At 32.9% G+C, this 1,153,433-nt stretch overlaps 3 protein-coding genes and 1 pseudogene across 19 annotated transcripts in view; 2 read left to right on the forward strand and 2 right to left on the reverse strand.

Annotated features, from left to right (window-relative positions):
* The window catches only part of NKAIN2 (sodium/potassium transporting ATPase interacting 2), a 1,389,007-nt gene extending 1,372,521 nt beyond the window's left edge, over positions 1-16,486 (reverse strand). The window contains exon 1 of the mRNA XM_074309950.1: positions 15,613-16,486. Within this exon, the coding sequence (XP_074166051.1) occupies positions 15,613-15,666 (54 nt within the window). The 5' untranslated portion in view covers positions 15,667-16,486. The remainder of the gene's footprint in view (positions 1-15,612) is intronic.
* Positions 16,487-292,888: 276,402 nt separating this feature from the next.
* TRDN (triadin) lies at positions 292,889-774,340 on the forward strand. Of its 17 annotated transcripts, none has more exons than XM_074309955.1 (37): positions 292,889-293,543; positions 359,423-359,632; positions 388,055-388,222; positions 389,382-389,411; positions 408,833-408,892; positions 419,059-419,088; positions 424,470-424,529; positions 428,852-429,031; positions 434,336-434,395; positions 480,742-480,819; positions 520,689-520,748; positions 522,995-523,057; positions 587,735-587,788; positions 603,479-603,508; positions 609,847-609,873; positions 616,434-616,454; positions 622,174-622,206; positions 622,297-622,323; positions 624,448-624,474; positions 627,821-627,868; positions 644,503-644,550; positions 674,235-674,285; positions 683,040-683,090; positions 722,409-722,579; positions 723,350-723,376; positions 724,308-724,346; positions 725,829-725,855; positions 726,873-726,911; positions 729,747-729,794; positions 736,208-736,252; positions 741,190-741,228; positions 742,723-742,761; positions 744,757-744,801; positions 746,571-746,600; positions 768,134-768,172; positions 770,715-770,753; positions 772,335-774,340. In XM_074309955.1, the coding sequence occupies exons 1-37, from the start codon at positions 293,522-293,524 to the stop codon at positions 772,469-772,471; spliced, it is 2,202 nt and encodes a 733-aa protein (XP_074166056.1). In that variant the 5' UTR covers positions 292,889-293,521; the 3' UTR covers positions 772,472-774,340. The 17 variants fall into 17 exon arrangements, with proteins under 17 accessions (XP_074166056.1, XP_074166053.1, XP_074166052.1 ...); XM_074309952.1 differs by having other exon boundaries at positions 722,412-722,612; XM_074309951.1 differs by having other exon boundaries at positions 616,437-616,454; positions 722,409-722,612.
* LOC141541997 (U6 spliceosomal RNA) lies at positions 724,511-724,610 on the forward strand (annotated as a pseudogene).
* A 213,528-nt stretch (positions 774,341-987,868) lies between the features above and the next one.
* CLVS2 (clavesin 2) lies at positions 987,869-1,091,734 on the reverse strand. The gene is made up of 5 exons (XM_074309969.1): positions 1,089,700-1,091,734; positions 1,058,216-1,058,390; positions 1,005,500-1,005,610; positions 1,001,900-1,002,120; positions 987,869-994,279 (listed from the first exon to the last, which is right to left on the reverse strand). The coding sequence occupies exons 1-5, from the start codon at positions 1,090,086-1,090,088 to the stop codon at positions 994,192-994,194; spliced, it is 984 nt and encodes a 327-aa protein (XP_074166070.1). The 5' UTR covers positions 1,090,089-1,091,734; the 3' UTR covers positions 987,869-994,191.
* Between the last annotated feature and the right edge of the window lie 61,699 nt (positions 1,091,735-1,153,433).

Below are 1,153,433 nucleotides of genomic sequence, written 5' to 3' on the forward strand. Positions count from 1 at the left end.
GCAAAATGAGGAAAATTACATTTCATGAGGAGGCAAAAAAGATCTATTATAATTGAGGGAAAGAAGGAAGGGGGATGAATATTGTGTGAATCTTACTTTCATCAGATTTGGCTCAAAGAGAGAATATCAGGCATATTTGCTTTTACACGGAAACTTGTCTCATTCTGGGAGGGGACAGGGGAAAGGAAAGGAGGAGGCTAATAGAAGAAAAAACAGAAGTAGTAGGGGAAAGGTATAAGAAAGGGAGAGGGGCTGCAAAGGGGGATGGCAATTTGAGGGAAATGGTGGACAGAAACAAAATACTGGGGAGGAGGGAAAGGAGGAAAGGAAATAGAAAAGCACAATTTAGGGTAGCTAAGATGGTGGGAAATACAGAATTAGTCATTTAACTGTGAATTTGAATGGGATGAACTCTCCCATAAAATGAAAGGAGTTGCAGATGAGATTAAAACCCAGAATCCTATAATATGTTGTTTACAAGAAACACATTTAAATCAGAGTGATACATATTAAGTAAAGGTAAAAGGCTGGAGCAGAATATATTCTGCTTCAAGTAAAGTAAAAAAAGCAGGTATAGTGATCCTAATCTCAGATTAAGCAAAAGCAAAAAATAGATCTTATTAAAAGAGATAAGGAAGGAGACTATAGCTTGCTATAGGGTATCATAAATAATGAAGTAATATCAATAACTAAACATATATTCATCAAGTAGTATAACATCTAAATTCCTAGAGGAAAAGTTAAGAGCTGAAGAAGAAAAAGACTATACTAGTAGGGGATCTCAAAGTGGATCTCTCAGAATTAGATAAATTGAAGCACAAATAAATAAGAAAGATGTTAAGGAGGTAAATAGAATTTTAGAAAAAAAATATGTATGATAGATCTTTGGAGAATATTGAAATGGAGACAGAAAGGAGTATACTTTTTTCTTGGAGGTTCATGGAACCTATGCAAAAATTTACCATATATTAGACCATAAAAACCTCAAAATCAAATGGAGTAAGGCAGAAATAGTAAGTGCATCTTTTTTAAGATCATGATGCAATAAGAATCACATGTAATAAAAAACCAGGAAAAAGTAGACTAAAAGTTAATTGGAAATTTAAAAATATGATCCTAAAGAATGAGTGGGTAAAACAAATCATAGACACAATCAATAATTTCATTAAAGAGAATGACAATAATGAAACAACATACCAAAATTAATGGGATGCAGACAAAGTAGTTCTTAGGGGAAATTTTATATCTCTAGATGCTTACTTGCATAAAATAGAGAAAGAGAAAATCAGTGAATTGGGCATGCAACTAAAAAATCTAGAAAATATAAAAAAAATTTAAAAATCCCCAAGTAAATGCCAAATTCAAAATTCTGAAAATAAAAGGGGAGATTAATAAAAGTGAAAGTAAAATCAAACTTTTGAACTAATAAACAACACTAAGAGCTGGTTTTATGGGGGAAAAAAACCCCAACAAAATAGATAAACCTGTAGTTTATTTGATTAGAAAAAGGAAAGAAGAAAATTGTTAGTATAAAAAATGAAAAGGATGAACTTTCCAAATTGGAACAAAAATTAGGAACTATTTGAACAACTGTATGGCAATAAATATGATAATCTAAGTGAAATGGAAATTTAGAAAAACATAGATTGCCCAGATTAACAGAGTAGGAAATAAATTACTTAAATAGCCCAATTTTAGAAAAATAAATTGAACAAGCTACTTATCAACTCCCTAAGAAAAAATTCTCCAGGACTAGAAGGATTTACATGTGAATTCTATCAAATATTTAAAGAATAATTAAGGAAAAATAAGGAAAGAAGGAATCCTACCAAATCCCTTTTTATGACCCAGACATGGTGCTGATACTTAAAACAGGTAGGGTCAAAACAAAAAAAATAAAATTATAGACCAATTTCCCTAATGAATATTGATGCAAAAATCTTAAATAAAATATTAGCAAAGAGACTACAGCAAATTCTTCCCAGGATAATACACCATGACCATGTAGTATTTATATCAGGAATTCAGGGATGGCTCAATAATAGGAAAACTGTTAGCATAACTTGCTATATTAATAACTAAACTAACAAAAATCATGTGATTCTCTCAATAGATGCAGAAAAAGTATTTGACAAAATCCAACACCTATTTTTATTAAAAAACACTAGAGAGTATAGGAATAAATGAAGTTTTCCTTAAAATCATCAAGAGCATCTATTTAAAGCCATCAGCAAACATCAGATGTAATGGGAATAAACTAGAACCATTCTCAATAAGATCAGGGGTAAAACAAGGTTGCCCAATATCACCATTACTATTCAATACTGTATTAGAAATGTTAGTGCTAGCAATAAGAAAAGAAAAAGAGAGTAAAGGAATTAGAATATCACGGTAAGGAGGAAACCAAATTATCACTCTTAGCAGATGATATAATGGTATACTTAGAGAATCCTAGAGAACCAACTGAAAAACTACTAGAAACAATTTACAACTTTAGCAAAAGTGTAGAATACAAAATAAATGCACATAAATCATCAGCATTTTTCAGAATTTTTATGTATGATCAACAAATTCTAGCAGTAGGAGATACGAAGAGAAATTCCATTTAAAAATAACTGTAGATAATATAAAATATCTGGGAGTCTTCCTGCCAAGGCAAAGTCAAGAACTATATGAACACAATTACAAAACACTTTCCACACAAATAAAATCTCTTGGGAAAATATCAAGTACTCATGAGTAGGCTGAGCTAATATAATAAAAATGACAATACCATGTAAATTAATCTATTCAGTGCAATACCAATCAAACTCCCAAGGAATTACTTCCACAGAGCTAGAAAACACAATAACAAAATTCATCTGGAAGAATAAAAGGTCAAGACTTACAAGGGAATGCATGAAACAAAATGCAAATTAAGGTGGTCTCACTGCACCAGACTTAAATCTATATTATAAAGCAGTGGTCATCAAAACCATTTGGCACTGGCTAAGAAATAGAGTAGTGGATCTGTGGAATAGATTAGGTTCACAGAACAAAATAGCAATGTCTATCATATCTAGTTTTTGACAAACACAAAGACCCCAGCTTTTGGGATGAGAACTCATTATTTGACAAAAACTGCTGGGAAAATTGAAAATTAATATGGACTAGGTATTGACCCACACCTAACACCCTATACCAAGATAAGATGAAAATGGGTTAATGATTTAGACATAATGAGTGATATTATAAGCAAACTAGAAGAACAAAGAATAGTTTACCTCTCAGATCTGTGGAGAAGGTAGGAATTTGTGGCCAAACTAGAACTTGAATACATAACTGAATGCAAAATGGATAATTTTGATTATATTAAATTATAAAGTTTTTGTGCAAATAAAACCAATGCCGACAAAATTAGAAGGGAAGCAATAAAATGGGATTTTTTTTTACAAAGATTCTAATGAAAGTCTTATTTCTAATATATAGAGAGAACAGACTCAAATTTATAAGAATTCAAGCCATTTTACAATTGGTAAATAGTCAAAGGATACGAACAGGCAATTTTCAGATGAAGAAATTAAAACTATTTCTAGTCATATGAAAAAGTGCTGTAAATTATTATCGGTTAGAGAAATAGAAATTAAGATAACTCTGAGGTACCACTACATATCTCTCAGATTGACTAAGATGACAGGAAAAGATAATGACGAATATTGGAGGGATACTAATACATTGTTGATGATGATGTAAAATGATTCAACCATTCTAAAGAACAATTTGGAACTATGCCCAAAGGGCTATCAAAGTGTGCATACCCTTTCATTCAGCAATGTTTGTACTGGGTTTGTATTCCAAAGAGATCTTAAAGGAGGGAAAGGAATCCACCTATGCAAAAAATGTTTGTGGCCCTTTTTGTAGAGACAAGATGCTAGAAATGAATGGATGCCCATCAGTTGGAGAATTGCTGAAAAAGTTATGGTATATGAATGTTATGGAATATTATTATTCTACAAAAATGAACAGCAGGATGATTTCAGAGATGCTTGGATAGACTTACATGAACTGAAGCTAAGGACCAGGAAATCATTATACACAGCAAGATTATACTATGATCAATTCTGATGGACATGGCTCTTGTCAATGATGAGGTGATTCAGACCAGTACCAATGGCCTTGAGATGAAGAAAGTCATCTTCACCCAGAGAGAAGACCATGGCAACTAAATATAAATCATAACATAGTATTTTCACTCTCTGTTATTGTTTGCTTGTATTTGCTTTTCTTTCTCATTTTCTTCCTTTTTTGATTTGATTTTTCTTGTGCAGTATATTTGTGGAAATATGTATAGAAGAATTGCCCGTGTTTAACATATATTGGATTACTTGCCAATGGGGGAGGGAGGAGGAGGAAGGTAGGGAAAAAAATTAGAACACAGGCTTTTGTAGGGATTAATGTTAAAAATTATCCATGTAAATATTTTGAAAATAAAACGGTATACTTTTTTTTTTTAAAGAAGTTTAACTTGTCCAAAAGTGCATAGATAATGAGCAGCACATCCAAGCCTAGAACCCTTCTCTAGTACTGTGAGGTGAGGGTGGTAGAGTTAAAATTAACAGAAACATTGTTTAGCCCAAAAATTAGGGGGCATTGGTGAGGACTGGGATGGTGAAGGACTCACAATAGGTACCTTTAACTACAAGTAGAGCTGTTCTATGTCATGGGGATACAAGTTATTTCTCTTGTCCTGCAATTAGAAACAGTGGGTGGAAGTTACAGGCTTAGGCTTGATTTAACCTAAACAGACTAGCAATTAGAGTTATCTAAAATTGGTATGGACTGCTTCAGCAGGAAGTGATGAGTAGACATCTTCAAAGATAATCTTTATAACTACTCATTGCATATATCATAGAAAGGATTCTTATACAGAAATAGGTTAAATGAGATGTTCTCTCACCATTCCTTCAAGCAGATTCTGGGAGTCTGTGAAATCTTAGCCCAAGTACTCTAGCCACTAAATCCAACTCCTTTAGGCTACTGCTAAATGGCAGCTAGCCTTCAGCAATATACTTTTCAATTGAATAAAGTAATTTTGATCTTCTGCTTCACAAACAAGAGAACTATCATCACCTAATCCAAAAGGGCAAATCTTTCCAGTTGCAGATGACATAGTCTGGGGGAAGACCAATGAAGAAAAGATTCCTCCCCTCACCCCAAACACAATCAAAAGTTCCACAGGAAACTATTTCCAACTGTAATGAATGGCAACCAGAGTGAAATTGCAGCAATCACCAATTATGCTGGAAAATGGGCTTCCCCCTTTCCCAATCACTAATTAGTAAAATTCAGGACAACAGAATATGGAAGTACCTTAGAATATGAGAGAGAGAACTCTTCTCTCCACTACTTTGTAGGTTGAAGGAAAGAAGACAACCCACTCTCCATTCAAGGAAAAGGGGTAAGTTGAATTACAGGACTAATTTTTTAAAATTATGCTTTATTTTCATCTACCTCACAAATCAATTGCATTTAATTGATATCCATACATAATATCAGTGTGAATATACTTATTGGATATGATGTCAAAAAGGGAGAAGGGGAAGAAAACAAACAAACAAAAAAACTATGCACTGACTGTTTATCATAACTGCCTCCAAAATGAACTGCAACTTGAAGGAAAGAAGCATATGTATTTTTTGTTTTAAATCATCTCTTGTTTAATTCATTTAAAATGTGTCCACCTCTATGATTGTCCAACATTTAGCAGTCCTTTGCTAAAAGTCAATGCTACCAATTGAAATTCAGCAGGGATAAACTCCTCTCCAGATTTTGTTTTCATACTGACAACTCCAAAAGCAATCAGAGATATGTCTCTTGTCTGCAATCAACCCAAGACACCTTTCTCAATCTAGATAACCAAATGATAATAATTTGTGAATAAGAAAAAGTCAAATAGATATGAATATTTTAGCATGGGACATTTTATATTTACCTACTCCTATGATTTTATTGGGATGAGAGCAACCTCTAATAAGAAAATTTCTTGCATCATTGTAGATCTACAACCCTATGGCAAGATATTGTTTGTGAGAATTGCCTGATGGCACCAATATATTAATGGACTTGCCAGGCATATTGACATGGCCAGTATAGATCATCTGGAGATGCAACTCCCTCACTTTGAAGCACGCTTAACTATCAACTATGTCATGCTTGCTGCCTCTCATGATCAAAACAAATCCAACAAAAAAGCTGGTGTTATTGAAGTCTCCTAAACATGTAAGAAAACTTTAGGGACATCTTTGACACTTTCTTATTCCTCACCCATCACATTTAATCACATGCCAAATCTTATTCATTCTAAGGTCAATTTCTTTAGCATTATATCCACTGTACTCCTACCATAACCACTTGAGTTTGAGTTTACATGCTTATAATTGCTTGCCTAGATGATTTTAAGGGGTTCCTAATGTTATGCCACAATTCCCTTTGATTGTTCTACCTCAGTTTTCCTTAACTATTCTACCTCAATTTCCCTGAATTGTTCTGCCTGCCTGTAACATCCCCACTCCTAACCATTAATGCTGATATAACTTAGGGCTAGCCACCCTAAGGTTATAAGCTGTGGATGTTTAATCAAGATAAAGAGAAAGACCTTCTATTTTGACTCCAGACTTTCCCATCTTATTTGAATGTCCTTTGCTCACTCTGCCTCCCCCATCTCATCATTGTTCTTTCCAATCACTAAACCCTATAAAGAATCTGTGGAACCCCACATTCGATACTAGACTTGGAAACGAGAGTCCAATCCAGTCATTTAATCAAACTTTCCAATAAATTAATTATTACAACTCTCTAATCTCTATCCTGTCTCATTTTCTCTGGCATTAAGCACTGATCTTGCCTCCAAACTCTTGAAAGAAAGAGCTCCAATTCATCCTTCACATCATATCATCCCAAACCATCTTCTTAATGTACTCCTTATATCACTTCCTTCTTCAAAAAATCTATGGGCTCTCAGCTGAAAACCCAATTAATGAGTTCAATTCACTTACAATCTTTTGTCCAGCTTTTCTTACACAATATCCCACCCTTTTATAAAATTCTCTATGTAACAGTCAACTAGACCACTTTATTATTCACATCCTGACCTCATATACATCTTTCACTCATATCAGCCTTTACATGGAATATTCTTCTTCCCCACTTCTTGTCTCTACTTTATGAAGTCTGAACAAATCGGGTAGACATGAATTACCTCCCTTCAGATTATTCATAGCACTTTGTAAAAACTCCTTTTAACTTATCACATTCTACCTTGCATTCAATGACAAGTGCATGCCTTACTCTTCCATGTAAATGATAAATTCTTTTAAGGGCAGGCCTATATTTAGTTCTAACTATTTTTTAATCCCAATACCTACTAGATTTATTTGCACAATGTAGTACTTACTTAATTCATGTCTGCTGAATTGAATAAGAAAAAAAATGCAAAGGTATGAAATCAAGCTGACACGAAAATACTTTTATGAGGTCATTAACTGTCAAAATGGATAGACCATTGGATTACAGAAAGACCTGAGTTCAAATGTAGTTTAAGACATTTAAAACACCCTGGAAAACTCATTTAAAAACTGTTCACTTCAGAAATTTTATCTGTAAAATGGGGATAATAAGAGAAACTATCTTTCAGGGTTATGGTGAATTTAAAATGATATAATATTTTAAAGCATCTGGCAAACCTTAAAAGCATTATATAAGATAGCTAGTATTTATGTAGAACTTTAATAGCTTTATAGATAATGCTACATAAATGCTATTATAGGAAAACAGCATTTTAAAAACCATTTTCACAAAATTTTTTTTGCATGTAACAAGTAAACAAATTTACTGAATATTTCAGGAAATGTTCATTGAAATTAAATGTTAAGTAAGATAAACATAAAACTTATAACTTACTTGTTCACAGAATATTTTATTATTTTGATAACCAATTATTCTCACTTAAAGGTGACAGAAAACAACTTCTATGACATAAATTAGGTAAGTACATTTTCTTTTCTTCCTTCCTTCCTCTCTCCCTCCCCTCCTCCTCCTCCTCCTCCTCCTCCTCCTCCTCCTCCTCCTCCTCCTCCTCCTCCTCCTCCTCCTTCTTCTTTTTTTGGCTGAGGCAATTGGAGTTAAGTGATTTGCCCACAGTCACACAGTTAGGAAGTGTTAAGTGTCTGAGGTCAAATTTGAACTCAGATCTTCCTGATTTCAGGGCTGGTGCTCTATCCACTGCACCACCAAGCTGTCCCCGGGATTTAAATTAGATAAAATTTGAGATTTTCTCATATGTTCTTGAGAATGGATAAACTATAAAAGAAGAAAAATACTGAATTTAGGAGAGAAAATTAGTCTTTTAGTAAAAGAACCCTCTTACTTGTCAGTATACTTTCTATATGAGTGTGTATATATATATGTACATACACATAAAAATGATAAATATAAAAAGACCAAATTACTATATATTAATATAATATAAAGCTAGAGGAGATATAGAGACAAAGAGATTGAGAATTAGGAACAGAGACAGCATGTTGAAATATGAAAGGAATATATATTGGAAGGAAATAAAACATTTGCAGGAAACCCAGTTGGCAAAATATAGTACATCATCAAACATCTCAAAGCCACTCAAGAGAAAAAGGTTGATACAATATTATTTATTCCCTTTGAGATTAACAGAGCATATTTCAAGTATTTCTTTTTATTAGGAAGAAAAAATGTTTTAAACCACTTTTATGGAAATTATTTCTATTAAAAGCACTTGTCTTAATGACTATTTAAGACCAAAAACTATATTCATTACAGAAAGGCATTCTGGTCAACTGTATATAGTTAATCCCAAGTGTCTAATTATACTGAATATATATACATATATATTATATTATTCAATTCTTACTTACAATTATGTCAATTAATAAGTATTATAATGTATCATAAATTATTGTTTTATTATAATTATGATAGCATCATATTAATACTAAATATATCACAATAAAGAAAAAATGTTACAAGTTAACAATACAAAGAAGAAAAACACTTGTTTGGGAGGAGGAAGAAGACTGCATTAGATGGTACAAATTTAGATTCAAAATTTCTCTTCTAAATTTTCAAAAAATCTTCAGGCCATGCAAATTAACATATTAATTTTATTAATATTATATTCACAAATTGCTTAAGGGAATAATATTTGATTGATCGAAAATTGTGTCTTCATTATATGTAAGAACATAGCTTATTTCATACTTGGAAATTTTGGTCATAAATAACAATAGCATCAACATTAATCGATAGCTATAAAGCACTTTTTCAGTACATGGAAAACAATTTCATTAGAGCAACTATAATGTAGGTATTATATTTTTTTTATATATATGAGGAAATTGAGGTTTGGAGAAGTCAAATTACTTGACCAAGATCACTGTAATATATGTGTGTGTGTGTGTGTGTGTGTGTGTGTGTGTATACACACACATATATATTCTATTTAAAACATATAGCTATACATACATTAACACCTTATTATTTACTTTTTTTTCTTACAGCATAAAAAAAGATCAAAGCCAATCCAAAGCCAAACAAACAAAAACATTGTTATTAGACACTATTATTATTCATGGTTTTTAATATATGTTCAGTTTTTGGTACAAAAAATTAATTATTACTACTAACAATGTACAGTAATTTTATTAGATATCTCATATTTCAAAGAAGAAACTGAGGATTTTAGAAACTAAGTGTTTTAGCCATACTTACAAAATCCATTAAGTGTTAGATTGGGGATTTAAAACCAGGTCTTATGATTCCAAGAGTTTTTCTACTACATCAGGCTATTCTTCTTTTAACTTCAATAAAGACAAAACTCATGTAGAATCTCAAGCTAAGGCTAACCACAATCCAAAGATCACATCATTGTCATACATCCCTTTATGATCCAGTCAAAGCTCATAAATTTAATTGTCCCTGCCTATGCCAACAGTTTTAAATGCTTCTCCAAGAATGTAGAGGAAGTGAATGTATAGAGGTAGCACTCTACATCCTTAGTGGTCAACCTCCGTCCTTCCTTCCTTCCTTCCTTCCTTCCTTCCTTCCTTCCTTCCTTCCTTCCTTCCTTCCTTCCTTCCTTCCTTCCTTCCTCTCTTCTTTCCCTTCCTTCCTTCCTTCCTCTCTTCTTTCCCTTCCTTTCCTTCTCTCTGTTCATATAGGTATCATCTCCTTATCTGCAGATGCTCCGTCCAAAGGAATGTAATTTTTGATCCTTGAAAGCTCAAAAGACATCTTTGGATTTATGGACTAGATTTCTTTTTTAAGGACCATGCCTTAAACTCAAAGCATTCTAATTCTCATTGTTAGCCAACAATATGTTCCAGATCAAATCCCAAATTTTGTCACTGTTTGAGTTCTGATTGGTTCAGGGAAAATGTAAATAGCACTTGTTTCTGTTTTTGGCTAGAAAGCCTGACGGTCTTCCCTTCCCAGAATGATTTTTTTTTGGGGGGGGGGGAATTAGGTAACACATTAGTTCTTCACTGCCTCATTTCTTACCTAACCTTAATCATTTAATGCACATTATCTCAAGTCAAACTGAGATTGGTAAAAGACCTTGGCTTTAAAAATCTAAAATATCCCATTGCATCCAGGGCTATCTCCAGTTTTCCTGATCTACATTTTGCCATCAGACTCAGATGGATCTGGAGAAGAAAATGAGGCTGCTGATTTTGCACAGGTAGCCTCACTTAAAATCCAATTCACTTACATGTCATGGCATCACTGCTCTGATATTATTCAACAAGGAAGGACAATCAACAACAGTGGGTTGGAAGAAACTAATATTGAATCTTTAAAAGAAAATAATTGTTTAAAAAACTGTTAGACAAGCACAAACGTCAAGATAATTGACAAGCAACTCATATATAGTATTTTAAGAATAATAGAGCACTTTTTTCCAAAAGAGATATATGGTGTAATTATTATCTCTGTTTTAGAGATAAAGAAATTAGGGCTTTGAGAGGCTAAAGAACTTGGTCATACTCACATAGCTGGGGAAGTATCCTGGATCTTATTTGAATTTGATCTTCTGATTAAAAAGAATGTGAGCATTCATATGGTGCTTTCAAGCTTCAAAGAATTTTCCATGATCCTCACAGAAACCCTATGATCTAAGTGCTATGATTATCCCTATTTTATAGGTAAGGAAACTGAGGCTGAGAGGTGTTAAGTGATTTGCCCACAGGCTTATAGTTTTACAGGATTTACATTGGGATCTTTTATGACCAAGAATTAAGTAATTAATTCTTCACTACTTCACTACTTCACCTAGCCTCCTGAGTTTTTCAGTTTTTTTTTTTGTTTGTTTGTTTTTTGTTGTTGTTAGCCCAATCTTTTAACAAGTATAATGGGTACATTTGAGGGTTTCTTTTTCTATTCGATGAATATTTTGTCTTTGATTTAACATCCATAGCACTATATAACATGGTTGTTGCATTTTATGCAAATGGTAAAATGAAAAAAAATCATATATATAGGAAAAAATATCAGGAAAGGCATGAAATTATAATTTTTAGGGAAACATCTTTGCTTTATTTAGGTAAATAAGTTACAAATATGCCAAAACTTGCCTAGGTAATATGTGATACTTTTTATATGTTTTCAAGAAATTTAATTTGAAAGTCTTATTTTCAAAGCAGCAATTAAATGCCACACAATTAAGAACACAGCATTATATCATCAGAGGCACCAAGGAAATATTGCATAATTATAATAAATCTGTGTTGTTGTTTTCCAGTCTGTCCACATAGTCATGGCCTACTTCTTCTACAAACGTGTGTATCACTATAAGTGCTTAGTAATTGTGCAGTAGATGGCAACTGATGATTCTTAATTAAGTTTCAAATGTGCTTCCTCACACAGCTGCACACACATGTGCACAGAGCTAATCGTTAGTTGCACCTGCTCCAACTTAGGAATATTTCACAGTGCACATGGCAAGAATGGCATTTTCAAGTGTTAATTTGTTGAATGTAAATCAATATATTTTTTCAATATTTAATGGCACATGCTTCTTGACAATTGCCGCTTATATACACAAAATTTGAAATGTAAAAGTTAACTGGTTTGAGTTGCTGACCTAAAATAGTAGTGACTTTTTAGACATGAAATAACAAAAAAAAAACTTTAAAAAACTCCTTCTTCCTGACTATTACCTATATCCCAGCCCACACATAATTTAAATGATCAATAAATGAGGTATTTTTCAAAATGTATATTAGAAAACTGTTTCCTTCTAATCAGACACTGAGTATTTTAGTCAATTTTTCCTCTTAAAAACATTAAAAACAAAATTGAAAAGAAAAAAAATTGGTTTCTACTGGCAAGTCCACTACAACAAATGCAATTGTGATTTTCTACTCTTATCTGAAATCTTTAGTTATAAAGCATTAAGGACAGAAATGATAAAAAGAAATTACCTTCTTAAGATTATGAGCTTAAACTCTTCGTTCTGCAAATGCAGCAAACCTGGCTCCAAAGATCACATCTGTTTCCTTAAGAATCACCTAAAAATCTGAAGTTAGACCAGCCACACAGCTGCAGAGATTTTAATTTGTGATGAAGGAGAATATTTCCTTTTACTTGAAATGAAAGTTTTTCACAATCTCTCTAGAATGGATTTCCTAATACCAACTCCATTCCTTTTTTGGTGCTAGAGGAGAACATGATGGTGGCAATTATCAAATATTGTTCATCACCAAACAATAAACATATAACTTAATTAAGAGTAAGGTTAAGGAATCATGACATACACATTTAATACTTTAATTTTTTATTAAAATAATAATCTTGAATCAACTGGACCAGGTTGATATATACTTCTATGTGAAAACAAAATCTATTTTATTTCTTCCTCAAGAAGAGCAAATGAAATAAATGCATTTTTTCTCAAGTTCAAATAATGTACAAATTATGAAGCTTTCAGAAGATTTGGAGTTTTGATTCTCTAAAATTCAGTGAAAATGAAAAGACAAATTAGACAATTCTTGTTGCTAAGAATTTGCCAAAAGCCATATGACAAGAAAACATCTTAAACAACTTAGGAGTAAATCAACAAACCTGCATGAACTTTGCTGTCAATCAAAAGTACACAGGGATAATACTCATTCTGAAAACTTAGTTTATAATATTACCTTGTCTTAATTTAACACTGTAGCATATCAAAAGTAATCTACAAAAACAAAAGAAAAATATAAATTTTATCATTTTATTAACCTATATGCTTCTGCCACTTTTGAAATATTTTAAATAAATGTATCTATCCAAAGTTTGTAATATTCTTACAAGCAAGTATGATCAAGAATTTAGATACATTTGGGGCCTTTTAAAATGTGTGATTATCTCACCCTATCAGACCAATTGGCTCTTCTTCATCCTTTGTTTTTGTTCTGCATCTGCATTAACATGGCTGCTAATTATATTAGTCTGGTGGCACATAAAGTCTGGATGGGAAACTCACATGATTTTAAGTGAAAGTATCCTTTGACACACAAATACATTTTTGATGCAATTGACCACTCTTATTTTAAAGTGCCCAGTAGCTTGTTAGGAAAGTGAGTTGTGATTTCTATTTTTCTTTTTCACAAACAATATGACAGTTCAGTCATCCATGCACATACAAATACACACAAAGAAGCTTTTAGTCTTGTATTTCTATGTATATTTAATTCAACCTTTTAAAACTGTACTCTATAATCAATTTGAAAGTTTGAGATTTCTTTTTATTCAGGATATTACATATACTGTTAACAATTATATATAACTTACTTCCATCAAGCCCTACTAAGTTAAATGTTTCAAAGTTAAATCACCATTAAACAAAATTCTGCATAAATGTTCCTACCACCCACTCATTCTCACAGTTCCATGCTATTTTTTTTTTAACACAATGAGTTGGCAAATGTGTTGCTTTTCTTAACAATCCCTCCAAATGAGAATGTTTGAAGATTCTCCTTATCTTCTACCACTTGTATACAATTTAGATTGTTCAGACATTCTTTTGCACAAATGATGTAAACTTTCTAATTTTTTTTGGTCTCTTTCAATGAGAATAGGAAATATTTGTTCTAAAACTCTGATAAAACCAGGCTTCAAAATATGCTTAAATGTTGCTCAAAAGAAGGTTACACTATTAAATTTTTACATAACATTCTTCTCACTTGTTTTAAGAACCAATTATAAAAAAAAAAATGAGTAATTACCAAATTAAAACACTCCTCAACATATATCACCAATTTAGGTGAAAGATGAATTTACTCAGGCAGATTATGACAAGTAAACTACAACAACCCAGAGCATTTATACAAAAAAAAAAAAAATTCAGCCAAACCATAAGAATGAAAAATGTAGATATGGTGACAATTGATATAGAATAAAGTACATTTAAGATATTTTGGTGTCAGTTCTACTAGTAAATTCTTTCCTTTGTGGATAGCTTAGTTGATTTAGTTCTCAGATTTGTTTCCTTACTGGATTTTCTTTAGCACCTACTTTCATGAAACTATTGAGAATGCTGATAGCCTCTCATAACAAGTTATGCTCTCCAACCAAAGATATTTGGCAGGTTAGAAAAAAAAAAATCAAACAGTATATGCTAACTTGCTGCTTCTTTTCAACAACAAATTAACTATTTAAAGACTTTATTATTTATCTAAATCCTTTCTCCTTCAAGTCTCCCCCCCACACACATATGTATATTAGAGAACTGGAACTCAAACATGTGACATTTTCCATTGTTGGGTACTTGGCTCAGTACAATTGCATAAGATTCCTCACAAAGTCCATAATCCAACATCCTATGTGGACAGAAAACTAACTAATTAGGAACCCTTACTTAGACAATATAATGCTTTCTCCCAAAATGCTTTTTAGCAGGACCAAATTTAGAATGCTACCATTTAAAAATAGTATATGGCAAATGTTTTTTGTTGAGTTCCTCTGGTCTTTTAAGTATTTCTTAATTTCTGGCATACATACTTTAAAATACAATGCTGCCAATACACAATATGTCCCACATAGGTGTATGTTTCTAATGTCTTACTTCTATAACCCTTAAGGTTAGCATATAGATATATCTAACTATATGAAAAGGAATATCAGCTGAAAAAAGTCAAGATTTTCATATTTCACTGGTTTAGCAGTTGGATAACAAACTGTTTGTGTCTGGAATTACTGTTCTATATTTATACTAACAAAAACATGTAAACCATAAATGAATAGACAAGAAATATCAGTTTGCTTAAAGAAATGAAAGCCACCAAGTTTAACCCATACCTTTCAAAAAGGAATTCAGAGAGGTGTAAGGAATGGGTGGAGTAGATAAGTGAGTAAGTAAGTGTGGGAGGTGGGGGTGGAGTCTACCCCTCCTGTACAATAGTAAATCTACCTGAAATAATTTCAGATGTGGATAATATATTTTCCACCTTTCCTTTTTTTCCTCATTCCTTCATTCTGATCAATTGTAGACCTTTCATTGTACTCCCCTGTCTATTATCACAGAGGCATATTAGAGAACAAGAGGACTCAAGTGTCACTTACCAGTTGCATGCCACAGATAAAGATAAGCGTGCACCTGCCACTGCAATAACCCATGGTTTCCAAGACCCCTGCCACAGCCAGACTGTCCCACGTCGGCCACCGTCGAGCCCCCACTTTATCCAATCAGATCGCGGGGAAGGACAGGCAAACCTGCGGAGGGCTCAGGGGCTCCTGTCTGCTGCTGCCAACGTCCTGGGAAGTGACAGGCATTAGGACCTGCTGGAGCGGCTCCGTGTCAGCAGCAGCAGCAGCGGCGGCGGCAGCAGCGGCAGCAACAGTGGCAGCAGCAGTGACAACAGCGGCGGTGGCAACAGCAGCAGCCGCTTCCAGCAACACATACCTTCACTCCCTCAGTGCAAACAGCGCTCCTCGGGCTGCGCTCTGCGGGGGAAATGCGCCAGGTGCCAGGAGCAAGAACAGGAGCAGGAGCTAGCAGCAGCCTTCACGCAGCAGCACTGAGGAACCCACAGTCATCTGGTCTCCAAAGTTTCACCCCCTCCCTCCCCTCCTCCTCCTGACCCCACACCCACTCAAAGTGCCAGCGCTGCAGCCTGGGCTCCCTCTCCAACGCCTCACGGGGCTGCAGTCAGAGCCCGGAGAGTGCAGCGCGCGGGGCGCCCTGAAGGCGGGGGGAACGCACGGGATGATGCCTACCCAGCACTGCCACTCTCTAAGGTGGTGATGCTGCGAAGCTGCCTGCAGGAGGTGCGGAGTGGCGGTGTGGGGAGGAGGAGGAAGAGGATTTAGGAGAAGGGGGAGGGATAGGGCGCCGGGGGCGGAGGCGTCCGGGCTCCTGTGTCCCGGCCGGGCGTCAGCAGCTGATGCTAACACAGTGATGCTCTTTCCAGCTCAGGCTTCCTACAGTCCCCGTCACCCCCCATTCCCCCTCCCGCTGCCTTCCAGCACCGCCCCCCCTTTCCTTACACTACCCGCCCTCAGACGTGTTAATCCCTAACTGACAACAAATCCCTTAACCCACCCCGTGCCTTGCTACCCCTTGATTTTTTCCCCTCCCCTCTTCAAAGGCGTCAACTTCTCAGGGCTGGTGGTGTGCTGCTGCTGCTACTGCTGCGGGTGCTGCGGGTGCTGCGAGTGCCAGTCACAATGCAGGAGGGGAAAGGGAGGAGATGGAGGCGACGATGGTGCTGGTGCTGGTGCTGGTGTCGGCAGCAGCAGCAGCAGGAAGAAAGGAACCCAGGAAGCATGTCAGTCTGTCCGTGTGGAGGTTCTGACTATCTTGGTCGTGTTCCCGCAGTCCAGCCCTGGAGTACAACATGCGCGTGGCTTGTGTGTCTATGCCCTCCGGAGTGGGGTGGGTAGAAGGGATGGGGAGGGAAGCTAAGCAAAGGGATAGGTGGATGGAAAGAAGGGTGCTACACCAGCATCCCAACAGTTCAGGCATAGCAAAACTGGTCCTTTCCGGTGCAACCACCGGCCTAAGAAGGTGAAGAAAGAGGAACAGTAAGCCACCGTCAGTATTGCTACCCCAGCTCTGTGCCTGTGGTGCTGACTCCATTCCTTTTCGTGAGTGGGAGACGGGAGTAATTGGGGAAGGGATCATTTCTGGGGTTCGTCGCAAGTGAATGCCAAAGAGGATGGGAGTGGGGGGACAGAACACTTTTGGGGAGCGGGAAATGGGTAGATTGAGTTACTTCTGTTTTTGGAAACAAGCTTCTGGTGTCACTTAAAAAAAAAATGATCCAGGCATTGGCACTAAAAAGCCGCAGCCTCACAAAAGTGTCCTGATAAGAGTCTGGGTGTCTATTCACATTGTCAAGTACTGGAGACTGCCCCTAGAACTGGACTGGGTGCCAAAAGACGCTCCAGCTATTTTAAGTAGAGTAATATTGGAAGCTTCAGAGCCTGTTGCTGCCCCCAGCTGGTCGAGAGCGGAAGGGCTTCTCTGATTTAGGCATGCCGGCGCGTTGGTCCCAGAGGGCAAGAGTATTTGGTGAGTGTTAGGGACACGCGTAGAAAATGACAGGAAAACTTCCCCCTGAGAAACACAATAAACAGTGAATATCTGATTCACTCCTCCCTCCCCCGGCCCCCGCCCCGAGAATTCATGAATATTCCGGAGAATTGAGTAGATAGAAATAAGCAGGGGATTACCAAATACTGGGTTAAAAGAATGGGGGAAAAGAAAACTTAAGAGAGATCAAAAACTTAAGAGAGATCAACGATAAGTGATGGAAGTCTTTTCCCAAGACGAAAACTTGAATAGCTCTTATTAAAGGAGTGCAAACTGCATGTGTAGAGACTTCTCCTTCACTATCAAAATTCAGCTCTATTTTGAAAGATTTATATGAAGTCACTTTCACTAAATTGGGATTTGTTTAGGGTAGAACGGTACTCAGATATTTAAGTAGTAATGATGCCAAATTAATACTTTTTAAAATGGAAATTGTGTTGTACTAGGATAACTGAAAATTCAGAATATTATCAGTTACCTTATTAGTGTCTCTTTTTGAAGCTCAGGACTGAACTTTCAGGAGCAATTTTTATTGGAAAGTGAAGGTGAATTGTAAATCTTACATGCCATTTATAGTTTAGAAAATAACATCTATAAGCTTCAGTTTTGTAATATGTAAAATAGGGGTCCTAATATCACTCAAGCTTTCTTCATAGGATTATTATAAGGATAAAATGAGATAATATCTATTAAACATCTTGTAATCATAAAGTTATATAAAAACAAAAAGCTATTAAACTGTGAAATTATAAAAGCATAAAGTTGTGAAAAATGTGGTGAAGTTTTGAATGGATATAAATGAGCAAAATATTAATGATCTGATATGAATAGGAACAGTGCATCAATTCACAATTTTGTTTATTTTGACAGTTCTTTGCATTTAAAATATAGCTACAGGAAGATACTGGAATATTATTCTGCATTATTCTTTCAATTATAACTATATGTTTTCTGTATGACAATATGATTCCATACAGAAGGAATGGGCAAAATAATTGTATCGATTTGAATCCTAGTATTTCATACTAATCAGATTCTATACATTAAAGAATGGTCATGCACAGATGCTCATGCAGTTATTACCCCTTTGCTCAGTTTCCATTGTAGGCAACTTGTGGACACGCAGCCAATTTCAAAATTTATAGCCACTTGATTTACAAATAATACTTTACTATACCAGTTGGCTCTGCCTAGTCATTTATTTCTAAGCCAATCAATTCTAATTGCTTTATTTATAACATGTTTCAAAAAATTGAGAATTGTAATACATTCTATGAAGAGAATGCAAATAAAACAAACCTAGAATACTGTTTCATTTCAAAGGAAGCTATAATGATTTTCAAATTAAGGCATTTACTTACTACATACTCCTTTCTACTCCTCCCCCCTCCAAAAATAAAATAAAAGAAGCAGAAACTACTATATTTCATCAGGTAAAGCAACAAATAATTGGGGGCGGGGAAAGCTGTTCCAGATTTATACTATACTTTGTGAATTCTTCTGCAGTAGTACCTCCTATCATGCATGACCCAGTCTTTTTTTTTTTCTTTTTGCTTTCTTTGTCTAAGCTCTTTTCTGTATTTCCAATTTCTTTAGTATCTCCCTTCTATAGAATTTTTAATGTAACTATGAAGGCAGTAAAGATTTTCATATTTGTCTTTGTATTCTCAGCACCCAGCACAGTTCCTTGCACATTGTTGTTCAGTCACTTCCAATTTCCTGACCTTATTGACCAGACCATAATGTGCCAGATTATCCAAAGACAAAGAGTAATTTGCCATTTCCTTGTCCAGTGGATTAAGGGAAACAGACGTTAAATGTCCAGGGTCACACAATTAATTAGTAAATGTCCAAGATCAAATTTGAATTCAGGTCTTCCTGACTCTAGGCATAGCACTCTATCCACTAAGAGGCCTACTGTCCCCCTTTACACATAAGCCATATAATAAGTACTCTATTGAGTGGAATTGAATCTAATTCAAATAAAACTTCTTTGGGAAAACCCCTCCAATCCCAGATTCAATAAAGATTTCTCCTTGAGTCTCATAACATGATACTATTTCTGTATATATGTGTAATATTTAGACTACAGTTTTTTAACCCAATTTTAAAATTTGATTAGTTTTTTTTTTTATAAAATATAACAGTAATTTCCAAATACAATCTGTCAGTACTATAACTTTTTAATAAAGAAAAAACAATTAAGCTAAACTGACAAAGTAGTCCTGAAATTATTTATACCATTCTTTATTCATACTCCTCTACTTTCTACTATCTTTCTCAGTCACCTAGCAGTTATTAAGTTCCTAATATGTGTCATGTACTATATTATTCCTTAGAGATTCAAGGAAAAGAAAAAAAAATAGTCCCTAATCTCAAGGAGATCACTATTTCATGAGATAGATAATATGCAAGTAACTATATTTAAATAGTCTCAGAGGAAAGGCAATAAGATATAGGAAGAATAGGAAAGACTTCTGGTAGAAGATAGGTCTTTACAGGTAAAAATAATAATGGAAGGGATGTGAGAAAACTAGGGCACTAATGCATTATTGGTGGAGTTGTGAAATGATCTCACCATTCTGGAGAAAAATCTAGAACTATGCCCAAAAAACTATCAAACTATGCATACCCTTTGATTCAGTGGTATCTCTACTGGGTCTGTATTCCCAACAAGATCATAAAAGTGAGAAAAGGACCTATATATGAAAAAAATGTTGATAGCAGCCCTTTTCATAATGACAAGAAACTGACAATTGAATAGATGCCCATCAACAGGGGAATTACTGAATAAATTATGATATACGAGTATAGAAATATTATTGTTCTATAAGAAATGAATAGGCTGATTTCAGAAAAGCCTGGAAAAATTTACATGAATTGTTGTCGAATGAAACAAGCAAAACAAGAGAATGTTATATACAGTAACAAGAAGATTATGTGACAATCAGCTGTCATACACGCTCTTCTGGACTGCAACGAATCAAGGCAATTCCACTAAACTTGGCTTGGAAAATGCTATTCACATACAGAAAGAGAACTATGGAGACTGAATAAAGATCAAAACCTAGTATCTTCAGGTTTTTTTTTTTTTATTTCTCATGTTTTTTTGTTTGTTTGTTTGTTTTTTTCTCTTTTGGTCAGATTTTTGTGTAACATGACAAATATGGAAATATGTTTAGAAGAATTGCACATATTTAGCCTATATCAGATTATTTGCTGGGAGGGAGAAGGTAAGGGAGGGAGGGAGAAAAATTTGGAACAAAGTCAAAAAATGAATGTTGAAAACTCTCTTTATGTGTATTTGGAAATACTATTAAAAATTAGAAGGTAGGTCTTTAACTGAGACTTCAAGGAAGCTAGAAAAGCTGGAAGACAGTGATGAGAAGAGTAGAGAGTTCTGAAGTAACCAGGGAAAATACCCAAAGTCTATCAATGGTATATCACATAAGAGGGATAGCAATTTTATTGAATCTCAGAATCTGTGAAGGAGAGTAGTGTATCAGATTAAAATGGTAGAAAGAGTTACACTTGTGAAGGGCTTTATAAACTGAACAGATGATTTTATATTTGATCCTAAAGGTTATTGGGTTCTACTCAATTTTATTGTATAGGAAAGGAATGTCTTCCCTCACCCACACCTTCTTAATTGAGTTTATTGAATAGGAAAGGAAGGCAATATGGTCACACTTGCATTTTAGGAAGATAAATAATGAAGATTGTTCATTGTGACTAATCTGAAGTCAGATGTCTTTTATTCTTGCTTTCAATTCCCCAGTTGTAGTTAAATATATTGGGGTTTTCCCCCCTTCTGCATTCCTTCATAAAACTCTTCCCATGTTTCCCTGATCTCTTATTGATCATTTCTTATAGCCAAGGATGATCAAAAACCTCAGCATATTAAACCATTCTCCAAAGATTGTACCTTTTCAAAAAGTAACTTGGAACACTGCTCTGTATGCTATAGGAACTTTATAAATGTCACTTAAATTAAACTTAACTGTCTAAAATTATTTAGATTGAACAAATTCACTGATAGTTGTATGAATTAAGGATACATAGACATATATGTTAGATAAAGTCAAGTGGAAAAGATCCCATTTAATAAAATGAATTCAAATATTTAGTGTAAATTCAGGATTATTTCTTCCAAATATTTTAGCTGTCAAGTACACTAAAATCTAAACAAATGATTGCTTAGATTGTTAAACAAAATGTTTTAATATGCCTATAGTAATGTATTCATTATGTGTTTTTTTTAAATGTAGTTCAGATTTATTATTCAGCATTAACGTATCTTTCAAGTCAATACAGTTACTGTATAATCTCTTTATTTACTGTGCTTTCCTTGTTTATCCTTCTACAATCCTAATAAATACTATTTTAATAGAATATTAAAAGTGATTAAGAGAAACATTAGGAAAGTAGATATCTGTTCACTTACTATAGGATTAGTCAAAATTCCAACAGTGTTATGTTTTGAGCTTCTGGAATAAAGAAAAGTAAAGAGATTCCACAAACCTATCTGCACCTTGCTTATGACAGAATGGAAATGCCATTCTTTCTTGGAAGAGACTTTTGACTAACTTAATTCTCTCATTTTATAGATGAAGAAATTGAGTAGAGAGATTTAATAACTTATGCAAAGTCACACAGAAATCAGCAGATATAGTATTCAAAAGTTTTTTTTTTTTTTTTTTTTCCCTTCCAAAAAAAGGTTATGGGAAAGGAAATGAATAAAAGACTTTTCTTACTTCTACACTTACAACTAGTAAAGCCACGTTGGAAAATAATGAGCTTTGCCAATGTTCTGCGTATGTCTCTGGGTGTCATTGAGTCCAAAAAACCATGGTTCTAGTCTTCTTTTGTCTAGGCCCTAGGTAAGTTAGTTGGAGCAGTGCAAAAGTGATGTGGAGAAATTAACAAGTTTCCAATGGATTTTTCTCTCTTTTTTTTCTTTAGTTTTTGCATCTTGTTAAAAAAGACCAGCAGTCCTTTCAAATTCCTGCTTATTAAGTAGCTGGAGAAACAAATGACAGAGAATTTCAATCACCCTCTCCCTCTCTTTGCCCCTCCCCTCCCCCACACCTTTCATTCCTGTCCTAGCTTATTCAGATTTCATAAGACATACAAAAAAAAAAAAAAAAACCTGATTCATGTCAAATCATATAATGAAATTTCAATTAGTCATTTATACGCCTTAGAAATAATTACTTTTTAAAAAATGCTTAAATAAATTTTAAGTTATAACTTTCTTACTAGTTTTGGGTATTAGATTATTATCTCATTTCCTAAAAAGAAATATTATATGTCACAATACTTCATTAACATTTCATGCAAATTAAAATTAATTTTATTTTCTGAAGTTTATGACATCACATATAATAATGGAAGATTAAAACCAGTGGAAGATAAAACCCTGGAAGATAAAACCAGTGTATAAGATCACTGCTATGTATAATATGACTAATTCCTCTGATAGGGATAAGCATTTATATCCTGAAGTATTTCTTACATCATTTTCAATTTTATATAATTTTTGCTTGAAGTACAATTTCTTACAAGTCCTATGTCTTGAAAAGTTTTTATGTTTGATTTGGTATCTTAGATAACTATTTCAACAATTTGATTCTTCTTCCTAACACTTGTTGCAGTCAGATATTCAGAACATGTAGATCTTATATTCCAAATCTTTTTTATAGAGTACTATAAAGTTCTATAGAATATAATTGTCATTTTTGTATAATTATTTATCTTTCATAATATTCAATTATACATATAAATATACATGCACAGATACATATACTTTAACTGAAGCCAAACATATTGTTGTACTTAAAAATAACTGTTTGAATAGATATGTGGAAAAGTCATCTAGATATCCAATTCTCTTCTGTATGCTGCTATTAGAATGTTCATTCACCTAGTCAACTGCCAATAAGACATGTATTAAGTGCCTTCTATTTGCCATATATTATGGGCCAGAACTCTGAACTTGAAACAAGGAGCTGTCAGTGGAATTGATGAGATAATGGTTATCTAGTTTATCATGGTTCAGTATGATTAATTTAATCTTACAACAAATAATGGTTTCCTAGTGATATAATGATTGATTTATACTCAGTGTAGAGCATATAAGCAGGGACTGAGAGCCACAGAAGAGAAGCTTTCAGAGGGCAGGGAAGACAGGCGGGAGCTCAAGCTCTCCAAGGACAGATATTCATTTGATCTTCAGTCAGCCACCGGTGGCAGGCTTTCTTCCTACATTTCTCCACTAAGACCAAGGCCAGTCTGAAAGGCTCTCCAGAAAGCTGCTCAGCCCCAGGGAAATAATAAAGAATCTGGACTATAAGAAAGCTAACTGGGCCCCAGAAAAGGAGATAAGACTTTGAAATAGATAATAAAAGATTTGGACTTTAACCCCTGGCTACTCTTGTTGTGATTACTGAACTGAAATGAAAGTTGCTCCCAGAGACCCCCAGAAAAACAAATCAAGAATATTACAGCCATGTACTCTTATAGGCTAAAAGTGTTATTTGTATTTAAGTAACATTTTAACCCAGAAGTTTATGCATTATGTGGAACTAGGGGGAATGAATTCCGTGGAAAAAGTGTTGTTATAATATGTTTTTAATTAATCATATGTCAAGAGTTATTGAAGAAATAAATTGATTTACCCTAAAAACATTACGGAAATTTTGAAATTTCTCATCAGTAGCCCATCATCTTTTCAAACTTATTGCTATGATTTTAATTTATGATCTCTTTATATATCTTTTGGATTTATAGATCTCTTAATTGATATTCTAATCTTCTATCTCTCCCATTTATAATCCATTCCCTCCATGGTTAGTTGTTTTCCTCCCAATGACAGAAGAGCTGATTACATTTTTTCTCTGCTACAAGATTTTATTGATTTCCATTGTTTATGAAGCAAAACAGGAGAGCACTCTACTATCTAGAACCAGATTATGTTTCCAGCCTTTACTCTGCTATCCTTTATACCCTTTATGTTCTTATCAAACTGAACTAATAGTCTTCACCTAGGCTCATCCTGTCCTCCCGCTTGCCTCCAGATTTTCTTTAATTTCCTCTAAAAATGATTTTTTTCATGTTTTTTATTTTTTATATTGCCTAAAATTCTTCTTGAATTTCTCCCAATTCCAAGGGAACTATCTTATATAACAAATGGATAAATACATATGGATAATAATCATAACAATAATCAAGAAAATCAGCAAAATACAATAAACATGTTGAAAATGAATAAAGTACAACTGAAATTGAAAATAGTACAATGGAGGAGGAGAATTCTGTAACATGGTAGAACAGATCAGATTTCAAGCTCTTCAGATTTTCCCTACAAATAAAACAAAAGTATACCTCAGGGTATAATTCATCAAAGACTGGTGAAAAACAGATAAAACTTGGCTCCAAAGAGGGCGTTCCTGGGACAACCAAAGAAGACACATAGGAAGATCCCAAGACCAGGCTTTAAGTGGAGTATAAATACCTACATGTTATCCCCACAGAAACAGCAAGCACAGAGTCCTGGTGCCAGCTAGGTTCAGAGGGAACCTTACATAAAAGCACAGGAATTTTCATCTGGACAGTGTGGGGAGTCAGGCCTCTGAGTCTTGAGAAGCTGAGGGAGCCCCAGCTGTGCTGCAAAGATACTGCCCTGGGCAAGAAGGAACCAGGATACCTGGTGATTGCAGAAGCAATGGAACAGGAATGCTACTGGCCATGGATACTTGCAGAAGAGTCGAACTATTGGTTTGGGGTTCCAGGTCAGAGGGAAGAGCTAAAGTGAAACAAGAGCCACCATTCCTCCCATCAAAATTAAAAATGCTTAAGTTAATAGTTCTCTTAAAAAAAAAAAAGAATACAAAAAAATGAAAGAAGTTTACTATGGGGTAGGGAAAACTAAGGTTCATCTTCAGAAGAGGATAATTATGTTTAAAAAAGAAAAAAAGTCTTTTTTCCCAAAGAGTAACATTAAATAGCTATGTGCTCAGAGAGAATTAAAAGAAAAACTAAAAGAAATACTTCAAAAATCAACTGAGAGGGATTAAGGAAAAACTTTTTAAAAGCCCTAAAAAATAAAAGGAGTCATCCAAAACAAACAAACAAACAAACAAACAAAAAAAAAAAAAAAAAAAGAAGAAGATTATAAGGGGGGAGGAAGTTCACCAAAGAGAAAAGGAGATATAGTCTTAAAGAAAATATTTCTTCAAAAATTAGAATTGAGCAAGGGGGAGGGGGTGGAGCCAAGATGGCAGAGAAGATACACACGATTCTGTAAGCTCCTTTCTTCCCTCAATACCAATCAGAAAATTTCAGCCTCAAAAATAGCGCTGGACTGATAGAAACCACAAGGACTGGAAGCACGACTTACCAACTGAAGAGAATCTGGAGTTTCAACAGGAAAGGTCAGTTCCTAGGGGAGGAAGAAGAGAGGCCAGCGCAGATGGTTGGGTGCTGGCACACTGCGCCGATCGTGCTGGGGAGGGCTCTGGGATCAGAGAAGCCACTGAGATAGAGGAATCTGCCACAGGCTGTTAGCTCTTCTCTGCTTATAAAACAACAGTTCAGAAGAGAAATCAAGCCAATTTAAAAATTTAAAGTCAGAGACTGGACCTTCCTCGACCTTGGGGGTGACTCAGCAGATCTCGACACTGTGGGTGTGGCTGACTTAGGCTCTCCATGCTTTCACTTGGGAGTAGTTAAGAGATTGAAAAGTGGGCATTAACTCATAGTGCCTTGCTGGGCTGAAGGCTGTGGAACTCAGCCCCGGGAAGTCCCAGAGACGTGGAACCTTTGAAACAGGGACCGTGGTTTCTGGCAGACACTTCCAGTTTGAGCACAGGGGCTTTTCACGTCACCTGCTGCTGACATCCACGCCCCATCAGGACGCATAAGCTGGGCTTTGTGTCGCCTTTACTGTTCGGTCTTAAACCTCAGGGAAGACGCTAGGACACAGCGCCCTTACAGCACAATCCTGCTAATCACCTGTGAGGCACTTCCAGGGAGGGGGTGGGGAACTCTCTCCCAGAGCTCTCTCTTAGCTCAGGCACAGGGGCCTCTGCATCCATCCTGTTTGGGAGGAAGCTGGTAAAGAAATAAATAAATAATTTCCTACCCCAGGGACAGACCCCAAAAGATTTTTTAAATATGAGTAAAAAAAATTATAGATTCCTTCCACACAGAGAAAGAGTGGGTATCCAACCCCAAGAAAGTTAACAGCAGAGAGTCAGCAGATAACAGCCTAAAGGGGAACAATTCCTGCCCCCCATCACATAACTCTCTCCTAGAAGAGACTATTAAAAAATTAAGAGAGTTTGAAGAAAAATGGGGAAAGGAAAGAGAAGCTATGATAGAGAATAACAACATGCTGAAATTGGAGTTGGAAAAAATAAAGAATTCACAGGAGATGCAAGGAAACAAAATTTGTGAATTAGAAAAGGTAAAAAAATCACAAGAAAGTAGGATTTCTGAATTGGAGAAGATAAAAAAGTCTCAAGAAAATAGAATTTCTGAATTGGAAAAAGAAAATAATTCTCAAAAAAAATTAGGGAAATGGAAAAAAAAATTAATAGAGCAAAATAATTCATTTAAAAACGAAATTGGGCATTTACAAAAAGAACTAAAAACTGTGAATGAAGAAAATAACTCCTTAAAATTCAGGATGGAACAAATAGAAATGAATGATTCATTGAGAACCCAAGAATCAGTCAAACAAAACAAAACAAAAAAAATAAAAAGCTGGAGAATAACGTCAAATACTTACTGGGAAAATCTATAGACCTGGAAAATAGATCTAGGAGAGATAATCTGCGGATCATTGGGCTTCCTGAAAACTATGACCAAAAAAAGAGCCTAGATTTTATTTTACAGGAAATTATCAAAAAGAACTGTCCAGAGATAATAGAAACAGAAAGGAAAGTAGATGTTGAAAGAATTCATCGAACTCCTTCTGAAATAGACCCTAAAAAAAGAACACCACGCAATATTGTGGCAAAGCTACAGAATTACCACACAAAAGAGAAAATCCTGCAAGCAGCTAGAAAAAAAAAAAAAAAAACAATTTAAATACCAAGGTGCCACAATAAGGGTCACACAAGATCTGACTGCCTCCACATTAAAAGATAGAAGGGCCTGGAACCTGATATTCCAAAAGGCAAAAGATCAAGGATTACAACCAAGAATAAACTACCCAGCTAAGTTTAGCATCTTTTTCCATGGAAGAAGATGGTCATTCAATGAAATAGAGGAATTCCATATGTTTCTAAGAAAAAAACCAGACTTAAACAAAAAATTTGATCTACGTACACAAGACTAAAGAGAAACAGAAAAAGGTGCACAGAACCCTTGAGAACTGTATCTCTGTTGTGGGTATATAGAAAGTACACATGGATAATTTGATTTTACTGATATAAAAGAAAAAAAGGGGAGGTGTAGTAAAGGGAAGGGGGTAGAAAAAGGAGAAGGAGTGATAAAAAGAGGGAAACTACATCCCAGGAAGAGGCATAGAAAATACACCATATCTGAGGGAATTTAGAGAGGGGGAGAAACATTGTGTAAATCTTACTCTCATCAGAAGAGGTTCAAAGGGTAAATAACTAACATATTTGTTTTTCAGAGAATTCTCTATCATCTCATTAAAAGGGGGGAGAGGAAAAGGGAAAAGGAAAAGGAGAATAAGTGAAGGGACTTGGAGGGAGGGGGGAGGGATACTAAAAAAAAGGGAGGGTTGCGCATCACAAGGGGGGTCTGTAAATTAAATATCGGGGAGGGGGATCAGGGGGGTCAAGGGAAAAAGCATAATCTGGGGATAATATGATGGCAGGAAATACAGAATTAGTAATTTTAACTGTAAATGTGAATGAGATGAATGCTCCCATCAAACGGAGATGGATAGCAGACTGGATCAAAAATCAGAACCCTATAATATGTTGTTTACAGGAAACACACTTAAAGAAGGGAGATACATATAGAGTAAAGGTAAAAGGTTGGAGCAGAATCTATTATGCTTCAAGTAAAGCAGGGGTAGCTATCCTTATCTCAGATCAAGCAAAAGCAGAAGTTGATCTAGTTAAAAGAGATAAGGAAGGAAACTATATCCTGCTAAAAGGTAGCATACATAATGAAACCATATCGATACTAAACATATATGCACCAAGTGGTATAACATCTAACTTTCTAAAGGAAAAGTTAAGAGAATTGCAAGAAGAAATAGACCTTTGGAGAAAACTGAATGGCAATAGAAAGGAATATACTTTCTTCTCAGCAGTTCATGGATCCTATACAAAAATTGACCATATATTAGGACATAAAGATCTCAAAATTAAATGTAGGAAGGCAGAAATAATAAATACTTTCTTCTCAGATCACAATGCAATAAAAGCTACATTCAGTAAAAAGTTAGGGGTAAATAGACCAAAAGTAATTGGAAACTGAATAATCTCATCTTAAAGAATGACTGGGTGAAAGAGCAAATTATAGAAACAATAAATAATTTCACCCAAGATAATGACAATGATGAGACATCATACCAAAATCTGTGGGATGCAGCTAAATCAGAAATAAGGGGAAATTTTATATCTTTAGAGGCTTATTTGAAGAAAATAAAGAAAGAGAAGATTAACGAATTGGGCTTGCAACTTAAAAGGCTAGAAAAAGACCAAATTAAAAACCCCTAACCAAAAATTAAACTTGAAATACAAAAATTAAAAGGAGAAATCAATAATATTGAAAGTAAAAAAAAAACTATTGAATGAATAAGTAAAACCAAGAGTTGGTTTTATGAAAAAGACAATAAAATAGATAAACCTTTGGTAAATCTGATCAGAAAAAAGAAAGAGGAAAATCAAATTGTTAGTCTTACAAATGAAAAGGGGGATCTTTCCACCAATGAAGAGGAAATTAGAGAAATAATAAGGAGTTACTTTGCCCAACTTTATGCCAATAAATTTGATAACTTAAGTGAAATGGATGACTTCCTCCAAAAATATAGGCTTCCTAGATTAACAGAGGAGGAAATAAATTGCTTAAATAGTCCCATTTCAGAAAAAGAAATAGAACAAGCTATTAATCAACTCCCCAGGAAAAAATCCCCAGGACCAGATGGATTTACATGTGAATTCTACCAAACATTTAAAGAACAATTAGCCCCAATGCTATATAAACTATTTGAAAAAATAGGGGATGAAGGAGTCCTACCAAACTCCTTTTATGACACAGACATGGTACTGATACCTAAACCAGGTCGATCGAAAACTGAGAAAGAAAATTATAGACCAATTTCCTTAATGAATATTGATGCTATAATCTTAAATAAGATATTAGCAAAAAGACTTCAGAAAATCATCCCCAGGATAATACACTATGATCAAGTAGGATTCATACCAGGAATGCAGGGCTGGTTTAATATTAGGAAAACTATTAATATAATTGACCATATTAATAATCAAATTAATAAAAACCATATGATCATCTCAATAGATGCAGAAAAAGCATTTGACAAAATCCAACTTCCATTCCTACTAAAAAGGCTTGAGAGTATAAGAATAAATGGATTATTCCTTAGAATAATCAGGAGCATATATTTAAGACTGTCAGTAAGCATAATATGCAATAGAAATAAACTGCAACTTTTCCCAGTAAGATCAGGAGTGAAACAAGGTTGCCCACTATCACCATTACTATTCAATATAGTACTAGAAACGCTATCCTCGGCAATAAGAGCCGAGAAAGAGATTCAAGGAATTAGAGTAGGAAATGAGGAAATCAAACTATCACTCTTTGCAGATGACATGATGGTATACTTAGAGAACCCCAAAGACTCTGCTAAAAAGCTATTAGAAATAATTCAGAATTTTAGCAAAGTGGCAGGATACAAAATAAATCCACATAAATCCTCAGCATTCTTATATATCACCAACAAAATGCAACAGCAAGAGATACAAAGAGAAATTCCATTCTAAACAAATGTTGAGAGTATAAAGTATTTGGGAATCCATCTACCAAAGAATAGTCAGGAATTATATGAGAAAAATTACAAAACACTTCCCACAAAAATAAAGTCAGATTTAAATAATTGGAAAGACATTCAGTGCTCTTGAATAGGCCAAGCGAATATAATAAAGATGACAGTACTACCCAAACTAATCTACTTATTTAGTGCTATACCAATCAGACTCCCAAGAAACTATTTTAATGACCTAGAAAAAATAACAACAAAATTCATATGGAAGAATAAAAGGTCGAGAATTGCAAGGGAACTAATGAAAAAAAAGTCAGAGGAAGGTGGTCTAAGTGTACCTGATCTAAAGCTATATTATATAGCAGCAGTCACCAAAACCATTTGGTACTGGCTAAGAAATAGAACGGTAGATCAGTGGAACAGATTAGATACAAAGGACAAAAAAGGGTACACCTATAGAAATCTAATCTTTGACAAACCCAAAGATACCAACATTTGGGATAAAAATTCATTATTCGGAAAAAACTGTTGGGAAAACTGTTAGTATGGCAGAAATTAGATATGGATCCACACTTAACACCATATACTAAGATAAGATCAAAATGGGTCCATGATTTAGGCATAAAGAATGAGATCATAAATAGATTAGAGGAAGAGAGAATAGTCTACCTCTCAGACCTGTGGAGGAGGAAGGAATTTATGACCAGAGGAGAACTAGAGATCATTATTGATCACAAAATAGAAGAGTTTGATTACATCAAACTAAAAAGTTTCTGTACAAACAATACTAATGCAAACAAGATTAGAAGGGAAGTAACAAATTGGGAAAATATTTTTAAAAGTAAAGGTTCTGACAAAGGTCTCATTTCCAAAATATATAGAGAACTGACCCTGATTTATAGGAAACCAAACCATTCTCCAATTGATAAATGGTCAAGGGATATGAACAGACAATTCTCAGATGATGAAATTGAAACTATTTCCACTCATATGAAAGAGTGTTCCAAATCACTACTGATCAGAGAAATGCAAATTAAGACAACTCTGAGATACCACTACACACCTGTCAGATTGGCTAAGATGACAGGAACAAATAATGATGAATGTTGGAGGGGATGTGGGAAAACTGGGACATTGATACATTGTTGGTGGAGTTGTGAAAGAATCCAGCCATTCTGGAGAGCAATTTGGAACTATGCCCAAAAAGTTGTCAAACTGTGCATACCCTTTGACCCAGCATTGCTGCTATTGGGCTTATATCCCAAAGAAATACTGAAGAGGGGAAAGGGACCTGTATGTGCCAAAATGTTTATGGCAGCTCTTTTTGTTGTAGCTAGAAACTGGAAGTTGAATGGATGTCCATCAATTGGAGAATGGTTGGGTAAATTGTGGTATATGAAGGTTATGGAATATTATTGCTCTGTAAGAAATGACCAGCAGGAGGAATACAGAGAGGCTTGGAGAGACTTAAATCAACTGTTGCTGAGTGAAATGAGCAGAACCAGAGGATCACTCTACACTTCAACAATGATACTGTATGAGGATGTATTCTGATGGAAGTGGAAATCTTCAACATAAAGAAGATCCAACTCACTTCCAGTTGATCAATGACGGACAGAAATAACTACATCCAGAGAAGGAACACTGGGAAGTGAATGTAAATTGTTAGCACTACTGTCTATCTACCCAGGTTACTTATATCTTCAGAAGCTAATAATTAATGTGCAACAAGAAAATGGTATTTACACACATATATTGTATCTAGGTTATATGTAATATTTTACACATGTAAAATGTATGGGATTACCTGCCATCAGGGGGAGGGAGTGGAGGGAGGGAGGGGATAATTTGGAAAAATGAATGAAAAAAAAAAGAATGAAAACAATAGAACAGAATGTGAAACATCTTACAAGAAAAATAACAGATCTGGGGATCATATTAAAAAGAGAAAATTTAAGAAGAATTGGACCACCTGAAAGGGGTTTCCAAAATAAGAACCTTGATAATATAATGCAAGAAATCCACACTCTATAAAGATATAAGGGGAGAGGGAGTAGGATAAAATGGGGAATAGAAGGATATGTAGATTTATGGCAGTGGGAAAGGTGTATTGATTAATGTGATTAAGATAAAGAGGTAAGGAAAGTGTGAAGAGAGAAGATAAAGGAGAGATTCATTGGTGCAGGGAGGCTAAGTAATAGCAAGTCAAGTTAAGAGTAAAATCAAAGTAGAAGAGTTATCAAGATAGAAAATAAGAGATATACTCAAACAAGGATCAAGAATAGAATTTATTAGAAAAAAGGTAGGGCTAGTAATCATTGACCTCAAAAGTAAACATAAAGATTCAATCAAGAGTGATATCTACATTATATGTCAGCCATATTATTACTGTTTTAGATGAATTTTCACATGTGTAAATGTATATTATATATGTATATGTGTGTATATGCATACAATTATATGTATGTGTACTTATAGACAGATGCATGTGCTTGGGTGGGTGAATCTATCTATATAAGTATATATATACATATCTATATATATGTATATATATTTTACATCTCCATGCTTAATTGTAATTTGCTTGAGGGGGTTGGGAAAGGAGATTAAAGGAGAAAAAAAATAAAGTAAAAAGTGCACATAAGAGAACAAAAGAATAACTTACAAGGAAGCAAAGAAAAGATAAACACTCATGAATATAATCTCTTCTACTATTATATATGATTTCTTGAAATGGAAATGTATTGTTACATATTTTAAATCCTCCCTGGGCATATGATTTTTTTAAAAAAAATTTCCTTTTCCATGTTTCTTTTTTTTTCTTATTTTGCATTTTGTTTTAAAAATATTGTTATAAAGAAAAAAATTTGGAAAAGAATCAGACCAAATAGCAATGTTCCATACCCTTGAGTATCTCTATGAAGTTAGCATCTTTTCAAAACTTCTTTGGAGCCATGATTGTTTTTTTGTTTTTTTGTAATTTTCGACATTCATCTTTTTATTACTTTATAGTTGTTTTTTCTTTCTATTTATATTGTTGTAGTCATTGTATATGTTTTTTTTGTTTTGTTTTTTGGTTTTTTTTTTTACTGTTTACTACAGCTGTTATTAGTTCATGCCAGTCTTCCCATTCTCTGAATTCATCATATTAATCATTTGTACAAAAGTACATATATGCAGTATGTGTGTGTATGTGTGTGAACAATAATTTATTTAGCCATTCCTCTGGTTGATAGACATCTACTTTGTTTCTAATTCTTTTACACCACACACAAAAATATCTTGCTACAATGTTTTTGTTGTATATGCATTGGTTTTTCAAATACTATTCCCCATGCTTGCAACATTACTATCACTACCATCACCATCCCGACCTTTAGTTTTTGAAATCTTACTGAAATATCTTCCTTCTGTAATTGAGTTAAGGAGGTTGGGATCCTCTTTCCCACAGTGTTATTAAGACCCATCCAGATTATTTTCTGTCTCGGGGTAACTTGTCCTCTGCAAGCAATCAGTTTCTTTCTTCAATGTCTCAGTATCTTTATGGTCCCATTCCAGAGGCCTAGGGAAAAATTATTTAAATCTTAAATTTAACTTATATCGAGGGTTTCCTTCCAAAAGGAATAGAGTGCACTTAATATACAATGTAAATAGAATAGCTACTTGTTTACTTTATATCAAAGAAACTTACAACACAAAAGATTCATAAACTTACATTGACAAATGTTTAAATCATGAAACAGTAACCCATAACTCTTATTATACTGTGTCTGAAAGATGATACTTAAAATATTAAAGCATGAAACAGTTTAGTGAAAGTTCCAAATATCCCATTTAGCCTCTCATCAGCTTTACATTTTCCAAACAATTACCTCAAAGTCTAAACTTTGTGACAACCCAGGTCATGACCCAGGGCTCATCTACTTGTCAGTAGTTGCCTTTGATAACAGTCTGTTGAAGAAAACATGCTGGCAGTTAGTTCCACGTAAGGAACCCAGAAATTCACAAACTCCTGAGGTTAAAGGGTTACCTCCAAACATAGAAATGTCCATATCAGGAACAATCTTTGATGATCTATATAGAAGGGAAGAAACACAACCACAATAAATAGGCAGTGACCTAAGTTCAAGGCTCATTCTCACTCAAGTGGTACATACAGATGCTGACATCATTAAGCAGCTATCATGAATGATGGAAGGATAAGATCTCCTTTCCCATAGGATTAAAAAAAAATCACAAGCTATATATTTAGAAGCAGAGATGGATTGGGGTAGGAAAGGAAGGAAACAAGAACAAAAATTATCTCTCCCTTAAAATCTATTGAATAGGTCATATTTTCTAGCTCAGTGACCAATCATCTTTGATATAGTATTCTCCTTTGCTGTATCATAGGAACCAAGAGAAATGGCCAGAGAAACTTAGTTCAGATCTATACATGTTCGATGGAGAATATTCATTATAATTCAATTAAATTCATTACCTCAATTCAACAAATATAAAATGTTTAATATATTCAATTCTCAATAAGACAATGACTATGAATGTTTTTTAAATGTCCTCTTTTTGGCATTTAAATTCTAAAGTGATGCAACATATTAAAAGTTAAAGAAATACAAATTAATTTGAGGAGAAATAAACCCTGAAGAACTAGAAGCATCATAGAAGGCTTCCCATAGGAACTTGGATTTGATTTGAGCCTTGAAAGAAACAAAAATATTCTAAAAGGAAGATGTGGTTTGAATGCACATTCCAATATGTAGGATTGCACAGTGCTTTAGAGATAGGAGATAGAATGCTGAGTTTGGAGGGCTGGATTATAAAGGACATGGAAGGGGAAAGAATTAGAAAGTAAGTTTCAAAACTTAATTCAGGGGTAGCCCCTCATCCTCTTTCCTCATTTTTTAATTTAAAATAATCCTTCTCTTTTCAGTTTCATCTCCTTCCCTGTTTGATTTATTAAGTACAAATGTATTCTTATTTATATGTATCGTTCTACTAGAGTGTAAGTTCTGTGAAAGCAAGAACATATAATTTGTTTTTATTTATGCATCCAATACCTTGCAATGAGTACAATATAATAATAATGGAAATTAACACTTTATTAAATTCTTATTTGTCACAACCCTGCGATTTATATCATTATATTAATATAAATGACATGTTAATAATAATAATGTTAGTTGTATTGTTTTGTTCTTTCTCCGTTTCCTCTTTGTCCCTCTTTTTGAAATCAAAAACAATACATTTAATCACCAATAATAATATTAAAAATAACTCTGCAGAGCAGTCAAATTTCTCCTGACTGATTCAATGGTATTATTTAATAATACAACATATTAATACAATAATAAAACATAGTATTGAAACTATAGATAGTATCTAACTTCAATTATAGTACATTTATATAAGATTTGAGTTCTTCTAGTTCAACTTTTTTTTTTTTTTTTTTTTTTTACAAAAGACAGGATAGTATCCAAATTGTTCATTCACCTTGCTGAAGTCACAGAATTCCTTCAATAAGGGGTATTATAGCTATAATTCAAATACAGCTTTGGGGTTTTACCCCCCTCATCTAGTGTTCTTTCTTTTGGACAATGTTGAATATCTTTATTTGAATCAATATGTAAGCATATGTTTAGCATATTTAGATTTCATAAAAATCTTTGGTAAACTCGTATTTGGTAAAGCTGACTTCAGAAAACTTCAGAGTTCTTTTTATAATCCCAAACTTCTCTCAGGGACACTGACCTATTTTTCAATAGCAATATTCTCTATCACTTGTTTGAATTATGAGATACTAGTCTTAGAGAAATTAAAAAAGAAAATCACATGGAGGACAATGGAGAGGTACATTGTAGATGTAATCAGGCCCTAGGATATAATAAATAAACATTCCAAAGACAAACTGAAATAATCAGGAAAGGATCAACTGGGGAATTGCATGACAGAGAAAGAAGATGGACAAGATACATGGCAAGAGCTAGAGATAAGCCACAGACAGATTGGGTGCTCTTCTGATATTGTAATGTCAGGTGAAAGTTAAGAAAGTTCTCTAGCATATTTGGTAGCTCTTTTGTGGGGAACATATAAGAGGAGATAGACAAAAGTTGTTCAGGCTGGCCAGGTATGAATGATTTATGATTTTTATCACTGAAGGGAACAATCAAATTGATTAGATCACAGATCCATTTGAAAGGACCTTAGGAGGTAATATTTACTTTTCAAAAGAATTCACCTAAAGGTTTCTTTGAATGGTGACTCACTTGATTATGATATAATTCATTTCAAATTAACTCATACACAACTCCACATAACACATGTACATATTATATTTATACTTATGAAATATATCCTCAGCTGTGGGAAGGCCCTAGTCAAAATAAATTATGAAAAAACAATTCCTGTCTTTTTAGAATGCTGCATCCTCAGTTGACAGATTATGTTGAGAATCATACTGGATTCTTATCCAGATCCAATTCATTTCTCTCTCTGAGAAGGAATTGGTAATGATTTCAGTTTTATTGAACATTTATATTCAAGTTCAGGAACAAAGATATTTCTTCTGGTAAAGATGCATCTTATTTTATACAATAGGGCAATTTTCAAAAATCCACATGTAGTCATTTAGACTTCATTGAAGCAAAGAATCATTTTAAGTACATATCATTGATTTGAATTATTTTAAATGCCATAGGAAAAATATTCCATACACTTGAGAATCAGTAGAGATGTATAGATAGACCCTTTTCTTGCCAAATAATATTCTTCTTCTCTCTCTCCCTTCCTTCCTCCTTCCCTTCCCCTCTCTCCATATAATATACATGTTTATATGTATATGTGCACAACACATATGCATAGATATAAATATATAAAAATGTATTTGTATGTACAAATTTCATCACTCATAATTTTACTTCTAATTGCCAAATTTAATAGTCCTTTCTCAATTTTCATCATTCCAGACCTCTATGACATTTGACATTGTAGAGTAGACTATAGAGGTCAAACAAAATATGAACCACAAAATTCTAAAGTACAATGAAACCAGATTAAAATTATTGGTAATTAATTAAAAAAAAAGAAATATGGTTATAGAACTTTTCAGTGATTGTGGTTGTGCAGAAATCAGATTTTCAAGAATTATTCAAACCCACACTAAAATAAGGTCAGTGTAAAGGAAAAACTCAAAAACAAAGAGAAAAAAGGAACTTCAAAGCCTAAAAGATTCGATGCAAAAATGTCTAATTAATCCTTAGAATATTAATAAAGAGCTTCAGAAGGACTTTACAAATACCTTGAAGGGTAGATTTCTTAGAGATGGGAGAAAAGTAAAAAACAAAACAAAAAACTACTATTGTTATAAATATGTGTGTGCATATATGTTTGTGTGCCTGTGTTTGCCTTGTTTGTCATAAATAAAAAAACACAAAGACTTGATTGTTAAAGAATGGAAAAAGGTATTAATTATTGATGAAACTTACTTTTTCACTGAAGTCATAGCTAGAGTATCAATAGAAGAAATTTATGTGAGCATATAAGAACTAGACATCTTAATCAACTACTTAATCTCTAACAACAATAACAACAACCACAAAATATTTGGTTGTGTATGTTTTTTTTTTTTTAACATCTTATGGACTTGAAAGCCTTATCACAATGGGGAATTGTAAGTTTTGATTAATATAATAATATGTTAAATTATTTCCAAATCATAGAGATTTCTAAGTTGAGATGTAATATAGCATCATGTATTTACATCATGCTATATAATAAATAAAAAAAAATTTGTATAGGGCATGCAGTTACTTTCAGTTACTTGGGAGCTCACTTCAGACATCACTGATACCCTATGCCATAATCAAGACTAAATGAATTGTTTTTAAAGGATGCATTTAGTATCTTATTTGATATGTGCTTTCATAATGAAGAGTTAAATAATTGATATCAAAATTTGTTGATTCAACAATAAATTGAACAGCTGAACAAATGAGTAAAGAAAAATAAGATAATTGTATATTATATGTTTTTAAGATGTAAAAAGTTGTAAGATTTATTGTATACATCAGCAGATTATTTCCCTTTATCTCAAGTGCATTGCTTTTCATGCTGATAATGTAATAGTAAGTGGAGACACTACAATAGTAATAATGTAATAGTAAGTGGAGACAAAAGTCATGTCATATGCTTTGGTTCCAAAAAGTCAATTCCAAGATTGGGAGAGGCTAAACTTAAAATTAATCTGAAAAAAATCTGAGAGGGGTAGGGTAATAAAATTTCAATATTAGTGATGTGATAGAGCAGACAAAAAAAAATCTAATCTGAAAATACATTAAGAGAAACCGGCTTTTCAGAATAAAGGAGGTAATAGGCTCATGGCAGCTGATTGCTAACAGTGTAGTACTGTGATGAATTCTGGGTACTGCATTTTAGGAGGCCCGCTTGTGTATATTGCAAAGAGTATTCTTTTCCAGTAAGCACTTTCCTTTGAGATCTGCTTTTTTTTTTTCTGGTCTCAGAAATGTCAATGTCTCCCCAAGTACCTTTTTTTGACTGGTTATGTTCTCTCAGATCTTTATAGAACTTTGTGTTTCTGTTCATATCTATAAATAAAGAGACTCAAATTTGAAATGGAGAGTACCTTACAATATTCAATAAAAATCCTGAACTAAATGATACCCAGCATTCTTTTCAATTTTAGATTTATGGCTTAGTGATTCCTCCCTTGAGAAACACCCTGCATGAAACTTGCTGATTTATCATAAATGATTCAATCTATGATAGTAACAATATTTTACATAATAGATATGACCCAAATTAGAGTAAATAACAAATAAAACTTAAGTAAAAGCAAATTTTACAACCATTTTTCTATCTCTCCCAAAACATTTGTTTTCAAGTACGAAAAAAATAGTTTGTTTATCTTTTATTGATCTCAAATGAGGTTTACATTAGCAATACAGCTTCTTTAGAGGAAGAGAGAATTAAAGCAAAAACCTTCTTTAGTAATAACCATTTCGATGTCTATACTCAAGATCTATAAATAACAAGGAACTCTGAAATTCATTCATAACATGCAATCTATTTTTAAAATGAAGTAGGGCTTTTTTATATTCCAGTTGCCTTATACAGGTATTACAATTTTGTCACAAAATTTCTTTCAGTATTTTAAGAGTAGCAAAGATGTTCACCTATCTCAAAAATTATTATTCAGGATCTCCAATTATCCTTAACAGTCTGTCCATTCCATCACATATTATACAATGAAGTTGTTTTTATTGTTTAATTGTTTCTGACTTCATGACCTCATGGAATTTTCTTGGAAAATATATTGAAACGATTTGTTATTATCGTCTCCAGCTCATTTTAGATATGAGGAAACTGAGGCAAACAGATTAATTGACTTGCTTGTGCCACACAGCAACTAAATGTCTGAAGCCAATTTTGAACTCAGCCAAAAGAATCTTCATGACTCCAGGCATTGACTTCACATATTCAGGATACAAAAACTATTGTCTAGAGTAGGAAAAGCTACTTCTGAAGAATTCCCTTTTTTTCAGGATTTTTAGTTGAGATTTAAAGTTTGGAGGTATTATCTTTTATGTGTTGATACACATCTATTCATCTTTTCAAAAAGGTCCATTTGACCAGAAGGAAATCATCTCTTATCTAAGCATATGGGTGAAGATGTAATTGTGATCATTGGAATGGTATTGTGGGATCATGAAAATAGTACTGGACTCATACTTTGACAATCTCTACATATGCTGCTTTGCTATTCTACTGACTGAATCAATTCACTTTTTTCAGTTTCCTTATTTGTAAAATATGAATAAAATAACTATCTCAAAGCTAAAAACTATATCTCCTTGAAGAATCTTTTTTATTTAATACATGTGGAGATACTTCATTAGAAGATAGATTTTAAGGCATATTTTTTCTCTATCAAGTAATTTTTAGTAGTTAAGAGAAAATAAACATAATGGGATATTCTATTCCCTTACATTTTTCAGTCAGTTTTAAAATTGTAAAGATGTGTTTTTCTGTTGTTGCTATTATTTCTGTTGTTCTATTAATAATGATAATAAATGCCAACATTTACAAGATACATTGAAATTTGCATAGGATTTTATATACATAATTTCATTTACTCCTCACAACAATCTTATTGTTGTAACTTTTATTATCACCATTTTTTTTCATTTTAATTTATTTTTCAATTAATAAAAATTTTCCCTCATATTTCAAAATTCCTCTATAACAAATATGTTTAATCAAGGAAAACATTATGTTACCAATGGCTAGAAATGTATATCATGCTGTATATTTAGTTCATCACATCTCTGTCAAAAATAATTCTTTATTAATAGTCCTCTTGAACCATGTTTAATAGTTGCATTGATCAAGTACATCTTTCAAAATCCTTTCCCCCCCAACATTATTTCTGTCTGTATTATTCCTTTGATTCAGCTTATTTTGCTTGGTAACAGTTCACATAATTTTTCGCTGAAATCTGTTATCTGAAATAGATCATTTTGTCATTATTAACTTTATTACCAATATGAGTCTTAATGATCAGATAGGACTGGAAATGGACATGTGCTCTGATTCCTCTCCCTCCCTACAATATCTATCTTGGAAACAAAGAGCTCTTGTTCTCTCCATAGGAAGACCATCTATTCAGCTTTGGAGTGAGTTCTAGGACAAAGCTTAAATGACTAGACTGATGGTGAGTAGCTTAAATATATGTCAATATGTGCTGTTATTAAAAGATTGCTTTTTATATTTGTCTCTTCTATCCACTTAGAATATATTTTGCATATCATTTCTATCTATTTATATGTCTAGAAGCCAATCAATGAGTATTTATAAATGCTTACTATGTCTTTCACATGGTGCTAAGTGCTAAGATACAAAGAAGGGGGGGAGGGACCCAAAGCAAACCAAGCCAAAGCAAAGCAAAACAACCAACCTAGAAACAAATAAACAAAAAACCCAGTACCTTCTCACAAGAACATAAAGTTCCTGTGTATGTGGCATTCACCCTTAACTAAATATAAAGTCAAGAATGGGACCTATTTTGTTTTCTACCCTGATTGTTTAGCAGACTATTGATAGTAGTATGAACTCAGTAAATGCTTGCTTAATTGAAATGATTGAATTTCATAGATGAATGCTTTAGAAACTCTTTCACTTTTCAATACTTTGAAATCTGGTCTCTGACTCATCAAAAACTTTTCTTTACCAACAGTCTATTAACTGCTCATTGCAATAGCTATTTCTTAGTCCTCTTCCAATATTCATCTTTTAATATGGATAACTGTAAAGGGCTAGAACTGAGCAAATGCACATGTATAATGGAGCACGTGAGACTAATTGCCAATTGGACAGTTCTCTATTAACTTGTTTGAAGGTTGACCCTCCCCAGCTGTTCTGTGCTGACTTGATTGGTGGGACAGAGAGGGGAAGTGACGTGTGGGGAGAGTAGTAGGAGGAGATTGAGGCTGTCTCTCATGGCAGTTGAGAGAGGAAGGTGGTGTGGAGATTGCTAGACCCAATCCCTGACTTTGACTGCAAAAAAACAAAAATAAAGACTTTTGGTGATCCTGACTCCAGCTGATTTCTGGGAAGACAGAGTTCCAGCATTTGGCGTCCAACGTTGGGCCGACACCCTACCTTCACTGAAGTCCTCTGGTGACCAGGAGATTAGGTGAGTATTCTAATAGACAAATAAGGAACTTACTTTGTTAAGGGCTAAACCAGCAATCTTTTATAGCTGAAATGGGGCAGATGTTAGCTATAAACATTCCCTCAACCTCAGCCAACCCAGCCCCAGCCCCTGCTCCAGCCTCACCCAATAGTGGTGCTATAGAGAGTATAATTAAGATAATTGAGGAGAAGAGTTTACTTGTAACCTGGCTACAGATTGATAAAGTCTTGGGTGCATTAAAATGCATGTCTCCTTGGTTCTTAGAGGAAGAAAAACTAAATATAGATAACTGGAAGCTAGTGGGACTTCAAATGAAAGAATTTTACACAACAAATGGGCCTTGTTAGATTTCCGCAGAGGTATTTTATACATATAACGTAGTTCAATTTGACTTAAATTATCAAGCAAGTTGTAGGAGAAGGAAAAGTTTTTAAAATGAACAGAGGAGAAAGTGTAAGAAAAAAAGATAGAAGATAAGCAATCTCAAATGTATTTGAATGAGGAATTAGGGTGTGTTGACTCTGATTCCCTTGAAGAAGCTTCAACCCCACCTAGAGAGCAGATTATTGACTGGCCCACATCAACTCCACCTTCAGGGATAGAGGGAGGAGGAGTAGTGGGAGGGGCGGTGATATCATCAGCACCTCCCCCCCCCCAACAATCATCAACTCCTATAACTAGATTACAAAAAGGGATTGTTGAAGCTACTAAAAATTGAAAAAAATAGATAGTGATTTCAAACTTCAAAATTTTTCCCGTGATTCAACAGTATAATTCTGCTGGCCAAGAAAGTAGAAGATGCACTCCTTTTAATATGGACATCCTTAAAGACCTGAAAAAAACTTGCACTCTCTATATGTTAAGATGTTACTACAGAATTTGGCTTATGAAGTCTTAACCCCTAGTGACTGGAAAGCCATTGCAAGGGTGTGCTTAGAACCTGGACAAAACTTGTTGTGGCTTTCTGAATATAGTGAGCTCTGTAGGATTCAAGTCCAACAAAATAGTCAAAGTGGAGTTAATACTTCAATCACCTGTGACCTACTAACAGGTGTAGGTTCTTATGCAGAAGCTTCAGTATAGATTAATTATTCCATAGCACCATTTGAGCAAATTGCTGCTGCTGCTATCAAAGCATGGGCTTCTCTCCCCAGTAAAAACAACAAGGGTGAGACCTTCACAAAAATTGTACAAGGACCAAATGAACCCTTTGTCGATTTCGTGGCATGTTTGTAGACAGCTGTCATATAAACTAATGGTCAAAATATAGTAACAAACACTTAGGTAAGGCAACTTGCTAAAAAAAATACCAATGAGGTTTATAGAAGGATTATACTAGGACTACATAGGGATGCTCCTTTAGAAAAGATCATAAGATGCTATGCCACAGTGGGCACAAATACCTTTTATAGCCAGGCTATGGTGCAGACTTCCCAAGATCCCAACATGGGAAGACAAGGTCCCTTTTGGCAAGGGACTTCTGGAGCGACTTGTCAATGCTTTCAATGAGGTAAAGTAGGCCATCTGAAAGCTCAATATTGGCATAGAGGCAGAGTGAAAAAACAGGGTGGGAGAACAAGACCCAAAACCCCATGTCCAAAATTCAACAGAGGACTTCATTGAGCATCAGAATGTTGACTGATTCAGGGAAACGGGATAAGGGGTCCAGCTCCAGGGCCCTAGGCAAAAAACACTTGGGGCATGATGGCAGCCGATGCCACACCCAGAGAGTGCCCACAAGTCAAATACCCAGACATGACCAATCAGCCAGGAAGCCATCTGATGGGAGAAAGGGATTACACAATCAATCAGCCAGGAAGCAACATGATGGGAGAAAGGGACTACAATTAGGGAGGATAGAGTTGTATGCAGCTGGGACAACTGAGATACCCCCTGGAGAAGTGAAATCTGTTCCTCTCCAGCCAATGGATCCCTTGCCTCCAGGCACAGTAGGCTTGACCATTTCACCTCCTGAGAGTACTCCCACAGATGTGGGAAACTGGGCAATGTGTAAATAATATCCCAGTCACTAACACAGGTACACAATGTGTGACTTATCAACCATGGGAAATAGTAGCATCGGGTTTATTGATACAGACCCCTAATAAGCAATCTGGTGACAGTCACTCACGTTCTGACTCCAAGCAGAAAAACCCAGGAATATACTGGACAGCAGCTGTGACAGCTGACCGACCTATGCTTACTATTTATATAAATGGAATACCATTTGAAGGATTGGTAGACATGGGTGCAGATCCTACAGTTCTTAGAGGTGCCAATTGGTCCAGTCACTGGGCAAAGATTAAGGCAGACACTTATATGTCTGGGGTAGGAAGATCAATAAGAGCAGAAGTTAGTGCTACCCATTTAAGATGGATATTTGAAGGTGAAACAGGAGTTTTTACTCCTTTTATAGTTGAAAAAATCCCCATCAATCTGTGGGGAAGAGACATTTTACAACAATTAGGGTTAAAAATGAGTACTTTGGTTTTTTAGGCAGGGCTGCTGTTAAAGGCCTGCCACCACTTTTACCTGTTCCTATCCAATGGAAAACTGATACACAAGTGTGAATAGAACAGTGGCCCTTAGGTAGTGATAAAATTCAGGCCTTATTAGACATAGTACAGGAACAACTTGACCAAGGACACTCACAACCTTCTCTAAGTCCTTGGAATTCCCCAGTATTTGTTGTAAAAAAGAAATCTGGAAAATGGAGGATGTTGACTGATTTAAGAAAGGTAAATGAACAGATAGAAACTATGGGAACTCTTCAACCTGGACTTCCATCTCCTACTCAATTGCCTAGAGAATGGCCTCTGTGGGTTATAGACATTAAGGATTGTTTCTGTTCTATCCCTCTAGATAAGGAGGATATGAAAAGATTTGCCTTTTCAGTGCCCAGCGTTAACTTGGCTAAGCCTTATAAAATATATGAATGGACAGTTTTGCCACAGGGAATGAAAAACAGCCCTACTATGTGCCAAATATATGTTGCTGCTGCTCTTGCTCCAGTAAGAAAAGCATTTCCAAAAGTAATATTGTTACATTATATGGATGATATTTTGGGATGTGCACCTGAGGAACAAATGTTAGAAGCATGTCTACAAAAGACCATGGAAACACTAAAGTACTACAAACTGCATATAGCTACAGAAAAAATTCAAAGACATGCTCCTTTTCAATATTTAGGATATGAAGTATATCCTAAGACACAGTACAAAAAGCTTTCTTTAAGAACAGAGAAGTTGGACACCTTAAATGATTTCCAAAAATTAATAGGAGATATCCAATGGATGCATCCAGTGTTAGGCTTAACTACCAATCAACTGCAATCTCTATATGACATTTTAAGGGGAGACAGTGCTTTAAATTCACCACCCCAGCTTATAAAAGAAGCACAAGAGGCTTTGAGAGAAGTTTAACTGCCTTTATCCAATGTGGTTGAAAGAGTCACTCAAAAACCCTTGGAAATATCAGGTTTTGCTACACAAGAGGCACCCACAGCAGTCCTTCATCAAGGAGACAGTGTGATTGAATGGGTGAACCTCCCAGCACAACCAGAACAAAGCCTTACTCCTTACCCAGTGCTTGTGGCTAGAATTTTATTAAAGGCCATTAAGCGAGCAGTACAATTATCTGGGATAAGATCTGACAAGTTATACGCCTTTTATACTAATGCACAAGTTAATGTGTGCTGTGAAACCATCCCAGAGTGGCAAATTTTATTAGCCATGGCACCAAATTTTACACACGGGTCTCCATTAAAGATAACCAGACTATTACATAATTGGCAATGGATTCTTGAAGAAAAGGTTTCTAAAGTTATTCTTAAAGGACCACTATCTTTATAGATGCATCGAAACATAATATTTGCACTATATACTCTTGTGACTTAACTATAAAGAGAGTAATCAGAACTCCTTTTCAGTCCACTCAGCAGAATGAATTGTATGCAATCATTCTAGCTCTTGCTTATTATCCGGGAGACATAAATATAATATCTGATTCGGCCTATTCAGTAGGTGTGGTACAAAGAATTGCCACAGCCCAAATAAAATTTGTAGTCTCCAATATATATCAGCTCTTTAAGGAACTTCAAGAGCGAGTGAGAAAGCATCCAGGTAAGATTTATATTTTGCATGTCTACTTACATAGTGGACTTCCAGGTCTTATTTTTGATGGTATTCAAAGGCAGATAGCCTTCTAACCATGTTGGCCAATACTCCTTTAATTCAAGGCTATTTATATCATCAGGCTGCCCAAGCTTTACATTTACAATTTGGAATAACAAGAGAAGCTAGGAGCATAGTAAAAGCCTGTACAGCTTGCCTTCCTTTCCATGCTCCTACACTCTTTCCAGGGAAGAACCCTCATGGTTTGAGACCTAATGAAATTTGGCAAATGGATGGGACCCATTATAAATCTTCTTTTATCTATGTGGTGGTAGACACCTTTTCAGGATTCACATTTGCAATACCAGCAGCAAAAGAGACAGCCCAAGTGGTCACTTAATTCCTTATACAAGCATTTGCAATTATGGGTGTGCCCCAAGCAATAAAAACAGACAATGTACCTGCATATACTTCTAAACATTTTGCACACTTTTGTGCACAGTATAAGATTTTATATACCACTGGAATACCATTTAATCCTCAAGGGCAGGCAATAGTAGAGAGAAGAAACAGAGATATTAAGACACTCCTCGAAAAACAAAAGAAAGGGGGAGCCATGGGTAACCCTAGAGAACTTCTCAATTTATTTCTCTATACCATTAATTTTTAAAATTTTTGACAAAGATGCACTGGTTCTGGCAGACAGGTTTTATAAATATCAGAAGGACAGTGTCCAGTGCGAGCAGCTCCACTGTCTTTAGATAATTGCCAGGTGATGTGGAGAGACCCAGAAAGTGGTGAATGGAAGGGACCAGATAGGTTAATTGCTTGGGGGAGAGGGTTTTCTTCTATCTCCACAGATGGAGAAGGAATCAGATGGGTGCCAACGAGCCATAATTACCTTGTCCATTGGAGAGAGACAGAGCAGACCCTTGAAACAAAGGAGAAGACCCCAGAAACATTGGGTGGTTCCATTGCTGACTGTGCCCACCACTGAAAGAACCTGGCAGTTATGGCGTTTGACTCATGGACAACAAAAAATGTTGGACTTGAAAATCCTCAGGAATCATTGGATTCTCTGAGACATCATAAGACTATTGTAGGACTGAAAGTCCTCAGGAATCATTGGATTCTCTGAGGCATCTTAAGACGGTTGCAGCACTTCAAAACATGTAGGGATCATTGGATTCCTTAACATATAAAAAGACTGTTGCGGGACTTCAAAAACCTGTAGGGATCATTGGATTCCCTAACATATAAAAAAAAACTGATGTGGGACTTCAAAATCTTGTGGGGATCATTGGATTCCCTAACATGTGAAGCAATGGACAATAGATTCATTTTGGACTATCTCTTGGTTGCTGAAGAAGGCGTATATGTGACTGATGTTTACATACCCTCCTTCTAGGACTTCTGGAAATCTTTTACAAAACCGTGTTGATTTATATTGTTTGTTATAATATATATATATATATATATATTTATATATATATATATATTTATATATATATATTTATTTATAATTGTACTTGTATGTACAATTCATGTTTGTTACACCACATCGAGCCTGCACTGACTGTGGGGAGAGTCATCACTAACAGCCTCTGCGTTATTGCTATGTGCTTGTGTAATAACTCCCATGCTGATGGCTTTGTGCATACTTGTCTCTAATAAAACCCTTCAACCCAGAAACCCACTAGCAATCCCCACTTCCCTTTGGTGCTTTTCATTTCCCTTCCTGAGATGCCAGGGAAGGTGTAATTATCTCCTTTTTAATGCTTTCATCTCCCCTCCTGAGAAGCCGGGGAGGGGGGGCATGATCACCTCCTTTTTGGGCTTCTCACCTCCATGAAAAGTCAGGGATGGCGTGACAACCTGCATTCTAAAACAAAAGCAAGCAGGAGATGTAAAGGGCTAGAATTGAGGAAATGCAATTGGATAATGGAACACATGAGGCTAATTGCCAATTGGACGGTTCTCTATTAACTTGTTTGAAGGTTGACCTTCCCCAGCTGTTCTGTGCTGACTTGATTGGTGGGACAAAGAGGGAGAAGTGACATGTGTGGGAGGAGTAGTAGGAGGAGATTTAGGCTTTCATTCGTGGCGGTTGAGAGGAAGGTGGTGTGGAGATTGCTAGACCCAATCCCCTGACCTTGACTGCAAAGGATCAAAAATAAAGACTTTTGGTGATCCTGACTCTTGCTGATTTCTGGGAAGAGGAGTTCCAGCAGATAACTTCCTCAAATTCTCTTTTTATTTGGCTTCTATGACAGTGTTCTATTTGTGATTTCATCTATTTCCATTGATTTATTATTCAGCCACAATCTTGTTTCTGAGCTGGAATCTCCCATTGTCAACTGTTTGCTGCACTGATCCAATAAATGGTTCATAGCTCAACATATTTGAGATATTCTCCCCTAGTCTACATGTTCTCTATACCTTCCTATTCCTATTGTAAGCATCACTAGTTCTTTAATTGTGTATCCTCTGAATTATCCTTGAGTTTTTGCTCTTTTTTATATCCCATAACTCTTCAGTTGTCAGATGTCCTTTTTCACATGTGTTAAACTTCTGTTAACATGACTACCACCCAAGTTCTGATCACTGCTTAAAATAACTATTGCAATAGACTCCTAATTAATTTCCCTGGACAGAAAGGGATTGAAATTAGGAAAAATAAAGTTGTATACAGTAGAGACTACTGAGATATTCCCTGGAGAAGTGAAATCTATTCCTCTTCAGCCTATGGATCCTTTGCTTCCAGGCACAGTAGGCTTGACCATTTCACCTTCTGGAAGTGCTTATAAAACAGTGTTCATCCATACACTGATGTGGGATACTGGAGAATGTGTATCTAATATCCTAGTCACTAACACAGGTAGATAACGTGTGATTTATCAACCAGAAGAAGTAGTAGCATCAGGCTTATTGTTATGTACCCCTAATAAGCAACCTGGTAATAGTCGCCCAGATTCTGACTCCAATGACCAAATCTAGGAATATATTGGAAAGCAGCTGTGACAGCTGACTGACCTATGCTTACTATTCATATAAATGGAATACCATTTGAAGGATTGGTAGACATGGGTGCAGATCCTACAGTTCTTAGAGGTGCCAATTGGTCCAGTCACTGGCCAAAGATTAAGGCAGACACTTATATGTCTGGGGTAGGAAGATCAATAAGAGCAGAAGTTAGTGCTACCCATTTAAGATGGATATTTGAAGGTGAAACAGGAGTTTTTACTCCTTTTGTGGTTGAAAAAATCCTCATCAATTTGTGGGGAAGAGACATTTTACATAAGATAGGATTACAAATAAGCACTTTGGCTTTTTAGGCAGGGCTACTGTTGAAGGTCTACCTGCACTTACTGGTTCCTATTCAGTGGAAGACTGATTCAACAGTATGGGTAGAACAGTGGCCCTTAAGAAGTGATAAAATTCAGGCCTTATTAGACATAGTGCAAGAACAACTTGACCAAGGACACTTGAGGCCTTCTCTAAGTCCTTGGAATTCCCCAGTATTTGTAGTGAAAAAGAAATCTGGAAAATGGAACGTGTTAACTGATCTAAGAAGAGTAAATCAACAGATGGAAACTATGGGAACTCTTCAACTTGGACTTCCATCTCCTACTCAGTTGCCAAGAGAATGGCCTCTGTGGGTTATAGACATTAAGGATTGTTTCTGTTCTATCCCTCTAGATAAGGAGGATATGAAAAGATTTGCCTTTTCAGTGCCCAGCGTTAACTTGGCTAAGCCTTATAAAATATATGAATGGACAGTTTTGCCACAGGGAATGAAAAACAGCCCTACTATGTGCTAAATATATGTTGCTGCTGCTCTTGCTCCAGTAAGAAAAGCATTTCCAAAAGTAATATTGTTACATTATATGGATGATATTTTGGGATGTGCACCTGAGGAACAAATGTTAGAAGCATGTCTACAAAAGACCATGGAAACACTAAAGTACTACAAACTGCATATAGCTACAGAAAAAATTCAAAGACATGCTCCTTTTTAATATTTAGGATATGAAGTATATCCTAAGACACAGTACAAAAGCTTTCTTTAAGAACAGAGAAGTTGGACACCTAAATGATTTCCAAAAATTAATAAGAGATATCCAATGGATGCATCCAGTGTTAGGCTTAACTACCAATCAACTGCAACCTCTATATGACATTTTAAGGGGAGACAGTGCTTTAAATTTACCACCCCAGCTTACAAAAGAAGCACAAGAGGCTTTGAGAGAAGTTTAACTGCCTTTATCCAATGTGGTTGAAAGAGTCACTCAAAAACCCTTGGAAATATCAGGTTTTGCTACACAAGAGGCACCCACAGCAGTCCTTCATCAAGGAGACAGTGTGATTGAATGGGTGAACCTCCCAGCACAACCAGAACAAAGCCTTACTCCTTACCCAGTGCCTGTGGCTAGAATTTTATTAAAGGCTATTAAGAGAGTAGTACAATTATCCGGGATAAGTCCTGAAAAAATATACACTCTATACTAACACACAAATTAATGTATGCTGTGAGACCAACACAGAATGACAAATTTTATTGGCCACAGCTCCAAATTTTGCACATGGATGTCCATTAAACATAACCTGGCTATTACATAATTGGTGATGGATTTTTGAAGAAAAGGTTTCTAAGGTTCCTCTTAAAGAACCAACAATCTTTACAGATGCCTCCAAAGAAAATATTTGTGCTGTATACTCTCATGATTTAACCATAAAGAGAGTAGTCAGGACTTCTTTTCAGTCCACTCAGCAGAATGAATTATTTGCTATCATGCTAGCTCTTACTTATTACCCAGGAAATGTAAATATAATTACTGATTCAGCCTATTCAGTAGGTGTAGTACAAAGAATTGCTACAGCCCAAATAAAATTTGCAGCCTGTAATATTTATCAGCTCTTTAAGGAAACTCAAGAGCAAGTGAGAAAGCATACAGGCAAGATTTATATCTTGCATGTCCACTCACATAGTGGACTTCCAGGTCCTATTTTTGAAGTAAATTCAAAGGCAGATAGCCTTTTAACTATGTTAGCCAGTACTTCTTTATTTCAGGACGCACAAGAATCTCATTCTAAATATCGTCAGGCTGCCCAAGCTTTACCTTTACAATTTGGAATAACAAGCGAGGAAGCTAGGAGCATAGTAAAAACCTGTACAGCTTGCCTTCCTTTCTATGCTCCTACACTCCCTCCAAGGAAGAATCCTCGTGCTTTGAGACCCAATGAAATCTGGCAAATGGATGTGACCCACTATAAATCTTTTGTTCATCTGTCTTTTATACATATGGTGGTAGATACCTTTTCAGGATTCACTTTTGCAGTGCCAACAGCAAAAGAGACAGCCTGAGTGATCACTGAATTCCTTATCCAAGCATTTGCAATTATGGGTGTGCCACAAGAAATAAAAACAGATAATGGACTTGCATATACTTCTAAACATTTTGCACACTTTTGTGAGCAATATAAGATTTTATACACCACTGGCATACCTTTTAATCCATGAGATCAGGCAATAGTAGAGAGAAGAAACAGAAATTAAGACACTCCTCCAAAAACAAAAGAAAGGGGGAGCCACAGGTAACCCTAAAGAACTTCTAAATTTAGTTCTCTATACCATTACTTTTCTAATTTTTGACAAAGATGCACTGGCTCTGGCAGCCAGGTTTTATAACTCACCAGAAGAGCAGTGTCCAGTGCGAGCAGCTCCACTGTCCTTAGATAATCGCCAGGTGATGTGGAGAGACCCAGAAAGTGGTGAATGGAAGGGACCAGATAGGTTAACTGCCTGGGGGAGAGGGTTTCCTTGTATTTCTTCAGATGGAGAAGGAATTAGATGGGTGCCAATAAGTCATATTCGCCTTGCCCATCAGAGAGAGACAGAAAAAGAGAAAGACCTCAAAACAAAGGAGAAAATCTAAGAAACATCTGACACTGAAAGAGCATGGCTAATAAGAAGACTGTTAAAGAACTTTAAAACCAGCAGGAATCATTGGTTTCCTAACACAAGATGAGACTAATGGACAATGGACTTATGGACATTTATAAATTCTCAAATTATGATTATTTGATCATGTTATTTGTTACATACTTCTAGCATGCATTATGTTACTATGTTACTATGTGTTTATATAATTTATGTAATTATGTGTAATACCTCCCATATTGATGGATTTATGTTTCAAGGTCATGACCACCCTATGTTCAAAATCAAAAGAAAGGGGGAGATGTTAAGTTCTTACTAAGTGCTAAGTCAGTACTTAACAATTCTCTAGTTCACACCTTTAGTTCTGGCCTTTAAGGGGAGTTTACCCTTTTGAACTTCTGAGGAGGAGTTTACATATGAAAAGAAGTTTACACAACTTTCAAAAGGAACAAGTTCATTGGTTGAAGTTATTTTCCCACAAGCCCTTGAGTTCTCACATGCTCATTCTCTGGGAGGATAAAAGAAGACAACATTGAGCAAGGAGCTAGTCTACTCTGGGACAGAGTTGGGACGGCACTCTGGAGGAAGAAAGGTCGAGTCTGGGTTTGAGTTGAGATAGCAGATCTCCTCCCAGAGAGATAAAAGACAGATGACCAAAAATTTTAAATTTTTTTTTTTTAACAAACAAAACAAATACAGACAAGATTATAAAGGAAGTAGAAAGCTGGGGGAAATTTTCATGTCTAGTGTTTCTGATTAAGACCTCATTTCTTTTTTTTTTTATTTTTTTTTATTTTATTTATAAATTTTTTGACATTATATATGCATGAGTAATTTTTTTTATAACATTATCCCTTGTATTCATTTTTCTAAACTATCCCCCCCTCCCTCCACTCCCTCCCCTCGATGACAGGCAATCCCATACATTTTACATGTGTTACAGTAAAACCTAGATACAATATATGTGTGTAAATACCATTTTCTTGTTGCACCTTAAGTATTAGATTCCAAAGGTATAAGTAACCTGGGTAGATAGACAGTAGTGCTAATAATTTACACTCACTTCCCAGTGTTCCTTCTCTGGATGTAGTTGTTTCTGTCCATCATTGATCAACTGGAAGTCAGTTGGATCTTCTTAATGTTGAAGATATCCACTTCCATCAGAATACATCTTCATACAACATTGAAGTGCACAGCAATCTTCTGGTTCTATTAATTTCACTCAGCATCAGTTGATGTAAGTCTCTCCAAGCCTCTCTGTATTCCTCTTGATGGTCATTTCTTACAGATCAATAATATTCCATAACCTTCATATACCATAATTTACCCAACCATTCTCCAATTGATGGACATTCATTCATCTTCCAGTTTCTGGCCACTACGAAAAGAGCTGCCACAAACATTTTGGCACATACAGGTCCCTTTCCCCTCCTCAGTATTTCTTTGGGATATAAGCCCAATAGCAGCAATGCTGGATCAAAGGGTATGCACAATTTGATAACTTTTTGGGCATAGTTCCAAATTGCTCTCCAGAATGGCTGGATTCTTTCACAATTCCACCAACAATGTATTAGTATCCCAGTTTTCCCACATCCCCTCCAACATTCATCATTATTTGTTCCTGTCATCTTAGCCAATCTGACAGGTTTGTAGTGGTATCTCAGAGTTGAAAGACCTCATTTCTAAAATATATAGAAAATTGATTCAAATTTTTAAGAATGCAAGCCATTCCCCAATAAATGCACATAGGACATAGATAATTTTCTAATGAAGGAATTAAAATTATTTCTAATCTTATGAAAAATGTTCTAAATTACTATTGACTAGAAAATGCATTCTGAGGTACCACTTCACTCCTTTAAGATTGGCTAAGATGATAGAAAACTATAATAAAAATATTGGAGGAAACATGAGAAAACTGGAACACTAATGCATTGTTGGTGAAATTGTGAACTGATTCAACCATTCTGGAGAGCAATTTGGAACTATGCTCAAAGGGTTATAAGAGTACATACCCTTTGTGATCCAGCAGTATCTCTACTAGATCTGTATTATAAAGAGATCATAAAAAAGGGGAAAGGATCAACAAGTTTAAAAATGTTTGTAACAGCTCTTTTTGTAGTGGCAAGGAACTGGAAATGAACTTGATGCCCCTCAGTTCGGGAATGACTGAAGAAGTTCTGGTATATAAATGTAACAGAATGTTATTGTTCTACAAGAAATGATCAGCAGGCTAAAGAAAAAAAAAAGAAAAAAAAGAAAAAAAGAGGAAAAAAGAAAAAGAAAAAAAAAAGAGAGAGATAAAAAAGAAATGATCAGCAGGCTGATAGAAAGATTTACATGAACTAATGCTGAGTGAAGTGAGCATAACCAAGAAAACATTATACATAGTAACAAGATTATGTGATCATCATCTGAGATGAACTTGGCTCTTTTCAACAACAATGTGATTCAAGGTAATTCCAATACTTGCAATAAAAAGTTCCATCCCCAACTAGAGAGAGAACTATGTGAATGAACACATAGTATTTTCATCTTTCTCTTCTTATTTGTTTGCTTACTTTTTTTCTTGTGTTTTTTTTCCTTTTGATCTATTTTTTTTTGTGCAGCATGACAAATATGAAAATATGTTTAGAAGAATTGCACTGTGTAATCTTTATCAGACTGATTGCTCTCTAGGGAAGTAGGGGAAACAGGAGAAAAAAATTGGAACACAAAGTTTTATAAAAGTGAATGCTGAAAACTAAGCATATATTTAGAAAAATAACAAGGTATTAAAAATAAAAATGTAAAAAATTCTGCCTCAGAGACTTCTAATTTTTGACAGGTTTCCCCCTTTATTTTGGAGAAAAATAATAATATCAGGGATTTAGAACTAGAAAGAATCTTTGAAGCCATTGAATACAACATGCTGTTTTTATAGATGAAGTAACTAAGGCCAACAAAGTTAAGTGATTTTCTCTGGATTTCACAGTTACTAAGTATCTGAGGTGTGATTCAAATTTACATATTCTGACTTCAAGTCCAAATTTTCTTACTCTACACCATACTATCTTTCTTCTTATGTGAAATTTATTTCTCTTTGGGAGCATTCTGGAATATCTTACTTTTACTTCATGCACTATTCTAACAGATTGTTTTCATCAGACAAAATTGGACCACTTTCCTTTATATTATAAAGAACAATTACTTCATATATTTCTTTTTTCTGTCAAGTTTTATTCATTTTCTCTTCTATTTTAAGGTTCTATATTCTATTTATCTGTTTCCATGTTTGGACTTTATTTAGGGTTTTACTTTATATTAACATATACTCAGTTTTTGGTATCTCCTCCTCTATTGATTTACAAATCCTCAAGACCAGGCAAATTGAATCTCCTTATCGTGAAAGAACATGGAGGTTGGCAGGGCTTTGTAGGTAAGAGGCAAATATATCACTAAAGGAAATAAAGTTGTAGTTAACATGCTACTTGCCTCAAGCATGTCACTGAGTTTTATAAATTCTAACTCATTTTCTCACCTGTGATTCTAAGTCACAAACACAAAAAGTGTTCACAAGCCAGTAAAGCTGTCTCAGCAGATAGGCTAAACCAAACAAAGGGTCATAGACAGGTCTCAATCCCATCTATGAATTCAGAGGATGTCTATCCTAAACATACGAAAACTTCCTTTGGTGGAATGGGGGATGAAAACAATTTGTTCCAGAGGTCATGAAGGCAACTGAAGAAGGTGGTATGGAGTAAGTACTTAGAACTTGACCCAACTTTGAAGACACTAAGGTTATCGAATGGCATCCCAGGCTATTGTCAGTTGTCTTGACTTTTGGATTGCCACTGGATTTCGATGACACTGGAAGACAGAGTGATCCTCATGACTTTGTGTAACTCTGCCTCTCTTAAATCTAATTAAATGGAAAATCAAATATTATCCAGGACATCACTTCAAAAACAAAAGACAAACAGCAATAGCACACCTTAATCTTCTCTCCTCTATCTTTCCTTCCTTTATGTAGTTGTGTCAGAGACTGCCAATTCTTAAAACCCTAAGAGGAATTGAGTGTTGGGGCAACCCACTACAACTTTAGAAGAACCCCTATGAAGTGGTCATAATGATAAGGCACAAGCTTGAGAGTTTTTGAATAAAAATCCTATGAGAATTTTAATATCTAGAGCTCTCAGCATCCATTCTTCAATTTACTCAACTATTCTACCACAGTGAAAACTAGAAAACCTTGTCATCCTTCCATTATTGGAGAAAACAAAACACAACATAGATTTGAAGACAATTTTTGCTCAGCCAATGGGCAATTTAAATCACTTCATTATTATTAGGAAAGCATGAGCATTAGATGGCAGAAAGGAAATCAAGGTTTAAAGTCATTGGGCTACCTGTAATTTAGGATTTATTACAGCTGTTTTTTAAAATGATTTCTATGTTTTAGAGATGATTTTTCACAGATTATAAATTATACAAAAAGTAATCCTTTATTAATCTTGTGAATTACATTAGCTAAAAACTTCTACCAGATAAACCAAATCAATAAGGAAAAACTCTACAATACCATGCATAAATGCAGGTTTAACTTTCTGAAAGGAGAGAGAATTAAGAGATACATTTTGTCTACCTGAGTGGTTCTTAATCTGAGATTCATATTTATTTACACATAAACACACACACATAATGATTATTTCAACACAACTGGTTTCCTTTGTAACCCTATATATTTTATCTTAAGCACTAAAATCTTATTCCAAGAAAGGACCCATGGGATTCACCAATATGTTGGAGCCAACTCAAACTGGTTTTCAAGAACCTATTGTTAAATTTTCAGTGTGTGCACTTAAAGTAAGAAATTGTAAAATACTACAAATCAGCACTTTAATTATTGTTTGGTTGTTGTCTAGATTTAAGAGAATAATGGGAAAAATGTTAATAGTGAATAAACTTGAAAATGTATCCTTTGAACAGTTCCTCCCTTTTTGTAGAGACAGTATACTTACCAAATATATCACTAAGCAGGTCAATGATTCCCCCCCCCAAAAAAAAAGGTTAAGAACCACTAACCTGGTAGATTTATTTGTTCTAGGAAACTAGGTGATATGATGAATAAAGTGCTGAGTCTGGAGTGAGGAAGACTTCATCTTCAGATACTTCCTAGTTGTGTTATCCTGAGCAAGTTATTAATTTCTGTTTACCTTAGTTTTCTTATCTTTAAAATGGGGGTAATAATAGCATCCATCTCCCAGGCTTTTTGTGAGGATCAAATGAAATCATTTTAAAGTACCAAACATAGTGCCTGGCACATAATAGATGCGATATAAATGTGAATTATTTATATATCATCATTCTATGACCTTATTGATAATAAATGTCACCAGGGCTATTCATTCTGCCTTACATTTATCAGCATGCCAAGGTTTTCTTTAAATTGGGGTAGGATGACCCAAACAGTCTGGATGCCAGCTCTTCTTGCTGTTTCCTGCAAAATCTTTAGTACCATCCTCACAAGTTCCACTCTTTTGTATATGCATCTATCAATCTTCCTACATATTCAAGATCAGTGAGGAAGAAATGAAAGTAAAGTCCCAAAGTATGCAGGAATAATTATAAGGTTCTCTGTCCTTTTATTCCTCATCTTTGTATCAATGAGAATATGAAAACAATAATATACTGAAAGCATGTTGCTTATGCATTATGCCTCTGTGCACCTGTAAATAACATATTTCTGTGTAACAAGGTGGACAATCTTTTTCAAGGAACTCAACATACTTGAAATTGATTCCCTATCAGTCAAATTGTTAAAGCTCCATTGAGAGTTTCTAGCTCAAATTATAAAGACTAAATTGTAATTTAAATAGATAACTGCATAAGTAAATGCTCCATTGGAGGAAAACAATATGTTGGAATTTAAATAAATTAATTTGGTTATTTTGAGAACAGAAATCATCTTTTGAAAACCACTAAGGCTTTTAGAATTCTAGTCCATTTATTTATTAAGCACCTACTGTGTACCAGAGTCAGGAAGATAAAACTGAAACAAAATCCTTACTTTGAGAAGTTTAAATAATAGTATGGCAATTCAGGCACCAAATAACACATTTGTAAAACAAATGCTTACATTGCATACTAACTGGGGGTATAGGAGAATACTAACAACTAGATGGATCAGCACAAGCAAGAGAGTACTTAAGATAAAAGCAAAACAAAAACTAGGGATTCAAAAATACAGAGATGAGAAGAGAATACATCCCTTTCTTAGGGGACTGCCTGTGCATATGAATGCAGGATAATTTGTCAGGAGGGTAGACTCTATAAAGGAGGGTTAGGGTAATGTTCAGTAAGTCTGGGAAGGTAATCTGGTTTCATATTGAGCAGAATTTGGAATGTTTTATAGAGTTTTTACTTTGTTCTAGAAGCAATAGGGAACCAGTGGAGGGTTTTTTGTTTTTTGTTTTTTGTTTTTAAGCAGGAAGTCCATTTCTGATGTGAGTAGTTTTCAGAACTATGAGCCTTCTTCCCTCCTCTAATGCCTTTGTCTTGATTCTTTCTTTGCACCTCATTTGTATAACATGATTGTTTTTTGTTTTTTTTTCCTGAGGCAATTGGGTTAAGTGCCCACACAGCTAGGGAGTGTGGCCAAATTTGAACTCAGTTCCTCCTGACTTCAGGACTGGTGCTCTATCTACTATGCCACCTAATTGCCCTCATGATTGCCATTTTTACCTTAATTCTGCTAATTTTTCTTTGAGCTACCCTATTGTTCATGTGAATCTTATATATACATGTATATATGTACATACATATATAAAAATAAATAATTTGTCCATGTTTATACAGTTATCCATGTTAAATTCCTTAAAATTGATCTTTCATACTGGAAAACAATATAAGACATAACAATTTATATGTTAAATTTTTTGGTAAGTTTGGGTGATGTTGATAGAAAATCCTGAAAATCTGCAAGATCACTGAATGTTCATTTTTCCTCATTCAGAATTATAGATAATTTTACTGGATATATTTTTGGCCACAGGCTTAGTGTTTTTTTGTTTGTTTTTTTGTTTGTTTGTTTGTTTGTTTGTTTTTTTTTTTTTTTTTATTGTAGGTAGATATGATTCCAGTACCTGCAATCTTTTACTGTAGCTCCTGATAAGTCTTGTATAATTCTAATGGTAGCTCCAGCATATTTGGATTGTTTGTTTTTTTTCTTTTTTTCTTGTTTCTTGAAAAAATTTCTCTTTGATCTGAGTATTTTGAAATTTGGCAATAATATTTCTGTGTATTTTCCACATAGTATCTCTTTGGGGTGTTAATTGGTGGATTTTTTTCTATTTCTACTTTCCCTTCATGTTCTATCACTCCAGGACAATTTTCTTGGATTATTTATTTCCTGCATTATTGTGTCAAGGTTCACTTTTTCGTCACAACTTTCTAGTAGTCAAATTAATCTTATATTTTTTCTTCTTGAACTGTTGTCCAGATCTGTTATTTTTCTTGTTTCACATTCTGTTCTATTTTCTCATTCTTCATAATCTGTTTTGTTATTTCTTGGTCTCTCATAGGGTTATTGGCTTCCCCTGGCTTAATTCTAATTTTCAAAGGATTATTTTTGTCTTTGAGACTCTGCACCTCTTTTTCTAGTTGATGAACTTTTTCTTTTTCATAAACTTCTTGTTTTTCTTGAATGGCATTTCTTTCTTTCTTTCTTTACTTATTTGCTTATTTATTCATTTATCCAACTACCTATATATCTATTTATCCATTTATTTGTTTATTTATATATCCATTCATTCATTCATTTATTTGTTTATTCACTTATTTATTTATTTATTTATTTATTCATTATTTATTTATTTATTTATTTTTATTCAGCTATCCATTTATTTGTTTGTTTGTTTGTTACTTTTCCCTCAATGTCTCTCATTTGGTTTTTTAATTCCTTTTTGAATTTTTCTATAAATTCTCTCTGGGCAGGGAGCCATTTCACATTACTTTTGGGGGGTAAAAGCTTTATTTTTTTAAAATAAAATTTCCTCCTCTGAAGATGAATCCTGGTCTTCCCTGTTCCTATGATATGTTTCAATGGTGGCATTCTTTCATCTTTGACAATTCATTTTTTTAAATGAGGTATTAGTGTAATCATTTTGAATAGAAGGGTGAGGGGATGGTTTCTCAAGCTTCCCTTCAGCTCTCCACACTGATAAGGATCCCAAAACAATAGCTCCATCCTCCTTCAAGTGCCCACAACCAGTGGTGGTCCTGTCTGGCTGCCTCTGCCCTCACCTGAGTTGGTTTCTTCTTGCCCAGGGCTCAGTCTCTGGAAGTAAAAGTTTCTGTGGTTCTTCTGAGAGTCCAGCCATACCCAGCTAGCCCAAGGGTTCTCCTACTTGGTGTTTCTGCTAAATTAGCCCAGAAGTATTTACACTTCAGACAGTATAATCCCCAGCCCCTGGACTTTCTTCAGACTTTTCAGGTTTTATCTGCAAGACCCTACTTATACCCCTAGTATTCTTGACTTTTCACCAGTCTATGTTTGCCCTGAGATACAAATTTGTTCCATTTGTGAGGTAAACCCAGAGACCTTGAAAATTAACCTACTCCACCATCCAGATAAGTGTCATAGTTGTAGTTTAGAACTGTCAGCTTGGTTAACTCTGTAGAGAATGAATTAAAGAGAGAAATATCCACTTTAATTAGATTGTCAGATTTATAGGCATACAATTAAGCAAAATATCTCCTAATTATTGCTTTAATTTCCCTTCATTGATGGTGGCCTCAGCCTTCTCATTTTTGATACTGATAATTTTGTTTTCTTCTTTCCTTTTTCTAATCAAATTAACTAAATATTTGACAATTTTATTGTTTTTTCATAAATTTTACTCAGTAGTTTTCTTACTTTAAATTTTATGACTTTCCTTTGGTTTTAATAATTTTTAATTTGTTCTTTACCTAGATTAAGGCATTGTTTATAGATTTATGAGTTGATATAACCATTCTAGAGAAGAATTTAGTACTATGCTTAAAGGACTATAAAGCTGTGCATATCCTATGATATAGTAAATCACTACTGGGTCTATATCCTAAAGAGATCATAAAAGAGAGTAAAGTACCCACATATGCAAACATTTTTGTAACACCTCTTTTTTGTGGTGACAAGGAATTGAAAATTGAAGATATGCTCATTAGTTAGGGAATGGCTGAACAAATTGTATTATATATGAATGTAGTGGAATATTATTATGGTATATAAGAAATGATGAGCAAGTGTATTTCAGAAGGAAAAGAAATCTAGACTGACTTACATAAACTGATGTGGAGTAAAGTGAGCCAAGCTAGGAGAACAATGTATACAGTGATAGTAGCATTGTGCAGTTTTCAACTATGATAGGCAGCTTTTCTCAGCAATACAATGGTCTGAGACAATTCCAGAAGGCTCATAATGGGGAATATCCAGAGAAAGAGCTATAGAAACTGAATATACATGGAAGCATACTCTTTTCACTTTTTTTTTTTCTTTCTTGTGGTTTTTCCTTTATGTTCTGATTTTTCTTTTACTACGTGACTAATGTAGAAATATCATGAATGTATGTGTATAAGTTATATTGGATTACTTGCTATCTTGGGGAAAGGGTAAGGAAGGAAAAAAGGGAGAAAAACTTGGAACTCAAAATCTCACAAAAGTGAATATTGAAAATTATCTTTATATGTAATTGAAACACCCCTACACACACCAAATACTATTAAATGTAAAACAAACAAACAAACAAAAACTTAAAATAAACTAAAAGAGTGAGTTTAAGAAGAAGAGAAATCTAGGGCAAAACCTTGAGATATACCCAAACATAGTTGCAGTAAAAGAGAATGAAAAGTTAGTAAGTTAGGAAGATGACCAAAAGAAAACAATGTCACAAAAACCCAGGAAAGGGAGGAATTCCAAGAAGAGAGAATGATTCAGCTTGTTTCAAGAAGGAAATCAATGATCCAAGACAATTCCAAAGGATCCATGATGAAAAAATACCTTAAGAGAGAGAACTGGTGAACTCTGAGTGCATATTGAAGAATATCTTCACTTTATAATTCTTGGTGTGTTTTGCATGTGTGTGTAAGTGTGTGTAGGTGTGTGTATTATTTTGCAATATGGCTAAAATGAAAATATATTTTGTATGATTTTACATGTTTAATTGCTAACATATTGCTTGCCTTCTCAAGGGATAAATGAGAGAAAGGAAGGAGAGAATTTGGAACTCAACATATAAGAAAAAATCAATGTTAATTTTAATATAATCAGAAATTATTATATGCGTGTATATATATACATACACATATATGTATGTATTACTAATTGAAGGAAATTAGTACCTAAAGGTCTATTATGTACCTGCCTTAGACAGTTACTAGCTATATGACCTTGTGCTAGTCACTGTTTGCCTCAGTTCCTCATCTATAAAAAGAAGGAAATAACAAACTGCTCCAGGATCTTTGCTAAGAAAACCTCAAATGAAATGATAAAACTTCAATATACTACCTGACTGAATGATTGAAATGAGTGAACCAATAATGTGCCAAGCACTGGAAATGATTTTTTAAAAAATTATTGGATTCAAAAATTTAGAATATGTTGGTATTTTTGTAAGGAATGTTGTTAGCTAAGTGACAAGTATGAGAGGCACTGGAAAGCAGTGAGAAGTAAATGGGAATAGAGGAAGTGGTAGCAATGATTATGGTTGCTTCTGGGAGAGTGATTGAAAGAGAAATTGCTTGAGAAGATAGTAAAGTCAATTGAATAATGTATTTTTAAATATGGTAAAGATGTGTAAATGTTTGTAGGCTGCATGAAGGAATCAGTGAATAAAGGGACGTTGAAGAATAGAAAAAAGGAGGGGATATTCGGGGGAACAATTTATTGGAGAAGATGAGAAGACATGGAATAAAGAAGAACACCAAATATATTGGCTTTGAGAAGAAGGGCCTGCTCTTCACCAGAGTCTGGAGAGGAAAAGAAAATGAAATCTGTTGTCAAGAGGATTTAAGACATAACATATTGGAGAAGAAAAAGGTATGGATCTTTGTTTTCAAAGTTAAACATAACAGGTAGGAGAGAGAAGACATTGGTATGTACTGCACTTGAAGACAGGAAAAGACTGAAATGTCTCAATTTCATTCTATGATGATGAACAATAATTGTTATAGCATGTAAATTTTGTATAGGCACAAATACTGAGCTCTGTTATGCTATCTTATTTTTGACAGCAGAAAAATGTGTTCCATCAGATCACAAGAAGAATCTATGATCTTGAAAACTTCAAGAATTAACAATAGCTACACTTTCAAGCACAGAAGTCACTCATTTCCTTCCTGCAACAAATAAGACAAAAGGCCTAAGACAAAAATCAGCAGTAACAGTAATCAACAGTCTTAGAGAACATAAGTTTTGCAGTCTCATAAAGTCTTAATTAGATGTCAGTCAGGTTATCAGGGACTTCTTAAACTGAAAATAAAAAAGTAGTGAAGGGCAATTTAGAAGTTCAGTGTTTCCTCCTAGCCCACAACATAGGGCATTTTGCTTTGAAAGATTTAAATTGTCCTTTTAATGTACAGAATGTCTAATATCAAAAGACTTATGGAGACTAAGGCATTTTTCTCATATCAAATCAAGAAGTATTTAATATTTTTTTAAGTATCCACTGTGTGTCTATCATTGCTATCAGCAGTATGATGGATATGAAACATTTTATGGACTATGAGATAAGTTTTTGTTGTTGTTGCTGTTATTAATTGAATTTCAAGAAACATCAGTAAATCATCTAACTACTTAAATTTAAACATCTTATGATCAGGGTTCACAAGTAGACATTCATACAAATAAGTAGGAAGAAACATGGAAACAGCTGACATTTGAACCACATTCTTATCTGAACTGGTCAGAGAACAAAATACACACAGATATTAATACAGAAATTAATAGATTTCACTCCATAGGGTAATAAAATGGAAAGGACAGAAGACAAAGGAGAATGAGGAGGATAGTGGATTAAAGGAGGATTAGTCTTAAGCAAAACATAGTCTTAAGCAAAACAATAATACATAAATATTTTCATCTCTTTTGAGGCAGTATAGAATGGAAATTTGAGGGGTATCCCATAAATTGGGGAATTGCTGGACGAGTTTGAGAATTTAAATGTAAAAAGATACTATTATGCATTAAGAAATGATAAAGAGGATAGTTTCAGACAAACCTGGGGAGATACAAAGTGAAGTAAATAGAACCAGGAGAATAATTATACAACAAAAATAATAATGCAAGACAAAGAAGTTTGAAAAAAAATTAGGAATTGATGAACATGATAAGCAATCATAATTATAGCAGATTAATAATGAAATATTCCATTTTCTTCCTTCCCTTCTTGTCCTCCATAGAGAGGTGAATAACTCATTTCATTCATATATATATGTATATATATGCATATGTGTTTGTGTGTATATATATATACATATATATGCATGTGTATATATCATATATATAATATAATATGTAATATATAAATTATATATTGGACTCATGTGTGTGCCATAGGACACACATATATATGTATACATATGGGTGGTGTAGAAGTCTGCTTTTCATGAATATATATGCTTGTATATATATGATTAAAGTGAGAGAGAGAGAAAATTATTTTGGTGATTGGAAAATACAATTTTTTCAAAAAAATAAAATGTTGGCTTTTTGAAATATCTCAAATTTCTGATTTTTTTGACATGTATACTTCCTCAATAAATACAAATTACAGTGAGCTACAATTTAGAAAATGGTCTTTCAAAATTTTAGTCAGTTAAAAAATATCCATGCAGCATTGAAACTCGTAATGAGTCTTGCAAAATTTTATTTTGTTAGTCCTAGAACAACACATAATCCATTTTAGGGTTTATAGTAGAAGCATTCTTGAATTCCCTAGAATAATATTCCAGAATTTGTGGTAACCTATGTACCAGACTGAGGCATCAGAACAGGACCTCAGTAAAAGAAGGAAAATGAAAATTCACTTAATTATTGACTTTTCATGTGATGTGCCCAAATTAAGACACTCTGGTGATGTATATTGTTCTCACTATCCATCTTTAGTCCCATAAAGAAGACAGCCATGAAAGATACCATCCTAGCTTAATGAAGACCTGTCAAAGATAATGCTCAATAATTAATTTGTCTACCCATTACAAGAAGACATGAACAAATAGATACCTTGTCTAACAGAGACTATGATGGGGAAAGAAATCAATACAATTTATCTTTATTTTAATAAAGTTTTTGATTCTATCTCACATAATACTAATTTTCAAAATCTTGACAAATGAGACTTAGAGGAATCAATTATTCCTCCTTTTCAATCAGTATAGTTAGATTCTTCTGTTTCTAAGAGTAACATCTTACCTATATTTTAAGCAAATTAATTTGGTAAATCTATCTTAGTGAGTTCTGTGCAAACATAATAAAGATGGCAAAAAAACCTAACAAGAGTAATATGCACAAATATTTCTACAAAAAAGGGTTATCACTTAAATATTTCTCTGTATATAGAAGATAATATAGCAGAACAATAATTCAGAGAAGAGGATTATGAACAAAGTAAAGGCTATTAAATTGGTGCGATGGAAGGTATAAAGTAGATGATAATTTCCACTCTCTGAAGGAATGAAATTCAATTCCATTTTTAACATTTCATCTAAGTATTTCACTTTAAGACATATTAATTAAGCAGACAATAAATAGTTGCACTAAATATTCAGTGTGATATTTTTGAATAAAAAATTCAGGGTTAAGACATTCTACTAGGAAATACACAGAGATGAAGTAGTTCACCAAGAGTTTCTTTTGTTCTCTACTTCTTACGTTATATTTACTAGATGCCTTCTGTCACTTTCTTTACCTTAATCTCTTTCTCATTTGATCATTTGTTCTTTTCCTAGCCAAGAAACAGCATTCAATTTTGTATAGATGATCTCAATTCATACCATTTCAACTCTTAAAAAAACCTACAGAAAATCATATGTGAATGAGCATCTTAGGCAGGTAATTTCACAGTGAATTTATCCAAAGAAAATATCAAGTTTTGGGTATGTGTTTAATATATATTTTAAAATCACCTGGAGCTTCTCTTGAAAGATTTCCATTAAAAATACTGTAATTTTTAATTTATTAAAAACACATCATATGTTAAAAGCAAATATATATATATATATATATATATATATATATATATATATATATATATATATATATATATATATATATAGTTTATCTGAAGTTCCAAGTTATGTTTTTGACTGTTTCTAAATAAGCTATAATTTCTTTTGGTTTGTTCCAGTCACAAATTCTAGCACTATTCAAATCAGAACCATAAAGATTTATATAGTAGTTATAATTCATGTATGAACAACAGTGACCTCATGTGGTTAATACTTTATGCCTGAACCTCTATTAAACTAAGAACAAAAGATAATAGTCTGAGGTTTTCATGATAATTGACCTCAGAACATTTGGTTGAAAGTTTCTGCTTATGACTCTTCCTCATTCATTTTTATTTTCAAATAGATTACACACTGATGACTCATAAAGACTTGCAGGAAATCATCATTGGTATGCTTATTAAGGTAGTTCTTTCAAAGCTAAACAATATGTTGAGAAAATAAAAGGAATTTATGTTCACTAACTTGTGTCTCAAATGTATTGACTTAATACTAAAATATTTGATATAAATATTTAGCAACTTTAAAATTATTTTCATAATCATAGAAAACATTAATTTCTTAATGAAAAACACTGAGATGCACAGTTTATTCTTTGTAAAGGTTTTTATAAGCACTTTATTCAATATTTGGTCATAAGGAAACAAAGTTAGATGAAAGATTTTGTATAACATTATGAAAAGCACCTTTCCAAGAGTTTTCTTTCATCATTAATTAGTTTAATTATTAATCATATATATTATTAGTCATACACAGAATCAAAGATCTGAAGCTATAAGGGATCTCATGGAGCATTCAGTATGATCTCATTTTAAAGATGAGGAACTAGGGCCCAGAGAGGTCCATAGATTTGCCCCAAATCACACAGATTATTATCTCCTAATTGAGTTTTGACCTTGTGTCCTCCAGAGCTGTGTGTTCTTCAACTGTACAATGTAGTCTTCCTCACCTTTTTGAAGTTTTGAATGAATATATATTAGGTAATTTCACACAGTGCTTTAAAGAAAGGCCATTGTCTTCAATTAGTAATCTCAGATAATTAGTATTTTGTATTTTCATCATCTCTTTTAAAAAAATAGAATTGAGGCCTTAGTTTCCCATTTTTGAGTGTTTTCTCATTTTCTTAGTTTTTTAATTCTTTCCACACTTTTTTTTTGGAAACATAGTTCTCCATTTGTCTTCTTGTTCCTTTTCTTTCTCCTTGATAGTTTATTAAAATATTTTTGAGCACATTCATTAGTTAGGGTTATTTACCATCATAACCAATGAAACAAAAAGATTGCTTCTAGGTTCACTAGATAGGTATGGTATCATGCAATATTTTAGTCTGCTTAGGGAGTCAGTTACTAAAATAAGAAACTTGATACACAGATACACCAAAGCAAAAGATTTTAAATCATAAAATTATAGATTTTAAAGGAAGGAGAAAGGAACTTAAGATGATATTTAGTATAATTTTTTTGGCCAAATTATAAATTAATGATAAAATGTAAAGTGAAGCACACTATATAGGCACTTAAAATATATGATTGAAATTCTACATTGTATTCAATTACTGTTCTAAAACTATAAAATAAAAAGACCAAATTTCTGATACCTTCTAAATTCTCACTCTCTTTCACATCTTACCTTTCATAATTGCTACTTTTGGGGTTAGATCTTGAAACAACTAGTTATTTATTCTTTGAAAAGTGAAACCATACTTTATAATGATTATTTAGAGAGAAGCCCTATGGAAATAAGTCTAGTTATTCAAGATCGTGTTTTATTAGTACAAGAATGCACTTTAAAATTACATCTGCATCTTGCATTATAACTTCATTATACAAAGAATACATTGTTTTTGTAAATTGGAGTAAATTTCCAGCAAAGGTTTTCAAAACAACTTACCATTAAGAAAACACTAGTCTAATACACTATGACCAAGTGGGATTTATACCAGGAATGCAGGGCTGGTTTAATATTAGGAAAACTATTAGTATAATTGACCATATTAATAATCAAATTAATAAAAAACATATGATCATCTCAATAGATGCAGAAAAAGCATTTGATAAAATCCAACATCCATTCCTACTAAAAATGCTTGAGAGTATAGGAATAAATGGACTATTCCTTAAAATAATAAGGAGCATATATTTAAAACCTTCAGTAAACATCATATGTAATGGCGATAGACTAGAACCTTTCCCTATAAGATCAGGAGTGAAACAAGGTTGCCCACTATCACCATTACTTTTCAATATAGTACTAGAAACTCTAGCCTCAGCAATAAGAGCCGAGAAAGAGATTCAAGGAATTAGAGTAGGAAATGAGGAAATCAAATTATCACTTTTTGCAGATGACATGATGGTATACTTAGAGAATCCCAAAGACTCTGCTAAAAAGCTATTAGAAATAATTCAGAATTTTAGCAAAGTTGCAGGATACAAAATAAATCCACATAAATCCACAGCATTTTTATACATTAACAACACAATCCAACAGCAAGAGATACAAAGAGAAATTCCATTCAAAATAACGGTCGATAGTATAAAATATTTGGGAATATATCTACCAAAGGAGAGTCAGGAATTATATGAGCAAAATTACAAAAAACTTGCCACAAAAATAAAGTCAGATTTAAATAATTGGAAAGACATTCAGTGCTCTTGGATAGGCCGAGCGAATATAATAAAGATGACAATACTCCCTAAACTAATCTATTTATTTAGTGCTATACCAATTAGACTTCCAAGAAACTATTTAAATAACCTAGAAAAAATAACAACAGAATTCATATGGAACAACAAAAGGTCGAGAATTTGAAGGGAAGTAATGAAAAAAAATTAAGTGAAGGTGGTCTAGCTGTACCTGATCTAGAACTATATTATAAAGCAACAGTTACCAAAACATTTGGTATTGGCTAAGAAATAGACTAGTTGATCAGTGGCATAGGTTAGGTTCACAGGGCAAGATAGTGAATAAAAATAGCAATCTAATCTTTGACAAACCCAAAGATCCCAAATTTTGGGATAAGAATTCATTATTTGACAAAAACTGCTGGGAAAACTGGAAATTAGTATGGCAAAAACTAGGCATGGACCCACATTTAACACCACATACTAAGATTAGATCAAAATGGGTCCAAGATTTAGGCATAAAGAACGAAATCATAAATAAATTGGAGGAACATGGGATGGTTTACCTCTCAGACTTGTGGAGGAGGAAGGAGTTTGTGTCCAAGGGAGAACTAGAGACCATTATTGATCACAAAATAGAACATTTTGATTACACCAAATTAAAAAGTTTCTGCACAAACAAAACTAATACAAACAAGATTAGAAGGGAAGTAACAAATTGGGAAAACATTTTTATAGTTAAAGGTTCTGATAAAGGCCTCATCTCCAAAATATACAGAGAATTGACTTTAATTTATAAGAAATCAAGCCATTCTCCAATTGATAAATGGTCAAAGGATATGAACAGACAATTTTCAGATGATGAAATTAAAACTATTTCCACTCATATGAAAGAGTGTTCCAAATCACTATTGATCAGAGAAATGCAAATTAAGACAACTCTGAGATATCATTACACACCTGTCAGATTGGCTAAGATGACAGGAACAAATAACGATGAATGTTGGAGGGGCTGTGGGAAAACTGGGACACTGATGCATTGTTGGTGGAGTTGTGAAAGAATCCAACCATTCTGGAGAGCAATCTGGAATTATGCCCAAAAAGTTATCAAAATGTGCATACCCTTTGACCCAGCAGTGCTACTCCTGGGCTTATATCCCAAGGAAATACTAAAGAAGGGAAAGGGACCTGTATGTGCCAAAATGTTTGTGGCAGCCCTTTTCATAGTGGCTAGAAGCTGGAAGATGAATGGATGTCCATCAATTGGAGAATGGTTGGGTAAATTATGATATATGAATGTTATGGAATATTATTGTTCTGTAAGAAATGACCAACAGGAGAAATACAGAGAGGCTTGGAGAGACTTACATCAACTGATGCTGAGCGAAACGAGCAGAACCAGAAGATCATTATACACTTCAACAATGATACTGTACGAGGATGTATGCTGATGGAAGTGGATATCTTTAACATAGAGAAGAGCTAATCCAATTCCAATTGATTAATGATGGACAGAATCAGCTACATCCAGAAAAGGAACACTGGGAAATGAGTGTAAACTGTTATTTTTACCTTCTGAATCCAATTCTTCCTGTGCAACAAAAAATTCGGTTCTACATACATATATTGTATCTAGAATATACTGTAATATATTTAACATGTATAAAACTGCCTGCCATCTGGGGGAGGGGGTTGTGGGAGGAAGGGAAAAAATCTGAATAGAAGTAAGTGCAAGGGATAATGTTGTAAAAAATTACCCATGCATATGTACTGTCAAAAAAAAAGTTATAATTATAAAATAAAATTAAATTGAAAAAAAAAAGAAAACACTAGGCAAATTTTCATTGCACTTAAGAGCATATATCCATGTCAAATTTAAAATATGTATATTTTAGTTTCATGCCAACAAAGAAATATGTGAATAGTTTTCTGAAAAGTTCTCTTTTAAAAATAAGAAATTTTTATTTTTAACTTTACAAAGAAGTTTTGAATTTTATTTTTTGAACATAAATGATAAAAGTTATTGAGGAGGAATCCAAGACAAAAAATTATTTGAAGAAAATCGATACTGTCATTATTTGTATGATTCTATGTTTCAGGATCTGTAGTTTCATTTAAGTAGGGATGTCTCCCAAAAGGAAACTTTGTCTGTTTCAGCATCTATGGCTTCATTTGAGTAAGGATCTACACAGGAAGGAAACTTTCTTTACCAAATGTTCAATGATTTACAGTCTTGGGGGATGTCCTGGACACTTGAGAGTAAAGTGATTTCCTGAAATGTAAAGATTGTACATGTCAGAAAGAGTGAACGTTGAACTTAGGTCTTTCTGATGCTTTATGGACTTCCCCATGGAAAACTGAAGGAAAGATGGGAATGAAGAGAAACAGAGGAAACCCAAGAAGTTGCTTTGCACTGTTCTTGGAATATTATCTTTGGAATCACAAAATCTCAGAACTGGAAGAGATATCAAAGTTCATCAATCCAATTCATACCACAAAAATACAATTTCCATAACATCAAGTAATCTTTCATATTTTTATGGAATTTAATGAAGGGAATGTACTAACTTCTAAAAGCAATCAAATCTTTTTTGGGGGAATAGTTCTTGTTATTAGGATTTTTTTCCTTTATGGAAAACCCCAATTTGTCTTTCTGAAATTTCTTTCTATTGTTTCTAGTTTTGTTCTTTTGAGCTAAGAAAAAAAAAAGTATAATTAACTCTTCCATGTGATAACCATTCAAATACTTCAGTACAACTTTATTTTCTTACAATATTTTTTCTTCATCATGCTAATCATTCATAGATCCTAATAATTTGTTCTCATAAGGCATTATCTTGAGACTATTCATCAGTCCTACCTGTGTTCTTTGAGTATTCTAAGACTATTAATATTCTTCCTAAAATGTTTGATATCAGAGCTAAAACATAAAACAGTATATATAGTCTGACAAGAATTTGTTTTGGATAATATATTTCCTTAATTGCAATCTGAAATTGGAATAGCAGTCTTTTTTTACTTTCCAGTCAAATTGTAGATCTTATAACTCATTAAAATCTTCAGATCTTTTTTCAATTGTGTTGTTTTTTAGACAAAGTTCTCCAAACTTTTATCTGTGAAATTGCTTTTTTTAACCTAAATGTAAAACTTTATATTTATCCCTATCAACTTTTAACTTACTCTATTTGTTCCACTCTTTCAGGTTGTCAGATGAGATTGGAATGTAATAGTGTTAGTAATTTCCTTCATTCAGCAAATTCAATAAGGACACTATATATGCCTTTATCTAAGTTGCAGATGAAAATATAAAACAACTCAGTATTATACTTGAGGTACTATAATTGAAGCCTCTTTCTGACCATTAATGACTAATATTTGTGCTGAATACAAACCAATTCCAGATCTACCCAAATATACAATAGTTTACTCCATAATTCTTCAACTTTTCCACAGAAATACCATGAAAGACAGGGTCAAGTATTTTTCTAAAATCAAACCAAACTATTTCTATAGCATTCCTGTATCAGACTAATAACTTCATTCAAATAGGTAGGGATAGTGTATCTAGAGTACAGATTGTGATCAGGAATCCCAAATTCAAAATTAACCTCAAATATTTAGTAATTTGTGTGAGTGTGGGCAAGTCACAGTCTCTGCCTCAGTTTCCTCACTTGTAAAGTGGGGATCATGAAAGTACCTGCTTAGTGTTCCTGTGCTCCTGTAAAACTTCAGCATGAATTATTTTTGACTTTGCTGTTATTTGTTAATTTACTTGATATCCAGTGAGATCAGGGGATTATTTTTAATTTTCATTTCTTCTTAATGATTTGGAACAATCTTTTACATGATTTTTTAATTCTATGAACTTTAAAATATATACTTTGCCACTTCTCTATTGTAGAGTAACTCAATACTTTTTATACCTATGTGCCAATTCTCTTTAACTTGTTTTGCTTACTATTATCACTATTCTTATTATTGATTTATTTATCCCCACTTTTGGTCCTTTATGTCCTAGTCAAGTATGATGTAACAATCTTTCCTTCTACTTTCCTCACAGAATTTTTAAATTTAATTACTATTCCATTATTCTTTCCTCAAGAAGCATTCATTTAATTTTTCCTTTCTTTATAGTAGAGATGATACAATAGTAAGAATGCTGGAGCTGATTTTAGAGAAAAAAAAATTTCTATCTTGGATCTGCCAATAAGTATCATTATGATCTCCAACAAGTTGCTTAAGCTTGCTACACTTCAAATTTTGTAAAATACATTAAGAACTGAGGGGAGAAAATAAGGATTTATATAGTTATCTAATGTATGTCAGGCATTATGCTAAGTGCTTTACAAATATTATCTCATTTGATCTCATAGTAACTCTAGAATACTATTATTTTTCAGTTAAGGACTTGTTTGAGGTCATAGCTAATAAGTATCTGAGCCTCAATTTGAACTCAGATTTTCCTAATTCTAGGCCTAATGCTCTATCTTAGCTGCCTAGATGATAGACATCTTACCTCCATTTCTTTGTAAATATGCCCCATGAAACTCTTATTGATTTCTCTTAGATGATATCTTGATCTTTTTGAATTGACTTTCCTTCATAGTTGAACTCTTGCCCCTTCTTCTTTCTAAAATCTATTATTTGGTAATAAAATTCTGAGATTTAATCATTACCTTCTTTGAAAGTTCAAATATGGGGGTTTTCCCTGGTGTTAAAATTGATTTGTAACAAATAATCAAATCTAGAAAGTTTCCTTACTATTTTCCCAGTAGCATCATATTTAGTATTTTTATCATATTTTCCTAGGAGACAAATTATTTCTCTTTGTTGATCTTGTCATCAAAGCTAGTTATTTAGACCCATATGGAATTTATGTAATCTTTTAAAATTATCTTTTCTGTTATACTTTTTTCTGGTTCTATAAAATAATATTTTGCTATTTGGTATGGCACTGAACAAGTAGACTAAATTAGGCAGAATTGTCATTTTTATTATATCATCTCATGGGTAGCCATGAGCAATTGATTTATGCAATTTATGCAGTTGTTTAGATATGACTTTATTTGTATGAGAGGTGTTTTGTAATTGTGTTCATATATTTCTTGGGTTCGTCTTCAAAGGTAGGCTTCAAGTATTTTATTCTGTCTATAGTAATTTTAAATGGAATTTCTCTATCTTTTGCTGATAGACTATGTCAGTAATATATAGAAAAGCTGATGGTTTTTGTGGGTTTATTTTATATCCTGCAACTTTGCTAAAGCTGTGAATTGTTTTCAGTAGGTTTTTGGGTGATTTTCTAGGATTCTCTAAGTATTATCATATCTTCTGCAAAAAGTGGTAGTTTTATTTCCTCATTGTCTATTCTAATTACTTTATTTTCTTTTTATTTTCTTGTTGCTAAAACCAATATTTCTAGCACAATATTGAATAATAGTGGTGATAATGAGCATCCTTGTTTCAACGCTAATCTTATTGGGAATGTGTTCAGCTTCTCACCATTACAAATAATGCTTGCTGTAGGTTTTAGATGTATACTCCTTATTATCTAAGGAAAGCTCTCTTTATTCCTATACTTTCTAGTGTTTTTAATATGAATGGGTGCTGCATTTTGTCAAAAGATTTTTTCTTCATCTATTGAGATTATCATATGATTTCTGTTGGTTTTCTTATTGATATGGTTATTATTATAATGTTTTTTCTGATATTGAATCAGCCCTGCATTACTGGTATAAATCTCACTTGTTCATAGTACATTATCCTGCTGATAACTTTTTGCTAATATTTTATTTAAAATTTTTTGCATCAACATACATTAGGGAGATTTGTCTTTAATTTTCTTTCTCTGTTTTTGCTCTTTTAGATATCAGTGCCATATTTGTGTCATAGTAGGAATCTGACAGTACTACTTTTAACCTATTTTTAGAAATAGTCTACATCGTATTAAAATTGTCTTTAAATGTTTGATAGAATTCACTATGAATCCATGGAGATTTTTTTTTAGGGATCCCATTAATGACTTGTTCAATTTCTTTTTCTGAAATGGGACTATTTAAGTAATTTATTTCTTCTTCTATTAACCTGGGCAATTTATATTTTTGTAAATATTCATCCATTTCAGTTATATTGTCAGACTTACTTCCATATTGGGCAAAAGCTCCTAATTATTGCTGAAATTTGTTTTTTATTGGTGGTAAGTTCATCTTTTTCATTTTTGATGCTGGTGATTTAATTTTTTCCCTTTCCTTTTTGATCTAATAAACCAAAGGTTTATCTATTTTGCTAGTTTTTTTTAATAAAACCAATTCTTAGTTTTATTTATCAGTTCAATAGTTTCTATTTTACCAATGTCTCCTTTGAGTTTTAGAATGTCTAATTTGATAAAAATTGTCTTTTCTAATAAATTTTCTTCCATTTTTATATTTTTGTGTTTCAAATATTTCATTCTATTTTTTTCAGTGCCACTAATAATTCTGAGATATTCTCCATCAGGTGGTCAAAGGTATCTATTATAGCATGTTTATTTGTGCTGTATATTTATGTTTTTAGAACTACATTTTAACATTTTTTAAATCGATTATTTTATAAAAATGAGTGGTTTATCCAATTGATAATTACTTGAGGAATATGACCAAGCAGTTTTCAGAAAAAAGCAGCTATTAATTCTTACATTAAATCACTAATGATTAAAGAGATACAAATTAAAACAATTAAGATATCTCATATCTATCAGATTGGCTAAAATGACAGAAAAGGAAAAGTGACAAATGCTGGAGCAAATGTGAAAAATAGAGCACTAATGCTTTGTGGCTGGATTTTTTAGCTGATCCAACTAGTCTGGAAAATAATTAAGAACCATTGCTAAAGAGTGAAAAAAGAATACATATTCTTGACCTTATAATACCTTATAATACCTCCAGTGGGTCAGTATTCCAAAGAGATCAAAGAAAAGGGGAAAGTACATATTTGCATAAAATATTTAGCAGCTTTTTTGTGGTAAAGAATTGGATATTAAAGGGCTGACCATCTTCTGAGGAATGGCTAAACAAATTATGGTATATGCTGGAATACTATTGTGCTATGAGAAATGGCAAGCAAAAAGATTTCAGAAATACCTGGGAAGATTTATGTGAATTGATGCAACATGATGCAGAACCAGGAGAACAATAATAGCAATATGATGATCAATTGTTCTTCTGCCAATTCATATTCCAAACTATTTCAAAGGATTTATGATGAAAAATACTATCTACTTCCTCAAAGATTGAGATATATTTTTATTTATATTTTTAGCTTTTTTTCTGCAACATGATTAATATAGAAATAGATTTTGCTTCACATATATCATTGATATAATATTAATTACTTTTTCAATGGGTTGGAGGGAGACTGGATAGAGGAATAAAATTTGGAACTCAAAATTTAAAAAATATATTAAAATAAAATACCATTAAAATAAATTTTAAAATGGACAGTTTCAGATATAACTGGGAAGACAACAGTGAACTGATATAGAATGAAATAAATATAAATAATAAAGAATTTATATTAGAGAGGAAAAACAACTTCAAAAAACTTTAGAATTCAGATCTATGTAATGATAAATCATTATTACAGAGGACTAATATTAGGGTGTGCTACCTATTTCCTGAAAGAGAAGTAATTGATTCAAAATGTAGAATGAGAATACAGAAATACAAAATTTTCAGCATGGCTAATGTAGTAATTTACTTTATTTGATTATTGTTCAGGTGTGAGAGAAAGGTAGGAGGAAGAGAAAAATGCCCATAAATGTGAAAAGATAATCAAATAGCATAAAATTATTAAAAAAATAAAATTAAAGGACTAATTGTATTTTGAGCCATCCTGTAGAAACTTTTCCTATGATCTACAGGCATTTCCTTGAATTTATTTTCTAAATCACATGTTCAATGGGAATTTCAGGTTCACATTCCTTTAAAGTTTAATACTTAGTCATTTTTTTGAGGCCTACAAAAAAAAATCCAACTCATTTTCCTTCCTTCTGTCTTTATTCATTTTCCTTTTGACTTATCTCTTTGAGCTTTCTCCCAATATTTTTTTTCTTTTTATTTGAAAAAAAATCAACCTTTTTTCTCATCAACCTTGTAACTTGCTTTTGGTTTCTCTTCTTAATGTTTGACCTCTTCTCATTCCACACTTACAGTACACATTTTCTCCTACAAAGACTCCTGATTTTACTTGTTCAAGCTCTTCTAGCTTGGGATTGTAGGATTTGAGCAATTCTCTATTTAGTTCAAACTCCTTAGGAATAGATTGCAACTAGATTTCTAATTTCCCTTTCTCTTGAATATGAAACCTCTTTTTAACCCTTTTTAACCCTTGCTGTCTCTTTTTTTGTTATCACCCCATCACCACCATATAAGATTTCATTCCCTTTTCTTTGTGTTTAAAAAGAGAATTAATGTTTTCTATCTCCTACAGTGGGTGGAGGAAGGGGTTTCAAACTGGTTGTTTTTTATGTTATCTTCCTTCATACCTTCATATAGGCTAGTATAGAATAATATGAAAAAGAGACAAACACTTCAACTTTTTAACGTTATTTCATAACATATTTCATAAAACTTTTGTCTTATCTTATTGATGAAGATTTAACTATTTGCTTTTGATGAAGTCATGATAGATCTTTGTGATCAATATTTCTTTTCTCTATTTTTATAGTAGCAATCTTTTAAATAGGATTTTCTAGTCTTTTGTCAGGTGTTAAAAACAAACTCAATGGTCTAACTATAATCTGCAGACTCCATTTACTTTCCTTTCTTGAAAATTGGGACATCTACTCTTCCTAGTATTTAACATGTCTCCTATTTTTCATGTCATTTAAAGATCATTAATGATGACTTAGAAATCACATTTCTTAAGTATATCAGGACCTTAGTTCACAATTCAATTAGACCAGATGAATTTAATCCACTATGAACAGTTTGATTCTCCTTTACTGAATCCTTACTTATCTTGTTTGAAGGCTGGGCATTTAGATTCCTACAATCTTTTTTCTTTCTTTCACGTTTGCTGTCTATTTTTAAATGAATGCTAATTTGACCTTTTAAAGAATTATATAGATCCCTTGATGAATTACAACGGAGCATGTAGCATCACATTAAAAACCATTTACTTTAAAACAAAATAAAACAAAACAAAAACCCAAAACCCCCCAAAATAAATAGCAAATGGTTAAATCAAACAACAAGCACAACAAGCATACCATTAGTCATTGTGTACAATCTTAAAGACTGTGTGTCCATTCATTTCTATTGCTTCTGCTGTTTCATTAGTGTGCATACTAGGTAACCAAAACAGTGTGAATCCTCTCAGCACTGTCAGTGTGGCGCATCAAAGCCCTACATTATCACTTCCCACTATGGAAGTGGTAAAGCTTCTAGCATCATTTTTAATCATGGTTCTCCCCTAAAATGGTGAAATCTTGATGTTCCAAATGAGCTGTTACTTCAATATCTGAATGTGTTAGCACTGCATGAGTTAGAGAAAGCCAAATAGTAGCTCCAACAGAAGTGAAATAAAACCCAAGTAAAATTCCCTGGACCTATGTTCATACTTCTCCTTCTCATTCCCTACTTTCATTTCCTTTTAATTTGGCTCTGCTTTTATTGTACTACTCTGAACATACTTGTGCCAAATCTTTCTCCAGGAACAGTTGCCTAAACTCTTACCAGATATATCTTAACTATTCCCATCCAATTAGAGATCCTATCATCTGACTGTTGCAATCCATAATTACAAATATTGGCCATACTCTACTTATAGGCAATGTGAAGCAGTGTCAGAAGCATCCTTTATTGTCAGGGTCAATTTCTACTGCTCATTGTTAAATATTACTACTATCAGCTTACCATAAACCACTTTATTTTTGTCTTTCCAATCCAAAATTATTTGTTTAATAGATCAGTTAACAAGTATTTATAAAAAAAAAATTCATTATGCAGTGGGGGTAGAGGCAAGATGGTGGAGACTCTTCTTTATCTGAGCTGTCATTTATGTCTCTCAAATCAACACCAAATTAAGCCTCTGAACTGGTTTGAAGGACAGAACCCACAAATATTTGGAGTGTAACAAATTTCTAGCAGAAGATATTTTGGAAGAACTTCAGGAAAGGCCTGCTTCAATTGGGTAGGGAGATAGAGCACAGGTACAATGTAGCAGACTAGGGTGGTGTGAGCGTCATGTGTCAGGGAATCTACTGGGAAGAATCTACAGCAGTGTTGGCTACTCTTTCCTGGTTGCAAGCTAGTAGATGATCATATAGCATAACATCCAACACAACTACAAAAGGCAAATAGTCCCTGTGCACCAGAGTAATGAGGCACCTGGCCACTCCCACCCAGCACCAGAAGTCAGTCAGCACTGACCTAGCACAATCACTTTTTCCTATAGAGGAAGCTTGGACAATCTCCCCTCTGCCCTAAAAGCAAACCTCAACTTTTCAAAAAAAATGAGAAAAAAAAAACAAAAAGAACTCTGACTATAGAGAGTTTTTATGGAGAAAGAGAAGAACAGATTTTAAACCCTGAGAACCCTAAAAGCAGATCATCTTCAGACGAAGCCCCAAAAGTTGATATGAATTGGTCCCCTTCTCACAAGGCTCTCTTGGAAGAATTTTAAAAGATCTTAAAATAGAGTTAGAAGAAAAATGGGGAAAGGAAGTGAGAACTTTGTTAGAGGGTTTGGAAAAGGAAACACAAATTATCTGAAGAAAACTCCTTAAAATAGATTTAGTAAAATGAAAAAAGCAAATAACTCCTTACAAAATAGACTTGATAAAATAGAAAAATCATATAGCTCCTTACAAAATACATTTGAAAAAATGGAAAAAGAAAACAACTCCTTGAAAAACAGAATTTGTAAAATGGGAAAAAATATTGAACAAAGCAACTCATTTAAAAATTCAATTGGCCAAACATAAACAGAGCTATAAAAAAAAGCAACTAAAAAAAAAAGAAAATAATTCACTAACAATTGGAACTGAACAAATGAAAATGAATGACTCAATGAGACCTCAAGAAACAGTCAAACAAAATCAAAGGAAGAAGAAAAAATACTTCTTTGGAAAAACAACTAACCTAGAAAATAGATCTAGTAGAAACAATCTAAAGATTGTTGGGTTTTCTGAAAACCATGATGGAAAAAAGAGCCTAGACATTATCTTTCAGGAAATCATCAAGGAAAACTTCCCTGATGTCCTAGAACCAGAAGAATGAAATGAAACAATGAAAGAATTCATTGATAACCTCCTGAAAGAGAGTCCAAAATGAAAACTCCAAGGAATATAACTAAATTTCAGAATTATCAGACCAAGGAAAAATATTTCAAGCAGTTAGAAAGAAACAATTCAAATATTGAAGAGCCACAATCACAATTACCTAGGACCTATAAGCTTCCACTTTAAAGGACTGAAGGGATTTGATATTCCTAAAGGCAAAGGAACTTGGATGGCAGCCAATAATAAACTATCCAGCAAAATTGTACATAATAGTTCAGAGAAGAAGATGGCCATTCAATGATATAGCCTTATTTCTCATGAAAAGACTAAAGCTGAACAAAAAAATTGATCTCTAAATACATAACTCAAGAGAAGCATAAAAAGATAATGAAAAAAGTCTTGAGAACTTTATCTCTGTTATGGGTATATGTAACCTTCCACCCAGAGGTTACTGATTGCCTGCTTACCAAATCCCTGGTCTTGGATATCTCTAGCCACACTACCTTTCTGAGTAGTAGTTCTTGTTCAACAGAACATCTAGACACAGTGGCTTGCAAGCACAAGACTTTATTCCACATGTTCACCACCTGCACTCTCCTGTACTCTTACTGATCTCCTCACAAACTCCCACTGATTCCTGTTGAATTCCTCCTAAACTCCTAATGAACTCCACCTACTTCCTGGTACTCATTGTTTTTATAGGGTTTATGAGGTCACATGCACAGCCAATAAGAGGAGATATCTCCCATTGATGATGCATTCTCAATGCAACCAGAGCTTCTGCTCACGAGGCAGTCAGTGCTGGTCACAGAAACCATATCCAGGTGCCTCAGACATTAAGTCTCTTTACTTCCTCTTACACTGTGTGAAGTTCCTCTCCTGACCATTAAAATTCCTTTTCTTGTTTAGCAGGGACTGCTCATCACATCAAGCTAACTTTAACATCAACAATAACTTGCTTAATCAATGAGATTATAGACTATATAAAGTAGAACAAAGGCAAACAAAAGTAAAATAGTAAGAACTAGATCCAACAGGGGCCAAAAAGATAATATGATGTTCAACCCACTCAAGAAAGTCATGTTCAAGGAGGTAGGGTGTCATAAATCTGTGGTTTCAATTGTATACACCTTTTGGTATCTAGTAAAGAAAGGCACAGAAGAGGGATGTATACAAGAAAAGTCATATCCTGTAACACTGTCTCACTAACTTTGGCAGATGGGCATGCTGAGTTTTCACCCACTAATTTAGAGGCCTTGCCTACAAGTGGAAACCAGGGCAAAGCCTCTCCCCAGGCCACCATATGAATAGCAGTGGGAGAAGTGCACAAATCCATTGTCCAGTTCTGTCAGTCTCTAGATGTTGCACATCAAGCAGGGCAGTCCAATTCAGCTGATACACTGGCACTGTGTTTGCCATCTTTGGTGTCATGGTCAGGAGGCACATGGCTGTCATCAGCATCTATAGGGCTGCTGATATCCAACCAATCCTTCTGGGCCATCATTGAGGGCAGTGATGTTGTTGTCATCTGGCCCTTCTCTTCTTGGTTTTCTAAATCATGGGTATTTCTGGTTGGGATCCACTCCTCTGCTGTTGAGTGCATCTGGAACAACAAGAACATACCCGGCACCCCAAACCTTGACCCAACTCAGCCCTTCCAGATACCATCTAAGCCCTTCCACATCACTGTGAAAGAGGGCTTTTGTCCTTGTTGGCTAGTGTGTTAGTTATTTTTACTTTCTGTGTGTTCCAGAAGCACATTGCTGGAATAAGGGCCAAAGAATGTGAAAATTTCAGGTAATTATATGTTTATATTGCTGCATCTAAGAGAGCCTGCATGAATAGGATAAAGAGTCAAGCAAACTCCAATGCTCTCTTTTCTTGTTTAGATGGGAGCATCTTGAGTGTATGAATAGCCTGTCCAGTAATGGCTTGGTCAGTAGGATTATATAGAATGCCAATGGAATGGGCAATGTCAAATTCAATGCATAAGGACCCAAAGGCAGAAGATGTATAAACTGGTCCATTATCTGTCTTAAGTGCACTTGGGACTCCAGCAATGGAAAAACAATGATAAAGATGGCTGATCACATGCCTAATTGCCTTTTCAGATTGGAGTGAAGCCATGAGGAATTGAGAGTGTGTATCTATAGTTACATGGATGCTCTGCTTCTTTATATGAGTGATATCCATTTGCCATAAAGCATTGGATCTCAAGCCACAAGGGTTTGTTTTTTCCTGAAAGTGGTATAGGAGCATGGAAAGGAAGGCAAGCTATAAAGCTTTTTACTATGCTCCCAGCTTCCTCTTTCATTATCCCAAATTTCAAATGTAAAGCTCTAGCAGCCTGATGATAAAAAATAGGACCTGAAAGTCTGCTATAAAAGTGGACATGCAAAATATAATACTGTGGCGACTGCATTAGCACCCTGGGTTCCTTAGAATCAGCTGAAGTCAGGATAAGCAAAAGTCTTTATTCTTGGTCTTTAGCAGTAGAAGTGAAGAGAATGGACATATAGGACCTCATTGTCTCTCTCGCAGAAGTGACCCTGGCTAGTCTCACCGCACCTCCTAGTCCCTCCCACAATTCTCTGTATACACCAAACGATTGGTTCAGCATAGAATAGTGGGAAGGACCATTTCCAAGCATATTCTTATAGAGTGTTGTCCAATTGGTAATTAGCCTCAAGTGCTCAATTGTCCAACCTCAGTGCATTGACTCAAGAGCTCCAGCCCCTTACATAGTACTTACTTGAATGCTTTCTCACTTGCTCTTGAAGTTCTTTAAAGAGCTGATATATATATATGTATATATATATATATATATATATATATATATACATATATATATTTTGAAAGCTACAAATTTTATTTGGGCTGTGGCAATTCTTTGTACCACACCTACTAAATAGGTCAAATCAGATATTATATTTATATCTCTTGTATAATAAGTAAGAGTTAGCATTATTGCATACAATTAATTCTGCTGAGTGGACTGAAAAGAAGTTCTGACCACTCTCTTTAAAATTAATTCATGAGAGTATACAGCACAAATGTTATGTTTGGATGCATCTGTAAAGATAGTTGGTGCTTTATGAGGAACCTTAATTTTTTTTTTTTTTTTTTTTTAAGAAACCATCACCAATTATGTAAGTTGGATTATCTTTCATGGAGATCCATGTGCAAAGTTTGGAATTGTGGCCAATAAATTTTTCCACTCTGGGATGGTTTCACACACATCAATTTGTGCATTGGTATAAAAGGTGTATATTTTGTCAGGTCTTATCCCAGATAATTGTACTACTCTTTTAATGGCTTTCAATGAAAATCTAGCCACAAGTACTGGGTAAGGAATAAGGATTTATTCTGGTTGTACTGGGAGGTTCACTCACTCTATCTTCTTGATTAAGGACTGCTAGAGATGCCTCTTTTGTAGCAAAAACTGCTATTTCCAAGGCTTTTTGAATGACTCTTTCAACCACATTGGATAAAGCCAGTTCAATCTCTCTTAGAGCCTCTTGAGCTTCTTTTGTAAGTTGTCATAGTGAGTCTAAAGCAGTGTCTCCGCTCAAAATGTCATATAATGATGATAACAATATAGCTTTTGGAAATGCTTTTCTTACAGGAGTAGGCCAACTAGCACCTCTAATAGCTGTACAATCTATAGTTGTGACTATCAACCCTTTCAATGGAATGCCATTCATACAGATAGTGAGCACAGGATGTTCAGCTGTAACAGCTGCAGTCTATAATATTCCTGGATTCTGTTGCTGGGAACCAGAATCTGAATAAATATGACCAAATTGCATTTCAGGAGTTTGAATTAATAAACCTGATGTTACTCCTCCTCATGGGTCATAGATCACACATTGTCTACCTATATTAGTGACTGGGACAATAGCTACACATTCCCCAGTTTCCCTAATTTGTATATGGATAGACAATTTTATAGGCACTCTCAGGGGGTGATATGGTCAAGCTAATTTTGTGTAGAGGCAAAAGATCTATAAGCTGAATAAAGGGAGATTTCAATTCTCCAAGGGACCATCTCAGTAGTCCCAGCAACATACAGCCTTACTCTCACTAATGCAATCCCCTTCCTTGATCAGTTTGCTTTATGAGAGACTGATGTTGGAGTACTGAGCTCTTAAAGACTCTCTGGGCATAATAACAATTGCTGCCATCAAGCCACAAGTGTTTCTTGCCTGGAGCTCTGAAGCCTAACCCTGCCTCTTGTAATGACATAGGAAGTGGGCAGAACTGCTTGTGGGTGGTGCTGATGATAGCATCTCCCCTCCTCCTCTTCCAGCCCACAAAGGCATAGTTGAGGGAGGAGGGTCAGGAAATGGGAAATATCCTAAGGGCACATGGTCTGCTGTAGGCAGAATTGAAACTGAAAACCAAGCTTTGAATGAGAAAAGCAAACCAGCCACCCTTTTTCTTCTGCAACTGGTTTACTGCACTTAATTCCTTTTCTTCCTAAATTGCCTTGATACTAATTCTTTTCTCCCCCAAATGACTAAGCTCTGCAGACCCCCTAGAGCAGTAGTAGGCAAAGTAAATCAGTAAAATGGTAAAAAGGATTTCTTTAATTCTGTTCCATGTGCTATACTCTCTGGGGCTACAATCACCAACTCTCTACTTGCTTTTTTCCTGATATTTCCTTTCTTGGCTGCCCAAGTTAAAAATCTTCCCTATTTTTAAAACTTGTGGGATTAGTTAACCCATTGTATTCACTTGGTTCTCCCATTATTAACTGCTGTATAGTAGCTTTTTGTTCCTTCTCTGCCTCAACCAGTAGGCTGAGCTCTTGTACTTTTTGGCTTTAACTGTTATAACTTTTCGTCTTTGCTCTAACTCAACCTGTGATTTTTGCATTTTTTGTTCTAATTGCTTAATCGCCTTGTTCACCTCCTGATTTTTCCCTTGTTTAGCTATACTTAATGAGTGTGGGAGTAAATATCTCAGAGCTTGGAAGCAATCCTCCTGCTCTTCATCAGAGGTGTTCTCCCTTAGAGAATCACCTATCTGGCTCTCTAACTTATATACTTGAGCTGCATGCACAGCTGTGTCCTTGGGCATGATAATGAGTAAATTTAAAACCAGATCTATAATGCTTCTCTGCCTTCTTGTCTCTCTAGACTAGGCTGTTGAACCTTCCCTTGTCGGGTCTAACAATCCTGAAAGTGCTGCCCCCACATTGGGCTGCCACTTGTAACCTCCCATTAAGAGGTTACTGATTGCCAGCTTGACAAATTCCTGGTTTTGGATGATTCTGGACATGTTACCTCTCTGAACAGTAGTTCTTGTTCAACAGAATGCCTGGACACAGCGGCTTGCAAGCACAACACTTTATTCCACATGTTCACATTCTGTACACTTACTGACCACTTCCCACACTCCCACTGACTCCTGTTGAACTCCTTCTAAATTCCTGATGAACTCCACCTACTTCCTGGTTCCCCACTACTTATATAGAGTCTATGAGGTCACATGCACAGCCAGTAAGAGGAGATGTCTCTCATTGATGATGGTTTCTCAGTGCTACCAGAGCTTCTGCTCATGAGGTGATCAGTGCTGGTCACTGGTGCCTCAGGCATTAAGTCTTTTTACTTCCTCTTACACTGTGTGAAGTTCCTCTCCTGACTCTTTTCTTGTTTAGCGGGGAATGCTCATCACATCAAGCTAACTTTAACATCAACAATAACTTGCTTAATCAATGAGATTACAGCCTGTATAAAATAGAACAGCAAGTACAGGTATAATTTGATTTTATTGTGATAATATAAAAAAGAAACTAGAGGTGGAAAGGGGATTGTACTGGAAAAATAAGAAAATGGAGATAAAATGAGGGAAATTACATCTCTTAAAGAGGCATAGTAAGTCTTATAATTTAGAGAAAGAAGAAAGGGGGATGAACATTGTGTGAATCTTACTCTCATTAGATTTTATTCAAAGAGAGAATATCAGACATAGTTGGCTTCACAGAGAAACTTGCCTCACTCTATAAAGAAGGGGAAAAGGGAAAGGAAAGAGGGAGGCTAGGGAAAACAAGTCATAGGGGAAAGATATAATAAAGGGGAGGGAGCATAAAGAGCAAGGGCTGTTTTAGGGATATGATGGTCCCTCCCTACTAGGGAGGAGGAAAAGAAGTAAAGAAAAAAGAAAAACATAATTTGGGGTAAATAAAATGATGTAAAAACAGAAGCCACAATCCTACAACATTGCCTAAAAAAACACATTCATTTATTTTGCTGAGGCAATTGGGGTTCAGTGACTTGCCCAAGGTCACACAGACTCAGAAGTGTTAGGTTTCTGAAGCCAGATTTGAACTCAGGTCCTCCTGATTTCAAGACTGGTGCTCTATCCACTGCACCACCTAGTTGCCCCAAAAGAAACACATTTAAAGCAGAGTGATGCATACAGAGTAAAGATAAAAGGCTGGAGCATAATCTCTTCTGCTTCAAGTACAGTAAAAAAGCAGGAATAGCAATCTTGTTCACAGATCAAGCAAAAGCAAAAAATACATCTAATTAAAAGAGATAAGGAAGGAAACTATATCTTGCAAAGGGTACTATAGATAATTAAGTAATATCAATACTAAACATACATACACCAAGTAGAATAGCATTCAAATTCCTAGAGGAGAAGTGAAAAGAGCTGCAAGAAGAAATAGAAGACAAAACTATACTAGTGGTGGATCTCAAACTTGCTTTCATAAAACTAGACAAATTAAACAACAAAATAAGTAAGAAAGAAAGTTAAGAGGTAAATAGAATTTTAGAAAAGTTAGATATGATTGATCTTTGTAGAAAATTGAGACAGAAAGGAGTACACTTTTATCTTGGTGATTCATGGGACCTGTACAAAAACTGACCATATATTAAGGCTTAAGAAGAACATCAAAATCAAATGCATAAAGGCAGGAATAGCAAATGCATCTTTTTCAGATCATGATGCAATAATTTTCACATGTAATAAAGAAGCAAGGAAAAATAGACCAAAATTTAATTGGAAACTAAAACATCTGATCCTAAAGAGTGAGTGAGTGAAACAACAAATCATAGATACAACTGATAATTTCATTCACAAAAATGACAATAATGAGACAGCATACTAAAATGTATGAGATGCAGCCAAAGCAGTTCTTAGGGGAAGTTTTATATCTCTAGATGTTTGCTTTCATAAAATAGAGAAAGAGAAGATCAATAAATTGGTCATGTAATTAAAAAAGCTAGAAAAAGAACAAATAAAAAACCCCTAAGTAAATGCCAAATTTGAAATTCTGAAAATAAAAGAATAGATTAATAAAATTTGAAATAAAAAAATCTATTGAATTAATAAACAAACTAAGAGCTGGTTTTATGAAGAAAAAAATGCAACACAACAGATAAATTTTTAGTTAATTTGATCAGAAAAAGAAAAGAAGAAAATCAAACCATTATTGTAAAAAATGAAGAAGATGAACTTTCCACTGATGAAGAAGAAATTGGAGCAATAATTTAGAGCTATTTTGCCCATCTTTATGCCAATAAACATCATAATGTAAGTGAAATGGATGAATATTTACAAAAATATAGGTTGTCTTGATTAACAGAGGAAGAAACAAATTACTTAAATAGTCCCATTTTAGAAAAATAAATTGAACAAGCTCCCTAAGAAAAATTCTCCAGGACTAGAAGGATTTACATGTGAATTTACCCAAACACTTAAAGAACAATTAGTTCCAACATGATGCAAATTCTTTGGAAAAGTAGGGAAAGAAGGAATCCTACCAAATGCTTTTTATGACATACACATGATGTTGATACTTAAAACAGGTAGGGTCAAAACAAAGAATTAAAATTATAGAGCAATTTCCTCAATGAATACTGATGCAAAAATCTTAAATAAAATACTAGATAATACACCATGACCCAGTAGGATTTATATCAGGAATTCAGGGCTGATTCAATATTAAGCATTAGCATAATTTACTATAATAATAACCAAACTAACAAAATCATATGATTATCTCAATAGATGCAGAGAAAGAATTTGACATAATACAACACCCATTCCTATTAGAAAATAGGGAATAAGGAATAAATAAAGTTTTTCTTAAAATAATCAACAGCATCTATTTAAAGCTATCAGCAAGCATCAGATGTAATGGGGTTAAACTAGAACCATTCCCAGTAAGATCAGGATTGCAACAAGGTTGCCCACTATCACTATTATTATTCAGTACTGTGTTAGAAATGTTACCTTTGGCAATAAGAAAAGAAAAAGAGATTAAAGGAATTAGAATATTAGGATAACAAAGAAATCAAATTATCACTCTTTGTAGAGGATATGATGGTATACTTAGAGAATTTTAGAGAATCAACTGAAAAACTACTAGAAACAATTTACAACTTTAGTAAAATTGCAGGATACAAAATAAATCCACATAAATCATCAACATTTTAATATATTATCAACAAAGTCCATCAGCAAGAGATACAAAGAGAAATTCCATTTAAAAATAACTGGCAACAATAAGAAATATTTGGGAGTCTATCTGCCAAGGCAAAGTCAAGAACTTTATGAACACAATTACAAAATACTTTCACAAAGTCATATCTATGAAGTTGGAAAAGTATCAAATGCTTATAGGTGGGCTGAGCTAATATAATAAAAATGACAACATTACTTCAATTAATCTATTTATTCAGTGCCATACCAATCAAACTCCCAAGAAATTACCTCACAGAGCTAGAAACAATAATAACAAAATTCATCTGGAAGAACAAAAGATCAAGAATTTCAAGGAAATTAGTAAAACAAAATTCAAATGAGGGTAGCCTAGCTGTACCAGACCTAAAATTTTATTAAAAAGCAGTGGTCATCAAAATCATTTGATAGTGGCTAAAAAAATTGAGTAGTCAATCAGTGGAATACGTTAGGTTCCCAGTACAAAATAGTCAATGATTGTTATAATGTAGTGCTTGACAAACCCAAAGACCCCAGCTTTTGGGATAAGAACTCATTATTTGCAAAATCTGCTGGGAAAATTGAAAATTAGAATGACCAAACTTGACTACCCACACCTAACATCCTATACCAAAATAAGATGAAAATGGGTTCATGATTTAGACATAAAGAATGATATTATAAGGAACTTAGAAGAACAAAGGATCATTTATCTTTCAGATCTGTGGAGAAGGAAGAATGTGTGGCCAAAGAAGAACTTGAGTTCATTATTGAATGCAAAATGGATAATTTCAATTACATTAAGTTAAAAAAAATTATGCAAACAAAACCAATGCAGACAAAATTAAAAGGGAAGCAATAAATTGGGGGGAAATGTTTACATTCAAACGTTCTGATAAAGGCTTCATTTCTAAAATATATAGAGCAATAAATCAAATTTATAAGAATTGAAGCTATTCACCAATTGATAAATGATCAGAAGATATGAACAGGCAATTTTCAGATGAACAAATTAAAACCATTTCTAGCCACATGAAAAGATTCTCTAAATCGCTATTGATCAGAAAAATGCAAATTAAGACAACTCTGAGATTCCACTACTCATCTCTAAGACTGACTAAGATGACAGAAAATGATAATAATGAATGTTGGAGGGGATGTGGGAAAACTGGAACACTAATACATTGTTGGTGAAGTTGTATATTGATTCAAACATTCTGGAGAGCAATTTGGAACTTTGTGCAAAGGGCTATCAAACTGTGCAGACTCTTTCATCCAGCAATATTTCTACTGGGTTTGTATCCTAAAGAGATCATAAAGGAGGAAAGGGACCTACATATGCAAAAATGTTTGTGTAGTGGCAAGAAACTGGAAATTGAGTGGATATCTATCAGTTGGATAGGCTGAACAAGTTTTGATACATGAATGTTAAAAAAAAATATTGTTGTTCTATAAGAAACGATCAACAGGATGAATTCAGATAGACCTGGAGAGACTTACATGAACTGATGTTAAGTTAAATGAGCAGGACCAGGAGATCATACACACAGTAACAGCGAGATTATACAATGATCAATTCTGTTGGACATGGCTCTTGTCAACAATGAGGTGATTCTGACTATTTCCAATGGTCTTGTGATGAAGAAAGCCATCTGCACCCATAGAAAGAACAGTGGGAACTGAATGTGGATCACAACATAATATTTTTTACTCTTTGTTGTTGTTTGCTTGCATTTTTTCTTTCTCATTTTTTCCCTTTTTGACATGATTTTTCTTATGCAGCATGATATTTATGGAAATATTTATATAGGAATTGCACATTATATATATATATATATATGTATGTATGTATATATATATATATATATATGTATGTATGTATATTGAATCGCTTGTCGACTGGGGGAAGGGAGAGAAAAATTAGAGCATAGGGTTTTGTAGAGATTAATGTCAAATATTGTCCATGTATATACTTTGAAAATAAAAAGCTTTAATTTTAAAAATTCATTATGCATAAAATACTTTGCTTAAAGATGGGTATACAAAGAAAGGGAGGAAACCTAATCCCTGCTCTCAAGGAGCTAACCTTTTAGTGGGAGAGTCAAGTAAATTATTAGATATATTAAAGATATATTCTCCTTCAAAGAAAAAAAATCAATAAAGAAAACATTCAGCAACACTACCTCCTCCATGTAATCAGTGGGAATATAATTATGGGAAAGCAGTAGGGAATTAGATCTAAGGTTAAATATTTTTTTCTCAAATCAGGAGTAAAGGTACTTTCCTTTGCAGTCAGGGAGGGGAAGAATTGATTGCTCAGAATGTAATGCTGGAGAAACTGAGGCAAGATAGAGATTAGAGAGTTTTTAATATTTTATTAATTGGCGAGTTTAATTGACTGGACAGGACTCTCATCTCCAGTATCCAGTGATGAAGTATCCAGTGATGAATGGGAGAATACCAAATCCTTTTATGTCTTTCAAACAAAGAAAAGAAGAGCGGGAAAAGTTCTTACAGAACCTTTTGGTTCTGTCAGGATGGGGAGAGAGCCAGAGTCAGGATGTTTGAATAAAGAGAAGTAAGGATAACAATTGAAGTATCCCAGATGGTCTTATCTCTTGGAATATTTTAGAGGGACAGTGTCACAAATTCTTTAAAGGCAGAAGGAGCTAAGAGCCAAGATGTCTGATCTGCTCTTCATCTCCCATTGACAATTTATAACCTTAGAGCGAGGATCCTCAAACTATGGCTTGTGGGCCAGATGCGGCGCTGAGGACGTTTATGCGGCCTGCCTGGTTATGGAAAAATCAGAAGGGAAGTGACGTTCGACCTAAACTCGCATTAGCAACGCACACTTCTGGCACTGGGCTGAGGTAGTGGAGACAGAGTGTCTGGCACTCCAACAGTCTGAGGGACAGTGAACTGGCCCCCTATTTAAAAAGTTTGAGGACCACTGCCTTAGAGCAAATAGTCCTCAGTCTTAATGAACCAGGGGGTTTTACAACTTAAAGGGATTGAGGCAGAACAGTTAAGGAAACTGAGATAGAACAATTCAGGGAAACTCAGGACAATAAGGGAAAACTAGTGCAGGGAAACTGAGGTAGAACAGCTCAAGGAGACTGTGGCATAACAAGAACTTCTGAGCAAAATAATAGCTTACTTTGAAAGCACTTTTATTCAATCCCTATGGAAATACTGCTGAGTTTTCAAATAAGACAACTTTCCCTTTCACAGAAATATCTAACCTACATCTCTTTGGCTTTTCCTTTTTTGGCTCTGCTCATTATTGCAGCAAATAAAGCATTATGGTCCAGCTCTTAATAGGCTTCCAATCTATCCTCATTCAACACTTTTTTTGGGGGACTAGGAATTTTTACAAAAGTGTCCTATGTAAGCACTCATATCCATCCTAGAATCTACTGCCTCCTACAAAAAAATTGTAAGAGTCACAGTTGTTTGAAGATTGAATAATTAGGAAGCTCCTCTTTGTAGCAAGGCTTGAGAAATAAGTGATTTTCCTCAAAGCTGATCATATATTGTGCTCTTTCCTACCATTACGCATTGCATTCCTCAATCTTAGAATTGCCTCTTTCTTTACCTCTACCTCTTGGAACCCCTATTCAATTCATCTACCTCCATGTCTTTCTTTCCTTATTCCTAGCCTTTTTTGGTGCTTTGCCCTATCCAATTAGCTTTGTTGTAGGAGCTCTGATTACTTTGTTCCTTCCTCCAGTGATTATTTTAAATTGGCATTGTACTGAATCTCAGATTGAGGATCTGAGGATGCTATTTAAGCTTCCTCCTCTCTGATTTACTTCATTAGTCCTATTTTCTCTTTCATTTCTCATTGCCCTTTCCTTTCTCTTTCTACTTTTCTTTTGGGCTTATCTAGAACTCAGTACTTTGCAAATCAAGCAGGATCTGCAAAGTATGCCAGGACTGGTTTTTAAAAGAAGCAGAAAGGTTTGTGGTCTTTTAACTTGAATGACAAAAAACCAAGACTTGGGAGAATTAGTAGAAGGAGTTTCTTAGAAGTGTTTTGCTCTTCTTGATCTCTCAGGAGCCACTGCCATAGAGATGATGAATCTAGAACAGAGTAGCATTCTATTTAAATTAATATTATTTAACACAAAAATATATTATAACTTCTCATTAATAAAAACGTTTTTATTTTAGAGATTGACAAATGCTTTAACTTACTGTAATGAAAACAGGAAGACATAAGAGCAGTGAAAAAGGTGTTATTGATTTTATGCTCCACTAGTCCCTTTTTGAATTTTTAATACCCACTTCCACCCTTACCCCACTCACATCAAAAACAATGGACTGAATTAGGTTGTGGAGTGGAGTGGAGTGGAGTGAGCACAACCAAGAGATATTGTACACAGAAGTAGCACAATTTTGTGATTAACTATGCTACGCTTAACCTTTCTCTGCAATGTGGCGACCCAAGACAATTCCAAGAGAGTAGGGATAGAAAATACCATCTGCACCAAAGAGACAGAATGGTGAAAACTGAATGTGAATCAAAGCTTAGCATATTCACTTTTTTGCTTGCTTTTTCTTTCTCATTTTTTTTTCTCTTTTTGATCTGATTTGTCTTGTACAACATGTCAAATATGAAAATATGGTAAAAATTTTTACATGTATGACCTGTATCAGATTGTTTACAGTCTTTGGGAGGAAGGAAAAAAGAGGAATGGAGAAAAAATTTGGAACACAAAATCTTACATAAATGAATGTTGAAAATTATTTTCACATGTATTTAGAAAAATAAAATTCTATGGAGAAAAAAAGAAAAACTTCATTTCTAGAGCACTTACCTGTGTTGGGAAAATAATGATAGAGCTATATTCCAAAACTAGTCTATCAGATGATATTGGTCTGATTACTCCAAATGAATTTAAGTTTAAATTCCACTTCCTAGAATTTTCTTTTTCTTTTTCTTTTTCTTTTTCTTTTTTTTTTTTTTTTTTAAGGCTGGAGTTAAGTGACTTGCCCAGGGTCACAAAGCTAGGAAGTGTTAAGTGTCTGAGACCAGATTTGTTCTCGGGTCCTCCTGAATTCAAGGCTGGTGCTCTATGTACTGTGCCACCTAGCTGCCCCCTAGAATTTTTAAAATATAGGAAAATTATATAGAAGTAACAGATACATTCAACATGGACATTTTTTATTGACTTAATATTTGAAAATTGTTAAGAAAAATCCTCACTGAGAACTCTTCAATACCATATCATTACCAGGAGATTGTTAAAAGGTAAGCATGGGGACTCTTTTTGATTGACAGACCAATTTTAATGAATAACTAGGAATACCTAGGGGGCAGCTAGTTGGCTGAGAAAATAGAGTGCTGCACCTGGAATCAGGAAAACTCACCTTGAGTTCAAATCCGGTCTCAGATACTTACTATGTGATCCTGGGAAAGTAATTCCTCTCTGTTTCTTTCAGTTTTATCAACTATAAATTGAGTGAAAAAAGTGCTCTATCTTTGCCAAGATATTACCAAACAGGGTTTTGAAGAGTCTCACCCAAGTAAATAAGAAGAAACTAACAAAATATTCTTTTTTAAAAGTCTATTTGCTTAATTATGTTTTGAGATCAGTGTTCTTAAGATTCTGTTCTACTCATCATTTCAGCCACCTATCCTGGAATTTACCTGTGTATTCCCCTTTCTTTAGCTCCCCAGGAGGTAATAAGAATGCTAGCCCTTTTTATTAGGACATCATTATTATCAAGAGAACATTAAACAGCTTAAAATTGACAGAAAAAATATATTCACACAATTGCTAAAGATACCTCATTTAATGACATGAAAAATTTCTTTAAGAATGAGAATTAAATATATTTGAACTAATTATCAAAGTAAGATTTTTGTAATTAGTTTTGGAAAAATTCAATAAAACACATATTTAAATAATTTAAATTGATATTTTATAGTTGATATTCCTTAAAGTATGTAAATATATTTCAATAATCCTTTTAAAGCAGCTAATGAAATTATTATTAACATATTTTTAAAATGAGGAGACAGGTAGTGTCTTGCCGATATTCATATAAATGGTACTGGAGGCAGGATTTGAACTCAGTTCTTCTGATCAGTAAGTAGCTTATGTAGAGATATTTAATTCAATGGGGAGGAGATAGTTGATGAGAGCACCACGTTTTTGTGGAATATACATGATATATGTGAGAATAGTATTCTTAAAAAAGTAGACATTAACCACCTCATACTCTCAGATTGGTTAAGATGACAGGAAAAGATGACAAATGTTGGAGAGGATGTGCAAAAACTGGGACATTAATTCATTGTTGATGAAATTATCCAACCATTCTGGAGAGCAATCTGGAAAAATTGCCCAAAGAACTATAAAACTGTGCTTACTCTTTGACCCGTAGGGCCATTACGGGTCTATATCTCAAGGAAATCATAAAAGAGGGAAAAGGACCAATACGTGCAAAAATGTTTGTAGCAGCTCTTTTTGTGGTATCAAAGAATTGGAAACTGAGTAATGTACATCAATTGGGGAATAGTTAAAAAACTTGTGGTATATGAAGGTTATGTAATATGATTATTCTATTAAAATGATGAACAAAGTAATTTTTAAAAGATCTGGAAAGATTTATATGAACTTATGCTGAGTGAAACAAGCAAAACCAGCAATACATTCTACACAATAACAGCAATAATGTGCAATGATCAACTATAAAAGCCTTGGTTTTTTACAGTGATTCAGTGATTCAAAGCAATCCAGAGAGAAAATGTCATCTGAATCCAGAAAAAGAATTAAGGAGATGGAATGTAAATCAACACATGCTATGTTCACTTTTTTTTTTTTTTAATCTCTCCTGTGATTTTTCCCTTTTGCTATGATTTTTCTCTCTGAAGATGATTCATAAAGCAATGTGTGTTAAAAATAAATAAAAAAGTAAATAAAAAAAGAAGTAGATATCAAAGATAGAAAAGAGAAGCCAAAGAACTGGTTATTGGATTCCCCAGATATAGCCATAGCAATGCCATGAAGGTATCAAAAACAAAAACTTTAAGAACAGAATTGTGGTTTATTTATTTGGTTTATTTTGCTGTTGTTCTAGTGTTCAAAAGAAACACATTTCTTGCCAACAACCTTCCTTTCTAAGCAGAAGTAGTTATGAAGCTTCTTGCATTTTTTTTTCCCCCTTCTGGTGTCATCACAATAGGAGCAGGAAAAGAATTTCCACTTTATTTCTAACTACCCTATAGGAAGTTATAAAGAGATTCATGCATAACAATAGGATGTAAATTTAGGTAATGATTTGGAACTTCTCCAATTGTAGCATTAGCCTATAAAGCAACAGATTCAGAAATTCATTGTAGCTGTGATACAAAAATCCTTGTTATGCTGTTGCTCTTACATCATAAGAATATCTATAATGACTTTCTTAATGAAGAAATTGGCACCTTTTGTACAAGGGAAAGAAAATACACAAAGGGAAAAGTCTGAATCAGAGAGAAATTTATGTGTACATATGTGTATATTTTGAAGTTTTTCTTTCAATTTTGTTTAAATTTATTTCACTAATACATAAAGTTGCCAGATGAAAAAGTGACAGCAACTCTGTGACGGGGCATACTAAAGTCATCAGGAAAAAGAAGCCTTGAGGTATGTTCAATTAGTATGAAAACATTAAATTTCATATCTGTAGTTTTCTTTCTTCATTTGTTTCTTGATCCAAAGAAAGGGGGAAAAATGAATGTGTAGCACAGGCATAAGATAAGTTTAGAACTGCTGCTCTCATTGTGAATTGATTCTTTTTTTTCTTACCACCCCACTTTACATTATGATCTCAAAGGTGACCCTGAGAGAATAAAAGTTTATCTTACTATTTTTAGAGGGAAAACTAAAATGAATATATTTCCCCCTAAAATAATGATAATTATTATTCTAAAAATAGAAAGCATCAATATGCAATCTATGATTTCTGAAGGTTGAATTTTTTTTTTTACTAATGCAGATGACTAAGTTACATTTTGAAGATTTCTTTTCTAAGACTAAATTTATACTTATATAGAGTATTACACATGACTCAAAGCAGATACATTTTTTGTTCAGCATAACACATAATAAACGCCAGGATTGTAACCTACATCTTTCTGATTTCAGGTCTAGCATTCATGTCCTAATGCCTCCTTTCCATTAGCCATTGCATCTTATAAAGTAGTCACTTGTTATGTTCTTACTAAGTGCTAAGTCTAAGTACATAAATGTAATGTGCTGTTGTCTCCAGAAGCTGCTGATCGCTCTCTGGGAGGAAATCTGCTGTGTCAACTCAAATCTCTTGGACAGATTCTTCTTCTTCCTGTAGGGAACTGTTGTTTCCAGACAGTTGCTGTTAACTCTGGTCCAGAGTAGTGACTTCCCTCTTTTATACTCCCAGAGAATGGGTGTGGGATAATGCAAGGGCTTCTGGGATAAATTACTTCAACCAATGAACTTGCTCCTCCTAAGCATGCAAGCTCTTCCCCAGGAATTCAAAGGGGTTGAAGTCCTAGTAAAGACCAGAACTACAGAATTGTTAAGTACCGACTTATCACTTAGTAAGAACCTAATATCTCATTATCTCATTAGCACTTAGTAAGAACCTAACAGTCACTGATCTAATAGAATACAGCAAATCCAAGTCTGTAGTTGTAGAATGAGATTTGTAGTAGGAAAATATTTTAAACTATTATTTTCATTATGCCATCTTAGTAAATAGCTTTGCTTTGAGTTAATTGTTTCTATTGGCTGACTTTAATAGTCAGTGTTTAATATACCCCAGTTAGACTTTGTAATCTAAATATGAGTTTTAGGAGTGTTTCCTTGACTCAGGGAGCAGCTGACCCTCTGGGGAAGCAACCTGAAAATTTATTAATGCAAACCCTAAATATTTAAGTTGACAGAAGTCATTCTTTTAAGTGATTCTCTAATTAACTTGAACGGTCAGATTGAAAGAGTGGTGGTGTAAACTCAAAAGCATTTTCTGACAAAGCACATGGGCTTTTGTTTCATACCTGTCTTGTTTTCATCAATTACTTGATTAAAAAAGATAGATGTTATGCCTTTCAAATTTGTGGGGATGCAAAGCTGAAAGAAACAGCAAATACACTGTGCAACAAAACCAGAATCCAAAAATATTTTTAAAGGTTAGAAAATGGAGCCAAATAAATAGTAAGACGAAATGTAAAAGGGGCAAATATAAAATCCTGTACTTGGGTTAAAAAACTTGTCTCCACAAATACAAGAAGGAAGAGGGATGATTAGATGGAAGTTTTGTGAGATTGAGGAAGGATAACCTGGTGATTTTAGTGAATGTCAAGTTCTATTTGAATTAGTTATTGCAGTCAAAACCCCAATGAGATCTGGGAGCTAAGCTCCCAGAAATAGAATCCTATGCTATGATCTACCTTGGTCAAACCACATCTAGATTGGTGTGTTCAGTTTTATATGCATTCTCAGGAAGAGCATCGATGAGTTGGAGAATTTCCAGGAGGCAAATAAGATCATTTAAGTTCATGACATGTTTGGAACATTTGAAGGCACCAGGGATACAGAAATTAGATAAATGAATACTTAGCTGAGGGTAGAGGATGGGAAAGAATAACATAACCTTTATCTTCAAGTATTGGGAAAACTTTCATAAGGGAGAAAGATTTGATTTACTGACCTTTATTCCATAAAATTATGTGGAACAGGTGGAGATTGTAGAGATAGATTCAGGCTTGATGTTGAGACATTTTCTTCTTAACAATGAGAACTATTCACAAGCTGAATTGGTTTTTTGTGAAGATAGTAGATTCCCTGTTCCTTGCAGACCTTCAACAAAGGCTGGTTGATCACTTATCTAAGATTTTATAGAAGAGATTCTTTATCATAACTGAGTTGGTTTAAATCCCGTGATTCTATAAAATACAGAGTTCCAAGATGTTAGATTAATATTTATAGGACTTAAAATATGTGAATCTTAGAATCCTTTTTCTACCTTTCCACAATTTCAAGACAATCACCACAGAAATAGAAGGAGACCACTCAGGAACAGGGCTATTTTGAATTTCATTATTAGTATGCAAAATCTAATGAGAAATATGTAATTTATGAAAACTTTCCTTTAAATACCCATAACCATGAAAAAACCTGAAAAACAAAATGAAGTAATAAAACATAGCAAACCAGCAAATAAAAAATGAGTGATGATAGTATAACTTGATTATCAAAAACAAACTACTGCACTTGTTTGTTTAATATGGAATGATACAGATGAAGACAAACTCATATATTGATTGAACTCATCTACACACAAAATCACAATTTCAACAATGCATGTCATGAAGAATGAGACAGCAAAGAAAAAAAATACAGAAACAAAATTGTGTTTCACACTAAAAAGAAACTAGATCATGTGTCTCTGCCAAAAATTGAAGTTTCTATTGTTAAACTACAAAATGAATTCTATCCAAAAAGAAAATAAAAGACATAGTTCTAACTCTTTTGTCAGGAAGTAGTCTAAAGGCTTAATTACAGAAATACTCCTATTCTTGGTAGTTTTTTTGTTTGTTTGTTTGTTTGTTTGTTTGTTTTTTTGTTTTTACTCTCTAAAAATTTATCTTAGATTTAAAAAATAACATAGTAGTAAAACTCTAGCTCAGGGATTTTTAACCTTCCCTGTTTCACAAATTGGTTCATAGGTTAATCTCAAGAACTCTAAGAATTTAGATGGAAAAATAAAATGACATATTTATTTTCACTAACCTCTAATTGAAACTGCATTTCTTTGAACTATGATTAAAACAAACAAACAAACAAACACATTAGTTTAGGGAAGAATCTACCCATAGATTTCACTAGAATGCCAAAATAGTCCATGATGTGGAAAAAGTAAAAAAGGCTTGCTCTAATTTAGGAAGGCCTCTTGTGTAAATGTAAAGAAAATCGAAACAGATTGTTTTCCCAAACCCATTTATCTATGCTGGTAACAAGGATGATGAACCATTCCATGTAGACTTTAATATATTATTTATACTTTCAAATATTACAAACTCAACTTTCTTCTTAAACCTTACTGCTACCTCAGCCACAGCTTTAACCTTCACTCTGATACTTTTACTGGTTCTGCTTCCTAAAAATGCAAATTCATAGATGTCCTTAGCAAGAGAGCTCATAATCTACAAGTGTTAAGGCAAGATTAGCACCTCAGAGAGGCAGCTCTCCCTGATGTAATCAGGAGAGATGAAAGAACATTAAAAAATAAAAGGGAGATTTAGAAAGAAGCTGTCAACAGCATTTTGTGTTGAAAACAAATCCCTTGCTGTCTATAAATCTTTAGCACCAACACAGTGAAGTATTTACAGATGTTTCTCTCCTGAGAAATAACTAGACCCTAGCCTTTGCAAATGGGGAGGGTCTCTTGAACACATTCTTAGTCTCCAGAGTTCCTAGCCTAGTTCTAGGCAGATGTTTGAGAGCAATCCTTCTTGATTACTTTAGCTGACCCTTCCTATAGGCTCAGAATCTTTATATGCTTAGGTCTACTTTCAGGTCTGCTTTTCTTCATTTTCAAAGATGCCTTGGAAAATAGTATGCATGTATAAGTATTCTGTATTTCATCACACAGTGGAAATTCATATATATAGTTTGTGCTTTTGGAAGTGACCAATCACTGATATTTAGAACTCTGGTAGTACTGGATAATTAGTTTCTTGAGGGCAAGGCCTGTCTTATTCATCTCTGTAACTCCCCTGGCACCCAAGACTCACTACTGTATCTTACACAGAGGATCATAAATTATAGATTTAGAGCTGGAAGGGATCTCAGAGGTCATCCAGGTTCCAACCCCCATCATTTTACAGAGGCACTCAATAAATATTTCTTGGATAAATGAATGAATGAAAAGAGAGGCTTTTCCATGTCACCCCCTGTTTATGACTGTGACATCCTAAGTGAATTTGTCCCATTCAGTATTTCTCAGCTGGCTATAGAGAGGCAGCTTATTGTACCTGAAAATGCCCTGGCCTAGGAATCAATTGCCCTAGTCTAGGAATCAGTATATCGAGCTGAATTTGAGTCTGGCCTCTGTCAGTTACTCCCTGGGTAGCCCTAAGTTATTTATTCCCTCTAAGCCTCAATTTCCTTATCTGTAAGATAGACATAATATTTTTTCTATCATATACTTATTTCAAAGAGGGTATTTGAAGGTTTGATAAACCAATCAGTAAACATTTATTAATAATTTACTCTATGTCAGTCAATAAGCTAAAAACTGGAAAAAATTTTAATAAGATAAAAGTAAATCAATTATTGATATGAAGGAGATTATATTTGAATAAGAAAGATAACATATACATATAGTAAGCAAACAAATGAAAGATAGGTGGATAGAAAAAGGCACATCCACAAAATGAATACAAGGTAGTTTAGGGAGAGTGTATACATTTACAGCATAGGAAATCAGAAAAGGTTTCATGCAGATATCAACTGAGTTGAGTCTTTAAAAAAAAACAAAAAAAAAAAACCCACAGGATTCCAAGAGACAGAAATAAGAAGGAACCACTTGAAATATGGGACTCAGCCAGTACAAAGTTTCAGTGTCAGTAGGGGGAACACCATGTGTGTGTAATAGCAACTAGGCCAGTATAACTATATTGCAGCACGCACAGTGTGGAGAATGTTTATAAGACTGGAAAGGAAGGAGATGAGGTTATTTAGATGCCAGACAGAGGAGTTTATGCTTTATCCCAGAGGTAATAAGGAGCCATTATAATTTATTTAGAAGGAACATAACATGATCAACCCAGTGCTTTAGGAAAAATCATTTTGCCTGGTGGTTGTGTGGAAAATAGAATAAAATGGAAAGAGATTTGAAGAAAGGAGGCTTTTGCAATTGTCTAGGTGAGAGGTGATAAAGGCTATGTCTTAGTATGATGGCTGTATGAGTCAAGAGAAATAAAGATATGTATGAATGTTGTGGAGATAGAAACTACAAGACTTAGCAAATGTTTGGCTGTGTGGGGTGAGTCAAGATTGACAATGAGGTTGAGAAGTGAGGTGACTGAAAGGTTAGTGTTACCCTTCACAATAATAGGGAAATTCATGAGAAGATAGGGTAGGATATTGGGAAAGAAAATTAGTAGGACATGTTGATTTTCAGGTGGCAATGAAAAATAATTATGCAAACCCTAAAATACTTTTTTAATGCAATATATTTTACCTTCCTAATTCATGTGTTGTGCTATCCTAATGATGCTTTTTATGGTCACTTTGCTTGCCTCTCACCCTGCATCTGTTTCATTTACAACAGGTGCTTGATTGTTTTATTTACATTAAAAAAAAAAAAAAAAACTAAGTGTTACAATGAAATTTTTGGAAGTGCTGTGTTCTTGGGAATGGAATTTTAGTAATGGCAGATTGGACTTCTGTAAAGGGCTGAAACTCTTAAAAGGTGTGCTTGAATCCGACAACTGAACACTTAAGGTTAATTACCTATTGGACAATGGCTATTAGCATATGTTTGGAAAAATGGCCTTTCCCATTGTTCTGTTCTGGCTGGATGCTTTGGTACAGATAGGAGGGATTAGAAGGTGGAGTGAGACAAGCCAGACTCACTTTGCAGCAGTACCAGGAGAAGGGAGGTTGGTGGCCAGCTTGTGGCAGTTTTGTCCATCTCCTTCACTTCTCTGCTGGCTGATCCTGAGGCCTTTAGGCAGCTAGCTCGGACTTCACAGACTTACCCAGAGGTGACCTAGTCTTAATAACTGATACCAGGAATGGTTTGTAGTGATATTTGTGAAACCACTAAAATAAGTAAATAGAATAAGGGAAAAAAATTTGCAAGATTTGAAAGAGAACTATGATGACTTCCACACAAGCCAGAAAATGTTCTGATAAAGAATTGGGAAAGTCAGATAGTGTCAAGCAGGAATGAGTAAAAATGGAAGAGAATTTTAAAAGAAAGTATATAGAAAAGAAAATGGATAGAAATGCTTGATCTGAGTTCAAATGTGGTCTCACTTACTAGTTTACTATATGACTCTGTGCAAGTCACTTAACCATCTTTGCCTCAATTTAGTCATCTGTAAAACTTTTTAGGTGTTCTGTGAGAAGCAAGATAATATTTGTAAAATGTTATGTAAACCTTAAGATACTATTTAGAAGCTAGCTGTTATTATTAGGATTGTGAAACTCACATGAAGAAAATATGTTAGAAAGAATTTTCCAGTCACTTATCAAGTGACTCTCCTACTTAGAAAGAACTATCTCTTATAATATATCTAAAGAAATAATATTTTCATGATCTGAGCACATGACTACATTCCCTTTTCCTTTTTCCTTTTCTTATCAAGAGATATGTAAGATAGCTCAAAATGGTTTCCAGTACAACATGCCCAGTATAAAAATAAGCACTTTTTATGTGGAAAAATAAATATTTATGGCATTTTTATGGTTTTATTGTATACTTATATGCAAATCAATTTCCTTTCTTTTAATGGTGCTGTTTATTCTTTATTCCAAAGAGAACTGTTTCTTTGTACTGCTCTACTAATGATATTTAACGTTTCATTTTGGAAATAATGCAGTCTATATAAATATATGCATCCTGAATTTTTGAAAATTCCCTTGGCCTGTGTAAAAGTATTTTAACTAAATCATATCCCTCTTTTGTTTGCCGATATTTTTTATAATGTCTCATGGTCATATCTTCCTTGATAAACACACCTTAGCCTTTTCCCACAAGCACAAAATACAATTTCACTATAGATACTTGGCTCATGAAACTAGTTCACACTGGCCCTCTGGCTAAATAATGCAAATAGGACTGAGTGGGACCCTTCTTCCTTGACAAATGCCACTGCTGTGGTTGAAATAGTCAATCATTTTTTAATGACCCACTGTGAGAAAAATGAAGAGTTGGAGAAGGAAAGGTAACTGTCCAAAAATAGAAGTCACAGTCCCTGTCCTCCAAGTGCTTACCGTCTCTTGGGACAGTCATAAAAATCATTATTTAACTATTTTGAATTATAGAAAAATTATTGAAAATAAATTAGTTTTCTATATCACTTTTTGCTTTCTGCTCTGCAATTTTGCTATTGTAAATTTTTGCAGATGGCTTAAAATGCATGGTAAACACTGTCAGTGGTTATACATGAAAAAGGGTCAAAATCATGAAAAATAGAATATGTCAAGAGTTTAGGTTCATTTTAATGTTTTTAAACAGGCCATTATAATTCCTTATCATGAGTTTAAAACCTGATAGATATTTGTTTTCCACTGATGGGACAATGTTTTGTTTTATTATTTATATGTGGGTAGATTTCTTTTGTTTTTGTTAATTTAAGCTCCCAGCTGCCAGTTTTCATTTAGACTCCATGGAAGTAGCTGTCAGGTCAGCAAAAGTGTAACACAATTTTCACAAATATGAGAATTTTAGAATTCTCATTTTATTGGTTCTCATTATTCTGACTTCTAGTTTTAATGAAAGAAAGACAGAGAAATGCTTGATGTTTATAAGTTTTTTATTTAGTTCAACCTATTCACTTTTTGAAACCCCAAAGAACTAGGAAACATAAACAGATATGCCCATATAATATAGATAGATAGATAGATAAATAGATAAGTAGATAGATAGATACACACACAAATATGTGTATATATGTATATACATATATGTATTTGTACATGTACATGTATATAAAGATATGTATATTTTCAAGGGGAAAAAAACTTCATACACATTGTTTCCCATTCTAGATAGACAGAAGGTAATGAGGCGATCTTGTGACCCAGAGGATGGGGAATTGCATTGTGTCTAGTTGCCATTAATTTTCCAAAAAGCAAACAAAATTGAGGAATTATGTCTAAAAATTAAGATTGTTTTAATTGTTTCCACAGGAAAAGAAAACAAGAAGTTCAACAAGATAAGGGCTTTATGGATTAATAGTAGAGAATATGAAACTTTAAGGCATTCATTCAGAATCCCTTCTTCTATGTTCTAGCTTATATAAAGTCATCCACAAGTATGTTTTATGAGATCAAGTCTTAAAACTCTTCTAGTGTACCCTATTATTGCCTTCTCAATGTTCTATTATGAAAATTTGAGGGAATGGGCTTTGATAATGCCCAGACATTGGAGTAAAAGGGGAGAAGGAAAACTGTAATTTTTTTCCACTTGGAATGGACCCTAGATTAGTGTTGACCTGAGGCAGCCAAAACTGAGTCTTGAATATTCACTCTAACCTTACCACAACCACAACCATGCAAAAAGCATCAGATGCAGCCCATTCTGAGAGCTAAAAATTGATAACAAATTAGGTTAGTAGCTGGTATGCTTGGATGTATCAGATCTAAAAAAAAGTGAAGTGGAAAAACGGCTATGGTCATGTAATCTCCCAAAAAGATCTTTCAGGTAGAAATCAAGACCATTGAAGAGTAAGTTATTCAGCTTGGGAGCTGATTAAAACTGCTTTGAGAAACAGTTCTGAGGGTAGAACTATTATCAAAGTGGGGAAGAATCAGAAAGTGAAAATAGAGTAATATGGGGAGGAGATGATAAAATTATTAACACATTAGAAGAAAGGAAATTTAATTTAAAACTTGTAACATAAGCAGATAATCATCAGAAAAGATGTTAAAATTGGAAGGGAGAATAACTACCAAGGTATTCAAAACATTGCAAACATTTCCAAACAAATATTGCATGATGAAGGAAATTGAACCTGGTCCAGTTCAGAAAAATGGAAAATTTAACCTGTTGTTGTTGCTGTTGTAGTTGTTGTTGTTGTTGCTGTTGTTGTTGTTGTTTTTATTAAAACTTTTATTTACAAAACATATGCATGGGTAATTTTTCCAACACTGACCCTTGAAAAACCTTTTGTTCCAAATTTCCCCTCCTTCTCCCCATCCAGTCCCCTAGCTGGCAGGTAGTGTAACATATGTTGAAATACATGTTAAATCCAATATATGTACACATATTTATATAGTTATCTTGTTACACAAGAAAAATCAGATCAAGAAAGAAGAAAAAGAAAAACTGAGAAAATAAACAAAATTCAAGCAAATAGCAACAGAGAGAGTGAATGCTATGTTGTGTTCCACATTCTGTTCCCATGCTTCTCTCTCTGGATGCAAATGGATCTCTTTATCATTGCACAAGTGGAACTGGCTAGAATCATTTCAATGTTAAAAAGAGCCATATCCATCAGAATTGATCATCACATAGTCTTGGTGTTAGCATGTATAATGATCTCCTGGTTCTAATCATTTCACTTAATATCAATTCATGTAGGTCTCTCCAAGCCTCTCTGAAATCATCCTGCTGGTTGTTTCTTACAGAACAACAGTATTCCATAGCATTCATATATAATAATTTATTCAGCCATTCTTCAATTGATGGGCATCCATTCAGTTTCTTGGCACTACAAAAAGAGCTGCCACAAGCATTTTTGCGCATGTGGGTCCCTTTCCCTCCTTTAAGATCTCTTTGGGATATAATCCCAGTAGAAACACTGCTGGATCAAAGAGAATGAACAGTTTGATAACTTTTTCAACATAGGTCCAAAACACTCACCAGAATGATTGGATCTGTTCACAGTTCTACCAACAATGTATCAGTGTCCCAGTTTTCCCACATCCTCTCCAACATTTGTCATTATCTTTTCCTGTAAACTTAGCCAATTTGACAGGTGTGTAGTTGTATCTCAGAGTTGTATTAATTTGCATTTCTCCAATCAGTAGTGATTTGGAGCACCTTCTCATGTGGCTACAAATAATTCAATTTTTTCATCTGAAAATTGTTTATATCCCTTGATCACTTATCAATTGGAGAATGGCTTGAACTATTATATTCTCTATATATTTTAGAAATGAGGCCTTTATCAGATCCTTTGGATGTAAAAATGTTTTCCCAGTTTATTGCTTCCCTTCTAATCTTGTCTGCATTAGTTTTGTTTGTACAAAAATTTTTTTAAACTATTATCTCTTTTGTGATCAATAATGATATCTGGTTCTTCTTTGGTCATAAATTCTTTCCTTCTCCACAAGTCTGAGAGGTAAACTATCCTATGTTCTTCTAATTTATTTATAATATCATTCTTTATGTCTAGATCATGAACCAATTTCGACCTTATCTTGGTATACAGTATTAGGTGTGGGTCTATGCCTACTTTTTGCCATACTAGTTTCTAATATTCCTAGCAGTTTTTGCCAAATAGTGAATTCTTATCTCAAAAGCTGGGGCCTTTGGCTTTGTCAAATACTAGATTGTTATAGTCATTGATTATTTTGTTCTACGAACCTAACCTATTCCACTGATCAACTTCTCTATTTCTTAGGCAGTACTAAATGGTTTTGATACCTGTTGCTTTATAATACAGTTTTAGATCTAGTACACTAAGCCACTTTCATTTGCTTTTCTCTTCATTAATTTCTTTGAAATTTTTGACATTTTGTTCTTCTAGATGAATTTTGTTGCTCTTTTTTCTAGTTCAATAAAATAGTTTCTTGGGAGTTTGATTGGTATAGCAATAAATAAATAGTAGTTTAGCTAGTATTGTCATCTTTATTATATTTGCTCAATCTATCCATGAGCACTTGATATATTTCCAATTGCTTAGATCCAACTTTATTTGTGTAGAAAGTGGTTTGTAGTTTTGCTTATATAGCTGCTGACTTTTCCTTGCTAGATAAATTCCCAAATATTTTATACTATCAACAGTTATTTTAAATGGAATTTCTCTTTGTATCTCTTCTTGTTGGATTTTGTTAGTGATGTATAAGAATGCTGATGATTTATATGGATTTATTTTGTATTCTTCAACTTCGCTAAAGTTGTTCATTGTTTTAGATTTTGAGTAGATTCTCTGGGGTTTTCTAAGTACACCATTATATCATCTGCAAAGAGCGATAATTTGGTTTCCTTATTACCTACTCTAATTCCTTTAATTTCTTTTTTTCCTCTTTTTGTCAAAGATAGCATTCCTAATACAATATTGAATAGTAATGCTGATAGTGGGCAACCTTGTTTCACTCCTGATCTTATTTGGGATGGTTCTAGTTTATCACCATTACATATGATACTTGCTGATGGTTTTAAATAGATGCTACTGACTGTTTTAAGGAAAATTCCATTTATTCCTATACTCTCTAGTGTTTTTTATTAGGAATGGGTGTTGAATTTCATCAAATGCTTTCTCCACATGCATTGAGATAATCATATAGTTTTTGTTAATTTGGTTATTGATATAGTCAATTATGCTAATAGTTTTCCTAACATTGAACCAGCCCTGCATTCCTGGTATAAATCCTATGTGATCATAGTGTTTTATCCTGGGGATGATTTTCTATAATCTTTTTGCTAATATTTTATTTAAAATTTTTGCATCAATATTCATTAGGGAGATTGGTGTATATTTTTTTTCTCTGTTTTTGTCCTACTTTGTTTAGGTATCAGTACCCTGTCTGTCATAAAAGGAATTTGGTAGGATATCATTCCCAATTTTTTGAAATAGTTTATATAGTATTGGAGTTAATTGTTCTTTAAATGTTTTGTAGAATTCATATGTAAATCCATCTAGTCCTGGGGATTTTTTCTTAGGGAGTTGATTAATAGCTTATGTAAAGGTTAAAAAGCCTTTAGAAGTAAGAATACAGTTCAAGGCTTGTGGAAGGACCTGAGGGATGAGAGGTACCCAGGTACAGGTAAGTCCTATTTGGAGGTGGGGCATAGCCCCAAGAGGAGATGTCTGACCCCAGGTACCATGTCTCCCTCCTTAGTGCTCTCAAAGCCTAGCACACCTCCCCTTTTCTTCTCTGGCAAATCTCATTATAACCTGCCTGTCCTGGTTCCTAGAGGACCTTTCCTTCCCTCTGATCTTTGGGGTAAAGGGTGTTAATAAATACGTGCTATCTATGAATAATGTTCTCTTTTGCTTTACCCTTATCTCCTGGTGGTCTGTCTCTGATATTGGGATTGGTGCCCAAAGACGAATAAGTGTGGCCTACCTGTGCCATCATTAGATGGGCATAAAGAGTTGCTCAAAGGGGAGCTACAAGGTTAGGGTAGGGTTAAGAGATGTTACACCTTGTTCTGTTTCTTTTTCTAAAATGGGACTATTTAAGTAATTTATTTCCTTTTCTATTAATCTGAGCAATCTATATTTTTGTAAATATTCCTTCATTCACTTAGGTTGTCAAATTTATTAGCATAAAGTTGGGCAAAGTAATTCCTAATATTTGCTCTAATTTCCTTTTCATTGGTGGATAATTCTCCATTTTCATTTTTGAGACTAACAATTTGACTTCCTCTTTCTTTTTTCTAATCAAATTTACTAAAGATTTATCTTTTTTTTTTCATAAAACCAACTCTTAGTTTTATTTACCAATTCAATAGTTTTTTTAGTTTCAATTTTATTGATCTTTCCTTTTTTGTTTTGAATTTCAAGTTTGGTATTTGTTTGGGGGTGTTTAATTTGTTCTTTTTATAGCTCTTTTAGTTGCAAGCCCAATTTATTGATCTTCTCTTTCTTTATTTTATGCAAGTAAGCATCTAGAGATATAAAGTTTTTCCTTATTACTGCTTTGGCTACATCCCACAAATTTTGGTATGTTGTCTTATTATTGTCATTCTCATGGATGAAATTATTGGTTGTGTCTATGATTTGCTGTTTCACCCATTCATTCTTTAGATTGAGATTATTTAGTTTTCAATTTATTTTTGGTCTATATTTCCCTGGCCTTTTATTGAATGTAGTTTTTATTGCATTGTGATCTGAAAAAAATGCATTTACTATTTCTGCCTTTCTGCATTTGATTTTGAGGTCTTTGTGTCCTAATATAGGATCAATTTTTGTATAGGTTCCATGAACTGCTAAGAAGAAAGTGTATTTCTATTCAATTTTCTCCAAAGATCTATCATAGCTAATTTTTCTAGTATTCTATTTACCTCTTTGACTTCTTTCTTATTTATTTTGTGGTTTGATTTATCTAGTTCTGAGTGAGCAAATTTGAGATTTCCCACTATTATAGTTTTGCTGTCTATTTCTTCTTGCAGCTCTCTTAACTTCTCCTTTAGGAATTTAGATTCAATGCCACTTGGTGTATATATGTTTAGTATTGATATTGATTCATTATCTATGGTACCTTTTAGCAAGATATAATTTCCTTCCTTATCTCTTTTAATTATATCAATTTTTGTTTTTGCTTGATCTGAGATCAGGATGGCTACCCCTGCTTTTCTTTCTTTCTTTTTTTTTTTTTTTTTTTAACTTCACCTGAAGCATAATAGATTCCGCTCCAGCCTTTTACCTTTACTCTGTATGTATCACACTGCTTTAAATGTGTTTCTTGTAAACAACATATTGTAGAATTCTGGATTTTAATCCAGTCTGCTATCCACTTACATTTTATGGGAGCATTTACCCCACTCAGATTTACAGTAAAAACTACTAATTCTGTATTTCCTGCCATCTAATTAACCCCAAATCATACTGTTCTCTTTCCTTTTTCTCTTTCTCTCCTCCCCAGTATTTTACTTATGAGCATTATTTGTCTCAAGTAGTCCTCCCCCTTTATGTTTTGGGTTTTTTATGGTGTTACAAATGATAGTTCTCAAAGGGAAAAGAAAACAGTACAAGAAATGAAGCAATGTTAAAACACAAATAAGTAATTGAAAAATTTTAAAAGGAAAATAAAGAAGGTAATGAAGTATCATTTGATAAATAACATTGTCATGAATAGATAAGTTAAAAGTTCCTAGCACACATTCCTTAAAAGTACTTCATAGTTTACCAAAATCTCTTGAATTATATATATATATATATATATATATATATATATATATATACATACAATTTATACACACATACACACACACACACACACACTCTATTAGGCACAAAATAAAGTTTTTGGGTTTTTTTTAATTTTTTTTTGTTTTTTTTTTTTAATTGAGTGACTTCTGGCTTATATAACCAACAAGATAGAGGACTAAATAGATTTTCTGATCCTTCCTGAATATTCTCCATAATTAAAGTAGACACCAAAGATAAAACAACTTAAACTGTCTCCTGGTCTAGAATACCAGGAACACAAAAGTAAAAATTCTATGTGCAAATGCCTAACTCAAGATCATTCAATACTTTCTTCCTTACCACTCATTCCACCCATCATATTACCAACAGTAAGACTACACTATTTTCCTCCCCAGCAACTCAGCATTGCAACACCACACAATCTCATATCCTATTCACATTTTTTCATAAAACCAACTCTTAGTTTTATTTACCAATTCAATAGTTTTTTTAGTTTCAATTTTATTGATCTTTCCTTTTTTGTTTTGAATTTCAAGTTTGGTATTTGTTTGGGGGTGTTTAATTTGTTCTTTTTATAGCTCTTTTAGTTGCAAGCCCAATTTATTGATCTTCTCTTTCTTTATTTTATGCAAGTAAGCATCTAGAGATATAAAGTTTTTCCTTATTACTGCTTTGGCTACATCCCACAAATTTTGGTATGTTGTCTTATTATTGTCATTCTCATGGATGAAATTATTGGTTGTGTCTATGATTTGCTGTTTCACCCATTCATTCTTTAGATTGAGATTATTTAGTTTTCAATTTATTTTTGGTCTATATTTCCCTGGCCTTTTATTGAATGTAGTTTTTATTGCATTGTGATCTGAAAAAAATGCATTTACTATTTCTGCCTTTCTGCATTTGATTTTGAGGTCTTTGTGTCCTAATATAGGATCAATTTTTGTATAGGTTCCATGAACTGCTAAGAAGAAAGTGTATTTCTATTCAATTTTCTCCAAAGATCTATCATAGCTAATTTTTCTAGTATTCTATTTACCTCTTTGACTTCTTTCTTATTTATTTTGTGGTTTGATTTATCTAGTTCTGAGTGAGCAAATTTGAGATTTCCCACTATTATAGTTTTGCTGTCTATTTCTTCTTGCAGCTCTCTTAACTTCTCCTTTAGGAATTTAGATTCAATGCCACTTGGTGTATATATGTTTAGTATTGATATTGATTCATTATCTATGGTACCTTTTAGCAAGATATAATTTCCTTCCTTATCTCTTTTAATTATATCAATTTTTGTTTTTGCTTGATCTGAGATCAGGATGGCTACCCCTGCTTTTCTTTCTTTTTTTTTTTTTTTTTTTTTTTTTTTTAACTTCACCTGAAGCATAATAGATTCCGCTCCAGCCTTTTACCTTTACTCTATATGTATCACACTGCTTTAAATGTGTTTCTTGTAAACAACATATTGTAGAATTCTGGATTTTAATCCAGTCTGCTATCCACTTACATTTTATGGGAGCATTTACCCCACTCAGATTTACAGTAAAAACTACTAATTCTGTATTTCCTGCCATCTAATTAACCCCAAATCATACTGTTCTCTTTCCTTTTTCTCTTTCTCTCCTCCCCAGTATTTTACTTATGAGCATTATTTGTCTCAAGTAGTCCTCCCCCTTTATGTTTTGGGTTTTTTATGGTGTTACAAATGATAGTTCTCAAAGGGAAAAGAAAACAGTACAAGAAATGAAGCAATGTTAAAACACAAATAAGTAATTGAAAAATTTTAAAAGGAAAATAAAGAAGGTAATGAAGTATCATTTGATAAATAACATTGTCATGAATAGATAAGTTAAAAGTTCCTAGCACACATTCCTTAAAAGTACTTCATAGTTTACCAAAATCTCTTGAATTTTATATATATATATATATATATATATATATATATATATATATATATATATATATATATATATACATACATACAATTTATACACACATACACACACACACACACACACTCTATTAGGCACAAAATAAAGTTTTTGGGTTTTTTTTAATTTTTTTTTGTTTTTTTTTTTAATTGAGTGACTTCTGGCTTATATAACCAACAAGATAGAGGACTAAATAGATTTTCTGATCCTTCCTGAATATTCTCCATAATTAAAGTAGACACCAAAGATAAAACAACTTAAACTGTCTCCTGGTCTAGAATACCAGGAACACAAAAGTAAAAATTCTATGTGCAAATGCCTAACTCAAGATCATTCAATACTTTCTTCCTTACCACTCATTCCACCCATCATATTACCAACAGTAAGACTACACTATTTTCCTCCCCAGCAACTCAGCATTGCAACACCACACAATCTCATATCCTATTCACTCCATTTTCTTTCCAGTGACATAGATTTTTCAAGTTCCAAACAGCAGAAATGAACTGAGATCCTTATAACCAATGCAATAATATTGTATGCTTAAAAGATCTCTGCAAGAGAATAGAGGAACAGAGGGTCTGAAATCATGTTCAACTTTATACTTCAACTATCTTGATGTAGAGGGCCACAGATAGTGAGAAACCATGGGAGAGGTATAAGAACCTTTAGTCCAATAAAAGGAGCTCTGCTGACAGTGTCTGGTTCAGCTCCTGATCTTCTCCAGGGCCCTCAGGGGATGGTGACAACAAAGCAGAGTGATATCAAGTGTCAAAGAGACTTCTACACACAATAGCAAGTTGTTTATGTGGTCCCCCATGCACAATATATAGTTAACACATGCATAGTGTGCTATAGTTATGTAATATTATTAGGGTATATAAAGCTAAGAAAATTTGAAATGAACAAACTTCATGTTTGACCATCCACGTGGGTCCCACCCCTTCACTCCTCTTCAAAGATCAAGGACTCAGGCTGATACCAAGATCCTCCAGAGCTAGTCAAGACACCACATCTTGATCCTTCTAGAACTTCTGACTTCTTCCATTTTGATGATGATTTCCTTTAGGACTGGATGTCAAAGTTTCTCAGTTTTCTTCCTTGTTGGACAACTAATATTTCATTAGTTTAGGTCTGTAAATCAAGTGATTTTGAGCACACTCCTGTCTCACCAATTCTTTCTTTTTATAAAGAGTAGAGCAAGTGGGAAGGGAGAAAAAAATTTTAAGAGGGTAGGTTGAATAGAAATTAATAATAAATAGTCATAAGTATGAATATGAATGTGATGAACTCATTCATGAATTGAAAAAGAATAATAGAATGAACTACTTAACAATAAGTAGTTATAAGCATGAATATAAATAGAATGAACTCATTCATAAAATGGAAGATGATAATGGAATGGATTAGGAAGCAGTGTCCAACAATATATCTGTATAAAAACACACATCCCCAAAATGATTCATCCAGAGTTAAAAAGCATGGGCAAAAAAATTATTATGGTTCAGAAACTCAAAAAAAACCCCAAGATTATCAATTAGTATCTCAGAGAAAAGAACAAGAATGAAAGAATTAATTAAAAGTGATTAGTGAAACTATTCTGAAAGGCACAATAGCCACAAGTCATTCATTTCTATACTGTTATTGGTAACTTCTATTTCTAATTTTGACTGTAAAACTTTTTCATCTTTAAAGTAAGATAGCATGTGGTAATGGAATGTTTGGGAACCATAAGATCTTTATTCTGCTGGTGGTTCTATGTATTAGTCACTGAACACATATTTTAATTTCATTTTCTATTACCTCATTTATAAATTGAGGATAAAATCTGTCCTTTTCACCTCACCATTATAAGGATCCAATAATGTAGTACTGGTAAAGATACTTAGGGGAAATGCTGTTTTCATGGATATATTATGTTATATTTGCAAGCAAATTTACTCCAATTAGCCATTTCTTGATGTTCCATCTGATCTTATGTCAGGAAGAATAAAATTCCTCTCAAGAACCAATAGGTCCCCATCATTAACTTCCTGCCATTTCACAGGAATTGTAGAAGAAAACACATGACATAGGTTGTAATGACATAGAAAGTAGAAAATAGAGATGGGGAAGTGACAACCCTAGAAGGAAAAAAAATGTTATTGAGGCTTTTAGGAATCATTCATCCAACCCCATCATTTAACATGTTCAAAAATTTAGGTGTAAATACACAAAATAAACAAGCTAGTTAGTGACAGAGTTTACACTAGAATATAGATAATGCCATTCCTAAACTCTCCTAGAAATTTCCTTCCATGTGTTAGTACATTAAGCATTCTTTTCTGTAATTCTTAGAAAGAAGGTATGTCACCATGATGCATATAGATGTTTTTATATTTCTATCCTTTAGATGTAAAATATCTTTGATGGATATCTGAAGACACAAAGATGAAATTATAACTTGGTGTTTTTAAAGTTGACTACAATTGGTAATATCAGGCTTAAAACATTTCTTGGCAGAAATTATTTTTTAAAAATGTTACCCTCACACCTCCTCAATATTATTAAAGGAAAGAACTGTGTCTAAGTTTTACAGTGTAATTCTTTTGCACTATAAGTAATAATTAAGCAAGCATTTTAATGATGTTTTCTGAATATGTTTATTGCAAAAGATTTAATTACAAAATAATTTGTTCCAGAAGATTTTCTGTTGTACTAATCAAGGTACTTATCTTTCTTGCTCTTTCATCTTTTAAAGCTCATTTTTATTACCTTTTCAGCTTATAAATTTCTCATCACCTCATAAATTTTTCCATTTCAAAACAGTACTTTTCTCCCTCCCCTATGTCGATCTGTCATTGCTGTACTAGATTTCAAAATATAGAGAATAACTATGATTAATCTTAGTTCTTAGGGAAAATTAGTTTTTCAAAAGCTAGAAATAAAATTGTAGCCATGTCTATATCCATGTTACCACAGTCATGGGGACAGGGAAGTTGAGCTGTGGGAGCAGAAAGGCAGCATCTGTTCCCAATAACTCGAACAAAAGAAATCAGTGTATCTGAGTATACCTGTGGGCAAGTATATAAAAGCTGGGAAATTAGACTATCAGAATTATTTCTCCTGAACTGCCCATCCTTTTTTAACAAAACTGGTTGTATGGACAACAGGCAGTTTATTAGTCAACAAGCTTTGGTTAAACACTTGCAATGTGCTAGGTACTATGCCAAAATACTAGGGATACAAATAAAGCCCCCCCCAAAAAAAAACAGTTCTGATTCTCAAGGAGCTCATAGTCTAATGAGGGAGACAGAATGCAAAGATTTTTTTTTTCACAACTAGGCTATAAGAAAATATTAGGGATATTCATATAAGGGAGAAACAGCAATTAAGGACTGGAAATAACTTCTTATAGAAGGCGAATTTTAGCTGAGATTTGAAGAAATCAAAAGAAGTCATGAGGCAGGAAGGAGAAGGAAGATAGTTTCAGATATTGATACTAGTCAGTGAATATACATGGAGTTAAGAAATGGAGTATCTTATACAAGGGAGGGAGTATTAGAGGTGATAGAGTGTCACCAGTGTTTAGTGAATGTGATAAGATTTGTTCTTAAGGATGGTCATTTTGACAGTAGAATAGAGAAGTTACTGAAGTGGGAAAAGACTTGAGGCAGAGAGAATCACCAGAAATTTATTGATATAATTCAATCATGAGGAAATAATAGTCTATACCACAATGGTGAGTGTGTTGAGAGAAAGGAATTATATGAAAAAAGTTACAAAAGTAGAAATGAAAGGTCATGGAAGCATGAAACATATTGGATATGTAGAATAAGACATTAAGGAATTGCAAATAGCAGCTAGTTTAAAACCCTGGATGAATTAGAAAATGCTGGCACCCTCCACTGCAATAGCAAAGGTAGAAAAGTAGAAGATTTGGGGAGAAATAAGTTCAATTTGGGATATGTGGATGTAGTCCAGAAATCCAGTTTAAGATGTTAATAAATAGTTGGAGATTTGAAACTGAAGGTCAACAGAGAGGATAAAGCTAGACAATAAATTTGAGAATCATTAGTATTAAGATAGTAATTGAATCCATGGGATCCCATGAGATTAGCAAGTGAATTGGTGTAGAAGGAGAAATAAGGACAGCCAAGCACAGAAATTTTTGGTATACTTATAATTAATGGGAATGCCCTGGATGAAAAGCAAGCAAAGGAGACACAGATAGATAGGAAGAAAATTAGCAAAAACAAAACAAAACCACACACACACACATATACATACACATGAAACAAAGCAAAACAAACAAAAAAAAACTAGAAAGAAGAGAATAGCAAGGGAAACAAAATAATCTAAAGTGTTCAAGGCTGCAAAGAAATAAAAAAAACAATGAGGATTGAGAAAGGGTTATAAATTTGGTAATTAAAAATTATGGATAATTAAAAAAACCACTTTGAATCAAAGTGTATGTACTTATTTTAGATGATTTGCTTTCCAAAGGGATTTAGCTATGAGAGAGAGGAGAGATATAGGATAATAGCTACCAGGAATGAATGGATCAAGTGAGGGTTTTTGAGAATGAAGGAGACATGGATATGGTTTGCAGGCAGTAGAAGAGTAGCCAGTGTTACAGAGAAAGATTGAAGCTTACTAAAAGTATGGATGATAAAGGCATAATTTGCTGAAAATGATCAGATGGAATGGAACCATTTGTGCATGTAGAGGTATCTGCTTTGGCAAAGAAAAGGACCACCTTGTTATATAACAGAAATGTGAATGAAATAATGAAATAAGTATCATGTGAGATGAGGAAGAGGAAAGAAGTGGAAACTTTTAAGTGAATGAATGAAAGAATTTGGGAAAGTTTCCCTGTAGAAGAAAAAAATAGGAGATTTAATATCTATCATTAAATCATTTTAAAAGTAAATTTCAATAGCTTTTTATTTTTCCAAATACATGCAAAAATGATTTTCAACATTCATTTTTGTACAACTTTGTGTTCCAATTTTCCCCTCATTCCCTTCCTTGAACCTTTCAAAGATAAGCAATCTCATAAAGGTTAAATATAGGCAATTCTTTTAAACATATTTCCATTATCTGTCATACTATGCCATAAAAATCAGACCAAAAGAGCAAAAACCATTAGAAACAAGCAAACAAATAAAAAATGTGAAAATACTATTCTTCAATTCATATTTTGTCTCCTTAGTTCTCTCTCTCTTTGAGTGCAAATTGTATTTTCCATCCCAATCTGTTGAAATTGCCTTGAATCATTGAATTGTTGAGAAGAGCCAAATTCATCACAGTTGATCATCATACAGTCTTGTTACTGTGTACAATGTTTTCTTAGTTTTGCTTGCTTCATTCAGCATCAGTTTATGTAAATCTTTCCAGGATCTTCTGAAATCATCCTGATCATCATAGAACAACAATATTCCATTATGTTCATAGACCATAGTTTATTCAGCCATTCCCCAATTGATGGGTATCCATTTAATTGTCAACTCCTTGCCAATATAAAAAGAGCTGCTACAAAATTTTTGTATATGTGAATTCTTTTCCCTATTTTATGCTATCTTTGAGATACAAACCCAGTAGTGATACTGCACTGCTGGATCAAAGGATATGCATAGTTTAACAGTCCCTTGAGCAAAGTTCCAAATTGGACTCCAGAATGGCTGGTTCATTTCATAACTCCCCCAACAATGCATTAGTGTTCCCATTTTCCCACATCCCCTTCAACATTTATCTTTATCTTTTCCTGTAATCTTAACCAATATGAGAACAGTGAAGTGATACCTCAGAGTTGTCTCAATTTGTATTTCTCTAATCAATAGTGATTTAGTATATTTTTTCATGTGAGCATAAATGACTAATTCCTTCATCTAAAAGTTGTCTGTTAATATCCTTTGACCATCAATTGGGGGATGACATGTATTCTTATAAATTTGAGTCAGATCTCTATATACTTTTTAAATGAAATCTTCATCAAAACCCCCAACTTTCTGCTTCCCTTCTAATCTTGTGGATATTCATTTGATTTATGCAAATTTTTTTTTAATTTAATGTTATCAACTCTATCCATTTTGTATTTCATAAAGTTCTCTAGTTCTACTTTGGTCATAAATTTCCTTCTCCACAAAACTCACAGGTTAACTTTCTCTTTTTCTTCTAATTTACTTATATATGCTTTAAATAATCACCCTTTATTTCTAAATCATGAACCAATTTCAATCTTATCTTGGTATATGGTGTTAGATGTTGGTAATGTCAAGTTTCTGCCATAGTATCTTCCAATTTTCCCAGAAAAGTTTGTCAAATACTGAATACTTTCCTGAGAAACTTATCAAACACTAGATTACATTGGCTATTATGTGATGTGAACTTAACATATTCCACTGATCTATTACTTTATTTACCAAATAGTTTTAAAGAACATTTACTTTATAATATAATTTTAAGTCTGGTACAGCTAAGTCAACTTTCCTTTGCATTTTTCATCAATTCCCTTAATATTCTTGACCTTTTGTTCTTCCAAATGAATTTTATTATTATTTTTTCTAGTTCCATAAAGTAATTTTTTTTGGCAATTTGATTTGATGTGGCACTGAAGAAATAGATTAAGTTAGGTAGAATTGTCATTTTACTACTAATGAGCTTGGCCTATTCATGACCAATTGATATTCTTCCAGTTGTTTAGAGCTAACTTTATTTTTTCTGAAAAGTGTTTTGTAATTGTGTTCATATAGCTACTGGCTATTTAAGGAAGAGTTAATTGAATGGTGAAAGAGGGAAAACCAAGAAGTGAAGACTAGGAGCAAGAAGTGTTGCAAATCCCCCATCACAACAAATGAATTGAGAGTTTTAGATAAAATGCATCTGGTGCTGGAAAGAGTAGCCTGGAAAACTGTGTCATTAGGAAGGACCACTTTTCCAATGTGTTCTAGAAAGAGGAAGAAAAAAAGAAGAGATTCAAGTTGAAAGCTAGTTTATTACTTATGTGTAGACATTGCAGACACCATAATAAAAACATGGGTAACATTTAGAATTGTATATTTTTAGAGAGAGAGTTGAGTTGAGGAGGATGGGAATAAGAGTGGTCAGTGGGAAGTGGAGAATAGAGTTGGAAGAATGGTAAACAAGGGATCAAAATTATTAGAATGAGAAATTTATGATGATGTAGAATCATGTTAATGATGGAAAAATAATTCAGATGAGTTATTCAAGTTAAGTTTTAGGTAGAATTTCCCCAGGATCAGACATTTAAAAGTTGCTGGAAAGGTAAGGGATTGGGGAGCAAAGAGATTTCCTACACTGGTACAGGGCAACCTCTGTGGAGCTGGAGGTGGCTAGAGCATAATAGAATAGCTGCTCTGGGAAATAGATACAGGCAAGGCAATCCTCTTGGAACTATTGTAGTTCAATCATGTCCAACTCTTTGTGACCTCATTGGGGGGTTTTCATGGCAAAGATACTAGTTTGCTATTTCCTTTTCCAACTCATTTTACATATGAGGAAACTGAGGTAAACAGGGTTAAATGACTTGTTTAGAATTAGTAAGTGTCTGAGGCCGCATTTGACTTTATGAGCATGATCTTAAATCTACATCTCATTTTAGAGATGAGGAAACTAAGGCCTCAAGAAAGTTTAAGTGACTTGATCAAGATCATGGCTTCCTTTTTCCTTCCCTTCCTCTCTCCCTCCCTTCCTTCTTCCCTTTCTTTTTTCCTCCCTCCCTCCCTCCCTCCCTTCCCCCTTTCCTCCCTCCCTCCCTTCCTTCTTTCCTCCCTCCCTCCCTTCCTTCTTTCTTCCCTTCATTCTTTCCTCCTTCTCTTCCTCCCACCCTTCCTTCTTCCCTCTCTTCCTCCCTTCTTTATTTTTTCCTCCCTTTCTTCTCATTGCAATGTGTATAAGCAAAATGTTTCACCTCTGTCCCACTAAATCACACACCTTGAAGTGCTAAACCTGTGCCTTAGCAGCTTCAGGGCATCCACACATGATAATTCTACAATGGAAGAGCCCCAGCCTTAATTTGGATTTCCAAAACATGAATTTTGAGGGAGACTGTATAGAGCCAAGGTGAAGGCAAAAATGCTAATTCAGCAGTCCTACAAAATATTCTGTGTTTAGGCATTTCAATATCAACCTCCAAGGACAGTATTGTATTAGTTACATTAGTTCCTTTTTTCTTCTTTTTCCTTTATAGGTTTTTGAGGAATGAATGAGAATTTGTAACTGTTTTGTGTATTAAACATTCTTTTATATGAAAGAAAATAAGTAACTACCTCAAACCTGATATACATTGTTTTATAATATTTTTCTATAGAAACTATTTCTATTCCCTTTCAAGGACACTCTAGATATGAGATAGATATAAGCCAATTAAAATCCTAAATGAGTTTTCCCTAGAGAAGAGCATAAATATCTAGACAGTGAAATAAAGTTGACCCCTATCTTCATGGGTCAAACTTCCCCAAAATTTAACCTCATCTTAGTACTTGAATCCACATCTTAAGGAGAGGTTAAATGGGAGATAAAATCATCATCTCATACCCTCTGGGTTCAGTAGTAGATATGTGAATATATGTATACTTGCGTTCTTACAGTTGTGTGTGTGTGTGTGTGTGTGTGTGTGTGTGTGTGTGTGTGTGTAAAGTGGGGGGGGGGAGAAAACCATGGTACAGTACTTTGAGGTACCAAAAGTTGTTTGGTAATCATCAATACTCAATTAAGAAAGAGTAAAAATTGGTACCAGTTCAAAGAACACATTTATTGGCCATAGTAATTGCTTGAATTTATATGTTTATAGGTGAAAAAAGAAGAAAACCAACAGAGGCCTTTCTATTCTATATGTAACTGCATCAACATTTTATGTATTGCTTTAGCTTTTTTCACAGCTTAGATTAAAAAAAAACCTCTTTATTTTCCTTCATTTGCCCCTCCATATCATTTTGAATTAAGTTGTAGAATTCTCCAAATTGGCTAAGTGGGTTAACAATGGTTTCACAGAATCTAGGCTACCAACCAAGTGCCACCTCAGCATGATTTTGAATGGCTGCTAAATGAGCCTTCAAAAAAACTACAATTTAGAATGAAAACACTAACTTAACAATGATTAAAACAGAATTGCATGGCTATTACAATAATACACATTAGAAAAACAAAAGCTTCCTCCCTTAAATTTGAAGACTAGAAAAAATGAATATTGAAGGAATCAGTCAATGGAAAAAATATTCTGATTACCAATGACATGGATGACTATTCTAGATGCTAGAGAGTCAGAGGTATCTAACATAAAGTCCTCACTTTAAAGGAAAATACATTATTACTAAGAGGACTCATAGGCTATTCTTTCTTCTTCTGGGTTATCACAAAACATAGGTTTTGAGAGTTGGAAAAAAACTCAGTGTCCATCTACTCTAATCTTTACACAAAGGAATCCTCACTGTAGCATACCAGACAAGTGGTTGGCCATCTGGTCTCTACTTAAAGAGTTCTAAGGAATAGAAAATAACTTCTTCTTAATGCAATCCATTGTACTTTTGTATAGTTTAAAGAAGTTTATTTTCCTGATGTTGAATGGAAACTGGCCTCTTTGCAAATTCCTGATATGGATATAGATTTGGGGTGTACACTCTAGGGTCAAACAGAACAAGTCTAATTTCTTCTTCACATAACAAACCTTCAAATAGGTAAACATACTTTTCATAAGTTTCTTGAGTCTTCTTTTCTCCAGGTAAGATAACCCCAATTCTATCAACTTATTCTGATATATCGTAAATTCAGTCTTTCACATTCCTGGTTGCCCTCAGGAAGGGATATACCTTCTCAATATTCTTCTTAAAACATGCTACTCAGTACTAAACACAATATTTAAAAGAACTATAAGAGGGAGGATTATAGCAAAATTATCATCTATGTTTTCCTAAAAAATTACTCTCCATCTAAACACAGTCCAAGATTAACTTTAACTTTTTATGGCTGTCACATACCCCTCTTGCCATATTTAAAAATTTACAGATATTTTTCAGAATAAATTTTGTCTATCTACAACTACTCATCTTTGTGGACTTAATTGAACTCTAATGCAAGAATTTATATCCCCCCCAATTTGAATTTTATTCCCTTGGATTTTGCCCAAAGCTATAGATTTTCTTTTTTATTTTCTTTTTTTTCCCCTGAGGCTGGGGTTAAGTGACTTGCCCAGGGTCACACAGCTAGGAAGTGTTAAGTGTCTAAGACCAGATTTGAACTCAGGTCCTCCTGAATTCAAGGCTGGTGCTCTATCCACTTCACCATCTAGCTGCCCCCAAAGCTATAGATTTTCAAGTTATTTTTGAATCATTATTCTAGGATAACAGTGTGTTAGCTATCCTTCCCAACTTTTTGTTATCTTCAAATTTGATGAATCCTTATTCAAAATATTAATTAAAGTGTTAAACCGCATAACCCCAAATATAAATGCCTTTAAGTTCTCCACCATGGAACTTCTACATTTTCATTGAACCATACTCAGTCATTTAGTCAAAAAACATTTATTAAGTTCTTCCCATGTGCCAAGCACTGTTCTAAGGAGACACAAAGAAGGTGAATCTCAATCAGATCACATCCTAAATAGGATGGGAGTTTATAGACTTGATGCAAAAAAGCTTGAATTCAGTCTTAAAGGAATCGAGAGTCAAAGAATATTTGAGACATTTTTAATGAAAAGTTACATAGATGATAGAGTAAATTATGTGAAAAATACCAAATCATAAAAAAGAGTAGAATCAAATGGCAAACTAAAGGCAGGGACTCAGCTGAGCTCTCCCTCAGATCCCTCCAAATCTCTTTAAATAATGATTCTAAACAAATTTTAGAGCTTCAGAATCCACAAAAAGACAGAGTAGAACATTTTTTTCAGCTGAAGACAACTTAGAAGGCCAGGAAGAAAGATCTGTTTTCACAGGCTAGCACTAGAGTACTGCCATGGAACAGCCCCAGCCCCAACCCCAGAAAACCAGAAGCGAACCTTAGGGCCTTTGAATCAGAGGTGACAATATTGTTTCCAAACTTTTCAGCCCACAGATGCCAAGGTTGACTTGAAAGATTGTCAGGAACATTTATCACATTGAGTGTTGGGGAAGCTTGGCAGGCCAGGAGTGGACTTTGGGAGCCACTGAATCAATAGCAATGACAGAAGCAGTGCCAGCTTCTGGAGTTCTCAAACTACAGGTAAAGGAATTGAGCAGATGGTTAGAGAGAGATTACAGAGTTCTCTTTGCTAGCACTGAGGTAGCTCTCTGATGTTTTGTTCATACTTAGATCTGGGCTTCAATGCTGACTCACAGTACAGATGGCTAGAAGACTCTATGAAAATGGCTACACAAGGGGGAGGGCAGAGCCAAGATGGTAGAGAAGACATTTCTTTCTGAGATCTCCCACTACCCTCATACTTATTATGAAATTCAGCCTCTGAAATAGTACTGGACTGGCAGAATCCATGAATTTGGGAGTGCAGCAAATTACTAGCAGAAGATAATTTTGAAGATAGCCAGAAAAGGTCTGTTTTGATCGGGCATAAGAGGTGGACAGGCAGAGGCAGAGAGGCAGAGCACAGAGGTCAGTGCAAGATGACCATAAGGCGGTATAGACTCCATGCTGCAGAGAATCGACAGGGAGGATTCTACCATAGATCAGCAGAGAAGTTATAAAGCATCTAATGCAAATACAAAAGGTAAAGAGTGAACCCCAAAGCACCAGAGTGTCCTGGGACCTGGCTACACCAACCCAGAACTGGGAATGACTCAGCACAGCTCCAGTGTAGCTGCTGCCACTTCCTGATACCTGAAGAGGAAGCTTGGAGTGCCTTCCTTGCCTTAAAAGCATTTTTCAACATTTTTAAAAATGAGTAAAAAAGCAAAGCAACCTCTAACTATAGATAGATTCTATGGTAAAAGAGAAGAACAGATTTCAAATCCTGAGGGGACTAAAAGCAGATTGTCTCCAGATGAAGCCTCAAAGAGTGATATAATGTCGTCTCCACCACACAAGTCTCTCCTAGAAGAAATTTAAAATGATTTTAAAAGAGAGCTAGAAAAAAATGGGGAAAGGAAAGGAAAACTGCGCAAGAGGGTTTGGAAAAGGCAAGTAACTTATTAAAAGATAGATTTGGGGGACTTCTGACCAAAATGACAGAGAGGACACACACATTTATCTAAGCTCCTTCTTACTTTCAGAATACTTTATTTCATGACAATGCCTCAGAATTAAGGCTTGACTGAAAAAAACCCACGAATACAATAATCAACAAAAGATATCCTCTAAATTTGCCAGAAAGGGTCTGTTTTTGCTTGTGGGCAGGGACAGTTAGATCAGGTGCAGATTGAAGGCAGGCAGCAAGAGTGCACCAGGCAATGAGAATATGGAAGGCAGCTCACAATGAGCAGATCTGAGGTGGGTGGACTGTGATCTCAGCTGTTTCTGTGGGGAGAACTTGACCACAGTGTGGCTACTTTGCCCTGGCAGCAAACCAGTAGATCAGCAGAAAAGCTATAAACACAGGGGGTAAAAACTATAACCCTGAAAAGCTAGGGTCTCGTGGGACCTGGACACACCAACCCAGAGTGACTCAGCACACTCTCAAAGCCATTGCTGTAAACAGTGCTGTAAACAGTTCCAAGGAAAACAGAATCAGTGAATTGGAAAAAAAAATAGCTCTCTAAGAAATAAAATTGGCAAAATGGGAAAAAATTCCATAGAACAAAACAACTCACTTAAAAGCTCAATTAGACAATTAGAAAAAGAAATTAAAAAAAAAAGTGAAGAAAATAATTTTTTTAAAAAATCAGAATTGAACAAATGAAATTAAATGACTTGAGGAGACACCAAGAATCAGTCAAGCAAAATCAAAAAAATGAAACAATGGGAAAAAAAAATATATCAAATACCTTCTTGGGAAAACAACAGACCTGGAAAATAGATCTAGGAGAGATAATCTGAGAATTATTGAACTTCCTGAAAAAAATGATAAAAAAAAGATCCTGGACACAATTTTCTAGAAAATTTTCAAAGGGAACTGCCCAGATATTTTAGAAACAGAGGGTAAAATAGACATTGAAAAAATTCATCAATCACCTACTGAAAGGGATCTTAAAATCAAAACACCAAGAAATATTGTGGCTAAATTCCAGAACTATCAGACCAAGGAAAAAAATACTACAAGTTGCTAGAAAAAAATCCATTCAAATATAGAGGAGCCACAATAAGGATTATTCAGGATCTAGCAGCTTAAGGATCAAAGGGCTTGGAATCTGATATTCTGAAAGGCTAAGTAACTTAGTATGGAGCCAAGAATAACTTACCCAGCCAAAATGTGCATCTTTTTCCAGGGAAGAAGATGGACATTCAACAAAATAAGTGAATTTCATCTATTTTTGATGAAAAAAACGGAACTAAACAAAAAGTTTGATATCCAAATATAGGACTCAAGAGAAGCATAAGAAGGTAAAAAAAAATCTTGGGAATTATATTTCTGTTATAAAGATATGTAAAGAACACATGTATAATTTGTTCTAGAAACTAGAGGTGGAAAAGAAATTATACCAGAAAAAGGGTAAAGTGGTGTACTACACATCATGAAGAGGCAAAGGAAACCTATTATTATATCTGAAAGAAGACAGAGAGATGAGCATAGTGTGTATCTAACTCTTATCAGAATTAGCTTAAAGAGAAAAATATAAGACATATTCAATTTATGGCGAAACTTCTCCAACCTCATTAAAAAGTGGGAGGGGAAAGAGGAAAAGGGAAGAAGTAAGCTAAGCAGAAGGGAATACAGAAATTGTGAGGAAAAAAAGGGTAAGAAAGGGGGAGGAAATCTAAGGTGGGGTGAGATATCCTAAAAAGGGAGGGCTGTGAGAAGCAAGTGGTACTCACAACTTTAATACGGGGGAGGGGGGTAAGGAGGAAGGAAAGGAGAAAAGGGGTTAATAAGATGGCAAGTAATACAGAAGTAGTTATTTTAACCATAAATGTGAATGGGGTTAACTCCCCCATAAAGAGGAAGTGGATAGCAGGCTGGATTAAAAGCTACTGTAATGTTCTATTTCTCCAGAGACTGCCAATCATTCTTTGGGAGGAGATCTGCTGTCTCAACTCAATCTCTTGGCCAGATTCTTCTTCCTATAGCAAGCCGCCAACTCTTACCTAGAGTAGAGACTCCCCTCCCTTTCTCAATGTTGCTTCTTTTATCCTCCCAGAGAATGGGCGTGGAATAACTCAGGGGCTTCTGGGAAAGAATACTTCAACCAATGAACTTGCTCCTCCTAAGCATGCAAGCTCCTGCCCAGAAATTCAAAGGGCAGGAACTAGAGAATTGTTAAATACCGACTTAGCACCTAGTAAGAACCTAATATCTCATTATCTCATTAGCACTTAGTAAGAACCTAACAAGAATCTTACAATATTTTGTTTACAGGAAACACCCTTGAAGCCAGGCAATACATACAGAGTAAAGGTAAAAGGCTGGAGCAGAATCTACTATGCTTCAGGTGAAGTTAAAAAAGCATGGGTAGCCATCCTGATCTCAAATCAAGCAAAAGTAAAAATTGATCTAATTAAAAGAGATAAAGAAAGACACTATGTCTTCCTAAAGGGTAGCATAGATAATGAAGCAATATCAATATTAAACATATATGCAACAAGTGGTGTAGCATCTAAATTTTGTTGTTGTTGTTATAACTTTTTATTGATAGGACATATGTCTGGGTAATTTTTTACAACATTATCCCTTGCACTCACTTCTGTTCTGACTTTTCTCTTTCCTCCCTCCACCCCCTTCTCTAGATGGCAAGCAGTCTTATACATGTTAAATATGTTATAGTATGTCCTAGATACAATATATGTGTGTAGAACCGAATTTCTTGTTGCACAGGGAGAATTGGATTCAGAAGGTAAAAATAACTTGGGAAGAAAGACTAAAATGCAAACAGTTTACACTTATTTCCCAGTGTTCTTTTTCTGGGTATAGCTGATTCTGTCCATCATTGATCAATTGGAACTGAATTAGATCTTCTCTTTGTCAAAGATATCCATTTCCATCAGAATACATCCTCATACAGTATCATTGTTGAAGTGTATAATGATTTCACTTAGCATCAGTTCATGTCTCTCCAAACCTCTCTGTATTCATCCTGTTGGTCATTTCTTACAGAAAAATAATATTCCATAACATTCATATACCACAATTTAGCCGACCATTCGACAAAAGATGAGCATCCATTCATTTTCCAGTTTCTTACCACTATGAAAAGGGCTGCCACAAACATTTTGGCACATATAGGTCCCTTTCCCTTCTTTAATATTTCTTTGGGATATAAGCCCAGTAGTATACACAGTTTGATAACTTTTGAGGCATAATTCCAGATTGCTCTCCAAAATTGTTGGATTCATTCACAACTCCACCAGCAATGCATCAATGTCCCAATTTGCCTGCATCCCTCCAACATACATCACTATTTTTTCCTGTCATCTTAGGCAATCTGACAGATATGTAGTGATATCTCAGAGTTGTTTTAATTTGCATTTCTCTGATCAATAGTGATTTGGAACACTCTTTCATATGAGTATAAATAGTTTCAATTTCATCCTCTGAAAATTGTCTGTTCATATCCTTTAACCATTTATCAATTGGAGAATGGTTTGATTTCTTATAAATTAGACACAATTCTCTATATATTTGGGAAATGAGGCCTTTATCAGAACCTTTAACTGTAAAAATTTTTCCCAGTTTGTTGCTTCCCTTCTAATTTTGTTTGCATTAGCTTTTTTGGGTTTTTGGGGGTTTTTTTGGTACAAAGGCTTTTTAATTTGATGTAATCAAAATTTTCTATTTTGTGATCAATAATGATCCCTAATTTTTCTTTGGTTACTAATACCTTCCTCCTCCACAAATCTGAGAGGTAAATCCTCCTATGTTCCTCTAATTTATTTATGATCTTGTTCTTTATGCCTAAATCATGGACCCATTTTGATGCCTAATTTCTGCCATACTAATTTCCAGTTTTCCCAGCAGTTTTTATCAAATGATGAATTCTTATCCCCAAAATGAGGATCTTTGGGTTTGTCAAACACTAGATTCCTATAGTTATTGACTATTATGTCTTGTGAACCTAACCTATTCCACTGATCAACTAATCTATTTCTTAGCCAATACCAAATGATTTTGGTGACTGCTGCTTTATAATATAGTTTTAGGTCAGGTACAGTGAGGCCACCTTCATGTGATTTTTTTTCATTAATTCCCTTGAAATTCTTGACCTTTTGTTCTTCCATATGAATTTTGTTGTTATTTTTTATAGGGCAGTAAACTAATTTTTTTGGGAGTCTGATTGGTATGGCACTAAATAAATAGATTAGTTTAGGGAGTATTATATTTATTATATTTGCTCGGCCTATCTAAGAGCACTTAATGTTGTTCCAATTACTTAAATCTGACTTTATTTGTTTGGAAAGTGTTTTGTAATTTTGTTCATATAATTCCTGGCTTTCCTTTGGTAGATAGATTTCCAAATACTTTATGCTATCGACCGTTATTTTGAATGGAATTTCTCTTTGTATATCTTGCTGTTGGATTGTGTTGGTAATGTATAAAAATGCTGAGGATTTATGTGGATTTATTTTGTATCCTGCAACTTTGCTAAAGTTATAAATTATTTCTAATAGCTTTTTAGTAGAATCTCTGGCGTTCTCTAAGTATACCATCATATCATCTGCAAAGAGTGATAGCTTGATTTCCTCATTACTTACTCAATTCCTTTAATCTCTTTCTTAACTCTTATTGCCAAGTCTAGCATTTCTAATACAATATTGAATAATAATGGTGATAGTGGGCAACCTTGTTTCACTTCTGATCTTACTGGAAATGGTTCCAGTTCATCCCCATTACATATGATGCTTACTGATGGTTTTAAATAAATGCTCTTGACTATTTTAAGGAAAAGTCATTTTATTCCTATACTCTCAACTGTTTTTATTAGGAATAGATGCTGGATTTTATCAAATGCTTTTTCTGCATCTATTGAGATGATCATATGTTTTTCGTTAATTTGATTATTGATGTAGTCAAATATGCTAATAATTTTCCTAATATTGATCCAGCCCTGCATTCCTGTTATAAATCCTACTTGGTCATAGTGTAGTATCCTGGGGATGATTTTCTAAATCTTTTTGCTAATATTTTATTTAAGATTTTAGCATCAATATTCATTAGAGAGATTGGTCTATAATTTTCATTCTTTGTTTTCAACCTACCAGTTTTAGGTATCAGTACAATGTCATAAAAGGAATTTGGTAGGACTCCTTCAATTTCTATTTTTTCACATACTTTACATAGCATTGGGGTTAATTGTTCTTAAAGGTTTGGTAGAATTCACTTGTAAATCCATCTGGTCATGGGAATTTTTCCTTAAGGAATTGGTTAATAGCTTGTTCTATTTCTTTTTCTAAAATGGGACTATTTACTTCTTCCTCTGTTAATCTGGGCAACCTATATTTATTTGGTTAAAAATTATTGGGAAAGTTTAAAAGCAATGAGACAGAAATTAAGCATAGATCAATATATTAAACTATATTCCATATTATTGTTCTGTAAGAAATGACCAACAGGATGATTTCAGAAAGGCCTGGAGAGACTTACATGAACTGATGCTGAATGAAATGAGTAGGAGCAGGAAATCATTGTATACTTCAACAACAATACTATATGATGATCTATTCTGATGGATGTGGCCATTTTCAATAATGTGATGAACCAAATCAGTTCCAATAGAGTAGTAATGAACTGAAGCAGCTACACCCAGCAAAATAACTCTGGAAGATGCCTATGAACCATTACATAGAATTCCCAATCCCTCTAATTTTTTTCCTCTTGCATTTTGGATTTCCTTCACAGGCTAATTGTATGCTATTTCAAAGTCCGATTCTTTTTGTACAGCAAAACAACTGTTTGGTCATGTATACATATATTGTATTTAATTTATACTTTAACATATTTAAAATGTATTGGTCAACCTGCTATCTGGGGTAGGGGAAGGAGGGGAAACAATAGAACAAAAGGTTTGGTAATTGTCAATGTTGTAAAATTAGTAAATAAAACTATTAAGTAAAAAAATAAATAAAATAAGAATTTAAATGCTACATCACTTGCTGCATATAGTTTAATATTGATATTGCTTCATTATCTATGCTGCCCTTTAGCAAGATATAGTTTCCTTCCTTATCTCTTTTAATTAGATCAATTTTTGCTTTTGCTTGATCTGAGATCAAGATGGCTGCCCCTGCTTTTTTGACTTCACCTGAAGCATAGTAGATTCTGCTCCAACCTTTTGTCTTTACTCTGTATGTATCATCCTGCTTTAGGTGTGTTTCCTGCAAACAATATATTGTAGGATTCAGGCTTTTAATCCAATCTGCTACCTGCTTCCTCTTTAACCATTCATATTTATGGTTAAAATGACCAATTCTGTATTACTTGCCATCTTGTTAACCCCTGCTTATGCTTTTCTCCTTTCCTTCCCCCTTATCCCCTTCCCTAGTATTAAACTTGTGAGCACCACTTGCTTGTCACAGCCCTCCCTTTTTCGTATCTCTCCCCCCATTTTAGCGTTCCTCCCCCATCTTATCCCTTTTCCTCACAATTTCTGTATTCCCTTCTGTTTAGCTTACTCCTTCCCTTTTCACTTTTCCCTTCCCACTTTTTATTGAGGTGGAAGAAGTTTCACCATAAATGGAATATTTCTAATATTTTTCTCTTTAAGCCAATTCTGATGGCTATATGATACACTATGTTCATCCCCCTCCATTCTTTCTCTCAGATATAATAGGTTTCCTTTGCCTCTTTGTGAAATATAGTACCCCCACTTGACCCTTCCTGGGTCCAATTTCCTTTTCACCTCTAATTTCTAGAACAATGTATACATATGTTCTTTATATACCTTTATAGCAGAAATATAGTTCCCAAGATTTCTTTTTACCTTTTTAGGTTTCTCTTGAGTTCTGTATTTGTAGATCAAACTTTTTGTTTAGTTCCATTTTTTTCATCAAAAATAGATGAAATTCATTTATTTCATTGAATGTCCAAATATCATATCTCAGTATCATATTCTGAAGGGCTAAGGAATTTGGTATGCAGCCAAAAATAACTTACCCAGCAAAAATGAGCATCTTTTTCCAGGGAAGAAGATGGACAAATATAGAACTCAAGAGAAACCTTAAAAGGTAAAAAGAAATCTTGGGAACTATATTGCTAGCAAAAAATTAAAGCATACTCTAACTATTGATAGCTTCTATATGGATAGAGAACAGAATTTGAATCCTGAGGAGACTAAAAATAGCCTGTCTCCAGATGAATCCCTAAAGGGGGATATCATCTGGTCTTCAGCACACAAGGCTCTCAGAAGAAATTAAAAAGGCTCTCACAAGAGAGCTAGAAGAAAAATGGGAAAAGGAAAGGGAAGTTTGGCAAAAGAGTCTGGATAAGTCATCCCCCTCAGTTAAAGATAGAGTGAATAAAGAAATCAAATCCTTAAAAAGCAGAATTAGTGAGTTGGAAAAAGAAAATAGCTCTTTAAAAATAAAATTGGTGAAATGGAAAAAAAATTCCATAGAACAAAACAACTCACTTAAAAGCTCAATTAGACAATTAGAAAAAGATATAAAAAGTGAGTGAAGAAAATACTTCATTGAAAATCAGAATTGAATAAATGGAATTGAATGACTTGAGGAGACACCAAGAATCAGTCAAGCAAAACAAAACAAAACAAAATAAAACAAAAAAAGAAACAATGGGAAAAAAATGTCAAATATATTCTCGGGAAAACAACAGATCTGGAAAATAGAGACAATCTGATAATTATTGGACTCCCTAAAAAATATGATGAAAAAAAGAACTTGGACACTATGTTTCAGGAAATTGTTAAAGAAAACTGTCCTTATGTTATAGAAATAGAGGGTAAAATAGAAATGGAAATAATTCATCAATCACCTACTGAAATGGACTCTAAAATCAAAACCCCTAGAAATATAGTGGCTAAATTGCAGAACTATCAGACCAAGGAAAAATACTGTAAGCTTCTAGAAAAAAACAATTCTAATATGGAGGAGCCACAATAAGGATTACCCAGGATCTAACACTGTACATATATTTGATTTCTTTATCCACTCTATCTTTAAATGAGTGCTTTAATTTTTTGCTCATCTTATCAAAGAAGAGTCAAAGAAAACAAACTAACAAGAAAAACAAATGGTCTGCTTTTTTTTTTTTTTTTTTTTTTTTTTTTTTTTTTTTTTTTGTAGAGGGGTGGGGACTGGATGCTATTACTGAGTTTCCTCTACAGACTATACGGGGCAGCAGTGAGGCACTAGCAGCTCAGCAATGGCTGTGCTGAGTCTGCCTTCTGAGACTCTGAGAGCATGCTGAGTCACTGAGTGGGTATGGCCAGGTCCCAAGAGATGCTAGCTTTTCAGGGTTATAGTCTTCACCTCCTATGTTTTTAGCTTCTATGCTTGTCTATTGGCTTGTTGCCAGGGCACAGTAGCCAACAAGGTTAAAGCTCTCTCCACAGAAATGGCTGAGATCACACCCCACGTACCTCTGCTCTGCTCAGCTGTGATCTGCTTGCCTTACTATGTCTGCTGTGTTGCTGCTGCCTGCCTTCAGTTTATGCTTGATCTAAAACCATCCCCACCTGTGAACAAAAACAAACTTTTTCTGGTGAGTTTTGAGGATATTGTCTCTTGGTAATTATTTGGTGTTTTTTTTTTTTTCAGTCAAGCACTAATTCCAAGGCTTGTCATCAGATAAATTATTCTGAGAGAAAACACAGAGGTTAAGCAGATGTGTGCATCCTCTCCACCATCTTGGCTGGAAGTCCATCTAAATTCTTAAAAGAGAAATTAAGAGAGCTACAAGAAAAAATAGACAACAAAACTATAATAGTGGGAGATCTCAACCTTGTACTCTCAAAATTAGATAAACTAAACTACAAAATAAATAAGAAAGAACTCAAAGCAATAAATAGAATACCATAAAAGTTAGGAATGATAGATCTTTGGAGAAAACTAAATGGAGACAGAAAGGAGTAGATTTTCTTCTTGGCAGTTCATGAAACCTATAAAAAATTGACTATATATTAGTACATAAAAACTTCAAGTTCAAATGAAGAAAGGCAGAAATAGCAAATGCATTCTTTTCGGATCACAATGCAATGAAAAATTATATTCAGTAATAGTCCAAGGTAAAATAGACCAAAAAAAATTGGAAACTAAATAATCTCATATTAAAGAATGATTGGGTGAAACAGCAAATCATAGACATAAGTAATAATTTCACCCAAGAAAATGACAATAATGAGACGTCATACCAAAATGTGTGGGATGCAGACAAAGTGCTAATAAGGGGAAATTTTATATCTCTAGAGACATACTTGCATAAAATTAAAAAAAGAAGGTCAATGAATTGGGCTTGCAACTAAAAGTGCTAGAAAAGTAATAAATCAAAACATGAAATTCTAAAAATAAAAGGAGAGATTAATAAAATTGAAAGTAAAAAAAACAAATTAATAAAACTAAGAGTTGGTTCTATGAAAAAAACAATAAAATGGACAAACCCTTAGTAAATTTGATTTTAAAAAGGAAAGAGGAAAATCAAATTGTTAGTCTTAAAAATGAAAAGGGAGAACTCACCACTAATGAAGAGGAAATTAGAGCAATAATTAGGAGTTATTTTGCCTAACTTTATGCAAATAAATTTGATAACTTAAATGAAATGGAAGAATACCTTCAAAAATCTAGCTTGCCCAAATTAACAGAGGAAGAAGTAAATTAGCTAAACAGTCTTAGAAAAAGAAATAGATCAAACTATTAACCAGTTCCCTAAGAAAAAATCCCCAGGACCAGATGAATTAACATGTGAATCCTACCAAACATTTAAAGAACAATTGACCCCAATGCTACATAAACTATTTCAAAAAATAAGGATTGGAGGACCAAATTCTTTTTATGACATAGACATGGTGCTGATACCTAAACCAGGTAGGATGAAAACAAAGAAAGAAAATTATAGATCAATCTCCCTAATGAATATTGATGCTAAAATCTTAAATAAAATATTAGCAAAAAGATTACAGAAAATCCTCCCCAGAATAATATACTATGACCAAGTAGGATTTATACCAGGAATGCAGGGTGGGTTCAATATTAGGAAAACAATTAGCATAATTGACTATATCAATAACCAAATAAAAACATATGATCATCTTAATAGATGTAGAAAAAGTATTTGATAAAATCCAACATCCATTCCTAATAAAACCACTTGAGAGTATAGGAAAAATGGACTTTTCCTTATAGTCCAATCTCCCTAATGAATATTGATGCAAAAAATCTTAAATAAAATGATATTATGCTCAAAAAAGTATCAAATTGTGCACACTTTTTGATCCAGGTGTTATTATTGGGCTTATATCCCAAAGAAATCTTAAAGAAGGGAAAGGAATCCACATATGCACAAATGTTTGTGACAGCCCTTTTTGTAGTGGCTAGAAACTGGAAAGTGTATGGATGCCCATTAATTGGAGAATGGCTGAATAAATTATGGTATATGAATGTTATAGAATATTGTTGTTCTGTAAGAAATGACCAACAGGATGATTTCAGAGAGGCTTAGATAAATTGATGCTAAGTGAAATGAGCAGAACTAGGAGATCATTATACAGGGCAACAATAAGATTATATGAAGATCAGTTCTGATGGACATGACTGTCTTCAACAATGAGATGATTCAAATCAGTTCCAATTGAGTAATGAAGAGAGTCATCTACACCCAGGGAGAGAACTAAGGGAAATGAGTGTGGACCACAATGTAGCATTTTCACTCTTTCTGTTATTGTTTGCTTGCATTTTTTTTTCTTCTCAGTTTTTTTCTTTCTTTATAGATCTGATTTTTCTTGTGCAGGAAGATAACTGTATAAATATGTATACATATATTGGCTTTATCATATACTTTAACATATTTAACATATATTGGATTACCTGCTATCTAGGAGAGGGTGTGGAGGCAAGGAGGGGAAAATTTGGAACGGAAGATTTTGCAAGGGTCAATGTTGAAAAATCATCCATGCATATGCTGTGTAAATAAAAAAGCTATGATGATGATGGTGATGATAATAAAGAATCAATATCAAGGGGAAAAAAAAGAAAATGGCTACATAAAATTACTGATGCTTGGGACATTGCACCCTCCAACTTAGAAATAGAGCCCTACACTAACAAAGTTTTAAAAGCTAAAGGATAATAAGCAAACAATGGAAAATTATTCTGACAATAATAAGTTACTGTGGTGACAAAGAAGATCAAAATAGACATTCAGATTAAGATAAAAGTCAAAGCTCCTATATCCAAAGCCTCCAAGAAAATAAGAATTGATCTCAGGCCATGGAAAACCTCAAAAGGGTTTTTGAAAATCAAATAAGTACTATAGAGGGAAAATTGGGAAGAGAAATGAAAGTGATCCAAAAGGAAATTTTAAAAGCTTATGAGGAGAATACCTTAAAAAAATTGACCAAATGAGAAATGAGATACAAAAGCTCACTGGAGAAAATAATTCCTTGAAAATTAGAATTAAATACTGATGACTTTATGAGAAATAAAAAAAAAAAACATAAAACAAAACCAAAAAAATAAAAGAAATAGAAAACAATGTGAAGTATCTCATTGAAAAAAAGCAACTCATCTGGAAAATAGATTCAGGAGACATACCTTAAAAATTATTTATTTGTCTCAAAGCCATGTTAAAAAAAGATCCTACATATCATCTTTCAAGAAATTATTAAGGAAAACTGTCCTGATATTCTAGAACTAGAGGATAAATTAGAACTTGGAAAAAAAATCTATCAATCACCTCTTGAAAGAGACCCAAAGATGGAAACTCCAAAGAATACTATAGTCAAATTATAGAATTTCCACATCAAGAAAAATATTGCAAATAATCTAGAAGTAATTCAAGTATAGCAGTATTGTAGTTTAAATAATGCAAGATTTAGTAGCTTCTACGTTAAAGCATTGAAGAGATATGCATAATGGGTTTCTTTGCTATTTGCTATATCCTCTATTTCCTATTTTTAAAGAAAATCAAAACTGTTACCTCGAAAATTAGGTCATGAAGAAACTGAGAATAAATCCCTTCCTCACTTCTTCCTGTATAAATTGTAAAGATAGTAATTTTTGCTTTCCATCATTTAAATCTTTTTAATTACCATTTTATTTTCCCCAAGTTACATATTAAATGTTTTTACAACTCTGAGTTTCAGATTCTCTTTCTTCCTATCTCCCAATCCCCCTCAATGAGAAGGCAAGAATTTTGATGTATTTTATATGTGTGTGGTCACACAAAACATTTCTATAATACTCATGTTGTGAAAGAAAAGAGACTCAACCTCCTCCCTAAAAAACCAACAACACTCGTGAAAATAGTACATTTCAATCTTTATTCAGATGCCATCAGTTCTTTCTCTGGGTATATATAGCATTTTCCTCATAAGTCCTTCAGAGTTGTCTTGGAACATTTTGTTACTGAGAATAACTAATTCATTCTCAGCTGATCATATTAAAATACTGTTGTTGCTTTGTACATAGCATATTTCACTTTGCATCAGCCTAGTTTTCAGATTTAACTTTGCAGGTAGATACCTAAGTATTTTATATTTAACATTTATTTTAAATGCAATTTCTCTTTCTATATATTGTTGATGGATTTTGTTGGTTATATGAAGAAATGCTGAAGGTTGATGTGGGTTTGTCTTCTATCTAGCAATTTTGCTGAAGTTGTTATTTATTTCAAGTAATATTTAGTTGATGCTCTAAAGTTCTCTATTTAGATGATCATATTATCTGCAGTTATAGCTGTTCTAATTCACTTTATGCCCATATCCTCTGTATACACAGACAAATACATATATATGTATACAATATATTTGTGTATAGCACCATATATGTACTTATTATATATGTATGTGTGTGTTCCTTCTGGCTATATTATTGGTGATACCATTATTAAGAATTTCAAGATATAAACAGGTAAGTTCTGTTAAATCCCTTGTGCTTTCTTTTCCATTTTTACCTGCTTATGTGTTTTTTGGGTTTTCATATTAGACATAAAATTTTTCATATATTTCTGGTGTTCTTATGAAAGCTTGAAATTCTTTTATTGCTCTGAATTGTCTTTCTTCCTTAAAATATTAGGTTTCATTTCACCAGGTAGTTTATACTTGATTATAATCCTCACTCCTTAGATTTTCAAAATAACATATTCCATGACTTATGTTCGTTTAATGTTGCACCTGCTAAGTTCTGTGTAATCCTGATTGTGACTCCTCAGTATATTAATTGTTTCTGGGCACTTAGGCATTTTTTTCCTTGGCCTGATAGTTCTGATATTTGGATGTAATTTGTTCCTTGGAGTTTTTACTTTGGGATTTCTTTCCTTAGGTGATTGGTGGATTCATTAAATGTCTCGTTTGTCCTCTGCTTCCAGGACCTCAGATTATTTTTCCTCAATAATTTCTTGAAAGATTTTATCCAGGTCCTCCTTTCTGATTATAGATTTTAGATAGTGCAATGAATCTGATATTGTTCTCCTGGATTTATTTTCAAGATATTTGTTTTTTCCATAGGGTATTTTACAATTTCTTCCATTTTTTCATTCTTTTGTATTTGTGTAATTGATTCTTGATGTCTCACAAAGTTATTACCTTGCACTTGCCCAGTTTTAACTTTTAACATGTTGTTTTCTTCAATTAACTTTTGTACTTTCATTTCCATTTGGTGAATTGTGCTCTTTAAGACTTGTTTGTTTCAGTGAATTTTTGCATTATCTTCCATTTTCTGTCTCCTTTTCTATTTGGCCAATTCTACTTTTTTTTTTAACAGTTTCCAAAATTGTCTTTTGTAACTTTCTTGCAACATGCTTCTTTTCTCTCCCAATTTTTCTTCTATATCTATTATATTATTTTAAGTTCCTTTCTGAGCTCTTCTATGAATTCTTTCTGGGTCTGGAACTAATTTCCACTTATCTTGCAGTTTTGCCTTTAGGTGTTTTGACATTGTTTTCCTTTTCTGAGTTTCTGTCTTGATCTTCTCTGTCACTATAATAACTTCTTTGGTCAGATTATTTTCTTTTTTTTTTCTCTCTCTCTCTCTCTTCCCCTCTCTCTCTGTGTGACTCTCTCTCTCTCTCTCTCTCTCTCTCTCTCTCTCTCTCTCTCTCTCTCTCTCTCTCTCTCTCTCTGTCTCTCTCTCTCTCTCTCTGTCTCTTTGTCTCTCTCCCTTTGCTATCTCTGCCTGTGTCTGTCTGTCTGTCTGTCTTTTTCTCTCTCTTATTCTCCTTTCTGCTTTCTTTTAAGTTCTAGTTCTGCTTCTCAGGTAGAAGAAATACTGTCTCAGACTTGAGCTAGAGGCTACATGCAGGTTTCTTGGTATTATATTGATGTTATTCTGAAGCCCACATGAGATCCTCGTGGTTTGATACTAACTAAGGGTATGGGGGTAGAAATTGGTTAGCACTGTTTTAGGCTGTAGAGGTCTGGCAAATTACCAATGCTGGGTTACCTAGTGGTGGTTTTTGGTGTGTACTGAGGCCTCGAAATAGGTTTCAATTTTTCCTTGGGGTTGCAAAGAAGCAAGTGCTGTAACAATTTTTGAAGGATGCCTCTTTGCCTTTCTATGCCTAGGGCAGTGCTGAGGTATGTGTAGGTCTGGCAGCTGGAGGAGGCTTGTTTCAGTTTAAGTCCTTTAGAATGTCTTGGATCACTGTATTGTTGAGAATAGCTAAACCATTCATAGCTTATTACCATACATTAGTGCTTTTTCTATGTACAATGTTGTCTTGGTTCTATTGATTTCACTTTGCATCAATTCATGTAAATCTTCTGACAGTATTTTTTGAAACCTTCCAGTAGTCAGTGGTCCTCAAACTTTTAAAATAGGGGACCAGTTCACCGTCCTCAGACTGTAAGAGGGCCGAACTATAGTAAAAACAAAAACTCACACTCTCTTTCCACCCCTCAACCCATTTGCCATAACCCAGTGGGCCACATAAAAATCCTCAGCGGGCCGCAACTGGCCCACGGGCCGTTGTTTGAGAACCCATGATCCAGCTCATCATTTCTTATAGCATAATATTATTTCATCACAAACATATAGCACAAATTGCTTAGATATTAATAGCTATTTAGTTATTCCCTTTAATTTCTAATTCATTGCCACCAGAAAAAGAGCAGCTATAAACATTTGAGTATATGTAGTTTCTTTTCCCTTTTCTTTGTTCTCTTTCAGGTATGGAACTAATAATGGTATAACTGGATCAAAAGGTATGCACAATTTTATAGAATTTTGAGCAGAGTTCCAAATAATTTTTCCAGAATGATTAGACCAGTGTGTAGTACATTAGTGTTTATATTTTTCCACATCTCCAATAATGATCACTTTCCTTTTTTACATTTTTACCAATCTAAAAACAGGTAATGACTAGGCTACTTCTTCAAGTCCCTTCCAACTCTAAGTCTATAATCCTGCTCTAAATGATATCATCCTTGAGTGCAAAATATTTCTTTTTTGTAACTTTTCTACTAAGATAATGATTCATAAACAGTTGGTGCCCAATTAAGAAATGTTTCTTAATTAGTCAGGATGAAAGAGTAGAAATTTTCATATTATTCTCACTGTAATCATTTGTATTACTCAATTAAAATATAATAAATAATGATGAATACATGAAATAAAGAAAAAAAAATCAGACAATCTAATTGGAATTCTGCATGTTACAATGACAAATTGTTTCATCTTTTGGTTTTGATTGATATGTCATTATATATCAATGAGGATTAATTTGTAAAATGCCTCACAGACTTTGATTGGCATGTACTAACTGTCTAGCTGTTGTTTCACTAATGATAAGACAATCATAGCATTCTCAAGGGTAAAGGAGTTATTAAGTAACCATTGAATAGAATTTCCAGAGTCAGAAGTTTTTTTTTTTTTCTTTTGAAGAATGAGAATTTACAACCTCAGTATTCAGTTTGGGTCATCAGCTTTCACCACTAATATGTGTGCTGCCATAATTTAATTTTACTGAAAATGTTTAATATCAGTAAATAAAGGCATTCATTAAACATTGGCCTGCCATACTCATTTCCTTCTAAAGATGGCCAAAATAATTGTGGCTCTGTGTAACTATGTAAATATATGAGAAGATAGCAAATAGGCATTTTTAAATCAGTGTTGCCTAAATCATCACTGTCAGACAAGGGAATTTTCAAGAGTGGCAAGTTAATTGTATCTGTTATTTTTGATGGAAATGATATGTAGTAGAAATGAACTTAATATAAGCATAGTTCTCTCTCTCTCTCTCTCTCTCTCTCTCTCTCTCTCTCTCTGTGTGTGTGTGTGTGTGTGTGTGTGTGTGTGTGTGTGTGTGTGTTTTAGAGAATATTGCTGGGTACATTACCAAGTCAAACATGAGTTTATTTTGCATCTTATTTGTAATGTTGATTGATGTGGGACAAAAAAAAAAAACAACAGCTATAATCTCACTGAGTATGGATTTTTAAGAATTCAAATAGTAACAGTCAGTCTGCTCATATCTCTCATTTTCTCCTGTCCTGTACTGTGTATGTCAGAACCACTTTCCCTTTATCTCTAGCTGCTCTTTGTCCTGCAGACTGAGAAAGGCTAAGATGATTTGAATGCTGTAGTTAATCAATTATAGTTACTTAAATCTATGCATATATATGTGTTTTGTATAAATGTATGTGTATATACATATATATATACATATTAATATATAAATATAGTTGTTTGTGTGTATAATCTTCACTGATATTGAACATTTTTAATATAAAATTAGATAGTAAATGAAGGTTGATGATAATATTTAAAAAGACATTCCAACATTTTCCTTACTAGCCTGAAATTTTGTCCCACTATGATTGCTCCCTCTATTCATTTTCTCCATTTGCTACTCTTTGAAAAAGAAAATGTTTAATGTTCCTTTCATTAAAAGAAATTTCACTATGGACAGCATATTCACAAATACCCATGAAAAGCTGACTAGTATTGAGGAAAAATTCCAAATTTGAAAAGATACACTGTGCATAAGAGTTCAGCAAACATTTAATTTGAATATTCTGAGAGATCTATACTCCATTTTCTCATGCAAATAACATGTTTTAATAAAGGTGAAGATATTTTTCACATATATTGCAATTAGATGATGAATATATGATGTGATTTTTTTTTCTCATAAACTAGAGTAATTAGAGTGAAAATTCCTTTTTATTTTTTAATCTAGAAGAAATCTATTTTCCTTTCCCAAAATGATGACTGTTAAAAAGAATGAGAAAATGTAATAATTTTAGAGGTCTGAATTTCAGAGTATTATGGGAAAAGTTAGAATGTCCTTTAAATAAATACTTTCTCCTCTTTGGGACTCTATACAATAAAAGTATTGGGCTAAATAATTTTTACCATGTCTCTAGTTCTAAATTTCAATAATTCTTTGGTTCTAAAGGCCTGTTATGTTCTTTGAAGAAGAAAGGGACTATATATACAAACGGTAGACACATATACACCTATATAAACTTCAAAAGCACACATATATATGCATATGTGCTCATACATTACCAATATAGACATATATATTATATTGTAAGAATATACACATATACTTATATATTGATATGCACCAGCCTTAAAAGAAGATTTTTTTACTCTATGCCACATGAATAATCCTCTGTCTTTCATAGGACACAGTGGTGTAATAAGTAACCCAAGTACTAAACTTATATTATATTCAGAGATAGTATGGCAATGACATGGTAGTTGGAGGTGAGCTTTGGAAGAAGAATGACATAGGTTCAAATTCTGCCTTTTATATAGTGTAGGTTTAATAAGTAGGTAACTTAATCTGTAATATAATCACTAAGCACTTCGTAGGACTTTCTACGTACGAGGCACAGTGGTGAAAAAGTCTATAAAGGAAGATGTTGATAACAATTTAAATCTATAAATTGTCAAGGAGTTGCCCTCAGAGGTTACCTATATAGGTAATGTGAAACAAAGCTTCTAAAGCTTTGTTACTTCACAAACTTGTTTCTATGTCACGAATTTTAATAATAGTTACATGAAAAAAAAAAACAACACAGCTCCCACAAAAATAAAGAAAATGTTTTAAAGGTCATATGTTTTTTAATAGATTTTCTTTTCCTGTTTATTTATTTTGCTTTTTTTGCTTATTTATTTTACTTTTTTGGAGTAAAGTGACTTGCCCAAGGTTACCCAGCTAAGAAGTATTAAGTGTCTGAGACCAGATTTGAACTCAGGTCCTCCTGCCTTCAGGGCTGGTGCTCTATCTACTATGCCACCTAGCTGGTGAGCATTCTTATTTTTTTCTTATTAAAAGTGAGTTGAGGACATTGTACACTCTCATTTTAAAGAACTAGTTGAGACCCAATTTCAATTTATAATAAATAAAAATGATAGAAAAATTAACTACATTCAAAAAAAAAAAAACTTGGCATGTTTGGTCATCACACACACACACACACACACACACACACACACACACACAGAATTTCACAGAATTAGATATTGCCCTTTACTATATTATAGGTTTCAATAGGCAACTCAAATCCAGAACTATTATTATCTCCTCAAAGTCTTCAACTGAAACTGAAAGATGAGCTTCAGCTGCAAATATGTAGCAATTATCACGAAATGAAGTTCATTGCACATTTTTTGCTAATCACCATGGTAACCTGCCTCCAGTAGATTTTTTCCTTGGAAACATTCCAGACTTGATCAAATGTTTTTGGTTTTGAAGTTTAGGATATTTTTTACTTAACCAGTTGTTTATTTTCTATGTTTGATGAAAGACCAGATATTTATACATAAATACATATATAGTTTGTCTTCTTATTGCAATATTCAGCTGAGAAGTCTTTCTTTAAAATTTCCAGTGATATCTTAATCACGAAACTTTGGGCTCTTTTAAAAATCCCTATCATTCTTGACCTGTCTTCAACCTCTGATACTATCAATCAGTGTCTTCTCATTTATATCATCTTCTTTGGTTTATGTGTCAGTATTCTATGCTGGTTTTCTTCCTATCAATCTCAACTTCCTTCAGTCTCCTTTTAGTGGACCCTTGTTCAGCTTACACTAGGTGAGTGTCCCATAGTCTCATTAGCTATTAGGAATTAAATGATCTTCTCTATTCTGATGATTTTTAGATCTACTATTCCCACCCTCCAACCTTTCTCTTAAACTTCAGAATGCTTCTCCAAACATCAATTGGGCATTTCAACTTGGATATTCTATAAACATCTTAAACTCAAAATTTGCAAAACTAAACTCATTATCTTAATCTAAAATATTTCCCATTTTTCATTTACCCTAGTATTATTGAGGTTGCCACCATCCTCCCAACCTTGGTGTCAACTTCAACTTCTTACTCTCATTGCTATATCCAATCTGCTGATCAATCCTCCTGATTTTATCTTAGTAACATTTCATAAATATGGCACCTTCTTTCCTCTGTCACTAGCATAATTATAGTTCTTGCCCCCTCACTCCTGCAATATTGCAATAGCCTGTTGGTTGGTATCTTTGCCTCAGATACCTCATCTCTCCTACCGCCAAGCTATTTTCCACTCAGCTATCATATTGCTCTTCCTAAAGTTCAGATCTGACCATGACACTCCTATATTTATTAATCTCTAAGGCTTAGGAAATAAAATGCAAAAATATTAGATAATCAAAAACCTTCAGTTTATTCCTCTCTACCTTTCAATTCAGTTTATGCTTTAGCCCCCTATAAGTACTCTGTGATCCAATATCACTGGTCTTCTACCTATTTCTCATATAAGACACTCTGTCTCCTGATTCCAGGCATTTTCACTGGTTGTCCCCTATGCCTGAAATTCTCTTCAACCTCATTTCAATTTCCTTGATTTCCCTGTCTTCCTTCAAGTCCTAGCTAGAATCCAATATTCTACAAGAAGGTTTTTTTGGCACATCATACTGTGTTCTTCAGAGACTTTAAGTGCAACTTAGAAGAGTTTCAATATGTAAAGTTTTGTTTTTGTTTTTGTTTTTGTTTTTGTTTTTGTTTTTGTTTTTTTCTTTTTTGCTGAGGCAATTGGGGTTAGGTGACTTGCCTAGGGTCACACAGCTAGGAAGTGTTAAGTGTCTGAGATCACATTTGAACTCAGGCCCTCCTGACTTCAGGGCTAGTATTCTATCCATTGTGCCACTTAGATGCCCCCCTTAAAGTTCCTTAAAAGAGTGTGGTACAGGGAAAAGTTTGACTTCTACCCACCTAGTTTGAGCCTTGACATCTCTTAACACTAGTTTGGGTATAAGTAAGGTAACTGTAGTCTTGCTCCTAGATTGAGTTCTAATAGATCATGACTGGATCCAACTACCATCAACTAGCTAGAACTCACTGAATGTTCAGTATGACAGAATTGCAATATTTCCTATTGCCCGACTTCACTGGGCTAGTTATTTTTTTGGAGACTTCAAACCTGGATAGCAGTTAGAGCCGAGATCCTATTCCACTTGATTCAAAATCACATAGATGTTTACTTTGTTTCTCCTTGTCCAGTATATAGTTTCTGGAGAGTAACTTGTCTTTCTTATGATCTATCAACACTAAATATAGGCCTCATGCTCAGTTTTCACTGAATATGAGACCCAGGTCTAGAATATGAGCAGTGGCATTTATATTTAACCTGTTTCTCTTCCTGTGTTGGATGTATTCTTGGTCGAAAAGTGGCACAATAGACAGAATGTTGAGATTGGAGTCAGAAGAACCTGAGTTCAGATCTACTTCAGGCGCTTTATAGCTATATGAGTTTGGTCAGTTCACTTAACCTCTGTCAGCTTCAGCTGCTTCAATATAAAACCAACTTCATAGGATTGTTAGAAAGATCAAATGAGATAATATTTTTAGAGTGCTTAGCACATTGTTTGGAATATAGGAGGTGATCAGCAAATGAATTTTTACTCTGTCACTATCTCACTTTCCCTTCTCCTCCCTCACTAGATAGACCAAGTCCCATGACTGTACAAACTTTTGTTTTTCCCCCCATTTATAACCTTTTTTGAAAAAAAGATTTGGATATTTCTTACATTTTTCTTACATTTCAGGACTTGGTCTGGAATATTTTCATTTTGTAGTAATAGGATGGTGATGGGGGTGGGGTAGAGAAGAATACTGTGTTCTATTACTTCTTTCTAATTCACCACCTTGACTTATCTTAAGTATATAGCTTTTAATAAAGTACACATTTTCACTTATTAGTTTGCTTTTATATAATACCATGCTATTAGTGAGGCCAAACCAAATGGCATACTTTCTTTGATTTTTGCTCCTCTTTTCTATATAAGTAAACTTATAGGAAAAGTTATTTGATTGTATGTGTATATACATATGTGAATATATAAGTATATATGTGTTTATGTGTGCATATGCATTTATATATACATGCATACACACATATCCCTTTCCATTACTATTTACTACTACTACTGCCAAGAATAATTAGTTGATTAATTATACAATGTAAAAGTTCACATAAAAAAAATCCCTAGGAATTTTGATAAGACTTGAAATTCAAATGAGTCCTGTCCTTGTGAAAATTATTTTTACTTTTATCTCATTTTAAAATTTATCTGTACTTAGCCTTTTTGTCACTGATTTAGTGTTTATTGAACCCTATTAAGATCTTTCTTAGATCTCAATTTTTTTCACCTTTTGTTTTATATGTCTTTCCCAGTTCCATGTCCTTTTCAAATTTTATAATCATGATATTTATGTCTTGTTAGAGGAAAATAGTTGAATGTAAGGGGAACTGGATTTGGGAGCAGGAGAGAATTTATTTAAAATCCCTGGTATTTCTTACTATTATTAAGCTGTTTGATCCTGAAGGTTCAGCCTCTCCTTTTCTATCCTCATTTTGAAAACAGAGATAATTATATTTGTACAACCTATCTCATATGATTATTTGAGGAAAGCACTTAGTCACATTTACATAGTGCTGCAAAGGTCCACATAATTTCACCATTACTAATGTGTGAGGAGGAAGCTAAAAACACTAAGGGAATTTAAAGTAGTATGAACAGAAATGTGACATTAAAGTGTAATAGAAAATCTATAATCTTTCCGTATTTTGCCCCAGTAAGATCATTTTTGGCGCAGTGTTCAGTTTTGAATCATTCTACAATCTTAGTAGACAATCACTCTCTTGCCTGTACACTGACTATGCTCCAGAATTCTGATACTCCATCTCCTCACCTCTATTAGAATCTTTTATTTCTTTCAAAATGTTATCTATTCTACATTGGTTCTTTCCTCACTCCTCCAACAGTGTATCCCTTTAATCTCCCAAACTTCATGATTTGTACCCACTTATATGTTCAAGTATTATTCTCAGTAGAATATAAGTTCCTTGAGTGCAAGAATAATTTCACTTTTGCCTTGTATCCTCAAGGTACATACATGTATAGCACAGGATAGTTAACTAATCTATCAATGACAGATTGATCAATTCTGAGCATTAAATTTTTGGAATTAATTTCCAAATTTTCATGTTTTCATAAGAATGTGATAAAGGTTATAAAAGGATTAGAAACTATGTTATACAAAGATAGGTTGAGTGATCTAGGGCTATTGAAATTAAACAAGGAATTATGCTGTGAATATATGATAACAGTTTTCAATACAAAGAATCTCAGAGTGGGAAGGGAACTTGAAGTCCAGTTAGTCTAATTCTTACCTAAATAAAATCTCTTCTACAACATTTTCAACATATAGATATGTAACCTTTTCATGAATGACACTGAAAGAGCTTTATTTAAGGTCAAGGACAACTTCCTTCTACACAAATTCACTTATCTTTTCATTTCTCATCGTTATTACTTCTCATTTGCATCGGATATTCTCCATGTTTCTAAACTATTCTTTTGGCTGCAATCAGACAAAATCAACTCCTTAAGGCCTGTTATTGGTATTAAAAGAAGTAATGTACACAAAATGATTTACTTTATAATACTCCTCTAGATATATTCATTAAAATAGCAATTATCTCATGAATTTGTTAGTAAAACAGTACAGTGCTTCTTATGTAGAAAGTATTTAATAAATGGTTGATTTACAATGAAAATAAAATTTAATATGTGCAGTGATTTGCAAAATTCAAAGTGCAATATAAATATTATCTATTATTATATTTGAAGGACTTTTAACCAGAAAAAAATAGGATTTTTCTTCTTCTTCTTAGAAGACTGTATTAGGAGAAACAAATTCACAAATCAGATTTTCATATAATTAATAATTTAATAAAAATTTAATAAGTAGTGCATTTTGATTCACTTGAACCTTTAGGTAGATTATATATTTAAAAGTATAAAGTCCCAATAAAGTTTCTATTCTATAAACCCTCTTCAACAACAACAACAATAATGGTAGTTTAATAAACTATTAATAATATACATTTAAATTTATTTGTTCAGTATTTAGAAAAATTACAATGATAATTTTTGTTCCCCAAATCTCTGAATTTCAATTATGTAATTTGTCTTTATTTTTTTTTTCTTATCTCTCTTACCTCCCTCACATCTTTCTCTTTCTTCTAGGCAATTGGGGTTAACTTTGGGCAAGTCTGTATACAGCTAGATAGTGTTAAGTGTCTGAAGTCTGATTTGAACTTGGGTTCTCCAGATTCAAGGGTCCATATTCTATTCACTGTACTACCTAGCTGCCCCACATTATATAATCATTTATAAAATATGATTTTTTCTAAATACAATTGTGAAAATTCTACACATAAAATTATAAAACTCCAATTATGCATTGATTATGCATATTTTTGTAGAATATTCTGTAAAAATTAAAAAAGCAATTAAATAAGATCTTATATTGTTACTATTATTTAACATCAATTTTTTTTATTTTACAAATGTTGTAAATTGAAATATTTTAATGAAATAAAATAGAACTTAGATTTTTAATTTGATATAAAAACCTCAAACCTCACATCAGCTTAAAGTTGATTTTTAACTTTTTTATTTAATCAAAGGTTTGCAATATTTGGTTCAACACTAAATAAAATATTAAATATATTTACACTTTGAATTAATTTTTTAATTTTCATTTTTAAATGACTAAAGTGGAAATGTTTGTATATACAAATGTGTGGCAGCAAATGCTATGAGAATTTTATTAACTCTTTTTGAGAGAAGGAAATTTAACTTTTACTTTTAACAGCCTAAACTATCAGTTAAAATGATATAAAATATTTTTCCTTCTGTGTAATATTAAGCTCCATAGTAAATGATAAATCTACTCTAAGTTTAATTATATCTATTACTTCATTTTTGAAAATGTTTATATGTAAACTCATGTTCACAAGAAAAGACACTTTTCAAACATGAATTTCTTTTCTCTTACCATTAACATACTGGCTACTCACACTCAGAAATTCTATTAAATGCCTAAACAGTGTTGCCAAACAGTTTATTTGAAAATTCACTAGATAAACCAAGGACAACTTTAAATGGGAAAAAAACAAAACAAAAAACAATCTTACTACAATGAGAAATAATATAAAATTTACTTACACAGAATATATGTGATGACCCATAATAGTTTCAAGATGGTTTTTATATAATCATGGGTTTCAAACAGTCTAACATTTTAAATTTTTTACTTCTACAATTTTTACATTTATATTATTAAAATTTACATTTATTAACATAAATATTAAATAAATATTAAGTAAGCAAGAATGTTTCCTAATATATTTCTGTATTATAAAGATAATGAAGTATAATTATAGATGACAGAGGGAAAATAGGGAGCTACACTGATAAAATAAAAAGAACAAAATTGAGGGCCTGCATTTTGAAAATCCAGTGCAAATTTGATGTGCTTAAATGTTGAACCCCTGTAATGGTTTGGAAACAATATGATAATAGGTTGAGAAAACTCTAAGAATTGAAGAGTTAAATTTAATCAAAGTTTGATGTAATAGTTATACAAATATGAAGTGATATATTTTCAAGTGCCTGAGGAAATAAACATAATTCTTCAAACATGTATTTATTTTCTGTAGAGAAAAAAAATTTTTTTAACATAACTGAGCAGTTATTTATACTTAAAGCATAATTAGACATAGTTTTTGGGCCATAGTTCCAAATTGCTCTCCAGAATGGTTAGATTCTTTCACAACTCCACCAACAATGCATCAGTGTCCCAGTTTTCCCACATCCCCTCCAACATTCATCACTATTTGTTCCTGTCATTTTAGCCAATCTGACAGGTGTGTAATGGTATCTCAGAGTTGTCTTAATTTGGATTTCTCTGATCAATAGTGATTTGGAACACTCATATGAGTTGAAATAGTTTCAATTTCATCCTCTGAAAATGGTCTATTCATATCCTTTGACCATTTATCAATTGGAAAATGGCTTGATTTCTTATAAATTAGAGTGAATTCTCTGTATATTTTGGAGATGAACCTTTAACTGTAAAAATGTTTTCTTAATTTGTTACTTCCCTTCTAATCTTGTTTGCATTAGTTTTGTTTGTACAAAACCTTTTTAATTTGATGTAATCAAAATTTTCTATTTTGTGATCAATTATGATCTCCAGTTCTCCTTAGGTCACAAATTCCTTCCTCCTCCACTGGTCTGTGAGATGTTTCACATAGGAGTCTGTCCTATGTTTCTATAATTTATTTATGATCTCATTCTTTATGCCTAAATCATGGACCCATTTTGATGTTATCTTAGTATGGGGTGTTAAGTATAGGTCCATGCTAGTTTCTTCCATACTGATTTCCAGTTTTCCCAGCAGTTTTGTCAAATAATGAATTCCTATCCCAAAAGTTGGGATCTTTGGGTTTGTCAAACACTAGATTGCTATTTTTATTCACTATCTTGCCCTGTTCACCTAACCTATTCCACTGATCAACTAGTCTATTTCTTAGCCAATACCAAATGGTTTTGGTGACTGCTGCTTTATAATATAGTTCTAGATCAGGTACAGCTAGGCCACTTTCATTTGATTTTTTTTTTCATTACTTCCCTTGAAATTCTTGAACTTTTGTTCTTCCATATGAATTTTGTTGTTATTTTTTCTAGGTCATTAAAATAGTTTCTTGGGAGTCTGATTGGTATAGCACCAAATAAATAGATTAGTTTAGGGAATATTGTCATCTTGATTATATTTGCTTGGCCTATCCAAGAGCACTGAATGTCTTTCCAATTATTTAAATCTGACTTTATTTTTGTGGCAAGTGTTTGTAATTTTGCTCATATAATTCCTGACTTTTTTTTGGTAGATACAATCCCAAATATTTTATACTATCAACCATTATTTTGAATGGAATTTCTTTTTATGTCTCTTGCTGTTGGGTTGTGGTGGTAATGTATAAAAATGCTGACAATTAATGTGGATTTATTTTGTATCCTGCAACTTTGCTAAAGTTCTGAATTATTTCTAATAGCTTTTTAGCAGAGTCTTTGGGGTTCTCTAAGTATATCATCATATCATCTGGAAAGAGTAATAGTTTGATTTCCTCATTACCAACTCTAATGCCTTGAATCTCTTTCTCAGCTGTTATTGCCAAGGCTAGTGTTTCTAGTACAATATTGAATAATAATGGTGATAGTGGGCAACCTTGTTTCACTCCTGATCTTACTGGGAAAGGTTCCAGTTTATCACCATTACTATGATGTTTATTGACAGTTTTAATAAATGCTCCTTATTATTTTAAGGAATAGTCTATTTATTCCTATACTCTCAAGTGTTTTTAGTAGGAATGGATGTTGGATTTTATCAAATGTTTTTTCTGTATCTGTTGAGATGATCATATGGTTTTTGTTAATTTGGTTATTAATATAGTCGATTATGCTAATAGTTTTCCTGATATTGAACCAGCCCTGCATTCCTGATATAAATCCCACTTGGTCATAGTGTATTATCCTGGGGATAATTTTCTGTAGTCTTTTTGCTAATATATTTTTTAGGATTTTAGCATCAATATTCATTAGGGAGATTGGTCTATAATTTTCTTTCTCTGTTTTCAGCCTACCTGATTTAGGTATCAGTACCATGTCTGTGTCATAAAATGAATTTGGTAGAACTCCTTCAATCCCTTTTTTTTTCACATGGTTTATATAGCATTGGAGTTAGTTGTTCTTTAAATGTTTAGTAGAATTCACATGTAAATCCATCTGGTCCTGGGGATTTTTTTCTTAGGGAGTTGGTTAATAGCTTGTTCTATTTCTTTTTCTGAAATGGGACTATTTAGACTACTTACTTCTTCCTCTGTTAATCTGGGCAAGCTATATTTTTGAAGGTATTCTTCGATTTCATTTAAGTTATCAAATTTATTGGCATAAAGTTGGGCAAAGTAGCTCCGAACTATTGTTGTAATTTCCTCTTCATTAGTGGTGAGTTCTCCCTTTTCATTTTTTAGACTAACAATTTGCTTTTCCTCTTTCCTTTTTTTAATCAGATTTACTAAGGGTTTGTCTATTTTGTTGTTTTTTTCATAGAATCAACTCTTAACTAATTCAACAGTTTTTTTTTTTTTACTTTCAATTTTATTAATCTCACCTTTTATTTTTAGAATTTCAAGTTTCATGTTTGTCTGAGGGTTTTTAATTTGTTCCTTTTCTAGTATTTTTACTTGTAAGCCCAATTTGTTGACCTTCTCTTTCTCTATTTTATGCAAGTAGGCCTCTAGAGATATAAAATTTCCCCTCATTACTGCTTTGGCTGTATCCCCCACATTTTGGTATGATATCTCATTATTGTCATTTTCTTGAGTGACTTTATTAATTATGTTTATGATTCACTGTTTCACCCAATCATTCTTTAATATGAGATTATTTAGTTTCCAGTTATTTTTTGGCCTATTTTCCCCTGGCTTTTTATTGAATGTAATTTTCATTGCACTGTTGTCTGAAAAGGATGCATTTACTATTTCTGCCTTGCTGCATTTGATTTTGAGGTTTTTATGTCCTAGTACATGATCAATTTTTGTATAGGTTCCATGAACTGCTGAGAAGAAAGTGTACTCCTTTCTGTCTCCATTTAGCTTTCGCCAAAGATCTATCATATCAAACTTTTCTAGCACTCTATTTACCTCTTTGACTTTTTTCTTATTTATTTTGTGGTTTGATTTATCTAATTCTGAAAGTGCAAGGTTGAGATTTCCCACTATTATAGTTTTGCTGTCTATTTCTTCTTGTAGCTCTCTCAATTTCTCTTTTAAGAATTTAGGTGCTGCACCACTTGGTGCATATATGTTTAATATTGATACTGCTTCATTATCTATGCTACCCTTTAACAAGATATAATGCCCTTTCTTATCTCTTTTAATTAGATCAATTTTTTGTTTTTGCTTGATCTGAGATGAGGATGGCTACCCCTGCTTTTTTGGTTTCACCTGAAGCAAGTAGATTCTGCTCCACCCTTTTACTTTTATTTTGAATGTATCACTCTGTTTCAGGTGTGTTTCCTGTAAACAACATATAGTAGGATTCTGGCTTTTAATCCAGTCTGCTAACTGCTTCCTCTTTATGGGGGAATTTACCCCATTCACATTTATGGTTAAAATGACTAATTCTATATTGCTTGCCATCACCCCTGCTTATGCTTTTCTCGTTTCCTTCCCTCTTACTCCCCCCACCCAGTATTAAACTTGTGAGCACCACTTGTTTTTCACACTCCTCCCTTTTTAGTATCCCTCCCTCACCTTAAAGTTCCTCCTCCTATTGTACCCCTTTTCCTCACAATTTCTGTATTCCCTTCCCCTTAGTTTACTCCTTCTTTACTCCTCCTTTCCCACTTTTCAATGAAGTGGAAGAAGTTTTTTTTTTTTTTTTTTCTGAGGAAAGTGACTTGCTCAGGGTCACACAGCTAGGAAGTGTTAAGTATCTGAGACCAGATTTGAACTTGGGTCCTCCTGAATTCAGGGCTGGTGCTCTATCCACTGAACCACCTAGCTGTTCCTGAAGTGGAAGAAGTTTCACCATAAATCGAATATGTCTATTGATATACACTATGTTCATCCCCCTCCTTTTTTTCTCTCAGATATATTAGTTTACCTTTACCTCTTCATGAGATGTAGTACCACCACTTTACCTTTTTTTATGATATAATTCCCTTTCCACTTCTAGTTTCTAGGATGAATTATACATGTGTTCTTTACATATCTTTATGGCAGAAATATAGTTCTCAAGATTTCTTTTTACCTTTTTAGAATCTCTTGAGTTCTGTATTTGAAGATCAAATATTTTGTATAGATCTGGTTTTTTCATCAAGAATAGATGGAATTCATTTATTCCCTTAAATGTCTTCCCTGGAAAGGATGCTCATTTTTGCTGTGTAAGTTATTCTTGGCTGCATATCAAGTTCCTTAGCCTTTCGGAATATCATATTCCAGGCCCTTCGTTCCTTTAATGTGGATGCTGCTAGATCCTGGGTTATCCTTATTGTGGCTCCTCCATATCTGAATTGCTTTTTTCTAGTAGCTTCCAATATTTTTTCCTTAGTCTGATGGTTCTTGAACTTGGCCACTATATTTCTTGGTGTTTTGATTTTAGGGTCCCTTTCAGTAGGTGATCGATGAATTTTTTCAATGTCTATTTTACCCTCTGTTTCCAACTGTCTAGATAGTTCTCTTTGATAATTTCCTGGAAAATAGTATCTAGGCTCTTTTTTTCCTCACATTTTTCAGGGAGTCTGATTATTCTCAAATTGTCTCTCCTGGATCTATTTTCCAGGTCTGTTGTCTTTCCAATAAGGTACTTGACATTCTTTTCAATTATTTCCTTTTTCTGGTTTTGCTTGACTACTTCTTGGTTTCTCCTTGAGTCATTCATTTCTACTTGTTCGAGTCTTATTTTCAATGATGTATTTTCTTCACTCACTTTTTTAATATCTTTTTTAAATTGTCCAATTGAGTTTTTATCTTCTATGGAATTTTTTTCCATTTCATCAATTTTATTTTTTAGAGCGCTGTTTTCTTTTTCTGACTCACTAATTTTATTTCTCAATGATTTGTTTTCTTTATCCACTCTTTCTTTAAATATGTGGGATAACCTCTCCAGACTCTCTTGCCAAGCTTCCCTTTCCTTTTCCAATTTCTCTTTAAGGTCTCTTGTGAGAGCCTTTTTGATTTCCTCTATGAGAGTTTTGATTATTGAGGAGCAGATCATATCCCCCTAAGGGGATTCCTCTGGAGACAGTCTGCTTTTAGTCTCCCCAGGGTTTGAAGTCTGCTCTCTCTCCATACAGAAACTGTCAGTGGTTAGAGCCCTTTTAAATTTTTTATTCATTTTGTCACAGCGGGAATTGAAGAAAATAAATTGACAAGAGAAACAATTGGTCTGTTTCTGTGGGGGAGAGGAAATGGGGCTGGATGGTGTTACCCAGTTTCCTCTACAGACTGCAGGAGACAGCAGGGAGGCACTAGCAGGACAGCAATGGCTGTGCTGAGTCTGTGCTCTGAAGCTCTGAGGCTCTAAGAATGTGCTGAATCACTCTGGGTGGGGGAGGGGGTGGCCGGTCCCAAGAGACACTAGCTTTCTGAGGTTTTATTCTTTACCTCCTGTGTTTACACTTTCTCTGCTGTTCCTGGCTTGCTGCCAAGATGGAATATCCACACTGAGGTAAAGGTCCTTTGGCAGAAATGGAAGAGATCGCACCCCTCCCACTCTGGTCTGAACAATGTTAGCTGCCTGCCTTGCTCTCCCTCCTGTCCTCAGCCTGCGCCCAGTCTATTTGTCACCTCCTCCGAGCAAACACAGACCTTTTCTGGTGAATTTCAAGTATGTCTTCTGTTGGTAATTATTTGTGGGTTTTTTTTTTTTTTTTTTTTTTTCTGGTCAAGCATTGAATCTGAGGCTTGTCATGAAGTAAATTCTGAGAGAAAAGGCAGAGCTCAAGCAACTGTGTGCGTCCTCACTGACATCTTGGCTGGAAGTGGCCGAGAAGCATTTTCAAGGAGCATACCACTCACTGCGTGGCTTAAGACGGGGCTAGAAAATATAGCCTAAAATTGTCTGCTTCATTAAACTTCAGCCTTTCCAGCTTATTGTGACAGAGGAATATCATACTCTGTGGTTAAAAAAAAAAAAAAAAATGCACAAAATCTTTTGCAAAGATGATTCCAGTCATCATTGGTTCATGGAATGTATACACACTTATGAACAACAAAAATAGTAGACCTGAAAGTCAAACAATTATCTCTCATTAAATATTATATATAAAGAACAGCTCTAAGTAAAACAAGGCTGGCAAATGAAAGCCAGTGTATGAAGTCAGAGCTTTTTCTGGACTGGCCACAGTGGTGAAGAACACTATGAAACTGGTATAGGTTTTATGATTAGAATTAATTTTGTTAATAAGTTTGTATGCATCCTACAAGGAGTGGACAATAGGTTCCTGACAATGTGATTACTACTCACAGGAAATTTGATATGGTCAATGAAACATTGGAAGAGAATAAGCTTGTAATTCTGGGTGAATTTAATTGCAAAGTAAGCACAGACTATCAGACAGAGCAAGGAGTTCTTGGAAGGAATGCAGTAAAACACAGCAATGGCAATCATCACTTTATTACTGAAGATTTGTGTGTCTCAAGACCTTTAATCACAAACACAAACACAAATGCATTAGCCTAAGCACAATAAAATTTTGTGAATGCACCCTCACAGCAAAAATTGGCATTTAATTGATTATATAATTATAAGAAAACCCAAACAGGATATGATAAAGGGAAGATGTAGTACAGTGTTCTGAGCCAATCATAGACTTTCCCTCTCCAAGTTAAACATTCACAGTTTAAGCAGTGGCCCCAAAATAAGATGACTACCAGAAGATTTAATATCAACACAATAGAGTGCTTTTGTGAATGCGAACAGTTGCTAGCTTAGAGGAAACACAGTGGAACAACAGGGAAGCAGAAAAGAACTGAGCAGCTTTCAGAGATTTGGTGTACAGCACTACATTTACTCATCTGGGCTAGAATTCTCATAAAAAATAAAAAATTGGTTTGATAAAAATGATGGAGAAATTCAGAAGTAAACAAACAAAAAAGGACAACTTTACAGTATTTACCAGGAAGATAATTCATCTTTCTCTAAGAAGGCAGCATTGAATTCTATCAAAAGTAAAGTACAAGTGAAACTTAAAGAAATGCACGATTTTTTGGCTCAGTAAGAAGAAAGATGAAATTTAGTTTTATGCTACTAGTAACAATCAAAAGTGCTTTTCTGATGCCCTGAAGTTTATTTATGGGTCAGTGACCTATGGCACATCTCAACTACTCAGTACTCAACATGGAGCAATGTTGATTATTGGTAAGGACATGATCATGGAGAGATGTTTCATATACTTACATAGTGTCCTCAACAGACCAACCAATGCTGAACAATTGATTATATAGCTCAGATTGAAGTTAGTACCTGTCTAGCTGAACTTCTGGCTGGAACAGAGATTTTGACTTTTCTCATTTGGCAGTGCTTGATGCTAATGTTATTCTAACTAAGATTTGCAAGACAAAAGGTCCACTGCTTATACAAAAAAGCTGACTGAAATCTTCTAGGTTATATGGCAAGAGGAAGTTATTCCCCAGGAGTTCAAAGATGTCTCTTTTGTTCATCTCTATAAAGAGGAAATAGTTTGTCCTGTGGTAATCATCATGGAGAAGGGTATTCTTGTAGTCTTTGCTGGCAAGATTCTTGCCAGAGTATGCTTTAATAGGCTGATCCTTCATATTGAAGATGATCATCTATTCAAGAGCCAGGGTAGTTTAAGAAAGGGCTGAAGAATAGTGCAAATGGTGTTTGCTGACCAAAAATTCCAGGAAAAATGCTAGGAGCAAAGCTTAGGTCTGTAAATAATATTTACTGATTTAACCAAGGTTTTTGATACTGTCAGTCATTAGGGCTTCTGAAAAACCACAGCAAGATTTAGTTTCTTGTAGAAGTGCATTAATATTGTATGTCAATTTTATGACTTGCACAGGTTCTGTATAATGTATGATGCTCTCACTTTTTCCTAGTCACTAACTGAAAGCTGTTTCTCTGATTCTTTTTAGCATGCTGTTTTCAATGATGTGGTCAGGGACTTCAATGAGCACAAAAATGTCATCAAGGTCAGCTACCACATTGAAAAGACTATAAGCCAAGACTACATTGGAGGGAGATTTGGTAAATAACTTTTTAGTTTTTCATTCAATGTAGCCTCTGAGATGCAACAAAATATAGATTGATTTTCTCTTGCCTGTTCTAATTTTGGCTTAACAATCTTTACCAAAAAACACAGGTTCTCCACCAGTCATTACCACATCACCCGTACTTAGAATCATCATTTGTATGAAGTTGATTTATGCATTACCAGAGCTATCTCAGTGTTTGGAAAGATCTTCAGGAAAGAGATATTATATTACCTATTGAACTGAAAGTTTACAGAGCTATTGTGTTGTCCTTACTGTTGTATGGCTGTGAGGCTTGGACAGTATACCACCACCATGCCAGTAAACAGAATTTCTTCCACCTGGATTCTTTTCAGAAGATCCTGAAGCAGGCAGAGCCAAGATGGTGAAGAGGACACATGCTTCTTTCTGAACTTTTCCCTGGACCCTCCACTAATTACCAAAATCAGTCTCTGAATTAGTTCTAAATCAGCAGAATTTATGAATATTGGGAGTGCAGCAAGATAACAACAGAAGATAATTTTGAAGATCACTAGAAAAGGTCTGTTTTGGTTGGGCCCGAAGGGAGGCAAGGGACCAGATTCCAGCTCAAGCTGTGCAGACCTGGGGTGAGGGCAGTCTCTGCAGGGTGGTGCAGATTCTGTGTGGTGGAGAATCTACAGGGAGGACTTCATCATAGTGTTGGCTACTCTGCCCTGGGTTGCAAGCTAGTAGTTCAGCAGAAAAGTTATAAAAGTCAACATAAACACAAAAGGTAAAGCGTGAACCCCAAAATGTCAGAGTCTCACGGGACCTGGCCACATCCACCCAGAACTGGGAGTAAATCAGCAGGATCCTAGTGCAGCCATTGCCACTCTGCTGCTGCTTCACTAGTCCTGGTAGCAGAAGCTTGGAAAACCTTCCTTAGCCTAAAAGCAGATACCAACATTAAAAAAAAAAAAAAAAAAAAAAAAAAAAAAGATTAAAAAGGCAACTATTATAAGTTTCTATATTGAAAAAGAAGAACAGATTTCAACCCCTGAGAAGACTAAGTACAGAATGTCTCTGATGAAGCCCTAAAAGGTGATATAACCTGATCTCCATCACATAAAGCTCTCATAGAAGAAATTAAAAATGGTCTCAAAATAGAGCTAGAAGAAAAATAGGGAAAGGAAAGGAAAACTCTGCAAGGGGGTTTGGAAAATGCATACAAATTATTAAAAAATAGATTTGATGAAGTGGAAAAAGAAAACAACTCCCTGAAAAACAGAATTTGTAAAATGGAAAAGGTAAATAACTCCCAGGAAAACAGAATTTGTAAAATGGAAAAAGAAAATAACTCTTTAAAAAACATAATTTATTAAATGGAAAAAAATCCATAGAACAAAGCAACACATTTAAAAACTCAACTGGACAAATACAAAAACAAGTAAAAAAGAAAATGAAGAAAATAATTCACTAAAAGTCAGAAATAAACAAATAGAAATGAATGACTCTATGAGATATCAAGAATCACTCAAGCAGAAGCAAAAAAAAAAAAAAGAAAAGAAAAAAGAAAAGAAAAAGAAAAGAAAAGAAAAAAAAAAAAGAAAAAATAGAAAAAACGTAAAATACCTACTTGGGAAAACAACTGACCTGGAAAATAGATCTAGGAGGAACAATCTAAGGATTATTGGACACCCTGAAAGCCACAATGAAAAAAAGAGCTTAGACATTATTTTTCAGAAAATCATCAAAGAGAACTGCCTTGTTATACAATCAGAAAATAAAATAGCCATTGAAAGAATTCACTGAACACCTCCTGAAAGAGACCCCAAAATTAAAACTCCAAGGAATATCATGGCTAAATTTCAGAACTATTATACCAAGAAAAAATGTTATAAGCAGGCAGAAAAACAAAAACAAAATCAAAAACAATTCAAATATCAAGAAGCCACAATAAGGATCACCCAGGATTTAGCAGCTTCTACCTTAAAGGATCAAAGGGCCTGATATTCTGTAAGGCAAAGGAACATGGAATGCAGCCAAGAATAAACTACCCTGCTAAATTGAGCATTTTCTTCCAGGGAAGAAGATAGGCATTCAATGAAACAGGTAAATTCCATGTATTTCTTTTTTTAAATAGATTTTTATTAACAAAATATATGCATGGGTAATTTTTCATATGTTTCATATGAAACATATGTTTCAACTTTTCCCCTCCTTCCCTCCACCTCCTCCCCTGCAGGGCAGGTAGAAACATACATGTTAAATATGTTAAAGTATATGTTAAATACAATATATATGTATGTATATATATTGTATATATATATAGCTGTCTTGTTACACAAGAAAAAATAGATTTAGAAAGAAGGTAAAAATAACCTGGGAAGGAAAACAAAAATGCAAGTAAACAGTAACAGAAAGAGTGAAAATGCTATGTTGTGGTCCACACTCATTTCCCAGTGTTCTTTTGCTGAGTGTAGCTGGTTCTGTTTGACACTGATCAACTGGAACTGATTTGGATCCTCTCATTGTTGAAGATAGCCACTTTCAACAAAATTGTTCCTCATACAGTATTGTTATTGAAGTATATAATGATCTCCTGGTTCTTATTTCACTTAGCATCAGTTCATCTAAGTCTCTCCAAGCCTCTCTGTATTCATGCTGCTGGTTATTTCTTATGGAACAATAATATTCCATAATATTCATATACCATAATTTATTCAGCCATTTTCCAATTGATGGGCATTCATTCAATTTCCCATTTCTAGCCACTACAAAAAGGGCTGCACAAACATTTTTGCATATGTGGATCCCTTTCCCTTCTTTAAGATCTTTTTAGGATATGAGCCTAGTAGTAACACTGCTGGATCAAAGGGTATGCACAGTTTGACAACTTTTTGAGTATAGCTCCAAATTGCTTTCCAGAATGGTTGGATCCATTGGTTGGATCTGTTATCAACTCCACCAACAATGCATTAGGGTCCCAGTTTCCCCACATCCCCTGCAACATTCATAATGATCTTTTCTTTTCATCTTAGCCCATCTGAGAAGGGAGCAGTGGAATCTCAGAGTTGTCTTAATTTGCATTTATCTGATCAATAATGATTTGGAACACCTTTTCATATGAATTCCAAGTATTTCTGATGAAAAGACCAGAGTTAAATAAAAAAATTTGACTTCCAAATATAGGATTCAAGAGAAGCATAAAAAGGTAAAAAGAACTGTTGAGAACTGTATTTCTGTTATGGGTATACATGGAGAGTGCATGAGTAATTTGATTTTACTGTTATAAAAAAAGGAACTAGAGGTAGAAAGGGGATTATACTAGAAAAAGGGAAATGTGGAGGCAAAAAAAGAGAAATTACATCTCACAAAGACACAAAGAAAACCTATTGCATTTGAGGGAAAGAAGAGAGGGGGATGAACATTGTGTTAATCTTACTCAATTCAGATTTGACTCAAAGAGAAAATATTAGATATATTTGGAGAAATTTCTCTCTCCTTATTGAAAAGTGGGAGGGGAAAAATGAAAAGGGGAGAGGTAGGTTAAATAGAAAAGTATAAGAAAGGGACAAGAATTCTAAAGAAGGAGATATTCTAAAGGGGGAGTGCAACTTGAGACAAGTGGTGAGCATAAGCTAAATACTGGGAAGGAGGGAAAGGGAAAAAGGAAAGGGAAAAGTATAATCTGGGGATAATAAGATGGCAAGAAATACAGAATTAGTAGTTTTTACTACAAATGTAAATGGGGGAAACTTTCCCATAAAGCAGAAGCAGATAGCAGACTGCATTAAAAGACAGAATCCCACCATATGTTGTTTACAAGAAACACATTTAAAGCAGAGTGATACATACAAAGTAAAGGTAAAAAGCTGGAGCAGAATCTATCATGCTTCAGGTAAAATAAGAAAAAAAGCAGGGATATCCATCCTGATCTCAGATCAAGCAAAAACAAAAATTGATCTAATTAAAAGAGAAAAGGAAGGAAACTATATATTGCTAAAGGGTACCATAGATAATAAAGCAATATCAATACTAAATATATACATATATATACCAAGTGGTACAGTATGGAAATTTCTGAAGAAGTTAAGAGAGATGCAAGAAGAAGTTGAAAACTATAATTATGGCAAATCTAAAAATTTGCTCTCTCAGAACTAGATAAATCAAACCACAATATAAATAAGAAAGACTATAAAGAGGTAAAAGAAAAAAGAGGTAAAGAATGGACACAGAAAAGAGTACACTTCCTTCTCGGTAGTTCATGGAATCAACAAAAAATTGATCATATATTAGGACATAAAAATCTCAAAATCAAATGCAGAAAGGCAGAAATAGTAAATGCATTCTTTTCAGATCATAATGCAACAAACACTCAATAAAAAGCCAGGGAAAATAGACCAAAATTAATTGGAAGCTAAATAATCTTATCCTAAAGAATGAATGGATGAAACAGCAAATCACAGACACAATCAATAATTCCATCCAAGAGAATGAAAATAATGAGACAACATACTATAATTTATGGGATGCAACCAAAGCAGTAATAAGGGGACATTTTATATCTCTAGAAGTTTTCCTTGCATAAAATAGAGAAAGAGAATGTCAGTGAATTGGGCTTGCAATTAAAAAAGCTAGAAAAAGTAAATTAAAACCCCCCCAATCCAATATGAAACTTGAAATTCTAAAAATAAAAGGAGAGATTAATAAAATTGAAACTAAAATACTATTGAATTAATAAATAAAACTCAGTGTTCGTTTTATAAAAATCCAACAAAATAGATAAACCTTTAGTAAAATTGATTAGAAAAAGGAAAGAGGAAAATCACATTTTTAGTTTTAATAATGAAAAGGGAGAACTTTCCACCAGTGAAGAGGAAATTAGAGATACAATTAGGAGTTACTTTGCCCAAATTTATGCTAATAAATTTGATAACCTAAGTGGAATGGAGGAATACCTACAAAATATAGACTACACAGATTAACAGAAGAGGAAATAAATTACTTAAATAGTCCTATTTCAGAAAAAGAAATAGAACAAGCTTTAATCAACTCCCTAAGAAAATATCCCCAGAACCAGATGAGTTTATATGTGAATTCTACCAAACATTTAAAGGACAATTAACTCCAATACTCTATAAAACCTATTTGAAAGAATAGGGAATGAAACACTCCTACCAAATTCCTTTTATGACCCAGACATGGTACTGATACCTAAACCAGGTAACACGAGAACAGAGAGAAAGAAAATTATAGTCCTATCTCCCTAATGAATATTGATGCAAAAATTCTAAATAAAATATTAGCAAAGAGATTACAGAAAATCATGCCCCCAGATAATACACCATGATCAAGTAGGATTTATACTAGGAATGCAGGGCTAGTTCAATATCAGGAAAACTATTAGCATAATTGACTATATCAATAACCAAATTGACAAAAAACATATGATTATCTCAATGGGATGCATTGAAAAAGTATTTGAAAAAATCCAACACCCATTTCTACTAAAACACTAGAGAGTATAGGAATAAATGGACTCTTCCTTAAAGTAGTAAGTAGTATCTATTTAAAACCATCATATGTAATGGGGATAAACTGGAACCATTCCTATAAGATCATGAGTGAAATAAGGCTTCCCGCTATTCCCATTACTATTCAATATAGTATTAGGAACACTAGCTTTGGCAATAAGAGATTAAGAAGATATTAAAGGAAGTAGAGTAGGTAAAGATGAAACTAAATTATCATTCTTTGCCGATCATATTATGGTATACTTAATAAACCCCAGAGAATCAACTAAAAAGCTATTAGAAATAATCCACAACTTTAGCATAGTTGCAGGATACAAAATAAATCTATATAAATCATTAGCATTTTTATATATCACTAACAAATCCAACAGCAAGAGATACAAAGAGAAATTCCATTTAAAATAACCATTGATGGGATAAAATTTTTGAGAAACTGTCTGCCAAGGGAAAATCAGGAACTATATGAGCAAAACTACAAAACACTTTCCACACAAATAAAATCAGATCTAAACAATTGGAAAAATATCAAATGCTCTTGGAGAGGTCAAGAAAGTATAATAAAGGTGACAATACTACCTAAATTTATCTATTTATTTGGTGCTATACCAATCAAACTCCCAAGAAACTATTTTACTACTCCAGAAAAAATAACAACAAAATTCATCTTGAAGAACAAAAGGTCAAGAATTTCAAGAGAATTAATGAAAAAAAAAAGTCAAATGAAGGTGGCCTTGCTGTACAAGATCTAACACTATATTATAAAGCAGCAGCCATCAAAACCATTGGGTACTAGATAAGAAATAGATTAGTTGATAAGCGGAATAGGTTAGATTCACAGGACAAAAGACTCACTATAGTAATCTAGTGTTTGACAAACTCAAAGACCCCAACTTTTAGAATAAGATTTCAGTATTTGACAAAAACTGCTGGGAAAACGAGAAACTAATATGGCAGAAACTAGGCATTGACCCATACTTAATACCTTATACCAAGATAAGGTGAAAATAGGTTCATGTTGTAGACATAAAGAATAATATTATAAATATATTAGAAGAACTTAGAATAGTTTACATCTCAGACCTGTGGAGGAGGAAGGACTTTGTGACCGTTGAAGAAGTAGAGATCATTATTGATTACAAAATAGATAATTTTTATTTTAGTAAGTTTTTAAAAGTATTAAAAAAAACAGGGGCAGCTAGGTGGCACAGTGGATAGAGCACCAGCCTTGAATTCAGGAAGAACTGAGTTCAAATCTGGCCTCAGACATTAACACTTCCTAGCTGTGTGACCCTGGGCAAGTCACTTAACCCCAGCTTCAGGAAAAAAAAAAATGAACAAAAGTATTAAAAAAACAAAACTAATACAGGCAAGAATAGAAGGAAATCAATAAACTAGGGAAACATTTGTACATTCAATGGTTCTGAAAAAGGCCTTATTTCTAAAATATGTAGAGAATTGACTCAAATTTTAAGAAATTAAGCCATTCTCCAATTGATAAAGAATCAAAGGATATGATCAGACAATTTTCAGATGAAATTGAAACTATTTCTAGTCATATGAAAAAGTACTCCAAATGAGTATTTTTTTTTTTTTTTTTGTTTTTTTGTTTTTTTGTTTTGAGGCTGGGGTTAAGTGACTTGCCCAGGGTCACACAGCTAGGAAGTGTTAAGTATCTGAGACCAGATTTGAACTCGGGTCCTCCTGAATTCAAGGCTGATGCTCTATCCACTGCGCCACCTAGCTGCCCCCTCCAAATGAGTATTGATCAGAAAAATGCAAATTTAGACAACTCTGAGATACCACCTGTCAGATTGGCTAAGATGACAGGAAAAGATAAAGATGAATGTTAAAGGGTATGTGGGAAAACTGGGACACTGATACATTGTTGGTGGAATTGTGAACGAATCTCACCATTCTGGAAAGCAATTTGGAACTATGCTCAAAAAGTTATCAAACTGTGCATACCCTTTGATCCAGCAGTGCTACTACTGGGCTTAAAAAGAGATCTTAAAAGAAGGGAAAGGGACCCATACATGTTTGTGGTAGCCTTTTTTTTTTTTTTTTTTTTTTTTTTTTTTTTTTTGTAGTGGTTAGAAACTGTCAATTGGAGAATGGCTGAATAAATTATGGTATATGAATGTTATAGAATATTATTGCTCTATAAGAAATGACAAACAGGATGATTTCAGAGAGGCCTGGAGAGACTTATATGAATTGATACTAAGTGAAATGAGAAGAACCGGGAGATCATTATACACAGCAACAAAAATATACGAAGATCAATTCTGATTGACATGGTTATCTTCAACAATGAATTGAGTCAGACCAGTTCCAATTGTTCAGTAATGAAGAGAGTCATCCACACCCAAGGAGAGGACTGTGGGAACTGAGTGTAGATCACAACATAATATTTTCACTCTTTCTGTTGTTTTTTGGCTTGCATTTTTGCTTTCCTTCTCAGGATCCAATTTTTTGTTTTTGTGCAGCAAGATAACTGTCTGGATGGATATGTATACATTTATTGGATTTAACATATATTGGAATACCTGTCATCTAGGGGAGAGGGTGAAGTGAAGGAGGGGAAAATTTGGAACAAAAGGTTTTGCAAGGATCAGTATTGAAAAATTACCTATGCATATGTTTTGTAAATAAAAAGCTATAATAATAATAATAATAATAATAATAATAATAATAATAATAATAATAATAATAAAAAAGATCCAGAAGTTCACTTGGCAAGACCCTAAGGTCATTTCTTGAGTTTAACTGACAAATCTTCAAGCTCTAGTGAAGAAAGAGCCACTCTAAGGGGCTGGCTCCATTGTTTGGATGTCAAAAATACATTTGCTTAAAAGACTATTTCATGGAGATTCAACACAATGCAAGAACTTACAGAGAAGTCTAAGTGAGAGTGTCATAAAGACATTCCCAAGGTGTCTCTGAAGAACTTTGCAATTGATTGTGAGATTTCAGAGATACTGGCACAATACAATTCAGCATGGCATGCTTGCATCAAAGAAGGTGATGTGCTCCATGAGCAAAGCTTAATTACAGTAGCTTTTTAAAAAAGAAAACATAAGATGTACACTTTTAGAAACCTATTTCAAATATTCATATGGACTATTTCCTCAGCCTGTGATAGAGCCTTCAAAACTTTCATTGGTCTGAGCAGTCACAGCAGGATATATTATACCTTGACCCATATAATGATATAATTTTGGAACTCTTTTGAGTGTAAAGAGCATTAACCAAGATATCATTAAAGAATTTTTGCTATGAATCCCTGAAGACTGTTGTTAAAAAACCACTATAAGAATAATAAACTACTAAATGTGAGTACTTTTTTGTAGAAGAAATTGATGCTTAAGGAAAATTAGATAAGTTCCAATTAGACAAGTCCTATATAAACATCTGACTCTTTTTAAGGCTCATTTTGGACCTATTATAAAATTTTTGGCAAATAGTCCAAAAAATGGAAACATTGGGACTTAAAGGCTATAAAATGCTGCCAGGTAGCTTTATTATTTTCAAAATGGTGATGTTCATTGCATAAGTATGGCTAAATATTGCTTTGGAGTATTTGACTTTTTTGTACAGTGGCTGAGTTACAAATTCAATTATATTCTTCTCAGTGATATAGAAATAGTGAAGAACTATTTTTGACAGAATTGAAAATGCTTAGGAAATCTATCAATATTTACTACCTGGGTGGCCTTGAACAAATTACTGCGTTTCAGATTTCTCATCTGTAACATAAAGGAGCTGAACAAGATGACCTCAGACTTATCTTCCAGATCTAAATCTATTCCCCAATGAAAGTTTTTGCCTCAAGTGGATACATATTGTTAAATTTTTGTTGTAAATTGCTATTACCTTTCTTCCTGAGTGATTTATTTAAGAACTCTTTAATATATTGGCCCTTTAATGAGATAATAACTTTTCTAATTACCCAAACTCAATAATTAGAGTGTCCCAAGAGGTTTAAAAATAAACAAAATTAGTTGGGAATTGAAGTCAGAGAACCTTTGATTCAGATAAATGTTTGTTTGTGGTAGGAATATTTAAATTATTCTTGTGGTAGTGGAGAAGGAAAGTCAGATAATTTTGTTTCTGCAAATAGATTGACATTTCAGTGAGAATTTCCTCATGATTTTTCCAAGTTAGGCCCATAAAGTTGGGAAAATTAAATGAATCACAAAGAGTAATAGTTTCCTGGCATTTAAAAAAAAAACAGGTACACCCATACATATCTGGTGGAAATGGAAGTTGATAAAGTTTTGAGAACAATTTAGTAATATACCACAAACATTAAAATATAATCATAGCAATTGACTTGACAATTTGTATATTGTAAATTTACTCCAAGATTCTGTTATAAATAAAAATACCTATCTACCTAAAGATCTTTATAACAGCATTATCTGTAATTTTAAATAATTCAACATAGTCTACATGTGAAGTAAAGAAAGCAGAGTCAATAATAGTACATATGTATATGTGTATGTGAGAGAGAGAAGGGAGAGAGGAAATAGGGAAGAAAGAGGAAGAGAGACAGAGACAGAGAGAAAATGAAACAAAGAGAGAGACACAGAGAGATAGAGAAATAGAGAGACAGAAAGACACACAAAGAGAAAGAGACTGAGAGAAATAAAGAAAAGAGAAAGAGAGAAAGAGAAAGAGAAAGAAAGAGAGAAAGAGAAAGAAAGAGAGAGAGAGAGAGAAAGAGAGAGAGAGAGACAGAGAGAGAGACAGAGAGACAGAGAGAGAGACAGAGACAGAGACAGAGAGAGAATGAGAATAACAGAGAATCGGTGTTTATGCAAATACAGGAAGAAAAACAGAGGACAAAGACACATTTCCAGCTTCCTATTCTCTAAGAGGACTTATTGGTGACTAAGAGTAGTTAACAATACCAGAGAAAAGACATTCCTGAGATCAGAATGGATAAGATTGTGGTATAAGGAGAAAAGCAAAAGATTTACCAGAATGTTGTGTGAAATTAAACTAAAACATTTATGAGTAAAAACATACCCAAGCATTCCTTCTCCTTTTATTCTGCCAGGTCTACATTCCTGTGAGTCTGAACAGAAATAGCTAATAACTTATAATATACATTGTCTATATTAAATTATTTAAAAGATATAAGTAATTTTAATGTATTTTCTACTGTTTTTTTCAAAGCATATAAAATTATTTAATAAAATAGAAAACAGAAAATAACACTTCTCAAAATTATTTTTCATAAGGTTTGAAGTGAAATGAAGTTTCCCATATATTATTCCAATTTTATGTATTCTCAAATTTCATGTGATAAAAATAGTCATAATATTTCAGTCAAAAATCAACAAAATTATGAAAGTTATCAATTTCCCTTTTTAATATCTACAAAGAATTATAATGGGATGCAATTTCCATTGCAGCAAACAAATATTTTCATAACCAAATTAGGCTGTTTTAATATAAATCATAATCATTTCAATAGTTTGATAAAGGTTAATAGAAACACTAAAGTTGCTTGCTTTGCATAATCTACCAGCTGTCATTTTGAATTATAAACTAATCTCTATAATTGTCTCTGCCTTTATCTGCAAGAGCCAATAATTTTCAATATTTCACTCTTTCAATATTTTCTAACATTAACTATTTCTATGTATAAACTTTATTAAAATTTTATTTCTTTTATTTCACATTCTTGTATAATCTCTTTTAATTAGGTGAGACTAGAAGTAATGTAAGTAATACTAGACTTCTAATTATTGAAGCCAATTTGAAAAAAAACAAACTGAATTTCAAACTTTCCCCAAAGTATCACATTTTAAACAAGCATTTGAAAATCATGAGATTTTTAAATTCCCCCAAATAATGCTCCTTATAAAGGAATGTGTGTATATGTATATTTTTGTGCACATATATTTAATGTTAGAACATGCATCATTTAGTAGAGATTCAGTAAGCATATGAAATGCATCAGTTTTGATCTTTTTGTAGTATACAGATCTACCATGTATCTAGCTAGGGCATTAAAGTAGGAAGAAGGATTATTGTTATTGCTGTGAATATTTGACTAACTAAATGCTTATTGTCTTTGATCAAAGATGTTTTATGAATGGAGAAAAGTATTGGTCTAAATGAGGCTATCAATACTGTGAAAGATATTCTGTTCTGTTTATATCTTGGAAAACATTCTTTTTCATTGCTATTTTGTATACTTGAAAATGGGATGACTCCCTGAAAAGGCAACATATGTGTTTGTGTACATCTATATTAATACATATTTCTGTGTACAACAACATTTATGTGTGGGAGCAGCAGGCTTTCAAGAAGTTTATATCCTACTGGAGAGGAAGGATACAACATTCACACAGAGAATGATAAAATCAAAAAAGAAATCATAGCTTTCTATATTCATTTAAAAGGACAGAGAGATGATGAAAAGGCAGAATAAAGAAAAATTACTTTGGTAAATGTATAAGAAATGAAGGAAGAGAAGGAATCTAGATGGCAAAGATGAAGAGGTGAGAGAATTCTGGGAAGATGGCAGAATAAGTTGGTAAATTTCAAGCTCTCTGGATTCCCCCCACAAATAGAACAAATTTGTAGCTCAGAACAAACATAGATTGGTGAAAAAATAAAGAAAACTTGGGGCAGAACAGGGGTCCTCTATATACAACCAGAGATATTGGTTGAAGAAAAATCCTGGACCTGGGATTAACCATGTGAAATGCAAACACTTAAGGGCTAGCTTCACAGAAACATCAAGTGGGTAGTCCTAGGGCTAGCAGAGTGTGGTGGAGCCTCAGCAGAAATCACAGAAACTTTCCCCTCCCAGATAGCATGTGGAATGGGGTTCTGAAACCAGGAAGGCTGAGTGACCTCAGCTGATTATGAATACCAGGCCTAGCTGTGCTACTGATATACTCTAGACAAGAAGAAAACAACACACTCAATTAGTTCAGAGGCAGTAGGTCAGGAATGCTTCTGACTACCATCACTTGCTGGAAGATAGATCTTGGTTTGGGATTCTAGGCCAAAGGAGAGAACTCAAGTGAAGCTAGAAGCACTACCCCACCCCCCATGATTAGAAGTGTTTACAATAATAACTCTTATTTAAGAAAAAAAATGAACCAGCAAAAAAACAAAGAATTCCACCATAGAAACTTACTATGTAAACAAGAAGACAGGGTTCATCTTCAAAGGAGGACCCTGAAGTAAAAAATCTTCTACCCCAAAGAGTAACATGAAATACCTCCTTACCCAGAAAGCATTTATGGAAGAACTCAAAAAATAATTTAAAAAATCAAAAAGATACATTGAGGAAAAACTAAAAAAAAAAAATAAAAAATAAAACCCATTCAAGAAAAATAAGACTGTGAAAAAAAGTTAACCAATTAGAAAAGGAGAAAGTGTCTCAAAGATGGAAATAACACTTTGAAAATTAAAATTGGGCAAGAGGAAGCCAAGGCTATGAGAGACTAACAAGCAACAAAATAGATTCTAAAGAATAAAAAAATGGAACAGAATGTGAAATATCATATAAGAAAAATGACGGATCTGGAGAAGAGTTCAAGAAAAGAAAATATAAGAATAATTGGACTGCCTGAAAATTGTGACCAAAAAAAAAAGAATCTTGACATAACAGTGCAAGAAATAATCGGAGAAAACTGGAATGATAGAACATGAGGGAAAAGCAGAAAAAGAAAAAAATATACCATAACAACCTCAATAGGATTCTTTCTGGAAAACACATGTGAATATTATTGCCAAATTTTGAAATCCCCAAACTAAAGAGAAAATTTTGCAAGAAATAAGAGAAAAATCAATTCAAATATGCTGGAGCTACATTGAAAATTGTACAGGATTTAGCAGCCACAATAAAAGGCCTTAAGTCCTGGAATTATACCTATTGACAATCAACAAAACTAGGCCTGTGACCAAGAAGATCGTATCCAGAAAAATTATCTATTATCAAATGAGAAAAATTGGACATTTAAAGAACTTGCAGATTTTCAGGACTTTCTATCAACCAAACAGAAACTTAATAGAAAATTTACATATAAGAGCAAATATCAAAGACCACTTTCCAGGAATTCAACATGGGCAAAGTGGTTATGTGTGTTTTTTTTAAAACATGAGAAATATATAGCATATGTTTAAATTTATCATCAATAATAAGGTAGCTTAAAAGAAAGATTGGGGCAGAGGTAAGGTTAAAATAGGAATTATGTTATACAAATCAGGAAGAATCGAGAGAGATATTAGAGGGAAGAAGAGGGCTCATAGTTCTGGTAAACTTACTCACATTGGGAATGGGTTAAATAGATAGTGTTACACATGTACCATTAAGGGTATAGCACTCTCTGAAATCTAAAAAGAAATGGGGGTGGGGGAAGAGGTGCAAAATTAGAGCAGAGTCAGAAGGAAGAGGAAAAAATATGTGTGGCAATCTCTGTGTATGTATATATCTACATACATCTGCATAAAAATATTCTTTCTTCAATATAACCTGCTTGGGGGTGGAGCAATGAAAGCAAAATAGTCATGCAGCATAGAAATATTTATCTTGAACTGGTAATTTTTTTTCTTGTTTGACCCCTCCCTGATATTCTGTTATGCACATGGCAATGTTCTCTTTTGATTTGTACACTTTTTCTATTTTTCTATTTTCTTATTCTGTTTTTTTAATAAAATAAAATTTTAAAAATAAAAAAAAAATGAAGAGGCAGTACCTTCTAAGCTAATAGTGAAAAAGATAATCTGTGCCAATTAATGGAAGTGAGAGAAGTTATCTTAAAAATCTGATTGAATTTGCCTAGAATGTAGAAGGCAAGGAAAAGAATAATGCAACTAGAACTAGATTGTGGAGGGTTGTCTAAAAAGTAAATTTTTTAGACAACCTTCCACAATCTAGTTCTAGATTAGCAATAATGAAGCACTAATGGTTTATTTAGTATCAGAATGATGTGATCAGTCCTGTGGCACAGAAAAGTTATTCTGACAGATGTGTAAAATATGGTTTTCCAGCAGAGGAATTAGATTTTGAGAAGGAAAATAGGTAAGTATTGAAATATTTACATCCAAAAGAATTAGAAATTTTTAAATACTTATTTTTAATTCTTTTTTTTTTAATTTTGAGTTCCAAATTCTCTCTCTCCATTCTCACCCTACCCTTTGAGAAGGCAATTAATATATCAGTTATATATGTGAAATAATGAAAACTTATTTCCATTTTAGCTCATCAGTCAAAATAGCAAGAAAAAAGTAAAAGTTGTATTTCAATTTACACTCAAGTGTTCATTGATTCTCTAGAGGTTTGCCAATTCTTTCTCTCTTTAGTCATGAGTTCTTTGGAATTTTCTTGGATCATTTTATTGATCAGAGTAACTAAATGTTTCACAGCTGATCATCTTTAAAATATTTCTGTTACTGAATTCAATAATCTCATTGTTCCATTTTTTTCACTTTTCATCAGATTGTGTAAATTTTCCCAGTTTTTTGGGAAGCATTTTTGCTCATCATTTTTATAGCACAATGGTGTTCCATCTCAATCATATACCACAACTTATTCAACTATTCCCTTATTGATGGGCATCTCCTTAATTTATAATTCTTTAGTATTATGATATTTTTGTAAATGTAAGTTCTTTTTCTTTAATCTCTCTGGGAGACATAGTATGGCTATACTTTAAGTATAGTTTTAAATTGTTCTCCATAACTTTATTAGTGAAACTATTTTCCCTCATTCTTTCTGACATTTGTCATTTTTGTTAAGTATTAAGTGGTGCTTCAGGGTTATTTTAACTTTCATTTCTCCAGTTCATAATGATTTAGAGCAATTTTTCATATAACTATATGTAGTTTTGATTTTTTTTTGAAAATTGCTTGTTCAAATAATTTGATAATTTATCAATTAGGGTATAAGTTATTTTTATAAATTTGACTCAACTTTCTACATATTAGAGGAAAGAGGCCTTTTTAAGAGAATTTTTCTGAAGTTATTTTTGATAATACTTCTTTGCCTAGGATATTATTTTACCAAAATGTAGTTTCTACGATTATTTATTTTAATTACTTCTATTTCTGCTTTGTTTTGTCTGAGATCCTGGTTGAGTTTCATATATATATATATATATATATATATATATATATATGTGTGTGTGTGTGTGTGTGTGTGTGTGTGTGTGTGTGCATATATAAGCATGTTTATATGTATATATATATATATATATATATATATATATATATATATATACATGTATGCATATTCTTCCTCTTTGAACCAATTCCAATAAGAGTAACGTTCAAATATTGTTTACTTCCCCATTTCCCAAAATTGTAAAAGGTCTTTCATTCACAAGTCTCCTTTTATATGAGATATGTCCTATTATACCTCTCCTTTCTTCATTCTCCCAATGAATTCTTCTTTCTTACTGTTTCAATTTTTTGAGTATATCCCAACAACATCAGCTCACTAATGTACCCTGCCTGTATATTCTGTTTTGAATTTCTTTACGAATAATAATATTTTTGTATTATAGTATTATCTTTCCACATAGGAACATGTAGAGTTTAACTTTATTCAGTCTTATGATTTTTCTTTCATATTTACTTTTTTATGCTTTTCTTAATTCTTATATTTGGATATCAGATTTTCTATTAGTTATGATCTTTCCAAAAGGAATTACTCCTGAAGGATTAAATTTACTTTTGCTGAGTTGGGTATTCTTGGTTAAAATCCTATATCCACTGCCTTTAAGATGATCATTTTCTAAATCTTCTGTTCCTTTAATATGGAAGCTGCTAGCTCTTGTGGGAGCATGACTATAGCTCCACAAGTTGTGAATTGTCTCTTTCTGAATGAAAACAATATTTTCTAATTTGGAATTTGGCTACAATATTGCTTGGCATTTTTATTTTATGTTCTCTTTTAGTCTATGACCAGTGGATTTTTTCAATTTCTATTTTATCCACTGGATCTAGACATCATCAGTTTCCTTTGGTTATTTCTTGAAAGATCATGTTAGGCTCTCTTTTTGATCATGGATTTCAGGTACTGTAATAATTTTTAAATTATCTCTTTTCAATCTATTTTCCAGATCATTACTTTTTCTAATGAGATATTTAACGCATTCTCCTATTTTAAAAAAATTTATTTTGACTTTGTTTCCTTATTTCTTGATAACATTAGAAAATATAGATTGTATCAGGGCTGGTGCTCTATCAACTACACCATCAAGTTGCCCCAAAAGACTCAGTTCTCAAGAATAATAGATATCTCTTTCTCCTCTAGGGATGTAAACAATTTAACTTTTAAATAATATAAAATTTTCCCCATTTACCTTTCTATGCTTTTCTTGAGTCCTGTGTTTATAGATTTATAGATTAAATATTCCGTTTAGTTCTGTTTTTTTTTGTTTTTGTTTTTGTTTTTTTTTTTAATAAAAATGATTGAATGCCTCTTACATTGAAGATTTCATTGAAACCTTCCTTGAAAGATGATGCTGAGTCTTACTAGTTAATTCTTGTTTGTAAAACCAGGTGTTTTGTCTTTTGGAATATGGTTTTCCAGGCTCTTTGATCTTTTACTGTAGAAGCTTTCAGATGCTGGGTAATACTGACTGTTGCTCCTTGATATTTGATTCATTTTTTTCTGGAAGCTTACAGTCCTTTTTGATTAAGATTGTGGCTCTGGAGTTTCACACAATGTTTCTTGGGGTTTTCCTTGTGGGATCTCTTTCCACAGGTGATCGATGGATTCTTTCAATGAGTGTTTCTCTGTTTGTTTCTAGAATATCTGGGTAGTTTTCCTTAATTGATCTCTTGTAGAATGCTATTCAGGCTCTTTTTTTTTTTTTTTTTTTTTTTTTTTTTTTGGTCATGGCCTACAAGTAGACCAATAATTTTAAAATTGTCTCTTCTGGATCTATTTTTCAAGTTGTCTGTTATTCCAATGAAATATTTCACATTGCTTTCATTTTTTCACTCTTCAATTTGTTTGATTTATTCTTACTTTCTCTAAAATCATTAACTTCCATTTGCCCCATTCTAGTTTTTAGTGTGTGATTTTCTTTTAGCTTTTGTATCTATTTTCTTTTTTTGGTTAATTCTACTTTTGAAGGTGCTTTTCTTTTCAGTGGATTTTTTCTTGTCTTTGACTAATTGTATTTTTTAAGGAGTTGTTTTCTTCAGCTAATTTTTTTTCTTCTTTTTCTAAGGAAGCTGTTAACTCTCTCATGCATTTCTCTCATTTCTTTTCTCATTTCCCCCTTTGACTTCACTTATTTTCCTTTTAAAGGTTTTTATGAGCACTTCCAAGAAACCTCTTTTTGCTTGAGACTAGTTCATATTGCTCTTTGAGAGTTCTTCTGAGGCCATCTTGTCCTCATCTGAGTAGGTATTTTGGTCTTCCTTGTCACTATAGTAGCTTTCTTTGATTTAAAAAAAAAAAAAAAAAAAAAAAAAAATTCTGTTTCTTGCTTATTTTATTTCCCTTTTTTTTTTTTTTTTTTTTTTTTTTTTTTTTTGTATTTTCTCTTTTGTGACTTTTATGGTAGATGTCTGTTCCTGGGGTATAGATGTACCAAATTTCCTGTGCAGCTCCTGAGCCTTGGCTTTGAGCAGAGAAGCCCCTTCTGTTTGCAGGGGGTAGCTTAGTCTGCTCTCCACTCTTTTCAGGAAACAGCCTGGTTTCCCAGAGTTTGCCTTCTGAACTGGGACTGAAGCCTGCCCCACTGATCTGCTCCTCTATTAAGCCAGAACTGAAGGTCTTAGATGTTGATTTGCTGTGATTAAGACCTTCTGGCTTTTCCAGAGTCTGTCTGAGCTGGCCTCAGTGAGATTGACCTTTCTTGAAGTTTTCCCAGTTTGAGTTGGAAAGTCATTTCATTATTTCATTCCATCAGATTCTTTTCATAGTCTTGGTTTCATGTGGTTTTCAAGAGAAAATTGTAATTCTTTTTTCTGTTTGTTTGTTTGTTTTACTTTTGGTTAGGCAATTGAAGTTAAGATACTTATTCAAGATCATACAACTAAGTGTCAAGTGTCTGAGGCCAGATTTCAATTCAGGAACCCCTGACTTCAGGGCTGTGCCCCCTTCACTGCACAGCACCTAGCTGTTCTAACACTTGTACTTTTTAAGGAATTCTTCAGTAAATTTTTGTACTTTTTTCATTTGCCCTATTTTGTTTTTTAAGAAGTTCTTTTCTTGCTCTTTTAGTGGATTTTTGTCTCTCTTTAACCTTTAGGTCAATTTGGTGCTTCTGTTTGCCTTGAAATTCTGCTTGCCTAGGAAAATACTGAATTGACCAATAACAATTGACCAGAACCCTTGCTTCCTACTGACCCTCCCAGAAATTGACAAAGTCAGTTTTGGAGATGTGGAAAAGTAGGAACACAAGTCCATTTGTAGGGCTATGAAGTTGTTTTGGATATCAATTTTGGACTTGGGAGAAAATTAACTAAGTTGTTCTTATGCTTTATTTCAGTGATTACATTATTTGGCCTATTTCATATGGCAGTCAAGCTTAAATAAAGTATATCAAATGTATATCAATGTGTAGCAGAAGTATATCAAAATGCACCAAAATATTTATAACCATTTACTTTGCTATAGTAAGGAACTGGAAACAAAATAGGTACCAATTTAAAAGGGAATGATTTAAAAAAAAAAAAAAAATCTATGACATTTGAATGTAATATTATATAACTATATTATAAGAAATGTTTGTGTAATATGAGATGGTCACTATCAGACTTTTTGCTTGATTTGCATTATCACAAATAGGGATTCATGAAGTAACTGCCATATAAATATGAAAGGCATTTTATCTATTTGTTTATTTATGTATCTACTTATTTTTGATGAGTGTTAAGGGAGAAAGCCAGGGCATTGATTATAAAAAATAATTTCTAGAACTTTTTTCTTATAGGCCAGAACTCTGAACTTGAAACCAAGGATTCTTACAAGGGACTAAGTGGAATTGATGAGACAATGGTTATCTAGTTTAGAGTGGTTCAGTATGATTGATTTAATCTGAAACTGAATTACGCATATCTTTATTTTTTTCCTCTGCAATTGTACTGTTGTTATGTTGACCTTTACCATTACCATCTATTTGTTCATCCCTAATATCATTATTGAGAAACATGAACCAGAGAACCACTTTTCTTAGTAAATTAGAATTACGACAGATTCTCTTCCTCCCCCCCCAAAAAAAAAAAAACCTTGTTCTTTTGACATTTTTTTGAAAAAAATCCACCCAACACTTAATGAAGCCCACTGCCTGGGGGGATATAAGATACTTGAAAACAACAGATGAGGATGTCATTTATCTCCATCTTTAAGATAAAGTAGATTATCTTATCAAAGATAATTAAGATGGTAGACCAAAAAGGAAGAGGTAAATTTTCAGAATTATTTTATTCCTCTAAAGGAGTATTTGGATATTTGCTTTTAAGATACAGAAGTGAGGAGGTAAAGGACTCCAGAAATGTGAAGAACAAAATAAGCCACTATGTCTGGAGAAGGGTATGTAGCCAGAAATGTTATATAAGAACACTGGATGAATGGGAAAGAGTAAGATTATTAAGATCTTTACATGGCAGGAAATTTCATAATACTTTATTTGCCTCCCAATGATTACACAGAGTCACTGGAGTTTGAGCATAAGAGTAAAAATATCTTTCCTTTAGAAAATTTACTTTTATTACAAGTGGAGGATAAATAAAAATCGGGCAATATCTTGAGTCATAAAGTCGAATTAGGAAATTATTGTAAGACTAGCTTGAATTAGAATTATAGCTGTGTGATGAGAGACAAGGACAAAAATTTGAAAAAAAATTGTGGGGGCAAAATGACATTTTTTTTTTTTTTTATTGTAAAGGAAGAGCACAAGAGAATAGTGAGAGTGGAAATCTGGGTACTTGTAAGAATGATTTGGTCCTCTTTGAGAGTAAAGTACAAATAAGGTTGCCCTAAAAAGAAATGGGAGAGATAGGTTAAAGGATTCATTTTAGTGGAAAAGATAATGAAATCTGTTTTAGATATGTTGATTTTGAGATGTCTATGGAGCTTCCAGTTAAAAATATTTAATAAGTCATTGGTGATGAATGACTAGAACTCAGGAGAAAGGCTACAATAAGATATATAGATTTGGGAGTCATGTTCATAGAAATAATAACTAAATCCATGAAAGCAAATGAAGACACAAAGAAGGGGTAGAGAGACAAGATGAGAGAACTCAGGAAAGAGTTTTGAGATATACCTATAGTTAGAGTTTTTAATATAAAAATAATTAGCATTAATGTTGCTTCATCTATTTATATCTGATTTCTCAGCATCAAAAATTTTATTTAAAACATTGGTTGGGGTTGTTTCAACTGAATTCTATATCTTTATTTATACTCCTTTCCCCCCAAGTTTTGCATTGATTTTTACCTTCACTTTCACAAGTTACCCCTACAGATAAATGATGAATGACTCCCTATATCAGTAATGTCATTTCTTTTTCAATAAAATAGAAGAAATACCATGACTTCCTTCTTCTGATGTTATTGGAAATATAATTAATTTCATGACCTTAATACAAGTTTTCTAAATAGATATAATAAAGTTAACCATATCACTATAGCCCTAACATATCAATTTATGATATAAGGTTTACAAACATCTTAGACCATTCCTAATTTAATCACAAGTAGACAACATTCTATAATTGAAAAAATCCCTGAATTTCAAAGCAGTGATTTGGGACTTAAAATTTCCTTCTTCCATTTACTACCAATGTGATCATGAGAAAGGTATTTCATCTTTACTAGTTTCAGTTTCCTACTCTGTTAAATGAAGAGATTGTACTCAATGAACTCTAAAGTTTCTTGCAACTCTAAAACTGTAATCCCTGTGACATGTTCTGAGTGACCCAAATGCTTAATATCATTGCTGACTTGTAAACAAATTGAAATAGAATGAGTTTATTTATAAAAGCTAATGGCATATTAGAAATAGAGTAAAAACCTGTATCATCTAGACTAAGACTTTCATGTCCATTCTCTGTTCTTGAAACTTAAATGGGGAGACCTAAAGAACTTTCCTTTAAATGTGTTCCTATAACTACAATAAACTCCCTCATCAGGTCTTATAACAGAAAGCACTTTCTTTTCACTAGTCCTTTTGCCAATAATCACTATGATGGTAATTGATGTTCATAATGATGAGCTTGAGGCATTGCTGACAATATTCTTAAGGAGGCTTCTGAGTCACCAAAGAGAAATTAAACTGTTCAGGATAGACTGCCTTTGGGAAAATAGCAAATTTTTTTTTAATGATTTCCAGCTTTCTCCTGAAACAAATGCCTACCTTTTAATGCTAGAATTTTTTTTTTTTTTATAAAGTTCTATGTCTCTGAATTTAGGAGAACTACAGTCTCTGAGGAACTGAATTGAATACATACCCCTAGTCTAACTATTTATTATATGCCCCCTATATAATTTTCATGTTCACATTTGTTCTCTCCTTCCACTTTTCAATCTGGACATACTGACATATTCATTGTTCATCTCCCATCTTTGTGCCTTTGAAAAAAAGATCACAATGTACAAAGGTTATGGCTAACCCTTTCACCTAAATATTCCTACCCTCTGGCTTTTCAAATTTTGAGATTTTTTTTTTGGGGGGGGGGTTATTTTGTTTTTATAAAACTCAGATCAAACACTACCTTATAGTAGTGTTTAACTTTTGTGATCCCTCCAGCTGCAAATTCTCTTCCTTTATAAACAATATATATTATCTATTTCATATTTATTAATTTCAGATTAGTGTGTAAAATTATGGTCTTCTCTTTTGGAATATAATCTTCTGGAAGGCCAAAAGTGTTTTACTTTTGTCTTTGAATCCTTACTACTCAATATAGTATTTCATACATCAGAGCCACTTAATAAAATGCTTTTGGGTCATTTGATTGAACTGAAGTTGAGAAGCACCCAAAAGGCAATGGGACATTTCAAACAAGGAATTATGGAAGAGAAGTGTAAAATAATATTGTCAAACTTTAATAGGAATGGATATTGATTTTAGAACCACAAATTAATATTATCTATATTTTATGGCTTGCCAACAACAAATTTGATCCCTGTGGTATAAAGGATGCTATCAAGAAAGTGTAGCACTGGGGGTGAGGAAGATGAGATGGTTATATAGTGAGAGGAAATTAAGAAATAACCCATGACTAAGAGATAGCCTATGTAGTCTAATGAAATCTACAAAATGTCAGGAAAACTCAAGAAAAACCCATGACATATTAAGTGGTCTTTGTCGCAAAGGTCACCCAATATGGGAAGATATAGACAAGGGATGTAGAGGATAAACTACCATGTATGGATTGTATTCTGTACCAATGCAGCAAATATTCTCAATGATGAAATCACAACCAATTAATTTTGATTCATCTTAATACAAGTATTTATAGGAAAGTACTGATGTGATGTTATTGAAATATTGTAGCATGCTATATTCTAATCTGAGTATGGTATTCTAATTTTACCAACTGGCAATTCCTTATATAATAATTCTTAGCAAAATACAATAAATATCCAGAATCTCTAAATTTCCATTCCTATTGGAAAATAATGTGTCTAATAGCCATGCATTTAGCATTGTAAAAATAGACTTATTATACTACTTTTTAGATTTACAAAGCATTTTACATGTGCAACTCAACTGAAACTCACAATAGGCTTCTGATAATAGCTTCTATCAGTGTCCCTATTTTACACATCAGAAAATCATAGACCAGAGAGGTTGTTCTTTATCCAGGCTCACAGAGACAGCAAATAAAGTAGAATTTGAACTCAGATTTTATTGATTATAAGTCTAACATTCCATTTAACATTACTCCACTTTACTATCTCTATTGCAGACCTTTAACATCAATTCTTGGTTTGACCCAAGATGACTCTGGTCAAAACTGGGACAGGATCAGCTGAGTTAGGCCAGCAACACTTACAGAGTAGATTACAGAGGCAAAAGAATGTAGTCAATAGATCTATTATTGCAGGAAGAAATTCATGATTCCATTACAGCCAAATGATAACAGGAAGGAAGTAGGCTGAATACAAAGCCCATGTCAGTGGCTGATAAATCAGAAAGATCAAAAGAAAATAGAAGGTTCTGAATGGGCAAGGTAATAGGGTCAATTTCTACATAACAGTACAGGGGACCTGTTTCATGGCTAAAGTAAAACAGGGATTTATTTAATTAGTCACCTTTGCCTTGGACTAATGCCTTCTACTGCATATGGACTGGCAAAAACAGAGAAAGAGAGAAATAGATACAAAGAGAGAGACAGAGAGAGACACAGAGATAGAGAGAGACAGAGACAGAGACAGAGAGAGAGAAAAAAAGAGAGAGAGACAGAAAGAGAATGAGAGAGAGAGAGAGACAGAGAGAGAGACAGAGACAGAGAGAGAATTAGTTTAACCTCTAAGGTTTTCTGATGATTACATCAGTTGATTACAGTATGAGATCTCAATCCTTAATACAGGACTTTGTAGAATATAGTTATTTACTACTAAGATAAGATAGCATTAAGTACAAATAAGCTTTCAAAATACAATACTTGGATGGAAGATTCATATCACAAGGAAATTTTTTGAGGTTTATAAGTGTGAGTAGAATGCTTTGTCTAAATTATACAATTATGAATGTGAAACACAATAGAGAGATGGAACCAGAGGAAGGTGTGGCAGGACTTGTGCCCTGATATTATTCAAATTACAGGGCAGCTAGGTGATAAAGCAGATAAGAGTTCCAGGTCTCAAGTTAGGAAAATTCATCTTCCTATGTTCAAGTCTGGTCTCAAACACTTTCTAGCTGTATAACCCTGAACAAGTCACAACTATTTTTGCCACAGTTTTCTGTTAAATGAACTAGAGAAAGTAATAGTAAAGAACTCTAGTATATTCATCAAGAAAATCCCAAATGGGGTAATGAAGAGTTGGACATGATTAAACATGACAGAACAATAACATTCTTTAAATTATCCAGCCAAAAAACTGAAAGTATTTGCAGAGTTATTTAGGAATTTTCATTGACTAGCACCAGTGAAATGTTCTAGTTCCATTTCCAACTAAGCAATATTATAGATAATGGAAATTGTTTCCCCCTTCTTTCACTTTATTATCATGAAACTTAAAATGTTGTATCCTGAATTGTAAAAACAAAACCAAAAACAAAAAACCTGAGACATGAACATTTTACATTTCCTTACTATCATTATAATAACATAACTATAGGGACTTTGGGAACTGTTTTATTTATAAGACTTCAGTACAGTTATTCTTTTGTTGATGACTTCCATGTAATCTCTCTCTGTCTCTGTCTCTGTCTCTGTCTCTCTCTCTCTCTCTCTCTCTCTCTCTCTCTCTCTCTCTCTCTCTGTATCTCTTTCTCTTTCTCTTCTTCCCTCTCTCTTTCCTTCTTATTCTTTTTCCCCTAGAAATAATAACTATAGAGCCGTATAGAGACTGACTTAGGGATTTTCTGTGTTTTACACTTTCTTGTATTTTTCTTTCTTTCTTTTTTTTTTTTTTTATTTTACTTGATTGATTCTTGATGTCTCATTGAGTCATTCATTCCTATTTATTCAGTTCTGATTTTTTGTGAATTATTTTCTTCACTTTTTAAAGTTCTTTTTGTATTTAGACAATTGAATTTTAAATGAATTCTTTTGTTTCATGGATTTTTTTTCCATTTCAAAAATTAATTTTAAAGAATTATTTTCTTTTTCCAATTCACAAATTCCATTTGTCAGGGAGTTTTCTTTGTCCATTTTGTCAAATCTATTTTGTAAGGAATTTTATCCTTTTTACATTTCACTAAATCTATTTTGTAAGGAGTTTTCTTTACATAATTTCTGTGTTATCTTTTCCAAGCTCTATTGCAAAGTTCTCATTTCCTTTCCCATTTTTCTTTTAGCTTTCTTTTAAGACCCTTTTTAACTTCTTCCAAGCAAAATTTGTAAGATGGAGACCAATTTATATCACCTTTTGGGGCATATGGAGAAAATCTGCCTTAAGTGATCTCAGGGTTTGAAATCTGCTCTCTTTCTCCATAAAAACTATCTATGGTCATAGTTCTTTTTGTTTTTTTTTTGTTGTTGTTGTCGTTGTTGTTTTGTTTTGTTTTGTTTTTGTTTGTTATTTTTTTTTATTTAATTTTAATTTTATTTTATAATTATAACTTTTTTTGACAGTACATATGCATGGGTAATTTTTTACAACATTATCCCTTGCACTTACTTCTGTTCAGATTTTTTCCCTTCCTCCCCCAACCCCCTCCCCCAGATGGCAGGCAGTCTTATACATGTTAAATATATTACAATATATTCTAGGTACAATATATGTGTGTAGAACCGAATTTCTTGTTGCACAGGAAGAATTGGATTCAGAAGGTAAAAATAACAGTATACACTCATTTCCCAGTGCTCCTTTTCTGGATGTAGCTGATTCTGTCCATCATTAATCAATTGGAATTGGATTAGCTCTTCTCTATGTTGAAGATATCCACTTCCATCAGAATACATCCTCATACAGTATCATTGTTGAAGTGTATAATGATCTTCTGGTTCTGCTCGTTTCACTTAGCATCAGTTGATGTAAGTCTCTCCAAGCCTCTCTGTATTTCTCCTGTTGGTCATTTCTTACAGAACAATAATATTCCATAACATTCATATTCCATAGTTTACCCAACCATTCTCCAATTGATGGACATGCATTCATCTTCCAGCTTCTAGCCACTACGAAAAGGGCTGCCACAAACATTTTGGCACATACAGGTCCCTTTCCCTTCTTTAGTATTTCCTTGGGATATAAGCCCAGTAATAGTATGGCTAGGTCAAAGGGTATGCACATTTTGATAACTTTTTGGGCATAGTTCCAGATTGCTCTCCAGAATGGTTGGATTCTTTCACAACTCCACCAACAATGCATCAGTGTCCCAGTTTTCCCACAGCCCCTCCAACATTCATCGTTATTTGTTCCTGTCATCTTAGCCAATCTGACAGGTGTGTAATGATACCTCAGAGTTGTCTTAATTTGCATTTCTCTGATCAATAGTGATTTGGAACACTCTTTCATATGAATGTAAATAGTTTTAATTTCATCATCTGAAAATTGTCTGTTCATATCCTTTGACCATTTATCAATTGGAGAATGGCTTGATTTCTTATAAATTAAAGTCAATTCTCTGTATATTTTGGAGATGAGGCCTTTATCAGAACCTTTAACTGTAAAAATGTTTTCCCAATTTGTTACTTCCCTTCTAATCTTGTTTGCATTAGTTTTGTTTGTGCAGAAACTTTTTAATTTGGTGTAATCAAAATGTTCTATTTTGTGATCAATAATGGTCTCTAGTTCTCCCTTGGACACAAACTCCTTCCTCCTCCACAAGTCTGAGAGGTAAACCATCCCATGTTCCTCCAATTTATTTATGATTTCGTTCTTTATGCCTAAATCTTGGACCCATTTTGATCTAATCTTAGTATGTGGTGTTAAATGTGGGTCCATGCCTAGTTTCTGCCATACTAATTTCCAGTTTTCCCAGCAGTTTTTGTCAAATAATGAATTCTTATCCCAAAATTTGGGATCTTTGGGTTTGTCAAACACTAGATTGCTATTTTTATTCACTATCTTGCCCTGTGAACCTAACCTATGCCACTGATCAACTAGTCTATTTCTTAGCCAATAGCAAATGGTTTTGGTGACTGTTGCTTTATAATACAGTTCTAGATCAGGTACAGCTAGACCACCTTCACTTAATTTTTTTTCATTACTTCCCTTGAAATTCTCGACCTTTTGTTGTTCCATATGAATTCTGTTGTTATTTTTTCTAGGTTATTAAAATAGTTTCTTGGAAGTCTGATTAGTATAGCACTAAATAAATAGATTAGTTTAGTGAGTATTGTCATCTTAATTATATTTGCTCGGCCTATCCAAGAGCACGAATGTCTTTCCAATTATTTAAATCTGACTTTATTTTTGTGGCAAGTGTTTTGTAATTTTGTTCATATAATTCCTGACTCTCCTTTGGTAGATATATTCCCAAATATTTTATACTATCGACTGTTATTTTGAATGGAATTTCTCTTTGTATCTCTTGCTGTTGGATTGTGTTGGTAATGTATAAAAATGCTGAGGATTTATGTGGATTTATTTTGTATCCTGCAACTTTGCTAAAATTCTGAATTATTTCTAATAGCTTTTTAGCAGAGTCTTTGGGCTTCTCTAAGTATATCATCATGTCATCTGCAAAAAGTGATAATTTGATTTCCTCATTTCCTACTCTAATTCCTTGAATCTCTTTCTCGGCTCTTATTGCCGAGGATAGAGTTTCTAGTACAATATTGAAAAGTAATGGTGATAGTGGGCAACCTTGTTTCACTCCTGATCTTATAGGGAAAGGTTCTAGTTTATCTCCATTACATATGATGTTTACTGAAGGTTTTAAATATATGCTCCTTATTATTTTAAGGAATAGTCCATTTATTCCTATACTCTCAAGCGTTTTTAGTAGGAATGGATGTTGGATTTTATCAAATGCCTTTTCTGCATCTATTGAGATGATCATATGGTTTTTATTAATTTGATTATTAATATGGTCAATTATACTAATAGTTTTCCTAATATTAAACCAGCCCTGCATTCCTGGTATAAATCCCACTTGGTCATAGTGTATTATCCTGGGGATGATTTTCTGAAGTCTATTTGCTAATATCTTATTTAAGATTTTAGCATCAACATTCATTAAGGAAATTGGTCTATAGTTTTCTTTCTCAGTTTTTGATCTACCTGGTTTAGGTATCAGTACCATGTCTGTGTCATAGAAGGAATTTGGTAGGACTCCTTCAATCCCTATTTTTTCAAATAGTTTAAATAGCATTGGAGTTAGTTGTTCTTTAAATGTTTGGTAGAATTCACATGTAAATCCATCTGGTCCTGGGGACTTTTTCTTTGGAAGTTGGTTAATAGCTTGGTCTATTTCTTTTTCTGAGATGGGACTATTTAGACTATTTACTTCTTCCTCTGTTAATCTGGGTAAGCTATATTTTTGAAGGTATTCTTCCATTTCATTTAAGTTATCGAATTTATCGGCATAAAGTTGAGCAAAGTAGCTCCTAACTATTGTTCTAATTTCCTCTTCATTAGTGGTGAGTTCACCCTTTTCATTTTCAAGACTAACAATTTGCTTTTTCTCTTTCCTTTTTTTAATCAGGTTTACTAAGGGTTTGTCTATTTTGTTGGTTTTTTCATAGAACCAACTCTTAGTTTTATTAATTAATTCAATAGTTTTTTTTTAATTTCAATTTTATTAATCTCACCTTTTATTTTTTGAATTTCAAGTTTTGTGTTTGTCTGGGGGTTTTTAATTTTTTCCTTTTCTAGCAATTTTAGTTGTAAGCGCAATTCATTGACCTTCTCTTTCTCTATTTTTTCCAAGTAGGCCTGTAGAGATATGAAACTTCCCCTTATTACTGCTTTGGCTGTATCCCACACATTTTGGTATGATGTCTCATTATTGTCATTTTCTTGGGTGAAGTTACTAATTATGTCTATGATTTGCTGTTTTACACAATCATTCTTTAGTATAAGATTATTTAGTTTCCAATTATTTTTTGGTCTATTTTCCCCTGGCTTTTTATTAAATGTAATTTTGATTGCATTGTGCTCTGAAAAGGATGCATTTACTATTTCTGCCTTACTGCATTTGATTTTGAGGTTTTTATGCCCTAGTATATGATCAATTTTTTTATAGGTTCCATGAACTGCTGAGAAGAAAGTATACTCCTTTCTGTCTCCATGTAGCTTTCGCCAAAAATCTATCATATCAAACTTTTCTAGTATTCTATTTACCTCTTTGACTTCTTTCTTATTTATTTTGTCGTTTGATTTATCTAATTCTGAGAGTACAAGGTTGAGATCTCCCACTATTATAGTTTTGCTATCTATTTCCTCTTGCAGCTCTCTTAATTTCTCTTTTAAGAATTTAGATGCTGCACCACTTGGTGCATATATGTTTAATATTGATACTGCTTCATTATTGATGCAGAATATAATGCCCTTCCTTATCTCTTTTAATTAGATCAATTTTTGTTTTTGCTTGATCCCAGATGAGGATGGCTACTCCTGCTTTTTTGGTTTTGCCTGAAGCATAATAGATTCTGCTCCACCCTTTTACTTTTAGTTTGAATGTCTCACCCTGTTTCAGGTGTGTTTCCTGTAAACAACATATAATAGGATTCTGACTTTTAATCCAGTCTGCTAACTGCTTCCTCTTTATGAGGCAGTTTGCCCCATTCACATTTATGGTTAGAAGGACTAATTCTATATTGCTTGCCATCCTATTAACCCTTGCTTATGCTTTTCCCCTTTCCTTCCCTCTTACCCTCCTACCCAGTATTAAACTTGTGAACACCACTTGCTTTTCACAGCCTTCCCTTTTTAGGAACCCTCCCCACCTTAAAGTTCCTCCCTTTAATTTACCCCTTTTCCTCAAAATTTCTGTATTCCCTTCCCCTTAGCTTACTCCTTCCCTTTCACTTTTCAATGAAGTGGAAGAAGTTTCACCATAAATTGAATATGTCTATTGATACACACTATGTTCATCTCCCTCCTTTCTTTCTCTCAGATATAATAAGTTACCTTTGCCTCTTCATGAGATGTAGTACCACCACTTTACACTTTTTTTATGATATAATTTCCTTTCCACCTCTAATTTCTAAGACAAATTGTACATATGTTCTTTACATATTTTTTTGGCAGAAGTATAGTTCTCAAGATTTCTTTTTACCTTTTTAGAAATCTCTTGAGTTCTGTATTTGAAGATCAAACCTTTTATGTAGGTCTGGTTTTTTCATCAAAAATAGATGGAATTCATTTATTTCGTTAAATGTCCATCTTCTTCCCTGGAAAACGATGCTCATTCTTGCTGGGTAAGTTATTCTTGGCTGCATACCAAGTTCCTTAGCCTTTCGGAATATCATGTTCCAGGCCCTGTGTTCTTTTAATGTGGACGCTGCTAGATCCTGGGTTATCCTTATTGTGGATCCTCCATATCTGAATTGCTTTTTTCTAGCAGCTTCCAATATCTTTTACTTTGTTTGATGGTTCTTGAACTTGGCCACTATATTTCTTGGCGTTTTTATTTTAGGGTCCCTTTCAGTAGGTGATCAATGAATTTTTTCAGTGTCTATTTTACCCTCTGTTTCCAGAATATCTGGGCAGTTCTCTTTGATAATTTCCTCGAAAATAGTGTCCAAGCTCTTTTTTTCCTCACATTTTTCAGAGAGTCCGATTATTCTCAAATTATCTCTCCTGGATCTGTTTTCCAGGTCTGTTGTCTTTCTAATAAGGTACTTGACATTCTTTTCAATTGTTTCATTTCTCTGGTTTTGCTTGACTACCTCTTGGTTTCTCCTTGAGTCATTCATTTCTACTTGTTCGAGCCTAATTTTCAATGATGTATTTTCTTCACTCACTTTTTTTTATATCTCTTTGTAATTGTCCAATTGAGTTTTTATCTTCTATGGAATTTTTTTCCATTTTATCCATTCTATTTTTTAGAGAACTGTTTTCTTTGTCCAGCTCAATAATCTTGTTTCTCAATGATTTGATTTCTTTATCCACTCTGTCTTTGAATGCATGGAATGACTTCTCCAGACTCTCTTGCCAAGCTTCCCTTTCCTTTACCCATTTCTCTTCTAGCTTTCTTGTGAGAGCCTTTTTGATTTCCTCTATGAGATTCTTTTGTATTGAGGAGCAGCTCATATCCCTCTTAGGGGATTCATCTGGGGACAGTCTGTTTTTAGTCTCCTCAGTGTTTGAAGTCTGCTCTCTCTCCACACAAAAGCTGTCAATGGTTAGAGCCCTTTTCAATTTTTTGTTCATTTTGTCAGAGTAGGAATCGAAGAAAACAAATTGACAAGAGAAACAATTGGTCTGTTTTGCGGGGGATGGTGATGGATGGTATTAATGGGCTTCCTCTACAGACTGGGGGTAGGGCAGTAGAGAGCCACTAACAGAACAGCAATGACTGTACTGAGTCTGCACTCTGAGGCTCTGAGAACGCGCTGAGTCAGTCCAGGTGGGGGTTGGGGGTGGCCGGGTTCTGAGAGATTCTGGCTTTCCAGGATTTTAATCTTCACCTCAGGTGTATACACCCTCTCTGTTGATCCTGGCTTTCTGCCAAGATGGAGTATCCACACTGGGGAAAAAGTCTTTTTGCAGAAACGGCAGAGATCGTACCCCTCCCCCTCTGGTCTGAGTTGTGTGAGCTGCCTGTCTCGCTCTGGCTTGCCTGCCCTCAGTCTGTGCCCAGTCTGTTTGACCCTCCCCCGAGCAAACACAGACCTTTTCTGGCAACTTTCAAGGATTTCTTCTCTTGGAGATTATTTGTGGATTTCTTTCTGGGTCAAGCATTAAGTCTGAGGCTTATCATGAAGTAAGTTCTGAGAGAAAAGGAGGAGCTCAAGCAGCTGTCTGCCTCCATGCCGCCATCTTGGCCGGAAGTCTGTTTGTTATTTTTTAAAGTTGAGGTTTGCTTTTAGGGCAAAGGGGGGAATTGTCCAAGTTTTTTTCTACAAGAGATAATGGTTGTGCTGGGTCAGTGCTGACTAACTTCTGGCGCTGGGTAGGCATGGCCAGGTCCCATGAAATTCTGGCATTTAGTGGCATTTATTTGCCCTTTGTATTTGTGTTGGCTGTCTTGTAACTAGTTTGCTGATCTACTGTCTTACAACCAGGACAAAGCCAACCCTGTTGTGGATTCTTTCTAGTAGATTCTCCTGTTAATGGATCCCACACTGCCTTGGGACTGAGTACTGCCTGAACTCAGCATCTGTGCTTACACCTGTGCTTGGCTTGCCCCTCTTCATGCTCACTTGAAACATACCTTTTCTGTAGATCTTTGAAATTATCTTCTGCTAGCAATTTGTTATATTCCCAATACTTGTGGATTCTGTCACTCCAAAACCAGTTCAGAGGCTGGATTTGCTATTAGCTTGAGGGTGATAGGGAAAGCTCAGAAAAAGATGTGTTTCCTCTCTGCCATATTGCCTTCACTCCTCTTTCTTTCCCATTTCTTTTTCTTGTTTGCCCAAAAAGTCATTTTGATTCTAACCATTGCCTCCCTGAATCTTTCCTTCATTTTATCATCCATTACTTTCTCTCACCAACTTCCCCTCGTATCTTTTTACTAGGTAAATTAGATTCCTATACATAACTGATTGTGCATTTATATTCTTCTCTATTTAAACCAATTTTCATGAGAGTAAGATTTCTGCATTGCTTTCCATCCCTCTATTTTCCCCTGTGGGTTAAAAGTTCTTTCTTGCAAACCTCTTTTATATGAAAAAATTTTTTCTCCATGCTATTTCTCCATTCCCCTCTTAAACTAAACAAGGATAATTGATCATTATTTTTTATAAAGGAAACAGATATTTTAGTTAAAAGGATTTGGCAAAAATAAGTCAATGCAGCTGGTATATGAAGGACTATTTTTTTAAATTGCTACCTCAAATATCTCAAACAAAATGTGTAGGGATTTAATAGAAATATCTAACACAAAGTTCAATATATATGATATTAAAGGATAGGGAAGCTATTAATGATCAAATAAAAAATTATCATATATTACTACTAATAGATAAAATGCAGATTGAAACAACCTAAGGTTTCATATTGAAAATATAAAAAATAAAAGAAACAGTTCACAGTAGTTGAGCTATAAGAATAACAACAGCACTGCAGTGGTGGTTGTGCTTTGATTTGATCCATCCATTGAGAAAAATAATTTAAATTTATGTTTCATAAGTCACTAAATTCACCATATCTTTTGTAACTTAGAGATGCAATTCAGAAGCACCATAAGAACAAGGTCAAAGACAAGAGAAAGGTTTCTAAAAAAACCCAAAATATTCATAGTAAAATTTTTGTGGTTAAAATTTTGGAAATAATGCACATGCCATGTACTGGGAGAATGTCTGAACAAAATTGTGGTATATTATGCAATGGACTAAATATTATTGTTACTTGGGGGAAAAAAAGATTCTAAATTCAGAGAAAGATTGGACAATGTAAGTTAATAAAGAATAAAGAGAATCAAGCAAAGAGAAAAACTCACAGCTACAACAATGGGGGAAAAATAATCTGAAAACAAAGCTAAAGTTTTTTTTTTTAATTTTTTTATTTTATATATATATATATATATATATATATATATATATATATATTATAATATTATCCCTTGTATTCATTTTTCCAAATTACCCCCCCTCCCTCTGTTCCCTCCCCCCGATGACAGGCAATCCCATACATTTTACATGTGTTACAATATAGTCTAGGTACAATACATGTGTGTGAATATCATTTTCTTGTTGCACAATAAACATTAGAATCCGAAGGTACATGCAACCTGGGCAGACAGATATTAGTGCTAACAATTTACATTCACTTCCCAGTGTTTCTTCTCTGGGTGTAGCTACCTCTGTCCATCATTGATCAACTGGAAGTGAGTTGGATCTTCTTTATGTTGAAGATTTCCACTTCCATCAGAATACATCCTCATACAGTATTGTTGTTGAAGTGTACAGTGATCTTCTGGTTCTGCTCATTTCACTCAGCATCAGTTGATTTAAGTCTCTCCAGGCCTCTCTGTATTCTTCCTGCTGGTCATTTCTTACAGAGCAATAATATTCCATAACCTTCATATACCACAATTTACCCAACCATTCTCCAACCAATGGACATCCATTCATCTTCCAGTTTCTAGCTACAACAAAAAGAGCTGCCACAAACATTTTGGCACATATATGTCTCTTTCCGCTCTTTAGTATTTCTTTGGGATATAATCCCAGTAGTAGCGCTGCTGGGTCAAAGGGTATGCACAGTTTGATAACTTTTTGGGCATAATTCCAGATTGCTCTCCAGAATGGCTGGATTCTTTCGCAACTCCACCAGCAATGTATGAGTGTCCCAATTTCCCCACATCCCCTCCAACATTTATCATTATTTGTTCCTGTCATCTTAGCCAATCTGACAGGTGTGTAGTGGTATCTCAGAGTGGTCTTAATTTGCATTTCTCTGATCAGTAGTGATTTGGAACACTCTTTCATGTGAGTGGATATAGTTTCAATTTCTTCCTCTGAGAATTGTCTGTTCATATCCTTTGACCATTTATCAATTGGAGAATGGTTCGGTTTCTTATAAATTAGGGTCAGTTCTCTATATATTTTGGAAATGAGACCTTTGTCAGAACCTTTGTTTTTAAAAATATTTTCCCAATTTGTTACTTCCCTTCTAATCTTGTTTGCATTAGTATTGTTTGTACAGAAACTTTTTAGTTTGATGTAATCAAAATCTTCTATTTTGTGATCAATAATGATCTCTAGTTCTCCTCTGGTCATAAATTCCTTCCTTCCTCCTCCACAAGTCTGAGAGGTAGATTATCCTCTGTTCCTCTAATCTATTTATTATCTCCCTCTTTATGCCTAAATCATGGATCCATTTTGATCTTATCTTGGTATATGGTGTTAAGTGTGGATCCATATCTAATTTCTGCCATACTAATTTCCAGTTTTCCCAACAGTTTTTTCCGAATAATGAATTTTTATCCCTAATGTTGGTATCTTTGGGTTTGTCAAAGATTAGATTGCTATAGATGTACCCTTTTTTGTCCTTTGTATCTAATCTGTTCCACTGATCTACTGGTCTATTTCTTAGCCAATACCAAATGGTTTTGGTGGCTGCTGCTATATAATATAGCTTTAGATCAGGTACACTTAGACCTCCTTCCTCTGAGTTTTTTTTCATTAGTTCCCTTGCAATTCTCGAACTTTTATTCTTCCATATGAATTTTGTTGTTATTTTTTCTAGGTCATTGAAATAGTTTCTTGGGAGTCTGATTGGTATAGCACTAAATAAATAGATTAGTTTGGGGAGTATTGTCATCTTTATTATATTCGCTCGGCCTATCCAAGAGCATTGAATGTCTTTCCAATTATTTAAATCTGATTTTATTTTTGTGGCAAGTGTTTTGTAATTTTTCTCATATAATTCCTGACTTTTCTTTGGTAGATAGATTCCCAAATATTTTATACTCTCAACATTTGTTTGGAATGGAAAAACAAAGCTAAAGTTGAGAAATCGTGTCTCTAAGGAAGACATATGGAAACATCTCTATCATTTCAGTGTGAAGATTAGAAACCATAGATGTAATTTTAGATTTTAGATTACAACCAGACTTCTTCATTGTGTTAATTTGTTTTATTTGGCTGGTTTTGTTTGTTGATTTATTTATTTTTATTACAAGGGAGAACTCATTTGTTAGGGCAGGAGGGGTATGAAACATCTAGAAATTACTATAATATGGAAACAAAAGATATCAGTTCTTTGGGGAAAATTAATAAAGGACAAAAGATATAATTTTTGGGGAAATGTCAATAAGTCTATTAGACAAAGATAAATAGATATCTAGGTAAGTAAGAAGATAGGTAGGTAGATGGGAGACAAGATAGATGGGCCAGTAAATTGGTCTTTCTGAAACATCAGTCACAAAATCCTTTATATAGAGATTGAATCACATATGGATATACACACATATTTGGGCATGTTTATATATACAGGTGTATGTGTCTATGTATGTGTACTTGTGTGTGTGTGTGTATAAAATTTGGATTTGGGAATGTGTTAAACCAATTACGTTGGCCCAACTTGCAAAATTTTCTATAAAAGCTGCATAATGACAACAGAAAAAAGAAAATTTGAACTCTATCTTGGTATTTGTTATTTATATGCTGAATGAGCTATATAACATATCAATAAGATTCAGAGGAATTTAGAACCTCAAAATAATTACATTTTCTTGTTAACATTTTGCTTGATTTTGATTTGATTTTACCCTTAACCTCTCTTCTATCACTTCTACTTCCTTCCTCCCATTTTTCCTCCCTCTCTCCCTCCCTCCCTTCCTTTATCCCTTTTTTCTTTCCTCTCTTCCTCCTTCTCTTCCTTCCTCCATTCCTTATTTCCTTAATTCCTTCCTTCTTTCTTTCTTTCCTTATCTCTCCCATTCACTTCTTCCTTTCTTTCTTCCTTCCCTATGCCTTCACTAACAAGTGAACATTTATTTACTTATTTTGTGTTTAAACATAAAATTTCAGTGGTCCATACAATATAATTCCAGAAAATTAAACACTGAAGACATGCTGATATTTTTAATAACTAAGAAGCATTTGCTGTAATTGGAAAGTGCACTAAAGCCAGGAATTTATTCAAGACAAAATATTCATGATATTTTGACAGGACAAAAGAAAATACCAGAGAAAGAATATAATCTGCCTTTGCCTCCACAGAATGAGAATGTTGTAATGCTAACTATTCTGATTCTCCACTGAGATATGTTACTTTCTATTTTTAATAGCCCCTGCATACTAACAATGTATTTGACACTATACAGGACTGAGGGAAAGAAAAAAATAGAAGCTTTTAATCAGGCATCTAGACCAAAGTGTCAGTAGACTCAGGATTTGTACATAGAATTGGAATAACTTCCTATTTGCTCTCCAAACTAATCTATTTATGAGCAATTAACTAAATGCAAATTTAAACTAGGAAATGCTAATAATGTATACATACAAATTATGAGCTAGGTCAATGTTTTCTCTTTTTCTAGCAATACATTTATAATATATTAATGTGGACAGAGTAATGAACTTTGTAATTTTCCCAGACTTAATTATATCATTTAATTGCTTGTCTTTTTAATCATTTAAAAGCATAATTACATTTAAATAAATGCCAAAGATTACAAATACTCTTCCAGAAAAGACTTACCCATCATATCATCTCCCTTGGCTAAATGTGATAAGGCATGACCATATACCAATTTCTTTGTAACATAACTCCATATAATCATCATCATTGTCATCATATACTGCTTTAAGATTTTTATGTAACTTAATTCTCTCAATAGCTCTTTGAAGCTTCCACTATTATCACTCCCATTTTACAAAGGAAAGAAACTGAGACTAATTGAGAGAAGTGACTTGCCCCAGCCCACTTAGGTCTTATTCACTTTACATCTACTATGCCACCTTATCTGACTGAGAACCATCATCTTGGCTGGTGTGGCAATTCATTGAGCAAGAAATTTCATGAGCTCTGCTCTCTATTCAGGTCCTCTATTTCACTGCTATAAAACTTTTTGTGGTTGACCCCTTTTTTCATTTGAGAAATTATGTAATCCCAGGTATATAGGTATATAAAATAGTTCATACAAATGAAACATTTATTGATAATAAATCACAAAGAAATTTCTTTTTAAAATAATTCTTTGATATGCATATAATTTTACCATTTATTAAAGATGAAAGAAAATCTGCATGCTGAGATAGATGTACTTGTTTATTTTTACATAAAGAATTAAATCTTGGTGGGATATTTGATATCTTTTGCTGTTGACAAATTTTTCCTGAGCCCCACATTCCTGAGCCCCTACATGACCTCACAAGGGGTCATAGGTGATTCAGAGAATTGAGATTAAGTTAGAGATAAATCTCCAACTCTCTCATGAAATTAAAAAAAAAAAAATTCCCCATGAATTTAATCATATCTAATCTAAATATTCTTGATTTATTTTTTCCCTTTAATTCCATTCTTGCCACCAGGCAATTACTATTATTAAGAACCTACACAGCACTAGTTTCTGGAGATATGATTATAAAATTGAGATAGGTCCTGCACTCAAATATCTACTTTCTAGCTGAGAAGACAATACATTCACATATAAGTAAATATAGCAGATACATAAAATAAATACATAGTGATTTTTAAGGAGCTTTACAAGCTTTCAAGCTTTACTTGCAAATAAAGTTATAAAAGAGTCATATCACACCTTGATTGGAATAATAGTATCCATTACAAAGGTCTGTCCTTCCTCTATCTCTTTGCAAACTTTGACAATCACCAAGTTAGACTGTTTGATGCAACATTTTTCCTTCCCTCCAACATTATTAGCTCAGTGATCTTGAAGCAGAATGTTTTTATTTTGTTTTCCTTTTAATCTCTGTTTTTTATGTGCTTTTCTTATTCTTATACTTGTATTTCCCTGTTGACATTGCCTCCGGTTTATGTATTTTGTCCCCACTGACCAACCTTCTTTACTTTGTTTTTCCTTTTTTTTTTCTCTTTAGATCTTTTTTCCTATCAACTCTGAGCATCTCAAGAAGAGTAGTGTTTCACACTTACCACAGCTTTTAGTGAATTAAATGGATTCATCTCTAGATCCCTTTCTCATGTTTCCCACATTTGTTGAGAACGTTAACATTATATTATCTTGAAAGTACCTCTCATTTTGATTTTTCAGGCTGCCAGTATTTTCTTAGAATTTACATATTCTTTGATAAGATTTGGAGGAACCATAGTGCAACTGAACAATTGTATAGTTCTTAGAACCATAAAAACTAGGTTTAAATTTCAAGTTTGTATTTATTACCTTGTGACCTTGAGCAAGTTATTTAACCACTCTCAGTCCCAATTTCCTCATTCATAAAATCATGTAGTCATATTAAATCAATAATAAACTCTTTTTCAACTCTGAATCCTATGGTACTATTGAAAACTCACTTTTTTTAAACAAGAGCATTTCTAGATAAACTCTTAGAACTGTGAGAAATTTTAGAAAAAATGTCATCCACTTTTTATTTTATTTTTAAGGAAACTGAGGCCCAGAGAGGTTAAGTGATGTATGCTGACTCACGGATAACTGTTGAGAGAATCAGGATTAAACCTCAGTTTTCTGGTCTACCTTCTTTTCCACAGGTAACATGCTGGTGGAAAATTTCTAAAAAGACTAGAAAGTTAATTATCTCCAACACCCTACCCTCCCTCACATACTTATCCCCACCCACAAAACAAAAACAGAAATAAATCCCTGCTAATTTATAATCTGATCTTTCTGCATTAACATTATTTTGAGCCATCTTTATAGTATGAAGATGACCTCTGTTATGAAGGATTGTTCTAAGAGACTATAATCAGTGTCTCTCTTTCCTTTCTTTCCAATATGTCTTCCATATAGTCTATACATTCTTCAACCATTTCCCTGAAATTGTTCTCTCTAAGATCACTAGTCATCTCTAAATTACTGCATCTATGGCTTTTCCTAAGTCCTTGTTTTTGACCTCTTTCCAGTTTTTAATATCATCGATCACCCTTAACTTTTGGATATTCTTGCCCATGTAGATATTCAAAATACTCTTCTCTACTAGTTTTCCTCCTTCCTCTTTAAACACTCTTATTTTACCTCTTTTGCTGGTTCTTTATACAGGTCACTAACAGCAGGTGCCCTCCAGGGCTCTGTCCTAGTCCTTTCTTCTCTACTAGTTTTCCTCTTTCCTCTCTAGCCTTTCTTCCTTTACTTCTTTTGCTGATTATTTATCCAGGTCACTAACAGTAGGTGCCCTCCAGGGTTCTGTCCTAGACCTCCCTTTCTTATTTTATACTATTTCAGGCAGTGATCTCATCACCTCCCAAGTACTTACTTAACATTTCAATGCAAATGGTCCCCAGATTTACATATCTAGACTTAAGTTTTTTCTTAAGCTCTAGTCAAGTCTCCAACTAACTCAAATTGGATGTCCATTTCAAATGCAACATGTCTGAAACAGAATTCATTATCTTTCCCCTCCAAACTTTTCCTCCTCCAAATTTCCCTATTATTGTCAAGGACATGGCTACCTTCCCAGTCTCCTAGGCTCACAACTTTGCTGTCATCCTCTATTCTTGTCTCATACTCATTCCACATATCTAATTCATTGCCAAATCTTATCATTTCAATTTTCATATCTCTCATCTTTATTCATTCTTTCCTTTTATATAGATACCACATGGAAAAGGTCTTCATTAACTCAAATCTTTACTCTTTCAATAGCTTTCTAGCATCTCCCTGTTTCTACCTGTTCCAGACTACCTTCCATTCAGTTGCCAAAGTGTTTTCATTAAATGTATGCTTGACTATTTCACTTCACTGCTCAGAAATTTCCAGTACCTCCTTATTGCCACAAGGATTAAATATAAAATTCTCTACTTGGAATTTAAAACTCTTCATAACTAGATCCTTTCTTACTTTTATTGTCTCCAATCCCCACCATGAACTTAATAATCCAAAAAACTCTGCCTTCTTGCTGCCCATCACATATGATGCTCTTATCTCCCACTTCATGCTTTTTTCAGTTGTTGTCCCCTGTGTCTGCAATGTGTTCCTCCTCACATTTCTTTCAATAGTCAGTTTGAATTCTACCCTCTGATGAATACCTTTCCCAATCCTTTCTCATCCCTACACCTTCTCATTGGCTAGTTCCTACCACAATGTATATACAGTTTATGTAATTATTTGCCTATTATCTCTCAGATTATAAAATGAACTCCTTGGGTTTGTGGCCATAATTTTTCCTTTCTTTGTATCCCCAGAACACAACAAATATCTATTGGGAGCATTGTAGTGATTTCTGAAAAAAAGGTTTTAGTGTGATTCTTTTGTTGAAAATTGGAAAATATATGAAGTATGATAAACAGTATCAGCCAATTTATAGCCAATAAGGAAAAAAATATGGTGATTATGTTAATATTGTGGAATTATAGTACAATATTTATTTCCACTCTAAGATAGTTGAAATTAATATAAACAATAAGGGGAGAAATTCTGCCTGTATCTACCTTTAACTGCTGTCCTATCCAGCTAGGTTTCCTCAGTTATATGTTCTTACCTTCAAATTTAATTCTCTGCCAATTCTTGATCTCTTTCCAATTCTTTGAGATTAGTTTCTACCTCAGAATGAGAGACAACATGGCAAAGTGGTTAAAATTCTGAGTCTGACATTAGGAAGATGTTTCCAAATCTTGCTTGTGACATTTACTAGGTGTGGACTCTGGGCAAGTCACCTTATATTTCCAGCCTCAGTTACTTCATCTATAAATTGCAGATCATAAACGCTACAAGAACAAACTCAGAGGTTTGTTAGGAAATGTGTGTTTAAATATTACATATTTTTATCAACTGACAAAAATGAGGGCGGAGCCAAGATGGCGGAGAAGAAACACATGACTCAGTGAACGTCCTCACTCCCTCACAACCAATTAGATAAATTAAGTCTCAAAATTAGCTCAGGACTGATAGATACCACAAGGACTGGAAGCACGACTTACCAGCTGAAGAGAATCTGGAGTTTCAACAGGAAAGGTCAGTTCTCAGGGGAGGAATAAGAAAGACCAGCACAGACGGTGGGGTAGGGGCACACTGCGCGCCCATTGCGCTGGGAAGGGCTCTGGGATCAGAGAAGCCACTAAGGTAAAGGAATCTGGCACAGGCTGTTAGCTCTTCTCTGCTAATTATTTAGCAGTTCAGAAGAGAAAGCCAAAATATTTTAAAACTCAGATTAGATTTTCCGGACCCTGGGGGTGACTCAACAGACTCGGCACCAGGGGGTGTGGCCTCAGCTACCACCTGAGAATAGTTAAGAGATTGACAAGTGGGTGGATACGGCCCAAGGCAACACACACTGCCTAGCTTAGCTGGAGGGAGTGGAACTCAGCTCCAGGAAGTCCCAGAGAAGCGGAACCTTTGAACTAGGGACCCCGGTTTCTGGCAGACACTTCCAGTTTGAGCTCAGGGGCTTCTCACGTCACCTGCTGCAGACATCCACTCCTCACCCGGACACATAGGCTGGGCTTCCTGCTGTCTTCACTATTCTACGCCCTCGAAGCACAGTAGTGCTAATCACCTCTGAGGCACTTCCAGGGAGGGGGTGGGGAACTCTCTCCCAGAGCTCTATCTTAGCTCCGGCGCAGTGGCCGCTGCATCCATCCGGTCTGGGAGGAAGCTGGTAAAGAAGTAAATAATTTCCTACCCCAGGGACAGACCCCAAAAGATTTTTTTAAGTATGAGCAAAAAAGCTAGAAAAACCATAGATTCCTTCTATACAGAGAAAGATCGGGTATCCAACCCCGAGGAAGTTGACAGCAGAGAATCAACAGACAACAACCTAAAGGGGAACGATTCCTGCCCCCCATCACATAACTCTCTCCTAGAAGAAGCTCTTAAAAAATTGAGGGAGATCGAAGAAAAATGGGGAAAAGAAAGGGAAGTTATGATAAAGAATAACAACGTCCTGAAATTGGAGTTGGAAAAAATAAAGAATTCACAGGAGATGCAGGGAAACAAAATTAGTGAATTAGAAAAGGTTAAAAAAACACAGGAAAGTAGGATTTCTGAATTGGAAAAGATAAAAAAGTCTCAAGAAAATAGAATTTCTGAATTGGAAAAAGAAAATAATTCTCAAAAAAAAAAATTAGGGAAATGGAAAAAAACTCAATAGAGCAAAATAATTCATTTAAAAACGAAACTGGGCATTTACAAAAAGAACTAAAAACTGTGAAAGAAGAAAATAACTCCTTAAAAGTCAGGATGGAACAAATAGAAATGAATGATTCACAGAGAACCCAAGAATCAGTCAAACAAAACAAAAAAAATGAGAAGCTGGAGAACAACGTCAAATACTTACTGGGAAAATCTATAGACCTGCAAAATAGATCTAGGAGAGATAATCTGCGGATTATTGGACTTCCAGAAAACTATGACCAAAAAAAGAGCCTAGATTCTATTTTACAGGAAATTATCAAAGAGAACTGTCCAGAGATAATAGAAACAGAAGGGAAAGTAGATGTGGAAAGAATTCATCAAACTCCTTCTGAAATAGACCCTAAAAAAAGAACACCACGGAATATTGTGGCTAAGCTGCAGAATTACCACACAAAGGAGAAAATCCTGCAAGCAGCTAGAAAAAAACAATTTAAATACCAAGGTGCCACAATAAGGGTCACCCAAGATCTGGCTGCCTCCACATTAAAAGATAGAAGGGCCTGGAACCTGATATTCCGAAAGGCAAAAGATCAAGGACTGCAACCAAGAATGAACTACCCAGCTAAGTTTAGCATCTTTTTCCATGGAAAAAGATGGTCATTCAATGAAACAGAGGAATTCTATATGTTTCTAAGAAAAAAACCAGACTTAAACAAAAAATTTGATCTACATCCACAAGACTGAAGAGAAACAGAAAAAGGTACACAGAACCCTTGAGAACTGTAACTCTGTTGTGGGTATATAAAAAATACTCAAGGATCATTTGATTTTACTGATATAAAAGAAAAAAAGGGGGGTGTGGTAAAGGGAAGGAGGTCGGTTCAGAAAAAGGGGAAGGAGTGATAAAAAGAGGGAAACTACATATCAGGAAGAGGCATAGAAAATACACCATATCTGAGGGAACTTAGTGAGGGGGAGAATCATTGTGTGAATCTTACTCTCATCAGAAGAGGCTCAAAGAGTAAATAATTAACATATTTGTTTTTCAGAGAATTTTCTCTCACCTCATTAAAAGGGGGGAGAGGAAAAGGGGAAAGGAAAAGGAGAATAAGTGAAGGGACTTGGAGGGAGGGGGGAGGGATCCTAAAAAAAAAAAAAAAAGAGGGAGGGTTGCACGTCACAAGGGGGGTCTGTAAATTAAATATCAGGGAGGGGGATCAGGGGGGTCAAGGGAAAAAAGTATAATCTGGGGATAATACGATGGCAGGAAACACAGAATTAGTAATTTTAACTGTAAATGTAAATGGGATGAACGATCCCATCAAACGGAGACGGATAGCAGATTGGATCAAAAAGCAGAACCCTACAATATGTTGTCTACAGGAAACACACTTAAAGCAGGGAGATACATACAGAGTAAAGGTAAAAGGTTGGAACAGAGCCTATTATGCTTCAGGTAAAGCCAAAAAAGCAGGGGTAGCTATCCTTATCTCAGATCAAGCAAAAGCAGAAGTAGATCTCGTTAAAAAAGATAAGGAAGGAAACTATATCCTGCTGAAAGGTAGCATAAATAATGAAGCCATATCAATACTAAACATATATGCACCAAGTGGTATAGCATCTAACTTTCTAAAGGAAAAGTTAAGAGAACTGCAAGAAGAAATAGACAGTAAAACTATAATAGTGGGAGATCTCAACCTTGCACTCTCAGATTTAGACAAATCAAACCACAAAACAAACAAGAAAGAAATTAAAAAAGTAAATAGAACATTAGAAAAACTAGGTATGATAGACCTTTGGAGAAAACTGAATGGCAATAGGAAGGAATATACTTTCTTCTCAGCAGTTCATGGATCCTATACAAAAATTGACCATATATTAGGACATAAAGATCTCAAAATTAAATGTAGGAAGGCAGAAATAATAAATGCCTTCTTCTCAGATCACAATGCAATAAAAGCTACATTCAGTAAAAAGTTAGGGGTAAATAGACCAAAAAGTAATTGGAAACTGAATAATCTCATCTTAAAGAATGACTGGGTGAAAGAGCAAATTATAGAAACAATTAACAATTTCACCCAAGATAATGATAATGATGAGACATCATATCAAAATCTTTGGGATGCAGCTAAAGCAGTAATAAGGGGAAATTTTATATCTTTAGAGGCTTATTTGAAGAAAATTGAGAAAGAGAAGATTAACGAATTGGGCTTACAACTTAAAAGGCTAGAAAAAGACCAAATTATAAACCCCCAACCAAAAATTAAACTCGAAATACAAAAATTAAAAGGAGAAATCAATAAAATTGAAAGTAAAAAAACTATTGAATTAATAAATAAAACCAAGAGTTGGTTTTATGAAAAAGCCAATAAAATAGATAAACCTTTGGTAAATTTGATCAAAAAAAAGAAAGAGGAAAATCAAATTGATAGTCTTACAAATGAAAAGGGGGATCTTTCCACCAATGAAGAGGAAATTAGAGAAATAATAAGGAGTTACTTTGCCCAACTTTATGCCAATAAATTTGATAACTTAAGTGAAATGGATGACTTTCTCCAAAAATATAGGCTCCCTAGATTAACAGAGGAGGAGATAAATTGCTTAAATAGTCCCATTTCAGAAAAAGAAATAGAACAAGCTATTAATCAACTCCCCAGGAAAAAATCCCCAGGGCCAGATGGATTCACATGTGAATTCTACCAAACATTTAAAGAACAATTAGCCCCTATGTTATATAAATTATTTGAAAAAATAGGGGATGAAGGAGTCCTACCAAACTCCTTTTATGACACAGACATGGTACTGATACCTAAACCTGGTAGATCGAAAACTGAGAAAGAAAATTATAGACCAATCTCCTTAATGAATATTGATGCTAAAATCTTAAATAAGATATTAGCAAAAAGACTTCAGAAAATCATCTCCAAGATAATACACTATGATCAAGTAGGATTTATTCCAGGAATGCAGGGCTGGTTTAATATTAGGAAAACTATTAATATAATTGACCATATTAATAATCAAATTAATAAGAACCATATGATCATCTCAATAGATGCAGAAAAAGCATTTGACAAAATCCAACATCCATTCCTACTAAAAACTCTTGAGAGTATAGGAATAAATGGATTATTCCTTAGAATAATCAGGAGTATATATTTAAGACCGTCAGTAAGCATAATATGCAATAGAAATAAACTGCAACCTTTCCCAGTAAGATCAGGAGTGAAACAAGGTTGCCCACTATCACCATTACTATTCAATATAGTACTAGAAACGCTAGCCTCGGCAATAAGAGCCGAGAAAGAGATTCAAGGAATTAGAGTAGGAAATGAGGAAATTAAACTATCACTTTTTGCAGATGACATGATGGTATACTTAGAGAACCCCAAAGACTCTGCTAAAAAGCTACTAGAAATAATTCAAAATTTCAGCAAAGTGGCAGGATACAAAATAAATCCACATAAATCCTCGGCATTTTTATATATCACTAACAAAATGCAACAGCAAGAGATACAAAGAGAAATTCCATTCCAAACAAATGTTGAGAGTATAAAATATTTGGGAATCCATCTACCAAAGAAAAGTCAGGAATTATACGAGAAAAATTACAACTGACAAAAATGAAAAGTTTCATTCTTTGTTTCTATTAACTCTAATTATTAGAACTCTCATTCTATTAGATCAAAGGTGAAATTACAGAAGACTATGATCTTAGAGGTTTCATATAGTTTAATTACCATTTCCTAGCATATTAATTAATGAATTCATGAGAAACAGTTCTAAGTAGAAACAGCAAGTGTTGATCCAAGCTCAGAACACACTTTCTGGGGCTCCTCCAACATGTGAAGTTAAATTCCTATAAATGGAGGTGGTTTACATTTACCTTTGATTCTGAGTGGTGAGGCTTCTATAAATAAAGAACAGTCAAGGTTCTACCCATAAGAAACCTTGGAAGGCAGTATCCATCTTAACCCCCCCCCAACAATTCTTGGATACTTTTATTGTTTACTCCAGAGTAGCAACTAACTTCTTCCCCAAACTGTACAAGTTAGGGAAACTCTTTGAAGGCTTTAGTAAGAGTGCCATTAAAAGGGAAACTTTATTAGGAGAACTGTCCATCTATAATATTATTGAAATCAACTCACTTTATTAAGCACTTGCTATGAACCAGGCTGTAGGTTAAAATGAATTAACTTCTGCCCTTGAAGAGCACATGTTCTAGTCAGGTAAACATATACATATAGGGCACCTTAAAATGAGATCTGATTTCTTTTCTCATGATTTGTTTTACTTGTGTAACTCTGTTACTCTGTCCTCTATATACTCAATGGCAGAATGAAGAAGTTAGATTCAATGATTTTATGGTTTCCTTCAGTTCAAAATCAATGATCCCAAGAATATATAAAACATACATTAAGTAAATGTATAGCCATAGAGAGTAAATGTGGGCAGAGTGCTCACATTCAGACCAAGAAGACCAGTTCTTATCTCTGTTCCAGTCTTATCTCTGACACATAACTTCTCGTATTTCCTTGGCCAAAGCATTAAGCTTCTCAATGTTCTTGGTGGTTCTCTAAGCTACAGAGAAGGTGATAACCTAAAGTTGCAAAGAAAGTTTACTTGCCTGAAAACTCTTAAGCCAATGAAAGCTCAGATATAATCCCCATCTCCTATATAAAGTACATATGAAGTATTTTTAAAATAAAAATAAGTTCTTTGCTAAGAAGTATGGCTCCTCTTGGGTAGAGGAGAAAGGATAGATGTATTTAGAAATGAATGTGATATAAAAATGAAATATATTGATAAACATTTAAAATTTACCTAAAGGGAACTCCACAAAATAATAAAATAAAACTACATTTAAAAGAGATTCAGATTTATTAAATAATAGCTTTTTATTGTTAAAATACAAGCAAAGATAGTTTTCAACATTCACCCTTGCAAAACCCTATGTTTCAAATTTTTCTCCCTCCATTTCCATCATTGCTCTAGATAGTAAATAATCTAATATATGTTAAACATGTACAATTTTTCTATGCATATTTTCACATTTATCATGCTGCACTGTAGTGTTCAGACTAGCTCTCTGAAGGATCTCTGGACCAGCCTTGGTCTTAGTGGCATGGTGAAGGAGGCAAGAGAGCCACCAAGATGGATGGTCTAAGATGGAGTCTGTTATTTCCATTCCTCTTAATATGATTACATTATTATAGCACAGTATGTGCTGTTTGTGTCAAATAGAGAGATTATATCATTACAGCACACTAAGAATGTGCAATCTAGAGAACCATTATCTCATCAATCACATTGAGTAAGTGCTAACTATAAGCACCCTACTGTAAGTACCCCTTGCTTCAAGTAGAACACAGGTGGTCAAGCCCTCCCTGATTTCAGGAAGGGAGGTGGACACCAAAGGGAAATGGGAAGCCAAACCAGATATTGTTAGCAGGTTTCCTCCAAACTGAAGGGTCTTATACCTTGCCCAGAGTTCCCTCACTATCTGTGGCCCTCTACACTACAAAAGAAAAATCAGATCAAAAGGAAAAAATGATGAAAAAGAAAAAAAAATTTAAAAAGCAAACAACAACAAAAAAAGATGAAAATATGTTGTGATCCACATTCAATCCCCACAGTCCTCTTTCTAGGTAAACATAGGTCTCTTCTTCACAAGTCTGTTGGAATTGGCCTGAATCACCTCATTGTTGAACAGGTAAGTCTATCAGAATTGATCATCGTATCTTGCTGTTGCTATATATAATAATAATTTTACTTAACATCAGTTTATGTAAATTTCTCCAGTCATTTCTGAAATGATTCTGTTGATCATTTCTTATATAAGAAATATTCTTCTATTATTCCATTACATTCATATATCATAACTTATTCAATCATTCCCCAATATATGGACACACACTCAGTTTCCAGTTCATTACCATTACAAAAAAGGCTGCTACAAATATTTTTGCACATGTGGGTCCCTTTTCCTTTTTTATGAACTCTTTGGGATACAGACCCAGTAAAGACACTGCTGGATCAAAGAATATACACAGTTTGATAGCTCTTTGGGCATAATTTCAAATTGCTCTCCAGAATGGTTGGATCAGTTCACAATTCCATCAACAATTATTAGTGTCCCAGTTTTCCCACACCTCCTCCAACATTTTTGTCATTATCTTTTTCCTGTTATCTTAGCAAATCTGAGAGGTGTATATTTGTACCTCAGAGTTGTCTTAATTTGCATTTCTCTAATCAATAGTGATTTAGAGAAATTTTTATGACTAGAAATGGTTTTAATTTCTTCATCTGAAATTGTTCATGTTCTTTGAACATTTATCAATTGGAAATGGCTTATATTTTTATAAATTTGAGTCAATTCTCTATCTTATTTAGAAATAAGGCCTTTATCAGAGCCTTTGAATGTAAAAGTTTCCCCTCAGTTTTCTGCTGCCCCTCTAATCTTGACTGCAATTTTTTATTTGCTCAATTTTTAATTTACTCTTTTTCTAGCTTTTTTAGTTGCAAGCCCAATTCATTGATTTTATCTTTCTCTATTTTGTGCAAGGAAGCCTCTAAAGATATAAAATTTCCCCTTATTGCTGCTTTGGCTGCATCCCACAAATTTGTTATGTTGTTTCATTATTGTCATTCTATTGGATGAAATTATTAATTATGTCTATAATTTGCTGTTTCACCCATTCATTTTTAAGATGGGATTATTTAGTTTCCAATTAATTTTTGGTCTATTTTCCCCTGGCTTTTTATTGAATGTAAATTTTTATTGCTTGGCAATCTAAAAAGAATGCATTTACTATTTCTGTCTGTCTGCATTTGATTTTGAGGCCTTTATGTAGACCTATGTATTGACCTATATGGTCAATTTTTGTATAGGTTCCATGAACTACTGAGAAGAAAGTGTATTCTGTTCTGTCTTCATTCAATTTTCTCCAAAGATCTATCACATCTAACTTTTCTAGTATTCTATTTACCTCTTTAACTTCTTTTTTATTTATATTATGATTTGATTTATCTATTTCTGAGAGTTCAAGGTTGAGATCTCCCACTATTATAGTTTTGTTGTTCATTTCATCTTGCAGCTCTCTTAACTTCTCCTTTAGGAATTTAGATGCTATACCACTTGGTGCATATAGATATAGTATAGTATAGTATAGTATAGCATTGTCTATGGTACCCTTTAGCACGATATAGTTTCCTTCCTTATCTCTTTTAATTAGATTCATTTTTGCTTTTGCTTGTTCTGAGATCAGGATGGCTAGCCCTAATTTTTGTTTTTACTTCATCTGAAGCATAAGATTCTGCTTCAGCCTTTTACCTTTTACTCTATATGTATCACCTTGCTTTAAATGTGTTTCCTGTAAACAACATATTGTGGGATTCTGGCCTTTAATCCAGTCTGCTACCTGCCTCTGCTTTATGGGAGAATTCACCCCATTCATATTTATGGTTAAAACTACTTATTTTGTATTTCCTGCCATCTTATTATCCCCATATTATAGTTTTCTCTTTCCTTTTCTCCTTATTCCCTTCCCCAATATTTAACTTAAGGGAACCACTTGCCTCAAGCAGCCCTCCCACTTTGGAATTCCTTTGGAATCCCTTCCCCTTTTTTATACCTTTCCCATACTATTTCTTTATCCCTTCTATTTAGCATACCCCTACCATTTTCATCTTTCCCCTCCCACTTTTCAATAATCTGAGAGAAGTTTCTCTACAAACCAAATATTTTCTCTTTGAGCCAAATCTGATGAGAATAAGATTGAAATAATGTTCATCCCCCTCCCTTCTTTCCCTCAGATACAATAGGTTTTTTTGGCCTCTACGTGAGATATAATTTCCCTCTTTTTACCTCCACTGTTGCCTTTTTCTGGTACAATCCCCTTTTCACCTCTAGTTCCTTTTTATATTACAACAATAAAATCAAATTATACATGCACTCTCAATGAATGTCCATAAGATAAATACAATTCTCAAGAGTTGTTTTTACCTATATTTGGAGGTCAAGTTTTTTGTTTAGCTCTGTTTTTTTTCATAAGAAATAAATTAAATTCACCTGTTTCATGGAATGTCTGTCTTCTCCCCTAGAAGCTCAGTTTAGCAGGGTAGTTTATTCTTAGCTGCATTCCACGTTCCTTTGCCTTTCAGAATATCAGATTCCAGGTCCTTCGATTCTTTAATGTGGAAGCTGCTAGATCCTGAGTAATCCTTATTGTGTTTCCTCAGTATTTGAATTGTTCTTTTCTGGCTGATGGTAATATTTTTCCTTGATCCAATAGTTCTGAAATTTAGCCACAATATTCCTTGGAGTTTTAATTTTGGGGTCTCCTTCAGGAGATGTTTGGTAAATTCTTTCAATGGCTATTTTACCTTCTGATTTTATGACATCTGGGCAATTCTCTTTGATGATTTCCTGAAAAATAGTGTGTAGGCTCTTTTTTTCATCATGTTTTTCAGGGAGTCCAATTAAAAATGGGGCAGAACTCTGTACTTAAAACAAGGATTCTTACAAGGTATATACCTGTTTCAAGTGAGACCTTCAGAAACCTGCTAATCTGGTTTGATTCCCCATTTCCCTTTGATGTTTTCAGCTCCTTCCCTAAGATTTCAGGGAGCGTGTGATCACCTCCTTTTTTTGTGTTTTCACCCCCTTTACTGAGAAGTCAAGGAGGGCATGATCACCTTCTTTTGGGGGTTCTTGTCTCCATGAGAAGTCAGGGAGGGCATGACCACCTATGTTCTAAAACAAAGCAAAGCAGGAGATGTAATGGACAAGAACTCTATACTTGAAACAAAGATTCTTACAAGGTGCTAACTCAGTGGAATTGATGAGACAATGGTTATCTAGTTTAGCATGGTGATTAATAGTTCTCTAGTTCAGTATGATTGATTTAATCTTACAACAAAAATTGGTTCCCAAGTGATATAATGATTGATTTATACTTAATATACTGCATATAAACTAGGACAAACTTAGGTGTGGGGGACTAGAACAGATTCAGAGAGACATTCCACCTTTGATCAGGCTCCTGGTGGCTCTCCTTCACAGTCTGTTCTCCTTGCTTGGGGCCCAGGCTAGCTTTCTGGAGGCCCTTCATGAGGGAGGCAGGAGGATCACCTCGACAGTCTCTGTCTTGAAGTCTCTTTGAGTCCAAGGGCTTGTTCTCTAGCCTCCAGCCATCACAAAGGTGGGATATGGAATGGATGTCTCTCCTTGGTTCTGAGAGCTTGAGCTCTGGCCTCCAGTCCTCTGTCTTTTCTGATTCTGAGTCTGGCTGAGTTTATCCCAGTTTACATGCTCTATTATAATTAGATCATTAACAGTATACTGAGTAGATCTATTTTCTAGGCCTGTTGTTTTCCCAAGTAGGTATTTAACATATTTTTTGTTTTGTTTGACTGATTTTTAATATTTCATTGAGTCATTCATTTCCATTTGTTGAGTTCTGATTTTTAAAGAATTGTTTTCTTCATTTTTTTTACTTTTTTTTTTTTGTATTTGTCCAATTGAGTTGTTTTTAACGAGTTGTTTTGTTCTATGATATTTTTTTTCCATTTCACAATTTTTTAAGAAGTTATTTTCTTTTTCCAATTCACAAATTCTGTTTTCCTGGGAGTTCTTTACATTTTTCCATTTCATATTTTAGAGAGTTGTTTTCTTTTTCCACTTTGTCAAATCTTTTTTTAATGAGTTACATGCCTTTTCCAAACCCTCTTTCCAAAGCCTTTCTTTATCCCATTTTTCTTCTAGCTCTCTTTTAAGATCCTTTTTAATTTCTTCTAGGAAATCCTTGTGAGTGGGGACCAAGTTATATCACCCTTTGGGTTTTCATCTGGAGACAATCTGCCTTTAGTCTCCTCAGGTTGTTAAATCTGTTCTCTTTATAGTTTCAATCTTGTCTGCATTAGTTTTGTTTGTACAAAAGCTTTTAAATTTGATATAATCAAATTTTTCTATTTTGTGATCAATAATGACCTCTACTTCTTCTTTGGTCATAAATTCCTTCCTTTTCCACAGGTCTGAGAGGTAAACTATCCTATGCTCTTCTAATTTATTTATAATCTCATCCTTTATGCCTAGGTCATGAACCCATTTTGACCTGATCTTGGTATATGGTGTTAAATGTGGGTCAATGTGCATCAATATTCTTTAGCAAAATGGATCTATGATTTGCTTTCTCTATTGACCCTGCCTGGTTTAGATATCAGCACCAAATCTTTGTCATAAAAGGAATTTGGTAGAACTCCATATTTCCATATTTCTTTCCAAATAGTTTGCATGGTGTTAGGATTAGTTGTTCTTTAAATGTTTGGTAGAAATCACTTGTAAATCTATCTGGCCCCGGGGATTTTTTTTTCGGGAGTTCATTAAAAGTTTGTTTAATTTCTTTTTCTAAAACCATTTATGTGATTTATTTCCTCCTCTATTAGCATGGGAAATCTATATTTTTTTCCTGAGTATTCATCCATTTCACTTAGATTGTCATATTTGGCATGGAATTGGGCAAAATAGCTCCTAATTATTGCTTAAATTTCCTCTTTATTGGTGGGAAGTTCACCCTTTTCATTTTTGATACAAGAAATTTAATTTTCTTCTTTCCTTTTTCTAATCAAATTAACTAAAGTTTTATCTATTTTCTTGGTTTTTTCATAAAACCAGCTCTTAAGTTTTTTTTTTTTTTTTTTTTTTTTTTTTTTTTAGTTCAATAGTTTTATTACTTAAAATTTTATTAATTTCTCCTCAATTTCAGAATTTCAAATTTGGTATTTAATTGGGTTTTAATTTTTTTTTTCTTTTTCTAGCTTTTTTATTTGCAGGCTCAATTTATTGATTTTTCTCTTTATTTTATTTAAGTAAGCACCAAGATTTATAAAAATTCCCCAAGAACTGTTTTGGCTGCATCCCATAAATTCTGGTATGTTGTCTAATTATTGTCATTCTCTTGGATGAAATTATCAATTGTTTCCATGATTTCCTATTTGACGCACTTATTTTTAGGATTTGATTATTAGGTTTCCAATTAATTTTTGTTTTGTTTTTACTCAACCCTGTATTACATGTAATTTCATTGCATCATGATCTGAAAAAAAGATTCATTTACTATTTCTGGCTTTCTACATTTTATTTTGAGGTTTTTGTGCTTTAATACATGTTCATTTTTTTGTGTGTAGGTTCCATGTACCATCTAGAAAAAGTATATTCCTTTCTGACCCCATTCAATTTTCCCCAAAAGTCTATCATACCTAACTTTTCTAAAATTATCTTTGTCTCCCTAACTTCTTTCTTATTTATCTTGAGTTTTGTTTTACCTAGTTCTGATAGAGCAAGATTAGTGGGAATATAGTTTTAAAAGAGAGTTAAAAGAAAAATGGGGAAAGGAAACAAGAGCTTTGGAAGAGAGTGTGGAAAAGGAAACACAGCAACTGCCTGAGGAAAATAACCCCTCAAAAAAGATTTGGCAAAATGGAAAAAAGAAATTAACTCCTTGAAAAACAGAATTGATAAGATGGAAAAAGAGAAAATCTCCCTAAAAATAGAATTGGTAAAATGGGAAAAAAAATCCAATGAACAAAGCAATTCATTGGCCAAATACAAAAGGAGGTTAAAAAAAGTTAAATGAACAAAATAATTCACCAAATCTCTTTGGAATATAAGCCCAGCAGTAATGCTGCTGTATCTAATATAGTTTTGCTGTCTATTTCTTATTGAAACTCAATTTCTACTCTAGGAATCTGGTTACTATACTACTTGGTGCCTATATATTTAGTATTGATATTATTTCATTATCTATGTTTTTCTTTATCAAGATATACTTTCCTTCCTTATCTCTTTTAATTAGATCTATTTTTGCTTTTGCTTTCTGATATCAGGATCACTATCCCTGTTTTTTTGTTGTTGTTTTTTTGTTTTTGTTTTGTTTTGTTTTGTTTTTGTTTTTGTTTTTGTTTTGTTTTGTTTTTTTGTTTTGTTTTTCACTTTAGCTTAAGCATAATAAATTCTGCCTCAGCCATTTATCTTTACTCTGTGTTTATTTCTATGCTTCAAGTGTGTTTCTTGGGGGGAAAGAATCATATAGGATTTTGGCTTTCAATCTATTTTCCTATCCACTTCCATTTTATAGGAGAGTTTATCTCATTCACATTCACAGTTAAAATTACTAATTTTGTATGTCTTATCATCCTGTTTTTTCCAAGTTTTCTTTTATCTTTCCTTTCCCCTTTTCCCTCTACACCAATATATTGCTTCTGCCCATCACGTCCCTCAATCTACCCTCCCTTTTTTCAACCCTAACCCCTTTCTTTTCCCTTTACCCTCCTATTTCAGATAAATTTCTACAGCAAGCTAATTATTTCTGATATACTTCTTTGAGTCAAATCCAAAGAGATTAAGATTCAAACAATGCACATTCCCCTCTCTTCTTTCCCTCAACTATAATAGGTCTTTTTTGCCTCTTCATGTGATATAATTTACATCATTTTATGCCCTCCTTTCATCTTCTTTCAGTACAATCCCCTTTATATTTCTGGTTTCTTTTTTATATCATCATAATAAGATTAAATTATACCTACACTAAGTATGCCCCTAAGAAAAATACAGTTTTCAAGAGTAATACATATCATCTTCCCTTATAGGGATGTAAACATTTTAACCTTTAAAAAACATTTTTCTTCCCTTTTTATCTTCTTAGTCTTCTCTTGAGTTCTGCATTTGAAGACCAGATGTTCTGTTCAACTCTTTTCTTTTCATCAAAAATGAAAACCCCACATTTCATTGAATGTCCATTTTCCCCTAAATGACAATGCTTAGTTTTGCTGTACATGGGTGATTTTTGGCTGTAGTTCACGCTCCTTTGCCCTCCAGAATGTCATGTTCCAGACACTTCTATTCTTTAAATTGGAAGCTCCTAAGTCCTGGGAAATCATGATTGTAGCTCCTCAATATTTGATTTTTTTTTCTTTCTGGCTGCTTGCAGAATTTTATACTTGACCTGATAATTTTGGAATTTAACTATATATTCTTTGGAGTTTTTATTTTGAGTTATCTTTAAGGAGAGGATTAATAGATTTTTAATGGCTATTTTACCTTCTGGTTCTAGGACATCAGAGAAGTTTTCCTTGATGCTTCCTTGAAAGATATTGCCTAGGCTCTTATTTTTTTTATTATTATTATGGTTTTCAGGTAGCCCAATAATTCTTGGATTGTCTCTCCTGTATCTATTTTTCAAGTCAGTTCTTTTTCCAATGAGGAATTTTATATTTTCTTCTATTTTTTCATTTTTTAAAAAAATTTGTTTGACTGATTCTTGAATTCTCATTAAGTCATTCACTCCATTGTTCAATTCTAATTTTTAGTGAATTATTTTGTTCAATTAACTTTTTTTTAACCTCCTTTTGTATTTGGCCAATGAATTGCTTTGTTCATTGGATATTTTTCCCATTTTACCAATTCTATTTTTAGGAAGCTTTTCTCTTTTTCCCTTTCACCAATTCTGTTTTTCAAGGAGTTATTTTCTTTTTCCATTTTTCCAAGTCTTTTTGAGGAGTTGTTTTCCTCAGGCAGTTGCTGTGTTTCCTTTCCCATACTCTCTTACAAAGCTCTTGTTTCCTATCCCCATTTTTCTTTTAACTCTCTTTTATGATCTTTTTTGAATTTTTAGAACAGAGCCTTTTGAGTTGGAGACCAACTCATATTATCCTTTGATGTTTCATTTGGAGGTTTTTGCCTTTAGTATCCTCAGGGTTGAGGTCATTTCTTCCCTGTCTCCATAATAACTATCTATGGTCAGAACTCTTTTTTGTTTTTTGCTTATTTTAAAAGGTTGAGGTCTGCTCCTGTGGCAAAGGGGAGATTTACTGAGTTTCCTTTACAGGGAGACAGAGGTTTTACTTTGCCCTTGGATCAGTGCTTCCACTTCCTTCCTATGCTGGGAGAGTGTGGCCAAATCTCTTTTGTACTGCTGGGGTTCAGGGTTCACTATTTACTTTCTGCAGTTATCTTGGAGATCTCATAGCTAGTTGTTGATCCCCTGGCTTCTGAACCAGGATAGAGTAGTCAAAACTGCTGTATTTTGACTAAGAATCTCCACTAAATTTACCACATGGGATCTTTCTGCCCTGGGACTCCCCACACTGTGCCTGTATTTGACTTTGTATCCCTCTGCCAGATTGAGACAGACATTTCCTGAATTCCTTCCAAAATATCTTCTGTTAGATATTTGTTACATTCCAAATATTCATCCTTTCTGTCACTCCAAAAATCCATTCAGAGGCTTGATCTTGTGTTTGATTCTAAGGGAAGCCAGGAAGAGCTTAGTCAGAGGCCTATCTATTCTCTGCCATCTTGGCTCCACCCCTCCATATGAAGTATTTTTTGATGGGGAAAGAATTAGGAAAAGGGAAAAAGGAGAGGAGAACAAAATTGACTATACCATCAGACCTGAAAGACAAATTTCTAATCATACATCTTTTCTAATAGCAAACAATCAATTTCATATAACTTAAGTTGAGCTTTGAAGAAACTTAAGAATTCTAAAAGGCAACAGTAGGTCACTATTCCCCAGTAACAGGCCAATATTATATATGGCAATGTTAAAGTTCAACTTGGTTGACAAATAGGAAAAGACTTTGAAAATATGAGTCAAAAATAAAGGAGAGAAAATAGGCTTATTTTATACTTTTTCCCTTTCTCAGTTTTTCCCCTTTTACCTCTCCACTTTTCTCTTTGCTCTTTCTCATCCTTTATCTTTATCTACACCATAAGATTTAAAAGAATACTGTTTTCTAATCATTATAGTCATATGTCTTTTCTAATAGCAAACAATCAATAAGCATTTAATAAGCTTCTGCTTAGCACCTATGTCTTAGACATTGTATTACATTCTGGGGTATTAGAGATTAGATGCAATTCATTATTGTTGGAACTATATCAACATATAGTAAAATAATATTACGTGGCACAATTTTTTCTTGGAAAAAATCTCAGTCTTGGGGTGGGATGGGGGTGAGTGGGAAGAAAAAGATTACCACGGATATCCAGAGTGGATTTTGCTGAAGGTCAAGAGGAAACAGCATGATTGACCATCGAGATAAAAAGAAGAAAAGAAAGGGGAGAAAATAAAGAAAAATAATGAACAAAAGAAAGGAAGGAAAGAAGGAAAAATCAGAATGATGTGCTTACAATTTATTTAAATGGAGATAGCAAAAGATAAAAAATAGTGTGGAAAAGAGAGGGGAATAAGTAAATGATTATTTGGAATACTAACATCAACCTATTCAAAGAGCAGGGAAGTTTAAATGGAATTGAAAGAAATGTACTTCTGTAAATTTGTAAAAAGTTTGAGGTAAAAACTTTAGAATAGCTCTTGAGAGATAATACAAGAATTCTGATTACCACCTGCCCTTCTCTACTCCTTCAGGGGACTTAAGAGAAAATACAAAATTAAAAATAATTCATTGAAATAATTCTAATACTCAGAAGTTTATAACCTATGTATCATAAGAAGAAAAAGACAAATTAGGGGGATTATGAAGAGAGACATAAAGATTTTCATTAACAGAGTGATAAGATCTAAGGTATTTACCTTTCTATTTTTGCTTTCTTTTTTTTTTGTACTCCTCCCCTACCATACCCCAATAACATAGTTACCCAGAAAATTTTGAAATTTTAATTGAAAAAATTCAGTTAGAGAATATCATCACTTGATATCTCTATTGATGGCACATTGAATAGAATTCTAAAGCTGGAGGGGTTCTTCAAGAGGATCCTGGAAGATAGGTGTTATTATTATCCTTATTGCACAAATGCAGAAACTGCAGCAAAGAAACTTGCCTATGGTCAGACAACTGGGTCAACAATTAGTCACATACTAAGTATCTGAGGTGGGATTTCAACATCATCAAATAAAATAAAATGACTCTTGCATACTAGTTTAACATCTATAAAAATAACATTATGTGTGTGCAAATATGTTTGCGTATGTACGATTTATTTTCCAATAACCAAGTGGCAAAAATATTATCTTTACTGATTTTAAAAAAATGTTTAAGAGGATCCTCTACTCTTATCTCTTATTTTTACATGTGATAGAAAAAGGGAAGCTGATTTGAGTGAGACCACATAATTATAGGCAGAACCAGAATAGGAAGCCAGGTATCCTAGCTAATAGTGTTCATTTCACTGTACCACACTAAGAGAGGAAGGGTTTAGTAGACTCTTTCAAAGAAAGAGCAGGGGAAGAAATTAATTTTACAAGAAAATAATGCTTTTATTGATTTATGAAAAGATCACAGATCATTCTATTTATGAAGAAAAGAATGGCAAAAAAAGTCCCTGCTTCACTTCAATATTTATTGACTTCCTTCTCTGTATAACTGTGTAATATACCATGCTAGTTTCTGGGACTCTCCTTTTTCATTTGTTTCAACCATACCTAACTCTACATGACCCCATGTATATATGTATCTATTAGAGTATGTAATGTTCAAAAAGGATACGAAATGAAATAAAAGCCCAGGGGAATGAGAAATTGCTATCATTCAGGAGGATTTCAAGAAAGCTCTGTGGATAAGAAAACTTTTAAAACACCCTGAAGGATGCATATAATTTCAATAGCTAAAATTGGGATAAGGGTGAATATTTTAGATTTAGGAAAATAAATGAACAAATTCCAATGTCACTCATATTCAAAGAATAGAAAAGAAGTCATTTCCATTCATTCTTGAATAGTCTATTTGAATTGGATTAGAAAAGGACTTCAGTACTTAAACACAGATCAGATATTGCCACTACTCTGCTCAAAACTCTACTGGCCCCCTGTTTGCCTAACAAGTAAAGTTTAAGCTCGTTGATTGACATTGAGTGTCAGACATATTTTGGGGCCATCAAATCTCTCCATTCTTATCTCATATATTTTCTTTCACAAATTCTGTTTCAGGAAAACCTGATTAATCAGCATGTCCTGCATGCACTATGTACTTTCCTACCTACCTTTGTTCACAAAGTTTCCAGTGCTTAAATAACGATAGCTAGCATTTTTGAGATTTTAAAAAGTTTTCAAAGACATAAATGTATTTTTAAAATATCTTATTTTAGCCTTATAAATCTTGGAGGTATGTACTATTATTTTATTCATTTTATAATTATGGGAACTTCCCTGATTATTAAATACCTGAGGTCAGTTTGAATTCAGGATTTCGTGGCTCCATATCTAAATCTCTACGTACTGTGCCATCTTGCTACCTAGGTAAAGAGACATGGGGACAGTAGTATGCTGCCGCAGATACCTTTGTGTGTCATTTTACAAGATTTTTAAAAAATTGATTCATGTGTACAGCAAAATCTTAAAATAATTTATAAACGACACTAATTTTAAAAGTAAAGCTTTCAAAATTTTAAGGCAAAAACATGATTTTTTTTTTTACTCATAATCCTCAAATAATCTTACAAGCTGAATTAACACAACCAAGATCATTCTAAGTAATAAAATACTTACCTAGAGCAAACAATCACAACCTTTTTTCTAACAAACAAATATTTTACACATAATTATTTGATGTTTACCACAGAAAAAATACCAAATTAATTGTTGGGACACATAGATAGATAGATATAGATATATACATATGAATATATACAGAGAGACAGAGATACACTGAGAGACAGACATACAGACATACACATACAAACTGAGACAGAGACAGACAAAAATTGAGAGAAAGATATAAACAGACAGAGAAATAGAATGTATAAGAATAGGAGAAAAGAAGAAAAATATGCAATATACTAATGTACTATATGGATTTGGAGGAGGGCACTTTGAAACAGATTATTCTTCATAAATCTATCAAGCAGAAGATTTCTTCACTTATGATGAACAAACAATTCAGTTAATCATGTGTAATTATGCCTTAATTTTGAATTTGTTTTTATTGGTCCATACCTATAATTTCTTTGTTTTAGGAAATATTGTGTAAAGAAACATTAATTATCAATGTATATCAGCAACTGTTCTTTTATTTTTATTTTAAAAAATATTTTTCAATTACATGTAAAAATATTTAACAATCATTTAAAAATATTAAGCTCCAAATTCTGTCTTCTCCCATTCCCCCCGCTTTTGAGAAGACAATTTGATATCAATTATACATATTTAATCATGCAAAACTTATTTCCATGTTAGCTATATATATATATATATATATGCTATATATAGTTATTTCTTTTTTTCTTATTGAAACTTTATTTTCAAAACATATGCATGGATAATTTTTCAACATTAACCCTTGCAAAACCTAGTGTTCCAAATTTCCCCTCCTTTCCCCAACCCATCCCCTGGTTGGCAAGTAATCCAATATATGTTAAATATATTAAAATATGTGTTAAATCCAATATATGTATACATATTTATACAAAAATCTTCCTGCACAAGAAAAATGAGATCAAAAAAGAAAACAAAATGAGAAAGAAAACAAAATGCCATGTTAACTATATTACAAAAGAAAACAGAATAAAACAATAAGAATAAAGAGATAAAAAGTATGTCTCACTTTTTATTCAGAATTTATCATTTCTTTCTCTGGAGAGGGATAGCATCTTTTATCATAAGTCCTTTGGAAGTATGTTGGATCATTGTCTTGATCAAAGTAGCCAAATAAGTCTCTCATGGTGATAAGCATACAATTTTTTTTTAAATTGTAGTCTTAAAGAATAATCTGGGACATCTTTTTCATATCCTTATACTTAATTTCTTTTTTTTTTTTGTCATCCTTTGCTACTTCTACTTCCATGCATGCTCTCTTAGTTTGAATGGTTACATCCTTTATGCCCCCTTCTCACTTTACCTTACCCAGTAGGGAACCCAGAATTAATATTAACAATCATTAACATTTACTTAGTGCTTTCATGTGTTGGGCAGTCTGATAAGTGCTTTATAAATATTATCTCATTTGGTCCTCACAACAATCCTGGAAGATAGGTGTTATTATTATCCTTATTGCACAAATGCAGAAACTAAAGCAAAGAGAGATTTAAGTAACTTGTCTATGGTCACACAGCTGGGTCAACAATTAATCACATAGTAAGTATCTGAGGTGGGATTTCAACATTATCAAGTAAAATAAAATTACTTTTGCATACTACTTTAACATCTATAAAAATAACATTATGTGTGTGCAAATATGTTTGTGTATGTACAGATATGCACATATGTGTTTACACACACAAATTTATTTTCCAATAACCAAGTGGCAAAAGTATTATTATCTTTACTGATTTAAAAAAAAAAAAAGCTTCATAGAAGTTAAATGGCATGCATGGTCACACAGAATGGGATTTAAATTTAGGATTCTCCTGACATCAGGCCCATGATCTATTCATTATAGTATGCTGCTACTTCGCAATAGCAATGTAGTTTTAGTTAAGGATATGTCACTTTTCTAAGACAAATTTCTCCCTTAAAATTTGTAGCTACATAGGGGCAAAAGAGCATGGAACAAGAAGACAAGGGTATTTCTATAAGAGGTGCCTTTTTTGATAAAATCTATGCCTTATCATTTCATCAAGGGGATTGATGGGAGTTAATTCATCAGGAGACCCCTGATCACTCCCCCCCTTTCCTCTCCAACAAGATGCTTATTCCCCAAATTTCTTTTATGTTGTCCCAAACTGAAATTTTTATAGTAAAGCACAGGACCTTGATTTCAAATCATTTGATCATTTGTTCTACTCTTGTGACAGTGAAATGAAAGTGTGCTTGGTGCATATACCTTCTTAAGGGTCTTAATATCTTTTTCTAGTTTTTTTTTTTTGTTACATGCATAATTCATTGATTTGCTCTTTGTCTCTTTTATTGACGTAGGCATTAAGAGATATAAATTTCTACCAAAATACTGTTTTGGCTGCAACCCACAAAGTTTTTTATGTTTCCTCATTGTTGTCACTCTTTTTAATGAAGTTATTGTTTCTATGATTTGAATTTTGGCCCACTCATTGCTTGGAATTATTTTCCAATTAACATTGAATCTAGGTTTCCACAGCCCTTTATAAAATGCAATTTTTATTGCATTATGGCAGGAAAAGGGCATATTTAATATTTCTGCTTTCTTGAATTTGGTTGTGATATTTTTATGCGGTAATACATGGCCAGTTTTTGTGAAAGTGCTTTGTGCAGCTGAGAAAAATGTATATTCCTTCTATTCCAATTTAGTCTTCTCCAGAAGCTAGCATATTTAAATTATCTAAGATTCTATGCACCTCTTGACTTCATTATTATTTATTTTATGAAAAAACTTATCTAGCTTTGAAAGTTGAGGTCATCCACTATACATAGCTTTATTATCTATTCTCATTTGCAATTCATTTACCTTTTCCTTTAAGAATGGGGATGCCATGCCATTTTATGAATTTACATTTTATATTGATATTATTTCATTGTCTATGGTTCCTTTTATTAAGATGTAATTTTCCTGCTTATCCCTTTTTCATATTATGGCTTGTGCTTTGTCTGAGATGACTGTTATCTGTGGCTTATTAACTACAGTGAAACATAATTGATTCTGCTCCAGCTCCTTATTTTAACTCTGTGAATGTGTCTGTTTTGTGTTTTTCTTGCATTGTTAGATTATCCATTCTATTCACTTCTGTTTTATGAGTGAGTTCATCCCATTTTTATGCATAGTTATGATTATCAATTATGCACTTTTGTCTCTTATTTTCTTCTGTTTTCTTCTCTTTCTCTTTCCCTTCCCCCTCTCTCCCTCCTTATTTATCTCTCTCTTTCTTTTTCTTCCCCTTCCCCATCTGTCTGTCTTTCTCTCTGTGTCTCTCTTTGTGAATGTCTCCCTGAATCTGTTTCTGCCCTTCCCTTTCTGACTCTGTCTCTATATCTTTCTAGAGCTTTTCTCAATTAGCAATTGAGTATAGATATATTTTTCTTCTTTGGGACATGTTAATTGAGGAAATTTCAAGCATTGCTAGTCCCCCTCCTCATTTTCTCCTTCAATGTGAAAGCACTTCCTTGTGTGCCGCTTTTATGTGAGATAATTTTCCCCATTCTTATTCTCCTTTTCCCATTTTTCAAAGGCATCATTTTTTCTTGGCTAACCATTTTTAACATTATTTTGATATAATTGCCCCTCATTCTATGTAGAATTGAATCTCTTTCTTTGTGGAATCCATCTAACTTCACAAATAAATTAAAATGAGAACATTCTTAGTAGATGTTTCACCTTCATATATAGAAAGGTAAACATTTAACCATATTGAGTCCCTTATAATTTCTCTTTCATGCTTAATTTTCTATGCTTTTTTTGGAATCTTTTATTTGAAAATCATATTGTCTCATTGACATGGTATTTTCATCTGGAATATTTGAAAGTCCATTGTTTCTTTAAATATTCTATTTTTTTTTCTTTTATGTTGAAGGATTATGCCGAGTTTTGCTGGGTAGGTTATCCTTAGTTATAATTGGAGCTGTTTTGTTTTTTGGAGTTTGATATTTCAAGCCCTCTGCTTCTTTAATTAGGCAAAAGCTAAAGTATGTATGATCCTTGCTGTGGTTTTTCAATATTTGAAAAGCTTATTTTGTACTGTTTATTTTTGTTTATTTTTGGCTGATTGAAGCATTTTCTCTTTGACCTGGAAGCTTTGGAATTTGGCTGTAGCATTTCTGGATCTTTTCATTTTAGAAAGGATGTGATGAATGGATTTTTTCAATTTCTATTTTACCTTCTGGTTTGAAGCTATATGGAGAATTTGCCTTGATAATTCTTGAAATATATTTAAGATCTTTCTTTGATGATGACTTTCAGGTAATTCAATAATTCTCAATTATCTCTCCTCAATCAGGTCAGTTTTTTTCAATGAAATATTTCACATTTTATTCTATTTTTTCTCATTTTTTGCCTTTTGGAATTATTAGTTTTACCTTGCCCAATTCTAATTTTTTAAGCAATTAGTATCTTCATCTAGCTTTTTTGCCTCGTTTTTCATTCTGCTTTTTAAGTAATTGCTTTCATTAGTTTATTTTTGTAGTTTTTCCTTTTCATCCTATTCCTTTTAAGGATTTTCTTCAACATTTTTGCAATTTTATTAACTGTCTTTTCATAATTTTCTTCCCTTGATTTCAGTTCCTCACCTAATTTTTCTTCTATCATTCTTATTTGATTTTGAAAATCATTTTTGCTCTTCTGAGAATTCTTGTACTTATTTGCAACTCACACTTTTTTTGAGGCTTTCCTTGTAGCTGTTTTGATTTCATTATCTTTTTAAAATTTCTTCAATTTTTTCTATCATCAGAGTAGCTTTTAATGATCATATTCTTTGTTGTTATTGTTGTTTGTTCATTTTTGCACCCTATTTCTTAATTTGGAATTTTGTGTTAATGTTAGGTTCTGTTTCTAACATGGGAAAAATTAATTTTCACCCATTGTTTTTCCTTTGTTCTTAGTTCTAGCAAAATTTCTTGTGTCTTAACTGCCAATTTCCCCCCTAATAGCCCAAATGTGTTTTCATTCAGGCCAATTCTTGAGATTTAATCTCTTAAGAGAGGTTACAGATATTTTCTTTTCCATTTTAAACAGAAATATATGACTAACTTATTACCAGTGGGTCTATTATTCTCCTTTCTGTGATACATCTTTCATTTACTACTAATGGGAGTTAAAGTAACCACTAAGGAATTAATTGGCCATTAAGCATTTTATTACTGATATTGTTTTTTTATAAATATTCACATAGTATTTGTGCTAGCTTGTGAAGAACTGAGATCAATAGCACCTAATAAATGTAGCCTGATGATGGGAGGTTTATAATAGGTACTTTAAAATGTCTAGAAATATCAAATAATTGTAGCTGCTTTTTTCAACATGACTACCATCTATTTATTTTTATAATTTTTGGTTCTGCTCAAGAGAACCATATTTTTTCTGTAAATGTGACCAACCAAAAGAGACTCATAAGAAATAAAGTTATCATCTGGATAAGTCAATTTAAAATGCATTTGTTTATTTATTTGGAGAATATGTAGAGACAGTTATATATTAAACTAGGTGTCTCAGTTCACTTCTTTGCTTTTTCTGGGAAGATGCTACCTGAAAGACAATATAACAAAAAGAATACAGTCCATGATTTTTAATAAAGCAGTCCTGGGTTCATATCCTGCCTTTGTCACTATATATCTGTAAGTAAATGATTTACTCTCTCTGATCTTCAGCAACTCTTTAAGAATTTAAGACATTCATAATTTAATATATCTAACTGTGGATTTAATTCCCATAACAAATACAAGGCAATGTTTATAATTTATGTCTATTCATACAGAAGGAAGGATAGAAGAAAGGAAGGGGGGGAGAAAGGGAGGGAAAAAGTGAGTGAGGGAGGCATGGAGGAAGAGAGGGAAAAAAGAAAGAAAGAAAGAAAGAAAGAAAGAAAGAAAGAAAGAAAGAAAGAAAGAAAGAAAGAAAGAAAGAAAGAAAGAAAGAAAGAAAGAAAGAAAGAAAGAAAGAAAGAAAGAAAGAAAGAAAGAAAGAAAGGAAGGAGGAAAAAAGGAAGGAAGAAAGGAGGAAAAAAGGAAGGAAGGAAGAAAGATTGAAAGAAAGAAGGAAGAAAGGAAGGAAGGGAGGAAGGAAGGGAGGGAGGGAGGAAGGAAGGAAGGAAGGAAAGAAGAAAGGAAGGAAGGAAGGAAGGAAGGAAGGAAGGAAGGAAGGAAGGAAGGAAGGAAGGAAGGAAGGAAGGAAGAAAGAAAGAAAGAAAGGAAAAAATAAAGGAAGGAAGGAAGGAAGGAAGGGAGGGAGGGAGAAAAGAAATGAAAATAGGTATGTACCAGACACCATGATAATTGGTTTATAAACATTATCGCATTTAATCATTATAATAACCCTAGTTGGTAAGAGCTATTATGAGACCACATTTTACAGTTGAGGTAGATAGTGATTAATTGATTAATTCATGATCTCCCAGCTAATAAGTATGTGAGGCTAGCTTTGAACCCCAGAATTCCTATTTGTGGCTAGTATAGAGTAACCTCTGAAAAAAAGTATGTGATCCTCTCAAATTCAGGTTAGTCATTAGTATGTTTTACTAGTATGCTAACCATGCCTTTAATATGAACTCTTTTTTAAAAGTATAGCAGCTACCAAAGAAGAGAATATATTTTGGGGCAACATTTGAAAAATCTGAAATTTAGGATCAGAGGATCATTGACTTAAAGGTATAAGGATATCTTCAAGGACATATAGTTTAGACTATTCATTTTTTAAATGAAGAAAGTGAAACTAAGAAATGTTCATAAGATCACAGAAGCTCAGAACTTAAAAGTTAAAGGGAACATTACTAATAATCTAGTCTAACCTGTACCTACAAGATTCCTAGTGTAAAAGACTTGACATTGGATTATATATTCTCTGTATGGATACTTCCAATGAATGGAGAAATTGTCACCTCTTATGGCAGCCCTTTCCATTTTGAGGAGCAGATCTAATTATTAGGAAGTTATGTTTGTGAATTTTTTTCCTCCATAGGAATTTAAGTGACACGCCCCAAATCATATTTGTCAGTGCTTCTTTAATTTTTTGCACTTTTAGGCAATCCCGGGATATAAACTAAGTATAAAAAATGAACATTTACTACTAATAATAATTTACATCATAATTTCATGATCTTCAAAAATCTGTTGCATGACCCCATTTGGCACCATGACCCACAGTTAAAGAGGCTTTGATATATGTCATATCTGCCACAAGAAAGAATTAAAACTAGGCATCTAATTCTAATCCAATTACTTTTTATTTCATCATGCTATGTGAATGTATATTTTTTCATTCTTATTATAGATTATATGACACATTTTTTTTATTTTTAACTATTAGATGAATAGTTTAGAATAAAACAAATTCTTGAAGAATGAACTTCATTTTTTGCTCCATAAATGTGATATAGTGTTTCCCAATAAATGTTTCACTAATGCATATCCTGGAGAAAGTTATGGCTACTTGGTGGACTTGAGTAGGTTCTAAGAACCTACTTATTCCCCAACAAGTCACCAAAAAGTCGTGAACTCAGCTATGAATGTGAAGAGATGATTCCCCCCATTACCAAGCCTATATCTCTGATCCTCCCCAATTTGCCTCTCTGAACTATTTTATTTTACAGTAGAGTTTCTTTTTGAAAATCAAGGCATAAAATGTATTAAAATAAGAGGCGTACTTATCATATTACTATAGTAAAAGTTGAATCCCATTTATTTCCATCACCATATTTTCTCATTGAAATCCCTTTTCCTTTCCACATAATGATGGTATGAGAACAAAATGGGTACAATGTTACCATTATTCATGCATGTTAACACTATTAATGAGAATAACTTAATAGGTCTCTTTGTCAGGTGCAATTAAATTGGTGTGTTGAAGACCAAATAGTACAAATCATTAAATATAGGCTGACATTGGCTTGCAACTAAAAGATCTATTGGCTTTATAGAAAATTTCTTTCCCAAATTGGAATTTTGGAAATTACAGTAGAAAGACTGGTTGTTCTTTTCTTCTTTGATCTAGTTGTAAGCAGAAAACTTCTGTAAACCAAATGAGTGGGGAAATGAGGTAAGGGAAAGTGTGGGGAAAGAACATAGAGAACATTGGGATGAGTTAGGTATCTTGTTTATGCTAACTTATCCTTCTCAAGGAAACCCAAAACAAAAATGCACAAAAAGGTTATATAGATTTGGGGAGAAATTAATTTTTTAAGAAAAAAATGGTCCATGTAAAAGAACCTAAGTACATGTCTTTCCTCTGGCACTATATGACCTGATGAAAAATATGTTATATTTCTGGATCTTAGTTTATTTATGTGTAAAATAATAGCTAATTACAAACATTTTTATAGTGCACACTAAATGCCAGGCACTGTGCTAAATGTTTTACAATTATGATAGAATTTGATTCTCCCACTTACTCTTGGAGATAGGTGTTACTATATTCCTATTTTTCAAAGGAAGAAACTGAGTCAAACAAGCTTAAATGATGAAGTCAAAGTCACCCAGCATATATTTGTGAGTGAATTTGAGCTAACGTCCAACATTCAATCTACTTCACCATCTAGCTTGTCCTCAAATGGACCAGACGCTATCAAAGAATCTTTTTAGTTCTAAATGTATTACTTTGTTTTTATTTTTAAGTATACACATTTCCATGGAACATTATCAGTAGATTATAAAAATACATAGTTTATAACACTTTAATTCTAACACAGAACTTATCATTCCAGTATAGAGATATGAAAACTAATACTTAAATATGTGAAGTTTCCTGGGCTCTGGTTTTATAGCTTATAAGTATGAGAAGCAAGATTTTTCATTTCAGTCTTTTTATTCCAAGATATGTCAATTTCCTATTTTTGTAGGATTTTTTTCTATTTAAAAATTCTGAAGTTCTCAAACAACAAATAAAAATACCTTTCCCATATACTTTGTTCACTCTCAAGTTGTCATAGGGCACATTTAACTGTTTTCAATCTTGTATTTAAATACCTGGTTGCATTAGCTGAAATAAAGTAATATTCCAGTAATACTTTGCAATCAAAAAAATCTGTCATGAAGATTATTCCTTTGTTCTTTTCCCTGAACAATATTAGCACTAGCTATGAAACTATTTTATTCTTAAACACACATCATACACACATACACACACACACACACACACACACACACACACACACACAATGAGAGGATTCTGGGAAGATGGTGAAGTAGGTCAGAAAATTTCAAGTCCTCCAGATGTTACTTCACAAACAGACCAATATTGTGCTTCAGGGAAAACATAGGCTAGTGAAAAACAAAAAAGACAGGGGGCAGAACAGGGTTCCTCCTGGGAGAGAAAAAAAAAAAAAAAAGAAGTCCCTAAAAATACTCCAAGATCAGGGATTAACCAATGTGAAGTATAAACACCTCTGGGCAACCTTTGCAAAAACAGCAAGCAGGAAGCCCTGGGACTACATGGAAATGGGGAGAGCTTCAGTCACAGGGTGGGGAGTCGGGCGTCTGAGTTTTGGAACACTGAGAAAACCTTTGCTGATTTGGAACTCCAGGCTCAGTTGTGCTGCAGAGACATGGCCCTACATGAGAAGGAACCAGCATACCTGATGAAGGCAGAAGCAGTGGAACAAAAAAACTGCTTAGCTACAAGCATTTGCAGGAAAGAGTAGTTCTTGGTTTGGGTTTGTAGATCAGAGGAAAGAGGTGAAGTAAAGCTAGAGGCACTGTCCCCCATCCTTCAGGATTAGAGGTGCTTACATTAGCAGTTTTCTTTTTTTTTTTTTTTTTAATTAATAAACAGGCAAAGAAGAAAGAAGCCAACCATAGAAATTTACTCTGGAAATAAGGAAGAACAAAGGAGGACAGTAAAGTAAAAAAAAAAAAATTAAGCCTCTTCCACTTTAAAGAGTAGCATAAAATGATTACATACATGGAGAGAATTTATAGAAGAACTCAAGAAAGACTTGGGGAATGTAAAAAGGATGAATAGGGGGAAAATTAATAAAATAAAAAGTGTACAGCAGAGAACAAAAGAATAACCTACAAGGTTATTATAAGGAAATAAAGAAAAGAGAAAATCATGAATATATAATCTCATATAATTAGGTATACTTTCTTGAAATAGAAATTTATTGTTGTATATTTTGAAACCTCCCTGTGTAATGCCAGAGAAACTGAGGCAAGATAGAGATTAGGGAGCTTTTGATATTTTATTTGGACTTCTGAGAGGGAGAGATTTTCTGGGACCAAAGGAATCATTTTGGTCCCAGGGCTTATATCTTAAAGCATTCAGCATCAGCTTCAAATGTGAGATTCTAATGATTTATATATGTCTCCAGAGATCAGTGTAGACAAAGGCAAGGGGTGGAGTCTTAACAGGGTTAAGCACCAGGAATTTCCATGCAGGGACCATCAATCTGGTGCTGATAGGGTAGGGGGTGAAGACCATGAATTCTGATAAACTGGGAGTGAATAGGGTAATTAGTTAGAGACAGAAAGTCTGGAACTTAGAAATAGAGGATGCCAGTTAGGTATCTGAAATAAGACAGCTGGAATGTCAAAGTGGCCAGATCTCGACAGCCCTAATTATCTCAGTCCTAATGAACAGGAAAGGGGGTTGCAACCAGGGGGATTGAGGCAGAACAGTTTAGGGAAACTGAGACAGGATGATTTAGGGAAACTGAGGCAGAACAATGAAAGGAAACTATGGCACAACACCTGATGTTCTTTTGGGCACATGACAATACTTTGTTTTGTTTCCCTTTTCTGCTTTTTCTTCCTATTTTTTGTTTAGCTTTAAATTAAAAAAAAAAATAAAGAAAAACAAAACAAAACATCAGTGTCTTAAATTCATGAAGTTGTGACCTCCATCTTTCCAGAGGGTAAAAAATGAAGTGGTATGGAGACTGAAGACCTGAATTTGAATCTTGAACTTGCTTCTTGGATGACCTTGGGTAAGACAATATCTAAGAATTTTAATCTCCTCATCTATAAAATGGGGAAGGAAAGGAATCAGACTAGATACCTTCTAAAAACCTTCCATTTCCATGATTTTATGAAAATCCAGAACCTTTTTACATGTAATTTTATTTAAGAAATCTCCTGCAGTCTCACAATAACATCTTCTCACTAATGTTTTCTTTACCTTATACTATCCTGATGTTCAATGAAGCATTTTTTGGCATTTGTTATTTGCTTAATGCTAAAGACCAACATGTTGAACAAATTGAGTCTCAAAAAAAAGCATGTATTAAATGTTCTCTATTATCAAGACATTGTCATAACAATTGAGATATAAAGAAATAGCAAAATTGTCCCTCATAATCGTTCATGGAGAGAATATCCAAAAGTTTATGTATAAACAAGATAAACATGATATAAATTGAAGGTAGTCTCAGGGTGAAGACACTTAAATGAAGGAGTATGGGGAAAGCTTCTTGAAGAAACTATTATTTAAGCTGAGCCTTGAAGAAAGGTATAGAAACCAGGGAATAGAAATGAGCAAGCAACAAATTCCAAACATGGAAGGCAACAAGGAAAAATGCTAAAAATTGGGAGTGATTTCTCAATGTTCCAAATGTTCCTTATGTAAAAACTAGCAAGGATCACTAAATCATATATTATGTTCAGTTCAATCATTTTTTTTTCTTAAAAGCTAAAAAAAAAAAAAAAATCTTCAAGAACAGTATAGATATTTTGCTTAAAATAAAGCAAACTATCCAGGACTGCAAGATCACTTCTCATAGGAGAGGGGAAAGGTAGAAAAATCTTTACCTGAAAAATATTAATACTATTTAAGACAATAAGGTCAAGAACTTAACCACTTAAGAACTGGCAGTAACTCATTCTATTCAGTACTGATATTTGTGCTTTACTAAACATATGCATTTTTAGCAAATGAAGTTTAGGATATTTATTAACAGGAAATGTTAATTTACTAGATTCTAATACTTTTCTGAGGTCATTTGGAGAAGAACAAATGGAGAGCCTAACTGTTAACTCAATGCAAGACATATTGAGAATCTGCAATTTCACCCATCAAAAAGACAAAAATACCTTGAGATGATGAACCTCTATATTATTTTTTGCTTTTTCTTTGGATCCTAACACCACAGTGCCTGGAAAATAATAAGAAATTAAAATAAATGCCTGTTGATTGATGGGTGGACTTGTGAAAAGGCACATTATCCATCTTGACAGAATTGCATAACTGCAGAAGCTTTGTATGGAATTATTCTAAACAAACAGTAAAACTGAATAATCATTCAATCAATCAATCAGCACATTTTTAAGCATCTAACGTCAGACATTGTGCTAGGTCTCAGGGATCCCAAAAGACAAAACATAAGACTTTTAAAGATCTTTGTTTTATTATGACAACACATACATTTAAAAGTATGTATAAAAAGTGTATAAAGTAAATTTAGTCTCTCTTTTTTTTTTTTTTTTTTATTGGTGCCACTGAAAATGATGAGGATTTTGTAGAATTTGTGCTTAAGTTCAAATCACAAATCAATGGAAACTATTTAGGAGGAAGTGAAGTAAATTGTGTGATATCAAGTAATGTCTAAAAGGCTAGAAAGGTAGGTTGTCACTAGTTTGGTAAAGGATTTTAAATGCCAAACAAAAGAATTCCCATTTGTTTTTGTTGTTTGTTTGTGTTTGTGTTTGTGTTTTGTTTTGTTATGTTTTTTTTTTGTTTTGTTTTTTGTTTTTTTTTTGCTGAGGCAGGTAGGATTAAGTGACTTGCCCAGGGTCACACAGCTAGAAACCAGATTTGATCTCAAGTCCTCCTGACTTCAGGGCTAGTGCTCCATCCATTGTGGCATCTAACTGCCCCTATTCCCATTTCTTCCTAAACGTAGTAGAGGTTTTACTACATGTCCTTGATGGTCCTTTTCATCTCTAAATCCAAGAAAATATTAGGTCAAAGAGCATAAATATATTTTTTCTTATTGTATAATTCTAGATTGATTTTTAAAATCAAATCCATTCAAAGGACAAGATGGTATTTGAGTAGTCCTCTCTACTACCCATTGACTCCCTGAAAGTAAAGGAAAGCACTTAGTATTACTCTTTTGCTGTCCTTGTCCCATTATTGCTAATGTCCTTAAAAAGTCAGAATCTTTCCAGAGTTGTGCTGATGCTCTTGCTGGCTTTGGTTGAGGCTACCATCTACAATTCTATCCATCTCTCTCCTTCATTTCTCCCTGTTTGAGTGCATTTCATTATGACCAGGAAACCCCAAAACTCTGAAAAATCCTTAAAGGAGAAAACCTCCTTGGACTCTGCCTCAGGGAGGGGACTTCACCCTAAACACAAACAGTTTTCATCTTTGTTATCTGGCTCAGTCCAGAAATCCATTGAATTCAATTCAAATTCTATCCCTAGCTGAAACCCAGCCTGGAGCCAACCTGGGACTCCACCTACACAAGTCTTCTTCAGCTTGTAGCCAAAGCCCCCTACTATAAAAGAGCCAAGCTGGAGCCCTCTCTTTGCAGAGGTCCCAAACATGGCAACCTTACACCTGGCATGTCAAAGGATTTCTGCCTACTGGAATCTTGGTTCTGGTGTCTTTTATCTCTACCTTCAACTTTAGAAACTAGACTTTACTTCCAAACCCCATAATAAACCTCTTTTATCAATCTAGGTTTTTGGGTCTGTAAATTCTTTTACTGGGGACTCTGCGCAGCTACTAGACCTCATTTAACTCTGTATTCTTGCACTGAATCCAAAGGGGTTGCAGGGGAGCTCTATTTGACTCTCTGTACCCTGAACCTGCCACTAGACCTCAATTAAACCTAATTTCTTTTAGGTACCCCTTATCTAGTTTTCATCAATTATTACCATGTTTGTTTTTTAAGAGGAAAGAAACTAAGTGCTTATGCAAAATGGCCCTGTAGTTTTTACCCCACCTATCACATTGAATCTAACTATGAATTTAACAAATGAAATTAATTACAAGTAAAAATATAGAGTGGTCTCACAAGTAGTCACATATAGTATTAGGATAGGTAGATACAGAAATAGATGGATATATATATATATACATATATTTGTATAATTTCTACATAAATTATATATATATATATGTGTATATATCATACATGTCTGCTTATACACATATACATATATATATCTATATCTATACTACATGTGATTTCACATATATATATATATATATATATGCATACATTGTGGTATATAGACAATATAGTTTAATGATGATACTGTACAGATTAGTTCTTGTTTGATTCTCCTACATTAATTATAGTTATAAATAGTAACTTAATTTAAGAGGAAAAAAAACCTTTAAAATTCTTTAAGATCTAAGTGTTCATACAAATCATGAGGTTAATTACATATTCTAAAATTATGCAAATGATCATTTCAGTAGTGAATTAATCAATGTTCATCACTTGAAAAATAGCTTTTAAATTATTTTCCCCCATAGAGATGTGTCAGAGTAGTTGAAATTCTCATAGTGAGCTTCCCTTTTTAAGATTTTTTTAAACTGGCAGATGAAGATCCTTGAGTTATTTTGGTGTTGAGCAACAGAAACAGTAGGCTATTAAATTAGATACAGGTGTAAAATTCCTGAAGGATATTCCAGGCTCCGCTTTGCTATTACTTGGAACTTATATGTTAGCCATAAGTGTTCACTACCTCTACTCCTGGTCTTTGTTGAAACGATGACTTAAAGAGAAAAAGCTGCTAACATGAGCTAATATGTAGGAAGAGAAATCAAAAAAGGAACAATCACTATTTGATTGCCTAGATATAGCACACTTATTTGCCTGGACTATAAAGCAACATTTCCAATTCTGAACTGTAATAATATATGCTTCTCTCTCTTCTACCTGTCTTTACATAGATACATGCCGACCCTTCTACCTCAGTTTTCTTCATAGCATATCTGAAGCATCATCATCTACATGTGGCCTTTTCTGATCCTCCCACTAGTAGCATCTCCCCCTATTACATTTATTTAATATGTATGAACTTATTTTGTTATATTTTAAGCATTTATATGTGTGCACGTCAACTACCCAATAAAATATATTTTTTAAGGACAAGAACTGTTTGATTTTTATCTTGTAGACTCAGTATATAGTCCTAGCAAACAATAAGTGTTTAATAAAATATGCATTGATGGATTGTCAAAATAAATGCTGATATTATACAAGGTCAATGCACTAGGCAGAAGGGATTCTGTCTCCTTAGCAGTAAGCAGTTAGCATAGTCATTCTTATTCATTAAAGGTCATTAAGTGGCCTGAATCTAGTGATGTAGGAAGTTAATTCACAAATTAGAAAGGCTATGTTCTAAAGTCCTCAAATTGAAATGGAATTTGCCAAGTTGTCTCATTCGACCTATAGAATTACTTTTTTTCTTTTTCTAGATCAAACCCATCATTACAAAGGGCACTATATCATTTTTTTATGGTCAAATACATTTAACCCATTTGATCCAATATTCTCATACATATTGAAGAGACAAGGACTTTAAAGACCATCTCTAATCTAACCTCTAGTACCTTGAATATAATATATAAAATGTTCTTTTTGGCAATTAAAATGCCTTACATACAGGCTCCAACTTATGATTGCTCCAAATTTATCATTACTCTAAACTTACTATTTGATATACTAGATCTTGTAACAGCCCTGTATAGCCCTGGGAAAGATACTTAGCATCTCTGAATCTCAAACTCAATAATCCTCTGTCTTACATGTACTTTCTCTCTTATTGAATGGGCTTCAATTTTATTTTTTAATTTTGACAATTCTCTCAGTTTATATGATTTATGATTTTGACCACCAGATTTGGAAACATGGATCAATAGTTGATCTTAAACATATTAATCTTTCCTCTATAGTCCTTCTAAATAGAAAAATCCTGACATCCTTTTGGATGATTCCTCTTTTATCAAACAACGTCTTTCAGATAGACAAAATTGTTTCAAAATTTACAATCTAATGAAATTGTAAGTGAACAGAATCCATCTCATTCAAAAGTAATTAAATATGGATATATCTGTAACGTCTCTTGTTTTTTTTTTTTTTGTTGTTGTTGTTGTTCAGTAGTGTCTGACTCTTCATAGCCTCATTTGAGTTATCTTGACAAAGATATCAGATCAATTTGCTATTTTCTTCTCCAGCTTAATTTACAGATAAGGAAAACTGAGGCAACCAAGGTGAAGTGACTTGCCCAAGTAAATGTCTGAGAACAGATTTGAACTCAGGAAGAGGAGGTTTTCTGACTCATGGGACATTGTATTGTTATTTACTGATCCATCTATTTCTCCCTAACTTTCCTAGCAAAGTTGTAATAAAGATATTAGTTTTATGGATTACAACCTCCTGGATTATGGAACTTTGGTTTATATAATAGATAATTTAATAGAATATTAGTATCCCATAACTAAATGCATATTGCAATAGCAAGTGAGTTTAAATAAGTGATCTTGAAAAGTATAGTATACTATCCATGATGGCATATCCAGCAAACCAGAATGTGATTTTTTTTTTCTCTAAGGGGACTGTGATCTTGATTCATGGATATCCTTTTTAGTTATGTACATCAGAATCTATTTCTGCCTGTTCATCTTGTATCCATGGACTCCTATATTTCCACCATGCATTGTTCACTCAGTATTTTAGGCCTTCCTTCCTTTCTTTTGATATTGATCGCATACATTTGTTACTGGAGAACATGGACTTCTCTCAGTATCCTTTGTCCTAGAGATTGGCCTATCATTTTGTTTGTTTGTTTGTTTTTTCCTCCTGGTCAATATTCATCTTATACCAGCTGTAACTAGAAATTAAAAATTATATATATATATATCTAAAGCTCTTTGGAAAGTTCCAGTTAATTTTGTTTATTAAGAAAATTAAAAAAAAAAACTTCTGGAAATGACATATTTAAATGCTATCTTATTATAAAAGTATTTTGCTATTCTGTATATTTTACAATGAGTTCTTAAAATTGAGCACAAAAAGTTCCTCACATTATGCAAAATTTATAGTAATTCAATAAAAACTTGATTGAGTAATTAATACCATGGGGTTCATTTTCTAATTTCAGCTAATCTGGATACTAGTATGATCCATTATTCCCAAATATCTTATATTTTCTCTGATGGCACACTGTGAAATCATTTCAGGAGAAAAAAAAAATAGATTTAATTATGGGCTGTCTTTCTCCAAAGCCAATTTGACTAATTAATTTGAGATCTTCCAGGCTTACTCATCATGTCAACTTTGGAGGCAGGTATGATTCAGAAAATTTAGTAAAATAAAACTTAAAATAAAAGGTGGGAGTCTATATTTTAGACATCTTTCTCCAATTCTCATCAAGTATTATCTATTTTCACTCATATGCAATTTTTTAACTTGAGTCACTTTATTTAAAAATTTTTTATAATCACACTAAATTAAAAAGACATATTTTATAAACGACATTTGATTACAGAGTTATTCAGACTATTAAATAATTCTTTTTAAAGATCGTGAGGCAAATGAAATGGCACAACCAAAAGACAGATAATAAATAAGTATCTTTTCTATTGTCTTAGGCGAAGGTAATACAGTGGACAGAGTGCCAAGTCTAGAGTCAGGAAGACTTATCTTACTAAGTTCAAATCTGACCTCAGATAATTGCTAGATGTGTGATCTTGAGCAAGTCACTTAATCCTATTTGCTTCATTTCCCTCACCTATGAAATGAGCTAGAGAAAAAAATGGCATGTCAGCATGTTTACCAAGAAAATCCCAAATAAGATCATAATTGGAGAAGACTGAAAATGACTTACTTAATAACAACATCTTTTATGACAAGGTACAGATATAGATTCTCAGCAAGTCCTATTCATTATAGATATTTAATAGTTGAGAATTATTAGCTATGAACTGTTAACAAAGGAACCATAATGGGATGTGTTCAGAAAAAGTTGCTGGGGTTTTTGATCTATGTCATGATATATTGCCTCTCTTAAGACTAGTTTCTAAATTCCGTTACTTATGGCATGGTGAGAAATGCCATTAAAAGTGTCATAGCAAATTAAGTAATGAGATGATTTGACACATGAAAGAAAATTTAAAACAGTGGTTTTTCTATCAGCTGTCACAACTCATTTAGATAACAATTGTCTACAACTGCAAATCTCTGATTCAAATTGTCAGTAAATGTCTTGGTGAGAAAAAAAAATACAACAGTGGCTCTAAGGCTGGGTTTTATCTATCTCCAACATCCTGTTTGGTTACTTGTTCTACTAATTTTGAACAAGCCTACTACTTAGGCCTGCAAGATGAAAAATTGGAGATGGAGAATACTGAAAAGGCATGGACCAAAAATATTCTCAAAGATATTCTGAGTAAAGTCTGATGCTATTCTGAAGACTTGTCCCCTTGTCCTGTTACTTTATCACATGTGCTTTATAAATCTTTTCAGTATTCTCCTTGAGGCACCTGCAGTATATCTGTGAACAAAGGAACTTGATAAGAGAGGAATACCAGGTTTTTAAATTTTCCTTGCCTTTGTCCATTTGTCACTGTATCATTGTTACTGAAATAGCCTATTATATGGTTTAAAATGTCATTTTTTTTTCCTTTTTGGATAGTTTTTTTAAAAGAAAACCTCATTCAAGTGTTTGAGAATTATCATGATGAATATTAACCAGATCTTTCATGATCATAATGGGATATAGAAATAGACAAAGAGGAGATATTTGCATTGAAATCATAATGAAAAACCACTGCTCTTATAGTTAGGTATCAGCTGAATATTTTGTGTGTTTGTGTGTGTGTTTATACATGTGTATGTTTATATGCATGTGTATATAAACATGCACATATATAACAAGTGTAATGTGTATATATGTACATATAATACATGTAACTATTTTTCAATAACCTAAACAAATATAAATTTATTTTTATTTCTAAAAGTATAAACAAAAGGAAGAGATATATTTTTGGCACACAGCCTAAATTAATTTTAATTGTCATGCAGCATGACAAAGTCAAAGTCTTACTAAGCTTATTTTAGTTTCTTAAAATCAACTTATAAAAATGTGTCCTTGTTCAAACTGAATTCCAGTGTTGTATGATATATGGATATAAAAGATGAAGTCAATTTTGTGTTCTAATATTCTTCTTTCAGTTTAACCTGTTTTGATGAAGAAAGGTATCCTAGGCATATTTGCAGAAGACTATATATACTAGATATGTTTACCAGTTCTAAGTCACTAACTTTTGATAAGAAATGAGAATGTGGAAAAGGGACCATATAGCAAGAGATGTAGGGAAACAAATGGAGCAGAGTACTCAATATTCTACCTTCATGAGTGAACAAAATACATTAAAATGGAAATTTGGGGGAAATATTTAACAATATTTGGCAAAATTAAAAACAAAATAGAACATAGATAATAGTCAATATTTATTTGTTTTTTAAGTCAACATGTATCTACAATGATCCTTATATATGGTTTAATAGCTTCTATTTCTATGTAAGTTTGATACCAGTGTTGTAGAGGACAGAGTAAATTTCTCTAAATGTTTAGACCCTATTCGATAGGAATACTTTAATTGACATTATGATCATTTTCTAATATATCTCTGCCATTTTACCTTATTAGGCTTGGAATTAACTTAGGAAAAAGAAAAACATTTCCTAAATGTTTCCTATTGTCTTAGGCAAAGGTAGTACAGTGGACAGAATGTCAGGCCTGAAGTCAGGAAGACTCATCTTCCTAAGTTCAAATCTGATCTCGGATAATTGCTAAGTGTGTGATCTTGAGCAAGTCATTTAATCCTATTTGCTTCAGTTTTCTCACCTATAAAATGAGCTAAAGAAAGAAATGGCATATCATGTCAGCATTTTTACCAAGAAAATCCCAAATAAGATCATAATTGAAGAATTATCATATATCTTGGCATAGGTCAAAAACCTCAGTACTTTTTCTGTTAAGTAAAAAGTAACTGAAACCTTGTTGGAAAACATTTTCTTATATAAAAACAATATTAAAAAAATCAAAGCAATTGAATTTTTTATCTTAGAGCACAAGTTGTTTTTCAGATTTATTTGACAGAATTTACTATCCATCATATATTTATATAAAGTTTCCTATATTTTTAGCAAATGTTTTTAATTTTAACTAGTATTATTATTTTATACTCCTTCACTAACTTTCAACCCAAATCAAATTCTAAATTTCACTAGCTCTGTATGAAATACTTTTGAGTTGCAAGAAATGACTAATAAAAGAAATTTAAATATAACCAAGATTCAAAGAACATTTGCATACAAAGGCTCTCCTAACTGGAGGAGATAGTAACTAGTGATCTCTGTAATCATTTCTTGCTTGAGGGGCAGAGTTAGCAAAATTTTAATAAGATCTATTTTTACTTTTGCTTTATCGAAGATCAGAATTGCTATATCTGGTTTTTTTGTTGTTGTTTTGTTTTTTTTTTTTTTTTTTACTTCAGCTGAAGTATAATAAATTCTGTTCCAGCCTTTTACTTACTCTGTATCTGTCACTTTGTGTCAAATATGTTTCTCATAAGCAACATATTGTAGGATTTTGTTTTTTTTAATTAATTCTGTTATTTACTTCCGTTTTATGGGAGAGCTTACCCCATTCACATTCACAGTCATGAGAATTTTCTACACTGTCATTAGTCCTGCTTTTTTTACCCACCCCACCCACTGTCTTATCTCCTATCTCCCTTCCCTCTTCTCTTAGTAGTGTTATCAACCTCCTTAGCCCACTACCTTATCTTCTGTAAACCCTTCCCCACTTCTCTTATCTTTTCCCTGTTTCTGCCCTTCCTTTTATCATGTCCCTTCTTTTTCCCCCTCTTTCTCCTCCTACTTCTTTATAGGATTAAATAAATTTCAACACCCAACTGAATGGTTAAATTATTCCCTCTTAGATCCAAAACTGATGAAATTAAGCTTCAGACAATACTCATTCCCATCCTTCTTTCTCTTGATTGTAATAGGTCTTTTGCATCTCTTCATGTGAACTAACTGTCCCGTTATGCCTATCTTTTCCTCTTTTTTCAGTACATACCTTTTTCTACCCCTTAATACCTTTTTTCTTTGATGGCATCACATCAGAGTCCAATAGCAATCATACCTTAAGTATCATACCTTAAGTCCAGGTGATATTCTCCTCTGTCTAGTCCAGTGATAGATACAGTTATAAGAGTTACAGATATCATTTTCCCATCTAGGAATGTAAAGAATTTAGCCTTTAAGTAATACATACATATATATATATATTTCTCCCCTCTTTACCTTTCTATGCTTTTATTAATAGAAATAATTGAAAGTTTCTTACTTAATTGAAACTCCATTACCTCTCCTGACAGATGATACTGAATGTTACTGGTTAGTTAATTGTTGGTTTTAATCTTAGGCTGCCTTCCAGAATATGGTATTCCAAGCCCTTCAATCCTTTATTGTGGAAGCTGCCAGAGCCTAGATAATTCTGTTACTCCTTGATATTTGAATTGTTTTTGTATTGGAGCTTGTAGAATTTTTTTCTTGAGACTGTGGTTTTGGAGTTTTGCAACAAAGTTCCTTGGGGTTTTCCTTATGGTATCTCTTTCCAAAAGTGATAGATAGATTCTTTCAATCAATATTTCCCCCTCTGGCTTTAAAATATTAAGGTAATTTTCCTTAATGATCTGTTGTGAAATGTTATCTGGGTTCTTTTCTTTTTGGTCATGGCTTTAAGGTGAGTCAATAAATTCTAAATTGTCTCTTCTGGATCTATTTTTCTGGGTTGGCTGTTTTTACAATGAGGTATTTCATATTTTCTTCCATTTTTTTCATTCTTTTAGTTTGTTTGCCTGATTCTTTCTGTTTCACAAAGTCATTAGCTTCCATTTGCCCTGATCTAGTTTTTAATGCGTGATTTTCTTCAGATATCTTTTGTAATCTCTTTTTCCATTTGGTTTATTCTGTCTAAATAGTTGTTTTCTTCAATTTTTCCCTTGCTTTTCCAAAGTATTGATTCTCATACTTTCCTCTCATATCCTTTCTCTCTCTCTCTCTCTCTCTCTCTCTCTCTCTCTCTCTCTCTTCCTTCTACTCTCTTATTTGTCTTTTAAAGTATCTTATGAGTACTTCCAAAAAACTTTTTTGGGCTTGAGACCAATTCATATTGCTCTTTGAGATTTCCTCTGTAGACATTCTGCCCATTCATAGTACATTCATAGTAGCTTTTTATGGTCAAGGTTCTTTTTTGTTTCTTGCTCATTTTCTTTCTTTTTCTTTTGGTATTTCCTCTTTTGTTTTTTTATGGTTGAGCTGTGTTCCTGGTGTAAAAGGAACACTGTCCCAAGCTTCTTGTGCAGTTTTCAGTCTTGACTTTGAGCATAGGGATTCCTTGTGTTTTATGGGATATCTTTGCTTGCTTTTTTCAGGAAACAGCTTGGTTTCCCAGACTTTGCCTTCTGAGCATGGATTGGAAGCTATCCCATTGATTTGCTCCTTTACTGAGCCAGGCCTGAAAATCTTAGTTGCTGATCTGCTGTGATTAAGATCTTCTTATAGGCTTTCCCAGAATCTATCTGAGCTGGGCTGAACACCCTTTTAACCCCATTGAGACTGACCTTTATTGAAGTTTTTTCAGTCTAATTTGAGTTTAAGAGTGGTTCAATTTTGTCATTATCTTTTCAGAGGCTTGGTTTCATGTGGTTTTTGAGGGAAACTGGAACACCTTGAGAAAATTCTTGATTTTACTCCATCTTTGCTTCACCAAAAATAGTGGCACCAATCTCTTACTCCCCATCCTGGCTGTCTCCTTAGAAAAAAATTAGGCAGATGATATTCTAGAGATATTCATTCACATCTATAAAACCCATGTGGACATATATAACATACATAAGCAAAATATAAATACATGTACATACCCACACATCTCTTACATAGAGAAACATAAAAAACTTTGAAGATATAAACTGTAGTAAACACAATATCCTGAGGATGAATATACACAATAATTTCAAATCATGTTAAATAAAAATAGACATTAACAAGCTACAGAATTTACAATAATTATGATGATCACTTTAATTGTGGCAAAATTATGTATCCTCTCAAAAGTGTAGGCCCTTCTCTATGATTGTAATAAGTTGCAAAGTAGGGGCAGCTAACTGATATAGTGGAAAGAGCACCAGCCCTGAAATAAGGATGACCTGAGTTCAAATCTGGCCTCAGATACTTAACACTTCCTTAACACTTAACCCCAATTGCCACAGCAAAAATAATAATAATAATAATAATAATAATAATAATAAGTTGCAAAGTATTGATAAGGAGTAGTTGTTGGAGCATTAGTCTGGCTATAATGCTGGAACTGAATTCAGGAATGTTGAGTTCAAATATAATTAGACATTTACTTTTTTGAGTGACCCAGATCAAGTCATTTAACTTCTGTCTAACTCAGGTCCCTCATTTATACAATTGGAAAAATAATAACATTCATCTAAGAAGGTTGTTGTAAAGATCAAATGAGAGAAATTTGTAAAGTACTTAGTGGAGTGACTAAAATAAAATGCATATTTATTAATGCTTAGTCCCTTTCCAGTGTTTGATGTTTTGTTGACTGTATAATTTGTACATTAGAAATTATGGAGAAAATGTTGAGAATGCAAATTAAACTTAAAAGTTTGTCATATATGTATATATTGTTCCTGTTGCTGCCAGTTCAATATTTGCCAGCACACTCTTACTTTCATTATTCTTCTCAAAAGACTAAATAAAATACATGTTGATTTATAAACTACTATCTCTGCAAAGAGGACAAATAGCTATCTGGCTCATAATTTTTTTGCTGTGCTAAATAAACCAAGCAAACATCAATGGCACTTTCAAATGGGAAACAGCTACCAAATATACTGGAAGGCTTCTCTGGGGATACTGTATAAAATTTGTTAAAATAGCTTTAAAAAATGGAAAAGAGGGTTTTTCCAGGTATAGAATATATTTCTAGAACTTGAAAAGACATTAGAATCCATTGTCAAAATTTTCAACATAAAAAGCACTAAACTAAGATTCTACAAAGTTGAAATAACCTCCTTTAAACCTGCACCTTAGCAGCAGAGAATTTTACCAGCTCCTTTTTCCTATGTCCCATCATGTGAGTTCAAACAAATTTATATCTTTTAAAACCCATTTATAATCATTTAAACATTTGGGGGGTAACATAAAATGTATCAATAGCAGTGAAAAAGAGCAAACTAAATAAAGTCATTAGAAATATGAAACTAAAATGTTTCAAATCACCATTACAGTTAATTTTATCTGTGATATATAATTAGTAAGAGATATTAGATACATTACTATTTTATAATGGGAATCTTTGAAATTTTTCCAATGTCAAATGCTCTAATATCAGTTTCAGAATTTACTTCTGCTTGCATTGAATGGAAGCTCAGGTATTTACAGTGTCTAGATTATTATAATTGTTATTGAACTTATTCCTAAAATCTTCAAGAATATATTGCTTCATTCATATGGTTACCTCTACTCCTGTGTTTAATCTTGTTTTTGTGGTTTAGTTTATGCAAATTTAAAAAAAATTATGTAATAAAAAGTGTCATGTTGACTTTCTGGTTTTCCATAATTTAACTTTTGAGCTGGTACTGGTGGCTGCCCCATTGGTTTGCTGCACGACTGAGTCAGAATTGAAGGTCTCAGTTGATGATTAAAAGAGAAGTACAAACCTGGGGGAAAATGTACAGCCTCTTTTTCTGATAAAGGTCTTATTTCTTAACTATGTAAAGAAATATATTAAATTTATAAGAATACAAGTCATTACACAACTTATAAATGGTCAAAGGATATGAACAGACAGTTTTCAGATGAAGAAATTCAAGCCATCTATAGTCATAAGGAAAAATGCTCTAAATCACTATTGATTGGAGACATGCAAATTAAAACAATTCTGAAGTACCATCTCATACCTCTCAGATTTGGTATGATGACAGGAAAAAATAATTATAAATATTGGAGGAATGTGGGAAGACAAGGACACTAATGCATTGTTGGAGGAGTTGTGAAATGATCCAACTGTCCCAGAGAGCAATTTGGAATTACTCTCAAAGGGTTATAAAACTGTGTTTACCCTGTGACCCAGCAGTGCCATACTAGGTCTGTAGCCCATGGAAATAATAAAGGAGGGAAAAGGTTCCAAATGTGTAAAAATGTTTGTAACAGCTCTTTTTGTAGTGGCAAAGATTTGGAAAATTAGTAGATCTCCATCAATTGGGCAATGGCTGAATAAGTTGTGGTATATGAAGGTAATTATTAATTAATTAATTAATTCTCAATAATTCTCCTGATATAATTTGTGTCTTGATTTCATTTAACTGTTTTTTTTTTTTTTTTTTTTTATTAACGAAAGGAGGAAAAAAGAAACCTACAGAAAGCAAACTCCTCAAAGAAACCAGGAGAAAACTCAAGCAAATAAATAGGCAAGGAAAGGCCTATATTACAATGAAAAACACCCTGAAGTAAAATTACTCATTACTTCCATGACTGTACTTTGTCTACAGTTATTTTAAATGGGATTTCTCTTTCTATTTCTTGCTGGTGAGCTTTGTCAGTAATGTATAGAAATGCTATAATATTTCTTGGAGTTTTCATTTTGGGATCACTTTCAGGAAGTGATTGATGAATTCTTTCAGGGGCTACTTCACCTTCTCATTGTAGGATATCAGGGCAGTTTCCCTTGATGATTTCCTGAAACAGACATGGTACTGATACTTAAACCAGGTAGGACGAAAGCAGAGAAAGAAAATTATAGACCAATCTCCCTAATGAATATTGATGCAAAAATCTTAAATAAAATATTAGCAAAGAAATTGCAGATAACCATCCCCAGGATAATACACCAACACCAAGTAGGATTTATACCAGGAATGTAGGGCTGGTTCAATATTAGGAAAACTATTAGCATAATTGACTATATCAATAACCAAATTAAAAAAAAACATATGGTCATTTCAACAGATACACAAAAAGCATTTGATAAAATCCAACACTCATTCCTATGAAAACACTAGACAGTATAGGAATAAATGGACATTTCCTTAAAATAGTCAGTAGCATCTATTTAAAACCATCAGCAAGCATCATACATAATGAGGATAGCATTGAACCATTCCCATTAAGATCCGGGGTGAAACAAGTTGCCCACTATCACCACTGCTATTCAATATTGTATTAGAAATGCTAGCCTTGGCAATAAGAAAATTCAAAGAGCTTAAAGGAATTAGAGAAAGTAATGAGGAAACCAAAGTATCACTCTTTGTTGATGATATGATGGTATACTTAGAGAACCCCAGAGAATCAACTAAAAAGCTATTAGAAGCAATCCATAACTTTATCAAAGTTGCAGGATACAAAATAAATCCACATAAATCATCAGTATTCTTATACATCACTAACAAAATCCAACAGCAAGAGATACAAAGAGAAATTCCATTTAGAATAACTGTTGATAATATAAAATATTTGGGAATCTATCTGACAAAGGAAAGTCAGGAGCTATATAAGAAAATCTACAAAACACTTTCCACACAAAGTTAGATCTGAGCAATTGGAAAAATATCAAGTGCTCATAGATCATGGATAAGTTGAGCAAGTATTATAAAGATGGCAATACTCCCTAAACTAATCTATTTATTTAGTGCTATACCAAATTCCCAAGAAACTATCTTACTGAACTAGAAAAAAAATAACAACAAACTTTATCTAGAAGAACAAAAAGTGAATAATTTCAAATGAATTAGTGAAGAGAAAAGCAAATGAAGGTGGCCTACCTATACCAGATCTAAAACTATATTATAAAGCAGCAGTCATCAAAACCATTTGGTATTGGCTAAGAAATCGGGAAATTCATCAGTGGAATAGGTTAGGTTCACCAAACAAAATAGCCAATGACTTTAACAATCTACTATTTAACAAACCTAAAGGCCCCACCTTTTGAGATTAGTATTCACTATTTAACAAAAACTGCTGGAAAAATTGGAAACTAGTATGGCAGAAAGTAGTCATAAACTCATACCTAACATCATATACCAACATAAAGTTGAAATAGATGAATGATCTAGACATAAAGAATGATACTATAAACAAATTAGAAGAACATAAGATAGTTTACCTCTCAGATTTGTGGAGAAGAAAAAAATCTGTGACCAAAGAAGAACTAGAGATCATTATTGATAACAAAATAGATAATTTTGATTATATTAAAATAAAAAGGTTTTGAACAACAAAACTAATGCAGACAAGATTAGAAGTGAAACAATAAACTGGGAAAACATTTTTACAACCAAAGGATCTGATAAAAGCCTCATTTCTAAAATATATAGAGAATTGACTCAAATTTATAATAGTTCAAGCCATTCTCCAATTGATAAGTGATCCAAAAATATGAACAATTTTTTAAATTCATTTTTCCAAATTATCCCCTCCCTCCCTCCACTCCCTCCCCCCGATGGCAGGTAATCCCATACATTTTACATGTGTCACAATATAACCTAGATACAATATATGTGTGTAAATACCATTTTCTTGTTGCACATTAATTATTAGCTTCTGAAGGTATAAGTAACCTGGGTAGATAGACAGTAGTGCTAACAATTTACATTAACTTCCCAGTGTTCCTTCTCTGGGTATAGTTATTTCTGTCCATCATTGATCAACTGGAAGTGAGTTGGATCTTCTTTATGTTGAAGATTTCCACTTCCATCAGAATACATCCTCATACAGTATTATTGTTGAAGTGTATAGTGATCTTCTGGTTCTGCTCATTTCACTCAGCAACAGTTCATTTAAGTCTCTCCAAGCCTCTCTGTATTCCTCCTGCTGGTCATTTCTTACAGAGCAATAATATTCCATAACCTTCATATACCACAATTTACCCAACCATTCTCCAATTGATGGACATCCATTCAACTTCCAGTTTCTAGCTACAACAAAAAGAACTGCCACAAACATTTTGGCACATACAGATCCCTTTCCCCTCCTCAGTATTTCTTTGGGATATAATCCCAATAACAGCAATGCTGGGTCAAAGGGTATGCACAGTTTGATGACTTTTTGGGCATAGTTCCAAATTGCTCTCCAGAATGGCTGGATTCTTTCACAACTCCACCAACAATGTATCAGTGTCCCAGTTTTCCCACATCCCCTCCAACATTCATCATTATTTGTTCCTGTCATCTTAGCCAATCTGACAGGTGTGTAGTGGTATCTCAGAGTTGTCTTAATTTGCATTTCTCTGATCAGTAGTGATTTGGAACACTTTCATATGAGTGGAAATAGTTTCAATTTCATCATCTGATAATTGTCGAACAGACAATTTTCAGAAAAGAAATTGAAACTATTTGTAACCACATGAAAAGGTGTTCCAAATCACGATTGATCAGAGAAAGGCAAACAACTCTGAGATACCACTGCACACCAGTCAGATTGGCTAAAATTATAGGAAAAGATAATGCCAAATGTTGGAGGGGATGTAGGAAAACGAACACTAATACATTGTTGGTGGAACTGTGAACGGATCCAACCATTCTGGAGAGCAATTTGGAACTATGCTTAAAAAGTTATCAAACTGCATACCCTTTGATCCAGCAATGTTTCTACTGGGATTATATCCCAAAGAGATCTCAAAGAAGGGAAAAGGACCCACATGTGCAAAAATGTTTATGGCAGCCCTCTTTGTAGGGCAAGAAACTGGAAACTGAGTGGATGTCCATCAATTGAAGAATGCCTGAATAAATTATGTATGCTATGGAATACTATGGTTCTCTAAGAAATGACCAGCAGGATGATTATAGAGAGGATTGGAGAGACTTACATGAACTGATGAAATGAGTGAAATGAGCAGAACCAGGAGATCATTATACATAGCAAAAACAAGACTATACATACAACAACAGGATCATTATATATAGCAACAACAATGCTTCTGATGGAAGCAGCTATTTCCATATTGAGATGATTCAAACTAGTTCCACTTGTGCAGTGAAGAAGAGAGCCATCTACACCCAGAGAGAAAACTGTGGGAACAGTGTAGAATACAACATAGCATTCTCACTCTCTCTGCTCTTATTTGATTGCATTGTGTTTTCTTTCTCAATTTTTCTTTTTCTTCCTTCTTAATCTGATTTTTCTTATGCAACAAGATAATTGTATAAATATGTATACATATATTGGATCCAACATGTGTTTCAAAATATTTAACATGTATTGGACTACCTGCCAGCTAGGAGAGGGGGTAAGGGGAAGAAGGAGAAAATTTGCAACAAAAGGTTAAGCAAGGGTCAATGTTGGAAAAATTACCCATGCATATGCTTTGTAAATAAAAAAGCTTTAATAAAATAAATACATATTTTTAAAATTATTTTCCTCAGTCAGTTTTTTAATCTCTTTTCCCAATTGACCAATTTTGCTTTTTTTAAGTCATTCTTCTCATTAGATTTTTGCATTTCATTTTGCACCACTTTCAATTCTTTCCCCAATTGTTCCTCTCTCTCTTATTTGATTATCAAAATCTCTTTTGAGCTCTTCCATTGCCTGAGCTAAATTCTTAAAATAGAGTTGTATGCAGTAGAGATTACTGAGATATTCCCTGGAGAAGTGAAATCTGTTCCTGTTCAGCCTATGGATCCTCTGCCTCCAGGTACAGTAGGCTTGACCATTTCACCTTCTGAGAGTGCTTACAAAATAGTGTTCATCCATACACTGATGTGGGAAACTGGAGAACGTATATCTAATATACCAGTCACTATCACAAGTAGACAACGTGTGATTTATCAACCAGAAGAAGTTGTAGCATCAGGCTTATTGTTATGTATCCCTAATAAGCAACCTGGTGATCATCGCCCAGATTCTGATTCCAATTAACAAAATCCAGGAATATATTGGACAGCAGCTGTGACAGCTGACCGACCTATGCTTACTATTTATATAAATGGAATACCATTTGAAGGATTGGTAGACATGGGTGCAGATCCTACAGTTATTGGAGGTGCCAATTGGCCCGGTCACTGGCCAAAGATTAAGGCAGACACCTATATGTCTGGAGTAGGAGGATCAATAGCAGCAGAAGTTAGTGCTAGGCCTTTGAGATGGACATTTGAAAATGAAACGAGTTTTTACTCCCTTTGTGGTTGAAAAAATCCCCATCAATCTGTGGGGAAGAGACATTTTACAGCAGATAGGATTACAATAAAGTACTTTGGCTTTTTAGGCATGGCTGCTGTTGAAGGCCTACCTGCACTCTCACTGGTTCCTATTCAGTGGAAGACTGATTCACCAGTGTGGGTAGAACAGTGGCCCTTAATAAGTGATAAAATTCAGGCCTTATTAGACATAGTGCAAGAATAACTTGACCAAGGACACTTGTGGCCTTCTCTAAGTCCTTGGAATTCCCCAGTATTTGTGGTGAAAAAGAAATCTGGAAAATGGAGGATGTTAACTGATCTAAGAAGAGTAAATGAACAGATGGAAACTATGGGAACTTTTCAGCCTGGACTTCCATCTCCTACTCAGTTGCCAAGAGAATGGCCTCTTTGGGGGTTATAGACATTAAGGATTGTTTCTATTCTATCCCTCTAGATAAGGAGGATATGAAAAGATTTGCTTTTTCAGTGCCCAGCGTTAACTTGGCTGAGCCTTATAAAAGATATGAATGGACAATTTTGCCACAGGGAATGAAAAACAGCCCTACTATGTGTCAAATGTATGTTGCTGCTGCTCTTGCTCCAGTAAGAAAAGCATTTCCAAAAGTAATATTGTTACATTATATGGATGATATTTTGGGATGTGCACCTGAGGAACAAATGTTAGAAGCATGTCTACAAAAGACCATGGAAACACTAAAGTACTACAAACTGGATATAGCTACAGAAAAAATCCAAAGACATCCTTCTTTTCAATATTTAGGATATGAAGTATATCCTAAGATACTCACAGTACAAAAGCTTTCTTTAAGAACAGAGAAGTTGGACACCTTAAATGATTTCCAAAAATTAATAGGAGATATCCAATGGATGTGTCCAGTGTTAGGCTTAACTACCAATCAACTGTCTTTATATGAAATTTTAAGGAGAGACAGTGCTTTAAATTCACCATGCCAGCTTACAAAAGAAGCACAAGAGGCTTTGAGAGAAGTTGAACTGGCTTTATCCAATGTGGTGGAAAGTGTCACTCAAAAACCCTTGGAAATATCAGTTTTTGCTACAAGAAGTACCCACAGCAGTCCTTCATCAAGGAGACAGTGTGATTGAGTGGGTGGACTTCCCAGCACAACCAGAACAAAGCCTTACTCCTTACCCAGTGCTTGTGGCTAGAATTTTATTAAAGGCCATTAAGAGAGTGGGATAAGTCCTAAAAAAAATACACATTCAATACTAATTCGCAAATTAATGTATGCTGTGAGACTAGACCAGAATTGCAAATTTTATTGGCCACAGCTCCAAATTTTGCACATGGATCTCCATTAAAGATAACCTGGCTCCTAGATAATTGGCGATGGATTTTTGAAGAAAAGGTTTCTAAGGTTCCTTTTAAAGGACCAACTATCTTTACAGATGCATGCAAAGAAAATATTTGTGCTGTATACTCTCATGATTTAACCATAAAGAGAGTAGTCAAGACTCCTTTTCAATCCACTCAGCAGAATGAATTATTTGCTATCATGCTAGCTCTTACTTATTATGCAGGAGACATAAATATAATTACTGATTCAGCCTATTCAATAGGTGTAGTACAAAGAATTGCCATAGTCCAAATAAAATTTGCAGTCTCTAATATTTATCAGCTCTGTTATTTGTTACATCACTTCTAGCATGTGTTAAGTTACTATGTGTTTATGTAATTTATGTAATTATGTGTAATACCTCCCATATTGATGGATTTATGTTTCAAGGTCATGACCACCCTATGTTCTAAATCAAAAGAAAGGGGGAGATGTTAGGATTACAAGGTATTAACTCAGGTTGTCTGGGCAATTCTCTAGCTCAGAATTCACATCTTTGGTTCAGGCCTTTAAGGGGAGTTTACATCTTTGGACTTCTGAAGAGGAGTTTACATATTTAGAGGAGTTTACACTTTTAAAGGAGCAAGTTCATTGGCTGTGGGAGTTCTCACAGGCCCATTCTGTGGGAGGATAAAAGAGGCAACATTGAGCCTGGAGAGTAGTCTGGCTGGGAGAATGAGGTGAGATGGCAGTCTGGAAGCATAACTTAGAGATGACCGAACCTTCACAGGGGTCATGCTCAGGGCTGCACTGAGGGCTAGGCTAGGGATACAGCTGGGGTGCAAATAGGAAGTCAGGTCTGAAATTATGTGCTAAATTCTCATCCTGTTTCTACAGACCTTTTCTGCTGACCTTCCAAGACCTTTTTGGTATCTCTGGGCTGTGAAGTCTGGAAGCTCCCAATATTGCCACTGATTCAGAGTTAGAACAAGGGCTGGAGCTGGGGTTGGGGCTGGGAATGTAGTGGCACCTGCACTAGGAATTCCCACCGGCTTCCCACCCTGATGTCACAGACCTTTTCTGCTGACCTTCTAAATTCTTTTCTGAAAAGTGTTCTACTCCATCTGTTGTGTTCTGCTGCTCTAAAATTTGTTTAGAGTCATTATTTAAAAGAATTTGTAGCGGTTTGAGGGAGAGATTGAGCAAGTTCCTTCCTTTAGTCCAACATCTTGTTTCTATCTCTAGAATTATGAGGATTCTGTTTTTTAATCCACTTTGCTATTTGCTTCCATTTTATGAGAGCATTGATCCCATTTATATTCATAGTTATGATTACCAGCTTTGTATTTCCCTCCATTTTGTTTTCTCCCCTGTATATACTTTTGTTCTGTCTTTCCACCCTGTCCCTGCCTAGTACTGCTTTGTTTTTAGCCTACCCTACCCTCTACCTGCCCTACCTTCTATCACCACTTCTCCCTTCTGCTCTCCTTTCTATCTAGCTGCTTCCTTTTCTTTCCCTTTTTTTCTTCTACTTATTTATAGGGTAAGATAAATTTCTATGTCCAACTGAATAGTTAGGTTATTCTCTCTAAAGCAAAATTGATGAGATTAAGCTTCAGACAATGCTTATCCCCTCTTTCCTTCTATCATAATAGATCTTTTATGCCTCTTCATGTGATCTAATATATCCCATTACACCCCCCCTTTCCTCTTTTCCAAGTACCTTCTTTTACCCCTTAAAAAACCCTTTTATTTAATATTATCACATCAGAGTCCATTCATATCCACACCCTCTGTCCATGTATGTCCCCTCTAATTGTCCCCAAAACAGATACAGTTTTCAAGAGTTACAGATAGAATTTTCCATGTAAAGATGTAAACAGTTTAATCTTTAAATAATATAAAATTTCCCCTGTTTATCTTTCTACATTTCTATTGAATCCCATGTTTCAAGATCAAATTTTCTATTTTGTTCTTTTTTCTTTTTCTTTCTTTTTTTTTTTTTTTAAAGAAATGACTGAAAGTCTCTTACTTCATTGAAGATCCATTTTCTCCCCTGAAAGATGATACTCAGCCTTGCTTGGTAGTTAATTATTGGTTGTAGCCCTAGGGCCTTTGCCTTCCAGAATATAGTATTTCAGACTCCCCTATTCTGTATTGTAGATACTGTCAGATCCTGGGTAATCCTAACTCCTTGATATTTGAATAGTTTTTGTCTGCCATCTTGTAACATGTTTTTCTTAGAGATTATAGTTCTGGAGTTTTGCAAGATTGTTCCTTGGGGCTATCCTTGTGGAATCTCTTTCTGGAGGTGACTGATGAATTCTTTCATTGACTATTTTCCCCTCTGGTTCTAATATATCAAGGTAGTTTTCCTTGATGATCTTTTGAAGAATGCTATCCAGGAATGTTTTTATTGTTTTGTTTTTGTTTTTGTTTTTGTTTTTGTTTTTGTTTTTGTTTTTGTTTTTGTTTTTGTTTTTTGGTCATGGATTTCAGGTAGACCAATAATTTTAAATTGTCTGTTCTGCATCTATTTTCCAGGTTGGCTATTTTTCCAATGAGGTATTTTACGTTTTCTTCCATTTTTTCATTCTTTTTGCCTTCTTTGATTCATTCTTGGTGTTTAATAGAATCATTAGCTTCCATTTGCCTTGTTCTACTTTTTGATATGTGATTTTCTTCACTTTTGTATCTCTTTTTTCATTTGATTAATTCTATTTTTCAAGGTATTGTGTTCTTCAGTGAATTTTTTTTGCATTTGACCTATTTTGTTTTTTTAAAGAATTGATTTCTTCAATGAAATTTTTTAGCAATTGGCCAATTGTATTTTTTAAGGAATTGTTGTCTTGGATAACTCTCATTACTTTTCTCTTTTTCTCTTTTTTACTCTTCTCATTTACTTCTCTTTTTTTTGCCTTTGAAAATCTTTTATGATTGCTTCCAAGAATAAATCCTTCTTGGATTGGCCTTGAGACCAATTCATTTCACCCTTTGAGATTTTCACTGTGAACATTTTGTCCTCATCTGAGTTAGTGTTTTGGTCTTTCCTGTCACCATAGTAGCTTTCTAAAGTTAAAGTTCTTTTTTCTCTTTCTTGCTCATTTTCTTTCCTTTTCTTTTTGTATTTCTTCTTTTGTGACTTTTATCATTGACCTTTGTACCTGGCATAAACAGGACATTCTCCCAAGCCTCCTGTGCAGTTCTGAGCCTTCACTTTTAGCACAAAAGTCCCTTGTGGTTGGTGTTTTTCTCTCAACAGGGAAGAGCAGATAAAGCTAATCTGCTCTTTCTAAGAAACAGTCTGGTTTCATAGAATTTGCCTTCTTAAACTGGATTGAACTGAAGGCTGTCCTATTGGTCTGCTCCATTACTCAACCAGGACTGAGGATCTCAGTTGCTGATGTGCTGTATTTAAGACCCTCTTACTGGCTTTCCCAGACACCATCTGAACTGGGCTGAACACACCTTTCACCTCAATGAGACTGACCTTCCTTGAAGTATTTCTAATCTATCTTGATCTGGAAAATGGTTTCATTACATTAGACTCTGTTCAGAAGCTTAGTTACATGTGGTTTTTGAGGGACAGCTTGAGCAGCTTCCTGGTTTTACTCTGACATTTTTATTTTGCCCCCAGAACCAAATCAATAATCGCATAATCTTGCTGTTATTATGTACAATGTTTTTCTGGTTCTTCTAACTTCATTCAGCAAAAAATCATGTAATTCTTTCCAGACTTTTCTGAAATCAGCATGCTCATCATTTCTTATAGAACAATAATATTCCTTTACATCCACATACCAGAGAGTCTTAAGCCATTCCCCACTTAATGGCCATCCACTCAATTTCTGATTCCTTGCCACCACAAAAAGAACTGCTACAAATATTTTTGCAAATATAGGTCCTTCCCTCTTTTATGATATCTTTGGGATACATGCCCAATAGTGGCAATATTGGATCAAAGGGTATGCACAGTGTTATAGTCCTTTGGGTATGCTTACAAATTGTTCTCCAGAATAGTTGGATTAGTTCACAAAACCACTTGTGCATTAGTGTCCCAGTTTCCCACACTACCTCCAATATTTATCAATATCTTTCCCTGTCATCTTATTCAATCTGTAAATTGTGAGATGTAAGATTTTAATTTGCATTTCTCTATGAATTAATTTTAACTTGATTTTTGGTACCACTACTACATGGATAGCTTTGGTTTATTCTTTACCTAAATTAGCACTACTTGCAAAATGGAATACTCATAATAGCATATTTTATAAGGGTTGATGTGGTTCTACAATATTGCATAAAAACATTCTTAAAAATAATTCATCCAACAGAAATTTATTATAAAATCTCAATCAATTTAATTCCATAGGAATATATAAAGGGACAGGAGTTTGTTATGTATTTTTTACATAATATTGATAAAATATGCCATGAAGTTACAGGATAATTTGTAGCTGTATGATTTCAGACAAAGCATTAATGAGAAACAAAACACTTTCAATTAGGGGTCTTCAGAGTAGGCAACAGAGACAAGGTAGTATTTGGATTAGGTCTTCCAGGAAGAAAAATATTCTGAAGGTGAGAGTTTATAAAAGGTATATAGAAATGAATAAAATATGATCCCTGTCTTCTACGGAACTTCATCTGAGTAAGGGAGATAGGAAATGGAAAATAGAGTATGACAAATGAATGAGAAGCACAAAGTAATGGTTTGATCAGCTCTGTCTGGGGATATTATGGATGACCTCACAAAGGAAATGACATTTGAGTTGATCCTTGAAGAATTGGGTAGGCAGATGAAGGAGATCAATTTATGAGTAATATATTTCTGAAAGGATGAAGTTTTAAAAATATAATCTATGGTCATTCAATATAAAGCAGAAAGTTATTTGAAGAATTTGAGTTCTATCAACATAATACAGTACTGTCCTTTTCTGCAGAATGCATTACAAGTCCAGAACCAAATTATTCAATCAAATATCCAAATGCCAAGTTCTGGAGTAAATGCTATAATCAAATTCAACTTTGGCCATTTGGTTTCAGTAACACTGGCATAAAAATGCAGATGATGTAAAAATAGATGCCAAAATGCTGAATATCCTTTAGAGCAGTGGTATCAAATTCAATAGAAATAGAAGCCATTAAACTATATAAATATACATATATAATAATCCCTCCAAGCCACACATTAACTTAGTTTAAAATATTGCCAACATTTTATTGCATTTTTATTTATTTTGTTAAATAGTTCCCATTTGCATGTCAGTCTCTTTCTACTTCTTTTTGGGACTGTTGTGGGTTGCATGTTTGACAACTCTGCTTTAGATCATGGGACACCATGATGATCAATAGGTGCCCAAAACTTTTCAGTCAGCTTTATGCCATGCTTTCCATCTGAGGACCTTTCCTCTTATTTTACTTTCCCTTTTCAATTTTTTGCTGAGGTATTTGGGGTTAAATGACTTGCCCAGGGTCACACAGCTAGGAAGCATTAAGTGTCTGAGGCCAGATTTAAACTCAGGTCCTGCTGACTTCAGGGCTGGTGCTCTATCCACTGTGCCACCTAGCTGCCCCCACTCTCCCTTCTCAATTTTGTTTTACACCTTTAGATCTGGGAAGAGTAACCAAATCATCACTACTATTCCTGGGAAAAAAAGTTAATCAAAATTTCCTATAGAGTGGGTCCATTCATCTTGTGACCTCCCAAATGAAAATAGGATGCCCTGACCATTATTTCTCCATGTCTGCTTGTATTTTTAATAGACTTTAAGCTCCATGAGGTAATGAACATTTTTCCTGTTTGGTTTTACATCCACAGCAGTTAGCACAGTACTGTATATGTAGTAAATAAATGCTTCTTTCATTTATTTACTTATTCATTCAGTCAACAAGACCTGATCACTAGTTATATTGTCTCTCAAAAATCATCTGTTTAAGGGAGGGGAAGGATATAAGCTTGATATAAGTATGATATTTTATAGATCCATGTTTTGCTAGATGTAGGTATTCTATTCATTGATTCCTATTATAAATAATCCATACCTTTTCATCTGGTATCATTCTTAGCTTTTCAGAATTGTTTTATTAATTATCCACAGAGTATATGGAAGAATTTCCTTTCTTAGTTTTGTTTTGTTTTGTTTTGTTTTCTTTAATTTAGTTTTGTTTTGTTTTAATGCTTCTGTGTTGCCAAGTGCTATTTGGACAATTCTTACTTTGTCAATGATTCTTGCTTGGTGACAAGCTCAAGTTCTTCATCATGTCATCAAGCATCTTTATCTAGGTATTGGTAATAAACTGCAGTCAAATGATTTCCATCATGCATCTTTCCTTTGTTTTCTAATCAATTATCAAAGTAAACTGAAGAACTACATGATTTACTTGCTTCAATTTCCAATAAACGTGTATGTTATCTGACAACAGGTATTTGTTTTGCCTTATTTTTTCCCACCAGAAAGCAGAAATTGTTTTGCTTGGAAAGGAATTGCATAGTTAAATCTTAGGATTAGTTAAGGATAGTAACATTCTCCTTGAAGTAGCAACTTATCACCTATAAAAATCTATAATGTCTGTTCTTTCAGGTTTTTCAGATCATTTGCCTAGAGATGATGTAACCTTTTGCAAATTTTCCCTTTATATGAAAATAATAACAGGACCAGTTTTGACTGACAAAACTCAGTTCGGTCTGACACAACTCATACAAAGTTGGGTAAGGCTATGCAAAGCATCATTTTGTACTCCGATGCATGGTAGAAGTGATTCTTCTTGCATGTTTTGGAACACAGTCATAGGCATATTATGGGATTTGGAGTGCCTATGTACCAGTGCTGACAAGGCAATGAAGACTTGGAACTGGGTAGTGCTCAGCAGGGAACAGCTGCTTGTGAGTAATTGTAAGAGGCTTTCCATGTATTTACTATTCTATGGGCAGCTGCTCTAACATGATCACATAGTGGCTGTTTTTCCCCCTCTGTTACAAAATAGCCAAAGGATTGAAAGTAGATATCAGAAATTGTCTAGGTCAGCACTTTAATTTTTCAGATGAAAAAAAAATGAGGTCTTGATTGGCTGAGGGACTTTGCCAAGGTCGGGGTAAAAAGTAACAAAGCTCGGTCTTCTGACTCTAAATCACTCAACAAGATTTATTAAGCACATGCTATATATGGGGCACTGTGATAGGTTATGGTAATTCAGAGATAAAAATGAAACTGTCCCTGCCATCAAGCTTTTATTTTATCAAAGGGAGCAATATATACATACCTAGTACTCCTTATACTATATAACACTGCCTGACAGCAAAATTTACTACAGGTGTCTTAGTGTTCTCTTTTCTGACAGGTATATATTTTCATGTCTGTTGAGATGGAACATTGGTTTCTGAAGTGAAATGTGCCTATCTCAGGGGGTATGCAAGATAATGCACTCAAGTGTAGGAAGAAAATCTCTGATCTGAGGAGAGCAGTACAGGTGTTCAATATGAGTAAATTCTCTCTGCCTCTGCCCTTCTCACTGCCAGAATCTAATGAGTCTTGTGTTTGAATAGTCAGTGATGGGCATACTTCCCTAGGAAGGCAGGTGGCAATCATGCAATCATTCCCTTTTGGGCTTCCACCCTGCTTAAAGTGAGATGATTTTCAGGCCTCATTCTCAGGACATAAAAGGATGGAATGTACAAACTATTAAAAAACAGGAAAGTGTAATAGTACTCCATGGCAGAATCCTGGGATGAAACTTCCTTCAATGAGCCCTCATATACTTCCTTGATACATGGATTTCTTGCTATCAGCTGGAATTTTTCCCTGCATCTTACCTTAGGAAAACAAGAGGGGCTCATGCAAGGTCTATGAGAGACATTTAGAGACACTAAGAAGAATAAGCATATCAATCCACAGCATAAGTGGGAGTAAGAACAACAGCACCAGGCTGCCCTTATAATGGTTTGGAGGCTCAGATAGCCAGAGATAGAATTTGCAGGTTTATAGTTATGCTCCCAAGATCTAATTCTTTTGAAAATTGAACTTCTTAGAAGCAAATGGAAAAATACTACCTACCACCAGGAAATGGCCTTTCCAGATAGTTTTCCATCTTCCTTGCCAGAGTACCCTTCTCCTTGCCTAGAATGTCTACTCTCTAGACTGTATGACCAGCTATCCTTCTGACATCAAAAATGATAGAAATTCACTAGCAAAATTTCAACAAATCTGGTGTTCAGTTGTGTTCAACTCCTTATTGCTTCATTTTTTTTGAAAAAGTATTTGACTGATTTGCCATTTTCTTCTTCAAAACATTTTACCATTGGAGAAATTGAGGCAAACAAGGTTAAATGATTTGTCCAAGGTTATTATACACTGGGTTACCTATTAAATGTCTGAGACTGGATTTGAATTCAGGTCTTCCTAACTCTAAGTTTGATGCTCTCTCTACTTTTGCTAAATTAATGGATGAGATTTTTTTTAAGTAGAATCTTGGTTTAACAATTAGATAGCAATGAGTTTCTTCAATTTGAATCTTTACAATTTTATATGTCATATATGATAGTCATTAAAAGCAAGTATTCAAATAAACTTAGAACAAGATCTTCAATGCCACATAGTAAAGTGGTAAAGTTTTAAAAATAATGAATCAATGATATTCTCTATTATTATTATATAATTAACTAAAAAGTTAATTTTAGTGAGATTAAAAGTTTGTACCATTTATAAATGCAACAAAATTCTTTTAAAATGTTTGTCATCTTTTATCTCATTTTTAAAAATATCTACTTTTAATAGGTTTCATAATTCACTTAATATATTAGTCTAATAGTACATGAACATAATTTTAAAATAAATATACATTATTCAAGGGTGCATGCACCAAACTTTTATTGACAGGCTATGTGATAAAAATGTGTGGAGACCATTGTTCCAGAGGATCTATAATTTTGACTTTCCATGTCTTAGATCAGAATGCAGGTGCTACATCGAGCATCTCAGTTCTCTTTTGGAGGAAAAAGACATTAATAAGAACCAAGAAAGATAAAATAAAAGGAATACCATTTTGGGGTTTTTTTGCATATAAAAATGGTCATGATTTTAGGGTAGTTTAATATGATTGACAATAACAAGTGATGCCACACTACTTAGAAAATAAAATAATTGAACATATTTCAAAGCCTTTGATATCCAACCTTGTTCCTCTGTCCTTTAAAAATGTATCTCTATATATTTTTTCCTTCCTTGGAGCAATTGCAGCTTCCATTCTTAGCTCAAGTTCCTTTTTCATGCTTATGAAAAAAAATGAAAATTGAAAAATACAAAAAGCCCCATATTTAGATGCTCAAATGAAAGAATGAAATCCCCAGCACAGAAGGATATTGACAGTTCTGACAGATCCTACTCTGACTTTAACAGTGGAAGACAGTTGCATAGAAACAATAACATTCAAAAATAACTTTTTTTGTTACAAAAATAATGAGGTGAAGAATTAAAAGGCTTTTTAGGACCCAACCAGTATCATGAATTATTATTTTGAAGTTTTAGGCCTGACATTTTGTCAATTAGTTTTTATTCTCAAAAATTCAAAATGATCTCCAGTGAAACTTGCATCAGAGTTTTCTCATTTAAATTGAATTTTGAATATTAAAATATTTTTCTTCTGCAATGACTATTTTTAAAATTGTTAACATATCCTCTCAAAGCCTGATTAGTTCTTCTGAGCCTGGAGTCCAAAATGTTACTTTGTTTAATAAATAATTTACTTCTCCCACAACAAAACTGTATTATATCTCATTCTTTTTTAAATATCAACTAGTTCAGATGCTAATTGAAAACTAATTCAATTATCCTCTTGTACCTTTCACATGCTGAAATACTCAAAAAATTGAAGTATAATCTGATGTGATTTCACCTGCTGGATTTAGACAACATAGAATCACCAAAATTTTTGAAGACAATTTTAAGTGCTGCATGAAAACCAGATGTAGAAACTTACATGCATCACAAAACAATAAACAAATTCAGTGAAATAGCAGATTAACTGGTTATTTGGCATGGATCAAACAAAAAATGATTACTTACTGTTCTTTCTTTCCCCACAGGATTTTTAAAATTGGTGTTATATCATATTGAAGAAGTTTATTCTCAAAAAGTTGGAGATTAGTTAAAATGTGAATATTTTCTACATCTAAAGTAACTTATTTCCCCATATCTATAAAAAACTTTTTAATAAAATTTACCTTTTTATGAATTCTATTTATTTTCTCCCCATGAAAGCCTGTCTAGTGTGCCCATCTCTCATTAATATTCATTGGAATTATTTAGCATTTTAATTTATTTTTCCTTTTTATTTCTCTCTTCTCCAAGCACATTGTTATATTTGAAAAACCTAAGATACATTAATTTTGAGCAACCTATACTCTATATCTCATTTCAAAACCTCCATATAACAGTCAGTCATAAGATTTGGACCAAGAACATGAAATCATTTCCTAGTTATTTGTGATTGTAAGGTAGGTGTTTGTATATTTATGCTTTATATATAGAAAGGGAAAACAAGAAAATCAGCCTGAATTTATAATATAAGCAGTACAATATATTACATCTAAAAGAAAGGAACAAAAAGCTTAAAAAGGATAAATTTTGTAAAGTTGTGGTCAGTTTCATTAGATAATTTGCAATTTTCTAATAAATAAGGTTTATATTATCACTGATAATACGTGAGTTCATTTGAGCCCAGTTTTCTGAAAAAAAAAAGGAGATTTTTCTCAGTATATGAAAAATTTCTTCTCTTTGGAAAACTTTATGCAATTTAACATTGAAAACTCTTCCATCATGTATAAGAATTTCATATTAACTTTTTGTTCAATTAAATTTAATTGGACAAAAATATTAGACACCTACTTGTGTAAGTCATTATATGTGCTACTACAAATTAACAAACAAACTCAAAATGATTCTGGGCTCAATTGGAAATATAAGAAATTCACAAACAAGGGATAAAACATCTACACACTGAGGAATCAAGAAAGGCACCATGAAGAATAAATTACTCTAGCCAAGAAACAAACAGTATCAGAGTTCTCCTTAGTCCTTTTAGCATACTCTATAATTAAAAAAAAAAGTGACAAATTGTGTATGGTAGAATAGTTATAATTTTTCATGAGTTAATTTTATTTATTTCTGATGAAAAGGCCAGAGCTGAACAAAAAATTTGATCTCCAAATTCAATAGAATAGAATTCAATAGAAGAATAAAAAGGAAATAACTCTTAAGACCTATATCTCTGTTATGACTATAGTTAAAGAGAGTGGGAAAATTTGATTTTATTGTGATAATATGAAAAAGAAACTAGTCGTGAAAAGAGGATTATACTAGGAAAAGAGGAAAATAGAGGTAAAATGAGGGAAATTACATCTCATGAAGAGGCAGAGAAGACTTATTATAATTGAGGGAAAGATGGGAGGGGAATAAACATTATATGAATCTTACATCAGATCTGGCTCAAAGAGAGAATATTAGACATATTTAGTTTCACAGAGAAACTCCTCTCCCCTTATAGGGAAGTTGAAAGAGAAAGGGAAAAGAAAGTTTTAATGCTATACAAACCATTTGGAAAAATAGGGAAATAAGGAGTCCTACCAAATTCGTTTTATGACCCAGATATGGTGCTGATAGCTAAACCAGGTAGGATGGAAACAGAGAAAGAAAATTATAGATCAATTTCCCTAATGACTATTGATGCAAAAATATCAAATAAAATATTAGCAAAGAGATTATAGAAAGTCATCCCTAGGATAATATACCACAACCAAACAGGACTTGTACCAGAAATGCAAAGTTGGTTCAATATTAAGAAAACTATTAGCACAATTGGTTATATCAACAACCAAGCTAATAAAAATCATATGATTATAACAACAAATGCAAAAAAAGCATTTCATAAAATCCAACACCTATTCTTATTTAAAACACTAGAAAGTATAGGAATAAATGGAGTTTTCCTTAAAATGACTAGTAGCATTATTTATGTATTTATTTATCTGTTTATTTATTTTTGCTGAGGCAATTGGGGTTATATGACTTACCTAGAGTCACACAGCTAGGAAGTGTTAAATGTCTGAGGCCAGATTTGAATTCAGGTCCTCCTGACTTCAGGGCTGGTGCCCAGTAGCATCTATTTAAAATCATCAGTAAACATCATATGTAATGGGGACAAACTAGAGCCATTCCCAATAAAATCAGAGTTGAAACAAGGCTGCTCACTATCACCATTGCTATTGAATATTGTTTTTAAAATGTTTACTTTGGCTATGAGAAGATAAAGAGATTAAAGGAATTAGGGTAGGTAATGAGGAAACCAAATTATCACTCTTTCCAGATGATATAATGGTATACTTAGAGAACCCTAGAGAATCAAGTAAAAAAACTACTATACTTACATTGAAATCATACTTATAGAAGAAAAAAATACAGAATAGATACCTCCTCAAAGTCATAACAGTGAATATTTTCATTAATTCATTTCAATGAAGGCAAACCAAAAATGAAGTCAGTATTAGAAATTCAAATAAATTTAAAAGTAGATAATTCAGAATGTATCTTCAGTGTACTAAAGGCTTTTCAAAGCATTATTTCAATTTTTTTCTCCCTCCCTTTTCACCCCCAACAGAAAGGAATCCAATATGTTAAACATGTGCAATATGTGTATTTTCATAATTATCATGCCTCCCAAGAAAAATCAAATCAAAGACAAAAAAAAAACTGACAAAGAAAACAACAACAACAACAACAACAACAAAAAACAAACAAACAAACAAACAAGAAATAACAATAAAAATGAGAAAATATGTTGTGATCCATATTCTGTCCCCATAGTTCCTTCTATGGATGCAGGTAGCTCTCTTTATACAAGCCAATAGGAGCTGGCCTGAATCACCACTTTGTTGAAAAAAGCCGTATGGATCAGACTTGATCATTACATAATCTTGTTGCAGTGTACAATGTTCTCTTAGTTCTACTCACTTCACTTAGCATCAGTTCATGTAAGTCTCTCCAGGCCTTTCTGAAATCATCCTGCTGTTTCTTATAGAACAATAAAAGGGTTATAATTTTTAAAATAAGGAAAAAAATTTGCAAATGAAAAATACAGAAGTGAAGAAAATATTAGCAAGAGAAAGAACAACTTTGAAAGAAGATATACATTGTATATAAGGTATAGCAACTGATCCTGTACACACAATAAAGACATAATTATGCCTTGTAGATGTTCAGAAGAAGAGGGGAGTATGTTAAAAATATGAATTTGAAACTGAAGAAAATAATACAAGATAATTCCTAGAAGTTTGAAAACATATAGTAAAGTACTGATTTGTAGAATAAATAATTATAGGAGAAAAAGACCCATACTTAAAACTGAGAAGCATATAATGGGTAAGTTTCAGAATTTCAATAGCAAATACAAACTTTAAAAGCAGTCAATGGGAAGATGGTAGAGAAGATACATGTGAATTTCTAAGCTCTTTTCTTCCCTCAATACTAACTAGTTAAATCAGCCTCAAAAATAACGCTGGACTGATAAAAACCACAAGGATTAGAAGCACAACTTACCAGCTGAAGAGATTCTGAAATTTTGACAGAAAAGGTCGGTTTTGAGGGGAGGAAAAAAAAAAAAGATCAGCACAGACAGTGTTGGATTGGGGAGCACACTGTGCCAAATGGGCTAGAGAGAACTCTGGGATCAGAGAAGCCACTGAGATAGAAGAATATGGCATAGGCTGATAGCTCTACTCTGCTTGTAAAATAGCAGATCAGAAGAGAAATCAAAGCCATGTTAAAGCAATAGACAGAAAATATAATCACCCCAAACCAGAAACAACCTAACAAATTTCAGCATGGCTGTGCAGCTGCCTGCTGCTGTCTGGGGCTTTTCTTTGGGGCAGTTAAGAACCTGAACAGCAGGGGATACAGCTTGGGGCAGCCTCTAATCCACATAGTGAGTGGCTCAGCCTGAGGCAGTGGAATTCTCCCTGTAGCAAAACTTCAGCATCAGCAGAACTCCCAGAGAAGCGGAACCTCCACAGCAGGGACTATGCTTTCCAGGCAAACACTTCTGGTTTGAGCACAGGGGCTTTCTGAGTCAGCTGCTAATATCCACCACCCCACAGGAGGCTTTGGCTGGGGTCTGTGATGCTTTTACTGTTGAGCCTCTAGTCTCAGGGCAGTCTCTAAACCACACAGAGAGGGTTCTTCACTGTGCACTCCTCACAATGCAGCCATGCTAACCATCTCTAAGTCACTTCTAGGGGGGAGGAGAACTCTCCCCCATAACTCTTTCTTAGTCCAGACACAGGATAGCGTCAACCTATCCCCATCTGGGAGGAAACTAATAAATAACAGGAAAGTAGGATTTCTGAATTGGAAAAGATAAAAAATTCCCAAGAAAGTAGGATTTGTGATTTAGAAAAAGAAAATAACTCACTAAAAAAAATTAGTGAAATGGAAAAAAATTCAACAAAGCAAAATAATTCATTTAAAAACTGAATTGGACATATACAAAAAGAACTAAAAATGTGAATGATGAAAATAACTCATTAAAAATCAGGACTGAACAAATAGAAATGAATGATTCATTGAGAAACCAAGAATTAGTCAAACAAAACAAAAAAAAAAAAAAAATGAAAAGCTGGAGAATAATGTCAAATACTTACTGGGAAAATCTATAGACCTGGAAAATAGATCTAGAAGAGATAATCTGAGGATCATTGGACTTCCCGAAAATTATGATGAAAAAAAGAACCTAGATTCTATTTTACAGGAAATTATCAAAGACAACTGTCCAGAGATAATAGAAACAGAAGGGAAAATAAGTGTGGAAAGAATTCTTCATACACCTTTTGAAAAAGACTCCACAGAACATTGTGGCTAAGCTGTAGAACTATCAAACAATGGAAAAATATTGCAAGCAGCTAGGGAAAAACAATTCAGATATCAAGGTGCCACAATAAGGGTCACTCAAGATCTGGCTGCCTGGAATCGAAGGGCCTGGAACCTGATATTCCGAAAGGCAAAAGAACTAGGACTGCAACCAAAAATAAACTACCCTGCCAAGTTTAGCATTTTCTTCCATGGAAGAAGATGGACATTTAATGAAACAGAGGAATTCCATTTGTTTCTAAGAAAAAAAACAGACTTAAACAAAAAATTTGATCTACATTCACAAGACATGAGAAGCATAAAAAGGTAAAAAAAAAAAAAAAAAAAAAAAAACCCTCTTTAGAACTGTATCTCTGTTGTGGATATACAGAAAGTCCACATGGATAATTTGATTTTGCTGATATAACTTTTAAAAAGGGGGGGGGAGTAGTAAAGGGAGGGGATAATATCAGAAAAAGGGAAAGGAGAGATAAAAAGAGGGAAATTACATCCCAGGAAGAGGCATAGAAAATTTACCACATTGGAGGGAGTTTAGAGAGGGGGAGAAACATTGTGTGAATCCTACTCTCATCAGAGTAGGCTCAAAGAGTAAATAATTGACATATTTGTTTTTCAGAGAATTCTCTCTCACCTCATTATAAGGGAGAGGAAAAAGGAAAGGAAAAATAAGGGAAGGGTACAAGAAAGGGGAAGGGACTTATAAGGAGGGGGAGGGATACAACAAAGGGAAGGCTGCGTGTCACAAGTGGGGTCTCTAAATTCAATACTGGGGAAGGGGTTCAGGGGGGAAAAGGGAAAAAAAGCATAATCAGGGGATAATATGATGGCAGGAAATACAGAATTAGTAATTTTAACTGTAAATGTGAATGGGATGAACTCTCCCATTAAACAGAGGCAGATAGCAGACTGGATTAAAAGTTAGAACCCTACAATATGTTGTTTACAAGAAAACACATTTAAAGCAGGGAGATACATACAGACTAAAGGTAAAAGATTGGAGCAGAATCTATTATGCTTCAGGTAAAGCCAAAAAAAGCAAAAGCAGAATTTTTTTTAAAATTTTATTTATAATTTTTGACAGTATATATGAATAAGTAATTTTTTTAAAAAAAACATTATCCCTTGTATTCATTTTTCCAAATTATCCCCCTCCTCCCCTTGATGACAGGCAATCCCATACATTTTACATGTGTTACAATATAACCTAGAGACAATATATGTGTGTAAATACCATTTTCTTGTTGCACATTAATTATTAGCTTCCAAAGGTATAAGTAACCTGGGTAGATAGACAGTAGTGCTAACAATTTACATTCACTTCCCAGTGTTCCTTCTCTGGGTGTAGTTATTTCTGTCCATCACTGATCAATTGGAAGTGAGTTGGATCTTCTTTATGTTGAAGATATCCACTTCCATCAGAATACATCTTCATACAATGTTGAAGTGTACAGTGACCTTCTGATTCTATTCATTTCACTCAGCATCAGTTGATGTAAGTCTCTCCAAGCCTCTCTGTATCCCTCTTGCTGGTCATTTCTTACAGAGCAATAATATTCCATAACCTTCATATACCATAGTTTACCCAACCATTCTCCAATTGATGGACATCCATTCATCTTCCAGTTTCTAACCACTATGAAAAGAGCTGCCACAAACATTTTGGCACATACAGGTCCCTTTCCCCTCCTCAGTATTTCTTTGGGTAATAGGCCCAATAGCAGCAATGCTAGTTCAAAGGGTATGCACAGTTTGATAACTTTTTGGGCATAGTTCCAAATTGGTCTCCAGAATGGCTGGATTCTTTCACAGCTCCACCAACAATGTATTAGTGTCCCAGTTTTCCCACATCCCCTCCAATATTCATCATTATTTGTTCTTGTCATCTTAGCCAATCTGACAGGTGTGTAGTGGTATCTCAGAGTTGTCTTAATTTGCATTTCTCTGATCAATAGTTATTTGGAACACTCTTTCATATGAGTGGATATAATTTCAATTTCATCATCTGAGAATTGTCTGTTCATATCCTTTGACCATTTATCAATTGGAGAATGGTTTGATTTCTTATGAATTAAGGTCAGTTCTCTATATATTTTGGAAATGAGACCTGTATGAGAACCTTTAACTTTAAAAATATTTTCCCAATTTGTAATTTCCCTTCTAATCTTGTTTGCATTTGTATTGTTTGTACAGAAACTTTTTAGTTTGATGTAATGAAAATCTTCTATTGTGTGATCAATAATGATCTCTAGTTCTCCTCTGGTCATAAATTCCTTCCTCCTCCACAGGTCTGAGAGGTAGACTACTCTCTGTTCCTCTAATCTATTTATTATCTCATTCTTTATGCCTAAGTCATGGACCCATTTTGATCTTATCTTGGTATATGGTGTTAAGTATGGGTCCATATCTAATTTCTGCCATACTAATTTCCAGTTTTCCCAACAGTTTTTTCCGAATAATGAATTTTTATCCCTAATGTTGGTATCTTTGGGTTTGTCGAAGACTAAATTGCTTTAGATGTACCCTTTTTTGTCCTTTGTATCTAATCTGTTCCACTGATCAACCGGTCTATTTCTTAGCCAATCCCAAATGGTTTTGGTGACTGCTGCTATATAATATAGCTTTAGATCAGGTACACTTAGACCACCTTCATCTGACTTTTTTTTTTCATTAGTTCCCTTGCAATTCTCGACCTTTTATTCTTCCATATGAATTTTGTTGTTATTTTTTCTAGGTCATTAAAATAGTTTCTTGGGAGTCTGATTGGTATAGCACTAAATAAATAGATTAGTTTGGGGAGTATTGTCATCTTTATTCTATTCACTCAGTCTATCCAAGAGCACTGAATGTCTTTCCAGTTATTTAAATCTGACTTTATTTTTGTGGCAAGTGTTTTGTAATTTTTCTCATATAATTCCTGCCTATTCTTTGGTAGATGGATTCCTAAATACTTTATACTCTCAACATTTGTTTGGAATGGAATTTCTCTTTGTATCTCTTGCTGTTGCATTTTGTTGGTGATATATAAAAATGGATTTATTTTGTATCCTTCAACTTTGCTAAAATTCTGAATTATTTCTAATAGCTTTTTAGCAGAGTCTTTGGGCTTCTCTAAGTATACCATCATGTCATCTGCAAAGAGTGATAGTTTGATTTCCTCATTTCCCACTCTAATTCCTTGAATATCTTTCTTGGCTCTTATTGCTGAGGCTAGCGTTTCTAGTACTATATTGAATAGTAATGGTAATAGTGGGTAACCTTGTTTCACTCCTGATCTTACTGGGAAAGGTTGCAGTTCATTTCTATTGCATATTATGCTTACTGGCAGTCTTAAATATATGCTCCTGATTATTCGAAGGAATAGTCCATTTATTCCTATACTCTCAAGAGTTTTTAGTAGGAATGGATATTGGATTTCATCAAATGCTTTTTCTGCATCTATTGAGATGATCATATGGTTTTTATTAATTTGATTATTAATATGGTCAATTATACTAATAGTTTTCCTAATATTAAACCAGCCCTGCATTACTGATATAAATCCTACTTGATCATAGTGTATTATCCTGGGGATGTTTTTCTGAAGTCTTTTTGCTAATATCTTATTTAAGATTTTAGCAGCAATATTTATTAAGGAAATTGGTCTATAATTTTCTTTCTCAGTTTTTGATCTACCTGGTTTAGGTATCAGTACCATGTCTGTGTCATAAAAGGAGTTTGGTAGGACTACTTCATCCCCTATTTTTTCAAATAGTTTATATAACATTGGGGCTAATTGTTCTTCAAATGTTTGGTAGAATTTGCATGTAAATCCATCTGGTCCTGGGGATTTTTTTCTGGGGAGTTGATTAATAGCTTGTTCTATTTCTTTTTCTGAAATGGGACTATTTAAGCAATTTACCTCCTCCTCTGTTAATCTAGGAAGCCTATATTTTTGGAGAAAGTCATCCATTTCACTTAAGTTATCAAATTTATTGGCATAAAGTTGGGCAAAATAAACTCCTTATTATTTCTGTAATTTCCATTTCATTGGCGGAAAGATCTTCCTTTTCATTTTTAAGACTAACAATTTTATTTTCCTCATTCTTTTTTCTGATCAGATTTGCCAAAGGTTTATCTATTTTATTGGCTTTTTCATAAAACTACCTCTTAATTTTATTTATTAATTCAATATTTTTTTTTTACTTTCAACATTATTTATTTCTTCTTTTAATTTTAGAATTTCAAGTTTAGTTTTTGGTTGGTAGTTTTTAATTTGGTCTTTTTGTAGCTTTTTAAGTTGTAGGTCCAATTCATTGATCTTCTCTTTCTCTATTTTATTCAAGTAAGTTTCTAAAGATATAAAATTTTCCCTAATTATTGCTTTAGCTGCATCCCACAAATTTTGGTATGTCTCATCGTTGTCATTATCTTGGGTGAAATTATTAATTGTTTATATAATTTGCTCTTTCACCCAGTCATTCTTTAAGATGAGATTATTCAGTTTCCAATTACTTTTTGGTCTATTTACTCCTAACTTCTTACTTAATGTAGCTTTTATTGCATTGTGATCTGAGAAGAAGGCATTTATTATTTCTGCCTTCCTACATTTAATTTTGAGATCTTTATGTCCTAATATATGGTCAATTTTTGTATAGGATCCATGAACTGCTGAGAAGAAAGTATATTCCTTTCTTTTGCCATTTAGTTTTCTCCAAAGGTCTATCATACCTAGTTTTTCTAATGTTCTATTTACTTTTTTAATTTCTTTCCTATTTGTTTTGTGGTTTGATTTGTCTAAATCTGAGAGTGCAAGGTTGAGATCTCCCACTATTATAGTTTTACTGTCTATTTCTTCTTGCAATTCTCTTAACTTTTCCTTTAGAAAGTTAGATGCTATACCACTTGGTGCATATATGTTTAGTATTGATATGGCTTCATTGTTTATGCTACCTTTTAGCAAGATATAGTTTCCTTTCTTATCTCTTTTAACTAGATCAACTTCTGCTTTTGCTTGATCTGAGATAAGGATGGCTACCCCCGTTTTTTTTGGCTTTACCTGAAGCATTATAGATTCTGCTCCAACCTTTTACCTTTACTCTGTATGTATCTCCCTGCTTTAAGTGGGTTTTTGTAAACAACATATTGTAGGGTTCTGATTTTTGATCCAGTCTGCTATCCGTCTCTGTTTGATGGGAGCGTTCATCCCATTCACATTTACAATTAAAATTACTAATTCTGTATTTCCTGCCATCATATTATCCCCAGATTATGCTTTTTCCCTTGACTCCCCCTGAACCCCTTCCCTGATATTTAATTTATAGACCCCACTTGTGACGCACAGCCCTCCCTTTTTTAGTATCCCTCCCCCTCCTTCCAAGTCCCTTCCCTTATTCCTCTTTTCCTTTTCCCTTTTCCTCTCCCCCCTTATAATGAGGTGAGAGAGAATTCTCTGAACAACAAATATGTCAATTATTTATTCTTTGAGCCTCTTCTGATGAGAGTAAGATTCACACAATGTTTCTCCCCATCTCTAAATTCCCTCAGATATGGTATATTTTCTATGCCTCTTCCTGGGATGTAGTTTCCCTCTTTTTATTACTCCTTCCCCTTTTTCTGATACTACCCCCTTCCCTTTACTCCTCCCCCCTTTTTTATATCAGTAAAATCAAATTATCCATGTGGACTTTCTATATATCCCCAACCGAGATACAGTTCTCAAGGGTTCTGTGTACCTTTTTCTGTTTCTCTTCAGTCTTGTGGGTGTAGATCAAATTTTTTGTTTAAGTCTGATTTTTTTCTTAGAAACAAATGAAATTCCTCTGTTTCATTGAATGACCATCTTCTTCCATGGAAGAAAATGCTATACTTAGCTGGGTAGTTTATTCTTGGTTGCAATCCTTGATCTTTTGCCTTTTGGAATATCAGGTTCCAGGCCCTTTGATCTTTTAATGTGGAGGCAGCCAGATCTTGAGTGACCCTTATTGTGGCCCCTTGATATTTGAATTTCTTTTTTCTAGCTGCTTGCAATATTCTTTCCTGTGTGGTAATTCTGCAGCTTAGCTACAATATTCCATGGAGTTTTTTTTTTTTTAAGGGTCTTTTTCAGAAGGTGTTCGAAGAATTCTGTAAAATAGAATCTAGGCTCTTTTTTTGGTCATAATTTTCAGGAAGTCCAATGATCCTCAGATTATCTCTTCTAGATCTATTTTCCAGGTCTATAGATTTTCCCAGTTAAGTATTTGACGTTATGCTTCAGCTTTTCATTTTTTCTGTTTTGTTTGATTGATTCTTGGGTTCTCAATGAATCATTCATTTCTATTGGTTCCGTCCTGATTTTTAAAGAGTTATTTTCTTCATTCAGAGTTTTTAGTTCTTTTTGGATATGCCCAATTGAGTTTTTAAATGAATTATTTTGCTCTATTGAATTTTTTTCCATTTCCCTAATTTTTTTAGAGAATTATTTTCTTTTTCCAATTTTTTTATCTTTTCCAATTCAGAAATCCTACTTTCCTGTGATTTTGTAACCTTTTCTAATTCACAATTTTTGTTTCCCTGAATCTCCTGTGAATTCTTTATTTTTTCCAACTTATATTTCAGAACGTTGTTATTCTCTATCATAGCTTCTCTTTCCTTTCCCCATTTTTCTTCAAATTCTCTTAATTTTTAATAGTCTCTTCTAGGAGAGAGTTATGTGATGAGCGGCAGGTATCGTTCCCCTTTAGAGTGTTATCTGCTGACTCTCTGCTATTAACTTCCTTGGGGTTGGATACCTGCTCTTTCTCTGTGTAGAAGGAATCAATAGGTCTCTTTAGCTTTTTACTCATATTTTAAAAATCTTTTGGAATCAATTCTTGGGTTAAGAAATTATTTATTTATTTCTTTACTAGCTTCCTCCCAGACCAGATGGTACAGCGGCTCCTGTGCCTGAGCTAAGAGAGAGCTCTGGGAGAGAGTTTCCCTCCCCCTCCCAGGAAGTGTCTCAGAGGTGATTAGTATGGCTGCAGCTGCACTGTGAGGGTTGCCCAGTGAAGGACCCCGCTGTGTGTCCTAGAGACTTCCCTGAGGTTTAAGACTGAATAGTAAAGGCGACACAAAGCCCAGCCAATGCATCCTGTGGGGTGTGGATATCAGCAGCTGATGTGAAAAGCCCCTGTGCTCAAACTGGAAGTGTCTGCCCAGAAACCGTGGTCCCTATTTCAAATGTTCTGCTTATCTGGGACTTTCGTGGCTGAGTTCCACAGCCTCCAGCCAAGCCAGGCACTATGCAAATTAGATGTTGCCTTGGGCTGTGTCCCCGCTTTTCAAGCTCTTAACTATCCCAAGGTGAAGTCCCGGACAGCAGATGAAGGCTTCACAGCCATGCTGAGATCTGTTAGTTCACTTCCGGATTGGGGTGGTTCTAGGATCTGGCTTTATATTTTAAAGTGGCTTGATTTCTCTTCTGGACTGCTGTTTTATAAGCAGAGAAGAGCTAACAGCCTGTGCCAGATTCTTCTATCTCAGTGGCTTCTCTGATCCAGAGTTCTCCGCAGCTCGATCGGCACAGTGTGCTAGCACCTAACCCTGTCTGTGCTGGCCATTTTTTTTTCCTCTGGGAACCGACCTTTTCTGTTGAAACTCCAGATTCTTTTCAGCTGGTAAGTCGTGTTTCCAGTCCTTGTGGTTTCCATCAGTCCAGCGTTATTTTTGAGGCTGATTTAACTAATTGGTATTGAGGGAAGAAGGGAGCTCACAAAATCGCATGTATATGAACAGACAATTCTCAGATGATGAAATTGAAATTATATCCACTCATATGAAAGAGTGTTCCAAATCACTATTGATCAGAGAAATGCAAATTAAGATAACTCTGAGATACTACTACACACCTGTCAGACTGGTAAGATGACAGGAAAACATAATGATTAATGTTGGAGGGGATGTGGGAAAAGTGGAACACTGATGCATTGTTGGTGGAGTTGCAAAAGAATGAAGCCATTCTGGAGAGCAATTTGGAACCATGCCCAAAAAGTTATCAAACTGTGCATACACTTTATTTCAGCAGTGCTACTACTGCGCTATATCTTAAAGAAATACTAAAGAAGGGAAAGGGACCTGTATGTGCCAAAATGTTTGTGGCAGCTCTTTTTATAGTGGCTAGAAACTGGAAAATGAATGGATGTCCATCAATTGGAGAATGGTTGCGTAAATTATGGTATATGAAGTTTATGGAATATTATTTCTCTGTAAGAAATGAACAGCAGGATGAATACAGAGAGGTTTGGAGAGACTTGGATGAACTGATGCTGAGTGAAATGAGCAGAACCAGGAGATCACTATACACTAAAACAACAATATTGTATGAAGATATATTCTGATGGAAATGAATATCTTCAACATAAAGAAGGTCCAATTCACTTCCAGTTGATCAATGATGGACAGAAATAACTACACCCAGAGGAGGAACACTAGGAGTTGAATATAAATTGTTAGCACTACTGTCTTTCTACCCAGGTTACTTATACCTTCGGAATCCAATTCTTACTGTACAACAAGAAAATTGGATTTACACACATATATTGTATCTAGGTTATACTGTAACAAATTTAATATGTATGTGATAGCCTGTCATCTAGGGGAGGGAGTAGAGGAAGGGAGGGAAAAATTTGGAAAAATGAATACAAGGGATATTGTTGTAAAAAAAAATTACTCATGCATATGTACTGTCAAAAAATATAATTATAAAATTAATTTAAAAAAAGAGAAAAAAAAGGAAAAAGAAAAAAAAATAAAAGCAATCAAGGGAAAACCCTCCAGCTGTGAAGAACAACAAATTTGTATGTTAATTTACATCTACCAAAAGAAGAGAAAAGTTAGCATGCAATCATGGAATCATAGATTTTTAGAGGTCATCAAATCTAATCCCATGATTCATTATAAAGAAACTACATATACCACAACATTCATAGAATCAGGAAGTTTGATTTTTGCTTAAGATAATGCAGGGGTCCCAAATTAGAAATCAGAGACTTTTGAGGTAATTAAAAAAAAAAAAAGGCAAAAAGGGATTTATTATGATCTCACTAGAAAGTGGTGACTCCCAACAACTCCCAACAGACAAGGTGCTTGTAGAGGAGTACAAATAGTAAACTGCAAACACAGGATTATATGGACCCTAACCAGAAGCCCTTACCCCACCCTCTGACCTTTTATTTTATTGGCTGGAGAGCGCTAATTTATCCAGATAATAAATATGGACCCCAGAATACACTTTATTGTGTTAGGCACTTAAATGCTAATGAAAAGGGAAGGGGAGAGACAGGAGGTAAACATTTGTTTATCTAAGATAATCAAACACCTGCAGCTTTTCGGTATAGCTCAATTTATTATTACAAAGTCTCAAATCACATTAGGGCATAGATTGAAGACATCCTTATGAGAGATCTTTACTCAGTTTATTCTATTCAGATACTTTATGTGTGAGTCTGGGTTAATCATGTAATCCCTTTGGTTGATAATATGTGTGTGTTTATATGTGTGTATATGTGTATATATATGCATTATATATGTATGTATAAATCTATCCATATATCTATCTACTAACTATAGGTCTGTCTTCCCCATGTTTAACAACTTTCTGTAATAAGCATTTTCTTCAACTTGTAGATTGTTATAAGTACTATGTCTAAATAGAATAAACAGGAAGGCCAAGAATAATACTGAATTTCTCATTAATCTAACTTTCTGGTAAACAATATGCTTATCCTGACTTATTTACAATTTGTTTAGAACCACCTAGTATGATTTAATGAAGTTCTCAACTTAATTTCAAGGAATATGACTATATGCTTTTTCCAAGCTTCTTTCTTCCCTTTTCCCAGATAATCCTTTTGATCCAATTTTATGATTACTTGTACCAGAGGATTTCTTGCTTGGATATTGCTGGAACTTTATATTATGTTCATTCATCAAATAGGTTTGAGCCCCAATTTTACTATTCCTTACCCATTGTCCTTCTCTAGTGCATTATAACAAAAAGAAGGCATAGAGTACCTACATCCAGGGATGTTTCATTGAGAAATAGGAGAAGATGAATTATTCTATAATAATTTGAATTTCATGAAAAGGAAGGAACAAGTGTTATTACACAAGGATTCAGACTACAGTAGTCTAATGATATGAAAACAAGGAGTTAGGTTGAACAGATTCAGAATTGACAAGGATAATGAACTAGTTATATGGGTCTATGAGTAATTTCAGAATGTTTAGTTGACAGGAAGTAGGATGCTACTATCATAAATATAGGTAGGCAATTAGTTGATAAAGGCAGGGATGAGGACCCTAGGCTATGACATTGGTAAAACAAAGGATCAGTATATGAAATAGAAAACATAGAAGGAAGACAGACTGATAAATCCAGGCCAAATTTAGTTAAACTTGTCAGGAGATAAAGATTCTAGTCATGGGATAAAAAGAAGGAAATTTGTCTGATCCTGAAAAGAAAAACTTTTTGATACATTGGTAGATTAGAGAGTATGACGTAAAAATATCTAGAAATCTATAAAGCAATTGATAAAAGTTCTCATATTGTCTTCCAGGAAATATCCATTTCCTCATCTATAAAACAGACAAATGATAGCACCTATTTTTTTGTTTTGAAAATCAATACATTAAAATATATAAAGCATTTCATAAATTTTAAAGCATTATGTAAATGCTTATTATTACTAGTTCTATTGTATTAAAATCATTATTAATAAATCATAATACTTAGATGAATTTGAATTTATTTAAATAACCATAACCAAAGAGACTAATGTCTACCCAGAGAGTGATATAGTGAAGTTTTAAAGGATATGTCATTGTCATTGTGCTTTTCAAATATTCATCAATAACTTAGATGCAGTCAGATCTATAACTAGCAATTCTGGCCAATGGGACATTCATGATAAAGAAAAAAAGGGGTTTGTAAGAGGGTTTGTATTGCTCAGACTTTGTTACATATACTTTTAAAGGAGAGACACTGGTGTTCAAACTCACAGGGAGACTTAAGTAGATTGCCAGAACTTTGGTCATTGGAGACACCTGATCAATACCAATATTGGGAAGGCCATTTCCAAGGTGTAGAAAGGGCAGCAGTGAGCTACCAGGCCAGAAGGTACTCAGTAATGAGGCTTCCTAATTATTATTTAGCTTCTTGCTTTCACTACTTTTAACTAGTGCTAAACTTACTTCTTTATGTTGGATAAATAAGTAGGAGTACAGTCAGCATATTCTAAATGTTGATGTCCTTGCAGACAAACTCAGAGTAAGTTGATACCTAGGATGAAAATATTGAATTCCTGATTATTAGATATGAAGATGACAAAAAACTTGGAGGGATAATTAATACAATAACACATCTCTAAATATTTCAGCAGTTTAGGAAAATTGAATTCAGTAAGAATTGAATTCAGAAATTGAATTCAGTAAGGCTATATATAAATAGGGATAAATATAAAAATATTTTACTTGGGCTCAAATAATCAACACAAATAAAAGATAGTGATAATAGAAATAATCAATATGAAAAAAGATACTAATAACTAGCTTTTATTTGATATTTAGGGTTTACAAAATAGTGTACATCTCCTCACTTGGACATGACAAGATCTGGATCCTATGGAGAATATTGATCTTATTTCATAGATGATGAAGGTGAGAGAGATTAAATGACTTGCCTATATTCACATAGCTAGTTCATATTAGGCCTGTGATTTGAACCTACATTTTCCTGACACTCAGTCCAGAACTTTATAATATCATACTGCCTCTGCAATGTAATGAAGTGCAAACTCTATGTGAATCAAAATCTGGACATCACATTTAGGGAGGACATTGACAAATTGCAATTCTTCTATGCAAGGGAGAAGAGAATAGAAAGAAGAAAAGACACTGTGATAAATGAGGTTTGGTTGAAAGAACATATCATGTCAAGTTTGGAAAAGACTTAAATAGGATATGAGAGAACTGTCTTAAAATATTTAAAGTTCTATAATGTAGAAAGAGGAATGAAGCTTGTTCTATTTGGTCCATAATTCAGAGTTTGGAACAATGAATAGAAACTTCCTCAGCAGTTTTTAACTCCACAATTAAACACCTGTGGAGCACCTGGAACACCTCCAGAAATATGGGTCCCAAAAAACCTTCTCCCAGTTTAAGTTATTATGTGAGCCATTATCCACTCAACATACTCTGGAGTTCACACATATGTCTTTACTTTTATCAGTCAGCCAGAGGACACATTAAGTAGAAACAAGACATTTAATGAAACAAGTAAGCAAGTAAAAGGACAATGAAATATGCTCCTATCTACATCTATATCACCTATGATAAATTTTCTCACACTTTGCCATATCATCATTGAGAAAGATTACATATTAAGAGAAGACATGTGACCTGGGAACACCTATTGAGGGTACAAATATAGAGGCATATATTTACAGCTCTGATGCTACAGAGCTGCTCATGTGCTCTAAAAACATCAATGAAGTGATGTCTACTGGATGATTTCTGCTAATGAGGGTATTATGCTTCTCTTGTATGTCTCATCTCAGTATTGCATTTCCACTGTCCATTGGGCAATAAGCCATCTCTGCTTCATCCAACTGTTACTGTATGAATATCCAACTGCTACTGTTATCTAACTACTATTGGAAGTATGATTTGGTCTCACTATTGTGGTAAATATTTTTAAATAATAGAAACGGGAGTAATTAGTGATGAGAATAAGCATTTATTAAACATTGACTATGTACAAGACAAGGGAAGCTCAATAGTGCATTGGATAATTTGCTGGATCTGGATTTGGGAAAAGCTTCAGACCTTTAACTAGCTATGTGACCCTATAGAAATCATTTAATCCTGTTTGCCTCAGTTTTCTCATTTGTAAAATTAGTGATAAAAGGAAATGGTAACCATTTCAGTATCTTCAAATAAGGTCACAAAGACTAAAACATGGCTGAAAACAACTACAATCTATAAGACACTGTGTTAGATACTTTATAAATATCATCTCACTTAATTTGATTTGATTTTTATGATAACCCTGTGAGGTGAGCATTTTTATTATTCCCAGTTTCCAAATGAGGAACGTAAGGTAAAAGTTTAAGTGACTCACCAAAGTTCACAAAATTGGTAAGAATCTGAGGATGAATTTGAATTCAGATTTTCTTAAATCCAGATCCAATGCTTTAGCCATTAAAAAAGTATCTAAATTTCTCATATCCTTTTATCCCAAGATCCTGCTGGCATGTGCCCCAAAGAAATAATTGAAATATTCATTTTAAATAACATTTATAACATATTGTTGTTGTTCAGTCATTTTTGAGTTCATGACTCCAATTGGGGTTTTCTTGGCAACTATAGTGAAGTATTTTTCCATTTCCTTTTTTGCTCATTTTATAAATGAAGAAAATGAGGCAAAAAAGGTTAAGGGACTTGTTTAGGGTCACACAACTAGTAAGTATCTGAAGTCAGATTTAAAGTCAGCAATATGAGTCTTCCTGACTCCAGGCCTGATACTCTATTCACTGTACTACCTAACTAATAATAATAATAATATATAAAATACCATATGGCAAATATAAAATTTTGAGTAATAATCAATCTATTAACAAGACTAATAATCAATGCATTTATGCTCATTGGTCTCTCTTAGTAACCAGAAGGGAAAATGGGATTCTTCATATGATTTTGGAAAATGGGATACCCCTGACATATGAAAAGCAATCCTGACTGGTGAACAGTTAATTAGGGACTGAGCATTTAAATGAAGAGATAGGTCAAAAAGTTTTCAGTTCCTCCTTCTGAGGACATGGCTCGATCAGATTCAGCCTCCTCCAACAAAATGGACAAAATAATTCACATCTACCCAGACCTCTCTGGTTGGTTTTTCTCCTTCATGAGATGAGTTACCTTTAACTCCAATGGAGAAGTACAAGGACATGGGCTCAATGTTTTGGGGTCGGAATTCACCTGAATTAGATTCTGTTTACACTCTAAACAGAAGTAAGGTCTCCTATTTTGATGGTTTCCTGCCCATAATATTAGAGTACATAAGCTAAAGATTAGGCCAATCTCATCTGTCAGCCTTGTTCTTCAGAGATTGGTTGATTGACTTACAGGGGCTGATCTTTAAATAAGGAAATAAAAAAGAAAAGCCTGGATATCAATTTAATAATGGCTTACTTATATAATTTTAAAATATTAATTTCTTTTGATATATATTAAAACATTCATCAACACTGTATAGTAGTAAAAAAAACTATAAAGTTACACTGAGTATTTGAGGGAATGTCTTAACAATTTATGATTAACAGTGTGATGGAATACATTGTTCTTAAAAAAAAACAGCAATAAATATGAAGAATTCAGAGGAAGATGAGAAAACAAACTGATATGCAGCAAAACAGATTCATGAAAACAATACACAAATTATTATTACTATTAATTTTAACACCTGTAGAACTTTAGTTTACAACATACATTTTTATATATTTTATCATTAATCCTTACATCAATCCTGTGAGGAGGCATTATCTCCATTTTACAGATCAGAAAGCTCAAACTTTGATGGGTTAAATGATTTTATAAAATCATACTGTTGTGAAAGGTCATTCAGCCACCTCCCAGTAGCTGCTGGAAGTCTAACTCAGACCTGTAGAATGGATCTCTTCATATGAGAGGATGATGATGATACAATGAGACTGAGAGACAGTTACTATTCTCTGACCTCTCCACTGAGAGGCAGTTGCTTTGTTTGACCTCTCTCCTCTCCCCTATGCCTCCAATTTATTTCATTCCCGGTCCACAAGCAACACTTGTGTCCTTCAGATGTTATGATTCACTGCTGTAGAGGCTCTTAGAGAATTGACCTGCCCCTTCACCCAGGCATGGTACTTAACTACTCATGTGTGTCATTAATCAGAATTCACATGTCATCTTCCTTATTCCAAATCCATACCTTTATCCACGACAACTCAGATGTGGTCCTCTCTAGGGTAAGATACTGGCAAAATTATTTTCCTTAATGTAGATGACTGAGATAAAGATGTTTTCTCTAAGAATCAAAGGATTTAGAACTTGGTATGTCCTAGTTTAGAAGGCCAATAAATGGAAGTCTAGGATGGTTTAGTATCTCATCCAAAGTGGCATTATTAGTAATACATAGTTGATGCCAGATTGAAACCCATGTCCACTGATACCAATACAGAGTTCTTTTCACTATACCATACCCAATGCATTTTAATAGTCATTTATGACTGTGTATATACTGAATTGATAGCACTACAGAAACACTTTTAGATGATAGAGATATGTGTTGTTTTTTCTTTTTTGCCTCACACATGTTTTTAGTCTTTCTACTTAAAGATGAGATGATGATGATGCTACTAGATTAATCCAGCAGAATCAAGATGTAATCAGTGATGAAATCAAATGTGCCTAGAGTCCACGCAATTTTCAAAGCAGAAACAAAAATATATTTGCTACTCATTTGACTAGCTAAAGTAATTGCTGATTTTTTTTAGAACCCACAAAATACTTTATGTTGATTGGCCAAAGGCAAAGAACCAGCTTTGCGATTAGCACAAACACCAGGCAAGAGCATTGGTTATAGAGTACACAAATATAATCAGAGGACCATTGGGACCATAATCTCATGGAAAAGTGATTAATTAGTGATAATAAAAATAATGACAACTAGGATTTATTTTTTTTTAAAGATTGATCCTCACAACAATGTTGAAAAAATAATTACTGTTATTATCTCCCTTTTTACAAATAAGTAAAATGGCAAGTAAATGTTTAGAGTTACACAGCTAGTGTTTAAGGAAAGATTTGCAAGCAAGTCTTCTTGACACAAGGTCCAATGAGCTATATACTATGACTTTGATGCTTCAGTGATTAAGGATTTATTATATTATCTCTTTAACATTGCCAAGTATTTTAGTGTTTATTATGTTACCGGGTCCTTGAAGGAAGGACTAAATGAAAAGTCCTGTATTCAAATTCTTTGTTTTTTAAAATAGTATGTTATTTTTTCCAATTATATGCAAAAAAAATTTAACATTTTTTTTTTTTAATTTTTTGCGGAGGCAGTTGGGGTTAAGTTACTTGTCCAGAGTCACACAGCTAGGAAATATTAAGTGTCTGAGGCTGGATTTGAATTCTTCCTGACTTCACTTAGATGGTAAACAATATAAGTTATATACGATATTCATTTTCTGTCTGACACTTATTAAGCATTTAATTTCCTCATTTATAAAGTGTGGAAATTGGTTTAGACACAGGGGTTCTTAAACTACAGCTCTCGGGCCAGATGCGGTTGGCTGAGGACATTTATGCGGCCCACCTGGTTACAGCAAATGGGATGAGGGGTGGAGACAGTGTGAGTTTTTGTTTTACTATAGTCCAAACCTCCAACAGTCTGAGGGACAGTGAACTACCCCCTATTTAAAAAGTTTGAGAACCACTGCAAGATAGTCAATGAGACACCTTCACATCTAAAACTATGATTTGAACCTATTTGTAGAGATAAGGTTTGACAAAATTGGACATGGAAGTCAATTCACTTTCTGCAACCTCCTATAACTTCCCTTCAATCAATCACACTACTACAATGTGCCAGGCCCTGAGCTCTCCTACTCTCTCTTGATGTAGGTAATACTGACGAGGAGATGCTCATATTTTTAATAAGGATTTTATGGAAACAATGCTGTCACTTAAAGAATGATTCTCTAAGGGTTTGCATTCCAGGCGGTCTAATGGAGGAGCTATTTTAGGACAGGGCTCTTTTCAGGCAGCAAACTTCCCAACACAGCATTTATTCCACCTCCACATGAAGCAGAGACCTGTTTACTCTGTAAGTGTCTCTCAAGGGTTTAGATTTGTTCTTTGCACTCAGGTAACATTCATTGTTTCCCAGTCCTGTTCTAAACATAGAGCCCATGATTTCTGTGTGGGATGCATCAGTTGACAAAACAAGTTCTTCTATTTCTAATGCAAGTCCTAGTTGGACTGATTTTTCTGGGAGCTATGTTCAAACAGCTGGGGAAATAGAAAACAGCTCTGAGCAAATGAAAGAATAAGCAGGAAGAAAAAGTGGGGGAGTAAGCACTTTTATTTGGTTAAAGGAAAATGTTTGGTACTACTTTGTTTTATTTAAAAGATATTTAAAGGACATCAATCCAAAACTCAGCCTGAAAGGATTGTGACATCATTAGTAATCATCTTTCTTCCAATGTGGCAAATGGAAGATAATAACTTCAAATTAATAATGGATACAAAACATTTCTGAAAACAGATTTTTTTTGGTGATAAAATGACATTTAACATTTACACTTAGCAAAAAAAAAGAAAAGTGAATAGAGAGCTGATATTGGAATAAGAGTAGCAAGAGTTCAAGTATTTAAATGCTTCTACAAATTGTTTTAGGACAGCCAGGTGTTGGAGTGGATAGAATGCTAGGCCAGGCATCAATAAAACTCATCTTTCTGAATTCAAATCTATCCTTTGACACCTACTAGCCATGTGAACCTAGGCAAATTGCATAACCCTGTTTGCCTCAGTTTCTTCATCTGTAAAATGAGCCACTCCAGGTCTTCTCCATGAAAATCCCAAATGGTATTATTTGAGCAAATCATCTAATCCTTCAGTACTTCAACTCTCCAAGCCTATTAAATTGTAGAACAATATTGATATGACCTCCCTCCCCAGAAATGAAAAAGAAATAACAGGTTAGGATAAAAAATAAATGTAGTTCTAATTTTCACTACTTGTGGTGACAACACATTGCAATATACATTCCAGTTCCTTTATTTAAAGTGGTAATGGACGCTGAGGTAATCTGGCCTCAAACACTTACTGGCTTTGTGACCCCCCTGAGTAAATCAGTTAAGATTGCTTCAGTTTGCTCATCTGTAAAATGAACCAGAGAAGAAAATTTGAACTACTCCAGTATCTTTGCCAAGAAAACCTCAAAATACAAAGAGTTGGGTGTGACTGAATCAATAAAAGTTAGGGTGAAGTAATTGTTCTCCCAAGATAATGCAGACTCCAGGAAAGACTGAACCTCTTGGTTAAGCCTGAGTAAAGTGGAAACAGCCCACTCTGAAGAATCAACAAACAACAAACCCTGGGGGCAACTGGGGTTGGGAGGGAGCTTTAGCCTTAGAAACTTTCTGTTCACAAAAAGTGTTGGGATCTGAATAGAAGACTGGAGGACCTTCTACTGTAGAGGGTTGGGTTGCTAAAATACCTGTGATGACCAGATGAATCCCAGGCTTTGCGTGCAGGAAGAAAAAACTATTATATACCTGGTGAGGGCAGTAATGAAGGACAGAGACCCTACTGGCTGTGGGCTCTTACAGGAAAGCAGAGTCGCAGAATTTAGTTCTAGGGCAGAGAGGACAACTATAGTTTGCAATCATCTGTAGGGAGCAAGAATATTTGTGGCACAGTCTGGCTTGCGGCTCTATCTGTGCCTTAGGAGTGACTAAAGGTTGAACCTCAGGAAAGACCTCAGAAAATAACAATGCAAAGAACTTGAGGTTAGGAGCTTTATTGCCCATATCGCTGGACTAGAACTTGATCATACTAATAGCTGCTAAAAATAAAATAAAACAAATAAAAAAGTTAAAATGAACAAGCAAAGGAAAGAGAATGAAAAAATAGCTAGCTACTTTCGAGATAGAAAATATCTGGGTTCATATTCAGAGGAAGATAATAGAGTTTAAAAAAACCAACACTAGTCTTTCTTTTTTAAAAAACTTTTTATTTTCAAAACAAATGCATGGATAATTTTTCAACATTGATCCTTGCATAGCCTTGTTTTCAGATTTCCCTCTCCTTCCCCTCACCCTCTCCCTTAGATGGCAAGCAATCCAATATGTTATCTATGTTAAAATATATGTTAAATCCAATATGTGTAAACATATTTATACAATTATCTTGTTGCACAAGAAAAATCAAATAAAAAAAGGAAAGAAAATGAATAAGGAAACAAAATGCAAGTGAACAACATCAAGAAAGAGTGAGAATGCTATGTTGTGATCCAGATTCAGTTCCCACAGTCCTCTGGGGGAGAGGGGAGATGGCTCTCTTCATCACAAGATCATTGGAACTGGCTTTAATCATCTCATTGTTGAAAGAGTCATATTCATCAGAATTGATTGTTGTATAATATTGATGTTGCTGTGTACCATAATCTCCTGGTTATGATCATTTCACTTCCCATCAGTTAACACTACTCTTTCAAGGAGAACTATAAAATGATCCCAATTACAAAACAATTTCTTATAAAACAAAAAGTACTTTAAAAGCACATAAGGAAGATTAAAGAGAAATCAGAAGAAAAATAAGAAAATCCAAGAAAATTATGAAAATAAAGTCAACCAACTTGAAATAAAGATTCTAAAACATAAGGAAGAAAATAATGCCTTGAAAACTGGAATTGGGCAAAGATGTTAGTGATGTTCTAAAATGCAGGGAAAGAATAAAGCAAATTCAGAAAAATGAAAAAATAGAAAAGAATATGAAACTTTTCATCAGAAAAACAGCTAATGTGAAGAACAGATTAAGGAGATTTCTTGAATGTTATGATTAAAAATAACCTTGACATAACGTTACAAGAAATTATCAAGAAAAATTACCCTGAAGCTCTGGAATAAAAGAGCAAAGAAGAAATAGGAAAAAAACAACAACAACACTGATTACTATCTGAAAGAGATCCCAGGAGGAAAAGTTACAGGAATATCATTTTCCAGTTTCAGTGCTCCCAGGTTAAGGAAAAAATATTGGAAGGAACAAAAAAAATTAAATATTGTGGAGCTACAATAGCTATTACCAAAACCTACTATCTACTATGTTAAAGGGCCAAAAGTCTTGCAGTACCATCTTCTTCAGCGAAAAAGAGCTGAGATTATGAACAATGGTAATTTATCCAGCACAGTAAAGTATAATCTTGAATGAAAAAAATTGGGTAAATTGAAAGACTTGCAGGTATTTGTGAAAAAAACAGCAGAGCTTAAGGGAGAATTCAATGTATAACATTTAGGAGAAATATAATCATCAATAATGGATTATAAGGGACTCAATAAGGTTGAAATGCTTACTTCTTATATATGGGCAAAAGATTAATCTATATTTTGAGTATTATTATTATTTGAAACTTAATTATAAAATAAAAAGAAGGAAAGCATATTGCCATATATACAGCAGAACATAAGGGAAGATTCAATATGAAGCAATACATTTCCATTTTAAGAACTACATAATAAATACTTCATATTGTTTACCATCTAGCTTTTCTTTGTTTGCTTGTAGGTTTTCTTTTGTTCTCTTTTTACTTTATTTTCTTTTCCCTTCCCAGCCCAAGAAAGCTACAATTAAGAGTAGATTAATTAACTTTGCTCAAGGCCATATAGCCAATCAGAGGAAAAACTTGAATCTAGGTCTTTCTTGCTCCCAGGACATCTTCCTAACCACTACACTGTGTACAGACTTTTTGCTGTTGTTGTTCTGTATAGTTATACACCCTTAAATTGTTTGTAGAAAGTGCAACCACCTATATATACATCGTCATTTCCTAAAAGAGATTTCATTCTTTCTGGGACCTTTTTGATCCTTCAGGTAAAGTTTGTTGTTGCCGTTTTGTAAGCTATCTAAGGTGCCAGGATAAAGAGTTAAGTTTAATCCAAATCCTAAATATTAAAGGCTGGAAAGAGTAGGGGACTAGAAATGTAAAAAATATAAAATGACTTCCATATTGTTGGAGATCCTCAAGAAGAAGTTAATGATTCTAATCAGCAATCAGGAACACTAACCAGCTTCAACAGATTGTGCAGTTACTGATGCAAAATGTCATAAATATAGAAGGCAGCTTGGTAAGCAATGAAAAAAAAAAAAAAAGGAAGGAGTCTCTGCTTTGCAAGAGAAAAATGACCTCCCATAAGTTGTTCATTTTAGATCTTTTCAATTGCTATATTGCATTTTATAAAGAAGAGAAACAAAACCCAAACCATAAATCCATAAATTGCCACCAAGATGCACAATATTCCAAACAACAATAAAGACAAAAAAAAAGAAAGAAACGAAACGAAAAGAAAAACATACAAATGTAAAAGACATATATACTAGTACTTGGGGAGTAGTAAAAGTAGCATCTACTAGGTTCCAACCATTTTCTCTGGAAATCCCTAATGTATGGACTCCTTTCTTCCCCTCTAGTCTCTGCTTCCTGGCTTTCTTGGTTTGCTTCAATTCTCAACTTAAATCTCATTTTCTACCAAAAATTAATTTCCCAATTCCTCTTGATTCTAGTGACTTGCCTCTTTCATTTATTTCCTATCTTTCTTATACATAGCAAGTTTGTATATATGTTTGCTTGTTGCCCTACTTATTATACTATGAAATTGAGGGTAATAACTTTTCCTTTTTTTTTTAACCCCTAATGCTTTAATGCAATGACTACCTGGCACATAAAGAGTTTTAACAAATGAGTATTGATTGATTACATAGACATAACCATTAAAATTAAGACTTTCACAGTATAATCTAAGGCCCATTAAATTATAGGCCTAGATAAAGAAAGCAAGATAACAGCAGAAACCAGATTCCAGAACCCTACACTGAAGACCTTAAAGAGAGGAAAGGACATTTAGCACCTTCTTTCACTGAAGATTAGATTGACGCAGACAATTTTCTGAAAGACTTTTTTTGACAGTGTCAAATACCCATGAAGAAAGATGAGTGATATTGGACACTAAGCTATTTATGTGTCAGTGTTAGGGAGAGGAGAGTTTTTAATTGCAATGGAATGCCCTCTGTCATTTGAAACAAGTTTGAATTATGCAGTTTCTAAATGATGAGACAGTGAACTAAAATTTTGGGAGGGACATATACTTGATTACAGAAATGAGCATAGGCCTTTTGAAGTCATTAGGTTCTTTCAGTAAATAGATTTTTTTTTTAATTATGAATTAGAAAAAGTTAACTATACCTGAGATAAGATATAATGATAAATTAAATTGGTCAATTGAGCTGGGTTTTTCTTATGCCAGAGTAATTTAAACACCACATATAGAAGCTTGCAGAGAATATAAGAGTAAATTTTATGTTAATTAATAGACAACACAATAGATATTGAAAATAGCATTTGAAATAAAGATATGCTTAGGAGAAATACATGGATGATAGTTGTTATACATTTAGCCTGGCAAACCAAGAAAAATTGGTGTTATGCAATATTAATTTAGATAAAGTAATTGTAAAATGTAAGTATGGTTTCAGAGTGAAGTATATATAAATATTACAAAGCCTGTCCTTAAATGCTTTTTTTGACTTTTTGAAAGGAAACAAGATTTTCTTTTATATTTGTTAGCTACAATGATCAAATGAAACAACACTTCTTTTTCCCAGTTACTTTGCCCAAATGAATATTGCTTTTTCTTAGTTTTAAATAGACTACAAGACTAAATGTACAACAATTATAATCCTTAGATTCCCTTCAGTAAGCCGCTTCAAATGAGATGCCTTTCCCAATGTTGCATTTTGTTGGCTCTTGATTAAAGAAGGTTCTTAAGTGGTGACTCTCTCAATCTTCTTGAAATCATTCTATTTGGCTTCTCATCTTTTTCTTCTGCTTGAGGAAAAAACAAACAAACAAACAAAAAAAAAACGATAGCAACAAAATAAATAAATAAAAGCAAATGGACTTTAAAATCAGAACATCGACATTGTGCCAAATCTCCTTTTAGGACTCAGACAAAGTAGTTTATCCAAACACATTTGGAAATCACTCAAATTTATTTGTAATCTGTTTATCATTATGCTGTATTTCACTATATTCTTTACTATATTCAATTATTTTCATTCCTATTCCCTGAGGCCACTACCTAAAACTAAGATTTTTTATTCTGCAATTAGTTTTATAAATCTGTATGCTTATGTGTATGTGAAATCATATATGTATAGGTATAGGTATAGGTATAGGTATGGGTATGGGATTACATATGTGGAGAGGAGCAAGATTTTTGATTTCATTAATCAAAGACAAAAGGTAGATAAGGAAATTGCCTCTACTTGATGGAGATCATTATGCTTCCTGCAACTTAAATTCTTATAAAATTATCTTTAGCATGTAGAGTTTAAGTGACTTGCCTATGATCACATAGTGACGACATGTCAGAAAAAGAACTTAAATCAGGTCTTTCTGACACTTAAGTCAGTTCTCTATTAGCTACGACACACATAGCACATACGGTATTTAAAGTATTTATGGAGAAAGGGGAAGGTATAGGAAATACTTTGAATGAAGATTCCCTGACAGAAGGATGCTAGGAAGGTAGAAACCAGTTCTGTTTTGCTAGAATATGCCGTTTCCTGTCAAGGAAATTAATGTAAAAAAAGTTTGACAAAAAAGGATGGGTAGTTCAGGGACATTTGCAACTCCAAGTAAATCTACTATTTATGAAGTCATTTATATACATGTTATGACAATTTTATGTCTATATCCCAAAGAGATCATTTAATATGGGAAAGGACCTTATACATATGCAAAACTATTTATAGCAGCTTATTTTATGATGGCAAACAATTGGAAATTGAGGGGTGCCCATCATTTGGGAAATGACAAAAAGATGACATATGAATGTTATGAAATATTGGTGCACAATAAGAAATTTTGAATAGGTAGAGTTCAGAAAAACCTGGAAAGACTTGTATGAACTGATGCAAAGAGCAAAACCAGAGAAACATTGTACACAGCACTGTGTGATTATCAATTATGTGATGATCAATTACTTCATGAGCAACTTAGCTCTTCTCAGAGAAACCTAGTGATCCAAGGCTAGTACAAAGGATTCATGAAAGAAAATATTATCTACCTCTAGATAAGAACTGGGATGGACTTTGAATGCAGATTGGAAACACACTTTTTTTCACTTTATTCCTTTTTGTGTTTTTTTTTTTTCTTTTTGATCTCTTTCTTCTTTCTCAACTTGACTGATTTAGAAATGTTGAACATGATAGCAGATGGATATTCTACATCAATTTGTCCACCAATTTAGGAAGAGGGGAGGGGAAAAGAGAGACAAAGGGATAGAGGGGACAAATTTGGATCTTCAGATCTTGTAGAAAAATGACAAAATTGCCAAAAGCTGGGAAAAATAAAATATATTAATTTAAAAAAACTAGAAAAACTGGGGAATCTCTTCACTGCTTCTTTTGGAATGACAAAGGATGAAAGGCAAATTGGGTAGGAGTCAGAATTTACTCTCAATAAAAAAGTTTCATACTAAGGCAATTCAATAGTGAAACTAGTTATAAAGCAGTATTTTTTATCTTCCTCTCTTTTTAAACACTTCTCTGGTTTCTCCAGTTGGAAATGATGCTTCCCTCAGGAGCTATTCTCAAAGTACTCCCAAAAGTAATTTTTGTAGTATTATGCATATTTTAATTTGCATTGAGTTGATCTGTATACATGTTTTATGACCCCTACTAGACTTTAAGATTCTTGAAGGTATGGGTTATGGCTTATTTATGTTTATATCTACTCCCCTCCAATTTCTAGTCTAGTGATTTGAACAGAATAAATTATTCATAAAAGTTGAATTGGAGATATAATCAGATCAGAAAAATAACATTATTTAAACAATTAAATAAGATGTTATAGACATAAATTCAGTTCTAGACCCATAAAGACAAAGGTCAATCATAAAATTTTTTTTATTTCATGCATTTTGCATTTTGAAAAAGCAAAGATATCTTTGTTGGTACTAATTTTCATTGTACCTAAGTATCATGGAGCTCTTACATTTGATTTAAAACTGAAGCTTTCCAAAGGTAAGAATGCTCATTAGAATGTGAGCTTTGTGAATAGGAACTGTCTTTTTTTTCATCTCTTTTCTTTTGTATCTCCATGCTTTGCACAAAGTAAGTTACTTTTCTCCCTCTCTACCTCCCATTCTCCCTCCCTTCCTCCCTTCCCTCCTTCCCTCCCTCCCTCCCTTCCTTCCTTCCTTCCTTCCTTCCTTCCTTCCTTCCTTCCTTCCTTCCTTCCTTCCTTCCTTCCTTCCTTCCTTCCTTCCTTCCTTTCTTCTTTCTGCTTCTTACCTTTTTTCTTTCTTTTTTTTCTCTTTTCTTCTCTTTCTTTATCTGTTTCTCTTTTTCTTTATTTCTTTCTTTCTCTTTCTTTTTCTTTATCTTCCTTCTTTCTTTTCTTTTTCTGGTAACTAGTACGCTTCCACACATGGTAGAGGCATAATAAATGCTGTTTAGTGGATTGATTGGAAAGATGAGTGGATTCATTGAAAAGATATTGAGAAGAAAATTGTTCATCTTTTAGACTGAATTATGATTTTCAATTACACAGTATTTTAAAAGCATACTTCACAGGTATTCTCTGAAGCAGGTAATATAAATATTATCATTCCTAATTTACAGATGAAGAAGCAGCCTTAGAGAAGAAAATGGCTTGGCCATGATCACATACATAATAATGCTGAAGAGCTATGAAATGAAATCAGATCTCCTGACTCCTTATTTAAGTCTTCCAGGATACTATTTTAAAATTACTAAAAGTTCAGAGTTGGAAAAGACCACACACAGACATATAAAAGATAAAAGACTATCTATTCTCTGCTTAATGACCTCAAAACACTGGTTCTTAAGACAACTCAGAAATGGACCCTAAAGGTTTAAGATTTAATGAGCATCTCATTAGCAGTTTATTCCATGGGATCATATATACATTATTTGAGTTTCCAGGACAAGAACATTATTTACATCTACTGATATGCTTAATAAATGCTTGCTTGCTGACTGATTGATATTTTTATTGAAAAGACAATCAGTTTTTTTTTAAGATATCAAGTGACCCAATTTACCATCAAAATTGTAATTTGCCAAAACCTGAAAATTTTCAAAATGAGAAATCCATTATATTCTCAAGGAAAGAAATATATTCATAAGCTCTTTTGCAAGACTAAGAAAATAATGTTTAAATCCAGCATCTAGTTGGTTTTCTTTCTTTTTTAAACCAACTAAGATTTTCTTGTTTGAAGAATGAAATGGCAAGCCTTTCCAGTATCTACAAAGAAAAACTCAAATGAGGTCAAGAAGAGCAGACACAATTGAAACAACAAAACAGCAGCAATGAATGTTTTTTTTTTCCTTTATCTTTCTTTTCTCACAATACCTTATGAATGAGTTTGAGAAGAGGAAAACTAACAAAGCAACATGCTGACATTATTCTTTGGTAGTACCAAACGGAAGTCCCTTCTACTAATGATATAATATAATAATATCCAAGGCTATTTGGTTTGTATCTTTATATTCCCAGAGACAACCATAATTCTATGTTCATAGTAAGTGTCTAATGAATAGTTATTGATTGATTAAAAAATGATTTTTTTTTTTTGTTTTCTAGAGGTCACTCACCTAATTTTCCTCAGATGTAGGACTTAAAACTTTCTTGATCAGTGCTCTAGAGCAAACTTAAAATTAAAAATAACATGAGGTCTTTTTCTTTTTCTTTGAGGGATGGAGGTGGTGATGCTTGGTGCACAGGGAAAGCTTGGCATTAGTTTTGACTAGCTAGTGGGAAGGCAGGCAAGTGACACAGTGTACTTGAATCTAAGACAGCAGAGTGTTCAAGGCTAAATACCTACTCAAGTGAGATACTTAGATGATATGGTGATGTGATGGCTCTCCAGACTATTGGGGCTTGTTGAATGTGTTGTGATGAGGTATTCTGGTGGGAAGGCTTAGAAAGCTGAAGGAAAGGGTCAGAGTCTCTCGAGTCTCTCTACCAGCAGCGCTCAGGAGGGAAGGCTCAAGGCTCCAGACTCCAGAGTCCAGGTTCTATCTTTGAAAAGCCAAGTGGCAGCTTGCCTGTCTCCTTCATTTCTCCTAAAGAAAGATCAAGGACTCTGACTGATCCTGAGGCCCTCCAGAGAGCTAGCCTGGACATTGTAAAAGTACATACTACATAAATGCTTATTTTTTCTCTTTACCTCTAAGGAGACTTCCAGGCCTAAATCAATATCATGTGATTTTCAGGTCTGAGAAAAATTGACTATCTTCTCTATTTTCACTTGCTTAAATGAGTGACTATACTGACAAGCTTTTAAAATATGTGATGAATTTAAATATTAAGTCCTATTTCCTTCAAAAATTAAAAATGCTTGCGTGGAATTGAATGAAAAGGGCCTTGGGGATATAAAGTGGGAAGGGCCTAATTATTCTAATATCAAAGGCTGACCATTTCAAGCCTCCTGGCTTGTATTTACCTTCATAATGCTCTGACTGGTGAACCAAATGGTGGCACTCACCATTATCTGCAAGCAATAATAATGTGAATCCCACTCAAGGTTTCCATAATGTAGAGACTAGAACACAGCTAGCAAGTATGCACATTATAGGAAAAAAAGGAATATAAGCCAACAGATTGAAAATAAAAAAGGTTAGTTAATTTAAAGTTGGTTTTATTAAGAGGATGAAAATCACATATAGGTACTCTCAATCATTAAAACATTTCTCTGCTCATTATCACCTTAACCTTGGTGGGAAGGTGAAATTTAATCAGTTAATTTAGCTAATTATTCACAATCCTGATCATCTTGGAAGAGGAGGGTTAGAGAGAAGAAAGTTGAAATTACTATATAATATGAAGTTTGAAAATTACTTGTAAACATAGCCTTCTTTTCACCTTCCCTCTGCCAAGATGGCTGCAAGCGATTTAAGTTTTCTGCAAAGTAGTTTCATTTATTTATTTTTTATGTAAATACTTAGAATGCATGGATTTACTTAATATTGTCCAGTAAATCCAAAAGATGTGGGTTTTTATTATTATTATTTTCTTTCCACATTTAACAGCTACTTAACTCCCATGTGAAACTATTAACTTGAGGAGGAAGCTACAGGTTTTAGTAGCTGTACTGGCAAATGTGACCTTACATAAATGAGTAAAGTCACCAAGGGGAGCTGGGACAGACAGGGACTCAAATTGGAGAGAATTACCTAACTCTGTCCTCCCCTTTGGCTCTGGTAGACAGCAAGGGACCCTCCCCAGCCCAAATAAGGAAAGGAAGAATGTACTCAGCATTGAGTGCACTAAGAATAAACCTGAGCTCCTGTGGATAAGGTTACTCTCAAACACATTTTGTTTTCTATGTCACAGACCCCAAAGATCTGTAATTATCCTGGGATTGCTGTGGGGGTTTGACTGCTTTTTCCTAGTTATTTTGCCTGTGTATGAGCACGTGTGCATCTGTGTGTGATCTTTCTCTTTCTCGGCTTTGTTGTCCCCCTTTGGCACTGGAGAGCTGGTGTGTGTGCTTGTGCGTGTGTGTGTGTGTGTGTGTGTGTATGTGTGTGTGGGGGGGGGTCTCAGCAGTGCCAAAAAAGATCTGCTGAAGAGTCCGAGGGAGGCAGGCAGGGCTATTTTTGTTCGAAGCTGATACTTTTTGCATGAGTTGAAGTCGCCGCCTGGAAGAGGGCTCAGGTTGTTTCCGGGGGGAGAACTGTGCAGAAGACACCCAAAGTTCAGCGAAGCCCCAAGAAGCAGCTAGAACAGCAAGGAAAAAACAGGGGCCCCCCACAAGTGAACAGTGTAACCTCTGGCTGGGCCAGCTCCAGGACCCTGAAGCATTCTCCAGACTGCCATCTTAACAGCACCTTCTTAAACTGACTAACACTCACCCCTGCCACCATGACTGAAATCACAGCAGAAGGTACTGTAACCATTTTCTAACACAATTGTAGGGAAATCTTGAATTTGACAGGTGCACTAAATTGATGTCCAACCTATGGGAGGCCCCTGCCATTTTCAGAATGGGGTGCACAGGGTGATGTATGTTGTCTGTGATTGTGGAGGGGGGGGTTGGAGCCTCAGGAGAGTTTGTTGTGGAGGTGGGATGGGAAGGGTTCTATATGTGTTTGCTTTGGGTGGAGAAACTGTTAAGGGCTGGCCAGTGGGCCTACTAGTTAAAAAACTTGTTGCCCCCAAATTCTATAAATAGCTATGGAGCTGTAATATGAGAGCAGATGACTGTGAACCTTCCATGACAGTAGGTGGAGTTTGTGCTAAACTTAAACCATTAGCTTTAATACTTATCCTTTAAAATAGCTTGTTTTTAAACATATGTGTATGTGTGTGTGTACATACACAGAGCAGAGTAAATGAGATTAGTACTTTCCCCTCTTTATTATAGGTTGTCATATAAACCTATATGTATATTCATATATGTATATGCACCTAAGTCTATACAAACATCATCTTGCAGTTTTAAACATTGATAGTTTCAAACTATTCTAAGTCTTTTGGAATATCTTGTCTATGTAGTCATACAAGCATGAAAATATGCTTAGTCTAAAATAGTCTTGATATTTCCTATATCTCTGTTGAACATTCAGAGATGTTTTTATACTAAAACAAAATTACTTTAGAAAAATGAGAGAAAGACAGAGACAGAGACAGAAAACAGACAGACACAGAGAGACAGAGACACAGAGATAAAGAGGAGAGACAAAGAAACATGCCCACACAGAGAGGGATAGACAATCAAGACAGAGACAAAGACACATGGAGACAGAGAGACAGAAAGTCAGAGACAGAAAGATACACAGAGAGAAAGACAGTTTACTTTCCAAAAATCCAAATTCTGCTATCTTTGACACATATGCTTTTTTTCCTCTATTTTACTGAACGTATTTTATTGAAGAAAATAATTTATTTTCTATTTTATTAGGTGTTCTAAAAAGGAATATGCAGTTCAAATTTGCCACATTTTACTTTTTTGAGGGGGAAGTGAAGAGGGGAATGATTTGAACCTTTACCTTTACCACTCCCAGAATTGAGACACTCTCTCCATTATTGCAGATGGACAGCTCTTCTGTACTTTACAGATTTATATCTAGCATGCATCAGAATCAGAACTTGAACTCAAGTCTTCATGACTCTAGAGCCAACCTTCCATTCATGGTGTTATGCTATTTATCTTATCATTCAAAAATATTTTTTTTCCGTATAATGAATGGCAATAGTTTGGTTAGATTAGCTCATATCTAAATAAATGTTCTGTCATATTTGCTGAAACAAAGCACTCACCTCTGTTCTTAAGAAAAATGAGTGCCAATTTCAGAGTTTAGACCTAATTTATCTAGAATTTTCTTCTAGCAGTTAGAAGAAAATGAAACAGGTGGTACTTACTGCTCAACAGTTTCCAAATTGGACTGCTGGCCATAGGAGGTGATGGAATAGGAGGTTTATGGTCTTGGTTCTTTCTGAGGTTATTAGGCCAGGGTCAAATTTTCAATTCCTAATTTTTTTTTGCAAGCTTGTAACTAGAAATTGTCATGAGACTCCAAGAAATACTCATTTATATTTTCAAAATATTATACATGCTGTGACTTAATATATACTAAAATTTAATCTTATTCAACCTACAATCTAGAATCTGAAGTTTGAATGTGAATAAGTTTTTTTTATTATTTTGGTTTTCTGTTGTTTTGGACAACATCAACAAGGATGGGCATTTATGCAGTGCTTTAACATTTGCAAAACATTTTACATATATAATTTCATTTTAGCCTTATATAAAACCTTTTTTTAGGTACTTCATACATTATTATTCATATTTTATACATGAAGAGACTTCCAAAGTTTAAGTAACTCACATTGTCAAAAAGCTAGTATGCATATAAAGGGAGACCTGAACCCAGATTTTCTAACCTGCAGTCCAGCATTTTAGAAGAGCTGGATAAATGCTTATTGACTGATGTACCACTCTTATTCTATTTAATGTATTCTGGGGAAAGGATATCTATGATAACCACAAATTCAGTTCTATGCACAGTATTTAGAGACACACATACTCTTAGTTCTTTACTTCTGAATAGTGTTGACCTTCAGCAGAATTATAATAACACAAGACTAAAATAAACCATTCCTTACTTGTACTTGGAGCAGGATCAGTAGATTTTTTCATTTGTTTAATAAAGCCTTCTGCAAATGAAATCTTGGTTACATGCAAAAATGCTAATTCCTACTATCCCCTAGTATAATTTTTAAGAGTACTGGGTAAAATACCTTCATTTTTGTATAAATACAGTAACCAAAATTTAGAATGCAATTTTTTTTTAAAAGCTCCTCAACCAGCACTAAGAATGTGGTCTGTTCCCTGCCTACTTGAGCTTCATAGGATCTCAAAACCTCTGCATCATTATTTTCAGTATTTTTTTCTCTCCTTTTATACCTTTCATTTCAGTGATAGTCAAATGCCATTCAAGCTGTCAGCTGAAGAAAGCTTTCCCCTGCAGATAGGTACTGGAGTTATTCCATAAGGGTGTTCAAGGTGCCCTCTCCAACTATTAAGCTATATATTATATCACTCTTTTTTGCCACAGCTCTTGGACATATCTGCTTAACTTAAACAATATGTCATACTTTGCTGGAGCTAAACTATTTATCAGATGGCCTTCTCCTTTGTTATATATCAAGGAAAAGGATCATGGAATTTTAGACGAAGAAAATCAGAGATGATCTAGTCTATTATTCCTGCCCCCTCAATCCTCACCTTTATTTCTGTATGAGAAAACTGAGGCCCAGAAAGATCAAGAATCTTGCTTACTGTCTTTGTGAAAAGCTATTCAACCTTCTACCACTAATGCCAGTAATATATGCATTTAACTATGCCTATTTCCCAAGGTCCTTTCCCCCAATTCCCTCCATCTGTCTGTCTTCACATACCATCTCTGTACAGATGACTACCTAATTAAATCTAGCTTTTTTTTCTCTCTCAAACTCCAGTTCCACATAACCAAATATGCAATGGACAAATACACTAGACTTTTATTCCATCAGCATCTGAAACTTGACATGTCAAACCAAACCAAACCAAAAAATAAAGCCAATTATCATGCCCTTCCCTCCTAAACCCACCACACCTTTGAGCTTCCCTACATTTTTCAAGAAAACTCCTTTCAGTTACAAAATGTTTGCAGCCTCAAAGCTATCATTCATTTCTTCACTTTCCTTCACCCAAAGACATGCAACAAGTTGCCAAGTTATGTAATATCTATCTGTGCAGAATCTCTCAATCTGTCTCTTTGTGTATCTCTCAAATGGCTATAACCTTAGGTCACCCATAACTTGGCCTATTGTAATGGATTCCTAATTTCTAAATTCTAATTCTAAATTCCTGAAATACTGGTTCAAATCTCTTCTCTCTCTAATTCATCCTCCAAAAAGCTACCTAAGTGATATTCCTAAATTATGGATCTGATTATGTCACTCTCCTGATCAATAAATCCTTTAGGATCAAAAACAAAACTTTCTTAAGATCTGCAAAATTGGGTTTCTATTCACTTTTCTAGACTTATATAAGTGTTCCCTTCTTACTCCATACTGGTCTTATTGCTATTTATCATACATGGCATTTCATCTTCTATTTTCATAACTTTGTATATTTCATGTTTAGAATACCTTCTTTCTTCCCTCCACAAAATTTCTAGTTTTCTTCAAAGATGGACTAATTTTTGATGATCAAATGATAATTATTAGAAATATGTTTTTTAAAATGATTCCATGACTGGTAACAGTAGTCTCCTAGTTAATTATAAAACATTGAAATTAATCATAGAATACTATGCCCTTAGAATTCAGTGGACCTAAAGGATAATAATTATGTTTCCTACATGAGACAGAATTTCCTGACCTACCCTTGTACTTATGCTTCCCCTATAAAATTATTATTAATAATACTATTAATAATAAATTATATAAGTGACTGTTGCTTTCCTTATTAGAATGTAAATCATGAAAAGCAAGAAATGTTTTATTTTTGTCTTTGAACTATTAACACTTAGTTGTACAATACTATGTGGTGATCAATTTTTCAACAGTGAGATGAACCAAATTAGTTCCAATAGAGCAGTAATGAACTGAACCAGCTACACCCAGAGAAAGAACTCTGGGAGATGACTATGAACCCTACATAGAATTCCCAATCCCTCTATTTTTGCTGGCCTGCATTTTTTTATTTCCTTCAGAAGCTAATTGTACACTATTTCAAAGTCTGATTCTTTTTGTACAGCAAAACAACTGTTTGGATACGTATACACATATTGTATTTAATTTATACTTTAACATATATAACATGTATTGTTCAACCTGCCATCTGGCCGGGGGAGAGGGGAAGGAGGGGAAAAATTAGAACAAAAGGTTTGGCAATTGTCAATGCTGTAAAATTACCCGTGCATATATATGGTAAATAAAAATTATAAAAAAAAATACTTAGTTGTAATAGACTGTATGCAACATAATTAATAAGTGTTTGCTGACTAATTGATTTGATTGACTTGTAAAAACTTAAGTACACTTTTTTTTGTTTGTTTTTTTAAAAAAAACATACATACAGAGAGACATACAGGGACCTTTCTAAGGAGACTGTTCTGCCATTGCATAGCCTTGATGTTGAATCTTCCTGATATGATAATCAAGATCATATTGTGCTAGACTCCCAAAAATTCTGGGATGAGAGACTAAAACATCTATCTACTCTTCTCCTATGATTCTAACCCCATATTGATATTTACTATGATAACTTGAGCCTTCTTTGAAACATACCAGTTCTGTCTTCATTTTTAGGACAGCCACCAATTTTAGTGACCTAGATTTATGAAATTAAGAGCCATCTACTTCTATAAATAGATTTTTAGGGACTTTAATTATATAGCTGTATTCCTTCTAGATATTAGGTAAGCAAAATACATTAGTTCCAATTTATTAAAGATTAAAAGCTAAAAGGAAGAGAGTTTCCAAACTTGTACAAAACATAAAGTGAGGCATATAGTAGGCCAATGTTGCTATCAAAGACAAGGTATAATATGTATATATTATAACTTTGCATTACAGAATTGATAAAAGAATAGAGAAAATAACTTTTGATGATCAAATAGGAACTATTAGAAAGAATCTGAAAAATAATTATATGACTATTACCAATGGTCTCCCAGTTACAAGATATTAGAATTAATCATAGAATTAATAGAATTGAACCTAAAGAGTATTACAATAAAAAGATTCATGGTGGGTATGAAAAACCTCTTGAATATTATAAGAAATTAAAATAAGGGATATTAGGACTTCATAATAAGGGGGGAAAGAGGTAAACTACTCATTCAGCAAGAGTAAAGAATAAAAGAGAAAAAGCTATGAAGAATAGTTTAAAAAAAGATGCCATTTAAGTTCCTAACCAGGAGAACAGGTTTTATTAGTAGAAGGGGAGGGGAAGAGAAATGATAAGTCCAGTTTTGAAAATATTGAGTTAAATGAGAAAGCAGGCTATTGAGATGAAGGTGTGGGCAATTGAAAATATTGAAATATTGAAGGGTCAAGAGAATATATTTTTAAAAAAAACTAGAACATATTTAAATATAGAAGAAAAAAGAATCTGCGAAGGAAAAAATTATAAAATAATTCTAGTGTTATATTGAAGTTAGCTTTTCCATTTACTGCTTATGAGAGAGAATTCAGGGAAATCATTTAAATCCTTTGGGTTTCCATTTCCTAATCTGGAATGAAGTGGGTATGACTAGTTAATATTTAACATTTCTTCCATCTTTAAATGCTACAAAAATTAAAGTATTAAAATGTAAATTTCTTGTCTCATTATTCCTATCACCCAGGATAGTGTTTGAAAACATAGTAGCCACTTGTATCTGAAACATGTTATGCAGCTTTATTCAAATATGAAGTACTTTGGTTAGATTCTACATTCATTTATTAAGTTCTTTCTATTTGGGAAGCACTATGATATATATTAGCAATACAAAGACAAAAATAAAGTAGTTCCTTTCTCAATAAGCTTGCATTCCATATAATGATTTTTAAATTGAATTAGTCAATAAGGGTTTAGTAAAAATGAATTCCAAAAAGCAAACAGGTTGAAATTAAAAACCATACGTTTTTATTGGATTGGATAGACAGGTAACTTTTTAATCCTTTTGAATAACTCTTTGAGACTCCTGTTAGAATGTGAACTCTCTGAAGGCAGTGAAAGTGTTTTTGCCTTTCTTTATATCTGCTGTGCTTAATAGAGAGTGCCCAATATATATTAAGTACTTACTGACTGACTGACTGACTGATTGAAGATAACTAAGAGGGCAGGGATCAGGGTTGGATGTGGTAAGAGAAATGAGGTGGAGGGAAATGTCAAATAAGAAAGCAATGATTAAAGTTGGAGGTGTTTAATTATGTCTTGATAATAAAGCTGATGTTAATGAAGCTTACTTAGGAGGTGACAACTTTTTGTATGACAATTAGTTGAGGTATTTTTTTTTTCTGGTGCAAATAATAGGAGATGGCTACTGGTCAGTCAATCCATAAGCAATGGCATGCATTATACTTATAACCAAGGAAAAAAGGAAGGAAGAAAGGAATGAGGGTAGAAAGAACTATAAATCATTCATGTTCAAAAGGAATTTTTATTTTAAGTTCCTTTAACTTTGAAATTTTGATTCTGTGAATACAATTCTTTTAGTTGGTTTTCTTAGGTGAAAAATGGTAAGTAGGTAAAAAGCTTAGTGTCCTGATAGATTAAAAAAACTATTTTCAAAATTGTCTGGTTGGTGACTGACTTTATTTCTTTGCTAACTGAGGGAGCAATTCATGCCTAGTCCATGATGCATAATACTCAGTGAATAAAAAGAAAAAGTATATTTAGTTCATTTTAAAGTGTATTTTTATAATCCAAGCCTGACATATTCCATTGGGAAGCATCCTTTCTTTTTTTAATTTTTTTTAATAATCACCCCCCCAACATTTGGTTATATTTAAGCAAATGGTACAAATGTAAAACGTTTTTCTTATCAGCTTAAATGCTTCTGAATTTTTCTATTTATTTTCAGTCATCATTGTGATTGCAATTTTAAAATCATGATTTTTTACAATGGTTTATGAATAGAAGGTATTCAGCCATTATACTAAGGGCTTAAGGATCTTTGGAGACTTTGGGCCTTCAGTGTTGTTTGCATTAATGTTTAATCAGTTAACAATATTTAATATCAGAGAAGTATAAAATAGTACAGCCAAGCACTTTTAAAATCATTTCCATTGACCTTTGGGTTGAATATATCAAATTGAAAAGAGAAGGTATGATTTTCCAGTTTATTTTTCAGCCTTACAAAACCATTCCATTGGAGTTTAAAGGTAGCATGAACCAATTATTGTTTTTCTTTTTCAGACTAAAGCAAGAATTCTTTGGGGACATATTCATTATATGAAAGAACACACAAGCATTTTCTTCAGCAGCATATTTTAATAAAACAAATAGGTGGAAAGTTCCATTTGCTACTATATCTTGAAACAATCCAGTGATTTCTAACTTGTGGATTCCCATCATTAAAAACAATTCACATTTGAAACCCTAAAGAACAGTGATCTAACATTGACAATAGAGTGATATCAATAAGGAGTTAGAAGAGCAACTCTCATCCTTGTCTGCTTGCTCTTAGTAATTTGATTAGCCTGGACACTACAGCACAAGGTGGAATATAACTAGATGCTTTCTTTTAGTGTCATGTGAACATATTTTCCCCAAAAGTGAGACTTATGCAGAAACAAATGAACTTCCTAGTCCTGTATTCTTCCTCATCAAAGAGATTTTAAAAAGAATATGCTCTGCACATATGTAATGAATAAAGACCTGCTCCTCTCTTTCTCTATGCTGTTCTTCAAGCATCAAAAGCATCCCCATCTCTATGCCTGAAGTCAAGTTGTCAAAGGCACAATGAATCTAAGACTTTGTGAGATCCTTTGGTATGTAAATGAGCTGGCTCCCCCTATAATTCAAAGAGTAGATTTAGGTTGTAATTTCCTTTAAATATCAAAATCTGAACCCAGTTTAGACTGTTTGTTTATAATTTGGCTCTGCACAATTAGCCTGATGTTGCAGGAAAGAAACTATTCTGTAAAATATCATTTTAACAAATACTAATGTAGCTTAATTATAGAATTTTGGATCTAGAAGGGACATTAGAGATTTATGTAACCAGATATTTTGCAAGTGCAAATGCAAAACAGTCCAGAGTTATTCATTCTGACCCTTAGGGCTATGTTTTGACTTGGTAGAGAAAGCATGAGGCCTAAGAAAATGACACACCAATTCTATTCTTGGTTCTTTACTTATTCATTTTGTAATTCCACCTGTCCCTGATAGAAAGTCTTCATCTGTTATAGGAAAACAACTCATAGGTTTTTATTGGATGTAATAATAATTCTTTGAAAGGGAAAATGTGCTTTGCATAATAGAGAACCAGTAGACACAATATATTTAGGCATCCAAATTCTATTTCACAAGTAGAAAAATGTGTTTTAAAAAGATACTATAAAACTTGTTGCTCTATGTAAGAAACTTACACTATGCTAAGAAAAGGGACAGATAAAAATAAATTAGATATGATTGCTGGCTTCAGGGACTATATTATTTGGAAGGCATAACTACGAATACAAATAAACCTAAAGTAAATTATAATAATCTAAATATATAAGAGGAAGTATGGAGTTCTATAATATTAGTTAAAGGAGGAATATCTTATACTTTTGGCATTTCTGCCAAAAACTTCATTGTTATGGAAGGATTTGATCTGTTGGGTGATGAGAAAAGAATATATACAAGAGATGTCCAAAGAATAGAGATGTTAAAATATGGATTTCATGGTTTATATTAGGAAGACTATGTAAACATCTGAGTAGAGTAGCATGAGACAAGCTTAGAAAAGCATATTGGAACCAGATTGTAGTAAGCTTTAAGGAATATCTTTTGGATGTTTTTCAGTAGGTAACAGGGAGTCATTGAAAGCTTTGTATTCATGAGATAATGAAATCATACCTATGAACGACTGTATTCATCTTGTAGCAGTATACAGGGCCAATTTGAAGGCAAATAAATTAGAGGCAAGGAGAACTGGTAAGTGATTATTTATGCAGAGTAGGCAAAGAATAAAGAGGTTTTGAATGATTGTAGTCAAAGTGATGATGATAAAGTTGGAATAGATATGAGAGTTTATGAGGAGAAAGCTAATTTGTCAAATGTTTGAATATATAGGATGCATTGGAGATGCAAAGATAAAAATGTTGTGGGAGTCTACCAACCTGAGTTTCTTGAGAGCTTAGAAAGAAATCAACCCTAGATCATAGCTGCAAGACATGACAATTCATAAAGTCAGTAGTGAGACAGAAAGAAAAAAAACAAACAAACAAACAAACAAACAAAAAAACTTCTTAGTGAATTCAGGACTATTTCCTGGTAGCTGCTCAAATATTTTATAGTACATATTTGGTTTTAAATACTTTTAAATTTTGCTTACAGTATATTGTCAATTAGTGACATTATAAGGCAGAATGGAAATGAAGGAAGCATACAAATCCCAGAATCACAAGAGTTGCCGAAGGTAGGTTTATTTCTGTAGCAAACACAGTTGTTGGTCTTATCATACTTCTTTGTATTGTTAGAAAATCTCTAAGATAATGAAGGATCCTTTTTAAAACAAAATCATTCTTGCTCCTTCTGCTATTGAAAGGAAGTAAAGTGAGGTTCTCTATTCAAATATCCCATAGATCTTTTCTGTGATTGTTGTGCTTTGTTTTTTGTTGTTCTTGTTTGATTACTAAAAGTATACATTGCTTTTCTACTGAAGTAGATTATAGTCAGTATTACTAAAAAGAGGAATCAGCTCTTTCAGAAATAAATGCTAATGTATGATTCTGTGACCTAAAATTCCACAGGGACAAACATCCAGAAAGCATGAAAATTTCTCTAGAATGAAATTGTGAAGACGTGTAGAGAAGCAGTTCCAAAAAAGAAAATCTATCAAAAACACCTGATATGAACTCACAGAGAATTTCATTAGTCAACTTATATATTAGAGAAATATATACAGAAGAAAGTGAAGACCTACAGAAATAAAAAAAAAATGAGACACATTCTTATAAAAATATTGTAAGGAATAGCATTCCTTCAAAGTGCAATACAAGTTCAAAACAAACAAAATGGAGAGAAATGCTAAGCAAGCATAATAAAAAGTTTCTCTTTTTCGGTTATAATGGAGTAAAGGAGAATACTTAGAAAAGTTATAGATTTTCTATTTGATAGTTTAATGGTAACAAAATGGAAAGGAAGTGGAATGAAACTTCTTATTTTGTTTGTTTTTGATTCCAAGGAGAAATATTTTTGAGAGAAAAAAAACAAAACCTGAATGACCAAAAAAGGTGCCCACCCGTAGCTATGCTCAGAGCTCCTGTCACCAGGTCCAAATGAAGCATATCCAAGGTTAAGCACACGTGGTTGTGATAAACAAGTCATAGTTAGTTACTTTTAAGGGTCATTGAACATAAAGATCCAGAATAGAAAAGGGAAGAGAAGAGAAAAAATAATTTATATAGTGCTCACTGTGTGTCAAGAACTTTTTTCTAAGACCTTTTGATAAATATCTAACTTATTGATCCTCGCAACAACCTACTGTTATTATACCTGTCCTACAGCTGAGGAAACTGAAGCTGTTAGAAATAAAGTGACTTGCCCAGGATCACACAGCTAGTAAATGCTTGCAGCCAGATTTGAATTGAGTTCTGTCTATAGAATCACCACTTTATCACCAAGTGCCTCTAGGTTGGAGGTCAAATGACTTGATCCGCCCCTCCCCCCCCCCCAAAAGGAAGAGACCATGATCTGGAAACTATGGGAAAATGATTTTTGAATTCAATTCCTGGAGAAAAAAATCTAGAATATTTCTAGAAAATTATTAGTGGACATTTGAAATAGTCATGAGAATAGAGAACTATCATGAGTTGATCAAGAACAAATTATGCCATAATAGCCTCATTTTTTGGGGGGGAAACAATTATTAGACTGATAAAACTGGATAATGCATTAGGTACAGCTTACTTGGATTTTATGATTGCATTTCACAAAAATTCTAATGTTCTTGTTTTGTACAGGAAAGAAAAAAATATTGGCTAGGTGAAAGTACAATTAGGTGGATTCAAAATGGGTTAAATAATTAACCCATTAATTAAATTATTAAATTATTAAATAATTAATGAGTCATGTCACTATAGAGTATGATTTCTACCAAGAAAAATTTATCATTTCATTATCATGAAAAATTTCTTATAACTAGAGCTATCCAAAAGTAGAATGGACAAGACCAGAATATATTAAATTATCCCCTGATGTAAATTTTCAAAAACTATTTTCAAGGAAAATGTTCAAGAAGTTTCTCAGTTAACTAAACATTGGGTGATTTTTGAGGTACTTTCCAACATGATTCTGGATGCTGATTATGTCTCTCCAGAGGAACAATGAAAAATAATAACTTATTTTGTATTACATAATGCCTTGTGATTTTCAATGTTTTTTGTTACAATCTTAAAGAATTAAGAATAAAATAAAATATTCCTATTTTTTACCAGATAGGAATTTTGAGGGTCAGAGAGGTAAATTGATAGTCATATCTATGTAACTGGTAAATATTTAAGCTGGGATATGGACATGCCTTTGTTAATCTAAATGTAGCGGGGGAGAGGGGTTTTTATTATGTCAGCTTAGTTTTTTAGAAATGACTATACATATATATAGTATTATGTTAGTCACTGTGAGACAATTCAACTGTTGCATTGTTGTCGGTTGAACTATTGGCCAGGAGTTAAACATTCTCATACTTACTCATTGGTTTGCAGAAGTGAGAATATTGATTACCAAGTCAAGACAACAGCATTAGATAGATTAAACATTACCAAGCAGCAGAATGAGAGCTGAGATTTAATACCTAGCCCAAAATCCTGAGGTAGCTATAGGCTGTCTAAAAGATTTAACCTAGATGAGGCTTCACAGCTGTATGGTTACTAACAATAGTAATGGTCTGTGGTAATAGTTGCTCTGAGTGTCAAAAGTCTTTCTTTGCTGATCTTTTTAGCTGGGATAGCATATAGCTGCTTGATTAATCCTGTCCTGACTAGCAAGTTCCTTTGTATGTAAAGGGTCATAGCAAGTCACTAAGTTTCCCTTGCTGTGAGCTTACTAATGAACCATCATATGGAATGGATTCAAAGGACTTAGTGAAATAGAGATTTATTTAATAATAGCTGAAATTTGTATAGCACTTAAAGGTTTGTGAAATGCTTTACTGATATTATTTCTTTTGATCATTATAACTATACTAGCAGGTAAGTGCTATTATCCCTCCCATTTACAAATGAGGGAAATAAGGCAAAGACAAAGAGAGGTTATGACTTCGATTACATCATACAACTGGCAGGTATTTGAGATTAGATTTGAAATTCAAGTCTTCTTGACCCCACATCCATTACTCCATCCTGACAGAGTTTAGTTTCTTTTAAAGTTCCTTTCTTACCGAAAACAGATACCGTTATTATCATAGAAACCTATTTCTTATAAATAGTTTGCTGTTCAGATAACTGTATTTTTAAATTCTTCATAAAAAGAAATAAGTATCTCTTAATTATATACAGGACACTAGGATTCAGAAGAGATGAATTGGGACACTGTACCCTTAAGAAAAATCAGTGGAAAGTGATAGGTTATTTACTATGTCCTTAAGCTAATGAGCTGAGAAGTGACAGCATAATTTGAGTAGAGACACAGGTGGAAACAGCACTTGTGGGTAATCTGAAGGGTAGTACTTTTGAAAAATTGCCTTATATAATTTTACAAATGCTAAAACACAAACTTGAGAAGAAATTGAATATCTTTTTTAGCTTGCATGGGAAACACTCTGTAATGTGACAAGATTTTTTTATATATGTCTACTTATTCCTCTGACAAAATTCTCTTCATCCCTTATAAAAGTTCAAAGAATAAATTGTGAAAAGAGCATGAGTCTTTTTAGAGTTAGTTCTTATACAACCCTAAGTTAGGAGCAAAGGAGGAAATGACATATCGTGATAGGAAAAATCATATCATGAATTGTTATAATAACAATCAGTTGTGTCCAACTCTTTGTGATCCCATTTGTGGTTTTCTTGGCAAAGATACTTGAGTGATTTGCCATTTCCTTCTCCAGTTTATGTTATAGATGAGGATTGCGACTTATTCAGGGTCACACAGCCAGTAAGTGTTTGAGGCTGAATGTAAATTCAGGTATTCCTGATTTTAGGTGCACTGCATCACTAAGTTGCCCATTGCACCATTTAGCTAACCAAAAATAATATTAGATTATTATAATTACACTAATGATAATGATTAAAAATAATAACTTCTATTTGCATAGTATTTCTAGGCCTATTAAAATTATGCCTTTTAATCCTGAAATGGAGAACTGAGCTACCTGTTTGCTAATGCCAGCACTAAGTTTCTCATGTACTATCACATACTAAAGCACTTACATATTTAGTCTCTATCATTTTAAGAAATTATATGGCCTAATAAATAGAAAGCCAGCCTCAAAATCAGTAACAACTAGGTTCATTTTCTCCTTCTGACATATAATTATTAAGAGTTCATGGGCAAATTATTTAGCACCTCAATTTTCTAGAAAAATCTCTAAGATAAGTTGGAAAAATGAAAATCTGCATCGATAAGTAAGAGGAATTCCTTGTGTCAATGACATTATGGGCCCAGCTTAACAAATTGTATTATTTTGCATTTTTTTTACTTAAAATTGATTTACTTCATTTTATTTATAAGAACTTCCTAATTCTGTACTATATCACTTGAAAGTAGACATTTCCCTCCATTTATTTTGATTTCAACACTAATATCTAGTGGAATACCTTGTATATGTCAGATACTCCATAAATGCTTATACCATATAAACCTGGGGATAGAGATCTATTTGTTACTCATTCCTACATAAATATTATTATTTAAGTCATTTATGTCATGTATGTATAGAAAAATAAAGATAACTATCTTTATTACTATTACTATCTCTCTAGCATATCTTTCTATATTTTAATGATTATGTTACTGGATTAAGTCTGTAAGTTTGAGTCATCACTATATGGTCCATTAACTATTGTGAGCTTTTTCAGTATGAATGGCATACCTAAAGTCAAAAAAGTCCTTTTCAAATATTCATTTTTGGTCATTTTGGAAATTGAACTGGGTCTTATTCAGAGTATGGATGGATCAATATAAATTGAGCATTCTTACCAAGGACAAAGAAATTCTGGAAATGGTTCAGAAAGTAATCTTTGCTTGAAAGTTCAATACAAAAATGTAATTATTTAAGTTAATTTTAATTTTACTGTCATTACCCTCCCATTAGAAGTAATTAGAAATCATGTCTGCTTGTGAACATATGTGGAAGGTCGCCATGCCAACATTAAATTTTCATTTTGGTTTAAAAATAAATCATAAATTTAATGACTCATCAGTAGCTTGGATAAGAATCCAAAAATATAGATTGAAATTTTCCAGTCTACAATCAATTGGATAAGTTTCAAACTAAAATTATAATCTCTTTGACATGGGTCACAAAAATCATTAAAATTGGAGTTTAATTAAAGAACAAATACCTTCAAATATGTTTTTAGGCCTTTAAGAACATACTATAACTATACCTAATATCATGATCTTATCCTCATTGTACATTCCTGGAATGCAATTCTGGAGTTTGGAGAGGAACAATCAAGGATAGTAAGGAGTTTGGGCAGACTGATCTGTCCCATCTAAGCAGGTAAGATGAATGACATAATCAGGAGGGCACTAAGAAAAGAAAAGACAAAATTTTATGTATCTAAACATATCTGAATAAACATGTGTAATTTCATGAATGTTTTCATTATACATATATACACATATGTATGCATCCATGTCTGATACACACTAAATAGCATATCCTAATTAATAATATAATATACTATATAATAGCTAGTATTGTTAGTATTTATATAAAGGGGTCCTAGATGATGCAATGGATAGAATGCTGGACCTGGAGTCAGAAAGACTGATACTCAGGAGTTCAAATCCAGCTTCAGACACTAGCCATGTGACCTTGGGTAAATCATTTAACTGTTTGCTACAGTTTCTTCATCTGAATAAATAATAAAATGTCAAACCGTTCCAGTAGTTTTACCAAAAAAAAAAAAAAAAACCCAAATGGAATCAGAAAGAGTCAGATACAAGTGAAAATAACTGAACAACAACATTTATATAACATTTAAGGTTTGCAAACTTTTTTCATTGTTTATATCATTTGACATTCACAGCAATCCTGTAGAAATAGATGATAGGGTCATTTCCATTTTATAGATGAAAAAAAACAAGATTAGGAATTAAGGGGCTCAATCAAGATGACACAGCTAATATATGTCCTAGATGAAAGAAGAAATTGAAATGGATAGGTAACTTTTCTTTTGGGGGGCCCAAAGCACTACAAGGCTACTTAGTAGATTAATTTACTATTAACTTTTAAATTATGTTAGCAAAAAATTGAATATCATATGAGATAATATTCCCTAATTTTATGTAAAACCAGGGAAAATCTAGATTTTAAAAAAGATCATAGAATAAATCCCATAGAAATCATATAGTCTCCCTTCTCTCTTATTTTATAGATGAGGAAAATAAAGTTCTGAGAGAGAGTGACCTTCCTAGAGTTATTTAAGGATGTGTTTATAGATTTTTTCTGAGATTTATAAAATAAATATATTTAATCAGGAAATACAGTATTTGAAGGCTTTTGAAGAAATTCAGAATCCTAATTACAAAAATAAAAATAGAAATTAAACATTTTATTGTAAAAGACAAGTTTAGGTTTTTTGCATAATTTTCTTTCCTATAATATAATTCTTTCCCATTCAGAGTTTTGATCCTGTACTAAGTCACTCAATGGAGCTCTTCAAAAAATTTTTTTCTGCTCATATCTACTGTGCTATATTAAGAAAGTCTGATGCACTCTTTATTTCTATAAGTTAATTTTTATTCTAACATAGATGTCAAAGGGTTTCTTACTTCTCTTGACAACCCTATGTTGCTATGGCTCTTGGAGCCTTCTGGGCAATGTCCCTGTAGTCTCTTCCTTAAGCCGAAGTAGCTCTTTATTTCCTAATGATTATAGATGATGTTTATATTTTTAAGGCTTATAAGAAAAATTTCTCATAACAACCTGATAAAATAGATTACTTTCCATTTTAAATATCCTCTGAGTAGATACTTTCAATGATCCATGAATTGTATAAAATTTCTATCAGATGTCCACAATCAAGTCTTTCAATGTTACTTTATATCTCTGGTAAATTGCTCATTATGTTAGCTATCATATTTCTTCGAGGATTGTTCAATCAATTCAATCATGTCTAAATCTTCATGACCTTGTGTACCATACTATCCATAAGATTTTCTTGGAAAAGATAATCAAATGGTTTTTCATTTTTTTTCTTTCAGTTGATTAAGACAAATAGAGGTTAAATGATTTGCTTGACTCACATAACTAGCAAATATCAGACCCACATTTTAATTCAGGTGTTTTATTCAGGTTTGTATTTCTGATGGGTTCTGGAAATTGGTTTGGAGTAGACGGATGTTCTTGAGGAGAGGTGATGGCATGAAAGGTTGTTTTTTGAAAACCTCTTCTGTTGGAGTAATTGGTTGATTTAGAAAAAAAAAATTTTTTTTCATTAGAGTTCTAGGAGGATCCAGCAACACAAAAATTATAGAAATATTAGGATAGAGGATTTTTAGCTTGAGGTAGTAAAATATCATGAATTAAGCCAAAGCACGTAAAGATAAAATAGAAAGTTGGTTATTTTCAAAGTATCATTTAAAACCCATCATTGTCACTTCCAAAAAATAACATTCAAAATAATGGGATACCAAAGATTCCTCCCAAGTCATATACTCACTGTATGTAAAATTTCACATCAATTTCACCTGAGTGGCTTTCAATGTCATAACACTTAAAAAGAAATTTTATCACCTTTTTAGAACATTGCTGTGAGTGTTTATGATGACTTAAAATTCTGCAGGGATTCAGAGAGGTGTAAAATGAGTTACTCTGAATCATTTAACACTTTTAAAGTCATCATTTATCAATTAATACATACTGAATCCTTGTTGGGTTTTTGGAATTGTGATAAACAGTTTTAAATCACTTCAGAGTAATATTTTTTACATAAATATGCTATTTACTTTAAAAATAAAATCCAAAAACATCTACTATCTCTCAACCTAAGATAAATAATATTAACTATCTAATAATTGATAAGGATTCATAATCATATTAATTAATAGATGTCTAAAACATAACTATAAATTCTGAAGAGCTTCAAGAAAAGCAAGAAGTTTTGAATAAACATTAAGATAATTAAGATGAATTTTTAAAATAAACTTCCAGAGAAATACATTTACAGGCATTTGTTTGGACTCAAAATCTATACATTTGGCTCAGCTTAAATGAGAAATATTTCCTGGTGTACATGCAGGTCAGATTTTTTTTTCCTTTTTTCTTTTTTTGGTTTTTGCTTACACAGGCTCTGGGATCACTTGGCATTTCCTGATTCATGACGCTGTTTTCTAGTCCTCCTGGCACATTTTGTGAGCATTAGATTTGTTCGATGGTATGATATATTGCAAGGCTTCAGTAAGTGAAGCATCATGTAATTGCCTTTCGTCCTTATTATAGGCCATTATTCACCAAGTACATTAATTTTCTTCATTACTCACTGCATCTTATTTCACCTATTTCATCGCATTCAGTTTCTAATGCTGCTCGCTTGATGAAAAAGAAGTACCACAATAAAAATATGTGTATGAAGAATTGTAGAAAAATAGCATTGAAATGAACTTCAAGGCCAACTGTGGAAAGAGTCTGCAAAATTCAAAAGATTTTCAATCATTTGGAAAAAAACACAATTATTTGATTGGAAAAGTTATCCCTGGTCTCCAACAGAAGAACTTGGATATTCAGCAATTTAAAAGGGAAAGGGGAATTTACTATAATTTTAACATCAATCAATCAGAAGCATTTATTAAATTCCTCCTATGTGTTATGTATTACGCTTAAACTCTGGGGACATAGAGACAAAAGTGATATAGTCCCTACTCTAAAGGGGCTTCCATTGTAAGGAGAATCAATATAGGATCACATGTACAGATAGAAAGATACATAGAAGATAAGTAAAATGAGTTCGGGTAGTTTGTGAAGGATAGTGACAACTAAGAAGACAGAGAAAACTTCAAGCATATGGTTTAAGATTTAAGGTATAGAATGCAACCTGGAATTCCAAGGAGCAGAAGAGGATGAGCATTCTAGCCAATGAAGAGGCTCAGAAATGGTAGAGTGCTATAAGAAGAATAGCTATAAGGTTAATAGGGCTGGACCACAGAGTACATGAAAGAGAGTAATATGTAAGAAGAGCAGAAAAGTAGGAAAAGCCCAGATAATAAAGACCTTTATATGCATGACAGAGGAGTTTATCTTTGATCCTACAGGTAATATCAAATCACTAGAATTTCACTATGAAAGTGATATTATCATATCTATGTTTGTTCATCTGAAAAATGAACATACTATCATATAGCTCTCAAGGTTGTTGCAAGGATCAAATAAAAATAAAATTCTGATGTGATTTTCAAACCTTAAATTTAATGCTATGTAAACATTATTATAACATGTTGAATGCTTAAAATATTTCATTGCACTTAAAAAAGAAAACAAGTACTTTGAAAAGGTTATTAATTTTTTTAAAAAATCCATGGACTTTGGCTAAGAATACCTGACCTACACAATTTGTTGAATACTTTTAAGTTCCTTATCTTATATAGGTAGAATAAAGTTTAGGCTAGCAGATTGTTTAGGAGTGGCTTTCCCAATGTTGTTTCAATTTAGAAGGCTCACCATAGTCTAAAGTATGCTTCTTCCTTAGCAATCAAAAATTGCATTTATTATCTCATCAAAGAATGAGCTATTCCTAGGGAGTGAATTTATCCTATAGTCAAATTCATAAGAAACTGTATAGTGTAATAATGTAAACTACATAGGACTTGGTATTTAAGATTTGCAACCTCATTCTGTGAAACTTAATAAGCATATGACTCTGGATAAATCACTTAATCTCATAGAAATCCCAATTTCCTCTTCTATAAAATGGATAGAATCATTGTACTATGTACCCCCAAAGGGTTATTATGATAGGTATTAGAAAAATATTTTGAGGATTTGACCATCAAACAAAAAAGGAACTTTTTCAACTCCTGTATGAATTTTCATCTAGCCTATTTATGGTTGAGAGAAAAAAAATCTTACTACAGTTTAGGTTTTAATAAATAGTAAAGGAATCCTAACTGTGTAAATATCAGAATTCAGCCCACCACATGTGTTTTTGGTGTTTTCTCCCATTCAGTCATACTCCAGATTCCCAAAGTATTATAATAGGCAAATCATAGCCAGAAACTGCACTAAGACTTTGAAAATGCCATTTATTAAAATGTACCTAGAGCTTGCTTATCTTAGATATGTGCATTTTTAAAAGGGTATACCTTCCTTTGTTTCCTCATGAGTATAAAACTTTGTAAACTCCAATGTTCAGGAGTCACTTAAATTTTTCTTTGATTCTGGCAATAGGGTCTCCCTCTGTATTGTGTGTCCTTTCCTAAATTCAGTATCTAAACAAGTCACAAACTAACACAGGTAATTTCTGTATCCTTTGATTTGATAATTATATTATATCTCTTAGGAAACTTGATTGCTTTACAAACCCACATGTCCATCCCCTCCACCATCTCTCTGTATATTTTTCACAAACCATTGGGACTATAGGTTGCCTAAATAAGATGGCCCCAGGACTTTAATAGGAGAAAGCTGGAGGAATGTCAAGAGTGAAAACTCCTTCATTTTCTGACCTACTTTTGTCCTTGAAGAAAATGCTTTCTGTTCCACTAGCAGCTATCAGCAGGAATGAACTCAAGAATTGTTCCTGAGAACCAACAGATTAGATAGCAGCATGGAGATTCAATTATGGTGGTATTATAGTTCTTACAGCTTTTAGAAAGATGAATCAAATGTTTAGCTTCTAGTAAATGCAATGTTTGAGCAACTGAATTTTTTTTTCTCCTTATGCCCTATATCATAAACAGAAATGAGTAAGGGGTCACCATCTAGAAAATATGTGGTGGACTTGAATCTGATACCTATGAAACTGTTACACTTTGAGACCTGATGGCAGGTTTAGCCCCTCTATGAGATCATATTATTATTATTAACACCTTGATCATATAATTTTGAAAACTAATGATTTGGATAATGATTCCTTTAGGCATACCTCAAAATGATAAAAAATAAAACTAGCTAAATAGATATGGGCAAGAAAGTCTAATGATTTTATTTATAGACACAAATCCCAAACTCACACAATACGCACAACACACATATATCCCTGGCAATTATAGAACTAATCACATGTTAGGAGTGAAACTAAGGGTAAGTGACAATAACTCTGAAGTTCTGAAAGAGAACAGAACAGCTAAGTAGTATAATTGGTGGCAACTAATCCTGGAGTCAGGAAGACCTGAGTTTAAGAGTTTAAATACAAATTTGGGCACAATAGCTGTGTAATCTTGGGAAAATTAGTATTTGCCTCAAGTTCCTCAGCTGTAAAATAGGATAATAATAAAATCTACCTGTGAAGTTTATATGAAGAACAAACATTTTAAAGCTCTTAGAATGGCATGGCACATAGTAGGTACTACATAAATGCTGGAATTTATTGTTGGAGGTTAATACAACCAAGTTGTCTAGTATTGAGTGGTGTGTATAACTTATCAACAAATTGCACTAGTAAGTTTGCTGTTAGAATGAACTGTATGTCTCTTCCTTAAATCCGGATGCTACATTATATTATATTATATATTATATAAATATGAGCTATTATTATTAGACCAGTATAATAAAATATTAACAGGAGGAATTGCTGTAAGTAATTATTTTTTGGTTGACCATAATAATTTTGTATTTTAATCAAAGTACCAATTTGATGTAGGACACATAATTCATAATAAAGGATAGATTGTTAAATATGTAAAGTTATATGAACTTAAGTGATATTTTACATAGGCTATAGTAGAACCAAATGACCTTCCTCGATAGGTAATGTGAATCATTCCCATAGGATGGATGAAAACATTTTTTTAGTAGCCATAGAGACAACTGAAGCAGTAACTATGGAATACTTAGAGCCTGGTCAAATATGCCAAGATCGCCCACAGCATCTTGTGACTTTGCCAGTCATTCTAATTCTTGTCTGGAATTTGATGACTCTGGAAAAGATTGTCTCTGTGTTTCTAATGCTGTTTTACTTAAATACATTTCAGGGGGGGCGGAGCCAAGATGGCGGAGAAGAAACACGCTACTCAGTGAACGTCCTCACTCCCTCACAACCAATTAGATAAATTAAGTCTCAAAATTAGCTCAGGACTGATAGATACCACAAGGACTGGAAGCACGACTTACCAGCTGAAGAGAATCTGGAGTTTCAACAGGAAAGGTCAGTTCTCAGGGGAGGAATAAGAAAGACCAGCACAGACGGTGGGGTAGGGGCACACTGCGCCCATTGCGCTGGGAGGGGCTCTGGGATCAGAGAAGCCACTGAGGTAAAGGAATCTGGCACAGGCTGTTAGCTCTTCTCTGCTAATTATTTAGCAGTTCAGAAGAGAAAGCCAAAATATTTTAAAACTCAGATTAGATTCCCCCCCCCCCCCCACCCTGGGGCAGACTCGGCACCAGGGGGTGTGGCCTCAGCTACCTCCTGAGAATAGTTAAGAGACTGACAAGTGGGTGGATACGGCCCAAGGCAACACACACGGCCTAGCTTAGCTGGAGGGAGTGGAACTCAGCTCCAGGAAGTCCCAGAGAAGCGGAACCTTTGAACTAGGGACCGCAGTTTCTGGCAGACACTTCCAGTTTGAGCGCAGGGGCTTCTCACGTCACCTGCTGCAGACGTCCACTCCCCACCCGGACACATAGGCTGAGCTTCTTGCTGTCTTCACTATTCTACGCCCTCAAAGCACAGCAGTGCTAATCACCTCTGAGGCACTTCCAGGGAGGGGGTGGGGAACTCTCTCCCAGAGCTCTCTCTTAGCGCGGGCGCAGGGGCCGCTGCATCCATCCGGTCTGGGAGGAAGCTGGTAAAGAAGTAAATAATTTCCTACCCCAGGGACAGACCCCAAAACATTTTTTAAGTATGAGCAAAAAAGCTAGAAAAACTATAGATTCCTTCTATACAGAGAAAGAGCGGGTACCCAACCCCGAGGAAGTTAACAGCAAAGATTCAGAAGATAACAACCTAAAGGGGAACGATTCCTGCCCCCCATCACATAACTCTCTCCTAGAAGAAGCTCTTAAGAAATTGAGGGAGATTGAAGAAAAATGGGGCAAGGAAAGGGAAGTTATGATAGAAAATAACAACGTCCTGAAATTGGAGTTGGAAAAAATAAAGAATTCACAGGAGATGCAGGGAAACAAAATTAGTGAATTAGAAAAGGTTAAAAAAACACAGGAAAGTAGGATTTCTGAATTGGAAAAGATAAAAAAGTCTCAAGAAAATAGAATTTCTGAATTGGAAAAAGAAAATAATTCTCATAAAAAAAAAATTAGGGAAATGGAAAAAAATTCAATAGAGCAAAATAATTCATTTAAAAACGAAATTGGGCATTTACAAAAAGAACTAAAAACTGTGAAAGAAGAAAATAACTTAAATACATTTCATGCACTAGTGAAGATATCACCTCACAATATCATTGGTGCTCTTTAAAATGAAGGACAAACAACACCAGAAATTGGATTCAGAAATAGAGTTATTTTAAAAGTAAATAAATTCATATTCTCAAACTTACTCTATGTTTCTCCCTCCTTTCAACAAAGTTTTTTAAAATTTGCCTGAATGTCCATGTTAACAGATACTTTTTCACTGATCATTTTCTAGGCTGGCTGCTTTCCAGAGACATATAGTGAAGTAACATAATCTCATCCATAAATTAACTACAAATTTTATTTTAGCCAAAGTTCTTTCTGGGAAGGTTTCCTATTTATATCTATACATGTTTTGTGGATTTTTGTCATTTTTATTTGTAAAGGCAGGCACTTGCTTATTTTGACCTTATATTTGAGGATATATCTTATTAGGGGAAGCAGAGTAGCACTGAGTCCCTTCTTCATCACCTTATGTTAGTTGTTTGTTGTTTTTTTTTTTTTTTTTTTTTTTTTTTTTTTTTTTTTGCTGACAATGAATCTATATTTCTTTTTTCTTGATTATCCCCTTTATTCTTTTTACTTTTTTTTCACGAGTGTATTTGTTGCTTTTGTTAGTTATCATGATTTATTTTATCAAATGAGATAGTAATTGTAAATCACTTAGCAACATCCCTACTACAGAATAAGTACTATGTAAATATTAGTTATTATTATTATGACATTACTTTTCCTTTTCCTTGCACATTTTTTCCTTTGAATGCCTTTCCTATATTATTATGATGCCATTTTGTTATTTTCTATATTCTTTTGTGACAATATTATTTTTAAAACACAGATTTCCAAAGACTAGATCCTTTAATCAATAGATCTTGTTATTTATGATACTAACTCTTCTTTTATCCTTATGGATGATTGTAGTATTTTGGAAATGTCTCATTTAAAAAAATGTACTTTTACTGTCTAGCTTATTCCTTTATACTCATGAAGATTCATTTAATAATTTTAAGGTGATTTATGTACTATTTTCAGTGACTACTTTGAGCTTGTAGCATTTATAATATGGCTTTCATATTGCCATTTTGATGTTTCCCATTACATTTAACATATTACATTGCATCTGCATCTCTTTTTATTGTTGTTCAGTCATATCCATCTCTTTGTGACCTCATTTGGAGGTTTCTTGTCAAAGACCCTAGTGTAGTTTGTCATTTCTTTTGCTGGCTCATTTTTCAGATGAATAAACTGAGGCAAACATGGTTAAGTGTTGCTCAGGGTAACACAAATAGTAAATGTTTGAATCCAGATTTAAACCCAGAAAAAAAGCAGTCTTCCTGATTCCAAGCCCAATGATCCATTTACTGTGCTACCTAGCTGCCCAAGCCCACCTTGCACCTAGTAGATTACAAATGCTTGATGAGTTATTACTGAAGTAATGGAATATTGAAATAAACAACCAAAATCTGTAAAGCACACACTATGTCCCATTCTAAAGATATCAATTACTCAAATTAGACTGGTAGATTTCCTGGATAAATCATCTTTTTTTTCCTTAAATTGGTAGTTTTCTGGTTTTCATCTCAGAATTCTATTTATGTGCCTCTAAAACAACTATAGTTTTTGAAATAAAATTTAGTTTGCATCTGACAGCAAGTCTTCATATAGTGCTTTAAGATTTGTAAAGCACCAGATGCATATTTATTCAATCTTCATAAATTATCTGATAAACAAAGAAAAATGAAAGCCTAAAGCAAGCCATGTCAGGTTTTAGTGATAATTGACATTTATATAGCACTTGAAATTTTGCAATATATATATTTACATATTTTATATTATTTGAGTCACATGCCACCATGAAAAGAAAGTAGGATTTTCATTTTAGTTTTGTAAATAAGAAAACCAAGACTCCAAAATATTAAATGACCTTCCCAAAGTCACACTTTAAGAGTCAAAATGATTTAAATCCAGATTTTCCTGACTCCAAAGCTAGAACTTGAGTCACTATGCTACTCTGTCTGTATACTAAGAGCTCTGGGGCTAAAATGTCATATACCTTGTAGCTGTTTCATGAAAGATAAAATTCATGGATATTTTATAGATGAATAAATAACTGGAGGCAAGACATGGTTGCTGAAGCTTCTGAATCTAATAGTAGCATAATGGGGAAATCAAACATGGAATTTTTGATGCCTAGTTTCCTGTTACTATATAACTCTAGCATTTTAGTCATGTTTATGCTTAGTAAGAACAAATGTAGGGGTTTTTTGGTTATTGACACCTTCTTAATTATAGAAGAAGTTATACTTTATTCATAGAATAGAGAAGAAAATTAATAAAGAAGGTTGGATGATGAATAGCCCTTTGACCAGAATAGAACTGTGATGTCCTGAAGCAATGTACAGTGAATCAGTAAGTAGCTCTCTCTGAAGATTTACTGAAAAAATAAGAAAGTCTCATCAAAGTGTGAATATGTAAAGGATATCTCCATCTGTTTTCATTATGCTGACAACTGATTTGATCCCCGAACCACAAGATTTGGATCAAGGAAAGCTTTTGAGCAGTTCTGAAAATCTTTTTTTGAAACAAAGGAAGGGTAGGCCTTCAAATTAAACCATGCCCAATTCCATTTTATAGAAAGAATGGGAAAATTGTAGGCAATATGGGAGAGACCAAAATAATTTGAATACTGACTAGATGTATAGATTTGAAAATTATTTTAAATATGTAGAGCAGCCTGGGGGGGGAACACCCTCAAAAGTTAAAAGTACTCTACAAATGTAAAGTATTTTCAATTCTCTAGTAGATCATCATGATGTGGGTATAGATAAGAATATGAATTTAGGATCTGAATTTCATTGGCTTCTTTACTATGGTAATATGTCTTTCTAGAGAAAAATATTCAGATTGTGAGATCCTACTGTATCCCTGACCACAATCAGTTTAAGATATTGCCTGACTTTAATTAGTCTTTAGGTCCACACAAAAATGGGAATGGTTTCTAAACTATATTTAATTTCAAGGTTATGAATCAATATCGATATTAATTTGAAAGTTAGGTAGCATGTAACAGAAGCAAAAATCTAACAGTCGATCACTTATGAAAGAGAATTATGAGATAAATTCTAAATTAATAAAAAGATATTTAAAAGTCTAGTCACACTATAATTAACTCCATTGTGCTTTCAAATATAATAATAATAAAAATAGGTTTGGCCTTCTGGAAGCCTGCCAGGATTTCTGGAATTATTTGGGGAGAGATGAGATGCTCCTATGAATGAATAGATAATAGATTCTCCATGGCAATCATAATTATCCACAACAAAACTGTGAGTGCCCACAATGTTGTGTACTGCAGAGCAATAGAGATCCTGAGAACAGCATCCTCCTTCCCTTAAATAAGTATCATTGTAGTGAAGAGATTATAAACTCCTTGGATATGGACAAAGTAGATACAGTGCTGAATCTGGAGACCAGAAGATTCAGTCCATTATGATCAAGAAATTATAACGTTCTTGTATATAGGTAAAGTAGATAGAGTGCTGAGTCTGAAGACCAAAAGATCCATTTGAAATCTGGTCTCATTGTGATCCTTCACAAATAACTTAATCTATTTGCCTTAGTTTCTTCAGTCATAAAATGAGGTTAAATGGTATTTACCTCACACAATAGTATCAAATAATATAATATTTGTAAAGCATATAGCATAATACCTGGTGTATATATTGCGGTCATTTTAACATGTTTGTTGCTTCCCTTTTCCCATCTTTCTTCCCACATTGGAAATGAATTTTCACTTATTTCTCACATGTGTTGTTCTTCTTCTCACTCCTTCTCATCTAACCTGAGAGAACTTTTTTCACAAACCAATCTTTGTAAAAAAAAAAAGTTAACTAAAATGCATTTCATCTGGGCACCTCAAAGACCTGGAAAACTAATCATTTATCCAAAAGTTAGAGTATAGATTTAAATGCTGATTTTTCAACATTTAAATGTTCCACCAATTTTAACATATAAGATATACTTCTTCCAGTTAAATATAAACCCACGATTGTCTTGTATTATTCAGAAAGTATGTTCTTATTTTTAAAAAAATATATGAAATTGGTAGCTTATGCATTACAATCTCCATTTTACATATGAAAAAAATAAAGTTCAGAAAAAGTATTATCCTTGATCATGTAGCTAGAGACTTAGAGAAATTGAAGTCAAATCTTACTCCAAGTTGCATGCTTTTAATTTAGCCACACTTCCTTGTACTGAAATACTCTTTCTTTGGTGAAAGTTAAAGTTCTTTTAGAAAATAAAATTTATCTGCTATAGTATAAATCTTACAAGGTGCAACATGGAAGAGCAGATAGAAACTTGACACTGAAGTCCAGAATACTTGAGTTTATGTCCTATCTTTGGTACTATTGATTATGTAAACCTGGACAAATTACTTAACTCCTAAGTGTTTTGTGCAGCCATTGTTTGTTTGCAAGCAGGATGGTGCAGCCAACCTGCCAGCAAGAAAGGCCTGAGAAACCCAGGTGCTTTGGACTTGAGACCAGGGAGAGTTTGGGACTTGTTATTGGTGCTGTACTCTATGGGAACTAGTCTAAACTATAAATCTAATTCCCTTTCCAGAATAAAGTATATCTTCTTCTATAATTAAGAAAGTGTCAATAAAAAAATAACAACCCTACAAATCTGAGTTCTTACCAAGTATAAACACGACTAAAATGAGGTGAAGTAAGGTTGGAGAAAGAATCATGTGTTCCATTGTTGGAGGAATAACTTTGTATATTTGTAAGTCACCTTTTGAAGTAAATATTCTTAGTTAAATGCTAATTTGATCATTAATAGATATGTGGAATTAGATTGTGGGGAACCTATTCCTATAATTGAGGGAATACTATTAGTGAAGGCTGGAACCATTTGAAGAAAGTTTGGAAACCTTATGCCCTTCAAGGGTACCATAGAATTCAGGTGGAAGGGTGAAATCTTACAAATCTAGACTTCAGGAAGTGAGAGTCAAAGTGTCTCTGTTTATCTGAGTATAAGTCATTAATTGTAATATGCATCAACCTAATTATGTTCACCTTTGTCTTAAGAGGTTATACTTCTAGTTCTTTTTAGATCATGATGTTTTAGATGTAAAAATGTTTTGGAGATTTGATAGAAGGCCCACTGAAGGAATGAATGAATAAAAATAACTTATTAAGCATGTATTATTTACCAAGAATTGTGTTAATTCCTAGCAATACAAATACAAGCAAGCAAATTAGTATATGTTTATTTAGAACTGTGCTTATAAGTTCTTTGACCCAGAAGTGCCATTATTGGCTCTGTATCCCAGGGAAATCATAAAGGATGGAAAAGGACCCGCATGTGCAAAAATGATTGTAGCAGCTCTTTCTGTGGTAGAAAAGAATTGGAAAAAGAGTGGATGCCCATAAATTGGGGAATGGCTGGACAAATTGTGGTATATGAAAGTAATGAAATATTATTGTTCTATAAAATGATTAATAAGCTGGTTATAGAAAAGCTTGGAAAGATTTACATGAACTGATGTTGAGCGAAACAAGCAGAACCAGAAATACACTGTACACAATAACAGTAAGAATGTGCAATGATTAATTATGAAAGGCTTGCTTCTTCTCAGTAGTTCAGTTATCCAAAGGAATACCAATAGACTTTGGACAGAAAATGCCATCTGCAACTGGAGAAAGAAGTAAGGAGATTGAATGTAAATCAAGACATGCTATGTTCACTTTTTTTTTTTCTCCTGTTTTTTAATCTCTCCCATGGTTTTTCCATTTTGCTCTGATTTTTCTCTCCCAACATGATTCATAAAACTGTGTATTAAAAATAAGCTAAACAAAAGAAAAAGAAAAAGAATGTATGTTTTTAAGAACAAATTTTGAAGAGAGACAACATGTAAAAGGAACTTAAAAGTGGGTAGGTGGGTGGGTTGAGGAAGTGGAGGAAGTTGATGTGAATGGGGGCAGACTAATTTGGAAATAGAAACCTAGTTCAGGGCAAGAAAAGATGAAAGCTTACCTGTCAGCCTAGAGTTCCAGGGGTAGAGTATAAATGTATTCAGTAAAAGGGAATTGAGAAAGATGATCAGAGTTTAGTAGACATGGTCTGGTAAAGACTGAGAAATGGGACTAATGTTGGAATAATAAGTTTTGGCTCGCTTATTATCTGTGCCTGTGGTCAAATCATCTTGATCCTCAGTTGTTTCATTTGTAAAGTAAAAATACTAAAGAAAGTCTTATATGAATTTTAGGTACTGCTTAAATGTGATTTACTCATATCCATAAAGAAAAAGCCACATCATAGGTTACTTAGGGTGAAATATTCTCCTACCAATCTGATATGGCCTATAAATATACTTCATGTATCTTTTCTTCATTTGTATATAGCTCAAGGATAAATTCCAGCCTAATCCAGCTTTAATGATCATGATGCAAAACATTATAAATTATTAATCCACTAATATATCATTAATATACAGTATGTACAAATTTATCCATCAGTTTTCCATAGGAAAATCTACTGCTCTGACTCCAAACAAAAATGAATATTAGAAACTAAGAAAGAAAATTTTGTTAGGAAAGTTTTGCTAATTGTAATATTAATTATGTTAATCGTAATTCAATTGTATCAGTGAAGGTATTATCAAAAGTATAGCGTTGTGGTTCTTTTTTTTTTTTTTTTCAAAGATAAAGAAGAATCCAGACTTATTATTTCATAAATATGAGAAACTAATGTGGAAATTCTCCCAGCTAGTGAAGATTGCTAAGTGTCCTTCTATACATCTATGGGTTTGAAGTCTTGCCTCACTATTAAGAAAATGAGTGACTTGCCCATGACCACACTGATAATATTTGTCAGTGATGATAGCAAGCCTCACTTTTATCTGACTCCAAGTTTCAGCCTGTATGAACTCTATTACATGCCTCTGAGAGCCATACTAATAGCAATAATAACACTGAAAGATATTTTGGAATGTGGACTTATTGATCAATGCATAGTTTTCATTACAAAAGTAGAATCTGTGCAACATATTACTGCAGGTTAAGGATAAAAAACAAACAAACAAACAAACATGTAGAACTTATCAAGTACCTAGAAATATTATCTGTTGTCTAGCATAATAAAGCATTAAATAATTATCCTAATAGATTACAAATACCTTTGCTAAAAGTCACCAAATATTTTTGGGAATTTGATAAATACTTCATACTGGAATAAGGACATTATCTAAACTCTTATTAATTTTTATGCTTTTCTTTGGAGAATATCTCCAATTTATCCTGCACATAGCTTGATTAACACAATTGTTTGCTTGTTGCTATCTAATTAAACCATGAGCCCACCAGATCAAGGACTCTTTCTTTGTAACCCCATGCCTATGCACAGTACTTGGCATATAGTAAGCACTTAATAGATGCTAATTGACTTATTGAACATCCCCTGCACTCTTTCAATTGTTTCCTAATAAATTTCCCTGCCTTAAGTTTTTCCTCACTAACAGAAAACTGAAATAGACATTAGAGCCCACCTAGTCCAAGCCTCCCATTTTACAAGAGAAAAATGAAAAACTGAAAATTAAATAACTTTCCTGAATAACCCAAATTAATTTTCAAGAAATCACCAAAGGAGATGTTCAATATGGTTTTAACTAGTTCACTGTGCAATTCAGTAGTCCTACTTATCTGATATTTTCAACTAAAGAAACAGAATTTAAAAAAAAAAAAAGAATTGTTCCTTACAATCCTAAGAAAAAATACATAACGGTGATGATGGCAATGATAATGATACAATAACAATAAAATAAGCATTTATGAAGGACGAACTATGTGCTAAACATTTTATGCATATTGTCTTATTTTATCCTTACAACAGCTCTCTAACTCTGGAGGTATTAGTCTGAGATATTATTACTCTAATTTTGCAATTTAAGAAACTCAGACAAAAAAGAGATTAAGTGACTTGCCCAAGAATACATAATTAATGTGTTTTTGTTGATCTTGGGTCTTCCTGCCTCCAGACCTACAGTGTCACCTCTGAGAACAATAGATGTCCTACCAAGATAAATATCATTAAAGTATGTTATGTACTGAGTACAGACTATGCAGATTATACATGACACATCCCTCACATATAGCACTTTGATCACATCTCATATCGTTTTGATCTTAATCGTTTATGTATAAGTCTGATACTGTACTGTCAACCACATGATTTGGGGGGACTTCCTATCTTTCTCATTATCCAAGTGTTCTGCAGATTCTAAATAGTTTAATTGTTAAATTAAGTGGTAGAAGGGAAGAGTTATCACATTTCATTTTTGTTCACCCAAGTTATTTCAAGGGGAGGTGCACTTGTTTCTCTTTTTGCTTATTTTGCTGACTATAAAAACCTTTTCTTTTATTACACACACACACACACACACACACACACACACACACACACACACACACACACACACACACACCCCTCTCCCCCACAATATATCCAATGAGGGCTGCCTTTGAGCTTTAGATGAAACAATCCTTTAATAAAACATCTCAGTCAAGATTAATCAAACATAAATGGCAAGTTTTTCATGAAATAATGTTAGACTTAGATTTAAAGAAGAAAAAAATGAGTGAAAGAAAGAGAGAAAGAAATTCTGAGAGGAAGATGAAACTTTTCCAATAGTTACTTATAAACAATAATTTAACTAAAAAATAAAATAAGGTTGTATTTATCTATGAAGTTACAGTTTAGTTATACATACATACACACACACATATCCCTCATATATATATATGATGTATGTGTATATACATAAATATAAAGGCCTATTTGATAAAGCTAAAATTAATATTATCATTTCTAGTTCAAATCCAGCCAAAGTGACCCCAATTTAGTTTATGGCTGAAGTTCATGGGAAAGAACACTCAGAAAGAGAAATCATCCTCTCTTATTCTACAATGTTCTTTCAGTAAGATTTCATGCTAAATATATTAGAAACACATAGTGTGAGGACACTAACAATGAGTGACTATTATGCTTGTAATAAGATTTAAGTTAGTTCATAATTGGTTCATTGTAAATTATATTATGGAATAACAGATAATTGATTTTCAAATATGAGAAAACAAGTTGGTATTTGACAAATAAAATGTTTCAGACTGAACCTGTGATTTTCCAGGTTTTATACAAAAACAAAGACAGATACAGCTAGATTGTTAGATTGAAAAGCATAGATCTGTCAGCATTGCTTTATAGTTTCATGATGTTCTAATTATAAGTGTATTTCCAAACACAATTGATTTTCCTTTAGAGTAAATCAAATATTTTCATCAAATTTTGCTGATAAAAGCCTGGCATTTAGGATATTTTTTAATCAATAAATTATTTTAAAAGTTTTGCAAAATCAGAATTGCAAACTTTTAATAACCATATGAAAACATCATCTGACTCACTAGGAAGAAGAGAAATACAAATGAAATCAATTTTGAGGTTTCACCTTACACCCTGAAAATTGATAAAGAGGCTAGAAAATGGAAACACTCAATGCTGGAGTGACTGAGGAGACATAGCACACTAATAGAATCTTGCCAGAACTATAAATTTATCTAATTAGTCTATATATATATATATATATATTTCTAAATATATATATATATATATATATATATATATATATATTAAGTATGACTAAATGGTCTAGACTTTTTGATTCTATGAACATATAATGGGCATATACTACAAGGAAGTTTAAAAATTTATAGAAATAAAGTTCCAATACATATATCACTCCATCCCACCCCAAATCAAGGTAACATTCTCTGTCATAGAAAAATAAAACAAAAGCAAAGCCTATAGAGTTGAAAAAAAAATCCAAATTTATGAATACACGAATGTAAGGGAATAACATTGTGATAAAAGAAAATACTTGAATTCAGATAAACATAGATAAAAATTGTATATAATTATATATAAACAATGATTACAACAATGCAAATGGAAAAAGTCACTAAAAGGAAGTCAGAGGAAAACCAAATAATTATGTATAGAATAGATAATGAAACCTTATCTACTTGGGACAGAGTGCAATATGGAATATTAGATGTGGTCAGAGTATTTAATATAAATACTTAACTTTTTCTTTATCACAAAAGAAAATTAAGTTCTGGAGGTTGCAGAAGGGATTAAAAAAAACTTGTTTCTGGGAAATCTTGATGATGTAAACATCAAACACAACAATAAAACATACTTTTAAAAATGAATAAATTATAAAAAGTTAAAGTGACCAGTTTTATACTTTCTTGAAAGGTAAGTGCTGCATCTGGTAATATGGAAGTTCTGGATTCAAATCAGATCTTAGATAATTATTCCCTTCCCTTACTCTCTTATCTCTCCCAAATCCTTTTCAGCTAATACCATCACTTGCCAGCCTGTGTGGAATACTATGGAAGTTAGTTTCCATATTGCTATTCATGTGAGATTCTATGGAAATCAGCTTCTCGAATAGTGATGAGATTCTTATTATCTTTCTTCCATTAATATGTGGAATGGATAAATTAATGTTCATGTGTCTAAGTATCAGAGGTGGGAAAATTTTGACTGTGCTAAGCATTTTCCTTGTTATTTAAATTAACACCAACTAAAGGGCAAAAAAAAAAATTATCTTACTTAAATGTTTCATCTTCAACTTCAATTCTCCTTAAACCTCCGATCTATTCTGTTATCATCTTTTACCCTAGTCTTTTATGGTCAACCAATGACAGAAATCCAGGTTTCTGATTAACTTTTGCTCAGAATACCAATAATAATAGAGCTCATAAATTATGATTAGTTATGTGGGTCAGGTGAATATTGTAGTTTTTAGAAAAAAATTAGGTGGAAGAATGAATTTTATGTGTCCCTCCCACATTCATTCACAAATATATATTCATACAATTCTACTTTGTCATATAAAAATAGCTTTTGCAAAGAATGAATATTTAGATTTGTAAAGCAATCCACACAGAAAAACTGATAAACTCTAGAAAAAAAGTTAAACTCTATTGAAAATCTATTTGATATAGCTTTGCCTGGTCAACATTTTGTGGTTGATGAAAAATAATTCCTTTTTTTTTTTTTTTAAATTACTGAATGTATAAAACTGCTGAGATCATGTGGTAATCATCTTTATAGAAAAATGGTTATTTTCCTGGATTTAATTTGATTTCTAACTCATAGGTCCCTTTTAGTTGTCTAAATCTCAGGTTTTAGAAATACTAACAAAGACAACCTGGACAGCTTTTAAGTGTGCAGCAGTCCATGTCTCTCCTATCCTTCTTGGTCAAAATTACAGCTGCTGCATATTTTTCTGCATGTGTTCATGTCTAGGCTTAATAAATGTGAATGTTTGACTGTTTTCACTGATTTATAAAGCTTCCTGTAGCCAGGGAAAAATTTGGAAATATTTTGTGTCATCCTATATTATGTGTTCTCTACTCAGATGCTTGCTAGTAATAGGGTATTGGGTGCAGAAGCATTGGACTCCAAAATATATTCTAATTTCAGGATATTCCCTATGTAATCCTTCAAATGTTTGGGAGCATGGATTGAAACTTTAAAGTATATTGGGGTTTTAGGTCATTGTCATGAGGTATCACCAAAAAAAAAATTATATTAAACCATCTCCAAATCAAGAAGCAAAGATTTTATTCTGTTTTGCCACAGTTTCCTTTTATTGTTCTGCCTCAGTTTCCCTAAATTGTCCTAAGTTTCACTAATTGTTCTACATCAGTTTCCCTGAATTGTTCTGCCTCAATCCCCCTGGGGTCAATCCCCCCTTCCTAACTATTAGGGCTGATATAACTTAGGACTGGCTACTCTAAGGTTATAACTGTAAATGTTTAATGTCAGATAAGGGAAAGATCTAGTTCAGACACCCTGGCTCCTAAGTCCTCCTAAGTTATCAGAATTTGTGGTCCTCACTCCATGGTCTGTTTTTGGAAATTCCCATACTCACCAGAGTTCGGACTCCACCTCTTTCCTTTGTCTCCCCTGATCACTTAGAGCCACATATAAAAATCATTGAAATTTCACATTTGATGCTGGATTCTTTCAGATGAAAGTCCAATTCAGCCCTGGAGGCAGAATAGATTCTCCCTCTCAGAAACCCAAATAAAATATTAAAAACTCTCTAATCTCTATCTTGCCTCAGTTTCTCTGGCATTACAATTACACTGCCAACAGTGGGCTAATTTCCAAAAGGGATTTTTAGCCATTATTAGGGGGAAAGACTCCATAACAAAGGGGAAGATGACATAAGGTCGACCAAGTTCCTAATGAACTAGTCACTGCGATGCTTAATAAGCAGTCTAAAAGAAGTGAGTAAGGAAGTGGTGTATAGATAGGTTTTTTTTATAGGGAGAAACAACCCTGGAGGTTAGCCATCATAACTTGGCCTTCAAACTGGCTACAGTAACTCTAGGGTGATGATAATTTTGGCAATGCAAGGAATTTGATAATTCAACGGCTTCTCCCTACTTGCCTCAGGGGGTAATGGAGGGAATTCAACTAGATAGGGGCCATTGCAACAAAGACCACTAAAATTCCACTTAAATTTGACAAAAAACTTCTCCTGTCCATGCCCCTCCTTCTGGTCCATCTAGACATTGGTTTGCTATCAGGTACCTGACTTTTTGCTGGGGTTTTATTCACCCCATGACTCAAGTAGGTGAGAATAATAGAAAGAACTTTATTATTTTACTCAAAACATATTTTTAATAACTTTATTAATTATAATTTCAAATCTACTTGGATGTACCAGAGATACCAAAATGACTTTATTTCTTATTCCAAAAAGAAATTCTTTTCCCATGGAAGCCCATTAGAATTATCTTATCTTTTGAAGAGAAGACACAAATAATGGGAAATTGTCTTACTCCAACTGTCCCAAAAGTCTTAGTTCAGTTTAAAGTGTTGTTAGGCAAATCTCAAAATTTGTAAGGAAAAATTGTAAAGAAAGTGTCGATCTGTATTATTGAAGAAGGTGCATCACTCCAGCTCTCACCTGATATAATCACAGGCCTTACCTTCTTAAAACAAAAAAAAAAAGTAAATTTTTAGGTTCCTTTAATGGATTTTGAAGAGTTTTCTCAGTGAAAAATCTTGGGCCATTTTTTTTTCCAGCATAGATTTGTGTTTGACATATTTAACAATTGAGAAACAATACTGAATTATTGCGTAGCCCCTGGCAAGTACATCATCTCAGTTACCTAAAGTCCTCCATCTATAAACCACCAATTGTGTCTCCTTTCTTCTCTCTGGGGTAATGTGAAAATTTGGTTAATATGAGCAAAGAGCTTCAGATAAATAGAATATGCAAATACATGATATTCATTGCCTCATCCAGGAGATTTCAAATTAGATTAAAGTGCTTTGCAAGAAGCCTTTACTGGTCTCAGTCTCTTTCACTCCCAAGTCTAATAACTGTGAAGTGAGGGGTTGGAAGGGGTTAGAAAATTGTGGCAAATCTTTTTTTAAAAATTTTATATTTGCAATTTGTGTTCAGATATTCAATTGATGGGTACAATATAAATAATAAATTATTATAGCGCTCTTTTAAAAATTTATAAAGCACCATAAATGCTCACTGTGCTGCTCAATGAATTCAATTATGCTGAGCAAAATCAGAGTCCCTGCCTTCCAGAGTTCACAGTTTAGAATTAGGACAAATAACACACAGATCTCCCTGGACTTTTGAATAACAAACTTAGAGACAAACCATATCAGTTGAATAGCCAGTCATCTCAGCTCTGCAATCCTTCCCTCATATAAGAAAGAACCTCATTGCTATTAAAATAAGTAATATTGCCTCTAGTAGGGCACCTAGGTGGCATAATGGACAAAATGCTTGACCTGGTATGAGGAAGACTCATCTTCTTGATTTCAAATCTGGCTTAAGTCACTTAACCTTGTTTTCTCAGTTTCCTCATCTGTAAAATGAACTAGATCAGAAATGGCAAATTGCTCTAGTGTCTCTGCCAAGAAAACTCCAAATGGGATCACTGAGAGTCAGATATGACTGAAAATCATTGGAAGGATAACTATCTCTAGAGTTTATCACTCAGCATTTTAGCCATTCCTCTTGCCAATTTAAGAGCATGCCACTTTGGACACACACACACACGTATCTTTTCATTGTGACCCTCACAGAAAGTCATTTGTCTCCACCCCACTGAGCCACTATTTCGGTACAACTCACATTTGTTGAATTGTCATCATTGAAATAGCCCTGTCTCCACTGTATCCCCATGTCAGCATTCCATCTTCTCTCCACCTTAAGTTTAGTCCTACTTGAAGCATTATCATCTTTGAACCACTGAAGATGAAAAGTCAATTCCATTTCTGTTCACTTGGCTCCTCTCTCCCCATGGCCTGAAAAACTTCTTTTAAACTGAGAGGTTCTTTGTTCCCTTTTATGGAGGATAGATTTTGGAAAATGACATTCTTGTTAATAGGATTAATTACAGCTGGAGATCTATTCTTGGTAGCTCTACCTGGATATCAAGAACATTTTGGATAAAAACATTGTTGGAAAGGGTGGTTAGGATATATAGTAATATAATTGTTTGGCTCAATTTTATGTTAAATATACTTTTATCAATGCATCTAAGAACTTATCATCTATTCCTGTGCTGCCCATTACCAAATTGTGTGTGACTGTGAAGAAATCACTTAACATCTTAGAGACTTTCTTCCTCTGAAAAATGGGCATAATAAAACTTGCATAGAGTAACCATGTCATGCTCTTATTTAAAAATCTTGAGTAGCTTCCTCAAGATAAAGTACAAATGTCTCAGCTTGGCATTTTAAAGGCCTTCCTGGTTCATTGAATTCTAACTGACCAACATGCTACTCCTAAAATTCAGCTTTCCCTTATTTCTGAAATAATATCTCTCACTGTATTCCTCTCTTAAAATCCATTTCTTTTTTTATCAAGGCTTTGCCTTTATGACACTTCTTATGGAAAGCCTGTATTTCTCATATCCCTGTATTAAAGTTCCTTCCTTCCTTCCAAATTATGTATACTTATTATTTGATATGCTGTTTCTTCCCTTCCTGCCCTTGCCACTCCTAAACTATTGGCTCCCCGAGCTCCCCGAGGTAGTTCAATTTGAAAAATCAAGATATTAAGACAAAGAAAAATTAGATCACTTGTGTAAAGGTTCTCACAGAGGTATAAATAGGGCCCTGGCCCAGAAGTTGAAAAGACTTGAGTTTATACATCTACTCAGGCACTTGTGATTTGTATACCCCCAAGTAGATCACTTCTGTTTGTTTCAGTTTGTTTTAATGAAGATAACAGCACGTATCCCAGAATTATTGTGAAGATCAAATAATATAATTATTATATTATTAATAATGATATAATAATATAGTAAATTCTATATGGATGCTTATTCCCTACTGCCCCACCCCCATACTCCTTGTCAAATACTCTTCACAACACATTTCTGCTATATTTCTAGTGTGTACTTAGTTGCTTTATTCCTAATCATGCAAGACCTTTCTAATTGTGTCTTTTCATATGCTGAATTTCTCTCTAAAAATGGGAAAGGGAGGGGAATTGAATTGCCAATGCATGAATGCTTTCTAATTTCTAAGTTAGGTTTGCAAACCACTTTACAGAAAGTCCACTTAGCAGCTTATTCAGCCTTTCATCATCTTTCAATGGAATGCAAATTGATTTTGTCCCATTCTCTAATAGTTTGATTTAGGTAATAGAATATGAGTAGAAGATGACTTACAGAATACGCTATATGAAAATAATAATTGCCCCCTTTTCGGCAGGGCACCTCAGTAGTAATGAGTTTTGTTTTTTTTTTTTTTTCCCTTTTTAAAAAAAAGACACTGGTAAGATTTGTGCAACTTAGAAAGATACAATGGAATAAATTAATAAGTGATTTCATTCTCTTTTACATAATCATGAGTTAGACATTCTAGATTACTCTTTATTTTTATATTTCTTAGAGAAAATGCATTGCATTTGAAAATGTTACTGTTTTTAATGTAATGTGAATTCTAATAGCACATTTATTTTCTCCAACCATTAGCCATGCTGGATTACAACAAAAACATAACAATAGCAACAAAAACAGATACCATATATAATGCTTAAGGTTTGGGAAAGTCTTTACATATGTTATTTCATAGCAACCCTATGAGTTTATTCTCAGTGTTTTGCAGAAGAAGAAACTGAGAGAGAGGTAGATTACATGACTTTCCCAGAGTTATACATCTAATTAATATTTGTGATAGAATTAAAATGTAGGTTTTCCTTCTTCTAAGGCTAGTCCTCTATCTACACACTGCCTTACTGACTCTCTTGATAAGGCATGATTAACCTAAACTAAAAGGTATTTTTTATAGTCTTAGTAGTGATGTTATAATGTGTAATATATGATGAGCTTGATGTAATGTGATTTTTGGGGTCCCCTGACCTTGCAGCTTCTGTTCTAATGAATTCTCAGTCTCTGGCTTTGGAATCTGCCTCAGGAAACTGACCCACATCCAATATATCTGAAGACCATCCTTAATTCATCTGGAGATTACTTACTAGCCCTACCCTTGAGCTATAGAATTAACATATTTATTATGAAAGAATAAGTGTATATCCTTCATACTGTTTCTTTACTGAATTTGCTTAGAATTTAGTCTGCTCAGTAATGGCATCACATTGCTTTTAACAAACTTTGCCCCTTGAATGAGAACTAGAATTTCCATCAATTTTTAAACTTTGCAAAAGGTCTTACACAGAACCATTTCTTTTCTCCATTAAGTTATTGTGCAAGGCAATTGAAAGAATCCACCATTCAATTTTAATGTGAAAGGATCTACCAATAAGCTCCTGAAAGAGATATAAATGAAATAAAATAAAAACTCCCAGGAATGTTATAGCCAAATTCCAGAACTTCCAGGTCAAGGAGAAAATATTGCAAGCATCCAAAAGAAACCATCCAAGTATAATGAGCCACAGTCAGGATAATATAGAATTTAACAGCTTCTGCATGAAAAGACCAGAGGGCTTAGAATATGATATTCTAATGAGCAGTGGAACTAGGATTGCAACCAACAATCACCTACCCAGCAAAACTGAGTATAATCCTTCAGAGGAAAAGGTGGTCATTTAATAAAACAGAAGACTTTTAAGTATTCATGATGAAAACACCAGAACTGAATGGAAAATCTGATATTCAAATATAGGACATTGGAAAAACATAAGGAGTTAATTGGGAAAGGGATATTATAAGGGGCTTCAAAAGGGTATCTGATACTCTTCCTACATGGAAGTGATGTGGTTAGTGGCAGTGCAGAGAGTTGTGGGAACCCCTCTTTGGTTTGTATAGGTCCAATGTGAAAGAATTCAGGAACCCGAAATATTAGACTGGCAAAAGGACATTTATTGTTGGCACTGCAGAAGTCAGCTTTTGCAAGGAAGACTGACTTGCCAGTGACAAGGTCCTGGCAGAGAGATAAAGGTCCTAGCAGAGAAATCCTGGCAGAGATATAAACAGAGGTGTTAACACTGAGAAGAGAAAGTCTTCACAGTGGGCAGGGGTCCTGACAGGCAACTATGCCAAGGAGAGAAGTTCCTTAACATGGTGTTGTCCTGCTATTGAGCCTCTGCAAAGAAATGAGCCCAAAATTTCCCTTTAATTGGAAATCTGAGACTTAAGTTTCAATTGAATGAAATTACTTCAATATTGTCACTGCCTCCAGCCCTAGATTCCTAGATGAATAAGATCACTTGAGTTGGAGCTAAGTAGGAATGGTCCTGGACTAATTTTCAGCTCAATACAGGGTTCTACCACCTACCCAATAGAAATATCAGGTTTAGATCTCCAGCTAAATGAGACCACTTAAATTCCAGTCCTGGGCCAATCTTAATGAAACCACTTAACTGCCCCAGGGGTGGGTCCCTGTCAGGAGACTTTCAGGCTCACCCCAAAAGTCAAGGACAGTTTCAGGGTTCACCCCATCAGAAGGATGATACTTATAACTCATTAGAATGTTCTCATTATTATGACAAAGAGTATATATAGACAGAGGGCACAGGTATGAGTTGATATGAATTGATAATATCTTTTTTTAAAATGATGAAATTAAGGGGTGAGAGAGGAATGTACTGAAAGAAAGGGAATTGGAGAAATAGAATGGTGCAAATTACCTGCTATAAAAACGAGACAAGAAAAAGCTTTTACAGTGTAGGATAAAAAGGGGATCAAAGGGTAAGTGAGTGATCCTTACTCTCATGAGAATTGGCTCCAGTAAGAAATGGATACATCTTCAATAGGGGAATAAAAATCTATCTTGCCCTTTAGGAAAATAGAAGTGGAATAGTATATGGGAAGGAGGGGAAGAGTGATAAAAGAGAGGGCATATTGGAGGAGAAAGTGGTTAGTAGCAAAACACTTTTTAGGAGGGACAGGGTAAAGGGGGAGAGAGAATAAATGGGGGGGAATACAATTAGCAATAGTAATTGTAAAAAAAAAATTCAAAGCAAGTTTCTCTGATGGAATATTATTGTTCTCTGGCAAATGATGAGCAAAGGATGCTCCCAGGGAAGGAAAAAAAATCCTGGAAAGTCCTGTATGAAAAAAGTGAAATATGCTGTATACAAAGTAATAGTAATGTTCTGGCATGACCAGCTGTAAATAATTGTTATTCTCAATAGTATAATCATCCATAACTACTCTGAAGGACTTATGATGAAAAATACTATCCATAGAAAGATAGTGATTGTGTCTGAATACAGATAGAAGCATTCTCTATTGCTCTCTCTGTCTCCCTCTTTATTTTTAACTTAATTTTTCTTGAGAGTTTTTATTTTTATTAGGGTAGGATATCTATGTTTCTTTTCATAACTTGAGCTCTTTGGAAATGTTTTGCATAATCTCACATGTGGTTTCTTAATTGTGGGTGAGGATAAGGGAGAGAATCTAGAACTTAAAAATCTAAAAACCAAAAATCTTTAAAAAAAAGTTTTGAATGTAATTGGAGGAAATGTCAAATAAATAAATAAATATTTAAAAGTGACAAAAAAAAAAAAAAGTTAATGTGTGAGATATAAGTGTATATCAAACACCAAACCTTAAGCGTTGTGTCTGGAAGGTATTTTTGTTCTGTTGTATGATTTTGTTGTGAGCCAGCATGCCTAATGGCCAGAGCTAAGAAATGCAAGTCAGTATTTTGGTTCAGAATGTGATCTTTACAACTTATTAGGGAGACAATTTAGTCACAAAACCTGCGCCAGTCATGCTTCTGCTTATGATAGATACTCATAATCACAGTTGTTTCTGAAAAAGGAAGTTATTGGTTGAGAAGTGCTATTGGAATATACCATACTATATCCTAAACTTTATTATACTATGTTATATTATATGATGCCATACTATAATATACATATAATTTATGGTATAGCTTATAATAAGTCTTTAAGAGTACAAATGACAGAGGCAGCTAGGTGGAGCAGTGGATAGAGCATCAGCTCTGAAGTCCAGGACCTGAGTTCAAATCTGGTCTCAGACACCTAACACTTCTAGCTATGTGACCCTGGGCAAGTCACTTAACCATAAATGCTTCAGCCAAAAAAAAAAATACATAAGTAAAAAAATTTTAAATAGTACAAATGACTTATTTTCAGTAGGCAATGTATATGTTAAATATCTAACAAATTGGCACTTTCTTTAATATTTCATAGTATATTTTAAGGTATTGTATGAATATGATAGGTATAGTATACTATGATACAATATGTCATGCTATTATATACTGCTATATTAGTATATAGCAGTGATAACATGTGGTATTTTATATTAAAATATACTATATACTAATGTAGTAGTGCATCATATCATATTATACCTGACTATGTAGTTTTCATTTATACTAATTCACTGAGAATATAAATGACATTCTCAATAAGTATTAATAGTATCTATTTATATAGATATAAAATATCTCTTAAAAGTTAAATATCCATCAAAATTAAACTTTGTCATTCTAGCACTCCATGAAATGGGAATTGTTGTAATTTATCTTGATTCGCAACTAAAAGACATATGTTTTCCTATATATGAAATTTCTCTGCTGCAATAAATAAGAATCTCTTTATATCTTTAATAATATGCCAATATTATAATAATATGCCAATAATATAATCTTTATAATATGCCAATATGAATTATTTTTCAAGATTTAGCATTTCTTTGGAATTTAAGTAAAAAGAAGTTTGCAATTGCTTTACTACTAGTTGCATTGGGTAAAGAATAACATATATGGATGTCATTACAAATGGCAATGATTTAGCTTTGGTCCCTCTCTTAAAAAAAAAAAAAGTTTTATTTGGATTATCTCAGAATAAAGTACTAAGTACAAAGAAGCTCATTACCAATAACCTAAGCAATTAGTAAGGACTTGGCTAAGGAAACTTATGATGAAATAAAAATTTAAAAATTATTCATAATCTTATGCAGACAACTTTGCTTTACCTAGTGAGGGTAGTGATGGTAGAAGAATGATATAAAAAGAGACTAATGGTACCAAGAATTTCAATTTTTAGGCTGTCCACAAACATTGACTATTATTATTTAAAATTTGAAGCTTCTTAACAAAGAAACATACTTCTAGAAAAATTAAGTCACATCAATATTGACATTCTGGTTGTAGATGAAACTGGAAGGCAGAAGAAAGTTACACTGAAGGTTATTTCACAGGTCCTCCTTGAAAAAGCAAGTAATGGAATTGGTTTTATTGTTATCTTAAGACAGCAAGAAACATTATTTCATGGTACATTTTGTTCTCATATCAAAAGACTATGATAAGTATCTCCAAAAAGTCAACCATAAAAAATAATTTTGGCTTATTAGTAGCCAATCTCTGTTACAGAAGAGGAAGATGTAGGAAACATAAATGTTGAAGTTGATAATACCCTCCAAATTAAAAATCTATGTGTATTTTGATGCTGAGTTACTTAAGTGCATAGGTGAGTACAGAAAAAAAAAAAAGGAAAGAGGGAGATCAATGATTAGTATACTATACAAAAGTTTAGAAATTTAGAAGAGTTTCTTCAAGAAAAGACTCAAGACATGTTAGACCTGGAAAATGAATTCAGTCATATTTTTACAAACAGGAAACAACTTGTTACAGTTTTGAAAGTTATTTGTAAATCAGCTATGTAGAATTGTTTCCAACTTGTTATAGAGAAAATCAAAATTAATATTATGCTACAATAATGAATAACTGAGAAAAAGATAGGAAGTACAATGAAAACAAATCCAACCTAACCTACTTTCAAAAAGTTGTTAATTCTAGAAAATGGATGGGATGACATTAACATAGATAAAACTAAATTTATACAAAACTTTAAGTGATTAAAAATCAATAATTACAATGAGGAGAACAAAGAGTCTAAAATAAAGTTAATTGACAAATGTTAGATTTAGGAGAATGAAATGCTATCATAAAGACTCCTGAACTTGGCTTGCAAATTTATGTCAACTTTTTACACTATGTGTTGAAAGAAATAATAATGTGACATTGTTCAATGATCTCTGATCACTAGTATTAGGCAAGGCACAAAATGAGAAGACATAATTGGTCAAAAATATTCAATAAAGTCATAAATAAGAGTGAATTCATATCCAAGATAGGGGATTTTCTGTGGACAATGAAATCTTCCATATGTTTGTGATGAAATTATATATATTATATCAAACCCTAGAAGACTAGAACCTTCTATATTAAATTCACAGTCATTCAAAAGTGTTTGCAACTTTAAACGCCTATCCTCTGGAAAATTCAAATGGATGAAGGATGTCTGATCTTTAGATTATAATATGCAGTTGAACAGATTATATACTATCTGTCTATGGCACTGGAGATAGAGCTTGTCTATAAGTATATCATTTGTAAACTGGGAAAACATAATTTATGGAGAATAAACTGAGCACAGAAAAAAATAATGATGAAAGCAGGCTTTTACCTTTTGGAATTGCCATAATTTAGAATTACCAAATTACCTTTTGGAAATTATGGAGTTATTTTAATTATCATTAAAGCAAAGGCTATCTTTTTAATATCTGTATTCTGGTGATTTAACATTATATATTTTTTAAAAATAGAAATTGGACATTACCTAGAAGGAAATGAAAAGACACAAGGTGGGAAAGCATATATTCTAAAGCACTATAAACAAGAGATTATCAGTAGAATAGGTGGAAAGAATGTCTTCAAATAAATTTGTTGTTGAAAAAAGAAGCTAATCTGGTTATTTAATATGAGAAAAATAACTGAAAGGTAGCTCATTGTTCTACTGGTGTTCTATTTCTCATTTTATCAAAATGCCATGGGTATTTAAGGAATACTGTTATCACATTAGTTAGCCTGCTTCCATGCATATTTATTGGACGTTTTGGGTAAAAAGTCCAGAGAGCCTGATATTAGCCTCTTTAGAATGTATAGCTACATTGAAGGGAACGCAGATCAATTTGAATAATATAGCACTGAGATTCTGTGTTTCTGAATTATTTGATGAATGTAATTTTTACCTTTCCTTAACTCTGGATCTTTTTTTCTTTTTTTTAATAGAATTTCAGATATTATCAGCATGCTTTTGGGTGCCATTCACTGTTTGACTGACAAGTAATCCTTGTCTTATGTCCTTGAATCTATTTTTTTCTTTTATATCCTAATTCAAATGCTACCTTCTGCAGGAGACCATTCATGATTTCCCTAGTCAGGAATGACCTTTCTCCCTTTAGTCCTCACATAGAATTTTTTTTTCTATTTCTTATGACCTTATCATATAACCATTTATTTATGGGTCAATTCTACTACTTGTCTTCAAGCAATCATAAGAGCAATGGCTATGTATTTCTAGTATACGGTTTTAATTCTCAGGTTCAGGTCTGATTTCTTCAAATTTGACGAAAGATCATCTTTTTTTTCCATTTAGATTTTGAGTTAGAAATAAAGTAAGGAGGAAAAAAAGATTAGAAGAGAGTAATCTTTCAATATCAAAGTATTAAATATTCAAATTTTAATGATCAATAATTTTTTGTTTTGCTAAATGAAACCAACATCATAATTTATTCAATATTTATTCAAAATAGTGAGCAGTATATCTTCTTATATGTAAGTAAAATCTGTTCTCACACATTTTTCTTCCTATTGTCTTCTACTACATATATAATTCCTTTGCTGAATATATCCCATGAAAATATATCACACTGTATATATTATTAGTCAAGGCCCCAGAGCTGTTTAACTTAGTGAAAGATTGCTTCACAATTACTAAGAACCTGTGCTATAGGGCAACTACAATTTCATAAAGCTTATTTCACAAGATCAGCTATAAGGCTTAGTGAAATTCATGCCACTGCAATACATGAATAAGCTGAGTCAAATAAAAGCTATTTTAAAAATGTATGCTCCATAGAAATAACTTCTCTGGGAAATCTAAGGGTCAGATTTTAATGGTTATACAGTCTTTTCCACTAAGACATTTGAAACATACATTGATTAAGAGTGTCATGGTTCTATTCAAATATTGTCAGAAAGGTCATCTCTCCATCGCTCCATCCTATCCAAAACTGGTAGTGAGAAAAAAAAATCTCTTTCCTCAACTCTGCCATTACTCATAGTATCTACTAAACAAGAAACGGCATGTGAGTTTGTAGAAAACAGGTGCATAATCTTTTCCATCAGTGTTCTCAGGAGACTTTTCTCTATGCAGGGATAATTCAATAAATGTAGAATAAACAGGTATGACCAGGGCAGAATGAGAAGATGGAGAAGAGGTTGTACTATTTTTCAAAAATAGCATTTGCATCTCTGTTTTTAAAATGCCTTTTGGTTTATAAGTGGAGTTTCTCCAAACAAAAAGCACCTATTGCTTGCAAATGATTCAGAGTCCTATCTGACCTCATTTTCATATCATTTTTATCTCTATAAAGACAACAGTTTGAAGGGGAAGGAAGTATTTGAGACCAAACAGTGTACTTCAGTTTGGAGCTAAATGACCTAGAAAACTTGTACTCTTCGGTTATATTAAATTGTTAACCTTTCTAAAGCTTTCCCCTTCAATATCACAAGGGAATAAAATGGCTCCCTCTCTCTGGATGAGTATGTTTCTAAAAATATTTGAATTCTTCAGACGAAAGGTGTTGTATAGAGTATTATTTGTATATACCTAATTGATTGCTGCTTGGCAATGTGGGTATAAAAGCTTTAATGGTGGGGTTTTTTTTTCTTTTCTTTCAGAAACATATAAAAGGAGCTTCAAGCTCATTTTGAAGTCTTTTGAAAGGCAGAGGCAACTGCTCTTTCTGCAGATTAAATGATAAAAACCTTGTAAATTTCAATGTTTCCTTAATTTTCAAGCTGCATTTTTGACTTAGGAAATATAGATGCAAGTTCAGATTTGTAGATCTGAGGTAGGCAGTCTTGTTAGACTCTATAAAACTTTCATATATTTCAGTGTACAGCCAAGATTGGGAGTCATTAGAGATGAAACAATGAAGGAATTAATGATTTTCATAATAAATATTACAATGATGATGTTAATGTTTTATTTATGTAATGCCCATCACTAAATAAATTTTCTTTATGAAGTGCTATTTTTGTTATAAAAATATTGCTGAAGTGCCCTGAAAAGTGTAACCAAGATCAAAAACAATAACAGTTACCTTCACTAATAATGCATTTCCATTTGTATCAATTGATTACTCATCAAATTACTTCTATAGTGATGAGGAGTAAACGGAGGTTCTAAACCGAGATAGGTCAGTTCCTTTCCTCCTGGGTCTGATTATCTCTCTCCTTCCCAAAGTCCCAACAGGCGGGTTCCATAGTGAATGAATTCACTATCAAGGCTGTATTAAAACAAAGTCTTTATCGATAGTAAAGCGATAGATAGACATATGGCCTCCAGGAAGGCCAAGCTACCTGGCAAGGTGATGCCAGTTGGCGGGCACAAGGCTGGTATGAACCACGTGCAAAGATTCCATATTTTAGACCTTCCTTTTATACATAACTAGGGTAATCAAAACAACGTTTGCACAGAGATCTTATGCAAGAGGTTCTGGAGATATTTGTAAATAAGACAGGAATTCTCTGTTGTAAATAAGACAGGAATTCTCTGTTGTTATCTCCTTCCACCTCTCCCAAAAAGGAATTTCCTGCTAGTATTTGGCCTATCTCTTTTGATCTTAAACTCTCTCCTTTCCAGATCTCATCATATAGTTCTTAGAGCTTTCTTCTGAGAATATTTCTGACAGTTATGGGGTTAGAGTGGAAGCATGCACTTTAAATTAACAATATGAGTTTTCTATTAAGCAGCCTATAATCATTGCTTTCTTCATTTTCATGTATTTCCTCAGTGTTTTATTACCTACTGCTTAGGAGTATTACTCCCTACAAGTTCATACTTCCTGATTGGCTTAACAACTTCATACTTCCTGATTGACATAGTTTCTGATGCCATTAAAAATACATTTATTTATGAATCCCTGAGGAGAAATCATTTTGTGCTCTCTCTTTCAGACTATCAGACTCCCTACTCTTCCCTGAAAATATAACACTTTAAATTTATTAGCATCTCTCACCTCCCAAATCCTGGATAAAATTATTTTCTTAATATAGCCTAAAATCACATTAGCTTTTTAAATAAGTTTTAGTAAACTGTTTACTTGTATTAAGCTTCTCAAGCATGAAAGCTTCTAAATCTTTTGGCAATGAACTAAATTCTAGTAATACCTGTTCCCTTTTATATAGATGAAGTTGACATTTGAGACCTAAATATAGGACTTTTCATTTATCTGTAATTTTTCAGATGTATCTATCTATATGTATGTATGTATATTGATCACTTCCTCAGGGAATAATAAATCCAGTAATGGGGTCATTGATTTAAAGAATATAGAGATTTTAATCACTTTATTTATGTAATATAAAATTAAAAAAAAAATAATAGTACCTGGGTGGTGTGGTGTTAAAATGTTATGAGAGTGAGAATAATAATGTACTTTGATGGATAAAATTCTTGCAGGTTTTCCTTAAATGTTTACATATCCCAAATAGAAATATGTACATATTTTGGAATAAATCCCATAAAACACTGAATATTCCCCAATAAGACCGTAAGCCAGTAGGAAAGTATCAGTGAATTATCTTCTAGTCTTATCAGTGTTTAAATGAAAGCGAATAAATTCTCCTATTTTTCCTGGACTTAAATATGTTAACTAATAAGTTATTAGCCCAGGAAAAGTGTAATGGGAACTATATGTGAAAGACAAAACCTCCAAAGTCTAATTCTTGAATATCCTGATTTTCCTTAAGAATATTTCATCATAGTCCCAGTGAAATATTTTACTTGGACAGTTTTATTCAGAAGCTTTGCATAGATTCCTCATCTTTATCATTGAAGATATTTACATTAAAATAGCAGGAGGCAGTGTTTCTTTGGTATACTAGTTCTCTTAATAGAACTAAAATGGAACTCATTGTGTTATCACAAAGAAAGGATTATAGCCCCAGTTGGGGTAGAAGCAGCAGGAGAAGAGGAATTCTTAAGAAAAAATTGGTTCCATTATAGACAACAAATCATATAAGACTCATCATTTTAAAGTACTCAAGTTTAGAATTTTTTTCCATAGCTAAATACCATTCTATGAAGCAAGTTCTTAACTCATTCTTATATTTTAATGACTGTTTTATTTAATGGTGATAGAATGATTGTTTGAAAGATGGTGGGAAAAGGTGACTTTTTTTCTATTACTCACATGAGATCAACAACCTCAACAAAAAGCAAAAAAATCAGGATTTTTTTTCCTTCAGAGATCAGCAAGTACTTCACAGATTTTACATAGATCCTTTTCCAATGACATTTTCAGAAGAGATAGTTACTCAATCTACTCACACCCTAATGAAATGAGAATCCACTAAATTCAAAATGTCTTCTAATCTGTCCTCCTAATCTAATTTAGGAAACTAATTATCTTCAGGAAACCTACTGCTGAAAATTCCCCTTATATGATGACTTCCTGAGCTGATTAAAGAAATTAATAATAGCTACCATTTGTTTAGTTTTGTAAGTATTTGTAAAGTACTATATTCATTAATTCATTCTATCCTTAAAAAAAGTCTGGTGACACTGGGGCTAATATTATCTCCAAACCTTTTCATTTGGTTCCCTGAACCCCAAACCTGCCACTAACCTCATCATTAACTCTCTGACCACTAGGAACTCTAATCTCATCATTTTGGTTCCCTGAATCTAATCTCATCAACATGACACACACACAAAAAGACCCTTATCAAGTGATTTATATAGGTTTTAGCTTTCTGTAGAAGGATCAGAATACAGGTGATTCCAAGGTTAACACTATTTGTGGTGTGTTTTGGGTACAACACTTAATGATGAGATTGATGTTCAAATGTTGGAATTTGCTCATGTGAAGGATTCATAATGGCCTTTATCTTTGACAAAATATAGGATTATTTAAGAGAAGAGGTTACAGACAAAATGAAGAAATACAATAGACACCAAGAATGGTAAATATGAAATAGAGTTAGGAGAGCAATAGTGTTACCAAGGAAAGGAGTTTAAAAGACTCCTTTAAAAAAACATGCCATGAGGTGGGGATAATCTATTGATCTATATAGATCAATATAATTCATAGAAGGATTTAGCACCCTAAAAGAGTCAGTTGAGTATAAGAAGGAGAAATATAAAGAGACAAGATGGAGTAGTGGGGTAGGGGAGAGGTGACAGGAAAGACACTATGAAGCTTGGGGGCAAAGTGAGGAGAAAGACACCAGGATTCAGAATGTTGCTATAGGGCTAACCCAAAAGGGGTTCAGCATGGATATTTTTATAGGGTAAATTTAATCTTTTTGTTTGATTTTACATAACTTGGATTTCTGACTAGACACAACAAGGTAGAGTATCTATAATCTCCATAGAGGGTGGGACTATACTGATCCCCATTACTGCCCTTCCATGCTTACCCCAGGGAGTAATCTTATCCATACTTCAATCTTGCTCTGCCAACTCTACCTAGTTACTCAGGACTTCATCATCTTGTACTCTTTGAAGCCTCTCTTAAAATTGATGATTCCTCTGGTTTGAACCTACCTAAATTTGAAAATCTCACAACTCTAATTATAACTTTGTTTCTTATGTTTTTCTATTTGAGACATATCTCACTGTCAGTCCAGTGGGAAATATTCTGGTTTGAGAGTGAGGAAAGCAGGTAATTGTCCTTCAGACTTAGTTTCCTCATCTCTAAAATAAGGGGATTGAACCAAATGACTTGTAAAATGCATTTTAGTTTTGGTTACTATGATTAAACTCTGCTATTCTAGATGACTTTCAATTTTGGGACTTTACCAACAGCAGTGTCATTAGCTAGAATTATTGGATAGTTCAAGGTTCTTGAATTCAAATTATTGAAATTTGTGCCATGAACCTTACCCCTCTTTCCCCTCCACTTTCCTCTATAACTTTAGTTAGGAGGTCCATGGCAACAAGAGTCTGGAAAAAGTCCTGGAGTGCAAGTAGAAGGAAAAGAGAATATAATCACCACCACTGAAGAAACTTGATCTTTAAATTGATAGGTTTTTTAAAAGTAATGACTTTTATAAGCAAACATTCTAAGGGCCAGCATAAATTTGTCATAGATCAGCCACTAGGAATGCTTATCTGGTCTATCTTTCTCATTTTTTAAATGTGTAAATTGGGACATAGGAAGGTTAAGTTACTTGCCCAAATTTGCCCTGCTTGTGAGTAGAAGAGCTGAGATAACTGATCCCAATGCAGGATGTAAACAATTCCTATAGAGTTAAATCTAATGTTCCATTTCCTTTCCTTTCATTCTTAGAATGACCCTAACTCCTCTCTTTCCCTTTGATCAGAATATGAGAATTATTTGGCATACTTATAGTTGTTATTCTTCTAGTAGTACTTTGTTGTTTAATCCCTGGTCTGACTCGATATGACTCCATGTGAGGTTTTCTTAGCACAGATTCAGCAGTAATTTGCCATTTCTTTTTCTAAAGGATTAAGGCAAATAAAAAAAGGATAAATGACTTACTCAGTATTACATAGCTACTCTGTGTCCAAGATTATATTTGAACTCAGGTCTTTCTGACCCTAGGTCTGGTACTCTATTCATTGAGCTACCTAGTTACCTATAACAATATGTACTTAATAGCTAACCTTCCAAACCTAAATTTCATCATATTTTTTTAAGTGATGGTATCTCTTATAACTAAACACTTTTCATTTCTTTTATATGCTCTAAAGCTTTTCCCTTCAATATCACAAGGGAATAAAATGGCTCCCTCTCTCTGGATGAGTATGTTTCTAAAAATATTTGAATTCTTTAGAAGAAAGGTGTTGTATAGAGTATTATTTGTATATACCTAATTGATTGCTGCTTGGCAATGTGGGTATAAAATCTTTAATGGTGTTTTTCCTTTTCTTTTGCTTTTCTTTTTGCTCATCTTTTCTTTTCACCCAAGTTGTAACTAGAACTGGAAAACTAATACATTTATCTCAGGATAACTAATTTGAAAGGTAGGGGAAACTTTAGAAGGCAAAAACCACATCTCTTGAATTAACTTAACCTTTAGTCAGAATAATTAGTTAAAATTGGAAAAACTACTTGATGGTGGTTTGGGATGAGATCCTTTTCTATGTAGTTCTGTTTTTCCCCCAACTGAGGGTATGTATGTTGTAACTTTACAGCAGCACAATTTGTGATATTGCAAGGATGCAAGAAATATTAGGGAAGTCAAATGGTTCCAAAGGCTATTCAAAATGATTTGGATATTATTCAATATGGGACGATAAAAGAGGAGAGAATGAAATGTAACTTTAAGATTTGGATTCTAGTTTAAAGTCTACTTCAGAATAAGGTAGAAGGCAGGATAATGTCTGGAAGAGAAGAAAAAGGAAGCATGCAAATTAGGAATGTGGGAGTCTGTAGATAACAGTAAACATCAGTAGAAGAAGGTAGTATTATTATATTAATCAATCACTAAACATTTAATAAATGTCTATTATGAGACAGGCACTGTCCTAAAAATTGAGGATAAGAAAGAAAAGAGGGAATTAATAATTCCTGATCTGAAAGAACTTACAATCTAATGAACTAGAGTCCCTGTACTTCTTTAGGTTTCCACTAGCAACCCCTTTTTACTTGAGAATTTTTATAGGTACATAAAATAGGTATATAAATCAAAAATTTACTGATAAATCATAATTTCATGCCTCTCACATTCAGCCATGTGATCTCATATAGGGCTGCAACCCACAATTTAAGAAGCATTGAGTTAGACAACAAGCATATAAATATATGCAAAACAAATAATATGCAGGATAAATAAGAAATAATAAAAGAGGAAAGACACTAGAATTAAGAATTATTGAAAACTTCCTGTAGATGGTAAAATTTTAGATGGAGTTTAAAGAAAGGCAGGAAAGTCAATAATTAGAGAAGAGCAGGGAAGGGAGAGCTTTCCAGATATGGGTAATAGCCAGAGAAAATGCCTGAAGCTGAGAAAAGAAATGTCCTTTTTTGTGAACTGCTAGGAAGCTGGTATCATTAGAGAGAAGCCTTTGTTTCTGGGAGTAATTGGAAAAGGGGAGACATTAATAAAAAAAAAAATAAAGGAAGCATAGAAACAATTTACGACAAAATATCAATAGATATTTTAAAAGGTAACATTATATACTATATTCCTCACCTTGAGACACCTCTACCCCTCAATACATCCAGATCTTCCAAAAAGTGGAGGGAAGTAATATTCTTATATTTCTTCTTTTGGGACCAAGTTTGTTCTTCACAGCATTCATTTTTTTATTATTCTGCAGTTGTAGTTGTTGATCTGAGTTAATATAGTTATTGTTTATATTGTTTTTTCTGAGTTTTCTTATCTCAATTTCCTTCTTATTTTTCCTTCTCTCCTCCCCCTCAAAATAATCTTTGTTCTTTCTTCATTGTAGAGGCAAGGGAAGGAATTGAGGAGATGTAGAAACAAAAGATACCAATAAAAACCAATTTAAAATAAATATCACTTTCATTAATCTCTTTCTTTCTAATTCATCAGATACTATCATATTTAGGTCCTGATAACCCCTCACTTACATTATTGTAATAGCTTCCTAACTGCCCTGTCTGCTTCCAGTATCTTTTCTTTTTAATTAATATTTAAATTGGACATTAAGGAGATCAAGATGGCATGATAAGAGAACAAGGAGGAAATAATGTCAGAGAAACCAAGAGAATATTTCTATTAAAACAAAGATATTACATAGCAGGTGCCTGTCTCATATTGGCACAGGGAAGAGATAAAGGGATATCAGTGTAACTATATTTACACATATATAACATGATGCTGTTCAAATTTAAAACTTAGTAACAATAATAATGGAGAATTATTCTTAAATTTTTTTTCAAAGTAGAGATATGTTCTTGTTTTAATCCCAGAACTGATTTCCTAGAATAAAACATTCCAGGTTTGAGAAGAGTCGAGCACAATCTACATGTAGTTTCTTCTCTGGAGTTCAGAATTTGCTTACTATACTATTACCTTGAATCCAGTTCTTTAGCCATTAGTATAAGTGGCCACTTGGCACTAAATTTTATTTTATAAAGCACAGTTTCTTCCATAGCTGTCTAGTCAGATCATCAATCAAAGAATCATGGAATCTAAAAACTGAAAGAGACCTTTATAGGCGTCTAGTTCAACAAATGCTTACGTAATGAATCTTCTCTAAATATTCTTAAATGTACCTATTTGGTCTCTCCTTGAAGATCTCCAGTGAAAAAAAAATCTCAGAGCTTTTAGAGATAGCTAACCAACCCATTTTACTTTTGGATAGCAAACATTGTTGAGTATGCATTTTCTTATATTGAGTTGAAATGATTTCATGTGATGTCTGGAAGGGAAGAGGATTTGTAATTATATTTTTATTTTATTTTATTTTTTGGTAACAGATCACAGGCTTCAAATGAGCCCCAGATGGTAGCACTCTCTGTAGCCTTTATATTATACTTGAATTCTGGTTTTACCTTCTGGATCCAGAAGGTACATGTCCAGCATGACAAATTTTCAATGTGGTGTTACTTGAAGATAACTATTATAATTCTCTATCTTCTCATTAGCAAAAAATTAATTCATTAGCATTATTAAGCACCTACACAATGTGAGGCACTAGGGAAACTAGGGATTTAGATTCTAACCATTTTTGATGCCATCCTCTAATCATGGTCCACTTTGTCAACATTGCATTAAATATGTGGGCTCATGCAAAAATGACCATAATATTGCAGATGTGTTCTGAACTCCTTACATTCCTCAATTGTTTAAAAAACTATTTCTATAGTTCTAATAATCAAAATGCTTGTATAAATTTCAAAGAAACACATCTATGTAGTCATATACCTTAATGTCAATTTATATATATATATATATATATATATATATATATATATATATATATATATATATATATACATATATATATGTATATATATATATATACATATATATATATATGTGTGTGTGTGTGTGTGTATCTGTGTCTATATACCATTCTTCTTTGTTTCTCTTTGTCTCTCTGTCTCTGTCTCCCTTCTTTCTCTGTCTCTTTCTCCCTCTCTGTCCCTCTTTCTCTGAATCTGTGTGTGTGTGTGTGTATCTGTGTCTATATCCCATTCTTCTTTGTTTCTCTTTGTCTTTCTGTCTCTGTCTCCCTTCTTTCTCTGTCTCTGTCTCCCTCTCTGTCCCTCTTTCTCTGAATCTGTGTGTGTGTGTGTGTGTGTGTATCTGTGTCTATATCCCATTCTTCTTTGTTTCTCTTTGTCTCTCTGTCTCTGTCTCCCTTCTTTCTCTGTCTCTGTCTCCCTCTCTGTCCCTCTTTCTCTGAATCTGTGTGTGTGGGTGTGTGTGTGTGGGTGTGTGTCTATCTCTTTCTTTCTTTCATTTTCTCTCTCTCTTTTTCAGCTAGGTAATTCAATGGATACAGTACTGAACCTGGAATCAGAAAGATTCATCTTCCTGAGTTCACATATGGCCTCAGATACTTATTGGCCATATAAATCTGGCCAAGTCACTTAATTCTATTTGTTCCCTCATTTGTAAAATGAGCTGGAGAAGGAAATGGCAAACCATTCTAGTGTCTTTGCCAAGAAAACCCTAATGGATTCACAAAGAGTTGGGTTGACTGAAATTACAGGATAACTATCTCTCTCTCTCTCTCTCTCTCTCTCTCTCTCTCTCTCTCTCTCTCTCTCTCTCTCTCTCTCTCTCTCTCTCTCTCTCTCTCTCTTTATCTATCTGCCTGTCTAATAACCAAAGCTTCTTTCAAACCCCCTAAGCAGTTTGATTTCACTTCTAAGTTTTGGACTTCATATTATCCCAAAATTTCCTGTTTTACTCAATTAGCACTTCTGTTTTCAGCCACATCCATAAACCATCTTCTCAACATCAAATATTGTACCAACATTAAATAATCTGATTATAGATTCTTTTTGACAGTGGTGCCAAAATTAGTAAAGTAATGTGAATGGAGAGAATTTTTTTCTTTTTTTTTTTCATTTTTTTGGTCTACATGGTTATCAGAAATTTATATAGAATTGTAAAGGTATTTCTTACAGCTATTGCATAAATAACAGAAATCTGATTCATTCATTGCTGTGTATTTGTTTTACTTAATTTAGAAATTAACTATAATGATTACTTTATGGTTTTTCTGTAGGTTAATTAAGAATTAACTGGTGCATCTGTGATATTTTTGTCAGAGATTAAAACAGAAAAATATTTTTTAAAGATATAAATATATAAATGAAATATAAATGAGCATAAATAAAAATATAAATTTTGTACTAAAGCCAATCTTTTGAATTATTCAAAATAATATGACATCCTTACTTTTGTAAAATTAAATTCTGGAAGCATGGTATCCCTCAAAAGAATAATCAATAACAAATTAAGTTTTAAATGTAATTTTCTTTTAAATTAAATCCCTTCCAATTTTATTTCTACTGGCTCTGCCATATTATTTATGATTTTTACATTTTTTTAAAGAAGCCTAAAGTATCTATCTAAAATGATGAGTATTATTTATAATTGGAATAAGCTAGAAGCCTTCCTAATAAGATCAGAGGTGAAGCAAGAATGCTTATTAGCACTACTGTTTTTCAATATTGTACTAAAAATGTTAACAATAGCAATAAAAGATGAAAAAATAAATTGAAGATAATGAGGAAACACAACTATCACTTTTTGTAGATGATATGATGGCATATTAAGTTTATCCTAGAGAATCAGTTAAAAGAACTCATTGAAATAATTAACGCCAGCAGGATATAAAATATATCTGCATAAATCATTAGCATTTCTATATATTAATGACAAAATTTAGCACAAAGTGAAAGGAAAACTCCATTTGAAATAAATGCAGACAATATAAAAAAAAAGCTGGAGATTATGTGACATACTTACAAAATAATTTTGACACAAGCAAAATTTGACACAAATTTTAACAGATCTAAATAATTGGAGAACTGTTAATTGCTTATGGTTAGGCTGAGGAAATATAGCAAAACTTATATTTATATCTAAATTAATTTATTCAATGCCATACCAATCAAACTACCAAGTAATTATTTTATAAAGAAAGAAATATTAAAACTTTATCTGGAATAACAAAGGTCAAAAATCAAGGGAATCAATGGGAGAAAATATAAAGGAAAGTGGATTAACAGTAACTAGATCTCAAACTCTTACAAAGTAGTAATTACTTCAATAATTTGGTACTGTCTAAGAAATAGATCAGTGGAATAGATTACATATACAGTACATAGTAAAGAATGACAATAGTAATCTAGTGTTTGAAACACAAAGATTCAACTTTTTTGGAAAATAATTCACCATGTGATAAAAGTTCTCTTTCTCAAATGGCTAATAAGGAAATATGTTTTGCATGACTGTACATGCATAATCTCTATCAAAATGTTTGGCTTCTCAGGGAAGGGGGAAAGAAGAAGAAACAAGGGAATGTGAGATTCAAAAATTATAAAAATAAATTTTTAAAAGTTTTCACATATACTTATGAAAAAAATAAATTAAAAAAACAATTTTACCAACAGATAGATTTCAAAAAAGAATTCAAACTTTGGTTTCTTTTCAAAATGTGTAAACCTTTTAGAATGGAGAATATTTAGTTATGTTACACAAGATCTTATTAACTTTAATTTCCTCCTTTAATATTAGACAATTTGGGGGGGGAGTTGTCTTGTTTTTATCATGTGATTGAAACAAATGCTCATAACATCTTGTCTGCCTAAGTGCTGTTTAATCTGACACCTTCTCAAAAGAATTCTGAAGTAGAAAATAAAATTCCTGAGGTTTCTGTCTGTAGTTGGAGTTTATAGGAGGCCTTTTTAAATTTAGAAAACTGGGGATTGACTACATATCAGCTTTCAGTCATGCTTCTGCTTAACACTCATAATTCACTTACTCTTCTGCAGCTCATTATTCCAAAGGTTTGATTCACTTGTATCCCCACTTGGGTCTTAAATTGTATTTCAAAACACTTCTATCCTTCATCCATTTTCAGAATGGCCATTACAGGTGATGGGAATTGGGCACAAAAATCAATGGTGGCCCCTTTCTAATTTTCCATCTTTTGAGCACTATCTCAACTACAGATTTTAAGGTGCATTTTAAAAGCATTTTTTTTCCAGCTTGAAATAGCTTCAACTTATTTGAGTTCACAAACTTGGAAGTTATATTCACATCACTTAAAAAAAGGATTCATTTCTCTTATTTTTTAATTTTACCTTAGCTTTGAAATTTTAATTTAATCATTCTATTATTAGTATTTTCTGCCAGTTTTCATTCTCTTAAAATATTTTAATGCTAGTTCATGAGTCATATTTTTATCCTGTCTTGGGAAAACAAAAACTAATAACAAGAGTCCATGTAAAACTGACCGAAGAAATCCATTAGACCTCATCCATAACAAATATATACTTCAATTTACATTATATGATCTTTGTGGTAAATGAATGAGATAACACTGGTTAAATTCTATGAGTATTCATTATCAGAAGTGAATAATGATATTTCAAACTGTAAAACATTTTCCATAGTGCTGATTCATTTTAAATTATTAGCATGTGACACTTGCTTACTTCAATGAATACATGATCTCATTGATATAGGTACTTCTCAGGTAGATTACAATCCATCCATGTATTACTTTCCAATGCAAATAATACTTGATTATTTTACCATGTATTATACACACACACACACACACACACACACACACACACACACACACACTTTTTAATATGTTGTCTCCCCCAACAGAATGCAAGCTTCTTGAGGATAAGAGCTGTTTCAGTTTTGATTATTTTTTATAAACTCTTAACACCTAATGTAATGCCTAGACTATAATATGTGTATAGAAAAGTTTTATTGATTGATTGTTATGTCTTTCTACACATCCTAAACAGATTTGTCCCTTTCTCTGGAGAACTTTTTGGGTTCTTTTAATATTTCACCGGTACAGTTGCAGCCCTTGGAATAATCATTCCTTATTCTTTGGCCATATACCTCACCCAACTTCTTTTTTGCACCCTATATCCTCAGTATCTTAGACACTAATTGTATTCATCTGCTCCATTGCACTGTGTTTACAGATACAATATATCTTTCCACTGCTTTTGGGGTTCACCTATAATTCTGTTCTGAGTTATTAAATTTCCATGATTGATAGCCATAAAGCACCACAGGTAGAATACTGTTATTAAAAGTAATGGGTTTTGATGGCAAGGAGCAATTTGAAATTATTCTTTTATTGATTAGAAAAATAATGGCATTCTGATAAAAAGAAAGCAGGTTCTTCCCCATTGAAGTGGGATGCTTGGTCTATCTTAAAGAACATGAATGACTTTTCCATGAGGAAATTTGGATTATGTTGAGTGGTACTTCATTTATTCAGAATACCAATTTTACTTCAGTGAATTTTGAATTATATTGTCAACATTTCTAGTGTAAAGAAACAAAATTTAAGAACATTGAATGCATTTTAATAGAAATATTTGATCCTGAAGGTATTATTACTTAGAAGAATCTTGTTCATATGGTAAAATGATTTAAAAATTTTTCCGAGAAAAGGAAGTTGATATTTTCTTAACTAGAAAAAAAATCATATATACTTTAGAATTTGGTATAATTGTACTTCAGGAACTGCCAAAATGCTATCTTGTAAGCTCAGGTTTTCTGCAAAGTTTGATCTATAGCACAATATGACAATCCATTTAAGTATTAAATACTTGATAGGCACTGGGTGAAACATTGGGGGGATATAGAGACAAATATAGTCACTGTCCTCTACCAACATATTTTATTGAAGAGGAATGACCTATGAACAATACATAAATATGTATTAAGTAATTGGAAAGTACTAAGAATTTTGTCAATCCAGACAAATAACATGTGTGAGGTGATGCTTACAAACTGGTCTTTGAATAAAGCTAATATTCTTAAGAGACTGAGATGAGGAGCAAAATAATTCCAGGATTGGAAGATAGCTTGAACACAATCATGGACATATGGGAGATGGAGTGTATGAAGTACAAATAAGACAATTTGTTTGGAATGTTGAGCACATGAAAGAAAAGTATCTAAATAATTCTAAGTCCAATATCCTAGGCTTAGAAATGAAAGCTGGTGCCATATTGGAAAGGTTTTTTAGTAGCAATGTAGTTTGTATTTATACTGGAGACCACAGGGAGTCACTCAATATTCCTGAGCAAGATAGAAATGATTTAAGAATATTAATTTGGCAGCTGTGTAGAGAAAATAAAAATAGGAGAACCAAGAGGGAGAATTTTCAGAAGAGTCCAGAGAAGAAAGTGGAGTCACCAGTGTCAAATGAAATAGAGAGAGCAAGAAGGGTAAAATTTAAGAAAAGGTCATTGGAGTTGGTGTTTACCAGAACATTGGAATATTTAGAGAGAACAGTTTGATTTGATAAGGCCATAAAACTAAACTGGAAGGTTGAAATGAGTAGGAGGATAGAAGTAATGAGTGTAGAAAGCTTTTTTTCTATGATGTCTGCTATGAAAGAAAGGAATTCAGATACAGAATGAAAGCTGAATAGGGTCAAATGAAGATTTTTAAGGAAGAGGATTCACTATCATGGTTACAATCATCAAAGAAGAAACCAGTAAATAGAGAGAGATTAAAGATTAATTAAAGAGAGAAGGATTTGAAGGCAAGCTATTAGAGGAAATCACTAGGAGAATACAAGTATAAAACATTTTTTGATTGAAAGTATAAAAATCAAATCAAATTATAAGTGTGTTAATAAATCAATAAGAAATATATAAAAGAAATTACTAGACATTAGTAAAAATCCAGTTGTTGTCAGGAAACTTGAATTTGCAAAAGACCCAAGATTGATGGCTAGGTTTTAGTTTTCTTTTTGTCCTTACTGTCAGTTACATTTCTTAACTTTTTTGTATACCTGTGGTAGTATCTTCTGTCCATTTTCAGTCCTTTAATTGTATTGCTTTTCTGTAGTCAGATTCTTGCCACTTCACTCCTAATACATATTATTCTTTTGACCTAAACCTGGCCGTAAGATAATTTTCATTCCCTTCAAGTGATAATCCAATTTATTTCTAATTTTCTTGCATTTCCTGCTTATTCCAAGCTCTTGTTTAATTTTCTTCTTCCAGTCTGTCTCTCTAGCCCACACCTACATTGGCTATATTTTCTTTCTCCTTTTGTTTCATATTTTAGTGCCCCATGGAAGTGGGAAAAAATGTAATTGAATGGAAATTGGTCAATGGGTCACTTGATCACTCCACTAGGACAGCTACAGAGCAATATGTACTGGTTTTAGATTTATCTTTACCTATCCTGACCTTCAATTTTCTTACGTATCTCTGTCTTTACTTTTACATATCTCAATGTTGCACAGTTTTGGTGTTTACTATATCTGTATCTCCTTTTCCATTTTCATATCTGCATCCCACTCCCTCAGTAATTTGATGTCATGTTTTGCTGTTTGTCACATACTTTTGTCTTCATCTTCCAACATTTGGATTCTCCCCATTATATCCCAATTTCTCATTCCATTTTTTAAAAATTATTTTTTTTGTACTGGTCAGCAGGATTGAACTTTCTAACACTCACAAATTCCATTTCTTGTTTTGCCATTCCATTTCTAAACATTGTATGCCAAAATCTCAGCAAAAAGGATTCTTAAACTATTACCAGTAATTAGGACTGAGAAGATCCAACTTACTGATATAATAAGAGAATTTCTGGCTTAGTCTTCTTGCTGCCACTCTGCTAAAAAACACTATGTCTTAGACTCTATTTTGAGCCTCTTGACATGGTTTGCTAGAAGACCACAGGACACATACCCTAATAAAGTCTATAAAATCAAGCTTGAGACATAAACTTCAGCTCCAATTTTGACCACCTAATTCCCTGACCTTCCTTATTTAGAAATCTATATTCCCCTCCTTTTTTTCCTGATGTGTAAACTCTTACCTTGCTCTTCTTTCTATAAAATTCTAATGTATTCATTGCTGAAACTGATGCTTAGGACTCAATGCTTTCATATTTAGTGCCATCTAAGGAAAATAAACTACATTAATTATCTCTGCATCACTGATTTAGTGAATGACATTAGTATTTAATCAATTGACTCTTGGAAAATTTTCATCTTACATCAAGAAAACTTTGGAACATAATCTTATCTCCTTGAATCTCCTTGAACTTTGTGCATGTATGCTCTGTTTTTCTGTTGTCTGATCTTGACTTGTCCTGGTTTATATCTCATCAAGTTCACATTCCTGGCCACTCTGTTCATTCCTTTAGTGTTATTTATCCTTGGCACCTATTCTTGGTTTATCCTTTGGCTTTGGTGTTCTTTATAACTAAGTTATCTATTTTTGCCATCCCACCTCTCTTTCCTGTCCTTATATATCTCCATCACCAGACAATTGACACAGCCAACATAGAAATATTGTTCCTATTACAACTGGCTATTACTTTTTGATTATTTACATCATAATGATGTGATGCAACTTTGAGTTACATTGGAATTATATTTATTCTTCATCTTTTAGCTTTGGCTATGGCCTTTATGTCACACTAAGTGTTTTAGGTTGAAGTGATATGCCCAGAGTTATAGTGCTAGTAACTTTCAGACCAGGACTTGAACTAAAATTGTCCTAACTTCAAGTCTAGTATTTAATCTGTTTTTCAATATTGCCTTTCTATAGGTTGAAAATAACTCCAAATTTTCTTGGTTGAAATACCTCCTCACTAACAGTCATCTCTCTATTACCCCATAATAGAAGTAACATGAACCATAAATCCTGAGGCAAAAATGTGTAAAATCTGTTCAGGGGATGGTGGGCAGACTAACTTGTTTGGAAGAAAGGAATGATATTGAAGACTGGCAGCATAGGTTTCAGGCAGACAGCAAAATCTTGAAACGATTTATGTGAATTCTAGACCTAATTCTTCAGACAATGACATGAATATGGAACACTGAGCAAAGTTACATGAATAGTGGCATGTGTGAGGAAGATCTCTCCCTTTCTCTAAATGATTCTTCTATCACTAGGAAGAATTTTTGTAAGGAGATTGTTGTGTCTTGGCCTTTAAATTGAATCCTCTGTCCTTTGTATTAAATTGACTTTGGTGTTGTGACCCTAGTACTAAAAGTAGACTTCCTGAGTCATTTCTGAAACCTGATTTTTCCCTATCAATCAGTCAGTAAATATTTACTAAGCACCTACTGTGTTCCATACATTTTGCTAAGCACTAGGGATTCAAAGAAAAATAAAAATTAGCCTTTATTTTCAAGTAGCTCATACTCTAATGGAGAGGTAATATGCAAACAAGTACAAACAAGCTTTATACAGTATAAATTTGAAACAATCAACAGAGGCTAAGCACTAAAATTAACAGATAATAGGAAAGCCTTCCTATATAAAGTAAGATTTTTAGTTTGACCTTGAAGGAAACCAGGAGAATTACACTTTCCTGTAGAGATGAGGAGGGAGTGCATTCCATGTATTGGGGATAGCCAGTGAAAATATTCAAGAGTTAAGAGATGAGATCTTCTATGGAAAGAGCAGGGAAACTAGTTTCTATATCACAGAATACAAACATGTATGTGGATAAGATATATAAAGACAGGAAAGAGCAGAGGGAAAGGGAAGGATAGGTTATGAAGAAATTAGAATGTCAAACTGAAGATGTTATATGTGATCCTAGAAGGGATAAGGAGCCACTGGAGTTTATTGAGTAGGAGGAAATATGGTTCAACCTGCACTTAAGGAAGATGACTTTGAAAGCTGAGTAAAGAATGAACTGAAATGTGGAGAAATTTGTGGGAACTATTGCAGACAAAGTGTGAGGTAATAAGGGCTTGTACCAAGTTGATGATAGTAAACAGCCTTTATTATCCCTTTAACAAACCCTAATTTTGATCCCCAGCTCTCTTATGAGCCTATTACTAACTACCTTTTCATTCTCTGCGATAAAATGAAAGATTCTGCCCCTTTCCTAGTATCAAGTCAACAAACAATGACTAAAAAAATTAAAATATATAAATACAATATTGTGTGTAAGAAATGGGAATGTTTCAAAAAAAAACTGAGGAAATTTAAGTGAACTAATGGATAAAGTGTACAATAACAGTATTATTGTAAAAGTAAACAAGTATGCAAGGTATAAAAATCTAATCAATGCAGTAACCAGTCAAGACTCCAGAGAATTGTTGATGATGAGTGTCATCCACCTCCTGACAAAAGCACAAGGAGGTTATGAACTTAATATGCCAATGAGACATTTTGAATTGCTTAACTATGCATATTTGTTATGAGAGCTTTTTTTTTTTTTTTTTTTTTTTTTTTTCGTTATTTTGTTTTTATTTTCTTTCCCTCAGCAGCAGGGGTGAATGTAATAGGAAGAAAAAGTAAATACAAAAAATACTTAATGATTAAAAAAAGTAAACTTAAAGAAATAAAATAGCCATTAAATATCTGTCATGATTCCAACCACTTTACTATTCTAGCATGTCGCATAGTACACATGTGATTCTTCCTTTTTAAAAAGAAGATGTGAAAATGATTCAAACTCCAATTTTAAAATATCTTTCGTACAAAACATTCATGGAGTGTTTGTTTCAGTTGTATGACCCCACTTAGGGTTTTCTTGAAAAAGATACTGGAATGTTTTGCCATTTCCTTTTCCTTCTCATTTTTTAACAGAGGAAACTGAGACAAACAGGGTTAAGTGACATGCTGGGTCACACAACTAGTGAATGTCTGAGGTCAGATTTGAACTTAGAAATTCCTAACTCCAGCTTTCATGTTCTTTTCCCTGTACACCTAGTTGCCTTACATAGAAATATGAATAGATGCTATTTTTTGACTAAGAAAAATGGTAGAATAAGAAATAGAAAGAGGAGGCATGTGAATGACATTACAAATGATTAGCCAACCGACAGGGAACAAAGAAATCAAACATTATAAAAAGCTTTATGAACATTGGTTGATTAGGAAAATGATAGGGCTATTGACAAAATCAAGAAATCCAAAAGGGAAGCTAGAAGATGACATAATTATAATTTTTCATTTTGGCTCTGCTGGTGATTTCTTGTTCTAAAAATGGAATGTAGTTTAGCATGTTCTAAACAATGAGTATAATGTCTATTCTCTGTATCTTACTCTTTGTTTTAGGTTAGATAGCCTAAAAAGTCATAAATTGTGCCTTTTCTTGTTTTTGTTTAATATTTGTATAGGTCACACATCTACAACTACCACTGTGATAGATGGCAAAAATGGATCTGTGCCCAGGACATCTGGAAAAATGTTGAAAAGATCAATGACAGAAGATATTGTCACAACGTTCAGCTCTCCTGCTGCATGGCTTCTGGTTATTGCGCTAATCATTACCTGGTCAGCTGTGGCTGTTGTCATGTTTGATCTAGTAGATTACAAAAACTTTTCAGGTAAGAGACATGGAATTTTGCTTTTTAAAACTTAGTTATATTTTTTAATCCACCACTTTTTTGAGGGATCCCTGTTCAGTTATTTATAATGATACATTTATCTGTACCAGTGGTTTTTATCCTGATGTCTATAAATCCATAAGGGAACTATACATAGATTTAAAAGTTCCTAAATTGGAATAGGAAAAAAAAAAATCACACCTTTATTTTTGTTAATACCTAAATGAAATTTACCATCCCTTTCATATGGTTCTAGAGGACAAAGATTTTATGAGAAAGGGTTTATTGTTTTCATCAGACGGGGCTATGATAATTATTGCTTTCATAACCCTTTTATATACATATATATATATATATATATATATATATATATATATACATGAATGTATGTATATATATACATATATATCTACAAAATGATATTATATAATATACAACAATATGATATATATTAAATAATATGACTAATCATTAACATATAACATTTTAAGGTTTGCAAATCACTTTACATAAATTACCTCACTTTTCCCTTTCAACAACTCTGGGAATATAGTACTGTTATTATTCCCTTTTAAAAGATGAAGAAACTGAAGCGAACAGATTAAGTGATTTGCTTCGCATCACATAATTAGTGACTGAGGCTGAATTTTTTTTTAATTAATAATTTTTATTATATATATATTTTTTTTATAATATTATCCCTTGTATTCATTTTTCCAAATTATCCCCCCCTCCCTCTATTCCCTCTCCCCCGATGACAGGCAATCCCATACATTTTACATGTGTTACAATATAGCCTAGATACAATACATGTGTGTGAATATCATTTTCTTGTTGCACAATAAACATTAGATTGCGAAGGTACATGCAACCTGGGCAGACAGATATTAGTGCTAACTATTTACATTCACTTCCCAATGTTTCTTCTCTGGGTGTCCATCATTGGACACCCTCTGTCCATCATTGATCAACTGGAAGTGAGTTGGATCTTCTTTATGTTGAAGATTTCCACTTCCATCAGAATACATCCTCATACAGTATTGTTGTTGAAGTGTATAGTGATCTTCTGGTTCTGCTCATTTCACTCAACATCAGTTGATTTAAGTCTCTCCAGGCCTCTCTGTATTCCTCCTGCTGGTCATTTCTTACAGAGCAATAATATTCCATAGCCTTCATATACCATAATTTACCCAACCATTCTCCAACTGATGGACATCCATTCATCTTCCAGTTTCTAACTACAACAAAAAGAGCTGCCACAAACATTTTGGCACATATATGTCTCTTTCTGCTCTTTAGTATTTCTTTGGGGTATAAGCCCAGTAGTAGCGCTGCTGGGTCAAAGGGTATGCACAGTTTGATAACTTTTTGGGCATAATTCCAGATTGCTCTCCAGAATGGCTGGATTCTTTCGCAACTCCACCAACAATGTATCAGTGTCCCAGTTTCCCCACATCCCCTCCAACATTCATCATTATTTGTTCCTGTCATCTTAGCCAATCTGACAGGTGTGTAGTGGTATCTCAGAGTTGTCTTAATTTGCATTTCTCTGATCAGTAGTGATTTGGAGCACTCTTTCATGTGAGTGGATATAGTTTCAATTTCTTCATCTGAGAATTGTCTGTTCATATCCTTTGACCATTTATCAACTGGAGAATGGTTCGGTTTCTTATAAATTAGGGTCAGTTCTCTATATATTTTGGAAATGAGACCTTTGTCAGAACCTTTGTTTTTAAAAATATTTTCCCAATTTGTTACTTCCCTTCTAATCTTGTTTGCATTAGTATTATTTGTACAGAAACTTTTTAGTTTGATGTAATCAAAATCTTCTATTTTGTGATCAATAATGATCTCTAGTTCTCCTGAGGCTGAATTTTAACTCAGATCTTAATGAATCCAGATACAACACTATTCACTGTATCATAAGAGACACAAAATATTAAGAATTCCTGGAAATGTTTAGCATCTTATATTTCTGTAATACTGGCTTTTCAACAACTATTAATATAATTAATTGTTGAGAGAAGGAATCCTCAGATTCGGAGACAGATGGTGTTTTTGGGCAAGTTGGGCATAAGAGATACAGATTATTAGTTCACCTATGTTAGTTTACATATTATTAATTTTGACGTGTTGAGTCCAAGATACAGGTAATACAGATAGATTACCTGTGCCCAAAAGGAAAATAGGATGGAATTTAGGGAAGAGACTGGGGAGTAAAAAGAATATATCCATATTTTGAAGAATATACAGACAACTAAAAGTCTTCCTGAATTGAATAATGATTGATTAATTAATTGATCCTATTAAAAATCTAAACCAATTTGATATGAAAGGCCTGTGGAATAACCTAGTGAGGCAGGGTGGGTGAGAAATTATGCCATAATTATATTAAAAAAAAAAACAAACAAACAAACTTAAGCTCTCTTTCCCCTTCAAATTTTCAGTTTTCTTGCTCATTCTTTTTGTATTGGTTTTAGCCTTTGTATTTTTCCAATAAGAATAGTGACGAGAGGATGGCAGCTGCAAGTACCCTTGCTTCAGCTTCAGACATTTGGCTCCCTCATGCTCATGGTGACATTTAACAGATGTGCTACTGAAATTATCAAGTGAAATAACATGAACAAACAATTTTGAAATCATGGAGTTTGAGGCCTGTGTTGAACTAATAAAACAGATCAAATAATAAGAGCATTTCAGAAATTAGAAAAGAACTTATTTTGTAAATGATGACTTAACATGATAGTAACATGTATGATAATAGTGATTATAAGAAATCTAAGGATGTTTTTTTACCATACCTTTTTATCAGAATGATTATCTGTGTTTATCTAAGTGGAAGAATGATTTCTCTTATGACTATGCTGTTTAATATAAAGATTTCTTGATTCCTTGGATCAAATTTAAGTTGCTGATGTATAAACATGAGCAAGCCCTTTAACCATACTAAGCCTTAGTTTTCTCATTTGTTAAAAAGAATTAATGATGCTTGTACAGTTTCCTTAAATATTTGCAAACTCTCCTGTTCTATTGATGCTATTTAACAAATTAAATAAATATTAAGTACTTATTGTACACAGAATTTTATGTTGGTAACTTTGAGAAATAGAAATGTTAGATAAAATAGGATCTCTTGTTATTATGGAGCTTAAAATGTGCTATTTAAATAAGATACATAAATGGAAGATAATTGAAAAATTAAATTCAATTAAGGGCTTCCTTTAAGAAAAATACTGTTAGGATTTGAGAAAAGAAAAAAAAAATAAAATCATCTTCCTTTTCAGCAGGTTAAATCTAATAGCATGTACGTAGAAAAGAATAGAGTGGTTTCACACAAGGTAGAACCCAGATAAAATGGTGAGAACATGCAAGGCCCTCTTTATGAGATTCATACAGTTGGTAAATATTGCAGCCAGGACAAGGCAATATTATATCTAGGCTTCCTCCATTCTCTTTTTCTTATCTTATTTATTACTCATTCCCCATTCTAAGACACAGAGGTAAGAAGATAGGGTATTTAGTTGTGATATATAAAAAAATTCAAGTGACATAATTTCTAGGTAATTAAATATTTTATTAATTAGTTAATAATTAGTGTTATTGAATAATTAATAAAAAAAAGATTCATTTTTAGTTGTCTCTCTTAAACCAAAGACCCATCATGGCAGCTTCTTGATCCTTTATGTCCTTAGAATGCTGGATAATCCAAAAAGCAGTAATCATCTTTGATTGGTTAGCAACTAATGAGAAGAATGAATATTATAATGACTGATAGACCTATTATAATGATAGCCTGGGGGATGTGACTTTGATTAGGTTGCTTTTACTCTCAGCTGACCCCAGGGAATCTACACAAAATTGACTAGAACCACAATGGGCTTCCCCAGTTAGGTGAGTTCTGAACAAGATTGAGTAGAAAATCGAATCTGGTTACAACCCTATTCTTTGGGGGCTAATTTGACCTACTAAAGAATAAGGAAATAGGAAGAGAAAAAAATCCTAATAGTAAAAGGTTGTTAATATAATAGAGAAATGATCATTTCTCTTAGTGGAGGGGAGATGAAATACCATGTACTGGAAATAAGTATGTCAGTTTGTCTGAAATTTTCAGTCTATGTAAGTGTGTGTATGTGTGCTTGTGGAGGTGGGGGGAATAGAGGGGGATTAAGAGGAACAGATAGTAATACAAAATAAGTTTGTAGATATAGGCTTGAATAAGACTAGACAGTTTAAGATACCAGACTAGGGATTTTTAAATTTATCTTAAAGTTAACATAAAGTCACTGAAATGAACAGGGGAATGCCTTGGCTTCATTTTTTCAATATTATTTTGATAGCTCTCTACAGTATAGATTAATAAGAAAAGAGACTAGAATCAGTGAAACTAATCAGGAACTAGGGTACTGGCTGTGTGAAGGTAGAGTCAATTGTGTTCATTTATTTGGAACTGGAAGGGACCTTAGATATCATCTAGTCTCATTTGCTTTTCTTTCAGATGGCAGAACTGATGCACAGAGAGGGGAAGTGACTTGCTCAGTCATACAGCTAAAAAGTAGCAAAGCTGAGATTTGAACATGTTTTCTGATTCCAAATCAGTGCCACACAAAACTCAATAGGACTTAGCATGGTTATAAGGAAGAAGGCAAGGGAAAAAGTCAAATTTAGTCTGAAGGTACAAATCCAAGGGACTGGAAGAAACAGGTGTAGTTTCCTACATATTTATTTTGCATAGATTGAGTAGGAAATGACTATGGCATGTCCATGTAGAAATGGTTGTACGAATCTGGTGAGATAGTGCTGGAGTTTAGGGGACAGATGAGGGTTATATATGTAGATCTGGTCATTATCTACATAGAAATGGTAATCAAACCCATTAGAGTTTGATGAAGTTTATATCCCTTTGATTCCTGGTGGTGATGAGATTAGTGACAATAAGAGGATTGTTAAAATCCCCTCTGGTGGGCCTACAGGTTCAAAGTGAAAGAATTCACTTATCCCAAATTATTAATGGCAAAATGAAAGTTTATTGTGGGATAGCCAGTTTGCTAAGGGACTGACTTCTATAGTGACAAAGTCCTGTTAGGGAAATGGAGCCTGGCACTGAGAAGAGAATGCCTACTCAGCAGGCAGGGTCCTAGCAAATTTTTTGAGCCTCTGCAAGGAGTGAGTTTAAGGAAACCTGTTATAGGGGTATCTTGGTGGAGGGCTGGGACAGCCTGAGCTGATGAGACCAGGATTTCTCAATTGGATGAGAATCTAGAATTTCAAAAAGATCAATGGGAGTTGATTTGCCCTTGAATAGTATTACTTCTCTCATATTGGGCTCTAGACTCCTTGGAGCCTGGGAAATCCTGATCATTCAGATCAAAAAAGGGACACAATTTAATTTTAAAGGGAACACAGTTTCAATAAAGGGAATACAGTTTCAAAGTTTCAAAAATCTTAAAGGGAGCACAGCTTTGGTAAACAGTTTCCCTCCCACTTCAAGTTGATATTGAGGGAGAGTATAGAAAAAGAAGAAAAGAGGGTCCAGTATAGAGGCTTTGAGGTCAAATGTACTCAGAGACATTAAATATATGATAATATAAAAATATATCTATATCTATATATATATATATATTTGTGTATAATTTATAATATATTATGGGGTGATATTAATGATAATATAATATAGTATAATTACCATGAATAATTATATACTATATGTAAATACATAAATATTATTTACATATACATACATAATTATGATAGTAATCAGCAATAACACTGCCTCATTTATATTATATATGTAGATAGATTTGTGTACTATTGTTTATATAATATTCCTAAGAATATTTTTTATTTGTTTAAAAAAATCATAATAATAAGCTGAGTGTTGAGTTGGTTTTCAGTATGAAGATTTTTTTGTTACCAAGAATAATGTGTGTAAATAGACAATATTAAAATGATAACAATATACTAATGTCCAAAACAAGTTTTGAAATGCCTATACAACATGTTCATTGAAATAATAAATTGAACTTTTATACAGAAAAAAGATGGTAATTATTTTTTTCTGGGAATATCTCATTTTCTTGAGTCTGTTCCTAAAGCTAAAGCATTATTTCACTTATATTAAAAGTTTGGACAAAATGGTCTGCCATAAAATAGATATCTTTCTTTATTCTATTAAAAAATTTCATACTCAAAAATTATATGTAAACAAATTACAACATGAAGATATAATTTTATTAAATACAATATATAATTCAATAAAATTAAATGTAAAATTACTATGTATATATATATATATGCATACACCCACAGATATGAATTATGAATGTACATACATTCCAAATCTATATTTGTTGTCTTTTTTTTTCATACCATATGCTAAAATGACTTTTTTCACATTTCCCTTCACATACCTCTTTAGGTCCCCACCCCCTTTTTTCTGCCTGCTTAAATACAATCTATCAAATGTAATTTTTTTTTTTCACTTAGCTTTCTATAATGGATATCTTACACCCAAATCAGTCTCAGGAAAGATCAGATTTCCCATTTATTCAAACTCTTGAGTTGCTTGAGATAGTTTCCTATCTCTTTTATGTCATTACTATGTTCTATTTTGCATTTTAAGTAATTGTGTATATTCTTTCCTCCCCTACCCCCAGTCTATTATTTTTTTAAGAACTTGGAATTCAATACCATGTTTAATTTAATTGGATTTCTCTGAACGTTTAGCTCAATTCCTTGCACATAGTAGGTGCTGAATAAGATTTTACTGAATTAGAGAAATTCTGTGTATATCATTCCATATGATAAGATATATTTTACATCATATCTGGGTAGCTTTTAAGCAAAGCGTTATTCTTAGTCCCAGAGGGATGAAATCCTCTAAAGAGCTGAAGATCTAGTGGTATCAATAAAATATATACAGGAATAAATGTAATTAAAGGCAGCATAAATTCCCTAAGGGACATAGAAAGTTATATAAATTGAGGGGATAGTGAAGGCTCTAGTAATTGTACAAGATGAAAATCAAATATTACGTTCAATGGTTTGTATTTAAACAGTTCTTTGTGAACTAGGGATTTGTAGGCAAAAGGGATAGAATGTTTAAGAGAGAAAAGATAGCTGCTTCAAATATATGAAAGATGGTCATGTAGAAAATGTATTATACTTGTTTTTCATGGCACCAGAAAATATAACTAAGAGAAGTGGGAGTAAGGTGCCAAAAAGAAGCACAAACATCCTACAAATAAAGTTGGACCAAAATAGAAGGGGTTGTTTCAGTAGATATTGAGTTCCCCTCATCACTGGAGCTCTTTAACCAGAGACTGGATAACTATGTATTGGATATAGTAGAGAGTTCCTTTGCAGCTATGCTTTGGATCGTATGGTAAAAATTTCCAGAGAGAGGAATAATATGCAATTTAGTTTGACTAGAATGTATAGTACATATTAGTAAAATGGGATATGAGATGGAAAAGGTATATTGATGACCTTCCAATATTTTTATAAAAAGTTTTTTTTAAATAACTTTACTCAAGAAAGTCATAATTTACAGTTTCATGACTCTTCCTATATGACTATAAGTACAATCTGTTGTGTCACATTAATAACTGCATAAATCTAGTGTTTGTTAAACTAAATATCAAAAAGTCTCAAAATCCTAAAATATTCCCAGTTTGTATAGTTGTGTGTAGTTCACCTTTTTGGTCATATTTTAAGTCATATATTGAAGCCATTTAAAAAATCACCTATAGATATAAATATAATTTTAAATCACAAAAGTGATTTTCCTTTCATGTAATATAATTTTACTGTTTTAGACAATTTTTTCCTTTAAAAATTAGATACAAAAAAATCTTTGTAGCCTTGAAGACTTATTTGCTTATCTATTACTTTATAGAACATTTTTGGCTCAGTTTTGAGCCTTTACAAAACAAGTTAGCAACTGGGCCTTACTACTATATTTTAATTATCTGGCATTATTACATTCCTCAAAGATTTGAATCAGAAAAAGGGAATTGCATGTAGATTCTGTTCACAAAATGATCATGTAAAAATTAAATTTTCAGAAATAAAATTCAAATAGTTGCAAAAAAATCTAGTATAGAATATTTAGAAAAAAATGTATATGCCTCAAATTAAAAATAAAGACCACAATTAGCTAATTAAAAGTTATAAGATAATTAAGAGGGATAAGATAACAATGATTCAGTAAAATTTGATGTAATTAAAAATTAAATGCTCAGTTACTTTGGATAATAAAATCGTATGTCGTGAGGTTGATGTAGTAAATTTCCTTTTATGTGTAAAATGTGCTATTTCTATTCATCTTTAGATGAGCTGGATACATTTAATCCAAATCAGTTGCTAATTTTGCATTTCTGTTTAGAGTGTTCTCACTTGCCTTTTCTAATATTGATCATAAGAAGTAGTTCCTTCATTTCAATTGCTGATTTGTAGGATTGTAAGTAATAACCTTATGATAACAATATTTATTTTTATTTGCCATTTGGTAACTTTAGTCCTTTAGTCATATTACAAATGAAGAGTTTTATTTATTCCAGTAAACTTGGAATTCCTTCTAATTTAACTACATAAGCATTTTAACGTCCACTACATTAAAGCCAGAAATACTTGGTTTGTTAATTTGCTTAACAAATATTACCAATAAATCAAAATATATATGTACTGAGGAAAGCTAAGAAAACTCTAGAGTTGGCCCAGCTCTCCTGAGAGCTTGTGTATTCCCTGGTACATTCACTCTTTTAGAATACTAAAGAATATTTGAGTGACTTGATTCAAAATTTCTATAAATAATCACTGAATTGGTTGGAGGCATAGCTAATCCAATCATTCTGGCTGCCTTTATGATCAATACCAATCATGAACACTGAAGCAATTATTTGACTGTGCACTGATTATTAAGAAAGCCAGTGTGATTTGATTGTTCAAATAGTCATCTATTCATTTTGCCCATATAGACACATGCCTCCTTTACATGCCTTAATTACTACAAGAAAGTAGAGAATAGAATTGAGTCCAAAAATAGTTATAGTAGAACATAACACTTTTATTTGAAAATCTTATAACCAATGAAAGAAGTGCTTTTAAAAGTAGTTCCATAATTAACTGTCATTTATCTATTGCTCTTGAAAATTATTCTACTGATTTTTTTTCCTGGCACTTGTCCCAGTTAGGCAGGTGTGCTATTTGTCAGGGTGTCAATTTAGGAGAAAAAACCTTTAGGGAAGCCCTTAATTCACTGACAAACTTTTACCTTTAATACAAAAAGTAAATAAATAAATATGTATCTACATATATTCAGGATATCTATGTATTTTTCTAATGTAGACACAGTGAAGATTTTAAATATCTAATCAAATTATGTTTAATTTGATTAGATATTTAAATGTCTGACAAATTAAATGTAAATGCATTAATTCAGTCTAATCTCCCCAAAGTCTAAGGATAGTTTTCGTTATTTTTTCTAAACTATATACCTTGTATAGTAGCTCTTATATAGGAGGTAGATAACAAAATATTTACCTAATTGAATAGCTGCTTGTTTAAAAAAAAATATTGTAAACATTAATGTGGGCATATGTAGAAAACACTTGGCTTGTTTGGTCCTTTCTCTCCTAAGAACTCCTCTCCTTTTTAAATAATTTCAGAGGGCAACTCAATGTTCAGTGATCCTGATTTTTTTTTTGATATGTTAATGTCTATGCCAGTCATTTGACACAACACAATTATCACTATGTATATGTATTCTATCTCTTTAAGTAGATCATAAGCCTTTTCAAAGCACTAATCTTTTTCACATGTGTATATTACAGTCCCTGATATTTCTTAAAAATATATTCATAATGGATGTGTGAGTGTAAGTAGTTAGAATTCAAGCTATTTACTGATATTATGATATAGCAGAATGAATCTCATAACTTTAAGATCAATATTAAAGCTTTTTTACTAAGTTCTTCTTACAGGAACTTAATAATAAATGCTAATGTTGACTGTAATTTATAGATGCTTCATATTTTAAAGTTTGATGTCTTTTGTTCTAGGTGATATAGGATGTATAGGATATAGGATACCTAGATGTACTTATATAAAAGAATATAAGACAATCCAATTTCTCATGCATTTTGTTATTATGTATAAATGAAACTATATCTCATAAACAAATTAACCCTTTTATGAAGTAATTATTATTTGTGCATGTTATAATTATTATTGTTACCTCATGCAATTGCTACATAAAAATCCTTCTTATCAAAGGTAAAACAAGACATTCCTTAACAAAATATTTGAAATGAACTTAAAACATGATTATTCTAAAATTTGACAGGTTAAGTAAGGTTGATGACTTAATTGTGTTCTATGATTTGAATTCATACAATTATGCATGTAGAGTTAGAAGGTACCTGAAACCAATGATCCCAATTCTTTCATTTTACAGATGAGAAAACTGCATAATGCTCAAGGTTAAGTGATTCCAAACCCAATCTTTTGTCCATAATATCATAGAGTTACTTCTTTTAAAATCTTGAATGGAATGGTTTATATTTTGATTTAGTTTTCACAATATCAACTATTTTTAGCATTGTAGTGAGAAGAACAGATTTATATCATCTGTGATATTTAAATGTTGTATGAAACTGTGGGAATATGCCCACATATTTACCAACTGCATAATGAAAATCCTTTGTTAAAAACCTTACTAGTAAAGAAGATAGTCTAATTAGTCTGTAGAACCCTTTCAGTTGAATAAAGGAATGAATAAAGTAAATTATTAACAAATAGTGTGTGCCAGGAATTCCTGCTATTTGAGATACAAATACAAAAGTGAAAATCTCCCTGACCTCATGGAGCTAAATTTAGAAAAATTTTTTTAGCTACGAAAAAATGTTTGATATAGCAAACTATATGCTGCCATTATGTAACTGAGAGTAATTTATAAATATGAGTTGCAGTGCTGATTGGGCCACTTATTTTTTAGTTTAATATGGACAGAATGACTATCATAAAGCTTTGTTCACCTAGAAACACAACAGAATTTTCCTGAAAAGATATTTACAAACTGCAAGGCCTTGGGGAAACCCAGTACCGAACAGGGCTAATGGTCAGTTGCCCCATTACCTTCTCAGCCCCATCACTAATAGCCCCAGAACAATGGCAGGAGAGCAGTCATGTCCCCCAAAGCACTTGTACAACATTAGGTAAAGAGCCAGGAGCTGATGCTCCTGGCCCAAGAAGCTTAGAACTGTGTCCCTCCCTCCAGGAAAAGAACTCAACTTTAAAAGAAAAAAAATAGACTGGGAAAATGAGTAAAAAAACAAAAACAAAAACAAAAACAAAACACCAAACAACCGACCATAGAAAGTTATTATAATGACACATATAAACAAACAAACAAACAAACAATATTAAAATGACTCCATTTAAAGTCTAAATACGAGTTTAAAAATGAAATAAGAGAGATGGGAAAAAAAAAAAACTGGGAAAAGAAATGACCAATGCAAGAGAATCATGAAAAAGACTCAACATTTAGATATGGGAAGCATGGAAATTGGTTAAAAAAAATGTATAAAATTGATGAAAACAACTTCTTAAAAAGTAGAATTTGCCAAATAGAAAAGGTTTAAAAAAAGACTAACTGTAGAAAATAACTTCTTAAAAATTAGAATTGTACAAGTAGAGGCTAATGACTACATGAGACATCAACAATCAAATCAAAAGAAAAAAAATAGAAAAAAGTGTAAAATGTCTCAGTGGGAAAACAGATGACCCAGACAATAGATCTGGGAGAGATTATTTAAGAATTATTCAACTATCTGAAAGCTATGATTCAAAAATGATCTAGATATACTACTTCAAGAAATTGTCATAGAAAACTGCCCTGATATTCTAGGGTAAAGTAGACATTGAAAGAATCTGTCTATTACCTGCTGAGAGAGATCACCAAATGAAAATTCTCAAGAACCTTATAGCCAAATTTCAGAACTCTCATCTTAAATATTGTAAACAGCTAGAAAGAAACAATTCAAATATCGTGGAGCCAAAGACAGGATTACACAGTATTTAGTAGTTTCTATACCAGAGTATCAGAGGACATAGAATAATTATGGAAAATAAATGAACTAGGGTTACAAGCAAGAATCATCCATCTAGTGAAACAGCATAATCTTTCAGGGTGATGGTGGGGATAATCATCCAATAAAAATGGAGAACTTTCAAGCATTCCCTATGAAATGGTCAGAGTTGGATATAAATTTGATTTTCAAAGACAAGACCTAAGAGAAGCATAACAAGTTAAAAAGGAAATAGAATACATAAGGGATTAAGAATAAACTGTTTCAGAGAGGTTTGGAAAGACTTACATCAACTGATGCTCAGTGAATAGAACCAGAAGATCTCTGTACACTTCAGTGTTGTATGAAGATGTATTCTGGTGGAAGTGGATATCTTCGACATAAAGAAGATCCAACTCACTTCCAGTTGATCAAAGATGGACAGAAACAACTACACCTAGAGAAGGAACACTGGGAAGTGAATGTAAATTGTTAGCACTACTGTCTATCTACCCAGGTTACTTATACCTTCGGAATCTAATACTTAACGTGCAACAAGAAAATTGGATTTACACACATATATTGTATCTATGTTATACTGTAACACATGTAAAATGTATGGGATTGCCTGTCATCTAGGGGAGGGAGTAGAGGGAGGGAGGGGATAATTTGGAAAAAGGATTACAAGGGATAATGTTATTAAAAAAAATACTCATGCATATATACTGTCAAAAATTTTTATAATAAAGTGACTTTGTTTTCAATTAAAAAAAGAATAAACTGTTTCCATCACTTCATGGGAAAATGATGCTGTAATTCTTAAGAACTGTATGACTATTAGGGCAGTAAAAAAGATTATACATAGACAGAGAGTATGGGTATAAGGTGACTTTGATGGAATGATATAAAAATAATAAGGGAGAAGAAAGAGGATTACACTGGGAGTAGAAGAAAGGGAAAGGAAGAATGTGATCAATTATTTCACATAAAGAGATGTGAAAGACTATCTGGAGGAGAAAATAAGGTAGGGGAAAGTAGTAAGCACTTCTTCAAATTTATTCTCATTTGAATTGGCTCAAATATCAATTGGGTATACTCTTTAGAAAAATAGGAGAGTGTTTTAAGAAAAGGAGGAAACATAGACATGGGAGAGGCAGTGGTCAGAAGAAAAATTATTTGCATATTCAGGAAGCTCCCCTAAACCTTGTCCTCTAAGGGAAGTAGATGGTGTGATACTTAAGCATTAACAAGTTGCTCAAACTATTTTCCAAGACTTTGCAAATTATAGAAATCCATTTTTATGGCAATCAGAGATAAAATATGAGCCACCTGAATTTGCTAAAACGTTGAATGTGATGGTTCCTACCATACCAGGAATAATTCATCCCTTTCAGTGTTGGCACATTTTGCTATTTTTACAGCAGTAATGTTTGAAACATAAACAAATTTACTGTAATCCCAAATGGATTTCATCCTTATGAAAAACTTGCAAATCTATTGCATTTTTAGCAAAATATAATTTTCATAGCTTCTGTTTTTAAGACAAAATAATAATTTATATGTATATCAGCACCTTAAGGTTTACTAAAAACTTTTCTCACAATAACAATATACGATATTATTAGCAAATATTATCATCATCCACATTTTATAGATGAGTAATCTCATATTCAGTAATATTAGGTGACCTGTCCAGAGTCATACAATTAGTAAAAGTTGCAGGAAGGACTGTAAGCCAGTGTTATTTCTAGGATGCCACCCTTTAATTTTTGTTATCTGATTACTCATTTATTATCTAATTACTCATTTTCCAAAATTTTATAATGTTTATCGCACAAAGGTGTTCAAAATCACTGCATGTTTTTTTTTTTTAAATCTAGCGACGCTGTGATTGAATTTTAAAAGCCCTAAAAGTTATGATTAGGATCAGTTTTGTCAATACTTTACTTAGGAATATAAATGCTTTGCTTTTGACATGGTATTGGCTCGAGTTACTTGGAAATATTCCAAACTCAAGCATCTGCAAGGCAAGTTTGCAAAGGAAAAAATTGGTTGATTAGGGTCAGATTGAGAAAAACAGGTGAAGTGTGCTGCTATTTGAATTTAGCAAAAATGCTGGTAATGCTTCTCAAAGTATCAAAAAACAGCCTTTGAATAGGGGCATGGGCAGAACAACTAGGAAATGCTACAAGGGGACTACTTACTAAATAGGAAAAAAATGCCACAATTAAAATGAATAGATTTAGGTTTTGAATTTCAGAATTCTCTTTAAATCTTTTATTTCTAAGCCATTCAAATAAATTCAAGAAATGATGACTTCAAGAAAATGACACTGTGGAAACCTGGGTGAAGGGCCCATACCACTGAACCAACTTTAAAAAAAAAAAACAGAACCATTCAAATGCAAACTAGAAAAGTGCCAGTTACTTCTTTCTATAGTAAAGACAAACATGTCACGAAATGCTTATAAATTGGGTAGGTAGATTTTAATGAATTTAAAAGCTGTAAAATGCCCAACATCTGTTAGCTCTGAATATATTCAAAAGGGTTTAGATCTGTTTTAGACCTTGATGAATTGCATGAATTTTCAAAACCACCCCTTGCTTTTTGTATTCTTCATCCTGAAGAAGAAAGGGAAGTGGTGGAAAATTTGTTCCATCATCATGTAATGATGATACTGATGATATTTGGCATTTGCATGTGGTGACTAAGAAAAAGCCATTACCCTCCTTTTTTTTTTTTTTTAACAAAATTCTATTGCCATAATGGATTGTATGTGTATATGTCCATTTGTAAATGCAAGAAAGTGGAGATGAAATGGATTATATGTTCAGAATTTCTTTCATTTCTCCTGAAATTTTTTGAATTGAAATCGTTGGAGTTATGAAATGAGGACAAAGATTGAGAGAATGAGAGCATTAGAAGATCTAATTACTTTTCTTAATATTTGCTGATTTATTTTATTAGATTTTATTTTGGTCCAAATAGGAACCCATAGAAACCTATAGGAAATAATGACCACAATATTATAATTGCTTACTGAATACAAATCACTTAGTTGGCCAATAAAGAGATTTTAAAAACTAGTAATGTAATCAGAAAGAACATCAGAAGTTACCTAATGTAACACTATTACAGTGTAATACTATTGTATACTTTAACAATATTATTTTATAGATAAAGTAAAATTAAAAGGGAAAGGAATTTACCCAACTTAAATATAATAGTATGATAGATAATTGTTTAGAGCTTTGACTAAAATGAGTTTTTCTAGTTTCCTCCCTTTCTTCGTTATTGTTCAGTTGTTTCAGTTCTATTCAATTCTTTGAAAACTCTTTGAAGTTTTCTTGGCAAAGATAATGGAGTAATTTGCCATTTATTTAAATTGAGCCAAACAGGGCTAAGTGAAGATATTTGGACATAGGAGGGAATTTAAGTAATTTATTTGGAGATGAGGGGAAACAAACAAACAAAAAAAAAGTATTACATAATGCCAATGTTTTAAAATTGGAGGTATGTGATAGTGCCACTGACAGAAATGGTAAGGGACAGGGGATGCTGATACTTAGCTCTGCTTTAGAGTGATTTTGATGATATTGTGGACCCTGAAGAGAGGCAAAGACTTGAGACATAGAAGTGGTAATTGAGCACAAAAAAATAAGCAAGATTACCAAAGGAGTATGGAAGAGAATAAGAATCCAATAAGGGAAACAAGAGTAAGATAGAAAGCTAAAAGTACAACATGACATATACAATAACTAATTTATGTGAGACACAAAATATTTTGCACAGGTGATATATGGTCCTTTTAAGGTCTTTAAAAAAATGTTTGTATGTGTTGGAGGAAATTGGGAGTATTTTGTCAAAAGCAAAGACTGGTGGGTTTTGTTTTGTTGTTTCAATTTTTGTATCCCCAGTGCTCAGTAGAATACCTAGCACATAACACACTGTTAATAAATGTTAATTGACTGAACATCAAAAACTTAAAGACATAATATCATTCAATTCAATTTAACAAATGTTTATGAAGTGTCAACTATGTGCAAGGAACTATGCCAAATGCTGGAACATTAACATGCTGCAAATGCATGTGGTTTTAGATCTATCTTGATTAAAATTAAATTAAATAAGCTTGACTATCTCCTATGCATTCAGGAGGTGGTCAACTCCTAAGAGAGATACCAAAATATCAAGCTTGAATTATTTCATAGATGTTTGCAGTCTGTAAACTATTTTCCTGGATCTGAGGAACACATTAACTGCCTAGAAGCAACAGTGACTTTCTTCACACACACACACACAAACACACACCCACACACACACCCACACACCCACACACACACACACCCAGAGTCTGTTTCTTGTCTCTGTTTCTCTGTCTCTTTCTGTCTCTCTTCCTCCCCCCCCCCACCTTATCTCTCTCCCCCTATATTTTTCTTCTCTTTTTTTCTCCTCCAAGATTTTTCTTGCTTCTACTTGGGAGTTTTCTTCCTTCCACTATTGACTAAAGTACATCTGAGGCTCAGTTTGGAATTGTTAAGGAATGCCACTTATCCTAAAGGCAAATTTATTGCATTTCAATGTTGTATAATTGTGGCAAATTTTTTTCTTCAACTATAACAAGCTTAATGGAAAATAAATTTGCCATCAAAGTTTATTTAGGAATGTAATAATTACATAAAATTTAAGGAGGATAAAAGAAGATTTTTTGATTCAGAACATTTCTTTTCTTAACAATCAGATTTTGAATATACTATTTTAAAATAGCATATTTCATATATTAGTTGTATATCTTGTATTACTTATAACAGCAATTAAAATTTCCTTGTTTCATCTAGAAATTATGACTAAAATTTAAAGATTCAATGAATTTAATTTAAAAAGCAGTTTTGCCAACTTAGGTACAAATGTTTTATTATAAAAAATAGGTAGCTACCAATGATTCTAAAAATCAACTGTGATGTAAACAAAGCAATCTTAGAGAAAGATTACTTCAAGACCATTTTTAAAAACAAACAAACTCAATATTTAGTAAAATTCAAATATGAGGGCTCTTAATCTCAAATAGTGACCATAATAAATGAAGAGGAGGGATAACTCTTAGAGAAACTTTTCAGAGAATTCTAAAACCCTAAATTTGATCACATATTAGATATTATTAGTAAAGATATCAAAATATTTGTCAAATATATTTTGAGGCCCCAAGGGGCATTTGTGCTCACATTGCTGTAGATAACTTTATGACAGCTAATTAATATATCAATTCAGGTGCTGAATTTTGGAGTTGATAGTTGAGTTAGAATTCTGATTTAATACTTGCTACCTCAAAGAAAAATGAGAAGTGGTCTCATACTCAGAAAAAAAACTCATGAGAGAACTCAAAAAAGAAACTTGAAAACATATAAGAGAGGTAGAATAAAAACTAGGAAAATAAAAACAAAAACTTGGAAAAGAAATGAAAGTCATGCAAGAGAATTATTTTTAAGAAATCAATAGTTTAGAGAAAAAAAAAATGACTGCTTAAAACGTAGACTTGGCCAAATGGAAAAAGAGATACAAAAATCCATTAAAGAAAATAAATCCTTAAAAAGTGCAATTGGCCAAATAAAAAAGAAAATTTAAAAAGCTTATCAAGGAAAACAATTCCTTAAAAGTTAGAATTGGGAAAGTAGAACTAATGACTCCATGAGACATTAAGAATCAATTAAATTCAAAAGAAGGGAAGGGGAGAAGAAAATGTAAAATACTTTATAAGGAAAAAAAAAAAAAACAGATCTGGAAAATAAATCCAGGAAGAACAATGTCAGAATCATTGGATCACTGAAAAGCCATAACTCAAAGAAGGACCTGGATAGTATCTTTCAAGAACTTATCAAGAAAAACTTCCCTGTTATCCTGGAAACAGAGAGCAAAATAGGTATAGAAAGAATGCATTGATCACTTCAGGAAGGAGATCCCAAAATAGAAACTCCAAGGAAAATTATATCCAAATTTCAGAACTATCAGGTTAAGGGAAAAGTACTACAAGTGGCCAGAAATGAACAATTCAGATATTGGGCAGCTACAATCAAGATTACAAAGGAATTAGGAGCTGCAACATTAAAAGATCAGAAGTCATAAAATATGATATTCTGGAAAGCAAATGAACTAGGACTTTAACCAAAATTTATTTTCCCAGCTAAATTAAGCCTAATACTTCAAGGGAAGAATTGGTCATTCAAATAAAATGAAGGAATTCAAGCTTTCATACACTGTCTCTGAGAAAGGCCTCATTTCTCAAATATATTGAGTACTGAAGCAGATTTGTAAGAATGGAAACCATTTTCCTATTGTAAAATGGTCAACACATATTCACAGGCAGTTTTCAATTGAAAAAATAAAACCTCTTTATAAATATCTGGAGAAATGCTCTAAATCACTTTTGATTAGAGAAATGAAAATTAAAACAATTTTGAGGTACCACTTCACACCTATCAAGTGAAACTTCAGAGTGGAAGTAGATTGGGGAGGAGGATTGATTATTCTGAAAAATTACCCACATCAGGAATGGGTTAAAGAAAACATATTGTGTGTGTGTGTGTGTGTGTGTGTGTGTGTGTGTGTGTATAAGGATATAGCACCTTCCAAAACCTACAAATAAAGGGAGACGGAACAAGAATATAGCACCCTCTAGAATCTATAAAGAAATAAAGGGGGAGAAAATAAGATTAAATGAAGTATAGAAAGTATTTAGATTAATGGGAGCGTGATTAGGTATGTAGATTAATGGAAATAAGAGAAAAAGGATGGAAAAGATGGGAAAAGCATAAGAGAGGGATCCTTGGTAGGGCTGGGGTAGGGGAGATTTAAAGTAATAGCAAACCAAGCTGCAAGGTGGAAAGTTGAAGAGTTAACAGAGATAGGAAAATGAGATGTCCACAAATACAATAATAATCAGGAATATAATTTATTTTTTAAAATAGGAACAATAACTATTATTTCAAAGTAAAAATTAAAAAAGATTCCATCAAAAGAGTGAAAATATCCATTATGTATTATCCATATTAATATTGTTTTAAGACTATTTTAAAAACAGCTAAATAGTAAGAAGGTTGGGAGTATTGCTTTGATGTAGGAAATGGCTAATGGGTCATCATAAAAAAATATGGAAGCACTTAGACCTAAGAAGGATGAAGTGAAACAGAGGATAATTAAGGCTAGTACATTACATAGATGTAAATGAATACATTATTTGTAAGTATATTCCATGATATCTATCCATGAAATATGTATGTGTACATATATGAAATGTATGTATATATAGTGTGTATGCATAATTATATACATATATATATATATATAAGTGCTGGGGCATATGTGTATGTGGTGTAAATAGCTAGATAAATGATAACTAGATTAGATAGATAGATTAGATAGATAGATAGACAGACAGGACATAATTATATCCATGCTTAATTATAATCTGCTTGGGGGGAAGAGGGAGGAAAAGGGGAAAAAGGAATAAAGTAAAAATCTACAAGGAAGCAAAGATGGATTAATTCTAAATACATGTTCTCTTATTAAATATGCTTTCTTGAAATAGAAACTTGTTACATATATTGAATCCTTTCTTATGTTTGTTATGCAGATGGACAGTTTTTTCCCTTTTTTATTTTTTTTCTATTTTTGTATTTTAGTTTTAAATAAATAAAAACCATAAAAATAAACCCCCAAATCCAAAAGAGATCATTAAAAAGGGAAAAAATAACCTACATAAGTAAAAAATATTCAATGGCATCTCTTTTTTTGTGGTGACAAAAATATTGGAAATTGACAGAATACCCATCAACTGGGGAATGGCTGAACAAGCTACATTATATGTGTTCAGGGAAGACTAGTACTTCTGGGGTGAGAGCTGCTGAGCTTTTTACAGAGCTGCTTTCCACCTTTGGTGTCCATCTGATCCATCTAACTTTCACCTATGTTTCTAAGAGAGTACTATTGTGCAGTAAGAAAAGATGAACAAGTAGATTTCAGAAAAATCAGGAAAGTCTTGTACCAACTGATACAAAGTGAAATAAGTAGAACAAGGAAAACATTGTACATAGCATTAGCAATATTGTGTATATAAATGATTCAATTCTTCTAAGCAACACAATGATCTAAGACAAATATAAAGGATTCATCAAAGAAAATGCTATCCTCATCCAGATAATGAACTAATGGACTCTGAAAGCAGATAGAAGAATTTTTCCCAATTATTTTATTTTGTTTTTGTTTTGATATGTTTCTTTTTCTATAATAGCATATGTATAATGTATGTTAAATTGCTTACCATTTTTGGAAGAAAAGGAGGAAAGGGAGGAAGAAAAATGTATAACTCAAAATCTCATAAAAATGAATTCTAAAACTGTCCTATCATACAATTGAATTAAAAATTTAAGTACTATTAATAAATTTTTAAAAATTGCTAAGTAAATTTATAAGGTAATTAATGCATCTCAGATTCATTTTCTTCATCTATAAATTGAAACACTATCAAATTGTTCAACATCAGAAATTGATGTGATTTTTGTCAGTGGAAATGATATTGAAGCATTATCATTACTTTGGACTATACCTCCAAGGACTATGGAATTTTGACATCTGACTCACAACGGAAACCTTTCATTTATGTTGTCTTTTCCTTTGAAGTGTGAGCTCCTTGAAAGCAAAGACTGTCTTGCTTTTTATAATTTGTATCCTTAGCACTTAATAAATACTTTACTTATTCACATATTCATTCAAACTGAGGATAATAATAGCAGCTACCTCATATGGTTGTTGTGAATATTAAACAAGATAAATATATGTAAATCATTTACACAAATTTTGAAATCATACATAACTATTATTATCATTACTGCCACCACCATCATTATCATGAGGGTGCTTTCTAGGCATAAGGGATGGCCTCTTCAAAGGCACAGAATCAACTAATGAATTAAGATGGAAAAATGGGTTGAAAGTAAATTATGTTTGTTCTTGAATTTTTTTTTCCAGTCACATTTAACTCTTTGTGGCTCCCTTTGGGGGGGTTTCTTGGCAAAAATACTGGAGTGTTTTACCATTTCCTGACACAGTTAATTTCACAGTTGAAATTGAAACAAACAGGGTTAAGAGACTTGCCCAAAATTACACAGTTAGGAAGGGCCTAAGTCTAGATTTGAACTCAAAAAGATGAGTCTGCCTGACTCCAGGGCTGACATACTATCCAGTGAACTGTCTAGCTTCCCTTGAATATTAAACAAATAAATTTGGAATTTATATAAATATCCATGAGGAATTATGCAATGTTATTTATTTATTTATCTGTTTGTTTGTTTTATCATATAAGACAGACAGAATCAGACCTGTTTATAAAGAAAAACACTCCAGTGCATGATGGATTGGAGTTTATCAGAGGTTTGGTGTCTACAATACTATATAAATATATAAATAAGTAATAAGATCCTGAAAGAGCTAATAACAGGGAGAAAAGATAGGAAAGAAGAAATACACAGGATATTATCTAGGTCAACTAAAGTGAAAAAATATATTAAAGGAGAATCTTAAGAAAGAGAGAGATTTAATGAAAGAGAAGCAAGGGTTAAAGATTTGAGCCTGGTTAAGAAGGAAAGAGACTGAATTCACATAGAGAAGTCGTGAAGCAATACCAGTTAAACAAAGATGGTATCTGCATGGACAGTTTTCAAAACATTAGATCAGTACAAATCCTATTTGGCTTGAAAATTTGCATCTGTCCCTCCTACTTATACTTCTTCCAGAGTCCCAATTCCCAATACTTACCTACTGCTTCCTCTCTCACTGGACTAAGATATGGCACACATCTGCCAAAGGCAGATTAATTCAAAGTTTTTTTGCAAACAAATATTCCCATGAAATCCAGAGTAAAAGGGATTAAAACAGAGGCAGGCAAAAATCAAGTTTACTGCCTTTATGTCTCCCTCATGATTTTAGTCCCTGAGACTGTGTGTCATTATTTCCATTTTTATGACTAAAATTTAGGCATTTTAAGGTATAAAGGATAATTCTTCTTGTTTATGCTATGGAAATATTTTATGTGACCACATTCATTCACTTAGCAAACATTTAGTTAATATATTCTGTATATAGCAATGTTCTGGGTACTATGAGGGATAAAACGATGAATGTCACTCTTTTATTGTTTTTTTTATTTGTCAAGTATTTAATGAAAATTTATTCTATACAAAGCAGTATTCTAAACATTAATTCAAATCAATGCAGCAAACAAAAAAAAAAATGAATACATACTATATATAAAGATACTGGTCTAGGGACTATAACATAAAGATTGTACTCCCCTTCACTATCTTAAAATCTATTGAGAGATATAAGATGGGGACAAAAGTAGCAATATATTTTTCATCTCTTATTTAAATGATATTAGGAACTTCCTCAAGCAATTCAGGTCAGCATCTACTCTGAAATTTGTAGTTTTATGATTATTTAGAATCCTGGGAATTTAAATGACTACCCAGGCTCACACAGTAAAATGTAGAGAAGTGGAACTTGAAACCAGGCCTTTCTGAATACAAGGTTGCTAGATAAATAGGCACTGGTCAATATGGAACACATAGATAATTGGGATAGGATATTTTGAGAAAGTCTAAGTAAGGATTAATAAATGAAATTAAAGTTTCCTCCCCCTCACCCCCAAGGGACAATGAGTTTAAAAACTGACTAGAATAGAAGGAATGTGTTGGAGAAATATAGCCTTGAAGTTTGAAAGGTACATTACAAGCAGATATGCTGACATGACCTTGAATGATAGGATTAACATAGATTAGGGCCATGTGATGTATAAACTTGTATTAGATTAAATTTTAATTTTTTCTTGGGTAATTATCTTAATTTTAATTAATCATTATCTCAAGTAGGTAAGTCTGTCACAGTTGATCATCATTACAATATCACTGTTGCTGTAAATAGTGTTTTGTTGGCTCTGCTTACTCCACTTTAAATGAGGTGATATAAGTCTTCCCTGTTTTTCTCAAACCATTATGCTCATTATTTCTTATTATACACCATAGTATTCCATCACAGCCTTATACTACAATTTATTCAGTCATTTCCTAGTCAATGGTTAGCACATTAATATTGCACAATATTGTGTAGCACATTAATATTGCACAATATTGTGTACCTTTGGGCGTGTTTCCAAATTGTTCTTCAGAATGGTTGGAATAGTTCTCAATTTCACTATTAGAGTGTTAGTGTCCTAATTTCCTACATACTCTTCAGTATTTGTTCTTTTTTTACCTTGTCATATTAGGCAATCTGAAGATATAGGGTGGTACCACAGAGTTATTTTAATTATTTATTTTTCTAAATGATAGTAATTTAGAACATTTTTATATGACTATTTCTAGTTTTGCTTTCTTGTTCTGAAAACTGCCTGCTCATATCTTTTGATTATTTATCATCTGGGGAATGGCTCTTATTTCTTTAAATTTGGCTCAGTTCTCTATGTTTTTGAGAAATGAAGTTTTCATCAGAGAAACTTCTTGAAATATTTCCCCAGTTTCCTGTTTTCGTTCTAATTTTGGCTGTTAGTCCACATGGTCCTTTTTATCTTTTGTTTGGTACTAAACTCTTCCCTTATGCAGGGATCTGACAGGTGCATTTTTCCAAGTTCCTCTAATTTGATTGTAGCATCACCCTTTATGCCTAAATTATTTGTCCATTTTGACCTTTTCTTAGTATATTATGTGAAATGTTACTTTATGCCTAGTTTATACCAAACTGCCTTCTAGCTTTCCCAGCAATTTTTGCCAGATTTTGAATTCTTATCCCATAAGCTTGGATCATTGAGTTTATCAAACACTAGGTACTATTGTCATTTAAATGTATGGCTATATTTACTATGTATTGTGTAACTAATTCCTTCCACTGATCCACCACTCCATTTCTTAGTCAGTGTTAGATAATTATGATGATTAGCACTTTGCAATATACTTTACAATCTGGAAGTTTGTCTTCCTTTACATTCCCTTCCCTGATTCATTGGATATCCTGATCTTTTCTTCTACCAGATGAATTTTTTTCTAGTTTTATGAAATAATTCTTTGGTAGTTTGATCAGTGTTACTGAAAAATAAGTTAACTCAGGTAGGATAATTTTTAGTACATGGACTTGAACTAGTGATGAGCAATTAATATTTCTCCATTTGCTTAGATTTGTATTTCTATGAAAAGAAATGTTTTGTAATAATATTTATATAATCAGGTAGAGTCTAGTGTATTTTATATTGTCCACATTTATTTTAAATGGAATTTTTCTTTCTATCTATTGCTGAAGTGTATTGTTAATATTATTGCATATATTATTTTAGTTGAATCTTTCAAAAACTTTGTGAAGTAGATGCTATGGAGTAGACGTTATTATTCAACATTTTACATGAGATTACTGAGGCTCAAAGAAGAAATTTACCCATGGCCATCCAGCTAATAACTAACAGAGGCAATATTTGAAACTGTATTTTCCTGACTCCAGGTAAAACACTCTATGCCTCTTAAAAATTCTGAGGTAGATACATAGAAAAGGATCTTTTGAGATTATTTATCCAACTTCTTTATCATATGAAAGATTATCTTTGAAACCATATTCTATTTTTAAGGACCTCCTGACCAGATGCCACAAATTTCCTGGTAGTCCATTTTTCAAGAAACCATTCTTTAAATTTCAAATACAGTTCAAGATGCTTTATTTTAATTCACTTTTTTTGAAATATTTATTAATAATAAAATACTTTTTATAGTGCTTACTATATGACAAACATTTGATTAATTAATTTTATACTTTTATTTATTCATTTTTGTTATTTCAACTTAATTTGTACGAAATGAATTTATTTTTACATACACAATACAAGACTACTTAAAAGATCAATTTGTATATTGTGTAGAATGATGGGAAGTTAAAACATGGTAAGTAGAACATAAGGAAATGAGACTTCAAACAAGCCTTTTTTTCAGTTGTATGATAATATTATTCCTATTTATATCAGTATTTAAATGTTGTCCTCAATTATAAAAGCAATTTTAAAAAGTAATGTTAGGAATAAGTTAATAATACTATATATAACATAAAAAATAAAAATCACAAAAGTTAATTAAACTACATAGGATTAGGTTTATAATACTTTGTAGACCAAAGGATCATAGAATCTTATAGTTGAAAAATACTTTAGAAGTTTATTTCATATATGGATAGGAATTCAATGCATATCAGTCATGACAAGTAATCATTTAATCTTACCTTGAGAACCTCTTGGGTATGGTTCTCCATCTTTTGAGGCAATCCATTCTGTCCTTTAGAGAGTTTTTCCTGCTATTGAGTCAAAATATTTCTCTGCAACTTCTTTCTATAGCTCATAATCCTATCTATGAGACCAAACAGATTAAGTTTAATTTCTTTTCCATGTGATATTATGACATCCCACTGAAGACACTGAAATTTATATTATTCTAAATACTTATCAAGTGTTTATTTATATATTTGTTTAATATTGATAACATTGTTTAATTGTTAATTACTCTCAACTATATGTCAAATACAATTAGATAACATTCATCCAAATTATTAATACAAAAATGAAGAAAAACCATGACCAAGAACAGGTCATTGAGAGACTTCAACAGAGATATTTCAAAAAAGTGAATTATGGACAACATATTGATTTCTGTCATTTGTGCTGTTCTGAATCTACTTAAACTATACTATTATCCAGTTAAGGTCTTTCTACTTTTTCCATGATGATATCAAATACTTTGTTTAAATTTAGGTATATGGCCCATGGCAATGCTCTCATTTACCAACATAATGATCTTGTAAAAAAAATAGAAAATGAGGTTAGTCTAGAATGGTTTGATAAACTGATATTGTTTTTAGTAATCATCCCTTCCCTTCTAAAACCTTTAAAGTTATTTCTATAGTTTGTTCTAGTGATTATCTAGGAACTAAAAGAAAAGGTATTCCTAAAGTCAAACATGCTTCCTTATGTCAAGGTTTCTAGTTCACCTTGTTTTTTACCCAAACTCATCTTTATATATAGACAACTAAAATTATGGATCTTATTACTGCTCTTATTTTTAGATATTGTCTATAAATAATTACTCATCTTCTCTATTGATGCTTGTGGTCTTGTGTCATACCTTTCCCAGAAGAATTTGACTTTATTGATGAATGTGGAAAAAATTTTCTTCAGCTTTCTTAAGCAGTTTCACCAGTCTCTAAGTAAACATGTTTTATCTGTCCTTGTTAAGTATAGTCCATCCCTGGCTAAGAGTCCTATCTTTCTCTCACTTTATTTCAGTCTATATATTTATTTTAAAATTTTCTTCTGTTTATTTCTAAAACAAGCACTTAAATTATATGAGTCAACATGGTTTTATAAATCTGTTTTTAGTGCCTGGAAAGATTCATGCCTGCCAAGAAAAAATGCTGTAGCTAGAAATATAGGTAATTAAACTAATTTCTATTTAATTGAATTTTACTGTTAAAATCTTCAGTTAAAATTTAGGTAGGAATTGAGGGAATGGAAGAAAATTATTCTCAGCATAAACATTCCATTTAGTGTATCCTTGCAGTCTGAGTAAGAATATACTAGACCTAAAGCATTTTTAGATGTAACCCAAATTCAGATATAACTTATTCTCAAACAAAAATGTGCCTTTTGTCAGGTAAACTATGTAGGAAGTTCCCGTTATACTTCCCCTATGTCTCCCCCCATTTTCTCCTTCCTGCTCTTAAATTATTCAAAAACTCCGTTGACTAAAGTTACCCTTTATAGGTTTCTAAGATTTCTACCTATCCCTCAACAATAAAAAAGCAAGTCTGCTCTGAGGCAACAGTGTCTTCTCTAAACTTTTAGTTTGATTAGCCTGGGCCATTTCACCATCAGCTTCCTACTTAAAGCCTTAAAGTCTACCTTTCCCAATATAATTATTCATTGAGAAATGGTTGTTCTCTTTCTTGTCCCTTTAACTCTCTCATCTGATCTTTTCTTAGTGGTAATGTCATGTAGAGGTACCATTTACTCAATTTCTTTTTATTCCCATAAAACTTATTCCCCTATTCCAACCCACATTTCCAGGTAGGTCTACCCCAATTCCTTCCTCCACTCCCATTTGTCTCCTCTTTCTTAAGCTAAATGTGTGTATTACAGAATCAATAGAAACTAAACATTTTCTCCTCAATCTCAGTTGGCGATTTTCAATCAATTTCACATATTATTATTTTGTTGGTAATCTTGGCTCTACAAATCTGGCTTCTAAGCTCCAATTTGATGGTATATGACAGGATTGAAGTATAAACATATTATTTGACCTGTAGAATCTGGTAGTGAGCTATTGTATTAAATTTCTTTAGAGCAACTTAAAGATAACTCAAGCAAATATAGTGGAGGATGGGATAACATTAAGATGTTATTCACTTTACTTGTGTGTATATTTACTACTGATTCCTTTCATCTCATAAATATTTCAACTCTTTTATTTGACAAGTACGTTAATGAGTTTCACAGGCTTTACTGATTCCATGAGCAGAAGATTAGAAAGGACACCACAAAATGTGACTCTAAACCCAAACATTGTTCCTAGTAAAGATGAAACCCATTAGGTTCTCAGACTTCTTCTAATATTAAATGTATATATCTAACATTACCATTCATTTGTTTGCAAAAAAAGTCTTACCTTTCATATATTACTTTCTATAAATCTAAGCTCTGTCTTGTCTTCTCAATCTATAATACTACTTATAGCTTATTGCATACTCTGGGGTAATTGATTGATTTATTTTCTTCTAATTGTTTCACATATGAAATTTTCTAGGCTAGATTATAAACTTATTGAATGTGTCAAAACACTTTTTATGTATTATATACTCTTTCAATAACAGCTTAAATTTATTTAATATTTTAAAATTTGCAATGCACTTTACTTACAGTCTCAATTTTATCTAGAACAAAAAAAGGAGGTGGATGATAACATCTACTTATCTTCATTTTACGAATGAGACAGTTGAAGAACAGAGAGGTTAAGTGACTTACCCAGTGTCATGAAATTAGAATGTATCTGAGATTGGGTTTTCTATTTACCATACAATGTACTGGCAGGTACAATATTGTGAATATAGTAGGTAATAAATACTTGCTGATTGTTATGGAATCATACAAAGCTGTAGTACAGTAGAAAGAACAGAAGAAAGATTGTTAAATTATCAGAAGTCTAGTCTTTATTTTTCTACTTCCTTAGTAGAAAAAAATTTGTTCAAAAATAAATCATGTAATTCTTCTTTTCTCTTATATTACTTTTAGCAAGCTCTATTTCCAAAATTGGCTCTGACCCCCTAAAATTCGTACATGATGCTGTAGAAGAAACTACAGATTGGATCTATGGATTTTTTTCATTGCTATCTGATATCATATCTTCTGATGGTGATGATGATGATGAAGATGAAGATGATGGAGTTGACACTGATGAAGGTAATAGGAACATGGGATGTGGTTAACTGTTTCTACTATAGTTCTTCATGTAATATCATGGCTAATTGAGATTTAACTGCATGTGGTACTGAGGTCAAGCCAGGAAATATTGAAATGAATCTCTAGTCCAGTGTTAATAGCACATCAATTGGTTGCTCTGCTCAGTAAATGGGTCTCTATTTGGCTTTTATATTGTATTCAATTTGCCCTTACAGCTCAAATGTCAGAGAAGAGGGCTAGATCACTTGATACTCTAAACCTATGATAGAAACACATTTCCAGATGCTTTGGTTGAGTTAGTCCAAAGCTTTATCTCTAATCTTGAGATCAGAAGGACCAAAAGGGTAGCAGTGAAATGAAATATACACATAACATTTAGGGAACTAGGAGACAATCTTTTTATTTTCAGAACAGTAGAAGGTAATGTGCCAAAATCTTAACTAAGATAAATGAATTGGATGGTGGGTAGGAAAGCAAAATGCAATTATTTTCAATGTGACATAATTGTGAAACACCATGTTTTTCCATTATATCTATCACTATAATAGAAAACTGCAAATATTGAAAAAAAAAGTAGTGTATTTTGAGAAAAAAGAAAGAAAAACAAAAAAAAGCAGTTTTTTACAACTCACTTTTTAAAATGATGACTCAGTAGCTATTTCTGTGTTAGTTTTCAGAAGTAAACAGTCATAGGCAGTGGCCTACTGTGATTTGATGGGTGTTTCAGCCTTGTCAAGCTAACAGGTATTTATTATAGAAGCACCTTCTTGAACTCATTTGACAGTTTTAAAATTTTTCATTTCTGATTCATTTGGCCCCCTGGAAAAGGTCAAGAAGATCAGAGACAAACTGAAGAAAGCATGATGTGAACTTGATACTGTCTGAAATGATTCCCTGCTATAATTTTGTTAAATACACAGAAGTAAAACTGCATAAAATGAATATGTATAAACCAGGATTATCAAGTGTTCAAAAGATTTGAATTTGGGAGACAGAGGTGAAGGAAGTTATGTGTAAAATCAAATAGTCTACAACTCATCTGAACTTGTTTGTCAAAGTTAGCAATGGAATTTAATATGTACATGAAAGAAAAAGAAAATACAGAGACAGTGTTGTGGTGCTGAATATTTTCTAATTTAGTCTCTCTGTCTTGGATTAGGAGAAGAAGAGCCTCCCTTGAAAAAAAGTGGTGAGTAGTTTTCATTTTTATAGAAGTTTCTTTTTTGGGAGGAGAGGGTAGTGTTAATGTTCATTCTCAAAAGCATTTGGATACATTTTTCTGTGACTTCTGACACTGTCTATCCTTAATGTTTACATTAAAATTTGTAGATGAGAAGAGAGAAATGCTGTGTCTTTTATACACAGAAAATCTAGAACAGAAAACTAAAAAGGTGGATTTGCTTGGAGTTTACTAGACCAGACTCTGAAGCTAAGTAATGTGCCCTTGGGCAAATAACTTAAGCTTCAAAGTCTCATTTACTGCAATTGCAAAGTTGGAGGGAAATGTTTGTGCTATCTTTGTTGCAGGGTGTTGTGAGAAAAACAAAACAGAGATTAAAGCATCATATAAATAGGAATCACTATTACTGCTTGACCAGTATAAGTATGGGGGATGTTTATTTGTTCTCAATTTCAATGGTGATATATTTATTCAGGTAGGATTCCCCTTACTCATCTGTTTTCACTTATGACTAATTATCCTCATTTGTAAGATAGCTTGATGGTTTTAGGATTGCACTCTCTCACCTTGGAAAAATCTTAAAGCTATTCAGACCAGAGTTCTTTGTTAGGAGCCTATTCTAAAAAAAATTGAGCTATCTATATACTTTTCTAAACTTCTCAATACTAATAATTTTTTAAACTTTAAATATGTATTGAAAAAATGAATATTTAAATTCATAGGGAAATTATTCTGCTAATGTGTAGTCAAGAGATAAAAAGATACTGTTTTGAACTATATAGAACATAAGAAGTTTTAGAGATGGACTCATAAATCACATATCATTAATGTGATCATTGAAGGCATTTAGACCTAGGGAGGCAATATGATATGCTGAAAAAACAATTAAGGTTATGAGACCAAAATTCAAATTTTCATTATATTAATTCCTCATTGTATGATCATAGGGAAAGTTTTTCTGAGCCTCAGTTATATATAAAATGGGAATGAAAATACTGTAGTACAGTGGAAATAGATTCTCACCACCAGCCTTATGTCTTTTGAGAAAATTGAAAAAAAAAGAAAGAAAGAAAGAAAGAAAACCTTTCTGAGTTGTCCTATTTTCATTATTATTATTATTATTTATTTATTATTTATTTATTTTATAATTATAATTTTTTGACAGTACATATGCATGGGTAATTTCTTTTTACAACATTATCCCTTGTATTCACGTTTCCAAATTTTCCCCTCCCTTCCTCTACTCCCTCCCCTAGATGACAGGCAATCCCATATATTGAATAACAAAAATTATTTTGTAATTGGGTCTAGAACTCAAGTCTCTTGTTTCCTGGACTGTTGTTACTCTTCTCACCATAAACTACTCATAATTTTCCAGTTTATTTTTGCTCAATCTTTATCCACATCCCACTTGCTAATGTATATGTCCCACAGAACTTTGTCCTGGAAACTCTTCTCTTCTCCCTTATTATTGTTCACTTGGTAATTTCATCAATTCCCATAGATACAGATGATAACAGTTATCATCCTCTGTGCTAATGATTCTCAAATCCGCTTATCCAGCCCTAATCTCTTTATTGATCTTATAGCTGCCAGTTAGATATCTCAAACTGGAGGCCCCAAGAAAATCTTAAAGTCTCAACAAGTTCAAATCTGTACTGATTGTTTCCAGAAAATCCTCTCTTCATTTAACTTCTGTGTTACTGGTTAAGGATACCACCATTCTCTCAATGTATCCTTTCTTTCCTCTGCCACTACTGTCATGGGCCAGACCTTCATCATCTTGTTCCTGAAGTATTGCAAAAGCCTCCTGAATGGACTTCCTGCCAAAAGTCTCTTTCTGCTCCAGTTTATCCTCCACATATCTGGCAAAGTGATCTTCCTAAAGTGCAATAATATAATAATATGATAATAATTTAATAATGCTATATATTTTTAAATATAAAGTCCTCTTGCTCAAAGCCCTTCATAACCTGACCCTCCTTTCTTATCTTTCAAGTTTTCTTATGCCATATATTACTTCTAATTTTCTGTAACCCATGTATTCTGCAATTTAGTGACAAATGCAATCTTGGCTATTTTTAGAATAAGACATCCCATTTGCAGATTCTGGACATTTTTATTAGATGTTTTCCATGGTTAAAATTCTCTCCTTCTTTACCTTAGCCTAAACTACTCTGACTTCCTTCATGTCCCAGTCAAAATTCTAATGACTTCCTTCTGTTGATTATTTCCAACTTATCATGGATATAATTTGTTTGCACATAGTTGTTTTCTTGTCTCCCCTATTAAACAGTGAGCTTTTTGAGAACAATGATTTTCTTTTATCTTTCAAAATACTCAGGACAATATTTTGCTTATAGTATGCACTTATGAAATATTTATTTGCTGATCATTTGTAATTTTTAGTTTTGTACCCATTTGCTTGCAGTGCTTAATATTTTATTTTCTCTGTCCCAATGAACTTATTTTGGGATATGCCTTAGAAATTAATTTTGCTGTAGTATCCAACAAGAATGCTTTTTGTATCCAAAATCATGTTTGTCTTACTTGAGTAATCATCAGGAAAAACAAGTCAATGATTTTTTGGCTGCTTTTCTTTCCGATGCCTTTCATGACCATCAGTCAAAATTGTCAAACTCATTTATAGGCTTAATCATTGCCAAAGTTGTCATTTGATTTTTTAAGAATTTCACCCTTAATATTCAAAGTTAAATTGATTGTTAGTGTCACCAAGATTTAATTGTTGGATCACAATTATTTTAAGGAAAAAATTAAATAAAAATTTAAGGATGGTATTCACTGCATGATAATTTAATTTTTAAAGTTTAGCTGTTTTACACAGAACCAACAGTTAAATAAGTGAACGCTTAGAGAATCTGAAAGCTTGTAATATAAATGCCCCCTCATATATCAACATCTTAAATCTTTTTTAAATCTGTTATGAGGTGGGAGGGGAAAAGACTAGGGTGAGGAAGGAAAGAAGAATAAGTATATAAATAAACCTCTTCTCTCTCCAAGGGATCTATTATTAGGGAACCTGGAGACAGTTCTCTTATTCCATGATTTTATTGTTCAAAACTCCCCTTCTTTTTTTTTTTCCCCCAGGAAGAATATTCTTTAACTTTATAATTCCAAAAAATCAACAGGAGTGTTCATGGAGAATTGACTGAACACAAGCTTGCTGTGTAGTGAAAGGGGTTTATTGATTTTTGGAGCATGTAATCCCCAAATATAACCTTCTATTTAGAGAAGGGAGACTTCTTGTTTAGTTCCAAATTTTTCAGATTGCCTCACAGATGAAGTTTGAGAGTCATAGCAGTGCTAGTCTTTGTGTAGCTACATGGCACAGGTGAATTTCTCCTCAACCTGAGAGTATTATCCAGCTGGCAAGCCCAGTCTCAAATGCCCTTCTTAGGAAAGTTTATGAACTACTATGATTATTTTATATGTTTCCTGAATCTGAATTATGAGCTCCTATGAATCATTTCCACCTTTGGTATTTTATGTGAGGTTAAAGAAAATGTTTTTTCTAAGCATTTATTACCTTGAATAACTATGAAGGACTTTAATACTCTAAAAACCTAAATACAAGCTACATTTAAAGATTTTCCTTGCACAAATTCTGACTGGGAGAAATAACACCTCCAAACAATGAAAGAACCTTTGATGTCACCTTTAAGATTGGATCTGGAAAAAAGCACTAAAATGTAACAATAAAATTTATAATAATAATTGGCATTCATATAGTACTTTAAGATTTACAATGAACTTTACAAATATTATCTTATTTTATTCTTATGTAACTGAGAGAGGGAGATGCTATTGTTGTCCTTGTAATACAGATAAGGAAGCTGATTCAGACAGAAGTTAAGTAACTAGATTACAACCACACAGATAGTGTCTGAGTCTTAATTTGAACTCAGGTGTTCCTGACTCTCAAGTTTTCCTGACTCGAGTCCAGTACTTTATCGACTGTCACCAGACATAGCTACCTGTTATAGTTATATGTACATATATTTATATACATTTACATTTATGTATGTAGCAATTGAAGTATACTCAGTGTTCAAGGAGGACTAGAACTTCTGGTATGAGGGCTGCCATGTTCTTTTCTAGGATGTTCATCTATCTTTGATGTCTGTCTGGCACTCAACTCCCACTTTTGATTCCAAGAAGCTGTATTATGGGCAGTGTTCACACCCAAGTAAACCATCTTGACAAATGACTACACCAAATTTAAGATAATTGACAGCTTGCGGGGCAGCAAGATGGTGCAGTGGATAGAGCAGCAGCCCTGAAGTCAGGAGGACCTGAGTTCAAATCTGACCAAATCACTTAACCCAATTGCCTCAGGAAAAAAAAAAAAAAGATAATTGACAGCCTTCGAATCTGTTGCTGAGTTAGGAAGATGTCTATATAAGTGTAGGAAAACTTCCCCTGGCAGAATGAGCAGATGAAAACAATTTGTTCCAATAGACATGATGACTGAAGCAAGTGCTGTGAAGAATTTAGAACTCAATCAAAGATGCCAAGATAATACATTAAATCCCAGTCATGTTCTGACATTTTTCTTGCCATTAGAAGAGAGACTGACAACTTTGTGCAACTTTGCCTCACTTAAATCCAATTCATACATGAGATGAAGCATCACACCATGATATGTCATTGATCTTCTTGGGAAAACGACAAACAACATGTATGTAGAAGGGGAAGGTGTGACCCTAAACCAAATGCTTCTGCTCAAACTCCATAATGAAATTACAGGAAGAGCCAGGAAACAGAGGAAATAAGATGTTAACATTTTGCCCCTTTTTTACTTGCTTGTGTTAACAGTTTTTAAAAGTCATGAAAACTTACATGGCTCACACCTTGAATGACCTATTCTGCAGAATATAAATGATACAAAACTGAGACCTTTAGGACTGTTATGAATCATATCAACCTATTTTTCAGGGAAAAGCTTCTCCATTAGTTCCTTGTAACACATAGGATATCAAAATTTCCCCAGTAGATTTAAGAAACACATAAACAACTACAGATGGAAGTTTAAACTCAACTGTCATTATGAAAATTAAGGTAGAGTAAAAAAAATTAATTTATAAAAATTCAAAAATGTGACAGTATTCAAAAGAGTTATTAAGCACTTAGGTTTATAACTCAGATTTCCTGGCCACTTGATTAACTTTATTCTATAGCCCTCCAATCAGTAAAAAATGCTTAGAGCCATTCCTTTAAATAAGAGGTCTCTTTTAACTCTGGATGTATTATTAAACATCATATCAACTTCTATAATGACAATTGACAGATTAATGAAATAAGATTTAAGCATTTAGGCATATGAAAGTTATCTCAAAGATATTTTTTTCAAATTTGTAAAGGAAGCATACCAGTTAATATAATTACAGTCTAAAAACAAAATATAATAGAATAGCACTTTTTTTCTCTCATGGGTCTTTACCAATGATTACTATATCTATATCTATATCTATATATATGATTACTATAACCCTATATCTAGATAATCACATTTTAGCAGTTTCTAGTTAGTACTTAGTAGTTTAGTAGTTCTATCCAGTTCAAACTCAACAAACTGACTTCCCCAAGGTACATCTACCCCAAGTTCAAGGAACTCTGTGGATCTACCCTCCTAAAATTAGAACTTATGATTCCTCATTAATATATTAACCTTTAATGATCAATCAATGGCTAAGATTTGCTTAAAATATAGGCATTTGTTAAAATGGCATGATAGAAATAGTAGCTACAAACATATCTAACAAACCTGTGGTATACTCTCTTATGTAGGATCAGTGGGAAGAATAGACACTGACATAGAATGCAATAGTACAAAGACACCCAAAGAGAATCTGTATAACCAAAGTGTTGAAGCACTATAGTATTTCAGTGCTTTATTTCTTTTTGTGGAGACCTCATGCTATTTACTCCCATCTGGGATTATTCAACTGGGCTCTTTTGACCTGTTGCTCTCTACAGCTAAACTACAATCAGAAATGGGACTCATTGGGCCAGTTTTCTATTGGGCATTTTCTCTGACTTGTGAATTATTATATTGAAAGATAACTTTGAAGATGGGGGACAGGAAAGAGGGAATCCCTCCCACCTCCATTATATTCTATTCAAGGAGAAAGGCAAATAATATTCCCTTTGGGTACTGGGTTCTTTGTCCCTAGCTGGGTTTCTCTTTGGCTTCCCCAAATGATTGAACTTCCAGACCTTGCTCATGCTTTTTAACTCTGTTAAGGTTGTGGCTTTATCCTTTAGGCAATACCTTGCAACTGTAAAATTCCATCAAGTTTATTGAGGAAATTCTTTACATTGCCTATAGGAATAAAGTGTGAATGTTTTGTTGTTGTTGTTTTTTGTTTGTTTGTTTGTTTGTTTTTTAAATACTTCCTTTGTATTAAATCCTTTAAAAGGTGTGAATGGATCTCCCAGTATTTCAGGTTTACAATCTGCAACCAGTTCTGAGTTGCTAAACAGTATCTTGCCTTTTTAAAATTGTAAATGCAATCACTCAAAGAGTAAATGGAGCAAAACTTGATGGCCTTAGTGTATGTTGTCTCTTATCTTCTTCTTATATTTACTAATTTCATCAGGTGGTTTAGGGGAATCATCTGATCAGGGGTCCTCCATTTAATAATCCTCTCCATACTTGTATAATAATAACAATAATAAATAATGTTTAATATTTAATATATTTGATGATACAAATATATATAGTCATTTAGTGGCCAAGAAAAGAAAACATATTTTTATTGATAATAGAGGATAATAGTAATGATTCAGTTTATTTAAATTCAGTAAATGCCTATTATGTGAATAAAACATGAAGTAGTAGGGGACAAAAAATAAGATATAGCACAAACTCTGCTCTTAGGAACTTTACTGTCTAATGAGGATCATTGTGATATAATGATGTTAATTCTTTATTAAGCAACCCTAAAACCAGAGGCAGAAGTTGAAGTAGTTTGCTGTGGTGGAAAAAGTATTAAACTTGGAACCTTAAAATCCAACTTTTAAATATCACCACTGAAATTGGTTGTCTTAGTAATTTGGGGCAAATTGATTAATCTCTATGAGCTTCAGTTCCCTCATCTGCAAAATGAGAGGATCTATCTATCTATCTATCATCATTATTATCTTCTATCTATATTTCTATGTGTATACATACAATATATATAAATATACATATTTATACACACATATATATATACACTCCTTATATTATGTTTATATTATATATATACATATAATATACACATTTATATTCATATATATATATATATACATAAAATGTGTATACATATAAATATTAGCTAAATATAAGCTGCCTAATCATTTATTATTCTTTTGGTAATACATAAACATTCAAAGATATAGTACAACAGCCAAGAAAAAGGACTAGTAAAACAAACTTTAACAATATCTACCCGCACATGCTACAACAGCTCAGCATTTTTGTCTAAGCTTTCCAAAAATAAGATAATGATATCTTACAGATGTTAATATTTTGTAGCTTTCATATTTTAGATTAATAGTGATAGTGAAGCTGAGTTTTCAGGGTTAATTAAACATTTACAGGGAGCTCCATTCATTTGGTAGCCATATATCTTTTTAATTTTCTTCTGAATGCTCCTAAGAACAATGTAATAGAAGCATTTTTCTCTCTTTTTAGTTTATTCTGCTACACATTAAATAAGCAGTGTTATAAAGAGACAGTCATTGACTGTATAAAAGAGACTGTATATCCTTTTGGAATTAAGGTTTTGGAAAAGAGTAATTTTTTTCCCAAAAGTTAAAATTTTATTTTATATAGTTTATTTTCAGAATCTTGTTTTGAGATTAGAAAGGAAGAAAGTTAATCACCTGCATACAAACATACATACACAGATTTTACATAATCTAAAACCTGATAGTCTTCATAAACCTAGATCTTCTGAGTTTGCTTAGAATCTCTGATTTCCTTCCAGACTTTGCTCAAATTCCTCCTTGTAATGGACTAGAACTTCCTGATTCTCTCTGGTACTTTATCCTTTTCCTCTATAGTTTTAATTTCCATCTTGTTATTTATTTGTGGTTATTTATTTACATGTCTCTCTCATTAGACTTTTAAACAATGAGGTGATTCAGGCCAATTCCAATAGGCTTATGATGGAGAGAGCCATCTGTATTGCAAAAGAGAACTGTGGGGACTGAATATGGATAACAACATAATATTTTCACCTTTTTATTGTTTGCTTGCTTTTTTTCTCATTTTTTCACTTTTTGATCTGATTTTTCTTGTGCATATGATAAATATGGAAATATGTATAGAAGAATTGCCCATGTTTAATATATATTGGATTACTTGCTGTCTAGGGGAGGAAAATGAGGAGAAGGAAGGGAGAAAAATTTGGAACACAAGGTTTTGCAAGGATGAATATCTTTGTGAATATTTTGAAAATAAAAACTATTATTAAAAATGTGCTATTTGAATTCAGAGACTGTTTATTGCTACTCTTAGTGTAACCAACAGTTAGACAGTTTCTGGTTCTTAATGCATATTTGTTGATTGATTGATTAAGGAAAAGTTTTCACTGATTCCATACCCTTCTAAATATGACATAAGTAGCTTAAAATGTCTTTCCTTTCAACATTACTATTTGCTCTCTCTGCTACCCTGTTGCCCTTTCAAAAGGTATATGTTAGTAAAGAAAAGTACCAAGATTTCATGGGACCAGTTTCTTTGTCTTTCTTTTGTTTCGATGTTGATGTTTTCATTTTTGTATTTTTATGTTGTCTTTTGATTGTTTTGCTTCTAATGAAAATAATTCAACGACAGAAGAGATTCTTTACCATTCAGGCCAAAACAAATTAAATTCTCCTTCTGTAATATTTGTAAAAGACTTTGAAGTTCCTCAAGTTGAAAAAACCCTAGTAGATTCAAATTCAGGTCTTTTTTTCCCCTTTTAATTTACTTTGTAAAATTGAGTTTTATAGAGAAACTGAGGCAAAACAGATATTAGATAGTTTTTAATATTTTATATTATTTTAATAAAAATATTTTAATATTTTTAATATTTTATTTGGATTTCTGAGATGGAGAGATTGTGCTGGGGACATGTTGCCCCCAGGACTGATGTCCAAAGCATCCACCAGAGAATGTGAGTTCTCAGTGAAATATATACAGATAAATCCAAGCTTGGGTACACAAAGGGGAGTAGAGTCCAAACTCTGGTGAGTAGGAATCTCCAGGCAAGGACCATCAATTCAGTTGTGACAGGTGTGACAGGTAGGACCATACATTCTTACAAATTGTGAGGACTTAGGAAGTGTCCAACTAGAGATAGGAAGTCTGGAACTTAGAGATATAGACAATGCCATATCTGAATAGGCTATCTGGAGTCTTATCTTCTGGAATGTCAGATCTCTATAGCCCTAATTATCTCAGTTCTAATGAGGGTTGCAACCAGGGAAACTGAAGCAGAACAATAAAAGGGAACTGTGGCACAACAACTTGTGTCACTTAGAACTCTGTACATATGGCAAGGGTGAATGAGGAGGAGATGGAATAACTAATTTTCATAAATATTCAGAACTTGAGGAGGTGATCCATTCAGAATGCTGTATCACCAGATAATAAAGGTAGAGTTGTGTGATGAAGTTTTCATGTTTTCCATCCTCCTTGGCAGCTAAATAATTTGTACCATCATGAACTTTAAATGTCTGATATACTTCATGGTATACTGTTATATCATCAGAACATGTACTACTTTCTCTATCATAGATCATGATGCTTCCAACTTTCCTAGACAGTCTTTATAAACTATGGAGGTATAAGGAAAAAAATCTTTACCTTATAGCCAATCTTTTAATGATACATTTCTCTGACCTAAGTTAGAATGTTTTTTAGATGATACAAAGGAGTCAGATTATAGACAGATGATAGATACAGTTATGTATGTACACATATATGATATAAATAATATGATATATACATTTATCTCTAGCTATGTATCTATATGAAATATGGATATATTGGTAGAGATATAGCCAGAAAGAACATTAGAGGCCACATAAGACAATCCTGTCATTTTATAAATGAAGAATGGATAAGAAGTGACAGAGGAAGGATTTAAACTCAAGTTTTCTGTTTCTGTTTGTTTGTTTTTTGATTTGTTTGTCTATTATGACCAGTGACTGAAGCCTTTACAATTTAGTGTGGTTAGACAGAACTTTTTTTTTTAGGAAATAGCCTCCTAGAATCCATACCACCATAAATGGCATAGGGTTTGAATCCTAGAGTAAACTGTTTGGAATATAAATAGAAAAAATATATAGTTATAATGGAAAAAATGGTAATAAAACCTGTATCCTCAAAGTTAACATTGGAAGATTCATTGTGGCAACTTATGGCTTTTCTCAGGGCCTCTAAATGGAGCAACCCTCAGGGTTTGGCCCTCCTACCTACCTACCTACAACCAGCACAGGATAATTTGGTACAGCAGAGATAGGGTAAATATATAAAACAAGGAAACATTGAAACATGGAAATGTGAGAAAAATATAGGGAAATATTCTAATACTTGTAGCCAGAGAAAATCTAAAGGAATTTTTAAAAATTTCCATACCCTAATAATAATTTAATAAACTGTGCTGTCATCTCAAAGAATCAGGATGGTTGCCTTGGTGATGAAAATTCTTCTTTCAGCTTCTTGATTCTGTCATTTTTTCTACACATGAATTCATAATATTTGGGATTTATTAACTATTTGTCATTGATAGAGATAAATCACCTGCTTTAAACTGGCCACGGAAGTCTTCTATAAAATTACAAGCTCTTTGTCAACTCAGAAATAAGATGGGCTGTGATTATTAGAAAATTAAAACTATTCATCACAAAGGATAAGATATATAATATGAAAACATGACTCAGAAGAGAATGCCATGAACTATCAGAGATGTGTTCTTAAGAATCATTTAGTTGTCTGAGTTCACTGTTTTGAAAACGGTTGTCTTCACTCTTTGTTAATGAATATAACTATTATAAAGAATTGAGAATATTTAATTTTTAAGATTGTTAAATCTATAAAAATTCAATTCGCAATTCCCTCTCACCAGTTTGAGAAGGAACAGAGAAGGATAGACTAAGAGGTTGATATTAGAATTTACAATTTTTAAACTGGCTCAACAATTGACAAGATGTGTGAAACTGGGGAAGTCCCTTAACCATTCTGCTCCTCAGTACCTTCAGTTATCATAGAATAAAAGATTTAAAAGTAGATGACATATTTGAAGCTATCTGGCCAACCAAATTGTTTTACAGATGAAAAACTTGAGATTTAGAAAGATTAAACAACTGGCTTCAGGTTATATATCTAATAAATGATAGAGCCAGGTATTGGATTTCAGTCAATAAATATTTGTTTAGTTCCTATTACACGTGAGATGTCTTAATACAAAAATGAAAATTAAAACTGGTCCTTCTCTCAAGGAGCTTACATTTGAACAGGGCATACAAGATATAAATACACAGCATATACATATATATATATATATATATATATATACACACATATATATATGCTGTGAAATATGTAGGTATATATATATATATATATATATATATATATATATATATATATACACATTTCCTAGACTATAATGTTTCTTTAAAGAATAACTTTGAATTTGTTCCTATACCGGACATGTTGCTACAATAAGACAGCATTTCTGTGAGAAAAATACAAGGACTTTTTTAGAACAAGAATACAGAGTTCTTAAATTTTAAGTAATGCATTTGAAAGTTGCTTTACTCAAAATCTTCTAGTTAAATTAAAATATTAAAAAGTATCCCTACTGTAATTTGTGATACAGATACTATATTATATGAAATATATATATGTATATTATATGGAAAACCATATATATATATATATATATATATATATATATATATATATATATGGTTTTTACTAATAGACATTTTTATCCTAATAGTATTTTCCCAATTATTTGTAAAAATAGTTTTCAACATTTGTAAGATTTTGAGTTACAACTTTTTCTCCTTTCCTTCCCCTTCCCCAAGATAGCATATAGGTTATACATGTACAATAGTAAACATATTTCCACATTGGTCATATTATGGAAAAAAGACTCAGAACAAAGAGAAAAACTACAAGAAAAGAAAAAGCCCAAAAAGTACAACTAGTATGCTTCTATTTATATTCAGACTCCATAAATCTTTCTCTGGAGAGATTCAGAAATTTTCATCACCAGTATCTTGGAATGGTCTTAAATCATTACATTACTGAGAAGAACTATGTCTATCATAGTTTATCATCATATAATGTTGCTGTTAACTGTGTACAATGTTGTCCTGGTTCTGTTCACTTCCCTTAGCATCAGTTCATACATGGTTTTCCATGTTTTTCTGTTCATCATTTCTTACAGAATAATACCATTCTATTGCATTCATAACTTGTTCAGCCATTCCCCAACTGAGGGACATCCCCCCCAATTTCTAATTCTTTGTCACCACAAAAAGAACTACTATAAACATGTTTGTGCATATGGGTCCTTTTCCCTTTGTGATAATTTCTTTGGGAAACAAACATCATAATGGTATTGCTGGATCAAAGACAATGGCTAGTTCCAGATTGCTCTGCAGAATAGTTGGACCAGTTTACAGGTCTCTCAACAATGCATTAGGATTCCAATTTTCCTACATCTTCTCCAACAATTTTCATTTTCGTTTTCTGTCATATTAGCCACTGTGAAGTGGTATCTCAGAGTTATTCTAATTTGCATTTCTGTAACCAATAGTGATTTAGAGCTTTTTTTTATGTGACTACAGATAGATTTAATACCTTCATTTGAAAATTGCCTGTTCATATCTTTTGACCACTTATCAAGTGCAGAATGACTTGGATTCTTATAAATTTGATTTGGTTCTCTATATATTTTAGAAATGAGGCTCATAGATAATTTATTATGACACAGGAATTCTTTTTGTTTAGAGTGATATATCAAACATTGTATTATAATGTTCTTTGTTGGTTTTCTGGAGGTCTTGGAGCAGCCTTCCTTTCAGCAGATTAATCACTACAAGAATAGCCAGGTATTACAGTCCAAATTCTTAATTGTCTCCTTCAAATTCTTGTCTCCTTGCCTGGGGCTTCAGCTAGCTTTCTGGAAGTCCTTCAGACTAGCCTTGGTCTCAGTGAAGGAAATGCAGGAGGCCAGCCACTGTGATGTAAGATGAAGTGAATCTGTCTCTGGGTCTCTATGCTTGTGCTTCAGCCTCCAGCCACCACAAATGTGGATGATGGAATGAATTTGTCTCTGGGTCCCTGGTGGCCATTATATACTCTATTATAATTACATCATTGTAGGTGTGAATTTTGTAGGACTATATAAAGTACTAAGTACATATATTGAACTAGAGAATTATTAATCACCATGCTAAACTATATAACCATTGTTATATTATATTATATATTATATTAATATATTATATATTATATTAATATATATTATATATTATATTAATATATTATATATTATATATTATATAACCATTGTCTTTATCAATTCCACTGACTTAACACCTTGTAAGAATCCTTGTTTCAGAGTTCTGGCCCAAAGGAGACTCATATTTTTCTTTTCAGTTACTAAAAATTCTAATGTCTAAGCAGAATAAAATCTTACCCAAACCAAAAGACAAACACAAACATCAAAACTTGAACCACTATCCTCCCATGGATAACACAAGGAAAATGCTCTGTGAACTTTAAAGCATTACATGAATGTGAGCTATTTATTGCCAGCTTGGGTTTCATTAATATTATTTACTTTTTAAAAAGTTCATCCCTGAGTCTTCTGGAGTGATGAATTTCCCCATTAGTTTTAGCCTAGTTCTTCTATGTTGGCTGCATTGTTTACTTTATTTCCATTGATTGCGTTATAAAAGAAAAAAATCATTCCTTACAATCAAAAAATGTTCAGAGAAAGAATTGCTGATATTTTTATCCACAAATATGAGGAAATCATTATTGCAGCTTTCAGATATAGTAATTGTTAGTCTGAATGTTGTTTTGGACTTGCATAATAAGAGTATAGATGAGAGATGATCTTGTTTAACAGACCTCTACCCAGCAAATGGAATGTTTAGGGATATAATTCATAATTGAGTGTAATACCTTATCAGATATGAAACATTTCTTCATAATTCTACTAATAACTCTATTTCTAGATTTCCTATTAAATACTAAAACTGAGGGGTTTTTTATTAAATGTGGTCACTATATGCTCATATGCCCTAACTTTTGACATATCTTTAATAAACAAATAATCATTTCATATATATATATATATATATATATATATATATATATATATTGAAATTTTTGATTCATTATTGATGATCCTTAAATGCATTTATTGCCACTCACATGATAGTTACATTCTAATGAATGGAACCTTATCAGGTATGCGACCATGTATAAATCATGCAGTCTCTACTACTGATTTGTAAACTCCTTTCATGGAGGAAACTCTTGATGACCAAAAAAGAGACCTCTGGCATCTCATTAATACCTATTAAAAATAATATTGATTTTATCTTTTAAGTTTTATGAGGTCAAGAAACCATGTTCAATTTTCAACATTGCATTCTCTTTTTCCCCTCACATAATATAATTTTATTTTTACAATTACATGTAAAGATAGTTTTCAGCATTTACTTTTAGAAGATTTTGATTCCCAATTTTTTTTCTCCCTCACTTTTACTTCTCTCTTCTTCCTAAGAGACCAAATGATTTGATAAAGATTATACATGTATAATATCATATTAAACATATTTCCATATTAATCATGTTGCAAAAGAAGAACAAAAGGGAAGAAACTATGAGAAAGGAAAAAAAAAGGAAAATAGTATGCAATCTCCATTCAGATTTTATAGTTCATTTTTTTCTGGATGTGTGCAACATTTTCCATCTTGAGTTTTTTGGAATTGTCTTAGTTCATTGTATTGCTGAGAAGAGCTCAGTCTTTGAGAGTTGATCATCACACAATGTTCTATGTGCAATGATCTCCTGGTTCTGCTCCCTTCATTCAGAATCAGTTCATGTTTTTCTGCCTATTCATCATTTCCTTTAGAACAATAGTATGCTATTACATTCATATATCACAATGTATTCAGCCATTCCCCAATTAATGGGCATCCCCTCAATATCCAGTTCTTTTCTAACACAAAAAATATATATGCATGCAGATCCTTTCCCCTTTTTTATGATCTCTTTGGAATAAAGACCTAATAGTACTATAGTTCAATCAAAGTATATATATGGTTTGGTTTCCCTTGGAATATAGTTCCAAATTGCATTGCAGAATGGTTAGATCAGTTAACAACTCCACTAACATTGCATTAGTTAGTGTTCTTATTTTCCCCCATTTTCTCCAGAAATTATCACTTTCCTTTTATGTAATATTCAGATCTCAAAAATCTCTCAGCATTTTCCCCACAGCATGCTGCTCAAAGCTAAAGATTATTGTATGTGTTCTACTAGAAACTTTCCCTGGTCTCCTCTAATTTTAGTGTCTTTATTGATTATTTTCAATTTGTCTTGCATATATCTTATTTATGCACAGTTGTTTGCATGTAGTCTCCCTAATCGAATATAAACTTCTTAAAGGCAGGGATTATCTTTTGTCTTTCTTGGCATAGAAAATGTTTAATATGTTACCTGACACATAGTAGGCTCTTAATAAGTGCTTTCTGACTTTACTCATTGAAGTAATTTGGGGGAGTGAGCATTAATAAGTAATAAATAATAATTAATAAGTGGGGAAAATAGGAAACTTCTTATGCAGGTGAGATGATACTGCTTAGATTTATCTTTTGACTAAATTCAATATATATTTATAAAGTGCACTTTAGATGCCAGATGCTGAGTTATGTTGTGGAGATAAGAAAGCCCTCAATAAGCATACATTTTGGGATCCTAAGAAACATGGAAGAGAGTATTGTAGCCTGTGTAAAGGAAGGAAGAAGACATGAATGTGGTGACCAGGAATATCAAATAGGATAGCTATTTGATAGGACAGTTATTTTACCAGAGCATATAAGAAGCAATTGACCAGAAAGAAGTCACATGGAAAAAGGGGGTAGATAGGGATAATAATTCATTCATTACCACAGGGAAATTGTGAGGAAAATATTTCGTACACACAAAAATGCTATAGAAATATGTACTATTTATTTAGATGTTCAATCTTGGAGCAGGAAATCCTTACGTTTAACCACTCAAGTGGTCTTAGACAAAACCACTACTACAAAGCTGATTTGAAAAACAGATATTTAATTAATAGAAAAGGGTAATTGAGAGCATCATTAGTTTCATAAGAAATTATCTTTTTTAAGTGATATCTGCAATCATAGCATTTTAGATAAGAGCCTAAATGGCCATTATTCCTTAGCTAAGGAGTAGGAAAAAGAGTGGGGCACACTCAGAAGCAATTTCTTTTGACTGTTAAGACATCAACAGTCGTAGAATAAAATTGGTTAACTTTATTTATGAAATAAAACATAAGGCTCCAGTGAAACATGAAAAGGGCAAATAGACACAATTTAACTTTGACTGACCATTAGAATTGGATGTGTATTTCTCATATTCATGAACATCTGACTGACCAAATATTGCTGCCAGAAGTTGCCTGATTTGACCTCTAAACAATTGCTTTTTTAAAAGTAGCATTGCTCTTTGTCTATGAAAGTGACATTATCACTTTACTGTTTTGTGTGGAAGATTTTTTTATTTTTCTTTTTCAGTAACAGTGATGGCTTTAACCATGCATAGCATCTTTGGACTTCCCCTTTGAACAATAACACTCAGTTATGAAAGAAGCAGCATTAGTTAGGAATTCAGGAAAGCAATTTTCTGCAAACTTGGGCTCAATTGCATACTGTTTTAAACAACTTTAGTACTCAGTGTAGTGATTGAGCATTTTATTTGCAAAGAAAAGACAATATTCATGCACAAAACTTGTCCCTAGAGAATGAGAGAAAGTTAGCTGGCACTGCCTAAGATGTTGGAGCCATGAAAAAAATGTATGACAAATCCTCCACTATACATGCCATTTGGAATGAAATCACAAAAAACTGACATGGTTTACAAATAAATGTATTTGGTTATTTTTGTGACAGTAGACAATGTATTGGATGGGGAGCTAGGTACTTGGGATAGATCTTTGAGCTAGTTGCCCACTGCCATAAAAGTAACCAAGTACATTTATTTGTAAACAGTTTTAGTCTTGTGATGACTTTAAATAGTTATACAAAAAAGCAAATTGATATGCTTAACTTTGTTTCATAATGCTTGCTATGAAAAATTAAACATGTCATTTTGTATAATTATTTCTGTGTGTTTGTGTAAATACTTTAAATTAGTAATTTTTAGATAAATTCTAACGAAAATGATCTTATGGAACCATAACTGTCACCATCCCCCCCAAATCTCATTATATCATTTTTTGTCTATTGTGAAAGCTTCTATGGTAATTATCCAATTCCCAACAGAGCTACTGTAGCAAGATAGGCCATCTGTCCGAGAGATGAACTATAAAAGCTTCCAAAATCTTAAACCTAGTAAAGGCTAGTTTGATGATATGGAACTTTCTTTCTGTCTCTGTCTCTGTCTTTGTCTCTCTTTCTGTCTCTGTCTTTTATGTCTGTCTGTCTCTGTTTCTGTCTTTTTGTAGACCTCTGTTTTTGTCTCTGTCATTTTCTTAGTCTTTCTGTGTCTCTGTCTCTGTCTCTGACTTTTGCACTTATTCTCACCCTCCCTCCCTGCCTAAGTGGATAAAACATTTTTCTGATTTCATCAGGATGGTTATTCCTTGAACCAATTGTTTGTGCAGAATACAAATCTTCCACAATTTTCTGAAATATAAAGCTGGCAACATTTCTGTTTGTGTGTTTAAGATACACTTTTAAAAAGCTGGTTAAAAGCAATTTTCTTCTTCCTTTAAAACAAAACAAAACAAAAAACATACCCTGATATTCCAGTATCAGATGAGGGTTCTCTTGAACCCCTTCAAGGAAGTACAAGGGATTAAGGGAATTAATGACCCCTGTTATCTGGAAAATCCATGCACAAAAAATTTGCCCTCCCTTCACACCAGAGAAGTCTGAAGTATTGTTGTATCAAAAGATAAATTATGTTGATATTATGTGTGCATTTCTAAGTTTCTGAACTTTTTCTGTGTCATCTGCTTGCCTTCCCATGTTGTCTGTAGTTTTCACAAAACTCCCCCAAAATTCTCACTTAACTTTTTTATGACAACCAATGATATATCAAAATAATGACAGGAAAAATCACCATGTAGAAGATAACTGTAGTACAAATGTTGTTATGCTTCATTAAAAACAATTTCCTATCATTGGTATAAGAAACTTCTAATGACAAAACTTCTACCAATGCTAATCATTGGTATGTAGTATACAGTTTTTAGTTTTTAGGAGTTTCTTGGGCCATACAACCAGTATGAAAGAGGAAGAACTTGAATCATCTAGAAGATCTTCCAGACTTGATGGACATTTTTCTATCCATTATATCACATTGCTTCTCTCATATAGTTAACAGACTTAACCAAGGTCATACAACTAGTAAGAGCTGGCTTCAGAATATTAACTGTTTTTGAGTCCTAGAGATCTTTTCATGTCCTAACATTGTCTCTCTGCCTAGTGACTTCTGCCAATAATTTTAAAAGATTCTAATCTGTTATTTATTCTAGTTTAAATTAATGGGAAATCCAAGTTTCATTTTTATCATTAGGCTTATTCAATCATGGGCATATCAATATATACAAAGTCATGATAGGGATGCTTTCAATATAATCTATATCTATCTTTCTATCTGCTCCCTGTAATTATTGGTTCAATGTGATTGCAAATACCGATTAAGAAATTTGACTCAATAATGCTGAACCATCCTCCCTATTAGGTAGTTGTTACAGCTCATTTCACAAATTCTTAATTTAATATGTAAAAATTGTGTCTTACTAAATCTAAATTAGATTTCGATTAAGTGTTCTTAATTTGTAGTGAGAGTAATTGAAATAAAATGTAATTATAATTTGTGATTGGTTATAGCATTCTAACATGGTGAAAGCTTAACAAGATTTTTCCCCAGTGGCATTTTCTTTATGAAACTACTAAAATGTCTCAAATTTTAAGATGGTATACATAAAAGAAACAACAATATGAGTAATAAAAATGTTTCCATTTCATCTGTCTGCATCATGTCATTATAGGATAATTCAGGAATACTATATAGCTCAGGGATCAATTTATGAATGAAGTTCTTTTCTTGCCCCATTCATTATTCAAACTTTTTTTCTAAAGTGCAAATTATGTTTCCCCCCCAGAAATTCACAAAGAGAAGGCTGAAAAACAAGAAAAATCTGAAAAGAAAATAGTACCTAAAGGTAATTGTATTTATTTGTTTTTGTTTTTTTTATTTGTGTTCATGATATATTCTTTTTATATCAGCTTCTTTGAGAAGAATGAAAGATATTTTTGCTTTAATGAATCATATAGGAGGGACAAAATAAAGACTAATTTTACTTTCTTTAAAATGATTAAATTATTTAATCCCCAACATTAAGCATCTATCTTTGAAGTTCTAGTAATACAAAGGGGAAAAAATGAAGTCTATGACTTCAAAAAGTTTTATTCTACTAGATGGAAATAGATTACGTATAGATTGACCATAGAAATCATATATAAAGCAAATATTTTTATGGGGAGCTTTAATAATATGTATGTTGGTGGAAGAGAAGCCTTGTTTAGGAAGTAGCACTTGAGTTTAGATTTAAAAAGAATTAAGAATTCAAGGAATAAGAGGAAAAGTAAGAAAATTCCAGGAACGAGGGACACATATACAAAATAATAGAGGCAGGAAATATAAAGTTAGTTTGGCTACAAAATGCAGGGCAGGATGAAGAATAATGTGAAATTAATTTAGAAAAATTGGTTGCCAAGACATGGTGCTCATACCTGTAATTTTGTCTACTCGGGGATGCCAAAGATTGTGGATTGCTTGAGCTCAAGAAGTCTTAACTTTAGTGGGCTAAAGCTGAATGGATTACTGCATTAAATCTGAAACCACTATGATGAACCTGAAGGAGTGATGTCACCATGATGCTTAGAGAAAAGTGAACAGGCCCAGTATGGAAACAGGGCAATCAACATTCCTGTGTTAATCAGTGTACAGGGCTCATGAATGGGACTCTGGACAAGATAATGGATAGTAAAAAAAAGAGGACATAGGAGACAGGGAATTGGAACAAAATGAGATAGAGAAAGAGAGAAAACATGAGAAAAAGAGGGAAAATACCCCAAAAAATAAGAGGTTAAGGAGGGAGGGAAAGAAGGCAAAAAAAAAAAAAAGAATATAGTGTGCTTTATCTTATAGGCATTATGGAGTCATTTTGAGTATGGAAGAAACATGAAAGATATTTCACTATCAATCAAGAAAAATTATAATTATTTCAAAATATGTGACAATCTAGTGATTTTGAGCTTTTCTTGTAGTTTTCTCTTTGTTGACATTATATCATTATGAAGTCACTGGATAATAAATATAGTGCTAAAAATCATCATGAATTGATAGCAGTCCTGAGAAATGATGGGACTTCCCAACACTTTTTTAGCTTTAGTTTCTGGATTCCCAATTGTGGACTTTCTTTTTTCTCTTTTCTTTGCTGTCACTATGCTGCTGAAATGTATCAGAGATTATTGTAATTCTTTATTTCCCATGTGAGGAAATACTTTTGAAAATATTTGGAGGAGAATACAAAAGGATACTATAACCCAATACAGACTTGCCATGTTTCATAATATTTCTTTTGTATGTACATGCAGTATGTAAGTCTAAAGGTTATAATGTCATCATTCAAAATCCCTTCAATAGAACATCATTTAGGAACCATTTCAGCAAACCATCTTTGCCTTCTTAACACCTTCCCTCATCTATGGTAACTTTCTTGGCCATGATTATTAAAGCAAACCTAACTTGTGATTGTAGGAATATTTAATAGGTACAACATTTGTGTAATATGAGCAGAAACTAAGAGAAATCCCAAGTGTTAATAAGCCTTTTGGTGTATATTTCAACACATTATGTGGAATAATTAGTATTGTATAATAGAATTGTGTTATGCAAAATTAATTGTAATAACTGCCAAATTTAAGTAATACAAACTAGTTACTGATTAACCTTAAGCTATGTTAATATTTGAATCATTGTGATGGTGCTTCACTTTTGCTAAATCATCTTTCTCTGAAGAGCTCAAAACACTTTATTGATATGGCCTCTTTAAGTTTAACAGTACCCCATATGTTCAAGATTGTTCAGCCAATCCTCATATAAAATTGGACACTAACCTTTACTCATCTGGAATTTATTTTTATTTCTACCTAATGTCTACTTCTCCCTCTCTTCCCTCCCTCCCTCCCTCCCTCCTCTCTCTCTCTCTCTCTCTCTCTCTCTCTCTCTCTCTCTCTCTCTCTCTCTCTCTCTCTCTCTCTCTCTCTCTCTCTCTCTCTTCCCTCTTCTCCTTTTTCTTTGTTTTTGCTTCTTTATTCAGGGAAGTTTGACATAGTTTGTAAGTCCTGCTTGCCAATGAGAACTAAATTTTAATCTCCTTGTTTGCAGGTTTTTATTTAGATATATGATTAAGGAGATTGGGAGTTTGGATTCTTTTTTTATTTGTCCTTCTCTAGTTTTTTGCTGCTCTGTTAATGATGTTGCTCCTGGGTTGTTGTATGTAGCTATGCAGATGGCACCATTTGTTTTTTGGACCTGACTTTATTTGGAGCATGCTGTCAAAGGCTTTGAGAGGGTACTGTAGAGTAGGTTTATTAAACTGTCAAAAGAGCTAGTGAGCATTGAATAATTAAAGCAGAGAATTTGGCTGCAAGTCCCAATTTCTCAGAGCCGATCCTAAAGTCAAGGAGTTGAGTAGTCTGGATAGATTTTCTGAATAGCTCAGACATATTTGGGATGCTGAATATTTCTCAATAATGAGGGAATGTAAGTTAAAAGTTACAGAACAGGACTGGGTTAGATAAGTGGATTTTAGTGGTTACTCTACATGTTTGTTTCTAGTATGATTGAAGTTGAGATTGTACATAACTTGTAAGGTTTCTCACTTATGAACAGGAGTGGACTAGAATCTCCCTATTTTTATACAAATAAATATGTGTATACACATATACATATGTATATACATCTATGTGTTATGTTTATATGTGATGGTGCATTAATTTCTCTTTGTGAGGCTATGTTTAAAAGTACTTTATTTCCCTCACAAAATATACACTGAACAAGGTTATAATAGTAGCTAGTGTTATATAAAAGAGGATTATGGATTAGTTCATCAAAAAGTTATGATATAAATCTGAATTTGAAAGGTATAAATACTTTTTTTGAAGTAGGAACTTCTGATGTTAGAGAAATTTTTATGGGAGAAAATTATGATTTGGGGAAAATAAGATATTTCTCTTATTATTGTCTTAATTTTGATTTCCTTTTCATAATGCATTTCATAAGATCTTATGGTTTTCAAACTTTAAAGGACCTTAGGGATTACTTAGTTTACCCACTTTCTGATTTTTTTTTAAGGATATCAAAAATTAGTCCAATAAATTAAGTTATTTGTTTAATGTCTCAACTTAAATAGCAGAACTGGAACAATTGTATTTTTGTAGTTGATCTGCAAGTATAAATAACTAAGGACCAGAGTTATTATGAAAACAAGTTTCTAGAAAAATAGAGATAAAAATATAGGAAAATAAAATATTTTCAGTTCACAAAGTCCTTTTGTGCAATAACAAGAGGAAAAGGTCACCGTGAAACTCAGGCTTTAAAATGTATGCATTATCATTCCAATTTTTGAAAGAGTCAATGTATTTTGCTTCTTTTTTGAGAAAAAAAGAAATGTGCTTGCATTATTCCCTATATTGGAGGATTTTTCCCCTTTATGATCAAGTTATTCATTTGTTATTATAGTGACGTTATAAAGAGTAAATATGATTTTAATATTTCAGCAAAAAATGACTGATTACAAAGGAGTTTACCTATAGTGTTACACATATACAAATCTCCTAGTTTTCTGTGCAAAGAAATGAAAACAGGAAATATGTCTTATTACCATGTTGTATCTCAGAGGATTTTGAAAATAAATATCAGAATGTAAAAGTATTTATAGCTTATTCCTTCTTAAATCAGAGAAAACATAAGAAGTCTGAGTTTCATATATGTCTGAGCTAATATACTGCAATATTTTCCCCAGATATGGATTTTTGGCCATTAAAAAGTCAAAGTGACTTTCAGTGTCCTATTATATTACTACCTTTCATCATAATTACTAGGAAATATTTTATTTATTAATTTTGTTACCAAAATGTTCTTTCTTCCTGTTAGCTTGCTAAAAGTTCTTTGACAGATTATATTAGGTGATTTTCTGAAAATGGGTCCCTAATTGACCAAACTTGTCTCAATAATTCATCTTTTACTTTATTGTCTTTTTCTACTAGGAGAAAATTCTGAAAGAATTTATTTTAAGATGTATTCCAGTGCTTTGCTAGATCTAGAATCTTGTTTCTATGAGCCCTCCCTCCACAAATAAAGATATATATATATATATATATATATATATATGTATACATATATATATATATGTGTGTGTGTGTGTGTGTGTGTGTATATATATATATATATATATATATATATATATATATAGAGAGAGAGAGAGAGAGAGAGAGAGAGAGAGAGAGAGAGAGAGAGAGAGAAAGACAAAATTGACATTCTTGGAAGCTTAAATTTTTGAGTGTCTTTTTGTTCTTACTTTACTAAGAAACAGCTTTCTTCAACTTTCCAAGACTTCTATTTCCTTTCCACTCTGCTTTATAAAAAAATCTTCCCCAAAGTCATTTTAGTAGCTTCATGACTCAGACCTTTCATATAGTTCAGTTTTGGAATCAGAAATCAGATGTAGTACATATCTGAAGTGTATTATTGGCCTCAAAAATTAATATTATTGTTGCTAATCCACAAAAAATATGGCTAAAGCCTGAAACTCTGGCAGACATGCCTTCAAGGATGACATGGAGATGTGATTACTCACACCTGCATTAAAAAATTTTGGGATTTTTTTTCTTCCCTTTAATCTTATCATAGGTTTTTAAACTTTTTTTCTTTATTAAAAAAAAACAAAACTATTTATTTTGTGACTGCTAAAAATAATATAAAAATCAAAATAGGTAAGAGCACTCTATGTAGAGCTATATTATCACCTATTTTATAGTAATTGTTTAAATGTGAAGAAAATCAGATTCCTCCTTGTTTATATATGGTATGAAGTGGAGAGTATTCAGTGAGTTAATTAATTTTATTGAGCTAAGATGCTTCTAAGCTACAAATCAATGTTTGGCTATGCACCTGTTACTTGTATTATATTCTACAACCATAATTCTCTTTACCTCTTCAATGAAGGGAAAAAGAAAAGTTGAGGTCAATCTTGTCAATGGAATTATTCAACTTTCAGTTTACTTTTTACATTATGTTCACTGTATATATTTTCCCAGTACATAAGTTCCTGTACTTCCCATACATAAGTTCATATGCATCTTCTCATGCTTCTCTTAATTCTTTATGTTCATTGTTTTGTTATTGTTGTTGTTTGCTGAGGCAATTGGGGTTAAGTGACTTGACCAGGGTCACACACCTACGAGGTGTTAAGTGTCTGAGACCACATTTGAACTCAGGTCCTCTTGACTTGGGCTCTATCCACTGTGCCATCTAGGTGCCCCCATGTTCATTGTTTCTTAACTCATCAATTATATTGATGTTTCAATTTATATAAGCATTCCCAATTAATATCCATTGGCTGTATTTCTAGTACTTTGCTGTCCTCCAAATAGGTACTCTTTTTGGATATGTTGGGGTCTAAATGCTTTTTCTTTGAACTTCTTGGGGATTATGCATAGCTGTAGGATTTGAGGGTCAAATGTTACAGACATTCTAATGAATTGTTAAAATATAATTTAAAATCACTTACCCTAATTGTTGGCCAATTCACAGTCATCATGAAGCCTCTCTCTAACATCGATTCTTTCCATATTTGGTCATCATTCTCAATTTGTTAAGTATGAGATGATATCATTATATCGTTTTAGTTTTATTTTGCACTTTTTTGATTATTAATTATTTGAAACAGCCTTTTTTTTACTAGGGAATATTTTTGGTCCATATATTGTGTTAATGTCTTATGTATCTTAAGTACCAGACACTTCTTGGTAAAGATATTTGATGTAACATTTTTTCTCCAATAATTTGCCTTCAAACCTAGCTTTCTTCCCCCACATAGCTTCTTTGGGCTTTCCCTTGTGATTTCCCTGGTGAAGTTTCTTCTCTTTTTAAAATATGAGTTTTCCCAATTCTTTGGCATAGCTTCCTAATCTGAGGTCCATAAAAATCCCAAGATATGTGGGTTTAAGACCTTTTAGATCAAGGGGGTCTCTATACCCTTATGACTTATCCTGATGATTGACCACACATGTTTCTTTCTATAAGTGAAGGGAATAATGTCCTGAGAAACCAAATGCTTCTATGTTATTTGCTGTATATCCTTGTTGAATATCCTTCCTGTGTTTCAGCAAAGTAAGCCTTTGTTAAATGTTCAGTTACTCAGGTGTATCTCATTTTGTCCCAACATTGAACCTGAACTAAACAGTGATGTCTTTGGAGGTATGCCTACAACCTTAGGGAAAGACAGTGAAATGTATCATAAAAGTTTCAAATTCACTGGGCCTATGATAGTCTATCAATTTTCACTCTTTAAATGTGCAGAGCATGCATGTTGGAGCTCAGAATTTGTCACCCCAAATTAGATTAGATTAGCTATGTGAAAGCATCTAGGATCATGTTCGGTGGTGAATCAGAACTGGCCCTGTGCCATTAAGGCTATAAAAATGTATTATGAATTCACTCTTTCATATCTTTATGAATTTTACTTTCGTTTGAGTAACAGATGCAAATATTTCATCAGTGCAAAAAATGAATATTCTATTTTCAAAGGAAAGTCCAAAAGAGAAGGGACCAAAGGCAGGGAGGAAAATGTTGCACTTAGAAGTAAAATTAAGTAATATCCCATTACAAAGCACCTATCACTAAAATGGAGCTATCCTATTTACTTAGATTAGTTCCCTTTCACCTTTGAGTATTTTCCACGTGCTCAACTTTGAACAGGAAAAAATTAACCCTCCTTTAAAATTTCCTGTTTTGGTGAATTTTGTCAACAGTCTCCCTAAGCTTGTAAAGACTTGGAGCAGTTGATGAGATAGAATTTTGTTTAATTAAAATCAATTGATCTTAAATTGAAACATGGTACTACTTAAAAAAAAAAAAACAAAGTATTCAGAAGGGCTTTTAAAATCTGGCTTGACATTTTTGATTCAATCACTAAGAAGAGAAAGGGTTAAAGAATAATATGGCCTGACTCATAAACCAAGATTCCCACTATTCCAGCTGTAGCTTGGGCGCTGGTATTGTCCCTGATTAAGAATTGTAGGGTCAGGCTTATTGCTTGCACTTAGTTCTATTTCAGCAAAGGACACCCAACCCTGCTGGCAAGCATTCAGGGCCAAGAGTACTGTGAAAGAACCTAAGGCAGCTGGCAGAAAGCTGCAGGGAGAACCATATGGGGATAGTTAGAAAGAGCTCTTGGAGCTGAGCTGAGCGAAAGTCCTCGTTGGGGAAAGGTCAGCCTTTGGACAAGCAGTTATGACAAGTTGCTTGCCAAATATTAAAACCATCCCAAATGGTGGATTCCTTTTGTTTTTAATTATCAGCATGGCTAAGGGACTTTTGTGTCTTATAAATAAGAATGACAAACAAATTAAGCTCTAGCAGGTGCAAAAAGCTTATTTTGTCCTGAGCTAAAAATGTACCAGCTAAGATATATCTTGTCAAAATGTGTCAGTAGCAAGAAAGGTTGATGTTGTTTTTGTCTTTGTTTTTGTTTTTTCCCTATGCTTTTATATTATTAGATATTGAAATCAAGCTAAGAAGCACAAAGAATGGTTACTACTGCAGATTAGTTTTATGTCAGAATGATTGTAATCATGAAATTGAATTGTATTATTATTATGGTTTTGATGAGAGAAATACACCAACTTGGAGTTTGCTTAATCTCTCCAGTGCTTGAAGTTTCTTCCCAAGATGCTGTAGTGGCTAGTTTCCATTTTGAAGAGGTCCCTGGGGTACTTAGGTACAGCTGCTTCTCTAAGCAGTATTATGCTGCCACTTCTGAGGATAATGAAATTTCAGTGTACAGTAACTGGGTCTGCAAATCAAAACTTACACTGGGAGCAACCAGACCTTCCCTAGGGCAGTGAGGATAAGGCATTAATATGCTAATCTAAGGTTGAATTCAGCCCAGTTGCTCTTTTGATTTTGTATTAATTCTCTCATTTATGTCCATGTGCCCATCAATCTGAAAAGCCTTGAATAGAATGGACAACCATCTGTCTGAGGTGGGTTAGGGCCAGTCCTTCCTAGAGGCAGAAAGATAGACAAGGCATTCTCCTGAGAATACTTCTAATCAAAGTATAGAAAGAAAGGCTTATCATAGCCAAACTTGTTACTCTTAGAGGAGGTTTAAAAAGTATCTTACTGTTATTATTATTATGTTTTTATTTTATCTGAATCATATTATAAAATCTAAGTAAGCAAGTTCTGTGTTGGAGTCTCATTGGTGAAAAATATGCATTAATAAGGCATAATCAAAAAAAAGTTTAATGAATGGGCCAATACCAATGATTCCATGAAAAATAGTAGGACTGGATGTCCTCTATTTACCACTTATTTATTTATTTCAACCTCTATTTACACTTATGAAAAAGATGTTAGAAATGGAGTTAAAAGAGACTCACTTTGGAAACTCACTTCATTTCTTAGGGCCTCATTATCTGACCTTCAAAATGAAATACCAATATTGGTGATTTATCTATTTCAAAAGATTCTTCTGAGAATCAAATGGAATGATGTAACCATAAAGATATGTATAAATATATTATTTCCCTTATTCTGTGACATGTTATTTTATTGGAAATTTTGGCAGTTTGTTTGATCTGATATCAAAGAGAGTTTTTTTTAGTATAAAATGAAAAGTGTACATGGTATCTAGAGAGAGCCACAAGAAGAGCCATGTAGGGACAGTGAGAGAGGAGCTGAGCTGATTTGAAAGTCCTGATGGGAAAAGGCTAGCCTTCAGACCAGTAGAGATATGCCAATTTGCTTGCCAAATATTTTGACAATAAAATCTTTTAGCTTTAGAGCTAAAAGACCTGGCTATGTATCATAGTTTTGATACTTACTAGATATGTGACTCAGCAAATCATTTAAACACTGCTTCTTTTATCTATAAAATGAGGTTAATAAGATTTGTATTTTCTATTTGACAAATTGATAACTTAGTGTTTATAAATCTTAAAATGCTAAAGATTGGGGTATTGATATTATGGAAAATAACCTAAAGAATAAAATAATGAGAAAAGTAAAATTAGATTTCAATATACTTATGTCTCTTTAATTAGTCATTATGATACAGATACAAGTCTAGAGGGGTGTGTGTGTGTGTGTGTGTGTGTGTGTGTGTGAACATCTAAGTCTGGCTACTTTGAGTGTTATGTGGAAATATAAGAAAGCTTTTCTCATCATCTTTCAGAGTTTCACATTCCATTGCCAGGAATGGTCTGGAGGCTTGAAAGAGCTGAGGGATATTCTCTTACCTTGTTGGCCACTTGTTCTTTTAATGTTAGTATTAGGTTCTAGGTTAAACATGGAAATGAGAAAAGAAATCTATAAATATCAGAGAAGTTACCAATGCCTAGAATCAAGCAAATAAGAATATCATGATGTTAGTATCATCATGACCTATATATATTCTATTCAACAAGTTACAAAATTATACATTTTCTTCTGATATCTTTTTATATTTTTCTGTTTTCTTCTATTTTTAAAAAAGTGTCATTGAAGTGATAAATAGAAATAGACATTATGGTTTTACATATGTACACATATTTGTATCTAATTATAGCCTTTTTAGGGTGGATTGTGGAGAAAAGAAAAAAAAAGGCACAACAGAAAACAAAAGAAAAAATCTTAGAAGAAACATAGAAAAGCAGGATAGTTTTGAAAGTGATGCATGGTAGTTATTAGCTTTTCCCAAAAATGCAAAGAATATAAAATGGGAATATATGGTTTTATGCTGAATTCTCTTTTTATGTTGTTCTGTGTATATGGAAATGTTCTTTATTTTTATTTTTATGTACTTAATTTCAAATGAATAAAAATTTTAAAAAAGAAAAATGTTATTGATTCTTTTTCACATCTTATACTATACTTACCTTCTATTCTTTAAGTAGATAAATGACCTTTCTTATAACTATTATAAACCCAGAAATATTTGTTTGATTGTTAAATGTGCAATTAAAAAAGCTTTAGGACCCTTAAATTGTTTTACATTATATTATAATTATAATATTATTATTCACTTTTAATAAGATATTATTTATTCCTTTACAGTAACTCACAAAGAAAAACCAGAAAAGAAAGGTAAGGAATTATTATTGTTTTTATATAATTTTGTTTTATTTTTGGTGTACTTCTTTATTCGTTCTTCTTTTTCTCTGTTTTCTGGTGCAAATGTTCATGCTTTTTACTGATTTCTGGTTCAAGAGTCTCAAACTGTAGAAAACTCTCACTAGGCTTATTCTTAGGGCTTAGTCTTAGGGAGATGATCTGTAATTCTTAAACACTATTCCAATAGAAGTCAAGTTCTCTGATATGCTGGAATATCCCTTCAATCATGGATAATAACTGCTAAGAACTTAACACAGGGTCTAACACTTAGTAGATGCTGTGTAAATGCTTATTCCCTTCCCTTCCCTTACTCCAGCAAAAAATAAAAAAAATAAAAAATGTGTCTATATTGTCCAAAGAACAACCTGCCTATCTATATAGAGTTTAATATAGTTGAAAGAATACTGATTTAAGAATTGGGGGACTGAAATTTAAATACCATTTCTGACTTTTTATCACTTGTGTCATCTGGGCAAATCATTTAACTGCATAAGTTTCAGCTTTTCCATCCTTAAAATTATAAAATTGGATTTGATGATATGCAATAATCCTCTTAGCTCTACTACTATAATTCTTAAGTGATTACATTTTTTTCTTTCCTCCATTCCTCCCTCCCTCCCTTCTTCCTTTCTTCTTTCCTTCCCTCCCTCCCTCCCTTCCTCCTTTCTTCCCTTCCTTCCTTCCTTCCTTCCTTCCTTCCTTCCTTCCTTCCTTCCTTCCTTCCTTCCCTTGATTGCTTGTTAGTGTACTATAACTCATATAGGATGTCTACTCAAATACAGAGGTATTAAAATCTGTGACAGTATACAGATAACCCACACTGAATTAAATACTGTATCATCAAAAAGAAATAAAGTATTCTTCTTGGGCTGAAAAGTCCTCTGACAGTTAAAGATACTTTTGAAAATATTGATATCTTATTTACTTTATTCAGTTCATATCTGAGCATTTGAGTCTGAACTGTTTATTAATTTTTTCCTAGTGATGTTCTAAGTGGATTTCATATGCTCATCTTCAAATCTATTGAGAAAGGAATGCCTAGGAATCCTTTTTCTTAGTAAATTGTATGTTCCCCTAAAGTTTTCCTCTTATACCTCTCTCTGGAAATGATACGGGGTTCTCAAAGGTTATGTCAATGAAATATCATCTCTGGCAGAGTGCCAGTTTGGAAAGACTTCAAGTACTGGCTTCAGTGAAAGATAATATTCATGTAATCTGAGGAACAGCCTTTACAAACTTAGAGAGACAAATAGGTTGGAAACAGTGTGATAAAATTTTTGCTTATAACAATTCTTAAATATCATCTATGATCACTGAAGCAATATAGTATATCAGTGAATAAAATATCTGCCCTTATTAGATCATGGGTTTTTGAAGTACTAAAATGTATTAATAAACTGCTTAAATTTCTGGCTATGTAGATTCAGATGTAATGACATAAGGATTTATATTTATATAGTTTAAGTTGTTGAGTTTTTGTAAACTCAAAGTCTTTATAGTCATTTTTTTTCAAACATAAAATTTCAGTGCTCTTTAATTTGTAAACTACCATTTACTTCAGAATTTGGATAAAGGTCATGGACATACATTTCTAGCTACCAGACATTCCATCCCAATTATCTTACATATACTTATAGTTTTTAAATATTATCCATGTTTCTTGTTTAGGACAATATAAGTTAGTAAGCTATTCATGATAATAGTCTATGAATGGTGTCCTGTTCAATTCAACCTAACTCAGTCCTTTTTAAACACAGGCCATTCACACCATACGACTTGATAAATGGAAAGTCAGGGAGGGGTGGTGGAAATAAAAGGTTAATAGATTGATGAAGGAGAATATAATCCCTTTGGAGAAAAAAAGGATTCTAATTCTGTTCTTCATGGCTCTCAAGTTAAGTACAATAACTTCTAAACATTCAAAAAAACTATATTTTGAAATCATGGAATTTTGCACATTTACACTTGGAATGCTGGTTTGGAATATATCTGTAGAAAAAATTCCATTAAAGATTGCATTTCCAATAATTTATTATTAGTAGGCAAAACGTAAAATGCATTTATGTAGTTGGATTTCTCTTCCATCTCTTTTCCTCTCCCTCTCTCTCTCTCTCTCTCTCTCTCTCTCTCTCTCTCTCTCTCTCTCTCTCTCTCTCTTTCTCTCTCTCTCTCTCTCTCTCTCTCTCTCTCTCTCTCTCTCTCTCTCTCTCTCTATTTCTCTCTCTCTCTCTATTTCTCTCTCTCTCTCTCTATTTCTCTCTCTCTCTCCTCCTTCTTTCTCTCCCTTTTACTCAACCTCTCTTTCCTTTTCCTTTAGGTTTTCCCTCTTTCTCTCATTAATTTCCTTGCCTATAATTTGTATTCATTATATGATTTTTAAATTCCCCTTCCCTTTTTTCTCCTCTACATAAAGACAATGAATATGAATATATACTATTACTACATGAAGTGGAAAAAAAAGATTTTTAAAAAGAGAAGTTTGAAAATGGGATCCTAAAAGCTGTTTAAAGCCTTTAAACTGTAAACAGAAAGAATAGACCACATGGGTTACTTCCAGCACCACTTTCATTTAGTCACATGGATCCTGAGAGTTGATAGTATAGCAGTATATAATAGCAAGCTCTTTTAGAATACTGCTATCTTAAATTCATCATGTTCTTACTGCATTTTTGGAGAAAAAAAAATTTATGAGCTAGTTACTTTGATTAGAATTTTAGCATGATCTACTGGAAGAAATATTTTATATTTGAAATGAAATAAAAATCACTGGAGATCACAATTTATAATACACAACACACAAATTACATTAGCAAGTTGTTTATTTTTCCACTCTCTGGAGATTTACTCTGTTTGAGAGAGTTTATATAACTACCTTGGCAAAATATGACCATTACAAATCATTTATTTGCGATGTTTTCCTAAAGGAACAGTCATTTTACTCCAAAGATTGAATTCATATTATATTATTGTGTTCCAATAGATTAAAAATAATTTTGACAGTAGTGTCATCAAAAAAAATAATAGCAACAATACTAGCTAGCACTTTAAGGTTTGCAAAATGCTTTAAGTATTTGTATATGTACTCATTTGATTTTTACAATAACCTGTTGCTGTTATTATCTCCTTTTATAGTTGATAAATCTGAGTCAGGGAGAGTTTATATGTTTTTCCCAAATTTATCCAGCTAGCAAGTGTCTAAGGCAGAATTCAAATTCAAGTCTTCCTGGCTCAATCAATTCACTGCCTTGCCTAACCGCCAAGTAGATTTATCCTCCTAATTATTTTTTTCACTGAGATAAAATCAGCTTATGATACTGGGACATACCACTTGATCGCAACCATGGGAATTGGAGACAAAACACATAGATTTGACAAAGAGTATAATAAAGAACATAAGGAAATAAATATTTAGTTTGAAAATTGCTATAGATAAATGGGAAATTGAAATTTTACTGGAAAATCTGACTTCTATAATTGTAAGGGAATGATCTATTTCATGTTTGTAAAGATTTTCTGAAAAAATAGCAAACAACACTCAATAAATAAGCAATTAAACATTTAAAAATTCACAAAATTAATTGATGGGTGTTTTTTGTGGAAGTTCCATCCTTTGGTAATCATTTCCTATTGGCTTTAGGAGCTGCTGATTTTATGTAAATAAATGATTTGAGAATCATCACCTACTAGATATTCCATAAATATTAAGGATCATCAATTTTTTTTACATTGCAAATGAATCCAACAAAAATATGCTGTAGTCAGATCTTGCTAGCTCGTGAAAGCTGATTATTAAATTTTTTATTGTAATCTTTTATATCTCAGAAATCAGGAAATGCTATAATGCAGTGCTTTATTTATTTGTTAGTCTGTTTAGTTGTTTATTAGAGAAGAGGTATTACTTAGATTTAAGAAATGTTGGAGACAATGTTAATATGTGGATTAAACTTAAAAATATGTTACATATACATTGTTAAATATTTATCAATATATCCCTGGATCTAGGAAGAATAGAGTTTAATCCTTTTCTTAAATGAATAAGAAAAGCCCAGATAAGTGAAGTGATGGGCCTGATCTCATACTGTTACTTGATGAAAGAATTGGGATTAGAAGCCATATTTGAATAGTACCTTTCTAATGAGTTCCTATGTTTTCCAATGCAGTATGAACAAAATTATTCAAATACTCTTATAAAGCATTTGATCCCTGATATACAGAATTTATACATTAAACTAAATGGTTAGAGGAATCTGTGAGATAATAATAAAGATTGATATATGAATGATTAGATATTGTAGGAAATCTAATATATTTATATAACTGAAATAAAAAGTGCATGACCAAAAATTACTTAATGCTACAGTCCCCATCATTTAATCTCCCGTATTGGAATCCTCACTGTGCAATCCAAGATAACATATTATCTAGCCGCCCATCCCTTGATGCTTATTTTTTCTGTTATTTTGAATTTGATTCAATAATTCTAAAAGACCATCAATTAATTTATAGAGGGTATGTTCCCATACTGATTAAATTATATATCTTAAAATTAATGTATTAGATTAAATCTGAGACATAATTTATCAATTAACATGCAACAATTACAAAAAACATGCTGCAATTGTCTTGACTTGATCGCTATTCAGTTGCTACTGACTTCTTTTTGAGGTGGAATTCATATTTAGAGACTACATTTGCCTTAGGAAATCATTGTCTTCCTTATCTACTATGATCATGTCTTCCATATTATGCTTTCATATAAATTAATATGCAAAACTTGGGTCAGAAATATTTAAAAGTACTGTATCAAACTCTACTTGTTCTCTTCCTTTATTTGTAAAGAAGAGAGAGATCCATGTTCATTTTCCACTAAAAATAGTAGCTCATGCTATCATAAAACACATAAGATTTCCAGAGTGTTTGTCTTGTCAAGGATAATATAGTTATTATCTGAGAGAGGATTCAGATTCAGGCATTCCTGACTTTATGTACCACTAACCCATATAGCTATTCATTAGGAATATTCAGTGATTGAGGTTGTCCCATTGACTATATTCTTAAAAGTGTTTGAAACCAAAGCTGTACTGACACAAATTTATGAAGGATACAATGGGATTACTGGTAGGAAATAGATGGATTCTAATTGCAGGAGGAACAAACAATACTTTCCAGTGTAGTCTGAGAAGCTAACTCAAAAAATGGCTTTATAAAATTAGTTGAGCAAATCATTCGTTAACCCACGGTATAAATTTCACCTACTGTCATGTAAGAAAAAAATAATTTGTTGATCTTATTTGGGCTCCTGGTGATTATTAATTTTTAAATTCAAACCCATTATAATTTCTTTTTCTTTCTAGCAAGTCACAAAGATAAACCTGAGAAAAAAGAAAAAACAGAAATGAGAACACTACCCAAAGGTAATTGTTAGTGATTCTTTCATGATTTTTATGCACATACATGTACACATGTATATTTATATAACATAAAGTTGATATATTCAATAGGGAGGTAGTATAATAATTATGTGAATCAATTTATAATTCAAGGTAGGTTTTGAAAATTTGATACAGATCAATGTACATCACAACCTATAATTCCAGACTCTTCCTTAATTCTATGCCTTCTCCCTATTGCTTATCTATAAATTTTCTTTTATTTAACTTCTTTGTACATAATTGTGTGTAATTGTTCTTCTATCCTCCTTTTAGAAAGAGAAATTTATGAGACCAGGAACTGTGTTTTACCTTTTATTTTTTTAATTCCCTGAGCTTAGTGTAGTGCAAGGGACATAGCAGACACTTCATAAATGATTATTTATGAATAACTGATTTACATAAATCTGAAATAAAATTTACAATTGTGAATATTCTAAAAGCATACTTAAGAGCCATCAAATATGGCATTATAATGAAAATTAATAACATATTTGGACATTAGAATTGTTCCTTTTACTTGATTTCATAACTAATTCCTAATTTTAATAGATCTATAAAGTTTCATAATTATCACAGTCATTTAATTGAGTGAATGTTGATCATAGAAAGCCAGAAAAATTTACATACTTTAAAATGAGAGACTGAAAAAACTAGGTTTATGTTTATTCTGTCTGTCTGATAAATCAAGATATAGAGATAGATATTTATCAATAGATCATGATATAAAGTTAGAGATAAACAAAAAGAAAGTGAGGAGTATTCCACCAATTCATGTTATAAGAATGCCTTTCTGACCACATTTATCTATAGCTCTAACTATAGAAATGCATATCAATATGAGTTTTAGTTTTAGTTAAAAAAGAAAGAGAAAGTCTGGATTTAAGTGAATAATTTGACTCTGACTATTAGCTATTGAACTAGCTTAGGGTAGAAAATATCAGCCTCTACAAGATTTAGTCAACATGTAGGTAAACATTGACATGCATTCTGGAAAATGGGGTTCAAATTCTACATGTTTATGAAAACTATTTTTAAAAATAGTAGTATGGTAGACTGTGTCAGTGCTTCATACCTTTACTTGTTTGGTGGCACATTTGAACCTTTCTATATTGATCACCCTGTTCTTTCAAGCTTGGCTGATGGAATGGGTCATGAAAAAGTAATTATTAAAATCTCCTGTTAGAGGGAATGAAATGAAATATGATAAGGCTTAGTAAGGAGGAAAGTAATAGGAATGTTAGACCTGAATTCTTAATAAAATCTTAGAGTCTCAAATGGTTACGAAAATTTTGCTTTGATGTCCTTAAATGTTCTTTCTCTTTCCCAGTAATTCCCTTAATTCCCCATCCCATACAAACTCTCTACATTAAGAATCTATGGGGGCAGCTAGGAGGAGTAGTGGATAGAGCACCAGCCCTGAAGTCAGGAGGACCTGACTTCAAATCTGGTTTCGGATGTTTAACAATTCCTAACTGTGTGATCCTGTGCTAGTCACTTAACCCTAATAGCCTCAAAAAAAAAAAAAAAAGAAAAAAAGAAAAAAAAAAGACTCTATGGTGTAGGATTTTGACCATTATGTCCTTGATAAAGGATAAAGAAACCACCATTAAAAAAATTCTTCAGTAGTTTTCACTTTCAACAAACACAATTATCAAAATCTTTTTAGGATATATTGCAGGCTACCTTATGTCTTGACAGACAAGATTAAAGTACCTTTAGTTTGATCTAATTCTCTGAGTCAAAAATTTACCAAACAGACTAAAAGATCCTTTGATAGCATCTGCAAGTTGCTAATCTCCCTTATTCCTCTTTTTTTTAATAATAGTCTTTATTATATTCTTGGATAATGATATTGCTACCTACATACCTGAATCTTAAAAGCAAAATAGTGATACAATTTTAATATCACCTTTATATATTAGTACTACTGATTTTACTTTTTTTTTTTAATCAGACATGATTTCATCTGTATAAAGTGCTTATAGTGAAGAAATTCCTTCTAACAACAGTGATCTGTACTTATTCTACAATTTAGAGAATTAGCTGCTTGAGATACTGAGAGAGAACAGGACTTTTCTAGGAAAAAAAATTAAAATTTATGAGAAGCAGGACTCAAATTCAAATATTGCTTGCTTTAAGTCTTACTTTTTTGGGGATAAGAGGCAATAGGAGCTAAGTGACTTGCCTAGGGTTACACAGCTATTAAGTGTCTGAGTTTAGATTGGAACTCAGGTCTTTTGACTTCAAGATCTATGTTCTATCTATCATGTCACCTAGCTGCCTCTAACTCTTACTTCTACTCCACTCTGCCATGATGAGTTTCAATAATTTGCTGCATTAGTTTATATGTAGGCCAACCTTGTTATTACCATCTAGATTGTACAGAACTTGAATGATATTTTTAATCAGTGTTTTTTAGTGTATTTATACTTTCTTCCCATAAAATCATATGTGGTTCATTCCAAATAAAAATAAAAATAATATTTTGTCTATATATTTTATTTTAAGTATTTTTGTATACATTATCATATGTCATCTCAACACTTTTATACCATGATGTTCCAGTTGGTAAGGGGCAAAACAGAAATATAGGCCATGTTTTTTGACTCTGAATCTTGTGTTTTATTTATTTGATTCTGCTACCTTTGCACACCATATTGTTTTGGTAAAACACCATATTGTTCTGAAATTCCCTAGTGAGTAACTCTAATATCAGGATTGGAATTATATAACAATTCCTGTTTTTTGCATTATAAATTTATTTCTTCCCAGAATGAACTGAAAATGTTTCCATAGGATTATCTATAGTAAGTAATGTTATGTTGGTTAATTCTTTAAATGTATTTATTTTTCCACAAAACTATCTAATCACCTAAGTTTAGTGTGAATATCACTATCTTTCCAGTAGAAATCACAGTAGTTGTGTGATCTAGTTCCCTTTTCAATTTCTTTAAAATCAAATTCCTTATATGCCTTATATTAGATAACACCTTTTTAATTTGCTTTACTCATTTAAAATACTAGTGATGTCCCATTTACATAATTGATAATAATATTCTGAAGCATTTTGGAGGATAATTGTTGAGAAGTCTTTAAAACATCAATGCTAAAACTATTGGATTATATTTAGGCCACTTTCTAAATGTGATATGATTATAATCTTTGGGTTTATAAGCATACATTCATATATACCAAGATTATATTTTAAGAAACCCTATGGATTGGTTGATAAGTTTTACTGGGACTTTTTAAAGTCAAATTATTTTTACAAATCAGTTGAAAAAAAGAATAAAGTCTTGAAGTGATCAATAAAGAATAGAGAAAAAGAAGTTTTCTTCTAGAGTTCGTTTTCAGTATACTGATATTTGGAATATTGATTATATCCATACCTGAGTCATTTATAATCATTTATTGTTCACTCTATATCTGATCTGTCTATTGTTTCCCTAAAAGTAGAAGTGGAGATTATATATTAATCAATATAAAATCTTTTGTATTTATTTTATCTTTATATTTGACATTTATTTTTCCAATAATATTTAATCTTTTTTTGCATTTTTTTGAGTTTGGATTTCATATTCTCTCTCTCTCCTTTAGCTGCCACCTCCTTGAGAAGGAAAGCAATTTGATATATATTAAAACATTTCTACATTAGCCAGGAAAATGCAAAGGAAATGTAGACCAAGAAACAAAATAAACAAAATCCTCAAGAAAAATAAATTTAAATAATTAAAAGTATACTTTGTTCTGCATTCATATTCTATCAATTCTTTCATCTTAAGTCCTTTAGAAGTTTCTTGGCTTATTGTATTCTGGAGAATAGTTAAGTCATTTACAGCTTATCATTGTATAATATTGCTGTTAATGTGTAAATGTTCTGGTTTTAATCATTTCATTTGTATCAGTTCATGTAAGTTTCCCTAAGTTAATTTGAAAGCATACTGATTACTATTTCTTATAGCACAAAGTATTCTATTGCAATAATATACCACAACTTTTTCAGCCATCCCCCAAATGATGGGAATTCCCACAATTTCTAATTCTTTGCCGCAAGAAACATAGGTTCTTTTTTCCTTTTTCTTTGATTTCTTTGGGATATAGATCTAGATATGGTGTGTGTCTTTATTTTTTAAAAGACTCAGAGTATTTTTGCATGCTTTATAATACAGATCTTTTCAATATATTTGTAAGAAGTAGACTTTTTAGTCTTTTATTTGCTTTACCTCATTTCATTGCCCTAAAATAAAAGGGGATGTGCTGTTGTTAGGGAGAGTTATTTAAATGACCATTTCTGTTTTTGGTAGATGAGAAGAAGAGTAAAAGTTCAAAAGCTGAAGAAAAGAGTAAGAAGGAAGTAAAAAGTGGAAAAGCAGAGAAGGTGAAACAAGCTGATGCCAAAGCAAAAAAAGTGGAGAAAACACCAGCTAAACCTAAAGGCAAAGAAGAAAAAGGAACTGCAGCTGTTTCCAAAAATGAACAGAAAGGTAAACATTTCAAGGAGGAAGCATCAGAAGAGTCTGAGAGAGTAGTGGGAAAAAAACAGAGACAATGACAAAAGCAAACAAGGACATATAATCAAACTTCATGCAAGAAAAATAAAGACTAATAAAAGTAAATCCCTGTGGGTCCCAAAGTCACTATTTGGAAATGAAATACCTAATGATTAAAAATTTAGGCACAGCAAAATGGAAATATGATCTTACAGATAAAGATTAAAATATTTTGTTATATTCTTCCTTCTGCATAATTGAGCTGAAAAGTATATTTATTGGTTTTATAAAAGCAAATCTTAAGCTTTTGTGATTATTGTTAGATGGGTGCTCACATATGGTTGACTTCTTTTTAACCTATTGTTTCCTTGGGACTATTCATGTGGATTAAGTTAAGATTATAGAGACAAACAAACAAACAAAATAACCCCTTAAAATGTGCTTCCTGGAATGACTCATTACCCAAAATCTGGAAAACACAATAGATCTTGTCATGATTATAATATATTCTAACATTTCAAGTATTATTTGTATAAGTTGAGTTCAATGAAAAAAATCATAATATCTTTACATATTTATATTTGCTTCAATTATGCAGCCTCCATCAGTGACACCATTTGTGAAATATCTTATGGAAATGATATAATCTTAATAGTCAGCAAGAACTAATATAGGGATTCTTGAATCTTGGATTCAAATTACAATGTCTCATTTGAAGACTCCAGAGCTGCCTCTTTATCCTGACCAGTAAAAATTAGAATAATTACACCTGGGCTTCAGCATGGTATAATAAGGTATAGATAATGATCTTCAAGTCAGAATATTCTATTCCTGCCTCTGATGCAACCCAGCCAATGACCATGAAAAATGTGCTTACTCTCTCAGTTTTCCTGGCAATTGTCTATTAGTATCAGAACAGGTGCTGGGTTATATTGACAGAGAAAGTTTAATTACTGGGAATTCCATATACTAATGGAATGACTGACTAAAATAAAGAGAACACTTACCAATATCAAAGAGACATTAAGGTTAAATATCATTTGAATACTTATAGACGTAAATGTGTAGTTATATAATAATATTTATTTATATGTAATATATGAAATGTAATTCATATAAAGCCTTGAGCTTCTTGGTAGAATAGTGCTATATAAATGCAAAAGAGAAAGATTGTTAGTAGATCTAAAAGAGAGAAGCATTCGTTTGATTTCATCTTATTTCCTCCTCATTCCAACCTTTTCAGTATCTTCTCTATTCACTTGCTATATAAACTCTCCATTTCCCAAACTGACAGCAGACTTTTTTGGTTTTAGAGCAGGTATAATTATTTTGATAACTATTTCAATATAACTAGTTTCCTTTGAAATCTTATGTGTTTTATTTTATGGATTTGACAGCATTCTATGAAGGGGTCCATAAATTTCACCAGACTGTCAAAGGGTCCCAAGATACAAATATAGATAGATATGCATATATGTTTATATGTATGTATAGACATATGCACAAAGATACATACACATCTAGAATCTTCTGTCCTTTCATAGGCAATTTTTTCATGGTTTATTTTAAGGCATTTCAATTAAAGATTCTGGAGGCAGAGGAGAAAGAAAATGAACATCTTTTTACCTGTCTTGATTGCCTGAGTTTTATTTGAACCATTTTTCTTCAGTTTTAGATAGAATAAAACAGTAAAACATAAAACTTGGAGCTAAATTCAGTTTAGTAACTAAAGTCAAAGCATATTTTTCTGACTCCACAAATAATGATTTTAAAATTTGAAATTTTAGTACAAAAGTAGCCCACCTCTATCAGTAATCTATACTTTTAGACATTTGATTTTTTTTTATAAGCCCTTTTTCTCATCATTGAATTGTAGACTATAAGCATGGACAATTAATTTGTCTGTTTCTGTCCTTGGGAATCCTAGAAGCTTTAAAAATTAAGCAAATACAAGCTAAAAAAGAATTAGAAACAACACTTGCTATTTTTATTATTACTATTTGAGTCCTGAAATGTTTATGAATCCACATATGGAACACTTAGAAAATAGAATGAATAGATTGAAGAGTACCTACTATGTTATAGTAGAAAATAGCCAACTGTTCTTGAAGCTATTTTCTACTTAACTGATATTATCATAGAAGAATATTTTATTTGTCAGTTTTCTAAAAGTTTAAAGTCTTTAGTCTTTCTAAAAGGCTTTGGAATTGATATATGGGAAAAGCCTTCACAATGAAAAATAATAGGAAAAGAGCAGAAAAATATTAGAAAATATAGGAACTTTTATCCATACAAAATGTTATTTGGACAGTTTTGCTTCTTGGACTACACATTTAGTAAATGAAATTTGTATTCCAGAATGTATAACAAGTAGCTCCAACTTTGTCATAAAATTTTTTTAATATAAACCTTTAAAATTCAGTAAAATATATTTGGAGCCTCTGTATTTGGACACCTTTAGTCTAATATATATATATTCAGAATTCTTGAAAATTATACTTCATTTTTACATATATCTTTGAGGACAGATTGACAATATGAGAGGGCCAATGATTCTCTACTAGGAAGTGCTATCCTAAAGTGAAGTTTACTGCTCTCTGCTTACTTATCTTGCCTAGAATGACCTTTTCTTGGCTTCCATAAACCTGGGCATGCAGCCAAGGCAGCAGCTGAGTGCTGTCTATCACTATACCCTAAGAACCTAAATGGGAGAAATGAAAAATAAAAGTTATTTCTTTTCTGAGATAGAAATCATTTGCACAAGGGGAAAAAAGAAATCCAAAAATGATGACTAAATAAAAAATTATATAGGTATATATGTATATTTATTGCAAGCATGTATATATACCTATATATACACATATATACATCATACACATATAAATATATATTGAATACAAAATTATATCTATCTGCATGTAACATATATAAGCAGATATGACATGATATATTCATATATATATATATGAATATATTTATATATGAAGTTGAAGTATATCTTCAAGAAACTGAGGCATAAATCTGATCAGATCATCTCTTGTGAGAAAAAAAATTCCTGATTATAATTTTGTTTATGCGATTTAATTTTTATTTATTCCCCTTTACTTCTTCTTTAGTCTGGACTCCTTGAAATTAGCTCCAGGGAAGAGATAAGACATGTTTCACAGATTTTTCTCTACTCTCTCTGAGTTAAACATAGGGTTCCATGACCAAGCCTCTCTCCCAATGAGTTACCGATCTACTTATATCCACAGAGATAGTGGCTTTCACAAAATGAAATCAGAACTAAAACAAAGAACCCAATAATTTGACAAAGGTAGATTGGAACCCAAGTAAATTAACAGTGTAAAGCTATCAATTAAAAACAAGTCATACAAATATGTAGGAGTAGAAAGCCCCATTTTGAAACTGAAAATGTACATAGAGTTTAGTCGTTTTTAAGCTGAGATGCTTAATTATTATCATCGTATTTAAAATTCATGTATGTGTGACTCAGGTTGCCAAATATTAGTAGCTTTTTTCATTCTCAGAGTTCTACTCATTAAATTTGTTTTTCCTCTTAGAAGGGAAAATTATAGCATAAACTTTTACAAAAAGACCTAGAATAGAACCATGGAATCACTGGCTCTTCTAATGTTAAAAACTGCAATACATATAAATGATTCATGGAAGATTTTTTGTTTTACAAACATAAATTTGGACTACTGACAATAATATCAGCCCCTGTTTTGTTTTATATTTAAAATTTATCTCCTCATAGCAAAGTTATTTATTTATTTATATGTTTTAATAAGATTGAGAAGATACATGTATGTTATACAGTTTCCTAAACGACCCCTACCCAACCATACCTGAGAGTCTGTAGGATACTGGAACTAACCAAAGTTGAAAAGGGAATTAAAGATCATCCTATCCAATTTCTTCACTTTACACATAAAATGACTGAGGTCAAAAGGGGTCAAAACTTTGAGTTAGTTATTCAAACACCTGATAAAGGCTCTGTAAGGGAGATGGAATAGTGTTGAAGATAGAATAGTGACCAAATTTCTGGTCTCAGAAATTTATTAGTTGGCTCTGGGGACGTCATCTAATTTATTTTCCTCAGTTCTGCATCTGTGAAATTAGGACATACCAGAGAAGGAAAAGGAAAATTTTCTTTGCCAAGAAAATCCCATACAAATTCCATGGATTCATGTTGGGTTGGATAAGACTGACCAACAACAACAAATGGGAATGGACTATCTACTGCAACTTGCGCAGCTAGACTTATCCATAAACTATAATGTCATTACTTTTTTATAAGATAAATCTATAATGGGGTGGAGGTCTTCTTATTTGTCACATTGCTTCCTGGCCATAGGAGTTATTTCATAAGAGTTAAATAGGCAAGGATGGAGACCTGATCATCAGCATTTTACTATGATTTCAATGCCAAAACAAGTGAATGAAAATTAAACTCTTGGCCCACCCAGTCATTAGTTCTATTTAAATAAATAGAAATAATTAAAAGGATTTGCTTTTAAATAACCAATGAAACTACTTTAACAATTGAAATGTGTACATATAAGTGTACTTATAATTTTAATTTCTCTTGAGAAACTCAAAATGAATAGAATAATTAAAAATTTTTATACTCCAAATATTATGAACTTAATTTGGATTCCCAATTATCTGAATTTGTATTCACATAACTTTTGATTTAATGTATTAAAATGTTATTTATAAGATAATTTATGCATAATTAATAATTCTAGTCATAGAGCAGTTTTTGAATGTAGGGTCATTTGATTTCTGCCTTACAAAAGTCAAATTGGTAAACAATTTTCAAAGACAAATCAGTGGATTATTTTTCTCTGATTGCTCTCTAGATGCATTTGAGGAAAGAAGAGGAGGCCAAATAGTAAAGTTTAGAAATATTTGCCTTTGGTAAATTCTGTGATGGGTTATCTCCAGTTTATAAAAGGACACTGAGGAGTTGTGCAGGAATATAATGACTTTCTCTTCAATGCTGCTAAACAATAGGTGAATCTCAATATAAAATGAATCTCAGAGTAAAATTCCTTAATGAGTTTATCCCAATTCTCAAGTCTATTTCTCTTAATGGAATATTGTGTTAACATATATTTTCCTGTATGTGATATGTATGTGTAAGTGCGAATGATTTCCTGAAAAAAAGAAGTTGAAAAACTCAAAATCATGATTGTTGGTTTTCACTGTTAGACTGCTTCTTCCCTGAAGAGCAAAACACAAGGTTGTTAAACTTTCTTCATTGCTCTTTTTTTCTTTCCACTCTGTTAGATCAGTTTGCATTCTGTCGTTATATGATTGACATGTTTGCCCAAGGGGATTTAAAACCAGGTACTCCAAACTGATTTTTGCATTTTTCTGTTTTAATAATCTTTATTTCTGAGGTTTTCTGCTGCTCTGTGGACTAATATGTTTCTTTTTTTGTGGTGGTTGTTTTTGTTGTTGTGGAAAATGAAACAAATGAAACAGAAATAGTCATTATTGCATGGGTTACTGCAAGCTGAAGCAATTGAAAGCTACAAGAGCTAATATCTTTACTAATCTCTTGAAATGAAGCAAAGATTCATCTTAACATGTCAGTAGAAGCAAGCAAGAAAAAAATTCTTGGGACAAGTCACCTTATTTTTAATTCCGAGGAAAGTTATATTTTAGATCTCATTAGATGATAGACCCTTGTTCTTTCATTTTAACTGTCACATATGCCTAATAGAATTCCAATAAGTTCTCTTGACAATCTATATGTGCTCTAACAGGTAATAGTGAAATAGTGAAGTGAATAGTGATAATTCTTTTCATTAAAAGTTAATTTAACTCATATCTCATTTAAAATCACCAATAGAGAGCTATTTTAACATCTATTAAAATGATTACTATGCTACATATATTTTAGTGCTATATCTTTTAACAATAAATTTTTATTACTGATATTTATTGACTACTGAATAATTATTGAATTCATATATGTTGGATATCTATATTTGGTAATATATTTTCAAATATAGTAAAACATGACTTTCAACACCACCTACTTAAAAATATAAATAAAGCTTTTGAGAGTTTTTGATTAATGATTCTTGTTATCTAAAAAAAATCTAAGCTAGACTTTAAAGAAAATGAACTTCTGGTGTTTTAATATCTCAAAACTTTTTGTAATGGAATGACTCATTTTCCAAGATTTTTGAGTAATCAAGGCCTTGTCATACTAAAGTATCATTTTAAATATTAGAAGCACAGAACTCTTAATGCTATGAAAAATGTTCTGGTGAGGCAATAACTTGATGAAGATCTAAGTTCATATCCACCTCTGAAATCCTGCACAAGCTACAACCCTAGATTGCATCTTTAAAAGAGATAATAATAATTCCTATCTTGTAGAATTGTTCTGAAGATCAAATGAATTAACATAAATAGCACAGGACCTTGCAAATCAAAAAGTGTTATATATTATACATATGCTATTTATTATTATTATTTTTTATTAATTATATGAAGACTGGTGAAAATAAATAGTTTTAATTAATGTAATTAGTATATACAAATCACACAGGAAACACTTTAGTCAATCTGCTATATAATTACTTTTACATTTGAGTATTTTTTTTCCTTGAAGGAAGACATAAAAACTTAGTCCCACTTCTCCCATATCCCATTTAACCAAGGATTCTGTGCCTTTGGCAGGCTGGTGGAACCTAGAACCACCTATTCAGTAGGTTTTTAAATGCATAAAATAAGTATATAGGATTGCAAAGGAAAACATTTATACTGCTATTTTATGTATCTAAAGGGAGCTAGGTGTCTGAACTTTGGGCTTGGGATCAGGAAGACTCATCTTCATGAATTCAAATTGGACCTTAGATACATATGATTTATGTTACCCTGGGCAAGTAACTTAATTCTGTTTGCTACAATTTCCTTATCTACAAATTGAATAAGAGGAAGAGATGGCAAACCATACAGAATCTTTGCCAAGGAAACACTAAATGTGATTATAAAGAGTTGGACATGACTAAAATACAATTGAACAAAAATATGTGTATATATATATTTGTTTGTTTGTTATTATTATTGCTATTCTACATATGTGGAAGTAAAATCCATACACTTCATGTTTTAAGGCATAGACCTAATTTATAGATGGTGACTATATTTTTTACTTCATATGAACAGCTATTTGTTTGCTATATGTGTGTGAATAGTATATATTGTATTGGCAAAGAGAAATGATGATTAGCATGAATTAACAAATGACTAATCTGTATTATTAATTCTGTTATCTATGTATTTTATTAAATATTTTCTGCATCATCTGCAAAACATGATAACCATGTTATTTGCCAAGCTAATACTACTAGTTAAGGAATTTGTCATAAAATTATGAATCACCAAATTAAATGTGAGGCACTAAAACTCACTTGTACTTCATTAAAAATTAGATAAGGATAGTTAGGGTGTTAATATTCAAAGTACACTTCTTTCTGGCAATATTATCTAAACAAGATGCAACCATCTATGTAAATTTAGAGAAGGCTATTATTAATATATATATATATATATATATATATATATATATATATATATATATATATATATATATATATATATATAATACTTTTCTTTTGCAAAATGGTGATCACTCCTTGGATATAGTGATGACACCATAATTATAATATTTGACTCAATATGTTTCAGTGATTTGATATTTGAAAAGGAGATACTCTATCAATTAACAATGTTAAAAGGTGCAGACCTGGGCCTGTGATTTTCATGTACATGGATTTATTAATGACTCATGTCATTAAACATCTGACCTTCACCTCAATTTTCTGTTTTCCTTCCTCTTTCTATTCTGTATTAATTGAGTATTTAGAAATTCTTCTCCATATGTTCTCACTGCTAGAACTTCTTACGTAAATCAGATGACAAACACTGAGTATAATTGGGGGCTTGACCTTATTGTACATGTGATGAGAATACCATGACAGTGTAGAGGTGGCAGCAAGACAGGTTTGGCTAAAAGGAACCCAAATCAAAAATTAATTGAGATAAGAAGTATTTGGCAGATTTAGAGCAATCATAGCATTAGCATTGGGAGAGACCTAAGAAGCCATCTGTGAGTTCCTTATTTTGCAAATGAGATAACTCAGGTCTTGAAATATTAAGGTTCATGCCATAGGTCTAATAGGCAAGAAATTTGATATAAGGAAAAGTTACCTGTCAATGGTAGCTGTCCCCAAATGGAATCATTTGCCTTGGGAGTAAGTTTTCTAGCATTAGAGAAGCAGGTGGGGAAGTCTTCAAGCAGAGACTGGCTAAACTACTTGAAAGAAATGTTGTGTAGGCTTTCTGGTTCCAGTGCAATTTAGGCTAAAGGACTCATGAGCTCCTCTTCAGTTCTTAGTATCTATATTTATTTATGGTTATGAGTTTTTATTTTGCATTTATGAATCTTTTGTTTATGTGATTTCTAGATGATTGTTAACTTTTTCAGTTTGTTTTCTTTCCCACTTCTCCATTTTTCTTCTCATTATTTTTTTCCTTTATGACTTGGAATGATTTGACTGTTTATAATTCACAATCATGTCTAAGTTAGTGAACATATAGATTATCCCCCAAGTCCTAGTGAAGTTTTAAGTTATAAGAGCTGAAAACTACGCTAAGGCTTTTGGGACAGTGTATATTTAGGGTAAGAATATAACTTTTAACTCTGTCCTGGATAAAATTCTGACTATGTTTAACAATTAGATAAAGGAAGAGGTTGGGGGGGTGTGGAAGACTTTTCATCAAAGTTTATTGCTCTGCTTGCAGTTCAATGTTTACAAAACATTTGTGTTTCCATCTGTTTTGTTTGGGATTAGTTGAGCACCTGTTGTTGTTTAGCTAGAACTCATTATTAATTATTTATAATAGTTCTTTTTTTTAACTAAAATTGAGACTTTCTCTCTGGAGTGCAGTATTTACTTTGGAAGATATTTTCACATCAGCAGCAGTAACCCAAATCATTTAAATCATGAAAACAGCATTAGTGAAATGTGCCAAATGTTAGGATCTGAGATGGTCTTAATGTAGCATACTGCTATTTACTTACACTTATTTGGTGTTTGATGGAATTAAGAATGCATTGACTATTTCAGATATTAAGGTAATTCTCCCAAATTTAGCCTGTAGACATTATAGAATAATCAGTCAATCAAAAAGTAATGATTAAGTGCCTAATATGGGTAAAGCAGTGTGCTAAATGCTGAAGGTAAAAAGAAAAAAATGAAATATTCCTTGTCTTCAGGAATTTCACATTCTATCAAAATGAAGTCAGGGGACTTTAGTTCAAATCCCAACTCTGACACTTGCTATCTATGTGACCTTAGGCAAATTTTAACTTCCTGGACTTTAGTTTCCTAATCTATAGACTAAAATTAGACTGATGAATGTTGTTATCACTTCTAGCTCTAGATCTATGAAGGGGTGTAATGACATTCAGGAAGGACTGGCACCTTGCTGAGTCTTTTTCCCGGCTGCCCATCCACATTTTCTATTTACCCTATTACTCATTTGTGGATCAAAGAAACTGTAGCAATGGCTGCAAATCAGTAAAACTGTCTCTGCCAGTGGGCTGAGGATAATCAACAAGATTCAAACTCCTCAGTAAGTTAAGGGAAAGCATAATTGGTGGAGGAGAACAATTTCTTCCAGTGACTATAAAGGTGGCTGATGCAGACACTGGAGTACTTGGAGTTGGTTAGACCAAGAGATGCCAAGGTCATTCACTACATCCTAGGCCATCACCAATTATCCTGACTTTTTATTTTTTTTTTTTTGCCACTGGACTTTGATGACTTTGGAAGAGAGAGAGGTTGATGACTTTGTATACTCTGCCTGATTTAAATCCAATTAAGTCAAGATGTCATCCCATGATGTCAATAGCTCTCTTCAAAATGAAGGACAAACAACAATTATATATCTATGATCTATGATTATATCATCTAAGATTCCCATACACTATAATTAACAATTATTATGAAATATGTTTGAATTAAAGTGAAATTGTGGTTCTCCATGATCTGTATATACAATCCTAAGAGTGAAGATTCAGATGTATAATTCAAAGATCTGCTTTAATGTACAGTCAATTACAAAGATTAAGACCATCATTTAATCAAAATTCTATAATCAGAAGAGAACTTAAAGATGATATAGTGCAATTTCTGTGTCATATAGAAGGGAAAAATTGATGCTTACATAGGCTAAGTGATTTACTTAAGAAAATATTAGAGGTGACATTCAAACCCAGGTCCTCCAACTAATATTCTTTCAACTATACAAGTTTTCTCATTTAGTGATAGCAAAAACATAACTGGAACCCAGATTTTCTGAATACTATTTCAGTATCTTTTCCAGCACACATATTTAATCTTATTCCTGATTAAAATGTCAGTTTTACTGCATACCTATTTAAAGTATGTTATTTATCAAAATCTTTAACCTATAAATTACATGTGAAGACATTTATAATATTAAGTAGATCGACTATATATAAAGTTAGGAACTGCTATTTGGAGATTTCATGTCTTCTTATTTGCATGGTATAATGTATAGGCCATTATCCTTCATATACTTGCCCAATAGACCTGAAAAGGCATTATACTTTCCAACCCGAGAGTGTCTAATACAGATCAATGGTCTCCAAACTTTTGACTTTAAAAAAATTAACAAACAGAATGAATATATATATGTATATATGTACATATATATAAGTCATTTATAATTTATACTATATGCCATGCTACTAATAATTTTGTAAAAGAAAGGAAAGAGCTTTTATTAAGCATGTATTATATGAGTGACACTATGCTAAATTGTTTATTAATGTGATCTCATTTGGTCTTCATAACAATCATACAAGATAGGTGCTATTATTATCACTATTTTGCAGTTGAGAAAACTGACAAAATAAAGTAAAGCTCAAGCTCACACAGTTAAATGTTTGAGGCTAGATTTTAACTCAGGTCTCCCTGATTCCAGGCTTAGCAATCTATCTATTGGAACACCTAGTTGCTTTAAATTTAAAGAAAAATCCAAATTGATTAAAATGATGTAATAACTGTTCCTCAAGTCAATAGGAAGTCGGTGGAAGTTGTTAAGAAAAATAATATGGTTAGACCTGAATTTTATCAAAATTGTTTTGCCAGCTGAATGAAGGATGGATTGAAGAAAAATTTTAGACAGAAAAACCAATTAGGAAGAAAAAGCTATGTAAGACATGAGCGCTGCTATAAATTGAACACTAGTAAGAGGAGACATGATAAGTGGAAGAAAGTGAATGAATTACTATGTCAGAGCTATAATAAAATGTCTGGCAGAATGGGTAAGAGTCACATGGGAAATTGCATGAATGGGGAGGGAGACCCTTGATGGCAGACATAGTAGCAGATAAGTTAGAATGTGTAGGAGAGACAGTAAATAGGTGAGTAAATAAAGGGAAATAGGTATTTAGAGAAATGACCACAACTAATTAGATAATTATACCTAAACTTGTAGGTCCTAAAGCATAATCTGGGAAGAAGAATGCGCATAAGTACAAAAGCTTATGTCAAATGAAAAGTGAAATTATGAATCTTGAGGACCCTGTGTCTTCAGAATAGATCAGAGTTTAGAGAGCTTCTTATCAATACTGTCTGGTTTTAAACTGCTTTTCTCAGTCTCTACAGTAAGAAGAAATAGAATTGTAAGTTTTATTTGAAAAAATTAGAAGGGAAGAGAAAAATTCATTTTATATAATATATCAGTAAAACATAATTATGATATTTCTTGGAAATTAACGATCATATCTCACCCAATAATAATAATGCCCAATGTTTTATCTCTCTGAGATATCCAATAGTGAAATAGGCAACCTTGGGAAATAGTTTTTTTTCCCTAATTAAGTTTCCTCTAGCAAATGCTGGATGAACATTTCTAAGTTATGTTAATTAGGACTTCCTTTTTGGTTATGATTTGGACTAGATAGCTCTGGAGAGTCTTTTCATTCCGGAAACTGACCTGTGACTAGAGGAATTATTGTTTGGTATTATTTTCATGGATCTGTCCAGTTTCTCTTCCTCTTCTGATGTTCAACAGGTTTTCCTTATGGGATAGCTGCTCAGACACTTCCATTCTTATCACTACATTTTTTTTGGAAATTTATATATTTTCTAATTTGCAAGTTTTAAGTTCTTTCTGATCAGGTTCCCAATGGAACTAAGGTGGGGGTTAGGACTCAGTGAAGGAGAATCATCTATTTTAGATAGGCTTTGGGCATTTGCTTAGTTGGACTTATGGACAAAATTGAGCTGGTAAAAGAATAGATACAAGTTATGAATAAGAACAGTCACCTTGCTCACAGAACAGGACAGACATACTTTAGGCATGGTGATACATTTAGATGTCAGATACAAAGGCCTAGCTATGGTGTATTTAGATGATTGACTTTGACATTGAATACACCTTCATCTGCACAGCCATCACAAACCAAGTTCAATTTAAGTTCACATTTCTCTTGGATAATTTTTTTTTACCCCCAAATCAACTATTGCATGGCTTCCATTTTATCCAAGCCAAGATTTGATGTCAAGGCAATTTAACACACTTGGTGTGTCATTTATGACCTTAAAATTGACGGTACTCTCCTGACAAAAATGTCCTTTGACTTTAATAAGGTACTCTCTAGCAGTAGCTTTGCCAATTCTAGGGATTTTAATTTCCTGGCTGGAAAGGGCCTGCAGGGAAAAAGTTAGCTTTCTCATTTTATTATGACCCTTTTCATGAACTTTAGTGCTACTTAAGTACCTTTTGTTAGGATCCTGCTGAGAAGATGTCAAACATAATTGGGTTATGGTCCCTGTTATTTAATGGTTTAATCAAATTCATTTCCAGAGTTAACTGTAATATATTAGAAAAGGCAAAATCAAACATAGCCTTGCCCCTTGCTCTCTCCCGGAAAACTGTATTGAAAAAAGTGGATGCTGAAGATAGACAGATCATTGTATTAGCAAAGAAACCAGGCCCCAGTAGGCATTTGAATGTTCCACTGAGTTTATGTTCAGGTCTTGAAAGGTTTCGAAGATTCTCCTCTATCTTGTGTCAGGTATGCATCCACATTTACTTCAGCTGGCTATGTATTTCGGCAGATTCACAACTGAAATAAAAGCATCATAATTCTTTAAAACATCCAACTTTCTTAATTATAAGTTAAGCCTTGATACCACATTTTGATAAAAGCCATCAAATCTAATTTCATTTTATAGATGACAAAACTGAATTTATAGTCATTAAATTACTTGGTTGGGGGTCACAAAGGTAATGTCTGAAGTAGTTTGGAATCTAGAACTTCCTGACTCCCAAATTCACCCTTCTACTGCACACTCTTTCATGTTGAGTACAACTAACTTTCAGTGGGTTTTTTAATTAGCTGAAGAGATTGCTTGTGAATTCTTTAACTTTTTTTGCACAGTTTTTATTTTTTTTTGTTTTAATTCTCAACATATAGCAATCACTATCACAAATCAGATCAAATAAGGAATATGAAATTCCTAAGATTTGTACTTATTATAGTTTTTTCTTAAACTGCCTTCATTTATCTATTTGGCATTTCCCTTTATTTTCTCCCTTCTCCTTTGCTTTATTACTCTTTTTAAAAAAAAAGTATCTGTTTTAATTTGCTTATAAGATAGGCCTTAATTATTTTCATAGATTCTTTCTATGTGGGGAGATCTAAAATTCATACAGAAAATTATACTTACTCTAATATAATTTAATGTTAAAATCAAAGTGACAACATGAACTTACCTTGGATGGCCACCTAGATTTCTGTTTGTCGTAATCTGGGAAATGTCATATGTATAGACGAAGTCCAATTAGGGACTGGTCAACTCTGTCAGAATTGTAGACTGCATTGTATTTAGAACAATGAGACCCATTAGTACTTTAAAGTCAGCAGTCCCCTTCATCTACACCATTCTTCAGTAAATGAAAAAAAGATATACCTTGGGAGACAGAGTCGTATAATAGAAATATGACTGATCCTTATCCCACATCAGTAGTTTATTACTTTTATGACTTGAAGCAAATCATTTTATATCTCTGGGCCTGAGTTTCCTTATTTGTAACATATAAGTAAAAACAAAAACAAAAACAGATGACTTCTATAATTTGTCCCAACTTAAAATCTGTGCTCTTATGACCACCCCATGGATTGTTAAAATTCTCTTGATGATTAGTAATTCCAGTAAGTGCACAGTTAGGTACATAGAGTGTATTCACAAAATCATATCTAACCCTAGACACTAACAACCTCTGGGCAAGTCATTTATATTATGGACCAGAGTTCTGAAACTTGAAACAAGGATTCTTACAAGGTGTTGTCAGTAGAATTGATAAAGACAATGGTTATCTAGTTTAGCATGGTGCTTAATAGTTCTCTAGTTCAGTACCTGTACTTAGTATTTAATATAGTTCCACAAGATTCACACCTATGATAATGGAGTATATAACAGCCAGCAAGGACTGCACAAGTTTCATTCCATCTTCGATCAGACTCTTGGTGGCTCTCCTGGGGGACTGAGAGGCTAGAAAAGAGAGCCAGAGAAGACAAGCAGGCTGGAGGTAGGAGCTCAAGCTCTCAGAGCCAAGGAGAGAGAGAGAGATTCATTTCCATCTTCATCAGCCTTGTGATGGCTGGCCTGTCCTCCTGCATTTTCTCCATTGAAACCAAGTCCCCTCTGAAGGCCACGAGAAAGCTAGCTCAGAACCAGGTGAAGGAGACAATAAAGACTTTTGGACTTTAACACCTGGCTATTCTTGTGGTGATCAATCTGCTGAAAAGAAGGCTGACTCAGAGACCACCAGAAAAACCAAACAAGAACATTATACACTCATTTATCACAGTTTCTTCATCTGCAAAATTAAGTGGAAAAGAAAATGGCAAAACAATCCAATATCTTTGCCAAGAAAACCCCCAAAGGATCACAAAGAATTGGTCACAACTGAAGTAACTGAATAAAAAAAGTGGCACTAAATTGACTCAACAATAATTGCAGTTGTTTTTGCCTTGAAATCCTTCTTCCCCTATAGGAAAAAAAAAGGAATAGCGTTTGAGTAAATTGTCTCAATACCTAAGAAAATGCATTGTACCTTTCTTCCTTCTTTCTCATCATCAATTCGGCTTCCTCTATCTGAATTTCAATTTCTGGGGAATATCTTCATGTTTATTTGGTTTTTTAAATTACTGAATTTGAAGCTAAGATGTCATCTTCCTTTACTGAAGTGTAACAAAAATGAAGGAATCATTTAATATTCATGTTGAAGTATATAAAGGATTATTTTACAGGAAATGGTAATCCAGAGAGTAATGAAGCAATAAGTCATGAATCATCCTTGAAGTTGAATATTGAAAGAACTTAGAGGAGGTTGGCAACCCCCATGCACTGGAGCATTGGCATATTGCCCTTTGGTCTTGGAATTGGAATGGAAAATTCATACTAATTCTTATTTTCATATTCCCAGAAATTAGCCCCAGGTTCCTGGGAAGGAATCAAATAGTCATTCTGGTGGTTGAAGTCTAAATAACAGAAATTTGGAGAAGAATGTAACTATTATCCTATAAAGTATATTTTAAAAGGGGACAATGTTTCTTGAAGATAGGGAATAAATAAAACAACATAGTTCTTTAAAGGACCCATAGAAAGAAGATTAAATTGATAGCAGATAATGGCAAATTGGTTCAAAAGAATGAAGTTTTTCTGTTGAAATAGTGCCAGGAGTGCTAAAACCCAGAAGGATTATAGTCTGCTAAGAAATGCTAAAAGAAAGGTTAGGAGGCCTTCTTTAGTTACATTGGGTGAAAGAAAATGAATTAAGAAATGATGTTATTACTTGTGAAGTACTGAGCTATCAAATTCCAATATATATGAAAGAATAGAAGTTAAAATAAAAGGGGAAAAAACAGTGGCTGCCAAAAAAGAAAAAAAGAAAATAGTGATCAAAAGGATATCAGTAACATTAAAAATGGATGATATATAGAACACAGTAATACTTGTCAGTTTTCTTTTTGTTGTTTTGTTTTAAATATTTTTGGCAGCTAAGAAGAATGAAATAAGACTAGAAAGGAAGGGACAAATATTTTCTATGGGATTTAAAAGTTTAAAAAGGTGGAAGTAGTAAGGGACAGTAGACATTCCATAAATGAAATCAAGTCAGTGTGCTGGGATGTATTATGTCTTAGTATCCTTGAAAAAGTAGCATATGTAACTGCTGAACTGCTGTCAATGATCTGTGAAAGGTTATGGAAAATGAGACAGTTTCTGGACAGCAAGACCAGAAAAAGGAAAATATCCCAGTTTTCAAAACAGGGAAAGCAGGAACCTGGAAAGTACAAGCTTGACTTTGGTTCTTAACAAATTTCTACTATGTGCTTGCTTTTATTGCTCTACATCATTATAATATAGAATTTTCTGGGAATTAAAGTCAACCTTATTTTAAAATAACTTGCTAGCATCTGTTCTCTTTATTAAAAACAATGAAAACACAGCATTTAGATGTAAATGTATTAGTTACAATACCAAAGTATTATATGAGGAAATATAATAATAATATTCTTATTGTCATTTATAATAAGAATATTATTCTAATTAACAATAGAAATATTAAAAAATCCCATGGTGTGAGATCTGGAATCAGCCTTGGAAGGCATTTATTTCCACCTGTTACAAATCAAGAAGCCAGTCTAAAGAAGTGCCATATGTTAGAAATGTAATTTTAGAAGTTAGAAAGAGCTACTCAACTAGACAAAGTATGCACACAAAAAAGTATCAATTCTCCAGGCCTTCTAGTAGAAACTGGTTGCCCATTTCTCAGATATATTATAGAATCCTCAAATAAATTCCTCAAATGTAGGCTAACTAAATGACTTTCCAACTTTGAGATTCTGTTACTCTATAAAAGATATTTTATAGATGACACCATTTTGAAAGAATTGAAGAACAAGTTTTGAAGATATCTAAAGAGAAAAATATCAAATGATTGAAAAATAAGATGAACAATTTTTTCAACCCCCAGAAATGCAGTCATGGGGATATTAGTAAGTACTAAAATATGTATCTTGTTTCTTATCTGTCTGGAATCTTTGAAAATGATTTATTCATCCTGGACTGAAAATATGAGATTTAAACAATTTTCTAGAGCAGACAATAGCAAAGTAGAGACTATAAAATCTTCCAGTTTTTGTTCTTGTGATTCAAACAAAAACAAATAAAAATCCATCATGTAAGTATCTCTCCAGGTTCTTGAGTTCCCCTGACTCCAGGATCTTTATTTATAAAACAAAGATTTTGTGTTTTATGGATGTATTAGACACCAATATATACCAGATACTATGCTCTGCATTAGGGATACAAAGATAGAAAAAAAGCCATATTCCAAATCTTTGTTCTTATCCCACTTTCAATTTCTTTATCCCCAGATCTATCACTTTTCCAAACTTTCCTATTTTTGTTGAAAAACACCACCATTCTTTCAAACTCCTTGATCCCAAGCCCAGATTCTGTTTCTGAAATATATTGGCTATGTGACAACAAGGAAGCATTTCACATGTCAGTTCTCTAGGCAATTCTCTAAGAGTATAATTTAAAGAGAAGTTGCTGACCTTCATTGATAGAGGGATTTTCTTTACTTGAGACTTCCTTATATCAATTAAATCAATAGTTCTTGTCCCTCTCCTTTTCATTCAAAGTAAAAAGCTTTTGATTGGGAAGAGCAGAATATATGAGAAGGTTAATACAAAGGTAAGGAGATAGATGTTGAAGTACCTTGATAATCTTAGAGTTATCTTTGAATCTTCTCTCTCCTCATTCCATATATCCCTATTACTTGTCAAATCTCAACATTTCTGCACAATTTAAGTTCAGGCCTTTATCTTGTCTAGATTATTGCAACAATTTTATAATTTATCTCTTTGCTTCAAGTCTGTCTGTAATATAGCCCTTTTTTACAATTCTAAAATCAATTTTCATAAATGCAAATTTACTTATTATAGTTCCATAATACTTAAATTGTTTTCTTTTTCCTTGCACTTTCCAGTATTTTTCCTAAACCCAGGAGTTTTAAGACTTTACTATGATGTTCCTGTAATTTTTCCTCCCGGGATCTCTTTCAGGAAGTGATGAATGGATTTTTTTCTGTTTCTAATTTGCCTTCTTGTTTTAGAATTTCAGGACAATTTTCCTTTATAATTTCTTACATTATTGTATCAATATCCTTTTTAAATCCTAATGTTCAGGTAATTTGACAATTTTTATATTATTTCTCTTCAATCTGTTTTCCATATCAGTTGTTTTTCTGATGAGATGTTTCAGATTTTCTTCTATTTCTTGATGGATATGTGTTGTGGGACCTACCCACTAGTGACTACTAGGTGTTATGGGAGCTTCCTGCTAATGGCTGCTGGGGATCTAATTCTGACCAACACAATAGATCCCTTCATGCGAGAAGATAATAACAATTCAAGGAGATTGAGAGGCAGTTGTGTTCTCTGATCTCTCTCCTCCTCTCTCTTGCCTCCAATTTATTTCATTCCCAATACACAAGCAACATCTGTATCAATAAAGGCTGATTTGCAGATCCTTTTGGGGTATTATGATTCATAGCTATCTAGCTTTTGGAGAACTGACATCCCCTTAATACTTAAGCTTGGTCCTTAACAGATATGTTTTAATTATTTCTTGGTGTCTTAATATGACACTATATTGGCTTACTTTTGCCCAATTTTAGTATTCAAGGAATTATTTTCTTTACATTTCTGATTCTTTTTCAAATTAGTTGATTTTCTTTTCATAATTTTCTTTATTTTCTTGGATTGCTCTCATTTAAAAAATTTTTTTCCTTAATCTCTACTATTAGATTTCTAAAGTACTTTTAAAATTCCTCCAAGAATTTTTTTTTTTTTTTTTTTTTGGTCAGGCCATTTGACATTTCTCATTGAAAAAGGATCAGCTTTTTTGGATACATTATCTTCCTCTGATTATGAAGCCAGATCTTCTCTATGCCTATAATAAATAATATATATATATTATAATATATAATAATATAATAAATAATACATTTTTCTTCTTTCCTTACTCATTTTTAATTTTTATTTTGCTAAATTGTGTTTTTAAGAGCTATTAGTGTAGTTATTACAATACTGAGGTGTGGGAATGATGCCTCACCTCTTAAGTCTTTCATATAGTTCTTTTCTGAGGTCTTCCTTGGGGCTTAATGTTGAGCTTTCCTCTCTACTCTAAGGCACAGACAAGGCGCCTACTCATATTGTCCCACAAATGATCATATTTTCTGTAGTCTCTCAGGTGACTGAAAATTACAGGGGCACTCTGCTCTTTTGCAAATACAAATAGACAGCAGCTACTGTTCTTGCACTTAGCAAGTGAGAGATAGCTCCATCTCCCCAAAAGTGTCAGTCCCTAAATTTGCTCAGTACAACTACTTTGACATTCCTTAACCTTCAACCTTCTACTTTGTCATAAGAACCCACACTCTGTGGGATAGTTAATAAGACTGAGGCTGTCTCCCAACCTCGCTGCCGCCAAGACTTGTTTGTTGATTTTGCAGAGAAAGCCTGAAGATGTTTGCACTTTACTCTATCTGAGCCTCCTGCTAGTGAAGATTGTTGAGCTTGGGAGAACTACTTAACCCTAACTTTTGTTTAGTTCTGCTGTTCTGCATTCTCTCCAGGGCTGAAAATATCCTTAAAACTATATTTTCATCCCTGTCAAGGGATATGTTTTATTCCCCCTTTCCTTATAAAGATACTAAAATGAGCCTCAAACAAAACACTAATCTCTACAGATTACAGATCTGTAGATTACAAATACAGATCTGTAGAGATTAGTGTTTTATTTGAGGCTCATTTTAGTATTATAGTATAGTATTATAGTACCTGTGAATACCTAGGACTATTTTCCAGAACATCTGTATATCTTTCTGCATCCATTCTTCCCACCTTTACTACTGAGTCAGAAAAAGGATGAAATAGAACAGAACTAATGCACATGATCTGAAGAAGAAGTTGTGGGCTTTTTTGTTCTCTTTCCTACTTTTTTTCCCCAAAATATTCTGATTAAACTCCCATCTGGTCAGAGTGAATTATAGTATGAGTCATATTCCTACTGGATCTATATTCTTTATAATAAATGCCCCCAACTAATCATTTTCTTCTGCCTAATTCCATTGGTGCCTTATGTTGTTATATATTAAACCGATTCTGATGGGATATAGTTATAGTATATAGCTTTTGAAAGTTCGTTCTGTCCTGTCTTCTCCATATAGATTTCTAACCTTTTTGTCTATTAGGAGACAGATCCATATATTCCTGTTTATTTTTTGTTGTGTTTTTGACTTCATTCCCTTGAAAGGATCTCAGAGATCTAGTCCAATTCCTAGATGAAACAAGTAGGTGGCTCAGTGAGTAGAATGCTATGGCAAGCTTCTTCATCTTTACACCCTAAAGGACTTCAGATAATTTGTTTGATACTCTGGGTTCCTTGTCCATTGACCACTAACTTTTTTTTTAATTAAAGTTAATTTAAAATAAGAAATAATATTGTAAAATCAAGAGCTTGAATTGGAAGAGAGGGGGGGAAGTAGAGAGTTAAGGATAGGCTATCATATGCCAGTAGTAAGGGGGGGAAATATAAAGGAAAGAGGGTGATGGGTTCAGGTAAAAAAATGTATCAAAAAGGACATCGTTCTCCTTGAAAATTATTACTCTCTCTTCAGCTACAGATAAAATTGGAAGTTTACCACTATGTAACTATATTCTTTTCACTATCCTGTCTCTCCCTACCCCACAGTGTAGAAGAATTCATACACAGGACTTTTCCTTAATCCTCTTTCAGCCATTTTCTAGAACTTCTAGAAAATTCCTCAACCCAAATGAGCCCAAATGATTTATAAGGAATCTTAATAGATAGAATACTTGACTTCAAGTCAAATGCTGTGGGTTCAAATCCTGCCACAGAATGTCACTGGCTTATTCACTAAAGGCCAAGTCACAAACTTGTAGCCTTAGTTTTTTTTTTTTTTTTCACCTGAAACATGGAACAAATAAAAATTACACTACTTATTTCATTGGGCTATTATAAAGATCTTTGAAAGCCCCAAAGTGCTACATCAATATTCAGTTTCTATTATGATTACATCTTTTTTTACATCTAAGTTCAAAAAGCATTTTCCATTAGCCATACTTTCATTTTCAATCTCCTCCTAGAATCCCTAAAGTGGCTTCCTATTTCCTTTCATTTCTCATTTTCTCCCTTTTAATAATAAGGTTTGGGACTTCACAGTTAATCTAATTGTTTTTTCTCTCTGTATCCAAATCTGTACTTTAGCTTCCAAAAAGCCAATCTCTTCAAGAAAAACATTCAGGTTATGAAAATCCAGAAATGATCTTTCTAGCTATCATCTCCACACATTATTTTTCATCTTCTGTTCAAAGTTATTTGGATAGTAATGCAAAGTTCTTGAAATTCTGGGTTCCCAAAGAAGCAACACACAAACAAACATAAATGTAACAAGGCCTCTTTCCAGGTTACATTCTAATCAAATATATGTATCATACACCTTAAGGATCTCCCATGCATAATATACAGAAACTCTATATGATAATCATCATAGCCAAATGCTTAATTGTGCTGTTGGAGATGAGTATTTTTTGACTTAGAAAAACTTGTCTTCCCAAAACAGATACAGATTGTGAGGAGGTGAGTGAGTTAAGTGCCAAAAAATAAGGGATGGTCAGCTTGTATGTTCCACTGATATTCTTAAATTATCAGGAAAATCAGACTCCTCATGATGAAATTATCAGAGAACAAAAATGTGATTCATACAAGAGGATTGGAATGTTCATAATTTCCGTTATTGGAGGAAATTCTCATATTAATTAAATTAGATCTCCATTTGAATTGGAATATATATGATGTGATAAAATTGGAAATACATGTAGAAGAATTGTGCATGCTTAGTATATATTGGAATATTTGCTGTCTAGAGGAGAGGGTGTGGAAAGGGAGGACAAAAATGGGAACAAAGTTTTGCAAGGGTGAATGCTAAAAATTATCTTTGCATATATTTTGAAAATTAAAAGCTAATATTTAAAATATATACAATGATAATACTGTTATGATTTGCTACATTAAAATGAAGTGATCATTGTTTATTTAACTGAATAGTTGTGTTTCAGAATCCATTTGATTAAAAGATCAGATTTGTAGATGGAAAGTAACAGGTACCATAGGGACCAAGTCATATATAATAGCAAGTCAACTGGTATGACGCTGAGGATTGGTACCTTGTAGTTTCAGGACCTGATACAGGTCAGAGACATAAGCACTTTCCTTTCATAATGATATCTACCATTTGCCCAAGTAAAAGACTTGGAAAAAAACATCCCAGGACAGGAAGGTAACAAACACACTTTAGATAACTTCCTAGAAATAACTAATCTTGTTATATAAAAAGATGACAAGCTTTTAAGCATTGCAAATAGGCCCTTTTTAAAGATTACTTTGTATGTATCTGCAAAGGATTCTCCTGAGACAGGTGCTCAGAATTACCAAAGACCGATCTGATAAATGCAGCAATAATACCTGGGCAGCATACAAAATTAAGCAAAAGTGAGAGGAATGAGAGGGAAATCTAGCACTCAACTATCTATCTATAGGAAAATGTAATCCCCCATAACAAATACTAAATCATCCCCATGCTTCTATTTCTCACTCTAATCCCAATACATTTTCAATAAGGGTTGACATTTGCAGACTGTGAGAGTGTTCAAGGATAAATGTATTAGTTTGTGGTATTTATCTAAATTAGGCCAATTAAGATGTCTAGCCACACTGAAATAGTTTGAAAATATACAGTGAGCAATAGAATTGATAGCACAGAAAGAGAGCAGAGCTTCTGAAGGAAGTTATGCTTTTTATTTGTTTGTTTTGTTTTGCTTCCTCCCTTTCCCCCACCTTTGAAAGCATCTCTCATTGAACTTCTAGCTGTCATGACTTCTGAAGGGGAAAACTTTTCTACTTCTTAATTGCTTATAACATGGTGTGTGTGTTTCTTTATGTCCTCATTGCCTCAAAATGCTAATAAGGTTGGGTATAGAGGGTAGGGACTTTAATTATACTTGATTTGTCAAGAATAAAGGTAGCAAATGTAGGCAGCATCTGTCAAGAATTTATAACTTTAAGGGAGTGGGAAAAGAGAGCAATAAAGAGAAGTTTTTAATGTCAATTTTTAAAGAAATAAATATTATTTATATTTTTATTTCTAAACAATTTCCCTCAGCATGGTACACAGGCATTTTGTGGCAAACCTGTGCTCAGCTCAAAGTTTCTTATGGATAGCAATAGACCATGAGCACATATTTTAAACTTTGATTGGGCACTAAGTATTGACACTTTGGAATCATCTTTGACACTGCCTTCTCTGTCATACCCCACATTGGGAGCATCAGAGTAGAAAAGAAGCACTGAGTCTTAAATAAGGAAATTAGTTCAAAACTCATTCTGGTTATCATCACCATTTTAATCTCAGGCAAGATGTAATCTCCCAGGTTTATTTATGTTCATGAAGACAGTGAGCCATAGGGATAGAGCTCTGGGCATGGTTTCAGGAATACCTAAGGTTCAAATTTCTCCTTAGTTGTGTATCCTTAAATAAGTCATTTAAGTCATTTAAAATCTCTGTCTGAACTTCCTCATCAAAATATCTATGTATCATGCTGAGGGAAATTGATTCTCTCTAAGGCAGATTCCAGTTCTAAATCTATGATCTTTTATTGCATCAGTTGCCAGTATCTGGTTATGGAATAGTTCATAGAATTCTATACCTGAAGTTCAGGAAAAGCTGAGTTCAAACCCCGTTTTAGATATTTACAATAAGTGTGATCATGGACAGGTTATTTAATGTCTGAGCTTCAGTTTCCTCAGCTAAAAAATGGTCAGTATAATACCTGTTTGAGGGTAAGATAGATAAAGAAAGAGAAGAGCTGGAAAGGGGAAGATTACTTGGGCCTATGGTAGTAGCAGACTCCTGGTAAATAATAAACTCTGTCTATCAATGCAGGTCAGTGATTGTTCTACAACTTAGTTATCAATGTAATCATTGAAGAACTGAAATTATGTAATATTCATGAAGCACTTTGTAAAATTTAATTGGGCCTCTAAGTGGTACAATGAATATAGTGCTGGGCCTACAGTCAGGAAGATTCAGACTTCTGAGTTCAAATCTGGCCTCAGATACTTACTAACTGTCTCATTGTAGACAGTGATCTCACTTACCCCTTAATTTCTTCATTTGTAAAATGAGAATGAGAAGGAAATGGTAAGCAATTTCAGTATCCCTGCCAGGAAAGTCCCTAAACAGGGTTGTGAAGAATTAGATTTAACTGAAGAAATGATTGAACAATTATGATTAATAGTTATTATTATTAAAATAGCACCTTATTTGTCTCACTTTCTTCATTTAATATCATTATCTCAACTGAAATCTTTATAAATCACATAGTTATTAGAATATTATTATAATAACCTCCCAATCACACTCCCACATATCTCCCCACTCATGTCCAATTCATTTTACATACAACTGTCAAGTAATCTTCTTAGGGCCCAGGCCTGACCATGCAACCAGTGGCTCAGATATTTTCAAGTGAATGACTATATAACAAACATTTTTCAGACTTATTTGGATGACTGCACAATCTGGATTGAATATACCCTTTCAGTCTGATTTTATAGTATGGCTTTTCATGCAGTATATATTTCAATCAACTTGGACTACTGCTAATACTACCACTTTTACTGATCCCACCTTCATGACTTTCTATAGTCAGTCCTCCATCACTGATATTTGCATCTCTAGTTTCCTTTAAATCTCCTTAAGCTTTCTGTAACTCCTAATCTGTTCTCCTTCTACCCATCCTCAAATTACCTTATTTTAAAATAAATTTTGCATGTAATTTAGATTTTGTGTATGTACATATTGTATCTATGATAGAAGGTGAAATTCTTAAGAGTAGGGACTAATTGTAGTTGCTGACACTTAACAGGTATGTAATAAATGCTAATTGATTGATTAATCTTCCCCTTTTGCATACTTCCTTTCCTTTATAGCTCTCATCAGGATACCCCTCTTCTGTTAGGTCTTTCTTGATATCCCAATGGGAATTATTTCCCCTCCTCTTCTACATTTCCTTAGAATTCTTGTTTTGATCTTTCAATTGCTTTCATCACAGCCTGTTTTATAGTATATTGATTTATTTGGTAGTATGTTATGTCACCCTTAGTAAAAGGGTGATCACTGTCATTTTTGTTTTTGTGTCTCCAGTATCTAGCATAATGCCATCTATGCATATAGTAAGTACTTAATATTTACTGAATTGTCTGGGGCTCACAAATGCCATATTCCAGGTCTGACCCTTCACTTACCTTCAAAAAGATCTTCTTTACCTTAACCTGGGCCATCAGCACAATGCCTCCTGAACAAAATTTCCAGAGCTAAAAGTAGGTGATGCTAGGTGAGCATTGGGTTTGAAATTCAGACTTTAAGTTTTTAGCTCTGTGACTGTAATCAAGTCACTTAAGCATTTCTTCAGTTGCCTCATTTATAAAATGGGAATGATAATATCTAACATTAAGGGTTGTTATAAGGATCAAAGAAAATAACATTTAAAAATGCTTGTCACAGTTCCTGACATATAGCAGGCACCTAATAAATGCCTAATCCTTTTATTAAGGTATCTCTCTTAGCTGTTCCAGGTCTGTCAAGGACTTGCTATCGGACAAGAGTCAATTTCTGTTTGAGTAACCTTTTGGGACGATTCAGAGCACGTTCCAAAACAGTCTGAAAAGGAACAAAGAATAAAGAATAATTTTAATGAGAACATGAGAAGCACAGAAAATTAAGGCTTAATCACAGAATAATCTCTGACTAATTAGGTGTTATTTATTAATGAGCCATGTCTTGTAATAATCTCATCTGTCAGCTAATAGCAGAAAAGGAGAATTTTTAAAAATTACAATCAGTCATGTGAAAGCATAACCATATTCTGGTCCTGATACTCCATCTGGGTGGTCTAGCACATAAAGAAAAGATTTTAGAATGATGATAGTAGGAACTTATAGCTAAATAATAATTGTCCTCTTCTCTTAATGTTCTTTTTAATTAAAACTTTTTCATTTTCAAAACATATGCATGGATAATTTTCCAACATTGACCCTTGCAAAATTTTGCATTCCAATTTCACCCTTTCCCCCCCTCCTAGGTGGCAATCAATCCAATATATGTTATACATGTAAAAATATATGTTAAATCCAATATAAGCATACATATTTATACAATTATTTTGCTGCACAGGAAAAATGAGCTCAAAAAAGGAAAAAAATGAGAAAGAAAATAAAATGCAAGAAACAATAACAAAAACTGTGAAAATGTCATGTTGTGATCCACACTCAGTTCCTACAGTCCTATCTCTGGGTGTCGATGGCTCTCTTCAAGACAAGGTCATTGAACTGGCCTGCATCATCTCATTGTTGAAAAGAGCCACATCTATTAGAATTGATCCTCTGTGTAATCTTGCTGTTGCCATGTGCAATTATCTCCTGGTTCTGTACATTTCACTTAGCATCAGTTCATACAAGTCTCTTCAGGCCTCTCTGAAATCATCCTGCTGGTCATTTCTTAGAGAGCATTTATATTCCTTCCATTCAAAAACCTAACTAACTCATACAGCTCAGTTTCCAGTTTCTTGTCACTACAAAAAGGGCTGCCACAAACATTTTTAAGATCTCTGTGGGATATTAGCCCAGTACAAACACTGCTAGATCAAAGGGTATGCACATTTTGATAGCCCTTTGGGCATAGTTCCAAATTGCTCTCCAGAACTCATTATCTTTTCCTGTCATCTTAGCCAATCTGAGAAGTGTGTAGTAATATCTCAAAATTGTCTTAATTTGCATTTCTCTGATCAACAGTGATTTAGAGCACCTTTTCATATGACTAGAAAGGTTTCAATTTCTTCATCTGAAAATTGCCTATTTATATCCTTTGACCATTTATCATTTGGAGAATGTAAGCCTTAATCTTTAAAGGAGTACAAAAAGATGTGCTCCATACCTGTCTTAACAGGATTGATAATATTGTCTTTGAAGCCCTTTAACTTCTTGGAAAGAAAAAAAAGGACTTTAAAAACAAAAAACTTTTAAAATCATTATCAGGTATTCACCACAAAATTGACCCACAAAGGTTTGTTTGGCATATTTGTTTAAATTAAATTGAAATTTTAGTGAATTTTATGGTTATTAATTTAATGCAAATAGACATGATGATTTCGTGATTCAGGGTTCCTTGGTATATGATTATATGCTATGATCAGAAATTGGTCATTTTAAAAAATATTATTACATTAATATTAAGAACAATTTGACAATAAAATCACTTTTTATTGGTAGGAGATATGGTTAGATAGTGGCTATAATTCACTATACTCAAAGTAAGGAATCCTCTACTTATAGAGTATTTATATAGCACTTTAAATTATCCAAAGCCATTTCTTTTCAACAATCTAGAGAGGTAGGTTGATGGTATGAATGTCATTCCATCTTACAAATAAGGAATTTAGGCTTAGAAAGCTTAACCTAGGCTTAGAGTTGTGGATGGCATATTGTATGCTGAGTCAACAACCAAATATTAACCATATGCTATATGCCAAGCATTGAGGATAAAAAGAAAGTCAAAGAACAATCTATGATCTCAATGAATTCACAGTCTAATGGGAGAGATAATATGGGGAAAAACAACAATAAATAAAGGCTATATGCAAAAAAGATATATATGTATGTATATATATGTATATATACATATATGTATATGTATATATATATATGTATGTATATATATGTGTGTGTGTGTGTATATATATATATAAATGGGAGTGGCACAGTGGGTAGAGCACCAGATCTGGAGTTAAGAAGACTCATCTTTCTAAATTCAAATCTTGCCTCAAACATTTATTAGTTGTGTGAAGCTGAGCAACTCACTTAATCCTGTTTGCTTCAATTTTTTCATTTATAAACTGAGTTAGAGAAGGAAATAGTAAACTACTCTACTATCTTTGCCAAGAAAACCCCAAATAGGATTACAAGGAATCAAACAATTGAACTATGACAAAAAGAAACTCAGAAGGAAGATGCTAAGATGAAGAAGCTTGGGAAAGACATCTTGCAGAAGATGAGACTTTTGCTGAGAAAGAAGAAAGCTAAAAAAGCCAAGAGATGGAGATGAAGAGTGATCCAGGTCTAATCGATAGTCATGAAAAACAGGAATAGCAAGGAGATTAATGGGTTGAAATACAGAGTAAGGGGTGGAGGACATAAAAAGACTAAAATAGTAGGATGTGATCATGGTATAAAGGGACTTTTAAAAGCCATCTCTATCTTTCATCAGTTGTTTTCCTTTTGTTGTTATTGTTATTCATTTCAATACACAACTATGATTTTATAGGTGTAAGGTGTCCCTGGTGAGATAGTTTCTCTACTATCAGGAAGTTTTCTTTAAATTTTTGTTGTAGGTAACTAGCTTATTTAAAGATTGAATTGCTTTTCCATTTTTACACACGTGCACACGCACACACCACATACATACACACAATGTGTGTTAGAAGCAGGCCATGAATCTAGGCTTTCATGATTCCAAGACCAGTTATCTATTCATTATGCTTGCTGCTTCAGGAAACTTCTGTATGACCCTGGGCAAACTACTTAACCTTATTTGCCTTAGTTTCATCATCTGTAAAGTAAATTGGAAAAGAAAATGGCAAACTGTTCTAATATCTGTGCCAAGAATGGAATTATGAATATTTGAACATAATTGAAATGATTCAATAACAAAAAGGGATAACTGCCTCAGTCTAGAAGGATGGATGTTAAGATTATTTTATATATTTTATAGTTATAAGAAAGAAACTACTCATACCAATGAGGAGGTTAATTAGTCAACAAGTAGTTATTTATCTCTTATTATTTACTATGCACTGATGTAAATGTTGGAATATATGTGTATATGTATAAGTGGTATGTATGTGTGTGTGTGTTTATACACACATGCATATATATATAATGAAACAATCCCTGGGGGAGAAAATACATATATAAATATTTACAGAACAAATGCAAATGAATATATAGAAATCACAGAGATAAGTAACATGTCAACATGCATGACAAAAATAAATATGTAATTCCCATTATTTCAAATGAATGAATGAATTTTTAAAAATTGACTGTTAACTGTATATCAGAAAATGTGATATGCATTGGGAGTATAAATACAAAAAGAAATAACTTGCTCTCAAAAAACTTAAAGAAGATAATATAGAGAGAGGACTATTATCCAGAGAAGGGTGAAGTTACTTGGAGAGTGAATAGAGCTAAAAGTGAATCAAATGATATCTCTATTTCCAAAGTATGGCTTATAACATTGATTTGATTACTGTTTACAAAACAAGAGGTAGAAATCAGTTGCGGAAAGACTGAGAACAAAGGAGAGAGAAATGAAAAGAGGAAAAGAAGAGAAAAGAAAAGGGAAATGATAGAAGAAAAAAGAGACAAAGAGAAAAAAGTAAAAAGAGAGGGAGAGGGAGAGGGAATATATTTGATGTCTGGATCCAATGTAAATGTAATGATCAATCAGTTCAACTTCATTTTGGGAGTTAGAGTCCCACTTGGAAGAATACATAGCTTAAAAACAAATACAACTGGCATCAAAGTGGTGGTTGTTAATATCCTAGTTATTTCTTCAAATAGAGTGTCCATATTTAGTAATGTGCATTATATTTCATATAGGTATATTACTTAAGTCATTATCTCTCAAATCTGAATGCTATTTATTTACCAAAGAGCTATTACATATGTTAGATGGGCTACTTTCCAGGAGAATATTCACACTTAAAAAACTGCCTTCTATTTTAATCCATAGCGATTAAATTATAATTATTTGTCTTCATGCCAGGACTCATTGTGTGGTGATTTGAATGCCATACATGAAATGATACAACATTGAGAATGCAAGCTTTCTTGTTTAGGGGCAGAGTCAAGATGGCATAGAAAAGGTCTCAACTTGCCTGAGCTGTCTCCCAAAGCCTTCTGAATACTTTTAAATAATGCCATAAATCAATTCTTCTAACAGCATAACCCACAAAAAAATGGGGTGAATAATTTTCCAGCCAAAGAAAACTTATAATACCAAGAAGAAATGTCTGTCACACATGGACAAGAGTGGAGAGCAGTCCATCACAGACCACAACAGTACAGTTCCAGGCCCAACAAACCAGGACTAGATCTCAAGCCTCTGAATCAGCAGCTCTCATCCTTCAGAGAGTAAAAGGGTTGAACAAGTCAAAAGGAAATTATAGGGTTCTCTTTGCTGGCACTAAGATAGGACTATTTTGTTTTACCCATACTCAGATCCTGAGTGTCAATTCCAGGGTAAAGAAGAATAGTAGCCCATCAGAGCTTGATCCAAATTCAAAGCAGGGCTCCTCATCACAGTTTCAGGAAAGAAAAGAGTCCTTGTAGTCATTCACAGACTAGAACACAGGCTAGAAGAAAAGTTAACACATTTCTCCTTTTATTATAACACCTTGAACTTACTTACAGAATCCTAGAAGTATATCTTAAAATAGCTGCAAAAAACTAAAACAAAAACAAAAACAAACAAAACAGAAGCATGAGGCAGTGCACCCTCCACCCTGAAAACAGATCCCTACTTTAACAAAAAGTTATGTCAAGAAATAGGCTAGGGAACATGAGCAAAAAACAAAACAGAAAAAAATCTGATGATAGTAAATTACTACTATGGCAAGGGAGATCAAAACATACTCAAAAGAAGATAAAGTCAAACCTCCTAACCAAAATCTCCATGAAAAATTAATCTAAGGGCATGAAAGAGCTCAAAAAGAATGTTGAAAATAAGATGAGAGAGGAAGGAGAAATATTGGGAAAGTAAATGAGAGTGATGGAAGGAAAAATGAGTTAAATGGAGACAAAAGGAGACAAAAAATAGAAAAGAAAAATCACCCTTTAAAAACAGACTAGGAGGAAGCATCTAGGTGGCACAATGTGTTGGAATACACAGAAGAGCTGCTGGAATACATGGGAGCCACCTGATAGAGACTGCTGGAGATCCAACCCAGAATGAATCTCCTCTTGTGAGAGGATGATACAAGGAGACTGAGAGGCAGTTGCTGTTTTCTGACTTCTCTGACTGAGACCAGCCCTGAAGTCAGGAGGATCTGAATTCAAATCTTGTCTCAGACAGGTAACACATCCTAGCCATGTGACCCTGGGCAAGTCACTTAACCCCAATTGCCTCAGCAAAAACAAAACAAAAACAAACCAAAAAAAGACTAAGAAAAATGTTGAAAAAGATACAAAAAGCCAGTGAAAGAAAGAAGGCCTTAAAAAGTAGAAATGGACACATGGAAAGAGAACCACAAAAAAAATCACTGAAGAAAATAATTGCCCAAATGGAAAAGGAGATATAAAAACTCATTACGGAACACAATTTCTTGAATATTAGAATGCAGCAAGCAGAAGCTAAGAACTTTGAGAAATCAAGAAACAATAAAACAAAACCCAAAAAATGAAAAATGGAAAACAATGTGAAATATTCCATGGGGGAAAAAAAAACTAACCTGGAAAATAACTCCATAAGAGAAAAATTTTAAGAATATTGAACTATTTGGATGCCATTATAAAAAAGAAAAGAATCTAAACATAATCTTTCAAGAAATTATCATGAAAACTGCCCCAATAGAGTACAATCAGAGGGTAAAAGAGAAATTGAAAGACGTAACTAATAATCTCCTGAAAGAAATCTCAAAATTGATATTCCGAAGATGACCAAATTCCAGAATTCTCAGGAATAGGAGAAATTATTTTAAACAGCCAGAAAGAAACAATTTAAGTATCATGGAATCATAGTAACCATAGAACAAGATTTAGCAGATTCTACATTAAATAATTGGAGGGCTTGGAATATGATATGCAGGAGAACAAATTAACTAGGAATACAACCAAGAATCGTCAACTCAGCAAAACTGAGAATAATTCCTCAGGGAAAAAAAATTGGATATGTAATAGAGGACTTTCAAGCATCCTGATGGAAAGATCAGAGCTAAAAAGAAAATTTGACTTTTAAATGGACCCAGGAAAAGCATTAAAAAGGTCCTCAAAAAAGTGAACTCACAGGGATATTAATAAGGTTAAAATGTTTACATTCCTACAATGAAAGATGATAGTTTTAACTCCTAAAAAGTTTTTCATCATTAAAGCAATTAGAAGGAATATTTACATATATAATACACACATATACACACATACCCAGAGATAGGATAGAGAGACAGAGAGAGAGAGAGAGAGAGAGAGAGAGAGAGAGAGAGAGAGAGAGAGAGAGAGAGAGAAGGCACAAGTTTGAGTTCAATATGAAGGGATGTTATCTAAAAAATAACTTAGGAATAGGAGAAGAATATATTGAAGAAAGGGTGAGTGAGATAGAATGGCATACATTATCTACCAAAAAAAAGAGGGCAAAAAGTTTTACAGTGGAAGAGAAGAAGGAGGAATTGATTAAAAGGGAGAGAGCCTTATGCCCAACAGATTTGGCTCACAGACAGAATAACATACACATTCAACCGGGTACCAGAATTTATTTCATCTTATAGGAAATTAGAAGGGGAAGGGGATACAAGAGTAGGAAATGATAAAGAGAGGGCATTTTAGGGAAAGGGATAATCAGAAGCAAAACACTTTTGAGGAGGGGCTGAGTGAAAGAAGGGAGAAAATAAAATAAGTAGAAGCAAGGGAAATAGGATGGAAGAAAATGCAGTTAGCAATAGTCCCTGGAAAAAAAAAATTGAAGCAAGTTTCTTTGATAAAGGCCTCATTTCTTAAACATATAAAAAACTGAGTAAATTTGGTAAAAGTAAAAGCCATTTCCCAATCAAGAAGTAATCAAAAGATAGGGACAATTTTCAGATGAAGTAATAAAACCTATCTTCAGCCATATTTTTAAAAATGATCTCACTATTGATCAGAAAAATACAAATTAAAACAATTTTGAGGTACTATCTCCTACCTATTAGATTGGCTAATAGGGCAGAAAAGCAAAATAACAAATGATGGATAGGATGCAGGAAAATGAAAAATTAATGCAACGTTGGTAGAGCTGTCACCTGATGCAACCTTTTTGTAGAGAAATTTGGAACAATGGTTACAAAATGATGCATATCTTTTGATCTGGCAATACCATCACTACATCTGTGTCCCAAAAGAGATAAAAAGCAAAAAAGAAAAGGATCTGTCCATACAAAAATATTTATAGCAGCTCTTTTCTAGGGGAACTAATTGAAAATTGAGGGAATCTCCTTTACTTGGGTGATGGCTGAACAATTGTGCTATCTGACTATGATGAAATACTATTGTGCTATGACAAATGATAATCCAATGCTCTCAGAAAAACCTGGGAAGATGTCCATGAGCTGATGCAAAGTGAAATGTACTATGTACAACATAATAGTTATCTTCTAAGATGATCAGCTATAAATGACTTAGCTACCCTTAAAAATAAAACAATACAAGACAACTCTGAAAGACTTATGATGAAAAATGCTATTAATTGCCAGAGAAAGAACTAATGATGTCAAATATAAACTAAAGCATAATATTTTTCTTGAGGATTTTTGTCTTTTTTTGTCAAATTTTGTCAAAATTTTCTTATGATTTTTGTCTATGTTTTTTTACGACTAATATGAAAATGTTTTTCATGACTACATTTGTATAACATATATCAGATTATTAACCTTTTCAATAAAGGGGAGGGGGGAGGAAAGATTGTAGAGGATTTGGCACTCAAAGTTTTAAAAACAAATGTTAAAAATATGTTTTTACATGTAACTGGGGAAAAGAAAATACTAAATAATTTTAAAGGAATTTTAAAAAAAGATATCTTGCTCAATTCTCAACAAAATGATGAGTGAACATTTTATAGGAAATCATCTAACATAAGGCAAAAAATGTGTTATACTGCCTCTCTCCACTTTCATGACATAGCGAGTAGTAAGGCACTGTGTAAGTATGGATAAGGATTGAATTTGTGTTTGCCACTTTTAGGTAGTAAACATATAATATATATATATATATATATAATATTATATTTATATAATTTATATAATTATATATATATTATATAATATATATGCATATACATACATGTTTTGTTCTACTCAATGTGTATATTCTCCTTCTTGTATTCTCCATATCCATTGCTTCTTCTAGCACAGCAGCATAACATTTATAAATAATGATTTGTTTCAAAGTTCTCCATTAGAGGACATTTATTTTGTTTGCAATTCTTTCCTACAAAGTTATATTGTTAAATCTCAGGTTTGATCATGCACTTGCTGAAGATTTTACTGTAGCTTGCTTCTGGGATCAAATATAAGCTTATCAATTTTTCTTTAAAGCCCTTTATAATTCAGCTTTAGCTTACTCTTCCAGACTTATACTGTGTGTATATGTGTGTGTGTATCATAAATATATACACATTTATGATGTACATATACATATACATACACATACACACATTTATGATACACACACATACACACACAGTATGTGTGTATGTGTGTGTATCATAAATGTGTGTATATATATATATATATACATACATATATATATGTATGTATATACATATACATACACATACACACATATTCGATTTCCCATTCTGGTGTCTTTTTTGCAGACTTTCATTCTTTAATGAATTTTCTTCTTCTCTAAATACCTTAGAATGTTTTCTTGCTTCATATTTTTTCTTAAGAATTTCCTACATGACATTTTCCCTGATTCCTTTCAACTATTATTACCTTCTCTTAAAATTATATTCTATTTATTTCACATGTTATTTATCTGAGTACAGCTTGTCCTCTCCCATGCTCACTGATAAAACATAAAGTTCTTGAAGCTACACACTAATTTAGTCTTCATATATCTATTATCCAACTTAGCACAATGCATGCTACATATTGATCATACTATAATAAATTTCACCAATTAGGAATTAATTCATTTTAAGACATTTGCTCAGGGTCAGACAGCCAGTAGGTCTGAGAAGATACTTAAATCTATATTTTTCTAAAACCAATCTTATTTCCTTATTTACTATGTCATAATTTCTTTCTGTCTGGTTCATAGTATTTAACAAATATTTGTTATTTGATTAAATGAAATCTTACCACAATTAACTAATAAATTGTGTGACTATGCATGATTCATTTAACCTCTCAATACCCTCAATATGTCATTTCAAAGATAGGAATAATAATAGCATCTATCTCACAAGGTTTTTTTGGAGATCAAATAAAGTGATCTTTGTAAAGTGTTTTTCAAATTTCAAAGATAAAAATTAATATCAGCTATAATTATTATTCTGTATTTTGCTAGGATGAATAACTAATTTGAAATAAATATATCAGTGGTATTCAGGTACATATTAAAATAATGTATACTGTTATTCTTTTAATCACAAAATAATCCTAATTATAAGTTAGCAGATAAAAATTGAATTGTTTGCAAATTGAGATAATATATTCATATATGTAATTAGTTATTGTATAAAATCATTGCTAAACTATTAAAAATTATACTTTGTTGAATTTGATTTGAGACAGATCATCTTGATTTTAAAAAAAACTTCTCCAAAAATACTTATTCTAATTAAGAAAATTAAAAACTTTTTTTTGTCTTCCAAAGATAATTATCAAATAGGAATCTACACTTTAATTGTTCATCAGTTCTGTGAATTTTCTATAGGCATTTTTCTCCTTTTCTGAATTTACCATGTGTAGTATGATATTAGATACCTTGTTTTAATCTGAATGTGCACTTCTTATTTTAAAAGATCATTTACTCAGTGAACAAATTAAAATTCCTTAGTGCCATGCACAAAGAAGGAGTATGAGACACATAGGATTAACCAGGACAATAATAGCATGCTTCTAGACTTCAGATGTCACTAAAATGAACAAAAATGACACTGACAAAGTGGGTAGATAACAAGTTCACTACTGAAGCTAGGACACAAGGACCAGCAACAAGGCTCAGGAATAAAAATGACAATACAAGGTATTTAGTTTAAAATGTAGGGACCAAAGTACTGAATTACCCATGGTGGTGCCAGGACACCAGCCAGAAGTTGAAGAACTGAGCAGGCAAACTGAATACAGAGCCAAGAAAATGATGTGAGATTAAGCAAAATTTGGAAGATGAGATGAGACCAAAGTAAAAAACAAAACAAAGCTTTTGGAGGTCAATTGAATGCTGATGGAACTTGGGAGTAATCATGCTTTTAGCCAGCCAGGGTAGCATGACATTTCCCCCTCTCTTAAATTATTTTTAAAGGGACAATAGCCTCTAGAACTGAAAACTTGAAAATGGTGGTCATGTGATTATCACAATATCACTATTTACTTATTAAGAATTACTATATGTAATTTGATCTCTTTTTAAGCCATTTATACTTGAAATGAAAACAAAAAATTACCCAAAACAAATTTAAAAACTTGGACTTTATGCTACAAATGTAGATTGAGACCAGTAAAGCAGCAACCTCACACTCTACTTGCCAAAGCATATGATAGTTTTGAGATGGCCAAATGGGATGGCAAAAGGTGCCAAATTCATTTTCCTTTTTGATAAGAATCAAATCCCTGAATGTGAAAATAACAGCATGGTTCTCATATATTATCTGATATTCAAAGACTAATTTCCCCTTGCATATTAGAGTAATGAAAAAGGAAACCTAGCATAGAGATTCAATGACATGCTTAGGGCCATATCAAGTTAGTGTTGGGAAAAGAATCAGACTCTTGATGGATTTTTTTTGTTGTTGTTCTTCAGGAAATCATGTATTTATTGAGTTTCTTTTGCATAGGTATCACTTAAAACCATGTGGTAAGTTAAAAATAAATGAATTGTTGTCCTTCCTTTTCAATAAATTGTTTTGTTTTGTTTTGTTGAGGCTTTATTCCCCTTGAGAAAGTAATATATATTTTCTTTTTATCCCCTTTGAAGTCTCACAGCCCTTTCTAATAAAAACATCCAAAAAGACACATAAGCTCATTTGCTATCATCAGTGATATTGAGCTTCCCTTTTTGGTCAATGAAAAGTTATGGTATGGCATCCCAGTGACATGTCATGAGAGAGAATGCCCATTTCTTAGAGTGGCAGATCCTTATCTCACTTTAATTAGACTTATATTCTTGAAACAGAAGCTCTCTTTTACTTTTTATGTTATCCCTAGCACTTGGCACAGTTACTGTCATATGAAAAAATTTTAATCAATGCTTGTTGTCTAACTGAATGAGTTTGAAAAACTCATGCAGTGGAAAAAAGTGCTATTTATATAGAACTTGTGGTAATGGGAATAAGAAAGTCAAGCATTGATTATACCACCACATTATGGTAGGGGATCAGGAGCTAAGGGGAAAGGATAATTAGTTCATAAGAGAAGAAAATATACTGTGTACCATGTTGGTGCCCTGAGACAAAGACCTTATGATATTTATGTCTCTGATTCTTCAAACTTTAAGGTGAATTTTATGGTTTAATTAGAAGGGTGTTTGGTCATCTAGGGTCTGACTGCTTTTTATCTATTCATTCTTTAAGTTGGCGCCAGTAAAGAAGATCCAACCCTGGAATTTTTATTCTTCTTGTTTGTTGTTGTTGTTGTTGTTTTGACAATAATTACTGTAGCAACAGATTTAGAAGAAAGGAAACTTAAAAGGAGCCGGAGTCATCAGTCAAATGTTTCTATCTATTTTTATCCTTGTTTGGGAGGACCCTAAAGCTTTATAACCAAAACATATGTAACAAACCCTGAGAAACTTGAGATTATTAATGTGAAGTATTATATATATATATGCATTATAAAATGCCATTGGTACTTCATCTATAATGTAGCAAATTTGTGAATGTATATAATAACCAATTTTGAGGAAATGTGTAAGGCACTGTAAAATGAGAATTTTGAAATTTTAGTTACTAGAAATCATAGAAATGTTTTTTCTTCTCTGATTTCTTCCCCATTGTGTGTGGCCTTTCTCTCTCTCTCTCTGTCTTCAGTTTGCAGAGATCCTAGGTTATATGTCTTGATTTTGAATGAATAACTCTAATAAAATAAATTAAGTATTAATACCAAACTTGAAAATTGCATACTCTGAAAAGAATGTCTCCAGTTGATTTAAGACAATATAATTATTGGACATACTTTTTCAATCACTTAGTTTTTCATTGAGAAACAGTGGCCTTAATATGTTAAAATTTTGTATTATCAGTAATAATCAGTGTAATTAAATATGTGATGATTCATTCACCATATGTTTTCATAATTCATTAGGCAAGTATTTAGTTTGTTCTTTGTATATAGGGTAATTTCAGACAATGCCTTTAAATATAAATGTATGAATATATAATTAATTGTTCAGTGCTTAGAGTGGATAATGGAAATTTCAGCTCTTTTTTTACATGTACTTTTATTTTTAATGATTGCTGGTCCTATGTATTAAAGGGATAATGTATTAAATATGTGTTAGAGGAATTGGCACAGTATATTTTTTTCCTTTTTTAGTTAATTTTATAATTATAATTTTTTTGACAATACATATGCATGTATAATTTTTTACAACATTATCCCTTGTACTCACTTCTGTCCCAAATTTTCCCCTCCTTCCCTCTACCCCCTCCCCTAGATAAGAGACAATCCCATACATGTTAAATGTGTTATAGTATATCCTAGATACAATATATGTGACACAGTAGATTGTGCTTGAAGTGAGGTAGACCTAAATTTAAGTCCACCTTCAGAAACTTACTAGTTATATGATCCTGAGCAAATTACTGAAACTCAATTTATCCAATTATAAAATAGTGGAGAGAAAAACCAGTCCATACTTTACATGTTTGTTTTAAGGATCAAAATAGATAATATTTGTAAAGTGCTTACTTATCACAATACCTAACACATGATAGGCATTTAATAATTGCTTATTTTTTCCCTTTGTCCCTTCAGAGAATTGTAGTCTTTGATTACATCTACATAGGGATACTTTTCAAATTAAAATTGTGAACTACAGCTCACTTCATTGACATGCCCCAGATGCCCAGAGCCTCTAAATATTTTGCCTAGAATTAGAGTTATATTTCACTTCCAGTACATAATGAAGTTTAACAGTTGAGCTCTTTTCAGGCTTTGAAAAATTCTGAATTGTTCAGAAATGATCATGCACACAGGGAAGAATAATAGGATGGTTCTGGAATAGGTTCCAATTTAATATAGCTGTTGTTAATATTCCAAATTATATCATTCAATCCAATCATGAATGCATATACAAGTGCATTGTGTGGCAGTTTAATGAGAACATAAGTACAACTGAAATGTGAAAGTGTAATGCAAAAATGAGAAGCTATGCTAATATGGGAAATGATAAACAAATGAAAGGTATTCAATAGGAAATAATAACACAACAATGATGGCACTAAAATACATTACTGATATTTCTCTTGAATGGCTTAAATGAGATTATTCTTTTTAGAATCAGATATTTTATCAATGAAATGATGATAGTTAACATAATGCCTTAAACTTTACAAATCAAATATTACATATATTAGTTCATTTGATTCACACAACAGCCCTGTGAAATAAATATAATTTTTATCCACATCTTATAGTTCATATGATCTCTTTTTTAGGACTGAAAGTATCTTTAAATGTTATCTGGTCCAACTTCCACTTATGACAGATGAGCAAACTGAAGTTCCCAGAATTTAAATTACTTTCCATGTCACACAAGTAACTGTGTGGGGAAGTTTTGAACTCATCTTTCTGAACAAATTTGGTTTTATATATATATATATATATATATATATATATATATATTATGCAACACTGTCTCAAATATGAAAAGCATAAAAATGTAAGGAACCACTATTAAAATTATCATATTTACAGAAAATAAATTTAACTACAGTGCTAAAATATATGAGCTGAAAAAGTCTCAAAATTTTAAATAATCATTTTTAAAGTTCGATTGCCATTCTTATTAATCAACAAAGAAAAGTCAACAACCTGTACTTTGCATTTTCACTCATCTTCAAAGAGAAGATTTTTTTGCATTTCATATTGTCAATAAAATGATTTCAAATACAATTTTGACATTTCATGTAACATTTAATATTGTAAAGCACTACCATAGGTGGTAACCTTTGTAACGAAAGTTTTTTCTCTTTTTTGAGGAAGTTGCTGTGGGAGCATTTTGATTATTCCAATTTCCTTCCTTATAACTATGAATATTATTTTAGTCACACAAAATTATTAATTTTAAAGCTTGGCAGTGATAACTATTGCAAACTATGTTGGTCATTTCTAATCCTATTTTATGATTTTCACTGAACGCAAACAGAAGCAAATAGAAAAGAAGCATTGTATGGAACCAAGGAGATATGAGTTCAATTTCTTGCTCCGTCACAAAATAGCTGCGACTTGGTCAAGTTGACTACATCATTTTGGGGTTCCAGTATCATAATAAAATTATGGGGATAAATTAGATAGTTTTGAAGGTTCCTTTCCTACTTCAAAATTTTATGAATATTCTGGTTATAGATATTGAATGTTTTAGGCCACTGCAAATTTGGCAGATATAGCAATTCATATACAGCCTGTCATATTAAAGAATCTCTGTAGATGGCTTAAATGCAGTTCCAATTAAGCTTCTCTATGTAATGGAACTAGTTTTTTCTCCAGCTTTGACATTTAATATAATTTGTCCAATAATTATGGATAAAGGTAAAAGATGCTTCATTTTTTTTTCACTGAAATGATCTGTGTCCCATTCATGCAAAATTCAGTAAAACTGCCTAAGAGGAAAAAAATGAATATTTTCCTACTTACTGTGAATGGAGAAAAAAATGGGCAAGCTTCATCTGATTTTGTGTGGGTGGGAAGTATTTCATAGGCTTCTAGGGGCTAAAAGTATTAGAAGTGTTTATGATCATGACTTATCATCAATCACAAATCCATGCCATAAATTGATCCTTTTTTAATGTCTTAAATGTTTTTATAAAATCTTGAGTAAAGCTTCATTGAGTTTGCAAGCTCTATCTCTCAGGTTAATTTAGCATGACCCAACCTTTTTACTTTCCAGAATATCAGCAATAGCCCTAGCCACATTCACATATTTAGAAAATTCTTTCCTCAACTTCACTGTGGTCTGTCTAATGTGACAGTAAAATTTTCTCTATGTGATACAACTTTAGATGCCACATATATTCCCATATTTTATCTTTTACCTCTTTTATCCCTTCTGTCTTTACATTTACTAGTTTTGATATTTATCCCTAATGTATCCCTATCTGTCAATACTTGTCCCCTCTCATTTTAATAATATAACATTACTGGATTAAAATCTGTTAGTTATCATAAGATTTTGGGGGAAGGGGATATAGTAGTCCAAGTGTTTACACAGGAATTTAGTATATAGAACTAGGATTTTAAACTATAAAATCACCTCTGGCAGTTTTGAGTTTATCACATAGAACCATCTTAGTGGGAATGTTTAAATAAGCTCTTTCAAGTAAGATGGATGTCCTTCATAATCACTTTGAATCGAGGCCTGTCTTTCAGTTTTGTAGAGACAATGGAATAATACAATTTTACTGATGTTAAACAGGGCTTTATATTATATATTAAAATCTGTGGAATTTAATAAACCTTACAAGAAAGGTTATTGTGATTGTAAGTACTTATTAAGCTCTAATTATTTTTTGTAATTAATTCACCAATATAATACCTTAAAGTTTATGAAATGCTTTTTCATCATGATATTCTATGAAAATGAATGGAAAAAATTACTGACTTCTTTTCTGAAGCTTTTAATATATCACTAGAACTAATAAGCATTAAACTAGAAATGAGAAGGATTGGGCTGTAGTCCTAATTTTATCACAAATTAGGTATATGATCTGGTCAGTCATTTAAACCTCAGGGCCATGTCTTTACCCACTTAAAACAAAATGACCCCTTTGTTTTAAGAAGCCTTAACAAAATCAGATTTTTTAAAAATCATGACAGTCTCACTACTTCAGTAATATTACAAATTTCTGTCAGACAAAAGCTCAGAATCAATGGGACAGCATTCTGCTCTTAGATGAATTTAACATCTTTTCCCTAGTCAGTTTGCTTGTGGCAAGTGATTTCTACTTTATAAATTGGAGAAGAGGAGCAGAAGGGGATGGGTAGAGAAGACACTTAGTGATAGCACCTTTAACATATTTTATCAAAAGAATTTATGAAATATTTATTTGTCTACTATCTCTTGCTTTTGCTTCAAAGTGAATAGGCAGATATATAATAACAGATGGAAATATTAGGGAAGCTTTTTATCAAGAGGCAAAGGAAATCTTGTCAGAAGAAGTATATTGGCCTAGGGGATGCTCTTTGATCTAAGAGGATGAAACTTTTGGTGCCTTAAATGCCCTCACACTCAGGTCATGTAGCCAATTTAAATGAATGACCCATTTGCTTTAAACTTTTCTGAGAGCATAAAAAGACTTGACAATTATTAGCCATAAGTATCACATCAATAGGATAAAAAAGTAATATAATACCAGTCTACTCTTCAGAACTTTATCCAAGATTAACTTGACAAAGATAAAAAGGAAGATTATGTAGTGCCCTTATCACTAGTCATTAGTCAACCAATAAAAGTTCAGTACCTAGCTAAGTAAACTTGGACAAGTCTCTGTTAAGTGGCTGGTTTGGACCAAGTGGTTGGTCCTTAGTTTTTCATCTGTAAAATAAAGGAATAAGACTTAATCTAACTAGATCTACTAATGTGATTTTTGAACTTCATTGATACATTTCACTACCAGGGATAACATATAATCTCATTTCATCCTGCCCTAGCCAGACCATGGCTGAAGTTTTACTTTTTGTCCTGAATATAATATGTTAAAAAGCACATTAATAAACAGGAAAATTAGTTGAAAGAATTGGGGACAATTAGCTTTGAGAAGAGAAATGTAATGAAGAAGAAAAAGACCACAACAGATACTGTTAAGTATTCAAAGGTATTAGCTTTCTATTTAATTTCAGATAATGAAAATGAAAATAATGGTTAGGAAGCAAAGATATATATACGTCTGATATCAGTGAAAGTACACACACACACACACACACACACACACACACACACACACACACACACACTCTTATCAATGAAAGTAATCCAAAGACTAAATGGGTTGCATAAGCAGGCAGTGTTTTTTTTTGTTTTTTTTTTTTTGGGGGGGGGTTGTTTTGTTTTGTTTTGTTTTGTTTTTTTTCATTTAATATCTTCAAGCAAAGGCTTGAAAATCGCTGGAATGTCTTACAGCAAAGTAAAACTCCCAATCAGAAGTTTCTTATGTAGAATGAAGACCAGGTCCCACCTATAGTCAACATTGATTTTTCAAATAGAGGTCTTAGATTTTACTTGAAGATAAGGCTAATTGGACACATGCTCATGATTTTTGATAAAATATGGAGTAGCTTGCAATTCTGAACTTCTGTGGATGTGTGATTCTGTGACTTTGACAAGGTTGCATTTGCCACTATATTGGGAATAAGTAATAGCTGATTCTGAGAAAAGCATAGTGATTGGGATTATTCAGTAAGTAATAAACAACTTTATCCACCTCATTAGCTTATGATACCATTCAGGGTTATAAAAGAATCATGACTTCAATACTATAGATTTTTACTCCTTCATTATAGATCATAGATCCTACCATTTTGAAGAGACCATCTGGGCCCCAGCTTTTTGGGGATGAATTGACTGTATTTAAGATTAAAGAAAGTTCATCCCTTGAAAACATTCTCACAATAGTTCTAGCCTAGTCAGACTTGCTGGAATTTGTGATTATTAGTATAATATTTGTTAAAGGTGAGTTAATTCCATTTTGTGATGAAGTAATAAAGGGAGATGTCAGGGGAGACTTGAGTACTTATTGTCCAATTATAAGCCATTTTAAAATGTTAAGATATTTTCAGTGTCAACTTAAATAGGAATAAAATTAGGTAGTAAGTAGATTGTTAAAGAATGTTTCCAACACACATGATTCAAATTCCAGATATTTAAACTTGAAAGGGCTAACCTTCAGTTACCAGAAATATTGACTAATTCAGAATGTCAAGGAACATATGTGATTTTGATTGCAATCCAAAATTCATTAAAATCCTCTGTGCTAAAGGGATTCCACTTTTTATTTTTCACAGTTGATTCTCAATAATATGTATCTAATTAGGGAAAGATATCAAGTTAGTCAAGAAATCTGAGTCATGGAACATTTAAAAGATTTCTTTTTATTACCTTCATTTACAGATTTTCCTAGTAGCAATCTTTAGGAAACTTGTGTTGCAATGGAGGTGTAAACAATTCATCCAAAGTATTTAAATATCTTTGAAAAGAATCACTTGTATGAAGTAATCATTTTAAAGAATCCTCCCCAAATTCCAGAAACATTTATTATTTTGCCTAGTTTGTGAATTTTTTTTTCTATATTCACTCTGAATGGCAAATCCTTTTATGAAGATTTTCAAAGGTTTTGGTGATATCTTCTAGGAACAGAATACAGCAAAACTTGCAAAGAATGGAATGGAAAACAGATGGCAAGACTCTAAGTAACTTGGGATATGATGACATTAGGTGGACTTTTATCAAAACAGGCAATATATCAAAAACTACAAGAAATTCAAGTGGAGACAATCTCCATAACCTTAAGTTTATTTTGACAAATATTTAGTGTCATTTCAGATAATTAGGTTCATTGCCTTCTGATGATATTATAGGGGAAAAATATGTATAAAAATCTGAGGAGTTCCTCTTCCATCAAAAAACTTCAAGCACTGTGACTTATTAAAAACATGCATTCCTCTCTTCTGCCCTTCCTAAATTTTTTTGGTAAATTTATTTATTTTTAATACACATTGCTTTATGAATCATGTTGAAAGAGAAAAATTAGAGCAAACGGAAAAAAAAAGCATGGGAGAGATAAGGGAAAAAAAACAGAAAAAAGTGAACATAGCATTTGTTGATCATCAATCTCCTTAGTTCTTTTTTGGATGTAGATAGTATTTTTTGTTCAAAGTCTATTGGGATTGCTTTGGATCAGTGAACCACTGAGAAGAATCAGGACTTTCATAATTGATCATTGCATATTCTTGTGATTATATATACAGTGTATGCCTGGTTCTGTTTGTTGTGCCCAGCATGAGTTCATGTAAATCTTTCCAGATCAGATTTCTAAAATCAGCTTGGTTATCATTTCTTAATAGAACAAAAATATTCCATTATCTTCATATATGGCAACTTGTTCAGTTATTCTCCAATTGATGGGCATCTACACATTTTCCAGTTCTTTGCTACTAGAAAAAGAGCTGCTGCAAACATTTTTGCTCATGTGCATCTTTTTAATTCCTTTATGATTTCCTGGGGATATAGATGCAGTAATGGTACTGCTGGATCAAAGGTTATGCACACTTTTATAGCCCTTTGTACATAGTTCTAATTTGCTCTCTAAAATGGTTGGATCATTTCACAACTCCACCAGTAATGCATTAATGTCACAGTTTTCCCACAGCTCCTCCAATATTTATCATTATTTGTTCCTATCATCTTAGTCAATCAGAGACATGTGAGGAGCTACCTCAGAAGTGTTTTCATTTGCATTTCTCTAATCAAAGTGATTTAGAGCATTTTTTAATATCTAAAGAAGACTTTTGAAAATTGTTCATATTCTTTGCCCATTTATCAATTGGGGAATGAGTTGTATTATACATTTGAGACAATTCTTTATATATTTTAGAAATGAGACCTTTACCAGAAAAACTGGCTATAAAGATTTTTTTCCCCAGCTTTGGGCGTCCCTTTTAACCTTGTTTCTGTTGAGTTTGTTTGTGCAAAAACTTTTAAATTTAATGTAATCAAAGTAGTACCCTCTACCTTTCATAATGTTCTTTACTTCTTTGTTTATTTCCTCATTGTCTATTTTAATTCCTTTAATCTCTTCTTATTGCTAACATTTCTAGCACAACTTTGAATAATAATTGTGATAATGGGCATCCTTGTTTCACCTCTGATCTTAAAGGGAATGAATCCAGCTTCTATCCATTACAAATAATGCTTGCTGTTGATTTTAGATGGCTGCTTGTTATTTGAAGGAAAGCTCCCTTTAATCCTGTGCTGTCTAGTGTTTTTTAATAGAAACTGGTGCTATATTTTGTCAAAAGTTTTTTCTGCATCTATTGAGATTATCATATGAATTCTGTTAGTTTTGTTATTGGCATGGACAATAATGGAAACAGTTTTCCTGATATAGGACTAGCCCTGCAATCCTATTATAAATCTCACTTGGTTATAGTGTATTATCATGTTAAATTGCTGTAATCTCTTTGGTAATATTTTATTTAATTTTTTGCATCAATATTCATTAGGGAGATTGATTTGTAATTTTATTTCTAATGTTTTGGCTCTTCCTGGTTTAGGTGTCAGTATCATATTTGTGTCATAGAAGGACTTTAGCAGTATTCCTTCTTTACTTATTTTTCCAAATAGTTTACATAGTATTAGAATTCATTCTTCTTTAAATGTTTGGTAGAATTCACTTGTTAATCTATCTGGCCCTGGAGATTTTTTCTTAAGGAATTCATTAATGATTATTCAATTTCTTTTTCTAAAATGGAACAATTTCAGTAGTTTATTTCCTCTTCTATTAACCTGGGGAATATATTTTTGGAAATATTCATCCATTGTTAGTTAGATTGTCAGACTTGCTACCACAGAGTTGGGCAAAATAGCTCCTAATTATTTATTTAATTTCTTTGTCATTGGTGGTAAGTTCATCCTTTTCATTTTTTGATGCTAGTGATCTGATCTTTTTCTTTTCTTTTTTTTTTTCTGATCAAATTAACCAAAGGTATATCTATTTTGATGTTTTTTTTCATAAAAGCATCTCTTAGTTTTATTTATTAGTTCAATAGTTTTCTTAGTTTCAATTATATTAATATCTCCTTTGAGTTGTAGAATTTCTAATTTGGTATTTAACTGAGGATTTTTAATTTGTTCTTTTTCTAGTTTTTTTAGTTGCATGATCAATTCATTGACCACCTTCTCTATTTTATTCATGTAGCTATTTAGAGATATAATATTTCCCCTAAGAACAATTTTTGCTATACCCCCTAGGTTTTGGTGTGTTGTCTCATTATTATCACTCTTGGATCAAATTATGGATTATTTCATTGTTTGACACACTCATTCTTCAGAATTAGATAATTTAATTTTCAATTAGTTTTTAATCTATTTTTCCCTACCCTTTTATTGAATATAATTGCTATTGCATTGTGGTCTACAAAGGAAGTATTTACTATTTATGCCTTTCTGTATTTGATTGCAAGGTTTTTATGTCCTTATACATGGTCAATTTTTGTGTAAGTGCCATGTACCTAGCAAAGGTATATTCTTTTCTGCCCCTATTCACTTTTCTCCAGAGGTCTAGCAATCCAAGGTTTTCTATGATTCTATTAATCTGCAAGGTTTTTTTCTTGTTTATTTTGTGGTTTGTTTTGTCTGATTCTGAAAGTGGAAGGTTGAGCTGCCCCACTAGAATAGTATTACTGTCTATTTCTTCCTGTAACTGCCTTAAAATAGTCTCTAGAAATTTAGGTGCTGTACCACTTGGTGCCTAAACATTTAGTAGAGTTACCACCCTTTATCAAGAGGTACTTTCCTTCCTTATCTCTTTTAATAAGATCTATTGTTACTTTTGCTTTATGAGATAAGAATTGCTACCCCTCCTTTTCTTACTTCAGCTGAAGCATAATAATTTTTTTTTCCAGGCTTTTACCTTTCTTTCTATATATATCCCTCTCTGTTTCTTGTAAACAACATATTGTAGGATTCTGTTTTTTATTACACTCTGCTATTCACTTCCTTTTTTGTATGAGAGTTCATCCCATTCACATGCATACTTATTAAAACCAGCTCTACACTTCTTTCCATCTTATTTTCTTCTGTGTATATACTTTTGTTCTCTCTTTCCACCATTTCCTTAGAAGTGTGTTTTTTTAATCCATCCTTGGCACTCCCTTATCTCCTATCACCCCTCCTCCCTGATACTTCTGCCTTCCCTTCTGTTCTGTCCCTCTCTTTTCTTACCTCTAATTCTACTTCTTTATAGTGTTAAATTAAATTTATATATCCAATGGAATAATTAAGTTATTTCCTATTAGAGTCAAAACTGATGAGATCAAACTTCAGACAATACTCTCTTCTTTCCCTTGATTGTAATAGATCTTTTGTGTCTCTTCATATAAATTATTTGCCCCTTTCCTCTTTTTATGGTATAGAACTTTGACTACCCCTTAATGTCTTTTTTTCTTTAATGTCATCACATCACAGTCCATTTATAACCGTACCCTCAGTCTATGTGATGTCCCCTCTGTCTGTCCCAGTGACATACAGTTTTCAAGAGTTATATATCATTTTACCATCTAGGGAATATAAATATTTTAATCTTTAAACAATATTTTCCCCCTGTTCACTTTTCTATACTTCTCTTGATTCTTGTATTTGTAGATTAAATTTTCTGTTTTGTTCTGTTTTTTCAATAGAAATGATTGAAAGTCTCTTACTTCATTGAAGTTCCATTTCTCCCCTGAAAGATGATGCTATGTTCGGTTGGGTAGTTAATTCTTGGTTTTAACTGTAGGTCCTTTGCCTTCTAGAATATGGTATTCAAGACTCCCCAATCCTTTATTGTAAAAGCTGGCAGATCCTTGTTTTGTCTTGATACTTGAATGTTTTTGTCTGGCAGCTTGCAGTATTTTTTCCTTGAAATTGTAGTTCTGTAGTTTCATAACAATATTCTTTGGGATTTTCCTTATGGAATCACTTTCTGAAGGTGATCAAAGGATTCTTTCAATGAGTATTTCTCCCTCTGTTTCTAGAATATTGGGGCAGTTTTCTTTAATAGAAGTACATAGTAAATAAATGATCTCTTATAGAATGCTATTCAGGCTTTTTTTTTTTTTTTTTTTTGGTCCTAGCCTTCAGGTAGGCCACTCATTTTAAATCTTCTTTTTAGTATCTATTTTCCAGGTTGGCTGTTTTACCATGGAGGTATTTCACATGTTCTTCCATTTTTTCATTCTTTTCTGTTTAACTGATTCTCACTGTCTCATATACTCATTAGCTTCCATTTGCCCTGTTCTAGCTTTTAAAGTATGACTTTTTTTTTTTTTTTTAGCTTAGCTTTTGTATATCTTTTTCTGTTTGGTTAATTCTACTTTTTAATGAGTTGTTTTCTTCAGATAATTTTTTTGCTTCCTTTTCCAAGCTATTGATTCTATGATGCATATCTTTTCTCATTTTTTTCTTCTACAGCTCTTATTTGCCTTTTAAATTCTTTCATCAGTAGTTCCAAGAAATCTCTTTGGGTTTGAGACTAATTCATATTACTCTTTGATATTTTCTTTGTGGACATTTTATCTTCATCTGAGTTTGTGTTTTGGTCTGTCCTATTACCATAGTAACTTTCTATGGTGAAAGTTCTTTTCTGTTTCTTGCTCATTTTCTTTCTTTTTCTTTTGGTATTTCTTTTTTTTTTTTTTTTTTTTTTTTTGCTTTTATGGTTGAACTCTGCTATTGGGATAAGCAGATGCTGTCCCAAGCAGGTCTGAGCTTTGGCTTTGAGCACAGGGTTTCCTTGTGTTTGCAGGGGTAGCTTTGCCTGATCTTTTCAGGAAATAGCCTGGTTTCCCAGAGTTTGCCTTGTGAGCTACAACTGGATGCTTTCCCACCAATATACTCCTCTACTGAGCCAGAAATGAGAGTCTTAATTGCTGATTTGTTGTGAATAAGACTCTCTCACTAGCTTTCCAAGAGTCTATCTGAGGTGGGCTGAACATCCTTTTCACCCCAGTGTGACTGAACTTTCTTGAAGTTTTTTTTCCATCTATTTTGAGTTGGAGAGTAGTTTCATTCTGTCAGACTCTGTTTGGTTTAATATAGTTTTCGAGGAAAACTGGGAGAGCTCAAGCAGCTTCCTGGCTTTACACTGCCATCTTGGCTCTATCCCTGGAAGTCTCCCCTAATTATTCTTTGAGGATTTTTTTTTTTAGTTTTGAAGCATGTTCTATTTGATTCTCAATCTCCCACAGACTTTATTCTAAAAGTTGACACAACTTTTGTATCAAATTTCTGGTTACTCTAGTTCAAAATTTCACTGTCTTAAAGCAAAATATTTATGTGCTCTTTTATATACATATATCAGTTCATTTTGAATAAACTTTTATTTCAAAGACAAAAACATTTTTTAATGTTATAAAATTATTTAACATTTTCCCTACAGTCTGTTCACTAGCATCCAGGAGCAATATTTTATGTTTTATGCATATTTGAATAGTCCCAAGAAACAATCTGTGGGAATGTAATGACTAAAAGAAAACCTGTTATAAATGTAGTAAAATTCTATTCAGAAGTCTTTTGGCATGCAGGATATTTTTTTCATAGCTCTAAAAGAGTGCACATGCAAATTAGAATGTTCTCCTTCCTAAGCAACAAAGCCATAGGGTCAGTTAATTCTAAAAAATTCTAAAATAGTTGAATGTCAAGTAAGCAATCAGAAAAGATGACATTTGGTTGTCACTGTTCACAGAGGCATAGGTCTACATCAGATTTTAGAAGAAATATTGTCAGGGTTTATGGAGTTAAAACTAATGATAGAAAATGTGGGCATTTCATAGGGGATCCAGCATTAGTTAATGTTTGCAATTCATGGACCAATTGGTATTGGTTAATTAAGAAAATCATTTGGGACAAGAAAGCATTCACAAATGATTGTGAGTTTTTTATACAGTTCATAATAAGCCCAGAGACTTAGGGCAGCATTTCAATATTCAATAGAAATAGGACTACATAATTAATTTATTTCCTATTTGGCTCATTCTTTACTTAACTTCTGAGCCCTTATATATGACAGAAGAAAATGTTCCTGTGCCATGAAAGAATTTTAACTTTATTCTATTACAATATCATTTTTTGAGGTTTTGAAGCCCACTGAGGAAAAATTGATAAGTATTAAATGTACAGGATTCCTCTCAGTTTCTATGACTTCAGCCTGCATAATTTAAAGTGAATATTTGAAAATAGATAGTTTTACTTGATAGCATGTATATTTTACATTAATGAAGTCTAGTAGATATATTCAACATTGTGTACATCTACAAAAATAATATATTCAAGAACAGTTTGGAAGATAACTCATCTTGTGAATGCATCCACTTAAAGATCTGACCTAATAAGAATTTTCATATTGCATCACTATATGAATTTGTACTTGTTTTGATGAATTATGCATGCTGGAGAAAATCTAGTTATTTTATTAGCAGATATTAAAATGTGTTAATTTTTTTCTGCACAAATTAATTCCTGTCATTTTATATCTAGGACAAAGTCCAGCAATACCCCCTCCACTACCCATTGGACAAATTTCACAACCTGAACCGGCACCATCAGCTCTTGGAGGCAAGTCCTTATCACTTTTTCAGAGCCTTTTATTTCAAATATACTCCTTTCTTGATCTGTAGCAAGATTTTCAATGCTATTCTCTCATATTACCTAAAAATACTATTGTAGAGTGTGATTTTCCTTTCTTAGCATTTCCTATTTAGATAGCCTAAAAAAACAAAGTATTCGCCCCCAAAATTCCAAGTAGGAGATGTACCTATTTTTGCAAAAAGGAAAATGGACAGGAGACATTAGATCAGAAACACATTCTACCTATCTAGATATTAAAATATACTTGCTAAAAGTGGTCTTGGCATGCTTTCTCTCACATATGAGACTTTTTTTTTTTGTTTAAAAGCACATTCATATGCTTTTTACCAACAAATTTGAGGTTCTAGCCATAGATTAATATGTTCCCAGAAGAATACATCCAATGTCAAGTTGCCAAATCTGAAGCCTTTCAGGCCATGAAAGAACTCAAAAAAAAAAAAAATTAAAAATCAGCTAAGAGAACTAGAAAAACAAGAGAATGAGTCAAGGAAATCATTAAAAAGAATCAATAGCTTGGTAAAGGAGAAACAACAACAACAAATGCTAACAAAGATAATACTTTAAAAAAAGAATAGGTTAACTGGTTAAAAAGACACACAAAAATCTAAGGAGAAGGAGACTTCCTTGAAAAACAGAATTTGCCAAGTGGAAAATGATATTCAAAAGTCACTGAAAAGAAATCTCTGAGAAGCAGAATTGGCCAAATGAAAAAAAGAGCACAAAAATTCACTGAAGAAAAGAATTCCTTTAAAAATAGAATTTACCAAGAGGAAAATAAGGCACAAAAGGTCACTGAGGAAAAAAAATTCTTAAAAATTAGATTTGAACAAGCAGAAGCTTCCCTGATATTAATGAACCAAAAAGCAATATAGAAATGGGAAGATGCACCAACCATCTGCTTAAAAAAGTCTTGAAATGAAAACTCCCAGGAACACTATAGCTAAATTCAAAAACTCTCAGGTCAAGATAAAAATATTTCAAGCAGCCAGAAAACAAAAACAAAAATAAAAACTAGTTCAAGTATCAAGGAAACATATTCACCACAAGATTTAGTGAATTATATATTAAAGGACTGGAGGTCTTGGAATATAATATTATAGAGGGCAAAGGATGTGGCAGTACATGTAATTCAGGAAAACTAAATATAATCTTTCAGGGAGGGAAATGGAATTCCAATGCAATAGAGGACTTTCAAGCATTCCTGAGGAAAAGACCAGAGCTGAATAGAAAATTTGAGTTGAAGATGACCAGATGATATCTTTTTAAAAAATCAAATTAAGTTTCCAAATAGGGGAATCCACTGGGAGAATAAAAAAGAGAAAGATCAATTATGTGATATAAATAATCATGCAAGAATTACATATATAGATATATAGATATATAGATATACATTCATATATAGGAGGGAAAAAATGGGGAAGGTGATAAGGAATATTAGAACCTTACTTTCATCAGAATTAGCTGAATATAGAATAATCTATACACTTAATTGGATATAAAAATCTCAGAAAGTAGGAAGAGAACGTTAAAAGAGGAGAGGGAGAAGGATACTTATGATAGAAAGCACTGATCAGAGGAGACAGTAGTCAGAAGCAAAACACTTGAAAAGAGACAGGGTGAAAAGAGAAAGACAAGAAAATAAATAGAGTGGGGGAATAGTGTGGAAAAAAATACAATTAGTAATCTTAATTGGAAAAAATTGAAACTAGTTTCTCTAATAAGGGCCTCATCTTTTAAATATATAAACAAATCAAATCTATGAGAATAGAACCATTCCCCAATTGATAAATGACCAAAAAAAAAAAATGAACAGTCAGTTTTCAGATGAAATAATCAAAACTAAACTCATATTTTCACATAAGAAAATGCTCTAAATCACTCTTAGTTTGAGAAATACAAATTAAAAAAATTTGAGGTACTACCTCACATCTATTAGACTGGCTAATAGGCAAGAAAAAGAAAATGACAAATGTTGGAGAGAATGTGGGAAAATTGAGACATTAATGCACTTAATGGAATTTAGAACTGACTCAGTCATTATGCAAAGCAAATGGGAAATATGTCCAAAGAACTATAAAACCACGCACATCCTTTAACTAGTCATACCACTACAATATTTATATCACAAAAGAAAAAAATGTTTAATGAAAAGGAAAAGGATCTACATGTAAAAAATGTAACTTTTTTTTTTTTTTCTGGTGGCAAAGAATTGGAGCTCAAAGGGATGACCATAAATTGGGGAATGGCTGAAAAAAGTTTTGGTACATGACTGTGATGTAGCTACTATTGTACTAAAGGAAATTATGATCTAAATGATCTCAGGAAATCTTGTAAATTTAGTAGGATTAGGAGAAAAATTTACACAATAACAACACTATTGTATGATGATCAATTGAGAATGACTTAGCTATTCTCAGTACACAATGATCCAATATAACTGTGAAAGAAGTATGATGAAAAATGCTATCCACTCCCAGAATAAGAACTGATGGAGTTTGAAAACAGATTGAAGCAAATATATATGTGCATATATATGTGTGTGTATACATATATACTTATACATGTGTGTATGTATGACTGTATGTCTTTGTATATACCTACATATATATGCTTTCTTTTTCTTTTTTTAAAATTTTGGTCTGTGGTTTCTCTTGCAACCTAATTAGTGTGAAAATATGTTTTTCCATGACTACATATGTGTAACTTATTTCAAATTGCTTGCCTTTTCACTGAGGTGAAAAGAAAGGGACTTTGGAATTCAGTTTTGAAAATAGACATTGAAAGAAAAAAAAAAGAAAATAGACATTGAAAACTGTTTTTATATATAATCAGGGAAAATAAAATACTAAAATAAAATAATCTCATAAAAATAATAAAGAAAAAAATGTTTTATGATACTCTAGATCCCATCATATACTCTCAAAGTTCTCTAAGGAAATGGGATAACGGAGGTGGAGAGGAAGTGGAAACTATCACTAATATTATTTCAGATCTATTTTACCTGATCTTTTGTAGACTAATGAAGGGAAAGCTTAAAAAAATATTAAGGATAACCTAACCTGGAATAAATTGAGTGATATGTCTTAGGACAGAAATGTGTGTGTGTTCAAAGAGTAATAGGGAAGTTCAGAATTTTATCCACAGAGGTAAGTAACATCTTTCCATGAAGATCAGTTGAGAAGTTGAGTTGGGAGGGGGACCCAAATAGTGGTTGAAGATATAAAAAATAACTTTGTCCATCCAGAAGAAGAAGAAGAAAAGGGAGCTGAATAATAGCAAAGGATTTTTATAATAAGTGCTTAAACAAACAATTTCATACTGCTAGTTTTACTATTAAATTATATTTCTAGAACAGAAAGATTTAATAAGAATAAATGCAAAATAAATTTTAATTACTAACAGAATGGGGAACTTTAGCTAGGGAAGAATGTTATTTTGGAAAAAAAGACTTCAGAGATTTAGGTAGATATCAAGATTAATACAATCCAGCAATTAAATATGGTAGCCAAAAGAACTTAATATGATTTAATGAAGCATGAAGAGAAGAATTGTACAAGATTAAGGAGGTGATGGATTCTATTATAATCTGTCTATTAAACCTTCATACGGATTATTGTGTTCAGTACTATGTTTTTAGAAAAAATAAATAATATATTGGAGTGCCTCTGGAGGAGTAGAAAAGGGATCACTTTACTACTTTGATTTCTCTATGTGAGGATTAATTGCAATAATAGGAATGTTTAGCCTGGAGAGAAAAGACCTTGTAGAGAGGGACAGGATTGCTTTCGTCTAGTATTTGAATGGTTGTTATGTACAAGAAGCTGGGAGCAATGGGTAGAAACTACAAGGATATTTGAGCTTAAAATAAGGGAAAGCAACCTAACAATTAGAACTATCCAGAAGAGGAAAGGATTGCCTCAGAAGGTGAATTATTCATCTCTAATGATCTTTAAGTAAAGTTTGGAAGACCACTTTTTCAGGACATGGAGAGAGGATTCTTGGTCAAATATTCACTGGAGTAAATCACTACTATAAGTTCCCTTTCAACTCCAAAATTCTATGATTCTGAAACCCTAAGAACTTTTCTAGACATAATCTAGTAAATATCTGAGAGGTACGAAAAATTATATTATATCCATCTTTTATATAAAGTAATTGGTGGCCAAAGAAATTAAATGACTTATCCAAGATCATATAGATAGAATGTGTCAGAAGAGATTATGATTCAGGTTTTCTAATTCAATAGTAGTTTCCAACAAAACCTAGTTAATCTTCAATTTATACCAATAAGAATTAATTTGTGATGAGTAGTTTATCTTCATTTTAATTGTGTGTATCATATATATTAAAATATGTTGTTCATTTTTATATAAACAATAAGCAATGATAATATGTGTTGGATCCCTATACTTCTATTCTCCATACTTGAAATAAACCCATTGATATCACAGAATAGGCTAAATGTGGCAAACATTCGGATGATTATAAAATAGAATTTAGATTAATTAATACAGTTGACTGTTGATAGATAATGGCATAATTTTTTTTTCAGAGAGTAACTTTAAAAAAAACCCTCAAATTAAATAAAATAGCTCAGCAATTAGCAAATTAAGTTGCTGTTCAGGGTAGAGACTCAGAGATATACTTATTCAGAGCATATCCTACTCATATTATATGCATGCCTGTAAGGCAAAGGCTTATATGATGAACCCAATATACAAAAACTGATAAAGACCTTAAATGGCTCCATAAAATTAGCCTTGATTCTTTTAGCTTAATTCAATAATGGAAACATTCTGTTTTCCTACTTTACAGCTTCTTGGTTTCCTAATTTACAACTCTTTGGAGTTCTATGGGAAGGTGGTCACAAATAACTGGAGACTCTTGTCTCTCTTTTCTCAGCATATGTTGAGTTCACACAAGAGACATTTTCCAAGATTAATCTAGGTACTCATAAACTGAAATTAGAGTTTGGTCAAACCAGACAAGTATAGTAGCTGAGGTGTAAAGAATTGGGTCCACTTATACTTGTTTGAACCATTGGAAAAGCAGCTGAATCTCGGTATAGATGTGAAAAATGTGAGCCTTGGATATAAGAAGATAGATGGGAATTTACTGAGTGATGCACACACACACACACACACACACACACACACACACACACACACACACACACATTTGAATCATAAACACTCATGATATCACCATTCCTTCTTGATAGCTCAAATAAAAAAAGCTAGCTGACTAGGATTTACCTGTTACCTCAAGTTTATCTTTATTTCTCCATTTTCTATCTGTTTTCACAAGCCAGTTCTTTTTCCCAGATGTGGGCTCAATTACATATTCCTCTTAGTATTTTTCATTTTCATGGTTTGATTCCTTCCCTAGAAGGTAGGAATGAAATCCTCAAAAGTGGACATTGTGGTATTCTAGCAGATCTGAAAATGCTCCTAGGCTGGTCTTAGCCACTTGTTTCATTTTTGAGTGAGCAGCCACATCCCTTCAGAATGCTTAAAAGTTCACCCCTGGAAATGTTGGTTGATCACAGATCTTGCCAATATTTTGAATTGCCTTGCTAGATGTCCAAGCATGCTAGAGAAGATAACTGAAAGAGGGAATATTGCAGGGGTAAAATGATATTAGAGAAATGAAGATTCAACATAATAGCTCTTGCTCCAAATCTAAGAATGTTTAAAAAAAAAGACTGAAGAACTCCATCAACCTTCATAAACTGGACATTTTAATATACATAAACTTGTAGTGAAAAACCATACAAAATTAATTTAACCTGCATTGGACCAAAAAAAAAAAAAAAAAAAAAAAACCTAAAAGAATATATTTGGTTTAAACATTACATGTGAATCTTAAATTTATTTTAGGATCCTGAAAATTATCTAGCATCTAAACTTTATGTGAAGTCAAATTCCTCTTGAGAAAATAATTTCCTAATTGCTGATTTAGATAATTCCTAAATCTAATCAGCATAATGCTAATAAGACAGCTTTAATACTTATTGTATTAAATAATTAAGGCCTTGAAAATATCCCATTTCCAAGGATCCAATATTTTGCCCTTTACTATACATCCAGTAAATGACCAAATTTTTTATAAACTTATATCAGCTTCTCTAACAGAAGTTAAAAATTAGGGGGAAAAATTCTTACCATACTTAATACTCTGACCTTCCAATCTTCAAAAGAAAAGTTTGTTTTAATGTATGTAATTCTATGTAGAAAATCTAATCACTTTTTTATAATTATCTATTCATTTGCTTTAACCTGTCAGAGAATTGGATCAGAACTTATAGGGCCTTTAGTTAAAAGGCTAGTATCATATTTCATTTTGAATTTAAAACATAATAACCCATGTGAAAGAAAATAATTTAACAGAAAACCAATCTAATGATTATCTCACTGTTAAAGTGCTTTTAGGGCAAGAGATATACTATAAATAGTATTGTTACTTTAGGTTTGACATGATACAATTCTGTTGCTGCAAGAAGATGAATGTAAATTAGAGAATGCCAATCTGTGCAATTGAGGCTGACTTTGATATTCAGATGATTCAAATGTTTGGATTTTGATTATAACTAAACAGAGGTCCATAAAACATTAAGTAGTAAATGTTAGTGTCCATCAATCTGTCACTTGGCAAAAAGTTATTTTGTTGAGTGGGGACATTTACTTGTCATTATTATATTTACAGATTAGTTCGATTTGGCATTTAATTCTTCCAACTTAGTCATATTTGCTCAGTATTAAAATGCAAAAGTATCAAAATAGAAGTATGAAAACACATAAAATATTAAAAAGACATTAATGACCCCAGAGAGTTATGGAGAGAGGCCATAGCAATTGATTTGAGCAAAGAGATAATATTGACATAAGATTGAATTGTTAATTGTTCCAAAGTAATTTTTGTCTTTTAAAAAGACTAGAAAAAGAATGCAAATTAGTAACAGAGCAGGACTTGATAGTATCATCTTTCTATTAAAACTTAAGAATTTTCTATTTTAGTGTAAGAAATCTATCTGATCATCTAATCACAAAAGTCAGACCTATACTAGGGAGGCAATACAGGGGAGTAAGAAGAGGAAAAAAGGAAGGAAACATGCTTATTATATGTCTGCTATGTACCATGCAATATGTGTGATACAAGGCTTTTTCAAATATTATTTCACTTGAACCTTACAACAACCCTAGCAGATAGGTGCTATTATAGATTTTACCAGGGTCACACAACTAATCAAATTCTGAGGCCAAATTTGAATTCATATTTTCTTGATTCCAGGATTAGTCTCTAACCACTGTACTGACAAACAAAAAACAAAATCCTAGATTTGAGCTCAGGCCTTGTTACTTATTATCTGTCTGACTTTGGCCAGGACTAGGGACCTTCCTCATCTCCAAAGCTGGGAATGATATTTATTGTACCTACATTCTGGGAGAACAGTAGCAATCTGATCAACTAACATAATGTGTGTAAAGTACTTTGCCACTGCAAAACCTTGTATAATTCTAAAATACATATTTCAAACTGAAATTAGTATGGTCCAAAGCACAACTTGGCAGTTTGATGTTTTTTATTAGGCAAGAATAATAGGAACTACATCTTACAACAGAAATATTTTGAAGATGATTAAAAAGGTGCACAGTCATCATTACCTTTCTATGAAGAGAATCAAACCTTTTCATCTGAGATACTCACTTTGTGGATCTGTCCACAAAGGGCCATTTTCAAGATATAAGAGCATATGGGCTTCGTCAGGGTCTCTAGTCATGAAGATGTGTTGTCTTCATTAACATAATGGATTTGGAAGCAAGTTATATTTTGTATTAATCAAGTTGTTTTTAATGAGGTTGATTATGTACAGTCCTCTCTTGAGGCACAATTTTAGGTCTGACCTTCTTTAGGGCCAGGATGAAAGCAAATTTGAAAGTTTGGTTGAGGAATGGAAAGAAAGAAAAGATTATGGTATGCATTTTATGAACTTTTAGTAAGCAAATTAAAGTCTAGTGTTGATACAAATTGCTACTTTACTATATTTAAGTAATAGGAATGAATTATAAGAATAGATTTTTTTATATGCCATATAAACAATTTAGCATCAAGAACATTGTCTTCTCTTGAAAGGACTGGATTTGGCTTAGAATGAATTCTCTCAGAGACAACAGTAACAATTTTTTCTTAATTCAAAGGTTACAGAAATTAGGCATACAGATGAAAAATTAGACTTCTGGCTCTCAAAAAGACTCATCATAAATCTTATTAGCAATAATCCACTAAAAGTGAGGGTTTTTCAATTTTAAAGGAACAGTGACCTCCTCAAAAACAAACAAACAAACAAACAAACATTTTAAACCACTTGTGGATTGGCTTTTGGTGTTATAGCTTCCCTATCTTTCCAAAAGGAAATATTTTTCAATTCTTTCCTGGTGCATCTAAATAAATTCATATAATGCTCACTGCTTCGGGGGTCTTTTAGCATTAGGTCTTAAAAGGGATTACTCCAGATTCTCAATATTGCTTTTTTGTAAGAAAGTTGGTCTTTTAGAACTGGAAGAGGCATTAAGATTATCTCTACTCTGCATCTGTTATTCTCCCTGCAACGAACTTGACTCTCCCTGTTAAACTCTTCAGTAATCTCATCACCATTTACTCAAGACTTTATTGATATGACTTCCTTCAGACTTCTTCATCTGATTTGAAATTGGGATGAGGAGGGGGGATAGAAGGTAAATACCAAACTCTTTCCAATGCATTTATAGAGGATAGAAACTAACCTTTCTAGCCAATTCCACTCTGTACTGGTTTGCTTTCAACTCCATGAAACAAGAGTGGTGCCTTCCAAATACCACTTTGCTACCTACTTCCTCCTTCCATTAAATTGTAAGCTCCTTGAGATCATGGATTGTCTTTTTGTTGTTGTTGTTGTTGTTAATTATACAGCTATTACTTAATACAATATCTGGCCATAGTCTGTGATTAATAAATATTTATTGAAGACAAAGTTATAGAACCAAGGTTACTTCTGAATCAGCATATTATGTTTTTCATCATACATATTTCACTGTTTTCCAGGGATCTAGTAGCTCCAAGAACAATTCTTTTATGTACACAATCTCCCTTTTCTAACAAAAATACAGATGAACCTTATTCTTGAAAACAAAGTTCAACAGAAGGTTGGATAAACTATGGGTTACTGATAGCTATTGTGTTAATAAAAATTGATGTCAAGTTATATATTAAAAGCAAAACAATAAAATAATAAAAATAAATTTAATGCTGGCTTACTTCATTAACACTATTAGACAATATTATTTATTCAACTCCAGCTAGAAATTATGCTTTTCTCTAGCAAAAAAAAAAAAAAAAAAAAAGGCAAAAGAATGCCTTGACTCATGTTAATGGACATAATGTCAGACACATAATCTGCTTAAACAGATAAGTACAAGAACATTTTCTTTAATATTCATTATTTTTGGCAGTAGTTTGATGTTAGTTTTAAAAGTAAACTTAAGAATCTGAGAGCTGGTAAGGGGCTTCAGAGATCAAAGAGCCAAGTTTCATTTTTGACATTTTACATCTCTGAGAGGCTAACTCAGGGTAATAGGATTGTGGTTTAAACTGTTAATGTGAAATATTATTAACCTTTATTTATTCATGTTTCTTAATTTCTAAACATCTGTTTAGATGTTTAGATCTGTTTAAACAATCAGATGGAGTTTTTGAGGATAGTCTCCAATAATACAATAAACCACCATTTAAGCTTACTTTTCTTCACAGTTTACAAATATAAAAATATTTGAAAATTTTAAATGTCAACATGTAGAGTTCCCCCCCCCAATATTGCTACATGATCATAATTATTTCATTCCTTGCTTAGTGCTTTCTTCCACCCTTTCTCTTAAACTTTTTTTGTTTCTTATGTGATGGTCTATAGAATCAGCTACTGTTTATCTCTTTTGTTTCTATATCTTTCCCTCTACCTGTTTTATTATAGCTCTAGAACCCAATATTACTTTATATAAAATGCTCAGTTATAATTACTTAGTCTCTACATTAGTTTTATCATGCCCAGAGGAAAAAAATTCAAAGGACATATGATTATCACATTTAAGTGTCCATTATGAGCAAAAACATCAATATCTGTTAGCATAAAAAGGTAGAGAAATTCTATGGGGGATAAATCACCTTACAACTCTCCAAATGAAATTGCAATATTCTTTAATATTACTGCTTTAAAAGCAAACATATACAGAAGAGTTGCCTACATAGAAATACATACATATGTACAAATACATTATATGTGTGTGTGTGTGTGTGTGTGTGCATACACACAAATTTAATGACTTGAAACTCCAGTAATAGTTTTTGAATAATAATAACAGATATAATAAAACACACATATGCATGCATCTACATATCTATTTGTAACAAAGGGGACAAAGAAAACCAAAAAATCTTAGTTAAAATAATTTGACTTATTTGTCTAATCAAGAGAGATATCTGCCAAAAGTATTATAAGATTAAAATATATAAACCCATTTTTAAAATCTTATGAAAAAGCAAAGATAATATTTAAGTATGAGCAGAATAATCCCATAAAGCAGTGAGAAGAAATGGAGACTAAACTAATTTTTGAAAGCCTTAGTCAGTTATCTAAGAAAATTCATCCCAAGTGCATTCAAGGTAGAAAATGGGAAATAATAAACAAGATATATAGGAAAGCTTTTCAAAAAGCATTATAACAAATTCTAATCTGAAAACAGATACAGAAATGACAAATACTGATAACTTATTATGTTCTCCTTGTTAAAATATAGTCAACTTTATTGTTTGTGGTATTCTTAAGGACTCAATATGTCTTTTACTTAGATAACACAAAAGCCTCCTTATGAATATTTTCTTCCAGAATATAGTTAGAAAGCAATGATCATAGAGAGCCCAAAATAACATCATAAACAAGGAACTTGACATAAGAATGTACAAATGGCTTTGTATTCTAACCCAATCTTGCTTTTAGCAGAGATCTCTCTTGGTTTGGTAATTGCATAAGATGTTTGTTAACTAAAATATTTTCTGATATTTCTTTCCTCCTTTTTGTGGCAATTCACTAATATTGGTTAAACTAACTCCTAGATAAATTATTATATTCAATATTAATGTCATTTCTAGTGTCTTATTTAAATTATAAATCATATATTTTAAGAATTATTTTTTTTATTTTTTACTTTCTAATTCTGATTCTACTTCTGTTATGTAAATTATCTTACTATAAGCCGACATAAGAATAAAGACCAATTTAATCAATCATGTTTTTTTTTAATAATCTATATTTTTCCTTAGATTATTTAATATTTTCCATTTCCATTGTCTAAATTATTTTCCCTATTTTGCCACTCTGGAAGTGTAGGAAATATTCCTGTGCCAAAATCCTATATTGACTGGCAAGGAACTTTAACCTATTTCAGTTGTAACTTGAGCTAAATAACCTACCTCAAGCCCTTCAAGTTTAACAACTTGGCTCAAAACATCATGCTAAAAAGCATGGAAGCAAGCACATAGAATTGTTTCACTCTGCTGAAAAGGCTGTAAAACCAGACTAATGTGAGAGAAGTGTTGGTGCATGATTTTTTTTATTTGCAGATGTAACAAAGTATAATGTTAATTTTGGCCTAATAATTAACAAGAAAACACTGGGCCTCCATCAGCCAGCACCACACCATCCATGTGGGGAATCATCAGTTGAAAACTGTGGATAAGTTCATTTACCTTGGCAATATAGTTTCCAGGGGTATACACAGTCATAATGAGTTTGACAAGTACATGTATTTCCAGTGCTAGTTTAGTGTTTGGGAGGTTCTGAAGTAAAGTATGGGACAGAAGAGGTGCTAGACTGACTACCTGACTGAAGGTCTAAAGAGCCATTTTGTTGACCTCATTGTTGCATGCTTTAAAACCTGGACAATATGCCAGTGTCATGACAGAAAACTGAATTACTTCTATTTGAATTGTCTCAATTCTGAAGATCAACTGGCAGCATACGATGCCAGACACTGAGTTCCTTTTTCAAACTAAATTTCCAAGCATTCAAATTCTACTGCAAAGAGTGCAACTCTGTTAGGCTGGCTACATTGTTAGAATGTTAAATGTAAGAAGGACAAAAAGGCTATTTTATGGAAAACTCACAAAAAGAAAGTGCTCATTGATACAAAAAAAATGATACAAGGACACTCTCAAGGTTTCTCTAAGAACTTTACAATTGATTACCTGACATAGGAGTCACTGTACCAGAATTATGCAGTATATATGGCCACATCAAAGAAAGCGCTGTGTTCCACAAGCAAAGCAGAATTGAAGTAGCTCAAAAAGTCACAAGATTCACAAATTTAGAATATCCACCCCAAATGTTTATATGTACTATTTATGCCTGACATATGGTAGAGCATTCCAAATTCATATTGGTTTCATTAAACCTAGTGAGATACATTGTAACTTGACTTTAACAGTGTTATCATTTTGGGAAAGAAAACACACAATACCTCCTCTTGCCCCTCTCCCCAAAAACAAAAATCCTCAAGAAAAACAATGTAAAAGAATATGTTTCAATCTGTATTCAGACATGATAAAAATCATTCTCTGGAGATGAATACCATTTTTCATCATAAATTCTTCAGAGTTGTTTAGATGATTGTATTGTTGAGTACAGCTAAGTCATTCACAGTTGTCATCTTAAAATATTGCTGTTACTTTGTACTTAGCACATTTTACTGGGATAATCCTGCTCATCATTTCTTATAGTATAATAGTATTCCATTATAATCACATAGCACAATTTAGCCATTTGCCAATTGAAATATATATATATATATATATATATATATATATATATATATATATATATATATATATATATATATATATATATATATATATATATATATGTATGTATTGCTAGGTCAAAGAGTATGCATATTTTTTGACCCTTTAGGGCATAGTTCCAAATAGGTCTACAGAATAATTGAATCAATTCACAACTCCACCAACAATGCATTAACATCTCAATTTGCCCACATATCTTCCAACATTTGTAACTTTTCTGTCCTATTAGCCAAACTAATAGGTATGATGTAGTATACCTCAGAATTGTTTTAATTTGCACTTCTCCAATCAATAGGGAAAGTATTTTTGTTATAAATAGCTTTTATTACATTTGAAATTTGTTCATATCTTTTGATTATTCATCATTTGTAAAATTGCTATTGTTTTTATAAATTTGACTCAGTTCATTGAGAAATGAGCTTTTTATCAAAGAAACCAGCTTCAAAATTCTTTTCAGTTACTATTGCTAACTTTATTTCCCCCCATCTTATGTTCCCCACTTATTCTATTTTCTCTTTGTTCAACCAGTCCCTTTTCTAAAGTTTTTTGTTTTTGATTACCTCCTCCCTCAACATCCCTTTCTTTCTATCTCCCTTCCCTCTCCTCATAATCCCTTCTCTTCCTACTTTCCCATAGCATAAGATAGATTTCTATACCTTATTTATAGGTATTTTATTCTTTCTCTGAACCAATTCTGATAAGGGTAAGATTTACTCACACCCCTTCTCCACCTCTTCTTTCCTTCTACTGTAAAATCTTTTACTTGTCTCTTTTATGGCAAATAACTTATGATAGTCTATTTCTCCCTTCCGTTTTTCCCCAGCACATTCCTTTCAGATCCCTTAATTTAATTTTCTAACTTATTATTCCTTCATATTCAACTTACATCTGAGTTGCCAGTCTTTGTATACTCCTGAGAACCATGAGTTACAAATATCAATCTTCCATGTAGGAATTTATTCAGATTAGCCTTATTAAGTTCCTTAAGATTTTTCTTTCTCTTCTTGTATTTGAAAGTCAGATTTTCTATTTAGTTCTGGTCTTTTTGACAAGAATATTTGAAAGTACTCTATTTCATTGATTTTTTCCCCTAAAAATCATATTATTTTTGGTTGTCTATCTTCTTAGGTCTTTGAAATATCATATTCCAAGCCTTCCAATCCTTTAATGTAAAAGTTGTTAAATCTAGTGTTATACTGACTGTGGTTCCTCAATACTTGAATTATTTCTTCTGGCTGCTTGCAATATATTCTCCTTTACCTGGGAGTTCTGGAATTTGACTATAATATTCCTGGGAATTTTCATTTTTGGATCTTTTTCAGGAGATGATCACTGATTTCTTTCAATTTCTATTTTATTCTCTTGTTCTAAAATACCAGGACAGTTTTCCTTGGCAATTTCTTGAAAAAAATGATTTCTAAGCTCTTTTATGAATTATGGCTTTCAAGTAGTCCAACAATTTTTAAATTATCTCTCTGGATCTATTTTCCAGGTCAGTTGTTTTTCCAATGAGATATTTTACATAGCCTATTTTAAAAATTATTTTGACTTTGTTTTATTGTTTCTTTATTTTTGATAAAGTTATAGTTTCTGTCTGTTCAGTAGTAATTCTAAGGAATAATTTTTTTCAGTTAGCTTTTGCACTCTTTTTCCACTTGGCCAATTTTACTTTTTAAGACATTCTTCTCCTTGTTGACTTTTTATATTTCCTTTTGCATCATCCTTATTTCTCTTTCCAGTTTTATCTGTACCTCTCTTCCTTGATTTTCAAAATCACTTTTGAGCTCTTCTGTGGACTAAGACCAAGTCTTTTTTTTTTTTTTTTTTTTTTTTTGGAGGCTTTGAATGTAGAAGGGTTGACTGTGTTATTTTCTTCTGTTTGTGTTTTGATCTTCTTTGTCATAACTTTCTGCGGTCAAAATCTTTTTTCTGTTGGTTGATCATTTTCCCAGCTTTTTACTTTACTGTTAACACTTTGTCAAATTAGGGCTCTGTTTCTAGGGTACAAAGTGCAATATCCTAAGTTTCAGGGGGTTTGTGGAGCTGGTTTCACAGATCCTTCTAGGACCTTAAGTTTTTAGTTTGTTCAAGGTGGAATTAGCCAAGGAGAAATGTATTTTACTCTCTTGGCCTGTGCTCTGGTCTGTCAGTGGCCTCAAGCACTCTCTTCTGCCTTAGTACTGTGAGAAGAGTTCCTGCTCCACTTGGGTGCAAGCTCTGATATGCTATTGTGCTTCCTCATTCTGAGATTGCCATGCTAGTCTAGAACCCAGATCTGAGTATGGGCAAAAAGATCTCTGTAATCTCCTTCTGACCAGCTGTTTGACCCCCTTACCTTCTATGGTCTGAGAGCTGAGACCTAAATTATTGATGCAATGTCTCCTAAGGCCCACTCCTGATTTTCTGAGGGCAGGGCTGTGCTGAATGGTGCTTTGCTCTCAACCATGTATCACAGAAATTTCTTGTAAACCTTCTAAGCTGTCTTTGATGTCTGTGGGCTGAGAGGTGTGGAAACCACCACTGCTGCAAATAATTCAACTGGCATCTGGTTTGTTGGGCTTGGGTTATGTTGGCACTATCAGTGCTGGACACTCTAACCCCAGTCCAACAGACCTTTTCTGCTGACCTTCTAAATTATTTTGGGTTAGAAAATAGCTTCACTCTATCTTTTTGTGAATTCTGATGCTTTAAAATTTATTTAAAGTTATTATTTAAAGGTATTTGAAGGGATTTAGGTGAGAGCTCAAGTAAGTTTCTGCCTTTACTTTACTATTTTGCCTCTATCACTGATAAGAGTTTTTTTTTAATCTTTCAAATTGTTTTTTAGCTAGCAACTAACAGGCCATCAATTTTGCAATGGTTAAACAAATGACAGTATATGGATGTATTGGAATTTTATTATGGCATAAGAAACCAAGTAGGGGATGGCTTCAAAGAAGCCTTAGAACATGTCAATTGATGTTACAGTGAAGTGAGCAGAACCAGAACAATTTATACAACAAAAAGGTTGTTGACTTTGTTTATCTATACTGTGCTACAAGGTAGGAGAGTGATAGAAGTAGGTGAGAAATTGAGATGTAATGTCAAGGGGCAGCTAGGTGGCACAGTGGATGAAGCACCAGCCCTGATGTCAAGAGGACCTGAGTTCAAATCTGACCTCAGACACACAACACTTCCTACTAGCTGTGTGACCCTAGTTAGTCACTTAACCCCAATTGCTAGAGAGAGAGAGAGAGAGAGAGAGAGAGAGAGAGAGAGAGAGAGAGAGAGAATGATGTCAAAAAATAATCATAATAGTAATGAACAGTGAGGGGTTGGGGATATCTTCTTACAATACTCCAGTCAAGAGATAATGAACAAGGGTAGTGATTGTATGAGTTGAAAGATGGAGTTAGATTAGAAGATTTTGTGGAGATAGAAATAACAATATTTGGTTTATCATTATGTCTTTGTCAATATTCAGAGCTCACAATGATTAATTATAAGGATTATATAGGACAATAAGGCGTCACTGAAGTTGCAAATCTGGGAATTGGAAGGATGGTGATGTCTTTGAGAAAAATAGGAAATTTAGTAAGAGATAAATACATACACAAGTATATGTATATGCATATGTGTTGTATATATATATATATATATGGTGTATGTATGTATATATATGTATATACACACATAAATATACACATATATACAGATAGAAAGATAGACACAAACACACACACACAGAAAGAGAAATTATGGGTTTTAGAGTTTTGAATATGTAGATATCCCAATTTGGATATTTTAGAGTTTTGGAAATTTAAGGGACATGAATTAGCTGATAAGTTTATTTTTGCCGTCAAACTCAAAACAACAAGAATAAAGGAGGGAATCTGATCACAATGAAAGAGGTAATTGCATCACTGCAAAACGAGGGAAAGATTTAATAGAGCAGGTATAACTTAAAATTGTATCATATAGACAGGCTTTCAGATTATGACTCTTCCTATATACCATATATCCTTCCTAAAAATAGAACCCATTCTGTGTAATTAATTACTTAATTCATGTGTTAGGTGACTGAAAACTGTCACTGACAAGAGTGATGTTGCTTTAATACTTGTCTTTCCTATTCGTATGTTGTTACTTTTTGAGCTTTTGCTTCCTTGATATTTTCTCCTTTTTTTCTTTCTTTCTTTTTATTAGTCCTGTTTTTCTTTTTCTATGCCTTGTTGATTTTAACCTGCCTTTTTTCCCCTGCTAAGTGTAAATAACTTCAGGAATTTAAAGACCATCCTCCTGCTCAGCTTCGGGAAAGAAATGTTTAGCCTTAAGGAGATAAGGCATGTTTATTTTAAGTGGACATACCCAATATGGCATTTCCATCACTTTCACTATTTGTACTAAAGATGTCTGGAAAGCAGCCAAGAAGTACTAGAGATAGTTTCAGGAAGTGTACCAGAGAGAAAAATAATATTCAAAGCAGGCATTTTTGAAAGCCTTCTCCCAGCTCCAGATATTTTCACTAGCTCTCCCCCATGTCTGGAATGCTTTCCTTCCTCACTTCCTTTTCACGGCTTTTCTGGCTTCTTTGAAAAATGGGCTAAAACATTCTAAAGAAAGTCTTTTCCGATTCCCCTTAAATTTAGAATCTTTCCTCTATTATTGATTACATATACTTTATCATGAATACAGCTTGTTTGTACTTAGTTGTTTGCATGTTCACTCTGCCATTAGACTGTGAATTCCTTGGGAGCCTGATTTTTGCATCTGACTTTTTAGACTCAGAACATGCATGGTACCTGGAACATAGTGGGCAGTCTCTTAAAAATGTTTATTAACAGATACATTTTAAGAAGAAAAAAAAAATCCCTATAGACTTTCCAAAAATGGCTACTCACAATATTTATAATCAAAAAGAACACTGATAAATTAGAGAACAATGAAAAGAAAGTGATTAAGATAGTAAGGAAGATTACTTTTAAAAGTAGAAATATTTAGTGATGAAAAGTTATAGGAAATATGATTGTCTTTAGCCTTGAACTTCTTGGCCCCAGTAGGCTGAACTTGGAGCAATGGGAGAAGTTGAAAAGAGGTAGATTTTAATTTGATTTAAGAGAAAACTTTCTAACAATTAGAGGTATCAAAAAGTGGAATGAATAGTCTTTGGAGATAGTAAGTTTTGAATTGGAAGTGATTAAGCAAAGATTGCAATGTCAAGGCTATGCTTAGTCTAGTTGACTTCTCAAGGCAGTGAGGTGGCACAGTATTCCAAGCTTGAAGTCCTAAAGACTCATTTTATTCATTTCAAATCTGGCCTCAGTGTATGATGCTGAGAAAGTCACTTAACCCCATGTTCTTCAGTTCTTTATTTATAAAAAGAGCTACAGAAGGAATTGGCACACTATTCCAGTGTTTTTGCTAAGAAAAAATTGCCAAAAACTCATGAAGAGTTGTATACAATTGAAAAATAACTTGGACAACAAAATGATCTTTGAGATCTCTTCCAACTCAGATATTCTGTGATCTTTTTGACAATAGTGAAGGGGAAAAAAAAAAAAAAAAAGCTCTAATAAGGTTGTGATTTTACTTTGGAGAAAATGAATGAATCAGCAGAGGGAAAAAGCAGAAACAAACAAAGGCTGAATTTCAGGATTTCCCCCCCTGTTACAGGAGCAACACACTAGAGGCTGATGGGTGTTACAGGAGCCACCTGATAGTGACTGCTGGGGATCTAATTCTAACCAGCAGAACAGATCCTTTCTTGTGAGAGGGAGACTGAGAGGCAAAGTTTTATCCCCTGACTTCTCTTCTTTTCCCTCTTGCCTCCAATTTATTTCATTCCCAATTCACAAGCAATATCTCTGTCAATAAAGACTAATTTGCAATTCCTTCAAGTGTGTTATGATTCACAGCTGGGAGGGATTTCTCACTTAGGCCTGGTCCTTAATACCCTCCCTCCCTCCAAAATGGAAGGTTGAGGGTGATCCATATATTATGACATCCAAACAAACTATGATTAAATTTTAGTAAAGTTAGGACGAAAAAGTTCCCCATAAAATGTATCCTTTTCTATTTTTTACTGATTCTTCCCTTTGACAACCTTCAAACTTTTATAAATGAAGTATTAGAAAAAAGATTCCCTCCTCTCTATTAATCTGTTGATCTATCTGTCGAGACAGAGAGAGACAGACAGACACACAGACAGAGAACAGAGAGAGAATCTATGTAGTGTGAAATATTGATGTTTGTCTTTAATTCTCAGAGAGGACCATGATATTGGGAAGGTGAAATTATATCTTACAAGTGAATTGAATTTAAGTGAGTCAGAACTGTGCAAAGTCACCACCCTCACTTTCTCTCCCTGAATCATTTGGATCCAATGGCAAGATATAGAACAAGATGACTTGCCAGCAACTGGTGTGAGTGATGGATGAAGCAGTGAGTGAAATAAATATGAGTGGGGCCAGGTGAGTTCAAGCTTTCATCTTGAACTGACTTTATTTTTTACAAATTCTCTTTTATACCCCACCATAAGCATATTTTTCTTTGTTATACATTACCCAAATGTCAAAAAAAACACAGAAAGTATGACTAAAGCTATAATGTTTCCTTGAAGGTTCATCTTGTTATTTATTTTTATTTTTAAAGTATTCTATCTCAAAAGATTCTTCAGTGATGTCAACTGTCAGTAAATAATTTGAAGGAACTCATATGTGAGTGATTTGGGAAACTAGCCTTGCCAAGTTTCCTAAAGTTCTCACCTTGCTTTGATCTTCCAAAGAACTTACAGCTAGCTCCCCACAATGACTAGAGAGGGGCCCCTAAGATAAAAGTGAAAGAATGAGCAGAGCCCACTGAGGATTATGAACCCTCTTTCTGTCAATACCTCCCACTCCAATTTTCTATGGCCAAAATATGCTAATAAGAAGGAATATTATTTCCTCAAATACATGTAGATATGTGTATATGTGTATTGAGAAAGAAGGGTGAGGGGAGAGAGATAAAGACAGGGACAAAGAGAGGAGAATCAAGAATAAGGATATATTAGAGCTTGTGTATGACCAACAGTAAATTACTTGTGAAAATTCTGACAAGAATCTTTTTTAAAATGATTTGAAAATATTTTATACAAATCCTTCAATTTTCAAAGGGCCTATATAGGTCTATATAGGTAGGTGAATACTCTTTTGTAAATAAGAATTCTTTAGTGGTATTACTACTAAATATGAGTCTATTCAAACTTAATGACGCTTGTCCACCAATGACAGACATATATAAAGAGTACCTTGACATAATTAGAAAACTCATCTTGGAGACCTCTGGGAGCTTGTGTTTCCTGGGAAAAGTCTTTGAGAATCCATCATCACATTTTCCTAAATATGATAGATTGGGTTAGAATTTTAGTGGAAGAGTATAAGCATAACCATATTAAAGTTATTTATATATGTGTGCATATATAAAATTTTACATGTGAAGGAACTGAAGAGCATATAAAATAAATAACCTTGTTGAATCAAGATTACACAACTCAAAATTGGTCATAATGGGAACTTGAACCTAAGGTTTCTCTTTTCAATTTATTTCATTACATTTCCAAAGAATTGAGCTCTTTTCCTTTCTTATCTGGGCCAGATAGAGGCTGACTTGAGGACAGAACTTGCCTGCAAAGAAACTCTACTATTCTCCATCATGGCAGAGTTTTGAGGCTATATAAGATGATGTGTGATGGTTGATGACACTATGAGATACAGAGTGGGAAAAGTTACTCTCTGATATCAGCTAATATCACTGGAAGGATTGCTCAAGATCCTTTAGCCTAGGAATTCTTAACCTTTTTTACGTGTCATGGATTACCATGCCAATCTGGTAAGACCTACGAACCTCTTCTCAAAATTATGTTGCCAAAAAATAAATTAAAAAAAAAAAAAAACTACGCACAAAATTACAAGAATGGCATGAATGTCTTATTAACTTACAAAATCCTTACCAGCCTTGGATCTATGATCTTCTATAGATAAGAAATAATCACATAAGTGGCAGCTATGTGTCACAATGGGATAAAGCACTGAGTTTGGGATCAGGAAGATTTATCTTCCTAAATTCACATCTGACTTCAGACACTTAATAGTGTTTGAGTGTCCTAATCAATTCCTCATCTATAAAATGATCTGGAGAAGGAAATGGCAAACTATTCCAGTATCTTTGCCAAGAAAACCCCAAATGTAACTATATAACTAAAATGATTAGACAACAGATAAAAAGATTTTTCCTCTTCAGAGCCTATAATCTTGTGTTCCAATGTAGAAGATATTAGGAAAATATAGCTTTGTATTTCAGACCTATTCTATATCAACCAAATGAAGCTGACAGTTATTCATATAAGAAAAAAAAAATCCCTCCTCAGTTATCTAGATATTTTAAGTAGCAATCATTTTATATGAGTTAGAGATACCTGTAGTAATCAAAATCAAGTGAAATTAGTGAAGGTTTTTTTTTTTTTTTTTAATTTGAGGTTGGGAAATAAGATCATATGCAAATAAGACAGTCATTTAAATTAGAGTTTAGAAAATTTCAAGTTTGAAATTTTGCAGCTTTTGAACTTGTGCTAGCTTCCTTTTGAAACACTGAAGCACAGTCATAATTAGATAGAATTTAGAAATATGAAACGACTTGGGGAAGGAAAAAGAATTCTGCTAAATATAAAAAGTATAGCTATAGAAATAATTATTTACAAACTACAGTGAAGTTATTCATATTTCTGAGCCCTGGTTCCTAAAGATAGTAAGTCAGCAAAAACATTAAGACAATGTTAGTCACATGAACATTAATTTAGAATTAAAAAAAAAAAAAAAACTTTTTTTTTTCTATAGGTGTCAATAACTTAGTTTAAAGAGTAAAATCCTAAATTTTTTTTATGTCCTACAGAGTCCTTGACATTTTAGTTCAGGCAATGAAATAATTTCACACTTCATTTGTATTGCAAACTAGGAGCCCCAAATCCCTTTAGTTAACAAAAGAAGTACCCTCTCAAACTTGAAATGTAGAAGAATGATCTGAGAAAAAAATTAGCTAAAAATTCAAATGTGCTTTTCAAATGATAAATTTTTCTCTGATTTTCATTATTTTTATTTTACATATATTAGAAACATAGAAAATAATGGTTGTTAGTAAGATATGAATAGGAGCATGAGAAAAAAAGTGACCATTTTTATAGACTTTTGATGCTTACAAAGCATTTTATATAAATTTCCTATTTTAAAATTAAAACAGACTTTTCCAAATAAGTAAATAAACAAATAAATATAAATGAATACCCAGTGGTTTTATATGGCAAGTAACCCTTTTACCAAATGGGCAATTGCTCAAAGGAGTTAATTAGCAAGAAGTCTAAGGGTCACCTGAAAAGGATTCAACTGACAAAGTAACTTACATATTTCCACCAAGCCTGTCAAATTGTCTGACAAGTCCTCGTCTTCCTGGTCAGATAGTTAGAAATTCCAGGAAATTGTGAGCCATTCTTTGACTTCTGGAGGCTCAAATCAGACTACTTGGTAGGAGTGCAATCCCAGGGTATGTAGTGACCTCAATGACCTCCCCACTCTTAGTTATCATTCCATGTTTGGTTAAAGCAGCAATCTGTGCTTATCTGTTAAAGTGACAAAGTCACAGGTTTAAAAAAAGACTGTACTGAGTGTCTAATATGAAAAAGAACAGCCCTATTTTCCAGTCAGAACTGAAATCTTCATAGATTATTCTAGTCTCTATTTTGATCAAATTGAATTTATTTATAGATACACATACACACACACACACACACACACACACACACACACACACACACATATATATGGACGTGAATATGGACATGTATATATGCTTTATATACCCAGCCCTATACTCAATCAACCATGAGTATTCTCAGCAAATTTAAAATAAAATAAAATAAAACTTTAGCAAGGAAAAACTTAAAATAAAATTCATGGTAGTTTTGGCAATATTTTGGTAATAGAAAGTTTTGAATAAAGTGAAACTCTATAGTTTTATGTTTCATATATAATTGGAGAAGGACCACTTTTAATTGGAGAAGGACCACTTTTGTTATTTAGAAATGTATAATGGTCTTCTTCTTCCAACATGAATTTGAAGGCAAAATTTAAGATGATCGCATCAAAGATGCATTTTAATAATGGATCAGACAGACATGTTTGGAATTATAGAGTTTCATAATTTGGGTGAATACTAGTTTTAATTTAAACTAAGACTTAGAAATTTCAAAAGAAAACTAAGAAAGTCACTTCTTTGGCAAAATGTAATAATTTTTGCATCATCTTTGTTTTTTCAATTCGAGAAAATAGTAAGTATTGCTGATACTATTTTTAATTATGCCATTTACCTTTAAAATTGAGACATTTCCCTACCAATGATGAATTCAACTTTTTGGGTTATTCCATTTAAGAAAGCTATCTTTTCCACTTCATAGTAGTGTCTTCAGGGCAGAGACCTTCCAGAATCTAGTTCCTAACTTTAACAATTTTAAAGTATTACCTCCTGAAGGGCTGCTTTACTTGGATAATTTGGAACTCAAATCAATTCTAAAATGTAGCTAAATCTTGTTAGAAGACAAGCGCTTTGGATATGTTATTATTACTGCTTTGTTCTTTTCAAATCACAAAGAAAAATGAGGGAAACTTTAGAATAGGAAGAATAAGATTCTAGTTTATTAACTATATTGGACTTTGTTTTGTTATACCAGTTTTCTTGCTTACAATGATTTCTACAATGAGAAAAATTAATAACAAATTAACTATATCAATTTCTTGAAGAGATTATTTAAATAATTTTGATTTTAATCTTAATTCTTTTATTTTTTCCTGAATGCTAATGTTCATTAGAAAGATAATCTCTCTTATCTTAATTTTAATTTAAAAAGCTTCCTTATTCTCCTTGGTAGGTATTTGTGAGTGTATATGTATACAAACTGTTCAATGCCTTTAATTGTTCTAATATTCATTTATCGCCCACACAATATAATCTTTCTTTCCTTTGCTTTTTCTCATAGAAAATCAGAATTGCAAGAACTAAGTTACTTACACACATATACCCACACACATACATACACAGAGACAGAGGCAGATGGAGACAAGGCACAAAGAGACAGTGACAAAGAGAGACAGAGAGAGAAAAGAGGATGATGCATGAAAAGAGAGAACTCTGCTTTTTCTTTTAGCTTAAAGTCAAGGGCTTAATTTTAGCTCTTTTAGAAAATAAAAGCCCCAACAGAGTCCTTAAAAAAAGAAATAAGTCTTAGTGAATTGGTCAAAATATGTTTGTCCTCCAAATGAAAATGTCTGACCTTGACAAGCTTTTTTTTTTGGGGGGGTGGTATTTGTTTTGTTTCAACACAGAACAATAATAGAAAACTAAGGTTTTGGAGGCTCAATTCTATATATATATTTTTTAAACTTCTACTTAATCATGGATGAGTGTCTTTTAAAACCTTTAACTCAGAGTGTGAAATTCCTTGTGGTTCTTTATTTAATTTCTGAAGGCTAAGCTATACCTAGACAACATCAGTTTTATCAGTTGCTTTTAAACTACCATGAGTTCTCTGGGTCCAGGACTTTTCACTTTTTAATCTAGTACTTTCTTTTCATCTCCCTAGCAATGAATAAAATGGAGAAATGCATGGGAAAGAATACTAAGCTTGGAGTGGGCTACAACAGAAAAAGTCATTAAATTCCTCCTGCCTCAATACATTAAAGTCTGAATTTAATTTATTGTCATATATGTTTTTATATATCTCATATATCATATGTCACATCATATCACATCACATTCTATTAACTTATATGTTTGTATTTGATAAATATCTTGTCTTTTTTATTAAATTAAGACTTTGTCTTTTATCTTTTAAAATGTAAATACTTCTCTAAAAGGGCAACATTTAAACTGTTCACTTTATTTTGAATTATTTTATCAGATTCTTTTCTTGCTGACAGAATGGAGCAAGAGGGCAGTATGAATATACATGCCTATATTTAGATTAGTTGTACTATGTACTGTTTTTCTAATTTCAGAATTATAAATGCATACAATTCGGTACCTACAATAATAATGTTACTAGTGTAATGGATTTTGCCTAGCTAAGAAGTAACTTCTTATAGTTGATGAAATTCTGGATTATAGCTCTGGAAGATTTGTTTTCAAACCACTCCTCTAATTCTTACTGGTTATGTGCGTTTTGGTCCAAAAGAAGAGATTTATTCATGAAGAGCAAGACATAGCTGGAGGATTAAACAATAAAACAATAACAACAGCAAAATTAATTAATTAATTTATTTATTAATTAATTATTCTACACCTCAGAAAAGTCCTTAGGATTTTCCCATCTCACCACCAAATCATAGAAGTTAATTATAGATAGATTTGCACTCAGGGGATTTTCCTATACTTAAAAGGAAAATATATTTGAAGTATTTAAAAAGTCATTCTTGTTGCTCTGATCCCTCCCAGATGTAGTAGCCTGGAATCAGGAAGATTCATCTCCCTGAGTTCAAATCTGATCTCAGACACTTAATTAACTCTATTTGCCTCAGTTTCTGTAAAATGAGCTGGAGAAGGAAATGAGAAACCACAGTTACAAGGACATGACTGAAAATGACTGAACAACAATAATGTAATTTTAAAGAGATGCATATTGCTATTGCTATTGTTTTTTTTAAATTAAAAAAAAAATTGGCCCACCTTCCAATTTTTTTATAGTTATTTGTATTAACGTGTGCAATAGGAATAGTGCCTACAGGTTGTTTTTTCTTTAAGAAGGAAGGAAGGCGATTCCTGAGTTTTTAATTGGTGTAGAGGATTTGAGACTGAATCATCTGTCTGGTCACCAGAAAAAGTGAAAAATAAATTCCTGTTTTCCAGGTTATGATATGTATACATTTGGAAATTCACACTCATACACACACACACACACACACACACACAAACACACACACACACACACTCACATATGGGGAGAGACAGAGACAGAGAGCTGCACATATAACTAGATAAAAGATTTTTCATTTAAGATCAGCTTTTTTTTTCTAATGATGTTATAAGGCTGCGAATTTCAGGATAATATTGTCTCCAAAGAATTGAAGTTGAGGATCAACCAAGGGCATTAGAAAGTGACATGGTGAGTGAATGGACTGCAACATTACAAATGAGGAATTACCCAGAAGTGTTGTGAAGCATATCATCAGAGAAATGCAGAAGTAGAAAAAAAAAAAAATGGCCCATTCATATAATGAAAACCAGGGTCAGCTGAAGGACATGGATAGAATATGTGCTAAATAGGTTAATGTTCTTTATCCCTATCTATTGAAATTCTTCTTTTCCTTCTAGTCCCAATACAGGGGTTACCTCATCCATGAAGACTTCCTCCAGTTGAATGTGATATATCTTTCTTTCCTTCCATTTTCCTTAAAACATTTTGTCTAAATCTCTCATTTGTCCTTCTTACATAAGGTCATTGTGTCACAGATTTAGACCTGACAGAAAGCTGGGACCCAGAGAATTTATAGTGATATGGCAGGTAATCAGTGTTGAAATTAGAATTGAATTTTTAGTATCTTTCCCCAAATCATCTATTGTGTATCATGCTTTTTTAAAAAAAAATCCTTATTCTTTAATTAAATTGCAAACTCTCTAAGAGAAAGAATTGTGTTATTTTATATTTGTGTTACCAAAGGCTTGTAATATGATCTCAGGTCAATTATAATGGCAGAGAACCTAAAGGACAATACAAAGGAACACATTTAGTATATATGTCCAAATGTTGACTTGTCAGTAAGAAGTTGTGTAAAAGAAAATGTCAAATGCATATATGGTTAGAAAAGAAAATTGGTTAATCTTATAATGAGAGTGAAAAATAACAGATGGAATGGCCAAATGTTGTTCTAGTGACTAGGAAAGAGTAAAATTATAAGAAGAAGGAGTGTCAACAATTGGGTGGTTGCCAAAGGAGTATTTGAAAGACTCGGACAAGAATTGAACAGAATAATAGGACATCCAACTTGTTTTCCAATCTAGTGGAAAGAGTTCTAATGCTGAGGTGTCCTCAGATCAAATGACACAATCTTTACCATTGCCAATTCCCATTTTTCCTTATAATTATATATAAATAGTAACAAAAATGTTTCTTATTGTCGCTTTACATGTTCAATGCTCAATTACTCTGCATTCCATAGCAAATACATACAAACATGCACATAGATAAAATCTATTGTTAATAAACTTTACAATAACTTTTGGTTAGTATAGTTTTGCAAACAAGATCACTGTTTCCTCTGTCCATGGTTAGGATGAAATGGGATGAAACTTGTGCTTTCATTGATGTTGGGCTGTTCTGATGAGGAACATCCTCTGACAAAGTTAAGTCTTAAAAGTTATATCCTCCCATAACAAACAAAGAAGCATCAGCAAAAGGGACAGAAATAATGATTTTCTGGATTTAGCTCTATCCTTCATATAAGCCCTGCCCTTTTCCATGATGGTCAAGATACTCGTGGACTTCACTACATATTCAGTTCCAACATCTATGAATATAATATTGATGGAATAATGTTCCTTGAATTTAGTAATAGCTTTTCTACTCATCATCAGCTTTCTAAATTTTTACATCATGGCATGAACTTGCCATGGATGTATGTGCCATGTAGTTGAGATAAATGAAGGGTTCAATCATAGTCACAACATCCACTCTACCTGAAGTGAATGAAGCCTTGGTCACCAGGCTCCAATATGATCAAAGTCATTAATTCAAAACTTCATCTTTCCTCAGGGATGTGGCTACAACACTCCCTTTGAGCTTGAGAGAAGAGATGAAAGCCCATCTCCAGTGCTAAATTCACTGTGCTTTACTCTAATTGATCCAGAAAAAGGCACAGGTAGCTCCTGTGGCTTTGACTGCCTGCTTTCATTTCCTCACAGGACTGGAGATCCATAGTAACAGCCTGTCCCCTGCCCCAGGTGGAAATGAGGAAGATAGACAAAAAGGTAGAAGGACAGACTATAGCTTGGCTGGATAAGAGAAGCAAATGAATAAGCCCTTTCCTTTACCTATCTCAACTGGTGACTAGGAGTCAGTTCCTTTAACTGTTTGCATGATAAACAAAGCATATTGTACTTTAAAAAGCCTTTTCGAGCTACAGTGCTTGCTCTTTCAAAGGAAAATGGGATAGGATGCTTTTAGCTTTTGTACAATCTACATTTGATTAAGGTTATTTTAAAATAAGTGCATTTGACTAAAGGAACAAAAAATAATGTTCTTTCTGCAGTTTCTATACATGCAGTTAGCGAACTTTCTCCTTCAGTAACAGAAGAAACTCCATAATTTCATTTTCATTTTAATTATACCTTATGTTTTTATATCCATTTAAAGTTTACAAAGTATTTTATGTATATTATCTCATTTGAAAATCACAATAAACAGGCAACAGGCCATAAGGACTGAGAAACATTTGGGTTCAAATCATGCCTCTATCAATTACTAGGTATAAGGCTACTAAATCTCAGTTTCTTCATCCACAAAATGGGGATAATAACACCTATAGCATCTACCCCATGAAAAGGTAACAATAGAATAGTTTTCATCTTCTGACAGAGAAGTGATGGACTCAATATGAATAATGAACCTCATTTTTTAATATGGCCAATGGGGGAGTTTTATTTTGCTCAACTACATATATTTGTGTATAGATGAGGATTTTTTTGTTTTTTGTTTTGTTTTGTTTTGTTTTTTTCTTTTGGCATAGGGCACAATTATATTTGTGAAAAATTTGTTGTGGTGATTTTGAAAGGCAAAAAACCCCAGTATTAATAGTAGTTGTTGATGATGATGATGATGGAAGGAAAGAGGATAACCATTTTTATAACACTTAATAAATATGCTTATCTAATTTAATTCTCACAACAATCTTGTTAGGTAGGTGCTATTATTATCCCCATTTTAGAGTTGAGAAAACTGAGGCAAACAGAACTTTAGTAATTTGTCCAAAGTCATATAGCTAATAAGTATCCGAGTCTGGGTTTGAATTCACATCTTCCTGGTGTTGAGATGTGAGATATGAGGGTTGAGAAATCCCCTGGCCAGTGTCATAGGCTTCTCAATTCCAAATGCAGGTGAGTTTTGTGGCAAAAAAAAAAAAAAAAAAAAAAAAAAATGGGTTTATTACACTGAGAAATAATTTCCCAGAGGGCTAGTTCTAAAGGAATTAGCAAAGACGAGTTTTTAGCAAAGATGGGTTTACATTGAGAAATAACTTCCTCAGTGGGCCAAATCCTGTTAGTATTTTTAGAAAGATGTGGGGTTCAGCCTTCCAATTATATTGGGTTTTTGTGGCCTAAGGCTAGGGAGCAATCTCCAGATGAATTTGAGGAACTAATTTTCAATTCAATAAAGGGTGGGGATTATGCTCTCCAGTTGAATTGTAAGTGGAGATCAGCATCTGGGAGTTTCTCCTATGAACCTAGGGTTAGGGTTGCTCTCAAAGATAAGGAGGGGTTGAGATTCTGGGCCTTTCCAATCCAGGTCCACCCTTTCTTCCCAAAGATCTGGGGGACAATTTACATCACTGGCTCTAGATCTAGTGCTCTATCTGCAATGTTTTTTCTGTCTAACTACCTCATAATGATATATAACAATAGTTAACAGCTCACATTTATTCAGTGACTGAAGTTTATTAAAAAAAAATTTATATATATTATCTCATTTGATTCTTAGAACAAGGAGAGGTAAGTCCTATTATTACTCCCATTTTATAGATGTGGAAATTGAGGCAGAGTCTAAGTGCTAATGCTGAAGGCTAGGCTTGAACTCAAATCTTTCTGACATGAAATTTCATACTCTTACATAGCTGCCAATATAGCAGCTCTTTACATGCTTGACCAAATATCAAGTGATGGACATATAAAGACAGAAATGAAATATCCTTTGCCCTTAAGGTTAGTTAAATTCTACTAGTTGTCACATGGACAAGGTTTTATTTTGTTTCCACAATCAGCATATGTTAGAGCAGAAATGGAGCTTGAATAGAAAAGACATATTCCAACTACCTCATTTTATCAGTGAGGAAAATGAAGCCTAGAAGGGGGGCGGTTAAGACTTGGCTAAGAATAATGGCCAAGATTAATGACTAGTACTTTACTCCCAGTGCCAGGATTCTATTATGCTAGCTTTCCCCTTGTTTTTGAATTTTCAAAATCTGTTGAACATGGAACGCACAAAGACCTTTTCTTTTTCATATATAAGAAAAGCATTAAAAAGACCTCTTTTGGGTCAGATCAGCAAATAGTATTTTGAAAGAAGATATGGGATAAATTCAAAAATTATTGTAGATTATATTCTTTCTGATGTTAATAGTTTTTTGTTTTGTTTTGCTCTCCTAAAAGATAAAAGTAGAATACTATGATAAGTTTTCATGGAACTAAATTATTTGCTCCTGGTAGCAGGAAATGGCCTCTGCACAAGTGAATTCTTAGGTTGAGCAAAGAGCAGTATGCTTGTGTTTATACTACTTGAATTAAAAATATCTTCTAATTTAAGTGTATATCATTGTGGCAGCAAAAAACTCAGGACAAAATGATTCAACTTCCCCCAACAACTGAGAAATGTATGTACAAACTATGGCATTTAAGTACAATGTAATATCTTTGCACCATAAGAAAAAAAGAATCTGAGAATATCTGAAAAACGTGGAGGTACTTTATGAAATGATGGAAGGCAAAGAAAATAAAGCCATGAGAATAATGTGCAAAATACTCTATGAGATTATTTCTTTCTTATATGCACCTATTTATGTACATGTTCTTGATACAATTTGAATGGTCTCAATTCCTGGTAGTCAAGAGGTTAATGGCAATAAGAGAGTTGTTAAATATCCCCTTTAGATCAGCTGCAGGTTTAGGAGTAAAAGAATTCACTTATTCCCAAATTATTAATAGCAAAATGAAAGTTTATTGTTGGATAGAAATCATTTTCTAGTGGGAAATGGAGTTTTGGCACTGAGAATGCTTTCTCAGTGGGCAGAAGGGTCTGGCAGCTGGGCAAGCTACCTAGGGTCATCTGCATAGACCTTAGTTGAGGGAAGCTGTTATATTGGGTATCTTGATGGGGGCTGGGACAGCCTGAACTGATCAGACCAGGATTCCTCAATTGAAAGAGAATTTAGAATTTCTATGGGAGTTGATTAGCCCCTGAATAGTACTGCTTCTCTTATCCAGAAAGGTTTGGGCTCCATCTCTACTCCTTGGAGCCTGAGAGATCCTGATCAAAGGGGACACAATCTCTAAGAGTGATAATCTTAAAGGGAACATGTCCCTTCTCCCTTCATCTTTTCTCCATTAGAATGTAAGCTGTGGGAGGGCAAGGAGAATATTTTCCTTTGTAACCCTTGTGCTTAGCACAATGCCTAATAAATAATGAGGAAGTGTTTGTTGACTGACTATGAATTAAATACTATCAACACTTTAAAATGGTCAAATGATTAATTATAATGAACAATCCAAGTGCTGGAGAATTGCTAAGGAAACACATTGTTTTCCTTTGAATAGAAAGTTGGGGGTATGTTGTGGAATATGGTATAGATATACTTTCTGATACAGATTTGTCAATGGGTTTTTAGCCATTTTTGTTTCTTGGGTTACAAAGAATGACTTAAGGGATACCATGATTGGGGGGAAGTAAATTCTTTAAAACAAAAGAAAAAAATTAAAAACTAATTTTAAGGAAGTAAAATTATTATAATAAATTTTGAGCTTTTGGAAAGGAGGGAGGAAAGGATTCCAACTAGGATTAGAGAGCACCCCGAGCTACAGAGAAGCTAGGGGAAATAAGGCAAGAGAGGAGTAAAAACATTTTGCTTTTGTTTCCTAATTTCACTGAGAATTTACAGTAGTTTTAAAATCCTTTCATTTGTAATTAACTGTTGTGTGTTCTCTGGCTTTGAAGACGTTTTGTTTTTTGCTTTTTGGGTTTTTTTGTTTGCTTTTTTTTTTTTTTTTTTTTTACACTTAAAAGCTGGAGAAAAGCCCATTGTGAAGGCTTAAGAAGTAAAAGTAAGTCATTTAATTTTTTCTTTCATCTAATGTTAATTTATGCAAAAGCTAATAACATATTTGTTGCTTAGAGCTGTTCATTTCAGAGATGCTTTCTCTCCCAACAAGTCTATTTTTTCTTCTTAGTGATCCTTTGCCAGACAGAGTTATCACTCTCATGACTTAAAATGCTCTTGCCAAGAAGTTTCAGTGTGGTAATCTGTTGACATCCTAGGTCTGCACATAATTACTAATTCCCTGAAAACATAGCTTACTAGCCAACTACAGTAACTGTTCTGAAGCTATCTGACACACAGTAAGGAAAGGAGCTGGTAGAAGAGATGGTGAAATTGGATATATAAGTGAGAAGGTGGAAAGGAGGAAAAGAAATGAAAGGGAGGGGAAACATTATTGGTATATATCCTAGGAAAAAAGAGTGAGAGGTAGTAAGGACTTGTATAGAATTTTTTTTTTTAAAACTGCTAAGAAACATGTAATTAAGTTGTTGTGTCCTTTAGAAAGGAAAAGGCTAATTATACTGCTGTCAATGAACCTGCAGAATAGAGACAAATGTACTTATAGGGCCATGGATTCTTATGAACAACTCTAGTTTAACCACAATTCACCATGAATAACAGATACCCCATAATGACAGCTTAAAGGTCCAATTCATAAAAATGTTATTAAAGCACATTATTTATACAGGCTTTTCCTATGCTTCTGCTCTTATTCATGGCTCTCTCAGTACTATGCTATAATCAGAGTCAGAGTGTACAGTGGAAGCATTAATTCAATACGAACTAAGGCAAGCATACTGGAGCACCACAATAAAATCTTAGCTAGATTAATTTAAAGGGTAGAATTTATCATACTAGAGTATATATTAAAAAGAATTACAAGATATTCAGACTAGTTTTAGCTTATATCCCAAGGTCTTTACTAATGGAATCTGGAGTTCAGTGGGTAGTTGACAGCTTTTTATGTAAAATATTTGTCTATATTTAGACAATTGGAGATGTATGCACAATTATTTTTTTCTGTTCTGACTTTAATTTGGATAACTATTTTGTAGGAATTAGAAATATTAAAACCCATTTCATTTTTTTCTTTTCCTTTAAAGCTATCAAGGGATCAGGGTCAGGAGAGATCCCAAATAGGGGATAGGGAGAGATATTGAATCTGGTGTTTCACTGAGACAGGAAACTCCCAGATGAGGAAGCTTCCTCAACCAAAGCTTCTCAGCACCTTCTCACCAGTTTGTGATCTTAGTGAGTTGCCTAAAGCTGATAGAAGCCAAAAAAACTGAGAAAAAAAGAACTTTAAAAATCAAGTAGCCCAATCTCCTTGTTTTTCATATGAGAAATTAAGGATTAGAGAGAAGTGACTTGCCTAAGGTCACATACTGGAAGAATTGAAAGAGTTTACAGGGCTGGGATTAGACCCAATCTTTTGGGACTCTGAGGCTTCTGTTCTTTTCTATTGCTTCAATTATTTATAATTTAGACAATCAATCCCCAGCCACGAAAAGTTTACCCTTGAGAAGTTGAATGTGATGATAATTCTCTGCAAGTGTGTTTGTTTGGGGATTATCTGCTTAGTGTGTAAAAAAAAATAAGGAAAAATGCAATGACATTGGACTACAGGAATTTAACAAAAATTGGCTTCTTGGCTTTATATTTCTCATTTCTGAGATTATAATAGTATACTGCACTTATTTTTAGACAGTGAAAATATATTTTTTTATAAGACATTTGACTGTCTCTGGAAATCCTGTAGAGAATTTTTTTTTGTTTAATTATAGCTTCTAACACTGATAGAACATGTTGTCTTTGATCCTGAAGGTAAAAAAGCCCAAGACCTAAGGGAATGAATTAATTCCTATATTTAATTAGATACAGTCATTAGCAGACTTTACTTGGGCATTCACATTAGAACTCCTCATTGAGTTTCCTAGGAATGGCAACAGCCATGGGTAAATGAAATATTTAAGAGTTTATCTCTGGTACCTGAAGACTAAAAATGAAAAAGATCATAGGAATTCTCTTTCTTGAGAAAAATGGTAAAAATATCCACAAAACTTCCAGCCATTTAAATAAAGGATTAATACCTCTAAGTCAGCTAGGTGATCTTAGGGAAAACATTGGTCCTACTTTCTTCATTTGAAAAATAAAGTCTTTTGTTGGAAAGCTTCTTAACTCTATCAAACTCTAAATTTATGGATTTTTGAATAGCATTAATTGAGAATTTTTTTCAATATAGCCTTATTCTCAGAAGACCCAAACATTCAATAGTACTGAATCTGTCCCTTCTTTTGAATGTTCTTCTAAAAATGGTTATGTCTCTTTCAGAAAATATCTCTACAATTTCCCTTCTGTTCTTTCACTATTGTTAGGATAAATTTCTGATGTTCAGATATGCATCAGATCTTATAAAAGATAATCCTCTTCTCTTGAAAATTAAAGATACCACATCAGGTTCTGAATGATGTGTTCCCCATTATTATATCTGTATATAACTGTAGATGAAGACACAATATTTTAGACATAAGATTGATGAAGAGTAAGGTGAAAATCAAAATAATTTACAGTAATAGCAATAGTGTAATGATAATCAATTTTGAAAGACTTAGAAACTCTGATTAACACAATAACAAATCATAACTCCATAGACTCACTATGAATTATATGATATACATTAAAGTAGAAAACTGATTCATTCAAAGTGTGGATTGAAGCATATTTTCTTCTTTTCTTTATTTTTTCTTGCCTTCATTTTTTTTTTCTTTTTGTAACATTGCCAAAACTGAAATTTGTTTTCCATGATTATGCATATTTGTAATAGGTTGTATTTATTTTTCTTGTCTTCTCGAACATGTAGGAGGGGAAAGAGGATAATTTAGAACTGAAAATATAATAAAATTTAATTTAAAATTAAGGTAAACACAAGAACTTCATACTTTTTTTAAAAAATCCAAAATTCTATAAAAGGAAGTGCTATTATTTTGATAGCAGTTGTTTGGATGGGAAATTGAAGGTAAAAGGCAAATACTCTTCTGCCCTTTGGTATCTTCCTTTGATTGATAGGTCTTCTATAAAACCTCCATTTTAAGGACAAAAAGACTAGACCAAATTAACTTTTGTGTGCTTAAAAGGAAGGCCTATAAATTATATTTCTAACTCTTTGGATTTTCTCTCTCTTTCTTAGAGTTGGTAAGTCACCACAATCTTCTCCTTTTAAACATTGTATTTCCCATTAGAAAATAATCTTTTTGAAGGGAAAGAATGTCCTTCTTTCTATGTGTACTTATTTGCTGGTGCTTAGGATTTGAAAAATATTTCTGATTTCTGGGGGAAAAGTCAAAGGGACTGAGTAAATAAAAACACTCAACTGTGGTTTCCTAACATCCTCCAACAAACAATTTTAACATAATTCCTCAAATTGAATTCTGAATAGGCTGAAACATAAAAACCGAAAAAAGTCAGTTAGATAATTTTCCAGCCCAAGACAATTTAGAATGTTGGAAAAAAAGATCTGTTACATGTGGGTAGATGCTATCCTGAAGCCAAAATGGATGTAGCATAACTGTTAAAATCAGGTGGTAGTAAGTGAAATAATAATGGTTTGGAAAATCCTAAATCAGAAACAGTCAAAAGACCTGACAACTTGTTAAAAAGAAACTATAGAGGACCTCTGTGATAGTTCTGGATGTAGAACTTCATTGCTTAAATCCACTTATGAATAGTAGTTCAAAGTTGAAGAGGAATACATTAAAAATACACCCAAAAAGGTGAAGAAAGAGTAGAAGTCCTGAGGAACAGTATTGATTAAAATCCCAAAAATGTTTCTCAGGTAAGGATCAGAGAATAAAGCAGGCACAATGACTACACCTCTCTCCAGATTACATTACCTTGAAAGCATTCCACACTTTCAAAACATTAGAACTATCTCTGAAAACAGTAGCAAACTAAGTCTGCAGTTTGATACAGTACCATACAGTACCAATTTCTACACAATTCCCAACGTCTGGAACACAATCCAATTTTAACGTAAAGTTCAAAACCAATAGTAGGTTGGAAAAATAAGATAACAATAACAAATGAATTTGACCATAAAATGTTAGTATGGTGATAGGGAAGATCAAGATAAAAACTTAGAAGATAAAAATTAAAGCAATGACAAAACAGTCAAAGAAATGACAAACATCAAAGAAGGTGGATTAGAAACAAAACAAGCTTAACAAGAATTTTTTGAAGAGTTAAGAATGATTTTCAAAATCAAATAAGAGTTTGGAGAAAAAATTGGTAGAGAAATGAAAGCAAAGGAAGAAAATTATGAAAAGAAAACTATCAGTTTGATAAGCTGGAGTAAAAAACACATTCAAAACTATAATTGGATAAATTGGGGGGAAAAGATAAAAAAATTTCACTGACAAAAGTAATTGCTAAAAAAGAAGAAATGGCTAAATTGGGGTGTGGGGGTAGGAAGGAAGATGTACAAAAACTCACTGAAGAAAATAATTCCTGAGAACCTAGAATTGATCAGGTGGAAGCTAATGACTCCACAAGACATGAAGAAACAGTAAAACAACATTAAAGGAATGAAAGAATAGCAGAAAATGTGAAACATTGGGAAAACAACTAATCTGCAAAATAAATTAAGGAGGGATAATTCAAATATTGGGTTATCTGAAAGCCACAAAAATTAAAAAAAAAAATCCTAGAAACACCTTTCAAGGAAAACTGTCCTGCTTTCTTAAATCCAGAGAGAAAAATAGAAATTGAAAGAATTCATTGATCACTACTTGAAAGAGGTCCCAAAAAGAAAACTTCCAGGAATATTATAGCCAATTTTTTTCATTTCTCAGGTCAAAGAGAATAGATTTTAAGCAACCAGAAAGATACCATTTATTTATATCAGTATTATACAACATTTTGCAGCTTCCACCTTACAGAATCAGAGGATTTGGAATATTATATTTCTAAAGACAAAATAGCTGTCATTACAACCAAGAATGACACATCTAACAAAACCAAGTGTAATGCTTCAAAAGGGAAAAAGAAATACTTAATTAAACAGATTTATTTTAAAGCATTCCTGATGAAAAGATCAGAGCTGAATAGAAAATTTGACTCACGATAAGTGTAAAAATGTAAACTTGAAAGACAAATCATAAGAGAATCAATAAGGTTAACCCTTCTGTATAGGAAGCGACCACATGTCATTTCTTAAAACTTTATCATTATTAGTATAAATAGAAGGATTATACAGAAATAGAAGGTACAGGAGTAAGTTGATTATATTGGGATGATGTAAAAAGATAGGTGAGACAGTGGGAAGGGGGAAGGGAGAAGAAGAATGAGGGAATATAAAACAGGCATTATGCAAAGAAAAGCTTTTTTTATGGCTGAAAAGTGGGCAAAGCTTGACCCTCATACCAAAATTTATTCAGAGAATATATATCTAAGTATACTCAATAATAGAAATATATGTCACCCAACAGGGGAGTAGGAAGAAGATGAGACCAAACAAATGGAAATAGATATGATAAAAAGGAGGAAAGATAAAAGAAATCATTGATTAGAAGCAAAACAGACTTGAGAGGAAGGACAGGATAAAAAGAAAAAGGGAGAAGGAAAAACAAGAAAATTGCATGGAGGGAAATACAGTTAATAATCATTATCTATGAATGTGAATGTACTGAAGTCATTTATAAAACATAAGGAAACAACAAAAGAGATTAGAAACCAGAATTCAACATTATGCTGTTTATAAGAAACACAGTTGAAGCAGAGACACATATAGAGTTAAAATAAAGTGTTGCAGCACAATTAAAAAAAAATGCAAGGTAGTAGTCATGCCCTCATACAAAGCAAAAGGAAAAAAAATAATGTTATTTAATCATTTTCAGTTGCATCTAACTCTTCATGTCCTTTTAGGGTTTTGGGGGGGAGGGAAGGATACTAAAGTGGTTTGCTATTTCTTCAGCTCATTTAACAGATGAAGAAACTGAGGCAAAAAGGATTAAAAGACTTATCCAGGGTCACATAACTAGTAAACATCTGTAACCAAATTTGAACTTAAGTCTTCCTGATTCCAGGTCTAATGCTTTATTTTCTAGATAGGAATAAGCAGAAAAACTATATCTTACTAAAAGGTGGCATAAACAATAAAGTAATTTCAATGCTAAATATATATGTTCCACATGACATCCATATCAATAAGAGAAAAAGTTAATGAATCATAGGAGAAAATAAACAGTAAATCTATACTAATGAGAGAATCAACTTTCCCCTCAGAGAATTAAATAAATCTAACCATAAAATAAATAAGAAAAAACTAAACAAGATTAATAGAATCATAGAAAAGTTGGATACCATAAACCTTTGGAAAAAACTGATTGAGAGTGGAAGGAAGTATATCTTTTTCTTGGCTTTATATGGCACTTTACCAAAAACTGACTATTAATTAAGATATAAAACACTCACAAGAAATTGCAGAAAAATTAAATATAATTATATAATGATTATTACATATTATATGCAATTATTAAATCATGGTCCTTTTCAGACCAGATGCAATAAAATTGCATTTAATAAAAGGCTGTGAAGGCAGAGACAGAAAAAAATTAAGAGGATACTAAATAATTTAATCCTGAAGAATGAATGGGTCAAAGAACGCATCATAGAAACAATTAATAATTCAATTATAGAGAATGACAACAATGAAACAACATTTTAAGATTTGTGGATTGCAGCCAGAGCAGTAGTTAGTAGTGTATATATATATGTTTATGTATACATATACATATGTATATATTGAACACATATGCATATATCTATACACACACTTGTATATTAAAAAAATAACTGTTAAAGACTTAAAACTGTCATGCCCTTTGACCTAGTAGTAATACTACTAAGTCTGCATCCTAAAGAGATTTTTTTAAGAGGGAAAATTATTTATTTTGACCAAAAAATTATATTTTATAGCAGCTCTTTTTGTGATGACAAAGAATTTGGCAATGAGGGAATGCCCATCAATTAGGGAGTTGTGGTATGTGTTTGTGTGGTATATTGTGAGGTAAAATTTTTTATACTATTGGACTGTTATAAAAGATGAGAATGGTTTCAGGAAAATCTGGGAAGACCTATAAGAACTGATACAAAGTGAAGGATACTTGATTGTGAAACATTTAGTTACTTTGATCAAGACAGTGCTCCAAGACAATTCCAAAAATCCTACGATGAAATATGCTTTCCATCTCCAGAGAAAGAGCATAAATGTTGAATGCAAATTGAAGCATACTTTTTTTTAAAGCTCTGTTTTTATGGGGTAAATATTGCCTTGTTTTTCTTTTGCAATGTGGCTTCTATGGAAATGTTTTACATTGCTTCACATGTAAAATTTATATCAAATTGCTTACCTTCTCAAAGAGGAGAGAATAATGGGAAAGAGAGAACTTAGAATTCAAAATTTAAAAAAAAAGATTGTTACTTTTCAATATATAATTGGTGAATATTTAATGAAATAAATACTTGTTGGCTTGTTGACTTAGGAAACTAAGATGTGAGAGGATCCCAAGTTTCACATGTTAGAGGTTAGAGGTTAGAAAAAAAATTTAATAAAGTTCACCTAACTTGTGAATGAATAGAATGCTTATTAAGACTATGAAGACATTTAAGAAACATATAATACCAGGAGTTTACACAGAGATATTTCAGTAAAGACATTTTTTTAAATTTGTGGATGTTATGGTTTGGCCACATCCTAATGATTTGTGTGATCCCAAAATGTTATTGTTAAAATTATCACTTCATATTATTTTAAAATATAATCTACAATTTCAGCATTAATGAACAATAAATAAAAGACTGTAAATTCCCTTCCAGGAAAAGAAGAAGAAAAGAAGAAAACTCCAGAGAAGAAAGTAACTTCTGAAACTAAGAAGGGTAAGATAATTTTTAAATTACCTGTAAAGTTATTTATATTGTTATGGGTAATTATTATTCAAGTTGAAGAGAATGTTGTTCATTTTACTAAAAATTTACCTTATCCTATTAATTACTCTCCCCTATAAAAATAAAATAATAATGTAATATTCTGATATTTGAAAACATTATACTTTATAAACTGATAGATCTGTAGGGTCAGGAAGACTTGGATTCAAATTCTTCCTTTGATCTATTATGTTTCTGAATACATTAATAAGTAATCCAATACCTCAGACAACTTCCTTGAGCTATAAATTAGAGGACGTGCAGATCTGCACTGGTACACTGGTGGAGGAAAGTTCCATGCTAAGAGTTGCCCATACCATACTATTACAAGCCATTACCAATATGCAGATTGACATAGAGATGTGTTTATTTATTTAATAATTATGTTGCTATAACATCTATTATCTCTATTTAAATTTATATCTACTACTTAAAGCTATATCTAGTACAAATCCAAACAAATATATGTGTGTGTATATATATATATATATATATATCTTAGAAACTGGGAAAAAATATGTACAAGTATTTAAAAAAAAACTTCTAGCAAAACAGGAGTGAGGGAACTTTTTTTTTTTTTTTTTTCCCCCTGCCAAGTTCCATTTGGATAGCAGACCATACAAAATTATCATCTTATAGAATTCAAGCAGTGGAAGGTTGTTCTACCTAGTTTTCAGTTTATCATCCCCTCTGGTTACCTTAGCAAACAGTTTCTTTGGCCTTATATGGCCTGTGGGTTGGATGTTCCCCACTCCTATAGTAAAATCTAAGCTCTCAGAGACTAGGCTCTCATAAAATATATGAAAAATATCTCTACTAATAGAGATGAGTGATTCATCAACTAATTAGTTGCTCTCATGATAATGGTCATGGTCATAACTATTATGTGTCAGAGGACAAATCTTGAATCCAAGATTTCTGACCTCAAGGCTGGCGGCCTCCACTATGCTAAATTGTCTTTCATAAAGTAATATGATATAACATAAATAATATAACATTATGCAATGTAATGATAATGTTCACTTTTTCATCATGTATACACACACACACACACACACACACACATATATATATATATAGATATATAGATATATATATATACACATTTATACATAAAATTAAAAACTAAAGTGAAGACATTTTCTAGATAAGTTAATGAAAATTACCTGCACAGACATTCTGATAGTCTCACTAATGCATCAGTTATTAGAAACAATCACAGAAGGTATTTCTATTCTCTCAGGAAGGTACTAGGGAATCTCTCTACTTCAATAGAAGGTGCTATGGAACAAAGTTCTATGTTTTGTAATCACAGGAATTTTGATTAAAAGGGAACTCTTCAAAATGATCAGCAGTGACTCTGATCAGCCCCTTGACACTTAAATGTGACAAGAAATCAGAGAACATGAAATTATGCTATTGTCTAAATATTGCAGATGCCCCCCAAAATGTAATAATGCTATTGAATATTTCCACTGATCAGAATTGTAATGACCAGGCTAGCTTTCTGGAGGATCTCTGTATGGGCCTTGGTCTTTAGGTAGAGAAGTGATGAAAGCAGGAGAGTTACCACGAAGCTAGTTAAAGATGGAGTTCGATGTCTGTGTCTGTGGCTGAGACTCTCTGATCCCAGTCCTCTCAGCTCTTAAATACCTGAGCATGATTACATCACTACTGCAACTGAGCATGTGCCAACTATAAGCCATTACATCACTAAGTATATACCAACTATAGTGATTACATCATTGCATCACATTAAGTATATGTTTAACTAGAGAACTATTATCCCATCAATTGCACTGAGTAGGTGCTTAACTATAAGCACTCTGCTGTCCTTGATTCAAATATACCTTTCCAGAGTTCCAGCCCTTTACACTGAATAATTTTGTGATATTTAACAAGAAAATGGCACTTACAAGATATATATTCTTTCTTTGGATCTTATTGTTACTTTCTTACCTTTTCTGAACCTTCCCTCATGAAAATGGCATATTTGGTTTGAAATTATTCATATATCACTTTCATTTTTTAATTTTGAAATTATTTATGATTTTCCAGTAGTAGTGTGGGTTTCCTGGCCCAATGACTTCTATCCAAGGCTTCAAGTTTCTCAAATAATAAATTCAATGATTCTAAATTTTATAAGTTCATAATTGGTAATGTTTTGTTTTTTGTTTTTTTTTAAATTTCTGTATCAGAAAAGGAAGATGTCAAGAAGAAAACTTCTGAGAAGGAAATGTTAGTTGAGGTTAAGAAAAAAGGTAAAACAATCTCTGTCTCTGTCTCTGTCTTTTGCTCACAGACTAATTTTTAATAGTCTTGTTTAGTCTGAGAACATATGAAAAAACTTCACTCAAATCTTATGAATACTAAGACATTTGTATAGTTGGTATAGTTGAAACTGAGTAGTTCATTGTTAATAAACAAAATTCCTGATTTACCTAGTACTATTTTTCAATTCTAAAGTTAAAATATTAAACATTTTAGCTATTTATAATTTCAGTAGTGATGAAGGATTGATACTCTTTTGTGGGCATATTAGGGTGAAGATAAGATGTTGTTATAGTGGAAGGTCCTTTACAAGATTTGGGACATAATATGTATTATTAAGAAGACAAAATAAGTTATTGGCAATTCATATACATATCAAGTTGAATGTGCAAAGTTAATAAGCAATATTTGAAGTGATAGCTGATTCAAACCATGACCATAGCAATGCTAAAAAGGGAGAATATAGTGTGGGTCATGTTGCAATGGTTCTTCATCACAAGAGCATTAGAACTGACCTGAATCATTCCATTGTTGTAAAGAGCCATGTACATTAGAATTGATTGTTATAATCTTGCTGTTGCCATATACAAATCAGTTAATGTAAGTCTTTCCAAGTCTCTCTGAAATCATCCTACAGATCATTTCTTATAGAACAATAATATTCCATAACATTTATATATAATAATTTATTCAGCCATTCTCCTAGTGATGGGCATCCGTTCAATTTCCAGTTTCTTGCCACAACAGAAAGGGCTGCCACAAACATTTTTGCACATGTGGGTCCCTTTTCCTCTTTTATGATTTTTTTGGGATACAGGGCCTGTAGTGACACTGCTAGATCAAAGGTTTTGCACAGTTTTATAGTCCTTTGGGCATAGTTCCAAATTGCTCTCCAGAATGGTTGAATCAGTTCACAACTCTACAACAATGTATCAGTGTCCCAGTTTTCCCACATCCCCTCCAACATTTATCTTTATGTTTTGCTGTCATCTTAGCTGATTTGAGAGGTATGTAGCGATACCTCAGAGTTAGTGATTTAAAGCATTTTTTCATATGACTTGAAATGGTGTCAATTTCTTCATCTGAAAATTGCGTGTTCATATCTTTTGACCATTTATCAATTGAAAAATGGCTTGAATTTTTATACATTTGAGTCAATTCTCTATACAATTTTAGAAATGAGGCCCTTATTAGAACCCTTGAATGTAATTTTTTCCAGTTTATTGCTTCCCTTTAATCTTGTCTCAATTAGTTTTGTTTGTACAAAACCTTTTTAACTAACTATAATCAAAATTACCCATTTTGTATTTCATAATGTACTCCAGTTCTTCTTTGTCCACAAATTCCTTCCTTCTCCACAGATCCACTATTCTTTGTTCTTCTAATTTGCTATAATATCACTCCTTATGTCTAAATATTTCATAAATACATTTAGACCTTATTTCTGTATAGGGTGTTAGATGTTAGTCAGTGCCTAGTTTCTGCCATACTAGTTTCCAGTTTCCCAATACTTTTTTTCAAATAGTGAGTTCTTATCCCAGAAGCAAGGGTCTTTGAGTTTATCAAACACTACATTACTATGGTCATTGACTATTGTGTCCTGTGAACCTAACTTATTTTACTGATCAACTCCTTTATTTCTTATCCAATACCAAGTGGTTTTGATGACTGCCACTTTATAACAGAGTTTTAGGTCTGCTACAGTTAGGCCACCTTTATTTGCATTTTTTAAAATCAATTCCCTTGAAATTCTTGAACTTTTGTTCTTCCAGATGAACTTTTTTATTTTTTTCTAGACCTATAAAATAATTTCTTGGGAGTTTGATTGCTAGGGCACTGAATAAGTTGCTTAATTTAAGTAGTATTATTATTTTTATTATATTAGCTCAGCTTACCTATGAACACTTGATATTTTCCCAACTGATTAGATCTGACTTTATTTGTGTGAAATTTGTGTTCATATAGTTCTTGACTTTGTCTTGGTGGGTAGACTTCAAAATATTTTATATTATCTACATGTATTTTAAATGAAAATTTTTCTTGTATCTCTTGGTGCTGGACTTTGTTAGAAATATATAAAAATGCTGATGATTTATTTAGATTTATTTTGTATCTAATAAATTTTAGTTGATTCTTTAGGATTCTCTAAGTATACCATATTATTATTAGCAAAGAGTAATAATTTGGTTTCCTCATTACTTTCTCTAATTCCTTTAATTTCTTTTTCTTTTCTTATTGAGAAAGCTAGCATTTCTAATACAATATTGAATAGTAATGGGGATGGGGGAAACCCTGTTGCACTCCTGATATTATTGTGAATGGTTCTAGTTCATTCCCATTATTTATGATACTTACTGATGGTTTTAAATAGATGCTGCTGATTATTTTAAGAAAAACTCAATTTATTCCTATGCTTTCTAGTATTTTTAATAGAAATGAGTGTTGGATTTTGTTTAATGCTTTTTCTGCTTCTATTGAGATAATCATATGATTTTTGTTATTTTGGTTATTGATACAGTGAATTATGCTAATAGTTTTACTAATATAGAACTAGCCCTGCATTCCTGGTATAAATCCTACATGGTCATGGTATATTATCCTGTGAATACCTTGCTGTAAATTCTTTGCTAATATTTAAGATTTTTGCATCAATATTCATTAGGGAAATTAGTCTATAATTTTCTTTCTCTGTTTTGATAGCAGCACCATGTCTGTGTCATAAAAATGAATTTAGTAGAATTCCTTCTTTCCCTGTTTTTCCAAATAGTTTGCATAGTATTGGAATTAATTGTTCTTCAAATGTTTGGTAGAATTCACATGTTAACCTATCTGGCCCTGGAATATTTTTCTTAGGAATTTGATTAATAGCTTGTTCAATTTTTTTTTTTTTCTAAAATGGGATTATTTTGTAATGTTCTCTTTTGGTTTTCCAGAGGTCTTGGACAGCCTTCCTTTCAGCATAATAGCCAGGTATTAAAGTCCAGAGTCTTTATTGTCTCCTTCGGCTGGTTCTCTACTAGCTTTTCCATGGCCTTCTGAGGAGACTTGGTTTCAGTGGAGAAAATGCAGGAGAATAGGCCACCACAGTGGTGGTCCAAGTCTGAGTCCAAGAGTTTGTGCTTCAGCCTCCAGCCACCACAAAGATAGACAATGGGATGAATCTGTCTCTGCCCCCAGCTTATATGGTTTACACTGAGTGTAAACCAATCATTACATCACTAGGAAACAATTATTGTAAGATTAAATCAATCATACTGAACTTAGAGAACTATTAAGCACCATGCTAAACAAGATAACCATTGTCTTTATCAGTTACACTGACTTAACACCTTGTAAGAATCCTTGTTTCAGAGTTCTGGCACATAACACTATTTAAATTTATTTTCTCCTCTGTTAATCTGGGCAATCTATACTTTTGTTAAGTGTTCATCCATTTCATTTAAATTGTCATCTTCATTGGCATACAGTGGGGCAAAATAACTCCTGATTATTGCTCTAATTTCCTCTTCGTTGGTGAAAAGTTCACCTTTTTTCATTTTTGAGACTAACAATTTGATTTTCATCTTTCCCTTTTCTAATCAAATTAACTAAATATTTATCTATTTTTTATAAGACCAACTCTTAGTTTTTTCTTAGTTCAATAGTTTTTTTGTTTGATTGTTTGTTTGTTTGTTTGTTTTTACCTTCAATTTTATTCATCTCCTCTTATTTTCAGAATTTCAAATTTGGTTTTTAATTGAGGATTTTTAATTTGTTTTGTTTTGTTTTTTTCCCTAGCTTTTTTAGTTGCATGACTGATTCATTGATCTTCTCTTTCTATATTTTATGCAAGTAAGCATTTAGAGAGATAAAATTTCCTCTAAGAACTGCTTTGGCTGCATCCCATAAATTTTGGTATGTTGTCTCATTATTGTCATTCTTTTGGATGAAATTATTTATTGGCTCTTTATTTGTTGTTTCACCCACTTATTCTTTAGGATCAGATTATTTAATTTTCAATTAATTTTTGGTCTATTTTCCCTGGCCCTTTATTACACATAATTTTTATTGCATCATATGCTGGAAAAGATGCATTTACTATTTCTACATTCCTGCATCTGATTTTGAGGTCTTTATGCCTTAATACATGGTTAATTTTTTTGTAGGTTCCATGTAGCACTAAAAAAAAAAGATATTCCTATAAATCTCCATTCAATTCTCTCCAAAGGTCTAACATAACTAAGTTTTTTAAAATTCTATTTACTTCCTTAACGTCTTTCTTGTTTATCTTGTGGTTTGTTTTATCTAGTTCTGATAGAGCAAGGTTGAATCCCCCCAACTAGTATAATTTTGCTGTCTAATTCTTCTTGCAGGTCTCCTAACTTCTCCTCTAGGAATTTGGTTGCTATAGCACTTGGTGCATATATGTGTCATATTGATATAACTTCATTATCTATGGTATCCTTTAGCAAGATGAAGTTTCCTTCTTTATCTCTTTCAATTAGATCTATTTTTGCTTTTGCTTGATCTAAGATCAGAATTACTACCCTTGCTTTTTTTTTTTTTTTTAACTTAAGCTGAAGCAAAAGAGATTCTGCTCCAACCTTTTACCTTTACTCTGTATGTATCACTCTGCTTTAAATGTGTTTTGTGTAAACAATATATTGTAGGATTCTGGCTTTTAATTCAGTCTGCTTCCATTTTATGGGAGAATTCATTCCATTCACATTCATAGTTAAAATGACTAACTCTGGATTTCCCACCATCTTATTTTCCCCAAATTATACTTTTCTCTTTTCTTTTTCCCGTTCCCTCCTCCCCAGTATCTTGCTTCTGACCACCACTTCCCTCAAACAGCCCTCCCTTTGAGAAAGTTTAACTCTTCTCCTGAAAATTTGTTACACTCCAAATATTTGTGTGTTTTGTCTCTCCAAAACCAGTTCAGACATATGACCTGGTGTTAATCTGAGAGATGCCAAGAAGAGCTCAGATGAAGACCTGTCTACTCTTTGCCATCTTGGCTCTAGCCCTTGGTTCATTTCTTTTTGCTAACTTTTAATATAGGTCAGAGAAGAGAAAGAAACAAAAATGGTAATGTTATGGTCTTTGAGATGTGAGATTAATTAGAAGGCTATAATGAGAATTAATTTTAATCCTCAAAGGGGTGGGGATTACTAATCAGATAGAGAGAAGTCTTTGCAAAGGAAAGACAGGATGTCTTTAAAGATCAAGTATAAAAAGAGATTTTCACAGAGGAATAAAAAACAATTCTTAAAGGCTTATATATTTACCTGGGGAATAAATGGAAACTTTTTAACTTTTAATAATTATAGCTAAATTGATAGGATCATAAAATTTAGTAGTTCATTGGGAAAAGAATTAACATTATTATCAGAGAACTTGAGGTAAAATCTTGCCTCTAATGTTTATTACCTGTGAGACCTTAAATAACTTAACTTACTTGATTCTCAATTTTCTTGTTGTCAGATTGCTAGCCTAAAATGTGTGTCCATTTTTATTCCAGATTCATCTTCTCAAAAGATTACAGATGATAATTTTAAAGCTTAGCCAAACATTTTGCAAGTATTTATAACCAATTATAAAGAATATGACAAATTGGAGAATTTATTAATTGAGTGTGGATACTCAATATGGAATGTAATTTCAAAGTTTTTCAAAGCTCATTTTATTATTATATGAGAGATTTAAAAGCCTATGAATTTGGGATTAGAGTAATCAAAAATATTTAACACATACAATAGGCAACTTTATTATTAGGTGCCCATTTGAGCCAGGTGTTAAGAGAGATAGGAAGGTGCTTAAAGTCATGAAGCAGAGATTTTAAAATATACACAATTAACTACAACATTATATATGTCATAATGTTTGTGACAGAGTAATAGGGAAAATAAAAAGAGATTGCTATGAAAGTTTGGCAAAGGGAGGGATCACTTCCAGATTGTGGATGGGGGGAGTCATGAAAGAGGTGCCACTTAAGTTGAATCTCTAAGAAAGAGCAGAACTTTTGTAGAAAGGGATTGAAAAAGAAAGTATGGGTTTTCAGAACTATGATGGAGTGCTGAAAAAGTATGAGTCAAGTGTTAAGTATAGAATTGTCATTCTTCTGGAAAGGACATTGAGAACTGTTTAATCCATCATCTTCGAGGTCTAGATGACAATTAATAACAGCATTTGGTGATTAGGATGTTGGGGGTGTGTGAAGAAGATAAAAGAAATGAAGTTTCAAGAATGAATAATGAGTAAAAATAGTGCAATAATCACTGAATCAAGACAATCAGGTGAAGGAATAAATGAGGAATAAATGAAAGGTCTTTGAATTTGAAACATGGCAGGGTATCTAAGAAGAGCTGTTCAATAAGAACATTTGGAATTTATACAGATATGAATTTGAAATTGAGTATCTTGACACTAAAATAAAATGATAGCATGAATATCTTCATTTATTATTTGACTTTGAGCAATGCTTGATTTTCAATCAGAATTACCTGAATTTTGAGAGACAAATGCTAGTGTTCAGAATTCTAACTTGATTACAAAATACAAAACAAAATAACTTTCTGATATAAGATTTGCTTAATGAAGAATGAATTACCCTGAAGGTTTGCACAAATGTTTATTTTTTTTTAAATCAGATATCTGTATTTTGAGGATGACTTAAATCCAATTTTTCTGCAAATAAATAAGAAAAACTAAAGATCTTATGATTTTGTGATTTTATGGATGGATGAATGAATATGCTTTCCATTGAATATAAAGATTGTACTAGTGGCTCATTATCACTAGTGCATATACTCTGAAATATTTACTTAGTAATCAGGATTCATTCATCAAGTTCTTCTTATAACTAGCTGCATACATTTGCAAAATGCTTAGCTTAGTTTAAGACTATCATCTGTAACCTTCTGAGATGATGAATGTGGAAAAAAGACAGATACTCATTTTGGACTACCATCTGACAGTAAGCATATACAAAGAAAACATGATTTTTATATTCAATTTGGAAAGGAAAAGCTAAATCATCAGAATAGGATGTAACGAATATATCCCTTATGTCCTGAAGTCAAAAGATCATTCTGTAGAAGAAAGAGTCTAACAGTGTTCTTTCAGGATTCTTTATCTGCTCAAAATATTCTACTTAAACTTTACATTCAGATATCTATGAACCATACAAAGAAGTTGACCCTATAAAAGTAACATTGAACATAACTCATAAAAGAGTGTACTGTTGTAAGAGATACATTCATAACTCTTTCCCTGAAATCTCTAGACCAATTTCTATACAAAGAATAAGAGACCTTGGGGCAAATTTTATTAAATCCTACAAAAGCCAACTAAAGCATTTGGCTGTTAGTTTTTGCATTCAAGAGTAGATACTGTCACAGAGGGATTTCAAAGAACCCTTTTCACAAGCCCTTGGCCATGGAAATAACATTAAGTTTTATAGCTGCTATACATATAATTTTATGGATTTCAGTTTATGAGTGTTTTGTAACAAGTTATTTGAACCATCTACCAGAGCTCAAAATAATTTACATGGCATATTGCATGCCAGTATGAAATATTAAATTTTATGTCATCCTTAATAATTTATTTAAGGAAGCAATTTCAGTTTTATTATTTTCACATGACTGTACATATACTTGTTGATAGTATATGATTTCAGTGAATTGCCAGACTTTTATAAACATTTTACATTTTACATGATTCTACAAATGTCTGTTCATATACATTTGAAATCTTAAATTAACTCTTGCAGGAAAGTAAGAACAAGTTGGTAAATTACCGTTAACACAAAATAAAGCACTAGCAAAGCCAATAAAGGGAGGTCCAGAAGGCCATTTAGGTTGGACTCTAACTGAAGGGAGTCCTGAAGCTTAGCATGCAGTATTTTTCTTCTGCAACCATGGACCAGTTGCCTTTGGATACATTTCACAGCTTTTATGCCAGCTTCAAGAGCTAAGTAATGTATGGTTGGAAACAGGGGAAAAGGTAAATAAGGCTTTTAGTAAAGGAAAGAAATTCTAATTATGACACTTTGGGAGCTTCATTTTCTTTTCATATATTAATTTTCAATATTTTTATGACAAGTCTTAAAGGTGGTCATTGTTCTAGATTTTGTGGATTTCAGGGAATATCTATTCTATTCCTTCCTCAATAACCTAATGAATATTAAGGAGTAACTTCTTAACATCTACATTCTAGCTCATAATTTCTCTCTCTCTTTGCGTCTGTGTGTGTGTATGTGTATTTTTTAAGTGACTATTCAAGCTAATGTAATGAAGCTTCACTGCAGATAATTAAGCACACTCCAGTAATTCATCTCAATCCCATAAATAATCTCAATTCCTCAAAATAATTGGGTTGCATAATCAGTAATTGCATAATCACAGTCAACAATAGAATTTCTTTCAAAATGAGTCCTGAGATACATGTGAATAATATGTGACATTTGATTGTTGGTAATTGAGAGGTGACTGCAGTAGAATATTACTTATTACATTTATACTTATTTGATATTTTAAAATGTGTTTTATTATGCTTCCAATCCTTGGCAATCCTAAAAGAAAGTTTAAATATCATGAAGATATCAAACATTAGACATAGGTTTATCTTACTTCCTCTGATTTCAGAGCCAGTGCTCTTTCTGCAGGAACTATCTATTAAAGTATGTGAAATTTTGATATGGTAGATAATGCCTGTAATGTTTGGACTAGCTTTCTAGAGGACCTCAGGATCAGCCCATGTCCTTGGTCTTAGTGGAGGGGTGAAGGAGGCAGGAAACTCACAAGTATGGTCAAAGATGGAGTCATACATAGTCCAATTAGGAAACAATGAGCAAAGAATTATGTACAACAAAATATATACAGGATAAAATGGAAATAACCAATAGCGGAAATGCCCTAGAATTAAGTATTGAAAAAGGTTTTCTATAGGAGATAGGGTTTTAGTTAGGACTTGAAGAAAGTCAGGGAAGACAGAAGGTAGAAATGAAGAGTAAAGAGTAGAGAGCATTCTAGATATGATGGAACACTCAAGGAAGGTACCAGGAGTCAAAAGATAGAAGATTTTATGGAAGGAATAGTAAAGACAGTCATCATAGTTTAGATCATATGGGATAGCTGAGAGGAGTGGAAGGTGAAAGAGAGGTAATAAAGAGCTTTGACCATCAATCAGAGGATTTTATATTTGATACTCAAGGTGACTTGGAGCCCATGGAGTTTATTGATAAGGATTGTGACATGTTTGGATCTACACTTTAGGAAGATCACTTTAAAATCTGAGTAGAGAATGAACTGGATTGAGGAAAAAAAATTGTGACAGACTAATCAACTAGAAGCCTATTACAATAGGTCTGGTATTAAGTGATGAAAGCTTGCACAAAGATGGGTGTTATCAGAGAGAGAAAGAGGTATTTGGAAGGTATTTCAAAGGTGAAATTAGCCAGCTTTGGCAGCAAATTGTATATGAGGAAGAAAGGTAAAGGGTATAAGGACTTGAGAATGAAGCCTAGATTGAAAGCCTGAGTGATTAGGAGGATAGAGGTACCCATAAGGAAGTTAGGAGAATTTTCAGAGAAAAGATGAGATGATTTTTGAACATAGTGAATTTAGGATGTCTATGGGTCATCCAGTTCAAAATATCCACTAGGCAGTTGCATATGTGAAATTGGAGATTGGCTGAGATATTCGAGTCAGATAAACAGCTTTGAGTATTTGTCAATATAGAGATGGCAATTGAATTCATGGGAGCTGAGATCCACAAGTGAAATAATAGAGAAAGGAAAAAAGAAGGTCCAGAATAGAAAAGAAAAAGAAAACCTTAAAATATTATGGTAGTGTGATTAAATTATGGATATGTTATGGTGTTAGGTTCTTACTAAGTGCTAAGTTAGTACTTAATAATTCTCTAGTTCACACCTTTGATTCCGGCCTTTAAGGGGAGTTTACTCCTTTGAACTTCTGAGGAGGAGTTTACATATGAAAAGGAGTTTATACAACCTTTAAAAGGAGCAAGTTCATTGGTTGAAGTAATTTTCCCACAAGCCCTTGAGTTCTCACAAGCCCATTCTCTGGGTTGATAAAAGAAGACAACATTGAGCAAGGAGTGAGTCTACTCTGGGACAGAGTTGGGACGGCACCCTGGAGGAAGAAGAGTCTGGCTGGGAGAGTGAGTTGAGACGGCAGACGATCGGACCTTTACAATTCCAGACCTTCACACTATGGAAAATTTCTGAAAATAAATTGCTTAAATATAGTTCTAAAAGATGCTGAGAATTTTGCTCCTAGAGACCAACTGATGAAATATATTTTATTTTTGTTTGTGAAAAGGTGGACCACAGGTGCTAAATTCATTGTCATGTAGTTTTCTCTAGCCTGATGTTTTTGTTGTTAGTGTCATTAAAAATAGAGTTAATTGGGAAATGACTGTTTGGTAACAAAGAAATTATATCTTAAAGGTTCAGAATCTACAATAGCCTTATAAGCCTGAGTCAATTTTAATTAAAAACCAGGAAAGGATGGATTAGTACCCTTCCCTCAAAATTACTGATACTTTTTTAAGTTTGGAAAGAATTGTAAACAAAGGGTTTTGTTTGTTCAAAAAATAGTCTAAGAGTTAAAGATGAAAACTAACTCTATCTATATTTACCTGGAAGAAGAGTAAAATTATATGAAAAGTGAATATTGAATTTGAATGAATTTGAAATTAATGAAATTGAATATATTAAAAATATGAAAAGTATATGAAATCTAGAAATTAAGATTTCTTGCAACTTAGTAATTGCCATTTACTTGGCATTTTAAATCTGGATATGTTTTTTGAGTCTACTAATATTAATAGCCCTTAAAAAACTGAAAAGAGAAAAGTATGCTTATTTTGATAAGCAGGTTAAGAATTTGGAAACCAGCTCAAAGAACTGGGTGAAAGAATACAAGACTGAAGGAAGATAGCAACAGTCATTCCCCTGTAGTTGAGATTTAAACACAGGTCTTTTGAGTTAAAGTCCAACTTTTCACTTATTATGTTAAATTGATTGAAGTGAAATTAATAGGAATGAATGCAAAGTCCTGCCTTTAGGATCAAAATGTTGATGAAAAAATCCAAAATGTGGGAAATCTTGCTTAACAGCAGTTCATGTGCAAGATATCTAGTTCTTTACATATCCAAGATTCCCAGGATGTGAAGCAACTGCCACAAAACTTAATGGTGGGACATTAGGCTATATTTGTTTGTGGAACAAGAGACATAAAAGTCTGATTGTACTCTGAAATGATTTAAAATTATCTGGAATGCTGGAATTTCTTTGGAAGAGAACCACAACAAATTTAGTACGGGTTCACAGAGCATGAAAAAGATGAAAGTCAAATTTTATGAAACCTAGTTGATGAAATTGTGGTTTTGAATCCCCAGCATTTTGCTTTTATATGAAGAGGAGTATGTGTGTTCTAGCTGAAGGAGTAAAATGACTAGCACAGTGCTGCTATAAATAATGAGACCCACGTTTGATTCTGCATGAAGTAAATTGTTATTATTCCAGTACCAACTTTTCCTTTTTATTCTTCCTTCCATTTTTGTCCTTCTGACTCCACATTTTGTGAAGCTGCCTCTTCTTGACTTCATATTCACTGCATCTGAATTTTAGAAGTAGACCACATTTTTTTAAAGTTTTGGCTCAAATCTCTATTGTACTTATTCCTGGCTGTGACCTTTGGGTTGTTTTATCAATTGATTATTTGATCTCTAAAAAAGAAAATTATGCTTGGACATTATCCAACTAATTATTACTCATATATGAACCAATGGTTTATCTCCACTCTGTACCAGCCTCCTTTCCACTTCTATAAGAACACAAGTGATGCAGTTAAATATGAGGAAAGATCTTTTAAGACCAGGAACACTGGTGTATGTATCTGTATGGTGACTTGTGACTTTTTCATATACTCATGATACCTTACAAACACAAACAATCAGGCTGATAAGTATCTTTTCCAGGATCACAAACATAACAAGAAAATTAGTTTTAAACTGAGTCAATGATGATTTCAAGTGGAGAGTTCTAACTATTCAATCACATTGCTTCTAAAGGGCACTTCATTGTGTCTCAATACCCAAGGAGCTATCACATAAGATGATTGCTACTATGTACCACAGTGACCTTGAAACTCTATGACTAATAGTCTTTGAGTGTTCCTTATTAGATTGATCCATGTGAGAAGAGAAATGTATAAAACAAGGTGAATATAGTCCCTATTGTATCCTACAATCAATAGAACACAAGAAAAGGGTCCTTATAGAAAGGAATTAAATCTGCATGTATAAAGAGTACAGAACTGGGAATCCTGGGTCAGTCACAAGCACAAAGTAGCAAATATTCTCTCAGTTCAAGCAAAGTGTTGATATCTTTTCTCCCTGGTTTTCTTGCATAGGTTAAGTTTTAGGACTCAGAGCATTATCACTTGCTAAAATTAGGGGGTTATGGCTTGAAACAACTACACAGATTGCTGTAACTTGTGGCAAATCATATGAATTACTGCTATTGCTACTACTGTTACTATGAATACTACTTCTGCTATTACTACTACTACTACTACTATTACTATGTATGTATATATTCCTTTTTAGATTTGTCAAGCAATTTACACATACTATCTCATTTGATCCTTAAAACAGTCCTTCAAGATTAGTGCCCAAAATATTTCTCTTGGCAGTTGAGGAAACTGAAGCAGACAAAGGCTAAGTGACTTTGCTGAGTTAATATAGCTAGTGAGTATTTAAGGCTGGATTTGATCTCGTCTTCTTGTTTCCAAGATCCAGAGTTCTACCAACTATGCCATCTGCCTGCCTCTAGGCATACTAGAAATACTGATCATTTCTATATTCCCATCATTTCTATACAGTCAGTTCCAGAGTTTTCCAACTATAATATTCCTATCTATGGGTCTTAGAATAACTCTGAATATAACTCATTATCATGGTCAATATATTTTCATTTATTATAGATTCCAGTTGTATTTTAATGATTGCAGGATACAATGGGAACTTATAATCATCTTATTTTATACATTTCTCTTTTCACATAGAAGAATCTAATAGGGACATTCAAAGACTATTCGTCTTAGAGTTTCAAGGTCACTATGGGTAATAGCAGTCATCTGACTCCAGCTCATTCTGTATTCTTGTATAGTTGCTAATGATCATGGACTCTAGTCTGGCCTGAAACCGTCATACTCACAGACTGTCTATTCAATCCAAAATTCTTATCTACATGCCCTTTCAATGTGTCACCAAAAATAAGTCACCACTTTTTAAAGAATTTCCATATTGTGGACCTATGAACCTTCTGCAAAATCTCCCATCTGACCAGCCTTCATTTCTGTTTTCTTCTACTATTCCAACTTTGCTTCAGAGTCAGATTACACCCCAGACTAAAAGTTATCACTATTACATACTGTGTTAGTCCTTTTTAAAAGTCTGATCCCAAAGTAAAATGAGTATAGCTAGTTATTAAAATAGTTCCCCACTACTACCACACCACATTCCATAGGTCTAATTAGCTTTTTTTCCCCTCAGTGATATCTTTAAGTCAAAAAAAAAAAAATGTAGAAGAAAGACACTCCCAGTGAGGTTTGATGTTACTAAAGGAAATGCAACAGAAGGAAGAAATTTAAACTATGCATTCATATTTAAAGTACTATCTAATGGAAGAAAGATTTAACTTATTTTGCATGGTCTCTTTAAGAAAAAAAATTCTAATTAGAACTATTCAAATATATAATGGTCTCAGTAAGTATATTATCCCTTACTCTAAGATAGTGACTATCAATTGGATATTTTTAAAATGTCCAACTTTATTGTCTTGGGTTTCTCTTAAAAAATATCAAACACATTTTTGACAAATTATGTAGTCTAACTATTTGGATTGCAGTAGATATAGCTTTTTTCAGTAAATGTCTTGAAAGCTTACTATCTCCCCTAGAGATAAAATATAACAGGATAATAATAGAAGTATTGTTCCTAGGTAATCAAAGATAATCAGGGCATATTTCTGGGATTTAAACATACCCCAGTTGTAGTATGAATAAAATGAGATAAAAAACATATCATTTCCAATGATGCAATAATGGCTAACTGCCTGCATTCTGAAGACCTATCTTAGTAAGGAAAATCCAAAGCTTAAATAGGCAATATGGCGAGTGTAGGAGGGGCTTGAACAATCATTAAATTGATGCAAATGATGAAAATGAAATTTTTATTTCATTTCAGGCAGGAAAAAATAGTAACTATGCTCATTTTCTGTGAAGATCATCTGTATTGAAAACAACATATGAAGCTTTTCTGTCTTTAAAAGGAATCGTATTGTGGCAAATCTTTGCAGGACCAGGAAGGAAATAAACAAATACCATGAGGATTTTGCATTATTCTCATGTCACACTGTCTACTGGAAGCACTGAAGATCAGTTACCTAGGGATCACTGGGTCATGCCCACCAATCATATATTGCTTCACTATTCTCTTGAACATGAGCATTGAATTTTTCTTACAGTATTTAGAAAAGATGGAATTAGGTTTTACATAATAAATAATGAACAGACTATAGCTGCAAAAATTGTTTTCAAGAAATGTTCCATTTTGCTCTATTTACAAGGGCATTTTAAGAATGCAAGCATTATATTAAATGAAAATATCAAGAATGCAAAGGCTAAAAAGATCATGGGAATTATGCTGCTTTCAAACAAAATAACCAGAAACCATAATTAGATGCCTTGAAGAGGAAGAGTGAATAGAAAGGATAGAATTTCAGAAGTGGGGTCAAAAGAAAATAGTCTGTAAAGATGACAGTTAAGTAATTTCAAAGATGACACATATCCTAGAAGGAAAAAAAAAACAAAGGCTAAGAAAAGATAAAATATTCTGCCTATGAATTGCCAATGGTAAGATGACAAGAATGCTGAATGTGTAGCCCTAGAACTTGACTTTGAATCCTGACAATCATTTTGTCCATTTATGATATCAGATAAATCACAACCTCTTGAGGTCTAAGTTTTCTCATTTGCAAAAAAACCAAGTTTGCACTTGATGACCTCTGTGGCTCCTTGCAGCTCTATAATATGACCTTGATCTATGATCCTAAGTGATACATAGGATGTTATTTTAAGAACAAGACAAAACACATTTGAGTTAATCTTTGGCTGCCTCATTCTACAGATATATGGAAAGATTTACCTATTTTAGTGACATATTATTAATTTATAGTACAAACCTCTTGAGATAGAAGTATGTGGGATAATTATTAGCATGGAGATACTTTCCTCAGAAGCAGATCAGGGGTAATTCTGCAACTTATATTCTTAGAGAATTACCTGGTGAACTGAAATATTAACTAATTAATGTTCGCACATCTAGTATATGAGGCAAAATATAAAAAAGCAAGATTATAATTTAATCATTAATCTTAGTATGATCAGAACATGTCTCATTTTTTAAAATAGAACTCAATTGCTTAATGAATAAAAGAAAACTGAATAGATTATTTCTTTAAATGGAAAGTGGCTAATAACTTTAAGTGAAAATGCATGCATACCTTAAGATATATCTGTAGGAAACCTAAAGATTGAAATGACAGTATGACTTCAGTAGCCAGTGCATTATATAGTTATGACTCCTGATATCAATGATGGTGGTGAAAAGCTTTCAAATAGCAGAAGAGTTTCCCAGAAAATCAAGACCTGTAATAATTTCTAAGGGCCTATTGTACTTGTATCTTTGATACTAGTATTCACTTCTGTATTTCCTCCTATAACCAATTCTACTCTTTCTAACAATTTCCTTCAGTTGTGCCCTGAAGAGAAGAACATTTCCATTAATAGAAAGTGCTAGAGTAAAAGGGTTTTCTCTTCAGCTATTCAGACTAGGAAATGTATAAGGCAGTTGAAGCTTTATAAAGGGCTTTCTCCACAGAATCCCTTTGAGGTGGGTTGTGAAATTATTATTATTTTGATATATAATTGAAGAAATTGAGACAGGTTAAATGTCCTGCCCAAGAGCAACATAGTGAGCCCAAGAATCAAGCTTCAAATCCAGGTATCTCCTGATTTCTGAATAGATCTTGTTCTTCTATACAGCATTATTACATAGTAGCTGAGCTGTGCAGCTATAAATTCTACTATCAGTCTTTGATATCATTTCATTGAATTATTTCTTTTTTTGCTTTTGTGCAACTATAGAACTCAAAAGTTTGATGAGTTGGGGCTTAAAGGACTTTAGAAAATATACTTGATTCAACTTTAATAAGACCCTTTGGAACTACTCATTAAGATCATTTGTTAATTTAGGCACATTACAAATTTGACTATTAATTATCAGGGACTGGGTTTTAAATTTTTTTTAATATTCCTCTAGTGTTGCACATAGAAAACTTCAAAAAGCTTTTTCAATTCCAGAGGATTTTATGTTTGATCCTGGTGGTAATGGAAGTCATTGGAGTTTACTAAGTGGTGAGTGAATTGGTCAAATTTGAGTTTTAAGTAAATCACTTTGGCAGTTGAGTGGAGGAAGGACTAGAGGGCAGAAATCTTTATAGCAATCAGATAAACCAACAAGACTATTGTAATAGTCTAAGTGTGGGGTGACTAGATGTTATACCAGACAGTGTAAGAATTCAATATCTATACCTGGTTGTCTCATGAATGCTTCAAATCCTAACTCCTTTCTACCTCCAGTCTTCCTCTGCTATAGTCTATCCTTCATACTATTTCTAAAGATACTGCTTAGATCAGAAACCTTCAATGGATTTTGGGGACTATTGAATAAAGAGCCTAATAAAATGTGTCATTTAAAGCTCCATGAAATCTGGCTCCAATCTAACTTTCCAGGAATATTTCATAGTATTCCCTTTTATACAGTCTACTGTCATACTAAAGGATAAACTTCTTCCTTGGAAAGAACAGAATATTTCTCTCTCATGTCTGTCTATTAAGCTCTTCCATTGTAAAGGATTGGTATAGTTATCCTCTCCGCTATGAAGCCTTCCTTTAGCTCTCCCAGCTAAAAGTGATATTTTTTCATTGAATATTTTATGATATTTTATTTAATATCTCCTTATTACTTAACTATTTTTTAACTTTTATATTACTAGAATTTGTTAGGTAATCACATCCCTTACAAATACAAATTAGTAATTCTTCAGGCCAAGCAATGCTGTTTTTTGGAGAGAGGAAGGGAGATAGGTGTTCTTTGTATATATTCTTTATTCCAGATGTTTGGTGCCTTTTAAGTATTGTAATAGATGCTTATTAAGTAATTTTTCAGTCAGAAAATTAATTAAATTCTTTATACTTATTGTGTTATTTCCAATTATTTTCTTGAATTGGTTTTCTCTACCTTTTTATATAAAATCTGAAGGCATGTGAGTACTTGTACTTTCAACTTCTATGGTCAGTTGATACAGTTCAATAATGGAGAATCAGAGTCTATTTCCATGAAAAGATAGCTGTAACTAAACTATGGATTTTAATTTCATCTAATAGATGATTCTTTTATCATTAGAGTTAAAGAGCCTCAATTACTTGGCTAATTTCTCTCCCAATATGTAGAACCCTTAACAAGACATATTATGATTCTTATTGTTGATGTGAAGATAAAAAAGATTGCTAACAAATCGCAATTCCTGGGAAGGGATCTATAATGCTAGGTAGGCTTTAAGTATAGTGACAGCAGTAGCCTGTGTATTTCAAAGACCAGATTAATCAAATGCAAATAAATTGTTTTTTGGTAGACTGGTAACTTATTGATGAATTCTTTGGCCAAGGCAACCAATAAAATAAAGTGCAGTGGTCTTCAAATTTGTACAATCTTACCTTTTTCAACAGACACTGTGGCAGAAAACCCATTTTTAGGTGGTATATAAATTTTTACTGAACTATTGGCAATCTTAAAGTGAAGTCTTTTTTCTAAAAGAATACTGATAAAGGAATAGAATAAATTAATCTTTGTAATTTTTTCACTTAATTTTTGTCCCTTTTTGTCATATCTATATATATATACTCTCACATACATATATTCTCAATGTATACATATATATGTGAGTTTGAATATTGATAGATATATAGATGTAGATATATATTTGTTTGTATAAAATTTTATAAAGGAAGACATTGAAAGATAATGGGAAGTATTGTTTCATAAAAGAGTCAGAAATAGCATCTGCAAAAAAATTGCTGAAAGCTTACTCAGATTAAGGATAACAACCAGGGAAAAAGACTTGAAAGATATGACAAAATTTTTGTAGCAAATCATTTTCTCCATCAGTAACAATGAAATCACCACATTTGGATTCCAATAAGAAATAGAAATGAACTTAAATAAAACAAGGATAGAAAGATGAATTTTTAACGATACAAAGCTTCTCCCAGAAAATGCATTTTTTTTCAGTAACCAATGTTCTTTATATTATGCTACATGGGTATAAATCATAGCACACCATCATCTCTGAAGAATTAAAGTTGTGGTTCACCTAAAGGGCAATGGAGAGATGTATTGTGATTGAAAGAGACTGTAGCATATCCCCAGAAAAGAAATTTTCACAAAAAGCATCATAAAGGATATAAGCCAAGAAGTAGGAACAGAAGAGGATGTAGGCTACCTTGTAGCATATCAATTATAGTTCTGTTCTGTTTTGTTTTTTCCCTATTTTTCACTATTGAAAAAAGTTAATATTTGTTGTGTTTGTTAATTTAAATACTTTTAAATATTTTAAAAGAGCAAATTAATAATCAGTGTGCTTTACTAGTGTTGACATAATGTCAAGAATATTATTGATGCACTGGATGGACCCCCATGTGCAGGATTTATGAAAGGATAAGGACAAGATTTTCATAAAATAGGAAAGCATGAATGCAATGTGTGGTATCTGGAAAGATGGGATCACAGAAATAAGGGAACACTTGAGTGTTTAAGCCAACTCATAAAATAAAAGACTAAACTCTCAAGTGTAATAAGTAGAAACTGTTTCAAGAATCTGTGTTAAGTTGAATACAAAGGGATGAATTTGTGAGATTTGAGGGGGAAAAGCAAACACTAGGATAAAATAATACTGAATGTGAAAAGGGAGGGATAGTAAAAAATGGATAACTTTTTGGATAAAAATATTTTAGACTTCTCTTATAAGTGTGACTAAGAAGAAGTGTTGAAAAGATAAAATGAGAACTAAATAGATCTGTTTTGAAAACATTTTAAGGCCCTTATGTTCTTATCTACTTAATAGCTATATTTATAGCTTTTATCGCTATTTTTGATAATAGAAATTATTAACTCTCAGTTATTAGGTGATTTGCTAATTACATCAAGATATTTACATCTTTTGACTCTTCCTTTACTAAAGATTTCTTTCAATGGGAAATCATAGTTATATGACATTTAGTTGTGGGTCCTTTTTCATTGTGCAATGTCTATTTTTTGGCCTCATATTAAATATTGCTGAAATGAAAGCTCCAATAGATTTAGTTATCAATTTAATACCATATTACTAAAATGTTTAAGGTCACTAAGTAATAGATAGATCATTGTTCTTAAACTCAGAATACTTAAGGTTTTTTCTTAATTCATGGAAATAATTTTGCAATTCAAGTAAAGAAAGTTGATAAGGCTAAAAAAAGTTAATTCATTTATTTTAAATTATCATTTTAATAATTTAAAAATAATTTTATCTTGAAATTTTAATTGTTAAATGTTAAATCTAATATAAGTATCTCATTTTATTTAAATTTGCCTTCCTTCTATAAGTTCTAAATTGGAAAAATAGCTTTTTATATCTTGAGTACAAAATTAACAACCTGTTTAGATCTACAAACTATTAATAAACACAGTGAGTCAGCCTAATAGACAAATTAAACAAAACACAGCATCTTGATAATATTGTTATATTTATTAGCTTCTTTAGTAACCTCAGCTCCTAAGAGACTGCTAGTCTTTGTGTTGAAAATTGGGATCAGCAATGTACCTATTTTATTTATGACAGTTACACCTTTTTGTTGTTTTCATTCTAGTTGCCATTTGAAAATACACATTCTTTCATTGTTGCTTGTAAGCCTATTGTAAACCTATGGGATTTAAAACCTATGATAATTATTATTTACTGTTATCAGCAGAATGTTGTCATAATGGATTGCAGACTAAAAATGGGCCTTAGCCATTGAACATATGAGAGCCCAGCTACTCCTTCCTTATATGAATGTCCTATAGAGCCTGAGTGATAAGAGGGGACCCAATTTATTGAAATTTGTTTTCTAACAGGGAAAATCCTCAAGCGACTATTGAAAATCTTTTAAGTCTTCTACACTGGAAATGCAAGCATTATATTATACATTAGAAAATACAACCTGCCCCAAATAATAATAACTAGGAAAAGAATAAACTAGAGTCAGATAAAAATATACCTTAAGAATTATAGCTCTGCTGTTCTCCCCAAACTCCTAAGTTTCATTTCTAAGCTTGAATCTAGTAGGGAACAAAGCATGTATTTATTTACATATGGATACCAAATGCCAGTTTCCTTCTCCAATTTGTTTTATTACAAATGAAATAACTATCCTCATAAATAAGATGTGAAAATGACTTTTTAGCCTTGTCAATGTCATCCAAGAACCCTTTTTTAAGTCATGTGTAAGAGGTGCTTATCTTGGTATCATGGAATTAATCCTGAGTGTAGAGTCAAGAGAACTGAGTTTGAGAATCTAGATTTTATTACATACTATATGTGATCTTGAACTGTTAAGGACCATGCCTAAGTGTGAAGGGACAGATGGATTCTCTGAAAGCCCCCCATGGCTGTGAATCATAACACACTTGAAGGAATTGTAAATCAGCCTTAACTGACACCGATGTTGCTTGTGAATTAGGAATGAAATAAATTGAAGGCAAGAGGAAGAGGAGAGAGGTCAGAGAATGCAACTATTTCTCAGTCTCCTTGTATTGTTACCATCCTCTCACATGAAAGTTCTGCTGGTCAGATTTAGATTCCCAACAGCCATTAGCAGGTGGCTCCATTAACAGTGAACCAGTCATTTAATACCTCTGGTCTTAATTTGCTCAAAAATAAAAGATAGCAGTGGATAGATAAGTGTGTTGAAGTAGAAATAAAGAAAAGGTGAGTTCAAGTCTTCTTTCAGATATTTACTAGCTCTGTGAACCTGGGCAAAGTATATAATCCTTCTGGACCTCAGTTTATTCACTTATAAAATGGGGGCAATAATAGCACTTCCCTCACAGAATTGTTAGGAAATTCAAATAGGATAATATATGTAAAGTGTTTTGCAAATCTTAAAGCACTATGTGAATGCTAGCCAATATTGTTGTTGTTTCCCATTTCAAATCTTTTGTTCAGATGATGAGAAAGTCCTTTTTCCTTTTGTTCAGTAAGCATTTGTCAAGCAATACTGTGTGGCAAATACTGTTTTTCCAGAATTGAGACAAAAACAAAACAAAACTAATCACTTTTTGCCCTCAAGGAGTTTATATTCTAGTATAAGAAATAACTTATTTTGTTATTGAACAGGACAAATTACAAAGCTGTTTTTCTATAACTTTCATGTCTTGGTTCTTCTCTCAGCTAGGGCTAAGCAGAATAAGTCTAATCCCTCAAGCACATAATATATCCAAATATTTGACCTGTTTAATGTCATTGGAGTTCTGTTCTTCCATATCTAGACTTCATCTGTCTCATCAATATTTATCCTAAAACAAGAACTCATGTATGTTTTTAATTTCTTAAAGCAATATAATATCTGTATGTCAATATAGTAATTTTTAATAATAGTTGTTTTAGTTAATATGGTTGTTGTTGTTTGTTAGTATCTTCACAACCTTTTTTTCTTGCATGAATTTGAAGGAACCTGAGTTGTCTACAATCCACTTTAGGTGTTTGTGACCCTGCTATATGCAATATTTATATCACACACATGTAAAGTAGAATCTGCCAGGCCCTTTCACTTTGGCTCTCTCTTTTTAATAGTGTCATGTTCACTGCTGCCCTAAAGACAAAGCAAAACACTGTGTTCCAAGCCTTTTTGTGCTGAATAAAGTTCCTTAATTAGCTTTTCAAAGACATTGTGGGTAGCCCTATTAATCTTCTGACATTCACTAAATACAAAAACATTATTTCAAGGGAAAAATAGTTTAATATTATATAGAAATATATCTATATCTATCTATCTATATATGAGTGTGTGTGTGTATTTTGCTGAAAATTAGTAGCACAAGGAGAAGGGCTTAGGAGAAGCCACAGTTTTTAGTTGTGATGCTTCCCCATAATATGACAGAACACTAATCATTATAGCATTCATAAGCATACATTTTTTCACACTTCTGAAATAGGAATATAAATAGTGACCTGCATCTAGTATGAATTAATTTATACACAGTAGAGGTCTAGTAAATCCTTCAGAAATTGAATTAAATTCTAGGGAACTTTATATTTGATGAGGTATTTTAAGATGACTAGTATTTTGCAAAACATTTAGGAGAAGAACAAGGTCAGAATAATATTTCAGAAGTAGGTACTTTAAAAATACTGCTTCTCCCTAATTAAAAATAGGAAGCTGAGTAATAATATTACATTAAATGTTGGGGGTGGGGTGCATTGCTATAGCCCTTGGTATATTGTTGGTCTTAAATGCTAAGTAACCATTTTATAAAATAGGACTGTACCTTTTAGGCATTAATGTTTGACCAAAGGGTTTAGGATGATCCAGATTATGGGGGCAGGAGGAGAAATTGCATGGGTAGAAATATCAGTAACCTTTGGAGTTTAGAGCTTTTGTATTTACTTTGATAAAAGAGTAATGAAACACCAATGGGTATCTTTTTTCAGAAAATAAGAGTTCAACCTATTTTTTTCAACAAGCAGCATTTGAACCAATAAAAATAGTGGCTCTCTTGGATAGCAGTTCTGGCACTGGTGAAGGAACAATTTTCTGATACAAAATCAGTGGTCGTTGCTGAAATAGAGAGAAAATTTCTCCTAAGGCAAAACAGGAAATATTTTTGTGGTAACATTTCAAAGATGATGAAAAAGCTTTGATACCCACTGATATGACCACCATCCTTTTTCTTTCATCTATTGACTATTATTGCCTGACATTTTGTTAAAACTTCATCCTTTTAACTGTTATAACTTAAAAATCTGATACCAATCATTTACACCATATTATAAACTTGTATCTATAAACAGAGTTTGCTAAGGGAGTAAGTAGAGATAGAGAGATGGGGTGGAGTTATTGAGCTCTTAGCTTGCAGTGAAAAGATAGCAATGCTTACCAAAAGTAGTGAATCTGAGAAAACTGTTAAAAACAAACAAACAAACAAACAAAAAAAAAAAAAAAACAGCCACCTTGTCAGCTTCATAATTTTGCCTAGGCATGACGCTGCTTGGAAAATGTAGAAGAATGTAAGCAAATGGGTGCTAGCCACATCTTTTTTTTTTATTTCATATATATATATATATATATATATATATATATATATATATATATATATATATATATATATATATATATATATATATATATATATATATATAAGTGTGTAAGAGGCAGAGTCATGTAATAAATGGAAAGGAGGCATTAGTGTTTGAGTTCAAGTCAAATCTGTGCATGTGATATAGTTGGTTGTTGTTCTTTATTTTTTCCCATTTTTCAGTTTATTTATTTAATACACATTGCTTTATGAATCATGTTGGGAGAGAAAAATTAGAACAAAAAGGGAAAACCATGGGACAGAAAAAAATAGAAAAAAAGAAGTGATCAGAGCATGTGTTCATTTACATTGAATCTCTATAGTTAATTTTCTGGATGCCAAGTTTATTGTGATTGCCTTAAATCACTGAACTACTGAGAAGAACTAAGTCTTTCATAGTTGATCATCACACATTCTTCTAGTTACTGTGTACAATTTTGTTCTGCTTGTTTCTCTCAGCATCAATTCATGTAAATTTTTCTTAGCCTTTCTAAAATTAATTTGTTCATCATTTTTATAGGACAATAATATTCCATTACTTCATATACCACAGCTTATTCAGCCATTTGCTAATTGATGGACATCTGCTCACTTTCCAATTCTTTGCTACCACCAAAAGAACTACAAACATTTTTGCACATGTGGATCCTTTTTCCTCTTTTATGATTTACTTGGCTTACAGACTCAGTAATGGCACTGCTGAGTCAAAGAGTATAAACAGTTTTATAGTTCTTTGAGCATAATTCAGACTGCTCTCCAGAATGGTTGTGTCATTTCATAACTCCACCAACAATGCATTCATGTCTCAATATTACTATATCTCTTTCAACTTTTTTCATTATCTTTTCTGATCATCTTAGCCAATCTTAGAGGCATGAGGTATACCTTAGAGTTGTTTTAATTTTCATTTCTCTAATCAATAGTGACTTAGTGCATTTTTTCATGATTATAGATGACTTTAATTTCATTATCTAAAAATTGTTCATATCCTTTGATCATTTATCAATTGGGGAATGACTTGTATATAAATTTGACACAGTTCTTTATATGTTTTAGAAATGAGACTTTTATCAAAAGCACTGGATGTGAAAACTTTTTTTCCCATTTTGTACTTCCCTTTTAATCTTGTTCCTATTGTTGTTTTTTTTTTTTTGGTACAAAAACTTTTTAATTTAATGTAATCAAAGTTGTCCATTTTGCATTTCATAATGTTCTCTAATTATTTGGTCACAAATTTCTCCCTTCTCCAAAGATCTGATAGATAAATTATTCTTTGCTCTCCTAATTTGCTTACACTATCACCTTTTATGCCCAAATTATGTTCCAGTTTTGAACTTATTTTGGTATGTGGTGTAATGTCTTTGCTGAAAAAAAACAAAACAAAATGACATTGCTATATTAGGGTCAAGAGATACCATCTGTCCAACAGTGGCTGTTCAAACCAATAGAAACATGGGAGCTTTACCATAGGTCAGGCACCTAGGTCTATATGAATATTTGGAGTAGAAATGTCCCTAAATTTATGAATCTCACAAATTTTGAGCTGCTGCAATTCTGTTTTGCTCATAAATCATATGATATGGGACATATGTGATATATTCTGTAGAAATGGCCCTAGCCTCTGACAAGTCACTTGACCTTTCAGAATCCTACCCAATTCTTCAATACAGGGATTCTTCACCTGAGGATCCCAGGACAATTGGAAGGATTCTGGTTAGATTTCAAGGGATCCATGAATTCATTTGAAGTGGGGAATGACATATTTTTGTTTGTTTGTTTGTTCATTTTATACTAATCTCTAACTGACATTTAGCATTGCATTAAATTTTAAATGTCGGTAGCTCTTTTAACTCTTTTAACAAGGAGTCCATGGAATGCACTGGAATGTCAAAGGAATCCCTGATAGGAAAAAAATAACCCCTAAACTCATATGACAAATTGAAAAAAGGGTTTTCTACAATGGAAAAGATTCTCAAGATATCTTTTGAAACGATAAAAAATCATGGCTTTAGTGGATTAGCAAGCAGTCGTTGTCATTAGTGAAAAAATAGTTTTCAGATATTCTATCAGTAATGAAATAAGGTAAAGCTTTTCCATATTTCCATGTGGAAAGGCTTTACCATATTTATATATATTTTACCTTTTGAAATAAGGTAAACTTTTCCACATGGAAATACTTATGTGGTAGCATTTCAGAAGTGTAAATCCTCTAGCCCCCTAAAATCATAAATCTGGTAAAATCAAAAACAAAAACCCACAAGCAAACGAACAAATGAAACCCCTCAAAGCTATATAACCTGAGAACATTTAACTACTTTGCATATCAGTTTCCTCAACAGTGAAATGATAGAAGAACTCTTGTGGATTTCTAAAATTTGTCCCACTTCTAACATCCTAGAATTTTAGATAGTTGGATCCCTAAAAGATTTTCACTTTTATATATTGGCTCTACTTTTTATAGTAAAAGTATAGGTGTTGGGTGAAGGGGCTGGATTGAGGATAGTAAATAGTGAAAGTGAAAAATGAATCTCTCCATCTCTATTATTCTTCTGGCTATTCCTTGTCAGTTGGTGATGAGCATTAAGAATAAATTTGTCTACATGCTAGACCGCTTAGACATGTAAGCACTGTGGGGCTCCAAAGTTTGAGCTGGAGATCCTTGAGTAGATCTTGGCAGCCCTAACTTAATCTTAGCTGTATGTGGGTTCCATTAGCTATCCAAGAGAATTCATACCCACAGAGTAAGAGAAGACACAGGCAAGAGACTTCTCTGAAAAGCCAGCTGATTTTTTAAAGCTTCTGTCCAGCCTGAATTAGGAGAGGAAAATAACAGGCATATCTACCCACCGTGCCAGCTGGCTTAAAGCTGGGAAATAACTATCACACTCACCCTACCTATTATGACAAGCTGCCTCTGGACTGAATTATTACAACATGTCCTTATTAGTGTCTGCATCCTGCTTGCCATTTATGCATTACACCTACCCAGTCTTTGATGAATAATTTTCAATGTGAGAGCCAAGTAAGCAAAATATGGAAACAGCCCTTCACAAAAATAGCTGTTGTTACAAACATAATACAAAGGATGAAATTATTCAGATCACCATCCCTGTTTTCTTTGCTCACTGAAGGCAATAGCTAAGTGCTGCGATCAAGTCCCCAATGTGTAATGTAGACATTGCTCAGTTGGAAGGAACAGCTCCTTTGGATATATCTCCTTTGTCTAGGGGGCAAATGTAATAATAGGGATAGAAGAGTTGGGGTTTAGAGTTTGGCAGCTCAGAGTTGAGGGCATTAGGACTGTATTTGAATCTTTCTGCCTGTTGCCAACATTCTCTTTGCACAGGTTGGATCCAAGCATCTGCAGATGACACTGTCATTTTAAATGCCAGCCTATGCAATTTACAGTACAAAAGGGCAAAGATACATGGGGGAATGAGGACAAAGGATTACACCTCTTTTCTCATTGGCTGACCTTTCTGCCTCTGCTTTATATAGACATGAAAAAGAGCTTCCATGACCATATTTGAAATTTCTGATCTCTAAAACAATCACAAAAGCCTCATGTATAGTGCTATTCATTCTTGTTGCCAGCATTCATATATTTGTTCACTCTGAATAATTTGCATCCTTGGACTTGGACTTCAAAAGCAATTCCTGTCAGACAGCTCCAAGTAAAATCAAATCCCATTCTGTTATTTCTGGAGATAGATGTTAAAAGGAAATGAATTCCTAGAGAATGATGCATATATGAGATAAAGGTTTTTTTGGTTGTTTGCTTTTTTTTTTTTTGTAGGAAGAGAGACCTATAGTACCTGAAAGTAAAAAGTATATGGTAAAAAGTATATGGTGTGGTTTTTTTTTTTTTGTTGTTTTGTTTTGTTGTTTTTTTTTTTTTTTTACATTTTCTATTCTCAAATTCCAAATTGTAACATGGAAGAACATAATATTAATAAAAAACAAAAACAACAAAAATGTGCATGTTCAGGAGAAAAAAATGCAAAACTAAATAAATATATTAAATGTGGGTTCCTCAGTATGTACAACCCCAAGTCTGCTTCTGTTTGGGTCCTTGACATATGGTTCATGCTGGTGGAGAGATTCTATTATTACTGATAATTACTGAGCAGTTGAGGTACAGATACATTTTTAAAAATTAATTACAAAATTCAAAGAAATTGAAAATGACAATCTAAGCATTTTAAATGTCTTTTTACTGTTACTTAGAAAAGTTGACTGACTGCTTTACCTTTCCTCATATAGTATTTCAACTAAATTAGTCTTTGGATAAAATAGGTCCCTTTTCCAAAAAGAAAAAGGGTAGTGACATCTGGTGGCCAGCTGCAGATTCATTCACTCCTGAATTTATTTTGAATCATTTCCATTATTTTTAAGGGTGAGATTAGGCACATTCTAATTCAGGTTGAAAGCTCATGCAAATATTCAAGACAGGATGTAACTCCTCCCCTCTCTCCCAAGTAAATTTATGAGCAGAGCATGCATAAGTCTACAGTCAAGTTAAGAGCCAGGAATTCTATTTAAACCTAGGCTCTTTTATTACTGTTGCCTATAGTTTTCAGGAGATATAGCATCATAGTTTTTGAACTAGAAGAGACAATAGACGTCAATGAATCCCAATGTCAAATAAATGAGGAAGCTAGGGACCAAATTAGTAAGTAATGGAACCCAATTCCAGATCTGACTTGGCATTAAATCATTTCAAAATGGAATTCCTCAGAAATTCCACAGATCTGTGCTTGTGGTTTGGGTTGTTGTGTGTCATTTCTACCTAAGAGGTAGAAAAGAGCACATCACACCCCTCCCTCCACACACACAGAGCTGGTTATTGTTCTTCATTCTCAAAGAGTACCAAAATGACATAACTATGTTAGAGTTAAGTTAGTGTGTCTGACTGTGACTGATCAGATGAATATGAGCTCAGCATGCTCTGCCACAGATTGGACACATATTCTCTATGAACATTTGGGGTGGATTCTCTAACTTTGTGTATTTTATGTTTTTTTCTGAGCTAAGTCAATTCTGTTTTGCTCATAGAACATAGCACCTTCACTAATGAGGACAGGACATGCTGCACAGTCCTGTGCCAGCAACTCCCATGTCATGTGATAAATTCTAAAATTTTTGAGACACTTTAACAAATGTTCTTGTATCACCTTTTCTGCCTTGTGAGTGCTTGTGCTGAGTATATGTTTTATTTATATATATGTAACACATATATGTTAAATATATATATGAATATTTAACATATATGGATTATATATAAATATAATATGGATAGAGCTAAATGTATGTTCAAATGTATGTTCACTTGAGTTAAAAATTCAACTTTATAATATGGAACAGTTCAAGCTCCTTCTTTTATATTTTATATTAATGATTTTAAAAAATCATTCCAGATACTAACAGTTTTCATACAAGATTACCTTGTATAATTTGTATATCTATTTATATCTGCTTCCAACATATATAAATTTAGTCTATATTGTATATGCATATATAATATCTGTGTATATGAATATATAAATTAAATTAAATATGCATATGTATATGCATGCTATATCCTCTAACTAAACTATAAATTGTTCCAAGCCAGGGACTGTTTTATTTTGCTTTGTATCCCTAGATTCTAGTACAGTGCCTGACAAATAGTAAGTGCTTAATAAGTACTTATCAATTAGTTGAAGTATCAATAGACTACAAAGCATTTCATTTGTAGAAGATATAAGGGTTCAGTGAAGTTAAAACTCCATACTGTTCCCCAGTGTGCTCCAGCAGAGTAAAAGGTGGCTTTGATATTTGATTACATTAGGGACCATATGGACCCTCTGTATTCTGCTCTGATAAGACCTCATTGTATTCAGCTCTAGATGCATATTTAATGAAGGATATTGACTGACTGGAGAGCAGAAAATAGCACTAATTCTGAAATCACAGAACTTGAGTTCAAATCCCAGTGGTATGCGGTATGATAATTGACACTTTACACAATCTCTGTTTCTATATTATGAGGGGGTTGCAGATTCTTACCAGCTTTAAATTATGTTGCATCAAAGATAATTTAGATTGCAAAGAACCTTAAGATTGGTAGGAAAATACTTAGAAGAAATTTTTTTTGTATTTTTGTATTTTAAGATTTTTTATTCATTTTGGAGGATAAAAGGGGGATGAAGGAATCTTGGTGGAGGGTGAGAAAATGATTACTATATCCAATTTTTTGAAGAGCTGTGGTGAGGAAATTGAATTTGACTTCTCCTTTTTGTTCTAGAAAGAACAAGAGGCAATGGATCACATTTTTTGAGGAAGAAATTTCCTAATAATGCTTTCCCAAAGAGAGATGGCTTCCTCCCACAGAGTGTGTTCTCCAGACTAGGCATTTTAATTTAAAAACTGAATGACCAATTATACAATATATTGTGGAAGAGATAATTTTTCAGATGTATTTTGGACTCAATGGCCTTTGAAAGTACATCTTTCTCTGGGATTTTACAATCCTAGAAGCTCTGATTAGAGAAAAGTTTCTTTAGTATATGAAACAATAGTAAAATCCTAAGTAATGGGGCAATAATTTTGAACAATGATGTTAAAGATACAAGAATGTTGCCTCAAAACTACATACCTAGTGATGCTATCATCAAAAAAGAATTATCCAAGGTTTTTTTTACACTTGTCCAAGACTCTATATTTACAAATATGAGTTTTAGATTTGAAAAGAGGACTTTTGACACTTCTCTCATACAAAATGATGAATTGGGAAGATAGCCAAAATGCCTTGAAATATGTCACAATCCTGTGAATGCAAAATAAACCTGGAAAATGCATTTCATATTATAAACAAAAACTCTGAGGGATACTTCTGGTTGGCATATCATTATGGTTAAAGAATATTATATAAATGTTTCCCTTAGAATTATATATGCATGACATGCTAATAATAATATTATTTTCTAAGATTTATATAATGCTTTGAAGTTTATGAAATGCTTTATATATATTACATAATTTGTCCTCTCAACAACCCTATGAGATAGGAGCTATAATATACATATATACATATACATATAATATACATATACATATATCTATGTATCTGTGTATAAGTATCTGAAGCTGAGAGATTAAGAAACTGATTTAGAGTTACATGGTAATTATCAACTGTTGTGTTCAAATTCATAAATTTATATTTCTTAAATCCAATTCCTTATCCATTCCTTATCCCCGCAGCAATAAAATAATGTGACCAATTTTCATATATGTCTTTGAAAACCATTGTCATTTCTTTATAAAAAAATACCAAACTTACATATATACATCTTCTATTTTAGCCATGGAGTTTTATATGATATACCCAAAAATAGATCGGAACCAAATTGCCCCTGAATGGCAGTCTACATAACATGTGCAGTTAGCCCTTCCACACCATGACTTTCCCCGACATGAGTTTTATATATCATGCATTGGTACAAGAAATTACATGGAAACTTTTAGGGAATTTTGGGGAAGTTGCAAACAAGAAGCAAAGACTAGCAATGATACAGAAAAAGTCTAGAAACTCTGAAATGCATAAAATATATACATAGTATTACATAATATTAACATATTTTTATCATTTCATGAGAGAATAATTCAGACTCCTTCTCTGGTACAAAGAAAGCAACAAGCAACTTTATGTAAATGTTTGAGATTGAGAGGTCACCATACCCATAAATCCTGTGACATGGAAGAGATTACTGTATTTTACTCTTTTAGTAATGGAGTTAGGGAGAAATTTTTAAGTAATGGGGTTAAGTCATAGAAGGTTTTTGAATAGAGGAGTGATATGGTTAACCATTTTTTACAGCTCTCGGATGAAGTGATTGGAAAAGAGGCTAAAAAAATAAAAGAATTTAAGAGTCTAGTATACTATAGATAAGTATAGATAAGAAGTAAAGAGGGCCTACATTATAGTAGAGACAATATCAATGGAGAACTAATGAAGTCAAGAACTATTGTGAAGGAAAAATCCATAAGGATTAGAAACTGGCTGAACATGGGAAATGAATAGCACAGATGAATCAATGATGACTTCCAGGTGAAGATATTAACTGATATAAGAAAACAGGAAGGAAAAGGAGGTTCACAGGACAAATGGTGAAATCAGTTCTTTCATAGAGAGTTGAGTAACCAGAAGGCATCTAATATGTCCAAGAGACATATGGGAATTTAGCCCTAGAGCTTAGGAGGTAACTTAATATGAATTGAAATTAATTTTAATAAAAGCTTACCTTCCTATAGTATTTAAGGATTGTAAAATGCTTTTTTTTTTGTTCACTCCTATAAGGGAAATAGTTTAAGTATTGCTTCCTATTCTGGAACCTTGAATCTCAGAGAAGTTAAGTCAACTTTCCCATGGTTGCATAGCAAGAAGAAAGTAGAACTAGTACTGAAAGCAAGATTGCTTAATTCTAAGTTGATTTCTTTTTCTACTATATTGCTTCTTCCAAAGTAGAAAAATTCCAATCCATTGCAAAATTCTGGTTGCCTACATCTGGGTTCCTAATCTGGGTTAGTGCAAATTTCAGCAATTTTTTAATAGCATGTAGATTGATTCATCCTGAGATAATGATTTGCTTCTGGCACTATTGAATATGCCTTAACCTTAGTCCCTTCATGATTCAACATCCATTTTCTGGCATTTTCTATCAATAACTCCTTCCTCATAACGAGCATGTTTACCTTGAGGGCTGATAGTGTTTATCATTGGCTCCTGTTCAGAAACAACTTACAAATGTTTGTTTAGAATCTAAATCTTCTTGCAAGCAGACTATCTCCTACCTCAGTCTTTTATTCATTAGATTCTGTTCCCCAGTTACTAGCTGTCATGATTAACTTTTTTCAGCCATTAAAGGAATTTCACTGGAGCTCTAAATGCCCAACTTGATACCTGAAAGGAGCAGACCTAAAGTGTTTTTTTTAAGGGGGAGGCGATTGATGATATAAAAATGTTATCCAAAAAATGGGGGAAAAAGTTATTTCATGTTATATTACCTTGTCCAGTGTACAATAATAATGAATTCAGTGCTACATACATACAGATATGTCTAATTACCCAAATTTATTAACCCAAAGAGTGTTAATTACTTTAATAACATATCTCCTAGCGACTCAATGTATATACTAGCTTGGAATATTTCTGTCAGATTCTACTATAAAATAAAATCTAGTCTCTTTAAAAAAAATTAACAGTGACAGTGTATTGAATTTAGTTATGTTTTCTTTTTTTTTCCCCAATAATTCCCCGTATATGCAATTTTGAGTTTCACCCCTACAGCATCTTTAGACTTATGTTTGGATCCTGGAAATTATTGAATTATTTATACCTTCTTAATACCCTCAAACTGCTGGAGGCTGTCACATTAAGAATGCATCAGGCTCCAATATTCCATTGTTTTTCTTTACTTTTTGTTCCTTTGAGAAATATTCTTTTTAACTCTATAAACTCTTTCTCCCACTTACTTCATAAGATTACTTTTCCCTCTTTGAATTAACTTCTCTGTTAGTTCTCAAAATAGGTAACATTTTGTGAAGTTTTAGAAGTCCCATACTATTATGAAAGCAACCAATTACTTTGGAATAATATACATATCAGTAAACAATAACAGTAATTAACAAAATGTAGTCATAGAAGCTTTGATTTTAAGATTATCAAGAAAGGCTTATAAAACAATTTGATTTTACAAGAAGCAGAAGGGCTTTATCTTAATTAAATCCTGTTGTTTTTTAATTAAGCTTCCTCATTTTATCTAAAGCATTTTTTTTCCCAACTCAATAAATATTTAGGAATGATTTACCACTACTATTACTACTGTGACTGCTGTTACTGCTACTATTATTACCAGGTAGCTAGCTAGCATTAAGGCTTGCAAAAGCCTTTGGAAATATCATCTCATTTGATCCTCATAAGCACCAAGTAGTTATGCAATATAATTTACAAAATGCTTTCTTCAAAATATCACTATACTTCTGTGTCCTATTCATTTCTCCGGGTCTCATTTCCTACTCTATAAATGAAGAGGTTATATTAGATGTTTTATAAGGCCTTTTCAAGCTATATCTATGATATATGATCTTAATTAATATCATCATCTATTTAGCAGTGAAGAAGATTTCAAAAGATTTACTTGATCACAATCAAATTGCTACAGACCTGACTCGATGGTCTTTAAAATCTTTATCAACTTTAAATCTATGAACCCATGTTGTAAAATTAGACTATGAAGTTGGATCTTTATAATAATAATAATACTCTCAAATAATAAAGTGGAGAATAATCTTCTCTATAAATGACAGTGCTCTCCAAAAATGTGAATTCCAAACCATCCATGCTTGTAGAACCTATGTAAATATTACTGGGCAATAAATGATTATGACAGAAACTATTTTAAAGAATACTGGGTATAAACTAATGCAAAGTGAAGATGATTACGAAGATTAAGTTGTACATAGACCAAAACATTGTAAATAAAAACAACTTCAAAAAATAAGAATCACGATCAATGCTTTGACTAGCTACTTAACCATTTTGCTAGAGGCATAATAGTAAGAGGACATATAACCTACCTACTGAAGAAGGTGATGGACTCAAATTATAGAATAATATATTTTAGGGAATGATCATTGGGTTTTTCATTTTGTTTGATTATGTTTATTTGTTATAAGATATTTTTTGTTTTATTTTTTCCCTCCTTTCACTTAGTTGTTAACGGGGAAGGAGTTTACCAGAAGAGTAGTAGTTGGCAATAAAGATGCCCCAAAAAGGCCTTTGAAACAGCATTTTGATTTCATAGAATAGAAGGAAATTCAGAAAATGCACAAACAGGAAAGTTTTATAAATAATTATGTGATTATATACATACACAAGAAAAATAACATGAAAATGCAGTTTTGCAAACAGTCCTTTTGTTGTGTCCTGCTATTTTTTGGATTGGGGCAGCTAGGGGGTAAAGTTGATAGAACATTGCTTTGCAGTTAGGAGGACGAGTTCAAATCCTGACTCAGACACTTGCTAACTGTGTGACCCAGGGCAAGTCACTTAACCCTATGTGCATTGGTTCCTCAAATATAAAATGAACTGGTAAAACACTCCAGTATTTTTGTAAAAAAAAAAAAAAAAAAAAAAAAAATATATATATATAAATGGTGTCATGAAGAGTCGTACATGCCTGGAACAACTTAGCAAGAAGTTAAGAATTTTTAAAAGTCTGTGAAAAAGATGGTGAATGTTTTATTATGAGTTTATGAGAAGTAGAAATCGGTTCAGAGAGCCTGGATGTTTTGTTTAGGTGGCAGAGGTCAGGACTGAATCAGGATCTCTTGTTTTTGTGCCAATTGCTTGTTTTTTGGAACCACTGAAGGCAACAATATTATTTTGTTCCATAACATAACTGGATTTTTCTCTAACCTTTTGCCATTTTTATTTAGGAATGGAAATTCAGGTTTTTTTATCATTACCACTGTCATCATTATTACCATTATTACCATCATTATTACCATTATTATTTTTGTCATCCTTTACATTTATAATATTGGTTTATCCTTTTCAAAGAACTTTCATTGTCACTTGAGGTATGGCTTTAAGCAAGATATTTAAATATAGTGTATTCAGCTGTATTTGACTTGTCAAGTAAATAATGATATTAAAGAATTCAAATTAATAAAATAATTCAAGTCCTCAAGCCTTTTACTTGAAACAAAAAGATAATGGAGGGAAATACATTTTATTACTTTCCCCTTAATCATTATCTCAAAAATTATAGGCACTTCATAGGTACAGCAACAGATACACTTTTACTTTCCTTGCATTTGTGTGAATATATTATATTAGTATTAGACCATTGATAATAAGGAAATTTGAGTTTAAATTACCATTGCAAAACTATTCTATTAAATATTAAAATTAAATTTTCACTATTTCTTTGAAGATAGGAATTGTCATTTTTTTAGATCTCAATTTCCTTATTTGTTTTTTTTCAAATGCCTAACCTGTTATAAACCTATTTCATTAAGCACTCAAATTATAAGCAATTGCATCCCTTCATATACAGTAAAATCTGTTGTATTCATTTGTGAACAATGTCAATATTCATTTAGTTTCCTTTTTCGATTATTGAATATTTTACTATTGAAGTTCCTCAGGAATCAGGTATCTTCCTGGAAGATCACTATTATTCTTTCCACTCTAAGCTTCTTGACTAAAAAGACCCAAGTTTTCATTCTTGTCTCCTAACAAAACATATTTATGTTGAGATGACATCCTGAGGTCTCTGTTATGCAAAAAAGCATGCATGTTAAAAACACATGAAATAATTTCTAGTTAGTAAAGACATATGTATTACTTTTTTTCTGAGATACTATAACATATAAAACATGTTTTAACCTGGATTTATTTTTATTCTTTTACCTAAAACAACATCAGCAATTCTATTGTATATAGCTTTTTAATGAGTATACACCACTTTTTATAATCTGATTTTTTAACTACCACGTCCACCTAAGGAAGACCAGCTTCACTATGGGTTAATAATTTATAAGCTGATAAGTCTACTTGATAAAACATAAAGATTCTTTCATTTCCCTTCTCTTTTTAAAATGGCCAAATCTTTGAAGTCCTTTAAGCTAAAGTAACATCCTAAAAGATGGCACTATTATCTTCAATATATTCAAAAGCTTCTATTATTTCTCCTGGGGTTTGTATTTTATTTTTACTTTATCAGCAATTCTATTTATGTCAGGGTATAACTATTTTCCCAGTTCCAAGCATAAAGCCTTTCTCTTATCTTTGACAATTCCTTCTCCTTCTCCCTACAATCAGTTTCCAAGTTATGTGGATTAGACCTCTAAAATAACTTTCCAAAATATCTTATACTTATCATTTTTACCACAAACTCATTACTTCTCCTTGCCTAGAAAATAAAAACATGCTCCTACTCATCTTCTTTTCTCCATCCTTAAAAAGAAACCTTTTGCTGATAGATTTATTTTCTTTAAAATCAGTTAATCATTAATCATAATAAATAAATAAAATAAATAATAGATAAAATCATTGATATGCCTCTCTTTCCCCTTTTCTTCACTCCATGATCTCTTTGTAACAATGAAGAAAAAGAAGCAAGTATATGAATTAGAGAAATTATGTAACATTATCCATTGTTGTTCAGTCATTTAATCCTGTCTTCATGATCTAGTGAACCATATCATACCAAAATTTCTCAAGGGTGATTTCTTGTCAAAGATGCTGGGGTGTTTTATCATTTTCTATTCCTGTGAATTAAAACTAACAGAGTTTAGGTGATTAACTTGGGGTCACACAGTTGGCAAATGTCTGAAGTCAAATTTGAACTCAACTTGCTGATTCTTGATTAAGCAGCTATCCACTGGGCCATCTAACTTCCTTCATATGTATCCACCCATGTTGTTGCTGAGTTATTTCAATCATACCTTTTCTAATCCCATTTGATCTTTTCTTGACAAAGATACTAGAGTTTGCCATTACTTCTTCCAGTTCATTTTACAGAAGAACTGAGGCAAACAAGATTGAATGATTTGCTAAATCTGAACTCAGGTCTTGAGTCCACACCCAATGCACTATCCACTGCACTACCCACACATATACCCCCTTTTATGCTGTGAAAGGATCTTGGCATATTTGTTTATCTCTCTTAAAAGGGATTAAGCTTTGCCCTTATAATTATATAACATTCATTTCATTTTTTGCTCTTTTTTATTGACATTTTTGCTTTGTAGTTAGGTATATATGTATGTATGCTTGTGTGTATATGTCTCTCTCTTACTCTATGTTTGTATGTATATATATATAAAACCACACACACATAGATATTTATTTATTCAAAATACACACAAATGTATGTAGATGTGTATACATATATTTGTATATATGAATACACATGTTCACTGGTTCTGCTTCACTTTATATTATCTCATGTAAGTTTTCTCATGTTTGTATGAATTATTTATATTTGATATTATTTTTAAAATATTTTTAAAGCTTTTTATTTACAAAACATGTGCATGGATAAATTTTTCAACATTGACCCTTGCAAAACCTTCTGTTACAAATTATCCCCTACTTCCCCCTACCTCTTCCCCTAGATGGCAGGTAGTTCACTACATGTCAAATATATTAAAATATATGTTAAATCCAATATATGTATACATATTTATACAGTTATCTTGCTTCACAAGAAAAATCAGAATTGATTATCATATAATCTTGTTATTGCTGTGTATAGTAATCTCCTGTTTCTGTTCATTTCACTCAGCATCAGTTCATCTCAGTCTCTCCAGGCCTCTCTGAAATCATCCTTCTGGTTGTTTCTTATAGAACAATAATATTCCATAAAATTCATATACCACAATTTACATATTTGGTATTTTTTATAATGCAACAATATTATATTACATTCAGATGTCACAATTTTGTAAGTTATGCCCCAATTGGTGCATAGCTACTTTATTTCTAGGCTTTTTGGTACCATTAAAATATTATGCTCTGAATATTTTGCTATTTTACATGACTTTTCTACAGGCCACAGCTATCTGTGTGTAGTATCACAGATTCAAAGGATTGTTCATATATTTTTGCCACTTTTGCCATCTACCCATATGATAACAATTTTTCATACAAAATATTTGAACCTATTCATAGGCCTGTCAACATTTTATTAGTGTATTCACTGGACCTCATCTGTCTTTCATTACCTTTTTAAATTTGAGATTATAGAGATTTTTAAGATTTTTATTTTTTAGATTATTAGTAATATGAACCAGTTTCATGAAGCTGTTAACATTTTTTAATTTTTCATCTGAGAATAATGTTTTATAATTCTTGGTATAAAAAGAAAGTAAAATTCTCTTGAAAGGACAAGTGATTTATCATCAAAAGAGAAATAATTTTTAAAAAATAACTAGTAATAGAGGAACATCCATTACAGAAACTTAAATTATAAAGCAATAATCGTCAAAACTATTTGGCAGGGTAAATAAAAACTAGGCACAGATCATAACATTCACTAGATAAGCAGATAATCAGAAACAATTGCACTTAGTAGGTGCATATTTGATAAAGTCATAGAATATTTTGGAAATAACTCCTGGTTTGAAAAAGATTTCTGAGTGGCTGGAGTGCAGAGGAGCAGCTGGGTGGAGGGGTGGAGGAATGTGTTAGCTCAGCATTTTATGCTATAAAAATGAATAATTTTCCATTAGATAGATAACAATCCTCAATATTAATGATTTACATAATTTTTAAAAATAAAAATGGAAGGAATTGTTATTTTTAATTTATGGAATGAAACAAGCATAAGAGTATAATAAAAATATGATTGCATATGAAACTGCAAATCAATTATGTACAACTTGAATAAAGTTATCACATGTACATTTCCTCCCGTGTTTTCTTTCTTCTCCCTCCCATCCTATAAATAGCTATTAGACACAAAGAGGTATAAATGTACATATATATAATTATAGATGTAGACATAGATAAATGGAAATGTATATATGTATATACATATATAATTATTTTATACATACTTTTATTTATCCATCCACAATTATGATTAGATGAAAAATTCTAAAGTAGATATCACAAAAATTAAAACATAATTATGACTGAGTGAAATTAAAAGCATTTTATGGAGCCTTAAATAGATTTTACTCTCCAGGACAATAATTGCCTTTTTACTTGTTTACAAAGCTGATAAAGTGCAATTGTGAAGATAACATGAGATAATATTTGAAAAGTGCTTTGCTCTATCTGTGGTAGCTATTGTTTTCTTTATGACTTGGTTTTCCTGAATAACAGAATATTGAAAATGGTTTTATATAATATGATGTTAATGATAAAAAGAAAGGATAAGAAATTTAGTTTGGCAACATATTTCAGTCCATTGTAGGCTGATCTACTATTACTATTAATTAATTCAGAAATTACATCATAACTAATTATTTCTGGCAATTCCTATTGCAGTCATCATTTAAGGAAAAAAAACACTTTTTATTTTAAGCACATTCAACGTTGACTGTTAAAGAGTTTCACAGAACCTTGAAAGGACCTTAGCCATCAATTATCTAAACTTACTAATTTTGTAGATAAAGAAATTAAAACCCAGAAAGGCTAAGTTATTTGGCCCAGCAAATACTGATGGTCATGGAATCTAGCCCAAAGTATAGATCTACTGATTTCCAGTCTAGATTATTTCCATAAACCATTCTGCCTCTAACTTTTGGACTCTATAAAAGTAATTGGGAAAAATTAAATGAATAATTAGAGTAATTAGGATATAAATATGAGACTGAATCTAGAAAAGCACTAGTACTGTATGAGAATAAAAGTAAGAAAGAAGTAAGGGCAATGCAAGAAGTTTAAACAAAAAGAATCAATCAAAGTTGACTCCATTTATTTTCCTCTTTGTAAAGCTCCATCCCATCACATTGCTGAGCCTTCTTAGGCTAGAAAATGCTATTTGATATCTTGATTTTAAACACATTTACCAAAGATTGAGTAAATTTAGACTAATAAGCTTCTTTGGAACTAATGGGCTTGATTTTCACTATTTTGGATTTCAAGAAACCTTTTTCTGATGTAACATGTCCGTGCTTATCATTTTGATTTTCTTTTCTTCATATAGTCAATATCTTTGCAGAGATTACACAAATGACATGGAAAAACTATTATTATGACTACTATTATGTGTCTTTCTTAAGAGGACATGTTCTTACTTTGAGTCATTAGGCCTTGAAATGATGAGTAATTAAGAATAAGAAGCAATATTGTGTGGTATAGGGTATGGGAATTAAATTTAGATACCATAGTTTGGATTCTGCCTCTGAAAACTTAACATCAGAAGTCCTTACTTTCCAGTCTTCAATCCCACAACCCAGGCAACAATTAGCAAAATTGATGCTAGGCCTTATATATAGGGGAAGCTTTTCCCAAAAAATGTGGTTTCACCACTTTCCATGCAGGCATACAGTATCTATTTTGTACTAAATAATTCTTTTAAAAATATGTTTTTATCTTGCAAACAGCCATTTATTAGTGAGATTAAAACTGAAGGAATGAATGAACAAGATCATTGGAGAGCATTAATGGGCAAGAAAACAACACTGTGGAAGTTGTCAGCACATTAGATAATCTCTTTGCTGTTTTTTATTATAGAAATTCAGTAGGAATTTTCTAGCATTCTAATGTGTAGCAAATTATCTTGAAGTTTGTGGTAATCAGCTGCCATCTGCTCTGTCATTTTCCTTGCTCCGAATACTGGGAATATTTGCTTTTCAAGCTCAATGTTAGTCTATTTCCTTGTTTACTTTAAAAAATTACATTGCTAGCTCAGTTTTTCATTCATATATCTTTGTTCACCTGCCTTCTTTGAGACTTCATGTTTGATCCATGAAAGGATTTGGAGCAATCTCCATGTGGTTTTTAAGAAATGCTGAATTATCCCTTTGAGAAGAAGGCTAGAGGAAATATAACTCCTTTAATAAATATGAGTCTGACGTAACTTCATACACATTTTATAATTTCAAGAGATATAACTTTAGAGCTAGAAGGGAACTTTAAGGTCGCCTATTTGAATTTCCTTATTCCTTCAAGGTCATCTCATCAAACCCTCTTATTCAACTCTTAAGAAAACTGAAGTCTAAAATGGTTAAGAAAATGGGCCAATCATATAGCTAATGAATGTAGGAGCCAAGATTTGAAATCAGGTCTTCTGATTCCACATCCATAGTCCTTTTATATACTTCTATAAGTTTTGGTTATATGGCTTTTAAAAATCCTTTCACATCTAAAGCATTTTTAAAAAATTATTGGCATTTCTTCTTTGCACTCTTCTCTCCTTGCTCATTTCAATAGCACAAATGGCACAGAAATTCACTCTTGGTTCTGAGGTTCTCCTATTAATATAAAAAAGAAAAATTTGACAAAACAACAGAAAGTCATCATGAAGAGACAAAAGAGTTTTAAAGGACCGAAAAACTATCTAATTCAAACTTTATTTAAACAAGGATCTTTTATATACATGACAAATGTTTATCCAGCTTTCACTTGAATACTTACTACATTCTGAAAAAATGTGAAGAAAAACTTACTACATTCTGATACAGCTACACTTTTGTAAAGCACTAATTATGAGGAAGTTTATCTTCACATAAAATCTTAATTTTCCTCTTTACAATTTCCACACATTGCCATTTGTCATAGTCTCTGGGTAGAACATGTAGGACCTTTCTTCCATGTGAGAGCCTTTTGAGGACTTGAACAAAACTATTACGTTCTCCAAGGTCCATCTCTTCAAGTCAAATTTCCTCAGTTCCTTCAAACAATTTCATGTGACATGAATTTAAGGCATTCAATCTTGCTTGATTTTCTTCTCTATATTCCCTAGTTTATCAAGGACAGCTGGGTTCAGTTAAATTAAATTTAATAAAGGTTATATTTAGTGCCTACTTTGTACCAGGAATTATAATTACAAAATTATAATAATTAAAAAATATATAAAGATAAAAGAAAGTCTCTGACCTCAAGAAAGACCTGACTTCAAGTCTTGCCTAACAACACTTACTATGTCATGTTAGGCAAATCACTTAATCTCTATCTGATTAACTTCCAAAAACATACAAGAGAGAATATATCTCCTAGGATTGTTTTAAGAATAAAATGAAATGATCTTTTCAAAACACAGTATAGTGCCTGAGACACAATAGCTTTTTAATAAATGTTTCCTTCCTTCCTAAAATATGACCACAATAATTTAAGGGAGCACAACATTTAAACAAAGATTAACTGAATTTTATCTGGTAAAATTATTCCCTATTCCCCCCAAAACAATGATGCTATGATTCCTGCTAACTCATGTTAAGTTTCCATTCTACTTGAATCCCTAGATTTTTTTTCAGAAAAATAATGCTTTTAAGTTATCCTTTCTCTGTTTTACTTTACTAAGTTATACCTTCTCTGTCTCTTTTTAAACCCAAATATGTTTATCTTTAATAATACTTAACTTATTCCATTCTTCTAGAATTACAGGATATTTCATAATTCTAATTCTGCACCCAGTGTGTTAGTAACCTCTTAGATTTTCTAAACTTTCAGTTATATAAATGGTTAAACAGAATATTTTACTCATAATTTGGAATTTTCAAATGCCCTTTTCAGACCAGTTTTGTTGCATTTCTAAATTTGCATTTAGAAATTGAATTTCTAAAATTGTCAAATATTATTTGGAATTAATGCCTTCTTTCTCCTCATAACCATTTTGTCAGTAAAAGTTTAGGCCATAATTTTATAACTGCACTTTTTGAATTAAGGTGAGATTTTTAATCAAGTGTGGTCTCATATTTAGCCCGTGTCTAAGTGCCTATAAGATTTCTTCCATGTGCTGTCACTCATTCACTTTGAAAAGATTTTGTACTCATTGATTCCATAATAGAATATTAACTCCCTTAGTTGTGCACATATGTGTAGGTTTTGAACAATCAAAATTAGAAGCCGTCTGCTTAAGTAACTCATTATTCTCCATTTGATAGTCATCCTGGGAAAAGCTACTCTATTGGAAACAATATGTGAAAATGTGAGCTTGAGAAGTAAAGCCAATTCTGAGTAACCTCAGCTTGTCACTTTGATATTAAGGGAACAACTTGACTGCTTGTTAAATATCAATTTAAGTTGAAACTGCTTAGCAGACATGGGGGACTACTCTTGCCAATAGGTGAACATAACCCCCAGTGTTATTGATGGAGAAGAGTGTATGAAATGGTGAAATACTCTACAGGACAATGAACAGTGTGGGGCCTATTTATTTATTTATTTGAATCATTGTTGGAGTGTGAGTCATCACCTAAAGTATCTCTAATCCCAGAGCAAATACAGAAATGTGCTAAAAAAAAATAAGAGCATTGTTTATTGTGAAGGGATCATTTCTCAGATTGTAGCTTAGTATGAACTAAGGCCCCAAAGCCAGGCAAAAGTTATATTTCATTTTGAATATTAACATTTGATCTTAGGCTTTATTTTACCATTGGCACTTGGAAACAAACTCAACACTGATGAAACATTTGTTACTCACTGTTTTTAGTATAGCTACATGAAAATCCACACATCCATGTGATGTTTATCACTTGCTAACATTTTACTTGATCAGAGCCATAACTAGTGTAAGGTGAATTGGGATTTGGCCTATGGCTCAAAGAGAAGGGCATGGAAAGAATTTCATTCCCTCTACAGGGTAGAAACAACCATACTTAGCATCTAGATTGCTAAATGAGATACAATTAGAAGCTACCATATGGCTTGTTCTTTCCTATCTCCCAGCTTCCAACCTAAGTGAATTGCCCCAGATGATATAAATTCCTAGTTTTCTTTGAATTTTTAAATTGTTTTATTTATTTAAAACAAATACAAAATATAAAAAGAAAAAGAAACATTGCCATGTGCACAGCAGAACCTAAAAGAATATTCAAAATGTAATGTAATGAATTTACATTTCAAGAAAAACTATACAATAAATACTACACTATGTTCAGAGCTGTTCATCTTTGATTCCTTATTGGGTTTTTTTTTCTGCTAAGCACTTTTTACTTCATTCTTCCCCCCCTTTCCTCCCCACCTCTCATCTTCTACAAGAAGGCTACAATTATTTAAATATACATAATATACATATATATATATACACATATATACACTACTTATATATAGATATAATCATACACATACATTCATATAAATATATGTAAGGTCATAATACACTATTTGTCTGAAGGTAGATAACATCATCCTTCATAAGCCCAAGTCTTTCCATATTTTCTTAATCCACAGTAATATTTCAATTTTATACTATCTAGTTATTTTAAATAGTCTAAAACAATATGCATTATTGTGTCTGATATTAATGTAGTTTTCCCCATTTTCTCTTTTGGTTAAATAAACTTTAGCTTTAATTTACTTTGAGTTAAATAATTACTATACTTGCTTTTTTCCCCTCAATAAATTCGACTCCTCATCATTGTAATTATGTTTGTGTATATCTTTTATTTTCTATCCCTGATGATTCCTCTCCTTTACTTCTACCTGAAACATTGTGCTTAACCTACTCTCCTTTCTGGGATCTCCCATTATCTTTCCCCCCTAACTTTTTCCTCATTCTTTATTTCATTCCCATTAATCTACCCCATATATATATTGCAGCTCTCTCTCTCTCTCTCTCTCTCTCTCTCTCTCTCTCTCTCTCTCTCTCTCTCTCTCTCTCTCTCTCTCTCTCTTCTCTCTCTCTCTCTCTCTCTCTCTCTCTCTCTCTCTCTCTCTCTCTCTCTCTCTCTTTCTCTCTCTCTCTCTCTCTCTCTCTCTCTCTCTCTCCTCTCTCTCTCTCTCTCTCTCTCTCTCTCTCTCTCTCTCTTTCCCTCTCTCTCTCTCTCTCTCTCTTTATACCCTTGGTATATATTATGTATATATTGTTTCCTCTTTAATACATTTCCTTTGTGAATAGAGTTCCAAAACTACCAGTTGTCCTCCCTCATCTAATTCTTCTGTGTCACTTCTTCCTCTTGCACCTCATTCATGTAACATAATTATCCTTCTTACCTTTTCCTACACAATTCATACTCAGCTCTGCCATAGTCTTTATTTTGAATAATGCAATTACTAATGGCAATACTAGACATATGACTTATATTTCCACATATAAAATTTAAAATAGCTTGTTCTCATTGAGTCCCTTGAAATTAGTTTTTGATGTTTACCTAATATTTCTCTTGGTTCTTATATGTTAAATTTTCTATTAAGTTCAGTCATTTTGTAACAAAATTCTGAAACTGGCAATTCATTAGATTTTTTTTTCATCCAGAATTATGCTTAACTTTTCTAGATATATTTTCTGCTTAAATTATAATTCTTTTGCCCTTCAAAATATAGCGTTTCAAGATCTACAGTCTTTTACTATAACCCCTGCTAGGTCTTGTGTATTTCTAATTTTTTCTCCTCTACCTATCGATTGTTTGTTGTTGTTGTTAATATTTTCTCTTTAATCTTTGGATTGGGGATTTAGTATGATGTTCTTGTAGAATATCATAAGATCTCTTTCAGGTGATAATCAGAATATTTTTCTATTTCCCCTTTTGTTATAACACTTCAGACAATTTTTTAAAAAAAAATATTTCTTGTATTATAGTATCAAGATTTTTTTTTGGATTAGAGCTTTTAGGTATTTTGATTATTTTTTTGTTTTCTCTTATTAACCTGTTCTCTAGATCTGTTTTTTTTTTCTCTTGAGATGACTTACATTCTCTTCTATTTTTTTCATTCTTTATATTTTGTTATATTATTTCTTGGTTTCATAAAACTTCACCAGTTTCCCCTTGCCCAATTCTAGTTTTCAAGGAGTTAATTTCTTCCTTAAAATTCTGTATCTCCTTTTCTACTTGAATGACCTTCTTTTCATAATCCTCTTGTTTTTCTTGGATTATTCTTATGTTTTTTAGTTTTTCCTTAATGTCATTCATTTCATTTCAGTCTTTTTTATTTTTCTATGAATTCTTTTTGAGCAGATGACCATATAATATTACTCTTTGGGCAAAGAGGGAATTTTGTTTAATCACCATATCATCCTATGAAGATAAATTCTTGTCTTCCTTATTCCCTTTGTAACTTTCTGTGGTTGGGTTCTTTCTCCTTCACCTGCCCATTAAAAAAATATAGCAGATTTTTGATCTAATCACTTCCAGCCTTAGGATATATGAGATGGGGCCTACTTCGGTTTTTCCCTCTTGTCTAGAACCAAGAACCAAGAATTCCCACCCTCCTTTAAGTACCCACAATCAGCAATGTTCCTACTTTGCTCACCAGGAATATGTTGCTTCCCTCTTGCCCAGGGCCATATTTCATCAACACAGTTAGTCCTAACAATCCTTATCAGCAGAGGTTCCCTCAATCTTTCTAGATTCAGATAGCCAACTCCTCATACTAATAGATGAAGATTTCTATGATTGGGGTGGAGGCTACCTTCCAACCTAGCTAACCCCAGGGTTTGCTGTTTGTTATTTCAGTGGAAAGCCTTTATGTTTCTATTCTGGTATCTTTCTTCTGATCTCAGGAGGATCAAGGTTCTCCCCTAATTCTTCACTGCTCTACATTTGCCCAAAGGCTCTATTTTGGCTTGTCTATGGAGAAATCTGGAGAGTTTGGAATTTTTTGATCCACTTCTCCATCTTCCCTCTATATCAAAATTCTTAGTCTTCTCTGCTATATCAAGATTGCATCAAATAACTTATGTCTGAAGATAAGATATGACTCCTTATACTAGAAAAAATAAAGTTGCTTCTCTGGTTCTCTAAGATCCCTATAAAAATATTTCCATATGCTTCTGTCTAGTCTGATTTTAAAATGTTCTATACTCTTCATATTCTCCCTTTTTGTGAATTACAATGTCTTAATTATTTCAAGAATTATTTTGAAGGAAAAATAACCTCCTAAGATTCCTAATTCTTTCCCAACTCTGTTTCTTTTTTGTAAATACATTTGCACAGATTCTTTACTTATAACTAGCATAGAATTTATTCTTTCATTTATCTCATGCTTTGAATTCTTCTTTTCTCTCCCCCTCTCCTTAATACCCATTCTTCCAATTACTGGTAAAATTTGGTTTTCAGTCAATAGAATGCTAGTCTCTCAACTGGTATCACATTCTTTATTTGGCATACCTAAATCTCACTGATTAGGGATCTTCATCCTCATAAAGAAATTACTCTACAGAGTTGACTTTTTATTTTTACAGGAAGAGTTACTTTTCTGGCTTTTCAAGGAACTGCTGCCCCTTATCACATGTCCCAAACAATTAATAGACTCCTAGTTACTGATTTCATTTCCTCAAAATCTACCTTCTCCAACAATCTGTAATCTGGCTTTTCTCCTCACTAATTTACTCAAACTTCATTATTAAAGACTCCTTGTCCTTTAAGGCTTAGTTCAATTTTTCACCTCCTTCAGGAACTTTTCCCTGAAATTACTAGTCTGTGGATCATCTTTTCCTCATCTGAACTCCTAAATAGTTTATTGTATGCACTATTTAGTTAATGCAACAATTTTCTGCTTTGTATAGTGTGTAGAATAAGCTTCACCAATCCACTCATTCAACAAGATATTGTTAAATGAATATTAGATATCAGTTATTATTCAAGGTCCTGGGAACACAAAAACAACAATGAAGTATTCCTGGCTCTCAAAGAGTTTGCATTCTACTTAAGATAAAAGACTTGTACTTAAATTGTTAAAATCAATATATATGTAAAATACTTTGAGGTGAGGATATTATTGTATGGATTCTTATCTCTATTTATTTTAGGGGTCCTGCTAAATTCACTGGGAAATATACAACAACTATGGACACTAAGCTACATGAGGTCAGGGACCACATCTTACACTTTTGTGTTTTTCTCCTTGGGTAGTTAGCATGGTATATAGGAACTCAGTAAATACTTGTTAAGTGAACGAACAAATGAATGAGTAGGAGAGTGAGCATTCAGCAAAGCATATTCTATTTCAAAATCTCTATTGGGAGAAATTTAGCCCTTTGATTCACTATTCAGACTGCAGAGTAAGCTTAGCAGGAGTTGTTTTCTTATACATGAGCTCTAAATTCCTCATTTTTGTAGACTTTAGGCAATCTATCTACTAAGTATTCCTTCATTATGATTATGAGTATGATTGATATACATCAAAAAAATGAAAATAAAAAAGCTCTTCAGCAGCAATACTGGGTTTGAATTTCTTTGGAACTCTTCATCATGTTTTCCTTTCCCAGTAAAGTCATCACTTGAGAATCTCATTGTGCTGCAAAATTGAATCTACTTGGTGCTCACTTCTCATCAGATTCTTCTACCATTCTGTTTGTACCCCTGAGGACAGGATTATAAATTCCAAAAGTTGTATTTAAAGAGGGGTCTCAGTATCATCACAAGCTACATTGTTTTTTAGAATTATATAAACCTCTCCATCTTACTTCTTCAAACATATATGTGTTATCTCCCTTAAGTTATAAGCTCCTTAAATTCAGGGTTTGTCTTTGTTTTCATTTATACACTCAGCACTTGGCACAATGCCTAGCATGTAGTAGGCACTTCATAAATGTTTATTGACTATTGACTGATAAGAGCTAATTCACTTAGTCTTCCCATTTGAATGTTATTTGTGTAATTTCCTTTATTAAAAGGATGTGCTAAAACGGGATACAATAACTTTGCACCTGCTAGATATTTCCTTACTTGCATCTCACAGATATGTCCTTACTATGACAAATTCTATATTACGTTCTACTTACTTTGATATAAAAGATATAGGGAATAGCTGGATTATTTCATAAGGAAAGGAGGTAAATTCATCTGAAGTAGAAAACATGGAATCCACCATGACATCCACCATTAATTTTTTCTTCTTTCTTAACACTCAAAATTTTTTTTTAATTTTTAAAAAAATGTACTAAATTCTCTTTCTCTCTTCAAAAAGGTAGGCAATTTGACACATGTGAAGTTATGCAAAACATATTTCCATATTAGTCCTGCTACAAAAGAAAATATAGACAAAAATATAAAAATATACATATATGCTTCAATTTGATTTCAGATTCCATCTATCTTTTCTTTCTCTGGAAGTTGATGATAATATTTTTCATCATAGGTCCTTTGGAATTTTCTTGGAACTTTGTAATACTCCGAAAAGTTAAGTCATACATCACATAATTTTCTGGTGCTATTTATGTTTTCCTGGTCCTTCTTGTTTCACCCAGCATGAATTTATGAAAATTTTTCCAGGCCTTTCTAAAATTAGCCTGCTTATCAATTTTTAGGGGACAATAATATTGCCTTACTTTCATATACCATAACTTACTCAGTCATTCCCCAGTTGATGGGCATCCAATACTTTACCACAAGAACTGTTACAAACATTTTTGTACATGTGGATCCTTTCCCCTCTCTTATAATTTCTTTGGGATACAGATTCAGTAGGGGCAGTGCTAGTCCTTTGAACATAGTTCCAACTTGTTTTCCGGAATGCTTGAATCATTTCACAAGTCCAGTGCATTAGAATCCCAGTTTTCCCATAATCCCTCCAATTTTATCATTATCTTTTATTGTCATCTTAGACAATTTTTTTGGTGTGATGTGGTACCTTGAAATGGCTCTAATTTGCATCTCTAATCACTGCTCACCATTTCTTACAGCACTAAAGTGTTCCATCATATGTCATAATATTCCATCACAATATATAACCCAATTTGTTCAACCATTACCCAATTGATGGGTATCTCTTCAATTTCCAATTATTTTCCACTACAAAAGGAACTATTTTAAATATTTTGTATTGGTCATTTTATATTAAAAAATCTCTTTGTTATATACACTTTATAGTTGTATTGCTGGAATGAAGGATAAGCATAGTTTTTATAGCCTTTTGATCATAATTCCAAAGCACTCTCCAGAATAGTTAAGTCATTTCACAACTCCATCAAAAATATATTAGCATCCTGATTTTTTCCATATCCCATTCAACATTTGTAATATTCTTTTTTTTTGCCATATTAGCCAATCTGATAGGTTTAAGATGTTACTTCAGAATTATTTAATTTGCATTTCTCTAATCAGCAGTAATTTAGAGGACTTTTTATATGACTAAAGATAACTTTGATTCTTCTGAAAAGTACTTGTTTGTATCGTTTAACTATTTCTAAAATCAATTGAGAATGACTCATTTCCATGTAAGTTTGACTCAGTTCTCTCTATATATTTGAAAAATGGGTCTTTATGAAAACAACTTGCTATAATTTATTTTCCTTCCCATTTCATGCTTTCCTGCTGATCTGGGCTGAATGACTTTTGCTTGTGTAAAGACTTTTAAATTTCATATAATAAAAAGTATCACTTTTACATCCTATAATGTACTCTGTCTCTTGTTTGCTCAAAATCGATTCCTATCTTCATAGATATAACAAGTAAAAATTTCCATGCTCCCTGAATTTACTTATGATATCATACTTTATGTCTAAATAAACATACTCATTTGACCTTATATTTGTATTCACTGTGTGGCATTGGTATATATTAAGTTTTTATGCCAAACTGTTTTTCATTGTTCTCAATACTTTTTGTCAAATATTGAATTTTGTTCCAAAAACGTGAATCTGTGTTTTCCCAAACATTAAATTACAATAATCATTCATTATTGTGTATTATTTGCTCAATCTATTCCATTGCTCCATCATTTAATTTCTTAACCAGCATCAGAATGTTTTATTGATAACTGCTTGTAATACAGTGACTTTATATTGCTATCTTACTTCACTTTTTTATTATTTGCCTTGACATTATTGATCTCTTGTCCTTCTAGATAAATCCTACTATTATTTTTTTCTAGCTTTATAAAAATTTTTGATGCTTTGTCTTGAAATTAAATAAATAAATTCATTTATATGGAAAAAGTCATGTTTTTATTACATTAACTCAGCCTACCAATGAGCAATTAATATTTCTCCAATTATTTAGATCTGACTTTGTGTGAAAAATGTTTTGTAATTGTGTTCCCATAGTTCCTGGCTTTGTCTTGGCAGATAGACTCCCAAGTATTTTATATTATCTGTAGTTATTTTAAATGGAATGTCTCTTTTTCTCTTCCTGTTAGACTTTCTGGTAATTATTTTTGTGTATGTATGTGTGTTTATAATATGAACACACAAAACATATGTAAATATGTATATATATATATGTATGTATAAATGCTGATTACTTATGGGTGTTAATTTTATAACCTGAAACACTTTTGAAGTTGTTAATTATTTCAACCAGTTTTTTAGTTGGTTCTCTACATTATCATATTTGCAAAGTCAAGAGTTTTCTTTTCACTTTGCCTATTCTAATTCCTTCACTTTCTTTTTCTTTTCTTGTTACTATAGCTAGCATTTTGAGTACAATATCAAACACTAGTGGTGATAATGGGCATCCTTGCTTCACCCACATCATAGTGGAATGATTTCTAGCTTATCCCAATTACAGATAATGCTTGCTGATAGTTTCATATGCATATTATTTATAATTTTAGGAAGATATTTATTTTTCAGTGTTATCAATTAATATAGTATATTCTCAAAAAGCTTTCTCTGAACTTATTGTGATTTTTGTTGTTTTCTTAATTATATGGTCAATCATGCTGATTGTTTTCTTAATATTGAATCAATGCATTCTGCTATGAATTCCACCTGGTCATAATGTGTGATCTTTGTGATATCTTGCTGTAATCTCTTAGTTAGTATTTTGTTTAAATTGTTCGCATCAATGTTCATTTTTTTTTACTCTGTGTGTCTGTTTCAAGTGTTGAATTCTAATGCATTCTTCTATCTGCTTCCATTTTATATGCGAGTTCATCCCATTCACAGTTATTATTGCTATGTATTTCCTCCATTCTATTTTCCTCTGTTTATCTTTTTCTTTCTCTTAAAAAAAAAAAAAACTATTTCTCACCTCAAAAATCTGTTTTACACCTGATCACTGTCTCTCTTAATCCACCCTTCCTTTTATCAACCTCCTGCTTCTTTTATCCCCTTCCCCTCTTACTTCTTTGTGGGATAAGATAGATTTCTATGTCAAACTGAATGTTTATGTTATTCTCTCTTTGCATAAATTCTGATAAGAGTAATCTTCTTTACTGTAAAAACTTTTTCTTACTCTTTTATGTTAGATAAGTATCCCCATTCCTTGACTCTATTTCCCCTTTTCTCTTTCCTATCCATTAAATTTCATTTTTTTTGAAATTACATAATCCACTCACATTCCTGTCCTATATTTTCCTTCTATCTGTCATAATATCCTGATCTATATCTTACCACTGGATCTCCATGGCTCAGGAGTAGAGAATAAGTTGTTGACTTTGCACAGCTGTTCCTCATCCAAATCCAATTCACTTGCAAAATCATAAAATATCATCTTCCTATTATCATGGTCCTCTTTGAGTTACAAAGGACAAGTGAGGAAAGGATGATTCCAGAGGGAAAACTTCACTTGTTATATGAGGAAAGAAATAATCCAATCTATAGAAACTACAGATAGGTTTTCAATCATTAAGATTTAAACTTTAAAAGTTTTATCTTATATCTTCAACATAAAGAAGATCCAACTCACTTCCAATCCATCAATGATGGACAGAAACAACTACACCCAGAGAAGGAACACTGGGAAGTGAATGTAAATTGTTAGCACTACTGTCTATCTACCCAGGTTACTTATACCTTTGGAATCTAATACTTAATGTGCAACAAGAAAATGGTATTTACACACATATATTGTATCTAGGTTATATTGTAGCACATGTAAAATGTATGGGATTGCCTGTCATCAAAGAGAGGGAGTAGAGGGAAGGAGGGGATAATTTGGAAAAATGAATACAAGGGATAATGTTATAAAAAAAAGTTACTCATGCATATATACTATCAAAAAATTATCAATAAAATTAAAAAAAAAAGTTTTATCTTAGGCAATCTTGAGAGGTTTCCTTTGCTGTATTTAGGGAAATTTTTGGCAAAGGTTAATCAATTACAATATTTTCCATAATAAGAGTCTTTTCTGATAAAGGACTATATATAAAGAGCTATTCATACTAAACAGGGGAAGATAAATCCATATTTACAGCAAGAAAAATAAACAAAAACAAAACAAAAAATGATACAAGGCATTTGTAGGCTTGGCTAAATTATGCCAGTTATTGTAAACGATGCTGCCAGTTTATTTAGATTTTTTTAACCTCCAGCAATGACAGATTATTTTGATAAATTATTCATAGCATTGCAATGTACACCTTTTGAAATTTGCATTTCTGGCACCAAATAGGCTCTCTTTTCCAGCTGCAGGCCCCTTGGTCAGACAGAATGGCCAAAGGCTGCTTCACGATTAATTTCATCTCAGTGTGATAATTATCATACTGAAATGAAGTAATGCCCAGAAATATGCTTTCCTAGAGCTACAAACATAAACTGTTTTTAGCCCAGTAGCTTTTAAGCATGTAATAACTTTCAGTTCTTAGATGGATTTCCCTTTCCCTCTTTTGTGGACTTTATAGCTAAGGTTAGATAGTTGTTTAAATAGTACTTTCCCAATCATTCAGAATTTAATACAATAATAATCTAAACCTCGATTCAACACTTAAGATGAACTAAAAAATAAAATCTCATTTGCTTCACTACCTCTGCTGGATCGAAAGGTAGATAAACATATAGGGAAGAGAGAATATTTTGGGGAAGGTGGGGCTGGAGTACTGAGGATGTTTGTCATTAGATCACAGTTTGTGTAATAGTGTAAAAAAGTGCCAGAATTGGAATCAGGAAGATTTGTGTTCAAAATCATGACACCAGTAACCATGAGAAAGTCACTTCAGCTCACTCAGCTTAAATTTCTCTACTGGTAAAACGAAAATAGTGATCATATTTTATCCTCTTTATCATAGGTTAGTTGTAAGGGTATGAAGAGACATGATTGTAAAATACCTTGCAAATAATAAAGCAAAACACTATTTAAATGTTGATATTATTATTGGAGGTGGTGTTATTTTTGGTTTCTTTCTTCATTTCAGAGGGACTAGAATAATATTCAATTTTTCCTTGATGTGATTTCATTGGTCAAATGATAATCTTATTTCATGTTTTCATTTTGGGAATCCATGAGAGGTTCCTAAATATAATTTAGCCACACCTTACAGAACCCTTAATAAAAAGGTATTTGTAATCACCATTTTTCTTGTTTAGAATCCAAGGAAGTCTCAGGTTTTAGATTCTGGAATTCAAAGTAAAGTAAACTTGAGTGTGATGTTGAAGCCCCTATAATTCTGCTTTTAGGGCGGCTGAAGTTGATGTATTATTTGAGTTTAGGAGGGCTAAAGCTGTTCAAGTATCTATATTGTTTGTTATTATGGAGAGACCCTGAAAGAGTGGCCACCAGGCTGTCTATGGCACCTCAGGCCAGAAAGGACTGGCTCAAATTTCCTTGGCAAAAAGCAGTGGGATGAAGTCTATTAGTGACTACTGTGTTTCTGATATGGGAGAGATAAGGAGAGGAACTTTTTTTATTGTTTTGTTTTTGTCAAGTAATAAAGTAAACTCATTTAAAGAATTTGTGTCATCAAAAAATTCTAAAGATCCATATACACTAATATTTTGATGACATATCCTGATTAAAAGAAATTCATAGAATCCATAAAAATAGGAAAATGGGGCTGATATCCAGATTCATTTGTAAAGAAGCTAATTCCATATTAAAATGTTTACTTTCATATGGACATCAATTCATCTCAGTTTTGCTAGCAGGGTGTTAGCTATATCTATACAAGTATAGAATAATAATAAAGGAACATTTGATATTTTCAACTTGCCATAGATCCTTTAAATTGTTTAACTTTCAATAGGGACTTGGAAGTATCTGTCCCATTGTTAAATTGCTAAATGATGATTCAGATATCCCCATGGGAATTAGTGTGATATTGTGATGCATTAATCTTGCTGAGATCTACAGATTCAGTCTTTGTGCTCTTTGGGTTGCTTTTCTGATCTGTATTTTCCCTTACTTCTTCCTGCTGTGATATTGTTAGGATGTTTTGATAGTGGCTTTTTCTGCTTTAAGAATATTTTCTTTTCATATTGCATTTTCTCCCCCCCCCAAAATATAGTAACATATATATTTATTTATATCTCTATCTGTCTGTCTGTCTATACCTATCTATCTATCCAAACATATTTGGGATATATGTATATATGTCTATGATTTTTTTTACAAATTCCAAACAAAAGTAATATTAAAAGTACTACAGAAATTATGTTTTCAATTCAGAAGAGGTTTCTAAATTCTCCTTCCAAATTAAAACCTATACTCTTATGATCTAAAAGGAGACAAATAAAATAGAACAGTGAGAAAGTTGCTCATCTTGATTACAAACACTCCCTGGGCTGCCTTCTTAATTCCACATCCTCCAGTGTTAATATGAAATTCTTCTTTATTATCATAGGACTTCAAGGGCTAAAACTGAGTAGGGAAGCAGATGTCAAGTCTGATCTTCTCTGTATGTGGCCTCTGTCATTAGGAAGCTGCTATAGTTACAGAATGAATACATTTGGGCAGATTTCTGGCATGGGGGGAAGCATGCAATCTTTAAAGCTGTTAACACTCATCCATAGAGGCAAAACCTATAATACTTATAGGGTTCCAAGAGATGGCAAGCTTTTGGAGGAGGGGCACCACAATGGGAGATGCTAAATAGTCAGCAGGCATCAGGACAATGCTCAGTACTTTGGAGGAACACCAGTACAATGATGTAAAGGGCTAGAACTGAGCAAATGCACTTGGATAATGGAGCACGTGAGACTAATTGCCAATTGGACAATTCTCTATTAACATGTTTGAAGACTGACCCTCCCCAATTATTCTGTGCTGACTTGATTGGTGGGACAAAGAAGGGGAAGTGACTTGTGTGGATAGACTAGGAGGAGGAAACTGAGGCATTCTCCTGGCGGTGGAGAGGGAGGAAGGTGGTATGGAGATTGTTAGATTTAATCCCCTTACAGTGACCCCAAAAGACCAAGAATAAAGATTTTTGGTGATCCTAACTCCGGCTGATTTCTGGGAAGACAAGAGTTCCAGCATAAGGAGGGTAGAATATAAGAAACTAAAAGGTGCTTAAAAACCAAACCAAACCACTGGCTTTCTCACAGATTTGCTCAACTATAGGAGGTATTTTCTCTGCCCTTAATCAATATGGAAATGACACTAAGAATGTAGAGAAAATGTGATGTCATAAGTGTATCTAGGGAAAATAATTCACAATAGAGAAGAGTCCTTTCATTTCCTAAGAAAAGAGGAGCAGCATTCTTCAGAACTTAAAAGAATCCTGGACTTAAGACTCAGGCAATTCTAATTTCAAGTCATATGTGACATTATTCATTCAGATGTTTGATGATGGCAAATGATTTAAGTTTCAATATCAGTTCACTTATCTATGAAATGGGTATTTGTAAAGTCCGGTCGAGCTCTCTGGAGGACCTCAGGATCAGCCAGAGTCCTTGGTCTTAGTGAAGGAGTAGAGAAGGCAGCAGGGCTACAATGATGGTCAAAGATGGCATCTGGAGTCTGGAGTCTGGTGTCTTCTCTTGTGTCTGGCTGAGAGCTGTGGCTGAGAGAATGTTTCCAGTTGTCCCAGCCCTTAAATACTTCAGTACAATTAAATCACTACACACACTAAGCAGGTGCAACCATTACATCACCATAGAGAATCATTATCTCACATTGAATAGATACTTAACTATAAGCACCATGCTGACCTAGACTCAAGTGTACCTTTTCAGAATTCTGGCCCTTTACATCTCCTGCTTTCTTTTATTTTAGAACACAGGCGGTTTTGCCCTCCCTGATTTCTCAGGAAGGGAGATAAAAACACCAAAGGGAAATGGGGAATCAAAACAGATATTGTTAGTGGGTTTCCTCTGGGCTGAAATTGAAACAAGTATACATAAATCCATCAGCATGGGAGATATTACACAAGTACATAACATAACTCAGGCTAGTAGTAATGTAACAAACAACATGAATCAACATAGTGATATAACAAACAATATGAATATATATGTCCATAAGTACTAGAAGGAGGGTATATAAATAAAAATCATACATACACCTCCTTTAGAAGCCAAGAGTTAGTGCAATACCATTCTATTGTCCATTACTTCACATGTCAGGGAATCCAATAATTCCTGCTGGTTTTAAAGTCTTGCAACAGTCTTATCAACAATTTTTTGATGTTTATGTGTCAATTGCCATAACTGCCATACTCTTTCAATAGTGGGCACAATCAGTGATGGAATCATCTGATGTTTCTTAGGTCTTCTTCATTTCAAGGGTCTACTCCATCTCTCTCTGATGGCAAATGCAGCTCGTTGGCACCCATCTGATTCCTTCTTCATCTGTAGAGACACAAGCAAATCCTCTCCCCAAGCAGTTAATCTATCTGGTCCCTTCCATTCACCACTTTCTGGGTCTCTCCACATCATCTGGCAATTATCTAAAGATAGTAGAACTGCTCGCAATGGACGCTGCCCTTCCAGTGGGTTATAAAATCTGTCTGACAGAGCCAATGCATCTTTTTCAAAAATCAAAAAATCAGTAGTATAAAGAGCCAAATTTAAAAGTTCTCTAGGGCTACCTGTGGCTCCCCCTTTCTTTTGTTTTTGGAGGAGAATCTTCATGTCGCTGTTTCTCCTCTCTACTATTGCCTGTCCTTGAGGTTTAAAAGATATGCCAGTGGTGTGTAAAAGCTGATACTGTGCACAAAAGTGTGCAAAATGTTTAGAAGTATATTGAAGTCCATTATCTGCTTTTATTGTTTATGGCACACTCAGGATTGTAAAAGCTTGTATAAGGAAGTCAGTGACCATGGCTGTCTCTTTTGCTGCTGGCATTGCAAAAGTAAATCCTGAAAAGGTGTCTACTGAAACATGGATAAAAGACAGACAGCCAAAAGATTTATAATGGGTCACATCCATTTGTCAAATTTCATTGGGTCTCAAACCATGAGGTTTCTTCCCTGGAAGGAGTAGGAGCATGGAAAGGAAGGCAAACTATACAGGCTTTTACTATGCTCCTGGCTTCCTCTTTTGTATCCCAAATTGCAAATGTAAAGCTTGAGCAGCCTGATGATATTTAGAATGAGATTCTTGGGCTGCATGAAATAAAGGAGTATTGGCTAATATAGTTAGAAGGCTATCTGCCTTTGAATTTCCTTAAAAAATAAGACCTGGAAGTCCACTATGAGAGCGGAAATACAAGATATAAATCTTACCTGGATGCTTTCTCACTTGCTCTTGAAGTTCCTTAAAGAGCTGATATATATTGGAGGCTACAAATTTTATTTGAGCTGTGGCAATTCGTTGTACCACACCTACTGAATAGGCTGAATCAGATGTTATTTACATCTCCTGGATACTATGTAAGAGCTAGCATGATTGCATACAATTCATTCTGCTGAGTGGATTGAAAAGGAGTTCTGATACTCTTTTTGTATTTAGGTCATGAGAGTATACAGTGCAAATATTATGTTTTGATGCAGCTGTAAAGATAGTTTGTTCTTTAAAAGGAACCTTAGAAATGTTTTCTTCAAAAATCCATTGCCAATTATGTAATAGCTGGATTATCTTTAGTGAAGACCCGTGTGTAAAATTTGGAGCTGTGGTCAATAAAATTTGCTACTCTGGGATGGTTTCACAGCATACAGTAATTTGTGCATTACATTATATCTAATAAGGCCTGAATTCTATCACTTGCGAAGGGCCACTATTCTACTCACACTGGTGTATCAGTTTTCCATTTAATGGGAATAGATGAGAGTGCAGGCATGCCTTCAACAGCAGCTTTGCCTAAAAAGCCTAAAGTAATCAATTGTAATCCTAACTATTGTAAGATATCTCTTCCCCATAAATTGATGGGAATTTTTTCAACTACAAAAGGAATAAAAACTCCTGTTACCTTCAAATGTCCATTTCAAAGGAATAGCACTAACTTCAGCTGCTATTGATCCTCCTATAGCAGACATATAGGTATCTGCCTTAATCTTTGGCCAGTGACTAGGCCAGTTGGCACCTCTAATGATTGTACGATCTGCCCCCGTGTCTACCAATCCTTCCAGTGGTATGCTATTTACATAGATAGTGAGCATAACTTGGTCAGCTGTAATAGCTGCCAACAAGAATATTCCTGGATTCTGTTGTTGGGAGTCAAAATCTGGGCAAATATCACCAGATTGCCTATTAGGAGTCTGTATCAGTAAAGCTGATGCTACTACTTTTTCTGGGTGATAAGTCACACATTGTCTACCTGTATTAGTGACTGGGATATTAGCTACAAATTCCCAGTTTCCCAAATCAGTTATGGATGGACATGTTTTGTACTCTCAGGAGATGAAATGGTCAAGCCTACTGTTCCCGCAGGCAAAGGATATATAGGCCAGACAGGGACAGATTTCACTTCTTCAGGGGATATTTCAGTACTTCCAGTTGCATACAACTCTATTCTCCCCAATTGTAATCCCTTTCTCCCATCAGATTTCTTCTTGGTTGATTGATCATGTCTGAGTACGGAGTTAAGTACTTCTAAAGTCTCTTTGAGTAAAACATCAGCTGCCAACATGCCCCTAGTATTTTTTGGTTTGTTTTGTTTTTTGCCTGGGGCCCTAGAGTTGGGCCCCACTTCCCATTTCTTTGTGTCAATTTACATTCTGATGCCCAATGGAAGCCTCTGTTGCATTTTGGACATTGGGTTTTGGATCTTGTTCTTCCACCCTGTTTCTTCACTCTATTTTTATGCCAACATTGAGTTTTCAGATGCCTTACTTTAATTCATTGAAAGCATTGACAAATCTCTCTGGAAATCCCTTGCCAAAAGGGACCCTGTCTTCCCATGTTCTGATCTTGAAAAATCTGCATCATAGCTTCGGCATAAAACGTATTTGTGCCCACTGTGGCACAGCATCTTATGATCTCCTCTAAAGGAGCATCCTTGTGTCATCCTTCTATAATTCTTCTACAAACCTCATTAGCATTTTCTTTAGCAAGTTGTCTTATAACCAATAGTTTGTATGACAGCTGTCTGCAGACATTCCACAAAATCAACAAAGGATTCATTTTCCTGATGGCTTCCCCTCTATCTTGTCTTCCTGGGAGGGTGCCCCATGCTTTGTCAGCAGCAGAAGCAATTTGCTGATATTCTGCTATAGGGTAATTAATCTGAGCTAAATGTCTGCATAAAGACCTAAACCTGCTAGTTCATCAAAGGTGACTGGTATATTAACTCCAATTGCCTATTTCATTGGGCTTGTATTCTACAAAATTCACTATACTCAGAAAGCCGCAACAAGTTTTGTCCAGGTTCTAAACATGTCCTTGCTATAGATTTCCAATCACTAGGGGTTACATTTTCAAAAGTCAAATTCTCTAATATCATCTTAACATAAGACAATATAGACCCATAAAGAGCTCAAGCCTTTTTCAGATCTTTGATAATTTCTAGATTAAACAGAATGTATTTTCTTTTTTTCTTGACCTGAAGAGTCAAACTCTTCAATCACAGGGTACATTTCGTATTCTCACATCAGATGTATCTTGTCCTTCCTCTTTAGCTTTAATTAGTGCCCTTTGTAATCATGTCATAGGGGGTGGACATGGGTGCATGGAAGGTGCTGATGGTGTCACTGCTCTTCCCCCTCTTTTTCCTCCCTCCACCTATGAAGGTGAAATTGAGAGAGGATGGTAAAGAGATGGGGAATGCTTTAATGGCGCCTGCTCAGATGTAACTGAGCTGTAAAAGTGAGAAGCATTACACTCCTTACATTCATCAGCACTGTACTTAACTCCTTTCTTGTCCAATTCCCCATGCTTTTCAGCTGCTTTGGCAGTGCCATTCCCCTCTTCCTCTTCTCCTCACACTTCCTCATCTGGCTGTTCTCCTTAGAACTTTTCCTTTTTTTTTAGAACTTGTGAGATTCTTTAAAGTCAGTTATATTATATTGCATATAAGGAATGTTTCCTCAGGAATTGAATCAGGACCCATAGCTTCATAATATTCAATTAGTTGCTCTCCTACTATTTCCCAAATATCTGGCTCTAATTTTTCTTCCTTAGAGAACCAAGGAGACATGCATGCTAATATATTTAAAAGTCCATTGATCTGCTTCCATATTACCAACAAACCTTGATTCTCTATTAACCTAACTATGCATTCTACATGCTTCCCTTGGGGTGGGAGAGACACTTTTCTTAGTATTTGCCCCATTTCAGCTAAAAAACAAAAATGACTAGTTTAGCCCTTACCAAAGTTTCCTGCTTGTCTATATTTATACTCACTGGGTCACAGGGGATTTCTCCACTGAGCTTAGGATCACATCAGTTGGACTGCTTCATGCCCTGCTTTGCAAGGCCCTACTTTTCTAGGGCCCCATGTTTGGCTGCCAAAATGTAAAGTCCATACTAGCTCTCTGGAGGACCTCAGGATCAGCCAAAGTCCTTGGTCTTAGTGGAGTAGTGGAAGAAGCAGGAGGCCACAAGGATGGTCAAAGATGGCATCCAGAGACTGGAGTCTTCTCTTGTGTCTGGCTTAGAGCTGTGGCCAAGAGAGTGTTCCCAGTTGTCCCAGCCCTTAAATACTTTAGTATGATTACATCTCTACACTATACTGTGCAACCATTATATCACTCTAGAGAGCCATTATCTCACCTTGAATAGATAGTTAACTATAAGCCCCACGCTGACCTACTTTCAAGTACACCTTTTCAGAGTTTGAGCTCTCTACAGGTATTATAATAATAATTTTAGTATTTATCTCATAGGAAAACAAAGTTTTATACAAAAAAAATGGTTTACTGTCAAGAGGAGAAGCTTTTACATTTCCTAACACCTTTAGAATATTCCAATAGGAGAAGTGAAGAAGGAAGTGAGAGACTAATACTAAAGCTCATAGAATCACAGAGCTTTAAGAGAACTATAAGCAAATGTGGGTGAAGTTTTTGGAAAACATCAAGAATTATTTGTCAGTTACAATACTATTATTAGTAGTAGTAAAAAAGGACTTGCATTGGTGACCTCTAAGGTTTTTAAAACTTAAAATTATATAAGGTCATAACACTAAATACCAGGCACTAAACCAGGAATATGTCTCCACATAGAATTCAAGAAGTCTAATATATGCCTCTTCTCTATTAAAACTCAGCCTCCTCATTTCCCTCTTCAATTTCTGCTTTAGGTTACAAGAGACGAAACTAAGCTCAATCTACACATAGATTGGGGCACAAAAATCTCACATTGATTCTGTTGTCCTTCCCTTCTCCTAAAGATTGTTTCCCTCCTCTATAACCTGCAAAGTAAACACTCAAAATGTCTCTCAGTTTCTTAGACATTTAATAAAAATGGTAACAAAAACAAAACAAAACAAAACAAACAAACAAACAAAAAACCCCACAGCTTTTAGCTCAACATTCCATCTTTCTACTCAGCATTTTCACTGACTGTCCTCCATGTTCTCCTTTCTCATTTCCACCTTTGGTGTATATGGCTTCTTTTAAGTCTCAATTAAAATATCACCTTTTGCAAGGAGCCCTTTCCATCCCTTCTTTAATTTCAGTGCCTTTCCTTTAAGATTATTTCTAGATTATCATTTATATGTCATATTTGTAAATAGTTATTTCAATGTTGACTTCCCCAATAGTCTGTTAGTTTCTAGAGAACAGGAACTGTTTTTGCTGTTGTTTGTTTACTTTTGTTTTGTTTTGGTCTTGCTTTTGACTTTATTTGTATCCCAGCTTGCAGCACAGTTCCTGGCATGTAACATGGCATGTAAGCATTTAATAGTCTTAATGACTCGATTAACTGACAAATTCTTCCTTAGATACAAGCTATGTGATCCTAGGCAAGCTCACTAACTCTGAGTTTCTCATCTTTAATACTATAATAATAATAATAAAAGTGGGTTGTTGTAAGGATTAAATGAGAACATGTAAAATGTATCACAAACATTAAAGTATTATATAGAGTTGTAACTCTTACAGGTATGAAAGTAATTTTAAAACCATACTCTCATTTGCAGTCAAGTAGTAGTTTAGAGCTTTCTTTATGGTAGGAATTTAGTTAATATATGCTGAGTGAACAAAACTAATTTCTAGTAAAATGTGTTTCTTGAATAAATGAAGGTATTTCTTCCTAAATATATCTATATCTTAAAAAGAGTTGACAGAAATCATATAATTAATTCAGGCCATTTTCATTTGTTATAAACTTTATAACTGAATGAAAGATTATTGTTTGAGGGATAATAAAGATCATAATTATGGTGATTAATTAGCCCATTCAACAATATGAAAATAAGTATTAGAAATTGAAACTCTTATCTTTTTTTTAATTTGGCAGGAAACAAACTCATCAGGAAAAACCAGTGGAGCTTTGCTTATAACTTTTTGCCAAAAAATTCTGATTTAATCATGATCTGTTCTAATTCTTATCAGTCACATAGGTTTAAATAAATTCCAATCAATGTTTTCTGTTAATTGAATGAAGTAGTGAGTATACATAAATAACTCCACATTGGTACACTTAGCAAGGTGCTTTGTACTTAGTATATGTCTATTAAATACTTGTTGTTGTTCCTTCCAGCTCCAAATACTATGATTCTATATATAAAATGAGCATGCTTTTATATTTAGAACATCAGATTAAATATTATTATATAATTATGTATTCATATCAAATTTGTTTAGCTTATTCAAAACATAATTATTAGCTACATTTAATCAGTGAAATGTAAATGACTTTCTAATTTTAAGTTTGTAAAGTATTTGTTTCTATTATCCATTTTTTAAATGTGGTTTTGTAGTTGTGTATTTAACAATCTATTTTTTTAGGGAAAAATTTTAAAGAACAATCAAAAACCTAAAAAAGGAACAGAAAACAATTTTAAGCTCTATATTTCCTCACTATTCCACATCACATACCATTTCCTAGAGCCACACTACTGGTAGGAGAAACTGGTAGGAATAAATAATAATAAAGATAATGTCAATTTAAAGGCAAAAGCTACAGTATGAAGGTTTCCTGATCTCATATTCTGTTCTTAGATTTGCCATTGATTGACCTTGAATAGATCACTTTCTATATGTCTGAATTGTTCATCAATATATTGGTAATTTTATATATTTATTATAATTATTTGTAAGAGATCTTTTTAAAAATTGGTGTTTTTTTTCCTGAATATTTTCCTCTGTAGAGTCTGTGGGAATGAAAAATATTGTATTTGTAATTGTCGGTAAAGCAATAGCAGTTTTCAAAGGCATTATTTCTTTCCTTTATTTGGCTTAATAATTTTTCCCTTGGCAAGCTTTACTTTCTTGCTAATAATTGTCTACATTTTTTTTACTAGAATGATTGTATGTACCAGTGGACATGCTTTTTTTTAGCATTTGTTGGTAATCTTTTAGTTGTGTATTCTTGTGCTTTAATGCTTCATAGTTATTGGTTTAATTTGTTCTTTTTAAGAGTCTGGGAAAGCTGCTGAAGCCAAACAAAGTACTACAAAAGGAGTCACACAAGGTAAGAAAAGAAGTCTTTCTCTAATCTTTCAATTGGTTGATTTTCACATTAGTGTACCTGGAGAGTCAAGCTGTGAATTCTGTTTGTTGCAGAGCAGTACCATCTGCTGGCAGAGTAGAGGAGAGATTGGTTTTGTCAGTTATAAGTGATGGTTCCATCCTTTTTTGATATGGCATGAATGTGATCACAGATTTAAACCTAAAAAGACCTTAAAGTCCATGTTGTTCAAATGCCCTGCTTTTATCAAGAGAAATTTAGTCTCCAAAAGAAGTTATAGTGTTTATATATATCAGATTTATCTTATCTTTATTCTCTGTGTGTTTTTATCTATGCTTATGTGTACACAATTTCCCCAGATAGAACTGACATTTTGTAATTTTAATACTGTGAAATTATTCTACTTGTGGGTTTTTTTAATCCCTTTGTGCAGAAAGTTTAAAGTATTACCACCTTACACCGATTTTAGAGTTGAGCAATTTCACAAATCAAGTGATCCAAATATTAGGGAAACTAGGTGGCATGGTAGACAGAATTTCAGGCTTAGGGTCAGGAAGATCTTCCTGAGTTCATATCTGATCTCAATCACTTAATAGCTGTTTGATCCTAGGCAAATCACTTAACTGTTTGCCCCAGTTCCTCATATGTAAAAAAAAAAAAAAAAAAAAAAATGGAGAAGAAAATGACAAACCAATTATCCATTATTTTTGTCAAGGAAACCCCAATTAAGGTCACAAGGAGTTGGACTGAAATGACTAAATTACAAAAAAGGACAAGTTTCATAATGCTACCAGAGTAATTTTCTAATGAAACAATCTGAAGGAAAAAAAGGAAAAATTTTATTTTGAAAATTAACAGTAGGGGACGTACAGCAAGCCAATAGATCAGTGTCATTGGATCACAAAGTATATGGTGAAGAGTTAGGTATAGATTATAAAATGTAAGAAGGGGATAGTTTATAAGAGCTTTAAAAGCCAGAGGAGTTATATTGGATTTTTAAGTGTGGATAATACCAAAGAAATAATTTACTTATGTTTAAGCAAGGTCTCTGTTACTACCCTTTTAGATAAGACATACCTTCATTGACAAGGATATTTAGAATTGGATGGATGACAAATAATACTGGTAAATTATATAATATTTTAAGATGTGCAAAGCACTTGAAATATTATTTCATTTGATTCTCATAATTCTGTGAGTTCAGTGATATTATCTACATGTTTAAATAAGGAAAATGAAGGTAGGAAAGATTGAAAACTCATGCAGAATCACACAGGTTGTAAGGTTCTGAGGAGGATTATGAATTTGGATCTTCCCAACTTAAAGTCTAGTAGTCTATCCATTGTACCCTCCAGTTTTCTCAACTTGGAAAGAGTCCTTTGGTGAGTGACCCATTCTTCTGAGTAAAAACAAAAAACAAAAAAACAACTTAAGTCCTTATGATGAGGTTCAGGGTTGTGTCCCCAAATGATGAGGTTTGGCACAAGGCAGTGAGTTGTGGGAGCCCCTTTGGTTGGTGCAAAGGTCCTTCATAAAGGAATTGTGAACCTGAAAAGCTGGACTGGCAAAAAGAAGTTTATTATTGGCATTGGGAAGTCAGCCTTTTCCTTGGTGGCAAGTTTCCAACAGTGGGATTACAAATATTAAGGTTTTTTTTTATATATATTTTTGTATGTGTAAAATATATATATAACATTTTTTATATTTTCTTTTTCATGATGCAAATGGCCAAAGGATTTATAAAGGATCTGAGTGGTCATTGAGTACAAATCTATCATTTTATAGAAAAGAAAACTGAAGCACAAGGAGATTAAGTGACTTGTTTAATTTGAATATTTCTGTTTTCTCCATTTATACCGTAAACTATTTGGGAGTATGTCATGGCTCCTATTATATTATTAATGCCACAGTGCCTTTAATACACTCACATAGGTTGTTTTGTTCTTCCTTCTCAAAGAAGACCATGACATTATGGAGGTGATGCCATGACATGTAAGGGAATTGGATGTAAGTGAGGGAGGGCTATCCAATGTTACCTGCCTCACTTTCCCCTCCAGAGCCATCTGAATCAATTGGCAAGATATAGATCAAAACAACTATGAAATAGAAGACCTTAGCCTTTTTAAGCTAAGATCTTCAAAAAATCTATTTTACTGGGGTCGTACCTATTCACTGATTAAGGTTAGGTAACAATTGAGGCAAAGAATCTTCTCTTTCACTTAGTGCCAAAAAAGCAAAACAGAACAAAACAACAACAACAACAACAAAAAAAAAAAACCAACCTAGAAATAAATAAATAAATTTGGGAGGGGAAGACCCTCAGGGTTTCTGACCAAAGCAAAAATGACTGCTATTTACATTCAATCAGAGTTAATTACCATAAATGAAATTAGGTGACAAAATTGGGTTGTAGCTAATTAGAAGCTTGATTGTTCAGTTCTTCTCCAAGAGGCAAATGATAGTTAGCAACTCTGTTTTTATTATGTATCAGTAGGTAACAAGAAGTGTCACTTTGCAGGATACTTGATGGCTTAATTTTTGCAGAATTCACAATAAGCATTTGCAAAAAGAAGTAATTATAAAGCTTATATGCAACATGTATTATAGAGAATCAGAATAGGAAATAAAGACATTCTCTAAAAACTCAATGACTTCAACACAGAGGTAAGGAGAGTGAAAGACATGATGAAAACATGTTTGGAGAGTAAGAAAAAAAGATGATAATAGATTGTAGACATTTTTAACATGGTTACTTTTTTCAAAAGTCATAAAGCATCAAACCTGCAAAATCACAAGTAAACAATTTGATTGTGTTTTAATTGACATATAATAACCAAATACCAAAGCATGAGCTATTTTAATGTTGGGGCCAACAGCTTACTTGAGAAAAGATGAAGATGAATAGCTAATTGGAAAATATAATACAAAATGGGAAGATATGGTTTACAATTGAGGTAATAATAAAGACCAACAAATATACTGTAAGCTCCTTGAGAGCAAGGACTATCTTTCTATCTCCAGTGTTTAGCACAATGTCTGAAACAATATGTGCTTAACAAATACTTAACAATAATAGTACCATTTATATATCATTTTAAAGTTTGAAAAATACCTTACCAATATTATTTCATTTATTCTCCCAACAATGAAAAGATTAATCAAGCATTTACTAAACACATACTATCAGACACTGTGCTGAACTCTTTATAAATGCTGTCTCCTTTTATCTTCACAACAACCCTGGGAGGTAAGTTATTTTAAATCTTATTTTACAGTTGAGAAAAGGGGAAAGTAGGTTAAGTGATTTGTCCAAGGATATATACCTAATAAATAGTTAAGAATTCCTGACTCTAGGCCCATTTCTCTATCGATTAGACCACCTAGCTCAACCCCTGCATTCTGACACAATTGTGCTTCCTTTTCTAAGGTGTTGGCATTTCCCCTACAACTTTCATAACTCTCCTGTAATACTCTCATGGCTCCTTTTTGTGAACTCTTCCAAAAGACCCTTTTGAATTGGAGACCTGTTCATATCCCTCTTTGAGGCTTCGTCTACAGGCAACATGCCTTTATTGTCCTCTTCTGAGATTCTGTTCTGGTCTTTCCTGTCTCTATAGTGGCTTTTTATGGTCAGACTTCTTTTTGCTTTTTTTGCTCATTTTTAAAGATTGAAGTCTACTTTTAGGGAATAGGGAAGGTTGTCCTTTACTTTGTAGGACTATAGGGGATTCTTACAAACCACACTAGAAGCAGGGATGCAGGCTACCCCACTGCATTGAGTGACCTGCCAAGTTCTGCATGTTATGCTGGGGTTTAGGAACTCATAATTTGTCTTCAGTGGTTGTGTTGGAGATCTTACTATTGATCTGGTCTTCTGAACCAGGACAGAGTAACCAATGCTGCAGTATTTTGGCTGAGAGCCTTCCACTAGAATCCCTGCAGTAAACCTCATGCTTTCTTGAAGTCCTTCCAAGATATCTTATGCTGGAAAATTATTATACTCCAAATCTTTGTGGGTCTATCACTCCAAAATCTGTTCAGACACTTGATCTAGCATTGATTCCAAGGGGAGCCAGAAAGAACTCAGGCAAAGCCTTGTCTACTCTCTGCCTTTTTGGCTCCACACCCTCCTGAGCTAAAATTTGAAGCCAGGTTTTCCTGATTACAAGTCTAATGGTCTATTAACTTTGTTTTTGTTCAGATGATTCACAGTCATATTCAATTCTTTATGACCATATTTAAGATTTTCTTGGAGAAGACACTAGTGATTTGCCATTTCCTTCTGAAGCTCATTTCACAGATGAGGAACTGAGGCAAACATTGTTAAAGGGACTTCTCCTGGGTTACACAACTAGAATAAGGCTTATTTGAACTCAAGAAGACATCAGGCTCAGGACTCTATCCATCGTATTACCCTAGTTGTCCCACTCTATACCATCTTATTACCTCTTAACTGTTAGTTGATTGGGATAAAAAGCTACAATACACAATTCTGCCACATATTTTGCATCTGAATAATGAATTTGTATGCCTCTCTTAGCTCTATTTTGAGTAAAATTTGCCCTAGATTAGGAGGTGAATGATGAGGTACCTGACATATTTAACATTGAGATGATTTATAAGTAGCATAGTCAGGATTTGAAAACAGGTCTCAGTCTCTAAATATGGAGTTATATAGACTATATTATATTATGAGCTGTTTCCTGTTTTGGACCTGGAATAAAATTGCAGAATCATCCTATTATGAGTTAGGCTAATAATTAGTCCTTTTTTCATTTAATCATAATTACAAAATAGCCCTCACTACATTATCAAGAGTTAAGAAAGCAAGGCCTAGTGAAATCTTTGAGTTCATTATTAATTTTCTCAGAAACAAATCTGAGTATTGTTTAGATATCAAACAGATGCTTTAAAAAAAATCTCAAAGATCCATTACTGTCAAGATGTCAGAAATTCAACACTATCCTGTGTTTTGCCATTTCCCTCAGGAGCTTCCATGTGATTGAGACTTCTGAGAGAATAAGACTTCCGAAGTGCTGTGGGGAAAAAAGATGCTTCTAAGGCATGAAAGAATTAGAAAGTTAGTATTGCCTCATCCTTAAATTAGAGTTATTGAGAAGAGAAAATGTTTGTTTACTATTCGTAAGGTTGATTTCAGATCCAGAATATTTCATATGGATGTCATTGTTGTTGAGTCATTTCAATCTTGCCCTACTCTTTATAACCCTATTTGGGAATTTCTTGGCAAAGATACTGGAATAATTTGGCACTTCCTTCTCTGGCTCATTTTACAAGTAAAGAAACTGAGATAAGCAAGGTTAAGTAGCTTGCCCAGGGTCACACAAGTAATAAGTGTTAAGAGGGCAGATTTGAACTCAGGTCTTCCTAATCCTAAGCCTGGTCTTCTATCTTCTGTACCACCTCCCTTCTCTTTCACTTGGATACCTAAGAAGAATTCACAAACAGCAATCACAGAATTTACTCTTTGAAATGAAAGATCTATGACAGTTTTGTTTTTTGTTGTGTGTGTGTGTGTGTGTGTGTGTGTGTGTGTGTGTGTGTGTGTGTGTGTGTGTGTGTGATGGCTCTCTCCCATAGGAAAATTAACTCAACAGCCTTATACTATATGTTATCTAAAATAAGAGTGAAGTTTTAAAAATATTTTCTCGAAATGGCCTGGACAATGTCCACAGTGATTAGAAACCTTGATATATTGGGTACATAACTTCAATGACTTTCTGTAAATCTGTTCTTATAAGAACATGGGGACAGAATGAAATTCTACATGGAAAAAAAAATTACTCACACTTGAAAGTGATCAATTTGGGCATTTGAGAATGGAAAGATAATTGTTGATCATGATACTTAACTTCCAAATCTAAGTTTTTCTTATAAAGTGTCACAGTACTGAAGCAACATTGAAAATGATTGTGTAGATAATGATGATGAAGATGATAAGTGTAAGGAATGTCTGCTCATTAACTTTGATTTTCTTTTGATGATAATGATAAAATTTTAAAGTGTAGCAATTTTTACCTACAGAGTTTTTACTGGAAAACATGGGGGCTGAAAAAAAGAAGTTCTCATTTTGCTACTCTTCTCTTTTTATTTAATACATCAACTTTGCATTAATTGGATATACAATCTCCTATTATAATAAAAGGTATTGAAGATGGTATGGTGATACCTGAATGTCATGTTAAGGAATTTGGATTATAGCCTGAAAATAATCACTGCTATCAAGGGTTGTTGTTGTTGTTGTTGTTGTTGGTGGTGGTGGTGGTGGTGGTGGTGGTGGTGGTTTTTTTTTTTTTTTAACAGAACAATAACAGGATGAATACGAATTTGAAAATAAATCTTTACTATTGTGTAGTAGACAAAAACAAAAGATTTGAGAGAGGGAGAACAGTTAGGAAGTTCTTGAAGTATTCCATGGAGAGAGTTTCTGGAAATACTTCAAAAAATGAATTGGTGAGTGGCTGCATGTAGGTGAAAAATAGGAGGAAAAGGCAATGATTATGCAAACATTAAATGCCTGCTATTTACAGGACACACTGTGCTGAGCTTCAGAGGCACACAAACAAAAAAAGGGAAAATTTCTGCCCTTGTTAAAGAATAATTCTATTAGCTTATATTGGAAGAGAATGATGGTATTAACATAAACAAGGATAATGATGGGCTTAATTTTATAAAACTCGTATTTGAATTGATGAAAAAGTCAACAAAAAGTAAGAAAATAAAATGAGTAAGTTAGCATAGTAAAAAAAATCAGTAATTGGGGTGCTACTTGTTCTAAAAGTTTAGAGATAAAACAGGGAAAAACATAAAAAAAATCACCAAATATATTAGCCTAGGACAGCTCTATTGTATAGAACATAGGAATTCTTTTTAAATGGATGAAAGAAAGGGTAGCAATGAATTTACTAATGTGCAATACTGACCCCTTGACATCGTGCATTAGAATGCAGATACCTGTTTCTGGGCTTCCATGATAAAGTTTCCCCATGTCCTACAAAAATATTCCTCAGAATCAGCAAAAGTATAATATGCCACTGAATTAATTAATATGAGTACAGATTTTAAAGCACTTTAGAGTATCATTTCTTAGTGTACTGGTGCCCTTACATTAGCTGTAGATACCAGCTAACTTTCTTTTTCCAGGACAAAATATAATGAATAGTGTGAATAAAGAATTTGATATTAAAATTTGGAATACATTTTTAAACAGTATAATAAAGATTTATTTAGATTTTTTCCATTTCATGTGGTAGTTATAGTAATATTTGGAGATCATGGTATAACTTGAAAAAAACATAATTTGTAGATAGATAGATTATATACACACACACACACACACTCACCCCCCCACACACACACACATATACATATAGGATTAACCATCTGCCCTAGTATTTTGCTCCTATAAATACCAAATGGATACCGGATATTGTAATCCCAGGAATTGGGAGCCATATTTATCTAACAAATTCTAATGACACATAGTATAAGACAATTTTCAGATAGATAAATATATATACCATATATATATATATATATATATATACCAGGTGTATGGATTGAAGAATACTTTAGTAGAAAAAGAGGATGGAAACTAAAAAGGTCAGGTTAGAATAGAGAAGCAGAATATGTGGGGATTACAAGAAGTGCATACAAACATACATACATGCATATATATGAGAGAAGTGATTTGCCCAAGGTCACACATCTAATCAAGGGCCTGAGACCAGAATTCAGGTCTTTCTATTTCACAGTCTAGAACTCTATCCATTGTACCTCTTAGCTGCCTCATCATTATTCATTTTTGCTCAGAACCCAGAAAAACAAACAAAACCTGCTACCATTCTGATGGAAAGTCCTTATAACTTGAGATCCTAACTTTCAACTCATTTCAATATTGAATGATAAAAAGAACTGAACATGGAAAGAAAGAAAGAAAAACTTCAAAAATAAGCACTTTGATAAGTGAAAAAGAAAAAAAAACTTTTCAGGATTGGGTGGTTAATAATCAAGGCTTTATTTGAAAGACTCAAAAAGTTTTGCAAAACACTTGGAAAACTTTAGTATCAGATGCTTCCTTTTTTTGTATAGAATTTATACCAGTGGATTGGATTCCAAACCTTTGTAAATCATCTTCATTCTCCCAGTTCTTTTGCCCTTTAAAAATGGTAAAATGGAAATTTGTTAAAGAAACTACCTTTTCCTATGAATAAAGAATATAAATTTCAGGAAATATTTACAGAGAAAATACTGTTCTTCTGATGATTTAAAAGGTATAATATCTTTTTGCTAAATAAAAATGTTCTCAGCACTAGACATGAGCAATTTAATTGAAATATATTGATACAATAGAATTTTTGAATGTAAAAGTAGGAAAGGAAGAAAAGTGCCATTCTACTCCAATCTCTGTTTAACATTTTTGATAAATTATCATCTAATGCATATTTGAAGGTCAAAATCCATAAATGCTTGTTTTTTTCTTGTTTTTTTTTTATTAATTTTTATAATTATAACATTTTCTTTGACAGTACATATGCATAGGTAATTTTTTTTAACATTATCCCTTGTACTCCCTTCTGTTCCGAGTTTTTCCCCTCCTTCCCTCCACCCTCTTCCCTATATGGCAGGCATTCCCATACATATTAAATATATTATAGTATATCCTAGGTACAATATATATGTGCAGAAACAAATGTTGTTGTTGTTGTTGTTGTTGTTGCAAAGGAAGGATTGTATTCGGAAGGTAAAAATAATCTGGGAAGAGAAACAAAACAAAACAAAACAGAAACAATGTTCACAGTTTACATTCATTTCCCAGTGTTCCTTTTCTGGATGTAGCTAATTCTGTCCATCATTGATCAATTGTAATTGGATTAGCTCTTCTCTATGTTGAAGATATCCACTTCCATCAGAATACATCCTCATACAGTATCATTGTTGAAGTGTATAATGATCCCCTAGTTCTGCTCGTTTCACTCAGCTTCAGTTGATGTAAGTCTCTCCAAGCTTCTCTGTATTCCTCCTGCTGGTCATTTCTTACAGAGCAATAATATTCCATAACAATTATATACCATAATTTACCCAACCATTCTCCAATTGATGGACATCCATTCATTTTCCAGTTTCTAGTCACTATGAAAAGGGCTGCCACAAACATTTTGGCACATACAGGTCCCTTTCCCTTCTTTAGTATTTCCTTGGGATATAAGTCCAGTAGTAGACACTGCTGGGTCAAAGGTATGCACAGTTTGATAACTTTTGGGGCTTAATTCCAGATTGCTCTCCAGAATGGTTGGATTCTTTCACAACTCCACCAACAATGCATCAGTGTCCCAGTTTTCCCACAGCCCTTCCAACATTCATTGTTATTTGTTCCTGTCATCTTAGCCAATATGACGGGTGTGTAATGATATCTCAGAGTTGTCTTAATTTGCATTTCTCTGATCAATAGTGATTTGGAACACTTTCATATGAGTGGAAATAGTTTTAATTTCATCATCAGAACTATTTCTAATAGCTTTTTAGCAGAGTCTTTGGGGTTCTCTAAGTATACCATCATGTCATCTGCAAAAAGTGATAATTTGATTTCCACATTTCCTACTCTAATTCCTTGAATCTCTTTCTTAGCTCTTATTGCCGAGGCTAGCGTTTCTGGTACTATATTGAATAGTAATGGTGATAGTGGGCAACCTTGTTTCACTCCTGATCTTACAGGGAAAGGTTCTGGTTTATTGCCATTACATATGATGTTTACTGACAGTTTTAAATATATGCTCCTTATTATTTTAAGGAATAGTCCATTTAGTCCTATACTCTCAAGCATTTTTAGTAGAAATGGATGTTGGATTTTATCAAATGCTTTTTCTGCATCTATTGAGATGATCATATGGTTTTTATTAATTTTATTATTAATATGGTCAATTATACTAATAGTTTTCCTAATATTAAACAAGCCCTGCATTCCTGGCATAAATCCCACTTGGTCATAGTGTATTATCCTGGGGATGATTTTCTGAAGTCTTTTTGCTAATATCTTATTTAAGATTTTAGCATCAATATTCATTAAGGAAATTGGTCTATAGTTTTCTTTCTCAGTTTTCGATCTACCTGGTTTAGGTATCAGTACCATGTCTGTGTCATAAAAGGAATTTGGTAGGACTCCTTCAATCCCTATTTTTTCAAATAATTTATATAATATTGCAGTTAGTTGTTCTTTAAATGTTTGGTAGAATTCACATGTAAATCCATCTGGTCCTGGGGATTTTTTCTTAAGGAGTTGGTTAATAGCTTGTTCTATTTCTTTTTCTGAGATGGGACTATTTACTTAATTCTTCCTCTGTTAATCTGGGCAAGCGATATTTTTTGAAGGTAATCTTCCATTTCACTTAAGTTATCGAATTTATTGGCATAAAGTTGAGCAAAGTAGCTCCTAACTATCGTTCTAATTTCCTCTTCATTAGTGGTGAGTTCACCCTTTTCATTTTCAAGACTAACAATTTGCTTTTTCTCTTTCCTTTTTTTAATCAGGTTTACTAAGGGTTTGTCTATTTTGTTGGTTTTTTCATAGAACCAACTCTTAGTTTTATTAATTAATTCAATAGTTTTTTTACTTTCAATTTTATTAATCTCACCTTTTATTTTTTTGAATTTCAAGTTTTGTGTTTGTCTGGGGGGTTTTAATTTGTTCCTTTTCTAGCAATTTTAGTTGTAAGCCCAATTCGTTGTCCCTCTCTTTCTCTATTTTATGCAAGTAGGCCTGTAGAGATATAAAACTTCCCTTTATTACTGCTTTGGCTGTATCCCACACATTTTGGTATGATGTCTCATTATTGTCATTTTCTTGGGTGAAGTTATTAATTATGTCTATGATTTCCATGAACTGCTGAGAAGAAAGTATACTCCTTTCTGTCTCCATTTAGCTTTCACCAAAGATCTATCATATCAAACTTTTCTAGTATTCTATTTACCTCTTTGACTTCTTTCTTATTTATTTTGTGGTTTGATTTATCTAATTCTGAGAGTGCAAGGTTGAGATCTCCCACTATTATAGTTTTGCTGTCTCTTTCTACTTGCAGCTCTCTTAGTTTCTCTTTTAAGAATTTAGATGCTGCACCACTTGGTGTGTATATGTTTAATATTGATACTGCTTCATTATTGATGCTACCCTTTAGCAGGATATAATGCCCTTCCTTATCTCTTTTAATTAGATCAATTTTTGTTTTTGCTTGATCTGAGATGAGGATGGCCATCCCTGCTTTTTTGGCTTAGCCTGAAGCATAGTAGATTCTGCTCCACCCTTTTACTTTTAGTTTGAATGTATCACCCAGTTTCAGGTGTGTTTCCTGTAAACAACATATAGTAGGATTCTGACTTTTAATCCAGTCTGCTAACTGCTTCCTCTTTATGAGGCAGTTTGCCCCATTCACATTTATGGTTAGAATGACTAATTCTATATTGCTTGCCATACTATTAACCTCTGCTTATGCTTTTCTCCTTTCCTTCCCTCTTACCCCCCTACCCAGTATTAAACTTGTGAACACCACTTGCTTTTCACAGCCCTCCCTTTTTAGTATCCCACCCCACCTTAAAGTTCCTCCCCTTATTTTACCCCTTTTCCTCACAATTTCTGTATTCCCTTCCCCTTAGTTTACTCCTTCCCACCCACTTTTCAATGAAGTGGAAGAAGTTTCACCATAAATCGAATATGTCTATTGATACACACTATGTTCATCTCCCTCCTTTCTTTCTCTCAGATATAATAGGTTAACTTTGCCTCTTCATGAGATGTAGTACCACCACTTTACAATTTTTTATGATATAATTTCCTTTCCATCTCTAGTTTCTAAGACAAATTGTACATATGTCCTTTACATATTTTTTGGCAGAAGTATAGTTCTCAAGATTTCTTTTTTCAATTTCAATTTCAATTTCAATTTTCAATGTCTATTTTACCCACTGTTTCCAAAACGTCTGGGCAGTTCTCTTTGATAATTTCCTGGAAAATAGTGTCCAGGCTCTTTTTTTCCTCACATTTTTCAGGGAGTCCGATTATTCTCAAATTGTCTCTCCTGGATCTGTTTTCCAGGTCTGTTGTCTTTCTAGTAAGGTACTTGACATTCTTTTCAATTGTTTCATTTCTCTGGTTTTGCTTGACTACCTCTTGGTTTCTCCTTGAGTCATTCATTTCTACTTGTTCGAGTCTAATTTTCAATGATGTATTTTCTTCACTCACTTTTTTTATATCTCTTTGTAATTGTCCAATTGAGTTTTTATCATCTGTGGAATTTTTTTCCATTTTATCCATTTTATTTTTTAGAGAGCTGTTATCTTTTTCCAGCTCACTAATCCTGTTTTCCTTGGAGTTGTTTACCTTTTCCAGCTCACTAATCTTGTTTCTCAGTGATTTGATTTCTTTATCCACTCTGTCTTTAAATGCATGGGATGACTTCTCCAGGCTCTCTTGCCAAGCTTCCCTTTCCTTTTCCCATTTTTCTTCCAGCTCTCTTGTGAGAGCCTTTTAGATTTCCTCTATGAGGTTCTTTTGTATTGAGGAGCAGATCACATCCCCCTTAGGGGATTCCTCTGGGGACAGTCTGTTTTTAGTCTCCTCAGTGTTTGAAGTCTGCTCTCTCTCCATACAGAAGCTGTCAATGGTTAGAGCCCTTTTGAATTTTTTGTTCATTTTGTCAGAGTGAATCAAAGAACACAAATTGACAAGAGAAACAATTGGTCTGTTTTGGGGGGGATGGGGCTGTATGGTGTTAATGGGCTTCCTCTACAGACTGGGGGGGAGGGCAGCAGCGAGCCACTAACAGGACAGTGATGGCTGCACTGAGTCTGCACTCTGAGGCTCTGAGAATGTGCTGAGTCAGTCCAGGTGGAGGTTGGGGGTGGCCGGGTTCTGAGAGACACTGGCTTTCTGGGGGTTTATTCTTCACCTCCAGTGTTTACACCCTCTCCGCTGCTCCTGGCTTGCTGCCAAGACAGAGTATCCACAGTGGGGTAAAAGCCTTTTCATAGAAAAGGCAGAGATCATACCCCTCCCCTCTCTGGTCTGAGCTGTGTGAGCTGCCTGTCTCGTTCTGGCTTGCCTGCCCTGTTCTGGCTTGCCTGCCCTCAGTCTGTGCCCAGTCTGATTGACCCTCCCCCGAGCAAACACAGACCTTCTCTGGCGAATTTCAAGGATGTCTTCTCTTGGTGATTATTTGTGGGTTTCTTTTCCGGTCAAGCATTAACTCTGAGGCTTGTCATGAAGTAAGTCCTGAGAGATAACAAGGAGCTCAAGCAGCTGTCTGCCTTCACGCTGCCATCTTGGCCGGAAGTCCCATAAATGCTTGTTTATGTTCATGACCACTTGAACTTTTGGATATTAAATATCCACCCACTTTTAGATACCTCCATTATATCTAGCTCAAATCTTGCTCTATGTACCTTTTACCTGTTGATTCTAGGATAGTTTTCTAGATCTAAAAAGAGGATATTTAATCTCTTTTCACATAAAAATGTTACAAATATTTGAAGATTTCTGTCATGTAATTACATGACAGTAGTTACATTTTTGTAATTTTTGCCCCTTATTAAACATCTCTAGTTCCTTGAACCTATTCTTCTGTGGCATGGAAATGATTCCCTTACCAGTAGTGACCCAGGCTATCAAAGATGATTCATCTTCTTTATTCTAGGCTTTATAGTTTTAAGATGATCATCATATCATTCATTTTTCAGCATATAATTTCCATTCAGTTACTTTTTGTAGTAAATACCATGATTCTTAGCAAAAAAAAAAAAAAAAAGAGTAATTGATAGTCTACAATATAAGATTATTCTACAGCTAATGTTCTTGAAAGTTTAATATTTTATCAAATAAACAAATAGTACTAAAGATTTGCATCATATTTTTATTATACAAGTTTTTAAATTTAATAGACACAAAATTCATAATCATGCTGTAATATATATATCTTAAATTCTTTAAATTATGAAACTTTCTTAATCCAATCTTATAAAAATATAATTCTTGACCTCATTTCTTAAACATAATATAGAACTAAGTCAAATTGAGAAATGACCAAAAAATATAAGCAGTTTTCAGATGAAGTAATCAAAACTATCTAGAGTCATATGAAGAATATTCTAACACTATCGAGTGGAGAAATATGAAATAAAACAGTTCTAATATACTATCTCATACCTATTGGAATGACTAATAAGGTAGAAAAGGACAATGACAAATGGTTGAGGGGATGTTGGAAAAATGAGACAATAATTAAGCACTGGTAGACTGATTCAACCATTCTGCAGAGCAATTTGGAATGATACCTGAAGAATGATAAAATCATGACTTGGCAATATCATTATGAGATCTGTATCCCAAAAGAGATCTTAAAAAAGGAAAATGACCTATATGTACAAAATATTTATACCACCTCTTTTCTGGGGGCAAATAATTGGAAACTGAGGGATTGTCTATCAATTGGGGAATGGCTGAACAAATTGTGGTATGTGATTATGATGGAATGCTATTGCCTTATAAAAAATGATGAACAAGATTCTCTCAGAAAAACCTGCAAAGACTTCGATGAGCATCTGATGCAAAGTGAGATGTACTTTGTATAAAGTAACAGCAATATTATAAGATAATCAACTGTAAATGTCTTAGCTATTCTCAGCAATACAATGATCCAAGACAATATCCATGACCCCCCTAATCCTCCTAGTCTTTTCAGCTTGTGAAGCAGCCATTGGTCTAGCACTGCTGGTCAAAATCTCTGCTACCCACGGCACTGATCACATCCAAAACCTTAACCTCCTTCAATGCTAAAAATCCTCGTATCAACCTTCATACTAATTCCTTTAACCTGATACTCAAAAAAAATCCTGAATTTGAATTAACACTACAACACACAGCTTTCTAATCAGCATTTGAAGTTTAACACTTCTATATCATAACTCAGACCTAGGTTACAACTACAATACCTCATTTTCATTAGATTCCCTAGTCCCTCTGAAGGACTTATAAAGAAAGTAGTTATACCTCTACAGAGAAAGAACTGATTGTGTCTGAATACAGATTGAAACATATTATTAAAAGATATTAAATTCTGGTTAAAATTTCTCAGACTTTTAAACTAAAAGTGGATATTATCTCTGAGTCCTAGTCTATTCATTTATAAGGTCGTGAAGAAAAAAATATTTTACTAATAAAAAAGTTTGAGTTCTTTTTTGCATGGAATATACTACTGTTTCAATGTTTGTAGACTAATAATTGTGACATAATTTTTGAATAAGTCCTTTTGTTTCAACTTTTTACTTCATTCCATTTATATGAGCACAGACATATTTAGTACTCCTCTAACTCTCCAGAGGTGTTATCAATTCTTTTAGCTTGAGCTGCACAAAAATTTATCTTTTATTCTTTGAACAAAGCTCTACAAAGCTTAATTATAGGACTTGTCACAAACATATCTTCTGGTTTTCTAAATGTTTGTATTTTAAAATCTGAATTACTTCTAAATTTTATGAAAGGATAATTTTGTTTATTTTTGTGTGGTAGTTCTAAATGAGTGAATCATTAAATATTCATTCAATGAATATAAAATGCTGACTTCAAATTTCAAGGAAAAGTTTTTTTTTTTTTTTTTTAAATGTCAACACTCTCCTTTTTTGTTTTTTCAGCAACATCTAAAAAAGAAGAAAAGAAAGAAGGTAATTAAGCATAATTTTTATATATTATCAAAAATCTATCTTGCAATTAATGTGTAAAACATTAATTAATTTAAGAAACATTTATTAAGTCTGTCTTATATGCTACATGTTGGAATTACTCTAAAATTAAAGAAATAGAATTTGGAATTATGGGAAGTCACAGTTTTAGTCTTCAAACAAGCTTTCACTCTTTCTGGAGAAATAAACTAATGGCACAAATAATTATAATATAACATGGGTAATAGAAAAATACATCATTCAACATCTAACAAATAAAGATTAAAAGCTAAGGACCATTTTCATTCAGTTTATTTTTGGGGACATGCAAGTTTAGTTTTTTGATGGTAATTTCCATCATTAAAAGAAAATCTGTATCCAGAACTTCATTTTCTTTTTTACATTTTTTTCAAACATTCAATAACAAGAAAGACTAAAATTGTTGTTCTATAGTGCCCACATAAATTTGGCTTTTAGATTCCTCATGAACACAGAAAATCTTATAGAATTTATTTAATCTTTTGCATGATAAATGTCTTTGTATTTCAGTTTAGAAGAGAAATATTTTCTAACATAGATGAAACCTTTTCTAGAGACACAGGGAAAAAATGGGATTTTTTTTCAAATCCCCATTCCATAAGTTTAGGGTTTAGTCTTAAATATATTAACTATATAAACTATGTGAGAATCCTTGCACCATAACTCCTTTAATATCTCCCATAGCAGTAACTAAACCCATTTCTTTCACTCTTCAGCCACAAAAAAAATGTAGCCATATTGTACTTCCTCCATTCCCTTTTCTTTTATACTTCTTAATGTAACAAAACATGCTTGTTATTCTTTTCCTTTTCAAAGAGAGGCGTCAAACCTTTTTTTTTTTTTAATAAATATTGAGACAGGGCATTCAAAGATATATAAAATATGAAAGGGTTGAACAACCTAGTAAAATCATACCATTCTAGCATATTTATTTCATCTTAGAAAATGACCATTTTTTTAATGGAATTTTGGCACATTCCAATTAAAAAAATATTTTTTTTTTGTTTTGTTTTGGTTTTCCATTAGGGAGTTTACATTGAGATTTTGCACAAGCCTATCTAATATCTGAAGAATTATATTCTGCTTCCATAAAACTGGAAAAATAAGGCAATAATCAATAGTGTGCTTAGTGTAAGGAAACATATTTTCTTTTTTTTTATCTCAATCTCTTCCCATTACAGAGGACAGGAGGAATCCATATATTCAACAAAGACTTTCACAAGAATAAGCCTTTGCTGAGAAATCAAAGTAATGAAAGCATTTACATATGTTTCTTTCACTTCTCTCCCCCAGCATTTGGGATATTGTATATATTTAGCATAATTGAATCAGGGAGTAGAGGAGGAGATATAGATAACTTTGAGAAATAAGAATTCATCATGTTAGATTTGGGAACCTGAGCAATTATGTTTTCAGTCATGGAAATGGCAATGAAAACATAAAAAGTTTCTGTGTTTCATAGTAGTATTTAAATTGTATCCATAAACATGAGCATTTTATGTTATGATTTTTCTTGATTTAGAAGATACTTTCTAAACATGAAGTTCTTAATTTTATTTTTAGCTCCCTTAGTCACTCATTTTTCCAATGGATGAATTAAAAGTTTTATTTTAATTAACTAGTGCTGTAGGTTGGTGGTTTGTCTTGTCCCAGTTTTTGATGATTCTGGCTCAGCAACAAGAATGAAATATTTTAGTCATTTTGCCATCAGAAAAATCAAAGTAGTTTGTGTTCATTTTAGGAGCTATGAAATTGGGCTCCTCTGGTCTATTTTTGCCTTCCTGTTCAATTTCTTACATATTTTCTTAGGTCTCTCCATGTTTATTACATAAAAATAAAGAATCCAGTTGCTAATCTTAGACTATTTCAAGGCTCTCTTCTGACTTTGAGGAAATAATCAAAAACTGTTTGAGATTGTTAACAATAGTTAACAATTGTTAACAAATGTTAAAAATAACTTCTCCACAAAAATTTAGATGAAGTTGTGGACCAGAATCAATTATCAAGTTTATGAATTTTGCCTCTTGCTATTTATGACCAGGACTCCAGGACTACACTGGCTTGTTTTCTCTCCAGCTTTTTTGTCTGTGCATCTAGTACTGATAACAGATCTCTTGTTTCTTAAGTAGCTCTGAATATACATAGTTTATCTAATGAGTTACTAAAATGTGTACAAGTGGTATTTGGTATAAATGGCTTGAAAAACAAGTCTTGGGCTTAAAAAGACAAGTAACAAAAGCAATAAGATAAAATACTTGGTCTTGTTGGGTCTTTAGAACCTGCAACTTCTTGATGTTAATGCAAAAGGCAGATATGTCCAACATATGCAAAGCTCCTGAAAAATTCTAGAATCTGGGGACTTTGTCCAGATTGGGAAAACCCTATCTGTGGTTTTTGAATTTTGGCTCTTCCTCAATACAAATAGTCTTAAAATTATCAATACTGTGAAATAAATCATGTACATTTGTCCTTCAGTTAGTAGACTCTAAAGAGGTTAATTTTGTTGTTGCTATTGCCTTTCATGAAATTCAACATTTCCATGGGCAATTCTTGCTAATTTTTAAGACTATACTTGAATAATTGCTAAAGTGGAATGATTATCCATGATAAATTAAACAGCTTGAGAGCAAAGTGCTGCTTTTATTTACATCTACTAGATATTTACCTTCCTAATCAAAGCCTCTTGTTTAGTTTTCTGACCAGGAGTTTTAAAAGCGCAGGCACACACACACACACTCACAAATATTTGCATAGTTTAGGACAGTCTGCAGAAGAGTGCTGAAGAGCCATATTGTAATTTAATAATATATGTATTTAGTAGCTACTTGTAATATCCACTGGTAGTTTATAACACTTGCTTTTTCCAAGGTAGTATTTTTGAAGTTCTCAGATATTATGTTTATATAACAATAATGCTCTTGTGACATCTGCCAAAATAACAAGATGTTCTGTATAGATTAATAGGACATGATTACATTAGAAGTAGATCTCACTATGTCCTTTATATTTCAGGGGGAAGTAAAATGTACTTATTGAATTATTTGATTTTGCTTGGCAGGCTCATGATTTATATATTTACATTTCTTACTTTTATTTTTCTTGTTTTCTCAATAAATTCTGTCATCTATCTGAAGCCCATCTTAAAATCTGTGTCATGCTTTCATTTCTGTAGAAAAATGTTAAATGTAAAACACTATTGATTATTCTTACTCCTGGAAGGTAATAGTGGCATGAATAGTTAAAAACCATCACATAATGTATCTCAAATTATTAAATTATAGCAATTACAATGTCTATTTAACATTTGCAAAACAAAACTTATTAATTTCTCCCAAAGTCCACTTCTCTTCCAAAGTTTTCTATTACATTTATAGACACTAAAACTCTCTCAGCCAACCACATTCACAGTTTCAATGTCATACTAACCATTACTCTCCCCATATAGCCAACCAGTTGCCAAACTGTATTATCTGTGTCTTCAAAGCACTTTTTTATAAATCCCCTTTTTTGCGTTTACTTGGTCATCCTGGTTCAGCCCATACCACTTATCTGTACTATTGTAATAACTTTCTTCACTGCTCTCTTTGCCTCATGTCTCACTCATTTCAATCTGTCTTCCATACAGGTTACTAAAGTACTTTTCCAAGCACAAGTCTGATCATGTTATCTTCTACTCATTAAATTCTAGTAGTCCACTATTACATTCAGGGATAAATATGACATTTTTATGTATGTCATTCTTCACAATGTAACCCTTCCCTACCTTTCTAGTCTTTTTAGCATATAACTTCTCTTCAAATAACCTGATATTCAACTATACTGTTCTCCGTGCTTTGTCTTATACGTGATACTCCCTTATCTTTGCCTTATAGGTGATACTCCCTTATCTTTGCCTTTGGATTGACTGTCTCTCATGCCTAAAATGCTCTCCCTTCACAAACTTGTTTTCTGACTTTCCTGGCCTTCTTGAAAATTCAGTTCAATTCCCTCTTCTGCAGAGGCCTTTCCACCTTTACTTCATCATCTAGAACCTATTGCCTCCTCTTTCAAGATCATATTTTATCAAATTATAATTGTCATTTATATTCAGATAGAATGTTTCTCACTCTTCCACCCATTAGAATGTGAGTTCCTTGTGAGCAACATCTGGTTTCACTTTTTCTTCTTAAATCCTCACCATTTATGTGTAGGTGTTTAACATATAGTAAGGATTTAAGAAATGTTTGGTGATTAATTGCTTAGTATCCTCATGCTGCCCTGAAGAATAGTTAGATAATGCTGCTTCATCATATAGTTTTGGCTCCTAACATATTATTCTTAATGTAGAATGTTATGTTTGCCTATTATTTGCTAATATTATGACATTTTGCAGGTTCTTTTTTTTTCTTTAGAAAAATTAAGACAAACCATGTCATTTCTTTAACCATGAATCCTTTTGGCTAAAAATTAATGTAATTTCTTTAGGGACCTCGGTTTATAACTAAATAGTATCTAATTCTCTTGAAGAATTTCCTAAAGATGTTTCAATCATTTTCTGAGAACATTAATTACAGTTGTAGATGAGGTAACAAAAAAAGTAACCAAAAAAAGGTTTAAAGAATAAAATTCATGGAGAAACAACTTAATTCTACTTTCCCTAAAATGGGGAGAGTAAAGAAAGCCTTATCATTTACTTTAATATTTTTTAAAAATATGTTTTGCAAACATCTATTATTTCTTTTTTCCCACTGCTCTCTCAATAGAATAATGTATTTTTAAAATAACAATACACATATAATGTATACATATATATGTATATAGTCCAGCAAAACAATTTCCAAATTTGCTATTTCTAAATATACTATTTCCTTCTGGATTTTAAGTTTATTATCTCTCTGGCAGAAGGTGAATGATATGAATAATCTTCAGTCCTCCTGACTCATGGTTTATTATTTCATTAATCAAATTTCTAAAATGTTTCAAAGTTGCATTTCTTTAAAATATTGTCATTATGTAAATTGTTCTAGTTTTCTTCACTTTCCTTTTTATAAGATCATTAGTTTTCTTGATTTTTTTCTGTCTATTTTGTTATTTCTCAAGTCACAGTAATATTCTATCACATTAAAATCCTATAATTTGTTTAATTACTCCCTAACAAGCACGTTATTTACAATTTTGAATTTCAACAAAAATGTTGCTTTAAATAATTTTGCACATATAGGACTGGGACATTAAGTTAATAGTGGCATAAGTTGGATCAAAGTATATGGACATTTGTTAACTGAGAGGGCACAAGTCTAAATTCATTTTCACAATGCCTAAACCAGATCACAGATCAATCAGAAAAACAATGGTGTCTGCTTTCCCTCAGCATCTCTAAGATTTGTTGTTACCATCCTTTGTCATCTTAAACAAAGAGATGGATGTGTTGTTTATATTTATCTAATTATCAATTTCTAGAAATAGATAGCTTGGATTTTATCCTTTGAAAACTACCCATTTGTATCTTTGAACCATTTGTTTCTTTTCAAGGGATAGGACTGAAGACAAGTGACTTTACCCTTTTCGACTTCCATTTTCTTAAATGAGGAGGTTGGAGGAATCCAATTATCTCTACTGCTCTTTCCAACTCTGTTATTCTATGATCCTATCATTCTATGAAATACAAAGGACTCTCCCTTGAATCCCATGTATAGTCACTTACTATAATCAATTTAATTGCTCTCATCTTCTGTCAACTTTCACTTTTCCTCCCAATTTACTTTCTTTCATGAAAATAGAACAATATTTTCTGAATGTGAAATATGTTGCTTACATAGGTAAATATATATGGATGAATACATATAGGTTAATGCATAAAGGAGAAGATAATGAAAATATTCATTAATAACTAGACCCTTGAAAAAATTGTTCATAATTTGGCAAGTCATTTTTTTTCAAAACATTGCTCTTCTTTCATTCTTTGCTTGACTTTCAGCTATGAACATCATCAACTTGATTATAGATGCATGTTAATAACTATTTTAGCATGTTCCTATAATCAAGGAGATTATGTCTATACAAAACCCATTTGAATGACTTTTGATTTTTATTATATTTATGTTGAAGATATTAAAATTACTCAGTGCTTTTCTTTTAGAAAAGGATAGCTGTGTGAACCTCTTTTATTCTACCCCCTGCCTCGAAATATAGCACTTACATGTAATACTGTTTTTGTCTGAGAAAATGATGCAATATGCTTTATGAGAACATTTTAAGTTTGATTTAATCAGTTTCTGATTTATAACATCTGTCTTCTGAACAAGGTGTTTCTCTGTTTTCAGGCTCTAAGATAACGAAGACAGCAGACGGTAAGGGAAAAGAGTATTTCTTTTTTTTTATTTCTAAACTAAGGATATCAAAAAATATTACTTCTACTTTTAGGAGCAATCTAAAACACTAACAGCATTATGAATTGAAAAGAAGGTTCTAAGTTAGAACTATTAAGATAAGTGAAACATTTAGCATCAAAAATAGAAAGTAAACCCCTACTCTCACAGTCATGTTTCAAAGAAGTTCTGGCTTGACAAATAAAGCATTATATAATAAATATTTGCCTTGTACTACTAGAAGTATGCTAGTTATAATATTTTTTACAAGTTGATTTTCTGCCGATCAGTTTTCTAAATGTTGCTGTAGATGAGCTACAGTTCTAGTTCACCTGGGAATAAAATCAGCTGTAGGAAAACTTATAGCCTATCTTCACTATATTTGTCTTATTTTTTCTTTGGTCCTCCCTAAGTAGTTTTCAATTGCTTATTTCCCTTTTTCTTTTCAATCTCTATTGCCCAGAGTCAAAACCTTTCATGGGATCATAGAATTCCCAATTGGAAGTCTTTGTCATCCTGCTGCTCTCTTTGAGTTCATGATTAGTTAAAAATGATCTATGTTAGGTATACAGAAATGATATTTATTATTTCAAATCTGTATTAGAAACAAAAATTGATAGAACATATAATAGCAGTAAACAAAGATCTATCAAAATAATGCAGATAGCTCATTAATGTTTGCTCATAAAGTAAAAGGCATTTCTTCAATCACTATTGGATCATGAATAGCCTCTGTCCTCTAGGAGCTTAGAATTAGATTTAATGGATAGAAAATTTATTAATTAATGCATGTTAAGAATTAGAAGAGTGTTTATCCATCATTTATTGTTAGAGGACATATCTATAAAATACAAATGCAGCAAGTAAGAGGAAGTACATTGTTATTCCACTGCTTCAGTCATATTTGATGCTTTTTTATCTCATTTGGGGTTTTCTTGGCCAAAATATTACAGTGGTTTCCCATATTCTTCTCCAACTCATTTTACCGATGAGGAAAGTGAGGGTTAAGTAACTTGTCCAAGATCACACAGTTAGTTAAGTGTCTGAGATCAGATTTGACCTCAAGTTTTCCTAACTCCAGGCCCAATTCTCTTATCTCCTTAGGCACCTGAATGCCTAGTAGGTAGATTAATGCTTACAAAATATATGGGATTTGTAATGAAAACTTCTGATGAACAGTCAGAAGTATAGTAGAAATAATGAGGATTCTATTTTGAAGGCTTGGATTGAATTCTTGCTCTGCAGTTTAATCCCCATGAGATTAACATCTCTAAATCTCAGTTTTTATATATATGTGTGTGTGTGTGTGTGTATATCTATATCTATCTATCTATCTATCTATCTATCTATCTATCTATATATGTATATATAATGAAAGAATTGGACTAGTTCACCATTCCTATGCTAGATGTATGATCTTAAAAGTCTATGAAATACTTCCTAAAAATTCTCTCAACTTTGCTTTTGAAAACAGGCCCCATATTTTACCAGTAGACAATAATTCACAGAACAGAGAGAAATTATAGAAATTGATTGATTGGGAGAAATCGTTTAATACTAAAATACTTAATGAATAAAGAGTCATTGATTCTTTCTTTGTTCATCTAAACTTCTGTGAAAACAAAAATCTCCTGTTGTGTGTTCCATTTTAATATAATTGTCTCCTATACCTCATTAACTGCCAAACCTGTGTCAACACTTGATTAGAAAGGTTGGTTAAGTTTGTTTAATAACTTTTAGGAAATATGAGTTTATATCTATACAAAGAAGATACTTTTCCATTTCTAATTAAAGGTTACTATTATTTGTTAATAATTCAGCATTGTCAACACTTTTAAAAGAAAGCATACAAAATATCTCTAAGTTTAAAGATCTACAAGAAAGATTACTGATGACCCCGATTGACATTTTCTTTCCTTTTTCTTTTCCTCACCCTATTCAAAGTTGAATATATAAATTCAGTTTAATTCAACATATATTTATTAAGTACTTTTTTTTGTATGACACTGTATTTCCTTCTTTTGGGGTTCTATTTTTCCCTCAGGTGACAGCATTTAGAAATAGGTTGTTCAGATAAAGTAATTCTTGGTAACAAGTTAACATGATTTCCCCAATCTCAACAGTTTATTACAAATATTTCAGAGGCCTAAAAATTAACAGAGATTGGGAATTTTGTGATGGCAAGCTAGTATCATCAGACCAGAACCTTTGTTGCTCTTCTTTAAATCATACCACTTTGCTACTTAGATGATCTACCTTTCATGGCTGTGGTTTTTATTAGTCATGGTAAATCTTGCTGAACTACCCATACATTTTCATTCCTTTTATAATTTTGTTGTTATCCACTAAAATGAAGGTTTTATTAATATTAAACAGAAAAATGTTTAGGAATGAATTCATATCAATTGTGTCTTCCCTAACAAATAATAAATTACTGGGAGGAATGAACATTGTCAAAGGTACCTTAGATGACCTCTGGAGTCTTTCCAGTTCTAAATTTATGTGATTCTATTCCCCTATGACCCTCTCTCAGATGCTTCTCAAGTAGGAGATAATTTCTATAAAGCAATTCTAGTCTGAATGCTGAGGTCAAATTATTCCTGAGCCTATCAAAAAAGATTTAAAATTTACAATTTAATGTTTGCCTTCCTAGCTTGATCTGTTAAATTATCCAAAGTTTTTTTTCTGGAAAATAAGTATACATCCCTTATTGCTTATTGAAATGTATCCATGTTTAAAATGAAAATGAACTTAGTTGTTTCTGGAGAGTTCAGAGTCTGTTTCCAATCCTTAAGGATAAGTGGAAGTACCATTCAAATATTGATGGGTTCCTTCCTTGTCAGAAATAGTAGGAACAATTAGAACAGGGTAAAGGTCTTCATCAAGAATGAGGAAATGAAGGGAGAGTTAGGGGCAGTATTAACGATAAGCAAGACAGAAAAGTACAATTTTTTCAAGGGATCTGAATGTTTAATATGATCATCTATTCTAATTGACAGTGCATTCAATTTGCAGTTCAAATCCTGTCTCTCTAAATAACTACCTGTTAGACCCTTTGGCAAGTGAATTGTTCTCTATGTTAAGATCATGTGATTCTCATTCTGGGACCTATTGGTGTTGCCAAGATTCTTTCAGGGTATCTTCAAAGTCAAATTTATTTTCATGATAATGCTTATTATAATAATCAAATAGAAATAATAATAATACTAAGAACTTTTCATTTCTAATGTGGTAAATACTGATCGATATTTCCAGGGGTGTGTTGTACTTGCTGCTAATTGCTAAATTTTCAGTGGGAGCCTTTAACTTTCAGAAATTGGTAAATGCTATAAATCAGAGCTTATATTATTATTTTGTGATTGCATTTATGGAAGCAGTGGAGAAAATGATAATGATACAGAATAAACTTTAAAATGTGTCCTATTGAAAACTGGACAGCACAGTTCCATATATAATCATGTTCTTTGAAGGGTCTCCTCAATAAATTTTAAGAATATAAAGGAATCTTTTAGCAATCCTGATCTAGAAAATTTCAAAGTTACTACAAGTTTAAATATTATAATACTATGAAAGTCACCCAAAGGACTTCATCTCACATTAAAACCCATACTGGAGAAAGTTATATACTTCTAATACTACATGAATTGAAGTCTAGGAAACATTCAAACATAAATGTCATATGACCTTGGGCAAATAACTTGGACCTGCTTTGTTTCAGTTTCCTTATATGGAAAATATAAAGAAATTCTTAATTTAGAGTCTGTGAGCTTTAAAAAATAAATCTTGATAACTGCATTTCAATATTTGGTAATTGGGCTTTCAACAACTGCATTTAAATATTGGTTTCATGTGTAATCTCATATATTTGTAATATCTTATATATTTGATTTTATGCATTTAACAAACATGATTCTGAGAAGGGGTTCATAGTATTCACCAGAATCATGATAGGGCCCATGAAACAATAAAGGTTAAAAACCCTGAAATAAATTCAATTGTCTGATGTTAGGATTATAAGGTGACAGGAACAGAACATTACAGTCTGAAGACCCATCTTTTCAACTTGAATATTCAATGTTATAACTGATTTGAGTGTGTGAGAGCAAGACAGACAGATAGACAGACACATATATTATGTATAGAGAGACAGTGTCAGATACAGAGAGAGAGAAACAGAGAGAGAGAGAGAGAGAGAGAGAGAGAGAGAGAGAGAGAGAAATATCTGTGAAGACAAAAGAAATGAAAATATAAAATATAAAATTGAAAGGAAATGGCAGAGGACCATGTGATTAATGAAGACAAATAAAGAAAATATTTATTGTCTTTGGAGACTTGTTCAGCTAAATTTAAGACCCTACTGAGTTTATTGAGGCTGGACTGTTTGTTCATAAGCTATTTATTACTTAGTAAGCATATATGGCAAAAATAGAAATATATAGATCTATGGAATTCCTTCCCTTCATTTATTTCTTTATTTGTACTCATAATGAAAGTAGATCCACTATTTTTTCCTAAAAGGAGAATCCATTGTATTCATTGGAAGGTAGATCTAAATTGAATTTTTAAAATGACTTTTATTGTATTTAATACAAAGGGGCATTATTAGATTAGATTTAGACAACCTTGTTCATTATTTGGAATTAAAGAAGTATAAGTATGAATATATCATTAAGACAAATATTAATTTAGTGTAGAGATGACTGGATTTCAATCACAAGTCCTAAATTGAAATTCTAACTGCCAGAGGTCAGTGATGGTCTCAGTTTTTTCTTCTGTAAAATGTGAGAAGGGAAGGGAAAGGAAATAAATACTTATTAAGCACCTACTATGTATTAGCCTGTATGCTATATAACTGCTAGAGTATGAGGAAGAGGATGAGAAAGAGGAAAATAATGGTAATTTCAACAATTCCTTTCCTTACATTTAACTGGAGATGATAATGGCTATACTATCTAAATCATAGTGTTGTCATAAGGAACAAATAGGTGTAAGGAATATAAAACATACCATATTCACTAAACAATATAGGGCAATAAATAAAATAGTATATAAATGAAAAATGTTATTGTTTTGAAAATACACTTAAAACAATTTAAAACAATCCATGAATGTTCTTTTAAGGAAACCTTATATAATAAATTAAACTTTTAAAATGTAACAGAGGAAATTGCTATTATAATTGTTCAGTTCCCTAACTTTATAAATGTAGAAACTAAGACCCAGAAGGGATGGTGTGCTGGAAAATGTTTAACAGTCAGCTATTTTTAAAGGTATATATAACCCACTTTTAATTAAACTTTTAAGCTTTTAAAGTTTAATCTGCTTTGTTAACATTTATTAATTTTTGTTATTATTGTTTACCACCTGTTAACATTGTAAACATTTTAGCATTCATTCATTTTCTTATCTCTAGACAGTGAACCAATGTATTGATTTATATCATCTGCTAATTTCTTATATGTAAATACTCACACCGAAAATTTAATAATTAGTGTTAATGGTAGCTCTATAAAATAGGTCCAGCACACCCTTGCCCCAGAAGAAAAATAACTTTCCCAAATATGTTTAATGAAAGAGAGTTAGGACAAAAATGCAGGTCTCTGATTCCAAGTGTTATGCTTTTTTAAAACCACTTTCTGTTACCCCTCAATTATTTGAAGTTTCTAAAAGTATTCTCATTTTATGCAAAGAACCAAAAACATGCATAAAACGATACTAATATTCATTATCTTTGAAGTCTCTTTTATGCTATAAAATTAGAAGAAAAATGTTCACTATATGTACAACTAAACACTATTCTAAGTTCTCAGGATACACATAGAAAATTAAGAAAGATGCTATTTGTTCTCCAGGAGTTCACATTTCAAGTGAGGGAGACCATAGATTACAGATTATATTCAGTTAATAGCAGACAGGCTGAGTAATATGTAGACATAGAAAGTAGAATGGCACATTTCCAAGTCTTGAGAATCAAGGAAAATAATGGCAAGGCAGATGGTCCCAATCAAGGTTGAGGTTATGGGATATGTAGAGGTCAGCATCCAACTGACAAAGGTGTCCCGAACCACTGGGAACTAGTGGGGAAATGAGGTTTCACTAGGGAAAATAAAAACCCATGAAACCTCTCAGTGTTAGATGATGGCTTTCCAGAATATTGTCTAAAATAATCTATTCATTTATTTGGTATAATTTAACTATACTTCTCTGTATCTGTGTATATTTTCATGTTTTTAAAAAGAAGACCAAATACCAATCATTTAAAAAAATTCTAAATAATGTTGAGCAGGCATTGACAATAGCTTATCCTTTTTCCCTATTAAATATATTGGTGTAAAATATTCATAATTGGGCAAGATCTTCAAACAAAATCACTTGGCATAGGGGAAGTGGAAAAGAAAGAAAAAAAAGAAAAGAACAAAAGGAGGAAGAGGGAAAAGGAGGGAAAAAAAGAAAAATAATGAAGACTATGGTCTTATTTTAATAGATTAGTTTTCTTTTTCTTAAGGTAGTAATTACTCATATTCCTTTCATTTTTCTTTCAGCAGAGCGTTCCAAGGAAAAAAGTAAGACAATGATGCTATTGCTTTTGTGCCAACCTGCATTATAGCTATTGTTCTCTGTCCAAGAGAATGCTGTCTTATTGTCTGGGCAACTACACTATCTTTCTGAAGTTTCCAGCTTTTAAATTATTTTAATTATAAGCATACAGTGCTTTATTGAATGCATATGTTCTTTGGGTAATAAGACTTATTGAAGTCCTATATCAGTAAGCTTCAGAGCTCAAATGATAGGGTCTATAACTCAGACTCATGTAATGAACCAATAAGGCTTTCCAGGTCACCTGTGATCAGATACAGTGATGCAATGGTAATTAATGAAGCAAAATATATCTCTTCAAACTATCAACCCTTGCTTGTAATAAATGGGTTATTTCTCTTTAAAAAGATAATATAAACATTTCCTGGAAAGCAGTTTAGATTTTCATAAGGTTTATGATTACCACCTTCAACTTTACCACCACAGGTTGACTGAGAACATGTGAGCCATTGCCTCTTAATATTGTATTTTTAGGGTATACCCTAAGTGAATAATATGGAGGGATGGCTGCCTGAACCTTTTGTAGCATATACCTTGTGCCTTTATCATTGCTTTAGATTGATTTTAAGCAAAATCCTATATCATTTAAATCTTTCTCTAAATGGTCAGCCACTTAGTGTGCATTTTCATCTTCTAGGCATTGTCTCCTTTTAGTTATTTCTTCCTCCAAAGAAAAGTACTATAAATATGTATAGTATTTTCTTTTATTAATCTTAGTGTTCAGAATTGAAAAAAGTGTTTTAACAAGTCAGCTTACCTTCAGTAATATAATTTTTCATGTCATTGCTTTTTCCAAATATATCTAGCTGAAAATAAAAGTTCCCTCCTTTATTCTGCATAAAACTATTAGGATTGAAATTGTGGTACTTTAGAATCAAACTGTCTTGTTATACCAAATGAAAAGGATAATGCAATTACTCTCTGAATCAGGCAGGGGGAGCAATCTAGCTATGAAGGAGAGTAGATTCATTCATTCATTTATTTATATATGGGTTTGTGCTTATGTGCAGATGAATATCCACATGCTTTTTCAAGCATAAACTACTAACTCTGAAGGCAGATAGGTGTCAACCTGGAATCTGAAAAAATGTTTCTAAAAAATCTACTGAACATTACCAGCTTTTGCTTTCTTGCTGCTTATGAAATTTATAGTTCCCTAGAAATAATACAGTGGCTCCTAAGTAGTCTTTAGAACAGACAGCCTTGCATGCTTAATATATAAATGTAATGTCACAAGCAATCTAACTTACAACCACATCCTTAAGAACTAAAGTTTTTGATTAAATGATTGGCAAAAAAATAGCAGTCATTACTTTTCAAGATACCTCCTGTTCACCTGCTGGATCTCTTTGACTTAAAAAGGAAAATATTTTTCTTCCTCAAAATCCTGCATTTTAGTAGGATAATGACCAATCCACAATGATAGAACTTCCCTACTTAATATGATGTTTTTTAATTCATATTTTGGGGAAGTACATTGTTTATTTTTTATTTTCTAAAAGGGGGTTTGGCAATCTACAAAGAAAACACTTTATCAAATTGAAAGAAAAAATGAAAAGCAAATTTATTGATATTCAAAAAGATGATATGATATAATGTATTTGATACAAACACCTATCTCTGTTGCTTTCTTTTGCAATATGCTAAAAAAAATTACCTGCATTATTTTAGGTTTTTTCCTCTAGTAGAATGATTCTTTAGTAGGCTTGGACTGTTATAATTGTACTTCACTAATCTCAGAAATGCTTTATGTTGCATTTGCTGTGTGCCAAATTCTGCTTCAGCTTCTGGTATGAAATTTTGAGAATGTTTTAGCATATTGGTGTTCTATTTGAGCAGGGTAAGAATAAAATGATAAACTGGATGAAGGGTAGTAAAATAAATGCTGTAAAATTTGGGGATCCATATAAATCCATATATGAGCATTATAAGCAGTTTCTTCTCTATGTATAATTATAAAGATAGGGTAAGTAGCTGTTTTCAAATAATAGTTACAGTCAATCAGTCAATAAACATTTATTGAGAGATTATTTTGTGCTAAAACCTGTGATGAGCACAAGAGATACAAGAAAGACAAAAATAGCCTTTTCCTTCAAGGAACATTCTAATGGGGAGAAACCATTCAAACAATTATGTACATACAATAAATTAGAACAAAGCACAGAGAGAAAACAATGCCAGTAAAGGTAGTGGAGATTAGAAGAGTGGGATCTACAAGAGACTCACTATAAGATTGGGTCTTTAGTAAACGGTGGGGAAATTTTGAGCTTATTCTTGAAGGAAGCCAGGAAACAGACATGAGGAGAGGGAGCCTTCTAGACATGGAAGACATCCAGTGATATTATACAGTATAAAAATAGTGTCTTGTTTAAGAAATAACAAGGAGGTCAATGACAATAGATTATAAAATATCCAGGGGAAGGGCAGAAAAGTAAGGTTTAAGAAGTCTGGAAATTTCTGAAGTATTTAGATTATAAAGGGCTTTAAAAGTAAAATCAAGTATTTGTTAGTACTCATTTGTAATAAAAAGCCACTAGAGTTTGAGTATAAAAGTAACATTGTTAAGCTAAGAAGATAATTTTCACAGCTGAATAGAGGGTGGGCTGGATTGGGAACTGGAAAAAAAAATGAGACCAGCCATCAGATTACTGTCATAGTTGAAGCATAAAATTAGATAGAAAACCACCAAAGTAGTTGCTATGTCAAAGAAGTAAGGGACATATATGAGAGATGTAGTAAAAGTAGAAATGACAAGTCTTTGAAACAAATCGGATATGTGAAGTTATTGAGGGGGTAGGATGCAGGATAATGTCTAAATTGTGAACTTGGGTGACTAACAAAGTGGTGGTGCTTTCAAAAATTGATATGAAAGTAAGAAGATGGGAAAATTCAGTAAAAAGAAAGAGTCCAGTTTTGAATATATTGAGTATAATATGTCTATGAGGCATTATTTTGAAATTTCCAATATGACATTGGAGACGTGAAGCTAGAAGTCCAAAAAGAGGCTAGGGCTAGATAACTTGATCCAAAATGCTCCACATAGAAAGAATCAATGAATGCATGGAAACTAACCAGAGCACAAAATTATATGGAGAAGAAAAGAGGACTACAGCCATATTTTTAGGAAACATCCATGATTAATGCACAATTTAGATAAAGATCCAAGTATGGAGATCAAAAAATAACAGACAAGTAGAGAGAGAAAACTATATGTCATTGTATTATTTTAATACTAAGGCAGAGGGGTGGACTAGATCAAATGATATAATAGTTGTAAAACATTCAACATTGGTATAAAGTAGACAATTGTTGCAATAAAATGTACATTTGAAATTTTAGCTTTAAAATTTTATTCAAAATTTTAAAAAATCAATGCTTCACCATAATTTCAATTTATACTTGTTATAGTATTCCTTTTAAATTGATTTTAAGTTATTCAGAAGATGATACTGTGATAGAACATGAATATAAATAATTAACTTTATAAAACAAACAATGAAACCAATACCTCTTTTTAATAAGTTCCTGCTTGATAATTGAGAAAGAAGCGCCATCTTATTTTATATAAAAATAACAGAAGATGGCCAAAAAGAACACTACCAAAAGTGGATTCCATAAGGATCCCTTGTATTAGAAACCAAATATTAGTGATTTGTCTCTTACTCCCTCACCTCTCAAGAGGTGTGACTCAAATATATATATATATATATATATATATATATATATTTTAAATCAAAATGCTGAGCATGGAAAGTTACAGACTCTTTTCACCTGAGGTGAATTATTGGTTCAACATAAGAGAGCTTTTACTTGTCTGCTATCACTAAACAATTATTTTTAAAGCAACTACATAGCATTTTTATTTTCTATTCACACATTATTAAGTTTTCTATCTTCTTAAAATTTTAAATTGTTTGATCTTTAACATGTGCTCTTCCTAGTATCTTCTAACTTTCTGCTTAAAGTACATATTCATGCCATCATGAATTTTCTAACTAGATGACAAGCAAGCCTTTGACAGTTTTAACATCTTAACTCTGAACCATATTTCCCAACATATTTTTCACCATTCTCCCCAGTTCCTCTTCTTTTCATTATAGTTTCTAAGAATGAAGATACAAGTTGAGTTATTTTGATAGTTTTTGTTCATAAAATGTGTTTCTTTGTAAGGAAGCATGATATAGTGGAAATAAGAAGGAAAGAAAGGAAAGAAATACTTATGCCAGATACTGCGCATAATGCTTTACAATTATTATCTCATTTTTTCCTTATTTGTGATCTTCCAATGAATAGCCTGAATTATTTTAAGTATTTATTGATTTGATAGTCTTGCTATTTATTCAATAGACTCTCAAAAGTCTTCTTCAGTACCACAATTACAGCACCTTTTTCTATTGCCACAAAAGATAGTAATTCTGTATTTGTCTTTGCTTCATGGATTGAAATAGCCAAAGAATTCCTGGCCTAATGGTTTGCTTTCTGGTGATAGTCCACTCATCAAATCTCACACTTTAGGAGCTAGATTTCTATCCTAACGTATCCTTTTTTTTATTCCAGATCTAAACTTCTTTTTCCCCTCCAATAACCCCACTAAGAGGTTCTGTAGCTTCTGTCTCTCTAAAGGAGAACCTAATACTTTCCAAGATAGTTCATAAAACTTTGGCTAACTGTAATTGTTAGGAATCATTTCCATATGTAAAGGTTAGATCTGCCTTTCTTAAATTCTCTTCATTTGCTTGTACTTTTGCCTTCTGGTATAAAAACAAGACTAAGGCCTCTTTGACATGACAGCATTTCAAATATTTGTAGACAACTATTTAATTCCCCTGAGTCATCTCTTCTCTAGGCTAGCTCTTAAACCAGTCCTCATGTAACATATCTTCAAGTCTTATTAACATCTTAAACACATTTTAGCTTATCTATGGTTTTCCTAAAATGTGATGTCCAGAATTTAAGACAGTATACTGTTCAAGTGCTCTTTCAAAACACTATAACCTCTTAAATGCAGTCAAGGAGAGCATTGACTCTTTTTGGTAACCATGCCACATTATTGACTTACCTTAAGCTGCAACAGAAGCTGTTATCCACTTGTGCTTTCTTCATCTAATAATATATATGAAGTTATTGAACTTTACATTAATCTCTATTATATTTTATCTTATTCAATTTGGGCAATAATTATTGGCTGTTATACTTTTAAAAATCCAGAATAGATCAGATCCAAGATTTTACATATTTCTTTAAGCAACTTTATTATTTAGCTAAACTAGTCTTCAGACTTCAGGTATATTCATTTACTCAAAGTCTTTCCAGCTTTCAGGTATTGTTTTCATTCATAAGAACCCATCCATGGTTACCTCCAAACCACAATGTTGCCTTTCATTAGCACTTTTATGGCTATTTCGAATTTCAAGTGTTTACTATTTGAAATAATTAAATAATTTTATTTTATGGAGACATTTTCAGGGAATAGATTAGAGAAAAGAAGCCAAAGGAGAATAATATGCATTATGTGATCCAGTCAGTTTGTATAATTGTTATTATTTATTGCATTAATATTTTGCATTCATATGCATGTGTCTTTCTATAAAAAAAAAGTCCAAAACAAAAAACCAAAAATCCCAACAAAATTGATTTGGGAGAAAACCAGGCACTATGATCAATATAAACTTTTTTGTTTCTCAGAACAGGAAAAAAAAGACAAACATGTGGAACCAGGTAAATATTCAAAATGTTTAAATTTCTCAATTTCACTAGTTGTTTACTTCAAGTTCCAATTAAACATGAGCTCATTATTCTTTGTTACAGCAAAATCAACAAAAAAAGAAGCTTCTGGTAAGATTGTTATTTTTTTTCCTCTGGTTATTTATGAATATAGATATTTTAGGAAAGAAAAATTGTAAGATGGTATAAGACTCATAAAATAGCATATTCCCAAACTTTCTTCTCTTCAACCAAATAAATAAACCACAAAGGAAAAAAGTCACAGGTTAGTAATGAGCCATAAAGTCATGAAACCGATTTTCAGAAGGTTTGTGAAAATCAGTCTCATTACTGTATATAAAGGCTACATTTTACTATACTAAAAAGGGAGAATAGTTAAAGGACATACGTCTTTTAAAAATGCGTTTTTATTATTATATTATTACATATATATTATAAGACATTGTTGGAAACTAGTTTCAAAGGTTGAGAAGCATTGCACAATGGGTATTATGATAGACTGGAAATTAAGAAGAACTCAATTCAATCCAGTCTCTGATATTTGGCAAGTACTTAATCCTTTGGAGTCTTCTTCCTCTGCAAAATATGAATTATAATACTTGTAGTTATCACCTCTTAGTGTTGCTCTATCTTTAGAATAAACTAGTGCTAGCTAAGTTTCTTGAACCCTTTTTATCAGGTCCTTTGCAACTGTCCACATCAGAACCCCACTCAATTCTGTTCTCTATTTTCCTCTTTTTTTTTCCACGTGCTTTAGAGACATTAGTGTCTCTTGTGAAGTAAAAGGAGAGTCACTGATTCAAAGGTTGTCCCCACATGTGTCTTAGAGTCTCAAGAGTATTCTATAATTTCCTTGAAAGAATATGACTATTAAAGTGAGGCACACGAAATAAAACCTCTAGGAATTAAAGTTCTTTGTTGTCAAGGTTTTTGCTTTAATTATGGTTTTCCCCATCTTGTACTTTGAGCTTTATTTTCTCTACATCTGATATATTTTGTTGCTTCTGATACATATTTACTTTGTGGCTTTGGGCAAGGTATACTTTTCCTAGACAAATCTATGACTATCTCAACTCTGAATTTGGTGGATTCTGGGAGTAACACACACCAATAAATCAAATGGACCAGATATTTGCCCTTAACTTGAAAAGCATAAATAGTTCTTTATAAATATGTACAATGATATGCAATACTCCTCCATACCATTTTGTCTAATCTATTCTATTAGGAATTTTTTTTTAGTGATAAGTCATATTCTACCAAGATTCCATGACACTAATTGGGTGATATTAACCATTGAGCTCTCTAGTGTACTTTATTTCCCATATTTTAAACAAACATTTGGATAATTTCTTCTCCAAGTTATCTTTCCTATAAATTACTGAATTCTGCTACTAATTTTCTTCTGCTTGTGTCATACATGTTACTCTCTTGAGTACATAGTTTGGTAATTTCATGTAGACAAGATTCTCTCTCTTTTCACTTCTTGCTGTTTAATATACTATAGATCAAATCCATAATATTCTTTCTATATCTGTTTCTTATTGTATAACTATAAACCCAATCTAAAGAACATCATTTATGCATTCAGAAAGTGAAATAGCTGGTTTGGTCAATTTATTACATCCTATACATTCTATTCCTCCTTAAAGCCACTACCTTATTTCAGCAGCAGTTTATGCTTCATGTAAATTGTCCTTAGAGAAAGATTTCCATCTTATATAACTACCAATAGATTTATGATGCTAAAAACAGAACCAAAAATAAATCAAATTTTAATGTGTTACAAATTTACATTTTTAGAGAAGAGAAAAATCATATTTTAAGTAAACAATAAGTTTTGGGGGAAGGAATAAATCTATAAATAATCAACATAGTCATTAATAGCAATCAATTAGAGATGAAGAAAAAACTTTATATAGACAGACCAATTTTTGAGACAAAATAAACCTAAGAAAATTCTTAAATAAATATTAGAGGACATAATTTTAAAATAATTTCAAAACTAGGAAAAGTCTAATTTTAAGCTTTTCTAAATTTTCTAAAACTTTTGGAGGACATCAGATATAAAATAATAAGATAGTATATCTTTCATTAATCTGTTGAAGACTTTTTAATATTTTCTAAACTTTTGAATCTGGTCTTTTAAAAAATAAAATAATCCTTATTAATAAAGAATTCAAAAAGAAACAAAACAAGATGTTAACTGATGTAAATATCATTTTTCTTTAACAGCTCTAAGTGAAAAACAAGTGAAATCAAGTATGTTTAATACAACTTTTGCATGTTTTATATAAATGTAGAAGCTTATTTTCAAGTATTTGTTTCATCCCTTTTGTTTTGTGCAAAATTAATAAAATTGTATTAACTTCTGAGAGATGATGTCTTTGCTGTGAACATTTGTTACACTAGAATGATACTTTATTTAATCCATGCCTTCCCTATGAGGTTATACTTTAACTTTTGTCTTTAGAGCTTTTTGTTTTTAATGTTAATTTGTTCATATATAGATTTCTGTGATATGTCAATATGCAAGTAGTTTTTCTCCCCTTTTTGCATGCTATAATTTGAATTAACCCCTATAATATCATGCAATAATATCCTTGGCTGAAGCAAATAGCAATCCCATCTTCAATCTATTAAGCAATTCAATGTAGCCAGGACTAAAGTGGCCTCATATCCATGATAAGGCTATCTTTAACTAAAGAAAGATCAGCATATATTATTAATGATCCTTATAAAATTTGTGTTTGTCTTTAGATAAAGGAACTTTGATTGGTACATAAGCCATTCTTCAGCCTTTGAAATGGTGGAGATTTTGGCAATGGTTCTACGTATAACTTAAAGGAAGGAAAAGTTGAATTGATTTGTTGGTCTTGCTAGATTAGATAAGGACCTGGCAGATGCCAAGAAATGGAAATTGTTTTCCTTATTGTGATATAAATTTGCTTTTAGGGAGAGATTGTTTCTAGCTACTCAAGCTTTTACATATTAGATTTATAGGCAAACCTGAAAAATATGCATGGTCTAAAAGGGTTTATATTTTTCTACAGGATTATAGCTGCCTAGACATCAATCATGATTCTAATAGATATACAAATAAAACAGATAGAAACAGCTAACATTTCATAATATGTTATGTACATTATCTGATTTTGGGAGCTGCTTATTTATTTGTTTGTTTTGCTTAGTGGGTATGTGGGGAGGAAAAAATGGAAATACATCATTTAATGACATGGTTACAGTTTTCATGAATGCTTTTATCCTAGTCTTGAGATGAACCTAAAGATTTCTTGAACTGTAAATCTTGAGGATTTCTTTTTTATGGTAATGCTTATGTTATGGAATTTCATATATAAGGATATGCACAAGAGATTATGAGTAATTTTAGAGAGTTAGCAGAGAGCTATGTATTAAACATAAGCTTGAAAATGATTGGTCCATTCCCAAGAAGACCTTTAAAAAATCAAGTATTTCCATTTGTAATAAAAATTTGAAAGGCATCACCAAACTGCCGAGGAAGCACACTGTGCAAGAAACACAATGTCAATGAATCAAAAGTTTTACTTTCCTCCTTCATACCCCACCTCACACAGACATACACACTTGAGACCTCAAGGCAGATGGTGATGTCAGAGCATCAGCAGCCGAAGTTAAAGATCTATAAAGAGGTGACTCATAGCAAAATTTCTAAATGACTGAAAGACTTGAACATGTCTAGTTATCCTTTCCAGGATCTGAAGTTGTTTTGCCATCAACTTCAAGTCCCTTCTATTAATATAGCATTAAATAGTAAGAGGACATTTTTACCAATAAGGAATAAAAAGCAACCATTTGTCAGAACTGTTTCAAAACTCAGCTTCAGTGGGTTAGGTAGGCAAAGATGAAGGTATAGCCAAGCACCTTTGGTAGCAAGAGATGGTGCAGCTAAGCCAAGAACAAGTTTATCACATCAATAATCTTGACAATTCTCTATTCCAAAGATTTCCTGCATTTTTTTTTCTGCCATTCAATCTGATTGGATGTCCTGAAACTTGGCTTTATTTTGTACCTTCTTCATTTGTAGATTTACTCTCTGATAATTGCCAAGCAATATAATTCAGGGTATCTTAAACCTTTTCCACTCATGATCTCTTTGTGTCTGAGAAACGTTTATGTGACCCAGGGTATATAGGTATATAAAATGTATGCAAATCAAACATATCTTGATAACAAATCATAAGTACATGACTCCCGTATTCAGCTACAAGACCCCATCTGATGGGGAGGGGGGTTGTCATTGAATATTTTGCATCTTCAATTTTGTTATTTCAAAATAATTTGAAATATCTACTTCCTAACTGTTTTATATGATATTAATTGCAAGTTGGAACCTATTACACCTACTTTCTTACCTTAGCTGCCTTGTTAGTCTTGACTTAAAAAGGATGTCGATTTCAACTTAGCCTCAGGGATCCACTGAGATATTCCTCTCTGAAGTTAGTTTTTTTTTTTTATTTATAATAAAATAAAAGACATTTAATTCAATATGAAGTGACTAAGGCAGCAAGAGGGTGCTTCAAAATCACTAGCATTTGTATAGTGTTTTATAATTTGAGTATACTGAGTATATATACTATAATATATACATATTATAATACACTATATATAATTGTGTACATATAATATAATAATTTGATTGATAATAGGACTACGGGGGGGAAGATTTAATCAGGTCTGGGATTTGTTCCACGCTTATCATGTGCCATATTTAGCACGATTCCTGAGAATTTAAGTCAATTTCAGTGTTCAAGATATCGGATCAGAACTAGAAGATGTTACTTGAGTTCAAAATCTTAATAGAAGGATATAGATTGATATACAGGGAGACCCAAACATAAAGATATATATAAGCTCTAGCTCAACATATCAGGGAACAATATAGTTAGTATGGCACAAATAGGAGCAGAGTAGAGACATGTAGAGACATAGATGGAAACTTATACTTCAAATTGTGCTAAAAAAATGGAGTGAGGTTGGAAATGGAAGGATCACTTCTTTACTGTTAGTTTATATACCATTTAAATAAAAATCTCATTTTTGTTTTATGACTGGCATTTCAAGAAATACATTTATTTTCTCACAAGCAGCAAATAGTCTAATCATTTTTTCCAAAAACAATATCTAGTGTTGTACTCATGTTAGGCTGCTTTAGTGAGCTCTAGTAGACGTTTTCCTTCAAATAAAAAACTTAAAAAACCCACAGAAATTCTCCTGAGAGAAATTTTGATATCCTTTGAAATTACTTGTTATTAGTTTATTTTTTGCATATTATATGTGATATTAAAGTAGAGATGATTTTCCTGTATGTTTTCCCCCTTTCTATCAGCCTCTATTTCAATATTTAGAGTGTTTGTCATCATATGCTTTCATCAAGTTATTAATGAAAATCCCTTAGTAAATAACCTAATAACGCTTTTTGCTTTTTCCATCTCTTACTTTGCTTTCCAATGTCTTAAGTTCTGTTCTGTTTGTGCAGCTTAATCCTGATCTGCATTATAATAATATAAAGTATTGATCTGGCATCACTGATACTAATTTTTCATTTCTTGAATATCTGAATTTGCAGAAACTGAACGAAGCAAAGCAGAGGTTGCTGCTGCCTCAACAAAAAAAGGTAAACGATGCTGGAAAATAATGATGTACTTTTTAAAATGTAACCATAACTTATCTCAGTCAAGATTCCTAACACAATGCATTGTATAGTGGATGTGGGATACCTCTCAATATTGAGTTCCCTATTTTAGTGATTAAGGAACAAAATCATTTTCTTCAAGATTTATAGTGTAGGTGTTTAACAAGATTTTGTTTTTAGTATTCTAATAACAAAGGTTTTGTGACTGTGGAGCCATACATTAAAACAGTAATTAAAGTTAAAGAAAGTATGTTAAAAATTGCAGATTCATTTTTTTTTTCTTTTTGGAAATTGACATAGTAAAATTGTATTAAGCTCAATAGCACCCTGAACATTGGAGCCACATTTGAATTCAATTTACTACCTTAGAAAGTTCTGTCTTGCACAAATGAGATTTTGATGGATGGAACAAGCACAACCAATCTTTCACTTTACTTTGGAGATCATATCAACTCATGTAAACTCACTTCAAGAGATGAAACTCTAGGAAGGGGGGGAATTTTTCAAGCGAATCTGTTTGAGATGAATTTTTTTTAGGTTTCTTATGAACTACAGTATTGAGATCACTACTTTTTTAAAGGAACATATAACAAATCACTGTATTTAAAACCATCCTTATATTGCTCATGGGAGCATTCACTATATCTTTTTAAGATCTATCATTATGGATGTTTGAAATTGATTTATTTCTTTAGGTCACCATTTGCAGATTAAAGTTCTTATCTATCTAGCCCAATTTTGTCATTGAATAGATTTGGAGATAGGGGCACCATTACTTAACATGCTTAATTAAGCTCATACAAATAGCAAGGAATGGGATTTGAACCTAGCTCCCCTGACTCTCTAGGAAGAACAGAGAACTATACAACTTGTATTTTTGACTAAGCTGCCAAAGTTATTTTTGTGATCTTGTAGCAGTTATTTCCTCTTTATGTATCTTAATTGTTTCATCTATAAAGTGAAAAATTGGAAACAGTAAATCAGAGAATCACAAATATCAGAGTTGAAAAGAACATCGGACATCATTTAACATGACCAATGTATGAACAAAAATACCATCTATATTTTTTTAATTAAGTGGTTATCTAATCTTTGCTTGAAATGATTAATTTAATTGATAGTTCTATCTGGAAATTTTTCCAAACATAAAGCCTAAATTAATTTCTTTATAAATTCTACATATTAATGTTCTCTGGGACAAAGTTAATAATAAGCATAATACGTATATGCTTACTATATGCCAGGAACTGTTCTGGGTACTTTACAATTATCATCTAACTTAAATCTTAAAACAACATTTTTAGATAGATGATATTATTATTCCCGCTTTACAGATTTAAAAAAAAAGACTGAGGCAAATAGAGATTAAGTGATTTTTCCAGGATACACAACTAATACATGTCTGATCTCAAATTTGTACTCAGATTTATATTTCAGTCCCAATGTGCTAGTGGTCTCTGCACCATTTAGCTGCTTCTTAAAAAAAAAAAAAAAACTGTCCTTAAAAAAACAAGATAACTGAACAGACTTTCAGATAGTTCAATGTAGTTATGATGTCTTTTCCATTTTCTGTACTTCCTTTTAATTCTAATATTCTATGATTTAAGTTAAGATTATCAGCACTTTTGCTAATGTCTTTGAAAATGTGAAGGATGACTAATTGTACCACAAAAAAAAACAATTTTCCTTCAACTTTTCTAAAGAATGGCCAATACAGTGGATTTTCCCCATTCACCACATATCAATATACAGTTTTTAGATACCCATTTGTGTAGAATATCAAATTATGGTTTTAGCAAAATAGAAATATTATGACACTGTTCAATATTTTAATCAATCAAAACTATTGTTCCAATTATCTACTAAAAGGACATATCATCTACAAATAAAATGTAAGCATATAGCAGAATATTCATATTATTTTGATTTATAATTAGAGAACTCTGCCAATTTTCCACATATTATTACTCAGGACACTATGAGCAGGGGGTGTACAATGAGTATCTTTTTGATTACTTCTTGACATGGCATAGTGAACAACAAAATCCTAGATCTCCTACTAGCAGATTTCTTACAGTCTCTGCCTCAAATATATGCAGCCCCCTAATCCTACTATAAACTACTGATTTTTTCAATTAAATGCAATTTTGTGAGGACTTGATATTCCTGCCACAAGTTCCAATTTTGAATGTTTTATAAGAATTACCACAGGTTTTTTTTTTTTAAATGCTACCATATTTGATAAATTATTTAGTTAACTACATATCTTGCTCTGAATAAAAAAGTTTGGAATTTAAAAAAATACATTAATTTTACAGGGTTAAAATTATAACTAATCATTTAGCCTCTCACTTTGTCTAGTTAATTTAAGAAATTTCTAGAAGAGGGGCTTTTACTTACATCCTACCAATTAACAAGATATTTTTGGTTATTTTTGTTCAAGGTATACAGTTATATGAAATGCTACTTGACTAGGTTAACTTAGACTTTGAGAATTTCCTTATTCTTGTATTTTAGTTATAAAAATTTGTTCCTAGGTAACAGGAGCAATGCCAAATAGAAGAACACAGGGATATCTTTCTGCTTATCATTTTTTATTTACACTACCATTGAGATATCACAGCTAAATATACCCTATTTTAAAAACCACATAGCCAAACATAAAAACCTCTCAACAGCCTATTTCTGAGCAGAGGCCATATGTACACAAGCACAACCCAAGAGCATTTATATCTTTTCTTGTGGGACAACTGGTTCCTACAAATGTTTTTACTATAGTTTACAACACAGCTTAATGAGCTGTAGTCAATCAGGCAGACCACCTCCTTCAATTCAGTCTTAACAAGCTGTATGCCTATAAATAGGACTTTAATTTGACTTGACATGCTTTCAGAATTTGTTTGGTGCCATGTATGGCAGAATCTTTAAATCATCAGTAGTCCTTGCTCATTTATTTCTGCCTAACAGGTTATTATTTTCAAAACTGGGAATCGAGGAGAATCAGACAAACCATATTAGAGAAGGTCTAATGCTGGTAGCCAGGCTGTCCTATGAAGTTAGGCAAAGGCTATATCTTTTGACATTGTCAGAGAACCACAGATCTAATAATCTAGGGATGGGTAGTTACAGAGAGTGAATGAAAAAGATCAGGAGGTTAACCAAGGGGAAAATATAGCTAAGCTATGAATACCTTAAGTTAAATTTGAGCTATATTTCAAGATCTGGGATCAAGATCTCTGATCTCTCTCCTCTTCCCTCTGCCTCCAATGTATTTAATTCCAAGTCTGCAATACCTGTATAAGCAAAAGCTGCCCTGCTACTCCTTCAGATGCTATGATCCACAACTAGGGAGGCTCTTGGAGAATTGATCAGCCCAATAACAATAATAAATTGGAGGTAGAGGGAAGAGGAAAGAGGTCAGACAATGCAACAGCCTCTGAATTAGAGAACAGCAACTGCCTCTCAGTCTCCTTGTATTATTCTCTCACAAGAGGAGATACATTCAGCAGATCTGGATTGAATTTCCAGCAGCCACTGTCAGGTGGATCCCACATTATAACATATGGTCCCTGAACATGAGGTATAAGAAGCATAAGAATTACAAGAAGAACCTGCAGCATTCCAGAGCTGTTCATGAGAAGGATCCTTCCAGAAGTTCCTTTGGTAACCCATGGGAGCCCCAGTAAGACTTTTTTAATAGGGGCAATTAAATGGGCCAACACATCAAAGGGCCGGAGCCAGGAGACTGATGAAAGATTTAAATGCCTGTTCTGATTATAGTCCTCTTCCTGTTCGAAAGTTTGCTTCCATGATATCCTCACAAGATCAACACCTGCCACAACCATCTAGAAATGATAGTGCTGCTTGCATTTCTCAGTGTGTGGACCATGCTGTGGCGGGGAAATAATAATAAAACAAAAAATGGGGAATTGTTAAAAGGCAGGTCAATTCTCCAAGAGCCTCCACAGCTGTGCATCATAGCATCTGAAGGAGTTGCAGGACAACCTTTGCTGACACTGGTGTTGCAGACTGGGAATTAAATAAATTGGAAGCAGAGGGAAGAGGAGAGAAGTTAGACAATACAACTGCCTCTCAGTCCAGAGGTCAGTGAATACCAACTGCCTCTCAGTCTCTTTGTATCATCCTCTCACATAGGATCATAGGAGATTAATTTTGCAGTAGCCACTGTAACGTGGCTCCTGTATGCCCACAATTAACAATGGTTGAAGCACTTTGAAAATGTTAAATTATTATGTAAATACTACTATTATATTAATTATTGTTTTCATAATTAGTCTTATTAAATGTGATTTAATATATCAGTAGGCCTACTATAGATAATAGTTGGATAATGTGCTGTCTGCCATAGGTAACTCTGTGATCTCTAGAATCTAAAATTTAGGGGTCCATCAGAATGAACATATTTTATTATAGTTATGCCAGAACAATCAAGGAATCATTCTAACTGGTTTTTCTTGTATAGGCATTTATAAATCATGAAAGGTAACAACTATATATACACCAATGCTAGTTTTCCTTTTTCTGGAAACTGAAAGATAAAGGCTACATAACTCTGCTCTGCCTCTAGATAGTCATCCACATAAGAATAAGAGATAACTCTAGTTCGAATTCCCAATCTAGGTATCCTTTGTCTCAAGAGTAAAATTCCCAATAGCACCAAGTTTATTTTTATGTAGGTGGTTGATAGTTAGAATGAAATATTTTATATTGTATTTTAAACAGTATCTCATAGACTACAGAAATAAGTTTTCTCACCGGATAGATTTACCTTTCAGTTTTGACATCAAATTTGCAAATCATATTAGCCCATCCAGATCTTGCTGACCACAAAGTTCTATCCCTTCCATTGATATATACATAGGAACTACTTCCCTAGCACCACTATTACATAGTTTGAGAATTAATTCTTGGCCTATTATATAAATACCTAATTGGAACATAGGGAATCCATTCTGAAGAGAACATTGTTCTGTTTGAACTATAACTTTATTCAGTGATTTTTTTTTTTATCCATTAATGAATCAGCTTTTTTATTAAGCATTTGTTATATGTAAGACATGCTGAGCACTGGAGATACAAAAAAATGGGAAAACATGGTAGTTGTCCTAAAGGGGATTATATTCTAATAAAAGAGATGACATGTTATAACTTTATATATAAGACACATAAGTTATAAATGGAAGACAGTCCTGAAAGAAAGGCACTGTGTGTTAAGGGGAGATTTAATCAACAAAGTATTCTTTCAGAAGGGAAGATTTGAGTAGAATTTAGAAAGTGGTCAAAGAAGCTAGTTGAATGAAGAAGCTGGAAACTAGTTTTCAGAAGTTTTGAAATTACTGAGAGGAGAGAAATTAGAAGAACCTAGTACAGATACCTTTCTCAAGGAATTAATCTGAGAAGAATTAGAGAGACAGAGGCATGTAGCTAGCAGGGATAGTCAGATGAAATGGGATTCAGAATCTACTCATCTTTTTGTAGTTTACATTTTTAAATTGCCAAAATTATGATTGATATTTGTATACATGGAGTTATCCATTAACTTCCAGAGTATCTAAAAGTTTTTATTTCAAGAACTTTATTTAGAAATGAAATAGACATGTAAATTGTTTTCTTAGAAATATTACCAGGTTTCTGAGTTCATGTAAGTGAAGAAAGTGGACATCTAAATGCAATTGATTTTTATGAAATCTAGGGAAAAAAAAAGAAATGAATAAAGAAATCCTCTGAGAAATTCCAGCAAACTGAAATGGAAAAGTTGGGGATAAAATGTTCATATGTTTTAAGCAGTTATTTGCCCTTTTATATTTTAAAATATTATAATATTTCAATTGATTTACCTTCTTGTCTTAACCTGAATGGAATATTTTCATTCCAAAATTAATTCTAGAAATAATTTAATGAGGAGGGAGTGGAGCCAAGATGGTAGAGAGGACACATGCTTCATTCTGAGCTCCCTTTTACCCTCACTTACTGATTACCAAATTCAGCCTTTGAAATAGTGCTTGAGTGGTAAAATACACAAATATTGAGAGTTCAACAAATTACCAGCAAACAATAATCTGGAAGATCACCAGAAAAGGTCTGCCCTGTTGGGGGTGGGGGAGAAGAGGCCAGCATAGGTAGGGAGGCAGAACATGGAGGCTAGGACATGCTGAGTGCACCAGGGGTGGGGTGTGGAATCTGCAGGTGGAAAATTGGGAGGGAGGACTCTACTACAGGTTGGCTGCTCTGCTTTGGTTGCAAAGCAGTAGATCAGCAGAGAAGTGACACAAATGCCAAAGGTGGAGTATACCCCAAAACACGAGAGTTTAACAGGACTTGGCCACACCTATCCAGCACCAGGGGTGACTCAGCATGCACCACAGTGCAGCTGCTCAGCCACATTACACAGTGTGTATGCTTTGCCCAGGGCAGTCACACTTCTTCAGCACAGCTAGGCTCTCGCCAGGGCAGTGACACTTTCACTGCACAGGCCTCTGGCCAGGGCAGTTATACTTCAGCAGCTTACCTGCTCTTTGCAGCCCCTTCACAGGACAGCTACTGTCCATCTATTCCTATTCTGTAGAGGAAGCTGGTAATCTCCTTGCCCTGAAGGCAGACCTCAACAGCTTTTTAAAAATGAGTAAAAAAGCAAAGTGAACTCTAACTATAGATAGCTTCTATACAGAAAGAGAACAGATTTCCAACACTGAAGAGGCTAATAGCAGACAGTCTCCAGACAAAACCCCAAAGGGAGATATAGACTGGTCCCCATAACACAAGGCTCTCCAAAAAAAAATTATAAAAAATCTTAAAAGAGAGCTAGAAGAAAAACGGGGAAAGGAAAGAGAAGCTCTGCAAGAAAGTATGGAAAAGGCATATAACTCATTAAAAGAAAATTTTGATAAAGTAGAAAAAGAAAATAACTTTCTGAAAAATAAATTGGAAAAGGTAAAGATCTCCCAGGGAAACAGAATTTGTGAACTGGAAAAGATAAAGAACTCCCAGGAAAGTAGGATATGTGAATTGGAAAAAGAAAATAACTCATTAAAAAAAATTAGTGAAATGGAAAAAAATTCCATAGAGCAAAACAACTTATTTAAAAACTCAATTGGACATATACAAAGAGAATTAAAAATAAAGTTAATGAAGAAAATAATTAATTAAAAATCAGAACTGAAAAAATAGAAATGAATGATCCTTTGAGACATCAAGAATCAGTCAAGCAAAACCAAAAAATGAAAAAAATAGAAAAAAATGTTAAATATCTACTTGGAAAAACAACAGACCTGGAAAATAGATCTAGGAAAGATAATCTGAGGATTATTAGACTTCCTGAAGATTATGATGGAAAAAAAAGAGCCTAGACACTATTTAACAGGAAATCATCAAAGAGAACTGCCCAGATGTAATAGAATCAGAAGGTAAAATAGGCATTGAAAGAATTCATCGAACACCTTCTGAAAGAGACCATAAAATAAAAACTCCAAGAAATATTGTGGCTAAATTTCAGAACTATCAGACTAGGGAAAAAATATTACAAGCAGCCAGAAGAAAACAATTCAGATACTGAGGAACCACAATAAGGATCACTCAGAATCTAGCAGCTTCTCCATTAAAGGATTGAAGAACCTGGAATCTGATATTCTGAAAGGTAGCCATGAATAAACTACCCAGCTAAGCTGAGCATTTTCTTTGAGGGAAAAAGATGGGCATTCAATGAAATAGGTGAATTCCATTTATTCCTAATGAAAAAACTAGTACTAAAAAAAAAATTTTGACCTCCAAATATAGGACTCAAGAGAAGCATAAAAGATAAAAAGAACTCTTGAGAACTGAATTTCTATTATAAGTACACATAAAGAATATGTGTATAATTTGATTTTTACTGTTATAAAAAAAAAAACCAGGGAGTTAGAAGTAGAAAGGGGATTATGTCAGAAAAAGGGAAAAGGGAAGATAAAAAGAAGGAAATTACATCTCATTTAGAGGCAAAGGAAACCTATCATATCTGAGTGAATTAAGGGAGGGGGAAGAACATTGTATGAATCTTACTCTCATCAGATTTGGCTCAAAGAGAAAATATTAGACATATTTGGTTTACAAAGAAACTTCTCTCATCTCATTAAAAAGTGGGATAGAAAGAGGAAAAGAGTAGGTTAAATAGAAGGAAATACAGAAAAAAATAAGGGAAAGGTATAAGAAAGGGGAAGGGACTCAAAGAGAGTCTAAAGAGGGAGAGTTGTGTGAGGCAAGTGGTGCCCTTAAGTTTAATACTGGGGGGGAGGGAGAGGAAAGGGAGGAAAGAAAAAGAAAAGCATATTCTGGGGGTAATAAAATGGCAGAAAATACAGAATTATTAGTTTTAACTGTAAATGTGAATGGGATGAACTCTCCCATAAAGCGAAGGCAGATAGCAAATTAGATCAAAAGCCAGCATCCTACTCTATGCTGTTTACAGGAAACATATTTAAAGCAGAGGAAACATAAAAGGCTGGAGCAGAATCTATTATTCTTCAGGTGAAGTAAAAAAAGCAGAGGTAGCCATCCTTATCTCAGATCAAGCAAAAGCAAAAATTGATCCAATTAAAAGAGATAAGAAAGGAAACTATATCTTGCTAAAAGGGAGCATAGACAGTGAAGCAGTATCAATACTAAACATATATGCACCAAGTGGTATAACATCTAAATTCCTAAAGGAGAAGTTAAAAGAGTTGCAAAAAGAAATAGACATGGGGGCAGCTAGGTGGTGCAGTGGATAGAACAACAGCCTTGAATTCAGGAGGACCCAAGTTCAAATCTGGTTTCAGACACTTAACACTTTCTGGCTGTGTAACCCTGGGCAAGTCACTTAACCCCAGCCTCAAAAAAAAAAAAAAAAAAAAAAAAAAAAAAAGAAAAGAAAAGAAAAGAAAAAAGAAAAAAAAAAGAAATAGACAGCAAAACTATAATAGTGGGAGATCTCAATCTTGAACTCTCAAAATTAGATAAATCAAACTCTTAGGATTCTTACAAGGTGCTAAATCACTGGAATGAATAGAGACAATAATTATCTAATTTAGCATGGTTCAGTATGATTGATCTGACCCTATAAGGAGATATTATGGGCCAGAAGTTGAAACAAGGTACTAAGTGGAATTGAGGAGACAATGGTTAAATCTAATTTAACATAGATTTAGTCCTACAACAAATTTTCCTCATTATATAATGATTGGTGTATACTCAGTGTGGAACATATAAGTGAGAAACTCTTAGAACTTCTGGAGAACTTGAGGAGAACTTCCCAATAAGATCAGGAGTGAAACAAGGTTGCCCACTATCATCATTACTATTCAATATTGTATTAGAAATGCTAGCTTTGGCAATAAGAGTTAAGAAAGAGATTAAAGGAATTAGAGTAGGTGATGAGGAAACCAAATTATCACTCTTTGCAGGTGATATGATGGTATACTTAGAGAACTCCAGAGATTCTACTAAAAAGTTATTAGAAATAATCCACAACTTTAGCAAAGTTGCAGGATACAAAATAAACCCACATCAGCATTCTTATATATTACTAACAAAATCCAACAGTTAGAAATTCCAACAAAGAGAAATTCCATTTAAAATAACTGCTGATGATATAAAATATTTGGGAATCTATCTGCCAAGGGAAAGTCAGGAACTATATGAGCAAAATTACAAAACATTTCCCACACAAATAAATTCATATCTAACCAACTGGAAAAAGTGCTCTTGGATAGATTGAGTGAATATAATAAAGATGACAATACTACCTGAACTAATCTATTTATTTAGTGCTATGCCAATCAGACTCCCAAAAAACTATTTTAATGACTTCAGATAAATAATAACAAAATTCACTGGAAGAAAAAAAGTTCAAGACTTTCAAGGGAACTAATGAAAAAAAAAATCAAATGAAAGTGGACTAGCTGTATCAGATCTAAAACTATATCATAAAGACGTAGTCACCAAAACCATTTGTTATTGGCTAAGAAATAGATTAGTTGATCAGTGGAATAGGTTAGGTTCACAGGACAAAATAGTCAATAACTTTAATAATCTATTGTTTGACAAACCCAAAGACCCCAACTTTTGGGACAAGAATTCACTATTTCACAAAAGCTGCTGGGAAAATTCAAAATTAGTATGGCAGAAACTAAGCATTGACTCACACTTAACTGTATACCAAAATAAGGTCAAAGTGGGCATAAAGAATGAGATTATAAATAAATAAAACAACATAGGATAGTTTACTTCTCAGACCTGTGGAGGAGAGAGGAATTTATGACCAAAGAACTAGAGACCATTACTGATCACAAAATAGAAAATTTTGATTATATCAAATTAAAAATATTTTGTACAAACAAAACTAAAGCAGACAAGATTAGAAGGGAAACAATAAACTGGGAAAATATTTTTATAGTCAAAGGTTCTGATAAAGGCCTCATTTCCAAAATATAGAGAATTAACTCATATTTATAAGAAATCAAGCCATTCTCCAGTTGATAAATGGTCAAAGGATATGTAATTCTTGTATGAAGAAATGGAAACTATTTCTAGCCATATGAAAAGATGCTCCAAGTCATTATTAATCAGAGAAATGCAAACTAATACAACTCTAAGATATCACTACACACCTCTCAGATTGGCTAGGATGACAGGAAAAGTTAATTCTGAATGTTGGAGGGGATGTGGGAAAACTGGGATACTGATACATTGTTGGTGGAATTGTGAATACAGCCACCCATTCTGGAGAGCAATTTGGAGCTATGCTCAAAAAGTTATCAAACTATGCACACCCTTTGATCCAGCAGTGTTACTACTGGGCTTATATCCCAGAGATCTTCAAAAAGGGAAAGGGGCCTGTATGTGCAAAAATGTTTGTGGAAGCCCTTTTTGTAGTGGCTAGAAATTGGAAATTAAATGGATGCCCACCAATTGAAGAATGGCTGAATAAATTGTGGTATATGAATGTTATGGAATATTATTGTTCTAAAAGAAATGACCAACAGGATGATTTTAGAAAGGCCTGGAGAGACTTACATGAACTGATGCTGAGTGAAATGAGCAGGACCAGGAGATCATTATATACTTCAAAAACAATACTATATGATGATCAATTCTTATGGACATGGCTCTCTTCAACAATGACATGAACCAAATCAGCTCCATTTGTTTAATAATGAAGAGAACCAGCTACACCCAGTGAAAGAACTCTGGGAAATGAGTGCAAACCATGACAAAGAATTTCCACTCCCTCTGTTTTTGTCTGCTTGCATTTTTTTATTTCCTTCTCAGGTTAATTTTACCTTATTTCTAAGTCCGATTTTTCTTGTGCAGCAAAATAACTGTATGTATGTGTGTATATGTATACATACATACATATATATATACATACATATATATATATATATATAGTATTTAACATATGCTTTAACATATTTAACATGTATTGGTCTACTTGCCATCTAGGGAAGGGGATGGGGGAAAGGAGGGGAAAAAGTTGGAACAGAAGGTTTTGCAAGGGTCAATGCTGAAAAATTGCCCATGCATATATCTTGTAAATAAAAAGCTATAATAAGAAAGAAATTACTACATGAGCTTGTTAAATTTGCCAAAATTAATTCTAGAAATAACTTCATGAGTTTGTTAAATATAAAAATTAATTTCCATATAAAGAGTAATAATATAACTAAGTCCTGCTTTAAGATGACAGTATGACTTTCAAAAAAATGTTTTCACAATTTTTGCCTTTTGTTTAGACTATTTAGAATTCTTGTATGTACAGTTTGGTCAAATAAGTATTTGAGAGGTTATTAATCACAATCCATAGAAATTGGGTTTTAATGTGTTTTTGAATAGTCCATTTCATTTTTTTGGCATTATATATTACTATTATATTAGTTTATATTATATTATATTAGATGGATACTTGTTAAGAGAAAATTATCCATACAGAGGTGGCAGTCATTAAACTTGTATACACCATAGTGAATAACAGAGTGGGGTATTTAGGATGAAATAGGTATATAATATGAATAACATGAGCATGTGAACTCAGTCAGAAAAGTAATGTATTAAGGAAATAAATTTAGTAACATCATATTGCTCCAGAATCCCAACAGAAAAGGATGGGTAGCCACTATTATCTTCTGCTGATTTCTGTATCAATCCCTATTAGACTGATACAAGTAATGAAGGAGGTGGCATTTCACATAATTCATCTGCACAAATAATTTTTCAGGCATTAAATGTAAAGCATATAAGACCACTTTTGAATTGAATTAGAATTTAAATAATTTAAGCCTAAAGTGATTTTCTGAGAATGTGGACACTATCTTAAAATAATAGGGAATAAGGAATGACATTTAGGTAGAAAGAATAAAATGAGATTCAAAAGAAATTGAAATAATTGTTGCAAGTTACTTGACCATGACCTCATAAGGATTCTTTTTAAAGCTATGCTAAAAGGATAATGGGCATTGATGGATTGAAGTCCTAAGGATTAGCAGTTATGGTAACATTGGAAGGACTCAACCAAAGTGATGGCAACCACAAAGACAGCAAGATAGAATAAGTTTTGTTAAATATAGTGAAACTATAGATAGATAGATAAATAGATAGATAGATAGATAGAGTGTGTGTGTGTGTGTGTGTGTGTGTGTGTGTGTGTGTGTGTGTGTACCTTGGTACCTGGTAATACTGTCAAAATAAAAGAGGAATTAAGTTAGTTGGAGATGACATTCTCAAGAAGGGCATACTGTTTTTTTGTAATTACTATTTTTTTTCCCTAGATATTCACAAATCCTGCTTATAACTAGAATTGAACACAATGTTCCAAATGTGTAGAGAATGTTGGAAAGAGCTTAGTCTTTGGTCCCAGATCAACTTATTTTCCCTGTAATTATTTACAATGTACCACATAATGTTAAATGTGCCCAGAAACACACAAAGTGACATACTGCTCTTTCTAAACTCTCTTCTCTCAGAGATCCTCTAGGGAGTAGAAAGAATGTTCCTTCAAAAAAAATTTAGGTTCAGTCTGCCTTCTGCAAAAATAGTTTCCAGTCAATCAATGCATATTATTTATCTATATGGTGTACTTTTTTTAAAAATTATCTATATTTAAGATAAAGTGCTCATACCAACCTATTATGGTTCTTTTGTGTACACAGATTTTCTTTGGTTCATGTTTCACTGATGATCTATAATGTATTGTATGAGTCTCATAGCCCCAGACTTAGTGCAATAAATAAGTTTCACCAAATGGGAGTGGGCTATTTCCTAGAGTAATGAATTCTTGGTATCTTTTTGATATATTGTCTAGACAATGTATAAATCTATACAATGCATAATTTTATATATGTATACATATTTATATATAGTGTATAAATGTATAGGATGTATTTTATACATTTGTATATATTTGTATACATTTATACATCTAGACTTCATTGTCTTTTTTTAGTCAGTGGTAACTGATAGCTCTTTATTTTCTGTGTTGCTCATTTGATAAGTACTCATAGGACATGTTATGAGATTCCTATTTGTATTTAATTTCTGTCACTTTTTCCTCATATCACCCAATATGGCTTCCTTTAAAAGTTTACATTTATACAGCTCTTAAGTTGTCATCTATTTTCCATACTGGCCTCAGATACTTATTATCTGTGTGACTTTGGAAAAGCCATATAAGTGTGTTTATTTGGTTCCCTCAACTGCAAAATGAGCTGAGTAAAGGAAATGGCAAACCATTTCATTATCTTTGCAATGATATGAGGTCATGAATAGGTAGATGCTACTCAAAATTTCTAAGCAACATTAAATATGTGTGTTTTTTACATACTGAAATTTTGAAAATTTAGAAACTGAAATTCAGAGAAGTTGATTTGTTCCACAAATGATTACTAAGTTTCTTTTTTTTTTTTTTTGAACATGTTTACCATTTTTTTGGAAATGACATTTAATCAGTATTTAGATGTAATACTTGCTTAAGAAGTAGGTGTGAAGAGTTGGGTTCAAGATCATTTTTGATATATACTAGTTTCATTGACCCTGGACAAATCATTTAAACACTTAGTATAACCTAAACTCACATTTATAATGCTAGCATTCTTTTTTTTCCTTTTTTTTTAATTTTAATTTTATTTTATAATTATAACTTTTTTTGACAGTACATATGCATGGGTAATTTTTTACAACATTATCCCTTGCACTTACTTCTGTTCAGATTTTTTCCCTTCCTCCCCCAACCCCCTCCCCCAGATGGCAGGCAGTCTTATACTTGTTAAATATATTACAATATATTCTAGATACAATATATGTGTGTAGAACCGAATTTCTTGTTGCACAGGAAGAATTGGATTCAGAAGGTAAAAATAACAGTTTACACTCATTTCCCAGTGTTCCTTTTCTGGATGTAGCTGATTCTGTCCATCATTGATCAATTGGAATTGGATTAGCTCTTCTCTATGTTGAAGATATCCACTTCCATCAGAATACATCCTCATACAGTATCATTGTTGAAGTGTATAATGATCTTCTGGTTCTGCTCGTTTCACTTAGCATCAGTTGATGTAGGTCTTTCCAAGCCTCTCTGTATTTCTCCTGTTGGTCATTTCTTACAGAACAATAATATTCCATAACATTCATATACCATAATTTACCCAACCATTCTCCAATTGATGATTACTAAGTTTCAGAGCTAAGATATTTGACTGCTAGTCTATTAACTTTTACACTACATACTTGATTAATATTGGTGAAATAAATGAATGAATGCTTTGCACACAATAAGAAGTTGCAACACTAGTTTAATTGTTTTAGATTGAATCTGAGTGTAATTACATTGTATGAAGAGGCTACAGGCAATATAGAATGCACCACACCTTTTTAGGAGTGGACAATATGTTGTTTTATTTAGCTTTACTGTACTTATTGTTGTAAGAGAATGTTCTTTAGTGAGAATCATAGGGAAATGACAGAGGGAAAAAATCAATAGAACCTGTAAAATGTGAAAGAGGAAAAAAAGAGAAAGCTTTTTAGCAATAAAATCTTTGGATCCATTTTTTTTCAAGTATAGTTTGCTCAAATATAGCACGTATATGTATATATTTACATAGTATGTAGTATAGTATGTAAATGTACATAAGTATATAGTATAAGTAAGTATATAATTAACATTGTATATAATGGGCTTGGTAATATTCACTCAAATGGAACATTTATCTCTTTCTTCCATTTTTATCCATTTTATCTGATTCTAACTGAATAGAAGTTAAAAGGCACAAAATATTTAAAAATTTAAATTAAAGCAAATGTGTTTTATATGTGACGGTTTCCCAGATGCCCATAATAGAAGGTATTGTGATACTTGCTATCTTCAGACCATACTTGACTAAAGCAGAACTCCTTGATTCAGTCTTAACTGGCACCATGTATTAGCAATATCTAGACTAGGAAAACAATATTACAGCATTTACTACAGAGTTGTTATATAATTTCATAAAAGACAGTCTTTTGCCATATATATATATATATATATATATATATATATATGATTTTTATCTATATAGATTTTTATGTTTTCAAGCAAACATTTTCAGGTTCATTTATTCATTCACCATTAATTGCTTTCTATATGCAGGCACTGCACTACACATGGAGATAAAAGACAAAAGTCAGATAGTCCTATATAACAAGATACTGCATTCTTTTGTGAAGAGAGAGGAATGCCCAGTTTTGTCTTTTCCCCCGGTACTTAGCACACTAACTAATAGACACTTAACAAAGGCATATTGATTGAAGATTTCAGACTTACAGAGTATGTTGGGAAATATTGAGATACAGTTATAAAAAGAACTTTGTTCTTTGTCATCTAGGCATTTATAAGCACTTTGCCAAATTTTATATTCATTTTTCACATTACAGGACAGAAACAATCACTGTTTTATTTTCCAGGATGAAATTTATTTTGCTGACTAATTCCATAACTCTTTTAATGTTCAAATATTCAACATTCAAATAAGAGCCTCCAATGAACTTATTAATAAGTATAACATGCCTCAGTCAAGTCAAATTCATCCTGAGTTATATACCAGTTTGTCCTTTAGTTGTTTTGGGATGACTTCATCCATCTAAGATTCAAGTGGAATAAATCCCAATCTAAAACTCAAACCCATACAGCTTGATTAGGTTCTGTCTAGATTGTATTTGAAGAACCACTCAGCTGACATTTTCAAGGGACTAAAGAGCTTCAAGATAACCTAGAATGTAAGTAATTAATTGCAATTCTGTCAAGCTCAAGATGTTTGTTTGGATTGTTAGTCAAAGAAAAAAGCAAAATACTAGAAAAGGAGATTTGAGTTAATCATCAGGCTGGGTAAGACCCCCAAACCCACTTTTCCCTTCTTTCCTCTACATTTTTACATAAAAAAATTATGGTTTCTAATCTACATCATAGATTGGGGAGGATTATTTTGATGCCATAAAAACATGAGAAACATTTGTTTTAGAGATTTATGTAAACACTGAATTTATTGTGGACAATTTCTGCCTCCAGGGGCTTCCATTACAACAAGAAGTCTTAGTTGAGCCTTATCTTTGTTTTTCAGCAACTGCTGGAAAGAAGGAAGAGAAATCAACCAAAGCAGCTGAGCAAGGTAAAAAAAAATGAAGCGCGTTGACATTATCTTCTTTAGAAAGACAACTGCACGAGGAGGAAAACACTGGATTCAGACAGGCAGAAGACAATAACCTTTAAATTCATTGCTCCATTAGTGATTGCTTCCCTGTGCCACAGAGAATTTGAGCCTGCCATCTGGGGCTTGTCTATACTCATGTAATTCAAGTTTTCACTCCAAGTTGAGAACAGGCAAACTGTACCAAGCACTTCATTACTTCCTAAGGAAAATAAGGCTGCTGAGAACAAGAGAAATATTTTAAGGAACTCACAGCCAGGTTTTTGTTCTATGTGCCAGTCCAATATCACCAATAATAAATCAGTTTATCCTTCTGACTCTTCGACTGATTATATTGTGACAGCAATATTTTACCTGCTATTATTCAACATGATTTGCTCTTGAAACAACAATTCGTGGGTTTAATTTTTTAAAAAGCTAAAGGTTATCAAAGGATAACAAAAATGCCTTGAGTCATATTGAGGCTAAACAGACATCTCTTTTCTATTTTCCCAGAAAGATAATCTTTTATTTCAAAAGTGTTAATTCCATAAATTAAACCAACTTTGCATGAGAGCTAAGATACTTTCAAGTACTACTGGACCTTGTTACTAGAGTGAAATATCATTATCATCATCCTTATTATTACTTTAATTATAAAAGAGTTATTTAGAGTCTCCTGCTTTTATTCTCCAAGTCATAGAATATTAGCACTTGATGGTAACTGAGAGACCATAGAGTTCTTCCTTCTCAATTAATAGGAATCTCCACTAGACCACTCAGAAGGCTTCTAGTGATAGGACTTTACCATCTCCCAAAACAGCCTATTATAATTTGTGACAGGTATAACATGTACATGGAGTCCAGTTCATTTTTTTGGTACATTCAGTCTATTGGTCTTTATTCTGTTTACTATAGTCAAGCAGAATAAAGATTATACGATCATGTAACTGCCCTTTACTTACTTGAATCAGATACTATTTCTCTCATGCTCCCTGTGTAGAAGCGTTCTTTCCAGGTTAAATACTTCCCATTTCTTCAATGAATACTCATATTTCATGGTTTTAGGCACTGACTCATACTAATTGGACTCTTCTAGAGTCTTTTTGTCTTGGCAGTGTCTTTAAAATATAATGCCTAGAATTTAGGATAATACTCTAGATGAAGTTTTACCATGGAAGTATGGGACTATAATATTTCTAGTTCTGAAAATTATTTGTCTGTTAAGGTAGCCTAAGATTATTTTAGTTTTTTAATTGACATTTTGCATCATGTAAACAAACAATGAGCTTGTAAGTTCACTAAAATCTTCAGGGGGTTATACATGAACTTGTATTATTAGCTATATCTCCTCCATCCTGTACTTATAATGTCAATTTTAAAGCACACAGATTTAAGAGTTGGAATAAATCTCTACAAAATTTTATATTCTTGGATGTAGTACATAATTTTTGTCAGTGGAGCTAGATTTCTTTGTATTCTTTTTCATTTGTGTTTGTTTGTTTAGACCTGTGGTGAGAAACCCCTCTCTATTAGTACAACTCAGCAATTATTCTACCAAAGATAGTTATGGAGTTGCATAGGTCAATGAAATATTAATTGACTCATTCAGTGTCATAGGTAGGATTTTTGAGAAACAGAATATGAACCCACATCATTACTTTGAACCCAATTCTCTGCTCATTATTAAATGGTGACTCGTTGTTGCAATTCTGTTGCTCAATATGAGAGATCACTATATCTGTGCTGTTCATTATGTAATTTGAAAAGCAACAGTCCTGTGCCTTTATCCAACTCTTTAGGAACCAAATTACTGAACAGACCATAGCCAAGAAGTTGAGGGACAGAATCTTGTGACACTACTAGAGACATATTTACATAGATCCAATAATTGGAATTCTTTGGGTACAACCATTCAACCAATTCTATAACCACCAACTACATCACGACTCAGTCTACATCTCTCTGTCTTATATCCACAAGTATACCAAGAATTGTTGTTGTTTTTCAGTTGATTCACTCTTGTCAGATTCTCCATAACCCCATTTGGCATTTTCTTGGCCATTGGTTCACCATTTTCTTCTCCAGCTAATTTTATAGAAGAGCTGACGCAAATGGGGTTAAGTGAGTTTCCCAGGGTTACATAGTTACTAAATGTCTGAGATCATATATGAATTTAGGAAAATGAGTCTTGTTGACACAGGTCCAGGATACTACCAACTGTGACACCTAGCTGCCAAAGAAATATTCTATCAAATATGTTACTCATATCCAGATAAAATGTGTTATTTCCCTAATCTTCAATTGTAATACATTGTAATAAAAAGGACATCATGATTTGAGCTTGAAAAGAAGTTTGTGGCCATCCATTTCAATGCTCTCATTTTGTTAATGAGAAAATTGAAAATGTTAAATGACAGCTGGCATCTGAACCCAGAATTTCTAACTTCAATTCCAGCACTGTTTTTTCCACTTTACCATGCTGCTAATAGCTCAATGATCAATACATCTTTATTAATTACCTATTATATACCAATAATTATATTAGATGTTTGGTGTAAAAATTATATTAGATGTTTGGTGAAGCCATCATCAGTGAGTTGTTTTGGTATATTGAAGTATATATGTCGAATGAGACATAACTGATCAAGTTCAAATCAGGAATAACAATTCAAATTCTCCCTCAGACATTCCTTAATTGTATTATACTGGGCAAGTCACTAACCCTCTTTTTTGCTTCAGTTTCCCTATTACAAAAATGAGAATAACAAAAACATCTACTTCTCAGAATTGTTATGCAGATCAAAAGAAATAATATCTTAAGTGTTTTGAAAACCATAAAACACTACATATTTGCTTGTAATTATTACTGTTCTTATAATATTAGTTATTGATATTGTGTTTTTAAAAATCACATAAGAGCAATTATGAGCAAGGGATATTTGTAATGTAATGTTCTAATAGTTTAAGTCTCACCAATTATGCTTTATTTCCTTGATGGAGAATACAAAAAAGTATTATTTGGGGTCAACAGTAAAAATAATAAAAAAGATACTCTCAAAGAGAGTGAGAATCTGAATTAAAAATTAAGAGATACGTGTTTCAATCTTTCCTTAGTAACTTACTGCCTTGAACGCTTGAGCAAAACACTGAATCTCAGTAGACCTCAGTTTTTCATTTGTAAAATGATGGAGGTGTAATATATGACTTTTAGGATCCATTTTGTTGTGAAATACAGATTCTTAAAACACATACATGCATATATTCAGATAGTATTTATGCATTGTTTACTGATAATATTTACTTTCAACTCCTTTTAAGCTATTCTGTAGTAGAAACAGAATCATTATTAACCTATTTTACAAATGAGGAATGGAATTAAAGACTAGTAGGATATTGCTATATCCAAGAACATTTGAAAAAAATATTTTTTACATGGCCAGGTAAACAAGGGCCTCTCACTCCAAATCCACTATTGCAAATGTATTTTCAATCTAGGCCAATTCCAGACCCAGTGATCATTCTACTGTATACCACATAGAGGTTTATTTTTTAAATTATTTCTTAATCTCTGCTGGTGATAGTTATAATAATATACATTTATATAGTAATTTCAGCTTTGTGAAACACTTTACTTACATTATATCATTTGATCCTTGATAAATACATTCCCCCTGTGAGGGATAGAAAATCCTATCCAAAAATGACTAATCAGAGATCACTCATAGAAAAGCAGAATTATTTATTAAAACCTCGAGAAGCAGACCCCATCCTGGTGTGTGAGCCAGATTCACAGCAGGAAAGAGCCACTCCCTTGAAGATGCTCACCACTTTTATACATTTCAGACAAAGAACCTCCAAAATCCCACCCTCTATAGGTTGTAATTGGTCATATTTGGTCAGTGGAATGAAGCTGGCAATGTGATTTATAACCTCTTCGGCCACGTATAAATTAATCCCTATTTGGGCAAAAGAATGCAGCCTAGGCCTTCACATGACTGGGGCCTATAGGCCTGATTTTATGTTAGCTAGCAATCTCTGATCAATATGTGCTTAATCTGTAAATTCTTCACCATATCTTACTCCACACACCCCTTTTGTAACATTAGATGAGTTCATGAAATCGGTGGCCTTATTTCATTTGAGTTAAAGTTTTTTGTTTTGTTTTGTTGTTTTTTTTAATATTTTCTTCATAGTAATCCATTTTAATTTTCAGGAAGATAAAACATGCCTCATATTCTACTCCTATTAAAATAAATAGTAACATATAGTCAGAGAATTTAAATATCTACTTAATAGAATGTTTATCTTAAAATGCATGGGAAAAACTGGTGTGCCATACTCTACAGTATTTTCCACCTCTAATGGGGAACAACTGATTGACAACTTTTGATCATTGTTGTTCAGTCATGTCTGACACTACTTAGAGTTTTCTTGTGTGTGACTCCATTTAGGATTGTCTTGAATTACCATTTCCTTCTCTAGCTCATTATACAAATGAGGAAACTGAGGCAAAGAGTATTAAGATTCTTAGCCAGGGTCAAAAGCTAATAAGTATCTGAGGCCAAATTTGAAGTCAGGTCTTCCAGACTCCAGTCCTAATTGTTGTGCCACCTGACTGCCCTTATGGATTAGGATGAGATTTAATTGAAAACCTATAGGTAGTCATCATGAAACAATTAAATTTAAACTCACTTGATAGCACACAACACAATGACATACGATACATTAATAAAGCAATCTAATTCTTACTCTTAAAATATTTTAAAGAACTTTTTTGTGATACCCAAGTAATCAGAGAAATTTTGAACTAAATGTTGCTAGGGATAGCACATTTATTTCATGGAATTAAGATATTAAGTTTTGTTAGTGCAATGAAAGATGGTTGGATTTGAATCTAGATGATGTAGGTTTGAACTCTGACTCAGTTTACTTACTTGTGTGATCTTGAAAATATTACCTAATCTCTCTGGGAATAAGGTTTCTCATTTTTACATGAAGATATTGGGTTATATAACTGTTAAGAGAGACTGTTCAGATCTAAAACATATGTACCCATATGAGACAGTCTGATAAAGTAGATAGTGTATTATCTTAAGAGTAAAGAAAATCTGGGTTGAAGTTTTTATTTTCCTCTTTAGCCTTTTCTTATTTATTAGATTTATTCAAGCTAACATAGCTGCTAGGGCAAAATCAATACTTAAATTCTGGGACTCCTTTTTATTACACTCTATCTCCTCTTAACATAAAATACTTTTCAATTTTTTTCCAAGAAATATCATGTTTAAAAAATTTTTAAAACAGCATCCATTGTCTTTTTTTCAGGATAATTCCATAACGTAATTGATTAGCAAACACTTATTAAGCACTTAGTAAGCACTTAGTAAGTACTTACTACGCACTGAGGACTATGCTAAGAAGATCCAAAAATAAAAATGAAATAGCCACTACCTCAAAAAGCCTATATAAGCTCACCTTCACAAATAAAGAGACTAAAGCCATAATTAATTGATTTGTGTAAAGGTCTCAAATAACACTAGCAAAGTTAACATTCAAATAAGGTTTTCTGTGCTTTTCCTACTTTTACTTTATATAAGTTTAAATTAGAAATTGTGTAATCTTTCACCTCCCACTAGATGTTTTTACATACTTATATAGAAAATGCATTATTTTTTCTCAAATAAATAAATCACCTAAAAAAATAGATAAGCAGAATAGATTAGCGTGAATATTGAAATAATTATTCATTCTCTCACATTAAAGTTCCTCCAAGTAATATTATATTTAACATTTTTTAAAATCTCATTTGCATACTGCACTACCAAGTTAGTACTATCAAGTTATCCTTGATCACATACTGAAGTACACTTATCACTTCCATATCATATAGGGATATCTTCACCTTTTCTCTGTCCACCCTCTGGCTCCAATTTCTCATAGTAAAAAAAAAATAATTAAAATAAATGGATTTAATTTGATTAATTTTAATATTTAAATATAGACAAATCAGACTAGAATACCAATTTCCTTATTTACACATTGGATAGTAATCTCATTAATACTGAAAATCTTTCTCAACTCTAAAAAATATTCAATGATTACTAAAATAAAATACAAAAGAACAAAGTATTAATATAATTTGTGCTTTCTTAATTGATCCTTTTTTTTTAAACACCTACTACTTGAGCAAAGCAATTAGATTTAGGTGATTCAAAACCCCCAGTGGAAAGAACTGAAAAGTGACAAAAACAATCAGTAAAGTTTATCACCATCTAATTTACAATTATCTAGGGGCAGCTAGGTGGTGCAGTGGATAGAGCACCAGCCCTGAATTCAGGAGGAATGTGGTCTCAGACACTTAACACTTTCTAGCTGTGTGACCCTGGGCAAGTCACTTAACCCCCCTCAGGGAGAAAAAAAATACAATTATCTAAATTATCTGTCAATTCAGGTGAAAGAAAAAATAGATTGCGTTTAATGGTATGACTTTGTTGAGACCTGTTATGGTGAATTTATAAACACACATTCATTGAACTAAAAAACAAAAAATTCCAGACTAAAAGGAAAAAAATATACAATTTTATTATTTTGGTGTATTAGCTTATCATTAACAAGATTCATTAGCAATCTCCATAATACAGAAAGGATCCATGAATAGGGAACCGGTTTTTACCAATAGTGACTGTATTTACAAGTTTTTCACATAGTAGATACATCCTGATTGTTTGAGTCATACAGAGGCTAAATTATTTGCTTTTGATCACACACAGAATTAATAATTGTTAAATGAAGGATTTTACCCACACTTTTCTTACTCTAATTTAATATCACACTTTAGAAAAAAGGGGGGTGGTGAAAGAAGGGAGCCAGATATACCATTTATTATGATCTGCTTCATTTTTTCTCCTATGAAATTATATGGAAACACAAACATAGTGCTTTTTAAATTTGAAAAGGACAAATGTAAAACTTATTTAATATAAAGCCCCTTAATGCTATTATAGTAAAATTTTAAACACAAAATACTGTTGTTCTCCCTATGTTATATAATATTGTAAACTATGTACCCAATGGTACTTTCTTAAAGTCAACATAAACAGTGTGTGAAATCCCATGTTGTAATATGTCATGTATAGCCATTACTTCCCTCTTTCACCATGTAACATTCTCCTGCATGCACATTATCCTGGAATTCCCAGAGTGTGTTGTAGTAGAATGCCTTCCCCTCTTTCTAGTGGATTCTAAGAATGGTTGTCCATTCTTCTCCAATATTGAATAATGAATGCTGTTTTTTTCTGTATCAAAATGAAATTTTAAAAGATCAACAGTCAAATTTAACTTTTGAAATAATAAATATCAAAGCATTTAAAGACACAAAATGTATTTTAAAATTTTTGCATAATGTAATTTTGTATTAACTTAAATCTTTATTAGTCTTTCTGTAAAAAATGTAAATCAAATTTCATTTGAATATTGTAAATAGCATATGTGTGTTCCTTTTGTTGAGTGGGATATGAAAAAATAGAATATGGAAAGCATGTTGTTGACCCTCAATAAATGTTAAAAGATAAACAATATTATTGATTCCCTGTGGAGTCCACATTTTTTGCCAATATTTCTTGACTTTGTTGATTAATATTTATTGAGCGCCTACAATATGCTCGGCGCTGAGGAAAAGATATATATGACTTAGTATTTGCCCTGAGAATTATATTCTAGGACTACTTATGATAGATTTGCATTTTTACTCTCTATATTTATCATCACTTTGATTTCCCACAATCTCACTTGCCTAGATACTACCTCTTTTTTCAGGTTACTCTTCTTGAATTGCATATTTTTGAAAGTATTTCTTGAGAATCATTTTACCAAATTTGTGAATGATTTCTTGAACTGCACCAAAGAAAAAATTTACAAAACAAACTTCATATTTTAGAAGAGTTAAAGATACTCTAACATGTCATTTCTCAAGTACTTTATATAGAGAGGTCAGCTGGAGAAAACTCCAATTGTGAGTCATTATTAAATTTGTGGTATAAACATTTATACTTTAGAATTCTACAATTATAATAAATCATGGCTTGGTTTATTGTTTTGTTGATTGTCTGGACTTAAAGTGTTAATAATGCAGATTAAATTTATAAGTATGTGTTCATACAACCCCCTCCACATTAAAAAATTATCAGCACATATGGCTGTATTTTAGTGTGAGTGTACCAGAAGGTTCAGGAAATGGAATTACCCTCAATCTAGAAACTTGGCTACAGGAGGTTATTATTGTTATTATTACTAATAGTAATAATGTTAATATCTGGCATTTATAGCACTTTAAAGCTGGTAAAATACTTAACTTTTAATATCTCTTTGAGCTTTACATTTCCACTGAAATATAGAAACACTGGAAACAAAGGCAAAGAACAGCACCAGTCTTACCCTCAAGAACCAGTTAATTATATATTTTCCAAAGCTTCATTAAAAATGTTATAGCAACTTCCCAGAAGTTACATTTTGTATTTGCCTGGAATTCATAGTCCTCTCTCATGTAACATTTAGTGACATTTTGATTATGAAGGTCACTATTTAAGCTAGACACAATTTCAGGCAATTTAGGGAGGATTGATTGTGGTAATCCGAGATAGTATTAGGAATATTATATTTTTACAATGTCTTTAGTTAGAAGGTCCAAATGTTTGCTGCCATCAATCTGATTCTGAGATAATGAGATATTGTCATTCTTACTTCATGTTAGAGAGAATGAAATCTTCTCAAAGAAGATCATGCAATGGATAAATTTCTAGTGGTAAATTATTATTCCTTTCTCTTACCACCAAACCACTGTCTGCCAAGGTTGACTGTATAAAAAGAAATTTCAAAAGAGGTCCTTACTAATCTGCATTCAATTTTGCAAACTATATTACATTTGATTTTAAAATATCAGCAGTTCATATTATTTCCCAACTTATCCCATCATTCAATACTCTAGATGTGATTTTTATTTGTCCTATTCTTCTCACTCCCAAGAAGTTAGGAGTCTCAAAATTGCCATGAAAAGGACAACAGGCGATTTAAATTTTGCTTCAGATGCCTGTCCCATTATAACAACCAGTTGGTTGCCTCATGACTTAATAGTCTATGAATATGGTTGGTCCCAGGTCATATTTCTTCATTATTGAAGAATGCATAAGAGTTATTAATAAAAAAGAACATTAAAACTGTAATATTTTTTCATTATTACTTTATACTCACCACCATCAGGATTTTAAAAATAGCATTTTTTTTCACCAGCTCATTCTGGTTTCCTGACATTTTAGAACAGATTATGAAATGTGCTGTAGAAAATGCATTTATGATTTTGCAAGATGGCACAAGAATCCACCTATCCCTGAAACTTTATGGACATTGAGTTGCTGAATAGGACATCCTTCTATTTATAGTCATTTCCACTATAGCTAATATCCTGCAGCTACTTTGATACTTTTCAAATCTCTGTCCTATTTAATAACATGGCAGTCTCTTGTTCACAATGAGCATTAAAAACATAGTTCATATCTAAGATATGGCTAGTTATAGTTTTACATTAATGGTAAGATAATTTTTTAAAATATTATACAAATCAATGATCAATCATCACTTTATAAAAAGGAAGGTAAAACATTATTTTCAAGGAAATTGGGAATAGAGGGAGCTCACCTTCACATATTTGTTGTTGTTTATTTTCTAAGTTTTAACTTCAGCCTATTCCAACCATACCCACTTTATAGTACTTTGAATAGAGCTCTCACCACATTGGCATTCAGGTTTAGTCTTCATTCTGGTTATTCCTTATTACTCAGTTTGAATGGAACTCTAATAGAAACCATATCTCATGCCTAGCCACCTCAGCTCAGATTTCCAGTGCTTATTCTCTTAATCACAAAACAAGTCACCCAGCAGTCTAAGAAATTCTCTTCTAATCTATGAAATTTCAACATCCTTCACATATTTTTCTGCAATTTAGCAAAATTCAAGTTACATCATTAAAATAATCTATCCTTTTAACCAAACCAAAGTTAAAAGTAGTAGTTTTACCAATTCTTGTTGACTATTTTGCCCATGTTTTTCTTCTCATTTTCACTTCTTGAATATTGTATACCCATAATTCTCTGATGCCCTGAGCCATCCCTCATCTACAGGAGAAAAGCAGACCTGTCCCAAAAGAGCCCTCTACTGTTGTCTGACCTTCCTTTCACTCACACCATTTGTTTTCACCATTAATGCTTTCAGCATCTCTAGTGGATAACCAGACAGAAGAGTAAAGAGTTAGGTGGGTATAGCTCTCAAAGATATTGCTGTTGTCATTTGTATCTCAGCAAAACCTAGTTATAATTTATGGTGGATAAGGTAAGAAATTAAAAGACAATAGAGGGACACACAAAAAGCTTTATTTCCAAATGATTTTATAATCATAGTTTCAGGTTTGCTTTATCTGTCAAACCTTTATATTAAAATTTTACCTATAAAGAATCTGTAATTAATTATTTTTCAGGTACTTCTCTTAATAAATATCAGCAGATCATTTCATGACACAGAATTTAGATTAGAATGCTTGGCAATAAATTTAAAAACAGAAAAGAAAAGAAAAAGGAGGACAATTTATGCACATGCTGTGCACATATTTGCAGATTAAAGAAATATATAGCACTCTTCTGGGAGGGCAAATGAGCTCATTCTGGTTTCCTGACATTTTAGAACAGATTATGAAATGTGCTGTAGAAAGTGCATTTATGATTTTGCAAGATGGCACAAGAATCCACCTATCCCTGAAACCTTATGGACATTGAGTTGCTGAATAGGACATCCTTCTATTTATAGTCATTTCTACTATAGCTAATCTCCTGCAGCTACTTTGATGCTGGAGCTCTTTTTTAGTCTCCAACAGACTATGTATTGCATGTGGCAATATTACAAAAGCTGAGCTTGGCCTGAAGCTAAGATTGTTCTCTGCTGATTTTTCCCCTCTCCCTTCAATGCTTTCTCATTTAGTGGACCATTTGGGACTGGAGGCCAATTTAGAAATGAAAGAGTGACACATTCTCACTGAGCAGAATCTGCATTCCCTCAAGTAGTAGGGCTTAAACTCAATATACAGTGGCATCTTCTGCTATTGAGATATGGGGTTAAATGTTGTGCTTGGAGAAATCAAATTGCAGAAGCCTCCTGTGTTTGTCAGTGTGTGCTGAAAAATAGACAGTTTCTTTTTTTCACATTTACTCATACACTTTATAAACAAAATTATACATTTGTTCACCAAGTGAACAAAGCATTTTCTGGAATGAAATGGGGGGATGCATTCAGTTGGGGAATGGGTTCGATAAATAAGATAAACTTTCTTTTTTTTTAATGCATGTTATTTACCCAGAAAGTATATATGACTATATATCCTCATTTTTCTGTCAGAATATGTAGTTCTCACAATCTCTGCTTTATGGCATCAGCAACATTTATATTGATGTTTCTTTAAAAAAGAATTTTGAAGAGTCTCTGAAATTTACTTTACTTATAATGTCCCTAAAATAAAGAAGGCTACTTCTTGCTAGAAAGTGACTGTAAATGCATCAGGTTTTCAAATACTGAATGCATTCCATAAATCAATAGAAAGGAAAAAATAAGAAGTTAGGCTCAAACTGGATCTTTTTAGTATCAAATAGATGATGGGAGATAATTCTCCAGCAATAGAAAAAAAACAACTATTTTCAGATTGGTCTTCCTCAGCAGCTTTCACTTTTATTTGAATATTAGTATCAGAAAGATAAAAAGTACTTATCCCAGATAACCCATATACAGTACATTTTCAAATACTGAATACATTCTATAAATCAATAAAAAGGAAATAATGAAAAGAAGTTAGGCTCAAACTGGATCTTTGTAGTAACAATAGATGGTGGAAGATATTTCTCCAGCAATAGAATAAAAACAACAACAACTATTTTCAGATTGGTCTTCCTGAGCAGGTTTCACTTTTATTTCAGTATTAGTATCAGAACGATAAAAGTGCTTATCCCAGATATGCCAGAACCACTCATGTTTTCCAGCTAAATCATTTGCTGTTATAAATCCTACTTAACATCATAGTGATTATTTCAGTAGAATTGTCTCTTACAATACTACTTGTTAGAGAGAATGAAATATTTGATTAATGACAATGTCATTGTATTGCTTTTTGATATTAACACCCATTATCAATGAAGAATAATGGGGGTCTGTAAAAAATCAGCTATATGATACAATGAGAAGTGGAGATATATTTGAAGTCAGAGGACCTATATTCAACAATACCCAGCTTTGGCACTATCCATGTGATCCTTGTTAATTCATTAACAATAACATTTCGGACAGCTTGCCAGGCTCTAGACATTTTTTAAAAAATTAAATTAAAAAAAATTAAAATTTAAAATTTCCATCCACATGGATCTTATATTCTTACAGAGGAATTCAATGCATATATGTCAACAGTTGCAATGCTAAGGAGTTTTTTTTTGTTTGTTTGTTTTTTTAAGCTAAACAAATCACATTAAGCATTCTTACTGAGATCTGATTTATAATTATTCTTTCCACAATAATCCTATAAGGAAGTTATTGTTATTATTGTTGTTCAATCTTTTAGTTGTGTTTGAAGTTTCAGGCTCCTATTAGGGATTTTCTTGGCAAAGACTCTGGAGTGGTTTGCTATTTCCTTCTCCATTTCATTGTACAGATAAGTGTAATGGTCTCCAGAAACTGCCGATTGCTCTCTGGTCTAGAGGAGAGACTTCCTCCAGAGAGCCGCCTCAACTCTGGCCTAGAGCAGAGACTCTTCTTTCCTCCAGAGAGTCGCCTCAAGTCTGGTCCAGACAAGACTCTCTATCTCTCCAGTGCCGCCCTCTTTTATGGGCGTGGGATAATGCAAGGGCTTCTGGGAAAAATTACTTCAACTTGCTTCTCCTAAACATGCAAGGTCCTCCCCAGGAATTCAAAGGGGTTGAACTCTTAGTAAAGACCAGAACTAGAGAATTGTTAAGTACCGACTTAGCACTTAGCAAGAACCTAATATCTCATTATCTCATTAGCACTTAGTAAGAACCTAACAGATAAGGAAACTGAGGCAAAGAGGGTTAAGTGACTTTCTCAGGATCACATAGCTATTAAGTATTTGAGGTCTGGTTTAATCTTAGGTCTTCCTGGTTCCAGGCCTTGCATTCTATCTTCTGTACCACCTAGCTAAGGAATCTATCTACTTGTAAGTCTATCCAGATATCCCATCATAGAATCCACAGTCCAAACTGAACTACTTGTTATCACTGATACATAATAATATGTCTCCTACCTGAATGTCTTTGTAGTGATTGTTTCCCAATCCTACAATGCTCTTTTCCTCTCTGCTACTTGGATAGTTTCTTTCAATGTTTAAATCAAATTCTACTGTTACATTAGTCTTTCTTGGACCTCCAGTTGCCAGTGATTAATTACATTGTATTTACCACTTATGGATTTTTTTTTTGCTTATCTTTATATAAGTTCTACTGTAGTAGAGTACAAACTTCTTGAGAACAGAGGCTCTTTTCATTTTTACCTTTGTAGTTACTTCAGTTCTTACTATATAGTAGGCTCCTGCAAAATGTTTGTGTTGTAGACCACACCAAAACAGCTTTGTAAGACCCTCTTTATTTGTCAAGATTAGAGATTATTCACAACTTCAAAATGTTTTTCTATGGCCACTTTTAAAGCAGTTTTCCCATGAGTTCCTCACATTCAACAATACAAAAAGTCCATAAACATAGATGTTATATTGGGAATAAATAGAAACTTTGATGGATCATGGCATATCACAATTTGTAAAACATTTTACAAAGACAAAAATTGAAGAGGTGGGGTATCATAAGAGTAAAATGCAAATCTGAAATCTTTGAGCTTCTGTGTGGCTTCAGGATTGTGAGAAAAAAAGGAAAGATCAAGATCTTGCTCTAGAGCAAGAGGATTTAAATGAGGAATTATGGTATGATTCTCTTGAAGAAGCTTCAACCCTGCCTAGAGAACAGATTATTGACAGGCCCACATCAACCCCACCTTCAGAGGTGGAGGAAGAAAGAGGGGAAGAGGCAGAAACACAAACAGAATCACCTGTAAAGCCTGCCTTGTCCTTGAGGAGAGGATGGGCAGGTATCTCAGAAGTACTCTTCTTCTTACTATCTAATAGTATAACTCTGTATTAGGTTTCTCTTGAATCAGGTAGGATCATTTTGAGGATTCAAAAAATGAGAACTTAAAATTTCTTAAAATTAAGAAATCCCAAAGTCATCCACTGAAGAAGTGATTTTTTTTGTGATTAATCATTGACACAGCCAGGGAAGAAAGAGGCCATAGAGAATTTACAAATCATTATTGAAGGATATTCTTTGTTGTGAAGTTTAAGAGACAATTTCTGAGTAGTTGATATTTATAGCTAATAGATAAAGAATGGCAGCTAAGTGTTGTGATATGGGAGCCATCTGCCAGTGGCTGCTGGAGGTGTAACTCAGACCTATAGAATGGATCTCTTCATGTAAAAGGATGCTGCTGCTGATGATAAAAGGAGAGTGAGAGGCAGTTTAGTTTTCTGACCTCTCTCCTCTTCCCTCTTGCCTCCAATTTATTTAATTCCAACCTGAATTCTCACCTTGTCACTATTCAGACAACCTGAGTTCTCACCTAGTAATCCTAACACAGGATAAGATTATCCTCATATCAAAAGAACCATCCTCAGAATCCATAATGGGTTATTATGATTTAACAATTGCTTTTTGTCCATATTCTTTTCTTCATTAACAGACATATCTGATAAAATACTGACACATTGTAGGTAAAAAGAGAAGTAAAATTTGTGCCTTGATCAGCATGGGGTCCCCAGGAAAAATAGGAGTGCATGGACATTTATCACTCAAAATTTTAAAGGAAAAATTAAATTTTTTCCATACAAAAAAAGTTTTAAGGAAAAAACCCTAAAAATGTTGTTTTTCATCTTTGAGATGATGTGATATTGAAGAAGAGGGAAAAAGAATAAAACAAAATGAAACAAAAAATTCTGGGGAAAAGCCTTCTTTTATGAAGATCTTCAGTGCAATCCAAATGGATCTGTCAAGACTCAAAGGCTTCTATGACTAAAGGGCTAGGTTTTCTATTACTGTATCTCTATATTGTTAAATAATGGTGGAATTCAAAATGGTCTAATTCTTTCTTGCACAGATTCATTAATACATTAAAACTTGAGCTGACCTTCACTGTTTCATCACTGCCCTTTAAATGTGAAGCTGCATCATGATCTTCAAAGAACCATTTCTTAGGGGATAAACAGGAGTTCAGAAAGCTGAAACAATTAGGCTAAGTGATTTTTCAAAGACTTGAGATTATCTAAGGTTAGGTATTATGTGGGAGCACAGAGATATATCAAAAACACCAAGCCTTCAGTGTTTAAGTACTAATGATTTTTCCCATTAACACTTGCTCTTCTGTATGATGAAAACTTTTCCAAATTCATAATTATATCATAAGGCTCAGTCAGAGGCATTTACTAATTTGACCCTAGACTGCAAAATTTTCCCAGGCCTCTGTTAAACATTTCTTTACAGAGCTTACCATTCTGAAGAAGCCTATATTTGACAGGGAAATAGAGGACAAACAAGATTGTTATGAAAACAAAAGAGCATATTAGGGCTAAAAATGAATGGGAAGAATTGATTGTCAGAAAGATAATTATTTGGAATAATTTGAGGAATAAGGTTTTCTGTTTGAGCAGATATCCAGTATTAGAATTATTATGCTCTAAGGAGGAGGTTTGGCATTGAAGAAGGGAAGTTAATGAATTCAATTATGTTTCAAGTACTACAGGTTTGTTTTTTTAAAAAAAAATCTGAGGTAGTACAATAGAGTAGAAAGTATAGACAGGAGCCAAAACATTGAAATTGAGTTCCTGCTCCACAATTTAATTCTAGATTATTAATATTCCTTCTCTGAGCCCTAATTTCCTCATCCATAAAATCTGGATGAAAAATAATCACTACTTAACTCCCAGGATGACTACTGGAAAGAACTTTGTAAAACTGAAAATCTTAAAATAAATGTTAGTTAGGTATTGTCATAAGATCAGTTATTTTATGTAACAATTGTTGATTTTATTAAAATATTTATAATTATGTGATAACAGTTTATACTTGAGAAGAAGCATCATTTTCACATTGAACTACTTATATAAATAATGAAATATCTTTGAAAAATCAAAAAACATAAAAACTTCATTAAAAATACAAAAGATTTCTGCCATTTTTTAAGGCAACTACTAAAGGTGCCTTACATAATAGTTTAGGTATTAGAAGAGACTTACTTATCTTTCTGTTCCTACAAAGTAAAGAAGGCCAAAAATATTCAGTGGTATTCTAAAGGCAATGAGTCCTCAATGGCCTCTTCAGTCTTGATTGCAACCAATGAAGCTAAATAATGCTTCTGAGTATTACTGGCAAGTTGAAATAATAGGAAGGAAAGGGAAAAATAAAATAAAAAGAGTAACAAGGTAAGTGAAGGTACATAGGAAGGATTTTGTTTAAGCAAAGCAAAAAATGTGAGTGAAATTATTAGATTGAATTAAATACATGTTAGAGTGAAAATGGGATAATACAATTCTATTATTAATCTCTGCATCCAAATTATGACAGACAATAAAATCTTCTTTGAGATGAATCCAAATAGAAATGACAGATTAATGGAGAATGGATTTCACTTTTCGTCTTCTTTTCTGTTATTTCTGACATTAGTCCCTACAAAAATGTTCTTTTTATGTGCCAGAAAGGTACTTTGAAATCATTTATTCCAATATTTATTTAAAAAAGGAAACTAGGTCTAAATCTTCACACAATTATCTAATCTCTGATTTGGAAATAATTTCAGAAGTCATTTATTCCAATATGCACTTGAAAAATAATCTCCTCTAAGATAACCTTCAAAAAGTGGTTATCCAATCTTCACTTCAAGGCATCCAAGAAAGGAGAACCCACTACTTTTCTTTTCCTTTAATTAATTTGGTTTTTGACACAAATTGTTTTATGAATCATGTTGGGAGAATAAAATCAAAGCAAAAGGGAAAATCCATAGGAGAGATTAAAAAAAAAAAAACAGGAAAAAAAAAAAGAAGTTAACATAATATGTGTTGATTTACATTCAGTCTCCTTACTTTTTTTTTTAATGCAAATTGAATTTTCTGTTCAAAGTCAATAGGGACTGCTTTGGATCTTAAAACTAGTGAGAAGAAGCAAGTCTTTCATAGTTGATCATCTCACATTCTTGTTATTTTGTACAATGTATTCCTGGTTCTGCTGGTTTTGCTCAGCATCAGTTCATGTGAATATGTAAATGCCTTTCTAAAATCAGTTTGTTCATCATTTTTTATAAAACAATGATATTCCATTACTTTCATATACAACAACTGGTCCAGCCATTACCTAATTGTAAGACATCTACTCATTTTCCAATTCTTTGCTACCACAAAAAGAACTGCTACAAACATTTTTGCATGTGTGGGTCTTTTCCTTCATTTTTGATTTCCTTGGGATACAGACCCAGTAATGGCATTGCTGGATGAAAGGGTATGCACAGTTTGAGAGCCCTTTGAGCATAATTCCAGATTTCTCTCCAGCACAGTTTGAGAGCCCTTTGGGCATAATTCCAGATTGCTCTCCAGAACAGATAGATCATTTCACAACTCCAGCAACAATATATTAGTGTCTCAGTATATTTTCCCACATTCCTTCCAACATTTATCATTATTTTTTCCTGTCATCTTAGCCAATCTGAGAGATATGACATGGTACCTCCAAGTTATTTTAATTTTCATTTCTCTAATCAATAGTGATTTAGAGAAATTTTTCTTTTTTTAATTAAAAAATATTTTCAAAACATGTACATGGATAATTTTTCAACATTGACCCTTGCAAAACTTTGCATTCTAATTTCCCCCTTTTCCCCCACCCTCTTTCCTAGATGACAAGTAATCCAACATATGTGAAACATGGTGAAATATATGTTGAATCTAATGTGTGCATACATATTTATACAATTATTTTGCTGCACAAGAAAAATCAGATCAAAAAGAAAAAAATAAGAAAATAAAATGCAACAAACAACAACAAAAATAGTGGAAATGCTATGTTATGATCCACACTTAGTTCCCATAGTCCTCTCTCTAGATGTAGATGGCTCTCTTCATCACAAGATCATTGAAACTAGACAGAATTATTTCATTGTTGAAAAGAGCTATGTCCATCAGAACTGATTATCATATAATCATGTTTTGCCATATACAACGATCACTTGGTTCTGTTCTTTTCACTTATCATCACTTTGTGTAAGTCTATCCAGGCCTCTCTGAAATCATCCTGCTGGAAATTTCTTACAGAACAATAATATTCCATAATATTCATATACCACAATTTATTTGGCCAATCTCCAATTGATGGGCATGCACTCAGTTTCCAGTTTCTTGACATTACAAAAAGGGCTGATACAAACATTTTTGCACATGCAGGTCCCTTTCCCTCCTTTAAGATCTCTCTGAGATATAAACCCAGTAGAAAAACTGCTGGATCAAAGGCTATGCACATTTTGATAGTTCTTTGGGCATAGTTCCAAATTGCTCTCCAGATTGGCTGGATATGTTTACAATTCTATCAATAATATATTAGAAGCCCAGTTTTCCCATATTCCCTCCAAAATTGCTCATTATCTTTTCCTGTTATTTTATCCAACTTAAGAGTTGTTTAATGGTACCTCAGAATTGTCTTAATTTGCATTTCTCTGATCAATAGTGATTTAGAGAACCTTTTCATGTGACTAGAAATGGTTTCAATTTCTTCATCTGAAAATTGTCTATTCATATTCTTTGACCATTTATCAATTGGAGAATGGCTTGAATCCTTATAAATTTGAATCAATTCTCAATATATTTTAGAAATGAGGCCTTTAACAGAACCCTTAAATATAAAAATGTTTTCCCAATTTATAGCTTCCCTTCTAATCTTGTCTGCATTAGTTTAATTTGTACAAAACCTTTTTAACTTAACATAATTAAAATTATCAATTTTGTGGTCAATAATGAACTCCAGTTCTTCTTTGGCCACAAATTCCTTCCTTGACTTCATAGATCTGAGAGGTAAACTTTCTTTTGTTTTTCTAATTTGCTTATAATATCACTATTTGTGTCTAAATCATTAACCCATTCCCATCTTATCTCAGTATATGGTATTAGATGTTAGTCAATGCCTAGTTTCTACCATACTAGTTTTTGTCAAATAGTGAGTTATTCCAAAAGCTGGGGTCTTTGGGTTTGTCAAACACTAGATTGCTATACTCATTGACTATTTTGTCCTGTGAACCTAATCTATTCCATTGATTGACAATTCTATTTCTTAGCCAGTATCAAATGGTTTTGATGACCACTGCTTTATAATATAGTTTTAGGACTGGCACAGCTAGGCCACCTTCACTGGCATTTTTTCCATTAATTCCCTTGAAATTCTTGACCTTTTGTTCTTCCACATGAACTTTGTTATTATTTTTTCTAGATATGTAAAATAATTTCTTGAGAGTTTGATTGCTAGGGCACTGAATAAGTTGATTAATTTTGGTAGTATTATCATTTTTATTATATTTGCTTGGCCTACCCAAGAGCACTTGCTATTTTCCTAATTGATTGGATCTGACTTTATCTGTATGGAAAGTGTTTTGTAGCTGTATTCATATAGTTCCAGGCTTTGACTTGGCAGGTAGATTCCCAAATATATTATCTACAGCTATTTTAAATGAAATTTCTCATTGTATCCCTTGCTGGTGGACTTTGTTGGCAATATGTAAAAATGCTAACGATTGATGTGGATTTATTTTGTATCCTGCAATTTTGCTAAAGTTGTGGATTATTTCTAGTAATTTTAAGTTGATTCTCTAGGGTTCTCTAAGTATACCATCATATCATCTGCAAAGAGTGATAATTTGGTTTTCTCATTGCCTACTCTAATTCCTTTAATCATTTTTTCTTTTCATTGCCAAAGCTAACATTTCTACTATAATATTGAATAGTAATGGTCATAATGGGCAACTTTGTTTCAACTCTGATCTTAATGGGAATGTTTTTAGTTTGTCTCCATACATATGATGCTTTCTAATGCTTTTAAATAGATGCTACTGGTCATTTGAAGGAAAACTCCATTTATTCCTATACTCTCTAGTGTTTTTAATAGGAATGAGTGTTGGATTTTATCAAATGCTTTTTCTGCATCCATTGAGATAATTATATGACTTTTACTAGTTTGGTTATTGATATAGTTTATTATGCTAATAGTTTTTTTTCCCTAATATTGAACCAGCCCTGCTTTCTGGTATAAATCCCACTTCATCGTAGTATATTATCCTGCTGATAAGTTGCTGTAATATCTTTGTTAATATCTTATTTAAATTTTTGCATCAATGTTCATTAGGGGCATTGTTCTGTAATTCTCTTTTTTTGTTTTAGCTCTTTTTGGTTTCAGTACCATATTTGTGTCATAGAAGAAATTTGTATCATAGACGGAAATCTTTCTTTATCTATTTTTCTAAATAGTATACATAGTATTGGAATTAATTGTTTTTTGAATGTTTAGTAGAATTCACTTTGTGAATTCATCTGGCCCTAAAAAATATTTTCTTAGGGAATTCATTAAGGTTTAGTTCAATTTCTTTTTCTAAAATGGGACTCTTTAAGTAATTTGTTTCCTCTCCTTTTAACCTAGGAAATTTATGTTTTTGTAAATATTCATCCATTTCTGTTAGATTGTCATAGGAGCAAAATAGCTCCTAACTATTGGTGGTAAATTAACTCTTTTCGTTTTTGATGTTAGTGATTTGAGTTTCTTTATTTCTTTCTTATAATCAAATTAGCCAAAGTTTGATCTATTTTGTTGGGGTTTTTTTTCATAAAACCAATTCAGTTTTATTTATTAATGCACTAGTTTTCTTAGTTTTGCTATTATTATTGTTACCTTTGTGTTTCAAAATTTCTGATTTGGTATTTAAATGAAGTTTTAAAATTTTATCTTTTTCTAGCTTTTTAAATTGCATGCTCAATTTATTTATCTCTTTCTCTATTTTATTTATGTATCTATTCATAGATATAAAATTTCCCCTAAGAACTGCTTTGGCTGCATCCCATAGGGTTTTTGTTTTTTGTTTTTTTTTACTGTGTAAATCTTTTCATTTTCTTGGAAAAAAATATGATTGTTTCTGTGTTGTCATTTGACCCACTCATTTTTAGTATTAGATTATTTAATTTTCAAATGTTTTTAATCAATCTTTCCCTATCCCTTTATTGAATATAATTTTTATTAAAGTGTACTCTGAAAAGGAAGCATTTATTTACTATGTTTGTCTTTTTGCAATTGATTGGTTTTTATGTCCTTGTAACATGCCCTCCTGGCAGTTACAATTACTAGTCTGTCCTAGGCCTAACAGAGTACCTTTGACCACTGACCTTTGCAATGCCAACTCTACCTGGCTCGCCAACTCTACCTGGCTCACCTCCTCTGAGGCCTTCAAAGGTCTCTGGCCATGATTTCTTGAATCTATAGTTTAATAACCAGTAATGCGCTCAAGAACAGCCACGTGTAATCTTAAAAGCCTTTATTATACCTACTCACATAATGCCCTGACTTGTCAGCTCCCTAGTAAACACCTGGTCTGAAGACCCATGTGTTCTCTACCAAACTCCTTACCTCTCAGCTATCCATCAGCTTGGCTTGGCTACCCCAGGTTAGGGAGCCAGGTTAAAGAGCGCCAGGTTAAATAGAGTGACTGCTGAATGCAGTGGGTTTATAAAGGGCTTGTGAGGTCACACACACAGCCAACCAGCGAGAGAGCTGTCACCCATTATGCAGCTATCTCAATATGGACATGATCCCACCCACAGGGCAGTCCTATATCCACAGAGATTACTTCTGGGCCACTCAAATCTCCTGTTGCACTGTGGCACCGCCCATTTAAAGGGCCCTTACATGTCCTAATACATGGTCAGTTTTTGTGAAGGTACCGTGTTTTTTCTAGGAAAAGATGTATTATTTTATGTCTCTATTCAATTTTCTCCAAATGTTTAGCATATGTAGGTTTTCTGGCATTAATCTTTCTAGTTTCTTTCTGGTTTATTTTGTATTTAGATTTGTCTGATTCTGAGAGGGAAAGATTGAGGTACCCCACTAGTATAATCTTGCTGTCTATTTCTTCCTTCAACTGCCTTAAAAACTTCTCTAGGAATTTAGCTGTTGTACCACTTGGTGCATACACATTTAGTAGAATTACTACCTTATTGTTTATAGTACTCTTTATCAAGATGTACTTTTCTTCCTTATCTCTTTTAATAATGTCTATTTTTACTTTTGCTTTACCTGAGAACAGAATTGCTACCTCTGCTTATTTTAACTTCAGGTGAAGCATTCTGTTCAAGCCTTTAACCTTTAATCTGTGTATGTCTATATCAAATGTGTTTCTTGTAAACAGCATATTGTAGAATTCTGTTCTTTAATCCACTTCTTTGTTTTATTGGAGAGTTCCTTCCATTCACATTAACAATGATGATTACCAGCTCTGCATTTCCCTCCATCCTATTTTCTCACCTGTATATACTTTTGTTCTCTCTTTCCACCCTGTCTTAGCCCTATGGTTTCTTACCCACCCCCATTACCTTATCATCTATCACCCCTTACTTCTTCTCTTACTAGTATTTTTTACCTTCCCCAAACACTACCTTATCTTCTATCACCCTTTCCCCCCTTCTCTTACCTTTTTTCCTAGTGCTTCTGCTCTTCCTTCCATCCTCTGCCTCCTCTTTCTTTCCTCTTTCTCCTCCTACTTCTTTATAAGGTTAAATAAAGTTTTATACCCAACTGAATTGTTAAGTTATTCCTTCTTAGAAACAAAACTGATGAGATCAAGTTTCAGACAATGCTTATCCCATTTTTTTTTCCCATCAATTGTAACCGGTCTTTTACACCTCTTCATGTGAACTAATTGTCCCATTATACCTTCCCTTTACTCTTTTTCAAGTACAGACCTTTTCCCACTCTTTAATTTTTTTCTTTGATGTCTTCTCATGAGACTCTATTCACAATCACCCTCTTGTACCATGCGATAGACCTCTGTCTGCCACAGTGACTAATAGAGTTCTCAAATTACATATATTGTTTTCTCATCTAGAGATGTAAACAATTTAACTTTTAATTTATATATATATTTTTTCTCCCTCGTTACATTTTTTATGCTCCTTTTGAGTCCTGTGTTTGTAGTTTAAATTTTCTGTACAGTTTCATTTTTTTTTTCAATAGAAATGATTGAAAGTCTTTTACTTCATTGAAGCTCCATGGCTTCCTCTGAAAGATGATGCTAAGTCTCACTGGGTAGTTAATTCTTAGTTGTAACCCTACATCCTTTGCCTTCCAGAATATGTTATGCTCGCCTCTTTGATCCTTTATTGTAAAACCTGACAGATACTGGATAATACTGACTGTTGCTCTTTGATTTTGAATTATTTTTGCCTGGCAGCTTGCAGTATGTTTTCCTTGAGGTTGTAGTTGTGGAGTTTCACAACAATGTTTCTTGGGGTTTTCCTTGTATGATCTCTTTCCAAAGATGATTCAGAGATTCTTTCAATGAGTATTTCTCTCTCTGTATCTAGAATATTGGAGCAAATTTCCTTAATGATTTCTTGTGGAATGCATTTGATTATTTTTCCAATGAGGCATTTCACATTTTGTTTTATTTTCCAATCTTTTTAGTTTGACTAATTCTTATTGTCTCACAGAGCTATTAACTTCTACTTTCCCTGTTCTAGTTTATAATGTATGATTTTCTCTAGTTAGCTTTTGTATCTTTTTTTCCATTTGGTTAATTCTACTTTTTAGTGAATTGTTTTCTTCAGACTTTTTTTCCTTCTTTTTCCAAGCATTTGACTCATTTGACTCTAAAGGGAAGCTTGGCTGCGCTTTCCAAAAAAGCCTGGGTCCTAAAGTTTGTCTTCTGAGCTGGAACTAAAAATTGGCTCATTGACTTGCTCCTCTATTGAGACAGTAATGAGGATCTTAGCTGCTAATTTGCTGTGATTAAAACCCTCTCACCAGCTTTCCCAGAGTCTATCTGATCTGGACTGAACACTTTTTCACGCAAGTGAAACTCACCTTCATTGAAATTTTTTTCAATCTATCTTGAGCTGAAAAATGGTTTCATTTTTTAATATTCTATTCAGAAGCTTGGTTTCATATGGTTTAGAGCTTGAGCAACTCTACAAGTTCACTTGGGCCATAAAACCTAACTTCATCAAGGAAAGCAGTGTTCAATTAAAATCTCTGTGCTTATCTTGGTTATCAATTTCCAATAAACCACTTTTTTTCTATCTTTTTCTCCACAGAGTATTATTCTTAACTGAAAATAGCTGATCAGCTTTTCCTTCTCCCTATCATTACTCATCATTATCTTATCCATCATAGCAGTTAGAGCCTTCTGTTGATCTTCCCCATATTTTCAGCATAGCTTAAGAAAACAAAAAGATTTCCTTGTTTCTTTAGCTTTTATCACTATATCAAAAGCACACTAATGCAATATGACAAATTATAGATTTGCTTTTATGTTAGTTTACTTTGGAAATTTTTTACAGAATAAGGATGTTTCCATGGGTAGCAGAGACATGACCATGATTCATCCTTGAAGGATTTTCTTAGGGCCTTGTCATCTGGAGAATACCCTGCTTCTTCAATCGTTATCATCTCTTTATTTTGTGCTCCTCCAGGGGATTGTACCACATAGTACATCTTCATTAGACCCCATGACATGTGAAACTATGATGTATGTATGTACAGATGGATAGGAATTCTGAAGGCTTAAAAGGATAACAATATTAAAAATTACACATGCGTGTTAGACTATTGGTACAGCTGCAAGTTGATCAAGAATTCTGTAAAATAATTTAGAATTATGTTAGAAATATTGCTAAAATTTATCTTTTAGTCATTAGCTCAGATAGCTCATAGCAAGGGTGCCAGAAATAGATGATAGCAGTGATTTTACAACTGCACCAACTATGTTTGGATTAGGAGTTTAGTATATGGATATTACAATTGATATTGAGCAAATCCAAATGAACAAAAAAGCTGCTTGAAGGCATATAATAAAAGAAGTTTCCTGGAGAATGAATTAATTTGGCTAAGATGTCTTATCTAGTGATGTATTTACTCAGGCACAATTTACTCAATTCTGTTTAGCAGTTGGAAATATTTGATCAGTGCAAAATTATGTGCATTGAGGAAATTTTATAGAAAGGTCCTTAGTGAGACAAAGTGAATCACTCACATTTATATCTTGGATTTGTGAATTACTGCCAAGTGAGTCTTCCTCATTTTTGTGATACTTGAAAGGTTTCTATAAACATATGTCATCTCTTCCTCCACAGATACTGAGATACTGAGAGCATCAGTAAGAAGGAATGACCCATCCCTTTCTCTCTCTCTCTCTCTCTCTCTCTCTCTCTCTCTCTCTCTCTCTCTCTCTCTCTCTCTCTCTCTCTCTCTTCCATTCTCTAGCTTTCTCTCCCTCTCCCTCTCCTTCCTCTCCTCTCTCTCTCTCTCTCTCTCTCTCTCTCTCTCTCTCTCTCTCTCTCTCTCTCTCTCTTCCATTCTCTAGCTTTCTCTCCCTCTCCCTCTCCTTCCTCTCCCTCCCTTCCTCTCTCTCTCCTTCCCTTCTCCTCTCTCTCTCTCTTTCTCATTCTCTCCCTCTCTTTCTCTCTCTTTTTTTGTCTTTCTCTCCCTCCCTCCATCTCTCTGTGTGTCTCTATATATCTGTCTGCTTCTGAGTGTCTGTGTGAATGTATCTCTGTTCTCTGTCTATTTGTTTTTCTGTCTCTTCTCTTTGCCATAATATTTCACTATTATGATATTATAAATTGTTTTTGCCTTAAGCATGTTTATTATTGTTGTTGGCTTAATTTTGTATAAATGGAAACTCATAAGTGTGGGCTTAAAAGTTAAAATAATGACTAAAGTGAATTTCCTCACAACTGTTACCCATAGCTCCTAAGAAAATTTGAATATAAACTATGTAATGGTAGTCCTTTTCTGGTAATCTAGACTTACCAATAGGAGGACAGATTGAAGTAAGTAAGATATCCCAGATTTAGTCAATTTTTATATATACCCATGGGAGTGGGTATATAATGTGCTACACCTCACATAATCATTGCATGCATAATGACTGCAATCATGTAAGAGATAAGGACACAAAAATAATACTAATAATTGCATAATTATAATGTTTATCTTGTCCTTAATAAGAGGGAAAAGGGAAATTATCTTATGAAAAGTGAGGAAGTATGGATACTGATTGTTGCATATGTTATCAAAAATGGTTACTGTATAACTAATTTAATTATTTTTCTTTATAATAAAATAAGGGGTGCAGTAGAGAGCAATAATACCTATCATATCTGCATAAAATGGTTGAAGAGGTAAAAAAAAGGTTGTCAAATGTCAAAATATGAATATATGTTGGAGTCCACATACAAAGATAATAATACTGATTCACCAGTAGTAGTATCTGATCTGAATATTTTATACAATTCAGGGTTTTTATTTTAATATACTCTTTTCAGGCATCAATTCCAATGTTTGGTTTGATCAATATTTATGTTCATGCACAATGACCAAATTAGTTTTATAAAATAAATGAAATATTTATTTTTATTTTCTCAATTTGTTTCTTACTATGTGGGTGTTTAGATAATAGTTAAATGAGATGTAAAACATCAAATAAAAAGTGAGTATTTGTGAAATGCTTACTCTTACCATTTGGTGAGTTATTCTGAAAATTCTAACATAAGTAAGTAAGACATCCCCTAACCTCAATGAGATTGTGTTCTAAAGGAACAAAATAACTAATACTGGAAAGGGAGAAGTATGAAGATGTCTGAGAAATAGAATGGAGATCTGATTCTGGATAAGAAAAAATGAAAGTTCAAATTCGTCTTTAAGAATAGTGTGCATCATTTCAGGAAAGGAATCTTAGGTTCTGGTGAGGTAGTGGCAAAGAATTATGGTCAGAGAAAAAGAAATAGTGTGGAGGTTGCTAAAAGCTAATATTATCAGTGGAGAATGGTAAAAGGGTCTTGGACTTAAAGTTGGAAGAATTGAGTTAAAATCCAGACTCAGAAACTCAGAACACATGACACAACAACTCACCTAGCCTTTTGCTCTTCATTTATTTTATCCACAAAAGGAGGAGGTTGGACTTAATAGTCTTCATAATCCCTTAGTTCTAGATCTGTGATCCTTTCATCCAATATTGTTTTCTCATTAAAATATGATCTCCTTACTACTACACACCTCTCAGATTGGCTAAGATGACAGGAAAAGATAATGAAGAATGTTGGAGGAGCTGTGGGGAAACTGGGACACTGATGCATTGTTGGTGGAACTGTGAATGGATCTAACCATTCTGGAGAGAAATTTGGAACTATACTCAAAAAGTTATCAAACTGTGCATACCCTTTGATCCAGCCATGCTATATGCCAAAGAGATCTTAAAGGAGGGAAAAGGATCCACATGTGAAAAAATGTTTGTGGCAGCCCTTTTTGTAGTGTCTAGAAACTGGAAATTGAATGGATTCCCACAATTGGAGAATGTCTGAGTAAATTGTGGTATACGAATGATATGGAATATAATTGTTTTATAAGAAATGATCAGCAGGATGATTTCAGAGAGACCTGGAGAAACTTACATGAAATGATGCCAAATGAAATGAGCAGAAACAGGAGATCATTATACATGCCAACAACAAGACTATACAACGATCAATTCTGAAGAACATGGCTCTCTTCAACAATGAGATGACTGAAACCAGTTCCACTTGTTCAGTGATGAAGAGAGCCATCTACACATAGAGAAAGCACTATGGGAAATGAATGTGGACCACAACATAGCATTCTCACTCTTTCTGTTGTTTGCTTGTATTTTGTTTTCTTTCTCAGGTTTTTTCCTTATTGATCCAATTTTTCTTGTGCAGCTAGATAACTGTATAAATATGTATACATATATTGGATTTAATATAAATTTTAACATATTTAACATGTAACATGTATTACCTGCTATAGAGGGGAAGGGATGGAGGGAAGGAGGAGATAATTTGCAACAACAGAAGGCTTTGCAAAGGTCAATGTTGAAAAATTACCTGCATATGTTTTGTAAATACAAAGCTTTAATAATTTTTTAAAATGTTCCAGCCAAAAATAAAATAAAAAATATAAGATTAGAACTTATTGCTTGACAATTAAAAAACAAAATAAAATATTATCTCTTTAAGAATAGATTCTTACTTTTCCAATTCTATTCATTGTTATTAGTACAGTGCTTTTCCCAAAGTACATAATTACTAAATGCTTTTTCATGCATGCATCCATCCATTCTTCCATTAATCCACTTCCATTTTTGTCTCTTTTATTTTAAAGAAATAAAAAATAAGAAAATATTTTTTAAATGTTGCCATGTACACAGCAGAACATAACAAAGGATTCAAAATATAAAGTAATTGATTTCCATTTCAAAAAACTTTTATAATAAATAGTATACATTGTCCATCTTTTCTTTACTTCCTTATAGGTTTTTTTTGTTCTCTCCTGTGCACTTCGTACTTTATTTTTCCCACCCCCCCACTAAGAAGGCTACAATTAAGCATGGATACACAAATAAACACACATGTACACACACATTCATATATATATATATAGATGTACATATATCTATAATCATTCACATATATACACATATATGTTGAACTGTACTATGCTTATTTACATTTATCCTCTCTTTAGCTGAAGGTGGATGCTATCTTCTTTCATAAATCCACAGATTTTCTAAATTTTCTAAGCCACAAGCTCATCATTTCCTACATCACAGTAATATTCTGACCTTAAACTCTCTAGTTGTTTTAAATAGTCTAAAACAATATTATTTAATGTGGTGTGTGTAGAGTGTAACTTTCCTATCTTATATTATCAATTAACTCCATTCTAGCTTGAACTTTGAGATGATTTCTGATTCCTGCTTGCCCTTTTTTACATAAATTCTACTCACTAATCCACTTTTTAAAGAAATTACCATCCCAGTATAATAAATAATACTTCAAAGTCTTTCCTCTTCCAGTTTTCAGGTATCAGATTTTCCTAATAAAGCAGAACAGATTTTCACTGAACTAACAAGTTTCATGTTGCTTTAAAAAATGTCCATATCTGGACAGAAATAACTACACCCAGAGAAGGAACACTGGGAAGTGAATGTAAATTGTTAGCACTACTGTCTATCTACCTAGGTTACTTATACCTTCGGAAGCTAATAATTAATGTGCAACAAGAAAATGGTATTTACACACATATATTGTATCTAGGTTATATTGTAACACATGTAAAATGTATGGGATTACCTGTCATCGGGGGGAGGGAGTGGAGGGAGGGAGGGGATAATTTGGAAAAATGAATAAAAATAATAATAATAATAAAAAAATGTCCATATCACTGTTTCCCCCATTATTCTATTATTTATTATAACATTTTTCCCTTCCAATTCTTTTATAGGAGCTTCAAAAGAAAAAGCTGGGAAGACTATTTCAGGCTTGAAAGAAAAAGGTAATTAAATACATTTAATTTAAATTCAGTAACTAACCACTTTAATGAGCTCAATGTATTCTAGCCAGATCTTACATGGGTCTGAAATGGCTGTGTTTCATTCAATTAGGTAATAGAAAACATATTATTGTTTTTGTTGCTTTTTCTTATTACCATTCATATTCTTTCCCCTCCTCTAGTAGCCATCCCTATAACAACAAAAAAGACTCTAAAATTATAATATTCTTAATGAATAGAAGAAAGAGATGATCTATATAAACCTCATGATATAAAGATATAGAAGAAACCCACCTGGTTTCTATACCAAGCCTAGTCCTTCATTATCATTATACTGAATATTTCACTTCTCTAGGTCTCGGTGTCCTAAAGTGCAGCACAAGACAGTTGGATTGATGATCTCTAAAGTTTTTTTTTCTATTTTTTTTCTGTTTTAGACCCTCTTAAAATGGTAAATAATATTTCCATTCATATTTCATTAGGGAATTTTAAAAAGCAGAATCTATTCCATTAATCTTGATCTGTCATATTCTTGAGTTAAGTCTTGACCTCTATGCATTAGTCTAAGTATCTGAATATTGAAATCCATCTACTATTTAGCATTCCTTAGTCCTTATTACATTGTCAAAGACACTAATGTGACCAGACAGAAGACCATAATCAGAAATTTATTCACACAAAATGGTACTTGTATTTAGATAGACTAACAATGGACTTTTCATTAACTCTTAATGTGATCATTCTAAAGTTCTGTTGCTTTTTAAAGATGTATAATTCTCAATTCTTGCAAACTATAAACTCTTCTTGCCTTCTCACTTTATATAATTCTTGCCCAAGATTTTCTATAAATCCTTTATAGGGATGTCTCTGTAAAAAATGCTTTCCTCTAGTGCTTTTCATAATTTTAGTTTTGAATGATGAACTATTATCTTTTTATCAATAACATTTTTATTATCCCAGTTCCTCTAGATGGAAAGAAAGCATCTTTAGCTCATCTGTGCTAATAACCAATCATTTCCAAGATTCTAACTATTTTCTTTCAAAATGTTTTTATTTTTGCTTATTTTTCTTTCCCATTGTTGTTGCCTTAGTCATGTCCCCTATGGTTTATCTCAATGTTTTTTAATATAATGTGGAAAACATAACTTCCAGATGTCATCCTTTTACTATATCTTACATGCTTTGTTAAATATTCAGTTCTTTGATTCATTCTTCAGCTTAAAAATTCTAAATCCCTATTAAGTCTGACAACTTCTGACCTAATCTTACAAGTCTATCACCTTTATATATATAAAGGTGATATATATATATGTGTGTGTGTATGTGTGTGTGTGTATGTGTGTATATAAAGGTGATATATATCTCTGTGTGTATCACTATATATATACACACACACACACACATATATATGTATACTTGTGTGTATCACCTTTTTAATAAGATTATATAACTTTATATATCACCTTTAAATATATATAATATATAAACATAATATAATATATTATATTTATTATCATATATAATATATTTATATAAATATATAACATAATATATTTGTATAAATATATTATATATTTGTATAAATATTTATTTTATATGCATATAATATATATATAACTTTATATATCACCTTTTTAATAAGATTATATAACTTTATAAAATCTAGTCCTATCCTACTCATCTAATTCTGTCTCTTATGTATACCTCAAATATTCTCCATGCTTTTTTTTTCTTGGACTGTGTCATATCCTACAAACAAAATATTATTTTCCATACTTATTTCAGTAATTGTAATTGCATTCATATTTTCCCCTCAGCAAGTGGGTTCTAATCTCTCTCTTTTATGTATATTTACCTTGTCTTTTACATTTCAGGTCAAGTTCTACCTCCTTTTTGAAGCTTTCCCTTACAATTCTAGTTCTCATTCATCTCTTTCTCTTCTTTATTGTTGTCTTCCTCTATGCAGCTAAAAACAAAATTGATTTTGTTTCATGACTCGCCAATATTACCTTTTTTGAGACTCAGCTTTCATACTATGTGTATCTAATTACCTTCTATTGCCTACTTTTGTTTCCATGTTTTGTACAGATCTTTTAAAATATGTATGTCCAAGAGTTTCCTTTGTATCCATGTTGTCTTTTTAGGTGAAATCTCCCTTTTCCTTATTATCAAATTATTTTTCTTCTAGTCTTCAGAATTTCATTTTAAAGAAATTTGCCCCACTCCTAATTTATATTCCTCTATAGAATTTTAATCTATAAGATCATGTTTCCAAAAAACTAAGTTGTATATCAGGCTATGTTTGGCTTTCCTAGCTTTTTATGCTACCTTGAATTTTGGAGTGCAAATTTCATTTAGAAATACAAGAGGTAAGATCAATCAACTAAGATCTTAATTTAGCAGTCAGTCTAGGAGGTAATTATAAGCTCTCAGTAATTTTAAAAATCTGAATGAAAAGAAAGAAATAATTCTGTAGATAAGAGAAAGGAAATATTCTCTAAAAAAGACATGTAAATGGGTACATAGGAAAGTTATGAACAAGCTTGGGGTTTTTTGTGCGTTAAATTTGGAAAGTAAAAAAATATTATAAGAAAAAAGAAACCTGGGCATCTTCTATCACAAATACTAAGATGAAATAGTTAATTCAAAGGTTTTCTTCATATTCATTTCAATTACAATAACTCCTAATTCAAAGGAATCAAGTTTATATAATCATTTCTCTTATAGAATTTTCAACTTTTTTGAAAGATTAAACTATCATTTGTTCAGTACCAAAAATTATTCTGCTTTTGCAGATAGATTTCCAAGAAATATTTAAATAATTGAATCTCCATTGCTATAATATTATGCCTTTGTACTGGATCTAAAATATTTCCTTTTCTTATGTATGTCCTTTTTGTATTTTGGATGACAATTTCACTCCTCTTCCTATGCCTGCTCATTATCCCAATTTTCACCACCATGTTTCTTCCCCAAATTTCCTCACCTTAGTATTTTTCATAATATATAATACCTTCTCACACATTTGAAATTAGCCTATTTTGTTAACTTGGGAGGTCAAATTTGCCATTTTGGGTTAAGATATCAATCTAAATTATTTTATTTCCTGTACTTTTCCCATTAGTACATAAACACATAAATCATGATTTTTTGTTACTAGTTATTTTATTGAATTTCATTATTGTAAATTATTATCTCTCTATAGCTTCTTCTTGCATTATAACTATTCTATATGTTTTCTACCTATTGGAACATATAGCAAATTCACCCTATACAATGTATAAATAAAAGAAAAAATATTTTTGATAGCAAGTTTTTCCAGTGTTTTCATTTAGAGGTAATATTGCATTAAATGTATCAAATTTAAAACTCTACAAATCCTGAACAGAGAAGTATATAAAAATGTAAGAAGGATCATTTAGCCATCCTCCAAATAAAAACCAAAGTGGATCAAAATGTATAGTGCCCAGATTAAGACACATAAGTGCAGAGGAAACCCAATAAATATTTTTGTATACACATGCACATACACATACTACACAAGAACTGGCACAGTCCAATTGATAATAAGTTGGAGCCAATAAATTGAGTCAGGAAGAGAAAATTGAATTGAATAACATTTTTAACATTCATCATCTTCAACATTTTTGAAAGCTTCATGAACTAAGATAGAGTAATTAAGTCTCTAAACCAGGACAATAAATGTGGAAGGTGCTGATAGTACTTAAAGGGTTTCAGAATAAACAACAAACTTTAATACCAAATGCCAAGAAATTATTTAAAACATGAAGTTATCTTCCCAGACTTATCCTGAGCTGAATCAAACTCCTTCTTTATCCTTCTCCTCAAGCCTATAGGCTCCCTAGCAATATCCTCACTCATTGTTCCAGTTCCTCTGACACCCCTTATGGCATCATGTCTGCCCCTATTAAGCATGCTTAACTGAAGACAGAATTAGAGATTCCTAGTGATTTCCAGTAACCCCAATACAGTAAGGGCACAAAAATTTATAGGCACAGCTTTGATGATTCCTTAAATTTTTATTTTATTTCTTTTTTTGCTTTTCTATTACCTTTATTTCTGAGTATTTTCATCCCTACTCTCTACCCAGAAAGGTATTTATCCCTAGTAGCAAAGAAAAAGAGAAGGAAAAATTATAAAAAAAAATCAGCCAAACTAAAACTGACAGTATATATAACATTGTTTAAATTATAACCAACAACTTGCTGTAGCAAAAGGCTATTTGTTTGCTATCAGTGTTATCTATATGGATGCAATTATGGAGTAGCATGATTTTAAAAAGAATTAAAGTTATAATATTTATACAAAGTAAAGTAGAAAAATAAACTGAGGCATGTAAATATACGCACCAATGATAGCATACACAAAAAGTGGCATAAAAGTCTTCTTCAAGGACAAGGAGATGAGCTGATATGTAAATAAGGAGGGAGGAAAGAGGTGCATTGTTTGAGAAGTTAAGGTATTGTGATACTTTAAAAAACAACCCAGAGGAAGACTATAGCACATGGAATAGACACTCTATCATTTTTTGAATGATTTGGACAATAATCTTACAGCATGAAAAATTATGAAGGAATTCAGAGTCTACAAATGGCACAAGCTCACTGATGAGCTCATGAATCCATAATAAGTATTCCAGTATTTATTGGATCACAATTTGAGGTTTTACTGGTTTTTAGTTCAACATACAATTTCTGCCAATTGCATTATATAATCTCTGTCAGCAAAGAACAACAATCACCACAACAATAAAACAGTTATTTGGTGCAGAAGATAGTGTCAGACCTGGAATCAAGAAGATATATCTTCTTGAATTCAAATGCTGAACAACAACAACACTACCACATCTTCTGTCATTTTCAGGATATAAATTCTTTTATAAAAAAATACAACATACTGTTTAAGGCACTTAGCTTACATAATTTTTGATTTATGAAGGTCCAAAGCTAAGTTCTCATTTACATTCAAATAGATTTAGCTTCTGGAAAATGGCCTGTCTTTCCTGGCAAAATTTTGATGATTTTTGAAAATGTAAGTATTTCAACATTGCTTTTCATTCCTTTCATATGTGTAATTAACCTTTATTTAAAAAAAAATAAAAGGGATATTATGTGTTACAATATTCTAAAAGGTATAAAACATGACTTCTGAAAACTATAAGAGATTGTTTTTAAAAGCCTCTGGCCATCATGCTGTGCTCAGAATCCGAATATGGCTGTTTTGCTTGCTATTTATTGCTGCCACCATCCACAAAGCGTTTCTATTGGATTCCATTATATTTCTATGATGTGCAGTGCTTCTATTGAGAAGTAAGAATGTTCTACATATACCCAGTTCCTTGGGAATCTACCTATGTAACTCCATTGAAACTCATGCCAGTGTAATTGGCTACAATTTTCAAATACAAAAACGTAAATGTTATTCCATATCTTAAGGCACATTCTCCTATTGTATCAGCTCCAACACCAAATGAATTAAGCACATGAGGAAACAATATTATGTTAGGCTCTTTCCCTGGAATGATAAGAATCCTAAAGGACAAAAACTTATATGAACCAAACAAACATCACCCACTCTAAGCAGTGTCACTGGAACTCTGATCTAATTTATTAGTCTGCCAACACTATCTACATGATTCTATATTATACTTATTTTCTAAGCTGAGGGATAAGGATTTAAACTTTAGCAAGTACACATGACATAAAATAATTTTAATGACCTACTTATTATATTGTCTTTGGTATTTATAGTTCTGTTAAGGCAATGCAAATTATTTCAAGGCTAAACATTTAGATCTAGAAAAAAATAAAAGGATTAGAGAAATAAATATCTACTTTACAGGTTATTATGAAAAAAAAGTTTCTTGAAACAATAGAAACACTGAAGAAAAGGTTTAAGGTAAAAAGAAGAAAAAACATGATTCAAAGAAGTAGATCAATTAATATATGAATGAAAGAGCATTTATTAAGTGCTTAGTGCAGCAATGTGACTCAGTGGATGGAGTGCTGGATCTGGAATCAGTTCTTCTTCCTCAGTTCAAATAAAAAGCTGTATCCAAAAAGAGTAAGCATATGTTTAGTGTTTTGCTATTTAATATTTTAATTAATGGCTTGAATGTACCCAGAAATTGAATCCTTATTAAATTTGTGATTGATGAAATCTTGGAGGATAACTGAAATATTTGATGACAGTGTCAGGGTGTGAAAAAATCTCAATAGGCTAGAATGTTGGGTAAAGTCAAATATGTGAAAATTAAAAGGACAAATAATGCCAAACTCTATACTTGAATTTTGAAATCAATTTCACAATGCTAGATGGAGAAAAATGGCTTCCCACCCCACTTCAAAAAAAAAAAAAAAGAGATTTTTTAAAAAGTGTATTAAAAGGTCAGAAGCAGTCAAAAGAGTGATATAATGGAGGGGGAAGGGGGAGGTAAGCAAAGCAAAGCCTCAGATGCCAGAATTAGGACAAAAATAATCTTACTGTACTATGCTCTGGTAAAGTCACACTTGAAGTGTTGGCTTCTACTGTAGTAATCACTTTGTAGCTATATAAGTTATGGATTGCCCATGCTAACATATTATTGTGTCATCCATATAGGATGTCTAAACATATAGACAGATAATTTCAAGAGAGGGAATCTTGTCCATTCCTCCCTAGGGAAAATTGTAATCCCTGCCTGGAGGGAGCAGGAGAATGGACTACAAAGCTGACTATTCTTCTCCCTGAGAAGAGGTACTGGACTAGATATATGTATCTGCTATACATGTTGTCCAGATGTTGATGGTCAAGATAAAAGGTAGCAAAGAAAAATCAAAAAGTTCTATGGATTAGACTATACCAAAAAAATTATAATCTCTCTAGTTGGGAGTAAAAGATCTCACCTTAAACAGAGAGAGCTGCCTCTATTTTGACCAGAAGAGAAATTTCTAGTTTCTCAATCTCTCTCTGTTTTACTCTGTCTTTCTCTGTCTCTTTGTCTGTCTCTCTGCCCCTCTCTCTGTCTCTGTCTCTGTCACTGCCTCTCTCTCTTTTCAAACCTCTCTCTTCCTCCCTCCTTTTTATCTCTTTTTTCTCATAGAAGGATTATCTCACCTCTCCAAAAAACTTGTCTGAAAGACCATTTGTATGTAACTTATTGTGATAGAGCAGTTACTTGGTCATTCACAGTCTTTATTTCTTAAATTTATATATCTTTATATAAATTTCAAAATCTATTTTGTTAAACTGTCAGATAATGCTAAAACCATTTGTCATTTAAACAACCACTCTTCTTGAGAAATAAAAATGTGCACTGCCTATCTAATATTACAGATATTCAGTTTCATAATCTCAATGTTCTTTTGGATTTCTTATTCTCCCTTATAACACATATCCTATTAATATTATTTCTATTGCCACAATATCTTTTACATCAAACGGCTTCTGACTATGGGTACAACTACATTTGTGTTCAGGCCATCTTTCCTGTCACCTGTACTTTACTGTATCTTCTTTGAGGCAATATTCACTAAACATGACTTTGTTCTGAGCTCTCTTCTCTTTTTGCTCTACAATATCTCAGTTATTGATCTCATTAGCAAAAAATGGATTCAATGATCTTTACATATATGATTCATGAGTCTATGTATTCATTCTTTATCTTTCCAGTGCCTGAAAAATAATATTCACTCTGTCAGTCACTAAATATTTTAACTGCTTACTATTGCCAGGCATTGTGCTAAATACTAGAATTTTATAAATATGCTGGGGATGCAAGAAAAATAGACTCTAATGCAGGAAAACTAAACAGAACAGGGAGTTAAAAAAGGAGTTCCAAGTGTACGGCAATAATGGAAAAGTCCAAAGATGTCCAAAAGCGTATAAAGCAGGAAATCAAACAGAATAGATGCTTGTTAATGCTTTTTAATTGACTTAATTTGAACTATTGTGAGAACCTCTTAATAGGTCTCTCTGTCTCAAGTGCTTTCTACTTCTAATCAATTTCCCCATAACATTAGGGAATGTTAACATATAACATTTTCCTAAAGCAGAATGTCTAGAAAGTTACTACCCCATTCAATAAATTCTTTTGACTATCTATTGTCTCTGGGATTGAATATTTATTTCTCTGTTTGTCATTTAAAGCTTGCTACAACCAGGCTACAACCTACCTTTAATAGCCTTATTGTTTAATACCCTTATTATTGCAATAAAGTATATTACTTTCTTTCTTGCAATCTACAATAATTTCCTATCTCTGTGCTGTTGCTCTGGCTAGCTTTAATATCTAGAATTTATTCTTATTTTCCTCTCGTAGAATTGATTGGCTCTTCCCTCCCCAATTACCAGTGCCTCAAAAATTGAAAGTAACTTGTATTTATTCTGTAGGTAGTATTTCTATATGCTTCTTTATGTACATATTGTCTTTCTTTGGGAGTAAGTATTTTTCATGTTTGTCACTGAATTCCCTGTGCCTAGTCCAATCACTGGTATATGATAGGCACTAATTATGTAATGAATTAGTATATCATAACTTATTCATTATTTTAAATACTAATATAATATAAAATATTCAAATAATAATTTTTAATCAGCACTTTGTCTCATTATAAAAACCTTGCAAAAATTCTTATTTTTCATTATTTTTTACTATCTCAATAACTCATTCCTTGATACAGATGTATATTTTTATACACATATATGTATGTGTACAAATATAGTCTTTAGTTTCTAATAAATGTTCATTTTTTTCAGAGCCTAGTAAAAGGAAAGAAGAAAAGGCTACAATATCCCTAAAGGACAAAGGTAATGGGATATAATAAATTTTAATACTAGGTTGATTTTCTAATCCATAGCAAATTCTTCACTAAGGTATTTTATCATTTATTCCTTAATATCTGAAAACCTTAGCCTTTTTTCTGTCCTTATATGCTTTTAAGCAAATATAACAAGAATAGAATTCTTCTCTTCATCTTTCAAACTGTAGCAAAGAATGCCAAAAGAAAGAAAAACATTCTTTTTCCCCAAACTTTAATAGATTCATAATGTCTTTGAAATATATCCCTAATCTATGACTATAGAGGTACCATAAACTTTCATATGATTGTAAAGCTGGAAATTACCCTAAAAATTATCATTTCAATTAGCCTTATTATATGAAAGTAATTTGCAACAGGAGATAAAGTAAATCCACATAAGTCATCAGTATTCCCACATTTCACAACAAAAACTATAAATGACTATAGTAAAATATATCCCATTTAAAATAGCTCTAGAAAGTATAAAATACCTGGTGGTATGCCTGTCAAACAAACCCAGGAACTATATAAACAAAATTATTAAAAACAGATTTAAATAAAGAAATTAATTTTAATTTTTGTGGGTAGGCATGACCAATGTAATAAAAATAAAGTTTTTTCCCCTAAATTAATTTATATATTCAATGTTATCCCAATTAATTTACCAAAAACTATTTTACTGAGTAAAAAAAAAAAAATATAACAAAATTCATTTGGAAGAACAAAAGACTGAAATTACCAAAAGATCTAATTAAAAATGTAAAGGAATGAGGTTTAGCAGTACCAGATCATAAACTATATTAAAAGGCAGTAATTATTAAAAAATAATCTAGTACTAGCTAAGAAATAAAATAAATGGAACAGACTAGAAATACAAGTTAAAGTAGCAAATGGCTATAGTAAACTTGTGGTTGACAATGTTAAAGGTTTAAGATTTGGGAATAAAAATTTATTCTTTGGTTAAAAGCACTGGGGAAACTAAAAAATAATCTGGCAGAAATTGGTCATAGACCAATATCTTATAAAATTTACCAAGATAAAGTCAAAGTGGATGCAAGACAATATTGTTCCATGTTCTTCAAATAGAGATATTATAAGAAAATCTGAAGAACATGGAATAATGTCACCAATGATATTTTTGGAATTGAAAGTAAATTTTGATAAAAGAGTATGGTATAAAATGGATAATTTCAAATATATTAAATTAAAAAGGTTTTATGCAAATAAAATAAATATATCCAAAACCAGAAGAAAGGAAGAAAATTGAGGGAAAAATTTATAGACAGTTTCTCAGATAAAGGCCTCATATGTCAAATATATAAAGATGTTTGTGAAATATATGAGAACAGGAGTCATTCCCCAATTGATAAATTGTCAAAAGATATGAACAGACAATTTTCTGAGGAAAACAAATAAAAATTTATAGGTTTATGGAAAAAAGTTCTCTAAATCTTTATTAGAAAAATGTAAATTGAAACAACCTTGTAAAAGATTGTAAAATCCTTTTTCACTTATAAAATTAGCTAAAATGTTTGAAAAGGAAAAATGACAGATGTTGGAGAGGATGTGGAAAAAAAGGCACAAAAATTCACTTTTGCTGGAACCGTCCCAATCATATCGGAAAGCAATCTGGAATCATACCCAAAGAATTATTAAACTGCCTATACCTTCTGATCCAGCAATACTGCTACCAATTTATTTGCAAATATAATTAGGGAAAAAAGAAAAAGGACCTATATGTTCTAATATATTTATAGCAGCTTTCTTTGTGATGACAAAAAATTGGCTATTGTGAGATGCTCAACTGTAGAAGATTACCTGAACAATTTGTGATATATAATTGTGATGAACTACTATGCTATAAGAAATGATCAACTTGATTTTAGAAAATCATAATGAAGTGATTTTGGCTATTATAAATACCAAAATTAGCTACAAAAGACCTATGAATGAAGATGATAAATAGAAATATGCATAGAATTATTTTATACTTATATAAATATTTGTTTCAAATGGTATTCTTCTTTAGGGCAGAAAGTGGAGGAAAGAAGCAAAAAGAAAAAAAAGTAATATGATAACTATATATAAAAGGAACAGTAATTTGTAGTTTCATGTGCAATCATCTTTTTTTTATTCTACTATGTTATGGAAACTTGTTTTATTTCTTAAGTCCAGAATAAAAAAAATATATATATATATACACACACATATATATATACATATATACATATATATATTATTAAAAACTCAAAATATTTTTAAAAGAAAGTAATAAAATCTGCCCAGTTAATTTATAATGACAAGCAGGATTAGAAATGAGGTCTTTTAACTCCAGCCCAGTGTTCTTCCCACTTCATTTATTGCTTTTGCTACTTTCTTGTTAAAATAGACTTTGTTGTTAGAAGGTTTGCCATGGAGTAACCTTATCCCTTACAGCATAAATATGTAAGTAGAATCCCAATGTACAAGTTACTATGTAATCAATCAAACAGAATTTACTGACTACTTAATGCTATGCTAAGCACAACTTAATGTGTGTTAATCCTTTCTATGGCCTTCACAAGATATAGATTTTGCATTTCATTAACTCAACATAGTGAATAGTTTACTAACTCAGTCTTAATAAATGACTAAGTCTAGTTTATTCTTTCATAGTCTATGGTTTTTGTCATATATAGCATTTTCAGTGTTTTAAATTATAGAAATATGGCCTACATAGTTATAGATGTGAGTCACAGAATCTGAAAGATGGAAAGCACATCAGTAGTATCTAGTTTGATCCTCATTCAACATGAATTATATCTATAGTATCTGAAGAAGGAGATCATCAAAAAATTGAAGGAAAAATGCTTCACAATCCTTAAAGCTCTATCAAATAAGTTGCTCAATGTATTTTGGAACAAAACAATCTGCTTTTTGATGGCTGTAAATCTTGCTTTTTCCCTTAGTTGAGCCAAAATATAGCAATTGCTATTAATTATATTCTCTAAAACTGAGCCTAATAAAATTTAATTATATATGATAATTCTTCAAAAATTTGAAAATAGCAACTGTGTCCTTTCAAAGTCTAATTTTCTGGAGAACTCCATTCATTTCAGCTTATTTTCATATATCATTCATATATCAATGTCTGCCCTGAATTGTTGCACTCAGACCTGAACAGCATATTTCAGATGTAACCAAGCAGAGTAATATGTAGGTGAAAGTATGGTCTTCCTCATTGCAAATGGAACAAACATTAAGTGTACATTGTGTGGCAAAATCTGAGAAAAAACATAAATATTGCCAAACACAACTTGCAATTACTTCTAGAGACGAAAGGGACCTTTAATATAAACCACTATTCCAAATACAAAGCATCATATCAATTGCATCTTATCACTATTTATAATATTATTGTTTCCCTCTTGTTTGCTGGAGTTGAGATAGCAGTAATTATGTTAGGTCAATAGCCTGCTGTTATTCTTTTAGGCTTATGATATAATAGACTTCTGCACAGATAAATAAAACAGCATTTTGTGTTAATTATGTAAAAATATTGAGATACAAGTATATTTTCTGTAAATTACTAAATGAATCTTTAGAAGAATTCCCATATCATATAATCAGTGGGAGTTTTTTTGTGAGATTAGTTATTTTTTTATATTTTAGAAGTATTTTTATTACATTACATGCACATTAGAGATTATAAAAATTTAGTGTTGAAGACTTTTAAAATAGGGATTTTAATCCCTAAGTAATTGCCAGCTAGAAGTTTATCTGTGATCATTTGCAAGTTTCTATATAGATGTGCTTTTTTGTTGTTTAATATTCATTATTAATTTGAGGTTTGTATTTGTAGTACAGGTGCTTTTATTATATTCAATAAGTTTCTGCTTATAATTCTGGTTGCCAAGGGGTAGGAAATGTTGCAACTTTGCACATTGATATCACTGAGTAATCCATCCTAATCAATAAATAAAAGCTCCGTAAGAGAAATCTTTAAATAATTTCTAGTGGCTATAATCTGGTCCTGAATTTCCATTATAAACTCCTCCATTAACATGGTATATGTTCATGTGGATGTCACCACTATGAGCTTTATAATTCTACTTTTGATATAGTCATTTCACAGACTTCATAATCAGCTAACGATTTTGCCATCTTTTGCTAATTATTAAATTATTAAGAAATGTGAGCAAAGAAATCAGTAGATGATAGCACAACTGTGTAGAATGGGTGGTAAGATCATAACATAGACTGTCTTTTGGAGACTTTGCTTCTAAGAATATATTTTAAGGTCCCATAAGACTTGTTTTGACTGCCCTATAATACAATTGACTAATATTGACTTTATAATTAACACTGATTATTTCACAGATTTCTACAATTAATTTTTTTTTGAAATCTAAGATGTTAAGTGAGAAAGTGTTATGTCTTTTAGTGCCTCAGAAGAATTTGATAGTAAAGATTCAACTGTTATCTGAGTCACATAGGAAATTTCATTTTTTATTAAATACAATAAAAGCTTTCCTTGAAGTACATATATACACGCATATACATAAATGTAGACACAGATATATGAACATGGATATATATGTGCATGAGAAGAAGGAGAGAGGAAGATATATAATAGAGAGGTTTTGGAAAATATTAAATAAAAGTGGCAGGTAGTATGATAGAGTTTAACTTAATTATTGTGCTCTGAAGCAGTGTATGTTCTTATATAAAAAGTACTCTTTAGTAGATTTATAGTCTTATTTTGAAATTAAATAAAATTAACATTTAATGAAACATCAGGAAATAAAAGATGTTTTCTGAAGTGTGATTGTCTCCTTGCGATAACTAAGAAATAAGAATTAATTCTGCTTTACTTCAAAAAGTCAAATATCTAAATTTTTGTAAGGAAATTTATCACAATATCTGAAATATCCTTTCTCTTAGCCCTGAATTCCTCATGTTTTTGTATTTCTGATACTAGTAATACAGATAATCTTATTTTATCTTATAATTAAGACTGGAATTCTCCATGTTAAGAATTTTTACAATGTGTGAAATACCTCATAGGTAGATATGTTGCCAGTTTCATTACATAATGGTTTAATTAGAGTGGAAACTAATTACATTCTCCTATATTTACTTAGGCACTAATCTATTTCCTGTGAATTCTTGATTTTCAGTAGCACTATATGAATGTTAATTAACCTTTATTTGTTTGGTTTAATAACCATCAAAACTGAAAGGAGAAAATGGCTATTAGAAGAAATTCAATTCTTAGATCATGGTAAAACTCATTATTAATTTAATATGATTAATTCAAAAATGAATGCAAGAAAAGAGAATACTCTTGCAAATATTTATTCATGGCTACATACTACAAAACAAAAGATTTTACAGAAAAGTGAATTTGAAATGTTAAATTCAAGTTTTTTCTAGAAAACATTTTTACATATATACATATCAGAAACATTAGTTATTGATGCATAAAACTTATTTTTTCTATATCTACATGACAGAAAGGATTTGAATTAAAAAATCAGAGTAGAGGGGGAAGGCATCTTAACTGTGCATATGTCTTCAAAGTATATGATCAATAGTTCTATTTATTCCCCTTTTTCTACACCAGTATTATCAGGACATTGACCTGAGAAATAATTTTCCATTTCTTGTCCAAGTAGAAAGTGAGAATAACTTTCCCCTTGCCCTACTTGGATTCAAGCCATGTCTCTGATCTATTCTTCTTTTGTGTGCTTTTGTAATTCACTTTTAATAAATGAGGCAAGTGTCTACACTGTGTTCCATGTCAGAAAATTACCTACAACTATCAAATCCCAGACCCCACTAATAAAAAAGAGATATTTATCATTTTAAAGGTACATATCTATTTTAAATTCTATACAGTGTTGTATAATGAAAATGATTATAGCAGTATTATCCTTAGTTCTCTTTCTTATATAACATGCATCTCTGACCCCTTCACCTCCCTGATTAACTTAACACTTCAGTTTGGACACCTACTTTTCCTTTTGTCTTTCCACATCAATATATTTAGCAAATCTGCTTGATTGTCTTTTGCTCTGTTACTTTTTCATTTGTCAGGCCACAGTTGCCTTATAATGTGGACCTTTTCTTAAGAAAGTTGAACTTTTAAGAGAAGATGGATCTTGCTGCATTGGAATTCAGTATTAATCAATTCATCCATGATTTACTGTATTTATTTAGTTATTGAACTTGGTTTCTTGCAGATAATCAGTCATATCCCTTTTACAATGATTAGATAAATGTTGGATTAGTCATAATAACATGAAATTTGATTCTTATTCTAACAATTTTCACTATCACATTATATAATCAGAGTTTAACTACTTTTACTATGAAGATAATAATGATTGAACCATAACAGTAGTAGAGCAAAAAAAAAAAAAAATACTGTCATTCTGATGATACTATTCTTTTCATTGCTGTTATTGAATTTTATAAATGTGCTTACTCTTTATGACTAGAATATCAACTTCATTTTCAAATGATCTTAAACTGATTAAACTTTTTCAGAAGACAGAAGGGGGGCAGCTAGATAGAGCACCAGCCCTGAATTCAGGAGGATCCCAGTTCAAATCTGGTCTCAGACACTTAACACTTCCTAGCTGTGTGACCTTGGGCAAGTCACTTAACCCCAGCCTCAAAAATAATAATAATAATAAAGACAGAAGGTCTGTACTCCAATGTTACTTAAAAACAAAAGTCCTGTATCAATCCCCAGAGGAAGATTGCCCCTCAAAATCATATGCCAATTTATTAGTATATCTCAGCTTTCTTAGGAGAAACTGGCTTAACTTGCCTTACAAATATTTAAAACAAAATGAAACACAATGAAAACAATTTAAACACAATGAAAATCAGAGTCGATATATTGAAGATTTGTTGTTGTTGATTATCACCTATCCTTCATTCTTAATGATGACCAATGACAGGAAATCACTGTATTTTTTAATATTTCATCAGCAGCATTGACATGAATAAGCAAAGAAAAGTATGGGTATTTTGTATTTTGGCAGCACTGAAAGATAATCTTGATAATGTACATTCAAAAAATCATTTTCTACTTCACTAGTGCTTCCAAAATTGGCAGAGTAATTGTGGTTATATAACAATTGTTACAATAGAAGAAAACAATAGAAGTAATGCAAAATTCAAAAGGAAAAAAATATAAAGGCATACTCAGTGGACAGATAAAATACTCTCTATTCTAGACATGCTTGGCTGAAAAAAAATCATCCACCAGATATCTTACCAGATGATAATTATTCATATTGTATTAAAGAAGATATAGCACTCACATAATTTTAAAGAGGACTTAGGTTCAAATATGTGCTGGGCTTTGATAGTTTATGGGTTGGAGACTATATAGGTATATTTATATCTATAGATATAAATATATATTTCCATACATATCTATATCCATATCTATAGATTTATATATATATATACATATAGATAATTTATTCCATTAGGTTAAAGGCAATTGATGGGATTTGACAATTTATTAGAAAAACATTATTCCCTTCACCCTCTTGCTGTATGAAGTTACTTTCAGTGTCCTTATGTGACTTTAGTTCATAATTAAATTTCCTTTCTTTAGTAGGATAAATGGTGCTTTACTTAGTATATGCTAATACCACTGTAAAAATTCCTTTGTAACCAGAATTCTTAACATAATTTTCTAGGCCTTTGTCTCAGGAAATATAAAATGAAAAGTTTCTTTTTCCTTCTTTTTGTTAAAACTGACAAATTTCACTGTGGCAACATTTATTAAATCTTTCCTTTGTGGAATAAGATACCCTGGAGGTGGGGGGATATAAAGTTTAAATATGTCCTAGCCCTTACCTTTGAGGAATTTATAGTCTAGCAGGTGGTAAGACACAATATTAAAATAATCACTATTATTTCATTATTATTCAAGTTCTTATATTATTATAATGATTTTTATTATTATTACTATTATTTGTGTGACTTGTATTTCATTTTGTGGAAGACATTTCCCATTTAAGCAGAGTGACAACTCAAGTATAAATTTAAATCTTTGAGAGTTGTCTTTGAAAATAAGTTAAATGAATCAGAAGTATATATCAAAGAAAGGACTACATACTGTATAACATAGTCTTTGCATAATATCCACAGTGATATATAGTATATGAGTTAGATTTTTTTTAAGTGTTACCTGAAATCTGATGGGAAAACATAGTTGCTAATTAGAGATATTAGAGATTCTTCTAAGTAAAAACCTAGAAGACTCCTCCAAATAAATATATAATTAAAAGCTTTCAGTTAATTTACAATAAAAGAATATTAAGCTTAAAGATAGTGTTATATACTGAGCTAGTTATTTAAGGGGGAAAGCAGTACATAATTTTATTTACTTTAAGCACTTCAATTTAATAGCATTAAATGATGTATGCCTTATGATTATTAGATTATTGAATCCTAAACTATATGTCATTAGAAGAATGAAATAAAACAAAAAGTAAATTTTCTATATATACACTTTTAATCATTAAAAATTACATTCATGTTAGCTACTGTTGCTAAACATACTGTTAATGAAGTTAAAGTTAAGCATTAAATGCTCATGTGATACAATTCTCTAACAATGGACTTTGCTCCAATTTCTGATTAGTTTTTATATAGCTGCATATCACTGGTCTTGATTCTTTCATATATGGCATTTTCCTTTATGTTTTGAAATACCACAATCACCTATACTATGCTTTAAAGGGTTCAAAGTCAAATATTTGGGTATTTTGAGATCATAGAATATAAAAGTTAGATGAGACTCCAGAGATCATCTACTCTAATCACCACCTTTTAGAAAAAATCAACCACTCAATCAAGAAGTATTTTTATTAAGTCTCTTATATTTGCCAAGTACTCTTCTAGAGACTGGGCTACAAAAGAAAAAAATTAAAAGGCCCTATAGAAATAACATTCTATAAAGGGAGATCCCATGTACACATATAAGTATTTATAGAATAAATAAAAATAAATTTAAAATAGCTTGAGGAAGGAGAGCACTACCACCTGCATCTGAAGGATCAGGAAAGGTTTAAAACAGAGAGGAGAGAACTTAAAAATCCTGAAGCATATATAAAGAAGTATACAAAACAAAAGTGAGAAAGGTAAAAATTCTCGGAATTAAAGATGTTGCAAAGGCAAGAAATGTGCTGTCATTTGTGAAGAACAGCAAGAAAGCCTGTTTGGATAAACTATAGCGTATAAAAAAAGTTAGTGATTCACTTCATATTTGAAGAGTTTATGTTTAATCTTAAAGACTACAGAGAGACACCAAAGTAATCAAATAAGAGAATGATATGGATAGAACTGAATCTGAGAAAGCAGATTTTTGTATCTTTGTGGGGGAAGAATTCAATCAGTTGATGAATCTGAAAATATTTATCATGTGTTTATTATTATTATTATTATTATTATATTCTACAAATCAAGGGTACATGTGTTTAAAATGGGATCATACTTGCTTATAGATATCCTATATTGTGCCTAAAGATTGTAAGCAAAGTTATACAACGAAGATTATACAGATCTGGATCAAAGTTAGGCTCTGCATGGTCTGAACCTAAGTACAGCAAAGACACATGTAGCAGTGGTGGAATTATTCTTTGAACTCACTCTCTTGTTCCTTATTTCCTGAGCACTTTGCATATAATTATGTGTTGATTTATAATTCCTCCTTAATTGATGTTTATGTTTGCTTGATGCAGGGACAGTTCAATTAGTCCCTGTCTATTTTAGTGTCTTGTCATCCCATTTGGCATAATTACAGAATACTGCATTTTGGAATTCCTTGGGATGGCTAGGCATCATTCACTGCTAGGCATGCAATAAATATAAATGCTTTTTTTTCCTGGTTGTTTTTATTATCATGAGGAAATAATCTTGCTGACAGGAACTTGGCTGGAGAAACTGACTGCTAATTCAGAGTATGATCGGATCAGGCATTAGGAGGAGGTACTAGTCAAAGAACAGATAAAACATGAATCAGGGAAGAACCTAAATGAATATTAAGAGTGTGTCAACTCCAGACATGGGTCAGGTGGCTGGCATCAGTAGAGTCAAATTCAGGAGTACAGGTGATAAATCAAGAATAGATTCAATGATCTCTGGTCCACTGGATTATAAGAATCTTTCTGTAAATATTCCTGGGAGGCAAACATCTGGGTTCACTTTGGGCACTTCCCTTAAATCTCCAGGCATAAAATTTGTTCCACACTTCATCTGGACTCTCCAGTTGCTGAACAGGAACTGTCTTTTTTTTCCCCCTTAATTGTAAAAACTAAGTACTTAGCACAGTGTCTAGTATAAAGTAAATGTTTAATAAATATTTGACTTTTGGTTGAAGTAACAAAGGAACAATGAAAGTGAAAATGCAGTGTTGCTTTGAGGAGCAGTCTCCTGTTTCTCATCTTTTCTCCAGACAGTAGCCACAATAATTTTCCAAAAATACAAATATGACTATATCATTCCCCTGTCAAAGAACTTTCATAAGATCTCAGACCTAGGGGCTGGAAAGGACCTCAGAAGACATCTAGTCCAACCCCCTCCATTTACAGATTAGGAAACTGGGGCCTAAAGAAATTAAATGATTTCTCAAGGTCACACTGATACTAAGTATTAGAGGTAAGATTTCAATCATGGTCCACTGAATGCAGAATCAGCATTCTTTCTACTGTGAACCATTCTGCCTGCTGTAGTAATACTTTTTTGGCTCTAGAGTAAAATACAAACTCCATAATTTGGCTGGATACAAAGGGTTTAGAAATAGTCCGTTTGTCAAGAATCTTAACAATATAGGATTATAGATTTAAAACTATACAGGAATTAAACATTACCTAACCCAGCCCCTCATTTTACATTTGAAGAATCAGGAGTCTGAAAGAATTAAATAACTCTTCTGATGTTATACAACTAAGAAGTAGAAGAGTAAAAAATTAATAATTAGGTTCTTTTACTTCATCTATAGAATATATTTGTTTTTCTACTGCACTATTCTGTCTTTCTAGTTGACATAATTGACATAACTTGGTATACATTAGTCTAAGAAAAATGCATAAGAACATTATAAAGAGCTATGATATCATGTGAGGTAGAAATCATGTGAATTCTGATGATTAATGATTATTATATTGGATTGTTTGTACTAACTAGATGTAGTGTGAATAAATCTTGAAATACACACTATTCACCTATTAGTGTGCAGTATTTTAAAAGACAGAGCTTTAATCATTAAGTGGGACCTTTTAGGGCTTTTTATCCAATTTTATTTTTCTTCTCTAATCCAGGAAAAGGTTTCTTTTAGCTGTTCTTATTACCAGAAAGAAGCTCTTTTTTGCATTTTCTGATTTTTATATGCACAATTAGCCATTATTCAAACACAAGAAACCCTTTGGCATCTCAAATATAATAAAATTCTATTCTACAGAGACAGCATTTTGTAATGGTTAAGACATTGTATTCGGAGTGAGGATTTCCTAGGTTTGATTTATGCCTCAGAATCTAACTTTAGTCCTCATCAAATTACTTCATTTCTCTTTTCCTCAGTTTCCTCTTGGGTAAAATGAGATTGGACACATGGTGGTTAAAATTTCTTTCAGTCATAAAATATAATCCTAAAATGGTATAATTTTAGTGCACAGTAATCTTACAGTTAATCTTTCTTTTTATCTAGGTTCATAATCCCCTAGCTCACTCTCATGAATTTATTTTCTTGCTCTTTATCCTTTCCTAATGACTCCCTTTATAGAACAATCTGATCCAAACCTTCAAAATAATCTCCTTTAAATTTTTTATCCTAATTTTTGTGGTCCTAATTATGAGGTTTTGATTTTAATTTCTCTACATAATTCCTACATCTATTCACATTAATAATTTTCTCTTCCCTCTTGCCCCATTCACAAGTCTTATATTGTAGTCTGTACTGAAATAAAACACCTGGAAAGTAAGGTTCTTACATAAAACATTAACATATGTAATGCCCCAAATTTTATCATTATTAATTTACTCCAGTAAGATACCAGATGGAAATGCCTTCAAATCTATGTATAACTATGGAGGGAGAATTTCACCAAGAAAAAAGATTTAAAATATCTGAAAAAATTCAGGTAGTCTCAGTAATTTTAGAAATAATAATTTATATATAATGAAATAGATATGAAAGAGTATTTTATTCATTAAAAAGGATTGCTAAAGAAAGTTTCTAGACAATACTGTAGGCTTCCTGCAGATTTTAGCTGGAATTTTTAAAAAGTCAACAAACAGAGATGAGGAAGTATTCCCCATACAAAAGATAGTTCATGAAACACATGGAGTTGGGAAATGGAGTATTTGAGAGATCTCAGAGCATGGAGGTCAATGTTAATGGATTATGGAATATGTTAGAATTAGGGGAAGGAATACAATATAAGAAGACTAGAAAGTTTGAGGTGTATGGTAGTTTATGAAAGACTGAATGAAAAATAAAGGGGCTTCTCTTTGATTCTAGAGGCAGTAGGGGACCACTAGAATTTATATGCCTGTATGGTAGCATATGATAGTGTTATAAGAAAAAGCATTTTGCCATTTTAACTAGACGTACCTATTTCCACTTGATCCTTTGACTTATTGCTTTGTGCCTTCCATGATAACTACCATTCAATTCTAATATTAACTAAACTGTGAACACTACTGAAAGAATATTGGGTGATACCTTAAGTTTAATGCCTGATTGTCTAGAATTTATGACAAAGTGACAGATCATATAGTTTTTGCACAGGTACATCTTTTGCATTTTAATGAACTCCATTAAATTTTGATGTGTGGCAATATCATTCTAAAGTCAATTATAATATTGAGTAAGGAGCATGGTATGATGAAAAAAGCAGCAGTCTGGTACTCAGAAGGCTTAGCTTCTAATCCCTCTTTTGCTACTATCTGGCTTTGTGGCTCTGGTGGACAAGGCAGTTAATCTTTCTGCTTTCATTTTTTCAGCTGAATTATGGAGAAAGGGACAACATTTCAGATGAATTCTAAAGTCTTTTTCAGTCATTTTCCATCTTTTATGTTTATATTTGATATTGATAGACCTCTGATGTTAATGTTGCAAGATGGAAATGAAGAAGAGGAGAGCAGATGGTACTGATAAAAATGGGAAATTGAGAAAAAAGAATTCAAGAAGTAAAATGTGAAAAAAAATTTAGAAAAATAGAAAGAGGTGAAACAAAGGGCAGTAGATCTAAAAATCAGCAGTCACTTAGAAAATATTTTTAGCTCTCATAAGTAAAAGGGAAAAATATATCCCCAAATGGACTTAAATTATATTGTGACAGAGTCCTATTCGATACAAAGGGATCCAGATTCTATTTACTTTATTTTTCCAGTTGGTATCATGAAAACTTGCCTGATAATGGAATATGACAATTTTGGCCCATCATTAATTTTTAATTAATTTTGGTCATAATGCCTACACCCTATGCTCTTATCTGATCTTCTTGTACTAATTTGCTTTACCTGCCCTGATATGCTTAAACTAATATAATGGAGTCTGTGACTTTGACCTTTCTTCTGCCTAATTCCTGATAAAATGAGCAAAGAAGAAGGTATATCCTTCTAATAAAGTTTAGATGCATACAATTCATCTAAACTTTATCTAAGATAATCAAATGTGAAAGCATACTTTTATTGCAGTTATTGCTTCCTCTTCCCAGATACTAACCAAGACAAAAATTTGTATGGGTCATCGTTCATTAGTCTTTATTGCTGAAATTGTTGTATATACCATTTGGAGATCCAAATGACCTCTTTTGCATTATATAAACAAAAAATGCAGTGAATTTCATTTTATTCAGAATTCAGATAACTGAAAAGATAATTGAATATATTTTGCTATTGTTCTATAGTTTTAATTAATTAATTTTTAAAAATATACATTGCTTTATTAATCATGTTGAGAAAAAATTAGTGCAAAATGGAAAAACCATAGGACATAGAAAAAAAGCAGGGGGGAAAAAGAAATGAACATAACATGTATTGATTTTTATTCAGTCTCCTTAGTGTTTTTTTTTTCTGGATGCAGATGGCATTTTTCTGTCCAGAGTCCATTGGGATTGCTTTGAATCACTGAACAACTGAGAAGAACCAAGTCTTTCATAGTTGATGATTGCACATTCTTGTTATTGTGTACAATGTATTCCTGGTTCTGCTTGTTTCACTCAACATCAGTTCATGTAAACTTTCCAGGCCTTTGTAAAATCAACTTATTCATCAATTTTTACAGAACAATAGTATTCCATTACCTTCATATACCACAACTTGTTCAGCCATTCCTCAATTGATGGGCATCTTCTCATTTTCCAATTCTGTGCTATCACAAAAAGTGATGCTACAAACATTTTTGCAAATGTAGGCCCTTTTCCCTCATTTATGATTTCCTTGGGATATAGACCCCAGTAATGGCACTGTTGGGTCAAAGGGAATGCACAGTTTTATAGACTTAAGGGCATAGTTCCAGATTACTCTCCAGAATAGTTAGATTATTTCACATGTTGTCCTATATTCAGTTTTCTACTCATATAAAAGAAATAAATAATGTCTAGGATTTATTCCAAAAGATAAATTTCAGAGTTTGATGTTAGGCCATATCTTTTATGCCTTCTGTATCCAAAATTCCATAGAGTGATCATTAATATTCACCTGGATCTTCAACGCTGCCTCAAGCAATCCCATCCTCCTCATCTCATTGCTCTAAAACAGCATGCCTCACTTAACCACCTTATAAGTAGATTAATGACCTGATATGCTTCAGTGAAATTTCCTGTATCTCATCCATCCATTTTTCCTCTCTGTCTCTTCTCTTCCCTCCTCTCTCCTTTCCTCTCCTTTCTTTTTTTAGTTTTTCTTTTTTTCTTTAAAATAAATGACTCACCAAGCAGGAAAAGGAGAGCAATATATTAAGAATTTAAGGTGATATAAAAGGAAGTATAACAATAACAATTTTAGCCATCTTTTCTACATATTGATTTATTTAAAACTAAATACAAAATAAGAAAAAATGGGAAAAGATAGAAAAAGGAAAATAAAAACAAAATAAAACATTATCATGTGCCTAGCAGAACTTCAGAGAGGATTCAAAATATCCTCTCTATCAAAAAATGATAAATTTCCATTTCATGAAATCATGTATAATAGTAGAAGACATTATATTCATGAATGTCCATCTTTTCTTTGCCTCCTTCTAGGTTATTCTTTTGTTTTCGGCTATATAATTTTTACTTTATTTTTTTCCTCCTTTTTCCCCTCCCCCAGTTCAACTGTAGCAGGCAGCAGTTAAATACAGATTTTATATGTATGTAATGTGTGTGTGTGTGTGTGTGTGTGTGTGTGTGTGTGTGTATCTTCTCTTCAGGACACATTCTTTCTGACTTCATGATTTCTACCAATGGCGCTAACATTCACTCAGTTTTCCATAATTGAAAATTTAGTGCTGCTTTTTCTGACTCATCCTTCTTCCTCTTAGCTGAAAGGATGATTAGTCTTATAACTAATTAGTTAAGAAATGCCATAGATTTTGTCTCTGGAAAAAAATAGTAGTAGTAGTACGATTAATATTATATAGTGTACAGAAAGTCACAAAATTTATTGACATTATTTAATGTGTTTCAGGAAACTAGATGAGGATTAGTTTTGGAAGATTTTTTGTTAATGAAGAAACTAAGAAATAAAGAAATTAAATGACTACTCAGGGATTATAATTGAGCTATTGTTTGGGGAGTTGATGCCATGACATGAAACTGAATTGGATTTAAGTGAAAAAGGGTTGTGCAAGTCACCAGCCTTACTTTTTATCATGTGCATGGGGTGTGTGTGTGTGTGTGTGTGTGTGTGTGTGTGTGTGTGTGTGTATGTGTGTGTGTGTCTGAGAGAGGAATACTTTCAGGGTTTCTGGCCAAAATAGAAATGATTTGTATTTATCTTCTTCATGATTCAATCAGGGCTCAGACAATGACCAACTAGGCCTTGACCCCAAAAAATACAAGAAAAAACAAAAGAATTTTGTCTTGTCTTTCCCTAATCATTAGATCATATTAATATAACTTTCCCTATTAAGCAGTCAAGGCATGTGCTATTCAAAATAGTTTAATGCATTTATGAGGGAAAGAGTAATGGAGTTTTTGTTGATTTTCTTTTACTTTTTTTTTTTTAAAGCTAGACTAGACTAGAAACTGATGGGGAATAATTTCAGTGGATTCATTGTAAAATCATAGCTGTGACAGGCAATACTTTTAGGAATGAATCATTCCCTAATTTACTGTTTTTGATCTCCTTTTGGTATCCTGCTTGATAAAATACTGAGGTGATAAGAGGAAAGTTAGTGGTCAGTGAGATGGATAGCTGTAGAAGAGACTTTTGAGATTATCAGACTTGATTCTAATTATGGCATTTATTTGTTTTTTGAGTTTTTTATTTTCTTTACAAAATGAAGCTTGAGTTATTTTGAAGTTTCATGACTTGCTTCCTCAGAATTAATCTATGAATTCTAAGCTCCCAAATATTTTTCCCACTTCTAGATAATAGGGATCAGTGCTGTAACTTTGAATTGGAATCCAAGGTGTAAGTTCTTATTTTATTAACCAGACAATACTATTATTCATTAAGAACTCCTCACAGGTCAAGAACTATACCAGATTCTTTGAAAATTTTAAAAGAAGGATCAGTCTTTTCTTTCTCAAAACATACTAACCATATATATTTTCCAGGCTTTGTCATGTTCTTTTCTCTCTATATTAGTTTATTTGGTGAGTTCATCAGTATCCCATGGATTTGCTTTTCATATATATGATGATTATCAAATTTACTTATCTAGTCCCATTCTTTCTCCTACCTTCCAGACTCATATATCCAACTGCCTATTAAACATCTGGAACAGAATATTCCATAGACATCTTAAATATAATGTCTTCAAAACTGAATTCTTAATCTTTCTTTGCCTCAATCCTTCCCTCTTCTTAACCTTTACTATAGAGGGTACCACTGTGTTCCAAGTTATCTACTTACACACTATGTTATTCTTGACTCCTCTCTCTTTCATCTGGCCACTTATAATCATCTATCAAGTTCATTGATTCTTCTATGTAAGAGCTCTTTTATATATACAGTTGTCTCCTCTGACAGTGCTTGAAGGCTTATGTAGGCCTTATTCATCTCATACCTATATTTTTGCAATAGACTTTCTAGTTGGTCACCTTGCCTCAGGCCTTTTAAATTCCTCAACTTTTTTTTTTTTTTTCAAATTGATATTTCTGAAGCACAAGTTGACAATGACATCTTTCCACCTCCAACTCCCAAACAATACAATATATTATAGTGGTTTTATATCACCTCCAGTTTCAAATATAAAATCCTCTGGCATTCAAAGGCCTTCATAACATCCCCTTCCTACTTTTTCAGTCTTCTTGCATGTTGATCCATTCTCTCTTCATATATTCTACAAGGCACCAGCCTCATTATTATTCCTTGTACAAGACACTCCATTCATGACTCTGGGCATTTTCACTAGCTGTTCTCCATTCCTTAAAATTTCTCTTTTCCTGGCTCTTTCTTTAGGCTTCCTTCAAGCCCCTGCTACAATCCCACTATCTATTTAAAAAAAAGAAAAAACAGACATAAAACTATCCCAATCCCCTTTAATGCTAGTGTCTTCTTATTATCTCCAATTTATCCTGTATATATTATTGTACATAGCTGTTTGCAGGTTATCTCCCCGATTAGACCATGAGAGACCATTAGACCTTAAGAGAAGAGAATGGTTTTTTGCCTTTCTTTGTATCCCTATACCATAGCACTGTGACTAGCTAAAAAATAGTGCTTAGTAATATTTGTTTATTTAATAACAGATAGAAATAACTTTCAAACAGTTTTGCACCATGTGAAATATGATGTCAAACAGAAAGACTTAGATGGATTGATACAAAGTGAAGTCAGTGGAAGGAGGTTAATATATATGTGTGTGTGTATGTATGAATGTGCATATATATATTTTATGTATGTATAAACAATATAATATGTATGTATTATATTGCAACAATATAAATGGAAAAAACAGAAAAAAGTCCCAATACTCCCCCAAAAATCCCTAAAATTGAGTACTGTGCAATCATATTGATCAAGGTGGAACCCAAAAAAAAGAAGACATGATAAAATAAGTCCAACCTCTCTTCTTTGCAAAGGGGAGAGATTATAGGCAATACAGTGAGGCTTAGTTAATGTGCTGGTTATTTTTCCCTTTCTTTTAGTTATCACTCTCACTATCACTATTTTTAATCTATCAAAAAGTAAAGGTGATATGAAAATAAATAAAAATTTAAATATGCATTTATAAACTCCCACATAATAGAAATTATACTTTTTTTATTTCTGTGTTAAAAAAAGTAAATTATTTTTAGAAATAAAATAATAGAATAGAATAGAATAGAAATAAAAGAATAGAATACAATAGAAATAAAATTTGTTAGCATGAATTATTTTATTTTCTATCCAAACTTAATCATAACCTTAAATTTATAACCAGCCTTTACAAATACAAACGCACTTTAAATACATTATCTCATTTAATCCACACAGCAACCCTATAAGATAGCTTTCACTAGTACAATTTATCACCAGTTCAAGAATAAGAACACTAAGAATCCAAAAAGGTTAAAGACCTTGCCTAGTCATGTGTTTAGTCTAGCAAGATCATGGCTTGAAGGTAAATCATCTGATTCTAAAGCTAGTCTTCTTTACCACTGCAATTATTATACTTTTTCCATTAACCATTCTCCTCTCTTTTAATGAGGTTATTATAGGGTTAGAGTCTAATAAGCTTTTTCAGCTTTGAATTGGATCCAATTTATTCCCTATTACGCCTATACTCTTCTGTTCAACAATGTGAAAACACAAATACTAAGGAAGGAAAAATATTCAATCCTGGCATTCAAAACAACAAACATTTCCACATCAGAGAGAGCTTTGCTGGCAAATGCATAGCAAGACAAGACCTCATATTTTCTTTGGGGTCATTCTTTTCTGTACACCTTTCCAAAGGCATATAAATCCCAGTAACTAGTATGAAAGTATATAGCTCATTACTGAAAATATATCCAACTCAGATGCTCTGACAAATTCAAACAATATTCCAGGGTATTATCATTATCAATTCATATGACTCACTTTGTGTACAGCCTTTTCCAATTATCCCTTCTTATTTTAAATGCATACCCTCCATGTAAAAAAAGCTGTATGGGAAAGATGAGCAATGTGACACAAATAGGCAGGAATAAGAGAAAGAGCAGGTAAAGACAAACTGGACTTCTATATGCATTTTTGATGCATACAAAAGACATTGAACACTGAGGATTAAATAATGACAGGATTATGAAGAGAAGGAAAGTAGAAATATAAACATTCATTCTCTGCTATAAAAACAATAGTTTCTTTGGTTAATTTGGACTTATCCTGTCCACTTTAGCAGTTTTCCTGTGTATACTCATTCTCATGAGAATTTTACCCAAAAACATATTGCAGAAAAAAGGATGATGATACATCACAAATAAGTTATACTTTAAGACCTTTACTTTAGAAAATATAGATATTTCATACCCATATAGGGAGAGGCTTATAAAACAGGATCAGTTTTTTTCTTTTTTTCTTTTTCCATTATCTCTAAATGTGTATACATGTGTATATACATATATGTGTTTTTGCATATGTATCTGTTTAGTTAGGTAATGATTTTACTTTTTCAATAAATGTTGTATCAACACCATCTTTTATGTCACAATAATATATTACATATATACATACGTACAAGTATACATACAAAAAGGATACTAATAGTCTATTGTTTAAGTCAAGAGCAGCTAGGTAGTATAGAGATAGAGCTTTGGAGTCAACAATTTTATAGAAGGCCTTAGAAGTCACTGAATAGGTTGGGAAAGTGAAGTTTACCTGAAGCCATGGAATTTCCATGAGATATGTAGAACTAGAGGAAATCTATCATTGGGAAGTCAGGGAAGAAATCTCAATAAAAATGATAATAAATAATAAAATAATACTAATATAGAGAATTGACTAATAATTCAAGCCATTCTCCAATTGATAAGTGTTCAAAGGCTATGAATAGATAATTTTCAGATGAAGAAATTGAAATAATTTCTAGTCATATGAAAAGGTACTCTATATCACTATTGATCAGAGAAATACAAATTAAGATAACTCTGAGATATCACTACACATCTATCAGATTGCTAAAATGACAGGAAAAGATAATGATTAATGTTGGAGGGGATGTGGGAAAACTGGGATACTCATACATTGTTGGTGAAATTGTGAACAGATCCAGCCATTCAAACTGTGCATACCCTTTGATCCAGCAATATTTCTATTGGGTTTATATCTCAGAGAAATCTTAAAAGAGGGAAAGGGACCCACATGTGCAAAAAATGTTTGTGGCAGGGGCAGCTAGATGGCGCAGTGGATAGAGCACCATCCCTGAATTCAGGAGGACCAGAGTGCTAATCTGGTCTCAGACACTTAATACTTCCTAGCTGAGTGACCCTGGGCAAGTCACTTAACCCCAGCCTCAGGGGGGAAAAAAAGAAAAGAAAAGAAAAAGTGAAAAAAATGTTTGTGGCAGCCCTTTTTGTAGTGGCAAGAAACTGGAAATGGAATGGATGTCCATCAGTTGGAGAATGGCTAAATAAATTGTGATAAATGAATGTTATGGAATATTATTGTTCTATAAGAAACGATCAGCAGGATGATTTTAGAGAGGCCTGGGAAAACTTACATGAACAGATGCTAAGTGAAATGAGCAGGACCAAGAGATCATTGTTCATATCAACAACAAGATTATACAATGATCAATTCTGATGGACGTAGCTCTAACAATGAGATGATTCAGATTGGTTCCAGTGATCTTGTGATGAAGAGAGCCACCTACACTCAGAGAAACTGTGGGAATTGAGTGTGGATCACAACAGAATTTTCATTCTTTCTGCTGTTGTTTCCTCACATTTTGTTTTCTTTCTCAGGTTTTTTTTTTTCCTTCCTGATCTGATTTTTCTTATGCAGCAAGATAACTGTATAAATACATATACATATTTTGGATTTAATATATATTTTAACATATTGAACATGTATTGGATTACCTGCCATATAGGTGAGGGGGTAGAGGGAAGGAGAGAAAAATTTGAAACAGAAGTTTTTGCAAGGGTCAATGTTGAAAAATCACCCATGCACATATTTTGTAAATAAAAAGCTTTAATAAAAAGAAGTTAAAAATAAAATAAAATAAGACTGTAGTATAAGTTTTACACTATATCATAATGTCACCAAAATCTATGGAAGAAATATAAATACCATTTTTGTATGACTGCACATGTATAATCTATATCAAATTGCTTGTTTTCTCTTTTTACATTTGTTTTTAAGATTTTTTTTTTACTTTTACATTCTCTCCCTTATCCCCACTCACAATCAAGAAACCACATGTGAAGTTATGCAAAACATTTCCATAAAAGTCAAGTTATGAAAGAAAACATAGGTTTCCCACTGTAAAGAAAATAAAAACCCTAAAGGAAAACTAAGTTTAAAAAAGAGAGGAAATATAGAAATTGCTTCAATTTGATTGCTTTCTCAAGAAAGGTAGACAGTAAGGAGAAAGAATTTGAAATTCAAAATTTTTTTAAATGTTAAAGATTTTTGTTTACATGTAATTTAGAAAAATAAAATTTAAATATAAAATATAAATATCAAACAATTAAAGGGGAGGTTAAAGAGCAGAGACATGTTGAGATTATAAGATATGATCACAAAATCAAAAAAGTTTGAATTGAAGAGTCCTTAAAACCATCCAAATCCCTTTATTACAAATGAAAAAATAAGATATAGGAAAACTTTAGTCACTTGCCTATATCACATATGTAATATATGTCATAAATAGGGCATCAGTGTCTAAAGGTTTTATTCATGCTAAACATATATTCAGTATTTCTAGAGGGTATCAAACTGTAGTATTGATTTAGAATTCTGAATCTCAGCTATACTTTATCATCATAGCTCATATAAGCTATGCATTTTAAAGAATAGAAAGTGATTTTTGTCCTAGCCTATTGTGGGCCTTCTGAACTTGAAACAAGGATTCTTACAAGGTACTAATTCAGTAGAATTGATGAGAGAAGGGTTATCTAGTTTATCATGGTGCTTAATAGCTCTCTAAGTTCAATATGATTGATTTAATCTTACAACAAATAATGGTTTCCCAGTGATAAGTTTGTATTCATCTGTTTATACTCAGATTGGTTTATACTCAGTGTAGAGCATATAAGTTAGGAGCCTCAGCTAGATTCATTCAGAGAGAGGCAGAGAAGACAAGTGGACTGGAGGCTGAAGCACAAGCCCTTGGACTCAGATTCATTCATCCCATCTCGCACCACCTTGATGGCAAGGCTCTCCTCCTTCACTTCTCCACTGAAACCAACACTCCAGAAGGCCTCTAAGAAAGCTAACCAGACTCCAGGAAAGGAGAGAAGACTTTGAAAGAGATAATAAAGGATTTGGACTTTAACACCTGGCTATTCTTGTGGTAATTACTGAACTGAAACAAAGGCTGCTCCCAGAGACCTCCAGGAAAACCGAACCAAGAGATCATTACTTTTTGGTGCCCAATGTAGAGCCAAGATCCTACATCAGTGAAATGAAGGTGAGTACAAGAAGAAAACTTTGTAAAGGATTAAACTAATGTTTCAGCTAAAATGGGACAGATGTTTAGAAAGGAGACGTCTTTTCCTCTTCAAGAAAAAAGTATAGAGAGCTTGGTTAAACTTAGAAAAAGCCAAGGTTTGATTGTAACTTGGGAGCAGATTATTGAACTTTTAGAAACAGTAAAATACACATCTCCTTGGTTTTCAAAGGAAAAAGAATTAGATCCAGATGAGTGGAAATTAGTAGAACAACTATGGGAACACTACAATGATGATGAACCTGGCTCAATTTCTAAAGAAACACTTTATACATATAATTTAATACAACTATTTTTAAGAAATTATATAAGTATTTAGAATAAGGAAAAAGAAGAAAGAGCAGGAGGGAAAGGATAGAGACAAACTAGGTGAAAAGGATGAAGAATTAGACAAGAAAGGAGTTAAGTACAATTCTGATGAAATAAAGGACCTATCTCCCACCTATGAAGCAGCCTATGACAATTTTTTTTTTTACAAAAGGCATTACTTAAAGCAAAAAAAAGGACAAGATGTATCTTATTTAATAAGTACATGCCCTGTGATTGAAGAGCTTGACTCTTCAGGTCAACAAAGGAGAAGATACACTCCTTTTAATCTGGAAAAATTAAGGATTTGAAAAAGGGTTGCATTCTTTATGGGGCTACATCATCTTATGTTAAGATGTTACTAGAGAATTCGGCTTATGCAATCTTAACCCCTAGTGATTGGAAATACATAGCAAGGATGTGTTTAGAACCAGGACAAAACTTGTGGCTTTTGGAGTATTGTGAGCTCTGCAGGATACAAACCCAACGAAATAGGCAAACTGGAGTTAATATACAAATCACCTTTGACCAACTAGCAGGTAAAGGTTAGTATACAGACACTTCAGCACAGATTAATTACACCATACCAGCATATGATCAAATTGCTACTGATGCAATCAAATCATGGGGCTCCCTCCCAGGAAAAGATGGAGGGGAAGACTTCACAAAAATAGAGCAAGGTCCCAATGAACCCTTTGCTAATTTTGTGGTATGTTTGCAAACAGCTGTCACAAGAACCATTGAAGAAAATACAGCTACAAGAATGATGATCAGACAACTGGCTAAGGAAAATGTTAATGAGGTTTGTAGAAGAATTATTCTGGGACTACACAAGGATGCTCCTTTAGAGGAGATCATGAGATGCTGTGCCACAGTGGGCACAAATGCTTATTATACCCAGGGTATAATGCAAAATATTGAAAGACAGGGTCTTTCTTGGCAAGGGACTTCCAGAGAAACTCGTCAATGCTTTCAATGTGGAAAAATAGGGCATCTGAAAGCCCAATGTAGGTATAGAGATAGAGTGAGAAGACAGGGTGAGATAAGACCTAAAACCCTATGTCCAAAATGTAGCTGAGGTTTCCATTGGGACTCAGAATGCAGATTGACCCAAGGAAATGAGAGGCAGGGCCCAGTTCCAAAACCTCAAACAAAAAACAGGTGGGGCATGATGACAGCTGAGATTACACCCAGAAAGTCTTTAGAAGTTCAGGACTCTGATATGATCAATCATCAGAGAAGCAATCAGATAGAAGAAAGGGATTTCATGATCAATCAACCAAAAAAGCAATCATAAGGGAAAAAGGGATTATAGTTGGGGAGAATGCAGGCTTTTTTATCTGATAGAAGTGCAGTGTCCAGTGAGAGCAGCTCGAACATAATTGCCAGGTGATGAGGAGAGATCTAGAAAGTGGTAAATAGAAAGAACTAGATGGGTTAAATGCTTGGGGGAAAAGGTTGGCTTGTATCTCTACAGATGGAGAAGGAATCAGATGGATGCCAACCAGCCGTATTCACCTTGTCCATTGTAGAGAGACAGAAAAAGGAGAAAAACCTTGAAACAAAGGAGAAGACCTAAGAAACATCTGATACTAAAAGAGCATGGCTTATAATAAGACTGTGACAGAACTTCAAAACCAGCAGGAATCATTGGATTCCTTGAGATGAAAAATTGTTGATTATACTATTGCAGGACTTCAAAACTTGCAAGAATCATTGAATTCCCTACACACATGAAATAATGGACAATTAGATTCCTTTTGGACTATTTCTAGGACTTATGGACATGTATAATTCCTCATGCTGATTCGTGTTATTTGTTATATCACTACTAGCCTGTGTTGCTATGTGCTTATGTAAGGCACATAATTATGTGTAATACCTCCCAAGTTGATTTTATGTACACCTATTTCAAATGAGACCCTTCAGAAATAGGCTAATCTGATTTAATTTCTCATTTCCTTTGGTGTTTTCATCTCTTTTCCTACCCAGGGAGGGCATAATCACCTCCTTTTTTGGTGTTTCTACCCCTTTTTGAGGAGTCAGGGAAGGCGTGATCACCTCCTTTTTGGGGTTCTCACTTCCTTGAGAAGTCAGGAAGAGTGTGACCACCTTATGTTCTAAAACAAAAGAAAGTGGGTGATGTTATGGGCCAGAACTCTGAACTTGAAACAAGGATTCTTACAAAGTACTAATTCAGTGGAATTGATGAGACAATGGTTATCTAATTTATCATGGTGCTTAATAGCTATCTAAGTTCAGTATGATTGATTTAATCTTACAATAAATAATGGTTTCCTAGTGATATAATGAGTGGCTTATACTCAGTATAGAGCATGTAAGCTAGGAGCCTCAGCTAAATTCATTCAGAGAGAGGCAGAGAAAACAAGTGGACTGGAAGATGAAACACAAGTCATTAGACTCAGATTCATTCATCCCATCTCACACCACTTTGGTGGCAAGGCTCTTCTCCTTCACTTCTCCACTGAAACCAAAACTCCAGAGGCCTCTAAGAAAGCTAACCTGGCCCCAGTCAAGGAGACAAGACTTTGAAAGAGATAATAAAGGATTTGGACCTGGCTAATTCTTGTGGTAATTACTGAACTGAAATGAGGGATGCTCCCAGAGACCTCAAGGAAAACCAAATCAAGAGAACATTACACCAGCCTAATGAAACAGGCAATGTAAATATGATTTACTCTAATCTCACAAATGAGGAAACTGGAGCCAATAAATGTTGTTACTTGTCTATAGGATCATATAGGTAAAGTTGGAAAGGATCTTAGAAATAAATAAATTCAATCCTCTAATTTTATAGATTAAAGACCTGAAGTCCTCAAAATAAAATGTTTGCCCCAGGTCACAAGGGTAGTAAGAAGTAAAGATAGCATTGAATCAACTAATCTACTATATCATATTCTCCCCTTGTCAAGACATAGTAAAGGATATATTTAAACCCAGATCTTCTGATCCTCAATTACTGCTTCTTCTAATACATCATGATGACCTATGAACAAATATCAGGTAATATGTTGTATATGGAAATAGGGCATATATTGTATGTAAGGCCCTGTGCTAGGAATTGAGGTTACAAAGAAAAAATGAAACATATTACTTAGGTAGTCTCAACAGGACTTGACTATTGATTGAAAGAGCTGGAGAACAGGAAGGATAGAAATTATAACTCTGAGTATTAAGTTTAGGGGACTGTGAAAACACTGTATAACTGTATCTTTGTTATTATTTCAATTATTTTTAAAATTATAAAATAAAACACCAGGTGGTGCTCTATGAATTCATGTCTAACAGTTAAAATTCAGAACTAAAACCTATAAAGGAAAAACTGGGGAGAATATCAGACTGCTCCCTTCTGATGGGTTTTATTTATTGTCTTATTTGTAAGATTTAGGAAATGTATGCAAATCATAAAAACTTAACTTTTGTCAGTGAAATGATACCATGTTACATTAACTGATGCTGTATTTTGAATCCCTATAAAATACTGTGACTTTGACTATAAAAAAGAATCAGAAAAGGACAGTCATGAGCCTATTTTTTCTTTGACTTATGTTATTAATAATGTAACAAGTAGGCACAAGTTTACTGTACTCTAAAATGAGATTAATAATAATACCTACTTTGAAGAATTTATTCTAGGTTCATATAAGTTAACATATAAAAAACACTTTCCATATCTGAATACATTGTATAAATGCTAGTTAACAACATAATCATCATGTCATAGTATTATACCATATTACTTGTATAATGACACATTTTGTTCTTTGGTTTCCTATTGAAATTTGAAAATGTGGAATCACCTAAGACATTAAATTTCTGTTATTTATATCTAAAGTCCTAAATATTTCCACTTATATGTATAATCTATACATGCATATATATATATATGTAATATATACATACATAAAATACATGTATTAGGTACAAAGACATGTACATATATATGTATGTATTCTATAGATGAAGTATTTTGCCAAGTTTAAGAATCACAGTAGCTAAATGGTACAAAATTAATATTACAATAGATAGTATTGAGTTTGTAAGCAAGGACACCTGGATTCAAATTCTATCTCAGACACAACTTTTTGGAGCTTAAGATTCTTCCTTTATAAAATAAAGAAATTGCAATCAAAGACTTCTAAGGAATAAGTTTTAAATACATAACTATATGATTAAATACATGATTATATATTAAAAAGTTATTTAATCATGTAAGGCTGTCACTGACTCTATCTTTAAACACAGAATTCAGTATGTGAATAGAAATCTCCATTCATAAATTTTGTGCATTTTACAATTTTCAAATAAGTGAGACAAATTCAAATATGTTCCATACCTCTTTCGTATTTGCAAGATCAAGGAATATCAGTTGTTATAACAACAAGGTAAATGGTTTATTTTCTAAATTTGTTCATTTAAAACTGAATAGCTAATATGACCAACATATGTAATCTACAAAATCTGAGAAAAGATCTTCCCTTCCTTTTAAACCCTTACTGCTCTTTCATATCTGCTTTCTCCCTTATCATATGTATAGGTCTGACCACAGCCACATCCTCGTGCTGAGATTTCCTTATTTCACAGAGGACTATTGTGTCCTATAATAATGATGATGATAATAATAATAGCTGGCATTAATAGATCATCTTAAATTTTACAAAATCATATATATATATATATGTACATATATATATATATATATATATATATATATATATATACACATACACACATACACACACATATGTATAATTTCATTTGATCCTCAAAGAAACCTTTTAAAGGAGATCCTAATGGTGTCATTATCCTCATTAAGTAGCTGAGGAAATTGAGTCTGAAAAAAGGTAAATTATTTGCCTAAACTCACATAGTAAATGGCAAAACTAAACCCATATATTCCGAATCTAGTACAAGTACATTAGCTATTATCTCACATGATCTCCCCAAAGGATATGTTATCTCTGACATGCTCTGTAAGAGCGCTTACCAATTTGGCTAATGTCATGGTTTTAATCTTTGTAGGATATAATTTGGTCTATCCTATCCTATAGTCATAGACTCAAAATATCAGTGTTGCTAGTGTACACAATGATCAATCACATGAGACTAGAGTTAGCATGTAGGAGAGTTTGACTGGCTTAATATAAATGCTTCACAAAAAGGTAGTCAAGTTTACATTTATAAAAATCATAGCATATTATATATGCATGACAAAAATTTCATCAATTAAAATTATTTTTTCATTATAAAACTTTTATAATTTTATATAATAAGCATTATTATAAATATATATTTATTTATTTAGATTTAAATTATTTTTAAATTTAAATTTAAATATTACATTTAAATTATTTAAGTATATATTTAATAATAATTTTATAATATATATATAATAAAATATATAACATATAAATGTATCATAAGTAAAAATAAGAAATAAATAAGAAATAAGAAATGTTTTCATTATAAAATAACTCTGTGAGATAGCTTTATTATAACAATGTTACAAATGAGAAAATTAAAGATTAAAGAGGTTATAATATTTGCCTAAAGTCTCACAGATAGTAAAATAGTGCAGACCGGACTATGAAAGACTATGTCTTTCTGACTGAGATCTCAATGTTCTTTTCATAATATCATGCTGATCCACCAAATGTAGTGTCAAATGTGACAGAGGGTCAGTAATGTTCTATTTATATAAAGGAAAATAATTTTCAAATAATTATAATCTCCTGTAACTGGAAATTATGTCCACAATACTTTTGTCATGGATTCCTTGGGAGCAATTTTGTGGGAGATAAAGATCTATATCCCAAAGATGTGAGCAACAAATACAACAATGGTCATTGTCATTGTCTCTATTAAATAAAAAAGGAAGCATTTATAAGCTGTTACCAGTGTGGGTGATATAAATTGGTGTTAGGCTTTGTGAAACCTATGGAATATTCTAGTTCCAGCTTTTAAATCCTGACACAAATTCATTGTCCCACTACCTCTTCTTCTCTGAAATGTGAAGCATATACCCAATGTACATTCCCTCTTTTCCCTGAAATGGATTATTGGTTGTACTTGGTCATGGACTCTGTATATTCATCTGATTTTATGTTCAGCTAATATGACATTCATTTTTAGAAAAGCATGAAGGCCATTTGTAATCTGTCACTACATTTCATCAACTGATGATTCATAATATATATTAGACCAAGCACACAATAGGCTGGTTGACTTTCACAGAGAGAGCAAATCTGGCTCCTATCAATCAGACTCAGTAAAGTGCTTCAAATTACCTTTATGGATTTGGTTTCTAACAATTATATAAATTTCTTCTAATTTTAAAAATTAAATATTTATTCTTGTTCTTTCATAATATGTGACCTTTATCTCAAATTATATTTAAAGTCATTGTAATGATTTAGAGTATATAAATATTGATACCAAAGTTCTTTTTGACATTGTACCATTTTAAGCTAATAATTAACCCTACAAATTTTTTAAGAATTCGAAACATGTTGAAAATGAAGGCTCAAATTATGAGAAAGCTTAACAATTCAGTGGTCTTCCCACAATCATGTAATTCAAGAGAGTAACTAAGTCTACAAAAAAAATTTTTGAACAAAAACCAAGAAGACTGTAAGTAGAATCTAAACCTTCCATTGTCTCTAAATAATTTGCTGTGTGATCTTAGGCTAGTCATTAAATTCCTAAATGCCTCAGATTGCTTTTTTTCCCCTGAGACAATTGGGGTTAAGTGACTTGTCCAGGGTCACACAGCTAGGATGTATAAAGTGTCTGAGATTAGAGTTAAACTCAGGTCTTCCTGATTTCAGATATGGTGTTCTGTCTACTGTGCCATCTAGCTGCCTTTTTCAGATTTCTTCTTAATAAGATTTTATTAAAAACGTTTTTTCTCTTTACTTTTTTCCTTTTCTAATCTTTCTATACTTTATACCCTCCATGTATTCTAGGATCCTATTAAATTAGCTTATTGCTCTTCCTCATATATGGCACTCCTCCTGACTTTTGTTACTTTTTGGTGGCTTCCTTTCTCACCTACCTGGAATACTTACCTGTCTCACTTAAATTTCACTGGTTTTCTTAAAGACTCAATTCAAATCATATCTTCTTCAAGGAGTCATTCATGCCTCTTCCCCATACCAAGGTCCTTCTCTCTGAGATTACTTTCCATCTATACAGTTATATATAATATGTACATTATACTGTATATTTCAGATTTGTTTATAGTTATTTACATGCTGTCTTTCCCATTAGAAGGTTAGCTTTTTGAGAGCAGGAACTATTTTTTTCCTTTGAATTCCCAGTGCTTAGAAAATGCCTGACACAAAGAAAGTTCTTAACAAATTGTGGTTGACTGACAGACTGATAAAATGAAGCAATGAATGTGAAAGCATTACATTATAGCATATCTAATTTATCATCTTATTTTCTAAAAAGTGTCACAGAAAATATTAGAAGAGAAAAGCAAACAAAAAGGAAATAATATTATACCATGAAAATAAAATATTCCTTGCAGCATATATCTAGGAGAAAAAGATTGAAACAGTTATTTTTGAATAATTGCTATGCTGGTTAGTTCTCTGGGCCCATTGCATTGTCTAGATGACCAGGCACTCTGATCAACAATCCAAGCACAGCATGAAAAATAGATATATGTTCATCATCTCTGTTAACAAAACAAACAAAGAAAGAAAAGTAAACAACAAAAACAAAACAGATATAGGAATTTGGTTCTGCAGAGAAGGAAGGCCAGTTATCTACATAGCTAGCAAAAGATAGTGAGCAAACAAAGGCCAATGCAACAACTAGTATCTAAGGTCTGAAGGAATAATGTGGGAACCACAGCATCCAGAGGCCAAAAACATAAATATGATCCAAAAATCAGGAAAGAGTTTAAGAAAACAAAAGCTTCAGTTCCTGTATACTAATTTCTTTTTGAGCTCTGTTGTTCAAAGTTAATGTATTCATCTGGACAGACTTCAGCTGTGGATAGCTCCTGGATGTTACAATCATTCACTGTCTGTTAGGTATTTCAGTCATATTTGAATAAGTCATTCTCCATTTATATATCATAAACTCCCTGAGTTCAGGAATTATGATGTATTATATATTAACTTATCTTTGTACCTAGCAAAGAGCTATTAAATTAGCACTTTAACAATGTTTGTTTAATTGAGTAACATTTTTTTAAAAACAATGAATAGCTATAAAAAGATGAAAAGCTTAGGAACAGATTATAGTATAATGAGGAAAAAAATGAGTGTTTGAAAATGTAGGCCATATTTAACCATGGGCAAAATGATCTCAAAATGAACCACTGCTGATAATAAATTATTAGAACTGTTCAGAGAAGACCCACATAACATCTTATATTTTCTTTTGGAGAAAAGTAAGAAATTAACTAGATTTGTGTCTTACTGATTTATTTGATTTCTTTATAAAATATATTAATCTTATTCTGGGATACTTAGCAGAATAATTAATAGTATCAGAGTATGGGAGAGAACTCTTATAACCATGTGTGTAGTCAACCAATCAAATTGGCCATTACCTAATTATTTATATGAATTAAAAGGAAGTTGAAGCTTTTGTGAGGGAGCTTATAGTCCATCACTATACACAAACACTTATTGCTTAAAGCAGGTTTAAGTCACTATGACTGGTAGAATAACCCATAATAATTTTATGGGTTTTTCTTGTCTTTTTGAGCGGAATTTTTCCTTTCAAGACCTGCTGAAATTTCATGATGACCAATTCCTAGTTTTGAAACTCTTTCCACCAATACACATTGCTAATTCCACTATATTTCATTATCTTCAAAATTGGTCTTTGAAGCTGAGAGTGAAATTGATTTTTTATGGTCACAAAATTAATATATAGCAGAGCCAGATTTCAGAGTCAATTCTCTCCACTATGCCATTATGCCTTTCATTATGTTTTTAGTATGTGAAATATGTTACATATTTATAATATAAAGGTAACCATGGTAGAATAGGTACAAAGCTGGCTTGAGAATCAGGGACACATGAATTTGGGTTCTATCTCCAACACATACTAATTGAATGAGCTTGGAACAATCCCTTTAATTCTCAGGACTAGGAATAACTCTTTAAGATTATAAATTGCAGATCAAGTATTGATCTGTATTTGTATAGGAAATTTTCTAAGAACTCCCTACACCAGAGAAAAAACTGAAACATTCTATAGAACAGTTTATGTATATATATATATATATATATATATATATATATATATATATATATATATATATATATATATATATATATACACACACACACATATAAATGTATGTATACATACACATATAATATATCATATATGCATATTACTTATATTAATATAATTAATATTATTTGTGCATGTAATGTGTTTTAGAGAAATATGTAATATATATTTAATAATGTATAATATATATTTATCTAAAACATGTGTATACATGTATGAAACTGTGTCCTAATGAGTTTAAATGACTTTTTCAATATCACTCAGTGAATTTGCCAGGATTTTCATACCTATAATCCTTTCTAATGAGAGACCTCAGATTAATTCAGGATTACTGAACTGAACAGGACTAAAACCTAAGGTTATCACACTGTCAGCCATCAATATGGTACACCTCTGGGATCTGGACATCACCAGATTGCCTAAAGAGGGGTGAACCAGACCAGATTAGCAGTGAAGCAGGACCAAGTTTCTGTTCTAATCAGTACTGGAATTAGGCCCATGTATGATTGCTGCACTCCCAGTCTTGGTGAGATGGGGAAACTCTATATCAAAAAATGAGGAAGAGGAAGTGAGGTGGAATCCTGGATTGAGTGCCTTTAGCAAAGGGGTAGCATTTAAAACTTGAAAGAGAATCAAAAATTTGTCAAGTATTTGTCCTGCAAGGGTAAAAGCAATTTGGTTTTGAAAGGAAATAAAAGAATAGATTTTAATTCACTTTGTGAATTATGAGTTAACCATTTTAGCAGTTAAGCTTTCTGGTGGAAGGGAGAATATAATTTCCACTGGGGTTTGCACTGATTCAATTTATCTTGTGTGGGGTGGGGAACTGGAGAAGTCTTCCTTGACAAATCTAATCAGTCACCCACAGTCACATTAGTCACATTGGTAGTCTTTGAATCACATAATGACAGACAATCCTCAAATGATAGGAATCTAAAAGTGATGTGTATTCCATAAATATTAAGCAAGATATAAGCTATAAAACTCAATTTTACATGATGGTAGTTGGTATCAGGGGAAGTTCAGGGTGGAGAACAGAAAAAAAGGATAGTGGAGGCAGAAACGATAGAGAGAGAAAAAAAGAAAGATCAAGAGGAATGGTTAAACAAAAATAGAGTCAGAAACAGAGTGAATACATAGAATTATTTTGTTAATGTGCTTGTATTGTTTAAATGGTCCTTCTGGCCCAGAAGCACAAACGAGAACTCTCATAGTTTAAGGCTTTCCTGACACAGACTTCACTTTTTAAGCTGTTTACTACCATAGGTGCTCCTTAAACTCTCTGCCTCCCCCCCCCATTTATGTATGTGTGTTGTTGTTGTTGTTGTTGTTGTTGTTGTTGTTGTTGTTGTTGTTGGGTTTTTTTTTCCAATGAGAATCTTCATTTTCCTTTTTAGCCCAATCTAAAAACTAATTGAGGAGTTTTGAATTAAGACTTTTCAGTGTGGGAAAGCAATTTCACCAGGAAAAGCCTTATTACACAGAGTAAAGGAAGATTGATTCCTTAGAATTAAAAAGAAAAATAAATGATTTCAAATATTTCCACCAAAAATTCAGCTCTACTAGAAGCATCAGCTCTTTGATTCATATAGCTTTTTTATTATTTATATCATCATATTCTTCCTACCTATTCCCTATTTACATACAATAATTTTATCCCATCCTCATTCTTTAAAATGCCTTTCATCAATAACATTTTTTCCACCTTCTTTGTTCCTTTTTTCCCTTCTGTAGCTTCTTCTATATTACTCATTATTTGCAACCCTATAGTTCAGTTTAAATAAAATGCATTTCAGTGCTTTTGGATCAAATACTCATTTGTAATTTTTGTGTGACTGCATAGTGACTCTAAATCTATAAAATAATGCATCACAATTTTCCAACCCAGTAAGAACTTTTGGGAGATAGGGGGAGGGATAAAGAGGGCATAGTTCCCACTGGGATTTTTAAAATTCAGTTTTCCATGTAAGGAGTGTAGATAAAAGCCTTTAAATTAATCAGTATTAAGTGCTTCATATATACTTAGGCCAAAGGATTTAATCATCTTTCAGGTCAAAAAAGCTAGAAATGTGGCAGAACATTGCTACTTTTGAGATCAAAAAAATCTTCATCTCTATCTCTACTCACTGTAACAAATGATAGCAGCCTTCTAGATTAGAATTGCATGGAACATAGAAACTATACTCTGAAAAACAAGCAAAACAGATATGAAATAATATCTTGGGGAGACACAAATAGCTAAGTTTCAGTTAAAACACTATGACTCCAATCAATATAGATGCAAAGAAATACAAAAGCCTGACTAGAGATGGTTTGTATGAAGAGCAAATATGATCAGAATAACAAAACAAATTTTCATTGTTGATCAGCTATGACTGACTCTTTGTGACCCCATTTTGGGTTTTCTTGGCAAAGACACTTTCCATTTCCAACTCATTTTTTAGAGATGAAGTAATATGATTAAATGATTTGTTCAGGTCACACATCTAGTAAATGTCTAAAGCCAGATTTGAACTCAGGAAGATGAGTCTTCCTAACTCCAAACCCAGCACTCTATCCAATTCATTACCTCTTTTCCCCCCAATAAAACAATTATTTTTTTTAATTTTTAAATTTAAATATTAATTGATTAATAATTAAATGAATTCAAATTTTAAATTTAAATAAAATTTAAATCTTTAATTGAGAACAAAAAGTAAAATTTATGTAACTCTCAAGTGCTCGCTATGGTTTTTAACAGGAATTCATGTTGTATTTTGTCAAAACCTTTTTTTGCATCTATTGAGATTTCTATATGATTTCTGTTAGCTTATTATTGATATGGCCAATTATGCCAATAGTTTTCCTTGTATTGAAACAGCCTTAAATTTCTTGGTCATAATGTATTATTTTGCTGATAAGTTGTTGAAATCTCTTTGCTAATAGTTTATTTAAAAATTTTGAATCAATATTCGTTAGGGAGATTGGTCTGAAATTCAGAAAGGAATAAAACCAAGCAGGACAGATTAAAAAGTTTCATGTTGAATTTACTATATAATTAAAATGAAAAAGCAAAGTGTAAATAATAGAGACTTATAGTGTCATATAAGTTCTTTATTTTCTATTCTACTTTGTACAAAAATGCTCATTTGTTAAGTACAAATTTAAAATAATGGAGAAAAAAGGGTTGATAATCAGGTCTTAGTCATGATTGTTGTCTTAGACAAAAATTAGAAAACAAAATATTTTACAGAAACTTTCAATAAGATGTAGGGAGTATGCTATTGTGTATTTAAGTAATGAAAGGAAGGTTAATGTTCTGAGTCTACATGTTAAATATGTTTATAATAGTTTAAAATTTTCTATCTTTTTTAATTTAAAAAAATTCTATATATTTAAGTAAAATGTAAGGGCTCCTAGACATATGGATTTGATTAAGAAGAACAAGAGACTGTATATGTGTGTGTGTGTGTGTGTATATATATATATATATATATATATATATATATATATATATATATATATATATGCTCTTACTGAAAAAAACTCACTGATCTCGAAAATGTAACTGATTATTCTGCTTTTTTTTACTTAAAGAGAATAGCGGTAACTCTAGAGGGAACTGAATGAATTGTCTTTTTTTTTTTTTTAAGTGATAAGCTTGGACAAAAAACATAATAGTTTTTCCACATTAGTTTCAACCAATTCAGTTCAATTTTCATTTAGCACCATATTTGAGGAGGAAGAAGAAAAGGAAGAAGGAAAGTAGGAGGTAAAAGAGAAAGAAAAAGAATTACTGATATTTCTATAACTTTTTTAAGATTTGTACATATCTTTCTACATATAACCTTAAATTATAATTAAGGGCATCTCTGTGTAGTGGACAATCAAATGAGGTGGAATCACAAGGGTCAAACTCTGGCTCTCACTGCCTGTGTAATCTTGGATAAGTTGCTTGGCTTTGTTGGACCTCAGTTTCTTTTCTTAATTGTAAAATTAGAGCTGAACTATTTGACCTTGAAGATACTAATTATTGGATTGTGAACCATTGGAAATACGGTGACTTTAAAGAATCTATGACTTCTCTAATATGGGTATTACTTCCAAACAAACATTACACAGATCCATTGCAATTTCCTTTCCAATCTAAAACATTAACAATAATAATTATTTCACAATTATTATCATTTTTAGTATTTCTAAAATGCTTTACATTTTGCAATGTACTTTTCACATATTATCTGATTTTATGCTTAAAACAATATTATCTCCATTTTACATATGAGGTAACTGAAGCAGGGGATGATTAAGTAAATTGTCCAGAATCACACATCTATGAATTATTTCAAGATGGATTCAAACTCTTCCTGACTCCAGGTCCAACATTCTATTTACTTTGCCATCTCATTTTTCCTTTGATGATAGTAAAGAGATTTCCTATTTGCCTAATGGTGACTTATATACTATTCAAATTATCTACCTATTGTCACATTCTTTGATCTGCCTTCTGCTATATCTGATTGTATTTATGTTCAGCTAGCAGAAATTAGTGATGACATGCTCTAGTGTGTTTAAATTCACTATACATCTTTTTACTGCCATGAGCTATTTGTAATTTTATTTTTTATAAGAATATAGTGTTTCTAGTTTCACAGACATATCACTATTGTATTATTGATATTAAAAGGTGTTTTAAGTAACTTCTGTGTTTATCAGATGTAGCCCCTTGCAATTATGTTCTTGAATGATATATTCATAATAGTGGATCAGAACTTCTGAATAATCTATAATCCAATTTTATCACTTGATAATTCTCACTTAGTTTTTACTGTCCCTTCCCTGCCCACCTTTGGGTCCATTGAACTTACAATGAACTGAAGTATATGTAGATCTACTGAAGACTTTACCATGTTTAACAATTGTTGTTGGTACAGTAATTGTGATTATCATGGAACATAGAAAGGCATAAACATCCAGCATCCCATGACTTTACTTTTCCTTCATGATCACAAGTTTCTTTATCCATTTGATTGTGATTGGTATATATAATTTGATTTCATTTTTTAAAAATAATTTTTATTTACCAGATATATGCATGGGTAATTTCACAACATTGACAATTGCCAAACCTTTTGTTCTAATTTTTCCCCTCCTTAGCTCCCTTGGTTTCATTTATAGTCAAATTGTCAATGAGGACATGTTTTATTTCTTCCCGTATTGTTAATTCATTTGTAATTGGACAGAGATCACATGCTGAGTATATTACCAAAAGTTAAATTTATCTCAGTTGATGATTTACAGCATGTGAGATCTTTATCATTTTCTATCCTTTTTATAAACTTGGGGACTTTGACTATAGGAATGGAAGGGGACAGTTTAGCTACAAATAATCTCTTCTTCTTTATTCTTCTGCTTGACTTCTGTAATGCTCTTAATAATTTTTCAATTTGCATTAAGTCTATTGAAAATCACTGAAGAAAGTTCCACAATCAATCTGATTTCTCCTGTTGCCTTTCTGTGCTATTTTCCAATACCATTTTGAAGATCTATTTTCTTTAACTCAATTCAATTTTTTATTTAAAAATTAAATTTTATTTAAAAATATATTGGTCCTAGAAAAAAATTGTACTTCTTTTTTAAAATTTTTTATTAATTTTATAATTTTTTGACAGTACATATGCATGGGTAAATTTTTTTTACAACATTATCCCTTGTTTTCACTTCTTTTCCAAATTTTCCCCTCCCTCCCTCTACTCCCTTCCCTAGATGACAGGCAATCCCATACATGTTAAATGTGTTACCGTATATCCTAGATACAATATACGTGTGTAAAACCAAATTTCTTGTTGCATACTAAGAATTGGATTCTGAAGGTAAAAGTAATCTGGGTAGAATGACAATAGTGCAAAATGTCCTTCTTTTTATTCTTTTGGAATCTATTTGGTTTATACTGGGAGAAAAAATTGAGCATCCTGAATTTTGAAATTCGTTATTCTTCATTGTGGTAGCAGTTAGACCTTCTACCAGGAAAATGGCTTTTGTTTGCAGTACTCTTCTTAATTCAAGTGTTTATCAAAATAGAAGTCTCTGTAACACTAAAAAGTACAGTAGGTTCAGAAGAGTTAGAAATTCACTCTACATTGACTTTCTTATCTCAGCTGATTCTCTATCCTGGTTTCTACAATTGGCCAAAATCTCTAAACCACCTTCCAATCCAATTGTTGGCTCAATTCTCACCCAGATTCTTTTGTTCTGGAAGTGCTTCTTATCCTTATCATTTAAACTGCATTTCTCTCACTGAAATGTCACCATCCTTTTTTAAAATCATGATTTAGAAGTAAAAACATCTCATCTCAGAACTTTTTACAAGAGAATATTTTGATAACAGAGGATTTAAAATTTTTGCAATGAAAAAATTATCTTTGTTTCAATTTTGTCAAAGCATCCAATAGAATGTATGCTCCTTAGAAGCAGAGAATATTTGTTTTTTGCCTTTGTATCCCCAGCACTTAGCATAGTGACAAACAAGCAAAAAGTGTTTCATAAATGTCTGTTGGCTACAATAGCTAATTATTTTTTTAAATATTTTAAAGCAGTAAGTATCCTCAGTAAGAATTTAGACCCACAAGGGAAACAAAATTTGTCCCCAAGGAACTATAACATAAGAATACCTTTTAAAGCATCCCAAGAGATTATCCATTCTATGCTATGACACTTTCAGTGATCAAAAATGAATTTTCCCATGAAGCAACACATTTTTTTCAGAGTACTCTAATTGTTCAAAACTGATCCTCATATTGAGCCAAAATTAGCTTCCCTGTGATTTCCAACTATTTGTCCCAATTTTATTGGAATTTACATGGAATAAGTCATTTCAGTGCTTCAGATAATGATGGTAGTCACTTATCAAAACTTTTCACCTGTGCTTTTATCTGCTTTTATCTGATTTTTCCCTAGAAGACCCTGCTAAGAAAGAAGAAAAGCCCACAAAATCAGGTATACAAAAAGAAGAAAAACCAACAAAATCAGGTACACAGAAAGAAGAAAAATCAACCAAACCAGGTACACAGAAAGAAGAAAAACCAGCAAAACCAGATATACAGAAAGAAGAAAAACCAGCCAAATCAGGTACACAGAAAGAAGAAAAATCAGCAAAACCAGGTATCCTTTTTTTTTTTCTCTTGCAAGAATGGATTGATATTGAACCCAGATTCCTTTTAATCTGAAACTAAAAAAGATTCTTTTCCCCCTGATTTTTGGACAGTCTTTGAATTCTTTTTTTTTTCTTTTTCTCCCTTCTACATGTAGCACTCATACATTTAATAAATAAAATGTTATGGATGTAAAGATTTCTCTCTGTCAATAGCAATAAATATCATCTGAATTCCATAGTTCCATGAGGAATCTTTTGGTGTTCCTTGACATGAAATTAAGCAAGATTTAATGTTGCTGTTCTTCATTACTTCCAAGAACTTTCCCAAGATCACCTTGGGTTTAGCATCATCAACAATATAGAAAGAAAATTAATAATGATGATAAAAGTTCAGTTAATTGGAAAACCTTCTGAAGATAGTTGATCTCTTTTTTTATTGTTATTCTCACATAGGCTTCCCTGGCCATAAGTTATGAATGGCTTATCAGTTGCCTTATGTTACATATAGTTTCAAGAGAATGGCAATGCCATTTAATTACCTACTTGCTACTTAAATATTTATTTGCCTCAACTAATGTTTTAGTTGCCACCGAAAAATGATTACCATTCACCAAAATTCTTGACATAAAGCTTAACTTTAAGTAGCCTAAATTCTGAACCTTTGAAACTTCTTGCCATTCTATTCCATATTAAAGTAGAAAAATTAAATGAATATGTCAACATGAATTTTCAATTTGCTTCCTAGCTACTCCAGACAAGACTCAAACATACAGTATGTATGCCAATTAAAAACTTAATCCGTAGTTATTTTACAGAATTTTATAAATTATTTCATCCATTCAGAACTTTTTTGTAAGAATAAATCTACATTCTGTATTTTATAATATTATCATGAAAATTATTTTTACTTTGATCAAACCATGAAACCAAATAACTTTTCCTTGAGAAGAGAAACTATTTTTATATTTGTATCTCTAGCACCTAGCTTAGTGGCTAGCATATAAAAGATACTTATTGAATGCTCATTGGGCACACTTACAACATTGAGCATTCAGACATACAGAAAAATTAGAATTTGTTCCAAAGGAAAGATAAAGGATAGATAAATGGATCTAACATATGAATGCCCTTTATAACATTCACAATAAATCATCTAAGCTGTATGCGGAGGTATTTTTAATGATAAGAAATTAACTTCCCTATGAAGCATCCTATTCTACTTTCAGACAAGTATAATTATTCAAAACTCATTCTTATATTGAACCAAAATTAGTGTCTCTGTGACTTTCAGCCATTGGTTCTAATTCCATCTTCTAGGATTATGTAGAATAAATTGTTTCAGTGCATCAGGTAATGATATTAGATACGTGAATTTTTTTTTTTACTTTTGCTGAATCCAGAAATAATAATTTTACATTTTATCAGCACGTACGCATATGAATAAAACCATATCCTATTGCAGTATACAATGCTATATGAAAAAATGATGAACATCACCACCAAAATTCTCACTTTCTTTTTTGTTTAGTTTTTCCATGAGTCTTTAGTAGTCATTCTTACAATGTCATGGTTATTTTTTTATATACAAACACTATTTACTTAAAATGATATAAATAAAGCAAAACAGTTATCATAAGTTGGCTTTTTTTTGCTAATGTGCTTTCTATTTTCTAATTGTTATTATTGGTTGATTTGTTTTCTAGTATCCCAAGCTAAAAAAGAAGAACTAACAACAAAACCAGGTACATAGATTTTGGTTCTTACTTGAATGGATAAATATAGAACTCGATTCCTTTCTTTTCTAGATTAAAAATTCTCTCTAGTGGGTAATGTAGACACTGCATTCTCCATTATTTCCTTCTTTTCCTACTTTACACTGGGCTCACAGATTGCAAAGAGAATATTATCACTTCACCAGTACACTTACTAAAATTGAAATAATACAGAGATTAGCCTAACTCCTAAGCAAAGATGACATGCAAATTTGTGAAGCAGTCCATATTTTTTAAAAGAACTATATATGGGCAACTAGGTAGCACAGGGGATAGACATTGGCTTGAGTGAGAAAAACTTGAGTTCAGATCTATTCCCAGACATTTATTAGCTGTATGACTCTGATCAAATCACTTAATACTGATTCCCTTCCAAAAAGTAAGTGAAATAAAATTATATAGATCAAGTAGGACTTGAATAAAAAGATATAAAACATGCTAAATCTATCCTTTGAGAAAATGGTAGGTCCATAAGTGCTACACATTGCATACCTTTTCAGACTTTTTCAATGTATCTCAGTTATGCTGATTATTTTCCTTTCCACAAAAGTTTTATTTGTCATATGGTTTGACTATTTGGGAGAAGGTTACTTGGAATAACTGTGATGATATTAAAAATATATATCAATACAATTAATTTGAGGGGGCAAATAAATTTTGATTAATGTTTTACTTGTTTAATATATACAAAATACTTAGAAGATGAGGAATATATAGGAATATACCAGAACCATGGTACAGCAGGCTCAAGAGAGTTAATTGTTCAGTTTTCATTGTAAGCATTTATATCTTAGAAATGAGCAAATGGTACAAATTGGGACATGATTTATTGTTTTGTTGATTATTTAACTTAAGAAAGTTATGGGGAAAATGTTAATAACAAAGATTAAATTTAAAAGTGAAAAAAGTGGTAAAGGAATTTCATGAAAAACAACACATTCATTGTATGGGTTTCATGTTTCAATATCTCCTGATGCTCCTTGATATGAAGTAAAGTCAAATTAATTTTTTTTATTTTCCATTTCCAAGAATTTCCTCAAAGGTGCCCGAGACTTTGCAATAAAAAAAGAAATGAACACAAAAGAAAAGTTCTAATACAAATGAAAAGTACCTGAGAACTACACAACCTTATTTGGTTATAAAAAACCTAATCTGGTGGTAAAATTTAAAAGATATCTTCATCTTTTCAATTCTTTTGTCAGCTTCTTTAGCCAGACTATAGGCTTTAAGCAGTTGTCTTTTGTAACATAATATCAACAAAATGGCAGTGTCACTGATTTACTTACTTGCTTTGAATAATCACAGATAAATTGTCATCTGCCTAAATTTTAATTTGAAGCATTAGATTTTTTGTAGCCTAAATTTTTTAGCATTTAAACCTTTCTCTTTTCATCATGCTATGCCATACTGAATCAGAAATATATTAATATGCATTTTTAATTTGCTTTTTAGCTGCTGCAGACAAGACTCAATTACACAGTATGTATGATGATTAAAAACTTAGCATATAGTTATCTTAAAGAAATTTATCAATATTTTAATCTAGTCAAAATCTTCTTACAAGTGAAAAATGAATTTTATCAGTAATAAATCTACATTCTGGGATTTATACTATTAGCATGAAAAATTTTCTCAATCTCCATTTACCAGAGTATCTACTTCTTTAGATCAAAGTTTGTTTCATTTGTCTTTATATTCCAAGCACAAATTACAATGGATTGTATGCAAAAGATAATGTATATTGGTATATTAGTCACTTTTATATTTAAAATATTAAGTATTTTCATTAAGTTTCCAGACCCAAATGAAAAGCAGAATTTATCTCCAAAATAAAGATACAAGGATATAACACAGGAATCCTCTTTACAATATCCCCAAGAAATCTTCCAGACTATGCTTAGAAAGTGTGGTGATTAAAAACTGCATTTTCCCATGAAGTAATCCATTCCACTTTTAGAGAGCTGTTCAAAAATCATTCCTGAGTCAGATTTGGCCTACCTATTATTTCTAGTCACTGGTCCTAAATCTGTCCCTTAGAGTTATACAGACTAGTTTCAGTGATACAAGTAATGTAAATCACTTGTCAAACATTTTATCTTATGCTGAATCTAGAAATATTAGTAATTTCTATGTTGGCTATTTTCTCAGAACACATTTCTACGCATACACACACACACACACACACACACACACACACACACACACACAAATGTAGTGTTAAAAATCATCTGTTAAAATAATGACCATCACCAACAAATCTCTTCTTTTCTGCTCAATTCTTTCCCAGCCTTCTATTGATTTAAATTGCAGCCCAAATATCACCTACACTAAGAAATTACAGAAAATTATGTAGGATATTCCTCTCTTATTGATTGTTAAATCAGTATGTTTTTGCTATGTTAACACTGTTTTGTAGAAATAATATAAACAAAGCAGAATAGTCATCAAAAATCTGCTAAAACTTTCTTATTTTTCCAATGTTTATTTTTCCCCTAGAACCTAAGCCCAAGAAAGAAGAAAAACCCACAAAACCAGGTATATGATTTTTAGTTCATGGATGAGTGGATAAATAAAGAACTAAACTTCTTTCTATTCTGTAGCTAAAAAGAGGTTTACTTTCCTCTAGTGGGAAATATAGACAATCTTTGTATTCCCCCATTGTTTTTTTTTTCTCTCTCCCCTACATCCACATCCAATGCTCATAGATGTGACAAATAGAATTTTATGAATGTAGAGATTCATGTATATTAAAAGTAATAAGTTAACCGTATAGGTTCAATAACTTAATGAAATAAATTCTAGAGTTCCTTGACATGAAGTGAGAGGCCAGGTTTAATTTTATTGGTCTCTACCATTTCCAATGTCATCCTGGGTTCAATATAATGAATAGGAAAAAATAAAAAGAAAAATTTTGAGTAAGATCATGCAACCAAAAATGATTGGAAAACTTTATTTTGGAGGATAGATATTTTTTTATCTCTTTTGATCTCTTACCTGTTTTAGTCAATCACCTTTATATTTTACATATTGGATAGAGTGGGACATTTATATGTTTCAGTTCTTGGGTACTTTTGCTCATAATGACTGTCAATTAATTGTGGAAATATGTAATGAACTATATGAACTTCATTGTAAATAACACCTGAAAGTATTTTCTTACTTTCCTTTGGTAGAACACAATACTATGAAACAGGAAAAGTCTGTTTCTCAATCTAAACTAGGTACTGTTTTGTAAACAATTTGAAACTGACTTTGGATGATTCCTGTAGAATAAACATGTTCAGGACAAGGAAAACCTACTTCACTATTATATGATACCTTATATTCATTATGTTCGATCCATTATATTGTCAAAATGACTTTGTAATGAAGCCTTGAAAATCATTGTTAATAAAAACTTTGACATCCTTTGAGAAGGCAAAAGCTGAAATTATCATATACCTACTATTATGCTTTAGAAAACTGACTCAAGTAACTAGAACATTCAGGGGGAAATAGTTTAAGAATGGAACAGCTCTGGAAAATATGGATTCCAGATTTTATTCTCTATCCTTAAAGAGCAAAATTTATTCAGAATCCTCATGTGGAGAGCTATAGATGACTAGAGAATTTAGGCAACTATTTCTTCCATTCTTTTTTATGTTTTTTAAAGAAGGATAGATGCATTCCAATAGGCTCAGATGAGGAAAACTGAATAAGAATTTCAAGTAATAAGTGCTTTAGAATGAATTTATCTTCTACAACATAAACAAAATAGGATTTAAAACTTTTGCTAATCATTATTTCCCTGTTCCTAGAGAGCATTTCTCATTGGGTCAGGATGATCTATACAACATTGACTTTAACATTTTTGAGCAACAGGTTAAAATAGACTTCTTCCTAGCACCAGATAGGGAAAAAAAAAAGGATTGACTTCTCTACTTTCATTTGTATGTGTGTGTGTATGTAATTTGTGTGTAATAATTTTTCTTAAATGGATTTGAAGAGTTCATAATATTGTAAAGATTCCTACTTTTTAAAAATTGAATTAAAAATTAGTGGGAAGAAGATGCTTCTGTAGGTGGGAGCAGAATTGAAGAAAATTATGTGGATGGGCAGACAGAAATAGTATAATGATCCTGAAACCTTGGCTTTTTGTCTTGTGATGTGCCCCATGTTTTGAGAGCCCTCTAATGTGTACTGGACTCTGTGTACTAGACTTTGGGTTCCCCAATCTTCTTATATCTTTTTTTAATACAGATAGGTTGTAATTGGCATTATGACACAGAAAACTCAATTGATGAGATCCCAAATCTATTTTAGGTATCATTACAAGCCAATAGTACTGAGCCAAGTAAGTCAGAGCTCCTGCTTTAAGCTATTAATTCTTGTAATATGACTCCATGACAAGTCTTCTCCTTATATTGCAATAGAATATGAAACATTCAGGTACAGTGAAGGGTGGACTTTTTAATAGGTTTCCATGCCTTGTCAATCCAAAATTCAAAAGTTAGAAGGGACCAGATCAACAAACTTGTCTAATTTATACATAAAACATTCTCTTTTACACCCATTCTAACATTTAAATCTTTGCTGTTCTATTAGCTGTTTCCTAGATAACCTTTCTGGGCTCTCTTCTTATAGAGCTGAATTCAGCAAATCTAATTATGTAGCAGAAACACTTGAAACACTAAGTTCTTCCTAGTATCATTGCAACTTTTGTTTTGTTTGTTTCTGACAAATCTCTGTGAAAATGTCAGGCAATCTTATCATAGAAAACGAACCAATATACCAACAGGAAGCAACCTATATACCACCTCTCTCCAACGCTCCCAATTTTGGGAATATACAGAAATATTTATTTTCAAATCCACAACAAACAAGAATAAGCATGTGGGCAATGCTCAGAAAGTATCAGAAAGACAGGTGTCTAAGTATTAGTGATTTGGTAGTTTTGAGCAAAAAAAATAAATAAACAGAAAATGATGGCTAGCTAGCCTCCACAATCGGACTGTAGCATGAAAACAATCAATGGAGACTTGTGGAGAGAGAGAGAGAGAGAGAGAGAGAGAGAGAGAGAGAGAGAGAGAGAGAGAGAGAGAGAGAGAGAGAGAGAGAGAGAGAGAGAGAGAGAGAAAGAGAGAGAGAGAGAGAGAAGAGAGAGAGAGATACAGATAAAGATACAGATACAGATAAATAGATAGAGATATAAAATATAATTGGAAGAGAAAGTGAATGGGAAGGTTAGAGGTTATTTTGGGAGATTGGGGATGATTATCTCATTTTTTCAAAGAAAATAAAATATTATCTATGAAAATATATTACTGTATTTATTCCTTATGCTGATATATTTGGAATTTCTATCTTTGTCAACATGTTTTATTCATACAGAGGAAAAAATCATCAAGCAAGTAAAAACTGCTACCATTGACAAAACAGGTAAAGCACTATATTTGTAATTTTGCTTTTTGAAAAAAAATTAGTTTCACAATATAGGATTTCAGATATTCAAAAACTAGCTATGAGAACAGATCTTATTTTTTTTCTCCATTGGTAACACCAAAAAAAAAAGTTGGCATATTTTTAGAAAGTTGCTAAATCATTAGAAAGTGACTAATTAACATAATTAATCAAGTATATGATTAAAAGTGGATAACCTAATGTATTTTTTTTTTCTGAACCTGAGTTTTGCTGAAACAGGTAACTACTAGTGAGGGAATACCCTCTAGTGCTGTAGATCAGCATGTACTCTCCAATTTATGGAATCAAAGTTCTCTGGCCCATTGGGAGGTTAAAACATTTGCCAGATTCAATCAGTATACATTAGAGGCCTCTCAAAAATAGAGTTCCATAAACTCATTTTCGGATTGGCCAACAATAGCTCTCAGACCAACACTGATTTGGTCACTTTTTGGATTCTGGATTTTGGATATTAGAATATCAGATATCAGAGAGAATGTAATTAGCAATTGTTTTAGTCTGGGGCTAGAAATCCTGAGGATAAAATCCTCAGATTTTTTTTACTAGATAAAAGAGGCCATTCTTTGCCTCATTTCTCATCTAACGTTAATCCTAGATTAAGTGTTGTCTTAATCAAACTGATACCTGTTAAAAATCTATTTTAGAAAGACTAGGGTTTCCCATTACATCCAGAGCTATCTCTAAGTCATCCTGATTTATATCTTGCCATTTGCTCCAGATGGCTCCTGATGAGAAAGTGATTCTGATTACTTTGTACAGTGCTCCTTACCTTAAATTCAATTCCACAAAAATGACAGCAACAATTTCAAATATATATATATACACATACATACACACACAGAGTTATATATAGTTATATATGTATATATATATATAATAGGTGTGAGTAATGGGAAGCTATCTATTAAACAATCTTCATAATAATTAAGGCCAATAGCAATCTAGTATTTGATAAAACCCCAAACTCCAGTTTCAGGAATAAGAATTCACTATTTGACAAAAATTTCTGGGAAAACTAGAAAATAATATTTCAGAAACTCAGCATAGACCTGCATCTTATATTACATACCAAGGTCAAAATGGATACATGATTGGCCATATAGGGTGATAACGTAAACAAATTAGGAGAGCAAGGGGTAATTTACCTATCTGATCTTTGGAGAAGGTAGTAATTTCTGACCAAAGAAGAACTAGAGAACATTATAAGAGGCAAAATGGAAAATGGGCAACTTTGTTTACATTAAATTAAAAGGGTTTTGCACAAACAAAATCAAAAGAAAGTAGATTAAAATCATTATTTCTGATAAAGCTATCATTTCTAGGGCAGCTAGATAACACAATGGATAGAGCACCAACCCTGAAGTCAGGAGGACCTGAGTTTAAATATGACCTCAGATACTTAACTTCCTAGCTGTGTGACCCTAGGCAAGTCATTTAACCCCAATTGCCTCAGAGAAAAAACAAAACAAAACAAAACAAACAAAAAAAAAAAAAACCCTATCATTTCTAAAATATATAAATAACTGTCAAATTTATAAGAATACAAGTCATTCCCCAATTGATAAATGGTCAAAGGATATGAACAATTTTCAGATGAAGAAATTAAAGCCATCTATAGTCATATGAAGAAATGTTCTAACTCATTATTTATTAAAGAAATGAAAATTAAAAACACTCAGGTACTATCTCATACCTCTCAAATTGGTTAAAATGACAGGAAAAGAAAATGATAAATTTTGGAGGAAATGTGGGAAAGCTGAAACACTAATGATTGTTGGTAGAGTTATGAAATGATCCAATTATTCTGGAGAGCAATATGGAGCTATGCCCAAAGGGCTATCAAATTGTGCATTCCCTTTGACCCAATAATGCCACTACTGGGTCTTGATCACCAAAAAATCATGAAGGAAAAAGGACCCACATATGCAAAAATGTTTGTAGCAGCTTTTTATGGCAACAAAGAATTGAAAAATGAGATGTCCATCAATTAGGGAATAATTTAATAATTTGAGGTATAGGAAGATAATGAAATATTATTGTTCTATAAAAATGATGAACCAACTGATTTTAGAAAAGCCTGGAAAGATTTACATGAACTGACGCTGAGTGAAACAAGCTGGAGCTAGAAATCCTGAGGATTTTATTGTATACAATAACAGTAAGAATGTGTGATGATCAACTATGAAAGATTTGGTTCTTCTTAGTAATTCAGTCATCCAAAGCAAATTTTGGACAGAAAATGTCATCTGCATCCAGAAGAAGAACTTTAGAGATTGAATGTAATTCATTAACAATCTTATCTACTTCATTGGCTGATCTTACTATTAAGATAAAAATAAAAAAGTCTCAAAAATGTAAAATCCTGAAATTATCTGCCTTTTCAAGAGAATGATCAGAAATTAATTCCTTTCATGGGAGCACTAAATATAGGCATGCGATGGCATTACAATCTGTCTTAAATAAACTTAGTACAATATATAAATTTTAAATAAAATAATTCTATACTTTCTTATTTCGAGGAGTAGAGAAACATATTTGTTTCTGATTATCTCTATACCACCTGAAAATCATTGTCAAAAATCTGATGCTGAAAAAGAGTTCGTGGGGTCCTGTTAAGATTCTTACAAGGTGCTAAGTCACTGGAATGGATAGAGACAATAATTATCTAATTTAGCATGGTACTTAACAGTTCTCTAGTTCAGTAATGAACTTACTAGAATTCCACAAGATTCACATCTTTAAGAGAGCATACTTTTAAGGAGCTCCCACAAGCCCAAAGGAGAACCCAGGAGCCCACTCTCTTGGAGGCCAAGTTCATTCCAACTTCCACCTTTGTGCTGGATGGACACATTGGGAGGACTTCAGGAGATTCAGAGTCAGGATTCAGTAAAGAAGATTCACAAATGGGGCAGAATGAAGGAAGACAGAGAAGTGGTGGCAGGCTGTCCTGTGAAGAACACTGAAACCAAGATCCAGAAGGCCTCCAGAAAACTAGCTGAGCCCCAAGTGAAGGAGATAAAATTTTGAAAGAGACAGTAAAGGATTTGGACTCCTGGCTGCATTTGAGATTATTGAATTGAACTGAAACAAAGGCTGCTCCTAGAAGCTCCCCAAGAAATCTGCTCCCAGAGAACGATTACAATTTAGAAAAAAAGAATATTACAGGGTCCAAATTCCTCATTTTATAGAGGTCCAGTAAAATTGACTTTTCCAAGGTCACACATGTGCTAAATCTAAGAGGTGAGATTTGCTCCTCAGACTCTTTGCAGTAAGTAGAAATGAATGGATTAGCTAAATCTTGCACATCCAGGATGATTAGGTAACTCATACACACCCAGAATAATTGTAAGCAATCTAGCTATCCAGTTCCTCCATGAAACAATTAAAGCAAAGGTATAATCTCTTTCTTCCTAATTTTTCTAGAGCCATACTCAGGCTCTATTATAGAGCCCCTGGAGTGAAACAGTAGGATAACCATTCAATTTTATTCATCCATTTTTCCTCTCATTGATTCAGATAATCAAGAGTTAAATGTAGCTTCTTTGAAGAAAATAAGATACCTGTCAGGAGGAAGAAAATGATTATTCATGGAAATTGTTATTTCAGGAGAAAGAGAAAGAAAAATGTTATTAGGTAATTTGAGCATAATCTCACAGGATCATTGTTCTCTCTTCTATCCAGTGCCTCAGCCAATGGTTTTTCTAAATGGCATACTAATTTGTACCTAATGCCTGTAGGTGTTAAAGTACCTCCCTAAGTACCTAAAGTGGTAATGTGGATTTTGGGAAGAAATTGGTTCATTGTGTTTTTATCCTGAATGTATAGATTGTCTTAATTATGCATGTACTCTTACCTTATCTGTCAGTTTCCCAGAAAGCACTATGATTGATGAATATAATGATAATGAAAAGATTTAGCCTTCAGAGATTCAGGTTGATTACACTAAGGGGAAAATCTAAAATTAAAAATGTCAAATTCTTACGTTTCATTATTTTAATTCTTTATTGTACTATGTGATTTTCCTTTAGTCTCCATAGTCAAGTCCAAATCAACAAATATGTACTTTAATGAGACTAAAAACCATGAAGTATTCTGCTTGTTTATTTTAGCTTTATTAATTCTGACTTATTTAGGTTTTTTGATTTTTAGTCGGTGTAATAATATTGTCATTTTTTTATAATTTCTGATCTCTCACTTCTAATTAACAGTTCTATTCTCATTTACATAAGCAATTTCAAGAAGCTCATGTATCACAGTTAGTAATACACAAAATGAACAATGAAAGATTAGTTTATGGATCTCTCATTGACAAAAATCAGGCTTACCTAAGACTATATTACAAGTTATCTAAGAATCCAATCCAATTCAATCCTATTCGAATTTATTAAGCACCATTATGAAGAAGAATATCCAAAATTAAAGACAAGAGCTAGTTCTCAAATAAAACTTTACCAAAATTCTACTTTTTAAAATATACATATTTTGTCAACTTTTAAAATTTCACGATTTTAAAATTTTAATCCTAGTTATATAGTTGAATAATCAATTTGTTTTGATTGTGGGTACATATGGCTAATTACCACCTTTAGCCATCATCCTAATCAAACCCTATATTACAGATGAAAATACTAATGTTTAGGATAGAGAAGAGATAGTACTAAATGTACAAAACTACTGTCAAAGTTGGGAGTAGAAGACAGTTCTCTTGTAATCTAGTAGTTCATTTTCCTTTCCCTTTTTGCTTGATTTATTTTGGTTACATTTTTTCAAACCATTGTAGCTTCTTTCTATATGATTCTGGGAATATCAAAAAGAAAAATAATTATTAATCAATTATTGGAATACAGCACTGTGACAGAGTACTAAGGGATTATCAGATTATCAAATTATCAAATATTCTCCCAGCTACAGTTTTCAGACAGATTGGAGAGATAGTTAGTGACAAAATTGGTAATAATCCCAACCCAAATAAAATTGTAGAATGATCAGATTATAAAACTTGATTTCAGGAAACTTGCCTCTGATCCTAGGGAAGCCATTTTTTAGCATTATGACCTTAAGTAAGCCATTTTTCTTTGTTGGGCCTCAATTTTTTTAGCTGTAAAATAAGGGAGTTTATTGAATGGCTACTAAAGTATTTTCCAACTCTAGGAGGCTAATGTGCTACTCTATTTGGCTCACCATGAAGTTAAAATGCTATCTATATTTCTATTTTACAAGATAAATTTACTATAAACTTTATTTTAAAAAATATTCTTATTGGCAAAGATTTTGTTCTTTTGATTGCTTAAAATATACCAGGTGTTTTTATAGTGATTTTTATTAGTGAGTTGAATAAAAAATGAATATTTATAATAATGATATTCATAGTGTGCTTCAGAAGGACAAGTTAATTTGTTGAATAGCAAATGAATAATTTGAAGTCCTATGTGAGTTCTCATCAATTGATTGTGCATGATATTTTTTTTTTAATGGTGGGAGGGCAGAGAGATAAAGTGTGATAAGTGCCCTTTATTTGAATCTCAAATTAGTGCCTTCATTCACTATCCATTCCCAAAATCTCATATACTGTAACCTCAAAAAAAAAAAAATGAAAAAAAAGAAAACATTTAGGGCATTTCTCCAAGACATGTATTTAATTAGTCCATAAATCAACACTTTCTTTATCAATTGTCATTCACATAGCACACATTTCTGTTGTATGAACTATTGTATGAGCATGGAATATGTTTTATTACACTATTTTTCTTATTATATTGACCTACATTGAGGTAGGTTGTGGATCTTGGACGACTAAAATTCTCTGATATTATCATCTTTGCTATTGAAGACCTTATATTACACATATCTTCTATATACACTAAAAATGTACTAATTTCCAGTAGTATTATTGTAACTGTTTAATCAGTACATTTGGTTACTGGATTTTTCTTTGGGATACCTGTGTGCTTACATAACAGGAAATTAAAGTTAATTTTTCAAAGCTAGAAGCCTTTTCTTTTCAAACACTTGACTTGCAAAAGATTCATATCTAAAAATAAATCCTACCAGTTCTGCTCATGGGAATCGCTAAATAGAGCTATTAGGAAATATGTTGACTAAGGAACATGGGAAGAGGAAAAGATAAAAAAAAGAGTAGAAATTTTTGGAGGAATTGATCCCCAAGGACAAAAATTCAGGTAAGGAAGGATTGCATCCTTCTCTAAAATATCCTTTCCCATCCTTTCTGAATTTTATCATTTCTCTTTGCTCTGAATTTATCAGAAACAAATTAAACATTTGTTTATTAAACATTAAACATCTCTTGTATGTACTTCAAAAAAAAAAACAAAGGACTATACTGAGAAAAATTTTTCTTATTTTCTTTCTAGAACAAACTGAACATCAAATAAAAGAAATCTCAACTGCTAAAACAGGTATTAGCTTTGAATTGTATTTAATACCTTTATTGGAATGTGAATGCACATCCTCAAGCATATACATTTGTACATACATACATACATTCAGACATCTACACACACACACACACACACACACACACACACACACACACCAAATGTACATATATGTCCTAGAATCACTATGGAAGAAGCTGAGTCCTTATCTTTGGGCTTCTTAAAGAATCATAGTATTCAACGCTTGACAGATTTCCTCTTTCCCCAATATCCACCATTTTTTCCATAGGGAACATCTGAATTTGACTTATTTTTGTCTATTCCTAAGGTTATGTAGTTTAAAAATAAATAATACTAGCTAGGTGTAGAACATTGAACATTTATAGATATGTTATGGGGAAAATATTTCATCTCTGAGTTCACAGGGTAGGTAACTTGCCAAATATATACTTATCCAAAACAAAAATCATAGAAGAAAAACCTAAATTATTATTGTATTCAAGCACAGGTTCTGGTCTCACAGATTAGGATTTTAATTAGGATTTAACATTTTTTAAAAAGATGTATAGAGTACATCAGAGCAACAGAGAAAAAAATTATTTAAATATAATCTTGTACATTCCTCTTAGATAGGTCTATCTTCCCACACTTCCTTGAATATCATAAAATTTGAATAATCTTAATTAACCAGAGTGAATCTCATACATCCTCTAAGGAAACAAATTTCATTAAATAGATTCTACTGGTAAACTAAATCAGACTACAGATTAAACTATATTTATAAGATTCACAAATAGACTGATTAGGTGGAAGATTTACGTGTCATCAGGGAATCAGGAACATTAAGATTCTTCCTCTAGCTTCTTCTCTAAGAAATGTTTAAAGCTCTTAAGTAAATTTTCACATTGAATGGTACAGATTTTGGTCAGATGAAGTTAATATTAACCAAATTGTAGAGAAAATGGACTTGAGTTCCAAATAATAAAAGGGAATTTTTTTTTTAAATTTCAAAACAGGTAACAAGAAAAATGGTGGGGTTTTTTCAAACCTTAAAAGCATTTCATAAATGCTCTTTATTTTAAGATGACTAAGTGATGTAGGGGCGATAAGAGAGGGTCGGGAAGTCCTGAACTCAAGTCATACCTCAGACACTTACTAACTGTATGACTTTTAGCAAGTTTGAAAAATGGAAATAATAATATCACCTATCTCATAAAACTATTTTTGGAGTCAAACATTTAGGTTAATACATGTTAAGAGCTTTGCCATCCTAAAGTGTTAAAGGAATGTTTACCTTGATTATTATTTATACCATAAGTACAGTTGCAAAAAAATACTTAAACCTCAACCTATAGCTTGTCCTAGATAGAAAGCTCACTTTAAAAGACAGTATATTTCTTTATATGGAGAAATGTATAGTTGCTCCTAACTCTTAGTATGATAGGGTTGAAATTATTTTCATTCAGGAAGAGAACTCAAGGTTTTAAGTAATGGTACACCTTCTTGAATGAACTTAATTGTTTTCCTATTTTCCCCACTAGAACATGACCTCCTTCTATATATGGATTACCAGTTTTTCAAAAAAATATATAATAAGATATATCTGCCTTCAATTAATAATTATAATGGTTGTTATGTTGTCCTTTCCATTCATTCCAATGCATTTCCAATCATAACAACCATTACTGGTTGGTGCCATTATTATCCCCATTTTACAGATGGGAATGCAAAAGTAGACAGAAGTCAAGGATAACATAATTATTAATTCTCTGAGGTAGAAATTGAACTCAAGGTCAAGCTTTGTATTGTGCCCCCTAAGCTTCATCTTCATTTAAAACTATTTAGCTATATCAAAAGTTATTTTAAAAGATAATTGTCAATAAAACAATTATTTCATGAAATTGTATAATTTCAGAATCCCTTTCCTTTGTAATTGTCTTGTAGGTAATAAGATACTAGGTTGTGGAGAATTTAAGCATATAATTTGAAATGGAATACTCTGAAAATTTCATTAAAACCTTATTTTAATCTCAATTTTATAAAATTCCTTACCAGATTTAATTGCTAAAAATTCAAAATTTATCATTATTCTTCTAGCCAAAATTCCTCTCCCTGTCGTGATAAAAGTAAACAGCTTTTATTCATACCTCTGAACAGAAAAAGCTCTAGTAAAGAACTCTTTTGAAAAGTTCTGAAAAGACCACAGATTATATTTGCTGAAACATTGGGAATTAGGGAAAGTGAGAGGGAAAGTGTTACTTGGTGTGCTTTTGTACTAAGGAACATAAGTGTCAGTCTGAGTCTGAGTCAGTCTGAGACTTCCAAAGACTTGGAGAGTAAGGGATCTCATTAAGACTCTCTAGTTATTTTATTCCAACTTCCTACCTATCTCAGTAAAATTCTTTAGGGGAAAATTTCATGGAAGAAAGTCAGAATATACAGCCTACAATTCATCCCCACATATATTTAGCCTCATTTCTACCTTCCCTAGAAAATTCAGGAATAGGAAATATAAAGGTCAGGCCTCTCATCCATTGCTAGAATATCAGATCGTTCTTTTTTAAAAATATTTTTGTTTCATCTATATTCTAAATAAACCCAATGCCCTTTACCCAAAACTCAAAAACCCAAATATTTTATTTCCTGAAGCCTACATTAGGAGAAGCTGAAAGGTTAATTTATATATATATATATATATATATATATATATATATATATATATATATATATATATATAATATGACATTCTATGCATTAACATACAGATAACAAGAGGGAGCTATGTGACCAAATGTTTGAATGTTTGAACAGAAATCCAGAAGACCTGAGTTAGAATTTTGCCTCAGATACTTGCCAGTTGTATGGTCCTGGGGAAAATATTTAAACTTAGCCTCAGTTTCTATCTCTGTTAAATGGACTTAAAAATAGTACCTACCCCTTGGTTAGTTGTGAAGCGTAAGTGAGATAACCTACATAAAGCATTTTGTAAGCCTTAAACATTACATACATGCTAACTATTAAACAGATACTCCCACTGATGCTAATGTAATACAAGGATGAATTTTTTTATAAATATTCTGATAACGTTACCCATAGAAATAAATTAAATTAGCTGAAAAGCTCAATAGAGAAGATTCTCATAAACATTATATTTTGGAATGGTTTTTATTGGTTTGAGGTTTTTAATAACATTGCAATACTTTACAAAGAAAAGTAAAGATAATTTATTAAAGTTATTAATATACTTAGAATATTTATTCATTCTACTGGATATTTCTTAAGCATATGTTAAATGTTATATCCTAATGGAGAAGGAACATTTAGAAAACTCATATTCTATGTCATTAGTAATAATAGTAACACTTGCAGGTTTGTAAAGTGTTTTACCTACATTATTTCATCTCATTTTCAAAACCTGTGTTTAAAATAAGATTCAGGGAGGACAAATAAATGACTTGCTCAGTGTCACATAGCTAATAAATGTCTGAGTAAGGTTTTGAACTCATTTTATCCTTGTTCTAAGTATAACATTCTACCCATCACTCTACATCACCTCAATAAAACAAAAATAGAGCTGAATATGGATGTTCCTTAATTCCAAAAACACTTATTACCTACATAGTCAGAGTTTGGAGTTAATTATAATTATGCAATAATGTAGATAAGTCCTGGATGATCAAACCAATCACATGTTTTAGTTGCATATAGTTGAGCTGCATTCTAATAGTCTTTGACTGACTTGAGTTAGTTATAATTTTTTTCTTCAAAATACATGCTAAATTATTGCTTTACCCAGAATTGGATTTCCAACTTTTCCATTTGTCTTGATTTTATTCATGAATATTAATGAATATTACTAGCTTACTATGTGATATTCTTCTTTGGTTACTATCATTGAAATTTTAAGTCTAGCTGAAATGTTTTGCAACATTCTTGTCATGTCTCTTGTTCTTTTTCTCAACATTCCTGTTTCTAAATAAGCGGTTGCAGAGATCAAAGGATCAGATAAATGTTTATTTTTATAAAAGATATAAGAAGGGAAAAATCTAAGATTCATAAGTAGTTATGCCTTTTAAAAAATAAGAAATATTTGGTTATTTAATGATTTAGTTCATATGAATTCATGTATGAAAATAATCTATATGCCTACAGATATGATCTCCAGATATTATAAGCTAGTCAAATGATAACTCATAATTATCATAGTGATTTTGGTTTTTGGTTGTCTGCTCTATGTAAAATATACATTAATGATTTCATGAACCTTTGTGACTCAAATGGGATCAATAAAGAATTGGGAACAATTAAAAACAGCAATAAAATATATTTTGTTGTGTTTAGTGACAGCAGATTAGATTTAAAATCACAAAAAAAGTGAAATAGTCAACTTAGATTTTGGCAGTCATATTAAAAGAATTATGATGTTTCCTTTCCTCATCCCATTAATTCTTGGCTTCCCCCATTACAAGAAATGAACAGTGCCCAAGGAAGGAAAAACATCATTCTTGTTCCTATTTCTTTTCTCTTTCTAAACTGGATTTATGTTCTTTATAAGAAGATAATCATTCTCTACCACCCAGCAAAACATATATTTTAAAATTTAATATGTAGAAAAATTCATCTTGGGGAAGGTCAGACTATCTCAGAGAACAATGGGGTATTTAAAAATATATGTCAGAGTTACCTTAACTTTTCTAAGTACTCTTGAGAAAATTACTTAGAAATGCAATCTGCTGAACTGAAATTCTCAGAATTTTCTCTATTGACTTTGCTGAGGAAGGCTAGGAAAGTTGGCTAGGTCATTTTAAACTAAATCTCTAAAAATCTCATCTAGCTCATATGACATCTCCCTCATAGCTAAAACCTTTAGAAAATTTTCATCCATGTATCTTAAGTGTGTCTGATCTTCAAGTAAAAAAAATAGTAATTTTAACCATATATCTTTTTATATTTTCTAGACAAGAAAAAAATAGAAAAATCTGAAAAGGAAAGCAAAGGTAAAGATTGCATTTCCTAAATATGTGTGTATATAATATTACCTGCCAGTGAAAATGTAATGATAATAATAGTCTGATACTATGTATTATGTCATTTTAAAATATTTATTTAAAATATGAACAATGATTTTGCAGGATAATGATTGCAACTACTGACATTTGCATAATGCTTTATATACATTCATAATCTATTTGAACTCCCTAGAAAACCTGTAAGGCATCCATTACAGTTATTTTATCTATATTTTGTAAATGTGGAGACTGAAAGTCAAAAAGTTCATACAGCTAGTTTAAGTGTCAGAGATAAGATTCCAACCCTGGCCTTCCTGATTCAAGACCAAGACTCTTTTCCCTGTGGAGATGGCAGATGTCATCTGTGGAAGAGAGCAACAGAGGTTAGAATTTATATTGTCTCATCATCTTTAAATTTTCATTAAAGGTATGAATTCCCTTTTACCTGAGGCTATATGTTGTATTAGATCACTGGCTTCTCAGTCAAAAGATCTTGGATAGGGTCCTTTCTGAAGCATCCTCAATAGAATATTGAGAGCTTAACCAGACATCAAAAACTATCAAGATCATTCACCGCATTCTGGATGATCACCAGTCATCTTGATTTTTGTCTTGCCACTGGACTGCAGTGATTCTGAGAGATTGAGGTTGACAACCTAGTGTAACTCTGCCTCACTTAAATGTAATCCACACAGGAGTTAAGTCATTAACCATTATAGTATTAATCCTTCAAAAAACAAAGGATAAATAGTATGGAATTTGGGACTTCATTAGGCTTGCCCTTAATTTTTGTTGTTGTTGTTTTGTCTTGGTTTGGGATTTTTTTGGGGGGGGTTTAGTTAGATGAAAGTTTGAAAGGTAAAAGTTCATGAGGTAAAAGTTTTTGAGATGGAATTCCTTGATATCATGAGTTAATCGAAAGTTGTGGTGAAATTTCTTGAGGTCTTGTTAACTTCTCAAAAGTGCTGTCCTCAGGGCCCCTTGTTTGTTGATTCAGTGTGGTCAACTAGAAGGTGTATACACTTCCCTTAAGTCAAAATTCTGCCCCAGGCAACCTTGTCTTTTTTGAGCTCCTCTCAAATTATCCCATGAGGACAATTACTTTACCTCTTTATTTTTGTTGCTTTTATATTCATTTCATGGTGATTTTCTGTCTGTTGATGGAGGAAATCTGGAGAGGCTAGAAATATCTGACCTACTCTACCAATATTTACATTTTCTACATTACAGAATTGTTATATGGATTGTCCCAAAAATCTTACTATAGTTTAAGTTATCAAAGCTTAAAACTTCACTAATATTTTGGGACATCCTGTATAGATCAAATTAATTCATATATGAGAATTCTGTAATTGGAAAACATTATATAAGCTATGAGGGAATAGGAGTTAAAATTTTGGCTTTAGAAACTTTAGTTTCAATACTTAAAGGCTAAATAAAAATGTCACTTCTACCTTAAATGATATTATTTTGTTTCTATAGAAAAAACAGCTCCAAAGAAGCAGCTGAAAGATCATAAAGGTAATAATAGAGGGATTAGAGAGTTTCACAGGAAATCAGTAGGAACTAACTACATTCTATGTCCGAATGTGTTTATTTACAAAAATGACACTGCATTTAATTTCCTATCATGTGTTTATCCAATTAAAAAATAAGCATCTTATAAAAATACAGGAAATCTGAATATACAAAAGTATCCTATTAATTTAAAGTTTAAATAGTTGTGTCAGTAGCATTACTAGATCCATAGGCCTAGAAATTAAAATCAGAGTTTTAGAATGGATCTCAGTGGTCCTTTCTAAGTTTGATGGTCTTTTTTTCCAAACCTCTGAAAAATACTCACCACTAAGCAATATCTGAATGTTGTTTTGTTGTTGTTCAGTCATTTCAATCATATCCAATTCCTTGTGACCCCTTTTAAAAGATTTTATTGATACTAAAGTGGTTTGCCATTTCCATCTGCAGATCACTTTAAAAATGAAGAAACTGAGGCAAACAGTGTTAAGTAACTTTTCCAAGGTCACACAATTAATAAATATCGAGTATAGATTTGAACTTATCAAGATGATTCTCCCTTATTTTAAGCCCAGTGCTCTATCCAATGTGCCACATATCTGCCCTGTTTGCCTGTTGACTCATTGTGAGAACATTAGCTGGGGCCTGTGAATATGTTTAAATGAGGAAGTTTTATCTTACTTTGTATGTAAGGAAACTGAGGCAAAGAAAAGTAATTTAAATTGATATCATAGATATCGATGGTAGAGCCAGGAATAAACCTAGATCTTCTGGTTTAGTGGGTGGAATAGAATTGGATTTAGAGGCTTTATTCCAAATATTAGCTCCACCAAAGATGAGAAAAAGTCACATCTTTGAGCATCAGGTTATTTAAGTATAAAATGAAGCAGTTATACTATTTAATAACTAAGATATTATCAATTCCTATCAACATTGATATTTTCTCTGATATCCTGGAAATTTGAATTATGAGACAAGGTCTACTGAGTGATTTAAGTTTTGCCTTAATTATCCATTTGTCTTAAAAGTCAGTTTCTCTTTATGCAAAACAAAGGTAATAATGTCTATAGTATCTATCAGGATTTTTGAGACTCAAATGAGATAATGCATATGATACATAGTGAATTTCTTAAAGTCTCTATAAATATCAGCAATTTGCATAACCATCATTCATATTACTAAAATATGCTGAACATTAAAATTATATTGAATGCTAGTTAGTTTTCTTAATTGATTCAGAAGAGACTTCAAGATTTTTTAGGGCTTCAGTGTCCATTGTTATTCATGTCAACAACTATTCTACCTGTATCAGAGATATATAGGAAGTTGAGATCATTCTGTATAGAGCCTAAGACATACTTTAGCACTCACATTGTTGAATGCATTTCTACTATCAATTTTTTCTTATAAATTTGCTTCTTTCTCCTCAAAATAAATTTCATGGGGGGAAAAGAAATTTTGGGTTAAAAGCTTATTCTCAACTTAAACTTTTACATGTTCTAAAGCAAATATGGTCTGTCAGTATGTTGTATTTATTAGTATTTCCAGAATGTTTAACCCAAAGTTATAAATTTCTCAGTCTTCAAAGGAAGATAAGGGTAACTTAATTAAATTCTATTCCCTAAATGAGAGAAGTAGACGCAGATATTTTAGAAAACTTTTCAGGAAATAAGTGAAGAAGCCTTCTTATTTCTAACCTGAAAATTAAATTAATTTGAACAATTTCCAATCCCCAAACATTGCAGTAAATTAAGGTTCTTTGCAACTTTGTTTACATTAACAATGTGCCAGCTATTGCTTAAATTGAGGCCATTATAAGCATTCCTTTCAGTCACTTTTGTTTTCTTTAGTATGAGGTGTGAAATATTGTCAGACAAATTTATTTTTATAAGGAACTTTTGTTTCAAATGTCTATTGTAGGAGTTAGCTAAGTCAAAATTATAATTAAAAGCAAAGTTACTTTAAAAATTCAAGCATTTGATTAGCATATTTTTCTTATAGACACAACAGGAAAAGAAAATCTTCTGTCTCACAATGTGACAAAAGGTAATCAATCTTGAGTTTGTAAAATATTTGATCAATATTTTGCTGCTAAGGTGCCGAATTTTGTGTACTCTCTATATATTTATACATGAAAAAAAAACATTCAATATCTTCATATGATAGGTCAAGCTGCTATACTTTTTTTTAAAGCAACAGAAATTATTTCTTCAATGAGATTTTGTGAGTAATTGTAATCTCATAGAAGAACAACAAAATCATCTGACAAAGTCAACAGATTAATAATGATCATAATTAAAACAAAAAAACCTGAAAATGACCTGAAGCATTTTAAAATAAAAAGTAATGTCAAAAAGAGTTTAGGGATAATCATAATAATAATAATTTTGAGATGAAAATTGAGATATGCTCAATTTGAGATTTGCTCAAAAAGAGCAAATAATGACTAATTCTATGGCTCTATTCTTACTAGTAAGTTTTGATAAAACCTAGAGAAAACATATGTGAGGGAATGGAACAGAAAGTATATTTATATATCAAATAGATTTGTTTCGTGTAGAACATACTACAGAACAAAATAGTGTTTCTATGATTCTCATTATCAGGTAGATATTAATGGAAGGACTTAAGAAGTTTACAGCAAAAGCAATGAGGGTGAGATGAAATGACAGATAATAGTAAATGGAAAACTGAAAGCTTTGCTTTGGAGGGAAAAAAGTAGAGGCAAGTGATATAAATTTAAATTCCCAATCCCCTTGAAAAGTTAAAGGTTACTTTATGTTAAATGGGTAGAAATCTCAATAGAAAATTCCCAGGCAAATGAAAGATGGGATTATCTATAATTGATATTTTGTTATTTGGAATAATACAACAAGCAAATAACTACAACAAAACTTTATTTCAACATTTGTGGAATAGAGTGTACAAGCAAGGCTGTCAAAGACTCTGAAGAGCATAGTAATTATCCTAACAATATTTTTGAGAGAAAGAATTTTCTATTAGGCTATAATACAATTTTAATTCTAGTATTTTTCTAAAATAAAACTGTGAGAATTCTATTGAGAAACTGATTAAAAGCCATCATTTTAAAATTACACCCTTTTAAGCTACACTTTTTTTTTTGCTGCTGAATGAAGATGTTATCTATGCTTTCCTGTTTTACAGCATTTATCTCTTAGTATCTTTATCTGATCTCTATTCCACCTGATATATTTTCACCATCTACACAGAAAAAAAACAATGAGTTTTAAAATGCTAAACAACAATCCAGCAACATATTTCCATCTTTCCATCCATTCCAACTATAAAGGAAGATATTAAGGACAATTTGATTAATTGAATGTTTCCTTTTTTTGATGATCATTTCTAAAATATAAGATATAAAATATCTTTTCTCTGGTTCATTTCTTTCTTTATAAGAGACTTGACAGCATATTTATGATGTTTGGAGTGTTAAAGCTTATTTTCATAAAATCTTTATTAAATTATTTAAAGCTAATTCTATTAAATGTACTGAATATAACAGAAAATTCAGTTTCACAAAGCAGCTATTCCAAAGAATAATTTTTAAAAAATTTTGAACACCAAATGATTAATAGTGCTTTAATAAATGTTTTCTTGCATTAAAGAAACTAATTTAGCTATCACTGAAAATTATTCAAAGACACATTTTTACTAACACTTTCAAATTATAATAATTTTAATCTATTAACTTTTAAGACACAACATTGTTGATGTATAGAATATATATGTTTTATTTGGATTTTATTTCTGTTATAAAGTATATGATTTGGGATTTGTTTATTTTCTTTCAGAAAAAACAGCCCATACATTGAAAACAATGAGTAAGTTCGGTTTGTAGCATTCAATTAATTGATGCATAGTTTATTATACTGAACTCCTGTTTTACTCCTTCTTCTCTTTCTCCTTTTCCTCCTTCCACTCTTCTCCTCCTCTTTTTCCTTCTTCTCTTCCTTCTCCTCCTCCTTCATATTTTTTGGAAGGTCTAGACTTAAAGTTTTATCTTTCTAAAAAACTTCCTAGGGAACCTCCATAATGGTATGGAAGGGGACAAAATGTTAAGTGACTTGTCCAAAGTCACACAGTCAGTGTGAATCAAAACAAGACTTGAAATCAGATTTGCTTTATTCCTGGTCCATTCTGTCTATGACTTAAGCAAATAATCTATTTTAAAAAATACTTTATTTGGCATGATTAATTTACATAATAATTCTAACCCTGTAGTCTTTGAAAGTTGGCATGAAATAGTAATAAGTAGATTTTTCTTATCCTTATTTATGAAATAATTTTAGACTCTAAAGTCTTTCTTGAAATCTATTTTACTATCTTGATAAGGCAGGACAAAAAAATGTATAAGATTATAATAGATACATTTTATTGATGATTAAATTATCATAAAGAAAACTTCAATCCCTCTTCCTTCTCCTTTAATCCCATAATCTCTTAACAATCATTATAAGGTCAAATATGGTGGAATAATACTAGATTATTCCCTATTGCCATCTGGTACTTATTCTCCTTTTTAAAAAATGGGAAAGTGATATTTGTAAAAATAGAAGGATATAGTATAACCATGAGTATAATATCATATACCATAAACAGTAAACAAATCAGAGAAAGATATCTTATGAAACTAAGATATAAGAATGATAGAAAATTCTTGAGGCAACTAAACTGAGCAGTGGTTAGAGCACTGGGGTACTGGAGTCAGGAGGACCTGAGTTCAAATCCAGCCTCAGATACTTATTATGTCTTCTTTGTATGACCCTGTGCAAGTCATAACCCCAATTGTCTCTCAAAAGAAAGTGGAAAGAAAGAAGAAAACTCTAAACAAATAGAGTAGAATTCTAAAGTTTCCTGTGGAACTCTAATTCAGTGAAATAAAAAAGAATAAGCATTTTACATTCCAGATTTAGCTCATAATCAATCAATCATAAATATTTACTGGGAGCCACAAATGTGCCAAGTACATTTTGTGTCAAATATAAAAGAAGTAGGAATTATAGTCCCTCTTTCACTATTTACCATTGTCACATTGATTGTAATTTATAATTGTGACCTGATCTCATTTAATGCCATCCAGAAACATAATCCTGGGACAATTCTCAAACATATTTTATTTTTATATTTAATGTTCTATGTACTATTGCACAGTTGGGTAAAATAATTACTTTTTGTAACTGAAAAAGTATTTGAATATAGCTTCATCCTTGGTAAGCTCACTAAAAACTTTTTTGAGACAACTCTAGTATCAGATGGGATGACAGATAATAAATATCTTATCTTGTTCCCACATGATATTTATTTATTCTGTTAGATTTTGATATCTTGAACTGTTTTTTTCTTCCATATATATTGGACATTGAGTATGGTAAAATATAGAGATTTAAAAAGATTTTTCTCTAATTTTAATGAATCAGTGTTATGGAAGAAAATCCTTGTGCTCTGAATTTCGAGCTAATGTCATCTCTATGTGATTTGGATTTATTCCGCTAAGTCTCTGTATTTTGAAATTCTTTTTTTTCTAGATAGCTTGAATTTTATGAATTTGAGGTATGGCAAAATCTATTAAAAATGTGCAGTAGACAATATTTTATCTATATTAATGATCTTCCAGTACAGTTAATTTATTGAATTCTGAAAGACATTTTGAGGTTTGTATTTGTAATATGGGGATTGTCATCTGAGAATTTATGACATATCAAGCTCTTAATGTCTACTAGGTATATTCTTAGATATTTAGTATATGCCAAATTTAATATCTCTGACTATGTGTTTCACAGTTACTATAATGCCCTTACATAGAATGCATTGACCTAATGTAAGATATATTCTGTGATTATCTTGTCTTGAATTGTGATAAATCTATATATTTCTACAATTTCTAAAATAAACTTCATTTATATAAACTCTTCCACTTATATGAACAAATCTACATGAGAGCCATCTCTTCTGTTTTTGTTTATGTGTGTTGTTCTTTGGACTTACATGGATGTAACCTATGGAAGGCCTTTTGATTCTACTATTGTAGAATCTGTACTGTTGTTGCTGATTCCATATAATCATTCATCAATCACTAAACATTTAAAGCAACTTCTCTGCACTGGATACTGGGCTAGAAATGAAACTATCTAAATATGAAATGTTGACTGTCCTTTTCATAAATTTTATTCTATTAGAAGGATAGGATGCACAAAAGTAACTATGATACAAAGTAGATTATCATAAGAAGCAGATCATAGTAAAAGAACTCTGGATGTAAAATCAGAAGTTCAATATTTGAATCTTGGTTCTGATATTTATTTGCTGTATGACACTGGGCAGGTTGTGTCACTTTCCTGGACATTGTTTTCATCTTCTGTATTATGAGACTATTGTAGTAGATGATCTCTATGGTTTCTTCCAACTTTACTTCTTGTAATCCTTATAAGTAGACAATAAAGATGTTTCTAAAAAAGAAAAAAAATTTATGAGTTACATGAATGCTAATAAGAAAGAGATAAATTCCTGAAGATGATTTATGTGAATGCTTGAAGGCTGAAAATTATACATCCTTATGGAAATAGAAAGTGGTCCACTGTGGTTAAAAAATCAAAGGTGTGAAGAAAAGTGCTGTAAAATAGGCCTGGAAAAGTACATCAGATTTACATTATAGGAGATGGAGTTTGCATTGTATCTTAGGGTTAATAGGAAAAACTTTCAAAAATGTTACATTGACTTCCATATTTTATTAAGCAAAACATTGGGAGCACACTTTAACTCTTCCTTGATGATTTAGGGGCATTGGGTACATTCTTTTCAAATAGCACTTCCAATTCTTCTTTGAGATTAACAGTAATTATGGGGGCCAGAACTTACCTCCTAAATCAGGCAATTTTACCAATGTCTACTGTATGTCTTCTAAACTATCATGGTTCAACTCATTACCATGTTATTATGGGTAATGAATAAAGGATCCATAGAATTCTCAATTATAATGACTTTTCATATTGATATTGATCAGCATATTGATAGCTAAAGGGTTTGTCTAAGATAGATACAAGTAATTCTTTTCTTCAACACACACACACACACACACACACACATTCTTGTGTTTTTATTAGCTACTTCCACCCCCACATCCCCAAATAAAGAAACAAAGTAGACATGCTCTCTAGTTTTCTCTTCTAGGAACAAAATGCCTTTGATTTCCAAAATGCAGTTATTCTTCTCTTTTACTAAAGTATCTGAGGGCATTGTGATGCCCTTATATTTATTATTATTACAATTTTATAATTATAATTTCTATAATTATGGTAATTTCTTCTTGTCACCATCTTTTCTTATCTCCTCTACTGCATCTATTTTCTTCTCATTCTTCTTTTTCCCACTATTCTCACTATTTTTCTTCTTTTTGTCCCTTCACATTCTTGTCATTTGCAATATCTTTTATGTAGACATTGCTAACGAAGTGTCGCATTTCTTCTATCAAGAAATTTTTCTACTCCATCACATCAGGCCAATTATTTCGGTCTTTCATTCTTTGAAATTGTTTTCATTGTTTCATAGGTTGTTACTTTAGGATATAAGGTAAAATATAGAGTTTAGAAAAACCTTGTTTTGACTTTTGACTTAAACACTGTATATCAACCATATCAAAGTGTATTTAACCTCAGTTTTCTTATTTGTAAAATGCATATTAATATCACATCCCTCATAGGATTGTTATATAAATGAAATGAGGTAATATATAGTGTTTTAAAAACTTTAAAATGTTGTTACATATTTATCATGTTGGTAATGATGACAATGACAACCAGAGAGCCTTGATAAGAGTGACGATCCATTCCATATACATAAGAGCATCATAAAGTTAGTCTCTAGATTGTCAACTTTATTTCATTTTTTTCTGCATGACTGTAGTGGTCTGCTTTGGCCACATATTGGCTGTATAACTTTGAGTCATTTAGCCTATCAGAACTCCAGGTAACAAAGACTGTAAGTGGAAGAGAAAATGTCAACATGCATTGATGGAAGGAGTTTCCTCATTTAAATTCCTCACACAAATGAAATCACAAGTTTAGTTCCTATCCCTATTCCTAGGCAATCAATCAAACCATATAAACCTTAAAATCATTCATCAGCAAGATTTTAATAATCTCAGATATCACTTCTCTAACTTAGCCTTCTATAAACCAAATTCAGTTCCATGACATGAGGAAGACATTTTTGTATACTGTTTTATCCAAATCATCTATATGAAAATAATTTCTGAATTCTCCACTATCTCTTGTAGAGTACCTTTTAAATAACTGATTACAATGTTTTATCCCAAAAAACTACTATGAGAAAATAAAACATTTTTAGAAGAACAAATAATTTCTTCCTTCATAAAACCAAAGACCTAATCAAAAAAGATCAAATGTTTCTTTTGGAAAAACTTTTTGGAAATTAGGAATATGCAAAATTTGATGAAGCATGTCTGAACTTTATTTTTAAATGCACTTTAAAATGTTAAAACAAATTAATTTGTGAAACTAAAAGTGGGAGTCTATGAATTTAAAAATGTTAAGTAGTTACTTTCTTGCACTTGAAATATGTGTTATCTCAGACACAATGGTTCATAATCCGAATTGATTCTCCAATAAGCCTTTTCTAGAAAACATCAAGAACTTAAATAGAAATAATGAAAAAAAAATTGCTTTGATTGATGAAAATTCTTGCAGGATTTTTTTTCTGCTGTTGACTCTGTTTTATGTATTATTTGTCTAAAAGCCCATTAGGCAAAATATCCTGCTTACTAAATTGTATCCTGATTAGAGACCATTGAACTATCACTAACATCACTAATGACCAGTCATTCATGAAATGGTACTCCAGTGCCCTGAAAGTTATGCAATTTATCCACAACTCCACATGAAAAAAAGAAAGTATTGAGCATTACATTTGACACAATTTAGGAAACTGGATTAATCTGTTCTAAGATGATCAAACAACTTTTTAAAAGAAAAATATATAGCCACCTACTATGTGTCAAGTGAAGTGTTAAGAATTCAAGATCTACTGTTGCTGCTAATTCTATTATTATTTTTATTACTATTACTATTACTACTCCCATCTAATATTTCTATGTACTAAGCAGTATGCTAAGTGCCTTACAAAAAATTACCAAAAAAAAGTTACATAATAACTCTGAGAGGTAGATGCTATTGTTGTCTTCATTTTACATTGGAGCAAACTAAAACAACTACAACAAAAAGGCTTCCTGAGTTGCCTCAGGTTAAACAATTAGTAAGTGTCTCTGAGGCTGGATTTGAACTCAGGTCTTCCTTACTCCATGCCTTTTCCTCTATCCAATATTCCTTTTTTTTTTAGGAATATAGGATAATGTTAATTAGGTAAAGGTATTTTGGTTTGGGAAGTTATAAGGATGAGGAGTGGAACCTTAGGGGAGTTAATTGATATGTACTTTCTAGTAGCAATGGTGATGTTTATTTAATTATGGTTCCCAGGAAAAAAGAGAGAGAGAGAGAGAGAAGGAAAGGAGGACTGGGATACATAAGGAAACAGCCAGAGTCAAATGTGAATTATGACTGAGACCTGATAGATATAGGGAACTACCTCACTCACCAATCAGCACAGTGTAAGAAAGCACCAGACTGGGAGTTTTAGAGCCAAGACTATGAATTTTGGAAACTCAGAGACTACAAAAGTCTATTGAATCAATAGCCTTATCTAAATGCTCCAAACCATCACAGAATCTCAATGACCCTCTACAAGCAATTTTTCATTTCTCTTGGTACCTTGGACTTTTAAGTTACAAATTTAAAAAAATAATAATTGTTTCAAAAATAGGGCTTGGTACAGGAATCTTCTTTCTAACTCTAAAGATAGATTGATCAATTTCCCATCTAAACAATGTATGCCAATCACTGTTTGAGCACTCCACAAGAAACTTTAATGGGGTGATTAACATGCAATTACAGATCTAGTAATGAGAGACTACTTTGCTTAACTTTATAGAGTGAATCTAAATGCTATTATTTGTGCCAATCATGTGCTGAATTCATCTTCTTAAACTAGGTCAAAATGCTTCAAAAACCTAAATGAATTATGGAATCAAAATAGCTATTAAATTTACTCTTACAAAAAAAAAACAAAACAAAAACAAACAAACAAACAAACAAAAAAAAAAAACCCTGTGATATTTAACCATAAATACAGTACAACACCATTGCTGTTAGCATGAGTGTGTGGCTTTTACACTGTTATTGCTAGAGAGATTGATGGCATACTTATATCAAACATGGAAGCAGAAAAAAAAAAAAAGCTTGTACTTCCCCTTGCCATAAAAATTTCTCTGGAGATTATGATTCTCTCAGAAACAGTTATGTTCCCCAATTAACATTAGTCACCATTTCAATGATTTTGGTCCTAATTAACAATCCCAAATGATGCTCACTTACCTATTCTAAGTCACAAAATGCAAACTAGTGGAGAGGTTTGTGGCATGTTACCTGTCTATAAATCTTCTTTTAAGTAATGTCATATTTTCCTATTTTCCTAAATTTTGTTTTTTGATAACTGCCCTAAATTTGAAATATCAAAGATTAGGGTCACAAAATTTCAGCATGGAATGGGAGTCATTTAGTCCAACCAACCTAAAGCATTTATTTTTTGTTTGTTTGTTTTTCTGAGACAATGGGGGTTAAGTGACTTGCCCAGGGTCACACAGCTAGGAAGTGTTAATGTCTGAGGCCAGATTTGAACTCAGGTCCTCCTGAATTCAAGGCTGGTGCTCTATCCACTGCGCCACTTAGCTACCCCTAGTTCATATTTCATAAAGGGATTGAACTACTTCATCTTTAAGTCTCTGAATACTATGGTTTTATGGAACTGAGAGCAAAGCAATAGGATTATATTCTATTGTACTTTTAAGAGTAGAATCTCTTTTGTACATTATTATTTAGAGAAAGCAACAGAAAATGTCACATTAAAATTGATCTCTACCTGGAACATTCACATATAAATAATGGTAAAGTCTAACACACTGGTTTTATCTCCTAGGATAGCAAGAAATAAATAAAATAACTGAAATGCTATAGACAAGATTCCTTACTTCTGAGTGGTGTTTAAAACAGGTTCAGGAGGGTCTAAAACATTCCCATTCTTTGGTAGAAAGCAATTTAAATGAATGTTTCTGGCTATGTTACCCCCTTTTAGAAATTGTATTTAAATCAAAACCATCACTGTTTCAGAGGTATAAGGAATCTCAGGTCTTCTAAAGCAACTTGCATTTGAAACAGAATCCTCTCTACAACATTCTCAGCAAGTAGTCATTCAACTTTTACTAAAAGATAACTTATGATGGAATATCAGGCCAGCCTTTGGTCTTGCTTGGTACTGATTGTGTGACCTTGTACAATTCACTTGGTTTCTGCAGATCTGCTTTCTTCTTTGCTAATGAGAGTCCTGGATTAGGTGATTTCTGAAGTTCCTTCCCACTATAATTCTGTTTTTATAAATACATTACATTCTGATGCAGTTTCAGATAGCTCTAATTGTTAGGTTGCTAAATGAGCTGAAGTATCCTTTTCTGAATTATCCACTAGTTGCTCCTAGGAAACAATATAATTGCTTTTAGTGTCACACATGAATATATATTGTTGTCCAACTAAAGTTTCTCCTTCTCCTCAAGCCTAGGGATAATCGTTGTCTGAAAAGTTTGGTGAAATGGATGTCACTGCTCATCATTTCTCTTTTGGAAGCTGGCAGTATAACCTCATCATTTATAGTGACATTCAGCAGTGCTGGCAGGTGGCCTAAAGGCAGCCATATCACCATAAGAATGACAGGAGAGACCTTCAGAAATTAATGCATATATTTCTTGAAAATTTTTGCCCTGGTCAGGCATTGCACAAAGATTCCAGATGTGTTCTACTATGACATGCCTTTTTTTGAGTAAACTGCCAGTATTTTGAGGATATTGTAGTATGGTGAAATTCATTTATTTAAAGATATAATGACTTTGAATGATCACATTCAATTTACCCCAACAAATCATGTTGCACTACAGGCTTAGTACTATGGATTTAAGAAATAGTTCATTTCTCAAGAATAAAAAACAAGAAATTTACATTCTCCTGGAATGGGAAAGGGATTTCCAACCTATACTTAAGTAATAAAACATAAAGCAGAAATAGCATAAAGAAAGAAGGATTCTAAGGAGAGTGCTAAAAATTAGGTGTGATCTAAACAAACTTTGTTGATTATGACATCTGTGTAATATCTTAAAAGAAGCCTGGCATTTTGCAATATAAAAGTGAGAAGATAGTATACTCTCAAATCAATGGAAACTCAGGGTTATTGAAAATACTGTACAGTTTCCCAAATCTATCTGCTCTGCTTTCTTTTTTATATTTTTATTTTTATATTGAAAATGCTCAAAATTTTCTCAACTCTCTCTGCCCTGCTTTCCTTTTTTATTTCATCACATGCTTAGATCACTGTTCATCTGAAAATTTAATCCAAGATATTTATTCCAGATTTATAGGACCATGCTTACTATTATCTATTATAATCTTAAAAAAAGGTCATATTTAATACACATTGTTTTTCTTGTATGTGTGACATGAAGAGACTTTGTTTGAAAAGACTTTGAAGTGATTGTAGATTACACAACATTCTGGGATTTGATGAAATTACCACAATTATCTACAAACAGGATCATTGAAGCACCTCATCATGAATATATGAGCATTAAGCTTGGAATCAGAAAAGCTTGAGTTTAGAAGTTGTCCTAGTCATTTAATATTTTTATAATCATAAACAAGTCATTTAATACATAGATTGGTCCTCTCTCAAACTCATTTATAAATTGAGAATAATTGCATCTACCTCACAGAGTTGTTTTTTCTTTTGTTTGGTTGGTTGTTATTTTTTTTTTTTGAGAATCAAATGAGAAAATATACATAAAACACCTTGTGAACCATGGCTTCAAAAGTATGAAAACAATAAGAGAAGTCGAGCATCTAGTTCTTATCCTGAGCAATAAGGAGGAAGTAGTGGATGTGGAGATATTGGAAAGAACTTATCCTTCCAACTTAGAGTTTGTGTTGAATAATGAGGAAAACATTGGGCTATAAGACCATATGGTAATATAGAATGATAAAAATACTATATTGAAAGTCAGAAAACAGAGGTCCAAATTGAAGTTCTGCTGCTTAACTATTTGCATGCCTTTGGGCAAGTCATTAAAACTCTCATGGCTTTAGCTTCCTCATTTATAAATTAAAGGAATTATATCACAATTTCCTTAAAGTCTAACTTCCAAACATTAAATCTATGAACTCTATATAAGTGAATATTTTGAAATAGCTTCCTATAAGATCTTTAATATTACAATAACCTAATTTATAAAGAGTATGTGAAACCCATTCTCAAGGAGGAATAAAAGCACAGAAAAATACATTACTCAAAGGAAAAAATTAAAGATAATTAAGACTCACAAAACAGAAAGAGATGCATGAAGAACTCATTAATCAATTTAGGCTTAAAGACATGTAAAGAAAATGAAATAAGGAGAAATACTTGAAGATGGATGCAAAATAGAATAGTATCAGGAGAGAGAATGCACAGAATAACTAAGAAGAGAAATGACCAAAAAAAGCATGAAGTTTTTTAATAACAATATTTGCAGCAAAAGGAGGATCACAGAAAGGCCAATGTTGCTGCACAAGACAAATGTGATAGTGTCATTTAATAATGAGATGATGTAAATGTTTAATTTTGCATCTATTTTCTCCACTAGTGGAAAAAAATTTAGACTACAAAAATGAAATTAAATAATTCACGAATAGCTGAAAATCAAGATAAATATGGATATGGTTTTAAAAATACAGATACTCTCCATGTGTTCAGCTCAGGAGACTCAGAAGAATTTATTCTAGAATTCTGAAAAAAAAAATTTGCAGCTTATTTCTGAATTTTTATTGCTCACATATTGTCTACTTTAAAAAAAACAGATTGTAATCTTTTAATTGTAGAACTTTAATATTGAGCTCAATTTCTGGCAAAATTCTAGAATATCTTAAAAGCATTTTTGTAAGCATTTGCAAAAATGAAGTTTTTATTGCTAAGAACTTACATAAATTCATGAAATGCTAGCCAAGCTATATTTCTTCATTTTCTTTCTTTTTTAAATGAAAGCTTATATATATATATATATATATGTGTGTGTGTGTGTGTGTGTGTGTGTATATATATATATAAATGGAATTTCATAGATATAATTTTTCTATTTTTAACATAATATTAATAAGTTTCTCATAATATCTATGTGGGAAAAATGAAAATATATAAATTATATGTTAACACAGTTTGATGGATAGCCAATTTGATTAATCTAATCTGGTAAGATTTTATTTGCCTGGCAAATACACTAAAAATACAAAGAGAAAATAACTGATGGTTACTGCCTCCAAAGATATACTTGTGTGTATGGGCTTGGTTTAATGAAACTGATCTAAAATATTGTCATGAATTAAATGTGAACTTAAAAGTATTCACAGGAGATACCCAAGGATCTTTATTTGGCTCTATATTAATTAATACTTTTATCAAAGGCATCAGACTGTCTGTTAATCAGTTTGCAGATGACACAAACCTAGGTAGATGGGAAGGAGGTACAAGAAAGAGATGGTGATAACAAACATTGATAAAATATCAAATAACAAGAGGTAAGATACAAAATATTTCTCAACATACAAAAATGTTTGACCAAATGATGAAATTTGATGGGGAAAGATCTAAACATACTTGGGGAGAAAAAAGCATGGGATTAGGGAATGTGACTATCTTAATCATATAAACAAAGTCTTGAGGATTAAATGAGCTTCAAGGAAGCTCAAAGTGAATCAGTTTTATATTGAAAATAGAAAGCTATACTCATACTGTCTCCAAATTGGTTTTGTTATTGTTGTATAAAGATGGTAATAGACCCCTTGCAGTTTTCTTTACTCAAACAGCATCTAGAATATCATGTTCAATCCTGAGCATTCCATTTTAGAATGAAAATTGATAAATTCAAGCACTTCCAGGGAAGGATGGCTAAAAGACTGAAATTGTGTATTAAGATCAGTTTAAGGAATTTAGATGATTAAGATTAAAAAGACTATCTAAAGAAGATTACAGGGGCAGCTAGGTGGCGCAGTGGATAGAGCACCAGCCCTGAATTCAGGAGGACCCGAGTTCAAATTTGATCTCAGACACTTAACACTTCCTAGCTGTGTGACCCTGGGCAAGTCACTTAACCCCAGGCTCAGGAAAAAAAAAAAAAAAAAAAAAAAAGATTACAAATCTCTAGCTTTGATATTGTGACATCTCTCATATGTTCAGACTGTAGGATACTGGATAAAAAGTCATTTAACCCCTCAATATTCAGCAACACTTTAAAACTGGAGGACTCTATCTTCTTTAGTAGAAAAAGTTTCCTTATCTGGGAGTCCCCAGTACTAGTGAAATTAAGTCCACCCTTTGATGGTAAAGATATTCCTTGACTGGTACAGTTTTGCACTGATGACAATTTTCTCTTCTCTTGACTTTGGAATATACATAATATCACTGAATCTCAAGCTTGAAGGAATTTCAGGAGTTATATAGTTCACACTGTGGCTGAACAGAAATCTTTCAACCACATTCTGCCATCGTTAGAAGATTCTCCTTGAAGGAGAACATATTACATCTATAGGCACCCTAATATTTCCATAGCTTGTTTATTTTTCCATTTATCATTGATTCTTCTTCCTAAACTCTCTAAAGATGAGAATTTTCAAAGCTTTGTATTTGACTCTTTTTTTTTTCTTTTCTCTTTATACACTTTCTTTCTATGATCTTATCTGCTTCCACATTATAAACTATTAAATCTGAACATTATTCCCAAATATAGCTCTCTAGCTTTGGAAATTCTTTACCGAACTATAATTCATTTCCCTATTGATTGACTAGACATATAAAGTTATATTTCCCACAACTTCCTTCAGAGCTAAAAGATAAACAGAAAAATGCATCTTCCTTTCTTCATATTAAGTGCCTCACTCAAAACTTATAATGCCACCATTTTTTCCAATCATCCAAAGTTTAAAACATCAATGATCCTTGCATCTCTACCCATCATTATAATTTAAGTTCTACCGATTATACCACCAACTCTTCCATATTTCCATATTGTCCTGTATTGACCCCATTACTTAATGGCAATGGCAAGAAGAGTATTGCCCCTCTTTTTATATGTTAAAAATGAGACTTTAAAATATTAAGTGATTTTTCCAGGGTCACACAGATAAAAAAGTGGTGATATTGTGACCCCAAACCTGTTTTTTCCACTCTAATATCACTATTCTTTCTACTTTGCAAGCACTCAAGTTCAGGATATTATGAGTTCTTACTTGGACTATAGTAATTATCTTGTCATTAATTTCATTTACTTTACTTTTTAATAATAGCTTTTTATTTTCAAGATTTAAGCAAAGATAGTTTTCAACATTCATCTTTCCAAAACCTATGTTCTAAATTTTATCCCCCTCCCTTCCTCCCACCCTTTCTCTAGACAGCAAGTAATCCAATATATGTTTACTATGTGCAATTCCTCTATACCTATTTCCATAATTATTATGCTCCACAAGAAAAACCAGATCAAAAAGGGAAAAAAATGAGAAAGAAAACTGAAAATGAAAATACTATGTTGTAATCCACACTCAGTCCCTACAGTTCTCTTTCTGGATAGCTCTCTTCTTCAAAAGTCTGCTCATTATAAAAAAGAGCAATGTTCATTAGAATTAATCATTGCCTAATTTTGTTGTTGCTGTATACAATGTTCTCATAGTTCTACTTAATTCAGTTAGCATTTGTTCATGTAAGTCTCTCTGGGCTTTTCTAAAATCAAACTGAAGCTTGTTTCTTATAAAACAATAATATTCCATAACATTCATATACCATAATTATTCACGTTCTCCAACTGGACATCCATTCCATATCCAGTTCCTTGACATTACAGAAAAGGCTTCTACAAATATTTTTGCACATGTCAATCTTTTTTCCTTTTTTTATGGTCTCTTTGGGATACATATCCAGTAGAGAAACTGCTGGATCAAAGGGTATGCCCAGTTTGATAGCTCTTTGGGCATAGTTCCATATTGCTGTCCAGAATGATTGAATCAATTCATAACTCCATCAACAATGTTCAATAATTTTCACTAATTCTCTTGAAATTCTTGACTTTTTGTTCTTCCAGATGAACTTTGTTATTATTTTTTCTAGCTTTGGAAAGTAATTTATTGTCAGTTTGGTTGGTATGGCACTAAATATGTAGATTAGGTAGAATTATCATTTTCATTATATTAACTTGGCCTATACATGAGCACTTGATATTCTTCCAGTTGTTTAGATCTGCCTTTATTTGTGTGAAAAGTGTTTTGTAATTGTGTTCATATACTTCATGACTTTGTCTTGACAGGGAGACTCCAAAATATTATATATTATCTATAGTTATTTTAAATGGAATTTCTCTTTGTGTCTTTTGCTGCTGGATTTTGTTAGTAACATATAAAAATGCTGATGATTTATGTGGATTTATTTTGTATACTGCAACTTTGCTAAAGTTATTAATTGTTTTTAGAATTTTTTTAGCTGATTCCTTATCTTAGTACTACAGAGCAACAATTTTGTTTCCCCATTACCTACTCCAAACTCTTTAATTTGTTTTCTCTTATTGATAATGCTAACATTTTAATACAACATTGAATAGTAATGGTGATAGTGGACAACCTTGTTTTGCCTCTGATCTTATTGGTAATGCTTTTAGTTTATCCCTATTACATATGATGCTTGCTGGTGGTTTTAAATAGGAAGGAAATTTTAAGGAAAAACCCATTTATTCTTATGTTCTATAGTGTTTTTAATAGAAATGGCTGTTGGATTTTGTCAAATGTTTTTTCTGCTTCTGTTGAGATAATCATATGGTTTCTGTTAATCTCATTTACTTTAATAATAAGCATGTTATATTTTGAATTGGAGTTGGGAGGAATCCTGCCATTAATATGGATCTTCTAAGTGACTATTAGAAAGTCACTTAATTTCTCTGTTCCAGTTTTTTCATCTTTAAAACTAGTGTTGGAATAAATGTTCTCTAATGATCATTATAATTCTTGCTCTATAATTCTATTCTCTCTCCTTCTTATCTCTCTTCTACATAGTAATCATGTTATTTTTTTAAAACTCAATTTGGATCATATTATACTCTAATATAAATACAATAAAACAATAAAACTTTTATTAAAAATATGAACAAGTCATACAAAAAAACCCAGAATGACTTATGACTTATAGCCTTCAGGCTATAGTTTGCTGACCTGTGGAACGCATAAAGTCTAACCTGCTTAGCCTGGCATTCAATCCTTTTTATTCTCAATATTACCAAGATCTCCAATTTATATGCCACTAAAGATATTCAAAGTACTTAAACTACTTGCTCTATTGAATGAGTTTTGTACTTTCCTGCTACCTTGCTTTTTTAAATGCCATTTCTCTTATCTAGAATGCCCTCCCTGAACACCATCTCCTCTGGCTCCAATACTACCTTTTCCAAAATACTCTTCCTAATAATCTCCTAATTACTGTAGGATTTAATCTCTATTTCCTTATAGAACTCATAATAAATTGACTTTTATTAGAGCTATGTGTTTCCATATCATTTCTTCTATTACATTTTATATACTTTAAGAATTGAGACTGAATTTCATGCAATATCATAGTTTCCTCAACGCTTAACACAGTTCCTTGCTTCTGGAAAACAGTTCAATGAAGTAGTGAACAGGGTAATGAATTTGGAGCCAAGAAGACCTGTGTTCCAAAGTCTGCTTCACATAATTAGTTATTTAACCTCTCTTAGTTTCAATTATTTCATCTATAAAATGTATATGATAATAACATTTACCTCAGTATTGTTGCATTATATTGTATTATATTACCACAGTGTTATAAAAAATTAGTGTATATATATATATATAATATATGTATATGAATATATAGTATCTACATAAATACATGTATTCCATATATATACATCATATATAAACATGTATATATGTGTCATGTGTATTACACACACACATATATATAGAATATGTACTTTGTCTATATGTACATATTTGTGTGTATATGTGTATATATACATACATATGAATGTAAGAATGTATGGTATATATCTATCTTATTTTGTAAATTTTAAAGCACTATATAGGCTGCCCTCAAAATCTTAGTGCAGTTTTAAACTAGAAAAGTTTTTATTTCATTCAATGTCTCACTTAGACATAATGCAGTTTAAATAGTGTTAAGATTTTGGGGACACTCAGAAGCAAGGCTGGTTATTACCTATGCATTGAATAAGTGGAAAGAAAAGAATAGCTCAGTGACTGGTCAGTCCTATTTTGGCTACATTGAAGCTCAACCAGTTCCCAAGCTTTAAAGTCTTTAAAAACAATATACTAACAATATATTAAGCCCACAGAACTTGAAAGCACAAAATAGATATTATTCCTTTTTTTTTTTTTTTTTTTTTAATCTGAACCTGTGATTTCATTGGAATCTTGGGGGGGGAGAGGCAACTTCTCATAAGGTAGATCATTACTTGTTTTAAAACTAATTGACTAGTGCACTTAGAGGTATAGTGACTTGATGAGGCTTTATAATTACTACATTGCCAGAGGCTACAATTGAAATTGTCTTTGTAACCTGAAATTATTCGCAATATTCTTTATCCACTTTGCCATCAAAAGGGTCATCCACCCCATCAGTAGCAAAGAAGTACAGGAAAAAAGCTCCAGACAAAGAGTTCTGAATCAGGTTCAGTCTTGAAGGAATTTGACCTCAACTGAAAAGATTACGCTTTTTCTTACACTTTCTGGTTTGCTATACCTTGAATTTAGAATTCTGGGAAAAACACCTACAACAAATATTGCTATAGTTCCATAAAGGTTTCACCAAAAAAGATCACCAGAATGAAAACAGTACTAAATGGACAAAATAGATATTAGGTATAAGAGAGAGAGATTTTTTTTTCTACCATGAGAGAAATTCTTTAATAAAAAACATTCAAGATCTCATATTAACAGGTATTTAAAACATAAAATAAACCATCATGTATTATCTATTGGAAACTTGAAAGCATTTTCTGGGACTACATTTCATTTTGTCTTCAGATTTTCATTGTCTACAATTGACTCAAGAACTTCTCAGCATATTGACCAGGCAGACATAGCTCATTAATCTTTTAATTTCAGGACAAGTCTGTCAGTAATCATCTTCTTTTTGGAAAAGCTGTGTAGTTGCAAGAAGCAACGCCAGCCGAGTAACTAGTATATATTCAAGAACTCTAGAATTAATGAGTCAGCTGCAAGGTCTGGAAATATCTCTCATAACATCTATTTAGTGACCTGAAATCAAAGGAAGAAACACAAAACAGAAGAAGCAGCTGGAGATTTAAGGTCTAACTCACGTTTTTCACAGGAAATCACATTCTCCCTGTACTGTGCATCAGTTGTAGATGTCATTGTTTTTAGAGGAACAGAAAGAAAAGAAATACTGTTTCCTTTCTACCTCACAAACTTGATGAAAACTTAATGGAAAGTTGAGTTTATAATAATAATTATTATATATATACATACATATATATATATATATATATATATATATATATATATATATATATATATATACACAACAATACGCTAAAAAGAAGAAAGAGCTGTTTCTGGCTCAGTAACAATTTTTTTTGAGGTAATCCTTCAGTCATGATTGCCAGAGGACCAACTAGGTATCTCTGGTCACACATGCACTATAGTAAAAGATATATATCCTACTGGAAGAGACTAGAACAAATTATCAGCACTAAGAGGAGTATCTAAGTCTAATAATACAATGAACTTCTAAGAAACTAAAGAAGAGAAAACTGAGGTTCAATCTATCTTTATAAATAAATTAAACTCAAGGTTCCAGATGGCCAAATGTTTATTTGTAATTTCATTGATGTTTGAAAGGTCCATTCCAATTATCCACTTTTAAGAGGTATGTGATCTTTTACTTAATAAACTTAATAAACAAACATTAAGAAACTCTTTCTTCTACTCCTGTATGTTTCAGTTCATGAACAAAAAAGAATCTATGATGCCATTGAGGCAATTCTCATAATAAAGGAAAGCCCATTCATGTCTGTCTAGTTAGTCTACATTGCTGTTATTCATGTACTCTTATAAATACATTTCAGTGAGGTCATTCACAGATACACATGGTATGGATCCTATCCATTGCTTATCCAATGTATTTTGGTCATACACTTCTATGTATGTATAAGAGTAAATATTTAATAATTGCAAACTAATTATTGGTGTTCTAACGTTTTACCATACTTATTAATCTGATTTAAAAGTGAGAATTGCAATCCAATGCATTTCTGATATAGTGAGATTTTTTCCAAACAACCCTTAAATTATTGCTAGATATAGAGCCTGGTACATCCTATTTCCTTTGCATTACTGAGAATCCTGAGAATAAGATTTGTACAGTGTAATTTTATTTCTTGCTTTTTCTGATAATGTAGTTTGATGTTGGCTTAAATGAAGTGAATTTTTAAAATAATGTCCCTTTCTTTTGATGAGGGTTTTTTTAAAAAAGAAAACAATCTCCACCTATTTTCTATTTAGTGTAATTATTATTGGTTTTTTGAGCAATAAGTATAAAACAAAAATTAAATTGATTGCTTTGAAAGATAAATCTGTGATTTCCTTAGTGTAAAAGATGGTAATATATCTAGCCTGTTTATTTAAAAGGAAAAAAAGGACCTCTTTCTTCCCATTATCTGCTAATACTGAGACTATAACATAACATTTGTCTTCCCAAAGTTCTGATCAGTCAAATATCATTTCTGCTGATTTTTTTAAACTATATAAAGATTTAATTAGTGAATAATATGTTTTATAATAACTCCCTTCAAACCTAACAGATTAGCTAGTTCTATTACCTTTATATTGAACAAGACAGAATTCAATTCGATTTAGCAAAAATGTATTAAAGAAATACAGTGTGTAAGGTATTAGACCAGATCCTGGAATGATAAAATCATAGATTTAAAGATTTAGAGGTCATTTAGTCCAACCCCTTCCTTTTACAGAAAGGAAGTTCACAAGGGTATCAAGTGACAGAGAGAGTTTGCCTCTGACTACAAATCCATTGCTCATTCTAATGATGTTCCACCCTTAACAGAGAGATGCCATGAATTCACTGTATTATTAAGGAGATTACAGAGTAATGTAGAGTATGCCTAGGAGGGAGAGAATTTGCACACAAATTTCTGATACAAAAGAAAAGTGCTTAACACAATATGTAGCACATAGTAGAATGCTTGTTGATTGCCTTTGAGACAAATACAAAGGAGTCATCTATACAAACTACTATGAGAAATGTAAAGATAATAAATTTAAAGCTGAAAGTGACCTTAGTGGAAATACATTTTAGAAAGATTAAATGACTTGTCCAATGTCACAAAGCCAGTAAATAAAGACAAAAATAACCTTATGCATTATCACACAAAAATAAGCAGGTTATTAGATAATGACTACGCTTAGGAATTCCTGAAAGAGTTTTAACTGCCACAGCAAAATCTTAATCTCAAAATGTTCTTTCTAGACAGAAAGTCAAGATCATATCTCTGTAACAGTGGTACAAAACCAGAGAGTTCTCTGCACCTTTATAATGATCATCCCTCATGTGTAAAATATATTTCCTTTTCATTTCTCAGACATAGTTTAATAATACTTTGAAATTTCATTCTAGTGCCATTTTCTAGAGGAAAACTTTATTGATTCCTTACTCCCCAAATATTAGTGGTTTCCTACCCTAACTACCTTGTATTTAGTTATCATTTCTTTCAGTATGTACTAATACAGAGAGAGAACTAAGGAGACTGAATGTGGATCAAAGCATATATAGTATTTTTACCTTATTGTTGTTGTTGTTTTTGCTTGCTTGTTTTTTTTTTCTTTCTTGTGTTTTTTTTTTTTCTCTTTTGATCTAATTTTTCTTGCACAATATGACTAATAGAAGTATGTTTAAAATAATTACACATATTTAACCTATATCAGATTGACTGCTGTCTTGGGGTGGGGGAAGAAAAAGGAGGGAGAAAATTTCAAAATACAGTTTTACAAAAATGAATGTTGAAAGCTATATTTACATGTATTTGGAAAAATAAAAAAATAAATAAAAATTAAATATAAAAAAGATATCTATGTGCCTCATAAGAACATATATTTCTTGAAATTAGTAATTATTTCCTTTTTTTGCTAATCCAACAACTAGCTTAATTTTTGGCATGTAGCAAGTACCAAGGAAACCCTTATTGACTAAACAATGTTCTCTGTCATAACACTTTCTTTTTTCTGAAAGCATTTAGCAGTGAAGTATTATTTGCTTCTCAGTCATTTCAGGATTGTAAACAGAGGTTGTAATCCATCTGTCTTAACTGTTTATACCTAATAAGGTTAAAGAGTATGAGAAAAGCAAAATGAAAATGTTATACCCTTCATGATCAGATAAAAAGAGAAGCAAGACTTATGTGTCTTAAAGTTCTCTGATAATTTATGAAGAACTTTTAAAATGTCACAAATATTAATATTTTATATTACTCCTAACCCACACACACACATCACTCCTTCAGCCTATAATGACACTAAGTAAATGTTTAGTGATTTGATTTAATCATTCATTGAATTGTTCTGGCACTATTTTTAGTTTTGTCTCATAACATTCATGTTCTTCATTGAAAACCCATCTAGTGCTTCACAATTATAGGAGGTCATCTTGGGATTAGAAAAGTACAAGAGCAAAGCATAACTTCTGATAAGCTGGATAGGCTTTGCAGTGAATCATGGGTCAGGAATCTAAAGAGAAGCACTTGGTTCAGAAAGGTTGTAGGAGTTATGATCTACATTAGGAGGAAGGTTCAAAAAGAATAAAATCAATTCGATTAAAGTCATTGATTAACCTAATTGTTAAATGAGGGTGACTTGAGGTGATTCAATGTAAACTGATTAGGAATCAGGAAACTTTGGTTTTAGCCTCTAATCTTCCAGTTAGCCATGTCCCCATTTCTTCCATTCTCTGAGTCTTCATTTCTTCACCTCTAATATGAGATTGGGAACTATGTCCTCTGTTTTCTTCCAGAAAAAAATGTTCTCTGAGTTAGTGATTCAAAGTTGTATTCAGATGTCTATTGTTTTCCTTTTGCATATCATTGCAAAACAATTAGTCTTAGTTATACTGTCCTCTGAATGTCAGCATTTTATCAATTCAATTCTGCTTTATAAGACAACTTAAAATATCGTGGCATAAGCTTTTAATTCTAAGGAAAAAATTGTCATTGATTTTTTTCATAAGCATTATGTTCTTCATCCAACAGTTTGTTCTCCCAAATAACTACCTCTCTTCCCTATTAAAGTACATTTGCATAGTGACCTTTCCGGCCAACTAATTATTATGGGACAATTAGTATGTTTGAATCAGCAAAAATAAATAGGCATCAGAGCCATATTCAAATAATGTTAAAAAGTTAGTGCTTAGCAGAGGGGATTGAAGGGGTGGCATTGAAGAAGAATACTTTATTTTATTGTGAAATGATTGTATTCAACTTTAAATTACTTTCTTGAGAATTTCATATATTCAATAGTGTCAAAATGTTAAAGCACAAAAGTCAAAACAATTTACAAAATACTATCTTAGGCTGAATTTGTGTGTTTCAGTTTTATTTCAAATTCATGGCTAGATGCTTAGCCTATCCTTTTAATTGCCTTAAGAAAAGTTTAAAATCAAGGATTCAGCTTTTAAGTATAATAATTATAATTTCCTCAAGATCTCTTTGCCTCTTGGACTCAAATTACCTGAGATTACCAGGTTCTATCTAGTTTTATCTAGTTGAACTAGATAAAAGCTGCCAATTAAAATTCTAAGAACATTAGAATAGGAATAGATAAGTTAAAAAGAACAGAGACTGCCAAGGCCAACCCCAAGGCCTTCTTCATTCTGGATTTCTTCTGGGTTTGCTGACCCACTGGTAGAATACTTACTTGATCCAGGTTCTATATTCCTCCCTCTTCCAGATACATATCACTAAATTGTGTTGAACAAAGCTCTTTAAAGTTAATGCCAAATAAATAGTGTAATGGAACCTCCAATTTTAAGGTTATTCCAATTATTTGCTCTTTTGGTATTGGGGGGAGGGGGGAAATGAAACACTTCCTGACATATTTTCCTTTTTTAAAATGTTCTCTAGAAGACTTTGATGAAGTGCCATCTTCAAAGAAAGTCAAGGGTAAGTTTGTTGCATATAGTTTACTTATAAGGCTGTTCTCAGAGTAGTTTGTTAATGCCTGTTTTGGGACTGAGAAGCATAGTAAAAAGGCCCTGGATCTGAGTTCTACCTGGAACACATACTCCTATGGAACTAAAAGTAAATCATTTAGTGTCATAGAGCCTGCAGGCAACTCTATAGGATAATAAGTTAAAGATGAATTTCTATCTGCTTCATTGAAGAGTGTTTCCTAGTTGGGAATTCCTCACATGAATGAAAAAACAAATTCAGATCCCAATTAGCCCCACTGTATACTTTACTCTTTATTCTAATCATGGGTTTCCATTAAGTATAAATTTGCAATGCACACTTCTTTTATTTAATACAAATATTTTTATTTAAAAAAGAAAAAAAAATTAAATAAGATTTTTATTTAAAAAGATAAAGATAAAAAAGATTCTTTTGTTGTTTTTATATTAGTTAAACTTAGCTAAATTATTAGTTAAAATTAGTTAAACCTTTTGTCTCCCTCTTCCAAGAGAGTCGTCCTTGGTTGTTATTTTTGTTTGTTTGTTTAGAAAAAGAGAAAAAAAATCAGCACTATATTATCATTTTTTTTTTTAATAATATATACGATGTTATACCTTTGCAAATGACTGGAGTAAGATGTTTTCTCATTTTTCTTAGAGGTCATATTTGTTCTTTATTGTGGACTTCCTTAAATGAATTGTGCAGAAGCATCAATTTGGGCAGGATTTGATGACATGTAGTGAGCAAATCTTGTAGCCAAGTCACTTCAATGAAAAGTGGGGACATTTTTGGTAATTAGCAGGCTTTGAAAAAGGAATAGAAAGAGATTTTGACTTCAAGAGAGATGAGGGTGTTGCATGACACTAAGAACATCAGCCATTCAGAAGATAACCAAGTGTATAGTTGCCATTGTTAGGAAGATTAGACATACAGATTAATCCAATCTACTGCTATAGTACTGATAGGCTAGTGGAAATGATTGACAACTATAAGAGTCAGGAACTTTGATCCAGCACCTAACTAGATTTTTTTCAAATGTAATTTAAGGTCCCTGAAACTTAAATTTCTTCACTTGTAAAACAAATAGACTGAACTATACAATTCCTAAGGTCCCTTTTACTTGCCAGTCTCTGTGATCATTTTCTAGGAAGTTTTCTGACTTCAGAGCTACTTAACTGATTTAGTATGAAGTAGTTATTTTCCACTCATAAGTGGCATGAGTTTTTCTGATGACTGCTCTTGTGATTAGAATACAGAATTTATGCTCTTATGATTAGAATATAGAATACAGCTATCACTAACTAATAACTAATTAAAAGATTGGCTCTATTAATTAGTCAGTAAACATTTATTGAATACCTGCTTTGAGCTAGGCCCCATGAAAATCACTAAAAGACTAAAGAATGAGAATTTCTAACCTAAAGAAGCTCAAAACTGAGGAATGGCTATCCTTCTAGAATTCCAAGTTATAAGGAGTCTTAGATATACATATAATGAGATAAAGTGACATAACCAAGATCATTCAGTAAGTTACAAAACTAGAATTCAAGCAAAAGTCCTCAGACTCAAAAATTAATATTCCTTCCATTATACCATGTTGTTCCTCAAACAGAGTTTTTACAATTAGTAAAGTACCTTTGAAATCTAAATAGTACAACTTTTTTATTTTACATATAAGGAAACAAAGAATGAAGTAAAAAGTCCCAAGTTACTCATTTAGTTAGAAATAATAGCTAATATTTAATAGATAATAACTAAGTCAACACTAGATCAAGGTCCCCCTAATTTCATACTGTAGAGTTTCTTGCCAAAAATCTCATTCTACTATCTCCTATTTATATAGATCTCTCCAAATAAGATGTAGCCATATATTTGATTTGAAGGTTTAACAATGGACTACCTAGGAAATAAAATGGATAATCATGGTTCTTCACTGAATACTTTGACCCTAAATGACTTTCATATGCAGAAATGCTACCCATTCTCTTATTCTCAACCTCCACACCTCAAAAATAAAAAGAAAAAATATGATCCACCTAAAATGCTGATGTGTTTTCTCAGTAGGTATGATCATTGAAAATTATTCAAATATCAGAAAAAAAAATCAATCAAATAAATAGGGAGCTAGGATCCATACTTAATCACTATTTCTCTAATATTTAAGAATTGTCCAGAAAAACAAGATGCAATCAGTAGATACTCAAATGGGAACTTTCCATTCCCATCCAGTAACTCTATGCCGGTTTCATTTTACCACTTTCCCTACCAAAATAATAATAATAATAATAATAATAACAGCCTCTATTCTGGATAACTTTTATCCTTATATCTGGTTTTCCTTTTGTCTTTTACATGTTGGTGTTTTAATATAAAGGCCTAAGAAAAACCTTCCTGAGGCAAACATCACTTCTTTCTGCTCAGATTTGAGTTCAAATATGTTGGTGCCCTCAAATATATAGTTTTATTGTCTATACATCAATGCTAAGGTAATGCTCTCACACAATATATGCTTTTATATTTTTATATCCATCAGAGGAAACTGAAGACATGACATCCATGAAGAAAGAAAAAAGTGAGTTTATTGATGACTGTATTATACGTTGCTTATTCTCCTCATATTAAAAACAAAGTATTTGAAACTAAACTTCAAGATTTCTTCATGAAAAGCCAATAATCTATTCCTGGAAGAAGATTTTTAGTACAGACATCAAACATGACTTTAAAGTAGGTCATTTTTTTCTCTCTCTTTGTCAAAGAGAAACTAGTCACTTTTTGTGTCAGGCAAGAGGCACTTAGTTGAAGAAATTACATGATAATGATGACTAGCACAGCATTTATAGTGTTTCATAAGTACAATCACTGAATTTATGCCTGACTCTGTCTTTTACTACAATATCTAGACTAGAATTGCTGAACCTGATTTGCTAAACTTCTTTCCATCAAATAGAAAAGACATAGAACTAGACCAAAATACCCTGATTGTATAGTTCAAATTCTCCTCTGACTGCTGGATTTTATTGGTTGCTTTGCCTTTTGTTTGTTAATTGACACTGTTAAGAGATACTGCTGTACAGGCAACTAATTACTTCTCTTTCTTTGGCTCCCATATGAGAGAGAAATCCTATAGGGAAGCAATGACATAATCATGGGCATTTTCTGCTTATTTTATCCTCCTCAATCAATCAATAAACATTTTTAAGCAACTTGCCAGGAACTTGCTAAGCCATTCATGTTTTACTTTCTGTCCCTCCTTAATAGCCCAATATCTTATCTTTGTGATTATATTTCCTATCTCCTTCTAACCTCTAAAATTATCCACCTTTCATGTATTTTCTCATCTACTTCCCTTACCAGACATTATATTTCTGTGGTTTTCATATTGGCACCTGGTTTGGAACAAGAATGCTTCTATCTAGTTAGCAGGGTAAAATACAACCCTCAGTTCAGGATAAACATAGCTTTTCTCTACAGACACCTGTCCAACTGGCAACAGAGCTAATGGGTAAGGAAATTGCCACATTTACATTACTGCTGTATTCACTTTATAATAATGCAGCTGTATGCACTTTATAATAATGGATAGCATTTATATAGCATTTTAAAATTTGTGATATATTTTACTGAATGGTCTCCTTTGAGATTCATATGAGGTAGGCCCTGCAGATACTATTTCTTTTCTTTTCTTTTTTTTAATAGTGAAATATGTTTTCAAAAGATAAGTGACTCATCCATGGTCACACAACTGGTAAACAATTGAGGTGGGCTTTGAGTACATTTCATTCCTTCTCCAAGTCCCTTAGGTCATGCAATATAGCATTGATTTCCTCCTCCTTTTTCCTCATAGCCCAAGTGATACAGGTGTGTCGGTGCTTGAAAATCCAGGGCTTGACACATATTGGATCTTCTTCCTTCACTTTGAATCTTGTAATAACTTCATAAGCTAATTAAAGTATTTGAAACAGTTCCTCTTCTCTACACACTTGGTACTAGCAAGCTTTGAAGTCTGGTATTATATTAATGTTCACTGAAAGCGAGAGATTTCTGTCCATTTCTATAAACTCTGTACTTTGGTTTTTAAAAATGAAGCCTATTTATTTTTATTGTTCTTGTCTCTTATGTTCCAAATTAATAGCATGTGTATTCTTTTCCACAGCTCCCATCAGTTTCTTCCAGTGTGTCTACTTGGATGGGCATAATGGATATGGATTCCAATTTCCTGTTACACCAGCACACCAGTCTGGGAGCTCCAGTCACTCAAAGTCACCAGAACAGAAGCAACAAGGGCAATAGGCATGCATGTATGGTCCAAGATTCTGAATGTTAGATCTGCCCTAGTGACTCATTGGGTCATTTGTATTAGCAAACATTTTATTTCTTCATCTGGTACTATGAGAGAATGTGGACAAGGTGATTGAAAAACAAAGTGGGCATATTGAAGCACCTCATGTCAAAACCAGTACTCAAAGAGCTCCTGAAAACTAGCAATTGTTAAATTGTGTGATTTTTGTCATTACTGTGTGTGCATTTAATTGCCTGTATAATTCCACTTTCTTTTTTCCTAGAGTACAGGTTTTCTTGTAACATGGACAATTTTTCAACAACTAAGCTTTGAGTCACTCAGTAATAGCTTAATGTTGTTTACACATACTTGCATTTAACTTGTGGCCACCGAATAAGGCCATTTTAACTACATCATTGTGTTTCAGATTCTCATGGGCCTCCTTCAGTGCTCAAAAAAATGTAAAATATGCCACATTCATTAAACATACACTGTATGCTATGAGCACTCTGCTAGGAACTGAGGATACAGAGACAAATATGAAAACAGTCCTTGCTCACAAGGAGTTTACATTCTACTGTCTAATAAACATATCTACAGTTTAAGTTATGCCATATTCACCAGCAGCACTGCACAATTCATTTGGACAGTTCTGGTGGATTGTTTGTTTACTATTTTTAAGCCAACACAGCGTGACATTTCCAGACATTTCCAGACAGCATTATATAACCAATAATATAAAAATGCCAACTGGAAGAAACTTCATAATAAGTATTGAGAACAATTCATATATAGACATACATTTTCATTCACTTTGATAAATCCTTTCTGAGGAGTTTGAAGAGTTTTCTCTCTCAAAGTGGAAATATATGAATGTCAACAAAGATGGAGGAAGGCACTTCAGAAGTACTTCTCCCAGAACATTTTATTTATTTTTTCTAGACAATCAATCATTAGTGCTAGGGAAAGGGATGACACAACTTTGAAACCCATGAAAGTGTTTCACTGAAAATGGGATGTTGTTGGTTGTGCTCCCTTTTGGCCTCCCTAAAGCTATAAATACCAATGTTTTTTACCACATTTTTTCATGGACTCTAAAATCCATATAACTTTGACTTTCATAACACTTAAGGTTCTTATTTGGTTTATGAAAAAGCAACTCAGAAAATAAGTTATTCTTGCTATACCTTAACTTCATTTCAAAGGTTTGGGACAGACAGATTCAACACTAACTTAAGTAAATCATTGATTTTCATGGGATGCAGATGATTATGGTCCTATAAGTTAGGAAAATAAACATTAGTTTACAAGCAAGTCCTTAAGCAGGCTCTTATTCATTGCTATGAATAATTATTCTGTGAAAATTTGGTGATCTTAAGCCATATGATAATGTCACTATTGCAACTGTCCCAAATGTCACTGTTGCAACTAATCAATCTCTATTATATTCATTATAGTGGGACCCAGCTTAGATCAATTCAAAACTAAGTTGACTTACTCATTAAAAGGACAGTCACTTTCTCCAAGGTAGAGTTGAAGTATATGGATGGGGCAATGTGTGATGTTTACTTTGTAAACACTTGTTCCATACCTGTTTCGTGGATGGATAGAATTTATAGCTAACTTTATAGTATTATAATCTCTAAGACTTTGTAAAACAGCATGGGCTAGTGAATAAAAGAGATTAGGTTCTCTTTTCAATGTTGCCTGAGGTAAACCACTCAATTTCCCTACCTCATTCATCAGTCTATAAAATGGGGGAATAAAAATATTGCCATGGTATTTCCCCAGGGAGATTACAGTTAATATGCTGAAATATTTGCAAAGTACTTTGACTATATGAAAGGAGAACTCATTATAATAAAAATTTAAAATACTGCTTTTCTTTTTTTTTTTTTTTTTTTTTTTACTAAAATGGGTATTCTCCAACTATTTTTCTATATTGCCCTTAGCTAGTTCTTTCATTTTTAATCCTGGGATTCACTTGCATTTTTAAAAATAGACTAGGTGGCTATTGTTTTGATGAATAAACAGAAGAAGAAGAAGAATTTATTAAGTGATTCCTATGTGTAAAGCTCTTAATTAAGGAGTGGGATACAAATAGAAAAGTAAGATAGACCCTGCTTTCCAGGAGCTCACATTCAAATAGGCCAGAGAACATAAAGTTCCAGCTGAAATAATTGCAGTGGACATGATTTATAAGGAACCAAAAATACTTCTACTCACCATATTTAATTGTACCCAATATGAACAATAACAGTGAAATTGTTTTTGACAATGGAAATTACAGTGTTAATCTGATGATATGTTTTCTTCAAAAAATGTTCCTAATCCCCTTTTAACCATATTTACATATTATAAGAAAATATAAGAGGAGAAATCAATTACTGCATCCTTAATAGGTCAATCATATCATTTTGATTTTGAAATTATAAAGCTTTGAAATTGTACTATGTCTCTATAATTGTTTAAGTGATGTGTTTGATCCACTTACTCTCTAGAATAATGAGGAAAATCATAAAGAAAATCATGCTACTCACTTGTTTAAGACTTTTGTTTTCCTTAAATTTCATAAATTAAGCTTATTTGATAAAGCATTATCCAATTTTGTTTTCTTGAAATAATTCTAGACTATAGAACATTAGAAAATTTAGGAATTTTATAGAATTTAGATTGATGCTAGTAAATCTCATTTTACACAATGGAAACACGTCAATTGGTTAAATGATTTGTACCCCAATTATGTTGCTAATTAATGGCAAAAGTAGATCTAGAACTTGCTTTGTGACTCTCAGTAGCATACTCTTTTATCTATTCAACAAATATCTATTAAATATTTATATTCCAAAGACACTTTGAAACCTGGTTCATTTTGCACTATCCCAATAGTCACATTTTATGTGTATTATCAGTGATAGAGTTGAAATAATGCATTCTGAGAATTCTAAGCTCAGTGTTATAGACTCATAATATGTTATAGCCAGAAGGAAACTTAGAAATTCCATAAGTTAACACCATTATACAGAAAAGAAAAAGACTCCAAAGAACACAAAGGGAAGATTTGTTGAAAGTTTCATAGCTAGAAAGTGCTACAATTAGAAATCAAGAGTATTTTTCCTATTATTTTGATATAATTTGCTATTTTTTATCATTTCTTTTTCCCCCTTATGATTCCTAATTTGATTGAACTTTCATCACTCAGATTGTGCTTATAGATAATGGACTCAGAGAAGTGCCTTCATTTCAACTTCTAGTACTCCTCTGTTCTTGTTGCTCTATCTACTAACATCAAGATGTAATATTTTTGTGAACTAACCATTTTGGACCTTTAAAAGATACTTTTACCTAAATGTTGAAAAACAAGGAACAAGATTTTTTAATCAATACAGAATTATTATAAGTAACTAGCAAAAAAAGACCTTATAATATTTATGGATCAAAAGAGAACAGCCAATTTTCATAAATATAGACTTACTCAAAGCAGACTCCCACCTAATATAATAATAAACAAAGAATGTAAATGATGGGCAAATGGCTTGGGGATTATATGAATGCTAAGTGATAGTTACAAAATATTCAAACATATGTTAACAGGCACAACCTGCGCTTATTTCCATAAAGTTGTAGATTAAACAAAGCATTCCCAAAGATGAAATTATATTGTTCCATATTAAGCAATATGAATGGCTCATTCTTTCAGCAAATTTCATTTGAAAACCTGCTTTAATTTCCTCATATATATTGGCTCTTGTGCTGCCAAGGCTCAATCATTGAACAACTCTTGTCATCAAGTTATAATGACAGCATTTAAAAGTAGCTATATTATATTCGATGATACATAAAACCTATATACACAAATAAACATAGGTTGTTCTTGCCAAGTTCATATTTTGGAAGCTAAGATTTGGAACTGACAAAGGGGAAAGAGCTAAGTTATGAATATTACTTTAGTAGTTTGCCTAAAAACCTCTCTTCATACTGTTGAATAAAATCTTTATTCCACTAAAGGTAAAGTATGAAGCCAAATAACTTCCTATGGTTCATTCCTGTTCTCTCATAGTATTCTAAATTTACCCAGTAGTTACTATTTGGGTTCTTCTGATATAGCATGAAGAGCCAACTAGCAAAACTGGGAACTCATTTTAGAACCCAAGATAACTATTGGTAATATCCACTGATGAAAATCCATAGAGTTTCACTAGGGGAAAAAATGTTTTGGTAGTACCCTTCTTATAGAGACACAATAAATCAGAAACAGCAATATAGCCATCAAACCAGTGAAGCAGAAACCACAATAGAGCTTTGAAACACAGATTTTTGAAAAGATAGTTGGACCTGAATGGGCCTTTGAACCCCAAGGGTTCAGCATGGTCCCAAAGATTCTTTAGAATGACAGATAAGTCACTACCCAGAATTCTCAGCTATACTTTAGCCCAATGCCTGACTATATTATTTAACTTCTTTTATGCAAATCACATGTCCTATTTCATTCTTTTTACCCTCCTAATAGAAGTCTTTCCTTATCTTTTATAAGTAACAGAAGTTAGGTATCTCTCATGAAAATGTTACATGAACATAAAAGGGAATTGAAAGAATATAAATGAAAGGAAAGTAGACTTTATTGCAAGGCAACAATATTGCCTGTCAAATATGTTCAATGTTCTCACATTTAGTGTTAAATATATATCCACATATACATTTTGGAATATGATGTGTCAAAAATGTTCCCTTTGATATTTGAACAATCAATCGATTACTCATCTTAGTTTCATTAATTCTTAGAAAGCAACAAAGAATAGTAATGAGAATTGGGACATGAGGATGAAGTGAATAGTTCAATAGACAATGTTAAAAAAAAAATGACTTCGCAGATTGTTTGACTCAGTTGCTGACTTCACTGAGTACATTAAACATGATTTTATTTTTAGTTGTAAATATATATATATATATATATATATATATATATATATATATATATATATGGAGTTCTATTTTCTCCCAGATCTGTAATTTCATCTGTGTGGAAAAATCTTTGGTACAGAAATTTTCTATGCAGGTTACTAAATCAGAGTTTTAGAGAGTTATTTGGGAGTACTGAGAGTTTAAGTATTTGCCCATAATTATACAGCTAATAATGTATCTGAGGCACCACTTGAACCCAGTTCCATCCTGCTGACTTCATTCTGCTTCCCTGAAAATGAGATATTGTATTTTAAATAATCAACATTTCCATATAGATATGGAAAGTGCCAAAGCAGAGAAGGCAAAAAGAAAAATTATAATTTTAACATTTTAATTCCAGAAATACAGAAAGAATGAACACTTTGACTAAGTAATTAGGCATTGGAATAACAGAAATTGGAGAACTATTTCAGACTCAGGAAATAATGCCTACATTTAATCTCATCATGGTGCTGCATGACAGAATTTAAAGAAATCAAAGTGTCATGATTCATACCATTAACACCTCCAGTTTTCCAGCAGCACCTTTGATGTGCTATAACCTCATTTGAACAAAAGTGACAAATAATCTTAGCTCATCTTTGTTCAGAAGCATTTTTGACTAAGAGTGCTGAGAAATCCCATTCACGTTCATTTCAGGTTTGCTGGAGCCTGTATTTCAGGGCTAGTGAGGTATACTTTTAGAATAGGAGTGTTTAATAGCATTTAGAGTGCCTAACTATCTTAAAAGCTATCTAAATAATACAAGCCCTAACAAAAGCTTATTGTTATTTATTTCATAGGGGTACTTTCTGCTCATCCTTGAAAAATACTGTTAATAGGGGGCAGCTAGGTGGCGCAGTGGATAGAGCACCAGCCCTGAATTCAGGAGGACCCAAGTTCAAATGTGGTCTCAGACACTTAACATTTCCTAGCTGTGTGGCCCTGGGCAAGTCACTTAACCCCAATTGCCTCAGGGGAAAAAAATACTGTTAAGAGAGTGATCTATAGGGGTTGGCTGCTACCTATCAGTTAGCTTATATGATGTTTTGGAGTGGTTCTTGCCTCATTAGAGCAATCAGCACATTACTACCCCCAGATTCTTAAGCAGTCTGCATTTTTTTAAAGGAGAAATTTTAGTAATAATATAAAAAGCATGACTTCTATTTATATGAAATGTAAAATGAATCTTAGGAGTCTATGCAGGCTATTTCATTTACTATGGATAATTCGGCCCACACTTCAATGTATATTTCTTGTATTTTTAGTTTTCCTCCTGTTATCTTTCTGTAAAAAGATTGTCAGCCTTTGAAGTAAATAACAATTTCAAATCAAGTTGATGTATTTATTTTTTCTATTAGAATATTGGTCTCTATGAGTTTATTGATGTTTCAAGTAGTTTTCATATTAATCCTGAATTTTTAGATAAATGGGAACTAGAGATGGTTTCTATATATGCATACACATATACATACATATATACTCACACATAACTACATACATACATGCACACACACATACATGAAGTTTTTCATTAAATAGAGTCATGGAAATGGAATGAGTAATTCTATGTACTTTCTCAAAGGCTGTATCAATATATTTTGAAACTAAAATGTTTACATGAGCTTATCAATTTGGGCTCTCACTATCTGTACAGATTGTAACCTGTTCTTACACCTTTATCTATCTTAGTATTCATTTTATGCCTTCCTGGGAGGAATCCATATAAAACTCTATAAACATTTCTTTAAACCTTCTCATTACATAACCAGCCTACTGTCTTTTGCAATCATTCATCATTTTCATGGCATCTTTTATACCTCTGCCCTCTATATTACTTCACTTGGCAATCTTATCAACTCACATAGACTCAATTATCATCTCTATGCTGATGATTCCCAAATCTTTCATCAATCCCTAACCTCTTTGTTGATCTCTTGTCACATCTCCAACTGCCTTTTGGACACTTTATAAACTAAACAAACTCAACATGTTCAAAATTGAATTCATTATTTTTGCCTCGCCTCCCAAATCCTCTTCCTTTTCAAATTTCCTATTACTGTTGAGGAAACTGCCAGCCTCTTAGTCACACAGGCTTTCAAGCAAAGTGGTATCTTTGACTCTCACTCTATCTCACCCCCATGCCCAATGTCTTAGCTCCATAAGATTTCTGAAATATGCTCTATTCCCTCTTATGACCCTGCTAACACCTTACTGTAGGCTCTCATTATCTCAACTTAGAAAGATGCAATGACCTAATGCTTGAATTCTGTGGGATTTCTAATTCATCCTCCATATAACTATCAGAGAGATTTTCTTAAAGTATAAGTAAGCCACGTTACCCAGCCTATCTCCTCCCCTCCTCACTTCAGTAAATTCCAGTGGCTTACAATCACTTCTAAGATTAAGCATATATTTTTCTGTTTGTCTTGCAAAGCCCTTTACAATATTATGTCTCCTTTCCAACCTTTCTAATCTTCTTATATCTTACCTACTCCCCACATACATTAATCTTTAATGATACTGCCCTTCTTGCTATTCTTCAAACAAGATACTCCATCTCCTGATACTGGACATTATCACTTGCTATCCTCAACACTTGGAATTCTCTCCTTCCTTATTTCTGCCTCTAGATTTTCTTCATGTTCCAAGTAAAATTCCATCTTTTATAAGAAGCCTTTTTTGAACCTCTTTAATTCTAGTGCCTTCCCTCAGTTGATTATTTTCAATTTATTCTGTGTATACTGTATATTATTATTATACTGTTCTGCTCATGTTGCTTCCTCTATTAAAGTGTGAGATCCTTGAGAACAGAGACTGTTTTTGACAACCCCAAAACTTAGTACATAGCACAATGCCAGTCACAGAGTGTAGTCCCCCCCTTAGCCTTAGAGATACATTCTAAGATCCCCAGTGGAGACCTAAAACCAGGGATAAAATCTAGCCCTTTATAGATAGTTCTCACTTTATTTAAAAACACATTAAAATACTAAAAGAATCTTGAAAGAAATCAGCAATCCAAAAAGCACTTATGATAATTTTATTTTATAGTACTATGCTTTCCTCTCCGCCTACCCCCCCATTATGTCAATGCTTTTTTGCTTGGCTTCCCACTCCTCACCAAAAAATTTTTTTTAAAAAAATCTAATCCTCCATATGAAAATGGAACAGACTCATGGAAAGACTAATGTTTCTGCAGAGAGACCTTTTTCTTGCTCCACCCTCCCTTGTGTCAGGTCCCCAGGTCTATTTTCTATTGAGGTGTCTGAATCTCTCTACCAAGTGTTCTTGAGCTTTGAGATGGCCCCCTATCACCATAGGCACGTGATACCCTTCCTGCCTCTCCCATTCCCCTAGAAATCAAAGTTTGACCAAAGTAACTGTAACTTCAGTGACACTAAGATGAGGGGTCATGACCATAGTGAGTACTTAATAAACTTTAGTTGTCGGACAGAATGATTTCTCTGAACAATTCTTCATTGATGATGTGTTGTAGCCTATTTGAATATATTCTGGATCTCACTATCGCCCTTTGGCCTTTTTCATATATATGATAATTTTATTTATAAGTTGTAATGATTTCTTTTAACAATCAGAATATTTTTGTTCAAAGGTTACAATCTTGAACAGAAAAAGACAATGTTATTTTACTTATTCTAGATACACAGTAAATTGGTAGGAGAAACTAAAATGGAAATCAAATAATTTCTTCATTCAGTGTACACAAACAAATTTACTCTCTCTGATAAAAATCTAGCTGAGCAAATTATTAAAGGATATTTTTCAAGTTCCATAACTATTTCCCAGTCCTAGCTCAAAAGGCTTGACTATACTTATAATGTGGAAATGACACTGACAGAGAAATTAAATGCTTTAAAAACAAATCAGATTCATTGAGAATACCACTCAATTTGTACATTATTGTCATTTCTGCAATTAAAATTGGTGCATGCTTTCAGCCTAAAATTTTACTTCTCTACTCATGGGCTCAATTTAAACAAAAGAAACACACACACAAGCAAAATAAAAAGAATCTAAATATAGCTTTTATGTTTTTAGTAGATTATAATAGTAACATTCAGAAGGTAGTCCATCAGCAAACTCAGACCACTATATAACAAGACTTCTTAAACTTTTTCATTCATGATCCTTTTTTATCCAAGAAACTTTTATTCAACCCTAGATATGTAAAATAAACATACATATCAACATGTATTGATAATAAATCATAAAGAAATTTATTTTAAAGCAATTCTTTGGTATAACTACACTTTTATCTCTTATTAAAGCAAAGGCAAATTTGCATACTAATGAGATGGATGTGCTTGTTTATTTTTACATAAAGAATCAAATCTTGGCAGAATATTTGGTACCATTTATATTTGTCAAATTTTTCATGATCCCCACATTCAGTTTTGTGACTCCATATGTGGTTGCAGCCCATAATTTAAAAGGCTTTGCTCTATAAAAATAGTGATTTAAATAGAAATAGGGGCCACTAAATCACATATAAAAATCTGTATGGACCACATACCAACTAGTTTTTAAAAGGTAATATTAAATAGGGTTTATTATATTTTTATTCATGTCAAATATTTCAAAATTACATTTTAATTTGATTTGGCTATACTCACAAGTGTTATAGGAAGCATGTACCCTGAGGATCTCAAGACACATTTGCTTTGTAACATAAATAACCCTGAATATAGAAGTAAAATAAATATGACTTGTAAACTCTTTTAGAAAGCCCCTTTACTCCTGATAAAGCTCTCACAGAATTCATGGACTTGACTCCTTACCCACCCACTCAGAGTCTTAGATATGCTAATTGAATGCAAAGTAGTAATATTCTTAGTTATCTGATTTCTTATCTCACAGAAAGTTAACAAGCAGGAAACAATTAGAGATAGATAGATGCTTGGTCAAACAAATTAACTAGATCTGGAAAAAAAGTCAAAAGCTGAAGGGGAATAAATATTGGGGCCAATGCTTCTCATTGATGCCAGCAAAACAAGTATGTAGAACAGTCAGAGTAGCTATGGCAAGGTAACAAAAGAAATAGATTTAATGTGATCATTAACTAGGTGAGAATTGGCAAGAGAGAGGTAGGCCAAAATTGGAAACAACAATCTATTTCTTTCCCAGGAGAAAAAAAAAAAATTCTATCATTAGAAGAAATTTATTATCCTAAATGTAGCCTAGGGATTGTCGAAATGACTCAATCTAGGACCAGATTGACATGACTTCGAGTTAATATTAAGTATGTGGCCACAGACAGACTACTTAATCTTCTGAAATTTTTGTTTCTTCATCTATAAAATGGGAACAGTAATATTTTCATTATATGATTGGTAGGATGATTTCAGAAAAACCTGGAAAGAGTTATATGAACTAAAGCTAGATGAAGTAAGTAGAAGCAAGAGAACCTTGTATATAGCAACAAGATTATATGATGGTCAACTGTGATGGATTTGGCTCTTTTCAACAATGAGATGATCCAAGGGAATTCCAATGCACTTATGATGGAAAGAGTGATCCACATCCAAAGAGAGCACTATGAAGATTGAATGTGGATCAAAGCATAATATTTTCACCTTTTGTAATTGTTGTTTGTTTACTTGTTTTTTTTTCTTTCTTAAGCTTTTTTTCCTTTTTGATCTATTTTTTCTTGTGCATCATGATGAATATGGAAATATGTTTAGAACAATTGCAAATGTTTAATCTATATTGGATTGTTTACTGTCTAGGGAAAGGGGGAGAGAGAAATATTTGGAGCAACTGTTTTGCAGAGGTGAATGTTGAAACTTATCTTTGCATGTATTTGGAAAAATTAAAAGTTATTATAAACAAACAAATGAATGAATGAATGAATAAATAAATGAAAGGCACATAATGATTTCAATTATATAAATAAAATCTATCTTTAGAGCAAAAAAAATTCTTTTGCATTATCTACCTCAAAATATTTGAGGAAAGTGATTTATAAATTGTATAAATATGAGGTATCATTATTTTTCTTCCTAAAGACATATAGCAATGCTTCATTGTGTGAGGCAATGGTTCTGAATTTTCAAAGACTTTCACAAAGAAGGCAATACAATTTTTTGAGTTTCAAATATGAGTTTTATAATAGAATGCTATCAATTTTTAAGTTTTATCCTACTTATGTTTGGAAAAGATCATCTCCGAAAGTTAGGCCTAGCATGACACACAACATACTTATGCAGGTCACAGAGACATAGAAATAAAAAAAAAAAAAAAAAAAAAAAATACAGAAAAAGAATTTAAACATTCCTGTAAATTCTTCACCTTCTCTCTCCATTCCACACATATTCCATTCATCTAATGGTATAAATTACAATTTATTCATGATCTCTCATCTTCTGTAGTTTTTGTATATATCTTAATGTAAATCCTTCACACAACTCTACTGGATAAGCCTTTTTCTAGGTCCCTTAATACTGTAGATAACACTAAAGAACATGATCTATACATGATTTAATTCTGACTCTTGCTACTACACAACTACCTCACATACTGTTTTGTTACACATCTCTCTGATAACAATTATGTAGCTTCTCTAGGACAATTCCTAAATAGTAATGTATTATAATTAAGTCATGTCTGCCATATTCCTCTGAGTTGTTCTTTGGAAGAACACAAAATTTTAAACCTATAAAGACCATTGTATTCTTTGACTTATAATTATCCAACTTCTCTAGTAGAATTTTGTTGCTTAAATGTTGGGCTATTTTTTTCAGAAAGAAATATAAATATTCATATATACATGCATATATAGAAGCAGATAAAGCAGCTCTAGGACTCTGTTCATTCAACTGGATGTTAGAACCTAGACATTAATCACTTTTGTCCACTATTTTTTCCCTATGTGTTTAGTTGAATCAATATTTTGTAAGTAATTCTATATGTCATTTAATAATGTACTGGAGTTACAGCAAGATGGCACAGTGATGTCATATGCAAAGAGAAACCTATGAAAGAGCTCATATTTTGGGAAATTCTTTATTAACAATTATTGAGTCATTGGACACAGTTATCTTTACTATTGTATCTTATGAGGAATTTTGTAGAATTTGAACAGTAGAAGGGAACCTTTAAGGCTGTACTTAATTCTATTGAATTAAATATATTTTTAGTAATCCACAAACAATGAGATAATCTTTAATGCTCTCTATATGTTAACCAGTTGTGTCGCTATGATAAAGTGTTTTGTACAGTATCATTCGTGAAAGTCTACCTGCTGTCTTATCCTTCAGAAGCAGGTAAGGGGCAAAGTAGATAGAGCACCAGACTTGGAATCAGACAGACCTGAGTTCAAATCTGTCCTCAGACACTTACCAGATGGGTAACCCTGGGAAAGCCAGTGAATCTCTATCTGCTTCAATTTCCTCATTTTTGTAAACATCTTCCATTGCTGTTTTGGGAAAAAAAAAATATGATAACATTTGTAAAAGCTATTCAAAAATGTTAACATACTATACATTCTACCTATCAACAGCAGCAGATCTTCAATACATTAATCTCATAAAACAATGTGTAATGTTTTTAATTATTCAAGAAGGTAATACTTTAAGTTAAGACTTCTCTTAACAAATAGCCTCAATTTTTAGATGGAATAGAATTTGATCTTTTTGAGCACAGGGGCTATTTCATTTTTGACTTTATATCACCAAGCATCTTTTTTTTTCTTCCTTCCTTTCTTTCTTTCTTTCTTTCTTTCTTCCTTCCTTCCTTCTTTTCTTTCTTTCTTTCTTTCTTTCTTTCTTTCTTCTTTTCTTTCTTTCTTTCTTTCTTTCTTTCTTTCTTTCTTTCTTTCTTTCTTTCTTTCTTTCTTTCTTTCTTTCTTTCTTCCTTCCTTCCTTCCTTCCTTCCTTCCTTCCTTCCTTCCTTCCTTCCTTTCTTTCTTTCTTTCTTCTTTTCTTTTTTTCTTTCTTTCTTTCTTCTTTCTTTCTTCTTTCTTTCTTTCTTTCTTTCTTTCTTTCTTTCTTTCTTTCTTTCTTTCTTTCTTTCTATCTTTCTTTTCTTTCTTTCTTTCTTTCTTTCTTTCTTCTTTCTTTCTTTCTTTCTTCTTTCTTCTTTCTTTCTTTCTTTCTTTTTTTAACACACATTGCTTTATGGATCATACTAGGAGAGAAAAATCAGAGCAAAATGGGAAAAAAAAAAGTCAGAGATTAAAAAAAAAAAACAGAAAAAAGAAGAGAACATAGTATATGTTGATTTACATTCTGTCTCCATAGTTCTTGTTCTAAATGCAGATGTTGTTTTCTCTTCAAAGTCTATTAGGCTTGCTTTAGATAACTGAAACACTGAGAAGAACAAGTCTTTCATGGTTGCATAGCACATTCTTGCTGTTATTGTGTACAAAGTGTTCCTGGTTTTGCTTGTTTCACTCAGCATCCGTTCATGTAAATCTTTTCAGGCCTTTCTAAAATCAGTTTCTTCATCATTTTTGATAGAACAATATGATATTCCATTACCTTCTTATACCACAACTTATTCAGCCATTCTCCAATTGGTAGACATCCACTCCCTTTTTCAATTATTTGCTTCCACAAAAATAGCTGCTACAAACATTTTTGCAGATGTGGGTCATTTTCCCCCCTTTATAATAATTTCCTTGAGATACAAACCCAGTAATGGCACTTTGGGTCAACAGGTATGCACAGTTTGATAGTCCTTTGGGCAGAGTTCGAGATTGCTCTCCAGAATTGTGGATCATTTTACAACTCCACCAATGATGCATTAGTGTCCCAGTTTTCCCACATCCCTTCCAATATCTATCATTTTTTTTTTTGTCATTTTACCCAATCTGAGAGGTGTAAGGTGAAATCTCAGAGTTGTTTTAATTTGCATCTCTCTAATCAATAGATAAATAGAGCATTTCTTATATAACTATAGATGACTTTAATTTCATCATCTGAAAATTGTTTACTCATATCCCTTGACTATCAATTGGGCAATGACTTGTATTCTTATAAATTTGACACAGTTCTTTATATTTTAGAAATTATACTTTTATCAGAAATACTGACTGTAAAGATTTTTCTCAGCTTTGTACTTCCCTTTTAAATTTGTGTTGGTTTTCTTTGGGCAAAAACTTTTTTTAAATTTAATGTAATCAAAATTGTCCATTTTGCCTTTTGTATTGTTCTCTAGTTCCTCATTGGTCATAGGTTCTTCCTTTCTCCAAAGATCTGATAGGTAAATTATTCCTTGTTCTCCTAATTTGTTTATGGTATCCCCCTTTATGCTCAGATTATATATCCATTTTGACCTTATTTTGATATGGGGTGTGAGATGGAGGTCTATGCCAAGTTTCTTTCCAACATATTATTTTCCAGTGTTCCCAGCAATTTTTGTCAATGTCAAGTAGTAAGTTCTTATTCCAGAAGCTGGAGTTTGGGAGTTAATCAAATCCTAGATTGCTATAGGCCTTGACTATTGTATTGTGTGTATTTAATCTATTCCATTAATCTATCACTCTATTCATAGTCAGTACCAAATGGTTTTGATGACAGCTGCTTTATAATACAGTTTTCCATTTGGTACTCCTAAGCCACAGTCTTTTGTAATTTTTTCATTAATTCCCTTGATATTCTTGATCTTTTGTTCTTCCAGATGAATTTTGTTATTATTTTTTCTAGTCCTATAGAACAATGTTTTGGTATTTTTGATTGGTATGGTATTGAATAAGCAGACCAATTTAAGCAGAATTGTCATTTTTATTATATTAGTTTGGTCCAACCCTGAACAATTGTTATTTTTCCAATCTGACTTTATTTCTGTGAGAAGTATTTTATAAAGTTCTTGAGTTTGATTTGGCAGGTAGACCTCTGAGTAGTTTATTTTTGTCTACAATAATTTTAAGTGGAATTTCTCTTTCGATCTCTTACTGATGGGCTTTGTCAGTAATATATAGAAACATTGATGATTTCTGTGGGTTTATTTTATATACTACAACTTTGCTAAAACTGGAGATGTTTCCAGTAAGTCTTTGGATGATTTTCTAGAATTCTCTAAATATATCATCATATCATTTGCAAAGAATGATAGTTTTATTTCCTCATTGCCTATTCTAATTCTTTTAATTTCTCTTTCTTTTCTTATTGCTAAAGCCAACATTATTATGTTGAATAACAATGGTGATAATAAACATCCTTCTCTCAATCCTGATCTTATTGGGAATGAATCCAGCTTCTCTCCCTTACAAATAATACTTGCTATAGGTTTTATGTAAAGTTCTGATCGTCTCTCAATTGTTAATCGTTTTCTGGGAGGAGGTTTCTTTTCTATAAAATCTTTTCCTCTGTGAGCAGGTTTCTTGGGAAGCTTCTGGAGCCTCCAGCCAGAGCGAAGGTAGAATCTTGAATCCTCTTCTTACTGAATCCTGGCTCTGAATATCCTCGAGCTTCCCTGAAGTTCTCCTGGGAAGTCTTAGTCTTCTCCCAGTCTAGACTCTCCTTCCAGACTGCGGTCTAAACTCAATCAGAATTCAGAAGTCTAAAGGTGTAAACTCCTAAAGGTGTGAACTCTGAGCTAGAGAATTGTTTAGACAACCTGAGTTATCACCTTGTAATCCTAACAATTTTAGATAAATATTGCTCATTTTTTTAAGGAATGCTTCATTTATCTCTATGTTCTCTAATTCCTATATTTTTAGTAGAAATGGGCACTGTATTTTGTCAAAAGTTGTTCCTGTATCTATTGAGATTATCATATGATTTCTCTTGGTTTTGTTATTGATATGGTCAATGATAGTAATAGTTTTCCTAATACTGAACTAGCCCTGTATTCCTGGTATAAATACCACTTTTGGTCATCGTGTATTATCCTGCTAGTAAGTTGCTGTAATTTCTTTTCTAAGATGTTATTTAGAATTTTTGCATAAATATTCATTAGGGAGATTGTTCTACAATTTTCTTTCTCTGTTTTGACTCTTCCTGTTTTAGGTATCAGTGCCATATTTCTGTCATAGAAGGAATTTGGCAGGACTCTTTCTTTGCCTATTTTTCTAGATAGGTTACATAGAATTGGAATTAGTTATTCTTTAAATGTCTGGTAAAATTCATTGGTGAAGCTATCTGTAGACAGTTCTCTTAGGAAGTTCATTAGTGACTTGTTTTATTTCTTTTTTCTAAAATAGGACTATTTAAGCAATGTATTTCTTCTTCTGTTAACCTGGGAAATATATATATATGTATATATATATTTTGCAAATATTCATCCATTTCAATTAAATTGTCGAACTTACTGCCATACAGTTGGGCAAAATAGCTCCTAATTATTGCATTAATTTCTTTGTCATTGGTGGTAAGTTTACCCTTTTCATTTTTGATGCTGATGATTTGGTTTTTTTATTTCTTTTTTTTCTAATCAAATTACCAAAAGTTTATCTATTTTGTTGGGTTTTTTCATAAAATCAACTCTCAGTTTTATTTATTAGTTCAATAGTTTTCTTATTTTATTAATCTCTTTTTGAGTTTCAGAATTTCTAATTTGATATCTAATTGGGGGGGGGGTTAATTTGTTCTTTTTCTAGCTTTTTTAGTTGCATCCCTAATCCATTGATCTCCTCTTTCAACTCGAGGTCTTTCAGCTTCTCTCAAAAACCACATGAAACCAAGCCTCTGAACAGAATCTGACAGAATGAAACCACTCTCAACCTCAAGTTAGAAAAATTTCAAAAAAGATCAATCTCACTGGGGTGAAAAGGTTGTTTGGCCCAGGTCATATAGACTCTGGGAAAGCTGGTAAGAGGGTCTTAATCACAGCTAATCAACAACCAAGACCCTCAGTCCTGGCTCAGTAAAGGAGCAAATCAGTGGGGCAGCTTCCAGTCCCAGGTCAGAAAGCAAACTCTAGGATACCAGATTGTTTCCTGAAGAGAGCAAGCAAAGCTACTCTCTACAAATACTAGGGGCCCCTGTGCTCAAAGCCATGGCTCAGAGCTGCACAGGAAGCTTGGGACAGCACCCCCTTTGTCCCAGGAGCAGAGCTCCACCTTAAAATTAAAGAAAAAAAGAAAAAAAAAAAAGAAATACCAAAAGAAAAGGAAAGGAAAGAAGCAAGACCTTGACCACAGAAAGCTACGATGGTGACAGGACAGACCAAAACACAAACTCAAAGGGGTTAAGAATATCTACAGAAGAAATCTCCAAGAGTAATATAAATTGGTCTCAAGCTCAAAGAGGCTTCTTGGAAATGCTCATAAAAGGTCATATAGACTTCAAAAGGCAAATAAGAGAAGTAAAAAAAAAAAAAAAATGAAAAAAGAAATGAGAGGTATGCATGAGAGAGTCAACAGTTTGGAAAAAGGAAGAAAAAAAAATATCTGAAGAAAACTCCTTGAACAGTAGAATAAACTACATGGAAAAAGAGATACAAAAACTAACTGAAGAAAATCACACATTAAAAACTAGAACAGGACAAATGGAAGCTAATGACTTTGTAAGACAGCAAGAATCAAACTAAAAAGAATGAAAAAATGCAAGAAAATGTGAAATACATCATTGGCAAAACAGCTGACTTGGAAAATAGATACAGAAGAAATAACTTACAAATCATTGGCCTACCTGAAGGCCATGACAAAAAAAAAAAGAGCCTGTATAGCATTCTACAAGAGGTCATTAAGAAAAATTGCCCAAATATTCTGGAAACAGGGAAATACTGATTGAAAGAATTTATATATTTTCTCTGGAAAGAGATACCACAAGGATTTCCTCTTTCTCTATTCTATTCATATAGCTATTTAGAGATTAAAAAAAAAAATCTGGCTGCATCCCCTAGGTTTTGATATGTTATTTCATTTTTGTCATTCCCTTGAATGAAATTATGAATTGTTTCTGTGATTTGTTGTTTGACTCACTCATTCTTTAGAATTAGTATGTTAGATTTCCAATTGGTTTTTAGTCTATCTTTCCATTCCCCTTTATTGAATACTAATTTTTATTGCATTGTGGTCTGAAAAAAAAAGCATTTATTATTTCTGCCTTTCTGAATTTCATTGTAAGCTTGTTATGCCTTTATACATGCTCAATTTTTAGGTAGCATATGCTGCCAAGAAAAAAGGTGTTTTCCTGTCTGTCCTATTTAATTTTCTCCAGAGATCTATCATATTTAGGTTTTGTAGGATCCTGTTAACCTCCCTACTTTCCTTCTTGTTTATTTTGTGGTGAGATTTATCAGATTATGAGAGGGGAAGTTTAAGGTTCCCTACTAGAATAGTTTTGCTATCTATTTCTTCTTGCAAATGGATTAAAATCTCTAGGAATATGTCCGCTCCACCATTTGATGTATAGCCCTTTAGTATCATTCCTACTTCATTATTTATGGTAACTTTTTTATCAAGATATACTTTTCTGTTTTATCTCTTTTAATAAAATCTATTTTTTAATTTTGCTTTATCTGAGATCAGAATTGCTACCCCTGATTTTTTTTTAGTCAGCACAAGCATAATAAATTCTGTTCTAGCCCTTTACCTTTACTCTTTATGTTTCTCTCTGTGTCAAATCTGTTTCTTGCAAACAACATATTTTTAAAATCTATTCTGCTATTTGCTTCCATATTATGGTAGAGTTCATATTCAGTTATGTTTTTGAGCTCTATATTTTCCTCCATTGTATTTTTTCCCCTGTTTATATTTTTGCTCTCTCTTTCCACTACTCTGTCCTTAGTAGTGTGCTTTTTTTAGCCACCCCACCCCCACTACCTTATCTCTTATCTTCTTTTACTTCTCTTATTAACATTCTTTTCATCCCACCTACTACCTTATCTCCTACCATCCTTTCCCCCTTCTCTTAGTAGTGTTTTTTAACCCACTCCACCCACTACCTTGTCTTCTATCAATCCTTTCCCCTTCTTATATTTTTCCCTAGTGATTCTGCCCTTCCTTCTATCCTGTCCCTCCCTTTTCTTTTCCTTTTTCTTTATGAGTTAGATATATTTCTATACCCAACTGAATGATTAAATTATTCCCTCTTAAAATCAAAACTGATGAGATCAAGCTTCAGACAATGCTCATCCCCTCCCTTCCTTCCCTCAATTGTCTTTTGTACCTCTTCATGTGAAATAATTTTCCCATTATACTTCCCTTTTTCTCTTTTTCCAGTATATAGACTTTTTCCCACCATAAAATGTCTTTTTTCTTTGATATCATCACATCAGAATTTATTCACAACCACACTCTCAATGTACAGACACCTGCTATCTGACCCATGATACATACAGTTCTCAAGAGTTAGATATTATTTTCCCATGTAAACAGTTTAACTTTTAAATAATATATATAATTTTATATAATATATATTATATATAACATATTAAATATCTATATTATATATAATATAAAAAAGTATGAAATTATATATATATTATATATGTATATATTTTTCTTTCCTTTTCTAAGCAATTGACTTTCTCATGCAAAACTCATTTGCTTTCTCATTTTTTCTTCTACCTTTCTTATTGGCCTTTTAGAGACTTTTATGAGCATTTTCAAGAAGTCTCTTTGGGCTTGAATCCTATTCATATCACTCTGAGACCTCTTCTGTGGATATTCTGTACTTGTTTAAATTTGTGTTTTGGTCTACCTTGTCACCATAGCAGCTTTCTATGGTCAAGGTTGTTTTCTGTTTCTTGCTCATTTTCTTTCCTTTTCTTTTGGTATGTCCTCTTATTTTACTTTTATGTTTGAATTTTGTTCTTTGGAAAAGAGGGTGCTGTCCCAAGATTCCTGTATAGTTTTAAGCTTTGGCTTTGAGCACAGGGGAACTTTGTGTTTGCAGAGGTAGATTTGCCTGCTCTTTTTAGGAAACAGCTGTTTTCCCACAGTTTGCCTTCTGAACTGAGACTGGAAACTGCTCCACTGATTTGCTCCTCTACTGAGCCAGGGCTGAGGATCTTAGTTGCTGATTTGTTGTTCTTAAAACTGTCTCATTAGCTTTCCCAGAGTCTATCTGACCTGGGCTGAATACCATTTTCACCCCAGTGAGACTCATCTTTCTTGATGTTTTTCCAGTCTCTGGAACTAGAGAATGATTTCATTCTATGTGACTCTATTCAGAGGCTTGGTTTCATGTGTTTTTCATAGGAAACAGGGAGAGCTTCAGCAGCTTTCTGACTTTACTCTGCCATTTTGGCTCCACTATTAGTGTGGTGATTACTGAACTGAAATAAAGGCTGCTCCCAGAGACCCCAAGAAAACCTCAACAGAGAACATTACATTTTATAGAGAACATTACAAGTTCTACCTTTTATTTGTTATTCTAGGAAGAAAATATGATCCAATTTCCATATTCACTTATAAATGAACTGGTAGAAAATAATCTGCTCTTAAATTAGAGCTTATTTGCAAAGTCTAGAAATGAGTAAGATATTATAGATGCATTTTAATGATATGTCAAAATGGCAATACAGTTAACTTAATATATGTGCACTTCTATTACACACAGGGTGTCCCAAAACTTAGTTCAGTTTCTATTATTAAAATCTTGAGCTTTTGGTATACCTTTCTTACATTTAAGTGTATACATATATGTGTGTGTGTACATATATATATATATATATACTCATGTTGCCAGTATGACACATATATGTATATATGTGTGAGTGTATGAATCCATACACATATACAAGTTTACATATACATATATGTATGTATGTTTATATATTATGTATGTTTACATCTATTTATATGTATGCTGACTATATTACCTTTAATAATTACCTAATATTTCATTGTTCCAGACAAGTTTCCAAGTCTGAGCTCTAGAAAATAGGTTTTGAAGGAATTTAGTTCCTCATCAGGAGTTCTGTAAGTGACTGTGTTTCTGCCTTATCTGTTCAGGTATCTGTGTGTGCATCTATATACATTTGTCTCTGTGTATGTATTATTCACAACTGTCTTGGTTGAAATATGAAATAATTTCTTAAACAGACACCTATACTTCCTGCCTCATTAATGAAAAATGGCAACATTTAAAAGGGGCCCAGACAAATATTATATATAAATAATTTTATTTCTGTGTGTCCTATTTAAAAAAGACTATCAGTCAACAAACATTTCTTAAGCAGCTCCTGTGCTGGGAGCTGGATACATAAAGACAAAAAGAAATAATCCCTTCCCTCAAAGAACTATATTCTTAGGGAGAGACAAGGCATGCACAGAGATAGAAGGTAATTTGTCAGTTGTTAGGCAAGAAAAAGGAACACTGGCAGCTGGATGATCGAGAAGACCCCTATGTAGTAAGGTGGTATTTCAACTGAGTTTTGAAGGATGTTAAGGAAGCTCCAATGCCATCATACTTTTGATACAATTCCCTGGCCAAGTGTACTTCAGACTTGAGAAAAGAGCTATTACCTTCTCTGTAGTACCAAGAAGTTGATCATAACAGCAGAATTTAATTTCAAGCATTTAGTAATTATTTCAGATGATGGAAATCCAGGAATGGTTAATTGAAATTCAAATATTTGAAATATTCCAAGTTGCAAGTCTCCATTCAAACAAACATTCATGCAGAAAAGAAAGCAGCTTTAGATTCTAAGTTATTGAAAGTGTTTTTTGTTTTTTTTTTGTTTTGTTTTGTTTTTTTTCATTTTTGACTCAAGAGGATCATTCAAATGATTCGGTCAAATTATTTCAAGGTTCTAATTAACACACTCCACAAACTGAGAATCTGTTCACCTCCATTTGATTTCATTAGGACAGTATGTGCCTGTTCTCTCCAAATGTGAAACATTCAGTTAATCCTTTCTAGGCAAATACTCAACAAAAGGACTCTTAGGAGCTTCTTTTCTGTCTTTAAACAAGTTGAATCTCCATTTTCCCTCTGCCTTTTTCACATTGATTTGCATTTTTTGCCTATATTGCTCCAATATTTTTTGAACATTATTTACCTTTCTTCCAATAGTTGTCCTTATCCTTTTCTGTAGTCAGGACAGTTCCTATTGTAGGAAGAGCGATTTCCACCTCTCATGCATCATACTATCTCAAATTTTGCTCTTGGAATATTTGTTTAAGCACATTCCTTCCATTTTGCCTTTGTTATAGATTTTTTACTCTTCAGCTGCCTACTCTCATCATAGATTATGATCTTTTATCCTATATTTTATATTTGTCAAAATCACATTTATTGGGAAAGATATTTAATCTATCCACATCTGGGCTTTTCTTAAAGAGGGCTTTCATGCTGAATCTAAAAAGAGATCTCCTTTTGTAAATGTTGTCAGAATGGCATACCCCTTAACGGTAGCTCTGCTAAACTGACTTTCCAACATCTGGGACAAGAATCTGAAAATGCAATCCCCTGCTAAATTTATATTACAGAAGCCAAAACCTTAGGCAAAATTGCAAGATTGTATAATCTGTTTCTGCCTTGGTTCTAGTATATGGCACTGCAACTTGTTCACTGATAGATTTTAGGCTTATTTTATACTGTCATCAGGGAAAGATTAAATAGAAAATGAAATTTTTCACCCAAGATTTACTTCTGACTCACACATTTATAACTGAATGAGACCTTAGAGCACTCCTGTTTCATTCAAAAATGAAGTAATTAGGCTTAGTTAGATGAATTTTCCAAAGTGACATCAATAGCAAATGACATGGATAAATTTCAAGACTATATGTTCTAAGTCCAAATTACACTCTTTTCCCACTGCATGGTTCTGACTCAAATATTTTCATCTTTGCTTTGGAGTATGATTATCCACCAGAATTTGGGTGTAGACAATGATAGAAAGGGCTAAGCTGGGGATAGCTGTTTATGTAATTCAAACGGTTTGAGAAAACAGCATAGAAAAAGAAAAAAAGAAAAGGAAGCTAACTGGAGGAGGTAGCAGAACAAAGCAATAAAAAGAAATGCAGACAAGAGGTCAACAAGTGCAGTGAGATCTATCAGTAGGCAACAGATGGATTTCCTGGCAGGCAAACAGTACAGTTTCAGAGGAGTCTGGCAGCCCAAAAATAAGCAGAGATTCAGGCAGTCAAGCTTTGGCCTTGGGGAGAATAGGCAGCACCCAGTCTTCTAGCTATGGGTACTACAGTTCATGGGCAGGGCTCCAGCCCTTGAGAAATTTGGAAGCTAAAGACATGTTCCCAGCTCTGAAGAAACAGCCAAATATCAAGCAAGCCAGGAACCAAAGCAAGAATGCATCTACTAAAGGTGGGAAATAGTATAGTTGCTCAATCATAAGAATAAAATAAGAAGCTAATCATTACAATTGATAAAAATCAGAGTGGATCTTACAGCAAAAATGACCACACTTGCAATATTAGATATTTACTAATGAGTTATCCTGGGCAAATCACTTTATCCTCTGTTTACCTCAGTTTCCTTACCTGTAAACAGGGATAATAATAGCACCTAACTCCAATTATTATTATGAGGATCAAATGAGAAAAAAATTACAAAATACTTAGCATTATAGCTGTCACAAATAATAAACATTATATATAAATATTATCTATTATTATTATGATAGTGGTGCTTTTGCCATTATTATTATATTTTCCCTACCTAATAGCAGGATTGAATCCAGAGTGAGATGATAACATTATTCATCCAGAAAATATGGTTAATTTAATAATCAGGTTAATGACAATAATAATTATTAATAATAATGACATTTTTTAAATGCTTTAAGGTTTACAAAGCAATTTTCTTCTGTTATTTCTTTTTGTTCCTTACAACAAGTTTGGAAGTAGATACTATTATTATTCCTATTTAATGATGAGAAATCTGAGGCTGAAAGAGATTAAGAAACATGCACAGAGTAACATAGCTGGAAAGTGTCTAAAGGAAGATTTTAAATAGAAGTCTTCATGACTTCTAGTCAAATACAACCACCTAGCTTTTTGCTACTCATTATGCAGATTGTCTGGTTTTGTGATTAGTGAAATAGGTTTAAAAAAAATCATAGAATAATAGAACTTCAGCCCTAAAGGGGAACTTTTGAGGTGATACTGTTCAACTTTTTCCTCAAGAATGAATCTCACCTGGAAAATATTATCCATCTCCAGAGAAGAACTGATGACATCTGAATGTAGATTGAAGTATACTTCTTAAACTTTATATTTTGGGGGACTTTTTTGAAGGGTTGTCTGTGTTCTTTCTTGCAACATGGTTACTATATAAATAGATTCTGCATGAGTGAACATATATAATCTATATCAAAGTATTTGCTTTTCTTTCTAAAGAAGGAAAGGAAAATTTGGAATTCAAACATTATTAAAAACAAATATTAAAAAATAGTTTACCTATAATTGAAAAAACAAAGACTTATTGAAAGCTTTAAATTTTTAAAAAGACATATCTGTACATATATACATATATGCATATAATGAATTTCATCACTATATATCTGGCATATGATCATAAGGCCTCTACTCAAAGATCTTCAGTGAAAGTGACTTATCTATAAATGTCTTCCAAGGATCCTATTCCCCTTTTGCCCAGGTCTTATTGTCAGGAACAGTGTCTTTTTGTTAAGTAAATTCTATCTCTCTGACATCTTCTCTTTATTAAGAATTAAATCTATCTTGAATTTGATACTCACTGGAGTCCTTGAAGGCATCTCCCATGCGCTAGACCCCTCCACCCTCCAGTTCTCTTCTGAACTGAAAATATTCAAATACTTCAAATGATTATCATATAGAATGGTTTCAAGGCCCTTTACCCTCTTATTGCTCTTGTCCAGATACATTTCCATTTCTCAAAGTCACTTCAATTTTTTTCTTTTATTGCATATATTTTTAAATTTTTATTTTATTTTTTAAAAATCCTAAGAAAAAAAGAAAACAGGAAAGGAATACAAAACAAAGTAAAACAAAACAAAAAGAGAACATTGTCATATGCCCAGCAGAACATCAGGGAGGATTCAAAATATATAACAATAAATTATCAGATCAAGAAAGTAGATAGATATTAATAGTAGAAATTATATTCATGAATGTCCATTTTTCTTTACTTCATTGTAAATTGCTCTATGCTTCTCTGTTGCGTACCTTGTACTTTATTATTTTTCCCCCTTTCAGCCCCCCTACCATCCCAATCCAACCTATAGTTAAGAAAAGATACATTTATGAATGCATATGTAGATATATATACATACATACACACACATACACACAGATACTACATACAGATACGTTTTTCCTATTCTTTCCAACTCTTTAATTAAATTCTGCTCCATCACTTGTCTTATTATTATTTAATTTCCCCCTACCCCAAAGATTCCTCCCTTGTCTTCTTCCTTCACTCTTTGCTTCCCCATCTGCCATGCCTCCTCCCTAACTTCTTTATAGATTTTAGAAGATGCTAAACTCTTCATGATATATATGTAATGTTGCCTATTGAACCCATTCTTAGTATGAGTAGATTTTCAGAACTACAAGCCCTCCTCCACCCTTTAATGCCTCTTTTCCTATTCTTCCTCTGCAGCTCATTTATATATCATTATTACTAATTTTACCTTAACTCTATCAATATTTTTGAGCTATCCTATTATTGATGTGAATCTTAAATATAATATATACTTCCCGTGTAAAAAAAAAAAAAAAAACCTAAACAATTTGTCAATGTTTAAACAGTTTGCCAATATTGAGTTCCTTGAAATTGATATTTGATATTGACTTTTATATGTTAAATTTTCTGTTAAGTTCAGATTTGATTGAAAGTCCTGAAAATCTGGAAGTTCATTGAAGATCCATTTATAGATAATTATAGATAATTTTGCTGAATATGATATTTTGGCCACAGGCCTAGTTCTTTTGATTGTCAGTAGCTATAATTCCAGAAACTGTGGTCTTTTATTCTGGTTACTGATAAGTCCTGTGTAATTCTAATTGTAGATCTAGTGCAGGGGTTCTCAAACTATGGCCCCCTAGCCAGATGTGGCTGCTGAGGACATTAATGTGGCCGCTGGATTATGGCAAACGGGCTGAGGGGCGGAGACAGAGTGTGAGCTTTTGTTTTTACTATAGTCCAGCCCTCCAACAGTCTGAGGGACGGTGAAGTGGCCCCCTATTTAAAAAGTTTGAGGACCACTGCTCTAGCGTATGTGAATTCTTTTTCTTTTTTCTTGCAAGATGCTCTCTTTGATCTGGGGGTTTTGAAATTTGGCAATAATGTGCCTATGTGTTTTCCACAAAGAATCTCATTGAGGTGGGGATAGGTGAATTTTTTTTCTATTTCTCTTTTCCCCTTCCCTCTATCACTCCAAGACAATTTTCTTAGATTATTTCTTGCATTAATGTGTCAAGGTTCTTTTTTTTGGCTCACAACTTTCAAGTAGTCCAATTATTTTTATATTTTCTCTTCTTCATCTGTTCTCCGGATCTCTCATTTTTCTCATATGATGTTTCATACACTATTCTATTTTCTCATTCTTTTTAATCTGTTTTGTTGTTTCTTGGTTTCTCATCACTTCACTGGCTTCCCCTCACTCAATTCTAATTTTCAAAGAATTATTTTCAAGTTTAAGATTACACCTCCTTTTCTAGGTGGTTAACTTCTTTTTTTCATAATCTTGTTTTTCTTGGATGGTTTCATTTTTTTTAGTTTTTCTCCAATGTCTCTCATTTAATTTAAATTATTTTTTGAGTTCTATAAATTTTCTCTGAGTGAGGAACCATTTCATGTTACTCTTTGGGGTAGAACTTTTTTTTTTTTTTTTTTTTTCCCCAAAGCATCCTCTGAATATGAACCAGGCCTTCCTGTTCTCATAATATGTTTCCATGATAGGTTTCTTTCTTCTTTGCTGGTTCATTTTTTTTTAATGAGAGGTATTAGTGCAATCACCTCTAATTGGGGGTTATCTCAAGCTTCCCTTAAGCTCTCCACTCCCCTGCAAGTACCCACAGCCAGCAGGATCCCTGCTTCTGCACTCACCAGGTGCTGGTTCCTTCTTACCCAGGGCCTCATCCCAGTAGCACAGCTGGGCCTGGCATTCCCAAACAGCCCAGGTACACTTTGTTTTCCCAGACTCAAACCCGGACTTGAGAAACAGTTTGGAAGGTGAACATCTCCATAGTTCCTGCTGAGGCTCCCGCCACATCCAGCTAGCCCAAGGGGTCCTAACTTGGTGTTTCTGCAAAGCTAGCCTGGAGGCGTTTGCACTTCAGACAGGTTATTCCCCAGCCCAGGGTCTTTCTTCAAATATTCAAGTATTGTATCAGGAGGACCCCTGTTCTGCCCCAAGTCTTCTTGATTTTTCACCAGTCCATGTTCACCCTGAGATGAAAATTTGTGAAGGAAATTGAAAGAGCTTAAAATTTGCCAATCTTCTCCATCAACTTCCCAGAATTCTCCTCAAGGTTCCTTTAAAAAGTGGCACCCAGAAATAGACAAAATACTTCACTTAAGGTCTGAGCAAGAAGAATAAAAAAGAATAGTCACCTTCCTTATTCTGGACATTATGCTTCCACTCTGCCAAATAAATATGTTTTGGCTGGTATGATTTACTATATATTCTACCCTACTTTATCTCCTACATAGCTGTCAAAGTAATTTTCCATGAGTATAACATTCAATCAAAAAAAAAAAAAACAAAGCAAGAATTCAACAATTAGAATTGACAGAATCAGAATACATCTTGCAGTCAGTACCACCCTCCTGCATTGAGACTTCTCCATTGTCTCTTCAGTGCTTCCTTATTGCTTTAACATAAAATATAAATTCTGTTTAGCTTTTAGAGTCCTTCATAACCTGACCTCAGTCTATCTAGAGGCAGTTAGATGACATAATGAATAGACTTGGACTGGGGAAAAACTGAGTTCAAATCCTACTTCCATGGCAGGATTACCAACATGATTTTAGCTCTATGATCTTAACATAATACCAACAGCAAATAAAAGGGATGGATTTCAATACAAGTACTGTCACAAAATCATTTAATACTCAGCAGATCATTTAATCTCTCTCTCCCTCAGTATCTTCATCTGTATGTAACATGATTGACTTGGGCACTACTTTCTCAAAGCTGGGTCACTTATAACCCATCTCTTCCCATAGAGTTCTCCAGTATCTTGTTTGGGACTAGGGTATTTTTCTTTTCTACTATCTGCTCAAGGCTCCATCATCTGTAAAACCCATTTTTGTGGGACAGTGACTAGCACTCCAGTTTCATAAAACCACTAAACATTGTGCATATCTTTTATAAAGGGATATTTACTTCACAGGCAGAACAAGACTAAATATGTAAACATTTCCTCCAAAAACTGTATTGTAAGCCACCTTGTACAACCTCAGTTCCTTAGAAGGGAAAGAAGGATTAGTCTCACAATTTAATTCAATTCCTATGTAACATATCCTATGTCCTATATAATCCTATCTAATATGCTAAGTCCAAAATTTTAATATCAGTAGTTTGTTGGACTTGAATTTCAGGACTTTGACTGTCTAGAATATTGCTATGTTCAAATGAAAATCCACCTTGCATTTTTGTATTCCTGGATCTCCATGGCTCATACTCCCAGGACAGATTAGAGATTTCATTCTCTGCACCTGGAGTAGAAAAGTACAAGTTCAAAACCCAAAGATACCGGACTATTTCTTGGCATGAGACTTCAGAGGGAAAAATAAGAGGTCGTGAGGTCCTCCAGCTAAGCAATTGATATGAGTAAAAGAATTATTTTTACTTTCAGATACAAATAAAAAAGCAAAAACAAAACAAAACAATGTGTGCTGATTTAAGTTATTTTGAAAATATCAAAATGTCTAGTTACTCAGCCAGTGAAAAATGAGCTGTTAAAAGTCACAGGCAGATTATGCAGAATGTCCACACATGTTGCAGTCTCCCAGAGGTAACCTCCTATTATCTTCCAGGGCAAACTAATGGTGTCTATATATATACCAGATGCCTTATTAAATGTATACAAAAGAGGGTTGAATATGGCAACCTCCAAAATCCCTTCCCTTCTACCTCTAAATCTGTGATCCTATTTTTATTTTTGAGGGATTTTCTCCAATTTTCTTTCACATTACTCTCTCCCCCATACTCATACATTGAGAAGAGAAGAAAGCAAAATCTATTACAAATATATATAGTTCTGCAAAAAAAAAAAAAACCCATATTAACAATATCCAGAAAAGTAAGTAGATAGTTTAATGAATGAATGAATATGTAAAGGGTTGAATAAATAAATATTTTTAAGGGAAGGGAAAAAAGGGAGTGTGGAAAATATTTCAATCTGCTCTTTGATTCCATCATCTCTCTATCTAGGAGTGGATAAAATGTTTCATCATGAATTCTTTGGAATTATGGTTATTGTGTTCATCAGCTATTTGTCTTTATACTATTGTTATTATATAAGTTTTTCTTTTTTCTGGCACAGCTCTCTTCACTTTGCATCAACTTATACAAATCTTTCAAGATTTTATTTTTCCCTGAAAACACTCTTTTTTTTATGTTTATAAAACAATAATGCTCAATCACTTTCACCTACCATAACTTGTTCATCTGTTTTCCAAATTATAATTATCTCTTTGGTTTGAAATTCTTTGCCTCCACATAAAGAGGTATTATTTATAGTAAAAGTAAGTATTATGTACATATGTACAAATAAATTGTACATATAGGTCCTTTTCCTTTTTCTTTGATCATTTTGGAATAGAGACCTAATAGAAGTATTTCTGATTCAAAGGCTGTGCTAAATTAATAGCTCCAATATTTTTAGGAGTAGCTAGACCAGTTCACACCTTCACCAATAGCATATTCAATTACCTCTTTTCCTACAGATCTTCCAGCATTTGTCATTTCCCCCTTTTTTTGGTGGGGGGAGTCAATTCTGCCAGTATAATTGGTGTGGGGTGATACCTCAGAGTAGTTTTAATATTTAGAGAAATAAATATTTTAACCTTTAATATCCTTTAACCATATATATATAAAATCCTACTTTTTTAGCCTCAATATACGTTACTTTCTTTCCAAAAAATCCAGTCAAACTGGTCTTTACTCTGTTTCTCTGTTCATTTCTTTGTCTTTGTTCTCCAACATCAACCATTTCATACCTGGAAGGTGTTCCTTCCTAATCTCTGCCTTACAGAGTTTCTTTCTTACAAGACATAGCCCAGGCACCAAATCCTCTACAAAAAGGTTTCTGAGCTCCTCAGATCCCTCCCATAATATCTTTTATTTAACAATCTTGTATTTATTTTATATATGTATTTTAATATAATATATAGTTATCTATATGCTTTTTGTCTTCCCCATTAAGATGTAAGTTTCTTCACTAATGCATTGTTGGTGGAGTTGTGAAATGATCCAAACATTCTGAAGAGCAATTTGGAATTATGGTCAAAAGGTTATTAAACTGTACATATCCTTTGATTTTTCAGTGGCACTACTGGGCCTGTATCTCAAAGAGAGCATAAAAGAAGGGAAATGAGTCACATGTGCAAAAATGTTTGTAGCACTTCTTTTTGTAGTGGCAAGGAACTAGAAATTGGGTGGATGCCCATCAATTAGAAAATGGTAAAGTAAGTTATGGCATATGAGTGTAATGAGATATTATTTTTCTATAAGAAATAGTGAGCAGGTTGATTTCAGAAAAGCTGGAAAGACTTACATAGACTGATACTGAATGAAGTAAGCAGTACCAAGAGAACATTGTACACAGTAACAACAAGATGCAATGATCAACTGCGATGGACTTGGCTTTTCTCAATGGTGCAATGATTCAAGGCAGTTGCAATAGATAGGAGATGGAAAATGCCATCTACATCTAGAGAGAGAACTATAGAGACAATATAGATCAAAATAGTTTTTTTTTTTTTTTTTTTTTTTCTTTCTCACAATTTCTTTTCCCCCTTTTGATCTGATTTTTCTTGCACAATAACAAATACAGGAATATGTTTAAAAGAATCACACATTTTTAACCTTTTAAAAAAAAGATATAAGCTCCTTGAAAGGAAGCCTTGTTTCATTCTTTGGATTGGTACATAATACCAACACTTGGTACACAATATGTACTCACAAAATGAGTTTTCATCAATGACTTATCATATATCACATAGGTTATACAACTGATTCCAATGACTATGAAACATCATTGCATTACTATCAGTTGGATAGATAGCAATTTTAAAGCCATTTGTAATTCATTCAAGTGTTTTCTGTTATCACTCTTTCTTTAGAACAAATTCATGTCTCTTGGAGTTATGGTTGTATTGACTGAGCCACCCTAGTTCCTCACTCCAATTCTAAGCAACTATATTTAGCCCTCTTTTCCTAGGTTTAGCTTCTCTTTGTTTATTTTTGGGAAGAGGGTATTGGTTTTTGTGTGTAGGAGGGAGAATTGATGACCTTTCATTTTGGGGGGAAAATGACTTGACTTCTATTTGTACTAACTTTGTGCCTATTTCCCTTACATGATCAGTGATAAATCCACAAAATACATATTTAGAAACCAAGAAATATGGCATCAAGTCCTGGATCAATAGTAAAATAGCTTTATAATTTTGGAAAAGTCACTTTATGCCCTGGCCTTTGCTTGTTTGTAAATGAGGAATGCAGATTAGATCTCAATGACCACCTCCATCCATGACTTGCAATAGTTCTGTGGTTCTTTCTTCCCTTTCTTTTGGCTGTCTCTAACCTTCACACTTTTGATTTGCCTGAGAAGTATTTTCATCCAACCTATACCTGAAAAGGAAACCCACCCCCATAAGTACCTTAACTTTGAAAACTTCCAGTGAAGAGAGGCACTTATTAGTGCTTTCTACTGCAGTCCTTTCCACTTTTCTATAGCTCTCATTCAGAATTTTTTCTTTACATCAAATTTAAATTTGCATTTTTGCATCTTCCATTTGTTGACCTTGGTTCTGCCCTTTGGAGCCAAGCACAACAAATCAAATCCCATGTGACAACTTCTATGACAACGTTTCAAATAATTGAAAACAGCTACCATGTCCCTTTCAAGTCTCAAGGGAACAACTCCAGTTTCTTACATCTCTGATCACATGTCAAGATTTCATGGTCCTTCTTCAGCCCTCTTTTTGATTCTTTCTAGATCCTATCAAATTTCTTTTTAGAATTTGTTTCCTTTCACTATCAAGTATTCCAGTCACTCATACATCCTCCAACTCATTCACCTCTTTGTCAAAAGAAAATGAATAAATCTTAACATTAGACTTATAAATTAGTTAAGGGTCAAGTGAGCATATTATTTAGGAAGCTTCCTGATCCACAAAATCACATTAGGCAGACAGATACCTATTTCATTTGCTGATTTGTATGACCCTGTCTGGAAAGAACAGAAATTGTACTCCAAAAGGGTAAAAAATAAGATTCTATGAAGATATGATGTGATTAAGTAAAGAAGCAATCAATCAACAAGTATTTGTTAGTTAATTACTCTTGCCAGGCATTGTAGTAAGCAATAGGGCAACAAAGAAAAAGAAAAAAAAAAATATATATATATATATATATATCTGCTGAGTTTATTTTTTAACAAGGGATTGAATATATATAATCAGTACATTAAAAATGAACATAAATGGAGGATACATTTAAAGGGGAAAGAACTAAACTGCAAGGAGACTAGAAATGGAATTCTGGCGATGACATTTGAACTGAGTCTTAAAGGAAATCGGGGAAACTAAGAGACAGAGTTTAGAGAAAGAGCATTCCAGGCCTGAGATACAACCAGTGCAAAGGCACAGAGATGATACTACTGCTGATAACAGATCTGAGACCTTTCTTGAATGGATGAAACATAAAATGGAGGAGGAATAGAAATACAGAACATAAAGGCATTTATGTTCAAGATCAAAGGATTAGGGAAGAGAGAGTAACTATTTGCCATCATCCTGATACAGTTGCCTCCCATTTAGGAAGCACTAAACATGAGCAGGAGCTATTCACAATTATGATTTCTCCAAAAGAAACATCAGCTTGGTGACATCATCCTGCCAACATGACAAATTGGGAGACATTCTTTATCCAATCATTTCTTCTATTGTTGAGGGTATCCAGTATTTGATGTTCATTACTTGGCTATGAACTATTACTATTGTTCACTTCCTTAGATCCTACTGATTTACCACCACTGATTACTCCCAAGTAAGATGGCATTCTCACTTTTGAATCTCCTTCTGCATTTTATATTTGGTAGGCAAGTAATCAATTTCTACTTCTTTTCATAAATCCTTCATGGACTCAGACTACAAATGTTCATTGTATCTAAATTGTCCTAATTTTAAGAGCAAGAATCTTCTGTTTATCTCATTTGACACCTTGCCCATTCCATTCTGAGGGAAGTAGGTAAACAGGAATTCCTCCCTCCTGGGGATGAAGGTCATATATTGAAGTAGGGGATGCACTGACACTTAAATCAGTGTGATCCTTGATAGAAAGATATTGATTGTTTGGTGTCAAACTGAAAGAAAATTTTTAGTGCATTTCCTGGAGGAGCTGTTGTTAGCCTCATGCTGCTTAACATGTTTTTTTCTAATAGTTGATAAAATGAGTTAGTGTGGTGGAATATATAGAGAATCAATCTCAGAGCTAAAGAAGATGGATTCAAGTTCTCTTTCTGATGAATGCTATGTGACTTTAGGTGAATTGTTTAAACTCTCAATGTTCTAAACCAGGTCTTTTTTCTACTCATGACTTCTTTTTGCCTGAAAAAATTTTAGGTGACCTCCAGGTATATAGATATATAAAATATGATATAAATCAAACATTTACTGATAATAAATCATAATTTCATGATGCCCACATTCAGACATGAGACCCCATATCAGGAGTAATGACTCACAGTTTAAGAAACTAAGCTCTACAAAACTAAGACTTTAAATTGGCATCTTATAGAGAAGGTGCCAACTTGCATGGGGATGGAGAGTTTCCTGAACTAGGATTTCTTCATATTGTAAAATAAAAGTTTAGTCTTTATCTCAAGGAATAATTTAAATCAGAGAATAGTTGATGCCATTATAAAACTTTCAAATGTCAGCTAGGAAGAATAGCTAATAAAATCTAAAAGACCGTCATAGAAAATTAGAATACATCTCTAATAAAATGAAGTTGAACAAATTGATTCAATTTCCTCAATTTGAGTTCAAGAAATAAACTTCCTAAGTTCAAGATAGGATAAATATGTTTAGATAACTGGAGGTAGTTACGTAGGTACCAGAGGTAGGAGGTATCTCAAAGTTAAACTACCATTATGACACTGACTACCTTTCACTTTCATATCCTGGTGAATAAAGCCCATGAACCAGAACCAGAGAACCTTTGAAATAGCAATGCTTTTGGTCCTGTATATATAATAATTCTTAGGAGCAATTCCTATGAAAATGCAACTTGGAAATTGCTCCATTAGATACTGTAGCCACATCTGTTGAAGATCTAAAAGGAAGTTTTTCTGCAATATCAAATGATTTAACATCTGAAGTGAGAGGATTTTATCATGGAAATGGTGTTAAAGACATTCCTGTTTGCTTTACATATTCACTCTAAAGACCATAGGACCTTTCCATGTGATTTGCAATTGAAACTTTCCATATATGTTATCTATCTCATTAGAATATGAACTCCTTGAGATCAGAGACTGTATTACTTTTTTAAAATTTTTATCCCCACTGCTTATCACAGTTGTCTGAATATAGTAAATGTTTAATAATTTATTCAGATATTTATTCAACTCATCTGAAAATTATCTGAGAACTAATTGTTGTGCCACAATTCCCTTTGATTATCCTGACTCAGTTTCCCTGAATTTTCTCCCTCAGTTTCCTTGAATTGTTCTGCCATAATCCCCCTGGTTGCTACCCCCCCACCCCTGCTGATCATTAAGACTGATATAATTTAGGGCTAGTTACTCTTAGGTTATAAATTGTAAATGTGTAAATGCAAGATAAGGGGGAGTTCAGACATCCTGGCTCCTAACTAAGGACAGGATAAAGAAGTAATAAAGAAATAGATTTAAACTTAATATCAGCGGAAAATTTCTAACAATTAAATCTCTAGAAAAGTATAATAAGCTATCTTGAGAGTCCATTTTTCCTCGTTAATGGCCTTGAAGAAAAAGCTAGAGAGGCTTTTATCAGGTATATAGCTTTGGGATTTCTTTTTTTTTAAGGTATGTCATGATGACCTCTGAGGTCACTTCCAACTCTAAAACTGGGTGATTCTGCAAATGTAATAATTCTACTTGTGTTTCAGCTGTTTTGCACAAAATAAAAGTACTTGTATATGAATTGCTTACTTCATATACTAATTGTAAAAAAAGCACTTAGTTAACCTCAAAGCATGATAGAAGTATTAATTGATGTTTTTGGCACAGATTGACTGGTCAATAAATGCTAATTGGTTAGTGGTTATATTATCCAAAATATCCTCTCATTCTACTCCTCAGTAAAATAGGGGTTTTACTAGATTTTTAAATCACTCCAGTTGTAATATACAGATTTAATGCAAACTTCCCTCTACAATTTGTTATTCTGGGAATCATATTAGTCACTTAGAGAGGCCAAATGTTTAAAGTTTTCTTCAACATAGAATCAGAGATCAATTGAAGGAGCATAGAAAGCAGTAGCTGATCCAACTTTTCATTTACATATGAAGAAATAACTTAAACAAGTAAAGAGATTTTTTAAGAAGTTCATACATCAAATCAGTAACAGATTTGAAACGAAAGCCTAGATTTTCTAACTCCCAAGACAATATGTTTTACATGATACCACACTGCAATATCACAAGTAAAATTAATTCCCCTTCTTAACAAATAAAATCTTATGAATTTAAAAACTGCCTAACCCAAATATCAAAAATTGTTCTCTACTTTGTTTTCATAACTCTTGGGGAATATTTATTTCTTTTTATCTTATATTGCCTTTTCAGACATACAAGTTTCTATCTCAGAGGATTTTAAACAATCCTTGTATAAGAATTGAACTCTATTGCTGACTTATTTATTTGTTGTGGCTTCTTTATTTTTTTAAAGAGATAATTAAATCAGCTTTTTAAATTTCCTCACCATTTAAAACCCTTTGTCTTTTGCATCCTTTGTTATTCCCTAAAAACACTAGCATTTTTCCTTACCCACCACTCCTCATTTAGTTCCATTCTGAGGGAGAGTTGAGAACTCCATTATGCTAATGATGAGGTGGATAAGTGGATTAGTTAAATTAAATGAGCAAACACATCCAATTACTCTCCAACCATTGTGAATTTAACAAGAAAATCATTACCAGCAAAGAAAAGATTAAGCCTGCTCTTTCTGCCTCTTAAGAAAATCCTTATCTGAGCCAAAAAATAACCATTGAAAGGATAAATGGTTGACTGGTTAAAGTCAGCTTCCCTAAATTGAAAGTTGGCATAAGAGACTCAGTGAGTCAGCTCTCTCTCAATTAGAGGTCTCTAAAGTGACAGCCCAGCTGGCAGCTCTGGTTATGAGAATGATGCCCACAGATAGTGTTGCTCTGATTCCATTTTGGAAAAGCAGAGTCTCTTCTTTCAGAGAAATATTGCTGTCCTTTGACTTGAAAATAATCTTGGAAATAGAAAAATCAACACTAGATATTGTAACCCTAATGCCCATTCCTTTTTCTTATCTTCTGAATGACTTTGATTGTTTTACATTTTCCCAATGTAACTGTTTTAATTACCAATTCCTGTCGTCAAAAACCTTCTTTAAATCATCTGACTATGGCACAAAATGGAAGCCTTTACCCTTTATCAAATCTCTTCTTTATTTGACTTTTGTCTATCTCTCTAGACTTATTTAACTACCCTTCACCTACATTATAGTCAAATAAACTATTCACCAGTTTCATCCTCTACTTTTATTTTTCTATGACTTTGAACATTAATCTCTATCCCTGAAAGAGACACTACCTCATCTGCTCACACTTAATTCTCTGCTTATTAAAGTTGTTTCCTTTTATTCAGCTCTAGCTCAGGAATGAAATGGGGAAATGTTTCCTGAAGGGAAGTTTCCTCACTTCAAGTTTTTATTTTGTTTGGACCTTTCATTGCATTTTAACACATTTTAACTTAGAGTTCACAATACCATATATTTAGACCTGGAAGGGACCAGAGAAATTGTCTAATCCAATCTCCTTATTTTAGTACTGAAACTAAATAGCTAAGTGACGTCCAAAATCACACAGATTTAGGGTTGAACAAGAATCTATATTCTAAGTATTCTGACTCCAAATCCAATTACACCACATTCACTCCATATATTTCCCTTCTGTTCAACTAGATAAAATACTCTATGAGAGCAGGTTTTGCATTGTATCCACCTTTGTATATTCCTCAATGGATACACAATGCTTTTTTCATGGTAGAGCCACTTAATAAATGATGTGGAATCAATTAAATTAGTTTGAAGAATATATCAGGACATATTACACATATTGCATGCCTGCTTAGATCAATTGGATTTAACATTATATAAATGGAAATTTAAATCAAAAAACCACTTTCCCAATAGTTCATTTTGCTATTCTCTGCTACAACCTAATTCTGGCCTAACTTCTTGCTAGTAGAACCCACTAATCCCTTAGAAAACAGAGCAAAAAAAAGTGAATAATTCAATAAGAGTCACTTGTACATTCCAGAAAAAAAAAAAAAAAAAACTGAAAACAATGGTTCTAAGGTTATAACCTTTGTGTTTTATGGCAAGTCCTAACTCAAAATGACTACTCAGAGATTTCTCAAAGTGAAAAATAGAAGCTTTATTAGAATCTCATGAGAAGTGCACAGTCCATTCACTGAAGTTCTCCAGAGAGAGGCTGATTTCATAGAAGTTAAGGGTGATTATATAGTCAAAACCCACAAGAATCCATGACTCCCTACTCTTATCCAGTTAATTTTCACTGCCTGCTTAGATGGAAGTAGCACAGGTTTGTCATGTTCTAGCCAAGCCAATACAGTTAACTTATTGTAGATGTGTTTACCTAAGTTTATATTGGTCAGTTTCACAAGGTTTACAAATGCTTACAGGTGTGTTTGCCTAAGTTTATGGTACTGGAGTTAGTATGAACATTCTATTATAAGATTTGTACAAAGAATTTCATTTTCCAAACCCATCAGACCTTCATAAACTAAATTTAGGCTATAGGTTCAATCTACCTTAGTTAATAATTTTATGAGAAACTGTAACATGCTGTTGTCTCCAGAAGCTGCCGATTGCTCTCTGGGAGGAGATCTGCTGTGTCAACTCAAATCTCTCAGACAGATTCTTCTTCCTGTAGAGAACCGTTGTCTCCAGACAGTTGCCATTAACTCTCGTCCAGAGAAGTGATTTCCCTTCCTGCAGAGAGCTGCCTCAAGTCTGGTCTAGAGCAGAGACTGACTTTTTCCTCCAGAGCTGCCCTCTTTATCCTCCCAGAGAATGGGTGTGGGATAATGCAAGGGCTTCAACCAATGAATTTGCTCCTCCTAAGCATGCAAGCTCTTCCCTAGGAATTCACAAGTCAAACTCCCAGGAAAGACCAGAACTAGAGACTTAGCACTTAGTAAGAACCTAATATCTCATTATCTCATTAGCACTTAGTAAGAACCTAACATCTCCCCCTTTCTTTTGATTTAGAACATGGGGTAGTCATGACCTTGAAACATAAATCCATCAATAGGTGAGGCATTACACATAATTACATAGATTACATAAACACATAGTAACATAGTAACATAACACATGCTAGAAGTATGTAACAAATAACATGATCAAATAATCATAAATTGAGAATTTATAAATGTCCATAAGTCCTCATCTTGTATTAGGAAATCCATTGATTCCTGCTGGTTTTTAAAGTTCTTTAACAGTCTTCTTATTAGCCGTGCTCTTTCAGTGTCAGATGTTTCTTAGATTTTCTCCTTTGTTTTGAGGTCTTTCTCTTTTTCTGTCTTTCTCTGATGGACGAGGCGAATACAACTCATTGGCACCCATCTGATTCCTTCTCCTGCTGAAGAAATACAAGCAAACCCTCTCCCCCAGGCAGTTAACCTATCTGGTCCCTTCCATTCACCACTTTCTGGGTCTCTCCACATCACCTGGCAATTATCTAAGGACAGTGGAGCTGCTCACACTGGGCACTGCCCTTTTGGTGAGTTATAAAACCTGTCTGCCAGAGCCAATGCATCTTTGTCAAAAATTAGAAAATTATTGGTATAGAGAACTAAATTTAGAAGTTCCCTTTCTTTTGATTTATTCTTAAAGAAAACTTTTGTACTGTGAGTGTCTTAGGATATACTTCATATCCTAAATATTGAAAAGGAGCATGTCTTTGATTTTTTTTTTCTGTAGCTATATGCAGTTTGTAGTACTTTAGTGTTTCCATGGTCTTTTGTAGACATGCTTCTAACATTTGTTCCTCAGGTGCACATCCCAAAATATCATCCATATAATGTAACAATATTACTTTTGGAAATGCTTTTCTTACTGGAGCAAGAGCAGCAGCAACATATATTTGGCACATAATAGAGCTGTTTTTCATTCCCTGTGGCAAAACTGTCCATTCATATCTTTTATAAGGCTCAGCCAAATTAACTCTAGGCACTGAAAAAGCAAATCTTTTCATATCTTCCTAATCTAGAGGGATAGAATAGAAACAATCCTTAATGTCTATAACCCATAGAGGCTATTCTCTTGGCAACTGAGTAGGAGATGGACGTCCAGGCTGAAGAGTTCCCATAGTTTCCATCTGTTCATTTACTCTTCTTAGATCAGTTAAAATCCTCCATTTCCCAGATTTCTTTTTCACCACAAATACTGAGGAATTCCAAGGACTTAGAGAAGGCCGCAAGTGTCCTTGGTCAAGTTGTTCGTTCACTATGTCTAATAAGGCCTGAATTTTATCACTTCTTAAGGGCCACTGTTCTACTCACACTGGTGAATCAGTCTTCCACTGAATAGGAACCGGTGAAAGTGCAGGTAGGCCTTCAACAGCAGCCCTGCTTAAAAAGCCGAGTGCTTATTTGTAATCCTATCTGCTGTAAAATGTCTCTTCCCCACAGATTGATGGGGATTTTTTTCAACCACAAAAGGAGTAAAAACTCCTGTTTCACCTTCAAATATCCATCTCAAAAGCCTAGCACTAACTTCTGCAGCTATTGATCCTCCTACCCCAGACATGTAGGTGTCTGCCTTAATCTTTGGCCAGTGACTGGCGCCAATTGGCATCTCTAATAACTGTATGATCTGCACCTGTGTCTACCAATCCTTCAAATGGTATTCCGTTTATATAAATAGTAAGCATAGGTCAGTCAGATGTCACAGCTGCTGTCCAATATATTCCTGGATTTTGTTCATTGGAGTCAGAATCTAGGCGACTATCACCAGGTTGCTTATTAGGGGTACGTAACAATAAGCCTGATGCTATTACTTCTCCTGGTTGATAAATCACATGTTGTCTACCACATAATCCATCACAATAAGGGGATTTATTTAGAGGAAAGTAATCCATTAAAGCCAGAGGGATTAGAAGGTTTAACCAAGGAAACTTAGTTTACTTCAGGCTTCCTTAATCAACAAATAGAGATAGCTATTTTGGAGACTTCTTTGAATATTTCCAGGCCATTAAATAATTAGTCATGTTTTTCTTTAAGCAGTTAAGTAATGGTTCAGGAGGTTATCTCTGGTATTTCTGCTAGAAAAGCAAGTATTTTGCTCTTCTTTGCAGAGCCTTAATGATTAACAGATCCTTGGTGCTAAGTCTTGAATTTCTCATAGTTATTATTTTGAGAAGTTCTCAGTTTCCCTTTTCATTCACCTTCATACATTAATTATTTTAGATGTTTAATGGGGAGGGAAAATAATTTAATCATTTAGTATAAGTGTGTCAACACATATACATATATCTGCTAAATGATGAAATTATTTATATGTCTATATACACGTGTACATGTGTGTATCTATATAGGTGTATATATATTTCTATATCTGTATCTATCTATATGTGTATATGTATATACTTTTATATATATATATATATATATATATATATATATATATATATAGTTGATTTGAGAATTAAAACCAAGCAGAGCAACTGGTTGTAAATATCATACTAAATTAATAAATACTTATTGAATTGAATTGAATTTAAAGACTTCATGTTGTTTCAATCCAACAAATAATAATCACTAAAATATAAGCTCCCTGAGAGTACAGATTGTTTCATTTTTTTGCTTGTCTATTATTCCATATTCTTAGCATATTGATTTGCATACAGTAGATTGTGTTTGTCCTTCATTCTTGAGGAGGACTATGACATCAGGGAAGTGATCCATGACATGCAAGTGAGTTGGATTTAAGTGAAGAAGGACTATACAAAGTTGTCAGCTTCACTTTCTCCTCCAGAACTATCTTGGTCCAGTGGTTAGATACAGATCAGGGTAACGAGATGGCCTCATATAGTAGATATTAATAAATACAATAGGCATTTATTAAGCAACTTCTATGTGTCAAGAACTATGGTAAGTTATAGGAATACAAACATTAAGAAAAAGACAATCCCTATCCTCAAGAAGTTTATAATCTAATGGGTAAAGGCAATGAACAAAAGAAAAATTAAAGTAGGGGGCACAATAGAAAGCAGTAAAACACTGAAGAGACATGGTGAGGATGGTGAAGTTGAAAGCAAAGAGAACATCTGGTGGCAAATGAAGAGTAGATTGAGATTTTGAGTCCTCTATAAGGAAAGGTTTTGTAATGTTTTTTGTTTGGTTGGGTTTTTTTGCTCTGCCTCCTATTTGAAGGCAAAAAGAACTGAGTGTATTGACGAGGTATGTGTATAATCTCCATTATGTGAGACTTCATCTCTATGATGATGAATTTTCCTGGTGATTAGCTAATTCTTTGAATAGTGAGGTATGATAAATGGTGTTCGAGTCAAAATGAAGCAGAGCAACTAGTTGTAAATGAATATCAAATGAATAAACACTTGTATTGAACTGAATTAGAAATCTTCATGTTGATTCAATCTAACAATTAATAGTTAAATATCCAGTGGGTATAATGTGTAAATATTATTTATTATATTATATATTATTATACCCATTAGGGTATAATATGTAAAATATCATGTTTGTGTTAAAAGAGCAACTGTCCTAGTGATTGGGAATGAATTTCTAATAAAATTAACCATGAAATTTCACAGGTCAAAGGATTTCAAGTGGAATGAAACTCATATATTATTTGAATCAAGATCTTAATTTTATGAATAAAGCTCTGTAAGAATAAATAACTTCCCTATAAGCACATAGCTAGAAAAAAGCAGAGAAATCACCAAATTATGAAGCTAAATAATTGGAGTACTGATATTCATCTAATCTAACCTTTCATTTTATAAACAAGGAATCTATGATGAAGAGAGAGAGTGTATCTTGCTTATTATCACATGTGATGTCAGGGTAGCTCTCTGGAGAGCCTCAGGATCAGTCAAAGTCCTTGGTCTTTAGGAGGAACAGTCAAGGAGGCAGGCAAGCTGCCACATGGCTCATCAAAGATGGATTCTGGACTCTGGAGTCTGGAGCCTGAAGTTTTCCCTGCTGATCGAGTGGCGGAAAGACTCTGACTCTCTCTCTCAGAGCTCCAATCCTTCCCTATGATTACCTCACCACAACACATTCATCAGGCACCAATCATGAGGAGAGCCATCACATCACCACATGTTTATAGAACCATTATCTCACATTGAGTAGGTACTTAGCCTTAAGTACTCTGCTGTTCTGGATTCAAGTATACCTTTTCAGAGAGGTTCAACCCTCTAGAATCACATAGTGGTCAGCAAAAAAAAAAAAAAAAAAAAAAAAAAAAAAAAACTAGAAATTCATAGACCTGGTTGGAACAAGCAGCAATGTGGCACTATGGATAGAACACCAGATGCAGATTCAGGAAAATCTGAGTTTAACATTAGACACTCATTCTGTAATTGCACAAATCTCTTAACCTTGCTTCCTTTCCACTCCTTTAAATGAGATAGAGAAGGAAATCATAAACCACTGGTATCCCAGCCAAGAAAACCCAAAATGGGATTACAAAGAGCTGACACAACTAAACAACAACAAAAGGGCCAAATATGAAATAGTTTGTTGATATTGGGGAATAAAATTTAAAACCATATGCCCTACATATTATATAGTCAGACAGAAGTCAGTGCAGTATAGCAAGTAATAGAAGTACCAGAATCAATTAAATGTTAGTATTTGAGTGGTTAAATAATTAATTATTGATAAAAATCTCTTTAAAAGTACATTAAAATGACCTTTATAAGAAAAGGAAAAAAAATACATGGAAAAATAAAACCTTATGACTACTACATATTTTGTACTATCAAGATTTAATATTTCAAATTTAATGGTCTTTTCTCCATCCTTATTCTTCTGGAAGCCTCTGCTATTTTTGATACTGTTAGCTGTCTTCTTCTCTTTGGGTTTCCATGATACCGTTCTCTCTTGGTTCTCCTTAGACCCTTCACTGTTCCTTCACTTAATCCCATCAACCATATTAATCCCACGTTAATCATAGATATGCCTCAAGGGTTTATACAGAACCTTCTACTCTTTTTCTCTATCTACTTTATCTCAGTGACACCATCAACTACTATAGGTTTAATTATCATTTCTATGCAAATAACTCTAATATGTATTATACACACACACACACACACACACACAGCATCAGGCTTCAATCCAATATCAATAACTGCCTCTTCCTTGTTTCAAATTAGATAGCCAAGAGACAATTCAAACTTTACAAACTTAAACATATGCCTCTTCTAAATTTATCTGTTCCTGATATCCTATGTTGATCTCTGTTGTGCCTATCTTTTCATGGAAGGAAAATGCCAATTCATAAAGTCTTTTGAATTACTGTTTAAAACATTGTATAAATGGTTTTATTCTGGGGAAGAAAACTTGGCTCATTTAGAAATAAATGTATTTTTTACAAGGCATTTTAAAAATTTGTAAGCTACAATATTTAGCTATGAGTATTTTAGTTCAGGAGACAATTTCTTAGATTATACAAGATTGGAAAGAATGGTGAATCAAGAATGACCAAGGTTGGGTGACTGAAAGAATGATAGTGCCTTTGAAATACTTAGGAAATGAAGAAGAGAAAGAGTTTTTTGTTTTTTGTTTTTTTAAGGGGAGGTTATATAATGAGATGTGAAGTGCAGCTTGTGATTCATCTTTACTCAACATATACTATTTATATTTTCACACTAAAAAAAAAAATAGAGTTTATTTGTTTGAGTAGGGGTGCTAATTTCCCTGTGGTGAGTAAGAAGTCATAGTGAGCCATCTATAAGTCCTCTAAAGTTTTTCTTTAATCCAGGAGTTCTGTATTATTTTTACATCATAAACTCTTTTGGAAGTCTGTTGAAGTCTATTGTCTCCTTCACAGAATGAATAAAATATATAGGATCACAAAGGAAATCAATTACCTTGAAATTACATTGAAATATAGATGTTAATTTTTTTAAGTAAAAATGTATTTCATTATTAACACTTTAAATAACATGAATATATAGTTTATCTTGAAAGTCATACAGATGTGAAGGCAATGATTTCTTAGTTCATATAAGAAGATTAATACTATGGGGGTGCTCTTTGAAAAGAAAATATGCATATCATAATGCACAGCAAATGATTTTAACTGTAACATGATATGAAAATATCAGTGATTTCTGTTTGTGCCATAGTTACAGACACCACTAATATTTTTGTGGTTTGTTGAATGCACGGTGCTATATCTGAGGAGGAAATGTTAAATTTCAGTTAGTGGTCATTGAAAATAAAGCTATATTTTCTATCAAATGTATCATGGACCTAGAAATATATCTTGAAATATATGCTTAGAAAAATATCTGGGGATTTATAGCACCTCTGCTTCAAATTAAAATCAAAGGAAGATTATATTCAATTTCTATGAATAAGATTAAGGTAAGTACTTAAAGGATTAGTTAGAAAGGTATGAATATGTTCCTAATTCTAGAATAATCTAATTTTCTATTTACTATTTGATTTCAATAAATATTTGTATTGTATATTAAGTGGTCCATTAAAAAATGTTTATAACTCAAGGAATCTTCAACAGACATATTGTCAAAATACATGCCTTATGAATATGTGAACCTGTTGTCACAATATTCAGACTGAATATGAGGTGAAGACATGATAGCACAATAATACTTTCTTGAACTTTAGTTCCAGGAAATATTTTTTCATTTATTTCTGATTTCTAGTTGTATAAAAATCAATGGCCATTTATCTGCAATTTAAATTTCTGCCTTCCAGGATGGGTTATTTTCCTCCCAGTCTCTTTAGTGCTGACTTGGCTTATAATAATGGATAAAATCAATTACCCTAAGTATAACCAAAAGGAAGGCAAGTTTCCCATCTTGTGAACAATATTAATTAAGAAACATTTTCATCACAAGTTGTTGGGCTGTATATAGGGGGTTTGCTTGTTTTTTTCAAACTGGTTATGAGGAAAATTTCCATATCATTCCACTGCCAGCCTAAAATCTTTTAAAAGTAAACTTACAAATAGCATAATGTTTCATTAGATTAAAAAAAAAAATCCACTGGAAGGTAAACGATAAGGCTAATCTACATCTGTAAGGAATTTTCAGTGGATTTCCATGGTGCTAAACTCTCATGCAGTTGTTTACAGGGTAGAAAACCAACTACTGCTACTTCTTCCACACCCCTGCTAAAGCATAAAAAAGTTTGATTCCCCTTTAGATAGCGACCATTTAGGGAGGGTGATAGAAGAAGGACAGAGTAGGTGGGAAGGGGTGTTGGCAGAAGAAAAATACTTTTGAGGAGAGAAGAGAGAGGATAAAACAAATTGAGGAAAATGGAGTTAATAATAGTAACTGTAAAATGAATTTTGAAGCAAATTTCTCTGATAAAGGTCTCATTTGTTTGAAAATTTTATTTGAAAGAGTTGAATCAAATTTATTAAAACTAAGAGCTATTCTCCAATTGATAAATGATCAAAGGATATGAACAATTTCCAAGTGGAGTAATCAATCTACTTAGTCATATAAAAAATATTCCAGTTCAATGTTGATTGGAGAAATCCAAATTCAATCAATTCTGAGATTCTACCTTATTAGATTAGATGGACTAATCAGACAGAAAAGGAAAATGACAAATCTTGAAGAATATGGGGAAAAGGAAACATTAATGCATTGTTGGAGGAATCTGATGCAACAATTCTGTAGAACAATTTGGAACTATGCCCAAAGAGATATAAAACCATGTATAACCCCTTGGCCCAATAATACCGCTACTTGGCATGTATCCTAATAGAGACTTTGTTTATTTTTAAAATACAAAGTATTTCTATGTACAAAAATATTTATAGCAGGTCTTTTTTCAGGGCAAAGAATTGGAAATCAAGGAGGTGTTCATCAACTGGGGAATGGCTGAATAAATTGTGTTTTGTTATTATGATGGATGCTATAGGATGCTTTCAGAAAAATCTGGAAAGACTTTCATGAGGTCATGCACTTTGCATGAGATGCATTGTGTATGAAGTAACAACAACTGAAGAATAACCTGTGAATAACTTTGCCTCAATAATAAAATGATCCAAGACAATTCTGAAGGACTTAAGATAAAAAATGCTAATCATATCCAGAACAAGAACTGATTGTGTCTGAATACAGATTGAAGTATACTTTTTTAAACTTTATTTTTCTTGAGTTTTTTTTTGGGGGGGGTATATTTTCTTTTATAGAATGAATTTCATGAAAATGTTTTGCATAACTTGTGCCTTTACAATAGAGTAGGGAAATGGGAAGGGAGGAAGGGAGAAAGTTTGTAACTGAGAGGAAAAACCATTAAATAGCTCCTATTCTATTTGAAATTCAGTGTGAGATGTCTTCTTCAGGATGGAAATTCCCATTAATAGCAAACATATTGAAAACCCATCTCACGAAAATTTCCCCACAATGGCTAGTCATTTTTTCTTGAATCCCTACCATTTATTGTGAGTCTTTTTTCTCCTAGCCCTTTTTTATTTTAATGCTTTTTCTTTGAGACTATCCTAATTTATCCTTTATTATATCTTTCTACCTGATATCTATTTGAAGCAATTTTGGATTGTTTCTGTGATTTGCTGTTTGACCCACTCATTCTTTAGGTTATTTAATTTCCAATTGGTTTTTAGTCTATCTTTCTCCAGGCCCATTATTTTTATGATATTGTGGTCTGCAAAGGAAGCATTTACTATTTCTGACTTTCTGCATTTGATTGTGAGGTTTTTATGCCCTAATACATGGTAGGTACCATGTACTGCCAAGAAAAAGTTATATTTTTTTCTGTTCCTATTCAGTTTTCTCCAGAGATCTATCATATTTAGGTTTTCTAGGATCCTATTAACCTCCCCAGTTTCTTTCTTGCTTATTTTGTGGTTAGCTTTGCCTGATTCTGTCCCATTATATTATAAATTGAGGTAATATAAAGGTTCTCCCACATAGGAAATATGAATGAATTTAAAAGATTTATTAAGCTTTTGCTATATGCCAAGGCGTGTTCTTAATCTGAGGATACAAATACAAAATCAAAGACAATTTCTGCTCACAAGCAACAAATTATCTAATAATGCATCAACTTTCTTTTTTCATCAAATAAAATGTAGTGTTTCAGTTAAATTCAGCAAACATTTATTTATTGTTACATTTATTAATGTCATTGCCTCTTATTTTATCCCAGAACAGATATCTTATAAAATATCTTCTTTAACATGAATTATTGTTCTATCTTACTCCTAAAGGAATCCTCTGATATCCTAGCCCATTTTGACTCACAAAGCATTATACATTCTCCTCATATATACATACCTCATATATATATACATATACCTCAAATATTCACTGTGTTCTAATTACTTAACCTGATTTTACCCTCTTTTTTAAGTCTTTGCCTCTTTTTTTTTTCTCTCTTAGTCTTTAGCTGGTACTTTCCAGTTATGTTTACTTGAGATAATGATAGAATAGTAGCTTCACTTAAAAATATCTAACACTGAGATTTGGTAGCACTATATGTGTATGTGACATGCTCATGTGATCCCCCAAAAATTGTGAAGTAGATGTTATTATTATCTTTATTTTACAGATGAAGAAATTGGGAGAGTTTTAGTTATTTGTTCAGGGTTAAACAGATGGTAATGATGTGACAGGATTCAAACCCAGGTCTTCTTGACTGTAAGTCAAGCATTCAATTTGCTTAATTTCATATTGACATTTGAATACAGACTTCAAAAAGCTTTATCCAAATACCATATCATGACATTGATTGAACCTTTAAATCTATGCTAGGGAAACAGAAACTCTAGCAGGTTCTGTTCAGCTTGAAAAGATCCTCTTATGGCTTGGAAATTGACTGTATACCATAGAATAATCCATTTAAACTTGGAGAAGCTCATCACCAGTGGGTTGCCTCCACCTACTAGGGATGGGTTAAGAAAGGTTGGCCACAGTAACCCATAAGGCATGTATTATCATATGTGTTGATGGAAGGAGTGACTATGATATATGATTCATGAAATCTTTTGTAAAGATAACAATACCTTTTGGCAAGATAGATATACAAGGACTACTTGATTCCCCAATATCTGTAGACCAGGTATGGTATATTTCATCCTCCCCTAAGGTTCTCCAGTATGCTTAAGAGAATATTAATCTCTATGGGTGTCTAATCTTTCTATCGTTGCCATTTGTCTCCACCATTTGTGGCTCTGATATTAAGAATCCCCTGTGTGCCAGTTACATTTAATCACTTACCAATGAAATTAGTTTTTACAAAATAATATTTACTTCAAATCTACAATTGTAGATTTTACATTTTCTGAATGTACATATACATATACATGTACACATATTTCTCTAGCATATGGGAAGGAGAGACTTAATTCCTTCCTCTGTACCATTTTAATCTCTGGGGAGAGGAAAAGAATTAGATTCTTAGTTTAATTCACCAAGTTGAATCCTGGACATCCTGGCTTCTCAGGGTTTCCCTGCTGGGCTTACTACAACATTCAGCTGGAATCCTGACTCCAAGATCACTCCAGAACTGTACCAGGAACTCCACTACTTGGGCTAGAACTGCAAAGGACAAACAAATCAGAACAATATCCCAAGTTTTTGTTTTTTTTTTTCTCTGGATCACATGATCTAGTAAGGAAAGAGGGCAGTCATTTCCCTCACCTAACTCAGTTAATAGTGCCCATTCTGTTGCTGATGAGTACCCACTGGATGCCACTAGAAAGAATGAGGCTGTTGTCCCAGTTTGGTCATTTTGAAGATGGAATCTATTCTGTCTCTGAAGCTAATGGAAAGAATCTTGTTCTTCCTCATATAGCAGTGAAAAACAGAATGTCTTACACTGGCATCTCTCACATGGGTCCCTCCATGTTAGGTGATTTCCTTATACACAAAGTAAAGGCTCCTTACAAATACAATATTTCCCAACTAAGGAAATATGAACTTCATTGTGTTAAAGTGGAAAGACTGCTGGATGTGGATTCAAAAGACCTCATTAAAATCTTGACTCTATCACTTAATAGCTGTGTAACCTTTGGCAAATTATTCTACCTTCCATGGCCCCAATTATGTCATTGATAAAATGATGGGGATTAGGACTGAAATTAAGGCATTGGACTAGACAATACCTAAGGTTTCTTCCAAATCTAACCCCTTTTAAGCTATGAATCTATGACTCTCTTCCTAGATATAGAGTACCGATGAAATTATGAACATGTTAGGTACATTTTTATACTCAATAGAACATTTATTATTAGACTTTTTCCCTAACTGAAAATCATTTTCTATTTAGCTCAAATTTCCTTCTATTGAACACCCACCCACATAGGCTTCATAGAAAATTGTGTAAATATTAGAAAGTTTAGAAGCTATATCTCTATCAAACATCATGATTTTTTAAAATTATTTTTTGCCAAATGGGAAAAAAGTCAGAGAAAAATGTTTTAAAAGAACTTGGGTTTTGTGTTTTATTCCATTCCTTTTGAATGGAGTTAATGCTATTTATGGAATTCATGTATCATAATGACATCTGCTGAAATTTCTCAATCCTAGCCTCAAACTCAGGGTTTTTTTTTTATTTGTTTGTTTTGTTTTAGTTTAGTTGTTTTTGTTTTTGTTTTTTTGTATAGCTATATCTTATCTCAAATATAATTCTCTCTTTCTTTGGATTTCTGAAAAAAAATGATTTTTTTGATGAGTAAAAGTGATTTTCTGTGCAGCCAAAGAATTGACCTCCATCCTGCTAGATCTATGTTAAACTTAATTTTTCTTCCTTTAAAGCAAAGGAACCAAGTGAGAAATATTAGCACTTCTACCTTCAGGCCTTGAGTGTCTTGGTCTTTTGTCATGATATTCAGCTTATCTCCAAATAAAATCAACGTTATATTTTTGTAGGGGATTTTCTTTTTTTTCTTGGTGGCTGGAGGTGGGCCAGAGTTTGTGGTTAAAGTGATTAAAGTGATAAATGATTAAAGACTTGGAAAACAAAACACTAAATAAATATAAGATAATAATAGTAGTGATAACAACACCAAACTGGGTTTGGACATATCTGACTTTAGTAAATATGGTTAGTAACAAATCAGTGATGATGATGATGATGATTATGATGTGATGATGGTAGTGGTGGTGGTGGTATAATTTTAAAGTATACAAAACATTCTAGAAATATTAACTCATTCTGTCCTTACAAGATCCCTAAAAAGTAAGGGATATTATTACCTTCATATTATAAATGAAAAAACTGAGGCAACCAAAAGTTAAGTAACAGAGGTTATATTTATCCTCAGGTCTTCCTGACTCCATGTCCAGTATTCTATCCATTATACTACCTGACTGCTATTCAATTTGATATACCAAAGTCTTATGTCAACAATCCAGAAGATTTGTGACCTGCCCAAAGGAAAATTGAGAGATGTAAAATGGTTTAAATAGAATGCTATATATTTCCATCTGTGTTCTAAGGAAGAAAGTAGCATGAGAAATACCATTCAGAAAATGTAAAATCAGAAAAGGAGGTGGACTATTTATGTAACATGAAGTAGTGGACAATTCAAATGCTGCATTCGACTAAAACTGTTTATAGGTCTATAGTATATTCTCCGAATGCTATATATAGAGATTTAAAGTTTCTTTCCAGAATATTAGAGAATTTATGCAAAATTTAAGGGAATATATGTATAAGAAAGGGAACCTAATTGGCTCAGTAGATAGAGTGTCAGACCTGAAGTCAGGAAGACTCATCTTTGTAAGTTCAAATATGGCTGCAGACACTTACTAGCTGTGTGACCTTCGGCAAGAATTTAACACTATTTGTCTCAGTCTCTCACCTGTAATATGAGTTACAGAAAAATATGGCAAACCACTACAGTATTTTTGCCAAGAAATTCTCCTCTCCAAAAAAATGGGGTCGTGAAGAATCATACATAACTGTGAGATATGAGCTCCAGTGAAGTTTCTTGAGTACTACACTCAGCTTTACAACTTATGATGAGATAATGCAAAAAAGGAATTATAATAGCCCCTTTTGATTGTATGCTTCCAAATTTGGTGAAAGGAAATTCATAATATGGGTTTGTAGAATGTATTGTTCTGATAGGTCATAAATTAGTTATTAATAATTAGGATAATGAAGAATATCCATTAGTTAAAAAGATCCCTTACCAGCAAAATAGTGAGATGAGGCAGAGGGTGGGTGAAGACTCTGTTTTAGGAATAAAAGTTTTAGGCTTTGTTAAATTCTTTGCATTCCCTGGCTGTAACCGAGTGACAAGAGCTATGGCATTTCTCATGAGAAATAATAAAGATCTTTTCTGATCTTTAGATTCTGGTGACTCTTTTGTCTCACGGACAAATGAAGCAATTGAACCACAAACAACAAATGGATAAATATGCCTTGTATGGTACAAAGAAGAAAAAGTCATTTTTGGGTCAGTCCAAAAGTATGAGCTGGACATGATTCCAGTTCTGTTAGTTACATGTAACATAACTATATAAGCATATTGTTTGCATTTTTCTAAAGCAGTTACCTTGTTTTGTTTTGTATTTTACATATTTGTGTATTTCAGGTACTAAATTATAAAGTATTTGAGGGCAGGAACCATGAATTATTGATCTTTGAAAGACTAAGGTCTTAATTATCCTTACATATTGCAAAACATACAAGTAAACAAATAAAATAAAAAAAAACATACCAGGCAATTTTCCACATGTTCACAAATATTTGGATAAAAGGCTTGACATTTGAATAATTTGTTAAAATTTTCACTTTTCATTTGGATTTTTGTCTTGTCACAGAGACATGTTCTTTTTTCATTGGGATAGTCTAAGTGATTCAGAAGCAAGGTCTTACATACCATCAGTGTGGGAGCTGGGAGAACTCATAGTTCATATATACTTTCTCATTCTGTGGAATTCTTGTCTATGCTGTTTTATAGAGGTCTGACCCTGTATGCTGGGAGCCTACTTCTAATTCTTTTAATAAGGGTGTCTTACAGGCATGGGTTTTATCACAGCAATGACATTTTGAAATTAAAGAAAGCTTGTCTTTGGTCTTTCCACTCTAGACTGAAGCATTCTATTCATCTCTATCAATGGATTCACCTGTGTTCTATCCAATCATAGTGCCCTAATGCTATCCATTCTCTGATTCCCTATCAAAAACAGAAGCTATCGCTCTGATGTAACTGACTGATAACATGTATACTAACATATAAGTATGGTATCTGAATTTGATTCTGTGTATGTCCACATTAAAAGCATTTGATAGCATGGTCAAAAACATCATATTAAAAAGCATGAGAGTAAGCACACAACCTTGTTTCACTCCCTTAGTGAATGGGAAAGCTCAAGAGCATTCCCCATTGCCCAGAACCTGGGCAAGTATGCCATCATGAAATTGATATACTATACTGCTAATGAACTTCTCTGGGCAACCAAATTTTGACATAATTTTCCATAAATCCCCACAAATGGCAGTATCAAAGGTCTTAATCAGATCTATCTTCTGCTTTACATTTTAGAATTTTTAGTTTCCTACAAAGATCATTTCAAGGTTACCTTTAACATGGTGTGATTCAGCATGATCTTTTCTAGTCCCTTGCTAATGGCATCTTTTTTGCCATTATCTTGTATTCCTTTGCATTTATTTCATGAGTGAATATAAGTATATATACATACAAGCAAACTCACACACACATATATATATATACATATACATATAAGCACATGTGAAAAATATCTGAAAATGCACAAATAAATATGAGAAAAGAGAACTTCATGTATACATATATACATTCATATAGTCATATAGGCAATACATTTTATATATGCATGAACACATGTGCTTATATGTGTGTACACATATGCATATGTATATCCTTATATACATACACATATGCTGTCTTTCCCCTCAACATTTATCTTGTATATATGTTGTCTTGACTGATCGAATTTAACCTTTTTGAGTATAGGAGCTGTTTGTTTGTTTGTTTGTTTGTTTTTGTCTTTGCATTCCCAACACCAAGCACAATACCTAGTAAATGAATCTTTCCTAATTTTTTTTTGTGATTAATTGGTTGAATCAAGGTCTTCTTTGATATTTGGAATCAAATAGGACAAGTGCATATTTTAGTTTACTTTTTATCTGGATGTTCAGTAATATATAAACACAATTAACATCTTGTTAATTTCTCACTATATGAAAATAGAATTTAGGGAAACGGGTTCAGTGAAATAACGTTTGTACTTCTACAAGGATTAAATTCATAAGTTGAAAGTATTGAGCTCTAATATCATTTTAGACATCAGATTCATCGGTGAGAGAATTGTTTGTGTGTGAGGGGGATTTGTACTTTTTCTGGTGCCCCTTAATTCAGAGCATATAAACCAGCTCTAATTACCAGCGTATAATACAACATACAACAGAAAAATTTGAACTTAATAAAAGCTTGGTAATTGGCTTCTTGAATTTGTTAGGATAAACTATGCTTCTGTCCTGGATGATTATATGCAAGCTGATTTGTGTTCTATGAGGAGTCATACAGTTCACTGTTCAGTTCATTGAAAATGTTACACTTTACTCTAACATTCGCCCTCTCAGAAAGCTCAGGAAAGAATCATAATAGCAAAATAAGAATTATTCATTATTTTTTTAATTATGTATTTTTTTTGATTTATAGAATAAAGCAAGCATTTCCATACAATAGTACAATAAACAAAATAATTGCACATGAAATTGCAAGTTTATGTCCAACTTGCTATTCTTTTTTAAAAAACATAATTGTTATCATGTAAGTTTCTTTTCTTTCCTCCCTCCCTACACCTAATGACTACCATTAGACACAAATATACATATACTTGTAAAAACATTTTGTCCATATTTCTATTTTTCTGTTCTTTCTCTGAATGCAAATAGCATCTTCCTTTATCTGTATTTTATAGCTAATACTCAAAATTATTCACTCAAGGTTGTTCTTAAAACAATATTGCTGTTACTTTATACAGTGTACATTTGATTCTACTCATTTTGCTCTTCATTATTTCATGTAAGTCTATCATTAAGCTTATTATTTCTTATAGCATAGAAGTGTTCTATCATATTTCACAATTGTTCAGTCATTCTCCAATTAATGGGTATCCCTGCAATTTCCAGAACTTTGTCATGATGAAGAGCCACTATAAATATTTTTAAATGTATATGTTCTTTTCCTTTCCTTCAATCGTCTTTGGAAATAGACATAGTAATGGTATTGTTGGTCTAAGGGTCTGGGCAGTTTAATAACTCTTTGTGCATAATTCCATATTGCTTTCCAAAACAGTTGACAAATCACCAACAGTGAATTAGCGTCCAAATTTTTTCAAATCCTCTCCAACATTTGTCACTTTATCCTTCTATTATTTTAGCCAATCTGATAGGCATAAAGTGACTTATAACTTGTTTTGATTTCTGCATCGGAAAAATTTCTGTTTAATGTCCTTTGACCACTTAGCCATTGAGTAATAATTCATGACAAAGTTCTTTATGTGTTTGAGATATTAGATCATAAGATATTGTCTATACAGTTTTCCACAAAAAAGATTTTTTTTCCTTTCCTTCTGATCCTGGTTATATTTGTTTTAGCTGTATAAAACATTTTTAATTTAATGTAATTAAAATGATACATTTTATATCTCTATCTGCTTTTTATTTCTTGTTCATTCATGAATTATTTGTCTTTCCATAAGTATGATAAGGAATATGCTCCATGTTCTATGAATTTTCTTGTAATCTCTCTTTTTTGCTAGGTCATACATGCAGACATTATCTTGGTAAATGGTGTGAAATATTAGGATATGCCCAATTTCTGCTGTACTACTTTCTAGTTTTCCCAACAATTTTATTAACCAAATAATGAATTCTTATCCCAAAGTTTTAAATCTAGGTTTGTCAAATACAAGATCATTATATTTATTTTCTGTTATAAATTGTTTGTCTATTCTGTTCCTTTGATCACCCTTCTATCTGTCTAGAGTTATTTTAAATAGGGTATCTTTTACTATTTCTTCTTGCAGTATTTTGTTTGTAATATATAGGCATGCTGATGATTTATGTGGCTTTATTTCATTTTCTGCTACTTTACTAAAATTATTGTTTCAACTAATTTTTTTTTCTGTCATTGGAATTGTCCATGTATGTCATCAAATTTCTCATCCCCTATTCTGATTCCTTCTATTTTTTTCTTTTATTGTTATTGATAGGATTTTTAATGCAATATTAAATAATGTAGATGACAATGGGTTTCCTTGTTTTATACCTTGTCTTACTTGGAAGGCTTCTAGCTTATCCTCATTATAAATAATACTTGCAGAGAATTTTTTTTTAGAATTTTTTTTATAATATTATCCCTTGTATTCATTTTTCCAAATTATACCTCCTCTCCCTCCATTCCCTCCCCCTAATGACAGGCAATCCCATACATTTTACATGTGTTACAATATAACCTAGATACAATATATGTGTAAATACCATTTTCTTGTTGCACATTAAGTATTAGATTCCGAAGGTATAAGTAACCTGGGTAGATAGACAGTAGTGCTAACAATTTACATTCACTTCCCAGTGTTCCTTCTCTGGGTGTAGTTATTTCTGTCCATCATTGATCAACTGGAAGTGAGTTGGATCTTCTTTATGTTGAAGATATCCACTTCCATCAGAATACATCTTCATACAGCATTGAAATGTACAGCGATCTTCTGGTTCTATTCATTTCACTCAGCATCAGTTGATGTAAATCTCTCCAATCCTCTCTGTATTCCTCCTGCTGGTCATTTCTTACAGAGCAATAATATTCCATAACCTTCATATACCATAATTTACCCAACCATTCTCCAACTGATGGACATCCATTCATCTTCCAGTTTCTAGCTACAACAAAAAGAGCTGCCACAAACATTTTGGCACATAAAGTCCCTTTCCGCTCTTTAGTATTTCTTTGGGATATAAGCCCAATAACTTACAGAGAATTTTAGATTATATATAAGCCCAATAACTTACAGAGAATTTTAGATTATATATATATATATATATATATATATACATTTATACCAATACTTACAAGTAGGTTTTTTGTTTTTTTTTCATAGAAATGAGTGTTAAACTTTTTTCTATATCTATTGATATAATCATATTTGTTTTTTACTTTTTTAATGATATAATCAATTATGTTAATAGTTTTTCTTATGTTGTCATATCTACATTCCTGGTATGAATTTCATTTGGTCATAATGTATAATCTTTGTAATATATTGTTGTGCTGTTTTTACTGTATTTTATTATATTTCATTAATGAAATTGGCTTATAATTTTTTTCTGTTTTCAGTCTTACTGATTTGTCAGTGTCATATTTGTTTCATAAAAGGAGTTTAGTTTGATTCTTTCTTTTCCTATTATTCCAAATAAATTATTTAATATTGGAATTAGTTGATGTTGAAATGTTTAATAGAAGTCACTTATAAATCTTTCTGGCTCTTATGCTTTTTTTCTTAGGAAGCTTATTTTGGTCTGTCAATTTCTTTTTCTAAAAATAAATATATTTAGAAATTCTCTTTATTCTTTTGATAATCTAGGCAATTTATATTTTTAGTAAATATTCTTCCATTTCATTTAAATTGTTAAGCATGTTGGCATACAATTGGGCAAAATAATTCCTTTTAATTGCTTTAATTTCATCTTCATTAGCTATGTATTTATCCTTTTTCATTTTTAAAATTGGCAATTTGGTTTTCTTCCTCTTTTTTAATTCAAATTAACCAATGGTTTCACTGTTTTGTTGTGGGTTTTTTTTTCATAAACCCAGCTTTTAGTTTTATTTATTAATTTGATGGGGGTTTTTTACACTCAATTTTATTAATTTCACATTTAAATGTTTAGGATTTCCAACTTTACTGTTTAATTGTGGATTTTTACTTTGTTCTTTTCTAGTTTTTGTAATTGCATACCCAATTCACTGGTTTCCTCTTTCTCTGTTTTGCTAGTGTATTCATAAATATAAATTTTGCTCTAATCACTATTTTGTTGTATCTTATAAGTTCTGATATGTTGTCCCATTATTGTCATTTTTTCAGTGATATTTTTATTGTTTTCATGATTTGTTCTTTAACCAACTCATTATTTAAGATTAGGCTGTTTAGTCTCCAATCAATTTTTAATCTATGTTCCCATAGTCCCTTTTGAAACACAATTTTTATTGCATTGATCATTTTTTGAAGAGCAAAAGATCTGGATAGCTTACCTATCAAAATCACATGCAATCCTAAATGAAAAAATAAATGGACATTTGATGAACGGTAATATTTTCAAGTATTACTGACAAAAGACCAGAACTCAATAGAAAATTCAATATAAAAGATCCAGAAGAAATATCAGGAAAATATTTGAGACTGATTATAAAGAACTTATTGTCAAACTGTTTACTTCTTATATATGAAAATGTTAATAATATTCTTAAAACTTATTAGAAAACTGAGGGATAATAGAAGAGTGACTTCCCCCCCCCCCCGCTGAGGCTGGGGTTAAGTGACTTGCCCAGGGTCACACAGGTAGGAAGTATTAAATGTCTGAGAGCAGATTTGAACTCAGGTCCTCCTGAATTCAAGGCTGGTACTCTATCCACTGTGCCACCTAGCTGCTCCCAAGAGTAACTTTTAGAAGAGTGAGTAAGATAATGAACAGGAGGATAAGGAGAGAATATAAGATAACTGTGATAGGCTAAAAAGAGAAATTCAGAGAAATAATAAGTATGAAGAGAAATTCACAATTAGTAGTTATGACTTGGAATGTGAATGGGATAAACTCATTTATAAAATGGAAATTGATAACAAAATGGATTAAAAATCAGAATCCTATAATATATTATTTACAAGAAACACATTGAAGAATGAGAAATATTCATCTTTCTTTAGAAGGCTTTCTTTAATCAATGCCTTCACTTTCTTTTCTATCACTTTCTTAATTTTCCATGGTTTGGCTATTGACCTCATCATTCAATTGAAACTGCTTTCTCTAAAGTTATTAATGTATTCTAAATTGATAAACTAATTTTTTTTAATCATTCTTCACCTTTCTGTGACCTTTGACACAATAATCTTCTTTAATTTAATCTTCAGGTTTTTATTCTTGTTCTCTTCCTGCCTATCTAACCACTCCTCCCTTGCTGGATATTCATTCAGATTATGCCTGCTATGCCTGTATGTACTACAAAATTCTGTTGGACCATTTTTAAAAATTCTATGCTAGATTATTTGGTGCTCTTCTCATCAGCTTCTTAAACCTTGGTTCACAACCCCAAATGGCATCTTGTAACTGAATGTGAAAGACACAAAATTTGACTTATTATCAGCTAATGCTTGATTTTTATATCTATTTTATATATCTATCTATCTGGGATCGTGTAAAAATTTGTTGGTTGAAAAGGGGTCCCTACTGGAAAGTGTTTAAGAAGTCATGCTTTAATCCATTCCCATACACACAATTACTGTTTTATGCTGATGATTCTCAAATCTTTTTATCCAATCTTGTTATTTTACCTATAGATTTATTTCCAACTGCCTGAAACATCTTGAAATAGACATCTGGCAGACATCTTAATTGCAATATCTTTATAATTGAATTAATTTCATTTACCCCAAAACCTTCCCTTTGTAAGAAATATGATGTATATGAAATATATATATATATATTTTGTTGTTGTTGTTTGTTTGTTTGTTTGTTTATTTGTCTATGGAAATTTACATATATTGTCTTCTCAATTGACTGTGAGTTCTTTGAGAATATTGATTGTTTTACTTGTTTTACTTTTTTTTTTTTTTTTTTAATCTCCAATGCTTAGTCTTACACTTGGCAAATATCAGAAGCTTAATAAAAATTTAATTGGCTGACTGACCTAAAGTACACATATTATGGTTTATATGGAAAGAGCTTTATTTGTAGATTTTTATGAAATATTTGAATATATAAATTGACCCTATCCAAATGCAAAAGGTCATTAAATCTCATGCTTTCTGTGCACAGTTCTTAAATTTTCTTAAATTCTTTGTATGCCTTTCAAAGCCAACAATGAAAAACTCTTAAACCCTTCATGATTCTGATAACTGTAAATAAATAAATAAATTTGGTTATTCCACTTAGTCTGGATGAGAGGAAATTTGACATTGATATGATTTGAAAAGTGAGAAGACACCTCTCCTGTTTCTCCTCCTTTGCAGAGTGTAGGAGATCTACAGGAATATAATACTGCATTAAATGGCAAATTTTAAAATATCTTTATCATTTTTCCTAACTTTTCCATCTCTTTTCTTTAAAAAAAAATTCATTGTTATAAGGGGCAATTTTTTTTGTATGGAAGAAAGGACACAAAGAAGAAAATAAAAGCTATTAAAAAAAAAGATCTTTTAAAAATATATTGAAAGAAACCTGCAAAAATAAAATGCTTGTATGTGTTATTTCAATATGGCTGATTTTTTAAAACACTAAATGACTCTCCATACTTGGGAGGTGTATGGTAATTCATATACATGAATATAGTGTAATTTGAGATATTTATGAAATGAATGAATACTGAAAGTCTGTCAATAAACAAGCTGGTATTCAAATAGCATTTTTTTTTTCAATTAGACCTAATAGCACTTTTCTTTATGGTTTAAAAAATTCTGTCCTTTTTTTCTTTATTTTTTACCCATCTTCTATGATATTAGTTTTCTATATCAACATTCTTATGATAATTCTCCCAAGGTATACTATTTTTATAATTTAAAGGCACTCTATTTAACCTGTTATCAGTAAAAATAGCTTTCTAATGGAAATACTATAACCTTCACTCTATGTTGATTATCTTGTCTCCAGCCATAATTTTGAATGCATTCTTAGTCCTGAATCCCTCAGCATATTCTTTAATATTAATTTTTAGATTAAATCATCTGGCATTTATGGCCAAGTTTTATGCTCTTTTTAGGTAAATAAAACACATGCTTAGTTAATGTAGCTATAAGTGTGTTAAATTGCTTTTCTAAAGTTACGATATAGAGCATATACTTCTAGAGCTTTATATATAAATTTCATAGATCATTTCTCTTAAGTTGTCTTATTTTTTTTTATAAAGGCTGATATCTTACTTCTTTATATTTCATTAATTTTAAGGCCTCATGCATTCTATGAACACTGATCTCTACTCCTTTGGTATTCTTCTTACTGTTACATCTTTACATCCAAAAGACACCAAAGGGATTTACAAGATTAATTTTAAAAGATCCATAGGAAGCTTTTTTATTTTAGAAAAATACATTCTCTTCTAAGATTAGTGAAGGATAGCATCTGATAGAAATATTTACAACACACAATATCATATAGTCAATGGAAACCATTTCTTCCATGAAAAATTTCAGTTAAAATGAATCTATGGCATGGTAAACTTCTAATTTTGACTCTCTCTCCTTTATTCTCCCTCTTCCTTCGCCTCCCTTTCTGTATCATCACATTTCTTATCTTCTCACCCTTACTGTGTCTATTTTTCACCTTGTCCCTCTTTCTCACTCCCATTGAGCATGAATTCTAACCAACATGGTGTGCTAAAAGTTGTCAGAACTACAGTCATGCTGGATTTAATTTCTTGGTTCTGGATTAAAATGGAGAACAGTTGGTCTTTCCTCATGTATATTGGCTTATCTCAAAGGATTCATAACTGTTTCATTATCTAGTGTGTCTTATACAACACTTCTTGATTCACACGGTCTTATTTTCACAACAAAATTTGTGAAAATAAAAATTTTTCAGCATTAAAATGGAAGAATGCTTGATGGTTCTGCATATTTCCCTCTCAACTTCTTAATCTCTTTTTTTTAAGAGTACTTTGCAGTTTTTATGAGCACAAAAATATTCAAAAAAGGGACAGCTTTTCCAGCCAGGAACAAAAGCTTTGGAATATCATTCACTAAAATTAACAAATGATAAAACAAAAGTATCTACAAATATAAATATATATGTATGTATGTATATGTATATGTATATATATATATATATAAAATCAAAATTGTGGGAAATAAAAAAGAAATAATTGAAATATATCTCCATATCAGATTTAATTTCATTTATTTAAATTAATTTTATACTTCTATACATAATAATCATCCCTGAGCAAGAATTGGAGCAAATTCATATTCAAATACTCAAATTTCCTGTTCCATCTAAAATGTGCCTAATTGAGTCAGAGAATTTCAGGTAGGCTGGCAGCCATCTTATGGATATTGATGAACTATAATAGATTCAGGATCTCTTTTAAGCTATTTAGACATACAGAGCTATATCCTGCTAAAAGTGCCTTATAGATTTTTACTTATGTAATCACTATAACAATGTGCTATTATAGTATTATGTGACATTGTAACATAATGCTACAGGTAGAGGAATTATTCATTACCACCATGCACAAAAGCAAACTGGACATCTATTATGTTCATTCCTAACTGCTATAAGAGAAGTACTCATAAGATAGTCTGACCTTTTAATTTATCAGTTTTTAAGGTTTTTGGTTCTCAATTCCTAGTTAAGTGGCTCAGATTTTAAAATCAAGTCAACTTAATTTTAATATATATTTTAATATTTAAAAATATCAGGCCAAACAATTGGTTTGACTTATTTTATTTTATTGATCTAAGTTGATTTTTTTAAAACACTGAACATCAAATGGATTGATACCATACAGAATAGAGAGAAAATAAAACTTAAACAATGTTCAATATGTAAAGGCATAATACTGAACATGTGTAATATTGCTAAATTGAAGACTATTAAGGACAGCAAATCTTTTTGCTTGCTTAAAAAATAAAATTTCAAAGCTTTTATTCTTTAGCAAAGCTTCTCTGTTCCTCAAAGGAGGATTTGAGTTTTGCTACTCTTAGAAACTGGTGACTTAATTTTTAAAAAAATAATTACTAATTATGCAAATAGCTTCATTATTGACAAACATTATTTTCATGTCAATACACAATAACATTTGAATTATATGTTTGCTTTGAAATAATAAGAAGATGTAGCTAAATTTGCCCTCTACCATTGCTTCAGCATTGTTATTCTTCTTCAATTTTTTAAAATATAAAGTCCAACTGTAGGCCTACCCTTATCTTTAGTTTGGAGGTAGACAAAAAACCAACAACCAGAGCAACATTTAAGATGTCTTTTTAAAAGAGATTTGTCTTACAAAAAATCAAACCAAGTCTAAAGTTGTGATTGATTTGATTTTTTGGGAGGTAGGAACCTGTTTTATCATTGCAGGAATCTAGTACATAGACTTTTTTTTAACTGATCCTAATTGGCAACATGACTATCACTTATACTCATAGAGAGTTGCCTTGGGGCACTGGAACATTAAATAACTTATCTATAGTCACAAAACTAGTATCCAAGATAATACTTGAAATAAGTTCTTCTTGGTCTCTAGATCAATCCTCTGTTTACTGCATCATACTATCTCTCATCAATTGAAAAAGTCCAACCAAATTTGATAATATAGATAATACCAGGAGTCCTGTACTATAAATGGTAGGAGGAAGTTTCCTAAAAGTCAAATATAATCAAGCTTTATGATTCAGGATTAGATAAAAGTGAGAGAAAATACAAAATAAGATATATCTGACCATATTTATGCATCTACACAACTTAGGTTTTTACTAGCTCTTCGGAAGATACCAATTCTAATGACTGGGAAGTCATTGGTACACTGACCTACAATAAAGAGAGAAAATGGCCCATGAACTCCATTGCCCTGAGGCTCACTTAAGATATAGTACCAAGGACAGTACCCTTGGCCAAGTAATACTTAGTCAGTACCCAAGAAACTGGGGAACTACACATTTTATTTATACTTAGATAAATAGATACTGAACTAGAGATAATCAAATTTCTCATAGAAATCTATATGCTCTAATAAACTATCATCACATTATGAGGCAAAATGAAAAATTTTGCCTACACTTTTCTATGCACTCTGTTCAAGTCCTAACATGCTTCACATTAAATTGAGGACATTTACGTTAGTGGTTTTCTGTTGGGGCAATAAGCAAGTGAAGCGAATTCAGTATTTTTAATAATCAATAATTTTAATTTTATGAAACACTCAGACATTTTCTCAGTGGTGAGTATTATCTAATATTGAAAGAGAAACCTAAAAACCCTGAAGGAACAACAGTATATTCCCCTTGAATAGAAGCTGACCTGCTTTCAGAATATAATTTAAAATGTTATTCCTGTCAAAATAACTGTATTCACATTTACTGTCTGACACACTATGGTTCCTCAGGTTCCTGGTGGCATTCTATGACAACATTTAACCCTCATTTCAAGCAACCACAAAATCTGAGTCTGCAAGAAAATATTGTTGGTTCTTTCTGCAGCATTTGCTCTTACAGAAGCACAATGGAAATTACATTTTCTTCCAAGAGAAAATTTTCAACTAATTTAATTTATGAAATAAATGATTCAGCAGTGGAAGCTGTGTTCTATCACAGCCTTCAGAATTTCCATTTCAACCTTTTATTGCTTTTGTGAAGAAGCTAGTTGTTCAGCTCCTTGGCTGTCTTATGCCAATCGGATTCTGAGTAGGGGAAAAGTCTATGATGTTATGAAAATGAACTCTTGGAATAAGGGTAAAGGAATTGCCCTTTAGATGGTATTATGGGAAATTCTTACTATCTCTAAGAAACACACTTTCATAGATGAGTCTTTCCTTTATAGAACCTGTGTGTACTCACTTGACTTCTAAGAAAATTATATCCACTTCCTACAAATAGAGCAATATTAGAGGCAGAGAACACCAGGATATTGTAATAACAGGTATGAGATAACAAGAGAATGACCTGGTTTTGGTAGTGTGTTGGGTCCCAAGGCAAATCTTACAATCCATTCTGATTTCCAAGATACTCTAGTGTATTCTATTGAAATTAATTCTAAGGGTAAATTTTAAATGGAAATGCAATCACAACAGGATATCCCAAAGTTTTATATGGAAAGGAGTAGTTTCACCTTTCCTCTTTTTATGGTAAATATTGGGAATTGTGGATTAACATATAACATAAAAAAGAGACTTGTGAATTCATTATTTTTAGTTACTTCCTTATGTTACTTCCCAGATAAAAATGTTTAGAGCTGTACTAAAGAACATCATTATTCTTTATATTCTTGATATGGTTCTAAAATAAATGGACAATGGTAGTAACTGTAGAAATAGAAATGGAAAATATTTGAAATATTATATAAATCCCAAGGCTAAAAGTGAAGGTCAATATCTGAGATTTAAGATCTATATTCTAACTGGAACCAGTCCCAATAAGATCAGGGGTGAAACAAGGTTGCCTACTATCACCATTGCTATTCAATATTGCATTAGAAATGCTAGCTTTGGCAACAAGAAAAGAAAAAGAGATTAATGGAATTAGAGTAGGTAATGAGGAAACCAAATTATCACTCTTTGCAGATGACATGATGGCATACTTACAGAACCCCAGAGAATCAACTAAAAAACTATTAGAAATAATCCACAACTATAGCAAAGTTGCAGGATACAAAATAAAACCACATATATCATCAGCATTTGTATACATCAGTAACAAAATCCAACAACAAGAGATACAAAGAGAAATCCCATTTAAAATAACTGTCAATAATATAAAATATTTGGGAATCTATCTGCCAAGGGAAAGTCAGGAACTATTATGAGCAAAACTACAAAATACTTTCACACAAATAAAGTTAGATCTAAAAAATTTGGAAAATATCAAGTGCTCTTGGATAGGCCAAGCAAATATAATAAAGATGATAATGCTACCTACAATCTATTTAGTGCTATACCATTCAGACTCCCAAGAAACCCTATTTTAATGACCTAGAAAAAAATAACAACAAAATTCATCTGGAAGAACAAAAGGTCAAGAATTTCAAGGGAATTAGTGGGGGGAGAGAAACAAATGAAGGTGGCCTAGCTGTGCCAGATCTCAAACTATATTAGAAAGCAGCAGTCATCAAAACCATTTGATGCTGGCTAAGAAACAGAGTAATTGATCAGTGGATAGGTTAGGTTCACAGGATAAAGTAGTCAGTGACTATAGTAATCTAGTGTTTGACAAACCCAAAGACTCCAGCTTTTGGGATGAGAACTCACTATTTGACAAAAACTTCTGGGAAAATTGGAAATTAGTATGGCAGAAAGTAGGCATTGATCCACACCAAACACCATATACCAAGATAAGGTCAAAATATGTTCATGATATAAACATAAAGCATGATATTATAAACAAATTAGAAGAACATAGGGTAGCTTACCTCTCAGATCTGTGGAAGAGAAAGGAATTTGTGACCAAAGAAAAACTGGAGATTATTGATCATAAAATATATAACTTTGATTATATTAAGTTAAAAAGTTTTTCGTACAAATAAAATCAATGCAGACAACATTAGAAGGGAAGCAATAAATTGGAAAAACATTTTTACATCCAAAGGTTCTGATAAAGGCCTCATTTTTAAAATATATATAGAAAATTGATTCAAATTTATAATAATTCAAGTCATTCTCCAATTGATAAATGGTTAAAGGATATGAACAATTTTCAGATGAAGAAATTGAAGTTATTTCTAGGCATATGAAAAGGTGCTCTAAATTACTATTGATCAGAGAAATGAAAATAAGATAATTCTGAGATACCCCTACACACCTCTCAGATTGTATAAGATGACAGAAAAAGATAATGATGAATATTGGAAGGGATGTGGGAAAACTGGGCTACTGATTCATTGTTGGTAGAATGGATCCATTATGGAGAACAATTTGGAACAATGCTCAAAAAGTTATCAAACTATGCAGTGTTTCTGCTTATATCCTAGAGATCTTAAAGGAGGGAAAGGGACCCACATGTGCAAAAATGTTTGTAGCATTTGTAGTGGATAGAAACTGGAAATTGCAAGGATGCCCATCAATTGGAGAATGGCTGAATAAGTTATAGGCATATGAATGTTATCGAGTATTATTGTTCTCTAAGAAACGACCAGAAGAACGATTTCAGAAAGGCCTAGAGAGACCTTACATGAAGGGATGCTAAGTGAAATGAGAAGAACCTAGAGATCATTATATATGGCAACACAAGATTATACAATGATCAATTCTGATGGATGTGGCTTTCTTCAATAATGAGATAATTCAAACCAATTCAATTGTTCAGTGATAGAGAGAGCCATCTATATCCAGAGAAAGAACTGTGGGAACTTAGTGTGGTTCACAACATAGAATGTTCACTCTTTTTGTTGTGCTTCTCTCTCTCTCTCCCTCTCTCTGTTTCTCTCTGTCTCTTTCTCTCTCTCTCTCTCTCTCTCTCTCTCTCTCTCTCTCTCTCTCTCTCTCTCTCTCTCTCTAATGGTTTGATTTAATTTTTCTTATGCAGCACAATAATTGTATAACTATGTATGCATATATTGAGTGTAACATATTTTTATCATGTTTAACATATATTAAACTATGTGCCATCTAGGGGAAGATGTGGGAGTAAAGGGAAAAATTGGAACATGAGGTTTTGCAAGAGCTAATATTAAATTGTTCACTCATATGTTTTGAAAAATAAAACGCTTTAATAAAAAAAATCTACATTCTAGTTCCAAACAAAGAATAAGTTTGGTAAAGTCAAGTAGCCCCTTATTTAAGAAATGTTACTGGATAAAGTATTGGAATATAACAATTTTATGAACAAAGCAAAACAGAATGAAGACCATCACTGACTAAGCATTTAAAACATTTTTCATAATTAGTAACTGGACAGGGGATAAATATGAAAGTAGGAAAATCAGGAAGAACTGAATCATTTTGACTATTCATATTCTGAAGGTACCAGGCAGCACTGAAGTTTTCTCTATTTGTCTCTCATTCTGTCTGTCTTTTTCTTGTTCCCATATAAGAACTCTGCATGGAAAGATAACCAATGACATTTTTTTCACTTGATTTTTTGTAAAATAGGATTAGCTGCTTTCAAAATTCTCTGATTTGGCTTTATATTCTGTTATTTTGTTGATTCATTCTTAGAATGGCTTTGTATCCATTTTCCATTTTTTTTTGTCCTTTCTTCCTCTTTTCTGTAAGGAACAAGGCCAATCTCATGATATGCATACAGATAGATGCGTACCTTAATCTTTTCCACTGAGACATGATCTTGTCTCTTGTGTGATTTTCAGAGTTGAACAATTTTGTGGGAGAGAGAGCTCACCATTCTTAACCATGGATTATATTTATAGGTCTTTTATAAATAGAAAGTATTTTGTGAGCTCCCAGAACATCCACATTAACCTTTTTATACATATCCCCTTTTTCCTTTTCATTGGATCTTTTTGTCTTTAGCATATCATTTTTAAATAGTTCTATTCCTTCTGGGCTGAATTATTCTGTAGAATTCTGAGCCATGGGATCCTACTTATGCTTTCTTTGAGATTTTTGAAATCTATCATGAAAGATACATGTCAGATGATATTTGGCTATTCTTTCCTTTATTATAATAAATTACAATATGAAATTATAATACCTTTCCAAATTTATCATAATTTCCACCTCAGCAACCAGTTTTTTCCTGGTTGCTAAGGATAAAATTCAGAACAGAATTTTTTTTATTGGCATTTTTATGATAAAATTAATATTTGCCCCCTCTTGGGATAGAGAGGTTGATCCAATTGATATCTAGATAACTGAAGTCCTTCATTATTACTATGTTTTGCCCTTTCACTAGATTTATAAATTATTTCCTCAACTCCTTAACTATGTGATTTCTTCTTTCTGCTGAATGGGTCTGTTGTATACACTGATGACAATAGTTTTATTTTCATATGAGTTACTCTTCACCCATATTTTCTCCATCACAGTTCTTCCTACAGGTCCTGAATCTTCACATATAAGGGTATCTTCTAAATATTTCATATCATTATGAATCCATCTTTTAAACTTTTCATATTCCCTTTGAATAAAGTATATCATTCAAGAACCACACTCTAATCATAATTTTCATCTCCTTAAGTCTCAGTGATAGTTATGTGTTCAAATTTGTTTCCTTGCATCAGAATTTCTCTAGTTCATCTTGCTTGTTATTGAAATGAGATAACTTACATAAAATACTTTGAAAAACTTAAAATGCTATAAATCTGGATGGTATTGCTCTTAATAGCAGTAATGTTCTCATTTTCACTTTGCATATTTTTATGTAGACATCTGAAGCCACATGTTTTATCATTGGCTTCTTTTTATCTTTTTGTCTATTTGTGAATTTGATAACCTTAAAACCCATTTTTAAGGCATAAAAATAGGTAAAGCAAAAATATAAAACAATAATAATCAAAAAGTACCCTTTGGCATGCATCTCATGGCATTTAATTTATATTATGAGACAGCTGACAATCTGGTATATTATCCATAAATACTAAGTGTGACAATCACATTTTTTTTATCCCATAGACATTACCTGGCTTAGATTCTGAAATGTAGCCCTGCTGATTTTTTTTGTAGTCACTATGTCCAAAAGCACCCTGGGCATCTTGATAATAGTTTGCCAGCAATTTTCAAAACAAGATAGTTTTGTTAATATTATGCACATCTGATTTAAAGACCACTGGATGACAAAAAATTGCATAGGAAATGACATCAGTAACCTTTCCCTTTCTCAACATCACTATTTTCTCTTCTTCACTCATCTAACAACTAATTTAACAGTCAAAGACTGAATAGTATCTTCCAATAAATTCATTTATCAGATTCTAGAACATTTCTTTGTTTCTTTCATAGTATCAAATAGTGACATTCAGAAAATTTTGTTTGCTGTTAGGACCATTTGTTATTATATTGAGGCTGTACACATTTCAGTGAGGAATGACCAAGCTGTGAAGCAGTAATGACATGACAATTCCATTTGACCCCCTGTGTCTAAAATCCATTGAAAATGTTATTAAGTTAAAAACAAATCACCAAAAAGACCTAAAACTTTAATTAGTAATGAAACATTTCAAACACAGGGACTTCTCAATTGTGGAATTATTGTAAGTCATTGAAATTGTATTTTTGATATTAATTGGTCAAAATTTAAATATTTACCTTTTCTTTTTCTTGAGATGTTTTTCACAGGCTTGAATGAAAATTAAATTATTATTTGTGTGTCACATTCATAGCATTATCCAAAAATATATTGCCCAATTTAGTGGTCATTAAAACCTATTTTAAATGACAAATATGGAATGGTCCTGGTCCTTCATTATGCTAAGCATAAAACAGCTAAGAAATTGTTCATCATCTAAATCAGAAATTATCAACTTTTTTTACTTTACTCATGGATTACTTGGGTAGTCTGATGTAGCCTATATGCCCTTTCTAAAACACTGCTTTTAAATGCATAAAATAAAATATATATAATTATAAAGGAAGCCAAAACTATTAAAGCACAACTATGAAAATATTTTTTAAAAATTTCACAGACCTTGAAGTATACATGAAGTTGCCATGGGATTCTGTGGATCTATGTTTAAAGCTATTGATATAAAAGTTAAAGCTTGTTATATTTAATCAATCCATAAACTTTTGAGATTGTGTTCTAGCTAATTGTAGTATCCATTTAATTTAAACTTGGAGGTAGAATGTAAGTTCTTGAGGGCAGATTTTTTGTTTTGTCTTTTTTTCCTCATTCCTAGAATAATGGATGGTACAAAGTAGAATTTCAGTAAATTAATGATGAGTTAAATAATATGAGATTGGATTGGGAATCCTTTTAGCCATCTTTTACTGACTGAATGAGGTCTAGGAATCCAGATAAGTTGCTGTTATACAATCACTTTAGTGCAATCTAAATCTATATAAGAGGGGAAGGGTAGGGGGGGGAAAGGGAGAAGCAGAAAGGGTGGGGTGGAGTAAAAACATTTCAGTAGCCTCCAAACAATGTGGAAGCTAATATCAGAAAGTCCCATTAAAAAGGAATCGCAATTGTATGAATTCTAAGACAATGATATTAAATGATCATGGCAGCTGTGGTTATTTTGATATAAAGTAATCAGTTAAAAAATTTCTTTATCCAAATCTAAAGACTCCTTTAGATTCTTAGCTCTTAAAAGAGCTAGGTAGCACAGGAGATTGGGAATAGTGAATAGAAAACTGGACTAGGAGTCAGAAATACATAGGTGCAAATCTAGCCTCAAAAACTTAGTAGGTATTTCTCAGAGCTAGTCAATTGATATATTTGTCTCAGTTTCTTCATTTGTAAAATGGGAATTAATACCAGCTTCTCTCTTGGGGTTGTTGTAAGGATCAAATGAGATGTTAATTGGAAAATACTTTATACGGTGCCTGGCAAATAATAAGCACTATATTAATGTTAGCTATTGTTATTATTATTATTAAATGTAGTTCAATTGTTAGACAAATGGATTTATAAAAGAAATGACAAAATATGCTTTGTACTTTGTACTTCTTTAGTTTTATTGTTTAATAGTTATGCATGTTTAACGAAAACATAAAACATAGGATAAAATAAGAAATGCATAAAACAAGGAATCTTTTTTTTTTTTAAACAAGAATACTCCAGAGTGAGTCTTTTAATCAGTACAAATACAATCTACTTGTCTAGGCCTTCTACATTGACATCTATAGGACAGGCCATCTCTGACATAAAAAAATCTGATTCTTTTTAGTTATGATTAAACAAAAATGCTTCTATTTTCATAAGTGTGTTTGAATTTTACATGACATGTATCATGGACCAAGGGTCCACTAATATTTTCAGTTTGACCTTTATAATTAAGAAATCTTAAATTAATAACAATTATCATTTTCCATATTGAGATTAGAAAGAGAATTCTCAATCCTGAGTGAATACTCAAGGTCCTTAATTTCTTATCTTATTTATATCTTTTGGGTTTAGGGCTCAGACTATACCATTTTACTGGAAGTTTTAGAGACAATTATATGGGATATCTGGAATATGCAAATTTATAAAGAAAAGCATGGAAAGGGAAGAGTCAAACTCAAAGTGACAGGCATCCTTCCTTTTGATGGTAGTGTTGTTTTGATAATATCAACCAAGGCTAATAAGTTTAGATAGACTTTTGATAGATATCAAGAAATTTGTGGGGGCAAATAGGTGGCACAGTGGATAGAGCACCAGCCTTGAATTCAGGAGAACCCGAGTTCAAATCTGATCGCAGACACTTAACACTTCCTAGCTGTATGACCCTGGGCAAGTCACTTAACCCTAGTCTCAGGGAAAAAAAAAAGAAAAAAAGAAATTTGTGATAGAGCAAAATAGCTACATTATATGAAAGCTCATAAATAATACTTGGAACATATCTTGTAGTAAGAGATATTAGGAGGTAGCTTCAATATGACACTAAACTCCTAGGACTATTGCAATTACATACAGGGATAGCAAAAATTTTCAAAAGAACTTTAATTGGAAGATTGCAAGTTTTAGCTTTGATAAAAGAACTTTTAGGAACCCAAGAAAGATTGGTTTTATTTTAAATACAGTCTCTAAAAACAATTTATGAATAGTAGCCTTAAGGATTTTAAATGTTTTCTCATTAATTTTCCATAATTAATTTTTTTGTTTGTTGATTTTTAGGTCACAGAGATTTATTCATTGCTCACTTTAAGCTTTCACTACTACAAAGTGTGTCCCATATTCTTTTGTCAGTTACTAGTGAGTAAAATAATCCCTCTTTTTTTTTGTATTATCAATTTTCTGCACATTTATAGCAACTATTGTATTGCTTTAAATATTATTTCTCCTCAAATTAACTATATGTAGCTTAGTCTTTTATTGGAAATACTGTCTTTTCCAGTTTTCCCATTTTTTGAACTTTTTGTTTTCTGTTTTGCCTATTTAGCCACAGATACACTGAGTTTTATGAGAAGTTAATCAACATTTTGGGAAATTATATTAAGTGGAACTGCACCACTAAAATGTTCCTTTGAAATGGAGAAAAGAAAGATAATATGTAATAATTGAGAACAAGACAAAGGCTATGCAAACAAATGAGGATTCTAAATAATTCCTGTCCATTGAAGTCCCTGGATAAAGCATTTGGTGACATATATTTGATAACTTGTATTGAACCTAAAATTCTTAATTCCATTTCTAAAATCAAAGACCCAAACATTTTTCTTTTACTGTTTTATATTTCCTCTAAAATGTACACATGATCTAATTTTTCCAAAATTTATAATATGTGCATGCAACATATTGAAGGCATAATATAATAAGAGCAATTAGATAGCACAATGGACAGAACATTGAAGCTAGATTTAGGGACACCTGAATTCACAGCCAACTTCAGAAATTTACTAATTGAATGACATTGGAGAAGTCATTTATCTACTAATTGCCTCTGTTTCCTCATCTGTAAAATAGGGATATAGTGCTTATCTGCCAGGGTAGTAATGAGGATCAAATGAGATCATAATTTAAAGTACTTAGCATATTTCTTGGAATATAGTAAGAATTATATAAATGTTGCCTATTATTAGCCATAATATTATAGTAACAATAAGTCACACTAATCCAATTAGGCATTATCAATAAGAGTACTAAGAAGAAAATAAATATTTGTGATTATTAAAAAAAAAAAAGTAATGAACACTAAAAATCAGAATAGGTTCATTAAGAATAAATCATTCCAGACTAATCTTAATTTACTCTTTTAAATCCATCTTTTTGATTGATACTAGAACTGGACTAGATGAAATGTCTCTTGATCTCATCAACGACTTTGATGAAGCCTTGAAAAAGGCTATTATATTCTAATAGACTACAGAGAGATAGTTGTATTTGTAGTTCATTAAATGAGTATACTCAAATCTCATTAATTAGTGACTTAATGTCTGCTTGGGGTAGAAACTTATAGAATTTGGTCTTTGGGAGAATTAGAGACCATTATTGATCACAAAATAGAAAATTTTGATTACACCAAATTTGCACAAACAAAACTAATTCAAACAAGATTAGAAGGGAAGTAACAAATTGGGAAAACATTTTTACAGTTAAAGGTTCTGATAAAGGCCTCATCTCCAAAATATACAGAGAATTGACTTTAATTTATAAGAAATCAAGCCATTCTCCAATTGATAAATGGTCAAAGGATATGAACAGACAATTTTCAGATGATGAAATTAAAACTATTTCCGCTCATATGAAAGTACTCCAAATCACTATTGATCAGAGAAATGCAAATTAAGACAACTCTTGAGATATCATTACACACCTGTCAGATTGGCTAAGATGACAGGAACAAATAACGATGAATGTTGGAGGGGATGTGGGAAAACTGGGACACTGATGCATTGTTGGTGGAGTTGTGAAAGAATCCAACCATTCTGGAGAGCAATCTGGAATTATGCCCAAAAAGTTATCAAAATGTGTATACCCTTTCACCCAGCCATACTACTACTGGGCTTATATCCCAAGGAAATACTAAAGAAGGGAAAGGGACCTGTATGTGCCAAAATGTTTGTGGCAGCCCTTTTCATAGTGGCTAGAAGCTGGAAGATGAATGGATGTCCATCAATTGGAGAATGGTAGGGTAAATTATGGTATATGAATGTTATGGAATATTATTGTTCTGTAAGAAATGACCAGCAGGAGGAATACAGAGAGGCTTGGAGAGACTTACATCAACTGATGCTAAGTGAAACGAGCAGAACCAGAAAATCATTATACACTTCAACAATGATACTGTACGAGGATGTATGCTGATGGAAGTGGATATCTTCAGCATAGAGAAGAGCTAATCCAATTCCAATTGATTAATGATGGACAGAATCAGCTACATCCAGAAAAGGAACACTGGGAAATGAGTGTAAACTGTTATTTCTACCTTCTGAATCCAATTCTTCCTGTGCAACAAGAAATTCGGTTCTACACACATATATTGTATCTAGAATATATTGTAATATATTTAACATGTATAAGACTGCCTGCCATCTGGGGGAGGGGGTTGGGGGAGGAAGGGAAAAAATCTGAACAGAAGTAAGTGCAAGGGATAATGTTGTAAAAAATTACCCATGCATATGTACTGTCAAAAAAATAAGTTATACTTATAAAATAAAATAAAAATTAAATTTAAAAAAATAAATTAAAAACAAAAAAGAATTTGGTCTTTGGTCTTGCCCTGTTCAACATTTTTATCAGTACCTTGAAAAATATCATAGAAACTATGCTTATTAATTTTGTAGAACATATGTAATAAGAAGGGATATCTAATATGTTAGATGAAAGAAGTAAGATTTTAAGAGATCTCATTAGATTACATTGATGAATTGGAAAAAAATATAAATTTAGGTTCAAAATTCAGATGTGATAATATTTTAGTTTCCAAAAAGCAATGATATAAATGCATATTTGGAGAGATCTGGCTTAACAGCAGTTCATGTATTTAAAAAAGAAAAAAAAAAGTGGGTGTTTCATTTTTATAATAAGGCAAATGTAAGCCCAAAGTTAGCATGGTTCAATGCTAATACTCAATATATAAAAACAAAATATCTGACCAAAGAAAAAGCATAGAATATTATGAAAGACAAAAATAAGTCATTTTGATCACATTAAATTAAAAAGCTTTTGCACATACAAAACCAACACTCATAAGATTAAAAGTACAAAACTTGAGAAAGAATTTTTCAGTTAATGTTTCTCATTTCTAAAATATATAAAGAACTGTGTCAAATTTATAAGACTACAAGTCATTCCCTAATTGATAGATGGACAAAGGATATGAGCAGACATATGTTCATAGCTGAACAGTTATTGAAATAAAATTTAAATACTGTTGATGTGAGTTGTGGCCCTTTAAGATTTCTTTCTGATTCCCAACCCCCCTGGCTGACCTTTGATTCACAAGTCCTGATCAAAAGCACCCTTTTGAATTCTAATGGGAGATATCCAGGCTCTCCCAGCCCCCATTGGATTTGAGCTAACTTGGTCTGTCCCAGCCCCAATTCTAATGATCTGCTCAGGTTTCCCAACCCCCACCTAGCAAATTCTAGCCTTCGCTGAAACCCAGAAAGGAACCAACATGGGACTTCACCCATAGGCCCCTTTAGCCAAATCTCTCTTTATAAAAGGGAGCTGACCTCGAATCATCTCTTGGTAGAGGGTTGAAACATGCTGGCACCATGCTTTGCATCACAGACTCTCTTGTCCACCACTTCTGGTGTACTTCTCGTTATCTAACACCTTTTACTAACCAGACTTTAACCTTACTTCCAAATCCTACAATAAACCTCTTTTATCAATCTAGGTTTTCGGGCCTGTAAATTCCTTTACAGGGGACTCTTGCGCTGCTACTAGACCTCATTTAACTTTATATCCTTGTGCTGAATCCAAAAGGGTTGCAGGAGAGCTCCATTTGACTTCCTTTACCCCAAACCTGCCATTAGACCTCAATTAACACTAATTTCATTTAGGTACCCCTCATTTAGATCTCATCATTGTCAAAGTTAATTTAAAATTTTAATGTAATACAATTAGATAATCAAAGGGTTAATTCACATAGCTAGATAAAATAAGGCAGAAAATAGTCATTTTATATAACTTGATCAAGTAAGGCAGTTTTTGGCGTAATATAGATGGGAGCACTGGACCTGGAATCAAAAAAGACCTAAATTGAAATATGATCTCACTTACTAGCTGTGTGATCCTAAATCACTTAATCTCTGTTTACTTAATTTTCTTATGCATAAAATTGGATACTATTTACCTTCTACTCAAAAAATTGACAAAAATGACAAAAGATATTGCTAGTCAATATTGAAAGATTTGAAAAAAAGTAGGCATCCTAATGCTTTTTTGGTGGATCACTACAATCACTTAGAGAAATGATTTGGAATCATTCAAATAAATTGCCTAAGATGTCCATTCTTTTTAAACCAGTGATTTAATTGCTAGGTTTATACACCAAATTGGCCATTGATTTTTTTAAAAGTACAATGTATGCTGCCATATTTATATCAGCATGTTTTATGATAACAAAGAATTATAAACAAAATAAATTACCATGGGTTGATGTATAGCTACATAAATAGTGAGTACATGAAGATAATGAAGTAGTATTGTGCTGTGTGAAATTGTGAATACAATGAATGCAGAGAAATCTTGAAAGATTTATACATTTTTGAAAAGTAATGCAGAGGCCCCTCAAAAATGCACAATGATTACAACAATGCAAATAGAAAAAAAATTCACAATGAACAAAAGTGAATTGTACAAAATTACAAAGATCAAGCATGACCCTGAGAAAAACTTATCAGAAGACACTGCCTCTCAACTTCGTTGCAATTAAAGTTTATGAATATGACACAATGCATAGAATTTCAGATGGTTTTCATCAATTTTGCTGTTACATTTTTCTATCATTCCTTTTTTTCTCTTAAAAAAATTTCATTTTTGTGATATGAAATATCTATCTGAGGTGGGTTAGGGGAAAATTTGATGATGTAAAAAATAAAATATTTATAAAAATACTTTTAAATATTTAAAATATTTTAGAGGAGATCCCTGTAGAGGGCCACAGAGAGTAGGGAACCCTGGGCAAGGTATAAGACCCTTTTGTCCAGTTCTTTTTACTGGACAGTGTCTGGTTTGACCCCCCTCCCCCCATCTTCCCTAAGGGCTCTCAGCCTTCTTGAGAAGTGAGGGAGTGATGACAACTTGTGTTGTAATTAAAGCAGAGTGATACTAGTGGCAAAGAGACATCTACATACAATAGCAAGTTATGTGATCCCACATGTGCAGTGAGCTTTAATTATGTAAGGATATTAGGATATACAAGGCTGAGAGAATTTGGAATAAATGGACTCCATTTTTAACTGTCCATGAGTCCTGCCTCTTCACTCCTCTTCTGAGAACAAGGACTCAGGCTGGTATTAGATGCTCCAGAGAGCTAGTCCGGACACAACATTTGGCGCCCAATGTGGGGCCTTGTGAAGCAGAGCACAAAGCATTTCCACTGACAAGAACAGTGTGAATTCAATTGAGGAGTCCTGTAACCCAGAAATTTGGTAAGACAGGCAAGGAAGATAAGAGTTAATCTAGTCAACTTTTGTTTTTCAGCCGAAATGGAGCAAGTGATAACAAAAGAGCCTCCCTCCCAAGGGAATTATGAAGAAAACTTAAGTAGATTAACAGAGAAGCAAGGTTTGTTGATAACTCAGAAGCAGATCACTGAGTTCTCAGATGCTCAGGAATGAACATCTCTTTGGCTCTCTAAGGGAGAGAGTTTGGAGCCAGAGATGTGGAAGGTAGTGGGAGAACAAGTAACTAAATACAGTGGGATAAAATTGTCTTTAAGACATCCCACATTTAAGAAAAAGAAAAAGAAAGTGCATCCAACAAGGAAGTATCTGGAGAAAAACAAGCAGAGGGTTGTTGCCTGTAGCCCTGGAGGGTACAGCCCAGCCCGTTGAACAGAGCTAAGGAAGTCTTTTTTAGTATTTTGTTGATTTATATTGTCTGTTACTGCACTGGGAGATTTGAGGGGTATAGCTAATTGGGCAGGAAGGGAGATAAAGACTGTGCTGAGAAGTTTGAGAAGTATGGTACTTCTCCACTTGAAGTTGAAGATGGTGGGTCTTCACTTCTGCCTAAGCCTGAGTATGTGCCCTTAGGGTGTTCTCAGTCTCTGATCCTCCTCCCTCAACCCCACCTTCTTAGGTGGGAGGAGCAGGAGGGATGGTGAAACCATCAGCCCCTCCAGCATAGTTTTATATTCCTGGGTCCTGAGACAAGGCAAAAGAGAAGAGACATTTTACAACAGTTACAATTACTATTCAGCACTTTGGCTTTTTAGGCAGGGCTTCTGTTGAAGGCCTTCCAGCCCCTATACTTATCCCCATCCAGTGGAAAATTGAAATACCACTGTGGGTGGGATAATGGCCTAAGGGCCAGAAAATAAGGGTATTAAGGTATATAAGGCTGAGAGAATTTGGAATAAACAAATAAAATTTGACCATCCACATGAGTGCTTCCTCTTTACTCCTAAAACCAAGTACTTCAGCTGGTACTGAAATCCTCCAGAGAGCTAGTCTGGACACAGCAGATGCCCATATTAAATAATTATTTCTACTGCTTGAACTCTAAAATGTCAATTATGACTGTGATTGAAAAACTAATTAATGCTTATTAATTGTCTCTTTGTCAAATAAAGTAATTAAACATTTTTTTTTAAATTTTATCAGGGATATTTTAAGTTGATATTATATAACTTCAAATTTCAATTCAAGTGTTACTTCATATACAAAGACTTTCTTGATTTCCACATGTTAATGCCTTTCCCCATTTGAAATAAATTTGTATTTGTTTCATCAAACATTTAGTATTTTTCTTTGAGTTCACTAATAATATAATATCAAGCAACTAGTATTCAAGCCTCATTGTGAAATGAAAGTCTCTGCAAGGGTCCTAAATAACTTTATTACCTTAATGAGCACAGTCAAATCAAAATCCAAGTTTGATCTTTTTCCTTGTGGCCAATTCTTCTCTCTATTCCAATCTTCTTCTGCCACTTCTTAGACACTTTCTCCTGCCAGTTTTTAAACTGGCTGATGTAGGTTCTTTTTGTGAAATGCTCCTTGCTACCTAAAGGAATACTATAGACAGATGGATATACTGCTTCTATTAATCAGAGGTTCATGTCTTTCAGAATTTCACAAGGCCTTTGGACTCCAGGTCCTGTAGTGAGATGGAGGATGTACAGTGTACTGCTGATGAGGAAACCCCAAAACTCTTAAAATCTCCTTGTACTCTGCCTCAGGGATTCTGCCCCACCCCAAGCACAAAAAGTTTCCTCCTTATCTAGAAATCCATTGAATTCTATTCAAATTCTAACCCTGGCTGAAGCTCAAGCAGGAAGCCAACCTGGGACTTCACCCATGGGCCCCTTCAGATGGTCCAAAGCCACCCCTATTATAAAAAGGGCTAAACTGTAGTCCACTCTTTGCAGAGGTTTCAAACATGGCATTTTTATGTCGGCCATGTCAGGATTTCTGCCCACTGGACCTGTGGTTCCGGTGCCTTTTATCTCTACCCTCAACTTTACTAACTAAACTTTACTTCCAAACCCCATAATTAACCTCTTTTTTCAATCTAGGTTTTTGGATCTGTAAATTCCCTTATAGAGGACTTTAGCACCACTACTAGACCTCATTTAACTCTGTATCTTTGTGCCAAATCCAAAGGGGTTGCAGGGGAGCTCTATTTGACTCCCTGTACCTGGAACCTGCCACTAGACCTCAATTAAACCTAATTTCATTTAGGTGCCCCTTATCTAGTTCTCATCACTGGGACCAGGTGGAGAAGTCCTGATTATGACTCTTCAAAGTTTATTGATTAGAGACACAAATTTATATATATATATATATATATATATATATATATATATATATATATATATATACTTCAAATGCCCATAGGTTTGATACAAAATACACTCTTTTAAAATTTCTATAGCCTAACAAAATCTACTATGATGTAAATGATTAAACCCTTTAAGACCCGAATCTTGCTTACTTAGATAGAGATGTAAATAGTTGAGATACACATCAGAGTAAAGTTTAATATACTATTATCTCAGGTATCTTTCCCCCAAATATCTTTAGTCTGTTTGTGGACATTCTTTCCTGCCCTAAATTCAAAGGTTTAATTTTTAATCTGTTCAGTAGTGTTTGCATTTTGTTTCAGTCACTAGAATTCCAATTTATAACATTACCAAGCTTGTCTTTGCTACTAAAGAAAGAAAAGAGATGTTGGTGAGCCAAGTTATGGTAAGATATAAGACCTGGGATGAATTCTTACCTCCTGGCCCTCTACAAAGGTTTTGCACCAAAATTTTAAAAATGCAAAAAATTAGGCAGCATGAGTTTGACTAATACATGTGCTCAAAACTTGCATCTCTGTGGGGAGAAGGGCACTCCTACTCAGCTTCCAGCCAACTCACAGATTTGCCCTAATGCTTCAAAGTCAGAAGCCAAGGGGTGAACTGAAATTCCAGTCACTGTTATTGCATATCCAAAGTTCTAGCTCAAGTCAATAAAGGTAAGAAGCAGAGTCCTCTCCCATTGACCAGTTTCCAATTGTCACCAGGAATGGTAATTGAACAAGTTTCAAGGGGGAGGAAGGAAAACACTTGAAAAATACAATATTTGATCAAAGGATTTTAGCTTTTAAGGACCTTTACACTTTTGCATCTATAACCTTAGGCATTTAGTAAGTTCTTATCAATGAATGGACAAAGAAAGGAATAATGAAATATGATGTTGGAAAAGTAAATTTTGGATATGTACCTGTTCAGAAATGTTTCAGAATTTCACTTAAGGATTCATGAACAAATAGCTAAAACGATTAGATAATTAGCTTCCGTGAAGTTCAGAATGGATTGTCTGACTTTGATGATAGAATGAAAGGTTGAGTTACCTCAATTCTCCCTTGACCATAGAAGAAACCTACTTATGTAATAGCTAGTCAAAGTAACAGATTCACAGCCCTTTTTACATTAAAGATAGATCAGGGACAACCTGGATGTGATTAATTAACTTTAAAACCAATCATTCTCCTATTTTGGCCTATCCTATTTGAATTTGACTTTCAATTTTGGCTTCAATGAGCACAAAGTCAAATTTGAACAAAATAAATTTTCATGATTTCCAGAAATATAGTGTACTGCTGGCCTTACTTTCTTTAAAAAAGGATTATAGAAAATGATGGAGAGAATTCAGGGGGTGGAGCCAAGATGGCTAAGTAAAATCAGGAAGCTGCTCCAGCTCTTCCAGTTTCCCTTGAAAACTACATGAAACCACGTCTCTGACCAGAGTCTGATGGAATGAAATCTCTCTCCAGCTCAAAATAGACTGAAAAAACTTCAAGAAAGGTCAGTCTCACTGAAGTGAAAAAGGTGTTCAACTCAGGTCAGAAAGACTCTGAGAAAGCCAGTGAAAGGGTCTTTAAAACAGTAAATCAACAATTAAGACTCTCAGCCCTGGCTCAGTAGAGGCGCAAATCAGTGAGGCAGCTTCTAGTCCCAACACAGAAAGCAAACTCTGGGAAATCAGCTGTTTCCTGAACAGAGCAGGCAAAGCAACCTTCTACAAACACAAGAGGCCATGGCTTAGAGCTGCTCAGGTAATTTGGGACTGTGCCACATATTCTCCAGGAGAAGAGCTCAAAAAGTACAAAAGACAAAATACCAAAAGAAAAGGAAAGAAAATTAGCAAGAAGCAGAAAAGAATATTGACCATAGAAAGCTACTATGATGGCAGGGCAGGCCAAAATACAAATGCAGATGAGTACAGAATGTCCACAGAAAAAATCTCAAAGAGTAATGTAAATTGGTCCCAAGTCCAAAGAGGCATCTAGGAAATGCTCATAAAAGACTTCAAAAGGTAAATAAGAGCTGTAGGAGAAAAAATGAGAAAAGAAATGAGATATGCATGAGAGAGCCAACAGTTTGAAAAAGAAAGGAAAAAAAGTTGTCTGAAGAAAACAATTTTTTAAACAGTAGAATAAATCAAATGGAAAAAAGAGATACAAAAGATAACTGAAGAAAATCACACATTAAAAATTAGAACAAGGCAAATGGAAGCTAATGACTTTGTGGGAAAGCAAGAATCAGTCAAACAAACTAAAAAGATTGAAAAAAATGGAAGAAAATGTGAAATATCTCATTGGAAACAGACAACATAGAAAACATAGAGAAAATTTAAAATTAGTGGCCTACCTGAAAGCCATGACCAAAAAAAGAGCCTGGATAGCGTTCAATAAAAGGCCATTAAGGAAAATTGCCCCAATATATTAGAAAGATAGGAAAATACTCATTGAAATAATCCAGTGGGCACCTCTGGAAAAATATCCAAGGAGGAAAACCACAAGGAACATTGTTGTGAAACTCCACAACTAAATTCTCAAGGAAACAATATTGCAAGCTGGGGGACAAAAGTAATTCAAATATAAAGAAGTAACAGTGAGGATCTGGAGCTTCTACAATAAAGGATCAGAGGATCTGGAATACCATATTCTGAAAGGCAAAATACCTAGGATTACAACCAAGAATTAACTACCCAAAAAGATTCAGAATCATCTTTCAGGGAGAGATGGATTTTCAATGAAATAAAAGACTTTTAATCATTTCTATTAAAAAAAAAAAAAAACAGAACCAAACAAAAAAATTAATCTACAAACACAGGACTCAAGAGAAGCATAGAAAGGTTTAACTGTATTTAAAGGTTTTTTATTTATAGGTTAAACTGTTTTATATCCCTAGATGGGAAAATGATATCAGTAACTCTTGTTCTCACTGGGCCAGACAGAGGGTGTCTAGACTGAGCATGTGGTTGTGAATGGATTCTAATGTGATGACATCAAAGAAAAAGACACTAAAATGTGGGGGAAAGTCTGTATGGGGAAAAAGAGGAAAGGGAAAATCAGTTCACATAAAGAGGTGGAAAAGACCTGTTACAATGGAGGGAAAGAAGGGAGGGGATGAGCAAACTGATCTCATCAGTTTGGGCTCTAAGAGAGAATAACTTAATCAATCAGTTGGGTATAGAAATATATCTAACTCTATAAAGTAGGAGAAGAAAGAGGAAAAGAAAGTGGAGGGACAGGATAGAAGAGAGGGCAGAATCATAGGGACAAGGGTAAGAGAAGGGGAGAGGGGTTGATAGAAGACAAGGTAGTGGATGGAGTGGGTTTAAAAACACTATTAAGAAAAGGGGAAAGGATCGTAGGAGATAAGGTAATAGGTGAGATGGAAAAAAAACATTAGTAAGAGAAGAGGGGAAGATAGGAGATAAGCTAGTGGATGGGGTGGGTGAAAAAACACACTACTAAGGACAGGGTGGAATGAGAGAACAAAAGTATATACAAAGGAGAAAATTGGATGAAGGGAAATAATCATAATCATAATTATGAATGTGAATGGAAATGAAATACTTAAATAGTTCCATTTTATTTATTTATTTTTCTTGATTAAAGCTTTTTATATTTTTCAAAACATATGCATGGACAATTCTCCAATATTAGCCCTTACAAAACCCTATGCTCCAATTTCCCCCCTTTCCCCACCCCCTCCTCCTCCATCCCTGACAAGTAGTCCAATATATGTAAGACATGGTAGAAATATGTTAAATCTAATATATGCATAGATATTTATACAATTATTTATACAATTGCCACATAAGAAAAATCAAATCAAACCAGAAAAAAAAAGAAACAAATAAAATGCAAGCAATCAACAAAAAGTGAAAATGCTATGTTGTGAATCACACTCAGTTCCCACAATACTTTCTCTGGGTATCTCTTCATCACTAAACCACTGGAACTGGTCTGAATCATCTCTTTGTTGAAGAGAGCCACATCCATCAGAATTGATCATTGTATAATGTTGCTATTGCTGTGTATAATTTCCTGATTCTGCTCATTTCAAGGTCAAATTCCTTCTATAACACAAATATGGCACTGATACCTAAACCAGGAAGAGGAAAAACAGGGAAAGAAAATTACAGACCAATCTCTCTAATGAATATTGTTGCAAAAGTTTTAAATAAAATATTAATAATTACAGTAAAATCAGCAAGACAATATACTAGGACCAAGTGGAATTAATATCAGAAACAGGGCTGGTTCAATATCAGGAAAATTATTACCCTCACTGACCCTCTCAATAACAAAACTAACAGAAATTATATGATGATCTCAATAGATGCAGAAAACGCTTTTGACAAAATATAACACCAATTTCTATTAAAAACACAAGAGAGTAGAGGGACAAAGGGAGCTTTCCTTAACATAATAAGCAGAATTTATCTGAAACCTACAGCAAGCATTATTTGTAATAGAAAGAAGCTGGACACATTCCCAATAATATCAGGGGTAAGACAAAGATGCCCATTATCACCACTATTATTCAACATTGTACTAGAAATGTTGGCTTTAACTATAAGAAAAGAAAAAGAAATTAAAGGAATTAGAATAGACAATGAGGAAATAAACCACACTTTTTGCAAACGATATGATGATATACTTACAGAATTCTAGAAAATCATCCAAAAACCTACTGGAAACAATTCACAGCTTTAGCAAAGTTGCAGGATATAAAATAAACCCACAAAAATCATCAGCATTTTTATATTTTACTGACAAAAGCCCATCAGCAAGAGATAGAAAAAGAAAAAAAAATGCAATTACTATAGACAAAATACTTGCCAAGGCAAACCTACAAACACAATTACAAAACACTGCTTACACAAATAAAGTCAGATCTAAACAATTAGAAACATATCAATTGTTCATGGCTATGTTCAGCTAATATAAAAAATTACAATTCTGCCTAAATTGATCTATTTGTTCAGTGCCATATCAATCGAATATGTTGTTTTATAGAATTAGAATGTTATTTTATAGAACTAGAAAAAATAATAACAAAATTCATCTGGAAAAACAAAAGGTCAAGAATATCAAGGGAATTAATGAAAAAAAAAAAATGAAAAGGATGGTGGCAGCAGTACCAAACCTAAAACTATATTATAAAGCAGCAGTAATCAAACCCATTTTGTACTGGCTAAAAAATAAAGTGGTGGATCAATAGAATAGATGAGATGCATGACACAATAAGCAAGGTCTATACCAATCTTGTATTTGATAAACTTGCAAACTCCAGTTTCTGAAATAAGAACTCACTATTGACAAAAATGTCTGGGAACCCTGGAAAATAATATGTTGAAAACTTGTCATAGACCTATATCTAACACCCCATACCAAAATAAAGTCAAAATGTAAATATGATTTCTTCATAAAGGAGGATACCATAAATAAATTAGGAGAACAAGGGATAATTTGCCTATCATATCTTTATAGAAAGGAAGAATCTATGAGAAGATTCTAGAAAGAAGAACTAGAGACCATTATGAAAGGCAAAATGGGCAATTTTGGTTATATTAAATTAAAAAGGTTTTGCACAAATAAAACCAATACAAACAAAATTAAAAAGGAAGGGCAAAGCTGGGGAAAAAAATCTTTACAGCTAGTATTTCTGATAAAGGTCCCATTTCTAAAATATATAAAGAACTGTGTCAAATGTATAAGAATACAAGTCATTCCTAGTTGATAAATGGTCAAAGGATATGAACAAATATTTTCAGATGATGAAATTAACATCATTTATATTTACATGAAAAAATGCTCTAAATCACTACAGATTAGAGAAATGCAAATTAAAACCACCTTACACTCTCAGATTGGCTAAGATGACAGAAAAAAAAATAATGATAAATATTGGAGGGGATATAAGAAAACTGGGACAGTATTGCATTGTTGGTGGAGTTGTGAAATGATCCAAACATTCTGGAGAGTAATCTGGAACTATGCCCAAAGGGGTATAAAATTGTGAATGTCCTTTGACACAGCAGTGCCATTACTGTGTCTATATCCCAAGGGAATCATAAACAAGGGAAAAGGACCCACATGTGTAAAAATGTTTATAGCAGTTCTTTTTGTGGTAACAAAGAATTGGAAAATTAGTGGATGCCCACCAACTGGGGAATGGCTGAACAAGTTGTGATGTATGAAAGTAATGGAATATTATTGTTTTATAAAAGCTGATGAATAAGTTGATTATATAAAGACCTGTAGAACCAGGAATACTTTGTATACAATAACAGCAAGAATGTGCAATGATCAACTATGAAAGGTTTGGTTCTTCTCAGTAGTTTAGTGATCCAAAGCAATCCCAATAGACTTTGAATAGAAAATGCCATATGATCCAGAAAAAGAGCTAAGGAGACTGAATGGAAATCAAAACATACTATGTTCACTTCTTTTTTTTTTCTATTTTTTTTATCTCTCCCATAATTTTTCCCTTTTTACTCTGATTTTTCTCTCCCAACATGATTCATAAAGCAATTTGTATTAAAAATAAATAGTTATAACAATTAAAAAGGGTTACACTCCACCAAGGATGAAATAGCATGTTCACAAATAAATTAACAAAAAATTAATGCAAAATAAATTTTGGGGTGGAAGGGTGTTAGGCAATCACAAATGTAGCGATATGGAAAAGTTGACTTTGAGAGGTGGCATTTGAGCTGAGTCTTGAAAAGATCAGAAATGTATCAGTAAGATATTTAGGAATTTGATTCACTTTTGTTTTTCTAAAATAAGCAAAGAATCTTTTATGCATTTGGAATCATCATATATAGTTTTATCCAAATAAAGTTTCTCATCTTTTTCAACATTAAAAAAAAAGGATGCAAAGGATGGGAACTAACTCAAAGGGCATAGGATCATAAATTACTGAAAAATTTCTTAGAGTTCATTAAATGCTATACAAACCTCTCATTTTGCATGCAAAAAAACTGAGTCCTAAAGAGATGAAGTGTCTAACTGAGGTGACATAGCTAATAAGTATTTCATGCAGGGTTCAAAACCAGTTAGTTCTTCCAAAATCCAAGTCCAAGACTCTATCCACTATTATACCTACCTGGCCTTTTGACCCTTTCTAAATTTTCCACTGAAAAATAATATGCTTTGGATATAGATCTTTGCCACCCCCATTCAATATGTAATATTAGCAGGGAAGAATATATTTTATTTTTTCACTCGTGTAAATAAAGATACAATATTTATTAACTCAATGGATGGAAAAAATATGAAAAACACAATTCCATGAGCCACAAAAATAATTTGAAATGATGTTGATTTGTGTTTTAATTTTCTTAATGTATTTATTGAATTAAGAAATTGTCTCCTTGACAGAACATTTTTGAATCTGCTCTTATCTGTCTGGATGGAAAGGACATGAGGGGAAGGAACAGTGCTTTCCTGATTGATTGAGCTAGGCTAGCAGGAACAGATTAATTTAAAATTGGGTCAATGACCCAGACCTTTTAAGCTTGGGGATAAAAACAACTACAACTACAACAACAGCTTGTATTTATATATTACATTAAGATTTTCAAGTCACTTTCTCCAGAATATTCCTATGATAAAAATAATCATTCAAATTTATATAACTTTAGGTTTGCAGAATACATTGCTTTCATTAGGCAAATGAGGTAGGTAATATACATAATATTGTATCTATTTTTACAGATCAACAAACTGAGGATTAAATCAAAGAAGTCATATATTATTAAAACTGGAATAAAATTTTAAATCATATAATCTAGCCTTATGATTTTGGAAATTAGAATCTAAGCAATTGATTTATGGGAGATAACCTACCAAGTTAAGGGAAGATCAATGAATATAAACCATTTTCTTTCTTCCATGTTTCAGAGTCCCTCATAATCTAATCTTAACCATCTAACCATCTCCCAGTTCACTCAAACTTGTATTTCCTCCTCCAGTAGAACAGGTCCCATCAATTTTCTCAACATGCTTTCCATATTTATACTTCTATTCATTCCATTTCAGCCAGTTGGGATATTCTCTCCCATTCTTTTCTTCTGTCTGAATCCTGCTTATCTTTTAAAATCTCCAGTCTAAAGCCACATATATAAAGCCTTCCCATTGTGGTCTCTTCCCTACATGATCTTTCATCATATTTTTTTAGTAATCATCTGATCCTTAGTATATAAAGAAAGTATATGAAGAAAAATATGACTAGCTCATTGAATTCCTAATGCCAGAACAGAGTAGGTAAGTCCAATATAAAGATGAGGAATTTGAACCTTAATCAGTCAACAAGGAATCACAGCAAATGGACAAAATCATATATTCAAGGTGCTCTACTAGGTGTTAGGAATTCAAAAGCAAAACATAAATTTTTTTGAAACAATTTTAAGTTCTCAAGTTTACTTTCTAACAAGGAAGACAACAAGTATAAATCTAAGTATGAACAAAAACAGAGGTAGCTCGGTGGCACAGTGGATGCAGTGCTGGATTGGAGTCAGGAAGATTCATCTTTGTGATTTCAAATTTGGCCAATGATAGCTATTAGTTATGTGACACTAAGCAAATCACTTAACTCTGTTTGCCTTAGTTCCTCATCTTAAAATGAGCAGGAAAAGCAAATGGAAAAATACTCCAACATATTTGCCAAGAAAATCCTAAATGGAATCACAAAGGATTTAATATGACTGAAAAATGACTAAACAACAAAAATGAACAAAAGAAATATTTTTTAAAACATGAGAAGAAGAGTAACTTGAGGGGGTATGATAGGCAATAGGTCAGAAAAGTCTCCTGTAGAAGATAATTGGCTGAGGAAGATTAAATCCTTTCAGTCAAATTTTTGAGATAGTAATTGTTGACTTTTTTTCTCATCTGAAAAATCATAAGATGGAACTAGATGACTTCTCAGATCCCCTCTAACTATAAATCTACAAGGTTATTATCTATAAAATGAGAAAGTCGAAATAAAAATAACCTCAGAGGTCTCTTATAGCTCCTTCTTAATAGACATGCTTTACTTGGGTGATTTAGATATTGTGCTACCATGAAACAAAAGGAAGAAGTAGGCAGCCTTTCAAGGTTGCCCACTGTTATTTCATCTTTTATTTCTACACTTTTGCATTGACTCTTCCCCATGTTTGGGATGTCCTTTTTCCTTATAGATTCCTAGATTGTTGCGTTTTCTTCAAAGCTCAATTCAACTGCCATTTTCTATGTAAGGTTTTTCAAGTTTTCTCTGCCCCTAAATGGTACAATTTTTCTTTCCAAATTATCTTTTAAATTTTTATATCTATCTTACACATTCTTTTGTATACATGTTATCTCTCTTAACATAACATAAAGTCCTTTAAATCAGGAATGTTACATGTTTGAAAATGTGAACATATCAATTAAGGTAATACTTTTAAAAGCACTTAGAATTGCACCTGTCACCTATTAGCAATTAATGCTTATTCTCTTCCAATGCCTCCCTCTTATTTTAAGATTTGTACCTAGAACAGTGCCTGGAAAATAATTGGTGCTTAATATATGGTTTTGATTGGGAATTAAGTGTGATAGATTTTGACAACAGGAGAATGATAGAAGAGGGAACACTGGCTCACACAGTGATTATAAAGGTAGTGGAGAAGGAACAGAATTAGTATCTTCTCATGATAAAAGAAGACCATCTTTCTCAAGGAATCTGATTATATCAAGCATATCGTCATTTTATTTAGACTGTTTCTCTATGATATTCTCAATCTGTTTGCTACTAGCTTACCTGGCTTTAGGCTTGGTTCTCACTTCCTTATTTCTTTACTGAGCTTAATATTTTCAATTAATAATAACTCAGATTTATTTATCTTCCTCTCCTCACTTATTACCATTTCTTACTCTTCCTTCATCCCATAGTCTACATGGGTCCAACCTTCAAAGTCCATCTCTAAACCACGACCTATAATTAACTTAGAATCTTAAATGAACTGAATCTTGCCTATCTAAAGTAAGTAAGTACTTCAGAGATTTCATTCTTCCCTTAAGACAGTCAAAAGAATATTTGCATACCCATTTTGGTCCAAATTTTTGGCCCAGAAAATCGAGATTTTCTGAGTCTGAGAAAATGTGATATGTCCACTTTTTTTTAACTTTTATATTTTAACTAATTTTTAATAAATATTGTTTTAAGAATCATCTTGTGAAAGAAAAACAGAACAAAAGGGAAAAATCATCAGAGAGGGAAAAACTAGAAAAAAGAAATGAACATAGCATGTGTTGATTTACATTCAGTCTCCATGGTTCTTTTTCTGAATGCAGATGGTATTTTATACAAAGTCTATTGGGATTGCCTTGGAAAATGTGATATATCTAACTTAAATATCCCCTTTTTTGTTTTCCCATTGGGGCTATGAATTAGATGCCTGACATTAAATAATCCAGCCACTTCAGAGAAGTCATAGAAAGCTGCATTCTGTTCCCAGCATGGTTGGAAGCAAAATTTAAAATTTAAAACAAATTGGTATCCTGCCTTATCTCTAGTAAAAGTTTCCTTCCTGAGATCAAAACTGTAAATTATTTTTAGTTCAGTCAAAGACATACTTCATAGGTTCTGTGATTAATCAAAGAGTTAGAGCATTGAACTTAATGTCAAAAAGTCCCGTGTTCAAATTTTGCCTCAGTCATTTCTGAGTTACTAGATATGCTAAAATAGTCATTTAAATATTAGTGGGTCTTAGTTCCCTTTTGAGATGGTTTAAATTGATGACTTCTAAGATCCATTTCAGCTCTAAATCTATCATTCTACTTCTAAGCATCAATTTATGATGGCCAAATCTATTCATTGACCACACTGTTGATTATAAGCTCTTTAGAAGTTATCTATAAACAACTGGCTAAGGAGATCCACCCAGCACCCTACAGTAGAGTAACAGGAATTTTTTTTTTTTCTAAGATGAGAGCATAGCTCTAAATAGATAGATGTTGACAGAGACCTGAATGACATAAAAATTTAAAGTCAGTGCCACTGGCTCTTATAAACCAAAAGTGCTGAAACAGCTAACAGGGGCAATAAAATTCATTAAATTGAACCTCCAAGTGGAAAAACAAACTTTATTTAAATGTGGGGAAATACCAAATGGGTTTCTAGTTCCCATACATACTTGATATACTGTAGATTCTCCTTGGATTTATATTTTTTCCCTTTTTTTATTTTTCCAGATTTTACTGAACATTAAAATAAATTGATAGACTTGCAGGTTTTAAAACCATCTTCAGACAGTCAGTGTGGTACAGTAAATAGAGTACCTTCAATTTTTATACTGCTATTCTCCTTCGGCCCCCCTGTTGCAAAAACAAAAACAAAAATGTGGTAGAACGTATTATTTGAAGTCACAGTTCCATTTGAGACACAGAGGCAATATCTCAGGAGAACATAACACTACACTGTTTCCTATATTGATTTTGAGAACTTAAAAGATATTAATGTTATCTATTCTTAAATTCCTTCTCAAAGATTTATTTCATTTTACTGGTACTGTCATTTCATTTTTACTATCTTTTTTGAACTCTTTATTTCTTCTAGAAATTAAAGCAAACAAGGTGGCAAAGCTATGATGCTGTTGTTTTATTTTGTTTTGTTTGTTGAAAACTTATTTTATAAATGTTGTGGAACTTGTCTCTTACTCTTGGTTTGTGTCTTAAGAATCTCTGGAGTCATACTATTTCTTTGTCACTTTTATCAATGTCATTTTCTATTTACTCATTTGTCCAAGTTTACATTTAGAATTAAGACTTTGCATGAGGACTAGGCTCTGCATTTTCATAATATGTAAAGGGACTTCATTCAGTATTGATATGAAATACTGAAGTCTTGCCCCTGCTTCTCCTGTGTACTAATCACTATTTTTCAAACATTTTCTTCAGGGAAGTTCAGCCAATAAAGTAAGGAACTTTCAGTGCTCTAAGTAGTTTGATCTAGGGTATCATCAGATTTATACCTTCATAATGAGCCTTGAGTAGCTAGACATTGCTTCAAGATTAATGAAGCTACAGGTTCCAGATATCCCTAGTACACACCCGATTCCATATTGTTTCATTGTGTACACTGCTTTAGATTTGAGTTTCACCCCTCAACTCCATGCTGGAAAAGTTAGATATGATATGCTATTGGTTCAGATTTTTCTGGCTGGACCCCTTCCCTAGAGCCTGAAAGCTTCTAACTCTATGTGCAATGACCTACACAGAGAGAAATGAATATGCTGTGGGTTGTCTTTGGATTTCTATTTTCCCCTTTTAATTATAAGTTGTCATACGATATCAGGTAAAATGGAGCTACATTGTTAAATAATTATTTAAAAAACAATCAGAACCAAGTCTAAGATTCTATTCACTAGCTCTGAACAAGAAGCAGAAAAGGACAAGGAAAAGAGGAATAGGAAGGGGAAAGGGAGCTTAAACTTTCCTCTCATGTCACCAACATCAGACCTCTTCATTAAGATTCAGCTCATAGGTTTATCCCCGAAGGCTCCTTCCAACTGGTTCTTATGGCATCAACATCTAAATGTGAATAAGGTAACTAACATGAGGATTAAGAGGGTACTCAATTGTGAGTAAAAATTTAAAAAAGAGGAAGTCAGAAGCATCTAGATTTTATGTAGTTGTAGAAAAGCAAGAATATAACTAAGGAAGAAACATGGACTTCAGGGTAGGAGGGCAAGGTAATAGATGGCATGGAATGGAGAGTATTACAATAATGCAAACACATAGCCTGGGTTACAGTCCTGGATAATTTATCAGGATGGAATATAGTTCAATACCCAGGCTATCTATTTGAATTTTTAAAAATAATTTCTTGGTCTAGAATTTTTATTTATTTTTCCCATCCCTGATAGAGTGATTGTGAAATAATTGGATTATTCTGATATAAATCTCTTTACCATTCTAACCAGAAATCCTTATTTTTATAACGTTCATCATTTTAACCAATGTCATATCCACTGGGCATTATACCATAACTCATATAGAGGCAAACCATCATAAAAACAGGAATTTGGACACCAAGAAAGACCAATTACTCTGAAAGACACTTCCATAGTCCATTTATTATGTAAGCACTCAACTAGTCCAACTCTTCATGAGTCATCATCACTGTTGATCCTACTCCTATCCAGCTATTCACAAAAAATCCACTACTAGAGAAAAGTTAGTTTCAAATGAATTCCTACATTTCCACTTGATCGTTTAAATTCTTCCTTGTGAAGCTTCACAGTCTCTATGCAGTTTCACATATATGCTTCATAAGTCTTTTTCAAAGCTTAACCCATGGTTGATCAGAACTTTGCTGTTCAATCATGTCTGATTCTTCATGAGCCCACTATGGGTTTTCTTGCAAAGATAGAAGAATAGTTTGTTTTTTTTTCTTTTCCAGTTCGTTTTACAGATAAGAAAATTAATATAAACAGGATTAAGTGACTTGCCCAGGATCACACAATTAGTGTCCGAAGCCTGATTTGAACACAGGAAAAATGAGTCTTTCTGACTCCAGACTTGGCACTCTATCTACTGTGCCACCTAACTACTCATGATTCAAATTTTAAGTGATCATAAATATAATGCAATATTAGCCTGCTTATTCAGAGGCATGAAGAAAATCAGACGGCATTGCGTTTTTATACCTTCCCTTAATTCAATTAAACCAGCACTTAGATATCTTAATCAAATGGGATTCCCAGAATTTCTGAGACTTTCATTTTATTCCCTAAAAATTTTTCACTTTTCAGCTGTGTAATAACCTTTCATATCTTCATTCCAATGTAGAAACAGAATGCATGATTTGAATCCTTGTTTATCCCAGTTGCTACATCTATGAATGAGTGAATAAAAAACTTGTTTATTACTCATTTGTATGCAAAATGTGCTAAGTGCCAAATATATAAATAGAAAAGTGAGACAATCTCTTTTCTTAAAATCTCACATTTTAATAGGAGAAAGAAGCAGTAGAGGAGAAGGAAGCTATAGAAAAACTTGGAAAAGTTCTGCATTATCACAAGTTCTTTCAATTACCCACCACAGAAAACTTTTATAATTTAAATATGACATTTTATATGTTCTACGCCTTCTTCAATTCTTTAATTTTTTCCAACTGTCTTCAACTGCCTTCTCCTTCTTTCCTTGTATCTCCCTTCTATTAAGAATCTTTATTTTGAACAAAGGCAAAGATAACCATTTTACATTCTCTGGACTTTGTCACCATGTTCTGGTATAAGTATATTCCCTTAACATTTTTCTTTCCAGAGTCCTTTTATGTGTTTCTTGTCTTTCTCTGTTAGAATATAAGCACATTGAGAATAGGTATCTTTTTTTCTTTTTGCTTATAATTGTTCCCATCACTTAGCACAGTACCTGGCAAATAGTAAGCACTTAATAAGTGTTGCTAACTTATTTTTTTCCCTCCATTCACTTTTTGCACTGTAGTCCTTGTGCTTAAGAGACAACTGAAAAAACATGAAACTCCCCAGATCCATTTTTTTTACATTTAAAAAAGCATCCAAACTGAACATTAATAGAAAACTGATTGCTGTCATTTCTCTGTTAATCTTTTTGTTTGGATAATTAAGTCTTGGTTATCCTTCAGTAATTTCTGCAGCAATAAGCACTAACAAAAACTGGAAGCCAAAAGTGATAAATCACCTCATCATTTAGGTAGTGAACACTGCAATTTCTATATTCAGATAGCCATTTCTATCATTCATCTACCTTATATTTCATTGGTCCTTTTTTTTTTTTTTCAGTAGATTCACTTTGACCTTGAATTGTATATATCAAATCCTTGGTGATACATGCTATATTTTTAATATAAAGGATCAAAATCCATAGTAACAACAGAGCTGATTCTATTATGACTGGCAATATCATGAAATTATAGATAAGATAGAGGGTCCAATATGTGATATTCATTCCATGGAGTTAGGAAAGCATTCCCGCCACTAACCTCCTACCACCAGCAGCAATATTGTCCTGTTAAATCATGGCCTAATGTTCTAGTGATATATTCCATAGAAAGGAGGGTAACTGGACTCATGAGAACATATAAGTAGAGAACTAAGTAAGGAGTGTGGTGAAAATAAAAGGAAAAAATGATAGCTAAGGAGAATGCAGATCTATGATATTTGAGGACAATAACTAGCAAGGACCTTGCTTAAGAAAAGCAATACTTCACTCACACTTAATGCTTCTTCATGGGATGTTTTCTCTTGGACTGCATGTCAATTCTGTCTTTAACAGATGCTTCTGATTATGTTTATCTTGTCTATCATCCCCTACTTCCCTATTTGATTCTGTGTTCCCTATGGGCTTTGGGCTTGAACCAGCCCAGCCTCTGGTTTCTTTAATCTGGGGTTATAACTTTTAGTTTTTGGTATATTCACCTTTTTCCCAGGAGGGTTTTTCCTTCTGGCTCCCTGAACTTGACTTTAATCAATATCATGGGCCAGATCTTTATTTCTCTACTTCCATCTAGCCCCTGGGAGTGTGAATTAAACATTAGATCTGATATCAACATTGCAGAGTGGAAAAACACTATTTGAAGTTAGGGTGACTCAAATTCAGGCTCCATGATTCAAGTTCAAGTCATGGTTTCAAAATGTACTGCATATGTAACCTTTAATAAGAAGTAGTGCATTGATTCTGAAATCAGAACATCTATATTTAAGTCTTTTACTTATTACTCTTTGATCTCAAGCAAATCAATTAAGCTCTCTGGGATTATTTTCTCATCTATAAAAAGAAGGGATTAGACTATTATCTCTAAGGTCTTTTCTAGTTCTAAATTCTATGAAACCTCCAGAGCATATCAGATTTTCTATTTTCTCATCTGTAAAACAGGTATAAAAGTCGTTGTACTACTTACCTGTTAAGGATATTTTATAAAAGTAAGCTCTAAAATAGAACCTTTGTACACAGAAATGTGAATTACTATTATAGTAAATGAGTGAGGAGATTAGTTTCTTTTCTATGGTGTGACAAACTGCATCAACTGATAATTCATTGGATATTTTTAAAAGAGGGCAGAAGAAAACATTGAATATTTATAAGATGGTATATGGTTTGTGTTGCAGCAAAATACAGTTAAACTTGGCAGCTAGTTTACATTTGACACATTTAAGCTCACATGCCCTGAGGCAATAAAAGGTTGAGGACTTTAATTTTTCATTATTCTGTCTCTTTCATTTTGCTCTCCTTCTTCTGTGTTCATTTTTTAATGCTGACTTCATTAATGAGCTTCCTAATGCAAGTTATAAACCTCAGACCCTGAGATATGACTAGAATGAAGATAAGCACAGAACAAATCTTGACACTCAGAGGTCACAAACAAATATTAGGACCAGAATCATTAAATAACAATTAGAAGCTGCAACCTCTTTGGACCCCATACAGATGGACATACAGATGGATGATTGGAGAGATGAAACATTTATGAATTATATTTATTTGCTTTATTAACATTTATACTTACTATGTCCAAAATACAATTTCCTACACAAAGAGATAATTAGACTATATGGTCCTTAGGAACCATTCCCCCTAGTTCAAATAATAAATTTAGAAGCTGTTTCTTTTTTTCTGAGTGCCTTCAATTTTTCCACTGTAGAAATTTGGAGAACACTAATGGCCTGCTAGTTTAAATACAAAATTCAGGTTCTGACATGTTCACACATTTAAAATTTCCCTATTTGCTATTCTATTTCACATTCATATATTCACCTGCATTGTCAAGTACCAGGCAGGAAATTCTAAAATTACTCTGAATGAAACATAGTCAATTTTCCGCATATAGTTAAGGTCTGAGATAATTATGATAACCTTCTATTGGTCTTGGCAGAAAGTTGTACTAATAAAATATGAAAGCATAAGATTTGTTACGGTACCAGATACGAACTATGACCTATTCAGCCCAAATTCTGTTTCTGATGGTAATATTCAGAGGAATTTTGAAACAGGATATGATTATTCAAAACAAATTTCCAAAGATCAGAGATATGACCTAAAGAGTCTAGTTTCCATTAATAAATCCCTTTGGATCTATATCTCTGAAATTTATACACTTCTATTACCTTCTCCTGGACTTTCTTATTGCTATAGAGAAATTCTATTGATTTTTGCTACTTTTCTAAAGCTAATTTTGTCTTAGTTACTACTTTGCTGATTCTCCACATTTTCTAAGTGAATAATCATTTTGTCACAAATAACGATAGTTTTGTTTTATCTATACTTATATTTTATCTTTTATCTCCCTTGTTTTATTGCTGTTGTTAGTATTTCTGGAAGCATCTAGGTGACCTATGTGACTAGGTGCACAGATAGAGCATTTGGACATAGAGTCAAAGAAACCCTGCGTTTCAGACTAACTCTGATACTGGGCAATTTCCTTAACTGTAATGTTCACTCCTCAAGGTTGTTACCAAAGTAAAGTAAGATTTTTGTAAGCTCTTGCAAACCTTAAAACACTAAATACATATTAACTTTTATTAGTATTATGTCAAATAATAGTGGAAAGGGGACATCTTTGTTTTTCTTATATTTATTTTAAAAATTTATCATATATTCCCCATTTTACATAATACTATTTATGTCTGAAATTATCAAAAACCCTAATTGAACTTTTTTGTATTATCAACCTCTACCATCTATTGAGGAATTTTTTCTATATGCATACTTCCCATTATATAATATTAATTTTCTTTAGCTTTTTAATTCTTTAAATACTTTCTTAATTAAGTACACAAATATAACAATTTCTATGGCAGTAAATATATCATCTTGAACACAATACAAAGCTGAGAAGTATGTCACTTAGTAACATTGAAGTTTAGACTAAATAAATTGAGAAAGAAGACAAAGGCCTATAGGATGGAAGAACTTTATTTTTTTTTACTTTTAAGGCAGAGACTGATATCTATTTCTAACTATTGGGATGTTTTCTTTCCCACTTCTTTTTTTTTTGAAAATTTTCTTCCTTTCTTTTCTTCTTTTCTTTCCTGGAATTATTTTCATTCCAGATCATGACTTGATGTGGTTTTTCTCCCTACTAGAATTCTATTTCTTCTGACCAACTGAGAATGTCCCAAAGGATTCCAAATGCACTGTGCATTGGGACCATCAGTATGTTTTCCTAATAGTAGTATTGATTGCTGTTAATCACCATCCTTGTAGTTTCATGTTATTGAGCATACTGTTGCTTAATTGCACACACAGTGTATGTGATGTTGATTTAATTGCTATTAGAGGCCTTACTATACAGTAATTGCTGGTGAAAGCTTCATACATATTATTACTACATGGTTTTTGTCCTTATATGTGAATACTAAATATGAACCTTTTTTTTCCATATTCTTGACCTTTTTCACCAATTACAATGAAATATTCATGTGGGAAAATCAATTTATTAGATATTTTTATATATTAACCTATACTATAGTTGCTTTATCACTAGTTTCTATTTTGAATGTGTAATCTTGAGTCTCTCTACATTGCAGAGTAAAACCTGAGCCATTTTTAATTCTTTCATTTATTAATTCATTCATTCTATTCTGATATTCCCTAGAGTGTGTGGAGAATAGGTAAGTCTCATAGAATCCATCCATAATCTTTCTTTTTTTTTTTTTTGTAAACTTTATTTTATTTATTTTTTAAAAGCTTTTTATTTACAAAATATATGCATAAATAGTTTTCAATATTCACCCCTGTGATGTATTCTACTGTTCCAATTTTTTTTCTTCCACTCTTCTCCTCATCTCTTTCCCTAGACAACAAGCAATCCAATATATGTTAAACATAAGCAATTCTATACATATTTTCACCATTAACATGCTGTTTTGTACACTTTAAAGTGCTGTAGAAATGAGTGACAATTATTCTAGGCACTTGAAAAGATACTTGTTGGCTTACTTATTCTCAACATTTATGTCTTCCAACTGGTTTCTCCTTTATTTCTCTCTTCCATCTGCCCAATGCACTGATTTATACTATTTATTATTCCAGTTTTCCTGTTGGGTAAACAAAGAAGTGCCTTGAAGGCACACACTTTGCTGTGTCCCCTTTTTTTTTTTTTTTTTTAAATTTTTTATTTTATTTTATAATTATAACATTTTTTGACAGTACATATGCATGGGTAATTTTTTACAACATTATCCCTTGCACTTACTTCTATTCAGATTTTTTCCCTTCCTCCCCCAACCCCCTCCCCCAGATGGCAAGCAGTCTTATATATGTTAAATATATTACAGTATAATTTAGATACAATATATGTGTGTAGAACCGAATTTTTTGTTGCACAGGAAGAATTGGATTCAGAAGGTAAAAATAACAGTTTACATTCATTTCCCAGTGTTCCTTTTCTGGATGTAGCTGGTTCTGTCCATCATTAATCAATTGGAATTGGATTAGTTCTTCTCTATGTTGAAGAAATCCACTTCCATCAGCATACATCCTCGTACAGTATCATTGTTGAAGTGTATAATGATCTTCTGGTTCTGCTCGTTTCACTCAGCATCAGTTGATGTAAGTCTCTCCAAGCCTCTCTGTATTTCTCCTGTTGGTCATTTCTTATAGAACAATAATATTCCATAACATTCATATACCATAGTTTACCCAACCATTCTCCAATTGATGGACATCCATTCATCTTCCAGCTTCTAGCCACTATGAAAAGGGCTGCCACAAACATTTTGGCACATACAGGACCCTTTCCCTTCTCTAGTAGTTCCTTGGGGTATAAGCCCAGTAGTAGTATGGCTGGGTCAAAGGGTATGCACATTTTGATAACTTTTGGGCATAATTCCAGATTGCTCTCCAGAATGGTTGGATTCTTTCACAACTCCACCAACAATGCATCAGTGTCCCAGTTTTCCCACAGCCCCTCCAACATTCATCGTTATTTGTTCCTGTCATCTTAGCCAATCTGACAGGTGTGTAATGATACCTCAGAGTTGTCTTAATTTGCATTTCTCTGATCAATAGTGATTTGGACCACTCTTTCATATGAGTGGAAATAGTTTTAATTTCATCATCTGAAAATTGTCTGTTCATATCCTTTGACCCATCCATAATCTTTCCATAAATTTTGTGTTTCATTTTGGATTTTATTCTTCCCAAATATTTGACCAAGTCCTTATACAGTAACAGGAATATACTTTATTAAATTTGACCAAACTCTTATGAATATTCTCTCTAAACAAGATGTTTGATTGTCTTTTTCTAGTTAATAAATGTTTTTTGGGACAATTATGCTGCTTTTCTGGAATTCATTCTCCTAATTTATAAAATAATGGATTGGATTCAGTGGTATCCCAGATTAACTGAGTACTTGCTGTTTTCTATACACTACATTCTGTTTTCTATGTCCATCCCTTCTGAGTCTATTTTTCATGCCTAGTAAGCTGTCTTTTCATTTTTAGCCTTTTGAATTCCTGTGTTTCTTTAAAATTTGTTTCAAGTTCTGCCTCCCACTTCTAATTCACTCACCTGTTAAAATTTACTTCTATATACTATATTTTCTTATTTATAAACATCATCAACAAAAGAACATTTATCCTTCCCCCCCCAAAAAAAAAAAAAAAAAACAACTTATAAATCCCTTAAGAGTAGAGATTGTCTTACTTTTGAAAATGTATTCTAAATGCCAAGGACTATAATAAATACTTAATAAATTCTTGTTGATTAGTTAGTATCTAATGTCCCTTCCAGCTCTAAATATTACGCTTCTATGATCCAAAAAAACTCAAAAGTAATGATACAAGGGAAAGTATCTGGTTTACTGGAAACCCAATTGTGATTAGAGTAATTAATGTATATGATTAAATCTGGAAATTTAATATAAGAACTGTCTTTTGAAGTTGGGACAGAGAGCTTCAACTGAATTTGTTAGGATTATGATTTCCAAGTTTTCACTTTTGAATGAGGAAAGGGACCTAGAACTTAACATATATCATTTTCTTCTTATTCAATATTCAACTAATCAATTAATCAAATTCATTAAATACCTATCATGTACCAGGCATTGCATTAGGTCACGTGGATACCAAAAAACAAAAACAAACAAACAAACAAAAAAGAAAGAAAGAAAGAAAAAAGAAAATAACCCTTACCCCCAAGAGTTCTATTCTGGGGAAGAAAATGTGCCTACATAGGGATGGGCAAAATAGATAGATACAAAGTATTGAGCAGAGTTGAGTATTAGTATCTGGAGATACCAAGAAACATCTCATATCAAAGAAATATTTGAATTGAGTCTAGAAAGAAACTAAGGATTCTAGAAGTCAGAGGTGACCAAAGTCACATCCTAACTATGGATTTGTCTCAGAGAATTGCCTGAAGCATTCAAAAGTTAAGTGACTCACTCAAAATGATAGTCAGCATGTTCTCAAGTTAGGACTTGCATTGAGGTTTTTCTTTCTGAAAAGATACCATATACAACTTCAACCTGATCTATTCAACTAAGACATTAAAGAACATACAAAAAAAATGAGGAAATTGTAAAAAAGGCAAAGATATTGACTTTAATTTTAACAATGAATAACAAATGTTTTAACTCTTGTAAAATAAAATAATGGCCACATTAAACAGGCCTTCAAACTACCTTAAGCCACAAATTCTTCTTTCTTTTCTTTCTTCTTTCTTCTTCTTCTTCTTCTTTCTTCTTCATTCTTCTTCTTCTTTCTTCTTCCTTCTTCTTCTTCTTCTTCTTCTTCTTCTTCTTCTTCTTCTTCTTCTTCTTCTTCTTCTTCTTCTTCTTCTTCTTCTTCTTCTTCTTCTTCTTCTTCTTCTTCTTCTTCTTCTTCTTCTTCTTCTTCTTCTTCTTCTTCTTTGCAAAGAAAAGATATGGTAAGCAAAGGCAAAGGTAAAATTCTACAGAAGGTAGTAAGACATTAGATTATGAGCTCCTTGGGGCAGCTAGGATAGAGCACCAGCCCTGAATTCAGGAGGACCCAAGTTCAAATCTGATCTCAGACACTTAACACTTCCTAGCTGTGTGACCCTGGGCAAGTCACTTAACCCCAGCCTCAGAGAGAGGAAAAAAAAAAAAAAAAAAAGATTATGAGCTCCTTGAGGACAGGTACTATCTTTTGCCCTCTTTTGTATCCCCAGGACTTATCTCAGTGCTCAGTACACTGTAGAAGCTTACTAAATGCTTGTTAACTGACAGAGCGACAGACATAACAATCCATATTTCCTTATAAAATAGTAAAAAGAAACAGCAGTGAAATGCTTTATATCCAAAGAATATTTGGCTTTATATCCAACTAGGCAAAAATTATTTCAAGAGTATGCACTTATGAAACTGACAGGAGAACAGAAAAATGAGAAAAGGAAGAAATTTATATTCATTTATAGTATTCATTTTTAGTATCAGAGATTAATGATACTACCTCATGTGGGCTCTGAAATATTAATTTCAGGTATTCTAAATGAGTAAATAGAAAAGGCATGTAAGAAAAGAATACTGATTGGAATACCCAAGCCAGACCAAATATGTCACTGGGAAATCTATACAAGAATGGATATAATCTTGAAATCATTAAAGTATCATTTTGCAAGCTGTCCAGGGCCAAGAGTAGAGAAAGAGGATGTCAAATGGATAGACAAAAAAAATCAGAATATATATTAATAAACAAAAAATAACATTCAAAATAACATAAATAACTACCACCCTATAATTCTACAATATCTATAATTTTATAGGAAAAACATATAAGAAAATATTTTCATATGGTAAGGATATTCTTGATGAAAATTTGGACATTCATCAGTTAATCTTTGGCAAATAATTTTCTTTAACATACACACTATGTCTTTTCTTTCTATTCATAGACTTGATTGGATGGAAAGTTTATAGAACTGTTTTATTAGTTGATTTAGGCAATATAAACATTACCACAGGTTGTGCTTCAAGGTTTAGCTGCAGGAGGCCACTCACTAATTTTCTCTCTAATGGAAATGATTCAGTCTCAATTCAATTATCAGTCTTTAGAAATATCACATGAATTCTGTCCAGATATTTGGACAAAAGGGAGAACTGAAAGAAGGAGGAATAGGAGGAAAATTACAAATAAATTTCCAGATTTATTGAATCAATTTTTAGTTCCATCACCAATATGTCTTCTTGAAGTTCGTTCCTTCAACACTGATTAATTCTATACTATCATTTTTGCCAATTGTTTGAGTGTGAAGTGAAAACTTGAAGTTGTTTTGGTGTAAAATATCTTATTAGTGATTTGAAACAATCTTACAAACAATGGTTATTAATAATTTTACATTCTTTTTATAAGAACTGTGTGTCCATTACCTTGAACCAGTTATCCATAAAAGAATGGCTTCATCTAGTGTATTTGTACTAGTTTCCTGAATAACTTGTCTATTAGATCGTTAGCAGGGATATTTGACACACAGATTTTTTTTTAGTCTTCTTTCTTATTCTAGATGCATTGATTTGTGCAACCATATAAAAGCTTCTCAATTTTATTTAATCATAGTTATCTATATCACCTTTTTGTTATCCCCTTTTGGAAGCACCATCAGACCTTTTACTTCCTTTTAAAAATGATGTGACTTTATTACATTTTTTTAAAATTGTATGACATTTTTTTCAAATATCCACCTGGAGCTTATTTTGGTACATGGATTAAAGTTTTATTTTCCTCTAGTATTCCTGGCTGTTCTTGCCACTTCTTCCACAAATAGTTTGTGTTGTTGGATTTTTCAAACATTGAGTTCTTCAATTTGATTGTTTCTAAATCTAATTTGTTAAGTCTATGCCTCTATCTTTTAACCAGTACCAGCTATTTACTATAATTATTTCTACCTTTGTTCTGATTGTTCTCTGTTCCTGGAATGTATGGCCTTCTCACCTCTGCCTTTTAGAATTCTTTGCTTTCTTCAAATATCAGCTCAAAGAACCATCTTCTAAATGAAACTTTTCCCTGACCTCTACAAATTTTAATGCTTTTCCTCCCAAATAACTTTTTATTTATTTTGTATTTATTTTTATATACCTATGTTTATAAGGAATTTTGCTGATATATGTGTTTTATATATGCATATAGGTATGTGTATCTATCTATCTATCTATACATATATAGTGTGTATGGATGTTTACATATAAGATCCTTTAGAGTAAGGGCTACTTTTTGTTTTTGGTTTTTGCCTGTAGCTTAACACAATTCCTGACACTTAGTGGACATTTAATAAATGCCTTTTGCTTATTTTCTGGCTTATTTATCTTCTCTTTTCCCACCTAGCTGTGTGCAACTCAAAAATCTCTTTCCCACTCTTCAACCTCTTATTTTAAGTAACATTTTTTGCAATTCCCTTTTCCAAGAAATTCTCCTTAGCTTTGTCCTCTTTATTTTCCCTTTCTAATATTATGAATTATATTTTGAAATTTAAGGGATTTATTCTCTCCTTTTTCTTCTTTCTTTTTTCATATCTCTGATCAAGTTGAGCTTCTGAAGCATCAACTTTGACATCCTCTCCTCTTTTCTACATTATTACATTTGCAGATTTTGTCTTACTATTACTTTTTTCTTTATGGTGTTTCACTGAGGAGAATCAAATCACAGAGGAAGCAATTTCAAATGGAAGCAATACCATGTAGTAGGACTCACTCTGTCATACGTCATAAAATCTAGTTCTACATACTGAACTTAGAATCACTCACCATTTCTAAAATCAAAGTATCTTGTGTAAGGCTTTATATCTCAGGACCAATTTGAGCACTAGCTCTCTCTATGATCATGCGGTGGGTAACTGCTGCCAAACATATATTTATCACAACACAAAAATTGTGGAGGTAAAAATATGGGTTTTATTATTATGCTCAAGCATAAGTTCAAGCCTAAAAAACCTAAACAGTCATGAGGGTTCTGAGAAAGCTTCTTATGACAAAATTACAGCAGATTTTTCTATTGGATTTTTTACATTTTACATACTTTACACAGGATTTTTAGAACATTGAGTAATTGTTTGATTGCTTCTGCAATTTATTTCCCTGTAGAGAAATAATTCCTTTACATATTACAATCTTGTATTTTCCACTTATGTCATAAAAGTTAGAGAGAAGAGATTCATAATCCCATAATTCCTTCAAAAGCACCAAAGTTTAAAAAAAATAGTTAAACAGAATCATAATCTCATACATCCCAAAAAGATATTATTTATCTGGTTAGCAATACTTAATACTCTTAAATCTAGTAAATCTCATAAAACAAATTTTGTTCAAGTGAGGTTAATATTAAAACATACTTTTAGTGAATCAAACTCATAGAAGGAACGCCTGTAATCCCAAGTAACAAAAGGAAATTTTTAAATTTTTATAGCTTTTGTTCTTGGCAGCTGGTTGTTATTCTTCCTTTATTCTGTAGGAGAATCAATGACTTCAGAAGAGTGATGTCTGACTTGCAAGTGAATTAGATTTAAATGAGGTAATGCTGTACAAAGTCATCATATTTACTCTTTTTTTCTAGTCATCTGGATTCAACAACATATAAGTCAGTACAGTTGGAGATGGCCCCCTCCTGGCAATTAGAAGACACAGTAGAGTGCTGGACCTAGAATCAGGAAGATGCCTCTTTGTAAGTTAAAACTTGGTTTCAGACTGATCACACTCTGGCTGTGTGGCCTTAGGCAAGTCACATAACCCTATTTGCTTTAGCTCCTCATCTATAATGTCAAACCACTCCTATGGTTTTTCCAAGAAAACTCCAAATGGGATTTCTAAGTCTCCGATATGACTGAAACAACTAAACAATAATAACGCCCTTCTATTTGCATATAGAATTGTGCTAATTTCATGAAACTTGAGAATATTAACAGGTTCCACAATCCAACCTCATGGTACCAGAACTACCATTCATGAGGCAATGAAATAGTACTGTATACAGAAGAGGACTTTGAGGCAGGAAAAACTGAGTTTGAATTCTGCCTAGGCAAGCAATTTAATCTTTCTCATTCTCAATTTCCTCATTTGTAAAATAGACATCATAATAGTACTGGCCCTATGGGACTTTTTTTGTGTGTGTGAATATAAAGCATAAAATGTGTAAAGAGATTGGAAAAAAAACTTATAAAACTCCATAGATATATTTATATCTATATATTATCATAAAGTATATATTATCATATATACTATATGATTGCAAAAACATTTCACATATATTATCTTATCTGATCCTAACTGTAATTTCCTTGGAGGATTTATTAATAAGAGGTATAAATATATGGAATATCAAGGCATAAATAAGTTGCAAACTACAAAAGTGAAAGGCATGATCATAAAGAAATTTAACTGAAAAATATCTGGATTGTGAACTCAAGGTGAGGCAACAGTATGAATATAGCAGCTCTCTAAAAGTAATTCAATAGATAAGGTATAATATGCAGAACAAGAAAGGAGCAGAACAGTATAGAGTACAGGACTCTATACTGTTGTACTGTTCCTTCATCCTGGTATATCTGAAGAATCTATTTAATTTTGGATGTTATATTTTAGCAAAGACACTACTAAGTTGAAGAAGATCAGAGAAAGAAAGCAGAATAATGAAGGGTCTAAGAATTATGCAATTGGAATATGGCATAATTGAAGGAATTAAGGATGATTAACTTAGAGAAGATTTAGAAAGGATATAATAGATGTCTTAAAGTTTTTGAAGGGCTGTCATGAGGAAATGGATTTGAGTAGGAGGAGATCAGATTTCATAATAGTTGAGAAATTGTTCAGTTCTTTTGATGATGCAAACATCAATGCTTCAAAAGCCTATCTTTTTGACATGATAATTCTCCCAGGATTGGCTATACATTGTGAAATATCATAATGCCAAAAGAATCAGAATTGTTAGATCACTCCAGTGACAAGAAAAATATATACATTGGGTTTGTAGCACTTTTCCCCTGTGAGTCCTTCTGAGTCACCATGCACTGAAATCAATAATTTACAATGTTTTTTTTTTTCAACCAAATCAGATGACATATTACATCATAGAAAATTAAGTGATAAGAAAAATTACTCCATTGGGTATACACAACCAACAGTTGAGAAAGCATATATATGGAGAGAATCCAGGACTGAGAAACAAGTTTGGAGGACACAGACTTTGAGATCATGCATGTTCAAGGAACATATAAGATAATCACTCATACCAGAATCCCTTTTAAACAGGAGGTATATATGACAAGCAAGCATATAGGAACCAAAGTAGTCAGGGTACACTTGTGACCAGTCACTTCCACCTCCAATGATGAAGAACCCCTAGTGGACCTTGATGGCATAACCATATTTTCCTTTGCTGTTCTGTTTTGTATCATGTTTTGCATAGCATCCCCATTCCTTACTGGGCATCATTTCATCTTGCTTGGTATTTCCTGTTCACTGTCTACTGTTTCATCTTTACTGTGTCTCCTCTGGTCTCATGGTTTCTGAGCTATTCTTTGAGACCATCTGCTGGGCTTTAGCTTTTCAGCCTCTTCAGGACCATCTGTTTTCTGTTACCATCTGGTGGGACCAGGTGTTGAATAAGCCTATCTGATAAGAAGGGGTTAAAGCTTCTTAAACTCTTGGCTTAGGAGCGTAAAAGCTCCCACCATTCCCATCCAGTCACCAGAAAATGTGAGTAGAATCCCTCAGGCTAAAATTAAGTTTATTATTGTCTGCTTTTCCTTTACTGCTAATTCAAAGTCCTTGTCTCAAAATTTTAGAGGAAAATTTTAGGGATATGACATTGAAAGTAGGGAGAGAAGATATATGAAGGATTGAAATGAAGACTAAATGAGCAAGAATATAAAGTATAGCACAGTACAAGCCAAATATGCTCAGTATAGATGAGTTGATAGAATCAAAAAAGCATTAACTTTAATGACTTCTAACTCCCGTAGGTTTTCTTCTAAAGATATTTGAGTTTAGCTGGGTGTTCAAAATGGATTGATGTTTCACTGCTGTTGTCATTATTGGTTTTGTGTTGGCAAAGTAGTTTAAGGGATTCTAGGTTTGCTGCTTAGCAAAACTATACAAAATGGAGATTTTAAATTATCAAACTAAAATTCCTTACCTTCCAAGTCTGCCCAAAGACAAATTACACTTGCATTTTAAATACAGAATTTGAATACAAGGCTTTCATATAATATTGTCTGCTTGCTAATATGCTTGTGAAAAATGGGATTGGCATCACTGAACTTGATTATGAATTGGGGAAGTATCAAAAAGCAGTAATTTGAGTGTTATTACATGAATGAGTTATGTAATTTTATCTTTGTTCCTCCTATTAGGAGTCAATTAACAATCTATGTAATTGCACTGTCAATTATGATAGCAACAGAATAGAATAGCAATGGAATGAATGTGTGACTACATACATCTGAGTAAACATCACATTTTATACAGTTGCTATTACAGGATTTATCAGTTACAATGGTGATTACTTGTATTTGATGATAATTAGCTGTCATAACAAACTGATCAAAAGTAAAGAAACATACTGGCTAACCACCAAATCTTAAGGTCCCAAATAGCTGAGATAATGACTAATATTTTGGACCCTCCAGTGTTCAACACTACAGGGAAATGAAGTTAGTGAATCAGACAAATTAACTAGTGACATTAGAATGGTCATTTTTTTCTCTCTCCTTGTCTTTCTGGAAGTCTTGACTTCTTTTAGACTTTTTAGATTTTTAGAATAGGTTTTCAACCTGAACAAGGACTTACAATTATGGTTTGCTAGTAAGGTACTGCATCTGGGAATTAAGGATATCTTGGGATTTTATCTTTACCTTCTTTTTTTATGTGGTAAATGATTGTGTCCCACATTATTTGTTCAAATGGATGGATAATAGTCTGAATAGGACTCTCTGAATGAGAAATCTTCAGTGGCTCTTCACTGCCTCTAAACTAAATTTTAATTCTCTCTATAATCTGCTTCTGACCTACTCCTTTATAAAAATTGCATGTTATTCCCATTCATGAACTCTAAATTCCAACCAAAGTAACCTGTTTGTTCCATAATAGTTGTTAGAGCCAACACCTTGAAAATAGACAAACCAGAGCTTTATTTACTGTTTTGTTGATTATATAGACTTAAGAAAGTGATGGAAAAAATCTTAATAATACACATTAAACTTGAAATGTATCTGATGAAGTTTAGATTTAGGGAACCCAAATGAAATTAGGGTTTCTGATAGTCAGGGAGTTAAATGATAAGGTCTAGTGGAGGTTCAGAGAGCCAAATGAAGAGGTTTGGCTCCCCTACAACCCCTTGAGATTCGGCCCAAGGGTTGAAAGTTTTGGGGACTCCCTTCTGGCGGCACAGAAGTTCTCTGCAAAGGAATTTACAGACCCGAAAACCTAGATTTGATAAAAGAGGTTTATTATAGGATGGAAGTGAGGTTAAAAATCCTGATGGAGAGGCATAAAGTCTGATTAGAGGAATAAGTGAGGGTAAAGAGAGGATAACACTGGAAAAGAATATTATTCCAACAGGCAGATCTATGGAAAATGGAGTTTTGCACTGAGAATGCAGTTCTCAGTGGGCAGAAGATCCTGGTAGCAAAGGAAGATGCCAAGGTCCATCTGTAAAGACCCTAGTTGATAGAAGCTCATTATGTTGGTTTCCTTAGTGGGGGTTGGGAAACCGGAGAACAGAACCAGTGGGGGTTGACCAACCCAAGCAAGTCAGAATGGGGACTGGGACAATGGGAACAGAACAGAATCAGTGGGGGCTGGGACAAGCCCAGACCTCCTATTGGAATTCAAAGGGATGCTTTTGACCAGGATTTGTAAATCAAAGACCCTGGCTAGGCAACTTTGTCTGGGGAGGATATGCCTCAGGCAGGAGGGGCTGAGAATCTGAAAGGAATCACAGATCAATAGGAAATATAGTTTCTTAAGGGGACCACAACCCAATTCATATCTAGAACTCATCCCTCACCCCCCAAGAGAGCTGGCTGTTAAATATTTACCTGTTAGGATTCTTACAAGGTGTTAAGTCAGTTGTCTAATTTAGCATGGTATTTAACAGTTCTCTGGTTCAGAGTTCACACCTTTCACACCTTTAAAAGAGCATATAAAAGGACAAGACCACTGGAAGCTCCAGGAGATTCAGAGTCAAACTTCATTCCCACTTCCACCTTTGTCTGACTGGAAACATTGGGAAGACGAGAGGCTGAAGCTGGCAGAGAGAAAGGACTAGCAGCAAGAGCTCTCGGGAACCCAGGGAAGAGGAAGGCCTTCAGAAAACTAGCCAAGCCCCAAATGAAGGAGATAAGATTTTGAAAGAGACAATAAAGCATTTGAACTTTAACTCCTAGCTGCATTTGAGGTGATTAAACTAAACTGAAACTAAGGCTGCTGCTCCCAGAAAAGAATTACAATTTAGAGAACTAGAACATTACATTTACCAGAACACAGTTATGCACATCATTCTATCTCCTACCGTAGGCCTTAGCTTCCTTAGATTCTTCCCTACAACTGGAGGCAATTCCCTTCTCATCCCTGCCTCTTATAATTCTTTGCTCAGCTCAGGTACCATCTCCTTTCTACATTTCCCCAAGCTTATAATATTCTCTCCCTCAATAAATCACCTTGCATTTATTTATCTGTGTACAGTTTCAATTAAGTCCAATCCTACATGCATTTTATCAAGTAGCTATTGTGTGGAAAGCATAGAGCTACACTGTGTTCTGGGAACACAAAGAAAGGAATAACAAAGTTTTTCTCCTCAAAGAGCTTTGTTGTACTGGAGAGGTTAAAACATGTATATAAAGACTGAAATTTAAGAATATTGAACCTTCTCGAATAGCTTTCTTCACTCCTCTGAACTCTACCTCATACTGATTGTACTTTTTGTCTAATTTTTTGTATTGTTTTATATTATTGTTACTTATGAGCTTCTTGAAGGCAAAGACTATGTCATATTAATCTCTGTGTCCCATATATCTCTCACATAATAAGTACTCAATAAATAATTGTTAAATTCAGTTTAAAATGTTTATTTCCCTATAAAACAGTCCACACTCACATATATATGTATATATATATATATATATATATATATATATATATATATATACACACACACATATATATGTGTACATATATATGTGTATGTATTTATATATTCATACATATATGTATGCATATATATATGTGTGTGTGTGTATACACACACACCTACTTAAGAGTACCTACTATTCCTCATTAAGTGTACCTACTATTTCCTTTTCTCTTCGAATTCCCAGTACCTAGTATAGTGTCTGCATAAAGTTAACTGGAATTCAATCATTAAGCTTATATATAGATTCTACTAAATAACAGGCACTCTCCAAAGTGCTGGAGTGCAAAATTATTGCCTCCTCCTATATGTGTTTCCTTTGGCTGGGCTTCAAACCCTGTGAAAACAGAAATTATTTTTATTTTTGTTTTTGTATCTCTGATGCCTACTTCAGAGCCTTATACATAAGTGCTTAAATAAATGCTTATTGAAAAGGGAGAAGGAAAAAGAATTAAGTTTTGAAGACTGATGCAAAATTGCCATCTATGGTAACAGCAGCCTTATTGCAACACATAGAAGGTTTCCTAAGAAAAAATAATTCAGGTATCCAGTACATTCCTTTTTTTAAAATTGTTTTATTAATTTTATAATTATAGTTTTTTGACATTATATATGCATGGGTAATTTTTTTTAACCACGTTATCTCTTATACTCACTTCTTTTCTGAATTTTCCCCTCCTTCCCTCTCCCCTCTCCCCTAGATGACAGGCAATCCCATACATGTTACATGTATTACAGTATATCCTAGATACAATATATGCATGTAAAACCGAGTTTCTTGTTGCATGGTAAGAATTGGTATCCAGGACATTCCTAAAATCTAAAGCATACACTTTCACTCAGTCATCATCTTTACACTATGTATGATTAAATTATATGCCCCATCAAAGATCATCATGGTAAAGAACATTTTAGCTGTCAGAGAATGAATCATTTAGATTTGAAAAGGACTACTTCCATTCATGTTATGGCTGTTGCAGAACCTCCTCAGTCCTCATACTGGACTTTTCTCTCTTTAGTGCTATTTGCCATAGCTCAGAATACAAAGGTTCCTAACAGTGTCATGCCCAAGTACAAGTTTGGCCAAGTACAAAAGACAAGTTGTCTTACCCACTTTTAGAGTACTTTATACCAACTCACTAAGCTTTTAAAAACTAATTTCTTCAGACAGCACAACCAGGGAATGCAGGAAACTAATAAATGAATAAAAGATTTTCAAACTTACAGATAAAGAGAGACTTCAACATTTGCTCTGTTTAGCAATAATTTCATAGTTTTGTTTTATTTTGGGGTTGATTTGCCCAATGCCTATAATAAGGTAGGGAAAAGACCTTTACCATAGTCAAAGTTCATCACAATATACCTTTAATTGAAATTTCACAATGTTCCCTTTCTCATACAGTATTCTGTCCAAACTCCAATGTGGGCTATTCTATTCTATTTTTTCTGTTCTTTTCCCTGCTTATTTTTGTGCCCTTCAATATGTCCTATGTTGTCTCTTGTAGATTCCTGCCATAACTCCACTATTAAAATCTTTACTATTCAATATTCACCTTTACTGGTACCTCCACTTCATTATCTTCTCATAATCTTTTCTAACTCAATTCACCTAAGATCTTGTCTTTAACCTCTCCTAGACACAACATCATCTACCTCACATTATACTATTTTGTGTATATGTTAGCCCTTCTATGTGCTAAAATTTTATGGGGAAGCCATTTTTAAAAATGGTTTAAAATGTTTTATTCCCTGGTTCCTAGAACATTGCTTTGCAAATAGTACAAACATAATACAAATGTGTTTCATTGAATTGAATTAAATAGGACCAAAATCAATTCATACATAGCCTTTTGAAAATATTAAGCAGTATTTTAGTGCTTAATTTATTTTTGCCATTATCAGTTTTATTAGCATCACTATTAGCTTTACCTTAATGTAAACTGCTTCTCTGCAAAAAGAGATTGCCCATTTCTTTCTTGGACTATTTCTCATGGTTGTATAATTTTAAATATCTAGTATTTATATTGTCAATCCTCAATTATCCAGAGATCAATGATCCAATTTCTAGTAATTTAGACCTCCTACTTTTCTATATTTCTACTTCTTCTATTCAATCTTTCCTTGCTCATTACCACTTATAATAGAAGGTAAATATAGCAATGAAGATAAAATCATACAAGGTAACCTTGTTTCTTGTAAAAGATTTATTGAGAGAAAAGGAAGAAATAATTGAGATGAAGCTGTTGAAAACATCAGAATCTAATTCATACACATATTATTTATACCAAAGCTTATCAAAAAATTTCCAAAAGTAGACCCTCACTTATCTTCACAATATCTCTAGGAGATGCATAATAGAAATTATTCTTCCTATTAAATAGATGAGAAAATTAAGACTTTTCCAAAATCCTTCTGTAGCTCTGAAGTTGAAGTGGCCCCAGAACTCGCAGATCCTGGCTTAAATAATATCTCTCCAGGACATACTTTTTATTATTTTATTTCACAACCAATAAAGTATTTTATGGTACTGTTATATGATTGATGTTGAGATGAATCAGTTTGGTTATTAATAGTCATAGAGTGTTTGTATCATTTCACATTTTAAGTTCATCCACCTCTGGCAGGAGGTGATTGGCACATTTTGACTAGTAGTCTATTATTATATTGAAAACAATTCTGAAACATTTCAAAGTTATTTATATCTATGGTCTTTTAATTGTATATATTGTTCTCCTGGTTCTGCTTACTTCACTATGTATCAATTTATAAGGGGTCTTCCTAGTTTCTATTGAAACTGTATTTCATAATATTTCCTTTAGCACAATAAAATTCCACTACATTCATATACAGTAATTTGGTTAGTTATTTTTAAACAAGTAAATATCCTCTTCGTTTCCAGGTTTGAGCTACTACAAAAAGAGCTGCCATAAATATGTGTGTACACAAAGATCCTCTTCATCTTTCTTTGATGTCTTTTGGGTGTAGATCTACTAGTGGCACAATACGGTTAAAAATAGATATATACTAAATCTAGTAGCTCTTGGTAATTCAAATTGTTTTCATAAATGGCTGAATCAATTCACAATTTCACCATGAATGTTCTTGTTAGTGAATGGTTTCCTACAACATCTCCAAAATATCATTTTAGTCTTTTGTCATTTTTAACCAGTCTCATGAATTGTTTTAATTTAATTTCTCTAATTATTAGTACTATTTAGCATTTATTTCATATGATTGTTAATACTTGAGATTTCTTCCTCTAAAAACTCTCCATTCTATCCTCTAACCATATTGTGGGGAATGAGCATGAATATTGTAAATTTGAATCATTTTAAATTTCTCTTTGATTTGGGGAGGACACTGTTAAAAATGACTGTGTTCTAAATTCATTAAATACTTCTTCAGAAACCATTCTCCATCTCATAGCGTCTCACTTCTTCAAATAGTCCTTGGGTACTTTCTCCTAATACCTCTAGACACTAACAATGGACTTGTTGATCTTCAGTGGTTTGTGTCCCTTTAAGAGAATAAGTCTTCCAATGAAGTTGCTCAAAGTCTTCAGAAGTTATACATTTCTCTTATCTTTTTTCCCCCCTTATTATGCATTGAACTAAAACCCAGGTCTTTTAATTCCCATGATACAGGGCAAATTCTGATACTTCTCATAGGTTCAATCATAGAAAATCATAAATTCAAATCTCATAGATTCATATCATACCACAAAGCCCTCTCACCAATATCCAAACTTGGGATCTTCTTTACAAATATTCCAATAGGACATGGAAAGGTACAGGTACTAGAAGTAACAGTAGATATTCAATAAATGCCTGGAGTAAAAAGCAAGTAAGCTTATAATAACCATGAGTAGCCATATCAATATAGCACTCAAGGCTCCTTTTCTCCTGTATGGGCTTCCTCTAAATTGAGTCATTTTATTTGTCAGTGCCCTCTCACAATTTGGTTTGTGAACTTCTACCAAAGTGTTTACTTTTATCAGCTACAAGACATATTAGTTCAAAACAGAATGCATATACTCAAATAGTTTAACAAATAAAGTTCCATGATAAGATCTCCCATGCAAATATAGGCTATGTGCTCTTCCGCAAAGTATCATAACACCAGAGGAGAAGAAAATACACACATGCAACATATAACCAGGAAATAAATAAGTAAATATATATCAAGGGAATATATATGACCAGGAACATGTATGGAAGCCACATATGTGGGGAATTCATAGTTTCAGATATATAATTTCCATGTACTCAAGGGAAATTATATTTTTGAAACTATAAGTTTATTGATAGCCTCTGGTGATATCATTTTACTGCTCTCTTCTTCTTTCTGCTGACACTTCATCTCTCTTTGGAGGTTTTTTCTTTGTTGGGCTTATTTTTTCTGATGAACATCACCTCATCTGCATTGTCCACTAGATGTCACATTGCCTCTGCCTCCTATTCATGGTCACTGACTTGTTTTCTGTTAGCATCTACTGGTCTTAAGATCTTCAGAACCATATACTTTCTATCTATTCTCATTGATAGAATTTAAGTTCCTTGAGGACATTTCATTTTGTCTCTGTGTCCCCAGTACCTGGTAGAGTGCCTTGCATAATATTGGTGCTTAAGAAAAACTGTTTGATTGATTGTTTAATTGTTTAATCTATCAAGCTTGAGCAGATAAAAAAGCCTCTCTGAATAGGAAGGCCAAATTCCTTTAGTACAGCTGAAATAGCTTGAGTTCTTATTCTTCATTAAAAGGCAAAAACCAAAAGATAAGTCAAGTCATGTCAACAAATATTTAATTGTCACTTCCCAATGAATCAAGCACTATACTAAACTCTAGAAGGTAATCAGAAAATCCCAAAGTTAATATTAATGCTAATCTTTTAACTACCTATATCTAGGACAGATTTAATCCCAGGCAAATTATCAAGATTCATTGTCATTCTCATTTAACCTTTTCTGAAGATCCAGTCAATTGAATAATTCTGAATGTTCCAATACATACACACACATATACATTCACATGCACAGAAATCTCAGCAAACCAAGCTTACTTAACTCCCAAAATCCTTTCTCATCATTATAAAAATCAAGTTGAAAAAGAAGAAAAGCTGTCAAGAAAGTAAAATAAATACCCACCACCTTCTTACTCTCTTTCCTATCTTCATTGTGTATATCAGCCAGCAATAAAATCTCTTTGATTTTGTTCTATATTATTTCTTTTTAAAAAGAGACTATTTTTTCTAAAGTTGTTCTTTAGGAATCTATAGATAAAAAAGAAATGCAAAACTACAAAAGCCTGTCACATATTATAAAATAAATTTCTTCCAAATAATTTATTTTATAAGTGATTATAATGTTGACATATGTTACAAAACAAGCTTACAAGTGCAAGATGATAAACATGTCAAAATATAACCTCTAGTAGACATTTGCCCAAAGCTCTATTACTCATACATTGGTCAATCATCAAGCAATTGCTAAAAACCAGCAGGATAGGCATTTGAGAAGCAGCATATTACATAGATAGAATACTGGATGTAGAGTCAAGAAGACCTGAAATCAAATGAGACCTCTCACATGTTCTAAATGTGCAACCATGGGAATTTCCCTGAGCCCAAATGATCTTATCACCTAGGTTTGTGGTGAAATTCAAGTAAAGAGGAAAAAGGTAAAGGAAATAAATATTTATATAGCCTCTACTATGTCCAGGGACTGTACTGTTATAATGTGCATACATTGTTTTGCTAACCTTAAATATTATACAATGTCAATTTATTACTATCCTAAGTCTATTTAATCTCAAGCCATTTATCTGGTATTCCAAAAGGAAGAACATTAATTCAGATGCCAGTTTTTATTCCTAATAAGTTCCTAATTCCTAGGGCAGCTAGGTGGCACAGTGGATAGAGTGCTGGGCTAGAAAACAAGAAGATTCATCTTCCTGATTTTAAATCTTTCTTCAGACACTTACTAGCTGTGTTAACGTAGGAAAGTTATTTAACCTTGTTTACAGTTACCTCATCTATATAATGAGCTGGAGAAGAAAATGGCAAATTACTCTAGTATTTTTGCCAAGAAAACGCCGAATAGGGTCATGAAGAATTAGACATAACTGGAAAATGCCTGAGAAACAATATTCTATTAATAAAAGTGCAGTTCTATAAACCATTTGGTCAACAAACATTTATTTATCACTTACCATGTGCCAGGCACTATTATAATTGCTATAGATATAATGAAAGTCAAATAGAGTCCCTGATCTCATATTCAAATGGAAAAGACAATATACAAACAACTATGAAAATAAAAATGTATTAGAATAGATTGAAAGTAAATATGACTTCTTGAAACATTTTTTTCTTATATACCACAAATAGTGAACCTTCGTTTGTTCCTCAGTAAAATATGAAAAGGTACCTAGCTTGATGTGCTGAGATCTCTTTTTAAACAATGAAAATGTGGGTCTTTGGAAATGTTGAGGTAATTTGGGGACTGATAACAACAAGCATTTACATAACATTATATTTTGGTGGGAACTGAGCTAAGTGTTTTGCAAAAATCATCTCATTTTATCCTCACAACAATCCAGGGAGGTAGGTGATGTTATCATCATTTTATAAATGTAGACTTGGACAGACAAAGGTTAATGACTAGTAAGTGTTTAAAGCTGGATTTGAACCTAGATTTTCCCTACTTCTTTCTCTAGGTCAAGTACTTTGTGCAGTATACCACCTAGGTATCCTAATTAAATGGTATGATAGCTTTTTTCCTTTGAGGAAAGGAAACAATTAGCTGCCCATTGTCTTGGGACTCACCGTAACTGAATAGCAGGCAGTATAATAAATTAGAGCAAAATAATAAACAGGATATCAATAGAGAAAATACAAGTAATATACAATTGAAATGGAGGAAAGAGTAAGGTTGTAAAATAGGTTTTGATTTTACAACCACATTACATGATAAAGGAATGAAGGAAGAAGAGCAGCATACTTCCAATTTATTGAACATAATTGCACATGGGATTTAACCACCTCTATGTTCCAGTAGAGAGTGAACAAAATGGAAAAATGGGAGACAACAATCTAGAAATATTAGCTGGAAATGGAGAACTATATGTCTCTGCTCATAGTCAAGTGATAAGGAAAAATATCAATGATAACATTTTTATCATTCTCCCATAGTATCATTTACTAACAAAAATGCTTAGCCAGTGATATCATTTTTCATATTAAAAGAGTGGGTACTAACATATCTAATGCCAAAAAACTGTAGGAAGACAACTTAACCCTTTATTTTTCAGCTTCTATTGGTTGAATACTTTCTCTTAATGGAGTGAAAGTGATAGGGGTTAAAGATTCCTTTCTAATTTCCAGCCCCATGAATCCCAATGGGAGATATCTGAGCTTTCCCAGCCCCCACCAGATCTGAGCTAACTTGTGATGTCCCAGCCCCCACTCTAATGATCTGCTAAGGTTTTTCCAACCCCTATCCTCAATACAAATAGGTCCTTATCTAAAAATCCATTGAATTCTATTTAATTCTAAACCTGGCTGAAACCAGCCAGGAGCCTGGGACTCTACCCATCTTCAAGATTACCAAAAGCCCCCATTATAAAAAGGGGAACCCTGGAGCCCACTCTTTGCAGGAGCCCCAAACATGGCATCCTTATCCCAGCCATGCCAAGGCTTCCTGGCCTCCCAGCGCCTGCCTGGCCCTGGTATCTTTCTACCTTTACCCTTACTTCCAAACCCCAAATAAACCTTTTATTAATGTAGGTTTTCAGGTCCCCTTTACAGGGGACTTTGCGGCACTACTAGACCTTATTTAACTCTGTATCCTTGCGCCGAATCCAAAGGGGTTGCAGGGGAGCTCTATTTGACTACCTGTACCCCGAACCTGCCACTAGACCTCAATTAACCCTCATTTCATCTAGGTATCCTTTACCTAACTCTCATCAAAAGTGGTAACAATCTCCTGGGAAAATTATGGGTTAGATGGAATCATTTGTTGACTATGTAGAAAAATGGCATTTTGAAAAAAAAAGTATGATTTGATAAGCAAAAAAACCTTATTTGGTCTACTTTATGTGAGACTATTCCCTTGAATCTCACCTAAACTGGTAGCCTAGGTACACATAAAGTACTAATTTCTCAGGATGGTAGGCCTAAATTCCAAGGCTTATTATGATTTCTATGAATCCCCACAGGTATACTTCCCATTGAAAGCCAGATTAATTATATTTTTAGAAATTATATTTTCTAATTAACTTTGATAAGGACAATTGTAAAAAACAAAACAAAAAAGTCAGCCCTTGTTTCCAAATTGGGATTGTATTCTTCTTTCAAAGTGAACTCATTTTTAAAACTCAATAGAAATGAAGAACAGAGGTGGAGAGCAAACATGACAAAGGAAGTAACTAATATCTCCTGAATGCCGAAATGAATGTTTTCTCATTTTATGGAATCCTCAAAAATTTCCCTTTATGTTTAGTTCTCTGTTGGGCTTCAAGATCTGATAACTTTTGCAGAAGGTACTGAAGTATATTTTTCCTAGTGTATCCACTTAGTACGCGGTATATAATGTATACATTGCTATCAACCCCTGCTATAAGAAGGATGTTGCTACTGGTTCCAATGGATTGTGCTACCAGCAACAATGGGGCTACAACCACTTCTGACTTCTATGACTTTTAAATATAGTCAATTTAATCTTTGGATACTCAAATGCCATTTCTCTGATGACTTTTCTTTTTCCTCAGCATTCATTTTCAATATTTTGCCAAATTTTTTGTTTCCAACTAGCCCAGTTTTTCTGGCAAAAACAAAATTAATGGGAAGAAGTGAGGAAAGAACTCCCCACAAGAGCAATTCTCTTCCAGGGGTCTAGACTACTCATCTTTTATATTTGAAATTCTTTGCCATTTGGCCAACTGGGTCCAAATTAGTTTTCTCTTTTCTCCAAACTAGTTTTCTCTTTTTTATTGTCTAGCATGACTGGATCTTTAACTAATCACAAAATATTTCCCCTATGACATCACCTGTCTTCATTCAGTGATTCAAATCATCTCTGGTCCTTTTAAATTATTTAAGCACTATTTTCATCTAAGATAGAATACATTCAAATGACAAGTCTATGTTTTCTCTAATTAACTTTGATGGTGATAGAAGCTTACCTACCTCCTTTACCCTTACAATAGGATTTACAGCTGGAGGGGAATATGGAGAACATCTTGCACAAAGTCTTGATTGTACAGAAGAAAAAAACACTGAGAGGTTAAAGCAGTTGTCAAAAGTCACATAATTAATGGCCTTCAGGATTTTACCTGAAGTATTCTGGCTCAAATCATTTGTTGAATACACATCTTGAAGTGTGACACTGTTGATAGAAAGCTACCCTTGAAAGAAAAGATCTGATATCAAATCTTAGTTCTGGCACTTATTTATTAGCTGCATAACCCTTGGCAAGACCTTTAACTTTGACAAGTTTCAATTTTTTCCTTTGTTCAATAGAAATAACTAATGATAAGAAATGGTTTATATTTCTTTATATACCTCACAGTACCAATGGCCAAGAAAACAAAATAATATATGTTCAAAAACATTTACGATAAATTGATATATTTAGATGTTGTGTCCAAGATTACAATAAGTATGACAACTCAAAATCAAGTATTCATAAACATCTAATCATATTGGATTATTAAGATCCAGCCTGCTCAAGTCTTGTTTGGCTTAAATAAGTGCCAATAATACATTTTTTCATAACAGCTCATGAAACACCATTGCTTCTTCACTTTTTTTCTCTTTTGAAGCATTTTTTCTAGTTCTTTCTAGAAGTATTCCTTCTTCATATTATTGTCATTCAAAGTATCTCACAATCTAACTCTGAACTTCCTTTCCATGTTGCACCATAGTCTTCACATATTCTATATTCCCACTATATCAGTCTATTTATTGCTGTCCAATGAAACATTCCCTTCTCTTCTTCTGTGCTATCCCCCATGCCTGCAATGTTTTCTTTTCTGACCTCTGATCCTTGTCTCCTTTAAAACCCATCCAAATGTTATCCTTTTTCAGGATATCTCCCAAAGGTTTTTCTTAATTCTGTCAGTTGATAGTGTCCTTATTTTTACTTTGGAGTATATATATACATATATATATATATGCACACACACATACACACACATATACATGCTTTTTTATGAAATTATATATATATATATATATACATATATGCTAAATTTAATTGCATAAAAAAGCTCTATCAAGAAAAGAAGTTATCTTAACTTTTGCCTTTAAAGCACATAGACTAAGTCAACATTTGCTTAAATGGACCATGACATCCATTTTCCTCTCTGAGTCTTTGTCTAGACTCTATGCCAACTCTAGAATGTACTCTCCCCTCATCTCTGACTTTTAAATTCCCTAACTTCCTTCAAATTTCCTTCAAGGGTCATTTCCCTCAGAAACCGTTCCTGAGTATTTCTGTTCTTATTGTTCTCCCTCTCCCTAAAGTTACTTTGTAAATGTTTTATATTTAAGTATCTCTTTAGAAATTATTTAATCTCATTAGTTTCTTTAGAGCAAGTCACCATTTGTGTTCTTGTCTTTCTAACCTTAGTACCTAGTCCTTAATAAATGAAAATAACATTCTCCATGATAATCAGGACAGTGAAAAGGTGTTCCTTCAACTATTTGTCTTTTTCTTCTATAAGTCTACATTTTATACAAAAATAATAGCACTAAGCATTCATTGGTAATTATACAGCACACAGTTTCTGCAAATCACTGCAATATTGACCTTTATCTCCACTTTTATTGAAAGTGAAATTTTCTTTACTCTGTCATTCTTAATGATTATCAGAATAGCTAATTGCTTTAACACATTACTTGTTGAGCTACTTGGTGTTCCTGAAGAAGACTTTCTTATTTATTGCATTTTTTTTTTACTTTTCTGAAAAGTAACACAATGATTAGTTGCCATGGAAATTTGCAACCTTGTCTTCAGCTCTTCCTATGACTTCCCTTTAGAAGACTCCTTCCATTAATAAATTCCCTGTTCCACTGTGCCCACTGGTGTCCTATATACACTGTATAATATAATTGATTTTTCTCAGAACTCATTAAAGTAAGAATATAATAAACTTTAATGATATTGGCATATTACTCATTGCTTGTGTAGGTTATGATTTCACCAGTGTAATAATATTACTACTGAGTACACTACAAATGCATTATGTAGTAGTCCTCAGTCCATTGACAATGAAATATTTTGAAAGGCTAAATTAACTGGAAATCTCAAAATTTTATTCCACAAGTGGATGAAAATTTTATTTCATTATTCTTTTGATGAAAGTATTTTAAACATTTCAATTTATTTCAACATTTATTAAGCCCTTACTGTATGCAAGGCACTATGCTAGGCATTGAATGTAAAAGCTAAATATGGCATAAAGGCTATCCTCAAGAACCTGACATATAATAGAATTAAAGAAGTTAGTCATGGTTATCTAGACCAGTGTATATTGGGAAGGAATCCCTGATGGTACCAAAACTGAGAAGTGGTTGGCCAGTTTCTATTAGAAGACTTCTGAGGGGGCAGCTAGGTGGCACAGTGGATAAAGCACTAGCCCTTAAGTCAGGAGGACCTGAGTTCAAATTTAACCTCAAACACTTAACACTTCCTAGCTATAGTGACCTTGAGCAAGTCACTTAACCCAATTGCCTCAGCAAAAAAAAAAAAAAAAAAAAAAAAAGATTTCTGAGAAGTAGTTCTTAACCATATCTCTAAGAAAATCATTTAATTTGGGGATAGATCTAATTATTAGGAAGTTTTTACTACCCTTAAACCTAAACTACCCTATTACAATTTTTATTCATTATTCCCAGTTCTGTCCTCTGGGTCCAGGCAGATTAAGGTTAATTCCTCCTCACACGATAACCCTTCAAATATTTGAAGCCCATTATCATCCCCTTTCTATACATATTCTTTTCTCCAGGATAAAAAATGTCACATCCCCTCAATTAGTTGTCATGTCATGATCTCAAGAACCTTCATTATTTTGTCTGTTTTCATCTAAACACACACCAGCTTAACAATATCCTTCTTGAATTCTGATACCAAGAACTGAGCATATACTACAAATGAGATCTAACAAGGATAGTTCAGTAGGATTACCATCTCCTTGTTCGTGGAAGTTATGTTCCTTCTCCACACAATCCAAAATTGCATTAGCTTTTCTGTCTGCCACATCATATCTCTGATTCATGAAAAATTTCCATATTTTCACATTCCACCAGAGTCAAATAAAAATCCCTAAAGTACTTCACTGGAGACTTTCTGACGTGATGACAATAAATCATTAACAATCACATTTTGAGTTGAGTTTTAAAAATTAGTTCTGAATCTGATAATATTATAATCTAATCTCTATCTTTTCTACAAGAATAGAATGAGGTACCTTAGCAAAAGTTTCATTAAATTCCAAGTAAATAATTTCAATATCATTTTCCCCACATGTTAATTTAATAATCCTTTTTAAAAAGAATTATTTGTTTAATAGTTGGAGAAACAAAACATATGCAAGTATATCTATGAATAAAGAGAGAGTATGAGAACACAGTCTTTGTAAAGCACTATCAGAACAAACAGAAAATATCAGTGAAATAATAGGATGAAGCTTGGAGTGAATGAGGCCATGAAAATGGATGACAAAAGAAAATAGGACTACAAGTACTATTTTGCTTCTGTTTTTCTACCAAAAAGAAAAAGAAAATAATGATAATTACTATGATAATACTGTTAATAAATAAAGGAATTGGGTATATAACTTTAAAAATCTAGAATATTAACATACATACACACATGCGTACATATGCAATTTAACACCTTCAGTAGAAAAGGAAAGTAATAAGAAATAATATTGTCCTCCTTTCTATTGTAGGAGCTATACTATCACGGATCATTCTTCTGGATTAAGGGAAACTAACAATTTTTTAATATATTTCCCTGGAAATTTCATTATAAATTGCAGCCCTTCCTGTTCCCCATACTGCTCCTAATTGAAATATAGTGAAGCCTTCAAAGTATTCAATGTATTAAATGTCAGTCTGCTGTGTGAAGTTTTATCAGTCATAGATCTATGTTCTATTAGCTCTTTTTTTTTTTTTTTTTTTTTTTGGTGGAAAGGCCGTCGTTTGAAAGAGTATTTCACACATGCTCCAAATTTTGGTTACCTGGTTAGTACTATAGTTTCTCATATTCAAAAATTATATTAAATTCACAATAATAAAATATGCTAATGATTTGCATCTTCTAGAAAACTAATCCAAATATATTATAATCTATACTGTAGATGATTTGGCCAAAATAAGAAATATGTTTCTGTTTTCTAAAACTATTTAAGGGCTATCAAGGTCAAAAGAGACAAGCTTCCAATTTATCTTAATGTTCTCCAGTAAAATAGTGTGATTTCATTTTTAGCTCTTGATATGTCGATTGGGATATATTAAAATTAAGTTCTAAAGCCTTTATTCTTCTGAAATTATTTCTTATAATGCACAGGTAGTTAACTGCTAGATTTCACTAATCTCTTTGACTTCTCAAGTGTTCTTTGAGGTTCTGGAAGACTATCACTAAATTTAGGCTGACGACAAGGAAAAATTTCTTAAACCAGAATTCTGTTGGATTAAGGAATATTCTCCTTATTGAACAATACATAGGCCTTATCATCTCCTAGAATTTTTTTTCATGTATAGCTATATAGCTATATTAGCTGCTGCTAATTTCCTTTTATATTTCTTAATATTTTATCTTCTTCAGGCACATGTAAAATGATTTTTAACATTTGTTTTTTAAACTTTGAGTTTCAAATTCTCTTCCTTCCTCCTTCCCTTACCCCAGTCTCATTGAGATGATACATATGAAATTATGCAAAATTTTCCATTAAAATTATGCTGTAAAAAAACCATAGAAATCTACTCTACCCTACCAAAAATTCAAGGAAAATAAATTTTGAAAAAAGCATGTTTTAATCTGCATTTAGTCTTTCTCTGTGTATGGACAGTATTTCTCATTATAAGTCCTTCAGAATTTTCTTAGATCATTATATTGCTTAATATAGTAAAGTCATTCATAACTGATCATGCTCACTATTGCTATTATTCTGTTCACACAGCATTTCACTTTGCATGAGCTCATGGAAGTCTGTTTTTTTCTGAAAGCATCATTTCCTATAGCACAATAGTATTCCATCATAATCACATACCACAGTTTATTCAACCATTTTCCAGTTGATGGATAGCCCTCGATTTCTCATTCTTTGCCCTAAGAAAAAAACTACTACGAATATTTTTGTACATATAGGTCATTTTCCTTTTTTAAAAAAAGTCTCTTTGGGGATACATCCCTAGTCATAGTGACAGGGTATGGATGATTTTATAGCCCTTTTGGCATAGTTTCAAATTGCTCTTCAGAATGGTTGAATTAGTTCACAATTCCATGAACAATGCATTAATGTCTCGTTTTCCACACATTCCCTCCAACATTTGTCATCTTATTTTCCTGTCCTATTAATCTAATCTGATAGGTATGAGGTAGCACTTCAGAACTGTTTTCACCAGTATTTCACCAATCTGTAGTGAGTGTTAGCATTTTTTGAATGGTTATAAACAGCTTGATATCTTCATCTGAAAACTGTTCATAACTTTTGGCCCTTTATCAATTGGCAAATGGCTATTTTTTATACATTTGACTCAGTTCCTTATATTTTAGAATAATAAGATCTGTATCAGAAAAACTTGCTTCAAAATTCTTTCACAATTACTATTGTTAATGGTATCTCCCCCCCCTCCATTTATTCTATTATCTCTATCATTTCATCCTGTCCTTCCTCAAAAGTATTTGGCTTCTGACCACCCTCTTTCCCAATAAACTCTTCTTTCCATCATCCCACCTTCTTTTATTCCCTCCCCCTTATACTTTTCTGAAGGTAAGATAGATTTCTATGCCCCATTAAATGTGTGTATTATTCCCCTCTGGACCCAATTCTGACAAAAATTAGGTTTACTTACTTCCCCTCTCTTCCTCCTTTTCTTCTCCATTATAAAAGCTTTCTCTTGCCTCTTTTATAGAAGATAATTTATTTTCTATCTCTATATTTCCATATCTTCCAGTATATTCCTGATTCATCCCTTAATTTTATCATTTGTTTAGATCTTATCTCTTCATATCCAAATGTGTCCATTGTCTCTATACTCTTAACATAATGAGAAAGTTCTAATGAGTTACAAGTATTATCTCCCCAAGTAGGAATATAAACAGACTAACATTATTAATTCCCTTATGGTTTCCCTTTCCTGGTTACCCCTTTATGCTTCTCCTTAATTCTGAATTTGAAAGTCATATTTTCTATTCATTTCTGTACCTTTCATAACAAATGCTTGCAAATCTTCTATTTCATTGAATTTCAATTTTTTTTTCACCTGAAGGATTATACTCAGTTTTGCTGTTTAGATGATTCTTGGTTGTAGTCCTAGTTCCTTTGCTCTTCAGAATATCCTATTCCAAGTCCTTTGATCTTTGACCAAGGAGTTTTCTTCTTGGGTTCTCTTTCAGAAAGAATTGGTGGATTCTTTCTATTTCTATTTACCTTCTAGTTCTAGAATATCAGATTTCCATAATATATTCTTGAAAGATTATGTCTAGGCTCTTTTTGGATTATGGATTTCAGGTAGTCCAATAATTTTTAAATTATCTCTCCTGAATCTATTTTCTAGGTCAGTTGTTTTTTCTAATGAACTATTTCACTGTTTTTTCCCTATTTTTTTTGGTTGTGTTTTATTGTTTCTTGATTTCTCATAAAGTCATTAGTCTCCATTTGTTCAAATATAATTTTTGAGGAATTATTTTACTCAATGAGTTTGTGTATCTCCTTTTCAATTTGGTTAATTTTGCTTTTTAAGACATTCTTCTCCTCATTGGCTTTTTTATTTCCTTTTGTGTCACTTATTTCTCTTCCCACTTTTTCCTCTACCTCTCTTACTTAATTTTCAAAATTCTTTTTGAGCTCTTTCCCGGTCTGAGACCAATTATTATTTTTCTTGGAAGCTTTTGATGAAGGATCTTTGATTTGATTATCTTCTTTTTTTATTATAGCTTTTTATTTACAAGATATATGCATGTGTACTTTTTCCCCTCCCCCAGGTGGCAGGTAGACCAATACATGTTAAATATGTTAAAATATATATTAAATACAATATATGTATACATATCCATATAGTTATTTCATTGCGCAAGAAGAATCAGACTTTGAGATAATGTACAATTCATCCTGTGAAGGCAATCAAAAATGCAAATGGACAAAAACAGAGGGATTGAAAATGCTATGTAGTGGTTCACACTCATTTCCAAGAGTTCTTTTACTGGGTGTAGCTTGTTCTATTCATTATTGGACAAATGGAACTGATTTGGTTCATCTCATTGTTGAAGATAGTTTCCTGGTCCTGCTCTTTTCACTCATCATAAATTCATATAAATTTCTCCAGGCCTTTCTGAAATTATCCTGTTGGTCATTGATTTGGTTATCTTCTGAATGTGTTTTTTGATTTTCCTTGTCACCATAGTTTTATTTTCCCAGCCTAATTATTTCTTGACTTTTAATTTTTTATTAAAGTAGGATTCTTTTTCCAAATCTCAAGCTTCAAGGATTTTGTGAAGCTGTATTCAAATATTTGAATATACTTCTAGGGATTTGTAAGTTTTCACTTCTTCTAAGGAGGTATGATATAAGGAGAAATGTGTTCATTACTCTCCTGGCCTGTGCTCTAGTCTTTGAGTGACCACAAGCACTCTTTTCTGTCCCTGTCTACTGTGACTTAAGTTCCAGTATATTAGTGCTTCTTCTCACTCTGGGAATGTGAGCCACAATTGTGTTCTGAATCTGACTATGGGAAAAAGCAATCTAGTCTTACTTCAGTGCTAGTGAAGAGATTTCCTTTTGTCCAGTCGTTCAACCTTTTTACCATATATGGAATGAAAATTTCAGAAGCCACTGCTTGCTGATTCTGTGGCACCCCAAGGCTACTCCTGGTTTTCTGAGTTTGGGGCTATACTCCCCTCTTCCTCTAGTACAACAAGCTTCCTGACCCCTTCTAAGTCATCTTTGGTTTCTGTGAGATGAGAAGTCAGGAAACTGCCACTCCTGACACTAGTTCATATGTTCCCAAAGTCTATGGTGTGGTTTGGTGGAGCAGGGCCATTCTGGCTTGGCCTGCTCTGAATTCTCACTCTGATGTGACAGACCTTTTCTATTGACCTACTAAGTTGCACGTGAATTATGTGTGTGTGTGTGTGTGTATATTTACATATATATACACATATATGTATATATACATATATATATATATGTATATATATGTTTTGTTTTGTTTTGTTTTTTTGGCATTTAAAACCAGAAAATGTTTGTTAAAAGTTGCTGTGAATATAAATCTATCTTTGAGATCTTGCCTATATTCAATTAAATTAGTATTAGATCATGATAATAGTTAAATCCTAAAATGTCCTTTTTTAGTTATTTTAACAGATATGTATTTCTTCAGTGAAGCATCTCATTCCCATTAGGCTATTTGAGAACACCATCTGTATCATATCTTTTTATCCTTCCTGACACCTAACCCAGTGCCTTGTATATAATAAAATCAATTAAATTTTATTGAATTGATTGCATTATTAGTTAGTATTCCCGTTAAGATCTCATTTTCAAATCCTTCTTTCAATAAATTACCATGTAGTTTACTTTCTTCTAATGATTTCTGACTTGGATATTTAGGGAGATAAATATATTTAAAAGAAGAAATACAGCTAAATCTATGGAATTTAAAGGCTGTTGTTAACAATAGCACTGCTCTAAATGAGTTTGAAAAAAATAATTTCACTAGTCTAGGCATTAATTTTTTCATCTATAAAAAGAACAGGTTAAATTAGGTAACCCCTATAGTCTCATCAAACATTATATAATATAATTAGTTGATCAATGAGCATTTATTAAGCACCTACTTCTACTAGGAGCAGCAAGGTGGTACAGTTGATAGAGTAACAGTCCCAGAGCCATCAAGATTCATCTTCCATATACAAATTTGGTCTCAGACTAATGTGTGTCCCTAGCCAAATCACTTAATCTCCTTTGCCTCAGTTTCTTCCTCAGAGTTGGAGGAGAAAATGGCAAACAACTCCACCGATTTTCTAAGAAAAGCCAAGAATTGGACATGACTGAAAATGACTGAACAACAACACTGCATGCTAGGATCTATACCAGGGCTGGGGCAAAAACCTAAAAAATTTAAATCATTCCTTACTTCAACGAGCTCACATTATAATAGGAAGACAAAACAGGTACAAACAGTGCAAAAAATGGACAAAAAAGGAAATTTTGGTTTAATCAGTCTCAGAGATGACTTATTAGAGAAATATATGAATATATTGGTTCTGATAGCTTCCTCGAGCTTCCATGAATTTGTGTCAAAATGATCCCACCATCAATATATTTCAAATGGAAGAACCTAGCATTGATGTTTATAAATAAACAACACAGTGGCAGATGGTATTTTAGACTGAAGATCAATGTTAAACTCCATTATCTCCTGCTAAAAATAATGTATTTAAACCCTTTCTGAATTTTTCTTCTTTTTGTTTTTAAACTAGACCTCTTATTTTATTATGTTGAGAAACTCTGGCTGGGGAAATTCCTGTACCAAACCAGATCAATATTTCTTGGCAATTTCTAGTCTGAGTCTCCTGGGCTACTAAGAGGTTAAGTGACTTGTCATGGGCCACAAGTAGGATATGTGTCAAAAGGAAGATTTGAACCTAAGTCTTTCTGATTCAAAGCAATATTGTGCTTTTAGTTAATTTGATCACAAACTCATTTTAGTTTTTCACAGTTTACAAAATCTGTGTGGGTAGAAAAGAATAAAAAATATTCCTGAGTCTCAAAAAACAAAGAGATAGTAATATATTCTCAAGCACATATGACAAATAAAATTATTTTCCTTTTGAATAATCACACTTAATACATTTTGTTATTAATTACTTAGAATTAAATACACTATGTTCCATTTATTCCACTTCATCCCCTAGGAAAATAACATAAAATTATGGAAGTATCTCAAAAGATTTAAGTATTTTTCATTTGTTGCTAGATTTTTTAATCTTCTCCAAGTTTATTTTAATTACTTTAATTCTTTGACAGAAGTTTTGTTCCTACCTTCACTAATAAATAGTTCTTGGATCCACCATTTTCCTAAAATAGCATTATTGGTTAAAAAAAAAAAAATGTTTTTCAAATAATGGAACCTTCATTCATTGTTATTCACAACCAAAATGAATTGAAATGGAATGAATTAAGTCTTAACTGTTGGATTAAAGGAAGAATTTGATAAGATATGCATTTGCAAAAAAAATAATGTATTGTTGGTTTTTGGTTTTTTGTTGGAGCAATTGCAGTTAAGTGACTTGCCCAGGGTCACACAGATAGGAATTAAGTGTCTGAGATCAGATTTTATCTCAAGTCCTCCTGACTTCAGGGCTGGTGCCCTATCCACTGCACCATTTAGCTGCCCCCATATATATTGCTTTTTTTACTCCCATATATGCCAGTGAACATGGGCTTTATAATAAATTACATTTTATTTAAATTGGCTACTATATAAAAATCTCTAATAAATAATATGCACTTACCAAGTACTGTTTTCATATAGAGCAATGTATTCAGTGCTACAAGATAGGTTAAAAAAAAAAAAAAAAGCTAAAGAAAGCTGCCCTTGAGTAGTTTACACCTTGTAGTTGACCTAGATAGAATTACTTTGACAAGATGTTTCATAATAAGCATGCTTGAACATCCATAATTCACATATTCCACTGGGCTAGATTAGCAAAGAAGGAAGAAAATGTATTGAGCTGCAAAATCTGTTTGTTTTTTTCAATCTGACTGTAAGAATGTTTTAATTTCATCTACATTCAATGGATTTTGATATGTGACTCCATTAGTTCTCAAGGGAGGTGTGCAGATGTCCTTCCTAATTGATATCTTAGTGACATTTCCAGCCTATTTCACAATCAATAACTCTAAACTATAAATTCTCTCTCTTCCTCCTGAACTCGGGAGGCATATTGTCCCAGTGAAGAAATGTAACATCTGAACAATACAGCAAAAATGAAAAGAAGCAGGAGGTAGGGGAGGTGATATAATGCATGTGAATGAGACTTTTTAAAATGCTGCCCTAGTAAAGACCAGAACTCAATAGATTCATTAAGAAGTTTCAAAGTATCAACTGCATATCACACAAGCACATCTCATGTCTTTCTGAAAAGAAAATTGGGGTCATTGCATCCTCACACCTTTTCAAGTTAAACATTTAAAAAATAATAAACAGAAAAAAAGGGGTGGGAGAAAACTACTTTATTGACTGACCTCAGAGAGCAATAGAAGAATGGAATTACTAAAGTCATATTTTCCCTTCTCCATGGAAAACTTTTAAAATTTTTATCTGATTTACAAGTTTTCTGAAATATTTTGGACAATATAGCCTGAACTGAAATTCCTTTTAAATTTAGAGGAGAGAGAAAAAACAACAATGCATTGTCTTATTCAGTAAATAACTAGGTTCTTTGAGCAAGTATATTTAAATGTTTTTCCCTCAGAAAAATCAGTATACAAAAGCTAGGACACCTGAAAAATATTATACTGGCACTAATGAAATATGTTTATTTGCCAATATGCTAACATGGGTAACAAAGACTCCTTCCCATGTTTCATATTAATATTCTTCCTCTTATATAACATTTAAATAGTGCTTTTAGAGTTGCAAAGTGGTTTATCTTTATAACAACTCTATGAAGTATTACTTTAGGTAATTTTAAACCCCATTTTGACAAAAAATGAAGCCTAAGGAAATTAATCAAATTGTTAAGAAAAATTAAGAAATTACTACTATATTCCAAGGAAGGGGTAATTAGGGCCTAAATGAAGAAAGTTGTAAAATTAGTGAAGGGAAAGGGAGTCAGGGAATCAGGGATGGAAAAATCAACAAAATGTGGGAACTGTTCAAATTTTAGGAGGAAAGAATTTTAAGGAGAGGAATGAGTCAAAGAAGACTCCAAGATTATGAATATGAGTAAATAAATAGAAAATGATGTTATCTTCCACACAAATAATTAGGAAGTATAGATATAGAGCTAGCAATAGTCATAAAGATCATCTTGTCCAATTCCCTCATATTATAGATAAGGAAAATTAGGTCCAGGAAGGGTATATGGACTTATCCAAGATCACACTATTATTAAAAATAAAAAGGACAGTTTTGAGGAAAAAACAAAGAGTGAATTAATCCTAGATATATTAAGCTTACAATGTGATTATATAATTAATTGAAAATATTACAATTGACAACTATTGTTGCTTGATGTCAGACTTTAAATCAAGTGATATACTAGATCTAAGTGTTATATAAAAAGAGATCATGTGACGTTATCAGATCATTAAATATATATATGTGTGTGTATATATGCATATGCATGCATATATGTGCACATATTATAACTATAATATTGGTTTAGTGAACTTCTGGTAATCAACTCCATTTACCAAGTAAAACTGGCACCTTCTATAACTGATCAAATTACAGAGTTTTGAAGAAAACACTAGGAGATTAAATGAGTTATTCAGGGTCACATAGCCAGTATACATCAAAGATGGAACTTATTATATAAAAATCTTTTGACATTCCAAGGACATTTCAAGGTGAACGTTAAACATGCCATTGGAGAGTTTGCTTTCACCTAGGATCCTTAGCAGACTTTGATCTACATCATGTCTTAATCAGTTTGTTACTTATTAATTTTCATTAAAATAATTCAGTTATCTCTGGAATATGACACAAAATCTAAAAGAAAAAAAAATTATTAAGATTTCCATGTGGGAAGCATTGTAGAAGGCTTAGAGGAACTCCAGGTTTGATGTTTCAGAGATTCTCAACTTCATTCAAAATAGAATTGCAGTGCTACTTCCTATAAAAAGCCTTTCTCTATATGCCAAAGAGATATTAAAGAAGGGAAAGGGACCTGTGTGTGCAAGAATGTTTGTGGCAGCCCTCTTTGTAGTAGCTAGAAACTGGAAACTATGTGGATGCCCATCAATTGAAGAATGGCTGAATAAATTGTGGTATATGAATATTATGGAATATTATTGTTCTGTAAGAAATAACCAACAGAATGATTTCAGAAAGGCCTGGAGAGACTTACATGAACTGATGCTGAGTGAAATGAACAGGACCAAGAGATCATTGTATACTTCAACAACAATACTATATGATGATCAATTCTGAGGCGTGTGGCCGTTTTCAACAATGAGATGAACCAAATCAGTTCCAAAAGAACTCCAGGAGATGACTATGAACCACTACAAAGAATTCCCAATTCTTCTAATTTTGTCCACCTGCATTTTTTATTTCCTTCACAGGCTAATTGTATACTATTTCAAAGTCCGATTCTTTTTGTACAGCAAAACAACTGTTTGGACATGTATACATATATCGTATTTAATTTATACTTTAACATATTTAATATGTATTGGTCAACCTGTCATCTGCGGGGGGGAAGGAGGGGAAAAATTAGAACAAAAGGTTTGGCGATTGTCAATATTGTAAAATTGTCCATGCATATATCTGGTAAATAAAAACCATTAAAATAAAAAATAAAAAAAATTTTAAAAGCCTTTCCCTATTCTCTCATTTGTTCTGCATCAAATTATCAGAACTCTTTTTCTCCTGAAATAATGCTCTATTACTTTTTTGTCTAGCATTCTCTGCAAGAATTCATATTTCATGTCTAAGGGAAAGTGAGGACATCTTGATTAGTAATTGAGTGAAGGCAAATTTGCCTAATCCTAACCAACCCTAGACTACATCAAGTTTCACATGTCTTCCAGCCATTCACCTAAGCCATTTTGTCTTGCATAGCATCTCCTATACCTGACCCTTATTACCTATGCCATCAGTCCTTGGAAATGTTCATCCACTCAGCTTTGAATCTCCTGCTGTGGAAGTGAACTATTTTTAGTAGAAATTGAGTAAGTGCATCCCTAAATGTAATTCACTATAGTTAGGCAGATCCATTCCACACCATCCAATCATGATGGAAAATATTTGTAAATAATAATGTTTACTACAGTTCCTGACACAGTTCCTCACTCAAAAAATACATGATTCCTTCCCTGACTTCTGCCACCCCAGCCATCTTTTCATATGTCCTGCAGCTGGCATATTCCTGTGCGCAGCGGGCGCACACACACACACACACACACACATACTTTTTACACCTTTGATCCTTAGATCTTTCACAATAATCAAATTTTCTGGAAAAGTCATGTCACTTTACTTCCCCATGTATCAACTTTAGATCCTATGACATTAAATCCCCGAATGAGCTTAAAATCACAGAAATTATATTCTTATTTCATCTTCCAGTTATCAATACCAGTAGAGACAACTAAAATATGTATCTGCCAAAGTGTTCATCGTTTTCATAGAGAATGTCCTATCCAAAGCTCAAATGCAAGAAGAATTAACCAAATAATGTGCTCCTGTTTACAAATGGTATTATGCTGGGAACCATATAGGTTATTCTTAATGAGATCCTAGTCCTCAAAATGTAAGTCCATCTGGCAATCAAAAAAGGAAAGTCAGTTGAAGAAACACCTACTTTTTTATTACACTATGGAATCAGTTACATGGGAAATTGATTGTACATACCAGAAAATTTATTTGAAATAGGCACATGAATGGACAGTAGAGGATAAAATTAACTTGAAATCCAACAACATTTGGAAATTGATTCAATAGTTTCTATGATCCCAAGCTGTTTCTTAACACAAAAATTTATCTTATACTCAATATTTTCATAATGATGATATGTGACTGTAAATCATGTTACATCATAATCAGTCACTAATTTAGGCAATAAGTATATTTATTAAGGCATTGTGCTAAATGGTGGTGATTTTTTTTAAAAGGCAAAAAACCCAAGTCCTTTCTCTGAAGGAGCTCACAATCTAACAGAGGAGACAAAAATTAATATGAACAAACAAGTTATATATGATATCAATAGGAAATTATTAGAAGAGGGAGGCATGACAATGAAGAGGTTTGGGAAAGGCTTTTGTAGAATATAGGAATGAAGTTGGGACTTGAAAGAATCCAAGAAATATGGAAGATGGAGATGAGGAGGTAGAATATTTTAGCTCTGTTTGGGGAGATTGAGTCTTTTTTTCATAAGACATCATAAGAAATCAAGAGCAGTGTTGCTGAAATGAAGAGTCAGTAGATATCACATTGGATCCTGAAGTTTTTTAGGGAAACAGGATGACATGTTTAGACATTAACTCCTGGACTTCAGGAAAACCATTTATTTTTGTGACTAAATAGAAGATGATTTAGAGTAGGTAGACCCACCAAAAGATTTCTGCAGTTTAAAAATGAGATGGTAAGGGCCTGCAATAGGCTACTGGAAATATCAGCAAAATGAAGGGAACAAATTTAAGAGATGTTAAAATGAATAGTCTTGGTAACAGATTAGTTATGTGGAGTAAGAGATAGCTGAGTCAAGGGTGACACCTAGATTGAGAGTCTGGAGAACTGGGATGATGATAACAGAGGCCCTCTAGCTTATAGGGAAAGATGTGAACATATTGATAGATAATCTTACTGGAAATGCAGTTAGAGGTGCCTGAAAGATATGAGATTGATGGTAAGCACGATAAGGTAGAGTAAGTTAGGTAGATACAAGAATCGTCAGTATAGAGATAGTAAGTAAATCCATGGAATTTCCCCAAATAAAATAGTATGGAGCTAAAAGAGAAGACTGAATCCTGAGGGACACCTCTAGTCAATGATCATGATGAATGATTTAAGTATGATGATACAACAGAAGGCATTGAGGTTTGTCAGATATCTAGGAAGACAACAAGGAATGAATAATTTCACAAAAACCTAAAGTTAAGAGAGTATCAAGGAGAAGATAGCATCAAAGCCTTCACAAAGATCAGGAAGAATAAGGATTGAGAAAAATCATTGCATTTGGTAATTAATGGATCATTGGTGAGTTTATAGATTGTGATGAAGTTATGAAGCCAAATTGTAAAAGGTGAAGAGTGAGAGGAGAGAGAAAATGGAGACACTCTTTGTAGATGGCCTTCTTAAAGAGTTTAGCCACAAAGAACAAATGGAATAGAGAATAAAATTACAGAATTTTTTGCAGGATGGGAGGGACATGAGTATGTGAGAAAGGCAAATAGAGATATTTGCAGGGGAAAAGTGAGGATGATGAAAGGAGAAATTTGTTGGAAGAGATGAGGTCAAATGAGATTGCTTCTGCAGGTAAAGGGGTTAGTAACAACTTAGTTACTTAGTAACTAAGTTACTAAGCCTTAGTAACGACTAAAGGTGCTACATCAGGTGAAATAGGGATGAATGAGAAAATAGTCGCAGTAAGCATAATTTGAATAATGTGAGATGGGAAAAAGTGAAGAAAAGGGAGTCATAATGAACTGATTCATTTTTTCCTATAAAATATGAGGAAGGTTTTTAGCTGAGAGAGTAGGAAAATGGAAGCCTAACTTCAATGTTCAGTGTTAAATGACCCCTTACAGTAAGAAAGGGAGTATTCTTCATCTTCTCATTTGTGCTCTCTTCTATTTAAGTCAGTTTTCAACTCCAAGGAAGAAAGAATTGCTAACCATTAGTTGGATGTTTTCTTAACCGTGTTTTCTCTTTTGGAAACTGAAAAAAATGATGTTAAAATTCTTATATTCTGGGAATGTCCTATTAGAAGCAATGTATTTGGATCTAGAAAAGATATTTGAAGTCATATTGTCCAACTTTCTCATTTTACAGATGAGGAAATTCATAATACGGGAAAAAGTGATTCATGCTAAGCCAAACACTTGTTTAGTGATAGAAGAGATAACATTTTTTTTTGTTTTTAAAGCTTTTTTTTTTTCTTTTTCTATAGCTTTTTATTGACAGAACATATTCATGGGTAATTTTTTACATCATTGTCCCTTGCACTCACTTCTGTTCCAACTTTTCCCTTCTCTCCCTCTGCCCCCTCCCCTAGATGGCAGGCAGTCTTATATATGTTAAATATGTTAAAGTATATCCTAGATACAATATATGTGTGCAAATCCATACAGTTCTCTTGTTGCACAAGAAAAATTGGATTCAGAAGGTAAAAATAACCTGCGAAGAAAAACAAAAATGCAAGTACTCCACATTCATTTCCCAGTGTTCCTTCTTGGGTGTAGCTGGCTCTGTCCATCATTGATCAATTGGAACTGAATTAGATTTTCTCTTTGTCAAAGATATCTACTTCCATCAGAATACATCCTCATACAGTATTGTTGTTGAAGTGTATAATGGTCTGGTTCTGTTCATTTCCCTCAGCATTAGTTCATGTAAGTCTTTTCAAGCCTTTCTGTATTCATCCTGCTGGTAATTTCTTACAAAACAATAATATACTATAACATTCATATACCACAATTTACCCAACCATTCTCCAATTGCTGGGCATCCATTTATTTTCCAATTTCTTGCCACTACAAAAAGGGCTGCCATAAACATTTTGGCACATACATGTCCCTTTCCCTTCTTTAGTATCTCTTTGGGATATTAGCCCAGTAGTAACACTGCTGGATCAAAGGGTAAGCACAGTTTGATAACTTTTTGGACATAATTCCAAATTGCTCTCCAGAATGGTTGGATTCAATCATAACTCCACCAACAATGCATCAGTGTCCCAGTTTTCCAGCATCCCCTCCAATATTCATCATTATCTTTTCCTGTCATCTTAGCCAATCTGAAAGGTATATAGTGGTATCTTAGAATTGTCTTAATTTGCATTTCTCTGATCATAATGATTTTGGAACACCCTTTCACATGAGTAGAAATAATTTCAATTTCATCATCTGAAAATTGTCTGTTCATATCCTTTGAACATTTATCAATTGGAGAATGGCTTGATTTCTTATAAATTAGAGTCAATTCTCTATGTATTTTGGAAATGAGGCCTTTATCAGAATCTTTAACTGCAAAAATGTTTTCCCAGTTTATTGCTTCCCTTCTAATCTTATTTGCATTAGTTTTGTTTGTACAAAGACTTTTTAATTTGATATAATCAAAATATTCTATTTTGTAATCAATAATGATCTCTAACTCTTCTTTAGTCACAAATTCCTTCCTCCTCCACAAGTGTGAGAAGTATGTTCCTCTAATTTATTTATAAACTCATTCTTTATGCCTAAATCATGGATCTTATCTTGGTGTACAGTGTTAAGTGTGGGTCCATGTCTAGTTTTTGCCATACTAATTTCCAGTTTTCCCAGCAGTTTTTGTGAAATAATGAATTCTTATCCCAAAAGTTGGGATCTTTGGGTTTGTCAAACACTAGATTGCTATAGTTATTGACTATTTTTTTCCTGTGAATCTAACCATTCCACTGATCAACTAATCTATTTCTTAGCCAATACCAGATGGTTTTGGTGTCCGTTCTTATAATATAATTTTAGATCAGATACAGCTAGCGTGCCTTCATTTGATTTTTTTTTTTTTTTAGTTCTCTTGAAATTCTTGATCTTTTGTTCTTCCATATGAATTTTGTTGTTATTTTTTCTAGGTCATTAAGATAGTTTCTTGGGAGTTTGATTGGTATAGCATTAAATAAATAGATTAGTCTAGTTATATTCGCTCAGCCTATCCAAGAGCACTTAATATTTTTCCAATTATTTAAATCCGACTTTATTTGTGTGGAAAGTATTTTGTAATTTTGCTCATATAATTCCTGACTTTCCTTTGGTAGATAGATTCCCAAATATTTTATGCTATTGAGTTATTTTAAATGGAATTTCTCTTTGTATCTCTTGCTGTTGCATTTTGTTGGTGATATATAAAAATGATGAGGATTTATGTGGATTTATTTTGTATTTTGCAACTTTGCTAAAGTTGTGAATTATTTCTAATAGCTTTTTAGTAGAGTCTCTGGGGTTCTCTAAGTATACCATCATATTATCTGCAAAGAGTGATAACTTGGTTTCCTCATTACCTACTCTAATTCCTTTAATCTCTTTCTCAATTCTTATTGCCAAAGCTAGTGTTTCTAATACAATATTGAATAATAATGGTGATAGTGGGTAACTTTCTTTCACTCCTGATCTTACTGGGAATGGTTCCAGTTTATCCCCATTACATGTGATGCTTACTGATAGTTTTAAATAGATGCTCCTAACTATTTTAAGGAAAAATCCATTTATTCCTGTACTCTCAAGTGTTTTTAATAGGAATGGATTTTATCAAATGCTTTTTCTTCATCTATTGAGATGATCATATGTTTTTTGTTAATTTGGTTATTGATATAATTGATTATGGTAATAGTTTTCCTACTATTGAACCAGCCCTGCATTCCTGGTATAAACCGACTTGATCGTAGTGTATTATCCTGGGGATGATTTTTTGTAATCTTTTTGCTAATATTTTATTTAAGATTTTAGCATCAATATTCATTAGGGAGATTGGTCTATAATTTTCTTTCTGTTCTCAATCTACCTGGTTTAGGTATTCGTACCATGTTTGTGTCATAAAAGGAATTTGGTAGGACTCTTTCAATCCCTATTTTTTCAAATAGTTTACATAGCATTGGAGTTAATTGTTCTTTAAATATTTGGTAGAATTCACATGTAAATCCATCTGGTCCTGGGGATTTTTTCTTAGTGAGTTGATTAATAGCTTGTTCTACTTCTTTTTCTAAGATGGGTCTGTTTAAAAGCCAATGGTCCTCAAACTTTTAAAATACGGGGACCAGTTCACTGTCCCTCAGACTGTTAGAGGACCAGACTGTAGTAAAAACAAAACTCACACTCTGTCTCCACCCCTCAGCCCAATTGCCATAACCCAGCAGACCACATAAATGTCCTCAGCAGGCTGCATCCAGCCGGTGGGCCATAGTTTTAGAACCCCTGGACCAATTTACTTCTTCCTCTGTTAATCTGGGCAAGCTATATTTTTGAATGTATTCTTCCATTTCATTTAAGTTATTGAATTTATTGGCATAAAGTTGGGCAAAATAACTCTGAATTATTGCTCTATTTCCTTATCATTAGTGGCAAGTTCTCCCTTTTCATTTTTAAGACTAACAATTCGATTTTCCTCTTTCCTTTTTTTAATCAGATTTACTAAGGGTTTATCTATTTTGTTGGTTTTTTCATAGAACCAACTCTTAGTTTTATTAATTAATTCAATAGTTTTTTTTTTCTTTCAATTTTATTAATCTCTCCTCTTATTTTTAGAATTTCAAGTTTAGTGTTTGATTTGTTCCTTTTCTAGCATTTTTAGTTGCAAGCCCAATTCATTGACCTTCTCTTTCTCTATTTTATACAAATAGGCCTCTAAAGATATAAAATTTTCCCTTATTACCGCTTTGGCTGCATCCCACACATTTTGGTATGATGTCTCATTATTGTCATTTTCTTGGGTGAAGCTATTAATTATGAATATGATTTGCTGTTTCACCCAATCATTCTTTAGTATGAGATTATTTAGTTTCCAATAATTTTTTGGTCTATTTTCCCCTGGCTTTTTATTGAATGTAATTTTCATTGCATTGTGATCTGAAAAGGATGCATTTACTATTTCTGCCTTTCTGCATTTGAATTTGAGGTTTTTCTGTCCTAATATATAATCAGTTTTTGTATATGTTCCATGAACTGCTGAGAAGAAAGTCTCCATTTAGTTTTCTCCAAAGATCTATCATACCTAACTTTTCTAGTATTCTATTTACTTCTTTGACTTCTTTCTTATTTATTTTGTGATATGATTTATCTAGTTCTGAGAGTGCAAGGTTGAGATCTCCCACTATTATAGTTTTGCTGTCTATTTCTTCTTGCAACTCTCTTAATTAAAAGAGATAATCTATAGAAGTAAAGAAGCTCTGAATAGAAGCATTATTGAAGAATCTTGGAGTTGTAAGGATACTACTTACATTCCTACTACTGTCTGATCTACATTCTGCAGCATCTCCAACAACTGAAAGTTCATCCTTAGCTTAAAGCCCTCCAGTAATAGGGAGTTCACTGTCTCATAAGACAGTCCTATTATATTTTTGGACAACTCTATTAGTAATTATTTCCTTATATCAAGTTCCAAATCTTTTTTCTCTGAAAATTCTGCCTAATGTTCCTACTTCTTATCTTCTGGATCCAAGGAGAACAAGTAAGTTCCCTTCCACATGACAGTCTTTCTAAGTCTTTCTAATACTTTCTAAGTATTCTTTCAATCCACTCCACAGAGAGCTGTCCTTTTAAAGGAAGATAAGTGGTATAGGTTGGGATAAGATAGGTGGATATGCAAATCATCACTATAGAGATTGTAAATAAATCCATGTAATTTCACCAAATAAAATAGTATGAAATGAAAAGAGAAAAGATACCAGGATTGAATCCTGAGGGACACCTCTAGTCAGTCATCATGATGAATGATGTATGTATAAAGATAAAAGAGAGGGAACTGAGAAGGTTTGTCAGATATCTAGGAAGAGAACTAAGAAACAGCAATGTCACTAAAATCTAGAGAGAAGAGAATATCAAGGAGAAGAGGATGATTGATAATATCAAAGGCTTCACAACGATCAGAAGAAAAGCCATTGCAATTGGCATTTATTAAACCATGGGTAACTTTATGGAACATGATGGAGTTATAAAATTGTAAAAGGTGAAGAATGAGAAGAGAGAAAATGTAGACACTTGTTGTAGATGGCCTTCTTAAGAAGTTTAGCCACAACGAACAAAAGAAATAGAGGATGATAATTATTTATTTTTGTAACAACTCCTTTATTTGAAAGCTTGACTTGGAGTCAGGAATATGTGGCTGTGCAGACTTATTAGCCACGGGATCCTGAGCAAGTCAGCAAATCACTGTTTCCCTCAGTTTTCATATCTGTAAAATGAGGATAGAAATAGAATCTACTTTCCAGCGTTGTTGTGAGGATAAAATTAAGATATTTGTAAAGTATTTTGCAAACCTTAAAAATGCCATTAAAATGCTAGCTATATGCCTCCTTAATGCCTATTGATTTATTGAAATTCATTAAGAAAGATAGACTAGTGCTGGCCCCAGGCAGAACTGTGAGGTAAATGGAATCTGTCTTTTTTGGCATCTCCTAGCTTTCTTTGTTTTTGGTAGCCTTCTCCTTCCTACCAAAACTGCCATTCCTGATATAATCATCTATCTACCTTTTGTCCCATTCCCATGGGACCTTGTTCTTCCTAAGCTTACACTGTTAAAAAGTCAATAACCTTAAAATTAGAGTAATAATTATGTATTATTTTATTAATAATTTAAAGTGACATATGCATGTCTCTTTTAAGTTTACAAGATACCATACATGCATTACTTCATTTAAGCTTCACAGTAGCCATAAGAGGGGGATACTATTCTCATTTCAGTGATGCAGAAACCAATACGCAACTATTTTGAATGGGCTCAAACTTTCTTTCTGATATACCTGTGTGATATAAAGCAAGTCCCAGTGTATCACTGTCTTCATTTGTAAAATGAGTTGAACTGGATGATCTCTGAGGTAACTTCCAGCTCTCATTTTATAATCTTTTGACAATAGATCAATGAGTGTTTACTAAATAGCTTTTATATACTAGGCATTAGGTTAGAATCTAAAGATAAAATATAAAAATAAGACATGATCTTCCTCCAGCGATCTTGAATTGTTCAAGTTCACATTACTAGTTGGTATCAAAAATATAGTTAGGTCATCCTAATTCCAAGTTTAACATTTTACCCACTACAGAAGAATAACATAATTTTTAAAATTTAACTTTATTTTTTGTTATAATTTATATTTTGAACTGTCTCCTTCTCTCCCTCCCTATCTCACAGTAAAGAAAACCACCCCAGATTTACATTTGAAGAGAGAATCCCTGAAGAACCAAACCCCCCCCCCAAAAAAAAAAACCACAGTCTTAAGATCCCTTAAAGAGATATAAAGGTGCCATTTTAGCGCATTGACCAGTAAAAAAGTTATCTTAGGCAGAGTTATTTTCCTCAAGTCAAACTATTTAGATGGCCACTTCCTAGCCACTCATAACATTTCCACTGCCACATTCATTTGAAAAAAGACTCCATTTCATAAACAGTTGTTAGCATATTTATCTATCCTTCTATGTTTAGCCCATTTCCAGCACACACATTTGCAAGTAAAAGAATAATTTACTAGAAATGCATAATGAATGTGTGTGTGTGTGTGCGCGCGCTCATGAATGAATGGTCAATAAAGGAGATTGATTTTAATTTGGTCATCTGAAGAGCCTTCTTACCAAATGAGTTATTTGCATTATCTATAGTCCTGGCTACAACTGTTAATGAAGATGATGTGATATTACAGAAAAACTGTTGGACTTGATTTCAGGGGAGACAGGTTCAAATATGAGTCCATCTCGAAATCAAAAAAGGAAAGTCAGTTGAAGAAACACCTATTTTTCTGATTACAATATGGAATTAGTTATATGGGAATTTGGTGGCATATATCAGAACATTAATTTTAAATAGGCACTATCAATGGACTATCAATAGTTCAAATCCAAGAAATACTTGTGTGACTATGGGCAAGCTTTACTCTTTTTCTATTTATTTTCCTCATCCATAAAAGAGACACACATAAAAAGTGTGAGGTAGAACCTCAGAGTTATTTTAAATTCCATTCTTATTTTTAGTTATTTTTAAGGCTTCATATTATTATGATGGATTATAGAGGATATGTAAAGGGGAAATGTAATTTATCCATAATCCAAGTGGATTATAGAGACAACAATTTACCTGTAGAATTTAGTTCACAGTTATTTTTATAGAACTTAAATATAAGCTATTTTTGAGTGGCTATAAGAAGATATGTCAATGAAATAGACCAAAGTCTTACTCCTTTCTAAATTTAAGAAACACTACAGGTCCATCTGTATACTTTTCTGGATATAAAAGATATAATCTCTCTCAGCCACTCTCCCTCTCAAATCCTCTGTATATTAAAAAGATTTGCACTTCATACTATCATTGTGGTTTTTCATTTTAGTGTCAAATGTATCATAGTAGTCTAATATTCATTTTTTATTCTCATTTCTGTATTATAACCCACTCAGAAAAAAATTTCTCCTATCGAGATAATGTCCCTTACCTGACCTTCACTGTATTAAAACTACCATCATTTCTTGACCATTTTGTACTATTTCTTCATGTCAACTATCCTATCTTTTTTCCCTTTTTTTTTTTTTTAACAACATCCTTTTCTCAGTCAAGCTTGGAATTTCAGAATCAATCTCAACTTCTTATTCTCACTCACCTAACATAACTAATTTGTTACCAAATCCTGTCATTTCTTGCTTCACAACATTTCTCCCATAGATGCCCTTCTCTCTCCTCAAATGGCCATTGTTACCTAATTCTTGCATGGACTATTGCAATAGATCTTCTAATTGGTTACCCTTGCTTCATGTTTATCTGCACTCTAGTCTATCCTTCATTCAGTTGTCAAGGTGATTTTTATAAGGTGTTAGCCTGATCATTTGTCCTCCCCACCCTTAATGGGCTCCTGTGGCTTTCTATTACCTCCAGGGTCAAATATCTAGCAGGTTCCCCATATCTGAAAATCTCATCTTCTCAGCTTGAACTCTTAGTTTTCCTAGCTTCCTTCAAGACTCAGCATAAATCTCACCTTCCAGCAGGTCTTTCTTGTTCATTAATGCCTTGCTCTCTGAGAGGACATATTGAAAATTGCCAGCTCCTTTCATCCATTCAATGCAATTGATCAACAAGTATTATTAAGAACTTATTTATGCTAACTGCAATACCAGGCACCATTAATAAAAGTACAAAGAGTTAAATAAATCTCTTGAAGAGGAGTTTACTTTTTAAATATGTTATCTCAGTTGGTCCTGCAACAACTCTATAAGGTAGGTGCTATTGTTATCCCCATTTTACAAATAAGAAAACTGATCCTGGGAGTTGACTTGCCTAAGAAATTATACATTAATCAGTGTCTAATGAAGATTTTGAATTCACCTATTACTGACTCAAGCACAACATGCTATTGACTCTACTACCTAGTAACCAGTCAAAAGTAGAATAGAAATAGTTAACTTGGGGGAGGAATCTTTGAAGCCATTTTTATTAATAAAAGTTATTAAAATATTCAAATGCCTTGATTCAAATATATAAAAATCATTCTCTAATAGATAATTAATTTGTAAAGGGTATGAATCTGCAGTTTTTAAAGAGGAAATATAATTTATACATAGCAATAATATGAAATCTTCAAAATAACTAAAAATAAGAATTCAATTTATAATAATTCTGAGATTCTACTCATATTTGCCAGATGATGAAAGAAGGCATAGAGAATAATAATATTTACATAGCATCTATTTTATATCAGGTACTTTACAAATATTTTATTATTTGATCCTCACAAAACACCTGTGAGGTATATACTGTAATTATCTTTATCTAAGGTTAGGAAACAGATTAAGTGACTTGAACAAGATCATATTACCAATAAATGTCTGAGGCTGGTTTTGAATCCAGAGCTTCCTAACTTCAAGCCCAGTGCTCTATATACTGAATTACCTAGCTGCCATCAAAAAAAAAAAAAAAAAAAAAAAACTAGGAGGAAATGTAGGAGGACAGGAACATTTTATTGACTGAGTTTTGAATTAACCAAACCATTCTGGAAAATAATTTTTAATTATACACGAAAGGTCCTTAAATTCTACATATGACTCAATAATATAACTTATAGCCATATACCCAAAAATGATCAAAGAAAAGATGAATATTTCCCACCCCTGAAGCATGTAATTTCAGAAATTTGTTAACTTTGTTAACTTGTTACAAGTGACAAATTCTTTTTCTTCTGTTCAGAGAAAATTGTTTAAAAAGGAGAGCTAGATATAGCAATTTTAGTAAGAGAAAAGGAAGGGGACAATGTATCAGTAAGGTATTTAAAGAAAACATACCAAAGAATTAAAAAAAAAAAAAAAAAAAGGTCCAGTGGAAAACCTAATCAAAAAACATAGCTTTAGAACTAATATGATGAATTAAGTACATACACCATGTGCACACACATGTATCTCTCTACAAGTATGTATATATGCACTTTGTGTATATATTTTATTTAGACAGTACTCAGCATATATGTATATACATATACAAATAATGAGTATATATGTGCTCATCTATATTCTCAAATTCAGCATATATACTTATATGTATACATGTTGAATTTAATATATATACATATATCAGCAACTTAATTGAGACTATGTGTACACAATGCGATGTTTTTCTCTATTCCAAACTTCCTTTATCTCAACTAAAAATTTCCTCTGTATTTTCCCACCACCAATTAATGTTGATAAAGGAAAAGTAGAAGTACTTAGGTGACTCAGTGAATGAAGTGCTGTGTCTGGAGTCAAGAAGATGTGAGTTCACATTCAGCCTCAGACACTCATTAGTTTTATGACCCCTTGGGCAAGTCACTTAATCTCCTTCTCAATACACTGGAGAAGGAAATGGCAGAAACATTCCAGTAGTATCTTTGTCAAGAAAGCCCCAATGGAAGTTATGGTCCACAGGATCACAGAATCAGACATGATGGAACAACAGCAAAAAATGAAGGAATGACCTTTGTTTTAGTATCTAAAATAAACAATTCAATATATTTACAGGATAAATTGAAAATAATCAGTAGTCAGATGACTCTAAAATTAATGTTGTGTTAGAATGGCTTCTTATTTAATAAGAGGATTTAACAAAGAGTTGAAGGAAACTAGGGAATCCAGGAGACAGAAATAAGGAGGAAGAATATTGCAGGCTTGAGAAACAACAAAGGAACTGCTTGTATTCTGGAGATGGAGTATCTTGTTAAAAGTTAATGTTGCTGAATTGCAGATTACACTGTGTGGAGAGAGAATGGTAAGGTATAAAAAGAATGTAAAAGAGGGGTAGATTATGAGAACTTGGAATGTCCAACACAAGATTTTATATTTGATCTGGAGGTGATAATCACTGGTGTTTTCTGAGCAGACAGACATGTCATTTAATTCTGCAGTGAATTTTAATGGTGTCATGCAGGAGAAATTGAGAAAACAGAGATTAGGGTTTTTAATATTTTAATAGTGGAGAATTTGGACTAGCAAAGCCATACTAGCCAGATGGATGGGACTCTGGTCTCAAAGTATCCAGTACCAGCAAGTAATTCTAGAGACTTTTATAGGACTCCAGCTATCAGGGAAACAAAGGCAAAGGGGTCAGAGCACTAGGTGAGTAGAAATTTCAAGAAAGGACCATAACTTAGTCCAGACAAATTGGGGGTCAAGAAGATGGTTGAGCAGGAGACAGAAAGTCTGAGACCAGGAGATACCCAAGCATTTGAGATAAGCCATCTGGAGTTTTATGACTCACTGGAGTGTGAGAGTGACCAGAGCTTTGAGGCCCCAATTCTCTCAGTCCCAGTGGGGCAAGGATGGAGGGTGGCCACCAGGGAAACTGAAGAAAAACAATTCAGGGAAACTGAAGCAGGGAAACTGAGGTATTTCAATAGTAAACATGAAAAATATTTTAACAAAGAGAAGAATAAACATTTTTTTCATTTTTCTGTTACTTGATTACCAAATGTGAAATAATACATTTAACACAATTCATTATCTACAAACAATTATTTGAATGTTTAATTTTTTACAGTATTTTTAAATGCCTTACTATAACTCTGTGAGGTATGTCACACTAATGTTATTGTCCTAATTTTTTTTTAAAATGGGAAACTGGGTCTAAAAGGGTTGAAATGATTTCCCTTTGGTCACATACCTAATTAATAGCAAGACTGGAATTCAGGCCTAAGTTTTCTAACTGAAAATCTAAAAATTTTCCCACTGTACCAGTTACCCTTAAGTAGTACAATATAAAAAGTTATTTCTGAAGAAAAAAAAAAAAAAGTCACTACCCATGCAATGTGGTCCCTGCATTACAGGAACTTATAATCTTGAAGACCACTTTATAAACAAAACAAAATAAACAAAACCACACATAAAAATAAATAAGCAAAAATTTTACAGTAAAATTTTAAGAATAATACAAGGCAATCCACTAAACGCAATAAATAAAATGTAAACGTTGTCTAAATATATGGTCCCAAACACATATGCTAAAGGGAGGGAGAAAGACAAAAAAAAAAAAAATCAGTAATTTGAAAGATTAAAGAAACTCCTAGAGTTAAACATACTATATTAGTGAATTTATTATGGAAATTTGTTCATTGATTTTAAAAGAAAATAACTATTTTCCTTCTTTCCTCCCAGTAAAGACTTGGGAGATTAAAGGTGTAAAATAGATGTTTGTGCAGTTATAGATGTAGATGTAGATCAGTTAGCTTTGCTTAACTATTTTTCTTTCTTTTTTATAAAGTGCACTGGGAAATCTATAGTAAGAAATCACTGAGGCATTGGCACGACTTTTTTTAAAAAAATTATATTTATAACTACTTGAAAGTGAGGTCAAGAAACTCAGGTTCTGTCTCTGGCACATTTTGATTTTGTCATCTAGGCAAATCATTAACCTCTCTGTAGGCCAGGCAACTATCCAAGATTATATATTTCAGAGTAGGTGTTAATTTGAAGATAAGAAATCAGAGGCCATTCAGTCCAACCCCTTCATTTTACAGCTAAGCTAACTGTGACCCAGTGAGGCTTAAGTGACTTATTCAAAATTAAACAGGTCAAATATATGAGAAGTGTGAGGTGAACTCTGGCCTCTGACACAAGAGCTGCACCCTTTCCAGTATATCACATGGATTCCAGTATATGGATGACATACTAGAAAGAAGACCAGCTCTTGGAATTTACTAAATAAATTCTCCAAAATTTTTTCTTTTTAAATGGGTCCCAATTTATTTCAAATCATTCCCCACAAAGATATATGAAAAAAAATTCTAAAAACACATTTTCTATATTTTCTTACTACCTGTTTATTGACATCAAATTTCAAGTGTTTGAAACAATTATTTTTCATTAGTTAACAAAGTAACTACTCTTAATTTTTGAAGATGTGATATTTGGGAAGCGATACTATGAAAAAGTACCCATAAAATTTACTATGGGAAGAGAGAGAAAGAGAGAAGAGAGAGAGAGAATTTAAATTATTTGCTCATCTTTCTCTGAAATTTCAAATGCCTCTAAGGGTAATGAGTAAATGACCTAGAGGCTATTAATCCATTCAGATACATGGAATTTCCTAAATGCATATTGTTTAATTATGATTATCCATGGATAAGCTTCATTTGATTGTATTTCTTCTTTGCTAAGAATAGTTCGTTTTCCCCTGAAATGATGCCTTACAGCTACTAACCACTCCAATCATAAAACCTCAGAATACATTCAAAATGTAATTAAAAAGTTAAACTTTCAACAAGCTTAAAACTTTAGAAAATAGTTCTCTTTGTCTTTGACTATATTCCATCTATGCTATATTTTCTTCCTCTTCTTGAATTCGTTTGATGTATTCTTTGCTAAAGGTCAGCAAGGTAACGCTAATTGAATCAGATTCCCTTCAGTGTAACCCTATCATCTTCTGATCTATAATAAACTAAAATAGCTTTCATTGTAAATACAATAGGAGCTAAATAATGAAATAGGAACAGTTATGATCTGTTTCTAAAATATGGAAACAATCTTTATGAAAGATTATTTGTGTATGAAAACTTTCTTGCATGAGATATATTATTGGTTTACTTTTAACCCAAAACATTACTTTCTGAGGAAGTATATTTAAACTTCTATTTTATCCTTTCAAAGAGAACCAAGTAATTTGGATAAAGGTTTTGACATTACCTGCAATATTAAGGTCATTAACAATGCTTGCAGTTGTTTAAATGACTTCCACTTACCAGGATTTATGAAACCTCTATTCTATGGAAGATACTGTGCTAGGCACTGTGACAAAAAGATATTTATGACATAGACCCTGTCATGAGAAAAGATTACTAGAATTGATCTGCTTGGTCTCCAATCAATCAATCATCAAGGCTTTATTATTCATTTATTTATAGTTATATTTATTATTGATTTATACTATATGTCCCACACCACACTAAGTACCAAAGATGCAAGGACAAAAAGCAAAGTAATCCTTACTTTCATGGAGATTATCCAACAGGGAAACAACATGTACATAAATAAGAGGATACAAAACATAATAAAATAAATACAAGATTTTTATTTATTTATTTATTTATTTTAGGAAAGATGGATTCTCAACCTGGAAATCATTAGCTGAGAGTATCATGTAAGGTTTTGTGTAAATACTATTGTTTCAGAATAGTTTTGAAAGGAACCAGCAATTCTGGGAGATGAAGTGATAGTGAATTCCAAGAAGGGGGACAGCCAATGCAAAACTGTGGGAAGAATAACAACAGCCTGGGGATTATGGTTTTAAAATCTCAACAATAAAATTAAGCTTATGTTTGATGCTAAAGTTAATAAGAAGCTATGGAATGCAAAAAATGAAATGATACTAGCCTAATTCCTTTAATACTCTTAGTACCACTGATGATTATTGAGTAGAAGTCTCTTCTCTCCACATTCAACCATGTCAACTCTGATGGTTTTAATTATCATCTCTCTGCAGATACCCTATAGATGTATATATCTAACCCATCTCTTTCCTGTATGTCAGTTCTGTACTAACAATTGCCTATTTGAAATTTCAAACTGTATTTCTAAAGTTATTACAAATTCAAATTGTCTGAAAGAACTGACTTGTATCTTATGCTTCCTTATTTCTATCAAGGCACCACTATGTTTATGGACAAAATCCTCTACAATTTATATTCCTCATTTTTTTTTTACCTTAACAATATCCCTTACATATTTTTATTTCAAAGTACATTTCTACAAGTCTAGTTCAGGTCCTCAGCTAATCTTATAGAAATTCAGGGTTGTATTTAGGGTATAAATGGCCCTAGACAAATATTGTTTTGAGGGAATTCTATCTATGTAAACAGTCAAACTGGACAAAGGAATTTTATCCATTGGTGAATAGAGAAGAGTATAGAACATGTAACCCCCATGACAATATTGTAATGGCAACACTAAGCCTAGCAGTACTCCCATAGCATGAAATGCATGATGGGGAATTTTGACCTTTAATCTAGGAAGCAAGATGTCTATCTAAATAATAAACTTAGACCTTTTCATGTAATATCTCTAGTAAATATAATTCTTATTGTAGTTATGGACAGTCTTTAGAATTTATTGAATATTTCAAAACTCAAAACAGTAAAAATAACTTTAGACATAAAAACAATAATAAAATGAAATAGTGTTTTAAAAAATAGCATTACATACAGATATAATTTAGTTGTGATAAAGCATTTTGATACCTACTTGACCAAACAGTCCATGATCAAACTCTTAGATCTTACTGATTTGGAATAATATTTTTCCCTATTCCAAAAGAAAGAAAAATGGGGTAAAAAAGGACTAAGGGCTAAATTTTTTTTCAGCATAAAATATCAATGTAATAAGTCAAATCAAGGCAATTACTGCAAATGAAAAATAGATTAAAATTTTAAAGATTGTTTTGAAAAACTCCAAAACAAGGTATTTACTTTTTCTTTCCCTCTCCCATCTGTTCCATTCCCCTGCTCCCTCATTTATGAACTTATGTCCATGATGATCCCCCAAATCCTCCCCAAAACATAATTTATTTTTATTAGATGCTTAGAGGGTTCAAAGAAGTATCAGCAAATGAGAAGCTCCATCAGAGTTTGGTGGAAATAATTAGGAGTCAAGAACCATGAGTTCAAATTCATTTCTGCAAATAACTTATATGAATTTATAAAGTACTTCATCTCACTGAATCTTAACTTATTCTTCCACAAAATTTTACAATAATGATAGGAATTACCCAATATCTCTTTTAGTTTTAGCATTCTATGATTCCAAAGGATATTCTGAAGAAAAATGAAAGCAGAGCATCATAGATTTAGATAAAGGATTGGGAAGAATCTTAGATGTCAACTATTCTGACCCCTATTTCATATATGTACTTAAGTTATTAGCTTTGCTTCTAAACCTATCCCTCCTCTGAACTTCATTTTTTTTATCAAAAGTCCCACCTGGAAGCCATCTTTCCACTCTTTGCTTTCACTCATTCAATCAGTCAACAAATCTTATTGATTAGACTTAAAATTCTTTCATATGCATCTCTTTCTCTCTTACTTATATATAGCCACTAGTCCAAGTCACCAACTGCCAAGAGTGCTGCAATACTGCTAAATTGACATTTCTACAATGCAGTCTTAGGTCATCTCTTTCTTTTGAAAGCTTCAGTGGCTCTCTACTGACTTTAGGATCAAATAGAAAGATCTCTGGCATTAAAAAGTCCTTCACAACTTAGTTTCAGCTTATCTTCCCATGATGATTGCACATTATTTATCCTCCATTAAACTGTGAATTCCTTGAAGTCAATGATTGTTTTGTCTTCTTTTTGTATCTCCAAAACCTACTATAGTTTCTGGAATATAGATGGACCTTGATTAATACTTATTGACTATTGACTAATTAATTTCTAAAAACAATTATTTCAAGGACAGATAAATGATGCTATAACTAAAGTGGCAGATCAAGAGTCAGGAAGACCTAGCTTCCTCAATTGGCTTTAATGAGGTTTAGAATTAGGGTAACTAAATGAAATTAGGGTTAATTGAGGTCTAGTGGCAGGTTCGGGGTACAGGGAGTCAAATAGAGCTCCCCTGCAATCCCTTTGGATTCGGTGCAAGAATACAGAGTTAAATGAGGTCTAGTGGTGGTGCATAGTCCCCTGTAAAGGAATTCAGACCCAAAAAGCCTAGATTGGGGAGGTTTATTATGGAGTTTTTGAAGTAAAGTTAAAGTCTAGTTAGAAAAGGTGAAGATAAAGATAAAAGGGCACTGGAAATAGGATTCCAATGGACAAAGCTCCCTGGCAAGCTAGGTGTAAGGCTACCATATTAGGAATCCCTTCAAAGAGAGAGCTCCAGTTTGGTTCTTTTATAGCTAAAGGGACTTGTGAGTGGTGTCCCAAGTTAGCTCAGATCTGGTGGGAGCTGGGACAGTCCCAGATCTCCTATTGGAATTCAAAAGGGTGTTTTTGACAGGATTGTGAATCAAAGGTCCTACCTTCTTGAATTGATAATGCATCAGCTAGGAGGGGCTGGGAATCAGAAAGGAATAAATCAATCTGAAAAGATTAGTTTCCTAAAGGGAGCAGAACCCACATCATTCCCTGAAAGGATTAGTTTCTTAAAGGGAGCACAACCCACATCAGCCTCAGATTCAGAGTAGCTATGTGACCCTGGTTAACTCACTTAACCCTGTTTGCCTCAATTTCTGCATCTCTGAAATGAGATGGAAAAGGAAATGGTAAAATACTCCAGCATCTTTGCCAAGAAAATTCCAAATAGAGTCACACATAGTCAGACATGACTAAAACATCTGAACAACAAAGACTATTATTATATATGTCTCCCATATCTGCAAGGACATACACAGTGTTTTTTTTTTTTTAATGACATATTCAATCACACTGTTCTCACTTAAATAAATACTTTTTCTGTGAGAAGAAAAAGGTTTTGTGTTATTGTTAGTTTAAAATTTTATTTTATGTTTATCTCCTTTTAAATGTCTTTTTTGTCTATTTTTTATAAAGTAACATATTAATACTATTATATATGCATGTAATATATAAATAAGCAAAAGTTTTTTACTCTATAAGTGCATTGTAAAAATAGTTTTGAAAACACTAGCCTAGAGCACTGAGAATTTAAGTGACTTCCCTATGATCATACAGCTAGCACATGTCAGGGCTGACTTATTCAAAGTCAAACTGCCTCTTACCATCTCCTTACACTGAGCTGAAACATACCTCCCTTGGAGTTTATACACATTACTTCTAACCTCCTCATCTAAGAGAGAATGAATAAAATTTCTAAATCCAAATTCAGTACTTCTGAAGATTTCAAAAATTAAGATGTTTTGTCTAGATGATACACTGTAGTAAAAGCTAGACTTGAAGTTAGGAAGATCCAAGTTTACATTCCACCTCAGACAGTGGGCTGAGGTATTCTGAGAAAGTCACCTACATACACCCACCTATTATTCTGAGTTTCCTCACATAAAATGAGAATATTAACTGAGCCTATCTCCCAAGGCTGTTTAAATAAATTAACATATGTAAAGTGCTTTGCCAATTCAAGATTTGGTGACTGCAAAGGAGGAGAATTTAATGTACTTAGGACAAGCCCACAATACTTCCTGATTTCTGATGACCTTATTCTCCTATTGCTATCACTGTATTCATACCATGCTCTCATCTCCTGCTCATTAATGTCCTATGATATTCTATTAGCTTTAATATAAATGTTAATGGGGCAATTAAGTGACACTGTATACAGAGTGCTGGGTCTGGAATCAGAAAGACATTTCCCTAAGTTCAAATTTGGGCTTCAGACACTTATTTGCTATATTATCTTAGGCAAGTCATTTAACCCTGTTTGCCTCAGTTTCCTCATCTATAAAATGAGCTGGTAAAGGAAATATCAAAACACTACAATATCTTTGCCAAGAAGACCCAACTCGAAAAAATGATTTATCAATAACAACAAATAAATATTAATTCCTCAGTTTTCTACCCCACAAAGTCTTACTCTGCTACCTTTTCTTCATAACATGAAGTGGCCTTTGGTTCTCAGAAGTTATGCCAGTGGACTATAAAATCCTGACAATTTCTCTAATTCTGGAAAGGATAAAAATATGGCTCCAGGAGCAGATTTGTTACAGACAGAAAGATTACCAGTAATTGGCCACCTAGATATGATTTTTTAATTGACATGCAAATTTATTAAAATAAGAGCCATTACCCAAGTGATGAGTGGTCAAAATGTATAAAAAGGTTATTTTTGGAAGAAATCAAAGCTATCAAGGGACACATGAAAAAAAAAATTTAGAAAAATGCACATTAAAACAACTCTTACATTCACTGTCAGATTCATTAGCATAATATACCTATAAGATTCACTAGCAAAACAGAATAGGAAAATGACAAATGGGGAAGAAGATATGAAAAAACAGACACTGAAGTACTGTCAGTGGAATTGTCAACTGGCCCAACCATTTTAGAAAACACTTTAGAATTATGCCCCAAAGGTCAACAATATCAATATTAGGTAATGCTGCTATTGTATACCAAAAAGATCAAAGAAGAGAAGAAATGATTTATTTGTACAAAAAAAAAAAAATTAGAACACCTCTTTTGCAGTGGCAAAGAATTAGAAACTGAAGGGATCCCATGAATTGGGGAAATGGCTACATAAATTAAGATATATGATTGTGATGGGAAACTATTGTGCTATAAGAAATGATGAGCAGGATAGGTTCAGAAAAACCTGGGAAATTGGAACTGATGCAAATTGAAAGGAGTAGAATCAAAAGAACTCTTTATACAGCAAAAGCAATATTATAACTATGACCAATGGTGAGACTTAGATACTCTGTTCAAGATTATGATCCAAAATGATTTTTAAAAAAAACCATGATGAAAAATGTCAGTCGTGTCTAAAGGAAGAAATGAATTCTGAATGAAAATTCAAGCATATTTTTCCCATTTTCTTTGTTTTTCTCAAGATTTTGTTGAGGGGAGGTTCTTTTGTAACATATATAATAATGAAATATGTTATGCATATCTTATTATGGGTGATCAATATCATATTGCCTGTCTTCTCAAGGGCTTAAAGTAGGGACAAGAGAAAGGGAGAGAATTTGTAATTTTTAAAAAATGAATGTTATTTTATTTTTTAAAATATATCATTGGGAAATATTTAACAAAATAAAACATACTTGAAAATTGGCCATGGAACCTTATTAAACAAAGTATGAATCAAAGACTTCAACAATGGGGTGGTGAGGAAATAGTGCGGCATGTTGAGGTGAAGAGAAAATATTTAGAATAACTATTATGGGGATTAAGTTAGGGAATCACTTAGAAAAGAGGAAAAGAACAGTCTTGCTGAAATAAGTACCCAATTGAGATTAGATATTATAAATTTATCATTTATCAAGTTGATTAGGTATGTTCAGCAATATGAAAATAGGAACAGAAAAGGCAGATGGTGGGAATTATTTATGGTTGAGTTTGGAAAGGCATGGGTATTAATAGAATTTAGAGATACGTGACAGATACGGATAGTGTATAGTCAAATTGATTAACAAAGGATTAAAATTAGAAAAGGAAGAATGCAAAATTAGAGCAAAAATGATGGCCTATGAGAGTACAGATAGCTATAAATATTGGAAGTCCCAGTTTGGGTGTTTGAGGTGATCTTAACCTATATGTCCATGTTCCTTATCATGAGATCTGGAATTAGGACACAGGAAAGACTGTGAAATTATTGAGAAAGAAAAGGATATATCTTGGGAGTTAATGGATAACTGGAACTAGATATTCAATGGATAATTAATTTGAATGGAATGAACCTCATAGGAGAAGAGGCTGCTGAGGGATAAGGAGAAAATATGGAAGTAGCTGTGTCAACAAAAGAGTGTTTCAACTCTCTCCTACATCAGTATTTTAGGGTCTAATATGAAAGAATGTATAGTTGTGCTAGACAAAATAGCTTATGATGCTGTAATATATGGAGATGTCAGTCTTCATTAGTATGAGTAAAAAAAAAAAAAAAAGAAGAAGAAATCTAAAATGAAGTAAAATTTGTTAATTATGGACTTTCACAGGGAATAGTGTATACCAAGCTAAATCTGGACTTGGGAAAAACAGAACTATAGTGAACTCAGATGAGAAAATGGAAAGTGAAGGTTTAAAAGGGTGCAGTTTACACTTAGGCAGCCAGAAACTCATAAACACAATGACTGTTAGATTGTTGAGAGAGGAGTACATTAATTATTAATGGTTGGGTTCAGGCATGGCTTTGGAAAACCTCTTAGAATTTAGCATTCTCCCGAGGTCATGGAATGTTTTGGGGAATGGAAAAGCTAAGAATCAAGAACAGAGATTTAAGGACCTGATGGATTCATAGGTAACTTTTACTAAACATCTATCTATAACCAACAGCAACATTATCTATAATGAGGCTAAACTAGAAGCCTTCCCCAAAAAATCAGGAATGAAGCAAAGAAAGATATCTTTTATCACCACTATGATAGATGCAGAGAATCAATTAAGAATAGTTGAAATAATCAGCAACTTCAGCAAATAAATAAAATAAGCCCTCATAAATCATCAATACACACACACACACACACACACACACACACACACACACACACACAAACATTACCATCAAAACTCAACAGAAAAAATAGAGAAATTCCATTTAAAATAACTGCAGGCAAAATAAAATACTTGTGAGTCTGCTTTCCAAGATAAACCAATGAACTATATGAACATAATTACAAAATGCTTTAAATACAAACAAAATCAGATCTAAACTGGAGAAATATTAATTTTTCATGAGGAAACTAACCAATTTGATTAAAATGACAATTCTACCTAAATTAATTCACTATTTAATGTCATATCAATCAAACTGCCAAATAATCATTTATAAAATTCATCTAGAAGAAAAAAATTAAGAACATTAAGGGTGTCAATGAATAGAAATGTGAGGGAAAGTGGCCTAGCGGTATTAGATTTCAAACCATATTACAGCAGAAATTATAAAAAAAAATCCGATACTCATTAAGAAATAGAATTATGGATCATTGATATAGATTGGGTACATAAGATAAAGCAGTAAATGACTATAACAATTTAATATTCGATAAATCCAATTATCCAAGCTTTTAAGATAAGAATTTATTATATGACAAAAATTTCTGGGAAAACTGAATATCAGTTGGACAGAAATTAGGTATAAATCAACATCTCATACCATAAACAATATAAGGTCAAAATGGGCACATGATTTATACATAAAGGGCAATATTATAAGCAAATTAGAAAAGCATGGAAAATCATATCTGTTAGATATATGAATAATTGAAAAAAGATAAAAAGCATTGTGGGATGTCAGATGGATAATTTTGATTAGATTAAATTAAAAAGGTTTGGCACAAACAAAATCAATGCTTTTAATATTAAAAGGAAAGCAGAAAACTGAGGGGAAAACCTTCAGCAAGTTTCTTTTATAAAGTCCTTATTTTTCAAATACATAGAAAACTGACTCAAATTTATAAGAATGAATTAATATTAATCAATAAATGGTTGAAGGATATAAACAGTGTTCAGAAGAAGAAATCAAAGCTGTTTATAGTCATATGAAAGATTGTTCTAAATCACTGTTAATTAAAGAACTACAAATTAAGACAATTCTGAGGTATCACTTCATACTTATCAAACTGGGTAAGATGATATAAAAAGAAAACGAGAAATACTGCAAATAATGTGAAAATATGGGACACATGCATGCATTGTTGGTAGAGTTGTGAATGGATCTATCAATCTGGATAGCAATTTGGTACTCTGCCCAAAAGATTATATAATCATACGTACTTTTTGATCCAGAAATAGCATTACTAGGTTTATGTCCCAAAGGGATTTTTTAAGGGTAAAGAATTTACATGTACAAAAATATTCATAGTAGTTCTTTTAAGGGATTTATAAAGAATGAGAAATTGAGGGAATGCCCATTAATTGGCGAATGGCAGAATAAGTTGTATATGATTGTCATGAATTACTATTGTGCTATAAGAAACGATTAAGCAGGGTAGTTTCAGAAAAGCCTAGGGAAGACATATTAACTGATGCAAAGTGAAATGAGCAAAACCAAGAAATCATTCTACACAGAAAAAGCAATATTCTATGATGAGCAACTGTGAATGCACTTTACTTATACAGATCAATAAAATGATCTGAAGACAATTCTGAAGGACTAATGATGAAAAATCTTATCAGCCTCCAGAAAAACAATTGATAGAATCTGAATGCATATCAATGCACTTTGCATTAATCTGCATTCTTTATTTTTCATGGGTGATTTGGGGGGGGTCTTTTTTGGAACCTAGTTTATATGGGGATATGTTTTGCATAACTTCATATATATAGTTTTTGTTATTGTTCAGTATTTTTTCAGTTGTGGACAACTTTTTGTGGGCTTTTCTTGGCAAAGATATTGGAATGGTTTGCAACTTTTTTTCTCTACATCATTTTTACAAATGAGCCAAACAGGGTTAAGGCACTTCTCCAAGTTCAGATAGTTAGTAAGTGTCTGAAATCAGATTTGAAGTAGAAAAATGGAACTTTCTGATTTCAGACTCACTACTGCACCATCTGCATAAGTCATGCCATGTCATATTTGCATCATGCCATATCATATCTATATCATTCCATGCCTGAGTTAGTATCATGCTTGTATCATATATGTATCATTCTATGCCATGTATCTGTCATGACATATCATCTTGTTATGTTTGCATTATACTGTGTTGTTCCATGCTACAATACAACGTCAGTGTTATTCATTGTGTCACTTCACAATCAAGTTCCATTTAACATTAGGTCATTTCCTATGTCTCATGCCATGTCATATATTCATCATTCCAGTACCATGTCATATTGGATCTGCATTATACCATGTGACACCTGCGTCATGCTATATCACACATAAATCATATAAGCATCATACCTTGCCACATGCATCACTGAATGTCAGAACTATTATAATCTTTATCAAGTTGCTTGTCTTTTTACAGTGGAGGGGAGGGAGAGAGAGAATTTAAAACTCAAATTTTTTTTAAAAAATCAATATTAAAAATACACATACAATTGAGAAATACTTAATGAAATAGATTTTATATATGTATATATATATACATATATATACATATCTGAGATTTAATAATTTTATGTTTTTGAGATTCTGGGATACAGTTTGTTTGAGATTAGGGGAAAAAATCTAATTATTCAGCATATATGAACTACAACCCAGTAGGAACTAATCACCACCCTACATGCTCACAGCTGCTGCTGTGTAAATGATTGTTGCCAGATCCCTCTAATGGGTTAGATCAATCAGCAATTAGTAATTGTAAACATCTCATACAACTTGAACACATATATTTCTGATCATATGACACTATTCAACAAAAAGGAAAAAATATGTTTCTCAATTAGATAAAATTTCCCTTTTAAATTCAATATTCTAGGTTTCTATGCTTCTTTACCTTAGACCAAGGGATAGCTGGGGGAGAGATACTTGTAATCCACCAAAAAGGAATATTTGAGCTTAGATCTTAGCTAAATAATCAGCTAAAATAGTAAGCTACCCATAATTAGGACAACTATATATGCAATGACTACAACAATGTAAATGAAAAGAAGAAAAATAACAAATTAAATTGTTACTGTACAATTATAAAACTTTATTTTGGCTAAAATAAAACAGGAAGCTGTCAAATGAGCTACTTTCTTCATATGACCGTACCCCAAAATATATTTTCTTCATGCATTACCCATCTGGCTCTCATCATTGCTCTTGTACTGTTCCACGCACTTCATCCTCATGCTTAGCACAGTGCTGGCACATAGTGGATGTTTAATAAATGTTGATTGATTAATTAATAGTGATTGGGCATTGGCAATGTCCCACTAGGTGGATTTATATCCCAAGGTCCAGCATATTTCCTCTAGGACCCCACACGCAGCAGTTGTGAAGGTACTATTCACATTAATATTTCACACTATTTCACACAATTTGTAGAGCTTGTCCCAGACTCAAAAATACTAGGTATAGCTCTGTCTCTAGTGATCATTCACTAATACAAAGCAAATTAATGTCTTCTTACATTTTTGTTCATTTTCTTTTAATCTCAAATAGATCCTAGAAGAGAAAACGTGAGGAAATCGATAGAACTAGGAGCTATTCTCCAATAATTAATTCAAAGTATGAGGTGAACCCTCAAGGATTTATAAGGGTAAATTGAACTAGAGACTAAAATTACTTCTAATCCTTCTGCTGTTGTCATGTCATCAGGTCGTTGTCATCATTGTTATTATTACTTATGTTCAGGAATATACTGGTAAATGTTTTGCAAAAATTCATAGTGTCCCTTTGAGCTAAATATGTATTATTAGCATTTCATCCATTAATTTCTTAAGTTTAGACAAGCAACAAAACAATAAACCAAACCATGAATTATAGTATTGCCAGTTTCCAAGGTATAAATGTTCCCACTGAAAATAAAACAATAAGCTCTGTCTGATCTAGCACAATATGTCTATATTCCTTTCCATCATCACCAATAAAATGTGTGCTAATGAGCTGATCAATAAAAGTGACTTAATATACTGTCCTCTCTGGGAAATATAGTTTTATTTTTTTCAAGCATCTTATTGTCAAATTTGTATATGAAAAATAACAAATGGGATAATAGAGTCAAGTTGAAAATGTTGAGTTGCCTTTATTTGACCTGTTCATTGATATAAACCATCTTTCTAGAATGCCTATATAAATATGGTCTAACAATAAGTAAAGGAAGAGTAGATGGATTTTCACTCTATTATAAACACATTTTCCATTTGTAATCTTAGGTCTCAAATTTTTCTTTCTTTTTTTCTTTCTTTTTCTTTTCTTTTTTTTCTTTGAAACATTTGTCTTTAGGTTTCAGGGGAAAAAATGTCCAGACATATCTCTTTTTTAATTAAATTATGTGTGTTTCTAGTTCAACTTCACTATCCCAAATCCTAATTCATGAATTGTGTGGCATAGTAACTGCACACACATTCAAGACAACATAGCAAATGTTCGAAGTCAATATGTCAGAGTGTCAATATTATAAGTTAGGAAAATGTCTATCCCATATCTGTGAAGACTTTCCTTGGAAGAGTACATGGATAAGAACAATTTGTTCCAGGGGCCATAAAAGTGACTGAAGCAAGTGCTATGGAACACTTAGAGTTCGATTAGACATCAAAAACACCATGGTTATTCAACACATCCTGGACCATCACCAGTTGTTTTAACTTTTTATCTTGTCACTGGACTACAATGATTCTGGAAGAGAATGAGCTGATGAGTTTGTGCAGCTCTGCCTCATTTCAATCAAATTCATACTGTAGTCCAGACATAATCCTGTGATGTCCTTGATCCTCTTCAAAATGAAGAATATACAACAACAATATTACTCTAGTTGAGTTTCGAATTATGTAAGAAATTTCGCCAGTTGCTACTCAGTTACTAAAAAGAATTACATTTGTAATCCTAACTTTAAGGTCATTCAAAGAGTGAGATTTTGACCCAATCATGACAGTTTTGATGCAGCCCTACCAAAAAAAAAATCCAATGAAAATAAAACTGGTGATCGAGGGAGAGGATCTTCTTTAATAATTCTGGGAAAGTGTTATTCAGAAGCTATTGCATGGGCAAAGAATGCATAATCATTGGATATCCATATTGTTAAAATTCGAATTAAAATTAATATTTAAAATTTGCAAAATTATATATGCATGAGATATATTCATATAACCTTTCCAATTTTTATGTTTGTAGAATTTATATTTCTGGATTTATTAAAGCTTAATGGTTCACTAAGACTGTTGGGACTCCTTGTATGATCTGTCTAACATATACCTTCTCTCTATGGTAGAAGCCTCAAAAATTGGTTTAATTTAAGGAAAAGCTCCTTAATAATTAGCATTGTCTCAAAGTGGAATAGACTTCCTTGAGAGGTAGTGAAATCTTTCTCCCTGGAGATATTCTGGGTGGATGACAATTTATCACTTTTATTGTAGGGTGGATTTTTCAAGATACTGGTTCCCCTTGATATTTTCTGAGCTCTTATATAGCTAGGAGGTTTTATGAGTTTGAATACCATGAGAACTCTAGTGGCAAAGTTGCTCACTCCAAACCAAAAGCAAAAGAAAAACGGAATTTCCTTCACAAAATCTCTTTGTCTGCTATTCTCTTTTTTAAAATGGGGCAGAGGGTAAGAGTGGTGGTCAGAAGAGCTAGTCATTGCCTGTTTTCTCTACCTTCCTTATTTCTTGTCATTCTTCATGGCTCTCCCCCATCCTGTAGCAAGGCTAACCAATTCACATATTTTATCAGGCAAAGTAAGAATAAGTGTCTACATGATCTGGAGCTCTCTATTTTCTTACTATCTCCCTGTATAAGATAAGGAAGAGCTCTTATCTCACTGATATCACTGCCGTGATATTTTATTTTACTCCAAATGCCTCACTCCTCTTTTTTTTTTTTTTTTTTATAATCTCTACCCATCAAGAAAATATGCAAAAACTACAATAGGAAAATAGACATGACAAAAATGTAAAATATTATAGAATAGCTGTCTTTAAGAATTAGAAGGATAGTTCCAGAGAAGATAGACTCATTTTGTTTAGCTGACATAGAAAAATAATGACAAATGGGTGAAAATTATTACAAGCTAATTCAGAATTGATTTCAAGAAGAAAAAAAATTAATAATTAAAACTATTCAAAAGTGAAATAGGCCTCCTAGAGAGGTATTCATTTCTTCCTCCTCAGAGGCTTTAAGGAGAGGCTAGACAACCATGTCTTAAGGAGGTCATAGTGGGGACTCCTTTGTAAGTGGGTGGAACTAGATGGCTGAAGTCCATTCCAGGTCTCTAATTCTGTGATTCTGATATTATAGCATCAATCCAACTCTAAAGTATATGAGACCTCTGATAAACACCCTTCCTGCTTTTCTGTCTCAAGGGAAAAGAGAAAAAGGTAAAGTATCACAGTGCCTGCTACATGTTTAGAGTTTGTCAAAAGTTTTGTTTGTTTGTTTGTTTGTTTTTTTACTTGACTATTTTCTGTTAGCAAAATAGTTAAAAATCCAACATTAAGAATAAGCAAGTGCTAGTCTTTATTATTGGATTAGGATTTTCCCCCAAAAGACTAGATTCCAATAATGAAAACCTTTTTTTCTTTGTCCTTAGAATCCCAAGAACCAAATACACATATTTTGAGACATGTTTAAGCATGTGGACTTTTTAACACCTTTTTTCTTATACACGGGAAAACCTATTCTCTTGTATCCACACAGATGCTATCTTAGCACCAATTACTATGCCTGATTCCCCAGCCACAGTGGGCAAGAGATGAGTTATTATAAACCTTTGAAGATTTTTTAAGTTTCAAGTTTATGCAAAAAATGATAGAAGAGAGACAATGGAAGCAGCAGGGGCAAACTATCCTCTTTCATGGAACAAATAGAGCAGGTCTTCATGGTGTTGCTCTATTCCTTTTCTACAAGGCAATCTACAAAGGGAATCTGTTGCCATATTCTAATTAACAAACACTGATTAAATACTGACTATGTGTAAATGCTCTGTGCTAAACATTCTTCTGATACTGTGCCAAGCTTTTTATTTTCTGGGAATTGAGTGATTGTCTCCCAGGACAATGATGTCCTCCAGTTCTCTGAATATTTATCAAAGGCCAGCAAAAACGTGGCAGAAGCAATGACAAGATCAAATCTTCCATCTTGTTGATTAGAGAGATACTTGTTCAGGAATAAATTGGACTATTTAGAGGTTTTATTCCTAAGTCTGAGATGTTTTGACTATTACACAGACCAGGAATGAATTAGAGATTTAAAAGACATGAGTGAGCAATAAGGGGATATCATCCAGGAGAGTTTATTCATTTTTATTATGAATCTAATGGATATTAATGAACATAAACATTTTGTACACACACACATATCTCATAATTTTTTTGTGTACAGCTTACTTTTTAAAGGAGAAAATAAATTAAAAAGGTAATAAAATTTCCCTGTTTTTGTCCCTTTTTTGTTGTTTTCTTCTGTGTATTTTATATTAAATTGATGTTTCTTGCTTTTCTTCTATCTTTTTTACAATTCACTTACTCAAATTCCTAACCCTTATCTTGGAACAATTAAGTGTAATAAATAAAAACATCAATACATTATTCATGTTTGAAAATGTGTGTCTCATTCTATTCCTCTAGTCCAACATATAGGATCAAAGATTCAGAGCTAGAAGAGACTATAAAGACTATCAAGAATAAATTTCATTTTTCAGATAAGATATTGAGGTTCAGAAAAATTAAGTGACCTCACCAAGAAGGGGGCTGGGCAGGAGCCAACTTGTACTTCTTCCTGATGAATGTTTGTTAACCCTTTCTTGGGAGCATTTATCTCAGAAATAAGCAAACACTACAAATCAAGGCTGGATTTATTGTGTCATAAATTGTCTAGACTTAATTAAGTGACGGAGAAAATGTTAAAACATAACAAGCTTGAAATTGTGTTATGAGAATATATTTATATATTCCTGTGTGTGTATATATATATATATATATATATATATATATGCATGTATGTTTCTATTTATCTATTATCTATCTCAGTCTGTCTATCTAAAGAGCTTGCTGGTACAATAGATAAAGACTTATCTTCTTGAAGTTCAAATCTAACCTCAGATATTCCTAGCTATATGACACTGGGTAAGCCACATAGCCCTTTTTTCTTCAGTTTCCTCATCTATAAAATGAGATAGAGAAGGAAAAAATGAGGTAACAAAGAATTAGGTAAAACTGAAATGACTATATAACAAAATCAACATATACATGTATATTATGTATGTATGTATGTATGTATATGTGTGTATGTGAGTCTGTTGTTAAGAATTTACCTTTTGACCCAGTAGTGCCATTACTGGGTCTGCATTCCAAGGAAATAATAAAGGAGGGAAAAGGACTCACATGTGCAAAAATGTTTGTAGCAGCCTTTTTGAGGTAGCATAGAGTTGGAAAAGGAATGATTTGCCCATCAGTTGAGGAACAGCTGAACAAGTTGTAGCATATAAAGGTAATGGAATATTATTGTTCTTTAAAAAAGGATGAAAGGCCTGGAAAGATATACATGAACTGGTGCTGAGCAAAACAAGCATAACCAGTAATACATTGTGTGCAATAATAGCAAGAATGTGTGATGATCCTGTGAAAGGCTTGGTTTTTCTCAGTAGTTCAGTGATCCGAAGCAATCCCAATAGACTTTGAACAGAAAATGCCACCTGCATTCAAAAAAAAAAAAAAAAATGAGACTGAATGTAAATCAACACAATGTTCACTTCTTTTTTCTGCTTTTTTATCTTTTCCATGGTTTTTCCTTTTTGCTCTGATTTTTCTCTCTCAACATGATTCATAAAGAAATATATATTTAAAAAATTACTAAAATTTAAAGAAGAGTTTATCGGCACAACAGAGAGAGGATTTAATCTCAGCCCTTCTAAATACATCATTTTGCATCAAGAGGCTCTAAGCATGCTGTTTCATTAATTTTCTGAAGTCACATATGGTGTTTTATGATAAATATAGCATCTTCTCCAATTTTATTAAAACCTTTGCATATTCCTTTTAAGAAGCTAACCAAATAGTTAAGCATGGACTCAACTTATGGGCAGACTTTAGGAAGAAACTATACAGGAATATATTATTATCCATTCTTCCTTTTCCTTTAAAGAATTTATATTGCTTGCATATAGTTGTTAATGTGATTTATCTTTCTAGTAATATACCATTCATGATCCTATTAGATAATATGACCTAATTTAATAAGATCATGGATGGTACATTACTAGAAAGATGAGTCATGTCAAACTTCCTCATTTACATATGAGAAACCTAAGTCCTGGAGACACTGATTTGTCAAAGGTAATATAAGTGGTACTTGGAAGAACCAGGATTAAAACTCAATTACCTGAGAATCCAAGTAGAGTATGCTTTTAACTGTACTTCTCACCCAGAAACCTGACACATACACACATTTTGTATATGTGATGTTAAGTAAAAATTGGAGGGTTAAAATGATGTTGGAAATGGAATTTAAGAAACTTTATATAAGACATGGAGACAAAGAAATGGATTCATTAAAGAAAACTCTACAATGTAAATTGAAAATGGCTGGAAAATGAGTGTCAACACTAGTAATCAGAAAACTAAGAAAAAGGAAACAAACATTAGCATTCAGCTTTTTCTAATGTCAATCTGGCAGTGATCCATACAAGTTAAGATATTCTTTAGTTTGAACTATGCATGAAATTAAACAAAGTAAAATAAGAGGGATTAGACTGTCACAAATTAACTTAATCTATAAATTGTCATTGGTGAAACTAAGAGAGTGCACGCCATCTTCACATAACTAGATAATAATAACTAGGGACTGGGAGAGAACATATTTGGGGCATTACTACTGTGGAGCATTTTCTCACTGGAGGATACCTAGACCCCTCTAATAATAGATTCCCCTTTTCCAGCAAGTTATTTTTTTATATTCCCCATAACCATTTTTAAGATTCCATTGCTACAAAATTTCTTTATACAGCCCTGGCCCAAGCATAACATATATTGAAATGTTAGATAGTCCCTTGGATCACTTAATTAAGGAATTATTGCTACACAAAATTTTGTGGAGCATAAAGGAAATGTTGAAAGTCAGTTTCCATGAACAAAGAATGACATTTCACAGAATAATACCTTGAAGTCATTATCTCTTAATGTTATACAAACAATATCTCATTATACTTTGCTAATAACATGACTTGAGATTAACATATTGGAGTTACTTATAAATTAGTTCATAAAGCAGGCTTGAATTAGTGTTTTATTCCATGATTCCAGTTGAATCATAATACACTTTTTTTTTTTTAATTTTTTATTTTATTTTATAATTATAACATTTTTTGACAGTACATATGCATGGGTAATTTTTTACAACATTATCCCTTGCACTTACTTCTATTCAGATTTTTTCCCTTCCTCCCCCAACCCCCTCCCCCAGATGGCAAGCAGTCTTATATATGTTAAATATATTACAGTATAATTTAGATACAATATGTGTGTGTAGAACCGAATTTTTTTTTTTTTTTTTTTTTTTTTTTTTTTTTTTTTTTGTTGCACAGGAAGAATTGGATTCAGAAGGTAAAAATAACAGTTTACATTCATTTCCCAGTGTTCCTTTTCTGGATGTAGCTGGTTCTGTCCATCATTAATCAATTGGAATTGGATTAGCTCTTCTCTATGTTGAAGAAATCCACTTCCATCAGAACATCCTCATACAGTATCATTGTTGAAGTGTATAATGATCTTCTGGTTCTGCTCGTTTCACTCAGCATCAGTAAAGTCTCTCCAAGCCTCTCTGTATTAATACACTTTACAATCTGAATCATTTTAGAAACTTAACAAAGTGAAGAAAATAATTAATTTAGTTAGTTTTTTCCCATGAAGAGATCCTTACAAAAAAATATAGCCTTCAAATATAATTGAAATTAAATTTTTTAACATGAATTTTTACTAATTCCTTTTATTCTGGTCTCCAAATATCTATAAAATGACAGGAAAGAGAGGAAAAGTCACCTTTCCCTACACAAAAATATGATTCTCTAAGCAAATTGTATTAAACATGATATTAGGAGACCTGGATTCTAATCCTATCTCAAAAACATATTGCCCACATGACTTGGCAATTCACTTAATGTCAGTATGCTTCAGTTTAATCTGCAAGATGAATGATGAACTAATTGCCTTATAAGGTTCTTTTTCAAGACTTGATGATCCTATTTTGCTAGAATTAGAGTAGTAATACTGTCACCCTGCATTTTTTATTGGTGTGTTTAAAAAAATCTTTTTTAGGGTTTGTATGATCTAGGAAAGAGAATTATCTAAGTGATATAAGGATACCCATATACCTAATGGATCTAAGTTCTTAAGGTTTAAAAATTCTAAAATGAACTGAGATGGAAATTACCATGACCAGATGACTTACTTTCAAAGAAAAGGTTACAAAAATAAAATTTTATATATATAAATTTATATATATATTATATATATATATATATATATATATATATATATATATATATATATATATATATATATATATATATATATATACATATATATATATTAGACTGCTTGCCATCTAGGGAAGTAGATGAAGGAAGGGGGAAGGGGCATTAGAGCCTGAGGTTTTGCAAAGGTTAATATTGAATTATCCATGCATATGTCTTGAAAAATGAAAAGCTTTAAAGAAAAAAGGAAAAAAAGAAAATAATGGTAGATTTGGAGAACAAGGTAAAGTCCATTTCTAAAGTAATCATATTAATGGCTTTTAATGACAGAAAACAATCTACTTTCTGGAATTATCCACAAGTTTTAATTTAAAGTTTTACATCTATGATTTCTTTTGGTGAGGAACTCTGAAAGTAGAAATTTGCTCCATCAATTAGTTGATCAATAATGCTTTTGGTTTTAAAGAATTGCTTGGAGTAGTGAGTGGTGAAGTACCTTAGTCAGGATCATAGAGACTTTGAGACATAGAGAACCAAGGCCATTTTATCCAAATGGACAATCCTCTATCCATTACCCAAAGCTATCTTTTACCTGCCATTTCTAGATCTGTACACACATATTATCTAAACAGGAATTAAGAAAGTAGTAAATGGGCTTATGTGGGCATATAAAACCATAGAATTATTGAATCACAGGGTCCTCAAAGGAACCTGAGGTGTCCAAGTTTAGCTTTAACAGAAACGATCTCTACAGTGTTCCCTATATTGACTATTCATCCTTTGCTCAAAGATTTCCAGTGAAGAAGAATTCTTTATTATTTGTGAAAGATCATTCTACATCTATACAGGATAAATTATTAGCAAGCCTTCCTCTTCCCTTGTATCAAGCCAAAATCTACATCTCTATAATTTCTATCAATTGCTCCAAGTTTTGCTCTTTGCAGTCAAAAAGAACATTGTATAACCCTTCTATTGCATGATAGATCTTCAATTATTTAGAGATAATTTATGTGCCCTCTAAGTTTTCTTTTTTGCAGGTCAAATAATACTAATTTTTTAACAAAACATTCTTAGTCTAACCACCAGCTTCCTTCCTTGGATGCACTATCCTTCCAACATCTGTAACCTAGAACTAAATACAATACTATAGAAGCCATATGACTTCACTCTAAGGTAAAGCAAACTTTTTTGTTTGCCATTTCGCAATTTAGATACACACATTAATCCTGCCATCCTTTAAAATCCCTAATTTGTTTTCACTATTTTTAATCTTTAAAAAGCCTATCCATTTTTTCTTTCCACAGTTAATATTCCTAATCTGAACACTGAATTTTATATTTATTATCTTTGAAATTCATCATATCTAAGATTCAATCCACTGTTCTACTCAAGATCTCTTGGGGTCCTCTTAATCCAATATATTACTTATTGTCTTCTAACTTCATCTTAATTGCAAATTTTAAAAACATATCATTTGTACTTGCATCTTAAAAGGCAATATCTTAAAAATAATCAAAATAAGTCCAAGGACAATTCATTGGTGTATTTCACAGATGATTCTCTTCTGATTTGTCATGGATCCATTAAATTACTAAATTTGAGGTCATTCAACAACTTTTGAACCCATCTAGCTTTACTATTTTCTATCCAATTTACTACATTTAATCCAAAATAAATAATGAGAGGCTTTTTAAAACTTCTTACTAAATCTCAAGTAAACTATATATAGGTTTTTATTCTCCTGAGATACTGTCAAAAAAGTAAATGTCTTGCATGATTTGCTCTTGATGGACCCATATTGGCTCCAGGTAAATTTGGTTTTGTGCTTCTTTTTTTTATTTGATTTCAATGTAAATTATAACAAAGACTGGCACTAGACAAAATTGTGAAAAAAATACAGTTTATTCTATGATAGGTAGCATCTTCCTTTCCATTTCTCATTTTTCCAATTTGGAACACTCTATGTTAGCAGAACCTACCTACTTTTTTTATGCCACTGTCTCACTTTTCAGAATTTCCAAAAGATTTTTCAGAACTTCTCAGGAGTTTTCACTTCATGAAAACTGAACTTCCCAAGAAGTATCACATACTATGGAAATTTTCTCCTTTATTCCCTCTCTATCCTCAATGCTCCCATTAATATTTTTAGGTCTTATTTTTATTTCAAAATCTTATGTCAGCTTTTGATGGTAAATGTTTTAAAAAGTTTCTAATGAAGTGTCAATGGCTCATATTCTTTTAATATTTTAGCTTTCCCAAAAGTTTAATATTTTAATATCAACTCCTGAAAAAATTCTACTTTATAATTAAACTAGAAAAGAAGATATGGTGTCATAGAAGAAAAAGGCCCAAATCTACATGACAATGAGCAGGTAATTTTGCATCTCTAAATCTACTTTTCTCCAGCTTTAAAACTGGGAAGGAGAATTAAACGATTTTAAGGTCTCTTCCTTATTCAAAAATTTTGTGAATCTACCATGGTGAAATTTCATGTTTTGGAAAGATAACTAGAACAAGACTCTTTTCTTTTATTATTATTTTTTTTATTATAAAGGCTTTCCAGAACCCATCCAATGTTATGATTGTAAGCTCCCTGAGGGCAAGAATTTGTGTGTGTGTGTGTGTGTGTGTGTGTGTGTGTATGTTTTTGTTTGTTTGGGTTTTTTTTGGTTTTTTTTGTTTTTTTTTATGTGTCCCCAGCACTTAGCACAGTACCTGACATATAGTAGGTGCTGAAGAATGTTGATTGATGTGTCTAATTTCTTATGTTCTTACTCATAAAGACCAAACCTATGCCTATCTCTCAACTACACTAAAGATATAAAAAGAAAATTCATTCTCCATTGATACTGGTATGATCTGTATTATACTTTCCAGTCTCTCAAAGGTTTGGTAATTATAATTGGAAATGTAATTATCATCATAATAGATGACATTTAGATTTTGGACATCACTTTATATCATCTGGAATCACATTATATCATTTGAGTGTCATAATAACCCTTTGAGAGAAGTTCTGCAAGTATGATCTTCATTTTAGAAATAGAACACTGAGCCATAAAGAGTATTCAAATGAGAGAAAGCATAATGTAGATAGAGTGAAAGACCAGGAATCATGAAGATTCTGCCTTAGATGTTTACTAGTTATAGGACTGTAGGGACCATTATGTGTAAAAATGGGGAGGATGATACTGCCTACTATCCAACAGGCCTTTTGTGAGGATTCAATGAATTTATAAAGGTAAAATGTTTTGCAAACTCTAAAATGCAATATAAATATGGGCTATTTAGTGGCTTCCCATGAACAAAGAAGCAAATGTCAGAAGTTAGGTTAGAATCTTGGTCCTTCTATCTTAGAGGACAATATTCATCCATCTCACTACCTCTTTAACCATACACAATTGTAATCTTATATTTACTGTGACTGCTGCTTTCCTAAATTATATTCTTGGTCTTTTAGTACATAATTCTTTAGTCTTTTGCTTTAAGAAAGCATTATTGTATAATTGTTCACTTGTAACCCACTCCTCATGGTCCCGCTTGAGATTTTCTTGGCAAAGATAATAAGTGTTTCACCATTTCCTTCTCCAGATCATTTTACAGATGGAAAACTGAGGGAAATAGGGGTAAGTCACTTGCCCAGAGTCACATAACTAGAAAGACTCTGAGGCCAGATATTAACTTAGGAAGATGAATCTTCCTGATTCCAGTCATGGTGCTCTACCGACTGTCCAACCCAGCTGTCCATATTTCATTTATATCTTTAGGTAAAGCTACCAACTAGATTCATTTCATTGTAAGTTAATCAGTCAACTAACATACATTAAGTATTTACCATGTGCCTGGAGTTATGTAATTATAGCAAGTGTTTATTCAGAGAAGAAAAATATCCTGACCCAACTGAATTTGTTTGTACTTCTCTTCATGGACTATTTGTTCACAAAAATAGACTCAATACAGCTGAATCAATCACACAGCAATTTGGATAGATTACTATGGTGGCAGCAATAATTTGCTTGGGCCTTCATATGGTTGTTTTCCTATATGTAGACATAGACTAAATTGAGGTGGATCTTGAATTCTATATCTCAAATTCTATAGATATTTGCACTTTGCATTTACATTCACTAAATGAGACTCACTGGAAGGGGGGGGGAAACAAACCAGATCAATAGCAAGGACAGTGTTTTTTCTTTTCTTTTTTTTTTTCTATTCCTAGTACCTTCAAGTATCCAACCAGCAAAAACTCAAAATGTCATTGACTGACAACAAAAATGACTTTGAACTAAAATGAGCATGTTTCAGTGAAAATGAATGTCATCCCTGATTCAATGTAATGATTTTGCTTTTGAAGCCATTAGACAGTTATTGCCTTTCCCATGGTATTCATATGGGAGCAATTTTAACTTGGGAATGGATGGTGGAAGTGACTTTCTTTCCTTGAGAAAGCACTTGGGAAGCCAAAGTAATTGTTAGGACAAGACAATTCTCTGTTACAAAGAAATTGTCTCAATTTACATGGAGAAAAATGTTTGGACTTGGCAGCTGGAGTTGGAAAGACTCAAATTCAAATTGGACCTTAGACACTAGCTGGTATGATCCTAGACAAGTTGATTGGCCTTTGTTTACCTCATTTTCCTTAACTGTAAAATTGGGTTAATAATAGCATCAACCTTCCAGGATTGTTTTGAAGATAAAATGAGATAATATTTGTAAAAATCTTATTACAGTGCCTGGTACAATAGTAGCAACTAAATAATTCTTTCTTTCCTACATTCTTATCTTCCATCCTTTTCCCTCCCTCCCTCCCTTTTTCCATAAGCAGCCACTGTTGCTCTCTAGGTAGAAAATACCACCGTGGATTTCAGGATGGTAGGAAAGAAAACACAGCTCAATTATTTAAAGCAAATTCAAAAGATACACAAACATAATATATCTCTATCACTAAAAAGGGCATCCAAAATAACTTAATACACATCTTTCATGTTACTTATAAACACACTGAGGCCTATAGAAACCAAGCAACTTGACAAGGTCATACAGATCATAAGTTTCAGAGTTAGGATTTGAACCCAGGTTAGCTCATTATGAGTCTTTTATTCCTTCAACTGCAAGATGTTAATAGAATATATTATATATTCTCACTAATATGGAAATGAAACATAAGAATTTTAATACCCAGCAATTTTCAGCAACCCAAACTACTCTTCCAGTGTAGAGATGCTATGTTCAATCAATTTTAAAATATTTATTAAGATCCTCAGTGCATCAGACATTGTTACGATTTGGTGATTAAAGACTAAAATAAAGTAAACTCTATCCTCAAAAAGCTTTAATTCTAGGAGGGAAATATATCCAAGGTAAATTGAAAAACCATAAAGAAGTGAGGGAAGTATTAATAATTAGGGTAATTTGGAAAGATTCTTTAAAAGAGATAGCACTTGAACTGTATGCTATAGAGCCTCTAAGAAATACAGGTGAGGAGAGAGAGCATTCCAAGTATTAGGGACAGTCTATGTAAGGGAAAGAAACATTGGGGCCAGTTTGGTTGAGTGGGTAGACAGAAGCAATGTATCATGTCTGGGGAGGAAGGCTTGAGCTAGATTTTAAAGGGTTTTAAATGCCAAGCAGAGGACTTTGAGTTTTATCCCAGGGACCACTGGGACATACTAGAGTTTTATGAGAAGAGAAATGACATAGTGAGCTTTCTGCTGCTAGACAAGACTATCACTGACAGCTGTATGGAGGCTGAGTAAGAGACAGAAAAAATTTAAGTCAATAAAAATATGAATATTTCTATTTCTTTTTTTCTCTTTTCTTTGAAATCATTCATTTATTCTTTAAATTCAATTTTATTTTGTTTTCAACTCTGACCAACACCCATTAAAACTGTATAGTCAAGCAAAATAAATTTCAGCATTATTCATCCATCATTTTCTCCATCCTTCCCTTATTCTTTATCTCTTTCCTCTCCCTCTTTCTTTCTCTTTCTGTCTCTCTCTTTCCTCCATCCCTCTTTTTCTCTCCCTCCTTCTCTCTCTCCTTCCCTCTCTTTTTTTTCTCTCCCTCTTTCCCCTTCTCTCTCTTTTGCTCTCTCACTCCCTCTCATTCTCTTTCATTCTCTGTGTCTATCTATATGTGTACATTTAGAAATATGGATGTAGACACAGATATAGATTGTGTATATAAGTATACACACATAGATGCACACATACACATATATGGTAGTATGTATTAGGGACATGTTTTATACAAATGATATGTTTTAATACTTACTCTGTGTCCAACAGTGAAATTGAATCTAAAGGTGTCATAAGTATCATTTGTCCTCTGGAACTCTAAAACTATTTATTTCAGAGACCTGTAACTTAGGTAAATATTGTTTCAGTAGTTTCTCATTTCTTCACTGAACAAGATGAAGAAAACTTGAAGAAATTTATATAAACTCTGGCTCAAAACCTGGGAATATTTCATATAATTTCGTAGAAATCCTTTAGTAAAAGAAGAAATATTGACAAGATTATTGTCAATATTTTTAATAAATTTAAAAAGGAATAGTCATCATTAGATAGCAGTTATTTTTCCAAAAAAAAAAAAAAAAAAAACCTGGAAGTTTTGGTGGACTAACAGCTTGATATGAGTATACACTGTGATGTAGCTATCGAAAACATCAAACTGAGAGGAACACTTTCCAGTAAAAGAAAGGCAGAAATCCCACTGTACTCTTCCTTCTCTGGACCTCATTTGGAATATTGTAAACAGTTCTGGGCACCATGTTATTATTAAGGCTCTTTTATCATCCTGTTTATTCTCTTTTAAAATTCCAGTCCATCTAGTATTAAGTAGTATATTGATTAGTTGGAGCTGTTCAAAGTGAGGAAAGCATAGGGGCCCCAAGACCAATTCATATTTAATTGGAAGGAATTGGTCATATTCAACCTTAAGCAGGGAAGGTTAAGGAAAGAGAAAATGCAGCATGATGGCTGTGTCTAAGTATTTGAAAGACTATGTTGGGGAAAAAATAAGCTTGTTTTGTGGGGACCCAGAGAGCAGAACCAGGAACAATGGATAGAAGCTAAAAAGGGATAAATTTATGTTTGATGGGGAGGGGGGGGGAAGGAAGACTTCCTAATAATTAGAGCTGTTTAAAGATAAATTGCACTCTCTTGAAAGGTGATGGGTTCTCTTTCAGTGGAGAACTTCAGGCAGAGGCTGAATTATGAGTTGTTTTGGTATTTTTAGTAGGGATATCTTTTGTGTAATAATTGGATTAGATGAACACCAAGTTCCCTTCTAATTCTGAAGTTCTATGATTCTGTGATGGAAGAATTTAATGAGATAATTTTCTTTAAGCTGACAAAATCTGTGTATTAATATAATAATGAATTAGATTAAGCTTTAAAGTAGATTTTTAGTAATTAGCTTCAGGATTCGGCCCCAAAATAGACATTTTATTAGTAACACAAATGTTCAGAAGTCTAATTCAGAATTATCTGTGCAAAAGGTTCAATTTCTTTGACTCTTTCCTTAAGCTTAAGTAATGAAGAAATAGAGACATTGGCAACTTTGACATTTTGAATGTCTTTATAGGAAAGACTTCAAATCCAATTCTTTTACAAAGTTGAATCTTCTTTCCAAATATCAGCTAAACTAAATATGGATTAACTCATAATAAAATAATTTACCACTTGGTGATAAATTCTTTGACTTAAGGCTACCCAGGAAAAAAATAAAAATATGAAATAGCCCCTAATTCCATAAGTCCCCCTTTCATCTTCTTCACAATGGTCTGAATGGTGGGAAATGGGACAGAAGAGGTTATGATGGGAATAGGGAGCATTTTGGCCACATGGCATAAGAATTGCTAAGGACAGAATAGAGGTCTTGAGAAAATGTGCTAAGATTATAGATAGCAAGAGTTAATCAGTTTAATCTTTGCCTGCAAAATGGTGTGGCTGTTAGAATTCTAAACTTGAAGTCAGAAACACCTTGATTCAACTCCTGCCTCAAACATTTGCTAGCTGTGTAACTTACTACAAAATGCTTAGCCTTTCTGGGCCTCAATTGTCTTATCTTTAAAATGAGTGAATTGGATTCAATGACTTTTAAAGTTTCTTCTAGCCTAAACCTACTTTTCTATGATCTATGAAGGGTTATGACCCAGCACAATGCCTGGCATATAGTGTTTAATTAATGCTTGTTGAGTGACTCATATAGAGTTCTTAATGTGGAAGAAGGAAATAAATATTATTTTGAGAGTCAGAAGACATTGATTTAAAGTCCACTTCTGATACTTGTCCTTGAGAAATCTCCCTTTACCTCAGTTTCTTCATATACAAAATGAAGAGGTTGGACTAGAAGACTTTTATAGTCTCTTCTATATATCTAAAATTTATCACTCTCTGATCTCCTGACTCAGCTCACTCCATCTTTGTACAGTTCTAATGATTAAGAAATTTTCCTTTTCCTCATTATCAAGATGTAGAAAGAACTGAGTAAATTTATAAGACCAAGAACCATTTGCCAATTGATAAATGGATATGAAAAATTTATAAAGGGATATGAAAAGGAAGGTCTTAAGGAAAGAAATCTAAGTTTTCCAAAGCCATATGAAAAATTTCTCCAAATTATTAATAATATCAAATTAAAGAAGTGCTAGTATATTCTGCACATAAAATTTACAAAGTTAACAATAAAGGAAAATGATATATTTTAAAGGTGCTGGGAAGAAAAAAGGAACATTGCATCTGTGCCAGAGAAACTATGGATTGGTATAGTCATTTTGAAAAACAATTTTAAACTACCCCCGAAAATTATTAAACTATGTATAACCCTTGACCCCATCATACCTCTGCAAGATCTACACCAAAGGAGGAAAAAAAGGCCTTAAATGTACAAAAATATTTATAGCAGTTCTTTTTGAAGTGGCAAAGAACTAGAAATTAAGAAGTGTCCATCAATTAGGGAATAGCTGGGAGAGTAAAGTGCTATATGAAAGTGATGGAATACAATTATAATGTAAGATGTGACAGAGGGAATAGCATAATGAAACTTGGTATGAAGTGATGCAAGGTAAAAATGAACAGAACCAGGATAATAATTTATATCATCACAACTTCATACAAATGTGCAGTTTTGCAAAAATTAAGAATACTAATAACATAATGATATTATGTAATTTCAGAGGACTGATAATAAAGAATGATACCCACTTTCTGATGGAGTAAATATGAAGAATAAGATAAATTTTGGACACAACTAATTTAGAATTTATTTTTGAATATTTGTTATAAAGTTTTCTTTTTCTTTTTTTTTTTGAGGGGGATGGCAGGTAGGAAAAGGAAAATTTCTTGTTAATAGATAGAAATTTCTAAAATGTTATGATATTTTTTCTTTTTGCCTATACTTGATTCTTCAATTTTTTTCTATCTAAATTACAATAGCAAGGATTTCTGGCATTGGATCAATAGTGGTGATAATAGGCATGCTTTCTTTCTCAATAACCTCAGTGGAAAGACATCTTGTTTATTCTTATCACATATAATGCTATCAGCTGGTTATGGATACTATTCACCATATAAAGAATAAGTATACTTAAACTTATGCTCATTACTATGTTTAACAGAGCAGGATAAGAATTTTGTCCAAAACTATTAGCACAGAACATGTTAACATAATCGTGCAGTTTTCATTATTCTTATTATTAATAACATCAGTTGTCATTATTGTGAAGGATCACTAGAGCTATAACAGGACAGATGACTTTGTGCCTTTTAAATGACTGGAACAGCCTTCAGAGATCCAGCAATTACAATCCAAAGAAGAGTTTGCTAGTAGCCACAGCTTGCAAGCCTGAACTAGACCTGTAAAGTGACTTGCTTAACTGTGCCCAGAAGATTGACTTAGAATCTGAGACACCATCTCTTACAAATAATGAAGTGGTTTGTCCACCAACTATATCCCATTGAGAAGTAAACTGAGTGGGTGACTAATATAAGTTTGAGTCTGTGCTTCCCAAGTATAAAATTAGTAGAGAGGTTAAATTACCTGTTTTCCCCTTCTACCCACTCTCTCCCCGCCTCACTCCATGGGGGTAGTGTACATATTTATCTTTTCAGTCTTCTCAGCTAACATTCCTTTTTTAAAAGCCATTTGAGTTTAATTGGTTAAATGAAATTAGGGAGATGTTAACTGGTAACTGATAGTGAAGAGGGCTCACCATATTGTGGTTCAAGAATAGTAATATTGGAAAGGTAAGCCAGTTTTTCAAGATTATCCTAGAATTCTGGGGTGACAGGAGAAATACTCAAGTTTGCGGGACTTAGTTTGCAATTCTGAATGGAGTTTGGGAGAATAAGACCCAAAGATTATGTGTTAGTTTTTTGTTTTTTTTTTTTTAACCATTCTTGCCTATTCTCATGTTTTATTGAATTTTTTTTAGGAAATCAAAACATGTTAATTTATTTGAGTGGTTCTTAATGAATTGTTCATAGAATTTCTGCTCTTCATCCTATATAACAGATGTTGCTACATAATCTACACTATTTTTCATGATGCTATTTTTGCAAACATTTTTCATAGGCACTGCAATATGAGCTGCCATATTTCCAATATTGAATGTCATTTTTGTTGTCCATTGGACACATAATATAACCAACTCTGCCTACTTGTAAATCCATATTTTAATTTAGCTGCAACTTCCTTGTTGCATGATTATGTCATGCAATGTCATGATCAATATGATTTAGTTCCTCCCTCAATATATCTACTCACGCCTTGTACAGTGATCTCATATTTTGAATATCAGCAATTATGCTACTGTTTGTAGACAATCCCATTTCCTAACATTTAAACCATTCATGAAGAAGTTTAAGGAGGTCTTATGACATTGGGGACCATTTCGTTTTGCATTTTTATTTGTTTCATTTGTAATCTTTACCAAAGAAATTATTACCAATGGTCAGTCATTTTCTTATGAGCCAATCCATATTTAGTTTGGTTGACCCTGGGAAAGGAGATTCAACCTTGTTCAGGAATTGAACTTGACATCTCTCTAAAAGATGGAATTTTCTGGAGCTTGAACTCTGCTATCATAATATCAGAGAGCAAAGGATAATCACTGTATTACAATGAGTAAGATTTTATAGAGAAACTATCGGATTTAGTCAATAATCATAACTCATCTTTATGTACTGATTTATATAGTATTTTCCTTACAATGACTACCTGAGGTAAATAATAAAAATATTATTGCCCCATTTTACAGATAAGGAAGCTCAGGATCATAGCAGCAATATGACTTGTCCATGATCATACAATTATCAAATATCAAAAAGAAGACCCACATCCAGATCTTCTCTCTCTCCCTATGGCATATTTGCAACTGCATCATTCTGTTTTTCAAATGATCTTCCAATTAATTCAAGAAACTAAGATGAATTCTTCTCTATTAAGTGAGAAGATAGCATCCAAACTGTAATATCTACTTTAATCCTTGAATACAATGGATAATTACTTTAGTGTTCTTTTGGATGAAGAACATAGAGTACATGTCTATGAACTGAAGAATTATCTGGGGATTCTGATCCTTTTTTCACATAACCCTTTCATAGATGTTCTGTTAAAGGTTTTAAATAATTTAGGCATAAAGTGGTTGATGTGTCAGTTTTACAGCAGCATTGTATCTGTCACTGATATTCCTGGTTACTGGTAGCTAGCAGAAGAATACTCCTAATTGTCCCACTGAACACAGTTCCAGCTAAAGAGGTGGAGCAGATTGTTATCGTAATTCCATAACTAGTTCTTTTCTGGCTTAAATTACAACAAGCATCATCTCTTAAAAAATATATGACCTATATGAAATTTACTTAAGATCCCTCAAGAAGACTTACTTCACCAGCAGGTGAAGTAACAATTGAGTAAAAGTAACAGAGCTAGCACCGAGCTTGAACAAAACAAATGAATAAAAATGACAATCCTATTCTTAAGAACATTTTTTGGAGCCTGGACCTTGGTCTCGTTATTTACAGCAGCAATAGGCTAACAGCAAACAGCAGAGTTTAACAGGGAAATAGATATAATTTATTTAGTAGTAGCTCCTCCAATGCCAGTAGATAATAAGGTACTTCTTAAGTTGGTTAGTGCTCCCTCAGGTACTAGATGTTAAAATGCAAATTTTGTACTCACCTTTGGATTTCTGCATTTTAATGGTTTCCTGTCAGAATAAGCAATGGGCTGGTGGGAGCAGGACTAGCAAAACAGTCATATTTTTACTGGGATTGAAATCTCAATAGAAATCCCTAAAAAAGTAAATGGGAACTACTTAGAAACTTCTCTTTGTAGATAATTAGGGAGGAAATAATAACTCATTTATACAGTGCTTTAAGGTTTACAAATAACCTATCACATATATATATGTGTGTGTATATATATATATATATATATATATATATATATATATATATATTTTGGAATTCCTTGGTAACCCCTCTGATAGAGGGCAGCATAAATATTCCCATATCAAAGCTAATCTACCTGAGTCAAATTTTCTTTTGGAATAATAACTGGAATTTATATCACTTATTAAATATTGTAAACTTTTTAAATATATTTTTTCATTTGAATATTATATCAAGAACTATAGCTATTAATATTATTTCTTTAGATAGAAAAAATAAAGTTTATAGAGATTAAGCAATTTGCTCATTGTCATACAAGCCCCCAAGGTATCAGAGGTAGAAAATAAAATTACTCTCCTTTTCCACAAATATTTAGGAGGAATACACCTAAAGAAACATACAAGTCTGTGTAAAAACAACTCATCTTCATAAAGGATTTTTACTTATTTTACAAATATTTTAAACCAAAAGGAAGAATAAAATATTTGTTTTATCTGTGGAATGGTAACAGCTGACACATTCATTGCCTTTTAGCTCACTGATTTGCAAATTATTCTAGGAATTTTCACTGAATCTTAATCATTATGCAATGATGTTTAAATATATATATATATATATATATATATATATATATTCAATTATATTGGTCTTCTTTCAACTTTATAATTGTACAGTCAACACAAAGTCTTACAAAAAATGAATTTTGAAAACTATCTTTGCATTTATTTGGAAAAATAAAATGCTATTAAAATAGTACCACCATTCCTATAGACAGTTAAATCTCCTGGAACATGGCCAGTTTTGGGGGGGGGGTGTTTCCACAAGGCCAAGTTGTGTAGTACCAGTTAGATTGAATAGGTAATAACTTGCTGCACCTAAAATTAGGAAGACCTGAATTCCAGTTCTGTCCTTACCTCTGATATAGTATCTATGTGACCCTAAAAAGTCAACTAGCTTCTCTTTTTTGAATTGCTTTATTTTTTTTTCTGATCATACATGTACACTAACTTTTAAAATACTTTCTTTTAATGAATCATGTTTGGAGAGAAAAATTAGAACAAAAGCAGGAAACCATGAGAAAAGAAAACAGGGAGAAAAAAGTAAACATAGCATGTGTTCATTTACATTCAATCTCCATAGTTCTCTTTCTGGATGCAGAAAGCATTTTCTATCCAAAGTTTATTGGGATTGCCTTTGATCACTGAACCACTGAGAAGAACTTAGTCTTTCATAGTTGGCCACCCCACAATCTTGTTTTTGCTGTATGCAATGTATTTCTGTTCAATATCAGTTCATGTAAATTTTCTAGGCCTTTTTCAAATCTGCTTTTTCATCATTTTATAGAATAATAACATACTATTACTTTTATATATCATAACACATTCAGTCATTCCCCAATTAATGGGCATCAACTAATTTTCCAATTCTTTGTCAACACAAAAAGATCAGCTATAAATATTTTTGCACATGTAAGTCATTTTCTTTCCTTCATGATTTGCTTGGGATCCAGCAATGGTACTGGTGGATCAAAAGGTATGCACATATATATTTTTTCAATTCCATATTTTTCCTTTTGTTTATATTTCTTTTAGATTTATTAATAGAGGAAACTGAAGTTTTCTTTTACCATTTTACTACTACTTGTGTTTTCTTGTAGCATAGTTAATGTTTCCTTTAAGAATTTGAATACTAAAGCATTTCAAGTGAATAAAGTTGTTACTGATACCAAAAAAAAAAGGGGGGGGTATGTACAGTTTTATAGCCCTTTGGCATAGTTCCAAATTGCTCTCTAGAATGGTTGGATCATTTCACAACTCCACTAACAATGCATTAGTCTCCCTGTTTTCCCACATCCCTTCCAACACTTATCATTATCTATTCTTGTCGCCTTAGCCAATCTGAGAAATATTGAGGTGGTACTTCAGAGTTATTTGAATTTGCATTTCTCTAATCAATAGTCATCAATCGTGATTTGGAGTATTTTTTCATTTGAATGTAGATAGTTTTAATTTCATCATCTGAAAATTGTTCAAATCCTTTGACAATTTATCCATTGGAGAATGGCTTGTATTGTCATAAATTTGACACATATATTTTATGTGTCTTTATATATTTTAGAAATGAAACTTTTATCAGAAACACTGTCTATAAAAAAAATTTCTTCCCAGCTTTGTACTTCCCTTTTAATATTGTTTGTGTTGGTTTTGTTTCTGTAAAAACCTTTTTAATTTAATGTAATCAAAGTTATTCATTTTGCATTTCATATAGTCTTTTCTCCAAAGATCTGATAGGTAAACTATTCTTGGATCCCCTAATTTGCTAATGGTATCATCCTTTACAACTAAATCATATACCCATTTTGACCTTAATTTGGTGTAAGTTGTGAGATGTAGATTTATGCTGAGTTTCTGACATTATTTTCCAGTTTTCCCAGCAATTTTTGTGAAATTGTGAGTTCTTATACTATCAAAAGCTAGATTACTGTAGTTATTGATTTTTGTGTCATGTGTTTCCAACCTATTCCACTGCTCTACCACTCTGTTTCTTAGCCAGTATTAATTTTGATGACTACTGCTTTATAATATAGTTTTAAGTCTGGTATTGTAGGCCACCATCTTTTGTATTTTTTTCATTAATTCCCTTGATATTCTTGACCTTTTGTTCTTCCAGATGAAATTTGTTATTATTTTTTCTAGCTCTATAAAATATTTTTTTACAGTTTGGTATAACACTGAATAAGTAGAGCAATTTAAGTAGAATTGTCATTTTTATTATATTAGCTCATCCTCCCCATGAGCAATTGATATATTTCCATTTCTTTAGATCTGACTTTATTTGTGTGAGAAGTCTTTTGTAATTGTGTTCATATAGTTCCTGGGTTTGTTTTGATAAGTAGACATTATTTTGTCTACAGTTATTTTAAGTGGAATTTCTCTTTCTGTCTCTTGCTGCTGAGCTTTGATCAACCAATTTCTCAAAGCAACTCTCGATTACTAAAAGCAGCAGAGTAGGTACCATCCTACCTTGGTTAAGGGAGTTCCCTTGCTATTCTACTTTCTATTCCTAGAAAATTGCGGGTCCAATTCTTGTGTATATGTGTCCATAAATGGTGACATTTTCCCAAGGAGGTCTTACACAGGCATAGTACTTTTTAAGAAAGGCTCTGTATAGGTGGTATGTATCTACAATGGCATTGGTTATAGACCCAGGGAGTACCTAACCTTCTACTGTCCTTTATACTCTTTAATACTCCTGAAAGCCCTCTGAATTGACCTGGAATCTTGGGGCTATTGCCAACCTGCTTCTAACATTATGCATTTGATAAACTATCAATCTAATTGTAAAGATACTTTATGAAGGCCTTTAATTTTCTTAGGTAAGGCAGCATATAGGAGATAAAGCACTGAACATGGAGTCAGGAAGACCTAAATTTAAATCCTGCCTCTGGTATTTCTTGTCAAGATTCCTTACCCATCTAAATCTAGTATACTGGACTAAAACTACCTTCATTAACTCCTAAATGATTTTTTTTTTTTTTTTGCTGAGGCAATTGGGGTTAAGTAACTTGCCCAGGGTCACATAGGAAGTGTTAAATGTCTGAGGTCAGATTTGAATTCAGGTTCTCCTGAATTCAGGGCTGATATTCTATTCCCTGCACCACTTAGCTACCCTGTCCTAAATGATTTATGTCTTGTACAAAATATAGTAGGAGAGAAAGGAATAAGTATTTTGGAAGCACTTACTATGTTCCAGTTACTATGCTAAATCTTTGCAAATGTTTGGGAGATAGCTATTAATTTAATTTAATATCTACGGTAAATAAGAATATTTTTGTTGGTTTCAATTTTTAATCAATCTATGATTTTATCTGTTTAGGAAACTTCCTTTAAGAAACTTTTACCATTGAAGATCACTCTCTTTTCAGCAATTTATAGTCTTGGAGAGATGCCTAATAGCTATAAGAAGTTAAGCAATTTTGCCAGAGTTACATAGCAAGTATATGAAAGATATTGGACCTGAAATTAAAGTCACATTTGTTTGTTTGTTTGTTTGACAGGAAAGGCAATTTTCTAAACATTTTGCCATACTATTTCTTTCTTTTCTTTTATTCATATGGAACTGAAAAAAAGAAAAGGAATACTAATATACTGTGGGTGGAATTTTGAATTGATCACTATTTTGGAAAACAATCTGGAATTATGAAAGAAAAGTTATTAAACTTTTAATATCCTTTAATCTAGAGTTTCAGTGACAGCCATAGGACCCCAGAATTCAGCTATAAAAAGGTCCCACATATAATTACATATGAGTAGCTTGGTGGTACAGTAGGTGGAATATTAGGCCTAGAGTTAGGAAGATTAATGTCTTTGTGTTTAAATCCAGACTCTAACTAGCCATGTCATTTAACTCTATTTGCTTCAGTTTCTTCATCTCTAAAATAAGCTTGAGGGGAAAAAATGGCAAACTATTCCATAGCTTTGTGAAGAAAACTCTGAAATGGATCATGAAAAGTCATACATGACTTAAAAACAATTCATCAACAACAATAATATAACCAAAAAGTCAAAGCAAAACTTTTAGAGTAAATTTAAAAAAAAAAACTGAAAATAAAAGTAGTGCTCATCAACTAGAGAATGGCAGAGCAAACTACAATATATAAATGTTGTAGAATATCATTATAATGTAAGAAATAATAAATATGAAAAATTGAGAGAAACAGGAAGAATTTTTTTGGTTTGATGCAAAGTGAAGCAGGGAAATAATATGTACAATGACTATAAACATGCAAATAAAAACTGCATTTTAAAAAATAAATGCTTTCTTCCATTATAGCGATTAATCAGTTCCAGAGAAGAAGTAAAGATATGTACCCCACTCCTGAAGAAATACTGGACTAAAATATGTGATTTTATTTATAATATCAGGGACATTTTCTATGTCAACTTTTTTCTTCTAAACTCTTTTTCTTTGTTACAAGAAAAATTGAAGTGTGAGGTTAAACTGAAAGAGGTGAGGGTTGAACATAATGAAATTACCATCATGTAAAAAGAAGAGAGAAAGAGAGATAAGGAGATTAATATAATGTTATTAAAATAATTGCTTACATTTTCTTTATTGTGATTATCATACTCAAGTCAATAATGCATAGTGTAGAAATGTAAGAATAGTTCTGTCAAATAATTCCAATGCAACTCATGATTCACTGAGATTTTAAAAGCATCCACCTGCTCTGTACAGCAGCTCCTTATGTTCTATAGAAAATATATTATTAGCTTATTCCAAGATCATGTTTGGTGTAAAGTATAAACAATAAAGTGTTATATTTGTCACAAGACAGTGCTTTCTCATTTTTAAGTTATAGTAATCCTTCCTAGAACTATTGCAGAAAATATAGACTTCCCAAATCTATTTTCATCTCTCTGGAGTGTATTTCCCGCTCTCTAAAGATGTCCAGGCAAATGTGTTTAATTTTTTAAAATCTCAAGCTGTTGTGTGGTAAATAAACTCCATTAGTATTTTTTGCCATTTGGAGGAGAGAGGTATGGTCCTGGCCCCACTCCATTTTCAGATATTAGGATGTAGAGGAAAATGTGCCTCCCTCCTACAGGTCTTTCAGTAATGACATCCTTATAGGTAGGAACTGCACCATGTCTGCCTGCCTGTCACTTCAGTAAACATGTTTATCAACTCCTAGATGAATCAGTGTCCCATTTCAGCTAAATCTATAATCCAGGGCCACATAGTTATTTTCCACTGTAGCAGCAGCAGCAGCAACAGCAGTAACAGCAGCCTTTTATTTCTTCCACCTCTTATTTGCATCTGAATTTCAGCCCACTCCAGGTGAATTAATGCCTGGCTAGCTTCCAAATTCCCCAAATCTTATTATCAAGTCCCCAGAGAGCAAACCTGATTAGTATACCATACCCTGATAGCCAACTTAAGGCTCAGTAAAAGGTCTGCTGCTGTGGTCTTATTAATGTGTTGTGTGGATGTCAGCCCTGCTAAATCATTAGTAAATATGATAGTGTATGCAGTAGAGTGAAATATTCAATGAAATTCATCCAGTCCTTTCCTCTTCTTCCAATCCTGCCATCAGAAGATTCCAAAATGAGTCACTGGTTTGCTTGTTATGGGATCCAAGGATCTTTTGCAAATTTTGCTCTTCCTTCATGGGAATACCTATTATTTATGAAGTAGCTTATCCATTGCCTTGCTTCTTTTCTGCATTGATGGTTCTTTACATGATTCACTTCTTTTCAATTTACTGCTCAGTCTCATTTAAAAATCTTTGTATGAAAGCCCAAGAATGCTTTTATAACATACATGAGCTTATGGGGTTTGCTGATTCAACTGGACACCTTATTTATGCATCTCAATCAAGAAAAGAAAGGAGCAATAATTAGTCAATGGATATGGAAAGATAGGGATGAGATTAAATTAAAATTGACTAAAATACTCAAATTTCACTTCAGTTGAATGATTGAAAGGAAAAGTTGAGTTAAAGGAAAGTCAAAGTCTAGCTTCTTAGTCATGCGTGTTTGTTTTTAGGAATTCTATTTCTTTTACTAAACACTTATTCAACAACTATTCTGTAGATGTGTTTGGAAATAGAAAAACTTGCCTTCAAGGTATTTATAATCCATGCAAATCCATGCAAATATAAAATAACACAAAATGCATGTTCACATAGTGCTTTGGGGGGAAATGGCTCTGAAGTAGAATGGCTAAGTTGGATAGTTGGATATATACAATTATATATATAGTTTTAAGAACAAACCCATTTATGGTATTGTGTCAAGCATAAGATCTTAGGGTGAGAGAAGGAGTAGATGTTAGGTCACATGTAATCTGACCAAACCACATATGAAAATTTGGAAATGATACTCAGAGAATTTAAATGACTCACCCAGTCACCCAGGTAGTAAGAATCAGAGTGACATTTAAATTCAAGGCTTCTGACTACCATACTGAAAAGATTAAAGAAATTTATTATGAAAAGCAAAGCAACTTTACATTCTTATTAAAGATACTAACATAATATTGAGATTTTCATAAAAGATACTTTCTATTGGCAATTATCAAATATGTGTCAACTATGCCAAATGTGGGTTCTATGGGAAGGGATTTTGGGACACCTCAGATCAACCAAGAGAAGATCAAGATCCTTATAAGGTCACAATGGACTCAACAACCTAGCCTTTGTAGAGAGAGAAGGCTTTGCCTATGCCCCAATCCCAGATTCTTCACTCAAATTTTGATCATGGGGATCTTGAACAAAGAAATGTTAGTGTGCATATATACATGTATGGATGTTTATATATACTTATATTTCCATGTATACTATGTGTATGTGCATATATATATATATATACACATATTATATATAGGCATATGCATGTGTATATTATGAGGTACTTTCTACTCTTATCAAGTCATAGTGTCAGAAATGACTTTCACTTACTTCTTACTTTTTATATTGATGTTTCTTCATAAAAAGCTCTCTTGAAAAAAAAATCCAAATTAGCAATTTCCATCCATTTTTGTTCTAATTTGTCCTATATAATAGGAGTATCTTGAATGCTGGGATTTTTGAATGTTTTGTCTCATATATATATATATATATATCCATCTTTGATATTTTTATTTGACATTTTTAACTTTGCCTTGTCACTTTACATTGTCTTAGAGATGAAAACAGGACTATTCTACCCCCAAAACATGAGACTCCCCAGTCACTGCATTACCATAAGGAGCTTTCACTATATATGGACTAGATGCTTTATGAGATGTGTCATCTACATTTTATGTCTGGCTTTTATTGATGCATTTTATAAATGTGTCAGGGTAGAAGGCACATGGTAATAAATAAACTTGACATAGTGTTTTCATTATGATATGACTGGCAATCAATTTCAGTAGCTGTCAAACAATGAATCAAGGATAAAGTGAAAAAGTATATGTTTTATATGTGTTTGTATACACACATAAGATATAGTTTCATTAAACTTATGACTATGCAATTGTGATGTATGGTATAATGTAATAGAATTTATGTGGTAAAACCTTTTCTTCTATTATTTTCCTTGATGTTCTAGATTCCTCTTCCTCCAAATTAATCTTATTATTATTATCATAATACTATCTCTGTTTTAGTTAGTATAGAATTAAATCTATAAATGAACTTTGATATATTTTAAGCATTTTTATTGTCCATTCATAAACAGTAAATTTTCCTCCAGCTATTTAAATTGATCTTTATTTCTTTCATGAGGATTTACTAACTAGATTTATACAAGTATTGAATAAAACTTTGATGAACTAACTTGTATTTTTAAAATTAAAATTATTTTAAGTGGTGCTTGGATTCTTAGTTGAATTCTTTGTTGGTATACAAAATACTATTGATTTCTGTAGGTTTATTTTGTAGCCTGTGATTCTGTTGAAATAATTGTTTCAAATATTTCTTTGCTGATTGTATAGGATTTACTATGTAAACCATGAGAGAAGGTAAAGAGACAAGAAAGCAGACTAAGAGGAAGCAATTGAGCTTAGCACAATTCTTTAGAAAGGTTTATAAAACATATCAGGAAGAATTTGCATAAGGAAGCCAAGAAAAAGTAATGAAAGGTCATTTTTCCAACCCAGGACAGAGTAGAGAGACAGAAAAATCTGTAGAAACTGGGAATGAGGTCTGGTTAGGACTCTGTGGTAGTGGGGAGCATTCTAGCACTCAGGGATTGAAAAGGGAGGAAAAATTTTATAAAGACAAAGACATGGGTAGGAAATAATATAAGGGAATTCCTGACCTGTTATTGGCTGAAGGATTGGGTGTCATCTAGTATCACTGTCACCTACTACTCAGTTTTAAGTCACAGACTAGAAAAGAACATTTGCTAGCAGGAATCCCAGTTGTACATTTAACAAGAAACATTTCAGAAATGTAATTGTATGGCTCTGATCCTAGGAATAGAATACTGTCTCAGTTGCAGTCTTTAACTAGACATATAAGTCTACATGGAATAACAAGAACAAAATTCAGCAGACTGAAGGGGCATTGGTGGTTCATTTACAACAAACCTGTACAAACTCCCAGTGGACCAAGTGACTGAGTTGAACAACAGCCTATTGAAATTCCCCACTAAACACAACTCAGAAGAGGCAAACATGGATCAAAAATTGCAGAGATAATACCAGAAAGACAAGAAACAGACCTCTCCCTAGATTGCATGATTTTGGAGAATTGAAAGCTTGTTGGACCCCAAACTGAGTTATGAAAGAAGCAGAAGGATATAACAGAAGCTCAAGCTAGATATCACCACCTTTTCCATCCCATCCCCCTTCCTTCCACAGAATTTCACAAAATGCAGCACCAAGATGAAGTTCAAAGACAAGAAATAGTCTGAGAAAATGAGTGAACAAACAAACAAACAAAAGGAACCCAGCTTATAAATAGCTAATGGTGATGGAAAAGCCTAAGTCACAAACACAGAAGAGAATATCTTAGAAAAAGTGGTGAGACTTAATGAATACCATTCCCAAGGTAATTTTTTAAAATGCAGCTTGGACACAACTCCAAGAAATCTTAGAAGAATTAAATCAAATTTTTTTTTGAAAATAGTAAAAATTATTTTTAAAAATAAATAAGAGCAGTAGAGGAAACATTAGGGAAAGAAACAAAAGCTAGGGAAGATTATAAAAGGGAATCAACAGATTTACTTAAAAAAAATAAGTTCTAGAAAATTAGAATTAGCCAAATAAAAAATAGTGATTTGGGGCAGCTAGATGGCACAGTGGATAGAGCATTAGCCCTGAATTCAGGAGGACTTGAGTTCAAATGTGGCCTGACGCTCAACACTTCCTAGCTATGTGATCCTGGGCAATTCACTTAACCCCAATTGCCTCAGGGGGGAAAAAAAAAGAAAAGCTAATGACTTTATGAGACATCAAGAAATAATTAGTAATTAAAATTAAAATCTGAAAACAAAGGGAAGAAAATGTAAACTATCTCATAGAAAAAAATAACTATCCTGGAAAACAGAATTAGGAGAGATAATTTAAGAAATATTGCATTATTTGGAAGCCTTATGTGTGCACAGGAGTGAACACATACACACATAGACATATACATACATACATACATACATACACACACACACACACAAAGTCTAGACATCCTTTTTCAAGAAATCATGAAATTTCCCAGATATCTTAAAACTAGAAGGCAAAGTAGAACATGAAAGGATTCATCCATCATCTCAAAAAAAAAAAAAAAAAAAAAAAAAAAAACTGGATAAGCCAACATGTCATCTGCAAATAGGGATAGTTTAGTCTTCTTACTTCTTAAATTGTCTTTTATTTCTTTTTCTTATCTTATTGTAATTATTAATGTATCTAGAATTATATCAAATAACAGACACCTTTGTTTTACTCATGTATTTATCAAGAAAGCTTCTGCATTCAATCAGTCAACAAGCATTTGATGTTCCAAATTCTGTAGTAAAGATTGAGAATACAAGAGAATACTAAAGCACAGCCTCTTCTATAAATGAACTCATTCTAAAAAACATTATAGTAGTAACATAAATAATATATAGTACAAATTAAAGGTAGTAATAAAGGAAAGTCATTTATAGAGGAAGAGAATGGAGAAAGTGATTAAGTCCTACTTTAAAAGGTAGAATTTGGACTGAACCATGTAGAGTCCATGTATGAGTGTAAAGCATATGAAGACTAGAAAAGAAGTCAGAAGTATAACTGCAAAGTATTTTAAATACTCAAAAAAGTATTTGATAATTTTATTGTTGTTCAGTTGTTTCACTCATGTCATACTCTTGATGACCCCATTTGGGATTTTCTTGGCAAGATACTGGAGTAGTTTGCCATTTCCTTTTCCAGCTATTTTCCAGATGAGAAAAATGAAGCAAATAGAATTAGACAACTTGCCTAGAAATCAGACAGTTAGAAAATCATACAGGATTTGAACTCCAATCTTTCTGACTTCAGACCCAGGGCTCTAGTCACTGTATCAACTAGACACCTATTTAATATTTTATTCTGGGAATAATAGGGAGTCTTGGAATTTAATGGGGGTGGGGAGAATGGGGGAATATGATCAAAAATAGTTCTTAGCAAAATTACTTTTACAACGAATGATGGATGAATTTGACCTGTTTGACAAATAGAATTTTTTTTAATAGTAGACACTTTATATTTTTATTTTAAAATGTTTTTATATTATTCCAGCACAACTTGTTTAATCATGGTATCAAGATTTATTTTTATTTTCATGATATCCATTATAAATAAGGTTGACTACTTTTATATTGTAAGTTATATAGTTATTTCTTCCACATCATGACTTTCTCCATCTCAGCTTCAATACATTGTGGATCAGCATAAGAAATTAAATGAGAATTTTTAGGGCAGTTTTGTAGTAACTGCAAATGATACATGAAAGCCAGAAAATGACAAAAAAAGTTTAGAAACTCAAGAATGCATAAAAATACATGCATAGTAATATATATATATATAATATTAACCCAAATTTTATAATAAAATATCATAACTACTCCACAAAAAAAGGAGAAAATTTTGATTTCTCTGTTAAGAAGTGCCAAAAATTTATACATGGATTTTCTAGACCTTAGGGTTTCCATCTCCATGATGTGAAAGGCATGACTGTAGATTCTTCAAAGCATTTTCCTCTGAGTCTCTACTTATTATTATTTTGAATTTACTATATTCATTTGAATTTCTTTTGTATATTATTTGATCATAAATATTTCTTCATGGTGTTCAGTTTCTTCTATTTGCTCAAATACCCAGCTCAGCTCTTGATATGAGTTTTAAACAAGGTCCCCGCCCCATCCCTTCCATAATCTTGCAAAGAGTGATTGGGTCCATTTTTATCAGACCTCAATTTTCTCAATTCTTGCTACTTTCTTCCATTTCTTATGATATGTCTTGATTTGTCAGACTTTAGTATTTCTCCTCAGAGCTTTCTGATATGCTATCAATAGATAGAGTGCTGTTTTGGGCCTCTATCTCCCTCAGGCCTTTACTATATGCTCATTGTTGTGTGATTCTCTTCTGCACTTTTCCCTCCTTCCTTAAACCTTTCCTGTTTGGGCACTAATTTGAGCTTTTATCCATCTAGGGACTCCATCTGATGGAGTGATTCTTCTATGAGTCTCCTTCCATACCCATAGTCTTCATAGTCTGTAAACCAATGTATTTTTATATTATTCATGTGAATTCATAGTTTATTTTGTGGTGGCTCGCCTCCTCCAACTATTATAGCTTCTGTTGTCTTTTTTATTCAATTCTTGACCAGATTAAAGCATTTATTGATTTTTCTTTTTGAATTTTTAACCAATTTTTAATGTGATGAATAAATATATTTCATCTGATGCCCTTTTTACTTTTTTGAGTCAGTGCTGGAGTCTATGTGAAAAAACTTGGCTTCTCTATACACTTTCATGTTACCACCTTACCTCAAAATCTGTGTTCATTATTGTTGGACTAAATATATTTTACCTTCTCTAAAGGATAATTGACAAAAATCTTGTCTCTGCATCAAAGAATAGCAGTTCTCCCAAGAAATTCCACCTGTGGGCTACACCATCAAAGTCAATCTTTTTTTTATAAAAGTATATGTATGTATACTTACTATTCTAAGCAAGTGCCTAAAACATTCTTACAGAGGTCCTTTCAATGTCTCTCAGGGAATGTAGCTAGTCTAAGAGTTTGAATGACAGACTGAGTCTGGAGTTGGGGAAGTTAGTATCTTACAAAAAACAATCATTGCTGTACTCAGTGGGTTTTTAAAAATCTACTTTGGGTATCTCAATAGAAAGATTATATGATAGAAAAGGCTGAAAAAAGAACAATGTATGATCGGAATAAGGAAACAGAAATTGTGAAAGGCAATTTTAAGGACTTTAGACTTATAAACAATCAAAAAAGGGCCAGAGATTCATTTGAGGGAACAGATATTTAAAAGAACTTTGGAAATTTTGAAAGAAAGCAACTCAGACTGAAAGAGAAATCTCCAATCTAAAGAGAGACTCAATATGCCAAAGAAAAAGGATTAGAGAAAATGAATATGAACATGAACATCAGGAATCAAGCAGAAAAATAACCTAATTGTCAAGACAACAGCATAAAACAACTCATTATATAAAACAAAATGGTATAGCAAATTGCTAAGTAAAAGAATCTAGTAATAACCAAAAAAATGAAGTTAATGAGAAAAAGAAAAGCAGCTTGGACATAGTTGTTGAATTTGTTAAGATGGTGTAAAGAAAATTAAGATATAAAATGATGATTTTTTAAAATTATAATAAATGAGTGTAAAGCATATGAAGATTGGAAAAGAAGTCAGAAGTATAACTGCACAATCCTGAAAAATAAGAATCTAAGCCATTATGGAGAACTGACTGAACGTCTCAATAATTATCACTGAAGATATGATTATTATGTTTCTATCACAGTTAGTATAGTGTGTCTTAATGATACTCTCAGAGAAAATGAAGTATTTTATTTAAATAATGGAAAAGCTTCAAAATTTAATAAAAGTTTTTTTTCTTTTTTTTTTTTTTTTAAGGATCTAAAATGTCAATAAAAGAAGAAGCCTGAACATTACTATAACAGGTGGTTAAAGAGAAGAAGGATATTGCACAATGAAGAAAGGCTAAAAGGAACACTATATTTATTTGGAAATAAAGCTATGTATTTATTGTTTTTCCCAAAGAAAAGGGAGATGGATGCTTTAGGAGAAAACAGCTTTTTGTCCTTCAAGGGAAGATAAAGTAGATTTACAGGAAACCAAACTTTTCAAGTCTCAGATAAAAGTCCATCTTCCAGAACAAAAGGTCAAGAATTTCAAGGTAACTAATGAAAAAAAAAATCAAATGAAGATGACCTAGCTGTACCTGATCTAAAATTATAAAGCAGCAGTCACCAAAACCATTTAGTATTGGCTAAGAAATAGACTAGTTGATCAGTGGAATAGGTGAGGTTCACAGGATAAAAAAGTCAGTGATTATAGTAATCTATTGTTTAACAAACCCAGAGACCCAAGCTTTTAGGATAAGAACTCACTATTTGACAAAAACTGCTGGAAAAAAATTGGAAATTAGCATGACAGAAACTAGGCTTAGACCCACACCATACACCAAGATAAGATCAAAATGGATTCATAATTTAGGCATAAAGAATGAGATTATAAATAAATTAGAAGAACATAGGATAGTTTACCTCTTAGACTTGTGGAGGAAGAAGGAATTTGTGATTAAAGAAGAAGTAGAGATCGTTATTGATCACAAAATAGAAAATTTTGATTATATCAAGTTAAAAAGTTTTTGTATAAACACAACTAGTGCAGACATAATTAGAAGGGGAGCAATAAACTGGGAAAACCTTGTTACAGTTAAAGGTTCTGATAAAGGCCTCATTTCCAAAATATAGAGAGAATTGACTCTAGTTTATAAGAAATCAACCCATTCTCCAATTGATAAATGGTCAAAGGATATGAACAGACAATTCTCAGGTGATGAAATTGAAACTATTTCTATTCATATGAAGGTGTTTCAAATCATTATTGATCAGAGAAATGCAAATTAAGACAACTCTGAGATACCACTACACACCTGTCAGATTGGCTAATATGATAGGAAAAAATATTGACAAATGTTGGAGGAGATGCAGGAAAACTGGGACACTGGTGCATTGTTGGTAGAGTTGTGAATGGATCCAACCATTCTGGAGAGCAATTTGGAACTATGCTCAAAAAGTTATCAAACTGCGCATACCCTTTCATCCAGAAGTGTTACTACTGGGCTTATGTCCCAAGAGATATTAAAGAAGGAAAAGGGACTGTATGTGCAAAAATTTTTGTGGTAGCTCTTTTCATAGTAGCTAGAAACTGGAAATTGAATGGATGCCCATCAATTGGAGAATAGTTTTATATATATATTTATATATCCAAGTGGATATATCCACTTGGATTCGACATTATATTGATTGGATATATATCCAATTAAATTATGGAATATGAGTGTTATTGTTCTGTAAGAAATGACCAGCAGGATGAATACAGAGAGGCTTGGAGAGATTTACATGAACTGATGATTAGTGAAATGAGCAGGACCAGGAGATCATTCAACAATACTATATGATCAATTCTGATGGAAGTGGCTATCTTCAGCAATGAAAGGATCCAATTCAGTTCCAATCGATCAGTGATGAACAGAACCAACTATACCCAGCGAAAGAACAGTGGGAAATGAGGGTGGAGCATAACATAGCATTTGCACTCTTTCTGTTGTTATTTGCTTGCATTTTTGTTTTTCTTTCCAGGTTAATTTTACCTTTCTAAATCCGATTTTACTTGTGAAATAAGAGAACTGTATAAATATGTGCATATATATTGTATTTAAGATCTACTTTAACATATTTAACAAGGATGCAACTATCTGCCATCTAAGGGAGGAGGTGGAGGGAAGGAAGGGAAAAGTGGGAACAGAAGTGTTTGAAAGGGTCAGTGTTGAAAAATTACCCTTGCATATGTTTTGTCAATAAAAAGCTATAATAATAATTTTAAAAACAAATAAAATAAAATAAAATTCCATCTTTCACTAGCAGCTTTCCTGATTTCCCTACTGCTAATGTTTTCCATTGTGAATCTCTCTAATTTATTAAATCAGATGAAAAACATGTGGGGTATAATGCAGTAAAATATTTTGGTAAAAGCCCTAAATGAGATGCTAAAGAATAAAATTTTGAAGACAAAAAGGGAAACATTTTAATAAGGAGGAAAAATGAAATTTCTTTGAATAAATCAATATAGATACAACTTAATATTTAAAAGAAACATTCAGAAGATGGAAGAAGATTTAAACAATAGAAAAAATATAAAATTGGGGCACACTCCTGTAAAAATAGCAATCTTTTTATGAGCCTGCAAATTCATGTTCCCTACGTTGTGTGATCAAAATATAACAGAAAATTTCCAAAATTTTGTCAGAATAGATAACTACTTTCCCAATTTCATGATGAACATGGGCACAAATGTTGTGATCAAAAGGAACCTAGAAAATTCTGGCAAAGAGGAAGTCTTGGGATAGAAAGTAAAGACCATAAGGACCATTATTTTTACCTCTCCACACCATTTATGGTAATGGAGGCAGAAGAGAAAAACTGATTTGGGAAATGAACAGCTGGGTAAGAAAATAAAATCTAAGAATGAAATTTGGATTTCAAAACTATAGCTTAAAATATAAAATTTATAAGATCTTGGCCAAAAATTTAGCGAGCTAGGAAATGAATTTTTCTAGAATTTTGCAAATACAAATTTTTTAATTGTTTTAAATTTTAGAAAAGAATGTAAAGGGAAGAAGACTGACTAAATTTCCCCTAGACTAGATACCACAGACAATATCTATGACATGAGAAAAAGGATAGCAGTTGATACACCAAAAGTTTATGAGACAAAATACAGGATAGGAACCAATAGTAAAAATCCATGCCTTCCAATATTTATACACAAATGCACAAAAATGTGGACAACATACAAAAGGAACTATGATTCCTAACAGGAGGAGGAAAAATTGACCTTGTAGGTTTTATTGAAATTTTACTAAGTGAAATTTATAACTGGAATGAGACTCTACATGAGTATAACTTTTTGAAAGAAAGAAGCCTAGGTTATAAGGAGTGGCAGTATTGGACATTTCAGAAGTGTGTTTATCCAAGGCCATCTAGCAACTCAATTAGAAAAGTGTTGTAGGAAACAATTGGGTCATCAATGGAGACAGAAACAAGTGATTTTGTCATCAGATCAGCTTGACAGAAAGAAGACCAGTATTTAAAAAATATATATCACAAGTTTGGCAGAGTAAAATGATACAATAGTGATGGCAGGACATCTATTTGAATTCTCTAATTTCTCAGAAAAAAAAAAAGGAGATGTTAATAACTTTGATGAGGTCAGGGAACCAAATGATGAGGTGCAAATTATGAGGTCAGACAAAATGATGAGGTACAAATGATGAGGTGTGAGGATTGGGGAGATCCCTTCTGGTTGGAGGTGCAGATCCTATGCAAAAGAATTCACAAACCTGAAATCTGTATGGCAAAAAGGGATCTATTAGCACAGAGAAGCCAGCTTTCTAGGATGAGAGACTTCTTAGTGGGCAAGGAATATAGCAAAGATGGGTTAGACTAAGAAGAAGATATCTTCAACATGGGCAAAGTCCTGTTTAGGACATCTGCAAAGATTTGGGGTTCAGAGTTGTCTTTTATTAGCCACCTGAGGCTTGGGGCTTCAATTCAAAATTGAAAGAGATTCACTCAATGTTGACAATTGATCTCCAATTGAAAAGAGATTATTTATCTTGAGAGTTTGAGCTACTGGGAGTAGTTCTGGCTCAATAGAGGGTACAACCACATCCCTGATCACAATCTCCAACTGAATAAGACCACCCAACTGGGCTCTCCAAAAGGTGGGCCTCCCCCAAAAGTGAGCCTGAGACCCAGGAAGCTCCCCTAAGAAAAGGAGGACAGCCCCAAGGCTCACCCCAAAGATCATTTGCCCCAAAAGATCTAAGTCCACATCAATTTCATAATGAGCATTAATGATAATTTTATTTTGTAACAAGCAGAAAGACCAACTAATAGAAAATCTATTCCAGATTTGATTCTCACTGAGAATTGATTAGATGGATGGAAATAATGAGAACACAGGGGAAAGTGAGTACTCTGCTTTAGAATATGCAAAAGTACACCATAGAAAAGAATTACCAAATAAGGGCATTGTAATGCAAAAATATGATCTGGAGAGCTGCCTGCAGAAAGAGATGAGGCTGGTAAGGAAAGCTAAGGAAAACAGAAAAAAAAAGTTATTTAGCTAGATCAGAGGAAAGAAGAAGATCAAAGAACCATTGCTCTACTCAGCTTTTATTTTGCTTTTTTTGTTTTGTTTTTAACCAAGAAGAAAGAGCTGGATGGATTCAAAAGACAATATTAAAAATTGATAATAAAAAGTTGATACCAAATATAGGTAAGAAGAGAGAACCTAACTACAATTGATGAATTTCATCTCCCTGACCCAAAACAAGTATAGCCCTGGGTATGGAAAGAATTGGTGGATGTGATTTTTGAGATGCAGCAAAGTAACTTAGAAAATATGGTGAACAGAACTGAAGAAAGGCAAATGTTCTCCCAGTTTTTTTTTTAATTAATTAATTTTTTAATTAAACCTTTTAATTTGCAAAACATAGGCATGGGTAATTTTTCAACACTGACCCTTGCAAAGCCTTCTGTTCCAAATTATCCCCTCCTTGTCCCTACCCCCACCTCATATGGCAGGTAGTCCAATACATGTTAAAATGTTAAAATATATGTTTATGTATATATATATATATATATATATATATATGTATATATACACATATACATATTTATGTATGTATACATATTTATACAGTTATCTTGCTACACAAGAAAAATCAGATCCAGAAGAAAGAAAAAAAAAAACTAGGAAAGAAAACAAAATGCAAGCAAACAACAACAGAAAGTGAGAATGCTTATGTTTTGGTCCACCCTCAGTTTTCTTCATCCTCTCTCTTCATCACTAAATAATTGAAATTGGTTTGAATCATCTCCTTGTTAAAGAGAGCCACATCCATCAGAATTGATCATCATATAGTCTTGTTGTTGCCATGTATAATGATCTCCGTGTTCTGCTCATTTCACTTAGCAGCAGTTCGTGTAAGTCTCTCCAGGACTCTCTGAAATCATCCTGCTGGTCATTTCTTACAGAAAAATAATATTCATATACCATAATTTATTCTGCCATTCTCCAATTGATGGGCATCCATTCAGTTTCCAATTTTGTGCCATTACAAAAAAGGCTGCCACAAAAATTTTTGCACATATAGTCCCTTTCCCTTCTTTAATATCTCTTTAGGACATAAGCCCAGTAGTAACACTTCTGGATGAAAGGGTATGCACAGTTTGATAACTTTTTGAGCATAGTTCCAAATTGCTCTTCAGAATGGTTGGATCCGTTCACAACTCTAGCAACAATGCACCAGTGTCCCATTTTTCCCACGTCCCCTCCAACATTGGTCATTATCATTTTCCTGTCATTTTAGCCAATCTGACAGGTATGTAGTGGTATCTAGAGGTGTCTTAATTTGCATTTCTCTGATCAATAGAGATTTGGATCATCCAAACTACAAATACTTTCAATTTCTTCATCTGAAAATTGTTTGTTCATATGCTTTGACCATTTATCAATTGGAAAATGGCTTGAATTCTTAAAATTTGAGTCAGTTCTCTATATATTTTAAAAATGAGGCCTTTGTCAGAGTAAAAATGTTTTCCCAGTTTATTGTTTCCCTTCTAATCTTGTCTGCATTAGTTGTGTTTGTACAAAAACTTTTTAACTTAATATAATCAAAATTATCTATTTTGTGATCAATAATCATTTCTGGTTCTTTTTTGGTCACAAATTCCATCCTCCTTCACAGATCTGAGAGGTAAACTATCCTATGTTCTTCTAATTTGTTTATAATATCATTCTTTATGTCTAGATCATGAACCCATTTTGATCTTTTCTTGATATAGGGTTTTAGATGTGGGTCAATACCTAGTTTCTGCCATATTAGTTTCCAATTTTCCCAGCAGTTTTTGTCAAATAGTGAATTCTTATCCCCAAAGCTGGAGTCTTTGGGTTTATCAAACACTAAATTGCTATAGTTATTGACTATTTTGTTCTGTGAACTTAACTTACTCCACTGATCAACTGCTCCATTTCTGATCCAATACCAAATGGTTTTAATGACCGTTGCTTTATAATATAGTTTTAGATCTGATACAGCTAAACTATCTTCATTTGCTTTTTTTAAAAATAATTTCCTTGAAATTCTTGATCTTTTTTCTTACAGATGAATTTTGTTGTTATTTTTTCTAGATAAGTAAAATAGATTTTTGGGAGTTTGATTAATATAGCCCTAAATAAACAGATTAGTTTAGGTAGTATTATCATCTTTACTATATTCCCATTATCCCATTTATCCCTATTATGTATGATGCTTGCTGATGGTTTTAAATAGATGCTACTATTTTAAGGAAAAGTCCTTTCTAGTGTTAGTAATAGGAATGGGTGTTGGATTTTATTAAATTCTTTTTCTGCATCTATTGAGATAATTATATGGTTTTTATTAATTTGGTTATTGATAAAGTCAATTATGCTAATAGTTTTGGTAATATTGAACCAGCCCAGCATTCCTGGTATAAATCCTACTTGGCCATGGTGTATTATACTGGGGATGATTTTCTGTAATCTTTTTGCTAATATTTTATTTAAGATTTTCATATCAATATTCATTAGGGAGATTGATCTATCATTTTCTTTCTCTGTTTTTGTACTACCTAATTTAGATATCAGTTCCATGTCTGTGTATAAAAGGAATTTGGTAGGAGTCCTTCATTCCCTATTTTTTCAAATAACATATATTATCCAGGGTTTTTTTTTTTTAATAAAGAAGTTGGAGAGAGAAGAAATCAAAGTCTACAAATTATAAGCCAATGAGCTTTGACTTTAATTTTTGGCAAAATTACAAATATTTCATTAAAAAGGTCATTAATGATCACCTAGAGAAAAAGTATCATAAAGATCACAAAAAAACATCATACCCCCATTAAGACTAGGTTGTTCCATTGACCTTCATGATTTTGCTACTGAAGTATTGAAGTATTAGATCAGAAGCATGTTATACTTGTGATTTGCCTGGATTTTTAGCAAAGCATATAATTAAGTATCTCATGGTATTCATGTGGAAATTGTGAAATATATAAACTAGGAAAAAGTAAAATTCCATTAATTTGCAGCTAAATATTCATAATTAGAAAATAGTCTGGTTAAGCTAGCATAGTAACTGAAACTGCATAGTCATTATTGATTTAACATGAGCTTGAAAAGTAGTCTCCAATGAAGTGCTCTAGGGATTTGTGCTTGGCTCTGGTCTGCTTGACATTTTTATTACTGATTTGGTTAAAGCAATTGTTAAACCTGCATATAACTCTAAACTGGGAGCATACTAGATGACAGGATACAAAATTCAGTCAAACAAACAAAAAAATCTGGTAAGTTAATTATTGAGTTGAACCTAACGAAAAAATGTTAAGGCTTACACTTGTATAAGAGCTTTTAATAAGTATGAGATAGAGGAAGCATGATTAGACAGCAGTTTTAAAAGAATCAAAAGTGTCTAGTTTATTTTGCTATCAATATAAGTTGCCAGCATGATATCAATAAAGAAAAAGTGAATGATTTCTGACTGCTTTAAGAAAAAATCATATGTTCTAGGAATAAGATGTAGTAGTCCCTCTTTACAGTGTCCTAGTCAGATCACATATATTGTGTGGATAACTAGGTGGTACAATGAATAGAGTGACAGCCTGGAATCAGGGAGATTTATCTTTGTGAGTTCAAATCTAGCCTCAGACATTTACCAATTTTATGATCCTAGGTAAGTCACTTAACCCTGTTTGCCTCAATTTAATCACCTATCCAATGAGCTGGGAAAGGAAATGGCAAACCACTCCAATATCTTTGCCAAGAAAATGTGATTGCAAATGCAGTCACAATGAGTCAGAGATGACTGAAAACACCTGAACAATAACTGTGTTATATTTAAATAACTTCAGAAATATTGGATACAGTTTCATAGTTTAGGTAGTCCATTGATAAGTAAGCTGAAAATTTTCCTGAGGAAAAGCATCAAATTATGAATGGTCACTAGGCTATATTATATAAGAATTCTTTGAAGGAATTGGAGATATATGTCTTAGAGAATGATAGTGTCTCAAATACTTGAGGGACTTCCACATGCAACTTGAGTATGACTTAAATTCTTGACTCCAGAGAGTAGATATAGAAACAGTTGATGAAACTTGTAAAGAAATAAAATTAGGCTTAATGTAAGGAAAAACTTCCTAACAAATAGAGTTGTACCAAAGTAAATCCTAAATCATAGGATTAAAGGTTTAGTATTCTAAAGAAACTGAAAAGTCATTGACTTCAACCTCCTCATTTTACTATTGAGGGAACAAACCACTCAAGTTCCTTCCAACTCTGAAATGCTTTGATTCCAAACTGTTCATTCTACAAACATGGTCTTCAAGAAATTAAGGAACAGAATGTTTTCAGAAAAAATGTTAAGTCTTATATAATGCAAAGTGAAGTGAACAGAAGCAGGATAACAGTGCACACAGTAGCAGCAGAATTGTAACAATGAGTAACTATAAAAGACTTAGTTGCTTCGATCAAGACAACAATCTAAGACAATTCCAAAGGACACATGATAAAAAATGCTATCTACTTCCAAACAGAAACTGATGAAGTCTGTATGCAGAGTAAAGAATACTTTTTTTTTTTTCACTTCTTTTTCATGGGTATGTATATGTGTATTTGAAACATGGCTAACCTGACCAATTGCTTGACTCTTCAAGGGGTGAGGGAGGTGCAAGAGGAGGAAGAGAACTTGAATTTCAAAATTTCAAAAACTGAATATTAAAAAATGTTAATTTAATTCAGAAATATTTAATGAAATATATAAAATATTTTAAAAGAACTTAAAGTTCCCTTTCTGCCACTTAATTAAGCAACAAGAGTTTAATTCCCTGTAATGCTTCCTCTAATAGGTCTTTTGTTTTTGTCTTGATTCAAAAAGATAAATCATTTTAAAACATTATGTAAGTGTAGAGTTGACTGAATCAATTAGTCAATTAAAGGGAATTACAAGATGCTTTAGTTCTGACAGTCTCCTTATCAGCTGCGATTATCTCTTTGAATCAATCACCAAAGGCATCAGAATTATTATGGACAACCTAGTTAATCAAAGTGAAAAGTAGAATACTTAAAACCATTGAGTAAAATTAAATGATACAACATCAGAAGTGTAATAGATGTGTTTGAGAAAACTATCATATCCTATGGAAAGTTGGATAAAAGAACAAAACAGTTCAGAATTTAGCATTCAAGGGGTAGACCAGCCTAGACAACAAGTTTATCCTAGCCCCCAGGGAAATCACTTTAAAGAATGAAGGGAAAAAAAGAGAGAAAGTTTTTGTATCCTTCTTTCTCTTTTCTTTGACCAGAAAATGACTATGCAAATTTGAAATATCAGAAGATTTTGGATTTCTCATATCCCATCCTAACAGTGTCACCAGGACAGCAGTACCTGTCTTCAAGGACTTAGATATGCTGATGAAAGGCAGACTCATGATTCTACAAGAAATATAACAGAAAACTACATGATATCAAAGAAAAATTTCATGGGGACTCCACAAAAGAACAAAAAAACATTCAGCCACCAAAAAGTCTGAGTTTACTTCTTTGTTATATATACTATTTAAATTTGAGCCTATATTCACCTGGTCTCTATATGTTGTTCTGAGAAAGGGTACCCCTTTGGGGAGGGACGGTTAATCAACTATACTTATGCCATTTTAAAATAAATATCCATTTCTAGAAGCTAACTAACCTTGGCTGGGAAGTTAATATAAATTGGGAGACAATGGGAGAGCATCCCCTTTGAGGCTGAAAAATAGCATTAGAAAAACATCCCAACCAAAAAAGTTACTGCTAGAACCTTGAAGAAGGAAGTAACCCCCAACCCTTAAGGGACTCAACCTACAAAAAAATTGGCATTTCAGAAAGTAGCTCCAGAGCCTGACCTATAATTTAATGATTGCTTTTTATTTTTTTTTAAAAAGGATAATGATTATAAACATCATCAGAAAAGGGGTTATTTTTATTTTCCACTGGTTTCTAAATGATCATTTAACAAAAATGATATTATTTTTATTATTAAGATACTTAATACAAATGAAACACCAGACAAAAATATGTAAATATGGTAATTTCATTACAACAGAAAAATAAAGTTTTCTATGAATTTAAGATGATATTCTGTAACTTCCAGTCCTAGAAAATTTAGGTGACTTGTCTAGGGTTACAAGGTATGTGTCAGAGACTGAACTTGAACCAATGTCTTCTTGAATTCAAAGTTGGTTTTCTCTCCAGTTTACCCTACTGCCCCTTTGCTTACAGAAAAAACAAAATGGTATAGAAAGAACACAAATGTGTCATATTTAAATTTTTCTCTCATGCATATTCCCAGAAGAAATCGTCCCTCACCAAAATTTTTCCTATTTTTTTTAACCGTAGAATATCACACTTCCACTTAAAAAAATTTTTGAAAGACTATGTGTGCTCTATGCCTTTTGTATTTTAATAATGTTATTTGCTATTGCAATTGGATAAAATATATTCGTTAGAGGTGAGGTGATTTAAAGAGCCATTTAAAGAGTAACAAAAAAGGTCAGGTGGTTGCCAAGGGACTGCTTCCAAGTCATTTTTCCAAGTGAACATTTGATTAATCATAGGGAATAATAGACTGACTTTGATAGTCAATCTAATTTAGGGCCAAAATTCAAAAACAGATAAATCAAAAACCTGATAAATCTAAATCACTCTCAAACCCAGATATTTATCTTTTTTAAAAAACTAATTGCCACAATACTTGGATGGACTTGAAAACTCCCTTATCTAGAAATTTTCTACAATGATGAAGTCTGAGCATTCTATGTAACTCTTGCCCATAGTCTTCCAAGATTTAACCATAGAAGGCTCATCAAACATAATGGAAATGATTTTCCTTTCTTCTGATAATGCTAAGGTACCACTCATCTATATATCATCCCTCACCTCATAACCAGACCATTCTGTTTCTGCCATATTATTCTTGGATGATAAACTGTATTTCTACTCTTCTTTAAAACTTTGCTGGTTGTGTGCTGCAGTCTGCTCACATTCACCATGTGCCTCTTTGTTGCCCCCTATGTGATTCTCACGTTTTAGCTCTTTAGCTATTTCATATCTTGCTGTCACATAGCAACAATGATAAAATGTTAGTATTTTAAAAAATAAGATTTAGCTTTCATGGAAACCTTGGAGTCAATACAAGTTTTGCAATTTCCTAAAAGCAATCCAGCCCACTCTTCTATTTTCTACTCTAGTCTCAGCTTACTGCCCAACTATACAGTTTAGCCCAGATATGCATATTGTTGGATATTCTCATGTTATGATATGTAATTTTGCTTTTTAAAAATATAATTTAGCAATTCTTTCAATTTAATTGGTTTCCATTGTAACTCTATATACTTCATCTTGTATATTAAAAAAAAAAAAAAAAAACATTATTCTGAGGAATCCACGGGTTTAACCAGATGGCAAAAGCTCTCTCCATGACACACACACAAAAATGAGTCCATCAAAATCTATGTTGAAATCTGTGCAGTAAAAATTCTTCAGCTATTCTCTCTGTCCAGAGTGGATAGATAAGCTAAAATCTTCTGTTTGATTACAAATATATTAAAGGAAGAGATCTAGCATGATATGTCTAAGATGGATTCCTTGTGGAGGTGAGGTCTCTTCAGATCCTGCTTTTTGCAAATGTATTTTGAATTGAGGGTACATATATATTAACATCTATTTATAAGTTTTTAAGTTTTTATGGATCAATGTTTTATCTGAGCAATTTTAGGCAATTGCTTTGAATGTGATGATTCTAGTTTCAGCAAAACTTATTGAATTCTCAAGGATATTTAGAAGTTTATATGTTTATCATGGAAACGGAAGAGAAAGGAACAAACATTTATTAAAAACTTACTACATGCTAGGTACTATGCTATGTACTTTATAAATATTGTTTCATTTGATTTTCACAACCTTGGTTCTATTAGTATCCCCATTTTTATAATTGAGGAAACTAAGTCAGATGGGTATGTAAATGCTTTGCCCAGGCTGATACAACTAATAAGTTTCTGAGGCCAGAATTGATCTCAGGTGGTCATGATTCCAGATTCTACAATCTAGTCACTATGCCACCTAATTATTCTGTAAAGATTAGAGAAACTCTGGTGTAAATTTTGGCTGTTTTATTTTATCATTCCAAAGATTTGATATGTATTAAGCATTTGCAACCAACAGTGATACATAAATTTTTATCATTTTCTTGCATAATCTATATCAATGAAAAGGTAGGGTTTCCTTAAATTTGGCGTTTCTAGCAATGACCCAATTTTGAATCACAGTTATTTATGTAAATAGATTCATGACAGCCATTTGTTCAATACTGTTTTGTTGACATGTAGTTAGTTGAGTTCTTATAAATATGACCCATGAATGGCCTTTTGACTCCATTCTCAGCTCTTAACTATTTCATGGATTCTATTTGGAAATAAAACAGTAGGTTTCTACCTACACCTAAAATAGGTGTCTATTATCAATCTTTATTAGATGCTCAGTGAAGCCATCTTTGCCTATTTTAATGAACTTCTTTGATATAAAATCTGAGATCAATCTTTTTTCAAGTAAAACAATAAACCTGTAAGCTGCCTTTTAATTATTTTAATGACAAAGAGAATCTGAACTTGAATATTCTTCTTTCATGCTATACCAAATGTTATTAGTATGTTTTGGGGTGATTATTGCAAATAAATGAAATGTGAAACAAAGCCAATGAGGGAAAAAATAGTGTTTCATAGGAGTATTTGTGGTACCCAGAATTCCTTTGCCCTAATGAAATCATGGATCTAGCTAAAAAAAATGCATAAGGTAATTTTTGATGAATTACATAGTAATACTCCTCATTAAATATTTCTGTATGAAACTCAGTATGTGAAACAATAACTCATGACCCACATGTTAGTTACCATGCATCAAGGATATTTTGCTGACACAGCCCAACCTGTAGTCCTTCAATCTTTGTAGACATTTCAATGGTTGACAGTTTGTAAAGAGAATTATGTACACCTGGCAAAAGCCATGTTCTCCCTCAACAAGAGCCCATGGGGAAGAGAGCTGTCAAAACATATCAGAAAAGAGAAAGCACAAATATGCAGACTCAAGACAGGGAAGAGAAACAGTGGACGTCAGACAGATGAAAAGGATTCTCATCAACTGCTATCCTTGCATCCTTGCCAAGGCCATAGTCTATAATAGTAGCATGAACTGATGCTAGCCATATTGTCTATTCACTTGCCTCTTCTTACCTGTCAACTTACTCTGGAAGTTCAGTTCCACAGTGATGAATGCTACTCTGATTTGAGTGGGAGACCTTGTTCATAGTATTTCTCCATTGTATCCTTGCAGGAATTTTTATGTCCCTCCAAATTTGCCCATTTGGGCCTTACCAGAGTGATTTTCAGGAGAACAATGACTTCTGATAAAGGATCTGAACTGTCTGAACTAAAGAAACAATCACAGTCAAAGGGAGTCACTGTTGATAAGACCTTATTCTAGACTAAATCAATTCATTTTTCATCTAAAATTATAATTCTAGAGTCCAATAGTTTCTCTGTTTATGAAAAGATTTAAATTCAGTTCTTTTTGGAAGTCTAGTTAATTACTACTGGAGCTCTTAACATACTCAAGAGATTCATACTCAAGATATATATGGATAGATTTCAGGGAGGTGTGGGGCAGGTTTTTGATCATACATGAGAAAAAGATTACATCTTTATTTCTATGAGCCTCTAAGTGAAATTTGATTTTTAGTAAATCTTTATTCTGAGAAGAGGTCCATAGCCTTCACTAGAGTATTAAAAGGATCTTTCACATACATACAAAAAAAAAAAAAAGATTAAGAACCCTTAAATAAATAGTATAGCTGAGAAGCAAATGCCTTTAAAATATAACTGTAAAGCCTGAAGCATTGATAGTTTCTTTTTCTTTTTCCCCAATAGATGTTGACAATAGAAGCATTGTGCCTTCTTAAGAAAATATGGACTTGCTTAAAAGAAGTCATGTTTATTCTCAGGGTCCCTTTTAAGCTACTAATAATCAGTAACCATTCTATTCCTAAGGTCCATCCAAATCTAATTGACATCTTTGAATCCTTTCATGTACTAAACATTTTCTGGAAAGTAAAAATCCCTATAATATAAAAAACTGTTTTAAAACACTCCTTTGAGTATTCTTCAAATGAGCAACTCTTTGAAACAAAATGTACAAAGTTTCTGTCCCATACAGTGTTACATATGGGATGAAATAAAAACATATCTCTTCTCCTACAGTGTTATTATACACATTTATTTGCACATATGGTCAGGGAAGATAATAGAAGTATGAAATTAGGTCTTCTAGCTAAGACTGTTTATTTGTTCAACACTGTCATTTTTCTGGGAAAAAAATAAACCTGTCACTTTCCATGTTGTATCAAATTAAAGAGGTGTGGAATCTACTTTATGGCTTAGAAAATTAGGCATAAAAATAGTATTGAGAGATGATTCTAAACTACATTTATTGAATTGATGACAAGAATGAATCTGAATTATCTCCTGTCAAACCTAAGGGGAAAAAAGCCAGAAAGGACTTACCAGCCCTGATATCTATAACAAACAATGTAGAAAAAACTAAACTCTTATGATACAGCAAAACAAATGGAAGAAGAGAGAAAGGGGACGGAAGATCAGGAATGTGCTCTTTTAGATTTACTAGTCTATGACAGCCTTTGGTAAGAATTTAAGAAATAGTAATAGAACTGAAATTCAAGAAGGGCCATTAGATTATCATTATAACCCATTTTCCCACTTTTGGAGTAATCGTGGTACTTTTTATATTTGTTATGTATCCATTCCTACTGCTTATTGGTTACAGTTTATTTCTTTTTATATCTTTGTCAGAGAATAATATAGAAACAATTAACATGCAATAAATTTTCATACAACCCACAGAAATTTATGACTTGGAAGAGAATTTAAGTATTATATGGTCTACTGTTTCAACTATTGAATTTCTTCTTAAAGAATGTCCAATATGGATATATATAATCTTTGTGGAGAACTCTAGTGATAGGGAAACTTAATTTCCCATTCTAGTTTTGCAGGAATTATTTGAAAGTTCTTTGATATTGATCAGAGCACTTCCTCCTTGTAAATTCTATACTTTGGTCCCACTTTTGGCTTTAGATTTGCAGAACAAATTTAATCCCTCTATTATAATAGGCCTTGAAATATTTAAAGGTATAAAACAAAACGCCATCCCAATATGTCCCCCAAGTTTTTTTTCTCTAAGCTGAGCATATCTACCTTTTAAAGTTTGGTGATGACTACTCAAAGTTATTCCTCAATGATGTTATCTACAAATAAATGCAGCAGTTCTTTGCTGAAGTATAAAATTAATTGTGAGCATTTGTAAGCTTCCAAAACTGTTTTCTAAGAAGAGACTGAAAAGGACATTCATATACATTCAGATTTCTACATTTAAAATTTCAGTTGTTGAACTTTATTGAACAGAAATGCATTCTTCCTCAGTAATCAAAAATGACTTAAAATTTTTCTTAATATACAAGGAATTACAATTATTTGATTATTTAAGGATACAATAAGCAATATTCTGTTTCAAAAAAGTTACACAATACATTTCAAAAGCTTGTAAGTTATCAAATTTAACAAATATCTGCTCATAGGATCCAATACTGATGAGAATTTGAAAAGGAAACAATATCCAAAAGATGTTGCTTTTTTAAAATGCCTTTTGCTAGCATTTTAATATGAATTTAAAATCTGTGATTCTAAAAACAATGCTTAAACATATTCTGAACATTTATACAATGAAAACCATATACCTAAATTCTCTCCATCAGTTACTATTTAGCAATTTGTAGGACATACAAGAACTTTCTGCTCTGTCCCTAAGCAAAAGTCTTCTAGCCTTTTCTGTAAAGGTGTTTCCAATTATCTATTGACCCTGATTACCATATATTTCCATACCTCACACTTCATATGATCATTTATTGGCAATATATTAGCTACCACAAAGATCAGAGAAAACAAATCCAAAACCCAGTTTTCCACCTTGTAATATTAAAGTTTAAAGATCATATCCAAAGAGATTCATAAAAACACTTAAAGGTTGGGTAGTTCAGGAAGAATGATTTTTCTTCTGAAATGATTTTTATTAGTTGCATCTCTTATTTAGTCTTCTGGTTTTATTTAAATTGACAGTTCTTCTTTTCTTCACTATTTTGGAGGTCTTTGGGTAGAATGCCCTCGAGAAGATTGTTGGAAAGCTAAAGTGGATACAGTGAGGGAAAAAGGCACAACAGTAGGAATGAGAAAATGGGGGGAGAAATGAAGTTTGCCAAGGTTGAAGGAGAAAAGAAGGCAAATATCAATTGAAGAGTTAGTTTGTTCACACTTAGGTTTTACATTTGAGAAACAGAGGGTGGTTAAAAGGGGAAAGGAGGGGAAAGGATTGTGGAAACAGTAGAAGCAAGGTGAATGGAAGGATCAGAAAAAAAAATTAGAAGAAAAAAAAGTAAAAGTCAAAATGAGAAAACAGTTTGAGGAATAGCATCTCAGTATTCCCTGTAGAATCCAGGGAAAATCATTTGGAAAATAGCCTGGGACATATCTTATAATTTGGAATTAGAATTATCTTACATGATGTCTAAATTGTCCATATTAGAACTTCTGAAATGATATTGACATTGATGACTTAACTTGCATTAACATGAGAGATCTGCTAATAAGTTTTATATTTGGAATTATTCAGCATTCAAAGTGACTTTCAAATAAACATATTATAATTGTCATTTCTCTGAGCTTCTTCTCAAGAAAATATCTCTTTTGCAGTGATTAATACACGCAGGAGAAATTTCAATTCAGGATTCCGTTGTTACCAAAGAGCAAAAAAAGAATTTATCTTTCTAAAAGGATACCAAGGCCCCTGTTTTATTATAGAATATGACTTACTCATTGAATATAGTAAAGGAGCATAGATTTAGGCCTTGAAGGGATATTAAGGAACAATTAATACAATCCCTCATTTTACAGATAAAATAACTGAGGCACAGAGTGGTTTAAGGGACTTTTCCAGGGTCATAAACTATTAAGTATTTGGGATGGGTTTTAACCAAAGACTTACTGACATAACTTCTTACTAATATAATTTTTTATACTAAAATTCTATGCTAATTATGTCATTGTTATAACTTCAATAAGACATTTACCAAAGAGCCATTATTGAGGCTGCCTTTGATTCAGAGGAAAGGATAGCATATATATTTTAAAAACTTTTAGGTAATATTTCATCAAGTTTAAACTAACAAGCAATGCAAATATCACTTTAATATTATTCATTTACATATTATATGTATACTTATCTATTGAATGAATTTCTCCACAGATATCTAATTCCTATTTTGCTATTATCCACTAATCCTTCCATCATCCTTATAAAATAACAGTGGAATACAAAAAAAGTTAATATTTTTAAGGAGGAATGAACCAGTCACAGAAAATTAATGAAATTTTCTTCAAATCAAAATCAAGTATACAGGTTGAAATAATGCTTAATGCTTCCCTTCCAGAAGCAAATGTTTAGTTCTCAGAAATTTCTATAATTAAAAAACAAAACAAAACAAAACAAAGCAAAACAAATCCAAAATATTTATATCTATTTGACATGATTCTGTTTATCTTCACCAGAATTTTAACTTCCAAAACACAAAGAAAGAAAAAAAATCTATCATCTGTCCACTTTTCAAGTTTCTCAATGTATCTGGACTTTTTCTATGTACAATTTTAGGAGAGAGTGAGTCTACAGCATATAAACTTTCACTATATCCAGTCACTTAATATGGTGATCCAATAAACTGACACCTCTACATAATTTTTTCAACTGGATTTTAATTTCATTAGCATAGGGAATTATTGAAGGGGATATTTCTATTTCCAATGAAGATTTGTACCTTATCTGAAACTTATAGTCTTCCAAAGTTTTCTGGAAAATTGAGATTATCATACAGGCAACATGTCTCCAAGGACAAACTGATACATTGCCTCTATAAACATATATACTGAAAAAGTGAATAGAAAGGAGAAAATGGATTAGGATTAATAAAGAAGTCAGAAAATCTGCCTAAAAATTTTAGATAAGCATATTTATTTCATCTTATTTTGGCTCTTTAATCCAAATATTGCATCTCTATGACTGTAGAAGCCCAGGGACTGTAGCCAAAAAGATTTTCATAAATGATTACTTATTCATCCAGCTGAATAAATACATACATATGTATGTATGTGTGTAACATATAATATACATTTACATATAGCATGTAAGTAATTGTGTTTTCTTATGGTTTTAATCCTAAAGACAGGCATGTTTAACTAGAATTCTTGTCTTTTGTATGCTGTTTTCTGAAAATGTAGTCATATTTGTCAATTAATTTCATGTGAAAAAGAAAAAGTGCCAATTAGAGACTATTTAGCCAATTAGTTTCTCTGTCATTTAGGCTTATTTTCTGTAAAATAGAACTTTTTAAAAATATTTTGAACTCTCCTTTAGAGAACTATATTCATATTTTGATGAGTTTAGAAATTCTCTACGCCATGAAACAAAAATCTTTCTCTCCAAGAAACCAGATATAAAGATCAAATATCACATCTTATATATGTATATATATATATGTACATATATATATATATAAATCATTCCTTTTCCTTTATATCACTCTTTTAAAACTTTCTTTTGCAAAAGTTTGTTACATATAATGAAACTTAGCACTAGCAACTTTGAGTGAAAATCATTATTCACAAATAAAAATTTGAAAAAAAAACCTCAGTGTTTATATTTATTGTTTATTTATTAATTGATTGATTGATTATTAAAAATTGATTTATTTTGTTAACAAGAAACTATATGGATTCAAAGACAAAACAAAACATTCATATAATATGCTTCTAGCACAATATCAAAATCTTGTCTATCATGGTATTATATATTAACATATATATAATATATGTATGTGTAATATATATGTTTGGGGGACATAATGCCTTCAAGAATTTATTTATATTAGTTTTTACTCAACTTTAAATTAAACAAATTCTCCAGGTTTTTTTAAGTATGATCAGAATATCATTTTGGATACATTCTTGCTTCAGCTAAATAAGAACATTTCAAAATGCAAGAGGAAAAATGAAATAAAGGTCTTAGACAAAGTATCTAATTTTCAAGTAGACTGATAGTAGCTTCTTTTTTTAATAATGAAATATTTATTTAAATTTTTGCATCTCTTCCCTATCTAAAAAAGACATCCCTTTAGTAATAATAGCTAATAATAATAATAGATAACATTTATGTAGTGCTTACTATGTGCCATGAACTGTGCTAAGCACTTTACATTTATCATCTCATTTTCATTTCACAACAACCCAAGGAGATAGGTGCTATTATTAATTCCATTTTATAGATGAAAAAACTGAGGGAAACAGAATTTAAATGATTTGCTCAGGGGTTCATATAGCTAGTGAGTGTCTAAGACTATATTTGAACTCATATCTTCCTGACTTCAAGCCCAGAGATCTATTCACCGTCCCATGTACTTCAGACTTGCTCTTTTGGAAGCTCATATGATATGCGCTACTTCCTCTATTTTATGCCATCTCTTACTTACAAAAATAGTATTCTATATGACTGGAATGTTCTCCTTCATACTCTCTGTTTTTTAGGATATTTTGGTCTCAGCTTGCATGTCACCTCTTCTGCTAGGTCTACGCTGAACCTCTGAATTAGTTGTCTTGTATTTATTTAGGGTGGGGATTATGTTGCTTTGTTCTTTTCATAGTATCATTAGCACCTAGCACAGTTCTTTACTCATAAATGATCTCACTAAATCATTGCTGAATTGAAAGCCAAAGAATATGTATATGTGTATATGTACATACTTTATGTACATATATACCTTATGGCACACATATATACATATGCACACATATATGTGTGTGCATATATATGTATAAATATTTTTGCATAAAGTATATATGTATAAATATACATATATATTTATATAGAGAGACATATATACATATATACATATATATACCTTATGCACAAAAAAATATAGCACAGAAATAGTATGACTTATTTTAAATTATTTTTAAAGACCTTAGAAATATTCTGCATTAAAACAATATAAAGATAGTATGCATAATACTCATAAAACATCAAATAAGACACTATTTATGAATTACTTAGCACTAAGTCTGACAGAGTAGGTGCTTAATAAATGTATATTCCCACTCTCTCTCTAATGCAAAGCTTACACATACAACCCATGTAGTGAAGATAGGAAAAAATGGGGTAGAGAGGGCTGTTTATTTAGTCAACCAGTAGTTATGTGAAAAATAGAGGGAGGTTTTAATGGGCCTGAAATTTCCATATGAACCAACAATATGACAAGAATCCAAAAATACTGTCACATTAATAGATATGTAGTGACTAGAATGAAGGTGATAGTTCCCTTATGTTCTGTCCTGATCAGTCTATACCTACAATATTATATTCATTCTCAAAACGATATTTTTTGTAAGGGCATTAACAAATTTGAATTGGCAATGATATATACCTAAAATATCAAGGAAGCTCAAAATTGTGTCACTTAAGGATTAATTAAAGGGGTTTTCAATATTTAACTTGGAGAAGAGAAAATTTAGGGAAATAATAAGTATAAGAGGAATGGTTATTAAACAATTCCTTTGGCTCCAGAGCTCAAAATAAGGCCAACCAGTTTAACTTATAGGAAGAGATATTTCCAGTTGTTTTTTTTTAATAGACTAAAATCGTAATTGTAAAAAAGCTCTATATGAAGAACTTCTATTATCAATACAAATTTGCACTTGCTTTCCCATTTACAACTTTAGTGAGTTTTCCTCTCTGCACAGACATGAAAGGTGACTTTTTTAGAGTCACACATTTACTCTGTGGTGGGACTTGAACTCAAATCTTCCTGACTGCAAAACCAGTTTATCCACTATTCCTGCTACCTCATGTTCAGGTGAATATAACTAGAAATTTCTAAGTGATTAGAACCGTCCAAAATTAGAATGGAATATATCTAGTAGTAATGCCTGATGAAATCACAGCAAATTTTTAAGCAGAAGTTAGGTGAATATTTATGAGATATATGAAAGAATTTATTCTTTAGGGAAAGATCCTGCTAGCAAGTTTGTGTGTGTGTGTGTGTGTGTGTGTGTGTGTGTGTGTGTGAGAGAGAGAGAGAGAGAGAGAGAGAGAGAGAGAGAGAGAGAGAGAGAGAGTGAGAGAGAGAGAGAGAGAGTGAGAGAGTGAGAGAGAGAGAGAGAGAGAGAGAGAGAGAGAGAGAGAGAGAGAGAGAGAGAGAGAGAGAGAAACAGTAAGACAGAGAGAATGCAGCTTTCAAAGTCTTTGGCAAATCCGAAATTTTATATGTTTATGACTGTCATTTATTTCCATATTATGCCTAGTGTATTTAACAAAAGAAGGGTTTTTTAATCCCCTAAATCTCCATACACATAATTCTTCAATTAGTTGTTTCAGTGTCTTCGAATGCTTCATGACCCATTTGGGGTTTTTTGGGGAAAGGTACTAAAGTGGTTTGCTATTTTCTTCTTTATCTTATTTTACAGATGAGAAAATTGAATCAAGCAGGATTAGTTACACAGTTAAGTATCTGAGGCCAGATTTGAACTTAAAAAGATGAATCTACCTGATTCTAGACCCAGCACTCTGTTTACCTAGCTTTCATACACATATAAAGTACTTTTAAAGCATGATCACCTTGGAGTGATTTCTAAATACTAAGAAGATACTGAGCTTGGGGATTCAACAATAATATTGTAAAGTAAAAAGCTCTCTCAAATTTTTCTCCTTTATGGCAAATAAAGATTATAAAAGTTTTTAGCACAGGAATAGTTTGTTGAAAATGTTTTGGTTTTTTTTTTTTTTAACAAATTCATAACACTACTGGCTGCAAAGAAAAGACTTTTTATATACAACAATGCAATGTTCAGCATTCAGATGCTCCCACAAAATGAATTTTTTAGGCTATGTTGAATATTTTATGCAATAAGTAGGGTGCCAGCAGTGGAGAGTAAACCTGCCATGGAATCAGGAAGATCTGAGTTCAAAACTTGCTGTTGTTTTATGATAATTGTGTGAACATGAGCAAATCATTCAATTTCTCAGTGCTCAACTTTGAAGATTATAAGTAACAGGGTAAGTAATTGTTCTGAATTGTTTCTGCATTGATTATTCCCTATAACATTACACATCCACATCCTCCACATAAAGTCTAGATGGTGTCTACTGAAATGAGAAACTGGCAATTATATCACATGAATTTAATAATGAGAAGTCAAATGAAAAATTTAGAGGTCTTGCCAAATTCCTTTACTTTTCAAAACATACTGTCATACATACAACATTCTCATGATGCTGACAATTTTAAAGTAATCATTAGTTAATGTATGCATAAAGAGAGTGAAGAAGATAGTATTATCATCAAGAACATTTTGACTTTTCAGAAGAAAAGGAATAGAATTTTGTGTGTATAATGATACTTTATCGTCAAAATGCCTTGATAACTAAAATTACTCTCTACAAAGCAACATTTCCCTCCCCCAAGTTCTTTAAAATGTGTAGCCTAGAAAAACTAAATATTCCCCAGGGACAGATTTATTGTTGCTTAAAAGTTTTCCTTTTGAGACTAGTTATTGAATTCTCTACACGAAGATTAAAGCAATACTCTATTACATAATAATAATAATCTTTTTTCTATTACAAATATACCAGAAATTGCAAATTCTTCAAATCATTTTGCCCTGTTGGTGATTTTAAAGATAAACCATTGAAGTTGGCTTTCGGATTATTAAAAAAAAAAACTTTAAGAAAACCAATTAAAGAATTATTTACAAATGAAGATTTACAAAAAGATCATTGGTGCCTTAGGCTATACTTTCTTAAAAACCCGAGTAAAGAGAATGAAAATGGACTATTCATTTTTATTTCTTAAACTTTTATACGAAATTATTTGATACTTTTTTTTCATTTACCAGGGGACTTGACTTTTTAATAATTCTTTATTAAAAAAAAAAAAAAAACTATATTGGGCCCAAACAAAGGTGAACTATTATAATTGAAGTGCACAAAGCAAAGACTTGCAGGTTGCTTCCTTTCCAGATTTCAAATGGTTTAAGTTTCAATTCTTTTACACAGAGATAGAACATAGATTTTTTTTTAAAAAGAGAGTAAAAATAAGAGTTACTATCCCAGAGCACAGCTTTATTACATCTTTAAAGAGGCACTTTTTATGTTTTTTTTTAGAATATGAAAAACTCACTCTTTGAGTGGTATTGACAGATACATGCAAAAAACAATGACAAAATTAGAAGAGAAGTTATTTATTTTTCTTTAGCCAGCTGCCAATAAACCAAGGTCAACAAGATAGAGAAATGGAGCAGGAGGAAGAGAGAAGAAAAGAAGAAAAAATAGTCTGCTGGCCTTTATTCCAAACCAAATGTAGTGAAGCTCTTTCAGGTACATACATCTTCAGTCACAAGACCATCACATAAAGTTTAGCACTGTTCTTGAAACTGAGAGGCAGCTTCAATAGGGTAAACAATCTTATATTGATAATTGACTACAACTTTTTTTCTTTAAATGAAGATATGAATGCTAATTAATAGGAACTAAGTTTGACAGTTAGTACACAAAGACATATGTCACAGAAAAGTCACTCAAAGGACTGCCAAACAAATTGCTAGTTAGGTAATACTGAGAAAAGAATTCATAAAGTTGAATTACATCTCTTAACCAAGCAACTTCAAAAAGGTCATTGGCCAATGAGCTTAGTTTTTTTAATCATCTAAACAAAAGTAATTTCAAAAGGCATTACTATTATACTTCATCCATTCATTTTCAGATGTTTTAAGTAATAGAATCAACTATTATTTGTTCCATGCAATGCTCATGCAGCAGTGTAGCACTGCATATACCCCATAGCGGGGGAAGGGGAATAACATTTAAATTTGAAATATATTAGAAGATTTACCATCCTGTTTACATTTTCTTAGGTCCATATTAAATGAGTTCACATTCCTTGAGTGCATTGTCACTGTGTGATAAGGGGAGGATGGGGGATATGTTTTCTGGATCTAGAAAGATAACTTAAGATTACAAAGTTAAGCAATAGATGATATGTCACAGGAAAATCCACACAAAAATCAATGGAAGTTAACTCTCCTTAGTTTGTTATTGTTGCCCACCTCCAAATTATAAGACTGGAAGCTATGACTTATAACCTTATAGTGAATTATGTAGAATATGAAGCCTAAAGCTTCAAGTTTATGTCACATATATAAACATGTAAAAACATAGATACTAGTATCACTTAGCAGTACAATCATTAAATAAGAAATGAAGAGTCCATGATTCTTTATTTCCAAATCATTTTAAGCATTAAATCATTAACAGGTTAAGCTGAATGCTTGATACAGTAAGTGCTTTCTCTGTCACTGAAGAAAAATTGGCATTTTAAAAATTATTCTTAATTCATATTTATTAGCAACTTCTTAACATATTTTGAATTATACCAATTAATGTATTGGTGTTCTCTTTTATTATCAAGATATTCCCAAATACTTTTAAAATAGACTAATGTACCAAGGTATTCCAGTCTGAAATAATCCATGCAAATTGATTAAGTGATTAATCTGGAAAAGTAAGCTGCATCTATCTTTCCTGTTTGGGCCAAAGATTCTGATATATGTTTAAAATACTCATCCAGATGTCCAATTTAGGTTTGATTTGGGAAAGGAAACATTGAATGTGTAAAAGTTTATAAGACAAAGCAATAAAATTACTTCCAGTTCCCAATAACTTGGTGAGTTAGTCTCTTTCTCTTCTCTTCATCCCAAAACATACAGTTCATGTCCATTGAGCTCCAAATCCAAAAAAGGAATAGGGACTTTGATTCTTGTCCCTGATAATAAGAATTTAAATTAAAAGAAAATATTGCCACCATATTGGAAGAGTTCCCGTTTAATGGTGAACCCCAAAACAAGTTTTAGTCTTTATCACCTACCCTAGTTTTGGTGATTTAGCTATAACTCTTAAATTCAGTTTGTCCATTCATTCCTGTCCTTTCTATGTACATACTTAAGTGGATAACAGAAACCTAGCATTGGTCAATTTGAGAAAAACTTAATTGATGAATGCCATTATCTATATCAAGATCTGTTATTCCTCTGAGGTAAAAAGGATTTCATCAATATGGCACATGTTCAAGATTACATTACAGATAAAATTAGTTTGCCCTTAATCAGTAAGAGTCTGTTTCACTACACCTGGTTTACATTGACCTTTAGTTGAAATAGGTTTCAGAAATACCTTATGTGACAATCTATAACATCTCTAAGCATACTGAACAACTATCAAGGGGTATATGGATCTTTAATTAGTAGGCATCTTACTTCTTTAGAGCTCAGTAAAAATATATATATATATGCATTTTTAATCAACCAGTTCACATGATTCAGAAATTAGCCCCTTGTTTGCTAGTGAAAAGTGTTGTGTTTAAAATTAGTTGTCAAAACATTTGGCTTGTATGAGTTCTTTCCTCTTGGTGATGGGATTTGAGAAAATGTTCTCCAAGTATACTAAAAAGAATACAATGGAGGCTTGAGTAAAGAACAAATTGTGAAAATAGAAATCTAAGAAGAGTCCACACTGTTTCTGAATTCTGCATCTTAACTAAGAGGAAATGCCATTTCTCAGTGCCCAAAGACTCAAACATAAAACAATTCCAATGTTTGATTTACCTGCTCAAATGGAATCCTTTGTCTTGATAATAACAAGGCCAGTGAGGGTCTCAGGGCATATTTCCTGTGAAATTATAATCCCTAGCTAGGAACGATTATTACAATAATAACATTTCCTGTGATATTCTTTTTCCCTTTTCCCATGAAGAAATGTATTAACATACTGAAAGAGAATCTCAGAGGAGAAAGATGAAGCAGTAACTATGGTAGCTGTAATATGGCTTCAAAGGAATCAGGGTTACATTTAATTAGCTTTGATATTTTTCATGTGTCTTTTACCCCTTTGGTTACAGTGTGGTATGTGTGTATATATGTATGTATGTAATATGTGTGACAGGGACTTAAGAGTCATTCTTTTCCAAACTACGTTGCTATCAAGACTAACAAAATTGAAGTGGAGCTTACACTATATTTACAAACAAGTTGGCACTTACAGAATAAATTATTGATTTAAAAAAAAAATCCAACCCAGAACACCTATGTTTTAGGCATACTGGGAAAACCTGCTGCCTTATAACATTATGCTACATTAATATGAATAAATAGATTCCCAGCTGGTACAATCTTCCCCAATGGTTTGCTTCTTCCTGAAAGGGAGTACCATTCTATTCCAATTTATAGTGATGTTAATAGGTTCTTAATCCAGAGAAAGTAAAGGCTGCATGTTTTCTTCCTCGTTTTTATCCATGCGTTTTAGTACTGCAGGATCCACTACTGACTGAGATCTGTAAATGATAGATAGATAGATAAAGAGAGATGAAATAAATAATTTGATTAATTAATTAATTAAACCAAGATTAGCTGAATTATCCACATTATAATTTTCCAACACATCTGTTCCTATTAAGTTATTGATAGCATAATTAAGCAAATGATGTTTTTCCCTGACACCACTTTTTATCTTTTCTTTATTTAAATTCCTCCATGAATCTAATATATTCACCCACTCCTAAATCAAGGAATATGAAATATAAAAGTAAAGGAAATTTCATGGAGGAAAAGGACAAATGGTGACTCAAATTAGATCAACACAAAAACAAAATAATGCTATCAACTGCCTCCATCAGAGTATCAATCCCTTAGACACATTTTTGTCATTGTAATCCTAATTCCTATAGCATAGTGCTGAAATTAAACTATTTGGAGCATGGAGTATTGAGTAGAAAAGGATAGAAAAATATATGTGAGATAATTTGGTGAAGCTGATCATCTTCTAGATCCTTTTTAATAACTAAGGAATTACAAATTTTTTATTACTATGAATTTCTCAGGACAAATAAAACCTGGAAATGAAATGTCATTGCAGTGAGTGGGATAAAACGTTTAAAGGGGGGGGGGGGGAGAGAATTCTGGGAAGATGGCTTAGTAGATTGGTAAATTGCAAGCTCTCCTGATTTCCTCCACAAATAGAACAAATTTGTGCTTCAGGGCAAACATTGACTTATGAAAAATCAAGAATATTTGAGGTAGAACAGGAATCCTCCAAAAACAATCTCAGAAAATCTAAATAACGACCTGGGGCTGGGATTAACCATAAAATATAAACACCTACAGGCTAGCTCCCACAAACTCCAAGTGGGAAGCCATGGGGCTAACTCAGTGTATCTGGAGCCTCAGCAGGAACCACAGAAATTTCTTCCTGGGCTGCTTGTGGGAAATCTGGGTCTGAGTCCGGGAAGGCTAGGCTGATTAAGAACATCAGGCCCAGCTGTGCTGCAGGGACTTGGCCCTAGATGAGAAGGGCCCAAAACCCATGACTGCAAAGGTAGGGGAACAGGGATGCTGCTGACTGTGGGCACTTGTTGGAGGATGAAGCTCTTGTTTTGTGGTTCCTGGTCAAAAAGGAGAGCCTTTGTGAACCTAGAAACACCATCCCCCTGACTCCATTCTTGGATTAGAGTTGCATACACTAATATCTCTTATTTTTTATATAAAAAAATGAACATGCAAAGAAAGAACCCCACTATACTATGGAAACAGGGAAGACCAGGATTCACCTTCAGAGGAGGACATTGAAGTAAAAAAAAAAAAAAAAAAAAAAAAAAGCTTCTACCCCATAAAGTAATGTGAAACAACTCCCTCCCCAGAGAGAATTAATAGAACTCAAAAATAATTTAAAAAATCAAATCAGATAATGAGGGAAAAGCTTAAAAAATAAAAATAAAAACCATCCAAGAAAAACAAGATGGGGTGGGGGGAGGTCAACCAACTAGAAAAGGAGATACAGAGTATCAAAGATGAAAATAACTCTTTGCAAATTAGAATTGAATAAGAGAACGCCAGTAAAGCTATGAGACCAAGACATTTTTAAAAAACAGATTATAAAGAATGAGAAAATATTACAAAATGTGAAACATTTTATAAGGAAAATGACAGATTTGGAGAACAGATCAAGAAAAGAAAATATAAGAATAATTAGACTGTCTGAAAGTTGTGACCAAAAAAAAGGACCTTAACACAATAATGTATGAAATAATCCAAGAAAATTGTCCTTCATGGCTTTTTGCAACAATGAAATAATTCAGGCCAGTTCTAATGGTATTGTGATGAAGAGAGCCAGTTATACCTAAAGAGAGGACTGCGGGGACTGAATGTGGATTACAACATAGTATTTTCACTATTTTGGATTGATAGAGCATGAGGAGAAAGTAGAAACAGGAAAAAAATCCACATATCACTGCCTTAATGAGATCCTTTGTGAAAAACACATAGGAACATTATTGCCAAATTTCAAAATCCCCAGATCAAAGAAAACATCTCGAAAGAAACAAGGAAAAAAATTCAAATACACTAGAACTACAATTAGAATCACATAGGATTAACCAACAGCCACGATAAGAAATTGCAGGTCCTAGAATCATATCTATTGAAAATCAAAAGAATTAGACCTATGCCCAAAAATATCATATCCAGCAAAATTATCTATAATCCTGAATGAGAAAAGATGGACATTCAATGAACTTGCAGATTTTCAGGACTTTCTATCAACCAAACCCAAACTTAATAGAAAATTTAACATATAAGAGCTAATATCAAAGATCATTTTCAAAGAACTCAACGTGGATAAATTGTTTTTGTTTTTGTTTTTTTTTTTTTTTACATGGGAAAATTATAGCATATGTTTAAAATTGACATCTACAATATATCAGCTTAAAAGAAAGATTTGGGCAGAGTTAAGGTAAAAAGTAATAATTATGTCATAAAATGAGGTGCAGAGGAAGAATAGATATAGGGGATTAGAAGGGGGAGGAAGGCTCATAGTTCTTATTCACATGAGGAATGGATTAAATAAGCAATATGACATACATATTTTGAAGGGTATACCCTCCAAAATCTACAAAGAAATAGGAGGAGAGCTGGGCAGATAGAAAAACAAAGGGTGAGGAAAGAAGACAAGGGAGGTATTCATGGGGAGATAAAGTAATAGCATTATTAGGAGCAGAATTAAAGCAAAGGGTCAGCAGGGTTAGAAAGATATGTGTGTGTCTGTGTGTAGGAGTAGAAGTGTGTGTATGTATGTGTATGTAAATATATATGTAGATATAAATATATCCTTTCTTAACTATAGTCTGCTTGGGAATGGTAGAAGGGATGAAAGGGGGGAAAAGAATAAAGCAAAAAAGGTGCACAGCAAAGAACAAAAGAACAATTTACAAGAAAGTAAAGATGGAAACTCATGAAAATAATTTCTTATAATAATAATAATAATTATATATATATATATATGTGTGTGTGTGTGTGTGTGTGTGTGTGTATATACTTTCTTGAACTGGTATTTGTTGTTACATATTTTGAATCCTTCCTGATGCTTTGCTAGGCACATGAAAATGTTTTCTTTTGTTTGATTTTATTTTGTATTCCTTTTCTATTTTTCTTTTTTCTTATTGTTTCTTTAAATAAAATATTTTTTAAAAAAGATTTAAATGGGTTCAGTTGTGAAAGGCTTTAAATGCCAAATCAAAAAAAAAAAAATAGAATTATTATATTTAATCCTGTAGGTATCAGGAGTCATTGGAGTTTGGGGATGATATAAACAGATTTATGTTTTAAAGAAATTGCCCAAACAACTTTTTGAAGTATGAATTGGAGTAAGAAGAAAAATTAAGTCAGGGAAAATAATTAGAAAGGAGTTAGCACCTTGTGGTGTTAGGATTACAAGGTGCTAACTGAAAGGTATTGTAATAATCCAGACAAGTAAAGGTGAAGTCTTGGAAGAAGATGTAAGAGAGATGATACAAAGATAATAATGTCAAGATTAAGTCACCAATTGGACATGTATAACCAATGAGAAAAAGGAGACAAGGATAACATCTAAATTGCAAAATAACCAAAATAAAAGACAAGATCCCTAGCCTAAAGAAGTCTATAAAACAAAGTTGAAATACATTTTTCCTTATTACCCATAAATTTGAAATTATTCAATGTTATGGTATTCAAAAGATAAATACCCAACTAGAACATGTAATGATAAAAAAATCTTAACACACAGTGAATTTGTTTCTTGAGATTTTTAAAGTAAACCAGTATCTCTTCTAATTTAAGCAATATCATTTTGTTTTTGGAGAAGCAAATAATCTAAACAAGATCCCTCTATACACACGCAACTCTGTAGTAGGTGAGAATTATACTTCAATTTATCAATGGGAAACAATGAGAAACTGGGAAGGAGAAAAGCCAATGAAACATGGTAGTGTTGTAGCAGAAAACCGCCTCCTTAGTAGCTATAGCATTAGTGAAGAAGCTGCCCCTTTAAAATTCTACCCATAATGATTTTTTCCTTTCCTGCTATTATATCAGTCAATTGGATATTGCTGTGGTAATATGCTTCTTAGTGGACATCATAAATTTCAGATAGAAAAATTAATCTAAAGTACAGGCTAATGATGAATAAAAGCAGACAACATAGCCATTTATAACCTGAAATCAAAACAAAACCCCCCAAAATGAATTAAATGATTAAGTGAACTGATTCAGCTGTAATACTAAGCTGCATAAAAATGGGTTTTGAAAGCAGAACAAAAAACTTCAAAGACAAGAGGAAAAGTAATTAATCACTATTTCTAACTCATTTTTACTAGTTCATATCAACAGCAAATAGGCAGCTGTCTTCTATTTCAAGACAGTGAATAAAGAGATAAGCAAGGTGACTAAATAGGAGCTGGAACCATTATAAGAAAGAAATGCTTAGCTCAATGCCTGGTGCATAGTAGACATTTAATAAATTCTTGTTGATTGACATTTGTTTTTGGCATCATTTTTGGCATTGTTTTAAGCAAACAAACTATTTACCTGTATTAAAATATAAATAATATCTTTAAAATAAAAGAAGCAAACAATTGAAACTAGACTGTAAAGGGCTAGAACTGAGCAGATGCACTTGGATAACCGAGCACGTGAGGCTAATTACCAATTGGATTATTCTCTGTTAACATGTTTGGAGGATGAACCTACTCAACTCTTAGCTGGCTAGATCAGAGGGTGTGGACAAAGAAGGGGAAGTGATATCAGTAGGTGGAGGAGGAGGAGGAGGAGGGTTATTCTCATGGGGGTGGAGAGTGAGGAAGGAGGTGTGGAGATTGCTAGATCTAATCCCCTGAGGGCCATTGCAAAAGACCAAGAATAAAGACTTTTGCTTATCCCGACTCCTGCTGATTCTAAGATATCCAGGGTCCCAACACTAGACACTCTAAAAAGAAAACCAAGATATACTAGTTTTTTTTATTAATGTTTAATTGACTAGTGGATAGTGAACTAGTCAGTTAGGAAAACTTGAGTTCCAATCTTGCCCCTTGGAAGTCATTTAATCTCATTGTGTAATAGTTGTAAAAGGATTCTACAGTTGTTCTATATATGCATATATAAAGCATATAACATCAAAACTGCAAAACAATAGACAAGATTCCTAGCCTGACAAATTTTATAAAACAAAATTTAAATGCACTTTTGTTATTATCCATAAATCTGGATTTTCATTTTTATTGTGTCTCCATCCATTAAGATCAGAAATCAAAAGATAAATACAATAATTTAATGAATTCCCTACTAGAACATGTAATGACAATAAAACTTAACATACAATGAATTTGTTTCTTGGGATTTTTAAAGTTATTGTGTATATATACACAAACACACACCATTTTCTTCAGCAATAGAATATAAACTTCTTGAGACTAGGTATTGCTTCATTTATTTATTTTTGTAATAGGAGGCACTTGATAAGTGCTTATTGATTAATTTCTTAGTAGTTTTCTATTGTCTAAGATAGTTGGGAGTTTCTATACTTAAGTTTCCTTAAGCTGATGAAACCACATACAAAAAAAAATAATAATAATAAGTACAATGTAGTATGCAAATGTATGAGTCCATCTCATATTGAAAGATGTGGCAATTTACTAATAATGCCTTAATATATTTTCCCCCCCCCTGAGGCTGGGATTAAGTGATTTGCCCAGGGTCACACAGCTAGGAAGTGTCTGAAACCAGATTTGAACTCCGGTCCTGCTGAATTCAGGGTTGGTGTTCTATCCACTGCGCCACCTAGCTGCCCCCTTAATATCTTTAATAATTGTTCACCTATTGATTTGAAAGAGTTAATGAATTTTTCAAAATTCTTTATGTCCTCCTAGTGAATTGTTGACAAAATGGAGGCCCTTGATGCCTTGGGCTATTTAATTTACTAAGTATTGAGAATGTAAAATAATAGCTATGGGAAATGAAAAAAGGGGGAAAAAAAGATAGATAATGAATATGCAGAGTAATGTATCTATGTTGAAGTATGTTCTTGTAACATTGAAAAATATACCAAGCTCTAATAAGAAATGACAGGCTATTTTGGGACTGCTTGTAGCATCACATGAGCCTCTATAAAGTCCTACTCTGATTTCATTTTGGCATAGATTTGCTCTTGTTTTCATTCTTGGCAAAGTATTATGTATTGAGGGCAAACACTGGAAGTTCCTACTAAGCAGAAAAAGTGGGACTGACAATAAACTACTTTTCAACAATAACAATAGTAGTACTATATAAATTTGGACAGACTCTTCATTAGAAGCCTAACCACAAGCTAATGATTTTAGATGTTGAAGTAGAAAAGTCATACAATAACTCATGAAGATTAACTATTGAGGAAGGGTTCTGAAGAGAGTTGTTAGAAGTATCCACATCAATGAAATTATGATGCATAGAACTTTAATATATTACTTTAAAAATATTTATTATTCTTTTAAAGTTATATCTTTTTTACCTTTTTCTCCCAATCTCTGAATGTATATGAAGATGGAAACTTTAACATAAAGCCTAAAGGTTCTTAATCTGCTCTCATTATGAACTATAGATGTCAGAATTGGTTTTGGGATGTATGAACCACTGCAAATGTAGAACATCTTCTAAATAAAATAATTCAGGCATAAACTGATTATGGGCTTATATCCCAACCTAAATTTTGTTTCAGTTCCATTTCTCTTTCATTCCATAAAGACTACTCAGGGTCACTAAGTACCATTCAGCTAGATATCTGCAAGATTGTTATATACCAGGAATACATCTTAAAAGTACCCAACCATCCCTGATACTTTGCCATTAACAAAAGGAATTTTTTTGAAAATATATCTTATGACTCTAAAATTTAAATTTAGGACATTAGATTCAGAAATGTACAGTGGAAAGTATCTCTTTGGTAGTTTGCATAAAAAGAAAAGTGTCTTTTTCTAATGGATCTTCAGAAATCTACATAAGCAGAGAATAAAACTAAATTCCCCAGCAGGTGGGTGAATGAGGGGCTCTTAATAATGATAATGAATAATAAAAATAATAATAATTCATATCTTTATAATAGTTTAAGGCTTGCAAATAATTTTCTATACATTATCTAATTTGATTCTCATAATAACCCTATAAGGTATATAATTTTATTCTCCCTCTTTTAGAAATTAGACTCAACTAACTTATATAATTTGCACATAGTTATACTTTTAATAAAATGGTTTCAGTGCAATCATATTCAAGTCTTCCTAACTCAAAATCTAGGGTTCTAAACTCAGTGTCACACTGTCTCCAAATTACCTTAGATTAACCCAAGCTGAAAATTAGGTAGAAATAAGTATATTCATATCCCATTTTAGAGAATTTATGATAGTTATCTCAAAGTGGGGGGGGAAATCATGTTAGATTAAGAATCTCATCTTTTTGTAGTTTTCAACAAGAACATATTCAATATACAAGGGCCTGTCATATGATAGAAACACACACAGACACACACACACAGAAAGTAAAGCAAAAATCTTCTTACAATATTAACTGAAATTTTAATTTACATGGTGACATCCAACATGGTTTTTCTGACATACCTCTTCATGGACTTTGGAGATAGTTCTTTCTCTACGTCTTTTACTGGCATACTATAGGAGTCCACATTGTATTCACTGTCATCATCATATTCATGGTCTAGCAGTGTTCTTGCCCATGTACCCATATCATAGGGGGGTAGCATTCCTCCAAATTCAGAAGGTAGGATCTCTGGATGAATGAGTTGATGCAGGCTATTCAGATTATTTCCATGCAGAAATATCTATATTTTCAAAAGAAAAAGAAGTCATCCAAAGCACAACTCACAAAATAAACAGAATTACATTGACTAAAAAGAATACTACAATCCTGTGACAATTTTTCATAACTACTGTTAAGAAGATGAAGAATTACTTTTCTAGGTTATACCATGACCAAAGTGCTAAACTAGGCTAGAGAGTGTGTGTGTGTGTGTTTATTCTGATCTAGGAAGGAAATTGAATGTGTACTATAAACATATCCATTGGCCAACCTAAAATTTAGCAATATAGTTTGTATGGTAAACCTTACTGACCTATATTGGAAAAAGAATACTTAACAAAGGACTCAGAAATTAAACACTGCCACTTCACATATTAAGCCTATAAATTGACATGGGTATAATACCCTTCTCCTAACTGCTACTAAGAATGCCTTCCCCTTAGCAGTCCTAAATGATGTTCTACAATGCAAAAGAGAAAGAATTTAACTCTAATGTTCTGAATTCCCTCAAAATGGGTAGCATTTTGTATTACAAGGGACTTGACCATTCTAGTGTTTCTAGGTAACTTCTCTACTACAGATTTCCAGTGGATTATATTCTAAATAGTTGAAATATACATGTTTAAAAACCTTCCTGTAAACATGGAAACCTGAAGTCATTCACATGCTTAGAATTGTCCTCATACCACTACCATTCCCCAGGATTCTTATAATCTTCCATTCTTCCTCTTCTCAAACACTGCTCCCCCCCCCATCCTGACCCAGTGGTTCTTATTATCATTGAAACTTGAGGTAGTATCTGATTAAATATTGTCCCTAATTAAAGAAAGAAATACAAAAATTAATTTAGAAAGGATAAAATATAAAATAAATTAAATGCTTATCTTAGGATATTTAGAAACTAATTTATATTGCTTATATTTCATAGTCACAGACTCCTAAAAATAATTTCATAAGAGAAAAATCCATCTGTTGTCCTTTTAAAGTTCAATAAAGGTTAAGTTAAAAATATGAAATATAAAAGATAATATTTTAGATGATTTGTTCTAGTATGTAACTAATTCCATCTGCAAGTAATTATTAAAATGAATTTCAATTATTCTACTGTTTAATTTTTTATAACATGAAAACTTTTACAAAATTAATCAAACTTTCAAAAATACTTTTTTTGTGATTTGCATCAATATCAAAAAAGAGTTACTAATAAGCTTCCTATTCTAGCATCTGAAAAGCAAACATTTGGATAATATTTTGAAGGTGTCTACATATATGAAAATAATAGGCGATATGACACTCAATTATATTCTCATATAAAATTTTCCTGATTAACCAAATTTTAATTAAATGAAGTTCTGATCTCTCTTTTGAACCTGGATTAGGATCAGGTTCCCATACAGTAAGATCCAGCTAGAGAATCTCAATCTTTTCCTAACTCTGTTTTTCAACAATAACATGAACAAGAAGAGGTGGGCACTACAAACATTCACAGTTTCTAAAAAGCATTAACAAATTGAACTGCAAAATGTGTTTTTGAATTTATTTGAATAATTTATTTGAAAATTAAACATATGAGCAATTTTAGACTCTCTTTTAAAATCAATTGTAGCCTAAAACATACATGGCTAAGAGAAGCATAAAAGTAATTGCAAGGACATTTATCAGATCTTAAAACTGGAATAGATACTAGCACTATCCAAATTTCCACTGCTTTTCTTTCTGGGGGTAAATCTGAGGTGTGAACTAATGCTTCAACACAATACATAAGTGATAAATGTGTGTATGCATATTTAACTCTATGAATACACACACATATGTACATATATATGTATATACATATACATATATATATATAGACATATATATATATATATATGAATGTATATCTAAAATAAGATATAGGCAGGTAGAGAGCTCAATGATGAAACATGGGCTTGAAGTCAGGAAGATCTGAATTTAAATACCAGCCTCAGATACTTACTAACTGTGTGACTCTAGGCCAGCCACTTAACTTCTGTTTACACTGGAGAAACAAATATCAAATAACTCCAGTATCTTTGTCAGGAAAACTCCATGGACAGGATCACAAAGAGTCAGATACGAGTGAATAATTAAACAAAAATATGATAAACTGTTCTTTCCACTATTAGGGAATGTGGAAAGAAAAGAAGATGAAAGTGATGTCCCTAACATACTGAATAATTTCTTCTATTTTTAAAAATGATTTAATTCTATTTTCACATTTGTTGAAGTAATTCCTTAAATAATTTTGACAGTACTCATAAGATCCTGACTATAGCAAATACTGTTCTCTATAATGGTATTTCTAATAATTGACTATTACTAAAATAATAAATAACATTTATATGGCATTTTGAAATTTATAAAGTCCCATACATACACATTTTCATTTAATTCTTATAATAACTCTATGAAGCTGATTTTATTATCTAATTTTAGAAGTAGATAAACTAAGATAAAAGAGTTTCAAGTAACTTGAAGATCATGCAAAAACTAAATTAGCAAGGAAGAGTCTGAACATAAATCTGCTGACTCAGAATTTCATGCTCTACTATGACACAAATATATTACATATTATTAACTTTTATTATTATAAATAAATGACATTTTTACAAGTACATGGGATTTGGGTATCCATGACTACATTGAAACACTGTCTTCTTAATACTTAAGAAAAGAATAAATTACATTCAATATAATTGCAATATTACATATCTTACCATATTCTAATTCACCAAAAATTAGCAATCCAGTGACAGAATTCTATTAACTAAAATATTTGAGTCCCTATAGAAACTACTGTTAGGTAGCTCAGAGTATAACTGACCTTGGCAAGTTACATGTACTTAAGGAAAATAAATAGATATGCATGTACATAAATACATTCATTACATGTCATTTTACTTCAAATAGACCAATTACAATATGTTAAATTAAATTATATTTTTAAAATGTAAATGTCAGCAAGATGAAAAGGAAACACTAGAAAGGGAGTCAAGATTCTTAGATCAGAGTTTGGGCGCTACCATTGATAAACTGTGAGTCACTTAAATCTATTTTAAGTTTCAATTCCATCATGCTTTTACTAAAACCTCATATCACGAAAGACATTCTGGTTGATTGGAATAAGGCTATGGTTTATATTTGTAGTAATATATTTTCTTTTCCTTTAGAACATAGGAGAGCTATTTTTGAAATGTTATTTAACATACATAAATTCTTCAACATAAATATCTGAGATAAAGACACAGAGGGAAAAAAGAGGCTGAAAATATATAGAAGTATTTAAACATATGTTTTATATTAACTTATTTTTACTCTAAATTCATATCATGGAATGTACAGAATTAATAATATTAGAAAAGAAGAAATATTAAAAATACCCTTTTGCGCGTCTTCTCCTTTAGGAAAGGCCGTATAACAGTATACAGAGCATGGATATACCAAGGCTGATTAACAAAATGAATTCCTCCAAATCGAGCTGGAAAACTGTCCTGCAGTATCACATAAAAAAAATCCAATATATGTTTGATTATTCCAAGAAGATTAAGTAATTGAGTTCACTAAATATTAAATATTATGAACACAGCACTGTACTGGATGATGGAGACACAGACCAAAAAAAAAAAAAAAAAAAAAAAAAAAAAATCCAAATTGTCCTTTTCTTTAGGCACTTAACATTCTTTTGAAAAGATGTTCTAAACAAATTTAGATGCTTCAGAAGTGGTTTAATTGCCTATGAAAAGAGAAGTGTTAACAAACTCTCTTCACTGAGCATTATCTTTGTCAATTAGCATTGAAAGATAGCAAGAAAATGTCCTCAAAATCAAATAAACTCTTGTAAATTTTCCAACACCCCTCTTTAGCAGTCAGTCAATATACATTATGGAGCATAAATAAAAAGCATTTGAAGTTTGCCAAGCATTTCTACCAAACTGGATGTTTTGTTTTGTTTTCCCTTAAAATATCAATGTATTTTGCTTCTAATATAAGCATGAGTCTGCCACATACTAAGCATTGAGTGGGCATTTTAAAAGTTTTCTTTTCCTTATTTCAAGCTTAAAAGTAAAAACATTAAATTTAAGGTACAAATGAAATGTAAAAATCAGAATACTTTTAAGAGATTTAAAAATACATTTTCACATATATGTATATGTTTGTATACAATGGAAAACATTTTGACACAAATGCACCCTTGGTGAAGTTGTGAATTGATCCAAACATTTCAGACAGCAATTTGTTACTATGCACAAATAAAAAACTGATGATACACTTAATCCAGTAATAACACTATTAAATGTGTATCCCTTTAAAAATAATTTTATTGGTGTTTTCTCTTTCACATGTTACCATGTATCCTTCCCTCCCCTTATATCATCACAAAGATACATCTTATATGACAAATAGTATTTTTTTAGAGAGAAAGGGAAAATTAGCATACCTGATTGATACATTGAGAAAATACAAAAATATGTGCAACATGTAACACCTATAGATATTCCACCTTCACCAGTGAGTAGACAAAGTATTTTCACATATTTTTTTTCCTTTGAATTCCAATTAATCTTTAGAATGTATTATATTTACTTTAATTTTTTTATGTTTTCTTGTTCTTTCCTGTTTACATTATTTTCTTGATTCTGCTTACTTCATTCTGAATCATTTCATAAAGTCTTTACAGGCTTTTCTGTATTCCTCACAAATACCATTTCTTATAGCACAGTAGCATTCCATTACATTCATGTAGCACAATTTGTTTAGCTAGTCCCCAATTAATTAGCATCTACTTTCCATCCAATTCTTTGTTATCACAAAAATGCTTTTATAAATATGTGGAGATGTTTTTGATAACAAAAACTCAATAAATAAAAGCTCAGTAACAACATCCAGAAAAGGAACACTGGGAAATGAGTGTAAACTGTGAGTATTGTTTTGTTTTGTTTTGTTTTGTTTTGTTTTGTTTTGTTTCTCTCCCCAGATTATTTTTACCTTGTGAATACAATCCTTCTTTTGCAACAACAACAACAACAAAATTCGGTTCTGCACATATATATTGTACTTAGGATATACTATAAGATATTTAATATGTATTGGAATGCCCGCCATCCAGGGGAGGGGGTGGAAGGAAGGAGGGGAAAAACTCGGAACAGAAGGGAGTACAAGGGATAATGTTGTAAAAAAAAAAAAAAAAAAAAAAAAAAAAAAAAAAAAAAATTACCTATGCATATGTACTGCCAAAGAAAATTTTATAATTATAAAAATTAATAAAATAAAATAAAATAAAAATAAAAAATAAAATTTAAAAAAAAAAAAAAGCTCAGTAACAGAGCTTCTGGTTCAAAAAGTGTGAATATTTTAGTCACTTTACTTGAATAATTCCAAGTTGCTTTCCAGAATGGCTGTACCATTTCATACCTCCACCAACAATGTGTTAGTATGTCTTTATTTCCATAATCTAATCCAATATTGTCTGTTGCCATATTTTTAATCATCTTTTGCCCATTTGTAGGGTATGAGGTAAAATTTCAGAGTTATTTTAATTTGCATTTCTTTTTTTGATGATTTGGTGATTATTTTCATATCATTGTGAATGCTTTATAATTCATCTTTTGAAAACTGTTTATATCCTTTGACAAAACTTTTTGATTAATCTTACATTGCAGGGTTCATAATTAACATATGATGACTAGAGATAATTACAGCTTCATGCACTAATATGTGTAGCATGGGATGAAGAATTGGAGAAATTCTCTGAGGAACTTGAAAAGATCTTCCTAATTAAATTAACATATACTTTAATACCACATTAAAATAAATAGCAAAAACAAGAAAATAAGACATATAATTGAGGAAACTTTTTTTTCATTAAGCCAACTCTTAGTTTCATTAGTTTAATAGTTTTCTTCTTTCAATTTAATTAATCTCTCTTTTGATTTTCAGAATTTCTAATTTGGTATTTAATGGAGGGGTTTAATTTGTTATTTTTCTAGCTTGTTTGTAGCCCAAAGAAATATTTTTTTTTAAAAATAGAAAAGGACTTATATGTACAAAGAGTTTAGCAACTCTTTTAGTGGTAAAAAAACGAATTGGAAATTAAAGAGACAACCATCAATTGGTGAATTATTGAACATATAGTTGTGATTGAATAGTATTATGCTGTAAAAAAAATAATCAGCAGAATGGTTTCAGAAAAAAAAAACATAGAAATATTTATGGAAACTAAAGCAAAGTGAACTAAACAGAACCAATATATCACTACACGCAATAACAATAATATTGTACAATAATAAACTGTGTGTGATTTGGCTATTTTCAGCAATACAATGATATAAGGCAATTCCAAAGACATACAAGGAAAGATTATGTTCACCTCCAGAGAAAGAGCTGATGGAGTCTGAATGCAGATCAAAACATACTTTTTAAACTTTATTTTATTATGGTTTTCTTTCTTTTTCTGTTTTTGGTCTGAGTTCGCTTTTGCAACATGGCTAATATGGAAATATTTTTTCATGACTTCACATGTATAATCTCTATCAAAGTACTTGCCTTCTCAAGAGAGTATTTGAAAATCAAAAATTACTTTTAAATGTATGTTAAAATTGTTTTTGCATGTAATTGAGAAAAAATGAAATAAAAACATTCTTTTAAAAAAGAAAGCATATATCTGTGTACAATATATACATACATATATACTAAAACTGTATCCATATTGACTACTTATTAGAAGGCCTGGATTATCATAAAGCAATTCTCCCCTTTAGTTAGAATGAATATGAGCTAGGGCAGAGAGAACACTTTTTCCTAATCATACAAGGAGAAGCCATGCCTATTGTAATAGACCATCGATATCCACTTTTTTCTTTGAATAGAGTCTTGTATCATAACTGACTCTCAGAAGTCCAATACCTCATAGCTAAAAGGAGCTCCAATGTTTTCCATATTTCTCCAAATAACAAACAGTCCAGAAAAATATATTTTATGTGGCAATACTATCATTTAATATTCTACTTAATTCTGTCAAGAGTTCGAGCAGAAACAAAAATATATTAATTGAAAAAGTTATGAGCATCAAACTTTTTATGATTATCATTGTCATTATTCCTGTCTTTTTTATGGGGATCAAAAACAGTTCTGGGACAAGTTGTTACATTAATATTAGTAATTATAATAATAATTTCCTAACTATTGTGGTACATGTGAGTATTTTTTCTAATTGGCTAAAATAAAAGATATAAAGATTCTCATCTGAAGCCTCATAGGAAGCATGTTACATATAACTACAGAACTAAACAGATTAATAGGGATTATATGCACCTCATTTTGTTCCCATGATTTGGATGTCCCATCTCATGTTTCTATAATTTTGTGAATTTTAAAAAATCACTGCAATTAACCAAAAATTAAAACACTATTCTCACAATAAATATGAATAGTCAAGTGAAGCAAATTCTTTCATCTGCCATATCCAAAAATTGCATGTCTCAATTTGCATTCTGAATTTATCACCACTTAGTAAGGAAGTGGATAGTTTGCTTCATCTTCAGTCCTCTAGAATCACAGTTTGTCATTGAATTTATTAGTTTTAAAGTTTTTGAAATTTTTTTCTATAGAGTATTGATCAGCTTTATCCTGCAACAGAATGCAGAATGCAAATTCATGCAGGTCTTCCCAATTCCAACTAAAACTATCCATTTCATCACTTCTTATGCTGTAATAATATTATATTAAATCAGTATACCATCATTTGTTTGAAAAGTCCTCAATAGGTAGTCACTCCCTTAATTTCTAATTATTGTTGCATTTTGGTATAGTTTGGATTTGAATTTGGGTTTTATTGTTCTTCCTTAGAAGAATTTTTGTATGCTTATTTATTTATATTACTAGGAGTATACTGGTAAATGTATAGCAACCAGCTCCCTGAAAAAATGTTTGCATTGCATACTTCTATGTTTACATTATTATTTTCTTCATCACTTTTTAAGTACTCTACACAATCAACAAAACAATAAAGCAAAGTCTAATTTATGAGTTGCAAATTTCCTTGTTGTGACTATTCCAGCTGAAATTTTAACAATCAGCTTTTCCACAGGCTAGTCTGAGGTAGCTCTAGTACAATGCTGGAATAGTTGCAAATTGTTTTCCATAATGGCAATACCACTTCAGAGCTTCACCAGGAGTGCAGTGATGTGCCTGTTTTTCTGCAACCTATCCAACTTGTGTCATTTTCCCCTTTAGGCATCTTTGTCATTCTAGCAGGTAGAATTATATAATTTATTTTTCTCTAAATATTCATTATTTGGAATATTTTCATTTGGCTTTAGTAGCTTCTATCTTTACTTAAGAACTGTTTTTGAGAAATAGGTAGGTGGCACGGTGAATAGAGCACCAGCCCTGAAGTCAGGAGGACCTGAGAGTTCAAATCTGGCCTTAGACCCTTAACACTTCCTGGCTGTGTGACCCTGGGCAAGTCACTTAACCTCAATTGCCTCAGCAAAAAAAGAAAAAGAACTGCTTTTGGATATCCTTTGATTCTGTATCTATTAGTGAATGACTCATTCCCACAAATTTAAGTCCATTCCTAAAATGACTTGGATTTATATGTCTCTAAAATGTGAAAACACCTTCTTTCATATAGCTTGGAGAATATGAATATTTGGTACAATGATATATATTAAAATGTTAAGATAAAGTTTTATTAATCAAAGCTTTGTTCCAATGTTATGTCACTATATTTGAGAATGATGCAGCCACAGTTTGATTTCATCATTATTGCTATAATTTTTGTTATCTTAAGTAGAATTCATGCTTTGGGTAGAGGTTAGAATAACCCCTCTTGGAGGTCCCTTTCAAATTCTATTGGCCTATGTTTTCCTTTTTCCAAAGCTACCTCATAAATCTAGTTAAAATTCTGTTACAGTGGCATAAAAGCAAATATTTCTATATCTTGAATAATTTTCTAAGCATTAATTAATTTTTAAAGGTTTAGCACATGACTTTCAAAGCTCATGGATTTTTTTCACAAGATAATTTTTATCCCAGGAAGTGTCACACTATAAAAAGCAAAATGAACAGTGTTTCTGGAGAATAGATAAGAATAGTGAACACTAAAGAACCTTTCTCTTTGTTTCCTAATTTTATTTAAAAAGAATCCAATTTCTCAAGACTATTACAATGTCAAGCATATAATACAAAATTGGAAAATTTGTCCTTTTCTTCAATATGCTTTTCATATAGCATTTGAATTTTTAATAAAAACATGAATATGAAAAAAGATGTCACTGGAGTTCTTTCAGGTGATTGGCTTCCATGCAACATGAGTTTTGAGAATAGAAAGGAGAGGGGCATATTCATGGCCAAGTAAAATGCCATAAGCATATGTAATAAGTCAAAATGTGCTGTTATTCACCCAAAGAGAGGCTAATGAAGAGTAGATTTTTTGGAAGGATGAAAAAGACATAGTGGATAGTAAGTCAACAGACAATTAGAGTAGAGGTTGGGAACAGGCAGATGAGAATAGGCAGCAGGCCACATGGCAAAGGTGTCTGTAATTAAATGGAGTGTGTGTGTGTGTGTGTGTGTGTGTGTGTGTGTGTGTGTGTGTGTGTGTGTATGTGTGAGTGAACTCAGAATGGTTCCCTACAACTTCCTATGAAAACCTGAAGTGGCTTCCTTCTCTTTGGTTGAGGAGAGAAAGGATTAAATCTGAGACTCTCCCATTATGTTGAAAAGAGCAAGGGAGAGTGAAAAGGGAGTAGATTGAACTTTCAGTGGGAGATATTTTTGGAAGTAATAGCCTTAGGAAATGGTCCTGAGCATGTTTGCTATTTAATTGTCTCACTTTGTTATTTACCATATATATTTTATGTAAATGTCCTTTACCATATTAGGTTAACATGCTTAATTTTAGCTAGGAAGAAAAAATTCAGTGGAAAATAGGAACTCCTGAACAATGATTTTGAATAACTGATATGACCCCAAAATTTCTAATATAGTGAATGTGGCATCGGGATATCACCAAAACAAAAGATAACCAGTTACCAATGTTATAGTTTATTCTACCTAGCTCCACTTTCAAATGGGATCAGGATAAAAGCATGCTACATGGGAGCCCAATTAAGCTACACTGTAGAATTGCTGCCAATATGTTTTATAAAGAGTGACATTTTGCTGACAATAGTAACATGACAGAAACATAAAACTTGTTGGGTACTGGGGTCCAAATCACCAGAAGATGACCAATGTGCTTAAGAACATAAGAAAGATTTAGACAATTAGCTATTAGGTACTATTACCTTGTGAAAGTTTTAAACTAAATCCTGGACTAGGATAATAAAAATGTGCAGCACTGTTTCAGAGTACTTTAATGAGTCAACAGCTTGGGTTTTATGTTTCAATCATGTCTTTACTACCCAAAGTGGCCACCATTTGATCTGTAGTTTTTTTTTATAGCCAAATTTTCTAGTCTAGTTTGATGAGCTATAGCTATCCATAAGAGTGAGTACAGGATATCAAAATATATAGTATGTTGAAAGTCCTTTGGAGATCCAATAACTCAGACTCTACAGGAAATATGTATGTATATTTATACATATATATGTCACTGAGGCTACAGAGCTGGTTTTCTTAATCACTTTTTGGGGAAAGTGAGAAAGAAATAATAGCTCTGTAATCCTAAAGACTATGGTCCCCTTCTCACTTTTTTGGTGTATAAATGTATGAATGAAATTATATAATTGAAAAGGAAATTAATTTTATTAAAATAAAGATATAAAAAATTTTCAAGTTCATGGACCCCTGTGGTAATTTAGTCAGAATTAGGTAACATTGTAAAATATAAAGATAGTGCTACTACAAGGTAGTACAACAAATTAGGGAAATGGACTGATTCTAGTGAAAACAATGTTATGTTTCTAAAAAATTATGAAAAATTGAAGGAAAAAATATATAATATATAATGTGACCAAAGAAAGAGCAGTAACACAAAGCATTGTGATCTGTAATTTCCTCTCTGTCAAATAATGATCCCTAAGGCACAACCGAGCTCTAAGTGTATTTTCCAATGATCATTGCCCATTTGGATCTCTAAAAGAAAATTTTCTTTTAATTCTGTTAAACTCCTGTGCGCCACAACTAGAGAAAATAAAGCAGGAAGTAATCTGTGATCAAAAGGATTAAGAAAAGCCAAACAAGGATGAACTAAATCAGCTCAGCAGAACTTAACAGCTTTCAAAAACAGTTATCAGCTCTTCTTAACACATCCATTCCCAAGTCATTCCTTCATTCAAGTAAGTAGATAATACAGTGACCATTGCCCCAGCTCTTCATATATTTCATATTCTTAATATAATACTTTGCTAAACAAACTTAGTGGTAATAATATTAAGCCTGTAATCCTTTAAACTAATCTTTGATAAGCATACAGTCAAATAAAGGTTTCCCTTTTGAAGTGGATAATTTTGGAAATACCTCAACAGGATTTCCTAGTTTATGAACTGACTTAGTTAACATAAAATTTAAATGAATTATGTTATTCTTTTTAATTTGGCATAGTATAACAAACTTTTAAAAATTCACTATTATACCAAGAGGGCTATTCAAAAATTGTACTATCTCTTATGAATTATCAGAAGCCATAGACACAATGTCCTTAAAAAGTAAATGCCTACAATTTCAAAAGATTTGTGATGGAGTCATATGTATCCACAAAGAGCACTATGAGGACTGAATGTGAAGAAGGAAGGAAGGAAAGAAGGAAAAAAAGAAGGAAGAAAGGAAGGAAGAAAGAAAATCTCACTTAACCTTTCCATTCAGCTGTTCTTATATTTATCTGTCCTGTCTTTTGTGGCTAAAGTCCTTGAGAAAGACATCTACAATAAATGTCTCTACTTCATTACTTCTCCTTCTTAGCTCTCTCCAATATGACTTCTGTCCTCATCATTCAACTAAAATTGTACTCTACAAAGTTACTAGAGATTTCTTGAATGTTGAATCCAAAGGTCTTTTCTTAAATGTCATCTTTTTTTTTTAACTTTTTGAAATCTTTGAATCTGTCAATCATATTTTTTTTGAGGCACTCTCATCTCTAGGTTTTGGTTTTTTGGGGTTTTTTTACTACATTGTTTTCTTCTTGTTCTCCTCCTACTTGTCTAATCACCCTTTTTCTGTTTCCTTTGTTATATATTTATCCAGATCATGTGTACAAATGATAGGTATATGTCAAGGCCCTCTTTCCTTCCTTTCCTCCTTCACCTCCCTTCTTCTCTCCCTCCTTCCTTCCTTCCTTCTTTCTTCCTTCCCTCCTTTCCTTTTTCCTTCCTTCCTTCCTTACTTCCTCCTTCTTTTCTTCATTTTTTCTTCTTCCTTTCCTCCTTCCTTCCTTCCTTCCTTCCTTCCTTCCTTCCTTCCTTCCTTTTCTTTTCCATCTATACTTTTTCATTGGTGATCTTATCAGCTTCCAACAATTCAATTATCATTTCAATACACACAATTTTTAGATCAATTTGTCAAGTCTTAGCCTCTCTCAAACCTCTTGTCATGCATCTACATCTATTTATTGGATATCTCAAACTGGATGTCCCATAAACTCAAAATGTCCAAAATTGAAGTCATTACCTTCACCTTTCCCCCAATCCTCTCTTTTCTTAAGTTCTCTACTACTATCAAATATACTATCATGTAGCGAGCTGTTGTCTCCAGAAGCTGCCGGATCGCTCTCTGGGAAGAGATCTGCTGTGTCTACTCAAATCTCTCAGACAGATTCTTCTTCCTGTAGGGAACCGTTGTCTCCAGGCAGTTGCCATTAACTCTTGTCCAGAGAAGTGACTTCCCTTCCTGCAGAGAGCCCCGTCAGGCTTGATGTAATGCAGAGACTTCTCCTCTTCCTGGAGTGCTGTCGTCCAGCCCTTGTCTTTCCCCAGGCAGACTGCTCTCCAGGCCCAATGTTGCCTCTTTTATCCTCCCAGAGAATGGGCGTGGGATAATGCAAGGGCTTCTGGGAAGAACCACTTCAGCCAATGAGCTCGCTCCTTCTAGGATTCCTAAGGTGTAAACTCCCTTTACAGGTCTGAGCCAGAGAACTGTCAAGTCAACCTGAGTTCTCACCTTGTAATTGTCCAGACAACCTGAGTTCTCACCTAGTAACCCTAACACTATCATCCCCCCAATCTAGTTGATTTAGTTATCAAGTTCTACTCACACTCATTCACTTCCATGTTCAATCAAATGTCAAATCTTATTATTCTGCCTTCTCTAACATTGTCATCATCCTGGTACAAAATTTCATCACATCATGCCTGGACATTTGCTATAGTCTATTGGTTGGCCAGCCTGCCATAGTTTCTCCTTCTCTAGTCCAAACTCTACTCAGTTATCAAAGTGATCTTCCCAAGGCACAGGTCTGACCATGTCACACTAACCCCACTACTCAATAAATTCCAGGGAAATTCCCAGCACTCCTAGAATCAAATAGAAGATCCCTTGTTTTCATTTTAAAACCCTTTATAACCTGGTCCCTTCTAATTTTTCTAGTCTTCTAATTCTTCATCCCCATTCCATGATCCAGTAACACCAATCTCCTTGCTGTTCCTCTCACAAAACATTCTATCTCCTGCATTTTCACTGGATATCCCCCATGCCTAGTGTTCTTTCTCTCCTGATATTTGTCTCCTAACCTCTCTGGCTTCCTTCAAGTATCAGCTAATGTTTCATTTTCATTAAGAAGATTTTCTAAGTTCTCCTTAATTTTAGTGCTTTCTCTCTGAGATTATGTTCAGTTTATTCTGTACATATATAATTGTTTGCATGTTGTCTCTCTTATTAAGCTGTGAGCTCCTTGAGAGGAAGAATTGTTTTTGTTTGTTTTCCTTTCTTTTTATCCTCAGCCCTTAGTACTATGCCCAGTGGGTGCTTAATAAATGCAAGTTAGTTTTACTTGACTCCCTTAGAATGTATGTTTTCCATGATGTTCTTATCCCCTTAAGCTCAATTAAGTCTACAGCAGGAATCATTTAAAGATAAATCAATTCTCAATATAATCAAAGTAAACAAAAAATTTAATTTTGGGGGCTAGATTATGTAAAAAATCCCTTTGGAGTATTGAATTATTAATAGTGCTTTAATTTCATCTTCAAAGCTGCTAGCAGTATTGCTGCATTTCTATGAGAATTATATTACTGACACTACCATCAAAAGAATGAGAATCATCATATTTGTGATTATCCCTTTCATACTATATATCAAAATAAACAAATCCCTTAATGAAAATATCCAACAACCACTAGGTGTTTAAAAAAAAAAAAAAAAAAAAAAAAAGCTATGCAGAAATGTGAATACAATTGAGGAAATTTTCTACAGTCTTAGTTCACCAAACGTCCTATAACAGTTTTTAATGTCCTTGCCCATAGGACCACATCAAGATACCAAGAGACAAAATTAACTCAGACTGCTCCAGTTTTGGCTTACAACAGCACTGGCTAGTGTTATAGGGGTGTGGAGAGTTAACTCAAGTCTCCTCAGGTCCACTACTTTTTTGTTTCTCAACACTGACCAACAAAATAAATGGCAATATAACTAGCATAATGTAGGGTCTATGTAAGAATTATTCACAAAATAGTGATCTCATGAGAAGAAGATAGAAAAGATGAATACACAGGGGTAAGAAAACTTAAGAGCTGTCTTCAAGTATTTGAATCCTTGTCATGTGGAAGACAAATTAGACATGATATACTTGGTCCTGAGAGCAGAACTGGATTGAATTTCCAAAGAGGAAAATTTAGACTTGATATTAGGATCAATTTCTGAACAATTACTACTATCCTTAGAGAAGATGGATTCTCCCTTGATGGAGATCTTCAAGTATAAACTAAACAGACATTACTTATTGGTCATATTATAATAGGGATTTCTGTTAGATAAGTTTTGGATTTATTAGGAACTTATTCCTATTTTGTTTAAAATGGGCACAGAATCTCTTCCAACCTCAAAACTGTGGTTTTGTGACTTGTTAGTATTGAGTTAACTAGACAACCTGGATCTGGATTTCTAAGTTTATTCTGCAAACATAGTTACTGTTCCATTGTTCTCTGTCATGTATAACTCTCAGTGACCTGATTTAGGGTTTTCTTGGAAAAGATACTCTAATGGTTTACCATTTCCTTTTCCAGTTAATTTTACATATAAGAAAAGTTAGGCAAATAGGATTAACTTGCCCAGACTCTTACAGCTGGTAAGTACGTATATGAAGCCATATTTGAACTCAGAAAGGTGAGTCTTGCTGTCTTTAGACCTAACACATTATTCACTGCATCATTCAGCTGCCCTATAAACATGGTAATGGTAACTAAATAGTTAATATCCCTTTAATGTGCATAGAGATAGAAAAAGACTGAATCTATAGAAAGTCAACATATCCAGCTAAAAGGAAAAAAAAAATCAGATATCTGATTCAGTCTTTTAATATATTTAAATGTTTTTAATAGAATTGAATTTGCTTCTGGGATCCCAAACAAGTGATTTTATTAACTTTGAATCCCTTAACATAGTTTCTAAAATTACACTGAGGTTTTTTTTTTTTGGATGGAATTCTAATAGTAATTGTTCAAAATAGAAGCTAAATATGACATATATAGAAAGAAGACAATACTTTCCAACTTACTAATTTCTTCTAGCTAAGTACAGTATAGTTCACAAATCAGTACCATAAAGTGACTGATTAAACCTATACTGGAATTAGGAATCATTTCCTCAGTTGTAAAATTGAACATTTTGGTTTCTCTGCAAGGAACAATTCTTCTAATGAACAGAGGATGTTCTTCCTGAGGACAAATATACAAAGTATTTCACCTGAGAATACTCATATCAGCCATAAGTCTTGCTCCTCCCCCTCCTCATTCAGTCTGAAAAGACTTCACTTGGAAGACATTGTGGCAGGGGCATATTCATGCCAACATGTCAATTATATCCTTGAAGGCAATTTTTTTTATAAGTTTCTCTCTATTTTTCCCTTTAAAATAATAATACCTAATATTTATATAATGTTCATTACAGGCCATGCACTGTGCTAAGCAGTTTATAATTATGATCTTATTTAATCCTAACAATAGCCCTGGTCCTATTATTATCTCCATTTTACAGATTAATAAACTTAAGCACACAGAAAATAAATGACCTACCTAGGGTTACACAGTAGTAAATATCTAAGCTTCATTTGAACTCAGTTCTTCCTGGTTGCTTGCTAGTGGTAGGTAGCCTTTGACCAAAAGTTGACATATATTTACCTTTTGCTAATTATTGAGGGAAAAAAAATAAAATCTATTCCTATCTGTTCAGATACCCTGGGCATGGGTAAATTCAGCTCTATCTCTTGCTAAGCATTTCCCTTCCCCTGTTCTCCCTGGGGTCATTATTGCATTATTCTTAAGCCCCTTTTTAATTATAGATCTCTTCCTTTCACATTGCTTCCATTCCTTTGCATTCACTGAAACTTGACTCTTTCTTTGTAACAACTTAGACCTTAAAGACCAGTGTCTGATGCTGCCTGATAGGAAACTCTGGGGGAATTAGGAAGGGGAATGATGCTTAACATTGATGCCCATTATTGCCTACTGAGCACTGTGGAATCAAGACAAAGAGTGAGCCTGATGCTGCCTCTCAGATTCTGGGCAGAGATTCAAAAGAAACTGTGCTGAAGAGCAATCCCTGACAGAAATAGGGACACTGGAAGGAGAATTTTCTGAGAATTCATAGTCATTGACTAAGAAAGACACTGAACATACCTTTGGGGCAAAGGTTGATGAGTGCCTTTATTTTATCAGAGTTGTCCTTAAGAGTACTATTTTGTTGGTTCAGTTTTTGCTCCAAACTTCCCTTTTTTATTTTAGTCGCTAACAAAAGCAACTGATGTTAGCACACTATGCTATTGTGTGACTTACACATATTTTCAAGGTGAAATCAATAAAACAGAAAAATAAAGGATTTCTCTCAAGAGATATTGGGTCCTGCACATTGTAAAGATTCTGACAAAAAAGAGGGAGAGACAGACAGAAAGATAAAAAGGCAGAGAAAGCAAGATAGAGACATACAGGGACCAAGAGACATTGTATTAAATGTGTATATATTTAGACATGTATAAATTTATGTATCTAGCTTTAATCTCATGAACTCTCACATAGCCAGTCTCACATAGCCAATTGCCTGGTAAAGAACTTAAGCTGAATTACTAGCAATTCACAAGCTGAAAAGATTAAAAACTTTACTCATTCTCTTCTTCCTTCAAGCCAACCCCACAAAGCCTGACCCAACTTCCCTATTTCTAAAGACAAAAACACTGTCCTTCCAGTTCTATCTAAATTCTAAACCTGAGATTACCTCTTCCCTTTTGCCTACCCCACTTCCCATATCCAGTTTGTTGCCAGTCCATCCAAATTCTAGAGTCTCTATATCTTTCCTTTAAATCTACTCACTGTCACCACCCACAATAAATAGGATTTAAGTTCCTTGAAGATAGATACCATAAGATTTTTTTAAATTAGATGTCCTGCCCAGTGACTTGCATACTTAACAAATGTTTGCTGAATTTAATGGAGATGAACTAATTTGAATAATGGTGCTTGCATAGCTAGTCTGTGCAACTACAGCTGTGATTCTACAAGTTGAATGTCACTGTTCCTAGTTGAGAATGGGTGAGTCAACTACTTTCATGAGGGACTTTGAACCACACTCTGAAAATACCAAAGCAATGGAAGTGGTGGGTTCTGCCTTAATGAGAAGAGGCAGGCAGGAAAATGTTTAATTAGCAATTAATCAGCATGTTCCTTTTTGTGTCTGCCTCATGACTCTTTAGAGCCATATTTAAATTAATTAAGTTACTTGATGAAAACAAAAGACCTTCACCCAGGACTAGAGATAAGTGTTTAAATTTGAGCTGTTATGCATAAATTAGGTTCCCTCATCTGGATTCTGAATTGCCCATTTAAATAAATTTAGAATAATATATCTCAATCTCCATTTGAACTAAAATTTGATGACCATTTATTAAGAGTGTACTATGGAAAAGACACCGTGCTAGTATATGAGGATATAAACATACACACACACAGACACACACACACACACCCTCACACCCCTCCCTACCACCACCACCCCAACATTTATACATCAACACAGCGCCTGCCCTCAAGTACCTTATATATTTTACTAGGCTAGTACAAGTGAGGTAGAAAGGTGATTGAATAAAAAAGAACTAACCATTTTTGTTGAAATAACACAGCAAATGCCTGTCTTATGTAAAAAGTACCTTAAGAAAAGATTTGCCAGAAAACATTTGATTGCCCTGCCATGAAGATAGCCAACATTGAATAACATTTTCTAAAATAAGTTAATTTAATACTTTATCTCTCTTTTCTTCTCCCAAAATGAAAAGATTTTAATAGAATTTCTGAAGACTAGATAATCAATTCATGTTATAGGAAACAAGTCAGTCTCCAAAGACACATTAGGTTGTATTACAAAATGAACATTTTATATGTCTTTCCATTTAATGGGATATGTCTGAAAGCAAAATACATGTAAATAGCAAATTTAAATCCTCATGGTCTCTAAAGGAAATGAAATGTTAATCCCAAAATGTCTTTTTAAGAAACAATTTATCATTCCCAAATTGGATTATTTAAAATCAAAGCCACAACTTGGATGTGTCATACTGACCTCTCATATAAAGGGATATTCTGCATGAAAAATGGATTAATAATCATCCTTCTCCTCTACCCAGAATTTCTGTTCTATTATTTAAAATATAGAGGAAAAAAGAAAAGTATATTTTTGTGGTGGAGGAGGAATATTTAGGGATTGAAGACCCATAGGAAACAAGGTCTATCAAATTAGGCATAAAAAGTAATAATAAATTCCCATCTAAAAGCATTCTTTTTAAAATTTATGTTGTAGGTTTGAGTTGTATAACTGAAAAATATTCTTTTATTGTGTAACCTTTGGCAAAATTTCAGACCATTGTTCAAGTGAACTTTAATGAAAACATAACTGTCAACATTCATTTCTCTTCTGAATAATCAACTAAGTATGTTCTACCCAAAGGCATATATCATTTCTGGAATTTCTACAAAAATAACCTTTCTTTTTTTTTTTTTTTCATTCCAGATGTGGACATTTGACTGATGAGGATCTAATGACACTATGACTTTCAGCAAATCTCTTATTGCTCTTCTCACTGTTTCTTAAGAGTGTACAATTACTATTGCATGATAACTTTAAATATTGTTCTTTTGCTATTCCATCATGGAGCATAGTTAGGCTAGGGTTTAAAATAATACACAGGCACAAACATATTGCTTGATTCTTTCCTTCACTGTTTCATGAAAGGAAACTTTATAGGAAGAAAGCAAAGTTATTATCTATCTTCAGAGAATATATACATCCTGTATATATTTGTGAGTAAATTGATGGAAAAACACTTCTCTCAATTATGAGTAGGTAGGTTCTTTAGAAATATTAATAGGTATTCTTTTCCCAAAGGAATAATTTTTGAGAAAGAAGGGGAAATGAACTTTTTTTTTTTTTTTTTTTTTTTGAGGCTGGGGTTAAGTGACTGGCCCAGGGTCACACAGCTAGGAAGTGTTGTGTCTGAGACCAGATTTGAACTTGGGTCCTCCTGAATTCAAGGCTGGTGCTCTATCCACTGCACCACCTAGCTGCCCCCAAAATGAACTTTTAATGAAATAGAAAACTTATAAGCAATCTAAATGGAAAGACCAGACCTGTGGAGAAACTTTAAACTTTAAATGTAGAAGTTAAGAGAAATATAAAAAAAGGTATAAACATGGATGGCCAATGATAAAGGACTAAACAAAAATAGATGGTTTATATTCAAATATAGAGAGATTATGTATTCAAACAGGGGATGATGTGTCCCCCTCTGAATTCTTTTATCATCAGAACTCATAGAAAATTCCAAATAGACAAGTCCTGGAAGTAGTTTTATTACATCTTGTGGATCTTAAGAAATGAATGGAAAGATAAGATAAAAGGAATACCCAGGAGGAAGGGGGAGATGTGAGAAGAAAAAGTGTGAAAAGGAAAGGAAATGAAACAAAGATTAGGGGAAAATTAATATACATGATTATGGTACACTGGTAGACATCTTTACAAACAACAAGCAGAGGGTCACTGGGATTGGCTAAAATTTGAACCTAACTCTTATCTGAACTGGATACACACATATATAACACTCATCAAGGAACTAGGAGGCAAAGGGAAAAAGTGGGGAAGAGGAATTAGATGGAGAGTAGTTTAATTAAATCAATTAGATGTAAACAAAATAATCTCTTAAAAACTACAAAATATAGGCAAAATGTTGGTAGTTCTTTTTGGGGTGGAAGAGAATGGGAATATGAGAGGTTATTCATAAATTGAAGAATAAAGGAACAACTTATCTATAAATATGATGAAATTTCATTGTGCTAAACTCTTATGAGTATCATGACAAACAAGGATTTCAGAAGACCAATGAGCAAACTTGCTATCCATTTCTTGATAAAGAAGTTAAAAACTCAGAATGCAGAATGAGACATTTTTATACATGACCAATGTAGAAAATTGTTTTGATTTATTATACCTGATTGTAATGGATTTGTTTTTCTTCTATTTTCAGTTTAGGGCAAAGGTGGGGAGGAGGGAAGGATGGGAAGATAGGATGGATTTTGACTAATTAAAAACAAATAAAGGTTCTACACAAAATACAATAAAAATCTAAAATTGTATATACATTTTTTTTACAAAATAAAATCAGCTTTGTTACTATACATTCCCCAGTTCCCCCCCTTATTTGATAAATCATCATACACATTCTTATATAGTAACCTTATCATGAAAGTACAAATTTAATCAGAGATGATGTAATAAGGTATATGTATTTTTGTATGTATATAGATACATATGTTAATGAGTTTTATATAGACATACATGTATATATAGTTTAGCATATGGTTTATGGAAGGGATATGAAGTATAATTTTTCTTTCTCTTAAAATACACTGGATCAGGAGTCTAGACCTTTTTGTCTTTTTGTCTGCTAATAATTACTTGTGGGACCTTGGACAAGTCATCTCACCCTTGTAAATTTCAATCTCTCTCTTAAGTAATATGGTTCCCCTACATGAACTCTAATATCCCTTTGAATATCTAATATTCAATGTTCTATACTTATAGCCTACTACTTTTTTGAAAATATATTTTGATTATTTGCTTCAATAAAACTATACCTTTTTGCCTCACTTTTAGTACTAATTTTCCCTGTCTTCAGGTCTCTTTTCATATTTTAATTATAACTCAATAATAACTCACTATTTAATCACTGCTCTCAGATGGAAAACATCTCTAGGCTAGTAAAATGAACTTTGTATTCCCCTCAGTTGTTATGTGACCAGCATGATTTAAATGTAAACTTCTCTAAGGCAGAAACTGTTTTTATATATTGGACTGGATTGGATTAGATAATTACTTTTTAAGATATTCATGTTTTATTGAAATATGAGTGAATATGTTGAAACATATAAGTAGCATAGTTATGATAGATGACTGGTTAATCTTACAGCCTAAGCCCAAAGAATCAGACTCAATTCTAGGACAAGCTAGTTAATTTTGTTTAGTTCTATGTTTTTAGATTCTACCTACCCCCAAATCTTGGCAAGTTTCTTTCAAAGAACAGAGAAGCAGGTGATGATCAGAGAGAAATAATCTCGGTGTCTGGAAAACTAGATTAACAAATATAGTGTCTATGTAGGACTATGGGAGCATTTTCGAATGAAAAGGATGGTTCATTAGTTAACTAGTAAGAAGGCAGGTCCAGCAAAAATTACATATATTTTCTGAGAAGAGGTACAGGATGAGACATGTATTTTCAGTTTCAAGTTATATAATATATTCAACTTCTTAAAGAGATGAAACCAGATGAAATAGTTTCCCCCAAAATGAAACTGATTCTGAACACTAAGTTCTGAACAAGTTTAATCATCCTTATAACTGATTGGGCAAGAGCTCTTTCTGGCAAGCAAGATAAGTGGTATATACTCACCAGCTGCTTCCTCCATCAGAAAAGCTTGGTAATGGATTGAATCAAATCATAGCCATTCAGCCTTGACTTGAATAGACATGGCTTTTTTCAATTAGTCTACTGTCGGTATATGGTACATGCAGATGGCAGAGGCTGCCCCAGCAATATAATACAAAGCCACTCCATGCATCTCCAAAGAATTCATGAAGTAACCATTTCAGTCAAATAATAACAGCAAGAAAGCATTCCAGCACATAAGGGTTCTCTAACACACTTTTTTTTTGGCATGGTCTGTTTTTAAACATGAATATATATTAATTTAATAAATAATTATACCATTATTCAGTGCAACAGAATATGGAATAATATACCATCCTGAATAGAGTCGAGGAAATCAAGATAAACCTAAGAGTTGTTGTTCCAATCTGAATGCTAGCAGCAGCATGAAGGTTATTATTCCTCAAACCAACATATCAATAATGGATCAGTGTTCCCACTTGACTTTTAATCCAATTTAGATAACAGGGTACTCAGAAAATCTGATGTTACCATAGACAGGCTCAGCAAGGTGCTCACTAAGGAAAAGCATTTTAGCCAGAGAATGGAGAACAACAAATAGTAAATAAGAATCACAGGTCTGAAAAAGCCTTTAAGAGGCTATTCAGGTCATGCCTTTTTTCTTGAGGTAGTAAAAGATTCTGCACTGAGTTGTCCAACACTGTTATCCATGTCTCCAAAGTGGAAGCTGCCCATATGGAACCAAACCATCTTAAAGATAAATAAGGATTTTTTTTTTTAATTGCTGACTTATTGGCAACTGGTTATGTAACAAAATACCTTATAATATCAACAGCATCTCTTTATAGGCCTTTTTTTTTTAATCTGAAAATATGTGATATAATGTTTCTAAGGGTCCTTCCCTACCCCACCCTGCCCCACACAGTGTGGAGGAAAGTTTTGGGCAAGGGTAGATCAGAAAAGAAAGAATATGAGTGCCTTGAGATAGTTGAAGCATATCTAGGATGCCCTACCAACAGAGAAAAACATACACTTAGACTCACAATAAGGTAAATCCCAGTATTTGGAAGAATTTTGAACAGATCTCCTATTGGGTCTCTAAAGCTTCCTGCAGAATGAAATGGATATAGATATTGATAAACACATTTATGTATGTATGCATATATGATTTTACATATATAAATATTTGTGTCTAATGGTAATCATCTCTAAGGTGTAGGGGAAAATAAAAGGAAAAAACTTACATGATAAATTTATATATAGGTTTACAAGGAATTGCAAGTTATACATAATAGATTTGCAGTTTCATAAGCCATAATCTTTTTTGCAATTTTGCTGTTCTAGATATGTTGTTTTATTTCATAAGGTCAGAATAAAATAAATTAAAATTTTAAAATGTTTAAATATACATATTCACATGTGTGTGTGCATGGGCACAGAAGAATGTGCTAATAAATGCTTAATGGCCAGGTCTTTGAGGGAAGAAAAGGGAGGGGAGGAACTCAAGACACACTTTTAAATTTAATCCTCATCATTAACATTATTTCCATCACTTTCTTAAGTCCAGACAATTGGCAAAGCAATAAATCTGATTTGTGGGGTTTGGTATTTTACAAAGAGCACATGTTCACACTAAAAATTAACAATACTTAGGAGTCCCTTTAAGCCAGCTTCAACATACCCATCATAATATCCCAGTTGATGTCAAAATTATGAACCACGGAAATTTAAGAGTTGGAAAGGACCTGAGAGATTCCCCAACAAGTCATCATTTACCTCCTACTTGAACATCTTAAGGGAAGTAGGAGTCATTATGTCTTGAGTAAGCTCATTGCACTTGCAGACAGTTCTGCCTATTAGAAAGGTTTTCCTTCCTTTCCTGGTTAGATTGCCAGCTATCTCTGACACAGTTCCCAATCACAGGAAATAATAAAGCATTGTTACATTACCCTTAAGCAAAAGTCCTTCAAAACTCAGCCACAGCAGAATGTGAGCAGAATTAGAGCCAGAATGTGAATGACTAGATCCATAAGAAATCTAACAGTCCAGGAAATTAGAGGAGCTACCCTGATCACCTACTTATATCTTATTAAAATTTGTCTCTCTATGCTCCTAGTTCTGCCTAAGAGGACCTGGAAGTACATGGTTAACTCCTCTTCCATAATGCACAGCTTTTACATCCTCTTAAATTTCCTCATCTCCAATTTAATTGGTTTCTTTCTTGATAATTATACTGCACAATTAGCAGAAGTGAGTTGTCTTGGGGCCGTTTTATAGAGGGGAAAAGAATTGTCTAAGTCCTTTCCAGATCCTCAGCGTATTTAACTAATACTCTCTTGCATATGAAAAGGACTGTATTCTATGAATTTTCAATTCATTATCTCATAAGGCAGCTAGGTAGTGCAGTGGATAGAGGGCCAAGTCTGGTGTCAAGAAGATTCATCAGTCTCAGCACATAGTTGTATGATCCCCCTCCCCCGCAAGTCACTAAACTCTGTTTGCCTTAGTTTACTCATCTGTAAAATGAGCTGGAGAAGGAAATGGAAAATTACTCCAGTATCTTTTCTAAGAAAACCCAAAATGGAGCTACAAAGAGTTGGACATGACTGAAAAATGACTGAACAACAACAACCCTTTTAGCTAATATCATAGAAATCACAGAAAGAGTTGCTGATTTTTATTAATGGGGTGAGGGGGTGGAGGGGAATGATATATACATATCAAATAGATCCAGGAAATTCACTTGCTCTTAAAAAGCTTTAGAAGTAGGAGATGGGACAACTGCACCAGGAATTCCAGTTCCCTTAAGGTCTTTAATTACCGACTAAATAGTTTCCACTATCATGTATAGCAGTCATTCTTTACATTGCTTCAGCCCTTTCTACCTTCAAATGAGACCCTTCAAGAAACAACCCAATATACTTCATGTTCTAGATAAAGGTTAGAGTTATATTTTTTTTGATCAAATATTCATTTGGCAGTCTGGTAAAGCCTAGTTTATGATGGTTTTGGCAGGATAATTTGAATTGATAAACTGTTTAAGACTCCACAACCATTTAGCCTGTCTCTAAGTGCCCTTCAGAGTCTTTATAATATTCCAGTATATATAGGTGATGAACGTATTAATACCGCGACAGAGAAAAAAATAGGCAAAATCTCCAAGTTGATGCTTGTTACCCACTCACTGCCATAGCATATACAACTCTAGCTACATAAAAAGTCCTGAGTTAAAGACTAAGGAATGTTATGTGAAAAAATGAAAGCAACACTATTCTGCCAAGTTTTATCCATCTCTTTCTGAGTCTCACTCATCCTAGAGCATAAGCTTGAAAAAAGTATTATACTTGAATATACAGTTTTTCTAAAATGGTTCAGCAACCAGTTTTATGTGCTCAGAATAATACATGAATGTATCTATGTACACACATATATATATAATACACATATATGCATATGTATATATATATATTTTTTTTTTCTATCCAAATGATAACTTCTCTCTAAATTTTACTACTTTCTTATGTTTCAAGAATCTAATGGGTTTCCCTTTCCTTCATATGCATGATTACACTGTCTTTGCATTTAGAAAAAAAAGTAAGAGAAAGACAGGAAGGAAGACAGAAAGAAAGAAAAGAAAGGAAGATAGACAGGAAGGAAGGAAGGAAGGAAGGAAGGAAGGAAGGAAGGAAGGAAGGAAGGAAGGAAGGAAGGAAGGAAGGAAGGAAGGAAGGAAGGAAGGAAGGAAGGAAGGAAGGAAGGAAGGAAGGAAGGAAGGAAAGGAGGGAGGAGGGAGGGAAGCAGGGAGAGAGGGAGGGAGGGAGGGAGGGAAAGGAGGTAAGGAAGGAGGGAAGAAGGGAAGGAGAGACAGAGAGAAAGAGAGAAAGAGAGAGAGAACGAAAAGCATGGTTGACACATTTCCCACAGCAGAAAGCCCTTGTCCATAACTGAAATCTCAAAAGAACTCAAATCTAAACAGTAACAAAGTGGTTTTTCACTTAAGGGAATTTTGCTTTTCTCTCCACTTAACCAGTACAGCAGTCTGACCAGCAAGATACTATTTGTATTTAGGAATTTTTATGTTTCTATTAAAACATCTGCTCCAGAATCTCAAAAGTAAAAATGAAAAGATGCATTTTTAACAGTTGCTTCATAATTGTTGTTGTTGGGATTTGGCTTGGTTTTCTTTTGCTTTGGCTTTTGTGGGAGTTTGTAGGAAAGGATTCTTTTCCCAGAGGAAACTGTGGTGATAATGTCACTTCAAATCTTTCTGCTGTATAGGCCCAAAACATATCAGTTTGAAGTATTTCACTTCAAATGAGCAGGACCAGGAGATCATTATATACTTCAACAACAATACTATATGATGATCAATTCTGATGGACATGGCCCTCTTCAACAATGAGATGAACCAAATCAGTTCCATTTGTTCAATAATGAATGGAACCAGCTACACCCAGCGAAAGAATTCTGGGAAATGAGTGCAAATCACTACATAGCATTACCAATCCCTCTGTTTTTGTCTGCTTTCATTTTTTTCATCTCCTTCTCAGGTCACTTTTACATTATTTCAAAGTCCAATTCTTCTTGTGCAGCAAAATAACTGAATAGATATGTATACATATATTGTATTTAACATATACTTTAACATATTTAACATGTATTAGTCTACCTCCTATCTGGGGGAGGGTGTGGGGGGAAGTAAGGGAAAAATTGGAATAGAAGGTTTTGCAAGGGTCAATGCTGAAAAATTACTCATGTATACATCTTGTAAATAAAACACTATAATTAAAAAAGGAAATATTTTACTTCAAAACTATAAGAATTCAAAGTGCCAATGTGCAAGACAAACAGAATTGTAGTATTAATAATCTTTATTTGAAAAAATTAATGGGGAAAAAACAAGTGAGAAACCTGGCATTACCTCCATATTTACATGAATATTTCACAATCTTTGGAAAAGGATGGCCTTTCATTGTTATCACTTTGTAACTAAAGAAATAATTTTCCCCAGGATTACACATAGGGCTATACTTATCATTTACATTGGTTTGTATTCAGTGCCCTTTAGTTTCCAAGTTGGGAATTAGGTTTCTGAATCAGGATTTCCCTGTTCATAGGTATTGGAAGGAAATTAAAAGTAGCATATTATGTCACTAAATAGGGCCACACTAAGACACTTCAAGTGACACAACATTGGCATAACTCAGAACCTGCCACAATCAGCATTCTCATAACAGTTTACAAATAGGTTCGGAGAAGGCAAAGTTGTAACCACATTCAGTGGTTGCCATTTTTATAGAGATACTCTGCTTCATTGAAGAGAACTGATTGTTGGCAAACCCATAATATGCCTCTTAGGTATTCACCTAAAAAAGGAGGTAAAAGAAGAATTAGAATAATTTTTTACTCTTTACCCAAGGACAGAGTATTATTGCAAGTTCACATGAACAGTTTCCAAAAACAAAATTTAGTTTAAAAGCATGGAAATAGACAGAGAGAACTAGAATCAGAGAACGTTATTGTAATCAGTTTTATAAAGGATGGTAGCCCATGCCTAAAATTCCTGATAATCTGGATGGCTGAGGCTGGTAGATCTCCTGAGTTCAGTAGTTCTGAACTACAGTGAATATAAAACTAATCAAGTGTTTCTACTAAATCCAGCACCAATATGGTAAAGCCCTAGAAGCTAAGAGCCTCCAAGATTTCCAAGGAGGAGCATAACAGATGAGAACAGAAAAGAAAATATATTTTAAAGTTTCTGTGCAGACCAGTACTGGGATCAGGCTCCCGATGGCTGCCTTGCTTCCAGCCTGGGTAAGATAATGAAACCCAGTCAAGAAAAGGAAGGAAGGAAGGAAGGAAGGAAGGAAGGAAGGAAGGAAGGAAGGAAGGAAGGAAGGAAGGAAGGAAGGAAGGAAGGAAGGAAGGAAGGAAGGAAGGAAGGAAGGAAGGAAGGAAGGAAGGAAGAAAAAAGATACATTTCAATGTAGTCTCTGAAATATAAAAAATTAATATCAGCTAATAGATAATAGAGAGAACTATACCATATTAAATAGGTTGCAATATATTATATATGAGGAATTATGAAAGAGAACTGAAATTAATGATGCTATCAGGGAAATTCATGATTGAAAAAAAAATTAGTCACTTAGTGAGAATGAAGGATAACCAAGAGAAAGCTTGTGCAACAAATACATTGGTATTCATTTGATAGCAGAAGAAACACATAACTACTTCTGGTGGCAAATTTCCTAAAAGCTATGGAGAAGAATTACATAGGCTTAATTGGGATCTAATATTACGGATTCAATTTATATGATATGAAAGTGCCAGTATAACAGCAAGACACTGGCCTTTTTTTTCTTCTTTGGAAGGCTATTTCATTGACTCTCATTGGACAAAGCAACACAGTTAAGAGTAAAAGGAAGTTCTGAACTCTGTGGAACACCAATCATCACTACCACTGCAATCAGGGATAAAAGGGGCTTTTGCATAACAGAGACTAGGAAAATTAGAATTCCAATGAATGCTGATGTTTTTATACAATGCGTTCAGGTATTTTCTCACTCCTGTGATAGTTCAATCATTGAATCTAAAGAAGATTCAATTAAAAAGAAAAAAGATCCAAATATAACTTGAGATTTATTATTTTTAGTCTTCTTACTTACTACTAACTATATATTTCAAATCAGCAAGAAAAAGAAACAAAATGTGAAGTGCAAGTTGGGCAATAAAAACGCAATTCTAACAAGCCATATCCTTCCTGTTTTCTTTAAGAATCATTATTTGTATGGTTTGGTGCTCTATTCCCTCTCAGTATGATTTGTTAAATGTGAAATATGAAGGGAGTTATAAACATATCATTGAGCAAAGGTCATAGATCTTCTGCTATTATGGGAACATTAAGTATAATATGATTCATGGGAGCTAGTCTCACAGAATGTATGGCAAAATTTGCCTCATCCATCTAAGTTCTAATGGCAGGAATTTTTGCTACATATGAATTTCATCATCAGACAATATCTGCTACCAACTCACAAACACTAGCTGACCACAAGTTTAATGTTTGTTATGGCATGAGATATATTTATGTACGTATGTAATATATAAAATTATATATAAATTATTCCCATTAAATGTTTTATTATCAAAATATCTATATTCCTCTCAATGATCTGTGTAGACACTAAAAAATAAAGGCAATTTAGTATCAGATGGAGAACAAAAGATGAAAATGTTCTCAAGCAAATCTTTTCCATAAGAGATTTCACCACCAGAAGTTAGCTTCTGAAAATTTATTTTAAAAGGGCTTTTTCAAAATAAGTTTTAAATTAAATCCCAGAACGACTGCATTAAAGAACAAAGAGTTTATAGGTTTATTAAAATTTAAGTTCCCAATTCATTTAAACATAGTTGTTGACTTTACCAATAAGTAATGCTGACCAATTAGCGATTTTCCTTTGGAAAAATAAGTTCTTCGATTGTCAACAGAAAATTAATTGGGGATTTAAAAAAATATATCAGCAATACAAAATAATTACACTTCACTCTATCTGTACAGTGCTGAGAGTTTGCCTGTTTTAACTTAGTGAGACAATAGTGGTTGGTATGGCAGGTGGTTGTTAGAATAAAAGAGGTTTATTTGGGGTTTGGAATTAAGGGTAAAGGTTGAAAGACGCCAAGGCCAGAGCTGGTGCTGGGTGGACTCTTAACATGGCCGGAAGGATGCCATGTTTGGGGCTCCTGCAAAAAGTAGGCTCCAGGGTTCCCCTTTTTATAATGGAGGCTTTTGGTAATCTTGAAGGTGGGTGGAGCCCCAGGTTCCTGGCTGGTTTTGGCCAGGGTTAGCATCGAACAGAATTCAATGGGTTTTTAGATAAAGAACTGTTTGTGCTGGGGGTGGGGGGTGGGAAAACCTGAGCAGATCAATAGAGGGGGCTGGGACAGCCCAAGTTAGCTCAGATCCTAGTGGGGGCTGGGCCAAGATATCTCCCATTGGGATTCATGGGGGCTGGGAATTAGAAAGGAATCTTTAACCCATATCTATACCATTTGATTGTTGTCTAAGTTGAGCAATAGGGAGTAAAAGGAAATACACTTCTTATGGGAAAAATGCACTCATTACTCATCATTTTCACCAATTGTGCCTTCTGGGACCAATTAATAAGAATGAGATATCACTGTAATTCAGGGATATTGCTTCCTAAACCTCAAATTTCTGAATGGAAAGAATCTTAGACAAAGCGCTGGTGCTTGGATGAAGGATTACATACATTATGAGATACCAAGCTTCAAAACCGAAATTTTAAGAAAATTGAACTGAGTAGGTTTTTCAGTGTTGTTGTTTTTTTTGTCTGTTTGTTTTTAATGAAAGCATTCTTAATATTTTCAGGGGTGTGTGTGTGTGGGTGAATAATGCCCTAGCCACAGGTTTCTATTTAGGCCAAGATGGAGGTCTTGTATATAATAAGCCAGCAGACCAATATTCCTTGAAAAGATCAAGTTCTCAAATAAGCATTTAGCAATGTCTTATCTATTTAGGAGTACAGAGACACAGGGATCCAATAATATTTGAGATGTGTGTTGTCCATTCCTATGCATTCCTTTCATATAAGGTTCTCATGAACTTGCAACATCTATAATTGCTTATTTTTCTCATTGATAATGTATATGTTTGCAAGATAATGTACTCTAAGTTTATGGCAGAGAATGTGCTTCTTCCTATGATGTTTGGGTTAATTCTTGTAACTTTTAGTTAACTGTGTCCTTCGGCTGACAAACTAGAGATGTGTTCAGAATTGAGAACTTTAAGAGTTATAGTTTTAGAAGTGCAGACTGAGGATTAACTATACCTTGTGCCAGAAACCCACATATTTGTTTATAATTCTTAATACTTTACAAAATTATTTAACATATGTTGGTTTATTTCTCAGAATAACCTTATGAGATGAATAAAGTTGTTTTTCAATTATATTTCAGTCATATCTTAGTATTCATGACTCCATTTGGAGTTTTCTTAGCAAAAATATTAGAGTAGTTTGCCATTTCCTTCTCCAACTCATTTTACAGATGAAGAACTGAGGGAAACAGAGTTAAGTGATTTTTTTTTTCCAGGGATACACAGCTAGTAAGTGTCTGAGGCAGGGTTTGAACTCATAAAGATGAATTTCCTGATTCCAAGCCCAGGGTCTCATCTACTGTGCTACTTACTGTCCCTTTTATAGATGAGTAAACTGGAGTTCAGTGAAATCCTAAGGTCTAATGTAATTCAATTCAATAAACATCTGTTAAGTGCCTTCTATATGCCAGGCACCTTGCTAAGCACTAAAAATACAAAAACAAAAAAACAAAAAAACAAAAAAAAAAAAAAAGAGGGCAAATAAAACAGCCCTTGTTTTCAAGGAGCTTACAGTCTAACGGGGAAGACAACATGCAAACAAGTACACAAACAAACTATGTAGAGGCTAAAAAAACAATTAACAAAGGAATGATACTGGAATTAAAGATGGGAGAAGACTTCCTGTAGTAGGTAGAATTAAAATAAAACTGTTACAATGGTAGAGTTAGGCTTTGGGTTCAGGGATTTCCAACCTACTCCAGGACATTTTCTAATATACTAATGGCCAGCTGAACCAAATAGCTGTAGGGTTAAATGGCAGATTTAAGAGGCTTTTATTTACTGAACTGGATATTAAATTGAAATGACTGGATAGAACAATTTGTTTTTGAATCTTACAAACATAGCTTTGAATTTCCACAACTATATAATTAATTTTCCTAATATAGTAGAAGTTTTTACTGAAGCTTATCCTCAAACATCATTTTAGCAAATAATTCATAAAATTATTGATTTTTGAGTTTCAAGAGACCAGTAATGATTAGTTTAATGCCATCATTTCACAGATGAAGAAACTTGGGTCCAGAAAAGTAGTATGATATGCCTAAAATCTTATGACTAATTGAAAACTTAGAATTTGAACTCAGACCTCTGACTCTATTTTTTTCTCACACTACAGTATACTATCAATTTAATTCCATTAATCATTATTAAAAACTTATTTTGTGGGAGGTGCTGTGCTATATGTTAGTAATATAAAACTGTTGCTTCCCTTAATGAACTAATATTCTAGTGGTTGAATACAACATGCACATAAATAAATTCAATATAATAAGATACAAAGGGGAAAAATAGTAACTGGGTCATCACTTTCTTCAACTGTATAATGAAGATAATACTCACCATACCATCATCTCTCACAAGGTTCTTGTGAAGATTTAAATAAGGTAACATATGTGAAAGCACTTTATAAAGTGCTACATAAAATTTTAAATTATTAACTAATACATTGTCCTTATATTCCAAAATCTACCACCTAACAAGAACTTGGCATGTTTATGGAAAAGAATTGATTATATGTGTTGAGGTTATTTTCATTTATTATTTTACTTTTCTCTATCTTAGATGTGGCTAATTTCTCATCTTATATATATGTCTCAAAAATTTTAATAAAAACATTTATCAACTGATTATTAAACTGAATTTAATCCAAGCTCCAAAGTTCTACTCCCAAATCTTTTTTTTTTTTTTTTGCCAGATTGGTTTGGGTGCAGTAATTTTTTTTATCATTTTTCTACTTGTCTCAGCTTGATGGTTTCATTAATTTTTTTCAATGTCTTTTATTGTCTCTCCAAAGCATACTTAGACCTCTACTGCTTCTTATTGCCTGAATCTTTATATGAATTTCTCATATGATCTTGACATGTGCCTGAACTATTACAGCCATCGATCTTAACTCTGAGGAATATTTCTAAAAGTGACAAGTTTAGATTGTCTGTTTCATATACTTCGAATTACACAAAAATAAAATTAGTTTACAAGAGAAATTCATAGATTTAGATGACAAGGAATGCATTATAATTATTGATTCATATATTTGGTTTTTTCTAAAACATGTCTGGCAGATTTCATTGGGAAAGAATTGTGACTCAAAGCACCAAATATTTAATTCAGTTCCTGTTTGATTTATTCCAAATTCTTTTAATTCATCCCACAACTTTCCAAAGTAAAAAGAACAGGCTTCTTACTTTTTTATTTATTGTTTCTAAAAATACCTCAAGCATTTTCTGATTCTCACCCTCCCTCATAAGTCCATATTTTAAAAGGTATAATATTGTCCAATTATATCACTAGGACAAAGACATAATCCAAAATGTATTAAATAATTCTTAATAAAAATAATAAGTAGGACAAAAGTTTACACAAACTTATCTGTATGTTCATGTGAGAACAATAAAAATAAATAGTTTTCACATACTGTCCTGGCAAACGTTGATAGTTCGACTTATTTTATTTTGAATACTGACAAATGTAAAGCCCCAAATCCAAATTACTAGAAAACCATCAAACTTTGAAAAAAAAATTAAGAAAAATGTTATTTTTATGTCAATGAATCAAATGTCAACCTAGAAATTAAAAAGGGAAATATGGCATAGTAAAACAAACAAACAAAAAAAAGATGCTAGATTTGGAGTCAAGGAAACTATTTTGGAATCTCTGACGCATATAAAAAGTTCTAGCCACAGGGCAGCTAGGTGGGATAATGGATAGAGCACCAACCCTGAAGTCAGGGAGGACCTGAGTTCAATTCCAGCCTCAGACACTTAACACTTCCTATGTGACTGTGGGCAAGTCACTTAACCCCAATTGCTTCAGCAAAAAACCAACAACAACAGAAAGATAAGTGGACCTTTGAGACTAGAACTTTTTTTTCTTTTTCTTTTTCTTTTCTTTCTCCAAGTCCACTGATCTTTAAGGAAGAGTAACAAAGCAGGTATTAATGTAACTTCTTTCATGACATTTCCATTGATAAGACCATATTCATTCTGATAACAGGTCATTTAATAATATCAAGGACTTTGATATTAAAAACTTTCTTTACTGATTTTTCACTGGTATCTAAAGGAGCAGTTCCACGCCACATTTCCTCCAGGGCTGATGGTTTTGAAGGGTTATGAAGTGCATGGAGTGGAGTACTATTCTTGAAGTTACTTGGCCTGTTACCAGTTTGCTGTTGGTAGTTGCAAATATGGCAGCCTGATTCTACAGTATTTGCTCCTTGGGGCAATGGCTACAGGTCCCTGATTCCTGATCTGTAACATGGGTAATTATATATTAATTGAGTCACTAATGAATTACAGTTGCAAATCTATGATCCTTTGTATCCAGTAATAAATATTACCACACAATCAGTACTAAGGTAATAGTGAGATTGAAAATTACCAGGCAGAGTCATTCATAATTCAACACTATATACCATTTATTCCCTAAAACTATGTTGGTCACAATATAGATATGAAGCACTTTTTATGTTATATAAGTGAATCAAGTGCAGAATTGTTAGGATGAAAGGAATTAGAGATAGATTATTCCTCCTCTTGCCCATTTTGCTATATAGCAAATGCTTGATCTGAAAGCCAAACCTTGGTCTCCTGGACTGGGAGCTAGGCAATGCAATGGATAAAGCACCAGGCCTGAAGTCAGGAAAACCTGATTTTAAATTTGACTAAAGTTATTAGCTGTGTGAATCTGGGCAAGTCACTTAATCCTATTTGCCTCAGTTTATACATCTGTAAAAATGAACTGGAGAAGGAAATGGTAAACTCCTCCAGTATTTTTTCCAAGAAAATCCTAGCTAGAATCATGAAGAGGAAGAAAAGCAGAAGGAGGAAGAGGAGGAGAAGGAAGAAGAAGAGGAGGAAGAGAAGGAAGAAGAGGTGGAGGAGGAAGAGAAACAGGAGGAGGAGGATGAAGGAAGGAAGAAAGAAAGAAAGAAAGAAAGAAAGAAAGAAAGAAAGAAGAAAGAAAGAAAGAAAGAAAGAAAGAAAGGAAAGAAAGAAAGAAAGAAAGAAGAAAGAAAGAAAGAAAGAAAGAAAGGAAAAGAAAGAAGAAGAAAGGAAGGGGAGGAAGGAAGGAAGGAAGGAAGGAAGGAAGGAAGGAAGGAAGGAAGGAAGGAAGGAAGGAAGGAAGGAAGGGAAGGAAGGAAGGAAGGAAGGAAGGAAGGAAGGAAAGGAAAGGAAGAAGGAAGGAAGGAAGGAAGGAAGCGAAAAGAAGAAAGAAAGAAAGAAAGAAAGAAAGAAAGAAAGAAAGAAAGAAAGGAAAGAAAGAAAGAAAGAAAGAAAGAAAGAAATGAAGAAAGAAAGAAAAGAAAAGAAAGAGAAAGAAGAAAGAAAGAAAAGAAGAAAGAAAGAAAGAAAGAAGGAAGGAAGGAAGGAAGGAAGGAAGGAAGGAAGGAAGGAAGGAGGAAGGAAGGAAGGAAGGAAGGAAGGAAGAAGGGAAGGAAGAAGGAAGGAAGGAAGGAGAAGGAGAAAGAAACAGCATTCAGTCAGTCAGCCAGTCAATAATACATAGGCAAAAATGAAAAAAAAGTGTGTGTCTTAAAACAACTACTACTACCACTGAGGTGACATAAGTCCATAAGGGGCTATGTACTAGAATTTATATAATGATAGAAAAATTTGACCAAATATAAATAATAAAAGGCTTTCTACCCACTTGGCTTTAAAAGGTGATAATTCTGTATTTTATTTTACTCTATTCTATCCCATTTATTAAATATATTATCTACTGTACAAAGAGATATGATAAAATATGAATGAATCTTCAGAAATATGAAATTACTATTGATGCTTATGAGGCAGAATAATTCAATTTGCAGAAAAATCTTCAGAAGAAATGGCAAAATGAATGTTTTTCATTTAGAAGTAAGGAAAGGAATAAGCATTTATATAGTACTTAGTATGTTCTAGTCCCTAACCTAAGTGCTTTATAAATATCATTTCTTTTGAGCTTCCTATTCCTATTCCTGAGAATAGGTGCTGCCATCATTCCCATTTTACAGCTGAGGAAACTGAGGTACAGAGAACTTAAGTTATGTGCCCAGTGTCATACAGCTAGTAATCATCTGAAACCAGGTTTCAAGTCAGGTTTTTCTTCCTGATTGTAGGTCCAGTGTTTTATCCACTGCAGCATTTGTATGATATCCTGGAAAGAAGCCAAAATATAACTTTAGAGCTGAAAGCTACCTTGGCAGTCAGCTCGCCTAACCACTCAATAGATAGATAAGAACATTGGCACTTCTGGCATGTACTAGTTGTGTAGCCATGGAAAAGTCATCATATATGTATAAACCTTAGTGTTGTAATTTACAAAATGGGTCTAATAACATCTATAGTTCCATAACTCACAGGGTTTATGTGAAGATATTTCATGGAAAAGATGTAACCCTTTAGAATCCTAAATCTTGAACAAGAAGAAATCTCAGAAGCCATTTACAAATGAAATCATATTTTTAAGCATTTCATAAACTTTGAAGTGCTACATAAATGTCAGCTATTATTATTCCATGAATGAAACAAAGGTTTTGTTGCCTTCCTCTTTTGAGAGAGATTGGTTCCAGAATTTGAAAATGTAAGAATGTGAAAACTCTTGTACTAGGATTCCACAGGATATGAGATTCAACATCTATAAAGTGACATTTATGAAAGAGAAACCATCAGACAGGTGACAAAGAAAAATGCCAGAGCCCCAAAATAAAAATAAAAAAATTAGCCACCAAAACCTTGACTAAATGTTAAAAATGAAGAAATAAATGATCATGCTCTGTACTTGCAAAAAAAAAAATGAGTAAATGAAAATTTCCAGAGGAAAGAACCACTGGCTAACAAGATTTATCTCCATTAAAGATCAGTACTTGATGGAAAAAAGGAATAATGAAAAACTTGAACATATAAGCATAATGGTTTGTTTTTTAAGTAGTGAACTTTATATTTCAAGTCATGTCTATATTTGTCAACATATAAGACAATTGTAGAATAACAAAAATAGTTCATAGTATGTCATAGGAGTTCTTGATAATTAATCAAATCTAACCTAGCAATGGCAAACTACTAAGGGTAACTAGAAGGTCCCCTGGCATTCCATCCCTAACATCCAGCAACAACAGGCCATGAGACAGAAGGCAATTAGATACAGAAGAATATTATGAATGGGAACACCTTCCTGATTATCTAAAATTCAAACTATAAAAGTTTAAATGGGTTTTTATAGAGATTCCAAATTGCATAACTCTTAAAGTACCTTCAGAATAATTTCAAAGAGGGAGTAAAGTATGAATGGACAAGCTCACATTTTGATTTGGATTCATGCTAGCTGTGGGATTGTTATCAAGTCATAGACTCTAGATGTCCCAGGAACTGCTCTTACATTATAATCATAAACTGTTTTCTCATTTGTTTACCCATTTGTATGGGTGTGGATGGTATAAAGCAGGTAAAAAGGGGCGGGGCCTGAAGTTGGGGAGCATGAGTTTGAATCTTGGCTCTTAAACTTCACCACATTTGTGATCTTGGACAAGTCAGTTGACATGTTTAGGACCCAATTTTCTGATCTGTACAATGAAGGTGAAAATTTATATGACTTAAAAATGCTATTTTTAGCTGTAAAATTATGATGCTTATGTTCAATAAAATGAAGATATTGAGTCAGACAGTCTCTTAGGTCCTTTGAAACTCTAAAACACATAAAATCATAGTTCTCAACAAAAATAAATAAATAGAAATAAAAGGCTATTATGCTCACTCTCTCATTAACTTTTACAAACTCCTCCCTACAATGTTCCATGTTCCCCAAAACCTCTAAGAATGCTTACCTTTCAGGTGGGGGAAGGTAGAACCAAGAAAAGTAGGGAATCCTCAAACCTGCATGTCCATGTCCATAAGATCATGGGATAAGAAAAGAAGCAGGTCAGTCACTACTAACATAAATGAGCCTTTTCACCATTCCCACAATTCTGGTTCCCTCATTCTCATCTCAAGCCCATGACTCCCAAACTGCAACAGCTCCCAGATCTCCACAGCTAGCTCTGCTACTCATTTACCTGTTCAGGCTCTACCCAATCCTGGACTGTGTTGTATGGTGTGCCTACCTACTCCAGACCATTCATCTTCTAGGGGATAAAGTTTTAATTTAGGATGTTGAAATGGAAAGAGTGGGTCTGTGCAAAAGCAAATGAGAGAAGAGTGAGACTTAGATAGTGTGGGGAGAATAGGTAGTGGAGGCAATGGGTATAGACAGATTTTTCTAGCAGTTTAGCTAAAAAAGAAAAGAGAAACATAATGGGATGGTAGGATCTAGGATTTTTAAAGGTTAGAAGAGATGCATTTTTGAAGAATATAAGGAAGGAACCAATAGATTCAGAAAGGTTAGAGATAAGCAAGAGGAGGAAGGTTGACTGAAAGACAAGTCTGCTGGAGAAGATGGAAGGGATTATGTTCAAAGGCACTTGTGGAAGAGTTGAACTTGGCAAACATAAAGGCCACTTCATTATCAGAGACTGGATAAAAGGAAGAGGGTGGATTGATATCAAAGAGTTAGGACATGAATAGAATTGGAGAAGGGAAAACTTAGATAATGGTCTAAATTTTCATCCTAGAATTTGGTTGGATTTAAGCACAATATACTGGTGACATTATTGCAGTATAATTTAGATTAATTCAACAGCAGGTGGAGTACTCTTAGAAAGAGACACTGGGAGGAGAGGAGGTACTCAGCAAACTGAATTTTTTCATATGAAAAGTTTTGCCCTTTGAGAGGTCATACACTACAAGGATGCTACCATTGTTCAAAACCTTTTTGATTTTGATTTTAAAAAGATTTTAAAAATATTCTTCTGAAATTACTAGCAGAGCTATTTTATAAGGAATTGAATCCAATTACTTTATTGCCTAGCTCATTTTTTGACTAAAAATGATAATTAGCATGATCATCAGTCTTATTTATTCAGCTTACCTTTGAACTATTTCCAAAACTCACATCTGACCTCAAAGAATGAACTTTTGCTACTTTTAAAAATCTTTGAAGGCAAGTTCTAATGAATTCCAAAATTGTCCTGAGTCTTTTCAAGTATAAAGTCTTTCAAACTTACTTGACAGAGACAATACCTGTTTGCATGTGCAAGTTCTGGTCAATCGGATACTCTTAAGAGATCTGTATCACCAATGTGTATATTCCTTTCAACAATGCAGATTGCAATTCAACTATCCAATGGAGTGCTGATAAATGTTTTAAGAGCCAACTCTCCAGGGGAAAATATACACAACACCCTTTTAGGCTTAAACTGTATTATCAGCAACTTTATCATTACTTTCTTAAGTCTTAGACAATCACTAAACAATAAATCAAGCCGGGTAGGTGTATTTGCTAATTTCTGGGGTGTAAATCTCACACTGAAGATTTAACAACTCACTCTCCAAAGTCAGTTTAAGCTGATTCTAGAACACTTTTGCATTCATCTCTGTCCATCCTGTCAGACCCTGGTCCATGTTCTCACATAAACTCACTTTAGAACTAGGTCACTCCACCCTTTGCTTTGACATCAGGAAAATATCAGAGGAACACTAAGTCTATCAAAGGACTATAGAAGATGTGGAATATGGAGGGTGGTTGTTTTTGAAGTGTTACATTTAGTCAAATTTCTTCAAACTTTATTAAGTAATGGGGTCCCTTCCCTTCTCCCTAAAGAGAAACAAAGTGCTTTATGTATTGTAGTATTTATAAGATCACAGGATCCTGGACTCATAACTTGAAGGAAATGCATTGATCATCTTGAAATATTCACTAATCCTGGCAAATAGATAACTAGGTTCCATCTGGATTCTACAAGGTGTAGGAAACTCACTGATGCATAATATAGCAATTTCTACTGTTGGGCAGCTCTGATTGTCATTCCTTAATGAGATGAAATCTGTCACCTTGTTCTGTCCTCTGCAACTGAACCAAATAAATCTGGTCCCTCTTCCACATGACTTCCTTATATGTTAATACTTTGAAACAAATTATGGAATGTTGTAATTTATATATGTGATGCTTTCTACTTCGTTATCAGGCTGTCTCTATATAGGGAAAAATAAGTAGAAAAATAAAGTTATCCTCTGGGGGCTGATCACTGGTAAAGTGGATAGAGTGCCAGACCTGAAGTCAGAAAAATTCATTTTCCTAAGTTCAAATCTGGCTTCAGACAGTAGTTATGTGACTCTGACAAATCATTTAAATCTGTTTACTTCATTTTCTACATTTATAAAATGAGCTAGAGAAAGAAATGGCAAAGCATTCCAGAACCTCTGTCAAGAAAACCCTAAATGAGGTCATGAAGAGTCAGACAAGATTGATATGACTGAACAATAAAAATTATATTTTAAATAATTCAAAAGGCATAAAAACACTTTTCTCTTGTTGATGTTAATATTGTGATAAAAATGAGTTTCAGCCATGTGATGGGGAGGTTATAAATTATTTATATAGTTGCTTCAAATTGCTATTTCAATTAAACAAATATTGGTTGACTATAGACAAGTCAATTCTCTTTGGGCCTGAGTTGTTTTTTAATCCTATATAAGGAGAACCCGGTAATGATATTTAATGTGCCTTGAAATCCTGAAATCTAGGATTTTAATTGTGTCTCCTGTGTAGCCTATACTTTTCCCTTGTCTGTGCTGATATCACCAGTCAGAAAATTCATATTACATTGTACATATGCACCTTGTAGTTCCAGTGGCTAATGCATAATCACTCCTTATTCAATTCATTTGCTGGTTCCTGTTCTTTCTCCTACCTCTCAAATATAGACATATCCCCCAAAATTCTGTCTTTAGGCCTCTCTTATGCCTCTACACTCTTTCTTTAGAATCTCATTCTCCCATGGTCTCTGAAAATGCTCATGACTCCTAAATTTATATCTCTACATCTCTACCCACGACCCACAGTTTCTTGCCAGAGAACTCCAGGCTTATATTGCTGTCTATCCACTGGGTACCACCACACTAGAATGTCTAGTTGGCAATTCTACCAAAACATATTACAATCTGAATGCAATACCTTTCACCCTAAACCTTTATCTTCTCCAATTTTTCAAAACAATTCAATTCAACAGGCATGTATTAAGTACTTTCTATGTGTAACTCACTGCCCTAGAATTGATTATATAAAACAAAGCAAAATACAGCTTCTGGCCTCAAGGAGCTTACAATCTACTGAAATAATACGATATATAAAGAAATAAATAATACAGTAGATAAACAAATATATCATTATATGAAGAGGAAAAGAACACTAATAATTATTTCTATGGATTATACTATCATCCTCCTAATCAGAACCAAAGTCATCTTTGACTCCTCACCACCCGTATCTAATACATTTTCAATCATGGTGATACTATTGCCACAATATCCTAAATATATCTCCTTATTTCCAATTACATCCTATTTCAGGTTCTCTTTGCTATCATCATACCCTATTCTCCTTGCCTCTTAAGAGTCCCTCCTTTTTTCTGACTGACTCTTCATACAGTTGCCAAATTAATTTTCCTAATGTAAAATTCTGACCTAAGAATTACTTTACTCTAAAATCTTCAGGGGCTCCCCATTGCTTACAGGATAAATTATAAATTCCCTTAACCAGACACTACACCTACAATTTGGCTCAAACTTACACTACTTGTATGACTTTGGCAAAGTCATATAACCTCTCTGTACCTCAGCGTCCTTAATTGTGAAGGGGTCAGACTAGATGACCTTTAAGGCCCCTTGCAGGTTTGGCCCTATGTTATTTTTTCATATTTGTCTCTCCCATTTATTCTCCATTCCAACCAAAATGCATTAGCTTCCCTCCATACTCTCTTGCTTGCTTCTCTTTGTTTAAATTGATATCTGTTCCTAGAATACAATCTCTCCCAAATTCCATGTTAAATTCCTTTTCTTTCATTGAATACTAGCTCAAGAATCACCTTCTCTGCCATAATACTTTACACTGACATACACTTTTTGATTATAAAGAGTTCCCTTCAAAATGGCAAATAGAACAAGCAAACACTTCTGTCCACATTTTACACAAGAGGATGAAGCTCACATAGACTAAATGATTTGACAACCGTGACATTTTCACATCCAGATCTTTGGTTCTAATTCCAATGCTTTTTCCACTCTCATGTGAAGCTCTCTCAGCTGAGTCAGTTGATAAGCATTTATAAAATCCCTACTATGTGCAAGGTACTGGAACACAAAAAAAAGATAAAAGATAGACTGCTGTCAAAGAGCTTATAATCTTATGGATAAAACAACATGTAAGCAACTATATGCAAAATATATATATATATAGGATAAAGTAGAAATAATAGTAGAGGGAAGGTATTAGTAGTAAGAGAGGTTGGGAAAGATTTCCTATAAAAGGTAGGATTTTAGCTGAGATTTGAAGGAAGTTCAAAGCCAGAGATGAGGAAGAACAGCATTCCATTCATCGAGGGACAGCCAGAGAAAATGCCCCGAGTCAGGAGATGTAGTGTCTCAATAAGGATTTCAGTGTTACTTGATCACAAAGTATGTGAGAAAACTCCCTGTAGAATGGTGAGGAAGGAGGAAGGATATTATCAAGAACTATGACCATCAAACAGAGGATTTTATATTTGTTTGATGCTGCGGGTATAGGGAGCCAATAAATTGTATTAGATGGGAAAATAAGTAATATGGCCAGTCTGTATTTTATAAAGATTATTTTGACAGTGGAATGGAGGCTGGCTGGGAGGGGGGAAAGCCTTGTGGCAGACAGATAAACCAACATGCTATTATAATAGTCCATTCAAAGGTGAGGAGGATCTGCTCCATGGTACTGATAGGGTCAAAGGAAAGAAAAGGAATATGTAAGAAATGTTACAAAAATAAAATAGAGAGGTCTGAAGTATCTCATAGCACTTTGTCTGAAACTCTCCTTTGTAATACCATACTTTACTGCTTTTATTAGACTATAAGCTCCTTGGGGACAGGCCTGTCATTTTTCATCACTGCATCCCTTACACCTAACATTAAGTAGATATTTAACAAATGTTTATTGAATTGGATTGTTAAGTGAGTTGAAGGAGAGAATGAACAGCAATTTTTATGTAACCAAAATTGTTTCTAAATGATGTTAAATAAATGTAGCTGAAGCAGAATTAATTTATCCATTACTAAAGTTCCTACATCTACTGTCTTCCTACTGAAGTGTTTTTATGTTATCTGCTCTTCAACAGCACATCTGTTGGTAGCTTTTAGGAAAGACATGAATAAGTCTATTTCAGAGGAGATAAACTCAAGTAGATCTCTCTCCCCATGTAATAAACAAAGCAATTTAGGGGTTTTTACCCATTTTATTGTGAGCTATTTAAGTGGCATGGGAAAGGAAGCATACTTAGCTCAGCCAGCTCTGCATGTGATGAGCAAAATGTCACTTTAAAAAAAACCACTGCCTTTGTCACTGCTTCTGAAATAAGGTTCTGTCTATGCATACACAATGTGGAAACAAATACACCTGCCTCCAGGCTGTCTGAGTGAGTACAGTTCATGAGCCTGTATGCTCATTTTTTTAAAAAAGATACTCATTGTTCATGCAAACTACCATCAAGTCACCATGCTATTTGTGGACTCACACAGTATCTTTTATGCTCTACATTATCACTGCTTATCCAAAACAGAAAACGCCAAAAATCATTGGCAGGCAAAGACATCCAAAAGAGCATTGTTGCAAGATCCAGACTTCCTTCACTTTCCTATGAATCTCTTCTCTATTCTGTGCCCAACTGAGCCTTGTCTCACTGCCCAATGCCCACCCTACTTCTTCTTTGTCTTATAATGCAATCCAGTGCACAACCACGATGCTTAGGCTTGCCTATGTCTTCTACCTGCTCAAAAAACTCCAGTGGCTCTCTATTGCTACTTGGATCAAATAAAAATTCTATGTTTGGCTCTGGAAGCCATTTACAGCCTGGTCCCAACCTATCTTTCTGACTTTGTTCTACATTTCCATACTCTACACATCAGCCAATTGACTTTATTGTTGTTTCTCACACATAACATTCTATTTCCAATTCCCCTGCTTTTGCACTGTCTACCTATGCTTGAAAAGCTAACTTCCAATCCCAAGAATCCCTTTATTTCTTTAAAATTCAGCATAAGGGACAATAAATAGTACAATGGATATAGAACTGGTCCCGAAATTAGTAGGACCTAAATTCAAATATGGCCTTAGACACCTAACTAGCTGTGTGACTCTGGGCAAATCACTTAATCATACTTGCCTCCCCCCCCCCAAAAAAAAAATAATAAAACTCAACTCAAGAACCACCTTCCATATAGTCTTTTCTGACTCTTCTAGCTGCTAGTCCCTCCTCCTCCCCAATATTAACTTACATTGATTTTGTATATTCTGATATATGTACATTTCTTCCTCCATCCTAAATAGAATTTAAACTCCTATTTTACTTTTGTATCCCCAGTACCAGACATACTTAAAATCTGCTTGCTGATTGATGGATTGATTGACTTGCAAAATGGGGAGGTATTAGTAATAAGAGTGGAGATTTATATATTTTACATACTTTATCCCATTTGAAGATTACAACATCTCTATGAAATACTTAATATTATTATCTCCAGTTCACAAATGAGAAATCTGAGACTGAGAGAAGTTAATGACTCATCCAAAGTCACATAGGTCCATTGGATTGTTTTTTGAGAGGTGACTTGCTTAAGATCACATAGGTAGAAGTTGAATTTGAATTCAGGTCTTCCTGTCTCCAGGGCTGGAGCCACCTAACCGTCCCTATATTGTGAGCTTCTTGAGTTCTGAGACTCTTTCATTTCTCTGTGTACATACCCAGAGCATAACCCAGCGCCTAGCACATAGTAAGACCTTAATAAATGTTTATTGATGACAGATATAGGTGGTAAATATCTAAAGTTAGATCTCATAACTAGTTCTTCTTGACTAAAAGTCCTTCACTTTGTCCACTGTTCCACTGTTCCTTAACCATATACAGCACCCCCTTATACTATTATTATCAGGAAAATAGTTTGGAAACTTGAAAGCACTAAAGTGATTTGAATTATCATTATTCAAATATGACACAAACTAGAAATAAGAAAAGGAGACTAAGTTCAGGCAGGTATTGAAGAGGATGGAGCTTCTCACCACTTGTTCTGGAAAACAGTATTCCAAGTCAAGGTTGTGTTCTTAAGTCCTTGGCACACAATCTCCCTTGATGTCATTGAAGATCAGTTTAACTGAGCCAGCCAAGTGGGAAGTGATATCCTGCACAGGGTGTTGCATTCCACATGACCACTTCCAACAGCTTGTGGTTCTGGACCCTTACATAAAGGGGAAAATCTGCTCTTTCACAAAATCTCCCTCCTGATCCCTACATCGCATTGTTCATTCGAGGTGCTGACAGTATCTGGTGCTGTTTTAGACACTTGGAGATGGAAGCATGACAGAGAGTCTGTATTTATATAGCCTGTTAAACAACCATTCAACTTATTACATTCCCAGAGCTAGTTTTGTTCCAGTCAAATCTTCTGCCAGTAGCAATCCTGCCATTTCCATATTGGTTACTTTGGGGCAGATGGAGTTTAGGGAATCAAGCAAAATGGTGCAAGTCGAAACAGAGAAGATGTGAGGAAAATCATCAGAGAACAATGAACCAATATATATCTGATTATAGAAGATCAAGGATGGTTATAAAAAAAAAGGTCATAAATTAAAGAATCCATGCTTAGAGTTTTTGATTAGGTACTAGGGCCTGTTAAAGAATTCTGAGAAAAAAATGTGACATCTTTCAAAGAAAATAATACTAATAGGGATCAAAAATTTAGAAGTCTTCTCCTTAGGCTTTGATTTTTAACCTTGTTCTCACTATAAATAAAACCCAGTCATAGCTATTCTAGACATGAGCAAATATTTCAGGTTCTACTTAGCTTAACAGATTGAGTTTTGAAAAGAATCAAAAAAGTCTTATTTATTTAACTTGTGTTGATTTTAAAGAAAACTTTATCAATCAAATTTTTAAGTATTTAATTTATAATTAAATGTGCTAATTACAAGTGTTTGATATTCTAATAGGCTTTCTTTTTCTTTTTTTATTCTAAATTTCACAAATGAAATTGGAATAACAGAAAGAGGATGTCATATGGGACCACATATCTTTATTACCTAACTTTCTATTCTCTTCTATTAATTTATGTAAATTCTTCACTGACCTTTTCTTTTTTTTTTCTTTTTGTGAAAACATTGTCACTAGCTCCTCTCCCCTTCTCCAAAAAATTCTCCCCAAATGAATAAAAGGAAAACACAATCCTTATTTATATCGACATTCTTAGATATGTCCTGTTTCCATGGTTACCCTAATCAAACAACTGTCACAAACATCAATGGCGTTTTTTTTGACTTTTTTTTTTCCTCTTTCTGTTGAAGCTCAATATTCTTTTCACAAACATGTCTGCTTTTCCCCATCATAAACTATCAGTTACATTAGTTAAAATGACATGCTAACCTTTTGGGGCCCCAAAACATCCTGATATTCTTCAGTGAGAACTCCTCATCCAGCTTCAATGTACTATCAATTTTTGATTGGGAAAACCAAAAAATGTCCTTCTGGCAAAATGGGATAATTACTCCAGATGCAGATATCATTCTGCTGAAATAACCCAGAAGCTCTGTAGTGAATCACCCAACTATGTTCTTCTCTCCTTTTACACAGGCCTCATCCAAGTTCAATCTTTAATCATTTCTCAGAACTATTGTACTAATTTCCTAAATAGTCTCCCTATTTCTAGTTCATCGTCCTCACATTTAACAAAATAATCTTCCTAAAGTACAGGGTTAATCCAGGTCTCGAATTATGTTATTTTCTGATTATTCTGTGATTCTAGTTGAAATAGCCCTTTAAGAAGGAGATGGATCTGTCAGCACTCCAAAAGGGAATAAGAGTAATACTTTATAGATAATATAATGTTTTAAGGTTGTGAATATTTTACATATATAGTTTCTTTTGATTCTCCCAACATCACTGTCAGGTGTTATTATTTTTTTTGACATTTTACAAAGGGGAAAGAGAGCTTCAAAGTTAAGAAGTTGCCTCCTAACACACAGATTTCTGCCTTGATCAGAGTACAAATCTGAACCCAAGGTTCTAAACACTGGAACTTATGTACAGACTGTCCCAATTAGCATATAAGATATAGAAATAGGTATGTATATGTGTATATACATATATATATATGTGTGTGTGTATGTGTATGTGTGTGTATATATATATATATATATATGTGTGTGTGTGTGTGTGTGTGTGTGTATGTATATGTAGGTAGGTATGTATAGATAGTCCATAGCAATTCATTAAATTTGCATCTTTAGATCACGTAGAGATTGTAATTGTAGAGAACGAGATTTCATTGTGTCAGTGAAAAAATGCTCATAAATTAAATCACAGATCTTTTGAAGGCTGATGTCACTCAAGGAACAACCCTAATGTCATTAGTGAACATAAGGAATTTGGCTTTCTGGAGAATGTTTCACAGTAAATCAGTGACTATGAACATTAGAATTATCATTATTCAAATACCTAAAGGAAACAAATGTGATTCAGAGCACCAAAAGCAGCACATAGGAGGCCCCCATTTAATTCAATCTAAGAAACATTTATTATATTATATTATATTATATTATATTATATTATATTATATTATATTATATTATATTATATTATATTATATTATATTATATTATATTGTATTATATATTATATCTTATATAAGACAGTGTTCTAGACTCTAAGGGAATAAAGTAAAATAACCATAGTCATCTTCAAGAAGCTTACATACTACTGAAGGGAAATTATTTGTATAGGAATAATTATAGTATGAAGTAAATTGAGAACAAAGAGAGAACTAAGAAATAGAGAAGACCATGAAGGAAACTATACCAGCAATGAATATCAAAGAAAGACAAGGATTCTTAGGTGCAAAGATGATGAGTTCATTCTAGGTGAGACATCTTTCACAATGATACTTTTTTTACCTTAAACATAAACATTAACAAAAAGGCAAAAGAAATAATATTATTATGTATATATTCAAGCCTATATACATATATATGTATTTTCACACCTATATATGTACCACATGCATGGACATATACAAACAAATGGTTATACATGTGTTGGTATTGCATTTAAATGTATATAAACATGTATATATGTACACTTAATATATTTATATCAATATTATCATTTCTTGTTATATAAATGGATATGTTTAAAATAAAATGTCATTGTGAGAGATGCCACACCTGGAATGCACTCTATAATCTTTGATTTTGTCTGCGTGTGAAAGAGATAGAGACAGAGAGAGAGAAAGAGAGAGACAGAGACAGAGACAGAGCAAGACAGAAATAGACAGAGACACAGAGAAAGAGAAAGAGAGAGACAGAGAGAGAGAAAGAGAAAGAGGAGAAACAGAGAAGAGAGACAGAAAGAGAGCGAGCTGATATTTCCTGGATATATGAGCATGTATACATTCATAAGCAGACATATATACATATATATATGCACACATATTTATGCAATACATATATGTATGCAACTATATATATATATATATGTAATACATTTGTGCATGTATGTATATATACACACAAATGTACGTGTTGTCATTTATTTCAGTCATATCTGACTCTCCTTGGGATTTTCTTAGCAAAGACACTAGAGTGGTTTGCCATTTACTTTTTCAGTTCATTTTTCAGATGAAAAGCTAAGGAAACAGGGACAAGTGACGTGCCCAGGGTTGCACAGCTAGTGAGTATCTAAGGCCAATTAGAATTCACAAAGAGGAGACTTCCTGACTTCAGGTCTGGTATTCTATCCACTGTGCTACCTAGCTTCTGCATACATATATATATATATATATATATATATATATATATATATATATATATATATATATATATATATATATATATATATATATATATATATATATATATATTTATACTGTTTTCCTTAATATAAGCTACTTTTCAGAGGAAATTGCAACTCTAAGGAACTGAAAGATTTCACCAAAATTATACAATGAGGGAACTGAGAAAAGGGCCTCAAGCATTGATTTTGTTTTGCCAAAAACTTGAATTCCTAGGTCTCCTTGTGCATAGAGTACTGGATCTGGAATGAGTAAGAACTGAGTTCACAATCCAGCCTTAGACCCTTCAAGAGTGTGACCTTAGGCAAGTCATCTGACCTCTGTTCCCTTCCCTCATCTATAAAGTAAGAATAATATTATCCATTTCCTAGAATTGACAAGAGGATAAAGTGATAGAAAAATTTTAAATGCTTTGAAAAATGTTGTCATATAAATTCTAGCTATTACGTTAGCAATTATTAATATAAGATGATGTGAAAAAATAGATAGCCCTTAATATAAAGAAATTCCAGAACCTTCCAGACACTAGGAAGTTAGAAGATGTTACCAAGACAAACGACAGGCAAAATTGTGAAGAGGGCAAAGTTTGCCTTGAAATTCCCAGTTTTTCTTCAATTCACCCATCACAAGGTCAGATGCTAGTTCCTTATTTCTGTCCCATATATACTTAGAATACCCTAATTAAGAGCTCCATACTTTACGGCATTGAGCTTTTAAAATGATTTTGTGTTTATATGTATATAGTTCTGTCTATGATATGTACAAATAAAATATCACAGATAATAAATTAAATATTTTTCTGCATTTGTTGAAATATCTTAGAGGCAAAAAATGATCAGCAGGATGATCTCAGAGAGGTCTGGAGAAACTTAAATGAACTGATGCTAAGTGAAGTGAGTAGAATCAGGAGATCATTATGCATGGAAACAAGATAATAAGATGATCAATTCTGATGGACATGGCTCTTTTCAACAATGAGGTGATTCAGGCCAATTTGAATAAAGTTGATATGGGGCGAACCATCTGCATCCAGAGAGAGGACTATGGGGATTGAATGTAAATCACAACATAATATTTTCACCTTTTTTGCTGTTATTTGCTTGCTTTGTTTTCTTTCTCATTTTTTTCTTTTTGATCTGATTTTTCTTGTGCAGCATGATAAATGTGGAGATAATTACAGAAAGTTGCACATATTGAACATATATTACTTGCTATCTAGAGGAGGAAGGAGGTAGGGAGAGAAGAGAAAAAATTGGGAAAACAAGATTTTGCAAGGGTCAATGCTGAAAACTATTTTTGTATATACTTGGAAAACAAAAAGCTAACTACTGGACTTATATCCCAAAAAAATGCTAAAGAAGGGAAAGGGACCTGTATGTGCCAAAATGTTTGTGGCAGCCCTTTTCATGGTGGCTAGAAACTGGAAAATGAATGGATGCCCATCAATTGGAGAATGGTTGGGTAAATTGTGGCATATGAATGTTATGGAATATTATTGTTCTGTAAGAAATGACAAACAGGATGAATACAGAGAGGCTTGGAGAGACTTACATGAACTGATCTGAGTGAAATGAGCAGAACCAGGAGATCACTATACACTTCAATAACAATACTGTATGAGGATGTATTCTGATGAAAGTGGATATCTTTAACATAGAGAAGAGCTAATCCAATTCCAATTGATCAATGATGGACAGAATCAGCTACACCCAGAGAAGGAACACTGGGAAATGAGTGTGAACTGTTTACATTTTTTTTTCTTTCCAGGTTATTTTTACCTTCTGAATCCAATTCTTCCTGTACAACAAGAAATTCGATTCTGCACACACATATTGTATCTAGGATATACTATAACATATTTAACATGACTGCCTGCCATCTAGGGGAGGGGGTGGAGGGAAGGAGGGGAAAAATCAGAACAGAAAGGAGTGCAAGGGATCAAGTTGTAAAAATTTACCCATGCATATGTACTGTCAAAAATGTTATAATTATAAAAGAAAAAAAAGAAAAAAGAAAAAAAGAAAAGAAAAAGCTATTATTTAAAAAAAAAAACTATGAGAAAAAAAAAGAAATGTCTTACAGGCCTAGTGAAGCATACCAGTGAGCTTAATTCTAAGCAGTTGACTCAGATTCATCTCTTTGTAATTGCACTTCTGTATCCCTAAAGCCATGAATTAAATTCCCCAATCTTACTTGTGGGGTTCCCTGTGGCAATATATAAAGTGGTGAGAATAGGGATTGATGGAATTATGATAGGGAAGATACTAAATCTCTACTTTGTTAAAGTAAGGTATAATTCATAATGATATTTCTCCAATTTTATCATACTTTTACAAAAACAACATATATTCTGCATAATACTATATTTAGTAAATGAACAACCTAATACCATGAGTATTGGAGTGACGGCCCCTCCTCTCCATCCTACTGGCAGTCCTTCTTGACTACTATTTCAACTCTTTAATGTACTTTCCTTAATAATCTAGCCTTTTTTCCAAAATAAAAATGCCATCCAATAGTTATGACAATTTTTATTGATGATAAATTATGATTCTGGAGCTAACTTTGAGCTCTTTTAATTTATTACCAAAAGACATTTTAGTAAATCTCTAATGACACAAAATACTTTACAAATATTGATTCATTTGATTCTCATAACAACCAAAAACCATGTAACTTATACCTATTTTTAAAAAGAGAAAGTTAAGGCACAAAAAGATTGACTAGACCAGGTTCATACAGCAAATAAAATCAGAGGCAGGAGTAGAAGAATCTAGGATATCCTGACCCTATGTCTAAGACTCTATCTACTAACACCTTTCAAAATGCCTAACCTAATTGTGGATGGAAAGCAAAATAAATTCATACACTTTTCTTTTGTGAAGTACCTTTAAAATGATGCTGTATGTCTATGTGTACAGTTCCATCTGTGGGAGGCATATAAAAAGTATAGTATATTTCAGATAAAAATCAAATGTCCAAGAAGTGACTGGTTCTGAAAAAGTAGTTGAAACAAGGGAGACTCAGCAAAATACAAATTGTGTGTGTGCCTGATATTGAAGCACTTTCATGACCTACGATGTCCACTTCTTTTAATTTTCAGAATACCCAATGATTCCATTAGAATGACAGCTCTTTCTGCAATTGTTAGAATATCCTGTGGGCACAGTATGGTATATTGTTGAACTTAATTGGCTTCCAAGAAGTTGACCCTGCTTCATTTCCTTGTCAATGCACAATAAGGTGGAGGGGGAGGTTGAGGGAAAAGGAAAAGAAAAGGAAAAAAAAAAAAAAAAAACCTCTAGTGATACTATGGAGAGTAAGCTAAGACAAGGAGAATATAAAGAAGAAAAAGAATGGGACCCAGATGGCCTGCGAGGGGCCTCAATATTGACCTGAGAGTGTCAAGGGGGAAAAAGAGAGAGAGAGAGCTAAATGGATGATACATGGCTCTTTGGCTCAGTAGACATCTGGGGGAAAAGGTCAAAGGACTTCTATTGGTCACTGACAAAACAGCTATAATCTGCAGGATTTATAACCTTACATACAGACCAACAAGAGCACACATTAAGAACTTAGGAAAACTCATGATCATTAAGATAGAGTCAATTGGAAGTTAAAAGCCAAGCTTGATCATATGTGTTATTTGTTTGTATCCAATCCCAATATATAATGATAACATGATTAGTGTGGCTGCATTTGCTTAGAAAGGCATCTATGTCACTAGGGGCTCACTGCTTTATCAAGGGAAATAATGACCAAATGGAGAGGCAGAGCAATAAAATATTCAATTTGTGCATAGGTTTATAGATTTACACCTGAAAGGAACCTCAGAGGTGATTTCTAACCTCACAATGAAGAATTTAAGTGCAAGAGAAATATAGGGATTTCTCCTAAATTAAGGCATTAGTAAGAAAGAGAATTTTAATCTAGTTCTCTGATTGCTGAAATTATATTCTTCCTGTACTATGCATCTTGCCTCCCAAGTTCTAATAGATTTCTGTGTGATACCAAATAGCATCAGCATCTAAAAAAACAGAAATAAGTTTCTATCAACCAGAACAGAAGGGAGTTTTACTGTTACCAAAAGGCTAAGTACTTCTGGTCTGCTGGGGGAAAATGTGTTTTTTCCATGAATGAGTAAGCTTTCCCACATAATTCTTAGACATGGGCTTAGAGATGTGGGTATGTAAAGGCAAGGACAGGACAAGATCACTACTCATGTCTGTATGTAATCCTTGAAGCTGAAGGAATTGATAGGAAATCTATTTTCAAGGTTATATAAAAATAAGTGCACTAAGATCTTAGTGCATAAAAAGTCCCTTAGAGATTATCTACTTTAGCCACACTTATTTTTGAGGAATGCCAACGAAAGAGAAGGGGTAGCCCTGGAAGAAAAAAAAAAACTTGTAAGACAAATAATTTGTTTAGCACTTTCTCTTTTACCATGAGGGATCTGACTTGACTTTAGTCCTTAGCTTTATGGGACTATCTGCCTCCTAGTAGTTAAGGTCATTTGGATAAAACCTCAGCTGCCTACTAAGAAAATGAGTTTAGCTGCATCTAAGCAAATCAACAAACTCTAAATTATGGCTGTGTATATATACCTATCCCTATATATATATTCTTTCATTCAGACAATCATTCCCTGCAGAGCTGTTGAAGGCAGATAGTGATGTCATTCCCCAAGGAGGGTCAAATCACTTCTCTGACAGCACAAGCATGGTTATTCTTGTTAGTACCACCCTCAGCCTTCGAATGAGCTCCTGACATGACTGTAGCCTTGCCCAACTGGCCATCTTCCAATCATATCACAGTTGTTGTTTGGCTGTCTTGTGACAATTTCCTTTCACCTGTGAAATGCCATATGGCGGTATCTCTGTGAGAGATCATACAAGCAGCCAGAACCTACTTGAAAGAAGTTTTAAATTTGAATGGAAAAAAATTAAGAAAAAAAATCAAGTTTTCTTATCTGCAGCTAAGGATGCATTATTGGTACCCTTTCTGATATAAAGGGGAAGGAATCAAGCTGAGTTGTAACAATAACAACACAATATTTATCATCTGTGTAATTCCATAATGAAGCACATATAATTCCATAAGAGGAAGACAATTTGCTTTGAAGGGAGTTTTCACCTTGCTAGCAGTAAGGCAGATTTAAGAGTAAGTCTCTAATAATGTAAGCATTTCCAAGTATTACCTTCTCTCAGTTTTCACACCATCATCTGTCTCCTCAGAATTTAAAAAGGTGCTAAGACAAATTATAAGCCTGTCTCACTGGTAACCAATAAGGACGCTTGAGTCTGGAAAATCCCCTTAGGAATAAAAGAATCAATTTATTTGACCAACTCCAGGGCATCAAACCAAGGAGTGAATTTTATTCAAAAAAGATATTCCACGTCAAACTGACACCCTTAGAAATCTCTAAACACCCATTTAATATTCTATAGACATAGTTTTTGGTTGCTGTGGAGCACTAATCTGAATTCTTCTTGTTTTATATTATATGAGGGTGGAAACAACATATTTTGGTAGTATCAGTGTTTCAGATAGATTTGCTAGTTTAAAAAAAACAGCTACTGAAGTGACAAAGATTAGGAAACTAAAAGATGTTCAAATGTATAAATGTAAGTTGTAAAATACAGAGAATAAATGCTGAATGTCATTGTTAAAATCACTTTCATGATGAAAACTTTGCAGTTATATTAAATATTTATAACACACTCTACCTATTTACAACTTTATAAATGTTCAAAAGAACTCATCATCTCAACTTGAAAACAATTTCACGCCAATAAGGAATAACTTTTTTTTTAAAAAGTAAGGAGACATTCATTATACAAGGGGGAAAAATCTCATATTAATAGATATTTGTTCAGTATTGTACAATAAAAAATTTTTTTAGATTTTTATAATTTCCCAATGAAACAAAAGTAATCTTACTCCTAGATAAGCAGCCATTCCTACACAAACATTGAGGAGGGCTTTCTCCACAAAATTAAAAATATTTTGTCAAAAATGATCTGATTTATAGTCATTTATTTAGGAAGTGCCCCAACAGCAGAAAGTACCTTACAAACATCAAATTAGGCAGAAGAATAAGTCAAGTTGTGATGCATTGTTGGCTAATCAATGAGAGCCAGAATGATTTGGGTTTAAGACATAGTCCTTCAAAAAGAAATCTAGTAAGTAAACCCCAAGATATCTTGGGAGGTTTCAGCAATTCAAAAAGAAATTTTATATTCTTTTGGGCAGAGCATCTGCAGTTAAGAGTATGATATCCTATGTAAAAAGGAAGGAAGGAAGGAAGGAAGGAAGGACGGAAGGAAGGAAGGAAGGAAGGAAGGAAGGAAGGAAGGAAGGAAGGAAGGAAGGAAGGAAGGAAGGAAGGAAGGAAGGAAGGAAGGAAGGAAGGAAGGAAGGAAGGGAGGGAATGAAAAGAAAGGAAGAAGCTATGTTGCCCAATTTATTTGACCTCCATTCTTGAAGAGAACCATGACATCAAGAAGGTGACGCCATGATGTACAAATAATGTTCACTTAGCCATAATCTCATTGTATCACTCAAAGTGAGATTTATTAAAGGTGTTAGCTTCAAAAGACCAAGATCTCCCATTGTATCAAGAGCCTAATAATCCTAACCTTTATCTTGCCACTGGATGCAAATCACTCTGGCTGAAAAAGAAGTGGGGCTGGTGACTTTGCACAACCCAGATTCATCTAAATCCAATTCACTTGCCCTCCATCACCATCCTGATTGTGTGGTGCTCTTCAGGAAGGAAGGACAAATAACATTAAATGGTCCAATTAATGTAAATTGGTGAGCGCTGTGTTGATTCTAGTTAAGTATAATCAAAGGTAGCATATGATAATAAAAGGAAAAAAAACTGCCAAAATTTCAAGGTTCTTTGCCACAGGGACTCCAAATGTTATTTCTGCCCCCATACTTCCTTCCCATGAAGGTAAGTGCATTTCAATGATAAATTGAACTCCATATTTCTAGTCTGTGTAAGTCTATAAAAAACTTCCATGGGGAATTATATTATTGAGTTACACAGACTGAGAATCTAGCTATAGGATTAGATGAGAGAAAACATTCTCCTTCCTCCTTAGATTTGATTACAGACGTTAAGCACTGAATCACTGAGATGGGGGTATTGGGGAGTTTATATTTCATAAATTGTTACCTGGAGGCCCTCTATTGCTAATCTCAGCATGCTTGGTGTGAGTTTAGAGGCCTGTTTGAAGGTGAAGTTACTCCAGTCTATGATCAAAACAAATCCATTCACTTGTAGTTCTGGATCTTCAATCATGGCTTCCAAAGAAAGAAGTATGGCCCGCAAAATATCCACTAAGGTGTACCTATGGGCAACAGAAAAAGTACTAATTAAATCAGAGCACTCAGAAGCCTCAGAAAGTCAACAGCATACCTTGAAATGTTTCTTTAAAGTGCCTCAACAAATTTACAAGACTTTGTTTTTTTAAAGCCATTAAAATATCTCTAATGCATAGATTCTCAAAAGAAATACTACATTTTCACATTTCATATAATAAAAAAAAAAAATCCATGGCCAAAAAAACTTAATTTGTTACACTGGTGAACTAGTCTTTGCAAAAAAAAAATACATTATCTTCAAATTATTAGATTCACACATCATATAATCTAATTATAAAATGGCTCTACATATATCATATGAATCATTGCATCTTTCTCTACTCCTTGTTTTTATTGACCATTTTTCAGTCATGTTCAACTTTTCATGATTTCAGTTGGGGTTTTCTTGGAAAGATACTGGACTGGTTTGCCGGTTTATCCTCCAACCCCAACAGATGAGAAACTAAGGCAAATATGGGCAAGTGATTCACCCAGAATCACACAGCTAGCAAATATCTTAGGCCAGATTTGAACTCAGATGTATCTCCTGACTTCAGGTCCAGTATCTAAATTGCACTACCTTGGCTACCCGGCCTTCTTTGTAGTTTTCAATTTTACTGCCAAAACCTACTTGAGAATGATACTCCTAAAAGAATCCTATCACATTTACAAAAGATGTTTCCTAACTCCTTGTTCTAGAATCTCCTCAGGCAGAGTAAGAGGAATGTTTCTATAAATGATAAGAATATCACATCATATTTAAAAGTAATATTTACTAAGGTTAAATTTATTGCCTAAATTGAGTTTTTCTTTTCAAAAGTTAAAAATGAAGAAAACAGAGAGGACTAATAAATTTGAGATCTTAATGAAAAATTAAATTTCATTTGTTATAATTATATCTTAATTTGTGGAGATCATGTTTACTTCTAATATTTGACATGCAGAACTTTAAAAAGAAAACACTTTATATAATTTCTTGATAGTTGTTAATAGTCTATTTCTCCCTTCACACCAAGAATAACAATATCATAAACAATGTACTCTTGTAAGCATATGATCGTTAAGAATTCACAAAATGCATTCTATGTGTTCCTTAACTATAGTAGATACTAATGGGCACAAATAAAAGGTAAGCCAACTGTTCATTCCCGTCCTTTCTCCCTTCTTTTCCTTAAAGAAATTCACACCTGAACAGTCACAGCAGTCACCCTTTCAGCTCATATTGCTACCGCAATGGCTCTGAAAATGAGTTCAATTTTGTTTGTTGCTGTTTGTATTTTAAATTCCCCTCTGGGGAGTCATCAGTAACCATCTAGCACCAGAATTAGTGAAACATCATAGTAATATTGAAAGGGTTTCTATTAATCTCCTATCTAATAAAACCTAGTAAGATTCTACAGATTTTACAGCCAGAAGACAGCAATAGACATCATGGGATATGTACTTGTAGAGGGGAAAAAAACTGGTTTCTCCCTCAAGGAATAAGTGAAAAGCTATCTAGAAATTTTTAAATATTATTAGAATAATGCATTCTAACCTTGAACATAAGAAAAGAGACAATATAATTATGTTACATAACATGAAATTGTAAGATACATGAATCAATAATATGAACAGGTAAGAAGGCTTTAAAAAAACAGTAAAAAAATTTTAAAAGGAAGACAATTCTAATGCCATTTCAAATATTTATTAGTTATGTCACCTATTAGTTTTTATTCACATTAATTCACACACATACTGCAAATCTTAAAGTGCTATGTAAATGTTAACTTATTACTATTATTGTCCTTTTGCCAGATTACTGACCTGAAGAAATTAAAACAAAGCTAAAAATTAATAAACAAAACTAAAACTTCTTTAAAAAATCAGGGTAAAAGACAGTAGCCTTTAAGTTGACAAATCAAACATTAAAGTATAAGAAATTAACTTCATTTAAAAAGAATATGACAGGCTTTAGAGTTGTGATTTATCAGGCACATACTGTAAATATGTATTTAGATGGTTTCTATTAGATACTTTGTGCTTCTACAGCTTCTTAAACTGATATCTGCCTTATCATCCTATGTTCTCCAAGGCTGCTGAATGAACTCAAACTCTATCAAGTTCTACTACAGTAGAAGAGCTTTAAAATACTTGGATCTAATTTCTGAAGACAAACCTTGAGCTAAATGGAGAGGCTCATCACTAGCAAATTGCTGAATCCATTGGCTATCACAGATCACATAATAAAGAGAAATGCAAAGTCCCCTTCCCCATCAGTCCTAACGGTGACAGAGTAAAGGAAATAGGGACAGAGAGAGTTGGGAATCTCAGACTTTCTACAAATATTAACTTAGTTGTGGCTGTAGGGGTAGCAAGGCAGAAAAGTGGAGAGAGAACCAGGACTGGAAGTCAGGAAAAACTGAGTTCAAATCCAATCTCAGATACATACTAGCTGTGTGATCCAGGCAAGTCACTTAACCCTGTTTGCCTCAGTTTTCTCATCTACAAAATGAGCTAGAAAAGGAAATGCAAAGCACTCCAGTATCCTTGCCAAGTAAACCTCAAATAAGATCACTGAGTTGAACACAACTGAGAAAAAAAACTGAAAAACAACATGCATACCCCCCAAAAAAACACCACATACACACACTGTGAAATATACATCCAGTGAATGATAAACAGACTCATTCATCAAATGAATTTACATATGTAAATTGTTTGCAATCCTTTTGCTGTTGTTACCAATGGAAAAACTGAATTGTATAAACTAGATATTCTCAGAATAAATAACCAGAAAAAAAGAAAGGAATATGTTGATGAAAGTTGACTGTCGAGTTCTCCTTGAAAAATTAAATAAAGGAGTTCATGGAGTTGGATTTATAATATGCTACTCTAAACTAAAAGAAATGTCATTTTATGGACCATTTGTTCATCTAAGATTCCAGGGCTCATGATAAATATTTGCAAGAAGTCTGTTATCAAAAGAAACCTCATTTTATATTTTAAAAAAATCCATTGTGAAATACACAAATAGATAAATCTACAAAGAACTCAGTGTTGTTCAGTTGTATTTGACTCTTCCTGACCCATTTGAAGTTTTCCTGGGAAAGATATTGGAGTGGTTTGCCATTTCCTGCTCCAGCTCATATTACAGATGAGGAAACTGAGGCAAACAGGGCTAAGTGACCCGTCCAGGGTCAGATAGCTATTAAGTATCTGAGGCTACATGTGAATTCAAGTCTTGCTGATCCAGTCCCAGCACTTTATCCACTGTACCCACTTGGTTAATCCAGAACAACTAGTAAAACCTCTCAAATTAAATATACCTCTTCTCTGTTTAGAGGCAGCAATAGCATACTGGACAGAATTGGCCTTAGATCCAGGAAGCCTTACCTCTAGAATATACTAGTCATCTGGCTTTTTGCAAAGTCCCTTAACCTCTCAGCATTTTAAGCAACTCTTAGCTAGGTTTGTAGGAAAGATTTTCTTTATCGAGTAATTACATATCTCAAGGAAGTCATAGGTCCAGTTACTAACATTCTCATGCTTAGTAACTTTTGACATCATAGTTTTAAAATTGAAAGGAACTTTGGAGATCACTGAGTCCAATTTCTTCATTTTACAAATGAGGAAACTAAGTCACAGAAAGATTAAAGGGTCTTTCCTAGTTCTCACAGATAGTAAGTATCTTAAGGTAGAACTAAGCCTAGCTCCTTCTGATTCCAAGCCCAGCACTCCATCCACCCACTCTCTTCAACACAAAAGTTGAACAATAATAAAGAATGTGAGAAGCCCAAGAACACTCACGCTTCAAGTACATGAATAAGTGTTTTAGAAAAAAAGATATGAAAGATACTAGACATGATAAATAACATCATAAAGAATTAAATTAATTATTTTTAACAGATGGGAAATGGTTTATTACTGATGTAAAAGTCTCTCCAGAGTCAGCCATCTATAAAGAATCAGGCTACGCTTTTGTTAGAGCAAAGGTCAACTTCACCTGGTCATAACAGTATTCATTATTTTTATCTAAAAATTCTTTCCCCTCCCCCAAGATTTATTACTGATATTAAAAATCTTACCATCCTTCTAGGTACAACAACCTGTATACACACACAGATACACACATACACACACACACATTCTCATCTAATGGTAGCCATCTAGGGGACAAATAGGGAAGGGAAGAAAGAAAAAAGAAAAAAAAATTACATGATAAATTTATCATATATTTAAAAGGAATAGAAAATTATACATAATAGATTTGCAGTTTTATGTACAAGTATCTTTTTTATTAAAAATGCTTGTTTTATTCCATAAATTAAAAATAAAATAATTTTTAAAATCATAAAAAATACCTCACTCTTACTTACAGATATATACAATCTGTTCTGAAATTCGATCATTGCTACTTTTACATTTCTCCTTCTTTTCCCCTTCTCTTCACTCATTCAGGCCCCCATCACCTTTTACCAGTATTATTGCAATAACTTTATGAGATTACTTGCCTCCTATCTCTCTAATCAATCTACTCCACTGCTAAAATGATTTTCCTAAAACATAGGTCTGACACTATCTCAAATATCTTCTACTCAGTAAACTTCACTAGCTCCCTATTGCCTACAGAATCAAATATAAGCACCTCTGTTTGAAAGAAAGTTCTGCCTGACCCATTTGTACATTTACAGTCTGATTCTATTTACCTTCCTCCACTAATTCTACAATCCCACCATATTGACCTCCTTTTGCTGATCTTTGAATATGACACTCCAGCTCCTATTTCTGAACATTTGCATGGGCTAATCCCCAGGTTGCTTTCTCCTCATCTCTGCCTCAATCTCTCTGGCTTTCTTCAAGACTTAGCTCAAAAGTCATCTTTGACATGATGACATGACATGATCTCCATGAAAAACTTTCTCTCCGAGATTGCCTTCCATATGCTCTACTTCTCTATATTTTGTACCACCTCCATGTTTTATTTTTCATGATTTTCACCCCTGAATGCAATGTGAACTCCTTGAGGTCAGGAACTGTTTTATTTTTCCTTTCTTGGCACTGTTTTTGGCACTAAATAGATTCTGTTTGAACAACTTTCTAGAATAAAAAGGGAAAATAACAAAGAAAAATTGTAATATGCAAATAAAATACCTCCATTCTAATTTTTGCTGATGGAAAAAATGAAGCACAGCTAGAAGACAGGACTGAGGACCATATAACAATAACTTCATTACAGAATATTGGGTGCATCCCTGTGGTTACCTTATTAGAAGACATGAACAAGAATAAAATAAGACTTGTAACAATTACAAAGTGGATTTGTATTACTGAAGAGAGTAGTCATATCAATGAAATTAGATTTCTATATAAGTATTTAATATATACATACATATATATGCCATCAAAAAATTGCCAACTTCAAATATATAAATATAATTTCAAAGAAAAAAGGATATAGGATATTGTCTTTTTTCTCTTTGAGGGGAGAGGTTAATAGCTTTTTTTATTTTCAAAATACAAACAAAGATAATTTTCAACATTTACCCTTACAAAACCTTGTGTTCCAAATTTTTCTCCCTATCTTCCCCCCACTCCCTCCCCTAAAGAGCAAATAATCCAATATGTGTTAAATATGTGCAATTTTTCTATACATATTTCCATATTTATCATGCTGCACAAGAAAAATCAGATCAAAAAGGAAAAAATGAGAGGGGGGGAAAAAGCAAGAAAACAAACAACAAAAAAAAAAGGTGAAAATATTATACTGTGAGCCACATTCAGTTCCCATAGTTCTCTCTCTGGATGCAGATGGCTCTCTCCATCACAAGTCTATTGAAATTGGCCTGAATAACATCATTGTTGAAAAGAGCCACAGGACATTGTCTTTTAAAATTCATTTTTATAACATATGGTACTGGACTTACAACTCAGGAAGACCTAGGTTCCAATGTTACCTCAGATAATGATGAGCTATGTGATTCTGGGAAAATCATTTAACCTCCTTGGAATTTTTCCTTATCTGTACAATGAGGGCATTTTCTCCCATAATTTCTAAGTTCTCTTCCAGTTCTATGACTCAATGGTCTATGATCTTTTGGTCCCCATGCCCACCACACCCTTTCCCTCCCTTTTATTCTTTTCTACCAAACCAAACTACTTTCCCAAATTATATTGTCAATTTCATTGCTCCAATTTTGCTTTTTGTATCCTGTCCATGTCAGCCTTTTCCAGCAGAGCAAAACTGAAACGTAAGAGATTCTGTGACCAATTCTTTCTTCTCAAAGTAAAATGACACATGATATTAAAAGGAAGAAGCTGGCAAATGGTTTGGCCAGAGACTTTTGTCTACTACTGCTGAGACATACAACTAGATGTTGTATGGATTATTTTATAAATTCTATTAAGTATCCTGTATTTAGTATACCTGAGTGAATGTCATCCTGATAGCTGCTAGGACTGGAAGGAGGGGAAGAGGGGAAGAGGGAAGGAAGAAAGGAAGGAAAGAAAGAAAGAAAGAAAGAAAGAAAGAAAGAAAGAAAGAAAGAAAGAAAGAAAGAAAGAAAGAAAGAAAGAAAGAAAGAAAGAAAGAAAGAAGGAAGGAAGGAAGGAAGGAAGGAAGGAAGGAAGGAAGGAAGGAAGGAAGGAAGGAAGGAAGGAAGGAAGGAAGGAAGGAAGGAAGGAAGGAAGGAAGGAAGGAAGGAAGGAAGGAAGGAAGGAAGGAAGGAAGGAAGGAAGGAAGGAAGGAAGGAAGAAAGAAAGAAAGAAAGAAAGAAAGAAAGAAAGAAAGAAAGAAAGAAAGAAAGAAAGAAAGAAAGAAAGAAAGAAAGAAAGAAAGAAAGAAAGAAGGATGGAGGGAAGGAGGAAGGGAGGAAGTCTATATAATTATAATGACCAATCAAGTCTGGTCTGTAAAAGATAAGAAAATATACCTTCCTCTCTTCTTTGTAGAAGTGAATGATTCTAGTTATGGAATAAAGCATATTGTCAGAATCAGTTAGTGTGTGGTTTGTTTTGTTGAACTATTTTCATCTTTGTTTTTATTCTTTGCTATAATGGATAGATCTCTGGGGATGGGGGAAAGGAGTGAATTGAGAAACAAAGGTAATATAGTATCAAAGGACAGAAATTCAGAGAGATAAAACAGGGGCACTAATCATGATTTCAGGCAAAGTTAAGCCTAAAATAGATTTCATCAAAAGTGAAAAACAGGTAAACCACACAATATATCACATATTAATCAATATTGTTATAGACTATTAAAAATAATTTAACAGTATGGTGTTAGAATATTGCTGTGGTGTAGGAATTGATGAGTTAATGGCTTTAGGAAAATATAGAAAGACTTGGACTCATAGAGGAAGATGTTATCCACCTTCAAAGAAACAGAGGAAAAACAACTATAGTACAGTCTTAAATAGATGCATATGAATGTATGTATGTATATGATTATTGATATTTATGTATATGTATCTGTATGTGTGTATTATATGAATATTTACATTTGTATATGCATATGTATATAAATATATTTGTGTTTAACTGTAGCTATCTTGGGGAAAGGAGGGGAAGGAGGAATAGAATAAAGTAAAAACATACATAGCTCTTGAAAACAAACAAACGATGGATAGTATTTATTATATAAATTTTATCAAAATGGAAATATTTTGCTTTATATTTTGGATCCTTTCATGTTCCACTGTGCACGAACCAAATTGTTTTTTTTATTTTGTATTTAAACTATAAATCAATTATCTAAAAAAAAATAGAAATGCATTTTTAAATGATAACTATCAAGAATTTAACAAAGCATATACTGATACAGAATTGAAAAAAAATAGACAAAGTGGATATATAATGATGACAATAATATTAATACAAAATAAATGAACTTTAATCCTATCTAATTATTATAATTTATTTTGGTCCTGAAGAAATGAGAAAAACGTTCTCCTTCCCTTCTTTGCAAAGGCAGAAGTAAGGATGTAGAAGATTTAGTAAAATATCAGACTTATTTTATATTTTGGTCAGTTTTATGGAAACTTTTTTTCTTCTTTTCTTTTATTCTCTGATACAAGACATACATGGGAGGGAATTAGTATATCTGAAAATGAAAATGAATAAAAATTGATTAGAAAAATGCAAATTAAAACAACTCTGAGGTACCACTCCAAACTCTATCGGATTAGTTAATATGACAGAAAATGAAAATGACAAATATTGTAGAGGATGTAATAAAAGACACTAATGTACTGTTGGTGGAGTTATGAACTGATCTAACCATTCTAGATTGCCCTCTGGAACTATGACCCTTTGGTCATAGGGCACTAAAAGTGTGCATATCTTTTGACCCATCAACACCACTAGGTCTATAACCCAAAAAGATCATAAAAGTAAAGTGACTTATTTGTACAAAAATATTTATAACAATTCTTTTTTGTGGTGGCAGAAAAATTGGAAATTGAGGAGATGCTTATCAATCAGGGAATGGCCAAACAACTTATGGTATATAATTGTAATGGTATACTATGTGCTATAAAAATAACAAACAGGACTGCTTCAGAAGAAAACTGAAAAGATTTACATATCCTGACACAATGAAGTGAGTAGAACCAGGAGAACACTATACCTAGTAACAGCAAATATTATACAATGAGCAAATGTGAACGATTTAGCAATTCTCAGCAATGAGATGATACAACTCCAAAGGAGCCATGATGAAAAATGCTTTTTTTTCATTTCCAGAGAAAGAACTGATAGAGTCTGAATGTAAATTGAAGACTATTATTTTTTCACTTTTTTTAATGTTTTCTTTGGGAAGGCAAGTTTTCTCTCACACATGATTAATATGGAAATATGTTTTACATGATTGCACCTGTATAATCTATAACAAATTGCTTACTCTCAGAGAGGAAAGAGAGAAGGAGATTCAGAATTCAAAATTTTAAATGAATGTTAAAAACTGTTTTTACATGCAATTATGAAAAATGTTATTTAAAAAGAAAATGAAAGTAATATGTATATAACATATATTAATAAAAATTTTCAAAAGATTCTGACTTTGGATTCTATACATAAAGGCACAAAGTATGAGAAGGAAGTTAAGTGAATTAGAGATTTTAATGCAATGAGACAATATGACCTTACAGACATAACTGAGGCTTAATAGAATAAAAGCCATAAGTTTCATATGGGTATGGAAAAATCTGGCTTTTTGCAAAAATCACAGGATAAGTAAGAATGATTAGGAGAGGGATAGGCATCATTAAAATGATATATTTAAAAGACATAGTTAATATTATGAAATCCAGAAAGCAAGTGGAAAGCATGGTAGAAAGCACTTGGATAAAGAATAATGGAAACAGAAATAGAAGTGATATTGTGTTTATTGTTTGAACACGGGAATATTTCACTAACAGCATACACAGTGATCCCTATGGTAGTTTGTGTCTGCTATTATGATCAGTATTGAGATGTACTTGATAACTTTTAGAAAATGTACAATGTGTCTGAGTGAATGGAAGTAAAAAAGAAAAATAATTTCAGAGAACACTTATTTGTAAAGTGAGAACACAGCACTAGTTGGTCTCTAGGTTCTTTTCCAGCTCTAAGATTCCATGACATTCATTTATTCAATGGACATTAATTAAGGACTTACTATATATGAAGACCTTAGCTAGGTACTGAGGGAAATACAAAGTATAGATAAGAAAGCTCTACCTTCATGGAGCAAATTGTTTAGAAGTAGGATAAGACACAAACATAAAATTATAGTAAAAATATCATGCAAATAATACATTAAAGAAGGGTAAAAACAAGCTGTTATTAGAAATTTGACTGCAAAAATCAACTGACAGGAGGGAATCAGAAAAGTTCCATGTAGAAGGTGCCTTTGGCATTGTGTTTTTAAGGGATGGGTAGGATTTAGGGAATCAAAGAGAAGTAGTAAGACTTTCCAAACACAAGGAACAGCATGAGAAGAGTTACAAAGGACATGTTCAGAGAACAAAGTAGCCTACAATTTTGATGGAACATAGAGTACTTGGAAGCCAAATGTGATAAAATTAACTTTGAGAGGGAATATGGTACCAGATTGTAGAGACTTTTGAATGTCAGGCAAAGAAATGTAAACTTTATTTGTTAGGCAATGAGAAGAAACCACTGAAAAGTTTTGAGCAGAATAGTGATATAATTAGATCAATATGTGAAGAAGGAAGGAAATAAGTATAAAGCATCTACTATGTGTCAGACTCTGTGTTAAATGCCTTTCAAATGTTATCTCATAAAAAGATTAACCACACAGTGAATAGAAAATTGGGAAGGAGGGTAGGAAGAATAGAAGAAGAATGATTTATTAGAAGGCTATTATGAGAGTTCAAGTTGATGGTAATATAGGATTGTATAAAGGTGGAGGAAGTGGCAGTAGGGAGAAAGATGTAGACATAAATAATGTTAAGGAGGTGAAATAAATATAAATATGTGAAAGCCTGTTGATTTTGGTCTGATAAATGCACACATCCCCGGGGGCCCCCACCCTCGGGGGGAAGGGGGCCCCGGTCAGCGCCCGTCGGCATGTATTAGCTCTAGAATTACCACAGTTATCCAAGTAGGAGGGAGCAAGCGACCAAAGGTGAGAGGGTAGAAGGGGAAAATTATAGAGAACCATTGAGTTTCAAATATGGAAGACTGAGTATAGGATCTTGCTAGCAACAGAACTAATTAAGCTAAAAGGAGTAGCAGGTTAATGGGGAAAGATAATAAACTCAGTTCTAGCAACACTGAGCAAAATGGTGATGAGGTATCCAAATGAGGATATGCTATGCTAAAGGCAATCAGAAATCAAGACCTGGAATTCAGAAGAAAGGTCAGGTTTGAAATTATAGAATGGGATCATTAGACATGGAGGGAGTAGTTGAAGCAATGGGAATGAATGCCATGAGAAAAAATATATAGAGAGAAAAGGGGCCAATGATAGATGTGTAAGGTAGATATGTTATAGGATTATTAAAAAGGATGAGGATGAGAAGTGAATAAAATAAGGACATAATCAGAGGAGCAAAGTATGTTATCTCTGAAGTCAGAGAATTCAACTAGAAGTAGGAATGAACAGTGGCAAACATTATAAAGAGATCAAGCAAGATGTAACTCAAAAGATATCTTTAATCCTAATAACAGGAAAGGGAAGATAGAGCACTAGCATTAGGAAGACCTGACTTCAAATCTGGCTTTCGACACTAGATATGTGACACTGGATGAGTCACTTAATCCTAATTAATTAATCCTCAGTTTCCTCATCTATAAAATGAGACAGAAAGGAAATAGCAAACCACGTAGGTATCTTTGCCAGGAAGACCCTAAATAGGGTCATAGAGAATCTGATATGAATCAAATGACTGAACAACAAGAGTGTGAATAGAAAAGGTTTTACAAAAACTTCTTTTTGGAGCATAAGTATTCTTGAAGGAACTGGCTGACTTGTTCTAAGATTCAACCATATAGAAAGCTTTTCTTTGATGTGCCCGTATTTAGGAGGAAAAAAATTTCAGGATATGAGTCATAACTATTTCAGAAGGAAAATTAAAAGACAGGTAGAATCATTATCTTGAAGAAAAAGAAAAGCAGAACTGCAAGGTTAATATTAAAAATGAGTTTATATTTTTTAGTCACAAAGATGGGATTGTTCTCAGATGGATCATGTTAATTCTTCAGTTTAAAAGGGGAAATTAATAAATCTCTGTAGACTATAATTCAAAAGAGACTTTACAGGTTAATTATTCTCTCTGAGGTCAAAATTGATCTTGACTCACTCCAGTTCTCTGTTGTCAAACATGTCGCTTATGACTATTAGCAGCACAGCAGGATATTTGTAAATTGAACATCATTATCCAGAATCTTGAACAAGCCTGAAAGTTATCTTCCAAAGCAATGAGAATATCAAGTGTCGTGGAATGATCACAGGCCTGGAAATCAAAAGCTCCAGATTTTGTATCAGTACCACCATTTATTAGCTGTATAGCACTAGGTTATTTATTTGATCTTTCTAAATCTCAGTTTCCTCAAGTGTAAAATGGCTATTATAATACTGGTTACTATAGACTCAAATGACATAATTTATTGAAAGACATACAATTATAAGATATTATAATGAAGTTTTGGCTCCTTTTGCTTCTCTCAATTCTTTTTGCCACACTCCTCTTTGAAAGTCCTTTTAAGAGTTAAAACATAGAAATCAACTTAAGGAAACTAAGTGGTAAAATATATCCACAGATTGGAAGTTGAGAAGAACTGAATTCCAATCTGATCTCCAATATCTAATAGCTTTGTGTCTCTGTGAAAGTTACAACGTCTGTCAGTCTCAGTTTGTTATTATTCAATTGTTTCTGTCATGTCTGACTCTTCATGACTCCATTTGAGGTTTTCTTGGCATCAGAGTTACTGGAATGGCTTGCCATTGTCTTGTTCAGTTCACTTTACAGATTAGGAAACTGAGGCAACCAGGGTTAAGTGACTTGCCTACTAGTAAGTACTTGAGGTCAGATTTGAGCTTTTTAATTGTAACTATTTTCTTTACTTGAAAACAAATATACAACTTGGAATTGAGGTGAGGCAAATTGTGTCATAAGGAGAATTTTTTTAAATAAATAACTAAACAAAATTTAAGAACCAAAAAACAATAGAAGAACATATTTTCTGGTGTAGAACCACTAGTATAAAAAATAGTGTATGAGTACCTGGACATTATACCTGGTTTGCAATAATACATTATATATGTATGTATACATATGTGTGTATTTTTGTATGTGGATGTGGATAGATAGATAAAATATTACTGACTGTTCATAATCCATATGAAATTACAACTCTACACTTCAACAACAGCCTGCTGACAGTTCCTAAAGAAAAGCAGCATTTAAAGAAAAAAGTCAAAATTCAAATATTCCCTTATTTGATCAACTCTAAGTTTAGATTACTGAAAAGCTCAGATATATATAAAGTTTAAGCCTTATCTAACATATTTTATTTCATCACATTTCCAAAATGAAGCTTCAGGACAGTGATAGTAGATAAGAAGAAGAAAAACATAGAAAAATGAAGTCCTAATTACTACACATGTATATCCTCTTGAAGGTGGAGGGGAGGACCTTTTATAGAGAAGTTACAAAGGAAAGGCAAATAAACAATTTTGTATAAGAAATTTAACACATTCTATAAAATGTCTTCTTGATTCCAGGCCCTGCCTTCAATCCATTCTACCATGTAACTTCTCATGATTCAGCTTCCTCACCTGTGAAATCATAAAAGCATCTACCTTCCAGGGTTGCTATTGTGAAAATAAAATGACTTTAAGGCCAGTGCTCTTTCCATTGCACCACCTAATTGCCCACAGTCAGAGACATTTTCAAGGCAATAAGAATCTTATTTGGAGTTTGCACCCAGGTTACTTTATGACCCATTTTCTTTAACTACCTTTCTCTTGTACATAAAGGAAAGAGCTACAAGGAAGGAGTTATCACATTTAAGGAGTCCTTGAACCCAAAATGAACGTCTTAAAAATAATGATTGTTGACAACGATTGTTGACTTTAAGATTAGTAGCAGGAAGACCACTTTACAAAATTTTTGAGAGGCAGTAATGGCTTTGGTAAGACATCTTACCACTTGGGCATCAAACTGCTAAAAAGGTTTTCCTTGAGAGAAATCAAAGATGTTCTTTTAAATAAAAGAGGTAAAGTAGGATATCCAAACTAAATAAACATCTATTCTATTTGCTTCCTGAGGAACTGGAGGAAAATTACCTGATCCTCCTGATGTATTTTCTTGTATAAAATGACAATAAAACACTTGGCCTTTTGTTAAAGAGTTGTTCTGTGTATTCATAAATTAATAGCTATGACCATTAATTTTTTTCTTGAGAAATCAAACCATTTAAATGTTAAGCATAGGTTAACATAAATTCTGTAGTCCACACTTGCTGCTTCTATTCCCTTACCATCCATATTAGCCCACTCCTATTCAGAACTCTACTGAAATTGCTTTTTCTTAAATTATCTGAGACCTTTCACACTCCAGATCAGCACCCCTAAGTCTTCCTTTTCTTTCATCTAGATGAGGCATTCAATACTGTAAATCATAATTTCTTTCTTGACTTCTATGACATTCACTTTCCTATTTCTCTGGCCACTCCTACTTTGCCTCCTCTGACTCCACTTCTTCCTTTAAATAGTGATAATATAGCAATAACTGACATTTATACAGCTATTGAAAATTTTCCTATTTTGAATTAAAAGAATTCTCGGTATGTCTGATCCACTGAAGCAGGAAATAGCAAACCAATCTAGTATCTTCTCCAAGAAAACTCCATAAGGGGTTGTGAAGAATCAGATAAAACTGAACAATAACAACAACCTACTTTTCTGGTCTTATTTCCCATTACTCCCCTACATAAAACTCATTTGACTAGTCTAATCTGCTTGTTATTCCCTTACTATTCTATATATATATATTGACCCCATCACACCTTTGCTCACCAATTGCTCTATCTGGATTATTCTCCTTGTCCTCTCCACTTACTTAACTCTTTCTTTAGGATCCAGGTCACCTCACCTTCTACTATTAGCCATCAGCAATTGAGTCCTTTCTAAGCTACCTTTTTGACTCTCCAGCCTTTCTCTACCACATCACAGAGACCTTTTAAACTTAGAAGATCATTCCACCCCTGGAACTCACACATTAGAAACAGCCTCAATTCCTGAGTCTTCTGCCTCTAATTTGCTGCTTTCTCCCAGAATCTCCATTTTTAAGGAAAAGGATGAGATCAGCCATATCTTCATAATGCTTTAGACTGCATTTGTAACTTTATGGACTTTCCAAATAGTTGGGTATTTTCATCTTTCCCTTCTCCCCTATTCCAAGGGATTTTAAGCTTCCTCTTATCTATTATATTCCTCCACACTTGCATATCATGGCATCACCTCCCCAGTTTCATAATACTCTTCAAGAACAAAGAACAAACAATAACAGAATGTAAACTCTTTGAGGTTAGAGGCTGTCTTTCTTCCTTCTTGTATTTCTATTTCCTAGATTTAGCACAGTGCCTACCACATAGTAAATACTTGTTCACTTGACTTGGCTGTAATCACCAACTGAATATATTATCTGTATTACTCATTTGACATTAACATGTTATTTTGTAGTGTTATTTATCATTTCAAGCAAAACAGTGTAAAAATGTAAAAACGGTAAACTTAAGAGTCAGAAATTGTTCCCCTCAACACTGTTCTGATCCTTGTTTCCTGACATTAATCAAATTATTAAGCCTTTCTAGCTTCCTATTTTCTCATCTGTAAAAACAGGAATATGTGTACTACTGACCTTACTAGATTATCATGAAAAAATGCTTTGGAAATTCTATATAAATATATTATCACTAGCTTATGTGTGTATGTTGTATATATCTTATCTCTCCAATTTGATTACAGATATGGAAAATCATAAAGGAAGAGCTGAAAGGAACTTTACAGGCCTGCTAGTCTTCAATCTCCAGATGAAGAGACCGCAGTCCAGTCATGTTCAACTACTTGACCAAGGTCAGACAACACAATTTTGCAATATTATAAGAAATATTATCTGAGGATTTATCTGATTTAATTCAAAATTCTTCTCTGGTCTCAAACTAAAAATGCAATATTCCTTCTGGATTAGAGGCAGGCAAAAACCAACTACTCAGGATTCTTACCAGACTCATTACTCCTTTCAAGCTCATGGAAAATGAGTCACCAGAATGATCCATCCATGACCTGCTGAGAAGCTGAACAACTTTAGAAGGCTGCCAGTAAAAGTCTTTAGTCCATTTTGAGACCAAAGCCCTAAAACCAAACTAATTCACCCTGAAAGCCTCATGGAGACAGGTAGGATCAGCACATATACCTCCAGGAAATAGAAGATTGGCAAATTCATTGTCAGCTCATCCCCTCTTTTTCCCTTTTTGGAAGGACCCCCATTAGGCTTGTTTTTAGGGGCTTTACTATTGTGTAAAGGAGACATTCTTTCTTTCCTTACTAAAATCTCTGAAGTCATGCTAGGTAAACCCAAAATCTGATATTCATGTCCTTTCTTATTTAGTTTTCTCTCTAACCTCCTGCCATCCCTTCTTTCTGAAATAGTAGAGATAAGATTAATGGGAGCATGAAATTTAAAGATGTAAGGAATCTCTTAGAGGTCATGTAATCCAAGCACTTCATTTTACAGCTACAGATTAGGAGATCAGAGAGACTTATTTTAATAAACCACTAAACAGATAGAAATGTCCCTTTTTTAACCAATAAATTCAATTACTAGTCCATTTGTGTTAACAGTTTTTTGTAAGATCATATTGATCTTTTCTTTCCATTAAACTGGACTCCTACTGCCTGAGAATTTTGTTTTATTATTGTTGTTATCAGCATCATCATTATTTCACATATATCCCCTAAATTGTACAAAGAATGCTATTTCATTATCTTGTTTGATCCATACAAAAACTTTGTCATGTATTATAATCCCCATTTTACAGAAGGGAATGAGAAAGGTGAAGTATGTTTCAAACCTGATCATCCCAATTTGAAATTTAGCATTCTCTCTAGTGGAAGGAAGGAAGGAAGGAAGGAAGGAAGGAAGGAAGGAAGGAAGGAAGGAAGGAAGGAAGGAAGGAAGGAAGGAAGGAGAGAGGGAAGGAAAGAGAGAGGGAAGGAAGGAGGGAAGGAGGGAGAAAGGGAAGGAGGAAGGAAAGGAGGTAGGAAGGAAGGAAAGGAGAAAGGGAGGGAGAAAGGAAAGGAAGGAGAGAGGGAGGAAGGAAAGAAGGGAAGAAAGAAAAGAAAGAAGGGAGGAAAAGAGGGAGGAAGGAAGGAAGGAAATGAGCAATCCTCAATGAGACAACCCTGTGAGATAAGTGGTACTTTTATTGCCATTTTACAGTTGAGTAAACTGAAGGAGACAGAGGTTATATGACTTGCCTAGAATTACATGGCTAGTGACTACCTGAAATTGAATTTGAACTCAAGCCTTCTTGACTCCAAGCTCATCGCTAACTGTTTAAAAAAAAAGAAATTCTTTCAGTCTCTTAGGTGGACTATGTTAGAGCATGTGATTTTTTTTGACTTAAAACAAACCTTATCAAGTCCAGTCCTTTCATTTTGCAAAATAAAAACAATGAACCTGAAAGAGGCTAAGTGACTTTCCAGAAGCATTCTAACCCTGTCCTTTGGATCTTAATCCAATGCTGTCTGCACACCAATGCTCACTACTTTCTAGGAGGGACTTTAGATATGAGGGGAAATAGAACTTATCTTATCTCTCAAATGTATTCTGTATATTTCACAAAACAGATTAAGAAGTATATATTAACATAAAATTGAACCCAGATGGTATGTCTTACTGAACTCTTCAGACCTGATTGGTCACAGCAGGGAGAAATTTGGAAAGAAAAGAAACAGCAAAGCCATACATCCATTTGGGGACAAGATGGGAAAGAATGAAATTTTCTGTAAAGGCACTGATGAAAATATACACTTCAAAAAATAATTCTGATTTCTAGCATATTTCTATCTAAGCTATTATTTTGTTGGAATGAAGGTGAGTAAGACTGAAGGAAATGTTAGAGATAAAACACAGAAAGAAAAATCATCTTTCTTTGAAGAAAATGAGTGTCATGATAGCCAGAAGGAACTAGTTCTATGACGGTGAAAAAAACATATACAAAAGACAACTATACCCTCCATTATTCTGATAGAACACAGGATTCCATGAAGCAAGTGTCTGCCTGATAAAAGCTTTCCCTTTAGCTTATTTATTCCTTAACCATGCTCCAAAACATACAGACATATATGCACACACAGACACTCTCTCTCTCCCTCTCTCTCTCTCTCTCTCTCTCTCTCTCTCTCTCTCTCTCTCTCTCTCTCTCTGTGTCCTCTCTCTCTCTCTCTCTCTCTCTCTCTCTCTCTCTCTCTCTCTGTCCTCTCTCTCTCTCTCTCTCTCTCTCTCTCTCTCTCTCTCTCTGTCCTCTCTCTCTCTCTCTCTCTCTCTCTCTCTCTCTCTCTGTCCTCTCTCTCTCTCTCTCTCATCTCTCTCTCTCTCTCTCTCTCTCTCTCTCTCTCTCTCTCTCTCTCTCTCTCTCTCTCTCTTCTCTCTCTCCCCCCCCTCTCCCTTTCTTTCTCTTCCCCTTCTCCCTCTCTCTTTCTTTTTCCACTACCAGTCTCTGTCAGTGTCTGAAAGACATTAATTGTTGTAAATTACTCAGGTAATTGCTATTCAAATTGTTATTAGTTCTGATAAACTTCAAACTTTATATTAAAGAATCTGAGTATGCATCGGTACATTAGTATTACTGGTGTACCAAAGCAAATGTTATTTGCATTGTACTGTTTGAATTCTCCATTTTGATGGCCAGTTGAGATTTCTCCAGTGTTTTTCTTGTCAAATAAACAAGATGTCTCATTGTACCTGATAAAACTTTGCAATTTTTCATACTTGGCTTTCAATACTTCATGGATTTCATCAGTATGATCTATTTTCACCAAAATAAACTATCTATTCAATACCTTAAAAGATGAAGACACTTAGATAAGGTTTTAAAGCTTACAAATTACTTTATAAATATTATCTCATTTACTTCTCACATCAGTTCTGCAAATTTCTAACAATTGAAAATTAAATGAAATACTTTCAAATTATAAAACTTTTATTTTCTCTATTCATATCCTTGACCACTGAGAAAGAAAAAGGAAAACAAAAGAACATAGCTCTTGTAACAAATATATACAATGATAACCAATTTCAGAGTGACTATGACCAAAACTGCGTGCATCTTTCTGCAGACCATTTCTCTATGACTAGATAAGGGATAAGAGAAAGATCTCTGAAATCCTGATTGGTTGTGTTAATGAGTGTTCTTCAGGTTTTGGAAGATGTTTTTTACAATGTTATTTTTGTGTGAATTAATGTTTTGTGCTGTTCACTGCAGTCTGTATCATTTTATATAAGAAATGATGCTTGACTGAGTGGATGCCCATCAATTGGAGAATGGCTGAATAAATTGTGGAATATTATTGTTCTGTAAGAAATCACGAACAGGATGATTTCAGAAAGGCCCAGAGAGACTTACATGAATTGATGCTGAATAAAATGAACAGGACCAGGAGATCGTTGTATACCTCAACAATAAAACTAAATGATGGACGTAGCCCTCTTCAACAATGAGATGAACCAAATTAGTTCCAATAGAGCAGTAATGAACTGAACCAACTACACCCAGCGAAAGAACTCTGGGAGAGGACTATGAACCACTACATAGAATCCTCAATCCCTACATTTTTGTCTGCCTACATTTTTGATTTTCCTTCACAGGCTAATTGTACACTGTTTCAAAGTCCGATTCTTTTTGTATAGCAAAATGACTGTTTGGACATGTATACATATATTGTATTTAACTTATATTTTAACATATTTAACATATATTAGTCAACCTGCCATCTGGGGGAAGAGGTAGGGGGAAGGAGGGGAAAAGTTGAAACAAAAGGTTTTGCAATTGTTAATGCTGGAAAATTACCTATGCATAAAATCTTTGTAAAAATTAATTTAATTAATTAATTAATTAAAAACCTTTGGGGAAAAAAAAAAGAATGAAATGATGTTTGAGAGCTGCCATGGTGAAAAAAATCTTTCAGCCTCTGGCCAACCTGGTATTGGGCTTTTTGAAGGTACCTAGACTAGTCGTCAGGTAACAGAAATCTATAATCTGTCCCACCAAACCACGTTTAGGTGTCATGACCTTTGAGAATTCAGGGTCCCCACAACAGTAACTCTTAAAGTCACAATAATTCTTAAGGAAAGTGTTTTGGGCTATTTTTTCCCTCCACAGAGATCAATGAGTAGGACTAGACTTGTGATTTTACTGGCATGGGGAACTCTCAGATGAGGAAATTCCCTCAAACATAGAAGACTTTTTTCTGTTACATTGAAATATGTTGTTGTTTACTCATTTTTCAATCCTAATCTACTCTTCATGATCACATTTGGGAATTTTGGGGCAAAGATATTGGAATGGTTTGCCATTTTCTTCTCCAGCTCACTCTTCTCAGATGAACAAAATGAGACAAATAGGGTTAAGTGACTTGACCAAGCTTGTAAGTGTCTGAGGCCAGAATTGTATTCAGGAAGAAAAGTCTTCCTGACTTCAGGTCCAGCATTCTATCCATTGCATCACCTAGCTGTCCTATATTGAAATATACATTCTACAAATAAAAATAATGCCTTCTTCCAATAATTTCATCATGGCATGAGGTTTTCTGTCTAAATCTGTCAAGCACAAGCTTTGTAAGTATATATAGCAAGCTGAAAAGGCTCTCATTGTAGGCCTGTCAACAGATTGCATGTTGATGGTCTGAGAACCGGACGACCTAAACACAATGCAAGGCCTAGAAACAGAAAGCTCAGAATTCAAATCTAACTCCAACATTTAACAGTTCTTTGATCATGGCCAGGTCATTATCCAGTAACCACACAGTTAAGTCACTTACTTCTGTCTGTCTCAGTTTTCTGAACTGCAAAATGGGTATTATAAAAATACCATCTAACCTCCTAGGATTGGTATGAGGATTAAAGAATACAATATTTGTAAAGTGTTTCACAGTATACTTGGCATATAATAGATATTTAATGAATGCTTGTTCTCTTCCCTCTTCTCCAGGTCACAAAGTGATTAATTTTTCAAGCACAGAAATACTCAGACTATGTGTCAAGTTGTACTAAGATTGGAATTGCTGTCACTTGAAGATCTATCAATGGTGATGAAACTCAAGATGTTTTAATCATATTTAAAATTATGCTCCCCCTTATAAGTTTGGCATTGACCATATAAATAATTCAGTGAATTCAGCAGAAGGAGAAAAGTTGAATATACATAACAAATGCATTGAGTTTTTTGTTTGTTTGAACAGGTAAGGGCAGGAATCAAACCAATGGTATAGAGAACTCCCGGATGAGAAAATACTTTATACAAACCAAGTCAGCACTTTGAAATTAATATCCTTAGAGAGTTGCCTAAATCACTAAATTAAATAATTTACCCAAAGAAAGACAGTCAATATATGCCAGAGGAAAGACTGAAATCCAGGTCTGCTTGGCTTTGAGACCAGTCCTATTAACATCCCTCTTTTTCTAAATAACACTAAATCTAGTACCGTGACTTCATTTCTGGAATTTCTTGTTCACATCATTTACATGGCACCCTTGGCATCATATTGCCTTGTGATGAATACAGTTTCAGGTTGTTATTCAGCTCTTCACAGGTTTTTTTCACAAGCCACACTGTAAATTCCTTGAGACCAGGAACTGAATTCATGCCTAATACTACGCACAGAGAAGGTAGGATATAAAATTCTTACAATGAATAACCAGATTAACTGAATGTTTCATTCTTAACTGGTTGGATGATACCATAATACCCAGCATTAAGAGTCATTGGTTCCCACTATCACCATTACTATTCAATATTGTATTAGAAACGCTAGCCTCAGCAATAAGAGTGGAGAAAGAGATTAAAGGAATAAGAGTAGGTAATGAGGAAATCAAACTATCACTCTTTGCAGATGATATGATGGTATACTTAGAGAATCCCAGAGATTCTAATAAAAAGTTATTAGAAATAATTCACAACTTTAGCAAAGTTGCTGGATGCAAAATAAATCCACATAAATCCTCAGCATTTTTATACATCACCAACAAAATGCAAAAGCAAGAGATACAAAGAGAAATTCCATTCCAAACAAATGTCGAGAGTATAAAATATTTGGGAATCCATCTACCAAAGAAAAGTCAGGAATTATATGAGCAAAATTACAAAACACTTGCCACAAAAATAAAGTCAGATTTAAATAATTGGAAAGACATTCAATGCTCTTGGATAGGCCGAGCGAATATAATAAAGATGACAATACTCCCCAAACTAATCTATTTATTTAGTGCTATACCAATCAGACTTCCAAGAAACTACTTTAATGACCTAGAAAAAATAACAACAAAATTCATATGGAACAACAAAAGGTCGAGAATTTCAAGGAAATTAATGAAAAAAAAGTCAGATGAAGGTGGTCTAGGTATACCTGATGTAAAGCTATATTATATAGCAGCAGTCACCAAAAGCATTTGGTATTGGCTAAGAAACAGACCAGTCAATCAGTGGAACAGATTAGATACAAAGGACAAAAAAGGGTACAACTATAGCAATATAGTGTTTGATAAACCCAAAGATACCAACATTTGGGATAAAAATTCATTATTTGAAAAAAACTGTTGGGAAAACTGGAAATTAGTATGGCAGAAGTTAGATATGGATCCCCACTTAACACCATATACTAAGATAAGATCAAAATGGGTCCATGATTTAGGCATAAAGAATGAGATCATAAATAGATTAGAGGAACAGAGGATAGTCTACCTCTCAGACCTGTGGAGGAGGAAGGAATTTATGACCAGAGGAGAACTAGAGATCATTATTGATCACAAAATAGAAGATTTTGATTACATCAAACTAAAAAGTTTCTGTACAAACAATACTAATGCAAACAAGATTAGAATGGAAGTAACAAATTGGGAAAATATTTTTACAGTTAAAGGTTCTGATAAAGGTCTCATTTCCAAAATATATAGAGAACTGACCCTAATTTATAAGAAATCAAACCATTCTCCAATTGATAAATGGTCAAAAGATATGAACAGACAATTCTCAGATGATGAAATTGAAACTATATCCACTCACATGAAAGAGTGTTCCAAATCACTACTGATCAGAGAAATGCAAATTAAGACAACTCTGAGATACCACTACACACCTGTCAGATTGGCTAAGATGACAGGAACAAATAATGATGAATGTTGGAGGGGATGTGGGAAAACTGGGACACTGATGCATCGTTGGTGGGGTTGTGAAAGAATCCGGCCATTCTGGAGAGCAATTTGGAACTATGCCCAAAAAGTTATCAAACTGTGCATAGCCTTTGACCCAGCATTGCTGCTATTGGGTTTATATCCCAAAGAAATACTAAAGATGAGAAAAGGACCTGTATGTGCCAAAATGTTTGTGGCAGCTCTTTTTGTTGTAGCTAGAAACTGGAAAATGAATGGATGTCCATCAATTGGAGAATGGTTGGGTAAATTATGGTATATGAAGGTTATGGAATATTATTGCTCTGTAAGAAATGACCAGCAGGAGGAATACAGAGAGGCTTGGAGAGACTTACATCAACTGATGCTGAGTGAAATGAGCAGAACCAGAAAATCACTATACACTTCAACAACAATACTGTATGAGGATGTATTCTGATGGAAGTGGATATCTTCAACATAAAGAAGATCCAACTCACTTCCAATTGATCAATGATGGACAGAAACAACTACACCCAGAGAAGGAACACTGGGAATTGAATGTAAACTGTTAGCACTACTGTCTTTCTACCCAGGTTACTTACACCTTCGGAATCTAATACTTAATGTGCAACAAGAAAATTGGATTTGCACACATATATTGTATCTAGGTTATATTGTAACACATGTAAAATGTATGGGATTGCCTGTCATCTAGGGGAGGGAGTAGAGGGAGGGAGGGGAAAAATTGGAAAAATGAATACAATGGATAATGTTATAAAAAAAATTACTCATGCATATATACTGTCAAAAAAATTTTATAATTATAAAATTAATTTAAAAAAGAGTCATTGGTTCCTTCAGACTAGAAGAGTAATTCAAATAATTGCAGTGTCAGCAAAATATACCCACCAATGGGACTTAAAGAATTAAAACCATTCCTAAATGGTTTAGTCTAGGTTTCCAGGAAAAATATTAGTCACTAAGTACCATATTACATACTTCAAAGTATCTTGAAATATTAGATCAGACTTTGATGGGCAATTGTATCTTGGTCAGTCTTGCCCAACAAACCCTTTTAGAAAAGCAGTACAGTGAGGAGAGAAAATACTTGCTATGGAGTCAAAGGCATTGGGCTTACATCCTATTGTAATGCTTCACATTCATTTGACCTTGTGCAAATCATCTAACTCCTTAGTTCTCATTTTCCTCATCTATAAAATGAAAGAATTGAACCAAATTGCCTCTGAAGTCCCTTCCAGCTATAAATGAATGATCTTATGATCTTCTGTTGGATCTGAGAATGTACCATGTGATCCTGGAAACATCCTGATCCTAGCAAATGCTAAATGATGAGCCATTAAAAGTTGGCATTCTTGACTTTGAGTGCTATCCCATTTTTGTGACATGCTAATTAGAGTATCTATTGTAATCAAGAAAAAACGACCACCACCATCTTTGTTTTGACAGGGTCTACTCTCTTTATTAAACAAGCTACATATGTTCTAGCCACATATGCTCTTCCTACTTGACACTTCTTTTTTTATTTCAGGGCTCCTTTTCTGAGATAGTTGCTCAATCCCCAAATATTTGGGTTCTTTTATTATTGGAAACTCTTATATAAGATTGATTCATGCTTACCTATGACCTTCAAGATGGTAGACCATTCAGCATTAACTGATTATTCCTTATTAAAACACCTTAACTGCCATGATCCCTGAACTGCACTGAAGCATGCAGTGAAGATGGACTTAGAGCCTCAATAAGAGCTTTTAAAGCTATTCAAAGCCTGACCCTCTCCTATCTTTCCATTCTTTTTACATCTTCCTCCCCTCCATTCAGTTGGACTGAATAGGAGGCAACTGGCCTATTTGTTACTCCTCACACAGGACACTCCATCTTCTGGCTGAACATTTTCACCTCTGTCCCCCAAGCCTAGAATATTTCCTATCTTCATCTATACCTTCTCTGGCTTCTCTCAAATCTCAACTAAAGTCCCAAGTGAGAAGCTATTTCCATGCCTCCCAGTCCTTCCTTTCTTCTGAGACTACTCCAAATTTATCCTGCATATGTGTATATATACATATATGTATATATGTATATGTATATATATATGTATATATATGTGTGTATATATATATATATTAATTCGTACATAGTTATTTGTATATTGTTTCCTCCTTGAGAGCAAGGACTGTCCTTTGCTTCTCTTTGTATTCTTAGTGCTTAGTACCACCCAGGCACATTTTATTGTTGTTCTTCAGTAATTTCAGTCATATTCGACTCTCTATTTTGGGGTTTTCTTGGAAAACATACTTAAGAGATTTGCCATTTCCTCTTCCATCTCATTTTCAGATGAGGAACTGAGCTAAACAGGGTTAAGTGACTTGCTCAGGGTCACACATCTTTCTTCACCTTACTCATTTTATAAAATTTTCCAATTAGGAGAAGAAAGCAGAAGTTGTATGTACATATACTTATATATACACATGTATATTACATATACATATATGTGTGAAAATGTATAACATATATATAAGCATATTCATACATATTAATAAAAGAAAGACATTATCCACACTGAGATAAGGAGAGTACAAGACCTGTTGAAGACTAAAGAGAAGATAGAGAGGGGGAAAAAAATCTTAATTGGACTAGAGAATGAATAGAAGACTAAGGCCAACCTAGATTTAGGGGAGAAAAGTGAAGGAAATTGGAAATCTTAGCTGACCTAGAGAAGGGAAAATAGAAAAAGCAGAAATCATAATCAATCTAGAGCATTATGAAATATGAGTGAGAAAGACTTAGAACAAGATTTTGTTCAGGAAAGAAGAAAAGGATGAGACTGAAGGAAAAAAGCAATGACCACAACAAAGTATCTCTAAGATATGCTGTTGTTCAGAATTTGATGCAGCTTGTTGGCTCAGTGGACAGAGCATTGGACCTGGAATCAGGATGAACTGAATTCAGATCTGGCCTTAGATATGTACTAACTGTATGACTCTGGGCAAATCAATTAATCTCTTTTCTCTTAATCCACTGAAGAAGGAAATGGCAATCCACTCCAGTATCTTTGCCAAGAAAACTCCATGGATAGTATTGGTTCATAGGGGTCACAAAGAGCAAGTGATACAATGGATAGAGCACACAGGACAGAGCATTTGTCAGTTCAAATCTGGCCTCATATACTTACTAGCTGTATGACTCAAAGCAAGTCACTGAACCCTGTTTATCTCAGTTTTTCATCTGCAAAAATGAGCTGAAGAAAAAAAATGTCAAAATATTCCAGTTCCTTTATCAAGAAAATTCTAAATGGGGTGATGAAGAGTCAGACAAAATTCAAACAACTGAATAATAACAAGAGTTTATGAAGCAAATCTCTCTCTTTGCATATATATACATATGTGTATGTATATGTATATATACACATACATGTTTATGCATGTGTATGTGTGTAGGCATATTATGTGTGTATTTATAGGAATTCACATAATATATATATACATATATATATGTATATATATATATACACACACACACACACACACACACACACACACACACATATATATAATGACAATGAGAGAATGGGGAATCAGAATACTTGTTTCTCATTCTTCAGTTTTCCTCGTGTTTTTGAAAATTATGTTAGATAACCTAAAATAAAGAAACAAAAAATGTTATTGATCTTTTCCAAGTTACTGCCTGTTCAATAAATGTAATAAATCACATGTGCCTGTTCCTTTTAGAAAAAGAAAAAATTCTCAAACAAGACCACACAGAAAGGCATTTTGACAAGAATGTCTTTTAACTTTCCAGTTATGGAGTGGGAAAGAGGAGGACATTGTGAATATTGCACTTTTACCTTGGTATTCTTGTGGAAAAGTTGTGTCCTCCAGTGTCTCTGGAAGCATGCCAGTGTTTTACAATAACTGGATTTGTTCTGTTGCAGAAACAAATCCAATTTCATTTATGGATGGTTGGTCTCCCCTCCCCCATATTTACTTTTGTCCTGTACAGCCACACCAACTAATTCTCCAAATCTAAAATTCAAGAAGATGGGTGTCAGCTAACTTTCTACTCATATGTAACCCAGTTGAACTCAGCCAATTCTTATTTATCAAAATGCTAGCACAGTGTTAGGAGCTGTGGAGACTATAAAAGAAACATAAAACACCGTTTCTGACCTGTTAAGCAGATCAATTCTTCAATGAGTCTGGTTTGACAAATCTCTTAGAAAATATAACAAAGGGTGCAAGCAATACATTACAAGATTGAGCTAGGCAGTGGAGTAGAAGAATCCTTTATTCTACGCTACTTATGGATTCTCCCATAGAAAATCATCCACATCTATTAACTATCTAACTTTCTACTGACCAAAAACTGCCATTATGAGAGCTTCTAATGTCCAACAAAGATGCTGGTTTTATTCTTGGACAAAGTAAGAGATTCATGATCAAGATTTACTTAGAGGGTTTGACTAGTTTTCATGAGACTTAGGTGTTGAACAGCAGGGAACTGAATGAGGGAAAAGAAGAGCAGTGTAAGAGGTTTTCTGGTGAGTTGAAACCATATTAGAAAAGCAAAGACTTTTTTGGAGAAGTAATGAAAAAGGAAGAATATGAGAAACAGAATTAGAAATATTAAGCATCTAGTAGAAACCGTGAGGTTTTCAAAAGGCTGGAGAATACAGTAAATATATAAAAGGTCAACCACAACAGACTAGGGAAGAGTACAAAGGTTGAAGTTGATAAGGTGAGTCTGGTGATGAGAATGAGATGAACTAAAGAGCAGTTGTTCTTCACAATTCCAAGACCAGAAAAGAAACCTGAAAATAAAATATTTGCCTACATTATGATGGCAGAAAGTGAAAATGAATTACGAAGCCTCTTGATGAGAGCAAAAGAGGAGAATGTCAAAACTGACTTGAAACTTAACATCAAAAAAAAATTTAGATATCGGTCTATGGTCTCATCATTCTTGCACACACAGAGAGAAGAAATGAAAGATTTTATATTTGTGGGCTCAAAGATCACTGCAGAAAACAATTGCAGAAATTAAAAGATGCTTGCTCCTAAGAGGAAAAACTAGCAAATATGGACAGCATACAAAAGTAGAGACATCACCTTTTCAACAAAGGTCCATATAGTCAAGACTATGGTTTTTCTAGTAGCAGGGTATGGCTATAAGAGTTGAACTATAAAGAAAACCAAACACTACAGAATCAATGCTTTCAAATTGCAGTGCTGGAGAAGGCTGTCCAAGGGGCAGCAAGGAGGCCAAATAGGTCAATACTTAAAAGAAATTAATTCAAGCTATTTATTGGAAGGTCAAATATTGAAGCTGCATCTTAAGTATTTTGGCAACAAAATGAAAAGATGGAACTCACTGGAAAAGATTCTGATGTTGAGAAATATTGAAGGCAAAAGTAAAAGAGGACAGCAGAAGATAAAATGCATAGATATTATCATGAAAACAATGAACATGAACTTGTACAGACTTAGAAAGATAGTGGAGTTAGTCCTAAGGTCCATAGGATCATGAAGACTCAGACACAACTGAATAACTCAACCTGTTGATTGATTTCACCTCTTTCCAATATATTTACATGTCAATTAGAAGGAAGCAAAAAAAATCCCTTCTGTCTTATAAACATAACCAAGGCAGCATGATATAGTAGAATGAAAATTACATAGAGGTTTAAATTCTAGATTCACCATAAACTACTTCCAAATCATAAAATGATTTGGAAAACATTTCATTTCCCTATTTTACACTTCAGTTTCTTCATCTATAAAATGGGAGGATGGGAATAAACAATCTCTGAGATTCTTTCCAAGTCTAAATCTTTGTATAAATTGATTTTTCAAATCTTTGTGTCTCAATTTCTTCATCTGTAAAATGATGACATCAGAGGTTTCTTCTAACTTGATATCTATGATTTAATATCAAACATTGTTCACCAACCAATCTTTATATTCCAAACTTTCTTGATTGTTTCAAAGTTGTTTCTTATTAGAATTCAGCTTTCTCCCAAATCTAAAATTCCAAAAGGCCAAATAATGCCTTGTATATAAATAGTTCTCAAAAAAGCTTTATTGAATGAATGAATTCTATAATTTTATTATAATCTTTCTGCTTTCTCTCAAATGAAAAAATATATTAATATTACTTAGATGAAACCAACTTTCACAGCAATCCATAAATTACTAACACCAAAAAAATCTATAGATTAACAATTATAACTTTTTAACTGGAACAAATGAAAGAAAATTAACAAAATACAACTTTCTGAAGTTTCAGAGTTGCTATTTTCACTTGTGAAACTCAAACTATGTTCATAAAAAAATCTAGAGAGTTTGGAAAGCTCTTGAAATGAATTTATTCCAATATCCTTTCATTGATGAGTAAACTAAACCCTGAGAAGTTAAGGGACCTACCTAGATTCACGGAATTAGTAAATAGTAAAGGTGAAATTAAAACTCAGCTGCACTAATTCTAGATCTTTTAATCTTTAGACTAATCAATAATGAATACTATCTCCAATTAATCTACAAATCAGTAGCTGAATATTAACTCATATATGCTACTAATTAAAAGTAAGTTTTTTATGTATTTGTGTCAATGTGAATGAAATTCCTTTTAGAATACTGCCTACAACTCACCTTGTATGCTATTTAAATCAAAAAAAAATTTCTCACAGTTTATTGTAACTAAATAAAACCAAAATTTTCCATTTAACTGGCATATAAAATGTTCATTCTTTCTAAACAAATTGTTTACATTTTGATTTGGCTAATAAATTCATTTCTTCAAATGTATTTATGTCACTTTTGAAAGAAACAGAATTCAAAACAAGATATCCAATAGATTACTTTCAGCTTTCTTTACTCACAAAAAAATTGGAGAAAAATAATTGATACTATTTCAGAAATTCCATCTTACCCTAAATCTTCACATATATGTGCCTTGCATTTGAGTAGAATATTACTTTCCCAGCCATGTTTCATAATTCATCCTACCAATTACCCAATGAGTCTTGACTTTTGACTCTCTTCAGGGATAAATTTGTCAATATGATTAAGAAACAATCAGAGTTTACTTTGATATAATAAAACAAAGTTTACTTGACATAACAAGAACAAACTATCCCTATTTATAACACAGATTCACACACACATACAGAGAGAGAGAGAGAGATAAAACAGCTATTCTTGGAAACAAGTTTATATTATAAAATTTCAAAGCTATGAAAGTTCATCTATAAGAACTCTTAATAAATGTAAAAATATTTCATACAAGCTTCAGATATATTTAAGCTATCTAAAAGACACCTGTCAAAAAATTAAAATACAACTTTTATTTTAAAACTTATTATAAATAACAGTGATAAAATAATTTTATATCCCTTATTCAACTTTGAACATTAGCTAGTACTAACCAGTACAAAAGTCTTTTTGAAATTCACACATTTTCAACCTGGAAAAACATTTCAAAATAATAAAGGAGAAAATATGTGGTTTGCATTCTTTTGGCTAGCATCAAAATCTAAATAATATGGAGATACATCTTTTTTTTAACTCCCAGAAATCTATAGGAATTTCCACATGAACTCATCTGAGTGTTTTCTACTTTTTTCTCCATCACTTGAACAATATCATTGAACAGGAAGCACGTTGTTGTGTTGTTCTTGATATAAGTGACAGATGTAGAATAAGCACACCGATGATGTTTTCTTTTCAGTGTTTTAAGGCATCTTTAGCTTACAAAATGTGTGTTTTATTGAAGTGACACATATCATATTATCCTTTCATCTACACATCACTAAGCAGCAATGTCCCCAAGAATTGAAACTACTTGTATCTAGCTGGATATTTTCTTAAAAGCAAAATGCTTAAGCACACAAGAGATATGGGAATCTCTTTTAAGAATATTTTAAAAACAGATGGTAAAAGAAAAAAAAAGTGTGTTTCTACTCTCATTTCTCAGCAATCCATGAACTTTTTTAGGAGATTATGAAATGGAAGATAGGGATAAGGATATATATTTTTTTAATGATCCTACTTGGCCAATCTTCAACAATATGGTTATGCAAGTCTGGCTTGCTACTGACCAATAGGGACTGTCTAGTAATCAAGTCAGGGACAGGAACCATATCTTATCTAAGTGTATCTTCCCCCTTCCATTTCTTGCTATGGTGCTCTGCAATAGTAGGTTTTTAATAAATTGAATTAGCAAGACGTTGGCATGCTCCCTCAGACTTCTGAAAGCTTATTTCCTAACCTCAGTTTCTGGTGACATCAGAAAACAAAAGTTATCAGATCTCAATTTACATTCCAGGAAAGGGGTTAGTAAAATAATTTCTCCCAGATCCCTTCCAAAAGTTTGGCCTATAGCAAGAGCTGAATTGAAGATTTACCTGCTCTGGTCCCAGTTGGCTGCAAAGAGGACTAGAATCTTCCTGCCATAGTGGTCAAGATTGGCTAGTCCTCCAGGAAAGCCATCTTTTAGAGCCTGCTTGATGCCAGGATCCGTAGCCTTAAAGCTTTTAAACATGTCCAGATTCTGTTGTCTGTATTCAAAGTACTGGGCCAGGAGGCGGAAAGCCTCAAAGTGATGAAACTTCCTGGCCCGCAGGAAGCGTAAGATAAAGGCATCATCCGTACGAAGGAAACCAATATCTGGCCTGGTGATGACCATATCCCGTACCTCCTGAATGTCCTGGTGCAAAGTGTCTGGGTTCTCATTCAGCTCCAGTCGGGCTTTTTCCAGTGTCTCTGGAGATAGTCCTGCTTGTAAATGAGTCATTGTGCTCCAGCTCCTTGTCTCCTCTTGTTCCTTGTTGACCAGTCTGGCCTCTGCTACACACCCTACCCCCTTGGACCCTGGCTGCAACTGCTGCTGCCTCCCTTTTCTTTACAGAAAACAATTTGTCTTCTTATCGAATGTAGTACCCTGTTGCGCCAGCTTATCTTCTACCACACTGCCCCCCCCAAAATGTCCCACGCCTGCTCCCTTCTCTTCAGGGGATGTGTCCCCCTGTAGTTTCAAGCACTCTTTTACTCCCGTACTATCCTAAACAGCCCCTGCTATCTTGCTGCTGTCTTCCTCTCTCTTCTCTTCTAAGATATAATAAAAACAACCCCCACGCACATCTCAGACCCAATACCCTGATGCTGCTGCAGTCCCCACTAAAGGAAGAGCCCTAGATAAGATGGGAATACTGATTAATAATAAAGTGGCTCTTCAGCAGAGTTCCGGGGCGGGGAGAGAGAATCTTTTGAGTTTAAAAAAAAAAAAAAGAAAGAAAGAAAGAAAGAAAGAAAAAAATAGGAGGGGGAGGGATGCTACTTATCTCTTGCTTATTCAAAGATGTATCTTTTTGTCATTATTTAATTAAAAGAAAAAGAAAAAAAAAAACGAGCTGTAGATTTTGTGTTTAAAATTCGGATCCGGGTAAAGCTGGTTATCTCCTCTCTCCCTTTGGTATACAGTGATCTCATATGGTACCAGCAAAATTTTTGGTGGCGGTGGTGGCGGTGGCAGCAGCCAGCGTGGGCTCCCCCTCCACTACGTCCTCCTCCTCTCAGCCTTTTATCTAAGCCGCCTAGCCCCACTCCGCCTAGGTGGGATCTCTCCCCAGTGAATCTACATGGTCTCAGGGTGGAGGGGTAAAAAAGAAAAGGAGTGAAAGAGAGACAACAAAAATATCTCTAGCTAGGCAACAAACACCCCTAAATGAAGAGAGGCGAAAGAGCAGCACCCAAGGCCCCTATCCTACCAGCAAAAAAGGAGGTGGGGGAGAAACGCTTAAGCAATGCAGCACTCCCCGGCATCCATCAGGAGCAACGGCAGCGGCAGGGATGGAGATGGAGAGACCTAAGGAGAGACGCGGTGGCGGCGGGAGCAGAGGAAACGAGGAGGAGCTGCGGCACCGAACCCGGAGCCAAGGACACGCACGGGAGGAGTTGCCGCGGGAACATATTACCCTCGATGGGTTCCCTTGCAACCCGGCTGCCTCTCGGAGACAGCGGGTGGGAGGCGAAGAGGGCGGGGGAGGGGCGCTCGAAAAGCTAAGGATGCTGATGCTGCCGCTGCTGATGCTGCCGTAGCTTCCTCCACCCGTTCTCGCTCAGCCCAGCCAGGCGCGCTTGCAGGTGGGGCACTGGGAAGGAGTCGCGCATCTGTGGCACCAGAGATAGAGTGGTCCACCCAGTGCTGCCGCCGTCGCCTGCCTTTGTGCTCCCTCTTCTGGGCCAGTCTGGGGCTTCTGGGGTGGAGAGACAGCGGCGATCGCGCGCGCCGGGGCGCCTGCCTCGTGTTGGGGCGCTGCTACTTGCTGGCAGGTTTGCGTCAGGCTGGGCTCCTGCTCCTGCTTCTGCTGCTGGCAACTGCTGCTTCTAAAACAGGACTCCGACTCAACCCAACTCTCCTTGCCCAGTACTGTTCTTGCAGCAACATACGCACTCACTCTGGCATATTGTGTTTCCTTCCCCCTCCTTCCCTAAACACACACACACACACACACACACACACACACACACACACACACACACACACACACACTACAGTTTTCTCTCCAGAAGATGAGGAATTTTAAGAGGAATTCACAAATTCCTAGCCCCTCCAACTTTAATCATACACCTGCTTCCTCTTTTGTCTGCAGACCATTAGCAATAAAAAGTCATGGCCCTAGGGCAAGGGAGGGTCGCCTTACAGCTACTTGCCCTCCATTCTTCCCCACCCTTTGTGTGCTAGAGCCCAAGCATAGGGGAGTAATTTGGTGTGTAAAAGAAAAATCATATTTACATATATTTCTTAATTCCTGTTGAAGTTGATTCCAGAGTGGGAGGAGTTAAGTACCTTCAGCGCTATTATGATTGGACTATTTAATTGAGTACTAATCAAGGTAATAAGTGACATTTTTATCAAGCTTTAAGACCCACAACATCTCTAAGAAAAGGGAAATGGGAGTATTATACAGTAAATCCCCTTTTTTACAGAGAAAAAGACGGATCCTGAGAGAGTTGCCAAGACACATTATTAAGTGTTGGAGTCTGAATTCAAACACAGGTCTTCCCTTTACAACTTTAGCACTCTTCATTACCACAATGTTGCCCTCAGGATGCTACAATTCACAGTTGTCCAAAAAGAACAACAAAATAGAAGAAAGCTATACAGATAGCCAATATTTTCAACCATAAACCTGATATTAAAGGAGATGGAAATTAGGTATAGAGGAAATAGAGTCTTCTGGGAAAGGCCAGCCTCAAACTTATGAATTTATCATTAGTTTACCAATATAATTTTCATAATCGACTTATAGAATTGATAAAGCTGTGTGTGAGACACCTCAATCTTTGCCTCAACTTTATAAATCTGTCCAGTGGGAATAATAACAGGTAACCAAGAAGTCATACAAATTCATATTTAATTAAAGTAAGGCAAAAAGGTTTTTTGTTTTAAAGATAATTTATAATGATTTGCATTCAAATTATTATTAACAACTATAGGTAAGTTAATAGGGTAATATAATAAGGTGAGGAGTTGAAGAACAGGGTTTTTAATTATTATTACTTTTTTTGAAACTCCACTATAAATTCATGATTTGGGGCATTGAATTTTTTGTTTTTATATAATAATGCTAGTGACGCTAGTAGTTGGGGATGAGAAGGTAGAGAAAGAGAGATGATAGGCTTTTGTAAACTTGGAGATGGGAGAAAGAAGAAATTGAAATACATGATCCTCCTAATATCAATATATCCCTAAAGAGAATTCTTCATGCAGTTAGATAATGAAGTTTTCAAGATCTTGACTCATATGATAAAAGATGAGTAATTATGCCCCTAATAGATAGCATAAAGTCTTGCACATAACAGGCATTTAATACTTACTTAATTTAATTCAGTTCCACATATTTCCAAAGAAGAATTCTAGAAAAACTCTTCCCTTATATCAGCTGGTTGAGGATCTTTATTTAATTACTAATTGCTTTATTGGATCTTTATAATCTACAAAGTGCAGTAAAGCACTCTTCCCTTTTTAAAAAATGAATTGAACACTTTAAAATGGAATTTCTACAAAAATTAGATTTATGGATCCAGAGCCATCTTGATAAACCTTATAGTTTGTTTTACCCTCTATCTTAATAGTAATAAAGAATATTGCTTCCAATGCAGCTAAATGTAAGATATTGATGACATGTTATAAATTATTTATTGTGCACACAGATCTTGCCTCTGTGAAACGGTAGGGGTGGTAGAGTAAATCCATTATGTAAATCTAAGAATATTTTTCACTGCATTTATACACTATTGTGCTTTATTTAGATGCCTTTGTCTTTAATCTGCATTTTGTACATTGGAAAATCAGTTTCAAAAGTGAAATAAGCTCAAAGATCTCTGAAAAAAAATTAGTCAATGTATTTACCAAAATGCTATCACAAGTCTTAGTCCTTACTTGATATTATTTCCCAAAATTAACATAGTAATGTTAGACAAAAGAATGCCTGAACAAAAGCAAAATTTTTAATTAAAAACCATATACAAAAGTAATTTTAAAAAACCAAAAGATTTTAATGATACCACATGACCTGAAAGCCAATTTTGACTCTATATTAGAAATTAATAGAATAATTAATGCAAACTTAAAGGAAAAATTAAACTTGCAAAGTCATTTGAAATCAATTCTAATTCCCATATTATTGGCAAGCACAAATGCTTTAAAGTAACATAACTCATAGTTTTAATATCTAATTAGAAGAGGACTCTAATACAAAAATTATAACTTTCAGCAATTGTAAATCTATCTTGCTATATAGGTATTGATGAAATATTCATTAGTCAATTGCTTTTTAATCTGAGTATACAGTTCTTACTCAGACAAAATTTTAATTCAATTTTGTTATTGACAGAAGAACTTTAAAATTGAGTCCGGTAAACCTACATCAGAAGAACTAACATATGTGGTGTTGGATTCATCAAAAACACATTATAAGAAAGCCAGCTCAGGTATCTGCTGAGCTATCAATTCAATTTATTCCTTGGACTACAAAAGTCCTTCTCCATATAATTATCATCTCTGCAAAATCAAGTCTGAATCTACTTCATGAGGAATTTTTAATCTTCATGGTTTACCTTTTAGTCCTATTATTTAAAAATAACATGGCTAAGTGATATTGATGAGGTTTAGGTTTTGGGGTTCCCTTTTGTTAGGGAACCAAATGATGAGGTCTAGATTTAGGGAACCAAAATGAGATTAGGGTTCCTTGTAGTCAGAGAATTAAATGATAAGGTCTAGTGGCAGGTTCGGGGTTCAGGGAACTAAATGGAGAGGTTTGGCTCCCTTACACCCCCTTGGGATTCAGCACAAGGGTAGGGAGTTTTGGAGAATCCCCTTCTGGTGGCATAGAGATTCTCTGTAAAGGAATTTACAGACCCGAAAACCTGGACTGATAAAAGAGGTTTATTATAGGCATTGGGAAGTTTCTAGTAGCGAAATCCTGACAGACATAAAGTCTCATTAGGGAAATAGGTGAGGATAAAGAGAAGGTAGCAACAAACGAGAATATTATTCTAGTGGGCAGATGCTTGCTGTGCCAGGAAGAGAGATTCCTTGGCATCTTAGGTCCTCTGCAAAGAAATAAGTTTTTAATTACCATTTTTATAAGGAAGTCTTTGGCTACATTCCAAGGCTTGCTCCCCCTCCCGTTGAAGCTGGTGGGTGGAGTTGAATTGAATAGAAGATCTTTAATTGAATAGGGTTGGAATTTTTTAGCTCAGGACTGAACCAATCCTACTTAGATAACAGAATGAAGCTGTTTGTCCTTGGGCAGGGTTCCCACAGACACAGGGTTCAAGGAGAATCTCTCCTTCAAGGAGTTTTAAAGTTTCGGGGTCCCTTCTTTATTATTGCCCTGATACACAGCATTCTACTTTTCCATATCCAGGTCAAAAAGAATAAAATTATCTCCCTAAAATATTATTTTGTGGTTTCTCAAAATAAGAGCCTACAATGGCAACATGGTTTAGTGGAAAGAATGTCCAACTCAGACTGTAGAAATTGTGCACAGATATCTACTCTTATATTTCCTAGCTGTATGACAAGTCAATTTCTGAGCTGTTTCCTCATCTGTAAAAGAAGATAGATAGCACTGGTACTATGTAAGGGAACTGCTTTATAACATTAAAAAGCAATAAAAACATGACTTTTTTTGTTATTCTTCTGCCTGTCTTTCAAGGTCCTCTACAGTTTGGCCTTTCTTATATGATATGACCACACTTCTTTCTCCCTAATCCTCAACTTGTACTTTACAATTCATAGCAAGTCCCCTCAAGATGCCTTGAATACAATGGACTTATTCCTCAGTTTCTCTACTCAAAATAACTCTCTTACCTTGTCTTTACCTATGCAAATCTGTAAAAGCTGAGACCAGTTTCCACTTCAAATAATAAACCAAGCCACAAAAATTATTTATGTGTGAGACTCTGTGCTGGGCAATGGAAATATAAAGAGAAAAAAACCTGCCCTCAAGGATCTTACATTCTACACGAAAAATATGAAGTCTTTTAAAACTGCTATAGAGATCCACACAACAAAATCTAACACTTCATTGTTCTCTTGTTTATCCAAGTGATACTTCTCTGCCAAAACTACAATGTTAAGTCTTTGAGAGCTGGGGCTTTGTCTCACCATCTTTGTATTCCATACACCAACTCAGAATTAGTTTACGAGTAGTAACTTAGTAAAAATTTGATTTCATTTATTTTCCTGTAATTCATTCAAAAAAAGTTTATTGAGCATCTACTCTGTAGAAGACATTGAGCTAGCTACTGGATGGAGGTAGGGAAGTAGAGATCAATTATATAAGATCCTTTTGCCTTGTTATTCAATTATGTCCAACTTTTTTTGATATGAACCATATTACCCAAGAGGTTTTCTTGGAAAAGATACTGAAATGATTTGTCATTTCCTTCTCCAGTGAATTAAGGCAAATTTAAGAGATTAAATGAATTGCCTGAGGTCATACAGCTAATAAGTGTCTGAAGCCAAATTTAAACTCAGGTCTTCTCACTTTCAGGCCAGGGCTCTAACCATTGAGCCAAGAGATGTCTTAAGCCTTGTGCTTTGGGGTGTACAATAGTAGAAGAGATAAGATTTAGGCACATATAGTTATATAATATGAAAAGAGAATAAGATAAATGAAATGTTCAGGCTAACTTTCTGGAGATCCTTCAAATGGGCCTTGGGTCTTTAGGTGGAAAAGTGATGAAGGCAGGACAGCTACCACGAGGCTGGTCAAAGATAGAATGTCTATCTTCCATCCCTTCTTAGTCTTTATATACCTTATTGTAATTACATCATTACAGTGTACTGATTATGTGTGAACTAGAGAACCATTACATCACCATATTAATTACTAAGTATATATGTGAACCACTTATATACCTTATTGTAATTACATCATTACAGTGTACTGATTATGTGTGAACTAGAGAACCATTATCTCATCAATTCCACTGAGCTAACACACCTTGTTTCAAGTATACTTCTCCAGAGTTCCAGCCCTCTATAGATAAAATTAAGAGAGGCACAAAGCCCTTCAGGATTTCAGAGAAGTTTGAGGTAACTTTTAACTAGAGGAATTAATGAAGTTTAATGGAAACACAGCTGAATAATTTAAGATATGTGCATGTGGTGTGGCTGAATACTTTTAGGCTATAAGAAATGACATGGAGGAGTTTCAGGAAAATGTGAGAAGACTTGTATGAATGGATGCAGAATGAAGACAGCAGAACCAAGGGAATAATTTATACACTGACAATGATATTTTCAAGTCAGACAACTGAAAGACTTGGGAAATATGACCAATACGATGACCAACCACAATTCCCAATGTCTCATGATGAAACTGGGAAAGGAAATGGCAAACCATTCTAATATTTTTGCCAAGAAAACCAAAGGATCAAAAAGTCAGACCTGCCTGAACAACAACAAAAATGATAAAATAAGTTTCCCACCTCCTAATACAGAGAAAATAGCCCTAGAGTACAGACTGAGACTTGGATTTTTGGACCTGACAAATGCAGAATTATTTTTCTTCATTATACATATTTATTACAGGTGTTTTATTTTTCTTTCTTTCTCAATTGGAGATATGGAAAGGTGATGTGGGAGAGACAAAAAGTAAATTTTTGAAAATAAAATTTAACTTAAAAAAAACAAAAACACTGAATAAACATTTGGAGACCTAGGTTCTACTCTTAGTTCTGCCACTAAAGCACTGTGTGAATTTGAGTCATTACATTTTTTGATACTGATGAGGTGCAAATTATGAGGCTAGTGGTCAAGAATTGGGGTGGGGAATTCCCTCTGGTCAGTGCAAGTTCAATGATAAAGAATTCACAAACCCGAAAAGTCTGTATGGCAAAAAGGAACTTTATTGTTCACTAAGAAGCCAGCCTGTTAGGAAGACAGACTTCTGAGTGGCAAAAGGTCATGTCAGGGAAATAACAAAGGTTAACACTGTGAAGAGAATATCTTCACAGGGGGCAAAAGTCCTGACAGGCAACTTTGCCAAGAAGAGAGTTTCCTTGGCAAGCATAATCCTGTTTCAGACTTCTGCAAAGATATGGAGTTCAGAATTGTCTTTTATTAGCAGTCTGAGGCTTGGGCTTCAATGCCCCAGGCCTAAATTTCCAGTTGAAAAGAGATTATTTATCTTGGAATTTTGAGCCATTCAGTAAGACTATCAGGTCAAGATCTCCAACTGAATGAGACCACTTAACTTAGGGAAGGCTTTGTCTGGGAAAGTATGCTTTTCCCAGGGGAGAGCTTGAGACCACAAATCTCCCTTCTTTTATAGATTAAAGGAAACACAGTTTCAGGGTTCACCCCCATCAATACTTTTGTTTTCTCATCTGTACAGTGAGGGAGTTAGAATAGACCCCTGTTTAGTATGTGTCTTGTGAACATGATCTTACACTAACCTGTTATATTTGTTGGAGATTCTCTTCTTTACAGAGGAACTGAATAATGGGGATACACAACAATCAGCCAATCAGAAGTATTTCTAAAGCCCAGGGCTGCTTGACATTGTTTACAAGTGAACTCTAGCTAAATTTGGAGATGCGAATAGCTATCAGAAACCACAGAACTAACTTTGACCAGCTCAGGGGAAACCTTGAGCAGCAGCTACATACTTAAGACATCGCTTGGGAGTTTCTAAGCATTCTAATTATTGTTTCTCCTTGCCCTTAAATCCCCTTGTCCCTTATACCCTGTTCAAAAGCCTCTAGAAACTATTGATATCTTATCCTTTTTGAGCTTGCTCCCTTTCTGCTCCCTTGCAAAATCTGCTTTGAAAGTTCTCTTCTCAGATTAAAAAGCACTTTTTAAATCTGGAATCAGACTTCAGTTTCATTTGAGATCCCTTTTTTGGGGTCTAGAGTCTTTCTTTAACAATCCCACTGCCAAGATTGGAAACAAGGTGAAATGAACTATGAAAGCAAAAATAAGAAAGTATGAAATGTGTTCAGAGGTGGAACATCATCGTGCAATGGAAAATATACTAAATTTAGAGACACAAAACCTCAGTTTGAATCCTGGTTCTGATAGTTTATTATCTTTGTAATCTTAAGCCAGTCACTTAATGTCTATGGGTATCAGCTGTCTTATCTGCAAACTGAGGGATTTTGAACTAGATAATTTCAATTCCTCTTTCAGCTCTAAATCTGTGATCATCTGATTGAACAGTAGTATATAAGTTATCTAGAGCATATGGGGGAAGAGAAATCAATTGAAATAAAACTAGAGGGACAGAGTAGAGATGGACTATGTAAGGATAAGGAGTTTTGACCATATGCCTTGGACGATACTAGGACACTAAGGAATTAATGTTAGCAACATTGATCAGGACGTGATAGTAAGAGGGTTTGGAGGGAAAAGAGAATCTTCTGAGAGAAAAGAGAATCTTCAGAGAGAAACGATGGGTGATCTTACAATTAGAAATTCAGAACTAGAAGTGATCTTAGATTTCATCTCATCTGGCTCCCCTCACTTTACAGATGAGGAAACTAATGCCTAGAGGGGTTAAATAATGTTCCTATGGTTACTAGAAATGGGATCCAAACTTAAATTTTCTATTTCCCAATCCAATTCAAGTTTAAACAAAATAAATAAATAAATCATTACGGTGTGCTAAATACTGTGCAAAACTCTGGGGATTCAAATTTAAAAGATAAATAGTCCCTGACCTCAAGCTGTTTACAATATAATAGGGAAAGACAGCTCACAAAAGAAAGCCTAAAACAGGGAAGGGAAGTAGAAGGGCACCAGCAAGTATGTTGTTCCCTGGAATGGATGACAAGTAGAGCTGCAAATAGAGTTACCAGAAAGGTTGTGATCCCACTATATAGGAAGGCTTTGGGAAAAGTTGAGTTCTCCACCCTCCAGCCCTCTAATCAAAGGGGAGAGGAAACTGAGGATGAGTTGAGATGTTGAGTATCAAAACCTGAGTCAGTCTTTTTGATGATATAATTTCAGGCAATCAGCTTATATTGTGAAGGTTCATGTCATTCTCTGGAGTCAAGTTAAGCAGAGCTGCTGATGGAAAATGAAATTCCAGTACTTGCCAGGATAACCACACTTATTCTTATGTGGTTGTTCTACTTCAAGTAAAAAGAAATAAGAACTTGATCTGATGTGGTTCCATTGAGTAAAGAACATCTCACTTGGTAGACAAGGTGGACAAGGTGGAAATCTCCTACCAAAGACTAGGACAGCTAATGCAGAATCATCAGAAAAACTTGACGTTGTACTAGACTAGATACTCTTCCATTTAAATATTGTTTTCCTTCCAATAGATAATGGAGGTTACAGTTGAACAGGTAGTATTTGAGGAGTAGCAAAAGATAGCTTCGTACCAATTAGACAAAGATCAAGAACTATCTCAAACTGAGTCAAGATAAAGAAAGTGATCTCCACCCCACTCCCACTTTTAAATCTACTTTTAGATAAATTCTGTGTTCCCCAAAGTACTGAAATGTCACCACACATACATGATTACATGTCCAGTGATACATAACTGGGAGATCCCAGGATGGATCAGATACAGCTATTGTTGGTTCTTCCATATGTGCTAATTCATTTCCTAAGAACCATATCTCTGAAGCCTGTAGTTTCATGTTGGCATCTGAGTTGATCCATGAATAGAGATGAGTTTTATCTATCTATCTCTGATATTTTACACTTCCTTCTGGGAGAAAAAAATATATATTTGCATGCTACTTCATCATCTATAATACATTTTGGATCTTATAGTATTTACATTAGTATATAGACAACATATACCCATCTCTTGCTTCTACATTTTAGTTTTGTGATCTTTTACCCTTTCAACTGATCATAGATGTGCTTGTTGGATGGTACCTTAACAGATTACCTTGGCCTTGGGGAAATGTATTCAAAATGGTGCTTTTTAGGAATCTTTCCAAGAAGGTAAAAGTTTATAGGGTTTTGTTTGTTTTGTTTTGTTTTGTTTTGTTTTTGCTAAGGGATGAGATCTCCACAAGGAGAGATTTGTGACTATATACAGCAAAGTTTTCTTAAATTGCAGGCTATAGTGGAACATTTAAACAAATGAATGTTTATAGATTCTTCAAGGAAGTTTCTTTATCAGAGTATACCCTGACACTACCAGGGGACCCATTCAAATCTTCCAGTATGACAGCCAATCCAGTAATAATGTTTTGAGTCTTAAACTGCCATCCTACTGGAGTAGTAGTCAAGAGATGGCTCTGTTTTTTAGTTAGAAACACATTTGGAAGCTATCATTTTTATTTTTCTGAATCCCTCAGAGTTATTTTCTCTTTTATAAATACAGATGCAGTTGGATTTGTTTATCAATGGCCCAGAAATGGTGCATGACTAAAATGTCATCCTGTTCACAACAGCTTATTGGTGGGTAAGAATGAATTCAGCTTTGTCTCATTGCTCTAGTTTTGAGGAACAGATTTTCAGTCATAACATATTTTTAGACTAACTGCTCAAACTTTATTCTATTTCATATTCTTATGAACATTTTCCTCTTCGCAGCATATTGGTGATTAGGAATGCCCAGCTTTATATCTAGGTTCTCATTTGGCCTGGATTTATTTTTTAGATATGTTTGAGTAAATTCTTGGAACTAAAGCAAATTTTCTTCAAACAGGGTCATAGAAACCCTAGTGCTGTGTAAATGTTGTCATTCTTACCTGCAGTGGTTTTTCATTAAGGTTAAAGTAGAAGTGCTGCTCTGAGCAAAACCAGGAAATGGAAAGAAGTTGTTATTAAGCTCTTGTGATAAATTCTCTGCTTCAGCTCAGCAAGCCAACTCAGAAGAGAGAATCTAAATACATACATTCAGACTTTAAATAATCATTGTTCTAGCCATATAACCCTCTGTCCTGTGAATTTGATTTATTTTCTTTTGCCATTTGGGTTAAGTTGTTCCTTTTATTTTTAATTAGATTTCCTTGGGTACATTCAGTCTCTGGCTATAGTTACAGGAATCCTTGTCTATAATCTGCAAAACATTCTTAGATAGTGATACATTATCTAACCCTGATACAAAGGATTTTTAAAAAATTACTATGCTGGAAAGTTATTGATTAATTTTACACCAAGATACACAGTAATCACAATGAAACCATGAAAAATATTTTTAAAGATTTACATGCAGAGATTGACAAAGATATTCATTGCCTATTAAAATCTATAGGTAAAAGAAACTGCAGTTTCATAGTACAATGCATATCCAGAATTTGGGTACAATATTAGAAAACTGTATCCTCTCAAACTGAAACTAATAAGAATCAATATAACATAAATCAGGTAACTGAGGATATAACTAGCACTTAGATACAACCAGCTTGTAAATGTGTTACTAACCACATTAGAAGATATTTCTAAATCTCAGCAAGGATTCTAAAGCAAAGAAGAAGAGAAGGAGGAGGAAAAGGAGGAGAAGGAAGATGAGATGATGGTCATGATCATAAAGAAGAAGAACAAGAACAAGGAGAACAAGGACGAAAAAGGACAAGACTAAGAACAAGAAGAACAAAACAACAAGAAAAAGAAGAACAAGCAAAACAAGAGGAGGAAAACAAGAACAAGATAGTGGAACAAGAAAGAGAACAAGATAAGGAAAAGAAGGACAAGAAGAAAAAGAAAAAAAGAAGAAGAAAGAAGAAGAAGAAGAAGAAGAAGAAGAAGAAGAAGAAGAAGAAGAAGAAGAAGAAGAAGAAGAAGAAGAAGAAGAAGAAGAAGAAGAAGAAGAAGAAGAAGAAGAAGAAGAAGAAGAAGAAGAAGGAGAAGGAGAAGGAGAAGGAGAAGGAGAAGGAGAAGGAGAAGGAGGAGGAGGAGGAGGAGGAGGAGGAGGAGGATAAAGAAGAGGAAGGAGGAGGAGGAGGAAGAAGAGGAGGAGGAGGATAAAGAAGAGGAGGAGGAGGCGGAGGAGGATAAAGAAGAGGAAGGAGGAGGATGAGGAAGAAGAGGAGGAGGATGAGGAGGAGGAAGAAGAGGAGGAGGAGGAGGAAGAAGAGGAGGAGGAGGAGGAAGAAGAGGAGGAGGAGGAGGAGGAGGAAAAAACAACATTTGAAGTTCAAAAGAAAGCCATTACTGATAGATGGTAAGATTCTCTTTATGGTTCTTTTGGGAGATTGGCATTCCACTGATTACAAAAAGATAAGAATACTAGAGAGATCCATATCAGCTCAAGAGATCAGCCAAGCAATACTTATAGAACTGGAATGTAATTTATAATGTAATTAATGAAAAATAAATTGTAATCTTGGAAATGTTTATATTTCTTTCATCAAAAAATGTTTCTCGAAAAGGGAATAGTAATTGATGAAGCAACTCTGATATGAACTCTGGTTAAGAATATATAATTAAGTTTTCTTTTTATTATTAAATTGTATTATTTATTTAAATTAATAATAATTTTATTTCCTTCCCAGTAAACAACCATTAAGAGTAAAAGAGAAAACATTTATAACATATATGCAACATCCAACAACTCAAATTCCTTGTTTATGTCCAAAAATGTATGTTTCATTCTGACTTATAAGCCCATCATCTTTTTTTCAAGAAGTGGGTAACATAGTTCATCTTTATTCCCCCAGAATTATAGAGTTTTGAGATTATATACATATGTATATAAAATCACTGGACTAATCTAATTTTCCACAGGGGAGCAACATTTTTATTTAGTATAGTAGCATCTTCCAGATTGTAAAGTGTTTCTATGGATCCTGATAGATATGTCCTAGTTCTGCCACATCCATTTCCCATAGCCTGAGAGCTGCTCTGAGATTCAACTGAGTTCAACTAAAGTACTTTAGATTTTGACCATCCCGATCACTTTATCAACAGAGTAAGGCTATGGAGAACATTTATTTTAGAAGTTTAATTATAGCTACTATATTTTGATAGCATGTTTTACTTTATAACCTAAGTAAAACAAAATTGCTTTATTATGATATGGAATTAGAGTGAATAGAAATGCTTAATTTAAGAAGAAAGAATTTCCATAGGTTGGAAACTAAGACAAATAGAGTATCTAGAACCCACGTCCCAAACAGATTATTATGGAATAATAAGAGAAACTTTTCTGGGGGATTTTATAGTCTTCTATCATATTGTAATAAAATTACAAATTACAAAATTATGAATTAAAAATAACATTTTCAAAATTATATTTTAATGACCCATGTATAAATGATATATTGTTTGCTTTCTCAATGAGGTAGGGAAGGGCTAGGAGAAAGGAGAGAATTTAGAACTTAAAATATAAAAAAAGATGTAAAAAATACTTTGGTGACTCATAAGGAACATTGATAAAGTAGAAATGGATAGTGAAAATAATGTTGAACATCTCTGACAAAGGTGAGGTCATTATACATTTAGATAGATAGGGCTCTTTGTTTCTGAGATTCATTTATTCTTATGTAAAATGAAGGGGTTGAATAAAGACCTATAGGTTCCCTTCCAGCTATAAGTCTGTGTTTTCTGTAGTGAAGACAGGTAATTTAATTCAATAAGCCGAATTGAGAATTCAGAGAGTTTCTTGGTTCTTCACATTATTTAGCAGTAAATATTCCCATAATGTGTAACTTTTATTGTAATTTATAGGCTAAACCAGAGAAATTAAAAAGAACTAAGCACTACATTTACATATTTGGTGCCAAATGTACTGGGATGAAAATCTGGGATGGAGTTAGTTAGCTCTTAACATGGGTGACAATTAAGTGCCTGTTGTCACTATCATTAGGGGAAATAGTATTCTATGAAGTGTACGATATTTCTGCCTTCAGCAATACTACTGATCATACCAGTATATAAACCAATGACTGGGCTACAATATTACAAAGAAAATAGTATAGAAACATTTTTATTACACGCTCAGGATGGCAGATATGCTTCTTATCTTCAGAGTAGGCTGAGACAACTTTGATTAAGCAATGCAAGGTTAATAATGAATAAAAGATAACTGAAACATTCTAACAATATCAGAACATAAAGAAATGAATATATATGCAAATATTCATTTAATTGAAAATTCCTGCATTTTATCCACTTAATTGATAACTAGCTAGACATAGATAATTATTTAAAGATATCATATATATATATATATATATATATAAAATACATATGAGATATGCACAAGTTTTATGTATAATTAATTATTATATTTAGCAAAGTATATATCTGTTTTTAGTGATGGCTAATAAAACAATATCTCTTTAAAAAAAAAGAAAGAAAGAAAAGAAAAGAAAACTTCCCTCAAATCTTAGATTAGTCTGGTTAGCAAAAAGAAATCTCTACTTCCAGGGGTATAGACAAAATGGCAGAGTGAAAACAGGAAGCTGCTCAAAATCTCCCAGTTTCCTTTGAAAACCACAAGAAAACAAGTCTCTGAACAGAGTCTGATAGTACAAAATCACTATCCAATTCAAGATAGATTGGAAAAACTTTAAGAAAAGTCATGCTCACTGCGGTGAAAAGGGTATTCAACCCACTTCAGACAGGCTCTGGGAAAGCTGATGAAAGGGTCTTAATCACAGCAAATTGAAACTGAAACCCTTATTCCTATTTCAGTAGAGAAGCAGATCAGTCAGGCAGTCTCCTGTCCCAGCTCAGAAAGCAAATTCTGGAAAACCAGACTGTTTTCTAAAAAGAGCAGGCAAAGGAGGAAGGAATTTGTGACCAAAGAAGAACTAAAGATGATTATTGATCACAAAATAGATAATTTTGATTATATTAAGTTTTTGAACAAACAAAACTAATGCAGACAAGATTAGAAGGGAAACAATAAACTGGGAAAACATTTTTACATTCAAAGATTCTGATAAAGGCCTCATTTCTAAAATATATAGAGAATTGACTCAACTTTATAAGAATTCAAGCCATTCTCCAATTGATAAATGATGAAAGGATATGAACAGACAATTTTCAAATGAAGAAATTGAAACTATTTCTAGTCATATGAAAAGCTGTTCCAAATCATTATTGATCAGAGAAATGAAGATTAAAACAACTCCGAGATACTACTACACACCTCTCAGTTTGGCTAAGATGACAGGAAAACATAATGACGAATGTTAGAAAGGATGTGGGAAAACTGGCCACTGATACATTGTTGGTGGAATTGTGAATATATCCAGCCATTCTGCAGAGCAATTTGGAACTATGTTCAAAAAAGTTCAAACTGTGCATACCCTTTGATCCATCAGTGTTTCTACGGGGCCTATATCCCAAAGAGATCATAAAGTAGGGAAAGGGACCTACATGTGCAAAAATGTTTGTAGCAGCCTTTATTGTAGTGGCAAAAAACTGGAAACTGAGTGGATACCCATCAATTGGAGAATGGCTGAATAAATTATGACATATGAATGTTATGGAATATTATTGTTCTATAAGAAACAACCAGCAGGATGATTTCAGAGAGGCCTGGAGAAACTTACATGAACTGATGTTAGGTGAAATGAGCAGAACCAGGAGATCATTATATACAGCAACAACAGGACTATATGATGATCAATTCTGATGGATGAGATGATTCAAACAAATTTCAATTGTTCAGTGATGAAGAGAGCTATCTACACCCAAAGAGAGGACCATGGGAGCTGAATGTGGACATAGCATTCTCACTCTTTCTGTTGTTGTTTGCTTGCATTTTGTTGTTTTCCCTGTTTTTCTTTTCCTTCTTGATCTGATTTTTCTTATGCATCAAGATAACTGTATAAATATATGTACATATATTAGATTTAACATATATTTTAATATGTATTGGACTACCATCTATCTGGGGGGGGGGGGGCGGAAAGCGAGAGATAATTTGGAACAGAAGGCTCTGCAAGAGTCAGTACTGGAAAATTACCCATGCATATGTTTTGTAAATAAAAAGCTTTAAGAAAAAAAAGTAGGCAAAGCTTCCCCTTATAAACACAAGGGGCCTCTGTGCTCAAAACCAAGACTCAGAGCTACACAGGAAGCTTGGTACAGCTCCTCATTTACCCAAGGAACAGAGGTTGACCATAAAAGTAAAATAAAGAGGTAATACCAAAAGAAAATGAGCAAGGAAAAAAAAAAAAAAAACTTTGACCATGGAAAGCTGCTATGGTGACAGGGAAGATTAAAACACCACCGAAAAATCCACAGAAGAAAACAACACCTTCAAAAGTAGAATTAACCAAAGGGAAAAAGAGATAAATAAAGCTAACTGAAGAAAATCACACATTAAAAATTAGAATAGAACAAATGGAAGCTAATGACGCTATGAGATATGAAGAACCAGTCCAACAAACTAAAAAGAACGAAAAAATGGACAAAAAATGTAAAATATCTCATTAGGAAAACAGTCAACCTGGAAAATAGATCCAGAAGCAAAATATATCTCCTTAAAGGAAGACCAAGCAAGAATGAGGATACTTAAGTTCTTTCTGAAAGTGTTCAAACTTTAGGAAGTTTTCCAAAAGAAAATTCCTAACTAATGTAAAAGTGTATGGGGAGGAGTGTGTTTGTGTGTGGTGTGTGTGTGTGTGTGTGTGTGTAGTAGAAATATGAAATATCATTATTGACTTATAAGTATTAGGCTAATACAAACATGTATTTTTTACTTGCTAACAATTATCTATGTCTTTTAGAGTGCTATCTCTCCTCAAATTATTGTTATAGAAGAAAGACAATTGAGAACTACTCCCTCAAATGATTATCTTAGTATAATGAAAAAAGGCAACTGAAATCTTTTCCTTCAAATTACTGTCTCGAAGGAAAAAACTTAGAAATTTAATATATGAAATAGAAAAAGAGTTTGGAAATAATTGCTTCAGAGATTTATGCTGTTGTAGCTGTCATGACTTATAGAAAGTATCAGCCAGAAAATTCAGAGGACTCTTAAAAAAAAAAAAAGTCACTCTCAGTTTGAGGAAATATGCCTTAAAAAATAACAAACCCCTAAGGATATGAACAGACAATTTTACAATGGAGAAATTAAAACTAGACCTAGTCATATGAAAAGGTGCTCTACATCACTATTTATCAGAAAAATGCAAATTAAGACAACTCTGAGGTACCAGTACATACCTCTCAGATTGACTAAGATGAAAGGAAAGATGATGATGAATGTTGGAGGGAATATGGGAAAACTAGGACCATAAAGCATTGTTGGTAGAGTTGTATATTGATTCAAACATTCTGGAGAACAATTTGGAACTATGCCCAAAGGGCTATCAAATTGTTCATACCCTTTGATCCAATAGTTTCTGTAGTGGGCCTGTATCCCATAGGGATAATAAAGGAGGGAAAGGGACCCACACATGGAAAAATGTTTGTGGCAACCTTTTTGTAATGACAAGAAACTGGGAACTGGGTGGATGCCCATCATTGGAGAATGACTGAATAAGTTACAGTATATGAATGTTATGGAATATTATTGTTCTGTAAGAAACTATCATCAGAATGATTTCAGAGAGGCCTGGAAAGACTTATATGAACTAATACTAAGTGAAATAAGTAAAACCAAGAAATTATTGTGCACAGCAATAGCAATGATCAATTCTGATGGACATGGCTCTTTTCAACAATGAGATGATCCAGACCAGTTCCAATGTGATGAGAGCTATCTGTACTCAGAGAGAGGGCTGTGTATATATCACAACATAGCATTTTCACTCTTTTTGTAGTCATTTGTTTGCATTTTTTTTTCACTTTTTTTTTTCCTTTTTGATCTGATTTTTCTTGTGTATCAAGAAAAAGGTCTAGAGGAAAGGGTAGGGGTAAGGAAGGGAAAAAATTTGGAACACAAGGTCTTGCAAGGATGAATGTTAAAAATTATCTATGCATGTTTTGAAAATAAAAAGCCTTAATAATAAAAAATAATTAACTCCCTTTCCTTTAATTCTTTTATTTCCAACCAATCTTTTGATTTTGATAATTTATTTACCTAAGGCCACTTACCCATCAGGAAGGAATGATCTCTGCAGATAACCAAAGCTAGTTCTTTTGCCAGTATAGCTCCCATTATAAAATAATAAATTGTCTCTGGATAGTCTCTTGTTAGCTTGACTATCACGAACTGGTTTCCTAGGAAGTGCTTACTCTTGGGTGAACTAATAAAATCAAGTTTCTAAACTTTTTTCTTCAATTATTTTAAAACATTATTTTACAATGGAGGTATATAAATGTCACCAGACTACCAAATGGATCCACAACAAAATAAAACTCTACCTCTCCCAACAATCAGAACATATGCTTTTTCTCTTCTACATTGGCTCTTATGTTTCCTATTCAGAGAATGGCGTCCTTACTCTATAAATATTTTGGAAGACTGTCTATCATGGCAATCTATTCATGGTTTATCTCCCACGATACTAAAACTTCCATTTGGTTTGAGGCCATGACTTATCTAAGCTTTTCTTTCCCCAAACGCCTAGATCAGTGATCTGTTGTAAGTATGTGATAAATGTTTAATTAATGTATTTATTAATTAATTGTGTGTCTTATGGGGTTTTGTTTGTTTCTTTTTGTTTTCTGTAATCTGGATTTACCTAAATCACCTAGGCTAAAAGTTCAAAGACTACTCATGAGTCTGGTCTAAATTGATTGACTCAGAAACTTTGACCTGCTCTGTTTCTGAGTTGGACCTGTTCTTCCCTGCCTAAAACAATTCAGGCCCCTGCTTATCCCATGCTTGGGGACTCACCATATTAAGGCTCATCTTCATGGAGATATCCAATTGGCTTAATTTATTACAGCTTAGAATTCCCCAACACAAGAGATGTACTACGGCTTCATTACCAGGGAAAATTATTGACATGTGCCACTATGCCTGACTTTAAACTCTGCAGTTTAACAGATGGAGAGTCATCCATAGAACATAATTCAGGATACTCTATTATTTAACAAAGTGGTAGCCCATGCTTACATGGAGACTACTAGTATAGCTTGTTTCACAGTACTCAAGTGTAAAAACATTTCATAAAAATAACTTATTTACAATGCAATCATTTTTTTCAGCATAGTCTTGCTGAATAAATATAAAAGAAGTTATGCACAGATATTTCCAAGGATGTAAAATTGATAAGGTATAATAGGTTACAAAGTTCACTCAGAAAACAGCACCAGTGAACTATTGGAAGCTATTTTCTCCTACTCAAGTAATCATAGAAAACAATGCCATTTCTTCTGTTTTCTTGATCCTATGGTTCATGAGAAACTTGAAAATTAAATAACAGTGACAGTAGCAAATTTTCACAAATGCAAATTATAAAGCAATATTAAAAGAGATATATTCAAAGGAAAAGAAAAGAGAACTTAATTGATGAAGTTTACTTGATGGAGGAATTGGCTTTTACTTGTCATTCTAGCCAAATTGAATTTCTTCAGGTCCCTGAAAAGAATATTTCTATCTCTACATCAGTGGTCACTGATTCCATTCCATTTAAGCAGGTGCTCCTCTTCCCTTTTAGGGATAGATAGTTGGTACTTTAGAGAGAGCGTCAGGCCTGAAGTTAGGAAGACCTCTTTCAAGTCTGGTCTCAGATACTTACTAGCTTGTGACCTTGGGCAAGTCACTTAATTCCTATTTCTCAGTTCCTCAGCTATAAAATTGGGACATGTTGATGAAGGAAATGGTAACTACTCCAGGATCTTTACCAAGAAAGCTCCATGAACTTGCCCTTGGGTTCACAGAGAGTCAGATACACTTGAAAGAATCAATAAAAATACACCTCCTCTTTAAGATTCAGCTGAAATCCTTCTAGCTGATATATTCCCCCAAAATCCTATCTCATGTCACATATTGACATCTTATAATGTTTGTTGCTTCTCTGATTTATTTGGCATTTACCATGTTCTGCTTTGTGTTGTTACTGTCATTTTCTTTTTTCTTTTTTTTTTTTTTGTATTTATATAATCTACATTCCAGATTAATTTGTAAAACTCTTGATGATATGAAATGGTCTTCATATTCCTATTATCTAGCACAGTGCCTTGCATACAATATGTACTCAGTAAATCTTTGTTGATAGAAATAGGAATGATTATACACAATTACCTTTCAATAAATTAATGTCAACAAGCACTTGTTAAAGAGAGCACTTGTGTTTGGGGGTTCAGAAAAGGTTTTATTTAGATTAGAAGGTAATACTTCAACTATATCATGAAAAAAGAGAAATTCTGTGAAGCAGAGATGAGAATTCATTCCATTTGTGAGAAAAATGCAAAGAGAAGTGGATACTGTGTATGAAGAACAGAAAAAAAGCCAGTTTGGAGATATTTCAAAATATAATAATCTATTTCAAAATATTGTTGTAGTAGATTGGAACTATGTAGTAAAAGTCTTTAAAAGCTAAACAGAGTTTTAAATTTCATACTAGTGGCAATATGGAACTCCTGTTTATCAAATAGAAGAGTAACAGTAATATATTTAGATAAAATTATTTTTGCAATTATAAAGGATGGAGTGGAATGTAAAGAGATCTGGGGCAAGAAAAACAATTGCAAAAGCATTGCAGTTGCATTAATCATTGCAAAAGTAAAGAGGAAACATGTTTAGGATCTGAATGAAAGTGATAGCTGTGTAAAGAAGCTGATGTTGGGAAATTAAAGATAGGGGTAAGCTTCTTTCAAAGTCAACTTTGCTGAATCAACATCTATCTCTTGCCTCTTTAGTGTCAATATCCTAAGGACTTTATTCTACCTAGACCATCTCCTGATGATTCCATCTACATTTAGGGATTCAAGTACCCATGTCTAAACATTTTTTTTTCATCCCCACTCTACCTCCTGAATTTTAGACCCACATTGGAAACTGCCTAGTAGGTATTTGAATGTCTGAAAGGTTCTCTACATATCCAAAAGAGAATTAATTGTCTCTTTCACTTAAAATTCCTTTTATCCAGATTTCCCTAAGACTCTTGAGATAATAGAATATATTCCTGTTTATAATCTTTAAGTCCTCTTTGACACTTTCTTCCCTTCTCACTTCTGACTGGTTACTAATAATTCATTTACAAAATCTCTTGTATCAATTCTCTTGTTTTTATTCCCATAATGATCTTATTCAAGTCTTCATCATTTTTAGCATGGACCACTGCTATAACCTCCTAATCGACATCCCAGCTCTTAGTCTCTTTCCTCTCCAATATATCTTCCACAAAGCTTTGAAAATAATTTCCTAAGGCCCAGGTATAATCCTGTCATTCTACTAAATAAATGTGCAGAACTGAGTCTTTGATTTTATTTTGTGACTGTTCAATGTAGTAACTATTGTGGTTTTCTTGATATATTGTAGAATCCTTAATAACTATCAAAGATATAAAATTTCATTCAATCAATCAAAGAAGCAAGACAGCATTTTTCATCCATAATTTTCTGGATTGTTGTAAACTGTGCATATTTTTCCCAGAAAACTTTACTTCCTTTGTCATAAGATCCAGATCACTCACATTCACTTCAATGACAGTCCCTTTAGTAATAACACCCAAAGTTGTATATAGAGGGGAGGAGGGATTCTTCCCACCAAGTATGGAAAAGCAGAAAGTAGTTTTAAGTTCAGAATAAGTTACATGAGCCTTTTTAAAATGTAAACTCATTCATTTAATAAATCTTTCATATTTTGGTGATTTTCATCTGAATTTTCTCAATGTGATGCTGTTTTCAGTAGAGTTTAATCAATAACCAATCATTTTCTATGTTTTCTTTGAAGATTCATGAGCCCCTCAGATTTCCTTCTTTCTTGTTTTCTCATGGTAATCCAAATAGTTGACATACAATTTTTTAGTAGCGCTATGTATTCATTCTGTTCCATGTTGATGTCTGGTGGCCCATCAAAGAACAGCTGAAAATGCTTCCAAACTTCAGATCCTCTCTTGTTTTTAGTGAACAACTCCCCACTAGCCAAACAGGAAAAGAAAAAGCAAATCAAGTTAATTTAAATGATACCAAAAAGATTCAGAGCCCTACTGTGATCCTACTTATTTATAATTCAAATGAGAAATATATATATATATATAGATAGATAGATATAGATAGATAGATAGATAGATAGATAGATATGTAAAATATATAGATATAGATATAGATATGAAAAATACACAAAAGGATATCCAAGTCTTAAAGCATTATACAACTATTAGCTATTGTTATTTCGTACTTTATTGGATTGTGATACTTCTTTTAAAATTGGTAGAATGCAAATCTTTCACACCACAATCTGTACAATTCTTGTCTGTTTCTACTCATAACTTCTCCATATAAAATCAGTTAGTAGGCTGGAGGGAAACCTTCTTTTAGGTCAGAGAGTATTAATCTTTTTGGGTATCATGGAATCCTTTGGCAATCTAGAAAAGTCTACAGATCCTTCTCCAAAATGTTTTTAAATGCATAAAATAAAATATATTGGATTACAAAGGAAACCATTACACTGAAATAGTTACCAAATTTTTTTAAAATAAGTTCACAAATCCCAAGCTAAGAACCCCTGTTCTAGGGCTTTTAATATTCCATAGATAATCATGTAGCATTCTTTAAAAATATCTGTCAAACCCTATCTAAATCATGAGATGAGAATCTCCTCAAGAATTTATTAAAGACCTATTATACGCAATAACAATATTAAGTTCTAGAAATACCAATATAATAGAAATAAGTAAAGTCTCTACCTTTACGGAGCTTGCAATCTAATGAGGAAAATCAATAAAACAAAACAGGACTGAAAGAAAGAAACGAGAAAAATTACTTGTCTGAGAGGACACATCAGACTCCCAAAGTCAGCAAATGTAGGTTTGTTTTTGACTCTGACATGTACTAGCTGTGTACATATGTATACTACTGATCCACTCTGAGCCTCAGTCTCCTCATTTACAAAATAATATTCATATTAACTTTATTGTACAATGGCTAAAGATCTAGTGGAATTGTATTTCTTCCCAGCTTGGAAAAAGGAGACTCTATCCTGGACTGGGATAGGAAAGTGGATTTTTCTTACAGTTGCACTTATAAAAATTTCTGGAAAGCATCCAGTAGAAAATTAGAAAATAGCTGGGAAAAGAATGTAGTATCAGGGAGCAGCAGCAATGATGGCAGTAGATGGAGGACCCTTCCCAAAATACCACTATAAGTCTCCCTTTCCCCTATCCTTTATTAGGAAAAGTCAGCAGCAGAGGACAATATTTTGTCTTCTCAAAAGAAACAACTGGAATAATGATAAAACATTCTGGTTTTCCCCTTTTGATTAATTGCTTTGGGAAGAGAGAGAAAAAAAGTTCATTATTAATGATTTCATAACTTTTTGCAGATTTCATAACTAAAATTTTTGCATATTAGTTATTTGCATTTTAACACTGATTTTTTTAAGGTAAATATAAGATACATTTAATTGCATCAAGCTGTAGAATGTGTGAGAAAAATGAAATCTGTAGCAAAGTGATTAAATTAATCTAGCTAGGAGACTACCACCTCCCACCTTAGCAATTAAGAAACAAATTTCTAGTAAAATTTATTATAATGTGAACATTTTGTAAAATCTATTGACAATTTATATTTTAAGTTTGTTTGGGTTTTGTTTGTTTATTTTTTTAGCTTTGTAGAGAATGGAAGCCACTTAAAGGCCTGACTGTGTCACCCCTTTATAATTCAGTTGATTTTAGTGGTTCCCTATCACCCCTAGGATCAAATACAGAGTGCTCTAGTATATAAAGCTCTTTACAACCTGGTCATTCCCACCTTTTCAGTTTGCTTACTTACACTTTGTTTGGGTTCATACAGGTATAGTAGTTTGTACCAGGCACTTTCCATGCCTTCCCAAGGGCTTTCCCCCATACCTAGAATGTTGTGCTCCCTCACTTCTGAATTTGTTTCCTTTGTCTCCTTCAAATCTTAGCTCAAAAGTTTATCTTTTATATGAAGACCTTTAAAACTCTCAAAAGCAATCTCCTGATCTCTAACCAGATAGGGTAGTTCTCCTTGGTAGTGTTTAGTTTGTATCTACCCTCTGAGGAAAATAGGAAAGGGAAGTAGAGATCTCAAGAGAAAGTCACACCTTTATCCCCACAATGAGTGGAGGTCAGAGTTGGTCAGTTCTACCTATTTCCTCCAATGGAAGGATATGAAAACTGTTATTCATCTATACCACTCTTTACCTTCCCTTCTGCGGAGCAATATTTGCATTAGCTTTTTTGGTTTAGTTTATTATTTGGTCATATTGAGCATTCACAACCCTTAATTAACCAGATTCTTTTCTGTCTTAGCATGACCTCCCCATCTTGCATTCATGAAAATGATTCTTTAAAACCAAATATAAGACTTAACATTTATCCCTAGTAAATGTTATCTTATTGGATTTGTCCTAATTTTCTAGCTTATAGTGTTTGCTGGGGATCCTAAGTATAATCCATTGCATTAGTTAGCCCTTTTAACTTTGTGTCACCTCTAATAGTACTTAACTACAACCATTCAGCCATTCAGCCAACAAACATTCATTTAGTATCTACTATGTATCATACTACTTAGTACTGAGGATACAAAAAGAAGGAAAAAAGCAGTGTCTACCCTCAGGGAGCTTACAGTCAAATCAGGGAGCCCACATAAAAACAAATACATCTAAAAGAGACTATAAACAGAATAGATAGGAAATAATCTATAGAAAGAAAGCAGTAGAATTAAAAAGGTTGGGGGAATCCTTTCAGTTTAAAAATGGGATTTTAGTTGGGATTTAAAGAAAACCAGGAAAGTCAGTAGGCAGAATTGAGCAGAGAGCTTCCAGGAAATAAAGGACAACCAGAGCATATGGTATTGATGTACTAGAGAGGAGACTGGTGTCATTGGATTGAAGAATATGTGATGTAAAGTAAGGTGTAACAAGACTACAAAGGGAAATAAGTTATGAAAATTTTTGAGTGTTACACAAAACATTTTGTATTTGACCCTGGAGGCAATAGGGAGTCATTAGAATTTATTCAACCAATTCTCTATCTACAGAATGCTATTATTTTTAGAGAAAAAATTAATTTAGATACTCTACAAGAAGGTGGGACAAAAATTGCAAGCTCCATCCTGCCTGTCCATTTTACCTGAACAAAACACTAAGGTAATCTTCATGTCACTGACTCTAGTCAATAGGATATGAATTTATCCATTTTAACACAAATATTAAGGGAGCTTGTGGAATTGACTAGTGAGGAGAAAGCAAAGTAGTTAAAATAAGTTTTAACTGGGGGACTTTTTGCAATGCTGGCTGGGTAAATCTGTGTGTCTAATGCACAAAAGAGATTCTAAAAGTCCCTTGTCAGTGAGACTTTTTGGTTCACAAAATAAGCTATAAGAAAGTAGTAGCTAATAGAAATTTTGTAGAAAACCAACAGATGGGAATAAAAGTTCTTTGGAAAGTAGTAGATGGCAACTATTATCTAGACTACAAATATTCCTTCTCTCACCAGTGTTGAAAAAACATTTGAAAATGTGCTTCCAAATGTTGGAATGGAAAAAAGTGAGATTTGGTCTTCTTATTTACATTGATATTATGGTTAATTAAATGCTTTTACTTTGATATTATTTATCCTTTTGCTTATACTGATAAAAGATAAATATTGGATGGAGGTTCAAATTCAATTGTTAAGTAGATACTAATCTATACAGTGCCTTTATACTAAATATAGTTTCCTGGAAATAATAAAATCTCAGAGAGAAAAACAGAAATATAAGTCTCCTTCAAAGTAGCTAAAATGTGTAAAATACCTGAGATTCAATCTATCAAACTTATTTTATACAATTATTAAAGAAATAAGCAACAACTTAAATAATTGAAGCGTATTCAATGCTTCTGATTGAACCATGTCAATATAATTAAAATGACAATACTTCCAAAATTAATTTATAGATCTAATGCTATCTCAATAAATTGCCAAGGGGATATTTATAAAGCTAGGCAAAAGAATAACAACATTTATTTGGAGGAACAATAGATTTAGAATATCAAATAAAATAATGAAGAAAGTAGAAAAGAAAAGAGAATTACATTTTCCAGATTTTAAACTAACACTGTAACAAGGCAGTTATTAAAACTATGTAGTAATAGTTTAAAAATAGGAAAGCAGATTAATAGAACAGACTAGACAAAGAAGAATCAGAAATAACTGTATTCACTAATACTTCATTCAACAAACTAGAAAACATAAACTATCTGAAAAATAACTCCCTAGTCAACAAGATTTTTTGGGAAAACTTAAAAACACTTTGGCCAAAATTAGACCATCTTATCTGAATATTAAAAATCACAAACAATTGTAACAGAATTAGAGAAGATAACATTCATAGTTAAAGGCTAGAGGATTAGTTCTTAAACAAGAGTTAGAGATACATACTAATGCATTGTTAAAAGAGCTATGAGATGGTCAAATAATTCTGAAACATTTTTAAGTGACTAAAACTTTTTTATCTTATGATTTAATGATTACACTACTAATCATATATCCTAGAGCAATCAATGGCAAAAACCCATATTTATTAAAATGTTCAGAGTGTGTTGAGTTCCAGTGCCACTTTCATAAAGGATGTTAATTAGTTAGAACTGGCCCAGAGAAAGAAAAAGGTAAAGGCCCTTGTCATTCATTCCATATGGTTAATGAAACTAGAAATGTTTAGCTTGGAAAAGAGGAGACTTAAGGGTTATATGATAGTTGTCATTACATATTTGGAGGACTATAATCTGGAAGAGTATTATATTTGTTAAATCTGATCAGAGATTAATTAATACGAGGTATAATTTTTAGAAGCTGATAGAAATTGCAAAGAGACAAATGTAGTCATTATATAAGAAAGAACTGATTTTGATAGCTAACCAGAATTAAAATGGATTGTCTTGGAGGTATTGGATTCTTTCTTATTGGAAGTCTTTGAACAAAAACCAGAAAGCTACTTGTCAAATATATTGCAATGGAAAATTTTTCAGGAAAAAAAAATTGGAGGAAATGGTCTTTTTAGAATTCCTTTCAATTCTGAAATTCTGTGATTGTGTGATTCTACGATTAGGACTTCATGGGCTTTGTTCTACACCTGCTATAGTTTTGACCAAGTTACTTCCTGCTTTGTTTCTCAAATCTTTGGAGGATAGAGAAGTGGAGACTCAAAACCACTGTCTTTGCAGTGAAAGATTGACTAAATGATGCCTGTATATGGCCTTCAAGAAAATGAGAGCTGCAAGTGATTGTATAATGATTATTTCACTAAAACTCCAGCTAGGGAACAGAGTCCTATTGAGAAATCTTGGTATTTTACAGAAAACATTGTAGCATTTGTATGTGCAAAACAAAAAAAAGGATATTGAAAAAGTTAGGCAGTCAATAATATATGCTCAATAATATATGGCCAAAAATTGGGGCTTTACTAAGTATTTTATATATTTGGACAAAAAGAACTAGGCTGCAGAGAAACATAGGAAAGCCTAAATCAACTTATTTAAAATAAACTAAGCAGGTGGATGGGGCCAACATGGCAAAGTCGTGGCAACCTCATGGGAGCTCTCCCTGAAACCCTTCCAGACACCTTTAAATAGTTCCATAAAACAATTCCTAGAACAGCAAAACTCATAAAAGGAGGAGGTGAAATAATTTTCCTGCCAAAAATAACCTAAAAGTTCAGCAGGAAAGGTCCCTCACACCTGGGTGAGAGCAGAACATAGTCCAGTTCAGAATAAGTCAGCACAGACCCAGGCCCAGCAAAGGAGGAACAATGGTGGCAGCAGCTGCTTCCAGAACTTTCAGCCCATGGATGGTAAGGGGGGATCAAACAACTGGTCAGAAAGAAATTACAGGATTACTAATGCAGGATTCTGTTACTTTGCCCATACTTGGATTTGGGCCACAGTCCCGGTGGCAGTTCCAGAATGGAAAGGAATATTAGCACACCAAAGCTTGCAGCATCAGTGGAACAGGGGCCCTCCTCATAGTTCCAGGGAAGAAAAAAGTGCTTTGGGTCACTCACAGATCAAAGCATGGACCAAGAGAGTAGTAAATACATTTCTCCTTGGATCATACTACCTGTATCCCTTTGTGGTTTGTAACTTTCAATTTTTTTTCTGTTGTTTGCTCATTTTTCTAGTCCATTTCTTGACATAACTCTATGCTTAAGTAATTCACAAACACAGGGGACACAGTTCCAAGCTTCAGGGATTTTGTGCAGCTATTTTTAGAAATACTTTTAGGGACCTATAAGTTTTCAGTTCTTGGCAGGTGGAAGTTCAAAACACACTCTCTGAAGAAAACAAAATCAAACCTTATCCATCCAAAACTTCCAAGAAAAATATAAATTGTTCTTGGGTCATGAAAGAGCACAAAAAAGATGATGAGAATAAAGAGCAGTAGAAAAAAAAATTTTAAAAAGAAATGAGAATGACGCAAGAAAATCATGAAGAAAAATACAGAATCAACAATTTGGTAAAGAAGCCTCACAGACACAACACAAAAAAAAAAAAATGAAGAAAATAACACTTTAAAACACAGGCTATGTCAAGTGGTAAAAGAGATACAAAAAGCCAATGAAGGGAAGAAAAAATTAAAAAGCAGAATTGGTCAAATGGAAAAATAAGCACCAAAATTCACTAAAGAAAAAAAAAAAACTCCTCAAACAGTAGAATTGGATAAATGGGAAAAAAAATCTTTAAAAATTAGAATTGAGCAAACGGGAGCTCTGATGACTTTATGATAAATCAAGAAACAATAAAATCAAAAGAATGACAAAATAAAAAACAATGTGAAATATTTGATTGGAAAAACAACTGACCTGGAAAATAGATCCAAGAGAGATCATTTTTAAATTATTGGACTATGTGAAAACAGTGATTTTTTTAAAAAAAGAAAAAAGCATGAACATCATCTTTTAAGAAATTATCAAGGAAAACTATCCTGATAATTTAAAAACAGAGGATAAAATAAAAATTGAAAGAATATATCAATCACCTCCTGAAAGAGATCCCAAAATAAAAACTCCCCTGAATGTTATAGCCAGATTCCAGAATTCCCAAATTAAGAAGAAAATATTGCAAGCAGCAAGAAAGAAATAATTTCTGTGTCTTGGAGTCACAATCGGGATAATACAAAATTTAGTTGCTTTTGCCTTAAAGGACTGGAGGACTTAGAATATGATATTCTAGAAAGCAAAGGATTTAGGATAACAACCAAGAATCACTTACCTATCAAAACTGAGTATAATCCTTCAGAGGGAAATACATATACACACATATATATGTGTGTGTGTGTGTGTGTGTGTGTGTGTGTGTACATATATATATATATATATATATATATATATATATATATATATATATATATAAATCATAAGGGACTTAATACATTTGAAGTGCTTATATTTCTCCATGAGAAAATTATACTCGTAACTCATAAGAACTTTCTCATTGCCCCTTTTTCAGAAACAAAATTCTTTGCTTGTAAACTCTTCTTAGAATCTTGAAAATAAAATAAAAATAATAAAGCACACAAAAATAAAATAAAACAAGCAAAAATTTCAGAACAAGGAGACGTCTCATTGTATTCTGCCAAATATCTCAAAATGGCCATTAAAAACAGTTAAAAACGTATTTTTTAAAAAAACATATGTCACAGCATCCGCTACCAAACTTTCTGGTAATTAGAAGAACAGAAATTATATAGAACTGATGCGGTTCTAGTGGTAGAGAATTGAAGTGTGAGAATCCCCTCTAGTTGGCACAGGTTCAATGTGAAAGAATTCATGAACCTGAAAAGTCTGAATGGCAAAAGGGATTTTTATTGGCACTGAGAAGCCAGCTTTGATAGGAAGACAGACTCCTCCGTGGCAAGAAGTCCTGTCAGAGAAATAAAGGTTATCACTGAGAAGAGAATGTTTTCACAGCAGGCAAGAATCCTGGTAGGCAGCTGTACCAAGAAGAGAGATCCCTTGGCAGAGCATAATCCTACCTCAGATGTCTACAAAGGTTTGGGGTTCAAAATTGTCTTTTTATTGGCAGGTCTGAAGTTTGGTTCCAGTTGAAAAGAGAGTCAATGCCCCCAGGCCCAGATACTTATCTTGGAGTTTCTAGTCACTCAATAGGAATAACAGGCCCAGATCTCCAACTGAATAAAATAATTTTGAAGGCTTTTTCCCTGAGCCTGGAATTTCGTGAAGAGGATTGTCATCCCCAAAAGATTAGTGGAGGGTGATTTGACCAAAATCCACAATTGAATGCACAGCTTAACTTGGAAAAGGCTTGTCTGGGGAAGTATGCTTTTTCCCCAGACTTTTCAGAGTCTGAGACCCTGAATCTCCCTTCTTTTACAAATCAGAGGGGACACAGTTTCAGAGTTCACCCCCAACAGAATTATCTAAGCAGATGTTGAGAAGGTCCCATCTACTATTTACAGAAAAATTACTGGAGGGAGAAAAAGATGGTTCATATGGCCACATCTAGGGACATATTTGTCCAAAGAGGAAATTGTATTTTGCTATCTTTCTGGGCAGTCAGTTTGGTACCATAATAAGCTACTTTGCTATATAATATATTCAGCCTAAAGTACATAACTTTGCTCTATGTACTATTTATATATGTGCTATATCTGCATTTTACAGATTATTGACTGCAGCTTTAATGTAGATGGTATCTATATATTATGTATGTTTTACATAATTGCCTGACCTATATTATCTGTTAATTGATTAGCATTTTTGATTTATAGTTATAAATTATACCTGTATAGCAAAATATAATTTGTAGGGCCTATAAATATGTTACTAAAAGGAAATTTTAAGGAAGACAATAACTGAAGTGCATTTGCAGGATATCCCAATTATCCAGTTTGGCTAATTGAGCTCCAAATTAATCTGTATGACACTGGCACTAGTGGCCAGGGGCACGATAACAGCTGAAAGGAATGCACCTACCTCAAATCAATTATCAGTTACATCTAAAGGAGTTCCTACTGATAAGTAAGTCATTAAAAAAGAAAGACCTTTTGGACTCTTCCTTATGTTGGTTGAAACCAGTTATGAATCTGACTCACAAAACTGCTAAAAATTCTGTTTATCTCTAAAGGTATCATCATAATAAATTTTTTTAAATCTGTAAATAGTCTTCCACTAAAAAAAAAAATCTCTAGTTGAAACAAATAATCAGTAAGAGAGCAAAAGTCATTTTTCCCTTAAAACTCTCTGGCCCAAAAACCTTAGAAAGAAAAATTACATGCCAGATATAGATTAAAACTGAATCCATAGAATTAAAAAACAGAAAGTAAGTTAAAAAATTGAATGACTAAAGGATTTAGAGAAATCACACACTTAAAATTCCTGCTTCCCAAACAATTTACATTCCAAGTGCAACAAGCATAAGTTTTGGATAAGGTTGTGAGAGCCTCTACCAGGTTTCCCAAAGGTAGTGAATAAGTCAAGTACTTCTTACCTTCAAGGAGAAGCAGATACTAAATCCATCTAATCACAGAAAAGAAAGGAAGAACAAATGATTTTTGGGGAAGGGTGCAAAATACAACATTGAACCAGCTGGGAGGTGGAAAACCTTCTGAGTCCAAGAAAAAGGATTGGAAGTCTACTTGAGTTCTAAGAAATTATAATTAGCATTAGGATAAACATTGAAAAAATATTCCTCCTTTCCTTTGACAAAGAGAAGAAAAATACAATTGTAGACTATGAAATATATACTGTCAAATATAGTCACTGTATTGATTGGTCTTTCTAAACTGCTTTTTTTCTCATGCTTTAATATATGATAAAAGAGGTGGGTCAATCTTTGGGAAAAATAAGGCATAAGTATATGCAGAAACAAATATGAGGTAGAAACAAAAGGCATTAATAAAATTATTTTTTAGAAAAAATAAGGGAATTTGGTACATAAATAAATGGTATAAACACTCAGGGAAATACTTCTTTAAATTTTGTAGAACAAATTGTTTTAAAGCATTCATTTATATGCAAATTGTTATAATTGTAGGCTCTAATCTATTAATTAATGCAGCCCCCTAATGGCCTCCACTAGGAAAACATTTTGTTAGCCTCACTTGTTATTCTGCATACTTGGAAAACATTGCACTTCTGTAAGTCAAACATTTCACCAAATTAAAAAACAGAACTTCCTAGCAATTTATCCAAATAGGGAAATTTTGTTTTATAATTTGAAAATATCATTTTGTTTAATCCTATTTTCTTCTTCAAGTGTTTAATTGCCATTACTACTGTTTTTCTCTTTTTCCATAGAGCCTTTTTTAATGTACTGAATAGGAGAGAGAAAAGGAAAACAAAAAGAAATAGGCTGGAAATACAAGAAAGGGAAAAAAGTAAGGAATGGAAAAAAGGAAACAGGTCAGCAATAATTTAGCAGAGAGTCATAGTTTTCTCAGTTAAAAAAAAAAAAAAAAAAAAAAAAAAAGGCAGCCCAACAGATGACATTAGCAGATTTAAAGAAAAGTAGCAAGCAATTTCAGAAAAGAGTGTTGCAACTGCTATGAAACCCTAATAGTATATTTTATTCATGGTATAAAATGTTCTCCCAATGGAAGCATGGGAATCTATGAAAACCTGTATGAGTTCTGGTAGATTGGAAAGATGCTTCCTGATATACCTTGCTTTTCTGTCAATAAAATGTCCTTGCAGTTAAATTAATATGGCCTCAGGCTGTCTTGGTCTGGTAAAAGTCAGTCAATCTATGAGTGTTTATGAAGTACCTACAATGTACCAGACACTATAATAAATCCTCAGGATACAAAGAAAGGCAAAAGATAATCCTTACCCTCAAGATGTTCTAATGGGTAAAGAACACATAAAAAGAAGATAAAATAGAGGAAGGGAAGAGAATGGAAGAGAAAGTAGGATGCTCAGTACTCCCACATAATGAAATGTTGTAGCCAAATGTTAATTCATGAGGTATCTGCCTTAGTTCCATCTTAAAGGATCTAAAAGAATAAGCTCTCTTAGGTTTACCATTTGCTTTTTCTAATAAGAGGTAGAGAGGAGACTCAGGGGCAAGGGCAAATAAGAAGGTAAGAGTTTCAGAGTTGATTTGATCTTAAAAAGGAAACCTGGGAAAGAGATCTGTAAGATATATGGAAGTATGATTTAAAATATGGTTTTAAATATTAAAGACAACCTTTTCTGATCAACATGTTGAAGGAAGTCCATGTGTTTCCTTAATCCACAAAAGAATACTTTGAGAAACTTTATGAAATGTTTTAATAAAATCTAAGTTAATTGCTTTCTAAAGAACAATAAATTAGTCTATTATAACCTGTTCTTAATGAAACCACTCTTAATGTTTTGAAATTTTGTAGAATTAAGGTCAAACTTCCTAAAGTTTGCTAACTTTGTTCTCTCCCCACCATTTTGATTTTTTTTTCAATATTGGAACATGTATATGTATATCTTTCCTTTTTCTCTTCTATTATTCACCAACTCCCAAAGATCATCAACAGTATAGCTCAACAATCACATTTGCTATTTCTTTCAATGACCTGGGATATGGTTTATACAGGCCTGGTGACAAACTCATCTGGGGTGGTAAAGTGATTGCTTGTCAGACCCTGTTAAGGACCATGCCTAAGTGCATTGTAAGGGGCAGTTCAATTCTCCTAGAGCTTCCACATCTGTGAACATCTGAAGGAGTTGCAAAGCAGGTGTTGCTTGTGGATTGGGAAAATAAATTGAAGGCAGAGGGAAAAGGAGAGAGGTCAGACAATGCAATGGCCTCTCAGTGGGGAAGTCAAAGAACAGCAACTGTCTGTCAGTCTCCTTAAATCACCATTATCATCTCACAAGAAGAGAAGAAAAAGTCTATCAGAGGTAAAGCAAAGTTACATGTTGTTTTCATAACAATACCCCCACTTATCTGGTATATTAACTTCCCATTAGCCATGTTGTCCTCCCTTTTCTATTTTTGTCTATAACTCTTAAAAGCTGGAGTTGAGCATGGTATCCCACAGTTGATGAATCCTAGATACATCAATTGGCATCTACTTAAGACCATTCAGCCTTAGTAAAAATAAAGATATCAAAGCCATAGAATAAGTCCACTAAGGATTAGTTAGCTTTAAGATGCTACATAGCCACAGAGTGAACCCAAACTGGCTCAAACTACCCTAAATGTCAGACATCAGAAAAGGTGCACATAGGTGAATTAAAACAAATATAAAGGGAGGATTCTGGGGAAATGGTGAAATAGGTCAGTAAATTTCAAACTCTCTGGATTTCCCCCATAAAGAAAATAAATTTATGCCTCAAGGTGAATATAGACTGGTGAAACACAAGGAAGACTTGGGGTAGAACAGAAGTCCTGGGACAACCTAAGAAGACTTGAAGAAAAATTCCAAGTTAGAGATTAACCAGTATGAAGTACAAACACTTCTGGGCTACCTCTGCACAAACACCAAGTGGGCATCCCTGAGACTACCTAGATTTGACTGAAGCCTCAGCCCAAACCACAAGAAAATCACTTCCTAGAAAGTATGGGGAATCAATGGGTCTGACTACCAGAAGACTGAGGAAACCTAAGTGAAATCATCATCCTCCTACCCCATGATTAGAAATGCTTACACTAATACTTCTCATTTTAGAAAATGAATTGGCAAAGATGAAGGAATCCAGCTATAGAAACTTACTATGGGACTAGAGAAGACCAAGATTTAGCTTCAGAGGAAAATAGTGAAATAAAAAAAAGCTTCTTCTACCCCAAAGAAAACTGTTAAAAGGCTCCCTGCCCAGGGAAAATTTATAGAACTCAAAAAAAATTAAATCAAATGAGAGAAATTGAGGAAAAACTTAAAAAATTAAAATCAAAAACTATCCAAAAAATTAACCAACTAGAAAAGGAGATACAGAATCTTAAAGAAGAAAATAATTACTTGAAAATTAAAACTAGGCAAGGGGAAGTCAGTGAAGCTATAAAAGAAGAAATAACCAAACAAAATATAAACAATGAAAAAACAGAACAGAATTGATACATCTTATAAGAAAAACAATAGATCTGAAACAGATCAAAAAAAAAAAAAAAGAAAAGAAAACATAAGAATAATTGTACTACCTGAAATCTGTGACCAAAGAAAGAATCTTGACACAATAATGCAAGAAAATACAAAAAAAAATGTCCTTGACTAACAAAACATAATAGGAAAGTAGAAATAGAAAAAATCCACCATCATGGCCTCAAAAAAATCTTTTGTGGAAAATGAATAGAATTATCTTTGCCAAATTTCAAAATTTTCCATATCAAGGAAAAAATTTTGCAAGAAACAAGAAAAAAATAACTCAAACATGCTAGAACTACAATTAGAATTCTACAGGACTGAATAATAGCCACAATAAAAGAGCACAGATTCTGGAATCATATACCAGCAATTAAAAAAAAAATTAGGCTTGTGGTAAAAGAAATTATATCCAGCAAAATTATCCTTAATATTGAATGAGGAAGAAATGGACATTTAACAAGCTTGCAGATTTTTCAGGACTTTCAAACAAACATGAACTTAATAGACAATTTAACATATAAGAACTAATATCAAAGATTAATTTCAAGGAAGTTAACCGACAAATTGTTTCTTACATAGAAATGAATACCATATGTTTAAAATTAACATCAGTAATTAGGTAGCTCAAAATAAATTGTGGGGCAGAGGTGAGTTTTATCTGATTCTAAAAAGCAAAATTGTCTAGGAAATGGTAAAAATAGTAATTATGTTATACAAATGAAGTGCAGAGGAAGAAAAGACATAGAGGCATTGGAGCAGGGGAGGACAGCTGATAGTTCTGAAAATCTATTCACTTCAGGAATGGATTACATATATGCTATGAAGGATATATCATTCTCCAAAATCTATAAAGAAAAAAGGGGAGAGGGATGAAGGGAGCAAATAGGATAAAGTGAGATAAAGAAGGAGGTATAGATTTATAGCAATGGGTTAAGGTATGTAGATTAATCAGAAAAGGATAAAGGATAAGGTAAGGGTACAGAAGGGTGCGTAGAGTAATTCAAGGTGTACAGATTAATCAGAAAAGGATAAAGAGGAGGAGAAAAGGTAGCATAAGATAAAGTGGGGTATAGAATGGTGTTTAGATTAATTGGAGTGGGATAAAGTATGTAGGTTAATGGGAATGGGATGAAGAGGAAAGGAAAGAGTAGGGGGAACAGATAAGGGAGGGATCCATGGATGTGGGAGAAGTTAAGTAATAGCAAGGTAAGGAGCAGGGATATGAAACAAGAGATATTTCAACAAAGATCAAGAGTAGAATTTATTAGAAAAAATAGGGCTAGTAATTACTGATCTAAGACAAAGTCAAATTAAAAGATTCAATCAAGAGAGAAATTTACATTATATGTCAGTTGTATTATTCTTGTTTTAGATGCCTGTTTACAGACAAGTAAATGTATATACATATATATATATATGTGCCTGAGTATATGTGTATATGCATATATGTATATAGATATGTTCTGTGTATATAGATATATGTATATTGTGTGGGTCTGTGGGTTAAGTGTAAATGTATGTATCTATTTGTATATGTATCTATGCATGTATATATAAATATATCTGTGCTTGACTGTCTCTATGAAGCAGACTACAATCTGCTTAGGGGAAGTGGAGAAGGGTATGAAAGGGGAAAAAAGAATAAAGTAAATAAAGTAAAAAGTGCTCAGCAGAGAACAAAAGAATAATCTACAAGGAAAGAAAGATACTCTCTCATGAATATAATTTCTTCTATTATTATATATGCTTTCTTGAAGTGGAAATATATTATATATTTTGAATCCTCTTAGATATGCTGCTAGGTATATGACAATGTTTTGTTTTCCTTTTCCGTCTTTTTTGCTATTCTATTTTTTCTTATTTTGTATTTAGTTCAATTTTTAAAAAAGAAAAACTAAAAATACTATGAATAAAACCACTAATAATGGAATAGGAATAGCTAACTGTACAAAAGAGAACATTTCTGCTATGATTGGATATGATAATGTTGAGAAATATTTGACTTGTGTCCTTTTTTATTAAGTGGATTATTAAAAAGTAAAACAACATGATTGGGGTTAATGTTTCAGTGTAATGCAATATAAAGAACTATTGAATTTGATATCAGGAGAGCTGAATTGAGCTCCTTTGCTCTCTCTCACTTACTAGTTACTTGATCATGCACAAGTTAATTTGCCTCACTGAACTTCAGTTTCTTTAACTACAAAAATGATATAATAATAATTTCACCTCATAGCTCACAGGATTGTTGTGAAGAAAACACTATGTAAATTTTTGAATGATTTTTATCATCCCAAGAAAATAGAAACTTGATGAATTATTTTAATATATGTGCATTTTTATGAGTATTTGGCAGGGGGGAGGATGTTTGTTTTTTGAGACAATCAGGGTTAAGTAATTTGCTCAGAATCACACAACTAGCAATTATCTAGGCCAGATTTTAATTCTGGTCTTCCTGACTCTAGAACTAGTCTTCTATTCTTTGCACCACATAGTTACTCCTTAATAAGTATATTTCAAAAATCATTTTGAATCCATCAAGATTTTATGAACCAATAGTCCTTTTGATTTACTTTTCTTTTCTTAAATTTTATTGAAATATTTATCAATTTTTTCTCTGGATGCAGATAGCATCTTCCTTCATATATCCTTTGTAATTAATATGGGTATTTATAATAGTCAAAATTACTTAGTTGCATGAAGTTATTCTTAAAACAATATTGCATTACTATATACAATGTTTTCTTGATTCTGCTTATTTTACTTTTTGTTATTTTCTGCAAGTCTATCCATGATTTTTTGAGATCATCAAGTTCATCATTTCTTATAGCACAGTAGTATTTCATCACAATCATATGCCACAATTTGTTCATCTACTCCCCAGTTGATAGTCATCCCCACAATATTTTTGCCACCACAAAGAGAACTGCTATAAATATTTTTAAACATATAGGTCTTTTTCCTTTACCCTAATCATTTTTGGAAATAGACCTAGTAGTTTTCTGGGTATTGTTGGGCAGTTTAATAACTCTTTGAGCACAATTACAGATTGCTCTCCAAAACAGTTGTATCATAATTCTACCAACAATGAATTGATTTGACTCATTTTTCTATAAGAGAAAGGAGATAAGAGGATATTTGAGGAAAGGAAAAGTCCCCAGTGCTAGGGCATGATGAAATATCACAGCTAAATGGGAAGTTATAAGATATCTGGTCCGGGGGCCCCCTCTTTAAATAGAGGATCTGAAGGGAGTAATTGTCTGATGTCTATCTTCTTGCCTTTCTAGACAGAGGGAAGGAAAGAACCAAGAGGCAAGGAGTACTGAAGAAGTGTGATACATACAGACTCAATCAGAATGTTCCTGAAAGTAAATGATTTCTTAAGGGTAAGCTCCCAAAGATATTTTTCTATGAAGATTCATTTTTAAAATGAAAATAGAGGTCAATACAAAAGTAGAATTCTACATACAAATATTCTGTAGTATTTTTAGACTAATGCTTGATACAAAAAATAATAATAATCTCATTTTTCTTCACTTCATTTGAGGAAGTCTATTTCCTGAAGTAGTAAAACCACATAATATATTTGATCATTTTAAGTCTTAGAGGTGATCCCACATCCTAAATGCTTTCCTCCCTAGTGTTATCTTGAAACTCCACTTTATTCATTTTGCCCAGAATTTTTCAGAAGTGCACTAAAGTAAAATCAAACTTGCAAATTTGACTCAGAAATATTTTTATTTTTAAATGTATTTGTACAAATATCAGCTGTTACTATGTTATTAAGAGGTAAAAAGATATAGTAGAGAAAGATCTGGCCTTTGGGCCAGAAAAAGCTGAGTTTATAAACTAACTGACTGACATATACTGTCTGAGAGAACTTGGATGAATCAATTCATTTCTCTAATACTCTAAACAACTATGTGATACTATACATGTCACAAAAAGTTCCAATCTAAATTGGTAAAGGAAATTTCTTAATATTTTCCTCCATATCAATGAAATCACAGTCTCTATTTCATGTCCCCTATCCCTATTATACAAGCAAGTATTTTCCATTATCTTTCAACTATGTTTCATTGTTTGACCTGACATGCAATTTAATTATTCTTTTCATCAGTCTAGTAGGGAATTAAGGACTGGTTTGATTTCTGTGTATTTGTTGTTAGAATTTTGTGACAACTGTGTTAGCACCCTGGCTACTTCAGAATCAGCCGGAGTCAGGATAAGCAAAAGTCTTTATTCTTGGTCTTCAGCAGTAGAAGTCAAGGGGATAGAAGCAAAATCTCCGTCATCTCACCTCTTCCTCTCCCACCCAGAGTCAGTCTGGCTAGTCTTACTTCACCCCCTAGTCCCTCCCACAATTCTCTGCATACACCAAATGATTGGGCCAGCACAGGATAGTCGAAAAGGCCATTTTCCAAGCATACTTTTATAGAGTATGGTTCAATCGGTAATTAGCCTCAAGTGCTCAATTGTCTGACCTCAGTACATTGAACAAGAGTTTCAGCCTTTTACAGAGTTTGATGTCATGTGTCATCATCATGAGAATGAGTTTCTTAATAGAGGGAGGGAGGGGAAAATTTGGAAAAATGAATACAAGGGATAATGTTATAAAAAAATTACTCATGCATATGTACTGTCAAAAAATTATATAATTATAAAATTAATAAAAATAAAAAAAAAGAGAGAGAGAATGAGTTTCTTACCTCTCTAAAAAGTGAGGTGGGAGATACAAGATTGGGTAAAGGATTGGACCAAATATTCTATAAATTCTTTTCCAGCTCTAAAATTCTACAAATTTTAACTTTTTTGCCTTCTTCTAAAAAGCTGGTTTGTCTTGTGACTACAATAATTCCCTTTTTAAAATTGACTTCTAAATGAAAATTGGAGTGGAAAATAATTTGTCCCACTATTAACTGTGCCTTAGAAACCATAATAGAGTCTACTCTTAATAATTCAATTCTAATCACTACAGTTTGACTTGATAAAATTTTAGTTATTGAATAAAAAGTGCTTTTCCCTAGGTTGCTGTGTACTCTATTAGCATCTTTTCATTTGTATTTCTTTTTGATTTAGAAAATACAGAAGCTAAGATGAAGATTCCAAAATGTCATTATATATCTTCAAGCAAGGCCAATTTAATCTGTCAATATATCACTGTGGATATAGACCCAGAATGTCTTGTTGAATATTAACACTGTAATCCAACCATTGAAAATCTAACCACAAAACATCAGGAAACTTAAAAGCTACAGAGCAAGGTTCAAGGCAGTTCAAGAAAAACATGTACTAAAAATCAGAGAAAACCTGGCATTGATTACAAGTTAGCTAATGAGCATTGAGATTCAGGCAAGTCACAACCTTTCTGAGTTTCCGTTTTCTCACATACAAAATAAGAGGATTGGACTTGAGGTTAAAATGAGATTAGCCAAGCATTTATTAAGTACTTTCTCTGTTTTAGGAACTATGCTAAATGCTGGAAATGCAGACATAAGTTTTTTAAAATGTATTTTTTGCCCTCAAGGAGCTTATTTTATAAATAAGGAAAACACATAAAGGAGAATTCAGAAGTGAAAGGAAGGAGAAGTTAAGTGGAAAAGTAGGCAGGGGAAGAGGCAAGAGCTGATCTGAATTAGGGGTAAACATGGATAGTATGGATATCCCCAAAAGTTTGTAGAGGCAAGTTGTCTATTTGTAGCAATGGAGGGACTTTGCACACTAGGAACTCCCTTTACTGTAATGAAATTTAATTTTTAGGGGATGGAGGAGAAGGAAAGAAGAGGTAATAGAAAAGAAGAAATAACTAATGCCATCCTACACATAAACGAGACATGGAACTCAATTGATAAGGTTGTTGTAATAGCATAGGACCTGAGGACTTAAGCCAGGAGGGAAAAAGACTTCTTAATTCAGTGGAACATCTTGTTCAATTGCTAACAGATCAGAGTAGAACTCCCTCTATGAGCAAAAAGCATAAAGCCAGTTATATTTAGCAACCATTTTGCAGCAAGAGTAATGGTTAAAGCCAAAAAAATCTGAATTCTCCAGATACTAATTAGGGACATAACCATGGGCATGTCATTTTAAGATTTTTAGCCAGTTTCCTTGATCTTTAAAGGGATGTGAATTTGATGATCTCTAAAATCCCTTTCAGTTGTATAAGACCACTCTGTCAGAAATAGCCTATAGATTGCCCTCTTTTATGCAGAAAGAAACTCTTGAGAAAGAGAGAATCAAAGATGCAGAAGAAACTTCTCTTTTCGCCATATTATATATATATATGTATATATATATGTATGTATATATACATATAGATATATGTATATATTAGAAGAAAGAAGGCTACTACCTAAAGTACTTTGAAAACAGAATAAAGGACACATTTTTGCAAATGATATGTAGACTTACCCTTCACCATCCATCCATTTTAAGGGGAGTTTCAGAACAAGTTCTCCCAATGTCATTTTGAGACAGTCAAAGATACCCAATGACATTTTAAAGTAGAAAAAATGAATCCTCAGTCATTCATATACTTTGTTACATAGCAGAAAAATGTTAAGAGTAGAGACCCTAACTCCATTAGATATTGTAAACCTTTTACAATTTATTGAGACAACTGAGCATTACAACAGTTATGAAAACAGGACAATCCATTCAAATGCTGTCAAAGGCTGTTTGGATAGTGACAAGTTCAGTAAACCTTCCAGGAATTGCAATAAGTATTTTTTATTAAAAAGGTTACTGTAATTTTCTCTGTGTTCCTTTACCAAAATCTAATTCAGTTTTGTTACATAACACTTTTAGGAGAATTTGTTTAATATCATTTTATTTTTTGCCTTTTGGGGATCCATTATTGATTTAAATGGCCATACACATAAGCAACTTTATCTGCATTTCTGGGGAAAATAAGACAATAAAAAAATGTGTAGCTTTCTCCAGATCTCATAAATATGGCTTCATGTAACAACCAGAAGTCATATTCCTGGAGAGGCCAGTTCACTGTCCCTTAGACTGTTGGAGGGCCGACTATAGTAAAAACAAAAACTCACACTCTGTCTCCGCCCCTCAGCCCATTTGCCATGACCCTTCAGGCCCCATAAACTTCCTAAGCGGGCCGTAGTTTGAGAACCCCTGCATAACGTATAATTCCCCATAATGCCTAAGAAGGCAATGCAAATCTCTTAAGTTTTTTTGTAATATTCCAAATGACTCAGAATTATTAATATTAAGAGCATATCTGGAAAAATAATTTCTGATAAATGTTCTACTTAGTCTTAAAGGACAAATCCATGATAAATACACCGAATATGTGACAAAACTAATGTAGCTAATGATGTTCATGGAAAGGAAGCAGTATGACCCAGTAGTACTAGCTATAGGATGACAGTGTGGGAACCTGATGTTTTAGTTTAAACTCAATCAAGTGAACATTAAACACATTATCTCTCTGCAGGCACCCAAGTCATTCCAAACTATTCAGATAAAAAATGAAAACCACTTCAAAGGCTTTGGCATTCATACCTTTGGTCTGAATCTATAGTCCCATATTAGAAGAAGTTACCATTGTAAAAACTTCTTGTTCAGCTGCAAACTGTAATTCATATGTGTGTAATAGAACTTTAGAGCGTTTCCTAGAGCACTAAAAAATCATGTGACTTGCTCACAATTACTTAGAAGATATTAGAGGCCAGAAATAAATTTAAATTTTTCTGACTCCAAGGCTGGTTTTCTCTCCTTTATAACATACCACTTCTCATGTGCCATTTCCAAATATCAGAATATTTGTTGTCATATAAACAAAATAATCAGATAATTGGCTATATTTTAGTTTCACCAGATATAGAAGCATAATTTTCATATTACAATTTGTCTCAGTTTCCATATACTTATATGGATCTCTGGTTGTTTAAAAAATACCTAATATCTCAAAGGTAAAAATAATAGGATAAATATGTCTACTGTACATTTTTTGTATAACATTTACTTGTATAATTTTAAAGGATACTTTACCACTATATGTATGGTTGTGCATATTTTACTACTAACTGTGTGTATCTTTATGCATGGGTGGGAGGTAATGGAAGAGTTTATGCAGCAGCAGCCCTACAAGAAGAAATTATGCACAGGAAAAAAAATCACACTTTTCCTCTAGAGAATTGAGAGAGAGAAAATATGTGGGAAGGGAAAACACATAAGTAAATATAATTTACTTAGAAGATTTTTCACTCTCCTCTAAGATGATGCTTTTTAAGTTTTTAGGTATTATTATAATTGGAACTTACCAGCAACTTCATTTTAAATAATATAAGTAAGCAGGCTAGCTAGAAAGGTTCTATCTAGAACTATAAGTTAGTGAATAAATACATTTCTATAGGCCCCATACATGACTACTAAAGCAGGTGCATGATGCAAAGGAATGTCTCATAAAATCCTGATAATTGTTCCATAATGTAGGCAAGACAAGCCTTCAACTTGTCTTGTATGTAATATATATGCATATTGTGAATAATATGTATATTATGTATTGATGTTTTGCATATATTATATATTGTGAGTATATGTGTGTGTTCCTAGAAGGGTAAAATATGGTGAGATGAATAATTGGATTCTCTTACGCCTAAGGTATAACAAAAATAACATTTTGAACAAGAGTACAATGTGCCCTCTGGAGAATCTGCCAATAACAGTCAATCAAGGCATTTTGTCCAAATTCATCTAAAGGGACACATCGGAAATACCTGTGAATAGAAGATACGCATTAATGACTTATAACTGCTTTATCAAAATGTCTATATGTCTTCAGTGCCAGCCAAGGGGGAAAATTCATTATATAAACAGGATAGTCTTTGCAATGCTTAAAACTGGTAAAAGGGTCTCTCTGTATCGACCCAAAGCCAGGCAGATTGAATTCACTTATGATATGATATATGTGAGAAAAAAAAAGTCAGTAACAAGGGACAAAATTATGCTCAAAGATTTGTATTACTAAAGAGTCTAATCCTCACTTTTGAATCAGTCTATCAGCAAGCATTTACCAAATGCTTACTATGTAATAAATTCATAGATCTGGGAAGTACCTTAGGATGCTTTGCTCCCAACTCCCTCGTTTGACAGATAAAGGTACAGGTGATGCACAGGATTACTCAGCTAATGTGTATATGAAGCAAAATTTGAACTGGGATCTTTCTGACTGAATTTAGCACTCTCTCCACTGTGCTGGGTAATGCAAATACAAAAGTATAATATCTCCTGTTCTCAAGGAACTTATATTTTATTTGAGTTTGTCATTTTCCCTCATAAGAACATTAGAAACAATTTTCATAAGGCAAAAGATAGAAGAATATTTTCTTTCCACATCCAGAATAATCCAATTCATATAATTTTCTGTATGGCTTAATAAGAAAACTAATTGATCAGGTCCAATCTTCCACAATGCCAGGGAATGAATCAGTGTTGGTTCTAACCAATTCATTTCTCCTAAGGCTTAGTTACAGTTTTAAAGCAAATTGGTCATAAAATGACTACAGCTACAAATCCAGTATGTGTGATCAAAATTACCCAGAAAGTGGAAAGAGAAAAAGAATTATGAAGGGGAGAAGCAGGTGACGTCATATCATTAGAGAAAACATAGGAAGGCAAGTTTTTCTGAAGAAAGAAACACCACTGCTAATTTGTTATTTTATATGCATAGTAGAATATGAGTAAAGGAGAGATGAAAGAGTGAAACAACAGCTCAATATAGGACAAAATTACTCAGAGAAAGTATCATATACTTTTTATATGCATTTTCCAGTATCTTGCATAGTGCCAAACCAAAGTGTAGTTACTTAATAAATGCTTGTTGAAAAGAGAAAGGAAGGGATGAAATAACAAAGGAATGAAGGAAGAAAAAGAAGAAGATAGAGAGGGAAGGAGAAAGGAGGGAGAAAGAAGAGGTAAGGAATGGAGGAAAGAAGAAATAGAGAAAGGAAAGAAATGAAGGAAGTAAGAAAGAAGGGAGGAAGGAAGGGAGAAAAAAGGAAAGAAAGGAGGAAGGAAGGATGGAAGAAAAGAAAGGAAAAGGAAAAGGAGGAAGGAGTGAGGGAAGGAGGGAGGGAGGAAAGGAAGGAAGTGTAATGCTGGAGAAACTGAGGCAAGATAGAGATTAGAGAGTTTTTAATATATTTGAAAGGGAGAAATTTACTGGGACCAAATGGATCCATGGTTTGGTCCCAGGGCTTAATGAGACTATCATCTCCAAGAATCCAGCCAACAATGTGTTATCAATGATATATACATGTGGCTCAGATATAGGGATAGACAGAGGCAGGGGCGGAGTCAGAGTGCTGACTGGAGAACAGGACTAACATTCCCGTTCTGACAGAGTGGGAGGAGGCATTCTGATAAATTGATATTACAGAATGGGGAGAGGCACCAGACATTCTGATGATGTCTGAGAAGGTCTTTATCCTTATCTGAATCATCATGATTAGGAGGTGATTTTGCAGGATTGACCAGAACAATTAGAAACTGAGGCAAAACAATTCAGGGAAACCGAGGCAGGACAATTTAGGGAAACTGAGTCAGGACAATAAAAGAACTGTGGTACAACAGAGGGAAAAGGGAAAGAGGGAGGGAAGGGAAGGAGGGGGAGAGAGAGGGAGAGAGAGGGAGGGAGGCAAAGAGGGAGAAAGGAGGTAAGGAAGGAAGAAAGAGAGAGAAGGAAGGAGGGAGGGTAGGAAGAAGGAAGGAAGGAGGGAAGAAAGGAAGGGAGAGAGGGAGGAGGGGAGAAGGAAGGAGGGAAGGAAGTGTATGGAAAAGGTAAAGAATTTACAGATTACGCACATATTGATCAGAGACTGTTAGCTAAATTGATTGAAGCCTTAAGGCCTCAGATTAGGCCTCTCTGGAGGTGATTTTACATAAGGCCTGGACTACATTTCATTGTCCAAAAAAGGGACTAAAAAGTATGTGTGGCCTAAGAAAGCTATACATCAGCTTATCTATTACATTCCACTGACCAAATAGGGGAATACAGATTTATGTGACCAATCACAACATAGAGGGTGGGATTTGGGGTTTTCTTTGTCTGAAATGTATAAATACTGTGAATATTTTCAAGTTTGTGGCTCTCTGTCCTGCTGTGGGCTTCAGCTCGAAGACCAAAATGGGAGTCTACTTCTCGAGATTCTAATAAATAATTCTGCTTTCTATGAGTAATCTCTGAGTAGTCAATTTGGGTAGGTCTTTTTGTTCCACACAGAAGGAAGGAAGGAAGGAAGGAAAAAAGGAAGGAAGGAAGGAAGGAAGGAAGGAAGGAAGGAAGGAAGGAAGGAAGGAAGGAAGGAAGGAAGGAAGGAAGGAAGGAAGGAAAAAAGGAAGGAAAAAAGGAAGGAAGGAAGGAAGGAAGGAAGGAAGGAAGGAAGGAAGGAAGGAAGGAAGGAAGGAAGGAAGGAAGGAAGGAAGGAAGGAAGGAAGGAAGGAAGGAAGGAAGGAAGGACATACAGATATCCACATCCATTTTTATGGACAAAAATAAACTTGGGCCATGATATTAAAAACTTGACTGATTAGCTGAGTTTAACAATTTTTTAAATCATCAATTGACATTTAATAACTTCCAGTTATGTAGAATAAGGGACATGATGCTGTATGACTCTAATGCCCAACTCCTGCTATAATAAATCTTAGAAAGGAGAATAATAATATTTCTTCTCTGCTCAAAACTGGCCTATCCCTTAAAAGGGCAGTAGAATGTAAGGAGAACATCCTCTACTCAACTCAAGTCTGGCAGAAACTTTGGAATTCAGGAGAAATTTGCTTTCATTCATCAAGGGAAGTTGAGAAGAAAATATCCACAGAGTTTAGCAAGAAAATTTGAACAGAAGCAGTCAAAAAACAAAGGTAAAACAAACATAGCCTTTCCTTTTTCTGTTTCTCCCCCTAACTTTTCTTTCTGCTCTCTGGTGGGTGAAGGAACTCAAAGATGAATCTCTTCTCACATTCCCTCTTCTTTGGAAGTTTTGGCAAAGAGAACAGCAAGCAAATCCATTGTTTCAATCGATAGGTAAATATTTATTTATTTAGTACCTTTTATATGCTAAGTGTAGGTGGTATAAAAAGAATCCTTGCCATCAGGGAGCTCATATCCAAAGTGTTTCAGGGAGGCTAAGAACCTCATACCAACATACAACTAGAACTACGGAGAAAAAAAAAGAAAGAAAGAAAACTAAGGATTTGTCATCTAACTCTATCCACTTTGTAGAATATTCATGCAACTGGTCCTTTTTAAGGGTGAAGTTCTTTTGCCCATTTAAAAAAATAATAATTCACTTTTGAAGGCAAATGGGTTTAAGGCTATATAGAATATAAATTCAATTCTTTATTTTCTCCTAAAGATTGATTTTAAACCCCACTTAGATTGTTTGCCCCCTTATATCCTTTGACTCCCACATATATTCAGTTTTTTTTTCTATTTGCTCTCAACCAATATGAAAGAAATATTTTCTTGAATAATCTTCTGTTGCCCTAAGAACATTGATTTGATTGCTTATTCTATTTCTATTGATCACACATTTTTGCCTTTGTGTTTATGTATGCATGTGTTTCTCATTTGATTGTTGGCTTATTTCTGGTTTCATTTGTTATTTCTACTTTTATAACATCTCACCTATATGTACTTTTCTCTCCACACACATAACAGTCATAGCCCTAGTCTAGATTTGTTAGATTGTGACATCCATGAAGTCAGAAATTCTTACCACTTTTTTGTATCTGTATCACTTAGTACACTGTCTGATATATTTGGTGTTTAATAAATGCTTATTGAATGACTGACTAATTTTCATTTAGACTCACTCAAACCACTGCAATAGTCTTCTAACTGATCTTCCTATTTCTCTTTTTATTCCAATCCATTATCCATTCAGTGAGTTTTTTTCTAAAGCATGGATCTAACCATTGTACCCCACTTCCATCTCTACACCCCCAATCAATAACCATTATATATCATATATATATATATATATATATATATATATATATATATACATATATATACATATATATGCATATATATATAAAACATTCTCTTTTTGAAATTTGCTTTTCATAACTTGGCACATTCTTATCTTTCCAATATTTATAATTCATGTCTCTTCATGAACCCTGTTATCTAGTTCTACCAGATTACTTACATATAATACTACATATCCCACCTCTATGCCTTTGTATTGACTGTCTTCAGTGTTTGGAATAGATTCTCTCTCCTCACTTCTGCCCCTTAAAGTTCATTTGAAATCTTTTCTTCTGTAGGATGTCTCCTGATTCTTCTAACTGCCTGTGTCTTCCATTCTGAGACTGCTTTCCATTTCTTCTATATATCTCTTTTATGTCCTTTATCATTTACTGGTTATGTTGCTGTTATTACATGAGTTCCTTGAGGACAAGGACTGATTTTTGCCTCACCTACAGGAAATGCTTATTATTATTTTTTGGAGTCAGTGAATAAAATTCCTCATTTTGCTGACAGTTTGTTTTTATTCATGGTTCAGTTTTTGTAAAGATTTTTACTTTGATTTTATTTTTATTATTATTGATATCTTTTGGTTTTACATAATTTTCATTTCAATTATATTTTCCCTTCCATTTCCCATTGAGCCATCACTTGTAACAAAGAATATTTTAAAAGAAAAAGAAGAACAAGTAATCAATGTTAACCAAAACTTCAATTACATCAACAAATACTCAGTGTCACACACCCATAATCCCACATTTCAGTTTATAAAGATAGGGTGCATTTTCTCATTTCTTCTTTGGGGACATGATTGGCATTTTAATTATATAATATATATTTTCATTTTTTGTTAGAGACTTTCCTTCTGAGAATTACCATGTATGCCATGTCAGCTGGTAGGGTGGACCCAGGAGATAGAAGGGGGATTGGCCTCTGAGGCAGGTGTTTCCTTGAGAAGGAGAGGGCTGTGTCCTCTTGATAGATCTTTTCTTAGGACTCAGCACTAACTCCAGGTGTCTCCCTTCTTCCGGTCCACCTATGCAATGCTGAGTGGGCTAGACAGAGGATAATCCTAGAGGAGAGTAAATATAAATGGCCAGCTTTGCCATAGGCAAGAGAAGGATGCAGAGAGAAGTAGAGAGAGGCAGAGATGTAGAAAGATTTAGGGATGCAGAGAGAGAGACACACACACAGAGACATACATACACTTGCTCTTGCTTCCTGCTAACCCCTGTTGAGATTACCAATAAAGAAAGGCTATTTGGCACTTAACATCGGCTGGTTTTCATGTCTATTGGGGAACATTGGTATGTATGGCCCTGGCAATCAGTAATTTCAGAGTGGGAGGTTACAATTTTTGTTGTTGCCAATGTTTTTTTTTTTTTCCTGAGTATTTTGTCATGTTAATCACTACAAATATTATTTTTTGGTTCTGATTATTTCATTCTGCTTCAGTTCACATCAAAGTTTTCTATGCTTCTCTATATACTTCATATGTGTTTCTCATAGTGCAATAATATTTTGTTTATGTATCATAATTTATTTATCCATCCATAATCAGTGGACTTGTACTTTATTTTTGGTTCTTAATTATTACAAGGAATGCTGCTATGAATGTTTTGATGCATACGAAACCTTTCTTTCATGGACATCCTTAGGGTATATGTATAGCAAGGGAAACTAGTTCTAAAAATATGGGCATTTTATTCAATTTCTTAACATAATTCCAAATTATTTTTGCTATTCTTTCATGTGTGTTACACAATGGAATACAGATTAACATCTTTTGCATTTGGGAATATTGTATTACTTTTTTTCATAGATGATCCATAATTTGAGTGATTCATTTTGGTTTTCTTTGGTAAGTGAAGGACTTTTTCTTGCTTCCTTATATTATTTCCATGTGATTTTTAATTTCTTAGAATTTGACCAATACATTTAATTGTGACTTAAACTTAGTTTTCCTTTTGTTTGTATTCTATAGAATCTTATCAAATTATATACCACTGTTTCTATTATTTCTGGTGATTTTCTTGCATTTTTTTTTGATGCATGGCATTTCATCTTTTTGATACCTTGTGTTTTTTAATCTTATAGATTAATGATCCTTAAATTATTTCTATTAATACTGTTTTCAAGGTATATTATGAATTATGTAGAATTAGTATCTTCACATTTTATTGTTTTTTATTACATTCTGGCAATTTTTCTTCCTATATTTTTTAATATAGAACATCCAATTTTCTCTTTTTCAGAACTTCTACTATTATCTTTCCATAATATTTTCCTTCTGTTTAAAATCTTCCCTTTCTTGCCAAATTTTGAAAATTGATCCCTGTGCATTTTTAAGATTGTGTAGATTTCAGCTAGTATTTCCTCTGAGTGTATTTTTGGTGGTCTACATGCTCTTTTTGACTGCATTTTCTTGGGTGCCACTTCTATTTCCTCATATCTGACTAGTACATTGGCTATTGAACTATTAGATTCCAAATCTCATAGTTTTACTGTTGCTGATGAGAAACAATCACTATAGAAAAGCTGAAAAATATATTCCTGTACATATATAATTGTTTTCCTCCCGATATCATCTATAAATGCTCTTGTGGTGACATAGTATGCTTTTCATCTCAAATCTTCTGCATACTCATTTCCCCTTCCATCACTTTTTGTTGTTTCATGAAATGATACTGCTTGTGATATTCTATTTGCTCTTCTATAATAATTAAGAAATTAGCCTTCTTTCTTAGTCACTCATGTATTGTGTCTCTTCTTATCAAGAAGATCTCTTGTTTCTGAGCTAATCTGGATTCTTTTGGTTTCCTCATTATGATGATTGTTTTAAAACTAAAAAAGTTCTCTAAAAATTCCATTAGAGCTTAATTTGAACTAAAAAGTATATTTTCTACATCTTTATCCAAGTTGTTGATAAAAATGTTGAAGAATAGAGAATGAAGAATAGATTTCAGAAGTATTCCATTATGGGCCTAGACCTCTTTCCAATTTGAATCTCTTTATTTATGAATCATTTATAACTGCTCTTTGAGCATTATTATTCAATCAGTTCCTAAATTCACTTAGTTTTGTTGTTTAGCTTTTATTTCTATATATTGTAAACAAGGATGACATGAGATATTTAATAGAATATTTTGATAAAATTTGACCTAACTTTACAGCATTTCCTTAATCTATTAGGCTAGTTACCCTTACATAAAATGGAAATAAGATTAATATGACAAAATCAACTGTTGGTAATTCCATGGTGGTTCTAAAGGTTTGTTAATTCCCTTCCCAAACACTTACAAATCATACATATTGTATGGCTGTTTGAGTTTTTCCCTTGATATATCAATTCACTGGCCATTGAATGCAAATCACATTTATTATGCTGCAAATTAAATTATTTTGGTCTAAAAACTATGATTCATAGCATCTCTTTTTCTGCCACTTTGTTTCTATTACATTGAAAGTAGAAGACATTCATGCAATACTGAGGGTTATTTTGAATTGAGTTCTGTTTCATTAGGTCACCATGCCCAAAGACAACTTCATGTCCATGATATTAAGCTAAGTTGATCTTTAGGTAATAGATAGTTTATTGCCAGAACAACATTTAAAATTCTGCTTTTTTTGTATTTTTGAGAGCCTAAAGCAGGGGTTCTTAACCTAAGTTCTGTGAATTTTTTTATATTGTGATAACTATATTTCAACATTAGTTTCCTTTATAATTCCATATATGTTGTTTTATACACTTAAAATTATTCTGTGAAGGAATCTATAAGTTTCACTAGATTGTCAAAGGGGTCTATGTGATTAATAATAATTATTATTATTGTTATGATGATGATGTTTAAAAACCTCTGGACTAGATTACTTCAGTGAAGCATCAAAATAAAAATTTTGTAAGACTATTATAAGCCAGTCACTATCAAGCCACAATCTCTGGAATTTCCTGAAGATCCAGGTCACCCCAAAAGATCAATGGGAGGTGATTTGCCTGAGATCTCTAATTGAATGACAGTGCTTAACTTGTCTGGGGAGATATGTTTTCCCAGGAGGGCCTGAGACTCCAAATCTCCCTTCTTTTATAGATCAAAGGGGACACAATTTCAGAGTGATTATTTTACAGATTAAAGGGGACACAGTTTTCAGCATTCCCCACCCCCACTTCCAGGCATAGTTATTGAAGTTCTAATTCTGAGGAATAGCAGTATTATAGTTGTTGAGCAAGGTAAAAGGCTATTGTTCTCTATAATCAACAGAAAGGAAGAGATGGAGAAAAATCAAGGGCAAAAACTCCAAATGACTTGACCTGGGACTCATCTGCTACTTCTTGTCAAATTGATTCAAATTTTCTTAATTTTACATTTTTTGCTAGGATCCAAGTCTTTAGCTGCTCTTTAGCCACAAGTCTTCTTTTGACAGAAAAGTCTCATATAAATTGAAAGACTCTAACTATGCTCAATAGAAAGCACTCTCCTCAGTTCGGTTCATAGTATTCAATGGGAACCATAATTCTGAATCAAAGAGAACATATTCCATTTAGAATAGAAGGTTATCACATTGATCTGTAACTAGTGGAAACCATCTGTATTAGCTAGAACTGGGGAGAAAAGAGATGCTCCTCTCATTCAAAGAGCAAGAAAGTTTTTGTTAAATACTAAGTTGCCAAGCATGGCAGAAGAGGAACCAATAAAGAATACATTTAGTCATAACACTAATGTTTGAAAGATCTCATTTAAGTTCAGGTATTTGTGAGTGAGTGCTAAAAAAGTACTAGGGAGACAGCATAAAAATCCAAAAAACTATGAAAGTTCTTCAGGTATTGTGTTATTGAAAATAATTTCATACAATTTTGAGGTCAGTGTGTATACTTACTTACCATGATTCTGTAGAGTGTAGTCTTAAATTGCTGGATTGTTTTATAAAGATTATGGAGTCAGATGGTCACCACTTCCAGTAAAGATCTAGGAGAGTTTAAATGAATATAATAAAGGTTGGATGCTTGGCATCCCCTTGTGAAAAATGGTGAATTATGGACAAAATGTTGTTTTTGCATTTCATGGAATCATTAGATAAATTACACTGGTACAAAAAGATGATAGAACTAGAACTTTTTGTGTGAGATAAAGAAAATTTTTAATTTTGTACTTTGTCAGATAAGGGACTTATCCTTTAAGATTCTTATAAAACTAGTGACACATTATAATTGAAAAAAGCATCTGGCTCTAACATCCTAATATAGATTTTCAGTTCTAAGAGTGCATTAGCAAGATAATAATTTCTAACTTCACATACACACACATCACTAAGCTTTGAGAATTTTAGCTCCCTCTAAGTTGTTTTTCTTTCTGCTAGATAAGATTAACAGACAAACAGATGGATAGAGACAGATAGACAGAGATGGAGGTGGAGAGAGTTAGAGAGGGAGGGAGGGAGAGAGACAGGGGGAGATAGGGAGAGAAATGTTCCTCTAAGAAACAACAAAGAATACAGTTTGAGAATTTCAAGATATTGAACAACATGACTTGTATTAGTTTTTAATTCATCAGAGTCCATATAATTCCTAGAATACATCAGATCTCCTAAGGTGAATAAGTACATCAATGAAAAAAGGAGGGGGAGTTGTTTATTCAATAGCACATTGATCTAGAGAATCTGGGAGTGAAGAAAGCACTTCTCTAAGCTCATTAACTCTGTCAGACTGATCAACTGCCACTTAGTTAAATACCACCTAGTGGTTTTTGGGTACTCATATTTTTCCCCCAGAGGAAAAATTATTGCTTTTTTTGTGCAGTTATGCTTATATTATTTGCTTTATATATAATGTCTTTCCATTAAAAAACTGGCATATTTCTAAATTCTAGGATAAATGGACTAGGATAGGTTAAGTGCCAGAAATAATATTGGAGTGGGAGTCACGAAATCATTGCTCAAACAAATCCCAGTTCTTACTAAATGTGCTTATTTCATTCAGTTTTAATATTCCTTTATTCTAAGTATAAATAGGCCTGTATACGTCTGGAAGATACTCTGAGGTCATCTAATCAAAAAAAAAAATGTGTTTTCCAATCTAAATCACAAGTCAACAATGGAATTCAACTCAATATTCAATAAAGACAACATACTGAAAAATATGCAAGATTTGGATTTAGAGGATCTGCTTCCACTCTTCATATTTTACTACCTGTGTGATACTGAGCAACTCACTTAATGTCTTTGATTTTTAATTGAGGCAACTAAGCAATGTAACAATAGGAATACTGGAAAAGAAAATCTGGGTTCAGATACTTGCTAGCTATGTGAACCCCTAGCAAGACAAATGAGCTCTTCATATCTTTTCTCATAAGCAAAATGGGGGAAATAGTAGCACTTACCTTATTGTGAGAATTAAGTGAGATAATATAGGTAAAGTGCTTTGCAAACTTTAAACTGATATATAAAAAATATTATTTTGTTGTTGTTGAATCATTTCTGTCATATCCAACTCTTCATGATCCCATTTGGGGTTTTCTTAATAAAGATACTGATCTAATTTATTGTTTCTCTTTCTAGCTCATTTTACAGATGAGGAAACTGATGAAAACGGAGTTAAGTGACTTGTCTGGGACCACACAGCAAGTGTCTAAGGAAAAATTTGAACTCAGGAAAATGAGTCTTCCTGATGCCAGAACTGTTGTTCTATCCACTATATTCATCTATCTGCCTCAAATTTTGTTATTATTATTAAATTTTCTTCTCCTTAAAATTGGGAGAAAGGGGAAGGTGGGACTAGAATACCTACGAGGTCTCTTCCAACATTAAATCTATGATAATTTTTTAATAAATCCATAAATTCTAGGTCTTCATTTTATTCACTTGAGGTCAATGAAAGCCTCTTGAAGTTGCTTTCATCTTTTGGTTGCCTTCCAAAAAGCAAACCATGTGATATATATATATATATATATATATATATATATATATATATATATATATATATATATATATATATTATGTAGCTATAGATATAGATAACTTCTGGATCCTTTGAAGTAACTGTGAGGAAACTCATGCAAAAGGAATCATCCAAAAGACTTAGATTAAATAATGCAAAATGAAGTGAGTAGAACCAGGAGAACATTGTTCACAATAATGGAAACATGTTCAATGATCAACTACGAATAACTTGTCTTGGTTCATTTTATTGTTGTAAAAAGCTAATTCCAAAGGATTTATGATGGAAATGTTATCCAGAGAAAGAACTAAATGAAGATCAAGCATACTATTTCACTTTATTTTTTGTGTATTTTTTTCTTTTGGTCTGTTTCCTCTTTTACAAAATGACTAATATAGAAATATGCTTTACATGATAATACATATATAATCTATATCAAATTGCTTATTATTTCAGGGAGGAGATAAAAAAGGAAGAAAGAAGAAAATTTGGAATTCAATTTTTTAAATGAATGTTTAAAATTATCTTTATATATAATTGGAAAAAATACTAATTTTTTTTAGGCAATTGGGGTTAAGTGAGTTGCCCAAGGTCACACAGCCAGGAAGTGCTAAGTGTCTGAGACCAGATTTGAATTTGGGTCCTCCTGACTTCAGAGCTGGTGCTCTATCCACTGTGCCACCTGGCTGCCCCAAAAACACAATTTAAAAAAAAAGTAGCTAGTACAAGAATAATTTGTTTACAGTGAAAGAGGCATATCAGTTTTCAAGACAATTTAACAAAGGCACATATGCTCACAAATTGTGACTCAGAAAAAGTTAACTCTAGAAGAACACTTGTACCTTTTTCTTTACTTGAGCCATGTACCTACATCTCTGATTTGCCTGTGAAGACCCTAATGGAGTAAGGAATCAGTGAGCTACTCTGTTCACATGTGGTATGTAGGAAAATGCTTCTCCATGCTTTATATTAGGTACTCACTGACCACATATACACACTGGAACAAGGAGTTTACTTAAGAAACTCAGAGCAAAATAAGGGAACTTCTAGAAGCCGATTGCTATAGCATTCACTTAAGTTATAAGTCTGAAGTTATTTATCCAACATATTCCCTCAGGTTATTCATGCTACAAAAAGAAAAGTTAGCATCCTGAATCATGGGTTTACTTACTCCATCTCTAGGAGCATTACAAAGTACAATACTTTAAAAGTCTCATATTCCCCCTTAGAGGCATCAATCTTGGCTCTAGACCTGTGTTCAACTTATATTTCTGATATTTCCTAACCATGTGACCTTGTCCACTTAAGATTTAACTGACTCATCTGAAAAATGAGGTGAGTTGGACCAGATGTTCTCTGAGGTCCTTTTTAAGTCTAGATCTATGATCCAATCTCTCCTTTGTCTATAAAATTAAGTCTTCTTTTATGGGATTTCTATTTTTCAGAAGAGGCTGAACTATAATCTCTGAGTCCTCTTCCAACTTTATGATTTTCAGCTATTGACTATTCCTATAATTGTAGAATAGAAAATCAATATAAGAGACCTGATAAGTATTCTATCTTCATGATTTCTAAGATACTGGGGAAAGGAAGGGTCAATAGAAGAACTAGCAGGTACTTCCCAGAAAATGGCAGGGAAAGGGACTAAAGATTCTTTTTCTGCAGGTTTCCTATAGTCAGTTAGTATTCAGTTACTAAATTTTTAGTAGTCAATGCCTTTTTAATCTCTAATGATCTCCATATATTTCTTTGGGATTTTTAAATGCAGTTTTCTATTGAGTTTTGGTCTTTTTGTTACAAATACCTGAAAGTCTTTCCATTTATCAAATATCCAATTTTTTTTCATTCAGGATTATACTCAATTTTCTGGATAAATTATCCTTGAATGTTACCCCAGCTCTTTTGTTTTTCAAAATATAAAATATTTGAAATATTTATCTTTAACTTGGGAATTTTGAAACTTGATTATGACATCTTTGTAAGTTTTCTTCCTAGGATCTCTTTTAGGTGGTGATTAGTAGATTCTTTCTATTTCTACTTTACCTTCTTGTTTCAGATCTTTACATCCAGATTTTTTTTTAATCATGTCTTTCATATAGTCTAACAATTCTTATATTGTCTCTCCTCAAACTAATCTCTAGATCAATTTTTTCTTTTTCTCATTTATAAAAAATTATATGTATAGAAGAATCACACATATTTAACACATATTGGATTACTTGCCGTCTTGGAGAGAGGATGGCGGAAGGGAGGGAGAAAAAAATTTGGAACACAAGGTTTTTCAAGGGTGAATGTTGAAAATGATGCATATGTTTTGAAAATAAGCTTTATAAAAATTATTTTCTGTTAGTTTTCTCCATTAATTAAATGTATTCAATATTTTGTTTTTTCTCAGTTACCTGAAAAAATAATTTTTAATATTTGTTTTTAAAACCTTGAGTTCCAAATCTTCTTCTTTCCTCTCTTTTCTCCTTCTTTCATTGAGAAGATAAGCAATTCAATATAGGTAATACTTATGTAGTCACGTAAAACATGTCCATAACGGTCATGTTATAGGGGGAAAACATAGATAAAAAAACTTAAAAAATAAATAAGATTTTTAAAAGTAGATTTCAATCTGTATTCAGATACTGTTAGCTCTATCTCTGGGATGTGGATAGCATTTTTGATCAAAAGTCTTTCAGGGTTATTTTGTATCATTGTATTGGGGAGAATAGCCAAATCATTTGAAACTGACTATCTTACAGTATTGCTATTACATTGTTTATAGTAAATTTCACTTTACATGAGCTCATGGAAATTTTTTCCAGATTTTTTTGAAACCATCCTGTTCATCATTTGTTATAGCATAATAGTATTCTACCATAATCACAATTTGTTCAGCCAATTCACAGTTAATGGTATTCCCTCAACTTCCAATTCTCTACCATCAGAAAAGAGCTGCTATAAATATTTTGTACATATATGGTTTTTTTGTTTGTTTTACTCTCTTTTTGAATACAGACTTAGTAGTGGTCAAAAGGTGTGCACAGTCTTATAGACCTTTAGGCATAGTTTCAAATTGATGGTTGAGTCAGTTCACAACTCTACCAACTATGCATCAGTATCTCATATTTTCAACATCCCCTCTACCACTTGTCATGTCCTTTTCTGTCCTATTAGCCAATCTAATAAGTATGTGATAATCTTTCAAAATTGATTTGCATTTCTCCAATTAATAGTGAATTACAGCATTTTTTCATATGGCTATAGATAGCTTTGATTACTTAATCTGAAATTGTTCAAATCTTTTGACCATTTGTAAATTAAGGAAAGCTCTTATTTTTATAAATATGATTCAGTTTTCTATATGTTTTAGAAATAAGGTCTTTATCAAAAAATCTTGCTGAAAAATATTTTTCACAGTTACTATTATTAACTATATTTTCCTCCATTCTATACCTCTACCCCCTAGTTTATTCTATTTTCTTTCTCCTTTCATCTTACCCCATTTCTCTTTGTTTCTGACTACCCTTTCTTCCAACCTGCCATCCCTTCTATCATCCCTGCCTTTTCTTAACCCCTTCCCCTCCAAATTTCCTGTAAGGCAACATAGATTTCTATACCCAAATTGTCCCTCTTTGAACCAATTCTAATGAAAGAAGGTTCTCTCACACCCCTTCTACACTGTAAAAACTTTTTCTTGCCTCTTTTATGTGATAATTTACCTTATTATACCTCTCTTTTCCTTTCTCCCTGTATATTCATCTCTCATCTCTTAATTTTGTTTTTAGGTATAACTTTTTTCATTTCCAACTCACATCTCTGCTCTCTATATAGATTCCTAATTTCTCAAATACTAATAAAATTCTTATGAGGTACAAGTATCATCTTTTGTCCTCCAGAATATCATGTTTTGACCCCTCCAATCCTTTAATGCAAAAGCTATTAAATCTTGTATTATCCTGACTGTGTGAATTATTTTTTCTGGCTGCTCGCAATATATTTTTTCTTGATCTGGAAGCTCTAGAATTTGGCTATCATATTCATAGGAGTTGGGAAATCACAAGTGAGTCCCTACCTTTATTCTATCACCTTGGCTCCTCACCCTCAGTTGTTTTTTTAATGAGATGTTTCAGATTCTCTTCTATTTTTTCTAATTTCATTATATTTTGGTGTCTTATAACATTATTTGATTCCATTTGCCCAATTCCAGTGTTCAAGGATTTATTTTTTTCTTAAGATTTTGTTTCTATTTTCTAATTGGTTTTTTTTCTTTCCATAATTTTCTTGAATTGTTTTTATTTTTTTCTGATTTTTCATGTTCCCTTTTGTTTGATTTTTTAAATTCCTTTTTTTAAGTTCTTCTAAGATTACTTTTTGAATTTGTAATGATTTGATGTTATTCTTTAGGGAAACATTGGCCTTTTTATTTAACTTTACCATCTTCCTCTGAATATGAACCTAGAAGCTATCAATGATTCCTTCACTTATTCATTTCTTATTTTTTTTCATTTTATTTTTAATAACTCAATGTTATTATTATCAAATTTAATCCCAAGTTGTGGATAATATTGCCCTAAGCCTCATTGTCCTTCTAACTACTGTTTGAATATTTTCTGGAGGCTCAACCTCAGTTATTCCTCTCTTTCTCCCCTAAGCCTCAGCTATTGCTGTCCAGAAAACATTCTTGTTTTCTAGGGCACCATACTTTCTGGGCTTAGACTTGATCCTTCTTACCCATAGCCATAGCCAAGAGTCACATCTTGGTCAATACTGCCAAGCCTGACATCCAGAAACAGCAGGGGGTCCTTCAGTCCCCTCCCCCCAACACATTCAGCAGTCTGATACTCTTTAGATGAAAGTTTTCTGAGGCTGTGAGGTAAAAGTTTTTGAGGTGAAATTTCTTTAAGTTTCACAGAATGATGTGAAAGTTGATGTAAAAGTTCTTAAGCTAGTCAGTTTCGCTCAAAGCTTATAAAGAAAAAATATTTTCTATTAAGAAAAAAATAATTGATTCAATAAAATAAACCTTAAAGTTGAAGTTTCATAATCAATGAAATAGAGGATTTTCAAGAATTCTTGATGAAAAGGCCAGAACTGAATAAAAAATTTAATATTCAAATTCAAGACTCAAAAGAACCGTAAAAGATAAGCAGAAAGAGAAATCCTAAGGGACTTAATAAGGTTAAACTATTTGCATTCCTGCATGGGAAGATGATACTTGTAACTCATAAGAACTTTCTCACTATTTGAGAAATTAGAAGTATATATAGATAGAGAGCAGAAGTGTGAGTTGACTATGAAGGGATGATTTTTAAAAAGGGATGAGAGATGTATATACTGGGATAAAGGAAAGAGATAGACATAATGGGGTAAATTATCTCACCTAAATGTGGCAACAATGTAGGTAAGGAGATGAAGGGGAGTAGGAGAATCTTACTTTTTTTAAAAAAAATTATTTATACTTCACTCATCCCAAACTTCAGTCTCTGGAGTCTTCTCTGAGGTCCTCTTAAGATGACCTAGGGGGACAACTGCTTTACCCCTTTATTTTTGCTACTATACATTCATTTTGTGATTTTCTATTTGTGGAGGAAATCTGGAGAAAATCTGGAGAACATGGAAATTTCTGACCTACTCTACCATCTTTCCAGAATCAACTCCTATTATTATGTTTTAGGAACTATACTAAGCTCTGGGGATACAAAGAAAAATAAAATTGCTTTAGAGTCTAATAGAGAAGACAACATACAAACAGCTATGTACAAACGATATACAAAATAAGTTAGAAATTTAAAAAAAGGAAATAATCAACAATAGATTTAAGAAAGGGGTAGGGTGGGCAGTCAGAAAAAATTTCTTGTAAAAGGGACTTAGATGAAGCCAGAGAAGCCAAGAGGCAGAGAAAATAAGAAAGGAAAGTGTTCTGGGCACTGGAGATAGCCAATGAAATTGCCTGGTTTTAGAAGATTTAATATTTTGATTGAGGAAGAGTATAGTGTCATTAGATCACATAGTATTTGAGAGGTATAAGATATAAAAGGCTAGAAAGACTGGGGTGGGGAAGAGCAGATCATGAATGGCTTTGAATTCCAAAGGATTTTATATTTGAACCTATATGAAATAAAGAGCTACCAGAACTTATCTATTCATGGTCCAGGGTTTTTGATGATGATTTCCATATTATATATCAATTTCATCCTGAACCATCACCAATCTTTTTGACCTTTGCCTTGTTCCTGGACTTTGATGATTCTGGAGGGAAGAGAAGGCTTATGAGTTGCTCTGTCTCACTCAGATTCAATTCAGGTACAAATCAAGATATACTACTCATGATATCACTGGTCCTCTTTGAGAATGAAGGACCAACAACAACAGTACTGAAGCACTTATGTAGAATAGGAGTAGTCAATAAATTTTAAAAGAATGGTAAAAGCAAGTCAGAGGTATTCATAGCCTGAATTTTCTATTTACTAGATTCTGAGCCAGAAACAACCTCTTTGAAGGTATTTTTTTCAAAAGCAGAGGGGTTAATGAACTATTTGACCTCAGATATACCTTAATTATTTATATTGTATTACCTTTCAAAAAATGTAGAGTGAATCAACAAATAGAACTTGAGATGATGATGAGATCTTGGTCTACAGAGGTATGAGTGTTTCTTTCAGTTGTGGTCAGTTTGGCTCATGGAAAGGAACAGAAATTGGTAAATTTGAGAGAAACCTTGGGAAAAAGTAACTCCACAAAGAAAAGGCACTTACTAAAAAGATTGTTGAAATTTCCAACTTCATAGCATCAAATTTACATAGGAATGGCATAAAAAAGTTGAAGATAATAACTAGAAAACTAACACCTTGAAATATTTGGAGACGTAGGATAAATGTATATTGCTTTATGGTGTAGTTGTCAGAAAGTTGTAGATTTATAATCATGAAATAAAGATGAATCACCTCACTAAAGAAACTCTATCCTAGACCAGTAGAAATAGTTGAATTGAGATTAGTTTGGGGTTCACAGCTCAAAACTTCTCAGAAATCTGAACTCAAAAACAAAATTGGTTTCAGGATAAAATTCTAATCTTGTCTGGTAAGTTTGGAACTGTCATTTACTGCTTGAAAAAGTGTACTAAACAATCAGAAGGGAAGCAACAAAGAGAAATCATTTTTACATTTAAACGTTTTGATAAAGACCTCATTTCTAAAATATATAGAGAACTGATTCAAATTTATAAGAATTCAAGCCATTATCCAATTGATAAATGATCAAAGGATATGAACAGATAATTTTCAGATGAAGAAATTAAAACTATTTCTAATCATATGACAAGGTACTCTAAATCACTATTGATCAGATATAAAGTCTAGACTCCCTCTCTGGAGGACCTCTGAATCAGCCTGAGTCCTTGGTCTTAGTGAAAGAGTGAAGGAGGCAGGAGGGCCACCTGGCTGGTCAAAGTTGGAGTGTGAAATCTTCTCTTGTGTCTGTGGCTGAGAGCTGCAGGTGAAAGAGCCTCTTCTTTAAGTCTGAGACTTCCCTTAAATACTCTAGTACAATTATGTCACTGCATCACACTGAGCATGTGCAATTATAGAACATTATATCACCATATTACCCTAAGTATACGCAAACTAGATTAATTACAGCATTAAGTATATGCTTAGAGAGCCATTACCTCACATTGAGTAGGTACTTAACTATAAATACCC

The sequence above is a fragment of the Sminthopsis crassicaudata genome, chromosome 4, assembly GCF_048593235.1.
Source record: "Sminthopsis crassicaudata isolate SCR6 chromosome 4, ASM4859323v1, whole genome shotgun sequence".
Taxonomy (NCBI): domain Eukaryota; kingdom Metazoa; phylum Chordata; class Mammalia; order Dasyuromorphia; family Dasyuridae; genus Sminthopsis; species Sminthopsis crassicaudata.

Bases quoted from the DNA above. Each gene is read 5' to 3' on its own strand.
- TRDN (XM_074309952.1), top strand. From the start codon at position 293,522: ATGACTGAAATCACAGCAGAAG. The intron at 424,530-428,851 runs GTAATTGTTAGT...TGTTTTTGGTAG, and splicing joins AATGAGAACACTACCCAAAG to ATGAGAAGAAGAGTAAAAGT. The intron at 609,874-616,433 runs GTAAGGGAAAAG...TTTTTCTTTCAG, and splicing joins GATAACGAAGACAGCAGACG to CAGAGCGTTCCAAGGAAAAA.
- CLVS2 (XM_074309969.1), bottom strand. From the start codon at position 1,090,088: ATGACTCATTTACAAGCAGGACTATCTCCAGAGACACTGGAAAAAGCC. The intron at 1,002,121-1,005,499 runs GTATTTTTAATA...TTGAAAATATAG, and splicing joins AGGAGAAGACGCGCAAAAGG to ATATTTCTGCATGGAAATAA. The intron at 994,280-1,001,899 runs GTATGTCAGAAA...TATCATTTACAG, and splicing joins TCTCCAAAGTCCATGAAGAG to ATCTCAGTCAGTAGTGGATC.